The sequence below is a fragment of the Balaenoptera ricei genome, chromosome 9, assembly GCF_028023285.1.
Source record: "Balaenoptera ricei isolate mBalRic1 chromosome 9, mBalRic1.hap2, whole genome shotgun sequence".
Classification (NCBI taxonomy): Eukaryota; Metazoa; Chordata; class Mammalia; order Artiodactyla; family Balaenopteridae; genus Balaenoptera; species Balaenoptera ricei.
The window spans coordinates 2,862,509-4,015,941 of NC_082647.1; the positions used below are offsets into that span (position 1 = coordinate 2,862,509).

Here is a 1,153,433-nt window from a genome sequence, read left to right on the forward strand (position 1 = left end):
AGAAGGCCCGCGTAAGTTCTCGTTCAGTGCAGCAGAGCCAGGAACCGTCCGTCTCGACGCACGCAGCCTCTCTCCCTCTCATGGTAGACATGCCCTCATGTTTGCCACGGGCTTGACTCCTGACAGGGGCCCATTCCCAATCCCCTCTCAACTGGGCAAGGCCAGGAGGCCACGTGGCAGGTGGGCAGTAGGTGGGAGGGATCCTTTCCACCCTCCTGTGGCTGGCGGTGCGCCACTTGCACTGGTGACCCTAGGACACAGCAGGGTGGCACGCGGGAGACACCTGGGCATGGGGCATCTTGGGGAGCACAGCCACCAGCCCCAGTCACCACACTTGGGAGACAAATACATCTTCACCTAAACCCTCTGGAGAGCTGCCTTGGGAACGCTCCCGTGAATCAGCATCACTGACGTCCTAGGTGTCCATCACACCTCGGTGGGGACTCAGGGCTGGCCAGCTGGGGGCAAAATGGGGTCTGGAGCAGCGGTGTTTGCAGGGGGAGAGCGACGGTGCAGGAAGAGCCGGTCAGGAAAGGTGGGGGCAGGTGGGGTGCCTATCCCAGGTGTCCCCGAATTCCCATGGCCTATCTTTGCTTCTGTACCTCTGTGGACGTGGGTGGTAGATAAGGGGGTGTCAGAGGCCCTGCCTTCCCAGCAGGAGAGGAAGCTTGGGGCTGCCGTGGGTCCCGGCTCGGGCACCCGGACAGGAGCAAATGACCCTTTGTGAATCTTGCCCTTCTGTCCTACTCTTGTTACCGACCCTCCCGAGTCAGTCCCCAACCAAGGGTCTCCTGCCCGGTGTCGCTGGAGCCAGTAGAAGGGGACGGAGCTCAGTTCAGAGGCAGAGGGAAGCTTTGGTCTCTGAGCGAAGAAAGCCTTGGACTCCAGAGCCCGCGCTCTCTCGCCACGCCCGGGCGGGGCTGCTTTATAGGGTCTGGTCGGCGGAGGGGGCGGGGTTCTAGGGGGCGGGGCAGCCGCGCCGCTCACGCTCCGGATCGCAAAGTGCCGGGCGCAGCGGTTCTGCACACGGCCCGCTGCCGCCATCTTGAATCGCGGTGTCGGGCGCAGCCTTTTTGCGTCAGAAACTCTGGTCTGAGCGGGCGAGGCCTCTGCACGCGACCCCCTGTGAGCAAGTGAAGACCAAGCACAAAGGAAGAAAAGGTTAGACTTACTACCCAGATTCTGTTTTCATTCTCTGGGAATCGTTGACGGGGTTTGCCGGTGACACTCAGCGTCGCAGGAGCTGCATGGGTGCAAGACGAAGCCGGTGAGGGGGGGTGCGTGTGCGCGTGTTGATGTGCGCACACGTGTGCGTGTGCGTGTGCTCTGACCGGGCCTGCCTGTGCCAGCAGAGAGAATCTGTTTCGTTCCGCAAGAGAACCTGTGCGTTTGGCGGGGATGCGAAGAGTCAGGCCTTTAAAAAAAAAAAAGTCTCCGTGTTCTTTCGTGAATGTCAACAGAACTGGGGGGGGTGGTGGACGGGTGGTCCTGGGCCAGAGGGACGGGAGTAATTGGCCACATGCAACATGGTTGTGATTGGTTCTGCGTGTAGCTGAGCAGCCGCGAAGGCCCCGTGGATTATTAGATGGAAGGAATGAATTTTAAAAATTTATGCTTCCCGTGTTCTTCTCTTCATCGCACAGTCCTTTAAAAATATCATCCTCACCAGGCAATCTGAAATATTTAACAGGATCATTCTTGATTAAAATCTAATAAACGGGGGGGGGGGATCGCCTTCCACATACAATACGCGCCCTGTAACCCGAGGTGGGGCATGCCACGTGGGTCCTCCTGCCCATCTCCTCCGAGCAGTATGCCCGCGCTTCCGTCCCTCGAGTGCAGGACGCCTGTGGCACATCCCTTCACTTGGGAGGTCTACACCAGCTCTCAGGATGGGGGTCCCGTTTCCTGCGGCTCCACAGTGCCCCACCCCCGTCTGCCCTGTGAGCGGCTGGCGGGATCACATTCACCAGGCAGTTTGGTTAGGGTGAGGGGTGCAGCCAGTGGTCCCTGGGGTCCACTGTGCCCAGCCCAGCTGTGAGCCCACTGTCTGGACCCCACGCAGAAGCACAGCAGGGACACCCCCAGGGGTCATTTCCAAAGGTGAGCACTCAGATTTGCACCTGGACCTCTACCATCTCCGGGCAAGACCGCATGTGCTCTGGAGAAAATCAATTTTGTAGCGTCCTTTTGAGACAGAACCTGCATTTGCGTCTAAATAAAGCACTCTTTAAGTAATATTCTGTGATGTCTTGTCCAGCGGGTTCTCTGCATTGATGTTTTGGTGGTGGGAGTCTCTGCTATTTCATTGCTTTGAAATTGTTAAAAGCACTGAAATGACTGGTACCTCCCAGGGCCCAGGAGAGCCCTTGCAGCCTGAAAAATGGAATAGAGACAAATTAAATGATAATATTGCACCTGCTCCGATCTGTAATTTAGACTCTCTTAATGAAAAAACAATGAATGGCTTCGTTTTCTGCCGTGTTGGAAGCTCTCCTCACAGTGGTTCAGGTTAAAGAGAAACGCCCCCCCCCCACCTGCATCCTCCCCGGGCTTTGCAGTGCGGGGCCCCTTTAGAAGGCGCCCCCCCAGGTTCAGGGCGCTGACACCATGCTCACCGGGTCTGGCCGTGGCATCTGTGTCCCTGCAGAGGACAGAGCACGGAAGCCGCCTCCTGTAAATACTTGCCCAGAAGCTCGGGTCACCCGCGGGCTCAGGGGCACTCACAGCGTCCACCCGGCTGCTGGGGAGCTGGAGAGTGAGGCCTGCTGAGTGTGCCCCAGGTGCAGTCCCTGTTCTAGAAGGTTCTAAGAGGAAGAAAGGCCTCTGGGAGCAAGGAGTGGTCTCTGCCACAGCCCCCAAGGTGTGGGCAGTTATACTCAGCGGAGCCGCTGCTGTCCGCCAGCCACCCCCGAGGGGGCGTGCCTGCCTCTCGGTCACACCCCAGCATCGAGCTTCCCCGAGCGCCCTTCAGACCAGGGTCCCATGTCAGAAAGGCCTGGAGAGAGCTCTTCCCTGCCCCGTGGGTGGCCGATCCTCTGCCGGGCGGGAGGAGACGTGCCCCAGACAGGCTCCCCGGGCCCGAGGCTGCGTGGACACCGGCGGGCCCAGGTCCTTGGGAAGAGCCCTGGGTGAGGAGTTCTTGGGCCAGGGCTGCGCGCCCAGCTCGCGGAGGGCCGTGGGGGCCCGGGGCTGCGGGAACCAGGCTCCACAGCTGAGCGAGGGAAACAGAAATTCATTGTCTGGGGGCCAGAAGTGCACAAGGAAACAAGCGGCATCATAATACACGGAGGGGCTGAGCTGTGAGCAGTATTCCCACAGTTACGTTATAAGCACCCAACATCAGTTGAACGAGAAGCTGTGATGTGATGTGTTGGAAGGAAGCAGTGGAGAAAGCGAGGGGAGAGAGGCTACAGAGAGCCTGTCGCTGGTCCCCGGGGCAGAGGTACCGCGAAGGGGAGCAGGCGGGCTGCTCGTTTGCATCGGAAGTCGGCCGAACTGTGTTACTTTGAAAACTATTATTGTTTTGATAAAATGAAACAGAGATAAAATCCTTGGATCATTTGACATTTTTAAAAAGGTGGATGTATCAGAACGTGGCGCCGTGGGTGCAGCTGGTGGGGAGCTCCGAGGACTCAGACTCCGAGGGTTGGTTCCCGGGCCGCGCACGAGCGCCGCGGGGCCTGGGTCATTCTCTGCGGTGAGAGCTGTCCAGAGCGTGGCTGGCCAACAGATGCCAGCCGCACGTCCCCAGTCGGGACAGTCAAGACCCAGGGTCCCCGCGGACCCCTCACCTGTGCTGAGACCCTGGCTCGGCTGGCAGTGTGCTCCCTGGGGAGGCCCAGCTTGGGGACCCTGGTGGGACCGGACGGGAGGGGTTTGGGGTGGGGAGATGCCCTGAAGGCGCACCCCAAGAGCGTCAGCCCACCTTTTGCATCCTGGCCCTGGGCCTCTCGGAGCTGCCCCGAGGGCCGTGCCTCCGGCCAGAGCCCTACCCTGGACCCTTCGGGATCTGTACATCTGCAGCGACAGTCTCCTTGGTACCCAGTTACGCCTGCGGCGAGCACGCGGGGGACAGCAGGGCGGCCTGAGGTGACATGGCTTGCGGATTCCCCGGATTCCCGGGGGCCTGCAGGCAGCATCTGGGGACCCTGTGCCTTTTCTCAGAGAACTCTGTTTCTGTTCTCAGCGGCTGCTATGGCACCCAAATGGCTAAGAGCCACCCTTTCGCGTCAGGCTTGGCCGGGCTCTGTCCCTCCTCCAGCTCACGGGTCTGTCCTTGGCTGCAAAGGGCGAAGCTGTGCAGTGACACGGCAGTGGCGTGAGGGGACAGCCAACCTGGAGCCTGGAGGGACCGAGCAGGCGTTATCCTTCCCCTCCGGCGCTGAGGGACCCCTCCCAGTTGTTGGTGCACGGGAAGAATTCTCAGCCTCTTCTCTGTTTTCCCCTTACTAATATGATTTCCAGCTGTTTGCCCCCATGAATGAAAAAGAAGTACAGTTTCCTTCATTAATGTGCCTGCTTCCAAAGCGACTCATTTAAAATTCATTCTGGCAGAGGCTGCAGCATCTGTTACCATTTTTACCTGGGCCCCAAGGGCGGAGGTTCTTACTTTGCTGGCTTCAGATGATGGTGCATAAACATCTTCTTTCCCTTCCCGGGTTTCGACAGCAGGCAGGAGCAGCTGGGAATTTATGGAGGCCCCAGTTCCCCACCAGGTCAAACAGAATTGGCAGCCAGAGACACCTGAAGGCAGGTGTGCACACCTGGCTGGAGCCCTGGCACACCTTCCCTTCGTATCTGAATCCTGACAATGCCCACCGCATTGATTCCTCCGGGTCGAGCCCTCAGCTGGGGGCTTAGGCGAGAACACACTTTCCTCCTGGGACACCGGGGGTGCCCGGGCGCTCCCCACGAGGCTCCTGCAGTCCCTGGAAACCCACCGGAGGGAGTCAGTTTACAACGCGGTAGGCGGCTGGTTAAAAAACAACAGGCTGTAAGGTGGCTGGGGATGGGGCCTGGGTGGAGCCAGTAACTCTTTCTCCTGGATTATTAACTCAACCTTCTGGTGGTTTTGGCCACTTACAGGTCCTCCCTTTCTCAAACTTTCATTTTCGTCAATCTGGAAAGCAAGCCCCAAGTCCCAGTTCCCCATAACCTCAGTGAATAAATTGCCAAAAGCTCCGTCCAGGTCACATGCTGCTTAAGAAGTAGAAATAGAATACATACAACACTTTTTCAGCATCAAATTCCCATTGAGATTTGCCTATTAAAAAATACCTATGAGCCCCCAGTTGATCTCTGATGAGGGAGTAGGCTGGGGGGGGGGGGGCTGCAGTGGCCACCAGGGGGCGCGGGCACCACTCGGGGAATCTCGAAGCTCATCCCAGGATGAGCCCCATCCTTCCACCGAGGCCTTCCCGCCGGCGTCCCGCTGCAGCAGGAACTATGGGGGGTCGCGTGTCCACGGGGGCTTGGCCTGGTTCTAGGTGGGGTGCAGGGGCGTGAAGTGATGGAGGGGGTTCTTGGACAGGAACCCCCTTCTCCTCAAACGCAGCCACTGGGTATTCCAGGAAAGCCTCAGTTGCACAGAACACACTGACCAAAAACAAACCAGGGACGACGCGTGGCAGCAGTGGGCACGTTTTAGAAGCAGAGGCGGGCGGGCAGCTCTCTGATGGGCTCACAGCAGTGGGAAGTGGTTTCCGGGGAGGTGGGTCCTGAGTCGTCAGAGATCTACGTGTGCTCTGTGCTCGCTGGGAGACAGGAGGAGGGCGGGTCTTTCTGGAGTGCTGGTCTGAGGAACCCTTGGTCAAGCAGGCTCCCCTTCGCTTCCCCAGCTGTGCGATGGGGCGCAGGTCGGTGAGGCCTAGGGTTAGGGTCAGGGCACTGGCTGTGGGGCTGGCCATGCCACAGGCAGACAGGTGAACTGTCTGTGCTTCAGTCCCTGAGACTTTACCCCCAGGGGACATTGAGCATGTCTGGGGACATCTTTCGTCCGGAGAGAGGCGGTGGGGAGAGGCCAGACAGAGATGCTGCAACACCCCGAAGGGCCCAGGACAGCCCGGGCTAACAGTTTTCTGGTCCACACATCCAGTGCTAGGCTGGGGAGCCCCAGTCTAGAGGGGTCGCCCTGGCACTGGGTCCCCAGGGCTGGGTGAGCACAAGGGTCACATTCCAGACGCCTCCCCTGGGCAGGGGGCACGGCTCCCTCTCCCCTTGGCTCTGGGCACTGGATTTGCCCCTTTCTTGCACCACCTGGACTCCACCCACCACCACTCAACGCGTGCCTACAGGGCACCTGCTCTGTGCCAGGCAGGGGTGAGGGGAGAGAGACGGGGTGTCTCTCTCGGCAGGGGAGTTACGCAGGGGGAGGACCCCAAAGCTGCCCACGACTGTGCTGAGTTGGTGACCAGTATGGGACCTGGACAGTTACCATTGTTCAGAGACAAGGGAGTAAACAATGGGGAGAAGCGTGTACACTGAGTGCAGAAGGTAGAAAGTATTCCAAGAGAGAAGACATGTGATTTCATAAACTCTTTACCGTACCGGGAAATCGGGAGTGGGAGTGAGGACACGTGAGCTGTCTGGGTGGGGCCTCCAGTGTGATTCTTTCTTGCCCTTGGTAGCCAGAGCTGCATTAGCCCCTCGGGGCCATAACATACACTGCAGACGGGCCTGAGTCCCTCCCAGGTCCGAGGTCCGGTGCCAGCTGGGGTGGGTTTTGGGGACAGCCTCTCCCGGTGATCCTCCCGGGTCAGGACCCCCTCTCATGACCTCATTTAACCCTAATTACTTCCCGAGAGGCCCCGTCTCCAGATACAGCCGCGCTGGGGGCAGGGCTTCGACGTATGAATTTGGGGACACAGACGTCTGTCCATAACGGGCCTTCAGGGCAGCAGGCCTCATGCAAAGGAACCTGCATGAAGCAAAACAGAGACAGTGTGGGCAAGACGGTGGGAAACCAACATCCATGTAAATGGTTTGTTTGCACTTGTGTTAGAATTTGCCTATTTGGAGACATCTTTGTATTTTTAAAATGCGTTACAAATAAACATTAAAAACAAAACTGAACTTCCAGAGACGGAAGAGAGCTGATTGACTTGGGTGGGAGGGGAGTTCCGAGATGTTAGGGTTGATCCGGTCCCTCCAAATTCATTTGTTGGAGTCCTGACCCCCAGTAGCTCAGAATGCCATCTGATTTGGAGGCAGGGTGTGTACAGAGGTCGTGGAGATAAAGTGAGGTCATTGGCTTGGGTCTCGTCCACTGTTTCTGTTGTCCTTGTGTAAAGGGGAAGCTTAGACATGGACACACACACAGGGAGACCCCATGTGAAGACGAAGATGGCCGTCTGGGAGCCGCGGAGAGATCCCTTGGGAGGAATCCACCCTGCCCACACCTTGATCTTGGACATCTGAACTCCAGAACCATGAGACTATCCGTTTCTGTAGCTTAAGCTGCCCAGGCTGTGGTGCTTTGTTACAACAGCCCTAGTGAATGATTCACAAATCAGAGGGGCGTTGTCTTGGGATTTTGTTTTATTTTGTGGATTTGTGTGTGTGGGTGAATGGGAGAGACTTGAACATATTCATAGGCTGCAAATAGACAGCGAGAGCCCAGATACTGGTGAGATAAGTGTGATCCAGCCCTACATTGGAATATTATACAGTCCGGAAAAGGAAGCAGATCCTGACACATCCTACGACGTGGATGAACCTTGAGGATGTTATGCTCAGTGAAATAAGCCAGACACAAAAGGACAAATCTGTGTGATTCCACTTACATGAGGTTCCTAATCAAATTTACAGACACAGAAAGGAGAAGGGTGGGTGCTAGGGTCCGGGGGACTGGGGATGGGGAGTTGGTGTTTAATGGGGACAGAGTTTCAGTTTGGGAAGATGAAAAAGTTCTGGAGATGATGGTGGTGATGGTCGCTCAACAGTATGGATGTACCGGATGTCGCTAAACTGTGCACTTAAAGGTGGTTAAACTGGTAAATTTTGGTGTCATCTATATTCTACTGCAGTTAAAAAAAAACAGTAAAATAAGTGCTGGTGAGAGGGTGTTATTCGCCAGTGTCTGAAGACAGAGGGGCAGTGAGAAGGGCAGTGGGTCCCTGTCCCTGTCAGGAAACTCAGGGGATTCTGCCCAGTTGAGCTGGGACACAGACCTCCCAAGGTGCCTCCGTCTCTGAACTTTGCTGGGTCCGTACTCCTGGGTCCTCACGCAGGACCTCAAGCCAAGCTGGTCAGACAAATCAGCCACAGGCCTGGGCCTGTCTCTGTGGCCGTCTGGCTGGGGAGAGAAGGCCTGCGGCCTTGTACCGGCCTCTTTGCCTCGGAGCTGGGGAGGGAAGGCCTGCGGCCTTGTACCGGCCTCTTTGCCTCGGAGCTCTCCAGGGCCCCTGGAAGTGGGCAGGGTTTCAAGTTGGAGCCCAGGGTGTGGGTTTGGGACGAGGCCTGGCTGAGCCTCTGTCCCCATGACCTGCAAACCAGGGGTGAGAAGCTCGTGGTCAGCGTGCCTGGCGCCCCTTGTCCCACGCTTGCTGCACTGCCCCTCCCAGCAGGCCCCGTCCTCTGCTCAACCCCAGCCCTCGCCCCTCGGGATGAGGATGCTCGGCAGGCACCACGTGTTCGGGGTGGTCCTTCTCTGGCCCCACGTTGTCCCTACACTGGTTGAAGTTATCGGGCCTTCGATCTAACGCTGGCTGGGGCAGCGACCGGGACAGAGGGGTCTGTGCGTCGGCTCCAGCGCGTAGGGTCTCAGCTGTAGGTCCTGAAAGGCAGGACGGGGGCTCGCTGCAGCTTGGGCAGCCTGGCCCTGAATGCGTGGCCACCGATGGCACAGGCCGGCCGGCCCCGTTGCCGGCCACGCTCCGTGCGAGTGAGGGCCGGACCAGCGGCTCCCACTGGAAGTGGGGGCTGAGGAGGGCCTCCCTGAGTCAGCGGGGCAGAAGGGGGTCTCACTCAAGGTCTCCCCCTTTGGAAGAAGCCCCCTGTTCTCGAGGACCTGAAGCACATTGGGACGACGCGCATCTCTCCTGCTGTGGGAGAGAGCAGCCTTCCCTCCTCTCCACAAACTCGGCCCCTCCCTCCATACAGCTTGGGAGGCCGGGGGTGTTGCTGAAGTTCATGTGCTCTTTTCCGTACGGATATCTGCACAAAGCAAGGTCTACTCGGGAGAGGAGAAAGAACTTGCTTCCAGCTCTGGCTCTGAAATTTAAATTTTAAAAGCTTAGATGGATGAAACAGCTGTGCATATCTGACAGAGCACTGGGATTTCCAAAGCATAACCTCAGTGAGTTCTGTTTTCTTTTAGTAAAGTAAGCGTTTCCTTGACAGCCCCTGGGAGGTCACAGGCCACGCTGAACACATGACACGCCATCACTGAGCCAACGAAGCCACAGCCAGCAGTGCTGCATGGCAGGGAGCACGTGACCCTGCTTGGGGGCCACTGAGTCCCCAGAAACGGAAAGCGAGCTGGGCGGCCCAAACTGGACACTCCCCTGGATGCTGTGATTTAGCAACAAACGTTATACTTCCTGGAGATCGAGAGCAAGAGAGACAGAGAGGTGGAGAGAAGCGGGAGAGACAGGAGAGGAAGAAGAAGGGAGAAGAGAGAAGCAGGTGAGAACGGGAGAAGAGAGAAGATGTTAAAAAGAAGCAGAAAGAAGAAAGAATTGGAAGGAGCTTCAGTTTCCCAGGGCCGTCATCATGAATTACCACCACCCACCAGGTGGCTCAAAACAGCAGAAATGCACTCTCTCACAGTTCTGGGGGCCAGGAGCCAAAAATCAAGCCGCCAGCAGGGTTGGCGCTCACAGGGAGGACCTGTGGCATCTTCTCCCCCAGCTTCTGGTGTGGCTCACGGTCCCTGGTGTTCGTGCCGGCGGCGGCATCCCTCCAGTGGCACGTCCGCTGCCGCGTGGCCATCTCCCTCTGTGGGTCTTCTCTTCCCGTGAGGTCCCCAGTCATCACGCAGAAGGACCCACCTGCTCCAGGACGACCTCGTCTTAACTAACCGCATCTGCAGGACCCTGCTTCCACACTAGCTCACTTTGTGCGGTTCCTGCGGTCAGGACTCCAGCGTATCGTTTAGGGGGTAATTCATCCCACAGCAGAGGGAGGAAAAGAAGAGGAGGAGCGAGAAGAGGGAAGGAAGACACAGGGAGGGAAGAGGGATGCCCTGGGGGTGAAACCTCAGTGAAGGGCTGGCTGGGGAGACGGCCGGCTCTAGGGTCCCACCCTCTGGGGGGCGCCCACCCCCACCAGGTGGCTGAGCAGGACGGGCAGGGGGCACGGCTGCCCTGACCCCACCTGTGGCCCCTGGGAGCCACACGTGCGCCTAAACACAGCCCCGCACCCTTATTGTCGCCTTTGCCACAGACAGACAGCAGCCAGGTGGCCCCGAGGCCACGCGAGTGACTGTCTTGCCCAAACAAGCCATGGCGTGGCGGCCAGGAGCCCGCAGCAGCAGGCCCCCCGCGGTCCCCTCCCGAGCCCGCCCCTCGGGCACAGGGTGTGCTCAGGCCCTCGCGGGTCAGGTGTGCGGCTCAGTTTAGACCCAGTCGTGCCACGTTCTAGCAGAGTGACCTCGATCTGGGAAAGAAGACGAAGCCCCGGGCTGCGTGTGACATGCTGCCCGTCGGCAAGGCCCCGTGAGATGGCTCCCGTTACTCGGTCAGAGTAACACCGAGCCGGCCTTGCTGCCTGTGCCGGACGTGCAGCGGCCGAGGGGCTTGGGAGGGCGGGACTCCCACCGACACGGCTGCTGCATCGACAGCTCCCGCTTTGGAGACGGCGGCAGGAGCCCCGTCCACCCCAGGCCGCATGGGGCACCCACGGCCCGCCCAGCTCTGTGGTGGGTGATGGGCAGGGAGGGGGAGGTCGCAGAGGACGGCGTCCATTTGTAGGAACCCTGAGACACTAGCTCCTTTAGTTACATTGTAACTCTTGCTTGTATCATGTTCTGCGTTTTTTACTTCTATAAATGTGCCCAGAACTGTGAAGGGTCTGAGATTGTTTTCTTCTTGCACGGTAGCAAGTCACCTGCCCCGGTTTCAGGGACGCAGGCAGAAGCCACATCTGGTCAGAGACAAAGGACAGTGCATCACTCACAGCGGGAGCGGCCACCGGAGTATCAGCGTTTATCCCTGTCTGTGATCGCCGAGGACCAGAGGGGGGCCTGGATCCTTTCTCTACGGGGGACCCTTTGTCTCTCAACAAAATACGAAATCGTTTGCTGCTGTCATTACTTATCGACCAACCGCACGGTGAAGAGTCATGCTGGTCACCGACACCCAGAGACCAGTGCAGACTGGGTAGACTGGGAGGGCCGCGTGGCTGTAGGCACTGAGGGCAAGGCTCTGGGAGGGGGCGTGTCACAGCCTCACGTCAAGGTGACACCGCATGGGCACACAGGGTCGGCAGCGGTCCACGTGGGAGGGGGTTCCCGTTGTCTCCTGACCCCTGGAGCCTGCCGTGGCCCCCGCTCTCAGGGCCCCCCACCCCTGCTGTGGCATCTGGCCCGTCACGGGCTGCTGCTCAGGAGGCCCCCGGTGAGGAAGGCTGGGTCCCACTCCAGCGCCAGTGCCTGCCCGAGTGACCTCCTCGGCCGCTGTCCTGCTCTGCGTCCTCAGTGCGACCCCCCAACCCTTGCCCGAGCGCCTGGCGCTGTCGTGAGTGTCTTTCCGTGGAAGCAGATGTCCGTGTACGGTGTCGTGGCGGGTGTTTGATGCGGTGTCCAGTGATTGCAGTCCGAGGTGATCACCTCCGAGTTTGCACATCGTGCTCTCTGGATCTCTCCTTGCTTCACTGCTGTTTCTCTGTCTCCTCGGACGGCCTTCCCCATCCCCTCCACCTGCCGAGGGTCTTCCCAATGCCTCCGTCGTCTGGTCCCCGAGGTCTCACTGTCCCAGGGTGGCAGCCCTGCCCAGACCTCGCTCTCCGTCTCATCGCCCCCCCATCACCACCCCTCAACCCGCCTGCTCCTGAGCCCCCATTTCTACTCTAAAGCCAGCACTGCTGGCCATGGACTGCCTTCTCCCCGCCTTCCAGGCTGAAACTTAGAAAAATGTTTGGTATGTATAGTTGGAGTTTTGAGTCATGCTGAGTGTGAAGTCTGTTCTTGCAGAGCTCTGTGCACTTTCTGCCGCCTGAAGCCCAGTGCAGTGCCTTGGACTCAGCTCATCTCGAAGATCCATCCCCGCCCCAGGCCAGGTCAGCAGGTCTCTTCTGTAGCCCGGAGTGAAACCTTTCTGCCTAGCTTAGGCAGAAAATGACTGTACTGGCAGGGTGGGGCATCGGGAGGACTGGAGACCCAGGCCAGGGAGTCAGTGCCAGACCCCAGAACACAGAAGGGGGTCCGGCTGCGGCACATCACCCATTCCCACCACCATGCCTTCACCGGCTTGTGTTCCTATTCACCTTTCTGCCCCAGTTGTCGGGGTCATTGGGGTCCAGCCCATCCTGCCTTCTGACCTCAGCCTCTGTCTCTTCGGGTTCCCGTCGCATCTGCATTCAGATCCGTTGAGTGTTCTCTGACTGCCTAACTAGTTGTTTCTTTACATAAGGCACAGTTTCTTAAGAGGCGTCCTACAGGTTCTCACAGGTGCTTCTGCTGCTACCGTCCCTATTGAAGAGATTCCTCAGCCAGACTGCGGCGGTGTGGTTGCAGCCTCCTCAGTTGAGCAGACCAGCGTTCGGGACCTGTCTCTAGGTGAGGCAGGCGTGGGTAGCTCTCCACTAAAATCCGTCTTCTCTTCTTCCGCAACAGCAGGAATTCAGCTGAGTCACGGCTGCAGCGTTTCCCAGCCTCACGTGTAGCTAATTGTGGCACATGGCTGAGTTCTCCCTGGGGATGTAAGTAGAGCTCTGCTTGGGTGGCCATAGCAAAGGACCGCAGACTGGTGGCTGAAATGACAGAAATTTATTTTCTCACAGTTCTAGAGGCTGGAAATCCATAATCCAGGTGTTGGCAGGGCTGGTTCCTCCTGAGGCTTCTCTCCTGGTTTTGCAGACAGGCACCTTCTCACTGTGTCCTCGCATGGTCGTCCCTTTGAGCATGTCTGTGTCCTGATCTCCTCTTCTTAGGAGATATGACCATGTGACCTCATTTTACCTTAATCACTTTGTTTAAGGCCTCATCTCCAAATACAGTCCCATGCTGAGATTCTGGGGGTTAAAACTTCAACACATGAATTTTCGAGGAGCCACAACTCAGCCCACAACAGAGATAGGTCCAACTTCTGTTCCCTTGCCTGAGAGGAAACCTCGTGCCCTGTGGCCCCTTCCCACTGGCTGGAATGGCAGCGACTCAGGCAGCCTCAGAAGCCACGTGGTCAAGACGGCAGAGGCCCTGTGCACTGGCCCCTGAGTGACCGCACGAGCTGCGCTGTCCGCCGCCTCTGCCCGGCGCCTGGGCGAGAAGTGCCGTCTTTGTCCTGGGATGCGCATTTCTGTTGGGATCTCTTGTTGCAGGGGCTCCTCTTGCCGAATGAGAACACAAGGTGCAGATTAAAAGGGGGAAAATGCAGCTCAGGGGCACTGAGTCCATCACCTGCTCCGCTGTGTGTGTCAGTAGAGCAGTGATGCCCCAGCCGTCTCACGGGGCCGAGTTCAGAGATCCTGGAAGTGAACCCACCGGCCGGAGAGCGCCGGACAGGAAGTCTGTGACAGGGCTACTGCTGGAGTATCTTAGCCTTGCGAGAAACGTGCCTGACACGAAGCTTTGTTTTCTTTTTCTACTTATTTCAGATATTTTAATACATAAAAATATGTGTAACGTATAAGTAATAAAACACAAAGAGCGAACCCCTGGGTCCCAGCTCTCAAGCTGAGAACTGACGCGTTACAGTGGGCTGCATCCCTGCTCTGTGCTCTCCCTGGGTAACCATCGTCTTTACGGTGGAATTAGTTTTTTCAGTTGTCCACCGGGACTAATGACGGTCTGACTTTTCATGAAGATGATCGGTATAACAAAGTTAATTTGTAGCCAGAAGGATTTAAGATTAACGAGGCAGCTGTTTGCAGCTCACTTGGTGAGTGCTGCGAAGTGCGGCCGGGTTGACGGTGCGCAGAGCTTTAGCGTCAGAAGCTCGTGTGCCTGATTATGAACCTTTGGCCTCTAAAAAAGTTTATTTTCTGTGCGGAAATTACTTCCTCAATACATTTCTGTTGTCGTTTTGCCGCGCCGAGCAGCTTGTGGGATCTCAGCTCCCCGACCAGGGATTGAAGCCGGGCCACGACAGTGCAAGCCCGGAATCCTAACCACTGGGCCACCCGGGGACGCCCACATTTCTGTTACTTTTACGCAGAGCTATTGAATCTTTTCTCTGTTCCTTTCGGTGCTACTCTAGAGATAAAAGATAAAGATGTGTTTTTGTTTCTATACTACTGCTACTGATATTCATGATCATACATTAGAAGTGCAAAAAGTGAGTAACTATTATTATCATCTTTGAAATTTAATGTCAACTAATGGCTTACTCTCTCTGTGCGTTAGTTAGTATTTGCAGTTTATTTAATAATCTAAAATCTGTTACCTTAACTGATCTCGTAACAGTAGTGTGAATATTTTATTTATTTATTTATTTATGGCTGTGTTGGATCTTCGTTTCTGTGCGAGGGCCTTCTCTAGTTGCGGCGAGCGGGGGCCACTCTTCATCGCGGTGCGCAGGCCTCTCACTATCACTATCAAGGCCTCTCTTGTTGCAGAGCACAGGCTCCAGACGCGCAGGCTCAGTAGTTGTGGCTCACGGGCCTAGTTGCTCCGCGGCATGTGGGATCTTCCCAGACCAGGACTCGAACCCGTGTCCCCTGCATTAGCAGGCAGATTCTCAACCACTGCACCACCAGGGAAGCCCAGTGTGAATGTTTTTCTTCTCCCAATTTTACAAACGAAGAAACTTATCTCAGGAATTGGGTGGTGAGTCATAATGTAGTGAGAATCAGAGATTGGACTCAAAATCAGGTATTTTGGTTAAATAAAATGTGCTCGCTCGCTCTCTCTCGCTCTCTCTCTCTGTACGATTTTTCCCCAGTGGCTTTGTTTTCGGCTCAGTAACAAGCATTCTGATGTTCTGGAGCGGGCTGGGCGGTCACCGTCACCATGGAATAGATCAGTGTCTTGTGGGTGCTGTAACCACTTGCCAAAAGCTTGGTGGCTTGAAACAATAGAAGTTTATTCTCTCACAGTTTGGTATCACGGGGCCCTGTTCAGGGTGTCTGCTCACGTCTGCCGTGAAGTTTCTGCACCCACCCCACAAGTGGGACAGAAGTGGGTGGGTGTAGGTGGGAGCAGGGCACAGACACCCCTCAGGAATGCCCCAAGGTGGCTTATGCAGGCTCCTGTGTTTGACAGTTTTGTCTAAGGAGTTGCTAAGATCCAAGTGACTGTGGGCACCTTCCTTGGAAAACCCTCCTCCATAGGGCCTGATCTTGAATTTGTTCCCTGGTAGCTTGGAGGCCTTTGCTTAGATTTGGTCTAATGGTCTGTGGACCTGAGCAGAGCTCGAAGGCAGGTGCCAGCACCCAGGGGAGAGAATGGCATGTCGTGTCATTAGGGTCATGTGGTCACAGCCCCAATCCCGTAACCCGGTTACAGGTGCAGCTCCATCAATACCAGTTATCAGGAACTTGGCCTTCAAGGTTTTCAAGACAAGAACAGAATTCACCTTGCTATAATGTACCTTAAAAAAAAAAAAAAAAAAAAAGCAACAAAACCCACCCCTGGATATAATTCTGAGTGAATCAAGGACTATGGGGTCGACTTCATTTCCTTGACTGTAGCCAAGTAGCTGGAAATTCCTGGCCTGGGAGGCCAGAGGGCACAACTTGAGCTCTCGTCCCAAATCCGGCACAGGCAGCTGATGAGGGTTTGGTCTTGAATGTTACACACCTGTTCCCTGTTAATATAAGTGTTAAGTTGGCCAGGCATTCGATCTTGATTACTGGTCCCTGAGCTCCAGGGCCTAGGGATGCCTTTACTTGGGTTGGCTTAGATTCTGAAAGGTTGTTTTTAAAGTTAATATGACTTAGAAGATGCAGTCTATAGAGGCATTTCCATGAAACTGGACTTTGAGTCAGTCCTTTAAAGCTTTTAGACCAGGCACTCGCTTGTCTTCTTTGTTCTACTTGTTCTTGGCCCCCAGGTTTTCATCTGTGTTGAAAAGCTGTTGAGGTGCACAAGCTACTCTTATTCTGACCTGTGGTTATGACTAACCCCAGCTCTGCCGTTTGCTGTGTTTCCTTGGACAAGTTATGTGACCTCTCTGTGCCTTGTTTCCTAATCTTAAAATGGGAGTAGTCGCTACTTCATCAGGTTATTATGAGGATTAAGCGAGATGATATAGATAGTAGCCAGTGCACATCGAGGCCCCAGTAGAGCTGCTGTGGGCATGCTGGTCATTATCAGCTTCAGTGCTGTGGCCTCCGTGCCGGCCACTCCACGGTCACTTGGAGTGACCCGTGGCTTTCAACTAGGGCTTCATCATCAGTACCTTCAGCGTGCCCGTCCGTCAGGCTCCAGAACAAATACCGCTGTGTTCCTGGGCGCTAGGTGGTGAGGAGGCCCTGGCTGCGCATCCCCCGAACTTCTCATGTACTCCGGCGTCTTCTCCGTGCTCTCTGCGATTGCTGATTGCGTCACAGAGCGTGTGGCTGGTACAGTACACGGCGCAAGGTTCTGTTCTTCAGAACACTTCGGAGGAGGGGAGGTTAGGGGGTGCTTCGTTCTGCTTAGTTCAAGGCCTTGATTCAGATCTGATTTTTCTTTGGTCCGTTCCTGCCATTTCACCTTCAACTAAACACTTAATCAACAGAAACATCCTATTGCTTGGTTCCTCCATCCATTTGTTCATCGATTCAGCAAACATTTACTGATTATCCATGCTAAGTAATATAACAATGTATTGTACATAGATGGCTGAAGGGTCTATCGGGTGATTTTTCTTAAAACTAAGAGCTCCTCCAAAGGAGAATTGAAATGTTTACCTCCAGTGACAGACAGCTTCCTCAACTTATAGACAGTCAATTAATGTGTTTTTATACTTGGTCTTTGTAAATAAGACTCGGGAACCTAGAGAGAGCCATACGGAACCAGGGTGTTACGTTAGATATTGTTTATCACTCCAGCTCAGGCGCTTTGGAGTGTAAAGGCGGAGCTATTAGTAATTATGCTAAGAAAACAGGCAGGAGCTGGGACTGGCCCAGGAAGCCAGGACATATGGTCCACTGTGCAGAAAGACGGAGTGAACACTGCTAATACGCAAATAGGCCCTAGAAGTGAGAAATAGTAACAACTAAAGAACAAACAACCTTGTAGAAAAATGGGCCAGAAGCTGATCAGAAAATTCGCAGGAGAAATACAAATGGTTAATAAACATACTCAGAAATTCTCAGTCTACTAGTGATCAGCGAACTGCAAGGTAAAAGGAGGAACCATTTTCACCTGTAGATGGGCAAACACTGAAGGTCAAGTGGTTCCGCATGTCAGCACAGGTGGGAGAGTCCCAGTCGCGGGAGTGTAAACAGGGACAGCACACTGAAGGGAACATTCACGGTATCTGTTCAAAAATCAGATGTGCGTGTGCTATAAACCCAGAAGTGTTGCTGCTAGAGCACTGGCAGTTGAAGCAGGCCGGCAAGGTGGCGAGGGAGCGCAGACACGTGTGGCTGCCTGACCGTTGGTAGTCATGGTGAACCACCGGAGATGACCCAGCTGCTGCCTAGAAGGGGACACTTAAGTGGTCTAAAATGTACTCTGTAAAAGAGTGTGTGGCTACTAAAAAGGAAGCGATCGCCCTGAGAGTGATGCAGTGAATGGTCTGAGTCAGACACACCTCCCCTGATCTCGACCTGAGCCCACCTGCCTGGTTTCTGCCACTTGGAGACCGACCCGTGTGGCCAGGGCGCTCTGTCTGAGGCTGGCCAGCCACGCCGGGAGTCTCTGGTCCCTCCCACCCTCTCGGGTCCCAGATGAAGCACCAAGTCCGAGGCAAGGGGTCTGCTTCCTGCAGAAGCTGCCAAAGCGTCCAAGTGACACAGTACGGAGACGGGGGACAGAACTCCATGGAGCCAAATGCAACTCAGGGAGGTAGCAGAGAGCAGGCAGCTAGATTCCTCCCTCCCTCTCCTGTGGACCGTCCCCAAGCATGGCTCTTCCATACAACCTGCCTGGAGGTGTCCCACGTGGCTGGAGCCCCACGTGCAGCTCCCCGGCCTGAAACAAAGCGGGGTCAGCCCCGAGTCAGCTTCTTGAGCTCCCCTGGCTTTGTGCCCTCCCCACCTCACTTCCCATCCTCACCCTTGTTGCCCTGGGATTGCTCCTGCCCAGGAAGAAGCATCAGCACCACACCTCACTTCAGGCTGTGTTTTCCAGGGAACAGGGACTGAGCCACCTTCTTAGTGAGGTTTTCATTTCAACCAACCTACTTAAAATTGCAACGCACCTGCCCACCCTCCCTCTTAATTCTCCTGACTCTGCTCTACTTTTTTCCCCCATAGCACTTGTCATCTCCTAAAATACTGTATCATTTATTTCTTTAGTGTTTAGTGTCCATGTCCTCTGGCTAGAAAAGAGGCAGGAATCTTTGTTTTGTTCACCAGTGTATCTCAAAATGCCTAGAACATGGCACTTAAAAAAAACCCAAACACTCATTGAATAAATAGATGAATGAATTTGTGTGGTTGACGTGAAAAGATATTCACGATACATTGTTGGGTAAAAAGCATAGTTTTCAACATCCTGTGTTCGTAGATTGGAAGACTTAACATTGTTAAGATCTCAGTACTATCCAAAGTCATCTACAGATTCAACCCAATCTCTTATCAAAATCCCAATGGCATTTTTTCGCAGAAATTGAAAAAAAAATCCTAAAATTCAAATGGAATCTCAAGGGACCCCCAAATAGCCAAAACAATTTTTAAAAACAAGAACAAAGTTGGAGGACTCACACTTTATGATCTCAAAACATATTACAAAGCTATAGTAATCAAAACAGTGTGGTAGTGGCATAAAGATAGACAGATCGACCAATGGAAGAGAATAGAGAGCCCAGAAATAAACCCTTGTGTATATGGTCAATGATCTCCAACAAGGGTGCTAAGACCACTCAGTGGGGAAAGGACTGTCTCTTCAACAAATGGTGCTGGGAAAACTGGATATCCACGTGCAAAAGAATGAAGCTGGGCCATTATCTTAACACCATATACAAAAATTAACTCAGAATGGATTAGAGCCCTGAACATAGACCCAAAACTATAAAACTCCTAGAAGAAAACATAGGGGAAAATCTTCGTGACTTTGGACTTTGCAATGATTTCTTGGACACAACAGTAAACACACCAGCAACAAAAGAAAAAACAGACAGATAGGACTACCTCAAACTTAAAAACTTTTGTACATGAAAGAACACAATGAAAAGAGTGAAAAGGCAAGCTAAGAATGGGAAAAATGCTTGCAAATAATATATCAGAAAAGGGGATAATACCCAGAGTATATAAAGAACTCCTAGAATTCAACAACAGCAAAATTAACTGGATTAAAAAACGGGCAAAGGCCTTGAACAGACATTTCTCTAAAGATGGTATACAAATAGCCAGTAAGGATGTGGAAATATGCTCAACATCACTAAAATCAGAGAAATGCACATCAAAACCATGGTGAGATGTCAGCTCACACTTACTAGGGGGACCCCTATCAGAGCCCAGGAGGGCGGCAGGAAGTGCGTGGGCCTCCCCAGAAGCACAGGCTTCTGCCATCAGTCAGGTCAGTGCTTCGGCCCTGGGGTCATGTCTGGGACAAGGCGTGGGCTGCCGGGGGAGGCCCAGTGATGTGAGCTGGGACACACAGTGCTCGCAAGCGGAGCACAGAAGCATACCACGTCCTGCTTTATGGCAGCAGGCGCCCCAGGGCAGGGGAAGGAGAGACAGCGCGGCACCTGCACGCTTGGCTGCACTGCCTGCCAGGGGTCTCTAGGAGCAGTGCCCGGCCCAGGGGCCAGGGCTGGGGCTCCCCACCAGGGGGAACAGCTTGGGCACCTGGGGCTGCTTGGACTGGATGCAGGAGCCGGGAGTTACCAGAGCGCTGGACGTGGGGCTACCATGACCTTGGGCTTGGACACGGGGCTGCAGCGGCCACAGACTCGGCTCATCCAGTCTCCTCCTGGGCGGTCAGCTCCTCAGTTGTGAAGTGGAGCTGGGAAAGCGGAGGGTGTGGACGATCCCTGAGACATTCCTCTGTGATGTGATCATGTTCCCAATAATAGAAAAGCATTCCAGCCATGTATTTCCACGGCTGGGATGTCTTTGGGCCCCGGGAAGGGAGAACTGTAGGGCAGTAGTACAGGGGATTTGGCTGCCAAACCTGGGTGGAGCCTGGGGTGAGGTGCCCCCAGGGGAGGGCGCCTCTGCTTTCCCTATTTTATTTGTTTGCCAGTCAGTTGCCCTAAGGGCCAGTTGCAGAGAGGAGATTAACTGCGCTTCTCAGCAGGAGAACCTGACGCTGGGTGTTGAAGTTCTACCTGGTTAGTGCTGGTTTTAATCTAAGCCAATTATGTTTACAAAGACCACCACACTTTTCCTGTTGACTAAGCAGAGCCTCTTAGTTTCCCACTTGATTTGCCCGGCAGCATTCCCCCACCCATCTCCCCCACTCCCTGAGAAAGGAAGTGGGTCCATACAAGAGCATTTTCCAAACAACAGAAATCTAGCATAGTGAATTCTGTAGTGAATATTTACTGTCATTTTCAGCTATCTGTAATACAGCATGGGTATCCCACCTTAGGATGGCATGGATAATTTGGAGTAGATTTCAATATATTGTACAGAAAAAGAAACTCTAGAAGTTCAGACGAAATGGGTGAATACATAGAACATCCTTTTATGCTCCTGGAGAAGTAAAAATCGTTGGAAACAAAGCGAGAGAGATTGTCTACGGTTCTGGAGGCCAGGTCTCAAGTCAAGGTGTGCAGGACCACACTCCCTCTGAAGGCCCCAGGGCTCTCATCCTTGGGGCAGCCTCAGGCATTCCTTGGGGCTAACCCTCTGTCCTCACTGGAGTCCTCCCCACTGCCTTCACTTTGTCTGCGTCCATGGTTCTCCCTTTTGGGGGGTGGGTTGTGTGTGTGTGTGCGGGATCTTAGTTCCCTGACCAAGGATTGAACCCAGGCCCTGGCAGTATAAGCGCCGTGTCCTAACCACTGGACCGCCAGGGAATTCCCCCACGGTTCCCCTTTTGACAAGGACACTAATCCTATTGGATCAGGGCCCACCCTTGTGACCTCATCTTAACTTGGTTAAATCTTCAAAGACTCTTTCCAAATGAGGTCACATTCTGAGGTGTTGGGGGTAGACCTTCCACTTAATCTTCTTTGGGGCAGCCAAAGAAGTGCAGTGCAGCCCATAACACAGGCTGAAGGACAATGAGATCCCCGAAGAAACAAGTCCATGAGGAAGGAGCCTTTGGATTAAAAACAGGAGGCAACACTATTTGGAAAAAGGAAGCTTTCCCAACTTTTCTTCTTCCTTCTTGGAGAGCCAAGGTTCTCAGGTAGTAATTACGTGGTGCTTTTAACTGACAACCAAGTACTAAGTCCAGGTGCTAGATTTAAAACTATAGACTCTTTTAAGTTAAAAATTGGTTTCATAATGCCCGGCAGCTCAGTGTTTGACAACCTACCTACCTACCCATCTTCCTCCTTCCTAAATTCCTTTCAAAAACCTGTTACGGAGGAGGATTGGGGTTATTAAGATGAAACAGAAACAGGGTCCCCAAAGAGCTGTATGTCTTCGGAAGCATAAACTAGATCTCCCTGGTGAACAGATGCCCCAGCACCAGAACAGGAATCTATGTGGCTCCCAGTGCACACAGCGTAATTTCTGGCACACATCGAGTAACATTTTTTACATCGAGTTACGTTTTTTGGTAACATTTTTTCTATGTTTTTCAACGACCGTTTAAACAAATGCAAAGAGCTGTCTATGGATCTCAGGAAACAACAGTTTCCTTTATGAGAAGCCCCCGACAGGGCTTTCCCGTGTGCCCAGATTTCCAAGAGGACCCGAAGGCCGAAGGCCGTTTCTGATCCTGTGAGGTGGAGTAAAGTGCAGACTCTCCCTCCTCAGACCTGGGAAACTTTGAAATGATCTTTCCAGTGATTTGTTGGCATGTTGACCTTTTTTCAGCGGGCTTCCCCAGAACTGGCCCGACAAGTCGGTCACGTGGAGGGCTATTGATCAGCCCCGTCAGGCCCGCACACCTCTGGGGCTGCAGGAAGCAATTCATTAGGCGCTGACCTGACTTGAGGGGCTCCTGTCAAGCCTCCTCCTCACCCTGGACTCTTTTTTTCAGAGCTTATCTGCTCGCGTTCCCCTTGCCCTAGTTGGGTCTTGGCAACTAATGTGATTGACGCAAAATTAGGGGAAAGGGTGATGCCAGCTGTTCACACTGGCATGGGTCACCAGGAGAGTTAGGATGGGTCTGAGAGCCATCAGGTGGCAAATGAGACACAATCTGAAGGGCGGCCGGATGTCAGTCACGTGTCAAAGCACACAGCATTCTGCAGTGAAAAGACAAATTCTGAGGGTGTCAGTGTGCACATGAGAAAGACAAGCTAGCAGCTGGGGGGCGGCCCCAGGCCCTGGTGACAGCCTCTGAGTTGGCAGCAGTGGGTGCTACCCAGGGTTGGCAGCGAGGCTGAGGGCATGGAGGACCCAACGCAGTCTGACCCTATGCCCGGGTCACCTCCCCGAGCTGGGGCACCGGTGACACAGTAACCCAGGGCAGTAAGACCCTCGTTAGGGAGGCGGTGAGGAAAGCAAACCAACGCTGTTGTTGGAAACAACGCCTGCACTCAACTCTGCTTGGAGGAGCCCTCCTGCCATCCCTACTCAGATCTCTCATTTTGTGAATGGTCCTAACAACGGTAGTTTCACAGCAGATTGGAGGGGCCAGAGGGCTGGGCAGCAAAATGGCAGTGGGCAGAGCGCCTGCCCTCCTATCAGAAAATGTTTGTTGAATGGCTGATAAGTGGATGAGTGATTTATGCAGCAGTCTTCCTGAGTAAGATTGAGGAGGCAGACCCTGAGGCTGAGGGCAGAACAGGACGGCTGACCGAGAGGCACGTCTCCGCTCACGCGCACACCGCTGGACGGGGGGCCAGAGCACAGACACGGCCAGAGCGGCCAGGCGACAGGGCCCTGCTGCCTTAGGAACTTGGGGGAGGCTTGATGTGATGAGGAAAGTGAGAAAATGACACTTTAGCTGAGGTCTGATGGATGAATAAGAATAAACTCTACAATTTCAAATAGAAAACCTACCTGAGAGGGGACTTCCCCCGCGGTCCAGTGGTAAAGAATCCGCCTTCCAATGCAGGGGACACGGGTTCGATCCCCGGTCGGGGAACTGAGATCCCACATGCCGCGGACCAGCTGAGCCGCGCGCCACAACTACTGAGCACGCGTGCTTCAATTATAGAGCCTGCGTGCCGCAAACTACAGAGCCCACGCGCTCTGGAGCACGCGCGCCACCACGGAAGATCCTGCGTGCTGCAACTGAGACCCGACACAGCCGGAAAAAAAACCTACCCGAGAGAAGACACAGAACAAACACGAAGAGCTAGGTTCTAATGAGAAAATTACTTTAGTGGACTTTTAACTCATTGTCCTTGGCTGTCTTGTGTTCCTGAACTGGGGAATGTATATCACACGGGACAACAAAAACTGTAGCGCACTTATAAGGAGGCAAAGCACTAGAAAAACAGTGGCTAATGAATGAAAATAGTGATGCGATACTGCTTCTCACATGCTACTGTCTCGTCTTAAATCACAGACCTAGGCAGGAACTCCCGCCCTGTCTCAGCACATCCGCTCTTTCCAGACCAGTCGGCCTTGTACCAGGCACTCGTGTTATAATTGTTCAGTAAGAGATTCTTCAGGTGTGAATCTTTGAAGATCTATATGGAAAATCCACAAAGGACCAAGTTTGGGTCCTAGGACTTGGATGCAGATTTCACGCGTCTTTCTTGGCATATTTTGGGGTTTTTTGGTGGTTTTTTTTGTTTGTTTATTTTTTGTTTTTTTTGCACGTTTTTTCGGTCGCACCACACAGCATGTGGGATCCTAGTTCCCTGACCAGGGGTCGAAGCCGCGCCCTCTGCAGTGGGAACGCATAGTTTTTACCACTGGACCTCCAGGGACGTTCTTTCTTTGCATATTTTGGCTGCATTCAGGTGTCAATATGAAATCCCCCTGTGGCTAATTTACTGTTGATCAGCATGCCTCCTCTCCAAGAGCAAGTGTGATGGTAGATGAGTGGGTAGTTGGCCAGCTTCCTAGTGTGTAAGATAAACGTGTTACAGCTGAACTTAAATATCTTTGTTAACATTTTATATATTAATACTTTTCAGAGTATATCCCAACTCTAAGGCTTTATCTGCTAGTTACATTATTACAAAGAGATCATCTGAAACTCTCAGAAAGTGAACATTCTTAGCAAAAGGTCTATATAAAACATGAAGTAGAAAAAGCAAGTTTAGATTTAAATAGGCCCCCTTCGCTCCTCTCTTTTTACCACCAAGATAAAGGGAATGTCTATAATTCAAGGGTGGGTGGTTCCCGGGCACCAAATGACTTGATTATGTCTAATCCAGGTCTTTAGACGAACTGCCAGAAACACTCTTCAGGTAAGATCTCAGCAGACTTTGAAAACTGGCTAAATAAACACAGTACCCTCGTCCCCATCCTGAGCTCCTGTTCACTCAGCCTCGCTTTAGCAGCTGAAGAGACGGGACACGGAAATCTTTTGTGTACCTTTAGTGAAATGGGATAATTCAGTCACCTGCTCACAAACCAGAGCAATTCCAGGAAACGTTTCAGTCCCCAAACTTACTCTGAAACACAGGCTTAGACTAGTTCAGAGCAGGCATTACCCTGTTAGAGCCTCATAAACTGGGTCAATCTCAGGCAAAGTCTTCCAGTCTCTGTGGTGGGGGAAATGTAGCAGCTCTCAGTTTTCTGTACATCAACAGCTGTGTTCCATGCAGGAGAAACTTAACGGGTCTGGACTGTATTATAAATGTATGGGGTTGAGTATAACAAGGTAAGGGCTTTCTCTACTGCCATTGCAATGCTATTTCACGACTGAAAATAACTTTTGCAAAGCTGCGTCGCATAGTTGCCGGGGCGGGCGGTTCGCGGGGGTGGGGGGTGGGACAGGCGTCCTCTTGTCCCGCGGGCTCAGGGCTGCTTTCGGGGAAGTCAGCGGAACCAGGGACCGCAGCTCGGCTCCAGCCCTGCCTCCCTTCCCAGAAGCCTGTTCTCTTTTCAAGCTTCCCTGTGCACGTCGCTCGGGGGAGAGGGCAATTCCAGGGCATTTCCCGCAGCGCCGGCCCCGGTTCACCTGTGGGACAGTGCGGGTCGGGTCGTGCGGGATGGCTTCTCGGGCTGCTCTGGGTGCCAAACTGCGCACAGTTGTTACTTTAATTAAGGAATCAAACAGCACCCACTCTTCGCTGTCTCGGTGGTGCCCTTCACACCTGCCTCCCCTGGCCTGGCACTGGAGCCCTGGGATGAGAGCCTCTGAGGCCAGTTCTCTTGTCCAACCCAGCACCGGTGCTGGCAGAGCAGGCATTCAGCGGACTTGTGCGGAGGGCAGCGTGTGCGGTGGGGCCCTGACACCTTCGTCACCTGGGGCGGCTCTACATCCGGCAGGGACCAAGGGAAGTGGACCTCGGGCAGGACGCTGCTCATTTGCTGTGTGGGCTGCCACTCGGGGCCCCTGGACATGCTGGCTGTTACTTGGGCCGGATGCTCTACCATTTCCCTGGGCTGTGTTTTCTGGGTGCCCAGACCCTCCCCCTCCCCTTTCTAGTACAGGGAGAAAGGGCCCTCTCTCCCCGAGAGAGAGGATAGCATTCCTGGGAGAGGACAGAACAAGGCCCAAGAAGACGCCCAGCTTCCCAGGGTCAGTGGGAGGGGCAGGAGGAAGTTAAACTGGGCTAACTACACGTCTCTTTCCACCATGAGGAAAACAAATTTTCCCAAGAGGTTGTGTTGAAACTTAGTACATTTTGAAAAGCTACAAAATAGTCTTCCATTCCAAATCTGAATATCCTACAGAGAGAATCCCCCCCTTTTCAAAGAAAAACCCATAAATACGATGGTTGGTTTTGAACCTTTAATAAAAGTAAAAAATGAATGCAAAAGAACACAATGCTGAAAACTTAGTGTGAATGTGAATCTCACTAGATGTTCAAACCTGGTATAGTGCAAATTTTGTTCATACTATTTTACATTTTTACAAACTCAAATGACTTTGGTTCATATACTTGCTATAAAGTATTGGCAACAAAATTCTTCAGATTCACATCTTTTGGCTACATTGTTTCTAACAGATACAGATTTATTTCCAGTTTAAGAGAAAAAAATACTCACTGTGCATGATCAAGTATATTTGAAAGATTCAATGCCTGCTCTCATCTAATAACTTCTGGTTTTTCATAAAATGCTGATAGCCTCATTGAAAACTCTTTTCACATAGCTGTTTGATTTCAGAAACATGTGTAAGGGGGTCATTGCAAAGTTCAGAATGATCCTATTTTCTTTTAAACAAAATTCCTCTAAAACAAATTAGCTACAGTAACCTAAAATTTACTCCAGGATATCTTCCTCAAAACAAAACCCAACTGCAACGAGGACCATCACGTGAGGGGAGCCGAGGGCACAGCCCACGGCTGCCGGCAGTGGCTCTGACCGCTAGCTGCTCAAGGGGAAGGGGTCTTCTCATCAAGCCATGTTCACAGAGCGTAAAACAACCAAAACATTTAAATTGCAAAATACAAAAAGGTAAATTTGTGAGTAAAAATTACAAGTTTACTAAACGCACAAAACTGGAGTATTTCAAAGGACCGGCTCAGTGGAGAGCACAGCAACGAAGTAACTGCACAACCGAGAGGGGCTGTTGCTGATTTTGGCCCCCATGCAGCACTGAAATGGAGAACCCTCTGTAACACCTCATACGTTAAAAAAATAAATATTTAAGAGGATACAAGGCTCAGGTTGGTTTTCATATACATTGCACTTGAAGTTGAAGACCCGGTACTTGCAAACTGGGTCTAACAAACATGGTCTATGCCATTAAATGAATACATTGTGCTCACCACGTCTTTGAGTATTTAGAAACACCAAATGTTTAATACAGTGACATACGCACTCTTCTTTTTACAAGGCAATCACAGATTGCAAATCCCATAGGGCTGTGGAAAAAAACCAGTCATCTCTGTTCTGGAGTATCAAAGAAACAACACACGATTTCGGCTCACTAAGACTGCCACACGGCAGGCAGGTGCCCCTCCTAGCTGATTGCGGATTCTGGAGAAACTGCATAAATACTGAGGTGGACGTTCCAGCACGTCACGGTGCGGAACGAGGACCTCTCACTGCCTTCGGCTCTCAGTAAGATTGTCTACATGCGACTCCCCGGAGGAATGAAAAGCACAGCCGTACGCTGGGACACACGCGCAGCTGCGGGACGGGGCGCCCGGCACTGCCACCCTAAGCTCGCCGCCCCTGCCTTTCTCTTTTTTTACACAACCCTATTTTAGAAATCTTTTGGATAAGTAATATTCCTATTTTATCACACTTCATCTTTGTAAGCACCATCGAGCTCTCCCCTGGGCGCTGATACAAAACCAGAGCTGGTAGTTAGGCTTTAGTTCAAGGCTTGGAAATATGGCAACTTGCTTTTAATGACACACGAAACCGAATCCTCGGGACCCTGCAGCCGGCCGGCCTGCACTTGGTGCCTCCTGAGCAGACCCAGGCATGAATGCCGTCAGGCAAGGTGACATCTCAACACAAGTGGTCATCTTCCCAGCCTGCTCCCCTAAAACAGGTGAACTGTTTTCCCGGAGTCACTTGTACAGTCAGCCCAATCTAAAAAGATTACTGAGGGAAAAGATAATCTTTGTCACAATCCAGGATCACAGATTTTCTCCCAAATCTTGCCATTCTTCAGGATCAGCGGGTTTGAAGATTCAATCGCTATGTGGCTTTTCAGGAACACCCTGCATGTCAAAAGAGAAAAAGGAGCGAGAGAAAATCAGCACTCAATGTATACATATTTTAATTAGCAATTAAGCCGATCCTAAAAAGTGAAAGAAAATTCCTTTGAGTCGGATAAGATGACGGAGACGAGAAATGCGGAGCAGCAGACAAGCTCCAACAACCCCAGCGCCGTCCTCTCCCTGCCCGGGGCTAGGAGGGCCAGGAGCCACCGCTTCACCCAGAGGACAGGGCGCGGCCCTCCCAGGTGGGGGAGGGGGTAACAGCTCAGGAGCCGGTTCCGCACACGCTTCCTCACTGACTGCACAGAAACTCAGGGAGGTGAACCCCGCCCTTGTCACCGCTGTCCAGGCCGGCCCGGCCGGTCCTCAGCAGAGGACAGATGTTCCACTGGAGGAGCAGATCCAAGGCCAGATGACCTTCCTGAGGTCACGGGGCTGCATGAGGAGAGACCGCCACGCCTCCTGCCACGGAGCCAGGGCCCAGCGCGCGGTCTGACCTCTGGCTTAGCGGCCGGCAGGCCGAGGGGAGCTGCGTGCAGGGGCAGCTCCGCCCGCGCCCGAGGCGCCAGCTCCAGCCCTGCGCTGCACCCGCTCGGGCAGGTGGTCAGCCTCCTGCGTCTGGATCTCCCCATCTCTCAAGCGGGCTGACAGCAGTCCCTACCTCCAGACTGCCGTTACAGGACTCAGTCAGCTGACAGTGAAACTACTGAGCACAACACCTTGAGCGCAACAGAAGTGCTAATTAACGTTGTTATTACTACCAGCAGCCGCTGGATGGCAAACAGGAAAGGCAAACTGAATTCCACGTGCCAGGGAAGTGCACCTGTAACCAGCTGTCCCGGGGCCTGGGCCCCAGGAAGCAGGGCCACGCTCTTCGCCGTGGCAGCTGGAAGCCTTACTTTTTTTGAGAAAAGACTTTAAGCTACAAACAGCAACAGATACAAATTCTATAAAATGATGCTATGGACTCACTTTTAAACATGCAGGCTGACAACGAATACCACAAAGAAAAAGCCACTCGGACCATTTAACGCTCAAGCAAAGCCCACCTGTAGGTTTGGGGCGTGGCGGCCCTTGACGGTAACCACATTTGTTTTAAGGGCGGTGGGAACTGAGAAGGCGCGAGGGGGAGGGGTGCAGAGGCGCTGGGACGGTCGCCCTCAGAGGGAACAGAGCCACATCGCACTGGACTCGGGCAGCTCTGGTCACCGTGCTGACCAGTGCCCACCTCAGGTCTCCACCTTCAGACCTGCGTCTTCTTCACTCGAATCACGTCCCACCACAAAAGCCTTACTTGGTGAAGTTTTAAACCAAGAATTCACTCTTTGAACACTGCCCCTAAAATACCACGTCAGATCCATCTTCCGTCTAGCGGCACAGCCAGAGGAAGAGAAATGGGCGGTGCTGACCAATCCCATTTCTAAGGCACGGAGCCATTTCCTGGGTTTTAAGGATGGAAATGAGTTTTCAAATTCTTAACAAAGAATAAGCTCACTTTTATAAATAAGCTGTTAATTGTTTCCCTTTCTTTGAAGAAAGAAAGACTTGGCTTAAGTATTTTAACTCCTTCTTTAAAAAGAAAATGTTTAACTTGCTCTTTTTAAAGACGTTCTTGGGTGAGAAAGATTCTAGCAAGGTGCCACTCTGTCCCAGCCTAAACTTTCAAGACTCCCCAAAGAGAATAAACATAAGGTTTACAATTCCGGGACACAAATACACAACAGCGGGGCACACAGCCCAGTGTGTTAGGAAGCGCGAGCCTCAGTGCCCCTGGCTTACGTGCTAGGGTCCGGCAGCCCAGGCCCACGGGACCTTCTCCGGGAGACTGGGACCTGAAACAGCAGTGGTCAGGCAGGTGGAGGAGAGGAGCAGCCGCACCTACAGACGCTCTTCCTGCAGTGCCCTCGCTCCAGCCCCTCACATCCACCTGTTGCTGCTTGGTGGGGAAAGCCCACCCAACAAAAGGTCCTGGGAAAGACTACGGTTGGGCAGGGACACTCAATGTCAATGGGGAGTCACAGTTTTCTAAAACAAACCTTATTATAAATGTAGCTGAATCATTCTTCAGCTCTGATATAATCTGAAGCAAATTTAATTTCATACACTTCCAATTCTGTTCTCATGAAAAATACAATTTTGGCTTCATGCACTTATCTTTTACTGCTGCAACAGCATATTTTAGAAAGGCCGTCTGCCAACCCATGGGAGTGGCAAGAAAGGCAGCATCCTCAGTTCAAGCCAAAGTGGACAGAGGATTTGTTAAGAGGAGGGGTAGGTAGAAAGGTTCAAGAGTCAGCGGAATTGGATGTGAAGGCTATGCAATTCCTGTTGGACAAAGGTGGACGTTTTATTAAGATTCTCTACTGCTTTCAGGGTAGATTCGTTTACAGATACTTTGAAGGATGGAAGAAGAGAGAAACAAAAAGGCAGAGACCAGTCTGGACAGACTCAGGGAGCGGCTGCTGGGGTAGGGATGAGAGTCTGGGAGCTCTGGGGGGACTGATTCGCTGCTTTGTCATCCGCAACCCAAGGCCAAGGCTTTGCTCCCAGTAAACAGACAGCACAGAGGCAGAGGGACCAGAGTCCTGCAGTGACCTCCACGTAAACGATCTCAACAGGGCACAGCAGCAGGTCTGCCCACCTCCTGACACACATCCATCCGCTGCGGAGACCTCGGTCACAAACTCCTGTACACACCTTAGTGCTTCTGGTTATACAAGTACAGCTGGCCCTTGAACAACACAGGTTTGAACAGCACGGTTCCACTTATATGCGGATTTTTTTCAATAGTAAATACTACAGTGCTACATGGTCTGTGGTTGGTTAAATCCACGGATGCAGAGGGCTGACTCTACGTTACACTCGGATTTTCAACTTCTCGGAGGGCTGGTGCCCCAACCCACGTGCTCTTCAATGGTCACCTGTTACGTTTTCATTGTAAATTTTAAAAATGCAAAAGAGAAAAAAACCCCAAACTACCTGCAGTTCTCCTTCTCAGAAATCGCCACTTTCGTTCCTTTACACACCCGCGGTCCTGTTCCCTACCATGGGAGCAAGTGCTGCACGCCTTTGCCAATCTGACTGACCGATCCTTTAAAACTACTTAAACCTGGTTCCTCAATCTCAGGCCTCAAGTAACTATAATAGGAGTAAGTCTCCCTCATTCGCTCGCCTGACTTCTGGCAGAAACACAGCTGTGACGTGATCCGTGATCGTTTTGCCTTTATTCACACTGACTGTGCCCTCCGCTGGGTTTAGAAACCTGGAGAAAAGGGACTTAGCTTTTTTCTCCCTTGGAGCAGCCGGCAGCGGGCGCTCGCTACCACGTCTGTTCTGAGGACCCACGCTGGATGCAGCAGCCAGAGGGGGAATCGGTAACACCAGCCGTGGCCGCTCCTCCAGCTGGAAAGGGCCTGCCATTTCCCCCTTCAGTTGGGCTCCAGGCGCAAGGGTTTAAATTTTCACGGATGTAAATATGGCAGGAGCGCTGGGCTCAGAGATCCGGGAGGGTTGTTTCCCTTCAATGACCTGGGATGTTCATCACCCTCCTCCAGTATCAAGACACAACAGTAACATCCAAATATAAGTTTTTCCCCCAACTTTAAAGAGTGAAAAAGAAGAGAAAGCTTAAGTAGGGAGAATTACAATTATGCCAGCTATCTTAAGTTAGGTTTAAAACTTTCATCTTTTCAAAAACGAAAATGCCTACTACAAGGATGGAATGATTGCTGATAAAACCACCTTCATTTGGCATCGTGACCAAAGGTGTGACTGTGCCACTCTTGTACAATAAGTTACCTTCAACCATTTCTAGGTGTTAGGAACTTGTGCATGATGTGTAGTGTCTACCTCTATCAAAAAGACCCTTACTAAAAAAAAAAAAAAAAAAAAAAAGAAGACCCTTACTTATTAAAGCTGGTTAAAAACCTTCATCTTAAATGCACGGCAGCATCAGCCCAGCCTCCCGAAGTTATAACCAACTGGCTGAATGCTGTCAGTTTTAACTCCACGCAGAGTCACGGGGGTTGAAGACAACTTATCTCAAAAGCCTTACGAGGAATCCTCAACCAAATGGCACTGAAATAAAAATCTCAAAGCAGTAAGGGATCATAGAGCTGCCTCGTTCTACTCTGAACCATAAAGGGCTCCAGGGAGCAGCACAGGGGCACCACGAGACTGTGGCCACTGTGAGTGTGAGAAGAGCCAGGTCCTCTGTTGCTCATGAGGGGTCGAGAAAGAAAGTTTTTTCAATTGAGTCTTTTCGTTTTGGCCAGCAGATCCACACAGAGTCACAAAAGGGTGGAAGGCAAGGATGGTTTGGGCGCAGGAACCGGTGGAACACATGACAAGTTCCACCTTTCTGAAATCACTTCCATTTTTATGGACCAGCCAAGCAGCCTTCAGATCCGGCTCTCCCACGCCAGTAGCAGCTGGCACAAATAAACGTCCTGTTTTTAAAAACACCATATGAGGAACCAAGTCACGTTTTTGAGAAAGCCCCCAGAGTGTCTCTGAGAGAAATGGCTCTTACAAGATTCTAGTTTCTTTTGTTTTTAGTTCATTTTATTTAAGCCTTCGAGTCAAAGTCTATTCAAAATGACAGTTAAATGTCCACATTTCATCAAAGTGCTCAAGTGTCGATCGTTAACTCCCGAAAAGAACTGCTAAGTTATCCTGACTTCGTTTGTCTTTCTGGCTCTTGGGAAATGGCTCTGTGCGGGGGTCCCGTTTCTCTCTCTTTAGTTATTAGACAGGGTCCAGGCTGGAGTCCACCTACCCAGGGACGCTGAGCCCCCTCCCAGCCTGGTCCGCACTCTCATGGGCCTGGCCTGGGGTCCTTTCCCTAGCATAGCATCATCTGTACCTGCGTGAAGGCGGGGAGGAAACTCATTAGAAATCATTCATTTAGCCATTCAGTAACTTTTCTCTGCCAGTTATCAGAGCAGCTGCAGTTCATCTGTAACGTGAGTGGAACTCTAGTTCCTTTTAGTGCTCATTGTGAGCTTACAATTCCCTGAATCTTTATAATTTAGCAAAGAGTTACCTGGGGATTGTACCTATTTTTTTTTAATACGCTTTTCTGAATAATTGTTGCGAGTCTCAACTAGATATTCATCAACACCAATCATAATGTATTACGTACACTAAGCCTATCAAGCTGGAAACCACAGTCGGGCACGCAGGTGACAACTGTACGTACCATGGCCAGCTGTCGTCCTATGTTTCCCACGGTCACACCTCCCGAGAAGAAGATGCACGGGAGCCAGGAGCGGATGTACAGAAAATCCGGGGACGTGTACCTGGAGAGAAGGAGACATGAGCCCCTGGGCAGCCGGCTCCCCCGGCGCAGGCGGGGCAGGCACACGGCGCACCAACAGCGTTAGTGTGTGACATCCACGCTCACCGCCACTGCTCGGTTTTCCTTTACATTAAATTACGCACGGTGCATTTTTAACACGTGAATCAACAATAAGCAGCATTTTTGAGAATTTCATGTCTAAGTTTATGCTATGTAATTACAGAAAAAAACATGACATCTCAGCTTAGAAGGTATTTTTTTAAAAAGTTAAGTAACAGCTTCCGGACGGAGGTGATATTTGAGAGCACGTGCTTACTGATAGACACCATTGTACACCAGCAGCTGAGTGATCACAGTGGCAAGGAAGGCGATGGTGATCCCAAGCCCAAGGCCACTTCTTGAACGGTCAAATGTCCACCAAAGGCCCAAAGACAGGGCTGCTAACGTCAAGGAGAGCTGAACGTTATTGGCAAAATCCAATTTCTGGCGATGCAAAGTTAAGGAAAAGCATAACGATTTTTAATACGGTCAAAACCAAAAAAGCCCCAGGGCCTACCATTATGTGTGCACCACATAATTCTTCATCCATAGAAGCTGCCAGGTGAGCTGCAGAGAGCATCTGTTGGATACAAGGTTCCCGTGACCAAGATGACCTGGAACTTCTCTGGGATCCATGGGTCAAAAACTTGACTTTACAAGTAAACTTCCTGAAAGCCACATATAAAATTCTGCTGGTATTTCAACCACAACACAACATATTTTGCTAGTAAGTCATCTATAGTTCCCCTTTTACTTCTTGTTTTTATTAGTAGTTGAACTGAGCAAGCACAGTCGCTGCTCCACGTCTGCAAGAAGACACCTCACCAGAATGGCATCTAACACAACGTGGTTGCAGCTGGTGGAGACACGACTGGCTTCCGTCACAACACTGCTTATCAGCTGCGGACGAAACAAGTTTGTCAGAGCCCTGACCTCTTATAATACCCTTTTCTGACATTCTTATCATTAAAATCAGGGTAGAGCAGATTTAAGAAGCAGTAACTCTAAAAATAACTTTCTCCAGGATTTAAAAATATAATCTAGTTGTGCTAAAGAAACCATAAATCTTTTGAGACCTGGTAAACCACGGCCCGTCTTCCTGAAAAACGCACTGTGTACAGACATGCAGCATGTTTTGCGTCATGCATTCCACCTGGATGCCAGAACCTGATCCTGAAGCTAACCTGACGAAGAACCCTATTCCAGAGGCCACCGCTTCTGACTGGCCCTGGGCCTTCCGCGGTCATGCCAGGGAGGGACAGAGAAGCAGACAGGCTTCTCCTCCACCTTCTGGAAGGATCAGCCAGGAAGAGTGATGCTCTCGCCACTTCTCACTGGGCCACAGGAACCAGGTCTTCACGGTGGAAGGATGTAAGGTAGAAATGTAAAGGGAATTCACAAAAGGATCTCTGAGGATCCAGCAGATACTGCCTGAGAAAGGACAGAACAAAGACGTCCACTCTGTTCCTGGTGGTAACTGTTTCCTGAAATGAACTGAAAGGACTCCAAGAACCATTTTGAAAATTGCTGAGAGTAAACTGAGCAACGTGCTCTGAAATAATATACTCGGAAGAAGATGGTTCAACTGCCTGATGATGTGATATATGCTCATTAAGAGTAACGAAACTTTCACCGTGTAACGTAAGAAGCTTCTCTGGACGGCACACCCACTGAAGGATACAGCACTGGCGTGATTGATACCAACAAAAACTGCCACACAGCGCATCACACTGGCCCACTCCCTCTTAAACTTGTGTGGCTCTCCAAGGTGACTGTCAATGCAGGGGTAAAGCAAGCCGACAACAGCTGTTGAAGAAAGACAAGGGAGCAGCGTTAGAGAACACCGGCTGAAAATGATGTGATCTCTACCTGGCAATTATTAACATATTTTTCAAACCATTCCTTTTCCTAGAAGATTTATCAGCTACAATGTAATATTTGAATTAAAACTAATTTTACATTTTTGTTCTCTTTGAATACAAACAAAAATCATTGTTTCGAAATATTTAAAATAAAATCGCAGTTCTTTGGTTTGAAGCACAGAAGGAATGGAGCCAGGGGTTAATTATCCATAAGCAAACCACTCCTGCGCCTACACAGGGAGCCTCCAGTTTGCACGTGTCATTCCATCGTACCGTGGGGAGGGGAGCTTCCACGAGGGCCTTGAGGCCCCAGCACCAGTGTGTATAGCCGTATACTGAAAGGGTTTAGAAAAACAAAGTAGGAGCCTATCTTCCCAAGAACAGAACTGAGAACACTGCCCCACTGCTTGGTACCCACGGCACCGCTCCCGTGACACGTCCCGGCTGGAACACAGCTCTCCACTCCAGCCTCGCGCTGAGAAGGCAGCGTGTTTCCACAGCGCAGGGGACACACCCAGACTCCAAGGGGCGGTAGGCAGAGTTAAGAACAGTGGGCCTGTCACTCAGCTGTGTCCCCTTGGACACGGTTGCTTAACCTTTCTGTAATTCAGTTTCCATGTCTGTAAAATGGAGCTACAGCAGAGTCCTGTTGTAAGGACGAAAGGCAGCAAAACAAATAGAAATGCAAGGTAAGCAGTCTATAAACATCAGCTACGAAGCGAACAGGAGGGCATCCCTCTTGTAGCGCCGTGGTCGCTTAGGTACACGCTTGTTCTGCCCACCACACCAGGATGCTTGACGGGGGCGGTCTGCTCACTCTGCACTTCCAGCAGCTGGGAGAGCTGAGGCTACAGAAAGCATCTGACAAGTGTCTGCTCCTCAGTGGATGCTGTGTGACTAGAGAAGTACTGTGACCTTCTGGGCTGAGACCAATTCAGCAAGTTTATAAAACTAGCCAAATGACCAAGAAATTCTACTCAAAAAAGACAGTCTGCCCGTCCACAGTTTGGACTGCTAACCCTGGGTCATGTTTTGTGGCTGGCCAGGTGTACTACAATGTAAACTCTGAACAAGGGATTTGTTTTCCTTCATCTGTGGAGCCCAACGTTTTAGGGGGAAGGCCTGGCTTTGGCACGTTCACAGGGCATCCCGAAAAAGGAAGTGCGGGAGGCCGCTGGGGCAGCAGCTCTGCCCACTCGGCCCACGTGACGGTTTGTTTTCGGTTACCCAGCGCTGTAGCATGTTCGCTGGGGCAGCCAATCGCACTGCAGTTCCCTCGCTCACCAGTTCTGCCAGCGGCCAATCGCACAGCTCGCTTGGGATGACAGCTGCGGGCTCCCCCACCTCTGTCCTCAGGGCCGGATCAGTAAGAGGGAAGGACCTCGGTCAGCCTGGCACAAGCGTGAAACAGCCAATCATCTCCCCACCTGGTCCCCAATCGCTGGGCTTCTTCCAGCCTCCAGAGACTGGCATTGCGGATCACCATCCTCTGCCCCCCCTCCTTCTCTAAATACAGTCACTGGAGATGGCACACTTCCCCTCTGCGGATGGTTCGATTTTCAAATGACCGGTTCTGAGAGGCCGCAAATGGTTCTTCACCAAACATCTTCAGTTTCTACTCACCAGCTGCTGTCCCACAGCACGGGGGAACCCACCAGGCGGAGGAGAAGATGGTGGCGATGACCTCCTCAGGGAACAGGGTGACGTTCCTCTGGACCTGCAGCAGGTTCAGCACCAGGGCCAGGACCACGCCCACTGAGAACAGCACCAGGCTCCTTTGCACCCAGTGGTGATGCCAGCTGTTGATGTGGCCGCTGCCGCCATGGCCTCCCACGCCAGCGCTCGCGGGCCCGTGAGCCGGGTCGGCGCCCCGGGCACTGTGGGCCACCAGGGGAGAGGGGCCTGACACTGGGGAGTTGATCATTTCTCCCACTTTGGCCTCCAGCCCTCTGGCACTGGCCCTCAGGTGGCTTCTGTGCTTCGCGCCCTTAGCGCAGGGACCGCTCCAGGGGTGGTCGTCCAGTCTGGGCATCAGCCACCAGTCTGACAGGCTCTCCTAGAGGGAAGAGGGGGTGTGGAGGTGGAACCCCGATCAAGTTCACTTCCAAAGGACATGGCAGGTCCAGGGAGGCCCAGTCAGAGCCAGGGCTCTGCTCGCCTTCATCGCCGGCACGTCCAGGGAAACCCCCACGGCCTCGGAGTCAGCCGCTCAGGGGAGCCCACGGGCGGGTACCGCGGGGGAGGGCTGCAAGGACCCTGCCCACACACCCCGCCTGGGAGCTGCACAGGCTGTTTGCGGCGGCAGCCAGGTTAGGTACACCTGAGCGTTGAGCGCCCGCCGCAGTGCCCCTCTGCACAAGCCCCGAAGTTCTGGCCCGTCCAGTCCAGAAGTTTTTCAGACCCCGTCCGTCTGCAGGAGGCAGACCCAGCCAGGCTAGCCTGGAGGCAGGCCGCCCCAGGACAAGGTGCTGGGGTCCTCCGGACTGAGAGGAGCACTGGCAGAGCCCGCCTGGGGTCGGGGGTGCAGCCCCCCGCTGCGGGGCTCGGCTTGGGGTCACGGCGTGCGCCCAGCCCCGAGGGTCGGTGCCGAGGATCCCAGTGGAAGGCCGTCTCGAGGGGCGGCTGCCAGGAGTGGAGGCGCCGGGACCCCGACATCCCCGCCCGGCCCGACCCCGGGACCCCACCCCCGCCGCCCCCGGCCCGGGTCTCCTCGCTGCGCCTCGCGTACCTGGCTGAGGGGCGCCCGCCCGCGGGCTCGCCGAGGGAGGAGATCGCTGAGGAGCTTCGCGGCCCAGACCGCCTAGAGTTGAGCCCGCGGCGTTCAGCGCGCCGCGCAGCTTATAAGGCGGGTGGCGGGGCCCTGGGTCACGTGACCCCGCCCCGGCCCGCCGCCCGGCCCGCGCGCCAGGGGGCGTGGCCTCCGCGCGCCCCGCCCCCGCCCGCGCGCCCGTCCGCCCGTCCGCTCGTGGTCTGGTGAGGCGGCCGCGACCAATCGGGGGCGGGCGACCCATATGACGTCATCACACGCCACCGCAGCCCTGCGTCCGGCGCACTGACTCGGGAGCGCGGACGGACGGCGGACTGACACCGCCGGGGGCCAGACGGGGGGAGCCGGCCGTGGGGGGGGCCGGACGGGGACGGACTGACGGACGGGGCTGGGGGGGGGGGGAGGGGACGACGGGCTGGGGGACCGACGGATGGGAATGCGGGGAATGCCCGACGGACGGACCGATGGACGGCGCTGCGGGGCTGCGTCGACAGGCTGGGGGACTGACCGACGGACGGGGCTGGCGGGTGGGGCACAGGCTGACGGACGGGGCTGGCCGAGAGCGCCCCGGACCTCGGGCGGCCTCTCCCCGCGTAGGTTGGGACTGGACGGCGGCGGGAGGGCCGTTTCCAGCAATTGGCAGCCGCGGGCCTGGCGTCGGGTGGTTGAACACCTTAGTCCCCAGACCCTGACGCAGGCGTGACCTATTCCAGAGCTTCCCCAGTGAGGCCTCGCCAGCTGGTCACTCTTCGCAGCTGCGTGTCACCTGATGATGCTCTGATCTCTGTTCCCTGACCTGCTCCCTGAGGCTCCTGGCAGTCAGCACAGCTGCTAATTTAAAGCGGGTTCATGTGTGCAGTGACCGGAAGGTGCTGGCATGCGCAGTAAGGGCTCGGAGATACGAGTTGTTTATCGTGTGTGCAAGGATGTGCGTGTTGTGAAGGGTACTTTTATGTTTCCCAGCCACCAGAGGGGTTCAGAAAACTTAACGACATAAGATTCTTTATGAAAATGAAAATGATGAAATTTTCATAAAATAATTTCTTCTAGTTTCTAATTATCTTTCCTTTAATGGGAAAACAAACCATCAAAACCACTCATGAAAAAATAAGGTGTTGTTTTATCTTGCTGATGTAGTGTGTTTATACCCTGTTTGCCACATGGGTCTCACCATCTAAAGAGGAGGGCAGGCCCTTCGCCAACTGAAAACCCACATCTTGTTGAGCAAGATCGTATTATTAAGATGTCCTTGAAAAACAGTAGAGAAAGTCTATGGTCTTTTGTACTGTCTGCGGGTGAGCAGAGATTGAGAGGAACTTTGTGCTCTAAATAGCAAATTCTCTCACGGCCAAGAGACCCTACAGGCTTAGGCAGTGTGAAATACCATACCATATTGTGTGGCATCTTCCACATCAGGGTTTCTGGCTTTATGCCAGAAGGTTAAAAAGAACCTGAACATCTTCCAGAGGTATCAACATTTCTCAAATTTGATTTGGGGGGGTGGGGTAGGATTCACAGGAATTTCTAATGGTAATCAGGAGACTTCAAGGAAAAGTAATGCTGGCAGTGGATGTGTTTACTCTCCCAGACCATAACGGTGTTTCCTCAGGAAACCTGAGAAGCGCTACAAAAGACAGTTGCCTTGTTAACGTGTTCCTGTTGCCCCAGGGTCAGAACTGGTTTCTCTTCTTTGTCTCCTTTACCTGACGGGCTAGACACAGCCTGGTTGTGTGGCTGTCCTAGCCACGCCCCCCCCCCACCCCGCCCCGGTCCATGATGCCAACGTGGCATAAACTTAACCTAATCTTCTACTTCTGTGAAAACATAAAAGACTGTTGTCACTGTGGATTATGACCAAAGTTGCTCTCGAATGGTTATGTTCAATCGAGACAGCATTTGCTAGTAATGTGACTTGTTTTCATTTCTTGAGCCTGACCCAGACAAAGCAGGAGTTGGTGGAGAGGAGGGTTCCGTCTTCAGCTCTGCCTGTGGGCAGGCAGGACCAGGCTTTCCTCTCTCTGCCCTGGTCACAACTATGTACTTTGTTCCCAAAGGTTCAAAGCAGTTTTGACTCCAAGGAATCCAAGAAAGGCTTGGAGCCTTGAAAGGCTCCAAGTGGCCTTTCTCTCCACTTCCTGCATAAGTACATGAAGATATGTTTCTCTGTGTGTGTGTGTGTGTACCTTCACAGTAATGTTGGAACCCACAAAGTTCCAAAAAGCTGCCCAGCTATCAACCAACAGGAAACTGGTCCAATAAATGATGGCACATCAGTACGATGGGATACTGTATAACTGAGAGTCATCCCTTCTTCAGCCATCAGAAGCCTGTGCTGGGTCTCCCCTACCCCACCCTCAAGGGATACTGTATAACTGAGAGTCATCCCTTCTTCAGCCATCAGAAGCCTGTGCTGGGTCTCCCCTACCCCACCCTCAAGTTCAGGTCCCATACACACAGGCGAGGAAGCACTGATATAAGTCAAGCTCTTAACCTCATGGAGATGTGTATACATCACAGCCTTAACCCGGAGATGTAGGCGTGTCATGGATTCAGTTGGGAAACACCAGCAGATACAGGAAGCTTTAGCACATCTGCTTTCAAAACCTGGTGTATTCAGATATATGAGGCCCAGTAAACCAAGGTGACAGCTCTTTGCTTACCTACTGAACTGCGGTAGACAGGGATTCCCGGCAGCACAGAAATCAGTGTATCTGTCTTCTGGGATCTAAGATCGTTTTCTTCATCTTTCTTCTCTTGCCGTTGTGCGTGGCCATGCAGACTATCCCAATATCTGAATATTTCAGCAGTTTCAGTGTTCCTTACGTCCAAGTACATATCCTTTTTTTTTTTTTTTTTTTTAAAGATTTATTTATTGATTGATTGATTACTATGTTGGGTCTTCGTTTCTGTGCTAGGGCTTCCTGTAGTTGCGGCAAGCGGGGGCCACTCTTCATCGCGGTGCGCGGGCCTCTCACTATCGCGGCCTCACTTGTTGCGGAGTACAGGCTCCAGACGCGCAGGCTCAGTAGTTGTGGCTCACGGGCCTACTTGCTCCGTGGCATGTGGGATCTTCCCAGACCAGGGAGCGAACCCGTGTCCCCTGCATTAGCAGGCAGATTCCCAACCACTGTGCCACCAGGGAAGCCCCAAGTACATATCTTATAAGAACACTTTATGGGTTCCTGTGTTGTCTGTCTGCTGTGCAGAAAAGGGCTGTTAATTCCATTAGCTAATTGGTGTGTTAGGGTCTGTTCACTCAGTTACCTTTTTCTCTCTACCGGAGCAGATGTTAATGCAGCCCAGCCTCTGACTCTCCACCCCCTCTGGCGTCTGTACCGGGACTTTGTGAGCCAGGGGGCTCCTGGAGCCACACAGAGGCCCCGGGGACCCGGTGGAAGGCGGGAGGGATGCCGGGAGCTGCATTCTGTCTGGTCCCTGCCGAGGGCTGTCAGCATGGCCTCCATCTCAGGTAGCGTTGGTCACCGCATCCCCAGGGTGTGTGGTTTGCCTAAATGCCTGTGGAGTCTGGCCCCATGAAGGAAGTCAGTCTAGGGGAATGACAATGGAAGGATTTGGATTTACTGTCTGGAGACTGCAGCCTCGATATCAGAAACCATATTCAAATATTTTGAGAGTTTGAAATGCCATTATCTCCAGCGCGGCTGTTATTGATGCAGTTTCTCTGTTCAACATAATGGCCTCTATTCTCTCCAGCCCCAGTCAGTGACTCTGAGTTAAGTATCTGGGGAAATGTGTTCATGAGGGTCCCATTTAGTTCTTAATTGTACCACTTTATATTAATCATTATAGATGTGCTATTACGCAAGGGGAGTTTACTGTTCCTTATGAACTAAACCCAGTCCCGTGCCTTCTCCCCAGACCACTCACTAAGGGCACGATGCTCGGTAGCTCTTCTGGACCCAGACGAAATCGTGGGATCATGGGCGGTGTGTGTGGGGGGGGCCTGTTCTAAGAACTTTAAGACATCGTGTAGTGGGCAATCTATGGCTCTTAGTCTGTATTCCTACTGTCCTTTTAATTATAACACTAATAACCATTGAAAAAATAACCTATTTAAATAACCTATTTTTGAAAATAGAGTAGATGATTAAGTATATTATTATTATTTTTAAATTAATTAATTTATTTATTTTTGGCTGCTTTGGGTCTTTGTTCCTGTGCGCGGGCTTTCTCTAGTTGCGGCGATAGGGGGCTACTCTTTGTTGCGGTGCGCGGGCCTCTCAATGCGGTGGCTTCTCTTGTTGCGGAGCACAGGCTCTAGGCATGCGGGCTTTAGTAGTTGTGGCTCGCAGGCTCGGTAGTTGTGGCTCGTGGGTTCTAGAGCGCAGGCTCAGTAGTTGTGGCGCACGGGCTTAGTTGTTCTGCGGCATGCGGGATCTTCCCGGACCAGGACTCGAACCCGTGTCCGCTGCATCGCCAGGTGGATTCTTAATCACTACGCCACCAGGGAAGCCCCGTATATTATTTTTAAATAGAAAAACATCACGTGCTTATTGTAAAACATTCAGAAAACATGTGAAAATACATTTTTAAAAAATCCATAATTCCCACCACCTAGAGACACTCACTATAACTTTTTGGGGTATTTCCAGATATTTTTCCTATGCATGTATGTGTGTGTTTTTCAAAAAAAACAAACAGAAAGACACAAATAGGATCATACTTTGCGTATAGTGGAACCAGGCCTTCGGAGATCATGCATAGACCGTGTCATCACTTTTTAACAGCTTTGTTGAGACAAAATTCACTAATCATGTAATTCACCCATCTAAAGTGTACGATTCAGTGGCTCTTAGTATATGCACAGAGTTGCGCAACCATCAGGACAGCCAGTTGTAGAACATTTTATCACCCTGAAAGAAGCTCCCGTGTGCCGAGCCATCATTCCCCTCATGCGCGCCTCCCACCCCACCCTCCAGCTTCCACTCCCCAGCCCTAGGCAACTACTAATCTCTTTTCTGTCTCTATAGGTTTTCCTGTTCTGGCGTTGCATATGAACGGAATTATATAATATGTGGTCTTTTGTGTTTGGATTCTATCACTTAGCATGATTTTTCAAGGTTCATCCTCATTGTACCATGTACCAGTACTTCATTCCTTTTTATGGCTGAATAATATCCCATTATGTGGAAATACCACATTTTGTTTACTCACCAGTGGATGGGCAATTGTGTTGTTTCTCCTGTTTGTCTGTGATGAATAATGCTTCTTACAAACATTTGTGAGTGAGTTTCTGTGTGGACATATGTGTTCACTTCTCTTGGGGGGAACTGCTGAGAGTGGACTTGCTGACCATCTAGTAACTATCTTTAATTGTTTATGGAACTGCTGGACTCTCTTCCAAAGCAGCTGTACAATTTCACATTCCCACCAGCAGCATGTGAAGGTTCTGATTTCTCCACATCCTCACCAATGCTGGTTGTTATCTGACTTTTTGATTCTAGTTATCCCAGTGGCTGTGAAGTGTGTGTGTGGTCGTCTTGATAGCAGGTTGGTATTCTTCCTGTATGTTGGGGAGTGTCTTAGCTTGTTTGCTAAGACTTTATTGATAAGTGTCATCTCAACACGAGTGAGGGAATGAAGTGAGTGAACCAATGAAGGAGGAAATACAAGGCAGAGCCTTACCGACATGGCTGCAGCTGTCCGAGGAAACACATCCACTTGCCTGGTCGTGCACCATGTCTCCCATACAGGCTGCGGAGAACGAACATGTTTTACAAGAACAGTCCTTTGGGGAGAAGAAAAAAAAAAGAGTATCTTTAGTTTTCTGTCTCCCTTCTCTGGTTGGTCAAGTCTGTCCCTTGGTCACTACGTCCTCTGCTGTCCTGATTCTGGTTCTCAGCCCGTCCCTGTAGCGGCTGGGCATCCCGAGTCCACAGCCAACAGCGAGTGCGTCGTCGGAGTCTGAAGCGGTAGGAAGAGCCCATGGCTGCTTCTGTAGGTCCAGTTGGGTCAGATGGCCGTTCCTGTGTCAGTCACTCAGAAAGGGAATAGAAGATTCGTGAGAGCCCAACCCTTTGACTTACAGAGACCGCTGCAAATGGCGGCCAGAGTCTTTGGAGGATGCCCCAAGGCAGGGTGCGTGGGGTGAAGAATGAATGAGCGTCGGCGGCCCTCGGGGCGGAGAGAAGGAGAAGGCTGCAAAGGGCACTGGGATGGAAGGTCCAGAAACAGGAAAAGGTGTGTGGTTAGGAAGCCCAGGGAGGTGCTCCCGTTCGCAGCACAGACGCTACATGGAACGACACAGACGTCAGCATGGGCCCTGAGCAAGGATGACATGCAAATCTGTAAACGCTTCTTCCATGTTAAAGGGACAACAAAGAAGAAATCCGGAGAGGTGTGTTCCACGCAGGAGAGCCAGCAGAGGGAAAGGCCAGCTCCTGTCCGAAGGAGGCAGTGATGGGACGTGGGGACCTTGGGGGGGACAGCGCGGAGTCAGGCGGCTGCTTCATAAGGAGCCAAGTTGGACAAGGAGGGGAGAACAGGGCTGGAGGAGAACGTGGGCTGGAGGGGTTTTCTTTTGTTTTAAAGACGGGAGAGACACACATTTAAATGCTGATGGAAGATTCCAGTAGAAAGAGAGAGAAAAGGGGGAGAAAGTGTGGGTAACTCCTGAAGAGTCCTGCTGAGGAGGGACGGGTGTGGGGTGAGTAAGGGTTGGCTGTCCCCAGGAGGGCGCCCCTGAGGAAGGCCTGGGCCCGCAGGCGGTGGTCCTGGAGGGCGGGCTCCAGGGCGCTGCCCTCATGGCTTTCGGGTTTGCTGGAGGCTTCGGAGCGAGGGGTGAGCTGGCGGAGCGAGGGCCTGCTTGGACTTCGTGCCGGGACTCCACAGGGTCTGCAGGGTGGCGCGATGATTCCTTTGTGCACCATCTGGGGGCGTCAGAAACTGGGTTTTTCCAGGTGCAACAAAGGAAGGACACCGGGGCAGGGAAGGTTAGCGTATGGAGTGGTTCATGGAAGTGGAGCGGAGGCCCGGCGAGGGGGCAGCGGCCCCCCGGGAGGGAGAATCGTGCAGAGTGCCGTGAGAACTCGGTGTTCCCGCCCCCGTGCGGGCATCTGTGTTCTGTCCACTGGCACAACCCAAGCACCTACACAGGCGTTACTGGATACACGATCTGGAGGAGAGACTCCGGTCACGCGGGGGGTTTCACAGGGACAGCAGCTGTGGATGATGGTGACAAGCCACGGAGTGGCCCTGGAATTGCGCGGCCGAAGTGGTGAGGAAGAGCCACGCGGGCCACGGGGTCAGGCGAGGAGAGGCCGAGGCGTGGCTCAGTCGCACTTGTGTGGGAGGACAGAGTTGCTTAGGCAGGATGGGCTGTGGAGGAGGCCGTGTGCCTGGCCCCCGGTCCCCAGGGAGTGACGACAGTGGACTCGGACGATGGCAGGTGGCTGTGGCTAAGAGGCTGCACTGGGTTGAATAGCGTCCCCCCAAATTCGTGTCCTTCCTGGGACCTCAGACTACAACCTTATTTGGAAATTGGGTCATTGCAGCTGTGATTAGTCAAGATGAGGTCATGCCGGAGCAGGGCTGGCCCTTAAGCCAACATGACTGGTGTCCTAATAAGAAGAGGGACAGAGCCACAGAGAGAGTGAGGACACAGAGAAAGGCCACATCATGATGGAGGCAGAGAGCGGAGAGATGCAGCTGCAAGCCGAGGAAGCCGAGGGTGGCCGGGAGCCCCCGCAGCTGAAAGGGGCGGGAAGGGCCCTCCCCTAGAGCCTTCAGAGGGAGCACGGTGCTGACGGCACCTTGACTTCACACTGCTGCTCTCCAGAGCTGAGAGACAATAAATGCCTGTTGTTTTAAGGCCCCCAGTTTGTGGTGCTTCGTTACAGAGGCCCCAGGAAACTAACGCAGAGGGAAGGACAGGTCTGTGGGACAGCTGCACAGCAGGTGGCACGGGACAGCCAGCCCCTGCCAAGGCCCGGAGGCGTGGGCGAGGGCGGGGAAGAGGCTGAGATAGCGGGCGAGTTCGCTGTCCAGACGGGGATTTCTAGAGGGCGGGGCGTAGCCGGGAGGAGGACGGGGAATCAGGGAAGAGCAGAGGTGGGCGGGCAGGGGAATCAGGGGAGAGCAGAGGTGGGCGGGCAGGGGGATCAGGGGAGAGCAGAGGTGGGCGGGCAGCTTCTCATCGTGCCTCACAGCCCTGTCTTCCCTGGTTATGGTCCAAAATGCAGACGCCCAACGTGGCCTTTGTTATCATTATTATTTTTTAATATTCATTTGTTTGTCTGCGCCGGGTCTCTGTTGCAGCATGTGGACGCTTAGTTGCGGCGTGTATGCGGGATCTAGTTCCCTGACCGGGGATCACACCCGGGCCCCCTGCATTGGGAGCGCGGGGTCTTAACCTCTGGACCACCAGGGAAGTCCCTGGCCTCTGTTATTCAACCTTCACAAACACCTGAAGGATAGGTGTCATCTGTTACCTAGCTGTGAAGAAGTTGAGTCCCGGATTAAGAAATTTGCTCAGAGCTGTTGCACGTGAGTGACAGAGCAGGGATTCAAATCCAGGTCCATCTGAGTCGGAAGCTGCTGCCCTCCCTCCTCCTTCCTAGCCCCCCAAACCCTCATTGAGCATCTGCTGTATACAGTGTCTACAGAAGCTCAGGCATCTACATGTGTCCTGTACAAGCTCACAAGCTGGTAGAGAAGGGCATCGTGTGAGCTTCACAGGGCTGTAGTAGCAAATTGTCATAAACTTGTGGCTCAAAATAAAGCACATTTATTGTCTTAAGAGTTCTGGAGGCTGGAAGTCCGAAATGGGCTTCAGTGAGTTAAAATCGAGGCATCACAAGCTGCGCTCCTTCTGGAGGCTCCCTGCCTCTCCCAGCTGCTGGAGACCCCCCCACCCTGGGTTCGTGGCCCCTCCTATACCAGCCTGACCTCTGCTTCTGTCCTCCTGTCTCCTTCTCTGACTCTGCGGCTTCCCTCTGTCACTTCTGAGGACCCTCCCGGGTAATCCAGGACAATCTCCCCATCTCAAGAGCCTTGAGTTAACCGCATGTGCAGAGTCCCGTGGTCGTGCAGGGCACCATGGTCCCAGGCTCCAGGGATTAGGACGGGGACAAATGGGAGGAGCACCGTGTCCTGCAGCCGGAGACGTGGCACCGCCGTCCGATGCAGGTTTCCTCGCAGAGGTTCACGCAGGATGCCATGGAAACACAGACGTGCCCCTCAGGGCTGAGATGCTCTAGCCTGTCACGTGGAGACAGCGGCAGTGGGGCCGGGTGTGAGCACGGCTGGGGGGTGGGGTCAGTGTCTGGAGGAGGGAGGGAAGTTCGTAGGGCCAAACCCCGAGGGACATGCTCAGTAACTTAGGCTTTATCCCCTGGGCTGATGTCTGCAGACCTTAATTTTTTCTGGAGAAGGAAGGATTTATTACTACTTGCAGCAAGTAAGGAGAACACCGGGGATCTTTCCCAAAGCAGTATCTCCTCTCTGCAGACCTTTTCTGATCACATGTTTCTGTTGGTTAAACGAGGGTTAGCTCTCACCCTAACTAAGTGTGTCAGTGTATTTAAAAATTATACGTGTATCGCTATACTAATACCTTGTGTACTTTTATAAGACGTATGAAACAGGAATTTACTAACAGAACGCCCTGAATTTTAGCTGGACACGTGATGACACTTCCCAGGCTCGCTTGAGGTCAGGTGTGGCCATGGGCCAATGGGATGTGAGCAGATGTGCCTGGGCCACTTCTGGGTCATCTCTTTTTAAAAATTAATTAATTAATTAATGTATTTATGTACGTACGTATGTATGTATTTATTTTTGGCTGCATTGGGTCTTCGTTGCTGCGTGCAGGCTTTCTCTAGTTGAGGCGAGCGGGGGCTACTCTTTGTTCCGGTGCATGAGCTTCTCATTGTGGTGGCTTCTCTTGTTGCGGAGCATGGGCTCTAGGTGCGTGGGCTTCAGTAGTTGCAGCGTGCGGGCTCAGTAGTTGTGGCTCGCGGGCTCTAGAGCACGCGGGCTCCATTAGTTGTGGAGCGCGGGCTCAGTAGTTGTGGCGCACGGGCTTAATTGCTCCTCGGCACGTGGGATCCTCCCGGACCAGGGATCGAAGCCATGTCCCCTGCCTTGGTAAGCGGATTCTTAACCACTGCGCCACTAGGGAAATCCCTGGGACATCTCTTTAAAGACAAAGTGCTTTCCTGAGTCCCTTCTTAGTCTCCCCTTATTCCTGCAACAGAGCATGTGGACGGGAAGGTGAGCCAGCTTCTACCCTGCAGACAAGATGACACTGTCAGGACAGAGGAGACACAGGCCCTGTGGAATGACCCGTGAAGCACAGTCCGCTCATGTCCACATGATTTCAGGAGAGAGAGCTAAACATCTGCCTAAGTCTGTCATCTTTCATCGCCCAGTTACAGCAGCTTTGGTTTTACCCTGATGCGTATACTGTGTTCAAGTTCATGTTTAAGCTCAAGTTGTTTTTCCTGAGTGCTTTGCCGTGAGATGTATAACAAAGCTCCGCCTGGCAGAAAATATGTTCATGGCCACTTCCCATCTCCTCACAGGGGATGGTAAGGATTTTATTGCTATTATATACACACAAGAAGGACACGGATTATGAAGTGGTTTTTGAGTTAAGATGACCTATAAGCCACATCAGGGGCTGCAGTGTGGTAGCCGTGGGCTGAAATACACACTGGCGGTGTGACCCACGTGTGCCTGGACGTGTCACGTCAGGCGTGGCCTGCAGCTGCCGGTCTGGCTGAGCGGAGTTGCCGCTGTCAACCTGTTTGGTGAAAGTTAGCAGAACTGGATTTCTGTTTAGAAACACTTTGCAGAGCCCTGGGGTGCCTTGCCGCTCCAGGCGTGGGGCGTCTCGGGAGCTCGGGAGTGGTCGTGCTCTCACTCTTTGCTCTGGGAGATGATCAGACCTGGATGGGCCAAGACCAGGTGCAGCAGTAACTGCCTGGGGGGATGGGCCACGGCGCGATGTTGGCTCACCTGGTGGGGCTGGAGGGGAGCCGGGAACCAGGAGCTCTGGGGTAGAGTGTGGGGTTCGCTGTGCCTTCTCTCCCCTCCGTGCCTGGGACCAGGTGCAGCTGGTGGGGTCTGTGGCCCATTGGGATGAGCCCCCCCCCCCCGCCAGAAGGTCTCAGGGAGCACAGAGCCCATGACCCCTGCCGAGTGGCCCTTCGGTCCAGGGTCCGTGAGGGAGAAGAGGGCATTGTGTCTTCTACTCAGCCGCGGCCGGAGACAGGGTGGGGCAGAGACCCCCATCCTCAGGACCGAAGGTGGAAAGGCCTGGCTCCACTTCCTGCCTCAGAAGTGAGCGAGGGGTACAGCCTGGGCACAGCGGCTCTGAGAATGTCTGTGCTTCCCTGGTTTGTTGCTGTTTTTAATCCTTTGTCGCCTTCCCTGTGGTTAGTGGCAACAAAATCTTTAAAACAGAAAAAGGGTGTTCATATGTGCCCTTGTTCACGATTAACAAGAAAGAGGAAAAGTGGAAAAATGACAACCTGCTTTTCAGCCAGGTTTGGGGTGAGCTGGGGGGAATGGGGGACAGGGCCCCAAGGGATAAAGTGGGTGACGGTAGTAACACAGAGAGGACAGAGTCTGCCCGGGGTATGAGTCTGGCCCAGCTGCCTAACAGGGAGGGTTTCTGGAATTCCTCGGGGATGCAGAGGGAAGGGGGAGGTTCCCAGCGGGTCTGGCGGGTGGTGCTGCCGTCCAGCTGGCTGGTGACCGTGGGTCCTCGGGGAGGAGCAGGTCGGGCTGTGGGATTGGGCGAGGGTGGGAGGGAGGGTGGGGGATGCTGGGAAGGTGCTTGGACACGTAGGGGTCTGGACCCCAGCAGATTTCAACAGGAATGTGTGTAAAAGATGGAGGAAGCAAAGGAGACATAGTGACGGCCAATAAGCACATGAAAACATGTTCAACATCGCTAATCATCAGGGAAACGCAAATCAACCCCGTCATGAGATGCCACCTCACACGCACGAGATTGGCTATTACTAAAAACAGAAACAAAAGACAGGTGTTGGCGAGGACGTGGAGCAGTTGGAACCCTGTGTATCGGTGGTGGTGACGTAAAATGGTGCCATCTGGATGGAAAATAGAGGAGCGACTTGTCAAAAAGTTAAACATAAAATTACCGTACAATTCAGCAAGTCCACTTCCGGATTTATACCTGAAAGAGGAGAAAGCAGGGATTCGAACAGGTATGTGTATACTGTGTTCGTGGCGGCATTATTCACTGTAGCCAAAAGGTGGAAGCACCCTAAGTGTCCGTCAGTGGATGATGGATAAACAAAATGAGGTCCATCCACACAATGGAATATGATTCAGCCTTAAAAAGGAAGGACGTTCTGTCACCTGCTGCAACAGGGATAGACCTTGAGGACAATATGCCAAGTGAAACAAATGAGTCACAGAAAGAGTAATACTTGGAGATTCACTTATATGAGGTCCCTAGAGGAGTCAAATTCATAGTCAGAAAGTAGATGGTGGAACTTCCCTGGCGGTCCAGTGGTTAAGAATCCGCCTTCCAATGCAGGGGATGCGGGTTTGATCCCTGGTTGGGGAACTAAGATCCCACATCCCTCAGGGCAACTAAGCCCACACACTGCAACTACTGAGCCCACGCGCCACAACTAGAGAGGAGCCCGCATGCCGCAAAAATGATCCCGCGTGCCGCAACTAAAACGCGACGCAGCCAAATAAATAAATAAGTAAATAAAAATTTAAAAGTCAGTATTTAACAAAAAAGAAAGAAAGTAGATGGTGGTTACCAGGGGCTGGGGGGAGGGGAGAATGGGGGGAGGGCTAGTGTTTAATGCGGACAGAGTTACAATTTAGGAAGGTTCTGGAGATGGATGGTGGTGATGGTTGCAGAACAGTATAAATGTACTTAACACCACTGAACTGTGCACTTAAAAGTGGTTAAGGGCTTCCCTGGTGGCGCAGTAGTTGAGAATCTGCCTGCCAATGCAGCGGACACGGGTTCGAGCCCTGGTCTGGGAAGATCCCACATGCCGCGGAGCAACTGGGCCCGTGAGCCACAACTACTGAGCCTGCGCATCTGGAGCCTGTGCTCTGCAACAGGAGAGGCCGCGATAGTGAGAGGCCCGCGCACCGCGATGAAGAGTGGCCCCCGCTTGCCACAACTAGAGAAAGCCCTCGCACAGAAATGAAGACCCAGCACAGCCATAAATAAATAAATAAATAAATTTATTTTTTAAAAAAAGTGGTTAAAATTGTAAATTTTATGTTACGTATATTTTACCACAATTTTTTAAAATGTGGTGAAAAAAGACAGACCTGAAGAAGAGGAAGGCAGACCTGACGGTGGCCTGGTTTTTCGTTTTGCATCTGATGACACCAGGCCTGCCTTCCGCGGCCCCTGGTTACAGTGAGGAGAGAGAGACGAAGGGGAGGCCCTTGTCCAGACCCTCGGCTGCCACGCTCAGCATCGTCGTGGGGCTGCAAGGCCTCTGTTATGCGTCGTCTTCTCTTTAAGCTTCTTTTCTTGGTACTCGTCAGCCTCTCTTCCATGCTCTCCCAGCAGTTGACCTCTGGACTTCAATGATCTTTGCACACTGAGTGCTAGCATTTGCTAAAAGGCCAGCTGTGTTACAAGAGCGCTCTCGGGTCACCGGGGGATTCCGCGACGCCTTGGGGTCATCCCTTGGTGGGTCCTCTCAGGATATTCCCCGGAGCTCCTTACCACCTGCGCCGCCATCTGCTCTCACCCTGCTGATAGGTCTGCCCCGCAGGCTGCCCCCAGAGACCGCATCTCCCTGACCCCCTTGCTGGCTGCCTGGGGGTGGGGTCTGGCCAGTGGGAGGCACTGGCCAGAGATGGGAGGGTGGGGGGCATGGGGCGCCCCGTTCCTCTCCCTCCTTGCCCACAGCCGTGCCCTCCGGTGGCCCCTCCAGCTCCATCGGCTCTGAGCGTGGGAATGGCCCCTGGTCTACTGCCCGTCTGTGGACGCCTCACCATCCCTTGTTTGTTCCTTTCACCCTGGCCACCCCTCTAAGTATTTTCAGCAAAGCTTCTTTCTTTAAACGATCCAGGAGACCTGAGTCCTGTTGGGGCTCCATGGGACCACCACCACCTCTTCTACTCCCAGCAAGAGGCTTCCAGAAGTCTCTGCGAGGCCGCAAGCCAGTGCCATCACTTCAGGTTACCAGTGACGACACTGAAGCTTCTGAAAACCGTCCCCAGGGCCTAACGGATGCTGCTGTGGGTGTGCAGGCTTCCCAGGAGAAGTGGGTGACGCAGCCACTTCTCCCGGGGTCCCTAGAGGGCCAGTTACCGAGTGCCGAGAGTTAAGGGGTTAGGATAACAGAAGGAGAGCCGTCCAATAATATTAGGAAAGCCCCAGGCACGATAAAATTTGCATGTGTCTTTTTACTGTGCTTGGACAGTAGGTATAGTAGGGTTATGGAGAGTAGGGTTAGTAGGCATCAAGGTGTGAGCAGGGCCATTCTACCTCCAAAGGTTCTAGTGGAGAATCCTTCCTGCGTCTTCCAGCTTCTGGTGGCTGCCGGCATCTTCCCCTCCCAGCTGCGTCACCTGAAGTCTGCCTCTGCCACCCCACGGCCATCCGCCCCGTGTGTCTGTGTCTTCACGCGGTGTGTCTCTCCTCTTCTCCGAAACACACCAGTCATGTTGGATCAAGGGCCCCCTGTTCCAGTGTGGCTTCATCTTCACTAATTCCATCCACAACAACCCGAATTCCAAATAAGGTCGTCTTCACAGGTGCTGGGGGTTAGGACGTAGGCGTGTCCTCTGGGGGACCCAGTTCAACCCCTGCGGTACCCATTCCATTCCCGGCAGGTGAGACCTCAGGAAGGCCAAATCGTAACGCAAAGGCCAGGGTGCCCGGCGTGAACTCTGGCTGGCGTCTGGAAAGCATCTTTTCTAACTGAGGCCAGATGGTGGGTCTGTCCAGAGCAGGGGGTTTTAACCACGCTCTAAATGATTGGGCTTGAGGGTACCTAATTCAGAGAATATGTTTATTAGTAGTCTTAAAAACACTATGGAAATTTCACTGGAATAAATAATTTAATAAAGAATTTAAGGATGTTAGAAGTAGGAAATACCCTGGCAGGTCACCATAAAATTGTTTGTGTGTGTGGTTAATTATGTACATAACTCATGTTCACGTAGGAAACTCAGAAGTAAAAACAGGAACAAAAAAGTCACCTATAATCCCCAAACCCAGGGATGGTCATGGGTAGCATTTTGGTATACACACGGCCAGATCCTTTTGTGTATATAATTACATATGTAAGTTTCTGGACAAGATTTTACTCTCAGGACTATACCGTACATAATATTCTGTGTCTTGTTTCCCAGTTTACCCCTCCCCCAACAATCCAGGGCAAACATCATTCAGGATAAGAAACATACCTTTTCAACAACAAGTTTTCTGCTGCATAGGGACGTGTGTGTGTGTGTGTGTCATTTCTTAGCCTGTCTTATCACTGGACATTTATAGACAGCCTCATATTTTTTAGTATCATAAACAAAGCTTCAACAAACATCTTCATAGCTAAATACTTATGCGCATCTTTATCCTTTTTTCCTTAGGATAAATTCCAGCACGTTCTGATAAAATAATTCAATTGCACATCCAGCCAAATGCTTGCAATTCTTGATGCCATGTTACCAGTCCGTCTGATTTCTGACTGTGGAATTAATATTCCTCGCCAGTTCTCATCCCTGGTGCAGTGGTGCTCTGGTTCCTCAGATGTAAGCAAGGTATAATTAGTGATAATCTCACAACTCCATCTCGGGTCAGTCACTCATGGGACAAATGGCTCTTGTTCTACTTTTCATTCACAGTGATTTCCTTGTTCCCTATTTTCTTTAAAATCAGAGCTGAGCTTAAATCGCTTAAACTGTGGTTTAATAGGAACCCCTTCAACTGCTTATACTTTTAAATATTCAGTTGCTGTTCTAAAATAAGAGTGTATAAAGCTCGTGGCTGTTAATGAACAGGATAGGCACACTTCACTGGGGCTAGATTTAGTTTGCTTTTGTTGCATATTTAATTTTGCTGAAAAGCAATTTAATCTGCTAATGGAATTCTTCCTTTTTGCAGTAAGTAAAATTTTGGGAATTGTAATTTAATAATTATAATTGAGTATTGGACTAATTTCCTCCTCAGATACAGGAGGTGCTGGGTATAAAATTAAGAGCTGAGAAAAGAGATGAGCCTCCACCTTCCCCAAACTCAGGGTCATCGCTATTCTCTGATCAGAGGGTCGCGCCCAAAGGGGGATGAACCACAAGGATTTTGGGTGTGCAGATGAGCTCCACCTCTAAGCGAGACTGGACCACCTCCAGAACGACCCCCTGCCATGCCTGGGGTCAGTGTCAGCTTACCTATGAGACCCATCAGGAGCTGAAAACAATAAACCTTTTTTTTTTTTTTTTTTTTTTAAAGTGACCAATTACCAACCTCTAGTGTTTTTGTTTTTTTTTTTAATTTAAACTTTGGATTTATTTATTTATTTATTTATTTATTGATGGCTGTGTTGGGTCTTCGTTTCTATGCGAGGGCTTTCTCTAGTTGCGGCAAGCGGGGGCCACTCTTCATCGCGGTGCGTGGGCCTCTCACTATCGCGGCCTCTCTTGTTGCGGAGCACAGGCTCCAGACGCGCAGGCTCAGCAATTGTGGCTCACGGGCCCAGTTGCTCCGTGGCATGTGGGATCCTCCCAGACCAGGGCTCGAACCCGTGTCCCCTGCGTTGGCAGGCAGACTCTCAACCACTGCGCCACCAGGGAAGTCCCAATAAACCTTTTACAACCAAACTTACCACCAGGAACCCACCTGCAAGGTTTTACTTCCCGTAAGAGTAGCAAAGGGTGGGGAGCGGAGAAGTTCCTCTGATTCCCTGAGTTCATCTGATCTGGTTGGGAGCTCTAATCACAGGAGGGGAAAGAGTTTTTCTCTTGATCTGTGGGCAGTTCGTGCAGAATGTACCCAGGGGCTGCCGACCGGGAGACCTGTCTCTCTGTGCTGACCCGCACGCACGCACGCGGGGTCTGTTGAGTCCTGCCCCACGTATGTCGAAGCTCTGTTATTAAGCTCATACACGTTTGTGACCGTTAGGACTTTGTGATAAATTGACCCTTTTGTTATTATGAAATGTCCCTCTTTATTTCTGGTGATACTCTGTCTGCAAGTGTCTTTGATCTGATGTTCATACAGCAACTGATGGTGTGTGCCTTTTCCCACCCTTTTGCTTTCGGCTTATCTGTGTATTGACATTTAAAGTGCATCCCTTGTAGACAGCATATCGTTGGGTCTCCCTTCTTAAAATCCACTCTGAATATCTGTCTTTTCTTTGGAGAGTCTAATCCTCTCCATTTATTGTAATTATTGCTATGATATGAGGTCTATCATTTTGCTGTTTGTATTCTGATTGTCCTTTTTAAGCTGGTTGATTTTTAGAATTCCATTTTAATTTATCTATTGTCTTTTGGAGCTGTATCTTTTTTGCCTTTTCTTAGTGGTTGCTCTAGGGACTACAGTGTACGTCCTCTACCCGTCCCTGTTAGAGTTAAGGTTGTATCATTAGACTTAAAATTGTGTCATTTAGAGTTAATATTGTATCATTTCACATAAATGTAAAAATTGGCAACTGTTAAAAAAAAAACCTGTTTACCCCCTACCTACTTATGCTATGGTTGTTGCATGTATTACATCTACACTGATATAAACCCCGTAATGTTGTGGTTGTTTATTTGAGCAGCTACACACATTATAAAGAAGAGAAGGCGCCCGGATCTGGGAGCTGCGTGAAGCCCTTTTCTGTGTCGTGCTGGCGCCTCACGCCGCGGTGTTTCGGCCCCTCTCGTCTTTCCTGGGCTACAGTTCTTTGTGACGGGTGCCCTGAAAGCGTAGGCAGGGCTGGAGGGTCTCTTACAGGCCTGTGATGCTGCACGGTCAGAGCACAGTCAAGAGCAAAGGGGGCTCTGCTCCCCTCATACAGTGTTTGTGAAACTTGTCTCTGCAAGTCCTGTGGTTGATCCAAACTGGTTCTGAAAGGTGTGCAGGAAGAAAAGCGTTTGAAATGGAGCCTTGTTTATGAGGCGGAGAGGGATTTTATATTCTTGCAGTCAATACATGTTATTCTTAAACCAGGACTACACACACCTTTGATTTACCAGCAAGGCGCTAAGGGTACGGCTCATGTTCTACGACTTATGTCAGAAAACAAAACCCAGCAACCTGCAAGCAAATGAAAAGATGAAACTATTAGAAGCATCAGAATAATAGGCCAGCCCCTAGGAAAGCCATCAATAATGCAGCAGATTGTGAGGGCGTTTTTCTCACTAAAGAGAATATCATAGCTGCATTTACCCTGAGCAGGGAACACCCCTCCCAGCAGAGAAGGCGGGCTGCTCAGCAGGGCTGCTTTGAGTCCCTTCTACATAAAACATGGATTTTCATCTTTTGCAAAGCCGTCAGCTTCCCCAGCTCTTATCTCTGCGTAGCAGAGCAATGCCGGGAGAAGCTTGCTGCACGGAGGGTCTCCCCTATTCTCACAGCTCCACTGCTGGGCCGTGCCCACCCACCCCCAAGCCCCGTGGTGTCTGCAGAATTAACCTTGGCAGCCGCTTCTGGTTTCCCGGGCAAGTGATCTCATCCTGGACTTGCTCTCATGGAGGGCTCCTGACGCCCAAGGACTGCCTCAGTTTCCTTACTTCCCTACCCAGCTTCTGTCCACCCCACCCCCGTCCTGTGTGCAGAGGCCCCTAGTGACCCCTCTCTCGCCTGCACCCTCCAAACCTCTCTCGCTGCTGCTTTCTAGATTTCAAATTTCCCTTAACTTCAAGAAATTTGGTGTAGGATTCTGTCTGTCAAGAGATTTTTCAAAATCTCCTTCCCATGGTGTGAAAAAGTGGCTAGTTGTTATTTTAATTTAAATCAATCTATTTAGGAAGGGTAAAATGAGTTACTCCGTTTTTTTTTTTAAATGCCTACTACAGTGCCATACTTACAGAAAGCATTTAAGAATTGCTCAATATTGTTGCTGTGGATAATAATATACCTCTTTTGACAGCAGTTGGTTTTTCATTGCATAAAAAGGCGAAAGAGTAGGAAGTCCAGCCTGTTCACTAGATACTTAATCAAGTCTCGTCTAACGCATTGCTTCTCAAACTCTAAGGGGAATGCGAATTCCCAGGGGATCCTGTTAAAATGCGGATCCTGATGCCTGGGTGGGGGTGGGGCCTGAGACTCTGCATTCCTAGCAAGCCCCCAGGTGATGTGGACCCAGGACTACATTGCTGTGACCTGGGAGCGGGTGTCCAGTTACTGGCACGTTAACCCACTCCCTGTCTACTTGGGAACACTGAGAATTTTCCAAGTGTTTTTTTATTAGAGCCTTAAATTTCAGCTCTTGACACGGAGCGAGGCAACATTTCATAACTGTTTTTGTTGTATGTTTAATTGTTTTTCAATACGTAATACTGATGCTAGTAAATCATGTTGGTAGAAAATTATTTCCGCTCGATTTTGTTACTAACAATTCAATCACGGACCCGCATAACAACGATCTTAACCAGAGAGAGACCTGTGGTTTTAGTGGAGGCAAAAATGGCTGATTATACATGCCAATGAAAAGGACACCATCCAGCCACGGGGAACATAAACAGGTGTTTGACAGGGACGGTGTTTGTCGTAGACCTGCCTTAAACAGAAAGCCAGAAACCTCACTGGTATCAGGCCAGAGATTCTCAAACTTGAGCCTGCATTGGAGCACCGCTGGGGTGAGGGAGGGGTGCTTGTGAAAATGCGGGTCTCTGGGTCACACTCACCCTCAGCCTGTCCGGTCAGGAGGATGGGCCCCAGCATTTGCATTTCTGAAAAGTCCCAGAAGATGCCGACATGCTCTCCTGGGACCACACTTTGAGAACCACAGGCTTTAGCCCATTCATTCAGGGTGTTATCTTATGAGGCACTTGGCAAGCGTCTTCTGTTATCTCCTACCCTAGGCTCTTGGAGGCTATTTTGGATAGTAAATATTGTTTTATGGCTTTTATTGCTAGTTTATTTAAAACATTCCTATTTCCGTAGCATTTCTCGAAAAGCTCTAAATATTTTTTAATCGTTCTCAGACACGAGATTCTTGCAGAGGAACTAGAATAATATGTTTAATTTAGAATATCCCTCATTTCCCCTTTTACCAGAGAAGAACCTAGGAAGAACAAGACTTCTCTCTGCCCAGTCCCTCCCTTGAATATGTCCAAGAGTTATCTTTAGTGTGTTCTTCTTATTTACTAGAACTTTCTATAGGTCTGTAACTAAGGCCGTGCGTGTGTGTTTAATTTTAAAGGCCGTCTGTTGGAAAGGCAGGTCAGCCTCTGCATTAGGAGTTCTGAGTTCTGGCTCTGACTCGGCCACTCATCATGTGACCTGGAGTAAGTTATAAACTTCTTTGAACTTCAGTCTCTTCCAACTTGAGGGGACAATCCGGAAAGCATCAGATGGTGTTGAAGACCATGTCCAGCTCTAAGAGTCTGATTCCCTTACTCCTCCCATTTTTGGCTTCGGATGTTTTAAGCATTTTTACATAAACTCCCAGAAAGAAGTTATACACACGTGTGTGTGTGTATGATTAAACTATTGAAAAACTTTCACTTGAGGTTAGAAATATTCTTATGATCTTGTGCTTCAGCAATAAACACACTGTACGTCCCACGTGTTGAATTTGATATCTGTGGTGCCCTGACCCCTCACTGCCTTATCCACTCCCCCACTCTTTGGATGGAATTGTTTCAACCCTATTAAACAGATACAGGTGCACATCCGGCTCCTGCACTCACCAGTGGGTACCGTCTGGAAGCCTCGGAGTTCCCGTGAGAGCTCATCTCTAAACAGTCCTGTGCCCGGGGTGGCAGCTGGCGCCAGCTCGGTGCCCCCCAAACCCCCCGCTGGCCTACTGCAGCCCGCACCTGCACTCTGCCGTCCCTCACGGTAAAAACGTAGCTGCAGAGAGAAAAGCTCCTCTAACGCAACAAAGCAGATTTACTATATCAGATGTGATTGCTTCACGGGCACCTGATGGTCTGAGCGAAGCTGGAGGATGGGCGTCGTCTTGTGCGTGTCTGGCAGGCGGTCCCCTTCCTGCCCTCTCTCTGGTCATGACCTTCAGCAGCTGCGTCAGAGCATTTGTTTGGTTCAGGGTTATCGATCGACCCTGTGGTGTCCCTTTCCCGAGCTGGGAGAGCGTCGACACAACAAATTCGAGAAAGGACGCCTTCCAGGAGGTGGCCACGGAGGTCCTCTTCCTGGCCACTCCAGCGGGTGCTGGGAGGTGAATGCGGGGTGGGGGGATGCTGGTCTGGGGGATGCGGGTGTCTGCACTTCCCACAGCTGCATTTTAAAACGGTGCCGTTCAGACTTCAGTGTCTCTTCACATCCCCCGGGGACCTTGTCCACCTGCAGGTTCTCACCAGGCAGGTCTCGGGGGGCCCAGATCCTGCATCCTAGCAAGCTCCCAGGCAGCGCTGCTGCTGCTGGTCCGCGGACCACACTTTGAGTAGCAAGGCTTTAGGAGAAACCTCATCATAGTCCTTTGTGTTTTCGTTTTAATTGTCTTCTGTTGTGTGAACTTGAGCACTGTTTTGGTAAGTATAAACTATTGAATAAAAATATTCATCCAAAAATAGACATTATGCTGTTTTCCCTCAGCCTTATAGTTTCCTGGATTTTTTTCCCCTCACATCTTGGCAAACCAAGTTGGGAGAGAATTAAAAAATCCTTATCTGTCATGTATTTCCTTGTGAATCAGGAAGTCAAGATTGCCCATGAGTCACTAGCATGTTTATATATTGAATGTAATCAAATAACCAATGAACAGATTACTGGGGACCCCCTTCTGGCTAGATTCTGTGTTAGGTGTTCAGTCCCTGCCCTTAATGAGCTCCCTTGGTGGAATCACACTAAGAAACAAATAGTTGTCACCAGGTGTTAAATATTAGGACAGAGGTACGCCCAGTTTGCTATGTGCTATAACATCTTACGAGGCAAAAATTAAGATGTAATTTGTAATTATTGAAGTTGCTTCTAGAACTGAGAAGAACTGGGAGAATGTTTCAAGGCTCAGCTCGGCTGTCCCACCGGGACCCTCTCGGGAAGAGAGGGTTCCCCCCTCCTTGCTGTCCTACCACACGTCCCTGATTCTTAATTAATCAGCACGAGTGATATGTGGGTGCTTCCCTGTTAAACCATAAACCTTGTGAAAGTGGGATTTGTGCCTTAGCCTCTGGTTCCCCACCGTACCTGCCACAAAGAGGTGCTCAGAAATCCCCGTTGGACGGTAGCCACTGCGCCCTGGAGCTTGGAGTTGCTTTGCTCTGGACCAACGTTAGGTGGGACCCGCTGGACCATAGGAAGGGGGAGAGGGTTTCCCTCCTTCCCTTTCCCTGTGGTCGAAGACCCAGGGATGTGTTACCAGAAAGGCGCCTCCAAACTACACGCCTTCCGGTGGAGAGGTCTTTGGCTTGAGGAGGGTGCTGTGAGCGTGGAAGCGTTGGCTGATTCTCAGGCTGGAAGCGTGCAGGGGCCGCTGGTCGAGGTCTGATGTCAGTGGCTGAGTTACCACATAGATGTTAACTGGCATTTGGAAGATGTGTACTCTTTTCCTAACCTTAACTGGGAAAAACAAAATATTGATTGCTTCCCAAAAGCTCTGGCTGTTCCAGAGCATGTTTGTTGGCACAGGATGAGCTTCTGCAGTCTCAATTCTGCAGCGACACGCACAAACTTAAAAGCTTGTTTTCACTTAGAAGAGAGGAGAGAAAAGCAGAGGGAAAACACTCACTGTTAAACTTGAATGAAGCCCATTTGGGAGGAAAATTTTTTAAAGCTTTCTCAAACTTCACAGTGCTTTTTTCCCTTCTTCTTCCAGCCAACTTAAGGTTCTTCCCAGGGCTGAATCTGTTCATTTCCTTGGAGAAGTACCTTAGCCAGGGGTTTTGATTTTTTTTTAAAGTATGTTTAGGGGACCTTTTTTTTCAGTGAAATACTACACCACACCTGTTATCTAAGGAACCCAAATATCCACAGCTTCTCCAGCCTGTGCCATCATTTTTCCTCACTTGGCAAATAACTGAGCAAATGCAGACCTCTTATGAATGCAGGAGGGGCAGCCTTTTATCAGGGCCCCCTCCCCGCATATTTCTGTCCATTCCCAGGGAAGACGCACCTATTCTAGGACCTCTCTGGGCTGGGGCTTGTCACCCTAGAAACGCCTCTCACTGCAGCTGGAGCCACCCCGCTGCTGTCCTAGCACACATGCCCACCCTCCCCTAATTCTCCCAAATACCACTGACTGAGGCTGTCAGGGACAGGACATCTTACTGAAGGTTGATGGGGAAGCACCTGGCCCCCAGCAAGGGGCACCCAGGGAGCACCGCCTCCACCTGCACTCACACATGTGTGGCCGACCTGCAGTGCCCCTCTGTTGAGACACTCAGATTTGTCATCTCTTCTGTGACATGCCTCTCATTGGCATCTTCCATAGCACCTGTTGTCCAGCTCTCTAATAGAACTATTATCAAAATAGCTTTATTTCTTGTAAATATATCTACGTATCTTCACTCCCTGATAGGCTGTCCCCTTGAGGACAGAAACCCCATCTTATTAATCTGTTGGTGGATTAGCTGGGAGTGAGTTCAGTGGCAGGTGTGAGCAAACCACACTCTAGTGATAGAAATCACTACCGTTTGCTTATTCATCCCACGGCATGAGGTCCACAGGCAGATGGTCCAGGATCGGCCCAACTGCTCAACAATGCTGAGGGGGGCCCAGCTCTTTCCTTCTGAGCTGCTCTCAGGGTCCCAGCAGAAAAAGACAATAAAAGGATGGCACTCTCAAATGGGTGGGTGAGGAGAATTAAACAAAGGCGTGATCTAGTGATCGATTATACAAAGGGTGGGAAGGGTTCTGGGAAACCATCACGGGATGGAGAAGCATCCCCGGAGCTGTTCCCACCTCCAGCCTGATGGGGCAAGGCAGGGGCAGTAAGCAGAATGTAGAGAGATTTGCAGCTGTGGCTGCAGCTCTTGGAGGGCCGTCGGAAAGGAGCTGTGGCTTTCAGAAGAGGAACACTGTCAAGAAAGAGCAAGAAATTAACCTGGTTTTCGTCCCCCCCCTCCACTCTCCCATTGGTGCCTCCCAACTTCCTCTTGAATGAACCAACTGGAAGCCAGAGGTTAAGGAAGCACTGATGCCATCCATGCAGGATAGCATCTTAGGGCCCTGAGCCGAGTGGAGGTGAGTGAATAGTGAATCAGGAGGAGCAGTGGAGTACATCCAGCCCTCTGCCATCCTTACAGTGTGGGCTTTCTACCTGGTGCTTGTCTAGCACCTCATGGTTTCAATAGGGCTGCAGAACTCTGGACATCATGCACATGTTCCAGCCAGTGATAATTGGGGAAATCAAGGAGACAAAGCCTTACGTCAACTGTGTTTGGCCCTTTGTATCAGGAAAGTGAAGATTTCATGGAAGCCCCACCAGCAGACACCCCATGGGCCAGAAATGGGTCCATAGTTTTCCCTCTTAAGACTCTTAACATGAGAGGCCATCAATTCCCAGAGAAGTTCCGCATGTTAGGCCATCCATCAGGGGCCTAAGAACTGGCAAGTCTATCAAGCCTGCTTGGCAGAAGTGGGTAATAAGTAAACTATGAATCAGTGAATAAACACAAGAAAGTGTTTGTGGTTACACTGTTAGACACTACAAAGATCTGCAAAATGAAAAACAGAAACAATTTATGATCTTAAACTAACAGCGCAGGCTGGATGTTACAAAGAGGAAGTTGTAATGTATCGTCCTTATTCCATATAATCTAGGGGAGAGAGCATTTGCATTCAGCATCTATCAAAAGGACCATTTTTAATGCAATATTTTGTTTCAAAAGGACCATTTTTGAAAGCAGCACTTCAAGTGGCACCATGAGAAGATCTTACTCTAATATGGAAGGACTTGGAGCAGAAACCTGTGCACGACTTCTTACTCTTCTCGGCTGCTTGGTTAAGCGTGGTTTGCGCCGTGCCAGTGCCGTGGGGGAAACGCAGGGAGCTCACGTCCTCGTTGCCCTGTAGTAGCCGGAGCCTGTGACTGCGTGTGTAGAGCAGGGGGAAGGGGCTGGGCCCGGAGGTTCCCGGAGGCCCGAAGAGAAGAGCGGGCGCGGGCGTCGAGGTGGCCGGGATGGTCCTGCGTGAGGACTTGGGGGCGCTGGGATCACGGCTGCGTGAATCTGGCGGTAGGAGAACACCCTACCCCGGTCATTATCAGTTCTTTGATACGGATCTTGAACTACATTTTCCTGGCTGACCACAGCCCTTCTGGTCACACGGTGGGTGGGGCTACGGGTCCTTGATTCCGTTTCTCTGCCTCGTTTATATGCCCTATGCTACTCCCTAAATTAACCACTTCTCTCAACAAATGGCAACCTCCTGCATCCGCAGCGTGTCCTCAGGGCTGTGTGTGTGTGTGCACGTGTGCATGTGTGTGTGTGCACACATGTAAGTATGTATGTGTGTGCATGTGTGTCCACATAGGTGTGTGTGTGTTTGCATGTATGTATTGCAGTGTACACGTGTTGGGTGTCTGCATGTATGTGTTTGTGTAGGTGCACACATCTGTGCATGCATGTGTATGTGTGCCCACACGTACATATGTAGGTTGAACGTGTATGTACAGCATGTGCCTGCAAGTGTACACATGTGCACCTATGTGTGAATGTGTGTATATGTATAGATATTCACAGATGTGTATGTATGTGCATGTAGATGTATATTTATGTGTACACAAGTGTGCGTTGCACACACACGTGTACGAGGGCATGAGTGCACGTGTGTATACACGCATGTGGGACACATGTATACGTATGTGTGCGTGCACATGTGTGTGAGTGTACCTGCCCCTGGACCGAGATTCTCTGGGTTAGGAATTTCACCTGAGCATAGAGTGACTAGAAATGGGTGATTTCGAGCATCTCCACGGCACCCTGACTTTCTTATGACCCTGAGGCGAACTGGTTCCATCCAGGGCAGCAGGCAGCCCCCCTCCCGCTGCACCTAGCACCACCACTGTGTTGGAGGCTGCTTCTCCATCGTCCCAGCCTCTCTGTGACCTGCCACTTCCCTGCTGGACAGCCCTCAGCCCTTTGCAGCCAAGTGTCTTGAGTTAGGTCAGGCAAGGCCAGTGCATTTCGTGAATAACTCAAGTGCACCAAGCATGGGGCTCAGCCCTTTCAGCAAGCTTCCTCAGTAAACCTCACACTGACCTTCGGAAACAGGCAGATATAGCTGAGGACACAAGTTCAGAAAGGTTGAGTGATTTGCCCAAGGTCACACAGCAGGGCTGGAATCGAGATTTTCTGGCCTCAGATTTGGAGCTCATTCCGTTACATTCTGCGAGTTTTGCTGATCACGGTTCTGAGTGAGACTTTAGGAGAGCTTGGCTGCTTCTGTGGTGTGAATGTGGGAGGACCGGGTGTGACCGGCAGACGCGTCTCTGTGCAACACCTGTGAGTGCAGGCGACCCTCCTTGCCCTTGTTACGCTCCAGGGCTCTGCTCCTGGAGGACGTACTCTGTCCGTGGAAAGGAGCCGCTTACGTCTACACTCTGCCTATATTTTGTAATTTCATAAGCTTTGCATCTTCTTTCAACCTTCGTATTCTCAGAGAGAAACACCTTTTGTTTTTAAACCATCTTTGGCATCTCTTCAAGGTCTGGAGAGGTTTCCAAGATGCCTTCGCCCTTCCGTTCTGAGGCACCTGCTCCCTAGGGCCACGTCTGGTCCTAATTTGGGTGTGTGGGCTGGCCGGGGTGCGGGCGGAGGCCCGGGGTCTAACAGAATTGAGCCGCGGGATGCGGTGGGGGCGCCCACGTCTTCCACAGCTGCACTCGGGGATGGTCTCCCAAGTCAGGGATTTCCCAAACACCTGGTGTCAAAAAACGAACGAACGTCCACAATAGGAGGAACGTGCTCTGACGGTCCGGGAGAAGCTGAAAATGCTGGTGCTTAGGTGCAGGGTCAATTCGAGAACGAGGTTATCTGTATTTTATGGAAGTGACACGAGTGTGCACACTTCAGTGTTCCCACATGTTTGTGGAGGGAAGAGTAACCCCATGTAATGCTGAGAAGTACGCCCTGAACGTGGATGTATGGAACTAAAACACTGTAGGCGAGCTTGTGTTCGTTTCCAAGGGCTGTTGTAACAGATCGCCACAACCTGTGTGGTGTAAGACAGCAGAGACTTTCTCACACAGCTCAGGGTACCAGAAGTCTAAAATCAGGGCCTTGCAGGGACGGCCGCTCTCAGCTTCGAGCACTGCCCAAAGTCCTTGGCATCCCTTGGCTTGTGGCCGCATCACTCCCGTCTCCGACTCTGTCATCACAGGTCCTTCTTTTGTGCTCCTGTGTCTTCATGTGGCCGCCTCCTTTCTCCACGGGGAAAACAAGTTCTCTGCTTCCAAAGTACACTGATGGGACAGGCAGAGGAGAGACAGTTCCGTCCCTAAAGGGACAAGCTGGGAGGACTAAAGTGGTCACGGGTCCCAAACAAGCCCGAAACCCCACAGGGCCTGTTCCCTCGGGTCTCGGGGCCTGAGAACGGCGGCCCTGGGGGCCCCGGTGGCAGCCCCGTCCCGCTGGCCTCTGAGCTGCCCCAAGAGTCGTCCTCCCTTTTCTTGGAGGATGACACGTGTTCACAGCCGGACAGCTCTGCAGCCCGTCTCCTGCCTGTCGGGTCCGGGAAGTAGAGGGCTTCCATGTGGCCATGGAATGTTTAGAATGTTTAGAATGTTGCATGACTGAGCAGAATATGATCGGCTCCCACTGGCCTCTCAGGAAGAGCTCACATCACACGTCCCGTTCAGGCCGTCGTGCACGGTCCTGCGTGCTCTGTCCTCAGCGCACTTCAGCAGAGGACTGTCAGGCGGAGACGCTCTCTGAGCTCAGCAGTGCTCGGTGCCCGGGATCCCCGCCCGACGGCAGCTCACGATTCAGGGACCTTCACTGCTTTCGGGCCTTTTCAGCTGGTGTGTGAGGCCCTCGCCTTGGCACTCTGGCCTCTGCTGTGCTGAGCGAGGAGCTTTGCTCCTGGTGGGTCCAAGGCAAGCCCTCGATCTGAGCGAGATGCTCGCAAGCCCGCGGGAAACCTGGAGTTTCACCAGGACCCGGTGCCCAGAGCGCGAGTTCCACCCGGCAGAGATTCTCAGGAGGCGCGCAGCCTGACGGGGGACAGAGCTCTCCTCGTGGACCCAGAGTGGAAGAACTGCGGGGTCCCTGTCTGGTGAGGCCCATGGGCTTCTGACCAGGAAGAGAGAGGGGATAGCGCTGCTTCCTCCCATCCTGCCCAGCGAAAGAAGGCCTGCCGAAGTTAGTCTTTGTCACGCAGACTCCTAACGTTTTACAGTCAAACCTCCCGACGGCTGGGTGACAATCAGTCATCCTTGGAAAAAGATGATGATAATTTCGATTTGGGTTCTGGTCGAGAGGCCACGTCCTTATGATTTATCTTCTGCAGACTCGTGCCTTTGAGATTTAGGATGGAGCAGAAAATGGCGGGAGGGACAGATGATGTGTGTCCTAAGTGCGTGTGGTGGTTGGGAAGTGAAGCTGCTGGTGAAGAAGGCCCGGGGTCCTTCCGTCTCACACGACAGCTCCCGGGGGTGTGGTCCAGGTCAGGGGCCCTGGGCCCAGCCAGCCCAGCTTCCTCCCAGACCCTGATCTGCACCTGCCATGCCACGGTGCTCTGCGGGGGCCAAGCTGGGCCTCGGATGCACCAGAGTTCCGGATGGGCATGTCTGATGCCCTAGGAGTTTGGGGGGACCACTCTCGGCCCCGCTGGTGGCCATGCTGGCCACGTCCTAAATCAGAACAGAGCAGATGCCAGCCCTCAGCATCATGCAGTGGGCCATCCCTCCTCCCCCCATTGCCACCCTTAAGGCAGGAGCCACGTTCCATAGTGACTTCCGGCTTGGCCTGGGCCTCCTTTTGTGCAGCAGGGACAATTCATTACTTCTCCTGCGCAAAGCTTGCCCCCGACGCACACCCAAATGGCAGGGGTTTGAGCCGGGAAGGACATGGGGGAGAATCTGGGGGCCCTGGGGATGAGCTAGGGGCTTGGACCACTGGGTGGTTCCATTCATCCTGAACATGCTTCAGTGACGCTTTCTTTACACTGGGGAAGGGTCTCTAGTGCCAGGAAAAGTCCTGTGTCAGTGAGTCTCCAGTAGAACTTGGGGAGTTGCTTTTGGCACAAGGAACCCAAACAGAGTCACGGATGGATGGGGGAGCTGCAGGTCCCACTGCCCAGCCTCGCAGTTCAGATGGGCTCCATGGCGCAGAGCTCTCAGCTCCTGGCCCTTTAATAAGTTTAGTGGCCTGGGAACAGATGCCATATGTCACTGAGAAAAGATTATTATCGTTCTCCTGAGACCCAGGTCCGTATGCATCACCACGTGAGGGGCCTCTCTGCTGGGGGGCAGGGGGAGCGTGCCCCTGCCGTAGCCCCGTGACCCCTCGGGCAATAGCAGGACATCTGACTCCATCTGTCCCCACCTGTCCCTCTGTCTCCAGCACAGGAGTGAAACTGCGCTTGCGTTGACACAGGAAAGGAAGATCAAATAGTGACCTGAAAAACTGGACCTTGGGATATTTTCCTTCTTGTAATTATACATATACATAGCTGTATATACCTCTCTCTATCTAGAAATGTGTTTGTACATATATGTGTACGCACACACATGCAGAGGAAGATCTAGAAGAATATTAATGTAAACTTAGGCTGTATTTCTTGGATGTGAATTTAAAGAACACTTCACGGGACTTCCCTGGTGGCGCAGTGGATAAGAACCCGCCTGCCAAGGCAGGGGGCACGGGTTCGAGCCCTGGTCAGGGAAAATCCCTCATGCCACGGAGCAACTAAACCCGTGCGCCACAACTACTGAGCCTGCGCTCTAGAGCCCGCAAGCCTCAACTACTGAGCCCGCATGCCACAACTACTGAAGCCCACGCACCTAGAGCCCGTGCTCCGCAACAAGAGAAGCCACCGCAATGAGAAGCCCACACACCGCAATGAAGAGTAGCCCCTGCTCGCCGCAACTAGAGAAAGCCCACGCGCAGCAACGAAGACCCAACACAGCCAAAAAAAAAAAAAAAAGAACACTTCACAAAAAACTTTTTGAACAAATGCTATTGCATTAATTTTGTAATCAGAAAAAATAATTATGATATAAACAGAAGTTTAAGATGAAATATTCCATGAAATTGCTGTGAACATTTCTCATGAATTATCCAAATTCTTTACTCGACTATACTCTAGGCAGGGCCAGTCTTATACTGTGGCTTGAAAGAACCCAAGGAATCTACTTTTTCTAAAAGAGTTTCTTTCTCTGGACCTGTTACATGTCTGAAATTCACAGCATTAGGGACCGTCCTCTGGAATAAAGCACAGTGTCTCTGAAAGATCCCCATTAAAAAGCAGAACAGTTGCCTACCATGAAGGATGGCTCCCAAGGAGGTCTTTAGGGACAAGCCAGTGTGATCAGTTGGGCAGGGGGTGGGTGGGGATGGGAGAAAAGGCCTAGAGAAAGCCCCGGAAGCCCCCGATGGCCGTGAGTCCTCAGGCAGAGAAAGGACACTTTAAGAGGGAGGCTTCAGAAGGAGGGGACGAAGGGCACGCAGGACCTGTTTGCTGTGCCGGCCTGCATGTAGGTGGGCCGGTCCCAGGGTTTCGAGCCCAGTGTCGGGTCACGGAGCTGGACCCCGCCGAGCCGTCTGTGCCGTCTGGCTGGATCGCTGCTGGGACCTGTGGGGGCAGGCGGTGGAGCTTCTCTTGCACAGCTGGACTGTTCGGTGACCGTGCAGCCGCTGGCGAGCCGGGCTTCCTCCCCCAGGCTTGCCCTGGCCCTGCGGCCAGGTTCTTTTCCTGTGGTTTAGCCTCTCTGCAGCTGCTCCCGGCCGGCTCTCAGATCAGCGGTGCTAGCCCTCGCTGCACCGTTGGTTAATTCTCCAGGAGACCTTTCACACAATTTCTAATATTTTTTCCCCTCTAAACTTACTCTTGTCTACTCTGCTCAAAGCGGCTTATGCCTGCTTCCTCCAAGGACTCGGAGACGGTTTAAGTCTGGCCAGGGTTTTAAGGGTGAGGCTGGCTGCACACTTTACTTCCTTGACACTGTCAGGGTGCAGGTTCACGACCTCCAACTCCCACGCCGACTATACGATAGATACTTCAGATTGTGCTCAGGTGAATCCCAGGCTCCTATCTTTTTACCTGAGGACTTTTCCCGGTACCTTGACCTTGCCAGGCATTTCTAATTATTTTGGTTAATCATTTTCTTATATTTTTATGACTCTGAAGCATGGGAGTCCCTTGATGTGGCTTAACCCGGTCCGTAGGAGCCACTGGTGTGACGGCTCATGATGATAATTTGAGGCAGATTTTTTTTTTTTTTTTTAAATTCTTCAGGTTTCCTTTGTCACTCAATATCCTGACCTTGAGGAAGTTTGGGACTTTTCTGTCACTTAGGTCAGAACTGAGCAGTTGATTTTGTAAGAGGTTCCAAGGCCTTGCATCTTTATTTTTTTCCTTTATTTCTTTTATGCTTTATCAATAGGAAAAGGTAGCATGTGAAAACATGTGGAACAAATTAATACGTGGCCCTGGGACAACTTGAAACAATAGGTAAAGGTGAAGTCCCATTAGATGCAGCATCAGACACCAGGATGACCTTCCCTTTGGACGCGGTTTGTGTTGGTAGATGACCTTTCAACAGCAAAACCATCTAATCATCTAGATTGTCAGTAGCGCATAGTAGAAGCAGTGGGTTTCTTCCGCCTGGTCCCAAGTAACCCCAGTTCCATCTGGATTCCTCAGTTCCTGTTTCCATCCCTCAGTTACTCATGTACTTCTTCGTGGATCTCTTGTTGCTTTTTACCTGAACATGTAGTGGGTGAAATAGTAAAACAAGATGTAAAGGACAGTCATTCTCCTGTCTGCCCTGCTGAACAGTGAGCCTCCTGAACTGAGAAGCTGGAGATGTATTCTTTGCGCGGTGGCTTCCTGAGGAGCCCGGCGGAGCACAGATCGTGACACGCAGGTCATGGCTCTTCAGGGGCCTCCGCCTGGCTCCCTTTGCTCCTGCTGTTTGCTGCCCCAGCCCTCTAGGGGGAGCCCTACTTTGCTGACCATTTGGGAGGTTTTGTCCTGTAGCTCCTGTATCTCAGCCAGCTCGGTGCCCTAACAGACCACAGACTGGGTGGCTTATGGAATGGACATTTGTTTCTGGTGGTTCTGGAGGCTGGAAGCCTGAGATCAGAGTACCAACAAGCTTGGGTTCTGGCGAGAACTTTCTTCCTGGCTTGCAGATGGCCACCTTCTCATGGTGTCCTCACATGGTAGAGAGGGAGAGAGCCAGAGGCAGAGAGAAATCACGAGGGTCTTTGGTGTCTCTTCTTATAAGGGTACTAGTCCCATCATGGGGCCCCACCCTCATGACCTCACCTAATGCTAATCACCTCTCAAAGGTCCCATCTCCAAATACCATCACATTAGGGTCAGGGCTTCAACACATGAATTTGGGGAGACACATTCAGTCCCTAACAACCAGTCAAATAGACTAGAGATGTGTGTCCAATATGGCAGCCACGAGAACCATGAGTCTTTGGGGCACTTGAAATTTGGCCAGTCCAAACTGTGACGGTTGGAGAGAGTAAAATACACCCTGGATTTCTTTCTTTTCTTTTTATTTAAATTAATTAATTAATTAATTTATTTATTTATTTTTGGCTGCGTTGGGTCTTCGTTGCTGTGCGCAGGCTTTCTGTAGTTGCAGCGAGCGGGGGCTACTCTTCGTTGCAGTGATTGGGCCTCTCATTGCGGTGGCTTCTCTTGTTGCGGAGCACGGGCTCTAGGCATGTGGGCTTCAGTAGTTGTGGCACGCGGGCTCAGTAGTTGTGGCTCACCGGCTTAATTGCTCCATGGCATGTGGGATCTTCCTGGACCAGGGATCGAACCCATGTCCCCTGCCTTGGCAGGCGGATTCTTAACCACTGCGCCACCAGGGAAGTCCCCACCCTGGATTTCAAAAGCTTAGTATGAAGAAAAAATGTAAAATACCCTATAAATAATCCAAACATCATTTTTTATTGTATGTTGAGATGATACTATTTTGGATATATCGGGTTAAATAACACATAATACTAAAATGGATTTCACCCACCTTTGATGCTTTTTACAACGTGTCTATGAGAAAATTGAAACTCATACATGTGGCTGGTGCTGGGAAAGTGGAAGCGGCAGAGGGCATGAAGAGAAGGGACCAGGGCTGGGAGATGTGGGCTCGCGCCGTGACCAGCTCCAGGGGGCAGCGGTGGGCGTGGTCGAACAGGAAGGGCAAGGCGCGGGTGCTGCAGAGGTGCTGCCCTGGGTCGGATCCGAGCTCTGACAGGCGTAAAGAGCAGATTAGGATCCCTGTTACTGTGTGTCCTGTGCTTGCTTTCTGGACTTCGGGTCTTTGAGTGCAACTTCAGGCAGAGGTTGGGCCGTCTGGACACCACCGTCTCTCTGGTTTGTATGTGGTGCCTGTAAAGGGCGCCACTCAACACAGTTTCTACCGGGTTGTTCACCCCAGATCACAAGTGCAGGGGTCACTGAACTCAGAGGGAAAGGAGAAGACACCCTGAAGGTGAAGAAGCAACACGAATGGCGATACGTGTAGCCCCTCTGGGTGTATCTCAATTAATTAACGGAAGCTTCCTGTTTAGATGGCACTGCAGAAATAAAGGAAAGGAACTCCAAGTGACGTGTGACCACCCTGGGTTTTGTGCTAATGCTGTGGAGTGCCAGACTCCTGTCCCGCTGTTTCTGAGCCCTCCCCGTGGCCGCGTTGTTCACACAGGCTGCGAGAGGTCCACCAGGGTTTGGAGCCTGGGGGCTGGGGGAGGGGTCGGGGATCACGCTTGTCCCACTGCAGCCAGTTTTGTTGCCTTCGTGTCAGAGGGACTGCAAGGGACTCCAGAGCACCTTGCTCCACCCTGCTCCTCCCTTTCCTCCTCCCCCGCTTCCTACCCCTCCTCCTCCTAGATGGAGAAGATGAGAAAACTAATGAAAAGCAGTTAGGCAGAGAGAATTCCAGATAGAAATGAGATAGCATGGAAAACATTCTTACCATCTTATTCTACCATAAGCTCAGATTCAGTTTAATAAATGAGGCGGAGATAAAACCATTTGAGATATTACTTCTTCTGGATTAAACCCCATAGTCGGCGACAGTTTTTCATCAGCAGCCTTGGGGTGGAAGGGGAGCCCACAGGGCTGAGGATCTGCCGGGCGCAGCCAGGGCAGGGAGCTCGGGGCCGGCTTGGTCTGGGCTCCCACTGGCCCCCGGGCGATAGCTGCCGTCCTCAGGTCAGGAGGGGGAGCTAAGAGCCGGAGGGCTGCCCGCCTCTGCCCGCCTTCCCAGACCTCGGCCTCCCCTGCCCAGCTGCCTGGGAGCGTGCTGCCTTGCTCTTGCCATGAGGGTGCAACATTATTGCAGGTGAACAGAAACGAGGGGTAAATAAGCCAGACCGGCGCTGCAAGCCACCCCGCCGAGGCTGAGTGCGGTCACCACTCGAGTGGGTCTCCAGCCAGGACTGGGCGGGGAGACGAGGCGCCTCGGGGACGTGGTGTGAGATGAGGACCCGTGTCACGTGGCGGCTGCAGGGGATGCGGCTGGAAAATCAGGGGCGGTTTGCGAGGCCCTGGAGTCGGGTCGGGAGGCAGTTGCTGGTAGGCAGCGGGGAGCCAGCGACGGTTCGGGGGTGATGGTAAATAGGAGCCGAGCCGGCAGTGTGGACATTAAGCCAGGACGCAGAATGCAGACCCCAGGGATCAGCTGCTCCGACCCCTCGTGCCTCCGACAGTGAAACCCAGAGGCGAAATGGTCGCTCCAGGTCACACAGCCAGGATGGGCTGAGGCACCCACGCTGCGTCCGTTCCTAGCGCAGGAGTGTCTTTCCCAGCCCTGTCGGGTGTAGTGGCCACAGTCACACGTTAATTAAATACAACGAAACGGGCAATGCAGCTCCTGAATCGCCCGGGCCACGCTTCAGGTGCTCGATCCACATGTGGCCGGTGGCTGCCAGACTGGACGTTGTAGATCTAGAACGTTCCCATCATTTGCGGAAGTTCCGCTGGACGGGCCTCCCTCCGCCGTGGCTGCCCCGCTCCCCGGCTCTGGCCCGCCGTCTGCACGCAGGACCCGGGCTCCTGGCGCTGCGTCCAGCTTTGGGCCAGTGTCCACGAAGGGTCTGGCCAGCCACGTGAGGCCCTTTCAGGTCCGCTTTGGCTCTCTTTTTCCCTCTGCTCCCTGCGGCCACTCGTGCCCTTACCAACAGCCCCGCCCCCAGTTCTGGCCGGAAATTGCTGAGGCCGACGGCCCGAGGAAGACTTGGATCTGGCTGAGGTGGTGCCGCTTGGCCTGGAATGTTCCGCACCGTGGGCTAGGGCTGCTGTGGGGCAGGGCAAGGTGAGGCTGGAGGCCGGAACAGGCAGGCGTGGCCTTGCCCGGAACGTCTGAGATCGTCCCCTGGTGGCCCGCCAGAGGCCCGTCCTCCCACAGAACCGTCTGGAACGCCTGTCTGCGTGTTCCTCATCCCGTTGTCCCAATAGCAGCGATATTCTGCGCGTTTCGAACATTGTTTGGAGGAGATGCAGCGCCGCCAGCTCGTTTAGCCGTGTCGCGTCATTTATTTGTCTTGTTCTTTTTGCTCAGCAGGTGGCATTTTTGTTCAGTGATTTTATTCGTAGCTGCCCGTGTTTATCGAAGATGACATATTAATCATGCAAATTAGGATATTATTAATGAAGAACAATTAATTCCGTTCCTGCTTCAGGGTTTGCCGTGACAGCCTTGTCAGCGCCCGCGCGTTGCTAATACTGTAGGCAACTTCTCTGCGGCCGCAGCAAATTGATGAACTGCAATCAGGGTAAAGGTTGGGGTCAGAAGCAGGGGGCCCACTTCCCCTTCGGGCTTGGTGTTGAAAGAGTGCATTTATGTGAAAGTGCACATTTTTAAGAGAGAGTTGCAAAACCCTCTTTTCCTCCCCCGTCTTAACAGCGTGTCGTTGGAGGGAACTGGCTCGTCTCTCGGTGTCTCCTGGTGGAGCCCACGGAACACGAGCACCAGCCCAGCGGACCTCCTGGGATCCCTGAGCCCCAGCCAGCTTGCCTCCCGAACGCTGTTGGCAGAGCTAATGCAGTGACTCGTTCGTTCCCTGCAAACGCTCCTTGGCCTCGGGACTCTTGAAACAGCTGGGCGTGTGACGCCTTCTGAGCTGTGGGCGTTTGTCCTCACGACGCTGGAGACCTGCAGAGTATTTGGATGTGCCCGGTGCCCGTTTTCCCTTGTTCCCTTTTGTGAGCCCTGGTTTCCAGCAGTGACCCGGGTGCCGGGAGCGATCGGCTTATCCCGATATCCTTTCAGTCGTGTAGCGTTCCTCTACTCCGCCGAGCCAAGCGTGGAAACAAGGTTTTTGGAAACTTGGCTGTCACCCAGCGCAAAGGGGGAGGTTGTGCCACTCTGGAAGGCTTACCAAGTCACACCACCTTTTGTCATGAGACTTGGCTGACCCTGGGCAAAGAGACGTCAGCTCTGCCTTCTCCCCGCCCTGCCCTGGGGTTCTGATTCCGCGTGAACACAGAACCCGGAACCAGAGCGGGTGTGGCAGGGGGAGGGCCTCCTTGGAGCCGAGGGGTCACCCGCCCGGCTTGGCTGCCGGTTTGAGTACAAGATTGGCGTCCGAGCTTCCTTGAGCCGCTCCCAGGAGAGCATTCACCGTGGCTCCCCGCCTCGAGGTCCCGGGAGGCAGGGGCCTGAGACCGGCTGCAGCACTGGCCACGCCTCCGCTCTCTGGGATCCCTCACTCTCCCTTCTTCCCATACTTTTCATCATCACTTCTCTTGCTGCCTGTTCCCCCAAGGTGTCCAGAGCACCTTGGTCTTCACCTTGTGACATCCCGCCCGTATAGATTCTCATGATGCTTTCTTGCCCCACCTGCTCATGCTTCAAAACTGGAGCCCAGGGCTTCCCTGGTGGTGCAGTGGTTGAGAATCTGCCTGCCAATGCAGGGGACGCGGGTTCGAGCCCTGGTCTGGGAAGATCCCACATGCCGCGGAGCAGCTGGGCCTGTGAGCCACAACTACTGAGCCTGCGCGTCTGGAGACTGTGCTCCGCAACTAGAGAGGCCGCGATAGTGAGAGGCCCGCGCACCGCGATGAAGAGTGGCCCCCGCTCGCCGCAACTAGAGAAAGCCCTCGCACAGCAACGAAGACCCAACACAGCCATAAATAAATAAAATAAATTAAAAAAATTATAAAAAACGACATAACAAATTATTTTAAAAAAAAACAAAAAACAAAAAAAAAACTGGAGCCCAGTGGCTGGTGGTGGCAGAGAGATTTTTCCAGCCTCTTCGATCAAATCACAAATGAAACCCCTGACCCCAGACCTGGGAAGCTCGACCTGGGAGCTGCTTGAGTTGCTAGGGCTGCCTTAACGAAGGACCACAGACAGCGTGGCTTAAACACCATGTACCATTGTCTCCCGGCTCTGGGGGCAGACGTCTGAGTTGGAGGTGTCAGCAGAGCTGGCTCCTTCTGAGGTCGAGTGGGAGAATCTCCTCCAGGTCTCTCTCCTGACCCCTGGTGGCCTCGGGCCAGCTCGGGGCCTCTGTGTGGACCTCTCTCTTCACAGGACAGTCTCTCTACAGGCGACAGTCATATTGGATTAGGAGCCACCCTCCTCCAGTATGACCTCATCTTGACTAATTACATCTTTTTTTTTTTTTTTAAAGTTATACAATTTTTATTTATTTATTTATTTATGGCTGCGTTGGGTCTTTGTTTCTGTGCGAGGGCTTTCTCCAGCTGCGGCAAGCGGGGGCCACTCTTCATCGCGGTGCGCGGGCCTCTCACCATCGCGGCCTCTCTTGTTGTGGAGCACAAGCTCCAGACGCGCAGGCTCAGTAGTTGTGGCTCACGGGCCCAGCTGCTCCGCGGCATGTGGGATCCTCCCAGACCAGGGCTCGAACCCGTGTCCCCTGCACTGGCAGGCAGACTCTCAACCACTGCGCCACCAGGGAAGCCCCAAATTACATCTTTTTTTTAAAAAAATTATTTATTTATTTCTTGGCTGCATCGGGTCTTAGTTGTGGCACACGGGATCTCTCGTTGCGGCGCATGGGCTCTTCCTTGCAGTGCGTAGGCTTCTCTCTAGTTGTGGCACGCAGGCTTATTAGTTGTGGCACCTGGGCTTAGTTGCCCCGGCCGCATGTGGGATCTTAGTTCCCCGACTAGGGATCGAACTGACGTCCCCTGCATTGCAAGACGGATTCTTAACCACTGGACCACCAGGGAAGTCCCATAAAGACATCTTAATGACGGTGTTTCCAAAAGGCCACATTCTGAGGTTCTGGGAGTTTGGACTTCACCATATGAATGTTGGGGGATGGGGACAGAATTCAACCCATAACAGAAGCAAAGACCATGCTTGGGTGAGAAGAACCTGGTGCTGGGAGCCCAGAGTCTGCAACCATGACTGCCCATGACCCAGCCCATAGCGGACAGCCTGGAACAGACACCCCTGTGTATGGGCTGTGTTCCCAGGTCCTACACCTGCCAGAACAACTCCTCTCCGGCTGGAGGACATCATGGTTGTCAGGGTTCTCGGAGATGTTGTAGATCTCTACTCCTCTGCACTTTTGCTGAGTTGGTGGCGGGTCTGGGGGCAGAGGGCCGTGCAGGGGTGGCCCTTGCAGCTCACCTCCCCAGGAGGGCTTCAAGGAACACAAGAGACCCTGAAGGACACAGTGAGTTGTCACAGCATTATGAAAAGTCATACCACAGTAATTTTACCTGTGGTTGTACCTGGGAGAAAACCCATGTTAGCGAGCGCTCCTCTGGGTGTACATTAAAGACATTCAACTCAAATAAAGTTGGTAGAAGGGGAAATCTCTTGGAACAGTGATGTAGTTCCAGGAAAGGCAGGGGTACAGCTGCCCTCAGGGGCAGCAGGACTGAAGTCCCAGCACTGCGAGAGCTCTCCCCCATCTGTGTCTTTGCCTGCATCTGTGTGTCTCCCCATCTCGGCCGGTTCTCTCAGCTGCCTTTTCTACAAGGGAGGAAGCATAACCACTAGCTGCCCCTGCCGCTCACGTCTCCCTGCTTTGCCATGACAGAGGGGTCAGGACTGGCTCTCTGAGTTCTGGCACATGACGGAGGGGTCAGGACTGGCTCTCTGAGTTCTGGCACATGACGGAGGGGTCAGGACTGGCTCTCTGAGTTCTGGCACATGACGGAAGGGTCAGGACTGGCTCTCTGAGTTCTGGCACTCAGGGTCGGGGAGGAGGGCACTCTGACTTGTCCAGCTGTGTCCGGCCGACCCTGGACCAGTGACTTGTTCCCGGGGATGAGGTACTACGACGGGCCAGCTGGAACTGGACTCCCAGCCTTGGCCCACCAGCTATGGCCAGTGGTGGACTGGGGGTCTTTGAGGCCTTCTGAGCCAAGCAGTTGAGTTGTTTCCCAGAAGAAGAGGCTTGTGCTTCAGGACACAGGCAAGCACGGTGCCTCACCTGTCAGGTCGGCACCCTGACACTGTGCTGTTTCCAGGGGAGAGGGGAGTCCCCAGCTTCCTTTGTATTCTCCGGAGCACCTTTCAAGGCGCCGGACACAGGGAGCCCGAGAGCATTTCACTGAGCAGGTTTGGGGTTTCTGCCAGGATGTGGCCTTTGGGCGCCCCGGACTTGGAGGGAAGAGGTGTCTTTGGGAATCCCGGGCTGGCCACCTGTGGCCATGGGAATTTGGGCACAGGAGAATCAAACTCCAAGGCTTCTCGGGGTTCCCAGGCAGATTAAAATGATATCACGCGTGTTCTGGGCTGAACTGTGTCCCCCACCCCACCCCAAATTCACAGGTTGGAGTCCTAACCCCTGGAGCCTCAGAATGGGACTGTGTTGGAGATGGGTCTTTAAAGAGGTGATGAAGGTGAATCAGGCCGCGTGGGCGGGCCCTGATTCAGTCGGACTAGCGTCCTCATACCAAGAGGCGATCGGGACACAGACACATAGAGAAATGACCAGGTGAGGACACGAGGGGAGGACGGTGTCCACGCACCAAGAAGAGGGGGCCCAGGGGAACCAGCCCGCCGGCACCTGGGTCTGGGACTTCCAGACTCCAGGATGTGGGAGGGAAGCGTCTGCGGTTTAAGCCGCCTGTGTCTGGTATTCGTGGTGGCCGCCCCAGGACTGATGCAGAGCTGGCAGCCCCAGCCCTGGGTGTAGCGCGGCAGGCACTGGAAGATGTGCTCTCAGAGTGCCCGGGTCCTGGTGCCCCCCGAGCGTGCCAGCCTGTCGAGAAAGAGGCAGCGCTTGGAGCACCGTTGGAGCCAGAGCTCCCTGGGGGCCACCGCCAGCCTCGCTGCTGGCCACTTCTTCAAGCCCTGGGCTCTCACCACGTTCATCACCCTGTAGATGCCGGACTGGATTTCGTGTCCTCCAAGGAGCTGTCCTGCTTCATGGCGGCCCCAGAAGCCTGGGTTGTGGGCCGGAGGGAGGAATGGCCTGCGATGAGGATACACAGGGCCAGAAGCCAGGCCTCCCTCCTCACTGCCTGCCGCCTGCCTGGGCCTGGCCTCCGGCTGAGGGCGGCTGAGAGGATGCAGAGGCAGCTGGCTGCGCTGGGGGAAGCGCTCCAAGCGGGTCAGCCAGGCAAGGCCAGGCTTCGGCTCGGTGCCCGAGGGGCCCCGGGCAGCGCTGCAGCCGGGCCCACAGGCGCCTGTCACTCAGGGGCCGCCTCCCCAGGGGGGTACCGTGCTGCAGCAGCCCCGGGCACTAACCCTCTGCCCTCCTTCCCCATCTCCCGGACGCCGTGCGCTCGGTCACACAAACAGACAGGCTCGAGTGAACCTGTGAGCCTAAGTGGGGAGCTGTGAAAACCCTTCGGAGTCCACTGCGGCTGCAGCGGCTGTCGGAGCTGAAGAGCCGTCCCCTCCGAGGCATCGGAACCTTGAGACCTGCGCTTTATTCCCTTGATCTGCCCCTCGGCTCCTGCCTTGATTCCGGGTGGCGCTCAGCATGGGTGCGGGGCTGAAGAAGAACCCACGTGTGGGGTCCTGGGGTCCCCGGCTGGCCCCAGATGGTGCAAAGCCGTGAGCAGAGGTCCATCGCTCTCTGGCTTGAGTTGCAGGAGGGGAAGCGGCGGAGAGAGGCTGCGGGCTTCTTCTGTTTCCCGTACCCCTGCCCGCGGTTCATCGGCTCCCTGGGAGGGGGGAAACCTGGGCAGGTCAAGTTGGACTTTTCAGAGCCTGCCTTGGAGGAGCACATTCTTCTGGTTTTCGCCCCTGAGGTCTCTGAAGTTTTCCACCTGCTTCTCGTTAAAATTCTTGGTGTGAGTTGAATTGGCATATACCCTGACATGCCATGAACAACGAGCCCGGCGGCAAGGCCCCGATCCTTACAAAGTGTCGCGGACGCAGTACCTCCTTCCAGGCTGAGCCACGCACCGACTGCAGCTGATGCCAGGGAGGTGGGCAGGCGGGTCCGTGGAAACCCGGGCCTCGAGAAGCAAGCCACCCCCACTGGAGGGGCTTTTACCTTTCAGTCCATTGTTCTGGTTCTGCCCAAACGAAAGCCCACCTGGAGGATCAAACTCTGAGGAACAAGGAGGAAGAAGTGAACCAGTTGGGGGATGGGAGGGAGGCCGAGCGCGGAGCTGGGTGAGGGCAGGTCTGGCAGCTCCAAGGCTCCATGGGGGCCGCTGCTCGGGGTGCGTCTGGTCTCACGATCAACCCTGGGTCTGGGGTGTGGGCCAGCGTCACCCTGTCTACCGAGGAGACCCGGGAGCTCGGTGTGGGGAGGAGCTGGGACTTGAACCTGGGGCCTCAGCCCAGAGTCTGGCGCTAGACAGGTGCCCCATGGGAAGAGCGTGTGTTCACGCATGCGGCCTTCTCAGCGTCTCTCAGAATTTACACGTGTGTGGAGCTTCTGGGGTGTGCGTGTCTGTGTGCCGTCACTGCTGAGTCCTTCAAGAGTCAAACACAGAATCAGAGACTTTGAATAAGAAAATGACAGATCCAGGACTTCCCTGGTGGCACAGTGGTTAAGAATCCGCCTGCCAATGCAGGGGACACGGGTTCGAGCCCTGGTCCGGGAAGATCCCACATGCCGCGGAGCAGGTAAGCCCGTACGCCACAACTACTGAGCCCACATGCCACAACTACTGAAGCCCACGTGCCTAGAGCCCATGCTCCGCAACAAGAGAAGCCACCGCGATGAGAAGTCCGTGCACCGCAACAAAGAGTAGCCCCTGCTCGCCGCAACTAGAGAAAGCCCACACGCAGCAACAGAGACCCAACGCAGCCAAAAATAAATAAATTTATTAAAAAAAAAAGTGACAGAGCCACCATTTTCCTGGGTCAGTTAAGAATCAAAAACGGAGCCTCGGCGGCCACCACTGCCCAGAGTCAAGGCCAAGCTTGTGCACGGCGTCACCCCTCACTGCCTGGCCTGGTCTCTCCAGCCTCCCCCTCTCCTGCCCCCATTGCAGTCCTGCTGAACTTCCAGATGTTTCTGTACCACGGAGGCTGCTTTCCAGCCCTCCTGGCTCTGCTTGTACTCAGTCTGCCTTTGCCTGGAAAGCCTTGTCTTTCCTCCGCTTGTTAAAAACCTCGTGTGTGATTTTTGACCCAATCCAAACAGCACTTCTGTATATTTCCGGCCACCAGGCTCCTCTGTTCTGCCCCTTGGCACCGGCCCACAGCTGACAACCACACGCCCTCTTCCGAGGCTGTCAGGCCACCTTCCCCGTCTTCTCCGGCCCCTCCTTCTGCCGGAACTCCTGCCTTCACCATCCAACTAGCGGCTGGGCATCTGGAGTCCAGCAGGCCTCTGACACTTTGCACGTGCAAGACGGAATCTTGATTTCCCCCAAATCTCTGCCTTCCCTCAGTTTTCACGTCCAAATAAACGGCGTCCTTCTTTGCCCAGCTGTGACCCAGAAAGCATCCTCCATTCTTCCACTTCCCTTCCCCAAACATCCCAGCCAGTCAGCACGGCTGGCTCCTCCTCCAGCACGGCCCCCCGTCAGCCGCTGCCCCGACCCCCTCGCGTGGCGCTGAGGCAGCGTCCTCAGGGTTGCCCCGCCGCAGCTCTTCCGGGCCCTCTGTTCTGGCTCAGACGTCCCTTCCTCCGAAAGGCTTCTCTTCCCCCCACCCCCACTCACTCACCTGGCTTTATTTTCCTTTCACGTCGCTGATCACCACCTGCAATTGTCCTGCGTGATTTAACTACCCTCGTTGTAATTGTCCCCCTTCCTCCGTGAATGCAAACTCTAGGAGAGCAAGGGCATTGTCTCCTCCGCTGTGTATGCCCAGCTTCCTACAAGGGTGCTCGGGACGCGGAGGCACGCAGCAGACTCTTGCAGAAGGAATGAAGGCCGCTGCCCTTCACTGAGGCACCATCAGCTCCACAAGTCAGAAGCCTGCCCTCTGCGTCCTCAGTCCCTGGCGTTGACGAAGGGCTCAACAAGTGCTTGTTAAATGCACGTGGACACATCAGTAACATCCTCCACTTTCAAGGTTTTCAAAAGAGCACTGCCCAGAGATCCTTTAAGTTAGATTCTTGCTGTCCAGGTTGCTGCCTTTGGCTTTATAAATTAATGTGCTTTCTTAACATTCATTTTCAAGATTGCTTTTAAGTTTTAAGAGCACATTGGGTCTCTGAAGCTAATGAATTTCTCTTAAGTCACCTGAGAAAGATCCATGCTTCTGAGGAAGCACCTGCACCTCCCCCTACAGCCCTGAGATTTGCCGAATTGATCTGGAACTTACCAAGCAAGAGAATAGCAAGGCTGGAGAGCGGCTGCCAGAACTCCTCCTTCCCTTCCTCACTTCTTCAACCAACAGGTGCCAGAGGCCACTGTGTCCCTTCCAGGTGGTAGGAACGTGACAGAGAAAGCTGTGGGCCTGGGCCGGGGCCAGCTTGCTCGCCTTGGGGAAGATGCTTTGTGGATCCGCGGTGCTTTGGGTACCTGAGCTGGTGCGGGAGAGAAAGGGCATCTAGGCAGACGCAGAGCAGGCGCTGGGCACGGAGGTGGCGCCGTGCGGTTCGCTCCGGGAGGAACAGTGGCGAGTGGGCAGAGCTGCAGGAGGAGAGAATACGGTAAACGTCAGAAAGTTTTCACAGACGACCGCGTGGCAGACAGACTCAAGGCAGCAGGCAGGGCCCCGGAGACCAGCTGAGAGGCCCTGTGTGGTCCGGGTGAGGGAGATGAAGGCTGCACCGAGGTAGGGGGCGCCGCACGTGGGGACCGGGGGACCTGCTGGGTGTGGGTGAGTGAGGGCTGCGTCTGGGATAACGGACCCCCGGCCTGAGCAGCCAGAAGCACAGTGGTGCCAGCCAGTGGGTCAGAAATGTAGGCAAGAAGCAAGTCTGGGGAAGAGAGGAGCTTAGGGTTTTGTTTTCAATGGTGATAAAATACGCACAATACAATATTTACCAACTTAGCCACTTTCAAGCGCACAGTTCCGTGGCTTTAAGCACATGCACATTGTTGTGTGACCCTCACTGCCGCCTCCAGACTCTGTCATTTTCCTCAGCTGAGACTCTGTCCCCATTAAACTCTAACTCCGCACCCCCCTCCCCCAGCCCCTGGCCTCCACCATCTATTTTCTGTCTCTAGGAATCTGACGACTCTAGGGGCCTCATGTAACGGGAATCACACAGCGTTTGTCCTTTTGTGACTGGCTTATTTCATCGAGCATAACGTCCTCAAGGTTCATCCACGTCGTAGCAGGTTTCAGAATGTCCTTCCTTTTAAAGGCTGAATAAATACTCCTCTGTATGGATGGACCACATTTCACTTATCCATTCACTCATCCATGGACACTCGGGTTGTTTCCGCCTCTTGGCTGTTGCGAATAATGAACATGGCGCACAGATATCGCCTTGAGACCCTGCTTTCGGTCCCTTTGGGAGTGTACCCAGACATGGGTGCTGGATCGCAGGGCTGTTCTATCTTCAATCTTTTGAGGAACTATTGAGTGAGATGTTAGGGTGGAGGGCGCTAAGCTGAGAGGTGGGGTGGGCCACTGGGAGGGGGCTCTGGTGAGGTGGAAGTCAGATCGGTGATTTCAGGGACGGGGCTGTTCGTGGGGACGACAAGCCTGGGTGGCCCGCAGAGGCCACGCCTGTCACAGACTCAGTCGCAGCCACGCATCGCTGGACGGGCTAGAAACACATGCTGGAGGTGGTCTGTCTCTTTCCAGTGGTGAGGTCTCTCGTGCTCCCCAGCATGGACGGTGTGATGTAGAATGTGCAGCAGCTGTGCGATGAGAGCAGGCCGCTCGCTGGGCTCCGGTTTCCTTACCCATCCGTGGGTTAAGAGTAACAGCCGCGCCCACCTCGCAAAGCCGTTGACGGAAACCAATGAGACATGTTTGAAAAAGCTTTATGACGGTCAAGTGCTTTCGTCTCAAGTTATCACACTTACATAAAAGATGTCTAATGTTGGGGCTTCCCTGGTGGCGCAGTGGTTGAGAATCTGCCTGCCAATGCAGGGGACACGGGTTCGAGCCCTGGTCTGGGAGGATCCCACATGCCGCAGAGCAACTAGGCCCGTGAGCCACAACTACTGAGCCTGCGCGTCTGGAGCCTGTGCTCCGCAACAAGAGAGGCCGCGACAGTGAGAGGCCCGCGCACCGCGATGAAGAGTGGCCCCCGCTCGCCGCAACTAGAGAAAGCCTGCGCACAGAAATGAAGACCCAACACAGCCAAAAATAAATAAATAAATAAATTAATTAATTAAAAAAAAAGATGTCTAATGTCAAATCGAATCAGAAGGAGATATACAAGGAAATTCTAAGGAAATGCCACTGGTAGATCTTTTCCCCTAACTACCTCTGCATTTCCTTTTTACCCCAGCACTACCCCTGATTTTCTGTCCTTCTCCCCAACATTGATCGAGACAGGAAGAAAAAGGCAAAATTCTAAATCTGTTAGAATGAGCTACGCATGCAAGTAAAGAAGAACTCCAACTAACAGCAGCATGAAGAAGATAGAAGATTATCTCCTCATAGTCAAGAAGCCTGGACACATAATGTCCACGGCTAGAAGAATGCCTCTTGGTTCAGGGAACTCCATTCCTTCTAAGCCCACTTGAGTTCCATTCCCAAGTTTACTTTATGGTCCAAGAGAGCTGCCAGGGCACCAGCTATAAGGTTCATGCTCCAGCCAGAAGGAGGAAAAGGAAAGGAAGATGTTACCTTACTTTTCCGGGAAGGTTTGCAGGGCAAGTCTACCTTCATCTTATTGTCCTGAGCTTGGGCATAGCCACAGTTCACAGTTGAGAGACTGGGACATGGACTCTTTCTTCTGGGTGGCCACAGCGAGAGCAAGAATTGGATCTCCCCTCATGGAGGCAGACGGGCAGAGTGGATATTAGAGACTGTGGCCAAAAAGAGAGACTGGAGGAATGGAATCCTAGAATGATAAAAGATGACGGAAATTTGCTGTTGCTTCAAGTGCTTTTTGGAAACAGAGAAGGTGATAATAAAAAAGGATGGTGATGGACCTTGACCCTTAAAAGAATGAGCCTATCTGAGCCAACTCATGTACTGGAAAATAATTGCCGTGCATGGGAAAGAAAGGCAGTACTCTGATGTCTGGTCTTTGTGTTTCAATCCACAGCTGACCATAAACCCTCTTCTGATGTTTATGATGGGCATGAGTCAGAATCCTGACGGATCAGCCAACACCATTCCTCCAATGACACTCCAAAGCATACTTCCCCGAGTGTGGTCCACCTCTGCGTGACCTTGCACCCAGCTTGCTCACGTCAGCCCCTGCTTAAGCTGCGGTCACAGCTTAATTATTAATCACATCACTTTTGCTCTCCAGAGTGTGCTGGTGTGAGCAGTGACCACCAGAAGTGCCTGGGAGTCTTAGAGGAAGTGAAGATTTCCGGGTTCCAGCTCAGATCCAGCCATCAGAACCTCTGGGTGCACGATCTGGAATGTTGTATTTTAAACAAACAGGCAATAAAGTTTGAGAACCAATGTTCTACTGCCACATCGGCAGTAGACAGATATGGCCATAGCCCAGACACATATCTTACGATGACAAGTGAAGTCCAGAGACAGAACTGACATTTCCTGCCTTTTATTCTAGTGTTTTCTCCTTACAGCTACATTGCTGGAAAGGTTTAGGCTTGAGCCCCGGTTCGTTGCCATCAGGTGCCCTCAGGTGGAGCTGGAGGTGTCCACGCCACAGCGACCTCAGGGGGTCATAGCAAAAGTCAAATGAGGCACCAGCCGCCCAAGTATGTACTTTGCTAAGACGCTATCCAGGTGAGGGCTCATTTTCCATGATTCTTATTTCGGTGTTTTTGAGTGTGGCTGTGCTTTCTCATATCTAAATTTTCTTTAATGATCTGCTTTGTGACAAGGAAGTAACCGAGGCGTCCTGGCAGGTGTTTGGTGGTGCTGCCTTTGGTTGAACATGCAATTCTCTGATGAGGAAGAGGTTGAGCACCTGGCCCAGGTAGAGGCCTGTGACTCCAGGTGAACGACAGGCCGAGAGGTTGCGAGGCCGAGAAGCCAGTCCACCAACACCTGCCCTTCCCGGCCTCATTCCTGGGTTGGATGTTCCCTCTAATTATCCGTGACCCGGCACCACCCACATTCCTGGAGAAAGCCCATCCCAACACGTGTCCCGCATCTCTGGGGCCCAAGCAGGGCTGTTGTTTTGTAAACTTGGTTTGGGGCTCTGCCCGCAGGTCAGAAACCTGCCCTCCTGGCCTGCCACATGAGCCTTGCTGACATCTTGTATTTTCTGGGTCATTGGTGAGAGCATAAATATCATTGGCGATTAAGTCACTGAATGTCAATAGCAGTGACATTCCCGAGAGATTTTAGCAGCTTTTTTTTTTTTTTTTTTCCAATTTGGTAAAATGTTAGGGAAGTGTTTGCTTAACAGGCTAAAACATTCTAGTAGGAAATAACTTGTGTTTGATTGCTGCAAAGTCCTTCTTGCCAGAATATCCCAGACAAGTCTTCTGGGATACACATCTGGAATTATTTTTATTACACTGGACCAATTTCAGAATTTGTGATAATTCAGATACCAATTGGTCTGAAGTTGACTTTACCACTTTCAATGGTATAAGATTTGCCCGCAAATATCTAAGTTACTCAGCAATGTGTTTTCAAGCCCTTTAAAAGCAATTTTTAAATGTCTGACCTGAAATGTTAGTTGATTAGAGGCCAAAGGGCCTTGGATAAGGCATGACAAAGCATGAGAATTGCGTCTGGAAGCTGCCTCTTGTCGGCCCTCAGTCCCTTGATCCCTCGGAGCTGTTTAGTCACCTGTCAGATGGGAGGGCAGTTGCTTCAAAGGCGCTGTCAGGACCGAACGGCATAAAGGCTCTGTCATAAATGTTTCAAGGTACTGCCTCTGCCTCAGCTCCACCATCCAGAGCTCTGTTTGTCTGCTTCGGGGAAACATGCAAGGGCATTACTAATTTCTGCCATCAGGAATATTAATGGTGATATTGTACTGAGTTGATATGAAACCAGCAAGAAACAAATAGATGGCCAAGGATAGGCATGAACACGGAACAACCAAGTGGTAGGCGTGAAAGCAGGACAGACCCACCGAGTACGGCCTCCTGTCCCCGCCGACACTCTGCGCCTCAGTAACACAGTGCTGGCAGGAGCGAGGGGACTCTATGAGAGTTCCTTTGCTGCCTTAACAAATTATCATAAATTCAACGGCTTCAAACAGCACCAATGAATCACCTTATAGTTCTGTGGTTCAGAAGTCCCGTGCAGCCCTCGCTGGGCTGAAAGCAAGGCGTTGGAGAGCTGCCTCCTTGTAGAAAGTTCAGTGGAGCGTCTGTCTCCCGGCCTTTTCCAACTTCCAGGGGCTGCCGCCCACGTTCCTTGGCTCGTGGTCCCGTCCATCTACAAAGCAGCTGCAGCATCTCCTGCCCCGCTCCTACGGCCGCATCTTCCTCTGACTTTCCTTCTGTCTCCCTCTGCGCCTCTTAAGGGCCCTGGCGAGTCTCCCTGCTTAAGACTGTCTGATTGGCAACCCGAATTCCATCTGCATCATTAATTCCCTTTCCCCACGTAACCTCAGATATTCACAGGTTCCAGGAATCAGGACGTGGACGACTTTGGGGGCCATTTTTCTGCCAGCCACAGGGAGCAAACTCATGTGATGCCGTTTGGGTTTCTGCTGGTTAAGACAGAAAGAGCACGTAGCTTTGCCAAAGCAACCACAGTGGCCAGCCGGGAACGCCGGTGTCTGTCCTTCACTGTGACGCCCCGGTCAAGCATTTAATTCCTTGCTCTGGAGGTGTCCCCGGTGACTCGCCTCTTGTTGAATCTCAGAGGATACTGTGCTTTGCACAGGATGAGGACAGTTCATCTTTGCTCAGGCCCTCGTCTAAGCCGATGACCCCAGTCTCGATGATGGAGACCCAGGGCCAGGCTGTTGTTCCTCCAGAAGACTGACTCTAGGGGCAAAAATGCACGCGGACCAAATGGCATCCAGACCATGGTCTGGGGCACCCCGTCAAGTCTTCAGCAGTGCCCCGTGGTGTGTGCACTGGGCCCTAGAGTCGGAATCCCCAGGGGTGCTTGGTCAACAGGCAGAGCCCTGCTCCCTGCCCCAGCCCTGCAGAGTCAGGGTTTCTGCTCGCAGGGGCTGGGAAGCGGCAGTATTCTACCACGTTGCACGATGGGATTAGAGCCGTCAGCGCGTGGACGGAACCCGGCAAGTGAGCAAAGGCGCACAGCGTTGCTGAACAGGAACGGAGGAAGCTGCGGAGGCCGGGCTGGGCTGTGTCCTTCAAAGAGCGCATCCGGATGTGCTGTGGTCCCCACTTCTGCTGGCGTAGCGTGGATCGGGGTGAGGGTGACACCTCACAAATTCCTGAACCCTGGACTGAGGTCAATCTGGAGCCAATTTAAGAAACAAGGGTGTGTGGTGTTCCGTGGTGTGTTGCAAAGAAAGGACCCTCTGGGTGGTTATATCATGAGGGTCTGGGGCGAAATTAGCCGTTCTTGGAGGCATGAAGGGACTGACCACATTCAAGAAGTCCCTCCTTCTACCTAAGTATTTTTGTGGAGTCTATGTGTTTCTTTCTTTTGTTTGTAGAGACAATTTTTTCTAATCTTTTTCACCTTAAGATTCATGGGCATTTCCCGTGTCAATCGAAACCTGTCCTGAACATAATTTGTAAGGACTGCAGAGTGTGCCATTGTATGAACGTGTCGTCAGTGACCTAAACACACCTTCTGTTGGGTCTTTAGGTGAATGACGTATTCTTCTCGACCAAGGCTTTGGTCACCGCACGTGGGCATGATAGTCGGTGGTGGATTACACTGAGTTATCTAACACGGAATACATGCCCTTTTGTCTATGAGAAAGTGTTCTAGACTGATGTTGTTTAGGGTCATGTCACGTAGAATTGCCCAGGTAACCAGAATTGAGCCGTTTTTAGGACGATCAATGACGCTGACCCCGCAAAGGACGCCCCTGTGGCTACACCGTCAGACAGCTCGTTGGCCGGACAACCCCCCATGGCCGATCACCCCGCGGTTTGCCGTGGGGCGGGATTGGTGAATGAGAGGCCCACGGAGAACATCACTCCTTGGGAGGTGGCATCCAGATCTGAGAGCTGCAAGGGGCAGCGGTGAGCCAGATGGCCAATATTTTAGGCTTTTCTCTGCTTTTCCGTCAGGCTGGGATCAGAGCCTCAGGGCCACCTGGTGCCTTGAGGTTCGGCCCAGCTTCACCTCCCCAGGGAGATCAGTGTTTGATCTCACTTGAGTGTGTGATGCTCACTGTTCTTTTATTATTATTATTTAAATTTTAAAAATTCAAGTTGAGATATAATTGACATATAACACAGTATTCGTTTCAGGTGTACGACAAGATGATTTGATGTTTGTATACACTGTGAAAGGGTCACCATGAGAAGTTTAGTTAACATGCATGGCCTCACATAGATACACATTTTATTTTTCTTGTGATGAGTCCTTTAAGACCTCTTCTCTTACTTAGTAGCTTTCAGATACGCAGCTCAGTGTGTGAACTGTAGTCACTGAGCTGTACACACCTCTCGGGACCTATGTATCTTACAGCTGGAAGTTTGTACCTTTGACAACCCCACTGCCGTGTCCCCACTGCCTCAGTGGCTGGCGTGGCCTGGCGGTGGGCCGTCCCAGAGGCTCCTGGGGCCGAGGTGTGCGAGGGTCGCCACCCTTGCTCTCTCCCGAGTGCCCAGCCTTCCCAGGGTCTTGTCCCCCACATCCGCCACCCAGGGTGCCCGGTGGTGCCCGCCATGACCGTGACCGTGACCTCATCCTGACTCCACCTGCCTGCGCTCGGAACTGGCCCCCTTCACCCCACGCAGACAATTTCCGCAGTTGTACCTTTCAACCTGAGCTGGTACCTTTGATTAAAAGGAACCGACACTCTCCCCAAGAGCTTGGGTAGAGCAGCTCTGTCATGAGGAAAGCATCTCTAGGGACCTGGGCAGGAGGTACTGCCTTGCACCGGGGCCTGGGAAGACCCGGAAGTCAGAGCAATCTCCCCCCTTCCCCCAATATCTACGCACCTCCCCTCCTTGTCTCTCTCTGTCTCTGCCGTCCTCTGTGTCTCTGACTACTTTTGTGCTCTGCACACCTGCTCCCTCTGGTCATCTGCCCCCTGCCCCCTGGTGGCTTCCCAGGATGAAGTCCCCAGAGCTGAACCTGGCCCCCCTCGGATGGTCCCCAGGTGATGCCCGGCCCACCCAGGTGTCCACCCTGGGCCAATCAGCGTCCCAGCCGGCACCGCTCCCAGCGCCCACTCAGCAGAGGGCGATTTGACCTTCCATCACCCTTGAGGACGGTCAGAGCCCCTCCCTGCAGAGCATTCAGTGAGGAAGGAAGGACCCTGCTTCTGAGCCCCTGCACCTTCCTCTTCTTCCGTTGGCCTAGCGGCTCATGGGGGCTTAGCAGCTCGAGTATTAAAAGGCGTGGATGGAGCATTTAATCCATTCACGTTTAAGGTAATTATCGATATGTATGTTCCTATTACCATTTTCTTAATTGTTTGGGGTTTGTTTTTGTAGGTCCTTTTCTTCTCTTGTGTTTCCTGCCTAGAGAAGTTCCTTTAGCATTTGTTGTAGAGCTGGTTTGGTGGTGCTGAATTCTCTTAGCTTTTACTTGTCTGTAAAGCTTTTGATTTTTCCATCGAATCTGAATGAGATCCTTGCTGGGTAGAGTAATCTTGGTTGTAGGTTCTTCCCTTTCATCACTTTAAATATGTCCTGCCTCTCCCTTCTGGCCTGTAGAGTTTCTGCTGAGAAATCAGCTGTTAACCTTATGGGGATTCCCTTGTATGTTATTTGTCGTTTTTCCCTTGCTGCTTTCCATAGTTTTTCTTTGTCTTTATATGTGGAACCTAGAAAAATGGTACAGATGAACCGGTTTGCAGGGCAGAAGTAGAGACACAGATGTAGAGAACAAACGTATGGACACCAAGGGGGGAAAGCGGCCAGGGAGGGGGGGGGGGTGGTGGGATGAATGGGGAGATTGGGATTGACATACATACACTAATATGTATAAAATGGATAACTAATAAGAACCTGCTGTATAAAAAAATAAATAAAATAAAATTCAAAAATTCAAAAAAAAAAAAAAAAAAAAAGGCGTGGAGACGGGGCCGGCCCCGCTCGCTCACCAGCCGTTGCGCGTGCAGCACAGCGCCCGTTCCCGCCCGTGCGGTGAGGGGCCGGGGCCTGGGGGCGCGGGACCCCCGCTCCTCCGCGGAGTTTCCGCCCGCGGGGAGCATGTGAGATGCCCAGGCACTGTGTGTGCCTCCCCGTCCCCGCCCCTCATGGAGGTTCTGTCCACATTGACTAGTCCTGGTTCCGAAACTCTTTATAAGAAAAGCATGACTTTATATATATATATATATATCCACAACAAAATACAGGGTGGGCCTCCAGGGCCCCTCTACTGGTGCCTTCGGTTTATTGCTGCAGAAAAGCAGAAAGTAGCATCTCTCACTGGGTTCAGACAGAAGACCAGGTGTGTTCCAAGCTTTCAAGGGTTCATTCCTCCACAGGTAGCATGTGCCCGGGGGGCCTGGGAAAGGCACGCGGGAAGCTCGAGGGCGGGGGGGTTGGAGGGTCGTCCCCCTTCCCTCCCAGCCAGCCCTCCCCTCCCCAGAGACGCGTCTGCTCCCGCTTTCCGGAACATTCTTCCAGAGGTGGAATGAGGCCCTCCTGACGTTTCTCAGGTGATGTTTATTCATGGCCATGCTTGATTCCTCCCGGGCTCATTTCTGCAAACCCTTGCAGGGTTGTTAAAGAACACCTAAAAGGCTGCAGCCCTGAGCTTTGATCTGACTGCTTAATTGCCTTTACTAATCACGCCCACGTCAGGCGGATAAAAATAGCCTCCAGGGTCGGGGGTGAGCGAGTCCCCCTGATGTGGGGTTGGGGGCAGCGGGGCTGAGGTCTCGGGGACTCCTAGTGGCGGCCTGGAATCACGGCTCTGATTAAGTAAGCCAACCGTAACCACTAGAGCTGTGCAAACATCCTGACCCCAGGTTTTGGAGTATTTACTTATGGGGAAGCAGAACGAAAATGGGGAGGCGCTTCCTGGAAAAGATTCCAAATTGTTTTTCCTACGTGCTCTATTCCCAAGCAAAGTGAGAAGGCTCGCTGTCTCCTCCCCCGGCCTCTCCTGTCTCTGTCTCTGTCTCCCTCCCTCCCTCTGCCCCTTCCGCCTCCCCTCTCTCAGTGTTTTCTCTTAAAGCAAAACATCTGAATTAAAGGCTTCTGCTTTTGAGTATTGGCTAGCGCTTCTTCCCATTTGGCGGGGGTATTCATCCCAGCCTCTTAACCTGAGCAGCTGCTTCTGCCTGTTCCACTAATCAGCTAACCCAGAAAGTAAGCCGGTCATTTGTACAAAGGACATCGAGAGGGAGAAGATGCTGGACAAAGCAATGGACTCATGTGCCAGGAGACCTGCGGCTTGTCTATTTCCCGAGGAGGCGAGGCAGTGCTTAGCCCACGAGGAAAATCATCTTGACTGAACCGCGCTTTTAAATAAGGTGAGAATTTCACAGTATTTCAAGTATCGAGTGCCTCAGAATGTGACTGTATTTGGAGATGGACCTTTAAAGAGGTGATGAAGGTAAATGAGGTCATGGGTGGGCCCTGATCCAATCTGACCAGTGTCCTTATAAGAAGAGGAGATCAGGACACAGACACGCACAGAGAGACGGCCACGTGAGGACACAGGGAGAAGACGGTGTCTACACAGCAAGGAGAGAGGCCTTGGAAGAAATCAACGCTGCTGACACCTTGGTCTTGGACTTCTAACCTCTAGAGATGTGAGAAAGTACCTTTCTGTGAGTAAGCTACCCAGGCACGGTGTGTTACAGCGGCCCTGGGAAACTAACACACACACACACACACACACACACACCCCACACACACCCCCACACACACACACACCCACACCCACCCACACACACACACACACACACAAGCATTTTTAAGCCATGGGAAGTAGTAGCATCTGTGAATGGAAACCACTGGGCCAGGACATCAAAAACTATTCTTCTTCTTTTTTTCCTTTAATTTATTTTTGGCTGTGTTGGGTCTTCGTTGCTGCACGCGGGCTTTCTCTAGTTGCGGCGAGCACTTCTCATTGCGGTGGCTTCTCTTGTTGCAGAGCACGGGCTCTAGGCACACGGGCTCAGTAGTTGTGGCTCGTGGGCTCTAGAGCGCAGGCTCAGTAGTTGTGGCGCACAGGCTTAGTTGCTCCGCGGTATGTGGGATCTTCCTGGACCAGGGCTCGAACCCATGTCCCCTGCACTGGCAGGCAGATTCCTAACCACTGTGCCACCAGGGAAGTCCTTCAGAAACTTCTTAAAATGCAAATGTAGCTCAGGGAGGCTGTGGGCCAGTGAGTGTCAGCAACAAATAGTTTGGCATTTTTGTCGTGTGAGGTGGCACAGCCTATAGTGTGAGCCTGGACTCTGTAGCCAGCCTGCCTGGATTGGACCCTCACTCTGTCCCTTCCTGGCTGTGTGCCCACCAGCAAGTGTCTTAACCTCTCTGTGCTTCCTCTCGAAAAGGGGATATAATAATAATGCTCACCTCTCGGCGTCATGAGGATCAAGTGTGTTAATATTTGCAAAGGGCTTAGAAGAGCGCCTGTTCTCACCCTCACCTGAGAGGCCCAGGTGACAAGGAACACAGGACACTGGTTTGCTGGCGGGGGCACAGAGCAATGATCTCGAGCACGGTACTCAAGCGCTCAGTCTTGGAACCTCTTCACACTCGCAGAAGTGACCGAGGGGCCCCAGAGATCCTCTGTTTACGTGAGCAGTATCCAGTGATATTTACCATATGAGAAATTACCAATTAGAAACTTACCATATTAGAAAATAAAACCGAGAATATTTGAAAACATTTCTCAATCATTAAAAAATAACAACGATAAAGACTTTATATTTTAGCATAAATATTTTACGACAAACAGCAATAGTTACATTTTTGCAACTCTCTTTACTGTCTGGCTTAGTAGAAGATGCTGGATTTTCCTGTCTGCTTCTTCAGTCCGTCCGTCGTGATGTATTGTTCTGGCTGGAGAAGGAGCAGAAGATCTTGAGGCACACAGACATGTAGCTGGGCAGGGAAGGACCGTGGGTCCCCTGGAGGGTCTCGGGCCGGGTTTCCAAGGTGCTCGGCCGAGCCCGGGGCATGGGGGGCAAAGGCAGCGTGCTGACAGGTGGGCTTCCTGTCCTTCAACCAGAACAGCCCCGTTTCCATCAGGCTCACCCCTTGGGCTTCTGAGTCGTCTGATCTAGGGCGTGGGACAGGTTCTGGGAGGTTCAGGCGGGGGAGGTTCCACCAGGGGGGCCACAGAGGGAGCCGCTGGGGCCCTGGGAGTTGCGGCGTGAGAGGCCTCCAGGTGTGCCCAGGTGGGGAAGGCAGGGCGCCGTGTCTGCAGAGGCGCCTCCACACCCGACGCTGGGAAACACCTCTGGCAGCTGCGCGGAGGCCCTTGGGGCAAAGGCGCTGGCTGCTGGCTCACCCAGGGGGCAGCAGGCCCCAGGGACACAGCACGCCTGCTCCCCCGGTGCCTCTGAGCCCCCATGCCCCAGCGCACCGTCCCTGCGGAGCTGGCCCCATACCCCGGCTCTCAGCTGTCCAGAGCGAAAAGGGATTCGGTCCAGGTGACCTGTCTCCAAACCTGGGCTCCCACCTTGCGACCCGCCCCCCTTTACCAGGTCCCTTGAGTGCCCACAGCAGCAGTGACAGCTTGCTTAGGCCCCGCCGATGGTGCAAACGGGGCCCTGGGCTGTACTGGCCTTTCACGCAGCTTCGAAGCCTGGGTGCTCGTGTCCATCGCGGAGGCCGAGACACACTGGGCCAAGCTCGCTGTGGACGCCAGCCCCCTGGACGCAGTCCGGCATCCCAGAGCCCCAGGCTCACGCTGACCGGTCCTTTCAGTGGCCAGGAGATGTCACTCTCACATCTTTTGCAGAGCCAGGGTCAGAAGGCCTTGGAAGCTGAGAGCTTCAGACAAGTGAGTGCGGCGGGAAGCCAGGCCCTCCAGAGAAACAGACCCAGTAGGAGAGAGAAGTACATATATCTCTGCATTGTAAGGAATTGGCTCACGTGATTGTGGAAGCTGACAAGTCCTCCAGTTGGCCGTCCTGCTAGTGGGAGACCCAGAACAGCCGATGGTGTGAGATGCAGTCCGAGTGCGGAAGAAATCCCACGTCCCAGCTCGAACACAGGCAGAGAGGGTGGTTCTCCGGCGCCCTTTCGTTCTATCCAGGCCTCCAGCAGATTGGATGAGGCCCGCGCACACAGGGAGTGCAATCTGCTGGACTCAGTCTACAGATTCAAATGTTAACCTCGTCCAGGAGCACCTTCACTGACACACCCAGAATAATGTCCAAATGTCTGGGCGCATGTGGCCCAGCCAAGTTGCCATGTAAAGTTAACCGTCACCCCCGTGGAAGCTGCCCAGGTCTCAGGGTGAGCGGAGGGTCCGGAACCAGCCCACCCTCCAGCCTCCTACCCCACCACACTGTCCTCGGTGCCTCTGAGCAGGATGGACGGGACCGCCCTGGCTGAGGGCTCCTTCCGGCTGAGGGGCAGGGCAGGGACCCTCCCCGGCTCTCCAGTGGGCCCGCCTGTGGGAACCAGAATCCTCATGTCCCTGGTCCCAGTTTTAAGGCCATCTGTTTGTTTTTGTAACTTTCCCCAGAAATTTGCTTCCAAACAGCCCCAGTGAAATCAGTGCAGACAATTCTTTAGTCCATCCAACTGTAAAACCGTGTTTTATTTTCCAGTCTTTGCCACTCACAAACCTTGGGCAACAGCCTACCGGATCCTTCTCACTGCAGCGAGGAGCCATCACAGGCAGGTGAAGGGACCTCTCAGTCACCAGGGAATGGGGCCCAGAGACGTGAAGCCGGGAAGACTCAGTCCAAGCCAGCAGCCTTGATCCTTCCGTCCAACCAGCCCCTTCTCTCCCACAGCTGCTGGATGAAAGGTCGGGACTAGAATAAACTCTAAGCAGATATCAGCATCAATTGAGATAAACATCAAGCTTTATTGACCTAAGAGGTAAATATTGATGGAGCTTAAATACCAAATCAATATTTACCTCTAGGGACAATATAGCCTGAAACTGCAGTTGGGATACGTGTGCTTAAACACATCCACGAATTCCCCACATCTTCATCAAGAGCGCCGGCCGTTCCAGCAACGCACGAAGACCCCAAGATACTCCATTTCGGGAGGCACCAAACCCGAGTGCTGGCCGGAGTTCTCAGTCAAAAGGGAGCGTTGGCACCAACCACGGGGTCCGGAGCTGAAGCTGCGTGGCCTACACAGAGCAAACCAGGAAACTGACTGTCACGTTTTTGCTGAGATTCACCTGAGAGGAGATAAGATTCCAGCCAGAAATGTACCTGGTACACACCTGCCAGCCTGGTCTTGTCACCAGCACCTGCGTGGCGTGTTCAGCGAGGGGCATCTCCGCTCTCCGGGCTTCTCAACCCCCGGGAACAGCCTCTGCTGGGATAAGAGCGGTGTTGACTGTTTGCTTAGAAACGGTAGCCGCAGCAGGTGTAAAGGATTAAGAAAAGATTATCGGGGAAAAGAAGCCAAGAGTTCAAGTTGGGCAGCTGTACCCATTAATTCCCCACCCTGCCGTGATGTTGACATTGTTCCGTATGGAAGGGGTGGGCCCGCACCCTGGTCTGCGGGGCCTCTCCACCTCCCTGCGCGGCTCCCCCTGCTGACCAGCCCAGCCTCTCCAGGCTTCTACCTCCCCTCCATCCTTTAGTTTAAAAAGCTTGTGTAATAAGTGAATAAGTCCCACTGTACAAAAATTCATAAAGTACAAGCAGACGTAGGAAAAAATAAAAGTCCTCTTCCTCACCTCCTGTCTGCTCTCCTCCCGGAAGTGGCCACCATGAACGACGGCCAGTTTTCCCACCAGACATTTCATGCTGTGAAGATACCTACATGTATCATTACAGCTAAACAAATTACTATTATATAAATGGCTATAGACCTTATGTAACAGGATGAGGTGGAGCGCTTTCAGATTAATAAAATAGAGCAAAATCTATTCAGTCTTGCCATTGCTGCAGACTGTTCCGTGGCAGCACTTCTCAAACTTTTGGTCTCAGGAGCCTGGCACACTCTTCAAAGTCATTGAGGACCCCCAAGAGATATTGTTGTCATGGATTACGTCTGTTGACATTTATCATAATAGAAGCTAAAACTGAGGAACTAAAATACATTCATTCATTGAAAAATAAAAACAGACCCGTCACACGTTAACATAAAGAACACATTGGTATGAAAAAGAGTTATATTCCAAAACAAAGTCAGCGAGATGAGCGGCATTGTTTTATATCGTCGCAAATTGCGTTAATGTCTGCCTTCTCCTGTCTGTTCTGTCTTCCATCTGATGGGACATCACACGTCATGTAGCCTCTGGAAAGCTCCACCGGACACTCAAGTAAATGGAAAGAACAAGAGGATGGAAAGGACAAAGAATGTCTTCGCCTCATGAAAATGGCTTTGACCTCACGGGCCCGGAGGAGGTCTTGAAGCCCCAGGGGCCCAACCACTGTGTGGGAGCTTCCTTCTACAGTAGGGATGTCACAGGTGTTGAGTGACAGTTCTTCTACGTATTGGTATAAATTCTGCATCACTTGCAACATCTTGGCTCTTGAGGAACCTACTGAGCTGTATTTTTGAGCTCCAACTATGTCCCTGGCACCAGGGCCCGGGAAGGGGTGCCGTGTCCACCCAGAGCTTCCCTCTTGGGACGGGGTGGGGGCCCCGTCCCAAGAAGGAAGCTCTTACGTAGGTTCGTAAGTGAACCTACGGCGTGACTTTAGGCGGTGATAAAGCTGGCAGAGGCGAACCCAAGACGACAGGAGAAAGACTCTAAATTCAGTGTTGGAGAAGGGCTGTCTGCCGGCCATGTTGGTGGCTCAGTTGTGGGAAAAGCCTGCGGGCAGGAATGAGCCAGTCTGCGTGAGGACCACGAAGAAGGCAGCGTGGCGGGAGCTGAGGCGGACGTGCATCTGAAGAGGTGACCGCGGAACAACGTCTGGATTTATTCCAGGCGGGATAGAAGCTGTCTTAGCTCAGGCCGCATAACAAAATACCCCAGACTGGGCGGTTTGAACAACAGAAATGTATCTTCTCACAGTTCTGGAGACTGGAGGTCCAAGGTCAAGGTTCTGGCTGATTCAGTTTCTGGTGAGGAGGTAGTCACCTCCTCACAACTTTCAGTCTGGAGCTTCCGAAAGGTGGTTCTGGAGCCCCTGCTTTAGAATAATGCACGGCGCTGGTTAAAAATGCAGACCCCTGGACCACATCTCACATCTGCAGCCTGTATTTTATTGGCCTGACAGGGAGATGGAACCCCCGGTGGCAGAGAAGAGCCAAGCAGGGGAAGTTATGCCCAGATGTCTAGAGCTGTTTCCTCCTGTTTCATGTTCATGTCCTTTGGGATGATGTAGAGCTGTGCCCCAGGGGAACCTGAGGCTCATACCTGAATATGAGTCTGGACTCGTGGGTGACCGTGGAGACCACCTAACTCCAGGCCAGCGCCCGCCAGGAAGAAAGGAAACCACCCAGGGCAGTACAGACGGAGCGGATCAGCTATCGACCGAGCTCTGGGTAATCACCCCTGAGAGGCGGAGAAGGGCCTGAATGCAGCCCTCGGGGACGAAGCCCACGGAGACGCCTGCTCTCTCTCCAGAGACCTAGGTCTCCCCAGGCTGCAGGGAGAGCCCGGGGCCCTGGCGGTGCTCGGCTCAGAGCAGGTTTCAGCGTCCTCAGCCCTCACAGTCCTGTTGGGTTGGTGTTATCATCTCGCACTTTGTGGATGAGAAAACTGTCACTTACGGCTATTTCTTTGAAAGTTCGTTCCTCAGTCTGGGTGCCACCTGAGCCTGAGAACACGAGTGTGTGGGGCTGGGAGGCGTGGGCACGTCCCGTCCTCAGCACTGTTGAAAGTTTGCAGCAGGTGGTTCCGCCGTGGGCCCCCTGTGCACGGCTGGATGGTAACAGCTTCCGTGTCCTCTCCCTGCTGCGTGTCAGTAGCAGACTGCCCTCCAGTTGTCACAACAGAAACTGTCCCCAGGATTGTGGAATGTCCCCTGGTCGAGAGCCACTGGCTTGTGGAAGTCTCCTCCCGGTGCAGGAGCCAGGGATAAGCATCAGGAAGCCCCCCTTGTAACTCCCCCGGCCCTACACTGCCCTGCCTGGAGGTGGGGCCTTTCCCAGCTCAGGGAGGCAACAGGCCCACCAGGTGAGGCGCTGAGGCCAAAGCCGTTCCGCGTGATAGCTTTTGCTGGAAGGGAAGGAGAAAGCTCAAGGGCTCCCCAGGCCTGAGCTGGGGAAGGACCTGGGGATGGTGGCAGGCTTTGGGAAGAGAAGTGACTTCAGCTTCTTGTCCAGAGCCCGTTTCCCTGCTATTGGCAGAACCGGAACTCAGCCAGGTCCCCAGACTCACAGGAGGAGATAAGCCTGCCTAACTGGCATGTGCTGGGCAACTTTGTGTGACACCACACGAGGGAACCGTTATCGGGTTCAGTCTGGAAAGACAAGCTGGGAATAGTGGTTTTGGGAAAAAGTACGGACAAAAGAACCACCACCCAGCCAACAGCAGTCTGTGGGTCCTTGTATGAGCAAAGGGCCTCCACTTTCTCATCTATAAAATGGGTGGGTTGACATATGACAGCCTCTCTGTGTCGGTTCCGTCCTTCCTGAGGTCTCCCCCGGGGAGGGATGTCGTCCTGGAGCCATGGGCAGGCTGTTTTGTCGCCTGAGTTAGAATCTGTTGCCAACCCTGAAGGGGCATGAAGGGCTGTCAGTCCGGCTGGCACCCTACCAGTCTCATCGGGTGGCCGGCCACAAAGATCAAAGGGCATTCATGTATTTAATTTTTTCTAGACCACAGTTTCCTCTGCTCTAGCTCAATCAACTAAGTGAAAACGGACTAAGAATATTAGATATCGTGTCCTCCTTTTTGGCCTCCTTCTTGCAAACCGCTTTCCTGCATGAGAAAGAAGCAGGCTGTGTATTTGGAACCATGAAAGATGAGTCAGTGTCTGCCTCCTGATGCTGTAAACACTCTCAGGTTAAAGTGGTCCAGGTCGCAGACAGTGGGAAATGCCGCGCTGATTTCACTAAGAGGCAGGGCCGATGTCAGATCAAAATGGTCTGCACCGGCTCCTACACCCAACCCATTGGCACCATTAGGACAGGAGACTAGCAACACAGCATCACGGCGCCAGCGGGGGGCTGGGGTTTCAGCTCCACCCAGAGCTGGAGCTGGAGACCAACGTGAGTCCAGGACCTCTCAGGGCCACAGTGTCTCACTTGTAAATGGCGGTAAATGTAACAATAATGATGCCCACGGCTACTATCATAGGGTTATTGTGAGAGTCTGTGCAATAGTGTGTGGGAAGCACTTAGCACACCGCCTGGGGGTTGCACCCCCTTTGTCATTTCTTGGTTTGTGTTTTTAAATCTTCTCCCTTTTTCTTTGATTAGGAATTAACCAGCTTTTTAATTTACTCGTAAATTCAGCTACTACACTATTTTATAACTCATTTTTTTCTGTTATCCTTATTGATCCTTCTTCAGCTTTGCTTCAGTTTTTTTTGTTTGTTTGTTTGGCCATACTGCACGGCATGTGGGATCTTAGTTCCCCAACCAGGGATTGAACTTGTGCCCCCTGCAGTGGACGTGCGGAGTCTTAACCACTGGACCACCAGGGAAGTCCCTGCTTCAGTTTATTTTATACCTCTTTTTCCAACTTTTTGAGTGAGATGATGCATATAATTTATTTTTTATCAATGTAAATATTTAAGTCTATGAACATGCTTTAGTTATAGTACATAAATTTCATCTAGTATTTTCACTGTTGTTTCCCAGAAATTCTATAATTTCACTTTGTATTTCCTTGTGATTCAAAAGTTGATTAATAGGGAATTATAAAATTTCTAGGTGAAGGCCTTTTTTGGTTTTGTGATTTTTGTCAACCTCTAGTTGTACTTCACTATGATTAGAAACATTTTCTGCATCGTTTCTCCTCTTTGAAATTAACTGAAATTGTGGCTTATAAATTTGCCAATTTTTGTGAATAATGGTAAAAGCTGGGAGACTATGATGGACTCTTTTCCTCCTCTTAAATTCCTTAAAATGTATGTGACTGTTGAAAGCAAGATTATAGCATCTTCTGGGTTTATTAACTCTGGAGATGTGACACATCTGACAACTGAAACATAGCAGGGCAGGATAAAGGGAACGATATGCTTGTGAGGCTTGGGCAGTTAACTTGAGATGGTAAAATATTATCTGTAAACAGATGTGAGATGTTAGGTAAGCATACTGTAATCCCTAGAGCAACTGCTAATAGCAAAAAGATATAGCCAAAAAGACAATAGATCATTTAAAATGGAATACTAAAAAAAATTCAAGTAACTCAAAGGAGGCGGGAAAAGTGGGTCACAACCAAAGGGAACAAACAAAGTCTCCTATAAACCCTGTGTTTCTGCCTATTTTCCTTGTATCTTCTGTAATTGCTGCTTTTTGAAAGTCTTACAATAATATTTAGTGTATTAATATTCATAACCGCTACATCTTTATTGTAAATCATAATGCTAAAGGGCTCAAAGTGCCTTTGCTTTACCTCATTGCATGCGTTTTGGCTGCAAAACTACCTTGTTTCACATTAAGACTGAGACCTCAGCCTTTCTGTGGGTGGGTATGCCTTTGCCTATACTTTGATTTTTTTCCGTTTCAATACCTGGGTGAATTTTGGGTGCATCTCTTGTCTAGAACCGTGGAGCTGGATTTGCTTCCCGATCGTGCAGCCAGCCTCCACAAAGGCCCCGGAGCCCCCATCTCGTGGTCTTCATCCCCTGTGGGATTTCCTCGTGCAGCAGCCAGTGTATGGGATGTGGGGAGGCCTACGGAAGTGACAAAGTCTGATTTTCTTTCCCTTATCTTTTGTCTGGACGCCTAGAGGAGTTTCCCTTTGTATTTGGGCACATATTCCACGAAGGCGCGGGCCTGGGGCACTGGGGACAGCTCCCTCTACCCGCAGCCCGTGGCGTCCAGCCCCTCCTGGGGCTCCGGCCAAAGCAAGAAGAAGGCGGATTTGGAAAAAACACCTGGTTTCCAAACCCAGCTCTGCTATTACTAGAAGTCACGCGGCCTCTCTGAACCCCATGTGTAGAAATGGGTTTAATTGTACCTCTGGCCACCCCTTGTCCACTGGTTTTAGCCTTAGATCAGACAAGAAAGTGCAGGTGACATGCGGTGTAAAGCACGTGCCAGAGTCACGTGTTGGTATGTGCACACAGCCGCGTCTGCGGTCCCCACTTGACTTCCCACTACGTTGGCCGTTTTATGGGTGAGGAGTCAGGAAAGCTACCCCGGGAGCTTTGTTGAGGCAAACCTGGGGTGTTCTGCTCCCAAACACAGAACTCCGCATTTGTCCCTGCAAATTTCCGCCTTAGGAGCCTTTCTCTATTTTAGGTATCTCTCCAAGCTTTGTTCAATTTGACAGTTTCATTAACTTTGCCACCACATCTTTGTCCAGGTTATTGATAAAATTCTGGCCACTTCAGGGCCCAGGACGGAGTTCCGAGCAGCAGGGCCTTCAGTCTGGGTTGACAGCCATCACTTAACCTGAGCTGATTATTCCTACTTGTGTTGCAGTGATACAACCAACACAAGCGTCTGATTAAATCTGGTACCTTCTGCGCCGACCTGCCAACCCGTCTTGCCGGTTCACTCCCATAAGTGAGACGCTCACTAAGTGTGTAGCCGGAGGTTAATTAAGGTCTGATTGTAGTGTCTGCTCCCAGGGGTGTATGTGATTAACTGTGTTAATAGCAGGTAAGCACCTGCACCCGGCTTTCTTGGCCTTGGCACTGAGGACCGGGGCTGGATGATCACGGGAGGACCCAGTAGCTCCCTGGCCTCCAGCCACCAGGCGCCAGCAGCGCCCTCCCTCCTCCGGTCGGGACAAGCCAGAGTGTCCCCAGGGACACAAAACTGCCTTGCTTGGGGACCACCGGCCTGCCCAGTGCTGGCTCGGGGCAGGTGCTGTGGGTTGACCACTGTCGCGGTGATCTCACGTGGCCTAGTACTCCTCCCCCTGGCCTTCTGAGTAGTACCGTGATGTCCCTGCTTCCACGCTGTCCACCGGGCTTCGTGCCTCACCAGACACCTTGCTGCATTCAAGCTGCCGCCTCCATGGTTCTGCGTGGCCTGCTGAGCCGCTGGCCCCGTGGCAGGGAAACGGGGGCAGCCCGGCTTGCTTCACCCTCACCTGGGACGGTGCGGGACGGACGCGGGAGCAAAGACAGACAGCCTGGCTCTGGAACTCCACCTTCTGGGTCATATTTGCTTCTCCAGGGAAGATGGAGACGGCCCTCCAGACCGTTTCCAGCTGAGAAAACCGGGCAGAGCAGCTGGCCTCTCTGAAGGTCGGCTTGCGCACCTTTAAGAACCTTGGAGGGGTCCACACCACCTTCCTCACAGGTGCTGGGGACAAATCGGGCCAGCTGGTCACTTATGAAATCGTAAAGCTGCTGTGTGGACGAGGACGCTCAACTCTGTGGCCCGGGAGTTAATTCTAAAAAGGGAGCCCAGACTTTCTGATCACAGACAGCCTTGCTCTGCAGGGACTTAGGTTTCCTGGGGCATCCGAGGCGGACGAGGTTCAATCAGGCCCAAACTGGGTTCAGTACGACCAAGCTCCTTGTGAGCCGAGGACACGGTGATTAACAAGAGGGGGGAGCTCCGTGCTCAATACTCTGTGGAGCGGCAAAGCCCGCCTGCCCCGGGCGCTCTGGGGTGGGGGACCCGGGGCGGATGGGAGGGAGCGAGGATGGGGGAAGGAGGATGCGGAGCATGGCCTCTTGCCTCCTTCGCCCCACAGCTCAGAGCTCGCCGCCCTGACGTCCGTTAGTCTGTCGCCTTGTTCGGTTGTCGAAGATTTTCTGTGGACACAGTATCACCGCAGCATCTTTTTTGATTTCCTTCTCCGGAAATTAATAAAATTTGTATATTAAAAGAAAAAACCTGAAAGAACATAATTGTACGTATTTGCTAATCTTCCCTCTAGACTTAGAGCTTGTTCCGTGCATCTGTGTCCTTCAAGGGTCCTGGGCTCTGAAAACTTGGCCCGTGGCTTCAGAGTTGAGGTCGGTCTGCTGGCTGGAAGGCCGCAGGAGGGCACGGCGCGATTGCTGGTGGGCCCGCCTGCACTCACAGAGCAGCCGCACGGAACCCTCTGGGAGACTCTTTACCCCCTTCCATGGAGAGTGAGATCTATTTCCCACCCCTTGTGTCCGGGCTGGCCCTGTAACCTGCTCTGGGGTGGGAGGGATGCTGTGTAACTTCTTCCTTCAGTGACACGGGATCCCCTCTTGGAGACCAGCACTTGGATGAAGTCTGGCCACCCTGAGACCACCACGCTGGGAGGGAGCGCAAGCTAGCCCCAGGGAGAGAGGGAGTGTCCAGCCAGCCCCCCATGGTTCCAGCTCACGCAGCTGAGATCCCAGACACTGAGTGAGCATATTAGTGTCCTGTGGCTGCCATAACATACAGCCACAGACAAGGCTCCAGTGTGAAATCGAAAAGATGTGCTGCCCCATTTGCCCTGTTGCTGAGCTGAGGTCCTCAGTCATCCGGGGCTGCACCTGAATTTGACTTGCGCTTACACTCTGTGACATTACATGTTAGTTTATGGATTTTTTTAACCAGTAGAGATGCAAATGATTTCTGTTTGGTGGAGAAGATGACCCAAAGGCTGCAGTTCTACTTCCCTGCAGGACAGTGGTCACCTTTGCCTCTGACGTAGAAGAAACTTCAGCCCCACCGCATGACATAAAACCCTGTTCTCCGCTGCTCATTGAACCAACGTTACCATTTTGCTGGCTCCCAGGCTGAGTTCAACAAATCTTTGGCAGGTGTTCATCCCATATTTGTATGAGAGTCTTATTTTTAACTTTTTAAGATTATACTTGGCCATGTGGACTGGCTTAGGTTCTTAACTGAATCCAGAGAGAAAACTGATCCCTCAGGTGAGCTTGAGCTTAATGTCTGGGAATATTATGGCCACATTATCAGGGGAAGGGATAACCAGCCGACAGGGACGTGTAGATGAGGAGGGAGGAAAACGGGAAAAGCTTTTCATCCAGAAGGATAGAGACTACCAGGAGAGACAGGTAACATTTACAGGTCCACGGAGAGCAGCCGAGAGGTGAACCTAAGCTCGTCCCCAGGTTGGAGAAGCATAAACGTCTCGTGGGCGAGAAGAAACTGCTAAAGAGGGAAGAAAAAGCAAGTCTTTCTCAAGCAGCACCAGGAGTTGGAGGACATCGGATGGATGTTGTTGCTGGACGCAGTTGTGACAGAACTGGATATGGGGGACGCAGCCCCTGACTTTAGGGAGTGTGTGATCTAGCTGGGCCCGTGGACGCAGCACCCCGAACTTAAACCGTACAAAACATGTTTCAGGAACCAGGTGAACTGTTTTGAGCCAGGGGTGCGGGCAGCTGGAGCTCAGAATTCAGAGAAGGAAGTGACAGTGGGGGCTCGGGGTCTCAGGAGGCCTTCCTTCAGGAGGAGAAATGGAGCTGGTCTCTAAGGAGCAGAATTCAGAAAGGCAGAGCAGGGTGGGGACCAGAGGGCATCCCCCAGGGGGCCCTAACCCAGGGCTGATATTCCAAATACTCAAGGAAGCCTAGGGGGGGAAGCACCAGCCAACCAGAAAGAACTCACCTACAGCTTGAGGCAACCAGCGTTAGCTCTTCATTTCCTGGATGTTGGGGTGGTTTGATGGTGAATTTTATGTGTCAACTTGTCTGGGCCACAGTACCCAGATACTTGGTTAAACGCCAGTCCAGATGTTGCTGTGAAGGTCTATTTTAGATGAGATTAACATTTAAATCAATACATTCTGAGGAAAGCAGATTGCTCTCCATAGTGTGGGTGGGCCTCACCCAATCAGTTGAAGGTCTTAAAAGGAAAAAGGGTGAGGTTCCCTGAAGAAAGGGGAGTTCTGCCTCAGGCTCGAGCTGCAGCATCAGCTCTTGCCTGGACTTCAGCCTGCCAGGCTGTCCTGCAGATTTCAGACTTGCAACCCGACCATCATGTGGGCCAACTCCTTAAGCTAAATCCCTCTGTCTCTGTCTCTCTCTCACCCTCTCTCTGTATAGCCAGCTAGCTAGATATAGATATAGATAGATCGATCTATTTCTGTATCTGTATCGGTATCTATCTCTGTATCTATTTCTGTATCTATCTCTGTATCTATATCGGTTTCTATCTCGGTATCTCTACATCTACCTCTGTATCTATATTGGTATCTATCTCTGTATCTATATCTGTATCAATATCTGTCTCTATCTCTGTAGCTATCTCTGTATCTATCTCTGTATCTATATCAGTATCTATCTCTGTATCTATATTGGTATCTATCTCTATCTATCTCGGTATCTCCATATCTAACTCTGCATCAATATATTGGTATCTATCTCTGTATCTATCTCTGTATCTATATCGGTATCTATCTCGGTATCTCTACATCTACCTCTGTATCTATATTGGTATCTATCTCTGTATCTATATCTGTATCAATATCTGTATCTATCTCTGTAACTATCTCTGTATCAATATCTGTATCTATCTCTGTATCAATATCGGTATCTATCTCTGTATCTATATCTGTATCTATCTCTGTATCTATATTGGTATCTATCTCTGTATCTATCTCGGTATCTCCATATCTACCTCTGTATCAATATATTGGTATCTATCTCTGTATCTATATCTGTATCAATATCTGTCTCTATCTCTGTAGCTATCTCTGTATCAATATCTGTATCTATCTCTGTATCTATATCGGTATCTATCTCTGTATCTATATTGGTATCTATCTCTATCTATCTCGGTATCTCCATATCTACCTCTGTATCAATATATTGGTATCTATCTCTGTATCTATATCTGTATCAATATCTGTATCTATCTCTGTAACCACCTCTGTATCAATATCTGTATCTATCTCTGTATCAATATCTGTATCTATCTCTGTATGTATCTCTGTATCTATCTCTGTATCAATATCTGTATCTCATCTGATCTCCCAGACAGGGCTCTGTCCCACAGCAGCAGGACCAGGTGCCTTCTGAGGCTGTGAGCCTGCACCCAGTGTCGTGTGTCACCCCGAGTTTTAAGTCCCCACCTGGAGATCAGGCGTTTGCTGCTGCCCACAGCCCACTCCCTTCCCTCCCTTCCCTCGCACTAGCGCAAGGTTCTTCATTCCTGGCGCGGTTCCCATGCAGGTCAGTGCATTTGTTGCTCAGTCAATGCTGGTCGAACTGATGAAAGACCCAGCCCATAACCAGAGGCCCCAGATGAATCCTTGGCTAAGCGGAGCCTTGTAAAACTGGGAAGTCTGACCCTGACCCCGTGCCCCAAGCCTGGCACATGGCTCCTCTCGACCTCGGTTTTCTCCCCCAGCACCAAGAGAAGGCCCTTCGTGGTCCTGACTTCATGTGCTCCCAGCTGTGGCCCATGTCAGCAGGAAGGCGGGAGGCAACCCTGGGGTCCCGGGCAGCCCCAGGTCTGAGCTCCCACAGAAATGCACTGTGGGCTGCACGTGTAATTTAAATGTGCTTGTAGCTACGTGAAAGGGGTCACAAGAAACGAGGGAAAATGCCAGTGTCTTCCGTAATCCAGTGTAACCAAATATCCTTTCAATGTGTAGTCAGTATAAAAATGTATTAATACTAGTTCACTTATTTTTTGGTGTTAAGTCTTCACAATTGGTGTGTGTTTTACAGATAAAACACATCTCAATTCAGATAACTAAATTTCCACCCGTTAAAGGGAAATGTAGTCCTACCAGAACAATAAAGTGCGTTTAAAGCAAAAATAACTCATGCCGCCTTCATCTTTCAAGCTGACTTGATCAAAAGGAAGAATTGGGTTCGACCTCGCTGGCCTCGGTCCAGGCCGGCTCCTGAGAGCCACCTTGTCGCGTGCGGGGTGCCACCCAGCGGCCACGCCTGGGAGTGCAGGGTCCTGCCCAGGATTCAAAACCTTCCGAAACCAGGCTCTGAATGCGCTGCTTGAATTTCTGTGCACACTTTTGGGGGAGGGAAGGGATGTGTGGAGAAGGAGAGAGGGAAAAGCAGTGATGTGTGTGTGTTCATTCCAGTTCCCAGATCACCGTGGTGACCGCGTGAGCTGGCAGATCTGTGTCCTTAACCACCTGCTGTGGTGACTGTGACGTGCTGAGCTCCAAGCTGAACGGCAGGACTGCAGAGCTGGTGGCCGTCTCGGTCAGCTCAGGCGACCAGGACAAAGTACCACGGAGCAGGGGATTCACAGCTCTGGAGCTGGAAGTCCAAGATCAAGGTGCCGTCAGGGTGGGTCCAGGTGAGACCTCTCCAGCTGGCTCGCAGAGGGTGCCTTCTCGCTGTCTGCCCACACGGCCTCTTCTCTGCGTGCGTTCAGGGAGGGTGCCCTGGTGTTTCTTCTTACAAGGGTCCACCACCCCTACGACCCCATTTAACCTGAATTACCACCCTAAAGGCTTCATCTCCAAATACAGTCACACTGGGGGTTAGGGCTTCAACAGAAGAATTTTGGAGAACACAGTTCAGTCCATAACAGAGGCAGTTGCCCCATTTTATAACAACTGAGGTTAAGACTTGCTCAAGATCACGCAGAGCCAGGCATCGGCCGAGCTGTCTGGCCCCCGAGCTCCCATTCTCCCGTGAGTGTTCTCAGCCTCTTTGCCTCTAGCCCCTGTCGACAAAAAATAAATAAAAATGAAAAGGATCAATGGTCAGTCTAAGAAAAAATGGAAAATTTTTATTTGAGCCAACCTGAGGATTATAACCCAGGAGACAGTTTCTTAGCTCTGAGGACGGCTCTGAAGGGGCGGTGCGGGGCAGGTCAGTACATGTGTGATTCTGGGGAAGGGTACATACAATCAAGCGCTCATCTTGGTAGAAGGTCACTGCCATTCGTGGGGAACAGATATTTTAGTTAATGGTTCAGTGCTTTTCTAAATATGGGAAGATGAAAGAAACTGGGTTCATAACATTTTCTCCTGAAAATATCTAACCATCTGAGAGTTTTGTCAGTTTTCCAGAGCACAGAGTGCCTCATCCTTTGCGATCTTCGCCCTGAATTCCTTTCAGGGTATATTGTAGGTCAGCGGCTGCAGTGGCTAATGGCTTGATTCTTGTAGAACTGGATGGTGGGCAACATTCTTTATTTTACAACCCCTTCCCTTTCGGTCTTAATTTCAGCTAAGGTTTGGGAGGCATTTTATAACCAATTTGTCCCACGGCACTAAGAATGCTCGTTCCCAGGTCAGGCGAGGATTTCATTGATGGGCCCCTCAATGTGCTGTTACTAGGCCCTGTTAACAGTAACCACAGGCTTCTGGACCACCAGCCTGGCTAATCTGTTATGGTCCAGGAAATGATTCCCTCGTGTTGTTTCTTCCCATGTCTAGAGTTACACTGCTACAGTCATTGACCTTATGGAATTATATATTTGATCAATCGTTTCAAGTTGCCTAAACATCACTAATTTTATCTGAGGCTCAGTCACACATTTGGTAATGCAAGAAATGTAAAACAGAATACAAGTAACATAGCTAGTAACTAATAAGGTCATAAGTATTTAAGCTAAGAACTTCCATTAGGTGCGGCCCAGTATCTCCCCACGTCACCTGACCAGTCTGTTCTCTTTCAGGGAAGTAATGTATTGATATTGCACATGAAGTTCACCAAAGATGTGTGCTCGTTCAAGGCGAGTGGTGGGTCGTCGTGACCTGTTACAGGATTGAGAAAGGAATGCTGCCTTCTTAGGAGTTACACGGCTGGTGCCAGAAGAAGAAGAATGGATCTTTATGGCTGAGCAGGTATTTCTGGTTAATGCATGAGGCAGATGCACAGTGCACAGTAGAGGGGAAGGAGGAGGCCCAAGCAGGCAGAGAAAAATTTTGCATTAAAATTTTCTTGTCTTAAAATAGGAATTTTTATTTCATCACCCCCCCCCCCCCACCTCACCTCTGACACACACACTCTCAGTAGCCTCGCTCCACATCTGTTTCTCCAGATCAGTCCCTCTCTCTCCTTTCAAACCTGGGTTTCTTCTCCTTTAGGTTAGGGAGCAAAATGTCAAATTTATCATTGACTTTTACTAGTCCTGCCTTTTACAAACCTTGTTCATGACCACAGTGAGAGATAATACAGAAAAGTGACAGTAAGTTGCTTACATGCCAGTTATAATTACTTGCCTTGAATGAAATAAATCCTAGAACAGTCCGAGCAGAACTCATTCAAAATGCAAATTTTCAGACTCCCCCCCAGAACTGCTGAGTCAGGACCCCGAGGGGGCCCAGTGATCCGGTTTGAACAAGCCCCGCCGGGGACACTGAGGCACACTCAAGTTTGCAAACTGGCTCCCACGAGGTCAAAGCCGTTCCTGCAGCTGCGCTGCCCAGGGGTCTTTACCTTCAGTGGGGCCTCTCCCGCTGGTAGCTGCGCACTTAGAAACAGGTGAGGAGAGCCCTGTAGCCTCCTGTGTTGGGCTGCAGGCTGCAAAGCCAGGAGAGCGCAGAGCTGATGGGGGGCCTCCTGGGAAGCCCTTGACTCCTTGGGAAACCATCCCAGCCAGGTCAGACCTGGAGACTTGCATGTCCAGAAACAGGGTTACATCCACGCTGGGGAGGGGCTCTGTCTCTCAGACACAACTCACATTAGCCAAGCATGGGACACCGATGTATAAAACCAAACGCCAGTGAATGTATGACATTAAAGTGAGAAACAGCGGAATACTCAAAGTCCCTATAAGAACCGGCCCACCCTAAAGGCAGACCCAAAGCATCATCGGAATGTCGTTGAGGGCAGCTGGACCCAGAACCTGGGAATTATGAGAACTGGAGGCCTAGGGGCCCTGGGTGTCTGTGCTCAGGCTGGGGGCCGCCTCGCAGCAGGCTGCGGCTGGCGAGCAGACACCCGCCTTTTTCGAGAGCGTGAGCTTCTCACTCAGAGTCACACAGCAGGGGGCAGGTCTAGGTCGGACCCCAGCTGCCTGACCCAGAGCTTGAGCTGTCAGCCACTGGGCTGTCTCTCCCCAACCCTGAACCCTAAGCTCAGGTCAAGTTGAGCCCTGCTCTGGCACGCCTCCGTGTTGCCTCTGTGCTTCCTGTGTGTGCCTCTGCACGTGCTCCCCTTCTGTTTGTATGAGTCTTCCTATCCTGACGGCCTGGACTTCAGGCCTCAGCTGCCTGTCACCTCCTGATGAGCCTTTCCAGCCTCTGAGCTCCCTCCTCCCTATCCCCCCTCCCGTGCGGCTCCTTACTGCATCTCCCACATGCGCTGGGCTCCCCCCAAAGCAGAGACAGGGCCTTCTTTACCTTCCAAGCCCAGGCCCCCTCCTCAGTGCCCAGTGCAAAGGACGGGGGAGGAAAACCATCCCAGACTTGCAGGAAAACAATTGCTTATGTTGTGTAATTGCTTGATTTTCGGTACCACGCAGAGTGTTTTCTAATAAGCCTGCTTGAGCAATACGGGACCTTGCTGTTCATCCATGAGCTCTCATCCCACACCCCTGGAGACCGTAACTGTCATTCTGTGTATTTGATTAAAAACTACAAGCCCTAGAAATGCTGAGCGTTTACAGCCCTGTGGGGTTAGGTTAACCTGCACACGCGGGTTAGTTGTTGTAATTTCGTAGCCCTGTGGAGGAGGCAACCCCAGGGCATCCTTAGACCCTGCAGGCGGTTTCCCGGTCACACCCTCCCAGCCGTCTCTCCAGGCATCCCTTCTCGGTTGATTGTGAATCTGTTCCTTAACACTTGGACCAGCTCTCTTGCCTTCCTGCTCGTTCTCTTCTTGACAGTGTTAAACTCTTTTCTTTTTTTTTTTTTTTTGACTCATGCTCTCAAAGTCTATTTGAGAATTTTGAATTGATAGCAGTTCCTCAATTCATATTTCTTAGATGTGTGATTGAAACGTGAATGAGTGTGATATTTCTGGCCGGTTTGGTTCTCTTCCTCCTCCTCCAGGGAAGCCTAAAATAGTGACAAGGGCTTCTGCATCTAGAACACCGCCAGGATGAGTCACCGTCTGGTGTCCAAGGGGACGTCTCTGTGTGGCAGGAAACCACGGCAGCCAGTTTCCCTCCTGGACCACTCGGGAGAAGATGCAGCTGCTGGAAGGGAGGGGGGCTATCGCGAGATGCCACGAGCCCAGGCTCCTCCAGGGGACATCTGCCTCCCTCAGTCCCGCCTGACGCCCTGTTGGGGGGCGTTAGTCTGTCGTCGTGGGAGGCGGGGCTTTGAGCGCGTCAGGGCACGGGTGAGACCTCATCCCATTTTCAGATGGGCCCCTTTGCCAGACATTAGACAGTCAGGCCTTGCCTTCACCAGGGAGGCTAGTCACGCATTAGGGCCCCACCTTCATGACCCCTGATTCGCTTCATGACCCCCGACTCCCAGACTGATCTTCTCCGGGGTTCCTCTCCCTAGGAGGGCAGCGCAGATTCACTGCTACACCTTCCTGCCAGCTACTCCCTCCTGCCTGGCTCCTAGGGGGGTCACTGACAGAATAGATATACACATCTCCCGAGAGCTAGGGATAAATTCCAGGGACAGTGTGCCATAAACCCAGTTTAAAAAAAAAAAAGCATTTTCCTGAAGGAAAGAAGCATTTTCCTAAAGGAATCAGTCTGCAGAGATGCAGATAGGCCCACAGCACAAACTTGACTAATTATGCAGGCCTATTTGGCAATTCCTTCATAGGACCTTTATTTCTGGAGGGAAAAAAAAGGCCACTAATGTAATGTTCCCAAAGGAGAGGTCTAGACACAAAGATAAATTAAAGAATCCACGTCTGGATTGGGAAAAAAAAGTACTTGCAGCTATAAAATGGCAATATTCGACCCAGCTCACCTGTAGCTGTCAAGATTTTAAGAGCAATCTTGGTTAGAGCAGCCTCAGCCAGCCCATGACCTATAATGACTTTAATGAACGTAATAAGTGTGTTTCCACCTCTGTTTCAGCTCTGTAAAGACACAGCGTTTTCCTTGACAGAGCAAATACAGAACACGCTAATTAAAGTAGCGGTGACCGGGCCTCACACAGGGAGGGCCCAGCCTACGAGGAAGGTGGGTTCTCACGGCAGCACATGAGGCCATAGTCACGAGAGCCGAGCTGCCAGCCCTACGGCCGTCCCAGAATTCATATGTTGAAACATCATGCCCCTTGTGACGGTGCTACGAGGCGGGTCCTTTGGGACGTGATGAGTCATGAGGGTGGAGCCCCCCTCAGTGGGTGAGCGTCCTTATAAAAGAGACCCCAGAGCATTCCCGGCCCCTTTCTGCCCTGTGAGGCTGGAGGGAAAAAACAGCCATCTAGGAAGTGAGCTCTAACCAGACATGGAATCTGCCAGCACCGTGACCTTGGACTTCCCAACCTCCAGAACTGTGAGATAGAAATTTCTGTTGTTTATAAACCGCCAAGTCTATGGTGTTTTGTTATAGCAGCCTGAAGAGACTCAGACCCCCTGGAAAACCTCTTGACTTGTCCAAGAGGTGGAGCGTCTCCTTAGATCCACCCAGGCTGTGTTTACTGCCCTGCTGTGACCACGTGGTATTTAAACAGGCCCTGTTGATGAACATGAATGTTGTTTTCTATTCTCAGAATTTAGCCAATGTTTCCCTTAGAAAGGGCACAAACAGAAGACTTTTAATCTGTTATCAAGCAATTCCTACCCAGAAAGTCAGTGTAATCTACAGAGAAGAGCCCCAGGATAGCAGAGTATAGATTCACTGATTTGTACACATGGGGAAATTCCCTATGACTCAGTTTTAATTGATCTGCTACAGGCAGATTTTATTTCACTCAAACCATCATTCTTCAGCTCTGAAGGCCCTGGTGTGACTTAGGGCCCAGCTTGTTTAACAGCGGGAACACACTGGTGCTTTAGAAGGTTCTTACTAGTTCTCCCAGGTGAGAGCTGGGCACCGGTCCCCCAGGGCCAAGGCCTCCGTTCTTGCACCTCGCGGCTCTGCCTTTCTGCACGTGCATTGCCTGGTCTAAGGGGCCGGCACCCTCACCCCAGGGCTAGGTCGGGCATGGCGACCGTCTTCACTTGCTGACCCTCTTCCATCCTTTGTCCATCTCAGATGTCACCACCGCATCACATCTGTTGTGCAGCTGGCCCCGGCCGGGGCGACATACCCCTTCTCCAGCCCATTGAGAAGAGAGCCTCCTGCGTCCCACCCTGAGGGGTGATGGCACCAGGGCGGAAGTCTGCTTTTCCTTCCCAGGCTAGTGATCCTTGAAGTCCCCTTGCACTGAACACCTCATCCAGGGTGTCCTGGAGCTGCTGTAGCAAAGTACCACAGACTGGGTGGCTTAAAACGCAAACACTTCTCCTGCAGTTCTGGATCTAGAAGCTCAAAGGCAAGGTGCTGGCAGGGCTGGCCCCCTCCAGAGGCTCTGGGGGGGGAGTCTGTCCCAGGCCCCTCTCTTAGTTTCCGGGGGTCCCTGGCAGGCCTTGGCGTTCGCTGGCCTGGAGATGCGTCGCTCTAGTCTCTGCCTCCATTGCCACACGGCTGTCTTCCCTGTGGGTCTCTCCTCCTGTAAGGACACTTGTCATTAGGTTTACCCCCTCCCCCCAATCCAGGATGATCGCATCTCGAGAGCCCTAACTTAATTACACCTGCCGAGACCCTTTTTCCCATTAGGGTCACATTTGCAGATTCCGGGTGGACACATCTTTTGAGGACACCATTCAACCCGCTGCACCCGCTCAGCACAAGCGACGCTGCAGCGAACCCGTTGCCTGCGGTCCCCGTGGAGCAGCTGTTGCCGCAATGTCCTTAAACACAGCGCTACAACGACAAGAACTTCGTTTTCCTTCTTACAGGCCTGTGGTTGGCGGGTGGCAAGGGGCCTGCTGGGTGTGGCAGGACTGGCAAGCCCGGCTCCAGGGTGGGTTGGGCTCAGGTCTGCTCCGTGACTCTCTTCCCTCTCCTTGGACCAGGGTCCACCCAGGGCACGTGCTTCCGATGATGAACGGTTGGAGCTCAAGAGGCGAAGACAGAATACTCAGGCACATTTGAGGCCTCTGCTTTTGTCCTGTCCCTCAAATCCCACAGGCCGGGGCGAGCCACCTGCCCAGCCAGCGTGGACGGAGTGGGGCGTGTACTGCCCCCGTAATGGCAGGAGGCGGTGAGGTGACAGGGTGTGGATACACAATCCCACTGCAGCGGGGGGCAGGAGTGGGACCAGCCACCCGGCTTTCCAGAGGGCACACTCAGGAGTGTCACCGCCGGGTCCCAGGGTATGTAGACCCAACCTGACCCAGTAATGCCAGGTGACCCCCAGCTACACATCCACCAGCGCTGCAGGGGGCCCTGCATCACCTCGGGCCTGCCGACACTCGGCGTTTCCAAATCTCTAGCTTGTGCCAGTCAAATGAGTATAAAATGATATCACGATGTTTTAATTTGTGTTTCTCTGATTAGTCATGACCTGAGTGTTTATTTCCTTAATGCCTCTTTGGATTTCCTTTCTGTAAATTAACCTAAGACCCTTTACCCATTCTTCTGTTGTCACCTCTTTCCTGTTGGTGCAAGAATGCTTTGGAATTGTTTGTCAGTTTTGGACACTGTCTTTCTCCACCCCTGCTATCTACCCCAACTGTGCCCATGGCGTCTGCTGAAGAGAAACCCCTACTTCTGATGTAATCAAGTGCATATTTTGTGTGCATGTGCCTCACGGGGTTTATATTTCTTGTTTTTTTGTTTTTAATTTTTAATTTATTTTTAATTTTTCTTTTCTTGTGCCTCACGGTTCTTCACTTAGAAGTTTTGTTTAAGAAATCCTTCCCTACTTTCAAGGTCACAGAGACATTCTCCTGAATTTTCTGCCATGAATGTTACAGTTTCCTCTCTCACATTTAAGTTTTTCATTCACCTAAGTCCACCTTCACGCATAGGGTCTGGTAGGGATCCAGTTTTAATTTTTCTCCAGGAGAATCCATTTTAATTCATGAAGTTACTTATATTTTAATTTCTCAATTTATTCCTAGGGAGAGGCTTTTTTTTTTTTCTTCTTCTAGTATATGTAGTTATCATTTTTCTCTGGGAAAAGACTGGTACCGTTTTTTCTGATTTCAGAAAATCAGACCTCTCATACCTGGTAGCTGCAATTTCTCGTGAAAGTACAGAATGTCTACTGATGACCTAGCTGTGGCACCATAAATGAGTTTAAAAAATTGATTTCTAGCTTAGAGGTTGTAGAAATCATTAAACTTGACATTTTGTTTGAAGTTGGAGCCCTTATAAGACCTAAAGTAATTCCAATTTATCCTGCGTCCTGGAAGGGTGATTTCATGGCCTATATACTAAACATGATGAGAATGAGACATTCTCAACTCTAATTGCAAAAACTTGATTTCATCACAATAACGATTGGGGATGTAGCATTACTTCCTTTTCCTTTTGTGTCTTAGTTTTATGGCTTTCAGTAAAAACCTGATTTCTAATTTTTTTCTCTTTTTTTTTTCTTTGGGACTCACACAATAACCTCGCCCCCTTTTCTCTCTCCTAATTGGTAGTTAATTGTGAAAAATGGAGAAATTTGAGTAAGCAAATATCTGAGTAAGTAAACTTTTCCCCTTTTGTCTTATTGAATTTAATTGAAATGTAACACATATACAGAAAAATACACAAGTCATAGGTTTACAGCTCAATGACTTTCACAAAGTGAACACATTACGTAACCACTTCTGGGATAAAGAGACGAAAATTGCTTACTTCTCAGGAGCTGCCTTGGCTCCTTTCAGCAGTTACCTGCCCCCGCCAGGGGTGGCGCTGTTCTGACCTCCAGCAGCACAGATGAGCATTGCTTGATTCTTGAACGTGATCTAAGTAGACTCAGAACGTGTCCGTAGTACCTTGGCTCCTGCTGCCCACTACGTTTGTGGAATTCACCCCGTCGTGTTGCATGTCAGTATTTCACCCGTTTGCACTGCTGTGTGGTAGACCGTGGCACGGATGTATCACAATTCATTTATCCATTCTTCTTACAGGTGTTCATTTGTTTCTGTTTGGGACTCTGGGGGATAGTTCTGCTGTGAAATTCTTTTTTGTGTGTTTTGGTGCATACATGTGAACTTTCCTGTTGGGTATATACCTGGGAGTGAAACTGCTGGGAGAGAGGGTATGTGTGTATGTTCCACCAAACAATTTTCCAACGTAATTGTACCAGTTCACACCCACTGGCAGTGCATGCGTGTTCTAAAGTCTTCACGTTGGTGCTAATGCTCGTTCTGTCTTTTTCATTTTGTCATTTGGCTGGGTGGGAAATGATATCTCGTTGTGGTTTTAATTTGCTTTTCTTTGATGACCAGCAAAATTGAGCACTTTTTCATATGTATTGGCCATTTGCACTCTTTTGTGAAGTTCCTATTTTTCTATTATTTATTGGTTTGTCTGTCATTTCCTTATTGGTTTATAGGTTGTTAAAAAATATGTTTTGAATATCAGTACTTTATGTATTACAAATATCTCCCTCATTCTGTGGCTTGCCTTTTTTCTCTCTTAGTAGTATCTTTTTATACCTAGAAGTTCCTAATTTTAATATAGTTCAATTTATCATCTTTTTTATTTATGATTAGTACTTTGTGGGTCCTGTTTAAGAAACACCTGCCTATTCCAACAGCATGAAGGTATTATCCTCCTAGGTTTTCTTCTAAAAACCTTATTATTTTATTTTTCATATTTAGATCTACAATCCACCTAGAGTAGATTTTTTGGAGTGTGGCCTGTATAATGTAGGTGTCAAGATGCATTTTGCTTTGTATTTGGATATCTATTTGACCGCATCATTTATCGAAAAGATCATCCTTTCATCACTGTGTTGTGGTGTCACCTTTGTCTCAAAGAGGTGACCACATATATATGTGCCGATGGCAGATGTATGTCACGACACTTCACCCATCAAGAGGTGGAGGTCATGTCCCAGTTTCCCTCTCCTTGAACTCGAGTCGGCCCTGTGATCCATCTTGACAACAGAATAGGTTGGGCATAGCTGTGTTGGTTGTGGGCTCAGCCGTAAGACAGTTGGCAGCATCTGCTTTCATGCTAGGGGAGGCCAGCTGCCGTGTAAAGAGTCTGACTGCTGAGACCACCATGCTGTGGGGGAGCTCATGCGAGCCACACGGAGTCCCCATGGGGAGAAGGGATGCAAATAGCCAACAGCAAGAACTGAGGCCCAGAGAGATGACTCTAGTCATCTGTTCCAGCCAGTTCCCAGGTGTTCGGGCCACTCCAGCTGAGGCCTAGTCATTGTGGGGCAAAGTGAGCTGCCCATTGTGCTCTGTCTGAATTCTTGACCCAAATGACCACTGGGAAAATTTGTGACACAGTGACGGACCACTGAAACCGTTCTGTATTCTGGTCTGTGGGTCTAGTTGCTATCCTTGTGTCACCACCACAGTGTCTCACTTACTGTCATTCTTGAACAGGTCCTAGTAGCTGGTCATGGAGGTCCTCCAGCTTTCTTCTTCTTCAAGATTGCCTCGGCCATTTTTGGTCTTTTACATTTTGAAATATATTTTAGAATCAGTTTGTCAACTTTCAAAAAAAAACACTGCTAGGGTTTTATTGATATTGCATGGAAATATGAATCAATTTTGGGAGATATTCATAATATTGAGTCTTCCAATCTATGAACATGGCCTATATCTCTAGTCATTGGGTCTTATTTAATTTCAGTAATGTCTGATAGTTTTCATTGCAGATAGTTAGCTTTATTCATAGGTATTTGAAGTTTTTGATGCTGGTGTGTGTGTGTGTGTGTGTATGTGTGTGTTTTACATTTATTCTCTACTTTTTACTAGTATATAAAAATACTGTTGATTTTTATATATTAGCCTTATATTTAGTGACCTTGCAAAATTCACTTATTGATTCTAATAGATTATAAATTCTTTTGGATTTTCTGCATATAAAATTATGTTCTTTGTGAATAGGAATATTCTATTTCTTGTGTTCCATTTGTATGCTTTTTATTAACTTTTCTTGCCTTATTGCACTGGCTAGAACCTCTAGTACAGTGTTAATAGGAGTGGTGATGGTAAGGGGTGAGCATCTTTACCTAATCTCTGATTTCTGAGGGAAAGCTCTTAATAAAGTATACTATTTCTTAAATAGCTATTCTTTATCAGATTAAGAAAATTCTCCTTTTTAATTATAAGAGGGTTTTTTTTTAATCATGAAAAGATACTGAATCTGACATTTTGCCATGTTCGCTCAGCTATTGATTCATGTAAGGTTATACAAGAGAGATATGACTCGGTAATTATCATCGGAAGTGGGTGTTGGGGACAACAGGCCCATCAGGAAAGTCCGACAGGCTGGAACTAACATGACCTCCCATGATTCCACAAGTGTATTTCATTTATTCATCCGTTCAAAAAGTGTCATTGAAGGTCTGTCGGGTGCTAGTCACTGGGATAAAACAGTGTGTGGTAAGGAATTGACACTTGCCAGAAAAGAGGTTGGGTCATTGCCCTCGGCTCCTGGGATGTAATCTCAGAGCCGTTGGAAAGTCCTGCCTGATAGGAGTGCCTGTTGGCCTGGGACCTTGGTCATGCTGGACAGTCTGACAATGACATTTAGGGTGGGGGCTTTGGTCATGTAGTAGCGGTAGATCTCCACAGAGATTGGAGACTGAAATTAGCCATGTGGGCAATTAGTTAATCGTGCCTATGTGATGGAGCCCCACCACTGTTCAGTAAGAGCTCTGAACACTGGGTTTGGCTGAGCTTCCCTGGCTGACTGTATTCTGTGAGCTCTGTTGCACGTTGACGCTGTGAGGGTCACGCTCTCCTGACTTCATGGGGAGAGGACAGTGGAAGCTCTGAGTTTGAGCCTCTCCTAGACTTTTCTCTGTGCCTTTTCCTTGGCTGGTGTTAATCTGTAGCCTTTCCCTGTAACACACTGTAACTGTGGGCATAACCACGTTTATGAGTTCTGTGAGTCCTTCTAGTGAATTATTAAACCTGCAGGTGATTTTGGGAACCTCGAAATTTACAACTGATGTCAAAAGTGAGGTGTCTTACGTGGACTGTTCCCTCTAGCTGGTCAGTTGGCTAACTCTTCACAAACAGTGCGTATGACAGCTCCTGCTCTCAGGAGCAGGCGGTCTTGTGGGGACACTTATCACTCAGGGTCACATTCCCCAAACTCCGTCCAGACGAGGGCCATGAAACAAGATTCTAAGGTCAGATAAACTGCTACCTCCTCCGTCTTCCACCTGGAGAATCACACCAATGACTTCAAACCAAAGCCTCTGAGAAATAGAGAAGCTGGTTGATATATTTAATTTTAGCAAGCTTTCCCAAATGTCTCTTTATTTAACACCTTTCTTTCTTTATCTAACTTTTTCTATCTAATACCTGGTAATTTATTGCAGAACAGTATGCTTTGGAAAATGCTGTTCCAGGAAATGATAACAGGTAGCATGTATTGCACTTACCATGTGCTGGGTGTCTCGCAGACATGACTTTTTTTTTTTTTTGGCCTCACCACACGGCTTGCAGGATCTTAGTTCTCCAACCAGGGATTGAGCCCGTGCCCTCTGCAGTGAAAGGGCCGAGTCCTAACCACTGGATGGCCAGGGAATTCACAGACATGACCTTATCTCATCTTTACTACAGCTCTGAACACAGGTTTTATCCCTATTTTACAAATAAGGAAACCAAGATGCAGCAAGAATAAGTATGTCCTACAGAACCAGTTTGAAAGGCTCTGCTGAGATGCCAGCTCATATCTGTCTGCCCCTGGAGCCTTCCTCTCCATACAGAGGGACAGCCGGCTCTCCAGGAGTCCTTGGGGGTGGGGAGGGGCGTTTTTGTAGGTAGAGGATCCATAGCTTTCCTTAGATTCTCGAAGAGGTCTGGGACCCAAAAAAGGTTAAGAAACACCAATTTATGCAGACATCCTAAATCATCCTTCCCAAGAATTTTGTAGGATGGAATGCTAAAGCCTTCAGGGTCTGATGTGCCCTTCTACATGCATGAAAACCTAAATGGACATTTTAGGAATGGGTGGCAGTACCTTTCCCATTGATAGGATTCTTCCTTTTCAGCGACACTTCAGTCCTAAAGAGGAGCCATAAATTTTACTCCCCGCCACCTGCCCCCCAAGCATCAGGCAGAGCAAATGGTCAGACTGTGCGTCGTCCTGGGCTGGGCAGTGTGGAGCCGGCCACAAGCACGGGAGGATGCAGAGGTCAGGGTTAGGGGTGGACGGACAGCAAGGACGCAGGAGGGAGCTTGGCGAGCAGTGCAGGGGCATTTGCACCCGTGGACGCAGGGTGAGAGGCCTTACATGGGATTTTCCGTGGGTCTGCTTCACGCACAGCTTTTGGTGATTCGGTCCTTTGTCACAAGTGGAGCCCCTGCAGTGTACGTGGCCGCTGTGCTACACGCACCACATGTGTTTTTTCTCATTTATCCTCTCAACCGCCTTCCGAAGAAAAACTGCTGTTGCTAATATTTTACAGGTGAAGAACCAGTCTTAGAGGGGATAAATAGCTTGCTCAAGGTCACCCAGACGGTGAGGGCACGTCCAGGATTGGAACCAGGCTGCCTCCAACCTGCTGATGAATGAGATGAAGGCCCTGGGGCCCCAGGAGGCTCCCGCTGTCTCTGGAATCCCTGGAGTCAGGTTCTATTTTTCATTTTTCCATCTGTTGGCTCCTGCAGCTTTGGCCATATGGTGACGTCAACTCCCGTGCAGGTTCATTTTCTTCTCAGGAAGGGGTGCTAAGATGCTGGTTGTGATAAACCGCAGAGGCAAAGTGGAGGGAGACACCTGGGGTGATGGAGGGACGGGGCACAGAAGCTCAGAGAAAGGGCCTGCAGGGGGCCTCCGTGGGCATGTGGTGTGCCAAGAGGAAGTGACATCCCTGTCAGCCCGGGGACATCTAGGAGGGGGTGGCGAACCAGGGCTGTGACGGAACTAAGGACCCAGGCTCACGAATTTTGTCCAGCGCCCTTTCCACTATACACTGATGCGCTCTCCATCACCAGGACACAGAGAACCCCAAGTACCCATCTAGAAAGAGAGCACCTTGCCTGCAAAGGGGCAGCGCACTTGCCAGCCACGCTCTTAATAGGAATTCAGTCCAGCCTGGACCCTTCTAGTTGCCCAGCGCCGGCAGCCACAGGGGCGCCATCAGCCCGTGGGCATGTTTCATACCTTTGAATCCATCTTCCAGGACTCTGGAGCTGGGAATCCAAAGGTCTGGGGTGTTCTTACTTGGAAAATTGCCGTCTTTGTATGATTTGTCTGAACCTTATGAAATGGCCATTTTGTAGGTCAAATGGTCGAATATCAGCAATTTCATTGGGGTCAGATTAATAATAAGAATAGTAATGGTGGAAGGAGGTCTGTGAGACATGAGGTGGCCAGTGGAGAGTGAACGAGTAGGTGGATGGAAGGGCGGTCGGTCTCCGTGGGCTGAGGGGCTGCTGGAGTGGGCGTGCCCAGGTAAGGAGGTGGGAAGGATGAAGGCGGGGGTCAGAGCCGTGGAGCTGGGTGCCGGGGCTTCAGAGAGCCGGTGCCGGTCGTGAGGACCTGGGACCTGGCCTGAGAGTGGGGATGGGGGCAGCAAGGACAGGAAGATGCGGGTCAGAACGCGTGTGGTGCTTGCTCTCAGGGATGGGGCTTTGGCGGTTCTTAAATGTGCACAGGGTAGATGCTGTAGATGCTGTTATCACTCCCATGTTACTGAGGCCAAAAACAGTTTATGGATGTTTAAGAAACTTGTGTAAGTAGACAAATCCAGATGCTAAATCAGGTCCATCGGCTTCAAAAATTCATGCTTTTCCCACTATGTTCTACTGTGAAAAGAGCTTGAGGAGTTCATACAAGCATAAGCTGATGTCATTTTGAACTGCTGTCTACAAGTCATTTCTACCTTTCCACATTCTATGTTTCCTTCACACTCTGGCTCAAAGCTGGCTCTTTCAACAAGACTCTGCCCCAGGGACGCCCTGGGACTGACCCTTCCTTGACTTAAACTGTGAAGATCGAGGCAAGCACACGTTGCACACCTCCGCCTCCAGGAACTTTCTATTGTCTGCTTCAGCTTCTCTATAGGGTCCCTGAAGGCGCCAGCTTGTTCTCTCCTCGTATTTCCCACCACATTCAGGGCAGGGCTGAGCTCCCGCTAAGTGCAGTGTTAAACTAGGAGGTCATCGGAACTGAGAACGTGAGGCCAAGCTTGACCGAGAGGAACGAGCCAGATTAAGCTGAGTGGGGGTCCGCCCAGACCTCTGGGGTCTTGAGTAAAGACAGGAAGGAGGAAGGAGCACCCCAGCACTTGGGAAGTGATGCTGGCCGCAGGAGGTCTCCCTAGAAGAGCGGAGTTGACCTGTGTGTGGCAGGGCGCTGGTTCTCGCTGCATGAATCCGAGAAAGCTCCCCCGTTCCTGCCAGGCGGGGAGTGGAGGTGGGGAAGGTACTGACCTGAAAAGAGACATTACCTCCGTCACTGACAGCTGCCACCAGGACGGCCGGCACGTCACCTCCTGATTCTCTGGTATGTGTTGACCCTTTCAGATGCCTTGGCACTGAGAGACTTCAGCATTCTGTGCATATCTGGATCTTTGGGGGGCAAGAGATCTTTGCGGATCTCTTGATTTTTTTACTTAAAGCCGCAGGTGGGGGGCAGACAGGATGAGTTTAGGGAAAATGAAGCTTGGGAAGGTGGCAGCCTAAACTTGATTCCACCCCTGGAAGGGGGTCCTCATATGGACCGCTCCTTGGTTTCCATGGTTACGCTGCATCCTGAAGGATGCCCTTTCTCAGTAAAGAACTCTTGCTCGACAGAATCATTTTGTGTGAAAATGTCCCAGGATGCCAGTTAGAAAGTCAATTGCTAGAATAGCATGGATTGGGTTCCCAATTCCCAAGTAGTTTCCAAGACTTGCCAGTCACCACTCCCAGTGACCCTCTTCCCCCTTTACGTGTTGGGACATTGTCCATACCTGTCCTGCTCCACCCTCCCTCCTGTCTCCTCTCAGCGACCCCTCTACGTCCCTGTGGCGAAGCTCAGCCCCTGCTTTACTTGGCCTCTCTGCAGAGGCAGCCACTCAAAGTTCTGTTTTGCAAATTTGTAATATATTCTACAGAATATGGATCTGGATCTCAAATTCTTTCTTTCTGCAACATAAAGCATCACATTGTTATACTTTGAGGATAAATGTTATGTTTATTCAACAGTTTGAAAAGATGTGTATGTATACACTAAATATCAATGTAAGTTGCCATTAGATTTTAAATATCAATGATATTTATTTATTTATTTATTTATTTTTGGCTGCGTTGGGTCTTCGTTGCTGCGCGCGGGGTTTCTCTAGTTGCGGCGAGCGGGGGCTACTCTTCATTGTGTTGCGCGGGCTTCTCACTGCAGTGGCTTCTCTTGTTGCGGAGCACGGGCTCTAGGTGTGTGGGCTTCAGTAGCTGTGGCTCACAGGCTCTAGAGCGCAGGCTCAGTAGTTATGGCGCACGGGCTTAGCTGCTCCGTGGCGTGTGGGATCTTCCCAGACCAGGGCTCGAAACCGTGTCCCCTGCATTGGCAGGTGGATTCTTAACCACTGCGCCGCCAGGGAAGCCCCCAATGATTTATTTAGTTATTTATCAATTACTCATTCTATTTTGTTTTATAAAGAGAACATATTTAGAATCTTTAGTAGTACTTTGTTACTTTTCATTCTCAAAATATGCATATGTTTTTCACAGTTTTGAAACTAAAATGGTACCAGAACTTATATAAATGCTACAGTGCCACCCCTGCCCCCCATCCACTGCCAACACACTGATTTTTCCCTCCGGGTTTTCCTCATGAGACATCTCGATGGGCACCTCCTCATCTGGTTTTGTTACTAAGGTTTTATTGGAACACAGGTAGCCCGTTTGTTCACATGTGTCCTGTAGTCTGCAGAATTCCAACCTGAGCCACCAGCCAGCTGGCTGACTTCTCGCCTATACTAGTTTTGCTGGGTCTTTTAAAGCCTCTTTCTTTCATGTTTGTTTTATTTTGTTTATTTATTTTTTGAGACTTTATGTTTTTCTCAAGAATGTATTTTTTTATTTACTTTCCTTAAAAATTAATTTTTATTGGCGTGTAGTTGATTTACAATGTTGTGTAAGTTTCTGCTGTACAGCAAAGTGAATCAGTTATATACATATACCCACTCTTTTTTAGATTCATTCACCCATATAGGTCATTACAGAGTATTGAGTATTGAGTTCCCTGTGCTATACAGTAGGTTCTTATTAGCTATTTTAGATATAGTAGTGTGTATATGTCGGTCCCAATTGATCCCTCCCCCGTCTTTTCCCCTTGGTAACCATAAGTTTGTTTTCTACATCTGTGACTCTGTTTCTGTTTTGTAAATAAGTTCATTTGTACCATTTTTTTAAGATTCCACATATAAGCGATATCATATGATATTTGTCTTTCTCTGTCTGCTTTAAGACTGTATTTTTAAACTTTCCTCGACTGATGTTACCTGACCATTGCTCTGCATTCTGCTGTATGAGCATTTAGGGGAAAACTCATCTATCTTATTACGGCTGGCAGGGATCGCTGAAGTTCTGCCTCGTGTGAAGTGAGGTCGGCCCACTTTTTTGGCTGTTGTCCATTTGGAGCACCTTCTCTTACCTGGTCCTTTTATGTGACAGCTGGTGCTGATCTGTCCTCCTCTCCCTGGCTACTTATTACCTTTTCTGGGAGTGACTCACAATCTATTGTGTGTATTTCCTGCTTAAACAGATGGAAACAAGTAGATACTTATGCTTCATAAATTGACATATAATAGAAGAAACAAAACATTCATACAAACGAATGTGTTCCACTCATTAGTATCAATACAGACTGATTACCTACACCCCAAAGTAGCACCCAATTCTGTTACTCTGCACCACTTCACCATGGGGTGTGTCTCGAAGTCACTATAACTAATCGACATTTGTATCTGTTGTCTTATTTATTGTGTGTTTACCCTGGACCGGATGGTAGCTCAACCCTATATCCCGAGGGCCAGGGAAAGTAAGCGGCACAACACTGGGTTCTGTAAGTATTTCTTAAATAAGTGAATGAATAGGAGAGTCTCTGTGGGGACCTGGGGAAGTCTAGCTGTGTTTCGGGGTGCCTGTGTGTGGAGGGGTGGTGACCTGGAGGCGCATGAACTTGGGAGGCCCGTGGGGATGGCCCACATAGGTTCTCGTGTTACCCGTGTGTCTTGGGACCTTCAGGAGGCCCTTGCCCAGGCCAGGCCCCTGACGCAGAGCAAGGGGAGGACAGTCATGACGAGGAAAGGCATATGGGGGGTGAGTGGGGCTTAAGTTTCAGGCTGGGGAGGTGGCTGACCTACCCACGTGGAAATTCTCCTGAATTTCCTGAAAATCAGGGGACTCTGGATGGAGTCCCCGCACAAAGGGCGTGTGGGTTAAGGTCAGTAGCAGCTCTGGGAAGCCAGGCTGGCTCTTCCTGCCCTTCGGCCTCGCTGCTGCTGGGTTGGAGCAAACCCGAGTCCTGATGGGCCCCAGGGCCCGGCTGCTCACTTTGCTGTCCCCTCTCGGCGTTGTCTGTTACACCCGGGGCTGCCTGGGACTCGGGGGTTGGTGCCCAGGAGCCAGACCTCTGCTGTCTCCTCTGTGACATGCCTCTAGGGGAGTTCAATGGGCACCTCTGGGTATAATCACCTGCCTTAATTATGGAGGGCCTCTACCTGTGCCGGCGGCTGCGGCTTGCATGATGTCCTGGTGTTGAAAGCTCGGGAGATGAGAGGTCTCACGCGTGGGAGGGTGAGTCCAGGCAGGGCTGGAAGCGTCCGTCACCCACTTGTCGTCCACCCTGCGCGGCCGCCTGCAAGCGGGTGTAATTATTGTGCATTAGATTATAACCTGCAGGGATGTGTGGGCAGTTCAGAGAGATGCACCCCAAATGACACCCGGTCTAATCAATTCTTTTAGTTTATGTTATTTCAAATTGGGCTCTGGTTCCAAATCCTGATATGACCCACGGGCAGGAATTACAACTCCCCGCCCCTTCACGGCGGCAGAGCCCGATGTCGACACGTAATTGCCTGCCTTTTGCCCATTATTTCCAACAATCCGTTGAGGGCCTGTGGCTCTCCAGCCTGGACACTTTTTGATGATGTCAGGGGTGCCTGGGAGTTGACGACTTAATTTTCCCAGAAACTGCGACATCATCTGTCACTGCCCGAGACAATGAACGTCACAGCGACGGCGCAGTCACTTCTGATTTGGGGAAGGCGGGCAAGGATGGACGCGTCCGGGTCGGTCTGGATCAGCGTGAGGGGAGGGGAGAAAGGCAAGACAGCGCCCGGGCTGGGAGCCGTGTCACATTCCGATGAAAATTCTTCTTGTCGGATCGCGGCGAAAACCCCAGCGGGGTCCACCCCGGGAGGGACAAGAGCGCTGCTGGCCATTTTGTGCTTTAGGAAGAAAATGTTGACCGTTTAATACCTATATCCCTCCCTGAAATATACAGCCTGAGAGGGCAGGGGCCACGAATGCTTAGGACCAGGGCTGATGAATCGTCCTAGGACAGCGCTGCAGCCTCTGAAGCGGGAGTGGAGAAATCCCAGTGGCCGGCGAGGCCTCTGGCTGGGGCGGGTCCAGGAGAGCTGCGAGCCGGACTCCAGGTGGCCGTGCCAGTGGGGCTGGCGTTAGGCACGTGTGGACCCACAGGCTTACACGATGTCACGAACACTTCTCATCTCTGGGCTCTGTTCCCACCTAGTCACAGCTTCAATTCTCGGGCAGACTCGCTCCGCAGGGCGGGGAAGCCGACCACTGGCAGAGCCAAGCCTAAACCCTTATACCTTGGGATCCGAAAAGGAGAGAGTCCCTCACCCTCCAAGGAGCACGCTCAAACTGCAGGCAAGCCTCTGTTGGCCCTGCTGGGGTCACTTGCCACCTCGGAGCCAGTCACATGCTGGGGGGTGGGGACACCGACTGCCAGCCTGGGTCACATGGGCGGAGGGCAGCGTGATCTTGTTCTCCCAGGACCGTCTTGTGTGGAGAAGAAATGACACCCGTGTCCCTCAGGTTGCTAGAGCAACAGCACAGAAGAGAACTTAGTGAATGCACTCTTTACAAAAACGAGGGCCTGGTTGAGGGAACCCAGAAAGGGGGACATCCCCCAGGATGGGCACCAGCAGGAAGCAGTTCCACCTCCAGGCCTGATGGTGAAGGGGAAGGAGTGGTGTCTGAAGCCCAGCAGGACGGAGGCCAGGGGCCCGCTCTCTCCTCTCCCCAGGACCCGGCAGTGCCGCCCACTGGCTGCAGCCGACAGCGATGCAAAGGGAAAGGGAGCCCAGATTACCGTCCACTTGCCTGCCGCGCGGCTCAGACTCCCCAGTGTCTGTGTGATGTGCGCAGCGGGGGCGGGGCGGAGGTGGACCTGGGGGCAGGTGGAGAGGAGCCCTCAGAGCACCCCAGGAGAGGCCGTGCGGGGGGACAAACGACACCTGCTCACGAGCTTCAGAGAGGACGTCTGCAAGCCTGCACTCATGTCATCGCATCGAGCTACACACTTTAGTATTACCCTTATTTGATTTAATTAATGGGACATGGATTGTGGGAATATACCCAGACCAGTATAAAAGACCAGGAGAGACGACTAGAGCCCAAAGGTTTAGCACTGACTAACAGAACGTACTGCCAAGCTCTTCTGAACCAGACCCAGCAGAGTCTGGCGGGCTTCTGAGGATGAGGTCCCAGGGCCCAAAGCAGGGAAGGTCACTCAGAACCCAAGGACTGGGACTTCCCTGGCGGTCCAGGAGTTAAGACTTCACCTTCCAATGCAGGGGGTGCGGGTTCGATCCCTGGTAGGGGAGCTAAGATCCCACATGCCTCCGGGCCAAAAAACCAAAACATAAAACTGAAGCGACACTGTAACAAATTCAATAAAGACTTTAAAAATGGTCCACATCAAAAAAGAAAAATCTAAAAAAAAAACGACAACAAAACCCAAAGACCACAAAGTGTCTTTATTCTGTATTTGGAAAGCAAAGTCTCTGAGTGGTGTGATGGGCTGGGACCTGTGGGTCACCTGTGTGTAGACATGGCGCTGGTTCACTCGGTCTGCAGCTTCCCTGTGGTGCATCTCTGGGAACAGGGCGTCCACCTGCCTCTGCTGCGATGTGAGGTCCCTGCCTCAGGGTTGTGGCGACAGATGCCTTGTGACATGTCACACAGTCAGGCCCACACTGGTGTCAGTAGCCCAAGAGGTCAGGTCATGGCTACAGTGGCCGGGCGGCTGCTCTGGGAGGGGTCTGGACAGCATAGCTCTAAGATTCTGTGATTCTGGGAACCCCGAGGGGTGGGAGTGAGGAATAGGTTACATACGTGGACCCCATAAAAGAGCCCCAGAAAGGCAAGAGGTTTCCAAAATGAGCTGAAGATGAGAACAGTCTCTGTCACAGATGAGGCAAAGAGCTAGTGCAGTGAGACTGCAGTTCATTGGTTCCAAGCCAGGCTGTCCACCAGAAATCAAGGAGGAACCTTGTCCGGGTGTCCTGGTTGGAGGGAGTAAAGTGAGGTAGGGTAAAAGGAAGGGGACTCTGGGTTATCTTAGACAAATTGTGAATTCACACAAGAAAAATGATCAAAACGTCTAGTAATTCAGATTGTGTCAGTAAGTCATATTGTGTAAAATACAGGAAACTATATTTTAATTATAAAATAGTTTTATACTTGTTAGATTGTATAAAACATTATACTACCAAAAGTTGGTGAGATTATGGTGAAATTGGCACTCTTATGAATTAGTATATATACTAATATAACTGGGAGGGGACAGGACAGTTTATTATATAACATATCCAAATAATTTGACATAGTAAGCTTTCTCCTGGAACTCTAGACCAAGGAAACAACAATTCAAAGTGATAATTACGATGATGGCAGAAATGTATTTGGTATATAATCATGCATTAAAAAGCAAAATACGAATTTTATTGTGTACTATGTCTACACCTAAGTGAAATGAAATGTATGCAGTAAGTCTAACCTATTAATTTGAGAAATTATCATAAGATATTTCTTAATATTAAACAATCCTTCTCTTAGAATAAATCCCACTTTATCATGGTTGTTATTCTTTTTAATGTAGTACCAGATTCCATTTCCTAATATTCTATTCAGTACTTCTGTATCCTCATTACCAGGTGAGATTAATCAATAGTGTTTCTTTTAAAAAAATCTCAGTCATCTTTGGCAGTAATATTAGGCTTCGAAAAATGAATTAAGATATTACCCATCTCTATTATCTGGAACAATTTGAAAGGCAAGAGTTGTCTATCCTTCAAAGGTTCGACATAATTTGTCCATGAAATTATTGGGGTCTGGTGCTTTCCTGGAGGAGGCCATCCAGTGGCTAATGCATCAGGGGATCCAGGGTCCCCATTCTGTCACTTGCTGGCAGGGTGGATCAGTATGGCAGTTTCATCCCTTAATATCTATTTTTGTGTGAGACCCAAGATATTTCGTGGAAAATAGTACTTAAGGCTGGTTACTAAAATGTAAACCCTTTAAAATAATAGTTTCAGCCTTACTTCTAAGCTCTTTGGTGAACTTAAATGCAGGAGTGTGGGGAGCACCATTGCTCTGTAGCCCAGGGCAGTCCCAGCGGACAGAGTGTGGGAAATCCTGCAAAGTCCAGGGCGTCAGGTGTTCCTGCAGCGTCTCAGCCACTCAGCAGCCACTCCTGGCTGTCTTTTTCTTTTCTTTCTTTTTTTCTCCATCTTTTTTTTTTTTTTTCCATCCATCTTTTGACAACAGTTGTAGGTGTTCAGTCTTTCACACCCAGCTGTCCCTGCGGCCAGCACGGCATTGCCGCTGCCTCTCATTACTAGAGAGTTTAAGGTGACATGTGCTCCTCGGTGGACACTGCGTGCTCCTGTCCTCTGCCCGGCCGTGTGTGCCCTTTCCTCCTGCCATAACTGAATCATAACAGAACTGAACAAATACAAGAGCTGAATGGCAATAACATAAGAGCGTTCGGCAAGGCCGAGGAGGGGGCAGGAGGTTCTCGGTCCCCGCACTGAAGCCTTCCCTCGGCTCCCGGCGCCCATCCCCCGGCTGCTTGCAGGGGCACCTAGGGCCTTACTGCCTTAGCTGAGACAGACCTCCATACAAGAATGGACACTACATGGGCAAAGGCTTTTTCCTATTTCCAGTTATCTTTCAGTTTATACGGTCATTTCCTGGGACATCAGACACCGAGAGAGGGCATGCTTCTGAGGGGGCCTCTTACCCAGCCATTGTGCAGTTGGGGTTCTTTTAATTAACACTGGTTGAGCCTTTTCTGTCAGGCGCTGTGCTAGGCACTGAGCATGAAGATGAAAGAAACACTGCTATGCCTCCAGGTGGGGACCCAGGCGAATAAAGAGCCGTGACAACATTAGGGCACAGCTCTGTACAAGGTAACTGTGCGTGTGTGAGCCTGTGCACGTGTGTGACAGCATGTGCACGTGTGTGAACGTGTGAGCGTGCACGTGTGTGAGCGTGGGCGGGCATGTGGGAGCCAGAAACCCACCTGGAGGGGATTACGCCTGGGCTGAGCTCTCAAGGAGAACTAAGACTTACAAACACAGGAATGGGTGTTGCAGGAACAAGCAGGAGGCCTGTGAAGAGAACGGAGACGGCGCTTTGGGAGGAGCCACCAGGAGCTCTGGACATCTGGAGCTTCACCCTGGAAACCGAGGGCAGTCCACTTACCCCGGGAAACTGTAACTTGCTTAAAAGTTACTGAGCTGTAACCTGCTTCCACCCATCAAGCTCGCTTTAATTGTTTTTACAAAAACGTGCATGTCCTCCAAGCCTGAAGAGGAAGATGTTTGTCCCAGTCGTCTTCCAGGACCCCAGACTCAGCTGACTCCCGCTGCAGCGCCAACCGATTAAGCCTCTTTGAGGCCCCGCCCCCCGACACTCCCACTGGGCCTGCGCGGCCCCGCCCCCTGACGTCAGTGCCGGAAGTTCCCCTGGGACGGCCGCCATTTCTGAGCGAGGCCTGCGAGGCGTCCGTAGCACCTGGGCACGCGCGGAGGGCGACGATTCTCTCAGCTTCCTCTTGTTTCCAGTCACCCTTCGGCGCCTCCCCAGCCTCCCGCCGCCCTGCTTCCCTCCCGTAGACACCCCGGCCCCTCGCCTTCCCCGGGGAAGGTTTGAGGTCTGTTCTCCGGGCTCCCTTTCTCCGGCAAACCTCGGCCTCAGCGCGGGGCTCGCTGCGCGTGGGGCGGACGGGCCCGGTCACGCCACAGGGCCGCACGCGGCGTGGGGACGGCCCGGCGAGGGGCAGGCCCGCCACGCGTGGACGGAGCCGCGAGTCCAGAGAGACGGGGCGGGAGGCTGTGTGGTGAGTCAGCGCTGGGCCCCGGGGCCGCGCCGCGGTCGGGAGAGGAGGCGCGGGAGCGGGGCGTGTGGTGGGGACGCTCACGTGCTCGTGTGTGGTGGGCGGCCAGACCCGGGTGTCGCAGGCCGTGGGCAGGTCCGAGCCCTGCGGGGACCCGGGCTGGACGCTGACGCGGGGTCTCCGCTAAGAGCGTGCCCACCCCGTGCACGTCGTGTGGTGTGAGAAGGAAAAGGCGCAGGAGGAGGACAGAGAGTGGGAAGGAGAGGGCCAGGGTGGGAGAGGAATCCGGATCGGGAGCGACAGCTGCCAGCGCTGCTCCTCCGGGAGCCCGGGAGGGATTCCGAGGCCCTCCCTCCACCTCTCCCCACGATCAGCCGGTTCCTCCACCTACTCAGCCTTCTCTAGGGCTCAGCCGCGTCTCTGTCCTCTGCAGCTTCCCCGGCACTTGCTCGAGGTCGGCCGGATCCCTCCCTCTGCCAGATTCCTACCGCCCATCTGATGCGGAGCCCCTAAAGAAAGAAATGCAGGTAAGCAGGGATGGGACTTTTTTTTTCTTGTTCTTTTGCTTGCCGCTTAGCACGTATTCTCTCTTGCATTGGAACGAGCTCCAGGTGTTCCTTTGGGGTAATGTCTCGTTCTCTCCTTGGGTGCGAACAGGCAGAGCTACTGTCAAAATCCTTTTAGCCAGCGGCCAGGGGTGGGCATGTGGCCCAGGTAGGCCAGCGGGATGCTTATCCTGCGGTTTGCAGCTCGAGCCCGGTGAGAACAGAGTGACCAAAACACAGTTGGAGCTGACGTGTGCTTGGTGGCATCAGGGCCCCGGGACAAGCTTCGGTCCACCCCCAGAGCCCCGGGGCTTTCCCCCTGCTCACCTGGTTCTCCAGAGTTGCTCTTAGTTCTGCAGCCACTCCAGGTCCCTCCCATAAGTGTCTTCCTGCCTGATGTGCCCGGTCCCACTGTTGTTTTTTTTTATTTTTCTGGCTGTGCTGTGTGGCTTGCGGGATCTTAGTTCCCTGACCAGTGATGGAACCCGGGCCACAGCAGTGAAAGCGCGGAGTCCTAACCACTGGACCGCCAGGGAACTCCCGTGGTCCCACTGTTCTTTGCTTAAAGGGGCAACGGGACACCGGGCTGAGTCCTGACCAGCTCTGGAATGCCTCCCCACCCCTTCCATCTTTCTTTCTCTTTGCCCCCTTCACCTTCTCTCTTGCATTTCTAACTGTCAGCTTGTTCTGAAATGAGAATCCTCTGACAGTGGCCCCAAGAGCTTGTTCCAGTCATGTGGGAACCCCCCCATTGGGGGCTTTTCTGACTCCCCCAGCAGAAGGAACTCCACTAGACCAGACACTGGGCCCTGCTCCAGGCCTGGGCATTGCAACCTCCATGGACCCAGAGCCCAGGCTTTGGGGGTCCCTCAAGCCTCTAAGCCAGGCACCCCCTGCGCCCGCTGCCTGGCATCTTGATGTGCTTCTCCCTGACAGGGCTGCATTCTCATGGTTGCCCTACACAAAGGTCACCAGCAGAGCAGTGCCCCTCCACTGCCACTGGCACCCAACCTGGGACCCAGCAGAGGCCCACCCAGCACACCTTCCTTGGGGAGCACAGGGAAGGTGGGAACCGTTGCTGATAGTCTTTGGTTTTCACTCTCCCAATAGAGATTAACTTCTTATACTATTCTGTAGGACATACTGGAGTTCACTCCGAAGTCTGAGGCTTCACAGACCTCGTTTTCAGTGCTGTCCTAGCATAATTCTTACTCTCCTTTGTCTTAAAAGCGTTCTGGTTTGGACAATAAATTATAGTCACTCCACTCAGAAGATGCACAACACAGATGAGACAATGCCACCAATAGGACAGTCAGTCCCTGCTGGGGTTTCCTCATGGTTCCCCAGTACAGACATGCCATGCTAAAGCTCATCTATGTGCATGAGTCCGGTGCTGACTTAACAGTTAACACTTTAAACATTTAGCAGTAATGGCAGTTCACTTGAGAAGACATGTGAGAATGTCAGTTCTAAAAAAAGGTGCTGCCTGCCACCTGGGCGTGTGCGTTCCCAGAAGTGAAATCATCTGCAGCATTTAAGTAGTGGCAGACGGCAGTGATCAGGCACTCATGAGCTCGTGTGAGGAGGGAGGCAGCTCGCTCACTTCTCCCCACACCTGCGAGCGGCGCAGGACAAGGGCCGGGAAGGGGCGGCCAGGGCAAATGCTTTAAAGAGAACCAGGGAAACGCTGAAGACCATCCTCCACCAAGGGCAAAGGAAACAATCACAGAGTGAAGATGCAGCCCACTGAATGGGGGAAAATGTTTGCAGATCATATATCTGTTAGGGATTAATTTCCAAAGTGCGTAAGGAACTCCTGCAACTCAACAGCAAAAAAACTAATAACCTGATTTTAAAAAGGGGAAAGGACTTGAGTAGACATTTCTGTAAAGAAGACATGAAAAAGGCCAACTGGTATATGAAAAAGTGCTGAAGGTCACTAGGCATCAGAGAAATGCAAATCAAAACCACAATGAGATAGCACCTCACACCTGTCTGGATGCCTATTATCAAAAAAAGCAAAAGACAACAAGTGTTGGCAAGGATGTGAAGAAATTGAAACCCTTAGACACTGTTGGTGGGAATGGAAAATGGTGCCACTGCTCTGGAAAACAGTATGGAGATTCCTCAAGAAATTAAAAATGAGGTCGGGCAGAGCAGCTGCGTGCTGGAAGAGCGCAATCTGCCGGCCAGCTCACACCCGCACCAACCGCCCGGCCCCAGGGCACCTCGCCGCCATCCTCCTGATGCGGACCTGCGTGGCCCAGGCCTTGCGCCGTGGGGCCAGCCATGGCCTCCCGGGGCCCTACTCTGTCCGTGCGTCCTCACGAGAGCCCCCAGCCCGCCTCGCACCCCTCTCGCCCTTGTCCTCGCGCACGCGGCAGTGCTCCCTCCCGCCCCGGGTCTTTGCATTCGGGCTGCTGCTTGCCGCAGTGGCCGCGGCCCAGGAAAGGTGTGCGTGTGTGAAAACTACAAACTGACCACGGGATCGGTGCCAGTGTACGTCCGTTGCTGCACAACATTCTGTCATTTGCACAAAACTGGCTACCAAATGTTTGGTGATGAAGGCAGAAATGACTCTCTCAGAGCCTGGGAGAGGGGGGAAACCAGAGGGCGCTATCCAGAATGATGACGGGCTCTATGATCCCGAGCGCGACGAGGGGCTCTCTAAAGCCAAGCAGTGCAATGGCACGTCCACGTGCTGGTGTGTGAACGCTGCTGGGGTGAGAAGAACTGATAAGGACAGTGAAATATCCTGCTCCAAGCCAGTGAGGACCTACTGGATCGTTGGTGAACTAAAACACAAGAGAAAAACCTTATGAGGATCAAAGTTTGTACACTGCACTCAAGGAGGTACTCATAAGTCGTTATCAACTGGATCCAAAATATATCACAGATATTCTGTATGAGAGTGATGTTATCACTGTTGATCTGGTACAGAATTCTTAGAAAATTCAGAATGATGTGGACATAGACGATGTGGCTTATTGTTTTGAAAAAGAAGTTAAAGATGAATCCTTGTTCCAGTCCAAAAGGATGGGTCTGAAAGTAAATGGGGAACTACTGGATCTGGATCCTGTTTGAACTTCAATTTACTATGTTGATGAAAAACCACCTGAATTGTCAGTGCAGGGTCTACAAGCTGGAATTATCGCTGTCATTGTGGTTGTGGCAATAGCAGTTACTGCTGGAATCATGCTGGTTGTTTCCAGAAAGAAAAGAATGGCAGAGTATGAGAAAGCTGTGATAAAGGACATGATTGAGATGCATTGAGAACTCAGTGTATAGCACTATAATTTGAAGAGTAACTACAAAAAGGGAAATTAGCAAACAGACTCAGATTACAAACATATGAGCATGGGGCAAAGAGAAAATCTTTGAAGACCACTACTGTGCTAGTTAAACACCATATATTTGTAATAGTTAAACCTGTACTCAAAATATAAGCTGTTTGAAATTGACTTTACCAATCTTAAAATTTGACCACAAGTGTCATATATATGCAGATCTGATATAAAACCCAAACCTAAAATTTGGACTGCATAGTTTGAATTATTTACCCCTAACATTGAAGGGTATGCATTAAATATGCTTCCACAGTTGTTTGAATGACTACTATCTCGTCCACTTGTGATTAAATAGCTGCCTTTCTCTTTACTTTGAGTTTTATACATAAAAACTTTTTTATGAACTATGAAATAGAACATTTAAAAAATGAGTTTCCTAAAAAAAAAAAAATTAAAAATGAAACTGCCACATGATCTAGCAATTCCACTTCTGGATATTCAAAAGAATTAAAACCAGGATATCGAAGAGATATTTGTACATTCATGTTTATGGAGGCGCTCTTCCCAGTAGCCAAAAGGTGGACGAACCCAAATGTCACAGGGAGTTTTCCCTGTCAGTACCAGTCAATGAATTAATACTCTGCTAACCCAGGGCTCTTCTCCCCTAGGGCTCTTCTGCATGGATTATACTGACTTTCTAGGTAGGAGTTGCTTGATAACAAATTAAAGGCCTTCTGTTCATGCCCTTTCTAAGGGAAGCATTGGCTAAATTCTGAGGATAAAAACCAACATTCATGTTCATCAACAGGGGCTGTTTAAATACCACGTGGTCACAGCAAGGCAGTAAGAACTGCAGCCTGGGGACTTCCAAAGTGTTATTGATGATCTTTTGCTTCCTGTTGGAAGTATTGTACTTCATACCTTGACAATATAATCTGGTCTTTCTCATCAATTGAGGGTGAAAGAAATGGCCAATTATGATTCGCTGGGTCAGTGGACATTCCCCATTCACTTGGCTGCCCTGCATCTACACCCTTTTCACACAGTTGGGGCTTATCTCTTGACCAAGCATCACCTGCCTCCACCACAAAGATTGCCGAGGCCATGTCTCTCTTCTTCACTTCCCCCAGGAAGACCCTGTGCCACGGCAGGCATGTGTGACTGGCCACTGCCAGCCTGTCAGTGGCAGAACCAGGATGAGAACCTAGTTTTCAGGCCCCCTTCGTCTCCTGTATTGTGTTATTTCGAGATGATCACTGGTGCAGTTAATCAGAAGAAGTCCTGAATTAAAATAAATCTATTATGGGTATCTTTGAGAAGATTTAGGGTAAGGCTAAAAAAGCAGTAAAGCACAGTTCTGAATTCATTTTTTAAGAAGTCTTCAAGGATATTTCGTTAACATGACAAAATATGTCTATCGCAACCCCAAAACTAATATAAAATTCGTTATTATTTGTAGGTTATATAACTGGAAAATCCAAGACAAGAACCCAAGCCCAAAACCAAACAATAAGAGAATTCAGTAGGACATCAGGGCACCAAGTTATAATGCAACAATCAATAGCTTTCACGTTTCAAACACGATAAATAACTAATTGGAAGAAATGATCCTATTTGACAACACAAAACTTTAAAAAATGAGAAATAAACTTAAGGAATTGACAAAATGTATACAAGGGGTGTTTTAAAAATACTCTTAAGGGATACAAAAGACACTTCAGCAAATGGAAAGTTGTACTGTGTCTTGGGTAGGAAGACCCAACATCTGTGTGCATACGGCCCAAATCTCCCTGGCAAGACTAAGGTACTTATTTCCTGAGCTTCTGGGAGTGTTGCCTGACGCTTCTGTGCTCAGAAATTGCCCTTGGCCTAAGGGAGCTGCCTCCCCCAAGAGTAGCCCTCTCCCTGAGGACAACTCATTGTCAGCGAGTGGCTAATACAAGGTACAAGGGCTGTGCCCCACTTGCCTCAGTTGAGCATGTCTATAAAGGGCCATCCCAGCTTCAGAGCTCCCCGTGGGTTGGCTGAGGTCTCTGCCTGAATTCAACTCCCTTTGTCCAGTTCTGTTCCTTTCATCTGAGAGAAGTCCATCACCCTCTCAAAGATGTTGATCCCAAGAGAGCACACCCTAAAATTTTTTCTGCATGCAAATCTTCATCTCAGAATGTTTTTTGGGAAACCTGGCTTACAGCAACATTGTAAGATGTCATTTCTCCATAATTTATAAAGTTAAAGTAATTCCAATAACCATAATATAATTTTTGAGACTAGATTAATGAAGGATGGTAGGCAAGAATTGTCTTATACCAGACATTAAAAACTTAAAGATTTTATGATTAAATTAGACCAGTGGAATATATCAATAGAACATATGGGAAAATCCAGAAATGTATCCACATTCTTACAGGAACTTAGTATAGAGAAAGTGGCATCTCAAATTAGTGGGAAAAATAGATTGTTGAATAAATGGCGCGTTATACGTTAGTTCCCTCTTGCTGCACAGCAGCTCACCCCCAGAGTTTGTGTCCTAACACCACAATACACATGTATCATCTCGCAGTTTCTGTGGGCCAGGAATTCGCCAGTGACTTAGCTGAGTGGTTCTGGCTCAGCGTCTCCTCTGAGGCTCAGTCCAGCTCTTGGCTGGGGCTTCAGCTGAAGGCTGGGGCTGGAGGATCTGCTTCCATGGTGCTCGCTCACACGTCTGCGTGTTGGTTGCTGGCTGTTGGCCCGAGGTCTCTGTTCCTCCCCATGTGACTTCTACACGGGACTGCTCGACTGTCCTCACTACATAGCAACTGGCGTCCCCAGAACAGTGACCCAAGAGAGAGCTAGGCAGAAGCTGCAGTCTCCTTCATGACCTGGTTTCAGAAGCCACACGCCATCACTTCTGCCACATTCTTTTAATTACTGATAGAAGTGAGTCACTAAATCTGACCTGCACTCAAGGCGAGAGGAATTAGCCTCCACCCTTTGAAGGGAGGAGGGTCAAAGAATTTGAAGCAACCACAGTGGGGGAAATGGGTCAACAGCTGTAAAACAATTGACTCCAAGATAAATTCCAAATGGATTACAAACCTAGAGGCAAAAATAAAACCCTTGAGTACTAGAAGAATCAGTGGGAGAGTTCTTTTCTGGCTTGAAGCTGAAAGGCCTAAGAACATAAAACCCAGAAGCCATAAATTAAAGATTAATAAATCTGACTGCTTATGGTGCTTTTGCCATGCAGAAATTTGTTTATATATAGTCAAAAGATAAATAAAGTGGGAAAAAACACTTGCTAATAACGTCCCAGACAAAGGGTTAATTTTCATGGTATATGAAGAGTGTCCACAAATTGATATAAAGACCCATGACTCAACAGAAAAGTGAGAAAAGGATGAGGAAATAAAGAAGGCACATAAAATAGGAAAATATGCTCAACTTGTGACAAAAAATGCAAATAGAACTATTTTGCGATTCCATTTTTTAACCTCTAAAATTAGCACAGATTTGAAAGTTTGATAACTGCTCCCTGGGCTCCCTGGGGGCCCCACCTGCAGTCTGAAAATTGATGCAACTATGGAGGTCAAGCTAGTAATACTTACTAAAATCCTAAGTCATACGCCTTGACCAAAGAATTCTAGGAGTCGTAGATTATTTATTGTATAAACATCCATCAATAGAATGAATAACGTATAGTATAGAGTCCCCCCACACTGCAAACACACAAGCACACACACGGAATTCCTTCTATGCTGGTGTGAAAATCACACCACAGTATATTAGGAAAAGGGGAAGAAAAGGTGCGCATCAGTATAAATTGACCATTTTTTGTAGTGGGGTGTGTGAAGGATATTTATGACTGCTAAGAGTGTGAGCCCTTAGATACGTATTCACTTACAAAGTCAGCTTGATTTTCATAAGAATGAGAAGTGGCCCTGTCCACTTCAACGTGTGTAAATCACCACTCATGTCCTATGTCACCTTTATTTCCGGACAAGTAGATTGTCATGAGAATTATTTCTATTTAAGAGACATCACCCCTCCTTTTTGAGGCCTACACAGCTCACTCCGGACTGAAGGTTCAATTAAGAAATGTGTTTCTATCTGTATCTGTAGTGCTCAGACGTTGCTGCAACGCCAGGCGCGGCAGTGGGCTCCGTAGGAGCCAGTTAGATGGCGTCCGCGGGGAGCACACGCTCCTGAACAAAGGAGAGGGCAGGCGATGCAGGCGCAGCGACCCGGAGAAGCAGGTGGCTCCTGAGTTCGGCTTGGGGGGTTTGCATCAGCCGTCGCGCCGCGCCCCTGACAAAGCCCCAGCAGGTGCTGCTGCCTGCCCAGGCCTGGGCTCCTGGGAGCTTGGCACGTGTGTGCAGACCGCACAGGTGCTGGGCCGGGAGCCGTGCTTCTCTCCCTCGTTTTCCTGGCAAGGCTGTGCCGGAGCCCAAGTCCATACAAAGAGAGGCCCAAGACTCAATAGAAAATGGCAACGGATGAGGGAAATAAGCGGATTTAGCAAATAAAAATGGCCCTAATGCCAAGGCTGGTCTTGTGGTGTACCTTGAGCTACCTTTCCGGTTGTCAGTGTACTGCCTCAGCTGCGAATGCACCTTCAGTACTTGCTCTGTGATAAAAGTGGGCTTCCGTCAGGTGTTTCCCTGTTAGCGTGAGCCCGGTGCTGACTCTCTCAGCAGAGGGCGCTAGAGGCACGCTGCAGGAGGAGGGTGCCCTTCAGCTCTTCCCGGGTGGTCCCGTCAGCTGGGCTGTGAGGCCCTCCGGCAGGGCTGGCCCCGGTCCATGGCCTCACCCACGGTCCTTCTGCGACCGGGCAGCCTCGGCCGGGCAGTACCTCTCTACATGGAACCAGAGCTCCTGTGTGCCACCCCCGTGCCAGCCAACCCCGTGCACACCTACACACGGTCACTGCTTCCCGCCCTCCCCCTGCACCCTGGAGGGTGGCCTGCTGCTTGCTCAGCAGCAGATCCGACTGGAGGCCTGGGCCCTCAGGTAACAGGACAGCTCCCAAGGTCGGCTGGGCGGGGCACGGGGAGTTGCACCCCAGGCACAGGGTCCAGGGCTCACCAAAGAATCCTGCAGCCCTGGAGAGATGCAGGAGCACAGTGACTGATTCCCAGGGCACACCCCAGTGGTAGCCAGTCCAAGACGTGAGCCTGTCAGTGGCAAGAGATACAGACGGATGGCAGAGCAGCCTCATGCTTTGGGACCACAGTTGACCCTAGAATTGCACACGGGTTGGGAGCACCAACCTCCCTGCTGTCAAAAATCCGCATATAACTACAGTCAGCCTTAAATATCAGCAGGTCCTTAGTATCCGCAATTCCGCATTCACCAGTTCAACCAACCTCAGATCATGTAGTGCTGTAGTATTTACTATTGAAAAAAATCCACGTATAAGTGGACCCCGTGCGGTTCAAACCCATGTTGTTCAAGGGCCAACTGTACATAAAGGGCCTGGACTTTAAGCAAGAAAAATTAATAAACAACAATAATAGTAAAACAAGCATCCATATTCCACACAGATTTTAGTTACCCAGATTCAATAAATGTTAATATTATACCATAGTTGCTTCAGATATTTTAAAATAAATATGTATGTTCTATTAATGTAGGGTATAGTTTTGTGTATTGATAATTCATATGAACAGTACAATGAGAGTGACTTCCTGCAACTTGTCTCCCTCAGCGTCATGCTTAAGGTTGTGTCACATCGTCCAACGTAGAACAAGTTCATGCACTTGAATCGCTATGACATGTTCACGTCAGTGGCTCTCCCACAATTTATTTATCCATTCCCCTACTGGCAGTCAGATTTTTTCCAGTTTTTCACTGTTCCCAAGTTAAGTAACATCCTCGTATGCAGGGAACATTCTTACATACTTTCTCACAGACAAATGAAAGAGTTTCTTTATGGCTTGCATGCAAGTGCCACAGTTGGAGTTCTCTGGGCACAGACTCTGGGATGGAGGTGAGCGTGCAGGGCGTTCACTGGGATGTGCCCTCAGAATCAGTCCTTGTAGGGGAGTGAGGGAAGCAGGGTTGGGCAGAGGGACAAGGGGACTAAAAGGCAGTCCCCACAAAGGTTCAGCACAAACGGCTGTGCCCTAAAGTTGGTAGCATTTTTACAAAGAGACCACACTTCTGAAGTTAGAGGATTCTCCGTCAGTAAAGTCTGTTGAATTGAGCCCATCTGAGCCACTTGAGCAGACTCCGAGGCATATGCTTCTTCCTCGCTTGCCCTCACCCCGATGGAGGATGGCACCTTCTCCTAAGAGAATGGGGGCAAGTCTGTTTCAGTTTCTCCAGCACCAAGTAGATGCTCCTCTAGAATTTTAATTGCTCCCTCAGGGTTGAGCAGCAGTTCCCAGAAATGTCATTGAGTCCTGAATGGCCACAGGAATAATTGATATTGTCAATTTCCCTTCCAGTGGTGAGAGAAGCCCTTTATTCTTTAGGGGAAAGCAAAAATAGACTGGTTTCACAGGGTAAATGAGCCCAAAGAGAAGGCAGACAGAAGACTGAATAATTACAAATGCAGCCTGCAGTCCCTCGCTAAATGTGGCACTGGATTAAGAACTTGGAACGTGAATCTAGAACTCTCCAGTTACTACAGTAGTGTAAACACCAAGGCAGACTGCACTGGGCAATGCTCGCGTGCAGTTGAGCGTGAGGTCATGGATAACTAGAGGACGAGGCGGTCAGTGATGGAATCTCAGAGCTGCAAAACAAGTAGAGCTTTTTAGCTTGAGTCTCTGTCTGCACATGGGAATAAGGTAATGGCCCCGTTAACGGAGGTCACAGTCAGAGGTAACCCGCGGTGGCAGGTGCTGCCCACCTGGTCCCTGCCCGGCCCTACTTCTGCCAGGCAGAGCTTCCTTTGCATAGAGACGTGCTCCTGCTCTCCAGCCTGGTCCTCGCATCAAGCTGCTCTCACTCCTCCAAACCTGGTTAATGCGTGGATTAATGGATCTTTTGGATCCAAAGCTCTTTCCCAGGCTTCCTCTGTGTGCTTCCAGTCAGAGCAGGAAGAGCACAGCCCAGGTCTAGTGCATTGTCAGAATAACATTTCCTTTCTGCAAAATGGAACCAGCGCCTGCCAGACCTACCTCACAATTCTGAAATGAGAGTGTGGAAGGGAACTGTAATGTATTTTGAAACTATAAAACATAATGTTAATATCATATAATCTTCTTATAAATCAATTCTTTGCAAATTCAGACTGGGGACTTGGAGCCTGTGTAGCAAGGGGAACTCATTTGTAGGTAATTGGAGGAAACCCATCTGAATGGTGAAACTCACATACTGTGACCAGAGAACATACCAAGTGATGCCAGATGGTGGTCCAGGTCAGAAGCCATGGCCTACGGGTCTAATGAAGTTGTTCAGCGAATGACAGCCTCAGAACCAGCAGGAGCCTGAGCCAAACCCATGCTCATTGCCTCAAGGGGAAAATGTGTTTAGACTGAAAGCAGACAGAGCCCCTAAGTCTTCCAGGCTTGTTTCCAGAGGCCTAAATTCCATAGGCATTGAATGTGAACAGGTTGCCAGAAGTTTAGCCCAGAACTTCTGCATCCCCAGACTAGAAAAATTCTTCCATGATGGGGGCAGAGGTCGGGGAAAGACTACAAGTTGTAGGGGTAGAAGTGAGAGGAATGTACCCGTCAGATTCCTGGCTAAACCCCATGAGTGGGGACAGGCAGCAGGCATCGCTGGGTAGTGCAGCTAGTGGGTAGTGCAGCTAGTCAGGAGTGGAATTGCTGAGTGATGCTTTTGTCTGGTGCATATAAGAATCTCCTGGGAGGAGCTTTATAAAAATCGGTGTCCAAGCTGCGGGGACAATGGGATGTCCACATGCAAATATAATCTCAGCCATACCTCACAAATATACAAAACTTAACTAAAAATGGATCAAAAACCTAAATACTAATATAAGAGCTAAAACTATGAAAGTCAGAATAAAACACGGGGTAAATCTTTATGACCTTGGATTAGTTAATGGATTCTTAGATACGACACCAAAAGCACAAATGATGAAAGCAAAAACAGATAAATTGGACTTCATTAAAATTAAAAACTTTTGTGTAGAAAAGGGTATTATCAAGAAAGTGAAGGACTTCCCTGGTGGTGCAGTGGTTAAGAATCTGCCTGTCAATGCAGGGGACACAGGTTCGAGCCCTGGTCTGGGAAGATCCCACATGCCACGGAGCAGCTAAGCCCATGCACCACAACTACTGAGCCTGCGCTCTAGAGCCCGCAAGCCACAACTACTGAGCCCGCGTGCCACAACTACTGAAGCCCACGCGCCTAGAGCCTGTGCTCTGCAACAAGAGAAGCCACCGCAATGAGAGGCCTGCGCACCACAACAAAGAGTAGCCCCCACTCACTGCCACTAGAGAAAGCCTGCACACAGCAACGAAGACCCAATGCAGCCATAAATAAATAAATAAATTTATAAAAAAGAAAGTGAAAAGACAACCTACAGATTGGGAGAAAATGTATGCAAATCATATATCTGAAAAGGATCTAATATGCAGAATATATAAAGAACTGTTGCAACTCACAACAAAAAGACAACCCAATTTAAAAATTGGCCAAGGACTTAGAGAGACATTTCTCCAAAGAAGATGTACAAATGGCCAATAAGCACATGAAAGGATGCTCCACATCCCAAGGCACTAGAGAAATGGAAATCAAAACCACAGTGAGATACAAGATACCACTTCTCACGTACTAGGTTGGCTAGAATAAAACAACAAGAACAAGAAGAAACAACAAAACAGAAAATAAGTCCTGGTAAGGATGTGGAGAAATAGGAACCCTTACACATTGCTGGTGAGAATGTAAAATAGTTCATCCTTGTGGAAACAATTTAGCTGCTCCTCAAAAAGTTAAACATAAGATTACCATATGACTCAGCAATTCCACTCCTGTGTCTATACCTCAAAGAACTGAAAATGGGGACTCAGACAAATACTTGTAACTCGATGTTCAGAGCAACACTATTCACGATGGCTGAAAGATGGAAACAACCCAAATGCCCATCAACAGACAAATGGGTAAACAAATCATGATATACACATACACTAGAATATTATTCACCCATATAAAGGAATGAAGTACTGATACATAATACAACAGGGATGAACCTCAAAAACATTGTGCTAAAAGTGAAAAAAGCTAGGCAAAAAAGTCACATATGGTATAATTCCATTTATAAGAAATGTGCAGAATCGGTAAATCCTTAGAAGCAGGAAGTAGATTGGTTGCCAGAGGGCGGGGAAATGGGGATTAACCACTTAATGGGTACAAGGTTTTATTCTGGGGAGATGAAAATGTTTTGGAACTAGATGAGGGCATGCTTGCACTGGGCGTTGCTGAGTGGTTCTGTTATGCGAATTTCACCTCAATAAAAATAAATTCACACCCAAGACCAGGTGAACTCAGAGGAACAGGGTCAGGCATCGGTATTTTTTTTTAAGTCCTCCAGGCCATGTGACCTTGTAGCTGTGGCTGCAACCTGCAGATCTGGGTGGAAAGGAATGCGGCTGTCCGTGTCCCAGCGCGTCAGAGGAGGGGGAGGGGCTGCGGCGCACCCAGGATGCGGTGTCTCACTGGTCACCACGTGGAGCCGGGCTGAGAGCAGACTGGCAGGTTCATTCCCCTCCTTACGGTGCCGGGTAACGTTCTGGAATCCCGCTGTAGTCTGGCAGCTGAAGGGAGCCACCCACCCAGAGGAAAGATGATTTGAACTGTAATTAAAGTGGTATTTTGAGCACATCTGACTTTATGGGCTGACCTTAAGTGCTATATGTCCTTGTACATTTTAATTCTACACATGCTTACTCATGCCATAAAGTTCCTGCAGGCTGTTGCTGAGGGGAATAGGTGTCTGGCTACCATTTATTCATTAACACATGTTTATTGAGCTACTACTAAGTGCTGGGCACTGTTCCAAGCACTGGAGTTACAACAGTGAACTAGCACATGATAACCTTGTTTACACTCTAGTGGGAACGCCACTCTGACCCTTGTGCACATTCTGATTGCCCGCAGCCCATGTGACCACCGTGTCTGTGTCTAGTTTAAGGAGTCTCTGTTCCTGTTTTTGGTTTCCCTCTGGTAGGTGAGCTAACCCCAAGGTTATGGTTTAACTGCGCCATCAGCCTTTAACCATCTTGTAACACTTTTGTATAATAAGACAGCCCTCTAGAGTAAGGCTGGCAAACTTTTTCTAAAGGGCCAGATAGTAAATATTAAAGGCTTCATGGACCAAGAGGCAAAACTGAGAGTACTGGGTAGGTACCTACAGAAAGAAGCCTGTAAAATGTGAACATTTACAAATGTAAAAGCCATTGTTGGCTCATAGCCCTTGTGACAAGCAGCAGGCTTTGGAGGGTCCCTTGCCAGAAAGTGTATATGGCGGATCGAATAACAGTTTACAGTCCTTCTCTAATCTTCGGTCTTAGAATGAGGTGGGCTCTCATGGCTGGCCTCGCTGCCACAGGGGAGCAGTTATTGGACCTTGTGCTCTGGCTCCCCTTGGGCATCAGGTCTCTCCATCAGGGATCTCGTATGCAGGGCCTTCGTTATCTTCATCGGTATTACTAACCTTTCATTGGTGACTGCCCAAGGTTGTCTCCAGAACACAGCGAGATTTGCTATCCTAGGCAAAGAAAGGAAGGGGGTGGGAGGGAGGGAGGGAGGAAAAGTATTAAGTATAACTGGGGTTGTACCATATGACTTAGTGAGCTGATCAAAATTAATACTTTGTCATTTGGTTGTCATTAATTAATACATTTTCTTCATCAGTGGGGCAGTTCAGTAGCTGCCTTTAAGCATTTTTGTCCTATAACAGAACTTTCATTTTGGGGTAACTTTTAATAATATTCATTTGCATGTTTTCCCCTTGGACATTAAAAATAAGTGAAAACTTTGCCCAACGAGTAGACAAAGATCATTGACTGTACATTAGTTAAAGTTCAGAGTTTTCTCTCTGACTTCAAATGCATCAACTGAAGGCAGATTAAAAGGTTTAAAATGAATGTTTCAAACTCAATTGAATTGCGTCTAAAACTGCAATACCACTCAATGGTAAGCGAAAAGTGTTGCCTTTGTATACTCTTAACCATAATTTCATATGTAATTAATCAGCTTCAAAATAACCTGGGATAGAAGCGAAGGATTAAAACACCACGATCTACTCTTTATATTCATCAATTCAGAGCTGCTCCATAGGACAGTCCGGTCTCATAAAAGGAAGTCCTGTCAACACTTTTTTGTATTCTTATGTCATGAATATTCCAGTGTTTTAAAAAGTCTTAGCTAAAAATAGTTTGCTATCAGCTAGGGCTGAGTAGTTCTCTGCCTTTTCCCCCCATTTTTATCTACTAAGGTCCTCTGTAAAATGCGTCATTCCTACCATGGGCTGATGTGCTGGCCTTCCACTCATCTGTACTGCGGACCTGTCCTCCTCACACCTTTCACCCCGGAATGCCTTCCCCTCCCTCACCCTGGGAGCCTGGCGTAAATCTCATTTCACTCTCTTTTTCTAATCTCTTCAGCACACAGAAATTCCTACCTTCTCAATTGCCGTCGCTTACCTCCAGGTTGAGATATTGAGGTTTTGGGGGCGGGGGGCACTGATGTATAAGCTCTCATGCATTCCACAACCAGTAACATCTACTTAGACACCTGTTAGGTTTAAATTATTATTTATTTATTTATTTATTTTTGGCTGTGTTGGGTCTTCGTTTCTGTGTGAGGGCTTTCTCCAGTTGCGGCAAGCGGGGGCCACTCTTCATCGCGGTGCGCGGGCCTCTCACTATCGCGGCCCCTCCTGCCGCGGAGCACAGGCTCCAGACGCGCAGGCTCAGCAGTTGCGGCTCACGGGCCCAGCTGCTCCGCGGCACGCGGGATCCTCCCAGACCAGGGCCCAAACCCGCGTCCCCTGCATTGGCAGGCAGACTCTCAACCACTGCGCCACGAGGGAAGCCCCGACACCTGTTAGGTTTAACTGGAATTCACTGCTATGCCTTTTCCAAATCCTTCAGTGCTCATGTCCTCATTCAAATAGTTGAAGATGAACTATGTGCTGGATGTTAGCAAGATGGAGGGAGCAGAGGCTGCCTCTCTTTAAAAAGCTCACAGTCTGCCGACGTGAGTGTTATGAGAGAGACTTGCCGTGCCCAGAGGCGTGGAGAAGGGTCCCAGAGAGGAGCTTCTGCGGACTGCCATGGTCCATGGCTGCAGGTGACTCCTCGGTGGCCTGGGGGGTGCAGACCTCATAGCCAGGGCCTCACATCCAGCCTAGTGTGTTCTCATCGCTGTAGAGCCCAGGTGTGTTTCCTCGCCTGTGTGTCACAGGACGAACTGGTCTACCGAGAAGCTCTGCGAGGGAAGGGCGGAGTTACCTCTCAGTACGTTTAGGCCGGCGTTTCTCAGCCTCAGCACCGTGTACCTTTGGGGCCCAATAATTCCTTGTTGGGGGTGGTCCTGCACGCTGTAGGATGCCACCAGCGTCCCTGGACTCTGCCCACTAGGTGTCAGTAGAGCACCCCTTCCCCCCACAAGCCCCCACTTTTAATGTAAAAATTGTCTCCAGACATTCCAAATGTTCCCTAGGGGAGAATTCCCTTACAGAATCTTAGAGGTTCACAGTGTAGGCTTCCATGGGTTTTTGTTTTTTTTTTCCAGAAACTTAGAAGTGTCATTTTACTCAATGTTTCCTAAACTTATTTGGCTATAGATGCGGAACACTTCTGTTCGCATAGCAGCTATTAACATTCCTTGGAATTAGGGTTTTATGAAACACCTTGAAAAAGGGCTGGTTTCTTCCATGTGTAAGGGTTATGATGGAAGGTCATATGCTGAGGAACAGTATTGCCAAGTGTTACTTGGAGAGCATCCATCAGAGGACTTTCCTGAAGCAGGTGCAGCAAGGAGAATGTCTCGTCTACCCTAAGCTTGCTTTCCTCCAAACTGTTCCTTGGAATGCCCTTCTCCTTCTGCAGGTGGGCACACTGACATCAGGACAATTTGCATTCTCTTCCCGGGGTGGAAAAGTGTGGGAGGAGGTAGTCTTATCAGTGTCCTGCTGGGACCCCAGTGCCCCACGCAACAGCCAGATGCTCTCCTCTAACTGCAGACCCCTCTGGGGACACTTTCTTCTCCTTTATCTTCTTCTAAGGCTTCACCTGTTGTCTTAAAGGCCATATTTCACTATATAAGAATGTTGTGGGGAGATTTCCCCTTCCCACCCCAAACCCTGAGAACAGCCTTGAATGTGCCAAGGGGAGCATGGCTGAAATTGTTTGTTAGCATCATCTTATCCAGGTGAAATCCTGCACGTGTGCTCACACACCGATGTGTCTCAGCTGGACTTTCATGTGAAGTGTCAGAAGATTCTTTTCTCCCGCAGATCTTGGGCCCAGGCAAGAAGAGATTTGGGGTTGACAAGTTGTTTTACTCCATAAAAAAGTACTTTTTCTGCCCTACATAGAGCATTAGGGAAACCAGATGTACCCCCTTGAATATTTATGGTTGCACAGCTTCTTCCATGAATAATTCCTCACACATAGTACTGTCTACCCATCAACAAGGCTGCACAGGCGAGGATAAGGAACAGAAAAAGCTCCCTCCCCCCCCTTTCCCTGGAAGTCCCAGTACCCGAAGCAGACAGATGGGGAGCCACATGCCTTGCTTGGATCACCCTGTGAAAGAAAATAAAACACACTTCGTTGGAATTTTCTACAACAAGCCTTTATTACTTCAATAAATCACGGGGGGCAATCGCCAGGAAAAAAGCATTGCTTTTCCAGCCAAACTTCTAAGAGGAACATTTGGCTTCTTTTCTTATTATGGGGCCAAATATCGTTGCTAAATCAGTCTATTTCAAATACATAAGGAAGCTTTCTGCCTCATAGAAGTGAGCTCTGTCTCCAGCTTATATAGCTCTTAAAATTACAGACACCTTTGTTGCTGATTGTAATCACTGCAAGAGTGTTAGAAGGCATTTTAAAAGTTAAGATAAAAAGTCACCTATAACCCTAACACATAAAGATAAGTACCCTTTATGTCTTGCTCTGTAACTTTCTAGGATATACAACCCTACTTATATAAATATGTACTTAAAAACGAAAGTATTTTTTTAATACATCTTTATTGGAGTATAATTGCTTCACAGTGCTGTATTAGTCTCTGTTGTACAACAAAGTGAATCAGCCATATGCATACATACATCCCCATATCTCCTCCCTCTTGAGCCTCCCTCCCACCTTCCCTATCCTACCCCTCTAGGTGGTCACAAAACACAGAGCTGATCTCCCTGTGCTATGCGGCTGCTTCCCACTAGCTATCTATTTCACATTTGGTAGTGTATATATGTCCATGCCACTCTCTCACTTCGTCCCAGCTTACCTTTCCCCCTCCCCGTGTCCTCAAGTCCATTCTCTACGTCTGTATCTCTATTCCTGTCCTGCCCCTAGGTTCTTCAGAACCTTTTTTTTTTTTAGATTCCATATATATGTGTTAGCATACGGTATTTGTTTTTCTCTTTCTGGCTTACTTCACGCTGTATGACAGTGTCTAGGTCCATCCACCTCACTACAAATAACTCAAATTTCATTTCTTTTTATGGCTGAGTAATATTCCATTGTATATATGTGGCACATCTTCTTTATCCATTCATCTGTCGATGGACACTTAGGTTGCTTCCATGTCCTGGCTGTTGTAGATAGTGCTGCAATGAACATTGTGGTACATGACTCTTCTTTTTTTTTTTTAATTTATTTATTTATTTATTTTTACTTTTGGCTGTGTTGGGTCTTCGTTTCTGTGCAAGGGGCTTTCTCTAGTTGTGGCAAGCTGGGGCCACTCTTCATCGCGGTGCGCGGGCCTCTCACTGTCGCGGCCTCTCTTGTTGTGGAGCACAGGCTCCAGACGCGCAGGCTCAGTGATTGTGGCTCACGGGTGTAGTTGCTCCGCGGCATGTGGGATCTTCCCAGACCAGGGCTCAAACCCGTGTCCCCTGCATTGGCAGGCAGATTCTCAACCACTGCGCCACCAGGGAAGCCCCATGACTCTTTTTGAATTATGGTTTTCTCAGGGTATAAGCCCAGTAGTGGGATTGCTGGGTCACATGGTAGTTCTGTTTTTAGTTTTGTAAGGAACCTCCATACTGTTTTCCATAGTGGTTGTATCAATTTACATTCCCACCAACAGTGCAGGAGGGTTCCCTTTTCACTACACCCTTCCCAGCATTTATTGTTCCTAGATTTTTTGATGATGGCCATTCTGACCTGCGTGAGGGGAAACCTCATTGTAGTTTTGATTTGCATTTCTCTAATAATTAGTCATGCTGAGCATCTTTTCATGTGCCTCTTGGTCATCTGTATGTCTTCCTTGGTGAAATGTCTATTTAGGTCTTCCGCCCATTTTTAAACTGGGTTGTTTGCTTCTTTGATATTGAGCTGCATGAGCTGTTTGTATATTTTGGAGATTAATCCTTTGTCTGTTGTTTCATTTGCAAATATTTTCTCCCATTCTGAGGGTTGTCTTTTTGTCTTGTTTATGGTTTCCTTTGCTGTGCAAAAGGTTTGAAGTTTAATTAAGTCCCATTTGTTTATTTTTGTTTTTATTTCCGTTACTCTCGGAGGTGGGTCAGAAAAGATCTTGCTGTGGTTTATGTCAAAGGGTGTTTTTCCTTTGTTTTCCTCTAAGAGTTTTATAGTGTCTGGTCTTACATTTAGGTCTTTAATCCATTTGTAGCTTATTTTTGTGTATGGTGTTAGGGAGTGTTCTCATTTCATGCTTTTTCATGTAGCTGTCCAGTTTTCCCAGCACCACTTACTGAAGAGGCTGTCTTTTCTCCATTGTACGTTCTTGCCTCCTTTGTCGTAAATTAGGTGCCCACATGTACGTGGGTTTATCTCTGGGCATTCTATCCTATATCATTGGTCTATATTTCTGTTTTTGTGCCAGTACCATACTGTCTTGATTACTGTAGCTTTGTGGTACAGTTTGAAGTCAGGGACCCTGATTCCTCCAACTCCGTTTTTCTTTCTCAAGATTGCTTTGGCTATTCGGGGTCTTTTGTGTTTCCATACGAATTGTAAAATTTTTTGTTCTAATTCTGTGAAGAATGCCATTGGTAGTTTGATAGGGATTGCAGTGAGTCTGTAGATTGCTTTGGGTATTATAGTCATTTTCACAATATTGATTCTTGCATTCAAAGAAGGTGGTATATCTCTCCATCTGTTTATGTCATCTTTGATTTCTTTCATCAGTGTTTTATAGTTTTCTGAGTACAACTCTTTTGCCTCCTTAGGCAGGTTTATTCCTAGGTATTTTATTCTTTTTGTTGCAATGGTAAATGGGAGTGTTTCCTTAATTTCTCTTTCTGATTTTTCATTGTTGGCGTATAGGAATGCCAGAGATTTCTGTGCATTAATTTTGTATCCTGCAACCTTACCAAATTCATTGATTAGTTCTAGTAGTTTTCTGGCGGCATCTTTAGGATTTTCTGTGTATAGTATCATGTCATAGGCAAACAGTGACAATGGCATCTTTAGGATTTTCTGTGTATAGTATCATGTCATAGGCAAATAGTGACAATGTTACTTCTTCTTTTCCAATTTGTATTCCTTTTATTTCTTTTTCTTCTCTGATCGCCATGGCTAGGACTTCCAAAACTATGTTGAATAAGAGTGGAGAGAGTGGACATCCTTGTCTTGTTTCTTTTTTTTTTTTTTTTTTTATTTATTCATTTATTTTTGGCTGTGTTGGGTCTTCGTTTCTGTGCGAGGGCTTCCTCTAGCTGTGGCAAGCGGGGGCCACTCTTCATCGCGGTGCGCGGGCCTCTCACTATCGCGGCCTCTCCTGTTGCGGAGCACAGGCTCCAGACGCGCAGGCTCAGTAGTTATGGCTCACGGGCCCAGTTGCTCCGCGGCATGTGGGATCTTCCCAGACCAGGGCTCGAACCCGTGTCCCCTGCATTGGCAGGCAGATTCTCAACCACTGCGCCACCAGGGAAGCCCCCCTTGTCTTGTTTCTGATCTTAGTGGAAATGCTTTCAGTTTTTCACCATTGAGTATGATGCTTGCTGTGGGTTTGTCATATATGGCCTTTATTATGTTGAGGTAGTTTCCCTCTGTGCCCATTTTTCTGGAGAGTTTTTATCATAAATGGGTGTTGAATTTTGTCAAAAGCTTTTTCTGCATCTATTGAGATGATCATATGGTTTTTGTTCCTTAATTTGTTAATGTGGTGTATCACACTGATTGATTTGCATATATTGAAGAATCAGTGATATTGGTCTATAATTTTCTTTCTTTGTGATATCTTTTTCTGGTTTTGGTATCAGGGTGATGGTGGCTTCGTAGAATGAATTTGGGAGTGTTTCTCCCTCTGCAATTTTTTGGAAGAGTTTGAGACGGATCGGTGTTAGCTCTTCTCTAAATGTTTGACAGAATTCGCCTGTGAAGCCATCTGGTCCTGGACTTCTGTTTGTTGGAAGATTTGTAATTATGGTTTCAATTTCATTACTTGTGATAGGTCTGTTTATATTTTCTAATTCTTCCTGGTTCAGTCTTGGAAAATTGTACCTTTCCAAGAATTTGTCCATTTCTTCATGGTTGTCCATTTTTTTGGCATATAGTTGTTTGTAGTAGTCTCTTATAATCCTTTGTATTTCTGTGGTGTCAGTTGTGATTTCTCCTTTTTCATTTCTAATTTTATTGATTTGCATCCTCTCCCTTTTTTTCTTGATGAGTCTGGCTAAGGGTTTATCAATTTTGTTTATCTTCTCAAAGAACCAGATTTTAGTTTTATTCATCTTTGCTATTGTTTTCTTCATTTCTATTTCATTTATTTTTGCTCTGATCTTTATGATTTCTTTCCTTCTACTGACTTTGGGTTTTCTTTGTTCTTCTTTCTCTAGTTGTTTTAAGTGTAGAGTTAGATTGTGTATTTGAGATTTTTCTTGTTTCTTGAGGTGAGACTGAATTGCTATAAACTTCCCTCTTAGAACTGCTTTTGCTGTGTCCCATGGGTTTTGGGTCGTCGTGTTTTCGTTGTCATTTGTTTCTGTGTATTTTTTTTATTTCTTCTTTGATTTCTTCAGTGATCTCTTGGTTATTTAGTAGCGCTCTGTTTAGCCTCCATGTATTTGTGTTTTTTACAGTTTTTTTCCTGTAATTGATTTCCAGTCTCAAGCGTTGTGGTCAGAAAAGATGCTTGATACCATTTCAATTTTCTTACATTTTCTGAGGCTTGATTTGTGACCCGAGATGTGATCTATCCTGAAGAATGTTTGGTGTGCACTTGAGAAGAAAGTGTATTCTGCCACTTTTGGGTGTAATGTTCTATAAATATCAATTAAATCTGTCTGGCCTATTGTGTCATTTAAAGCTTGTGTTTCCTTATTTATTTTCTGTTTGGATGATCTGTCCATTGGTGTAAGTGGGGTCTTAAAGTCCCCTACTGTTATTGTGTTACTGTCGATTTCCCCTTTCGTGGTTGTTAGCATTTGCCTTATGTATTGAGGTGCTTGTATGTTGGGTGCATAAACATTTATAATTGTTATATCTTCTTCTTGGATTGATCCCTTGATCATTATGTAGTGTCCTTCCTTATCTCTTGTAACAGTCTTTATTTTAAAGTCTATTTTGTCTGATATGAATATTGCTATTCCAGCTTTCCTTTTGATTTCCATTTGTATGGAATATTTTTCTCCATCCCTTCACTTTCAGTCTGTATGTGTCCCTAAGTCTGAAGTGGGTCTCTTGTAGACAGCATGTATATGGCTCTTGTTTTTGTATCCATTCAGCCAGTCTGTCTTTTGGTTGGGGCATTTAATCCATTTACATCAAGGTTATTATCAATATGTATGTTCCTATTACCATTTTATTAATTGTTTTGGGTTTGTTTTTGTGGGTCTTTTTCTTCTCTTGTGTTTCCCACCTAGAGAAGTTCCTTTAGCATTTGTTGTAGAGCTGGTTTGGTGGTGCTGAATTCTCTTAGCTTTTGCTTGTATGAAAAGCTTTTGACTTCTCCATCGAATCTGAATGAGGTCCTTGCTGGGTAGAGTAATCTTAGTTGTAGGTTTTTCTCTTTCATCACTTTAAGTATATCCTGCCACTCCCTTCTGGCCTGCAGCGTTTCCACTGAAAAAATCAGCTGATAACTTTATGGGGATTCCTTTCTAAGTTATTTTTTGTTCTTCCCTTGCTGCTTTTAATATTTTTTCGTTGAATTTAATTTTTGTTAGTTTGATTAATATGTGTCTTGGTGTGTTTTTCCTAGGGTTTATCCTGTATGGGACTCTTTGTGCTTCCTGGACTTGGGTGACTATTTCTTTTTCCATGTTAGGGAAGTTTTTGACTATAATCTCTTCAAATATTTTCTCAGACCCTTTCTTTTTCTCTTCTTCTTCTGGGACCCCTATAATTCCAATGTTGGTGTGTTTAGTGTTGTCCCAGAGGTCTCTGAGATTGTCTTCAGTTCTTTTCATTCTTTTTTCTTTATTCTGCTCCTCGGCAGTTATTTCTACCATTTTGTCTTCCAGCTCACTTATTCATTCTTCTGCCTCAGTTATTCTGTTACTGATTCCTTCTAGATATTTTTCATTTCAGTTATTGTGTTGTTCTTCTCTGTTTGTTCTTTAGTTCTTCTAGAACTTTGTTAAACATTTCTTGTATTTTCTCAATCCATGCCTCCATTCTATTTCCGAGATTCTGGATCATCTTTACTATCATTACTCTGAATTGTTTTTCAGGTAGATTGCCTATTTCCTCTTCATTTATTTGGTCTTGAAGGTTTTTACCTTGCTCCTTCATCTGTGACATATATTTTTGCCATCTCTTTTTTGTTTTTCATGAGTGGGATTGTGTTCTGGTCTTACTGGATGTTTGGCGCTGAGATGAGGAACTCCGTGTGACCTCACTCTGATGAATATTCCCTGGGGTCTGAGGTTCTCTGTTAGTCCAGTGGTTTGGACTCGGAGCTCCCACCGCAGGAGCTTTGGCCCCACCCCCAGCTCGTGAACCAAGATCCCCCAAGCCACCTCGGGTGGCAAAGAAAAAAAAGAAAAAAAAGAGAATAATAACAAAGTAAAAAATAAAATTAGACCAGGAAACTAACAGGTATGTTAGAAAGAATATAAAAATAAAAATGTAGATGAATCAACATCTGCAAGGTACAATACCACAATAGTAAAAGAGAGGAGAAGGGAAAAGAAAAATAAATAAATTAATTTAAAAGGGGAGAAAAGGCCTTGGCTATGGAGGGCGGGATCTAAGCAAGGGCGAGGTTTGGGTGGTGGGCCGGACCTATGCTCAGGACCCACAGGGCTGGAAAAGGCCCTGGGGCCTATGGGGGGCGGGGCTTAGGCTCAAGGAGCAGAAGGGCCCAGGCCTGCCCCCCACCCCTGGCCTCAGAGTGCAGGGACCTCACCTGCGAGCCCAGCAGGCTTCCTGGGCTCGAGTGGGCGGGGCAAGCGCCCTCCCCTCCTCTCCCGCTCCTCCGATCCTGGAGGGCCCCTCCCGCCTGCCTCTCCTGATCTCCCTGGCCTCAGGGGTGCCGATCCTGTCTGGCCCTCACTTCTCCCCACCCTCAGTCCCCCCCATGTCCTACCAGTTCACCTTGGGATTCCTCCCGTCTCCTCAGGCGTCAGAGTCCCCCACCAGCGCCGGCAGGCACCCTAGTTGTGGGGAGACAGTAACTCCGCGTCCTCCCACAGCGCCATCTTGACTCCTCCGAGCTTACGGGTTTTATTACAACAGTTATCGTCTGGTTTTCTTATAAGCTGTCTCAAAATGTTCCAAGGACCAAGGAGGGAAATAATTTTTTTTTTTTTGCTAACTTAACACTTCAATTAAAGCACAGAAGCATAGCTAGGATAAGAAGTGGTGAATGAAATATGTTTATTATTTTTTAAAGTAGTCAGTTTTCACCAGGGAGAAAATACTAGTTCAGGCTAGTTCTTCTCTTCCCAAGGTGTTTATATTAGAAATCTACTTTCTTTTGTATCTAGAGAGAGAAAATTCATAATTTTTAGGACGTCATCCCCTCAGAAAAGTCCCCATTGGGATTGTGGCCCCACGGAGCAGAGAAAAATGCAGTATTAGTGAGGCAGTAACTAAGCCAGCATGCTTTATGGCTCCTGGTTATCCAGTGATGGGAGAGAGGAAAACCGTCTGAGCCACAGTGTCTAGTTTCTTCTATTAAGAGTCTTGCAGAGAATGTATGCACTTGATGGAAGGGTCCTATTGCTAAACCAGTTTGAAAGCCAGTCACTTGAGCTATTGATCTCTGCCTAGAGGAGTCACACCAAAATCATCCCTAAAATAAAAGCCAGCTGCCCTGGGATGGGAGCCCACCTCACCGGATTATCCTTCCACATCTCGCTCGGCCTGGGCTTTAAGAGAAAGCTGGGGTTGGGCCCTGTGGGTCAGAGAAAACTTCTCCTTCAGTATATTCTTCACTTCCTGCTCCCTTCAAATCATAGGGTAAAATTGTAGGGGGTTTTCTTTCAAAGGGCTTTTCTTGTTCTATGTGTGTAAACAGGTAGAGCTCTGGCTCCCATTCCCAGTCTGAGCCTTTTGGGAAGGTTCTCCCTGAGCATCAAGGCTCCATTTATCTTCTAAAGCCAGACTCCACGTTCTCTTGAATAATCCCCCAAGAGTGAAGTCTCAACATTCCTTGCTTCTCCTCCCCCGACGGAAAACCTGAGGCCCAGCATCCCAGGAGTGGTCCGTGCAGCGTGGCCCTGATCAGTGGGGAGTGTGATTTGCACAGCCACTGGCAAGGTGGCATATTTTGGGTGATGTGGGTATTGCCCACCACCCACAGTTGCTGGGAAATGCTACAGCCAACTTCTCGAAAGGAACTGCCCTGCTGATTTCTAAATAAGTTCAGTCTGGGTTGTCTGTGCAGGAAGCCACGTGTTAAGTCCCACATTCTACTGCTTGCTGTGGAACTCGGTGCTGACTGAGGGGTCAGAATGGCCATTAGTAACAGGTGAAAATCCTTATAAGTACTCTGTGATGGAGCAAGGCCCGCTGGGAGAGGGCCCATGTAATTCTGGCTTCTGCCAATGCAGTGACCTTTTCATGGGCTTAATCTCTGGGTCAATTCAAGTTTCCTAATGGCCTACCATGAACTTCCGAAGAATTCATGGGAATGGAAGGTGGCTGCTAAAGGAAAATGAATCTGTCTTCCAGAATCTGCTGTGAGTCAGGAGCAGGAAAGTGACAGGTAAACATGCTTCTTGCTACAAATAGCAACACTCAAACTTTGACTTAAATATGAAGGGAAATGTATGATCTCTCAACACAAATTTGAGGGGCAGCTGGGCTTCAGGCATGAAAATTACAGTTTCGTTCCTTCCATCTGTGGAGAGAGAATAAACCGGCCCCCTCTTTGTGAAAGGAAAGCTGCTCAGATTCTTTAGAGGTAATGGTTACTGAGGGCTCTGGTTTGAAGGCTAGCTCTGCCTCATTGAGACTTACCCATTAGTAATCATTACTCAAGATTCACAAGGCTCCCCATCTCAGCTGAGGGCATGTCATAAAGATGACAGTCTTCTTAAGTTAATTTAAGCATGCAGGCATTTTTTAATGCAATCCTCATTAAAAATGCCAACAGCATTTTATCTGGAGCCAGACAAGTTGATAGTAAGGTCCAGCTGGAAAATAGTATTTAACAATAATGGGAAAACCATGACCATGAAAAACAATAAGAACAATACCTTGATACCTACCGGGAATCCTAACAAACCCTGAAGGCTGTGTGGGCAAAGAGCCTGGCACCGGTGCAGGAGGAGAGGAGTAGCCCAGAGGAGGAGAAACTAGCACCCAGGAAGAGAGAGTGTTAGGCTGAGCGGCTGGAGCCGACGGCTCAGGCCTGCAGGTGTTGAAGCCGCTCTGCTGCACGGAGGGCTTCGGCGTGTTCTGCTTCTTGGTTGTGTTGAAGCTCACACAGCCTAGGGCCCTCTTCCTGGCTGTTAAACTTTGCAGCCTTGTACGTTCTCTGTAAATCACATGCGTGTTCACGTGCGCGTGCACGCGCACACACACGCACGAGTCATCTTCACATTCACCGTATTTTCAGTGACCTTAAGAACCCGTTGGCCCACTTCTCTCTCGTATTCACCTGCTGGCCTTATTTAATACCACAGCTTAATGGACAGAAGAGTTGGGCTGTTATTTGTGTTCCTCCAATGTGGCTTGGGGCTAACCGACGGCACTTTTCTCCAGCTGCACTTGTGAAACGTCCTGTGCGTGGCAGGAGTTATTTCCCTAGGTCCTTCCTTTCTTTGACCTGATTAGAACATTAGATTGGTCCTAAAATGCAGAAAGAAATTTCAGCTCATAAGATAAATGGCACATTGTCAAAAAGATTCTAAAAGACTATATTTAAACTGGTCCTGTCAAAAGGCTGCCTTGATAAGGGATCGTATTAATTAATGGCGTGGTTTCTTGCTGACCCTAGACCAGCAGGTGGTTATAAACATTGTCTGTTTGTCTTACCTGTCCTGCGGCCCCCGTAGCCCAGCCATAGGGATAACTAAATGTCCTGGGGAAAACCCTACCCACCTTGAGGAGCAGAAAAGATGGGGAAAGCCGAGTGAGAGAGGACCCCTCCTACTCACCTCTGCCCCCTCGTGCTCCAGCCCACCTTCTCCAATCTGGGGCCAGGGCCTCCCTCCCATCTTAAGGTGCCTGGTCAAGACAGAGGCACCCTTGGTGGGAGACAGGCAGCCTGCCTGAGGCCAGACAGGAGGCCTTGGTGAGCCAGACCCCCTCCTCCTTAAGCTCATGGTGAAGCTCCGACCTGTGGGACTCTGACCTGCCCTCCGTGCAAGTGAGGATACACCCCCTGCAGGAGTGTGCCCGGGCTGCCTCAGCAAAGCACCACAGACCTGGCAGTTTAAACAAAAGAACTTCATTCTCTCGCACTTCTGGAGGCTAGAAGTCAAGGTCAAGGTGTGGGCAGGGCCGGTTCCTCCTGAGGCCTCTCTCCTTGGCGCATGGACTCCGTCCTCCCCATGTCCTCACAGGGTGTCCCTCTGTGCGTGTCTGTGTCCTGATCTCCTCTTATGAGGACACCAGTCTTACAGGATCAGGGCCCACCCATACGACCTCATTTACCTTCATCACCTCTTTAAAGTGCAGTTAGATTCTGAGGAACTGGGTGTTAGCGCTTCAACATATGAATTCTGGGGGCGCATAACGGCCCGGACAGCCCCCAAGCTCCGTTTCCAGCAGAGCCAACTGGAGGGAAGGTGGAGCCGGGAAGACTGAAGCGACCATGTGTTAGCTGCCTCCACTCTCAAGGCCTCCCGTGGATGTCGGGGACTCGGCACTCTTCATTCCTACAAACAGAAGCACCCAGACTACAGCTGGAGGCAACGTCTCTGCCCGCAATGCACGCAGGGAGCGTGAGCCGCTCGGAATCCACAGGGCCCGGCAGAGCAGAGCCCCGTGCGGGGGGCAGGCCCTGCAGCGCCGGACACGGGCCCCCGGGGTCACAGTCCTCGCCAGGGCCGCGGCCCACGGGGCCGAAGGGCTCCCGAGACCGTGCAGGCCCGGCCTGCGAGCCGCGCCTGGCCCTGTCCCCTGAGTCACCCAGAGGCTGGCTGGGACGGAGGGGACTCAATATGAAGAGCTGTGCACCAGGTGGCAGAGAGCTGAAGGGGCCGAAGGCTCGTGTCAGTGTCACAGAGGCAGTGACTAGGCCATCAGCTCACCCCAGGGCTGTGGGGAAACAGGACGAGCTGAGAGGAGAGCCCAGGCGAGCCACAGCTGAAGCCTGCAAGGAGGGCCGCACGAGGGGGGCGCACTACAGAGAGGCCCGTGGGAAAGGTGCTGCCCCCCGGAGCTTGGGGGGCCTCTGCAGAGCTGGGATTAAGACCTCTGAGGGGAGCTGCGGCTGGCCGGCACTGGCATCTTCGAGGGAACCCCACGAGGCCAGGAAAAACAGCAGCGTGGAACCCACCGCTGCTGCTGGCACCGCCCCGTTGCTGCTGGGCTGAAGAACCACTCCACCAGCAGCGTGTTTGCAGAGTGAACGACAATTCAGAGAAGCTTATTATGAGGCGTCAGGGAGAATCTCCAGCCTGTGATTTCATAGAAGATGGGAAGGGCAACACAGCACACTTTGCCGAAAGTCATGTGGTTTAGGCGTTTGTGGTACAGAAGTTAACCTCAAGTATCTTTCCATATCAGCACAAGGGGGCCGGGTCACGTTATTGACGTGATCTACAGGAGCTGAAATAAAGGGCGCAGGAGAAGCTCGTCTTAGATACCTGTTTGAGGACTTGCTAGAAATCCGCCCATTTCTCTGAGTACTTCATCCAATAAAAGTGGTTATGACATCATGGCACAAGGAGTAGGGGCTGAGGTTTTTATGTTACCTACCGTTTATGATTCACCCTGTTTACCTGATAAGACACTAGCAGTCAAAAGTAAGTGAAAGTGTTTCACAGATACTGCAATTGCACCCTGGACACGCAAGCTCAATCACCATTTGCACCTTGTAATATTTCCTACCCAGACATAAACAATTTTCGGTATTGAAATAGAAGCAAAATAACTCAGTAATTGCCACTTCTTCCTTCTTGTAGACAGTGTTTCTTGCTCTGGGTCGCACATTCAGAGTGTGTTTTATACAACGTTTGTTTTAAGTAACACCTGGGAGGTGCTAAATATATATTGAACAGCAATAGTAAAGGGCCTTACTCATCTTTTTTTTTTTTTTTTACAAGAGATAAATAGACTGATACCAAGCATTGTACATGGATGACCACAACAAAAGCAACAATGATTGCAATTACCAAACATGAAACACACTCATACTATGTCATAATATTGACATTCAGTCCAGTAATCCTCCACTGTAACAGCTCCTTTACTTTGCAGTGAAAATTGATTTGTATATTCTTTGCCTCTGAGTCCTTGTGGGATTTTTTTTTTTTAATTCAGACAGAAAGTCACAAAAATTATACTCATCCTCATCAATTCACTCAGTCCCATGTAATTAATTTTTTTTTCATCTTGATCTTTTGTTAGCACTTTTACGAGTTCATCAGTTTTTCATTAGAGTTCTGAAAATGCTTATTCATTCAGTTCAGCAGTACAGTCAGTTACCAGAAACCTGTACTTGTCAGAGTCTTTTCCATGAATTTCTTGAAGATGAAAGCCTTTTATAGGAACATATTTGCAAAAGCATCAGAGTACACCCAGAACTGTCTGTAAATGACAAAAGACTTAAAAATGACCACTGTTAAAGATTTGATGAAAGTTCATAATAATGCAGTTGACAAGAAAATTAGTTATTTCTGAGATATACATTTTAAAGTAATAACTAGGATTATTACTTATAACATTATACCAGAACATATAAGATTTTTAGAAATTTCATGTAATGTCTGAAACATTTATATTAACATATTTCCATACATATTTCCATACAAATACAAATATAAGATTTTTAGAAATTTCATATAATGTCTGAAACATTTATATTAACATATTTCCATACATATTTCCATACAAATACAAATATAACATTTTTAGAAATTTCATGTAATGTCTGAAACATTTATATTAACATATTTCCATACAAATAACCCAATGAAAGTTTAGTATTAGTTGTTTTGTTTGTTTGTTTGTTTATACTGCAGGTTCTTATTAGGCATCAATTTTATACACATCAGTGTATACATGTCAATCCCAATCGCCCAATTCAGCACACCACCATCCCCACCCCACCACAGTTTTCCCCCCTTGGTGTCCATATGTCCATTCTCTACATCTGTGTCTCAACTTCTGCCCTGCAAACCAGCTCATCTGTACCATTTTTCTAGGTTCCACATACATGCATTAATATACGATATTTGTTTTTCTCTTTCTGACTTACTTCACTCTGTATGACAGTCTCTAGATCCATCCACTTCTCAACAAATGACTCAATTTCGTTCCTTTTTATGGCTGAGTAATATTCCATTATATACATGTACCACATCTTCTTTATCCATTCGTCTGTTGATGGGCATTTAGGTTGCTTCCATGACCTGGCTATTGTAAATAGTGCTGCAATGAACATTCGGGTGCATGTGTCTTTTTGAATTACGGTTTTCTCTGGGTATATGCCCAGTAGTGGGATTGCAGGGTCATATGGTAATTCTATTTTTAGTTTCTTAAGGAACCTCCATATTGTTCTCCATAGTGGCTGTATCAATTTACATTCCCACCAACAGTGCAAGAGGGTTCCCTTTTCTCCACACCCTCTCCAGCATTTGTTGTTTGTAGATTTTCTGATGATGCCCATTCTAACAGGAGTGAGGTGATACCTCATTGTAGTTTTGATTTGCATTTCTCTAATAATTAGTGATGTTGAGCATCTTTTCATGTGCTTCGTGGCCGTCTGTATGTCTTCTTTGGAGAAATGTCTATTTAGGTCTTCTGCCCATTTTTGGATTGGGGTGTTTGTTTCTTTAATATTGAGCTGAATGAGCTGTTTATATATTTTGGAGATTAATCCTTTGTCCGTTGATTCGTTTGCAAATATTTTCTCCCATTCTGAGGGTTGTCTTTTCGTCTTGTTTATGGTTTCCTTTGCTGTGCAAAAAGCTTTGAAGTTTCGTTAGGTCCCATTTGTTTATTTTTGTTTTTATTTCCATTACTCTAGGAGGTGGATCAAAAAAGATCTTGCTGTGATTTATGTCAAACAGTGTTCTTCCTATGTTTTCCTCTAAGAGTTTTATAGTGTCCAGTCTTACATTTAGGTCTCTAATCCATTTAGAGTTTATTTTTGTGTATGGTGTTAGGGAGTATTCTAATTTCATTCTTTTACATGTAGCTGTCCAGTTTTCCCAGCACCACTTATTGAAGAGACTGTCTTTTCTCCATTGTATATCTTTGCCTCCTTTGTCATAGATTAGTTGACCATAGGTGCGTGGGTTAATCTCTGGGCTTTCTATCTTGTTCCATTGATCTATGTTTCTGTTTTTGTGCCAGTACCATATTGTCTTGATTACTGTAGCCTTGTAGTATAATCTGAAGTCAGGGAGTCTGATTCCTCCAGCTCCATTTTTTTGCCTCAAGACTGCTTTGGCTATTCGGGGTCTTTTGTGTCTCCATACAAATTTTAAGATGATTTGTTCTAGCTCCGTAAAAAATGCCATTGGTAATTTGATAGGGATTGCATTGAATCTGTAGATTACTTTGGGTAGTATACTCATTTTCACAATGTTGATTCTTCCAATCCAAGAACATGGTATATCTCTCCATCTGTTGGTATCATCTTTAATTTCTTTCATCAGTGTCTTATAGTTTTCTGCATACAGGTCTTTTGTCTCCCTAGGTAGGTTTATTCCTAGGTATTTTATTCTTTCTGTTGCAATGGTAAATGGGAGTGTTTCCATAATTTCTCTGTCAGATTTTTCATCATTAGTGTATAGGAATGCAAGAGATTTCTGTGCATTCATTTTGTATCCTGCAACTTTACCATATTCATTAATTAGCTCTAGCAGTTTTCTGGTGGCAGTTTTAGGATTCTCTATGTATAGTATCATGTCATCCGCAAACAGTGACAGTTTTACTTCTTCTTTTCCAATTTGTATTCCTTTTATTTCTTTTTCTTCTCTGATTGCCGTGGCTAGGACTTCCAGAACTATGTTGAATAATAGTGGTGAGAGTGGACATCCTTGTCTCGTTCCTGATCTTAGAGGAAATGCTTTCAGTTTTTCACCATTGAGAATGATGTTTGCTGTGGGTTTGTCATATATGGCCTTTATTATGTTGAGGTAGGTTCCCTCTATGTCCACTTTCTGGAGAGTTTTTATCATAAATGGGTGTTGAATTTTGTCAAAAGCTTTTTCTGAGTCTGTTGAGATGATCATATGGTTTTTCTTCTTCAATTTGTTAATATGGTGTATCACATTGATTGATTTGCGTATATTGAAGAATCCTTGCATCCCTGGGATAAATCCCACTTGATCGTGGTGTATGATCCTTTTAATGTGTTGTTGGATTCTGTTTGCTAGTATTTTGTTGAGGATTTTTGCATCTATATTCATCAGTGATATTGGTCTGTAATTTTCTTTTTTTGTAGTGTCTTTGTCTGGTTTGGGTATCAGGGTGATGGTGGCCTCATAGAATGAGTTTGGGAGTGTTCCTTCCTCTGCAATTTTTTGGAAGAGTTTGAGAAGGATAGGTGTTAGCTCTTCTCTAAATGTTTAATAGAATTCACCTGTGAAGCCATCTGGTCCTGGACTTTTGTTTGTTGGAAGATTTTTTTTTTTTTTTTTGGAAGATTTTTAATCACAGTTTCAATTTCATTACTTGTGGTTGGTCTGTTCATATTTTCTGTTTCTTCCTGGTTCAGTCTTGGAAGGTTATACCTTTCTAAAAATTTGTCCATTTCTTCCAGGTTGTCCATTTTATTGGCATAAAGTTGCTTGTAGTAGTCTCTTAGGATGCTTTTGTATTTCTGCGGTGTCTGTTGTAACTTCTCCTTTTTCATTTCTGATTTTATTGATTTGAGTCCTCTCCCTCTTTTTCTTGATGAGTCTGGCTAATGGCTTATCAATTTTGTTTATCTTCTCAAAGAACCAACTTTTAGTTTTATTGATCTTTGCTATTGTTTTCTTTGTTTCTATTTCATTTATTTCTGCTCTGATCTTTATGATTTCTTTCCTTCTGCTAACTTTGGGTTTTGTTTGTTCTTCTTTCTCTAGTTCCTTTAGGTGTAAGGTTAGATTGTTTACTTGAGATTTTTCTTGTTTCTTGAGGTAGGCTTGTATAGCTATAAACTTCCCTCTTAGAACTGCTTTTGCTGCATCCCATAGGTTTTGGGTCGTCGTGTTTTCATTGTCATTTGTCTCTAGGTATTTTTTTATTTCCTCTTTGATTTCTTCAGTGATCTCTTGGTTATTTAGTAACGTATTGTTTAGCCTCCATGTGTTTGTCTTTTTTACGTTTTTTTCCCTGTAATTCATTTCTAATCTCATAGCGTTGTGGTCAGAAAAGATGCTTGATATGATTTCAATTTTCTTAAATTTACTGAGGCTTGATTTGTGACCCAAGATGTGATCTATCCTGGAGAATGTTCCGTGCGCACTTGAGAAGAACGTGTAATCTGCTGTTTTTGGATGGAATGTCCTATATATATCAATTAAATCTATCTGGTCTATTGTGTCATTTAAAGCTTCTGTTTCCTTATTTATTTTCATTTTGGATGATCTGTCCATTGGTGTAAGTGAGGTGTTAAAGTCCCCCACTATGATTGTGTTACTGTCAATTTCCTCTTTTATAGCTGTTAGCAGTTGCCTTATGTATTGAGGTGCTCCTATGTTGGGTGCATATATATTTATAATTGTTATATCTTCTTCTTGGATTGATCCCTTGATCATTATGTAGTGTCCTTCCTTGTCTCTTGTAACATTCTTTATTTTAAAGTCTATTTTATCTGATATGAGTATAGCTACTCCAGCTTTCTTTTGATTTCCATTTGCATGGAATATCTTTTCCCATCCCCTCACTTTCAGTCTGTATGTGTCCCTAGGTCTAAAGTGGGTCTCTTGTAGACAGCATATATATGGGTCTTGTTTTTGTATCCATTCAGCCAGTCTATGTCTTTTGCTTGGGGCATTTAATCCATTCACGTTTAAGGTAATTATCGATATGTATGTTCCTATGACCATTTTCTTAATTGTTTTGGGTTTGTTTTTGTAGGTCCTTTTCTTCTCTTGTGTTTCCCACTTAGAGAAGTTCCTTTAGCATTTGTTGTAGAGCTGGTTTGGTGGTGCTGAATTCTCTTAGCTTTTGCTTGTCTGTAAAGCTTTTGATTTCTCCATCAAATCTAAATGAGATCCTTGCCAGGTAGAGTAATCTTGGTTGTAGGTTCTTCCCTTTCATCACTTTAAGTATATCATGCCACTCCCTTCTGGCTTGCAGAGTTTCTGCTGAGAAATCAGCTGTTAACCTTATGGGAGTTCCCTTGTATGTTATTTGTCGTTTTTCCCTTGCTGCTTTCAATAATATTTCTTTGTCTTTAATTTTTGCCACTTTGATTACTATGTGTCTCTGCGTGTTTCTCCTTGGGTTTATCCTGTATGGGACTCTCTGTGCTTCCTGGACTTGGGTGGCTATTTCCTTTCCCATGTTAGGGAAGTTTTCGACTATAATCTCTTCAAATATTTTCTCTGGTCCTTTCTCTCTCTCTTCACCTTCTGGGACCCCTATAATGCGAATGTTGTTGCGTTTAATGTTGTCCCGGAGGTCTCTTAGGCTGTCTTCATTTCTTTTCATTCTTTTTTCTTTAGTCTGTTCTGCAGCAGTGAATTCCACCATTCTGTCTTCCAGGTCACTTATCCGTTCTTCTGCCTCAGTTATTCTGCTATTGATTCCTTCTAGTGTAGTTTTCATTTCAGTTATTGTATTGGTCATCTCTGTTTGTTCTTTAATTCTTCTAGGTCTTTGTTAATCATTTCTTGCATCTTCTCAATCTTTGCCTCCATTCTTATTCCGAGGTCCTGGATCATCTTCACTATCATTATTCTGAATTCTTTTTCTGGAAGCTTGCCTATCTCCACTTCATTTAGTTGTTTTTCTGGGGTTTTTTCTTGTTCCTTCATCTGGTACATAGCCCTCTGCCTTTTCATCTTCTCTATCTTTCTGTAACTGTGGTTTTTGGTCCACAGGCTGCAAGATTGTAGTTTTTCTTGCTTCTGCTGTCTGCCCTCTGGTGGTTGAGGCTATCTAAGAGGCTTGATGGGAGGCTCTGGTGGTGGGTAGAGCTGACTGTTGCTGTGGCGGTCAGAGCTCAGTAAAACTTTAATCCACTTGACTGTTGATGGGTGGGGCTGGGTTCCCTCCCTGTTGGTTGTTTTGCCTGAGGCAACCCAACACTGGAGCCTACCTGGGCTCTTTGGTGGGGTTAATGGCAGACTCTGGGAGGGCTCACGCCAAGGAGCACTTCCAGAACCTCCGCTGCCAGAGTCCTTGTCCCCACAGTGAAACAGAGCCACCCCCCGCCTCTGCAGGAGACCCCCCAACACCAGCAGGTATGTCTGGTTCAGTCTCCCCCAGGGTCACTGCTCCTTCCCCTGGGTCCCGATGCGCACACTACTTTGTGTGTGCCCTCCAAGAGTGGGGTTTCTGTTTCCCCCAGTCCTGTCGAAGTCCTGCAATCAATTCCCACTGGGCTTCAAAGTCTGATTCTCTAGGAATTCCTCCTCCCGTTGCCGGACCCCCAGGTTGGGAAGCCTGACGTGGGGCTTAGAAGCTTCACTCCAGTGGGTGGACTTCTGTGGTATAAGTGTTCGCCAGTCTGTGAGTCACCCACCCAGCAGTTATGGGATTAGATTTTACTCTGATTGCGCCCCTCCTACCATCTCACTGTGGCTTCTCCTCTGTCCTTGGACGTGGGGTATCCTCCTTGGTGAAGTCCAGGGTCTTCCTGTCAATGATTGTCCAGCAGCCAGTTGTGATTCTGGTGCTCTCGCAAGAGGGAGTGAGAGCATGTCCTTCTACTCCGCCATCTTGGTTAATCCCATCTCGGGCCTTACTCATCTTATGGAAATACTAATAACCTCAGTGGGAGACTGAAATTGGTATTAATAACATATGTGTCCAATGAAGCGCACAGGATCCTGGAGAAGTCGAGGAGTATTAGAAGCCACCAGGCAATGCGGCACATCCTCCTCAAGCTGCACTTTAGTAAAAAGTTTGAAGGAAATAAAGCTTTTTTTAAAACAGTAAGGGTAGGTCAGACACTGAAATTATAAAGTAAGATGAAAAATTTCATGTGGACTTTCAGATAGAATAGACTTTAAAAAATTTTACCCTTGATTCTGATGTCGTATCGCCAGGTCCCCATGTCTGAGTTTATTCTTCTCTGCTATGGGGGACTTAATGAAGTTTTGGAAATGGGGAGGAAACTTGAATAAGTGAACAGTTTGTATTTTAAAATATTTGTGGGTTTAGTGCTTCAAGTGATATATACAGAAAGAAGGAAAAATCTAAGGATTTTTCCTAGTGAATTCTTCAAGGAATTTGCTCCAATGTGTAGATAAGATATCTGCACTTAGCACTGTCAGTGACTATCAGACTTCACAAGTGGTGTAACATTTCCTTATCTGATCACGTTCTTCGAATAAAAGCCATCTTTGCAGTAAATGCAAGGCTAAACTTCAAAGCAAGACCACAGATGGACATAAATTTCCTATTTTTAATATCTTAATTGATATAGCTTAGTATGTACAAAATAATACATATAATAATATATATGTGTTGTAATAATTCAAAGACTTATAATACATAATTTTTAAATCCATGCATTCAAAGAATCAGGGACATTGCAGACCACAAGCAGTTTTATTGTCCAGGGTCTTTTTAAAATTTTGTATAATGGCTAGGGTTTTGTAAGATCATATAAACACTGCATCATCATTTGTCTTGCCTCATGGTTATATAAAAGTGTTAATTTGCAGAGGACTGAGGCCACCTTTTACCATTTTTCTGCTTTCTCATTAGTTACCAGTGTTGGCCTCACAGCAGGTATTTACATACCAATGAATAATAGCAGCTAGCAAATTAATCAACGATCTCCTTAAAGTGCACGTGTTTGGTGAATATGCCTTCATAGTCCCTGGTTACGAAACTATATTTAAGAAGTCAACAACTTCGTGACAGTTGTGTTACTCTAATTTCATGATCTGAGGATAAAAGTCTTTGTTCAGCAACATTTGAATAAATTCCATACAAATGGAACCCATAGTAAATAAGCAAGTTTGACAGATTCTGCGGAACTAGTAGCTATTTCTGTGTTGTGAACAGTTGCTTCGAAATAGAAGGAGGTATTTGATTTGACCTGTAGTTCCTGTTCCAAGTTGATGGGTTGCATTTTAGAATAAACTCGCCAATTGGAACATTTGCCTCCTCGGTAGGTTTGGTGTGTGCGTGTGTGGTTGCTATAAATAAAACCATAAAGCCGTACGCCTGGTCTTGCAGATGCGGCTGTGTACTTTAATATGTCTGGAGACAATCTTTTGTGGCCAAATATTGGGACACACACAGTAAGTATTAGGGTATATTTCCTAGGACTGTAGGATGGAATATTCGAAATGGGGACTCTTCCAGGAAACTTGCAATTATGGTTTCCTGTTCCCCAGATGCGCCCATTGTGACTTCTTATTCACTGTTTCCTGTCTGTTCTCAACCTGCCCATACTGGTTTATCTCCTGCCTCTCGTCTGCCTGGTTTGACTTCCCTGGGACGAGAACAGTAACCGTGCTGGAGTGGGTTTTGTAGAGAAAGGGCACTTCGTGGCCAGGTCCGTGGCTGTTAGGTGCAGAGTGGGGCATAGCAGGTAAACTGGATAAACGGGGTCCCCGGTCCTGCCTGTGGAGACTCGCGTTCCTGCCCGCAGTGCAGAAGTGAGGTGCTCAGCTCCGAGGACAACCCTGGGGAACCTGAAGGCTTGTCTCTTCCAGCTGGTGCCGGGTGAGGATGGGGAAAGAGATGGAGCTCGGGGAGACTTCCTGCCTGTGCCGGCCTCGCAGTCACTGGTGCCTGGAGAAGAAGTTCTTGAAGGCGCTGTTGTAGTTCTTGTTGAAGGCCGTGTAGATCAGGGGGTTGAAGAAAGAGTTAGAGTAGCCGAGCCACAGGAAGACACTCTTCCAGGTGGCGGGGATGTCACAGGAGCACAGGGGGCTGATGAGCTCCGTGGTGAAGAAGGGGATCCAGCAGAGCACAAACACCCCAATGAGGATACCCACCATTAGGGCGGCTCTCTGCTCCTTCTGTTCTCGCCATGTGTCCCCTTCTGTCTGGAAGGTGACGGTGGCGTGGCGGACGGTGAACACCATCTCGGGTTGCCGAGCGGAGGTCTTCACCTGGAAAAGGTAAGCAGAAGCTTCAGGAAGAGCCACCTCTTCATGCCTGCTGGGTCTGGGTGGGCTGAACCCAGACACGGGTGGGCGTGAGTCCCGCACAGCCACTTCAAGAGAAAGTCCTCAGTTGTCCGGTGCAGGGACCGGGCAGCATGTGGGGACCACCCTCGGCTATGAAAACGTGCTGACAGAGCTGGGTGTTTGCTTACATCTTAGAAATGGAGGGAAAATAGGAACGTCTGCAATAGTGCAACGATGATGGAGTCCCTGTTGCTGTCTGTTCAACAGGGAACAACAGAAATGAGCAGGTCATGCAGTATATACAATTTATGACCACGGAACACGAGTAGTCAGAAGCCCGCTAAATCCTTATCAAACCCTGTACACTTAGGACCCAGTATTCCAAAATCTGTAACTTTCTGGGTTTCTGTGAATCCCCTCTAAAAAGTTAGAATTTCCTAGAACTTTTCTTCTGGTATAAGGTTCCTACTGCTGTGCTTCCAGAACATATTCTACTGTTTGGGACAGTTCACTCACCAGGATGTTTATCTCCTTGTTTATTCTTTGTTCCGCCCCCTCCCCCGACTTTTATACAAAACAGAGACTCTAAACCCAGAGTCCCTCCACGTAGGTTCTCTCAAGTCCTCTGGAAGGCAGGTTCCCACTGAACTACGTTCTCCAGCTTCACATGCCTTCTCTAAGGGGGTGGAATTCCTGGGAAAGGAAGCTCTTTCCTCCATTCCAGCCCTATTTTTTAGATCTTTGGAGAACTGGAATAAGGGGTGTCTGATGATGAGGCCCCCTAAATATAAGGAAATTGCAGTGGGCTGATTTGCTAAGTGAGCAAATTAGTTGCTCCAGTCACAATGTGGGACAGTTTCTGGGTCGATCAGTCATTCACTAGTGGTGAGACTACCCTGACATTAAATCCTCTTCTTCCCAACTGCAGCCTTCTGTGACCCCCGTACGCTTGAAAAGGAGAATTACCCAGCTCGCGCCCCAGCAGCACACAACCTTTTAGGCAACGGACTAGGTCAGAAGGTCTGTCTCTAATCTAACCCATGTAACCAGTTCATGGCTACATCTATAAATTGGAGTCAAGAGGAACTAACTTACCTATCATATAGAATAACTGAGCTGAAAGTAGGAACACTATAGTTAAGGGAATGTTAGCTCATGTATGACTTATTAAATTTATGTGATAGCCTTCCTGTCATCTGTTTGAAAAACAGTGAAACCCCAAGCATTATACAATTAAACAGAAGATCGTGAATATTGAAACAAATAGTTCCTTTTTCTGCAACCCTTAAAAGCACACATAAAATAAGTGAAAATTTCTCTCTCCCAGTCTCACCCCTGGATGGAACCATAGTTACCTTTCTTATTTATTAGTGTATATCTGGGAATGCATTTCAGGGAGTTAATTTATAGAAATGCAAACACAGTTTTAGTTTCATTTTTCAGCATAAAGAAAACAGGGAAAACTACCAATTTCCTTAATAAAACTCAATCGCAAAATGGCATCAAGGCAGCCATTTCCCAAAGATGGCAATGGAAGAATAATTCTGGTCCTGACTCCTAAATCCCTAAGAAATTCTCCTTCCTTTCAGACCTTCTCACTGGTAAGACTGGCCACTCAGGGTTGTGACGCCATCGTGACCACCCGTTAATTCTCTACAGCACACCTGGTGTAAAAGCGGAACATTTAAACCAGACTCAAAGGCCCTGGGGTAACAGTAGAAATAAATACAGCAACACATAACTAGATATTCTGGCTTTTGAGCTATGACACACTCTAGGGAATCTCTCCACCCCTCCCATCCCCGCTCCCTGTCTGCCTTACCTGTGATCAGTGCCTTTTCAGATTGACTCCAGAAGCCCATGCTTAGTCCTTTAGATACTCAAATTCTAGTTGCAAGACACAATGAGCCCCACGATTGGACTACCAGTGTAAGACCAGTCTTCTACGAAGGGTGAGATACACCCCCAGTGCTACATGTTCTATTTGTAGGAGTTTGCTATTGCATAATGGAAAAAGTTGCAAGGTTTCCATTCTGAGGAGCCGTCTTCTCTCCTAATGATTGACACTGAGAATGTCTGCCTCTTTTGAGACTCTGCTGGTACATTCACACACAGTCCTGACCTGTATCCAAAGGGGCTACCGTATCAGAATGTAGCACAGTACCTCCTCATTCGTCCGAGAGACACAGGATCACAGGGTTGTTTGTTATCCAGGTGTAGTGTAGGATATGAATATTTCTGTAGCCCAAGTATTATAAGACAGTTTTATGGAAACCCATCACTTCAAATTATGGTCCTCGTAAGGGAATGTTAAGTGCCGTTAAGTGTGGGCCTGCTTGTGCGGGTATTTGGCAGTTGTGCTATGAAATCCTGGATTCTTCCAGTATAATGTACCCAGGTTCTTATGAGCTGTTCCCAAACCTAGCATGCGTTCATTGTATCTACAAGAATTTTCCACTGTGTGATAGTTCTAATGTTGCATAAGTGTACTCTTAAAGACTTCCCAGTTACTTTATTCCTAAGCTTGTCTTCAGGATGATTTCTCTCTGTCAGTAGGACCCGCAGGCATTCTGTCCACGGTCCTTTTCACTGAGTTCTTAGCACAGCAGTTTGGGAGCACATTCGTGGGGTCCCTTTCCAGCAAAGAATCTAAATTCCTTTTTAACAGTTCTTTTAATGTTCCATGGGGTCTTCTCCCACTTCTTAGAATTCTATTTTGAATTCAAGTTAAACTTTTTTTCCTAAATTGTTTTTATGGTTTGCTTCGAGTAAGGCATTTTCATAGGTTAGAGAACTCCGTGTTTCTCAGAAAAGCACACTCTATGACCTTGACGGGAAATGTTGAGCATTTTATGGGTCCCTCTCTTGTGTGGCATTCAGTACCGGCTCACTTGGTGAGAGTATCGTTGGTCTGAAGTGGCTCTTCTGGGACGGCAGAGGCTCCGCTGGGAGGAGGGGCTTTGCTGTTGGGGAGCTTCAGGCTCCCGATGTCGGTAGGTGGTTGATTTGGTTGCTCACCCTATGGCTTTCTGACTTCCAGACTCCTTAGCTCTCTGCTCATCGACGATTGCAATAAAGCACTTAATAAGTCTGGAGAATAGACTCTAGTGATTACTCTGTCAATTACTCATCATGGTCATTAGTAGATTCACAGAAAGAGAGGTAATGGGGCAAAAAAAGGTGAACATTCAAGCCAAATTGCACCTTTCCCATCTATCTTTGAAGTGCTATATCATTTAAAGCACAAACCTCACAATTTAAGATTCACATGAAAAAATTTTCTAAGTGAACAATTAGCCTCACATCTCCAAATAAGTGAATTTGAGGGGGGACATGTACCTATGAGTTAGACTTCTCATTCTTCCAAAATGGTTATGTGTTAAATAACTATTTACTGGTTAATCATAAATCTAGCATGTTCTTTTATTTCCTCAAACTATTCTGCTTCACCTCCCTATTAATATCGCAGATAATCAATAGATTATCATCAGTAGTGGGTATTGAAATTAAGGGGTGAAGACTCTTACCTTGGAAGTGCAGCTTAAGGTGATTTGCAGGTGAGACCAGGTCATTGTCACAATGTAAGATGTACTGATGGGTCAGGATGTTCAAGCTAGAAATGATCTTACCCATTTAAGGAGGGCTCCACGAGGGGCAGAATAAGAACATTCCCACAAACTGAGCAAAAGACCAGCTATTCTGTAGCTGTGGTAACAAAGAGCCTTGCTACTTGTTTAAACCCCTTCAGTGGATCAAGGACAATGCATCTCTGTGAATATACACCTGCAAACCAACCATTTGGTGTCAGCCCTCACTTCTGAAAGTCAGCCAGTTAGGGCAGGACTCACCCCAATAAGTGCATCTCTGAGCTGCAGTCAACCAACAGCAGTCTCACATAGTAACCCCACTCTGGGGGTGTCAGCTAACTGCTCCTCTGAATGTCCTCCAGTCCCTGAACTCAATGCTGTCCCCAGTCCCCATAGATGATGGGCATTCTGCTGTGTCAGATGGTGCCTGACAAGTGTAGCTTTCTCTTACTATAGTAAGGAGTATTTTTATTTCAGATACTATGTGGTGGTTGCATCATCCCTGGACGTTCTAGAGAGTCCACTGAGATCATTTTGTGGATCCTCCACAGGATTCTTGGACTGCAGGTGCATTCACTGTGCCCCAGACTCCAGTTGCCTTTGGATCTGCAGATGTGCATCAGTCTCAATGAGCTGAGGTCCAGCCAGCTCCACTGGGCTCTTCTCACTCTGTGTATTTTGTTATACAAGGATTTGTAACCAAGTGTGTCTTTGAATGAGATCATTCAGCTTAGGTCTTTGTATCAAGTAACTAGACCTTTGTTTGAGAGGTGCACCATTTGGTAATTGACTTACATTTTTGTGTAAGGCTATTAGATCTCTTGTCTTGGAGGTATACCATTTAGTGAAAATTTTTATGCCATAACCTACTTACTATATTGTTGTTTTCTTTGTTTTCGCTGTTGTTTGTCTAAATATGCAAAGCCTTGTTTTCGTAGGTTCATTTGTTTTTTGTGCTTGAATACCTTTTTTTTTCTGTTGAATATAAAAAGGATTGTTCTATAAGGCATTGGCTTGGTAAACTTTAATCCATTCCAAGGCAGATCTGAAGGCTAATGATTTGGGGACTGTTAGACTTATGACCAATTTGTGAAAAAGCAATTGATCAAACTTTGCTTTGGGTTCTTCACAAAACTTAAGTGAGGGCACTCGCTATCTTGTCAATTTATGAAAAAAAATGTCACCTTGTCTATTTGGTATTCCAGCTCATTGGATTGGTGGTCATATGGCCCCTTCTTGGCCTCTGGTCAAGGATCTGAGACACCATTCACAAGCACAAACTGCTGGCCAACTGTAGTGGCCTTTTTCTTGTGTGTCATGGTTTGTCTAAGTCAAAGTCGCAACCTTCTCCTTTGTGAACTTCTATTTCCTATTTTAAATTGCGCTATAATGCTAATTCTTGCACTTCTCTTGATAAATGTGAAAGAAAATATTTTTACTTAATGAGGAATTTCTGAAAGTCAAAATCAATAAATTAACATATTTAAGATCAACTCTAGAAAAATTAGAAGACAAACACTAAACAGTTGAGAGTCAGCTTCTTTAGTTGTTCTGCTAAGACCTTAAAACAAAATTCTAACTCTAAGTTAGTCTCAAAGATTTTGTAGCTTTCCAAAACCTCCCCACCTTGCACATCTACATCTCCCATATTTCTACTCAGCTTTACCTGACCTCCTAAATGAACTATCCTTTCTTCAGGGATTTTCTCAGGAAAAACAAAATCACATTGTAAAATTGCCAGACAAGAAGGCAAATCTGTAGAATTTCAATTAAAACCTTGGTCTAGAGTTAAGATACAGGCTATAATTAAGAATTTTTCTAAACTTCAGGGAGAAGGGCAAAAAATTGCTGTAGAATTTAGACTTTTTTAAGAGTACTGAACAAAATTCTTATTGTCCTGGACTACAGATCAGCAGCAACTAGTTAATTAAAATCTCCCTCAGATGAGGAAAAATATTTAAAACTAGAAGGATAGAAAAGAGAAGAGCTATATAACCCAGCTGTGGAAATTTAAATTATAAAAATATAAAATACTTAAAGCAGTTTCAGAAGACTTTCTTTTAAGAGAAGATTAAATAAGGATTCAAAATTGTAAACTAAGTATAGAAAATAGACTTCAGAAAACTTTCAAGCAGTATTCTGTTGTAAACCCCACAGCTGAAGTATAATCTTGTCCTGTCTTTCTGTAAATGGGCTCAAACCTGAATTAGGGAATTTAATAAGAAAAAATAAATTTAAATGTGAAATTGCCAATTTAGAAAATATCCAATATGGGGCTAGACATTTCCAGATATCCTTAGAAAGTAAATAATACAAGATAAGGCTCTCTAGATAAAACATTCAAAAGCACCTCTGTTTTCAAAGATTTGGGAGCCTAGACAAGAACACCTGTAAATATTGTCAGCAGAAGAATCCTTGAAAGAATCAATGTCCCCTATTGGCTAAAAATCAAAATGACAACTATTTAAAATCTGTCCAGTGAAGTCACTCCAAGGGAGATATTATCACCCAACAACTTCCTGTCCTTCTAAACTTCTAAGGGGAATTGCCTATAATTACAGATGTGCAACAGTACAGCTTTCTTGTTTATATGGGTGTCACCATAACTACCATTATCCCCACAATTATAAAACAATAGATCCTTCAGCCTAAAATTTTAAAGTTATCTGAAAAGGAAACATGCCACTCAACTTGTAATAAGTTTTAAAAAATTGAAAACAGAGAAAAAAATTCTTTAAAAAAATGATTGGTTGTACAGATGCTGAAATAAGATCATGAGAGACAAATTTATGGTGTGGCGATTTAAAGGGCTTAAGGGAAAGTAAACCTTAGTTAATACAAAAATTCAAGCAATGAAAATCTTTAACAATCCTGTGTGCCAACTTGTAACTGATATTTCAGGATCATTATCAGAATACTTTAGTTTCTGTAACACAACTGCAAATTTAATAAGTAGAACCTGCTTCCAGATAAAATGTACTGCTGTCCTTACACATTATCAGATTATAGCTGGTCTGTACATGAAAATGTGTACACTGTATATAATTCAAGACATTACTGAAGAAATAACAATGATCCTAGAGTCCTTATGGACAAAAGACACCACAGACAGAAAGATTAATTAGACCAGAATGCATGAGAGTCCAGATTGATCCTTCCTACGTTATCATGAATGTGCCTTTTTGTACCAATGTGAAAATGCTGGGCCATACTCCAGGTGGATTAATTCAACCACATGACACCTATCTAAGAACTATTGCCTATTGAAGCCCACCCCTTAATTCAGTAATCAAGGCTTTGCCTCCTTGCCTCAGAGAAATTACAGGCATCAATTAAACTAGTGTCAGCACATCTTCAGAACTTATATTAAGCCTTTGAATCTTATGTTACCATATGTAGTAAATCTCCATTGCTAACTGAAACCAGCCAACATTTTCTACTGATTGGTTAACTGTGATTCAGTATCTGTTGTCCAGAGCTTTAAATGCTTCTGCACAGCGCTGTTCTGACAGACGGATATGTTGATTGATGTGCAGTCTGAACATCAATCAGCTCTCCACAGATGAAACTTCATCTTCAAGGAGAACCAACAACAGTGGTGAAGATTTGGACAGTCCTTGATGGTCTCTCTTGAAGCTTTGGCTAAATGAAGACCAAGATCAGGGGGATGAGAACTGAACTTAGGGCGAGTCTGAGTGTTCTGCAGCCTGGATCCAGTCTTGAACATACTCTGTCGGTCAAGGGCAGTTCCTCTCAGGGGACTTGGTCTTGCAAGCCGTGCCAGTCCCTCACTTCTGAAAGTCAGGCGTCCAGGGACGGACTCACTCCAATAAACTCCCACTGGAGTAACGCCCAGCAAACAAAGCTGCTCACACAGATGATGTCAACCCACTCAGACCTCGAAAGTCCCCCAGTCCCTTACACTAGCAAGGCATAAATCCAGCTTTGTCTTCATGTCAGCTCTTTAGTAGTGGTTCCATCAGACTTTGTCAAGGGTGCAAGACCTGTCTCTCTTGTGTTTCCTGTTTTCATCTTGGTGTCTGACAAGGGTTAGGCTTTCAGTATGTATTTGAATAAAACTCTGAAGATACAGAACAGGGAAGAAGCGTTGTGTTTCCCTAGGTAACATAGCTAGTTGGTGGTAAAACTGTATTTAGAAACGTTGGCACCTACTACCACTGAGAAATCAGGAAGCCTGGTTTTTAATTAACCCTTCACAGTAACATGAAGACAGAGGCAGCACCACATTTTATGCAGAGCTCTGGATCACCTAGAGGCTTTGCAAAGCCAAGGGACCCATTTTTGCAAGTTATCTGGCAGAGAAAGAACATGAAACAGTGCTTTGCTTCTGCTCTCTCCAAAGCTGAGCAGTGAAAAGCCCTCTTCCTTCCACACTAAGCCCTCTGAGACAGAAGTATAATTGCTTTTCCCTTGTAAAGCTGTTTGGTATTCATCATAAATTGTGTTTACCTGGCTAAGCGCCCTGGCAGAAGAGGACCCGTGTAAGGAGGGCCTTGGTGGGCAGCCAGCCCCCTTGTTCCTGACCTGGAATTGGGGTGGGCTCACACACACATGGACACTCCGGGCAGTTTGGTGGCACTCTTACCCATCAGCACTCTTTGTCCAGGTTAGAAATCTGATAGGTCGGGGTTTCCCGTATTTGGCACTATTACCGTTTTGGTCTGAAGAGTTCTTTGTCGTTCAGGCTGTCCTGTGTGTCGTGCCACGTCTAGCAGCATCCCTGCTCTCTACACGCTAGATGCCGTTAGTACCCTGTCCCCAAGTCGGGGTAATCAAAAACATCTCCAGACATTCCAGATGTTCCCTGGGGTAGGGGAGGGTAATTTGGGTGAGACTTTTGTTCTAGATAAAAGGACAGGTGCCCTCTGACCCCCTTTTCTTTCTTGTTTCTAGAATGATGCCCTCCCCTTTCTCCCCTACCTACACCTCTGGTTCCTCTAAGCTTGACTGACTGGTTATACTTGGAATTAGCTACTGACTCTCGAAAAACACAATAATATTGCAGTGTTCACAATGCATGTCTGTCTCACTAGACCAGACTCTTCATAGGCAAAGATGATGTCTTTGTCATTCCTTGACCCCTTGCAGCAAGCCTGTAGTATGTGCTCAGGGTGCTTGATTGAATTTGCTTTGTTGTCCCAGAACCAGTAACAGCAATGGGTGCTGCGTAGTATTCTGATCTAACTTACGCGTGTGAATCAGGTCCAAGGGATCACCCTTGGCAATGAGTGCGGTAGGGGGTGGGCAGCCTGCACAGCCGGCGGATTCACGTGAACTCGTGTGGTCCCTGAATCTTGAATCGTAGGGTCAGATTACCAAGAGTGAACAAAAAGCAGGAAAGCGTGGATGAAGAGAAGATGAGAAAAGAGCCCTCATGGGTGCTGTAGCAGTTGCCGTACCTTAAATGCCACTTGTAAAGAGCTGGGGAATTGTCTGCCTTAGCGTTTTAATTTCCTCCTGCAGCTTTACTCATGTCCCGGGAGGCAAGCAAGTGGTCCTCAGCTGCACGCACAGTCTGATCAGGGGTGGGGACAGGCCCAGAAAGTAGCACCACAGGCAGTGGGAGCACATAACCAGGGCAGGCTCTGAGACAGGTGTAAACAGCATCTTTAATCTTGCGTGAGGAGAGGAGGGTGCTGAGCACGACAGTAACCCAGGAGGCACCACACTTCGCAAAATTAATTGGCAAAGAAAAAAACAGACTGGGTTGAAACACTACCCTGCTTTGCCTGATGTATGGCAGTCTTCCTGCCAAGTCAGATGACCGTCCCTCCCTTCCCACCTCCTCAAACACCCCCCACTGTCAGTGCAGGAAGCTGCACTTTTCTCTAGTGCAGCCCCAGACACCAACTTCCTCAGGCGTCCTAAAGGATGTTATAGATCCATAGAATTTTCAAGCCTAGTGGGACCCTGTAGAATTATGTAGTCCAGATCCCTCGTTTTATATATAGGGAAAGAACCCATGAGAGATGACCTGCTCCGTGAATCTGAGCAAGTCAGAGCAGAGTCTGTGACGCTTTCATTCTCTCTCCCAGTCTACCTCCTTCCCTTCCCCTCCAGCCCCCGCCAAAATACTAAGAAGTCCCACTTTCTACGGATGTGTGGGGAGATGTGCTGGGGATGAGGCCTGGGCAGATGCATGCCAAGTATTTTTAAGGATCACGTTAACACCCACCTCCACAGCTTCGGATACGGGGGAGACGCTCTTGGCCTTCCGGGGGCCCACGCGGACCTTGGCCGCCTTGTAGATCTTCCAGTACACGAAGAGCACCACGCAGAGCGGCAGGTAGAAGGCGCCCACGGTGGAGAACACGGTGTAGGAGGGCTCGCGGCTCACCTGGCACTCCTCGCTGCCCTCAGAGTAGGTCTCCCCCCAGCCGAAGAGCAGCGGGGCCAGGGAGATGACAGCGGAGAGCGCCCAGGTGAGCGTGATCATTACGTTGGAGATGCGCTTGCGGGCGCGCAGCGTGTATTCCAGGTGACGGGTGATGGACCAGTAGCGGTCCAGCGCGATGGCCGTCACATTCCAGATGCTGGCCGTGCAGCAGAGCACGTCGCATGCGATCCAAAGCTGGCACAGCCGCCGGCCCAGCTGCCAGCGGCGCCCGGACAGCTCGTGCACCAGGCTCAGCGGCATGACCAGAGCAGCCACCAGCACGTCCGAGATGGCCATGGATGCCACCAGGTTGTGTGGAACACGATGGAACGTGCGCACGCGGAGGATGGTCGCCAGCACCAGCAGGTTCCAGGCGAACGTCGCTGCCACCAGGAAGCCCAGCAGGGTGAGAACAAGCACGCCGAAGACGGAGAGGAGGGGCAGGCTGGGGCGCGGGTCTTCTGCGTCGAAGCTGCGGTTGGTCTCCAGGGGGGCGGGGGTGGAGAGGATGAAGTAGGTGAGGTTCACCGGCAGATCCATGTCTGGGTCAGGAGACGGGCTCACCGGCGCGTGGAGAAGGCGCGCTCAGGAGGATGTGTGGTGAGCACTGTGTCGGAAGCCCCTCCGGATGTTCGTCACCTCTGGCCAGTGGCAGGGTTTCTGGAGAGTGTCTGTGGAACTTGCGCCGACCTCCTGCCAGTGAGCCCCCGTGGGAGACGGTGTGGCGGAGAGGAGAGGAGGGCGGCAGGTCTGGAGCCCTCAGGGGCCGGGAGAGCAGAGGCGAGGGGCTGGGTCTCGCAGCCGGGGCCCGTCTAAGCTGCCACGTGAGCGGGGCTCTTCGCCTCGGCGGAGACAGCAGTCTGGTCGCCCGGAGTCGGGCATCTCCCAAGTGGAGGAGGAGCTGGGCGCCCCCGGAGCGTGTGGGCGCCGAGAGACGGGCTGGTGCGTCAGAGCAGCGGATCTCGCCGCGCGGCCTCCCTGCCCGCCCCTCGCCCGCGGCGGCAGCGGGCTGCAACCTCAGCCCCGTGCTGGGGGAGCCGAGCAGGGACCTGCTTTCTAGGTCCGGCCTTCTGCTCTTCGCCCGCCCCTTCCCCGCCCCGTCTGGGGCTGCGGCTCCGGCCCGGGAGAGCGGATGCTGGCGCGCCCGCCCAGACCTGTCTTATCGAGCTGGGGATCCAGCCTACGTAAGGCGTCAGCTGGTAAGGCCGCCTCACGCCCGGAGCCGGCGGCGCCCGCGCTGGCGCTGTCCCCGGTGCTGCCGGCTGTCCCCGCCCCGGCGCGCTAGGCTTGCTGCTGTCCATGGTGCTGCCGCTTCTCCCGAAATGCGTTCCCCTCGGGGAACAAGTTTCCCAGAGAACTTGCCTTGAAATGTTCCTCTAGCCACCGCCTGCCCACGTCCTTCTGGGGGTGGTCTGGGTACCTTGAGCGGGTTCTTAGCTTTCCACAGGTCTTAACCTTTGCTACGTGTGTTCCGAGTTAAGGGTCTAAGATGATTTCGCTGGCTTTTTTGCTCTGGATGAGTTCAGTGCATGATTGCGTTCTTACACAACACCTGGTTCTTCCCTTAAAGGGTTGTTTTCTTTCCAGGAGAAAAAGCAAGATAGCAGTTGCTGCTGTCCTAGAGGTGGCTGAGGTATTGGAGCTAGAACGTTTAAACCATTTCCTCCGAGTCATAGAGAAGGTGCACAGTCTCCAGTGAGTTCTATCACGTTTGCTTCTTACGAAGGGAAAAGTTGGATACAAGTTGTTACGAAAGCTCCATCTCATTCGCAAAAAGAGGGGGCACATTTAACTCTTTCCCCCCACACACTCACATAACCATACACATATCCACAGTAATTGAGAAAATATCATAAGTTCCTACCCAGAAGTTGTGATTTTCAAATAGACACATGATATAGCAAGAAAAAGTAAATTAAAATCAGGAAAGTGAGATGACAGAAAGGAAAGTAAGATGGCATTAAGCTTTCTTTTTTTAAAAGTGCATCAGTGGGTGTCACGGAATCCTGTGCATTTACAAATGGTTGGCCACAAATATGGTTGGAAGCTTTTTAGCTCTTTGAACATGAGAAAAATGTTTTGTTACAAGATTCCATTTCTAACAGAGTGAAACAAGCATCAGGAGACCGCGGTGAGAAGAGAGAAGCTCCTCCGCTGGACCCCAGAGGAGAGGACACTGTTAGGAAGTGCTGGTGAGAATGTTATTCACTAAATAAAGATGGTTCGCAGAGCTGCTTCACCACATGCCTCTCACAAACGCTGACAGTGGCTGCTTCGTGCACCGCTACTCTGTGTGGCTCTAGTCAGGGGGCAGACGTGCTCATTTAGAGCACATCCCCTTTCTGGAGTCACAGAACTAATTAGAATGAGATGTGAACGATTGATCCCCTTCTTTCGAAAAAAAAAAAAAAAAAGGTCTGAACAATTTTGCGTTCCGTTTCCGGGGCCCATGACCAGGGGGAGTGGATGAGTTGCATTTCTGGTAGTCAGGCCTTGATGGTGATGTCTCTCAGTGCAGATCTTGGAAGGCATCATGGGCTTGAAATTATATCCCATGCCCCCCCCCGCCCCAGCACTGCCTGGCACAGCTGTCTGTACTGATAGTGAATGAGTAGCTGTCCAATGAGGGACCGGGCTGGGGATAAGTGAGGATACTGTGTGCAGATCAGAGGATCATAAACTTAAGAACTGAATGGAATGTTCTAACAAAGAAGAGATCCAATGGAGTATTTCCAGAAGAACCAAATTCTGTTGAGAAATTCTGGTTTATCTTCTTATACAGACACAAAGGAAAAATCAGAGCATTTCAGCTTTTTAATCCTAAAGCATGGTCACACTTTCAGCTTGAAAAAATGCAAACAGGTGTAAAACTCCCATCTGCCATAAAGCACCTCTGAAATGCCAGTTTTGAGGAAAACATTTTCTTGTTTACCACCTATAGGCTGAACTGTATCCCCTCTCTCTTAAAACTCATGTGTTGAAGTCCTAATCTCCAGTACCTCAGAACGTGACTGTATTTGGAAATAAGGCCTTTAAAGAGATGATTAAGTTAAAATGAGGCTGAGTGGCCCTAATTGAATCTGACTGGTGTGCTTACAGGAAGAGGAAATTGGACACAAAGAGACACCAAGGATGTGCGTGCACAGAGGAGAGACAACATGAGGGCACAGCAAAAAGGTGACCATCTAGAGCCAAGGGGGAGGCCTCAGGGGAAACCGCCCTTGCTGACACCTTGCTTTTGGACTTCCAGCCTCCTGAACTGTGAAACTGAAAGTAAATTTCTGTGGCTTAAGCCACTGCATGGTATTTTGATATGGCTGCTCTGGCAGATGAATACACCATCCAGCAAAAGATGCAACCAGATAACTAAATAAGATGACATGCTGTGTGGTGGTTTTACAGACATATTAACAAATTATAGGACACCTACTAAAACATGTCTTTATAAAACGTAGTTGGTGGCCATTCTAGCAATAATTAGATTGCAGGCTCAATTGTCTATTGAAGTTACTTACGGTTTGTGATTAAGCCAAATAAGCATATAGAAAACTGCTTCTTTTACTTTTTCTCATTTTCTTAGTGGGAAAGTATGCATCTGTTTCATTCAAGTAGGAGCTGATTCTTAACTAAAAGTTTGAAAGTAAGAAAAAATTGGAAACACAGAACAGAACCTTATTCTTCCCCACTTGCAAGGATCTGATGGGTAAGATTTTTCCTACCACAATTTTATGAAATCAATAATTCATTAAAAAGTTATTCTTATTATATAAAATCTATATTATATGCCAGGCATTAAGTAAGTGTCCCTGTATGATCATACCACAAAAATTTTGTGAGGAATTGTTATCCCTATTTTATAATTGAGGAAACTGAACCTTGGAGATAAAGTAACTTGCCTCCAAATCACATAGTATTTGAACCTGAGTGTGACTACAAGCCTGTGCTCTTAATCAGTATGTTTTACTAAACTAATCTAATAATCAGGATTTCAAAATAGTTGCAAGCTAAGCCCTTGTCTTAGTTGGTTCGGGCTGCTGTAACAAAATACCGTAGACTTTGGGGCTTAAACAACAGGAATTTATTTGCTCATAGTTCCAGAGTATGGACATTTGAGACCAGCCTGGTGAGATTCTGATGAGAGAGGTTCTGATGAGAGAGAGACAGAGACAGAGACAGAGAGACAGAGGGGTCTTCCTCTGATAAGGCCACAGTCCTACTGGATAAGGGCCCCACACTTATGACCTCATTTAATCTTCAAAGTATTCTATCTCCACATAACAGCCACATTGGGAGTTAAGGCTTCAACATAAGAATTTTGATGAGTAAGGGGGTACAGTTCAGTCCATTTGCAGCCCTAAAAGACCAGTTACTGATAAGGGAATGAGCCAAACAATTTACAGAACTCAAGGTTATTTTCCCAATTTTCCCAAAGGTGATAGAAGATAAGAATAGCTGGAAAAGCCTTTCCTAATATTGATCTTCTCTATATGCCCAAGAATGGCCAGAAAAATCCAGGCTTGCTGTTTTGTCAAGAAGGAAACAGAATTGTATTATGGATGGAATGACTAGTGTGCATTCAAGCTACAACTTAAGACATGGTGGTCCCCACACTGTTCTTAAAAATTGCTTACCCCTATTTATATATAAAAAGTCTGTTTTCTTGTCCAGTTAACTCATTTCAGAGTAGAAAACAACTATCTGTCACAGTATACTGAAAGGTCAAGAAGGGGAGCGTACTGTCAACCGGCGGAAATCCTACTTTCATTGAGGATGTCTTAAGCTCTGTACACACTTTGTGATTAACACAGAATAGTGTGCTAGTCACAGTCTAGATTAAATGTGATAAAGTGGCGTTTTTTTCCTTTTTCAAAGGATGAAAATATGCAAATAGAAGTTATTTTCAGCTGAAACCCCTGTTGAGTGCCTTGCCCACACCTGCGCACACGTCCTAGTTTGGGGCTCTGTGGCTCCAGCAGCTGGGGCAGTACGCAGGGACTTGGTTAGAGTGAGCGCAGTATGGCCAGGGGTCATCATTCAGCACAGCTCCAGGGTAGTAAATCCCCTGCTGCACTCTCTCAGCTTGAGCACACAGTGTTGGCCCCTAAGTCCATGTCTTCCTGAATCTGCAGAACGGTTTTTTGACTGTGTGAACTGGTCACATGATCCCAGCCAGCCATAGGCAATTCATTAGGCTGAACAATTTCTCGGTCAGAAAACTTTTCCTTGTTATTTTCCTGTCACACTCAGCAAGGAGCCTTAAATACATTAGATTCCATAAATATTTGCTGAAAGAGCAAAAAAAAGTTTTTTTAATTATCTCTTGAGTAAACTACTGATTTTGGCTTAAACATGGGCAGGATATCTGAGCAGAAGCATTGTAACATAGAAGTTAAGTTAACCTTTTTTGTGGGAACCTCAGAACAGTGATGCTTTACATTTTTAAAGTATAGTTATTATAAGGAAGGTGAAATGTTAGGAATGAATAGATGCTAACTTTTATTGAAATCCTATAAAATAAGGTTAGGACATGGTTATGGAAATTGCATCTCTTGGATTATATGATGTTCCTCCCATAATTATGGCAACAAGTGACAAGAACAGAGTGGCAGCCAGAAGCCAATTCACAGAGAGCTATGGAGGTGGTAAAAAGAGCACAGTGACCTGAGAGGCTGGATAGATGGGCCATTGGCAAGAGCATCGTTTAACGTAAGCAGCCATTGGCAAGAGCATCGTTTAACGTAAGCACTCAAAACAAATCACATGTGGATGGTTAGGAGGCCTGAAGTATTTAGCCTAATAAAGAAGCCACAACCCCCTGCCCCATTGTCAGACCTAAACCACTTCTCAGGCCCAGAACCCGTTGACCGAAGGAGAGGCCAGGTGCCTGTGATGAATGATCCTGCAACAGTACTAGGGGTAGTCACTAGAAATACCCTCAGTCCTTCCCCCAGAGAACCTATGGCTGTGTTCAGTTTACTGTGCATGGAGGAGAGGAAACATCCATCCTTAGAGGACTGATAGGCACAAAATCTGAGTTGACACTAATCCTCAGAAATCCAGAGTGCCGCTATGGTCTCCCTGTTGGAGCAGTGGCAGTTGGAGGCCAGCTTATAAATGGAGGCCGGTCAGGGTCCAGCCCAGAGTGGATGCATTGGGTCAGTTAACCTCCCCCCGACCCGGGGTTATTTCTCCATCCCAAGCATATAATTGGAATGCACTTAATGGTAGTTGGGAGACCTCCACATTGGTTCCTTGACCGGTGGGGTAAAAGATGTTTTTTTAAGGAAGGCCAAGAGGAAGTCTCCAAAACATCTTCCCCAACCCGGCAACCAAGACAGCAAACAACAAAAACAGCAGCAACACAGGGAGGGGAAATGGCAGAGGTTATCGCCTCCCTGTCTTAGCCACGTGCAATTCACTAGTTGGTCCCTACAACACCAGCTGGGTCCTGGCAGATGACAGTGATCTACCACAAACTCAGTGGAGTATTAGCACAGTTGCGCAGGCAGTGCAGGGCTGGTACAACTGCATGTTTGCTCGAGTCGATGAGCGTAGCCCTCAGTACCTGGTACGCAGCCACCGATCTGGCTACTGAGCTCTCTCCGTTCCCATCAGACAGGAGAAGCAAAGCAGCTCCAGCTCACTTGGAACAGCCAGCGGCGACCATCTATGTTCCTGCTCCGGGGCTAGGTTAACTTGACCCCCCTCTGCCATAAAATCATCTGAAGGACCCTGGATCATCTAGATCAGTGGTTTTCAAAGTGTGGTTCATAAGCCCCAGGGAGCCCCTGAAGGCCCTTTCAGTGGGTCTGCAAGGTCCAAACTGTTTTCACAATAATAGATAGATATTGTTTGCTCTTTTCACGGTGTTGACATTTTCATCAAGGATGCAGACGTGATGAGGAGGACACCTGTGGACACCTGAGCACAGACCGGAGCAGTGGCATGAGATTACAGCAGTAATCCCTGGCGCTCCTCGCTGCCATGCTCTCACAGGAAGAAAAGAAGAAGCTGCCAGTTTCACTTAAGGATGTCCTAAGGAAGCAGTAAAGTTATTAATTATATTAAATCTTGACCTTTGAACACACATCTTTTTAATACTCTGGTAACAAGCTGGAGGGTGTGCACACAGCATTTCCAATATGCTCTGAAAGAAGATGGTTTTCTTGAGGAAAAGCACTTGTGTGATTGTCTAGGTTTGAGCAGCACTTGCAGCTTTTTTTTTTTTCTTTATGAAACACCTTTTTTACTTGACAGAACTACCAACAGATAGTAACTGTCATTATTCAGTCTTGGGTACTTGGCAGATATTTTCTTAAAAAATGAATAAAGTGAGCCTTTACTTCAAGGAAAATGACAGACAGTACTTATTGCCCATAATAAAATTTGAGCTTTCAAGTGAAAATGAGAATTTTGGAAAACTCATATCCACCATGGTGAACTTGACCACTTCCCAGTACTTTAAGAGTTTTTTGATGAGTTTGGTGGTGATATTAACAAAAGTGACTTTTTGATATTATATAATGAAAGGTGTCAGTATCTGGAAGATCTGGATAACTCAGTGAGCCTTTATTATCCAAATGACCGGTTCATGATGCTTACAAAATCACGAAAGGATAAAATATCCATTTCATAGAGCAAAATAGATCAATGGATTTTAATCTAAGAGTACAGGTGCATAATATGGTTTCAGATTCCACATTGCAATAAACCTTTAATAAACTACCACTTAATGAGTTTTGATGTACCATCACAGAAAAATATCTATAATTGTCTGAAAAGACTATTAGTTTACTCTATTTTTCAGCTATATATTTGTATGAGCCTGAATTTTCCTTATAAACTTAAACCAAAATAACATACCACAACAGATGGAATGCAGAAACAGATATGTGATTCCAGCTGTCTTGAAAAGATCTGCAAAAATGTTAAACAGTGCCACTCATAATTTTTTTGTTTTGGAAAATATAATTCTTTTCATAAAGACATCATTTATGTAAACATTTAATGGGTTTATTCTTTTATTTTAATGAATTAATACACAAAAATATTTTAAAATCTCCATTTAAATTTATATTCCACCAAATATAAATAGATATTACCCACGTAAACAAAAGCTCTTTGGGGTAATCCACAATTTTGAAGAATGTATGGGGGGCCTGAGGCCAAAGTGTTTGAGGACTGCAGTTCTAGGCATTCATCAGAACCTCACGTTGGTCTGCTGTTTTGATGCAGAGTGTTAAAGCCCGTGGTGAATACGTATCCTACAAAGGGTGGGAATAAGCCATTTGAAGATTCAGGCATCTGCAGGGTGAAGTAAAGATGCTGGGATTCAGTGGTCTGGGACATGCCAGGACATTCCTTCTAATGTGAAGGAAAATGGATGCACTTCTCGCCACTAAAAGGAAAGCTTTTCTTGGGGCCAAGAGCAGGAAAGGGCTCCACCAGAGGTCCTTCTGCTTGGGCCTGGAGACTCGGCACACCCTGTGGTACTATATGTATCTGTAATGGGAAAAGACTGCACGCAGATTTGATGGTGAGAACTAATAAGAGAGTCACAGGGTCGGGCTGTGTGTCTGCTTTTAAGTGTAAAGAGATAGATGTAGCTGGCATGGCTTGGAAAGAGCTTGGTGACCAGTGGATCAGTCCTTCAGGGATGAGGGTTTATCTGGCGGGCTACCTCTGACATCCAGATCAACAGAGGTGCAAGCAGAGGTTCAGGGGACGAAGAATAGTAGTGGAGGAGACGTATGAAGAGCAGCATCCGTGAAGCCTGGAGACCAGCTGCAGTGGGGGCAGGGGTCTGAACCTTGGCTGGGAAGAGCTTACTGAGAAGAACCCTGGAGCGTAAGGAGTGGGCTGTGGTGGACACCACGGCGCTTCTCCAGCTCCCTCCCTCTGCGCCAGGGCTGCCTTCCCCCGATGGCGGGGTGTCAGCTCCTGATGGCTCATAGCCGCATCCCTCCCTGGGACTTGCTCTCTGCTGCAGGCAACTGCCCTGCTCAAGCTTGCATCCCATCCCAGTGGGTGGCCCTCAGCCATTTTCCATCCGATGCAGGGAGACAGAGTCCCAGGCCCCAGGCCTTGCCTCAATTTGGACCAACTCCAGCAGGCAGCTCCCACAGGCTTGCCTGAGGCCTCAATTACAAACACATGGTGGTCAGCTCTTTCCTCCCCCAGCCCTGCTTTCCTCACTTCCTCGTGGGTGTACCTCCTAAGAGTATTCCCAGTAAACCTACACGAGATCCTCTGTCTCAAAATCTGTTTCCAGGGAACACGATCTCAGAGCAGCACTTCACACAGAGTTCCTTCATGGAAGAATATTATTTTGTTAAAAGACGGTCGCTAACACTGTTAACATGTATCACAGTCCTTGGCAAGTGCAAATGCTTAGATGAACATAAGCACAGGAGAGGCGCTTTTCTGGAGAAGAAAAATCTTGAGACTTTTTTTTTCTGCTGGCTGAAGTTGCTCACTAGCCTAAAGCTAATGAACTAAAGCTAATGATTGTGATGAGACGTTTGAACTAGCTTATGCTAGAAGAATAGAACAATTCTTGTTTCAGCCTTGAAGCTTTTTATGATATAAGGGGCTGAGCATGAATGCTCAAATTGTCATTACATTTGTAAAGTTAAATTACCATCTTGGGAGGCCTCTAGGAGTGGGATGAGTAACATTTCCTGTAAACGAGCAAGTATGTTTTACTCCTGGAGCAGGTGCAGAAAACACAGATATTCTTAGTTTACCTTCCCCAGCCCCCTGTGTGTTCCTCAAGTATCTGAATAAAAGTGAGAAAACAGTACCACGTGGGGAGAGGTAGAATAAGCTGCATCCTTTTCCTCCTGCCTGTAACAGGTGATTAATTGCTTCGTTGGTTGACCAGGCATATTTCAGGAAGCTGCTATAAAAACAGGCATTTTCCCTGTTTGGCAGTGGGGAAAGCAACAACAACCGTGGCATTTGGTGAGGTCATGTCTGTTTGCAGTTACTAGAGCCCTCTGGCTTTTTGGACCATTTTTTAAAGTCTTTATTGAATTTGTTACAATATTGCTTCTGTTTTATGTTTTTGGTTTTTTGGCCCCCGAGGCACGTGGGATCTTAGCTCCCCGACCAGGGAGACCAGGGATCGAACCCGCACCCCCTGCATCAGAAAGTGGAGTCTTAACCACTGGGCCGCCAGGGAAGTTCCCCCCTCCCCCCATCTGGCATTTTGGAGGATGGCCCCGAAACTCAAATGACTGAGTGCACTATTGGGGAAAATCCATGCAGAGACACACGTTCTTCGGCACAGCCTCCTTTGCACAGAAAAGGACGTGGGTCCTTGAGAATCCCTGAACCCCAGAGCTCACAGATGTCGCCTTTCTCAAGCCAGTCTCTGTAATGACCACCCCCGCCCCGGCCGGCCGTGGGAAGGAGGCGGGCATAGGGTGGGGACAGTTCCACATGCCTTCACTCCGCCCTTCCTTCCCATCCTGGTCTGTACTTTGTGGATCAGGGAGTTGACCTGGATATTCTGCGACTTGCTGGCTTCCCCATTTTGACTGAGCATTCGGAAACTGTCTGCGTACTCGCTGGACCTGTGCTGTGAGGGACTGGGGCTCAGGTTTTACCGCCTGGCCTCTGTAATCCCCACTCTGGCTGGGGGACCGTGATGGCCTGTGGAGGCCCCAGAGATCCACGTCAATGAGGATACAGTTTCTTATCTGAGTTGCTCCCACAACAAAACTGAGGTGGGGCCTTGGGTACAGGTAATTTTGGGGGAGTTGATCTCAGAAAGCAGGAGGGAGGGAGCAGGGAGAGGGGCAGGGAGAGAGGAGGAGCCAGCACGTGGTCCTCGAGCTGGCTCCCTGCAGACATCCAGGGCTCCACCCGCCTGGAGACCCTGGAGACGAGGAGTGCCCTTAAGGGTGGGCTCACCGAATGACAGGTGTCAGATATTCGTCCCCTGACTCTCAGACCCCATTGGTTGAAGTTTGCCCCAGGGGTGTCAACTTCCCCACCACCCCTGCTTCTGGGCAGGCTTCTGTGTGCAGACCAGGTAAGTACCCCCGGTTGTACGAAAGCCCCAGGGCAGGAGAGTGGGGAGCAGCTCACACGGCCACGCTGTCAGCAGTCAGTGCGCGCAGGCTTCGTCCACCCATCTGCAGCTGAGATCGCAGCTGGACCCGAGCGCTTTGCAGCAGCCAGAGCTGGCACTTCCCGTAGAGTCCAAGGTTTTTCCTTGCACCCTGTTAAAGGGCCACAGGTCCCTCTGAAGAGGCCTGAAGGAAACTTTATAGTGTACACGTGTGGCCACATTGCAGGGATTCCTCAAAGGGGCCCAGCCTGCTCCTTGGTCAAGAGGCTCTGGTCTGCCTGTGATCAGGCTTGGGTCTGGATTCTGTATCAGGGGCTCTGACGCTTCACCACGGCAATTGGAGTCAAATCTCTGCCTACCAGACCTGGACTGTTTTCTGATGAAAGTAACACCTTATTGGGTTGCCCTTGTATTTATTTCCAGGGACCCCATGATCGATCAGCTACCCCCTGGGATCCTGTTGGTCAAAACACTTTGATGGGCTGTCTGTCCTTATGGTCTGTTAGATAAATGTTGTCAACCATGTCACTGGCAAGTGTTTCCCTTTTGGGATCCCATTTTTTTCAATTCAAAGCAGGGAGCTCATTTCCATATGCCATTTTCCTTTCGTCCTCTATCTCACAGAACTTCTCAAGGATGTCTATGCTTCCTTTAACAATGCATTTATGATTCCGGAAAACTTTTCTGTTATGGAAATTTTTTTTTAAGATTTTTTGGATGTGGACCATTTTAAAAGTCTTTATTGAATTTGTTACAGTATTGCTTCTGTTTTATGTTTGGCCGTGAGGCAGGTGGGATCTTAGCTCCCTGACCATGGATTGAGCCCCAACCCCTGCATTAGAAGGCGAGGTCTTAACCACTGGACTACCAGGGAAGTCTCTTCTGTTGTGGAAAAGGTTAAACATACTTAAAACTAAAGAGTTTAGTATAACAAACTCCCACATACCATCATTCCACTTCAGCACATCAATTCACGGTTACTCGTGCCTAGCTCTACCCCCATGTGCTTTCTCCCCGTACCTGTACACTCACTGAGTTATCTTGAAGCAAACCCCAGCATATTATTACATCCATAAATATGTTAGGATGTATCTCCAAGATAAGGACTGTTTTAAAAAACACAATCACATGCATTATCACACCTGAAAAGATGAACACCAGTCCCTTAGTGTGAGTTTAGTGAGCATCGGTCATCTCATATACATACAAAATAAGAGAGAACAATTTCTCCTGTGATGAGAACTCTTAGGGTTTACTCTCTTAATGACTTTCATACGTTAACCCACAGTGTATGTTAAATAGTTAAATGCATCTGTCACATTGCACATCTCATCCCTAGTACTTACCTGTCTTGTAACTGGAAGTCTGTGCCTTTTGACAGCCTTCATCCAGTTCCCCTACCCCACCCCACCTTTGATAACCACAAATCTGATCTCTTTTTCTATGAGTTTGTTATTGAAGTTTTATTGGTATACAATACTATGTTAGTTCCTGGTGTACAACACAGTGATTCAATATTTCTCTACATTTCAAAGTGATCACCACGATAAGTCGGGTTACCATCTGTCACCATCTAAATATATCAAATTATTATTGACTATATTCCCCACACTGTACACTTCATACCTGTGACTCATTTATTTTGTAACTGAAAGTTTGTACCTCCTAAACTCCCTCACCTATTTCTCTCATATCCCTACCCACCTCCCCGTGTCTGACTTATTTCACTTAGCATAATATTCTCTAGGTCCATCCATGTTGTCACAAATGGCAAGATTTCATTCTTTTTTATTGCTGAGTAAAATTCCAATGTATGTATGTTGTATATATCACATCTTCTTTATCCATTTGTCTATCAGTGGGCGCTTAGGTTGCTTCCATATCTCGGCTATTGTAAATAATGCTTCAATGAACACAGGGGTGCATATATCTTTTTGAATTAGTATTTTCATTTTATTCAGATAAATATCCAGGAGTGGAATTGATGGATCATATGGTGGTTCTGTTGTTAATTTTTTTAGGAGCCCTCATACTGTTCTCCATAGGGGCTGCATCAATTTACATTCCCACCAACAGTGCAGGAGGATTCCCTTTTCTCCACATCCTCACTAACACGTGTTTTTTGTTGTCTTTTTGATAATACCTGTTCTGACATCTGTGAGGCATTATCTCATTGTGGTTTTGATTTGCCTTTCTCCAGTGATTAGTGATGTTGAGCATCTTCTCATGTGCCTGTTTGCAATCTGTATGTTTTCTTTGAAAAATGTTTATTCAGGTCCTCTGCCCATTTTTTAATTGGGTGGTTTATTTTTTGATGTTGAGTTGTATGAGTATTATATATACAAATATATTCTTTGTATATTTTGCATATTAACCTCAATCAGATATATCATTTACAAGTATCTTGTCTGACTCAGTAGGCAGCCTTTTTGTTTTGTTGATAGTTTCCTTCACTGTGCAAAAGCTTTTTAGTTTGATGTAGAACCATTTGTTTATTTTTGCTATTGTTTCCCTTACCTGATGAGACATAACCAAAAAAATTTACTAAGACCAATGTCAAAGAGCATACTGCTTATGGTTTCTTCTAGAAGTTTTATGGTTTCAGGTATTAACATTTAAGTCTTTAATCCATTTTGAATTTATTTTGTGCATGGTGTGAGAGAGTAGTCCAGTTTGATTCTTTTGCATGTAGCTGTCCAGTTTTCCCAGCACCATTTATTGAAGAGGCTGTCTTTTCCCCATTGTATATTCTTGCTTCCTTTGTCATAGATTAATTGCCCAGATAAGTGTGGGTTCATTTCTGGGCTCTCTATTCTATTCCATTGATCTATGTGTCTCTTTTTGTGCCAGTACCATACTGTTTTGATTACTGTAGCTTTGAAATCAGGGAGCGTGATACCTCCAGCTTTCTTCTTCTTTCTTAAGATTGTTTTGGCTATTCAGGGTCTTTTTGTTTCCATACAAACTTTAGAATTATTTGTTCTAATTTTGTGAAAAATGCCATTGATCTTTTGTTAGGGATTGCACTGAATCTGTAGATTGTCTTGGGTAGTATGATCATTTTAACAATATTAATTCTTCCAATCCATGAGGTAGGTATATCTTTTCCTCTGTGTCATCTTCAATTTTTTTTCATCAGTGTCTTACACTTTACTGAGTACAAGTCTTTTATGTCCTTAGTTAGATTTATTCTGAGGTATTTTATTCTTTTAGATGCAGTTGCAAGTGGGGTGTTTTCTTAATTTCTCTTTCTGATAGTTCATTGTTGTGTATAGGAATGCAACAGATTTCTGCATATTGATTTTGTATCCTGAAACTTTACTGAATTCATTGATGAGCTCTAGTAGTTTTTTGGTGGCATATTGAGGATTTTCTATGTATCATGTCATCTACAAACAGTGACAGTTTTACTTCTTCCTTTCCAATTTGAATTCCTTTTATTTCTTTTTCTTGTCTGATTGCTGTGGCTAGGACTGCCAGTACTATGTTGAATAAAAGTGGCAAGAGTGGGCATTCTTGTCTTGTTCCTGATTGTAGAGGAAATGTTTTCATCTTTTCACTGTTGAGATGATGTTAGCTGTGGGCTTGTTACATATGACCTTTATTATGTTGAGGTATATTCTGTCTATACCCACTTTGTTGAGAGTTTTTCACAAATGGATGTTGAATTTTGTCAAAAGCTCTCTCTGCATCTGTTGAGATGACACAGGATCTTTTTCTCGGGGGCACGGGGTGCGTGCCATGCAGCATGCCGAACTTCCCTGACCAGGGGTCAAACCCATGCCCCCTGCATTGGAAGCGTGGAGTATTCTCTGGACCACCAGAGAAGTCTGAGCACAGGATCTTTATTCTTAAATTTGTTAATGCAGTGTATCACACCGATTGATTCGTGGATATTGAACCATCCTTGCATCCCTGGGATAAATCCCACTTGATCATGGTGTATGATCCTTTTAATGTATTGTTGAATTTTGTTTGTTAATATTTTGTGGAGGACTTTTGTATCTATGTTTATCAGTGATATTGGCCTGTAATTCTTTTCTGTAGTGTCTTTGTCTGGTTTTGGTATCAGGGTGATGCTGCCCTTGTAGAATGTGTTCACATTTGTTCCTTCCTCTGCAAATTTTTGGAATAGTTTGAGAAGGATAAGTGTTAACTCTTCTTTAAATATCTGGTAGAATTCACCTGTGAAGCTGTCTGATCCAGGACTATTTGTTTGTTGGGAGCTTTTTAAAATTACTGATTCAATTTCATTAGTGGGAATTGGTCTGTTCATATTTTCTATTTCTTCCTGATTTACTCTTGGGAGATTGTACACTTCTAGGAATTCATCCTTTTCTTCTATGTTGTCCATTTTATTGCATGTAGTTGTTCATCGTAATATCTTATGATCCTTTGTAATTCTATGGTGTTGGTTGTAACTTTTCCTTTATCATTTCTGATTTTATTTATTTGGGCCCTCTCTTTTTCTTGATGAGTCTGACTCCAGGTTTATCAATTTTTTTATCCTTTCAAAGAACCAGCTCTTAGTTTCATTGATCTTTTCTATTGTTTTTTTAGTCTCTATTTCATTTATTTCTGCTCTGATCTTTATTATTTCTTTCCTTTTACTAACTTTAGGTTTTGTTTTTTCTTTTTTTTTCTAATTCCTTTAGGTGTAAGGTTAGGTTGCTTGTGTGAGATGTTTCATGGTTCCTGAGGTAGGCTTGTATTGCTCTAAACTTCCCTCTTGGAACTGCTTTTGCTGCGTCCCATAGATTTTGGATTGTCATGTTTTTATCTTCATTTATCTCCAGGTATTTTTTAAATTTCTTCTTTGATTTCTTCAGTGATCCATTGGATGTTTAGTAGCATATTATTTAACCTGCACGTATTTGTGGCTTTTTTGGTAAGAATACTTTCTGGATTGTGTTATAAGAGACACATAGTAAATTGTGATACAATTAATCAGGGTTCAGGTGTTGTCAGCCTGATCAATCCATTATAATGGTCCCCCTCAGCTTTTCACTTATCAGTTTTTTTTAGCCATTAATAATCATCACCTTGATCTATTATTTCACTTTAGGTTGCAAAATGGTGATATCTATCATTCCTTCTTCAATTAGTAGCTGGAATCTTTTTGTATAAAAAGATTTTTTTAATCAACTGTTTATTTACCTTGAAGTACAGTTAACATAGCAAGGTAGGATAAGTGCTTTATTCTTTCTCTTTATTTATTTATTTCTGACTGTTGAACACTTGAAATGTGGCTAGCCCTAATTAAGATGGGCTATAAGTGTAAAATACACACCAAATTTCAGACTTAGTGTGAAAAAAGAACGCATAATATCCCATTAATTATTTTTTATGCTGACTAGAAGTTGAAGTGATAATGTTTTCAATATATTGAGTTTAATTAAATTTCACCTGTTACTCTGTACCTTTTTTTAAAAATGTAGCTATAGAAAAATTTTAAATTACATAGTGGCTCACATTTGTGGTTCACATACTATTTAAGTTGAACAGCTCAGTTCCAGAGTATGTCAGGGAATGTCCAATATCTGCACCTCATGGAAGCCAATCAAGGGAACTAGGAGCCATTCCCCGTGGCTCCGGTGAACCCTGAGTCCCGTGAGAGGACACCTGCATGAACAAAGTCACCGCAATCCAATCATGTATTTTATCTTTCTTAGTCTGGCACCTGGAATACATTTCCACAAATCCTGTCCCGGTTCCTGCCAATACAAATTACCTAGACCCTGAAATTCTTTTCCCATAAGAGTGTCTTTTCCAGGAGCCAATTTGGAGTTCTGTATAAGATCTTGTTTTAAAAACAATTGAACACCATTTTCTTTGATAATCTCTTGGGTCTCTCCCTGACTCAAAGTCCTCCAGTCCCATTAACTTGACCTCATTAACACCAAGCGTTCCCCAACCATGCCCACTGGCAGGGACCACAGTCCTGATGCTGATTGTGTGCTAACAACCTCGGGCAGCCATCACCAATTCGGGAAGGATTGTTCTGCAAAACCGGAGACCTAACCATAACCATGGGAACAGTTTCCTCAGCAAAAACAAGCATTTGCTGCACACGCCAAATGTAGGTCCAACCAGTGCTTCCTCTTTTGAATTGGTTGGGAAATCTAATAAAACGAGAAAGAAACTAAGTATAGTTGGTGTCATGGCTGTCACAGGCAATGTTTGAAATTTTTGCCCCACCAAGACTTGGCCCACACGCGGGAGAGAGGGTTACTAAACTTCCATCTAGTGGAGTGTTTCTCGGCATGTAACTCATGCCCTCATCTGACAAAAGTCTCATGTCTGGGGTTCCCTGGTGGCACAGTGGTTGAGAGTCCACCTGCCAATGCAGGGGACACAGGTTCGAGCCCTGGTCCGGGAGGATCCCACATGCCACAGAGCAGCTGGGCCTGTGTGCCACATCTACTGAGCCTGCGCTCTAGAGCCCGCGAGCCACAACTACTGAGGCCCGCACGCCTAGAGCCCGTGCTCCGCCACGGGAGAAGCCACCGCAGTGAGAGGCCCGCGCACCGCTACGAGGAGTGGCCCCTGCTCACCACAACTAGAGAAAGCCTGTGTGCAGCAATGAAGACCCAATGCAGCCAAAAATAAATAAATTTTAAAAAAAAAGTCTCACGTCTGTGCCTGTTTCCCATGCTCATCTGAATATGAGCACCTGCCCCCTTCCTCAGTAAACGAGCAATGCGTGAGTTCCCAACTCTTGGACCAAAGAAAGACGTTGCGTCTGTATCGAATGTCCTGGTCTTAATTTTGTCTCTTTTAATCTTAGGCCATCTTCTCACTGTCCCACTAAGACTCCCAGCCTCTAATTCAGAAGGAGAACTCCACCACAATCAGAATGCCTCCTTGTTTTCAGCCTCAAAAGGTCCGCTTTCCTTTCAGCTCTTCCGGGAGGAAACAAGCTATGAGTACATTCTTTGAGACCCATGGCCCGGTGGCTAATGCTCATCTGAGTAGAAGATGAAGTGAAACCATGAAAATGGGTCAAGATCTTATATTCCACACATGAGACTTATTAGATCTCTCCAAGGTTAAGCTCAGTCATACTAGGAGGGGATCTATAGGCATAGTTAAGTAAGTGCTGTATATGTTTTGAATATATTCATATATATGCATAGTGTGTGTAAATATGCGTAAAATATTTAAGAAATCAAATTTTCAAGTATTTGGGCTCAGATTCTCCAAAGCTGACAAAACTAATATATTTCTCTCTCACATTAGTATTCAAAAATCACTTTTCACAGGGAAAACATTTCAGGTTTCCATAGTTCTTTTAAAGAATTTAATGTACTTCACCCAGAAAAAGAAATCTCTATAAATGAAAGAGATGGCATAACTATTAGAACATGATGTCTCAAAGCTTTAAATTCCAAACACTTCGTGTTTTCCTTACGAGTTTTATACTGCACTTCATTGTAAAAGGGGGAAAATACTTTGCATAAAAAGTATAGTTTCCAACAAAATTATATTTGATCAGAAATCAGTAAAGAGGGCTTCCCTGGTGGCGCAGTGGTTGAGAATCTGCCTGCCAATGCAGGGGACACGGGTTCGAGCCCTGGTCTGGGAGGATCCCACATGCTGCGGAGCGGCTGGGCCCGTGAGCCACAACTACTGAGCCTGCGCGACTGGAGCCTGTGCTCCGCAACAAGAGAGGCCGCGATAGTGAGAGGCCCGCGCACCGCGATGAAGAGTGGCCCCCGCTTGCCACAACTTGAGAAAGCCCTCGCACAGAAACGAAGACCCAACACAGCCAAAAAATAAAAATAAATAATAATAATAATAAATTCTTCTAGCTCCTCAAAAAAAAAAAAAAAGAAATCAGTAAAGAGATATCTAAAACTAACTTTTAACAACTTTAACCAAAACGTTGTATCGGGGATAACAGTTCTGAAACATCTATTGACTTATTTTCCTTCTCAGTAATTAAGGCTAAGTATCCAGAGTGCCAAAGTTGACACGAGCATTCCAAGAGAACTTGCAGGTCATAGTAAGGATCCCACAGAAGATGGCAGAGCCTGGGACTGCAGCGGCAGTGGACAGAACAGGACTCCCAGGGTCATGGCTAGGTTAGTCACAAGGAAAGACAAAGCTTCATCCCAGTGTCATGAAGCTACAGGGTGGGGAGGGGGGTGCAGAATTTTAAAAACATGAGTAAAAATACAACAGACGCTTTATATATGAAAATAGCCAAATGGCCAGTAGACACTAAACAAAGTCCTCAACCTTATTAATAAAGGAAATGAAAATTACAACTGTAATTCAGCACCATTTCTCACCCACCAGAATGGCCAAAATGAGGAAGACAACACAACCTTTGGCAGGAAGGAAATGGTACAGCCACTTCGGGAAACTGTTTGGCAGCATCTGTTAAACATAACACACATTCCACTGCCAGATTATATGTGTATCCAACGTAAACACATACGTCTATCCACCAGATGGCACGTATGGAAATGCTCATAGTAGCATGTTTGTAATAATGAAAAGCAAAGCTGCCTAAATGCCCAGGGATAGTTACATGGATAAACTGTGGTGCATTCAGCATGGATCACTACACGGCAGTGTGGATGAAGAGCCTGTAATGACATGCAGCAATACGGATGGCTGTCACAGGCACAATTCTGAGCAAAAGACAGACGCAAAACATGTGATTCCATTATATACATTTAATAACAGGAAAATGGCTATAAGGTATCAGAAGTCAGGACAGGTAGCTGTGCTCTGGGGGTGGAGAATGAGATGCTGGCAGTGTTCTATTTCTTGCTGGTTACACAGGTGTAACCACCTTGTGAAACGCTTTGAGCTCCACGTGTACGTCTTGTGCACGTTGCCGTATATCCATATGATGCTTCATTGTGCTTTAATAAAAACTTCATGGAAACAGCAGCTTACGTCTTCCAGCTTAGAACGGTCTCTTCCGGGTATTGCCCGCCTCCAGCACTGCTCCCTGCAGCAGCGTGAGCAGTCGTGACTATTACGAAACCACTTACTTAAAAGTATTAAGAGTGTCACGTGCCGCACTCCCCTTAGCAATATTAAGTTTTACCCTACTTCAGTAGCTATAATGAAATTTTAAAGTCATGATGCCATGCGCCTACCAGAACCACCTGCTGCTTCATGTGTTATTTGGCAGCCACTGTAAAACCACTGTAGAGAACCAAGAATGCGGTTGGCCACGAGTAACAGAGCGCCCGACGAGCAGTGACTCCAAGTTGGGTTATCCCGTGGCGGTGGTCTGGGTCGCAGCCGTGACTGGGTGACATCCTCCGGACGCAGCTCTTTCTGTCCTCGCGCCCCGCCCTCTGCAGGCTGGCTTAACACTCCCAGCTGCACGTAGGCTCTGCACATCCGAGCAACTCGTCCACTCCCAGGAAGAGAGGAAAGGGTGATAACGAGGGCAGTGCTCTCCTCAGCTCGCCTGTGCCTCCCCCCTCAAAATCAGGGGTGCACATCCCCAGAATGCCTCCTGAGGAGTCTTCTATCTATAGTTCGTTGGCAAGAACGTTATTACTTGGCCAGAAGAAGCTAGGAAATTTAGTAGTCAGCTTTCTCGTCTGTGCAGTAGAGGAAGGAGAGGACACAGAAGGTTGGGAGTGACAGTTAAGTGAGCCAGCTTGCAGAAATTGCTACTGTATCATGCAGTTTCTCCTGCTTTTTAAAAATTTAATATTATAAGGCTTTCTTTTACTATACCCAGCGCTGATCAACTCTAGAACTCTTAACAGCTTGACCCCTAAGATCCAAAAAGTGGTCCTGGCAAGGTGACCCCTCTTTCAGGGGACAGCACCCGCAATCCACTCATCAAAGAAGCATTGCCATTGGATTTTCGCAGGCAAGGTGTCCATCCTGCAGAGAAGCCAGATGGCACCTTCCGCAAGAGCTGGAGCTGGAACCGCGGATTCATCAGCTTCAGGCATGTGCTTCTGACCGTAGTCTGTGCTCAGTAGATAATCACGCATCCTTTGTTTAGGAACCAAGAACCAATGTCATAGTGGAACTACATCGGCTGCCGCTGCCTTTGTCATTGTGGTCTTGGCTTCCTAGCCCTCTCTGCACCTAATTAAGCTTTATGTGCTGAAGGAGTTTTTAACTAGTCAATAAATTAGACCCGAGCCTGCTGTGGTTCCCACCACTCATCACTGCCAACGACACTTGTTTGTTCGACTCTAACGCTATCTGCCTGGACCAGTTTGTATCCAGTCAAGCTAATCTAAAATTAGTGACTACAAGGACAGCTTTGAAGAATAGCTACTGAGCTTTGCATGGTAAAATAAGAGAAAAGTAGATCTTCCTGTAAAAAGCATTTTTTGAGGCCCATAATGATGTTACAAGTAAAAATTCTTGTTTTAAATATTTTTCTTCAGGTCATAAAACTTCTCTAAGTGGCCCTTTCCCTAGATGTGTAAATGCCCTTTCAAAAATCTATCTGAAGCCCATTTTGATTAATTAACATATTCGTGAAAACCACTTCCTAACAGTTTATCCAGACTCTGAGATCTCGTGGCTTTAATGCAAGGCTGGCCTTGGATGGTGGGAGCTGTCTGCCCACCCTGAAGTGACAATCTCATTTTAGGACAGCAGTAGCAATCCTCGGGCCACCTATTCAGTTAGGAACTTTGATTGACTGCTCCTCAGTATCGTGGAGGTGGCAGAGGCTCTCTCCTCTACCAAGCTTTAGATTAGTCCTGTGTTTGGCCTGCCCAGCCCAATCTGAGCAAGAATCATGCTAAGTCATCCCTTCACCCTTGATATCTGACCACCCTGTCACCTGATCAGGTTTCTCGTCCCCACTTTTGATGTCTGAGTCTTGGCCTGTCTTTAGCAAGAACCCTGTTAGGTCAGTTTAGCAGCCCCCTCCCCCCTTCATGTCTCCTCTTAGTAATTTTCCATCCCCTGACCCTTCACTCTGCTCCTTGGCAAACCCCCAGCTGTCTCTGCTGTATTTGGAGCTGAGCCCCATCTCTCTCCTAGATTGCAATAGTCTTGAATAAAGTCTTCCCTGCCGTTTTAACAAGTGTTAGAATAATTTTCTTTTTAACAGAGATTGAGTAGGCGGTTTTTAGAGTGACCAAGCATCTCAGTTTGCTCTGGCCTGAGGGGTCTCCCAGGATGCAGGACTTTTAGTTGTAAAATCAGGGTAGTTCCAGGCAAATCTGGACTCCTGGCCACCCTGGAGCTTATGCTCAATGAGTGTAACCTGTACCTGACACCACTTTGCCCAGGTCCCCCAAGCAAGTCATACGGAGAGGCTTGGCTCCCAGAGAAGACATGCTAAGCTTTGGACATCTGCATGAACTTAGCCCATGGGTGGCATTGGAAGGCAGGTGAAAACCAAAGGCTGAGACACTGCACGGATCAGGGGCCAGGAAGGCTGGAAGATGAAAATGAGGGGACACATAACGGTGATGGACAAAGAAGTCGGGCAGCCTGCGTCTGAGTCTCGGAAAACCCAGAGGCACGAGAGATAACCACACTTGCAACTGGAGAGACCACCTTTCTCCCACAATTTATTTTGAAAAATGTTCAATCATAACATGGAGCACTTATCGAAACATTTTGCTACATTGTCTTTCACACAAACGGGTATATGCATGTATATATCCATATAATTTCACTTTTTCATTCACAGGGCACATACACACATGCCAAGAAACATATCTTAAGAGTATTGAATTTGCAAGGCATTCCTGATATAGGACTTGAGTTGAAAATCAGCGTTAACTGGTATGCTAAAAGCAAATTAATACATGAAAGATGCTGAACCTCACTTGCAGATAGGGAAGTGCTATAGTTTACTTACTTTTAAAAATCTTTTTCATTTTCCTAATTTGATGGGTGAAAAATAGTATAACATCCAAAGCTGGCGAGGGTGTAGGGAAATGAGCTATCTTATACATTGCCAAGAGTAATAAACATTTCTGGTGGAAATATAAATTAATTTGGGGAGGAAATAATCTAACAGGATCTATTAAGACCAACAATACTTATGTTCTGTGATTCAGCAGTCTTTCTCTGAGGACTAGAATTTGATCCTACAGAAGTAAAAGCCCCAGTTCTCAACTGTAGTACAAAGCTGTTTATTGCAACATTGTGATGGCAAAAAACTAGCGATATCGCTGTAAGCGAGCATTCGGGTTGTGGCTCTAGTGATCATGGTAGAACCACAATAAGGAATATATAAATTTTTTTTAAGTTAGGTACACCCATATTGAGTCACGCCATGACATATTAAGTGGGAACTAGCTGTACAGTTACATTTTTTAAATAAAAGGGAACAGAAATCTTCATGATTATGTTTTGCATATCTGTATAAGCAAGCAGAGAAAGGCATAGAAGATACACTAGTTTGTTTGCTGTTGCCACAATAATCCATTTTTCCTTCCTAAGAGGAAACCTCAGTTATTTGGGAATAATTGCCATCCTCCACTGTAGATAGTTGTTAGGGAAACAAGAAATTGAGACACCTGCCTAAACTAAAGGTGCTGAAAGACTCAAAGCCCCCCTCTGATGCCCGTGGTCCAACCAGGATGGCACTGACCCAGGTCTGCTGAGTTAGATGCTCTCTCCAAGGACTGGATCTTGGGAGAAAGGTGGGGATGTGGAAGCAGTGGTTGTCTGTCATTTATCCCGGTGGGGGGGTCTGCTTGGATGCTGGCAGGACTGTCCTCAGTTACTGTTACAGCGGCTGAGAGCTGGCTTGATTCCGGGCCACCCTTTCACTCGCATCTCCAGGTGTCCCTTTGAGGCCAGACCCTACTTCAGCAGCGCTGGCGTCTCCCCAGCTGACAGCCTTTTCTGACTCTCACGCTGCTTCTATCATGAGCTGCTCTTGTGGTCGCTCAGAATCCAGGCCCTTGTAAAGTGGGAACGTTTAAAGCATGAGCTTATTAAAAAGCTTTTCGGAGGGCCCAGTAAAGAGGCTGCACATACGGGCGGAGGAGGAATACCCGATAAGTTCCTGAGGACGTTGGCAGACAGGAAAGACTCCAGGCTCCAGGGACTCAGGACGGTTTCTCTGTTGTAACAGAGAAGACGACAGGAAGCTGCGTATGCAGGTGAAGGTGTGTGTCATGGACGCCGAATCTGCTGTAATCAGAGAAGCGGCAGCCAGGAGATGTATCAGGAGTTTATTCTGGCGACTGAACCTTACACCACAGTGGAGCTGATAAAACTGTCGCGGCGAGGCAGTCATTGCTTGTCTGGGCCGGCATCTGAAGCCCGCAGGGCTGGCGGTCGGGAAGTGACACGGGGGAGGCAAGGACAGACCAGAACGCGCACAGCTGGGCTGGTCTCGGCCCCTCACTGCAGGGGTGGCCTCAGCGAGACGCTGCAGGACGTAGATACACCCCAGGCCCAGGAGGCGGAGGAGCAGAAGGAGGCCCAGCTGCCGCCCGTGCCCGCCCAGGGGGCAACAGACAAGCTGCGGCGACAGCGCGTTCACGCTCTGGGGCAAGAAAAGAAAACGGCGGCGGCGGCTGCACTCTGCCTTCCAAACCTGGAGCAAAGCCTCCCGTGGCCTCGGCTCACCCCAGACCACGCGGGGAAGACAACTGTGGGAGGCGTGGTTCCCACTTAGCTAAAATGACGTCACACGGATTCCACCACAGCCCGGCCTTTGCCCACGTGGCGAAGACAGACTCCAGCTTTAACCGCACTAGACTTCCAGTACGGACAGTAGCAAACCCGCTTCCACTGCGTTCACGTCGAGCAGTTACCCTTCACCGAAGAAAAACGCGCTGATTCTTCCCCCCCAAACTGGGTATAAAGACCCTTATTCAACGTTAGATGATGATGATTCCTCCCCTAATTGATTCTTCACCTTTGATATCCTGTAAACTAGACCCTGAGATATGAATTTAACTATACATCTTATGTTAGATAATAGGAGGCTGGAAGGGAGGAGGGAAAAAACTCAGCTAATATATACACAAATATGATCATGCCACAATAAGGAAGAGATACGCAGAGCTACGACGATCTTTGTTTCTACAGCCAGTCACGTGGTCATAGCTGGAATTGACAGGTGCTTTCTCCTGCTGCCCAGTCCGCAGTTCCTTTGCCCTTAGCAAGCACCCTGGCTGGCCATGGGCTGTGTAGCTTTCCATTGGCTTTAATCACAAGGCCTGGGAGTACTGAGAGTACCCTGCATTCCGAATGGAAATGTGGAGTTGTAGGGCAAGGGGTAAACAGGTCAGCTGTAGGCAGCAGTTGATGGCCCAAGATGATTATTGGACGGAATGCGAGAAAAACAGGTCTGGGAACTTGATGAAAGTTAATAGAGACCCATCGAGGAACTTGATAAGTGGCAGTACAGATAAGCAACAAATGTCAACAAATGCTTAATTATTATGAGCCAAGTTAGTACTGCAGTGTACAAGGTGATAACGGTCAAATTCCCCTGATTTAAACCTTCCTTGAGCATGTTTTACTTTACCAACTCCCAACTTCTCCAAGTTTCCCATCTTAGCAATGAAGACATGAAGAGGAAGGATGATATTGAACCAAGCAAGACAGAAGAGAGGGTTGGAGGGAGAGAGCCAAGGACAAAAGTGTGGCGAGAGGGAGAAAAGAAAAATCCTAACATGGATCAGCTCAAGTCCCTGACAAAGTTTCTTCTTTTTTTTGCAATTTTGGATCTTCATTTAGCATTAGGAAGGCTGGAATTAATAATTTTATATCTGAAAATATCTGATGCACAATAAAGCAACTGCTCCTAAGATGTGTTCCAAGAAAGGACTACCTAGAATAGCAAACTACTGGCAAACATGGATGGGTTGGGTTTCAAGTGTGCTCTTTCTGATGACTCTATGTAAATACCACTGGTAAAGAAAGGATCACTGAAGCTTCTTTCTCTGATGCTAATGAACATGTTGTAGATAAGTGGAGTGAAATACATAAATCATAAAGCCTAAAATAAAATGAAAGTTTCCATTTCTGATCATACCATACACATATCCTCCAATAACATTGAAATTTTCTATAGGAAAGGAACATGGAACTTAATACTATCTGCATACTTCTCTGCTTTTTTTGTTAATGCTTTTGTGAAAGTTCTCATAGCTGCCAGACATAGGCAAATAGATTGAGTAAATTCTCCCCCTTAGAGACGTATTAGAATTATCCAGAACTCTATTAAATCATTTAATGCTTGAAATGCCTGCCTGTGCGAAGAGCTGTAAAAATAGATTGCTTTCGTGTTCAGTGAGGTGGTTATTTACTTTCCATAGTCTCACCTTCCTTTCTCTGCGCAGGTACAGAGCAGATTCCTTCTTCTGTGTGAGTAACGCAGAAGCAGAAAGAGCACCGATATCCTTAACATTCACCCCAGGAGCTTTTCTCATATTATGATTGAAACAGCAGAAAGTCGATGACGCCCAGTGAAAGCACACTGGTGCTTTCTTTCCTTTGATTTTCTGTTTGACTCTTCCTATGGCCTCCTCATCCCTGACCACTAATACTCTCATCCTTGTCTTTTTCTTTATAAGGAATAGTGTTTTAAGTGAGGAAAATGACTGGTTTACAACCGAGGAAAGGATTACTTTGAACCCTAGTCAGGAAATAGAGTACCGTATTAGAACTTTGGTGTAGCTGGGTTTTTTTTTTTTTGTTTTTTTTTTAATTTTTATTTATTTATTTATTTATGGCTGTGTTGGGTCTTCTTTTCTGTGTGAGGGCTTTCTCTAGTTGTGGCAAGTGGGGGCCACTCTTCATCGCGGTGCGCAGGCCTCTCATTATCGCGGCCTCTCTTGTTGCGGAGCACAGGCTCCAGACGCGCAGGCTCAGTAATTGTGGCTCACGGGCCTAATTGCTCCGTGGCATGTGGGATCTTCCCAGACCAGGGCTCGAACCCGTGTCCCCTGCATTGGCAGGCAGATTCTCAACCACTGCGCCACCAGGGAAGCCCTGTAGCTGGGTTTTTAATATCTCAAAAAATTATCTTCAGAATTGGCTGGAAATAGAATGTTAATAAACAAAGAGTGACACTTTTAATTCATAGCCCCTAAGTTTGTTCTAAGCTTAAAGCTCAAAATTCTTGGTCATGTTAGAAGACCAAAAAAAAGTATTTTAACTAATTTAAGGAACCATATACCTAATTTTGCAACCAGTTTCTTTTTGGGAACAAATGTTCATAAAAATGGTTATCTCATGTTGAAATGTCTGCCCTTTTTGTAGTAAAAATGATTTTTATTAATATCTTGGGACAGTGTTCCTAAAATCCCTATATTTATCTTGATAGACAGTGAATTATTTTAACTTCTTTTAGATTAGTACTATTCCTTTTTTCCATGAACTTCACTACACAGTAGGCATCTGCATTGGATATATTCTGAATAAATTTCACTGACTTTATTCATTTTCACCTGTGCTGTGCTAATAAGTCTCAAATTAAACAGCTCCATCAAGTCTCAGCAGCTGGCATTGTGCCCCACTGAGTATCACAAACTGAAAAAGGATTATTTGGGGAGGCTTCATAATTATACTAAGATGAAAATGTTGGCAGCCAGGAGATACATATTTTTCAAGATTTGAGAGAAAATTTAATGAAAGTGCCACAAATATATTACTTAGGATGATAGTTTGCACTTAATATGAGGCCCTTTTCTCTCTGGACTTCAAAGTCTGGACTAATTAATTAGCCCTAATTCCCCTGTTCTCCTGATGGTCAAGCACTCAGACAGACCTCCCGAGACCACAGAGCACAACCAAGTGGAAGAAGTACCGGCTGGAGGTCGGAAGACCTGTGAGTTAGTTCACACCTGTTGGGTGTTGGTCTTTGGGACTGAGTTTGTGACCTTGGATGCCCCAGCCCAGCGGTGGCAAGCCAAGGCCCACAGGCTCAGTGTGGCCGGCCGCTTGCCTTTGTGAATAGAGTTCCACTGGAACCAGCCCTGCTTGCTGGCACACGTGTCCTCTGTAGCTGCTCTTGAGCTGCAGTGGCAGGGTTGAGAAGTCAAAACAGAGACTTCGCGGGCCGTAATGCCTGAAATATTTTCTGTCTGGCCCGTTGCACAAAAAGTTCGCTGACCCCGGACCTAATCCCTCTGGACTTGTCTCCCCATCTGTAAAATAAAATGCAAGAGTCAATAGCATAGCAACTTCCATTAGATGAGGCAAGTTTCAATTTTGCCCAACTGTGACGGTCTGATGGTGCCTTAAAACCAAGGTGAAGAATCCCTAGCAGTGAGGTTAATACATTCAAAATGCACCCACCTGCTCTTTATTTACCCATCATCCACTTGGCCTCAGGCACCACACTGAACACCTGGGGATACACTTGCCAAGAGCACTAAGACCCATTTCAGTTGGTAGAGGAGGGATTGTGTGGGTGTGCGAGGGGGATGCCGCGTGAGATGGCCAAGAATTTTTAAATCAAGTCTTTTGGTATTTTAAATGTAAGGATTGGGAGGAAGGCAGGCTCCCGCACTGGAGGTCCCCTGCCCTGACAATGGCTTACAGGTGCGTCAAGCCCCCATTACACTGAGCTGAGATGAGCTCGCTTGCCCTTGGTTGGCTTAGTCAGCCTTGATCCATCCAGAGAGCCCCCGGTTATGTAACTTCTTCAAAATCACAAATAGAAGGGACCAAAGAAATTCTCTCTCAAGGCACCAGAGATGTTTCATGGAGTGGGACGTTTGAGCGTGGACACAGGAGAAAGAGGTATGGTCTGCACAGGCGCGTACGTGGAGGGTTGTTTCAGGTGGAGAGGTCCAGAGTCGACAAAGCCAAGGGCGTGAGAAGTTCGGATGTGTCTGAGGAGCGTCGAGTGGCCCAGGTAGGTGGGAAGAGGCATGAGCAAAGGGGAGGGAGCGGGAGACAAGCTTCGGAGCTCGGGGTCTGGAGTGGGTAGGTGGGTGTGTGCCGCAGGTAATGGGGGACGGTGGAGGTCACGGACGGCAGGCTGGAAGGACGAGCTTCGCTCCGCGAGCAGTGGGAAGTTGCTGGAAGTTCTGGGACAAGACCAGTAAGGGCTGTCTGCAGGGTACTGTTCTGAGTACTGAGGAACTAGCAGTACTACTTTGCCTGCCGTAAACTGAGCAGGAGCGGGCATTTCCCAAATGGGATCAAATGAAAGACCAGCTTCTACTGCCTCAGTTTCAGCCTCTACATTTTCGGATAGGGATTTCTAATAGATGGATCCTACTCCGTGAGAAACGTGGGCAGTTACTGTCTCTTCGCACGTGGTTTTTCCCTGAAGGTCTTCAGCCTCCTCCTTTGTAGGGTCTCCTCAGCTCCGCCCAGTCGTCTTCCTCTGCTGGGGGGTCTGTACCTCGTCTGCCGCCTCACGTTCGTTCCAGGCCAGGCCTCTGCTCAGGCTGCTCCTCCAAAGGAGGGTTGGTCCCCTCCCCCTCCTCCCCTCCCCCTCCTCCCCTCCCCCTCCTCCCCTCCCCCTCCTCCCCTCCCCTCCCCTCCTCCCCTCCCCCTCCCCTCCTCCCCCTCCTCCCCTCCCCTCCCCTCCTCCCCTCCCCCTCCCCTCCTCCCCCTCCTCCCCCTCCCCTCCCCCTCCCCCTCCTCCCCTCCCCCTCCTCCCCTCCCCCTCCTCCCCCTCCCCCTGCTTCAGAGCCCTCTCACAGCTCACCTCCTCAGAGAGGCCCTCTGTATTCATCCCAGTCCCCGCGGTATCTCCCTGCTTTCAATTCCATTACCTTATACTACTCATGTTGGCATGTAACATGCTGCTTCTAGGCTGGAACTCAGTCATCCCATGGGCGCATCTTGCTAAGCCTTGCTTCTTTTTTTTTTTTTTTTTTTTTTTTTTTTTAAACAACAGCTCCTGTTTTTAAATTTTTATTTATGTATTTATTTATGGCTGTGTTGGGTCTTCGTTTCTGTGCGAGGGCTTTCTCCAGTTGCGGCAAGCGGGGGCCACTCTTCATCACGGTGCGCAGGCCTCTCACTATCGCGGCCTCTCTTGTTGCGGAGCACAGGCTCCAGACGCGCAGGCTCAGTAATTGTGGCTCACGGGCCTAGTTGCTCCGCGGCATGTGGGATCTTCCCAGACCAGGGCTCGAACCCGTGTCCCCTGCATTGGCAGGCAGATTCTCAACCACTGCGCCACCAGGGAAGCCCTAAGCCTTGCTTCTTAAGCCAGGCCTATTTGCAGTGCACCTAAGTGCTCAATCAGTGTTTGTTCAACTGAAGTGAATTTCTGATAACCAGACCACTTCATTTTACTAAATATGTTCGGTCTGTGCTTATAATTGTACCGCCGCCCAAGCCTTCCTCATGTAACTCTCGGTGGGCCTGGGCTTCTCCCGGGGAGCAGTGGTGTTATGGACAAGTGGCAGTGAAGAGGCAGGGGTACGGGAGCGACTGAGCCCAGCAGCCCCCGCCCTGCAGAGGACTGACTGCTCACACCCGCGCTAGAAGGCACTTGCCGAGTGGGAAAAAGAACAACTCGGCCATTTTGTGATACAGCCTCATTCTCTCTAAAAAGTAATTGTTTAATCTTTTTGGTGTATTGCTACATTAGAACATAGTTATCCACAAATTGTTTATATTTCTACATCTATAAACATGAAAGAACAGGCCTATTTGATTTCCATAAATCATACAGATATTAGGCTTATGATTTTACTATGACTTCCCCAAATGTTATCCGTTTAGTGCATTGACAAACCTGAGGAAAAACAATATTTTAATATGCCATTATACCACATGATAATGTCAGAGAGTCTCCTTTTCATTAGAATTACTTAGCATTATTCAATGATTCATGATTGTTTTACTGTCTATAATAACTAAAATCATGTGGTAGGGCTATTTCTTATAAAATCCTATGTTCTAGGATATTTTAACCTTAAAGGATACATCCACTGAGTTCTCATTTGATAGAAATGATTGAATCCTAACTCGTGTTTTTACCTGTACCATGTTTCAGAACAAGCGGGGACTAGCCTTTGCATGTATCCGATATCTCACCTAAAGTTCCCTTCAATCTGTCCTATTCCTGCCACTGATCGTAAAGCGATAAGTCTAGAACGTGGCAATATTCCCTCTTGTCATAGCTTTCCAATTATTGAAAATTAAGTAACTCCCTATAGAGGAGAAATCATTAAATATATAGTAAATAATGAGGTTAATTAATTTAACCCCTTCTAATTAGGAAACTAATTAAATCAGAAAATTAAAACTGACACAAGACATTAAAATAGGGAAACCCTGAACTTAGATCTAACAATCATCTCTTCGTCCTCAACCAGTTCCAAAAGAGGAATGAATATATATTAGCTACAAAAATATAAATCAGTGGACTATTTTCAACCTATATCAAGTTAAACTTTCCATACCACAAATACTATTTTTAGAGAGTTTACCTTTTTTCTACTTCTGTTATACGTGAAATTAAATCTTGTTTCTTTCAATTTTTTAAAAGAATGAATTAGAGTAAGTAAAAAAAGATGGATTTAGCCCCAAATCTGCTAGTAACTCTCATCATGAACAAGTCACTTAAACTCTCTAGGCCTCAGTTTTCTCATCCTCAGTATATTCTAGTAAAAAGTGAGATTGACTCACAGTGTCTTGGAGATGGAAATACATCTGAATAGGAGGAACGGATTAAGAAGCTAGAATCCGAGAAGATTGTTAAAATCTTTGTCAGTGTGTTATAGTAGAGAACCAGGTCCTAGCCTAGGATCTTCATGAATTAGTTGGTGAACAATCTGAGATAAAACTAAGGATACGTTTTCAAAGGAGCCCAACTCTCTCCACGACCTGAAACTGTCATGCCCATCAACATGATCTTTGGATATAATTTCTAACCTCCAGGAAGAGTCTCAGAATAACAACAGAATTAGATTCAAGTTGTGGTGCTTAGTGCCATTGGCAATGGTGTTTCCAAGCTTAAAAATATCTAAGCAGGTATCCTGCTAGAAGTTTTTGGACTCTCCACCCTTTTGACATTGTTCTCACTCTCCACGCAATTGACAAGGACATGGAGCATTGTGGTCCAGGCCCTCTTTTGGGATCCACTCTGGGGAGGTGAGTTAATATGGATTCCTCAAAGCCAGCACCAAAGATCATTGGCACAGAAGGAATCTCTGATAGACACTTGATCTACAGGAAAGTGAGTAGCCCCAGTTTGTAGGGAACCTCCCAAGTTTCAAGGCTCTTACTGCAGTACCTGGTGCCTGTGAACACTGCCAGAAATTACATGCAGCCAATGTGGGCATGGTGGTATAAACCACTGATGGGGAACAATTTCTTCCGCCAAATTTGAAGGCTTCATTCATTCATTTAACTACTATAAACAAATGTGTTCTAATTCCTTGGCATGTCAATGCTGCTGGGTGCTTGACATCAAATGGCCAATACAATTCGTAATGACAATTTTATTTTTACACACTTCAAAGGCCATCAATGAAGCAATAGTTAATTCGATAGCCAGCCTGCCACAAAGCAGTTAACCTTCAATAGCCAGTAAGCTGCTTTCTTTTCTCCTATTACCAGAGCTACAGGATTACTCTACACCTCAAATTCAACAACCTGCTCTGGTGGGACTCCAGGATCTTCATATACTTGGTATTCATTTTGCATTATTCCCCATTTTCCCCTTGTATCAAATAGCCAATTACTTAATATCTAAAATGTGCAACTTTTTATTCAGCAACACCAGCATTCTAACCTCACACCTCTTATCTGTGGCCTCCTCCCCTCCAAGAATTGCTCCCTTCTCATCTGCCCCATCTAAGAAGTTTGCCTCAGCTATCCTGGCACACAGGGACCTCTTGTCTAAATTTCTGCTGCATTTATTATTATTAATAATTCCACTAGTGTTAGGCTTGTGTATCCAAGTATTTGTTAGTTTTATGAGGGCAAACATACCATTTGACTTGAAAGAAAAAAATTTCTCAATGTCCTACCAGGTTTTCATGTGCATTATATAATTAGGGTCACAAGTGAAGCAGCACATTCAAATTAGGATCATCTGAGAAAGTTGATTTATAAAGGGATTGCTACAAAGGTGTAGGCAGGATGTGTGGATGGTGAGGGAACCTAGGTCCAAAGGGATGAGAGGAAGGAAAGCTGACCAGAGCCTGGAAGGAGAAAGTTGTATAGAACAGATGACTTTGCCATCTCTAGGCAACCTGACCAGGAGCCTGAGAAATAAACACTCTAGTCCCACTCTCCTCCCCTCTTGGGTCTCTGCTGGGGTTCCTCATTCAGCAGATTCAACTGGCAACCAGAGTACAAGGGAGCCTATTAATATAATCCAGTGAGGTCAGCATCCTGGACCAAACAAGGCAGAGGATGGAGTGTAGACCTGGGGTGGAGAAAGATGAGCGGAGATACCCAGCACGTCCATTGCAGGGCTTCAACAAATACCTGATGCTTTCTAAGAGAGCACTGCTCACCCTTTCCATACAGAGCCAACGACCCCCAACTCAACAAATGTCTATTGAGTAGCTATGTGTAAGCATGGTTGTTTAAAGTTATCTTTAATAATTTTTTTGTTTTATGTTTTATTGTATTCTATAATCTTAATTTGTAGAATTGTTTTGAAACTAAAGATGGCAGAAATTGGCAAAATGCCATCAATCCCATTTCCTTTTCCTGGATACTTAGGAAGACTACATTTCCCAGCCTCCCCTGCAGTTTAAGTTGGGGTCACAAGACCAGGATCTGGCCAATGGAAGTGGGTGGACTTGGACTTAGGTGGCCGTCTGTAGGCGTGGCCGTAGAGCCTCCTGAATGATACTCTACTTGCTTCCTTCCCCCTGTAGAGGAGGAAGGAAATGGCTCTCAGATAGCAAAGCCACACGATGACAAAAGCCCTGAGTGCCCGTTTGGAGGGACACTGTCTGAGCAAGCCACTAAGCTATGTGCAAGAAACTTTCAACGTCTTAATCCCATGGAATGCTGTAGTCTGTTATGTCGTCTTAAACTAGGTTCTGCACAGCAGTACTATGGACACGTTGCACAGGGTAGTTGCTGTAAGGGCTGTCCTGGGCATTGCAGGGTGTTGGGCAGCTTCCTGGCCTCCTCCACTAGACGCCAGTTGTTCCCCTTCCCCTCCAGCCATGACAACCAGAAATGTTTCCACACATTGCCAAATGCCCCCTGGGGGGCAAAACTGCCCATAGTTGGGACCACTGATCTAAGTCCTCTTGACTAATAGACTGTGTGCTCAGCGAACGGGGAGAGGGGTGGGACCGTGTCTGCCCTTAGAGCACAGACCAGTATAATACATTACACGTGCGTGCTTATTTTAAGATGACTGCTTCATTGCAGCACTGTCATTGTTAAATTGGAAACAAAAGTGCAACAATACGTAACTGATTAGGTAAATTAAGGTACATTTAAAAATGGAGTATTACATATCCATTAAATGATTTGGATCCAATATCTACTGACACGGAAGGACATTCATTCTTGTCTGTTTTTTAGGCGGCAACAATTTTTTTAAGGAAAAATGTATTTGTATGGGACAATGTCTGGAAGGATTTCAGTAGTGCTGCTTCTGGGATAGGATTTGAGGTAATTTACTTTTTTTCCATTACTCATGTTTTCTAGTTTTTCTACAGTGAATAGATGACTTTTGGTGGTAACTGTGTCCTGTGGGTCAGCCGACTGATCTGTCCCATAAAGAAACATGCCTTTTTGGCTCCCAGGTTCTCCTTCGATAAAACTCTGGCTTGCTGATGTCTCTAACTTAAGTACTCCCTTTCGTGGAAAGGTTAAATGTTGTAGTCTATAAACCCAAACTAAAGATTTACTAAACATTGATAATATCTAACTTCAAGGGGTATGTGATTAGCTGAACTGAATAGAACGTAACATGAGAGCAAGACTGAGATTGCTATATACAATACAGAGATGCATTTTTTTAAAAGCCATTTGGAAATACTTATCTAAATAACTGCCTCAAGTTCCCACCAGTAAGTACAATTTGAGTTAAATATTCCCAACGTTACTTTTCCATTTTCTAATTTCACATTTAACTTTTATTTTTTTCTAGCTTTGTTATCTAATTTTGCAAAATAAAAAATGAGAAATGTATTACCCTATTTATCAAATTAGTATTAAACAGGCTGCTTATTCTCTGAAGGTTATCAACAAAATGATCATGCTTTGAACTTAGTTGGGAGAATTGTAAATATAGTAATGCTCAGTGTCGCGTTTGGGGTCATACACGTGTCAGTTAAAGAAATACAAAGCTTTTGTTAAATGAACTGATACTTCCTCAGAACATCCATTGTCCACATGAAGTTAGATTTCATCCAAAGATGTTTCTTGTACATTACTGGCAAAGTAGCAGTGTTTGATACACTCTACCGAATGTTTTCTTTGTAGGCCATTGACCCAGGGCCTTCCTGATGCTGGTGCGATAAGGCCCACATATGTGTACAACACTGACCTTGCATAGTTTCATGTTTTACAATCTCTAGACAGGTTGATGAGATTTTAAATAACAGATTTCTTAGTCCCATAATCTGCCTTCTTGACTATCAGAAGTCACAGTAGGGTAAACTTGCCCTGCTGAATGTTACAAGTTCTTTTTTAACTTACAAAATAAAATACCCGGTTGAGGTATGTTTTAAGTCTTTTAATATAAAAGTACATGCTTAGTTCCTGTTTAACCAAGGAAGAAAAAAAGCTATCAATAAATAAGTTTTCTCACACAGGTAAATAAAAGGGCATGCTAATTTTGATTTGGTATTTAGAACTAATTTATCCCTCCTACATTTTCTTAACATGTAAGGTAAAATGTTACAAATGGTCAATACCAAATATATGCTTGGGTATTCAAAGGAAGGACAGTACATTCTTATTCATTCAGGCAAGTACTGAATGTTTTTATTATTTGTAAAAAAAAAAAAAAAATTGTTAGCTTTAGAATAGGGCTGTTTCAGACTGTTCAAAAGACAAATGAAAAACACAAAAAGCAGAAAACATCAGAATGATAAAACGTAAGGATATTTAAAATGCTTAATGTGTGCTTACTTTCTGCCCATACAAAATCACTTATGACATACGTGCGTGCAATCACAACCGTATTCGCCGATTAAAAAGAGCCAGTGTCCATTGTATTAAGTCCTGGTCAATGAACCAACCATGTCAACTGTCACTTTCAGAACCTCTCTGTTATCGCAGACTAAAAGTAATACAAGGGCCTCAAAAATGAGTTAATGTTATAGGAGGCTGCCGCAATAATTTTGCAAGGTTTCTCCCTCGACCAATTTCACTAACATTTACTTTAAAATGTCTTTCCGCTTAGCAGGTAGCAGCAGCGGGCCTGATTCACGTCCCTTTCCATTCTCAGGCCTAGGCCAAAGCCTGGCCCCCGGGGAAGGCGGGGGTCGGGCCGGCCGCGCCGCCCCCCTCCCCCGCGCAGGTGAGCCGGAAGCAGCGCGCGGAGCGCAGGTGCGCGAAGACCCCCGTGCTCCTCGCGCCGCGGCGCCGCCGGATGACGTCAGAGCGCGGGTACACGTGGCGGCCGGCTGGCGTCAGCGGTGCCGGGAGGGAGGAGAGCGGGGCTGGTTCCGACGGCCCGGGTCGCGGCAGGAGCGGGTTCGGGCGATGGGGAGAAGCCCAGTGGCCACGCCCGGGGGACTGGCGCGCCTCGGCCGGCCCGCAGCGCTCCGTCTCCGACTCGGCCCAGCGCCCCCGCCCTTCAGCTGGGACCCGGGACCCGAGCTCCAGGGCCTGAGCCGTCACCTCGGGTCCCGTCTGGCAGCAGCCAGCGACGCTCCGCGCCCCTGCGCCCAAGGCCAGTGACCCGCTCCCGCCGCCGCCGCCTGCCAGCGACCCCACGGGCCCGCCCCTCGCCGCGCGCATGCGCCGCCCCTGCGGCCGCGCGTGCTGACGGGAGGGGCCTCCGCGTTCCCTTCTTTCCCGGGACCGGCCCACTCCGGCCCCACCGAGGGGGGTGCGTTTCCCTGCGACCCCCGGGCTTCCTCCTAAGGGGGCGGCGGCGGCCACGGGCCCCCGTCTCTGGAGCGGGCTGCTCGGTGCAAATGTCCGCGGGGCCGCGGGCTGCAGCAGAGGCGCTGGGCGGCGCCGGCCGACCGCCCGTCCCTCGGCTCCCCCTCGGCGGCGGGCGGGATGGTGCGGCCCGCAAGGCTCGCGCGGCTCCCGCGCTTGGGCGGCCCGGCGCGGGCGGGGGCGCCGAGGGCGGGGGAGCGGGCCCGACTCGCAGGACCGGGCCGGGGCCGCGCGGGCCGCGCCGTTCGGGAGCGGGCCCCGCGGGCGGGCCGGGCGGGGCGGGAGCCGCCGCGGAGCCTTCGGGCCGCCGCGACCATGTCGGACCAGGCGCCCAAAGTTCCCGAGGAGATGTTCAAGGAGGTCAAGTACTACGCGGTGGGCGACATCGACCCGCAGGTACCGCGCCGCCCCCGCCCCGCCCCCCGCGTCCCCGGCCCGTCCTCGCTCCGGCCGCGGGCGCGCGCCAGGGCGCACATCGTCTGGGCCCGGCCACCCGGTGCCCGCCGGCGTGGCTGCGCGGAGGCTGGGCCGCCTGGCGCCGAGCAGGCCGGCAGCGGGGCAGGAGGGGAGGGAGGGGAGAGGGAGCTGGTCTGCGGGCCCCGCGGTCGGGGAGGGAGGAAACCTGGGAGGGGTGCGGACCCCTCTAACAGGGGGAGGGGACCTGGGGGCCTGCGGGATCCGCGGCAGGAAGGGGCTGTGTCCGGACTGGGGGAGGAGGGCATGGGGAGGTGGGTCTGCCCTGGAGCGCTGCGCCGATTGTCCCCGTCCCCGCGCGGGGGGGGACCGGGGTGCTGTCTCGTGGCCGCCTCGCCCGCTTCCCACTCCGCTTCTTTCTGGGCGGAGTTCGGACAGGGCCGCCCTTCCCGCGGCAGCCTCGGCGGTCTGGGCTCCCCCGACGCCCAGACGGTGGGTCCGAGCGTGGCGGGAGCTTCGGCCGGTGGAGCTGGTAAGGACGTGGGTCCCGGGCTGCTGAGGGGACGGCTAGCCGCTCTGGTGTGGCAGCCACCCCGGGTCGCAGGTCTGCGGCTCGGTCATCTCGTGTGCGGCCGTGAACCCTCAGTTTACCACCAGCGGATACGTGTTTCTTGATTTCCCTAATTGGGTGAATTATACAATAATATGGAGAAATACCCTGGTAACGCCATCACACTAAACATTTGAATTTTTTTGTCGTTTGGGCTCATGCCAAAGGATATTGTGGCTTTTCCTAAGCTTTTTCTAAGTAGAACATGTGTTTGAACGTTAGAATGTTGTTCTTCCGTTGTGAGAATGAACCGCAGTTGAGTCTTAAGGTGGTTCTTCACACTGTTCTTTTTGCTAAAGTTTATCTTTACAGTTTTATCACCTGGGTGTCTCATTGGCCTTGAGTGCTAAGCTTGGAGACCTGCGGCCTGGGCCTCCTGAGTGGAGACCGATACTTAACAAGTAAAACTTGGGTGGCCTAAAAGGATCTGTGGAAGGCTGATGGGCCTTGGCCTCCCAGAGGCTTGCCTGTTGGTATCTTAGTAACTAAACTCCCTTGGATCACCACCTAGATGGGTCCTTTCTCCACTGTAACTCTAAGGTAAAGAGGCTTTGAATTTAAAGGTAAACAGATGCTGAGCTCAGAGGGCTGAAGTGCCTGTAAGGTGCGGCTTCTCCCTTCCAGGGTTTCCCTTTCTTCACTGTCCACCGTTCTTCCCCTCTCTCATCCCACCCCCTATTTTACTTTAGGACTTTGGCTCTTAAGAGTGACCTGAACCATATGTTACTTAAAACCTGGAGCACGCTGCGCTGGAACTGTGTTTACTTAACCGTGAATCAAGTCTAAGGGCTCAAAAATGTCCTTGCAAACCACTTTGATCTGAAACAGTATATTTTCTAAAAAGTTTAGAGCCAGGATATTCGATTCTCTGAATCTTATAAATGTGGGTTCAGAGAGTTCACGTGCGTTGGATGAACACCTCGTTCGCCTCCACGTGTGGGGTGCCCTCGGCCGCTCTGAGCCGGAAGCGTGCTCCTGGCGTCCGGCTCCTGGCCTCCCCGCTCCCCGCAGCCTCCACTGCTGGCCGTGGCCTCCCTTCCCTTCCCGCTCCGGCGTCTCATTCACTCCCAGAGCTTTGCCCCGTCTCTGTAGCGGGCTGATGGCTCCACTCAGGTGGGACCCAGGTCTCATCCTCGACGTGCTGGGTGTCTTCCTAGTTCTTAGAGTGGCACCAAAGAAGGCCATGCCCTAAACTAAGACTTTTGCCTTCCCCCACCATCCGCTCTTAGACGTGGTCGTCCGGAGCAGTGCTGTCATTCCCCGGTTTCTCTTACACGTGCCCCTTTCGGTCACCAGATCTTGCTGCTTCTCTCACATCATCTTCTTGCCCCTGATGACCTTCCTCCAGTTCAGTTACCTGCCCCTTCCACCTGAATTATTGCAGTTGTTTCTTAACAGGTGTCACGGCTGCAGTCCTGCAGTGTACGTGCATTCTTCTTACGCTGACAACAATCTTTCTGTGAAGTCTGATCATGCCTCTTCCCTGCTGACCAGCCCTCAGTGTCTCTCCAGGAGACACTCTGTATTTTATTTCAGGAAGAAATGCAGAGGTTTCTGCACAGCATCTGTGAACCACAGTCGACGGTCTAATCCACGTTCAGCTGTCCAGCGTGTGGAGCGCTGCTCTCTCCACACGGTGCACGTGTTTTTGCCTTGCTGACGCCTTTAAGTTCATAAGGATTCGGCTCCTGTAGCTCCTCTTCCAGAAACGTTTCCATTTATCAGAAACTACCTGTCCCCAGGCCGTTATGTTTGAGACATGGCGTGTCGCGTGCTAGGCCAGTCTCAGCACTTACGGTGCTGTGCTCACCTTGTCTGTCAGTCCTGTGTTCAAGACGGACCCTGTCCAGTACCTGGGTCCCAGGAGCCTCCGTGCTTACCTGTCAGTGAATCGAGATTTGCTGCTTTTTGTTGCCCCCAGATGTTGCATTGCACGTGACTTAGTGCAAGGTTATTAATCCGATGTGGAGAACATGGTGTGCGTTTATTAGAATTTTCACTGTAATAATTTGTATAAATTGAGAATGAAATGCAGCATTTTCCATTTTAATTTGTGTGGTTTTTTAAAGGTTATTCAGCTTCTAAAAGCTGGGAAAGCTAAGGAAGTGTCGTACAATGCACTCGCCTCACACATCATTTCAGAAGACGGGGACAATCCGGAGGTGGGAGAAGCTCGGGAAGTCTTTGATTTGCCTGTAGTCAAGGTTGGTAGTAAATTTAATGAATTCTGTACGCTTCGTCAAGTATCTTGAAAGCAGTACATTGAAGTTTCAGTGCAGCTCTTCTGACACTGTTTGCTAAGGTACGGCTCTGGGTGGGAAATGCTCTTGACATCTCAGGAACCATCCAGCATAAGGCCCTATACGTGAAATCAGGCTATAGCAAGGTTTCTGCACATTACAGCTTACGCACCTGCTACGGGTGGCCACATTTTGTCACCGTCTGGAAGTTGTCTAAGCCAAGCAAACGTATTGAAGGCAGTGGACGTGCTGTCTTGAAGCAGATGACGTGGGTGAATTCTGCTAAGAAAGTGTATTGATTCCAAGAGGAACTCCTGGAACAGGGCTCCCTTCCATCCCCACTGGCCGGGGGTCCTGATTTCCAGGCAGACAAGTCTAGGGGAGCCCTGCCCTATCTGGGCTATGTCTCTGCTCTCCGACAAGGGTCACAGTGACCACTTGTCCCATGGTCCCTCTGGTGGCTCTCTGTTCCACTATCCAGCTTGACCTGTGGGTAGTTTATCCTAGAAAGTAGAGTCTCAGCTGGTGGGTGAATTGTTCAGTTTTGTTGATCAAATACTGTGCTGCTCTGTTATGGCTGCTGGTTGAACTGACTGCTGTTAAATGTGGGTTTTTTTAATTTAAGTTTATAATTTCGACCCTTCCGTTTTTTCTCATCATTTATAGTGTATATTTGTTTTAAAATGGCTCTGTCCCACTACCCTTTTTTTTCTCTTTTCCACGCTCTTACATGTGTTATCTTAAAAAAACCAACATGACAGTTACTGTGGCTTAATAAGGAGAGAGGTAGGAATTAGGAGAGAGTGCCGCTGAGTCCGGCTGGGCAGCGGGGACGCCGGCTGGCCGCTGCGAGTCCTGAATGTCACCGGCGTCCAGGGTCTGAAACGCTGCCCTGGAGGCTTAGAAGCCTGACTTTGGAACATAAGCCTGAAAGCAGATCTGGCTCACAAGAAGGTTCTCACGAGGGTGCTGTGTAAGTCGGAACGACTGTTAACTTGCGGCGGTGAGGACGGTGGTCGTGTTTCTGGCTGGATGCTTGTCTCCGCCTGGCCAGCGGGCTCACTCCACCCGAGCCTTTGTGAAGCCTGACAGCAGGTTTCCTGCCGGCTTCACCTGCTGCCGCCTTGTAGGAGGGGTGGACCTGCCACGGACACTAGGCTGTGGACCCCAGCACCGGCTCCCTGGGGCCCTGTTTCGGCCTGTGCTTCGCTTCCGCTCTTTGTTGCCTTGAGGGACTGTATCTCATCCCTTCCCCTGTCTACAAACTTTTTTCCCCTCAGACAGTAGCCTGGAGCCTGTTATCAAAGTGACTTCACACGTGTTGTGTGGATTTCCTAGCGCACCGTGAAAGGGCGGCCTCGTTACCGCGCTCGGGGCGCGCAGGCGGCTTCCCCAGACCACTTACCGCAGTGCTTCTGAAGTCCAGCGACCCCGCAGGCCCCTTTTTGCAGCAAATATTTTGTAATACCCCCTTTAGGATCCCGAAGTGAAATTCTTATGTACAGTAACATCATATAACTTGAATATATATTTGTATTTATATATAAATTGCCCAAATTGAAATGTAAAAAAGAGGAAAAGAGGAAAACAGCCAACAGAAAGTCTGCATTTCAGTGTGTAAATACCCTGGAGGAGGGGGTGTAGAATCACCGCGGACCTGACCCTCTGTCCTGCAGATGCAGGTGCCAGCTGCGAGGTGACGGTGCAAAACGGTGGCCCATCCTTGCTGAGATTCTGGGCCAGACAGCGCTGCCTCCTTCGTCTTACACTGAAGTTGTCTTCCCAGGAAAGTCAGTCTGTAACACGGCTGCGTAAAAGCAGCCTTCACCCAGCTCCGGCCGCGGTCACCATTCTCCCAGTCTGGCTGAGTGTCTCCCCGCCCTACTTCTCCCTTTGGCGGCAGAATTTAAAACCACTCCAGGCATGCTACTCTTCGATCTCTTTCCGCATTCCAGCCTGCTTTTCATTTGTGGCAGCACCTATACTGTCCAGCGACTGCAGTGTTGCATTACAGGATGGTAGAATTTTCCAGAACCCATCCAGCAGTTTGCGCTCATTCCAAGATAGTGCTGGTAGACCCTCGAGTTCTTGTCTGAACCTAGGAAGTCTCCTACTGGGGGCTGCTGTTGGTAGTGCGGTCTGTGTCCAGCCGAAGGCGGAGGCCTGGTTCTCTTAAGTGCATATCCCTTGGCCTTTACCTTAATGTTAAATTTGACAAATACTTTAAAAATTTAGGCATCCTTTTGCCCAGGGACAGTTTATCTTTCTCATATTTGAATTTTATAGATGTTTAAAACTTGCTTCTTTAGGCACCAAGATTTTTAAAATAATCTTTTTTAATGGAAATATTTTCCTCAGTGGCCTTGGGGCCTCTTAATTATGCTGACTTTCAGCAGAGAATTTATTTTAATATATTATTATCTGCCTTTGGGATAATAGCTGCTTATTACTGTGCTCTTCTCGCTCTCGTTTCTGCCTTCTTATCGTTAGCGTGTCCTCCTCCTTGGCTGCGTTGTCGTATCTAGACTCACCTGGGTGGGGGCCGCAGGGAGCCAGTTCTGCGTTACTGCTGCGAGCCCCGCCGTCTGCAGCCGGGCCGCGCGTGCTCGCTGCTCCCCAGCCCCCAGGGACAGCTTTCCAGGGTGCGTGCTGCGTGCAGGGTCATAAGGGCTGCCCGTCCGGAGTGTGAGCTCCTCCGGTCGTGGGCGCTTCCCTGCCACGGGACGCGGGAGGAGCCGTGCCCCCACCCTCCGAGTCGTACTGCAGTGCGTTGACCTGGGCTCTGAGGCTCCCGCTGACGTGAGACACAGGGGTGGCCGGGAAAACCGGTCTCAGGCACGCCGCCCTGGTGCTCCCACGCCACCGGGGAACGGCGGAGGGCTCCGGTGTCACTGCTGGGAATGAGGCTCGGCCCACGCGAGGGTGTCCTGAATGCAGGAGGAGTGGTGGCCAGTTCCCTCCCGTCCGGCTGGAGCCTCCCCAGGACCGCGAGAAGCGAACAGCCCCTGGAGACACTGCGCGTGGAGACGTTGCACACTCCCTTCCAGCTTGGTGGCTTCATCCGCGAAGTTAGTTACACACTTGGCAGAATTATCAAATCATCACGTAGTGATTAGCCCAAGTAGAGCCAGTCTTTATTTTATAAAATGTGTAATATTTCTACGCTCTTTCACAGATGTTACAGTAACTTATAAACTTATGCTGAGAAATTGTTGATGTTACCTGAAAAATGAGGAAGGGGGTACTTTGATTTCTAAAGTTCTTTCAAGGTGTATATGATGCATGAGAAATGGATGTGTATGTATGTTTCAGGTGGCTGAAGCTTCTGGAGGTCAGCTGGCTAAATGGGTTATTACTGTATTTTTACATAGTAATTCTGTGAGGCAGAGCTGTCAGGATAATGATTAATGTAATTTTCAAAATTAAATGTAGAAATAATAAGATAATTTTTCAAAAGTGTAAATTACCCAAAAAGGTAGTAATTAGTCTAAGGTTTTATAATTAATCTGAGTTTTGCAATTCATAAAAAGATTACCAGACAGAAATTCTTTCTGTGATTTACAAACATTGTATCTACTCGGCTTCACTGAAAAAAACTCACGAATTCATACTTGACTGGATTCAGGACTCCAGAAGGAAGCGTAGGGGGGCCGTCTGTACCTCAGATGGGGTAGGGAGGGCTGTCAGTTCCCTGTCCCCTCAGTTGTGAGGACAGAGTTTCTAGCCGGCCTAGAGGCTTAAGCAGTAGAAAGTGTGTAAACCTACAGTTTAAATTCCCAGGGACTTCCCCAGTGGCGCAGTGGTTAAGAATCCTCCTGCCAATGCAGGGGACATGGGTTCGAGCCCTGGTCCGGGAAGATCCCACATGGTGCGGAGCAACTAAGCCCGTGCGCCACAACTACTGAGCCTGCGCTACAACTACTGAGCCTGCGCTCTAGAGCCCACGAGCCACAACTACTGAAGCCCACGTGCTGCAACTACTGAAGCCCGCGCGCCTAGAGTCCGTGCTCTGCAACAAGAGAAGCCACCCACCACAATGAGAAGCCTGTGCACCACAACGAAGAGTAGCCCCCGCTCGCCGCAACTAGAGAAAGTCCACGCGCAGCAACGAAGACCCAGCGCAGCCAAAAATAAATAAATTTCTATACATAATAATTTTTTAAGATCTGGTAGTGTTTCCTTCTATAATTGGGCTTTTCACCTTGGGCACTAATAACTAATGTTCCACTCTGATGTTTCTGCTACTTGAAGACTCGTGGTTATAATCTGGATGCTGTATAATCGGTTGTAACAGAGCCTTTAATTTCTAGGAGCAGCACTAGTAACGTGATGATATTTTGAATATGAGCTGGAACTGTGTTTTGATTTGCGTTAATGTTTTCTTTTTCAGCCTTCGTGGGTGATTCTGTCCGTTCAGTGTGGAGCTCTTCTGCCGTATCCTTTTTGGGGAAGGGGGAAGGGAAAGGATGGGTTTAGTACTGAAGTGGTCATCACTTACTGAACTGACTCATCAGTCAGGGGAGGTGGTGTTGTGTTCACTCTATCCCTGCTCTTTCCATCCTGTGTCTAGTTGTATTTACCTGATTCTTGTCATCACCCCTGGGGGGCCGGGGCGGGGTGGGGGACCAGCTGTGTGGAAGCAGCTCCAGGCTGGGACCCAAGGCCCAAGTTCTAGTTCTTCTGCGACTTGGCTTTAGGATCTCGGCTGGTCTGGACTTCAGTTCTGTTATCTTTGAAACAGATGGTTTTTGTGGTGTCTAGTTAGATGGACTATTTCTAAAATTCTAAGGCTGTGTGAACCAAATCATGAATTGTTTGAAAAATGAATTGGAGAAGAGAACATCAGGACATTTTTAGTTTTATATCATGCACCGTTATTCGTTTTAATTACATTGGTTTATTAATTCAGAACTCATGTTGATCACCTGCTGTGGGCCCAGTTCTGAAAACAGTGGGGTCGACAGGGCCTCGTTCCTGCCCCCAAGGAGCTGCCCCGCACTACGTGTTGGTTCATTCAGCGTTTCCTGAGTGTGGCCCTGGCACTACCCACCCCACATACACACTGACCCGCACACACACGACACACACACACGACACACACTGACACACACACACTGACACACACACACACGACACACACTGACACACACACGACACACACACACACGACACACACTGACACACACACACACGACACACACTGACACACACACACACGACACACACACCACACACATGACACACACACGACACACACGACACACACACGACACACACACGACACACACACGACACACACACGACACACACACACACGACACACACACGACACACACACACGACACACACACACACGACACATGACACACACGACACACACTGACACACACACACACTGAGACACACGACACACACGACACACACTGACACACACACACACACTGACACACACACACACACACACACGACACACACTGTGCTGGAAGCAGGAGTGAGCCCTCCGCAGCCTGCTGTTCCGTGTTCTAGGCCTCAGAGTCGCTGTTTTCACCCTGGAGGTGTGACGCTTCCCTGCAGGGTCATTCCAAGCGTAATCTGATTTTGGAGATCGCTTCTGTTAAGGTACCTGATACTATGCGGTCATGATGGTCTAGCGTTAGACCCGGCAGAGGAGATGTTATTTACCGTGTTGTGCGGCTCTGCCAGGCATTTATTACTGAAGCGATGCAGATGGAGGGAATCTTCCTGTATTAAGTATTTATAGGAGACTTCAAATAAACAGAGAAAATACCTCCTTCTAAGCAGTTCTTAGAGGATGTGCAGAACTTCTGGCAACTCCAGCTCAAAAATTCTAAGATTTCTCCTCCACAGTCTAAAGAGTTAAAGGAAATTGGTTCCTGGTTTGTTTTTGGCTTTGGTTTTTTAGGAGTTTGAGTTTTGTTTGTTTGTTTTCTTTACAAGCACAGGTGAAAAAAGACTGGGAGTGGAAGGGGTGTTTTTGAGGATAAGAGGCTAGTTTTTCCTGGCCTGACTCGTGTACTCTCTACACAAGGATTTCCTGAGAAGTTGTCATTTTGTTTGAGCTCTTACTGCCTGTCCCAAAGAAGGTTAAAGGAACAGAAAGAGAACTCCTGAGACTTGGTTAGGCAACACACTCTTAGCCTTTGTTCATGTTTCCCCAAGTCTTTGGAAGTAGGCAATCCCTGAACTAAGGTAGGAGGATGGAAGCGGAGCTTGGATGATGGGGCTGAAGGCGTGATGTTGGGGTCTGAAGAGCTCAGGCAGCCCGGCAGGCCCGAATCTCTCTGAGGTTTTCTCAGACCTGTGTAGGAGGCTTCCAAACTGCAATAGAATTTTCAGTCTGATCTTTTTTCTTAATTCACCTGTCTCAGGAGGTGTACTTTTCTCCTGTAGGGAAAGAGAAGTAATACTTTAACCCTTTTGAATTCTAGACACTCCAGATTCTTAAAAAGTCATGTTTGCTTTGAATAGACCGTAAAGTACCGGCACCTAGAGGTCATGCCTGCGTATGGAGAGCCCTGTGCCCAGTGTCTGCACTCTGTAAGCTCTCAGAAAACGTGTGGAATGAATTTGAAAGTCAGAGCTTTAGAATTGGGAAGAATCTTGGGAGTTACGTTTCTGACTTTTGTTTTAACAAAGGGAAAACTGGAGCTCCGGGTTGTCTTGCCCAAATTCACAGAGTTCATGATGGTAATAAAACTAGAAGTCACGTTCTTTTACGAAAGATTCTGTTGTGTGACAGAGTAATCATGTTAAAGTAAACTGAAGACCTTCAATTTGCTTTTAAAATGATCACCATGCCATGTGTGGTTGTGTACATGTATAGGCATGTATGTGTTTATATATGTGTATATAGTTAGATGTTTTTTCCATGAGTATGTTGTGCCCATTTTATTGATGATATAAGTGGAGAGATTGGATATGAAAATGCACTTTACGGAAAACCTCTCAGTTCTTTCTGTGCCGTCAACTTCTCTTTTTTCCAGTCTGCCCTGCACTCTTCTTTGGTCAACTTAAGTCTGTCTCTTTCCTAAATGGATTGAATGGGAAGCAGAGGGTGGGCAATGTCCAAACGGGCCAATAGGAAATGTCTCTTAGTGAAACAGAGCTTGCATTAATCTCATCTCATTGGAATCTTAATAACTGTAAAACAGAGTAAATGGCTTTTCTCCGGAGTCATGTCAGATTTTCTTTGGAATCACTGCCTGCCTCTCTCAGGTAAGCATAGTACAATTAGTCTTGTGTTATATACACATAACAGTTCTGAGTTTTTATATGATCGGATTTATGATGTATTTGTAAACCAGTGTTATTTACTAAACTGCATATTCACTATGACCTTATGACACACTTAAAATGATTTAAATATTCATACTTAATCTTAAGATTTAGAGCTTTAATGGGTGAAAGTGGTCTTTCTAAAGGATTACAAAGATTTAAAACTTGAATATGAAAACATAGTAAAAATGAAATTAAAAGATGACAAGGAAAATTCATTCAGAAATAAAGGCAGAGAATTTTATTAATAAGGGGCTCATGCAGATCAATAAAAGAAAAAAATAAGACCTCAGTAAATAAGGCAGAAAAATGAATTTACAACTTTTTATAAAGAGGAATTACAAATAAGTATAACAAAACATTTGATACACTTTATAAACAAAGACGTGAACTTTTTAATAGCGCTGAGATAAGATTTTCTGCTTATCAAATTTGTAACAGTGTATTCGGTGCTGGCGGAGCTTCAGACAAGCTTGCCCTCCCCCGGCAGGAGTGCAGCGGTTTCCTAGAAAAGTTGAGCCGGGTCAGAGCCATAAAATAGTGTTTCTGCTTCCCCTGCAGTTCTCTTGTGTTTAGAAGTTTATCCCAAATTGATAGAAATGAGGGCAGATTGATGCATAAAGGTGTTCAGCGCAGCTTTATTTATAAGAGGGTAAATTTGGAAACAATCAGATGACCCAGGATTTGGAAATGTTTAAGAAACCTGTTCTGTACACTTACATAGTAATCTAGCTATGTAGCCAGTTGTGAAGTTTGTTTTATGAATATATGTAAAGACATGGGGAATGTTTTAACTGGGGAAAAAGCAGGATATAACATAGTTATGTACAGTATTACATCAACCAAATATAATATATAAGAAATATTTGTGAGAGGGACCAAAATGTTAATGGCATTGAATTCTGGGTAGTGTGAGAAGTGAATGTTTAATATTCTTTTATGGTATTCTGTCCTCTCAACCCCCTAGGTAAAAAACCCTCAAACTGTAGACAGTTATTATGAAAAATCAAGTTGGTGTTGGTTTAAACGCACTTTTTAGATTACGTGGAACAAGTAGTAGCCATTGGGCAGGAAAAAGCACAGTTCAGAGGGCTCCCATTTTCTCTGACCTCAGGCCTCATCCCTGTCTGTAGTTCTTAAGGTGATAGTTTTGAGAAGGCGTTTAGTCTTCCATCTCTGTGGAAGCCTTTGAGAAAGGGGTGTATCAAGAATATTAGGTGAGACGAAAAGGAATTTGATTATAATCTTGCCTTTTTCTTACACCTTCGTAGTAGAGGATTATGGGACCAGGTAATATTAGTTTAATATTGTTAGATTATCGGCCAGACTCAGCTTTTCGTACAAACGGTATCACCATGATCCCTTCTCTGTCCAAGCAATAAGTAAAATTAATTTTGTTACTGTGTTTTTGTGTCTCTTGTAAATTCTGAAAGTTCTTTAAAATTATAAAATCCTCTCTTTTTGTTTTTGCTACATTGATTTAATAGAGATCCTTGAAAAGTTGGCTTTTTTCCCCCTTAAGAACCAGAATTTTATTGGTATTTGTATTTTTCAGCATTTTTCACATCTTAGCTATAAATGTATATTTAGATGATCTTTAAAGTTGGCTAAGATGAAAATCTTTTCATGATGGATACTGTGGTTACATGTAATTTTTATTGTTTATACTTCTCTGTATGTTCCAAATGTATAGTAAATATCAGAAAAGTTTTTTAAATGAAAATATTTTATTATTCCTTATGCATAAACACAGTGTACTGTGGCTAAAATGTAAATTTTGCATTTAATTATATTTGTACTGATTGGATTTCTGGGTTCATGATTCAGAGCCCGCTATCCAGAGAGAGAGGAAGAAGCCGGGGCAGGGAGTCCTGTGCGTATTTTCTGGGATCAAGGTCATAGTGACGTGGTACTTAGCGGACCCGACTCAGGAAATAAAAAAGAACATCAAGAGCATGTGAATTTAAAACAGGGTTTAAAATTAGGGGTTAGGCATGATTAAATATTAACTATGAGTTTAGCACTGGAGAACCTTTTAGTCTTGGAGAGAAATGGAGCTGAGATTACATTTAACAAAGGTTCCGGCATATGTAACAGGTTATTATGCAGTACACTTACCATCTGCGGTTTTAGTGCGCCTGGCACACATTCAGGATGTGCTAAATCGGGGGCACGGGTGTTGGGGTGTGAGTTTAGAGCAGGTGGCGCTGGTGTAGACCGTGGGATCAGGAAAGCCTTGGTGGAGGTGGCAAGATGTGAGGGGCCTGAAACGACAGGCGGAACTGGAGCGGAGCCGGATGGGGGCACAGAGGCTCGTGCGAGGGGACCGGCCTCAGAACAGGCCGTGTGGCTGGGTGGAGGGGAGAAGAACAAGCGCGCAGGCAGGCGGGCAGAGAATACGGGAAACTCGATAAAGTAGCCGGCTGTTTCACTCTTACATATTTAATCTTGGATTGCAAACACAGACGTTTACGTCAGAACATTTGGAAAACACAGGAAAAAAACAAATTAACATCACCTGCAATCTTGTAGGTGGAACTGGTCTGGGAGCTCTAAGCAGGACAGAGAGGGCAGGGTAAGGATGGGAATGTGGGCAGGAGGGACAGTCACAGTCTTTAGACTTGAGATGAGGACTTGGACTCAGGTTAGCACCGTGTAGAAGAAGACGGCGTGGATCTAAGGAACGGATGGGAATCGGAAGGTCTTGGGGACTTGGGGATGCTGTGCAAAGAGGAGCCGGTGCTCACAGTGGGCCTCTGCGTGCAGAGCCTGTGGCGGGTGCTCCACAGGAGGCCACTAGTCAGATGACTTCCTTTTCCAAATTAGGAACATCGCCAGACGTGGGAAACAGAGAGGACCCTGACCTTTGAGGGAAGATGATGAAGTCGGACTGAAGCCCCTCACTGTCCGAGTGTCGGGCGTGAGGGGCTGAGAGCTACTGCTTCGTTGCAGAGGGGCTAGAGAGGGGAGCAGATAGGAAGAGAGCCTCGAGTGACATGTGGGGTTAGGGAGATCTGGGGAGAAAGGGAACTTGGAAGTAGACAGAGGTGGTGCCGGAGGAGGGGTGTTATGCTTAGGGACCGAGAGTGAAGTCAGAGAGTGAAGTCAGACGTAGTGGTTGGTTTTATTGCAGGGATGGAGCAGGGCCCCAGGGAGCAGTGCGGAGCGACAGTTGGTGCCCCTCTGCGCTGCTCGGTGAGCCGGGAGTGGGAAGACGGCAGCGCGGGGCTCTGTGGCTGGCACACAGGCTTAGGGGTCTGGGTAGACCTCGGGTTCTGGGCTGAGGAGCTACAGGTGAGGTCAGTGGAGGAGGAGAACGGGGACCCCGTGAAGGAAGCAGGGGGGGCACGCGTGGGCGTCTGGGAAGCAGCCCGGCTGCAGGTGTTTCTCGGGGGGGGGGAGCGGCTGGGCCTGGAGTGGACCAAGGCGGACGCAGCAAGCGCTCTGGCAGAATTTTATAGCCTTTTAAGTACATTCGTTAGGAATAACAATCAGAGTCGGTATGATCTTTATGGGTCAGTTACTGCACTTATTCTCACAGTTCGCCACTCGTGACGGTGAAAAGAAAGCTCTGCTTTATTTGAATAAAGATCGTTCAGCTAAGACTGGGGAAGGCTTTACTTGATACTAGTTCATACGAAGAAGCGCTGGTTCAGAAAAGTGCACTGGGGACACTAGTATTTTGTGGTTGCTAAAAAATGTGAATTCAGTTGTGAGACATACTAACAAACGTATGTTCAGTGTGCAGCTAAAGGACTTCGGTTCACCAAATACGTGAGGATGCTTTGTGACAGGAACAACGCCCAGGGGTGCGGATAAATGAGGATACAGGTTCCCCCCTCGGGTGAGGGCCCGGTCCAGAAGGGGACTGTAACATACGCGGAGGTGGAGCGGGTGCAGGGTGTGGGAGCAGCACCAGGAGGGGCGATCACGACGGTTAGCCGGCACCCAGTAGGCCTCTGGAGCAGCTGCACACGCACACGTGCGCACGGCAGGGCTCCGGCGCTGTGCGAGGACTGTTTGCTCGGCGGTTCTCAGTGACCTTCTGTCTTTTCCCGTCAGGGTGTTGACACAAGCTGGAGCTCTTTGTTGGAGTCTTCCAGAGCTCTCCAGGGAGAGGTAGGGAAGGGAGCTTGTGCCAGCAGAAGTTGGGAAGCACAGACATCACCTGCCTTCCTCTGAGCCGGTACTGATGCAGGCTGAGACCTCTGTTGTGGTGGGCTGGGTAGGTTGCGGGGGCAGGTCGCGAGTCCGATGGAGAGCCTGGCCAGGGTCCTCGTTTAAATCTCGAAGACTAAAGAGATCAAAGCCCTTTCCATTCTGCATCTCAATCAACAAATATTTCTTGACTGCCTACCCATGTGCCTGGCACTGTGCTGGGTCCTATCGAAGGTACCAAAGTGGAGGACGTTGATTCTCACCTGAGACTCTAGGCTCCAGTCGGTAGGGTGGTAGCTCGTAAGCAAGGCGGGACGAGGAGGAGCTGGTGGAGCCGCAGGCCAGGAGCATCTGGTGGGGAGACCTGGAGAAGGAGGGCGCCCCCGGGGCACAGAGGGAAGCCTTTCCTGGAGAGGGACGCGGGTGGAGGTGTAGCCTCTGCTCGGGACGGTGGTGTGCATTCAGAGGGGCAGCTTGCTGTGGGAGTGCAGGGGCCGCGGGCGCTGAGCTGAGGTTAGGGGCGGGGCACACACAGATCAGGAAGGCCCGACACACCGCCTGGAAACTTCCAGACCTTAGCCGTAAGGTGTTGAGGAGACATCCAGGCTTTCTTAGCTGAGACCGTAGATTTGTAGTTTAGGAAGATTACTTTTTAAAAAAAAGAAAAACACTTTTCCCCAGTTATAAAATTAATGCTCTTGCAAATTTGGAAAATACAGAAAAGTATAAAAATTAAAATGTCCCCATAATCCTGTCACCACTAGGTAACTATCATTAACATTTTGGTGTGGAAAGAGCATTCTTAATTATGCTGATACAGATTCATTGAATGAGCTGGTACACACGTTCAGTCATTTAACCCAAACGTACACCGATGAAGAACCTGATTCTCAGAGGTTTTCCGAGTTGCTCTTAGCTGGAGTTTGGCGGCCCTGTGTCCATTCCAGGCCTCCCTTCTTCCCGATGTGATGTTCTTTCCACAGCAACTTCTGTGCCCTGTTGAGACCCGGGCCAGGACCCAGGCCAGCAGGGTACAGGACTAGAGTTACTGCCGTCAGTGAAATAAAAATAATACCTAACTGATGGGTGACCAGTCTTTGTGATAAAGGCATATCTAGATTATGGGTTTTCTTTCGTTTTAAGTAAAGATTATGTAATGATTCATTAGAGTAATCTGTATTATCACGTAATTAAATCTCACCTCCAAAGGCTGCAGGATATAAATGTTTTTGTGAAAGTCTCTAAGAAAAATAACATCTTCTGATCCAGTATCCTGAAATGTGACACTGCCTTACTAAATTAAAGAGAGATAAAATAATGATTTTTAAAGTGATTTTGTAAAATTAATGTGTTCTTGTTAGTATTCACAGAGTAGTACGGAATGCAAAATAATTTCTGGGAATATTTGTAAAATGGATGAGAGTAGCTATAGAATGTTAGATTTTTGGCTGGCTGAATAATGGCAGTTAACAAGGAAAAAACATGCTATTTGTCAACACTTTAAAAAAATTAACTTGGGACAAAGTTCAGAAGTCTTAACCATAATTCACAATTTATAATAAGTTATCTAGAAAAAAATTGACTTAGAGGATTATTTTAGGATTAACACCTTTATTTTTCTTAAATGTTTCTTTTGTCTCTGAGACGCTAAAATTTATTTTTTAGTAATTACGTTTGGTCGTAACCGCCCTTAGAGAAGCAGTCTAGAGCAGTGGGAAAATACAGCTTGGAGCCGGGTCTGGGTTTCCAGTTACTAGCTGTCATTTCTGTGAGTGTGCAGCCCACCACCGGGTCACGGGGATTAGGGGTGGACGCGGAGCCCTTGGCACAGTTCCTGGCACAGAGGAGGCAGGCAATAAATGGTAGCTGGTCGGTTGTTGTAGTGAAACCTGTTGTACCACGTGAGCCGTTCCATCTGGAGTCTCCACTTCATCGCTCAGCAAGCATAAGAATTGTTCCTTTTATGCTTGCCTTATTTTCTGTGTGTTTGATACTTACGTTTTCCCCTGAGCTTACGCACCACTGTATTTTTACCTTTTGTTTTATCCATTTCATACTTAGTATTTATTTGTTATCCATTAATTATTAAGGAGTTCCTTAAATATGATTTTGATACTGTTGTATTTAAACATTTTAAAAAATGACACAGGTGGAAGATAGAGTGGTGTACTAGTTCTTTTTCCTATCAGTTTTGTTATAGAACGAAATAATCCTCCATTCAATCTCTGGAGTGTGGATATAAGTATTTTTCAGTTTACTTGGTGACAAGGCAAAAAAAGTGACGATTATAAAACTTACGATAGGAGTAAGAGTTTTTATTATAACAAGCAAATAGCTAGAAGCTCATCTGTTTTTCCCACTAATACCCTTAGGTTAATTTCATTCAGTAAGGGAGAAAGTAGATAAAGCAAAATTGTTATGATGTCACAGTGTATTTTAATCATAAAGTGAGCAAGTAGGTAAGCAGAGGTGGAGCTGCCTGATGAAAGCTTGCTTTCTGGTTCCTGCCAGGTGTCCCCTGAGGACAGAAGCGCCCTGTGGGCCATGCTCACCTTCCATGGCGGGGGCTGCCAGCTGACTCTCGACAAGAAGTGCACACACCTGGTTGTTCCAGAACCAAAGGGGGTAAGCGTCCCATGTACGTTCTCCTTTTTTGAATGTGATTTAAGTATTCCCAGTAATCAGGTGTCTTCTTTGAACTTCGTTTAAATTAACTGGATTCCGTTTTACAAAAGCTGATAACATTAGTTTATATTATTTATACACAGCTTCATTCCACAAAGGATGTGAGATGATTATAAATTTTGTTTTGAGCCAGATGTGACTTCTAAATACAAAGAAATTTGGGTTTATTTCATGTTGAAAATAAGAGTTTTTTGAATCTCTAAGAGTTTCCTTTTACGTCCACTGAAACTTCAGTTCATTTTTGTGACAATACGTATTAGTCCTCTTCACAATTTTTTAAAAGGCTTGTACTGAGGATAGTTATAAACATGCATTTGGTGAAGCTCTCAGTGTACTGTCCTTCTTAATAATCTGGAATATTTAAAACTGTGTGTACCCCCTTAAGCACAGGGCTCTTCTCTCTAAGCACTGGAGGGCCGTAGGGCTTTGGGGTCCCAGGTGGGGTCCCAGGTCACCAGCATCAGCCTCCCGGGACTTGTTAGAACCGCAGGCTGTCCAGCCCGCCCCAGACCTAGTAAATCAGAACCTGCCAGGAAAGGGGGAGCCCGGGGACCCTGAGGCGCATGAAGTTTGAGAACGACCGTTGTGTGGAAATCAAGCTTTTTTCCTTCCATGAACAATTATTTATAAGTTTGAGAATTAAGCCTATTTATAGTAGGAAAGTCTTTTGAGTAGCTCATGTTTCCACATGTCAGTCACTACCTCCTTTTTTTGTTGCCTTCAGTCTGAATCAACGCTGTGTGTGTTTCACCCGAGTGCACTGACTCACAGGAGGGGTGGGAGGCATGTGGCCGGGCCTGGGCGAGGGGGTGTGGAAGGCTGACACACCCACCTGCCAAGAGGGTCCCTTTCTAGGGCGTCTTTGAAGCAGAGGTAGCCCGTAAATGTATGCTGTTCCTCATGCTCATTTCCCGACAAGAAAATAACCTGTCAGCCCATGAGTTTGGTTGTAACTTAGTAAGCTGCACAGTCCAAGCGGAGACTCTGAAAATTTGAGGTGAATCTTAAAATCTACTTGAGTAAAAAATTATATTTTACATAGCAATTTAAGAGATAAGTAGTATTCTTTGGTTAAATAGTGTAGGGTTTCTTTTTATATCAGTATTCATTTATGGCTAAAAATAAATCATTTGATTTTAGGTAGCTACTTTAAGGGGAATGAAGTCTTTATAACTTTTAAAACTATGAGTGAATACTTCTGAAGAGTCAAATTATAATTTGAGGCAGCATATGAATAGAGTGGATTTGTCAAACAGACTAGCTGACTACAATGGCATGTTTATAGCAAATTCATTTTTTTGCATTTTTTGATAGATTTATGGAGAAAATATATAAATGGCATGATGAAACTATCCTTTGTATTCTTGAATATTTTAAATTGAGAAGAATGAAGGAATTTCATAACAATCAATAGAAAAACAAAGTAGGTTGATTAGTCTTTGGAGGAGGGAGCTGGTTTCTGGGTGTAAATACTTCACCCCCGCTGAAGGCTGAAGGTGGAGCTGGGGAGAGACCCTCGGATCCTCCAGCCCGGCCCCCTGCCAACAGCAGGAATTGGACTTAGCATAGGGCCCCAATTATGTGTTTTCCCGAGAATTGCTGTTATCCGAGGCTTTAGAGCAGGTGGGTCAGACTCTGTCGGTTAACCGAGCCATGTTTCCAAGCTTGTTTATTTTAAAGCTGTTTTATCACGTAACTCTCGTTTAAGAGTCCCTGCTCATCTCCCTTTCCCTCGGGCGTTCCTTCCTTTCCGCCCTCTGCCTGCCGGTCAGCGCCCCCGCCCAGTGCCCCCGCCAGACCCCGCCAGACCCCGCCGTGCAGCGAGGCCTCCCTGCCCTGTGCCCGCGGGACTTCGCGCTGGGTTTCTGTTGTATTCCCGCTGCATGTTTAACTTCCGTCCAGAACTAAGTCAGAAGCCTCGCTAGGTCAGAGAATCGTTGCGGCCTTTGTGTCTTAGGTAGAATGAGCTCGATAAACACTCGCCCACCTGACTGAGGAGCGTCCCCGCATTCCCAGGACTGCCTGTGGCCCTGAAGGTGCCCCGTCCTCAGTGACACTTTGCACAGAGCGGCTGTCAGTGACAACCAGATTGGACGGCAGGCCGCCTTGCGCTCCTGAGAGTCTCTCTCAGGATTCCTAGCTGTGCGTAGCGTTACTTAAAGTTGCCTTTGTAAGAGCTGATTCGGCAGACCTGAGGCCGTCCTATGACCGTTGATACACAGTTCGTTGTGCTCGTGTTCTCTGTCTAAAAGGGATGTGAGCTTCTCCTCTGGGTAAAGTGGCAACAACAGGAGCTGTATCCCTCTCCTAAAGTTCTTGCTTCGAGTGCATACTTCTAGGAAATCTGATAAAACTTGCAGTTTTGTTTGTGTGTGTTTGTGCTTCACCCGCAGGAGAAATATGAATGTGCTTTAAAGAGAGCAAGTATTAAAATCGTGACGCCCGACTGGGTCCTGGATTGCATATCTGAGAAGACGAAGAAGGACGAAGCACTTTACCACCCTCGTCTCATCGTTTATGAAGAGGAAGAGGAGGAGGACGAGGACGAGGAGGGGGTGGAAAACGAGGAACAAGATTCCCAAAATGAGGGCAGCACAGACGAGAAGTCGAGCCCCGCCAGTTCTCAGGAAGGCTCCCCCTCGGGGGACCAGCAGTTTTCACCCAAATCGAACACTGAAAAGTCTAAAGGGGAATTGATGTTTGACGATTCTTCAGATTCGTCCCCTGAAAAACAAGAGAGAAATTTAAACTGGACCCCCGCGGAGGTCCCGCAGTTAGCGGCAGCGAAGCGCAGGCTGCCTCCCGGCCAGGAGCCCGGGTTAATTAACTTGTGCGCCAACGTGCCGCCGGTCCCAGGGAACATCCTGCCCCCCGAGGTCCGCGGTAGTTTAATGGCTTCAGGACAAAACCTCCAGAGTTCCGAAAGGTCAGAGATGATAGCCGCTTGGAGTCCAGCTGTGCGGACGTTGCGAAACATCACTAACAGTGCTGACATTCAGCAGATCAACCGGCCGGCCAACGTAGCGCACGTAAGTCACTCTTTGAAAAGCAAGGATTTAAATACTGGATTTTACAGCCTTTTTAAATATTTATTTTATTGTCTTCTGCTTCTTCAGGACAAGTAGCTTACAAGCAGTATTTATTTGCCTGAGAGCGTGTCCTACAGTCTCTATCTGTGTATACGTACACATATACGTATTTCAGTGTCATAAATGCCGTGTACGAGAGGGTGACGGCGGGCACGTAGTTGGAGACCTGACTGCTGAGTTGGCACCAGGACGCCAGTGGCGGGCGCTGTCCCCGGACAACGGCTTCCACTCTTGCTCAGTCTCATTAGCAGTGGCAGCAAGGAGAAGCCTGCAGTCTGCCAGCTGTTCCTTGTTTGCTTATACCGAACTTCACGGTAGACAAATAGCATAACGTAAATTATTTCATTCGTTGACGAAGCCTTAATTTTAATGTACAGTTTTGTGATTGGAGCTTGTTGGTACAGGATGGACCTTGAAAGTTTTCGTAAACGTTTTCCACTTGAAGACGGAGAGAAGGTGGTCGGGTGGTGTTTTGGCCCCCGTCTGCGTATTTGTGGGCCCTGGAGGCAAGGTGGTGAATGAGACAGACGGGCCCCCGCCCTCCTTTGAGGGGGAGCAGACCGACGGTCAGCATAGGTGTTTGGAAGGCAGTAACAAGGGGCCGTGTATTATAAGGGCCGCTGGCGGAAGAGGCTCCTTAAATTAAGTGGAGACTCAACTCCAGGCGGCCCTGGCAGAACGGAGGGCAGAGCTGCGGGTGAAGGGGCGGCAGCTGTGGAGACCCTGGAGTAGGCGTGACCTTGCCGTGTTCCAAGGCAGCGGTCCCCAACCCTCCTGGCACCAGGGACCGGTTTCGTGGAAGGCAGTTTTTCCGCGGACGGGGGTGGGGGGGGGTGCTGGCGATGGGCAGCGGCACATGAAGCCTCCTGTGCGCGGCCCGGCTCCTCACGGGGCGTTGGGGCCCCTGTTCTAAGGGAGGAGGGTCAGTGAGGCTTGAACGTAGGTGAGTGGGTGGAGGTTGACACGCAGGGTCTTCTCTTCCGTGTAAGGAGCCACTGGGGGATCTGGTCGGGGCGGGGGGCCAGTAGCTGCTGCTTATCACGAGTCGCAGCACCACAATCGAGTCTGATGGCGGGGGTGGTTTTAACGAGTCTTTATTGGTTGAAGATGCATGAAAAGTGCTCTTCCTCCCCTCCCTCCCTCGGGTTCCCAGTGACCAGCTGATAGCGCCTGGTCCTCGAGACGCCGGAGGGGTGGCATCAGAGAAAGGCGGGCAGAGTGTGTGGCGGGAGACGGGGCTCAGGGACTTCGGGGGCAAGGTTCCGACAGTCGACCCGAGATTCTGGGAAGACGTGTTACCGCAGCCGGTTAGGAGCCAGTGTAAGTTGGCGACCCCGGCTTGGGCCGTCAGCAAGCGTGAGCCCAGTGGAGTCTGGCCCAGGCGGGGAGGGGGCCGTAGAGCGCAGCCCCGCGGTGACGGGTACCTGGCAGCCCGGAAGGGAAGGCAGTTTTGGGGGCGCGGTGGCTTTGGTGATGAAGGCGGAGAGCGAGGTCACGCACCAGTCACTGACGGGCCGCGTTCCGCTCAACACGTTTAGTTTGGCCCAGATAACTTAAATTTGATTTGTTTGCCCAAATCGTGAGATTGTCCGTGACGATGGGGTTTCTGGGCTGCCTTGAGAAGTGGAGGGTGTCGCAGAACGGAGCTGGCATCTGAAGTCTGGACGGTGCCCGTCCTTCAGGGCTGAGCAGCAGCTGCGCCCCGTGGAGTGGGGCTCCGTCCGCGTGCTCACTTCCCGCGCGCCAGCCTTCCCGAGCTCCGGCCCATCACGCTTTGTGTTAACCCGCGGGGCCGGGAGGTGAGTTTGAGTCTGAAGGGTGATTGGCAGCGAGTGGCTGAGGGAAGGAGGAGGAGGCCCCTGAGATGAGGTGGTCAGAGAATGGCAGGGCCAGGCCTCGCCCGACGGTGTCACCAAGGCTCGGGGAGAAGGTGGAGCCCAGGAAAGAGTGGGCACACCTGTGGGCACCTGGGCCCGCGCGTCAGCACCCAGCTCTGTAGGGACCTCGCGGGGAGGGCGGGATGCGGATGCCAGGCCAGAGGCAGAGCGGAGAGAAGATCAGAAATTGGGGGCGGGGGAGGCTGGAGGGCCAGCTGGTCTGGAGAGGAGGCCTGGGCCGTCCAGGGGGCTTGCCCTGCTGGCAGGCGGAGACCCACGTGGGCGCTGGGAGGATGCCGGAGCAGGTGTGCAAAGCCTCTTTCCCCCTCATCAGCTGAGGAGCTAGGAGTGGGAACAGGACGGATGTGCGGTGCTCTCCGTTCACTGGCGGGTGGAAAGCACCGCGGATCAGTGACTGGCCATTTCTACTGGATTCCGCAGTTTTCAGATACAGTGGATGTTGACTTAAATCCCAAGTTCCCTCCATTCGGATGTAGAGGTAAACTCACCTCATTGGAAATGGAAATGCTGACTACACCGGGTTGGGGGGGGGGGCGGGCTGGGCGTATCTCTGCCTTTGCGTCGTCCTGCAGGCCAGACCTCCGCAGAAGACGGACCTGATCTACTCAGCCGCGTGCAGACGTGGGACCAGTTCTAGCGAGGGAATGGTTTTGATCACTAACGAGAACCTTTACGAAGAGATCCTCTGAGGGTTCTTCAGCAGTGTCAGAACACTAGGACATTTTGCTGCTAGATGTGAAGAAAATGAATCCTGGAAATGTTAGAAATAAAAGATTTGGTTTAAAATTAGATCAGGGGGTTGAGGAAACATAGCAACCATCAAACTCCTGTTTAAATTGCAGATTTCTGGAGGTTAGGAGCCGTGTGGTGTGTGTCATGCTGTTTTATGTAAAACGTTGTGGCTCTCGGTATTAAGCAGTTTAAATAATGACTGTGACAACCAGGAGGGAAGGATTCAGACTCGACGTTCACTGAAAACTGTAGTTTGCATGTGGCGAATTACGTGCCCAAGCAGTTGAGACTCTTTTTTTCTTCGATTCTTCAGGACTAACATCGGTTCTCAGCCGGAGGCAGATCAGAGGGTTGAACAAGCCATCTGATGAGCATGCACGGTGTCCTGAGGGGCACCTCACCCCCCCTGGGCTGCCAGGGTGCCCGCTCCCCAGCCGGGCTGGCCAGGTGCGTGCACGGCTTTCCAGGCCGTCGTCCACCTTTCAGCCCGGCTGGGCTCTTGCCAGCATCTCTGTCTGCTCTCAGTTGCCCCCCTGTCGCGTCCTGGCCTCCCCCAGCCCCTTCAGATCGTGGTCGCCGTGGAAGGGGCCTCCAGCTGGGTCCTGGCCCCGGGCGTTCCTGCCGGCCCACCTGACGCCATCGCGAGCCCCCTGAGCTGGGGGGCGAGCAGCACGCCCCGGGCAGCAGTCAGGTCAGCCCTGTTCATGACGGCAGACGGGCAGGCTGTTTACTTCTGGGGGTGAGAAAGTAATATATGGACGAAAGTTTACATTTTAATGGCGCCACAGGCTGTAAAGTGATGACACCTCCCTCCCACCCCGACCCCGTTACCCCTGCGCCAGACCAGCGTCCTTCGTGTGGGCGCGTGGCCCATCTGCAGATATCCAGGCAGAGTCCCCTCCCCACTCCCGCCTGCTTTTTTATGGAAATGTTCATCCCAAATGCTGTTCCGTATACTTGGGCAGGGATGTGGTGGGGTTCATTTCTCCCTCCACTTTCCTGGGTATTTTTTAATACTTGCATAGAGAAGAATTAGTTATCCTGTTAATTACAAACGTATTGAAAACTTTTTTTCCTGCTCAGAGCTCAACTTGAGGAGTTTTTGAAGTACCCAAAGAGTCTCCTTATAGAGATGTCTTAGCTATAGGGTGATTTCAAAGACAGATGTACTCAAACCCTTGAGTTTAACTTATTTCAATTTTAATTTGTTTCACCACTAAATCCAAAGTCTGTTACTCTTGCAAATTATATAACCTTTATGTTTTGGAGTCTGTTTTAAGTGCCAGACACATGTCAAAAACATATTTGAGATTTTTGTATAGGTTTTTGGTTTATGTGAAGGTTGCATTTCTGGAGTTTTATTTAAATGACAAGGATGTTTTAATAGGGATAAATTGTATCGATTGACTTTTGGTAAAATCTGTTTGTTACTGGTTTCCTTGACCATAGGAAGTTGGCTTCCAATTTTTGTTACTTGAGCATGTTGGGAAGATTCATCATATGACACGTTTCTTTTGTTACATCCAGCGCTGCGCAGGGTAGTAAAATGACAGGCGATCTGACGCTCAGTGAGCTGGTGTCTCCTGCTTCCCCGTCCTGCCCCCTCCCGCCCTGCAGCTTGTTCAGCTCTCGGCCGACTCCTGTCCCTGGGAAGGAGGGTTCACTCAACCTCGGCTGGCTGGCGGCGGTTCTCTAGCTTGAGGTGTTCTGTCCCACGTGCGGAGCTCCCATCACCTCTGAGGAAGGCGAGTGCACCAGCTGTGCTGAGGGGCTCTCGGCTGGGGGAAGGTCGACCACGCGAGCAAGCCTGGTGCTGGTGTCTCTTCCGCCCCTCGTCCTTGTGGCAGAGCAGGACGACCGCAGACGGGAGGGGCCGGCGGCTGCTCTCCAGGGCCGCTTGTGTCCCGTGCCTTCACTCGGCTGGGCTCTTTGCGTCCGCCTCTGCCGGACCCCTTGCTCCGTTGGGAAGCAGCAGCTGTGGGAAGGAGGCTTGGGTCCGGCTCTCCGGCTGCCGGTGCCTTCGTGGCCGGGCAGGAGGGGGCCCCGGAGGGACAAGGCCGCGCCCCGGGGCCGGCGAGGTCAGTGTGGCCGGACACCCGTCCCTCTGCTCTGGAGCACGTCAGCCACTTGAGCTTGTGTCGGTCAACTTTCACTCATCAGCTTATTCCATTTCACTTAGGTTAGTTTCACATTTTGGTGAAGATGTCTCACAATATGAATTTATCTGCTTCACTGAGACTGGCGATGCTTAGTGCACAGGAGACGCCGGCGGTTGTGTTTGCACCGTGCGGTTAGCGAACGTCTGGCTGACGGCGTGTAGGGCGTGCCGTTGCCCTCCTGACGAGGGCGGGGAGCGCCCGCCGGCAGCTGCTGCTGACCGCCTCGCCTGATCTCTGTTTCCAGATCTTACAGTCCCTCGCAGCTCCGACGAAGACCTCAGAGCCGCAGGTGAACCGCGGCCAGCAGGGCCACGCGAACGCAGCGCTGCTCAGCCAGGCGAAAGGGACCCCGGAGCCGCGTCTGTCGCCGCCGCCGCCCGTCCCGCACCTGCCGCCCCAGCAGGCCCTGCAGCTCCAGCAGCAGCCTTACCCGCCGGCCCACCGGCCCCAGTTCCCCCCGCAGCAGCAGGCGCTGCAGCACCAGCTCGCGCACTTGCAGCAGCTCCAGCGCCTGCACCAGCAGCAGATGCAAACGCAGGCGCCCCAGGCCCTGCCGTGCCAGCCGCCGCGCCAGCTGTTCGGACACGACCCAGCAGTAGAGAGTTAGTAATGTGCTTTCTTCCTTTTCTTCTCCCAAAAGTCTCGTGCTTACTTGGAGAGTGTTTGCGGGTAGGGTAAGGATTCGTGCCAAAATAACGCTTAGAAAACGGGGAATGGGGGTCTCGTTACCTAACAGAGGGTGTAGTTACGAGGACGGAACAGTTAGATTTCTTTGGTACTTTGGGACGCCATACCCTGAGGTGAACACTGGCGTCCATAGAACATCAGGCCGCCGCAGGGACCAGCTCGGGATGCTCAGTGCCCAGGCAGGAGCCGTTGGTTTCATGTTCTCGGTCACTTGACGTAGACAGGCGAGCAGCTATGTTTGCAGCAGTGTGCCCGAGGTCCTCACCGTACTGCTGGATACGTGATGGTCAGGCGTGACTCGCTTCACACGTTCATAGTGAACTCTGCAAAATGAGCTTGCTTATGTTTTGTGCACACATTCATGGGGTTGGGACTTTGATTTTTATGATTCTATTCTAGTTCCAGAGGAAGGCTTCTTACTGGGATGTGTGTTCGCAGTTGCGGATTATCCAGAGCAGATGTCTGACAAACAGCTGCTGGCCACCTGGAAAAGGGTAAGGTTACCGAGATGCAGATACGTATACATATACGTACACACATACATATAATATCTGAAGGTGTTATGGGCATTTTTATTAACACCCCCTGGGACCTTGGGCAGATCCGCTGTCTGGGCTTCAGTTTTCCTAACTGTAAGGGGAAAAGGTTGGACTTTCTTAAGATTATTTTCAGTCCTGAAATTCTGAGTGGCACAGATGACTTGTATATAACCGGGGGTGCGGGAAGAAGATCGGGTTTTGGTGCCCTCGGGTCGGGACCCTGGACTTATATGTACCTGTGTCATCTCTGTTCTCCAAAGGCGAGTGGTTGGAAGGGACCTCAGAGTCTTCTAGTCCAGGTGTGGAACTGAGTCCGTTGATTGATTTATTAGTTTGCACAGTGGCCTTTAAAGAAAAGGAAAAGTAAACACTTGCAGTGCCACAAATCAAAATTGAGTCCAGTTTTCTTTAAAAACATGAGTTTGTGTGCTTCAGATGCATCTTCAGTGGGCTTCCCTGCAAGCATTGTTGGTGTTTAAGCCCCCGCCGCGTGCCAGGCACACTGTCAGACGCAGGGAACGCTGGTGACTGAACAGGAGCGAGGAAACCGTGAGACGGGTGGAGGAACAGCCGCACGCTCAGGTGGCGGTGAACAGCACGTTGGGTGCGGGAGAGCCTGGAGAAAGGCGCCAGCCGGGGCGGGTGCTTGTTAAGCAGAGGACCCCGTCTGCGTCTGCGAGGCCGAGGCCGAGTAAGAGTTCAGGGGAGGGAGGGGTCCCAGTGGAGAGAGTGACGTCGGCACGGCCGCGGGGGCGCAGAAGGGGCGCGGCAGAGGGAGAGCACGCTCCGGGGGCCGGGGTTAGGGTCGGGGTCCAGGAGGCATGGACGGCCGGAGACCAAGGCCAGGCCGTCCCTTCCAAGACCCGACTTACCTGGCACGTTGTAGGAACCGGAGTTTGCTCCCCATCGTCTTGAGAGCGTGTGGAGCGTGGGCAGGTGCGCGTGTGGCCGTGAGATGTTGGGCACGGGAGGCCGGGGAGGTGGCTGGGCTGGGGCTTGGTTGGGAAGCGCTGAGCACGCGAAGGAGGGCAGTCGCCAGGGGCAGGGGAGGAGACGCCTGTCTGAGTTACAACGGTGGACGTTTTTTTTTTTTTTTAACTATGGAAGTGTAGGGGGTAATGATATTTAGAAACTATCCCGAAAAAAAAAGTGGAATAAAATTCAGAGATAAGAAGAGGTTTGCTTTTGGTTTTGGGGGGTTTTGTTTTTGTTTGTCAGTTAAAGGGCTAGTCCGAGAGGTCCAAAATTAAATCCTAGAAGTTTGGGAACAGAGGAAATGAAGGCAAGAAAGTTGAAAGAAGGTCGCTTACAACTGAAGGGCGTTTCTGCAGATTGAAAGGAGAGAAGAGGGCGCTGTTGGGGCCGCCGTGGAAGCGCAGTGTGTGAGGGCCGCCCGGGCTCAGGGCTGAGGAGGCTACCAGCGGGACCTGGGCGGGTGTCTGGCTTTCAAAGGCAGCCCGAGATTCCCAGCCTGGGATGCCATATCCAGTCCGTCAGTCAGATGGGACTGTGGGATGAAGATATTTTCGGACTCCCCCAGTCAAAAACTGTGCCTGCCGTGTGCCATTCTTACAAACGTGCTGTGCCAGCCGAGAGGAGGGTGTGGCCAAGGGTGGGGTGTGACCCAGAGCTGGGAAGGGATTCCGAGGGTGAGGGTGCAGGGCCGTCCAGACAGGCGTGAGAGCGGGTGGAGAGGGACCGGCCAACCCCGGAGCGGGGGGCGGCCTCCGGGAGGGACGGCACGGGGTGGAGGAGACAGACAGGTCACTGGAGGGGCTGGACCGTGTTAAGCAGAGGTGACACTGCGTTCGTCTTCTGTTGCTGTGTGACGACTCCCCCGAGACTCAGTGACTTGAAACAACGGACGCTTACTACCCCGTGGTTCCTGTGTGGGCTGGAAGTCCTGAAGCGGCTTAGCAGGTGGCTAGAGCCCTGGCCCCCAGGAGGCTACATCTGAGGGCTCTGCTGGGCTGCAGGAACCGCTTAGAATGCCGCCCCCATGGCTCTTGGGGGGCCCACGCCCCCGCCCCGGGCCTCTCCAGGGAGCGCGTCTGCTCAGCGTGGCGCCGCCTCCCCCGTGGCTTTGCTGAGGCCGCGTGCCGTCGCCCGCCGCGCTCTGTTGGTCTGGCCCACGCTCCAGGCCGAGTCCAGCCCTGGCCCCTGGAGGGAGGAGGGTCCGGAGACATGCTTTTGAGCCAGCACGTTGCATTTCTTTGAAGAGTCTGGGAAAGAAATAGCGAAAGGTACATGGAAAGCTAAGAAGAAGACAGGTGAGAAGGAGGGGAATGAGGCATTTGTAAACACCAGGGAAAGCAAAAGTTGGTACCAGAAAGGAACTTCGTCCTGGCGTGCTGTGATAGACCAGGTGGCGAGGCGTACTGTATCAAATCCCAAAGGCTGATTGAAATAGGGACTGTGATAGAGCCAAATTAGGAAGGCGCACGTGTGTGTGTGTGTGTGTGTGCGTGTGTGTGTGCACACGTGTGTGTGTGTGCACACGTGTGTGCGTGTGCGCGCGCGTGTGTGTGTGTGTGTGTGTGTGTGAGCTTCTGGGGGGAAGGTGGCCTCCACAGTAGGAGGTTGGTAGATAACATCTAAAGCTAAAAGACAAAGAAATAGCATAGAATGTATTAGTTAGAATATATTAATAATTACCAGAAGAAAGAGTTAAAGAGCTGGATATGGCAGCCTTAGGGGAGTGGAAAGTGAATGGGACAGCAAACTGCTGGTTTTGTCCTGGGCCTTATTAAACTATGTTTATGCATCCCTGTAATCAACATAAAAATCAAATTTTAAAAGTAGTAAATGGAGAGGAGTGGATCACGATGGCAGAGGAGTGCAACGTGGAGCTCGCCTCCTTCCACAAATACGTCAGAAATACATCTACATGTGGAAACGGTTCTCACAGAATATCTACTGAATGCTGGCAGAAGAGCGCGGACTTCTGAAGGGGCAAGAAAATCTCCACGTAACTAGGTAGGACAAAAGAAAAAAGAAAAAAAGGAGAGAAAGGAATCAGGATGGGACCTGTGCCCCTGGGAGGGAGCTGTGAAAGAGGAAAGGTTCCTGCACCCTGGGAGGCCCCTCCCTGTCAGGGAGATCAGCCAGGACAGAAAGGGAGCTTCCGAACATACAAAGAAGAACTTACACCAATCCTTCTCAGACTCTTCTAAAGGACTGAAGAGGAGGGAACACTCCCAGAGACCTTCTGTGAAGCCACCATCACCCTGATACCAAAGCCAAAGACACTACCAAAAAAGAAAATTACAGGCCAGTATCTTTGATGAACATAGATGGATGCAGAAATGCTCAACAAAGTATTAGCAAACCTAATCCAACAAAACATAAAAAAGATGATAACACCACGACCAAGTGGGATTCAGCCCAAGTTCACGAGGATGGTTCGGCATACACAAATCAGTCAGTATCGATACACCACATGATCAAAGGAAAAGACAAAAACCGCATGATCATCTCAATAGATGCAGAAAAAGCATTTGACGAAGTTCAACATCCATTCATGATAAAAACTCTTACCAAAGTGAGTATAGAGGAACCAAAACATAATAAAAGCTATTTATGACAAACCCACAGCCAATACAATACTCAACAGTGAAAAGCTGAAAGCCCTCCTGCTAAAATCTGGAACAAGACAAAGATGCCCTCTCACCTCTTCTATTCAACATAGTTTTGGAAGTCCTAACCACAGCAATCAGACAAGAAATAAAAGGGTATCCAAATTGATCGGGAAGAGGTAAAATTGTCATTATATTCATATAACATACATACAGAAAACCCTAAAGACTCCACACAAAAATGAATTCAGCAAGGTAGGAGGAGGATACAGCATACAGAAGTCAGTTACATTTCTTTATACTAATAATGAAATATCAAAAAGGGAATGTAGAAAAAACAATTCCTTTTAAAATCGTACTCCCTAAAATAAAATACTTAGGAATAAACCTGGCCAAGGAGGTGAAAGACTTCCAGGCTGAGAACTATAAAACATTAATAAAGGAAATTGAAGATGACTGAAAGAAATGGAAGGCTATCCCATGCTCTTGGATGGGAAGAATTAATATTGTTAAAATGGCCATACTACCCAAGGCAATCTACAGGTTTAATGCCACCCCTATCAAATTACCCATGACATTTTCCACAACTAGAACAAATAATCCTAAAATTTATATGGAACCATAAAAGACCCAGAATTGCCAAAGCAATCCTGAAGAAAAAGAACAAAGCAGGAGGCATGACCCTCCCAGACTTCGGACAGTACTACAAAGCTACAATAATCAGAACAGCATGTGGTACTGGCACAGAAACAGACATATGGATCAGTGGCTCAATGGGCATGATAGAGAGCCCAGAAATAAACCCACACACCTACAGTCAGCTAATCTTCAACAGAGGAGGCAAGAATATACAATGGAGAAGAGACAGTCTCTTCAGCAAGTGGTGTTGGGAAAGCTGGACAGCTGCATGTAAATCAGTGAAGTTAGAACACACCCTCACACCTACACAAAAATAAACTCAAAATGGCTTAAAGACTTAAACATAAGACATGACACCATAAAACTCCTAGAAGAGAACACAGGGAAAACATTCTCTGATTTAAATCATACCAATGTTTTCTTAGGTCAGTCTCCCAAGGCAGTAGAAATAAAAGCAAAAATAAACAAATGGGACCTGATCAAACTTACAAGCTTTTGCACAGCAAAGGAAACCATAAACAAAATGAAAAGGCAGCCTACTGACTGGGAGAAAATCTTTGCAATTGATGCAACCGCCAAGGGCTTAATTTCCAAAATACACAAACAGCCTCATACAACTCAACCACAAAAAAAAAAAAACCCAATCGAAAAATGGGTAGCAGACCTAAAATAGACATTTCTCTAAAGTAGACATAGAGATGGCCAATAGGCACACGAAAAGATGCTCAATATCACAAATTATTAGAGAAATACAAATCAAAACTACCATGAGGTACCACCTCACACAGGTCAGAATGGCCATCATTAAAAATAACAAATACAAATAACAAATGCTGGAGAGGGTGTGGAGTAAAGGGAACCCTCCTACACTGTTGGTGGGAATGTAAGTTGGTGCAGCCACTATGGAAAACAGTATGGAGGTTCGTCAAAAAACTAAAACTAGAGCTACTGTGTGATCCAGCAGTCCCACTGCTGGGCATAAACCTAGACAAAACTATAATTTAAAAAGACACACGCACCCCTGTGTTCATAGCAGCACTATTCACAATAGCCAAGACGTGGAAGCAACCTAAACGTCCGTCGACAGATGAATGGATAAGGAAGACGTGGTACATATCTACAACAGAACATTACTCAGCCGTAAGAAGGAATGAAATAATGCCATTTGCAGCAACATGGATGGACCTAGAGATGATCATACCGAGTGAAGTAAGCCAGAGAAAGACAGATATCATATGATATCACTTAGATATGGAATCTAAAATGCTACACAAACGAACCTATCTACAAAACAGAAGCAGACTCATGAACACAGAGAACAGACTTGTGGTCGCCAAGAGGCAGCGTGTTGGGGGGCGGATGGAGTGGGAGGGAGTGTGAGGTCAGCAGGTGTAAGCGAGCGCGCAGAGAATGGACAGACGGCAGGGTCCTGCTGTAGCGCACAGGGAGCTGCGTTCAACGTCCTGTGATAAACCGTAACGGAAAAGAATATTGTAAGAAAAGGATTTGTATACGTGTATGTGTAACTGAATCACTGTGCTGTGCACCTGAAACTAACACCACATTGTAAATCAACTAGACTCCAGTTTAAAAAACTTTTTTTTAATAAAAAATTTTAAGAAGTCGTAAATGAAATGGAATTGTTTCGTGGGGCAGGTCTTTTTTAACATATAAAATTCTCGCTCCTTTGGTATACAGCGTTTTAAATTTTGACCAGTTCCCCTTAGTGCCACACAACTACGTAACCATTGCAGTCGAGGTACGGGACAGTCCCCTCACCCCAAAAAACTGAATCTGTTTTTAAAAATAATTTTCTGGTGTTCACAGACTTCATTTTGACTTTTTTTTTTTTTTCTTCCCCCTTTTAGAATAAAGTTTCTTAAAAGCAGTGATTCTAGCCCCGGGGGACGATTGGCAATGTCTGAAACATTTTTCACTGTCGCAGCTGGGGGAGTGTTGTTGGCGTCTCGGGGGGAGAGGTCTGTAGTGCCCAGTTGAGAAACCCTGTTTTAGAAAGAACATTCCACTTTCCCTCTGGAAATTCAGATGACATGGTGTTAAAGTTCATTTTTATTGTACAGTGCAGGGTGGAAAAGTCTGTAGGTATAACCGATAACGTATCTTTTATACTTTTGGGGAACTAGACTATGAAAATGTATAATGGATTCTTTTAATAGCCATCTGATTTGAAATTACAATTCTCCCTTCCCCTGGGCACTGGCAGTTGACTGTAACTCTGGGTCTTGTGCATGTCTAGATAATCCAGGCGCACGGAGGTGCTGTGGACCCCACGTTCTCGAGCCGCTGCACGCACCTGCTCTGTGAGAGTCAAGTGAGCGGGCTGTTCGCACAGGTGAGTGAGGGCTGAGCTGCGATGGGACCCAGTCTGTCCCTTCCTCTGGACCGTGTTAGCGTCCTGAGTGACTCTAGCGATGATCGTGTTTGGAAAGGACTCTTTTCTACCTCTAAAAACAGAAAATTGTGTCTTACTAATTCTCAGCGGTCTTTGGTGGGATAGATAGATAGCTCTGTGGCCACCAGGCCTCTCTGTGAGGAACGGAGACGGGGAAGTCCCAGGTGGTGCTAGGGGAGCGTAGACGGCCTTCTGCTCCAGGCCAGGGCCGCGCTGAACGAAGAGCGGGCGGAAGCAGGATTTCTTAGCTGCTGGGGGATTCGTACGCAGGCCCGACCCGGTTCGTCCCCCGAGCTTCTGTGCCCCTGCAGAGCAGAAGCTTACCCCTCAGTATCGCCTGCTCTCATCCCCTGAAGCTTCATTTCTTCTCTTTGCTTAAAAACGTTATTTGTAGACAGACGGGTGTCAGTGTGTGTGACACACGGCCTCTGAGGAACCCCTGTTACCGAGTAGGTAGTGGTGCCCCTGGGGAGGTGCCCTGTGCTTAATTTTAGGTGAGCAGTTACCTTCTTTCATGACTTGTGTGCAGGGCCCTCTGTGTTCTCACGGGGCGGTTTTAATTTTGATGATCAGAAATGTCATCTCCTTCCATGACTGCAGTTATTTCCAGGGTTGTCAGACGTGTAGCTCTTCTCCCCGTGGTCGGCTCTTGTTCTTGGGTGGCCAGTAACGTTTTCGGGGTGTGTTAAAATTAACCTGCGACACCTTTGTAGTTCATGACTTCAGTAAATTGAGTGCTAAGCTCGTGAAATTCCTTTATTTATAGGACTCCCATTAAAGGTGGCCTTGTTAGCTGTCCAGCCTTACAGTCTGTGTTTAGCCTGCAGTGAAAACCCCCGAGACCAGCCCGTGCTCTTGCGTTTGCAGGCGGTGAAGGAGAGGAAGAGGTGTGTCACGGCGCACTGGCTGAACGCGGTGCTGAAGAAGAAGCGGCTCGTGCCGCCCCATCGGGCCCTGCACTTCCCCGTGGCCTTCCCGCCCGGGGGGAGGCCGTGCTCCCAGCACGTAAGGCTCACCCCTCCTCCTCTGCCGGGCGGGCCCGTCTGCTCCCGTGTCCTCCGTGGGCTGCGAACGGCCCACGGGCCGGTGCCGAGCACGATAGACATCTTACTTCCTTCTGTTCTCCTGTAACAGTCGTGGCTTCCTGCACAGAGTCGCTCTTTCATTGATCCTCCTAAGTCTTTTGACCCCGTTTCATAAATTCCTGAAGTAAAGCAAGCGTCTTACACCAGAAGTGGCTGCTGTTGGCCAGACGTTGTCACTTGTGGCTTCTCCCACTCGGCTGAGCTCAAAATTGGGATCAGTGAGGAGAGCCGACTACTATTTATACGCTTAATAGTATAACTTCATTAAGATTATCTGAACGGTGTCATAGTAACACAAAAATGGTTTTCCCATATTTGGTATGTTTGTTTTCCGTCCCCTTGCTGGCTGTGTGTGTAACATTTTCACCGTTAACAAAGCTCTGGTTTTGACATTCTTAGAGATGATGTCACTGGGTACCTCTCGTGATGCCAGAGAAGGAACGGAAACAAACGTGTCTATAAAACAACTAAAATGTAGAAGAAAGAGTTGTATTAACTGGGTTAAATTGTTGTTGTATTTTGGCCTTACTTGCTCTTTTTCCTTAGATTATTTCTGTGACTGGATTCGTCGACCGCGACAGGGACGACCTGAAGTTGATGGCTTACCTGGCAGGTGCCAAGTACACGGGCTATCTCTGCCGCAGCAACACGGTGCTCATCTGTAAAGAGTAAGCGTGGTTCTGAAGCCGTCCTTGATCTTCGGTTTATGCACGCTGTAGCGGCTGTTTCAGCAATTCTGCATTTCTTGATATGTCATAGTTTTGTGACGGAAATCAGGGTGTGAAAACCAAAGTCTGTTAACAGGATAGCAACGATATGTATGATATTGCTAGCAGAAGAGTGAAATTAGATGAATTAATGAGATGCAATTTAGCCTAGGTAACAGCAGTAAGGTAAAGGTAGGCCTAGTGATGATCTCGTGACCCATGTGTACGCTTCCTTCCCAGCCAGGGTCGGCTCTACAGAAACATCCCTGCCACTTCTAGCGTGAGAAAATGTGGACTGGCTTTGTTGAATATAAATATAAAGTTGAACACAGAGAAGTCTAACATTTAATAAATGTGTTTTCTCTTCCAAAAAAAAAAAAGACCAACTGGTTTAAAGTATGAGAAAGCCAAAGAGTGGAGGATCCCGTGCGTGAACGCCCAGTGGCTGGGAGACATCCTTCTGGGGAACTTGGAGGCCCTGCGGCAGATCCAGTACGGCCGCTACACCACCTTCAGCCTGCAGGACCCCTTCGCCCCGGCTCCGCACTTGGTTTCAAACCTTCTGGGTAAGCGGGGCCGGTCCACGTGGCCGCCGGCTTGCGTGCTAAGCACCGGTCTTGGCTCCGGCCCTCTCATCCTTCTGGTTGCGTTTCCCGTTTCCTCGCCACCCTGTCTTCCTCTGCGCTCTGCCCGGGAGTGTTTGTCGGTGTGTGTTTCGGTTTGCTTTTTTTAAATGGGCTCTCAGAGGTAGAAGGGACGCGCAGAAGCCCGCTGATATGTCTTGAGCCGGCTCTGGTCTGTCCACGGCGCCCCGTGAGCCGTGGCCCGACTGTACACACTACAGCACTCGACGTTACCGCCGTCGCCGAGCTGGACGTTACTCCAGAAAACGGGCGTTCAGTTCGAACACGGCTTTAACGTGCTGTCCCTCAGAGGAGCCCGTTAAGTTCCGGTCTGAACGGCTTCAGTCACGAGAAAGCTCGTCTTCATCTCGAGCCGTGCTCTGCTTGCTTCCCTGTGGCGCACCTGCTGGTGTGACGCCACCGGGTCCTCCGCGGACACGCGCCCTCGCTGCTCAGCGCGGCCGGCGCGCTGTGGTCCGTGGTGTCAGCCCCCTCGTCGCGGTCGGTTTCTCAGAAGCCGGGCTGTGTGGCCCCCAGGACTGGCCGGGGGGGCAGCACACGCGGGCCGGGCAGCCTCTGCCGCGCTGCGCGCCCCTGCTTCGCTCAGGGCTGCCTCGCACGCAGAGCTAGGCCCCCGCGGGCTCCGGGAGCCGCCGCCCCTCACTGCAGCTGCTGAGTCACAGTCCTCACACTTTCCCCTTCTTAAAGGTTGTCCGCCAAGCCGCCGTGTGTCCAGGGTTACCCGCTCCTGAAAGGGCTTTTTGTGGTGGTGTTGTTCTTGTTGATGGTACACTTCCTTTTTTTTTTTTAATTGGAGGATAGTTGATTTACAGTGTTGTGTAAGTTTCAGGTGTACAGCAAAGTGAATCAGTTCTACGTATATGTGTATCTTCTTTTTTATTTTTTTAAGATTCTTTTCCCATGTAGGTCATTACAGAGTATTGAGTAGAGTTCCCTGTGCTCTGCAGTAGGTCCTTGTTAGTTATGTTTCATATATAGTAGTGTGTGTATGTGTCATGAAAAGGCTTTTGTAACACGGCTTATCTATTTATACAGTATATCTGAAAAGTAACCCGTTTCTCTCTTTAGATGCTTGGAGAGTTCCATTGAAAGTGTCAGCAGAGTTGCTGATGGTATGTCAAGCTAATAACCTTACTTTGGCTGTTACTGTGTATAATATACACATGCAGGAGGGATACATTTGTATTTGTAAATTAAAAATTCTTTTAGTAGTTTGTCACCATAACAAATGAGGGCTGTACCTTCTCGCCTATCGTAGCTGTTTAGTGTACCCTGCGTCTTTTTTTTTCTTAGTTGATGATATTGTCAGTTATTCATATTTGTACACGTTAGGAACCTTATCGCTTCAAAGAGCTATACGATTGCTTAAAGAATTGGAGAGCTGAGTGAGTGAGACGACGTGTTTCCATAGGGTCAGGGAGGCAAGAGCTGGGGCGTTAGTGCAGGAGCCCGGACCTCACCGTGATGGGACCGTCCCCACATGTCCCAGGTGGGGTTCCAGCCCGCTGGCTGAGCTCTGATAGGGCACCTTCAGGAGGGACCGTTCTGGACCTGAAGGCCAGCCGTTGTTTGTTACCCAACAAGTGAGGGGGGCCGTCTGCACTCTCATCTCAGATTGAGAGGTCATTGCTTCAAGTAGTAAAACAGAGAGAAAGTGTATTTGTGGACGAAGGTCTGCATAGAGGTGAGGCAGGGGTGAAGGCTGACTGGGGGGGTTCCTCCGGGGCACCGGCTTCCCCCCGCCCTTCGTCTCGGTGTGTCCGCAGGTCAGGGGCTCCAGCTGGTTCCAGGAACGTGGGCGCCCCGCGCCTGGGGACCGGAGTGGCCTTCAGCACCTTGCCCCGCCCTCCAGAGCACTGTGACCTGATCGTCCTGAACCCTCATGGGTGACAGTTCAGGAAGGGTCTCTTTTTGGGGATGTAGTTGCAATGAGTATGTTTTCCAACTTCCAAACTGAGACACAAGACAAAATATTTAAGTGAAAAGTGTTCTGAAAAGTTCAAGGTTGAGGATTAAATCCGTAACGTGAACAGAGAGAGGGGTGAGACGTTTTAAAGAACTGCTGCGTCTGGTGAATAAAGAGGGCGCCAGCCCAGGGCTTCCCTGGAAGGCTCGCATGTGCCTGTCTCTCGGCTGGCGAGGCGTGGTGGGCGCGTGTGTCTCGTACGCAGTGGGGTAGGTGGAAAGCTCTCGGGAGCTACTGTATGACTGGGGAGACTGATTAAAGGAAATCATATTTTAATCACAGGGTGTACGACTACCTCCCAAACTGAAGCAGAATGAAGCAACTAATATCCAGCCCTCTTCCAAAAGAGCCAGGTATGAACAATCGCCTTTTTTTTTTTTTTTTTTTTTAATGGTTGATGAGCTTTTACAGGTTTGTTTTAGAAAATGGTGGCAGTTGGGAAAGTTCCTGAAATGTTCACAGTGAATAGGATTTGGAAGGATTTGCTGATTACATCACAGCTTTATCGTGGCACGTCTCATTTCGTTGCTGGAGATAAACAGGGAATAGCCAGTGTTTTTTCCTTTCTTATTAAAAAAACAGTTGAATCTTCTCCTTTAACCAGAAGCGCGCCAGAACCCCTGGTGTGTAAAACATGAGCTGCTGTGGTGGAACGGGGGTGGGGGACTGGGACCCGCTCCGGGCGTCCTCGGTGTGGCCCCGGGAGCCTGCGTCCCGACCCCTGGCCCGGCGGGGTGGGAGGGACGGCGCCCCCTCGGCCGCGGGTCTGTGCAGGGTGGCGGTGTGCAGACCTGCGCTGGCCTCACCTGGTAGAGAGAAGCCGGCGGTTTCGTTAGAACCAGAGGCCCTCCAGCCGCACTGAGCGAGGTCTTCCTCTCGCCCCGCTCCTCCGCTCTCCCTCCCGCCGTTCCCCACATCCACACAGTCTGGGAATTGTTGGATTTCTTAGTAAAAGCCTAATTATGTGATTATGTATGTCATTAAAATGCCACAAGTAAATTTTTTTTAATTGAATAGACTGTCTCAAATATAAGCTAAAAATAGGATTTGAGAAAATTTAAGGAAATGAAAAAGACTGAGGTTTAATTTAAAATGTGTGCTTGAGTCAAACAGCTTTGTTCTGTGCCTTCTGGGTTGAGACGGGGCAGGTGGAAGACACGGGACTAGAGCCCTGGGGGGGGGGGGGGCTCCCACTCTTCAGGACCAGCAAGGCCAGTGAGTGGGCGGGGGCGGGACTGAGGAGGAAGTGGGGCGTTGATTGGCTGCTGCCCTTGGAGGTGCCACACACAGTCCTTTTGGGGGTGGCTTTGTGTAAATGGTGGGAAAGAGAAAAAGAGCAGGTAAGTCATTGCATTTTCCCTTTAAGGAAAGAAAACCCCACACTTAAAGCTTGTTAAAGCTATTAAAATCCCGTTTGCTAAAGAACATTTTTAAGTAAATAATAGGCGTTCTTTTCTATGTGTATTTTATAGAATTGAAGATATACCACCTCCCACTAAGAAGTTAACACCAGAATTGACCCCTTTTGTGCTTTTCACTGGATTTGAGCCTGTTCAAGTTCAACAGTATATTAAGGTGAAATTTTATTCTATTTTGCATAAGGATTTTTAGGAATGTTCCTTTCTGTTTATATTTGCTTTAGGCCAGCAGTCTAATTAAACTAACATTTAATCAGGAATCTCATGTTATAAGTGTTTACAGTGTGTATCTATAAACTGCGGGTCATCATTACCTCATCATTGACTTCCCGCCTCATTCTTGCTACTGCTTCGTACTTAGATACTCGCTTTCTTATTAGGAGAAAAACGATTTAGGTGAGTAGACCAAGAACCATTTCTATAATCATGTGAACATTATTAGCAAGGCCGCTCGGACATCATTTTCATAAAGACATTAGCTTAAAAGAGTAGTTGTGCCTCTTCAGGTTTTCTGATTGAATCTACAGTCTTTCGAGACTTGTTTTCTTGGGTAGCAGTGTAGGCCCAAGAGGCAGTGGTGTATTTGTGTATTTAGATAAATAAACTTCTTGGACGTAACACCAGGAGGGATTATGGGATTTTGTTTTGTTATTTTGGGGACAGGGGAGGGTGATGGTTAAGAATATGAGTTGACCTGTATTACATGGGTTCATACGGTCTACTTTTTTTTTTTTTTTAAGGAAAAGAAAAAATTATAAATGCTATAAGTTTAGTGTAATTTATTTTCTTTACTTTTAAATTTGAGTATAGTTAAAGAGATCATCTTTTATATGTTTATGTCTTCTCAGTCAATTCTTAGGTCATCATTTCTTAAAATAGAGACAGTATTTTAACGTGCCTCAATAACACGCATTTCAGCTTAGAAAGCCTGGGCAGATTTGCTCCTTATGAAACGAGCTGTGTTGTTTTCAGAATTTTACTTATTTGTAGGGATGTCTTATTTAATCTTGATCTGCACAGCATTGATCAGGGAAGTGTACATCGTTGAGCCTAGTTTTCGCTTTCCGCCTACAATGGCGTGGGTTTGGTTTCACCTGCTGCACCATTTTCCATGGCCGACGACCTGTTCATAGTCTTAGACGCGTCCCAGGCCGTGTGCGGCTCCGTAGGCCCAGCTCTCACCTCTGGTCTGTGTGTGTGACCCCCAGAAGCTCTACATTCTTGGCGGGGAGGTTGCCGAGTCTGCGCAGAAGTGCACCCACCTCGTCTCCAGCAAGGTGACGCGCACCGTGAAGTTCCTGACGGCCGTCTCCGTGGTGAAGCACATCGTGACTCCGGAGTGGCTGGAGGAGTGTTTCAAGTGTCAGAAGTTCATTGGTGAGTAGCAGCATCCGCACCTCAGTGAACTTACTCCAAGAAAAAACCCTTTTAATTTGGCATTATCTCCATTTGCATCCCAGCAAACATCTAGTTCATTTTTCAACTCTTTGTTATTTATCCATGTAAAGTCATAAACTTATTCCGTGGTCCAGTCGTCTGATTGGTATCTTTGCATCTTACCATGAAATGTAACTTGGAAGGTATTGGGGGAAGAGTAAGCGCTGCATCCCTGCCATGTTGTTTCCCGATGTGAGCGTAGCTCGTTTGGAACGCTGGCCGTCGCATGAGGTTCCACACGCAGCACAGCGCACGGCGGGGAGCCCGGCAACGTCCTGGGAACGTCGGGGCTGGTGGGAGGGTCAGCGCGTCCCTCCCTTGCCCGTCTCGCGCCGTCCAGGGCACCGAAAGTGAAATCCTGTTACTGGCAGTGACACTTAGAGATAGGTTTTTTCTTAGATTAGTCAGTGCACCCAAGTGTTTTTAGAACCTTGCTAATCAGCACAGAGTGAATATGATTCCAAGTGACTTTTCTCCGCGGAATAGATTTGCAGCTTCGTCTCACGTGTGTTTCCTCTGTGAGGGCACTTCACAGCCCATTGCCCTCAGGGCACTGGACAGCACTGTGCTTGCAGGCCGATTAAACAGCAAAAATCACTGACAAAAGCACAAAAATGTGAGGAAAGTAGCACTAAATGGACCACAGAAGGACCCGTGTTCTCAGAATGAGCTGACCCATGGCGAGCACCACCGTGTCGGCCCCAGCAGGATGCGCCACGTGGGCAGCTCTGCCACGTCCACAGAGAACTGGAAAGCACCACAGATGCTGGTTTTGAGGTTACAAATAAATTGTACCGAGTGGGCATAGTCACAAATACAAAATCCACAAATAACGAGGATCAACTGTATTATGTAGTGTTTAGAAATTTTCAGTTGAGATTTTAGAAATTTTTTTCTTAAAAGATACTATGAAATATAAAACCTAACAATGCGGGCAGAAGAAGAAAAATGTAGAAACAATACCATAAAAGTAGATTATAACTCTCATGCAAAATTGAGAGCTAAAGTTCAGAATGAGAGAGTCTGTTCTTTAATTGAAATTAGAGTTGCTTAATTTATCAAGCTTACCAGTCTGTGAAAACAAACATTTTTTACCTGTTTATGAAAGTTAGAACAATTCATATTTGATGGGCAGTTTTAGCTGACTTTCATTTCTTTATGGCCTTATTAATGTTTGCTGTGTTGATTTCTGAGGGTTTATGAGGTGGTTCTGGTCTTATTATAAACAATATTCAATATTGAATAGTCAAACACATTTCATATTTGATCCCTCAAATTTCAGGATTTCTTAACTTTTCCAGATTGTCATATAGTTGGAATTACACAGGATGCAGCCTTTTCACGTTGGCTTCTTAGTCACATGCATTTATGTTTCCTCTGTGTCTTCTTAGCTCATGTCTTTTTAGCACCAAAGACTATCCCACTGTCTGTCTGGATACCCTCAGTTTATTTATCCACTCACCTACTGAAGGGCATCTTGGTTGCTTCCAAGTTTTGGCAATTACAAATAAAGCTGTATTCTGTCTGCAGCTTTTGTGCGGATGTAAGTTTTCAACTCGTTTGGCTAAATACCAAGCAGTGCAATTGCTGAATCATATGAGAGTAGGTTTAGTTTTGTAAGAAACCATCAAACTCTCTCCCAAAGCGTTGGTACCAGTTTGCTTTCCCATCAGCAGAGTTCCTGTTGCTCCACATCCTTGCCAGCATTTGGGGTTGTCAGTTTCTGACCATTTTAATAGTTGTGTGGTGGCACCTCATTTTTGTTTTAATTTGCATTTCCCTGATGACATACCGTGTTAAGCGTGTTCTCATGTGTTTATTTGCTATCTGTATATCTTCTGTGTTCACGCATCTGTTCAGATCTTTTGTCCATTTTCTAACTGGGTTCTCTTATTGTTGAATTTTGAGAGTTCTTTCTTTGTGTATTTTGGGTAACAAACAGTCCTTTATCAGATGCATCTTTTGCAAATATTTTCTCCCAGTCTGTGGCCTGTCTTCTCATTCATTCTCTTGACATTGTCTTTGACAGAGTGGAAGTGTTCGATTTTAATGAAGTCCAGGTTGTCAGTTATTTCTTCCATGGATCATGCCTTTGGTTTTGTATCTAGTCATCACTGTACCCAAAGCCATCTTGGTTTTCTCCTGTTATCTTTTAGGAGTTTTAGTTTTGTGTTTTACATTTAGATCTGTGGTCTGTTTTCAGTTACTTTTTGTGAAGGTGTAAGATCTGTGTCTAGATTCAGTGTGTGTGTGAACATCCACTTGTCTGTCCCCTTGCGCTCGCTGCCTGTGCTCGTAGGCAGAGTGGGGGTCTGCACTGAGCTCTCGTGGTGTCCATCCATCTGTCCTTTCACCCAGAGCTTTACAGTGCGTCTAGAAGTCGGGTCCTCAGTCTCCCAGCTTTGCTCTTCTTGAGTTGGCTGTGCTGTGCCTTTTGTGTTGTCATATAAACTTTAAAATCATTTAGCTGATATCCACTAGTCATTTACTTTTAATACAGACTTGAGACATTTTGTTTTGCCAAAAGTTTACATTTTGAGGTTGTTCCTGAAATTTCTCAAGAAGAATACTAACCTTAGGTTATTAGTTCTGGCAGTTAGTATCTGAAATTTTGCATTGTGATTCATTTCTTACTTTTTTCCATCTTTTAACGTTTTATGGATTTTTTTTAAAACCAATTATTTGGCTTTTGAATTTAAAAAATTTTTTTGAAATGATCAATCAATCAATCAATCACCCAGTTGCCTATATAGTACAGACATAGCTTCTTTTTCCTGACCCATTAGAGAGTCCGTTGCCCAAATAATGCTCCGTTATCCCCAACACCTCAACGCGTGTTTCCTACAGACAGACAAGGACGTTCTCGTAGATGGCGCGGCACGGCCAGAGTCAGGAAATCAGCATCGATCCATCGCTGCCGCCTCATCCTGACGTCCTCATCCCCATTCAGATCCGCCCGTTGTCTCAGCGTCGCCCCTTAGAGAAGGACCTAGTTGTGAATCACACGTTGCGTTTAGTCTCCTTGAGTCTGGGAAGGGCCCCTTGGTCTGTTCCTGTCACTTGAAGACGACGACGTCTGGTCAGTTAGGTCGGTCACTGTACAGAACGCCCTCCGTCTGATGTGTGTGCTGTCTCCTCCCGAGGGGGGGCAGGTGGCGTCTGTGGCGGGACCGTCACATGGCTGCCGTCTCCCCCCACCTCGCATCCTGCCAGGGGCTGCACGGTGCGGGCTTGTCGTCCTGCGGCTGGTTTCACGGTGGTCCCTCGGCGCAGGTGCAAGCCGGCCAGGCTTCTTGACGAGTCATCTATGGGAAGCACTTTGAAACTTTGCAGATACTGCTGTTCCCTGTCAGACTTTTGATTTAGTCCCTTATTTCCCCACGCGCTCTCCTTTCTATCTCGTTGTTATCGTCTTGTTGTCACCGACCCTCACATGGTCCCCACGGTGACCAGGGATTGCCGCTCAGGCTGGCTTCCGTGTCCACCTCTCCTGTCGGGTTGACCACCTGGTAGCTTTTGGCAAAACAAGAATGTTCTAGGCTCACCTTAATGCTCTTCTGCCCTGGTTCCGCACCAGCGTTTTCCCAAGGATCCCCGAGTCCTTTCAGTGTAAACTGGGCACGGACGGACGGTGCTCGTGGCCCTTGGGTGTTGCTCCTGCTGCAGCCTCTTTCCACTTCCTGTGTCTGTCTGGCCGATGCCAGTCTATCTGCCACCACAGGCTTCGTCCTTGTTTCCTCCCGTCCTTTGTCTGTAATCCTTTCTCCAGCAACAGTGAGAAGCCCGGCTTCCTGTGTCCTAGTGAACACGTTAAGTGACTTGATCAGCTGCACTGTACACAGTCAGCCCCATGCCGGCCACCGCTGCCCCCGGCACTGCAGCCCCGACTGGGCTCTGACGCCCTCGGGGCCCGACTGACAGCTTTAAACCTGGATTGTTCAACAAGGGGTAGGGGGTAATTTTGGAATTTTGCATTTAATTTATATAGTTTGAGACACCAATTTTATAATCATCTCTTTCTGGAAGACCCATGTCCTTTGTGCTGCTGTGAAAAGTTTAATTTTCAGGTTGACTCTTTCTACAGATTCTTAGCAAGTTAATGCAACTCTGCTGCTCCTTTTAGAAAACCAAAATGTCAGCATCTCCGCTGGGACAGGATTGTTTTAGCTACTTTGTTATATTTCAGTGTCATTGTCTCTTATCATAAATATTAACTACTTCTTGGTACTCCCTCATAGTTCTCCAGAAGGCATATCAACCTTGATTTTGCCGTGGACACTTACTTACATTTCAGATACATCACTTCAGGGACTTCCCTGGTGGTCCAGTGGTTAAGACTCCGTGCTCCCAATGCAGGGGGCCCAGGTGCGATCTCTGGTCGGGGAACTAGATCCCTAAAAAAAAAGATCCCACATGCTGCAACTAAGACCTGGCACACCCTAAATAAATAAATATTTAAAACAAAACAAATATATCACTTCATGCATCAGTACATTTTTGTTCATTTTTTAATTCATTTTTTTAGAAATTCTTACCGTCTTCCACCTAAACCAGTATAGTGCCTTATTTATCTGCTGATGGCTGATCCATTTTGTATTTCTAGCAGTTGTTAAATTTCAGCATTTCTTTAGTGACATGATTGCTCTTGCCCAGTGGTCCTTGAGCTCAGAATGGTTTTTACATTTTTAAGGCATTGTTTCAAAAAAAAGAAGGGCATGTCACAAAAGTATGTGGCCTACAAGGTGTGTCATCTGACTGACTGACCCCGACCCTAGACTCTCCCGGCTTTGGGCTGTGTTACACAGTTTGGTTATTATGATGAAATGAAGAAGAAATAATTTTCTGAACGAGATGTATTTTCATAAGAAGATTAAAATATTTTGTGATCTTTACCTTTTGACAAATTAGATATTTCTTAAAAATTCTTAAATCTTCAAAATTTGGTAAAACATTCTTTATAGATTGCTGTACATATTCATAGATTTAAAAGGAACGTGTTTTTGGTAAATCTCAGCTAATTGAGTCTCATGGCTCTGGAGCCAGGACTGGAGCTCTTGCCCCGGGTCTGTGGGCTTGCAGAGCTGTGAGCGCCCTGGGACCGTGTGACATTACAGCTGAGGGGTGTGGAGGGGCCAGAGCTCTCAGTATGCTAAGAAACACTGACCGAGGAGGGACAGTGTCTTCGGCCAGTTTTCAGGAGAAAAGTAACTGACAAATACAACAGGTGAGGCTTTTGTTCCCAGGTGTCACAGGTAACTGTGAGCCGTGAATCACACGCACCTGCCTGGGGGCGGCCTGGAGCGGGTGGCACTGTGCGTCCCGGGCGCCGTGCACTGTTGGCACAGTGGGCTGTTCTCTTTTCCAGATGAGCAGAACTACCTTCTCCGGGACGCTGAGGCCGAGGTGCTTTTCTCCTTCAGTCTGGAGGAGTCCTTGAGGAGGGCACGCGTGTCTCCGCTCTTCAAGGTACGCTTGGAAGGGAAGTGAGATGAGGCCCCCGGACGTGACAGCTGCTACAGCTGTGGGCAACAGCGAGGGCCTCCGGAGAGCCGGGCCCCCGTCCCCACTGCACGGGCGGTCCTCCTCGCGCACGGTGTTTCTGGAGGTCTTCGGCACCTGCAGGGTCCTGCTGTTTACCACAGCTAAAAGAATCCATACAAAGTTAAATAAATAGATTAGAGGTATGCATTACAGATACCCGGTTCAAAGAGTTATGTGTATGAATAGGTAGGAGACATTTAAATTGATTTTTTTGCTTTTAACAACTTACATTACTTAATACTATTCTCATTAAATGTATACTCAGCTAGAGAATGGACACCATTCTTGGGAACATATTAATTGAATCTGTGCCTAATAATTCTAGACTAGAATATTTAAATATTTGTTAGATAAGATAGAACACTCTGGAAAACTGTCTTTGTATCCAACAGTGGCTTAGTAAATTAATAAAGATAATCATTTTTTTATCCTTCTTAAGGAGCCAATTTAGGAATCAGAAATGATTTGCAATACTGAGTTAAGAGTATTTTACCTAAGATAGTCTGATTTTTCTAAGTATTTGAGGAGTTTAAAACAAAATAGTATTTTGGGTACACTTAGGAGCAAGGGTGTTAGAAAATTTTAACCAGCAAAATCATTTCCTGTCTGTTTGAGCTTTACAGTTTAGAATTTTACAGAAATTGAGAAAACGTCCCTATTCTTGCTTTTACCGCAGAGTACGTCATGTCTTTTAGGAATGTAAGTTCCTAAAATGTAATTGTAAGTTGCTTACATTGTAAGAATGTAAGTTGCTATCAATAAGTATAGGTCGTACCTAACATATGGAAGTGCTGAAGTTATTTCCGAATTTACACGCCTGGAGTCTCCCAGGCCCACTTCAGGTTGGGACTAGCAGGGGCTAGTACGTGTATCCCCATGAAATTAGACATTCTGTCAAAAATCCCAGGGTAGAATGAGCAATTACGTACACTAAAAATTCAATTTAAAAAACATAATACCCATATTTTCATTTTATTTTTAGGCGAAATATTTTTACATCACTCCTGGAATCTGCCCGAGTCTTTCAACTATGAAAGCGATTGTGGAATGTGCAGGAGGGAAAGTACTGTCTAAACAGCCGTCTTTCCGGAAACTCATGGAACATAAGCAAAATAAGGTGGACAGAAGTAAAATACGCTGTTGAATTCATCATCGTCACGTATACGAGCCGTTGTTTAGTAACCAATGATTTTCTTTTCATTAGAGTTTGTCAGAAATAATTTTAATATCCTGTGAAAATGACCTTCACTTGTGTCGAGAATATTTTGCCAGAGGAATAGGTACGGTTTATTCCTCTTGCTCTGTATTGAGAGTGTGTCAGTGCACACACAGCAGTGCATTTGTTTAACGGTTTTTGTTTTCACTCCTTTCAGACGTTCATAATGCAGAGTTTGTTCTGACTGGCGTGCTCACACAGACACTGGACTACGAATCATATCCTTTGAAAGACAGACGTGTGGCGCAGCAAGCCTCTCGTCGTCAGCACCGGAGCCCTGTGTGCTCCGTGTCTCCACGAATTAGGGAATTTTTGCCAGGGTTGGTGATAAAAGTGATAAGAGACCCCTTACATTTTTGGAGATTTTGTTTTTATACGATATGTGCTCTTACCTCTCTCCAGGTTTTTTCCTACCTTTGGGTGATTGGGGGTGTCATCTCAGGGCCCCTTTTCTTGCGTCTGTAGCCTGAAAGGAGCCTGAGTCATTCTGCCCCCGGATGGTTGGAGCCCCGCCCGGGTGGATGGCTCAGAGTCGCAGGGGTTGGCGAGGGCTTGGGCGCCCGAAGCGCACCACCTCAGCGGCCTGTATTGGATGCTGTCACTAGTTTGCATTGTGTTTGTTTGGAAGTTGTTTTCCTCAACAAGCTTACATATAAATTTAACTGACGTACCTGCGCTGGTGACTGGAGCCCGGCGCACGGGTCTGGCTGTGTCAGCTGCCGGATGGAGTGGCCCCCGCTCCCTTCACAGACGCCCTTGTTTTCCAGCTGCTGTCTTCGGGGACAAGCATTTTAAAGCAGGAAGACAAATATATTAAATATACTGCATCTTATTAAGATGTGCAATTTTATTCTGATGAAACATAAATTATGTTTTGTATTATATGACTTTAAGAGCCCACATTAGGTTTTATGATTCATTTGCCGGGTTTTTAAATGTTTTCACAACACTGTTAATGGAACTTTAGCTGCAAATAAAATGGTGTAAATAAAGACCTTGCTATCTCTAAATTATGGATGTTAAAGATTGGAAATGTTTTGTACTTTTATTTTTATTTCTTACACTCTTTTCTTTTATATTGATATCTTGCCCACATTTTAAATAAATGTACTTTTGAACTTAGAATTGAGTGGTCCTTCTTTGTTATTACACATTTTTTGTATAATTTATATGATTTGCATTAAACTGGATCCCATTTTAAGTAATTTCAAGGCAAAATATTTTCTAGTAAATTTTCTCCTAAAGAAATAATTTCTGGAAGGTAGCCATTTTCTGTCAAGGTAATAAATAAATTCCTGGGCAGAGGCATATTCAGAATATTTAGCAATTACTACAAACAGGCACCAACCAGCCAGAATCGTTAATAAATACCACAAAAACCCATATATATATCCCGCTTCTATTCCAGGTATGGTTCTAATACACGTCCTGTTGGGTTGTAGGTACAGAAGCATACTGGAGACTACCATCTTATCAGTAACTACTAACATATGAATATATAATACAGTACATTTATTAATATATTCAAGAACGATACTGTCACAGAGGTTCAGCACTGCCCTCACGTCACTGCTCATCAGGTGTGTTCCTGAAACACTGGATTTGCCTCCATAGCAATGTCTGCGATGTCTCCCTAGAAGTAGTTGTGATCTACTCCAAAGTCTACTCGCCAACTGCACAGTCTCTACAGTTTAATTCTTGAACACGGTTTAAGTGGAGCACGTGCATTTAAAAAGTTAGTGAACTCCCCATCCCAGGAATTCTCAGCATTCCCGTAAGGCTCTGACGTTGGTTACACACATTGAAGACATCATTACTTTACTTTAGGTGTTCTCCCAACTCTGATGGTGGAACCACATGGAGTTACTCCTACCAATGGGAAGGAAATCGCCCACGACTTCACAATTTTAAAGTCAGGCTCAACACCTTCAACCTTACCTGTGCCACCTCTAAAGCCTTGACCTGTGGCAACTTCCTAGTGACCCAGCTGCTGCCGTGTGGGTACACCTTCACTCTCTCTCAACACGAGTGATTGATACGCTGATTGTCTACTGGAAACATTTATCTGTTGAGCTCTTTAAAATACACCCGAACAGCAGTTTTGTTCAGATGTACCACATGCTGGCACTTGTATTTTTAACAAACTGTATCTCAAACTGCGTGTACATTTTAGCTCATACTTTTGTACCTAAGCAAACTTAGGGATACTTATCTGTAGAACTGACCTTTTCTCCTCACGTACAACAGGTGGAATGAGTGTTGATATGAAATAATTTAGAATCTGTAAAATCCCAGAAGTACAGAAGAGTTTCGTAAGTTGGAACAAAATCTTGATCGCAAAGTATTCAGAATACGACCCTCCTCCTTACACCTTGAAGAAAAGTGAAGATAATGATGGAATAAAGGCCTTCTGGGTAGAGTATATGCATCTGTTCAGTCTTCAGTGGAGATGGGGTTTGTTTAACCAACATGCAAGTATGACTGATTTGATTAACCTTTCAATGAGTGTTTTTTTCAAAAGCTGCCAAGAATAATCCTTAAAAACTCCAGGAGCTGTCTGCAGCCAACTGGCTTGCACAGCTGCTAAGCATTGATTTGGTGGCTCAGAGGAAGTTACATGTGAACATTTAAGAATAAAGTAAATCAACTTCTTAGAGAAGTTGATTACATTAGAAAATTATTTCTCCTAGGAATAGAAGTCTTTCACTTAGTCCTGTTGTTTTCGTCTGGCTCAAGGTTTTTTAATAGAAATGCAAACCACATACGTAATTTTAAAGTTCCTGGTAGCCACAGTAAAAAAGCTTTTAGATTTAGTTTCTAAAATTTTATTTGATATATCTAAAATATTGTTTCATTTACAAGTAATATTTTTAATTGAGTTTTACTCTTTTTTCTTTTTTTATATTTCATACCACTTACAGTTTAAAAAGATTTATATACCCGTTATTCTAAGGGTAAGGTGTTTTCCAGTAACTGAGTTAGTGCCAACTTTTTAAAATTAATTTTTATTGGAGTGTAGTTGATTTACAATATCGTGTTAGTTTCAGGTGTACAGCAAAGTGAATCAGTTATACATATACATATATCCACTCTTCTTTAGATTCTTTTCCCATATAGGTCATTACAGAGTACTGAATAGAGTTCTCTGTGCTGTACAGTAGGTTCTTATTATCTATTTTATATATAGTAGTGTGTGTACGTCAATCCCAATCTCCCAATTTATCCTTCCTCCATCGGTGTTAATTTTAAGTTAAAATTCACGAAACTGAGATCGACAGCTCAGCTCCTCACTCACGCCAGGCGCGTTTCCAGTGCCCGGTGACCGGGTGTAGCTGGTCACCTGTGAGGAGTGTGAGCCGTCTGTATCCCGTCTCACTCTGCAAACAAGGGTGGAAGAAATGTGAACGCCACTGAAGACGACATACGTGCTGCATCCAAATAAGCCCAGGATCGTGTCTCTGTGCAGACAAAAGCACAGGACTTTGAATCAAGAATCAAGATGACGGAATAGAAAGACATGGAGCTTGCCCCCTCCCACAAATACATCAGAAGTACATCTACACGTGGAGCAACTCTCACAGAGCACCTGCCGAGCCCTGGCAGAGAATCTCAGACACCCAGAAGTGCAAGGAAGATCTCCACGTAACCCCGTAGGATGAAGGGAAAAAAGGAAGCAGGACGGGACCTGCGCCCCTGGGAGGGAGCTGCGAAAGAGGAAAGGTTCCCGCACCCTGGGAAGACCCTCGCTCACGGGGAGATCAGCCGGGACAGAAAGGGGGCTTCAGAGGCTCAGAGCAGAGCAAGGCAGCCGGTGTGCGGCAGGCAGAAGAGAGAGACCAGCACAGAGGGTCCGTGCTACCTCCCTGCAGACCCCAGCCTGAAACACACACCTGCTGGTACGTGCGGGGTTTGGGGGCTGAAACTCAGGCTTCAGAGGACAGACCAGGGGAGAGGACTGGGGTCGGCTGCACAGACACAGCCTGAAGGGGCTGGAGTGCAGTATGGGCCGTGCGGAAGAAGCCCAACCCGCCACAGAAGCGAAGCGTCATTGTTAAGGGGCACACGAAGGGAAGGGTGGGGCCCGCCAGAGCAGCCGCACTCTGCGTGCTCACAGCCAGCTCGCACCGCCGTTGGAACCCCATTGTTAACACGCGTGCAAAGGGAGAGGTGGGCCCCCCAGAGCAGCCTCTTTCTCCGCGCTCTCAGCCAACACGGCGCTGCCTTCACCGGCTCTGGGAGCACACGCAAGAGCCAGTGCGCTGTCCACACGCCGAGGCGGGGCTGAAATCAGAGCCCTCTCCCTGTGGCTGTACAATCCACAGATTTGTGCCACTGCCGCCAGCTTTGCAAACCCAGTGCTGAGTGGACAACGGGCGCTTCCGTGGCTGGGACAGGCCTGGCCTTAGCAGCTGTGGGCTCTGTGTGGGTGCACACGTGGGGCGGGGCCGGGGTCTGGGCTGTTTCCGTAGCTCCCACGGCAGGTCTAGGTGCGTAACTACTGCAGTCCTGGTACCTGACTTCAGTGGACCTGCACTGGTGGTTTTGTGAACACAGTGCCTGAGGGACACCAGGGCCAACTGCCTGCATCCCCACCATGGAGGCGAGGCCGAGAGGAGTGCCAACAACAGTGCATTTTGGGAGCCCACGCAATGGGTGACAGGTGCCACCAGGCAGTGTGCTCTGCACGCGGGGACTGCTCCAGCGGGGGAGTACTCAGTGGCAGCACCCCAATCCTGCCCACCCCACACTGCAGCTTAAAAACGGATCCAGGGGCTTCTGCTCCAACAGCTGGGGAGTAGACCCTGCCCCCAACAGGGCAATGACAACCACAGAGCAAAGAGGAGGCCCCGCTCAACATCCGGGCAGGCTCTGGTCACCACAACACCAGTCACACCCCCTTTTCAAGGGGATAACAGCCAGGACACACTGAGGAAAGAGGCGGCAGGCATCCGTACTCGAAACAGTCCTCGCACCAAAAATATTAAACCTATGCAAGCTACACAGGGAATCTCCCACATAAAAATAGCCCTCCAAGACCACAGTAGATAATTGTTTCTCCTAAACTCATAGAGAAGCATAAATAAAATGAAAAAGCAGAGGCATTGCTCCCAGTTAAAAGGTCAAGAGAATTCCCCTGAAAGAACAATGAAACAGACCTCTTCAGTCTAATAGACACCAAATTCAAAAAGGAGATAATGAAAATACTAAAGGAATTAAGAAGGGCTATTGATAGAGATACAGATTACTGTTATCAAGGAACTAGAAACTATAAAGAGGAACCAAAAAAAAATTAGAAAATTCATTTGCCAAGATGAAAGCTAAGCTTAAGGCAATAAAAGGCAGATTGAATAATGAAGAACGAATAAGTGATCTGGAAGACAGAATAATGGAAATCATCTAATCAGAACAGCAGACAGAAAGCCAAATGAAAAAAAAAAAATGAAAGCAATATAAGAGACCTATGGGATAATATAAAGCGTGCCAATCTACACATAATAGGGATCCCAGAAGGAGAAGAAAGAGAAAAGGGGACTGAAAATGTATTTGAAGAAATTATGGCTAAAAACATCCCAAATCTAAAGAAGGAAACAGATATCCACATACAGGAAGCACAGAGGTTCCAAACAAGATGAACCCAAACAGACCTACACCAAGACATAATTAAAATGGCAAAAGTTAAAGGTCTCTAAAGGCAGCAAGAGAAAAACAAAGAGTTAATGACAAGGGAACCCCATAAGGCTACCAGCTGATTTCTCTGTAGAAACATTACAGGCCAGAAGGGAGAGGGAAGATATATTCAAAGTCCTGAAAGAGAAAAATCTGCAACCTAGGATACTCTACCCAGCAAGATTATCATTTAGAATAGGAGAGAGAAATAACTTCTCAGACAAGCAAAAACTAAAAGAATACAGCAATACTAAACCTGTCCTAAAGGAAATATTGAAAGGTCTTCTCTAAATAGAAAAGAAGCAAGAATCTATAGGAAAGAGAAAATCACAATTGGAAAGTAAATCACTTAAATAAGCCAGTACACAGATTAAAAAAAAATTAAAAAATAAGATTTCTGTGAAAGCAATGACAACCCCAATGAACAGCAAAAGGATAGGCATGCAGACGTAGAAGAGGACGTCAAAATCATAAAATATGGGGAAGGAGAGTAAGAAAATGTATATATATATTTTTCAGAATGTGTTTGAGCCTATATGACTACCAGTCTAAAGCAAATAGATATTGGAAGGCGTTAACATACTTGAAAAACAGGGTAGCCACAAATCAAAAACATATAATAGATTCACAAAAACCAAAGAAGAGAACACAAGCATAATACAAAAGAAGATCAAACTCAAAAAGAACAAAGAAGAAATACAAAATCAATTCGAAAACAAGGTTTAAAATGGCAATAAATACATATCGATAATTACCTTATATGTCAATGGACTAAAGGCTCCAATCAAAAGACACAGTGGCAGACTGGATAAAAAAAAACATGAGCCTACAACATGCTGCCTACAGGAGACCCACTGTAGGGCAAAGGACACAGATTGAAAGCGAGGGGCTGGAGAAAGATGTCTTGTCATTGCATGAAATGACAAGAAAGCAAGGGTAGCCATACTCATATCAGACAAAATAGACTTTAAAACAAAGGCTATAAAGAAAGATAAAGAAGGACACTATATAATGATAAAAAGGATCAATACAAGAAGAGGATATTACACTCATCAACATATATGCACCTAATATGGGAGCACCCAAATACATAAAACAAATACTAACAAAGGGCGAAATTGACAAGAATACAATAATAGCAGGAGAATTTAACACCCCACTCACATCAATGGACAGATCTTCTAGACAGAAAATCAATAAGGCAACAGAGATCCTAAATGATACAATAGAACAGTTAGACTAATGATATTTTCAGGACATTAGATTAAGAAAAAACAAAGAACAACAACAACAAAAAATAGAATACACATTCTTTTCAAGTGCACATGGAACATTCTCTAGGATTGACCACATACTAGGGCACAAAACAAGCCTCAACAAATTTAAGAGTACAGAGATTATTTCAGCATCTTTTCTGACCACAGTTGCATGAAACTAGAAATCAACCACAGAAAAACAAGAAAAAAAAACCGATTACATGGACACTAAGCAACATGTTACTAAAAAACCAATGGGTCAATGATGAAATCAAGAAGTAAATTAAAAAATACCTTGAGACAAATGACAATGAAAACACAACCATACAAAATCTATGGGATGCAGCAAAAGCAGTTCTTGGAAGTTCATAGCAATACAGACCCTCTTCAAGAAACAAGAAAAATCTTAGACTTCCCTGGTGGCACAGTGGTTAAGAATCCGCCTGCTAATGCAGGGGACACAGGTTCAAGCCCTGGTCCGGGAAGATCCCACATGCCGCAGAGCAACTAAGCCCGTGCGCCACAACTACTGAGCCTGCGCTCTAGAGCCTGCGAGCCACAACTACTGAGCCCGCGTGCCACAACTACTGAAGCCCACGCGTCTAGAGCCCATGCTCTGCAACAAGAGAAGCCACCACAATGAGAAGCCCTCGCACGGCAATGAAGAGTAGCCCCCACTCTCCACAACTAGAGAAAGCCTGCGCACAGCAACGAAGACCCAGCGCAGCCAAAAATTAATTAATTATTTAAAAACTGAGGATATATGTGAAACAGACAAATTTCTCAAAATATATAACTTACTAATACCAACTCAACTTGAAATAGGAAATCTGAAAAATCCTATAACCATTAAAGAAATTGAATCAGAAGTTAAAAATCTTCCCATAAAGAAAACCTACACTTCACCGGCAAGTTCTAATTCTTTAAATACCTCATGGAAGAATTAGTATTCCCTTCTTCAGATAAGGAAACTGGAATTCCTAGAGTTCAAGCAACTTGCTTAAAGGCCAGAGCTAGTAAATGTCAAAGCCAAGATTTGAACCCTGGTTGGCCTGGCTCCAAAACCAGGAAGTTTAGCCATTAAACTCCCCAGCCTACTCTTCAAATGCTATAACTAACAGCATATATATGTGAACGTGAAGACAAAGCCCTGATGCAAAAATGTGAAAGAGATTCTAGATTTACAGAGATGGAATGTAAAGCTCTTTCTTTACGCGGAAGCCCTAGAAACAAGAATCTAGTTATGCCCACACGGAGAAGGAACCTGAGGATTATTCCCAGGACACCACCCCACCATCTTTCAAGATCTATTCAAACGCTACCACTGCTGTCCTGCAAGGCACCATAAGCCCTGCCCTAAGCCCCATAGCTGCCCCTGCCTCCAGCACCCTTTGATGCCCACTGCACTGTATCTGGGCCTCTTCTATACATTGTCTGCTGTGTACCACTCTCACTAATGTTTTCCTACCTTGAAAACACGTCTTCCTAAGAATACAGACTCTAGTTTGAGAAGCCTGCATATAAAGTTAAATATTGGCACTCTAGGTGATCACTGGGGCTTTGAAAATTGTAAGGCAGCTATCATAGTCACCTAGACCATCCAGAGTATGTTCTTGTTAAAAGGTATTTTTAAAATTTTCACTAAAATAAAAACTAAAAATTTAAATATTCACATAGCAAACATTGTAGTCTCTGAAGATAGATTTTTACCTCTGTAATAGGCATGAACTGTTCCATGATACATTGTTAAGATTTCATTCTCTCTCTAAATCCAAATTAAATTCAGTTTAAATTCTGTGGAACACTAGATAACATCTCTTTGCTTCCTCCTAGGTAATAGGATTATAAATCCACATTCTTTGCCAGGTAACTTTGCAGATTCGTCCTGTGGGTGGAGTGTATTTCTCCATCCCTTGACTCTGGGCTTGGCCATATGATTCATATGACTTGTTTTGACCAGTGGCATTTTATGAGACTTGACACAAGCAGAGGCTTAAAATGGGCTATGCATTGGGGCTGTTACTCTTGTATTCCTTTGTCTCCATGAGATGAACATTCCCTGACTAGCCTGCTGGTCCTGGAAGGAGGATGAGAGACAAATGGAGCAGAGCCAAACCACCCTAGCCAAAACCAGCCCACAGCTGATCTCCAAACACAAGTTAAATAAATGCTTACTGTTGTGTGCACTGAAAAAAAAAAAAAAAAATTAAAAAATTTTTAAAAAGAAAACAAGAGGGCTTCCCTGGTGGCGCAGTGGTTGAGAATCTGCCTGCCAATGCAGAGGACACGGGTTCGAGCCCTGGTCTGGGAAGATCCCACATGCCGCGGAGCAACTAGGCCCGTGAGCCACAACTACTGAGCCTGCGTGTCTGGAGCCTGTGCTCCGCAACAAGAGAGGCCACGACAGTGAGAGGCCCGCGCACCGCACCGCGATGAAGAGTGGCCCCCACTCGCCTCAACTAGAGAAAGCCCTCGCACAGAAACGAAGACCCAACACAGCCAAAAATAAATAAATAAAAATTTAAAAAAATAAAAATAAAAAAATAAATAAAAAGAAACAAGAAAAATCTCAAATAAAAAACCTAACCCACCACCTAGAAGAATTAGAAAAAGAACAGACAAAACCTCAAGTCAAAAAAAAAAAAAACAAAAACCTAAAGTCAGCAGAAAGAAGGAAACAATAGAGACCAGAGAGGAAGTAGAGATTAAAAAGCAATAGAAAAAAAATCAATAAAACCAAGAGCTGGTTCTTTGAAAGGGTAAACAAAATTGACAAACCTCTGGCCAGGCTCACCAAGAAAAGAGAGAGGACCCAAATACAATAAATAAAAGAGGAGAAATTACAACCGATACCACAGAAAACCATACGAAACCATAAGAGAATACTATGAACAAATATGCCAACCAACTGGACAACCTAGAAGAAATGGACAAGTTTCTAGAAACATAAAACCCACCAAAACTGAATCAAGAAGATAATTTGAACAGACCTATCACTGGAAGTGAAATAGAATCTGTAATAATAATAATAATAACAACTCTCTACAAAAGTCCAAGACCAGATGGCTTCACAGGCAAATTCTACCAAGCACACAAAGAAAAACTTAAACCAATCATTCTCAAACTCTTCCAAAAGGCTGAAGAGGAGGGAACACTCCCAAAGACATTCTATGAAGCCACCATCACCCCAATACCAAAACCAGACAAGGACACTACCAAAAAAGAAAATTACAGGCCAATATGTTTGAATATAGATGCAAAAATTCTCAACAAAACATTAGCAAACAGAATCCAACAACATATAAAAAAAGATCATACACATGACCAAGCTGGATTCATCCCAGGGTCACAAGGATGGTTCAACATATGCAAAAATCAATGTAATACACCACATCAACAAAAGACAAAAACCACATGATCATCTCAATAGATGCAGAAAAAGCATTTGATAAAATTCAACATCCATTCATGATAAAAAAAAAAATGCTTACAAAAGTGGGTATAGAGGGAACATTTCAACATAACAAAAGCTATTTATGACAAACCAACAGCCAACATAATACTCAACGGTGAAAACCTAAAAGCATTCTTGTTAAGATCTGGAACGAGACAAGAATGCCCACTCTCACCACTGCTATTCAAAAGAGTATTGGAAGTTCTAACCACGGCAATCAGACAAGAAATAAAAAGGTATCCAAATTGGTAGGTAAGAGGTAAAATTGTCATTATATTCTTATAACATGATATATATAAAAAACCCTAAAGACTCCATACAAAAACTACTAGAACTGATAAATGAATTCAGCAAGGTAGCAGGATACAAGATTAATATACAGAAGTTGGTTGCATTTTTTACATTAACAATGAAATATCAGAAAGGGAATGTAAAAAACGATCCTGTTTAAAGTCACATCAAAAAATACTTAGGAATAAATCTGACCAATGAGGTGAAAGACTTATGGGCTGAGAACTATAAAACATTAATGAAGGAAACTGAAGAGGATTCAAAGAAATGGAAGGATATCCCATGCTCTTGGATTGGAAGAATTAACATTGTTAAAATGGCTGTACTACCCAAAGCAATCTATAGGTTTAATGCAATCTCTATCAAATTACCCATGACATTTTTCACAGAACTAGAACAAATAACCCTAAAATTTACATGGAACCATAAAAGACCCAAAATATTCCCAAAGCAATCCTGAGGAAAAAGAACAAAGCAGGAGATGTAACCCTCCCAGACTTCAGACAACACTACAAAGCTACAGTAATCAAAACAGCACATGGTAGTGGCACAAAAACAGATATATGGACCAATGGAACACAACAGAGATCCCAGAAATAAACCCACACACCTACAGTCAATCTTCGACAAAAGAGGCAAGAATTTACAATGAGAAAAAGACAGTTGGGAAAGTTGGACAGCCACATGTAAATCAATGAAGTTAGAACACACCCTCACACCATACGCAAAAATAAACTCAAAATGGCTTAAAGACTTAAACATAAGACATGACACCATAAAACTCCTAGAAGAGAACACAGGGAAAACATTCTCTGACATAAAAGGTACCAATGTTTTCTTAGGTCAGCCTCCCAAGGCAGTAGAAATAAAAGCAAAAACAAACAAATGGGACCTAATCAAACATAAGCTTTTGCGCAGCAAAGGAAACTGTAAACAAAAAGACAACCTACGGACTGGGAGAAAATATTTGCAAACAATGCAACTGACAAGGGATTAATGTCCAAAATACACAACAGCTCATACAACTCAATATAAAAAAAAATGGGAAGAAGATCTAAATAGACATTTCTCTAAAGTAGACGTACAGATGGGCAACAGGCACATGAAAAGATGTTCAGCATCGCTAGTTATCAGAAAAATGCAAACCAAGACTACGATTTACCACCTCGCACAGGTCAGAATGGCCATCATCAAAAAGTCTGTAAATAACAAATGCTGCAGAGGGTGTGGAGAAAAGGGAGCCCTCCTGCACTGTTGGTGGGAATGTAAATTGGTGCAGCCACTGTGGAGAACAGTATGGAGGCGCCTCAAAAAACTGAAAACAGAGCCACCATAGGATCCAGCAATCCCATTCCTGGGCATATATGCGGAGAAAACTCTAATTCAAAAAGATACATGCTCTCCAGTGTTCATAGCAGCACTATTTACAGTAGCCAGGGCATGGAAGCAACCTAAATGTCCATCAACAGATGAATAGATAGAGATGTGCTATATATACACAGTGGAATACTACTCAGCCATAAAAAGGAATGAAATAATGCCATTTGCAGCACAACATAGATGGACCTTGAGATTATCATACTAAGTGAAGTCAGTCAGGCAGAGAAAGACAAATACCATATGATATCACTTATATGTGGAATCTAAAATACGGCACAAATGAGCTTATCTGTGAAACAGAAACAGACTCACAGACACAGGGAACAGACTTGTGGTTGCCAAGGGGCAGGGAGGTGGGGGAGGGATGCGCTGGGAGTTGGGATTCGCAGATGTGAACTATTATACAGCAAATGGATACACAAGGTCCTACTGTAGAGCACAGGGAACTGTATTCCATATCCTGTGATAAACCGTAATGGAGAAGAATATGAAAAAGAATGTATTTATGTGTATAACTGAATCACTATGCTGTACAGCAGAAATTAACACAACGTTGTAAATCAACTATATTTCCATAAGATAAATTTTTTTTAAAAAAGTACGTTTCCCCTCGTACGTGACAGATCACCTGTGGCGGACTAGGCACTGAGGAGAAACGTGGAAGAAATAACGAGCATCCTCGCCCTCCAGGGGTTTTACAGTCTCATCAGGAAAAGTTTACATGTCTTAATCCTGCAAATGTTTAGTAATTAAGAAAAATACTTTAGTAACAGCCACACAACACTATTTAAATACTGTAGCACAGAAAAGAAGGAGGCTGATGAGACAACTACCCTCACCGCTAAACCACGTGCTACTCAGTTCCTGAAATTACCTAATTTTGTTGAATTGAAAAGCGCTCAAGCAAAGGTCTACGCTTGTGGGGAGTCTCCTGCACACCCTGCATGGATCTCAACCTGTCCCAGGCGACCTGCTCTCTCCTGCCGCTCCTCACTCACTCATCTGCCGTGTCCTGGTCACACTCGGCCACAAGCATGTCACCTTCAACTGTCCCCTCCCCACACCTCCTGCCTGTGCCTCACCTGCTTCGTTCACTCGGCTGCGCAGACGTTCACGCTGCTCCATCCCCGTCACCGTCACCGTCACCGCTGGCGGATTCCTGTCCCTCCCGGAGATCTGAACAGGCTTCTAGTTGCCTCTGGGCCTCCGGTCTCTTCCCTTTCCCAGTGTCCTCCAGACTTTTGCAAGAGCAATTTATCTGAAATTCTGGTTGTCACATGCCTGCTAGAAAGACAGAAGGACCCAAATTGTGATGTTTCACATCTTTCTTAATCTCTTGTGACATCCTCACCCCACCCCCTCATTCCCAGCGGTCACACGGGTTTCCTCGCTGCTCCTTGTACGAGGGCACTCCCATTCCCACCTGGCAAGCTCCCCTCCTCACTAAGGCCTGTAAAGCTTTTCCTGATGCTCCCAGGCTGTCTCTGTAGCTTCTTCCTCTTCATAGCTTTAGCGCTGTGACACAGTATAACAAATGCCTCGGAGATGGCACTAAGTTACTCTTCAATCTATTTCTCCACTGCTGTGACAAAGCACAAGCAACAACAACAACAAAAAAACGCATCAGTTGGACCACGTCAAAACCTAAAACCTTAGTGTTTCAAAAGGCACAACAGAGTAAAAAGGCAACCCGTAGGATGGGAGAAATATTGCAAGCCTGTACCTGATCAGGGGCTAATATCCAGAATATAAAAAGAACTACTACAACTCAACAAAAAGACAACCTGATTTTAAAACGAGCAAAGGACCTAAGTGTCCACTGACAGATGAATGGATAAAGAAGATGTGGCACATATATACAATGGAATATTACTCAGCCATAAAAAGAAACGAAATTGAGTTATTTGTAGTGAGGTGGATGGACCTAGAGACTGTCATACAGAGTGAAGTAAGTCAGAAAGAGAAAAATATGCTAACACATATATATGGAATCTAAAAAAAAAAAAAAAAAAAAAAGGATCTGAAGAACCTAGGGGCGGGAAAGGAATAAAGACGCAGATCTACTAGAGAATGGACTTGAGGACATGGGGAGGGGGAAGGGTAAGCTGGGACAAAGTGAGAGAGTGTCATGGACATATATACACTACCAAATGTAAAATAGGTAGCTAGTGGGAAGCAGCCGCATAGCACAGGGAGATCAGCTCGGTGCTTTGTGACCACCTAGAGGGGTGGGATAGGGAGGGTGGGAGGGAGATGCAAGAGGGAAGAGATATGGGGACATATGTATATGTATAACTGATTCACTTTGTTATAACGCAGAAACTAACACACCATTGTAAAGCAATTATACTCCCATAAAGATGTTAAAAAATAAATAAGTAAATAAAATAAAATGAGCAAAGGACTTGAACAGACATTTCTCCAAAGAAGACGTATAAACAGCCACTAAGCACAAGAAAAGATGCTCACCATCACTGATCACCAGGGAAAAGCAAAACTACGAGACACCCCCTCACACCCATCAGGATGGCCACCATCCAAAAACAAAACAAACAAAAATCACAGTAGGGGCTTCCCTGGTGGCGCAGTGGTTGAGAGTCTGCCTGCCAATGCAGGGGACACGGGTTCGAGCCCTGGTCTGGGAGGATCCCACATGCCGCGGAGCAACTGGGCCCGTGAGCCACAACTACTGAGCCTGTGCGTCTGGAGCCTGTGCTCCGCAACAAGAGAGGCCGCGATAGTGAGAGGCCCGCGCACCGCGATGAAGAGTGGCCCCCGCTCGCCGCAACTGGAGAAAGCCCTCGCACAGAAACGAAGACCCAACACAGCCAAAAATAAATTAATTTTAAAAAAATCACAGTAAGTGTTGGTGAGGATGTGGAGAAATTGGCACCCTATGCACCGTCGGCAGAAACGTAAAATGGTACAGCCATGGCGGAAAGCATTATGGTAGCTCCTCACAGTTTTAAAAAAGAATTACCATATGATCCAGCAATTCTACTGGGTATGCACCCCAAATAACTGAAAGCAACGTCTCCATGAGACATGTATACATGTTCGTAGCAGCATTATTCACAAAAACCAAAAACTGGAAGCAAGCCAAGTGTATCCCCACTGATGTATAAACAAAACGTGGTCCATACATACACCAGAATACGATTCAGCCTTAAAAAGGAAGGAAGTTCTGAAAGGAAGGAAAAAATTCAGGAAATTCAATGTGGCTGAACCTTGAGGATGTAATACTAAGTGAAATAAGCCCGTCACAAAGGGGCAAATGCTATAAGATTCTACTCACATGAGGTGCCTGGAGAGGTCAAATTCACAGAGGCAGGAAGTAGATGGTGGGGGCCAGGGGCTGGGGGTGGGGGATGAAGGGGAAGCTAGTGTTTAATGGGGACAGAGTTTCAGTTTGGGACGATGGAAAATTCTGGAGATGGGTGGTGACGATGGCCACAAAACATTGTGACTGTACCTAATGCTGCTTAATTGTACACTTAAAAGTAGCTAAAATGGGAAGTTATGTGTATTTCACAATTTTTAAAAAAGAGAAAAAGGAGACAACGCTAGTTAAGCCAGCGAGCGGTGAAGAGGAGATCGGAAAGATTCTACCGTGGGCACCTTCTTCTGTCCTCGAGACTGTCACTGAACGCTCTTAAACCAGGTTTTCAAAACCGCAAATCCACACATAGAATTAAATTATAACCAAATGTATCAGAGAGTGCGCGTGCGTGCACGTCCACATTTTTCTGTAGCTTCCATCACATCCGAAAAGGGTTTTGACCCAGAAAAGAGCCAGCATTTACTGTGCTAAACCAAAGAACAATGGCTGGAGAAGCAGTTCTGGAGGGACAGAAGGAGGCCCTCTGAATAGCTGGGGCTCCACAAAAGCAACGAGAACCCATCAATGGTCAAAACCAACTTTCAATGGTCAAAACCAACTTTCAATGGTCAAAACCAACTTTCAGACTTTGGAGGCTGGGCTGTCTGTCTACTGCGCTGCGTAGGGCTTTGGTTTTAGGTTTCAAAGCTCTAGGGCTTCTGAGGTTATGCATCTAGATCTTAGAGGCCAAGGTGACACACTGAGACCGTCACTGCTGGAAAGGGGGCGCTGGGGGGGAGGAGAGGAGGCCCTGGGGAGAGAGGCAGTTCTCCTCTGTGACTCAGCCCAAGTCACCCGGTTAGGGACGGCAGCCCCGCCTGAAACAGCGCGGCAGGCGCCCAGCACCGGGAGGGCCCGGCTGCCCAGGGTGCAGGCGTGAGAACCCGTCCCATAGACACGCACGTCGGGACGGAGGCACGCGGGTCGCAAAGCTCCGTCGTGTAACTGTTGGCTGTCTTGCGGTGTGTTTGTTCTCTGACGTCTGGAGTGAGTGGCACGGGCTCCAAGCTGGTCCCTGGGCCCCGGAAGGAAGGGGAGGAGGGGCTAGTGCCCTGGGGGGCGGGCCTGACGCGCAGGAAGGAGGGTGGGGATGCCTTCTCCCGCAGTGAGGCGCTCTGTGAGAATTCTGTTGCGCAGCTGCCCGACGAGGCAGCGAGCTGGGAGGTGAGCACAGGATGGCGCACGCTCCGTGGGCAGCGTCGGATGACCTGGTGGTCCCGAGGAGCCACGGCAGCCAAAGCGCCCGGCCAGCCCTGCTCGGGTCCCCATGTGCCCACAGCTTCCCACTGGGACCTTCCGCGGGGCCGGTGCCCACCCGAAAGCAGCCTGCGCGGCTCCTGGACTCCTTTCCATCACCGGGCAGGGGAAACGTGCCTCCATTCGCGTCCTGGACAGAGAGGGAAGGTCCGCTCTCCTGGGGATGTGCAGAGGCTTCAGGGAAGCAGGTGGGTCTCTGCAGACGGGCTGCGCCGCCCTGGCTGTCGGGGGCCTCACGGCTCCGTTCCCGGTGTCACGTCCCATCGGCGTGACAGGAGCATCACACCGGGCGTACTGCACGTCTCCCGGGTCCTCGTCCCCCTGACACCGAGCAGAGGACTGTCCCCGCCAGCGTACAGCGGCCTCCTGCTTCCCTCTGGGCCTGGGACCATGAGCGGAACAGAGAAGGAGACGCGTCTGACCTCTGCTGCCTCCCTGACCCCGGGCGGTCAGGCTCAAGGGCACCGCAGGCCCGACCCCGACCCAGAGCCCAGAGCCCAGAGCCCAGAGCCCGTGTGGAGAAGCCCAGAGTTCTGAGAACGAGGCAGCTGCCTCGCTGTGCGCAATCTGGGGAAAAGACGGGATTTTGTAAGGTCATTACTGAGACCCACAGATCCATCTTAACAAGAACAACAAAACAGGGCGCCCTCCCAGTCACGTCTTGAGTGCGACCTTCTCGAATTCGAGACCTAAACTCCAGCATCACCTGCACCTTAGACTAACTCGCTGCCAGCATGACACGCCGGACAGGTGTGTCAGAGACAGGGGCGTGGCTTGTATTGACACGGATTGACAACTGCTAACGTGTTGTTTGAGCACCATTTGTTCACTTTCCCAGCAGGAGTCTTCTCTTTCTGATGACTTTATTGCAGCCCCTGCCCTGGAGAGGTAATGGTGAACAGAGCACGGGGCACCTCCCCCGAAATTGCTAAAAAAAAAATAAATAAATAAAACACCCCCAGCTGTCCTGATTATTTTTAGCCGGGATTTATCATTGGTAAACTTTGTTTTGCATGTGCATGTAAGATACTTGGTTTTTATTTCAATTTACTATTTTCGGATTTTTTCCTAATACAGAAATGAGGTATGATTGCTGTCATCACCATCACCTGGTATCATTAGACAACAGAATGAAGATGATGCCAGTCTTGGGTTGTGGACAGTGACACTTCCCTTCCTTAGAATGATGTCCTTTTCTACGGAAAGTTATCTAGAGAAGGAATGATAGACAGCATGCTAATTACGTTGGCACCTAGACAACACAGACACACACACACAATCTATTTTCCCCAGAAAAACGCTTGAACGTTTGAAAGCCACTGCCTGTATATAATAAGAAACAAAGTTATTTTCTGAGTGTGGATACAATAGCATCAGAGTTTAAGAACTGGTGACACAGTTCTTAAAGATGGCACAATTCACAGCTCTTCTTCACAGCTAGTAAAGCTCATTTCAACAGCCCAGGAAAACCAGCAACACAGTTGCTCTGGGATCAGTGAAGCGCAGGAAACAAAAGCAGCCTCTTTGGAGTAATACGTTAAAATGGAGCATGGACGAGGGGGTCTACCTGCTAATCCTGAAGACGGTTACATCACCAGATTTCAGCACAGATCGACGAGTTTACAGATGCTGGTCAACTGCTCAGTTAACAGCCCTGGTCACACTCCCTGAGAAGAGGCGCCTGTAAGAACACTGCTTGTCCCGAAAGAAAAGCCACAGAAACCGCAGGAACCACGCACTCCAAGTGTCAGTGAACAGCTCGGAGCAGGGAGCCCTGGCGGAGGGCACAGCCGCTGTGAGGGGAGGGCTGCAGGGCCCCCCCCTGAACGCCCCAAGACCCGGGCAAGGCGTGTCATTCACGGAGAAGCCCCAAATGAGGAAATTCTGCCTGAAGCCAACATTACCTGATGTTTCCGAAACCACAAACTGGTTCAGGTGGCGCAGAGTCAGCGGCCCCGAGCGCAGTGTCCCCGTGCAGTTGGTACCCAACCAGGTTCCTCTTGGCTGATGCACAACATGCCAAACGCCGAGACGCCCGGGTCTGTTGGCGAGGCGGCCAAGCCAGGAGATGGGAGGGCAGATCTCAGCTCTGCGTCCCGGAAGGGAACGGAAGGGGCTCGGGGTATTTACGCGATAACGAATAAAGAAGCAGGGCCACCTGAGGCGTGGGGAGCGCGGGGAAAGGTGACTGATGATTGGAGAAAGGTGCGGGACTCCTTCTGCGCAGGCGTAGCTGGGCTACAGGCCCCTGCACGGTCTAGAGGGCGCTGGGCGGGCCCTCGCGCAGGCCCGGCTCGGGAATCGGTGGTCCCATCCGGCCCCAACCAGCTCAGCTCCAACTGGACGCAGCTGATTCCAAGTCGCCTGGAAACAACCCAGGCAAACAGCTTATTGCTTAGGCTACGTGCTGCCTGGTGGACACTCAAGTCTTAACTGACCTTGATTAGTGAGGGCAGGTGAAAAGGATTTGACTCGTGACCCACGGATTCGCAGTCAGATGTCTGAGCTGCAGGTGGCCTGTGGCAGCTGTACGGTCATGGGGGGGGGGGGTCTGGGCATCCCCCCCTCCACCCAAGGCCCCTACCCGCCGCTGGTACCCCAGGCGTTCTCCGGGACCTTGGGCGCTCACCAGTCGGCCTGGAAATGGAATCCAGGCTCAGGCTGCAGGCAGGGACCTGGGGTGGAGGGCCAATCTGCCCTGCTGGGATCTCGAGTTTTCCTTAGTCCCCAGCTGTTTCCTCACCCCAAGGAGGCCTGTGATAGGGACTCGACGATCGATCACCAAGGCGGGCGGGGTCCCCGAGCAGGTCCTGGGCGAGCGAGGCCTCTCCTGCCCGCCCCCGGGTCCCCAGCTCCGGAGCACGAGGCGGCGGCCGGGAGGAATGAGCCGGACTGAGCCGAGAGCCGGCGGGCGCTGCCCGGGGCGGGGCGGCCCCCAAGTGCCCGCCGCTGCCCTCAGGCCGCGCTCCCTTCGCGGGCCGCAGCTCTGACTCAGGCCTGCGTCCTCACCCAGCCGCCGCCCCCGCGCCCGCCCCTGCAGCTCCCGGCGCGTGGCCCCCGCGGGCGGCCGTCCCCCGGAACGCAGGCTCCGCGCGCCCCCTGCGCCCCCTGCCGGCCGGGCGCGCAGCCCCGCAGGCGCCGAGCCCGCCCGCGCGCCGCTCGCCCCCGGCCACGGGAATGGCCCGGCGCAGCCTCGCTGTGGCCCCGGCCCTCGGCTCCCGGGGTCTCGGACGGGGCCCGGCGGAGTCCCGCCCGCTTGCTCCGGGCTCCGCGCCTCACGGCCGCCGGGACCCACCTGCCCTTTCCGGTGCGGGGGCTGCGGCGCCCCCGGCGCGGTGGGAGCGGACGGCGCAGGCGCAGACGGGGCTCACCCCGGCCCCCGCCCCCCGCGGCCACCCGGTGACCCAGCGCCCGGCTCACGCGGCCCGCGCTCCCGGGGAGCCTCGGCCCACCCATCACTTTCCCGCGGACTAGGGCCCGCCCACCTCCAGCGCCTGGAAACCTGTTTCCCAGAGATTTTTCAGGTTTTAGTTCAGGAAACTTGAAATGCAAATGGCCAGGCATCCTTCCAGCTCTTTGGTTAAAAAAAAAAAGAATTCTAGTCGTTCTGAATAATATCAGCTTCAGTTTACTGACGACTGCAGCCCAGGAGATTCCACCGACGCTCACATCACCGTTCCCTCTGAGTTAGTCTCTGCCTCACGAAGGAGGAGCTTGGGCCCTGAGAGGTTAGTTAGGACACTTGCCCCAGGACACACAGCAGGCAGGTGGAGGGTGGCCCATCTGACTCTGAAGCCTGTGGCCTGCCCGCGGTGCCCGGCCTCTCTGTCCTCACGGCCTCTCCTTGTCGGAGTCGTCCTCTCTGGGAGGCCAGGGGACCGGATGGCTGGTGCAGGGCCAGCCCAGCTCCTCTGAGAAGCTCCCAGCCTGCCAGGCGCAGCAGGTGTCAAACCATTCTTGCTGGCTGGGTTTGTACCTCACTCGCTGACCATCGGAACTGTGTCCGTCCACTCGGTCCTGGGAGGTGGGAGAGCGTGTGCCAGTGAGCGACGGATCCCCACCGGCAGAAAGCCCGCCACTCTCCCAAGGGTGTTCTTAGGACATTTACCCTCCGTGACTGGCAGGATATTTTGGTAAAACCGAGTTGTTGGTAGTAAAGATGGCTTCCTCAGGACAAACTGTGGTCGAACCCAAGTTCGTGTGCCTGACGCACAGTGAGGCCGAACAGAATTTGGAGCAGAGAAAGTTTCATTGCAGGGGCCAAGGAAGGAGAATGGGCGACTCACGCTCAAAAAGCCGGAAGTCCCCGACGGTTTTCAGGGAAGGGTTTTTCTAGGCCAAACTGGGGGGGAGGGCTGCACCTCCCCTTTGCCATTAAGCTGCATTTTGCGATTTTCTAAAATTAAAAGGCCTTCAGTGGCATGGGTGAACCCCTGAGAGACACAGGAGCACTTGCCTGGGTTTCGAGAGGGAGCTGGCCACTCAGCCCCACTCTGCACCGGGCTCCTCCGGGCGTGTGCAGCCGGCCCTGTGGCCTTTCCCCGACCAGGGAGCCGACGGCAGGCCTGCGGACGGTTCCTGGCGCCTCCCGGCTCTCCCCGAGGTGGATGTGGGGAGAATCCGGGCTCTCAGAGACGCCTGAGGAAGGGGGGAGCCCTGCAGGGCCCGGCGGTGCTGCGGCCGCCCCCTTCCCAGGAGCGCAGAGGACACGGCGGGCCCAGCTCCCGTTCCCCCCAGAAGCAGCCTCGCCGCTGGAGCTGCCTCTCCTGCCGAGGACGGGGTGGGAGGGGCAGGGCTGCTCCCGGAGCCACAGGCTTGTGCACCCCCGAGGGCTCCTCTGTCCTTGCGGCCGCCCTCCAGCCCCGCTGCCTTCTTCCTCCCCCCACGCCCAGATTATTCCCTGGTAGGAAACCCTGCTTGAGGGACTGAGCCGCATCGCTGCCTCCCACCCCCCCCCGTCCTAATTTACCGCCAGTGCCTCCCAAGGGGACCTAATTTGGAGGTCTTTTCTTCATCACCACAGATGAGCTAGTGAAGATGAGCTCGTTAGGGTGGGTCCTAATCCAGTGGGAGGGGTGTCCTCATGGAAAGGGGAAGCGTGGACACAGGCAGGCCCACAGGGGCGATGCCGTGTGACGGCCGGAGTTCTGCTGCCCCAACCAAGGGACCACCGGACGCCGGAGGGAGGCTTTCAGATCCCTCCCTGCAGCCTTCAGGAGCCCCGCCGACGCCCCATCCGGACTTTGGCCTCTAGAATCGGGAGAGCACACGTTTCTGCTGTTTAAGCTGCCCGGTTTGCGGCACTATGTTATCAGCAGCCCCAGGCAACCAGCACCCCTGCCGTTCTTTTTTTACAAATAATGCAACGGAAGTTCAGAAAGAGCAGCAGAGCAGCCGGTCCGCCGCCAGAGCACGGTGGAGCCGCGCCCACCCCGATCCAGAAGGACAGCCCACCAGGCCTGCTGCCACCCCTGCACCCCCTGCGCCGGGCCCCCTCCTGTGCCCGGCCCCCGCTCTCCTATTCCCGCCGGGCTGGGCCCCTCTGAGCTGTGGATTCAGCAGGACGGCTCTGGGGAGAGGGTGGTGAAAGGGGGAGAGAGAGAATCTTACCCTTCCAGGCAGAGGAGCTCAGCACTGAAACTCCTCGGTAACTGACTCTTTATACAAACGGAACTTGCAAGCAGTTGATTAGGTCCCTGAGCCTAGTGATTGAATAACTGAAGACACATTTGCCGGGTTTGTGCTGAAGTGCCCACAGCTGCGTGCTGTGAGATTGATGAAGCCTGAAGAGTTCTGCACGAGCCCGAGCGTTGCTGAGAGGCTGTGGCCCCGGAGCGGGGAGGCCCCATCCACCGTTCATGGCCTTTGACTTGCACGGGGCTCCCCGGACAGCCAGCTGCCAGCTCGTGAGCTCAGTGAAGCTCCGGAGAAGCTCCAGCCCCTCAAAGTGCTCCCCTCCCCCCCCCCCCCCAGAACAGCAGAGGGTCCGCCTGTGGGGTGGGATTCCCAAGGCTTGAGAGCAAGTGGTGGTCCCACCTCCGGGGGCAGCTCCCCACACCGTGTCCTGCCAGCTCCTTCTGTCCCCTGCTGCTCACAGCCCAGCGCTGGCCCTGTGCGGGGAGGGAGGACAGGACGCAGAAGAAATCAGCGCTTTCCCTGCCCCAGGGGCTTGTCGTCGGGTGGGCAGGAGTCAGGCTCTATTTCAGGAAGATCCCCGGTGCCACTGAAGACACAGGGCCACGATGGAGAGTGTGGTTTTGTTAACCACCCGTAACGCCTCCCTCTGCTGACATCCTCCGGCCCTAGAAGCCCCGTCCCATTGACTTACCACATTAGCCACAATTAAGGGTCCCCGGCCAGGAATCTCACCACTTCTAAGTGGCCCGAGAAGGGATTTCACATGCTCTGGGGGCCCAGGCACATGTCCCTCCTTCTCTGCCGCCTCCAGCAGGGAGCGCCCACCTTGTGACCCGGGAGTCTGCTTGACCTTCAGGGACCAGAGAGGAGGAAGGAGAGGACAGACAGGGGCCTCTGGAGGATGTCGTGGGAGCTGCCACGTGGCAGCCTTGGGGACTCCGGCTCAGGTTCTGCGGGGCCGTATCATTCAGTGCAGTGCTTCTCAGACATGTGTGTGTTTGCGTGTGTACACGTGTACGTCATCGTCCTGGGGCTCAGGGGTCTACTTTACAAAGGGCCTGGTGGATTCTGATGTGCATCAGAGTTGAGGGTCTTTGATCTAGAGGGTGTGACCAGTTCAGGCTGTTCTGTTTCCAGATGTTGCTACCATACTTGTAGTGGCTTCAGAGCCCATCTGGGAAACATTAAAGACACAGCTTATACTGCTTCAGAGGACGCCTGGCAGGCTGATCCAATGAGAGATTTCCTAGAAAAGAGGCCTGAACGGAACAGGAATTGGAAGCATCCATGGATTTGTCATTGGCTCAGAATCTAGACCTTGACACCCTTTCCAGCAAGCCTGGTTCTGTGTTGGCCAGGGGCTGTGCTTGGGGCCCAGTGCTGGTGCCCAGAGGAACATGCTAGACCCAGGAGGGAGGCCTGGGCTTCGCTTATCATGAAAGAAAACAATGCAAGGGGAAAGCAACGTAGGGCTGTAGCTGCCTTGCTGTGTGATTTTGGGCAACTCCCTTGCCTTCTCAGGGCTTCTGATCCCCTGTCTGTGTAGTGTGAGTGATGAGATTCAGATGGTGAATGGCTTTTTGGAGCCTGTGGTTTGCAGAAGGGAGCCCAGGCCTCTCAGGACCAGCGCCCAGAGACCTGCCCGTCCAGACCCCCTGAGAAGCCCCACCCACGAGGCAGTGTCCCCAAGGCTGGGTTCTCTCCCTCCCACTTGCCCCCAGGGTCCCCACCTGCTCCTCGGCAGCTCTATTTTCTCTCTAGAATGCCTGCGTGAAGATGAGAACCACGTGTTACGGACTGAACGTGCATCAGACCCTCCCAGCCCCATTCATATGTTGAAGCTCTAACTCCTAATAGGATGGTTCTTGGAGATGGGCTTTTGGGAGGTGATTAGGGTTAGATGAGGCTGTGAGGATGAGGCCCCCATGATGGGATTAGTGTCCTTATAAGACAAGGAAAGACCAGCGCTCTCCCCCTCTTTCTGCTGGGTGAGGACACAGCCAGAGGGTGGCCATCTATGAACCAGGAAGAGGGTTCTCACTGGGAACCTAATTTGCTGGCACCTTGAGCTTTAACTTCCAGCCTCCAGACCGTGAGAAATAAATCCCTGTGGTTTAAGCTGCCCCGTCTGTGGTGCTTTGTTCTGCAGCCCTAGCTGACTGATGCACACCCAAATCAGCGCAAGCAGAGTCTGCTTCCCCAGAGCCGGCTGGAGTGTGGGGGCCGACCACCCTCACGGGTGCTCCACGGAGACTGAAGGCAGACGGGGGGAGCAGGACAGCTTCTCGGTGGGAGAGGGGCCTCAGGGGTGCCCTGGGGGCTGGGGCAGGGCTCTTACTGCCTAGGGAATGTATTAGGTTTTCCCCAGTTGGTCCCAAGTTGGAAGCGGGGGCAGACATTAGGAAACTGTCAGATGCTGACCGAGTCCTGGCCGCCCGGGGCTGGTTGCTGCAGGTCGCGGGGCAGAGTTCTACGTGTATACACGGTCTGGACATCCTAAGTGTGTGTACCACGCGCTAACAGGCTTCCTGTTCCTTCCTCTTGATTGTCCTGAGAGCTCACAGCCACGTGCTGACAGAGGAGGCTCAAGGGCATCTCTGAAATATCCTTCCAGCCTCTCCTATGACACTGAGGTTTTTAAACAGGGGCTTCGGGAAGGCAACTGATCCTTCACGAAATCATTTTTCTGGGACTGACAGGTCAGGCAAGAGAGGGGGGGCAGCGTGTGTTCAGGCCAGGGGTACACACACGGCGCCCCTGTGAACGAGGCAGCTGTGTCCCAGGAGATGCCGGGAAGAAGGATGCCCCCGGGTTAGGGCTGTGCTCCCTGTACTGGGCTCTGGAGTTCCACAGCGTCATGGTCTTATTAAAACATTTTAAAACTAATTAAAAATGGAAACAAGCAACCACAGTCACATGTGTCACACACTTCACCTCACACACACAGGGCAGGTGCAGGCTCCGGGCTCTCCCAGGCCGGCTTCCCACCGCGTGGCACTGGGGCGGTCCCAGTGATCAAGGCCAGTGTCTGCTTTCAGGGCCGGTCCTGGCAGAAGGCAGCGGGGAGGAGGTGGCCTCCTTCCTGGGCAAGTGGGGAGAGGCCGGGGCTGCTCGCGTGACCGCGGGTGGGAGGCTGACACACTGGGCTTGGGGTGAGCTCCGCTGCATCTGGCTTTTTCGTTCTATCTCCTCTGCTTCTTGATTCTTGGTCAAGAAGGGTGACAGCATTCAGCTGGGGTGACTGGACTGACAGCCAGTTTCTCTGAGGCAGCAGCTGCTTCATGGTTTGGAAGGGTTTATTTAACCAACCTCTCTGCTTTCAGGCTGGGTTACATCAGACTTACTGAATTAACAACAACAAAAGTGAGTGAATTTCCAACAGAGGCAGGTTTTTCTGAAGTTTTCTAGCAGGCAATGCAGTGGCCTCAACTGACAGCCAATTTTACTCTCAGTGTTAGGGAATACCTCTGTGGCTTCACCCTGAAACTTTTAAGACGAAACTCAAATTCTCTTTTCTGGTTGATTTGGGACTTTGATGTATTTGACTGGTCCTGTTCTTCCTACCATCAAGCCGCTGCTACCACAGATGCAGGTTTTATGTGCTGCACGCAGGCCCTTGAGGACGCATCAATGAGTACCTGAAAGACTTCTTGAACATCTGTACACTTTCTAAGGTGAGATGGTGGCGGATAAGCAAGAAAAGAGCTATCCAAGTGGTAAAATAATGTTTTATTCCACGGATGAACAAACACTACCATGCCACATCCTCGCTCCCTCCTGCCAGATCTTGTGGCCAGAGCTGGCCTCTCTTTTCAGACTGAGTCGGCTTTGCAGTCGGTCGAGCCCACTGAAATAGCAAAAGCATGGCCACGTAGCGCTGAGTGGTCCTGCAGGTCGGCACATTCCTCCTTTTCCCAAACGGTGACGCATCCCCTGAAAAAAAATCCTGGGACGGAGAGCTTCCAATCGAACTAAGTACAACTGACATTCAAAGCTCGTGTAGATGAAACCCAAACCCCCAAACACCAAAAGTGACATGGACGTATCTTCTCTGCTGATAAGAATGTCACGGAGCACCCCTTCCCAGGGGGACCGGGAGCTGGAGAAATCCGAACGGACACTCAGGTTGTCAACAAGCTCCAGAGGAGATGACGGTCGTCAGTGTATTTCCAACAAGCACTTGTAGAGAGAGCAGCTCAGCCAGGCTGTGGGCATGCAGGCAAAACACGACGAAAACCGGGCGGAGGGCAGGGGACGCGGTGCGACGCCTGACCGCATTCCCGTCTTTATCTACAACAAAGTGAAATATACACGGGCTGCTGGCTGTGCACCTGGTCAGAGGATGTCTTACAAGGCTAGGGACATCGACGACACTGCTTGCGTGCGGCAGGGAGGGACAGAGCCACCCCAGGGCGGGGGTGACACCGGCGAGGGCCTCACTTTCCTCCAGGGCTCCTGTCACCCCAGCACACGTGACAGACCTGGAGGTGGAGTCAACACTTTGTCTGTTCATGTTTTTTAACCAAACGTCACCTGAAAAGACTTGACGGCTTATCAGGGAGGAAAAGGATGGGCCTAAGGGCACCGGGAGATGAACAATGCGAATCTAAGCCAGTTCCTAATGCGGCCTGGTGGGAGACAGGTTTTCTTTATGACTTTTTTTAGTGAACAGTACTGGATGTTTTGTTCCCTCTCAGTGTTCTGAAATGTCTCCACAAAGTCTAAAGATGACGTTGAGGAGAGAGCAGTTAGTTACTTCTGATCCGTTTCTTTATCCAAACAAGTGCAAAGCCTACATACTGACTGAACGAAACAAAGCAAAACAAAGCAAAAAAAAAAAAAAAAAGAGGCACAGCAAAGCAACCCCATGACCAGAGACAGTGTCAGGTAAAAACCATAGAAAAATACGAATTAATTCCATAAGGTTAACCATTAGCGTAGCTACAGTAACACTTCGTACAGCCCCTTAAAATGCAGACTCTCCTAATTACAGAAAGGAGCAAGCCAATCTACGAACAAGTACTGGGAAAATAATTGTGCTCTAGTTGGTCCATGGCGCGGTGACGTCAGACGGGGTGTGACGCTCTCGAGTGGAGCGGAGGCCGGGTCTACACGCTCCCGCTCGCGAGCTCCGATTCCAGGCCAGCTTCTGCACCGCCATCCATCCTTTGCTTTGCTCCTCGGGGAGGGGTCGCGGGGAGGTACCCGTCACGCTGGGGTGGCGAAGGTTCCAGGCTCCGTGGAAGCCCTTGTGAGCGACGATGCATCTCCACCCGGGAAGGAGCTTGTTTCTGGGGCAAAGCTGCCTTCAGGACCAGGAACACGCTTGCTGGGAAGGCGGCGCTTCCCGCCCGCAGCCCAGGCCCCCGAGGGAGAGCGAGGCGGGGTCCCCGGTCGGTGCCACCGTCCCAGGAGGCGCCAGGCTGTGCCTCGGGCTGGCGCGCTCAGTCCTCCTCCTCGTCCTCTTTTGCTGCGGCTGCCGGGAGTTTGTCCTGGATCCGGAAGCACTCCACGAAGAAGCTGATGAGGGCTCGGTACAGGTGCTGTTGCAGCGGGGCGCTGCTGACGTAGTGGCTCTCGTCCGGGTATATCTGCAAGAGAGGCGTGAGGAGTTACCGCCGTGGCCGCCCTCCGCGTGGGCTGGCGCGCCGGTGAGACGCCCAGCACCACAGCCCGGGCTCCGCACAGCCGGACTCGCAGCCTGGAGGGCATTTCAGGGCTGCTTCTCCTCGCGGCTTTGCCAGGCGGAGGGTGCCCTCAGCAAATCAGGGAAGGAATCAGAAAACACATCGTTTAACAGACTCTGAATGCCTCGCTCGCTCCGCTTGTTTGAATTTGCAACAGGGATCCAGGCTCGGGGACCACAGAGGCAGCGAGCGGCCCAGGCCTCCAGGCATCAGGACTCCCAGAGAAATGGGAAGAATTCCGTGCTGCCTCTATAGCCTTGGTGAGCGTGGGGAAACCCTCGCTCCCACAGGCACCTGCGTTTGACTCACCGTGTGCCGTGCACAGGGCGCTTTCCTGGACCCCGGTGTCGAATGCAGATGACCTCATCATAAAATCTAGCTCACTGAGCTCTGTGAGAATTAAATGATGGAATACCTCTGAAATGCTTAGAACAAGGCCTGGGACCTTGGCAGCTGATCATTCCGTCCCCAAATGTAATGACTCTGAGTACCCAGGGGCACTGCACCACTTCCACACGAAGGGCCGGTCCCAGCAGGGATTCAAAGCCAAGTCCAGCTGGCCCCAAAGCCCGTGTTCTCTCCATGACACCAGGCTGCTTCCTGCATTTTGAACCCTGTCTTCCTCTTACGTCTTCAGGTGATGACACTCACCTTTATTTTCGTATTTATGAAGGTGGTCATTGAGCTATTATATGTACCTCAAACATCAAATAGTGCAAAGGATTACAGAGCGGAAGTACGTCTCCTCCTACCCGGGTCCTGGTCGCCTGGGGCCCTCACCTGGAGTTGTCACCTTTACAAGCTCATCGAGTATCTCAGACACTCGCCGCGCCTGCACAGTGTCCAGTGGGACCTAGGGTGGGTATCGCCCAGCACCTTGCTGACTTCGCTTCGCCTGTATCTGGGGAGTGGTCCACACCGGCAGGCAGAGCTCTGCCATCGGACCTACCGCGGCTGCATCGCGCGCATACGACGTACTTAGCGTTGTACTGTGACCTGAGCGTTCTCAGCAGGAACTCCAGGGTCACGTGAACTAAGCCCCTCCCTCCGCATTCATCAGCACGCAAGCCGGCCTCCTCCCTGCGGGAAGCGCTCCCCGACCGGCCAGCGCACACTGGCCCTGTACCAGACAGCCACGCAGCAAAGCCAGGGCTGGGAGACAGAGGCAGGCAGCGCTGCCTTGCTCCGAGGGACGGGGCCCTCGTTGAGGAAGTCTCCCGTTTATCCTGAACCTGAGAAGACCACCGGGGTCACACCTGTCTCACCAAGTGAACCAGAGAGCGGGAAGGAGATGGAAGAAGTTTCCAGAAGCAGCATCGTGCATCGCTGGAAAGCACCTACACTAGAGCCGGTGGGTCAGCACTTGATGCCAGTGAGGTCAAGGCTGTGAGTCGGGCTCTTGGGAAGGACAGTGCTCTCTAACTACTGCTGCACCACCGAAGGTTCTGGAACATCCAGCCAGTATTTAGCAGAGGTGTGCTCTCCGGGGGGAGGCTAGTGAAGCCCAGGCTGCGCCATCGGTGTGGGACAGCGGCCCCTCTTCAGTGAGCATGGGGGTGTGGCTGTTGCCCCACCTTTGCTCATCAGCCGGGGAGGGAGCTGGGGGCGGTTGGGGAGCCTAAAGGGGCTTAAGCACAGCCTGAGTGCAGAACCGAGCCGCCATCAATCGGCAGAAAAAGCAAGCACCGCCCATCTGTCTGATCTGACGTGTCCCCGAGCATCTCCGATGGCCGAGACAGAGGAGTGTGTGCAGTCATGGGTGGCCGGGTACCACTCAGCTCCTCCTCCGCGGAAAGGCACGTGTGAGGCAGGCCAGGCGTGCAGCGCTCTACCTGTAAGCTGTAATTCGCCTTCCCCTTAATGAGCTGCGTGATGAGTTCTGCGGTGTGCTGGAAATGGATTTTTTCTGTTTAAAGAAAAAAAGAGGAAAGCGTCAGAACCCGTAACACCACGGAGGGCGACGCTTTCGCCGAGGCGCCGTGGTCAGCGTCGGGGGCTCACCGTCGGCGGTCGCGTGGATGATCAGGAGCTGCTGCCCTTCCAGCGTGGACACCCGGTGCGCCACCTTGGCCATCTGCACGTGGGCGAGAGGGGGGTCAGCGCCCACCGCGGGGAGCCCAGGAACCCTGACCCGGAGGGTGAGGGCCGTGCAGTGTGGCGGGCACAGTTCCTGGAAGCCCTGTGGAAGCTCTCAGGGGCCTGGGCTTTCCCAGCCTCAACCCCTTTTAAGGAGAAAGGGGAAAGGAGAAGGTCTAGGAAGCAGGGAGAAAGGGTCTCCTCCCCCTGCAGGTGGCCTGGGGCCTTCATTCAACTGCCGCCACTGGGAGGTGCTGCCCTGGCCAGACCGTCCCGTTGTCCGTGCCCGGGCTTCAGCTCTGAAGCCGCAGCCCGGCCGGCAGCAGACCTCTGGCCTCCTCAGGGCCAGTGAGGAGATGCGTGCGTGACGTCCACACTCGGCCGACTGACGGCGAGGACCAGGAGGTGGTGTCAGAGGAGCTTCCTGCTCCCCCATCAAGGGCTTCTTCTCCGGGGGCAGCAGCCGCCGCGGGGGCAGGGCGCCAGCGGCCATCCACCCCCAGGCCTACCAACCCTGGGACGGACTCCTCCACCCTAAGCCTTCCCCACCTGCCGCCTTGTCCCTCCGGTTCCAGGGTGGGCAACCAGACCGATCTCGGAGCGGTCACGTCACCCCGGTGAATGACGCGGGAGGGAGAGAACACAGGCCGCGGGAGTTAAGAGGGGGGCAGGGCCTGGAGGGGGGAGGGAGGGAGCGGTTCGGAGAAGAGGCTGGCCCGCGTCATCGTCGCCCGGTTCCTCGTTTTTGCCAAGTGGCGGCTCTGCCCCAAACACACCTCATACGCTCTGTTGTCAAGTCCGTGGAGGCCCAAGTACCTCTCGGAAAACGCAGACGCTGCGCAGAAGCAGAGGAGAGCGTTAGCCCTTGGCCTTGGGGCCCCGTTGGGCTCCGGGGGCCGCCCTGGGGACGGGGCTGGGGGCCGGGGCCGGACTCCCTTCCATCTGCCCGGGGAACGTCTGCTTCTGAAGAAGCACCTCAACCTCGTGGGTCTTTACGGGGTTGCTCAGCCGGCGCCACAGTGACATTTAGACCTGCTAGTGTTGGTGGTGGGATTGCAGCACGACGGAAACCGAATTGATCTGATCCCGGAATGAACAGGATTCACACCCCGCCCCCACCTCATTTCAACGCCCAGAAGGGGGAACAGATACGAAGAGCAAATTTCCATCAGGGTTCCCTTATTTTCAGAAAGTGTCGGCTGCCTCCGCTCTGCCTGCCCCCTGGCTCAGGTCCAGGGTCTCGTGAGGACCCAGGCCGCCCCGTCAGGAAGTCTGGGAGCCCAGGGCACCGAGCTCCTTCTACAGGTGCAGGGAACCCTTAGTTAAGTCCAGGAGACCACGTGGGCTCTCCACTGTCCCAGGCACAGTGACACATCAAGGCGCGGGGTTGGGCGCATTTGTGTGCGCTCAACTCAGGCAGATTTGAAATAGCTTGATTAAAAACCCCGAGAAAGTCTCACTGAATTTGAAAAATAGAGAATATGTTACACGGATTCCCATGGGACAATAATTTTAAATTATTAAAATTTGGAATTAGGGGAGTTCCTGTAGGATTTTGAGTTGGAATGTGCATTGAGCACTTGCAAAAATCAGCACATCTGCGGTGAGCCTTTCGGCTGCCAGAGCCGGTGAGCTGCAGACGCGCCGGTGCCCCTGGACGGCTCCGCGGGGTCCACGGGTGCCGAGCTGGGGCGCGGGAGGGTGCGGCCACGGAGCGATGCTGGTTCCTCTGCCCCGAAGGGACGTCAGGCCCCCAGCAGGGCTCCGCACACCAGCGACCAGGAGCCCCCGAATTCGCCGTCAGCCTGGCTCGGTGCCGGCAGTCGGGGCCGACGGCCGAGACTCCCTGCCGCCCTGACCCGAATGCCAGCGCCCAGAGCCCACAGAGAGGGCCTCGCCGACATTCAAAAACAGGGTGACGTCACAAAGCCCTTCACGTTCAGCGAAAAGAGGCTGGCTGACCGGAGGGAGGACCCCCAGCAGTGCCCACAGAGCCACGTCCGGGCAGCTGCAGGCGGGGTCTGCCCGCCACACCGGGAGTCCGGCCGCAGAAAGGAGCTGGCAGGTGCCGGGGAGGAGGCGGGCGGAGGGCGGGCCAGAGCCACCCAGGCCCCTGGGCAGCAGCTCCCCCAGCCCTTCACCCGCCCCCAGACACCCCGCGCCGGACAGAGACCCAGCGCAGGGCCCCCGCCGCACTCGGGGTCAGAGAGGAGCGGTGGGGGCGGCCCGGAGTCCCCTTCCCTTCCGCTCACGCCACCCCCATCACTGCACGCACGAGCAGAGGCGCTGGGCGCGTTCTGGCTCCTGGGCTCTTGTGTCGGGAACGCGACCGAGGGGCGGCGGTGGGTTGACCACTTCCCGAGCAAGTGGCGTGCACCCCTCTCCCCCCGCCCCCAGGCCCTGTCTGTGAGGTTCCACCGCGGGCCTCGCCACCCGCCGGGTTATCGGACTGGGTGCCGAGGGAGGGAGGCCGGGGGGGCTGGCTGGGACCAGCGCCCGTCCGGTCGGGGCCCCTACCGTAGAGCTTGAAGTCTGTTATCGGGGAGAGCGCAGAGCCGCACGTGAAAACCGGGCCTTGATTCTCGCCCTTCGCTGGCAGGATGTAAGCGCTCAGGTACCCACCGTAATCCTGGGAATAAGCGGAAGACAGAGAGAGGGGCAAAGTCAATAACTCACCCATGAGAACAGCCTCAGACAAAGAGGTCAGTGGCTCAAGCAACCACTGTCGTAGTTTGTTTTTTTAAAAAAATTTAACATTGAAAAATTATAAGGGAGGTAAGAAGATGAAAGCAAACGCCTTTCCAGCTCAATATAACGTGAGGCAAGTATCCCCCTCCTGGGCCTCGTGTTCGAGTGACACGAGGGTGAAACGTGGCGGGGACTGAGGAGGGTGACTGGGGACCGGAGTGCGGGGTGTAGCGTGGGACGCCTGTCAAGCGTCTGACACAGCGCTCCCTGCTGCCTCGCCCTTGCCTACAGGCAGAGCCAGCCCGTTTTCTGTGATTCTGAGGGCGGGCCCATGAGGAGCCAATCTCAAAGGGCTCCAGCACCGGTCGCCATGATGCTCAGCTCAGGGGTCTGCTCGGGACAGATGTCCGCACGTGTCGTGTACGTGGGTCAGTCCTTCCTTTCCTGTACTGCCCTTATTTGGGGCTGACATGAAAGACCCCAATTTCAACGTGAGCCTTCCAGAGAGAGTAAAGCATTACACCGTATCTGCCGTGGGTGCTGGCTGGTCCAGATGCGCCTGTTTCCTGCAAGACCCAAAGGGAAGGGGGCGCAGATGTGATGTCCTGCTGAGCAAAGGTGGGCGGGGAGAGGAGCGAAGGCCCAGAGAACCAGGGTGTGGCACGGGGACTGTCAAAGGTGTGGGCGTGTGTGAGTGCGTGTGCTGAGGTGAGAGGGTGGCGTGTGTAGAACCCACATACCTGATGGAGACTGTCTGTCATGTCCATGCCATGCCAAACCCACTGTAGAATTAACTGTTTTTGATCAATGTATTTAAGTTTGTTATATTATAATAGTGCTCCTTCAGTAGAACAGGAATATCTTAATGACAATAAGAGTCTTTTTGGTTTCTGGCAAATAATATTCATGGTCAATGGAATCTCCAAGCCTTACCAGTCATTCTGCAGTTTGTTTTTTAAAATATGTTGACTGACAACATCAAACGCTGGTGAGGATGTAGAGCAACAGGAACTCTCATCCGTTGCTGGTGGGAATGCAACATGGTACAAACACTATGGAGACAGTTTGGTGGTTTCTTACAAATCTAAACATCCCCTCACCATATGATCCTGTGACTGCACTCCTTGGTATTTACTCTAAGAAGCTGAAAACTTATATCCACACAAAAACCTGCACATGGATGACCACAGCAGCTTTGTTCGTAATTGTCGAAACTAGGAAGCAACCAAGATGCCCTTCAGCAGGCGAGTGGGTGACCTGTGGTGCGTCCAGGCAGTGGACTATCTGGTGCTGAAAAGAGATGAGCTACGATGCTATGGGAAGATCTGGAGGAACCTTAAATGCTACGTGAGAGAAGCCATCTGGGAAGGCTCCACACTGTGTGATTCTGACTCTGTGACACTCCGGAAAAGGCACAGCCGTGGCGACGGTAAAAAGAGGAGTGGCTGCTGGGGGAGGGGAGAGAGGGGTGAAGAGGTGGAGCTCAGAGGATCTTCAGGGCAGAGAGACTGCTCTGTGCGACCCCGTAATGATGGAGACACGCCATCACACATCTGTCCAAACCCACAGAAGGTACAACCTCAAGAGGGATCCCCGATGTAAACTCTGGGTTCTGGGTGGTGATGATGTGTCAGTGTAGGTTTGTCAACCGTAACAAAGGTACCGAATGGTGGGGTTTGATGGTGGGGGAGCCCGTGCATGCTGGGGGGGCAGGGGGAATTCTCTCAAGCGTGCTGTGAACCTGAAACTGCCGAATGCCCGTCAGCTAAAGGAATCGATGGCTTACTGCCTCGGAGCGGATGCAATCACAGAGTCCACCACCCTGTATCTGAGGCGCCATTCAAAGAGGCGGGGACCCATCAGGCAGAGTGGATAAGGGTGGCGACCAGCAAAGAGTACCACACACAGCCTCGGCCTGTCTCAGGGACGGGGCTGCGGGCCGCGTTCTGAAGGGCGTGTGGGCCCCCGTCCACACAGCACACGACGCCCCGGCAGCTGAACCTCCCACTTGTGCAGAAAGCCTCTTCACCGCTCCCTGACTCCTGCGTCTGCGTCCACAGGGACCTTTGAAAGGTTCAGGCGCTGGGGCCATGTTCAGGTGCCCACGTGGCAAGCAGCCAGAGGAGGGAGGCCAAGCTCCCAGGAGCAGAGGGCATGTCTGGGGAAGAGCCGAGACTGGACAGAGGCCGACCTGGGCCCGGGCGCCCTGCCCTGAGCCGTGGTCAGTGTGTGGGGCAGTAACTTTCCCATGGGGACGGGAGGTAAGAGCTGACGCCCCAAGTTACGCTGTAAGTGATCCAACCGGCTCTGATCCTCGCAGGCCAGGAGTGGCCTCCGCCAGCACAGAATGAGCCCTAGGACTCGGCGTCCAGGCTCTGATCCGTCCCCTGGGCCCTCCCTTTGCTGCTGCACCTCCCGTGCGGGTGTGGGATACACAGCACGTGTGCTGGGACCTCCACAGGGCGATGCCTCGTCTCAGATGCACGCAGCTCCCTCGAAACCCTGGGCTCAGAGGTGATGACGTAACAGGTATCTCTCCGGTTACCTGTTCAAACCTCCACCTGCCATGGGGTCACTGCGAGGCCCCTCTGCAGGGCCTGTTCTCTCAGAGGGAAGACGGGTCTGTGTCTATCTCTCTGTGCTCCTGCCTTGAGACCAAGAGCCCACGGGTCCAGGCCACCTAGCAACGGGGGAGGGGGCCAGGGCGATAGGAGGTGGTCCTCCAGGGACCCAACTCCCAGCCACAGCCCCACCACACCCGGCTACAGCCCTCGGACGTGGGCCACCCCTGGAAGCGTCTCTGGTTTGACAGTTCAGGGCACGAACCTCCCCACCCCTCCCTACCACGTAAGTGAACCTGCTAAATCAACGCGGCTGCTGCACAGAAAGACCTACAGAAATAAAGACTCCTGCCTCCCCTTCTCTCCTGGGGCACCACCCCGAGAACCACGGCAGGCTCGCCTGAAAAGTAATCAGGAGCCTCAGAGAGCGCTCCCACAAGGATCTGGCTTCTTTTTCCCTTTCCTTCCAGACAGTGTGAAAAAAACATTGATACATGAGCTGCTCAGATGAGGGCTCCCTGTGCTGGAATCACTGAACATCTTGAGTTGTTTGCAGTGAGGTGGATGGACCTGGAGTCTGTCATGCAGAGTGAAGTAAGTCAGAAAGAGAAAAACAAATACCGTATGCTAACACATATATATGGAATCTAAAAAAAAAAGGTTCTGAAGAACCTAGGGGCAGGACAGGAATAAAGACGCAGCCGTACAGAACGGACCTGAGGACACGGGGAGGGGGAAGGGTAAGCTAGGACGAAGTGAGAGAGTGGCATGGACATATACACACTACTAAATGTAGAATAGCTAGCTAGTGGGAAGCAGCCGCATAGCACAGGGAGACCAGCTCGGTGCTTTGTGACCACCTAGAGGGGTGGGATAGGGAGGGTGGGAGGGAGACGCAAGAGGGAAGAGATATGGGGATATACGTATACGTATAGCTGATTCACTTTGTTATACAGCAGAAACTAACACACCATTGTAAAGCAATTATACTCCAATAAAGATGCTAAAAAAAAAAAAAAGGCTCGCAGGCGGCCAGAGCAGAGATGTTCCCAGTGAATCAGGGTCAGGCCTGGGGGTGGTGCAGGTCAGGGCCTGAGCAGAGGGTGTGCAAACAGGGGCCAGCAACCTCACCTTCCCAAACACGGCCACGCGCGTCTTGTCAATGTACTGCTCCTTCAGCATCAACCTGCAAGGTCAAGGAGACGGGGGAGTTAGTGCACGCCACGGCTGAGTCGTGCAACCTTGGGGTCTAGAGCCGTGTTTTCCAACCATTTCAAGGATGAAAACCCCTACTTTAATCAAAGGAAATATTGGAATTCTAATATCATTGGTGATTGCTTTTACTTTTTTAGTGAGCCGTATGCCCACACGCAAAGCTCAAAGCGCCCCTGCCATCACTGTGGGGCGGCCAGGCGAGTAAAGCTTGCTGGTTGAGAACCGGGAACGCGAAGCAGCAGAGGCTGTTCTGGAGACTCGCAGGCCCGCCTGGGTCCCCGTCTCCCTCACTTGGACCACGTGACTCCCAGCCACCAGGCTCTGGGAGGGTCCTCCGGGATCAGCAGGGAGAAAAGGCTCTCCGGGTGCTAGTCGGCTTTGAGTCAGGGCACTGGGTCCCCCTTCACCTGCAGAGTCCTCTGTCCCCAACTCCTGGGAGGGGTCCCTGTCTTGGACCTGTTTGGTGGCAGAATCACTCCTGCCTTGAGCTCTGCCTTGGATGCCGCCAGCTCGGCGCCCAGGCTGGCGCTGCCCGGTCCTGCCTTGTCCCTGCCCGCATCTCACTGCTCTCCTCGTGGTCCCTTGTTTCCCCCCCCAAAGTGGCTGGAATCTTTCTGGGTTCTGGACCCTCACTCGGCAGCAGGAGTCCTGCCACCTGCTGGCCAGTAACTGGCTTCTTTCTGAGTCTTCCTGCTGCCTTTCTCCATCTGTCACCACCGCGAAGCCTCCTTCCCCCAGCTTCCTGTCACCCCAGTCTGGGTATTGCCCGGTGATTATTTTCTTGCGTCTGCTGTCTGGAGCTACCCCATCCCCTCTGACCGCCCTTCTCAGCCTGGGGGAGTGTAATAAACCTCCGGGTCCTGGGCCCTGAGAGTGCCCTATCCTTCTCCAGCCAACTCTCCAAGGACGCCCACGTCCTGGGACCCGGCCTGCCCTTCATGATTGGAGCAGTGCTTCTACTATGATGTTGGAAGCAAACGGACCCCGTTCCTGGGGGTGGGAGGGGCGAGAGGGAGGGTCCAGCGCGGAGCAGCAATTGTCCTGACTTTTCACGATGATACAAATTCAGGTGACTTTTGTACTTTTATTACAGTTGGCCCTCCGTATCCACAGGTTCCACACCCACAGATCCAACCAACTGCGTACTGAAAATATTGAAAAAAAAATCCAGAAAATTCCAAAAAGCAAAACTTGAATTTGCCGCACCTTGGTAACTATTTACACAGCATTTACATTGTACTTACAACTGTCTACATAGCATCTACACGTAGGGGGCATTATAAGGGATTGAGAGATGTGTGTATCTTAAGTACCCAGGAGGATGTGTGATGGTTATGTGCATATGCTCCACCGTTTTACAGAAGGGGCTTGGGCATCTGAGGACTGTGGTACCCACGTGGGTCCTGGAACCGGTCCCCAAGGATAACGAGGGCCAACTGTGTATTACTGTTTATTTTAATATAACGAGTTTCCCCAGAGTATTTGTGGAAAATTGATGATTCATGCATGTTCATTCTGTGGATTGATCTGTTTGATTCCATTTCAGAATACTAGTGAGAGCAAGAAAACTGGCCCTACTACCTTCCCCTCCTCCTCGTCCTCCTCCCCCCACCCCTTTCCCATCCATTCCTTGACATGTGTGTCATCTGTAAGCCTCAGTGCCAAGTCTTAGGGACAAAGGCTAATTCACAGGCCTTATTGTCAGAAGCTTCCACTCTCAGAGTCAGGGTATCTTGTGTCCAATTCCTGCTCAGCTACTAAGGGGCTGTGGGACCTTCAGACACGTCACTGAAACTTTCTGGGGAGAAAGAGAACAGGCTCCAGACGCTGGGACACCAGGCTCAGTGCGGGGTGAGGTGCAGGATTGCAACAAGCAAGCCAACTGCGAGTCTGCATTCTACATGGGCCTCCCTCGGCCTCTCCCAGATGCAGGTACTCGGGAATGGGATGCCCAGGCTGGAGAAGCTGACCGCCCCTGGAGAGGATACACACCATATCAAGGGGTGTGGGTCTCTCCAATGAAGAGCTGGACGCCCTCCACCACCCTCGGTAAAGCCCACCTGCCAACAGCTCACAATCTGCACACAGAACTGGCACCCCGGTTAGTACCTCTCTTATGAATGAAGAGGCAGCCAGGTTTCATCAGAAATGCAAAGAATCTTCCAGATGAGAGAGTCCAAACCAATACCCAAACAACAACAACAACAAAAACCCAGAAAAATTCAGGAATCCAGAGGGAACAGAGATAATTCAGTGAACAGAAGAAACTCGACCTAATATATCTAGAAAGACAAAAAATATTGAACCAATCAGACAAGAATAATATGCTCTTGGATGAAGAGAAAAGGCTAGGGAATTTGAAGTGTCATGCCTGAAAATAAACATTCAACAGAAAGGCTGGAATATAGGAGAGAAAAGGTATGATGAAAATAAACCGGAAGCACCAAAACAGTACAATAAAAGTTCCAGAAAGAAACAACAGAGAAAAGAGAAATTATCAACACATTATAGTAAAAACTTTCCAAGACTGAAGAACAATTATTCCCCAGATTGAAAAGTCCCATACCAATGGCTGAAATTTCAGGATACCAGGATTAAAGACGTCCATCTTCTGAAAAGGAGAGAGAAGCAGGCCATCTACAAGGATCAGCAAATAGAATGACATCGTTTTTCTCACCAGCAACACGTGGTGGACGATTCCAGGGCCTTCTAGATAGAAATTATTTTCTTTGTAGATTTTATATTTAGATAAACAATAATTTCAAATGTGGGAATAGAATAAAGACATTTTGAGATGCTTTCTAGATATATGAAGGAAAAAGTAAATAAAAAGGGAGACATATATCTGTTGCTCTTTGGCCCATGACCCAGGGTGTGTGCAAAGGAGCCAACACAGGAGAGTTGTGAAAAGGGCCTCAAAAGTGACCCTATAGACACGTGGTCCACGTGGACCAGAAGGAAGGGGACTCCAGCGCAAGAAAAGAACGCTGGCGCTGACAGATTACCAGTGCGTGTGAGCATCTGGGAAGAATACGAACAGGAGCCCGAGCGGCCCGCAGGAACAACTGGGAGTATTGTGAGCAGGTACCAATACATAGAAAGTTACCCAGATGAAAGACAAAGCAACACTTCAGGAAATATCAAGTGATGTAAAGGAGAGCAGGGCACGAAGAGACCCCCGGGGTCTGAGGTCAGCACTGTTTACGTAGTGAGCCTGCGCCTCAGACTGTGGATCTAACCAGGCAGTTGGTGTAACAGTTCTGGGAAGATGCTGGTACAAAGCAGCTAAATCCTCACCTGCGACAACAGGAAGTCCTGTGATGAGAAATCGCGACGTGATGACACCTGCGCTCAGAAGAGCGGAGATGGACGCTTGACGAAGGGGATCATGCGGCTGGGGGTGGTTGTCTCCGCGAAGCAGGGCTGGTGGGGGGTTGGGTGAAGGGCAAGGGAATTTGTGTGGATCGTTTAAGCCTTTGTTATGGGTTGAATTCTGCAAAATACGTTGAATTTCTAATCCCTCAAACCTCGGTATGGGACCGTATTTGTCAACAGGGTCCACTGCAGATGTAATTAGTAAGTTAAGGTGAGGTCACACTAGAGTGACTCGTGTCCTTGTAAGAGGAGAAGAGACACAGAGACCCAGGGAGGACACGGCCACTCGAAGATGCAGGATTGGAGGGGCGCGTCTACAAGCCAAGGATTGCCAGCAACCACCGGGAGCTGGAAGAGGCGAGGCAGGGTCCTCCCCCGCAGGTGTCAGAGAGAGTGCAGCACTGCCCACACCTTGATTTGGGCGTTCCAGCCCTAGGAAACTAACACAACACTTTAATACTTTTGCTTTTTAAAAACATTGTGCAGGGCTTCCGTGGTGGCGCAGTGGTTGAGAATCTGCCTGCCAATGCAGGGGACACGGGTTCGAGCCCTGGTCTGGGAGGATCCCACATGCCGCGGAGCAACTGGGCCCGTGAGCCACAACTACTGAGCCTGTGCGTCTGGAGCCTGTGCTCCAACAAGAGAGGCCGCGATAGTGAGAGGTCCGCGCACCGCGATGAAGAGTGGCCCCCGCTCGCCGCAACTAGAGAAAGCCCTCGCACAGAAACGAAGACCCAACACAGCCATAAGTAAATAAATTAATAAAAAAAATAAATAAATAAAATAAAACAAAATAAAAACATTGTGCAGGTATCACAGGATAGCCTGGCAGACTTCAAGTCACGTCTCCAGGCTTAGGAGTTAGAGGTGTGTGCAGGTGCACACACACACACACACACACACACACACACACACACTCACACGCAGCCTAGGTTGACCTTCAAAGCACGGCAGGCATGCCTACACACGTGGAACCATTGAATACGTTTCCCCAAGTTTCTGAATCCTCTTCTCATGACCCAAATCCCTGATACACAGACGTGCGTCTGGGAATGTCTGGTGAAATGGTCAACCTGGTCCCATGAGGATTCTGCCCCACGGCCTGAGGTCCAGACCACAATTGCTGGGATCGTGTAGCAGTCTGCGGAGACCACGGAGCATGGAGTGAGCCACATGAACCTCAAAGGGCATGGGGCCGGGGTCTCAGGCGCCGTGCCAATTCATAAAATATTTCGGATTTTTATTCTCAGCCCTACTTCCACATTCGCAGGCAGCCTCTGGTCTCCGGCAACCCCTTCATTTAATTACCTGGCGATTCACTTCCTGATCTAAAAACCACAGGCCTTGGTAATGATCCTCATTTGTAAAGTACTCTGGAGTCTCCCAAGGAAAATAGTTTTTTCCAATATCAAATATTGTTATTATCGTGTTGCTGTATTTCCACTCATCAGCCGGGCAGTTCCTGCGTGACGGCTGTTTCCGGGTGAGCAGTGGAGCCCCGAGACGGAGGAGCCCGATGCAGGCGTGGGAGGTTCCATCACTGGGACGCTCTGCGGCACGGCGAGACCCCGGCGTCCCTCTCGATGGAGCAGCCGCTGAGCTCTGCCCCACGCCAGGGTTCGCAGAGGCCCCGAGGGAGGACGGGGGAGGCTCCAGCCTCCAGAGCGCGTCTGGGGGAGGCGGGCTGACACCCTGGGAGCAGCAGTGCTCGCACCTTCCAACATTCCACGGGTCCACACCGTCTCAAGCTGTCCCCGCCAGTGACCGGCATGGGGTCCTCCGAGGCCCGCCTCAGCTTGGCAGAGACGCTCAAAGCCCAGCTGCCACGGGAAGCCCGCTCTCTGTGTCCCGTCCTTTCCCGTGTCAGAGCCCCTGCTGCGCTCTGGGCCCCGCATCCTGCACAAACACACCTTCTGCACGTCTAAGTGTGTGTTGGCACCGCTTCCTGGGGACCCACGCTGACGCAGGTGTCGCGGACCACACAGCACCTTCAGAGTCAGGGAGCCTCACAGCTAGAGACTCGGTGGGGCAACAAGGAGGGGCCAGCGGGAGGAACGTGGTCAGCACATTTGTCCTGCCCTCTGCGGGGGGCAGCAGAGCGCTGTGCGGGACACAGAACTCACCGCCCAGCTCCACGTCCATCTCCGTATCTATTCACTTACAGATCTCGCTGACCCGCTGCAGACATGCTTCCTCCGCGGCATGGTGCCGCCCCTGCCCGGCCTCAGCCCCAGCGAACCCCCACCGATCCCCTGGACCTTCCTAACCCCGCCCATGCCTTTGAAGACATGCACGTTATTTCTCTCTCCTTAAATCACCCCATTTGAATGTTTCCTGCCAGGACTCTGACCCATAAAACCTGCTACACCGCTACCAGCATCACGGTTCTGAAAAATAAAGGTGGCCTTGTCACCTCCTTGCTAAACTCCCGAGGGACCTCTGCTGCTGGGAGGGCAGGTGGCGGCTCCGGAAGATGGTGTGGGAGGGTCTCAGCCCACCCCACGTCTCCAGGCGTCACCTGGCCCCAGCGCAGCCCACACTGGGCTTACTGGGGGCCCTGGACCTCATGCGCCTTTGTGTTACCGGGACCGTTGCTCCCAGCATCTCGTCTGTGTGGAATGCGCACTCGCACTCCCGTGGGCAAATCCCCGCTACCCTTTGAGGTGAGGTCTTGGCAGAAAGCCACCTCCCCCTAGAAGCCCCTCCAGGCAGGGCTGTGCTCCTCCACTCCCAGACCACCCGTTCGCATGGCCCTCGGCCTGGCCTGGGAGGGACATGCTTGGCAGCTGTGGTCGGGGGAGACCCCCTGGGCTCCAGGACTTCCTCCAGGTGATGGAGGAAGTTGGGACAACTGCCCGGGGGTGGGGAGCTTTGGGGAGCTAGGGTGGGGGGCTGGTCTCAAGGTCTCTTAAACCGAACAGACTGGGCCAGTTCTTTCTAATGAAAATACAGACCCAGATCCTAAATAAAGCTTCATAGAGTTTTCCATGGCTTGAGACACTTGGGCGTCAGCTTCCGGAGAAGCTCTGCGTGGCTGTTGATGGCTGTAAGGCTTGCGAAGGTTTGTGTTCCTGTTCCTGGAAGCCTCAGTGGCTTAAGAGCTGACATTATTTACTGTTGTTCTGGAACAGGTTCTGTTTTTGAACAGATGGCCGATCAATCCCTTATTTTTAGAAACACCGTGAGTGTGAAACAGCCTGTGCCCTCTCGTCCCCTGCTCAGAGTGGGGCGGCCACACCAGCCAGGCTGGCAGGATGTCTGAAGGACGCCGCGTCCTACCCCAGGGCCTCGGGGGGCCCGCGAGGACTCTGGGCTTCCTGGGAGGAGTCAGAGCAGGGCAGCAGGTGGGGAAGGACGAAAACAGGGGGGCTCCGAGGGAGGGGGCTCTGCGGTCATCCTTGTCCCACGCCCCTCCCGAGCCTGACCTGGGCCCACGTGCTTCTCCAGAGGGCTCCCTGTGGCCCACGTGCCGCTGCTGCCTCTCCTTCCCCGGCTGTGCTGTCACCACCCTTCCTTCCTCTGCCCGGGGCGGTGGACCGGTCCCCAGCCCACCGGGTCTCGGGGGGTTGCCCCCACTGCCCCTGGGTGATGCTTCTGGGTTCTGGAGTTGGCAGGGAGACAGAAGGAGAGGTTTGTTGGGTGGCCCCTGGGGAGGCTCCTCCCTCCCTTCCTGGAGGTTTCTGGAAGTGGTTCAACCTGCTGGCAGTGCTCTGGCAGCCGTCCTGTGAGCGTGAGGAGAAGAGGCTCAGCACAAGGCCATGTGCTTGGCTGGGCGGAGAGACGAGAGAGCCGGGCCTTCAGGGGGACCGTCGGGTCCCTGAGCAACCAAGCTGAGGCCTGACGTCCCCCTGGACTTCCAGCGCCAATACAGTGTCGTGTTTTTAAAGCACGTTTAACATTGGGTGTGTGTGTGTGCGCATGTGTCTGTGCTGTTGTTAACTTCCAGGCAAAAGCATCCTGACGGGCGCACCTTCCCAGACTCTTGGGTCCTCAGCCATCTCTCCCACCCTGTTCTCTGCCTGTAGCACATGCCGGTCTGATCGGGTCGCCTCTCTTCACCAGCTCACGACTCCCTTGAGCAGAGTGGGCCATTCGTTCATGCACTCATGGTTTCATCCACTTAGAAATTATTTACTGAGTACACACCACGTGCCATCAATCTTTTTAAAAACAAGAGAGAAAATGTTCTGAAAAGTTAGTAAAGTGAAATCTTTTAAACCTGCAGAGCATACAGTCATGGTGACAGATGGGATGCAGTGTCCAGCTTTCTTACAGCCCTTCAGTCAACACTTATTCATCTGGGTGCTGTATGCCGCCCTTTCCAGACGCCCAGCGTCCAACATCGCGCACCCCGATTCACAATGAGGATGACAATCGTGCGACATGCCCTTCTTGTCCCTCCGAGCACCGGAGTCTGTGGGTCTGGCTGCATCTCCCGGGTGAAGTCACGTTTGGCCCTACTGTCCGCTGTGCCGTAAAACTGTGAAAACTCTATTTCTACAGATGCGCCTGCAGGCCAGTTAGTCGGGCACAGGTTCTTGATGTCTCTTATTCCGGGGCAACAATAAAATTCAATCAATAACTTTGAGCATCGGTCCCCTGCACTAAGCCCCTTTCCGTCTCGGTGACACTCTATCAGTCCTGCTGCCTCGGTGACAGAGATGTGAAGAAACCAAGGGACAAAACGTGCCCGTCAGTGGGGCTGAGCGGGGGTTCTGACTTGCCGCCTGGAAGCGCAGGGGGTCCTTCCTCAGGAACGCGGTGACCCGCTGCGTGGCTCCAGCCCCACTCAGTCCTCGCTCTCTCGTGCCCCCAGCCCGGCTCTCCCCCCGTGATCAGCGGCCAAGGTCTACAACCACAGCACGCCCACGTCACGGTCTCTGCACCCGGTTTCAATCAGCGGAACGGACAGGCCACCGAGCTATGTGATAGCGAGGATACAAGTCTTTGGGAGAAGATTACTAGCAGGAATTCACTGCGGAACTGCACGAAGACTTTGTAAGTACGAGCAAATCGCAGGTGAAATGTGTGTTGACAAGAAACACGCGTCTGGAGAGGACCACGGTGCAGCCCAGGTAGGAGCTGCGGCCGCCCGCTCCCCACCTCCCCCAGTTCCAGTGGTGCCTCCGGGGGTCCTCACCTCACAGCCTCCATCTGGTCCTTCTCCTCCAGCGAGCCCAGCCTCCGCTTCACCTCGTGCAGCAGCTTGGTCCCTTGGAAGCCGCTGCCGCGGCCGTCGCACTTGACCACCACGGCCCCGTGACTGCTCACCATCACCGTCTCCCAGCTCACCTCAAACTTCTCGGCCACGCTCTGGCTCCCGGGGGCGCCATCCCTGGAAAGACGGGCCAGGCCTTGGCACGTGGCTTGCAGCAGCGGCTGGCCCAGCCGACATCAGGTCCCACGATGCTCCCCTAGGGGCTGGCTGTGCCCTCCCCGGAGGGCGCCCGCGACCCCGGCCCCACGCCCGGCTCCACACCTCTGCACACCCGGAGGGCGATGGGGAACCTGAGCTCCCAGGGCCACCCCGAGCACAAGGCCACCGAGGGGCATGTTCTCGGGGAGAGGAACTTGGAAAAGTCCTTCCACGTCCCCCCTTGGTTTGCCTCCCCACACGGCCTGACTCGGCCTGCCCTTCCTGGGTTCAGTTTCCCAGGCTGCCGCCTTGGTCCCCATCACGTGTTGCTCCTTCTGGCAGCACCTGGTTTGAAGGAACCCCCTCCTTTCGGGTTCGCCCCGGAGCAGAGCCTGCGGCTGACCTGGGCGGCCTTTCTGTCCGCTCTCCGTGGGACAGCCTGTGCACCGCCCCCCGCAGAGTGTCGCCCAAGCACTTAGCTGGGTCGGGTGTGGGTTCCCTTGTTCTCGTGGCTTCCCTGTTTCCCGCCTGGGGACACGGCCGTGTGAGCTCAAGTCTCCCACGGCGCGTGTTGTCACCCGGGAATCGGCCAGAGCTGCCGACGGGCCTTGCAGATGGGGACACGACTGTGGAGCGTTCACTAGCACTAACGGGGGTGGGGAAGCGTCTAAGTGACTTTCCTTCTTGGGGGGACAGGGTAAGCAGGAGGGACGGCCAGCGCCAGGCCCAGGGCGCTCAGAACCGGCCACAGACGCACCGCCCCTTCTGAGGCTGGCCGCCCCTCCAAGGAGGCCACAGCTACTACACCACTGTCATCCCGGCCTTCTGCCGGGACAGGAGTGCAGGCAAGGGGTGTGTGTATGTGTGCACCGGTGTGCGGTGTGTGTGTCTGTGCTGTGTATACTGGTGTGTGTATGTGTGCACCGGTGTGCGGTGTGTGTGTCTGTGCTGTGTATACTGGTGTGTGTGTGTGTGCACCGGTGTGCGGTGTGTGTGTCTGTGCTGTGTATACTGGTGTGTGTGTGTGTGTGTGTCTGTGCTGTGTATACTGGTGTGTGTGTGTGTGTGTGTCTGTGCTGTGTATACTGGTGTGCGGTGTGTGTGTCTGTGCTGTGTATACTGGTGTGCGGTGTGTGTGTCTGTGCTGTGTATACTGGTGTGTGTGTGTGTGTGTGTCTGTGCTGTGTATACTGGTGTGCGGTGTGTGTGTCTGTGCTGTGTATACTGGTGTGTCGTGTGTGTGTGTCTGTGCTGTGTATACTGGTGTGCGGTGTGTGTGTCTGTGCTGTGTATACTGGTGTGTCGTGTGTGTGTGTCTGTGCTGTGTATACTGGTGTGTGTATGTGTGTACTGGTGTGCGGTGTGTGTGTGTGCTGTGTATACTGGTGTGTGTGTGTGTGTGTGTGTCTGTGCTGTGTATACTGGTGTGTCGTGTATGTGCTGTGTATACTGGTGTGTGTGTGTGTGTGTATGTGCTGTGTATACTGGTGTGTGTGTGTGTGTGTATGTGCTGTGTATACTGGTGTGTCGTGTATGTGCTGTGTATACTGGTGTATGTGGTATGTGGTTTGTGCGTGTGTGTGAGCGTGTGTGTGTGATGTGTATATTTGTGTAGTGTGTGTATGTGTGTTGTGCACGTGTGTATATATGTGAGTGTGTGTGCTTTCGTGTGTGTTTTGTACATTCGTGTGGTGTGTATGTGTGTATATGTGTGAGTGTGTGTGTGTATATGTGTGTGTGCTGTTTTGTACATTCGTGTGGTGTGTGTATGTATGTGTGAGTGTGAGTTAGTGTGAGAGTGTATGTGTGTGTATATGTGTGAGTGTGTGTATATGTGTGAGTGTGAGAGTGTATGTGTGTGTATGTGTGTGAGTGAGTGTATGTGTGTATACGTGTGAGTGTGAGAGTGTGTATGTGTGTGTATATGAGAGTGTGTATGTGTGTGTATATGTGTGAGTGTGTATGTGTGTGTATATGTGTGAGAGTGTGTGTGTGCGTGTGTATATATGTGAGAGTGTGTGTGCTGTTCTGTTTTGTACATTCGTGTGGTGTATGTGTATATATGTGTGAGTGTGAGAGTGTGTGTGTGTTAGTGTGAGAGTGTGTGTGTATATGTGTGAGTGACTGTGTATGTGTGTATGTGTGAGTGTGAGTGTGTGTATGTGTGTGTATATGTGAGTGTGAGAGTGTGTGTATATGTGTGAGTGTATGTGTGTATATGTGAGTGTGTGTATGTGTGTATGTGTGAGTGTGAGAGTGTGTATGTGTGTGTATATGTGTGAGTGTATGTGTGTATATATGTGTGAGTGTGTGTGTGTTGTGCCTGTGTGTATATATGTGTGTGCGCTGTTGTTTTGTACATTCGTGTGGTGTGTATGTGTATGTGGGTGTGAGTGTGTGGTGTGTGTGTGTGTGCACGTGGTCGCTGGCAAAGTCCAGACAGTGAGGACAGCGGGTTCGTGGCAAGCTGCAGCAGCACAGGGGGTCGCGGCCAGGCGTCCTCACAATGCAGCCTTCGTCCCTGAGGGCTGGGCCCCAGGCCGGGCGCCAGGCAAGAAGCACAGGGTTAGTCAGGCTCTGGGTGGGTGATTTCACTGTGGTCCCTCAAGAGCCCCAGTGCAGGCCTCTGCTCTCCCCTGGACCCTTTCACATGAATACGGGGCTGCGTCCCCAGAGGCCCCAAGGCTCAGTGTCTCCTCTGTCCCATGGCCACTCACGCACCCGAGTGAACGGGAGCCCTAATCAGGACCCAACACTGTCAGAGGTGCTTAGAAAGCTCGTAAGTCATTCTCGACATCTGAACCATCTGGCTTGCTAATTAGCACAAGGCAGATCTGAAATCATCCTGTGGGCGAATGCCTGGTGTTTGAGACCGCCTGGTGGCACTGGAGGAGCCGCTGGCCCCAGCGAGACCCTGCCAGGCCCACCTCCGTTTCTGGGGGCCCCGGGGCCCGGGGTGACCTCGGGTGCGTCCGCCCTGCACGGTGAGGTTGGGCTCCCCGCCAGCTTTCCTGCTGTCCCTAGGGCCGCTGACCAGCCACCGAAGCACGACCCCCGGAATGTGACTCAAGTCCTGCACTCACTGTCGCAAATCCCCCGAAATCGACTGGGGCCCCACTTCCCTTTGATGTCTGGGGTCAGCGGTTGTTACAGGAAGAACGTGCTAAATTGTTTCCAGTGTTTAGATTGCAACGGATATCAGGCTCCCGCTTACCACCTTCTTGAGAGTTTTCATCCTGGGATACTTACACCACCAGGAGCAAGGGGTAGTGGGCGGTGTCGGTGAAGGTCGCTGGCTTCAGGATCTGAACGGGCAAGTCTAGGCAGAAACAGAACACAGGGCAGCACGTTAGGGGCCAGGAAGGGAGGGGCGGGATGGGTGCTGGGTGGGTGTGCCCGCCCTGGGGTGTGCTCCCGGGGGCCTGGGAGACGGGCAGCCTGCAGGGTTAAGGCCGGTCCTAGACAGACAGGGGGACTCCGGCTCACTTTGGACTTGGGGAAAGCACCCAACCTCTTTGAGGCTTAGTTTCTCCATCTGAAGCTTAACTGCAATCTTGCAAACAGGAAAGTGTTGAAAAGCAGAAAAGCCTGGACCACTGTGAGCGCTTGCTGACAGCAAAATTCCAGGCGGGGGGGGGGGGGGCGGGGGGGGAATGAACCCCCAGGGCAGCGTGCACCTCTCTGCCGGGCAGCAGTGCCCCAACAAGTAGTTACGTGGGGACAGGCGGAGACTGAGGGCGGGGTGGGGTGAGGCAGGGGGCAGCGGCCCTGAGGGAGAGGCTAGAGCTGCGGGGAGCCTCCGTGCGAAGCCCGGGGCTGTGCGGGCCTCCCCCCTCCCCGTTTGCAGGCAGGAACTGGGCAGGTCTGGCTGCCCGCGGAGCCAGCGGGAGGGAGCTGGTGCAGCCGTGGGTCCTGCAGCCAAGGTCCTTTGGATCTGGTCCTTTGGATCCTTTGGCAACCAGGATCCAGTCTGGGAGGGAGGGGGCCGTTTCCCTCACTGCTTTCTCTGTTCTTCCCCAAACAAACCTTCCTGCCCAAGTTAGAAATTGTTTATTGATGTTAACTACAGCCCAGATGAGCAATTAAATTGGAATTAGTGGCTTTTTCAGTACAATTACTGTAGATACACCCCAGGCTGGGGGTTGGCTTAGCAGCCTGCTCTGACCAGGGTCTCATTACTGATTCTGGCTGAATGTTAATGGCTTGCAAATTAGATCAATGGCCCAGGGACCCTGGACTTTATCACTGAAATATCCATAAAACATGGTCTGGGCTGCTTTCTGCCACTGATAAGCCCATGGGCAGGCTTTGGCCACAAGCGGCTGAATACATTCAGAGAGTGTTCCTGGAGTTGGAATGCTTCTCTAAGGAAAGCCTTAGCCTCCAGTAGCATTAAATGAAAAACAAAGCATAACAAAATAAAAACAGGTCCGTGGGGCGACATCATTCAGATGTCCTGGGACCCCAAGGGGCGATGAGCAAACGCCGGCCCTGCACACAGCTGTTCCTGCTCTCCTCGCATCTACGTCCCCGTTTACCCGCAAGTAAAACCTCACCCTGGAAGGAAACCTCATGTGCAAGGGGGGCCGGGAGTTGGCTATTTGTTTCTAAAGACCCTTTTCTGCATTTTTGGACGAGGGATGGCAGGCACCCCTTAGTGCTCTGGGGTTTGGGAAACACTGTGTGCAGAGTGGATGGAGGAGGGCCCTGGGCGAGAGCTGAGAAAGGATCCTGTGAAGGAACATGACCTGGCCTCCAAGGCTGTGGTAGGAAGTGACAGATGGGAGAAAACCTGCTGATGGGGGCCGGGGGCGGGCAGCAAGCTGAGGTCTGACGGTGGAGGTTGACTGGCCTTACAGGGCGTGACCCGTGCACTCAGGCAGGCCTGTGCAAGAGCCCTGGCTGTACTGGAAGCTCTGCTGTCATAATGAGCCCCACGTTTTCATTTTGCTCGGGCCCTGCACGTTACGGGGCCTGCCTGAGGTCTGCAGGTAGAGACGAGGGTAGAGGGGGTGGGGCCAGACCTGTGGAGGTTGCTTGCTCACTCATCCACCCTCCTATCCTTCCATCCATCCTCCCCTGCATCCCTCCATCCACTATCAATCGGAAGTCATCTTGTTTTCTTGCCTCTGTTTCTTCCTTATTTATAAAAGGAAAGCACGAAGATAAATATCCAGTTAATTTGAGGGCTCTCATGAACTTGGATCTGTCCTGAGTGACTGGACTCCAGGTTCCGCATGGCAGTTTGGACCAGTCACTGATGCCATCCCGTTGGGCAGCCCAGACATTCCTCTGACCCATTTCCTGGCAGTACGAAGTCTCAGCGATGGGGCTGTCTGTACAAGACACCCCGTATGGTCAGAGTCGCTCTCCTTACAGAAAGCAGCTCGGCAGGGAAGAGGCGGGGACTTGAGATGAACAGGTCAGGAGCCGTGTCTCCAGTGCGCACGCCCCAGGGCAGCAGAGGTTCTGCTTCCTGCCTGTGGGTAGCGGGTTTCAGGCCTGACTCGGGGTTGCCCGTTTCTGTCCCAGTGAAACAGCTCACGGGCTCCCGTGCTGGGTTCCCCGGGTCTCCCCGCTCTTCCTTATCGTGTTAGGGCCGCGACTCCTGCAGGTCTCCTGAGCCCACTTTCGGCCTGGACTTGTGTCCTTCCTGCCCCTCGTTTCTGTTCTGTGGCTCCCCCAAGCCCTGAGGACAGGCATCTGTGGGCGGCCCAGTTCCTCTGTCTCCCTCTTTCTGACTGACAGCTCCTCTCCGGCTCAGGACTGGACGGGCTTGAACCCAGCCACCTGGGGCTGTGCCCCCTGGACACGCAGAACTGCCCTCGATTCCAGAGCCGAGTGCATCCTGTGGGACCTGCGTGCGTCTCAGGGACGTTGAGAGAAACCCAGACCCGGAGAGGCGGTGGGGATGGCCCTGGCCTGCGGGCAGCGATGTCCCCGCCGGGCATGACTGCAGGCTCCACTCATGCTTCTCCTAAGTCTATCTCTTCTCCCGCCTCAGGCCCTCCCTTCTTGTTTCCTCCATCAGCCCCTCATCAGAGTGAGTGCACACGGGCCATTGTAAGAGAAAGCCTCTGCACCCGTGGGCCCGGGGGAGAGGGGTTGAAACACATCCTATTTTCCGACTTTTCTGACTGTCGCAGGTGAATCTCTCTCCCTACCTGTATCTCTAGCGATGTTTAGAAAGGTTCCAATATAGTGTGATTCCGTGTGGCCCAACGATAGGACCAGGATGAAGGTGCTGGAGGGTGAGGGCCCCCGTGTCGGCTGCCACCTGGGACAACCCCGCGGCTGGAATTCCACCAGCCTCCCGACCCACCCACGACCGACCACGCTGACGCTTCTCCCTCCTTCTCCCCTCTTCTCCGCCAACCGAAAGCGACTCCAGGAACCCCTTCAAGTCCCACCTTGCTGGGAACCTTCACAGGACCCCAGTCCATTCTCACGCTCTCCCGAGCTCCTGGGCCATTCCTTTCTGCTCTGAAGGACGCAGCTTTACGGGATGCTCTGTCTGGGTGGGTTTGATTTTGTTCCACAAGCTGAGCCTTGGTTCCTGCCCTTAGGGGCTCACGGTCTGTCAGGTGGCTGGGTCCAGTCTAACAAGGGGTGCTGAGTGATACTCCAGGGCCCACCAGCCCTAGTGACAAGCCGCTGTCCCACTGAAGGGAAAGGGCAGACAAGGAGCTTCCAGACATGGGCTGGGGCGGCAGACACAGGCTCGGGCTACCACCCGCCCCCCGCCCCAGGCCTGCAGTTCAGGCATCACTAGTCAATCTCCGCACTCTCTTCCATTGATCCCTGGCGACCTTCTAAGTTAGCTCAGGAGATGAAGTCTATTCACCAACCTCAGAGACGATGGGCAGTGGTACCTGGATGGATGACTCAAAGACGACTTCAAGGTTTGAAATCTAAGTTATCTGAAACCAGTCAACACAACCGGAGGGTGTCATCCTCAAAAGGAGGCGAGCGTGGAGGGGGACACAGTGCTGGGGGAAGGACGGTGAGATGAGTTTGGGGCATTGTGCATCTGAGGTTCCCAAGGGCAGACGCCCGGTGGCGGCAAAGCTCCGGGCTGGGCTGACGGGGGACTGTCTGCAGAGGTGAGGAGGCCAGGAGAACCCTGCTTCCCTCCAGGAGATGCAAGCCCCATTCCAGCCACTGCTCTGGGGTCCTCGGGGCCTAGGGGTGCCTGCTGCAGAGCAAGTGCTCGTAAAAGCTTACTGAATGACTGAACGGACAGTTCAAGAGGAAGGACACAGGCCAAGGCAGAGCGCTGGATGGTCTCGGGTTGCACCGACCACCAATCCCTCATGCTGTGTTTCTCCAGCTTCCAGGACGCCCCTCAGCCCACGAGCAACATTTAGAGGTAAGATGATGAAGCAGTAACAACATCAATGGCACAGAAAGGGAGTTTCCAGGGGGAGACGTTTCCTGGATGGTGTCATGACCTGTTCGGCCCCAACAAGGAGGGAGTTTCCGTCTGGGGTCTTGTCTAAACTGTCAGCCTCTGGAGGAGAGAAATTACGTGCTCCTGTCTTTTCGTGTGTCCAGGTGAACATCCTGGCTGTGGGCGCAGTCAGCTCAGCGTGAACTTCCCCCGGCCCCGGTCCCCCTCGCTGGTGAGGATGCAGTTCCAGCCCGTGCTCCCCGCAACCCCCCACCCGGCAATCATGGTCAGGCTGTTTCAGAGCACATGCTGGTTTTCCCGTTTAAAGGAGAAAACATAGCACTTACTGTAATCGTCAATCTCGATTTTCCTGTATTCGACTTTAGGCATCTGCCGGTCGTTTATGGCTTTCTGTACATGTTCATTTGTTTCTAGGTCAAAAATTTCTGAAAGAGAGAAAAAAATGACACACTCAGATTCAGTAACCGCTTCTTGACGCCGTGAGTCTTCACGCGCCTCCTGTCACTAGCTCCTACGTCAGAGGAGAGGGCCACTGGTTCCACGGCTGGGACCAGAGCTGCACACATTAGATCGTGTGCTCAGGTCCCAGCGCGAGGCGAGAGTCTAGCTCAGGGCAGGGGTTCCAGGCAGACGGCAGGTGCGTCCACTGTGTCCAGCGCCCCTGCCCCCTGGTGATTCTCACTCTCCACGGCGTTTCTCCCTCTCCCTCACACACATGTTGCTTTAGGTGTGCTTGGTCTCAAGACTGCTGGTTTTGGGAGACCGACATCATGCCTGTCAGAATAAGCGGTTTTACAAATGTAGTGGCCTCGATAACACTATAGAAAGGAGAGTAGAAGCTGGAGCGTGACCGTTATTACGTTTTCCAGGAAAAGCGGTTGGACTCGGGTTTCTTGCCTTAGTCACAGGGGGTCTGGCTTTGGGGACCTTGGTCTGGACAGTCACTCAAGCTGGCAGTGAAGCCACGTGAGCCGCCGTGCAGGGGGACTGGCCCATCTCCCCTGGAGCCTGAGAGGCGGCTCCACCCTGACCCGCACCGTAGACACACCAGCTCCGTGACCCTTAGGTTGTAACAGCTCAAAGGGTCCTGGCTGTGAGCCTCTACCCCCATCAGCCCTCTTCACTGATCCCCTGCGGAAGTGGCCCTTCTGTTACGTGTCAGACTTCCTCCATCTGACACGTAACAGAACCCACCCCACGTCTTTTCTCCCCTCTCACCTCAATCCTACCTGGGGACAACTTGTGGTTCATTTGAAAGGAAGTTTTATCTTTAAGGGGCTCGACCTTTGGCTCGACAAGTCACTTTGAAACGTTTGTGAACATTTTAAAGAATAAGCTAATCTCACAAGCATCCTCCGCGATAACTGCCGTTGAGGACAGCGGGCCCTGCACAGGCGTCCGCTCCACACAGGCTGGGCAGGTGAGTCACTGCTCACGACCAGGGCCTCCAGCAATGAGTGTCTTATCTGTGGAGCCATGAGGATGGCCTCTGAGCAGGACCAGCAAACTTCTACGGGGGCAGAGGCAACTGAAAGTTCCCAGGGCTGGTGACAAGCAAGTAAACAAAACAGAAGATGTTTTTCAAGTTTGCTGAGCACGTATTTGGATATTCAGCTTTGGTGAAAAGGTGAGGGGAGAAATGGTGAAACTAACGCTCAAACAGGTAGAGTTAAAAAAAAAATCTGAAGTGGGACCCCCACCACATAGCACACAAGAAATGCTGTCCTTTGTGGAAAGCCAGAAGGGACCCTCGACCTTGTGGTCACACATGCAAGTTCGGGAGGGGATGCCCGACCCTGGCATGGTGTGCCTGCCCACACTCCTAACAGAGCAGAGCGAGCACTCGTTTCCCTGAGTCCAAATGCCCTCGGCCCTTTAACACAGCATTCCAGGCTGTTGAGGGGAGTTGGTTTAGGAGATATTAACTATCTATTCTCCATGTTCTATCCACACTTATAGGGGAGGAAGATTAGAAGGGAGCTCCACAAGATAATGAAAAAGAATAGCATTCTTCAAGTTCTGTGCTGCCTCAGGGCCTTTGCACTTGCTGTCCTATGTTGCTGGCTCTTCCGCCTCCATCAAGTCAAACATCGCCTCCTCAAAGAGAAGCCCTGACCCTTCACCTCAGGTACCCCGCTCCAGGTGCACTTAACACCAACCCTAAGAGATGTGGTCATCTGCCTGGCTGACCCTATATCAGTGTTCAGTCCCATCCCAGGGACGAAACACACAAGTTTCCAGGAACATGAGCACATACAGCTGTTTGTGGAAATCTGATTCATACCCCGGAAATGATGCATCTTCACAGTAGCCGGGTTTGGGTTTTGACCCAAGTCTTTCTTCCTTTTCCCGCATGGGAAGGACTGAGAGGTCCTCCTGGGTGTTTCAGAAAGCCCGAAGGCTCTCAGAGGTTCCTGGCGCTCAGACCTCTTAGCGGTAAGAGCTGAAGCGATTGAGGCCTGACAATTAACCACTGCTTCCCGCACAAAGCAAAAAAACCCAAAACCAAAGCACATTTTTATTCAATTGATTGAAAAGTTTACAGTGCTTGAAGGACTAATGGTACACCCAAGTTACTATTTAGTTAATTCTGGGAATTGAGGGAATTCACTGAGGCAACCCAAATCCAAGCTTAGCGTAGGAACCGGAGCACAGACCTTACAGGGTCTTCTGGAAGCCTCAGCCCTCTGGACCGCGACCTGGACCTCTCTGCCTGCCTACGAGATAAGTCCCAGTGGAGACAGGTGAGGGACTCGGGGTGTGCGAATGTGGGTCAGACCAGAGAAACGGACACTCGTGAGGATGAGGGAGTCACCAGGAGCCCAGGAAGAATGTCTTCAGGGTCAAGAGCAAGGCTGAGTCCTGTGCTGTCAGAGAAGCAGCACCGAGCTTCTGCTTCTGGGGGATGGACAAGGCCCCAGCGGGGGCCGACCTGGAGGATCAAACTTCACAACAAAGGAGACCTGGTGCAGCCTCTCAAGGTCTGTTATAACCTTCTCTCCACGTGTCTGCACTGGGATTTGATATTTCTGACACCAGATGAGCCTGAAGGAGAAGTTTCGTGCTCAGGCTTGACGTGCTGCTTTGCAGCCTACAAGCTAGGCTTGCGTGGAGTTCACGAGAGCACAGACTTGCCACCGAAGCACTGCGTTCCCGGTCCCTGGATCCGGGAGCTGCGGTTTCGTGCGGGAGCCCACGGCGTTCTAACCTCACACGGTTGTTCTAACCGCACACAGCCTCCGCAGATGGCGTGTGAATAGCTAGTCCCTCTGTACTGAAATGCCACCCTTCACAGAAAGGCACCAAAGCAACAGACTATTAAATTTAGTTAAATATTAAATTTCTCATTTAATGATTGCCCACACAACTGGTTTTATCAGCAGAGAGCTGGCTGTCCCACAGGGGAGCTGAGTTAAGCCATTTTATTTGTTCCCATAATTGCATTCAGAGACGGCAGAAGCACGGCAGAGGAAATAAGAAAAGACCGGCCTGTTCCCGAAGGGGTCTTCTTTTGACATCGGGGCCGTGGGGACCTGCAGTCTGAAGCATGCAAACGGCCACTCCTCAGTCAGATGTGAGCCCCTCTCATATTTGGTGGAATCAGCTATTATCAGATCTGGGCACACGGAGCCTGCAGGAGCCAGGGCAGCTCACGAGGGCTGCCCACCGGCTGTGCCCCAGCGGCAGACACCGAGCGGCGGTGACCGGGGCCGTTCTGAGACTCCGCTGGCTCTGGTCCTTGGAGGAATTGCCACTTGGCCGGATTTGGGGACACGAATGAGCAGAATCAAATGGAAGCCAATAAGCAGCCGAGCTAGAGGAGAGCAGAGCCGCCCCCTCTCTCACGTTTCTGAGGGGGGCGGGAGCGCGGGGACCGCAGGCACATCACTCGGGTCTGGCCGCCCGCCTGGATTTTCTGGGCGCTTCCCGGCGTGTTTCGGACGGCTTCCTCTCGTGCGCCTGGCCCGGCGGCATCAGGGCCCCGTCCTCCCCGCTCGGTGACTGCAGCATTGCAGACGCGGCCTGTCCACCCGGGGCCGCCCGGCTCAGACTGGACCCCGGCCTGAGGCCGGCACGGACGCCCTCCAGACCCCCATCTCGCCTGGAGACTGAGTTCTCCAGCTCCCAATGGCCAGCTGTTAAGCCACACAGTTTGGGTGGTGATTGTTCTTTTTGCCGTGTCTCTCTTTCTCTCCGGCCAGATTCTAAGCAACCTGGAAGCAGGGCGATGTGAGTGCCTTTGTGGTGTGGGCACCGTGCCGGCAGGCGGGCGGGCTTGGTGAGGGGGCCGTGCGTGGCTCCCACCCCATCAGCTACATCCCAACTCAGGAAGGGGCACCGAGCCGTGGCCCGCCGGCCCTCCAGCGTCCCGGGGACGCCGAGGCAGGTGCCCTGCGGGGCAGAGGGTGCCACGTGCTTCGCTCACTCTGCACTCTGTTAGCCGAACACCAGCTCTCCCCCAAACCTGCCGTGTTTTGGCCTAGAGTGAGCCGTCTGTAAACCCGTCACCTGTCCCTCCAGAAGGGCTGCCAGTGTGTGTGTGTGTGTGTGTGTGTGTGTGTGTGTGTGTGTGTGGTGGGGGGGAGCTGCGGACCCGGAGGACTCTCCAGACACAGCGGAGGCCTTGACCGAGACGGGCACACGCTGGCTGGCACCTCCTGGCATCCTCCCATCCTACCTGCTTGCCACATGCCTGACAGCACAGGTGACGTCCCCTGGGTGGGCCCTCGGAGGAAGACGGCAGGGGGGGTCTCCCAGGCAGTGAGAAAGGGGACAGACACCAAACAGCCCATATCTGGGACAATCTCAAAGAAGATCTTGCCTGTGATTCCAGCCGGCCGTACGAGTTGGTTTTGCTTCTGTGTAAAAACCCGACTGAAGGGAGTGGGAGGGAGAGGCCCTGTCTAGGAGTTCTGGTGAAGGAGGCGTGCCGGGCCCAGTAACTTGGGGTCCATGAGCAGCTGTCACGACGCTGTGGGCGCCGCCGGGACACAGACCACGCCGAAACCGCCCGCGGCGCTCTGTCCCGCGGGCTGCGCCGGGCAGGGAGGTGCGTGGTGCTCGCAGGCCTCTGCGCCTGAACTGTGTCCGCACACCGAGCTCACACCCGCCTCACACTCACACTGAAGCCGGCAACTGCTAACGCGGCGACTGTGCCGGTTTTCCTGCACCAGCACCTGAGGAGCGTACTCTGGCCCCGACCATAATTACGTTCTGAAGGAAACAGCTTCTAAATAATTCAGTCACATCTGTGACACCCGCCGGCTCTGTCTGCAGATAAGATTTTCTAAAGGGAAAGAAGTCCAATATTCCCCGGGTGGCTCTGGGGTCGGGAGCAGAGGAAGAGGAAAGACAAAGACTTCTGAAGCAGTTTCGAATTTCAGAGCAGGGCTGGAACCCAGGGAATGATCGCCGCCTTCCGACCCTGACCGGACCTTCGGGGGTCCGTCTGCCGCCTGCCGAGCTGTGTTCCCACGGCTTCTGTTTGCCTGTCACTGTCACACCACGTGGGCCATACACAGCTGGACGTCCAGGCTTTCCACAGTTTGCCCAAAGGCCACCTCCCCAAGAGCCCGATCGCCTGCGGGCCACTGGGCTACGGGCAGGTGGCCCCATGTCCTGCCTCTGATCCGCAGGCCGGTGGGACCCGCCCTCCCGACTTGTGAGGCAGCTCTGTACTCTGCTTGCCGGGCCCAAACACCATCAGGGACTCAGCGCTGCGCCAGGTTCAACCAGGGCTGCCTCTGGAGCGGTGATCAGGGACGCTGCGCTTGTGAGCACGTCACTCAGGTGACAGCAAAGCAAAGGCCTTGGGCTCCTGGGGCCCGGGTCTAGGACCTTGTGCTTAGGGTCACATGAACCAAGGTCTGGCCTGGCCGTGGCCGTGTGATCTCAGGTAACTTGCCGTGCGGCTCGCGCCCAGTACTGCCCGGGAAGCCTCAGGCAGGCTGGTCCTTGGTATTAAGTGGTTACTTGGTTATGTTTAAAGTGGTGGATGTGGTGCTGATGGGGATTAAGCATTCGGGGTGCAGTTCAAGGGCTCGGTCCTGCCGACCCCAGAATCCTCCCCGAGGCGGCACACCGCGGCTGAGCGGGGTTCATCCCAGAGCAAAGGATCCTTGGCCCGGCTCAGGGCAGGCGCAGGACGGAGCCGCTAGGCCTGAGCAGCCCCGCTGCTCGGCGCTCCGAGGGGAGGGACGGGCTGTGCCCCAGCCGCTGGGCTCGCCGTGACCCCAGCGCTTTCCAGCTGGCAACGCTTCAGGCGCGCTCCTCTCCCTGGGTTGTCTTCATGAATAACGGGGGTAGTAAGAGCTCCTGCCTCACGGGCTGCGGTGGGGTGAACGAGTGAAAGCACACAGAGTGTCTGCGGCAGCGCTGGCCCCAAACCAGCTCTGTAACCTGCCTGAGGTCAATGTCGCTGTCACCGCCACTCCTGAGGCCTCCAGCCTTTCTCCAGGTCCTGTTTCCAGATGTTCGTGACGCAACCTCGGGCAGCACAGGCACACGGCGTGGCTTCTGGGAGCCCGAACCTCACAGGACAGCTCCTGCAGGCAGGGGCAGCCGCGGGGACGGAGTGCCCACCGCTTGCCTCTGTGACGCTCCTGGCGCGTTTCCACGGCCTTTTCAGCCCCGAAGAGCACAGCCCGTGTGAAACGCACCTGATGCCCGAAGGCTGCTCAGTGAGCCGTGTGGTCCTGCACGTGACGCACGTGGATCCGAGCCCAGCAGAGGAGCCCCAAGGCTCGGACGGGCCCAGGGTCTGGGGGCACCGGCTCCGCCCCTCACCCGAGAGGGGCCCATCCAGTTCGACAGACAAACCAAAACCTGAGGGCACTTTGTTCTGTGCTGGCACAGCTGGAGATGAGTTGGCCAGTGAGGCTCCAGAGCCGACATCAGACACATCAGAAGTTAAACACACAGAAAAATCCCCGGCTGACTCCCCGCCGCCAAGGCCTGGAGGCTAGACTCTGGGTTTGACACGCTATTGGGACCTGCAACCTTCAATTCTTATTTTCCAGGCGGCCCCAGGCCTCTCCTGTGGTGTCCGCTTCCAGCACAGAGCAGAAGAAACGGCGGGGGCCGAGGCATGGGGTCCTGCCCAAGTCATCAGCTGCAAGTCACACAGTCTCCCTGTCCCCACCCCTGTGACTGGCACCTGATGGGCATGCCGTTCATGGGCAGACAGAGGGAATTGAAGAAATTAAACATTTGAAAAATCTTTTAAAAAACCTGAGCTCACCCGTGGATTAACTTTGCGACGCTTTGCTGTTTTCCTTTCCTCCCTCCCTTCCTTCCTCTTTCTCTCTTTTTAAAAATTTCTTCTCACTTTCTCCTCTTATTGAGAGTATTTGCTCTTGAACAGTGAGAATTCCAGAAGAAATAGTCTTAGCTGTCTGTGTTCTTGTAGCTTGAACCTGGGTTTCTCTTCTGGGGAGCAGAGCCTAGGCTGCCTGTGAGGTCTTCCTCACGGGGTCAGGAGCGGGAGGGGGGAAGAGGACATGGGTAAACGCGCTCTGTCACGCACCATCCGGCTGTAACCATGGTGATGTAGCCCTTGGACGTGGGGTGGCAGGTGAGATCCAGGCCTTGGGTCTGGCATCTACTACGCACACAGGGGCGGTGATCACGGGTTATTCCCAGACGGGGGCAGCCGGGGGGAATGCTCAGCTGAGCTCCGACGGCCAGGCAGGACCAACGTGCACAGTCCTTGCGGAAGAACACGACCAACAGGGAGTAAGCACAGGGCGCATCCCGAGGGCGGTGTGACGAGGAGCAGACGCTGCCCCTCTCGGGGTCTCCGAGCCCCAGTCTTTAAAAGGAAGAGGCTGGACTCGCCGTCAACAGCATCTTCACTCTGAAGTCTCTGACCCCCACACAGAACAGGTTTCCTTTCTTTTCTGCCGCGAGCCACGGCGTGTGCAGCACCTCACAGCTCCCGGTACCGCCAACAAATAAACCATCCCTTGTCACGTGTCCTGCCCACCATTCCGACAAAAGACCACTTGTTACCTGAGAATTAATTGTTTTGGGTCATTTGAATGATAAGCAAAAGTTCTTCTGCCGATTAAAAATATAAAACCTCTCTTTTGCCATGCCTGTTTAGGATTGAAATGCATTTCTTAAGAAATAAGATGTTAGTTTAAGCCGAGTTCTTAAATTGGGGTCCGCAGACATAGTATCAGAAGTCTTACTTTCTCCCCTTTATATAGGGTCTGCTTATTATTCAAGTCTGGGAAACACTCGATTACCAGACACTTGCTAGGGCATCAAGGGTGTCTGAATGCACCTGGCAGGTGTGCTTGGGGGGAAGTCAGGAGCCTACCTGGTAGGGTCGGGGCAGCAGGCGGTGGTCTGCAGCTGAAGACAGATACGGGATGAAGGAGCAGTGGCGCACAAGTCTGGGGACACACTCCCAGAAGAGGACAGGTCAGAGCCAAACGCGGACGGAGGGCCAGGTTTGGGTGAAACTGGGGAGGGGGCGGGGGAGACCCTGCTGGGGAGGAAGGCAGCGGTGTGGTCTCCCGCAAGCTGCCAACCCTTCGTCCCTGCGTTTCTGCGTTTGGGGCTGGTGCCATGAAGGGCAACAGGAAACCTATTCTCTGGCATCACCTGCCAACTTTCCACTGAGACGTCTCCAGAAACCAGTTTTGCTTCCCGCAGCAGTGTGGGGAAAATGAGAACAATTTAAAAAATCACAAAAATAACCTAAATCTCAAATCCCTACCAAATTTGAAAGACCCTGACCAATTTTCTCTGAAGCCTTAGATCAAAGCTGGTCTCTTCTTTCAGGTCTTCTGGGACCTTGTCTCTGGGTTTGATAAAGACCCAGAACTCAAACCACTGCTCAAACCAGGCACTAATGAATATGTAAGTCTTTATGGTTTCTCCTAGATGTTTGTGTTTATTATTACATTTTCTGTCCTTCAGCTTTATGTCTTTTATGCCCTAAGTGATGCTAAGCTCTTCCGGTGTAGGGTCAGGTCTTAACACCTCTACAACCAGCCCTTCTCCCCGCCGTCTGGTCCCCCTGTCCTTACTGGTTCCATGCTGGGCCCTGGTGCTCGCAGCCACAGTCAGAGAACCTTCCTTGGTGGGGTCACCCCCCTTCTATGAGCCTCCCCGGCACTGAGCACACCTGTCTGGAAAGGGCCTTCATGGTCAGACCAAAGTAATCTACACAAGAGTGGCCCATACTTACCCACTAGGTCACTCCTTTCAGGGACAGGCCTCCTAGATTCACTCTCCTTTTTCCTTTCTGTGATACTGACTGCTAACTCTGATCAAAGTTTCTCCCTGTTCCCAGGCACACAGCTTCTCTTTTTCTAGGTGGGCCCACGTGCGGGAGCTCTGGCTGGAAAGGACGCACACCACCGCTAGGCCTCAACACAAACATCACAAAACCTTCCCATTTGTTCTCTTCCTGTCCCCAGGGCCAGAAGCAGAGCCTTGAAGATGCTGGGGCCACACTCTAGAAGGAGCCTGCAGCCCTGGGTTTCTACCAGGAGAGCAACCTGTATTTTGTGTGCACGAAATAGAAACCCTCGTTCTGCTGAGTGTTGGGTGGAATTGCATCCCCACAAAAGATGCTGAAGTCCTCACCCTCAGGACTGGTGAGGGTGACCTCATTTGGAAACAGGGTCTTTGCAGAGAAATCAAGCTAAAATTGAAGTCATTAGGGCGGGCGCTGATCCAGTATGACTGGTGTCCTTTTATACAAAGGGCAGATTTGGACACAGACATGCACACAGGGAGAAGATGAAGAGCCTGGGTGAGGTTTCCATAAGCCAAGGGATGTCAGAGGTCGACAGCAACCAGCAGAAGCTGGGAGAGAGGCCTGGGACAGTGTCTCCCTCACAGCCTCAGAAGGTACCAACCCTGCCGACACCTTGATCTTGGACTTGCAGCCTCCAGAAAGGCGACACAATCAATTTCTGTTGTTCAAGCCCCCAGTGTGTGCTACTGTGTGATGGTGGCCCTAGGAAACTCATACACGAAGCTGCTGAGATTTTGATGGTGGTTGTTACAGCAGCTGTGATCACTCAGTAGCAAAATCCTGATTTTATCTGAGGTGCGGGGAGGCCAGATAAAAGACATTTCCCAGCATCCTTTGCAGCCTGGTGGGACATGCGGCCAAGCTGTGACCGTTAGATGGAAGCAGAGTGTCAGCAGCCCCTGCGGGGAGACAGCCTGAGGGGCTCAGTTACAGGAATCACCCTGTGCTTCACCCGCCCTCCTGTCTTCCAGCCCGGGATGCAGACACGATGCCACTGTGCATCACAAAGCAACACGTCTTCCAACCAGTTTCAGCAACTGCTATCTTGAGTTTTCTGTTACACGTAGCCAAACGTAATCCCAACTGATGTAAGAGATTTTTATATTTTAAAAGAAGCCTTTAGGGCTTCCCTGGTGGCGCAGTGGTTGAGAATCTGCCTGCCAATGCAGGGGACACGGGTTCGAGCCCTGGTCTGGGAAGAGCCCACATGCCGCGGAGCGGCTGGGCCCGTGAGCCACAATTACTGAGCCTGCGCGACTGGAGCCTGTGCTCCGCAACAAGAGAGGCCGCGATAGTGAGAGGCCCGCGCACTGTGATGAAGAGTGGTCCCCACTTGCCACAACTAGAGAAAGCCCTCGCACAGAAACGAAGACCCAGTACAGCCATAAATAAATAAATAAATATTTAAAAGAAGCCTTTGTGCAGGTGTGACGTCCACACCCACAGGAATGAATACACAACAGGAGTATTTCAGGCACCTGCTGGGCAGGGAAAAGTAGGTGCTCCAGGGGGTCTTTCTGGAGCCCCTCAAACTGCCATCTCAGAACATACATCAGACACTGAACAAAAACACCCTTATTCTCTTGGGTGGTGGGTACCACACCAGCAGCCACACTGAGATCATGCCTTTTCCAACTTAATTTTGTGGCTGAAGTCAAAAGTCTGAACGATTTTGAGCTATACCGAGAACTATAAATGCAGAAACAGGCAAAGTGAGAGTGAAGTATCTCCTGAGTTTGCATTAGGCTGCAGGAAAACCAGAGCTCAAATGTAACCATATGCACAGGCCTGTACAACAAAGGTGACAAAAAAGAATTCCACACATCATCACAGGACATAAATGCTGTCCACAGTGTCCCATTAACCAGCACGTGGCTGAGATGAAGCACAATGGTGTCACCTCCAGGTTCTCTGATAAATTTCAGAGAAGAACGGGACACCGACCGCAGAGCCAACCTCACCCCGTGTGCAAAATGCTTTTTATTTCTTATTCCCTGGGTCCTCTCTCTTTGCCTCTGGGAATCAGCCACAAGAGTGACAGTTCAACTGCAACAGTAAAATGCTTAAAATGCTTAAAAATATCTGCTTATGTCGGGAGCGCCACAATAGAGTATGGACGACAACCTACAACCTCCAGTCTGTCCATATTGATTGGGTTGATGGGCTAACGCAGCTAACCAACCAAACATGAAAATAACTGGTCGTTTGGCTTCCCACGTAGAATTAGTAAAATACCTCAGAACTCTCTTTTAGAGGCACTGCGCCCTGCATACGTTATTTTATAAATAGAACAAATAAAATGTTGTGTCAATGCTATTCCGTATATCTAAGACACAAATCTGCTTCATTTTCACTCACACCCGAGCCTTAGGAAAGCGATGGTGACTTTACCCGTGGGAATGGCAAGGGGGTGGAGGGGAGGGAGGAGGGGGCGTTGGGACCTTTTCACGTTCCTGACCCTCAGGACCCCTAATGGTATAATCACATCCAGGCCTGAATGTGACTAAAGCAAAATCCATTCTGAAAAGGTAGGTATTAACCCCTTGACTTGGACAGAATAATAATAGGACCCTCCAAAGAAGTAAAAGTATTTAACTGAATGGCTTTCTTAAGCAGAGTTACCTCTACTTTTTAAATTATGGATTTGCAGGAAGCTTCAAAAATAGTGCATTGAGCTCTGTGCTCCCTACCCTTAGCTTCCCCAGTAGTGACCTCTCATGTCACTGTGGTGCAGTCACTGTACTGTAGTCACTGTAGTGCAATCACTGGACTATGGCCAGACCCCCGGATCGCACAGCCTCCTAGAATGGTCCCCCACTGTAGACCACACTGGAGAAGTGGCTGGGGCCAGGCACACCTCTTCACCCGGAAAACTCACCCCTCCTCTGGGGAGGAGAAGCAGCTCACTCTCAGCTGGGCTCCCTCAGTGGGCTTTGTATCCATTCTGACGTCAATTTTTTGGCTTTTTTTTTCTTTGCATTTAAATGATTTAATTATTTACTTGTGATTATATTATTAATTATCTTTAATTCTGAATTTCTGATAATTATTTGATAGTTCTGCAGAATATTACCATTCTGGATTTTTTTCTAAACACTGTCTCTAAATAAATCTATTTTATCGACGTTTGAACACTTTAACCATTTTTTAACCAGTGATTAATATGCTGCTGGAGATCTCCTTTTCAGAACTTTCCCCCTAACCAGCTCTCCTTGGGGCCTGAAACCCTGCCATCGAGACAGGAGCCAGAGTGGCTTCCCGAGGGAATTGCAGAAACTGCCACGAGGTTTGACGCTGTGTATGAAGGTAGAATGCTGAGCGGGGTCCTGCAGGGAAGGCGGTACTGGGGCGGTGGCACCGTGGGAAGGAGAGGTGGGACGGTAAAGTCTCAGGATAACCCGCGGATTCGGGCAGAGTAAGGCCGAGAAAGGTCAAGTTCTCTCCACTTCTCAGCTTTCCCGAGGGTCTGCCTGGGACTGCACACATCATTCCAATTTTTCATATAAATATACATGTGCACATGTCACCCCCAACATGTGTGGGGTCCTCGAGACTCTCTGGAAAGTTCCGTCCCTGCAGTGGCAAGGACGTGAGGTCCCCCGTGTGCCATGAAGATGCCCCCAGAGCCATGGAGACAGGTGGGCTCAAGGTGCCCATGGAGCCTCGGCCCTGTGGGGAGATTCTCAGGAGAGGGAGGACTTGGGCCGGCCGGGCTCCAGGTCCCGGCGCTGGACGCGCACGTCCGTGCGGCTGGGGCTTTGCCCCGAGTGTCGCAGGCAAGGCCGGCACGCCCTGTGGTGGCCCCCAGGCCTCGGCACTGGTGGAGCTGCGGGGCCTCCTGGCTGGGAGGCCCGGACCTTCACTTCCATCACATCGAGTCAGTACTGGCGACCGCGGGGTTCATTCTGAACTGCTAGCACATGACCCATCTCGGCCTCCAAACAGAAACCCTGCCCAGATTATCTCATAAAGCTTTTCTGCTTCTCTCCTCCCAAGTCGCAGGAAGAGTTAAGGAAAGACCAAAAAGCACTCACTTTTCTTATCTGTCGTGTTGTGCACGGTCACCGTTGGGACCCCAGGACCTGCATTGGGCAGAGAAACAAAAAGGGAGTCGTGAGTTTCGTGGAGAACAGAAGAGAACCAAGCCTTCGTTACAACGAGCTCACCGGGGGCTCTGGGGCGCCTGGTCCGCGGAAGAGTCACCAGCCACGGACGGCAGAGGCCGGGCCCCTGGGTGTTAAAGGCACGTCTTCCTAACTCTGTGTCCACATCAGTTACAATGAACCCAATGAAAAGTGTGTGTGTTTTAGATTATTATAACGACATAAAACATCTATACTCTTATAACCTCATTCTGACTGTCCAGACACAATTCTACGTTGTCTTCACGGAGTTCTGGTCAATCACTGCAGACTCAGTCCTAAGTCACCCTTCAAAGCTGCTTTGCTGGCCCCTCCTGGAGGAAGCCATCACCTCCACTGATCTCCTGTAATGCTTGGTAAAAACTTACTAGTGTAAGGGCATAAGTTTGCAAATGTTCATCTGCGTTTCAGTTTTCCCTGATGACGTAGCTCGCAGCTTCCAGCTCCAAGGCTGTCCTGAAGCTGCAGCCCTAGGGTGAGAAGGGGGCCTGGCCAGCTGTGGGTCGAGTCTGTAGGTCGACCTCGTTATTCTCTTTAGCAAAAGGAGGGTCCAGAAAGAGAAGAAGGCTTTGTAAATTATTTTTCAGCTATTTTGAAGGTGTATTAAGAGGCAGGCGTGGGTTTTTCTAACTTCATCTCTGCCCCTTCTCTGCACTCCTTCTGTTCGGCCAGGGCGGGCCTTCCCGCAGGATGTGAAGGACACCAAGCTTGTTCCCACCGGGCCTACTGTTCTCTCTGCCCGAAGTCTCTGTCCCCAGACACTGGTGCAGCTTGTCTTTGTCTTCATTAAGTCTCTGCCCACACGCCTCCTCCCACCACTGACTGGAAGAGGCCCCTCCATGACCGTCGGCCCAGCTTCCACCTCCCCCTGCTGCCTGTTCTTCACAGGGCACCACCCGTACCTAACGGCAGGACCCTCTAGTATGCATTTTCAGTATTTGTTCATTGGCCCTTTGAACTGCCCTAGAATGCAAGTTCTAGAATTTATATGAACAAATTCTGGAAGTCTGTCTTTACTGCCATTACTTCCACCATCTAGAAGAGCGTCTGGAACACAGTTGGGGCTCGATTACATATTCGTGGAGCGAATGCTGAATGAATGACCACAGAACACACAGGACGGAGCAGGGGAGGCCGCCCCTTCAGCCCTGGTGCACTTGGGAGAAAGAAGAGAGACAGGAAGTGAAGGCTGGCGGAGGGCAGGTGTGCAGAGCAAGATGATGTGTCCTGGGAGCTGCGGCCCTGGGGCTGCTTTTCCTCTGCCTCAGGCTGGGGTCTCTGGGACGCTATGAACTCCCAGGGGCAGCTGCATCTAAGCTGGGGATACGTACTATTTGGGCAGCTTCGCGGGGATCATCATCAGAACTTCCTGCCCACTTCCAAGGGGCCACATGACAAGTGGCTGAGTTGAGAGCCAGGGGACCTGCCATGGATCTCACCACAGTGAGGCTCAGAGCCCCCCCAACCCCCCCCCCCCCCCCGCCCCCGCAGAGGCTGCAGAGTGGACATCCTAGCCCAGAGTCCCGAGAGCATGTGGCAGAAAAGCAGTGCAGTCCGAGGTACCATGGAAAGGCAAGACGGGCTGGTCCAGCCCGCGAGCACCCCCCGGCCCGGCTGAGCTGAGAGACAGACTGTGGTCACAGCAGCCGTGGACCCGAAGCCTGTCCCCTACCTGGGACTGGGCCCACACACTATCCAGTGCACATCCGAAGTCCGGGAGGTCCGAGGCCTCGTCTCCCCGACCGCGTGACCCTCCCCCATTCACCCATAGATAGGATTGCCCAAACAGAATGCAGGTTAGCCAGTTATATTTGAATTTCAGATAGACAATATATATTTTTCAGTATAAATATGCCCCATGCAGTATTGGGACTTACTACTAAAAATCCATTTGTTGTTTACCTGAAATTTAGTGTTACTGGGTGTCCTGTCTTTTTATTTGCTAAATCTGGCACCCTTGATCCAGGGATGGAGAGGGGCCAGCAGTGATGTGAGACTCTGCATTTAACCTAAAGGGACAACACTCACTGAAGGGGATTTAAGCATTGGCTGTGGGTTTAAATTATAGAGTCAAACTAAGTTTTCTGGCTCGAAAATCCATTTCCCCATGGGGCACTCATGTGGAAGAACAGATCAGTTACTGAGAAATAAAGAACCTGCATCTCTTTTCTCTGCACATTTCAGGGTGAGTAAATTTGCAAACAGAGCACATCCTCCATTCTTATTAATAATGTAAACAATTATTATTTATTTAGTGCCTACTATGTAAAAGGCACTCTGCTAGGTGTGTATATGAATAATTTCTAATCCTCTCACCAGCTCTACAAAGCAGGTGCTTCTAAACGTATTTTACAGATGAGAAAACACAGGTTTCAAGAGCTTTATGTTTTTTGTCTCAGCCATACAATAAGGAAGTTGCTGAGCCTGGATTAGTCCCTTCTTATTTTTAAATCCATAAACTTGATATATGTTTCTAAAAAAATTCAAAAACTACAAAAAGGAATAAAGTGACAAGTAAAAGACCCTTCTCACCCCACTTTCCAGAAGTAACCTAAATGTTTCTAAAATGTCCTAAAATGTTTCTCTGCATATAAGTGGTCAAATTTACACATAAGTAATTATTTTAAACATACAAATAAAAAATATAAAAAATCTTTCATGTAAATATGCAGCTTTATCAGACCTTAAGGTTATACCGTATTGCCTTACTTTTTAAAAATAAAACAGAATACACAGATTTTTGAGGTCACCTGTGTGCCCTGCCCTAATCTCAGTCTGCTCCCTTTCCAGAGGTAACTGTTATCTTGGAGTATTTATTCTTTCTCTGCATATTTAAAAGATACTTTTGCCACATGGTATGTGCTCACAATAACATATATGCCACACACAGTATAATACAGCGTACCTCAGTGTAACATCTTTTAGACTGTCTTAATATCCAGTCTGACAATAGCAAGAGAATGAAGCCAAATGCCCAGAGGATGAGTGAACACAGCCACTGTGGAGAACAACTGAGCAACGGCTGTGAAACCTGAAGATCCCTGACACCACCAGACGGTCCCACCCCTGGGCCACGTCTCAGAGCGAGCCCTGCACACGGACACGGGGAGGCAAGTGTGCAGTAGATCGTTCTCAACAGCAGCTAGGTCTGAGCCACGAGGGCGGAGCTAGCCATGGGCAGGGCAGGGGATGACTTAAATGCAGTCTGTTCACCCAGTGGAAGATCGCAGAGCACGTGAAATGAGTAGACAGACACCTATCAACATGGGCAAGTATGAAAAATACCACGTTGCATGAAAACAACAAGTTGCAGAATGGTAAACACTGCAATATACAATGATGTAAATAATTTTCACAAGCTGTAAACCTTCGTTTTTAGCAGATGTATAGTATTCCATTACATGGATATACCGTATTTCTTTGGTCCACTCCCTACTGATGGATATTTAGGCTGCTTCCTTTTGTTTTTTCGTTGCCATAAACACTGTTGCAGAAATCCCTCTAACATACATCTTCACACACAGGGAAGACTGTGTTGGATAAGCTAGTTACTGGCATTGCAATTGCTGTGTTAAAAAGTTTTATAGCTGGTTTTCACTAAATAAGCTTGTGGTTTCAAACACAAAACCCCCAAGTCTCAGCGTTTTAAAACAACGACAGCTTACTCCTTGCTAATGTTATATCCTGGTAAACGGTCAGCTGTGGCCGTGCTGGTCCTCCTCCAGGATCTGGGCTGAAACGGTGGCCTTCATCTGGAACGTACTGCGCTCATGGCCAAAGGAAATGAGGAGGGAGCTGCAGAAACGCAGCGGCTCCTGAAACACCCTGGGCCATAGTTCATGTCCGCTCTGGTGCCTTTGCCAACGGAGCCGGAAAACCTCTCGGGGGGGGGGGGGGGTGCGCAGGTCACGCACGAGGGGAGGGTGGTTCCAGGGGGCAGAAAGGGGACAAGGGCATTAGCGCCCCAGGCAGAGACCCTGGACTCCAGTGAACACTGTCTCCTCGCCCTCCAACTAAGGGTGGATGGGGGTCTATGGTATAACTTAAAAAAATGTGTTGTATTTTTTACCGCTCTAATGGGCAAGTATTGTGTCTTGGTATTGCTTTAATTTACCTTTTTCAACTTTTGAGTGGAGTTGGACAACTTTCCGTGTTTGACATCTGCATTTCGTGTGTGTGTGTGTGATTGCAAACTTCCCTTTCCCATGCACCGTCCACTTAAATTGCACTGTTACTTGTTCTTATCTTATTTAGGAATGAGATCTCTACCGCGCTGCTGCAGACTTTTCTCCTGTGTTCTTTCTAATTTGTGCCTCAAAAAGGGTCGTAAGTACCAATGGTAGCAACTGTCATGCTGAATTGCACTTTCAAAAAACATAATCGCTCCTGCACGCAAGCACACACGCACGCACACACACACACACACACACACAGGAATCCTTGGGCTGGGGATCTGAGTCATCCCAGAGCCTGTTCTGAATCTGGGAATCAGTGCCCTGAACAAAATGTTTGCTGAATGGATTAACAGCTCATGAAGGATGACTTCCCAAGCATATACTTGGCCATCATGTGTCAAGGCAGCAAAGTTAAATTCAACTAAAGAAGGAGCCCCGAAGACCATTCCCATGTCCTGTGTTTTACAGTTCAGGTCATTGTTTCCCTGCTGATACTTAGCACCCACCCCGCGTTTCTCTAACCACCAAGGGTAGCTGTCTCCACTTATAGGATCTGAATTGTGTGTGGTTTTTTTTGAGAGCCACATCACAACTGTGCCATATTCCCTGTTATTTTAATACAGAATATTCTTTAGAATAGCCAAGCAGAGACAATACAAATAAACACTATATTTAAAGAGGACACAAAACAAAAGTTAAAAAGCAGCCCCCATGTATAATTTAAATCGACTGATTATAACCTAATCCCATCCAGTTATCCAGACCCTCCTCTGGGAGCTGGGCCCCCTGGGTCCACAGCCATCGTGGTCCAGAAGCGGGGTTCTCCCCCTCAAACTGCCATCACACGAGCTTCTCTGGCCCAGGTGGCCTCGACCCACTGCTCTGTGTGAATTTTAAGATCACGCATCGTTGTAAGATTTCTATGATGTTTGGGCTCCTGAAAATTGGCAGATAATTTAGGAAAACACCAAAATCTAAACAAACTTTCTTATAAGAAATGAAGAAAAAGCAAGAGATTCCCAATTCAGAGTAAAATATTTGGGCTTTGTGATACTTTGACCAGGCCTGGGTTAGTGTCACCCAGGATTTCTGTAAGAAGAGAAGAAACATGCTAAACACAGGAACAGCACACACACGATTTCAGGGAGCTTGCAACATTTAAAGGGGAGCCCTCCAAACTCATTTTAAACAATTAAGGATACTTTTAACTAATGAGACTTTGGAAGGGTTTCACCACCGAAGTTTTAAGTTGGTTTTCTTTACTTTTCTTCCTCTTCCTCCAAACGATCTCATGTGCATCTAGCCAACAACTAACTGATTAAACGCGTCGTTCTGAACAGTAGGAAGCTCTTGTCCTTTTGTCACTGCTGCCTGTAAGTCACTCCCTCCCCATCATCCGGGCACAGACTATCATGGCCCAAATCCGGGAAATCATGCTTTTTGTTTGCTAGATGGTCAGAACCTGACAGCACTCTGCTTAACGGCTATTCTTCTGACAACTCCTATTCATAGTTTCTTCTTACTTGGCATGTAATTCAACAAATATGCACTGAGATTCTGCCATGTGCAGGGCACAGTGCCAGGTCCAGGGGACCCAGGCAGAAGCAGACAAAGTATTTGCCATCAGGGAGCTCAGAGTCTAGTATAGGAAGACAGCCACGCACAAAAGCAGGCTTTGACGACTGTCACCAGACGAAGGTGGACCGTTGTGAGATCTGCACGCTGACTCCGGGACTAAGGATGCGGTCTGGAGCCCTGCTCTGGTTCCAGCCCTGCCACCAGCTGCTTTGTGGTTCCGGCCAAGCGACTTTTCTTCTCTGGGTCCCAAATGTGGAGTATAGGGTGGCTAAGGTCTATTCTTAGTAAGAGGAACAGAGGTTGCAGCAGAAACGACGACACCACCACTCTGGGCTCCTATTATGTGCCAGACGCGATGCTGGATGCTGGGGCGTCGCCGCCTCACTTCACCAGCTCCCAGAGACGGGGAAACCTACTCACAGAGATTAGGATGCTGTGACCGGAGCCTCCCCCTGAGACGCAACATGGACCTCAGGCAGGAGAGACGCTCTACCCCTGTGCCCAGCAGGAGGCGCTGTTCTCAGCCCGAAGTGGAAGGCGAGGCGGCGCGGGATGAAAGTGAGGATGGAGAAGCAGGATCGCTTTTCTCTTCCTTCTCAGCAGCCCTTCCAGTGTCCGCATGTTTTCGGCTCGTCTTAGGATACAGGGTATGCTTTCAAATAAGAGCATATAACTCTATGGCACTGTAGATGCCTCTGTCATTTAGGTCATGGATTAAACACCTGATTCTCTGTGTTCGCCTACGGACACACTCTTATGCACACGCTCCTAGATTCGCGTGAGCACGCGCATATGGACACATACATGTAGACAGAAAAATATGTATTATGATTCTCTTTGCCCCCTCCTAATATCTCTTAAGTCCTTGGTAGGTAAGTGTGTCTCAGCTGGTGTATACCCTTGTTCAAACTGAAATGCAGAACTGCATGAAAACAGTTCTATTTGCTCAGCCTTTGTTTACAAAGACATAACTGCAGTAAAAGCAACATTTGGCCTTTTAAAAACTCTGGTTAGCGACAGAGACTATTCTGGCTCAAGTTAAAAATCTGTCTTCTGAGTTTATATTGTTCCCGAGAGGGAAAATAACCGTACTGAAGCAAGCACATTTACAACCAACACATAAGGTACTTTTGGTCAATAAAGACCCTGCTGCCAGATGGGGGAGAAATTCAAATAACAAAAAGAAAAGCTTTGAATGACACAACAGACTTGCAAACAGAAAATATTTATTTTTGTGTCTCTGGTTTCCAGTCCCATTACATTTCAGAACATTAACTTACACCCGCTTGAGTGGATGGAGAGATACGACACTTCCAGATGAGAATGAAGGAATGAAAAAGGACACAAACCGGAAAAGAAAAAAGTCATGAGACTAAAAGGAAGTTCACCGAGATAGTGCTCGACCTCACTGCCCTCATCTGTATCCTCAGAGGACGTTTATGTGACAGATAATCCCCACCAGAAGCTACACTCATGGTGTATAAACAACGGAGACGTGGGCGCTCTGGTCGTCACCCCCCGAGCATCTCTCGAGTGCTGATGAACGGTTTCGAAGCCCAGCGGCCAGCAGGGCGAGCGAGAGGAGCGCTCTGGCCAGGGCAGACGACGGGCCACGGCCCCGCCGGGAATGGCATCCGGATCTTTCCATCTGCCAGTTCATGAATTATGTATGCCCGACGCACAGGCTTTACACGTTGAGGTGATATTATCATACCAACAAGCAGGGTGCTAGCCGAGCTACTGGAACTACTGCAGGTAATTAAAATATCTGTTCCAAAGACATGATTACCTAGTCAACACAGCAGACGGGTTTTGTGGCCGTTTGACTTTGAAACCTCGTGTGGCTGACATCCAACCTGGGATTTGGGGGTTCCCCGGCCGCGCCCCGCAGCACCGAGTCCAATCCAATTTCACGTGTCCACTTGAACGCAGTCGTACTGTCCACGCAGCAGGGCACGTCGCGCCACTCAGTGGGGTTCACAGAAATCAGGGGGTGCTTTTACAGGCTCACAATGGTGGTGAAAAATGTCACACTAACCTTTCCAGTCACATGTAACCTCTTCCTCTAGAAATTACATGTCACACTTTGGGCACACGACAGGCATTTTAATAAGAGAAACCATCCCAATCATAAAAGGGGGCCTCTGTGTGCTCCCCAAAGTCAGCTGGCCAGCACCACAGACGCGCTAGGTTTTAGGGACTATCTGCCCTCAAGCTACAGCAACACTTCTGTGCCCCGTATGTATCGCCCTGGGCGAAGTGTTTAGATGTTTAGCGTAATTCACAGAACACAGAGCATGAAGGAAGGAGCTTGGTTTTATTGATTCTGTGAGAGTAGGCAAACTACAAGAGAACTAATGAAACATACACTGGCTGCTGCATTCATCCCTGTGCGTGGCTGAGCTGGGATCTGGGCCAGGGTGAGATCGAGGCTCTTCTGAGTACACTTCCCACGGCTCCTGTATTGTCCTGTCTCTCAGAACTGTGATAACACTTCTCATCTGCCGACATTCTGATCCAGGAGTTCTGTCATGAATTTCAACCCACGTAATTAAGTTCTGATTTGAGTTCTAATGATACACTATGTCTTATCTTTTCAACTACACGTGGAGCTTAGGAACCTATTTTATACAACTCTGTACCCCACACAGGAAAATGTACAGTGTCTTATTCATAGTAAGTGGCCAATGGCTATTTGCTGATTAAACGAAGGACAAAGCATTCATGGACAGAATGCCTACCCTGGGAAACTGTGAGGTTGGTGCAGTCAGTTCAGAGGCTGTGGCCTGTTCTCTTGAATAACCTCAAAGTTGCCAATTACCTGTTTTAGAAGTTAGCTCTGGTTTTTAAAAAGTGCAGAAGATCACTTAGAGCTAAATTTTGTAATTGAAGGTATTTTAAGTTTGGTGATTACAGCAACTGTCAACATTCCAGCCTACTATAAAGAAAAGAAGTAGATTCCTTGAGAGCCTGGAACATGAAGATCATAGTATAAGGAGGACCCTAAGTTCTTCCAAGCAATGTCCTCTCATTGGAATAAATGGTTCAGCTTCCTGAGAAGAATGGTACTTATTTGGATGTACAAATTATGGCGTGCAAAGAAATGAGGCTCCTTTTTATAATCACAGTGAGGATGGGCTACATCTCAGGTCTTCTTTGCTTTTGAACTTGATCAAATCTCGACACAGGCCAGTTGGAAACTGAGGAGGCCCGCTGGTCTGCCTGCTTCTGCCCCCTGCTGACCACCACTCTGTGTCACTGCCCAGGCTGCCTGCGGTCGTCCCCTTGCCCCTCACGGTCAGCCCACTGAATAAAAGCAGGAGCGACTGGCCAAGCACCGGCTGTGTGTCCTGAGGGCAGAGCCTCAGTTCTCAGTGCACAGTCTCTGAGGCGGGGATGCCACCTGCCTGCGGGGTAATGGGGTGACTAGGAGCTGACCCCCTACGGCTCCTGAGGGGTGGGCACTACCTGAGATACACAGAGAGTCCTGCTTTTCTTCTTGGACTCAAGGTTGTAGAACAAACAGATCACATCTCTTAAAGGGAAGTAATTCCACACTCCACTCTCTCAAACCACCACATCCAATTCCTCAGTAGGTCCCCTCAACTGTGCCTGCTAAAGCGTCTCCTGCCCCCTCCCATTGCCATGGTAACGTTCTCAGCGCTGCCCTCCTCACCGCTGCCCAGGGATCCCCACCCAGTTCTGACCTCGGCACTCTTCTGATTAACACCCTTGAGTCGCTTGCCATTGCCCACAGGATAAAGCTGAGACCCCCCGGCACGAAATATAAGACCTTCTCAGACCTGATCTCCTATCACCCAACACACACCTTCCAAACTCGTTTTCTGAAGAGAAGCTGTGCTGCTTCACACGCTTGTGCCTGCTCGTCCCCCCTCCGCAGTGCCCCACCCTCCTGGTCTCCTCTAAACCTCTGCACAGCCTTCAAGGCTCAGTTCAAACATCTTTTCTCTGACTATTCCCTCCTTTGTGGCACCAGTATGATAATAATAATAAAAGTAAAAATAGCAACAATAGTTCATAATTACACCATGATCACCATGTGTCAGGCATTGTTTTAAGTGTTTTACACACAGTAATTCCTTTAGTCTTTAAAGTAACCCTCTGAAGTAGGCACTATATCCCTGTTTCACAGATGAGTAAGCCAAGGCACAGAATTGCCTGTGGTGTCGCCAGGATCGACACCAGGCACAGATCATCCATTTGGCCGCTGGTGTACATGTATTTCTTAATTACAAAGCACAGTAACCCTCAGTGTTCATCGTAGCTGCATCGCTGGCTAGCTGAGTGGAGTTGAGCAGGTTACTGTAATTAGCTGGTCCTGGGTTTCTCCCTCTTCAAGAGCTGCTCTGAGGACTAAATGACGACACACACAAAATGCCTAGACTATGCCTCGCACAGAACGATATAGTCAAGGAGCTATTAACATCCGTTCACCCGGTGGTCACACTGCAAGACGACTGGCGAGGGGTTAGGGAGTGACAGCCTGGGCTCCCAGGCGCTGGGAATATTCTTGTGCAGGAATCCTCTACATGATGAAAAGCCTGTTCTTGGTCAATGTGCCACCTGCACCATCGCAGCCCCAACACACGTGTTCCCTCGTCCCCCGAGCTCCCGCCTGAGCGGTGTGGGCCACAGTCTTCAGAGTGGCCCCACATTTTGTGAGATGCTGAAGATCTGCGCGGCCCACCAGGTGCATCACGCACGAGGAGGCACCTCTGTTCTCCAAACGCAGCCCGGAGCCTCTGACTGTCCAGACCTGCTTGTCCTTCAGGGCCAGCGGGAGGGTCCTTCCCCGGGCTGGCCTGACTTTGCCGTTTCCACCCCACTCCCGAAGGCACTGAGCTGCTGTCCCGCACCTTTCGACTCACTGTCTCTGTCTTATCCCCGCAACTGGGTTATTAAGCATCTGAGGCAGGACAAGGTTGTGAGCACCTTGCAGAGAAATCCCCCAGAAAGCGGCTTCAATAAGCCAAACACACTTCCCTGTTACGCGTAGGCTCTCGGTACAACTGATTTTTATTTCCTTCGAGCAGACTTTTCTTATGACCTAAACTTTGCCCCACATTTCTGTAATCTGCAGTACGAGGTGACAGGACCAGACTGGAGATTTTCCTGGGAGCCTCTCAAGGCAGCCGTTTCCACACGGGGCGTCCCAGTAAGTTTTCTTTTGAAGAAGAGGCTCCATGACTCAAAACGCACTGGAGAACATCTGGATTAGAGGATCTTTCCACTCCCTTCTGCCTTAACATCCTACGAATCTAAAGACATTCCTGACACCCTCTAGCTAGAAGTCAGTCCTCAGTTCTCTGAGTTACTTAATAATTGTTTTACTGCTTTCATCATACCGACTGCTTCGGTCTCGTATTATCGTCCTCATGAATATGTATCATCTCAGCCAACTAAACCCCAGGGCCCCGAGGGCAAGGATGGTGTAGCACGGCCCACTGGGCCCCCAGAGTCTCCTGCACATGGAGGACCCTGAGTAAACGTTTTAAAAAATAAATGAACAAATTCAGAAACTGTAACAACTCCTGGAGGATCGTAGGGCGCATGTAAATATAAAAGTTTTACTTTCTTTGCGTTGGGATGGAAATGGTGGAAACAGAAGTGAAAAAAAAAAAAACAAAACACAGATGTTAGAACTTGAGAAAGCACTGTTCCAGAAGACTTCACCAGTGGGAAGAAAAGGGCAAGAAATGAACAATACTACTCTCACAAGTACAGCAAGTTTTGTGTGTGGGTGTGTGTACCTCTGTATGTGTTTGTGTTTACATGCATGTATGCGACCATGTGTGCACATGCGTGTACATGAGTGTGTGCATGTGAATGCGTGTGCATGTGTGTGAGTGTGCATGTCAGTGTGTGTGTGTGTGTACTCTGTCCACAGATGTGCCCACACCAGGGCAGGGCTCCTCATTAAAACTCATCTTTTAAAATTTTTCTGTTGTTAAAATAAAATCTCTTCCCCCAAGTTCCTCATTTTTTATCATGTCACTGAGCAATCTGGAATACTATAAACAAAATGAGTGACACCTAACACCACAATAAAATATTTTATAACACCTGTGTGAACGCCCTGCGAAGAAGTAGAAATGTACTTTGAACAGCCACGCGAGCGACACTTTTAATTAATTTCCTGTTGCTGTAGCAGCCGTGCTGTTAAAGTGACAGGAGAGATTTCTCTCTTACACACCAGCCTCCTAACTGAGCACTGCTTGTATCTGAAGGCCCAGACACCAGGTGGGCTGAGACTGGGTGAGACGGAGTCTGTGTGCTCGGAGGGGAGCGCTTCCAGAAGAGGGAGACGGAAGCAAGTGAGCCCAGTGCATGATCTCCCTCAGCCGCGGCTCCTCCCTAAGAGAGGTGCATCTTCCGAGTCAAGCTTCAAGGCCAGACACCCTTCTGAGAGGCCCCGGAGGTGCAGAAACGAAGCTCACAGTGATTAACTAGAAGTGGGGCCCGGAGGGCAGGCCCGGCTCACTTTGGTACACCCGGAGTAAAGGGAAGGCTTGGAAGATTCTGGGGGTCTCAAGGCGCCCCTCAAGGCCACCCTCCGCCCACCCCGCCACACACAAGGCCGGGACGCAAACAGCTTTCAAATCACTGCCACCTCCAGGGGTAGGTCTCTCAACACAACAGTGTCAACAGGCATATTGGATGAATGTTGTATTTACCATTTTTCATTGATTCTAAGACACCATCAATTGCAAGACGAACCGCTGGTTTCTTAAGACTTTACAGAGATTGTAAGATCCATCCTGACTTCAGAAAAATTCTAAACGTGGGAAGTATACCTTGGAAGCAAGGATCCGGTATTTCACACTCTCTCTCCCAGTTCCAGCTGCACCAGCATCACCTGGGGGACCTGGACCAGCAGAGCTGGGGGGCCCCACCGCAGAGTTTCTGATTCCTGCGTGTGTGACGGGTCTGAGAACTTGCATGTGTCATGACTCCGCGCCCCACGCTTTGAGAACAGCTGCTCTAAGGCAATAATTTAAAGCAAGTTCCTGTTCAGTGATATTGTGACTTATCATAAAAAATATATATTTATCTCTGTCCACAGTTCCTGGCACATAGCTCCTAAAACCCTTGTAATTTCCTGTATTAGGGCAATAAGGCATCTTCTGTAATATCTGCTTTTTGTTCTGGGTTCCTGAAATAGTTTCAGAGCCAAAAAACAGGGAGATGGGTCTTTTGATATTCATAACAAGCCCCTTTCAACCACACCTGGATTTATATTACTGAGGCGACTTCTGGGAAACCCCAAAGGATGGAGACTTTGCAGGAAAACCAACACGATTAGAGGCTCTGAAGTTTCAGCCCCACTCGCAACCTCTCTGGAGAAAGGGGCTGGAGGCTGAGTCCAATCACCAATGGCCAATGATCGAACCAACCACGCCTGCGAACTGAAGCCGCCACAAAGCCCCGAAAGGACGGGGCTCGGAGAGCTCCCAGGCTGGTGAACAGGCGGGGGTGCTGGTGGGGGGGGGGGGTAGCATGCCCGGGGAGAGCAGGGCAGCCCCATGCGCATTCCCACGTGCCTTGTCCCGTGCACCACTTCCATCTGGCTGTTCCTCTACAATAAGCTGGTGATCTAGCAAGTAAACCGTGTGTCTGAGTTCTCTAGCAAAGAACTGCTCTAGCAAATTAATTAAACCCAAGGAGGGGGGTCTTGGGAACCTCCAATTTATAGCCATTCGGTCAGAAGCGCAGGTGACAGCCTGAACTTGCAACTGGCACCTTAGGTATGCCCTTAGCATGTGGGGTCTGATGCTACCTGCAGATCTGATGTCAGAAGTGAACTGACTTTGTAGGACATCCAGCTGATGTCCCAGAATTGCTTGGTGTGGGAAACCCCCACACATCTGGGGCCCGGAAGTGTCAGAAGCGGAGTGTCCCTGTGAGTAGGGTTAAGAGCAGAGCTGCCCCCAGGAGGAACATTTTCCTTTACGGTCGGCCATCAGTCAGCTGGGATTTTAGGTAGTTGAGGAAGGGTTTGGGGGGATATGCAGTGGGGACTGTGTCAGTTCCCCAAGGCTACCTTAACAAAGTCCCACCAATTCAGCGGCTTAGAAACAACAGACGTGTATTGTCTCAGAGATGTGGGGGCTGGAAGTGTGAGATCAAGGTGTCGGCAGGGCCTGTAGGGGAGGATCCTTCCTTGTCTTTTCCAGCTCCTGTGGTGGCTGTCAGCCCTTGGGGCTCCCTGGCCTGCAGACTCATCGTTCTGAGCTCTGCCTCTGTTGTCACAAGGCATCTTCTGCCTCATGTGTCTGTGTCTCTTTGCCTCTTCTTGTAAGGACGCCAGTCATATTAGATTAAGAGCCTGCCCTGCTACAGAATGACCTCATCTTAATTAATTACATATGCAACGATCCTATTTCCAAATAAAGTCACATTCTGAAGGACAGGGGGTTGGGACTGTAACATATTTGTTGGCGGGGGGAAACAATTGAACCCACAACAGGGACCTAGAGGTGGATCCTAGTTTGTCAGGAAAGCCACCCATGGTACATGCTGACCCTGTTTGTGTAAGTCCTTGGCATCCTCCCTTCCCCAAGGACACTCTCCTATATGTCTGACCCAGGCCAAATTTCAAGACACCCCCGGGCCAACCAAATACAGCACAGAAGCAGGTCACTATAAGAACAACTCTCCCTGGCGGCTGTGCCTGCACCGGGATCCGGGCACGTCCCCTCATAATCTCAGGCTGTAGATCACACCAGAGAAAAAAGCGGGCACTATCCAGGTTCCAGGCCCACAAATGATGATCATTTCTGCAATGAACAGATTAAACTTTACTTTTTAGCCCTGCACATCATGATCCCACAGTAGCAGTGTAGACAGGGGTTAGTTAAGAGCAAAGACTCAAGTCTTGTCTGAGCTCTCCCACATATAGACATGCAAGCCTGGTTTCTGAAGGTCCAGACCCCAGCCGAGATCTTCAACATCTACTTCGGCTAGTTTTGAAGGTCGCCACTGTTTCTTGTACCCAGAAAGTAAATAAAAATTATTTTTCCACAGATATGTTCAGTAATAAACTTTGGTCATTTTAGTCTAATTTTTGTTCAGATTGGAAACTTAACAGCCATTATTAACTGACCACTATGGAAATTTATGCTGCCAGTCGTCAGAAGCAAGAGGTGAAATTTCCCTCACTGCAAGGAACAGGTGAGAATGATGGAAGGCCCCACCTCTGAGGTACAAGGTCAGAGCTAAAGGGACAACAGCAACAACATCACCACCACACCATCACCATCAACAGCATCAGCAACAAATACAGCACCATCATCATCATCAACAACAACATTATCATCACGACCACCATCAACATCGATGTCATCAACATCATCATCATCAACACCAACAGCATCAGCAACAAACACAGCACCATCGTCACCATCATCATCAACACTATCATCACCACCACCATCATCACCAACGCTATCATCACCACCACCATCATCATCATCAACGGCAAAGACAATACCACCATCATCATGATCACCATCATCATCACATCTTCACTACCACTAACACTACCTTCATCACCATTATCATCGACATTATCGATGACGACAATAGTGCCCTAAGTGCTTTATAAATAATAAATAATTTAAACATGATCTTTACTGTCTAAGTCTCTTTGGGCTGTCGTAATACAGTACCATAGACTGGTGGCTTATAAAGAACAGAAATTTCTTTCTCACAGTTCTGGAGGCTGGAGGTCCAAGTGCCTTCTCTCTGTGTCCTCACAGGGTAGAAGGGGTGAAGGAGCTCTCAGGGCTCCCTTTTATAAGGGCACTGATGCCAATCATGAGGGCTCCATCCCCCTGACCTAAGCACCTCCCAAAGACTTCACCTCCTAATACCATCACCTTGGGGGTTAGATTTCAATGTATGAATTTGGGGGGGGGATATAAATATTTGATCTATAGCAGTAACCTTACAAGGCAGGTACTATTATTATCCCAATTTTATAGATGAGGCAGCCGAGGCACCTCCTCTTGCTTCCTTCTTCTTGATGAAGGACCATCTGCCTTTTTTCTGCTTCCCATTTTTACCGGTTACCAAACACTCCCTTTCTGGGCACCTACAGCACTTACAGTGCTTCCCAATTTGCCACATGCTGCCCTTTATTGTTCCCTGTTGGTTGGATGTGTTTGTCTCCTCGATGTAAGTTCCAGAGCACAGGGACCTGTAGCTTCGTGCTCTGACAGGTTCCTGCCCATCATGAGGGTGGGGTAGCCTATCTCTAGCACAGGTGCTTGGCAATGTCAGCTCACTCTCTCTCTCTCCATGCTCCTCTGCCCCCCTGGCCAGCTGTTAATTCTGCAGACTCTGGGCTACTTGAGGGCAGCCTTTCTCTGTCTTCCTCACATTTGCATACCCAGCATTCAGCCCCGCGCCTGGCACTTAGCGGGCATCAAAGGACTCTTTGCATTGGACAGATCAGTCCTCTGTGGCCCCACTGGGTCGTCTGACATATTCAGACAAGATGGTATGATTTACACACATCGGAGGAGACACCAGGCACAGGAAATTACCAGTAACTCCGACCCCACCGCAGTTCTGGGAAGAGGCACAGATTCGCAGGGCTGCAGTGCCCTCTTGTGTCTGGGGCTTTTCCAAGGCTCAGTACACTTAGGTCTGGGGAGGAGATTTTGGTGGAGAGCAATCGGCAAAGAAGTTAGCTTTTCCCAGCGCACCAGAGCGGGCAGATGTGGTGTCACAGGCACCTGGACCATGCAGACACTGATGACAGACCAGTTCTGGTCCTGGCTCTGCTCTAATGAGCCGTGGGCCTGGGGCAAGGCGCACGCGGTGCCCGAATATTCTCATCTGTCAAATGGGTGGTGGCTTTGCTGGTGGGAAGGGAGAGGGGGAACTGCTGATGTACAGAACAGCATCCAGGCTCTAAATCCACGCATTTTTGTCAGCTGGAGCCTCCAGGAGCCTGTAACTTCCCCAAGGTCGAGGACGGTGCCTCATCCCAACGTGGACCGTTGGCTCTGGCCAGGTCCGGGGCTCAGAGCTGGAGGATTCCTCCGGCTCCCCTGCCCCAGCACACAGCTCTGACCCCAGGACATGACATTTCTGTCAAGTGCCCTCCTGTAGGCATGAGCCCCGCGGGCAGGAACCCTCCTGTGTTCTTCGTCTCGCTTGTAGCTCCTCCTAGCTGAGCCACATGGACAAGTGAGGCGGAGGTCGGAACCCGTCTTAGGGGAGTTCGGGGGAGGTGAGGGTGCAACGACTCTCCTGAGGGGTAAACCAGGCAGGGCTTCGCTTTTCCAGTGAGATGGATTGCATCCTACTTTGCAAAGCCTCCTAATAAATTATTTCACATGCATTTAATTTGTGATAAAGAACAGACATAATGTGTTCGTATTTTTTTGTAAAGAAATGTCCGAATCTCCTGCTAGCAGCTAACTTTACACAGTAAAGTTCCCTGATGTTCTGGTGCTGAGAAGGCAGAGGTCAGCTCCCCGAAGGCAGGAGCCCGAGAGGGGACCTGATGTGGGTCCGAACGTGCAGTTTAACGAGCTGGGGTGACAAGAGACTCCCAGCTCTCTACGATCCTTCTTGCCCTGAAAAGGAAAACTGATAAAACTAATAAAATGCACCCACTCATACTAAGTGGAAAATTTCTAAACTGAACTTGTGAGAAGCCTCATTTCAAGAGATTTTTTTAAAAAACAGAACGCTTTGCAACTTTCTAAGCAATTGCTACAGGCTGAAATGAAAATAAAAATCAAACAGATAAGCACGGAAACACAGAGACGATGTTCAGAAGCAGTTTTCTTAAACAGAATCAACATCCCTTCAGCAGTCTTTTCTTGTTGTTTTGTTCTTTCAAGAAAGATTTTTTTTCTTTTACAATTTCTGCTCAGCTCTGCCTACATTCTCAGTAACTCTAAATCAGGGGCGCCTGGATTTCAGAGGTTTTATTCTATACCATCAAGGCATTTATGTCAACCAGTGAGTGAAGAAAGCTTCAAAGTATCCACAGAGACCACTCTGAGTCCCAGGACCTGCTTCCTGACTGTGATGTGACAGCCTTTGATCCGGAACCATCAGGAGCGTTCTCTTCAGTGGATATCACGGATTACTCTCATTGTGTCCTGTCGTGTCCTTTTCTTTCTGGGTGGAGAGTCCTGTGGTCCTTTCTATAAGGTGAGAGCGAGGGTGGGGACGGCAGCTTCTGAGCGGGGGCGGGGGGGGGACGACGCCCGCTCACTCGGGAAGACGCGGGAGCACGTGGACGGCGAGAGGCACCAGTGAGTCAGGGGCAGGAACCACGGAGGGAAAGGCCATCCCGTCATCCTCATACAACACGTGGAGCAAACGCCCAGTGCACCCACCCACAGGACAGCGAAGCTGCTCACAAATGCAGAGCCTCTCGCCCGAGACGTGAACTGGGCACTGGGCCCCCTGGGCTCCCTGGGCTGGGGGTGAAGATGCCCATGGCTCTCACGGTGCTGCACGGTGTGCACCTGCCTTCAAAACATTAGAGTGGCATGGACATAGATACACTACTAAATGTAAAATAGACAGCTAGTGGGAAGCAGTCGCATAGCACAGGGAGATCAGCTCGGTGCTTTGTGACCACCTAGAGGGGTGGGGTAGGGAGGGTGGGAGGGAGACGCAAGAGGGAAGAGATATGGGAACATATGTATATGTATAACTGATTCACTTTGTTATAAAGCAGAAACTAACACACCATTGTAAAGCAATTATACTCCAATAAAGATGTAAAAAAAAAAAAATTCACGTATGCGTTGTGCAAATACACGTGAGCAGCGGCCTCACACGGGCACCCATGAAAACAAAGCGAGATGAAGCGTGAGTATAAAATCACATAACTGGCTTCTCAAACTGGCACGGAGAATTTTAGAGTTGACGGGAAATGAGAACCAATCTAGATCAGGGATTTCTCTGTCTCTGTCTCTCTTATTTTTGTCTGAGAAACGACATACCCGAGGTAAAACAAGATTATTTTTTACGTTTTGGAGCATCTCAAAGTTTCTGCTGGGACGGTGAGGTTTGGGCGTTGGCTCAATGAATGGGCTGAACACGCACAAAAGTGTTCCACGCGGGCTCTGGATGTCGGCGCGCTTGTGGTCACCTGCCCAGACCTAATGGGGGTGAAGCTGCATTTCACTGGCTCAGGAAGATGCTGCTTAAATGTAAACACTATCTAGAAAACAACCCATTTCATAGACAAGGAAGCTGAGGCTCAGCAAGGCTGGAGGCCAGGGCTGTGGAAGCGACGGGGCTGGAGCTGTCACTCATGCACGCGGTCCTGGCTGTACCGCTGCGACCACAAGAAGAGCCCAGAGGAAAAGAGCACATCTCCACTTGCACACCTGGCTGCTCTTTCCCTGTAAGTCACGCACCTGCTGAGGCCACCTCGCAGCTGGCTCCCTGTCACCCTAACCGAGGCTTCCTCATTTCTTAGCAGCGGAACCCTGTTTAAAATAAAACGTAGCGCTGAACTCCCACGTGTACTGTGTTAGTATAAACTCACTTTCTCCATTCAAAATGTATTGTACTTCGTAACTTCCCGATATAAAGTCAGTCTATAAAAACCAGACTAAATGAATGGGAGAGTAGAGTTACAGCAGAAGATTTATTCCAGTCTCAACACCCAATTTATTTTTCTATTTTCATCTGCACAGTAGGAGACGTACAAACAGTGCCCGCAGTCACGTGACTGCAGATGGGTCAGGGTTTCTCACGGTGGCCTGGCCATCTCAGGAGACCTGCCCCCGTTCACATGAGGCTTTCTCACTAGATAAACGCAGCTACACACCGGAAACCTGCGTGATATCTATCTTGAAATGCTGTTTGCTAAATCATTACAGATTCTGTTTGTTAAGTGAGCTACACGAGAGTGAATGTCAGTGCAAATGTTCATCTACAGGCTGAAACCTAGATCCCTGCGCAGGGCACGGGAGGCTTTGGGTAATGCGGGCCCTCCCTGTCTACCTCAGCAACCCCACCTTCCATGCTGTTTCCCCACCGTATATTACATTTCCACGAACCTATGAGTCTGTTTCATGCTTCTGATTCTTAGTTGGACTCTTCCCTTTGTTCAGAACGCTCTGCTTCTTCTCATGGCAAACCTCTTTCTCTTCAAGAAGCCACCCTGTTGGTGAAGCTTCCGCACCAGACAAACTCTTCTAGGCACGTGCTCACAAAATCGTGGTGACGTTATTCACAATCACCTTCCGTGGCAATGTTTACACATACCTGTTCCCCTCAGTCTATCTTTCCAAATGAACTTTCCGCTACTCTCCTCACTGGTTCAACCTGAACCCCTCCGTCCTCCGCGGTGGACAGACCGCACTCGCTGGCCCTGCTCTGCTCTTCCCTCTTCTTGGAATTAGACGCAGTTAGTCTCCGGGAGGGGACCTTAGTGAGGGCGTCATGGGCGAGCCGGCAGGAGAGGAAGCAGGACCGGGGCAGGGGATGAGTGGGCCGTCAGATTCGAGAAGCAGCCAATGTCTACTTCCAAGACGGAAAAGAGAGAAAGAAAAAGGGTTTCAAGGCATAGCAGGAAGAGGTTTTTTTAAAGAATTGTCAAGAACATTTAACAACTGCTCAGGAAATATTTAGAGGGCTGGCTGGTGTGAATCAGAGCACCTACAGGAAAGGTAGAGCTGTGACAGCTTAAAAGATCTGGAAGGATGCATGAGGTGCAGACAGGACCAAGCACAGGGACAATGATCTGGGAAGGTTCCAAGCAGTTTTAAAACTCGGACCGCAAATGGGACGCGCTCTGGGGTCGGGGTAGAGAGTAGTGGGGGCTGCTTCTGGAAGGGTGAGTCCTAGATGCCACCTAAGGAGCGGAGACTGTACCTGAAAGGGCTGGGGAGGGCTCCGGGCAGGACAGAGGAAGCCTCATGCCTGACAGCTACACGCTGGCACTTGACGTCTGCCTCTATGAGGATTAAATCATGAGCTGTTGCGGCTGCTGACCTTCAACACCCCCTGAAAGGAGCTCAGGGTGGAGAGCAGGAAGGAGGCCCTCTGTGCTCTGGGAAAAACTGGCAGAACAGGTCTTCAGATAGTTAGATATTTTCAGGAGAAGATTTTTATGAGCCAAATTCCTGCATCTCCTCGTATCTAGAAAAGCACTAAAATCCTTCACGGTGACGTCTGCCCCTCGTGACTCGCAGCCACCTTCTGCCAAAGTGTGTGTTTGCTGCACGTCCCCCCTTCACCAAAACCACATCTATATGGACCTCCGCCCACTTCTTCGGAGCAGCTTCTCAGTGCTATCTGAGAGGCTGTCTCCCGGGCTATAGTCCTCATTTTGGCCCCAATAACATTTGTCACGTTGTGCTTTTTGTTTCTCAGTCGACACGCCCACCGGAGTGCAGTGCGCAGTCACTAAGCAACCACAGGAAGCTCAGAGTTCCCACCCGCAGTGTGGGCGCCCGCGGTGAAACGTCCGCCTGGCCCAAGACCGTGAGAGCGATCGAGGTGCTGTCCTTGCTGCCGAGCCCGTGCTGCTCTTGCACCAGCTCCCAGCGTGCCCAGAACCCAGTCCCTTCCCTGCCAGTATCTCCCATCGCTTTTCCTACCATACAGCGTGTGGCAAATATACTGAGTGTTTAAGTAACTTACATATAAAGGTGAATAATAATTAGATATTTACGGATGTGAGTGTCTGCAGTATTGGTGAGAAGACTGATGACCCCAACGAGAACATGACTCAGAAGATGAGGATGGGGCTTCCCTGGTGGCGCAGCGGTTGAGAATCTGCCTGCCAATGCAGGGGACACGGGTTCGAGCCCTGCTCTGGGAAGATCCCACATGCTGTGGAGCAACTGGGCCCGTGAGCCACAATTACTGAGCCTGCGCGTCTGGAGCCTGTGCTCCGCAACAAGAGAGGCCGCGACAGTGAGAGGCCCGCGCACCGCGATGAAGAGTGGCCCCCACTTGCTGCAACTAGAGAAAGCCCTCGCACAGAAATGAAGACCCAACACAGCCAAAAATAAATAAATAAATAAACCCAAAGTTTAAAAAGAAAAGATTAGGAGACCCTGAGACCCTGCACACACCCCAATCTTGTCAGCAACCCCACCCTTGGGAAGTATTGTCATAAAACTCCTCATCAAATCCTCCTGGGTTGGGACACATAAAAAAAAAAGAAGGTGAGGATGCCGATTTGATGCTCAGGGCCGTGGAATGGCTGAAAGCAGGGCTGGACGACTGCAAAACAATGCTGAGGCGCATAGGCTGCTGAGAGTCGTCTTAGAAAGTGAAGTGTCAACACGCCACGATTTAAAATTTAAGACCTTTTAAAACTGAGGTATATGTAACCGTTTCTCTGGAAGATGGGTTGGATGGCGGCATACAGACACCCGTCTGGATCAAAGAGCCCAGGGGAGACGTTTTAGATTTTCTCCCTAAACTGTAACTGTGATATTCCAGTATAAGTACACTCATAAAGCACATATATTGATTACTGCAACATGGACATATTTTATGTGGTCAGCGTTCAACATATCCCACCAGAATGCATCAGAGAAGACAAGGGGTCTTGGGTGGAGGGGGTCACATAGGCAATGTCTTCTCTTGTCTTTAGAAAACGTTAAACATTTTTACAGAATAAGACTTTGTCATTTGCTAATAGCCGTGTTGCCTGAGGAAGGCAGGCAGCGTTTGCTATCTAGACGCTGGGTGACTATTATACCTCAGTTCCTTGACTTTGCCAGCACACAGTTTATTTAAAACAATTTTTGTATAATGTAAAAAAAGATTTTACAGCAGTTTCAAACCTATAGTAGAGTTGCAGGTATAATACGAAGAACTTGTTTCCCCTGAAGCATCTGCGGATGAGTTGCCGCCCTGATGCCCTGGGGGTTGTGCATTTCCTACAAACAAGGCCTCTCTACAAACCCACAACAGCACCATCAAACTCAGGAAATCAACACTGATGCACGACTATGGCCTAATCCTCAGACCCCTTTTGGGTTTGGCCAATTGTCCCAGTAACGTCTTTTATAGCAAAGGTCGCAGTTCTGAAGCACAGCGCTGCATTCGGGAGACCGGGGACCACACCTCCCACCCTGTCCCAGGCCAGCACCACACAGGGACTCACTCTATTCTTTGCTTTCCACGCTGGCGACTTTCCTCTCTGACACCCAGAAACTCGATATTCTTACTGATTTGATCAAATGTAAACCATTTTCCAGCACTCTGCCACCACCTCCTCCCCCTGCGGGGGCTCCCACTCCCCACAGCAGGCTGCCCTTTTGGGTCCACGCCCTCCTTACAATTCTCAGGCTCCGACTTCCCACGAGCAGGAGTTCCCTGCATGGACGCCTCCTCACTCTGCCCAGGTCCTGACACCCCACCCAGGGTTCCCTTGTCACCTGGCTGAGGTGTAGTCACCCATGACTCTTCTGGGCAGAAGCCTGCTTTGTCCTGCCCCAGCCAAAGGCTTCAGGACTGAACGGGTGACCAAGGGAAGGGAATGGGGAGGGAAAGGAAGGGAGGAGGGGGGAAAAGAAGGAGAGGAGAGGGAAGGAAGGGAAGAGGATGGGAGGGAGGGAGAAGGAGGGGAGGGTAAGGGAGGGGGGGAGGGAGGGAGGGGAGGGGAGGGGGAAGGGGAGGGAAGGGGAGGGGAGAGGGAAGGGGAGGGGAGGGGAGAGGAGGGGGAGGGGAGAGGGAAGGGGAGGGAAGGGGAGGGGAGAGGGAAGGGGAGGGGAGGGGAGAGGAGGGGGAGGGGAGGGGGAAGGGGAGGGAAGGGGAGGGGAGGGGAGAGGGAAGGGGAGGGGAGAGGGAAGGGGAGGGAAGGAAGGAGGAGAAACAGAATAGGATGAGAAAAGATGAGGAAGAGCTGGTTTAAAACTTCAACATCCAGTGGATATCTTAAAGTGTATACATGTGTTTCTGGAAGAGGGTAGATTTCAGCGGGGCTTTTACATTCTGTCTCTCCATAATACTGATTAAAAATAGTATATATTACCATTCTAAGTGGAAACAAGTAATAAAAACTTAAAACCCTTGTCAACATAGCTTAACATATGTACTAAAAGATTACGTCTAATGGTAGATGTTATTCTGTGTGCATGGATTCTTATATTCATGTCCATTTTGTCTCACTACCTATGGACTGACAGCTACAAAGTATAAAATAGATGGCTTTAAAAAATGTGTTTAGGGTGCTGTATTATCACTCAACAACTGTCTAACACCATCTAATACCTTCTTCTAGGAAAAAAAATTAGTGGGAGCAAAAGCAGATATAACATTTAGCCAGAGGTCTCTGCCCATTTTTCTTTGAATGTGACTATTTCAAGTACACAATTCTACTTTATCTCCATTAAGGGAAAAAAGCTGCTGACTTAGTTGACCCCATGTTTCCTGAAGATAGCACTTTGTAAGGAGTTTTTCTCCTTTTTCTAATTCATTTTTCAAATTTTGTGTTGTTGGATAACATTGAAGAAGACAGCTACTGCCCCACGTTTGATTTATAACCCCAATCACATTGTTCTTCTCTTATTTTTCACACTGGGGGAGCCCCAAGAAGCATCTGGGAATTGGGAGAGAATGAACACCTCCCCTCGTGAATTTCTCTTAGCCCATAGTAACTACCCAGGGCCACTTCCGTGATGAGACAACTGGGAAGATAAGGAAACTGGTCCAGGGAGTCAGAATTTCAAAGAAAATTTGTCAATCATGCTAATAATTTCAGGGCATATGTTTTAAATGTATAGTATTGACTAAGAAAATACGTCTACTTTAATTTCTAGAAGGGAAGAAGACTGGTATAGGAGACAGACTTTTTCTAAAGCTAAACCAACACTTACTTAATCCTATTCTCAACAATTACTAGAGATAAGCCATAATGGAAAGGAATATATTAAAAAAAAGAATGTACATATATATATATATATATGTATAGCTGAGTCACTTTGCTGTACAGCAGAAATTAACACAACATTGTAAATCAACTATACTCCAATTAAAAAGTAAATTAAAGAAACACAATCACTAGAGACCTTTTCCATCCACAAAAGTCTTTGTTTCTCTTTGTAGGCATCACACACTTACTGAACTCCTGAAGTGCATGGAGTGCAGAGGGCACAGGATCGGGACCAGCCACAATTCACACGACTCCGTGTAGTAGCTCCCATTCTTCTAAGCGTGATGAGCTGACGTGCGTTGAATGTGACATTATGCGTTCTGTGCGCTTACATACGAACACTCCTCACTGCAGTGCCGTGTTGGCTGGTTCATTATTAGCGTGCGAATCTCCTGGTGGGAGCACGAGTGGCTCAGACCACTGTCTTCTTTCATTGTCTCACCTGTTTTGAAGCTGGACAACTGGGGTTCATAACAACAGCAGAGCTCATGAGGGTCAAGTGTGACTTTAATCTTTCTTTTCCACCTTTTCCTCAGTGAGTCTTCAGGTTTGCTTCTTTTGTTCTTTCTCCGTGTCCAATGTACTGAGCACAGAGAACTCTGAATGACCAGCCGCTGTATTAACCAGGAGAAGGACGGCACTGGCAGAGACACGGGCTTGGTCAGATGGTTTGGGGTCTGGTACCAACTCTGCTATAACTAGCTGGTGGTTTGGCTGTGTCACTGAGCTCTGTGCCCGGTTTCCTCAACAGTGAATCAGTGCAAGTGAAGTTACCATCACCACCATCCTTTTTGTGATAATATTCTTTCTTCCTCACAAGAACCCATGTTGAAGTCACTGTCAGGAAGCACTGACAATACCAACCATCTTCCTGGAGCATCAAAGAAAGATTAATTTACAGCTAGCAGAATAAGTGATAAATATCCTCACGTCGTAGAAGATAATTCATGTATGGTATAATGGGAAGACTTTATTAATATGACCACTGCTTTACTCCACTGTGCTGGATAGCTGGGAATTAACTACAAGCAGAGTCAAAATACTCTTAGAGATGAGTATAAAAAGTATTGTGGATTCATGAGTGTCCAGGGATGGATCCTTGAGACTGAAACATTTCCACCTCTCTCACAGCTCCCTCTGCCTACTTAAGCTTTGGTTAGTTCATGATAACCAAGTGGGCAGCTTGTAAGCGGGACCAAGAAACAAGAAATTACCTTTGACAATCCAGTGCATCGCTACCAGGACATCATAACCTGGTCACCTGTGGGCCAGATGTGGCCTGCAAATGTTTTATTTAGCCAAAAGGAAAATGTTTCGAATTTTAGTTGGTTTCCAACATTTAGAAATCAGATGTTTATATAAAAATACAGATTCTGGGGCTTTCCTGGTGGCGCAGTGGTTGAGAATCTGCCTGCCAATGCAGAGGACACGGGTTCGAGCCCTGGTCTGGGAAGATCCCACATGCCGCGGAGCAACTAGGCCCGTGAGCCACAACTACTGAGCCTGCGCCTCTGGAGCCTGTGCTCCGCAACAAGAGAGGCCGCGACAGTGAGAGGCCCGCGCACCGCGATGAAGACTGGCCCCCGCTCGCCGCAACTGGAGAAAGCCCTCGCACAGAAACGAAGACCCAACACAGCCAAAATAAATAAATAAATTTAAAAAAAACAGTGAATTCTGAACTTGGGTTTAAATACCGGAGATAACAGTTTCTGAAAGGGGACAACTGACTGGGGCCAAGCAGTGTCTGTTCTCGCCTGTGTCCCCCCGCCGCTCCCCATTATAATACACGAAGTGGGGTTCACTCATTCACATCCCTTCCTTCCCCACTAAGCCTTGCGTTTGCCCACGTTCTCTTAAACAGCGAGGTTTGGGAGCAGAAGAGATGCCTGGCTACAGAAGCACCTGGTTTTCCCTTATTCCTGTTCTTCTCCATTAGCATCAGTAATTAAGTTTGCGATCAGTTCTTTTTATGTCTCCTTGTCTAAAATGGAAACTTTTGTTAAGAGCTAGCTAGACATTTCCAATCTAATTCTTGTAATTCGTTTGTGCTAGGCAATAAGATAATGTTCCCTGGATTTAAAAAAAAGTCACCTACTATTGAAACATGGGTAGAGGACATGGATGGATATTTTACTGTTGATCAAAATATGCCAGCAGTGTTTGTTTAAGAAGCGGATTCCTTTAGTCCAGAAGAAATGCTCCCTTACGTGCATCTAAAACACTAAATTTTCACCAGTAACCACTAAGTGGAAAAACAAAATTGGTATTTTCCAAGTGTCTTTTTTTTTTTTAAGATTTATTTATTTATTATTTATTTATTGATTGATTGCTATGTTGGGTCTTCGTTTCTGTGCGAGGGCCTTCTCCAGTTGCGGCGAGCGGGGGCCACTCTTCATCGCGGTGCGCGGGCCTCTCACTATCGCGGCCTCTCTTGTTGCGGAGCACAGGCTCCAGACGCGCAGGCTCAGTAGTTGTGGCTCACGGGCCCAGTTGCTCCGCGGCATGTGGGATCTTCCCAGACCAGGGCTCGAACCCGTGTCCCCTGCATTAGCAGGCAGATTCTCAATCACTGCGCCACCAGGGAAGCCCCCAAGTGTCTTTTTTGAAAAGTGATCCAGATTATGAAATCAGGCTCTGACACAACGAAAGAGCAGTCAAATCCTACCTAAGGCATTGTGAAGTGAGGCAAAGGCAGCAAAGTACAACTTACTGTAGACGGCCAGGGCACGAAGCGCTAGGGCTCACTGGCTACGGGAGGGTCTGTGAAAGAGACGCCACACCCCCTTACCTGGCCACCATCATGTTTCCAAAAAAGACAACCCAGTATCTCTAGCCAAATACTACATTTTGACTTCACTGATCCAACAGATTTGGTGATGACTTGGAATGTACGTTAGGATCTCTCAATGTGTTCAGTTTTTCATTATTCAAATAAGCACCACTGTATGTGGCCAGAGACCCCAGGTGTCTGGAGAAGGTGTCAAATCTGCCTGGATCCTGGGATGGTCCCTCAAGTTGCTCTATCGGGTCGGCATTGGAAAAGAACCACCAGAGATTCCTACTAGGGCAAGGATTCTAGAACATCTAGTCCCCGAAAGCCACAGGGACCCTCCTGAGACATCTCTTACTGGTTAGCTAGTCTCCCCCTGGAGAGCTCCCGGGACGGAAGCTTTAGGGGTCACCGTGTGTACACACGTCACACCTGCAGTTACAGCCACATCATGATGCTCCCAACTCCTCTGGCTTTTCCTTTGTATGAAGATGAAACATTGTTCCCTGAACTTTACCCACAGGCCCCAGGGCTTCCCTCTGAAGCAAAAGAGGAGAAACACGTAAAGTCTGCCAGAAGGTCTATATTCAGTTAGAAAATTCATTTAGGCCAATCTCCTAAACATATGATTTTAAATGGCATATTACATTATTTTTATTGCTTTTGACCATCTTTCTTTGTTTACAACATTTCTGTCTAAAAAAATTAACTCAGTGTTCATAGTGTTCTGCATCTTGTAAGCATACAAAAGTATGCGTGTGTGATGGCAGGAGATAATGTTTTAAAAGAATATTTTGGTTTTCTAGATCACGTGAGGTAGCATTTATGGCACCCTACAAGGGCATGTGAATTAGCTTCTTTTCTAGGAAGTTCTAAGGTATAACTGTGACTTTCAGCTCAGTCTATATTGGCCCCAAAGTGTAGCATTTTGATGTCAATTTTATTTATCCCTTCAAAAACTATTAATACTTGTTTGTTGAGGACCCGCTGTATGCAGGCAATGGTCTAGAAACTGGGATCAAAGTGGTGGGTAATACAAAGTTCCTGCCACACAGAGCTGACATCCCTGGGTGAGACGGGCACTGAAAACACATGAGTATCAGCAGCAGGTGTGAGATGCGCTGACCAGCACCTGGGGGGCGGGGGAGGGGGCACTGGGCGTGTCAGCCGGCAGCTGTGCAGGAAGTGGGGGCGGAGCGCTTTCACAGCTCTGCTCCCTCGGGCCTTGGGCTGGGTCTCCAGGCCTCCAGAACACACCGGGCGCATGTCAGAGCCCCGGCACATTGCTGGCGCTCGGTGAATGTTCATGTATCAATATTCAGGCTGTTATGAGGCTGCTCTGCAGATGCCAATCAAACAGGCCCTGCCTTGGTGAGCTTGGCGCCTAGAAGTGAGGGGTAGAAGATACAAAAGATGAGAGAGGCAAAAAATGCTCTCAGAGCCCCGAGGAGGGAGGGGGTGTGATTATAGGAAGTTCACGGGTTGGACCTTGGAGGTTGTGTAAGATATTTAACAGGCCTCGAAGGTTTAGGTAGAGAGCTTTATAGGTACTGAAATGACAGAAAAACCTAAGCCATTTATTCCAGCAGTGGCCCTAAAAGAAGGGCAGCAGTGGTTCTGAAGGTTTGGTTAATTTCATGGACGTTGAAGGTGATTAATAAAAGGCTGTAACTTTTACCTGCGTTTCCTAACTTACATTATGCACATTTCGTATTCATCAAAATAGTCTTATTGCCTTCTTTGATTCAACTGAAAAGCACATGCTATACTTCTGAACTTTTAATGCTAATAAGACATCATTTTTATCTGTTTTGTATTAGCTCCTTTAACATTTCACTTGGAAACTGGTTGTGCTGCTAAGTGTTTGAAATGCTATAACCCAGGAATAATGCTCTACAGGTGGGGTAAGTATGGTGGGACCAGGCTGAGGACAGCCTTGAATGCTATTTGAAGGAGCCATTTGATTTTTCCATCTGCCAGTCAACTGGTCAATCATTCCCCTTTCACCTATTTTCTGTCTATCTGCCCTGGGTCCTGAGACAAAAAGGATTTAAGGCAGATAGGAAAGATATAAATGCATAGATAAAAATAAGCACAAAAAGAGTGGATGAGAAAAGCAGAACAATGTAAAAATAAAGACAAAAAAAAAAAAAAAAGAGAGAGAGACAGAGAGAAATCCAGGAAAACAGCTAGAGTAACAAATGTGTGCTGTAAAGACCTACCCACATGGGCTATAAATTTCACTCTAAGCTTTCTGGCAGCCAACACAAGTCTTATGGACTTGATGCACAGCCCATAAGATCAACACAGGTACTTATTTTGGAGATTAACCCTTTAGCAGATGTGTGAAAGAAAAGGCCTTCTGGGAAATCCTTCTGCTGGATTTTCCAGGTTACTATTTGATGGTGTTCTGCTAATAATTTTGCCCAAACAGGGACACTTCTGAGAGTGAAGGGAGGGACACTAACGACAGTGGCCTGGCCTCCACTGGCCTTCGGGAGGCATCACTCCAGGCTCTTGTGGGGAAACTGGGGCACATGCTTACGCCATCGACTCAGTTCTTCTTTCGAAACTTACAAAAAATACCTTGGTAAACATTTTGTTAAATCTCCAGCAGTCTGTCTCCTTTTTTGCCAGTGGCCTGTTCTTGGATTATCAACGTGGCACCTCCTAGGAACTCTTTGAGGATATTTCCAGTGAGACAGCAGTAAACAGAAGTGATCGTGCGAATGTTTCTCCTGGGGTTGGTTTCTGTTTCTGATGTTCAGTCTGAGGCCTCCCTTTCACGTTTCTTTTGTGTCTCAGTGATCTCTGGTTGGCTGCTGCCATGTGGCAGGGAGGGTCCTGTTCGGGAGTGCACCCCCTCGCGGTGGTTACAGACGCTACGATGCTGATGCCGGCTCCCAGGGTGAGCAGGGGCCCAGTGATGCCGGGTCCTGATGGTGGGCGGGGGCCCAGTGATGCCAGGTCCCGGGGGTGGGCAGAGGCAGCAGTGAGCTGCCGTCCTTAGCGCTTGGGCTCCTTGTCTTTGAGGCCACTCAAGGCACAGCCCCACTTCCTGCTCCGGCCAGCGTCCACTCCAGGAGACCCCCACGGCCAAGCGTCTCTTTAACTGTCCAGGGCAAATACGTCAGCCCACAGCTGTTGGAGCAGGGGGTGGGCGTCCCCTCTCAGCCCCTTAAATGAGGCTATCTTAGTCCACGATGACCTTCAGCTCCCATCCTTTGTCGCCTCCGATCTGATCTGAATTCTGGGAAAACAAACTTTATTTTTAAGTTTTTGGTAACCGTGTCTTTCACCAATCGTGCCACATATCCTAGTCGTTGGCTTTCATTTTCAATGTGGTCCATTTATATTTATTTTTCAAAAATCCTTCCACGTCTTGTTCCATTGATGGTCTCCTTTTCGGTGGCCCAGGGGAGTCATTTATGTTTTACTGTTACGTTTCTTCTACCATTTTACTTAGAAAAGAGAGAAATGTATGTGCCCAGGAAGACATTCGGCAGAGAAATAATCTTTAGGAAGTAGGACCTGGTACTCGGGAGGGAAGTGGACTGGTCAGAGGGAGACCCTGAAGGTAGGCTGGCAAGTAAAGGCTGTTACCGCCTAGAGCTAGGGTGCAGGAGGAAAGCAGTGGATGGGTCTAGGGGCACTGCTGTTGCATCAAATAACATTATCTATTTTTCATGGACATTTCAAGCAGCACACTACCAGGATATGACCTCCATTTTGCAGAAAAGTTTGCTGGCACCAGGCACCGGCCCAGTTCAGACACTTGCTGGGTGACAGGGAAGTGCTACCCGGGAAAGTGAGAAGTTCTGTTCCTTCGGTTGTTAGCGGGGAGCAATAGGGCTCCTACGGAGGGTATGCTTGGGGGCTTGGCAGCGTCTCCTGACGAGTATAGCACCTTCCGAAGCACCTGTGTAAGGATGCTCGGGAGATCACCTGCCTCGAGAATCCCTCTCCTTGTTCTTGGAAACTGCAACCTCAAAGGGAGTAGCTCCAAATGTTGGAGAGATTGAACAGATGGTCTCACTCTCAGACACACAAGCAATGCTCCAAGGAGTTTCAAACCCAGTTCCAAACATTCACCTGGACAAACCCACAATTAAAAAGGGCAGCCCAGGTTAATGCCTTGGAAACTTGGATTAAGAGATGTCTAGAGGATTAGGTAGTTTACAGAACCAAACCATTTGTTTTCCCCTTTCACATCCTGTTGTTGAGACTTGCTATCAGCCTACATGTTTGAAGCTAATTAACAGACTTTCCTCAATGATGCAGAGTATTTATTATTAACATTAATTTATTATATTCTTTATAATGATAAATGTTATATATCGTTAGCATTATGTTATTATTATTATTATTTAGCTTTGAGGCTCCTCATTTATAGTTGGATGTGAGTGATTTGAAATAACCTGAATAGAAGCAGCATATATAATTCCTACGTTGGGTCAGGACACAGGGGACACCTGCTTAGCTGTACACTGTAGGAGTGTGAACCAGTGTTACCCCAGGTCTCTCCGGAGGGATCTGGGTCTCTCTTTCCCCCCATCCAAAAGATGCCCGACAGACAGAGCTGTCCTTCAGTCGGGAGTTCTGGGCAGCAGCCTTCCCTCGGGAGACCTCCTGTGGTGGCGTCACGACTGGAGCCGTTTCTGTTCCTTCCAGCCACGGGGTCTCCACGAATGTTCCTTCACAAATGCACATTTCTGTTCTCTGAAATGATGTGTTGTCTCTTCCACCTCCCCGACCACAATGCTTTCAGACGGTAGCTCCCTGTAAGAAAATGTGCTTTACTTCATTCTGCAGGACAAGGTGAGCTCAGGATGGACCTCAACCTCCAAATATGTCCCACGTCAGACAGTTTCCTCACGAGGGGCGTACTCACTTCTTTCAGGGGATGGCACCACACGTGACAGGTGCGTGGCACGTGGGCATCCCTCCCCCCTCACTGCTGCACGAGGCACATGTGACGCATCAGTTGTTGACGACATTCTTTCTCACCAAACCTGGACCTGCCCTCTGAATTCTTCTCATCCACTGTGCCACGGCCAGCAGCTTCCGGTCAAGGGGAGCTGGGCTGCGAGACTGACTCTGATTTTCCACCCGGCCTTCTCCGCTGCTCCATTACGAGCAAGACTCCAGGTGCACTCACGTGGCGCAGACGCACAGCCGTGTGCGTTTTCCCACTTAATTATGGTTCGCAAGGGCAGGATGCGGCCGGGGCAGCCGGCAGCAGTGGGTGTCTGAAGGGGTAAAGGCACAGAGGGGACCTGGCATGGAAAGAGGAAACATCAAAGAAAAGGGGAAAGTGTGGTTACTTCCTAACACTGCCAAGACCCAGCTGCGGGGGCCCCTTAGGCAGAGGCACCCCTGAAGTCACCAGCCGCTTCACTGCCACGCCTGCCCGATGGTTGGTTAATGCTCCGAGACTGCGGCAGCCATGCTCCCTTCTGGAACTTTCTACCCTGCTAGTGTAAGCGCAGACCCAGGGCTCCCAGCTCCAGCTTGTGAGGGATGAGGGCGTCTGTGCATTTGGAGGAACTAAGTAAGGGATGTGACTTAATTTCACGGAAGCTAACCCTCTGTAGCCTCAGCCCCAACCCTTGGATCCTGAGTTAGTAGCCAGTAAATATCTAAGACATTCTTAATTGATTGCTAAGGTGATGATGGTGGTGATGACAGCTGTGATCACATTAGTTAACATTTATAAAGCATTTGCTATGTATCAGATACCAGGCTAAGCTCTTTCCACGCATTCTCTTGATTAATCCTCCTGACTTGATGAGATAGTAGTTATTCCCGATTCGGATGAGGATTTAGCAAGCTTAACAAGCTTAAGCAAGCCCGAGTCACAGAGCCAGTAAGTGGCAGAGCCTTGAGTTCAGCCCAGGCCTTCCAACTCTGACTTCACTGCCCCGTCACCATGTTTTCCATGTTTCTTGACGGTGGCAAAGCTGGCAATGGTAGAGGCCCCCGGGAGAACTTAATAGTAAGGGCAGTAATCGGGACACAGTCATTCACTTTATTATCAGCTTGGGTCCTACTTTGTCTCAATTCGACTGCAAGGTGGAGAAGCCTGTCTTGATAAACTAGGCTGCTGCCGCGATGACCTTAAGAGCAGCTCCTACGTCAGGGTTTCACGGGGGGCGCGGGAGGCTCAGTCTGCAGCACGAGTCACTACTGCAGGCTGTTTCTCTCCTCACTCAGAATGGGAAGGAAATGTTCCAGTTCTCTCGTTTGTTCCAAGAAAAAGATGTTCATTTATTTATTTTTAAAAATATAAAAAATGTTTCAGATGAAGCTGCACACACCTGATTCACACACGGGGCCCGTTTTCCTGGTGGTGTTTAGATGTTTCCTGGTGTTAGGTGTTTTCCTGGTGGTGTTTAGATGTTTCCTGGTGTTAGATGTTTTCCTGGCGGTGTTTAGATGTTTCCCAGAAACAGGGATGGTGGAGTCCTCCTGACGAACTTATAGGGAAATGAATCGTGTTCCTGGGCTTCAGTCTGAAGAGCAAAGTCCACTTCTCTACACAGAGGCTGTGATCGTGAAAACTCAGAGTTCATGAACTGGGTGCTCTGACTCAGTTGTTCAGGGTCGAGTTTATTTTGGGAGGAGAAAACCCAACCACTTTTCACAGCTCCATGAAACATGAGGATTTATTTCGCCCGATGACCTGGAAGAATTCCTGGAGGAAACGGACACTGGAGCCATCTTCTTCCTCTAACACGTCAGAGTTACCTTCCAAAGACACTGTCTGCATCCCACTACTTTCCCAGGGGACCCTCTCCTGCCTTCTGGAATGTGGTAAAACCGTTAAGAATGGTCTCTGGCACACAGCCTACCGTGGCTGCCCTTGGTTCTGCGTCCCCGAGAAGAACAGCAATAGAGTTTTCTGTCCTCTCTTTCTTATCCGAGAAGGTGATACGGGTCTCGGGCGGGGGGAGTCGCTGTGGGTTGAGTTGTGTCCCCCCAAAGATGTGGTGAAGTCCTAACCCCCAGCGCCTGTGGACAAGACCCTATTTGGAAGAAACTGTAACCAATTATTTGTAAATGTGACCAAGGTAAGAGGAGGCCGCTCGGGGTTCGGGGGCCCCGTGACCAGTGTCCTTGCGAGGAGAGGCTCTGGACGCAGGCACAGGGAGGGGCCGCGGATGCAGACCCTCCCCCCTGCTTCCAGGAGGGACCAGCCCCGCAGCCCACAACCCGCTTTCAGACTCCGCCTCCGGGGCTGTGAGAGAATCAGTTTCTGTTGCTTTAGGCCACGCAGTCGCGGCAGCCCCAGGAAATACACAGAAGGTGAGTGCATTTCTCTTTAGCGATAAGATTGGGCTTTTCCAGGAATGGAGGGTGCGGGTCCCAGGCTTCTGACGCAGGCGACCCCAGCGGCTGAGGAGTCAAGCGTCCGTCCCAGGCGCCGGTCTCAGGGTGAACCCACAGTCACGGCCACGCTGCCAGCTCAACCCTCCTGGGAGGGGATAAAAATCAACCCTTGCCTGAGAGGAACCTTGGAGGATGTACGGGAGCTCATCAGGCAGGCAGAGGCAGAAGCATGGAACTGGGGAACACTGAGTTTAGGGAACTCTAAGCAGGTCTGTTTGTGATAAGAGTAAAAATTGCAAGGTGTCAGAAACGGCAATATGTTATCACAGAATAGTGAGTATAGTTCCCTGTTAGTTATCTATTTTAGGTAAAGTACTGTGTATATGTCAATCCCAATCTCCTAATTTATCACTTCCCCCCACGTTCCCCCTTTGGTAACCGTAAGTTTGATTTCGAGATCTGTGAGTCTGTTTCTGTTTTGTAAAGAATCTGAAAAAGAATGGATTCACTTTGCTGTACACCTGAAACTAACACAACATTGTAAATCAACGATACTCCAAAAAAAAAAAATGCATTTCAAAGGTTCAAAAAAAAAAAAGGGAATATGAACATCAAGTATTATATCATAAGAATGTACTTTTCAAATCGTAAGAAGCTGGACAAATATTAGGTATTTCTGTTACTCATCTCCCAGGATCATTGAGAGCAACTAAGCACGTAAAAAACGGCTTACTGGTATACCCCAGAATAGAGATGATTTCATTATAAAATGTTACATCATAATACAATCTTTTGGATGCAGCTGGCTTCACTGCCAGACCCCAGAGATCTGGAAAGGAACCTAAACCTCTATATTAAATAGGTAAGTGAGTTTCCACGAGGTTCTACTGAATATGGTTTACATGTGTCTCTCATGCAAGTATCTGGTGATCACCTAAAACCCATGCCGTTTAGATACAAATATTGACACAGATAGATGGGATCTGGTTACGTAATGAGTGGATATGAGCATTACAAACATTTCCGAGTCTTTACTTACCTATATGCTATTTTAATCTATGTTTAACAGTGTGTAAAGGTATAAAAATAATGTATGTATTTTTAAGTGGTCACATACTTAATAAAAATTACGAACTTGAAAATTATTAAAAAAATATAAAAGTGGCAAGCTTTGAGAAACCGCAGAAGAAATGTTAATGAAAAATTAGCGAAGAAAGTACATGATGATAAGACTAAATGAAATGCTACAGTGATGAGGAAGGACAAGACATACTACAGCAGCGTAACTGGACATTAAGAGAAAAACAATACACCAGAGGTCTAATTAAACAGAAGTGCCGACTGCAAGCAGTTGAGCTATAATCCACTACGACGGCGTTACAACACTGAGCACTACAGTGTAAGCTAAGGGGACAGATCCACATCAGATAAACCTACCAGAAACGATCATAATAGAAGGTCCACGGGAAGGCGGAAGAAGGACTAAGTTTATATGGGGCTGTCACAGTTTCACAGCTGCTATGATACCTAGCCCTTATGTACTAACGTGGTGTGGGCCTGCAGCTGCTCTGACTGGCCCTCTATTTCAGCTGGTTGGGGTCCACCTTGTCCTAGTTATTAAATCCTCTGACCATAATCTCTGCCCAAGCCGAATATTTGTAGTTCCCTTCATGACGGGCCAAACAATTTTGAGTGCGGGAGCACTCACAGATTTTCCTCTCCCTAACTGACCACAGAGAATCGTCCAGTTGCCCCTACATTTTCCCTCAGCCTAAAAAGGAGAGATTCTTGTTGTTGCTGTTATTCTGGTTGCATCTGAGAGGCAAAGTTAATATCCACAATAAAGTCCTGCAGGAGGAGGAGGAGAAGTTAAATGTTGGTCAAAGCCTTTCAACAGTCTCTCAGAGCAGCTTTGGGACATGAAAGAAATAAACAGGAGGGGACATGGAGTTTAATAAACGTTGCTGTGAGCTATACATTGGGGTCTACATTTATATCTACTGAGAAATGTGGGAAAATAAGATTATTTTTGGATCGTAATTCGGCCTCTTACACGCATGCATCCACGAGGCTGATCGCGATTCGCACGCCGCAAAGACCCCTCCACACGACTCCTCCTGCTCTCTCACTTTTCTTCTCACTTGCACTTTTGCCCCTCCTGGCTGCGTTTCACATTCTGACCCTACCCACACCTTTATCTGAAATGCTACTTCACGTGTGAAGCTTTCCTCAAGGCTTCTTCACCAACAAAACACCCCAAGCAATCCAACCGGGTGTGTAATCATTTCTCCTTTGAAATGTCATTAAACCCATCTTTGCATCCCTGACGGCTGTTACCCCCAGTGCCTGTGGTGTCGACTGGGTGTCCGCTCAGCTCTCCTCACCGCCGGATCAGGATGTGGTTTCAGGGGGCGCTAAGGCACTTGGCGCTGTAACTGTGTCCAAGCCGCAGCCCTAAACTGTAAAGTTGGCTGCTTCAGTCACCTCATCCATTCTGCGGTCTTTGTAAATTTACGTCTTTTTAGAAAATCCCTTTTTAAAAATGAGGTTTTGATTAGGTTTTAGGGGAGAGGTTGATTTGGGCATACAAGTTACACTAGCCAGAAAATAGGTTATTAATAGAAAAAATTTTAAAGAGCAGTTTTGTAGGAAAGAGGGCTAGTTTATGTTTATCTTAAGAGGCAACAGGCTAAATCTTTAAATAGGTTTTAAATGATTCAGAAAATCCTGAGGTGGCAACTCCATTATCAATTAAGAGTTAAGTTTCTTAATGAAATGGAGCAGGGGATGGAGATCAGATCAGATGGTCTCTGAGGTCTCCTATCCTTCAAATTCCATGACTCTGTTCCGTTACTAGTGGATCCAGGCATTTGTGGGGAGGGGCGCCCCAACCTTCTGAAGCTGAGATCACAGTGGTCTCAGGGGCTGAGTCATGTCTGTGACCTGGGATGGCCGTACGCGTTCTCTGCTTCTGTTTTCCTTCACAGTGACAACTGAGGACCTATCTCTTCACACAAAATATCCGCAGACCACACAATACAAGCAGCTTTATACAGAGAAAATGTCCTCAGACTGGCTGGGACACAAACATAAAAAGAAATGTTATCTCTCCCTCAGGACGGAACGCTTGCAGGATGGGAAATCTGCACGTGAACGACTGTTCAGTGATCTCCACGCACACTGTCCAAGGGGCCTCCCAACATGGGAGCCATTTTTACATCCACCACACGGACATGGGAGCTTCCTTGCCTGAACCCAGGGCCACAGATGTCCTGGAAGAACCTTTCAATTTCAACCCTGGGCTGGAGTCTGTGGAAACTGGACAACAGAAGGCTGCCGTCCTCAGAACGAGGCCATTCCCACTAAACTCTGGAGTGAGAAGACCCTGCAGAGCTTAGCAGGAGCTAAGGGAAGCAGAGAAAGAATTTGTTGATAGATAAGAGGCTGGGTTCTGTGAAAGATGACGATGGAGCAAATACTAGTGAACGTTAGTAAGAACCCAAGAACGAGATCCAAATCGTGACCGCCTCGGCCAGTTACAACATGGACCTTGAGGCCCCCAGCTTACTCTCTGCCTCATATTTAAACCTATTTAAACCTATTTCTGGTACGTGATGTCTGCCCTTGTTTAGAGACCTTCCTTGAGGGAAGTTCTGTCACCTTTCCCACCCAACCATTCTTTCTAGGACGTTCTGAAGTTCTTTAGATCGACTTCAATTTCCCCTTCTGTATCTTATCATGACCTTCCGCATTGTAAAGCCACTTCCTCCTTCGACAGGTAAGACTTCAGACTTCTGACCCTGCAGCTCCTGTCAGGCTGCTGTCTCTTTCCCCTAGTGGGTCTGCTCACCACATTTCCCAGTCTCTGAGCTCTATACACCTCTGCACTTCCCCAACGTGTAATATCATGAAGGTCCTGCCCTGGGGCAACAGGTCTTGCTGGCAAAAGAGTCTGGTAAGATGAGCTTCAAGGGGACTGGGGGCTAGTGCTGCATTTCAGAACCGCCCCCGACCCCCCAACACACAATTTTCTCCCATCCCATTATCCTAGGAGAATGTCTGGGACTGAGCTTGGTGAGGAGGGGCTGAGATTTTGGATGACAACGCTGATAAAAAGAGGCTGAGGTCCCGAACTACTGAGTGGCTATCAAAGGCTATCAAAGGCAGTCTGATAAAAATTCTTCATTCTTCACCCGGGACCATAGGATTCAATCGTACCTGGTGTCGGTCTGTCTCTGCCTGTAGTGTACTTTCACCCCTTGAGATTATCTCAGTAGATCAAGCTCTTCTCTGAGATGTATTTTGCTACAACCATATTTATTATTTCTTACCTTTCCGTGGGTTCCTATCTTATCTTTTCAAGACATGAGGACACGATGCAAAGATATTTCTTTGTGTCCACGATGGGACTTGGTCTACTATTTTGTATATGCTGACTGGTGTGATCAAGAACTTTCTAAAGTTTGGAATAAATTATCCATGAATTCGGTCATAGGAAAAGAATTTTTTTCCTGTCTGAATCTTCTTTTATATTATCCCAATCCTTACATATGCTTAAGAATTTTTGAAATTGTTTTATTACCTTTACAGATGGCCTATGTCCATCAGTGTGTAAGATACACATTTTTTTAAGGAAAATGTAGGTGAACTTTGAGATTAACCAGCACAGCATGTAGAAAGCACTCTGATAAGCTGCAACCCTTTATAAGATGCAAAATATCAGTAACACACCTGGCAGAGGTGACCCAGGAAGGCTGCTCCTGCGAGCCGACGTCCTCAGCTAGGCGGCCCTACCTGTCCTGGGATCGCGGAGCTCCTGCCGGGTCCCAGCGGCGCCTTAGAAAGAGGTGTCACTCGGTGGCAGAACTCACCTTCGCACTTGAGCAGGAAGAAGTCGGCGCTGGGGCTGAAAGAGGCGCTGAAGTAGGTGCAGTTGTCCACCAGGTCGCAGGACAGGCACTGCCTGTTGAAGTTGCCCACCGTGTTGGCGCTGCAGGGACAGGGAGCGGGCAGGGGGGTCACCAGGGGCGAGACCCTCAGCTCCCGGCCCCCACGTCCAGCACGCTGGCTTGTCTCCTGCGCGGCGATCGGGGGCGCCACCCTCCCACCTGTCCCCCCGCGGGGACGCCTCGAGCGCCGGCTCTGCTGTCACCCTCCCCCGGCGCCGTCCCTAAGGGCCCCCCCCCCCCAGGGGCGCCCAGCTCGGCTGCTTCCTGGGAGTCACGCAGGCCCAGGCGTGTCCTGAAAGGAGACTCGGGTGTGGGGATCACTTCCAGTGCCTCATCCCTCTGAGCAGGCGATTGGCACTTCAGGAACAGGAGCTACGTGTTCTGGGTCTTTCACTCCCCTCAGAGCGCCTGCCGCCGGGACAGGACAGGGCAGGGGCTCCAGAAACAGCAGTGGCGGGGGGCTCTGGCCGCTGCCACAGCCGGTGAGGAGGTGCCGGGGCGCTTCTTACTCCTGCAGGTGTCACCCAGGACCGCTCTGGTCAAGCACAGTTTCACGTCAAGAAGGCCTAACATGTGTTTCCAGAAGCTATAAGATACCGAGGCATCTTCCAATAAACCTGGAAGAAGCCCGGGTCTGAGTGTGTGGCGTGGGAAGGCTGCCAACGTGAAAGTGGTCTACGAGAGTGAAGACGCTTCAGGGGAGACAGGAGAGGCCAGAGAAAGCGCAGGCGGCCGGCCTCCATCGCCTTGGCTAATTTGGTGGCGGGACCGGTGGGATTATCCTGGCAGACAAGCACAGAGGAGCCGTCCGCAGAGGAGCAGACCTGTGACGGCGTGGACTTGCCGAGTCTCCTCTCCTCCGAAAGGCAGTGCCTCTCTCCCTAGTGCAGCCCTTACTCTCAGCAGAGGGGCCGGCGGACGGGAGGGCGGCCGTGCACCCCATGGGGCCTCTCCGACTCCCGGCGGTGGGAGAGGCGAGCCCGGCACCGGCTCTGTCCAGACCATGAGGGCCACACGCAGTAGCGGCCTCTTAGGTGGCCCTCGTGCGTGGGGCAGGAACCAGCTGCCCCCTCCTTCCCGTCTGGAGAGCAAAGGGGTGGAGGTGACAGTGCCTCACGTCCTCCTCCGCTTTACTGGCAGAAAGCTTCTCGGGAGAACCCCACTTCAGAAGCACAAGTTCTCCCCGGTGAGAACGGGAACTGGGGCGGGGGGCAGGTCACGGGGTTTATGCTGAAGGCGGACGGACCCTGGAAGACACCTTGTCCCCTGCAGGATGCAGAGGCCAGCCCTGCCCCGCCCCCTTCGAGACTTCGGAGCTCAGCCAGCGCCCACGTGGAGGAGCCCCGGGTAGTAGGGCCGACCCCACGCCAGTCCACCCGTACATTCCCAAACCCCAGTTCCCTCCTGCGAAATCCCGGCCCAGAGTGATCCTTCCAAGTTCAGCTTCGACTAAGGTGAAAGGAAGGACTGTCAGACGTCTACCGAGGGAGAGACTCAGTCTGGCAAAAGCAGAAAAATACGATAATGCCTCCAATCTGGGGGCCTCAGCATCTTCGGTTATTTCTCCCCAGACTGTATCACGTGGGCCGGGGCCTCTCTCTGCCGCCCCCCACGTACTGCTACGGGTGTGACTCTGGAACGCGAAGCCTCTGGCGGGAGACCGCCGTGCGCGGGGGCCGGGGGACGCACCTGTACAGCTGGCGTCTCCTCGGCAGGTCCTCCGTGCTGAGGAAGTAGCTGCAAAGACCAGCAGGTGCACGGCAGTTAGTTGGCTGCGGGGCAGGTGTGTTTCTGCGCGCCAGGCTCGGCCTCTGCAGGCCTCCCCGAGGACGCGCGGCTCGGGGCCCACAGAGAGAACGTTCCCGCCCGGGGCCAGCTCCACGCTGGACGCAAAGGCGGATCCCGTGACTCGGTGGCCGATGCCCGCCCGGGACCCCTGCGTGGGCACCCTGGCTCCCGCGGGGACTCCCCGCCTGCCTGAGCTGAACCCTAGCTCCTCGTGTCACTGACCGGACAGCCTGGAGTAAGGCACTTGACCTCTTCCAGTCCCGGCCCTACTTCTCTGAGAAGCGGGAAAGCAGTGAACCTGCACCAGGACAGGAGCGGCTGTCCGGAACGAGGCCAGGCCCACGACGCACTTGGGCTCACAGCGCCCTTGGGTCCCGCCTGGAGCCAGCAAAGGCTCAGCCAGCCCGCACGGCCACCGTCTCAGCCACAGGCCTGGCTGCAGCCCCGACGTCCTCACGGGGACCTCGAGACGCGGGACGTGGGGTGGTCGGGCGGGAATCCAAGGGCGCGCTTTCGTGGAGAAACTAGGGCCTCGGGGCGCTGCCCAAGAGAGAGAGTGCTGAGCACAGTGTGAGAGGAGGAGAACACAGAGAGGCGCCCGGGCTGGGGGCCGCACGCGCACTCACATCTTACTCCGCTTCTCGTCGTAGGACAGGATCTTGGTCGCGTCCCAGTCCCCAGAGGTGATGGACTGGATGTTGTCGTTGCTGCTGTTAGGCTGGAACACAGACGGGACACGGTGGGGGAGGGCTGGGCCCAGCCTCGCTTCTCGGCCCGGGGCCCTCGGGCACAGGCTGACCACCCTCGGGCCGCAGCCCCGCCCCTTCCCTGAGTGCCCGCCTGGAGGGGCAGCGCCCGTGGCTGCCCTGCGATCAACCAGCACCCAGACCGCCAGCAACTCCCACCGTGAGCTCCGCGTCTTAAGCGTCAGCGCTGCACACGCTGCCGCTACTGTTCCTTCACCACGTGTAAATCTGATCAGCGGGTCATTATCACAGGGGGACGAGCAGGGAGGAAAGAGAAGTATGGGGAAGTGGGTGAGACATGGCAAGGAAATACAGAAAGAATAAAGGAAGGATGGGAGGGAGGGAAGGTAGGAAAGAATGAAGGAAGGGAGGGAGGAAGGAGGGAGGGAGGGAGGAAAAAACCCCCTGGATCTTCGTCATTCTCCGCCATTCTTCACAAGGACGGCTTGAAACCGTTTATCGCGTGTTGCGTGTTTGCACACACTGTCTCTCCCTAAGTGCCTCCCAGAGCAGAACAGTTATGACAACACATCACAACAGAAGGAGAAAGACGTGACCATCCCAACAGGAACGGGTTGTGAGATGCTGAGGCATGAGCCACAGGCCGGCCGTTCCAAGGGCGGGTGCCCCGGGCACGGGTGCAACGCGAATGCTGTTAAATCAGGCACAGGGCCCGAGGCTCACACTGTGGGGCACGGGGACCCCAGAAATGGCCTCGGGAGAAGGGAGAGCCTGTGCGGGCAGGACCAGGTGGGAGAAGCGGGCTGCCAGGGTTCGGAGGGCAGTGGGGGCCGAGGGGCTCCTGAGGAGGGGCCCCCCGGGGTTGCGGGGGGGGGGACCTGCCCCTGCTGGATGACGAACAGTGCCTCAGCCCATGCTGGTCACGGGGGTGAATCCGAGATGGGCTGAAGGGAACATACCAGCATTTTAAGTCTTGACTGAAGTGATCCCAAATAAGAAACCAGGAATCTGGGGCCACAGCACCCAGCCCTTAGGAGTAAAGAGCTGAATGTCAGCCCGTCTGTAGACGTTCTGTAACTCATGCAGTTAAGTGGCTTGAAAACTAAAACATCCGTATCTAAGTCTCTGAGTCAACGTGGTCCCTGTCCTGGAGCCACAGCCGAGTTTCCGTTCCTGTTCTATCAAAGCTGCTCCATGTGGGACATTCTTGGAATTTTGCTTTGGAGATTGTCTTTTGGGTCATGTCATGAATATAAATCTTCTACTTTATATCCACAGAATATTTTTGATAACTTTTTTAAAAATAAAATTTTATTCACATGCCCTGATCTCCTTAGACTCTGCTTCAACATGGAAGCCCCACTGAGGCCGAGGGCAGTGCTGATGGGAGGCCCGCAGCCCCCCCCCCCACCTTCCTCCTAAGGGCAGGGTTCCCTGAGTGCAGCTCCGGGGTCCCACCCTGTGGGGAGGGGGCAGGCCCCCGGGTGCCCGCTCTGCAGGAGGTGGCATTCGCCAGGCTGTCTGCTCTTTCCAAACGCACCTATGTTCAGCTCCCGCATTCCCTGCTCAGTGATGCTCTGCTCGTATCCCGTGGCTGCAGCACAGGGAACGGCAGTGCATCTGGCTGACCGTGGAGGTGGGATGCCCTGGGGCCACGAGGACACTGGGCCCGGCCCCCAGGACCCAGCAGAGGGAGGAAAGGCCAATGCAGGCAGATCGACAAACAAAGCGGTCTACACACACGTGTCCTGGGCTCAGATCCAGCAATGCACCCAGTGTCCTCTGATACTGTCAGAAGTGTCATTCGTATTTTTGAGCAATTACAGGAGGCACAAACGCCACCCCTGCCCAGCCAGGACGGCTGACTCATGAAGGCCCCGTCCGTCCCCACGTGGGGACCCGCCTTCCAGTTTCAGGGCCCGGCTTCCCCCAGGGAGCACTTAGCTCCCCTGCTGAGGGGTGGGGGAAGGCCCCCAGGGCCCCCCCCCCCGCCTCAGCAGAGCAGGAAACTAGGGAGCTCACCTGGGAGGAGGACACCGTGATGTGGTAGAACTTGCCCTGCCCCCCCTGCGGGATCGCTCGGACAAAGAAGAACTTCCGGCCGTCCTTGGAGAACACTGGCTCTTCGTTCTGCGGACGAAAGCCATCGACTGAGTCTACAGACTGTTTTGAAGGGGTTGAACCAAGATAAACTACATTTTGAGATACACTTTCCGTGTAATTGCCAATGAGAGATGCAGTTGAAAGGCTAAAGGCTGTGTGGGGCCTTTTCTCTCCTTGGGAATCACGAGTCAAACCTCCAGTTTCCTAAGAAAATAATGAGGAATTCAGAGGAATTCAGAGGAATTCAGAGGCAACTGCCTAAGCAGAGGCGGACACACAGGCGTCCCCTGGTTCACAGGACACCCAGCTCACCAAGCCAAACAGGAACTCAGCACTAAAAAAGTGCAGGGCTGGGCTCCCCGCTTACCGTGGCCCCTGCAAAATTCTCCAGGGGCATTTTTTTTTTTAAACCATTTTTAAAAACTGAAACATAGTTGATTTACAGTGTTGTGTTAGCTTCAGGCGTACAGTAAAGTGATTCATTTATATGTATATATATTTCTCAGATTCTCTTCCATTATAGGTTACAAGACAGTTCCCTGTGCTATACAGCAGGTCCTTGTTGTTTATCTATTTTATACATAGTAGCGTGTGTATATTAATCCCCAACCCCGAATTTATCTCCCCCCCAACCCCGCTATCTCCTCTGGTAACCGTAAGTTTGTTTTCTATGTCTGTGAATCTATTTCTGTTTTGTAAATAAGTTCATTTATATCACCAGGGGTGTTTACTATCTATCATAATCCTGAACAATCACAAACCTGATTTTGCCTAAAAATGAATTCTAGTCTTTCCATCCTGTCTTTTGTTCTTTTATTTAATAAAATCCACCTCATACTGAATAGCCCACCAAGGAGACAAGAGGAAAGAAAGAAAGAAAACAAACCGCAGCAAACAAGGACAGATTCTGCACATTCTACGACGCAGGTGAGAGCACACGCTATTCCTGGGGACTCACTGCGCTTATTACACGGCTTCTAATGAGAAGGAAGTTCCACACGGGCATTTACTAGATGGCACATGTTTGCTTGGATCTACTGTCACTTTTCCCTGGAAACAAAATCAGCAGTCCCAGTTCTCCCTGGGGGGAAGAATTCCAGGCTGCATTCAAAGCCAGCGCCTGTAGCATGTTGCTGCATCTCGGCCTGGCCCTCACCCCCAAAGCTGAGAAGCCACCGCTCAGCCCCTAGCTGCCCCCTGTGGGTTGGCTGTCGCCTTAATAGGCAAAAGGGATTGGCGTCTCAGCCTCTAGGAAGCTCCAGCTTGAAAGTTTCCATCCGTGAACACCAATTAGTTGGCTACGATACACGTTTTCTGATTCAAGGAGCTCCACGCTAATGTGAATGAGAACAAATGGTAAATAAACCCCAGCTGGCACGAGGAAAACTCATTTCCCTGCAGTGAATGAATACATGCAAATATGATATGCCCAGAGAAATAAACCAACATGTGATTAAAGTGACATTTAATCTTCATGAATATTTGCAGGAAAATGAAACCTTTAATCTGCAAATATTTATTTTTCTATTTAGTGTTGGAAGTATGGTATTTAAAAATAGAGGAAATGGAAAAACCAGCAGTAAATCTGGCTTTTTAAATGTACTTTTATTTCCCAACTGCAGGATGGATACTGAAATACTGCTTCAGTTTTCTGGGGAAACGTTTGTACTTTTGGCAGAGAAAAATACTATGAGTCAATGTAATAAATAACTAATTCAGGCCTGAAACATTGCTTTCACACTGAGAAGGACTCAAGCATTGCAATGTCATCGTTACATTGATCCTGGGAACATCCCACAGCCGGCAGGTGAAGGACCAGCCTTTGAACCTCTCTGAGACTTGGTTTCTCATGTAGTAAATGTATTTTTAGTGGAAAAGTACAATGACTTTTGACTAGGAGACCTGGATTTTAATCCTGGTTCTGACTTTCCTGGATTTGAGGAGAAGCGTTTCTAGCCCTCTGGGCATTTATCGTACCAGGCCCTGCCTGGTTTCTCCGCCTCCAATCGAGCAGATCTATGAAGAATGAGTCCTTTTTATTGGTGAAAGACTTCCTGTGAGCTATTTGTAGACTTTCTGCCCATTCTTTCTATGGTTCAGATACATTCATCTGGTCAATCTCCCTGCCTGAATTTTGAAATCACAAAACCAAAATTCTGGTTAAAGAAGAAAGATTGTCAGAAATTGACCTGCGGGAGTGACTCTTCAAACACAAAGATGGGTCCTGGGTTCTACCCCAAAAGGCCTCGGGCCTGCAGGGCCCCTAGTGGACCTGCCCCAGGACTGACTTTGAAGGTCACGGCAGCAGTGATGGTGTGTGTGCGCGGGGGAGGGGCTGCCTATTTCTCCGGAGTATTCCCAGAGGAGAGGGAACTTAGTGGGTCTTCACCCTCTTCTCGTGGGCTCGTGGGGGATCTTTGAGGGGTCCACGCTGAGGCCTAGGAAGGAGATGGGAGGAAAAGACGGGGGGGCAGGAACAGAGGCTCAGACCACGGCCCCAGGACTGCCCTCGCCCACCCCCGTTCCCCTGGCAACGAGCACTCAGAAGACCTGATGATCTTCGCGCCCTGGGTCTCCCCAGGGTCAGCAGAACCGTCCAGACCCCAGTCCTCTCCTCCTCTGACGCGGCCCTGGGCAGCGGGGGTGAGCCCTGCGGCCCCTTTGTGATGACGTGCATGAAGTGCCTGCCAGCAGCTTCCCCGGCGGCAGACGGCAGGTTGGCCTTAAATAAATTCCTAACTCGCCGCCCAGGACCTCGCAGGATCGTGAAGGATGCAGCAACAAGACAGCTTATTTTTGAAAAAGAGGGTCCACAGATCCCTTTGTGAAAAATCTCTTCAAAAGGAACGTCATGAGAAAGTGTTTGAAACTGGGTTTCCTACTGACCACGGCGCTGAAGGAACAGTTGGAGACACGGGCTGAGCGTTGCTCGGCGAGGTGGGGCTCCGTGGGGTCCTGTGCCCGCCTTGGGGGTGGCTGGCACCCCGGGCCGCTGGCTGGACTATGTATTTTTCAAAGGCTGCTTAAAAAATGTTAGCTGTTGCCTAATAAGTGCTTTAAAGTTTACATACTAAAAGTGTAAGAATTATACTTTTACTTTCTGCTGGTTTTTAAGTGCTGACTTGATTTCGTTGGAACGACCTGGTTTCCCAAATCCAGGCTGCCTATCCGGTGCTTGGCTGGTGTTCTTAGGTGGGTGACGGGAAGTGCGCTCCGAAAACACACAACAGTCTCGCCCACGGCGGTGCCTCTGTGTCCTGTCCGCAGAGCTTACGAGGACGACAGCTCGAGGCCCAAAGCACAGGTGACCAGTGGAGACATGGGGCCCGTGAGTGCCCGACAGGAAGGCCGGGGCAGGAGGGGACCCTGGCTTTCCCACAGCCCTCTGCCCCGTGAGAAACAAACCGCTGGCTGCTTTGGTAAGTCCATCCTCCCTCCCCCAACTCAGACACAGACCGCACGTGGCTTGAGGCCCAGTCCCGCAGCCGGGCCTCAGGGCCCCACGCATGCCCACTCCCAGCCCTGTGACAGCAGCGGATCCCTTCCACACGCCCTGGGGACACAGTCTAGGGCTCCGCCCACATTCCGCACTTGGGGATCCCTGCAGCTCTCTCCCTTTCTACACTAAGACATCTTTGAGAGCTGTGGCTCTAGCGGATTCATTTCTTAAAAAGTCGAGCATAACACAAACTAGAACATGTTAATACAAGTGAGCCCTTCATGGCATCGAGCACATTCACAATGTCGTGCAACCACCAGCTCTGTCTAGTTCCAAACCACTTCCATCACCCCCCGTCGAGCCCAGACTCCATGAAGCTGTTACTCCCCACCCCTGCAGCAAACAGGATCCTGCCTGTGTGACTTTTGTTGACTTGGGCATGACTCGTAAGTGGGGTCACACGGCGGGTGGCCCCCTTTCACTCAGCGTTGTGTTCTTGGCAGGACTACTCACAACACCAAAAGGCAGAAACAACCCGAACGTTATCAACAGATGAATGAATGTGGTGTGTCCACACCGTGGAACACTGTTCCATAAGGTGGCTGACATGCGCTCTGGGAAGTGGTGGATTCTCGTTTCTGAAATCCACAAAGCCTAGCACGGCGCCTGGTACGACCCATACGTATTAGTTGGACAGATGACTACGCATATGATGGATTTTTTTTCTGACTCTTTCATCGCAATGTCTTTGGCATTTTGTGTGACTGTAAGAGGAACGTCATAATATTACTTCTGATACTTGTGTTTATATCATTGGTCCAGGTGGCATTCAAGAACTTCTCAGTGAACTCCCCAACGAATACTTTAAGACGCCCAAGCACAGTCTCATTCTGGATACTTCTTAGCATGGACTTGGAATCCAAACTTGGACATAGGAAAACCAAAGTGGCCACAGTGGGCATTCCTCTTTGGTATCAGGCTGGCACAGAGCAGGAAAAGGACATATTTAAAAGCAATCACGCCCATTGATGAGGGCACCACCCCTGAGATAACTGATGGGAGGCTGGGCCAGACTGCTGATTCCACAGATAACAGAGGTGCACACAGAATTTCTAGAATGTTCTTGGAGAGCCACTGGTAACAGTCGCATTGTCCAGCTTCAGTTATTTCCCATAAACGGAATCTGTGCCATCAATAAAGAAGCATACCTGTGCCCTCTCCACCATCATTCTGAGACTCATACCCGATTAGATTTTCCCACAGAATTTTCAGAGGATTTTCATCCCATTCGGTAGGATAAGAAGGAAGTGAGCTTCCAAAACTTTCCACCTGTGCTTTCTAACCTCAGGGTGTGGAATGAGAAAAAAATAATTGAAGAAAGAAAATACCAGAGCCGAGAGTCTCATTTCTTGTGTGGGTTTGATTTTTCTGTCAGGGTGCTCACTGCAGGTCTCCTTTGATTCCCTCCGGTTCCTCAAGCCTGTTTCACGTGCATCTCTTATCCGAGGCGGGGACGGGAAATTCAGGCGAGGCTCTGAAGTCAGGTCCCAGGAAGACTCAAGCTGAAGCGCACGGAACCCACCTCAAGGGAGGCATCCACGAGCCACGCCGAGAAAAACAGGGACGTCAGCCCCGCTCCGTTTTCTTTGACTGAAGTAGGTTAAATCGAGGCAACTTGTGTGGACTCATCCTTTCAATGCACCAAAGGGACGTCACCTAACTGAGAACGGAGATCTCACTGAACACTGCACGTTCTCAAGAGCAGGGATTTTGCAGGCCTCATGCGTGGAGGCCACAGTTCTCCAGCAGTGCCGGGGTCTCAGGGAAGCCAGGTGGGCTGAGTGGCTCTGCTGCCCCCCAGAGCCTCGCGCGTGCGTGTGTGTGTGTGCGCGCGCGTGCGCGTCTACCTGGGGCTTCCTGTAGGACGGAACGTGAGAAGCCGTGCTGTAAACACCGGGAGAGGACCTGGTGGCTGGTGCGGGCGGGCAGTGGGGGATTCGCACGCGGAACAGTTACCTGTCTGTGGAGCCAAGCTTCGCTCTCATCCTCGTGTTTCTGAAACGAAATAAGAGCGTGAGAGAAAGGAGTTTTCGCACATGTTGTGTCTGCGACCAGCAGTGTACAAACGATTGGATTCCCCCCCCATGGTAGCTGCACAAGCTCAGGAAGGGGGCCGGCCCTGCTCTGCCTTGTCTCATGACGTGGCTCAGAGCTGAGCACGAGTGTTCCCGAACAGGAAAAATGTCACTCTCCCAGCAACGAGGACAAATCCACGGGGGGTGTGAATCCTTTGGAAGGTGGTGCATTACTACCATTTGGTGGTCACCCCTGACCAGACACATGCCCGTCAGACGGTCACCAATGACCACACACGTTTCCACTAGATGGTCACCAATGACCATCTAGTGGCATGTGCCCATTTAAAGGCAAATCTCAGGTGCTGCATTATTTTAGGAATTTGTGTGCATGCATGCACGTGTGTGTGTATGTGTGCATGCACGTGGGTGTCTGTGTGTACATGTGTCAAATTTCCAGTTCACAACAATCCCGGCAAACCAAAACATTAAAAGGACTTAAAAAGCATATGAAAAGTAAATCTCAGAGAACGGTGTGGAAAGACATATAAAGACCAACCAAACCACCAGGAATAGCTATTCAGCCGCATGGGCCGTGCACCTGTCCCTGGGCAGCTGTGTTCTTTATCTGTGCATTCTAACCATGGGCAGGCTGGAGTTTCACTGCTGACTCTCGCAAGACCGGGGGTCCAGATGCCAGAAGACCTGCGTTACGAGCCATTCCCAGCTTCCCAGCTGTGAGTCCACTCTTTCCTTCCTTCCCCTCAAGAAGTTCATCAGAATAACCTGGAATCTGCTCTAAACTGTATTAAAAATCAAGTAAATCACTGGCCCACTGAGGACACTGGTCTCAGCGACAGCTCACTGCGACTCCCCTCAAGATCGTCATTGGGCCGCGGGGTCAGAGCTGCTGTCTGGGGCCCCGAAGTCACAACACAGCTGCTCTGCAAGCCTTTCTCCTCCTCAGTTGGGAAATAAAAATTTAGGGCCAAAAAAAGAGTTTCTGAGAGAACTGCCTGGGCTTATTAACTGATTTTAATGGATGTTTCTTTACGCAACACAAGGAGCCCTGCCCCTTGGGGCTCAAGGATCGTGGAGGACGCAGCCCTTGGGCCAGGGGCAGGTTGCCTGAGGGCCTGAGACAGCCGTGGGTCACTCCCTCGCTTCGCAGGGTTGCCAAGCCTCTCTTTACATTTTCGTTCCTCCTTGTCTCCCCTCCCTTCACCCCCTGTAACCACCCACTACGTCAGCCTGAGGCCCAGGGAACACACTGGCCTCACCGGTGACTTTCAGACACGGTGCCGAGCGTCCAGGGTACCAGCTGGCTCTGGTCAGTGAGGGACAGAGATGCTGAAATGGCCAGGCCAGGTGGCAGTGCTGGGTCCTGGCGCCTCAGGTCGGACCCCTCCCCTCTCTAAACGTCAACTGGAAAATGAGAAGCAGCCCCTGTGTGAAGTAGCTGTGGGCAAGGATAAAGGGAAGTGACAGCTCTGTGAGCTGGTGGCTGAGAGGATCAGTCCCCAGTCTGTAGCAGTTCTCAATTCATCCACAAGGTGACACCAAAACAGAGACCCACATGCAGGCTGCACCTGGACCAGCCAGGAGCTGAGTGTGTGTGTGGCTCAGAGATGACCTTGGTGCCCGGGGGTGCTCCCCGCCGTCCAGTCAGCCCCTCCCCCATACCTTGGTGCAGACCCCGGTGGTGGCATCGCAGAGGGTGAGGATGGACACGTTCTGAGCCCGGCTCAGCCAGTTCACGGCGACCTTGGTGCTGGTGGCCCACTTGACCATGGTGATGTAGTACTCCCTGAAAGCACGAGATGCACGGTGAGTGGTGATCAGGGCCCTCGGGGACCAGAGACACCGGCCCAACCCGGACACTGGGCCAACGTGGGGCGTGTGGGGTTCTGAGACGGGGGTCTCAGGAAAGTGCGCTGCCGATGAGCCCCCAGGGGAGGCCCAGCAGGAACCGGTGCTGGAATAAGCTGGCGGGGGTGTGCTTCTCTCCCAGCTGCCCCCCAAGAGCTGTGTGCCCCTGCACCGGGCCAACACCCAGCCGTCCGACCTGTCCCCTGGGGCTGGCCTGTGCTCCGCCCCTCGGGTTTTGTAAGTCTGGACGTTGCTGCCCACTGACCTGGCTTTCTCGTCACGGTCCAGCCAGATCCCAACTCCACGTGGCTGGAAGTGGTGAGGATGGATGGCTCTTGAGAGGCCGACAGAGCAAGAGCCAGGAAGGGCTCCAAGAAAGGGGCCCCTCAGGGAGGGTTAAACCTGTAACTCCCCCTTCCCCTCCCCGTGGGCTGAGCTGAGGAAGCCTCAGTGTTCCTTTCCCTAAATTCCCAGGGGCGTTCTCGAGCTAATTAGGGAAACTGGTTCACGGCTCTGGGCGCCCGGTGGACTTGATGTGACACCCCACACGTCACGCACTTGCTTTCACCCAAACCTGAACACCCCACAGTGTACCTGGTGGGGGCGGGGGGGTGGCGGGGGAGGGTACTGGGGCTCTCAGTCCTTAATTCAATTACCCAGAGCCCTCCAAGAACGGAATTTTTAGGAAAAAATGTACACTTAAGAGTTAGAAGGAAATGACTGGAAAATAACTGCACAAAAATAATATCCTCAGGTGAATTCCAAGACTGTGCTTTCTAGAGGCCCGAGAACACGTGCCTCACCGCCTGCCCCGGCTCTGTCTGTAACGAGACCGCGTGCTCAGAATGGTGACGTCATGTCTGACAAGACCCTTTATCGCTGAGGTGCAGCGCGTTCACTGGATGATGCCGGGCCAGCTGGAAGGAGAACCAGTACGCTCAGTAATTACTGTCAACAGAAGAGCCTAAATAACCAGGCGCTTTCAAACAGGCCTCAGCTAACCAGGGGGTTAAATCGCCGCGGCCCCCGTTTCGCGAATCTACCTGTTAATCACAGTTGTTGTTAATTGAACCGAAGTCAAGAGCACCTGGCAGACAGGTGGTGGAGGCCTCTGAGCCGTGGGGCGGGGGTGGGGGGCCAGCGGGCAGGCCCTGGGGCGCGAGACCTGGGCTCCACGAATCCGCCGAGCGCGTGGTGGAGAGCCGCGTGGCGCAGTCCGGCTTTCACGCTTTTCCACCTTCTCGATTTCTGCGATTTTCTGAAATCCAGCTGTTTCTGTTCTTACCGTCTGCTCCGGGGACCCAGGGCCTGCACGTTTACAGGATCCCACCCTGTCCTCTCACGGCTCCTGCTCTGAAAGTAACATCCTTTCAGTGGCTTCTCGTGGCCACTTCGCTGCGAGGACTGAAGCCACGTTTCTAACGACGGGATGGGACCATCCGCCTGCATGTCTGCAGACGTGAGACATGTCCGGTCTGTGCCCAGCCCATGCTGCACATGTAACACTTTTAATTTTTAATTAAGTCATAGATGGGCTCTACGTCCTGTCAGACAGACACTGAAGAGAGCCCGGCACTGAAGGGCCTGGTGGATGGGCCCGAGTTAACTCCCGCTTTTGGATCCGTTTGACGCAGACGTTCCTGTCCAGGTGTGATATGAGGTCACGGAGACAGGCTGCACTTAAATATATCCCATCTGGATGAAATCAAGGAAGGCAAAGTCAGATCTCCCAGGATGACAGTTTTTTTCTGTGGCCTTCATACTATTGATAATTAGGGGAGACCCTAATCTTGTTTCCATTTGCTGGAAATATTTCTTCGTTCTTTTCCTCCTTCTCATTTTTACGGTGTTCTTTTGCATAATCTTCATTTAGGCCAAATATGAAAGAAGAAATTATTCTGACATGTTTAAAAGGTGAGGCTGACGACATTCAGCGCTGCTGCGATCGGTGTGAGGACCACAAACAACGGGGCTTTGCGGCGGGAGGGAGATGGGGCTCAACTCCAAATACAACGAGGAAAAGTGTAAACTTCCTGCCAAGGAGCAGGTGGGGGCCAGTGGACGGACGGTTACTAAGAGGAAACATCAGGGATAAAGGGGCTTCTGGCCAAACTTTCTCTTGCTGAAGGCAGGCCAGGTGGCCAGACAACCCCTCGGGGAGGCGGGGCTGAGAAAGGTGATCAGACATTGAGGGTTGGAGGATCCTGGCTGCAAGTGGGTGATGCAAACACACCTGGAAATGTGAATGTCAAGGCCTGTTTGCGGAGAGGATTCAGAGGAGCTGGACTAAAGTTTGGTCCAGAAAGAGACAGTCAGTGATTACACGCTATTCTCAGTGTTTCCATGTCCTAACTCGATATGAGAACCATTGTAACTGGAAATAAAGAGATGAATGCAAGCCTTCTCTTTCTGGGAAGAAACTCCTGAGTGATACCTTTGGAGCGAATCACACAAGAGCATCACTGAGCTGTGAGGCTGGCCTGGGGGTGGGGCTGGGCTGGCGGCATCAACGCAGTCGTGTGGCCAGCTAACCACTTTACTGTTCATGTTTCAAGTTGCCGCCAGAAAACAGGGAGATGCAGCGGCAAGCCTGCTTCATGGGCCTGGAGAGAGTCAGGACCGTCACCCTGCAGAGGTTCGCTACTTTCTAGAGGTTTCCTAGTTCCTAGAAATGCAACCACACGCCCAGTTAAAGTGAGTGCTAGAGCCTCGCTGTCTCTCTTTTTTTACTTTCCTAATTTGTAATATGGGACATGATTTACAGAGGAAAAAATTAACTGTACTGCAAATTAGGACAGTTCAATGTGGACCCACTTTGCCCAGTTCAGTGGAACCTTGGCCAGGGTGTGGACCGTCACCTGGATGAAGGGGCGGGATGCAGCTTCCTGCAGAGGCTGGGAGAGCTTTGCTTCTACAACTAATCCTGTATAGAACTTGAATCCTCAGTTCCTTCATCCGTGTAGCAGGAATTTCACAAAATTTGGATGGTACCTTTAGAGACTTTTATGGTGATGAAATATAATGAGAAATATTTTTTTAAAACTCTTGAAACAATGAAAATCATTAAGGACTCTGTAAAGATGACATAATAACCTCTCCGAGAATAAGTGGTGCTTCAGGACCTTTGCTTCCAATCGCGTTACCCTTCATCAAACACCTTGGGAACCTCTCACTTGACTTGCCTTCAGAACGTCACAGCCATACAGGTCTCATTACCTGTACAGCAACATCGCGTCTCTAATCAATATTTCCTAATTCTGTGAGTGGCATCAATGACTAGACTTGGTGCCAAACAATTTTTGGTTATTTTAAGTAATCAAGTCTGCTTGCAAAGATAAAGCATTGCCAAGAATAAGCTGATTTTAAAGGTGCGCTCACAGCTCTTTGGTGACGAGGTGTAGACCCTCACAAAGAAGCGATGCTTTGGATGGAATGACATTCTTTTGCAACGTAAGGCTTCGGAGCCACACCGTATGTTAATGGAAAGGAAAATAAAACAGGTACTCCCTTAACGAAGATTTCCCTAAGCAGAAATCCTTGACTGGAATAAGAAAAGGTCTCCTGGTTCCTAACACATTTTCCATCTTCCCTAATTGCAAAGCTGTTAGACTCTGACTCTAAGGCCCATGAGGAGGGCCCGGGCCAGGCCCGCGTCGTGTTACCGCTGACTGTCTGGGGGAGGGTCTGTCTGGCGGCCCCACAAGCCACACGGTCGTGTCGAGTGTAGACTCCACAGACACATGCAGACGCCAAGCACACTCACGTCTGGTTAGCAGATCGGAGTCAGCCTTTACCAACTTTGTGTTAAATGTGCCTATAAATTCACAGAAAGGTGAAAAGTCATAACGTCACTAAAAATGAACGTTGAAAGCACAGATGGCGGTGGATGAAGTCTGGTTGCCCGAGTTTGCTTCACTGTATGAAGGAGCCAATGGGGAGCAGGAGGAAACCGTTGTTCTCTTCCCCTTTGTCTGATCCTCAGAAACAATGGGGAGCCAGACCTTCACTACCTCGGTGTTACAGAATATCATAGTTTGTCATGGACACTAATTGACTTAGAATGTCAAAAAAAAAAAAAAGATTCCAAGAAGGCGGAGAAAAATCTCAACTCAGCCGAGCAGAGGCACCCAGAGAGATATGGGTCAGACCGCGTCTTCCCAAATTCACCCGAGAAGGATTCAACCAGCGCCGGGAGGCTCAGGGAGAGGAGCCGAATGTAACCTTCACGGCTTTGTTGCCAAATATCAGGTGTGGGTGGACCTCTCCTTTCTGAGGTGGGGAACTAGGAAGGTCAGACAAACAATACAGACGAGAAGGGGAAATCATACTAGAAATGCAGAAGAAGGACATGACTGTAAAAATATAGGATGAGATCAAAGAGGTGAGATGAGGGGACTAATGAAACTGAAATTGAAAATTACAGAAATTTGATCCAGAGGAATCGAGGAAAATTTGGGAAGCTCCCCTAGAAGGCAGAGGAAGGGGTCCCAGAAGAAGATGGGGGATGGCGGATGGTCCTCACATCTGAGAACGTAAGTGCTCCTCACGGAAGAACCAGAGTGATGGGGAGAGAGGCAATCACCAAAGACACCATGAGAGACGCCTACGTAGCTAAGACGTGAACATGCAGATTAAAGGGTTTTCATACTCCAGGGAAACTAACAAAACACCTGAAAACATTCTGATAGACTCTTAGAGATCCATGAAAAAAGAAATGCCAAAACAATGCAGTAATAAGGAAATAAGTTTTAAGAGACGATACAAATTTATGCTGATCTCAGATTTCTCTGCTGTTCTGGGTCTAATGGTATTTAATATCTCAATGTGTTTTTAACAACCAATATCTTCTTGTTTAAAGTATATCTTCTACTTGAATATACCAATTCAAAAATTCAAAAAATTAAAAGCAATTCAAAATTAAAGGCTCAAAATTAAAAGCTTAACATGTAAGAAGATGATCTCTAAAACCAATTCATCCATAGCCAGTCCTAAACTACTATCAATTTGATTATGAATTTGAATGCAAATATGAAAAGTAATTATTAAGTGATAAAAATAATATAAAATAAAATAAATATTAGGTGAATATTTCATAGAATTATAAACATTTGGTAAATCTTTTAAGGAAGATTAAAAACAAAGGTAGCGGACTTCCCTGGTGCCATAGTGGTTAAGAATCCGCCTGCCACTGCAGGGGACATGGGTTCGAGCCCTGGTCCAGGAAGATCCCACATGCCGTGGCACAACTAAGCCCATGTGCCACAGCTACTGAGCCTGCGCTCTAGAGCCCATGAGCCACAACTACTTAGCCTGCATGCCACAACTACTGAAGCCCATGCGCCTAGAGCCCGTGCTCCGCAACAAGAGAAGTCACCATAATGAGAAGCCCGCACACCGCAACAAAGAGTAGCCCCCACTCCCCGCAACTACAGAAAGCCCGTACGCAACAACGAAGACCCAACACAGCCAAAAAAATAAAATTTAAATAAATTTTAAAAAAAAAGATTCTTTCCTAAAACAAACAAACAAAAACAAAGGTAGCACCCATCACAAATGATGAAACAAAGAGAACATTTAAGATATGGGAACACAAACATGCTACATGCCTGGAACAGGAAACTAAACATGAGAAACTTTCAAATAATCATCAGTTTGGGGAGACCTGAATTGATTAGATTAAAGCTTCGTGCCGGTAGAGACTGAACCCACTTCATTCCTTTCTATTCCTTCAGCACCTTGCCTAGTGCTTCACATGTGGTAAATACTTAATATTTTTTAAAGGAATGAATTTAATTCTAACAGAAAGACCAATGAGCTTCTTTTCTGAGAGGGGAGCATCTAATAAAATAATTCTAAAGTTCACATATAAGGAGAAATGTTCAAAAATGGCCAAGATGGTTTTAAAAGGAAGATTAATGAGAGGGGATTTATACCAAAAGCTGCTAATGATACAGTATAGACTTTTTACTGGTGTAACAATCAGTAGATCTACAAGTGATAGACAGCCTTAAATCACAATGGTTTACATGAAAACAGAATAGTTTATATAAGAATTTAAGTTAGCAGAAGGAAAGAAATCATAAAAATCAGATGGGAAATAAATGAAAAAGAAATGAAGGAAACGATAGCAAAGATCAATAACACTAAAAGCTGGTTCTTTGAGAAGATAAACAAAATTGATAAACCATTAGCCAGACTTATCAAGAAAAAAAGGGAGAAGACTCAAATCAATAGAATTAGAAATGAAAAAGGAGAAGTAACAACTGACACTGCAGAAATACAAAGGATCATGAGAGATTACTACAAGCAACTCTATGCCAATAAAATGGACAACCTGGAAGAAATGGACAAATTCTTAGAAATGCACAATCTTCCAAGACTGAACCAGGAAGAAATAGAAAATATGAACAGACCAATCACAAGCACTGAAATGGAAACTGTGATTAAAAATCTTCCAACAAACAAAAGCCCAGGACCAGATGGCGTCATAGGCGAATTCTATCAAACATTTAGAGAAGAGCTAACACCTATCCTTCTCAAACTCTTCCAAAATATAGCAGAGGGAGGAACACTCCCAAACTCATTCTATGAGGCCACCATCACTCTGATACCAAAACCCGACAAAGATGTCACAAAGAAAGAAAACTACAGGTCAATATCACTGATGAACATAGATACAAAAATCCTCAACAAAATACTAGCAAACAGAATCCAACAGCACACTAAAAGGATCATACAGTATGATCAAGTGGGGTTTATCCCAGGAATGCAAGGATTCTTCAATATATGCAAATCAATCAACATGATACACCATATTAACAAATCGAAGGAGAAAAACCATATGATTATCTCAATAGATGCAGAGAAAGCTTTCAACAAAATTCAACACACATTTATAATAAAAACCCTCCAGAAAGTAGGCATAGAAGGAACTTTCCTCAACATAATAAAGGCCATATATGACAAACCCACAGCCAACATCATCCTCAATGGTGAAAAACTGAAACCATCTCCACTAAGATCAGGAACAAGACAAGGTTGCCCACTCTCACCACTATTATTCAACATAGTTTTGGAAGTTTTAGCCACAGCAATCAGAGAAGAAAAAGAAATAAAAGGAATCCAAATCGGAAAAGAAGAAGTAAAGCTGTCACTGTTTGCAGATGACATGATACTATACATAGAGAATCCTAAAGATGCTACCAGAAACCTACTAGAGCTAATCAATGAATCTGGTAAAGTAGCAGGATACAGAATTAATGCACAGAAATCTCTTGCATTCCTATACACTAATGATGAAAAATCTGAAAGTGAAATTAAGAAAACACTCCCATTTATTACTGCAACAGAAAGAATAAAATATCTAGGAATAAACCTACCTAAGGAAACAAAAGACCTGTATGCAGAAAATTATAAGACACTGATGAAAGAAATTAAAGATGATACAAATAGATGGAGAGATATACCATGTTTTTGGATTGGAAGAATCAACATTGTGAAAATGACTCTACTACCCAAAGCAATCTACAGATTCAATGCAATCCCTATCAAACGACCACTGGCATTTTTCACAGAACTAGAACAAAAAATTTCACAATTTGTATGGAAACACAAAAGACCCCGATTAGCCAAAGCAATCTTGAGAAAGAAAAACGGAGCTGGAGGAATCAGGCTCCCTGACTTCAGACGATACTACAAAGCTACAGTAATCAAGACAGTATGGTACTGGCACAAAAACAGAAATATAGATCAGTGGAACAGGATAGAAAGCCCAGAGATAAACCCACACACATATGGTCACCTTATCTTTGATAAAGAAGGCAAGAATATACAGTGGAGAAAAGACAGCCTCTTCAATAAGTGGTGCTGGGAAAACTGGACAGCTACATGTAAGAGAATGAAATTAGAACACTCCTTAACACCATACACAAAAATAAACTCAAAATGGATTAAAGACCTAAATGTAAGGCCAGACACCCTCAAACTCTTAGAGGAAAACATAGGCAGAACACTCTATGACATACATCACAGCAAGATCCTTTTTGACCCACCTCCTAGAGAAATGGAAATAAAAACAAAAATAAACAAATGGGACCTAATGAAACTTAAAAGCTTCTGCACAGCAAAGGAAACCATAAACAAGATGAAAAGACAACCCTCAGAATGGGAGAAAATATTTGCAAATGAAGCAACTGACAAAGGATTAATCTCCAAAACATACAAGCAACTCATGCAGCTCAATATCAAAAAAACAAACAACCCAATCCAAAAATGGGCAGAAGACCTAAATAGACATTTCTCCGAAGAAGATATACAGATGGCCAACAAACACATGAAAGAATGCTCAACATCTTTAATCATTAGAGAAATGCAAATCAAAACTACAATGAGATATCATCTCACACCGGTCAGAATGGCCATCATCAAAAAATCTACAAACAATAAATGCTGGAGAGGGTGTGGAGAAAAGGCAACCCTCTTGCACTGTTGGTGGGAATGTAAATTGACACAGCCACTATGGAGAACAGTATGGAGGTTCCTGAAAAAACTAAAAACAGAACTACCATATGACCCAGCCATCCCACTACTGGGCATATACCCTGAGAAAACCATAATTCAAAAAGAGTCATGTACCAAAATGTTCATTGCAGCTCTATTTACAATAGCCAGGACATGGAAGCAACCTAAGTGTCCAGCATCGGATGAATGGATAAAGAAGATGTGGCACATATATACAATGGAATATTACTCAGCCATAAAAAGGAACAAAACTGAGTTATTTGTAGTGAGGTGGACAGTCCTAGAGACTGTCATACAGAGTGAAGTAAGTAAGAAAGAGAAAAACAAATACCGTATGCTAACACATATATATGGAATCTAAAAAAAAAAAAGAAAATGGTCAGAAGAACCTAGGGGCAAGACGGGAATAAAGATGCAGACCTACTAGAGAATGGACTTGAGGATATGGGGATGGGGAAGGGTAAGCTGGGACAAAGTGAGAAAATGGCATGGACATATATACACTACCAAACCTAAAATAGATAGCTAGTGGGAAGCAGCCGCATAGCACAGAGAGATCAGCTTGGTGCTTTGTGACCACCTAGAGGGGTGGGATAGGGAGGGTGGGAGGGACGGAGATGCAAGAGGTAAGAGATGTGGGGATGTATGTATATGTATAACTGATTCACTTTGTTATAAAGCAGAAACTGACACACCATTGTAAAGGAATTATACTCTTAATAAAGATGTTTAAAAAAATTTAAAAATATATAAAAATAAATAAAAGAATTTAATATTTAATAAAAGTGTCAACCCAAATCATTGGGGAAAGGAAGACTTAATAAATGGTGCTGGGAAGATGACTTATTAAACAAGAAAAAAGCAAATAAAGAACAAGTATGTGTTTCTAGAAAAAAGTGTCATAGGAAAATTTATCAAAATACCCACACTAGTTACCAATAGGTAGTGGAATGGCAAGTGATTATTATTTCGTATAGTGCAGAGATGACCTTTTAAAATAGAAGAAGGTTATTAAGGGTAACTGCAAGTTTCCAATTTCAGTTGGTGGGTTTATCACACTTATTTATGTCTTCTCTCTCCAGAAACATAACTGCAATGATAATGAAGGAGTAAAATAGGTATATACTCACACTAATAAAGATAACAGGAAAGGTTTCACCACATTTCTAGAAGACAGGATGCAGACATAAGAGTAACAGGGGACGAGCCTGGTTGAAAAGCAGCAGCCCAAGATACCTGCAGAGTTAACCCCAGAGAAATCTGGCGGACCTGGAGGTCGAGGTGCAGCACAGTATGGGATTGGGAAATGTGCTTGGACAGGAGTGTCATCTGAGAGTCTCTGGATGAGACAGATGACGAATGAAAAAAACAGGGAAACCCTACCCACATTTAGATATGTTACTTCATCCTAAAAGCTTACAGGAAAAAAAAAGTACATGATTCACAGAGGAACGAGTATCAGATAAACATCAGGTTTGTCATCAGCAACACTGAATGTGAGATGGAATTATACCCCCAAATTGAGGGACAATGATTTTCAAACTACAATTCTACAAATAAGTAAAGTTTTCAACAGATGTAAGAAAAAGAGACATTTTTAAATATTTAAGAACTCAGAAAGTTTACTTCCCATGGTTCTTCACTGGGAAAGCATCTGGAGGATGTACTCCAGACAAAAGTGGAAGTAAATCAAGAAAGAAGATGACATGAGATCTAAGAAACAGTGGCTCCAACGTAGGACAGCAGTAACGGGGAGTCTCAGGGTGGCACTAGTGCAGATGTTATAAAGAATAACTAGTCCAGACTAGAGTCAGGGCAGTGGAGTGGACTTGGAGAGACAGATTTGGAGAAAAAGGCAATGCAAGAGAAAACCTGATAGAGTGTGGGGGAAAAAAAGTGAGAGTATGATAAAATCAAATAGTTCATGTAAAAATTAAAAACAACTAAAAACTCCAGGAAGAACAAAAAGCTCAACAAAAAAGAGACACCATCAGAGGATGCTACTTAGCTCTACCAAGAGAGATAATTACTTAAGATAAAGTCAATGCTATTTATTGATTTTGGTCTTTTAGAATCAACCTGTAGATAAATAAGGAATACTTAGTTATGGTTTCAGGGCAGGATGCAAATGCCATCAACCTCAATGATTTAAAAATTATATAAAAGACTGAAGTTTCTAGGTGGGAGAGACAGGGAAGGGACCTGTAGGAAAGGGCAGGACTTCTAGATCCTTCTTACAAATTGGGGAGCTACAAATTCTTGTCTGTATGAGAGAAACTTGTAAGAGTATTATTTAAGTTTATAAAGGTAACCCACAGAGGAAATAAAATGCATACACACACACACACACACACACACACACACACACACACACACACATTGCCACCTGCAAGAAGCATGGACGGAGATGGGAGAGCCATCTCCACGGGTCCTGTGTGGCCTGGGTACACCCAGGCAGCAGGCACCCCGTGTTGTCACCCACACTCGGGGAGGCGGGGCCTGTCCAGGGAGAAATGATCAGAGCAGAAATGGTGACACTGGGTATTTATTGCAAAATCCGCCAAAGCTCACAGCACTGGAGGGGAAACGGTCTCTGCACCCCACGTTTAATTACTGGAGTTGGTGGTCCACAGGTGGGGTCCCCAGACCAGCACCCCCTGGGAAGTACTGGAGATACAAATTCTCAGGCCTCCCCCCAGACCCACTGAATCTGAAGCTCTGGGTGGGGCTGAACCACCTGTGGTCTAACGAGGCCCCCAGGTGATCCCAATGGTGCCCCAGTTTGAGAACCTCCAAACTAAGTGACCCAAGTGATGCCTGGTGGGCAGACCACATGAGGACACTCCACCTGCCACGTAATCACAGATCTCTAACCCTATCTCCATCTCTGCCCTCACTAGATGTTCTTTGAGTGAATAAACGAATTCGTAGGCAGATAAGGTGCTTTAGAATAAAGGGAAGTTTGGCCGCAGTTAAAGGAGAGGAGAAAATAGGATTTGAAGTAGAATAATCTCAGAAGGTGAGACAGAGCTGCGCTTTGAGAGACACAAGGATTGATCCAATGTTGAGATGAAGTGAGATACAGAAGCATTTTGATAATCACAGAAAATAGATAATTATATTTTGAGAATTGTAAAAGGTGCATTTTAAAAAGAACATGAAACCAAACAATTAATGGGAAGCCAAGATGCCTGGAAGAAATGCTACCAATTTTCTCTTTATTCTAAAGCTCTTTATCTGCCCATAAATACCTTTACTCATTCAAAGAGCATTTATTTAGTCAGGGCTCGGCGTGGACACAGTTCCAGGTGCTGGAAGGCAGAGGCCCAAAGCCCGGTCATAGGGGAGCTCACAGTTTGTGGGGAGACAGACACAGAACCCACAAATTTCAGTACAGGGTGAGGACCGCCCTGACAGACGGCAGCAGGGTCATGCCGAGCCTGGGAGCACATGGGAACAGCGGCTGCTGAAAAGCACATCTTGGCTGAGGAAATATTACAACCTTCTTACGAATCTCCAGCCAAACATGCCTTCAAATTAAAATACAGTAAGTCCTCCCGAGCAGTATATGAATTTTTTATTAGTCCATTTGTTTGCCATAAAATATTAATAGAGCACGGCTTCTCTCGCAGGGATTAATGTGCCGTCACTTCTTGGTTTTCCAAATTCTGGCAAAGGTTCTGACAGTTGTGTGGCAATAAAGGGCAAGGGAGCGAAAGGCCTGCTTATCTAGTGAAATAAAGAGCCCGCGATTAACGCTGGCATTTTCCAGTGACGTTTATTCCATGGATTAAGCTGGAGCAGAAAAATACTTTGAGAGGGAAATTAAAAAAAAAAATGATGTTCTTTATTAGAAGGCATCGTTGAACAAACTGAAATGACACAAAATACCAAATGCTGCTGGGATCAAGTGTACGGCTCCACACCTGAGATGCGCTCGGAGCGGCCACATAACTGTACAAAAATATCTGCAGGCAGATTGCACTTTGCAAAATACAAGACTGGTGTGAGTGTAAAACAAGTCACTATTTGATGTAGATTTCCATAATTTCACTTTCAACGTAGGAAGAGGCCACGTGACCTTCCCCTCTGTCTGAGCTGAGGCTACCACGCAGAGCCAGATGTCGGGATGAGGAGCGGGAGGGGGTGTCGTCCAAGGGACTGTGGAGGCCTTACTCAGCAGTTTACACGCTTCGAACATGAAGGGAATCCTCTGAACTGGAGAAGTGTAGGTAAGTCTCACGGCACCCCTTCTCCAGCCTGTCGTTTCCACACACTCAGCACCCATCCGCCTCTTTGTTCATCGGTCTGTCCCTCCATCCGTCCATCCATCCTCCATCCATCCACCCACCCACCCACATACCTGACCTGTCCACTCAGTAGAATATAAATTGAGCACCTGCGGGGCACCGGGACTCCCGGTGCCACTTGGGGAGACGCTGGACGCCGCCCCTGTGCCTCTGCGGGCCCCCTGCATCTCCCCCACCCTGTTCCGTGCGGGGGAGGGGCGGGCTCGCCCGTGCAGGTGGCTTCAGGGGGCTCTGGCTGTCCCGTGGACGCGGCAGCAGGGGCTCGAAGCACGGGAGAAGGGAGCGCGGGTACTGGCCCCACTGCTCCCTCCGCACAGTCCAGCCCCCGCTGCTGGCCGGCTCCGCGGGGCTCTGTGTCCCAGCGACCGGGCGCTCCTCCCCCCCCCTCGCCCCTCCCGACCTGGGACGGGAGCAGAGACCCAGGCGCCGCAGGGCCTGCTGGCCTTCTCCCCCACCCCCTTCTGCACAGAGCCTTGGTTAGACGCTGTGGGAATTAATCCCTTCGGTTCCTGCTGGGACACGCAGAGTACAGAGAGGGAGGCCACAGCAGCCCCCTGACCACAGCTGCCCTTGCCCGGAGTGCTGCACTTGAGGTGGAAGCCACAGCTGAGGTGCCCACGTGCCCGGGGGACATCCTGAGCCCGGATGGACTCCGAGCCGAGTGGTCCTGAGATGCCAGGGGACCGGGTCCCTCCTTTTGCAGACGAGGAACCTGAGGAGTGGCCTCCGGGCGCAGGCAGGTCAGGCGGGCGCCCAGTGCTCCGCAGGGCTGGCCGGCCCCGCCAGGCACTCTCTCCACGACGCCACTTTCTCAGCGAGGGTGCCTGCGGCGGGCTACACTGAGCTCTGCGAGGCCCGCCGCCAAGCCCCACGTGGAGAGCCACTCGGCTTCTCTCTGCAACGGGTACCTTGTCCACGTCCCTCCCCTCAGATCCCACCACCCCTTCCCTCGCCCTGTGCTGGCTACGGGACGATCACCTCCCCCAAGCCCACTGCCCCGTCTCAGACCCACCCCCGCCGTGCCCATCCCCGCCACACAGCCGACCGAGGGCTCCTTTGCCTGCTGCCCGCCCTGGGCCAGACCTGTCAGGCACCTCTACTCCCCTCAGGTCCCTGAGCTCTGCTCACACCAAGCCTGAGCAAGCGCACCCCCGAACATGGACGGCACCCCTACAGCTTCTCCTGGGGACCAGCTGACCACCGGGGGACGCTTCCCTGCGCCACCCCACCGGTCATTTCCCCCGCTTGTCCGGCTTCCCCTCCCGAGGTTCAGCCCACCCCAGTGACCCTCCTTCTTTACCCTACAAAAGAAAACCTGTTCCTGTTTGATTTTGAGATGCTCACAGATCTCCGAGATCGGTGCGTTTTCCCTATCACAGTGGTCCTTCTTCTTAGTCCTTCCGCCTAGCAAAGTCCAGATTTTTTTTTGGACACATTCACACACTTTAGTATGTTGATGCTCCCAGGTGAAGGGCCGTCAGCCCTGATAGTCAGTGCTTTAGACAGCACGTGGGCTTCTGTCCCTCAAATGACAACCGGGGGGGGGGGGGGAGCGGCCGCCTCCGTGTGTGCAGGGATCCCTACGAGTAGCTGTCACAGACGCGTGACCCACTGGGAAGGAAAGAACCATGTCGGGCGGCGCTCTGAAGATTTCAGGCTAAGACAGAAGAACCAGGAGGAGGGACGGGTCCACTAGAGACCATTTGTAATTCAGGTCAAAAGACCCAGTGACGCAGCTATTCTCTGACTTGTAATCAGACCCTGGGGAGAGGGGAGAAGAGATTTATCCCAAAGCTCAGCAGTAGGGATGGGAAGAACTCAGTCCCCAGGAGACCCCATCTGCCAAGGGTGAAGGAAGCTGTCTTCCATCCACTCATCAGTCTTTAGGGGCGGGACTGTATCCCGTTCCTCCTCGGAATGTCTAGCTCAGAGCAGGCGCTCAGAGCACTGGTCCTGAGAATGAGATACAAGAGGACACAGCCGGTGGTGGGAAAGGGTCTGCTTACAGAGATCCTGGGAGCTCGGAGAGCTTGAACGGGCAGAGCAGAAACAAATGGTACCCCAAAGGACAGCAGATTTGGAAACCCGGATTCCAGGCCTGGCCCGTGAAGAATCAGCGTGATTCTGAGCAAGTCACCTGCCTTCTGGGGGTCCCCTTGCCTCCTCTGTAAATTGTGGAGGAAATGGAAGGGAAATAAGGCGAACTTTCAGAGCCCTTCCAGCCCCAGAGTCCTAGCAACAGGCAGCCCTTTGGAGGATGGGTGTGAGGGACTGGCCTGCTCGGGGGGCAGGTGTGAACCCCACTCGTTCATGCCTCAGTGCAGGCTGACACATTTCAAAACAAGGCGGCAGGTGAATTTGCCAAATCCCACTCTCCTGCAGCTGCCATCCACTCTGTGTGGATTTGCCAACTGCGGTCCATGGGGGAAACCTGTACCTGTCACTAGGCCCTCTGAGTTTACTGTCATCTGGCTCACCCAGCCTTGTGACACGACCTGAAAATCCTGTCCGGTGTGTTGCTGACGTCCTCAAATGTCAACACAGTTCTGCCGGGTGATAGAGCTTGTTGGCTAATGGAGGGGTCTCACTTACGGGGACGGGAAGGCAGAGGCACGGTTGGTTTTTCTGATGCCTCCTGCTCTGTGTAAGTCTGCCAAACACTAATCACTCCCTGCATATCTAGTTACAGCGTCTTCAGAACAATCTGGCTGCCCCTTCAAACAGGCACCACAGCAATGCAGAACATGCGTTCTTCACCAGACATTTATTCATCTGGACATCCAAGATCAGATTTCCAGGCTTCTAAAGCACTGGACATTTTGACTGAAGAGAACATGGAAACCTGTGATCAACAGTAACATTGAGAATTCCCTTTACAATGCATCAATAGAATAAAGATCCGGCATTTCTCCAGACTGGAGCTTCCATGTTTCTGCTGTCACCACAAAGAGCTTCTTGCCCTCATGGATAATAAAAAGCACACCCTGATCTGATACCGTCAACACAAAAGCTGTCTGGTTGAGCCAATCCCCTTCAACTGCTTCCTAAGATGAACTCATTTGAATATTTCGGTACCCAGGTCATTACTTTAACACATGAGGTAGAAACGGAGTGAGGTCTAGCTCTGTGGGTATTAGAGATCATTTATGCATTTGTAATTCATCCCTCAAACACTTCCAAATAAATTTGGAAGTCAAATTCAGGTAAAACAAATATCTTCCCACAGACTTTAATATAAAGACAAAAGTCTAGACTAGAAATATGTTAGTAGGATGGCAGATTCAGGGATGGAGGTGGGGGACAGTATCTTTAATTTGAAAATGAGTTTCCACACACTAGGAGCCCCTTCGCGGGCAGAGACTGCGGGTGGCGGAGGGGGTAAGCTTTGGAGCCACGGAGGAGAGCGCAGCCACAGGGGTGCGGGGGGCAAAGCGGAGAGATTCCCGCACGGAGGCTCGGTGCCGAGCAGCGCTCACCAGCCCGAGAGGCTTGTCTGCTCAGCCGCCGGGGCGGGCGAGGGGCTGGGAGCTGAGGTGCTGGCTTCGGTCGGATCGCAGGGAGAGGACTGGGGTTGGCGGCGTGAACACAGCCTGAAGGGGTTAGCGCACCACAGCTAGCCGGGAGGGAGTCCGGGAAAAGGTCTGCAGCTGCCGAAGAGGCAAGAGACTTTTTCTTACCTCTTTGTTTCCTGGCGCGCGAGGAGAGGGGATTCAGAGCGCCGCCTAAACGAGCTCCAGAGACGGGCGCGAGCCGCGGCCGTCAGCGCGGACCCCAAAGACGGGCCTGAGACGCTGGGGCTGCTGCTGCCGCCTCCAAGAAGCCCATGTGCGAGCACAGGTCACTCTCCACACCGCCCCTCCCGGGAGCCGGTGCAGCCCGCCACGGCCAGGGCCCCGTGATCCAGGGACAACTTCCCCGGGAGAACGCACGGCGCGCCTCACGCTGCTGCAACGTCACGACGCCTCTGACGCCGCAGGCTCGCCCCGCCTCCTCTGTACCCCTCCCTCCCCGCGGCCTGGGTGAGCCAGAGCCCCCGAAGTAGCTGCTTCTTTAACCCTGTCCTGTCTGGGCGGGGAACAGACGCCCTCAGGCGATCTACACGAAGAGGCGGGTCCAAATCCAAAGCTGAACCCCGGGAGCTGTGCGAACAGAGAAGAGGAGGGGAAATCTGTCCCAGCAGCCTCAGAAGCAGCGGATTAAATCTCCACAGTCAACCTGATGTACCTGCATCTGTGGAATACCTGAATAGACAACGAATCATCCCAAAATTGAGGAGGTGGACCTTGGGAGCAAGATATATTATTTTCTCCCCTTTTCCTCTTTTTGTGAGTGTGTATGTGTATGCTTCTGTGTGAGATTTTGTCTGTATAGCTTTGCTTTCACCACTTGTCCTAGGGTTCTGTCCGTCCGTTTTTTTTTTTTTTTTTTACTTAAAAAAATTTTTTTCTTAATAATTATTTTTTATTTTAATAACTTTATTTTACTTTATTTTATTTTATCTTATCTTCTTTCTTTCTATTTTTTCTCCCTTTTATTCTGAGCCGTGTGGATGAAAGGCTCTTGGTGCTCCAGCCAGGCATCAGGGCCGTGCCTCTGAGGTGGGAGAGCCAAGTTCAGGACACTGGTCCACAAGAGACCTCCCAGCCCCACGTAATACCAAATGGCGAAAATCTCCCAGAGATCTCCATCTCAACACCAAGACCCAGCTTCACTCAATGACCAGCAAGCTACACTGCAGGACACCCTGTGCCAAACAACTAGCAAGACAGGAACACAGCCCCATCCATTAGCACAGAGGCTGCCTAAAATCATAATAAGGCCACAGACACCCCAAAACACACCACCAGATGTGGACCTGCCCACCAGAAAGACAAGATCCAGCCTCATCCACCAGAACACAGGCACTAGTCCCCTCCACCAGGAAGCCTACACAACCCACTGAACCAACCTTAGCCACTGGGGACAGACACCAAAAACAACGGAAACTACGAACCTGCAGCCTACGAAAAGGAGACCCCAAACACAGTAAGTTAAGCAAAATGAGAAGAGAAACATACAGAAGATGAAGGAGCAAGGCAAAAACGCACCAGACCTAACAAATGAAGAGGAAATAGGCAGTTTACCTGACAAAGAATTCAGAATAATGATAGTAAAGATGATACAAAATCTTGGAAATAGAATGGAGAAAATACAAGAAACGTTTAACAAGGACCTAGAAGAACTAAAGAGCAAACAAACAGAGATGAACAACACAATAAATGAAATTTAAAATTCTCTAGAAGGGATCAATAGCAGAATAACTGAGGCAGAAGAACGCAAAAGTGACCTGGAAGATAAAATAGTGGAAATAACTACTGCAGAGCAGAATAAAGAAAAAAGAATGAAAAGAACTGAGGACAGTCTCAGAGACCTCTGGGACAACATTAAACGCACCAACATTTGAATTATAGGGGTCCCAGAAGACAAAGAGAAAAAGAAAGGGACTGAGAAAATATTTGAAGAGATTACAGTTGGAAACTTCCCTAATATGGGAAAGGAAATAGTTAATCAAGTCCAGGAAGCACAGAGAGTCCCATACAGGATAAATCCAAGGAGAAACATGCCAAGACACATATTAATCAAACTATCAAAAATTAAATACAAAGAACAAATATTAAAAGCAGCAAGGGAAAAACAACAAGTAACACATAAGGGAATCCCCATAAGGTTAACAGCTGATCTTTCAGCAGAAACTCTGCAAGCCAGAAGGGAGTGGCAGGACATATTTAAAGTGACGAAAGAGAAAAACCTACAACCAAGATTACTCTACCCAGCAAGGATCTCATTCAGATTTGATGGAGAAATTAAAAGCTTTACAGACAAGCAAAAGCTAAGAGAATTCAGCACCACCAAACCAGCTTTAAAACAAATGCTAAACAAACTTCTCTAGGCAGGAAACACAAGAGAAGGAAAAGACGTATAATAATAAACCCAAAACAATTAAGAAAATGGTAATAGGAACATACATATTGATAATTACCTTAAATGTAAATGGATTAAATGCTCCAACCAAAAGACATAGACAGGCTGAATGGATACAAAAACAAGACCCGTATATATGCTGTCTACAAGAGACCCACTTCAGACCTAGGGACACATACAGACTGAAAGTGAGGGGATGGAAAAAGATATTCCATGCAAATGGAAATCAAAAGAAAGCTGGAGTAGCAATTCTTATATCAGACAAAATAGACTTTAAAACAAAGACTATTACAAGAGACAAAGAAGGACACTACATATTGATCAAGGGATCGATCCAAGAAGAACATATAACAATTGCAAATATTTATGCACCCAACATAGGAGCACCTCAATACATAAGGCAAATACTAACAGCCATAAAAGCAGAAATTGACAGTAACACAATCATAGTAGGGGACTTTAACATCCTACTTTCACCAATGGACAGATCATCCAAAATGAAAATACATAAGGAAACACAAGCTTTAAATGACACATTAAACAAGATGGACTTAATCGATCTTTATAGGACATTCCATCCAAAAACAACAGAATACACATTCTTCTCAAGTGCTCATGGAACATTCTCCAGGATAGATCATATCTTGGGTCACAAATCAAGCCTCGGTAAATTTAAGAAAATTGAAATCGTATCAAGTATCTTTTCCGACCACAACGCTATGAGACTAGATATCAATTACAGGAAAAAATCTGTAAGAAATACAAACACATGGAGGCTAAACAACACACTACTTAATAAGCAAGAGATCACTGAAGAAATCAAAGAGGAAATCAAAAAATACCTAGAAACAAATGACAATGAAAACACAACTACCCAAAACCTATGGGATGCAGCAAAAGCAGTTGTAAGAGGGAAGTTTATAGCTATACAAGCCTACCTTAAGAAACAAGAAATATCTCAAATAAACAACCTAACCTTACACCTAAAGCAATTAGAGAAAGAAGAACAAAAAAACCCCAAAGCTAGCAGAAGGAAAGAAATCATAAAGATCAGATCAGAAATAAATGAAGAAGAAATGAAGGAAACAATAGCAAAGATCAATAACACTAAAAGCTGGTTCTTTGAGAAGATAAACAAAATTGATAAACCATTAGCCAGACTTATCAAGAAAAAAAGGGAGAAGACTCAAATCAATAGAATTAGAAATGAAAAAGGGGAAGTAACAACTGACACTGCAGAAATACAAAGGATCACGAGAGATTACTACAAGCAACTATATGCCAATAAAATGGACAACCTGGAAGAAATGGACAAATTTTTAGAAATGCACAGCCTTCCAAGACTGAACCAGGAAGAAATAGAAAATATGAACAGATCAATCACAAGCACTGAAATGGAAACTGTGATTAAAAATCTTCCAACAAACAAAAGCCCAGGACCAGATGGCTTCATAGGCGAATTCTATCAAACATTTAGAGAAGCGCTAACATCTATCCTTCTCAAACTCTTCCAAAATATAGCAGAGGGAGGAACACTCCCAAACTCATTCTATGAGGCCACCATCACTCTGATACCAAAACCCGACAAAGATGTCACAAAGAAAGAAAACTACAGGCCAATATCACTGATGAACATAAGATACAAAAATCCTCAACAAAATACTAGCAAACAGAATCCAACAGCACACTAAAAGGATCATATAGTATGATCAAGTGGGGTTTATCCCAGGAATGCAAGGATTCTTCAATATATGCAAATCAATCAATGTGATACACCATACTAACAAATTGAAGGAGAAAAACCATATGATCATCTCAATAGATGCAGAGAAAGCTTTCAACAAAATTCAACACCCATTTATGATAAAAACCCTCCAGAAAGTAGGCATAGAGGGAACTTTCCTCAACATAATAAAGGCCATATATGACAAACCCACAGCCAACATCATCCTCAATGGTGAAAAACTGAAACCATTTCCACTAAGATCAGGAACAAGACAAGGTTGCCCACTCTCAACCACTATTATTCAACATAGTTTTGGAAGTTTTAGCCACAGCAATCAGAGAAGAAAAAGAAATAAAAGGAATCCAAATTGGAAAAGAAGAAGTAAAGCTGTCACTGTTTGCAGATGACATGATACTATACACAGAGAATCCTATAGATGCTACCAGAAAACTCCTAGAGCTAATCAATGAATTTGGTAAAGTAGCAGGATACAGAATTAATGCACAGAAATCTCTTGCATTCCTATACACTAATGATGAAAAATCTGAAAGTGAAATTAAGAAAACACTCCCATTTATCATTGCAACAGAAAGAATAAAATATCTAGGAATAAACCTACCTAAGGAAACAAAAGACCTGTATGCAGAAAATTATAAGACACTGATGAAAGAAATTAAAAGATGATACAAACAGATGGAGAGATATACCATGTTCTTGGATTAGAAGAATCAACATTGTGAAAATGACTCTACTACCCAAAGCAATCTACAGATTCAATGCAATCCCTATCAAACGACCACTGGCATTTTTCACAGAACTAGAACAAAAAATTTCACAATTTGTATGGAAACACAAAAGACCCCGATTAGCCAAAGCAATCTTGAGAAAGAAAAACGGAGCTGGAGGAATCAGGCTCCCTGACTTCAGACGATACTACAAAGCTACAGTAATCAAGACAGTATGGTACTGGCACAAAAACAGAAATATAGATCAGTGGAACAGGATAGAAAGCCCAGAGATAAACCCACACACATATGGTCACCTTATCTTTGATAAAGGAGGCAAGAATATACAGTGGAGAAAAGACAGCCTCTTCAATAAGTGGTGCTGGGAAAACTGGACAGCTACATGTAAGAGAATGAAATTAGAACACTCCTTAACACCATACACAAAAATAAACTCAAAATGGATTAAAGACCTAAATGTAAGGCCAGACACCCTCAAACTCTTAGAGGAAAACATAGGCAGAACACTCTATGACATACATCACAGCAAGATCCTTTTTGACCCACCTCCTAGAGAAATGGAAATAAAAACAAAAATAAACAAATGGGACCTAATGAAACTTAAAAGCTTCTGCACAGCAAAGGAAACCATAAACAAGATGAAAAGACAACCCTCAGAATGGGAGAAAATATTTGCAAATGAAGCAACTGACAAAGGATTAATCTCCAAAACATACAAGCAACTCATGCAGCTCAATATCAAAAAAACAAACAACCCAATCCAAAAATGGGCAGAAGACCTAAATAGACATTTCTCCGAAGAAGATATACAGATGGCCAACAAACACATGAAAGAATGCTCAACATCTTTAATCATTAGAGAAATGCAAATCAAAACTACAATGAGATATCATCTCACACCGGTCAGAATGGCCATCATCAAAAAATCTACAAACAATAAATGCTGGAGAGGGTGTGGAGAAAAGGCAACCCTCTTGCACTGTTGGTGGGAATGTAAATTGACACAGCCACTATGGAGAACAGTATGGAGGTTCCTGAAAAAACTAAAAACAGAACTACCATATGACCCAGCCATCCCACTACTGGGCATATACCCTGAGAAAACCATAATTCAAAAAGAGTCATGTACCAAAATGTTCATTGCAGCTCTATTTACAATAGCCAGGACATGGAAGCAACCTAAGTGTCCAGCATCGGATGAATGGATAAAGAAGATGTGGCACATATATACAATGGAATATTACTCAGCCATAAAAAGGAACAAAACTGAGTTATTTGTAGTGAGGTGGACAGTCCTAGAGACTGTCATACAGAGTGAAGTAAGTAAGAAAGAGAAAAACAAATACCGTATGCTAACACATATATATGGAATCTAAAAAAAAAAAAGAAAATGGTCAGAAGAACCTAGGGGCAAGACGGGAATAAAGATGCAGACCTACTAGAGAATGGACTTGAGGATATGGGGATGGGGAAGGGTAAGCTGGGACAAAGTGAGAAAATGGCATGGACATATATACACTACCAAACCTAAAATAGATAGCTAGTGGGAAGCAGCCGCATAGCACAGAGAGATCAGCTTGGTGCTTTGTGACCACCTAGAGGGGTGGGATAGGGAGGGTGGGAGGGACGGAGATGCAAGAGGTAAGAGATGTGGGGATGTATGTATATGTATAACTGATTCACTTTGTTATAAAGCAGAAACTGACACACCATTGTAAAGGAATTATACTCTTAATAAAGATGTTTAAAAAAATTTAAAAATATATAAAAATAAATAAAAGAATTTAATATTTAATAAAAGTGTCAACCCAAATCATTGGGGAAAGGAAGACTTAATAAATGGTGCTGGGAAGATGACTTATTAAACAAGAAAAAAGCAAATAAAGAACAAGTATGTGTTTCTAGAAAAAAGTGTCATAGGAAAATTTATCAAAATACCCACACTAGTTACCAATAGGTAGTGGAATGGCAAGTGATTATTATTTCGTATAGTGCAGAGATGACCTTTTAAAATAGAAGAAGGTTATTAAGGGTAACTGCAAGTTTCCAATTTCAGTTGGTGGGTTTATCACACTTATTTATGTCTTCTCTCTCCAGAAACATAACTGCAATGATAATGAAGGAGTAAAATAGGTATATACTCACACTAATAAAGATAACAGGAAAGGTTTCACCACATTTCTAGAAGACAGGATGCAGACATAAGAGTAACAGGGGACGAGCCTGGTTGAAAAGCAGCAGCCCAAGATACCTGCAGAGTTAACCCCAGAGAAATCTGGCGGACCTGGAGGTCGAGGTGCAGCACAGTATGGGATTGGGAAATGTGCTTGGACAGGAGTGTCATCTGAGAGTCTCTGGATGAGACAGATGACGAATGAAAAAAACAGGGAAACCCTACCCACATTTAGATATGTTACTTCATCCTAAAAGCTTACAGGAAAAAAAAAGTACATGATTCACAGAGGAACGAGTATCAGATAAACATCAGGTTTGTCATCAGCAACACTGAATGTGAGATGGAATTATACCCCCAAATTGAGGGACAATGATTTTCAAACTACAATTCTACAAATAAGTAAAGTTTTCAACAGATGTAAGAAAAAGAGACATTTTTAAATATTTAAGAACTCAGAAAGTTTACTTCCCATGGTTCTTCACTGGGAAAGCATCTGGAGGATGTACTCCAGACAAAAGTGGAAGTAAATCAAGAAAGAAGATGACATGAGATCTAAGAAACAGTGGCTCCAACGTAGGACAGCAGTAACGGGGAGTCTCAGGGTGGCACTAGTGCAGATGTTATAAAGAATAACTAGTCCAGACTAGAGTCAGGGCAGTGGAGTGGACTTGGAGAGACAGATTTGGAGAAAAAGGCAATGCAAGAGAAAACCTGATAGAGTGTGGGGGAAAAAAAGTGAGAGTATGATAAAATCAAATAGTTCATGTAAAAATTAAAAACAACTAAAAACTCCAGGAAGAACAAAAAGCTCAACAAAAAAGAGACACCATCAGAGGATGCTACTTAGCTCTACCAAGAGAGATAATTACTTAAGATAAAGTCAATGCTATTTATTGATTTTGGTCTTTTAGAATCAACCTGTAGATAAATAAGGAATACTTAGTTATGGTTTCAGGGCAGGATGCAAATGCCATCAACCTCAATGATTTAAAAATTATATAAAAGACTGAAGTTTCTAGGTGGGAGAGACAGGGAAGGGACCTGTAGGAAAGGGCAGGACTTCTAGATCCTTCTTACAAATTGGGGAGCTACAAATTCTTGTCTGTATGAGAGAAACTTGTAAGAGTATTATTTAAGTTTATAAAGGTAACCCACAGAGGAAATAAAATGCATACACACACACACACACACACACACACACACACACACACACACACATTGCCACCTGCAAGAAGCATGGACGGAGATGGGAGAGCCATCTCCACGGGTCCTGTGTGGCCTGGGTACACCCAGGCAGCAGGCACCCCGTGTTGTCACCCACACTCGGGGAGGCGGGGCCTGTCCAGGGAGAAATGATCAGAGCAGAAATGGTGACACTGGGTATTTATTGCAAAATCCGCCAAAGCTCACAGCACTGGAGGGGAAACGGTCTCTGCACCCCACGTTTAATTACTGGAGTTGGTGGTCCACAGGTGGGGTCCCCAGACCAGCACCCCCTGGGAAGTACTGGAGATACAAATTCTCAGGCCTCCCCCCAGACCCACTGAATCTGAAGCTCTGGGTGGGGCTGAACCACCTGTGGTCTAACGAGGCCCCCAGGTGATCCCAATGGTGCCCCAGTTTGAGAACCTCCAAACTAAGTGACCCAAGTGATGCCTGGTGGGCAGACCACATGAGGACACTCCACCTGCCACGTAATCACAGATCTCTAACCCTATCTCCATCTCTGCCCTCACTAGATGTTCTTTGAGTGAATAAACGAATTCGTAGGCAGATAAGGTGCTTTAGAATAAAGGGAAGTTTGGCCGCAGTTAAAGGAGAGGAGAAAATAGGATTTGAAGTAGAATAATCTCAGAAGGTGAGACAGAGCTGCGCTTTGAGAGACACAAGGATTGATCCAATGTTGAGATGAAGTGAGATACAGAAGCATTTTGATAATCACAGAAAATAGATAATTATATTTTGAGAATTGTAAAAGGTGCATTTTAAAAAGAACATGAAACCAAACAATTAATGGGAAGCCAAGATGCCTGGAAGAAATGCTACCAATTTTCTCTTTATTCTAAAGCTCTTTATCTGCCCATAAATACCTTTACTCATTCAAAGAGCATTTATTTAGTCAGGGCTCGGCGTGGACACAGTTCCAGGTGCTGGAAGGCAGAGGCCCAAAGCCCGGTCATAGGGGAGCTCACAGTTTGTGGGGAGACAGACACAGAACCCACAAATTTCAGTACAGGGTGAGGACCGCCCTGACAGACGGCAGCAGGGTCATGCCGAGCCTGGGAGCACATGGGAACAGCGGCTGCTGAAAAGCACATCTTGGCTGAGGAAATATTACAACCTTCTTACGAATCTCCAGCCAAACATGCCTTCAAATTAAAATACAGTAAGTCCTCCCGAGCAGTATATGAATTTTTTATTAGTCCATTTGTTTGCCATAAAATATTAATAGAGCACGGCTTCTCTCGCAGGGATTAATGTGCCGTCACTTCTTGGTTTTCCAAATTCTGGCAAAGGTTCTGACAGTTGTGTGGCAATAAAGGGCAAGGGAGCGAAAGGCCTGCTTATCTAGTGAAATAAAGAGCCCGCGATTAACGCTGGCATTTTCCAGTGACGTTTATTCCATGGATTAAGCTGGAGCAGAAAAATACTTTGAGAGGGAAATTAAAAAAAAAAATGATGTTCTTTATTAGAAGGCATCGTTGAACAAACTGAAATGACACAAAATACCAAATGCTGCTGGGATCAAGTGTACGGCTCCACACCTGAGATGCGCTCGGAGCGGCCACATAACTGTACAAAAATATCTGCAGGCAGATTGCACTTTGCAAAATACAAGACTGGTGTGAGTGTAAAACAAGTCACTATTTGATGTAGATTTCCATAATTTCACTTTCAACGTAGGAAGAGGCCACGTGACCTTCCCCTCTGTCTGAGCTGAGGCTACCACGCAGAGCCAGATGTCGGGATGAGGAGCGGGAGGGGGTGTCGTCCAAGGGACTGTGGAGGCCTTACTCAGCAGTTTACACGCTTCGAACATGAAGGGAATCCTCTGAACTGGAGAAGTGTAGGTAAGTCTCACGGCACCCCTTCTCCAGCCTGTCGTTTCCACACACTCAGCACCCATCCGCCTCTTTGTTCATCGGTCTGTCCCTCCATCCGTCCATCCATCCTCCATCCATCCACCCACCCACCCACATACCTGACCTGTCCACTCAGTAGAATATAAATTGAGCACCTGCGGGGCACCGGGACTCCCGGTGCCACTTGGGGAGACGCTGGACGCCGCCCCTGTGCCTCTGCGGGCCCCCTGCATCTCCCCCACCCTGTTCCGTGCGGGGGAGGGGCGGGCTCGCCCGTGCAGGTGGCTTCAGGGGGCTCTGGCTGTCCCGTGGACGCGGCAGCAGGGGCTCGAAGCACGGGAGAAGGGAGCGCGGGTACTGGCCCCACTGCTCCCTCCGCACAGTCCAGCCCCCGCTGCTGGCCGGCTCCGCGGGGCTCTGTGTCCCAGCGACCGGGCGCTCCTCCCCCCCCCTCGCCCCTCCCGACCTGGGACGGGAGCAGAGACCCAGGCGCCGCAGGGCCTGCTGGCCTTCTCCCCCACCCCCTTCTGCACAGAGCCTTGGTTAGACGCTGTGGGAATTAATCCCTTCGGTTCCTGCTGGGACACGCAGAGTACAGAGAGGGAGGCCACAGCAGCCCCCTGACCACAGCTGCCCTTGCCCGGAGTGCTGCACTTGAGGTGGAAGCCACAGCTGAGGTGCCCACGTGCCCGGGGGACATCCTGAGCCCGGATGGACTCCGAGCCGAGTGGTCCTGAGATGCCAGGGGACCGGGTCCCTCCTTTTGCAGACGAGGAACCTGAGGAGTGGCCTCCGGGCGCAGGCAGGTCAGGCGGGCGCCCAGTGCTCCGCAGGGCTGGCCGGCCCCGCCAGGCACTCTCTCCACGACGCCACTTTCTCAGCGAGGGTGCCTGCGGCGGGCTACACTGAGCTCTGCGAGGCCCGCCGCCAAGCCCCACGTGGAGAGCCACTCGGCTTCTCTCTGCAACGGGTACCTTGTCCACGTCCCTCCCCTCAGATCCCACCACCCCTTCCCTCGCCCTGTGCTGGCTACGGGACGATCATCTCCCCCAAGCCCACTGCCCCGTCTCAGACCCACCCCCGCCGTGCCCATCCCCGCCACACAGCCGACCGAGGGCTCCTTTGCCTGCTGCCCGCCCTGGGCCAGACCTGTCAGGCACCTCTACTCCCCTCAGGTCCCTGAGCTCTGCTCACACCAAGCCTGAGCAAGCGCACCCCCGAACATGGACGGCACCCCTACAGCTTCTCCTGGGGACCAGCTGACCACCGGGGGACGCTTCCCTGCGCCACCCCACCGGTCATTTCCCCCGCTTGTCCGGCTTCCCCTCCCGAGGTTCAGCCCACCCCAGTGACCCTCCTTCTTTACCCTACAAAAGAAAACCTGTTCCTGTTTGATTTTGAGATGCTCACAGATCTCCGAGATCGGTGCGTTTTCCCTATCACAGTGGTCCTTCTTCTTAGTCCTTCCGCCTAGCAAAGTCCAGATTTTTTTTTGGACACATTCACACACTTTAGTATGTTGATGCTCCCAGGTGAAGGGCCGTCAGCCCTGATAGTCAGTGCTTTAGACAGCACGTGGGCTTCTGTCCCTCAAATGACAACCGGGGGGGGGGGGGAGCGGCCGCCTCCGTGTGTGCAGGGATCCCTACGAGTAGCTGTCACAGACGCGTGACCCACTGGGAAGGAAAGAACCATGTCGGGCGGCGCTCTGAAGATTTCAGGCTAAGACAGAAGAACCAGGAGGAGGGACGGGTCCACTAGAGACCATTTGTAATTCAGGTCAAAAGACCCAGTGACGCAGCTATTCTCTGACTTGTAATCAGACCCTGGGGAGAGGGGAGAAGAGATTTATCCCAAAGCTCAGCAGTAGGGATGGGAAGAACTCAGTCCCCAGGAGACCCCATCTGCCAAGGGTGAAGGAAGCTGTCTTCCATCCACTCATCAGTCTTTAGGGGCGGGACTGTATCCCGTTCCTCCTCGGAATGTCTAGCTCAGAGCAGGCGCTCAGAGCACTGGTCCTGAGAATGAGATACAAGAGGACACAGCCGGTGGTGGGAAAGGGTCTGCTTACAGAGATCCTGGGAGCTCGGAGAGCTTGAACGGGCAGAGCAGAAACAAATGGTACCCCAAAGGACAGCAGATTTGGAAACCCGGATTCCAGGCCTGGCCCGTGAAGAATCAGCGTGATTCTGAGCAAGTCACCTGCCTTCTGGGGGTCCCCTTGCCTCCTCTGTAAATTGTGGAGGAAATGGAAGGGAAATAAGGCGAACTTTCAGAGCCCTTCCAGCCCCAGAGTCCTAGCAACAGGCAGCCCTTTGGAGGATGGGTGTGAGGGACTGGCCTGCTCGGGGGGCAGGTGTGAACCCCACTCGTTCATGCCTCAGTGCAGGCTGACACATTTCAAAACAAGGCGGCAGGTGAATTTGCCAAATCCCACTCTCCTGCAGCTGCCATCCACTCTGTGTGGATTTGCCAACTGCGGTCCATGGGGGAAACCTGTACCTGTCACTAGGCCCTCTGAGTTTACTGTCATCTGGCTCACCCAGCCTTGTGACACGACCTGAAAATCCTGTCCGGTGTGTTGCTGACGTCCTCAAATGTCAACACAGTTCTGCCGGGTGATAGAGCTTGTTGGCTAATGGAGGGGTCTCACTTACGGGGACGGGAAGGCAGAGGCACGGTTGGTTTTTCTGATGCCTCCTGCTCTGTGTAAGTCTGCCAAACACTAATCACTCCCTGCATATCTAGTTACAGCGTCTTCAGAACAATCTGGCTGCCCCTTCAAACAGGCACCACAGCAATGCAGAACATGCGTTCTTCACCAGACATTTATTCATCTGGACATCCAAGATCAGATTTCCAGGCTTCTAAAGCACTGGACATTTTGACTGAAGAGAACATGGAAACCTGTGATCAACAGTAACATTGAGAATTCCCTTTACAATGCATCAATAGAATAAAGATCCGGCATTTCTCCAGACTGGAGCTTCCATGTTTCTGCTGTCACCACAAAGAGCTTCTTGCCCTCATGGATAATAAAAAGCACACCCTGATCTGATACCGTCAACACAAAAGCTGTCTGGTTGAGCCAATCCCCTTCAACTGCTTCCTAAGATGAACTCATTTGAATATTTCGGTACCCAGGTCATTACTTTAACACATGAGGTAGAAACGGAGTGAGGTCTAGCTCTGTGGGTATTAGAGATCATTTATGCATTTGTAATTCATCCCTCAAACACTTCCAAATAAATTTGGAAGTCAAATTCAGGTAAAACAAATATCTTCCCACAGACTTTAATATAAAGACAAAAGTCTAGACTAGAAATATGTTAGTAGGATGGCAGATTCAGGGATGGAGGTGGGGGACAGTATCTTTAATTTGAAAATGAGTTTCCACACACTAGGAGCCCCTTCGCGGGCAGAGACTGCGGGTGGCGGAGGGGGTAAGCTTTGGAGCCACGGAGGAGAGCGCAGCCACAGGGGTGCGGGGGGCAAAGCGGAGAGATTCCCGCACGGAGGCTCGGTGCCGAGCAGCGCTCACCAGCCCGAGAGGCTTGTCTGCTCAGCCGCCGGGGCGGGCGAGGGGCTGGGAGCTGAGGTGCTGGCTTCGGTCGGATCGCAGGGAGAGGACTGGGGTTGGCGGCGTGAACACAGCCTGAAGGGGTTAGCGCACCACAGCTAGCCGGGAGGGAGTCCGGGAAAAGGTCTGCAGCTGCCGAAGAGGCAAGAGACTTTTTCTTACCTCTTTGTTTCCTGGCGCGCGAGGAGAGGGGATTCAGAGCGCCGCCTAAACGAGCTCCAGAGACGGGCGCGAGCCGCGGCCGTCAGCGCGGACCCCAAAGACGGGCCTGAGACGCTGGGGCTGCTGCTGCCGCCTCCAAGAAGCCCATGTGCGAGCACAGGTCACTCTCCACACCGCCCCTCCCGGGAGCCGGTGCAGCCCGCCACGGCCAGGGCCCCGTGATCCAGGGACAACTTCCCCGGGAGAACGCACGGCGCGCCTCACGCTGCTGCAACGTCACGACGCCTCTGACGCCGCAGGCTCGCCCCGCCTCCTCTGTACCCCTCCCTCCCCGCGGCCTGGGTGAGCCAGAGCCCCCGAAGTAGCTGCTTCTTTAACCCTGTCCTGTCTGGGCGGGGAACAGACGCCCTCAGGCGATCTACACGAAGAGGCGGGTCCAAATCCAAAGCTGAACCCCGGGAGCTGTGCGAACAGAGAAGAGGAGGGGAAATCTGTCCCAGCAGCCTCAGAAGCAGCGGATTAAATCTCCACAGTCAACCTGATGTACCTGCATCTGTGGAATACCTGAATAGACAACGAATCATCCCAAAATTGAGGAGGTGGACCTTGGGAGCAAGATATATTATTTTCTCCCCTTTTCCTCTTTTTGTGAGTGTGTATGTGTATGCTTCTGTGTGAGATTTTGTCTGTATAGCTTTGCTTTCACCACTTGTCCTAGGGTTCTGTCCGTCCGTTTTTTTTTTTTTTTTTTACTTAAAAAAATTTTTTTCTTAATAATTATTTTTTATTTTAATAACTTTATTTTACTTTATTTTATTTTATCTTATCTTCTTTCTTTCTATTTTTTCTCCCTTTTATTCTGAGCCGTGTGGATGAAAGGCTCTTGGTGCTCCAGCCAGGCATCAGGGCCGTGCCTCTGAGGTGGGAGAGCCAAGTTCAGGACACTGGTCCACAAGAGACCTCCCAGCCCCACGTAATACCAAATGGCGAAAATCTCCCAGAGATCTCCATCTCAACACCAAGACCCAGCTTCACTCAATGACCAGCAAGCTACACTGCAGGACACCCTGTGCCAAACAACTAGCAAGACAGGAACACAGCCCCATCCATTAGCACAGAGGCTGCCTAAAATCATAATAAGGCCACAGACACCCCAAAACACACCACCAGATGTGGACCTGCCCACCAGAAAGACAAGATCCAGCCTCATCCACCAGAACACAGGCACTAGTCCCCTCCACCAGGAAGCCTACACAACCCACTGAACCAACCTTAGCCACTGGGGACAGACACCAAAAACAACGGAAACTACGAACCTGCAGCCTACGAAAAGGAGACCCCAAACACAGTAAGTTAAGCAAAATGAGAAGAGAAACATACAGAAGATGAAGGAGCAAGGCAAAAACGCACCAGACCTAACAAATGAAGAGGAAATAGGCAGTTTACCTGACAAAGAATTCAGAATAATGATAGTAAAGATGATACAAAATCTTGGAAATAGAATGGAGAAAATACAAGAAACGTTTAACAAGGACCTAGAAGAACTAAAGAGCAAACAAACAGAGATGAACAACACAATAAATGAAATTTAAAATTCTCTAGAAGGGATCAATAGCAGAATAACTGAGGCAGAAGAACGCAAAAGTGACCTGGAAGATAAAATAGTGGAAATAACTACTGCAGAGCAGAATAAAGAAAAAAGAATGAAAAGAACTGAGGACAGTCTCAGAGACCTCTGGGACAACATTAAACGCACCAACATTTGAATTATAGGGGTCCCAGAAGACAAAGAGAAAAAGAAAGGGACTGAGAAAATATTTGAAGAGATTACAGTTGGAAACTTCCCTAATATGGGAAAGGAAATAGTTAATCAAGTCCAGGAAGCACAGAGAGTCCCATACAGGATAAATCCAAGGAGAAACATGCCAAGACACATATTAATCAAACTATCAAAAATTAAATACAAAGAACAAATATTAAAAGCAGCAAGGGAAAAACAACAAGTAACACATAAGGGAATCCCCATAAGGTTAACAGCTGATCTTTCAGCAGAAACTCTGCAAGCCAGAAGGGAGTGGCAGGACATATTTAAAGTGACGAAAGAGAAAAACCTACAACCAAGATTACTCTACCCAGCAAGGATCTCATTCAGATTTGATGGAGAAATTAAAAGCTTTACAGACAAGCAAAAGCTAAGAGAATTCAGCACCACCAAACCAGCTTTAAAACAAATGCTAAACAAACTTCTCTAGGCAGGAAACACAAGAGAAGGAAAAGACGTATAATAATAAACCCAAAACAATTAAGAAAATGGTAATAGGAACATACATATTGATAATTACCTTAAATGTAAATGGATTAAATGCTCCAACCAAAAGACATAGACAGGCTGAATGGATACAAAAACAAGACCCGTATATATGCTGTCTACAAGAGACCCACTTCAGACCTAGGGACACATACAGACTGAAAGTGAGGGGATGGAAAAAGATATTCCATGCAAATGGAAATCAAAAGAAAGCTGGAGTAGCAATTCTTATATCAGACAAAATAGACTTTAAAACAAAGACTATTACAAGAGACAAAGAAGGACACTACATATTGATCAAGGGATCGATCCAAGAAGAACATATAACAATTGCAAATATTTATGCACCCAACATAGGAGCACCTCAATACATAAGGCAAATACTAACAGCCATAAAAGCAGAAATTGACAGTAACACAATCATAGTAGGGGACTTTAACATCCTACTTTCACCAATGGACAGATCATCCAAAATGAAAATACATAAGGAAACACAAGCTTTAAATGACACATTAAACAAGATGGACTTAATCGATCTTTATAGGACATTCCATCCAAAAACAACAGAATACACATTCTTCTCAAGTGCTCATGGAACATTCTCCAGGATAGATCATATCTTGGGTCACAAATCAAGCCTCGGTAAATTTAAGAAAATTGAAATCGTATCAAGTATCTTTTCCGACCACAACGCTATGAGACTAGATATCAATTACAGGAAAAAATCTGTAAGAAATACAAACACATGGAGGCTAAACAACACACTACTTAATAAGCAAGAGATCACTGAAGAAATCAAAGAGGAAATCAAAAAATACCTAGAAACAAATGACAATGAAAACACAACTACCCAAAACCTATGGGATGCAGCAAAAGCAGTTGTAAGAGGGAAGTTTATAGCTATACAAGCCTACCTTAAGAAACAAGAAATATCTCAAATAAACAACCTAACCTTACACCTAAAGCAATTAGAGAAAGAAGAACAAAAAAACCCCAAAGCTAGCAGAAGGAAAGAAATCATAAAGATCAGATCAGAAATAAATGAAGAAGAAATGAAGGAAACAATAGCAAAGATCAATAACACTAAAAGCTGGTTCTTTGAGAAGATAAACAAAATTGATAAACCATTAGCCAGACTTATCAAGAAAAAAAGGGAGAAGACTCAAATCAATAGAATTAGAAATGAAAAAGGGGAAGTAACAACTGACACTGCAGAAATACAAAGGATCACGAGAGATTACTACAAGCAACTCTATGCCAATAAAATGGACAACCTGGAAGAAATGGACAAATTTTTAGAAATGCACAGCCTTCCAAGACTGAACCAGGAAGAAATAGAAAATATGAACAGATCAATCACAAGCACTGAAATGGAAACTGTGATTAAAAATCTTCCAACAAACAAAAGCCCAGGACCAGATGGCTTCATAGGCGAATTCTATCAAACATTTAGAGAAGCGCTAACATCTATCCTTCTCAAACTCTTCCAAAATATAGCAGAGGGAGGAACACTCCCAAACTCATTCTATGAGGCCACCATCACTCTGATACCAAAACCCGACAAAGATGTCACAAAGAAAGAAAACTACAGGCCAATATCACTGATGAACATAAGATACAAAAATCCTCAACAAAATACTAGCAAACAGAATCCAACAGCACACTAAAAGGATCATACAGTATGATCAAGTGGGGTTTATCCCAGGAATGCAAGGATTCTTCAATATATGCAAATCAATCAATGTGATACACCATACTAACAAATTGAAGGAGAAAAACCATATGATCATCTCAATAGATGCAGAGAAAGCTTTCAACAAAATTCAACACCCATTTATGATAAAAACCCTCCAGAAAGTAGGCATAGAGGGAACTTTCCTCAACATAATAAAGGCCATATATGACAAACCCACAGCCAACATCATCCTCAATGGTGAAAAACTGAAACCATTTCCACTAAGATCAGGAACAAGACAAGGTTGCCCACTCTCAACCACTATTATTCAACATAGTTTTGGAAGTTTTAGCCACAGCAATCAGAGAAGAAAAAGAAATAAAAGGAATCCAAATTGGAAAAGAAGAAGTAAAGCTGTCACTGTTTGCAGATGACATGATACTATACACAGAGAATCCTATAGATGCTACCAGAAAACTCCTAGAGCTAATCAATGAATTTGGTAAAGTAGCAGGATACAGAATTAATGCACAGAAATCTCTTGCATTCCTATACACTAATGATGAAAAATCTGAAAGTGAAATTAAGAAAACACTCCCATTTATCATTGCAACAGAAAGAATAAAATATCTAGGAATAAACCTACCTAAGGAAACAAAAGACCTGTATGCAGAAAATTATAAGACACTGATGAAAGAAATTAAAAGATGATACAAACAGATGGAGAGATATACCATGTTCTTGGATTAGAAGAATCAACATTGTGAAAATGACTCTACTACCCAAAGCAATCTACAGATTCAATGCAATCCCTATCAAACGACCACTGGCATTTTTCACAGAACTAGAACAAAAAATTTCACAATTTGTATGGAAACACAAAAGACCCCGATTAGCCAAAGCAATCTTGAGAAAGAAAAACGGAGCTGGAGGAATCAGGCTCCCTGACTTCAGACGATACTACAAAGCTACAGTAATCAAGACAGTATGGTACTGGCACAAAAACAGAAATATAGATCAGTGGAACAGGATAGAAAGCCCAGAGATAAACCCACACACATATGGTCACCTTATCTTTGATAAAGGAGGCAAGAATATACAGTGGAGAAAAGACAGCCTCTTCAATAAGTGGTGCTGGGAAAACTGGACAGCTACATGTAAGAGAATGAAATTAGAACACTCCTTAACACCATACACAAAAATAAACTCAAAATGGATTAAAGACCTAAATGTAAGGCCAGACACCCTCAAACTCTTAGAGGAAAACATAGGCAGAACACTCTATGACATACATCACAGCAAGATCCTTTTTGACCCACCTCCTAGAGAAATGGAAATAAAAACAAAAATAAACAAATGGGACCTAATGAAACTTAAAAGCTTCTGCACAGCAAAGGAAACCATAAACAAGATGAAAAGACAACCCTCAGAATGGGAGAAAATATTTGCAAATGAAGCAACTGACAAAGGATTAATCTCCAAAACATACAAGCAACTCATGCAGCTCAATATCAAAAAAACAAACAACCCAATCCAAAAATGGGCAGAAGACCTAAATAGACATTTCTCCGAAGAAGATATACAGATGGCCAACAAACACATGAAAGAATGCTCAACATCTTTAATCATTAGAGAAATGCAAATCAAAACTACAATGAGATATCATCTCACACCGGTCAGAATGGCCATCATCAAAAAATCTACAAACAATAAATGCTGGAGAGGGTGTGGAGAAAAGGCAACCCTCTTGCACTGTTGGTGGGAATGTAAATTGACACAGCCACTATGGAGAACAGTATGGAGGTTCCTGAAAAAACTAAAAACAGAACTACCATATGACCCAGCCATCCCACTACTGGGCATATACCCTGAGAAAACCATAATTCAAAAAGAGTCATGTACCAAAATGTTCATTGCAGCTCTATTTACAATAGCCAGGACATGGAAGCAACCTAAGTGTCCAGCATCGGATGAATGGATAAAGAAGATGTGGCACATATATACAATGGAATATTACTCAGCCATAAAAAGGAACAAAACTGAGTTATTTGTAGTGAGGTGGACAGTCCTAGAGACTGTCATACAGAGTGAAGTAAGTAAGAAAGAGAAAAACAAATACCGTATGCTAACACATATATATGGAATCTAAAAAAAAAAAAGAAAATGGTCAGAAGAACCTAGGGGCAAGACGGGAATAAAGATGCAGACCTACTAGAGAATGGACTTGAGGATATGGGGATGGGGAAGGGTAAGCTGGGACAAAGTGAGAAAATGGCATGGACATATATACACTACCAAACCTAAAATAGATAGCTAGTGGGAAGCAGCCGCATAGCACAGAGAGATCAGCTTGGTGCTTTGTGACCACCTAGAGGGGTGGGATAGGGAGGGTGGGAGGGACGGAGATGCAAGAGGTAAGAGATGTGGGGATGTATGTATATGTATAACTGATTCACTTTGTTATAAAGCAGAAACTGACACACCATTGTAAAGGAATTATACTCTTAATAAAGATGTTTAAAAAAATTTAAAAATATATAAAAATAAATAAAAGAATTTAATATTTAATAAAAGTGTCAACCCAAATCATTGGGGAAAGGAAGACTTAATAAATGGTGCTGGGAAGATGACTTATTAAACAAGAAAAAAGCAAATAAAGAACAAGTATGTGTTTCTAGAAAAAAGTGTCATAGGAAAATTTATCAAAATACCCACACTAGTTACCAATAGGTAGTGGAATGGCAAGTGATTATTATTTCGTATAGTGCAGAGATGACCTTTTAAAATAGAAGAAGGTTATTAAGGGTAACTGCAAGTTTCCAATTTCAGTTGGTGGGTTTATCACACTTATTTATGTCTTCTCTCTCCAGAAACATAACTGCAATGATAATGAAGGAGTAAAATAGGTATATACTCACACTAATAAAGATAACAGGAAAGGTTTCACCACATTTCTAGAAGACAGGATGCAGACATAAGAGTAACAGGGGACGAGCCTGGTTGAAAAGCAGCAGCCCAAGATACCTGCAGAGTTAACCCCAGAGAAATCTGGCGGACCTGGAGGTCGAGGTGCAGCACAGTATGGGATTGGGAAATGTGCTTGGACAGGAGTGTCATCTGAGAGTCTCTGGATGAGACAGATGACGAATGAAAAAAACAGGGAAACCCTACCCACATTTAGATATGTTACTTCATCCTAAAAGCTTACAGGAAAAAAAAAGTACATGATTCACAGAGGAACGAGTATCAGATAAACATCAGGTTTGTCATCAGCAACACTGAATGTGAGATGGAATTATACCCCCAAATTGAGGGACAATGATTTTCAAACTACAATTCTACAAATAAGTAAAGTTTTCAACAGATGTAAGAAAAAGAGACATTTTTAAATATTTAAGAACTCAGAAAGTTTACTTCCCATGGTTCTTCACTGGGAAAGCATCTGGAGGATGTACTCCAGACAAAAGTGGAAGTAAATCAAGAAAGAAGATGACATGAGATCTAAGAAACAGTGGCTCCAACGTAGGACAGCAGTAACGGGGAGTCTCAGGGTGGCACTAGTGCAGATGTTATAAAGAATAACTAGTCCAGACTAGAGTCAGGGCAGTGGAGTGGACTTGGAGAGACAGATTTGGAGAAAAAGGCAATGCAAGAGAAAACCTGATAGAGTGTGGGGGAAAAAAAGTGAGAGTATGATAAAATCAAATAGTTCATGTAAAAATTAAAAACAACTAAAAACTCCAGGAAGAACAAAAAGCTCAACAAAAAAGAGACACCATCAGAGGATGCTACTTAGCTCTACCAAGAGAGATAATTACTTAAGATAAAGTCAATGCTATTTATTGATTTTGGTCTTTTAGAATCAACCTGTAGATAAATAAGGAATACTTAGTTATGGTTTCAGGGCAGGATGCAAATGCCATCAACCTCAATGATTTAAAAATTATATAAAAGACTGAAGTTTCTAGGTGGGAGAGACAGGGAAGGGACCTGTAGGAAAGGGCAGGACTTCTAGATCCTTCTTACAAATTGGGGAGCTACAAATTCTTGTCTGTATGAGAGAAACTTGTAAGAGTATTATTTAAGTTTATAAAGGTAACCCACAGAGGAAATAAAATGCATACACACACACACACACACACACACACACACACACACACACACACACACATTGCCACCTGCAAGAAGCATGGACGGAGATGGGAGAGCCATCTCCACGGGTCCTGTGTGGCCTGGGTACACCCAGGCAGCAGGCACCCCGTGTTGTCACCCACACTCGGGGAGGCGGGGCCTGTCCAGGGAGAAATGATCAGAGCAGAAATGGTGACACTGGGTATTTATTGCAAAATCCGCCAAAGCTCACAGCACTGGAGGGGAAACGGTCTCTGCACCCCACGTTTAATTACTGGAGTTGGTGGTCCACAGGTGGGGTCCCCAGACCAGCACCCCCTGGGAAGTACTGGAGATACAAATTCTCAGGCCTCCCCCCAGACCCACTGAATCTGAAGCTCTGGGTGGGGCTGAACCACCTGTGGTCTAACGAGGCCCCCAGGTGATCCCAATGGTGCCCCAGTTTGAGAACCTCCAAACTAAGTGACCCAAGTGATGCCTGGTGGGCAGACCACATGAGGACACTCCACCTGCCACGTAATCACAGATCTCTAACCCTATCTCCATCTCTGCCCTCACTAGATGTTCTTTGAGTGAATAAACGAATTCGTAGGCAGATAAGGTGCTTTAGAATAAAGGGAAGTTTGGCCGCAGTTAAAGGAGAGGAGAAAATAGGATTTGAAGTAGAATAATCTCAGAAGGTGAGACAGAGCTGCGCTTTGAGAGACACAAGGATTGATCCAATGTTGAGATGAAGTGAGATACAGAAGCATTTTGATAATCACAGAAAATAGATAATTATATTTTGAGAATTGTAAAAGGTGCATTTTAAAAAGAACATGAAACCAAACAATTAATGGGAAGCCAAGATGCCTGGAAGAAATGCTACCAATTTTCTCTTTATTCTAAAGCTCTTTATCTGCCCATAAATACCTTTACTCATTCAAAGAGCATTTATTTAGTCAGGGCTCGGCGTGGACACAGTTCCAGGTGCTGGAAGGCAGAGGCCCAAAGCCCGGTCATAGGGGAGCTCACAGTTTGTGGGGAGACAGACACAGAACCCACAAATTTCAGTACAGGGTGAGGACCGCCCTGACAGACGGCAGCAGGGTCATGCCGAGCCTGGGAGCACATGGGAACAGCGGCTGCTGAAAAGCACATCTTGGCTGAGGAAATATTACAACCTTCTTACGAATCTCCAGCCAAACATGCCTTCAAATTAAAATACAGTAAGTCCTCCCGAGCAGTATATGAATTTTTTATTAGTCCATTTGTTTGCCATAAAATATTAATAGAGCACGGCTTCTCTCGCAGGGATTAATGTGCCGTCACTTCTTGGTTTTCCAAATTCTGGCAAAGGTTCTGACAGTTGTGTGGCAATAAAGGGCAAGGGAGCGAAAGGCCTGCTTATCTAGTGAAATAAAGAGCCCGCGATTAACGCTGGCATTTTCCAGTGACGTTTATTCCATGGATTAAGCTGGAGCAGAAAAATACTTTGAGAGGGAAATTAAAAAAAAAATGATGTTCTTTATTAGAAGGCATCGTTGAACAAACTGAAATGACACAAAATACCAAATGCTGCTGGGATCAAGTGTACGGCTCCACACCTGAGATGCGCTCGGAGCGGCCACATAACTGTACAAAAATATCTGCAGGCAGATTGCACTTTGCAAAATACAAGACTGGTGTGAGTGTAAAACAAGTCACTATTTGATGTAGATTTCCATAATTTCACTTTCAACGTAGGAAGAGGCCACGTGACCTTCCCCTCTGTCTGAGCTGAGGCTACCACGCAGAGCCAGATGTCGGGATGAGGAGCGGGAGGGGGTGTCGTCCAAGGGACTGTGGAGGCCTTACTCAGCAGTTTACACGCTTCGAACATGAAGGGAATCCTCTGAACTGGAGAAGTGTAGGTAAGTCTCACGGCACCCCTTCTCCAGCCTGTCGTTTCCACACACTCAGCACCCATCCGCCTCTTTGTTCATCGGTCTGTCCCTCCATCCGTCCATCCATCCTCCATCCATCCACCCACCCACCCACATGCCTGACCTGTCCACTCAGTAGAATATAAATTGAGCACCTGCGGGGCACCGGGACTCCCGGTGCCACTTGGGGAGACGCTGGACGCCGCCCCTGTGCCTCTGCGGGCCCCCTGCATCTCCCCCACCCTGTTCCGTGCGGGGGAGGGGCGGGCTCGCCCGTGCAGGTGGCTTCAGGGGGCTCTGGCTGTCCCGTGGACGCGGCAGCAGGGGCTCGAAGCACGGGAGAAGGGAGCGCGGGTACTGGCCCCACTGCTCCCTCCGCACAGTCCAGCCCCCGCTGCTGGCCGGCTCCGCGGGGCTCTGTGTCCCAGCGACCGGGCGCTCCTCCCCCCCCCTCGCCCCTCCCGACCTGGGACGGGAGCAGAGACCCAGGCGCCGCAGGGCCTGCTGGCCTTCTCCCCCACCCCCTTCTGCACAGAGCCTTGGTTAGACGCTGTGGGAATTAATCCCTTCGGTTCCTGCTGGGACACGCAGAGTACAGAGAGGGAGGCCACAGCAGCCCCCTGACCACAGCTGCCCTTGCCCGGAGTGCTGCACTTGAGGTGGAAGCCACAGCTGAGGTGCCCACGTGCCCGGGGGACATCCTGAGCCCGGATGGACTCCGAGCCGAGTGGTCCTGAGATGCCAGGGGACCGGGTCCCTCCTTTTGCAGACGAGGAACCTGAGGAGTGGCCTCCGGGCGCAGGCAGGTCAGGCGGGCGCCCAGTGCTCCGCAGGGCTGGCCGGCCCCGCCAGGCACTCTCTCCACGACGCCACTTTCTCAGCGAGGGTGCCTGCGGCGGGCTACACTGAGCTCTGCGAGGCCCGCCGCCAAGCCCCACGTGGAGAGCCACTCGGCTTCTCTCTGCAACGGGTACCTTGTCCACGTCCCTCCCCTCAGATCCCACCACCCCTTCCCTCGCCCTGTGCTGGCTACGGGACGATCACCTCCCCCAAGCCCACTGCCCCGTCTCAGACCCACCCCCGCCGTGCCCATCCCCGCCACACAGCCGACCGAGGGCTCCTTTGCCTGCTGCCCGCCCTGGGCCAGACCTGTCAGGCACCTCTACTCCCCTCAGGTCCCTGAGCTCTGCTCACACCAAGCCTGAGCAAGCGCACCCCCGAACATGGACGGCACCCCTACAGCTTCTCCTGGGGACCAGCTGACCACCGGGGGACGCTTCCCTGCGCCACCCCACCGGTCATTTCCCCGCTTGTCCGGCTTCCCCTCCCGAGGTTCAGCCCACCCCAGTGACCCTCCTTCTTTACCCTACAAAAGAAAACCTGTTCCTGTTTGATTTTGAGATGCTCACAGATCTCCGAGATCGGTGCGTTTTCCCTATCACAGTGGTCCTTCTTCTTAGTCCTTCCGCCTAGCAAAGTCCAGATTTTTTTTTGGACACATTCACACACTTTAGTATGTTGATGCTCCCAGGTGAAGGGCCGTCAGCCCTGATAGTCAGTGCTTTAGACAGCACGTGGGCTTCTGTCCCTCAAATGACAACCGGGGGGGGGGGGGGGGGGAGCGGCCGCCTCCGTGTGTGCAGGGATCCCTACGAGTAGCTGTCACAGACGCGTGACCCACTGGGAAGGAAAGAACCATGTCGGGCGGCGCTCTGAAGATTTCAGGCTAAGACAGAAGAACCAGGAGGAGGGACGGGTCCACTAGAGACCATTTGTAATTCAGGTCAAAAGACCCAGTGACGCAGCTATTCTCTGACTTGTAATCAGACCCTGGGGAGAGGGGAGAAGAGATTTATCCCAAAGCTCAGCAGTAGGGATGGGAAGAACTCAGTCCCCAGGAGACCCCATCTGCCAAGGGTGAAGGAAGCTGTCTTCCATCCACTCATCAGTCTTTAGGGGCGGGACTGTATCCCGTTCCTCCTCGGAATGTCTAGCTCAGAGCAGGCGCTCAGAGCACTGGTCCTGAGAATGAGATACAAGAGGACACAGCCGGTGGTGGGAAAGGGTCTGCTTACAGAGATCCTGGGAGCTCGGAGAGCTTGAACGGGCAGAGCAGAAACAAATGGTACCCCAAAGGACAGCAGATTTGGAAACCCGGATTCCAGGCCTGGCCCGTGAAGAATCAGCGTGATTCTGAGCAAGTCACCTGCCTTCTGGGGGTCCCCTTGCCTCCTCTGTAAATTGTGGAGGAAATGGAAGGGAAATAAGGCGAACTTTCAGAGCCCTTCCAGCCCCAGAGTCCTAGCAACAGGCAGCCCTTTGGAGGATGGGTGTGAGGGACTGGCCTGCTCGGGGGGCAGGTGTGAACCCCACTCGTTCATGCCTCAGTGCAGGCTGACACATTTCAAAACAAGGCGGCAGGTGAATTTGCCAAATCCCACTCTCCTGCAGCTGCCATCCACTCTGTGTGGATTTGCCAACTGCGGTCCATGGGGGAAACCTGTACCTGTCACTAGGCCCTCTGAGTTTACTGTCATCTGGCTCACCCAGCCTTGTGACACGACCTGAAAATCCTGTCCGGTGTGTTGCTGACGTCCTCAAATGTCAACACAGTTCTGCCGGGTGATAGAGCTTGTTGGCTAATGGAGGGGTCTCACTTACGGGGACGGGAAGGCAGAGGCACGGTTGGTTTTTCTGATGCCTCCTGCTCTGTGTAAGTCTGCCAAACACTAATCACTCCCTGCATATCTAGTTACAGCGTCTTCAGAACAATCTGGCTGCCCCTTCAAACAGGCACCACAGCAATGCAGAACATGCGTTCTTCACCAGACATTTATTCATCTGGACATCCAAGATCAGATTTCCAGGCTTCTAAAGCACTGGACATTTTGACTGAAGAGAACATGGAAACCTGTGATCAACAGTAACATTGAGAATTCCCTTTACAATGCATCAATAGAATAAAGATCCGGCATTTCTCCAGACTGGAGCTTCCATGTTTCTGCTGTCACCACAAAGAGCTTCTTGCCCTCATGGATAATAAAAAGCACACCCTGATCTGATACCGTCAACACAAAAGCTGTCTGGTTGAGCCAATCCCCTTCAACTGCTTCCTAAGATGAACTCATTTGAATATTTCGGTACCCAGGTCATTACTTTAACACATGAGGTAGAAACGGAGTGAGGTCTAGCTCTGTGGGTATTAGAGATCATTTATGCATTTGTAATTCATCCCTCAAACACTTCCAAATAAATTTGGAAGTCAAATTCAGGTAAAACAAATATCTTCCCACAGACTTTAATATAAAGACAAAAGTCTAGACTAGAAATATGTTAGTAGGATGGCAGATTCAGGGATGGAGGTGGGGGACAGTATCTTTAATTTGAAAATGAGTTTCCACACACTAGGAGCCCCTTCGCGGGCAGAGACTGCGGGTGGCGGAGGGGGTAAGCTTTGGAGCCACGGAGGAGAGCGCAGCCACAGGGGTGCGGGGGGCAAAGCGGAGAGATTCCCGCACGGAGGCTCGGTGCCGAGCAGCACTCACCAGCCCGAGAGGCTTGTCTGCTCAGCCGCCGGGGCGGGCGGGGCTGGGAGCTGAGGTGCTGGCTTCGGTCGGATCGCAGGGAGAGGACTGGGGTTGGCGGCGTGAACACAGCCTGAAGGGGTTAGCGCACCACAGCTAGCCGGGAGGGAGTCCGGGAAAAGGTCTGCAGCTGCCGAAGAGGCAAGAGACTTTTTCTTACCTCTTTGTTTCCTGGCGCGCGAGGAGAGGGGATTCAGAGCGCCGCCTAAACGAGCTCCAGAGACGGGCGCGAGCCGCGGCCGTCAGCGCGGACCCCAAAGACGGGCCTGAGACGCTGGGGCTGCTGCTGCCGCCTCCAAGAAGCCCATGTGCGAGCACAGGTCACTCTCCACACCGCCCCTCCCGGGAGCCGGTGCAGCCCGCCACGGCCAGGGCCCCGTGATCCAGGGACAACTTCCCCGGGAGAACGCACGGTGCGCCTCGGGCTGGTGCAACGTCACGCCGGCCTCTGCCGCCGCAGGCTCGCCCCGCCTCCTCTGTACCCCTCCCTCCCCGCGGCCTGGGTGAGCCAGAGCCCCCGAAGTAGCTGCTTCTTTAACCCTGTCCTGTCTGGGCGGGGAACAGACGCCCTCAGGCGATCTACACGAAGAGGCGGGTCCAAATCCAAAGCTGAACCCCGGGAGCTGTGCGAACAGAGAAGAGGAGGGGAAATCTGTCCCAGCAGCCTCAGAAGCAGCGGATTAAATCTCCACAGTCAACCTGATGTACCTGCATCTGTGGAATACCTGAATAGACAACGAAGCATCCCAAAATTGAGGAGGTGGACCTTGGGAGCAAGATATATTATTTTCTCCCCTTTTCCTCTTTTTGTGAGTGTGTATGTGTATGCTTCTGTGTGAGATTTTGTCTGTATAGCTTTGCTTTCACCACTTGTCCTAGGGTTCTGTCCGTCCGTTTTTTTTTTTTTTTTTTACTTAAAAAAATTTTTTTCTTAATAATTATTTTTTATTTTAATAACTTTATTTTACTTTATTTTATTTTATCTTATCTTCTTTCTTTCTATTTTTTCTCCCTTTTATTCTGAGCCGTGTGGATGAAAGGCTCTTGGTGCTCCAGCCAGGCATCAGGGCCGTGCCTCTGAGGTGGGAGAGCCAAGTTCAGGACACTGGTCCACAAGAGACCTCCCAGCCCCACGTAATACCAAATGGCGAAAATCTCCCAGAGATCTCCATCTCAACACCAAGACCCAGCTTCACTCAATGACCAGCAAGCTACACTGCAGGACACCCTGTGCCAAACAACTAGCAAGACAGGAACACAGCCCCATCCATTAGCACAGAGGCTGCCTAAAATCATAATAAGGCCACAGACACCCCAAAACACACCACCAGATGTGGACCTGCCCACCAGAAAGACAAGATCCAGCCTCATCCACCAGAACACAGGCACTAGTCCCCTCCACCAGGAAGCCTACACAACCCACTGAACCAACCTTAGCCACTGGGGACAGACACCAAAAACAACGGAAACTACGAACCTGCAGCCTACGAAAAGGAGACCCCAAACACAGTAAGTTAAGCAAAATGAGAAGAGAAACATACAGAAGATGAAGGAGCAAGGCAAAAACGCACCAGACCTAACAAATGAAGAGGAAATAGGCAGTTTACCTGACAAAGAATTCAGAATAATGATAGTAAAGATGATACAAAATCTTGGAAATAGAATGGAGAAAATACAAGAAACGTTTAACAAGGACCTAGAAGAACTAAAGAGCAAACAAACAGAGATGAACAACACAATAAATGAAATTTAAAATTCTCTAGAAGGGATCAATAGCAGAATAACTGAGGCAGAAGAACGCAAAAGTGACCTGGAAGATAAAATAGTGGAAATAACTACTGCAGAGCAGAATAAAGAAAAAAGAATGAAAAGAACTGAGGACAGTCTCAGAGACCTCTGGGAAAACATTAAACGCACCAACATTTGAATTATAGGGGTCCCAGAAGACAAAGAGAAAAAGAAAGGGACTGAGAAAATATTTGAAGAGATTACAGTTGGAAACTTCCCTAATATGGGAAAGGAAATAGTTAATCAAGTCCAGGAAGCACAGAGAGTCCCATACAGGATAAATCCAAGGAGAAACATGCCAAGACACATATTAATCAAACTATCAAAAATTAAATACAAAGAACAAATATTAAAAGCAGCAAGGGAAAAACAACAAGTAACACATAAGGGAATCCCCATAAGGTTAACAGCTGATCTTTCAGCAGAAACTCTGCAAGCCAGAAGGGAGTGGCAGGACATATTTAAAGTGACGAAAGAGAAAAACCTACAACCAAGATTACTCTACCCAGCAAGGATCTCATTCAGATTTGATGGAGAAATTAAAAGCTTTACAGACAAGCAAAAGCTAAGAGAATTCAGCACCACCAAACCAGCTTTAAAACAAATGCTAAACAAACTTCTCTAGGCAGGAAACACAAGAGAAGGAAAAGACGTATAATAATAAACCCAAAACAATTAAGAAAATGGTAATAGGAACATACATATTGATAATTACCTTAAATGTAAATGGATTAAATGCTCCAACCAAAAGACATAGACAGGCTGAATGGATACAAAAACAAGACCCGTATATATGCTGTCTACAAGAGACCCACTTCAGACCTAGGGACACATACAGACTGAAAGTGAGGGGATGGAAAAAGATATTCCATGCAAATGGAAATCAAAAGAAAGCTGGAGTAGCAATTCTTATATCAGACAAAATAGACTTTAAAACAAAGACTATTACAAGAGACAAAGAAGGACACTACATATTGATCAAGGGATCGATCCAAGAAGAACATATAACAATTGCAAATATTTATGCACCCAACATAGGAGCACCTCAATACATAAGGCAAATACTAACAGCCATAAAAGCAGAAATTGACAGTAACACAATCATAGTAGGGGACTTTAACATCCTACTTTCACCAATGGACAGATCATCCAAAATGAAAATACATAAGGAAACACAAGCTTTAAATGACACATTAAACAAGATGGACTTAATCGATCTTTATAGGACATTCCATCCAAAAACAACAGAATACACATTCTTCTCAAGTGCTCATGGAACATTCTCCAGGATAGATCATATCTTGGGTCACAAATCAAGCCTCGGTAAATTTAAGAAAATTGAAATCGTATCAAGTATCTTTTCCGACCACAACGCTATGAGACTAGATATCAATTACAGGAAAAAATCTGTAAGAAATACAAACACATGGAGGCTAAACAACACACTACTTAATAAGCAAGAGATCACTGAAGAAATCAAAGAGGAAATCAAAAAATACCTAGAAACAAATGACAATGAAAACACAACTACCCAAAACCTATGGGATGCAGCAAAAGCAGTTGTAAGAGGGAAGTTTATAGCTATACAAGCCTACCTTAAGAAACAAGAAATATCTCAAATAAACAACCTAACCTTACACCTAAAGCAATTAGAGAAAGAAGAACAAAAAAACCCCAAAGCTAGCAGAAGGAAAGAAATCATAAAGATCAGATCAGAAATAAATGAAGAAGAAATGAAGGAAACAATAGCAAAGATCAATAACACTAAAAGCTGGTTCTTTGAGAAGATAAACAAAATTGATAAACCATTAGCCAGACTTATCAAGAAAAAAAGGGAGAAGACTCAAATCAATAGAATTAGAAATGAAAAAGGGGAAGTAACAACTGACACTGCAGAAATACAAAGGATCACGAGAGATTACTACAAGCAACTATATGCCAATAAAATGGACAACCTGGAAGAAATGGACAAATTTTTAGAAATGCACAGCCTTCCAAGACTGAACCAGGAAGAAATAGAAAATATGAACAGATCAATCACAAGCACTGAAATGGAAACTGTGATTAAAAATCTTCCAACAAACAAAAGCCCAGGACCAGATGGCTTCATAGGCGAATTCTATCAAACATTTAGAGAAGCGCTAACACCTATCCTTCTCAAACTCTTCCAAAATATAGCAGAGGGAGGAACACTCCCAAACTCATTCTATGAGGCCACCATCACTCTGATACCAAAACCCGACAAAGATGTCACAAAGAAAGAAAACTACAGGCCAATATCACTGATGAACATAAGATACAAAAATCCTCAACAAAATACTAGCAAACAGAATCCAACAGCACACTAAAAGGATCATACAGTATGATCAAGTGGGGTTTATCCCAGGAATGCAAGGATTCTTCAATATATGCAAATCAATCAATGTGATACACCATACTAACAAATTGAAGGAGAAAAACCATATGATCATCTCAATAGATGCAGAGAAAGCTTTCAACAAAATTCAACACCCATTTATGATAAAAACCCTCCAGAAAGTAGGCATAGAGGGAACTTTCCTCAACATAATAAAGGCCATATATGACAAACCCACAGCCAACATCATCCTCAATGGTGAAAAACTGAAACCATTTCCACTAAGATCAGGAACAAGACAAGGTTGCCCACTCTCAACCACTATTATTCAACATAGTTTTGGAAGTTTTAGCCACAGCAATCAGAGAAGAAAAAGAAATAAAAGGAATCCAAATTGGAAAAGAAGAAGTAAAGCTGTCACTGTTTGCAGATGACATGATACTATACACAGAGAATCCTATAGATGCTACCAGAAAACTCCTAGAGCTAATCAATGAATTTGGTAAAGTAGCAGGATACAGAATTAATGCACAGAAATCTCTTGCATTCCTATACACTAATGATGAAAAATCTGAAAGTGAAATTAAGAAAACACTCCCATTTATCATTGCAACAGAAAGAATAAAATATCTAGGAATAAACCTACCTAAGGAAACAAAAGACCTGTATGCAGAAAATTATAAGACACTGATGAAAGAAATTAAAAGATGATACAAACAGATGGAGAGATATACCATGTTCTTGGATTAGAAGAATCAACATTGTGAAAATGACTCTACTACCCAAAGCAATCTACAGATTCAATGCAATCCCTATCAAACGACCACTGGCATTTTTCACAGAACTAGACCAAAAAATTTCACAATTTGTATGGAAACACAAAAGACCCCGATTAGCCAAAGCAATCTTGAGAAAGAAAAACGGAGCTGGAGGAATCAGGCTCCCTGACTTCAGACGATACTACAAAGCTACAGTAATCAAGACAGTATGGTACTGGCACAAAAACAGAAATATAGATCAGTGGAACAGGATAGAAAGCCCAGAGATAAACCCACACACATATGGTCACCTTATCTTTGATAAAGGAGGCAAGAATATACAGTGGAGAAAAGACAGCCTCTTCAATAAGTGGTGCTGGGAAAACTGGACAGCTACATGTAAGAGAATGAAATTAGAACACTCCTTAACACCATACACAAAAATAAACTCAAAATGGATTAAAGACCTAAATGTAAGGCCAGACACCCTCAAACTCTTAGAGGAAAACATAGGCAGAACACTCTATGACATACATCACAGCAAGATCCTTTTTGACCCACCTCCTAGAGAAATGGAAATAAAAACAAAAATAAACAAATGGGACCTAATGAAACTTAAAAGCTTCTGCACAGCAAAGGAAACCATAAACAAGATGAAAAGACAACCCTCAGAATGGGAGAAAATATTTGCAAATGAAGCAACTGACAAAGGATTAATCTCCAAAACATACAAGCAACTCATGCAGCTCAATATCAAAAAAACAAACAACCCAATCCAAAAATGGGCAGAAGACCTAAATAGACATTTCTCCGAAGAAGATATACAGATGGCCAACAAACACATGAAAGAATGCTCAACATCATTAATCATTAGAGAAATGCAAATCAAAACTACAATGAGATATCATCTCACACCAGTCAGAATGGCCATCATCTAAAAACCTACAAACAATAAATGCTGGAGAGGGTGTGAGAAAAGGGAACCCTCTTGCACTGTTGGTGGGAATGTAAATTGATACAGCCACTATGGAGAACAGTATGGAGGTTCCTGAAAAAACTAAAAATAGAAGTACCATACTACCCAGCCATCCCACTACAGGGCATATACCCTGAGAAAACCATAATTCAAAAAGAGTCATGTACCAAAATGTTCATTGCAGCTCTATTTACAATAGCCAGGACATGCAAGCAACCTAAGTGTCCATCGACAGATGAATGGATAAAGAAGACGTGGCAAATATATACAATGGAATATTACTCAGCCATAAAAAGGAACGAAACTGAGTTATCTGTAGTGAGGTGGATGGACCTAGAGACTGTCATACAGAGTGAAGTAAGTCAGAAAGAGAAAAACAAATACCGTATGCTAACACATATATATGGAATCTAAAAAAAAAAAAAGAAAGAAAATCATCAGAAGATCCTAGGGGCAAGACAGGAATAAAGATGCAGACCTACTAGAGAATGGAGTTGAGGATAAGGGGAGGGGGAAGGGTAAGCTGGGACAAAGTGAGAGAGTGGCATGGACACTACCAAACCTAAAATAGATAGCTAGTGGGAAGCAGCCGCATAGCACAGGGAGATCAGCTCGGTGCTTTGTGACCACCTAGAGGGGTGGGATAGGGAGAGTGGGAGGGATGGAAATGCAAGAGGGAAGAGATATGGGGACATATGTATATGTATGTATATGTATAACTGATATATGGGGACATATGTATATGTATGTATATGTATAACTGATTCACTGTGTTATAAAGCAGAAACTGACGCACCATTGTAAAGCAATAAAAATAAAAAATAAAACTCAAAAAAAAAAATTGAAAATGAGACAGACCTTCCATCCCAGATGAAAACTACTGCTCCCGAGAAGGGCTTTGCCGCCTTGGCCACACTTCTGAATCACCTGACGAGCTTTTAAAAAACCCCAAACCCAGGCCAGACCCCTGATGGAGGAAACTAGGAAAGAGAGACTTATAGAAATTGTCTTCTATCTTTGTGCCACCTGAAAGTTTGAGCACAAAGTGAAACACAGTAGATGTGAAAACTCTTGAACAATGATATGAGTGGTGGGTTAGGTGTCCGGAATCTTGGGTTCAAGCCTTGGTTCTATCCCTAATTAAAAAAGCAATGATGGGCAAGTCAGGTGGTGGTGACGGCGGGTGTGTTGGTGATGGAGGTGGTGGTGATGGTGGCAATGGTGGTGGTGATAATGATGGTAGTGGTGGTGATGATGTGGTGGTGATGGTGGTGGTTGTGATGGTGATGATGGTGGTGGTGATGGTGATGATGGTGATGGTGTTGGAGGAGGTGACGGTGATGGTGGCGATGGTGGTGGTGATAATGATGGTGATGATGGTGGTGGTGGTGATGATGTGGTGGTGATGGTGATGATGGTGGTGGAGGAGGTGATGGTGGTGATGATGATGGTGGTGGTGGTAGTGATGGTAGTGGTTGTGAGAACGGAGGTGGTGGTTAATTGTTGACGGGGGTGGGGCTCAGGTCATTAGGAATGAAGACCCTGTTTTTCTGTGATGTTTCCATTGCTCTGATGACCTCTGTCTTGCCCCTAATCCTGAATAAAGGCTTGCACTGGATCCAATATACCAGTCTCAGAGGGAGTCCATACTTCTTACAGATTGGGCAGAAAGAAGCTGCCTTTCCTCTCGAGGTCAGAAGGCGGTGCATCACGGGCCATGTACTTGTAGGAGGAGCCTGGAGGCAGCGGCCCCCAGAGAGGGCAAGCTTCCTGGGAACGTGCATAATTAGAAGCAGCGAGCTGCACACACACATATTGATGCGCTGGGTCTTTACAGAGCCCCGGGTGAAAAAAGAGGCAACAGATCCACACAGACGTGCACACACATCTATGTTTTTGTGTCTGTATCACAGTGCCATGTGTGTAAAGTTAAGTGCACACACACACACGCAACAGTACATTTTACAAACACTGACGGGGAAAAGCCTGCTCGAACACATTTTAAATCGGTGCCTAAGAGGTGGGGGAGCATGAGGGTAGAGAATAAAGTTGAAAAGCACAAATACACGAGAGCTCTTGCACTGACCAAGGAAGGTGCGCCCCGAACGGGGCACATGTAGATCTTGGTGCTGGAGAGTACAGTGAATACACGGAGTGAAATAAAATACACGTGAGGGGTGGTGGGCGGGGAGAGGCCGCCGCTAGCCGGGAGCATCGGGGCGCAGCGCCGGCTTCCCTTCTCAGGCTCTGTGAACGACCCCCGACGACCTGGAGCTGCCAGGCGGTCAGGACGGGCGCCCCGGGCCGGCGGCTGGCCCGCATCTGACGGGGTGTTTGCACGAGGGGAGCAGAAACACACATCAGCGCAGTGCAACACGTCTTCAGCAGGACCCTGCTGGGGATCTGCTGCATCTTAATTCAACACCCAGCTCAGCAGCTCCGCAGAGGCCCGAAGAAAACAGCAAAAAACAACTGCTTTTGTTTTTATCAGTGCAGCTGGGCTTCTCCGTGAAATGGTAAAAACTGCAGGACCCGCGGGGCATAATGCTTTCCACTTAGATTCTTCCACCCACAGGAGAAGCTGCGCTTGCACTTCCTGGAGAGGCTTGGGACGCATCACCCCCGTTCCTTTGGCCTAGTGCCACTGGGGTCACCGTCCTTAGTTCTCTTTGGTGGAACCCTTCTCCCAGGTGGCCTCAGCTCTGCTCTGGCATCGTGAGTGGCGGGGCTGCGTGTGACGCCCTCCCTGGCACTCGCCACCCACGCTCCCGCCACGCTGCACACGGCCACTGATCACGAGGCGCCGCGGTACCTGGACTCGAGCCACAGGTGGAGGGGCCATCACGGGCCTAACCCAGCACCTGGCACGTGCCGATGCCAGTAGGAGTTTCCCAGGGCAAGGATTCGGGACCCGGTCTTCATCTTCCCCTGGGAACTCTTGGAGGGGAGCTCAGGCTGGTTGACAAGCAAACAACAGAGGACGGGAAGTGAATGGCACAAAGGTGAGACGGCTGACAGAGGAAGCGTCTGACTTCTTCCTCTCGATGGCTCTGACCAGCCTGCCGAAAGTGAGCCCTGGCCTTCCGGAACTCTCCGCTTCTTTCCGTGGAGGCTGTGCGGGGAGGGAGGGGTGACCCCGCCTGGCTTGAGTTCAGGGCCCCCCTCAGGCTCTGTGTGGATTCAGACCCATCCCTTAACCTCTGGGTCCTAGGCCCCCGCCTCTGTGGAATGGGAGAAGGTGGGACCCACATCCGGGCTGTGTGAGGCCCCCAAGGGACACAGCCACCAGCCCATGGGACAGGACAGCCACGCCCTTGCTCCCGAGGGCAGGGCAGAGGGAAGGACAAGGGTGGAAGCAAGCCAGCAAACGGAGACGCCCAGTTTGGAAGGAGAAAAGGAGAATGTAAATAGCCCTGGGGTCACACACAATTTTATAATTCAATCCACAACCACAACTGGGCCTCACGCCTGATCCAGGAACTGCCCACACCCTCCTGGGTCCTGGAATATCCCTCTAGCCATGTCCCAGTGAGGCCAAATCCTGCCTGTGCCTCCAAGCCCTCCTCCTCCCCCTGACCCTCCTCCCTGGATTTCTCACTCCTTCAGCAAAATTCTGAAAAGAAGAGATGCCTATTTTGTGGCACTTACCTTTTTACTGTTACATATTTCTTTGTTTGTCCCTGCCTAGATCTTTGAGGACATTATTTAGGTCTCCTTCCTTTTTCCATTCCTCCACAAAGTAAGTGTCTTATTGTTACCTTTTCTAGATTAGTTCATTTAGTGTTGAAAGAAACCAGAATATTATGTCACCCCCAAATATGCCTTTTTGACATGAAAATTATTTTGAGCTGAAGGCAATTAGGAAGCAGCAAACCCAGAAAAAACTCCCCCTTTTCTGCCTGAAGGCAGGAAATAGTCTCCTTTTCCTGGAGACAGACTCTTATTGGCCCAGACATGCACCGGGGAACCTGCAAGCACACCTTCCTCCACTAGGTCCTCTGGTTTATTTACCTTCCCACGGCTGCCACCCTTGGAACCCTAAACCTGCTTTCCTTGTCCTGTTAATTCTCCATGAATTTATTGTTCCTGGTTGAAGATGCTGTAAAAGCTGTAGCTGTAAATCGATGCTCTGAGCTGTTTTTTGCTGAGATTTTTTCCAGGTGATGTGCACCGCACGCGTGAATGAACTGGTTTTTTTTCCCTCTTGTTAGTCTGTCTTGTTGTGAGACTCTCAGCTGAAAACCCAGGACGGGTAAAGTGTGGTCTCCCCTACGGCGTCCTGTATTTGAGACAGCAGGATGTCAGCAATGGCTAAATACTTTTAAAGTTTTGGTTCTTAGAAAAGTACTAGGATAACCAAAGAAATCCATATCTTCAAGAATCCTATTGAAATAGGATTTTTGTTTTTGTTTGGTTTTTTGTTTGTTTTTAACATGTATATACTGCAGTTTTATTTCAATCGCACAAAGTTCACATGTAGGAAATTTAAATGAAACAGTACAGTAAAAATAGCAGAGAACCAAAAACTCTAAAAAGGAAGTACACCTAAAGCATGAGAACTCAACATTCATTAGTGTTTCACCTTCAGTTTTACTGACACTTGATGCTTGCAAATTTTGAAACAAACTTTGAGATCATAATGACTATTCTGAAGAGATGTCAGCACCAGCACTAAGATTTGTACATTCAGTTGGTTTGCAACTGACTTGTTAGCCATTTACACAGTGTACAGTACAGATCTGTCACAGGTCAGATCACCTTCCTGTAATTAGAAAGGATCCCCTAAACTGCACTCAGCTTAAGACATCCAATGTACAAGGGCACGGAAACCATCATAATAATGTGGCTCCAATGAAATAGGATTTTACTGGCTAATTTTAAACTTAATTTGCCCATTCAGCAAAGGTTTACCAAGCTTGTACTACGCGCCAGGCCCTGCTCCGGAACTGGAGATCGGGCTTTGCACAAAACAGACAAAATCCCTGCCTCGTGGAGTTTATGTTCTAGGTGATGGGCAGGGAAGGGACACAGGAATAAAGTGTGGGGAACATCCTGCTGGGACTCCTTCTGTGAAGAAAACTAGAGTGGGGCGGGAAGGGTGCTGGCCAGGACCTAGAGCACCTGCGGGCCAGCTGTGTGGAGGAGCTTTGTGGCAGAGCCAGGCCCCGGCCACGCCCGGATAAGGGGTGAGTCCTGCAGACTTGAGGAGGGTGGGGGGAGGTGGAGTAGAGGTTAGCAGGGCACTTGGGGCTTTTAGGCCACTGTAGGAAGTCTGGCTTCTACCCCAGAGGGACGGGAAAGCGCAGGGAGTTCTGAGCGGAGGGAGCAGTGATCTGACACGGTTTAGGAGAGGGCCCTGGGGGGGGCAGGAGGGGAGACGGGACAGGGGAGAGGCCATCGGATGCTGGCTACACAGGAGGAATACCCTGTGGAAGACACAGAGTGAAGTCAGAGGCCTGAGTGCCAGAAGGTCGCTGCCCTGAACAGAGACGGGAAGGCTGCTGGGAGCAGGTTTCCAGGGGGAACGGGAATTCCGTTTTCACTGAGTTCAGTTTGGGTCGCCACTTAGAGATAGTTAGAGACTTTCTCTGAAACCTGCAAAGAGCAAACAAGATCACTGCGTATCTTCCCGTGCAACGCCAGGCTTGGCTTGCGATGGCCTGGACACCCCTGTTGGGGCGGACGTCTCCATGGATTTTTGTCTGGTGGGTCAGATACCCCCAAGGTTACAGTTTAGGGCCCCGGGGGATCTGTAACCCCCAAACTTATCCTTACATTTTTTTGTCAAACTGTCCACATACACCTAGCTTATCAAATGCCTTTTGGACTGGTTCTAACACCGCACTGGTTCCCTTATCAATTAATGAGTTAAATAAAATCTTCAACACACGCTCATTTACTTTGCCTGAGAACCACAACCTGGCCAGTTTAAGGGGAGATGTTGGGCCGCCAGTTAGAAATGGACCTGAAGTTCCGAGGGCAGGGCAGGGCTGAGTTCCAAAGGGGAGTGTTGCCGGCCTACAGGCAGGATTTACAGCCGTGAGACGGGGTGACAGCCCTGTGCTGTGTGACTTATCTAATATTCACGGCCACCCACAAGAGCAAACCTTTTTACTACTAATATTCATCCCCATTTTGCAGCTGAGGAAACAGAATGACGCAGGCGGATAGTAACTTGCCCAGGAGCACAGAACTGGGACCTGGACCCCGACAGCCGGCCTGCGACCCTTCGCTGGGAACCAGCGGTTCTCAGTCCGCGGCATCTCTGACCGCCACGTGGCACCCACTGGGGGAAGGCAAGGACGTGGCTGAGGTCCCCACGGTGCAGAGGGCAGCCCCCACAGCAAGGGATCCCCTGGCCCCGAATATCGGCAGGGCAGGGGCGAGAAAGCCTCAGACTTGGGGGGCCTCCTCTTCCAGGCCCCCCACTCGACACGCCCCCTCTCAAGCCTGCAATCCTTCACTTGCTTATAACCATTCATTCAAGGCCTATCCTTCCCCTACATCGTAACCTCCGTGTTTCTTTCATGCTAAATTCTCAGTCTAACGGACGCAAATAATAAACGCTCGATAAACGGCTGCTCACACTGACTGCATGATTTCTGATAGATCTGCGCTCACTTTGAAAAATCCCAAGGCTGTGACGGAGAAGGAGATGAGAAAGTGTGACACTAACATTCTGCTATTTACACTGCATAGGAAAAGCATCACCGCGTTTAGCTTAGGAAACTGGAGAAGCAAAAAACCGGAGGCCCGCGTCTCAACAGCCCTGACGGAGGCGAGTTTTTCCTTGTCCTTGAAGCTAATCAAGCCTGCGGAAACAGCATCACCAAATGGACTAAACGAGATTTTCAATTAACTCAAACAGATGGCTTAAATTTTCCAGGTGACTTTCCATATCAATTCAGAGAGTTTGCTGGACCAGGCCCCAGGAGGCTTGGCACGGATGGAGCTGGAAGAAAACAATGAAATGCCTGGGTCTTCGGCAGAGAAGACAAAGCAATAATCGCAATGTTTCTTCTATCCCAGCAAGAATATCATCAGCCAAATTGATTCGACTCCCCGACCAGCGCACACTAAGGACCCACTCCCCTAGGAGGGGCCATGGAGAGTCAGGCCTTGGGACCAGCTGCATGAGAAGGAAGGCCGCTCCAGGGCGGGGAGCGAGAGGTAGCGGGCAGCCCTGGGCTTGGCCTGTCCACCTGAGGGCCTCACAGCATTTTACACATCACTGGAGACAGAAGAGCTGAAAGAACCTCAGCGGGATCCTGCAGAGGCCCCAGGCAGGTGGGTCCTGCCAAGGACAGTGGTGGAAGCCACCACAGGAGGAATCCACGCCATCACGGACCAGTGGATCCAAGTGCCCGTGTGCCTCGCCCTGAGCTGGGCCTGTGGAGGAGTAAGAGTGGCTGAGGCCACGGCTCCTGCCCTTCCGGAAGCTGCCAGAAGCTACTAATAATGTAGAGTTTCGTAACTGAATAGTGAAGGCTCAGGCTGGAGTCACGGCAAAACGTGGGCTGGATATCTGCTGACCCTCAGAATGGATCATTCTCAACTTAACTGGGCTCACGTATAGACTTGCAGATCTATAAACGGGTGGATCCTGGTGCCATTCCCTTCTCCTTCTGAGTCTCCCATCAATATTCTGAACAGAGCGAGGTTTAACGCTGATATAAGTGGACTCTGGAAGTATAACCAGTCCCCAGCCTGCTTGAACTTTGGGACAGAATGAAATTGATATTCAGACCCCTTCACAAAGATAGATTTTACTCAGTTCTTTTGGTTAGGAAATAAAACCCACCTACAGCCTTTAATAACAAGACAGTTGCCTTTGTCAACATGTTCCACCAACTACACGGTTGTTATACCAACTGGGAGATTTGGTTTATTGGAACAGGATTCACCACTCAGTTCCTGGAGCTGGCAAAAGACAGTAACGCTCTAAAATAATGCTGTGAAAATGGGGCGCCATTCACAGGAGGTCCAGTTACATGGATTTTCTTGGAAAGACTGCATCTGTTCCTCCGAGGGGTGCCCTCCAAAGCCTGCCACGTGCCTGGCCATGTGCTCCCTCTGGACACGCGTGGCTGACCAGTCCTACCTGCCCCCCACCGCCCCCGAAGCCCAGCCTCCGGGCAGGAGAATCTGGGCCTGACATAAGGCAAGAAATAGTAGCATTGGTTTGACTGGTGTTCCTTTCCCAGAAAAACCACATCATAAAGCAGTAAGGAAAACTTTAGAAAATGTACCTTTTTCTTGGATGTTTAGATTAGCAGGAAGATAAATCTGAGCCTAAAGAGACCATGTGAATGGACACTGGTCTCGTTATTACCGCCTTAACGTAATTGAGGAAAGGGTGCAAACCTCATCCGTGGATCCTCAGGCGGCATCATCTCCAGGTCGTGCGTGGGTCCATTTAGGCCAATGACGTGCAGGGAGATACTGGGGTTTTCACATCCAGCCTGGGAAGTAAAAGGGGACAGAGATGTGAGTGAGCCGCCTCCCGCCTGGACTGGCCTGGGCACTAAGGCTGCCAGGAGATTCACAAGAGGCTCAGCGTGGGGAGGACGGAGTCCTTTAGGAGGAAGCTGCTCATCCCTGCTCCCCCTCCCTGGACACGCACTGGCCTGGCAGGGCAGGAAAGACAAGCTGCTGGGTCTGGCGGCCCAGGCTCCTCTGCCCCCACAGACGGAGATGCTGGGGTGAGGGAGGGACTCAGGCCCACACACAGCAGGCGTCAGATGGGTCACCAGCTCATGCCTCCGATTTGGAAGTGGGCGTCTGAATTCTGTTGGCCAGAATATGCTGACTTTCTATTAAAACGTGAAACCCCAAATCCTGAGCCATCTGGGCTTTATCATTCCAATTTCAGAGCACCTGTCCCAGAGTTCACTGTAAAATCAGGGGGCCTGTACCTTTCCGGATTTCAGGTCATTACATCACTCCTGGATTGGGGGGGCTCTCATAAAAGGATTCACCAGGGAAACCATTCCATTTCTAGGTGATCTATGGTTTCCAGCCTCCTGAACCGTGAGAAATAAATGTCTGTTGTTTAAGCCACACAGTCTGTGGTGCTTGTTACGGAGCCTGAGCTGACGGATACACCTGGTGTTTCCTTTCTCTGGCTTGGGACTCTGGGGACATCACTGGCCTCGCTTGGACATTGTCGCCCCTCTTGCTGCAAACTGCAGGCTGGAACGTCCCGTATTTCTGGTATACAGGACATGTGGTATCAGCTCCCAGAGCCCTCTGATGGCTTGGAAGCTGAGGCCCAGGGCTCACTGGCAGAGGCTGGAGGGGTCCTTCCAAGGCAGCCCCGGGTGGACGTGGGGACCCTGTCACTAGGTGGGTGCAGGCAGAGCTGCGTCCACTCTCTTGCGCACCAGCCTCTCTCCAACTGAGTGGGTGGTAGAGGTTTCGGCATCAGGCCCTCCCTTCACGCCAGGACGCTGTGACTTGCTAACAAAGCGGGTTTTGGCTATCCGTCCCCTGCCCCACTCCTGCACCCTTGCTGTTCTGCTGGCTTTTTGTGGGAAGCAATTAGAAACAGTATGGGTCAGAACATGACCAAGGACAGAACAGCCCAGGCCCAGGGGACCAGGCGCAGACAGGGGTCTTTCTGACCTCCCAGAATTTAAAAAAGGAACTAGAGGACAGGGTGTCCCCAGAGTGGGCAGTGTGAGTTTTTGTCACCACGGACTCACAAGGGAGGTAATGTATTTTGGTTGCAATGAAGCTTAGACAAGTGATTAACGGTAGTTCCATTATTTAAAAGAAAGTAAACTTGCCGAAAAATTCAACTGAGCAAAGATGGGAATTTAATGCAATGTAATGGGAAATAATTAATCTTGCCTCTGTTTACTGCACTGCTCATAACACGTCTGATTATCACAGCTCCACGCTGGGAGTTGGCTGGGCGGGGGAGCTGATGAATAATGCAGAGCTATCCTGCTGCTGCTTCCCGCCTACCTTGGGGTAGTGGTAGGACTTCACGGTGGGGTAGACAGAGCCGGTGTAGGTGGGCAGCTCCATGACTGGCACCCGGGAGTCGTTGATGGTGGCGTAGGCGAGCCGCGTACCATCTGGAGACCACCAGTGGGCGATGTGGGTCTTCAAAATCTCCTCTAAGGGAAACAAACAAAGCAGAGGACTGTGGATGGCATGGATGGAGTATCGGCCAGTGCTGCCCGGGCACCACTGTAGCTGGACAGGAAATCACGAGCCCCCTCGGGGTCATTTAACTTCTACAGCCTCTGAGGAGGCTTCCCTGTGCCCGGGATACGCCTTCATTTCAGAGGTGCCTGGTCTGACCACCAAACCCTAGCACAGCAAACCCAATCAATCAAGGCCCAACCGAACAGAGGCTAACTGTCTAAAAACCATTTTTGGGGGCACAAATTTGAGTATGATGAGCGCAGCAAGTCTTTTCTGAATTGACTTATTATTGTTCTGTTGTGGGTTATTATTTTAAGATGATCAGAAAAAGAGAATTAGAGGAGATATATTCACTCTGAAGCAGGGCACACCCAGGCAGAACCAAGTGAGGAAGTAAACTGTGTTGCAGGTTGAATCCCAGAAAATCGACTTGCAGGAGACGCCTAGGGATCGCGCCGGCACACAGACCCCCTCACGCACAGCCGTGCAGGAGGGGAAGGTGTTCAAAGGCCAGCAGGCTCCGCACTCTGAAGCACGAAGGTGATTTCACTCCACATGGCAGAAACAGAATGGCCTTCTCTTGTGCGGGACCAAAGAGGAAACAGCAATCCTCTCAGGCTTCCACCAGGAGCACCCATCACTCCTGTCCGCCCCAAAGAGTCTTGGCTAATTAGAGTTTTGACTAGGGATGAGTGCTGTAGGATCTGTTATCTATTCTGGAAAGAACAATTCTACTGTGTCTTTTGAACAAGCCAAGAGAAGACACTTCCCAGGTACAACTCGTTAGAGTGCTAGGGTCACAGGAGCATCTCGGTGCGAAACAGCTCTAAGGTCGGCGGATTCCTCCTTGTACACGCTCTGTATTTTTATAAACCAAATCCCCCTAGGTTTGTTTTTAAAATAAAGACCAATACAGCTCTATAATCACATACTGTGAGTCCCATTCACCGGTCGTTATTAGGTGTAGACCATAAACCGGCTCTGTGAGCCTGTGGGGACAGAAAGGTAACTGAGGCACCTGAGAAAACAGAGTGAGTGCACCAACCACACAGGGCAGGATGTGAATCGGAGTAGAGCCGAGGGGTGATGGCCACCGGAGGGAAGGGTCACAGAGATGAGAGAAGCAAGGCAGCAAGGCCAGGAGTTGGGCCAGCCTGATGGCCCGGCCAGGGGGGCACGGGGATCTGCCGGCTGCAGGATGGAGACGGCGGGGGGCAGGGGGGCAGGGGGGCCGGGGCGCAGGGCCGCGTCAGTCAGGGCCCTGCTGCAGTGGCTACAAAAGCATTCCACAGCCAAGTTCAGGACTGAAAGCGGGGCACTGCAACTCCTTCTCCCGGGAGACTGGCCGACCAGGCAGTTTGTCCCTCCATCACTGGCTCCACTGGCCTGGTTTCTCGGTGCGACAAGCCCCCATGTTGCGTGGGACCTGCAGTAGCAATGCTAGGAGTTATTCCTTTCATGAAGTGCTGGCCTCCCTCTAAATACGTCTCCCTGGCCCTCCGAGGGCTTTCCTCCAGGCCTGCTGGCAGCCTGCAGGGACCCTGACCCAGGGTGACCCGGGACCGGCACCAGACACCAGACAGTGGAGTCTCACCCACCATGAAGCCCCTGGCATATCTGACTTCCCATCACCCGGACACATCCCAGGCCGGCAGCACAGCTGATCAGTGAAGGATGGTGAGGGGGCCCGAGTCCTGGGTTCTGCCCCTGTCCTGCCATCGACCGCGGAGGCCCCGAACAAGCCCCCAGCTGTCAAACAAGGGGCACAGCGGCTGCCTCTAACACGTCCTCCCTGACAGCGTTTTGTGACCTTGCGGCATCCGAGAAACGACTCAGAAGCTTCTGCAGAGCCGATAAAAACCCAAAGGTCTGCTGAGGGGCGGGGGGGGAAAGGAAGTCAGCCAACTCTCCAGTGCTTGTAATCTTCCAATGTCTTCGGCGGCCGGCAAAGTGACTTTCAGGTGCGGGTGTGGAAGGAGGGGATGGAGAAATGACTTTATCCAGCACCACCTGACTCGTCTGGCCGGCGCGTGTGGGACAGTGGGCAAGAGACTCCAGCAGATGGTCAGCTGGAAAAAACAGGCACCATTCGCAATGCACCTTCTGGGTGGTTCTGCTCCATGGCGTCTGTGCTGCAGGGCTGGGAGCGCGGGGACATCAGGGCACGAGGGGAATCACTGGCAGTGAGTAGGACACAAGGGGCAGAGGGCCAAGGAGGTGGCGTCCGCCTGAAACCATCCCCGCGAGCCCGGCCACGGCTCTCACGGCACATTCATTCACGGCCAGAAAATCCCCACAGAAAAGCGGTGGGTGCAACAAAGGCTTCTAGAAGAGGCAGCATCGCACAAGAGCAAGCAGACCACACAGTCCCTGCTGACACAACTCTTCTGAGGCTTCTCTTTGACCCCGAGCGACCTCCTGAAATGGGAGGGACCGCAAATCAGCAGCCTTGGAGGGTCCTGCCACCTTCACCCCCAGACGGGCCCAGGGGTGCAGGAGGGCACTGCTAGCTTCTCATCCACCTGTCATGTGTCCGCCTCATTTCTAGAACTTGCTCTCAGACCAAAAGGAAATGCTCCTGCTTTGGTCTGGTCAGTGCAGGGCAGGGGATCACACATGCAGGGGTGAGAGAGACAAAATCAGGGGAGAAGGGAGGCCTGATGCTGGGCTGACAAGTACTATTTCTGTCCCTTCTGTCAGCAGATGCCAGAGTATTTCCACTGAGCTCAACGCATTGCTCAGACAAGACAGATGCAGAAAAGGACCACAGGCTTCAGACAATAAATGTGCTGGTCGGAAGGGAATCTGGAAACCACACAGTTCAGGGATGACGAATATCTGGTGTGTGTGTTGGCAAATGTTCCTTTCAGTTCCATCCCACAGCAAGATGCTCACAAATAGAAAAGAAATTCCTCCATGCCAAAGGCCGGGCCATACACAAAGGGTGGCTGCAGTTTATTTTCCCCAAATGCCCTTTAACACATTGTTCCTTGGTGTTTTTATTTTCCTGTGAGTTAGCTGCTCATTAAAGAGATAAAGTAAGGATAAGAAACTATGGGGGAAAGGACCAGGCAAATGAAATCGTGACATCTTTGTGTTAATTGAGAATGTCCCTTCTCCAAATGTTTTCTTCAGGCTTCTAGCTTAATGAGGCAGTTGGCTTAAATGCCATGAATCAAATGTAGTTTATGGACAGAGTTTTGCAGGAAAAAAAACCTATTTCATCCACTAAATTAACTGCATGAACGCTTGGCTTGGAACAACAGGAGAAACTTGCCTTTCTGAGCAAGTACAAATAACGCATGAGAACGGGAGGATACAGCTTTCCTTCCACCTTCCCTGTCCCGTCCAGGGACCTTCTCAGAATCAAGTAAGAAAGATACATTTGGGGACATTCACTTGAAGAGGCAGAAATTTTTATCCATGCAGCTGAAGCTCACAGTAGGATCTGGGCCCATTTCCCTCATTTCTTGTCATCGTATCTCAAAGAAGCCAACTCCACTATGTGAATGTTGTCATTCACGCCACACACGTTAAGGGCATATCCATATCCGGAAGGACAAAATCCCCTTTGGGTTCAAGGTGATGAAGGCCAGTCCAGCCAAGAGGAGGAATTCTCGAGTTTTCCAGATGCAGAATAAGAGGGGGCCCCCAAGGTCGGTCCACCATGGTTGCCCGGAATCACTTAGGGAGGTTCTCAGGGAAACGCGGGAACGGTGGGTGCTTCCCGTCACAGACGCTCGGGCCCACTCCAGGCAGCACAGTCAGTATATACCGGGGTGGGGGAAGGGCACAAGCCCCTTTTAAGCAAAAGCTCTGCGGGTGACTTTCGTGTACTTGCCGGTTAATATGTCACATCTGATCAAACAGGCACTGCATTCTGGAAATGCATGCCTGTGGTCTGCTGACAGAAACACGCCACCGGCCATTTCAGTAAACAAAGGATACTGCTGCCTTAAAGCCACCAGCCACTGCAGCCCACGGTGCGCCCTGAGGGGGGTCCAGGATGGAGGAAAACAGGGTACTGGCCCTAGATTGTGACGATGCGTATCTGGGAATAATTTCAGCGAGACCAGACTCCGGCATCTTCCCGTACACAGAAAAGCCCTGCAAGCATCAACTTGAGATGTCTGGTTTTGGTGATTAGCAGTACTTTTTTCATATCTGATTACATGACTTTTTCCAGCAAAAACTCCTGTATATCCTGGTTCCTCCCTTTCCTCTTTGGAACAGTCCCTCAGAGCTATCTGAGAGGCTGTCTCCCAGGCTATAGTCCTCAGTAAGGTCCCTGAGTAAGACACAACTTGCATCTTTTAGGTTGTGTGTTTTTGTCAGTTGAAGGTCTTATTAACACATAGGAAACAGGCTTCCAAATTATTGGGGGGGGGGGTGTATACCTACTTGAACAGAAGAAGAGTAGGTTCTGCTTAAAAGTCTGTTGTAGGTTGAACTGTGTCCCCCTAAAAGATATGATATCCTAATCTCTGGTACCCATCAATGTGACCTTATTTGGAAATGGGGTCACTGCAGATGCAATTAAGATGTACATTAAGATGAGGTCGTACTGGAGGCGGGCGGGGGCCCCTAACCCGATATGACTGGTGACCTCATGAGGAAAAGTAAAGAGACACAGAGACAGACAGGGGACAATGCCAGGTGACGGCAAAGGCGGAGAGTGGGGTGATGGGTCTACAAGCCAAGGAACAGCAAGCAGGCCACCACCAGAAGCTGGAAGAGACACCCTGATTTCAGACTTTCAGCTTCTAGAACTGGAACAATACATCTCTGCCGTTTAAAGCCATCCAGTTTGTGGTCTTTTGTTATGGTAGCCCCAGGAGCCCGCACAAGGTCACGACTGTATTGGTTGCCATAGAACCAGCTCCTTGCTGGGAGAATGCTGGTAGGGGAGAGTCAGCTGAATTCTGCCCTGAAACTCAGCAGGGTGAATTTCTAAGCCAGACCTGACAAGCATGGGGGGTGCCCGCTGGCCTGAGCCCTAACAACAAGCTGGGCTGGACCTGGCCTCCTCCACCCCCGGCGCACACGCACACACGCATTCACACACACACGCACTCACACACACACGTCTGACGCTTGTGCTGGGCTGCCTCCTGCAGGCCCTGGCACGGACCGTCCCAGCCTCCAATGGGCGGATCGAGCTGGCTTGTCTCAGCTTCCACCCAACATGCTGGGGACCTGCTGTGACTGGGACCCTTCCTGAACCCCAGTCAGGTTCAAGTGCATTTTCTGGTTTAACATGTGCCAGACCCCGCTGCACGCACTGTGCATGGGAGAACTCATCTACTCCTGACAGCCCTCACGCTGCTAGATAAATCGCTCCTCTTCAGGTCTAATCCCCTGCAATTGCACGCCGAGGTTCCGCCCACCCTCCCGGACCGGACCTGGCGCGTTACTGCCGAGTGCTCCCCGCGCAGCCTTCAACCAGGAGAGTCACCAGCAGTCACCACAGGGACACAACAGCAGCAGGAGCCTCAGTGCCAGGCTCGGGGTCAGAGCCACAGCCCGAGGCTTCCTCGCTCCTCTGACGGCCGGCTCTCCTGCCCGGATCCCTCTCCCGCCCTATGCTCCCCCGAGGCCCCACCGCGCCTCCACCGTGTCTGCTCACGATCGGCAGAGAAACCTGCACCGCCCCTTCCTGAGCCTGGCGATCAACAAGTAAATGTGCGTCTGAGGGATGTCATGTTTTGTTCTACAGCCTTCACCCTCGCCACATACTTCACTTGCCTTTGCTAGTCTTGGATACTCACAAGAACCCTGGATTAAGCCCCTTTTTACAGCTGAGAATCTGGAGGTTGAGAGAAATTAACTTGGAGCTAAAGACTGAGGGCTCGATACATCCTAAACCCTATGCCAGAGCACGGGAGAGGTGAAATTCTGTAGTCTGAAACGTAGTAAACAAAATATGACCACCACTCCCACCCCTCACCCAAGTGAGCAGAAACCTCAGGAATGTAGGGGTTGGGGACACAGAAGGTCTCTTTCTTTTGGGGGGAAATTAGAGAAAGCTCTTGGGGAGGTGGCATGCGACCTGTTCCCCAATAACCCATCCTTTCTTTTAGGAAAGGAAGCAATGAATCACAGCTGGGCACATGGTCTTCCAGAATAAAGACCCTTCCCCGCCTCCCGTGTGAAGGGGGGGAGGTGTGAAGTCAGGTGTGAAGGGGGGAACTCTTGCCCATGGGCTAGGACAGAAGGTCTGAGTAACCTTTTTCTTTAAGGTCCTCCTTTAAAGGACAGGGGGTGGCGGCTACTGCCTCGTCCCTGTCCTGCTGGCTGGAGAGCAGACACGAGGTGAGACTTTGTAGACCAAGCAGGTGGCAAACGCCATAGTATGGACCTAGGGGGTCCAGAGTAGGTCACAAAGTTCCTGAGGTCCTCAACGTCAGACAAACCCACGGAGCTAGAGATGTAGGTCAATGTCACTCGCAAGTAGAAGACAGAGCGCCAGCCACCTGGGGGGTCTGCAAAGGACCCGCGCCCAGGAAAGGACACTCGTTCATCTGTCTTCCGACAGTACTTTAACAAGGAAGAGAGACTTCTACTTCCATTCGCAAGCTGAGGCCGGACCTGCAATCCCCCAGGGGGTGGCCTCTGCACCAGATGCCGGAAAACGAGGGTCCACAGCGGTGATGGAGGGTCGTGCAGACCTGGAAGGGCATGGGGAGAGGCAGCGGGGAGAGACAGTGGGTACCAGGAGGCCGGGGACAGAGGCAGGCTTGCGTCTCCCCAACTGCTGCGGCCCAGGCTTCCCCAGGCCGACAGGCCGCTCGGGACTGGGTCTGGCTGAAAAGAACCCCAAGGCAGACGAGGGGCTGCAAACATGAGACAGAAGGGAAATGAGAGGCTTCAGAGCCCTTTGGGGAACCTGCTGCCGTGTTCTCTCAGGGCTCTTCCAACGCACGTGCTCCTGCAGGACCGGCTCCTGCAGCCTCACCTTCCTGGGGCAGGCGGGAAGGCCAAGACCCATTTTTATCAGGAGCAGGAGGCTGAATCTGACCCCGCACACACATTTCTATGAGCTGTGCAGCTCGGGATGGGGGAGGGTGCAGAGACACATCTACGTCCTCTCTGCGTTTCTGAATGGCCGGAGGTCACAGACAGCCCCGCTGCCGGCACGGCAAGACCAAGAACGCTCATCCTCCTGCTTTTGATTCAGCCGCCACTTCTCCACTTCAGTTATTTCCCGGTATCTCATGCTCCAGCTCACTACTGGGGCAGGCCAGCTGCACCATGAATCCCCTGCTGCCTGGATTTTCTGTCGAGAATGCAGTAGTCAGGAAGCAGACTGCGTTTTCTTAGAGATACAATGTAAATTCATAGACTGCCTCCAAAAGCAAAAAGATGTTCCTGAATTTATAATTGCTGCAGAAGTGGCTAGACCATCGCTTAAGGCAAGAGGTTCACAGGAGGCCTTCTGTGTCTATGGCTTCCAAACCCCCAGTCTTGTAAGCTTGACCAATTGCCTTTTACTGTTTTCCCCGAGGCCCTGTAGGCTCCTGTGCCACACCTGGCCCATGAATTTAACTACCGGGTGGACTCATCTGGGGGAGATCTTCGGGTGCACAGCCACTTGGAGTAGACAAACGTCAGAAGCATCTTCCAAGGCTGAACCCATAAAACCCTCTTGACATCATTTTTGGGTTATTAATGCTCTTTGTTTCCCTGGGGGGTCATTTATACCTTAGTACAAATTCCTCTACTGAGCTCGACACCTTGCTTAGTGTGGCAGACAGTATTTTCCAAAATCGGCCCTGGCGACATTTCTGGGACTTGACGCTCTCCCATTAATAAGAGGTGAGGCCTTGGTCCCTTCCGCTGGACCCGGAGCAGTCCTCTGCAGCCGCTGAACCAACAGGATGCAGCACAAGTGACGTATGCGGCTTCTAAGGCTGGGTCATGGGAGGCCGTGTGCTCCCGCCCCGGGCTCTCCCTGGCCTGGGCTGCTCCCCGTCGAGACCACCCACCACACTGTAGGAAAGCCCAGCCACGTGTCAGACGTCCCCGCCAGCACAGCTCGGGGCCCAGCTGGCAGCCAGCATCAGCCCTGGGACGCCTGAGGGAGCGTACCTTCAGGTGGCTCCAGCCCAGCCTCCCAGCTGGTGCAGAGGAGACAGGAGAGCTGTGCCTGCCTAGCTCTGCCCACCTTACAGGGGCCACTGTTTAAGCCTTTGCATTTGGACCCCTGAGAACAAAACAACTTCAGCTAAGAAAAGCTTTGAAAAGAAAGATGGCCGGGGAGGAGGAAACCTGGGCTGGTGGGTTGGGCTCCTGTTCCTGCGTGGTCATCTTTCTGTGGGCTTTCCCTGCTCTTTCCTCTTCACGTTCACCGTGGGCACTTGAGGGACCTTCCAGCACTTAGGCCGCTGCCCTCTATTCACCCGCTCCACGCCCGGGCAGGGGACCACGTGTCAGAGAGGTTCATTCACCCAGCCGTCCGCCCGCTCATCACTCAGTGGATAAGAAACGTCTAACAAAGCAGACAGAGGACACGCTCAGTGCTGGACACACAGAGAAACCAGCCCTTACAACGGTCTTTCAGTGCCTCGGAGAACGAGAACCATGTCTGCTGACTTGTACCCCTCCCCTGAGGAAGCACTTTAGAACAAAGCTCTCAGTCTGAACTCAAGTTTATTTTTGAAGTAGGGGGTCCCAGCATGGGCCTCGGCCAGGATTCAGACAAATGTGAGGAAGGCAGGAGACGCTGCTGAGAGCTGGATTTCCTGAGGCTTGGGGACGGGGAAGGGAAGAGCCAGCTGGTCTCTGGTCTCTGTGCTGGTCCCGTGGCCTGGCCCTGGGGTCAGACCCTTGCCTCCTAGGGCCTCCTGCCGCCCCCCGTGCCGGGCCAGAGGGCAGCCGCTCCCGGACAGAGGGCCCCATGCTCCCGAGCCGCGTGCCTCATGTGTAAGTAGATTCCCGCCTCGCATCCCCTCCCTTACTCTAAATTCCCATGCTGGTGTGAAGGAGGCATTAAGGTCCTAATCAGGAAGATAATCAAGCGATAATCAAACACACGCAAACATGAGGGGCCCTGATCTGGAGGATGTGCTTTCTGGGGAGAAGAAGCTGAGTCTGGAGAACTCGCAGGAAGGTGAACCCGGCAGGGACACAGGCCGGTGGCTGGAGAAGCTGAAGACACAGGGCCCCTTCTCAGGCCCAATCTTGTGTTCATTATCAGAGTTTTTTCTGAGGAGGGTCCCCCAAGTCACATGAGCTTTGGGCCCCACAACAGTGAGATATGTCCTAGTAGAGAGAAAAGTGCCTTTTGGAGAAAAACCCACACAAAAATAGCATCACCTAGGAAAATGGTTTCCACCTACTACTCCGGAGGCCACTTGCCATCTTGGGGAGACCCGGACCCCAGCTCTGATCCCGCGGCTTTGGGCCTCTCTTCCTTGACTGTGAAATCAGGGGTTTGGCTTACATGACTTTTTCTCAACCTTTCTGAATACGAGCACACCTTCTTACAGGAAAACGCTGCAGATAGCACATTTTAATCCAGTTTGAAATAGTCAACGTGTCTTTTAGAATAATTTGTATTTCGTTCATCACAAGAGCGTCTGCACATATTGGACGGACAGTTAATTGTACGGTGGCGTACAGTTTATTTGGTCCCTTGGATAAGCAAGTGCAGGCGCGGATTCACAGACGCCCCGACCAGGCCCCACGGCCCACTTCCCCACCCTGACTAAGATGTGGACGGAACTTCCTTTGAGCAGGTTCTAGAATGTCCGCCACCAGACAGAACACCATCCTGTTTCCTGAGCTCCTGGCACAGTAACCAGCAGCCACGAGCAGAGGGTGGCCAAGGCTGCGGCAGGCTCTGTCTACTGGAAATCTGTGAGTCTAGACCAGCCCGAAGGCAGGCCTGGCCGCGGCGGGCGCACTCGGGATGTGGCGGGAGGCGCAGAGCAGACCTGGCGCTCGGTGAGGACACGAGCTCGGCCCCCTGCTCCCGGCCCCGGCCTCTCTGAGCATCTCCTGATCTGCCCGCCGACCTGCCCACAGAGGACCTGGAGGTGGCCTCCAGAGCTCCAAAGCCGCTGGCGTGCTGGTGTCAGTGAGCGGGGTCGCGGGCCCTTGTTCAAGGTCAACATTCCCGCCTGTGTGCCCAGGGCCTCCCCCGGCGACCACGCTGAGCACCAGCCACTCGAGCGCTGCGATGCACGCTCTGGGGTACAGGAGAGACTCAGGGAATTGGCTTCCGCCTTAAGGATCTCACACAAAAGGGAAAACCGTACCAGGGACCAGGAAAAACGACACCTGCAGATAAGCATCTGACCTCCCTCATCCTCAGGGCAGGCGGCCACAGGAAGAAGGGGCTCTTGCTGCAGAATGACTTTGCCTGCATTTAAAAAACCATGCAAGACCCCAAGCAACGAAGGCCTGTCGGCCCAGCGCCAGTTGCGCGCTGTCTGTGGGTGGGGAGGTCGGGTGCAGGAGAGAAGACGGAGCCTGCGTGAACTGGGCCGGGCTTCTGCAGACACCACGCGGATCCCCGCAGGGCAGTCACTCTCCCAGGCGCTGGGCGGGGGGAGGGGTGGGTGAGGGCCGGGGAGAGGCTGCGTGTGATCCTTGGAGGGACCAGACGTGGATGGGGAGGACGGTGTCGATCGTGGTGGCAGACCTCGTTTTCCTCTGTTCTGCTCTAATGTTCAATGAGCAGCACGTGTGCTAAGTCAGGTATCACACAGTGCTGACCACTGAGTGGCGGTCGGACGGGAGGGTGACTGTCCATCCCCGAAGGCGTCCTGGAGGGAGCCACGTGCACAGCACCCTGCCCTACATGAGGTGCTCAGGAGGATGGACCCTGGAGCTAGACTCTTGAGCTTCACATTCTGGCAGGGCCACTCCCAGGCTGGGTGACCTTAGGCAAGTGACTCAGCCTTTTGGTGCCTCAGTTTTCTCATCTGTAAAATGGGGAGGATAACAGTATCTACCTCACTGGGTTGTTGTAAGAGTTATATTAGTTATTACACATGAATGCACTAGCAAGCCCTGCACAACATCTGTTATCATCATGGAATGCACATCAGCCTGGGTCTTTGGAGATTGGTCGTCAGGGTCCCAACTGAGGGAGCAGAAGCTCAAACGCAAGATGAGCCTGGACCAAACTGATGTGGCCACTGTGGTACGGCCTTGCGTCTGGTGTGCCCGGGCACCTGGTGACAGAACCCGCTCGCCATCAGGGAAACCTCAGTGTCGATCACCCTCGCTGCTGGTCCTGGTAATTGCAGGAGAGAAAAAGCAAACGGCTCACGCTCCCTGGAGGGCCCTGGCGGGTTATCTCCGCCTCGCGGGGAACAGCAAGCTGCAGGGGATACACTAGCTGCTCAGGGCAGGAACGTTGCTGCTTTTTCATTGTTCATTTTGTAAAGCGCCTGCAAAAGTTATATTGCCTGCCACAAAACAACCCCAAACCAACCCCCACTGAAGTCCTGCCCACTTTTCTTTTTTATAATTCGTAAGACCTTGGCGAGGATAGTAACGCTAGGAAGACAGGGCTGATCCAGGCAAAGTGAAGAAGAAAGCGGAGGTTACCTCGTCTGGCAGCCCTGACACAGACAGCACTTCACTGTGACCCCTCCTCTAACCCCAGGTCTGGGCCAATCATTCTTTCCTTCTTCCCATCAAAACTTACAGGCAAAACGTTCACGCGTGTGTGTCCACGTGCGTGCGTGCGTGTTTCAGTAAGTTTTCATTTACCCCTCCAAACAACCACTCCAAGTAGGTACCATTATTACCTTTATTTTTCCCTTAGGAAACTTAAAGGGATAGAAGTTTAAATAATTGGCTCAAACGACACAGCTAGTATGTGAAAGGAGTATATCTGTGGAAAATACTGAAAGAGACATTTATCTTTGGTATCTTCCCATCTCCATTCTGCTTTTCCTACCACTCTCCCACCACAGCCCCGGTGCCCACCTGTGATTGTGGATCCCGTGCGAGCCACTGAACACGAAATGAAAATGAACTTGGCCAGCAGATCTCCAATCACCCCCCCAGTGCTACTCTCTGCAAGGCCACCTGCCAGGTGGTCAGGCAGCCCTGGAGAGAGTCCGCCATTTGTGCCCTGGCGCTGACCAGAAATGGTTTTAAGTTCAGCTCCTGAAACGTGGTCCATTTAAAAGAGAACGTTCCACCACAGTACTCCTGGATGGTCACTTAATAATCTGTAATAGTGACTGGTTGAGGTAAAATGTATTATCAACCCTACAGCGATTTTTAATTTCCTTAGACAGTCATATTTTTCTTCCTGGTATTTTGCCAAAGCTGATCATCCTGTTAATAATATTCACAAGAAAGTTAAAAATGACTGACATTCTGAAATTGGAATTTTAATTGGATAGTGACTTAACTACCAACTGAGATTTACCACCGTTTGTATTTATGAAGAATCCGTTTCTTAAAAGTGCTGACTCTATTTTGTCCTCTTCTGAAAGTTAGAATTTTTCACCACAAAGCAAAATTATAGCCTTAAAATTATATGTAACATTTCTTTTATACATTGACTTCAGCTTTAAAATTAGAAGACGAGAATATTTCCTTTTAGGATGCACTGCAGAAAAAGCTCATTACGTTCCATATTTTCTAAGAAAATCCTAACAGAGCAATAGTCACCTTAATCAGCCTGAGACAGTCTGCATAACTATTTCTTAACATCAGTGAAAACGTATTTTAAAAATAATGGATATCAAAAACAATGTGTATCAGGAAATTAGGTCTCAAGTTTTTGTATTTCTTTCTAAAAAGGAAAGTTAATTAACTGTGAATTATAAACAGCACTCGGAACAGTTTCCATACCTAACTGCATCAAATTATGAAATAGTCTTGGTTCTATTGTTCAAAGAACGAGAGGCTGCCTTTCGACTTGTACAGATAGGTCCTGACTAGGGAGACACAGCTCAGAAATTCGGTGTGAACGCGGGGAGGGGAATCCCGGTCACCCCAGGTACGGTCACACGGTGGTGCCGCGCTGCCTTTAGCGTGGACGGGGGACTGCAAAGCAGGCAAATCCCCGAGCTCAGGGCCAAGCCACTGCCCACAGCCCACCCCGTCCCCACCTGCTCCCGCCCCCTGAATTTCCCGGGCCTGCAACTGGCCTCAACCTGCAGTCGCTCAGTGTGCCTCGGGCCGAAGACGTGAGGTCCCAGTTCCAGGTGGGAAGGTGAGCTGTACTCTGCCCCAAGCCCAGACCACGTACCTGAGCGGAGAGTTCTTCCTCTGAAACCAGCTGTGCCCGTGGAGGGGAGAGGACGGAAGAGAGGTGGCGGCGATGGTCCGGGGGAAGCCCACCCCTCCCCCCCACCCTTTCCTTCGAAGCAGCCGAGGTGGTTGCCATGGACGGCCTGAGCGGGAGGGCTCCGTGGATTTCACACGGGGACAGTCCTGGGGGGTCAACAGGTGTGTGCTGGTACTACCTGCACACCCAGGCCCTCCCAGGCTGGCCCCCGTGCACCCCGCGTGCACCTTCGTGCGCCCGCGTATAATATTACGCCGAATCACTGAACAATGACACGAGTCCCATAAACCCCTGCCAAGTCCTGTTTTGTAACTTTGGCAACCCAACAATTTAGGGCTACATTTTAGTTGTTCAGTGTTCAGAGGAAGGAAAGGCAAGATTTAGAGTCTGGGCGGGGCTGGAGGAGGGGGAGGGGAGGCCTTGGCAGAGCGGGACCAGGGCGCCCCTGGGGAGGCCTCCCACCTCCTGTGTCCAGAGCTGCTCAAATCCACTGAGAAAGACACCCCAGGCCGGAGGGCAACCCGCCCACACGGTGCGCGGCACACAGTGAGTGCTCAATACATGGCTTGAACTGGACTAAAGAGAGGTGATCAGAGCGAAGGGGGCCCATGCCCTGGGCCCACGTCCATCCACAGGGCTTCCCCTGCCTTTGACGTGGACCCTACAGGCTTCCCCAGGTCTCTAGCCCAGCCTGCGCGTCCAGGCCCCGGGACAGCCTGAGATCAGAGCGGCAGCGACAGGGCATCGTCCCGCACAAGTGTCCTGCAAACAGGAAATGCTCCGCGAGTGCGAGCGTGAGAACTACCAGTGGTGGTGCCACAGAAATACCCCCGACGGCCACATTCATGGGGTTCCCCGGGAGCCAGGACGGGGGCTGGGCCGAGCCACCCGTCTTGGTCCACTGCTCACTTTCTGGCAAAACCCCAGCCCTGGTTAAATGCTGGTCTCTGACTTACGCCTGCACCAGTCTGGCTGAATTTGGCTCAGGGAAAACACATAACCAGGCCACGTGGTTTCACTTCGAGTTCACGACCTCTGGCTGCAAGCAGGACTAGAGCTCTTCCTACGCCCTTTTCCGAATCCACCCCTCCTCCTTCCCTCCTGGATAAAGATGTCCTACGTGCGCCCTCTTCAGAGCTCCTCCGCCCCTCCTTCTTGGCTTAGTAATCAGAGGGACTGCCGCCAGCGCCCACCACCTCGCCATATGCCCTTGGCTCCAATGGTCACAGACACCTGTCTGCTCCTAGCTAAGACCAACCCCTGCACCGGTGCTCTGGACCCCGCTCAAGCTTACGGCCAGCAGTTGTCCAAGCTCTCTCCTCCATCACGGATTCCTCCTCTTCTGCGGGATGGCGCCCGTCAGCACACATGACGTGACACCTGCTGCCTTTCCAGCAGCGGCCACCACCTCTCCTGACTGCTCGCCGCTTCCTCCCCATCATCGAAGGCTCCTCAGCCTCCTTTGCTGCTCCCGCCTCATCTCCCCGGGGGAAGGGGCCAAACGGGGCCCATATACTATGTATCCAAATATCCAAAGGTTATACATAAAGCGACTGTCCTATAAAATTCGTTCTATCTCCCTACTTCGAGACCTGCCCAGCCGGGTAGAAACATGGCACGAGGGGAGAGGCAAAGGATGAGAAAAGACCGGAGGGTGATACAAGCCCCCCAGCCACTCCTGCCTTGCTGCGTGCATGGTCCCCTCCCACCTCTGCAGCAGCCTCCTGTTCTCACGGCCACCCCGCTGCTCAGGACCAGGGCCCGGTTGCACTGGGTTGTCTCAGAGAAGCGGGGCGCCCAGGACCAGGCGGCGCTGGAGGTGGGCTCAGCCTGAGAGGTGGTCCCGGCTGAAAGAGCACTGACGCTGTGTCTACATTTCAACACATTGTGGCTCCCACCTCCTCTCCTTGGAGGGAACAGGGACCCCGTCCCGCCTCCCCAAAAGCTGCTCACTTGCAGACAAGCTGCCCCTGGCCGTCCCACACCCAGGTGGGGTCATCTCTGTATGATCAACTGTTTCTGACCATGACCCACCGTCACATATGCACACACACGCCAGGACCAACGGCCAGTGGCACTGCCCGTTCTCACTGTTTCTTACGCTTTCTGATCTTTTCTACCCGGTGTCGTGTTACCCTTCGCATTAAAGTCTCTGTCCTCTTCTGTACCATCCTACCCCAAGACACTGACTGCACGGCCAGGCAGGCCCCACGGTTTGAAAGACTCTCTGGAAGGAACGCGAATTCAGCCAACCTGCTCTGAGGGATGCCGCTCAGCACCCCGCCTCCCCTCGCCCACCCTGGGCATCACCGGGGCTGGGCTGTGGTGGGACGCTGCCGCCTGGGAGTCATGGAAACGGGTCCATCCAACCAGGGCACCAACCAGCGGGGCCCTGACCAAGCCCTTCAAGCCCTGCTGCTTCTCATTCCTCACCCAGGAGACGGGAAGGGCGTGGCCTGGCCCCCGCTTAGCTCTGCCTGCGATACAGGTGCAGAAAACGCTTCCAACCGTTGAAGTCCCGGAGCCCAGGGCCCCTCCCTGCCCCCAGGCACGCTGGCTTTCTGTCTGTGCCCGAGGCCCACGAGCGCCCTCAGCGACGGCCGCAGGTGGAGCATTCACTGTTGAGAATGCTGGGGACGGTCCTCTCCAGGCCCCCGGCCACAATGAGCATCGTGTGGGCAGAGACAGGAGGGAACTGTGGAGACAGGGAGAGGGGCTCTGGGCTGCACCTGCCCCTGAGGGAAGCCCCATCCTGCCCGTGCTTCCTTTGATTCACGGGACCCCACCGCCCCGTTCTGTGGCTTTTCCACACCTGCCACCAACTCCAGAAAGTGGAAGGGAGGAGGCTTTGGGTTCCAGGTGTCTCCCCTTCACAGAAGACCCCTTAGACCAGCAAACCAAATGGCCCTGACTGTGGGCTGACGGCCTGTGCCCTCTGCCTGTTCACTCTCCTTATGACACGAGATCAGTGAATGGGGGTGACAGCGGGCAGCCCGCCTGCAGCCAAGGCACCGGCATCAACACCGCCTGCAGCTGCGACGTTTGCCGACATGCTACACACGTCACCAGAGTGACAACTGCGCACTGTCCCCCACTCCTAGGTCCTGAGCGCCACTGTCCCCTACCGTGGTGGCCAGTGCTAACAGGCGGGGTGAAGGCGTGCTTCCGGGAGGGTCTTGGACACCCAGGGTCAGAAAGGTGAAATGGAAATCGTTCTATTCATTACCAACGTGGCATTTTCCGAGAGCAACAGCTGTAACTCGGCGAGAGCCTCTGACAAATGACGGTGGTGCTGGGTGCTGCATGGGTACTGCGGATCCACAAGGCGCCACCTCCCACCTCCCACCTCCCACAGGAGGCGGCTGAGGCTCCTGCCTGGGAATTAATTCGCTGCAGTTCGGACAGCGGGTAAGTGGTGGAGTCGGGCCGGGGCTGCTGGACCCCAAGACCCGTCTCTGCCCACGACACGATTCTCACCGGATGGTCGACTTCACCTTGACAACTGCAGGTTGGCAACCTTCTGAGAGCCTAGGATTTTAGGTCCATTTACGGAAATGCAAATATCTACACTGTAAAAGCAGACAGCGCTGGAAGGCAAACGGAGATCAAGTGGTTCAGGACCAGTTAAAGAGCAGCTCCTCCAGGGGGTGAGGGCAGCTTCTCCCTCCCCGGGGCCGACGGGTCTCTGCTCTGGGCGAGCTAGGGACGGCGTCGGGGTGCCCTTCCCACTGCCTTCTTCCGGCGCGCTCATTCCTAGCTAACCTTTGACACTACCAGCTCTAAGTGGAGCAGAAACTGAGAGGTCCCGCGGCCCTGGGAATGATGCAGGGTAGGAGACAAAACTCCAGTTACGAGGAGCTGGCCCTTGAGTTAGAGATGGGCTCCAGTGGGAGTCCCCAGCCTCTGAGGGAACTCACTTCTAAGATAAAGACGGTACATTTTAGTTGTGTTTTCTAGGATCAGCAGTTCTTTAATGAATCTTCTCAAATTTGTACAATAGTTGGCAGAAAATTTCAACTTCTTTTTAGAGTGAAAAGCAACAGTCACCATGAGTTAATTCTCCCTTTGCCAAGATCCAAACAGCATACGAAAGTCTAAAATCAAGTGAACTCTGCTCTGTTTCCTCTAATGTGTTTTGGCCAAGTGCAGTCCAAAGGAAAGGGGCTGCCAGAATCTCTCTGTGAATAAAATAACTGCAGGCAGAAATTTCCAGAAGCCTGAGAAGAGTGTGCTAGTACTTCTGGGGTTGGGGGGATCTCACAAGGGAGGGGCTTTGTTAACAAGCACCCAACTGGATCAGGCGCCAAAGGACATGAAGAGAAGGCAGAACCCACCGGGGCTGCGTCCTCACCGCAAACACGGGGCTCCCGCTTTCTCCCGCGGGGAGGCTTTACCTCCTGGTCAAGGGACGGGGCCTCGGGCTTCCTGGGGGCCTCCCAACCCTACAGAGTGGGTCGCCTACAGGTGATGTTTTTGAAGCTGTGCCTCTGGAACTCGGAGGGGAGGTGCCTTCCTGTGAAGACAGGACCCAGCTCAGCACTCTGCCCTGGTCCTCCTCTGACTCTGACCCGCAGAATGTTCTCTGGAGTCTCCCAGCCTCACTCACGTGTGCCTGAGCTCAGCTTCTCCCAGTCTGGCGGCTTCTTCTCTCCTTGATAAATGCTGCAGGAAGGACCACATTCACCACCAGACAACACCCTGGGCTCTGGGGCTAACAGGCCCCATGTGCCCTGAGTTTCACTGTCACCTGGTGCAACGGGAAGGGCAGGTACGTCACCTGCCCTACTAGTGACCCACAGCTCACTGTGTGCCGGGTGCTGCGACCACCCTACTGACATCCTAGCAACCGTGGGGCCGCTTCTGCGATTCCATTTCACAGAGGAGAAAGCTGAGGCCCAGGGACACGGGCAGCTTGCTCAAAGGGAGTGCCCGAGCCTTGACTGGACTCTGGCCTTGGGGAGTGTGGAGTGGACCCCTCCCCAGGGTTGTTTCCCAGACTCGCAGGACGGCAGAGGGCGGGGCTGGCTCAGCATCCAGATTCCTGGTCCACTGCTCGTCCAAACACGGCCGGGGCATGGCCAACCGGGGGCCGAGCCCACAGCCTGTTTCCCCTGCCTGCCCCGGGCGGTCCGGCACCTCGGGCTCTGGCTGAGCATTCGGAGGCTCCATCCGTCTGGGTCACATCCGTGTCACAGAGTCATCTTTCAATGAGGCAAGATGCAGATCAGCACAGACGCAGACAGTGAGACAGGGTTTCGGATCATTCCTAAAATACCCGGCCCCGTGGGTTCTCACTGTTAATAACTGCCTGCCACCTACACCCCCGCTGCTGTACAGACTGGGGAAAATCAAAGCGCCGGAGAAATCTGGGTCCTGGAAAACTGCAAAAGACATAAATAACCTGCCTGATATATCTGTACTCGGAAATAAATGGCCTCATTCTAAATACAGAAAATCTTATTTATTCCCGCGTGCATCTGCAGCCTTTTTCTGTCACTAAATATTTTATCCGAGGTGCCGAGAGCAGAATTAAATGGGGAGTTAAAAAAGAAATCAGCGAACGTCAAGCCAGGAGGCGAAAGGAGCTTTTACCTCGCCGTGCTCGCAGCCTACCTCGCTCATCAGCACCGTGTGATTTGCACATTACTCACGGCAAGCATCTCATCATCATCAGAGCGGTCTGCCAGTTCCCGCAAATCAGCACTGGAGTACAGGGCAGACGCACCCCTACATTCCTGGGCTGGCCACCAGGGGGCAGCATCCCTCCCCGTGTCCTCAGGGAGGAGACATGAGTCTGGGTTTGATTTTTATTCCACGGAATGATCACTCAGATGTTCACTATAACCTTGCTGGCTGCTAATCTGCAGCTTCTCCAAACACCGATAGATTGCCTCAATTCTCCCGTCATCCTTTTTTTATTCTGGGGGGAAGAAGTCAACAAATGCATCTCCAGTGGCTGGCGAGTTTTAAGTAGGAAATTGTCAAGAAGCTGCTCTTGTAGGGTGGGCACCCAAGGCCTTTGATTGCCCTTTGATGACCACCTGCGAATCCGTCTGCCGTGTAAAAGCAACTCGGCCACTCTCGTCATTGTCCCGCGTGAAGGGCGGTGTTTTAGGACTCCAGCGATGCCAAAAGGAGCCAGCCACACTGAGGGCAAAGGAAGTCCGCAAACTTTTGTTAAATCTCTCTTTTGTTGGTAAAATCTCTCTCTGTCTCTCTCTGGCTCTTTTTGTCTCTGTCTCTGCCTTTCTGTCTCTGTCACACACACACACACACACACACACACACACACACTCCTTCCTCATCTCCTGCTAAGCATCATCTGTTTTAGTGTCATCTGCTTTGGGAGATCTCAGTGAGGGAAAAATCACTTCCTTTCTCCCGATCCTATATCATCTGAGTCAGAGTCAGTAAAGCCCCATTACTCCGAGAAGGCCAACTCCCTGGCAGCCTGAAAGGTCTCCTTTACATGGTTTTCAATTCCCCCTTCAGCTTTATGTTCCCTTAATGATTTTTCCAGATTCAGTTAAATCTACAATGAAACGAAAGTAATTATATAAAACTCTAGCACACAGAAAGAGACCCACATGGCCCAGCCTGAATGGAAAGCGGCTGGACATCACGGCAGGTAGCGAGACCCCTGCCTCACCTGGTCTTCTGCAAATCTCAGCCGTGACCACTCAGGACTGTTTCTCATTTCCGGCTTTCAACCCGCATGGCCACCAAGGTGCAGTGTGTTATGCTCCCTGAAGAGTCCAAGGAAACCTTCCTTTGGCCCAGGAACATAGGGGGACTTCTGGCATGCTGAGGATCTGGGGAGGACTTGCCAGGCGCTGAAGTCTGTGCCTCTGTCCCTAAGTTCCGGGGGCTCTGACCCCAACTCCCTTTAGGACCCAGAGCCTCCTCAGTGCAAGGCAGGTGGAGAGGCCGGAGGCTGGAAGTGCTGAGTGGAAGCAGCCACGGTGCCAGGACAGGAGGGCACTGCCCGCCCACGCCTGCCGCCTGCACCTGGCTCATGGGAGGCGGGGGAAGCGTCACTCGTCAGACTTTCCCCAGTGGTGTAGGGGGGCGGCCACGGATTTTCTAACCATCAGTGTTTCCTCAGCTATTTCATAAATCTCCCCCTTAGGACAAGCTAGCTTATGTTGGCTCACATCTTACAGGATCTCAAATCTGCAAGTGTGCAGTGAAAGACAGAAACTGGAAAAGAAACTGGGAACCAGGTACTGATAATATCATGAGAGAAGGAAATTTGGAAAAAATGTTTAAGGAATTAGCTCTTGAGTTAATTGATTAGTGGTTGCTTGGTTTTCTGATTTTCGTATTTTTACAACCTTAAATCAGAACAGGTCATTCTGCCAAAGTGTCTAAATGGTGCTGAAGATGTGTACCATATGACTCGGATGTGATTAAACACCGTCTTGGTGCATGTGGTTCCTGAATCAGTGCAGGGCGTGGGCCAGGGCTAGGTCTCACAGTAGCTTCCTCATGGAATGGATTCTGTTACATGCAAATTCCTCACATCTGTGTAGGGACATGGGCACAGGGATTTTTGGGGGGAACCCAGCTGGCGGGAAGCGGGGGGAGAAGTAACCTTTAACGGAAGTCATGTGATGGGGACACGAAGAAGTCAGAGAGTGATTAAGTGTCTGAGCCAGACACTTAAAAGAACCGAAAGTATAAGGGTGTGGAGTGGATCTAGAACCTTCACTGTCCTGAAAGCTGGGCAGGGCCTGCTTCCTTCTTGAAGTGACCCCATAACCTCCTGGAAAACCGGGCACCTTCCCGGGAACATCTATTTAAAACCCCAACACCTTCCGTGCGCCTGTCCCCACAGCTGTTTGGTTTTTCTATTAATAAAGCAAGGGTCAGATGTACATATTCCTGAAAAAAGAACAAGGTGCTGGATGGGTGTTTTCCATTAAGAGCTGCAAGGTCACCTCCTCTTTGGGTACAGCCGGCACCTGGCAGTTTCCCGGCTCGGGTGCCTATTTTCCATTGAACGGATGAGCCATGGCCTTGGGAGGGAGGTGCTGTGTCCCGGGAGGGGCTGACTCATCAGCTGGAGCCAGAGGGAGCAGATGCTCTGCCCGCCCTGGGGATGATGGGCCCTGGGCTCCGGGACCTGCTCTGGGGCTCAGAGCCACAAGCTTGTGCGGTGGAGACACGGGGCCTGCGTCTCTGACCTCGGGGCCAGTGCAGGAGTCACTCTGGGATAACCCGACACCACGACAGTGACCTTCCCAGGACAGCTCTCCCGCTGCTGGGAGGCTGAGTACGAAGGTGAGGCTGACCTGAGACCTACGCCCTGCAATCGCCTTCCAGGCACGGCCCCAGCTCATAGAACGAGAGACAGGAGTGCATCTTCTCCATGACTCCACGTCCAGGTGGCTCTGACATGGAGAAGCTGAGCTGTTATCTCACCCCGGCCACCCCGCACCTTCCCAAGGGCAGCGTTGAGCAAAGAGAAAAGTTATACTGAAAATGCAAATCTTATAGAAAGAAAGGAAAAAGGGGGTAAAAGGAAGAGAGGCAGGCTGCTTCCCTGAGCGCCGGCAGTTTCCCCCGGGGGGCAGGGAGAAGGCGGGTCAGGATCCCCTGAGGATCGTACTGTCCTGTCGGGGGTGCGGAATGGGGCAGGAGACAGAGGCGCCCCGTGCTGGCCCCCCACCCTGCTGTTTGCTCCTCACACCCACCAAGGAAAGCCGCAGACAGGTCAGTAGCTCACTGCAAAGTCACCTGGCGCCAGTACTGACTTCAGGCTGTCGCGCTGCACGGCCCCGGCACTGACATTTAAGTATGAAAACATAGCGGGCGGGGAGAAGCGTTATGGAGTTCACTGCACTGTGCTTGCAGAGCAGGGAAAAGGAACTAAGGCCCGAAGAGGTTAGGAAGCAGGTACAGTGGCGAAAGAGCAGAGGCAGGAATCTGGCCTCTGAGCCTCAGGTGAAGTTGTTTCGAGCACATACAAGCCTGGAGCCTGATGTGTCTGCCGTCAAGCGTTTGCTGTTTGCATTTTGGTGGAACGTATTAACAAAACTCTCAATACTAGGGCAAATGGTGTCCCATCCTTACGTGATTTAAGGAGACAGAAAAGACGAAAAGGAATTGGAATTCCCAAGAGCATCAAGATTTCAGCCACCAATACCCAAATTTCATTAAGACTCTACAGCAAAAAGATGATGATGTGTTTATCTTAATCTCACAATCAATGCATAATTAAAAAGCTTTAAAAATATAACCACTGAATATCATATATTATTTATCAAAATCTCTCAGGATTAGGTAATTAATTGTGAGAAACATTTCTCAAGACCAGTGGGAATTCTTCCCACACGTTTAGAGAATGTTTTCCTCTCAGACTTCTCTTATTTCTGATTTTTTAATTTCACATTGAATTAAAGCAATCAGTTATTTTTCTGAGATACTAACAAGGCCCACGCTGGAGTATCAAGTGCAGACTCAGCTTCTGACTCTGAGGCCCCGGGGCTTGCAGTTAACCAAACAGTGTCACACAACGACCAGCTCAAGGGGGCCTGCCCCTCCTGGGGCCTCTCCCCTGCAGTTGGGGGCTGTCCACTGGGAACCACAGCCATTAATTTACAGAATCCAAGGAGACGCCAAGAAGAAGGCAGCTGGCCACAAGGCACAGGTGACACTGACCAACCTGCCATGGAAGAGGGAAACCCACAAGCTAGTGAGTCTGAGGACTCCGCCCAGCTCTTAGCCATTGAGTGGGAAATAAGGTGAGTCTGCAGTGACAGAAAGCCCCAGCCCCCAGCTGTTCACTGAACAGTCCAATGCAGGCACGTGGCATGTCTATCTGTAGCAGCGCACTAACGTCGCGTGTGCTCTGAGCCGGCAGGTGGCCCTCACCCGGCATCCCCCCCACAAGGTCCCCACACCTCCCGGCGTCCAGCGCGGTGGCATCAGCCTTGCAACCACACTGGTCCCACGGCACTCCCTGGCCGCCCCCTGAACCTGACCCTCCATCTCCTCACCGACTCTGAGGGAGCCCCCATACCCCTGCAGTAACTCCTCTTCTGCTCTGGTCCCAGATTTGGGGTCTGCTGTTCACCGTCCAGATGTGGAATCTTCAGTGTTGCCTCTGCCGTGCCCGGGTCTCCTGCTGCTGGCACCACTTCCTGGGCCCTGGCGCCGAGTCCTGGATAACGAGTTATGAGCAGGACCGACCGCCAGTGTCACTTCCAGGCTGAGCGTGTAACTGCCAGCGTGCGTTCCTCCAGAACTGAACCCCCTTCTCCACTAGCGCGCTGGGCTGGGCTGGCCCTGCCTGCCCGAGCGGAGGGCGGCCCCAGCAGCCTGGGCCCCTGAGTGGCCACGGGGAGCAGACCCCAGCCCCACCCTGACCCTGATGCGGGGTGCGGAGAGGGGCATGAGTGATTCCCCTTGTTTTGAATCAGGGAGTTGGTGTCTGGCTTGCTTTGCTGGTTTGCTTTTGTTATTCCCAGCCTGACCTAGGCTATCCTCTTCCCCCTTCTCTGACCGGGCTTATTTTAGTCCAGGGAGGACGCTGGGTTGCAAAGCACAGGTCACAGGCCCTGCCCTTAGCAGTGAACTTGAGGGCAAATTCCAGATCGGAGTTCGAGTATTTGATCTCCCAAAGCTGTTTTCATAGTCAGGGCCCTCACCGCTGCCCCGAGTGTCCCGGGTCAGAATATCGTTCCGTCCTCAGCTGGCACAGCGGTCGGGCCCCAACTTGGGCCACATCACCTTTTCAGTGGAGAACCTTCGGGGTAACACCAGGAGATCGACCGGCCTAACACCTCACCCCCACAACTGGACAGTCCGTTGATTCCATAGTTTAAATGGCAACTCTCAGCCTGAATGCTCCCGGGAGGCAGTAAGATATAACAGTAATTAAAGTCCAAACCAACTGGTCACCATGGCGATCAGAAGGGTGCTGGGAATATGCAGGGAAAACAAGGAGCCATGACGAGGAAGATTACGAGCCATAAGTCTCTGCAAGCTTCTGCTGGGAGAAATCCAAGGCCACAACCATGGCCCTTAACCCGCTGGAGATGCTGCGCTTTGAGGTGTCCGGGTCCACCTTCCCGTTAAAAACACCTCTGCCCCTTCGTGATGGACACTCGTTCCACGCCAGGCACACGGACATCTGAGACTTTGCCACGTCCGACAGTAGCCCAGGCGGCAGGGCAGGCAGGCGGGTAGGTTTATCCTTGTGGAGCACTTCACAGCCACGTGCTAATACGTGATCACACGTACTGGCAAGTTCACGTGGTTCTACCTGTGCTCTCACGGATATGCTCTCATCCAACCTCACACTAATTCTTTGGGGAAGGTATCTGAGCTCTTACTTTTCAGGCGAGGGATCGGAGGGCCAGATAAGATACGTGACTTACTCAAGGTCACCGGGCGGCTGAGTGGCAGCTCAGGGACTCACACACAGACCCCCGGGCTCTCACATCCGCACTCTGAGAAGCGCCTTGCACGGAGCTGGGGGTGTTGAAGGCTGTGGAGCGAGCAGACCGTGCCAAGGGGACGGGTGGTCCACTCATCACTTGGGCATCGATCAAGCCTATTTTTAACCTGTAAGAAGTTAATGCAGCTTTTTATACACACAATGGGCATGTGGTTAGGAGGCCAAGTTGGAACCACTCACTGGCTGTGTGACCACTGAGAAGTCACTTAACGTTGCTGAGCCCAAGTTTCCGCAGCTGCGGCAGGATAAGAGCAGCGCCTTCTTCCTGCAGAGGAGTCGACAGACTCATTCCTGTTTAATCGTGTCAGGCGTGCCATGGAAGAAACAGTCAAAGTTAAACATTCCTGCAGTAGGTGAGCCACGGCTGGCACTTTAGGAGGTGGTCTGGAGCTGTCAGCTGCAATCTCACTCCCCTCAGCCCCTAGTAAGGGGACTGCTGCCATTGCTAAAGCCTCTCCTGATTCCATTACCTTTGGGGATAAAAAGTGAAGCTCGTAATTACAATGAGATGAACAGTTCCTGCTTTTCAATAATCAGGTTGTTATTTTTGCTGAAGGAAGTTCGTGGAAGTGGAAGTTCTGATGCTAGTGGAAAAAGGGAGGCCAGCTGACTCCCCTGGGAGGGTTTCTAGCATCCTGCCTCTGAATTTGGAGCCGAGGCGGCACCGTGAGGACAGGTAAGCATTGCCACGTGTAGGGACCGTCACGGCTGGGAGATGTGCTGGCGGGGGAGGGTGTGATGGAACTTGAGGGGCGTAGGAGGAAGTGGAGGGCCCAGATATGGTCCAGGGGGTGAGGAGACCCTTGGTGGCCAGTTAGATGTAGACTGGCCATCACCTTCTCCCCACGCACCTGACGATCTCATTCCCTGCCTTAGACCACTGTTCTCATGCTGATATGCACAGAAATCTAGAAGCCCGAGGACGTCTCTCTTGGGGTCAGAGAAAGCACAGAAGGAATGAACACAGACTGAAGCATCTCGTCCGCCTCTATGTCGGAGCTGAGTGGGTCCCCACTGAACAGCTTTAGCCTTTTCTGTGTCTCTCTACAAGGTAAAATCCACCTGCTAAGCCAGTCATGGTCACTACTACTTCACGGAGCTGGAGGCAAGGGCTGTGCAGGAAACTCGCTCCTTTCACTTACATTAAATACTGAAAGCGCTGAGTTACTGTGCAAAAGGCCCTGCCACCTGGAGCCACCGCTCCACGGCGGCACCTCCCGGGTCCGGGGGCTTTTCCAGAGGCTGATTACATTCAGGCATTTTCATCATCACTTTCACATTCATATCCTTCTTTAGAAGCCATAGATGAACTGGAATATGATTTTTAAGTATTTAATTTCTACAAGCCATCCTGAAGCATACTTTTTACTGAGGTACAAGATCTTTGGTGCTCATAGGTTAACCAGCTGTCTGGTGTTAGTGACAAGTGAGGGATGTGACTCCAGCTCGGTGACTCTAAACGCAGACAGACGGTTCCAGGGAGATGTTCATATCTGCACAGACGTCCTCTCCAGGCTGAGTAGGAAGCCATGTACTTCTTACATAACATATTATAGACACTAACTCAGGAGCGAATAGATTTTAATAGTCTTTGAAACCAGTACAGGAGGAGAACGGACTACACATCAGTGCTCCTGATCGCTGGCGATGCCAGATGAGAAAATGGGGTGTGTACCTGCCATGTGACTGACTTTTGGAATTACAGGATAAAGCAACAGTAGTTTTAGCAGCAATAGCTGCAGTTTCCTAGTCCCAGGCGCTGTTCTAAGAACTGTACACGTATCAGCTCATTTACCTTCCATGATGACCTTAGGGAACATAGATGACCTTTACTCTTGTTTTGCAGATAAGAAGACAGACACAAAGAGTTCAGTACTCGCCCAGGTTCACCTAGCTTCTACGTGGTGGAGCTATGATTCAAAGGCAGGCATGGCTGCTGCAAAGACCTTGCCCTTTACCACAGCTCTGCCACCCTTACGCAAGAGGGCTTTGTAAAGCCAATCACAAGCTTCTGGCCATTTCCTGATAGAGATTTCCTGGTCTGACCAAGATTTCCCATCACGTAAATCAGAGAAGTAACCAACACTAAGTCCAAAGAACTACAGATCTGTGCTTTGAATAACAGCATACAGAAGTGACCATGATTCTAAGTCCACTGAACTCCTGGCCACGTAACTTTCTTTAAAGCCATCAGTCCAGCGGGAATGATGCACGATGGGCGTGTCAGTTCCCTTCATCTACCACCAGGATGCAGTTTGCCAGCAGCTGAAGTGCCCTAACCAGGTACTTCCGGACGTTAGCATTTGAAGAACTCAATCAGAATGTACACTCCACTGTGTGGCTCTATAAGCTTCGCAAAATATCGTGATCGAAATGTATTTCGGGGAGTTTTATAAACAGCGCAAGAGGCATTAGAAACACTTTCTTACTGACAAAAATCTGGTGTGCAGTATGTCCTCTACCTACACATAACAGTCCCAGGCGAGGGCTGTTCACTGGAGGCCTGTGGCCACGGCGGATCCCACTGGCTCGGTCCACCGACGACACGTACAAAGCGGGCAGCGGGCACAGTGAGCCTAAGCGTACAAGTCAGCACACACAGCTCACCAAGCACTGAATAAACCACAAGGGTAAGTTAAACCCAACAGGCACGTTCCGCGGGAAATATTACTCAGCAACGTCACTGCAGGGAATTTAGAAAGACTGGGGTGCTCTGGATGATCGGGGAAGAACCCTTTTCTTTACGGGGGAACAGTTCCCGTGGAAAGCACACATATTCAAAATCACCCCACAAATCTCCATAAGGGCTTCAGTCGTAATAACATTTCTTCCCATGACAGCCATTCCCCCAGTCAACTCCCTGCCTCCTTCAAAAATCCAAATTATAAGGCGTGGAGTCACACCCAAAACAAAAGTCAGGAAGGAACTTTAGTTCATCTACCGGGGGCCCCCTGGCCTCTCGTTGAGGTCTCTCAGAGCACCTCCGTGGAGAGAAAACTGTAAGGTCATTAGTGCTGACTCTGAAAGATGCTTGAAGAGACAGTGTTAAGAAAAGCAAACAGGCCTCAGCCTCACCCAGGCTTTGCAGCCTCTGGACAAGAGTCTGAACGTGAAGGGTAAGGACCACGTGACCGGGCTTGGGTGTCAAATGGGCAGCTCTGAATGACTCTAGCTTAGCAAAGCTCCCGTGACTTTCATCGCACCAGCGTGAACAGGCTTTCTAGAGCATTCTAAGCTTGGAATCAGGAGGCACTGCAAGTGCCTCCACCCGCATCAGCCCTGGGAAGGGGGCCCAGCTGCACCCCAGCTCCTCCACACCAGCCCCAAGTGAACCCCGGCAGTCAGCATGGGGCCAGGGGGAGGGCCTGGGGGCTCCCGGGCAGGTGGGCAGAGGACAGAGTACCATGGAGACCGTGCCCCATGGGGCAGTTGGCCCTCAGGAGCAGCGGGACTACGGGAAAGGGGAGGAGGTGTGCTAGGGAGAAGGGAGAGCTGAGGGGCCCGGGCAAGGGCGCAACAGAGGCGTCCGGTCCTCTCGTGCTTCTCCCTCTGGTCACCGTCAGCCAGGCACGGCCCGACGTCAGCCTAGGTCCTGCAGCCGAGCAGAGGAGCTGACACCGAGCAGCCAGCGGCGGGCCTTACTCAGCACCAGTCCCGCCGACTCCCACGCGGCGGGCTGCCCGGCCCAGCAGCCGCCCTGAATCCAACCACGCGTCCAAGTACCCCCAAGCTCTGGACTAGTTCAGGGTAAAGTTCATCCCGGGCTTTCATCCACACCAAACCAGACATTAAATAAATGCCCTCCAGGCACTTCTTGGCTCTCCCTGACATCCCAGCCTGATGGCGCCAGGCTGTGCTTTGTGAACACCTTCTCAAGTTCAATGCCCCCACCCTACCTCCGTCGGGTCTCAGAGGAGCTGAGGTGACAAGAACTGGTACACACGTGGGAAGAGAGTGGTTCTCAAACGAGCCTGACACACTCCAGCTTTCCACTGGGGTAGGAGCCATTTCATGGTAACGACATATCACTGAATACTGTATTTAGTTAGGATTACGCATATGACTGCTTTGGCAACAGAGGTGTGGAGGTCTCCTAGTTTAATGGAAACATGTAATGACTTAAAGTTTCATTACTGAAAAATTATTGGCCCAAAATTCTGTGCTGTACCACACTATACCTCATGTGTATGATCGCAATGATGAAAATGAAAATACTGAGTTGGCCAAAAGGTTCGTTTGGCTTTTTCCATAAGATGACTCTGGTAGCGCTTAGTTATCTTTAACTTCATTCGAAACAATTTTGGTAGATTGTATGTGACAGCTTCACATCAGCGTGTATTTAAAATAGACTTATCAAAATTGGTGAGTTTTTGTGTAGCCATTTTAATATTGAAGATGGAAGAAAAAAAAGCAACATTTTCCGTATACTATGCTTTATTATTTCAAGAAAGGTAAAAACGCAACTGAAACACCAAAAAAGATTTGTGCAGCGTACGGAGAAGGTGCTATGACTGATGGAATGTGTCAAAAGTGGTTTGCGAAGTTTCATGCTGGAGATTTCTCACTGGACGATGCTACAGGGTCAGGTAGCCCAGCTGAAGTTGATAGTGATCAAATTGAGACATTAACTGAGAAAAATCAACATTATACCACAGGGGAGATAGCCGACATACTCAAAATATCCAAATCAAGCGCTGAAAATCATTTGCACTAGCTTGGTTATGTTCATCGCTTTGATGTTTGGCTTTCACATAAGTTAAGCAAAAAAAAACCTTTGTATTTCCTCATGCAATTCTCTACTTAAATGGAATGAAAATGTTCCGTTTTTAAAACAAATTGTGACGGGTGATGAAAAGGGCATACTGTACAATAATATGGAACAGAAGAGACGGTGGGGCAAGCGAAATGAACCACCATCAACCACACCAAAGGCCAGTCTTCATCCAAAGAAGGTGATATTGTGTATATGGTGGCATTGGAAGGGAGTCCTCTATTATGAGCTCATTCTGGAAAACGAAAAGATTAATTCCAACAAGTACAGCTCCCAATTAGGCCAACTGAAAGCAGCACTCGACGAAAAGCGTCCGGAATGAGTCAACAGAAAATACATCATCTTCCATCAGGGTAACGCAAGACCGCATGTTTCTTTGATGACCAGGCAAAAACTGTTACAGCTTGGCTGGGAAGTTCTGATTCATCCACCGTATTCACCAGACATTGCACCTTTGGATTTCCATTTATTTCGCTCTTTACAAAATTCTCTTAATGGAAAAAATTTCAATTCCCTGGAAGACACCTGGAACAGTTCTTCGCTCAAAAAGAGAAAAAGTTTTGGGAAGATGGAATTATGAAGTTGCCTAAAAAATGGCAGAAGGTAGTGGAACAAAAGGATGAATACGTTGTTGAATAAAGTTCTTGGTGGAAATGAGAAATGTGTCTTTACTTTTACTTAAAAACCAAAGGCACTTTTTGGCCAACCCAATAATATAAACAAATAGCAGCAACTGGAAAATACAACCATCTCTGCAACACTGGTAACCATGAACCTTTCATAAAAATTTGGACAATCCAGCTCTTTGCCCATAAGCCTACATATTAGGAGCTTTGCAAAATTGCTAACATTTACATGAAAGTGCAAATTCTTAACAGAACCTTCCTCTCTGACTTCTCAAAAAACTAGTAACATCTTTAGTTTCTGGATAACCAACTTTCGTAAACCTTAAAACAGTTTGTAGGACACTTTCGTTTGTAATCCCATATTAAAATCAAAGTTCTATGTAACTCCATGACATTTGCCCAGAAGAGTAAAATAAAGACATGCACTTTGCTTATCAAGATCAGTGTGTGGTCACCACGAGGCAGGGCGTCTGGAACGTCAGTGAGACACGCAGTCTGAGGCTGCAGGCAGTGTCGCGGGTGCGTTTCCGTGTGTGGGGCTTGCGTCGGTTAATTGGGGAAGTTTCCTACCGAGTGCGTGTAAACCTTTGGTCCAGGGATGGAGATTCCTGGCAGTCCCCAGGTCTCCTTCTTCCCTCCCTCAGTCCTCGATATTCTGAAATGTTCAATACGTTCAAAGTTCCTTTTTGGGAACAAAACAAATCAATATGGCATTTGACTGCCAACAAGCCTACGGGCTGCAGGGTGGTTCAGAACTTATATAGCTTCGTTTCTTCTCAGAACTAACATCTCCAAGCGAGTCAGGCCCCCTTCAAATGCTGTCAGGGTATTTTTCCCCCTAATCTTTTTCTCCTCTTTTTTTTTTTTTTTTTTTTAAGGAGCATGTGGAAGTGAAGCAGTTAAGTCACAGGTTAGAAAAAGGCAATCTTCAGAGTTTACCTTCCAATTATTAAAAAAGGAACTGAGATTCCCCAGAGCTCTCACGCTCCCAACTTCAGAAATCGAAGCATCAGCATATCTGACCTTCCAGGGGACAACACGAAGGAGGTGAAGCTGCTACATCAGCTGTGATTGACTTAGAATATTTGGGGCCCTGTTATCACACCAACACAATTCTGTGTAAATGCCTTGAGGAAGCATTTCTTTTCAACGGATTTGCTGAAGCAAAAGCTTACTTTGAATTGCAAGGCAATGAGCTTTTTATTTTATTAGGAAGATACTAAAAAAGACATTCTCCATCTCCTGGCGATGGATTTTTGAAGGAGATTATTCCTAGGGCAGGTCTAGGTCCTTCCAGCCAGGACTCCAGGGGCCTCTCTCTCTTAGGGGTTATTGGGTTGTTATTGCCCTGATCGCCCTGGAACTTGGGCCTGCTGCTCATAAGGCTGTTTGTGCACAGGACAGTGGAAGCACGGTGGACACTGGACAGTGTCCATTTTGTTCCAGTGACACCCTCGTGTGAACCCAATAAAACCCCAAGGTCGATTCTCCTGGGGCCCCGAAGGCGGCTCAGTACCAGAATCTTGGGTGCTCCGAGCAGCAGCAGCCATGCTGGAACAAACACGGGACTTCCAGGGAGGCCACACTGAGAGGGACGGCCTAGATGGGTGCCCACGTTCCAGCATTCTGTTAGGAAGCCAGCTGCACGGAAATCAGGATGGCAGTAGCCTCTGGAAGGGAAGCTTGGGTTGAGGGGAGACCTGACTGGAAACGGGCTCGGGGGGTGCTTTCTAAGATGATGGAATGTTCTATATCTTTTTTTTTTGGGCCACGCCACATGGCTTGCGGGGTCTTAGTTCCCCAACCAAGGATTGAACTGCGGTCCTGGCAGTGCGAGTGCAGAGTCCTAACCACTGGACCGCCAGGGAGTTCCTGGAATGTTCTATATCTTGATGGTGCTGCCCAGTGTATACTTCGTCAAACCCATGAAACTGTGTCTTTATAATTGTGCATTTTATTATCTACGACTTACACCTCGATTTAAAAAAATGGAAATCAAGTCAACCTTGCGCTTCAGTGAAATCACGACGGGAAGTAGGACTAAGCATACAGGTCCATCCGCTCTGTCCTTTAGGATACATAAGCCCCTGCAATGCAGAACCCAGCTTGAGGAATGCACAGCACTGAGGAAACATGGTATTTTCTGGGCTTCATCATGCCCAGACCCCGTTGGAGGTCCCCTGACCGCCCCCCTTGCCCCAGCCCAGCACAGTGAATTCTTCCTGTGATCATGTGGTCTCAGACCGGTAGGCTGACAGGAGCACAAGCTGTTTATCAGCCCAGTGCTGGGCTGCGTCGGCATCCTGTTGACATCTGCATTTCCAGAAAGGGGAGAGTCCTGCACTTGAACAGTGATACTCCATGATACATCTCCCCTAACCTCGTGTAACCTTGGGCAGATGACTTACCCTCACTGCGCCTCCTCTGTGAAATGTCCATAACAGCACTCATCTCAGAATGCTCTCATGAGGGCGTTATGGACTGGATGTCTGTGGCCCCACAGAATTCACGTGGAAGCCAAAATCTCCAATGTGATGGTGTTTGGAGGTGGAGCCTTTGGGAGGTGATGACGTCACGAGGGTGGAGCCCCCATGGTGGGGTTAGTGCCCTTCTAGGAGGATGAAGAGACCAGAGCTTCCTCCCCATGACTTTCTCTCCCTCCAGCTTGTGAGGACACAGGGAGAAGGTGGCCGTCTGCAAGCCAGGAAGAGAGCCCTCACCAGACACCAGCTCTGCTGGAGCCCTGATCTTAGACTTCCCAGCCCCCAGAACTATGAGAAATAAAAGTTGCTTAAGCCACCCAGTCTGTGGTGTTCCTTATAGCAGCCTCGACTAACGTGGCGGGTAAATGAGGTAATAAAAAGCACTAAAGTGCTTAGCATAGCGCCTGGCAACTAATGGCAATCAATACAGGACTGTTATTGTTACGACGAAGTTGTCATTAACATGGAGGCGGGTTATAAATGCTTAAGAAGAGAGCTTCTCACTCAGATTTTTAGTCATTTAATAATGCATACCGCTGGAGCCCTCCGGTGCCAGAGGAAAACCAGTAGCAGAAAACGTCCAATGAGGCGGATGCACACAGGCCAGCAGGCCACCCTGACGCGTTTCTTTTGGAAGCTTTACCCTCTGATGTGTTTTCCAGCTCTCCCTTCCCCAGGCAGAACCAGGCGCTCAACCTCTCAGAAAGGGAGCAGGAAAGCTGCACGTTTGGGATCCTGACTGTTCCCGGAGTCACCCCCCCCAGCACAGCACAGGGTTGTAGGATGCCCTGCCCACCTGGCCACCAGGTGAGTGCTTGACACCGCAGGCCCCCGACGGTCGCCTGCTGCTCCCCGAGGCTCCACAGTCTCTTTGTAATTTAGCAGAACCTCAAGAAACGGAGTTTAATTGACAGAGTCGGAGGAAACACCACCACAGCCAACCCCAGTGACGCAGCAGCAGCAGCTACCACAGGAACCAAGCCTCCCACGTCCCGCATACCTTCGTACAGCCAGTCGCTAAGGCCGTTGTAAATCACGCCTTCCTTCCCAGTTGAGACCACACGGATGGCCTGCTTCCCGACGTGTGCACAGTAGTAGATATTGTTTTCAAAGATAAATATCTAATTTGGAAAGAAAAAAAACATAGTGTTAATCAAGGAAGTGCTTACAAATAGGATATTCTTTAAAAATCCCAAACCAGCAATGTGGTCTGCATTTTCCTTTGCATTTATTTGACAGAACAGACGTAGTCTCGGGACGCTTTGAGGCTCACCCACCTCCAAAATCATCTACATTTAAGGTCAACTGGAGACTCAAACTCCACAGAGTTCACCCAATGTTATCATTTACCATGACCAGACAATCTGTCTGATACTCGTGGGTATGTTAACATCAAATGGCTTTGACTATCTTAGCAATTGTATTTTTCCTAGGAATTGTGACTGGTGGGCTGGGAAGCTTGAAATCTGAGATTTAGTCACTCAACATTTATGAAAAGTTACTTAGTGGGCACCGACTCTGTGCCAATCATGGGAGAATGAGGTGGGACGTATCATGTGCCTTTACTCACAATCCGGTAAAGAAGACAAACTTTAAAAGGAAAATGTTCTGAGGAGCTCTGGGAACACGTAACAGTACTACTAACTTAGGCCACTAACTTAACTACTAACTAAAGGACAGGCAAGGAGTCCCTGAGAAAGTGACTGGAAAAAAGTTTCTTTATTGTGGTAAAACATACATGACACAAAATTTGCCACCTTGACCACGTTTAAGTGCGCAGTTCAGTGGCGTCAAGTGCATTCACACTGCTGTGCAACCACCACCACCATCATCTCCTGGACTCTTTTCATCCTGCAAAATTCAAACTCGGTCCCCATTAAACACTGATTCCTCATCCCCCTCCCCCACCCCCAGCCCCCACCCTCCTGCTTTCTGTGTCCAGGAATCTGACGACCCCAGGGACCTCGTGTAACGGGAATCACGCAGCGTTTGTCCTTCTGTGTCTGGCTTATTTCACTGAGCATAACGTCCTCAAGGTTCACCCATGCTGTGGCAGGTGTCAGGATTCTGAGAAACTGGGCTTTAGGCTGAGATCTGAATGGCGAGCAGGATGAAGAAAGGGGGGCTGAGAAATTAGGTTACACGGAGGAAACAGTGTGAGAGAGAACCAGAGGCAGGCACGGGCCTGGGGAGCTGGAGGAGCTGGCCGAGAGCTCCGTGTGACCGGTCCTGCCGGGCGTGAGGAGGAGGAGAAGCAGGAGTGGACGCCCGGGGGCTGGTGGAGAGGCGGGGCCCGGCCCCCAAGGGTCCGCCCGTGGGCTACAGGACCCCAGAGGCAGCAGGAAGCCCTTGGCGGAAGCTCGAGAAGGGGAGCAACGTGGCTAGAGGCAAGTCTTCTGTGGGCGAGCCCAGGCCCGTGCAGATGAGAAGGCAGGGCAGGAGGCAGCCCGTCAGCTGCCGGGGGGATAGTGGAGACAGACAGAGGTGGACCAGCCAGGGACAGCGGGGGGATGCCCTGGGCGTGAGGAGTGAAGTTGCAGGAGAAGACAGAGTGGTTCCCCAGCCGTTCCCTGGAGCAGCTGGGTGGCCCATGTGCAGCCTGGGGTGCCCTGAAGATGCTACAGTTCTGACCTTAGGTCAGCCCCAAATTCCCTGGGGCCTGGGGGAGGGTGGGCTAGGTCAGTGGCTCTCTAATTCTGATGTGTATTAGAATGATCTGAGGAGCTCTGACATATCCTACAGCCAGGTCCAAGAGCCCAGCCCAATGGTTAGGATCTAGGGGTGGGACCCTGGCATGAGTATTTTTTTTTTTTAATATTTATTTATTTGGTCGCGCTGGGTCTTAGTTGTGGCAGGCAGGCTCCTTAGTTGTGGCTTGCGGGCTCCTTAGTTGCAGCATGCATGGGGGATCTAGCTCCCTGACCTGGGATTGAACCCAGGCCCCCTGCATTGGGGGCTCGGAGTCTTAACCACTGCGCCACCAGGGACGTCCCCTGGCATCAGTATTTTAAAGAAACACTCTGGGCGATTCCAGTGTGCAACCAAATCTATGAAGCAGTGGCCCAGGACAAATCTAATGTCTCCCGAAGCTCTTAAAGTATAAATTAGCCCGTCCTCCAGGCACTGCTCAATTCTGTCCTGTGTTTTCTGTAACTAAATTCTTTGCCTGCTACCCCCACAAGGACCTAAGCACATGATGCAAATATCCAATGTCTGTGGAAACTGAGCTATGTGGACCAAGAACAGGACTCAATCAGATTTTTTTAAAAAGAAATTCTAAAAAAGATATTGTCAGTGTCATTTAAGAGACCAGTGAGAAAGGGTATTTTGCAAGTGTAGGAAACAGCGTAAATGTTGACATTTTAAACTGAAGATGCAGAAGGGCAGCTCCCGCAGATCGCTGTCATGGAAGGCTGGAGCCGAAAGCTCTATCAAGCATTAGCTTCCTGCTCGGGACTCCTGCCTCTTCAAAGATTCACTTCACCCAGAAATGAGCTGGAAAACTTCTAGACACAAGTACACATCCTCATTCAATTTCAGGAGCTGTTCTTACGAGTTTGCCTAAGGGTAAGATGCATTATGAAATTTTAACTTCTTTTATGCGCTCTAAGCCTACAATAAATTTTTGAATCAAATCGGACCGTAGACAATTAATATTCTGAAGAAGTAAAATTTGCTATGATAGATATTAAATCCCTTTTCATCTTGGCTTTATTTTTAATGGAAGGAAAACAAAAGGAAACAAGCTCTAAGGAACAGTGTGTTTTGCTTTGAAGATGTTGACATCTACAAATGGGAGTCTGGGTTCTACACAGCTCAGCCCGCTCCAGGCCCCGCGAGGGCGTCTGCACCATGTGCTCTGGGAGCACAGCGGACCTGCTGCAGGACCTGAGCCAGTGCTGGACTCCTAGTTGCCTCAGTTTCTTTGTCTGTCAATAGAGATCAATGCAGAACGCAGCTGTGAGGCTGAGTGAACTGACAACTTCCAAGCACTGAGCACAGCGCCTGGCACGAAGTAAGGGCTCAGTAACACCTATTCTTGTTGTGGTTACTACCATCATTATACAGGTTTGTTCTGCCTGGAGAGATCAGGAGGGGCTTCATGCGGGAGGTGACACCTGAGCTAGACCAGGAAGAATACCCACATTTTCACAGGGTGCTTACGACAAAGCTCAGCTCAAAGACACACGGAGCTAAAGGGGGAGCTCATTATCTCAGGAACCAGGAATGGGATTAATTACCATAATTGGGCACAACTTAGCTTTTAGTTCTGGACAATCAAGGCCGAAAGGAAAACATATTGAACAGCTCAGTGCTTGACCAAAAGAGAGCAGCACAGCTCCAGTGGAATTATAAAATAGAGAATGCTGGACTTGAAGTAGAAACGTAAATTCTAGCTGAGACAACTAGTGTCCAGCTCTGAGCAGGTTACTTAACCTCACTGAATCTCATGTCCTTCACTACAAAATACGAGGTTGACTGGATGGTCCCTAAGGTTTCCTCCATGCTTAACATTGTTGAATCCAAAGGTCTCATGAGTGTCTGAGACCAGGAAAAGACGTTTAGCAAATTAATTAGTGATGCTATTACTACACTTGTATTTGAAAGGAGAACTATTTATCATGAAGGCAAAATTCAACATTCATAGTGAACCCAACATGCTACTATCAAGGGGGAAAACAGATTCTCTGTATTTCAGCTAAAACCCCCAGTTATCATGTCAGCCTAGGTTTCTTTAACTGACACGGTATAGCGACTGTCCTGATCTCGAGAACACACCCTGGTAGTGGGCACTATTTACTAATTGCGTTTCCCCTGGTTTTCTACTTCCTCTTTTGGGTTACCCCATTTCCTGACCAGGCACGATTTTACCAACACTTCCACAATAAACGAGGATGAACGATCCCGTTATGTATGACATTAAGTTTAATCTGCAGTGTGAAACAGAACAGTTCGGGTGGTCATGGTAGCGCCCGCTGGTTCAGCAGCGATCATAAGGAGGCAATGTATTCGTCCAGCAAATGGGATCGTCTCTGTCGTCGGCCATTCTAATCCCACTGGAAACACTGCACAGCTAACTGACGTCACTGGAACACTGCACACAGATAAGCCATGTCACCAGAACATGGAAGTTCTGTCTCTAAACCTTGCCACCCGCTCAACACATCCTTCGGCAGACTCTGGTGAAGAAGCAAACTGCTGACGGAGAGGTCGGTATGTCCTTGGGAGGCTGGTGCCCATCAGGTTCGTGTGTCCACATGGCTTTAATATCTGGGTGTACTATGTCACCTCTGGTCCCCTGAGTGGTTTCATCAACAGGCCACATAACAGCAAGTCAGAATTACCAACTGTGGCTAACAGATTGGGAAAGCCTCCTGCATTCAGAACTTAATGGCCGGTTCCCCCTGCATAGAAAGTGACCTTCAGGTAACTTTCTGTTTCTATTGCCCTGGACACCTGGTAAGGGTGGATATGGGCTCTAATGGCAGGGGATGCTATTTCTGGTACGTTGCAGCTGGTCGAGGAGAACTGTAAACTCTGGGAGGAAGCCGTCGCCGTGACCTCCCCGAGTGCACGATTCCGGTCACCGGGCACTTCCCTCTGGGCACCTGGCAGGGATTCCACACCCACCCACAGGGGTCCCGTGTACTGAGCTGTCACCGGCGGGGGGACGGGGAGAAGACCCTGCTGCACAGGTGTCGGGTGGACGGCCGTGTGGAACCCTGCGGGGGAGGCGCACCCGAGACCACCTGCTGGCCAACGGCTCCTGTCTACACCCTTCTGAGTCCAGCTGGTGCCAAGCGTGGCCTCTGTGGACTTGGAAGTCAGCACATCTGCTTGGCGGGCATGAGACCCCCCCCCCCGCCCCCCACCGTGGGTGTTTTCCAGCAGCCATCAGGCTCCTAGAATGGCCCCTGTTCCCTGGGTTCATGTCAGGAGAAACCGGGTGATGGTGGGACTTCTGAGTCGTTACCAGAGTAGTTACTGTGGAACAGTTACAAGAAGGGATATTTACCAACACTAAAAGGAGGGAGCAGTAAAACAGCGCTGGGCGTTTTTCTGAAAAGCAAACTGGCTGGTTGGAGATCACACATCAGTTCGGCTGACTATGAAGGTGGAAAACAGGGCAAAAAAAGCCACCAAACCCTGACTCTGCATATTCACCATTATTATAGAATATACGGGAGAAAGTTAAAATGTCACAATCCTACGAACCACACACATACACAAAATATGACTATTAAAATACACTTTCTTGTATTTTATTCCCTCCTAGATGAGAGAGAGAGAGAGAGAGGGAGAGAGAGAGGGAGGGAGGAGGGAGGGAGGAAGGGAGGGGGAGAGGGAGGGAGGGAGAGAGAGGGAATGTGTGTGTTGGTCGGTGGGGTATAAAACCTAGCTTTAATAAAACTAAAGTCATATAACATACACAGGTTTGCACACTGTTTTAGAATCTACATCAGAAATGTTTTTCCATGTCAGTGAGCATTCTCTGAGACATGCCTTTTAGGAGATATACCATAGTTTATTTAATTATGTCCCTATTGTTTGACATCTCTTCTGGTTTTTATTACAATAAAATTGCTCTTGTGTGCATCTTTGTACTTCACTGCACCTCTGAATCTCCCTAGGATAAACCCCTATGAATAGAAATCATGAATCATGTTCATTGTGCAATTAAAAAAAATGGGTGGAGGACAGGAACAGGTAGATCAGAGAACCACACAGAGTACTGATCATACAGAAGCGTTTATATTCATGAAGAACAGAAAGAAATCTTATTACAACGGGAATATTTTGTTTACCAAACTATCAGACTGACAAACAATACCCAAAGTTGCTAAGAATGCTGTGTGCTCTCCCGATGGGGGCAGAGACTGGCTGCACGCTCACAAGAAGCAGTCAGCAAGCCACATTGAAAGAGACTTTTCTTGTGTAGATTATGTGAGAAAGACTGCTGGAAACAAAGTATAATTGGCCTTTTCAAGCCGTATCTACAGAACCTGATGATGGTGGAAGCTGTAGCCTCTGAACTAAAGGGGAATAACATACGTGTACATGTGCAGACACATGTCTCTTCCCACGTCAACACGTGAAGGTGCTGAGAATCACTCTCCGATTACTCAAAGCTCAGTTTCAGGAACTGACCAATTTGTAGATTAAATAAATTCTTTCCTTACTCTGTTTTGCTCTCCCATTCCCTGTTTTGGCCATTCTACTGCTCAACTGGGCAAAGAAGAGACCTTCCATTATTCTAGTTTGTAACCGTGCCTGGAAAATGCAATGATGGGGGGATGGCAAAGCTGTTGATCGAGGAGGGTTTTCCAGATTCTCGGTGGTCCTTACCCAGTTTGGGAGCATCACACCAACCCCACAAACAGGCGTGCGAGCGCCTCCCATCAGCCAGGCAGGGCGCTGAGCAGTCGCTCAGCAAGCTCTCATCTGACCTGTGCAGGCGGCCAAGACTCCCGAGTCTGTTCTGTGTGAGCACGTCATTTCCCCAGTTAATCCATCGCCTGAAATTCAGCACACTTGGCTCTCATGTTGGTTCCTGCCCAGGCAGAGGTGGGACATGGCAAAATTCACTTGCTGTCCTGCCGCTGGATTTTGCCACCATAAATACAGATAATCACACCTGCCGTGCCAGCCTTGTGGTGCTACTGGGAGGATAAAAGGAGACAATTTTGCTGGCGAAAACCCTGAGGGTTACAAAGCACCTTTAAAGGAAATGCACCATTGGCATACTAAGCAGCGTCAGCCTGTTGGGTCCCTGCTACGAGGACACCCTTCTAACAGCAGGGCTCTTGCAGCTGCTCGTGTCAGTACTGCCCCCTCCGCCCTTTCCTCCAAAAATCAGTGGAAGACATCACATCACATTTTGACGCAGCAAACTAATGCGGGATTTAATGCCAAAGAGCAGAGTTCAGAGCCAAGAAAGAGAAAGTCCTGTACATAATCTAAAACCATTCTTCTTGCCAGAAAGTACTCACGTTTTTCATCCTATCGAATGTCAACCAAAATCAAGAAGAAACATCGGGAACATCACCATAAAGACCCTCTCCTCAGTGTAGCCCTTAAATGGTCAAGGAAAGGCTTCCTTTTCAGAGTCGCCCACCAAGAAAAAGCTCTCGGGGTCCTTCTCACTTGATGAGCCCACATTTGAACTTGGAGAGTTCAGAGATGTTATTTTTTCAAATCCGAGGAAAAAGTCTCTAACTGAAATTATGCTCCTGAGGAGTTGATGGCCGTATTCAGTGTCCCCTGGGATATGGGAGCTGAGCAATTTCATCTCGACCACAGAGATGTGAGGCTCCTAGCGCACCCAGGACCTCGGGGTGGGGTCGCGTCAGGGAAGCAGCGAGCGGGTGCCTGGCCTGAGCACGGGTGCGAGCACCTTCCAAGCTCTCTCTCCTCCCCGAGGGCCTCGGAGCTGCGGGGCTGCGCACGGACGGCCCGGTCAGGATAAGAAGTGCTGGGAGGGCAAGGTGCTGTAAGGCCAGGTGACAGGGCCCCCGTCTGGCCTGGGCTCGGGGTCTTCCCTGAGAATGGCTCCTGAGCTGGGATGACGCGGGGGGGGGGGGGGGGGGCAGCAGCCGTTGGCGGGAGGAGGGGCACAGGGCATCGCAGGGGAGAGAGGCCTCCGTCCGTCTGGGCAAATGGGGCGGCCCGTGCGGAATGAAGGGCCGGGGGCCGGGTCACGGCAGGCAGTGTCGGGGGCGAGGCTGGCGAGGGGGCCGGGGAGCCGTGCGGGCCCCGCGGGCCGCGTTCCTGGCTGCGCTTCCTCCTGAGAGCCGCGGAGCGCCTGGGGAGCTTGGGCGGCATCATGGTCGTTGGCTGTTTTAGGAGAGAGAGTGAGAAGGTGGTGCTGTGTTTTCCCTGACACCCTGCTGCCGTGTAGGGGGCGGGGCAGAGGGCAAGGGGTCCCGGGGGACGGTCCAGAGGGACAGCGGAGGCTTGGGCGGTGTTGGCCCAATGGTGGGACTGCAGCGACAGGGGTGGGTTCCCAGGGCGCGGTGCTGCCTGGACACAGGCCAAGGGAAGGCAGGTGTGAAGGAGCCTCCTGATCTGACAGGGCGAGTGGGTGGACGGCGGCGCCCCCGGGGCTCCCTGGAGGCAGGGCACGGGGGACAGGACAATCACGTGACACGGCCCCTGGGGAGTCTCAGGCTGGGGGCGGGACGCGCAGCAGTTACTCTTACTGTGCAAACAGCTCGTCAACCCCGAATGAACTTGAACCACCGTGGGACCTGCCTCTGCGGGCCGCGGCCGCCTAGCTGTCCTCCCCTCTGGTGTCTTTAGCTGGCGGCACAGCCCCCGCCTGAGAGCCTGTGCTGTCCACGGCAGCGCCTGGACGGGGCCGCCCGTCCCTCAGGCAGCCCAGTTCCCTGCTCCGTGGGGACGGGCACCATCACCGCCACCAGGAAACGCCACGGAACAGGCCACCGTCTGGGGTCAGCGTTAACCACCGAACGAGGTGCCTTTCTTTAGAGGGTCTGGGGGGAAGGCCACTTCAAAGCCACACAAAGGGCCTCTCGCAGGGGCATTCAGGCCGCGTGGCAAGCCCCGGAGCCCCACCTCTCTCCACAGGGCACTGCCTCCTGGGCTGAGCCGAAAGCAATCCTCAGGCGTGCTGTAACCACTAGCACAGCGACTGCCGCTCTGTGGCAACATGCTGATTGTACCAACAAAAGGACGGCTGGATGTACTGGGTTACCCGACTCAGGAGAATATCTGCTTCTGTTCTACGCCTGGATGTTCCGGCTGAGCACTTCGCGGCAATCTCCACTCCCCGTTTGCCTAGTTTGAAGCCGTCCCTCGCCCATGTCCTGTGGCTCTGGGCTGTCTGTGAGAGCCACTTTCTGCCCTGGACACCAGCACGGACACTCGCCCAAGGTGATGCAGCTTGCCCGTTGGAAGAGCCAGGATTTGGGCCGAGGCAGCGCGACTCCGGAGTCCGTGATCTGTGGCGTCTCACCGTCCGGACACCCTGCTACTCTGTAGAACTGAGGTGCAGGCTCAGAGAGGCGAAGCTTTCACCCAAGGTCACAGAGCTACTTAGTGACAGAATTAGAAATGAACCGCTTAGCCCACACGCCCGTGATTCCAGCGCCAGCAGCCTTTGGGAACCCGCGAGAATCGCTAATTCTCAGGACCCTCCCCAGACCAACCGAGTTGTAGCGGGCCCTCCGGTGACTCTGATGCACACTGCAATTTGCTGCTTCCTCCAGATGAAAATCATGAACAATTCTGAGCAACTCTGCTGGTGAGAATGGCTGGACCGCTGGGCCTTCATGGGAGTGGGTCTGAAAACTCTCTAAACGCACTGAGAGAAATGACAAATGCACTGACTGGCAGAAATCAGTCCGAGGCGCTCTCTCAATCTTTTTATACCGCAGTTAAATTCAAGCCTCATCGGTTGCCAAACATAGTCTTCTGACTCCAAAGAAGTGAATGAATTCTCCAGTATCTTCCTAAGGGGATGAAAAAATCCATTTTTTTCTTGGTAAGTTTCCAGGCCTTTTCGTGTACAGTCCAAACGTAAGGCCAGCAACGCTGCCACTGAAACACCATTCGGGCCTTCCTGGTTGGATCACCTGCATCGCACCAGGTATGTGAAGTGTGCAGTGTCTGCTCTGAGGGTACACTGAGGCCACTAACACCGTCCCAGACACGCCAGCTCAGCCCTCTCAGACACATTCCCTCCGATGCTCCCCGGGTGACTGGTCTTCGGACTTCGTTCTCCAAGGTGATGTGATAAACAGCCGACCTCTCTTCAGCCGCTGGGGGCTCACTATCTGGTCTGTAGATGATGCGCGGTCTTGGAAAGTCCTCTTTCTTTCGGCTCTTCACCTCCCAGCTTGTTACCGCTCCTCAGCGTCTCCCCAGAGGGTGGGAGTGGGGGTCAAAGACAGTCCAGCTCAGAAGCCCGCCGCCCTTGGCATTTATGCTCAGGAGACATTTGCCGTGGTTCTGCTGGGACCGGCTCCGGGCTACACCGTGAAGTCCTTAGAGATGATTTCTGCTACCTGTCACACTCTCGTCAGTGATCTTTTCTATTATTTACACACCGAGACAAGAAAAGATGAATGGACCCAGAATAAAACCAGAAAATTCACAAGAAAGATGCCATGGGTATTAATTTATAGAAAATAATCAACTACTAAATACATATTAATTTAATCAACTATGGGATATAATTAAATACATGCTGATTTAAATAGCAATGCAACTGAATTACGTTAGCAAAGAGTTTTGAAAATTCGTAGAAACAGCAATATTTTTTTAATGATACAGCCTGATGTTTTATGCAGTAAATATATGACCGATTAAGCACACAGGAAACAATTTGTAAATGTATATCAAGTGCCTTAAAAAAGTGTTCAATACTTCAATTAAGAATATCAATTGGCAAAAAAAAGTGTTCATTTTTTTGACTCAGTAATTCCTCATCATTTTAGGCGCAAAGATATTCCACTGCATCAACTGTAGTACTGATTTTATAAATAGTCTAGATGTCCAACAGGAAAATGATTTAATTTTTGTAAATCCATTCAATGAACTATTATGTAACTGTTAAAAATTATGTTTCGAACAAATATTTAATTGTATAAAATGCTAACTGAATCACACTGGGCACAAAGTTGGGATATATAAAACTAATTAATATAACTATAAAATAATGAACAATAATTATTACAACTATAGTTATTATTATAACTGTGTTTCTATTCTTGGAAACAAGATTAAGAGAACACACTAAAATATTAATAGTAATTGTCTATGGATACTGGATCTATTGGTCCTTTTACAAGAAGTTTTTTCCCCTATTTTTTATATTTTTTACTTTCTATAGTTCGTATTACTTTTACAATGGGAAAATAAATAATAAAAATTAATCAACTACCTAAAATGAGCCTGGCACCAGTCCTGGGAACTGGGGATAAAATAATGAACACGCCAGCATCCTAACCGCCAAGGGGTGTCATATATGATGGGAAAGGGGCTGGAAACAAGCATTCACTGTACCAGCTGGGTGCACACAGAGGCGGGGGAGCCAGCAGGGCACAGAATCCCAGCCTGCGGTCCTAGGACCTCAGAGAGGCCGTGCTTTCACTTTCGACACCACCCCTGTCACTCACTGATTGCTTCATCGCTGCCTCTGTCTGAAATGAGTCCCTATGTCAATGGCTAATTCATATTAAAAGCAATAAACATTCCAGAGACACAGAGAAGACACAGTGAGCACCTCAAGCCCTGGGGCATCGAGGCTTTGCTGCTCCAGGACCAGCCCTAACTGGGCACCTAAGTCACCGATGACAAAGAGACCTCAGCATCTTCCCACCGCTGCGGCTGACCTCAGCGTCTGGTCCCATCCTCCGACGCCCGGGACTGAGGCTGGAGGGACCAGACAGGGCAACCCTGAGCCTGTGCCAGGCATTTCTGCCCTTCCATTGCGGTGGGAGCACCGGAGCCAGCCCCTATGCAGACTCTGACTGTCAGATGCCACACACGTCTCTAGAGGCCTCTGGCTGGGGAAGGCTGAGCAGGGGCCGGGGAGAGCGCTGAGCTGCCAGTGGGCACACGGGTGTTTGTGGCAGGAGTCGAGGGGAACGTACATCTCCCGAGGGGGGCAGCAGGGAATCAGGGCCGGCTCCACCACCCGCCAGATGCCCCAGACTAACTTTCTCACCCATTAGGTGACCTTGCGTGTCTGTGCAGAGCACTTGGGAAGGTCCCCGTTAGCAGTCGACATTCCACGTTCACATCCCCTCTAGCTCCTAAATACTGGGATCTGAAGCCCTCAGTGGAGCCGCTAATTCCAACATCACGTGAGACCCAGTGATGAGCACAGGAGTCAGGAACCTTCTGAAAGCCAGCACCATGTCCCCCGCCCCCCCTCCCTCTGGGCAAGGCTCTGCCGTCCTGCTGGAGCCCTCAGGCCCGGCTCGGCCCTTCCCCCTGCAGACCTCCCCCTGGGCTGTCACGCAAACGTGACTCTGACCCTCAGGGCGGCCCTGGGATTGACCCCACGTGTGCTGGTCCCTGTCATTCTCCTGTCACCTGCCTGGTGAGAGTCCCCAGGCTGCTCGCCCCACACCACCGGCCACAGCTCTTTCATTAAACAAACACTGGGACGTCCCTGGCGGTCCAGTGGTTAACATTCTGAGCTCTCAATGCGGGGGGCACAGGTTCGATCCCTGGGTGGGGAACTAAGATCCCGCATGCTGCACGGCACGACCAGGAAAAAAAAAAAAAAACCACGAATGTGGCCTCACGGGGATCTTTAGTTACATCCGCCTATAAGCCCCTGGGCGGTGCCGCTTTGATCCCCAGCTGGAGGAAGATGACACGCAGGGAGTTTAAGTGATTTGCCCAACGTGACAGGCGTGAGCTGAGGTTTGGCCCAGGCTGCCGGCTCCAGGATCTGGCTCTGTGGCCTCTGGACCAGGCTGCCCCCTCCGACACTCACACAGTTTCCTCTGTAATTGGTGTTAAAGAAACGTGTGTAGGAACTCAGTCACCAAGGCCACGCATCTCAGGGTCAATCGCTTAGAGCCAGGCCGATAACCTCATGGCCAGAGATGCCCCATCCACTCAGAGCCCCGCCGCTGACACCCTGCGTCGAGGCCTCTACTGCGCCCTCTTCTCCAAAGCCTGTCTCAGCAGCTCGGGCTGCTACAACAGGACACCACAGACTGGGCCGCTTAAACAGCAAACATTTACAGCTCACAGCTCTGGAGGCTGGAAGTCCAAGACCAGGGTGCCAGCAGGGTTGGGTTCTGGTGAGGACCCTCCTCCTGGTTCACACAGGGTGTCCTCTTGCTGTGTCCTCACGTGGCAGAGAGAGAAATCACCTCTCTCGTGGTTCTTCTTATAAGGGCAGGAATCCCATTCATGGGGGCTCCACCCTCATGACCTAATCACCCCCCCAAAGCCCCCCTCCTAATACCACCACACTGGGCATAAGGGTTTCCATATGTGAATTTGGGGGACAAACGTTCAGTCCATAGCAATGCCTTCCTGTCCTGCTCTGCAAAGCCCATGTCTACTCCGCCTCTTTCAGGAAGCCTTCTATGACTACCTTCACCTCGCTTCCTCTAATTCATGAATGCCAATTGTAGCAACCACTAAGCACAATTCCCTGTCTTAAAGAACAGGGGACTTAAGACTCTTTAGCTTCTAAAATTCTGTAATAACTTTCCTAGATTATGTCATGTGTATAGTCTTGTCCAAATATTAATCTCCTTTACGCCACAGTAACGTCCTCGCTTTTTCCTTTATCTCGTACAAACACTGGCACAGCTCTGGGCAAGCACAGGGCTTATGCTACGAGTCTGAGCCGCCTGGGCTCTTCGCTCCTGGCCTGGGGCCCCACCAGCCCTCTCAGCTCCTGCAGGCTGAGCGGCAGGTGCTGCACTGGGCCACAGGCCACACGCGGCCCTCGCGTAATCCCTCAGTGGGCACCAGCATCTCAGACCGCAGCCCCACACAGAGAGTGGGGGGCAGCGGGCGGGTCTGGGCCCCCTCCCACCTCTCTCCAACTGTCACTCGCCGGCCACAGACCCAGGGCACATTTTAATGACAAAACAGAAGCTGCCTTTTGAAATGCTGTCCAAGGTGGCAAATCTGTTTTTCAGGCATATTGGGAGCACGCAGGGAAAGGTGAATTAACTGACCTAATCAACGAGATGATGTAGTTGGACAGGATCGTGTGTAGGCATGTGCTTGGGGAGAGGGAGGAGGAGATGACTGTGGGCCGAGGGGAGGGGTACCGATGCCCCTTGTGGGTGGCTAGCAGGTGAGCCAGGCTAGCCCCGGTGTTAGCACTGAACGCCCCACAAACACCGGGATGGCCTGCCACCCCGGGTTCAGGTGACTCGTAACTGGTGGGGAGGGCTCAGCTGATCTCCATTATTTATATCACGGGTTGAAAATTTCTGGGATGATCAATGAGAAAAGTCATGTATATAAATCCCCAACTCCCGTATCTTCTTATACAGCTACACACATCCACACACGAGCCTTCATGCGTGTCTATGTACATCTATTATGATGACACCAGGGATGGTGCTTTAGGGGAGTCCCTCTGTTTTTGCTCAGGCTCAGCCAGAACCTTCCAGGGCCTTCTAGACTCACAAGGAGCCACAGGACTGGGACAGGTCACATGACAGGAGCTCGGCCTGGAGCTGGGGGCAGAGGGGGGGTCTGGAGATGCTTTAGTTATCTGATGTCACATGTTGGGTTTCGCACCAAAGGACACACTTAGAGACAGATGTGGCATAACTGCTCTGGGAGCACAGCTTAAGGAGCCCCAGGGCTCTGCCGGGTTCAGATGGGGCTGCGCCCGCCAGGGCCTCCCACCCACGGGGAGGCTGGCTCTGCTGAACGAGGACAGCATTGAGCTCAGCAGGGAGCATCAGATGGAATATTTTAACATGCAGCCCATCTTCTGTGGTGAGCTTGGTAATTAGCACTTCTGGAAAATCAGTGCACTCCGAAATGTTAGCAAAATGAAAATGTTAATTAATAAAGCAAAATTTCAAACTCCTTAGAATTTCAGGAGACACAAGCTGCAAACTATCACTAGGAGTTATGGAAACGGGACTTGAAGGAGATTTAGCAGAACCACCATCAGGAGGGTCCTCCTTCAGGGCATCACGTTGCTTTTCCTTACTGGGAACCAGCGCATGATAGTAACCCCAAGGGAACAGCTGTACAGGCAGCCCCTGACTCATGATGGTTCTACTTATGGTTTTCCAGTTTTATGATGGTGTGAAAGCGATATGCATTCAGCAGACGCTGTACCTGGAATTTTGGAATTCGCTCTTTTCCCAGGCAGTGCTGTGTGGTCTGACCTCTCTCTCTCTCTCTCGATGCAGGGCAGCTGCAGTCAGCCGTGCGATCGCGGGCAGGGGGTGGGGGCGGGTGGAGAACCATCATACACTGACAACATACATTCCAGACCCAGACGGCCAGCCTGCTCTTCACCTTCAGTACAGTGTCCAATAAATTACACGAGACAGTCAACACTTTATTATAAAACAGGCTTTGTGTTAGAGGATTTTGCCCACCTATAGGCCACTGGAAGTGCTCTGAGCATGTTTAAGGTGGGCTGGCGAAGCTGTGATGTGTGGTAGGTTAGGGTATTCCATGCATTTTTCAGCTTAGGATATTTTCAATTTACAATGGGTTAATCGGGACATAACGCCATCGTTAAGTCAAGGAAGATCTGTACTCCAACCCACATTAAGTTTAGAGGCTATCACCTTATAAAAATTCCTTTTAGAGGAGCCAAATTACCACCCTTTAATCCTAAAAAAGACCTCTTGAAAGGCAGAATGTAACTGTCAGTAGAAAAATAGAGATAACAGTTTTCAAATAAAAGTGGCACAAGGAGAAAAGGGTGGTGAGTAGATGTGCTTTCAACGCCTTGAACCTCTAATTAATGAGGTGACTGCATCTCTATTTAGAATCTGCACAGACACCTAAATCACGTAAGTGATCACTGAAAAAAACCCCAATTCCCAAAGCCCGGAGAATGACTCCTATACATCTTGGTGCTTCTTGACCCCAGACATTTATTAAATGATTTCCCTCCAAATGCTGGAAAATGTTTTATGCACATTAGGATACAACCTGAAAGACAAAGGTGGTTCCAACGAGGAAGGGAAGTCGTGGTAATCCCCTAATCTGGACCATAACAAGAGCCATTATTTATTGCCTTCTATGCACTTTGTGTGGTTACTACTACGTGATTTGATTATATATTACCCCAGGTTCTCCCAATAATCATGCAAAATAGGCATCTTAATTATCCTCGTTTCATGGATGAGGAAACTGACTTAAGGTCAAAAAAGCTAATAGGGTCGCCTGGCTCCAAAGTCTATGTTTTTCCATTTTATAATTTTCTCATCATCTGAGCAAAAATTATATCTTTGGCTCAGATTCAAGATGCTATTAGATTTCTCCTTCCACATCAGTGGCCAAAAAAGGGAACTAACATTTACTCCATCAAGGAAGGCTGCACATTAGTTGTTTAAGTAACCTTCATGGCACCGCTGGCGGCCTTTCTACCCTATTTACAGATGAGAAACCCGAGGCTCTGAGGGGTCATTAAAATCATACATTCCTGAGAGTGGCGGGCTGGGTTTCAGTCCAGCTTGGGCTGCTTCTAAACTCTGCTCTTTTCGCCAGAGGAGTGGCTCCCAGAGTCTGCTTAACTGCCAACCACCTCCATGATGTTTTTGGATTTTGATTTGAGCACCACTAGTACTATTATTTACGATATTTTTTCCAATCATTTCCCTTTAGATGTAAACAGGTTTCATTTACAAGGGACATTTTGTCTCCCTAGCGTAAAGGGAACACCAGTATCCTTAGTAGTGAAGAGGTGGTAAGCATAAACACCAACAAAACAAAACATTATTTCTAATTCTGTCCAGGTCTACTTAAAGACCTGGACCTGAGGTGTAGCTCTCTTTGTTACAAAGGGAGATTAGGAGGTATTAGGGGCTGTCAAAGACTTTCTCCTGGTCTATGAGCCAAAGTTTGAAGGAGAATTGAAAATGGAATAATTTCCTTACTACCTATTGATACTTCAATCTTCCTAAGCTCTCTCTCCATGCAGCACCTACAATCCTGCCCCAGACCATCCATCAAATGCTCACCACTTTGTTCCATAACATTAAGGAATTCCACGTAGCTAGTGTGGAGAAAAACAATCTTAGGAAGGTGTTTGAGTTGCATCAAAACACTTTAAAGTTGCTTCTCACAGGTCGTTTCTGCCCAACTAAGATGGCGTATTATGAAGCAAAACAGTGAAAGATGTTCCTGGCTTTACCAGCCTTGCTTTATCTATTTGGTATAAATAGGATGGTGGAGCCATCAGGGAACACATAGCAGCTGGTGGTCCTTAAGGCTGTGGGTTGCCTGGCAAACAGAAGGCGCTCAAATACCATTGAATGAATGGGGCTTATGGACATTATCATGAGGGAAAAGATATGAGAGCAAATGAAACCAGGGTTTTTTTTTTTCCGTCCTCAACATTTTCACTTATTGCAGGTCAGGTTAAAATGAGAATAAAGGCAGCTGTAAAGGGGAAATAACCACTGGCCTGTCTGTAAAGTACATGCAGAAGCTGACTGGGGAGGAAATCAGCCCCTTCTGGTACCACGGAATCGGGAGGGGCCCATTTGGAGGGAACTCCCAGCCGGGTGGACCATTTCTCCTTTTCCCTTAGGCTGAGACAGCTGCACGTATACAGAAAACACAGAGCACTGTGGGTCCATGGACATAGCTCACTTTTTTTTTTTAAATAAATTTATTTATTTTTGGCTGAGTTGGGTCTTTGTTGCTGCATGCAGGCTTTCTCTAGTTGCAGCAAGCGGGGGCTACTCTTCATGGCGGTGCGCGGGCTTCTCATTGCGGTGGCTTCTCTTGTTGTGGAGCACAGGCTCTAGGCGCGCGGGCTTCAGTAGTTGTGGCACGTGGGCTCAGTAGCTGTGGCTCGTGGGAACTAGAGCGCAGGCTCAGTAGTTGTGGCACATGGGCTTAGTTGCTCTGCGGCATGTGGGATCTTCCTGGACCAGGGCTCGAACCCGTGTCCCCTGCACTGGCAGGCAGATTCTTAACCACGGTGCCACCAGGGAAGCCCCAGCTCACTTTTCTTTGAAGTTTGTGATGGAGAAATTACTGCAAGTCAGTATGAAAAGCTGTGGTGTCTGCGTGTCCGGTCTTGGAGGAGCCCCCCCAGGGCACAAGGATTTATCTAAAACACTGCTCACTGTTCACGGAGGTTCTGTTGTCGCATTTATCATCTGTGCTGCTCCTAATGGAAAGCAGCCTAACGAATCTCACCGATGGTTCCTTCTGGATGGATATCAAGTGAGTGACAATAACCTAGGAGGCTGAGCACACGGATGCTTTTAAAAGATTTTTAAGTTTCATATGTTCATTTTGATGAGAATCTTAATAAAATTAATATGCCATATTCTAGACCTCCAGATGACTATCAACGATGTCTTAGCATCTTTTTAAATAATTAATTAATTAATTAAATTTATTTTTGGCTGTGTTGGGTCTTCGTTGCTGTGCGCGGGCTTTCTCTAGTTGTGGCGGGCGGGGGCTACTCTTCATTGTGGTGCGCGGGCTTCTCATTGTGGAGCATGGGCTCTAGGTACATGGGTTTCAGTAGTTGTGGCACGCGGGCTTCAGTAGTTGTTGCTCGCGGGCTCTAGAGCGCAGGCTCAGTAGTTGTGGTGCACGGGCTTAGTTGCTCCACGGCATGTGGGATCTTCCCGGACCAGGGCTCGAACCTGTGTCCCCTGCATTGGCAGGCAGATTCTTAACCACTGCACCGCCAGGGAAGCCCCCATCATCTACTTTTAATTCCTGACTTTACGTTTACAAGCACATTAGCGTCAAGTGACACTACTTGAGTTGTTGTGAGAAAAGAATAAAAGTGAATTTGATGTGTAAGTAATACAATTCTGCCAAGCAAAGCAACAATAATATCATGCTCTGTTGTTCCAAAGAAGGTTTCTCAGCAGGTCAAATGAAAAGTCATGGGAAATTGACTCATAACATGGCATAGGGTAACACAGGTGTGAAAAAGAAAAGGCAGGAACAGTCAGTGCTATAATCACCAGCACCATAAATTGGTATCACTCCTTTTAAATTTGTTGATTTTACAGATTTGTTGAAGATAATTGGTAAATTATATATATATATATATATATATATATATATATATATATATATATATATATATATATGTTATGTAAGTTTATACCGAGCTTTGTGTTTGTACCTAAGTACCATTTTAATGAAGTGATTTAAGTCTAATTCAATAATGTATTTACCATACTAGTAGATCAATTTTACTCACGAATGTCGATGCAAAAATCGTAAAGAAAATGCTGGTTTAAAAAAGCGAGCAGAATATGTATGTATATAAGAAAGTTGGATTTATCTAATTGGATTTATCCTACTAATGTAAGGTTGGTTTTCTGTTGATCAATACAGTACTACACTGACAGATTAAAGGAGAAAAGCCACATGGATCACCTCAGTAGATGCAGAAAACACATTTCAAAATTCAAAATCCATTCAAGATAACGAATAATAGAACACAAACCACAATAGCAACAACAAGAATAAAACAAAGAAATAAACAAAACCTCAGAGCAAACTAGAAATGGAAATGACTTTCCTTAAACTGGTCAAGGGCATCTACCAAATAAGTCTGCAGCAACTTCACACTAAATGGTGAAAACTTGAAAGCATTTCCTTTATGATCAGAAACAAGACAAGGATCAGAGTCCCACAGTTACCATTTTATACCACTTGGCATTAGTGGCCTTGGACAGCACAGCAAGACAGATAAGGGAAGCAGACCGAGCAGGGTGAAAAAGGAAGAAATAAATTTGTCAGCATTTGGAGAGGATAGGATTGCCTAAATCCTTAATCCAAAGAAATCACAAATAAATTTTTGGAATTAAATGAGTTTAGCAAGGCTGAGGGATATGAAATCAATATAAAAAGTCAACTGCAATTCTATTCACCTGCATATATAAATTAGAAAAATTATATTTAAAAAAATGAAATATATGCAATAGTTCCAAAAATATTCTAATACCTAGGAATACATTTAAGCCAAATAGTTGCATGAAATTTATTAGAGAAGATTGACTTTAGTGAAAGACATGTTTTGAAAAAGTAAATAAACTGTCAACTATACCATGTATTGGAAGGTTCAATAGCTGAAGTTTATAAGCCCTCCCATAACTGGTGTGTAGATTTACTGCAGCTCCGACTAATTGCCCAAAAGTGTTTTTAAAAGCACACACACACACACTACCCAAGATAGCCAAGACACGCCCCATGAGCAACATGTACATCTAGTACAATAGATGTAGCAATACCTACTGCCAACAGGTATGATGTCATACCTATTATAAAGCTATGATAATTAAGAATGTGTGGTTCTGTCACATCAATAGACAATAGACCAGTGGGACATAGTAGAGAGTCTGAAACCAAACCTACACATACAGGAAAGTGGATAAATAGTAGAGGCAGCCCTGAAGATCGGTGAGGAAGGAAAGGAAGATTTTTTTCAATAAATGGTTCTGGGACAGTGATTATTCCTATGGAAAAATAATTGTAAGTCTGCTTCACACCCAACCCCCAAGTCAATTTTAGGTGGATTAAAGACCTATTTTGAAAGATAAAATTACAAAAATGTTAGAAGACATGTAGGAGGATATGTTCTCAGGGTAGCAAAAATCTCTTCAAAAAGACATAAAAAATGCAAACCGTAAGTGAATAAATTTTATCTCATTGAAATTAACATCTTTTCCTATCAAAAATATATCAAAATGAGAGTGAAAAGACAAGCTGTAAAATGCAAGAAAATATTGGCAATAATAAAATGGAAAAAGAATTTGGAATATATAAGGACAAGGACCCACTGTATAGCACAGGGAAATATATTCAATATTCTGTGATAAATCATAATGGAAAAGAATCTGAAAAAGAATACATATATATGTATATATTACACATATATATATATATAAAACTGAATCACTTTGCTGTATACCTGAAACTAACACAACATTGTAAATCAACTCTACTTCAATAAAAAAAGAAACACAACAGATTTCTGCTTATTAATTTTGTAAAAAAAACACTACATAAAGAAAATGTACATATCGATAAGAAAGGGACACGCAACCCAAAAGAAACATAGGTAAGGCGTGAACAAGCATTTTACAGAAGATGTAATATAAACAATAATTACACCTGTAAAAAATGTTCAACCTCATTAGTAATCAGTTATATGCAAATTAAAACCCACAGAAACTTTGGCACATGTGTACCAGGAAATGAGCAACATGTACGTAACAAAACAAAAAAAAATTTTAAACTAACTAGAAATGAACTGCATATCCATGGGCAGGGGAATGGATAAACTCATTGGGACATATTTGTACAATGGACAACCAAGTCGCATTGAAAAATGTTCAATTACAGCTACATGTATCACAAATATCTACAAATATCACAAACGGTGTTGAGTGCAGAAATCAAGGAACAGGAGTACATACAAGGTATGGCAATAGTTATTTTAAGTGAAAACCATAACTGATATATTGTTCAGGGATTCATCAGCATGTGGTAAAACTTTTAAAAAAATAGCAGGAGGGCTTCCCTGGTGGCACAGTGGTTAAGAATCTGCCTGCCAATGCAGGGGACACGGGTTCGAGCCCTGGTCCCGGAAGATCCCACATGCCGCGGAGCAACTAAGCTCGTGTGCCACAACTACGGAGCCTGTGCTCTAGAGTCTGTGAGCCACAACTACTGAGCCCACGTGCTGCAACTACTGAAGCTCATGCACCCTAGAGCCCGCGCTCCGCAACAAGAGAAGCCACCACAATGAGAAGGCCACGCACTGCAACGAAGAGTAGCCCCTGCTCGCCACAACTAGAGAAAGCCCGTGCGCAGCAACGAAGACCTAATGCAGCCAAAAATAAGTAAATAAAATAAATTTATAAAAAAAAAATAGCAGGAAAGAGTAAAGAAAATTCAGAGTCTGGTTGTCAGGTGGGGGAGGGGAGTGAGACCATGTTCCATGTTCCATGCTGAGTGGAGGGTGTGTGGGTCTTCATTTTATTATTCTTCATACTTCATATATATTCTTTGCCTTTACAAAGTATTTCATTAAGATATAAAAATGCATCTGAAACAAAATAGTTAAAGGTAGAAAACTAAAAAAAAAAATGTTTAGGTCCCCCCCGGGGAAGGGGACACTCGGAGTTTTATTTGTTTAACCCTCTAGAAAGGCTCTGCACATCACTCAAGTGTGAGTACGTCCCACTGGACTAATGCTCTGTCTCTTACAGAAGGAACATTTTATTCCGGTTGGGGTTTAGTGCCCGCTCTGGGGCCCTGACAGCTCATTTATGGAAGCTGCAGAGATTTCAGACGGAAATATCACAGTTAGGTCAATGTTTCATTTCCTTTTAGGAGGCGAGTAGGGAGAAAGATAAGTGTGTTAGATTAATTACACCAGCGGCTGTATCAGAAGACAGCCAGTTTCTTGATATTGCAAAAATGTTTCATATGGGTGGCCTTGAATACAAATAGCATCATTCCCAGTAATAACACTTTGCATTTTCAGGGCATTTAAGGGATTTTCAAAGACTTTTCACAGACATGAACTCATGTGGTCTCAAGATAAGTCATTCTGGTTTTTCAGCTGAAGACACTGAACCCAGACGTACAGTTTGGTGTAGAGAAAAAAGCAGGACTTGGGTTTCTGTTCTGATACAATCATTAATACGTGATCTTGGAGAAACAACTTACATTTTCTGAACTTCAATTTTCTCACTGTTAAATGGAGATACGGTGAACAAAAAAGACAATATATGTGAAATGTCTGTCTTGGTAATTGGTGCCTTGAAAGCCCTAAATAGAGGGTTGCTTTATTATTAGCTATTATGTCGCAACCCAAGCAGCCACGTAGTGACAACTTGCTGTCTGAAATCTAGCACTTTTGTTAGTTATGGCTGTCTTTTTAGTAGACTTTATTGTTTATAGATTTGATTGGAGAAAATCACAAAAAAATTAACATTGCATAAAATGTCTATCAATGTGGGCAATGACTCCTCACCCAGAGCTAGAAGCAAAAGAAAACACAGTAATTTGGTAACATCCTGATCCTAACTTTGAATTGAACTGATTGGCCAGGACCAAGGCGACCTGCAGCGCAGTCAGCATCTGCCTGGATGTGCCCACTGACCCGACGAGGGGCCGCCGACATCCGGAAGTGAAGGTTTCATTGGGAATGTTCTAATGACTGGAGAGTTCATATGCAACACGCTCCTTTGCTATAGGCCTGGTGATTAAAAACATAATCTTACAGATTCTTTGTTTTTTCGTGAAGTTGGCACGGTGTCCACGAGGCTTCAGAGTAATTAAAGAGACCACGCAGCCCCCACCCTGCCTGCCGGCATCTGAACCCGTGATGCTCAAATCTGGCTGCACATGAGAAGCTCCTGGGAGCTTTGATATTTAGCAGTGCCCAAGCCCTGCCTGGTGCAAACACACCAGAATCCCTGGGCGTGCAGCCCAGGCACTGGTCTTTATGAAAGTCAAAGAGTAGCTAAGAATCACTAGTTCAAACAATCACCTACCACCATAACCCTTTGTTTTCATTAAATGTGTACCAGACCGTTGAACGTTTGGCCAATAAAATTGTAGGATTGTTGGAAGAAAGGATTTACAGACTCTGCCACCTCATTGGGAAATTACAAAAACACTGGCACATTTCCTTATGACACAGGAGGTGAAAGGCAGGCCTACCAGCTGCTTGACAGGCTGCTTTGTTATGACACTGATTTACTGTTCAGATACGATTCAACAGGGATGTGGGGAGATGACTGAGGCCACAGAACAATGAAATGTGCTACAGTGAGGTTCTGTTATGTTTCATCAGCCTAGAATTGATAGTTCACTTCTCCACTGACTGATGAATTTATGCTTTTATTATTCTGTGCCTTTTGATAGGAAGAACTTGGAGTCAGTTAATCTTGTAATGCAATAACAGGAAATTTAAAAGACAGAATTCACTAAGCAAGTCCACCACGAACCTTGTCCTGGGGTGATTAGAACCATAGGAAATAGAGAGCAGTGACTTCAGAGCACATCTTAATGGCTCAAATTCCGTTAAACATTCACATTTCTCAGCGAATTTAGAAAATATGAGCTTGTACGGCCATGGAGAAAATTAGTTTAATGAAATAAATACATGTACATGCAATTATAATTTTTTTTTAATCTGGAAATTTGCTGGAATTTCCCTGAGCCTGAGCTTGAACGTCACGTCATGGGTAATTATAACTCATTTGGAGGCTGCAAAGGTTAAGATTTAAGGGAGGTATGTTACAAGTTACAGCCTAAGATGGAAGGCCAGTTACAACAGGTGAAAATACAGAGAAAATATGACAAATGCACCTCAGGTTTATGCTTATATCAGAAAAGGTAACTGATTTTCACTTTGGGTAAACAATACGCCTTAAGTAGCAAAAATAAACAAATGGGACCTAATCAAACTTATAAGCTTTTGCACAGCAAAGGAAACCAGAAGCAAAATGAAAAGACAACCTACGGACTGGGAGAAGATATTTGCAAACGATGTAACCGACAAGGATTTAATTTCTAAAATACACAACAGCTCATACAACTCAATAACAAAAAAATGAAACAACCCCATCAAGAAATGGGCAGAAGACCTAAATAGACATTTCTCCGAAGAAGACATACAGATGGCCAAAAGGCACATGAAAAGATGTTCAACATCGCTAAAAGATGTTCAACATCGCTTATTCGAGAAATGCAAATCAAAACTACAATGAGGTACCACCTCACACCGGTCAGAATGGCCATCATTAAAAAGTCCACAAACAATAAATGCTGGAGAGGGTGTGGAGAAAAGGGAACTCTCTTACACTACTGGTGGGAATGCAATTTGTTGTGGCCGCTATGGAGAAGAGTCTGGAGGTTCCTTCAAAAACTAAAAACAGAGATGCCATATTATCCAGCAATCCTACCCCTGGCCATGTATCTGGAAAAGATGAAAACTCTAACTCAAAAAGATACATGCACCCCTATGTTCATAGCAGCACTATTTACAATAGCCAGGACATGGAAGCAACCTAAAGGTCCAGATATTGGAGGAATGGATAAAGAGAAACGGACAAAGAAGGTGTGGCACATATACACTGGGTTGGCCAAAAATTTCGTTCGGGTTTGTCCATAAGGTGTTACTGAAAAACCCGAACGAATGTTTTGGCCAACCCAATATAATGGAATATTACTCAGCCATAAAAAAGAATGAAATAATGCCATTTGCAGCAACATGGATGGACCTAGAGATTATCATACTAAGTGAAGTAAGTCAGACAGAGAAAGACAAATATCATATGATATCACTTATCTGTGGAATCTAAAATATGACACAGATGAACTTACTTACGAAACAGACTCAGACATAGAAAACAAACTTATGGTTACCAAAGGGGAAGGGGATGGGGGAGGGATAAATTGGGAGTTTGGGATTAGCAGATGCAAACTATTATATTTAGAATGGATGAACAACAAGGACCTACTGTACAACACAGGGAACTATATTCAGTATCCTGTGATAAACCATAATGGAAAAAAATATGAAAATGAAAATGTATATATATGTATAACAGAATCACTTTGCTGTACACAGGAGACTAACATAATGTTGTAAAACACAATGTTGTAAATCAACTATACTGCAATAAAAACAATAATATGCCTTAATGGATCAAGTCCCTCATTCAGCCTTTGCATACTCATTCAGTGCTTACGAACAGTCGAGTCTGTACTTCAGGGCTGGGGATACATTAGTGAAGAGGAGAAGGTGCCTGTTCTTACGGAGCTGACACACAGAATGATGAACGTCTGGAGGACCATGCTGCAGGGGGAGGGGAACGAGCAGAGGGTCTGCAGCCCAATCGCGGCTGTGGGTGAGGAGCTGCGAATGCTTCCTGAGGCCAGAAGGTGGCTTTCACCAGGCAAAGGAGGTTGGGGTCGGGGTGGAGGGTGGGATTAGCAATGTGTTCTAGAGTGCAGGGACAGCGGGGACACATGTGCAGAGGGGAGAGGGTCCGGGACGTTCGGGGAGTTGGAGAGTGTTCATTATGACTGGTCCTCAGCCTCGGATGGGGAGACCAGCGTCAGGGGCAGCACCTCAGGAGCGTTAAGGGGTCTGGGCTTTCCCCTAAAGGCAATGCAGCAGGGGAAGGATTTTACATAGAAGGTCGACATGATCACTCAGTTACAGAACGTTCTGGAGCAGGGTAGACTCGGGGCAGGAGGCCAAGCCAGCAGCTATCACAGGGGTCCAGTGGGAGGTGATGATGGGAATGGAGAGGACAGGATGGGGCCTAATAGTACCAAGAAAGTAGAATTCACAGGACTTGTTGATGGGTCCAGTTGGGGATGAGGACGGCAGAGGAGTCACGGATGCCAGGTTTCTGACTTGGGCAGCAGAAGAGATGGTGGTCCCTTTACTGAGTAGCAATTACTGCAAGTGTAGCCACAGAAGGTTTGGCAGAAACAATGGTGAGTCCAGATTCTGAGCCTGGGTAAGTTCGGGGCAGGCATTGCTCACGTGGGCAAGGACTCTGGGGAGACCGGGGCTGGGGAGATGTCAGATAAAAGTATTGGCCTAGACTTGGCTTACCAACATGTGTGATTTACACTCATTAAACCAGGCCCAGCTGAGGACATTAAAACATAATTCTAGCTGTTAATGGCCATCAAAGCCATTATGGTAAAAACTAAAACCAGTCAGACAAATGATTAGGTTTTCAAATTGAAGAACAAACAGAAAAATCAATTCACAAATTTGCTAATTATCCTTTATAAATGGAAATGACTGAACCAAACTAAATTTCAGCCACGATATACATAAAATAAACACACTGTAAAATACATAAAACTAGGTCTGTTTTTTTAAACTGACTCATGGATTAATTATGCTCACTCGCATCTTTGTTCTGTCATAAGGAGACGCCCGCATTCCCCAGGAGTCAGGCGACTAAAATAAAGCCTCATGGATTGTGGGAACAACCGTGTCAAAGGGCAGAAAGAAGACACTGGTATCGAGAAGGGTTCTTTAAAAAAATGAAGTATTGTGACTTCCCAGAATTTACAACTGATTTCTAATAATCAGTAAGGGTTGACACGGTGTTATAAAGGAATGCTGGGAGGTCTGTTTTGAAGAAAAGGCAGGAAGAATCATTCCCACATAACTGACCAAGATGTTGATAAAGTTCTTAGAAGCATCTTGTTTCACGTGAGCTAAACATTTTCTGTCTGGTGCCCTGCGTGTCTCTGTGCTGTGCACCAACCCAGACGCAGTAACCAGAGGATGAGTGAGGGCACACAGCAGTGAGGTCTGATTGTCCCCTCTGATAGCAAACAGAATGACATCACCTGCACCTTGGTGGGACAAGAAGGGGTGCTTCTGTACTCTGAAATTCCTGGGGAAAACCAGAGTTCCCACTCCTTGGTCAGGACACTCAGTCCAGTCCGTCCTTCTTGACAGGTTTTAATAGTGAAAATTCACATCGCTGTTTTGAGATCTTTCAAAGCATAGCAAACATTTTATGGAAAAAAAAAAAAAAAAAAGTCCCACTCAAAAGTCCAGAATTCTTTCCACGTGTTGGTCACTGTCTGAACTGCTGAACTGTTCACGGTCTGAAGCATCAGGCAAGTTGCTAAGTCTTAAAATTTTTAATTTGCAACATCAAGTGTTTCTATTTCCATGAATTTTGGACCTTGTGTCCATAAATCTGACGTTTAAGTTTATTTTCCCTCTGGGATACCACGCATTTGCCAGGTATTTGCTGAGAAGCCGGACCCTGCTCAGTGGAGCCCTGGGCTGGGGAAGATCGAAATGTAATGAAAAACATTCTTTGTCCTTGAAGAGCTTACATTTGGTCTGGGAAATAAAGTTATTCACAAGTGAAACAGCTGAATAATAAAACGAGGAAGCTGATTAACTGCCACAATAAGTAGGGCTGACAATATTACAGCAGTTTAGAGAAAGAACAAGTCATGGTTATTTTACGGAGACGAAGAGATGGAGCCATTACTTTGATATTTTCCAATTGTTAGACATTTTAGGAATTATGAGAAAGAGGTGTTCCCTCCACCCAAATGGGAGAAGTCCGCAAAATATCCTGTAAAAGTCCATTACAGACACTAAAGAGATTCTTAGCAGCACAGATAGTGTAGATCACCCCCGAGGCTACTGGAAAGGAATATCTGAATGTCCAGAACCTGTTCTGCACATAATGGGAAATGATGGGTTTGTCCATGGCTGCAAATGGAACTGTGGCCTCCACCCCACGTCCTAATGTCTAAAAAGGTTATTTTAATTTATAACTGCCTTGTTACATTATCTAAGGAATCTACCATTAAATGCACTCTTTCTTAATGTAGAACTCTGGTCCTGCTTTTAAATTCTATTTGATAGATTATCCTGAAATTCTCTAACCTAATATTCTCAAGGCTGATGTGGGCACCCTTCGAAATTAGATTCTTTATAAAAAAATAATACACTGCTCCCATCACGATTGCATTAGGGAAGCTCTGATGAGGAAGAGAACATGGTTTATCTTCACAGACCTACGTGCACAACTAGGTCAGGACCGGTTTTCAACCCCGAGTCCACCTTTTTCTCAATTGCTTTGGCTTACAAGTAAATTCTGGAAAATCCCTCCTGAGGGTTTGCAGCAGAGCCCAGGAGAAAGGGCACATGCACAGTGCTTTGAACCCAGTGGGACTGAAGGCACCCTTGTCCCAAGGACCAGTTTGCAAAAACCACCCCGCTTGACCCCCGCCCCCCTTGGCTGGAACACACGTCTACTGAGTGGAATTCCTAAACCTTCCCCTTGACAATACATTTTCTTTTCAATTTTTAATGAATATGTAAAGTTGCTCATCCAATCCAAGAAACTTTTAGAAGTGGGTAAAATGCCCATAGTCTGGCCAGGCCCAAATAGTTATCGTTCCCCGTATGCAAATATATACCAAACAGCTTATATTTAGTCCTAATCTTATTTAGTAGATGGTATATTTCCCCTGTTCCTATACAGCCTACCTGCTACTTTTTGATGGTTGTATAATGGCTCATCCTGTCAATGTACCATACTTTACCAAATTGCTCTCCTATAAACACGCAGGATTATTTCCAGCCTTTAAAATCATTATTATAGATAATAGCATTATGAATGTCTTTGTTTATATAGCTTCTGGCTTCTCTTTAACAGGGGTTTCTGTGCTAAAGTGCAGGAATGTCTTTATGACTCTTACTATATATTTTCATACTGTTTTGAGAATGAATTTTCTCTTATGCCCCCCATATTCACACAGCATGACAGAAGTTAAAAAAAATCTGCACTGAATCATAACTTACTAATTACACTGCTTTCCTCACTTCCTCTATAATGCCCCAATGACAAAGTTGCCTTTGTGTTTTGAAATCCCTGTATCTTCAGAGAACCTGCTGGTCAAAGGGAAAAGCCCTGGCAACCACTTCCTAATCGTCCTGGTTCTCTGACTGTGATCATCGGGTAGCTCTGCCCCATCCATTCAGGTTATTTGCTGAAAACTCAGCTTATCTACTTGAGTGCAAGTGAATATTAAAGTGACTGAGTCCCACAGAGCCGTGAAATGATAACACATTGCCTTAAATTTGAAGGGTACCCTTGGCAGAGCTAGTAAATCACTCACTAAACCGGCTCCATCCGTTATTTGAGGACACATAAGGCGATTTCCATCCCCGTGAATTAATTTCTTGGCTGCTGTCATGGACTTCAGTGCCCATGATGAATGTTTTTACAATGAATACCAAATTAACCCAAACTGATTAGAGGCTTTTATAAGTTATTAATGGGGTGTCACTTCAGTCTGGTTCTCCCCATGTCTATGACATTTCATTAAATAATCTTCTCTTGCTGGAAAGATCAATCTTTCTCCCCTGGTCGGACTTGTCAACGTGGATGAAACGCTCCCTGCCCCCTTGTTTTCAGAACTGGGTGAGCAGTCATGCCCTTGGGGGCTGTGACCTGGGAGAGGTAGCTCATCCATTCCTGCTCAGTTCCCTGTGGCTGCCGGTAAGGACTGGAGAACAGTGACCAGCTGGAGGTCCCGAGGCTGGGGACTCTGGTTTACAGGAGGGAGAAGGAGACAGGAGGTCCCACAGGCTTGTTTAGATTCCCGCCTGCTACCCCGCTTTATTGAGATGTAACTGACATGTATCACTGTGTAAGTTTAAGGTGTACAGCACACTGACTGATACACTTCTCTACTACAAAACGATTACCTCCTTCCACTCACTTAATTAGCATTTCATAAGTCAGACAGAAAGACAAATACTGTATGATCTCATTTATATGTGGAATCTAAAAAATCCGAACTCATGACAACCAATGGTGGTCACCAGGGGGCAGAGGGTGGGGTGGGGGGACGGGTGGGGAGATGATGGTCCAAGGAAACTAGCTTCCAGTTAGAGGATAAACATGTTCTGGGCATTGACTGCCCAGACTTCTTATTTTTTTATTTTATTTTATCTTATTTTGTAGGATATATTTTATTTATTTATTTTTTAACATCTTTATTGGAGTATAATTGCTTTACAATGTTGTATTAGTTTCTACTGTATAACAAAGTGAATCAGCTATATGTATACATATACCCCGATATCCCCTCCCTCTTGCGTCTCCCTCCCTCCCACCCTCCCTATCCCACCCCTCTAGGTGGTCACAAAGCACCGAGCTGATCTCCCTGTGTTATGCGGCTGCTTCCCACTAGCTATCTATTTAGAGTGAAGTTAAGTCAGAAAGAGAAAAACAAATACCGTATGCTAACACATATATATGGAATTTTTAAAAAAATGGTTCTGAAGAACCTAGGGGCAGAACAGGAATAGAGATGCAGACGTAGAGAATGGACTTGAGGACACGGGGAGGGGGCAGGGTAAGCTGGGACGAAGAGAGAGAGTGGCATGGACTTATATATATATACTGCCCAGGCTTCTTATAAGGAACGTATTCTCTCTGTTCCTCCAGGGATAATCCTGCGGTGGCATCAGCGCAGGGGAATTGTCACCTGATAACGGTCTTTTCTAAAGAGACACATGTTTGAAAACCTATGTGGAGCCAAAGGCTTAGAGGCATAGGAGTTGATGGTGTATCTGGCGAATGGCTTCCCTCCCCGCCAGGAGTCGGAGAAGAGTCGGGGAAGAGACAGCCCGTGGCCCCCCACCCAGACCCTCTGTTATAGCTGGCATCGCCCCGCTCTATCAAATGCAGCCCCACTCAACTTCCTACACATACCAGACTCTCATCTGATGAAATTCATATTTTGTTCTCATTCTCTACATTTTGGTTAAGCCACGTAATAACACTAACAGCAAGAACAACAATAAATGCCATCCCTCAGTGAGCACTTTCTTCATACCAGATTCCACGCCATGTACTTTAAACAGATTAACTTACTCCATATGGTGACCCCTACAAGATATGCATTGTTAGCTCCACTTTACAGATGAGGAAACTGAGGTTTTGAGAAGTTAAGTATCTTAATCCAGACCATGCCTTTAGCACGTGCCAGCAGCAAGATCTGAATATGACCCTTCGACTCCAATGTTTTTGTTATTAATGGTCCTTGAAAACCAAAACAAACTAAACAAAACTTCCTTCTCCTTTTAAGGCTTAAGATGGGGACCTTCAGATTCTGAGATGGATGAGGTGGTGGTGAGGCTAGACCAGGGCTTCCAGGTTCAAATCTGGGTTGGTTGCTGGACTCCCGGTGTAGTGGAAGGCGTCCTGGGTACACCTGCCCATCCTTTGAGCTCAGTGTTGCAGGGTGAGCGCCACCCACTGGGCCCTTCTATCTGCACTTGGCTGTCACCCGGAGAGCTGAGGTCTTCCCCATGGCTGCCAAGCTCTCTGCAGGCACCTACACCTGAGAGGGGCAGGAGGCAAATGCACTCCAATCCTTGCGTCTATTCTCTCTGCCATTTATTCCATTTGACAAAGTGTTTTCAAGAACAATCTCTTCATCTAGTATCTTATGCTGAATTATTGACATTTTGGTAGCATGAATTTTTACAATGGTAATGAGCTATTTTTAAAAATTCGTTTTCAAATTAAAAAAATAAAATCACATAATGAATTTAGGTTAAAAATACTAGACAGAATAAACATATACCTGTCACAAGCCTTCATGCATCAAAATGCATAGCAACTGAATATAAAGCAAAAATACGTAGAAAAGCAATTAAAATTTAATTAAAACACAAATATATTGGTAACCTTTAGTCTGCCTATTAGACAGCTAATAGACAGGAATTAGACAGCTGTGTTAGATCAAAAATGAGGACATACAAAAAAGAACTGAATAATACAATTTTATAGTTTTTAAATGGAAAAATACATCATGTATATATATACGTAGAATGTTTGTAAGAATTAATTACATACTTGGCTAAAGAAACTGTATAGGGCATGCTCTATGATTAAAATAAAGCTAGGAATAAGTAGTTTTTTAAATAGATTGAAATTATAATTAATAAAATACCTTGGATCAAAAAAGAAATCAAATCTGAAATTACAAATGGTCTGGAAGGGAGTGAAAATGAAAATACTTCATCAAAAATTTAAGGATCATAATAAAGGTTGTATTTAGAGGGAAAAAAATAAAAATAAAAATTTGTTTTCTTTAAAGTGGGACCTCGAATGCTATGAAGTGACCCAGTGGGAGTGCAAAAACCTTCCGCCTGGATTTTCCTGAACCCTCCACTGACCCATAGAAGCGTATCGTGATGCCATCTGGGAGGAAGAAGCATGAGCCAGGGCCAGTGAACAGGGGAAGTAAGACCCTCGCTTTTCTTTTTTTTTTTCTGCTGGTGACATGTTAGAAAGAAAAATAACCTACTTTGATAAAATGGTGTTGTTAAGTAGGCGGGAAAACAGCACTGAGACACAAGGACTCCTAAGAAGTTGACTTTTAAAGCTTAGTTTCCTTAGAGCGGACTCAGTCCTTCAGAGTCACAGCTGTTACATCCCAGGCCTAAGAAGTATAATCATCACTAAGGTACAGCCTGGCCCAAGACTCTGCAAAGGTGTCCCTACCAGGTAACTCGGAGAACACAGGTGTAAAGGTTTCCATGAGGAAAGGCTGCTGGAACTCGGGGAGGAAAGCCCGATGGTCATGTGGGGCTGGAGAGAATCAACAGGACAGCAGGTGACCTAGTTCACTCCCAGGAGGAGGCCCGGACTTCAGTGTCTTGGCTGAGCAGGGAGAGACCTGGGAGGGCTTTGTTCCAGCAGAATCATTTTATCCAGACTGGAGGGTCCAAGAGGCTTGGGCAGCTACCGATCTCCTGCAGCTCCCGCTGTGGACAGGACACTAAGTCTGGGCGGAGTGGACAGAGACGGGGCGGGGAACATTTCTGAGGGTGACCGCGCAACACGAAGCAATCGCGGTTGCCAAGAGCTGTTGACCGTGGCGACAGAGGCACCTTCCATCAGAAGCGGAAGTCGGTGAGGAAAGAACCATGCCTCTCTTCTGCAGCTCCAGGAGCCGGCAGAGGGTCCAGGACACGGGGGGTGCTCAGTAAACACATGAGCGTCCAAACCGCGCACACACAAAAGGACTGGCCTGCCAGGTCCTTCACGTTTAGCTGGCTGACAGGCCGCATCTGTCATCCCCCGAGAGCTCTGGGGCTATGGGCAAATGCTTTAGAGTCCAGTCCCCCTGCCCTGAGACCTTGTCAGGAGAGCTGATATCTGAACTGTTCATGAAAAAAAGCAACTTTGTTAAACAAAGATGCCTTGACTCTCCTGGATAAATTATTCTATCCATGACTTTGCCTGGAAAAGTATCCTAGGGTCTAACAAGCCATGTCATCGTGAAGTCAAGGTGAATCCCAACTTTGGTAAACATGCTTCACTTTGTTCTCTGGTCTCCAGGGAGACACAGAGCAGCAGCTCACTGTCATCCGTACCCCAGCCTCCCGCCCTGGGCGATGATGGGTAAGTCGGCTTCCTCTTCTGAGTGGGGATGCAGAGCCCTGAGCACTCCTCAGTTTTCTTCCATTGGGCTGCCCCATCCCCATCCCCATCCCCATCCGCTCCCCAAGGACTGTGCCAGCCCCGCCCGCCACCAGGTTCCCTCACCAGCCCCTCTGCTTGCTCTTCACTTTGCAATTCTGAAGACTTCCCGACTGGCTTATTGTTCATTTGTCCCCATCCTGGGAGCAGGCCAAGCAAAGAGAGACCCAGTCTCTTTGTCTCTGATCCACCAAGTGGACCTGCACAGACTCCAGCCTCAAATTCTTAATGTTGTCTAATGCTGTGCAGTCGCGATTGCAGAAGTTCCCACGTCACTTGGTTCTAAAAGAAAACATTGCCGTGCGACAAATTCACCAAGTTCCCTGTGCTCGTGTGTAAGCTAGCAAGGTGCCCTGAAGAGGCCTGAACTCAAACGCCGTCAGCCGTTAAGCACAAAGAAGGCCACTGCAGCTGCCCTCAGTGTCTGTGTGTTTTTACTAAATGTCTCTAGCAGAGATGACATGCAAGGAAATGAAAGGATAATTTGATCATATTTGTCAGCAGAGACAAAACCTCACATAAATAGACAAACACGCACAGGGGGGCAGGGCTTCACGAAAAGATCAAAGAACTCAGAGACGTTCTCAATTTAGGCAGAGACTCATCTGCAGAGGATACCTGGAGAATGATACAATATGGAGAGAAATTTCGATACAGTTTATGTTTAGTGTAAATCACTACGTACACTGACCGCATAAAGAACGGGAGAAGGGGAAGCAAGGGGGAGGAACGTGTTCAAAGTTTTACATTTATTTTCTCACTTAATCCCATTTAATCTATCCAAATCCATTTTCCTATCTCTAGGCTTTCAGTAGATGATGTCAAATTCTGCAAACAACCTGGTTATCCGTCTTGAACAACCAAGACCACAGACCAGCACCATTTCAGAAGCGACTTTCCGGCAGAATGGAGGCCTCCCCAAGGTCAAGGTTTTTCCTTCCCTCTAACAGTGCAGGGACCAGTCAGGCAGTGTTCATGACCTACGACGTGATCGAAGGTCTAACAAAATCTACCCTAAAAGGTAAGAGCCACTAATTGGAGGCCACGTCAAAGCACTGGAGAAAATGCCTGTAAGCCCCTCCTGGTGCCTGGTGTCATCTTCCTGTGGTTTATGGGGTTCCTGACCCAAAGGCATCATTGAGACCCCTCCTCACGAGGAGGTGGCGATGCTGGGAAAGTTCTCTGGTGAACTTTAACCGCAGCTGTGTTCTCTGCTCCCGAAGGAGAATTACTCATCAAAATTAGAGTCGATTTCCTTTGGAGAGCAATATTTACTTTTTAAAATAAAATGGCAATGAGATTCGTTAGTGTTTACAAGGCCTGCTTGTGGGTTTTGAATTTTCTTTGGCAAGAGTGCCCACTGGGAGTACCTGCCAACCGGGTGCTGGTCCCAGGGGTCAGGCCTCCCCAGGTGAGGACGGCCAAGAGGGCATTTGATCCCCTAAAACATTTACTAGCTGGCCCCTTACGGGAAAAGTTTGCTGACCCCTGCTCCAAGCTATAGGCTATTTTCTCAGTGATGAGCTGTACTGCCTACTAGACTCAGTACAAGAACAGTATAATAAAAACTGCAAAGTTAGAAAAGTTTAAAAACTCAAAAATTCCATGAGCACTTGAGTACTTCCAGTACTAAGCTCAAATATCAGCAATTACTACTTAACCGAACCTTTACCTCCTTGAAGCAGAAAGGAAGCTGAATTTCCCTCCCCGTTAGTAATATCCTAAACCTACACGCAGATTCCGGCTATGTGCCTCCATCCAATTACTTTACGTTTAAGTGGTTGAGGACCACAAGAACGTATCAGCTGATTATTAACCCGTCCATTCACGCACTCACTTTTGACCTCAACAAATATTTCCTCAGCGCCAGGGGTTGAGCTAGGCACTCAGAACACACAGATGAAAAGTGCTCGAGGCTTAGACCAGAGGCCACCTCACCGCGGAGAGATGTGTGGGCAGGAAGCTGCGTGTGGTAGGAGATTGCACGGTGGCACGTGGGCGCCCGGAGGTGCCACCCGGCCGTGTGGGCAGGGGAGCTTCCTCAGAGAACGTGACGCCTAGCAGGGGAGGGACTGGCCAATGAGTAAGCTGCCCAGAGAATGATCAGCCCACCTGATCACCTGTCCTCCCCGCCCACGTCCCTGAAGACCCTCGGATCCCCATCCCTGACGATGGGTGTCCCATCGTGTCAAAGCAGTCCATTTACACCGAGGACGACTACGACGAGAGGTCTGACTCAGCATTCTAGACAGACTCCTGAAGCGTGTGTGCGTGTGCATGCACGCAATACACACCACCTCCTTTTGCAGCTGTGGGTTGATTTTTTCCTTAAGTTGCAAGCCCTTTCCAGAAGGCAGGCCTAGGGGGTACGACCTTGTTATCGCATCCAGTCTCTCCCACGGGCCCACGTGAGTCTGCAGGTTTAGTGAGAATCACTGGGCAGGTAGAAAGACATCCCGACAATGCGCAAGTCTTGATGTTCTTTTCCGGATGACTATAAAAAGTCTGGACAATGACCACTCAGTAAGGTGCCCATTCCCCGTGCCCTCCCCCGAGTGGTGCCGTGGGGCCCCAAAGGACCAAGGAGAAAGGGGAGAGCCCTCTACGGAGGTGCAGTGTCATGTTTACGGAATGACTTGATGGATGTGGGAAAGATTTGCTTCCCAGAAACGTTTTCCATCGCTGATTTTCAGAGGGACTTAACTATCAGAGATCAGTCACATGAGTCTCAAACACTTAGGTCTTCTACAGTCTCCTGTGGAACTGCAGTTTTTCCTTGGGTAAGAGTTAGTGCCTTTGAGCAATGATGACTTTTCTCTCCTGGTTCTGACTGCGTTGATGGACTGCTGTCATCCTGCCGAGTCAGCTTGCAGCACCCTCCTGACCTGCTGTCACTGGTTTAGATCCTTAAATGTGCCTTTCGAAACCTCTGCTCACTAAGTGTGCAGCGCCAGGAACACTCGGGTAACAGCTAAAGTAGCCTTGTGGCCGATACCCTCCTGTTTCTTCAAATCAGTTTGAGGCAATGGAATTAATATGAAACCAAGAAAAAATAATTGTACTATTGGGGAAAGTAGGACTGTTTTAATTCCTAAGACAGTAGGCAGCCTATCCAATAGAATCTTGCCCCAAGGTTTTAAAAAATGATCATTTTCTGCGCTTTTTCTGGGAAAAGAAAGCTTTTAAAATGCAGCTTTGTTAATCAGCTTAAAGATGTAGAAGAAAATGGTGACATGATCAGCCACCATGTCACCTCATCTTCAAACTGCAGACACTTTCTGCAACCTCCTGAACGGAACTGACAACTATCATCCGGTTTTAGACAAATGTAACGCTGGAGTTGGGACAAACCTGCAAGGTCACCTCATCCAGATTTTTCACTCAGTAGCTGGGCCAGCTGACAACAGCCTGGCAGCTAGTTTGTGAACACCCAGGGTTAGAACCTTTGTCTTCTAACCGGTTGTTCAGACCCCTTTTCACTACACCATCCTGGCCATTCAGTTTCTTGAAACATCTTGAGTTTTGCCAGTTTGAGTGGGAATCCATGAAGATATTCGGTGTAACGCAGAGAGGGCCACACTAGCTGTGGAGGGTTCTGCAGATGTTACCTGCAGGGAGTCCGGCTCTACCATGGCCAGCACATCTACTTTTCTCATAAAACCTGCCAAAGGAAAGAGCCAGAGCTCCAAGAGCAAAGCATAAGAACCTTCCATGACTCCATGATTCTCATCGTTCCCATCTGCGGTCCTCTGACGAGGTGCATCTCAGATTCACAGTAGGTCTATAGTCCATACACACACCGCTCCCATCAGGGACTGCTTTAAGGATAAAGGGTACCAGAACCAAGGCGTATGGTCTCCCAATTTCAAGACGGTTCTCAAGCAAAAGAAATGACCATTTACATATGCAGATGTTCTGGGGGACTTTTTCAAAACTTAAATTCACACAAACACATATTCTGAGTATAGTGAGATATATTCAGTCTATAAAACGGAAACTTCAACACAGAAACTTGGTCACTGAAAGCGACGTGCTTACCAGCTGTTGACCCTTGGGGCCCCATCCTGCATACTGAAGTTTTGCGTTGCTGACTTCTGGTGGATCTAGACTTTGAGGATCCCTGAAAGAAAAAAAACAAGCAAAGAAAAATGGTGGGAAACAAGCATTTAAGATGCTGTAATATTATCCTCCAGCTGAAACTTACTCCTTTTTCTTCCACTGAATCAATTTCAGGAGCTTTTGTTATTAAATAAAATGTCTCATTCAGCCTCCATTAGATTTCTTCAGAGAGAGATATATATATATATATATAATTACATGTTTATATATATAACTATATATTTATATATATTTATATATGTATATAAAATTTACATGAACCTGCAATAGGTCCATCACCGCTTAACTTCAATAGTAAATATTCATCAAGAGAGAACATGCAGCGAGGTCTGTAGATCAGCGTTTAAAATATCCATAATAGTCAAAATTAAAAATGGAAGTGCATAGCTATGCAGTAATAAGTCCCCACAACTTATATTTCCATCTCTGGCTTTCCTGGCAGATACGTTTTTTCCCAAGCATGATGCCTGGTCATTCCGACCTTCTAAAACCGGTGGTCTCAGGACAGAGCCCACCCTTTGGTTTGTGTTGATAAGAAGGGAGGGAGGGAAGAAGGGAGGGAGGGAAGGAGGGAGGGAGGGACAGAGAGACACTGAGGTGAGAAGGAGTGAGAGGTAGCATGGGAGAAGGATTTTTTTCTTTCAAACATCACTTACATTTTTCATTCTTAATTTACTGATATGCAAAACACCATGCTAAAAAAAATCCTGTCTATGTACTTACATAAAGGTCATAATGAATAAAAGTCATAATGAAAAAGAAAAAAACTGACACTTTCATAAACATTAACTATTTCAGCATATTTTGTGGCTGCCACGTGCACACACGTAGGAAAGACTGACGTTCATGTTCCTTCTGGGCGCTGCCGCTCCCTGTGTTCTGCCGAATAGGCCAGACTCTGTCGGGGGGGCACCCTACCTATCACGCAGCTATAATGTTTCTGGTGCGGAAGACACAGCTATGAATGTGCTCATTCATCTACAGAGAGACTAGGGTTGAGTGGTCTTTGGTGAATTTTAAAGACGGTGAATTTTAGGAGTTGCTTGAACCAAGATGAAGCAAGAAGGGAAGGGAGGTGAAATGGGTAAGGACGTGCTGATTCAGAGCTTGAATCAGTAGAAAATTCTAAAGTAAAATGTTTAATAATATTATCAGGGCAAAGCAGAATACACTTCAGAGTAAAAAGTGTCAGGGAAGATAAGATAGTCTGCAAAGCCCCAGGGTAGTTTTAGATGGTGTGGAGATGGGTCTGGAGAAACCAGGGAAGCCTGAAGGCGGGTGATAAGGTACAGAGTAAGGGGTGACCATGACAAGAGGAGTTGGCTGGGAAGGCTGGGACCCAGGCAGTTAGAAGAGGAAGGGTGTCTAACATTCCAGGTTCCAAATGATTTTAACAAATCCTACCATTTGTATGTTTTTAATATTTCAAAGTATTTTCGTAAACATAGGTGATTTCCTCCCCAACCTTGTGAAGGGAAAGGCTTTCTAAGGATGACTCAAAATCCAGAAGTGATAAAATAAAAGAGGGGTAAATTTACATAAAAATTAAAATTTTTTTGCATGACAAAAAACCCACAAACAATAGAAAACTGGAAGAAAATATTAATAACAAATACCATGGAAAAATGGCTAATATCCCTATTATACAAATAACTCTAAAATATGAAGGTTATAAAAGACAAAAACAAAAAAATAAGAAAAACACATGAACAGATAATTCACAAATATAGAAAAATGGTCCTCCAATGTATTAAAAAGTACTCAAACACATGCAAAATTAGAGAAACACAAATTGAAACTACACTGATATAATTTCTCACCTATACATCCACACACATACATACAGATAGAGCCAAAATCCAGATATGTGAATCCACAGGTTAGTACACATACATACATGTCCTTGCTCTGTTCATAGAGAAGACTAGATCCATTAACCACCAGTAACAACGAGCCCACCCAGTGGGCTCATATGTTGCTCTCTCAGCACCATCTTCCAATTAAAAAAAAAAAAAAATAGTGCTCCTGGGAGAAGAAATTTATCCAGGCTAGAACAAGAAAAATGCAAGATGAGTCTGGAACATCTTATGGGCCAGAAAGTAAGGAAATACTCAAAAAAGGTAGAGCTTGTTAACAGAAGGCAGAAGCTAACTTACAGGGGGGATCTCTCATGGCCAAAATTGGAATAATCTGAGCAAAAAAAAAAATTAATGATAATACTGGATTAACCCATAGAATAAAATAAATATCCATGAATCCTTACTAATATAAATAAATAATCCAATATATAACTAAGTGGGGGAGGAGAGCCAGCTCTTCCTCACAAGAGAATTCCAATCAATCAATGTAGAAGGGGAGAAGGAAGGGGCATCACGCTTGGACGAACACCACAGGGATGAACCCTGCAGACAAGATCCACCGAGAGATGCTAAAATCAGGGGGTGAAAGTCTGAAGAGAAACAAGATTTGCACAGTCGCAGGATACTTATCAACCACAAAGGGGAAGAAGATGGGGACTTTGCAGGGAGAAGCCTGGCAGACAGCAACTCAACCCAGAGATCCGGGTCAACACCCCCAGAAGTGAAACACATCAACATCACGAACCTTTAGCAAGGTGCACTGAGAGACAACATCCTGTATATGGTATCGTCGCCGGCAAACCCCGTCAACGACTCCCGGAGAATGAAAACAGAATCTGGGTAATAAGTCTAACCTTTTCTTCCTTTGTGCTTGGTCTTCACTTGCTCACAGGGGGTCGCGTCAGAGGCCTCACCTGCTCAGACCAGAGTTTCTGACGCAGAAAGGCTGCGCCCGACACCGCGATTCAAGATGGCGGCAGCGGGCCGTGTGCAGAACCGCCGCGCCCGGCACTTTGCGATCCGGAGCGTGAGCGGCGCGGCTGCCCCGCCCCCGAGAGCCCCGCCCCCGAGAACCCCGCCCCCTCCGCCGACCAGACCCTATAAAGCAGCCCCGCCCGGGCGTGGCGGGAGAGCGCGCGCTCTAGAGCCCAAGCGATTCTTTGCTCATAGAACAGAGCTTCCCTCTGCCTCTGAACTGAGCTCCGTCCCCTTCTACTGGCTTCAGCGACACCGGGCAGGAAACCCCTGTTGGGGACCAACTTGGGTGGGTCGATAACAGTATTTTTGCCAAAAATGCATCGCCTTACTCCAATCATGAGAAAACTTCAGACAGACCCAAATGGAGGCGCTCAGCAAAACAGCTGACCAGTGATCTTCAAAAGTGATCTTTCTTTCCACGAAAGACAAGGGGAGACTGAGGAAACGTCATAGCCTGGAGGGGACTGAGGGGAAATAACATCTACAGGAATGCGGGATCCTGAGACAGAAAAAGGACACTGGTAGAAAAACTGGTCAAATGCAAATAAGGTCTGTAATTGAGTGAATAATATTATACCAATGTTAATTTTCTGTTCTTGATAATTATACTGTGGTTATAAAATACACTGACAGTAGGAGAAGTGGGTTGAGGAATAGAATTCTTTGTACTATTTTTGCAACTTTTCTTCACCCCAAATTCTTCAAAATAGAAAGCTAAAAAATTCCAAAGAATTTTAATAGCTTATGTCTCATTGGTCATAAACATTATTATAGGAAATAAAGAACAGTTAGAGAATTCCCCTCCCAACATACTGTAATCTCGATATTGAATTGAAAAAAAAATTACTTCCATATCTAGACAGCATCAGCACTCAATACACGCATTTGAATAAGCAAATAAGTAAGGATGGAGGGGTTATGGGGGTGGCCCTGAGTAAAAGACCTTTTGCAGGTTTGAAGGTCTAATGAATTCACCTGGCCTGGGTTGATTTAGAATTTTCCAAGCACAGAGGACAGGGTAAGAGATCAGAAAGAAACAGCCTTACTTAGTATTGAAATTCAGTTTGTTAGATTATGGTTTCTAGCAGGTGTCTAGGATATTCAGGAACAGCAGACTAACTTCTCTTTAATCTAACGAGTGTCAATTTCCATAAGTGCTACCTGGAAACGGTACCTCCAGTGGATCAAGTGTCTCAGAAGGTTGGGTGAGAGCCCAACCATGCACACCTTCCAGCTTTACGACCTCTGCTCCCCTGCACACAGGAGACCTTTACACCCTCTCTCGAGACAACGCACATTTCCCTCTGCTCATCACCGACACATCAGACGAGTGTCCCCAGTGTGGAGGCAGCACAGTAACACGAAGAACCACGGGCTGGTGATCAGAAGTCTAGCGGCCGAGTGCCAGCTTCCCGAGGCACAGAGCATGCGCCGGGGCTCATCACACATGACCACAGATCACATGACTCAATAGTATACTGTATTACATTATAGATGCTGAAACCAGGTAGCACAGCACTTACCTAGTAGATATTTGAAAAATGCCCATTTGTTTACTTATGAGTAAACTGGTAAATATTCAAGTCAACCATGCACCACTATCTAGGTGTAATTCTAACCAGAGGCACAATCATCTACCATCTATAGGGACAAATTTACTCCATAGAACCCAGCAAGCCAACGCATGTCCTACGTCTCTGTATTAGATGGGAACTTGGGTATAGAAGTCAGCTCTCAACCAGGTCCTCCTCATTTGTTTCTGTGAAATAAGCCTGTATTTTTGCATCTGCCTGCGACTGTGTCGGATTATTTCGCTTTCATGTTAAAAGTGCCTTTCAGCCTCATCTCTTCCAACTCCCCCAATGATCCACTTGATGGTCATTCATCCTCTGCTCAAATCTCCCACTGAATGGCTCCCCTCTCACAAGCCTAGCAAACACCCAACTTGGTTTTATGTTCAATCCACCTCCTTCATAGACCATTGGAAGCAGCAGAGAAAAGCACGGAGCCAGCTGGAGTCTCCAACCCTTCCCGTCATTGTCCTTACAACCAAGTCTTGGGTGGGCATGTTCTTCTCAACAACAACTCCAATCTTTTGCTGCTCTCTTCACATCCCCTTTTATCTACTGCCTCTGAGCAGAGGCCCACCTGTGGGGCAGACAGGAAGGGGCCTCCGGCTCTGATCACCTTCCAGGAAGAACCTGCGGCTCGGCTCCCAGCTGCTCACATCAGGAGTCGGCTTCAGCTTTAAAGCCAGGCTGTGCTCACCTTGGGCAGCCCCCGGCCCACGACTGATCGTGGCCTGGGCACTGGAGCCTGACACTTTTACCCAGTGCAGGGTCCTCGATGGGCAGTCTTTGCTCTGAGCTCCCCACTGGGTTGTCCCAGGTGGCCAGACATGCAGGAGTCTGAGGCCCAGTCTGGCTTCTTTTCCTTTTCCCAGCCTTGCAGCTGCCATGTTTGCCTTGCGGCCTGAAGCTTTTTCCTCCCAATCCTGCTGCTGCCCTTTGGTCTTTCATAGGCCTCACTCTTAATGTAGGTTCAGCCTTTGCTTCCAGGAAGGCTCAGCTGGCACCCCAGCTCCCTGCTACCAGAGGCAGGGGCGTCCCCTCTGCCCACACATGTAGGTACCCGTCCATCCTCACTCCAGTGTCCGAGGATGAGGCATACCCTCGCCTGTCTAAGCCAGCTCCTCCTCTGTACCTCCTTTTCCATTCCAGTCTAGAACCATCAAATCCTTTCCTTCCCACTTACCTTCTTGGTAAACCTTTATTATTTATTTTTATTAGTTATTAGTTATTTTTGAAAATTAACATTTATTTTCCAGGGCAGTTGTAGGTTTACAGGAAAACTGAGCAGAAACTGCAGAGTTCCCATATGTCCCCTCTCTCCTGGCATCAGTTTCCCGAATTATGAACTTCTTGCACTAGTGTGGTACATTTGTGACAAGTGATGCACCAATATCAATACATTATTATTAACTAAATTCTGTAGTTTACATTAGGGTTCACTCTCAGCCTCGTGTGCTCTATGGGTTTTGACAGATGTACAGCGTCATGTGTCCACAATCTCAGAGCCAGAAGAGTTTCACTGCCGTACAAACCCCCTGTGCTCCACCTATGCGTCCTTCCTCCCGCCCCGCAGCCCCTGGAAGTCACTGACTTTTTTTTTTTTACTGTCTCCATAGTTTTGCCTTTTCTAGAATGTCATCGAGTTGGAATCATACAGAGTGTAGCCTCTTCAGATTGGCTTCTTTCACTTAGCAATATACATTTAAGGTTCCCCTGTGTGTTTTTGTAGGTAACTTTTTAAAAAATTTTATTTTATTAAAGTATAGTTGATATACAATGTCATGTTAATTTCTGCCATACAGCAAAGTGATTCAGTTATACATATATATGTTTTCTTTTTCGTATTCTTTTCCATTATGGTTTATCACAGGATACTGAATATGGTTCCCTGTGCTCTACAGGAGGACCTTGTTGTTTATCCATCCTACATATAATAGTTCGCATCTGCTCATCCCGAACTCCCAATCCTCCCTCCCCCACCCCATCCCCTTTGGCAACCACAAGTCTGTTCTCTATGTCTGTGAGTCTGTTTCTGTTTCATAGATATGTTCATTTGTGTCATATTTTAGATTCCATATATGTGATATCATATGGTATTTGTCTTTCTCTTTCTGACTTCACTTAGTATGATAGCCTCTAGGTCCATCCATGTTGCTGCAAATGGCATTATTTCATTCTTTTTATGGCTGAGTAATATACCACTGTATATATGTACCACATCTTCTTTATCCATTCATCTGTCGATGGACATTTAGGTTGCTTCCATGTCTTGGCGATTGTGAATAGCGCTGCTATGAACATAGGGCTGCATGTGTCTTTTTAAATTATAATTTTTGTCCGGATATATACCCAGGAGTGGGATTGCTGGATCCTATGGTAGCTCTATTTTCAGTTTTCTGAGGACCCTCCATACTGTTCTCCACAGTGGCTGCACCAGCACACACTCCCACCCAGTGCAGGAGCTCCCTTTTCTGTGGAGTCACGGTTATGCAGCCCCAGCCTCCCTAGGACTTGCTCCATCTGCACTTTCTACCTTCATCCTCTCCTCCTTCTTACTCCTTTCCACGGGGGCACCTTCCCATCTATGTACAAAAGACGCGTAATGCAGGAACAAACAAAACACACCTTACCTGACGTGGCATCTCCATCCACTTACGATCCACCCCCTTGTCTTCTCTCCTGGACCTCAGTGAGTAGTAGGTCCCATTCGGGGCCATTTTCTGACCTCCCACCCCATCCTCAACCTAGTGGAACATGGCTTCCATCTCACTGTGAGGCTGAAGCTGCTCTTGAGATCTCCCATCACCATCGAGTTGCCAAATTCTCCTTCTGTGGCCTCTTCTTTCTCTGCCTGCTCCTTAAGAGTGAGTGTCCTGGGTTCCACCAGCCGCACCTTCTCCTCCCATTCCACACTCCCCACCCTGGTGAGTCCTTCATGGTCAACCTCAGTTCCTACTCTGAGGATCACCAACACTGCAGCCCAGCGCGGGTCTCCCCCCAAACCTCAGACGGCGTACAGGGTGTCTCCACATAGACATCCCACTAGTCCTCAGCATTGACACGAGTGAAACTAAGCCCCTTCTGCCCCCTTCTCTGGTGCTGACACCACAGTCTCCCCAGTCACGCAAGCTAGGAACCTGCTGCAGGTATCTTAGAGGTCAAGCAGCCAAAGCTGTATGTTGTCGGTCAAATTCTGTCCCCACGAAAGATTTACTGAGTCCTGACACGCAGTACCTGTGAATAAGACCTTATTTGCAAATAGGGTCTTGGCAGCTGTCATCACATTAAAATAAGGTCATTCTTGAAAAGGAGGGGAGGCTAACCCAAATCCAGCAGCTGGAGTCGTCATAAGAAGAAGACAAGACACAGAGGGAGAGGCCACGTGATGATGGAAGCAGAGACGAGAGCGATGCGCCCAAAGCCAGGAGCACCGAGGGCTGAGTGCATCCTCCAGAAGCTGCAGGAGGCGAGAAAGGGCCCCTGTGGGTGTCAGAGGGAGCACGACCTCGCTGACACCCTGATTTCGGACCTCTGGCTCCAGAACTGGGAGAAAATAAATTTCTGTTGTTTTAAGGCACTCGGTTTGTGGTAATTTGTTACTGTAGCCCCAGGAAACTAACAACCTTTCATTTCTCAGGGAAACTGAAGCCCTGAGTGGTAAGTGATTTGCTCAAGGACACAGAGCTGATCAACTTTTGTTTGAAGATTAATCTCCTGTTTTGGTCAAAGGGAAAAAAAATCTCCAACTGACTGAGGAACAAAGTAGAAAGACCCTCAGAGAGGAGACCAAAGTAAACCCGAGGAAGCTTTATCTGCTGACCTCTGGCTGTGCTTTCAGACAGCTCCCTGTGGAGGAAGCTTCTCCATCAGAGGAACAAACAAAAGGGGCCTGGATGCCGACTTCACACGTGGAGGACCACTCGCAGTGCTCTCTGCCTGGAGCCCAAGACCTGGTTCATTGTCATCAAATGATTTTCCATCATGGACTGGATTATTCTGAAGGGTGTGTGTGTGTGTGTGTGTGTGTGTGTGTGTGTGTGTGTGTGTGTGAAAGAGAGAGAGAGAGAGAATAAGAAAGAAAATGCATGAAGCTATGTATTTATTTTGGGGTTGGTTGGTGCCCTCCCCCCCCATTTTTCTGTCTTTCTTTTTATTTACTTATTTATTTTAAAGAATCTATGGTAAGCTCTGTGATGAATCATCTCCAGGGTGAAGATGGATCGGTAAAAAAGAAAATGATTAAGGAAAAATAAAATTATCCGGACTTATTACATCTCAAAATAATCATGCAATCCGTTCTGATTTTGCTTATTTGAGCAATAAACGAAATACGGCATAAATCATGTTGAATTTTGAAAAGTAAATTAATGTAGTGAAGTTTACTCATTTATCTTCCGAGGCTAGTTCAGGGGATCGAAGAGCTTCCCAACAAAAACAGCATTTGGAAAAGAAAAGCAAAAAATTACTTTTTTGGCTCCTAAACTTTCGTGGTGAGAGACGTCAAAAATTAGAATTTTCCTTTTTTTTTTGGCCACACTGTGCAGCATGCGGGATCTTAGTTCCCCGACCAGGGATTGAACCTGTGCCCCCCTGCAGTGGAGCGTGGAGTCTTAACCACTGGACCACCAGGGAAGTCCCCCAAAATAGCATTTTCAATATTAAATGATAAGTGTTTTCTGAGTCTTCCTATGTGCTTTGCATGGTGGGTAATATAAAAATATAAGATACACTCCTAGTCCTGGAATAGTGTCTGACACATTGTAGATATCCATATGTATTGACTGAATAATGAATAAATGGATGGATGGATGAACAAATGGGATCTAGTCTAATCACCATTGTTGATGGTCAGTAATACTGTAAGCTGATACAGCACTTAAAGATTTGCAGTATCATTTTTTTATGTATATCTTAAATTGCACAGTTAAATTCTTGAGGGCAGGAATCCTTGCAGGCAAAAACCCTTCCTGATTGGCCAACATTTGAGTACATATCCTACTATTCATTTTAAGATGTTTCGATATCTATGGTGTATCAGAAGTTCCTTTCCTCGTGAAAGATCTGGATATATAAGTTTTGAGGCAGAGATGCTCTACTCACGGAAAGCGTGACTCAGGGGAGGCTTGTTCTGGAATATTCATGATGTATCCCCCACCTCATCTACATGGCTACTTTAACATACATGGTCACAAATACAAGTACGAAAGAAAGTCACGCAGAAAGATTTTTTTTTAAAATAAAAGGGGACTTGTGTCTTATTTGTCACTGTATACCCAGTGTCTAGACCTGTTCAAGGAGGAGGTGGGGACGGATGGAGAGGGGTCCGGAGCCTTAGCCAAGTCTTGAAGTGTATTCTGGGGGTGAGGAAGCATTCTACAACTGATGGAGGTGATGGCTGCACAACTCTGGGAATACACAAAATACCACTGAATCGTACAATTTACATGGATGAGTTGTATAGTATGTGAGTTACAGCTCAATAAAGCTGGGACAGGAAGTGGGAAGGGGAGGGGAGGAGGGGGAGGGCAGGAGGAGGAAGGGGGGAGGAAGAGAGGGAGGGGGAGGGGTAAGAGAAAGGGAAGAAGAAGAAGAGGAGGAAAACAGGAAGAACAGAAAAGAGGAAAAGGAGGGAGAGAAGTGGGAGGAGTGGGGAGGAGGGAAAAAAGGAGGAGGGGAGGAGGGGGGAGGGCAGGAGGAAGAGGAGGAGGGGGAGGAGGGGGAGGAGGAAAGACAGGGGAAGGCGGAGTGGGAGGGGGAAAGGGAGGAGGAGTTCTCACTGTGGCTGCTCCAGGGCATCAAGCCTCATGTGCAGAATCTAGGTTCAAGGTTACTTCTGTTCGGCTAACGACCTAGTGCCAAGGCTTCATGCTCTAATGTTTCCTCCAGATGCGCTCCCTGAATTGGAATTCCCGTGCCTCCTACCTGGAAAGGGTGGACGATCTCAAAGATGCCAACAGCAGCAGCAAGCCTGAGCCCCCAGGCCGATGCACTGGATGGAAGTGGAGAGAAGTCTGCAGGACTAAGGAGCCCACCCCCTGTCCTTTGCCCCACCACACCCAGGGACCAGTGGGTGTTTGGTTAACCAAACTAAAGGAGCCAGCCCTGGTCAAAATTAACCAGCTAGGTTCTGGGTGCCTCTCAGCTTGGCCTCCAATCCCTCCAGAAAGCCCTCTCCTTGAAACCAAGCAGGATCCTATGGGGCTCCTGGGCACGAAAGCCTTTCTGTGTCCCCTGTTTCTTGTTTGTGGGGAACAGATTCCAGCCTCCATGACCTTCCCTGAGTCCCAAAGGGCAGATTCGAACAGTTGCTCATCAGGGAAGGGAGGGGGTGCAGAGTACAAGGCAGGAGCAGTCAGGACACAGTAGTGCAGCCTTGGGGCAGGTCCTGGTTCCCCCTCAAGGGATACACAGAACAGTATCTTTGAGCTCTTCTGCAGAACTAAAACCCCCAACAAATGGAAGATGTTAACTACTTGACCAGCATTCTTCATTCCAGAGAAGGTCACAGTTTGATAACCTTGAGAACCAGAGCAGCTCATCAGGAGACCACCTGAGGCCAGATTAAAGGAGTGCAGGCCCTGCACACACCCTGATCCTTATCGGCAACCCTGCCTTTAACCCAGTGCTATAAAACTCACCAAATCCTCCCAGGCTGGGGCACACGGTTTTGAGAGGCACGAGCCTGCTGTGTCCCCCTTTGCCTGGCAAAGCAATACAGCTATTCTTTTCTACTTCACCCGCAACTCTGTCTCCAAGATTCGATTTGGCACCAGTGCACAAAGGCTGAGTTTTCGGCATCACCCTCTGCTGCTCAGAGAAGGTCCCATCCCCTCACCCCATGGTGCCACGTAAGGCTGCTCACTCTACACGGCCTGCACAACCCAGAACTTTCCATCTTCTTTTTTCCTACATCACCACATGCCTCTTCTTGGTCCCTTTCCTCCAGGCGCTGCTCTCTCAGAGTAGACATGCAGTCAATGTGATGACACATGACACATGCTCTCAGGTGAAATTACAAAGGGGCTCTTTGGAAGCAATGCCCTAACTCTGTGCTGTTCTGAGGAGGAGAGAACGTGGCCTTTGGATTCACACATGGGCTGGAATTCCAGTACCTCCACTTATAAGCTGTGTGGCCTTTAACCTTTCTGAGCTTCTTTTTTCTTCTCTGTGAGATGGGGTCATTTCCCATGGGGTTACTGTGAGGTTTAAGTGAGCAGATCCAGCACCTGGGTCCTGGAAGTCAGGGCAGAGGTGTGACTGCTACGATGTTACTGCTGCTGATGGTGGAAGAGGTGGGAGATGGGAGAGGTGGGCATAATTCATTTGTTCAAGGTTTTCCCGAAGTAAGATGGTCTGTGTGGTCTAAAGCTCTCGGCACTCTCAGGCACCTTCGGGTTCAGGGAATCTTCTGCAGGTGGGGTGCCAGTGTAGATACCCTTTGGGTTCACAGTGAGCTGTGCCAGCCTGGGCATCTGAGTTAACTCCTCTGTAATGATCAGTGTCACACTCGGCTTTCTTCCACCTATTTGTTTACCTTCCTAGAGGTTCCACCTTACACCATACAGCATAAAAAACAAGTTTTTGACAGTGTGGTATTGGCATAAAAACAGACATATGGATCAACGGAACAGAATAGAGAGCCCAGAAATAAACCCACACACCTCTGGACAATTAATCTACGACAAAGGAGGCAGGAATATACAATGGAGAAAAGACAGTCTCTTCAGCAAGTGGTGCTGGGAAAGTTGGACAGCTGCGTGTAAATCAATGAAGTTAGAACACACCCTCACACCATGCACAAAAATAAACTCAAAATGGCTTAAAGATTTAAACAAAATACACGACAGCATAAAACTCCTAGAAGAGAGCATAGGCAAAACATTCTCTGACATAAATCTTATCAATGTTTTCTTAGGTCAGTCCCCCAAAGCAATAGAAAGGAAAGCAAAAATAAACAAATGGGACCTAATCAAACTTAAAACTTTTGCACAGCAGAGGAAACTATTAACAAAACGAAAAAAACTATGGACTGGTAGAAAATATTTGCAAATGATGCGACCGACAAGGGCTTAATTTCCAAAACATATGAACAGCGCATACAACTCAATAACAACAACAACAAAAAACCCAATTGAAAAATGGGCAGAAGACCTAAATAGACATTTCTCCGAAGAAGACATACAGATGGCCAATAGGCACATGAAAAGATGCTCAACATTGCTAATAATCAGAGAAATGCAAATCAAAACTACAGTGAGGTACCACCTCACACCAGTCAGAATGGCCATCATTAAAAAGTCTACGAATAATAAATGTTTCAGAAGGTGTGGAGAAAAGGGAGTCCTCCTATATTGTTGGCGGGAATGTAAATTGGTGCAACGACTATGGAAAACAGTATGGAGGTTCCTCAAAAAACTAAAAATAGAGTTACATATGATCCAGCAATCCCACTCCTGTGCATATATCCAGAAAAGACAAAAGCTCTAATTTGAAAAGATACATGCAGCACTATTTACAATAGCCAAGACATGGAAACAACTTAAATGTCCATTGACAAGATGAATGGATAAAGAAGATGTGGTGTATGTCTACAATGGAATATTACTCAACCATAAAAAGAAGGAAATAATGCCATTTGCAGCAACATGGATGGACCTAGAGATTATCATACTAAGTGAAGTAAGAAAGGGAAAGACAAATACCATATGATATCACTTACATGTGGAATCTAATATACGACACAAATGAACATATCTATGAAACAGAAACAGACTCACAGACATAGAGAACAGACTTGTGGTTGCCAAGGGGGAGAGGGTGGAGGAGGGAGGGATTGGGAGTTTGGGATAAGCAGATGCAATCTGTTGTATATAGGATGGATAAACAGCAAGGTCCTACTGGATAGCACAGGGAACTATATTCAATATCATGTAATAAACCATAATGGAAAAGAATATGTGTATAACTGAGTCACTTTGCTATACAGCAGAAATTAACACAACATTGTAAATCAACTATACTTCAATAAAATTTTAAAAAAAAAGTGTTTGATCATTTTAAGGGCTTTTTTGTTCCTGCTTTTTAGTAAAGTCCCAGGACAGAACAAAAGAACTAAAGAAGGGCTGCCTCGAAACACAGGCTTCAAGGAAGTCAGTGATTCCTTCTCAGTCTGTGTCAGGAGTGAAATGAGATCCCGGCCTCGTAGATTGGGGAAAACAGGAATTTTGAGAGGAACAGGAGAAGCTCTTTAAGGAAGTGGATCGATGAGAGCGTAGCCAATTCACAACAGTGCTCTCTGCCTTTCTTCCCACTCAGAGGGTCTGCCTTTCCTCTCCGTCCTCTCCTGCTGCCTTTTCACCCTCTCCGCCAACTCATGGGCATCAGCTCCAACTTTGGGAGAATCTGCTATCATTGGCCCAGAGAACAAATTGCTCGGAACTCTTTTAACCAAGATGTGGTTTCAGCAAACATAAATGGTGTAAAAGACAAGTAATCAAAACCTTAAAACTCCTCAGCTATTTGAAAGCTTTCTTCCGTGGTTTAGAAGCAAACTTGGTACCAAAGACCAACCCGTGTAGTTGATGGGATGAAAATCGGCCGCACACAGTGCAGCAAGGCAGCGTGTGATGGTGACGAGGGTCTGGAGGGAAATGCTCACCACTGAGTCAGAGACTCCTGAGAGTCACTTATCCCCATTCTATCCAGGAGGAAGCAGGGTGGTCAATACCCCTTCATCAGCTCACAGTGTTTGAAGATGAAACGCACATCGTGTGCGCAATTTCTCTAAAGAGCATGAACGGTTCTATGAAGTCTTGGAATAAGATGGGGTTCATTAATGATAAGGTCCCTTCAAGTTTCTGGCATCTAGCAATGGCTGAAACATTAACTAGACTGAAAAACTGCCAACATTTTAACAGAATAAAAAAACAGAATGAGCAGACTGGAGTGTTAAAACTTGGGGACTCTGGAAGTTACCGTTTCACTAAGAACGCTCATGAATCCACAGGGTCCCAAACACTCTTGCTATCACCAGCAAGTGTTATCACAGATGTGGGGAGAAAGTCACACTTTCCTATTCCTATACTTAAGACATTTGTTTCTACTATTTCTTAAAGGCTTTCATAAACAATTTATATTTTGCCATTCAAGCATCTCTTCCAAGAAGAGATTGGATATTCAGTAGAAATGGTAGACAGTTGGGAGATTTGCCATGAATGGTTTAGGCAGTAAAAAGTCATACTATTTAAGTGTAGACCGTATATATCTGGATGGGAGGCTATGAGTCTTACTTATTTAAGGAACTTTTAATATTTCTTACATCTAAGCTTACAGAAAGCTGAGATAAGGAAGCCTACCTTTCATACAATGAGAGCAGGGCTCTGTTACATAATACACACTGTCCACAGTCTTCAAGAAAGTCCAGATCTGAATTTTAGGACAAAGTGTGCAGGTGCAGTTAAAAAATGCATATTTATATATATATATATTTTAAATACAACCATATAAACCATAGAAAGAAAACTCAGCAAATCTTTTCAGCTTGTGTGGCAAATGGGGTTTTCCCAGCATGGCCACAACAGTATTTCTGGTCCCAAATGCTTTTTCAAAACCTTGGCGCTTTCCATCCAAGGATGGAGTTTATATCCTTGAAACTGGGCGGTGCTTTTGACTGCATCCGAGTCGAATGCAGCAGAAATGAGACCCTTGGGGCTGAGTCACAGGGCAGTACTGCACGCCCCAGGTTCTCCTTCTTGGGAAATTCGCCTGTGGAACTGGCCACCACGTTGCAAGGGGGCCCAGGCCACGTGGAGAGACCACATGGAGGTGTTTTAGGTGACAGACCCAGCCGAGGTCTCAGCTGACAGCCATCGCCACCAGGCATGGGAGGGAGCGAGCCCCCGAGGAGCTGCCCCAGCTGACACCGCAGCGCAAAGCAGAGATGCGCTGGTCGCCCTGGCCCCGTGCAGACGGCAGACTTGTGCGCCCAGTATATGTCAGATTTAAACCCCCAAGTTTTGCGGTAGTTTGATATTCAGTCATAGTAACTGGAACTTCCAACATGAGTACACGGAAAATAAGAACAAAGTATTGCATGGGGGGCAGTTAAGATGGTTGGGACAAAGTGATCTTCATGGTGTCATTTGAACGGTACAGACCTTGAACTTGTATCTATGAAAGGAAAGCCTCCCTCCCCACTGGCCCAGCTGACCTTCTAAACGGGCAGAGACAGTTAGGAAAGGTGAGAACTCCCCAAAGGCCAAGTATCTCTCCCCACACAGATGAGCCACAATGCCCTGTGCAGGACGTGGGCCGTCAAGAGCCGGTCGCTGGAGGCGTCCACCAACCGCCCTGGAATGACACCTCTTTATCGCCCCTGCTCTTCTTCCCCTGTGTCCGCTCTCTTCCCCTCTCCTCCCCGTGCCCCTCTCTCTCTGAACGCCTCTTTTTACTCTTTCCTGCCTTATCTACCTATGTGTTAGACATTGGTATCTGAGTTGTCAAATATTTGGGAGAAGTCATTGGAATCATTTGTAATGAGGATGATGAAACTGACTTCCTGGGTGGTGCTGAGGATAAATTCGTTTTTTTACGTAAGGCACCGTTGGCATTCTGTTCAGCAGGCTAAAGGCTGGTGTGTGGCTGGGAGTACAGGTGTGGCGGGTGAGCTGGTCAGTGCTTCTGCAGCTGGTCCACAGACCCCTGCATCGTGATTACTGAGGAAGCTGCTGAAAGAGGCGGATTCCTGGTCTCCACCCCTGTGTACTGTGCACAGTGGGTTGTCACCCTTTCCCCTTTTTTTGTCCTCAAAAACATCCCTCCTGGGCCCTCAACAGCCAGCCCTGGCCACGGGCACGAAGGCATGCTCTTCTCCTCTTGGTCCTTCCCTGCTGGCTGAGAGTCCTACGTGATCGCTAGGCCAGGAGCAGCCCACAAGAGACGCGATGTGGAAGCCAGCAGGCTGGGGCGGCAACGTGCTGGCCGGGGTCCCTGGGCACCAGCCGGGCACCCCCCTCTGCACTTTCACGTGCGAGAGAACAAGTTCTACTCTGTAAAAGCCTTTGTTATTTTGGGCTTTCTGTCCCCCCAACCACAACCAAATCTGACAGAATCATACCTAATATACCTCATTCTGGAGAGATCCTAGAAATATGTATTTTTATTAGCTCTCCAGATGTTCTCAAAATAAACCAAAGCTTGAGAACTGGCCCAGCTAAATACAGCGCCTGCATCTCACTGATGGCAGTGACTCACACACTGATGGCATGGGCTGGCCACGGCTCTCGGAGTGAACACCTGGGAAGGCTGGGTGGCCACGGCACCTCTGTGTAGTCCTGAGGACCCGACCACACACATGTTCTACATGCATGTAGGGGCGCAGGGCTCCCGGGCTCTGTACGCATGGGCCCGATGAACCTTGCTCCTGACCGAGAGCTGGGTCTGTTATCTGAAGACGCCGATGAGGCCCGTCGCGGAATTATTTTAAACCAATTGAACCGTGTATATTGATAATAATAATAATAATAATAAAGCACAACCCAGAGAAGCCAGACAACATTAAATCTCCAACAGGTCAGGTAGGGAACGAAAAGCAACAAATTAGAAAGCAGAATGGTACCAAACACATAGAGGAAAAATTATCTTTGGAGCAGGAACGATTCAGATTCTACGGCTAATTAGCAAAGCAGGGCCCAGGTGAAGACAAGGAGTTCCAGTTACTTTGCATCTCTCCTCGGCATCCCCACGCTCGACTGAAGTACCAGCCCACGTGTCTGAAGCCTGCAGAGAAACTTCTTTCTGTTCTGTAAGATTCCACTGCTGGTTCTAGGACTCCGCCTCCTCCTCCGCTGATCACAGACTTGCCCCTCCATCTGGTCTGTCATCCCTTTCAAGTTCGAAGGCTTAACAGAGACATTTTATCTAATCTGGGGCCTCTTTTGAGAACCAGGCCTGAAACAATCTTGTTATCCCAAGGTGTGTTTTGCGTGAGGAGGCCCTGGGAGGAAGTTCCAACTCTCAGACACTCGTCCAGCCCCCGGGGCTTCGGGGCCGCCACTCACCGGTCCCCTCGGGCTGCCCATCTGTAAACTGCGAAGGCTGAGCCCAGAGGTGTGCTGAGGGTGACTCCTGTTGCTGAGCTTGTGGAGAGAAGACCCGGTCCTCTGAGACAGGAATCCAGCAGCCTGCCCACAGGCAGGCCCACCTGGGCGGCACCTGACACAGTTAGGACTGGGCAGCACGGCCCGGATTTTTCCTGCTCGAGTGGCCCTGGCTCCGGAGCTGTGCTCCATGGTTAGTAGCCAACAGGGCTCCAGGATGAGCTTAACCCATGGAAGGATGTGGTGAGACGTGACGCTGTGTGGACGGGGAGTGAACTGGAAGAAAGCAGAGGAGACTCCCCCATGCAGTGGATACAGGGGCTTAAAATTATATTTATTTATTTATTTTAAATTTTTTATTGAAATATAGTTGATTTACAATGTTGTGTTAGTTTCAGGTGTCCAGCAAAGTGATTCAGATATATGTACACATATATATATATATATTCTTTTTGAGTCTTTTCCATCATAGGTTATTACAAGATATTGAGTATAGTTCCCTGTGCTATACAGTAGGTCCTTGTTGTTTATCTATTTTATAAATAGTAGTACACACTACTATATGTTAATCCCAAACTCCTAATTTATCCCTCCCCTGTTTTTTACCTTTCCCCTTTGGTAACCGTAAGTTTGTTTTCTATGTCTGTGAATCTATTTCTCTTTTGTAAATAAGTTCATTTGTATCATTAAAAATTACATTTAGCTAACTCCTAAATGTGCTTCTAAATTTCTCAGCTGGGCCCCTAAATCTTCATGTCTTTTCTCTATTTTCTGTATCTTATCCTTCTTTTCCACTTTTCATACCTCTTTGTCTGTCTGTGTCTCTGTTGTATTTTCTGGAAAATGTCCTCACCTTTGCCTTTAAGCTTTTCCATTGAGTTTCATTTCTATCACATTTTTCATTTCTAAGAGCTTTTTGTTCTCTGAAATTAAAAAAAGTATGTATTGTTCTGTTTTGTCTCATGAGAGTAACATATTACCTGAGGATATTAAGAAGAGGTTTTGTCCTAACACTTGCTTCTCCTCTTATGATCCCTATTTTCTCCAAAATACCTGCTTCTGTCTGTTGGTTTGATTTCTATCCTTCAGGTGAGAAGGTTTCTTCAGTCAAATCACGCTCTTTCTCGTGGGCCCACATTTAGGAACCTGGGGCTGAGGAGCTGGTGGGCAGTTCTGAGGAGCACGGGAAGGTTTGCCTGGGCATTTGGTTCCTCTGGTCGGCATCCCCTGGACCTGGCTTGGTCGGTTTCTTCTGGAAAGGATCCCTCAGTCCCCACCCCGGTGGGTGAGGCGTAGCTGCCTCGTGTCTGGGACAAGGAAAGAGAAGGAAGTCTCTCCATCCGGTGCGAGCATCTCTTCGTCCCTGTTTCAGACCTTAAACTGTCCCAGTGTTCCTCTATCGGAGGGCCTCTGCTCTACCCTGGCCAAGAAATAAACCTCCGGTCTTCAGGGGAGTAGGCAAGGGAAAACTGGGGTTCTGATGGCTTCTTAATTTTCAGATGGTCCTTGTTTTTCTTCCACAGCCCATCCATCGACTTTCCAAAAGCAGCTGGAGGGGCCCATGCCGAAGCCTTCTCTTCAGAGGCGATATTCTCAAGGGTTAAACCACCAGAGTGGAGACCACAGCCAACCAGGAGAAGCACCATGCGGTCTAAACTGAGCACTGCCTGTGCCTTGTGTGCTGAGGACCACTCTGGGGGCGGGTGGGGAGGGGTTAGGAGAAACCAGGTCAGTTCTTGTTGTGGGACTCGGCTGTCTTATGTTCGGGCTGCATCATTTCCCACTCTCCCTTTGCTTTCCGACTTTCAGTTTTGTTGTTTATATTTCTTCTCTTTGCTCCTTGTGGGTCATGCGTTAAATTGTACTTTCTGTTGTATCGGTGGGGCTTAAGAGCACCTGAAAATAGAGAAAGTTGCTCTGCCCTCTTGACCTGGAGCTCCTCATTCATTCTTTTGAAGAAGGACGGGGGTCAACAGAAAGGTCAATACGCAGACAAGAGAAGCCCAGAGCGGCAGAAACAGGCAGCGCGCCCACCCTTAGCAGAGCCATCCCTGCAACCAGGCCGCCTGGGGGCTGATGGGGGCTCTGCCACTGACTCGCTGTGCCATTGTACCCTCTATGCCTGGGTTTTTAATATGTAAAAGGGCCAGTAAGAGCCTTTACATCATAGGTATATTGTAAGCATTCGATGAGGGGTATGTGGAAAGCACTAAGAACAATATCTGACCTAGAAACTGCTGTATCAGTGCTAGCCGATTTTTCTTTTGGTTATGATTGTATAAAATTTCTGGGGTCGAGAAATAAGCTTTTGAAAACATGGCTCTTTAAAGAGTTCAACCTGTTGGTAGAAAAAAGAGAAACAGCTTGAGAATGATCTGGATGAGTCTTACATCAAGCTTCCTAACCATCTCCCCTGTGTAGCCCATGGGCCACTTTTGTGGACCTGTAGGAAGCTGGCAGAACTCACAGGTTTCCAGAGCAGGTCCTGCTGATAAAGCCCTCTGCAGATATATTCCTGCATCTCTGGCTGATTCCATCTAGTGAAGAATCCTTGAAGTTGGATGGAAAAGAAATTTTTTTGCCATTTCTTTATGAAAATATTTCATGTATCACGCTGCTTTTAGAGACGACTACATTGGTAGCAATGGTCTCTATTTTCAAAGGAATCTTTTTTCAGGTCTGGCTTCTCATGACAAATGTATGCTTCATATATATGTGTTAGCATATGGTATTTGTTTTTTTCTTTCTGACTTACTTCACTCTGTAGACACAGGGAGGGGAAAGGGTAAGCTGGGACGAAGTTAGAGAGTGGCATGGACATGTATACACCACCAAATGTAAAATAGATAGCTAGTGGGAAGCAGCCGCATAGCACAGGGAGATCAGCTCGGTGCTTTGTGACCACCTAGAGGGGTGAGATAGGGAGGGTGGGAGGGAGATGCAAGAGGGAGGAGATATGGGGATATATGTATACATATAGCTGATTCACTTTTTTATACAGCAGAAACTAACACACCATTGTAAAGCAATTATACTCCAGTAAAGATGCTACAGAAATAAAAAATAAATTAAAAAAATGATTTTCAGATTGACTTTAATTGGGGGAAAAAGAAAGCAGTGGACTTAAATTAGAAATTTTTCTCTTTAGAAGCATTCTCCCTCTCTCCTCCTCCTACACACACACACACACACACACACACACACACACACACACACACACACGCACACAGATGATTTTTCTCCATAGACTGGGAAAACATTCTTTATCCAAGACTGAATTCTCTGCTTTGTGGTAAAAAGTATTTCTTCCATTCTAATGCTACTTAGTGTTTGGCATTAATTTGGTAACAAATCAGCAATAGACAATTTGACATAACTAAAGTCAGTTTTTTTTGGTCCATGTCAAGATAATAAGGACACCTAGGAACTCAAAATGATATGATCACTTTCACAGAAGACCTTTCTCTCCGTAGGTCTAAAAATCATGCCAAAAATAGCACTAGATACCAAAAGGACAAGTGGCCTGGCCTAATGCCCTGTTGGTGATAGGATGGTCATCTTGTTGTCAACAAGAAGTTGAAAGTGGCAGAGGGCATCCCACCTCTGAAAATAAACATTTCCTATGACTGGAGTTGCGTTGTTTAGCATCTATGAAACACAGGGATCTGAAGGTGAAAGTCAAACATAAAGATCAACCACAACACTACCATCATCGACAACAGTGGGACCTGTGCTTAGTGGTTACCACTGCATGGTAAGAACCAATTCTTCTGAAGGATATATTTCTTTATATTTTTAATTGACTTTGATTAGATGACTTTTTACAGCCAAATTTTAGTCAAACTCATAAGAATCTATATATAACCGAGAAAGGTAGTCTATTAATTTTTGATGAGAAATACTACGGGCCAGTTGACCAGGCTCACGTGAATGAATCAATTTAGCTCAACTGTCATCAGAAGCTGCGCGGTGAGCTGGACAGAGTGAAGGGATGAGACCTGGAATTCAGACAGGGACACCAGCCTCTCCATGGGCAAGGACAGCTTTCCTCTGCAAGGGTGGGGCACTGCCTGTTTTGGCCGCTCTGGGTTTCTCTTGTCTTGAGTATTGACCTTTCTGTTCACCTGCTTTTTCTTCAAAAGGGTTCAACCCAACCCTTCTATTTCAGATTTCTATTCCCTACAAAATAAGCATGCCCGAGTTCCCTCCCTGGATTGAGCTCTCAGCATCGCCACGTGGTCCAGCCACATAATTTCAGATAAATACCTGGCTGTGCCCGCAGGGACTAGGGCAATCAGTGCCATCGGATTTCCTTGACTCTCAAAAGACAAGTTTTCCCTCTTTTTCTCAGGGTTCCTGGGAAAGTGGGCGGGGGGGAACAGGGGATGGTCATTTGAAAGCTCATGTACGCTCAACACATGGAAGTAGGAATTTTAATGCAAAACCAAAAAAATATTCTTAGGTCTTTCCAAAGTCACATAAGACTCTGACAGCCCTTTAGAGCATCTGGAGCAGTTGCCTTTAGCTCTAGGAACAAGGAGACCAAGGGCAGTGCCTGAGGTTACACAGGAGAACCCAGCTCCGCGACCTTCAGCCCAGGTTCGAAAGGTCACCTCCACCGAGGTGCACACTCACCGCTTCCTCACGGGACAGAGACTCTCAGGGATGACTTTCCTTTGGGAAAAGCGCCCCTTCACTGCTTCCAAACCCCAGAGCCTCTCCTCTAGGAGGTAACGCTGTCTTGGTAGCCGACACATGGGACAGGGCACAGCAGACTGGAGGGGGCTAGCCTGGAGCCGTGGTCTCCGGCGGGTGGTCCGGGATCACCAGGGACACACAGGGCCCTCGGGGTACCCTCCCGTCCGGCCTCTTAGCATGTTTATACTTAATATGTGATGATGTATAATTTTCTTTTGATAGGGGTCACTTATTTGCTTCAGATCTCTTTTGTTTGTCAAATCAAAACAGCACCGATGTTAACTGCTACTCTCTGAGGTCAAACAGAACGTAAATTGCAGCTCGAGGCCATGCAGACACACACTGAGTAGAGGCACCCATCAAAGTCACCTCCGCTGGTCAAACAATGCTGGTTACTGGGTCATCCCCGGACCTCAGAGCTAGTGAATACCGTCCCTACTGTGTGCTTCAAAGGGCCCTCGACACAAGGAGGAAGAGTTACCTCCGGAAAACGAAGGGCGTGGTGCTCAGTTGCCCAGCGGCTCTCGTCAGACCAGAATGCAGAGCAAAGTGGCGTCACAGAGACGATGCTAGGCTTGGAGCCGCAAGAGCCCCGCTGAAGTGCTGGCCAACAACCAGCTGTGTGACCTGGAGCAGGCTACTCCAACCTCGAGTCTCAGCTTTCTCATCTCTGAAGTGGGGCTAAGACCTACACCCCATCATTGTCACGAGTACAAAATAAGCTACCATATGTTAAGGTCCCCGAATCAGACGTATGATAAGTGCTCACGAAATGCCTACTTATGCATTCGAAGGTTCATTCATTCATTCATAAATGAACTCAAGACATTAGGGAGCAGAAAGGAATTTGGGCCTACGCTGGAGCTTACACGGTACGGCTTTTAAGGACACGCATAGAGGAATAAGGAAAGAACTTCATCTGAAGCACCGAGGTGACAAAGACGGAAAGTGGAACGAGCGTGGCTCCTGCCTGGAGTGACGGGTGGGTCTGGGCAGGGCAGTTTGGGCGAAATGGTTTCAAGCTGAGTGGACGGAGCCCGGCAGCTGGATGGTGTTCAGACGTCACAAGGTCAGCAGTAGGGAACTGCAGGGAGAGAAGCACAGGAAGGATCCCGAGGGCTGCCTGTGGCCTGCAAGGAAGGGAGAGAGACCAGGGGCCGGCAAAGGATGGCAGCACCCTCCCTGGGGCCACGTTCACGGGCCTCAGCAGGACGTCTGCCCTTAGCTTCAGTCCTGGTTCAGGAATTCTAGTTCTGACACCACTGACGCTTAAGTGTGAGACTCACATCAGCCCTGATTTGAATTTTCTTCTCTCCTTACTTTCCACGTTGGGCCGTTTGTGCAGGGGGCCTGGGAGGAAGCCGCGTTTGTTAGCACTGCCCCAAAAGCCCGTCCAAGCGCTTGGAATATATCGATAGAAATGTACATCAGGGCCATGATGCGGTGAACAAAGATGTGCAGAGAGATGGAAAAGCCTTGACCTTCTGTTCGTACTTGGGAACTGGTGTCCACATGTCTGAGTTCATGGACCAGGCTAACTCTCTACAGCGGCGGTCCACACCTTTTTGGCGCCAGGGACCAGTTTCATGGAAGACAATTTTTCCACTGACTGGGGGGTGGAGGGGGCGTGGTGGATGGTTCTGGGATGATTCAAGCACATTACATTTACTGTGCACTTTATTTCTGTTATTATTACATTGTAATATATCATGAAATAATTATACAACTCACCACAATGCTGACAGGAGGTGGAGCTCAGGTGGTAACGCGGGCATGGGAAGCGGCTATGCACACGGATGAAGCTTCGCTCGCCCGCCCGCCACTCCCCTCCTGCTGTGTGGCCCGGTTCCTAACAGGCCACGGACTAGTGCCGGTCCGTGGCCCGGGGGTTGGGGACCCCTGCTCTACAGGGTTCTTGGGCCCCAGCCCTCCCCCTGCAGTGTGGGAACCTCCATAGGTCTTGTTGGATGGAGAGAACACAGAGCTATAGGGGAGGGTTGTTAACTTCCAGTCCCGACAGGCAGAAGCCTTACTGTCGTGTGACTTCTTAATCCAGGTGCCTCGGCCCCGGCAGTGCATCGACCTGCCCCAAGCGTCCCACTGGCGGCAGGCGGTGCTGGCCGAGCTGAGTCCTGGGAGCCGAAAGCTTCACGTGAACAAACAGCTGTGTCATCTCCACCGAATGCTGTGCAATTCAGGCCTGGGAATCAGGCCTTCTCAATGAGGAAATGCCACAACAGCTTATGTTCTTTCGTCCATTGTGAGCAGCTTCAGAAATACTTATTAGCCCAATACACAGCCTGGATGGGCTGTCCTTTGGAGGACCAACACCGTGGCCTGCCTCCTTCCCTGCTGTAGTCAAGATACAACAACAGAACAGACAGGCAAGTCTGACAAAGCCTACCATGCCCTTTGCTAGCCTAGATGGGAACCCGAAGGTCAGAGGCAGGTGTCTGCTGCACAGATGCTGGATGCTGGGTGCGGGGCCTCTGCTCCCCGTCAGCCTTGAAGCAGCTGGCAGACCCAGTTCAGGGCCAAGCTGCTGGAACATGCACGCTTTTGGACCTGGTCCTTCCACCAATGAGAAGTGATTCTCAAAAAGAGACTCCTCCTCCTAAATCAATCTGTCCAGGAAGTGAGCGATGCTTGGGGCCGGAGCCCTCTTAACCGCCCCTGAGGTTTGTGCCAGGGCCGCCCACGAACAGCCTCTTCAGGAAGTTTCCACCCTGCTCGCCACCTACTTCCCCAAGGACCTGTCACTTACAGAGCGCTGCAAAGGGAACGGTTGTGGGGACCAGGCTGGAAGGCCCCCGAGTGCCCACGTCGGGGCAGGAGAGGCACAGGCTCTGCCCTGGGCAGGAGCCCCAGCACGCAAACCAGCCGGCCTCGCGCAGGGACCAGGTGGAGGATGGGGACCAAAGACCCCAGCCTGATGGGGTAGGGAGTTTACAAAAGGGGGTCTAAACAGCCACCTTGGATAACAGTTTGGCAGTTTCTTACCAAATTATACATTTACTGTACGACCCAGCCATTCTACCTCTAGCTATTTACCCAAGAAAAATGAAAACGTGCCTATAAGAAATTCTGTACGCGAACATTCACAGCAGTTTTATTCATAACAGCCTCAAGCTGGAAACCACTCAAATGTTACATGGCGAACACATAAACAAATTAGTCTATCCACTCACTGGACCACTTCTCAGCAATAAAAAGAATGACCTACCTGCACCGGCAGCGACGTGGGTGAACCTCAAAAGCAGTCACGCTAACGAAGCAGCCACTCACACAGGACTACGTAAATATGACTCCATATATAAGACATTCTGGAAAAGGCAAAACTACAGGGATGGACGCCAGGGGCCACCACAGTGGGTGGAGGATGGGCATGGCGGAATATTCTGGGGAGATGGAAATGTTCCCTATCTTGGTTGTGGAGGTGCTTCTGTGATTGCACCCATTCGTCAGAACATAATGAAAACTTCTCATTTAAAAAGTGTGAGTTTTACTCTTAAGTAAGTTATGCTGCAATGAGGCTGCAGTTATGTAGATGTGACCCGTATATCCTTGTCTCTCTAGGGTCTGGGTGACCACCCATCCCGCCGTCCTTGAGTGCTGCTTTTCTGGACAAGGCTGTCCTTGAGGTTTAATCTATGCGAATGTCACTGAAGTAAATAAGGCAGGGGGCTTTGTGTCCAGCCCCCGTAGGGACCGCCTGGAGCAGAGAGAAGGTGACGTGCAGATAGAACAGAACAGACGAGACGGCAAGCGACACCCGTGGCCTTTCCACTCTCTGCCCGTGGCTGGTACAGCCCTGGCTCGTGGCGGGCGTGAGTGCCGTCGCTTTGCAGCAGGAGTGCACGCACAGCACACGCGCTGCAAGCGTCTGGCGGGCTCGCCCTCCAGGGCAGTCCGCCACGCGCACCAGCCTTTTCTCTTTAGGAAAAGGTCTGTGAGCACGAACACAGCTGACCTCAGGGATGCAGACAGAGCCTTCTCAGGTGACTGACACTCAGGCCCCGTTGAAAGGGTTCAACACAGCTGCCTCTAATTTGGTGTGACTTAGAACTGGCCCTGTGATTTTTCAAGAGAAGCTGGCGAGCAGCCGAGCTCCGAAATGCACGAGTCGGAATAGGCGGCTTCCAGGCTGAGCCCGCTAGGTGGCGCTCACGTCAAACTCCAGCCCAGACACAGAAGGAGCCTGGCATCACGGTCCCTTTCTGGGGATGAACTGAGAAGACAGAAGCGCAGGCTGTATCTCATCTCCGTGGTGCAGACGTCAATGCTATTGAGGCTTTAATGCATATCATTAAATAAATCTCCAAGAACGCTGTTAACCGGCGATCTGCCACTATTTCTCTGTCGAGAGGACAAGGAAATTAGTGTTTCTGGGGAAATGTTTGTCATTTTTTTCCGGAAATAGAAGGGTTATTTCTCAGCTCCGGATAAAATCCTGGGGGTCACTTAGTGATGAGAGCAAGTGAAGAAGTGGGGTAGAACCAGCTGACCCCAGATATCCAAACTAGAAACACCTGAGTAAGTTTAAAAAAACTCTCCTGAGGTCCCACCCTCTGAGACTCTGGTCTAACTGATTTGGGGTGGGTCCCAGGCTTGCATCTTCTTATACTAGACAATATCATTTAATTAATTAACTAACTTCCTCAACTGTCAGCCAACATCTATGGACTCCCTCTTGCGTTGGGGACAATTCAAGGATACGGACACACAAGTTTAGGTTCCACAAGGCGCCTGACAAAATGATGCATCATGCATATCTTCACCTCATTTCCAAACGGGTTTGTTTGCTTGAAAATCTTCAGATGTGGTAAGCAAGTTTTTGAGGACAGCAAATGATTCAGTGGAAAAGAACCCCTTTGCATGTGGCTAGTGGCTTTTCTGCTGGTAGCTCAGATCTGCGGGTGCAGCCTCTCCTGTGGTTATTCTTGGGCACCCCTGTTCTCATCCTGGGCAACGGCCACCAGGGCCACAGACACAGGCCAAGCCCCTCCCAGCAAAACCCCTCTTTCTGACACCTGACACCTTAGAATTCAGGAGAGAAATGGGTCGGGCAGTAAATGCATATTGAAAACATTTCTGAACATTCTGTTCAGAAACATTATATACCCACAACAAGGTAACTAGCAATCTAACGCAAGGATACATTACAGTGTGAAATGAGAGGCAATCTTACTCCAGGGGTGCAGGAAGCTGCAGGGGGATTTTTAGAGGAGGGGTTTTGATGTATCAGAAGGAGTTGGACACCGTGAGCAGGAAGTTTCTGGCGTGCGTGTGGAGGATGGGGTGAAGGACGGAGAGAGCAAAGGCAGGAGCACCTTCTTAGGCGGGCAGTGATGGCACACGTCACCGATGCGGTCCTTGAGGCAAGCAGGTCCGGCACCTGGAAGGCATCACACGCATCTCCACTCCCCTCCACCGCCAGCCCCGACGCGTCGATCACGGCATCCTTCCCCACAGAGCCCAGGCATAGCTCTAGACCACCTTTAAACTCAGAGCTCCAGGAAACCATTAGAACTGATCAGAGCTGGCACTGAGGATGAAATTTATTTTCTGTCTAAAGGTAGGGAAATTGCAGGGAGGGAGATTCATTAGATTTGGTTGTGTAATGGAAGGTCTCGGTTCCACCATGAAGAAAGCCCGTAGTGCTTTCTGCACTCCAAAATAGGCACTTAAATGCATCATCTCGTTATCCTACAGTATTTCATAACCTTTACATGAACCCTATCAGTCAGGCATTTTATTTCCACCATATGTACGGAGTAATAGTGCCGAGAGAAGCAAAGAAACTTTTCCATGATTACACAGGTAGAAAGGCTGACTGGGAATTTATTCCCAGATAGATTTGACTTTAAAGTTCATGTTATTTTGATAGTGCTTGCTAACAGTTTGGATTTCAGGGGAGGAAGGGAGAGAAGGAGGGAGGCCTGGAGGGGAAGGGAGCAGGAGAGGGGGAAGCAGCGAAGACCAAGTCCTGCAGGAGAGCTCGGAGCTGTCCAGAGTTCTGAAATTATTGTGCATGCCGATAACAGCAGGACTCTCCCTGCCAGATGCCATGGTAGACACGTAAATGCCATTCTAAGAACTCTCTTTCTGCTACATTTTGGCTTCATGTTGGCACTTCCTCAAGGTATACAAGCAATCCTATTCATGCAACTTCCGGCAGCTCTGCAGAGCAAAGTGGGTCTGAGTGGAAGGTCCAGTGCAGGGTCCTGGGGCAGGAGATGTGGAGACACTGACACTGCTGGGATTCTCCCCGCTGCCCTCATGAACTCACTACTTTCAATAGTCTCATGCATCATGCTCAACTCACACAGGCACAGGCTGCCACAGATTTAATTAGAGGGACATGGAGTATAAACCCTTGGCATCTGTCTTCATTTTCCAAGTGAACACCAGACACCCATAATCCCAATCATGTGGTCTCTACGCTGAGCCTTCACTGCTCCGCACCGGGTCTCCTAATTGGCTCCATGCTCGCGACCATCCCTTTCCTTCTCTCTAGACACACACATAAAACTAATCTACGCCCGCCACCTTCACCACGTCTCTCTTCTGCCCGGTGTTCAGTGTGTTTTTATTGGAAAGACCCATCACACTGGGGTGGGGTTTAGGTCTTCCACACTCCAGGCTCACCCTAAACCCACCCAACCCTATCTCTCCCCATGCAGAGCCCCATGAGAACAGCCCTGCTCGGGCCTGGCCTGGCACCCCACTAACTCCAGAAAGATGCTGGCTCACGGAAAAGGTCAAGCCTGTTTAATGATTTACCCGACCTGGAATATCTCCTCTCTGTCTCCATCTATTAGACCAAACCAAACCAAACCAAACAAAACTTACTCAATTATAAGGCTCCGCTCAAGCCAGAATTCCTTTCTGAGATCCTTTATGACATCTCTTCTTTTGTGTTCAGTGTTTAAAATACCCATTTGAGGCACTTAACTTTATATTGTTATATAAGTCTGTGTCTTTCCTCTTCAAGAAGATTTTGAACTTAAGGATAGCAACTGTGCTTTTGTTGCTCAATACAGCATTTCAATAAATGTTTGTTGACTTATATTGTCTTTTCTGCTTCCACTGGAGGCAAAACAAGAAAGTCTTAAAAATCAATTGCAGTAAGTCAGATTGAGATGAGATAAAAAGAACTTACTGAGCATTGAGAACTGTAGATAGTTGAAGCTATAGACATCTCTTTTAAGAGAGAAATTAAAATCACATGGGCAGGACTTCCCTGGTGGCACAGTGGTTACGAATCCACCTGCCGGTCTTCCCTGGTGGCGCAGTGGTTGAGTCTGCCTGCCAGTGCAGGGGGACATGGGTTCGAGCCCTGGTCTGGGAAGATCCCACATGCCGCGGAGCAACTAGGCCCGTGAGCCACAACTACTGAGCCTGCGCGTCTGGAGCCCGTGCTCCGCAACAAGAGAGGCCGTGGCAGTGAAAGGCCCGCACACCACGATGAAGAGTGGCCCCCGCTCGCCGCAACTAGAGAAAGCCCTCGCACAGAAACGAAGACCCAACACAGCCAAAAATAAATAAATAAATAAATAAATAAATAAATAAATAAATAAATTTAAAAAAAAAAGACTCCGCCTGCCAATGCAGGGGACACGGGTTCGAGCCCTGGTCCAGGAAGATCCCACATGCCGCAGAGCAACTAAGCCTGTGCACCACAACTACTGAGCCTGCGCTCTAGAGCCCGCGAGCCGCAACTACTGAGCCTGCGTGCCACAACTACTGACGCCTGCGCACCTAGAGCCTGTGCTGCACAACAAGAGAAGCCACCGCAATGAGAAGCCTGTGCACCGCAACAAAGAGTAGGCCCCGCTTGCTGCAACTACAGAAAGCCTGCGCGCAGCAACAAAGACCCAACGCAGCCAATAAATAAATAAATTAATTAATTAATTAATTTAAAAAAAATCCCATGGGCATTAAAATCACCTGAGTGTCACAGAACAAGTCTTAGCTTTGAAAAATTATTAAAGGGAATTTTATTATTGTAGGGGTTATATCGTTCCTCTCCTTGTAACAGAAAGGATTTGAGCTGGCTAGAAAGTAAAGTCTAAAAAAATTTAATTACAAGACTATAAATATAGATTGGGGATATATTACAATATGAGGAATAACACTCCCAGGCATTCACTAGAAGCAAAATTCTCTGCTGTGCACTTTGCATGTATCATTCCACTTAATTCTTATAATGTGCCTATGAGGTGAGCACTATTATTAACATCTTTTTAAAAATATGGAAACTAAGATCTGTAGAAGTACAGCAACTATCAAGGTCACACAGCCAAGAGTCAGCTGCAGACTGGGATTCACATTAAGGTCTATGGGACCACAGGGCTTCAGTTCTTAACTCCTATGTCATGATATCAGGCAAGGTACTGGGCATTGTGCTATGTTGTCAACCTAGATTTCTATTTTCTAAATAAATGGAATGCTCTTCTGCATCCCAGCCTATAAAGTTAGAGAGTAACCCTGGGCAGAAGCAATCCCTGTCTCAGTTTATTATTTTCACAGATGCAGAATGTGACTTCATAAGTCAACCAGAATTCCAAAGGAATACAATTCTGTACAATTTGTTTGGTACAGGTAAATAAGCAAGGTTAGGGCAACGATATCCACAGAAGACGGCCTGACATGTAAACAAAAATGCCTCTGAATACTTCTCAGTTTCTGTTCTATTATTGCTCTGTTTGCCAAACTCCAAAATGCCAATGCTACATAACTATGGGGTATACCAAATTTTTCTTAAAATTGATTTCTGTTATAGAAGGATTGATTTTCTCTAGCCCATATGATTTTCAGAATGATCCTAAAAGATATAAGAAATTATAATTATATAGAAATATAATTTTTCTAAAAACAGCACTCAAGCCAATGGGAAAACTAGTCCAAAAAAGAGTCATGTCAGGAAAATCACAAGAAACAGCCAAGTCTACCAAAAACTGCTATGAAAACACACAATGGACCCTTAACAGAGAAGATTAGCTGGTTATAATCTCTATTATGAAAGATTGCTTTATTTTGTTGACATTCTGATATAAAGACTTAGTGAAACACTTTATGTTAAAAATAATAGCTTTAATTCTGGCTTAATAAACAAATTTGCATAAAAGACATGTCCTTTAAGAATACAATTTTTGAAAATTTAGTATGTGAAAGTCAAACGCACCTACCCTTAGGTTCTAGATCTCTGAATAAATGAAAATTCACTTGGCTCGGCATTCTCCTTATAACCCAAGCCGTTACATGCACATGGGGTTCTAGTGGGCTCCAGCTGCAGAGGTCACAACTGGAGGAGGAGGAGGAATTTAAACACAGGACACGAAGGCCTCTTTATGGCTCGTGGAAGAGACAGAAAAGAGGATACCCCCTTCCCAGATTCTTCCGTCATTGGCAAAAGGAAGGAAACCAGAGTTTAGAGAGCACTGAAAAATTAATTTGATCCTTCTCTGTGATTGGTTGGAAAGTCTGAAGCCAAGGGAAAAAAATAAAAAAAGCTATAAAGGACAAATAATGCCATCCTGCATACTGAATGGCCTCTGGCTGGAAGAGAGGAATTGAGGGGAGAGAGGGATGAAAGAAGAGGTGAGAATTTGAGAAAAAGATACAGATCTGTGACTCCAGAAGTATCAAGAGAAGCTCTCAGATTTTTGGTCCTATGAGTAATGTAAATTTAAATATTTTAATAGAGATAGTTTTATTTTAAAAAGACAATTGTGCTTTCCTTGATACCCCAAACCCAGCTACGGGGCTGTGTTCTCCCCCTGCCAACTGGTGGAGCCCTGGCACAACTGACTGAGCTCAACAAGCCCCCTTTGGAGGCTGAAGCTGCAAAAGCTCAAAGCCTAAAGTCCCATCCAGTTTGGAAATCCACTGTCTCATTAATACAAATAAGATTTTGACAATATTTGAAATTAATCAGTTCATTTATTTTGCATAAATGGTCGAGCAATGCCATTTTTGGAGAAGCTGTCAGTTTACGTGGTGATGAGATGAACCATAGACATCCTCATCCACCAGAGACTGTTTCCCATAAATGTAACAAGTAATCTGCTACATCTTTCAATCTTATAAGAGTCCTTATGTAACTAAGCAGGACCATATGGGGCCTCCCCGGAACAGACCCCTCACCCCATGCCTTCTGCCTGCCTCTTGTCTGTAGAAAACCTGTAGCATACCTAGGCTTTCTGCAAGTTCCAACGAGTAAATTTAATCAGAGAAGTGAGAAAATGCAGAAGGAAAGGAAAACAGTCAAACAAGACAAAATAATAACAGTATAGCCATTAAACAAAGTCAAGGACCTTCAGTTCCTCCTCAAGGGCCATAGATACTATTCTGAGCCATGTCCTTTGAGCTGTTTTGCAGATACTGAAGCCCCTACCAGGTGGAAGAAGTTAACTGCATGCTGCCCACAAGCATGTAGACCCCAGACCAGTTGGAACCAGAGGGTTGATGATGTTGACTCCCAATTACCTCACCACCAACCAATCAGAAGAAGGTCCACGAGCTGATTACACACCCCACCACCCCCCTCTCTCATCCTGTCATTAAAAACCTTCTCCTGAAGCCTTTGGGGAGTTTGGGCCTTTTAAGCACTAGCTACCTGGACTCCTTGCTTGGCGCCTGCAGTAAACGCTGCACTTTCCTTCACCACAACCTGGTGTCAGTAGATTGGCTTTACTGTGTGTGGGCGAGCGGACCCAAGTTTGGTTCAGTGACACTTAGAGAAGCAATAAATTAGCACCACTAAAAATCTGATATTTACAGCTGTAATTTTACCCAAGGTGGTTGTTTTGATGGCACAGGACTGAGAGCGAGCCAGGCTATGCTGGATTCCAGCTCTCCTGGGCACCAGCTATGAGATGACAGACAGTTCTCACTGTGAAAGGAGGAGAAGAATGCTTTTTTGCAGGACTGATGTGCTAGGGTAGGCGCACTTGAGACTCATTCAATACATGACGGCAATTATTATTACTATGATTATTTTTAAAATACGAAAAGCAGCTCACTCTTTGTTGGCATCCTCTATGGGGAGATCATCATCCTCATTGTGAGCGCTGAAACCAAGCCTTCAGCACACACCACCTTGTCCTTCGGTTTGTGGCTGGTTTGGCAAACTCTTGTGCCAGGTTCTCAGAACCTAGTTCTCTTAAATTCTAACTGATGCAGTAAAGTCTTTATACCATGTGTCAAGCACAAAATGCTTTTCAAGTTTCGAGTTTTACAAATTTATATAAGATGAAATGAAATATCCATCATCTACAATAAATTCTATTGTTCCCAGAAGGGGTAGATAAATCTCAAGGCATAATTATACTCCTGCCTGCCGTGACCTTTGAAGATGCATATCTGCTTGAAAAATAATAGAATAATTCCTCCTTAGTGAAAAGCATTTGAGTTTCTATTTGAACTATGCTTTAAAAAAAAACACCTATGGATACTTTATTTTCACTACGGGGGTCATCTTCAGTTTCTCGGGGCTTGATTTTTCTAATAGTCTAACAGAAACGATTAATCACATTTGGCCGCATGTCTGCATGTATCTTTTATTTATCAAATGAAATTATTTTCCCCATGTTTGTTTTCCAAGGATATGCTCATATTCTACCTAAACTTAGTAGAAAACAGACAGCAGCAGTTGTGAAACATCCATGCCGTGATTAATGCTCTCCTATGGAACAAAACTTTTTAGCAACTCCTGCTGTTTGTTTAAATTTGCTTAGGAAAATTAGGATGCCTCCCCGTAAATAGTCACGGGAATTTACACAACACTGCCAGCAGTACAATCCAATTTCTTTGAACATTTCCTGAGCACTTCACCTTTTCGAAAAAAAAGTGAGAGAAACCATGGAGAGTATGAGAGAGAAGGAAAAGGTGGGAACAAGAATACAGGCAGGGGTGAGGGTGGAGGGGTTGTAGGTGGGTGGGGGAGGGGAGGAGGAAGGAGAAAGGAGGAAGACGAGGGGAGAGAAAGAAAGAATAAAATGGAAGCAACAAAAGCCATCCCTGCCACACTCTCCTTGCTCTGCAACTGGTTTTCCCCGTGCCCACGCAACAAATGGCTTCACCAAACTTCAACCATGTCTTAACACCTCCGGACTCCAAAGATGAGCTCCTGATAACGCACCCCACGTTGTGTGTGGCTGTGTCTACCCAGAACTGAAAACTCAGCAAAATCACGCTTGCACTCATGTCTTTCCTCCCCGCTCACACTTTTGGGTCCCAAATCTTGCATTTTTGAGAAATAAGATGAGCTTAGGGGTGCTGCCTTCTCTATTATGTATATAAACCAGAAACCCTCCTGGGATTCCTAGGTCGAATCACCATGCCCTAGAGGGGCCACAGCTGATTACAAAGTGGGGCGGGGGAAGGGGGAATCTTTCTCTGCAAACCTGGGAACCAGAGCAGGAGGTAGTGGAGCTGTTCTAGGAAGGGGGGGCTTCACAAATGGGCAAGAAACTGGACTCAAGTGACCCCCTCGGCCCTGGAGGCATCACGGAGGTCCCACAGCGTCGGGACACTTTGCTGTCAAGAAATAAGGTGCCTCATTTCCTGCCCTAAGAATTAAGCAACTAGTCAGCGCTCTGCTTTGTGCTTTGTTTTGCAGATTTCGCGTTGAAAGAAAATGAAAGAACAATCTTACCCATGAGGAATTTTGCTCAGGACATAATATCCAGTATAGGAGTGTTGATATATCTGAAACAGACAAAAAAAAACAAGAAACAATAAAACAAGCATTGAGACAATGGTTGTGATTATGATATTTTTCAAATCACTGTGAATCCTAATAAACATCCCTGGACCAAAAGTAGTTAGTCAGGAGACCTGGCGGCAAAGTCTTTTATTTACTCAGGAAGTTAATTTGCATATCTTGTTTGTTTTATTTTCACCATTTGCATGTAGTTTACGGGCAGCCAGAGGCTAGAGGTCAGAGGTCATCTCCATGACTACCTGGCTTGTGATTAAATCAGGGGCAGAGACTTCCAGCTCAACTAAGTGTAGCACAGGACTAACGAGGACACTGCTCACTGGAGGCTGCCCGACAGCCAGCTGGACCCTGAAACCGTAAGACCCACGCACTGCTGTAAACCTCGGCCGATGCTACTGTGTATCCTCGGTGAGTCCTGAAGCCAAGATAGGCTTAACTGGGCAAGCTCCTGCCCCCTTGGACAATTTGATGTGCAGGTTTCAGCTTCACGGAGTGGTCAATAAACTAAGAACTCATTGCAAGGGGAGCATGGCTTTCAAAACTAAGGTAACAACAACAAAACAGCATTTCCAAACTCCTGTAACTCCCAAATCTCAGATGTCCCTCTTAAACTCTTGAACCAGGAGAATACTCCCCAACCCATAAATGCAGTGACTACAATGCGAGGGATACCCCCAAAGAAGGGAGAACGTGGTCTCCATCCTCTCCAGCTTTCTGGACAGAGGCCCTCCCCAGGGTGTGGAATGTGATGGGTTACCGTGCAGGGTTGAAGTGAGAACCGTACACTTCACTTTCTTTCCGCTACCTGTGGAACTTTGGAGAGCTGGCACCCTGTGTGGGCAGATGTTCAGGGACTAGCATTTCGCAAGCAGCTTTCTGCAGATGACAGGTGAGGGACATGCAGCCGAGGCGGACAGATCTACTGTAGAGCACGTGTCATATGGATGCGTTTGGAACTGATGATGGAAGTGAATCTTCAAAAGAAAAATGGGCAGGATCTGCTAATACCTCTGACCCCCCATCTAGTCTGGGCCCCCAGATTAATTTCTAGGAAATCACAGTGGATCAGTTATTTGGAGAAAAAGGGCCCAGATATAAAAAATAAACAACAGCACTTAAGTCCCAATGACCTTTTGCTTCCAGTGATGTCAAGACTCCTGAACCAGACACCTGGGGCCTGGGGTGACTGCTGGATGGCAGGAGATGGGCATCTGACTGGGGAATTACCTTGAGTACTGGTTATTATGAAGAAATAACCTCTAAGGAACAAGACCGTGAAGAAGAACTTCACAGGGAGCTGCCATGGCGGTCTGAGCAGGACCAGAGGGCCCTGACTGCTGTTTCTGAAGCGCTGCACGGCGGTGCCCCCCCAGGAGAAGAAGGAAGGGCCTGTGGACCAGCCCCTGTGTCCTGAGCAGACTGATGCTCAGAGAGCCCCTCAGAGGTCCTTGAGCTCTGACACAACGTCGCCTCTGTGAGCAGATGCCGGAGCACAAGCTGGGTGGATCCGTCCCACTTCTCCACGGTTATGGCGTCGGGTGCTGTGCTGCGTAGTGTTTCCGACCTCTCCTTCCAACTATGTGTCTTTTCATACTGTGTGTCTCACTTTATTTTCACAGTAACCCCAGGAAGGCAAAAGATTACCTCTGCTTGTTGAGATAGGAAAGTGAGGTCCAGAAAGGGTAGAGGAGGGCGGAGGAAAGGCAAAGGGGAGGGGAGGAGTGGGGGCACAAGGGAGAGGAGCAGAGCAGGGAGGGTGGACCCTGATTCCGCACCCTTGAGTGCTGGGGGACTTCGTGACTCAAACAAACAGAATGTGACGGAAATGACGGTCTCAGGCTTCTGAGAGCGGGTTATAAAAGGTATCGTGGCCACCTCCTAGCTCCCTTTCAGATCACTTGCTCTGGGGGAGGCTGGCCACCATGGTGTGTGGACACTCGAGCAGCCCTGTGGGGAGGTCTGGGTGGTGGAGGGCCGAGGTTCTTCCCCGTTCGATCACCAACATCCAGCAAGGAACTCGGGGAGCTTGGAAGTGGATTCCTCACCTGCAGTCAAGGCTTCAGATGATGCAGCCCTGGCTGATAACCTCACGAAAGAACGTAAGCCACAGATGCTCAGATAAGATGGTCCTGAATTCCTGACCCACAGTAACCATGAGATAATAAATGTTGGTTATCTTGAGCCACTAAGTTTTGGATAGTTTCTTACACAGCAATAGGTAAATAACATATCTAGTTTAAATCCAAAGAAAAAAGATAGCTAATAAATCAGATGTGAGTACACTGAGTTACTGGGCTCCCTCCCTAAAAACTTGCAGCAACTTCTAAAACAAATAGACAAATTCCTTATCCAAAGAGTGTCAGTACAGAAGAAGTGAGGGGCTGGTGGGGGGGCATTATAGGCAAAAACCCTCGGAGGAAGCCTTTGAAATGACCGCAGAGAACAGTCCAAAGCACTGAAGGAGACGGTGGTGGTGATGCTGGTGTCGAGAGTCGCTGGCATTTTGAAGCACATACTATGTACTAGGTAGCGTGCCAGCTCCTTAGCATACACGGATGCATTCAATCTGCATGAGGAAGGTATCAGGATTCCATTTTTAGGATAGGAAAATTGAGTCAAACGCAAGCAAGATTTGGCCTGAGGTCTGTTTCTCTCTAAGCACATATTGGAAATTGCCTGAACAAAGGGTACAGCTCTTAACTCTCAAGTTACAAATCCAAGTTGATTGTTGTCAACTGAAAAATCCAGAATACCAACAGACATAATAAACATGCAAAGTAAGGACATGTGCTGTCTTTCTTGGTCTTATTTAATCCATCTGGGAACAGTGATTTCAATTCATTCTCTGGTTATGACATTCCCAAACCCCTAGACTTACATCTTTGCATACCTCTTTAAATATACCTGCAAATGACCCTGAAATTCAGCTTTGTGACTATCTTCTGAGTGGAACCGATGAGAAAAAGGAAGACAGAATTAAAATAACCTTATAAGGGCAATGGTAAGAAGAAGATGAGAGAGAACTACCCCTTTACAATTCTATGTCTGTACTGTCAGGCAAAAAGAAAAAAAAAGCATATATGGATGGGAAATGTAATAGAATATCTGGAAAACTAAATCACTAATTAGAAAAATTCACACGAAATGAAAGAGAGTCAAGACGTAGCGACTGGATCTGCCAACTATGTATGGGACAGAAGCATTCCAGAGTAAACTGTTAATGCAAATGGAAAGCCTTTAACATGAAAGTGCAATTATGACTCAAGTGCTACTCAAAAAAACGGGGAAGTGGGAGGAAGATGCGAGGATTCTCTCATTGCTCCAAGAGGAAACAATCAAGTACCATTCTCTTCCACAAGATATTCCCGTGACCTGGAGCCAAAAGAACCCCAGGCACAAAGAAAACAACTTTGAAAGAGGACAAATTTCAAGAGTTTCATTTGCACCATCGATGCCTTACCTCAAAACACATTAACGGTAAGCTATATCTCACTGAAAGAATTTGTTCCTTGGAGAGATAAAAGTCTTTTTTTGTGTGTGTGGTCTCTTTCTCTTTTATTTATGCTTCTTTCTTTAAAACAGACTCTAAATACTTCTGATCATGGAAAAAAGTACAAAGAGTTGGAAGCTGATAAGACTGCATTGTTATTTTTCTGTGAGTGGACTTTTCGAAGTTCATGAATGTAAGTTACTTTGGTTTCTTCCCACAGCAACAAATTGCTCTTGGAAAATGAATGCATGAAAACCTGTTACCCAAAACACCATTCACAAGATGGGAAGACAATTTCAGCATATTATTTTTTAAAATATATCATGCAACATAGTTGATACTGGCATTCAATAATTGGGAAAAAATAACCAGTGAAGGGCTTGTCTTGGGCTAAGGTCATATTTGGTCTGCTTCTAATGTTTCTGAAACATCACTCTGCCCACAGCTTTCTTTCTGATCCTCTCCCCTCATCACCCCCTGAGCCACATTTTTGATTTCTCTCCAGTCTTTCCTACCTCAGCCCCATCACGCACACTAACCCAGACTCACTTTACATCTTCTTCCTCTATGAAACCTTCCACTCTTGTAGTTTTAAACTATGATTATCTGAATATTGGTAATTTCACAGATCTCCTCAACTGTAGACCAGTGTACCAGATTCCCCCCTCGACATCTCCATCTTATGTGTCACAGGCACCCCAAACTCAATATTCTCCAAGTTATCTCTTATCTACCCTTCAAACCTAGTTCTCCTTTGATACTTCCTATCCCAGTCGGTGGCTCCCGCATCCCCTCAGTAATCTGAGCTGAAAACCTAGTTTCTCCTGACTCCATTCTTTGTCTCCTTCCTCCTCTGGCTCAATTCAATCTATCTCCAAATGGTGCCAAATTAACTTCTTAAGTCCTTCTCAAATCCATCACCCACTCCTCATCCCTATGGCAAGCACCTTCCTTCAGACCTCCCCCCATCCTTCCTCTCCAGGACTAACCTCTGAGATCTTGACCCCATTCCCTCCTGATACCTGTTGAACTTTATCAACTCCTCTACTACAAATTACATGCCTTATATTTTTCATCACTCCCTCTCCTTGTTCCTTCTCCCGAATCTGTAGAATTCAAATCTCCCACATTAAAAAATCCTTGGTCGTTCCCCCCACCACCCCTCCGACTCCTTCTTCTTTTTAACTATCATGGCAGTTCATAAGGAAAGTCTACACTGGTTCACTTTCTATCACTTTGAACCCACTGCATTATCCTCCGGACGTCCTCAAAGTGCCACCTCCAAGCGGATGTCCCGCTGCCGTACATAATGATATCTTTCTAATTTCCAGCCCGCTCGCTCTCTCTGCGGTACGTGATAAAGGTGATAGGAATCCTTCTCCCTTCTTCATTCCATGGCAGGTCACTGCTTTCAATCTCCTCCTGCCTTCCTCCTTCCAGCCTCTTTGCCTTTCCCTTCTGCTGTACAGACCCCTTGAATGGATGCAGGCACCAACCTGCCACTCTTGGGGGTCTCCCTTGTTGGTCTACACCCTTGGTCTGGAAGAGCACATTCATTTCTGCTTTCTTATGAGGCTTCTTACAGAATTCATATTTTTATGCTTGATCTATCTTCTGAGTTCTAGACTCATATTTTCAGCTTGTGTTGGGCCTTTCAGCATAGATGCTTTTACCCAAAACTTTTACACCACATTCAATATTTTGAAAACCAAATAAACTCTTTTCCTCCTAGAGAATTCTCTTTGATGTGCTTCCACTTACCTGGTCTCTCGGTAGAAACACACTGGAATTAGCTCCAACCATTTCTATTCCTTCCTTTCCTTACTGTCCATGTACAGTTGGTTTCCGAATTTCACTGGACTTGTACCTTTGGAATGAACCTTAAATTCATAGCACGTCTTCCACCCTCAGTAACACTGCCCTAGCTTGGGATGCCTCAGTGGCCCCAGTGACCTTCCAGTTGACCTGCCAGCCTCCCGCCACTGCTCCTCCCCCTCCTTCCCACGGCCTCGGGACGTCCCTTCTTCACAGCGACAAGTCGGGAGCAGTGTGGCGGGTGTGGTGGTTCGGGGCAGCTCTGGAGGAGGACACACCTACTCCTGCGGAGCCACTACTGTTATTACACAGGTTTAGAGGAAGACGCAGGATCAGTTCTCAGCCTGCTTATCACCCGAGGGGTGAACCCAGGGAAATTACTTATCCTCTGAGCCTGAGTGTTAGAGCTGTGAGTATTTGTTCGGGAAATTTAAACCACGATAAAGGAATCAAGAATGCTCTTGTTTAAATTTTAAGGAGAATTATACGATCTAGTGACTAGCATTATGCAGAATCCATGAAACTCTTTTTTTCTCTACTCTTTTGGGCTGTTAAGAAAACAGGAATTCCACTGAGAATGCAGAGTTGGAGCTAACCTATTTCAAGGGCTGGGAGAGGTAGGAAAACAACTGAGATTTTGCCCTGGGTGCCTGGTCAGCACAATCTCTCTATTCTTTAGTGTTCCAATAACGAGATGGATGGTCCCCTGAGGTGGTAAGCCCCCCAGCGCTGATAGAATTCAAGCAGAGACTGGACAGCCGTTGTGAGGAGTGCTCTAGAATGGGTGTGAAACGGAGCAGGACCCTATGGTCCTTGCCCCCCCATGTCCACCGCCTGCCTTTCGTCTGTGGAAAAACTTTAGCCAAAGAATAAGTTTAATCAGAGAAATGAGAAAATGCAGAAACAACAGAAAAAAGTCAAAAGAGATCAAATCAGAATAGTCAGTAAGCAAAGTCCAGGACCTTTAGTTCCTCCTCAAGGGCTACAGGTAACATTCTGAGCCCTGTCCTGTGAGCTGTCTTACAGATACTGAAACCCACCAGGTGGGAGAAGTTAACTACATGATGACCAGACGTAGCCATGACATAAGCTGCCACAGTTCCGAGAACTAGCCTCAAGGAAATGGGAACAAATGACTGCATTTGGTACATATTTCCTCACCCTTTGCCAACTTTTTTGATATCATTTCGTGAATGTCAAAGTTCTTGCTGTAATAATTTTAAAAGAAAATTTCTCTAGAGGGCCCCAAATAACTAGAAACAAATTGAAACATTTAGTAAAAGAAAAAAAAAAGATGTTTAGCTCCTATGATGTAACATAAATGTTAGGAAATGACTCCATATAAACAAAATGTCCTTTGTTTTCCCCTTGGTTGCATATGCCGTTCCCTCCTCATGATCTGGAACTCACAGTTCAGTGTGAAAATCTAGCAGGTGTAAAACAGAGCAGACACAGGGTTGCCGGTTTCAAACCACAAAAGTAATTAAAAGCCCTTAGGATTCAGTATTTGTATCTCAACTCCTCTCCTCCTGGAAGCACTGGTCTTCCACCGAACTTTCCAAATTTAAGCGAGCAGAGATGGTGGTTTCCTCTTGAACCTGCAGTCTCTTCAAATGTCTAGTTCTGCTCTGCGTACCACACCCACCCCTAATACGCCCCAATTCATTCTTTTGCGACCAATCCCCATTCATCTAACTTCTTAGTAGAGAATGTTTCTTTCATCCTCTGTGTCTTTCACACATAATGCTCTCCAGAAATCACTATGAGAACATCTGAGGATAAAAACAACATGGTTAAAAATGAGGATGCATCTAAGTAAATATCTTAAATTTCAGAGATGAACAGTAAAACTTTCAGCTGTGATTCGGATCATGTTTCCAAATATCCATTTCAAGAGCACCTCTGACATCCAGAAATAGCTGAGTAATTTCTTTTTAATCATTTCCTGTGTCTTCACTTGGACATTTGAATTCAAGGAGCGCGTCCATGTGTCTTAAGCTCATCTTCTGGAGACAAATGAAATCAGTCATAGGGTTGCTAGGAAGAAATTCAAAGGAAGTGATCCATGAGGCTCTCCTTCCTAGCTGATTTTCAGGGACGCACACCAGCGCGCCCCAACTTCCTCCCGGGCTCTGTCACTCCCTGTCCTCTGCGTGGCCGGCCACTAAGAAACGATGCCCGATTTCCATACTCCTCCTGGCAGCCAACTTCCCTCCCTCGCTGCCCTCTCTGTTCTATTGTTTTGCCAGGCCTTTCTGCTGACTCATTCCTGATTTTGCTTGAGAACACAACCTTTTCTTTTTCCTTGCTCTCTTTTCTGTCTCTTCTCACCTGCACATACTGCCTGTAGGACCAGCCTTGTGGAGAGGCAAGATAAAAATAAATAAAAATTCCTTACATCATAGAGACCTTTAGAACTTACAAACCACTTTTTTCTGTATCCTTTGACTTGACCCTCACAACACCTGGTCCTGTGGCTGGAGTATCAATAGCTCCTCCTGGATTCTCTTTTAAATTAAGAAACAGAGGCTCAGAGATGCAAACTGATTGGTCCAAGGTCACATACTGTCACAGGAACAGACGCGGGAGGTCAATGTCTTTTCACGTGTGGCTTGACCTTGTTCTCACTATAACACCCTGTCAAGAAAGCTTCTCCCACCCTCAATCACCTCCTCTTTACCAGCCGTAAAGGCTACTGACAGACCCATTTTCAAGAGAACAATATTAAGAAGAAAGTAACCGTGAGAAGATTAACGCCAGAGCCATAATCAGCTCCCCCACTGCACAAGACCAGCTACCAGCCGATGGAGGTCAAGGCCTCGGGGAAAGGCACAGCATCCCAGTGGTCCCGGGGGCCAGAGTGGGACACGGAGAGAAAGCAGGACGTGGGGGGGGCGGCACGGGGGAAAGTCGCTCGCTTTCAGCTACACAGGGCTGGGCTGCGGCACCAGCTCCTTGCACAGCAGTTCACCAGCTTCTCTGGAGCCTCTCCTGACCCCTGTCCCTGGCGACACTGAAGGCCAAGTGCACTGGGCTCACTTCCAAGGACAGAAAAGGAAGACAGTGCGTGAACACCTGGTTCTCTCCTCTGGTAAACGGGCGCTGATGGAGGGAGGACCCACTGGCACTTAAGTAGCACAATACAAAGACCAAGAGCGGCAGGTCCCTCCTTGACAAGAAGGTGCACTGGAAACACCTATGTGTTCCCAGGGCCCCGGCTGCGTCTACACCGGCCGCCACCGAAGGCCAGGGTGAGAAGTCCAGTCAGTTCCTCCTCCTCCTCCCCCTCCTTCCCCCTCTTCTGCTTTTTTTTTCTTTACACCTCTGTGTTTGTGTGTGTATCATAGGATGCTGAGTAGCAGATAGATTGATGTTTGGCAAGTCAGTCTCCCCCCACCGACGCTCACATCACAATCCCAGTCCCCCGTTTTTCATCACCTGCTCACTGTCTCCGCGTGGATACTCTGCCCTGTTTATCCACGTCTAAGGCGACTACTTTCTCTTCTCACCGCCTCCTGACTTCCCGTTCACGTGCAGCAGGAACCCTCCTGTGCTCACACGTAGGAGTGGGGTTTGGACCCGGGTCTGACCTCTCACCAGACTGGTCGTTTGGGTACCTTTCTTTCATTTTCTTTCCTCCAGATCCCCCCGGACCCGGTACAGGCCCCCGTCCCTCAGGAACTTTCTAAGATGTTGCCATCTGCCCAACACATCCTGATATAACACTTCCTTCACCTTCACTTGAACTTCAGCAAGTTCCCCCTGCCTCCCTCTCGAGTTCCCTTCTCAGAGACTCTCTGATGTGACATCGAAGCGACCTGGGCAGCGTGTTGGCGAGACCCCTCCCCCCCATCCCACGGGCATTAGCGTCAGTCAGCTGGTGCCAGATGAGAAGCAAGGGCTGGGGCTTTTCTGCAAATGGCCACAGAGCCACAGCTCCTCGAAGACAGGCCCAGGGCACAGTGGTCCAGGAGAGAGTCTTAGCGCCGCCTGGAACGGAGCATCAGGGGACAAATCGACGGGTCCCCAGGAGTGTGTTCTCCCAGTCATGCCCGACTGAGGGTTTTCTACAACTGACGGCTGCCCTTCCATATCGGAAACCCAGCGTTCTGCATCCAAGGCTGATTCAGCCACACACTGAGGGTTCTTAATCCACAGAGTCCCTTAAAACAAATCCTTCGTGGGTACGACAGACAATAAATTAGCATACAAGTGAGCTGAGAAGATTCTGGAATCCAACGGGTAGAAATCGCTGAGAGCGGCCTGTCGCCCAGCTGCCCCAGCAGACACACCGTCTGCGCTGCCAGGCTTTGTGTAACACTTCACACTCCCTGCGGTACGGCTTCCCTGTAGCTCGCTCTCTCATTTTCATGAACATTTTTGAAGGTTTTGTTCTCGTCCACGTTACTATGTTTTCCATGCACGTCGTACTAGGTTTTGTGGGAGGTCATGTCTCTGCTTCCCCCCTTCTCCTCCACCTCTGAGACAGCTCATGTTTCCCTTTCTTGAGTTTCTTGAGAACCCCCCATTCTCAGGCTCTTCTTTGCTTATTCTCAGAGGCCTTTCCTTTCATTTTTCAGCAGTAAAAGAGATCCTCAATGCCCCTGAGACAGGCAGCTCCTGGGTGACATGGACACTAATGGTAGGAAGAGAAGGGAATTCTGGCAGAGGCTGGCTTTCCTGCTCTGATTCCAGCTTGCTTTCTGTCCCCTTGGCTGCCTCCTTCTGGAAGAATCAACCCGGGTGAGCAAAGGGCTGGGACTTGTACCACAGCCCTGGGAGCGATTTCAGAGGTTCCAGTGGGTCTGGTTTGACTGGACACCATACACGCACAATGAGGGGTAATCAGGTACCACCAGAGTCCTGCCTATGCTTCCAGAATAACGAAATCTGGCATCTGTGATTATCAGCATAACCAGCCTCTCCGATGTCTTCTTGATCTGGAATTACCAAATATAATGCCATTGTTACTATATAATGTGCCACCCAAACAGGCACAGAGAAAGTGGAGCGATCAATAATTATGTTGGGAAAACAAGCACAAATTGTTTGTCTGCAACCACCCGTTCCAGACAAACCAAGATATATGGTTTCCCTCGTTATCGCTGCTATGTGAGCGATCCTACCACAGCCAGAATAAGAAATTTTTTTCTCAGTTTAACTAGGGGCAGGCACTTGTAGAAAGAAATTCAACAAAGACCTGGTAAATGAGTCTAAAAACAGACAAACTAAGCACGGGGGTGGGGTACTGTGTCGAGCACGTCTCCAAGAGGACTCACAAAGCCCGAGGCTGTCGAGGCACCATCTTCGCCCAGGTCAGCTCCTCACGCCACACGGCACCTGCCTCGTTCCCCAGCCTCGAGGCAGACGTCCCACGCCAGAGTTGGACGGCACTGTTTGCTGGCAGGTGTTACGTGCCCAGCTTGAGGTGAGTGGAGAGGGCACTGGGGCTGAGAGGGGTCGTGGCTGGTAGCTGAACAGTGAACACAGGGCAGGAGGAGAAAACCTGGGGACAAGAGGCTGGAAGGACCATCTTCCTTCAAGTCAGAAGAGGTAACCTAAAGGTTTAGAAAGCGCATACTGAAACAAATGTAGAAAAAGCCCTGTAATCAATTGGTTATACATACGTAGGGTTGTACCAACCTCGGAGGAGCTTAATACATACTATGAACATTATAGACACATATTATAGACACATTCTCAGCAGTCTCCCAAATCATGCCATAGTTACTAGGATATAACATCCCAGGTTAGGAGGAAAAGTAGATGGAATCAATAAAAAAAAAAAAAAATTCAGGTCCAGAGTTGACTATCCTTGAGACAAAAAGAACTCTTGAAAATGGGGGCGGGGGGGGGGCAGGGGATGAGGGAGTACCTGGGGTGGTGTTTCAATTTTCATTCATCTATGAATGTTCCTAGAAATCTCAGTCTGAAAAGATTTCAAAATGTAGGGCATCCTAAAGAAAATCATAGGTGATCTTAAAACGGCATTTAGTTGATTTAATGTGAGTTGTTTGTCATCGTGGATGGGGAGAGATCCACTGAAATGATACAGGAAAGTACTGTCTGCAGGTGAGGACAAAACTGTGCCATGAGGTCAGGGAGCTCAGTACACAGAAATGGAGAAGGGTGTTCTCTCTGATCGCTGATGGGACAAGAATAATTGCTTGGAGAGAAGATTCCGTGGGCAGCATCAAAAGAAGAAAAACTCATTCAGAGTTGGCGTATCCTTGAAACTATCCTTGTAATTCAGAGGGAAAAACCGCAGCCCGCTTGTGTCATTACCATCGTTCTGAACATCCCCTCCTAATTGGCAATTCTCTGTGTAGTGAAATTTTGTGTTCTGTACAAGAGGGCTCTAAATATATCTTCTGGCTTGACAATTCCAAAGATATCTGCGGAATCACGGGATGTTCTGCCTTTGGTACGAGCTTTAAACCAGGCTTAGAAGCAAAGGAGGCGGCATTTTACTGCACAGCATTCAGATGTTGCACGGTTAGGACGAGACCGACATCAGAGAGTGACCAGTCGGTACCGACTACACGTTTGCCGTATGCTCAAGGTCCTCTAATGAGCACTTCAGGAAGAATCCTTCCCTATTTGGGCTGGGTTGCTGAGTTCTGCACTGCTGTTCCCTGAACTAAAAATACTGGCGCTAACCCGCTTGCAGGGCTCCTCAGGACTCGCCAGATGGCAACTCAGGGCTGTTCTCAGAGCTCGGGGCTGTAGCAGAGCTTTTCCAAGTGTGGTCCACAGACCACTTACTTTTGTCAGAATCATCTAGTGTGCTTGCTAAAAATGCAGATTCCTGGGTCCACCCCATATTTGCTGCATCCGAGTCTTTGGGGCTTTGAATCTGCCTTTTGACAAAACCATCCAAATACTTTAACAAGTGTTCCCGGGCGAGGACATCAACGTTTGAGAACCTCTCTCCAAGGCATTTGGTTTGCAAACCTGGCACCACGCAGTGTTACTGGGGACCTTCTAAAAAGTACTGATGCTCAACCCCAGCACCAGAGAACCTGATTTACTACATTACTGTCAGGTGACTCTAATGTGCAAGCAGGTCCACGTGACCCGTTCCTCCAAGTACACCTCTGGATGTTACTGTACATCCACACATCTACACCCAAACACACACCAACAGAGGACTGAGCCCTGGTCCACATGGGCTCCCTGCTGTCAAGTTCATCACTGAAGGTTCTCAGGGCTCTTTCAAGAGTTTCCTCCGCCCGCAGTGCTATAAACTGCTGACTCCCCTCACCAACCTCAAATCCAAATCTTCCCTCTCAGCCAGTGTAGCTCAGGGTTTCCACTTGCGTATTCACACATCACTGGTGGCAGGTGAGGTATTGAGCAAACATTCTTTCCATCACCCCAGGTCTCCGCTTTCATACATAATCAAAGGGTAAAGGTAGCACCTCAAACCTGGATTTCATTGAAATTATTGCGTAGGGCAAAGCAGGGACAGGTGACAGCCTTAGGCTGAGGCTGATCTGCAGGTACTAGTAAACAGGTGGTGGATGATATATTTTGGATCATGAACACGGAGTCAAATGCCAAGGCAATGAGAAACACTGGGGCGATGATGGACAGCACTGACCAGGGACAGCCTCTCGGCTGTGTCACTCATAGCTGTGCAAACACACATTCTCTAGCCTCGGTTTCCTCATCTATGAAATGGGGATGACAACCGTATTTAATCACGTGACTGAAGTTAAAACGATAGTATATCTGAAGCATTTTTAGGGACAGGGCTGTGCTGGGTTCTCAGGACACCAGGTCAGCATGAAAATCGCCCCCATCGGGGAGTCTGAGGCCAAGCTTCAGCCTTGCCTTTAAGTGACAGCATGGCTCTGAGCACATCATAAACTCTGGGTTTTGGTTTCCATGTTGGCAAACTGTAGAGGTTCTGTAAAAATGTTATGAGAACCAGACTAGCCTGATGGCTAAAGCTCCTTTCTGTATTACGATTTTCTAAAGGAATCAGTGGTGTAACAATATAAAGGGGAGAACTGTGCATGAGAAAGAAACACTATGAGTCCACAGGAAGGACAGAGAATTCAGGTTCCTGCAAGGAGGCTGGTCTCCCAGAGACCTCGGTCCGAATATCTGCATTCAGCCCCTCAATGAAGCCTTTTCTCATCCCTAAGAATCTCTGCTGAGTGCCCTCAGGGAGGGGAAAGGGCACCCCACCCTGCGAAAGCCCACTGGGGCCAAATGAACAGTGCTGGCCTTTGATCTGCAAGAAAAGTGACTGTGCTATTTCCCACGGGATATAGTTCCAGAACGATCCCGCCTGGAAACTTCTAGCAGCTTTCCTACAGCCACATGGGGGAAAGAGCGGAGAGTGCAGCCAGCACCAAGCCCAGAAACAAAAAGGGAGAAGCCGAGTCCTCACGTCACCTGAGTCTTGGGTCTGCAGCTCCCATGGCCGCCTTTCCCCCGTCAGTGTGTCCTTCCCTCCCCTTCTTGACTTAAGCCACTTGGGGCCAAGTTTTCTTTCTCATGGAAAAAAAAAGCATGACCTGTGCCGATTACCTGAAGAGCCTTTGTCCTCCTCTTTTTCACGCACCTAAACTTTCTCTCTTTCCCCAAACTGTCTTCCACTAGCCTGGACTCCAGGGCTCCTCTTCAGCCTCCTGACCAAGGACAACTCACTATTTCCTAAGAGCAAGCCTGTGGGGTGAGCCTTCCCTTTTTTATACACTAGTAAATACTCCAGAAGCCAAAACCCTTCATGTTTATTCCTTACTTCTCTGCTGATAACACTGGCAGGTGGTGTGGGGTGGTGAAGGCCGCTGCTACCCGCACAGACGGTCGGGGATAAAATAGAGCCCGAAGCCTGGTTTCAGTGTTGGTCAGCAGGTTTTACCTCAGAGGACCCATCCTTACTGACCACCTGATACAACACAGCTCCACAGTCAGATCGTATGAGCCTGAAGGCTCCTTGCTGTTTATCGGCTGGAGATGGTAGTAGGATGGGAATACCAGACCCCACAATTCCAGTGTCCTTGGCTACACAAGCAATAACTACGAACAATACGTTGTGTGTATCCCCAAGAAAACGCCTGTTTCCCGCGTGGGGTGGAGTGAGGTCCATGTGGGAATAAAGACCTTGCCTCCCACCCCTCTATCCTCACAGCTGGGTTTGTTCTCCGCTCCAAATACAAAGTGTTGGGTCCTCCTACAAATCCCCAGGCAGGGTCAGTGGGCACTTTGCGTCATGGGCTAAGTCAGTGAGTCTCCTTCAAGACTAGACCAAACACGTTCTATCAGAGATACATCAACATGCAGTGGACACATAACGTGTATGTGATGTTGGGCAGTGATGCTGTGACATCAGCAGATACTCGGAGACACTTCTGAAGACCATTCCATGACCTCCAACTTGCAGCTGGGTTTTCTTCTTGGCTAAAAGTTATAGATTTTTAACTTGATGAAATAATATTCTTCAGAAGATAAGATTAGGGAATTTATGTGTTTGCTTCCTTCTATCGAGATGGGATCTTTAATCTAGTGTCCATTCCAGAGTGTTTTCTGTTGCTATGGTTACCTCAAGGTGAACAACTACTGCTCCTCAGGTAGGTGGAGACTGACTTTTATCTATTTGAGCTTATTTTCTCCTCCTGTTTGAATTTACTCTGTTTACTTAGTTGAACCGAGTTCTAGATCAAAGAACCATCTTATGTTTGGAGGGAGTGGCTCTGGTGCCCTCCTTGAGAATCACTCACACCCAAGGTCACAAACAAGCAGATATTCTCCATCCCCATCATGCTGTCTCCTTCCCTCCCAAACCCTCAACCCTGTGTGTTGGCATTTTCAGACTCCTTCTAAAGATGTTGGACCCCACCCTCTTTCAATTCAAAAATAAAGGGAGACTTTGGGACTTTCCTAAGCTCACAATTTCAGACAGTCGTGAGCTGTTTATAGCAGACAATATTCAATTTTGTAAAGGCACTCAGAGCATTAGAGCCACTTGTTAGGAAGACGGATTCCTAAGTCTCGCCCTAGACCGGCCCACTGAGAGTCTCTACGGGGTGGAGCGGAGGATCAGCTTCTTCACTAACCACCTGGGAAGTTTTTGATGCTCATAAACATTTAGAGCCACAGGTTGATGGGAGACCAAGTCCAGCTGAGTATCTGGAAGGTTTGTTCAGAAAGTCTTGGTAAAAACCCGAGGCCTTCAGACAGAGCTACTCCTGGTGATGGGACAGCTGGTCGACCCGGGAAATGTGCGAGGCTCCCCAGAGCTCAGGGACCAGTGGGCTTGCCACTGGGGTGACTGGGCCCGAGAAAGCCAAATCCAGGGCCTCTGGGTGGGGCTGTACCTAAAGCATCCCAGGAAGCTGGCAGCCTACTTCTCTCCTTAAAAATCTCCTTGGGAAGAAGATTTTCTTAGAACTGGAGGGGAAACACTATGCTTAAGTGAATAAGCCAGACACAGGAGGACAGACAGTATATGATTCCTTTATATGAGGTAGTTAGAATAGGCAGGTTCATGGAGACTGAAAGCAGAACAGAAGTTACCAGGTTCTGGAGGAGGGGGAGTAGGGAGTTAGTATTTAATGGGAAAGGTAGTGGTGATGGGTACACAACACTGTGAGTGTGCTTAATGCCGCTGAATTGTACACATATGAATGGTTAAAATGATATTATGCTATGTATGCTTACCACAACGACAAAAAACTGTAGAGAAGATGGATTATAATATTTTAAAATCACTGTGTAATCAATAATAGTCATTTTAGAAAGAAGTATGAATACAATCCTTGATAAATCATAAATCTAAGAAAAAAAGGGATTTTATTACTTGCAGGAGTAGTTACATGAGGTATGAGTTGTTGGGCTCCAAAGTTTTTTTGTTTTGTTTTATTTTGTTTTTTTTATCTTGCTCACTTTTCTCATTTTACAGGTGAGGAAGCTATTTGGCTCTGGTCTCTGGTTCCAGAAATCTACTAATGGGTGAGCAACTAGTCCTCCTGATGTCTAGCTACTGTGCCCCACTGCAAACTCTCCTGTATAGTAAACCAAAAGGCCCCGAGGAAATGCATACTTTAACTCTGCCCAGTGGGGACTTCCCTGGTGGCGCAGTGGTTAAGAATCCGCCTGCCAATGCAGGGGACATGGGTTTGATCCCCGATCTGGGAAGATCCCACATGCCGCGGAGCAACTAAGCCCGTGTGCCACAACTACTGAGCCTGTGCGCTAGAGCCCGTGAGCCACAACTACTGAAGCCCTCGCGCCTAGAGCCTGTGCTCTGCAACAAGAGAAGCCACCGCAATGAGAAGCCCGCGCACCGCAACGAAGAGTAGCCCCCGCTAGCCGCAACTACAGAAAGCCCGCGTGCAGCAACGAAGACCCAACGCAGCCAAAAATAAATTAATTAATTAAAAAAAACAAAACAAAAAAACCACATTAAACTCTGCCCAGCCATCTCCTGTCCGTGTGGGGCCTCCATCTGACGGCAGCACTCGAGACAGGCCCCACTGCATGAACCCTGCACCCTCGGGCACTACCTGTGTTTGCTCAGGTGACCTCACAACAGCCCACGAGGGAGTGAATTATTACCTTCATGATACAGATGAGAATCCTGGGTCCCAGGGTGTTTGACTTGCAAAAGTTTGCACACGGAGATGGGGACTGGGAGACAACAGCGTTGGACTCCCTTCACCCATTCTGCGATTTTTGGTCAAGGGCAAGTCCCCAGTAAACGTCTCACAGAAATGACTTACAGTCCATAAGACCCTCTCCCTCTGTGTTCCCTCTGCTTTGTTAGCTAATAAAAGTGCTCGAGATGGTTAATACTGATACCTCAGGATGCTTCAATTAAATGAAACATTAACATTTTATGTTCGCTCCCAGGAGAATTTAACTCAGAGTTTCTACTGATTGCTTTGCTGCTGACATTGATTTAAGTACACACAATAAAGGGACCCCCAAATAGTTCAGAATAACATGTTTTTCAAGGGAAGGTAGGACAACTTTGTCAGAGAAAAGAAAACAGAGCTATAAAACCCAATAAAACATTCAAAACAAGGCACAGTAATCTGTCTGGAGTGCAAGCGTGTTTCACTCCCACCTGAGTTCTGCCTGGAAAAAAGCCCCATCAATGCTGGATGGAGGAGAAAGTGCACACAGACTCCATACCACCTTCTTCCCCTTTCCCTTCAAACATCATAGGCTGATACCGTTATTAGTCGGTTAAGACTTAGACTCCAACTCTTCCCATAATTAAACCACTCAAAAAACACAACCATTATAAACAAACAGAAGAAAACCAGTTAAAGAAGCTGAATGGCACAAGCCAACCCTATGTCGTTCTGTTTATTTGAGGAAAGAAGGGAGAAGAATGAGTGAAGGGAGCGAAGACCAAGAGTCCACATGGATGCACTGGATCAGGAAGGGAGACCAGCAGACAGGAGAGGTGGTAGGAAGAGAGAAAAAAGAGAAGAGGAGGAGAGCAGTGAGGATGCAGAGTGAGGGATAGGCAGGGTGGGATGGAGAAGTGGGGGATGGGCGGGTGGGATGCAGAGTGGGGGATGGGCGGGTGGGATGGAGAGAGGGGGATGGGTGGGTGGATGCAGAGTGGGGGATGGGCAGGGTGGGATGGAGAAGTGGGGGATGGGTGAGGTGGGATGCGAGTGGGGGATGGGTGGGGTGGGATGGAGAAGTGGGGGATGGGTGGGGTGGGATGGAGAAGTGGGGGATGGGCAGGGTGGATGCAGAGTGGGGGATGGGTGGGGTGGGTTGGAGAGGGAGGCAGAGAGGGTGTCTGCAGCTGGAGAGTGGCTTGGAAGAGTTTACATCAGAAAGAAGAATGTGAAAAGAACAGAAATGGTTTCCGGCCAAGTGCACTGTACCTGGGGCTTGGATTCGGGGGTGACTGGCCCCTTGCTCCTTTCCCTCCGCTAATGGACATCCTGCAGCCTCAGCCTGCGTCTGACAGTCTAAATTAAGGTAGAAAGTTTGGGGGAGGGGCTGCTCAGTATTCACAATTTTAGGAATAACAGGTTTTTATGATCAATTAGAAGCTTAATTTGATAGGAATAACATAAAGCAGTGAGTCAGGAATATAGTGTTCTAGCCAGTTTCACCATGGTTAGCCCTGTGACCTTAAATAAGCATCTGATCATGAGAGCCACCGGCTTCGTCTGTCAAAGTTTACAACTGCAATCCTTCTGCCCATATCCAGCTCCCAAGCTCATAAGAGAAGAGATGTGATGTGGGTGTGTGTGAAAAGCAACATCATTCAACTGAGCTAACATGTCTTCTATTAAGAAGATTCTACTTACCTAACCACGGTGCAGGTAGAACCACTCATCGTAACAACACTTAACAGGATGTATGAGTCAGAAGTCAGGAAGTAACAGATAGTTTTGGCCCCCACAGCTATCATTAGCCCTCTGCACAGCTGACTGCCTGAAACCATCTATAATGTAATAACAAATACAAATTCATCTCAGGCAAGGGACCAAACAGGCTGCAGCACCATATATGAGTTTAACTGGCAGCCAGCTTGGGTTTAAAATACTATGTAGATTCAGAGTTTGAAAGAACTGAAGAAAAGATGATTAGGCATCATTTTCTTACAAAGGTGAGAGGTTAGGAGTTGGAAACTACAATCCAATGAGAAAAAGCTCAATGCCCTATAAGCTGCTGGGATTTAAACTAAGAAAGGTCATGTCAGATGGTGAACAAGAGTGAACTCTAGGAAAAAATTTCCAGAGTATGACAAATGGAAGCATACACACCACACAACATCACACATGTGCAAATGACATAAAAAAATAGAAATTGGAACAGATTACTTGGGTTTCAACATAAAACTTGATGTAACGCTAATGCAAGATCTTAATATCAAAGATCAAATGTTGCCTATAGAAGCGATATGCCATTGCAGAACTCACAGAAGAGATTTTCAGTTAAATAGGAGACGTTTGCTGCAAGAAATGACAAATTCATTGTCAGAAGTTGGTACCTCTGAGACCGGCTGGGACCTGGGACCCTGTGCTGCGACGCCGCAATGCTTGCACCTGGACACACCTCTCCCCGAGCAACAAAATGCAAAGAAACTGTATGGGACTAAAAATACATGCACGCATGCACAGTTGGGGCAAATTCTGGACAAAAGATACAAAGAGACCAAAAAACCCAACTGCCACTTTTGAAGAGCTCATAGCAAAAGCAAGGTACTGTGCATGCCCCCTGCACTCAATGCCACCAGAGGGGTGGGCAAAACACCTAAGCCACCCCTTTGGCCCGACCCCCAGACACACCCCTACCCTCACCCTGTATAAGGAACGAGCTCGCCCCCCCTCAGGGCGCGGCAAGCTAGGGAACCGGCTGTTTGTTCTCGCTCCCCGGCTGCAGCAGGGGCCCCCATAAAGCCGTGCCTGAATTTCCTGTCTGCCCTCTGGTCAGTTTCTGTTGATTAAGGAGGCCGAGAACCCTGCTCCTATCAGCTCCACGTGGGAGGAGGTTTGACTTTCAGTCCCTTCCCCACGTCCTCCTCCGCGAGGCCATCCTTTCTCTGCACCCCACATAACATCAGGCATATGATCACTTCAGAGTTGTTATTCATTTCCTTCTCCTCACCTGAACTGCCTTCCCATCTAAATTTTGGGGTTGGAGAAATTCTCCTCTTTGCCAAGACTCAGTTTCAAGTTTGTTAGGTGAAGCCCTTTGGAATCATACCAACCTACACTGCTTTCTGCCGCCTCTAAAGCAAGCAGTTTGTATCGGCAGCCCTCATTTCACACTCAGCTAACGGAAATCTCATCTCCTCAGTTGGAGCATGTGCCAGTGGAAGCTGGGACGGACAGGGCTTGTTTTCTCTTCCTAAGGGCAGAGACTGTCTACTAGTTTACTAGTCAATATCCAGCATCTCACACACCACCCACAGCATGGCCAGTGCTCAGTAGATGTCTACCAAGGAAAGGAATACATGTATGAACAGATGGTCTTGAGTTCTGTATGGCTGTATCTGATGGGGAGGACAAAGGTCAAGATAGATGCTTTTGTTTTCCAAAGAGAATATAGAAAGCAGTAATAATTTCTTAGAAGAATGCCAGGGTGAAAAGGAACCAATGGATCTATTGAAAGTAAAGATTGAGGGACTTCCCTGGTGGCCCAGTGGGTAAGACTCTGTGCTCCCAATGCAGGGGTCCCGGGTTCGATCCCTGGTCGGGGAACAGATCCTGCATGCTGCAACTAAGAGTCCACATGCCGCAACTAAAAGATCCCACATGCCACAACTAAGACCCAGCACAGACAAAATAAGTAAATAAATAAATAGAAATCACTGTTCATTAAAAAAAAAGAAAAAAAGGAAAAAAAATCATACTGGCAACAATTTAAAAAAAAAAGAAAGTAAAGCTTGATCCTAGACTAGGAATAGTAACTTCCAATACGTTCCATGAAGATCTTATGAGATGGACCATCGAGATCAAGTAGGAACGACTTGGGAAGACAGTAAGACTGGCACAGAGGCATGGGCACACGTGTCAGTAAGACGAGGAGGTTTGTTCTGTGCTGACTGTGAACAGATTGCTGTGCCGTGCGCTGAAGTGTGTGTGAACATGCGTGGGTACACGTGTGCATGCCTGTGAATGTGTGTAGTGAGTGATGTAGAAACACTAGAAGATGTACCAAAGGCACTGGAGAACACAGGAGAATATATTCTATCAGAAGGACAGGAGAGAAAACAAACACACCTGTACAAAAAAACGAGAGCCCTGACTTCAGATCAAACCCAGCGTGGCTACAAAGTAAATCCCTCAGTGAACGGACCTGTCAGCCTGCATCCTAGATGTGATGCCTCCTTTGAGGAAACACTCCACGTGCAAAACGTGTAAGAGAGACCAGCTGGCGGGGAAAGTCACGCAGGGGTGGGGTGGTTACATGGACAGTTCAAAGAATCAAGATGGCACTGGGTTCCTGCCACGTGGTAGATTAAGCGGACAGAGAACACACTCCCATTAAATACATAAACATAGATACACATCATAAAGCTTTCTGAAAATATGTAAAGCTTGAAATAAGGGAAATTTCTAGATGCCAGAAATGAAGACAAAATTTGTGGTGAGAATACAGAATTCCAGCTTAGGCCTGGGCAGCTGACGGGGGTGGGTGGTGTCAGGCCTGAATATAGGCTTACGGTTGGGGTCTGAGGTTTTAATGCCCCCATGGGGACAGGATGCCTTGGGCCTTGGTGTGGCCTTGAGCTGAAACTGTGGACCCCTTAATAAAGCCAGTGCCCACACATGGATTAACCTTCCTTGGAAATGGGACTGGAAAATTCTGTCCACCAGGCCTGAAAAGGGAAACACAGTTTTCTGTCAAGCCAGGGCTCTGGTTGGGATGCGGTGGGGGATTAAGGGTTTCCCTTGATAATTTGAAACCATAAGTCATTGTCCTGAGCATGGATGGGGTCTATATTTGTACCATCTGGTTGTCAGGGAATCTCTCGGGAGAAATTAACATAAAAACAGTCCAAGAAAATTAAAACTCCTGTAGCACCAGCAAAGCTTTATACGGTTACCTTGACAATGAAGGCCACGTCGTCATATCACTCTCACTGAAGAAGAGCTCCCAATAAAAAATTATAAATCATAAAAAATAAACCACCCTGAAGGGGAGCAGAGTAAATGAAAGAATTGCACTCTCTACCTAAAAAGTTTTGAAAGAGCCACCAGTATTTCTAGATATTACAAAACATATATCCACTGAAATAAAAACACTTAATGGACTCATTATGCAACAGATTAAACATAACTGAAATGAAATTAATGGACTGGAATACAGATTAAAGCAAAGTGGGCACAATATAGCACAGAGAGACAATGAGCTAGAAATAAACATTAAAAGATACATAAGCTAAAATAAGAAGGTCCCATAAACATAGAAGACATTCTAAGAGGTAAGAAAAGAATATAAGAAAGGTATTTTCTATGAATATGGTTAAGAATTTGTTCAGACTTAAAAACATGGTTCCTCAAAGCAAATAAGTACAACCCGTTGGAGCAGGATAAATAAAAATAAATCCCCACACACATAAATCATGGTGAAAATGCAAGATGTGCATCCAAGCAATCAGGGCAAAAAGACAGATTTCCTGCAGAAGAGCACATGTTGGATTGTACCCAGAACTACTACCAGTAACATAGAGGGTGGAGAAAATGGATTATTGTTTTTAAAGATGGAAGAAAAAAGCAATCTAAACTTTTAGCTGAACTACTATCTATGTGACGGCCAGACAAACAACCACGGTAGTTTATCAGCCACAGACATTCACCGAGGTGACATGGGAGGAGCCTGAACTAGGAAGAGGTCAATGCTGCTGTCCACGGTGAGCAAAGAAGGGACTAAATGTGCAGGTCAAGTCAAAGAGGCTGTGGAAATAATCACTGATGATTATTCTGGCGCCTGGAGGAGGGTTAAACGAGGTGCGTTGAATACGAGACAGCAATACCGTGAAGTGGGTGCAGGGGTGACAGGAGAGAAGCAGCAACAAAGAACGCTGTCAATCCTAAAAAAATGCAATACAGGGAAATGAGGAAAACAAAGAAAAAGCATGGTGTGTAGAAAAAACAAAACATGATTTTAGGAATCATCAACCTTTATCAGTAGTATAGTAACTGAGCTGGTGAACAGTTTTAGAGCCCTATTTCAATAGTCAGAAATTCATCATTGTTATGAAACTTGGTCATGTAGCAGACCTACAAAGTCTCATGTGTACTCTTAAAATGCATCTCAAGCAGAATACACTCTGTGTTGCAGTAAATTAGGAACCAATTACAAAAAGCTAAGGGTAAAAACAGGCATATGTTTGGAAGCTAAATAATATATGAGGAAAAAATTATAACATAAAATATGAACTATTTAGAATGGAATGGCAATATAACAATCCATATCAAGATTTGTGGATGCCCCTAAAATAATAGACGGAAATTCATACCTATTCTCTCATAAAAAGAGAGAAGACTGAAGTTTAGTGCTAAGATTTCATCTCAAAAAATTTTAAAGTAAATGCAAAGACAGTGCAAAGAAGGAAAGAGTACAGTAAGAGTGGAAATTAATGGGAGGGAAAACAAAGATGAAAAGAGAAAATAGAAACCTTGGAAAATAATATGAATATGCAAAATTATGTCAAAATCAATTAGGATCAAAAAAGAAAAGGGATGAACAATATTAGTACTGAAACATAAGGCATAACTACATTAGAAAAATGTCAGATGAAAAGATATGAACAACTTTATTATAATAATTTTGAAAACTTAAATGTAATTGATGATTTTCTAAACAAATATTAGAATTGACTCAGGAAAAATATACCTGAATAGAACTGCAACCATTAAAGGAACTGAAATACTAGTTGAAAAGGAATTAATGAACCATAACAGCATCAAACCCAGATGCAATAAATACCCTCTGCTGAAAAATAAAAATAAAAGGGAGAAAGCCTCTCAAAACATAACTAGCAATGACTATTTTAAAAATACTTCATATCCAAATAAGGTATCTCAGGAATGCAATATTGGTTTGTTTAACATTGGGAATTTTATTTAGCAATGGAGTAAACAAGAAGAAAAAATATGATCACCTCTTTAAGTATAAAATCATAAAAATTCTTAAACAATCCAACACCTGTTTATAATTCAAAAATAAAGCAATTAGAACTAGGGATGGAAGGGAGCTTTACTAATCTTCTAAAGGGCAGCTATCCTTTAGAAATATTCACAGCATCGAAGATAGAAATAGTCACCTCAAATTAAGAAGAGGACTAGAGTGCAGGCTCTCATGGTCTCTAAATTAGCAATGGACTAGAAAGTAGTGGCCAATGCAATAAGGCAAAAAGCAAACAAACAGTGAACAAGAATGCACGTAAGGTAAAGAAGGAACAATGCTGTCACTGTTTACAGAAGTCTATATAGAACTATCCATGAGAATCCAACAAACCAATAAAACTGGTAACATTACTATATATAAGGTTCACATTAAAGAGTCATTAGCATTTCAATTCATAGGTAACAACAATCACTGTAAAGTGTGATTAAAAAGAAAGAACTAATTCCCATTATTTAAAAATTATATAGAATTAATTATTCTAAAATAAATTTAAGTCATTTATGGGTGAATATTATAAAATTGGAAGACTTAAAAGAAGACCTACCTATGTATGCTATATATCATATTCCAGGATGGGATAATTCAACGTTATAAGTTGTCAATTCTCTCCAAATTAATATCTCAATTCAATGTAATTTCAATAAAAATGCCAATAGGGATTTTAATGGAACTTGCAAGCTGATCCCTGATTCATAGGAAGGAGTTCCAAATGGATTCCTGATTTGCACGTAAGAGTAATGGGCAAATAATAGCCAAGGCAGTTTCTGAAAAGAAGAATTTGAAGAAGGAACTGGCCACAACAGGTACAAAGATTGATCATAAAGCTATGGTATGTGAAAAGGATGGTACTGTATAAGGATAGATAAAAAGAACAGAGGTGAAAGACAAAACAAACCATCAAACACAGGATTGGTAAATGACCATTATTGCAAGGAGATCCAAGAGGGAGAGGATATATGTACACATATAGCTGATTCACTTCATTGTACAGCAGAAACATTGTAAAGCAATTATACTCCAATAAAAAAACAATAAAATAAAGACTACCAGGACATGATGGAACAGTTTAATGAATTATGATAAAAAATGGACTATTCATGTAGAAGAAATACAAAGTTAGATCCTTTCTCCACAATATAAATAAAAATACATTGCAAAAAGATTATAGATGTAAACAAAATGTATAAATTTTAGAAGGATACATTAGAATTTTTAATTTACAAATAAAATTTTAAATTGAAGAATAACACAGCCAGAAAAAGTGTATACAATTCAGTGAATTTTTGCAGTGAACCATGCAAATCAAGGACTAGAACTTTACCAGACATGACCAAGTCCCCTGTGCACCTCTCAGTTGTCTACACTCTTACCCTAAGGTAACCACTCCTCTCCTGACATTTATCTCTATAGAGCAGTCTGAGTATGTTTTTTTTTTTAACTTTGTATAAATGGAATCATTATGGTATTACTCTTTTGTGTCTGACTTTTATTCCTTAACATTACTTTTATGAGAAAAGATGAAAAAATAAAAAACAAAATAAAAGCAGAACAGGGCACCCAGAGCTCTGAAAGAATATGTATGGTTTAACACACGTGTAAGTGCAATTCCAGAAAGAGGGCAGAGAGACAAGGGGAGAGAAGAAACATGGGAAGAGGTGAGGGCTGAATGAAAGACAGTTAACTACAGATCCAGGAAGTCACAGAACCCCAAACAGGTTAAATACAAAGACAATTACTTCTATGCACATCATATGCAAAATGCTGAAAATGAAAGATAAAGGCAAAATCTTGAATGCATCCAGAGAACAAAGAAACATACATATGATGTAACAAAACAAGAAAGGCAACAAAGTTCTCTTCAGAAACTATGCAAGCCAGAAGATGATGAAATGCTGTATTTAAGTACTGAAAGAAAAAAAAATCAATTTGGAATTCTTCATTCAGCAAACCTGTCTTTAAAAAATGAAAGTGAAATAAAGACTTCTTCAGATAAACAAAAGCTGAGTGAACACCACCATTACAATGTTAAATGAAGTCCTTTAGTCAGAAAGAAATGATGCCAGAGGACGTCTGTATCTATAAAAAGAGATCAAGAATTAATAAAAATAGGTGGTAAAACATAAAGCTATTTTTCTTGTTTTAATCATTTTTGAGAATAGTTGATCTCCTAAACTAAAAAACATGCATTGTTTTTAGGATGGTATAATGGAAATGGAAGAATACTGTTTTAAGGTTTTCACACTTTATGTAAAGTGTGAAATATCATTTGAAAATAAGCTGTAAAAAGTGAAAGATGTTAATTGTAAACCCTAGATCAACCACGAAAAAGCAAAGGGAAGGGCTTTAGTTTATAATCCAATAGTGGATATAAAGTGGAATAATAAAAAAAAACTAAAAGAGGGCAGGAAAGACTGAACCAAAAATCAGATGGGATATATTAAAACAAAAATCAAATAATAAGATGGTAGCTTTAAACCAAATCATGTTGATAATTACATTAAATGTAATGGTCTAAACTAGGGTCTAAACGTATTTTCTCTAAAGGGACAAGTAATAAATGCTTTAGGTTTTGCAGGCCATGCAGTGTCTGTTGCAAATACCTTCGTAGTGCAAAAATCTTAGACAATACATAAACAAATGCCCATGACTGTTTTCCAATAAAACTTTATTTACAAAAACAGGCAATGAAGGCTTGTCTAAACATTCTGCTTAAAAGGCAGAGATTGTCAAATTGAAAACAAACAAACAAACAAAAAACAAAAGCAAAAAAACAAGACCTAACTATATGTTATCTACAAGAAACACACTTTAAATGTAAAGATACAGAAGAGTTAAATGTAAAGCATGGCAAAAGTCACATGATGCAAATACTAATTGAAAGAAAGCTGCATTGGCTATATTAATATATTAATATCAAGCAAAACAGACTGCAGAACAAGGAATATTAAAGATAAGGGAATACTATCAGGGATGTTTCATAATGATGAAAGGGTCGGCTCATCAAGAGACATAAAAATCCTAAATCTTATTACGTATCCTAATAAGAGCGCATCAATACTTATTAAGCCAAACCTGACAGACTTGAAAAGAGAACTAGACAAATCTAAATACAGTTAGAGATTCCAATCCTCCTCACTCAGTAATTGGCTGAAAAGGTAGACTGAACACATCAGAAATTAAATAGAAGCCTTGAACCATGACACCAGCTAACTGAACCTAATTGGCATACTTTCAACAGGCCACGAACAGCATCAGATCCACATCTTTTCAAACAGCCCAGGTACAGCCACCAAGACAGACCATCTTTGTTGAATCTGAGCGTTCTGGATGTGGGTATCTATCAGTAATGCTGTCTGTGCTTTTCTGTACCTTTGAAATATTTCATGATTACACAACAACAAACCAAATGTTTGATTACCTTCAAAACAGTACAAGCTTTGAAAATGAATAGACCCGGGTCTGTGACTTGGTTTCCCAAACGATCAGCTAAGCACCTGAATGTCGCACTGACTTTCTCTCACCTTGCTTCCCTCACCTCGAAAAGGGGATACCTTGTATGGGCTACCATGTAGGTTTCTTGTGAAGATTAAATTAGATCACATCCATAAAGTTTTAACATGGCGCCTGGCACACATTAAGCACTTCAAAGCACTAATTATTATTATTTTATGAAACTGTCTTTGGGACAGGATAAGAAAATTAACCAAAAGGGAATATGATTCACAAAAGTTCACATTTCCCCCAAAAGAGCTGGCAGATTGGAGTAGGTCGTGAGTGGCAGGACAGCTTTAGTTGAATCAAGAGCTCATCCATGACACAGTTTTGCAAAGAAAATTGCTCACCCTGTAGAGAAAAGCAGGATGGAAATGATGCCACAGTGAGGGATGGGAGGGAGCATTTCTGAGACCAGGGTCAATCCTATTACTCTGGATGGATGTGCCCTGATGAAGGAAGTGCTGGGATCTAGTAGAGGTCCCCGCTTGAGGGGAGAGAATGGCTGGAAATGAAGGCAACGACTCTCGCCCCACCGCTGCACGAGTGTTCACTTAACCATGGAGCGCCTCCCTCCCCACCCCTCCCTCCCTCCCTCCCTGTCTCCTTCCCCTTTTCTTTCTGAAATAGACTTACTTTAGTTTTTACAGTAGTTACAGGTTCACAGCAAAACTGAGTGGAAGGCACAGATATTCCCCATATACCACCTGCCTCCACACACGCATAGCTACCGTTTATCAGCACCCCTCCCCATCACTGGTGCATCTGTTACGATTGACGAACCTACACTGACACGTTATAATCACCCAGAGACCATAGTTTACGTTAGGATTCACTCATACATTCTATGGATTTGGACAGATTTATAATGACTTGTATCCACCATTACAGGATCATAAAGAGTAGTTTCACTGCCCTAAAAATCATGTGCTCTGCCTGTTCATCCCTCCCTCCCCTCTGCCCCTGGCAACCACTGATCTTTTTACTGTCTCCATCGTTTTGCCTTTTTCAGAGTGTCAGACAATTGGAATCATACAGCATGTAGATTTTTCAGACTAGCTTCTTTCACTTAAAGTCATTTAAGGTTCCTCCGTGTCTTCTCATGGCTTAATATAGCTCATTTCTTTTTAAGGTTCAATATCATTCCATTGTCTGGATGTACCCACATTCTCTTCATACATAAAGTGAGGATAATATCTTCAACCTTCTCAACTTCATGTGAGTATTTCGTGAAACAAAAGAGGTAAACGATATGGATATGAGAGTACTTTGTAACTTCCAAACAGAATGACAGTCCTTAGAGAGACCTGCCATCTGTGCACACCGTGGGGCCTTCACTGCCCCTGTTTTTACAGCGCAGAGCGTGCAGACAGCTGAGTTCTCTACAAGGCATCACTGTGCTCTCTCACTGACTTCAGCTGCACCTATTTGCAAGTTTGCATCCAACGGCAAAGACATCAGCAGCAAAATGAACACTGGGCACATTCCCGATGCTTTTGTCATAACCCGCAGAATAAGGTGCAGCTATGCCCGGCTCTGCCTCTCAGGAGCCCAAGCCACTGCCGGGGGTTCTCCTCTAAAGGAGAATGGTTGCCAGGGCATCTACACCACGGAGTCCTCTATTCCAGGGTCCATGGTGATACTAATCATTAGCACCAAGGCGGTGGATTCATGGTGAGGTGGCTGAAGGTTGATACGTCAAACGGCACTTGATACAATTAAGATGAACAGGGACACGCAGCACTGTGAAAATAAAGACTATGGAATTCTCCAAGCACCCTTGTCACTGAAAGATGCACACGGACCGTGCCAGCCTATTCTTAGTTACAGCACGGAGTCGAGTTCCAGAACATAAAAAAGGAAGCAGTGCATCTGATCTGTTGTCAGGTTCCTTCCCTCAGTGACAAAGAGGGATTTGGCAAGGCTTCACTGGAATTGTGTTCGATTGTTTCCAGGGGATAACGGCAGCCTTTTGTCTGTCAGAGCTGCTATAATCTATTTATAATGCTGTTAATTTCATGCACCAGTGTTTCACTGTTGGAATCAGTGACACCAAAAATGCACTGTCTAACTCGGGTGGCCAGTCGGAAACTAACTGGGTGATGATTTGGGTGTCTGTGTGTCACCGTGTCCAGGATCCGTGCCGTGGGTGAAAAGGGTGTGAATGAATACCATCAGCTGAAAAAAATGTTTGCTCTGCATAGTTTACATCTAGAAGTTCAACGTTAGCCTGTTTCAATCAGTACATTTCTTTTTTTTTTATCTCATAAAGAGGTTTTCACCTTATGAAGTGCTGACTAAGCTATGTTTCTTGGTATAAAATTCAGGACTTAAAATTTAAGTGTACTTGTGAAATTGCCTACTAAACAGATAATGTTAGCCTGTAATTTGGTCCTGATTTGGGTAAACAAACATCTCACGGTTTTAGTAGAATTCTGAACAGAAGACAATGACCAATTTCGTTGTTTTTTCTTCACTATGGGTTATGGGTTGAATTGTGTTCCCCCCAAAAAATGTGTGTCGAAGTCCGAACCCCCAGTACCTCAGAATGTGACATTATTTGGAGACAAGGACTTTACAGAAGTAATCAAGTTAAAATGAGGTCATTAAGGAGGCACCTAAAACAATATGAGTGGTGTCCTTATGAAAAGGACAGAGATCTGGGACACAGGGAGAATGTCATGTAGAGGAAGGCAGAGATGAGGGTGATGCTTCTAGAAGCCAAAGATGCCCAGCCAACCACCAGAACTAGGAAGAGGCCTGGATCAGATTCTCCTTCACAGTCCTCTGCAGGAACCAACCCTGCCGACCCCTCGACCTCCTTGGACGTCCAGCCTCCAGAGCTGTGAGACAGACAGTTTCCGTTGTTTGGACCACCCAGTCTGTGGCACTTGGCTACAGCAGCCCTAGCAAACGAATGCACCATCCAGGTCCCAGCTCACCACTGGTGAGCCGTGCGGCAGGTGCGGCCACAGGCCGATGCATCTCCTCCTCCCTCTCACCTCTCAGGTCACACGAGCTTTCAGTGCCTTCAGCAGGCCCGGCTGTCCTGCTTCATGGCCTTTACACATACTCTTCCCGCTGCTTTGAAGTAGTAAGAAGCTCTCGGCTGCCTCTTCACTACTTTTAGAATTTAACAGTAGTGGGCAGTTCATTGGGTCATCACCTTCTAGAGACATTAGCCAACTCTTAGCTAAGAACATCACAAATACTTTATTCATAGCTTTTTTCTACCTCATACTTTTAGTTAACCTAAAATAAAACAGATGGACCAATAGAAATAATGTCTTGTGCTTTCAAAAATCTGAAGAAATGGACTTTATCTTAAGTAAAGTCAGATGCTATTAGTTTCCTAAAGTTGTTCAGATTGGCGTCACTTGTCTAATTGTGACGGTTCACTGGTCGGCACTCTTAGGCTCTTTCTACAAAACTGCAAATTCCTAAGTGTGGATGCCGTTTCTCCAATGTTCTCTACTTGGGCCTTTGTCTCCTCAACTCTTCCTTCAAGGGCCACACCAATATGCATTTTCCTTCTAGAAGTTTCTCCCATATTAATCTACACCATGCCAGGCTCTCTCCTGCTTTCCTCAACCCCTTCATAGACAGTGGCTATAAAGACACCATGAACATCCTTCAAGGGGCTTCCCTGGTGGCGCAGTGGTTAAGAACCTGCCTGCCAATGCAGGAGACACGGGTTCAAGCCCTGGTCCGGGAAGATCCCACATGCCGCGGAGCAACTAAGCCCGTGCTCTAGAGCCCGCGTGCCAGAACTACTGAGCCCGTGCGCCACAACTACTGAGCCTGCGCTCTAGAGCCCGTGAGCCACAACTACTGAAGCCCGCGAGCCTAGAGCCCGTGCTCCGCAACAAGAGAAGCCACCGCAATGAGAAGCCCATGCACTGCAATGAAAAGTAGCCCCCGCTCGCTGCAACTAGAGAAAGCCCACGCACAGCAACAAAGACCCAACACAGCCAAAAATAAATTTAAAAAAAAGGACATCCTTTGCGGTTTTCTCAAGAGTGGTGCTTGCGCATCGTTAAAATCGCCAGGTGCAATGCAGCCAGGGGCCGACAGGGGCTCCACGCCGCCGGCTGGAGTGCAAATTCTTTGCGTGCAGGATGAAGCCCTTCTTCTCCTCTCCTCAGAGCACCCAGCTTAGCACTCAGTAAGTAGGAGACCCGCAAGGCGTTTTTCACTGACAGCATGAATAAAAAATGGAACAGTTTTACTTCAATGGTTTTTGTAATTTGGGTCAAATGCCCTTCTCCTTTTCATGACTAAAATGAATACCTGATCCTGGGAAAAGTAAGTCCTGCCTCGTTCTAAATGGGAGATAAGGGTTTTTATGTACAAAGAAAAATGCTCCAAAGTGCAAACTCCACTCGGATGTCAGAACATATTAAGCATAAAAAGGTAAAGAGAAGTGCAGCGCAGCCTCCTTTGCAAATAAAGCCCATTCTCCCCTCTTCTGCCTTACCTTCTCCTCTACGGAAGGAACTGAGAGGATACAAGAGCTTTTTTACTTAGCAAATGAGTGGTATAGTTACCCAGCTCTTCTGCACTATTATGGAAAGTGCCCCCCGGTAGAGATTTTTTTTAGCTCACTATAACAGTGGAAAAAATATATCTTTAGCCAGCCCCACAGCTATTATGATTCACTTTTGTAAAAATCATATACAGGGCTTCCCTGGTGGCGCAGTGGTTGAGACTCTGCCTGCCAATGCAGGGGACACGGGTTCGAGCCCTGGTCTGGGAAGATCCCACATGCCGCGGAGCAACTAGGCCCGTGAGCCACAATTACTGAGCCTGCGCGTCTGGAGCCTGTGCTCCGCAACAAGAGAGGCCGCGATAGTGAGAGGCCCGCGCACCGTGATAAAGTGTGGCCCCCGCTTGCCACAACTAGAGAAAGCACTCGCACAGAAACGAAGACCCAACACAGCCATAAATAAAAATAAATTAATTAATTAATAAAGCTCCCCAGGTGATTCCATTATTTTAAAAAAATCATATATAGTTGATAATCCTAGAATGAATGGCCGTTAATAAATGATCTAATTCACTCCCTTTACAGGTGAATTGGGGGGGAGGGTTGCAGTAATTTCTCAAAGTCAAACTAGACAGTAGCAGCATGGAGGGAACAACCGGCTTTGGGTCCAGGACTCTGTTCCTACAGCACAGCTGGGTTCAGGAACGCCAGGCAGGAAGCCAAAGAGAAGGGCAGGGTGGAGGGTACGAGAAGGAAAAAAGAGACAGCAGGGGCAGGACAGCAACAGTGAGAGAAAGCAGGCTGGGGAGAGTGAGGCAGCGGGCGGGGCGAGAGAGCTGGGAGCAGAATGAAGTCAGCCAGCGCCCTGCACTCACCTTCAGGATGTTGCTGTAACATCCTAAATCACATGGCTGTTTTAAAATTCATCAACATCAAGTAAAACTTGAACATCCATACCGCAAGGAATCAGTTACACAGCTGGGGGTTAAAACACACAAAGCTCAGCAAAGTACAAATGCTACTCCCTTGCCAGCGCACCCTGCCCATGACCGGGTCTGGAGCCCAGTCTGGGTAATCCACGGGGGTTTGGGTCTCTATTCATGTTGCCTTCCAGAGCCTGGGGAGAGATCTGATGTCCAGGCAGGGTCTTGATCTGGTCTAGGTCAGACGTAGAATCCCCGTCTGACACCTACCATTGACAGTTTCCTGTAGGTTCAGTACTGTGGTAGGTGCTATGGGGGAGGGCAGAGGGGGTAGCAAAGACGATACTTCTATTCCTTTCTGATACTTCAAGTTGGGGATCAGATATGCATATTAAGGAAGTCAAACAAAATGCAAGAGGGGGAATATTTACATGTCAATGAATCAGAGGCAGCAGACACTCTAGGGATTCAGTGTCACAAACAGCATCGACCAGAGAAGACCTGGGGTGAGAAGAACAATCATTGCTACCTAAGGGGAAAGTAACTAACTTCTATTCCTTCATTCCTTCATTCAGTATTCACTTTGCTTACACAGTGGGGCAAGATACCGAGGATGCAATAATGAAGAAGATATATTGCCTACCTTCAAGCCTGAGTCTAGCAGGGGATACAGACAGACAGTCATATGCACAGAGTAATCAGTCATGCCGTCCTGGAAACAGCATTAGCAGGCGGGCATATTACAGAACGGCTGAGCTGTGGTGGAGTGATTTTACAACATGAAAATTTCCATCCGTAATCCCCTGAGCTGTCCTTCCTGATGCTTGATTTTGCATCCAAAAGGGCCACCTAGACCGGGGAACCCAAGGGAGTAATGTGACCCCTGGAGTCATCCTTTGGTTAAAATAAGAATCAGAATCTGCTGCCTTGGCAAGTTGGGGGGGGGGGGGGTCTGCCATCACTCCTGCGTTTTCTCCCAGGTGCCGGACCAAGGGGCACGTGCTCTTGCCGCGAGCCCCTTGGTTCTCCTGCCTGCGTGGAGGCTGCACACACATCATACAATTGGGATGTTATTAGCTACTGAACTGTTCTCAACACAATTCTAGCGTAGGATATAGCTGTGAACAATGCAGCCTAACCCACCAGCTCAATCACTGTATGGGAGACTTGGGTCCCTGATTAAAGGGCAGGGGAGCTTGCTTTTCCCCTGTTGGAGGCTCCCAGCCCCCCAGCACCCAGAACGAAGCTGCACACACTGACGGAGCTCGGGTTCTGGCTCACTGATTCCTCACATGCAGCCAGGAGCACCCCTCCACCCCAGAGCTGGCGGAAAGACTGGGGCCCAGAGGCAAAAGTCCATTCTTCTGCTCAAGGGGGTCCATTTTTTTTTGTTTTCCATTTAGACACACATCAGTGGCCACCAGGGTCCAAGAAGGGATGTGTGACATTTTTTAATGATCATGCCCTCAGACTCTGAACAAACAGCTTGCTAGAGCTGAAGATCACCCATCCAACCTCTAAACGAGATCAGTTCATAATGCTAACAGCACGGTGAATGAGCACAACCTAATTTTTAAAGTATTTTAAGATCTCATATATTTGTTTTCTCAAGGATTTATAGAAAAGAAAGTACACCCTGTGGTCTCAGGAAGGCAGCTTTCACACACCAAGCATTAGTAACAGGGCAACCGCCTCATTATTCAATCAAGATCTGGGCTAATCTACCAAGGAGACCAGAACCGAGCAGGACGGGAGCTGCTCATGTGACGCTGACAGCGCCTGTACCACACTCACACCTGGAGCAGACACAGCCACAGGCAGACGGATGGGGATCAACCTGCAGTGTCTGTACACCTGTCAGGCGCCCCGCAGTCATCGCCCTGCTGACCGAGCATCACGCCATTAACGAAGAGGACCGGGAAAGCTAACTGCCTCTGCGGCGCCCTCCCCCGCGGCTCTTTTCCAGTCTCACTTCTCCCCAACCTGCTTTCCGCTGGAGCCTGCAGAACATCCATAAGGATGAGAGAGATGCCTTTCTTCTCTTATTTCAGCACCCGCCCCGCCGGCCAGCTTGTCAAAGGGGCTAATGACCCAGCATCTCCCAGCCCCCGGAGAGTGAATGGTTTCCCCTCCTCTTTTGCTCATTTCCTGAAGCTGGGTTTAGGGTAGTTTGTGGGGTAAAGATTGGCTGGCGAGGCAGTCTTGTGCGTCACTGTACCTGTGTTTCTTTTCTTTTTAACTTTTTATTTTATATTGGAGTATAGTTGGTTAACAGTGTTGTGTTAGTTTCAGGTGTACAGCAAAGTGATTCAGTTATACATATACATGTATCTATTCTTCTTCAAATTCTTTTTCCATTTAGGTTATTACAGAGTATTGAGCAGAGCTCCCTGTGCTATACAGTAGGTCCCTGTTGGTTATCCTTTTAAAATATAGCAGTGTGCACATGTCAATCCCAGAACTCCCTAACTATCCCTTCTCCCCACTCTTCCCCCCTGGTAACCATAAGTTTGTTCTCTAAGTCTGTGAGTCTGTTTCTGCTTCGTAAATAAGTTCATTTGTATCATTTCTTTTTAGATTCCACATAGAAGCAATATCACATGATATTTCTCTTTCTCTGTCTGACTTACTTCACTCAATATGACAATCTCTAGGTCCATCCATGTTGCTGCAAATGGCATTATTTCATTCTTTTTAATGGCTGAGTAATATTCCATTGTATATATGTACCACATCTTCTTTATCCATTCATCTGTCGATGGACATTTAGGTTGTTTCCATGTCTTGGCTGTTGTAGACAGTGCTGCAGTGAACATTGGGGTGCATGTATCCTTTTGGACCATGTTTTTCTCCGGATATATGCCCAGGAGTGGGATTGTAGGATCATATGGTAGCTCTATTTTTAGTTTTTTAAGGAACCTGATACATGCACACCTATGTTCATAGCAGCATTACTCACAATAGCCAAGACACAGAAACATCCTAAATGTCCATCAACAGATGAATGGATAAAGAAGATGTGGTATACACACAATGGAATATTACTCAGCCATAAAAAATGAAATAGTGGCTGTGTTTTTAAAGATGGAGAGCTCACATACCATTCAGTGTGCTCCATCTGGAATATGGTGCCCTGAGGCCACATACTCCCTGCCCGTCCCTCCAAGGCGCAGCACTGATGCCGCACTGGGGTCTGGGCGCTGGCTTCCTTCTGCCTCCGGGGCCTCACATCACCTGGCCCACCCCCACGTCCTCTGTCTCTGCTCCACATGACTTCCTCAGAAGGCCCACGCTGTCTGTCCCCCCTCTGGAGCCCCACTTCTGCCCCTTTTACCTTACTTCAGTTTCCTTTAGAGCACTGGTCCCCACCTGACATCTTATAAACATAGCTATTAATGGAGCATCTCTTCCCATAGGATGTAAGACTCATGGGAACAGGGACTTGATCTGTTTTGTTCACTGCTGTATTCCCAGTGCCTGGTACATATTCTCGGCCTAATAAATGGTACTTGAATAAATGAATGGGTGCTGACCAGGATCAGGAGTAAATCAAATGCACTAACGGATTATTTTGCACTGTGTTATCTTTGGTAACGTTGTAAATCATTCTTTTTTTTTTTTTTTTTACTGCTGCTTCTTCCATTCTCCTCCTCCTCTCCAAGTCAAAGCAACAGTGTTTTCAAGCAGAATGGAATGAACATGTTTCTCGGGTCTCTACCCCGTCTCTGCTGCATCTCGGCCTTCTGGTGGGGAGCACAGACTGTGCCGTCTGCCCTGTGGAGGCTGTTGACTGGGGCTCCCCTGATCCAAAGATGGTGAAACAGTAGCGGATCCTGTTCTCAGGTCTGCAGGCCAGTCTGCAGGTGGGACTTCGGGGCCACAGAGCCAGGCCCCTCAGGAGGATGGGGAGCCATCATCGGTCCATCCCTGCCAGAATCCGTCTTTCTTGGCACACAGCTGCCACCATCTGCAATCTTGTCAGGACCTTCCCACACCAGCAGACAGCATCAGTGTGCAGTCAGGGCACCATGTTTTCACTGGACTCCTCCAGACCCGCTCTGTGACTCAGAACACCAAGGGCTGCTCTCACCTTCCTTGAACCTAGGATTCCATCCTCAGGCTCACACCTTTTGGAATCTGTTCACCGCAGGACGGCCTTTTTTCCCCCCTAAAGAAGCCCAGCCGGGGTCTGCAGCTGGTGATGGATTTGGTCTGCAGCTGTGATCTCCTCCACTGGATCGGGGCCTGAGGCTGTTTATATTTAGAAATGCTGTTGAAACAGCAAAGCCCGTAATCCCGGCGGTTTTGCTCCCAGCATGCAGCAGGAAGACAGTGTGACCTGCATACTCCTTCTGCTGCGTGCCCTCTGTTCCCTGTGTCCTTCCAGGCTTTTCATTACCTCCACTCTCTTCCCAAAGAAGGGCCCCCGAGAAACGATGACACCAAGCCGTCCTCTGATCGTTAGCACTGTCACCGCCATCACTGCCTGTGACACTGGCGACCCTGTAATTAGCGGTTGTCACCATCGCTCTTCTTAATGCTGTTTCTGTCATCCTCACCATCATCACCACTGCCACAACTGTCACAGTGTCATCAGCTGCCACCATTACGGCTATACCCATGATCCCACTCTAAGCCTTAACCTTCATCTCCAGCAATACCTCCTTTCTGGCACGTTAAGAACTCATCCTGGCCGTAAGTGATGGTGAATTAGCATCAGAGGGAGAACGTGGCCGCCCTTCCAGGCTCTGCTCGTTGCCTCTACTCTCCTTCCCCACTGGTCTTCCTGGTATCGGGATCTTTGCACCTCTGGGCTATCACGTCAATGCCAATAAACGCCAAGATGCTCGGTGGCAGGCACAACTCAGCACATTTTAATTCTGCGTCCTCACCTAAGCTCACTTCCCTCCCTGCCGCATCCCAGGGCCCAGCACATTCCATGTGCCCATTTCTTGGGTCACCACGCCCACCACTGTTGTCTAATGAGGGACACTGATATGGTTATCTTCCTCCTTGTGGGGACCGTCATGATGGCCTGGAACATGACAGGTAGTCAATAAATGCTTATTAACAGAATGGATTTTTTGGTTTGAGTGAAAAAAATAGCGTCTGCCTCATTAGTAAATACAGACGTATTTGCCAAACTTGGCTTTTCCATTTCAAATGAAAGCATGTCGTGGAATACGCTCTTTGTTCACCATAAATGTGAATGCTGTGATACTGGTAGGTTCTAAAGAGACACTAGAAAATGATGTTCAAGCTTGCATGGGATGTGAAAACACAGACAGAAAAAGCTTTGGAAAATGACAAGGATGTAATTTTTTATCCATAAAAATAAAATCGAACCTGGAATTCCCAGGCTCACACTTTCGGGAAGCTGCTTATTGCAGGACCATTTGTTTCGTGTTGGACTTGTTACATCTCTACCCTTGCGCTTTCTCGGGAGAGGAATGGTTAGAGGGACTCCACTGCCCAATAGGGACCAGTTTGCCAAATGATCGACGATCCCAAATATCACCGCAGGACCGTCTGCATTGCTTTGTACGCCTTATTTTCATGAGCCCATGATACCTGAGAGCTAAAAAGGCTGTGTTTTGCCCAGATGTGGGGGAGAGGGAGCTGAAGGAAACATGACCCTCCCCCGTCCTGTCTCCCCCCCCACCCCCCGCCCCAGAACCCATGGCCATGAAACCAGAAACCTCAGTTATATAAGAAGACACGACGACTAATTAGGACGAGATTTACATGCAGAAAGAAACCCCACCTATTTGTTCACTAATTTACTCAATTACTGTGATCATTAATTTGGATATTTAACAAGATGAATCAAGGGTGACTAAGCTGTTAGGAGTCTGGACACTTGTTCAGCAAAGACAAAGGATGTAAGACAGCTGCCTTCACATGCTTGAAGGTCATCAAGTGACAACGGAGAAGAAATTGTATTCAGTGTTGCTCTGAAACTGGACTATCTAATGGGAGCACCTGACTATCTGTGGCTAAATGAAGTTAATTATAGTCAAATAAAATCATGAATAGAGCCCTCAGTCACACCAGCCACGTTTCACGTGCTCCACGGCCATGTGTGGGCAGTGGCTACCGTCTTGGACAGCGCAGATATAGAGCATTTCCATCAGTGGGGAAAGTCCCACTGGCCATTGCTGTGTCAAAGGTGGGGCAAGTTTCAGCAGACGGGAAATTGTACAAAGTAGACTTAAACCAGTCTATAGAAGAACTTGGCAAAAATCACAACTGTCCAGTCTGGGGAGAGGGGGTCTACAAGGAAAGAACTAAGTCATGAGAGAGAAGGAAGTTCCCTTCCAGAGAAGTTATTCCGCTGGAAAGTGACCTGACAACAGCCCTTCAGTCTCAAAATCCTATGATTCTATGAACCACAGATTCTGTTCAATCAGTTCACATTCATGTTGAGAAAAAGGTAAAGGAAGGGAGAGATGGAAGGCACCTGCTTAATAGGCATCAGTAGATAATCCTAATCCAAGTAGAGGAGATTCTGGGACTAATCAAAATTCTTCAGTGATATTCCAAACAGGAACAAAAGCTGATATCTCCACCCCAGCCAACCCCCAGCAGTCAATGAACATAAAATAAAAATTAAACAAAAATAACCAATACACCCAGGAACAAGTGCAATCAGGTGACAGCTAAAAGGAAAGATTTGAGTAAACTGATGCATATGGGCAGAGGTTTTCGCCAGATCCAGCTTCCGTTTTCCCTTGATAAACGGCTTTGTGAGAATAGACTAATCCATCACAGTTTAACAAGCCTCTTGCTCCTTAATGGAGAAAACGTTTGTCCACTAAGCTTCCAGGTAACTAAGCGTGTGTCAGGGTCCACAGGACAATAAATGAGGGGTGATTACCGGCTGTAGACACAAAGATAAAGTCCGTATGATTATTTTAAAGAATTACAGTTTGATTTAATTTATAAAACCACTTTTTAGGAATACATACATTACTAATTCCGTGAGGCCCATGGCTATTTCTTTTCAACAGAAATGCTAGCTCTTTTACTTAGCTCAAGGTTATTAAAAATTCCTGAGTCTAAGGTAGACATTTAAGCGTAACCTGTTGGCATGAGGTCCTAGAATAAGTCACAAGCTAATAAAAAGGCAAGAAGAGTCTCAGTAATGAGAAACCTAGGGTGAGAATTATTCTCACTGTAATAGGAAAAAATTTAATTTGAGGGCAGTTGAGGCCTCAGGTGTATATTACATTCTGAAGGCAGACACACTAAAGTGACATCACCTGCCCCTCGGAGGAATCATGAAGGAATCTAGCTGAACCAGTCTCTGTCCTGTGATTAGGGATGAAAATATTCACAGGAACTCCACTGCCGGAAGCTTTTAGAGAAGAGCCATTTTTAAATTTTATTTTTTAAAAATTTTATGGCAGTATCGTTGATTTACTATGTTGTATTAATTTCTGCTGTACAGCAAAGTGATTCAGTTATACATATGTATAGTCTTTTCCATATGCTTTTCCATTATGGTTTACCCCAGGACAGTGAATATATTTCCCTGTGCTCTACAGTAGGACCTCTTTGTTTATCCACCCTATATACAGTAGATTGCATCTGCGAATCCTGAACTCCCGGTCCATCCCTCCCCCACCCCCCTCCCCCTTGGCAACCATAAGTCTGTTCTCTAGGTCTGTGAGCCTGTTTCTGTTTCGTAGACATGTTTGTGTCGTATTTTAGACTCCACATGTAAGTGATATCATATGGCATTTGTCTTTAGAGAAGAACCATTTTAACCAGTGAAAGATGCCTCCCTCCTTGGTGGGACCCTTCTGGGGACACCAGTGACCACGGTCGGGTGAAGAGAAGCAAGCAGCACTTCCGAGCTCGATGAGGGCACGTCTCTCCTCCAACGGTGCTTAATGATTGAAGCAGAAGCAGAGCTGATAGGGCTCTGGCTCTGGGCTTCCCTGGCCTGAGATCTGCCTGCAGCTGCTCTGCATTATCATCTGGGGAGCAGATGGGACTGGGGAGAAAATTACTGACCGAAGCCTTGTCCCTAGTGCACACACATCACGCCAACGAGAGCTGCCCGGGCCGGCAGCTGTGCACCTGCGATCCTGCTTCCTTGGATTCTGCTTCAGGCCTCTGGCCAGTTCCCAGCAGATGCGCCTGTGTATGTGCAAGCGGCCACCTCTGTTGGCTGCTGAGACGGGGCACACAAAGCAGTGAAGTGTGAGAGACAGTGACGGACGGAAAAGATGGCCCGCGGCAGGAAGATGGGTCCCCGCCCAACTTCACCACGCTGACCCCCGCCCGGCACGTGGGACCAGGCAGCTCCAGGCCTGCAGATGGCACGTTCCTCTTCTGTGAGGTGGGGAGCTGGTGGGACCGCCTTGGAAAGGTCCACATCAGCCCCATGACTCCATGACGCTGTTTTGGCCGAGGGGATGGGACGCTGGGGACGCAGACATAAAAACCAGCCCCCTCTCCATGGCCGCGCATCACCTCCCGGCTGGGCTGTAGGCACAGGTACGCTCTTCTGCACGGAGGAGGGCAGTGATGAGAGCCAGGTACCCGTGGAGGTGCATGGGGGGTGGGGGTCGGGAGGGAGATGTAGCACTGGCCTCGGCAGGCGGTAATGAGAATCCAGATGGGCAGCAGCAGTGGAAATGGAGGGAGAGGAACAGGGGTCCAAGTCCGTGGGGCCAGTCATGCAATTCAGTTCGATTCAGGTATGACGCGGCCACACGATACCCTAGCCAGACAGGACGGTGTAAGCCGATGGCCTGTGACTTACAGGGAGAGGCCATCTGGACGCGGCAGAACTGACGTCAAGATGGGACGTGGGCTCCCTTACCCTGCAGGGTCAGTTGTGATGCCCCGATGATAAACACAACAAGAATTACCACCCCTGGTTGTCAGAGTCAAACCCTCAACCATCACGCTGCCTTTTGCGGTGGAATACAGGCCATGATTTAGCAAGAACTCATAGGACCGTTCGTTCTTCATCTTTCCCTTTCTTGAACCTGTGGCACTGGTTCATTCATCCGTCCATTTATTCAACTAATACTTGCTGATCATTCATTATCTGCCAGGTGCAAAGGGAACCAGGCCGCCTTTCACGTCCGGGGGGGCTCGCAGCTCAGGACGGGGAGACAGGTGTGTTTAACAGTTTACCGAGTTCCATGCGATGCCGGGGCATCTGCGGAAACGTCCATAAAGAAGTTAAATTTCTCAACGGAAGAGGTCCCAGCTGGACAAGGTTGCGAAGGAGATCCAGAAGCAGGAAATAGCACATGAGGCCAATGGGGGTTCATTTACCTGCAAGTAAGAAAATCCCTGCGGGCAGTGGCTCAGACAACCAGGAGTTAACTTCTCTGCCTTAAGGAGTCCGGAAGACAGTGGTTGGCGGCATCAGATGGACGGGGCCATCCAGGGCCTGGGCTCTCCATCTGCTCTGCCATCTTCCCATGGGCTTTGGTCCTGGCTTGTCCTCAGGCCTGACATCTCAGCTTCCCTGAAGGCGGGGGCGGTCGGGAGGGAGTCTGTCTCTCCTTCAAGAGAGCGGAGCTTTCTCAGGGGTCCTCCCGCCAACATCTCCCTTGGTCTGTTAGGCCACACGGTGGCCGAGTCCCCGTCACTTCCCTGTCCTCCCACTCAACGGCCACGAGGTTCTCTCTCCAAGACGGCTGCACAAAGGATCCACCCAAACACGTGGGTCTGGCCACAACCCGCCTTCTCGCCAACGTCAGCTCCACAGACTTGCCCTCAGGCGCTGGCCGCTCCAGGTGGACGGTGCGGATAAACCTCACTGCCCACGAGCACCAGGCGCAGCCCACCCTGAGCACGTGCTCGTGGGGCTCTCCCATCTGGAATGCCTCTCCGCCTCTCGTGTCTTCACTTGACCACTGAAGTCGGACCGCTGCTCCAGCCCCCGTGCCCCCCTCAGCTCCCCGCAGAACGCCCTGGAGTCACCGCTCAGACGTGGTCGTGACTCTCTCCGCTCAGCCTGGTCTTGGCCCCCCGTGGGTTCCTCTTCGCACTCTCAGCGGACACTCCGCAGGCAGAGACCCCACCCCGTGCAGAGGGTACAGCCGCTAAAGCCCTGTTGGATTTTCAACGTCGAAGTTAAGGACACGGTCACCACATCTTCTACAGCTCAACTCGGTGTCACGTGCTTCGCCAAAACAGCCAATAAGTTCTTCCAGCAAAAACAGCGCAGGTAATAATATTCCAAAGAAGCCTTAGATTTTCTCCATATTTGGACATCAAAAGGTACTCTCCTCTTTAAAGGTACTCTGGAAAGGTTACATGCTGTTTGTTGCCATTTATATGACATTCTAGAAAAGGTCAAACCATAGGGACAGAAAACAGGTCACTAGTTGCCAGGGGCCGGGGTGGAGGAGGGCCTGAAGGCACAGGGGCAGCATGAGGAGGTTTTCCAGGGGGATGGAGCCATTCAGGATCCTGATTTGCAGTGATGGTTACACAAGTCTACACAGGTTTTGAAACTCATAGAACTGTACACCCCCCCAAAAGCTATAAACATTAAAAAATGAGAAAGAAAAAATTCAATTTTTCTTCATGTTATACATAAACTGAAATCCAGGGAGATACTTCAGATGGGTCAAGAAGCATCGTAACCAGAGTCCACCAAAGGCAGCAGTTCTGTGTGCATTCTGAGCTGAATAATTACAGAGATCAGCCACAAAGCGTTCTTAAATATTTATGACATTAAAAGCCTCCTCAGTACGAGAGGCTTTAAAAGATATTTCAGCAAAACACCTCTCGTACATGCTCAGCTTAACAAAAGAGCATTTGCGTCAGGGAATTGGAATCGTGGGAGCTGACACTGTTTGCTGCCAAGATGGGCTTCCTGGGCAATGCGGTCCATCCTCACCTGTGCTCACAGCCCAGGAGGCTTGAGTGGTCACGAGCCACCACGTGGAGGTGGGGCTGGGGTCTTCCGTTTGTGAACTGAAGACCAGTGGGGGATCCGTTATGCGTCGGCCAGCATGCAAGGCCATCTTTGAGGATCTTCGAGTCCAGTGGGGGTGGAGACCGATCAGCCCGCGATGGGAAAACTGTAAAGTGCTGTAGACCCTGTGGTCCGCACAGGGGGCACTAGTGCCCTCTTGCACACTCTTCCTACGGGGGGGACTTGCAGGAGCTCTGGGGTGACGGAGGTGGAGGTGGCAGTGTTTCTGGCAGAGAGAACTGCAGGGGTGAAGGCAAAGGCCAGAGGGAGGTCTGGTCACGCAGGGGCTGAAACAGGTCTCGACGTCACAGATGGAGACGTGTCAAAGCCAAAAGGACCCCTTCCTGAAAGCGACACCGAGGAGGCGGGCAGGAAGATGCGAGGGGAAACCAAGGGATGGAAACTGGGGACTGGGATAATCTGATTGGCACGTTGGAGGTCACCCTGAAGGCAGGTTGGAGAACAGGTTAAATCTGTGGGCGCTGGGGAGGGAGGCCTAAGGCAAAGAGGCCCTTTGGGAGGGGAACGTAGTTCTTAGGCAACAAATGAAGGTGGGCTTCCCGGGGCAGCTGCAATGGGGGAAGATGCAAGCGGGCATATTCAAAGGCAAGGGCGCAGTGATGCTGCTGGGTGGTGGAGGGGGAGGAGGCAGGCTCAAGGCCTGTGCCCAGGGCCCTGGAACTAGGGGCTGGGGGTGCTTATCCCAACACACTAACATGCGGCACACAGAATGTGAGGCCAGTTTGGGGTGTAGTTGATGAGTTCACTTTGCACATGAGGGGTCTGAGGTCTCTAGGGGCCCCCAGGAGACAGCAGAATATCCGACCTGGAGACCGGCGAGAGACCTGGACCAGAACGTGACTTGGAGTCACTGCTGTATAGAAAATCGCGTCTCAAACTTCAATCACATACGAGTCTCGTCCAGATCTACTTAAAGTGCAGGTTCTGATCCGTTAAGGTTTTTTATTTTTTTTGTTTTATTTATTTTATTATTATTATTCTTTTTTACCTTTTGGCCGTACCCTGCAGCATGTGGGATCTTAGTGCCCCGACCAGGGATTGAACCCACGCCCTCTGCATTGTAAGAGTGGAGTCTTAACTACTGGACCACCAGGGAAGTCCCTGGTTCATGAAGGTTTGGCAGGGGCCTGAGACTCAGGATTTCTAACGAGCTTCCTGGTGATACTTTTGCTGCCAGTTAGTGGACCACATTTTGGGGGGTGGCAACAGCCTGCACAGTAATTGCAGTTTTAGATGAAGTTGCCCAGGGCGAGTATGTCGCATGAGAAGGAAGAACAACCTAGGCCAAGACTCAGAGGAAGACCAGTTAGGTCTGTGCACTGGATGAACCCTAACCGGGCAGGCACAGGAGAAGCACCAACGGAGCCTCTGGGGATTCGGGACCAGGGTGAGTAACCTCTGGTTCTGTCAAGAGCACCAGCCAGGGGAGGCTGGAGGAGGGTTGTGTTTTGGACTGAATGTTTGTATCCCCGACATATTCATATAGCGAAGTCCTAACCCCAATGTGACTGTATTTAGAGATGGGCCTATAAGGATGTAATTAAGGTTAAATGAAGTCACAAGGGTGGCCCCTGATTTGATAGAATTGGTGCTCTCATAAGAAAAGGCACCAGAGAGTTTGCACACACACATACACACCCAAGAAAGGCCCGTGAGGGCACAGCAAGACGGACGCCGCCTACAAGCCAGGAGGGGGGCCTTCACCAGAAATCGAATCTGCTGGCACTTTGACCTTCCAGCCTCCAAAACTGTGAGAAAATGAACTTCTGTTGTTTGATGCACCCAGTCTGTGGTCTTTTGTCCCAGCAGCCCGATTTGGGTGCCATGAAATGGGTGCTGCTGTAGCCGATCCCTCACACTGTGGAGACAGCTTGGGACCTCGGTGACGCACAGGGGCTAGAGGAGTTCCGAGGTGCCTGCTAGGAAAAGCCTGGATTGCAGAGAAGGCACTGTTGGTAAAAGTTTGGACCGAAAGGCCGTTCTGATGAGGTCTCAGATGCTATTGGAAACGGGAAGAAAAGCAACTCCTGTTGTAAAGTGGCAAATAATCTTGGCTGCACTGTGTTCCAGTCTTCTGTGGAAGACAGAGCTTGAGAGCCATGAAATTGGAAATGCAGCCGAGGAGGTTTCTAAGCAGAAAGTTGACAGGGCGGCCTGGACCCTCCTGGTGCTCTTAGCGAAATGGGAAGGGAGGAGCAAGACGAACTGAAGAAGGAATGGCTGAGAGAAAAGGAACCAGAACGGAAAGATTTGGGAAGCTCTCAACCTGTCCACATCATGAGAAGTGAGAAGGCTTGTTCTGAAGCAAATGCTCCAGGGGTCCTGAAGAGCCACTGATAAAGAGGTTGGCGTGGGTGTGAACCACGAATGTCATCAGCCACTCAGCAGCGGGCAGGAACAGAGGTGGGGTTAAACCAGCAGAAACACTGCCCTCTAGGACTAAGGGCACAGAAAAAACGGGGCAGAATGAGAGGGAATGCCAGACCTCTCAGTTTCTACAGGACGGGACCGCAGAGCTATCTGGCTGCAGACGTGCTCCAATCTTCGAGAAAAGGGATGACAGACCCTGAAGGTAATTCAGAGATCTTCAGGGCTGGGGTCACCTCTCCAGTTTGGGGGGCCAAGATGCCCCACCTAGGGTCTCAGGGGCAGTGCCCCCCTGCAGAGAGCCGTGAGGGTGACGCTGCCACCCCACCAGGCCCAGGAGGAGGAGGAGCATGGACCCGAAAAGGATTATTCTCGGAACTTAAGATATAAAGGAACTTGCCTTGCTAGGTTCTGGGCGTTCGTGGAGCCGGTGACCCCTTTCTTCTTTCTGATTTCTCTCGTTTGGAATGGGAATGTCTAGCCTATGTCCGCCCTACCGTTGTATTTTGAAAACACATAACTTGTCTGGTTTCACAAGTTCACAGCTGGAGAGGAATTCTGCCTCAGGGTGAATCATACTTGGGGTCTCACCCACACCTGATTTAAATGATGTTTACGTGACACTTTGGACCGAGACGTACAGCTGAGGTTGGGATGAGTTAAGACTTTCGGGGCTGTTTGGATGGGATGAATGCACGTGAGAAGAACATGAATTTGGGGGGACTGGGGGTGGAGAGCTATGGAAGCTGTGCTCCCTCAAAATCCATATGTTGAAGCCCTAATCCAACGTGACTCTACTGGAGATGGGCCCATAAGGAAGTACTACTAACTTGAGAAACTTAGTATCTGGCAATGGGGCTCCTCCCTGGGAAAGTGTTCTCTCGTCTAAGCATTTTGTTCCAGGATACACAGGGAGTTTATCCTCCTTTTCCCCAGGGTGTCCCTAGGGTCATGTTGATAACTCACTCTCCTTACTGTGTCTGCCTCTCTCTTCTCCCGCTGTTGTGCTTAGAGGGATACTTATGATTTGAAGCAGCTCTCATGCTCTTGCTTTCCTAACCCTTCCTAGGTTTTCACTCAAGATCCTCTTTTCGCTCAGGGGTTCAGAGGGAATGTGCATTTAAATACATGTGGATGGACTGGCCCCAGGACTTGTTTGCTCCCTTCCTGTCTGCTTCTGTCTGGTCCTCCTGTCATGCTGGACCCACATGCTTCATCCCCTTGGGCTCCCTGGTGACCCTCAGCAGCAGATGTGACTGGTACTTAAGTCACATCAACTGGAAGGCAAGCTTGCCAACAGCATCCTCCTACCTGGCTTTTTAAGAATACCCGGAGGTTGTCAGAACTATTGGTTAATTCAGGACAGGGGCAATTAAGTAAAAATGATTGTTGTGACATTATATAGATTAAACTATTGGATGATTTCACTAATTCTTTCTTATTTTCTCATCCAAGGAATCATGTAATCAGAGCTAAGTAGCAACCAAATTCTACTCATGAACTTCATTTCCTTCATCTTTCCTCATTCCAATGTTAAGGAAAGAAAGGGATTTCCTTCTTTCGATGACTAATTATCTTTGGTAGCTTTTCGGAAGCCAAAAAAATTTCAGAACCTCTCAGCGCTGTGGTGCGTAGGTCAGGTAGAGAGCTGGATTATGGAGTGGTGATGACTAGCTCACTCTCCTTCCGCTTAAAAGGATGACTAGCTTTCCAGTTTATAACTTCTTAATTATACAACAGATGGCGGTGTTGTTGGAAGAATAACACTGTACACTCCCCCTCTCCTCTCTCACCTTTAGTGGAAATTATTTACTACCCCTTCACACGCATGTACACACAAGCGCACACACATAAACACACAAATCCTGCAAACACCAACACTTTGTCTGTTAAGCTGGCACCACCATCCAGTGGAGGCGAGTCACTGAAAGGCCCAGGGTAGCACCCAATTTAGGAATGCTTCAAGCAACGCACCGCTTCTGCTCATTAATTTCTACAGATTCAAAAACTGTGGTTCCTGGCTTGGCCGCAAGTCCCACCACAGCAGGTGCCTCAGTAAAACCCGCCGAGTCTGGATATCCGTGTGCGTTACCACACGACAGAGCAACACTGAAGACTTCCTCTCCTGCTTTCAGGCTTTTTGCTACAATAACACTCAGGAGTAAAGAAACCCAGTAAGATGGAAAAAGACTACAGAAAATTAAAACCTATTGTTTAATAAAATTCCAAATTCCCAAGGTACTTGCTGTATCATGCACAGAGTGTATCACAGGGTTTTTCCAATTACACAGCTTACTTACTGTGGGAAACACGAAGAAAGAAGTGGCAACCCAATAAACTCTTGAAAATGACATTCAAGAAAGTCTACCTGTTATTATAAAAATAATAAGTTTAGCTGCCTAGAAAAAAAAGCAAAAGCATGTCCTAACCTGCTTCTAGAAATGGGTTGTCTCATTTTACCCCTGAACTAAAATGGCGATGTATGTGCTATTGGTAATACTCTGAATGGCATCTTCATAACATTCTGTTAAATCATTTTCTTTGATGGCAGTTGGAGCTGAAAATCACAAATGGAATTGGTCCTAACTTACAACAATGATTAATTCCTTCAAGTTTTAAGTAACATAAAAATGCTCTAACCACCAAGGAGAGATAACGATCCCCGTAAGAGTCTCTGAGCCCTAATTGTTGTTTGGAAGGCCCAGCGGCTGGGTTCCACATTAATCAGCTCTGAGTCTCTGCCTATAATTGTTGTTAACGAGCTCACCCACAATAATGGACTGCTAAACTGGAATGAAGAACAGATCTTTCCCAAGAATTTGAGTCATTCTTTTTCCCCTCACTACACTACAATGATGGCCATTTATAATAAAAGCAATTAAATGTTCTCTCTTTCCTACCCCCGGTGTCCCTCCGAAAACCCACTCTTCTCATTTCCATTTCTTCAGTCACTAATTACCCAACGTCACTGGCTAAGGGAGATTGCGCAGAGACCCCCTCCAGCTGGCGGCCTTTGGGAAGGACCAGCACAACACCACCACTGCCGCCCGGAAGCTGCCGCAGCCGCCTCCTCAGCACCCTCTCTTCACAGACGCTCAGCATCCGCTGCCAGGACCACCCTCTGCTTCTCAAGCCCTCCACCATGTCCTCTGAGACACCCGCCCTTTGACTAGTGGTCTCTTCCTGAAAGCTGTCCCTTCCTCCCCCCGCCTTCGCTGACGCCAGGCTCTCGGCGGGTCACAACGCCCTCTCTTCAACAGAGCATCTCTTTCATCTCACCCGCACCTTCCCACGTACCAAGGGCTGGAAGACGTAGGAGAAATGTCCTTCCCCCGCCCACCCCTAAATCCTCCCTCCTCTCCCAGGTCACACCCCCCACCTTCCAGTACGTCTGTCCTATACCGTTAGCACCCTGACCCCTCACCTGTCTTTCTTTCTTCCACTGACCTTGTCACCATGAGGCACGACCTGCAGCATCTCACACGCGCTTTCTGACAAGCACACTTGATCCTTCTGCTGTCTTTGCTCACCCTTCCTCCCCTCCAGGTTTCTGACCCGACCAAAGACCCCCCCACCACTTTCTACCCATGGCCCCTCCTGGCTTTACTTCCCTCCATGAGCAGGTGAGTTTCCATGGTCCATCACGATAATCACTCCTTTGAAAACACCCTTAACTCCCAGTTTCACTCGCCTGACGAATTCCAGCCCCAGATGACACCAGGGGACTGGGGATTGGGCAGGAAAGTGCTCCTGGGGACAAGCACGTCCCTGGCGGTCTGCCTTCACGGCATCCTCATCGGGACAAACCCCACGAGCCTGCTAATCCCCCAGCTGTTCAAGGCGAGGCTTTCTTCCAGCGGGCTGAGACGCCAGCTCGTCCTTTTTGGCTCTTCAGACCCCCCACTCCCCTGTCATCGCACTTACGCATTATTGGGAAAAATAAAAGGATGCATCAAAAGAAACTCAATGATCCTGCCGCCACTTTGCCTACAGACAAACAAGCCTCTTCCTCCACCCGAAGTGTCCCTTTCCTGTGGTAAGAAGGCTCCAGAGAGGGTGGGAGGGGGCACAGTGAGTTCAAAGGTCCTGAGGTCAGGAGGGGCGTGGCACGGTGGAACCACAGAGGAGGCGACATGGCTGTGAAGAGCAGGCGGGGGCGTGTGTGGCGTGGGGCCTGGGGCCTCTGTGAACTGGAGCAGGCCACCAGTCCAGGTGAGAGCCAGGGGGACAGAGACCCCCGTGATCCTATTTACGGATGTCTTAAGGTTATCTGGCCACGCTGGGGAGACCGGCTGGAGAGGGGCCCGAGGAGAAGCACAGAGGTCAATTAAGGGGCTACTCTTAATTGCCGGGCGTGCCAGGTCAGAGGGCACGCCGCAGGTCAGAGCGCACAGGCTATCAGTTGTTACAACCACTCAAACTGCACGTCCAGTCCTGCACGCACGGCCGCATTAGGACTCCCTGCGGCCTGCAGCTCTGCCAGGACAGCCTCTTTATACGACACTCCAGGGTGGAAACAAGTATTTCCAGCACCTACAGACAGTCTCCCCCAATATTAATCACTGCACTTCTGGACCCATAGAGTGCTTCAGGTCAGTTCAACACTCTTTCTCCCCTCCAGCCAGAGCAACACAACACACACACACACACAACTACCTTAACAACGTTTGCATTCTGTTGAGAAAAGAACCATCGTTTGGGTCGCATTTTTCCTATGTCCAATTTTGTGCTTTTAAATTTAGCTCTAAAACTTGAATAGAATGACGCATAAAAATAAACAACAAAACAAAAAACCAAAGTTGTGTGTGTGTGTGTGTTTTGAACCAGTTTCGTGTTAACACAACGACAACAACAAACAAACCAAAAACATGCTAAGAAGCTTTAATTTCAGAAACAAACAAAAATCACCAACCACGACCAAACTTCTGGCAAAGGACGAATTTACTGTCTCCTGAGACAGTGAGCAGAGCCGTGGCATCACCTCAGAGTCTCCCAAGAACTCTGACCAACTGCTGAACTTTCACAACCTGGTGCAACCACGAGCAGGGCTTCCCAAGCTATGTGAACACACACTTCAAAAGGCATACGACAGTTTTCAGTGGTCTAACAGAGGAAGAATCACAGACAACTGGGCGTTCAGTAGTTAAAGAGCAAAATACCAAGGTGCCAACAAATCAAGGCGAGCAATTTCTCTTATACATTCTGCTGCTGGAGGGAAGATGGTTGGAATTGAGACCCTGCATTTAATCACAGAACAAAGGGGCTTCTGAGAACTGTTGGTGGGGGTCTGAGGTGCTCTTCCAGGCGGTTCTGGGACAGCATCCACCCCGGAGGCAGTGTGTCCCACCTCCTACCATCCCAGAGGCCGCAGAAATGCCGGTGACCCAGACCCTGCTCCCCAGAGTTAGACCTGTGGGCAGTTGCAGAGGGAGACGGAGACCTTCTTGCAATGCTGACCTCAGCCTTGACACATGGAAATGTGCAAGGGATTCACCCAGCAAGAACACTGGGATCAGCTGGTTCCCAGAGGCGGGCCCAGAAAAGGCTCGGCAGACAATGCAGAAAAGATCAACAGCAGAAGAATTAAGAAACTCATTTCCCTTAGTCATGACGGGGCAAAGATTTCATCAGTTCTTCTAATGAGGAAGGGCTGGATGGTGGTAAACATCAGAAGCACACAACAATAACTACATTCGTTGCAATATAGGAACTCATATACTCAGAATTACATGAACTGATTTGTAATAGAGTTATGTCAGTCCATAAGTATGGGTTCTATAAGTTATAGCCAGTCCCTTGTGGTTATAAACCCTCAAGTTATTTTTAAAAATTAACTCTCATAGATATAGGTAAATGGGTAACTCCCCCTGACAGCTGCATTGGAGTTTCTGGAATTCAGCTGCGGTTCACCTTAAAACAAACAGGCTCGATCAGACTTGTCCGTGTTTGGCTATTTTTCAAGCTCCACGTGAATTATAAAGTTCACGGTCCCTTAGATGGCAAAATGGGCTACATCAACTCACCACAAGGGCAGGAAAAGGGTAACAATTTCTCAAATGTGAAAACGGCTTCAAATTCCTGCAGTGAGAAGCTCCAGCATCAAATCAGCTTTTCTCAGGTCTGAGCGGGATGCCTGTCGCGGGGGTGGGAATTGAGCACCTAGGGGCTGTGCACCCCTCCCCACTCCACTGAGGAGGAAAGATGCTGGAAGCCAAGGGACCACAAACTCGTCTGTGTCACCAGCACCTACCATCCATCTCTGAGAAAAGCAAAGAGAGAGAAGGTCTGTGACTTGGTTCAAAGTTTTTAAGTGCTAAAGACCCAAGGAAAATGCCACTTTCTGCCTCTGTAGGAAGGAAAAGTGCCCAAGGCTGATTAAGCCCTACACATGGATTTCCAGAGCCTCTGTGCCCTGGACCACAGGCAGGGGTTACTAAGGAGGGTTGAGAAACACAAAACTTAACTTTAAAAGGAGGGTGGGCGAGGGAGGGACTGAGAGTTTGGGATTAGCGGATGCAAACTATTATTATGTAGGATGGATAAGCAACAAGGTCCTACTGTAGAGCACCAGGAACTACATTCAGTATCCTGTGATAAACCACAGTGGAAAGGAATACACACACACACACACGTAACTGAATCACTTTGCTGTACACCTGAAACTAAACTAACACATCATTGTAAATTAACTATACTTCAATAAAATAAATTTTTAAAAATCTTGACAATAGTGACACCTGGGTATGGATGCGAATGCCACCTTCAGGAGCCTGTATTTAGAATAACAAATGATTTGATTAACTTCCCCAACTAGTAAGCGGTATCATCACTAACGACTAATATGCAATCCTTAGAAGACAGAAAGAACATAATAATATTTCTTTGTGCACTCTCCTTTTTCAGCACAAAACTTTAAAAAACTCTTTAAAATATGTACCAGTAATGCAAGAGAAATATATCCACATTTAATGGCCTAATGATTTCTCACTGTATTCTAATTTTATTGCTAAATTTGAGACTCCAGAAGTAGTTAGCATTAAAAAAAAATCATATGTTTTCATTTGGGTTCCCAAGAGAATCATAGGAATACTGCACTTCCCTGGATTTACACAGCATTCCACCAAGCTTGAAAATATAATAATAAAAAACTAAAATAATAACAAGAAATTACATGGATAGAACCCCACTGTATTCAAGGTCTGGGTTGGGCATCTTCTTATATCATGAATTTAATTTACACAGTAACCCAGATAGCTAAGTGATCCTCCATGTCGGTTTCATAATATCCCTAAGTCACTAATGAACATGACAGCATCTCCATTTCTCTGACAGAAGAACCACAGAAGTCTGGGCCATCCTAGGTCATCAGCAAGTCACTTGCAGAGGACCGATGAGAACTTGGTTTTCCTGCCCCAAACAGAGCTCTCTCTAGAGGCTATAATCACACCTCTTGGCTTCTCTAACTTCTTGGAACTTTGGGAGCCACGTAAGGAAGGAAGGAACTCATTATACTCTTTAAGCAGATATATCATGTCCTTTCAGCAGACTGTAGGCTCACTTAGTGCAACATAAATGAGCAGCTCTACTTTCTTAGGCTCTGATGGTGTCATAGGAAGCTCCTGGAAAGGCTCTCAACCATCCCCCCAGCCTGGTGTTCACTCTCTTGTGAATCCCCTCTCCCAGCGGGCTGGACATAGGGACTCACTTCTCACAAATGGACTCTGGTGACAGTGAGGGAACATAAGGTCACAAACACTGTGACCTCCATCCTGCTGACACTGTCTAGGCTCCTCTTGCCTGCTGCTCTGTCCCATGGTGAGCCCCGTGGTGCAAGGACCTGGGGACAGTCTCTGGGCCAATGAGAAACTCAATGGCCATGAAAAATGGAACCCTGTCAAGAATCATACAGGTAAACTCGGAAGCGAGTCCTTCCCCAGTCGAGCCTTGAGGTGAGCCTGCAGCTCAGATGACACCTGGATTCCAGCCCATGAAAGACCTGGTATCCAAGGATCCAGCTAACCTGAGCCCAGATTTCTGACCCACGGGAACCGTGAAATTGTTAATGTTTGCCTCAAGCCACTACATTTTGGGGTAGTTTGTTATGTAGCAACAGGTAGCTAAAAGAGATAAGCTGATATACACAAACTCACTTTGCTAATTCCATGACTGTGTGACTGGGATTTTATTTAGATCAGATGTTGGGTAAGATTTTATTGGGATTAGAACAATGTCCCACAGGTTTTAAGAACAATCACCCTGATTATCTCTTTTAAACACTGCAACAAAAATTGTCACAAATATTCACTGGCTCTTTCAGAAAATAATCTCTAAGGAAGAACATTTTCCAGATATGATTTCTCTTTCCTCTTTGAAAGTCACAAAATGTATGAATATTTGTACATGCTCTAAGATACCACAGTTTAAATTTTTTTTCCTCCTCCTTAAAGAGTTTTAGAAACTTTTAACATTTGCCAAATATACTTCGATATGAAGGAACATGGCTGCTCTAATTAGATAACTTTGTTTTAAGGAAATTTACCCCTATTAGTATAGTTTAGTAAGTATAGTTCATATAGTTTTCAAATTAAAAGTAAAAAAATTACTATCCCCCCTAATGTCTAGCTTGGTTTCAAGAGAACCCTTCAGAAGCTATACATTGAGAAATGCTAGAAGTTCTATACATAAAAAAACAAAGTAACACTCAGTTAGGAAACACTGGCTCTTTGGGGCAGGAATGGTCTTTCCAGCAGAAATGAGATAATGTAAACACATATTGCAAACTACAGGACTGGTGCCACATAAATAAAACATGATATTGTTTATTATTTTCCAATTCCAGAGACATTAATGAATCTATAGGTATCTAATGCCTGGAAAAATGGAAAAAAAAATGGAAAACTGTGCTTGGGTTTACTCTTTCTCCAATCTAATTGATAACTTTTTACATTTTTAAAAAGGGTACTTTTGAGACCATTAAAAAAGCATAGGGTTGACATAGTTAAAATTAGCTAATTTGTAGATGCTTAAGGATGTTAACTAGGTTATAGATTTAATAAAATTAGAAGAGTTTAGTAGGAAAAAAAGGTATGCTAATTACCATGATCCCCCATTTCCAGAATAAACATGGGCTGTTACTAAGATGTTTCACAAATAAGGTCTCTTCCTTTCATGATATAATTTTATCTTTTTGTATATTTGATAAAATTTCAAGGACTTAAGAGTACATAAAGTCACTCTGAATCCTAATCCAGAGCTAAAAAGTTCAGAGAGAGGATAATGCCACAAACATATCGGTTCAGCACCAAATATACACACATGGTCCTGGGCCAGGTCCTGAGGGCCACGTAGGGACAGGAGATAAAAAGACCCCCCTGCTCTTTGAACAGCTGACAACGTAAAAATGGGCAAATAAAACTAGTTTATGTCAAACTGCTGGGAACTGATGCAACACGGCAATTAGTCTGAATAATTGAAAGGAAGAAATACACAATACAGACTACTTGCTTGCATAATCATATGTACAGTAACTGCTCAGTACTTGAAAACTATTAAGGGTTACTTCTTTGATTCACGTTAAAAGTATCCATTTCTATAGATTTTTTTTACATAGCACGCTTTTTCAATACTTTAATCATTTTTATAGTTTAAAATATAGCTGAATCCACTCCAAATTTTTTACATTTTCCCTCAGTTGAGAAAACAAACTGAACACAGTTCTACTGCAAAGGCCAAGGGACGGTGCACAGGGAGAAAGGGTTAGTCAAGGTTCTTGTTTACAGCCAGCGTTCTGCATGGTGAAGACTCAGATTTAGTAAAATGTTCTTTCCCTAAATGGTTATCAGTGGCAATGCGATCCCAGGGCGCAGTTTCCAGAGGAGCATTGGGAGAAAGGAGGAGGATGGTAGAGAATTCTACGATGGACAGAACATAGGGTCCTAGGTTAGATCAACGTATTCCAAATGAGCAGATAGGAGAATCTCTTCTAAAAGATTCTGAAGAACAAATATAAAACTTTGTTTTGAAGTCTTGAGGAGCAGGAAGCTCATTACCAAACAAGGTAACTCATCCCACTGCTGGGATCCTCTCATCATTAAAAGATCCTCTGGTAAGATGACCCGAAATCTGTCTTATTATGCTTTTCTCACTCAGGTGTTGGTTTTGTCTCCCTGGAGCAACCCAGAACAAATTCATCACCCCATTCCTATGAAAAGTCCTTCAAATATCTACTGGGATTTTCCTCTTATTCAGGGGTGGCGGTTACATTTTTGCTAGCTTCCATGGGTGGTGAAAGGAGCTGCAATACTCTGAGCATGGACGTCATGCTTAGAGGTATGTAGGGCTGGGTGTAGGGTGCGCAGAGTCCCAAGGCTAAAGTTGGTTTCCAGTGCATTACGCTCCCTGACTTCCCTGATCAAACAGATAAAGCTGGCCAGCTGTTCCGAAGGCTTCAGATGGATAAAAAGAAAACTTTTACAGAACGGACATTAAAAAAACTAGTAAACAGAAAATTTAAGATAGAGAATTAAAAAAAAGATCTACTTTTGGAAGAATAACTCTCCAATTGAAATTTTAATGGAGACTGAAATCTCCAAGAAATAATCCAGCTGTCAACAAGTAACTTTTAGAAGAAATTCTAAAATTTCTAGAATTAGAGTTGCATCTCTATGCAAACACCCCAGCTTCCTCGTTGGCATGTAACTTAACAAGCTGGGCTGTCTCATGCCAGGGGAAGAAGATTCTCTCAAACTCACCAAGGAGCTACTCAGCCCTGAATGATGACGCAGGTACCATAACATCTCACAGAAGCTTCACCAAACTCTAATTAGAATAGTCTCAAGAGAACTAGAAAGGCAGTGGAATTCTACATTTTATTTGCCAGAGAATAAAGTTCCACTGATGCACATTTCTAAAGCTGCTATCTCTTACAAGCTGAACATCTGTTTCACTTACACAAATACCTTTCACCTTCTTGCTCATTTAAAGAGCCAAAATGAATTCTAAAATATTAGTATGTTAAAAAAAAAAGTCTGAGTTTCAGGCTGCCACTAAAGACCAGGGTGAGATTTTATACAAAATTCTGGTGAAATTTTATGGGAGACTCACATAGAAAGTGCTTAAAACAGGGGTTTATATAATGAAAGTGATAGTTCAAGTCTTCTCTAGAATACTGTGATGGCTGGGATATCAATAACAGCTGATTTTAATTTAGGGAGAACCTGGCATTCACTTTTAGTTCTTAGGATAGAATGTATGGCGTGACTGAGAAAAATGGCAAGAAAAATAATTGCCCGAAAGGGTAAAATAAATCTCTATAAAGAGACAACTTCTCACCAAGAAAATCCTATGAAATAGGCCCTAAAAGTAGTGATTCTTTTTTTCTCTGCCAAAAAGATTTTCATACCTTTCCTCTCTCCTAGGTGGCAGTGTGGCATAGAAAGAGACTAAGCAGGACCCACCAACTACTACAGGATTCAAAGATCACTAAGAATAGAGATTCAAGGAAAAATACTTAATAAGGTATTAGCATAAAGAAACATTTTTTTTTACAAATAGAAAAGAGTAGTACTCACTGGTTCCACGTTATATGAAAAAAGAGCATACTCTCTATCTGGAGATATTTCGTATCTGACAGCTCTTAACGATTCCTAAAAGAAAAAACAAAGAACAAAGAATTTTAAAGTATTACGTATAACATAACTCAAAATCTTGTAGTGAAACTGTGCCTGTGGCGCCATTTTCAAAATTTGCTAATAAAATCAGTACGGAGCCAACTTGCTAAAGTCTCTTAAAAATGGCTATATCCTTTTTTTGTTAACCAAATAGTGTTCAGTTAATTAATGCTATTTTACATTTTATTTGTAGTTTTTTCAAATTTCAACAAAACATATTGTATCTGCTGAAACAAATCAGTAGAAATAAACATAAAAACAAATAACCTTTTCACACAAGACTCCCAATCTCTCTGTATCTTTAAACACACTTTCCTTTGCTCATTCTTATACTTAGAACTTATATTAAGCAGATTTGTTCCTAAACTAGAATCACACTCCACACATGATTTGGCAACGTGCTCTTCACCTTCATGGATTCTGACCCACAAGTCAGTGGATAGAGGGCTATCATTTTTTCTTTCAAATTTCTTCAGAGCACACAGGGAATTTTACATAAATGAAATCATCGAAAATGCTGTGTTTCCCTTCAACTTGCCCGTCTTCTCTGATGCACTCCCACTGCTGTACAGACCCTCACACCCACTAGAGCGAGCCTTATATTGTCAGCTTGGCGTGTATCACTCTACAAACGATCATAGGACCACACGCAAGCATTAGATGTATAACTACAGCTAAAAATGACGTCACCTTACACAACGCTCACCTTAGTTTTCTCACGTAACAATAACTTAAGGTTTAGCCTGAATTACTGCTCTTTAAAGCTTGCATACTATTCTATGGTGTGGCCATATCTTCATTCACTCAGTCCTTACTAAAGGGTAGTTACAGAAGGTTCTTGTTATTCACGGTAGTTACATTCTAGAAAGTCTCCACAAATCCTGTTCCTAGGGGAATGCAGAGTTAGGTGCCTGTGAGCCTCTGGTCACAGTGTTTTTGTCAACCAGTCAATACATAACCTTGTCTTAGGTGTGTTTCTGTTTGAAGACGTCTTACTGAGTATATATTGCTTTCATCAACACAGAACTCACGGCTAACAACACTATAGCCTGTGCCTGAATGAAGCTCATTAACACGTGTTTTCTCTGTAAGGTAAACAACATCACAGCCTTCCTGAGTTTAGGAACACAAGACAGGCCTTCAGCGTTATTCTTGGGAGCCATTTTAAAAAGCATAATCACCAATAAAAAGCAAAAAAATGTGAAAAACTTGGCACTACACAGACCACAAAAAGAATACTTGTTTATAGTATGAGATTTGACACCAGAAGACAATGGACAACTCCAATATTCTGCCACTATGCACGTGTCCAAGAATGACTGCAGAAGCACCCTGGGTATTAACTTGGGGGTCACAAATAAACTTTAGCACAAGGCGAATCTGCAAATATGGAAGCCGTGAATGATGAGGGTCAACTGTGACGTGTTTCCAGTCTGCTGTTATTACACACAATGTTGTAATAAGGGTCCTCATCCATATATCTTTACTGGTGTGTGTATGATTATTTTAATTATTTTACAGGGTAGATTTCTAAGGGGAGAATTGATGATGTATAAGTTTTTTAAAAATTTAAATAGATATTGCCAAATTTCTTTTCAAAATTGTTCTTGAAATGAACACTCTCTCTACGGATGTAGGAATGCCCCCTTTCTTCCCTTCCTTGGCAGCAAGAAGTCACTGTATTTTCTTCCATCTTGACCCTCTGATGGGTGTGAAGTGGTGCCTCACTGATAGCTTAGTTTATTTCTCTGCTTACATTCGACCCCCACTGGAGATGTTTTAGGCAATGTGGATTTTACCTTCAGAGAACTGTCTATCCATATCTCCTTGTAAGTATTTCCTATGCTGAGTTTTCTCCCATTCTCTCTTAAGCTCGCTCCTATCATGTTTTCACCCCACCTCGACCAAGACCCCTCTTCTCAAGGTTACCAGAGGCTCAGTCGCTAAATGTCATGCTAATTCCTCAGCTCTCACCGTACTTGGCGCCACTGACCACTGTCTCCTCCCAAACCCCGTCTTCACTTGGTGGCCAGGGTACACCTGGTTTCTCTCTTACTTCCCTTGCCGCTTGTTTTCATGCCCCTTTGCAGGTCCCCATGGTTCCTCTGACCTCTGAATCCTGGAGTGTCCAACACTCACTATTTGGACCTCTTTACTCTTCTATGGCTAAAAATCCATGTACCTGCTGAGGATTCCAACAGTGAAGTCTCTGTCCAGATCTCCCAACCTGGTCTGGACTTGACCTAGACCTTCAGACTCATCTATCTAACTGCCTCCCTGACATCTCTCCACTTGGATATCAAATGGGCACCTCATGTCAACGTGCATAAAACCAAGCCCCTCACATCCCATCCCCTCCCCCTGCAGCTCCTGGCAGCTTCTTGCTCATCTCAGATGTTGCAACCCCATTCACTCAGTTGCTCAGGCCAAACTCTTAGCCATCTTTTCTTTCTCTCTGTCTTACACACCTGAGATCCAGTTGATCAGAGAACCCTGCTGGTCTACCACTAAAGGACACTCAGAACACTTCCTTCCCTGCTGCCACCACCCTAGTCTAAGGCATGGGCCTTTTTTTCTTGAGCTATTGCAGTGTCCTTCCAGCTGCATCCCCAGGTTCTGTCTTTGCCTCACTGCAGTCTGTGCTAGCCACAGGGGCCAGGGCCAGCTTTTAAATATGTAAATCATGATACTGCGCCTTGCTTGAAGCCCACCCACACAGCCTCCCATCACACTCACAGTAAAAGTCAAAGTTCTGACTGAGCAGTAGCCCTGCCTGGCCAGGGTTCCCATCAGCTCTCTCTCCCATCTCACCAGTGTCCACACCTTCTCAGAGCAAGCCAGGCACTGCTGTCTCAAGGACGTTGTGTTTGCTCTTCTCTCTACCTGAAACTCTAGATTTTCACTTCTTTCTTCTTTTTTCTCAAAAGTCACCTTTTGCGTGAGGACTTCCATGTCCTTGAATAGCCATTATATCTACAAACTTTAACAGGCTGGGCTCTAATTCTTTATAACTCTCTTTCCTTATTTCCCTAGAATAATAATTATCTAAAATAAAATATATTTTACATTTATTTATTTATTTCCTGTCTCCTTCATTAGAATGTAAGCTCCTTGAAAGGAGGGCTTTCTCCAAAAAGAATGTTTAATTTCTCTTGGTCATGTTTTGTAGTTTACAGCACGCAGATCTTGTCCATATTTTGTTAAAGTTATCCCTAAGTATTTAGTATTATTGATATTTTACACATATACATATAAATAAAATACACATGTATATCTTAATTTCAATATCCAGTTGTTTATTGCTTACAGAAATATAACAGACTTTGGTACCCTGACCTTATGGTCTGCAACCTTGGTAAATTACATTAATTGTGGGTATTTTGTGGTAGATTCCTTAGAAGTTTCTACATAATCATTTTTCTCCCCTGTGGAGAGTTTTCTCCTTCCTTTCCTAACTGGATGCTTTTTGCTTCTTTTTATAGTCAATTACACTCTAGGGAATTGCCAGTATGATGCCGTGTAGAAGTCATGAGAGTGGACACCTCACCTTTTTCCAATCTTATGAAGAAGGCATTCACTCTTCACTATTCAGTGTGATATTAGTGGTGCATTTTTTTTGTAGATGCCTTTAATCAGGTTGAAGATGTTCTTATCTATTTCCAGTTTCCTCAGAGTTTTTATAATAAATGTTGAATGTTATAATGAATGTTGCATTTTCTCAGTTGCTTTTTCTACATTATTGAGAGCTGATTAGGTTGTTTAGCTTTTTAAAATCTGTCATTATGGTAAATTACATTGTTTGATTTTTAAATGTTAAACCAGACTTGCATTCCTGGGATAAACTCTATTTGGCCATGTTGTGTCACCCTTTTATATATTGCTAGATGTGATTTGCTAATATTCTGTTGAGTATTTTTGAACCTGTGTTCATGGGGAAAATTGTGGTTTTCTTTTCTGGCAATATCTTTGCTTGGTTTTTATTTCAGAGTAGTGCTGCTCCAAGAAATAATTTGGGAAATTATTCCTCCTCTTCTTCTATTTGTTTTATGAGTTTGTGTAGAATCAGTATTATGTTTTCCTTAAATGTTTGCTAGAATTCACCAGTGAAAACATTTGGGCTTTGAATTTTCTATATGTGGAGGTTTTAAACTATTAATTAGATTTTTTATGTCAACATAGGACTATTCAGATTGCCAGCTGCATCTTCAGTGAACTGTGATAATTTGTGTCTTTCAAGCATTTATTTGTTTCATTTGCATTGTCAAATTTATTGATAGAAAGCTGTTGAAAATATTTTCTATTATCCTTGTAATATCTGTAGTGATGGTCTCACCTCTGTTCCTGATATTGGTTGTTTTGTCCTTTGTCTTCGTTCTTCATCAATTTTATTAATCTTTTCCAAAAAACAGCTTTGAGTATTCTTTAGTTTTTCTATTTTTTCTGTTTTCTATATGGTTGATTTCTTCTCTTTATTACCTTTTGTGTACTTAGGTTTACTTTTTCTTCTTTTTTCCCTAGTTTCTTATGGTGAAAGGTTAGATATAAGCACTTAAAGCTATAAATTTCTCTTTAAGTATTCTGCCTAGCTGCATACCATATATTTTGATATTATGTATTTTTATTTTCATTTATTTCAAACTATTCTCTAATTTCCATGGCCAATTTTTTATTCAGAAGTATGGTGTTTAATTTCTAATCATCAGCATATTTTCCAGATTTTGTTTTTTGCTATCGGTTTTTAGTTTAATTTTGTATTTGTTAGAGAACATACTTTGTATAATTTCCAAGCTTTGAAATATATTGAGGCTATTTTAATGGCCCAGACTATGGTCTATCGTGGTAAATATCCCATGTGCACTCAGAAAGAATATGTACTCTGCTGTTGAGTGGTGTGATCTACAAATGTCAGGTCAGTTGGTTAATTGTGTTTTCAAGACTTTCTGTATCCTTACTAAGCTTTTTTTCTACATGTTCTATCAATTACTAAGAGAGGATTGTTTGAATCACCACCTACAATTGTGGATTTGTCCATTTCTGCTTTTGGTTCAAGCAACTGTTGAAGAACTGTAGCTCTGTTGCTAGTTGAATACACCTTCAGGATTCTCATGTCTTCTTAATGAACTGACTCCTTTATCATTATGAAATCTTTCTTTTTATTTCTGGTAATATCCCTTGCTCTGCAGTCTACTTTGTCTGATATTAGTATAGCCATTCAAGCTTTACTTTGGTTAGTGTTTGCATGGTATATCTTTTTACAACCGTTTAATTTTAACCTATGTCTTTATATTTAAGGTTGATATCATAGATAGCTTATAATTGGGTCTTGCTTTTTAAAACTAATCTTAAAATCCTCTAGGAGTAATAAGGGGAGCTTGTGTACATAATGAACATGGGGATATGAGGAAAATCTGTCCTTTATACTGCAGTTATTTTCCATTCTATATTGGATCAGCTTTCTGCCCCTGTGTGACATGCTTGAGAAAGTTACAACGTGTTCCAAAGATTTTAGGTGTGTATGTTGGTGTTTCTTATGTCAATTTTTAGAGTAGGAGAAAAGGTTCAGAAATCTTACATAAGGTTACATAACATTAAGAGGAGCTGGATATATTTCACATTTAAAGAACCCTTTTATAAAAAGATAGATGTATTTTTTTTCAGAACTAGTTAATTCATTTTACCTAAATTTCCATCAAAAGCCTAGCCACACATTGACCATATTTATCATTCCTGGCACTTGTCACTTTATTATGTAGACCCAACTTTTCATCTGGTAAAAACTTTCTTACTCCAAAGAATGTCCTTTAAATTTCTCAGTGTGCAGGTACATGGCCAATGAATTATCTTAGATTTTATCTCTGAATACTTTATTTTATCTTTATTTTTGAAAGGTACTTTTGCTGCATATAGAATTCTAGATTAACAGTTTTATTTTTCTCCCAGTACCTTAAAGGTGTCACTCCATTCTCTTCTGGCTTGCATAGCGTCTGGTGAAGAGTCTGTTGTCACACTTATGTTTGTTCTTCTGTACAAATGTCTCTTTGCTTTGGCTGCCGTTAAGGTGTTCTATTTTTCACTGGTTTTCAAAACTTGATTATCATAGTGTAACTTGCTTTGGTGTGGTTTTCTTTATGTTTATTATGGTCAGGGTTTATTGAATTTTTATACCACGTGTGGTAAAAATTCAGTCACTATTTCTTCAAAAGTGTGTTTTGTCTTTTCTCTCTTCTCTTTCTGGGGCATTAATAACAAGTATCTTACTCCATTTTATATTGTTCAACAAGTCATTGTAACTCTGTTTGGGTTTTTTTTAGGTCTTTTTTCCTCTCTGTTCTTCATTTTGGATAGTTTGTATTGCTATTAGTTAAAGTTTAATTTACTTTTTCCTTCCATGGTGTCTAATCGGCTATTAATCTGGACTTTTAAATTTTTATATTTTATTTTTCATCTCTGGAAATTTTATTTGGGTACTTTACAATCTTCAATTTCTCTTCACTATATTCATGGTTTTCTTTGTATTCTTGAGCATTTGGAACATATTTATCTTAGCAGTTTTAATGTCTTTTTCTGCTAATCCCATTATCTCTGTTATTTGTGGGTCTGTTTCTATTGACTGATTTTTCTCCTTATTATGGGTCACATTTTTGTGCCTCTTTGTATATATAGTAATTTAAGAAATAACACCAGATATTTTGAATTTTCTCTTGTTGAATCTTGGATTTTTTTTGTGCTCCTTCCAAGAATGCTGGACTTTTTATGACAGGCAGTTAATAACTTGTGGACTAATTTAGTTCTTTCAGTTTTGTTTTGAAGATGTTTTAAAGGCTGTTCTACAATAACCATGATTTTTGGGGCTAGGTGAGCCTCATTCTTAAGGAGTTGCTCTTCTGGAGTCTCTGCTTAATATCTCATGGCCAGGAGACACTTAAATGATCCCTGGTGATGTATGAGCTCTGGGAATTTTTCCTCTTAAAGTGTCCTATAATTGCTCTTTACTTGAAACTTTATTTTGTCCTGCCTTGTGGTGTTTCACGTTTTATAAATAAAGATCAACAATTAACCAAAGTCTCAAAGAGAACACTATGCAGATTTCTCAAGTATCCTCTAGTTAGCTTCCTCCTCTTGGGTTGTCTGTTTCATAAATTGCAGCCATCTTTTTTCCACATGAACTCTGATCTTCTCCTTAACTCAGCAAGACTGAAGGACTTCTGTCTTCCTCCTTGTGCTGAAGTCCAGCAAGAACATTCATGCAGAAGATCAGCTGGTTGTTTGGTTCATTTAATTTGTTTTCCTTTTCTCAGTGATCACACGTGTGAGCTGCCTGTTTTCCAATGTATGAAAATTGTATTTTTACCCTATATTTTACCCTGTTCTACAGTTGTGTTAGGAGAGTATAAGAATGATCATCTTATACTCTCATAGCCAGGACCAAACGTCGAGAAGAGAATTTTAGTTTGTTTTGTCATATTGTATTCCCAGTGCCTAACAGTGACCGGCACTTAATAGAATCTCTGTAAATATTTGCTGAATAAATGAATGACTATATCCTCAGTTGTTATAAGAGTGGCAATAATGTTACTGGTACAAAGATAACACCAAGAGAAGCCAGCAAAGAGTGCAACTTTCTACACCTGAAAACCATCATAGGTCACATCTCTTGATGGAGGGTCAGCTGCCAGTGATACTACTTGAGACAGGTAGAATTTCATTAGGCTGTTTGAGAAGCTCATCACTGCCATTCTTAGGTAGAGTTTCACTCATTTTTAACAATCTCAGTCCCCATGCCCCCTGGGTGTGAAAATTATAGGCTGTATGTCCACCTTTTCACCAGGTGCAAATAATGGATGCAAAACTCACTTAGCACATTTCCTAAACATTTGCACCAAGACTATGAATCAAAGATACATTTTCCCAAGCAAAGTAGGCTTTGGTTTCAGGTTTGTCTGAGGGATGTTCCTGCAATGTTTTGTCTATTTTAGATTATTTGTCTTTTTCTGATCAATTTGAAAGAGCTCCTTGTAGACTGTAGATATTAGCCTTTTATTTGTTACCTGGATTGCAAATATTGTCCATTATTTTTCCAATTCTGCCTTTTTAAATTTTGAAACTTAAAGCTCTTTTATGGTAAATTAAATAAGGCTATCTTTTTTAGAGCTTCTGGATTTCCCATTTAAAAAATTTTCTCTCTTTTGTACTAAACCAAATGATAGATTCTTTTCAACATTTATATCTTTAATACAATTGGAAATTAATTTTGTATGCCTGTGAAATGAGACATTATTTCCTTGTAGATAAAGAGTTAAGTTATGCTCATATTGTTTTCTAATTATGTGATCATCTCCCCCAATGATTTTTATATATCAAATACCCTTTATATTGAAACCCACTTCTGAATTATTTGGTCTTTTACTGCTCTCTAGGCTATTCCTATGCAAAATTTTATGGTTTTAAGCTTATACTTTGGGGTCAAAGAGCCTGTGAGTCAAACTCTGCTTGGAACATTTACTATGTGAAATTTAGAACATTTCTTAGCTTCTCTGGGCCTCTGTAAAATGGAGATAATATCATGGTTGATGTGAAATTCAATTGACGTAATTACAATGCCTGGTGCTATCAGCTATTATTAGTAGTATTAGTTATTACTGTGATTGAGTTGAGTACAATGTGTTTATTATGTGTTTTAGTATCAGGTAAAGGAGTACATGTTACCATATATTTTGAAACTTTCTGTGGCTACATTCAGGTGTTTATTCTCATATATGTCAATTAAAATATTTTATCAAATGTTCAACACTAATTTTTTTCAAAGTTCTAATTAGGATTATGTTAAAGTTTTATATCAATCGTAAGAGAATTAACATTTTAAATACTATATTCTCACCTAAGATTACATTGTATCTTTAATTTTTTTTCCCAAATCGTCAACAAGATTTTATAGTTTGCTTATTCTCTTATGCTGTTCTTAGATTTATTCTAGGTCTTTTTATAGTTTTTGTTCTTATTGTGAATGGAGTATCTTCTCCATTTCTACTTCTAGATACTTATGTTAATGAAGAGAGAAGGTATTGATTTATTTATGTATTTTTGTATTTAGCCATATTAATAAATTTTCTCATTAACTGCAGTAGTTTTTAAAAACTAATCTCTGTTAGGTTTTCTAAGATAGAATTATGTTATCAGAAAAAGGGATATAATTTTTTCCCAGTTCCTATTCCAATCATGTAGTTTGCTTGTATACTGCATTTCCCATGATCTCTAAGAACATATTAAATATTAATGATGATGTTGACTATTCCTTCCTGACTGTAATTGAAATGGTTTTATTGTTTGCCATTTAGAAATGTTTTCACTGCTAGCTGGTTTGTGATAAATAGTCTTCACCATATTTAAGCAGTTTTTATTCTTATGTTACCTGGAGTTTTTATTAGGAGTGGTTGATAAATTTTACCAGATGGCCTTTCAGCATCTTGTGATATAATCATAAGTATTTTTCTGTTATTTTGCAGTTGTAATTAATTTTGTTGATTGATTTCATGACATCATTGTCATGATTAGACCTTACTTGTTCAGAGCACATTATGATTTTGATACATGACTGAATTCTACTTGCCAATATTTTATTTACAATTTTTGCATTTATGCTCACTAGTGAGATTGGTGTATAGTTTACATTTTGCATTATTTAGGGCTATTTAGTTATCAATAACACAATTTTTTAATAACATTATTCTGACTTCAAAAAATATTGGTCTACATATATGAGGATTCCATATATATATATATATATATATATATATATATATATATATATACACATACACACACATATATAAAACTATAGGCCTGTTTCTGGTGAGATGCATAACTAAACGGTTGTGTCTTGTTTTCTTGTACTACATAAATATGTATGTGATTAGGAATGCAGAGAAAGAAAGGTGGCCATTGGTGGGAGAGAGAGAGATAAAATGATAGAAGCTCCAAATTATCAAGTAATAGAAGGTAAATGAGGAGTACAAAGCATCAATATATCCATAGGCTGTTTTGTGAAAACAATCTCCTCATAAAGGAAAAAAAAAAACTAAATACACAAGATTAGTAATGATAAAACAAAAGCCAAACACTGACAAGATTAAATGATTTCTAAGAGGACACTTTTTTTTTTTTTTTTTTCTGGAGCATCAAGTTTATTAACTAGAATTGGAAGAACCAAGGAGTTCTTGGAACAAGAACTATCCCCCTCCCCCACCAACACGGAAGACAGAAGAGTAGGGGAGGGGAGATGTGCCCCAGGAATGACAGTCCAGTCTCTCAAGTTTCACCCAGGTGGGGGTTGAGGGGCAGACCTGCAGCCACGGTGGCCTCGCTTTCGGTCGCCCGGGCTGCTCCGGACCATCCTCTGAGCTGGCCAGGGTCTTGGATACGATGCTTCTGAAGGCCGTGCAGAGAACACACTCCTCTTCCCCTGCACCGGGCCCCAGGGAGCGCGGCGGCCTGACCTTCCTGCCTCGGTCATCCATGGGGTTCACATGGGCTCACTTTATTATGACGCCTCATGCTGGGCAGCTTGCAACAAAGATGTTTCAAAATAAAGGTCCAGATTCTCCGAGCCACCCCTTGCTTTTTCTGGCTCTGGCCAGAGAGAGTGGATGAGGACACACTCTCAGGCTGCCCAGCGTGGGAGGACACACCCAGGGGGCAGCTGCTTCCCTCTGGGGCTCCAATCCTGCTGCTGCTGCTGGAGGTGGATGTCCCAGTGCCACACTGGGGGGCTGGGCTGGGGGTGGCAGTCCTCGCCTCCAGGCTGGGTGGGGGACAGGCAGACTCACCGGTCTTCTGCCCTGCCTGCTGGTCTTCCTGCAGCGGCACATTTTTTCTGTGGTAGATCCACCTGGTTTGCAGGGAGGACACCACAGGGCTCGGAGGAAGCTCAAGTTCACTGTCACTGAGGTCCCCGGAAGAGAAGGGCTTCACAGTTATGATGGAGACCCCCACCTTGGGTTTCACGGAGCTCACACTGCCTGTCCCAATGTCCTGGATCTGGTCGCAAGTCAAGCCCGGAGTCCTCCCCATTGTCACCTCCAGGTCCTCTTCACAGGGTGGCTGGAGTGGCTCCTTCTGGCCCATGTTGACCCATGGATGCCTCATGAGGTCAGGTAAGGTGCCTCTGTCACTGGGGTTGAGGGCAATCATTTTTTGTAACAGATCCCTTATCTGCAAAGACAGATAAGGTGGGATGGGGTATTGCCCTTGTAGGATTTGCTTCCGCAGCTCCTGGGAGTCTTTTCCCACAAAGGGCCGGGACCCAGTTACCATGGTGTACAGCACTACTCCCAAGCCCCACACGTCCACTGCAGGGCCGCTGGAGCTCTGCCCCAGGAGGAGTTCCGGGGCAGCATAAGGGTGTGTGCCGCAGATCGTGTTCAGTGGGAAAATGTCATCACACTTGTTGCTGAGGCCAAAGTCTGTAAGTTTGATATTCATCTTGGAATCAAAGAGGAGGCTCAGTGGCTTCAGGTCCCGGTGCACGATGCCCCTCCGGTGGCAGTGCTGCAGGGCGGAGAGCAGCTGCCGGAACGGGCCGCGGGCCTCCGCCTCTGTCATACGGCCATGGGTCTTCAAATACCGGTACATGTCCCCCCCACTGAGGTACTCCATCACCACGAAAAATGTCTCCTCTGTGTCAATCACCCCCAGCAGTTTTACAATATTGGGGTGATTCAGAGCCTTCAGACTGCACGCTTCCCGGAAAATTGCCTGGACACTTGAGAAGCTCTGACGCCTTTTCTTTATGACCTTCACAGCCACCTGTGTCCCGGTCAGAATGTGCCGGGCCAACTTCACTTTACCGAAGGTGCCTTCACCAATGGTGTGGAGGATCTCGAAGTCATCAATATGAGCCTTCTTGCCAGCAGATCTGGCTGTGAGGCCCTGCATCCTGGTGATCTGCTAACTACACTGACTGACAGCACTACCGAGCAACGCTAACTACGCTAACTAACAATGCTAACTGTACTAACAGGGCTAAGTATGTTGTCTCTACTAACAACGCTAACTACGCTAACTGTACCAACAGCGCTAACTAGTACTAACTACACTAACTATGCTAATCAAGTATTAACTATACCAACAATACTCACTATGCTAACTGTAGAAAGAACAACGACACAAATAAAAAAGAGTAGAGAAAAGAGAAACGAAAATCAACAAAATGGCAGAAACAAGGAAATCACAAGCTAACTGTAGGTCCAAGGCCGTCAGGTCACCAAAAGCAGCTTCCTGGGCTCTAAGGACCAAAAACCTGGGCCCACCTTTCTCTTTCATAGGGCTTTGTGAAGTACATCACAATGGTGCACTCTGAGGTCAGAGCAAGAAATGGACCCATCACCGCTGGGGATACACCACAGTGGTTTTCTCACTTTTTGAGTTCAAGGCCCCTTTACACTTAGGAAAAAGGATCCCAAAGAAATTTTTCTTTATGTGTGTTATTAGATATTGGTATTCACTTTGTTATAAATAAAAATCTGCAGGATACTTCAGTGGCCTTTTTATTTCTAGTTTGAAAATGTGTAATAATTTTAGAGACCTCATAATGTCTACACTTGAAATGTTCAATTCCTTTTCCTTAAATTCTGGTCTCAAAATAACGTTACTGGGCTTCCCTGGTGGCGCAGTGGTTGAGAGTCTGCCTGCCGATGCAGGGGACACGGGTTCGAGCCCTGGTCTGGGAGGATCCCACAGGCCGCGGAGCGACTGGGCCCGTGAGCCACAATTGCTGAGCCTGCGCGTCTGGAGCCTGTGCTCCGCAACAAGAGAGGCCGCGATAGTGAGAGGCCCGCACACCGCGATGAAGAGTGGCCCCCGCTTGCCGCAACTAGAGAAAGCCCTCGCACAGAAACGAAGATCCAACACAGCCAAAAATAAATTAACTAATTAAAAAAAAAAATAACGTTACAACTTAACTGACTTCACGATACTATACAAAATGTTCTGTTGCATAAGACATGATACGGTACATTATGAAAGTCTATGAAGCTGAGAGAAGGTTTGCCAGGAAGGTCATTGAGCAGATTTCTCATCAGGAGCCTCGGAGGCCAGATGGCATGACTCAATGTACTTGAAGTGTTGAAGGAAAGAAACCGTCAACCAAGAATCCTATATCTAGCAAAACTTTCCTTCGAAAATGAGGGAGAAATCAAGACATTCCCAGTTAATCAAGAGTTGAGAGAGTTCTTAACCACCAGACCCGCCTGCCACAGGGAGTTCTTCAGGTTGCAGTCAAGGACCCTGGACAAGTAGCTCAAAGCCTTATGAAGAAATAAAGACCTCTGGTAAAAGTAGACAGACGGGCGATGAGAAAAGCTAGTACTGTTGTAACTTTGGTTTGTAGCTCCACTTTTTGTCTTCTATTTGATTTAAGAGACTAATATATAATAAAACACACATACAAATCAAAAAGAAAAAAAAAAAGATCACCTCTTCACCTAGAAAAGTTACTTCACCCCCACTTTAGCCTAACTTTGGGAATTCCCATCAACAACATTCTTCTTTCCACTGTAGGAAGCAACGCTGCCAGAAGCTATGGCAAGCAGAGCCTCTTCTAAAATGCCTTTGATGATTGCAGCAACATGGATGCAACTAGAGATTATTAAGTGAAGTAAGTCAGAAAGAGAAAGACAAATACCATGTGATACCACTTACATGTGGAATCTAAAGTATGGCACAAATGAACCTATCTATGAAACAGCAACAGACTCACAGACATAGAGAACAGACTTGTGGTTGCCAAGGAGGAGGGGGGTGGGAGAGGGAAGGGCTGGGAGTGTGGCATTAGCAGATGTAAACTATTATATATAGGAGGGATAAACAACAAGGTCCTACTCTACAGCACAGGGAACTAGAGTCAATATCCTGTGATAAAACTGTAATGGAAAAGAATATAAAGAAAGAATGTCTATATGTGTATAACTGAGTCACTTCGCCATACAGCAGATTGGCACAAGATTGTAAATCAACTATACGTCAATAAAAACAAAAAAATAAAATAAAACATGCCTCTGATGACGTACACAGCCCCTGCTCCTGCTGACTACCTCTCTGCAGCACCCAACACTGTGAAACCCCGCCCCCAGCTGAGGTCACTCCAGTCCTGTGTCTCCTTCCTTTGTCCTCTGTCTCCCACCAGTGTTTCTCTAACAGAAACACAAAGAACTGCTGTGTTTTCACTCAGTCTCACTGTTCACGTTCCCACGCTTGATTTGGGCATCAGACCTGCAAGAGTTCAAAACTTACTGGGTGGTAGAACTGCCATTTCTCTGCCTGTCTCTCATTATAAAGAACTTCTCTGAAATTCTGAATTCACTGGTCTGGTCATCCATTCACCAGCAAGTATCTAGGTACTGGGGTTAAGAGCTAGGAATGAGATACAGTTGTTAGTAAAGAAACAACAAACCCCAAATGGAGTCACTTGTGCTAAGTCCCACGTCAGCAAACCAAGACTTAATAGCTAACCTAATTGCAGTTTCAGCCTCTCTCAGGAATGGGACCTTTCACCAACAGATCTGGAATTACCTGGTCAGCACTAGAGGGGTGACCCCCCCCCCCCACCTTCCCCCAAAAGGAAGGTGACCCTGCCTGAAACAATCCACTCTTAGCTAGAAACTTCCCTTTTCTGCCCCCTCCTGCCTGTAAAGTTCTTGCATTTTTTACAGCTCCGCACAGCTCCTTTCTACCTGCTCAATGGGATGCTGCCCGATTCATAAATCACTGAATAAAGCCAATTCAATCTTCAAATTTACTCAGTTAGAATTTTATGTTTTTAATACAGTGATGAGCAAAACAAATAAAAAGAGAGGCATCAAACTCTTCGGAGAGTGTATCCCATTATCCCTCACACTCTTGGAAGCCTGGGTCAGCAGAAATGGAGGAGAGCCAGTGACAAGAAAAAGCCTCTTGAAAACCAAATCAGAGGTCCTGAAATACTACAGACTTACTTGTACAAGTGGGTGGGAACAAGCAGAGAGTAGCAGTTGTTTATTACTGTACACTGTAATCGAGGGAAACATTTGGAGTTCAAGAAGAGAGATTTAAAGATGAGATGCTAAAATTCATAACAACTTGTCCAAAACAGGCCAGAAAACCTTAAGTTTTCGCCTTGTTTAAAAGAAGTCCTAAGTAAAGGGAAAACCAAATATTATGAAAAATTTTGGAGACATCTCACACACCAACCTTCCCTTTATTTGAATTACTTCATTATCATTACTTTAGAGTTATGTACACTCATAAAAGTTCATTTATTCTGAGTTGAGAAGTCCATTTTATCATCATGTGTATTGCGCTTACATTTTAAAATCAGAAACAACTTCCCCAAGATAAAACTGATTCTTCATCTCTTTTGGTTTTACTATTCCAAAATAGATTAGGTGACTTGGGGTATTATTTTTACCCTATGTTGATTTGCCTACCTTGTAAAGGAGCAAGGAACTTTTCCTTCAACCCTTATTTTCCTAGTGATTTGTTTAAAATGAAAGGTAAATATGTGTTTGTGGGCATATAAGTGTGTGTGTGTGTGTGTACAATCATTTTTATATAGAGATTTATTATCTCTCAATTTATTTTGTACAAGAGGTTTGTCTCAGAAAATCCGTGTCTTTTTTTTTTTTCACGATTCATATCTTTAATACTCTCTGAGAGGCAAGTGAAAAGCAACAATGGATTTTTAAAAGGACCATGTCTGACACATGTCTGACAACACTGAGAGTGGGGGAGGAGGGAAGTTAACCAGCTAGCACAGTGCCTTGCATGTAGTAAGCACTGCAACATTTGTTAAATTGCAATGACTTGAAGTTGAAGATCATGATATATATATATATTTTTTTTTAGATTTTTAGAAATTTCATGTAATGTCTGAAACATTTATATTAACATATTTTCATAAAAATAACCCAATGAAAGTTTAGTATTAGTTGTTTTGTTTGTTTGTTTTTTTATACTGCAGGTTCTGATTAGGCATCAATTTTATACACATCAGTGTATACATGTCAATCCCAATCGCCCAATTCAGCACACCACCATCCCCACCCCACCGCAGTTTTCCCCCCTTGGTGTCCATATGTCCATTCTCTACATCTGTGTCTCAACTTCTGCCCTGCAAACCGGCTCATCTGTACCATTTTTCTAGGTTCCACATACATGCATTAATATATGATATTTGTTTTTCTCTTTCTGACTTACTTCACTCTTTATGACAGTCTCTAGATCCATCCACTTCTCAACAAATGACTCAATTTCGTTCCTTATTATGGCTGAGTAATATTCCATTGTATATATGTACCACAACTTCTTTATCTATTCGTCTGTTGATGGGCATTTAGGTTGCTTCCATGACCTGGCTATTGTATATAGTGCTGCAATGAACATTCGGGTGCATGTGTCTTTTTGAATTACGGTTTTCTCTGGGTATATGCCCAGTAGTGGGATTGCTGGGTCATATGGTAATTCTATTTTTAGTTTTTTAAGGAACCTCCATATTGTTCTCCATAGTGGCTGTATCAATTTACATTCCCACCAACAGTGCAAGAGGGTTCCCTTTTCTCCACACCCTCTCCAGCATTTGTTGTTTGTAGATTTTCTGATGATGCCCATTCTAACAGGAGTGAGGTGATACCTCATTGTAGTTTTGATTTGCATTTCTCTAATAATTAGTGATGTTGAGCAGCTTTTCATGTGCTTCGTGGCCGTCTGTATGTCTTCTTTGGAGAAATGTCTATTTAGGTCTTCTGCCCATTTTTGGATTGGGGTGTTTGTTTCTTTAATATTGAGCTGAATGAGCTGTTTATATATTTTGGAGATTAATCCTTTGTCCATTGATTCATTTGCAAATATTTTCTCCCATTCTGAGGGTTGTCTTTTCGTCTTGTTTATGGTTTCCTTTTCTGTGCAAAAGCTTTGAAGTTTCATTAGGTCCCATTTGTTTATTTTTGTTTTTATTTCCATTACTCTAGGAGGTGGATCAAAAAAGATCTTGCTGTGATTTATGTCAAAGAGTGTTCTTCCTATGTTTTCCTCTAAGAGTTTTATAGTGTCCAGTCTTATATTTAGGTCTCTAATCCATTTTGAGTTTATTTTTGTGTATGGTGTTAGGGAGTATTCTAATTTCATTCTTTTACATGTAGCTGTCCAGTTTTCCCAGCACCACTTACTGAAGAGACTGTCTTTTCTCCGTTGTATACCTTTGCCTCCTTTGTCATAGATTAGTTGACCATAGGTGCGTGGGTTAATCTCTGGGCTTTCTATCTTGTTCCATTGATCTATGTTTCTGTTTTGGTGCCAGTACCATATTGTCTTGATTACTGTAGCTTTGTAGTATAGTCTGAAGTCAGGGAGTCTGATTCCTCCAGCTCCATTTATTTGCCTCAAGACTGCTTTGGCTATTCGGGGACTTTTGTGTCTCCATACAAATTTTAAGATGATTTGTTCTAGCTCCGTAAAAAATGCCATTGGTAATTTGATAGGGATTGCATTGAATCTGTAGATTGCTTTGGGTAGTATACTCATTTTCACAATGTTGATTCTTCCAATCCAAGAACATGGTATATCTCTCCATCTGTTGGTATCATCTTTAATTTCTTTCATCAGTGTCTTATAGTTTTCTGCATACAGGTCTTTTGTCTCCCTAGGTAGGTTTATTCCTAGGTATTTTATTCTTTTTGTTGCAATGGTAAATGGGAGTGTTTCCATAATTTCTCTGTCAGATTTTTCATCATTAGTGTATAGGAATGCAAGAGATTTCTGTGCATTCATTTTGTATCCTGCAACGTTACCATATTCATTAATTAGCTCTAGCAGTTTTCTGGTGGCAGTTTTAGGATTCTCTATGTATAGTATCATGTCATCTGCAAACAGTGACAGTTTTACTTCTTTTCCAATTTGTATTCCTTTTATTTCTTTTTCTTCTCTGATTGCCGTGGCTAGGACTTCCAGAACTATGTTGAATAATAGTGGTGAGAGTGGACATCCTTGTCTCGTTCCTGATCTTAGAGGAAATGCTTTCAGTTTTTCACCATTGAGAATGATGTTTGCTGTGGGTTTGTCATATATGGCCTTTATTATGTTGAGGTAGGTTCCCTCTATGCCCACTTTCTGGAGAGTTTTTATCAGAAATGGGTGTTGAATTTTGTCAAAAGCTTTTTCTGCATCTATTGAGATGATCATATGGTTTTTCTTCTTCAATTTGTTAATATGGTGTATCACATTGATTGATTTGCGTATATTGAAGAATCCTTGCATCCCTGGGATAAATCCCACTTGATCGTGGTGTATGATCCTTTTAATGTGTTGTTGGATTCTGTTTGCTAGTATTTTGTTGAGGATTTTTGTATCTATATTCATCAGTGATATTGGTCTGTAATTTTCTTTTTTTGTAGTGTCTTTGTCTGGTTTTGGTATCAGGGTGATGGTGGCCTCATAGAATGAGTTTGGGAGTGTTCCTTCCTCTGCAATTTTTTGGAAGAGTTTGAGAAGGATAGGTGTTAGCTCTTCTCTAAATGTTTGATAGAATTCACCTGTGAAGCCATCTGGTCCTGGACTTTTGTTTGTTGGAAGATTTTTTTTTTTTTTGGAAGATTTTTAATCACAGTTTCAATTTCATTACTTGTGGTTGGTCTGTTCATATTTTCTGTTTCTTCCTGGTTCAGTCTTGGAAGGTTATACCTTTCTAAAAATTTGTCCATTTCTTCCAGGTTGTCCATTTTATTGGCATAAAGTTGCTTGTAGTAGTCTCTTAGGATGCTTTGTATTTCTGCGGTGTCTGTTGTAACTTCTCCTTTTTCATTTCTGATTTTATTGATTTGAGTCCTCTCCCTCTTTTTCTTGATGAGTCTGGCTAATGGCTTATCAATTTTGTTTATCTTCTCAAAGAACCAACTTTTAGTTTTATTGATCTTTGCTATTGTTTTCTTTGTTTCTATTTCATTTATTTCTGCTCTGATCTTTATGATTTCTTTCCTTCTGCTAACTTTGGGTTTTGTTTGTTCTTCTTTCTCTAGTTTCTTTAGGTGTAAGGTTAGATTGTTTACTTGAGATTTTTCTTGTTTCTTGAGGTAGGCTTGTATAGCTATAAACTTCCCTCTTAGAACTGCTTTTGCTGCATCCCATAGGTTTTGGGTTGTCGTGTTTTCATTGTCATTTGTCTCTAGGTATTTTTTGATTTCCTCTTTGATTTCTTCAGTGATCTCTTGGTTATTTAGTAATGTATTGTTTAGCCTCCATGTGTTTGTCTTTTTTACGTTTTTTTCCCTGTAATTCATTTCTAATCTCATAGCGTTGTGGTCAGAAAAGATGCTTGATATGATTTCAATTTTCTTAAATTTACTGAGGCTTGATTTATGACCCAAGATGTGATCTATCCTGGAGAATGTTCCATGCGCACTTGAGAAGAACGTGTAATCTGCTGTTTTTGGATGGAATGTCCTATATATATCAATTAAATCTACCTGGTCTATTGTGTCATTTAAAGCTTCTGTTTCCTTATTTATTTTCATTTTGGATGATCTGTCCATTGGTGTAAGTGAGGTGTTGAAGTCCCCCACTATGATTGTGTTACTGTCGATTTCCTCTTTTATAGCTGTTAGCAGTTGCCTTATGTATTGAGGTGCTCCTATGTTGGGTGCATATATATTTATAATTGTTATATCTTCTTCTTGGATTGATCCCTTGATCACTATGTAGTGTCCTTCCTTGTCTCTTGTAACATTCTTTATTTTAAAGTCTATTTTATCTGATATGAGTATAGCTACTCCAGCTTTCTTTTGATTTCCATTTGCATGGAATATCTTTTTCCATCCCCTCACGTTCAGTCTGTATGTGTCCCTAGGTCTAAAGTGGGTCTCTTGTAGACAGCATATATATGGGTCTTGTTTTTGTATCCATTCAGCCAGTCTATGTCTTTTGGTTGGGGCATTTAATCCATTCACGTTTAAGGTAATTATCGATATGTATGTTCCTATGACCATTTTCTTAATTGTTTTGGGTTTGTTTTTGTAGGTCCTTTTCTTCTCTTGTGTTTCCCACTTAGAGGAGTTCCTTTAGCATTTGTTGTAGAGCTGGTTTGGTGGTGCTGAATTCTCTTAGCTTTTGCTTGTCTGTAAAGCTTTTGATTTCTCCATCAAATCTAAATGAGATCCTTGCCGGGTAGAGTAATCTTGGTTGTAGGTACTTCCCTTTCATCACTTTAAATATATCATGCCACTCCCTTCTGGCTTGCAGAGTTTCTGCTGAGAAATCAGCTGTTAACCTTATGGGAGTTCCCTTGTATGTTATTTGTCGTTTTTCCCTTGCTGCTTTCAATAATTTTTCTTTGTCTTTAATTTTTGCCACTTTGATTACTGTGTGTCTCGGCGTGTTTCTCCTTGGGTTTATCCTGCTTGGGACTCTCTGCGCTTCCTGGACTTGGGTGGCTATTTCCTTTCCCATGTTAGGGAAGTTTTCGACTATAATCTCTTCAAATATTTTCTCTGGTCCTTTCTCTCTCTCTTCACCTTCTGGGACCCCTATAATGCGAATGTTGTTGCGTTTAATGTTGTCCCGGAGGTCTCTTAGGCTGTCTTCATTTCTTTTCATTCTTTTTTCTTTAGTCTGTTCCGCAGCAGTGAATTCCACCATTCTGTCTTCCAGGTCACTTATCCGTTCTTCTGCCTCAGTTATTCTGCTATTGATTCCTTCTAGTGTAGTTTTCATTTCAGTTATTGTATTGGTCATCTCTGTTTGTTTGTTCTTTAATTCTTCTAGGTCTTTGTTAATCATTTCTTGCATCTTCTCAATCTTTGCCTCCATTCTTATTCCGAGGTCCTGGATCATCTTCACTATCATTATTCTGAATTCTTTTTCTGGAAGCTTGCCTATCTCCACTTCATTTAGTTGTTTTTCTGGGGTTTTTTCTTGTTCCTTCATCTGGTACATAGCCCTCTGCCTTTTCATCTTTTCTATCTTTCTGTAACTGTGGTTTTTGGTCCACAGGCTGCAGGATTGTAGTTTTTCTTGCTTCTGCTGTCTGCCCTCTGGCGGTTGAGGCTATCTAAGAGGCTTGATGGGAGGCTCTGGTGGTGGGTAGAGCTGACTGTTGCTGTGGCGGTCAGAGCTCAGTAAAACTTTAATCCACTTGACTGTTGATGGGTGGGGCTGGGTTCCCTCCCTGTTGGTTGTTTTGCCTGAGGCAACCCAACACTGGAGCCTACCTGGGCTCTTTGGTGGGGTTAATGGCAGACTCTGAGAGGGCTCACGCCAAGGAGCACTTCCCAGAACCTCCGCTGCCAGAGTCCTTGTCCCCACAGTGAAACAGAGCCACCCCCCGCCTCTGCAGGAGACCCCCAACACCAGCAGTTGGGTCTGGTTCAGTCTCCCCCAGGGTCACTGCTCCTTCCCCTGGGTCCCGATGCGCACACTACTTTGTGTGTGCCCTCCAAGAGTGGGGTTTCTGTTTCCCCCAGTCCTGTTGAAGTCCTGCAATCAATTCCCACTAGGCTTCAAAGTCTGATTCTCTAGGAATTCCTCCTCCCGTTGCCGGACCCCCAGGTTGGGAAGCCTGACGTGGGGCTCAGAACCTTCACTCCAGTGGGTGGACTTCTGTGGTATAAGTGTTTGCCAGTCTGTGAGTCACCCACCCAGCAGTTATGGGATTAGATTTTACTCTGATTGCGCCCCTCCTACCGTCTCACTGTGGCTTCTCCTCTGTCCTTGGACATGGGGTATCCTCCTTGGTGAAGTCCAGGGTCTTCCTGTCAATGATTGTCCAGCAGCCAGTTGTGATTCTGGTGCTCTCGCAAGAGGGAGAGAGAGCACGTCCTTCTACTCCGCCATCTTGGTTAATCCCCGATCCTCTAAGAGGACACTTTGTGCACCTCTAGGGGAACATGTATTAAACAAAATAAATGGACAATTGTAATCTCACCCTCCCTAGTCAATAAGGAAGAGGGGAACTCGTGGACGAGGCAGCACAGCCTGCACCTGGGCCCCTAATTCGCCTAAAAATCATTTCATTTGGCATCAGACAGCCCCAGGTGCCACTCCCAGCACTGCTTGTGAGAGCCAGAGAAAACCTGAACATGCAGTCGCTATAGAACAGGAGCAAGGAGGATGAAAGCTCAACCACTGAGAAAAGCCTCCAGGCGGTTTCACAAGCTGAATCCTCTCTAACCTTGAAAATGGATCATTCTGTGCACTCAGGTGCATCAGCACTTTTGCATTAGGCTAAGCTGACACACTATTTTGCATCTGTAATCTTTATTTTAGGCAACATGCAGCAGCCTCCAGAAGCAATCTTGTGGTATGTGACGGTGGACCACAGGTATGAACACACCACTGAAGCTGGGCACCCTTCTCAGTCGTGGGATGCTGGCCTCAGTTCCCTCTGGAGCCCTGTGGGCACAAAGGCTGCAGCTGGATACTTTACGCAATTTAGAAATAATTTTGTTTGGAATTAGACAAAGCTGAGTTCAGTTCTCAGGACTCCCAGCTCCCAGCTACGATAAAAAGTTACTTTAACCTCCATAAACTTCAGCTTTCTCATCTACAAAGCAAGAGTAACAAAGTACTGCTGCTCACAGGATTCCTAAGGATTTCAATTAAATAAGATGATATACGTACAGTGTCTAGGATAATTCTGGTTGCATCGTAAGCACTCAAATATCATTAGCTGATTTATCCTGCATAAACCTTGCAGCATCCTCTTCCTCAAAGTATCCCTCGTTTTCCACTCCACCACGCCTTACTTCTCCTGACTTCGTGTCTCTGAGATTGCCACTCTTCCCATTAACAAGGGTCAAAACCCCCAGACAACAGAGACCACTGCTGCAGTCTCACTCGCCTGCACACAAAATGTCGCCATTTGTTCTCAATTCTACCTCCACACTCAGACTTATACCCACTCCACTCCCCGCTTTCCTGCCTTCATTCAGGGACTCATTCCTCTTCTTCACCTGGACCTGAAGCAGCCCCTGGGGGCTCCTTGCCTAGAATCATTCTCTTCTCCAAATCCCCTTTCATACTGGTCTGGAGTTACTTTCCTAAAACGCACACTTGTCCTCGAAAAACCTATCCACTCCAATTTCCTACAGAGTAAAGACGAGCCCGCTAAGAACAGTACTTGATGACTTGCTCTTTTTCCTGGGCCTTTAAGCCCCAGCCTTCCGAGCCCCTCCCAGTCAAGCTACACCAGGTCAAGACAACTCGCTACACGGTCTGCCTACGCACCTCTGTCACTCCGCCTGTTCACGCTGCCAGGGCGCCATTTCCCACTGGTCTCCAGACTGCAGTCGCCTTCCAGGGGCAGCTGGGACGCTCCCTCTTCCCACCCTCATCTGCTGTCGACACCAATACCCTTCTCTCCTTCCTCACCTTGTTCCCATCCCATACGGGACCTCAACTCAGAATATATTTCATTCATTTAGATCTTCTGACTTCCTTTAGATCTGGGCTGAAAGCTTCCCAGGAGTAAACGTTGTGTTTTACAAATCCTATTTCCACCCACCCATCTCGTGCAGCCCAGGGCCTTGCTCGGAGAAGACTCGTCCTTAATGTCAAATGATGAGATGCAGGTGTGACAGCACAGCGGCATCAGGCCACCCCTCACCTAAAGAGAACAGCATGTTTGGGGCCAGAAAGATCAAGCTGCTACTTTATTTCTTTTCAGGTCTTTTAAAGACACAAGTATAAGATATTCTACTCATGTACTTTAAAAATTAAAAACGTGGGGGAGGGAAGGATTGGGAGTTTGGGATTAGCAGATGCAAACTAGTATATACAGGATGGATAAACAACAGGGTCCTACTGTGTAGCACAGGGAACTATATTCAACATCCTGTGATAAGCCAAGATGGAAAAGAATATGAAAAAGAATATATATATGTGTAACTGAATCACTTTGCTGTACAGCAGAAACTGACACAACATTGTAAATCAACTATATTTCAATAAAATTTTTTAAAAAATAGAAAAAAAGAAAATAATCATTTGAAAATGATTTGTCCTACTTACAATTTAAAAAATTAAAAGCAATAGCCTATGAAATGAAAATGAGAACTAAAATAAGTCAAAGATACTTTTGTGTTTTGTTCTATCTTGTCATATGAGAAGTAGACAAAGAAAGGGGAGAAAGAGAGAGGACAAGAGTAAAAGAAAAAAATCAGGAATAAAATGAAAGCGATCATCTGAGACACCAGAGGAAAACAGAAAAACACAGAGGGACACAGAGGATGGGCAGAACCATGTAGACACAGAAACAAATACAGAATACAGAGAGACAGTGTGTACCAAGGCTTTCTACAGCATTCTTGCAAAAGACGTTGACTTTTTAGGCCACCATTTTGTTCCTGGACTAAGGGGGTTTGAAACCCTGAGGCCAGTCTGGTCAGAGGCCAGTGCTTGTGGTCAACTATGGGGACAGGCCAGCTGCTACCTGCCCCACCAGCCAGATTTGGATCTGTGAGAGAATTAGGTCTCGCTGCTGCCAGATCTTCCAGTTTTTCAAGAGAAGCCAGAAATCTGGATGTTGAGTTTGTAAAAAACTACTCTGTGGGCCAAATAAAACATTTCAATGGGCACCATTGGTGCCAGTGTTTACCCTCTGAATTATGGACAAAAACAAGGTTATTCCTCTTTCCTCGCTCTAACCTGGGTGCCAAGTGCAGTCAGCCTGGGGTGGAAATGCTCACTGGGCACGGCTGGTGCCACCACAAAGGCTGTTCTAGCTGTGGGTCTGGCAGCATCAGTTTGGGGAAGAATATGGTTGAGATTAGAAGCACATCTTCCGGAGGTCCTCTGTTGTTTCTCTCCTGGATTCTGGAATGGCTCTAATCATACTAGTAATTATGTCCCTCCCTGTGAGGAGTCAGAATTCATTAATTTTTAGAGAGTGAGATAAAAATTCAAATTCTTCAGGCTAATGATTGTATAAAATCAGAGAGAGAAATTAGAAAAACAAAAAGGCTTTTTATTTAAATGTTAATCTAGTAATTTAAATAAGTAATTAAAACAAGTAGATTAGTAATTAAACAAGTAAAGACATAAAAAGTGAGAAAACCTGACATAAGCATAATGACAGGATGCTTTTTTTTTTATTTACTTGTTTTCTCTTCCAAGTGTTTCCAGGAACCATCTACAACTCTTACATATTCATCAATGGAAGAAGTCTAATGTCTTTGAAATGTGAGGCTGAATTTTTAAAAATCTGATTAAAATTATTGAGTAAACAGCATTGGAATAGTAATTATGGAAATCATCACACTGGAAAATAATACACAAAATTTCACCACCTAACAAGACAAGCTACTGTCAGAGATCAATGTTCACTTCCCAGCCTTTTCAATGAACATAGATGATGTTGACAGCTGTTAACTGAAGTGTATTATTATTGTATTCTTCTGTGTCTATTTAGTATAACATCATAAATATTTTTCATATTACTTTATAGCCTTCATAACTATTATTTTAATGGCTACATCATATTTTATTTATTTTTATTTACTTATTTCTTTTGTTTCAGGTATTTTTCACTGTTTTTAAAAACTTTCTAGATAATTTACTTATGAAAAATTCCCTGGAATGAGTCAAAAGACATAAATATTTTTATTAATCTTGAATATATTGCCAAGTTGCTTTCCCAAACACCTGGAACAGTTTAAATAATACAGTGAATGACTGTATCCATTGTACCACTCCTTGTTACCGCTGGTATTATCGGTAAAGAGGGTGTATAAAGGATGAACATCACAGGTAACACAGTGGGCTATACTGAATGGGCCTGCTGGGTCAACAGCTCGTGAAGTGGAGGTCAAGCCACAGTTGTTTGTGGACCATCTTGGTTTCCTCATCAGAGAAAAGAAGGGCTTGAATTACATAATCTGCAAAGACTATTTCAGCTTTAAAAACTTGAATCTCAAGCAAAGGCTAACATTTCATCCTCCAGAGAATTTTTGGTGTATTATATTTTAGAAGGATTGGAGAGATGGACGGTAAGTTTCTGTATGAATTACAGCCCCTGAGAAATCAATGTCATTAAGTCCACTGTAAATGCACTTCTGGGGGCAGCGGGGGAGAGGGAGGGAGGGAGGAAGGGAGAGAGAGGGAGGGAGAGAAGAGGAAGAGATCAGTGGGGTGGTGTGGCAATTTCTTAAAATAAGACAGCAGTGAAGTTTGCCACATTGACCCTTCCTTTTACGAACAATTTCTCAAGCGTGCAATGCTGTTTGAAAGCATTTTTCCCACAGTCAAACTTCTTTCAAAATTGGAGTCAATCCTCTCAAATCCTGCAGCTGCTTTATCAACTAAGTTCCTGTAATATTCTAAATCCTTTGTTGTCATTTCAATAGTCTTCACAGCATCTTCACCAGGAATAGATTCACTCTCAAGAAACCACTTTCTTTGCTCATCAATAAGAAGCAACTCCTTACCTGCTCAAGTTTTATCATGAGATTGCAGCATTTTAGTCAACATCTTCAGGCTCTACTTCTGATTCTAGTTCTCTTGCTGTTTCCACCACATCTGCAGTTACTTCCCCCACTGAAGTCCTAAACCCCTCAAAGTCACCCATGAGGGCTGGAATCAACTTCTTCCAAACTCCTGTTAATGTTGATATGTTGACCTCTTCCCACGAATCATGAATAGTCTTAATGGCATCTAGAATGGTGAGTCCTTTCCAGAAGGCCTTCAAGTGACTTTGCCCAGATCCATCAGAGGAATCACTATCTATGGCAGCCACAGCCTTACGAAATGTATTTTCTTAAATAATAAGACTTGAAAGTCAGAATTACTCTTTGATCCATGAGCTGCAGAATGGATGTGTTCACAGGCATGAAAACAACATTAATCTCACTGTACATCTCCATCAGAGCTCTTGGGTGACCAGGTGCACTGCCAATGAGCCCCAGTATTTTGAAGGGAATCTTCTTTTCTGAGCAGTAGGTGTCAACAGTGGGCTTAAAATATTCAGTAAACCATGTTGCAAACAGGTGTGCTGTCATCCAGGCTTTGTTGTTCCACTTACAGAGCACGGGCAGAGAAGACTTAGCACAATTCTTAAGGGCCCTAGGATTTTTGGAATGGTAAATGAGCATTGGCTTCAGCTTAAAGTCACCAGCTGCATTAGCCCCTAACAAGAGAGTCAGCCTGTCCTTTGAAGCTTTGAAGCCAGGCACTGACTTCTCCTCTCTAGTATGAAAGTCCTAGATGGCATCTTCTTCCAACGTAAGGCTGTTTCATCTGCATTGAAAATCTGTTGTTTAGTGCAGCCACCTTCATTCATTATCTTAGCTAGACCTGCTGGATGACCTACAGCTTCTACATCAGCACTTGCTGCTTCGTCTTGCACTTTCATATCATGGAGATGGCTTCTTTCCTCAAACCTCATGAAACATCGTCTGCTAGCTTCAAGGTGTTTTTCTGCAGCTTCACCATCTCTCTCAGCCTTTACAGACTTGAAGAGAGTTAGGGCTTTGCTCTGGATTAGGCTTTGACTTCAGGCCATGTTGTGGCTGGTTTGATCTTCTGTCCAGAACACTAAAAGTTTCTCCATACCAGCAATAAGGTTGTTTCGCTTTCTTATCATTCGCGTGTTCACTGGAGGAGCACTTTTAATTTCCTTCAAGAACATTTCCTTTCCATTCACAACTTGGCTAACTGTTTGGAGCAAGAGGCCTAGCCTTCAGCCTAGTCAGCCTTCCACAAGCCTTCCTCACTCAGCTTCAGCATTTCCAGATTTTGATTTGAAGTGAGAGACATGCGACTCTTCCTTTCACTTGGACACTTAGAGGAACTTGCAGGGTTATTACTTGCCCTAATTTCAATATTGTTGTGTCTCAGGGGACAGAGAGGCCTGAGGAGAGGGAGAGAGACAGGGGCACGGCCAGTTGGAGGAGCAGTCAGAACACATACAACATTTTCAATTAAGTTCTCCGTCTTGTATGGATGTGCTCCATGGTGCCCCCAAATAATTACAACAGTAACATTAAAAATCACTGATTACAGTTCCCATAACAAATATAATAGTCATGAAAAAGTTTGAAATATTGTGAGAATTGCCAAAATGTGACACAGAGACACACACTGAACAAATGATGTTGGAAAAATGGCGCCAAAAGACTTATTCGACGTAGGGTTGCCACAAACCTTCAATATGCAAAACAACGCAGCATCTGCAAAGCTCAATAAAATGAGGTCTGCCTGTATGTAATCCACGTGAAAGTGCGTTTAGGTTTTATTCTCAGAAATCGGAGAGAGTGCCTCTGCCTCACCCTGGGAGGCAGCCCAGACACACCTCCTGCGGGGAAGGAGCTCCAAGTCAAGGGAGGCCCGTTCCCCCTCCCTGCTGCTGACCAGGTCACCCCGTGTGCCTGAGCCCTGAGCTGCCCGGGTCCTCCCATCCACCTGACCATCTTGAGCCACACTGACTTGCACCCACATTCTACGTCTGTCCTCTCACGTCATCCAGACAACGCTCCTGAGGGGCAGGACGGGGTACACGGAGCTCGCACAGCTGCCTGAGGACCTGTCACCGGGGAGCAGAGAGCAGCGCCCGCGGGCAGGAGCGGGGTCAGGGACCACCCCGAACCTCTCACCACACTGACGCTCGGGGAGCCGCTCACCTCGGTTTTGTGTCTTTTATATCCATTCATAGAATACACAGTTACGGAGCACCTACTATGCGCAGGTCACAGTGCCAAGCACCGTGGAGGAGACAAAATTAAATCAGCTAGAACCTGCTTCCAATGAGCCTGACCACTGAGCAGCAGATGTCCGAGCTCATTCAGAGACGATGTGCTTGTGATTTCTTTCCCTGTAGAAATCTAACGGAGCACCTCAAAAATCTGTGGAGACGTGGATGGACCTCGAGACTGTCATACAGAGTGAAGTACGTCACAAAGAGATAAACAAATGTCATATGCTAACGCATATGTGTGGAATCTACAAAAATGGTACAGATGAACCTATCTGCAAAGCAGAAACAGAGACACACAAGTAGAGAACAGACATATGGACACCAAAGGGGGAGAGGGGGAGGGGATGAATTGGGAGATTGGGATTGACACATACACAGTATTTATACTATGTATAAATAGATAACTAGTGAGAACCTGCTGTAGAGCACAGGGAACTCTACTCCATGCTCTGTGGTGACCTAGACGTGAGGGAAATCCAGAAGGGAGGAGGTATGTGTATACGTATGGCTGGTTCACTTTGCTCTACAGCAGAAACTAGCACAGCACTGTGAAGCAACTATACCCCAATAAATAAAAAGTAAAAAACAAAAACACAGAAGTTGGAAAAGGGACCAAGATATTTTGATAAATGCTTCCTAAAATCAATTATTATATCACATCAAATATGAGATGCTACCAAATAATAAGGATCTGAGAATATCTCACCATCAAAAAATTAATATAAAAAACAAAAGAATGCAAATAACAGTGTGAACCGGAATGGAATTGCCATAGAAGGTTAAATGTCTTTGTGAACTCACAATTTAAAGTGTTTCTGGTATTCTGAAATATTTCATGATCTGATTTCTACCATTTGGAGGTGTGAGAAGGGATGACTGAATTCCTTTTGGTCAAAGGAAGCTGTTTGGGGGGCAGGTGAGACCCCTCCAGGTGAGCCCAGCACCGCACCGGCTCTCATTTGCATAATTATCAATGATGTAAAGAGCCCTTCTGCTGGACTGCCTAGTGTTTGCATTCATCTGCCTCCCCTTCCGTTGATCCATCCCGGGAAAGAGCCAGTCACGGAAGCCAAGGAGCCAGGAGTATGCTCAAGGCCAGCAGGCTGGAGTACCCTGGTGTGACCTTGTGTGTGAGGGTCCTTCTCAGTGGCTGGGGAAAGAGAACGAGGTCAGAGGTCAGATTGTAGGTTAATATTTTAAACTTCTGCTGACCTGGGCATTCACTGCTTCATGTTCATGTGTCCACTAGTTTCAGTCTGTTTTAAGATCAACCTAAAGATTACAGGTGGCCTCACAGGTAGCACAGCTCTCTTCCTCAGCTTACTTTTATCATTTAAACAATCTCAAAGCTTCCAGGTTTCAAATAAGGAGAGACCACCTAGGGAACCAGCATCGGCAAGGCAGGCGGGCAGAACCGGGCAAGAGCCACTGCCCTGTGTGCCCTCTGTCTCCAGCCCACTCATCCTCCCGGGAGCAGAGGGCCCGCCGACTCTGATCCCTTCAGAATATCATGCTTCCCCTTCTTAGTACTTGCTCGTGAAAATACAGAGAGCTGGACCATTCCATCAGCTTTAACTTGCAGAGGGAGTAACTGAAGCACAAGTTTAACTGGCTCAAGAGAACTTAAATCCAGAGCTTCTGTGTTCTAAATGATGATGTGGGCCCCCAATGACTTCTCCTCTCTTCCCCTCGTCTGAGGTCTGTTTACAGGAGCCTTTACATGTAGCTTTGAGCCAAGAATAAACTGGCATGATCACGAATCAGGCTGTACACATTTGGTGCTCAACAAATGTTTCTGAGGTGAGTGAATAAATGACATTTTAAGAAGTAATTTCATCATATAGAATAAACCTTCCAATTTTCAAGATGAGCTCTTCCTTTTTTCTTTACCTAAGGAGGTTTCTGACGTCACCTTATTACTTGGCTAAAACAACTTCAGTTAAAATACACGATCTGTCACAAGTTATTGATTGGAGAAAGAGAAGGCTGTTCCTAGTCTTGTATTTCCTTACTAAGTGCAGCTGTACCGACAGTACCCTGCTTTCAGCAAACTGACATCCTCATAGGAAATATCGATAACATCCTGGCATTAACATGTACTTACCCTCAGCAATGGTCTGATCATTTTCTCCTTTCGATTAATATGAGAAAACCATTTCTGCAACTTCAGTATTTTTAAGTGAGCTGAATCAGCTTTTCTTACGGGAGTCATTGTACCAAAGATGATTTTTTAATGCAAAAATGCAGGCACATTCATTCTTTCCAGGTCGGGTCCTACTTTGCAGACTACTACTGAATTCAATACCTGTTGTTTTGGGAATTACACCATCATACAACCTTGCTAGGCTTCTCTTACACCAGCAAACAGTCTCTGTAAAGGGCAGATCCAGCCCATACTAAACCTCAATAAAATGTTTATTCTTAAAGAAAAAGGTATCGCTACACCAAAAAGAAAGGAAGAGTATTTAAACAGCAGTGTCATGTTCCTGAGAAGGTAGGGCAGCATTTGTGTGGGACGGGGGATAGGGCAGCGCAAAGATGGAATCATCCTTTCATCCTTTCTTGCCCCTGGGACGAGGCTCCGGGGACCTGCCTGAACCCTCACCCAAGGACTCCGGAAAGCTCACTCACTAACTGGGCTTGGGATCCTTATCTGTAAAACCAGGCAGCTATTTTTTTCTATGGCCTCTAATCCCCAGATCACAGGATTCTAGGATTCCTGTGTTTCTGATTCTCATCAGAGGCCTGTTATGATGGCTCTGATCGAGAATTCGTGGCCTGTTTTAATTCTTGCTTTTTACACAGACTTGGCCTTAGTTTCTTCCTTTGATTTCCTCCATGTATTGGACAAGAAAATGATCAACTCCCTAAAGCTGAAGATTTATTCCTCCTAAAAATGAGCATGAACATATATGAAAAAAAGAGTTAATTCCCTTCAAATTGATTTCTGGTACATAACTGCAGTCAATTCTTTAATAAATATCATTAACTGTACATGAACTCCAAATCTTAATGCCATTATCTTTGGGGAGACAGGTTTTCCCAGATGATGAAGCAGTGGCATTCATACTGACTCAGTACTTGTTCTAAAGCATAAACATCACTTAATGTCATTAGAGTGAGTATAGTCAGTGCCTAAATTAATATTCCCTGTGCACACGAAGATGCATTTTTAAAAAAAATGAGATCGAGCAAGCAGTCTTGAAGTATTCTCTGAATTACTGCAATTGTTCTGTAAATGTGCAAAAGCCTTAGGACTTATCCTTGAATTATATATGATATGCAACACTTGTTTCCAACACCTGCAGAGAAATTTCCCGTATACTCAGAGAAACGGTGATTTCATCTTATTAAACTAGTGTGGTTTCAATTTCACATTATCTGTAGCTGCTCAGCCTGTAGTATTACAAGTTTATTGCTTCTGCTTGGCTATACGAAAAGTTGAAACCTAAAGTCATTTTCTGCTTTATTGACTTGAAGGCGGGAAAACTGAAATTATCCTTGTCATTAAAGAGAGTACTTACAATTTTTTTGCCTTCTATTAACACCGTAGAAGTATTTGTTTCAACATTCTGCAGTATCACACTTCCTTTCTGCTCTCTGTAGATGAATTCTTTATCTACAAGAGAGGAAATAAAACAGAAACATGAAACATCAAGGAACTCACTAGCTTCTGATGGACACAGGTAAATGAATTGACTAGTTCCAACAAAAGTATATCCTGCATTTCATCAAAGGGTCCTTTAAATATGGTGAAATGGGTCCTTTAAATATGCTCCTCTTCATATAACTGCATGTGAAGCTTCTCTCTGAATCATTTCTCATAGTCTGCACACTGACATATAAAGCACAAGCATATACACACATAAAATCTTTAGAACATTCTAGACTTCTCTTGGGTGGGACACATAGAGTGGACACAACAGAGCAGATTAAGAAACCCGTTACCATAAGGGGTGGAGATAGTTGGTACTAAGGGGACTGATTTCCTATATTGGAAACTTTGGGGTGAAATCTGTATACATACACATGCGTACCATATCCTGCAAAATTATTTTCATTTGGTCCACAGCTTCCTTTGCTATTCCTGGAGGAATTGGCAGTTTCACTGTCATGAATATCTTTGGCTCTATACATTGTATCCTCAGTGACACTGGCCCTTTGTAACTCAACCGAGATTTCAAATATCCCCTTAGAAAATTAATGGAGCAATCCCCCTGAATAGTATGCATGTAGGGGTATATATGTAGGCACGTAGGTGTGTAGGTGTGTGTGTGTGTGTGTGTGTGTGTGGTGTGTACACATACTACAAATGAAAGGGTAAACTTTCTGAAAGGATTGCAGGTGGAGAGACAGGGCACACAATTGGAAGAAGAAATGATAAACTGGCAGATTGGGACTGACAAATACACACTACTACATATAAAATAGATAACTAATAAGGACCTACTGTATAGCACAGGGAACTCTGCTCAATACTCTGTAATGACCTATATGGGAAAAAAAACCTAAAAAAGAGTGGATATATGTGTATGTATAACTGATTCACTTTGCTGTACACCTGAAACTAACACAACATTGTAAAGCAACTGTACTCCAATAAAAATTTTTAAAAAAGAAAATAATACTATCTTTCTGAGTGAAGGGGATGCCACTAAGCCAGTCTGAAGGTAAAGAAATTTCACACGATAATCAGCTGATGAATGAAAAACACTGTGCAGACTGGATTAGTTCCAATGGTATTATCATTTCTATGCTTTTTAAATTCTACTCCACAGAATTACATTCTTTTCTTTCTTATTCCTTTCTTCTACTTGCTTTGCCTTTAATATTCTCTTCCTTTTTCTAGTCTGTTAAGATGGAAGTTTAGATCTTTGGTTTGATTTTCCATCCTTTTAATAAGACTATTAAAGCTAAAATTTTTCCTCTATGCATGGTATTAGCTACATCTCACAAATTTTGATATGCTGAATTCAGTACTATTCAGTTCAAATTATTTCTAATTTTTCCTGAAAAGTCTGCTTGGCCTGAGTATTTAGAAACATGTTTAATTTTCAAATATGTAAAGTTATTCTGGTCCTCTTATTTTTATAGATTTTTAATTTAAATTCACTGGATCAATGAATATTCTGTACATGATTTTAGTCTTTTAAAACTCATTAAGACATTTTTGTGGCCCAAAATATGGTCTATCTTGGTAAATGTACCATATTCACATTTAATGAAATTATTGATATGGTTGAGTTTGGTCTATAATTTTTTTTGCGGGGGTTTATTTTCTACTTTTCTCCTCTACTTCTTGTTTCCCTCTTTCTTGTTTCCTGACTTTCATTTTATTTTTTGAATATTTTTTACAGTTTTAATTTCCCTATTTTTAGCTGTATTTCTTTGCCTTTTTTTAGTGGTTGTCCTAGGGATTATAATATGTACTCAACTATTCAGCATCTACAAAGAGTTAATAATGTATCACTTCTCATGAAATATAGAAATCCGTCCAGTTTTCAGGTCCACATCCAGTCCCATGCTGTGATAATTGTTATGTATATTACATCGACAGACATTATACATTCCACAGACAATGTTATAATTATTGTTTATAACAATATTATGGTTTATAAAGAAATTAAGAAGAAAAAGTAAAAAAGAAAAATTTGTTCTTTGCATTTACCCACTATTTACCATTACTGATGCTTTTTGTTCTTTATCAAAAATATGAGTTTCCATCAGATATCATTTTCCTACTTCATAAAGAACTTTCTTTAGGATTTCTGATTATATGAATCTGCGGGCAACCAATTCTTTTAACTTTGTTTTATCTGAAAGTCTTTTCCTTTAACCTTCATTCTTAAAGGATATTTCTCTTAATATAGATTTCTAGGTTAATGGTTTGTTTTTTTTTTCCTTTTAGCATTCTGAAATTCTGTTCCACTGTCTTCTGGTCACCATGGTTTCTAATGAGAAGTCAGCTATTAGTTGAATTATTTCCCTGCATGTCATTTCCGTGCACTTTTGCTGCTATCAAGATTTATTTGTTGTCTTTGGTTTTCAGCAGTCTGACTACAATGCACTTTAGAAGGGGTCTTCTTCGTGTTTGTTTGATGTTTAATGAGCGTCTTGTGTCTGAAAATTTATGTCTTCATCAAATCTTCAGCCCTTAATTTGCCAGATAATTTTTCTACTCCTTTATCTGTCTCCTCTCCTTCTGGTATTCCAATTTCCCATATATTGGGCACCTTGATATTATCTAACAGTCTCTGATGTTCTGTTCATTAAAGAATTTTTTTCTCTCTGTTCACCTTGAATCATTTCTTTTGATCTATCATCGAAGTCACTTTGTCTTTCCTTTGTCATGATTATTTGACTATCAAATCCACACAGTGAATTTTAGAATTTCAGAATCTGTATTCGTCTGTTTAGGAACTTCCATTTGGTTCTTTTTATTGTTTCTATTTTTTTGCTGAGATTTCTCATTTCTCTGCTGAGATTTTCATTTACTGAAAACATGCTCACGTTAACTCGCTGAGGATAATTACAATAGTCCTTTTAAAATCCTTATCTCTCAGTTCCAAAATCGCTTTCATTTCAGGGTCAGACTCAATTATTTTTGTTTTATCTTGAGTGTATTCCATTCTTTTTTGGTTCTTTGTAGTAAGGTAATTTTGCATTACATCCTAGACATCATGGATTAATTTCTGGACATTCTGGGTTTTGTTAGCATTCTCCAAGGAGTGTTGTTTGCTTTGCTATAGCAGGTAATTTTCTTTGCTAGGCCTGGATGGCCAACTTTGTCTTTCCAGGCAGCAGCTTCACTCTCTGTTCAGATATTTCATCTTGAGCTGAACTGCTGGGATTCTCTGCATGCATGTGTGGTCTACGGGTCAGACGGAGATAATACTGTACCTTTCCTTTCAGTTTTATCAATTCCTGTTCTATCTTATTTCATTATCCCCCTTTTCTTAACTTTTAAGTTTGACACTTAGCTTATTAATTTCAGCATTTCTTCTTTTCTAATATAATCACAATGGTGCTATAAACGTTCTTAATTACTTCTTTGAGTCCATAAGTTTTTAATGGGTAGTATTTTCACTACTGCTTAGTTCTATGCATTTTTAGTTTCTGTCATGATTTCTTTTTCAACCTGTGAGTTCTTTAGAATTTCCAATTTGCAAATGTATGCGCAACACTCTTTTTTTTTTTTTTTTTAAATTTTATTTTATTTTTATTTATGGCTGTGTTGGGTCTTCGTTTCTGTGCGAGGGCTTTCTCTAGTTGTGGCAAGCGGGGGCCACTCTTCATCGCAGTGCGCAGGCCTCTCACTATCGCGGCCTCTCTTGTTGCGGAGCACAGGCTCCAGACGCGCAGGCTCAGTAATTGTGGCTCACGGGCCCAGTTGCTCTGCGGCATGTGGGATCTTCCCAGATCAGGGCTCGAACCCGTGTCCCCTGCATTGGCAGGCAGATTCTCAACCACTGCGCCACTAGGGAAGCCCGCAACACTCTTATATACGATCATTTTGTTATCGACTTGTGATTTGCCTACACGTGGTCAGAAAAAATCTAATTATTAATTATTTGAAGTTTGTTGAGAGTAGATTATAGCCTGACGCATGGTCCATTTTTGTAAAAGTTTCTTGAGAGAAGGTATATTCTCTAATTGTAAATGCAGAGTTCTATATGTGGTCGTTAAATTAACCATATTACTTGTCTCATCAAATTGACTCTCACTTAGCTAATTTTTTGTGTGCCTGACCTTTCCTTAAGTATTGAAATTTTCTAGTATAATGATGTTTTGAATTATTCTCTCCTGTAGATCCCCCAAATTGTGTTTCATATATTTTGTGACTATTTTATTAGATTAGTGCAAGTGTAGAATTTTCCTATCTTCCTGGAGATTTGCAAATCTTATTTTTTAACTACATGCTCTCTCCCTAATAACGCTTTTTAAAGATGACTTCTCTTTTGTAGAATAGGTAAAATAATAGTATACACCTTCTATTGTTCATGTGGAGAGTCAATGAGATAATACACGTCATACTTATTATGTGTTTGAAATCCTGCCGCGCTCCAGGTAGGCTCTCAGCGTTCTGTCAGCTGCCAACATTATCTCAGCAGAGGATCTGGCTCACTTTTGTCTCCTTTTTTTTTTCCTGAAAGAACTGTTTACTTTCCATTAATAAGTGTTTTATACAATTTTTAAAGGTTACTTCCCATTTACAGTTATTACAAAATACTGGCTCTGTTCCCTATGTTACAGGATAAACCCCTGTAACCTTACACCCAATAGTTTGTACCTCCCACTCCCCCCCCCCCAACCCCCGCCAGCCGTATTGCCTGTCCCCTACCTGTGTTTCCTTTTCCCGTCTCATCCCCAGTATTCTATCCCTCTCCTGCTCATCCTTCCTCTTGAAGGCTCTCCCACTCTTCACTTCCGGTGGCCCTGCCCCGGGTTGGATGGCTGTCACCTTCACCCTGGACTACTCCAGGGCCTCCCAGTGGGACCCTCTGTCCCCTTCTCTATTGGGACAAGGCCACACTTCTTTTTCAAAACTTTTTTTTCTGGCTCCTTGGCAGAGACTGCTTTGGCCGAACTCCTTAGTCTGACATTCGAAGCCCTTCGTCTTCTGGCCTGTCTTCTCTTTCCATCTTAATTTCCCACCCTCCCTCACTAACTAAGCATCCTAACAAGTCCTGCCTTCCAAGCCCCTCTGGTGCCTGTCCCGCTGCCTTGGCTGCAGTACCCTTCTCCCGCCCCCGCCAGGCGCAATCTTCCTGGGCTCGGCGTAAAGGTCTCTCCTCTGCGCAGTTTTTCATGCCTCTGCCAGGCAGAACCATCTCTCTCTGCTGACCCCCGACGTGTCATTCACCTTGTTTATGCTCATCACAGCACGTTGCTTATTTGCTACTACAGCTCTCTCCCCAAAAGATTTCCCAAAGAAAATCTTGCACAGGACCACCCACTGGCTAGTTATTCTTCATGTGCCAACTATCCAGTGCTTTGCATTTAAAATACATCATTAATTTAATTGTTCTGTGTACGTTAGCAATTCTTCAAAGCTAAAAAAGTTAAAGAAATAGAGTAAGTTGCACTGGTAGCTAGCACAATTATTTAAAAACTGATTCAAGAAAATTTCCCTTCTTTCTTATACAAACCATATCATTGGGTAACCAAATTATAGATAAGGGGAAGTTTCATTTTATTTTGTTTCCCCAAATTGTGATACAAAAATATACAGCAATGCAACAAATTATTTTATGTACTCTTCCAAAAATAAGATAAAATTCCAGTCATTTCCTCTGAGTATCAAATATTAGCTATCTTTATGTTTTGCTTACTTTTGCTTAACAACAATGTATTATTAGCAACTTTCTAAAGCCTTACCCATGGTGAAAATTTTAAAAATGTATGGCATTTTATGGTACAATAGATTTCTTAAAAACTGAGATAATTTAGTTCTCATTGCCAAGTATAATTTGTATATGCTGGTTGGTTTTGAGGAGCATATTAATCCTTGATTATACAAATATCACAAAGAATTGATGCATAGAAATAGATTTTAATTACTGAAACAAATAGTGCACATAATAAATGGAGTAGATTTGATTTTTCTCATGATTATCTTCTTTTAATTTTAAACAATGCTGATAGAAACACTGTTCTTTCCATTTATTTTTTTTCTCAGATATAATTTATTTCTATTTATGTACATTCTAATAACACATAGCATATATTTCCTAAAAAATATATAAGCATATATTTCCTACAACAGTCAATATCCATATGATGGTCATAAAATATAAATCCCTAACAGCCACACTGCAGTCTAGAAATACCATTTCCCACCAAAGGAAAGCAGGACTCCTTCTGTAAACAGTTGATTCCAGGTCTGGGACAGGAACTATCCTAGAGACAAGCAAAGCCATCAAATTCTATGACCATGTCAAAATGATTCAGAAGCCAACCTGAAAAGGCTCCCACCAGCCAAGGACCAGCCATTTAGAGCTTTAGTAGGAATAACTGGAACGGACTGAAGCTCTTTAACTACATCTAAGTTCATGAATTTAGAATGATACTTCAAAAAGAAACAACTAATTCAATTGATCATTATTAGAGGATGCTTATAAATCAACACATTATTTAAAAACTGGTAAAGAAAAAGGAAAGCATCAAGAAAATTTCCTTTCTTTCCTATACAAACTGTATCATTGGGTAACCAAATTACAGATAAGGGGAAGTTTCATCTTATGGAAGTATTCCAGTTATCAAATGGAAAAGGTTGATGGAATTAGCATATCACCATTTTGCAGCTCCTAATGAGTTGAGGTGCCAATCAGCCAGGGCTGATACACCACAGAAGAAGAGCAATAGGCATGAACTGCCTCCTTAAGGAAGAATATAGCACTACTGATGAAGTGCTAGCACAACCGAAGCCAAAACGCTCAAACCCAGTCAGGCTATTAGACCAACTAGAACTTGCAGGAAATAGAGGACAGAGGACCATTCTAACCAATGCCATAAAGATTCAAGTAGGAGACTCTGAGAAACTACAGGGAAAATGGCCTGGCTTCTTCAAATAAATAATGACATTTATATGACAATTAGAAATTTAAACACAAATAAGACAATTAATGCTACGAATAGGATTAATAGGATAATTAACGCTATTAAGAAACTATTGTTTTTCGTTTGGGGGTTATTTTTTCTTTTAGTGTGATATGGTGGTTATGCTTTTCTGTTTAACAAGATAACAAGTCCTTATCTTTTAGAGATGTACATAGTGAAACAAACAGGATAAAACGATATGGTATCTGGGGTCTGCTTCTAAATAGCATGGGTGGAGGAGAAAAAGGTCAGCATATAGACACAATAAGGTTGGCCAACAGGAAATAATGGTTGAAGTTGGGTTATGGACAAATAGGAGTTTACTTACTATTCTTTCTACTTTTGTTTAAAATTTTCTATAATAAAAAGTTAAAATTGATTTTAAAGTTCAAGTAGTTAAAAAAGATCATGCAGCTATAATGAGAATAAAGCTATGTTGGCTCATTCTTACATTTTATCCTTCATTAGGCTTTTGCAGTAATTTGCATGTATTTGGGTTGCAGGCAGGTAGTGGTTGTGTTTTCATCATATTTCTCCAGTAATCACTAGGTCATAAAATAAAAATTCTGAAATTTCTCCCTCCAAGGCCAGGAGCCAGGGGCGAAAATTTGCAGCAACCAATGACAGTCTTCAATCCAGATGTAGATACACTGCCTACAGCTAAGAGTGATTTTTTCCTTTGGTTTGCAAATATTAAGCCTTGTATGGAGAGTTACAGGAAGAAACAACTATAATTAGAAAGCTGATGTTAGAATTAACACTTATTTCAGGAAATATAAGCCAAATGAAAATTTTAGGTGGACCATATTTATAATCTAGAACTGTGGTGCTAATATGCAGCCACTAGCCACATGTTCTTACTAATATTAAAAATTAATTAAAATTACATAAAATTTAAAATTTAGTTCCTTCTTTGTACAAGGCACATTTTAAGCACTCAAAGCCACACGTGGCTCGTGGGTAGTGTATTGGACGCAGCAGAGATAGAACATTTCCATCACTGCAGGCAGTTCTTCTGAACAGCAATATTTTGAAGTTATAATAAGTGACAGCATTTTACTCCCAAAGAATGCCTTAGTTTACACCATAGTCTATCATCGATCTGGAAAAAAAAAATCACTCTTCTCAAGCCATGGCTATCAAAGAGAAAATCAAAGGATGTCCTTAAAAGGTGGTCAGCAGACCCTTCTGATACCTCTTGCCATTTATGTGTCTCCACTCTTATGGGCAATGAAGGCAACAGCTGTGGGAGAAAAAGATTTTTAAATAAAGTATTTCCAGATTATCCCAAATGTCACAACACCTTAAAAAAGAATATGAAGTTATATGGTATCCAGAGTCCCAGTAATCATCATCAGAATCAACGGATTAAAAATAGGAGTCAGGTGTGGGACTTCCCTGGTGGCGCAGTGGTTAAGAATCCGCCTGCCAGTGCAGGGGACACGGGTTCGAGCCCTAGGCCAGGAAGATCCCACCTGCCACAGAGCGACTAAGCCCGTGCGCCACGACTAATGAGCCTGCTCTCTAGAGCCCGTGAGCCACAACTACCAAGCTCACGTGCCACAACTACTGAAGCCTGCGTGCCTAGAGCCCGTGCTCCACAACAAGAGAAGCCACCGCAATGAGAAGCCCGCGCACCACAACGAAGAGTAGCCCCCGCTCGCCACAACTAGAGAAAGCCCACGCGCAGCAACGAAGATCCAACACAGCCAAAAATAAAATAAATACATTTACAAAAAAAAAAAAAAAGGAGTCAAGTGGAAAGAAAATGCCAAAGGTTTTTTTTTCTGTTTTTTTAGGTTGTGTTTAAACTCGTGATGTTTCGTTTTTTTTTAAAAAAGTACCCACCATGATAACTACGGCCTTTTATTTGAAATTATAAGAACTACACACAATCCTCCAACACACCAGGGAAACATCAGTACAAATAGAGATGGTGAGAAAATGTAAAATAAATGATGTGCATTTTACTACGAGTGGGTAAGTAACTTATTTTTCATGAGAATGTGCTTAGAAAAGGTAGGAGTTTCCAAGGAGAGAAATGGTGGGTGGAAGAAGCAAAACTCAGAGAAAAGAGTCTAACCAGTGAACATTTACAATGTGAGGGATACTCTGGTAGATGCACCATGAATTAGCCATGTTCCCTGACTTAAGGACACTTAAAATTAAAATGGTCAGTCAGGGGCTTCCCTGGTGGTGCAGTGGTTGAGAATCTGCCTGCCAATGCAGGGGACACGGGTTCGAGCCCTGGTCTGGGAGGATCCCACATGCCGCAGAGCAACTAAGCCTGTGAGCCACATCTACTGAGCCTGCGCGTCTGGAGCCTGTGCTCCGCAACAAGATAGGCCGCGATAGTGAGAGGCCCGCGCACCGCGATCAAGAGTGGCCCCCGGTCGCCGCAACTAGAGAAAGCCCTCGCACAGAAACGAAGACCCAACACAGCCAAAAATAAATAAATAAATAAATAAATAAATGTAAAACGGTCAGTCAGATGGCAATCATTGACGCTAGCGATCGAAAAGTTCCACGTGAATCACAGCACTGTACTATAAGACATGATTCCAAGCAAATAAATAATTCTACTAATGTTATGAGAAAGTAGGATTTTCTGTATAAGAGAAAATGAATCCACATTTAAAATCATAAATTTCAGTAAAAGTTAAAATCCTGTAGTGTTAACATATGGAATCTAAATAAAAGGTACTGATGAACCTAGTGGCAGGGCAGGAATAAAGACGCAGACGTAGAGAACGGACTTGAGGACACAGGGGGGAAGAGGAAGATGGGACGAAGTGAGAGAGTGGCATGGACATATATACACTACCAAATGTAAAATGGATGGCTAGTGGGAAGCAGCCGCATAGCACAGGGAGATCAGCTCTGTGTTTTGTGATGACCTAGAGGGGCGGGATAGGGAGGGTGGGAGGGAGGCTCAAGAGGGAGGGGATATAGGGATATATATATGTATATGGCTGACTCACTTTGTTGTACAACAGAAACTAACACAGCATTGTGAAGCAATTATACTCCATAAAGATATATATATATATAGGCCCTGTAGTGTTAAATTTGTGTCAGAAATATCAATAGGAACACATTTGCTTATTTTTTAAAGTATGTATTTGCTAGTTTTGTCCATAGAAATATTAGATACATGATTTCCTAAGCACTCAGATTTTGGTTCCTAAGCACCATTCTCACTAAAAAGAACAAGGAATCTTTGAGGAAACAGGTATTTCTAGATCTGAGGCACAGAAAGTGCAGTATGAACCTGGGACACCTTATTGGCCAGAAGGCAAAGAAGTGTTCAATGAGTGATGGGTCTTGGCCACCGTTCTTGCCCCATCCTGTCTCAGCCTTCACATCTAACTCTGACTGGTCCTTCCTCTTGGCTCTGGGCTCAGACGCAGGACTTGAACTGGTCGACGGAATATGAGCAAGCAGACACTTGACATGCACTTGCACAGTTGACTTGCCCCCTCCTGGCTCTGCCATTGCCACGAGACAAACACAAACATCTCTGGCCTCGTCTTCTGGCCCCAGGAGGAGAAACAAGTGTGAATCACAGCCGGGTTGTCACGGTCACCCGAGAAGAGGCTATTCCAGATCAGCCAACAGCTTGCTGGGTGTCCAGCCACACGAGCAAATCACCCAACGGATAAGTGGAGTTGTCTGACCAACCACCAGCTGACAAGCAGAAGTGTGAAAAAAACACAAGTGTGTGGGTGTCCCTGAAGATGTGTGCTTGTTTATTACACAGCATTCTTGTGGTACCAGACAACACACACATGCACAGGAGAACCACCTGGGAGGGCCCTCAGAGGTCAAAGCTGGGGAAATCAGAACATGAAAAGAACAATGCTGCAACTGATTAAAACACATCAAATATATAAAACCACTCATGAGTCCATAATGGTACCCACATAATGGTACTCATTTTCCACAGCTGAAGGTAACTATTACAGCAACTTCTTTCTCTGAAAATTGGTAATTAAAAATTCATAATTAAGGATTCATCCTGCTTTTTCAGTAGTATGGGGACACCAAACAGCCTGTTTCTGAGGGAGAGCCCCTCCTTTCAGAAAACTGCCCACTTATAAATGAAGAAGGAACAATGAATTTAGAAAATCACCACTTTCAGAAGGAATGATGAATTTAGAAAAGCACCATTTGTAGAAGAAGTGATGAATTTAGAAAATCACCATTTTGGGCTTCCCTGGTGGCGCAGTGGTTGGGAATCTGCCTGCTAATGCAGGGGACACGGGTTCGAGCCCTGGTCTGGGAAGATCCCACATGCCGCGGAGCGGCTGGGCCCGTGAGCCACAACTGCTGAGCCTGCGCGTCTGGAGCCTGTGCCCCGCAACGGGAGGGGCCGCGATGGTGAAAGGCCCGCGCAACGCGATGAAGAGCGGTCCCCGCACCGCGATGAAGAGTGGCCCCCACTTGCCGTAACTGGAGAAAGCCCTCGCACGAACCGAAGACCCAACACAGCCAAAAATAAATAAAAAAAAAAAAAAAAAAAAAAAAAGATATTTTTAAAAAAAAATAAAAAAAAAAAAAAAAAAAAAAAAAAAAAAAAAAAAAAAAAAAAAAAAAAAAAAAAGAAAATCACCATTTTGCAGCCCCTGTTGAAATATTCATTTCAGGTGAGGCTCATCGATGGATGCTACCCTCACTTAGAGAAAAGTTGATGGGATGTTTTCCTGGTGCCGAAGTATTACCCCAGAGAAAACATGCCAGTGTCAATGGGGAAACACTCGCTCCTCATGGAGGAATCTGGTGGGCACCACTTAGAATCCCTAACAGTGGGACAACCAGCAGTGGACACAAACATGAGAAATCATTCCATGAGGAAGGAACCAGACAAATCCAGGATGTGGGAAATTCCACTACACACTGGCCTAATATGGGGAAATAACACACTGTAGAAAAAAGAGGAGCTGCTTTCCATTAACAGAAACGTAAGAGACATAATCAAGTATAATTATGAACCTTAATTTGATCCAAATGGTAGAAAAAAGCCACAGAAGATATTTTGAGAAGGAATGGGGAAAACTGAATATGGCCTGGGACTCCTACGATATTAGGAAATTATCCTCATTTTTTTGTTAGATCTGATAATATAGATAAATGGGAGGATATACTTTTGAAGATGCATGTGTTAGTATTCAGGGATGAAAGAAAATGATGTTATAACTTAAGTTTAAATATTTTCAGCCAAAAAATTGATAGAGGACACAAACATGATAAAAGTGTTGAGATTAACTGATAGTTATGTGGGTATTCACAGTACTCTCCTGTATACTTTTCTGTAAGTTAAAAATTTTTCATAAAAAAGGAAGCAGACCATATGACCCAGCAATTCCACTCCTGGGTATATACCCACCCCCCAAATGAAAACACTAATTAGAAAAGATACATGCACCTCAATGTTCACAGCAACATTATTTACAATCGCGAAGACAAGGAAGCAACCTAAGTGTCCGTCAACAGATGAACAGATAAAGAAGATGTGGTATATATGTACAATGGAATATTACTCAGCCATAAGAAAGAATGAAACATTGCCATTTGCAGCAACATACTTGGACCTAGATATTATCATACTAAGTGAAGTATGCCAGGCAAAGATAAATATCAAATGATATCACTTATATGTAGAATCTAAAAAATAAACTATTGAATGTAATAAAAAAGAAACAGACTCACAGATACAGAGAAAAAGTGGGGAGGGGGGAGGGAAGAGGGGCAAGATAGGAGTAGGGGATTAAGAGGCACACACTACTATGTATGAAATAAGTAAGCTACAAGGATATATTGCACAGCACAGGGAACATAGCCAATATTTTACAATAACTATAAATGGAGTATAACCTGTAAAAATTGTGAATCACTATCTTGTATAACTTTAACTTACATAATATTGTACATCCACTATACTGCAATTAAAAAAATCAAAGAAAAAAGGAAGCAGAAAATAAAACAACATAGCCCCTGATTTCTAGGAACATACAACAGAGTTGGGTGGACATAGGAGCTATTTTCTACAGACCATGAACTGAGATGCTTTTAGGCAGAAAGTCGGGGGTGAGCAGAGGCTCTGAGTAGCAGCCCTGGTGTGTGGGTAAAACAAGTGCAGGAAACAGAGGTGCAGAAGTGGGAGGCCAGACGTGCACAGTCCTTATGACACTGGTTTTGAAGATGAGGGTGCTTGGGTGAGTTTTGGAGCCCTAAACCTAACCCTAACCCATTTGTCCAGAAACTGGAGCAGGGCTGCAGTTTAACATGTGTGTTTAGGTCTGAAGTAGTCAAAGGGCTCCAAAAATTTTTTTTTTTAATTTTGTTTGTACTCTGGGTTTTCTTTTTTCTGGTTTACATCACAAACATGTCAGAGGGAGGAAATGTTGGCTCAGAAATGTCTTTCAAAAGAGCAAGCTTTTCTAATTACACTCCCTAAATGCTGACAGCACTCACTGAATCCACAGCAAGCACTTAACCAAGAGAGGACAATGCTGAGATTCTGAGACTCGAGCCTGAGACCTGGGGGACTCCCAGCTTCACCCAACCGTGAAGTGAGACACAGACGGGAGAACCGCCGGCTGGTTAATTTGCTCCCTCTGGCTCAAGGGCCTCACGCAGCCATCCTGATTCAACCTTGCAGCTCTACATCTGTGGCAGGACAGCCTGACATTTTCCTGCAGGATCTTGAGAATAAGAATAGACTGGAAGGACTGCAAATGATGCTTCCTTTCCCCCTTTCAAGAATGCAACTAGGGTACTGTGTTCTTTACATCTGAGGGTAGTAAGAGGCATCTGCTTTGGAAAACCGAAATTCTTGGAAACAAAGAGCTGGGTTGCCCGGGGCTGGGATGGGTAAGCAGATAGATGGAGGGCAGTGGTTGATTAATTTCTGTGGGCTTCAAATTATGATAAAATGACACCACAATACCCACTTTTACAACTTGGGTAATTACATCAACAAGTACCTTCCAACAAATAATGGTGTCAGCTTGGAAATTACTTGGAAAGTATCTACATTTCAAAGATGACATGAGTGGCTTCAAATTTCACTGAGTTTTCATCACAGGATCTGAGATTGCCCAATTTTGTCTTTGATTAATGGACTGCCCAAATAGTTTTTAAAATCTTTAAAATTTTCATTCTTCTTATGGGGAACAATTTTTATGTGACTCTACAGAGTCATGTTTATACTTTTAAACAGCTTATTGTATGGAAACCCCACCAAAAAGCAACAAAGCACTTGTTTCTGTATTTAACATTGTCAAACATATGCTTATGTGGCTAAGGAAAAAAGAAACCAATATTTGTAGAACTAGGATTTGTTTTTTGCAATTTATTTTTTTCACTTGATTCTATCACGAAAGAAAATATATAGGTTAGGAGGCTTTTAAATAAAAAGGTTTAGGTGGGTAAAGAAAAAAGAAAGATCGGGAAAGAAGTCCTTTGCTCATAACATATTTTTAAGAATATTTATGATTAGTTGTAAAAATCTAAGATTCCTTGAAGGGACTTGAAAATGATTATTGCATAACTGTTCTACTATTTAATAAATCTGACTTAGAACAAATCAATAACAAATATTATTGAAGGTGTCAAGAAGTTTTAAAAAGACTTTGAAATGGGCAAAAAAGACCACTGGGTAGCTGGTAGATGCTCAATGTCATTGTCTTGGAGCTTTTTTATACTCTGAAAGTTGTAGAAAACTGATAGTAATGCAAAGGAGTCTCGCCAGAGAGATGCAGATGAATTTTGTCTGGTGGAGATGCAACTGACCCCTAAAGCCAATTTCCCAGCAAATTCATTTCAGCATTGTTGATTGCCTACGTATGTATTTGTTTTTCTACCCTTCTCTTCAGATCTTACTGGTTCTCTCCTTAATTTGTGAGCTAAATAAAATCTTTGGCAGATGTTTATTTTATATTAACAAAATCATAAGCCTCATGATTTTTACCTTTAAAATAGTCTTCTTCAATAAAAGTTCATTATTTGCAAGATATGGACAAAATTTCACAGATGGGCTATGAAAAGAAAATCACTGAACCACTTGAAATGTAATTTTGGGTACAAACTTGTTTAGAAATGAACCAACTTACAGATTAAATATAACTATTTTTTAGAATACCAACTTGTATCAAAATCAGATATTCTTCAAAAGTCCTGAACTATTAGTGGATTAGGAAATTCACTGGTCATTGAAAGATGTTGCTTATGTCATTCCAATGCCATAGCTTATTAGTAAATCAGTAATTACTTCTCAAAAAGGCAACATTATTCATGGTTCTGTGGGCTATCATTTTAATCACAATGCTAAGAGCTGAATCAATGTTAAACTGTCTACATACTTTCGTCAATGGGGATTTGATGAAAATACCTATTTACCAGTACAAGTATAGAAGATATATTTTTTGAATAATCTAATTGTCAGCAGGCACTATGTTAAGGCAGAAGACTACTGCAGAAAGTAAACTCAGGTTTTATGTCAATACTGTTAACTATAAATGACCATTATGGAGCAAATTAGCAAATAAAAGTACCTAGAGGTCAAATTGAAATGACCACCTTGCTTTATCTAGGTTTTCAGGAGAAAAATCACCTACTACGGACAAAGACTAATGAATGGGCTAAAAGACAGAAATTTGAGTGTCTTCCTTCAAAAAAAAAAAAAAAAACTCTGATGAAAAATGCCAAGAGTAGCAGACAGATTGTTGGGAAAAGCTTGGAATAGGAGTCTGGAAACCTGGCTTCTATTTCAGGCTTTGCCACAGACTAGATATGCCAGAATTATGCTGTGAAACTTGTGAAGCAGTGTCCTTAAAGAGATACAGCATGCTACTCTCCTCTCCTTTTTTCATTCCTGCTAGCAGGAATGCTTTTATGATGGCTGGAGCTAGAGCAGCCATCTTGGACCTTTCAGTGATCTTGGAAATGGAATATAAGAGCAAAACAGACAGAGCATAGATCCTACTTCTTGACTTTGATGTGAGAGAGAAGTAAATTTAACAAATAAATGTCTCTCTTGTTTAAACCAGTATTGTTTTCATTTTTCTGTGGCTCAGAGATGAATCTATTCCTAATAGAGATCAGATCTAATTTCTGGGTTTGCAGTCAAGAGACTGGTTCTAGTCCCACGGTAGTGTCTCCTGAGTCAGGTTACTTGATATCCTCGTCTTTCATTTTCAATACGAAAATGCCTTATTTTTCAGAAAGAGTAATTGCTGATTAATTGAGATCAACCATATGAAGGCATTTTGAAATTAAGAAAAAAAGAAAGAGTAATTTGTATAAATATAAGATGCTATCTCCACCTGCAACACTCATTTAAAAAGGAGAAATGGTTATGTCTTCCTACTAAACATTCACCTATTATTTTATTTGTAAAGAAAAGAAATGTTATGAATCACATTCCAGGAGAACTGGGGGTAGAATGTTTAAAAAAAAAAAAAGATTGCCTCTGCACAGCTCTCGTCCTTCTGACTTAAAAGCAAACGAAATAATTCAACACGTAAGGAGCAGCAGGCTGACATCCTGCACAGGGTGAAGAAAAGCATTACACGAAGCCGTTCTGTCTATGCACTGGGGTGGAGAAGCAGGGAAACAAATGATCAGAGGTTCTTTCACTCTCCCAGGGAAAGCAGGCAGGTACCTTTGAAGGCATCATTCACTCCTTCAGACCTGCTCATTTGCAACTGTCAAGCCTCAAAGTGCCTGATTATATGGTGGATACTGGCGGGCTGTTTCCTTCAGAGCGGATCTGGCCCGCGGGACAAGTATGAGCTGTCAATGGCAGACCTCTCCCCGGGCTGCGTGGCTTCCTGGGTCTGTCTGCTTCGGCAGCCGGTGACACCAGCCTAATTGGACGCTCCAGGGCCTGTCGTGTCAAGGAGGCACGGCCCCCCTGCCCAGGCTCCTCCTCCAGGTGAGGGGCCTTGGAAGATTACCAAATGACATCATTATTATAAATCCACCTCCGTCTTCAGCTCTGCTCTGACCAGAGAATCTCTCTCTTCTGGCTCTGAACTGCAGAGACTTTGCTGGGATGGCTGGAGGAAATCAAGCCAATTAGAGAGCCGGCAGAACCAATCCATCTGAAAGCTGGGGACGACTGGGTTAGGACTCTGAGGTTGCGAGGGGGAGCACCTGTCACACACTAGTCATTAACATAACACTGTAATTACAGGCAAGGAAGTCCCTGCATTTACTGCAGTGAAGTGAGAACCCATCTCTGATGGTAAACTGTTAACCTGAAGTACTAGAAAATTCCCACCTTTACTAGCAATTAACTGTGCAACCTTAGACAGAATATCTGACTTTTCTGTGCCTCAACATTCCCATCTGAAAAAAATGGGGATATGAATAACACCTACCTTATATGACATTAGAATAATGTCCACGTTCAACTGTCAAGTACCACTAAGTTCTACTAACACGATTAGCAGCAAACAACCGACATCTGGGTAGTCCCATGAAAGTTCATTCATGAACTTCATAGGAATGCTTTACATGTGGGACCTGATATAATTGTAACCTGAAGGTCAAGGATTGCTATAGCCCTTCTATTTCACATATTCCGGATATAACTGTGTATTTTATCATCTATACCAGGACACTTGAAAGTGCAAGGCAGGTAGTGCTTTAATAATCACATCAGGGCAAGTGACATAACCTGGGTATATGAACACTGGTTTATCCCAACTTCAACAGAGTTCAGGTGTTCATGAATTAACAAGGCTAACGCTGGCAGAAACAAATTTTCATATTTATCCAAAGTTTTTAAAATTAACAATCCTGACTTAATTTAATGGATATAAGTTTCTCTCTGATGTATCTGAAATAAGAGGATAACTAAACTTGAATAGTCAAGATTGTAAATCTGACAATTATATTCCATGGATGCCATCGATAAAGACTCTAGTTTAAGAAGCAACAAATCAACTTGCTCAAAAAAATTGACTGCTCTGCAATTTAACAAACTTAGAATAAGGCTCAGCTAATCTTTAGGCTGTAGTATCATAGCCATCCACAAAATCAGTGAATGCTGTTTCAAGTCTTCTGTGGTGAAAGACATTGTTTTTATGAGTGGTGACTAGCATTCATTTTAAGGGTACACATCTCAGTCAAAGGCAGTGTAGCAATCTTTGGTCAGTAATGAGTTCTGTCCTCTTAGCTGATGGGAACGTTCAGCTCAATTTATAGCTATGGGTAGAGCAGAGAAAAGTCATCACTGCATCTCATTTACTAGAGCTGCCTTTCTGAAGAGGGGAAGTATGGGGTAAATGATATTGAAGACTATAGCTTGCAGTAGAATATCTGTTTACTTTATTAGGGAATGGATTTTTTTAAGTGCCCAAGTTCTATTGCTTTCCCTTTTTCCTGTGTTTGTTTGCGTCTGCTTTTAGCAATGCAGCTGCTGTGATTTTCATGTGTACACTATCGTATATTAAACAGGTATGGGGGCTTCCCTGGTGGCATAGTGGTTAAGAATCCACCTGCCAATGCAGGGGACACAGGTTCAAGCCCTGGTCTGGGGAGATCCCACATGCCACGGAGCAACTAAGCCCATGCACCACAACTACTGAGCCCGTGTGCCACAACTACTGAAGTCTGCGTACCTAGAGCCCATGCTCCGCAACAAGAGAAGCCACTAAAGTGAGAAGTCCGAGCACTGCAATGAAGAGTAGCCCCCGCTCACCACAACTACAGAAAGCCCATGCGCAGCAAGGAAGACCCCATGAAGCCAAAAATAAATAAATTAAATAAATAAATAGGTATGGTACAGCGATCGGCTAGGTGCGACTAAAAAAGGCAAAGCTTTCTTCCCCTACTCTCAACACCATGGAATTATAAAGAAAAATTTCCTCCCCTGAACAATATTTTTATACCTTATTTATTCTACAGAATGAAATAATGTCAACTAGATCAACTTTCATGGGAGATGCACACAAACACACACACACGCTTACCCTTGTGCCAAAGTTATCTGATTTCACGAACAATGGACCAGCCTTCCAAACCCTGTCCTGGGTTTACTTATTCAATTCGATTCATTCACCAAATATTTCTAAGGTACTCAATGTGCTAGCCCCTGCGCAAGTGCTAATCTCTTATTGTTTGCTCGCTGTTTCCCCTAACCCCTCCCCCCAGCAGCATGGTTGAACTTGTAATTCCAACTTAGAACATCAAATAATTGTTGACTATGGGTGAGCTTCCTTGCATTAGGCATTGCTAAAAACAGGCGATGACCTTGGTCCACACTCAACACTTTCTCCACCACCCACCACCCTTGGTTCATGTTTTTCCTTCCACAATGGTGTCATTCTCCTCTGAAGGGAGAGGCCACTTTACGTTATGTTTTGATGTGTTTTCTTATAGCCGACGCATAATGGAAAACAAAAAAAATTGTGATAAAGAAAAGACTGAAAGCACGTGAGTGAAACTGGAAAATTAGGTGACAACTTGGTGCTCTGGAACAATCAAAGACATACTGGCATAACAAAAAAACCCACCTAAGTGCTAAAATGAACTACACCACACAGACATCTGAGCCCTGTGTCCTTTTAGAAATGCCACCGATTATTGCTGAAACGGGAGAGTAGATTTTGTAAGTTTGACAATTTGATTTCTGCTTAGGTTTCTATTTTATTTTGCATCTACTTAAACCATTGGCAAATAAATATTTCAATCTTTTTATTTTTGAATTTCATGCATGTTATACTTCTTATAACAGTCCTGGTTTTAATCATCACTCCATGTGCTACATCAGAGTACAGGATCTTGTCAAGTGAATAAATAATTGTTCTTCCCCAAATAGATTTGCCTGGTTGCTTCTCCCTCTTACAGGAATCAGCCGTAGTATTCATGACATATGCCCTTAATGACTGTAAGTCGTATTTTCTTGAATCGGTTTACGTGGTACATCTCTCCTAGGAGACCATCAAAGCCTTCCCTGGCTCTTTACTCTAATTCACTGTTCTCCTTTCGGTACAATTTTCTCAGTGCCTTCTCAGGCTCATAAACACAGTCTTATCTCAAAGTCTTTTCGATTCCAAGCATCTTGGATGCTTTCATGTTTCTGTCTGAACCAACCACCACCAGAGCTTTGGGTAGGTGATGAATAAGTACCTTTGGAAAAGTCTTATGAAGTAAAATTAAGTAAAACTGGTGTCACAAGAGATTTCAATGGAATATCACCAGCCCTGAGAAAAGAGTCACTATTTATATAGAAAAGAGAGAAAGGAAAATGGAAAAGCTGGTAGGTTTAATGTGTATCATGGACCAACCTTGGTAAAATTCCCTGAACACCAATGACGGTGTGGGGAAATTTGCATTGCTGAATTTTAGAGCCGGAAGAAGCGTTGATGCTATCTTCACACGTTCAGCTTATTTATTTAACTAATAAACTCAGACTCAGAAAGAATAAATGCCTATGCATGGCAAAGGAATAGGACCTGGTCCTCCCCCTATTGCTTCACCTTGTCTCTCGGTGTCCTGGTGTGGTCTGATGGCTGTGGAATTTGACTAAGAAGGACAAGACAGAATTATCCAGTGAGGAAACAGAACACAAATCTTCAATCATATGGTATTCCAGGGGATAGTAGCTAACCTCTTAAAGTGCCACACAAGATTTCCCAAAAGTAAATTTTATGTCAAACCAGTCTAAAAGGCCTTTCTAAATCAGATAATCTCTCCAGCCACTTTTGCATAATGTAGTAACAGAGTAACAAACAGAAACAATTCTGTTTTAATCGAAGAAAGATAATTGTGTGTGATCTGTTGTTTCGCACATAAAGGATATTTTTTCTTTAGGTTTAATTTCCTGGGTGGTGTTGTCAAAACGGCATTAAAATAGCACTGTCTCCTTAGGTCATCCATTATTTTGAGAGATTTCTGGAAACATTAAGAATTCCTGAGACACACGTGGCAATACCTTAAAACACTAAACACAGAATTACCACTCTTTCTGGCAATTCCACTTCCGGGCATACAAAGGAAGTGAGAGGAGGGACTCAAACACATCTGTGCCCTCATGTTCACAGCAGCACGGCCAGCACACTCACAGCAGCCTAAAGGCAGAAGCAACCCAAGTGTCTATGGACAGATGAGTGGATAAACAAAACTGGAGACACATACACACACACACAGTGGAATATTATTCAGCCTTACAAAGGAAGGAAATTTGACATATGCGACCACATGGATGAAACTTGAGGACATCATGCTAAGTAAAATAAGTCAGATACAAAAGGAAAAATATAGCATGGTTCCACTTATATGTGGTACCTAGAGGGGTCAAATTCATAGAGACAGAAAGTACGACAGTGGGCGGCAGGGGCTGAGGGGAAGGAGGAATGGGGAGTTAGGGGTTAACAGGGACAGAGTTTCAATCTGGGGAGATGAAGAAGTCCTATAGATGGATGGTGGTGATGGCTGCACAACATTGTGAATGTACTGAATGCCTCTCAACTGTACACTTAAAAATGGTTAAAATGGTAAATTTTATATGTATTTTACAACGATTGAAAAAAAGAATCCCTGGTACAGAAAAATGGGTTTGATGTAGAGTATACACAAAAGAAAGAGGGGTTGAAAAAGTATATAGTTGTATATTTAATCTCCTCTTACTTTCATTCAGTCCCAAGTTTATGGCTTTGGAAATCATGGGTTCTGAAAAAAAAATTCAGTATGAAATTACTTATGCTAACTTCAGAAAGATCAATGGGTCAGGCAAGTATTTATTTGACCCATACACCACCTCTCTCCAGCCTGCTACTCTGAATCACTGCTGGATCAGTCACTTGTTCTTGGATGCCCCGAGGCACAGATAGAAAGGAAACTGTCCAGGACCAACCAAGATGGTGGAGTAAGAGAATGTGGAGCTCACCTCCCAGCACGAACGCATCAAAAATACATCTACAGGTGGAACAATTCTCACGGAAAACCACCTGGAAACTGGCAGGAGAACTCTTTACAACCAAGACTGTAAGAAAGATCCACACGTAATCAGGTAGGAAGGGAAGAGAAGATTTCAGGCTGGGACCTGTGACCCCGGGAGGGGAGTCAGAGGAAAAGAGAACTTATATGGGTGGAGATCTGTCCTGGGGAGTGAGCGGTTCAAGCCACAGATTGGGCACCCCAATCCTGGGATCCTCTGCGGGGGAGACAAGCCCCCTTGGCTGGTTGCAGGACCGCTGGGAGTAAGAGGAGGGCAGTGGGAAGCCTGGACTCCGCTCGTGAAGAGCATGCATGTGCTGACTTGCCCAGCGGTGAAGGGCGCAGAGAGGGCTGCTTTAGGGGCTGCTGGGTTTCCGGCACCCACCCGGCTGTGCACCCAGCCCAAGCCAAGCAAATGCTCCAGCCCCACTCACTCCACCTCACAGCGTGGCGCTGGACTGGGGGGAACCACCACCAGGGGGAGACTCCATGGTGGGGCGCTGAGTTAACTCTGGGCATCAATTACTAACAAAGAGCAGAAGTGTGAATTACAAGTTCAGTAGCATGGAAGAGAAGACATAGGCAATCATTCTATTTACAGCAGACGTGGTTTTAGAGGACACTTAAAGGAACTCTGTCATTGGATGGATTTAGGTCAGTCTGAAGAGAAAGAAAAACTGATGAATGATCATTTCTTCATGATCAATTGCAGGGGGGGGTCAACACATTTAGAGCTGGAAGGACACTTTTAGGATACTTTTCATAAAACACATTATATTTTTGTATTAGCTGTTTAGGTATAGTCACCCCAAAACTGCAGAGCAGATGATGGTTTTCCCTATTCCTACAGGTCATGAATTCATCACCTATTCTATAGTCTCACACAGCCACTAACGTATGTCTTCTCGGGTAAAATCTAATGACCGACATCTCAGTCGACATCTGTTTGTTCTCACAAAGTTTATCAATCAAGAGATGAGTCTGTGTTCAATCAACAGTCGGCAAACCACAGAGCATTCAGCATGAGTCATTCATTCTCAGTAAGAATCTGTCATTGCCAAAGAAGATGATCTCACTCCCTTCCTGTTATACATGATTTCTGTTTTGTAATATAGGAATGGAGATTTTATCTGTAAGACAGGCTGACTGGACACTCAAGGTCTGAGGGTGATCATCTTCTGTAGAAAGAACCATCCTCATCTCCATCATCTTCTCCACAAAGAAGTTCCTCTTCCATAAGTGGGAATAACTCATGGCGATGGAAATGAGAAGAGGGTTAAAATGCTATTTTTTAGCTTATAATTCTCTTTTCTTCACCTGAAAGCAAGGAGCTTTAACATTCAAAGCTTTAAGTGATACGGCATCACGCTTGGCAAGTTTGAAGGAAAAATTACTATTAGAATCATCAATGATTCTATCATGAAAAATAATATAACACCTTCAAAGTACTTTATGTAACATTACACCTAGAAATACATGGGGATACTTTGGTTACCAAGAATAGAGAGAAAAAAAAGTCATTTCTGTGATAGGATTATCTAATATAGATTTCACAATGCTATTGTAAAGAATCTGTCCCACAGATTTAAAGCTTTTTCCTCTAAATGGGCAATCAAAGTGAAAACACAATTATGTTTAAAAGTATACACAATGTAGAGGAAAAAATGTGTAATATTTATGAATTGGGTACCATAATTTGAGACCAAAAAAAAAAAACCACAAAACAGCTTTCTGTCAATGACTTCAATGACTTTTATCATTAATCACTGGACGAATTTTGTGTAAGTAGATTCCAGTTCTATAAGGAATCGTGGAACTGATTATGTGATGGTTTATGGCAAGCGTTAGTCTGGCATATATCTAGAGGACTGTGTTGCATTAATAATTTAAATGTTTTAACAAATTCTGTTAGGATCATTTACAGCATGAGGAAAATTATATTACCAACTAATGTTTGAATAAATCAACTTCGTTTGAAAATATAAAAGCTGTTAAAACAACACTACTGTAGGATCCTAATAGATTCTGTATAAAAAGTTAGGAAAATGGAATATTCGTATGGCCTACAATTCAGTTACATCAGGATACAATATACTTTTTATTTATTTGTTTGTTTATTTATTTATTTATGGCTGCATTGGGTCTTCGTTGCTGCACGCGGGCTTTCTCTAGTTGAGGCGAGCAGGGACTACTCTTCATTGCGGTGCGTAGGCTTCTCACTGTGGTGGCTTCTCTTGTGGAGCACGGGCTCTAGGCGCAGGGCTCAGTAGTTGTGGCTCGTGGGCTCAGTAGCTGTGGTTTGCAGGCTCTAGGTGTGCAGGCTCAGTAGTTGTGGCGCATGGGCTTTGTTGCTCCACGGCATGTGGGATCTTCCCGGACCAGGGCTGGAACGCGTGTCCGCTGCATTGGCAGGGGGATTCTTAATCACTGCGCCACCAGGGAAGTCCCAGGATACAATATACTTTATTGGATACACCATATGTTTACTAATCTGCTCTAGAATTTTGCTAAATTTTACCTTTTTTTGACAATTAATACAATAATTTCTGGTTTTCTCCCCAGGCTTTTGGCTCCTCTCTCATTTGCCCACACATTCTTATAGGCTACTTACAATGATTCTGTAGTTTCCTTGACAAGCTGGTTGATGTGGGTTAGGAAAAGCTTTTTGACAACTGAACAAAACATCAGCAATGCAAACCTGAGGTTCCTTTACCTGCTCTGAATCCTCAAACACATGGTATGGCCTTTCTACTCGGCCTCCAGGTCCAGAAAGAGGTGTGTTCAAACTGGCTTTGAACCTGACTATATGTATGATATTGAATAAGTTAATTAACATCTCTGAATGGGTGATAATAATATTACCTACTTCACTAGGCCGTTATAACAGTTCTTATATACTCTGGAGACAAGTTCATTACCAAATGTGTGATTTGGAAATATTTTCTCTCATTCTTTGGGTTGCCTTTCACTTTCCTGATGGTGTACTTCGGAGCACAAAAACTTTCAATTTTGACGAAATCCAATTTATCTATTTTTTTTTCTTTTGTTGCTCATACTCTGGTGCCATATTTAAGAATCGTTTGCCAAAACCAATGTCATGAAGACTTACTCCTTTGTTTTCTCCTGAGTTTAATAGTTTAATAGTTTTACATTCAGGTCTTTGATCCATTTTGATATAATTTTTGTATATGGTGTGAAGTAAGGGTCCAACGTCATTCTTGTGTATATGGCTGTCTCGTCCTAGAACCATTTGTTAAAGAGATATTGCCACTCACTTTCATGCTGCTTTACCATATTTTAAGCATTTTCACAGATGTGGTATTTTGCAATTTTACTCTGTAACACAGAAGATTAATGCAATCACCTACCTCTGAGATTGATAGGCTTGGAAAGTGTAATTACTGCCTTTTCGTCCTGAGCCTTCAACCAGCCTACATTTCCCAGAGTCCTTTGAAATCAGGTGGGGTTAGGTGCCTGAATTCTAGCACAAGCTGAGGCAGAAGTGATGTACACGACTTCTAGGTTTGGCCTTGTTCTTCCCAGTCACCCAACTAGACTAAATTTCTCAGCCTCTTTGGCAGTTAGATGGGGGTCATGTGACTGACTCCCAACCAGTTAGAAACGTAGGTAGAAGAGATGTACACCTCTTGCAGGCCCAGCCCCTAAAAACCTCCAGTAAGAAACTCTCCATTCTCTTCCTGAGTCTGTCACCAAGTTACAGAGTACCCAGTGGAGGAATCGGAGCTCTCACAGAAATGGCAGCCACTAGAGGAAGGAACCTCAGTCCCTGAAAGATCGCACGCAGTAACCCGCAGGCCAGCCCAACCCACGTTAGCTGCACTGTGAGGAAGAAATAAAACTCTGCCAATTATCAAAGTGCCCAGGCAGAGATGGGGAATTCAGGTACAAGACAACAAGAGGGAGCTGGACTCCTGAGACACAAGTGAGTCACACAGGGGGTGGTCATGGAAAAACATCCCAAGCTGGGGAGCAGGAATCAGAGTTGCTTTTCACAGATCCGAGCCCCGGGCAGGGAGGGAGCAGAGACAGACGGACACGTATCACAGAGAGCAGCAGCTCAGACGGCTTAGCTGTCCTCTGCCTACAAAACTAGCAGCCTTGGAATCTGAGGCTCTTTCACTTAAGCTGAGTAGGTGAGTGTGTAGAGGGGAGACAACAGCTCTGTGCTCCAGGATCTGAAGAACTGTCAAAAATTAGATTGATTCCGAGTTGCCTCAAAAGACATAATTAGACCCAAGGATCAACACTTCTAGGGATAAGTTTTAGATTAATGCTATAAGGAACTATCTGCCAATCACCGCTGGCTTCCTCAGTAAGAGCAATGAACTACACTGAACGGATGGTCCGGACACAGCCTGGTTGAGCACAGGCCAGGGGTGGCAGAGAGACGCCTTTATTGCCTTTACTGTTGAGGAGATGAAACGAAACCCCTTCCAGTCCTGCCTCTGCGTGCTGTCCCCACACATGGGGGACTAATGTCCGCAGCAGAGTCTTAGCCCAGAATGCCCAGAGATGCTAAATATAGGCCCATAAATTCCTTTAAGATCTCACTGAAGAATCACCTCCTCTACGAAGCCTTTGAAGACTAACACTTCTCTGTATGTGCCATCTTCACTTTGAGTTTAAATGTATTTTTCTTCTGAACCTCTTCATCTGATTATACGTTCTAAATATTCTCCAGATGTACAAAGGTTCATTTTTTTAAAACGTCCCCGTCATTCCATAAGTACCAAGGGCCTTTAATAACTCAACCCAAAGAGCTTTTTATTATGAAGGGCATACAGTTGGTACTTAATACACTGAATAGTCCTCCAAAAAAAAAGCTCCTTAGGAAATTAGATAATATATTTTGTTCCCTTGGAAGCCAATTTCTGTATCTGCCGGAGACTTTGGCAAACTCGAGGTGGTCCAGGCCTAGAATTTTACACCATTTTATGGTGTAAAATTTCCAGGCTGTCAGAGCATCTTTCTAGGGAAATTGTCTCCATGCCTGTTAACCAATTACTATTAAAAACGGAAAATGGAGCTTCCCTGGTGGCGCAGTGGTTAAGAACCCGCCTGCCAATGCAGGGGACACGGGTTCGAGCCCTGGTCCGGGAAGATCCCACATGCAACACGGAGCAACTAAGCCCGTGTGCCACAACTACTGAAGCCCACGCTCCTAGAGCCCGTGCTCTGCAACAAGAGAAGCCACCGCAATGAGAATACTGCGTACCACAACGAAGAGCAGCCCCCGCTCACCACAACTAGAGAAAGCCCGCGCACAGCAACGAAGACCCAATGCAGCCAAAAATAAATAAATAAAATTTAAAAATAAATTAAAAAAAAAATAAAAAGGGAAAATGTATGAGTACACAGTAATTCTGTTCCTAACTGAAAGTACAGAAAGGAATTTTTGACAATACTTCTCCATGTTAATGCCATGACTACACCAAGCAGTGTCTGGGTCGAGGGTCACTAAATTCTTTTATCCTAAATATGGATCTTAATTTCAAGAGAGAAAGAGAAACATTTTTCTCTTTCAGGTACTATGGGTTATCATCTGTTATATGCTTTTAGCATTCTATACAGAGAAGAATGAAAGAAAAATTGCTTTTAAATATGTTATTTGGAAAAATTTAGCTAAATACTGAGTGCCACATTAAATGAGAAAACAAGACCGCATGCATTTTATTATTCAAAGGATAGTCCCTCTCAAAGCATTAGCCATTTCAGCACTGCAGAGTAAATGTGCCAATGTGATTCTTTTTCAGATAATTGTACTGTTATGAAAAAATATATTCTTAAACACTAAAAATATCAGAAATATGGGTTTCAATCTGCTCAACCCTCACCCCCACAGAAACACACTGCTCCTAGTAGCATAGAAAATTGTGAATATTTTAAAGTCTTTCTTGAAAACTCTTGAAAGCATTGATGGGGAACAAGCATCCTTTTGAGTATCATCCAATATCATATGTATCAAAGATGAGAATCAGGTCATTGTGAATACAAAGAAGAACAGGATTATAAGCAAAATCCTTTGGAAGGAGAAGCCACTTCCAGAATGGCAGAGTAAGGACCTCTGAAAATCTGCTCCTTTATAAAAGCAATGAGATTGCAAAAATTGTCAAAATCAGTTTCCCAAAACTTTGGCAATTAACCAGTGGCTTCCAACAATTCTAGATGCATTTATTCAAGAAAACTGGTTGAATTTTGGTCAGAATACTGAGCTTTGTAGTCGTTTAACTTGCTCTATTCCCATCTTTCTCTCCCCATCTACATGGTAGTCTTGAAAACCAACACCCTCGTGATCAGAGTTGCCATTAAAATCATCAGCTCAGAAGCTACTGGAGGGGGAACAACAGCTTTATAGCTCTCCAAAAGCCCCATTTCTAGAAGATTGTCATTATTTCATCTGTCTAGCTATTTCTTAGAAACCTGCACTCACAGGGTTTGTCTTTACTTGATCTGACTCAGAGCTTGCTCACTGCAAAGGACTTTCCCTTGGGGCACTTGTCAAAAACAATCAGTGACAATTGTTTAACATAGCAGCTGCCTGAGGTGATGATACCAGCTGGAGTAAACGAGAAGTTGACCAAAAAATCTAAAAGGAAAAGCTAGGGAATGAGATGTCCATGAGGGCTTTGAAACACTCAAACATATGGCTGGGAATCTAGAAGGCTATTTTTATGTGCAGGACTAGATGCATACCTAGGAAATATCTAAGAATGCCCTAAGCTCTCACCTCTGGCTGACCTTGAGACTCTAGAGAAGGCAAGAAATAAAGACTATGGCAGGGTTGTAAATTGCCTGAGTATTGAAGTTGTGTCCTAACACACACACAGAGCATGTTGGTAAAAACTGGGAGATTTATTGGTTCAAGGTATTTAAGGAATCTCTATCCAATCATTATCTGAACACTAAGCTAACCCAGCAGAGACTTTAGTAGCTACACATGAAAAGAATGCAGACTTTACTGAATTAATTCAGGAAGGCCATTAAACATATGAACATCAAAAACAACAACAAATATCAATAAGACCTGGGAAAAAGGGTAATTTGATTTCCAGAGCTGCCACACTATATTATTTAAAATGTCCACTATATAACAAAAAATCACAAGACACACAAAGAAACAGAAAAGTATGGCCCATACACAGGGAAAAACAGCAGTCAATAAAAACTATTCCAGAGGAAGACCAGACATTAGACTTATTAAAAAAAAAAAACTTTGAACATATTTATAATAGCTAATTCAAAGAACTGAAGGAAGTCATGTCTAAAGAACTATAGAAAAGAATGAGAACTATTTCTCATCAATAGAGAATGTCAATAAAGAGATAGAAATTATCTAAAATGAACCAAATAGAAATTCTGGAATTGAAAAGTATAATACCTGAAATAGAAAAACTCACTAGAACAGTGTAAAATAATGTTTGGTCTGACAAAAAAAAGAAGCAGTGAACTTGATGATAATTGAGATTATCCAGTCAGAGGCACAGAAAGAAAAAAGAATGAAGAAAAACCAACAGAGTTTCAGAGACTTGTGGGACATCATCAAATGTATCAACATATGCATAATGGGAGTCTAAAAGGAGATGTGAAAGAGAAAAGAGCAGAAATAATATTTGAAGAAATAACGGCAAAAATAGAAGAGAAGAAAAGCCTTTTCAGCTCATTCTATGAGGCCAGTAATTCCTTGAAACAAAAAAACAAATGACATCACAAGAAAACTACAGACCAATATCTCTTATAAATATTGATGCAAAACCCTCAACAAATATTAGCAAACCAAATCTAGCAACCTAAAGAGAATTATACCCCATGATGAAGTGGAATTTATCCCAAAAATACAAGGCTCATTCAACACAGGAAACCAATCAATGTAATGCACCATATTAATAGAAAGAAAAACAGAAGCTGCATGATCATTTCAATAAGTACAGAAATAGTATTTGACAAAATCCATCATCCTTACCTGATAAAAAGACTGAACACACTAGGAACAAAAGGGAACTTCCTCAACATCATAAAGGGCATCTATGAAAAACGTACAACTAGCATCATAAATAATGGTGAAGGACTGGTAACTTTCCCCTTAAGATCAGGAGGAAGACAGGGACGTCCACTCTCACTCCTTCTGTTCAACATGGTACTGGAGGCACTAACTAGGGCAATGAGACAAGGAAAGAAATAAAAGGAAGCCAGACTGGAAAGGAATTGCTTATTGTAGAAGATAGGAATATACTAAAACCCGCTGATTCATATATTTAAAAAAATATTACTCAAACATATGCTTGTACACCAGTGCTCATAGCAGGATTATTCACAATAGCCAACATGTGGAAACCACCAAAATATCCATCAACTGAGAGTGGATAAACAAAATGTGATATACACACAATGAAATAATACTCAGCCATAAAAGGAATGAAATTCTGATATGTGCTACAAGATGGATGAACCTTGAAAATATTATGCTAAGTTAAATAAGCCAGGCACACAAGGACAAATATTGTTCAATTCCACTTATATAAAGCACCTAAAAGAGTCAAAGAACAGAGAGTGGAAAAGAGATGACCAGAGGCAACAGGGGGTTAGTATTTTAATGGGAACAGAGTTTCTGTTTGGGATGATAAAAAGTGATGGTTGCACAACATTTTGAATACACTTAATACCATCGAACTATACATCAAAAAGAGCTAAAATGGTAAACTTCTGTATATCTTACCACAATACAAAAGCATCTTGTAAAGAAAGCAACAACAACAAACTTTTAAAAGGGCAAACACATTAGGGAGAAATTTTAAAATGAGTTTTTAAAAATTAAAAAATGAAAATTAGAGGGAAGGCTAATGCAAAAGAAACTGTACATGAACACTATACTCAGATGGGGAAATTTGTTTGTCATTGGGGTACAGCTTAACGGTTCTGAAACTTCTGTACATATATGCTGGGGTTGAACAAATCAGTTAATGGATGGCAGACGGTGGAAGTCAAGTTTTTTACTGTGAATGAGGGAAATTACCGATAAGCAACAAGTGACAAGTAGAACGTTCCATGTAGAGACCTCAATATGAACTCATGTTTAGCTTAATATAGGCACAGGCAGAGATGACAGAGGGAGAGCTATAGAGACATGTGGATACACACAGGTTTGTATGCACACATATATTTCCTCACTCCGTCAGCGGTGAGGGCTTCGAAGCAATGATGTCCTTCCTGGTACCAATGATCACAGATCTTGTTTCTAACGTGATTACTCAACAGAAGGAACCAGAGCTCCTTGGAGAAATGGTTAATTCTGGGGCTGGGAAGGGAAAATATAAGTCTGGAGCATCTTGTAGTATGAGAAAGTAAGAAAGAAAGAAAAAAAGGAAGAAAGGAAGGAAGGAAAAGAAAGGAAAAGAAAAAACCCACAGTAATGAAATGGCAAACGAGTCAACTTGAAAGGGCACCCAATGGACAAAGCTGGACCACTTGAGAAAAAAAAAAAGCAGTACTGAATTACAACACAAAGTATAAAATGAATATCTATGAGTTGATATTCAGATAAATAAATGATCCAATAAATAAATAAATGGAGTGGCAGAGAATACACAAATCTGTCCTGCAGAAGGATTCTAAATAATTGATACAGATATTCTGCTGTCAGTAAATTAGGACATGACCTTCCACTCCTGTGCATAGTGATCTCCTTCCAAAAAGTACAGTATGAAAAGAGAAACTTTACAGATGCCCAACAAACACCACCTCAATCAGGTGATCAAGTGTACCTGGTCATCAGTCGTGTCAACAGCATATACCCTTGATATAACGTGGTGAGAATGGCACTTTACTCCCATGGTCTTCCTCTCAAAACCCTGTAACCTCAGTCTAATGATGAAAAAACCAGAAACATTGCCATTTAAGAACATTCTACAAGAGACTTGACAAATATTCCTCAAAATACCTGACTTCGACATTTAGACTTTTCAGATGCTACAATCCAGGACGTGGTGAAAAGAATCCGTTCCTAGTAGGCCAGAAAAAATCCTCCGGTTCTAATTCAGCAAAGACAAAGTGGAACACTTTTTCTCAGTTCAATTCACCAAATATTTATGGCCCTTAATTTTCCAAACCACCAAGTCTCTTTCAATACGGTAATTTTGCGGGTCCCAGGTATGCATGTCCTATGCCCCAGGGAATGCATGATTGAGAATTGAAAGCCACAAACTACAAGTTTCAGAAACTCATCTGATTTCAATCAAGTTCCATAGCAAAAGGAGAAATTGATATTGTATATTTTCCATTCACTGTTTTGTCTTTTTAACCAAAAGCTGCCTACATTTTTAAAAGATAAACTTGGATATTTTTAGTGAAGAAAGGCTATTTTTAGAGACAGTATTTAATTTTCATTCTCAGAAATATGGTATTGAGGTACTGGGCTGTAATGATCTGTTGGACAGAGAAAGAAGGATGAAACAAGAGTAATATTTCACAAAAATCAGGTCCCATAAGTTGACCCTTTGACTTATCTATTCCTGGACTCATATCTCTTCCAAATCATACCTAACTACATTTAAGAAAATAATTATTGGGGCTCTTGGCTTTGGCATAAAGCAGCGCTCTCGCTCAAATGATCACCTGTCACATCGCTAATATTATAAATGACAGGCAGCTAAATTTATCCTCAAGGTAACATTATATATTAATAAGAATTAATAGGTCAGTGATCAAGAAATCATACAACCAGTTAACATGCCAGATAGCATCTGTCTTCATGCTTATTTGCTACACATATGCAATACATACATCTGCAGGGCAATCATAAATCTCTTTAAATGCCAGCCTTACAATCAATCCTCTAGCTAGACTAAAAATAGCGCCGTTACAGTGATTTTCACGTGTGTCCTCAGCCACTGGGGGGCACTGTTTCATAAAATGCTCTAAGCACTGGCTTTCAGAACTGATTAAACAGGGAGCATGAAGACATATTTCTGAATTCATCAATACTGTTAAGCAGGGATAATTCAGAGAAATTAATACATTATTGTGCATGCTATTTATCCATTGCTATCATGAACACTGGGTTTTAATCCCAGTGCACCTGTAAACTCAGCACGTCTCAAAAATCTGCAAGCCTCAGTTTTCTTATCCCCAAATCAGACATTTGCGGGAAGTTTTCATCATATATTTGGAATGTTTTCACAAAATATGTAACTCTGATCTTAAATGTTGTGGCTATGAGTCTCACTGGGTTCTTGAAATGCTCCTCTATTGAGAAGTTTGTGTTGCTGGATTTGACCAATTTAGCGGAAGTCGAACGGTCATATCCGATTTGAAAGCAAGAGCCGAGTTCTTTTATCATCATTTGTGACAGCCAAGGCTGTGTGTTCACAAGGTGCTCTCAGACAAGTGCTCTCACCTTGCCTCAAACAATCACCTGAGAAAAGCATTATTACAGGTACATTTAATAGATGAAGAAACTGATGATGGAAAAAGTTGGGGTGGTGAGTATGGACCCAGGAGTTTTTCTGACTTCAAAGCAGGTACTCGCTCTAGTTCACTGTGATGCTGTTTCCTCATCACCACAGGACCTGAAGGGGCTCAGTGAATATCTGCTGAATAAATAGACACATATACGGCAAAGACACAAAGGGATAAGCTTGTTACTTCGCCTGCTTGGCCGAGGGAATGCTACAGTGACAGGCGGTACTGTACTGAGAAAGGTACTTTCAGCTCACTGATGGATTCTCAATTTTCTGTGTTAGAGGAGAAGCAGAGAAAGCAAGAATAAATGGAATTCTCAGGGGATCTGGAAGCACGCAGGGGCGGAATAACCATGGTAACAGCAGCCCACCAGGCAGAAACCTTGAAAGACAAGTTCAGGTTTCCTGTTATGAGCGCTGAAGCCTTGTGACTCTCACACTTGAGAAGACGCTAATGAAAATGTTACACAAGCCTGTGCCTTAGTTGGCACGTTGTCCTTTTCCCTCTCCTGCTGCAAAGCCACAGTCCTCAGCCATGGTCCTGATCCCACGGTTCCCACGCTCAGGTGGCCTGGAGCGCCCCCAAGTGCTCACAAAGTGACACTCCAGGTCCCGAGGGCCTACTTTCTCCCGCCTCTCACTCAAGCTCCAGTCCAAAGGCGAAACGTTCCCAGATCTTCTTTAGTCCAAATGTCCTCCGAGACCCTTGGCTATGCACTGGGGTCAGGCCCGTGCCCACACCAGGGCACACTCAGGGTCCGGCACCCTCTCAGAGAGGCCACACCTTCATGCTGGAAGTCATCACATAACTTTTTACAAGAGAGCTTGGCCTATTTAAATATATCTGAGTTTACTGCTAGGTTTTGTTTGTTTTTTGTTTTTTTTAAGTAACATGACTTTCAGAATGATTGAGAGTTGTGTGAAGCGTCCCCAAAGGACAGCCCTGCAGCCATGTGGCCTGCGGACAGACTGGCATTGGCACTAGTTTTTGCTTGGTTTTTTATCTGTTTGTTTTTACTATTCCATACATTTCAAGCTTGGAGAGTCAAAAGATTAAGGATGCTATGGGTGTGTGGTTTTCCATCTTTGGAAGAAAAATCCCCAGGGAGCACAGGCTGGGAAGAGAATGGCTCCATCTCCCGGCACTGCGCCCCACCCCCACCCCAATCCAGCTCTCCTCCACTGGGGGCAGAAGCGCTCCTTTTCCTAAACCTTGTTTCATGGGGTGGGAGGGGGAGGATAAAGCGGTGTTTCCGCGAAGCTTGTTACGTCTCAGGGAAACCCTGAGTGCAGTGGGGGCGTGCGGCTACAGCGGGGTCGCCCTCGTCTGTGATGCTGGGGAAACGAGGCCGTCATCAGCTACCCGGCGGGTCCCCTGGGAGGCTCTCAAGTCCGGCTTGTGCTCCTAGGAAAGCTCCTGATCTTGCCCTTCCACACCATCTACATCCTATTTCAGGGCCCTCAGCTTCCCCTCAGCAAAATCTTCCTAGGATGGTCTTCCTAGGAGCTACAAAATAGAATTCAGTCTCCTGACCTGACATTCAACATAATACAACTGGGTCCCCAAATCAACTCATACATTTTACCTCCCTCAATCCTCTTTACAGAAACGGTGCCAGGTCGGATCTTTTCAAAGATAAAATTCATGTAATGAAAGTCACCAATGCAACCACTTTCAAGTACACAATTCAGTGTTTCGGGGGCATATTCACACAGTTGTGCGGTCGTCACCACTGTCCACATCCAGAGCATCTTCATCCAAACTGATGAGAGGGCTGTCCGTGCCTAACCGCTGTACAGTGTGGCTTCTGCTGAGCCCCCGCTGCCCTCTGGAGTCTAGGATTTGGGGACGTGCTGGGCACCTGCCCCCCATGCCTCGTGTGACTAGCCCAGACAGAGCCCGTGAGCACTGAGACTCTAACGACGCTCCTGGGACATGATATTTCACCCGTGTTGCCACAGTCTGTTTTGGGGGAATTAAACGGGTCCTGCATGACTCCGCTGGGCGAGGACTCTTGGAAGCTGGTGCCCGGTGTCCCCTGGACTTGGCCCCGTGTGCCTTTCCCCCGATGACTCTGCTTTGCATCCTTTTGCTGTAAGACGTCACAGCTGTGACTAACTCTGTGCTGAGTCCCGGGAGCCCTCCTAGAGGATCACCAAACCCCAGGGTGGTCTTGGGGTCCCCGGACACACATACTAAAACACGTGGAGGTAAAAAGATACAGCATATGGGATTTCTTTCAAAATAGTTGTATGTGGGGGGTGTTTGTAGGGTAAAGTTGAAACAAGGATGGGCTTGTTAATCATTGAATTTAAGGTGGGGGGACGTGGGGTTGACCACTCTCTGTATACAGGACTGACACTTTTTGTTAAAAAAGTAAAAATAAGTGAAAGGGTCTGGTGTTCTAAAGGATGAAGGACACATTCTAAAACTGATTTTCTAGCCAATAAGATGAAAATCAATGAAGAGACTTAAGCGATGGCCCATTATGTCGCTCCATGCCAGCGCCCAGCTGCTGGCTCCACATCCACGACGTGGAGTTTGTGACAACTGTGACGTGCACACGAATGGACCCACAACTCTCCTCCCGGTGGTCAGGTTAAACCGGGTGCTAAATATAAACAAGAGCCTGGTTTCTTCAGGAACGGGCTGCTGCGGGGCTCACAGACACCCTGTGGTCCTAGAGGGCGGGGACGTGGAGCTCCAGAGAGCGTACAGCACCGCAAGGGCCCTTGTGGGTTCGCGCACTTGTTTACCCTTCCCCTCTGACCTCCTGTGGTCCACACTGCCAGATGCCCGCCCAGGGTCCACCCTGCCTCCTTCTCTTTACTAAAGGAATCTCAGTTTTGTCTCGGGATTCAATATGTCCAGTTAAAAATACTCCCCTCCTATGGGGGGGTGGGGGAGGGATGGAGTGGGAGTTTGGGGTTAGTAGATGCAAACTATTGTATGTTGGGTGGATAAACAAGGTCCTACTGTACAGCACAGGGAACTACATTCACTATCCTGTGATAAACCATAATGGAAAAGAATATGAAAAAGAATATATATGTGCATAACTGAGTTACTTTGCTGTACAGCAGAAATTAACACAACACTGTAAATCAACTATACGTCAATAAATTAGAAAAAAAAACAACAACCCCTCCTGCACTTCCATGCAAGAAGACAGCGCAGTCACACAGCCAAGTCCAGGGCAGAAGGCTACTGCGTCTTCTGTAAAGTGGTTACTCTCCAACAAACTTAACCGCCTGCTTTTCTTTTATAAAGCATCTGAAGATAAAAGCCGCATGTTACGGATGGCAGATCAGGGATCTACAATAGTGGTTCTCAAAGGGGGTGAGCAGGGGTGACTTTAGACCCCAGGGGACATTAGGCAATGTCTGGAGGCATTTTTGATGGGGTGCTACTGGCATCTTAGTGGATGGAAGCCAGGGATGCTGCTAGATAACCTACAGTACATGGGACGGCCCCACACAAAGAATTACACTGTCCAAATGTCAACGGTACCAAGGCTGAGAAACCCTGCTCTGAAAGAAGCTGGCACTCTCGATGACATTCTTTGGGCAGTGACACCAGCCACAAACCATCTATCTCTGGTGTCCTGCACGTGAGGAAAATTAATTTTTAAGTTGGTTAAGCCAAAATCAGTCTGAGTAATTCACTCTGGTTCCATTTTTTTTGAGTTCTCAACTCCTTCTGAACGTCGAAGTTTTCAGAGGGCTCTCTTCTGATCTCTACCTCACTTGAGTCACATGTCAGTTCTGACGTCTTCTGTAACTACATAGACAGAGGCTGACACTATTCTCTGAGACTATTCTCTTCCATGCTTCTGTTTCACACCTTTCCCTGAACACAGAGCTCCTTCCAGACTGCGTCTTCTCTTTCTTGTTACCGTGAGAGAGACACAATCCACCCTCTCCCCATCGCCCAGCTGAGCAGTAAGACCCATGTGACCTCGTGGGGTGAGCTGGCTGGGTTTAAGATGGGGGGGGGGGCGTCCAGTGGTCAGGGGTGGGATATGGAGATAAGTAACAGAAAGGAGAAAAGCACCCATAAGCCTGATTCCAGGCGGTATAAGTTGCTGACACTTTGTTGTACTCTCTTTCAGATTTTCCCCTATTAAGTATATGTAGGAAATATAGATTCTTTTTAAGAAAAATGGGTATATTTTATGCTATTTTCATTTTTTTTTCAATTTAATGCCATATCGCAAACGTCCTTCTGTGGATGATGATCTTATGTAGACAGTTCTATTCCCATTCCTGTTCTTGAGGACAGATCTCCCCACCTGCCCTTCGTCCCTCAGTCGCAACTCCAGGTTAAAAATTCTCTCAGCAGATACAGTTCAAATTAGAAGATGTGCTGCCTGGACAGGCTATCCTAGTGTTCTTAGTTGTTTAATCTGTAAAAGGAGAGGCCGGGCTACAAGATCATGAAGGTTCTTCTCCGCGCTCCCAGGCTTTGAGCTCTGAAAAATACCATCCTCCGAACTATAAAGTAAGCTCCCTGAGAGAGGGAGCTGGCTTCACCTTCATCCTTGGTGTCCAGAACAGCGCCTGACACATAGTAGGTCCTCCGCTCAGTGTTGGTTGAGTGAATAAATGCCCGAATGAACTAGAATGCGACTTCCCTGAAGACGGGGAACACATTTTCTTTCAAAGTAATACAGGCTTTAACAATTAAAAACAAATCCAAAATTCCTTAGCTACCATCATGCAGGGGTGATCTACCCTGGACATTTAAAGAATATTGGGTGGTGGGTGGACGTTTCTAGTTTTTGATGTGACCCAGAGGCAGGCTTCTAGCTTCTTCCCGGCTGGCACTCCAAGCTCCTGCAGGACCACGAGGGAGGCTGGTCCGGCTCCGCAGCACTGCCTGGGTACTGACGATGGATCGGATCTAAAGGGACCCTTTCCCCTTCCTGTTAGAGGGGCCCCTACAAAGCGTATAACAGAGTCAAAGCTCCGCTCCTGCCCTGGACAGAAGGGAGCCCAACTCTCCTTCTGGTCTCTCCACGTGTGCGTTTCCTTCTCAGTGCTCAGGGGACATTTCCCAGTAGAAATGCTGGAAATTATGGGATAAATAGATGATACCTGGTAATGGGATATTCTCATCTAGTAAAAACCTTAAATCCCTGGGCTCCCAGATTCCCCTTTCGGGTCAAGTTAATTACATTAAGTGAATTCTCATAGCTTTAATGTTCGTAACATCTTCATGCTGCTTTTCAGAAATTAATTCATTCCTTCTAGACAGGAAATTTGCAGGCCCAGACGCTGAGAAAAAGGATTATGTTTAATGCATTTAAGAGGTCCACTTACGTTTGTATTTTTACTGAAATAAATTGTTTGCCAGTGTTTATTTTAGAGAGAAAAAAACTCTTAAAAACATATCATGGGCACATCATTAAAAATTAAGGTATATACTATTTGTGAAATCCTCACATCTTAAGAGATTCTTCCTTAAGAAAATGTAAGACTTTGCCCAGTAAATTGTCTGTTACAAATATGTACTCTGGCTTGGGTATTCCCTATTGTTGAATCAAGGTGGAGGAGATGTACCTTACTCCAGAATTTATTTAATGCTCATTAAGAAGGGCCTGCAGAAATCAGCTCCAATGAGCCCTTGCTAGATGTACTGTTGGCCCGATGCTCAGGGATTTCTTCCTCCTCTTCCCCTCTCCGCATCCAGGTACATACACGGCCGTTTGTGTGTATGACTCACCATCCCTGTTGGCTTCGGAGCTTATTAAAGGAGGCAGACTTTGCTTAAGCCATCCTCCTGTCCCCACCGTGCCCTGCGAAGGACTCTGAATGAAGAAAGTGATTCATAAAAGCATATATACGCGTCCTTTTCCTAGCCTACGTCTACTCTCCGCCCTTGTGATCCAGGCAGTAAAACAGGGCAGGTGTCGCCATCCAGAGGCCACCACGGGTCCCCCTGCTCAGAGGAGCAGCCTGCAGAGAGGCCCTCGCAGTCTGACCCCCACCCACTTACCCCTCGACTCCACCAGTCGCCCCAGTGTTCCCAGATCAGCTCTCCACAAGCCACGTCTCTTTTCCTGTCCTTTTTTTCCTGCAATATTAACAAAATTCCCTCCTCTCACCTTATACCACCAAACATTTTTCCTTGACAAAGTCCTGATAATGTTGAAATGTCCCTTTGGTCCAAGTGTCACCCCAAGAGACTCTCTGAGCCCCTACGGCAAGAAGCTTTTATATTCTCTCGATGTCCTTTCTATGTACCCTCACTACACTCTGTGTCTTGGGGAAGCACTCGTGGTTCCTTACATCATTTAACTATTTCTCTCAATTTCCTCCTAATCATCCTGAGGGCAGAACTAGGTCTTTATTTTTCTTCACACCATTTTTTCCGTTTCTGACCAAATGAATGAATGAATGGAGTGAAACTGTTTTAGAGGAGTGATGGGAAAACCCTGGACTGGGAACCACGAGGCCTGACGTATAAACTGGAGAAGTCGTCCGGCCTCCCTGGCTTCATGCTTTCCGTGGAAGGGAGTTAGGAAGTCTGCCAGATGGTGCTCCCGGCTCTTGTCTCCTCCCACGTTCTACGGCGTCTTGGAGACGCCCAGCAGCTCCATATCGGGAGGGATCGACGAATGCCGCGTGGTTCTTACTGATCCACGATGTATCCCCTGGCACAGAAAACAACTCCGTGCTTGCATCTCTATACAGAGGCTTAGCAATCACAGTATGACACATGTGAAATGCCAGAAATAGCACTTCTCGTCCGGAATTCTTTTAAAAATTAAAAATTAAAAATAATTACACAGTTCAAGAAAGCCAATTTAGTGTAAATGAACTACTCCAGGCATTTTTATTTCTTAAAACTAGCAAGATTTCACATCATCAAATGGCATTTTCATTTATGTAAGATGACTGTCATCATATTATAACTATTTTAATCTCTCTAGGCATTCAAAAGATAAAGAAAGTCAATTTCAGAGCAAAGTCAACCCAAATATTTCAGTCCCGTCTTCTACATCTTTAAACAAAACGATGGGCCAGAAAGCCTCAACTGTTTCATGTCAAATTGAATAGAATTTCCCAGGAGACCTTGGATGGTGTGTCTGTCCCCAGTGCCCAGTTCCCTGAAGCGTGGAAAGTCCCGCGTCTGTGCTTACAGATGACACAAGTTCTGACTGAGATTTGGATTCATGTTATCATTTTGTCCTCTTGTAAAATGACTCTCACCCAACTATATTTCATTGACTAAAATCTCACTTGCCCCAAAAGCACCATGATGGCCCGAGAAAGGACTGAAGCTGAGCCTCAAAAAGATCTGGTTCTACCTCAGATGCGGCCCCTGCAACAGCCCTGGGGGTCATTGTCCTCAGATCGGATGACTCCTCTGAAAGGTCCCATACTGAACTGCAGTGATTGCTCCTGTGAACCCTAGCCATATAAGAAGCACTATCTTCCAGAGGAATCTCAGGTTAGCCTGCAAACTGGGGTCACTGGGCCTTGGCTAAAAGCCAGATACAGGAGCTGCATGGATTTTAACTGGCTGGTGAAAGGCCATTTCCTGACTCTGGGCCACATCTTACGGGACAGTCTCAAATGAGTCTCACCCCTAAGAGGGTTTTACAGCTGACCTTCTGACAAAGCCTCAGATGCAAAAGGAAAGGGGAAAAGGAGAACAAGATCTTCAGCCTGCTTATAGGACCAGCTCCCTGTAGCAGGTGTAGGGTCCACATAACAGGTTTTGGAGAGAGACAAACCTGAAGTCATCTGCTCTGCTGTGACACTGGCCACGGGACTCAGACGATTCATTAACGTCTCTAAGCCTCAGTTTCCTCGTATGTAAAATGGAGACATCAAATGTGAATATCAAATGAGCTAATGTACACGTAACATCTGGTGCGGTGTCCAGCCAGATGGAGGACAAGGACAAGAATGAGGGTGGAGGTGGAGGCAAGAAGGAGGGGCCCCTTTGGTTATCTCACTCCACAGAGAATTTTTATTCCTTTGAAGTTCCTATAAAATCAACATATACTTATCTCAACTTTCCCAGTATTTCCCTTTTGTGGTTGTTGGGCTCTTATATTGCTACCTGATGTTTGCATGGACCTGCTCCCGATCTCTTCTGGAACAAAACGGTGTGAATTCACTTATTTCACTCTATGCATTCATTTAACTAACACTTCCTGGGCACTGCACGAGGTGCGGGGATACAGCCCTGGAATAATCAAGCAAATAAAAGTAACCGATGCTTTGTAAGTTAACATTTACAACATGCCTTATGTTCTACATACAAGGTACAAACAACGCCTTCTATCTATCTCTTTATGTCCCTGAGTCATCTAACTAACCAGAGCTCCAGGCACCTAGCAGATGCTTAATAATATTTGTAAGGTGAATGGGCGATGCTCCAAGGATGCTGCTTGGTTGTGTTTCTATTGGAGTGCAGCTGCTTTACAGTGTTGTGTCAGTTTCTGCTGTAGAGCGAAGTGAATCAGCTATACGTATACATACATCCCCTCTTTTTTGGATTTCCTTCCTATTTAGGTCACCACAGAGCATTAAGTAGAGTTCCCTGTGCTATACAGTAGCTTCTCATTAGTTATCTATTTTATACATAGTATCAGCAGTGTATATATGTCAATTCCAATCTTCCAATCCATCCCACCTCCCCTTTCCCCCTTGGTATCCATACGTTAGTTCTTGACGTCTGTGTTTCTATTTGTGCCTTGCACATAGGTTCATCTGTACCATTTTTCTAGATTCCACATATATGCGTTAATAAACGACATTTGTTTATCTCTTTCTGACTTACTTCACTCTGTATGACAGTCTCTAGGTCCATCCACATCTCTGCAAATGGCACAATTTCATTCCTTTTTATGGTTGAGTAATATTCAAGGACGCTGCTTTACCTGTTTACATTGTTTTATGTAGTTTGATCCCTGGAGACTTAGTCTTGTTTGGTGCCATGATGGAATGAATCCTTGAGCTAGTGCGGTTGGAAATAAATCACTTCAAGAGATTAAGTTACTATCCAGAAGGAAAGTCATGAAAAGACACATTAGTAGAAGATTTGCTAAGGCCATAAACAAGCAGAGAAAGGGAGATTGCCACATTTTGCTTGGGAGCCCCAAATCACAATCCCCCTGCTTATGTCTGGGGCATTCCACAGTACCTAGAATAAACATCCAGCACTCACAGTCAGCAGTGTTAATTTAAAACTCAAGCTCCCAAATTAAAATTAGAGCATGACCTTGCTCCCTGGTCCTATTCATTTTCCCTGTTCATCAAGGACACGTGTCAGATGGCGGGGGGATGAGGTAAGGTGGAGGAGTCCTTATTCTTCTTCTAAACCCTGCTGTTGAGTGCTGATTCAAAAGAGGGAGAGGCAAAGATCCTGGGCGAATCTGAGGCTCTAAAGGCAAAGGAAGATGATGGGAAGGGTAAAGGAGAGCACGGGTTTACCTGAGAGTCAAGTGAAATGGAAAGTGCTTTTTAGCCTTTAATACACTGCATCTCCTCTTAGGCACTTAATGACTTATTCTAGTCCTGTCCATGGGATTCAGGCATCAGGAAGAAAGGCTTTTCTTCGCTTAAAGAAGAACTCAGAGAGGTGCTGATGTGGTCATTGTTTCTCATGTCCATCATCTGGTAAATGAGCAGACTCTTATTTGCAATCCATTTGCTTATTTAACCTGACTTACTTGGGGCTCTTAATGCCAAATTAAGTTTTAAAAACCCAACAATTTGGTTTAAGGATGAACACCAACCTAGGCATTTTATGTTCAGTAAAACCCTATTTTCATGTGAGGAGTCACTGAGAAGAAAGTCGGAAAAGACAACACCCCCGGAAAGGCTGGTATTACACTATGTTGCCACCTACCCCTCTGATTTCAGCCAGAAAGCTGCCTTGTCACTAGCTGCCCACAGCACGCCCTGTGCCCACTGCTGGTGTATATTCACAGGCAGATTGCACGGGTCTCATTTCCGAGGCAATGTGAACAAGGTATCAAATAGCTACAATGACTTCTAAGATGCATTCCTGATCTCTGGTTATTGCTCTACAATCCCTGTTACCAGAGGTGAGAACAAGACAGCAAATGGGCAGGATCTGTATACATCTGTCCTTTAGAATTCCTGACGTGGAACTTATCAACCCCCAAGTAACTAGCCTGGATTTACGGCAAATCTACTAGCAAAATGTCAGATTGGAAACAAAAACACAAAAGTCAGTCCTAAAAATAATTATCCAGCAACACTATTCTTGTGAGGTTTATCTGTTTGTTTCTTAGGCATTTGTCTTTGCAGATCACAAGTGTCTTAAGGACAGTATCTGGTGCCTGGAGGTGTTTGAGTGGAGGCTGAGAAGCTAACAGAGAACACAAGTCACACGGCAAAAGGCAGCACATGACCTGGTGGAGGAAGCAGAGCTCAGACTCCACCTGGAAGCCCTGCAGAGCCTGGGGGGGTGGGGGGTGGGGGGGGCGCTGATAACCCGGGCCCCCCATACCCGGCACTTCTGCTGTGACCCCCCGGATGCCAGGCTCACATGAGACCAGCAGCAAGGGGGGTGCTGTGTGCACTGGACGAGGCCACGGGCCACCTAGTGAGCTGGGTGATCCTGAGAGAGCCCAAGGGGAAAAGAAACTGCCCAGGGGACACCGTCTTGTGCTTCACAGACATGTCCAGACTCGCACTGTACGTAAGGATTCAACCTCACAATGACTCTAGCAGTGCTCTTGTATGTAGTAAACAGACTTTCCACTGAACTCTGGGCAAGTTCTCAGAACCCTCAGAAGGTATTTTCAGTGTAAGTCAAACAGAACCCTTAAAAAGACCAGCTCTGCTACTCGTGAGCTGTGTGACCCAGGGCAAGTGACTGAACCTCTCTGATCCTAGAGGTTACAGATCCTTATCTGTAACACTAGTGTTACTAGGAAGCATTCTGCTACATTGTCATTTCTGAGGTTTGTTCTATTTCCCCTTTACTTTTGGTGGGGATGAAAGCCCATCTAAGGGTCTGACCTGGGAGAAATTAACAAAATGAAGTCACTTTTCAGTTCCTTGCTTTGCAAAGCGTAGAAGTCCCAGAACTCTGTCTTTACTTTGGAAAAACTCCTTAATTTGGCTTTTTAGCTGTCATCGAGAAAGGCTGACTGGCAACCGAGGCAGGAACTCAGAGGGGGGGTTGCTGAGCACAGCTAAGTCATCTGCATAATGATGCTGCATAAACAAGTTGTTTGCTGTTTTCTCTGGGGATGGAGATTGTGGAGGAGCCCAGGATATTCAGAGAAGTAAAGAGTCTGAACACAAAAGAGAAGACTGTGACCCAAGAGACAGTCCCCGCTGGGACTTCAGGGTGTTGGGTCTGAAGCAGCAGATGTGAGGTTGGCCCTTAGTTTGGAAATCTGGACCTTTATAAAAGCCCCAAACCTGCTGAGCATTAAAAAAAAAAATCCAGATGCCATATCTGGACAAAACTCTAATTCAAAAAGATACATGCGCCCCTATGTTCACAGCAGCACTATTCACAATAGCCAAGACATAGAAACAACCTACATGTCCATCGACAGATGAATGGATAAAGATGTGGTATATATACACAATAGAATATTAGCCATAAAAAAGAATGAAAAATGCCATTTGCAGCAACATGGATGGACCTAGAGATTATCATACGAAGTGAAGTCAGACAGAGAAAGACAAATACCATATGATATCACTTATATGTGGAATCTAAAATATGACACAAATGAACTTATCTACGAAACAGAAATGGACTCACGGACATAGAGAACAGACTTGTGGTTGCCAACGGCCCGGGCACTGGGGCGGGATGGATTGGGAGTTTAGGATGAGCGGATGCAAACTATTACATACAGGATGGATAAACAACAAGATCCTACTGTATAGCACAGGGAACTATACTCAGTATCCTGGGATAAACTATAATGGAAAAGAACATAAAAAAAGAATGTATATATGTGTATAACTGAGTCACTTTGCTGTATAACAGAAACTAACACAATATTGTAAATCAGCTATACGTAAAAAAAAAAATCCAGCTGCCAACGTGTCTATTCGTATAAACTCTCCCTATTTCTGCTCCAATAAGATATAAAAAGAGACAAGAAAAAAGGTGAATTCCATACCAACCACTTGCAAGCCACCAGATATTAGAAGGATCTACCCCGGCACTCAGAACGCCTCCTTCTGGAAGATCCCCAGCTTGCAAAGACAGCACAGGACACCGGCCACTTGGTTTGCCCAGGAGGCCCCGAGACCTTTAAACTGGGGACAGGAGAGTCGTGCTAACGTCGCAGGCAACTCTGACTCATGTGCCCAGCCCCGCCGGCGCCCTGTCGCTCTGGCGTCTGTGCAGGGCAGTGAGGGTGAGTTCAGAGGTTCTGTGAGGGAAGCGGCAGCAGCAGAGCAAGGCCACTGGGTTTGGGGAAGCCCTCTAAGCAAGCGGGAGAAAGGAGGCACTGAGAATTCTCCGAGGCAGGGACGCCAAGCGGCCTTCAGAAGAGGGAGGGGGCAACGGCCACCTCGAAGCTGCTCCATCTTCCGGGCCGTGTAAGTGTTCTCCTCCCTGACCCCCAAGCCCGCCTAAAAGTCTGCCATTAAGCAGCTCTGTGTCCTTCGGTTTGCGAGAACAGGGGAGTGAGTGTCCACGCAGGGGACAAAGTGGAGACGAGAGAGGCTCGTTAGCACAGGAGCCGCAGCAGAGCACAGGACGGACAGTGAGGCGGGGGTCAGTCTGCGAAGAAGCCAGAAAACATAACAAAGTACTGAAAAGGCCACCAGACAAATGAGCTTATCTACAAAAAAGAAGTAGAGGCACAGATGTAGAAAACAAGCTTATGGTCACCAGGGGGTAAGGGAGGGGAGGGACGAATTGGGAGACTGGGATTAACACACACACACTACTATATGTAAAACAGATAACCAATAAGGACCTACTGTACAGCACAGGGAACCCTACTCAATCCTCTGTAATGACCTAGATGGGAAAAGAATCTAAAGAAGAGTGTATGCATGTATACATATAACTGATTCACTTTGCTGTACACCTGAAACTCACACAACATCGTAAATCAACTCTACTCCAATAAAAATTTTTAAAAATAAAAAAATAGTAAAAGAAAAGAAAAGGCCACCACTTTCTGTAGGACCTGGGTTCCAACAGTGCATGTAAAGGACTTAGCACAGCTTCTGGCACATTTTGCATATAATCAATAAATGGCAAGGATAAAAATTATGAGGGGTGAACACCTCTAGTATCAGGAGCTGTCTCTACCATCCATTAGAGTCTCCCTATTAGAGCAGGAAAACAGAATTGGATACATCTTTATCATTACACACGTATGTGTGATTTCTTACAATGCCAAGAGCCACCACAAATAAAGAACCTGGTTGTCCTTCAGTCAACCAGAAATTCATTTACCCAGAGTCCTCGTCCATGAATACTCGATCTGCCCGACCCCTGAGTCATTCATTCAGTCAAGTAATATTTACAGAAACTTTATCACATGCCAGACACTCTGCCCTATGAGGGAAATAGGACAGTCACAACAACATGCTTACGGCCTTAAGAAGCTTGCTGTCAAGGGCAAGGCAGAGATGCAAACAAACACCTGAACACAAAATTAGATATGCCATGGGCACAGGATTGATGGGTCATCAGGGATTACACTCATTTATGGAAGAGATCAAGTGATTCATTTTTTATTAATTAAGAAGGTGATCAATGTTTGAAAAGGTGTCAATGATCATTAATTAGCCTCTAGTAGGCTGACGTGGTTAAGGGCTTGGTGGGATAATTTAATTGAAACAATAAATGAAAATGTCAGTGCTTGTGTGAGGGTCACTGCACTCAAGGATGCAGAGTCTCTAATTAATATAACTTCCCGATTTGCTTTTAAAAGAGCATTCTAGACACAGAGGAATCTCGCCCCTGGGCTCAACAGCTGCAGAAAAGTTAGGACTTATACGTAACTTCACAGGCTCCCTCAATCTGGATGAAAGTAAAATAAAACAAAGCTTGTGAGTCCTGGGCTGTGCGCTGCGGGGGTGAAAGTACCCTTGACATTCCACTGTTGGGAGGACAACCTGCCCTGCACTCTGACCGACTCTTGAAGGCGGATCTCCTGCAGTGACATGTGGTACCTCAGGGCACACCCTGAGTGACGTGGGCGGGATGCTCAGGAAAAGCCCTGACCAGCCTTGAAGCCCTGGAACAGCCACAGAACATTCTGAAAACTGTCTCTCCACCTCACTGAGGATGAAACACAACACGTCAATCTCACTTGAGATCTCTTTCCTCAAGAAAAAAAACATATAGGTGCATGTGTGAGTGTGTGTGTGTGTGTTTTCCTAGATCCCCCCCCAAAAAAAACGCCTGTCCCTTTGAAATGCAAACAAGGTTGAAATGGGATTTCACTCTTCGCTCCTGCCAAGGGTCTGCATTCAATTCAACAAAGACAGAGGTTGTATCTAAATTCCCACAGAAGGGGCACTTGCCAGCTGTAAAGTGATGAAAAGATTCAGAACACGCCTCTCTTTGCTGGGAGAGTGTCGGCCCAGCTCAGCCTGCAGAGATGCAACTCCTCAAACCAGGAATTACTACAAGCAGCAGGGCCTGGGTCCTGCAGTCATTTAAGGGACTGAAGGGCCCCCCTCAGACAGAAGACCAAAAACAAAGAGTGTGATGTTCACACAGTGTCCACACCCCTCGGAAAGGAAAGAACCAGCCTGGCCCCGCCTCTGCCCCAGACGCTCCTTTAGCTGCTGGTGAAGCAGGTCCAGCCTTGCAGAGTGGGCTGCGTCCCAAGGCTGGGAGCCCTAAGACGATGCTCCAGGTGATGCTCTGATGGGCGTTTTACAGAGTTCTACCACAACCTGGCGGAGCGAGCAGCTACTTCTCCTGGCGGAGCGAGCAGCTACTTCTCCTGGTGGAGCGAGCAGCTACTTCTCCTGGTGGAGCGAGCAGCTACTTCTCCTGGCGGAGTGAGCAGCTACTTCTCCTTGGGAAAAGCCAGAGAGAATTTATTTTGGATCAAGCCATAAAGAGCGAATGAGAGCTTCTGAAGCACAGAATTGTTGAATAAAAGCACACTCTCTCTCACACACACACACACACACAGAGGACAGACAAAGGCATTAAGTTACTGAACGTAACTACTGTTCTCATTTGTTACACTGCTATTATTGCTTCTACTGCCCCGGGCACTAAATGCTACCCTCTTTTGATTGTTTCCTGCCGGTAACGCCAATAGAAAACCTCGCAGGACAGTTAGCAGATAATCGTTTTAGCTCAGATACTGGAAATATGGGAGGTGCACGAGGAAGAAGGCAGAAGGACGCAGAGAGGCAGCTGGGGGACCGTCTTGGTCTGCGGATACGGGAGCCGTGGTGGGGGTGGGCTTTACTGCACTAAGACGTAACTGGCCTCACGCCAGACGGCTGGGTTTCTCTCCTCCAGAGGAAAGGGGGAAACCTCGAAAACTACAACAGAAGCGAGAGAAAGTATTCAATAAATTGGTGCTTGACCCAAACATGTACTCTAATTACATTTCATCTGTTTCTCAGGGGCTTTAATAAGACACGGTGATGCTCTTCGATGTGCATTTTATGTGATGACTTCAAATGATTACTATTATTATCTCCTTCCACACACCGAGCCACGGAAGAATATTTCCACTCTTTGAAACCTGTCCTTTCTGGGCATTCCTTTTCAGTGACTGCTGGCCGATTGGTACAGGCGGTGCCGAATAACCTCCAGGGAACTTTTTGACTCTCTGCAATTCTAAGACTTAATGGTTTTCATTGAAAAAATGTGGCCTTCAAAAACAGCAGAAATACCCAAACCATTTTAAACTCGAATTCCACCTCCATCTAACCCCCTGAGCTTTAGGAAAAAAAAAAATCTATCTGGTTTTTCAGAATAACAACCTAGAAGAAGAGAAAGCAAATATGGAAATCAAGCTGCTTTGAGCCCTGTGCACTATCTCCAATTTTACCTTCTAAAACATATACTTTTCCAGGATCAACCAGCCAGCTGTTATTTTCCTACATTCAAAGGAAGCAATTTTCTCCAGTTTTACAGTATCTCTCACATAGCGTCCGAGAGACAGAGAGGGCTCTTTGCTCACAGGCGCCTGGATTAATGGAAGTGAGAATCAGCAGACAGAGTTGAGAGGTTCTGGAGCCGGAGGCCACCGTGGGCTTTCACCACGCTCCACTGAAGCTGAGGAGAGAGCAGGCTGGGAGGCCAGGCCTTGCCTGGAGCTTGCAGACTAGCTAATCCAGCCCCGGGAGCAGATCCTGCTAGCCAGCCCCGGGCCTGCCTGCCTTCTGAAGATACTGGGCAGGGGAAAGCGGGTCCCGGAAAGGGGCAGGTGGCCTCGCCTTGCCCAGAGCACAGGGCACGGGGCTCATCAGCCCGTTGCCAAATGTCAGTCCAGGCTGACTTCCCAAGAGAGAATCTGCAAAAGCAAATACACTTCTTGAGAACGTGTGCTGCCCAGGAGTCTCCCCAGGTGCTGCGGCATCAGACCACCTGTGCAGAATGACTGATGCCATAGATACAGAGGAGACCATTTTTCTGTTGTTGGCAAGTGCGATGAAGGGAAAGCAAAAAGCCGTTTATATACAAATATCACGCCCTCTTTCTGGAATTCGCCTTCCCCCCATTATAGTCTGAAACAGGGTTAGTAAGAGGGTAGTTGCCGTATAAACTAGTCTCATTAGGGGAAACAAACCCCAAACATGGGTTAGATTGTACAAGAGACTTGCAGAAAACGTGCTCCTGGCGCAGGTAGGGGTTTGCAGCCGCCGAGGGGCCACTTCTCATTGCCGTGTCCTCCGCCTGCTATCACAAAGTCAGCCGAGCACTAGCTCTCCTGCATCGTCCTCTCCCAGGTCTTCTCTGAGGCCACCTCCTCAGCCCACTCCCCGCCCCCCCAAGTGTAAGCAGCTCCTCAGTGATGCACGCTTTCCACGTCTCCAAGTGGCTCCCACCCCTCGCCGAGCGTCACGCCCAGTTCTCAATACTTAAAGAACGTTCCACTGGGTGACCCTTCATCACCCTCTGCTCTGAACTCTGTGTCTAATCACAGAAGCTGACTCACATCGCTGGAGCGGTGGTCCTGGTTCACCAGGCTACCATCTCGGCGGCATCCTTGCCGCACGTCTTCCCTCCCCCCCTTCTACGCAGCCAGCAGACCCTATTCATTTTCCGTTGTTCATGGTGCCTTGTCACATCTGTCACTTTGTTTCCACTCACAGCCAAAACTTTCAGTCTCTGAAGACTGACCAAATTAAGACACATTTACGTACTGAGAGCCTCTGAAGACATTAAAATGATCAAGGAAATATGTTTATGATATTTGTTATAAACTTTTCCCCGTGTAATAAATATAGTTAGCGTTGTCCCACATATTATGTTATCTAAAAGGATAAATATGAAAATGGAATGGTGGTGATTTCTAGTTGACGGAATTACAGGGGATTTATTTTCATCCTTTAAAATAGCCTTCACCTCTTTTCTAACTTACTATAGTAAATACGTAATTCAGATATAATAAAATATTTGATACGACTGTTAAGCCTAAGCGCTCACTGTGCCATTCCACTACTCTAAAACCTTCAGTTCCAACTCAACTCCTGTTTCTCTAAATGCTATCCCTTCCTCACTGGCTACCCTCCTCTCCCAAGAACCTGCCTGAGCTGGTCCCACCTTCCCCTCTGCGCTCATCGATGGCTCTCTCTCTGGCTGGACACTGTTCACGGAGAGTCCACGCGGGCTCCTGCCCCAGGGCCTCTGTGGCTGTTGCTCCAAGCGGCCTGGAACGCCCTCCCCCAGAGAGCTTATCTGCACGCTTCTCACATTCAGGTCTCTGCTTAGATCAACTTCATCAGAAAGCATTTCCAACCATTCTGTGGTTAAAATAGCATGTCCGTAAGTTTCCTTATCTTTAAAAGTAGGTTGGTGTTTTTTCTGTGGGCGGGAGAGGGGCGCGCCATGTGGCTTGTGGGATCTTAGTTCCCCGACCAGGGATTGAACCCGGACCTTTGGCAGTGAAAGTGCGGAGTCCTAACCACTGGACTGTCAGGGAAGCCTCCAAAAACTAGGTTAAGTAGCAAATGAGAAAATGTTCAAGAAGCGCCAGCAGATGGCCACAGACCGGGTACTTTGCTAGGTGCTGCGAACACCATGGTAAATAAACAGAGGCAAATCCTATTCTTGTGGCGTTTACATGGAAGGAAAGACAGGCGTTGAGTAAATAATTATATTTAATGTGTGTAACAAAAGGTAAAGTGCAGGATGCATCAGAGCCTGAATCTAGAAGATCTAGGCAGCAGAGAAAAGCCGGCGGCGGGAGTGAGAATTAGAGAGAGATCGAAGGAAAGCAATAAACTGTAGGGGTGGTGCTGAGGAGGGATGAGAGTGGAATAGAGAAGAGGGGTGTTCTGGGCAGAAAGAACATCCTGTGAGAACCAGCCTGAGGGAAAAAGAAGACGGACTTCAGAAGCCATCAAAGAAGTTCAAGTCGGTCCAGAGCAAGAGAAAACTGGGGACACATGAGGGACAAGGCAGGAAAAGTAAGGGGACTGATCTCAGAGAGTCTGAGAAACAGAGGGTGCCCAGGGCCAGGGCTGCACACCCCTCCTGAGAGCAGTGGAAAGCCAGGGAAAGTTCTGTGACAGGAGACTGGGGGCAGGGAGATGAGTCCTGGACACGTGAACTTGAAGTGTCCACAAGACATCCTGGTGGACATGTAAATCAGTCAGTGACACACACACACACAACACACTCAGAAGAGCGTTTGAGCTGGAGCTGCAGAACTGAAACTCAGTGGCATATAGACAGTAACTAGAGTCATGGGACTGAATGAGTGTACAGAGGCCTGAGGACTTCAGACATCTAAAGGTGGAAACATAAACACTCCGCCCATGTGAGTGACCCCTTCTGCTTGCACCAGAGCCATTACCTGAGGGTCCACTGAGGAGCACGGCTCCTGGTCCTGTCTGCTGCCACGCCTGTCTCCAGTCCTGTATCCTTCAGATGAACCAGCTGACAAATATGCCAATGGCAGTCAGCAGTGTCTGACTGAATCTAAGATGGGCTCTGAGTATTCTGAAGGCAGAGCTGGCAGAAGTTCTTGGTGGATTAGATATGAAGTACAAGAAAAAGAGCAAAGTAAACGATGACTCCAAGTCTTTCAGCCTGTTCTGCCAGAGGAACAAATTTCTCATCAGCTGAATTGAAAGAGGCTGTGCCTAGAGCAGGTGGGTTTGTTTTTTTTGTTTGTTTGTTTTGGGTGGGGAGGTAGATCAAGAACTCAGATTTGGCGATACTAGAGTTAGGGTTGTGATGTCTATGAGACATCTGAGAACTTCAGGAGAGAGGTCTGGTCTGGAGAATAAGCTAGGAGTCATTGGTAGGTGAGTATTTTGAGCCATGAGACTAGATGAAAGCACAGAGGGAATGAGTGTAGATACCAAAAGGCGAGGATGAAGACTGAGTCCCGGGCCCACCAACATCAAAAGTCGGAGAGAAGAGCGAGAACCAGCACAGGCGTCTGAGAAGGAGCTGCCCGTGAGGCAGAAATAAAACCAAGAGAATGTGATGACCTATAGGTCAAGTGAGAAAGTTGGTGCAGGTAGAGGGAGTAATCAATTGTGTCAAATGCTGTTGATCATTAGATTAAGATGAGGTCTGAGACGTGACCATGGAATTTAGCAACCTGGAGGTTACTGGTGACCTTGACAAGAGGAGAGTCAGGGAGTGCTGGGGGTGAAAGCCTAACTAGAGTGGGCTTAGCAAGAACTGGAGAAGAGTAATCTGAGATGTCACAGAGAGACAACTGTTTCAAGCTGCAAAGGAGAACAAGAAATTGGGCAGTGCGCGGTGGGGGAGGTGGAGTCACGCTAAGCTTTGTGTGTGTGTTTCGGTGAGACAAATAAGAGCATATCTGCCTGATGATGGGAATAATCTGACACAGAGATAAAAAAATGAACACTTAGAGAAGAAAGGAGACATTTGCTACAATTATTCCTCAAGTAAGCGAAGCAAGTTCACCTCTGAGTTTCGCAGATGGAGCGCAGACAGGTCATCCGTGGTTACAGGCTGGGGGAGGGGCAGAGAGCATGGCAGGTGCAGATGGTGCTGGGTAAGGAGATGTGACGGTGAGGGTACTCTTACACTTTCTTCTGGTAGTTTTAGATGAGAATGGCAGGTGCAGATGGTGCTGGGTAAGGAGATGTGACGGTGAGGGTACTCTTACGCTTTCTTCTGGTAGTTTTAGATGAGAAGTAGGATGGGAAGAAGGCTGGAGAAAATTAAGGAGAGAGGAGAAGGTCTGAAATGATTCATCATCTATGGAGTTGCAAAGAGGGGATAAGACAGCCCAGGAAGACTGGTCCATGGACATAAATGGACTTAAGTGTCTGAAGTTACCAAAAGACCTCATCACAGCGGCTACCTCCTATCACAGAATCCCAGCACGGCACATTAAAGGATCCAAAAGGTTGAGAAGTCCAATATGGTCACTTATAAAAGACAGAAGAATTTACTCAACTAAGCAAATATGTGGCGAGACTACACCCTGGGCAATTTCAGGAAGTGTACGCCTCTTCCTTTGTAGGAGGGAGTTCAGAGTGAGCTCCGAGGGAGTTCAGATGTTGTCAGTTCTACTGCTCTACACACCTCATCTGACTTGACCCAGGGGTTGCAACAAATATGTGAGGGAAGTCTACAAGAGCTTTTGGACGTTAGAGAATTTGAAGACTGTTACACCAATCATTTTCAGAAAAGGTAGATCAAAAAATTGTCTCTAGTATAAAAATGGGTGAGGAGAAATTTAACTCCAACCCAACCCATTTTCTCCTGATAAATAAAGCATATTAGTTCTAGACTATTAACTCCAATATTAAACCCAAGATACATTTGTTAACTTTAGTAGTTAATGTGCACTAAAAAAGCCAAGTCTCTTTCTCTGTGGGGAATTACCCCATTTTTCTTGATCACTTGGGTATTTTGTTAGTTCAACATAGGCACCATGAGAATAAGGGATACTACAATAGAAAATTTAAGGAATGGCAATTCTGAAATACTTACAACCTACAGCCTTGCTTAAAACACACAATATAACCAGTGAGGTTGTGAGAGAAATTGGCTGGAGACAGGGGGCTTCGACTCTATATGATGTAGCAGTTTACAGAAACCAGAGAGACCTAGGTTCAAGTCTGAATTTTGCTACTTATTAAGTGTGTGATGTTGATCAAGTCATTTAAACACCCCTGGCTCAGTTTCCTCATCCGTAAAATGTGAATAATGGTAGTTGTGAGAATTACATGATTTAATGTGTGCAAAGCACTTAGTAGATAGAGACCTTAAGATATGGGAAACCCTCAGTAGTTGATGGTGATGGTGATGGTGATGGTGGTGATGGTGATGATGATGGTGATGATGATGGTGGTGATGGTGATGATGATGTGATGATGATGGTGGTGATGGTGATGATGATGTGATGATGGTGATGATGATGATGATGATGGTGGTGGTGATAATGATGTGATGATGATGATGTGATGGTGATGATGGTGGTGATGATGGTTATGATAGTGGTGATGATGGTGGTGATGGTGATGATGTGATGATGATGATGGTGGTGATGATGGTGATGATAGTGGTGATGATGGTGGTGATGGTGATGATGTGATGATGATGATGATGGTGATGATGATGATGGTGATGATGATGTGATGATGGTGATTGTGATGATGATGATGGTGGTGATGATGATGGTGGTGATGGTGATGATGATGTGATGATGGTGGTGATGATGATGGTGGTGATGGTGATGATGATGGTGGTGGTGACAGTGATGATGATGGTGGTGGTGGTGATAGTGACAGTTAAGGAAGAAGAAGGGGAGGAGGCACAGACAGAGGAGAAAGGAGGAAGAAGAGGAGAAGAATGAGGTTGCCGTAGTGATGATGGTGGTAGATGGTGGTGGTGGTGGTGGGTGGTGACTCCAAGTCTGCCACAGGGAAACTGTTCCAGAGGCAAAAAAAAATGCTTGCATTTTGGGGGTCCATGGGCAATTTGCCTGCTACATTGTAGACACTCAATAATCACTAATTGAATGAATTAATGTTCTGATAATTTCTAAAGCTCATCTCAGCTCCACAACATTTGATAATCCTATGAATGTACAGTAGTCTTTCTGTGGATCTTCACATTTAGACTTGTAATGTAAAAAATGAATGAATTCTTTGTGGTATTTGTAAAAATCCATTATGAAGGCACAGTTAATCACGACAGTTATTTCATCCACTTTAAGCTATTACATCTTCAGGGAGCAAGAAGAAAGGGACTGATCAGGAAGAGGAATAAGTGAAAGAACAGTTGGAGGGCGGCAGCTAAAAGGGTACGGGGAAAACAGTTATGGTCCCTCACATTCTTGACAGTGCCTGGTCTCTGGGGAGACCTGAACACCTGGTTAATTTGCAATAAAACTTCACACTGTGCTTACATTTACAAAGGAAGAATCCACTTAAGAAAGCTCCTGGACACCAAAGTCATGTTTATTTGAACCACAGGTGGTCTTATGAGTAGACGTAACCTGCTAAAACAGAGAGGCTGGGCATTTTCTGCTGGGCACAAGGCCACTTCTCAACTGCTGGTATTAACGCCCAACTTTGTGGATATAACAAAATCTTGGCTGGCTTCCTCTGTCCAGAAAGCCAGCACATCTCAGAACCAGCTCTATGCATCTGCAGCATAAATTAGCTCATGAGATACAAACACCTTTCAACAGTAACCAACACGGGTTCCTGCAGAAACTTAGGTGCCCCTGGGCCTCCAGATCTCTGCTTACACTTTTTAAATTTTTTGCACAGGGAAAGCTAGCTGGTTTAGGCCAAGTCTGAGACCATGGGCACCCGAATATAAAGATTTCCCTATATTATTTTAGCACCTCATGGAGTCTTTGCAGGGCCCCCTCTGACCTGCTCTGAACCCTATACCTTTGAGACCAAGTTTATGCACCATCTTTGAAACTCCTTCTCAGGAAGAATGAGGAAATCACATCCTTCCTGCACTTTGTTTCACGACTGCCTTTGGTCACTCCCTGTTTTGTCTCCAGAATGACTTTGTGCTCCTTAAGAAGAGAGTAATCATCTTTTATTCCCAAGATCAGGCCCAGAGCACACTATCCACGCTTACCTCCTTCCTCCACAACGGGTAAATACAAACAGGAAGCAGATGCTAAGTCCCCCTCAAAAGCAAAGGTAAAATTACTTCCTCAGGCAAATAACAAAGACCTTGGCTCTGTCTATGTTTTGGATTTCCATGTGCCCCCCGCTGGCATTCACAATACACTGCTCTCATTTCTCCCCAATTCCGTCTTATAAAATACATTCCCTCTGAGATTCAGCTACTTCTTTGACCTGAGGATTAATTTTCAAGTGCATCCCACTGAGGCTAAGACTAAACGCAAACAATATCCATGGAGATAGCAGCAGAGGTTCTAGGACCAGACTACACAAGAGGGATGCAGCAAAGCCTGCAGAAGATGGGGAGCAGTCATTTACATCTTTCCTCCCAGGACTGCACTCTAAAAATTATTTCAGACCCAACTACAGGAAATAGACTGTTTTGAACCAAAACATGCATTATAAACATACTGCCTTTTGCTACCAGTTCTATTTTGCTTTATTGTTTAAAAAAATCAGCCCAAAGAAGATTTCACCCAGATTAAAGTTCAAGAGGAAAATTAATTTATCTGCATCTATGCACGAGGCTCCGCTGTGTCTTTCGTTAGACAGCATTCTAGAAGAAACCTTTTCGTTCCCTTTGGCCCTTGTATCTAGTTGGAGTGAAAGCAAGAGGAGTACAAAAGGGAATGAAGGACATGGGGAAAGGAGGAAGGCTCAGCTGTGTCTCTCCCTGCCCTGTTGCTTAGCAACAGCTCACATCTCCATCTGAGAAATTACGATTCAGGGAGGCGACACGGAGGACCCATTTCTCATGAAGGAGCAGCCTGATTTTACCAGATACAAATTTTCTTAGACTGATAATAAGATGGTGATCACAGCAAGAGCTCTGAGGGTCTGCTTCTACAGCCAGAGAGAGAAGGTGAAAGGCAAACTACGAAACCCAAACTCTCAAAACGTGGCAGAGAGTGGGAAAGTGCTTTCTCACATGCACTCAGGACTCAGGACTCACCACTTATCCACTTAGCCTCGGGATCATGAATTTTGAAATCTTCACTGAAGAGATCTTCCACAGTCACCTTCTTCTTCTGAGACAGACTGTTATCTTCCGCTAGAAAAGAATGAGGCAAATGGTCAAAAATTTTATTTTTTGGTAAAAAAAAAAAAGAGGACTATAAAACACATTCTGATTGCCATTCAGAAATAGTATATACGGTAATACATAATTTCTATAAGTAAGTGCTGAACAAAAGCATGCTTTCTGTTTTTAGCTAAGCTATCAAAAACTATGGTAAGGGGAATCACGGTTCAGTAAAATGGCATCATTACGCCCCCTCTGCCTGCAAAACATGAATGATCGTACTTCTTAGATACGAAGGTAAATAGTTGTTTCAAAACTGACTGATGAGCAATAAGGCGGGAATAGTCAAGAAGGGAAGGGTCTCAACTTTTTATGTAACCAGTCATTCATTAAGCATTTATAACGCCAACTGCAGATAACATGTTGGATGCTGAAAATTCAAAGACAACTAACACATTCCTTAGGTGTTTATTCTCCACGTGCCTCACTTGTCCCTGGCTGCCTTTAGGTTGGGGATTAGTCCTTCAGACAGAATCACGCCCCAAATTCTGTGTGCAAACTACCAGATTTTGCCCTCCCTTACCTGGATCACCATGCTTGGGAGTAAGCACCTGGGATAAGATTTGAACATCCACCCCTAGAGGCAATGTTTAGCTAAGGGCCCCAGCGGGGAGACTTTAGGAACCTGGCAGCTTTTATCCTGTTTCCTGAGGTTGAAGTGTCTGGGGTTTTAGATCTGCCTCAGAAGACGTTCTCTCCAATCGCACAAAAATCCATTCATCTACTTTGAAAAGACAAAGGGCTGTCTGGGCATCTGACCTGTGAGACTAAGCAGATTAAACCCACAGAACAGGACACCAAACCACCTTTACTTTCTTTATAATAATAAGAAACTCTTTATCTTAACCATTTCTGATGTACATCATTTACCTAGAATGTTTATTTATGATCCCGCCCTCTTAAATAAAAGGTGCCAGCTGTTGTGGTACTTTTCCTGAAGATTCAGGTCCTCGTTTCTTCCGTTTTGTGTTGGGCTGCTGTGTGGGGTATCCTCAGTGCTAATTAAGGTGTGGAGGTCTGTGTGCATCCTACGTGAGGTGGTTTCAGATCAGTATGTTTTTACATTTTGATGTTTGGTTATGTCTGTTTCTCTCCTCAATTTCTGGCTGTTGAGCCACCTTCACTTCTTGGGCTGTCACAATGCTTGCCCTCAACAGTACCCTTTGCCTCTTTCAACTCTGTTTCAAAATCTGTGGCAGGTTGGGAAAACAAAAAGAATTTTTGTTATAGTACATAATGAAATAAGAATATAGAATCTCTGAATGAAATCTCCAAAGCTTCTTCTAGGATTCTAGCATGTAGATTTTGTTACATCTCCTATGGTTTCTTTCTTTTGGCCTCCCTGGATGTGACAGATTACTGAAATTCTCAGAAACGTTGCACACTGACTGATTTCTTGCATATCAAATAGGATTAATGTGTGTAAAAGTCTTTTGAAATTTACAGAATGATAAGGTTCAAGGTGGCCTTCTTGTTACACCTGATTATACATGGAGCTCTCCCAGGGGCTGATCAAAACATGTTAAAGCCAAACCAAGTTCTTCCCTCTAGGACCTTCCTATCTGCAATTGAAGCAGCCCCGAAAAAAGACACACCGCTTCAAACAATGCATTTCAGTATGGAAGACAGACAATAAATGAAAATTTTAAAGATTACTAGACAACGGTCTAATAAAAGCTAGAGAATGGACTTGAGGATATGGGGAGGGGGAGGGGTAACATGTGACAGGGTGAGAGAGTGGCATGGACATATATACACTACCAAATGTAAAACAGATAGCTAGTGGGAAGCAGCTGCATAGCACAGGGAGATCAGCTGGGTGCTTTGTGACCACCTAGAGGGGTGGGATAGGGAGGGTGGGAGGGAGGGAGACGCAAGAGGGAAGAGATATGGGTACATATGTATATGTATAACTGATTCCCCTTGTTATAAAGCAGAAACTAACACACCATTGTAAAGCAATTACACTCCAATAAAGATGTTAAAAAAAAAATCAGGATAGATAAGATTTAAACAATAAAGTGAATATCACAACAAAAAGAAAAAAAAAAGAAGTATACTTGCAACTAGTCGATAAGTAAGTGCACAGTACAGTGATTATAGACAACAATACTATATTATAAACATCAAACTTGTTAAGAGACTAGATCTCAATTATTCCTACCGAAAAAAAAGATAATTATGTGACCTTATAGAGGGTGCTAGCTAACCCTACAAAGGCAATCGTATTGTAATATATAAATGTATCAAATCAACATGTTGTACACCTTAAACTTACACAATGTTATATGTCAAATATATTTCAATTAAAATACAATAAATAAAATTTTAAAAGAACAAAGAATAAAAATCTCAGAGACACTCAAGTATATGGTCAGAAAATAATCATATTAAAACTAAATTTTATCTAAGTAAACACCATTATTCAGGGATGATTCTAGCTCCGCATTTTGGTTATCCACATGTCTAATAAAAGAATGAAAGACTGTCATTTCAACAAACTTTGGGTAAACTATGAAAAGCCAATTTATTCACTTTATGAAAAATTTTCTTTTCACTAATGTCTGGGAGTTCATCCAAAAATAAATATTTTTGTTTTTTTTTTGGCTGCGCCGCGTGGCATGCGGAACGTCCCCGATCAGGGATCGAACCCGTGCCCCCTGCATTGGAAGCGTGGCTTCTTAACCACTGCGCCACCAGGGAAGTCCAAAAATGTGTTTTATTTTTAAAAAACTATTACTTCCTCTGTTTTTAAAACATACTTGAAAATCTTACACGACTTAAATAGGGACAGCTTGTGACGGCAGCATTATGATATACACTATACAAAGTGCTCCGCCCAAGCCAAGACACTTGATTGTGTCAGTAATCAGCTCTGCCGCCTCAAAACCATCACCGCTGGCCTCTCTGGACCTTGACGGCTTGCTCACATGGTCAAGTGCTATCTGAGTTACCGACTTACAGCCTGATGCATTCCAAAAACCCTTTGAGGTGGTGACAAGCACGAGTGACTGCCATGTTCAGGAGTCAGGCTGAGCCCTGAAGAATCACAAATGAAAGACCTTATAGCTGACCTTAAGAATCTCACAGAGCAATGGAACCAAGGCTGAAAAATGACCACACTGCAGCAGTGACAGGGCTGAGGGCATCAGGACCTGGCGTGCTAATATTTAAGGAGACTGCAGAATAAAAAGTAGGGGGAATTCCAGAAAGAATTCTTTGAGAAAAGAACCCCCTAGCCAAGATAAAAGAGATAAAAGAAGAACATTCAAGCTAGGAGGACTGCAAGGGCATCAAGGCATTGGTGAATGCAGTATTTTCAGGAAACTGTGAGCATGTCGACATTGGCGCAGTAGAAAGTGTGAGTTGAAGATGTCTCGAGGTGAAGGTAGATTCTCTCATTATATCTGATATTCTGAAATTCCATTAGAAAATGTCTGCTTGTGGATCTTCTTTAAACATCCTGCTTCCCAGTCAGTACTATTTTCAGTCTAAGAACTACTTTCTCTGGATCAGGAGTATTACCGGCAACTGTCTCAGTCAACATTACTGCTCCATCTTTCCAGACCCCACTGGACCTGCACAGGAGCTTTTAGGTCCAGCCTCCACACTCCTAGCTTTTTCTTTCACGTCTTTGGCATTTTTATGTCTTTGGGAGCATTTGCATGATTTCTTCAGCTCCATCTTCCACTTTATGAATCAGCATGATCTCTTCAGCTCCGTCTTCCACTGTATCTACTTGCATGATTTCTTCAGCTCCATCTTCCACTTTATTTTTTCTCTAGTGTGTCTAACTCTTTCATTTCACTACTGAGTTTTAAATTTTTAAACATATTTTAATTTCTAATGTTCCTAATTAGCTCTTTCTCAAGATCATTGACTTTTACAACTGCAAGCTTATCACATCGATCATTAAAAAAAAACAACCCTAAAGTGTCATTTTCTGTTTTCCCTAGTTGATTTCTATTTCTTTGGAGTTAAGTTCTTACATGTGTTAAGCTGGTGTGCTGCTTTTAGGGGATGGTTTCTGTGGGTCCTTCGATCTTGGTTGTAAGGTTCTCTCCTGCAAGTGTCCTGGGTCATGAGAGACTCCTGGTGGTGTGGTCACAAGAATGTCCTGGGCAGTCAGAGGGTCCATCCGGGTAATGGCTCTCACCAGGCCTGTGTGGCCATTTGGGCTGGAGCCCTTTCAGAGATTCAAGAACCTCTGAACATAAATGCCATTTTAAGGCAGGGGGCACTTGTCCAGCCTCTGGCCTCCATAGACACCAGTATCCTATCCCCTCCTGTTGGGCCTGACTTCAGCCTCTGTTCCTTTAGGGCGGCAGGGATTTGGCCTTGCTTGCTGCTGTAGGTTTTTACTTGGTCCTTCTTCTAAGGATACTTTTCTATTCTAGGTATAGGAAGAACTCCCTTTCTGGTTTTTGCCTGCAGCTATGTTTTTACTATATATCTTCTCTCATTTCTAAACGCTTGAAATGAAAAGGAAAAACTTCTATGCTCAACCTGTCATCTTTAAATGAAAATCAACATACACATGGAGATATAAGAAGTGGCCAGTGGCTCTTAGAGTTTGGACTTTATCCTGAAGAAAATTTGGGGATGATTGAAAAGTTAAGTTTCCTTCAGTCCTATAGTTAGATAACCACATGGCACTTGTAATTAACTTGGCATCTTGGTTAGCTCACCGGCATGCAAAGGTCTGTTATAATCTGTAGTGATGTAGTTGTTCTTTGTGTAGGTCAGTATATAATGCAAGGCTCCTTTCCATTCCTGATGCTTGTTAAATAGTTATGTTGTTAAACAGTACAATTATTGGACAACATTTTGGAACCTCTTTTCCAGGGATTTTTAATATTAGAAACAAATCCCTTGACCCTAAAGCAGGTTAATCTGATGCATAATCTTCCCAGGTGTTTTCAATCACTGCTAGTAGGGGGTTAGCTACTGACAAACCCAATGTGATAACAGAGAAAACCTACCCAGATTAGTCAGAAGTCTCTTGTAAACTCTGTTTTTGTTAGAAATTGGAATAACTGACAACTCTAAAATGTGTTGCAGTCTTTGGAGGGTTCTGACAGCTATTACCGCTCGATCCTACAAGAAGGAGGACGAAGGAAAGCCATTTTATGGACAGTAAACCTGAGCTCCTGAGAGGCTGAGTGGCTTCTCCAAAGATTCACGGGAAGGCAGTAAAGCTAACATTAACCACAGTTGCAGAACTTAAATATTGACATTATTCACAGACTCTGGCTTGTTCACAACCTATTCCACAACTCGGATGCTAATAAAATCACAAAATGTAGGTAATGTTAATGATGATCCTGATAAAACACTGTGCTCTCCAGGTATAAAAGTTTTCTGTAAATAAAGAAAAGGTTGGAAAAAAACATTTTAAGGCATACGTTTCCTTAATTATAAAAATGTTAGCCACCAAATCGGATTAACAAGGAACTCATACTCTCAGTATAATGGCTGGCACGTAGCAAGTGGTCACCCTGCTGTGAGTGGTTTGGCTGATGTCAAGCACTAAGTGCTTTCAAAGCTCGAAGGGGACAAGGACAGTGTGGGTGAGTCAGAAGTAGCTCCACAGAGACTCAGACCCCAACCTGAGACTCAGAGTAAAACTCCTCTTACATTTAGAATAAGTCACTGGGAAACTTGCATGTTATTTCTATAGAAGTTGATAATATTTGTATGTTTCCATACAAACACCTACAGAAGAACACGTGGAAATCAATTTTTCATTTTTCAGTGTTTGCACTGTTAATTCACAAGTTCCAATGATAAAGCATTTGCTGAAAAGCAAATCACTGCAGCCTGTTCCACTGACGACTATCCTAACACAGAGAGCTGCGTAGTAAAAGGAAAAAGCTCAGTGAAAACACTGGGAACATTTCCCTTCACTCTGCCCACATGTGAGCTGAATGAGTGCACTATGTCAGATATGGTTAGAGGCTGGGCCCAATACTTCCAATTAGATTTCTTTTTTCTTTCTTTCTTTTTTAAATAAAAGAAGTTCAGTCAATAATAATGTCTGCTATAGATACTACTCATATTTCCTTGGTAGGTAGATTCTTATCATAATGAAAGAATAAATTTAGTTACGCTTCACTACCAACAGCTTAGGAACAATGACATTTAAACCAGGTAACATGCCTACAAATCATGATATGAATTTGGGAATTTTTCACCTAATCCTGAGTTAACCTGTCCAGATCATCTACCACGTGAATCCTTAGGTCAGGACTGAGCAGGAAACATCTCATGCATAGACAGAAATCCTAGAGACAGCAGGAAGCAGCAGCCACTGAGTCAAGGGAGCACTCTATCCCTTTACAAAGAGTGAGATTTACTCCAAATCACAGCAAAATACAATTCTCTGGAGAAATCTCTCTGGAAAAGTCCACGCCTGAATGTAAGAAACTAAGTATCTATGGTTGGGTTAAGAACTGCATTAAAAATAGGGTTGCCATATGATCTAGCAATCCCACTCCTGGACATATACCCAGATAAAACTCTAATTTGTAAAGACAGATGCACGTCAATGTTCATCGCTGCACTCCTTACAATAGCCGAGACATGGAAACAACCTAAATGTCCACTGACTGATGAATGGATAAAGAAGATGTGGTACATATATACAGTGGAGTACTACTCAGCCATAAAAAGAAATGAAATAATACCATTTGCAGCAATATGGATGGACCTAGAGATTATCATATTGAGTGAAGTAAGTCAGACAGAGAAAGAAAAATACCATATGATATCACTTATATGTGGAATCTAAAAAAAATGATACAAATGAACTTATTTACAAAACAGAAACAGACTCACAAACATAGAGAACAGACTTGTGGTTGCCAAGGGGGAGGGGAGTGGGGGAGGGATGGATTGGGAGTTTTGGATTAGCAGATGCAAGCTATTATATATAGAATGGATACACAACAAGGTGCTACTGTATAGCACAGGGAACTATCGATATATTCAATATCCTATGATAAACCATAATGGAAAAGAATATGAAAAAGAATGTATATATATGTAAACTGAGTCACTTTGCTGTACAGCAGAAATTAACACAACACTGTAACTCAACTAGACATCAATAAAATTTAAAAAAAAGAATTACATTAAACCACATTGTCAGGAGTGATGGTGGAGGAGCTACAAGAAAATCCACAGTCAAGGCTGCTTTTAGGATGTATTTCTTTTTGACTCATCCGAACAAAGGTGATCATGCTTTCCCTTCTGCTCCCAAGAGTCAGCATTGAACTGATGACTTCCTTTCAAGTCTGTTTTCCATACTAGCTTGATTGTTCCCCTTTTCTTAAGACAAAAATTGTGTCTTCTTCATCTCTGTAAGGAGCCTGGCACATACACACATTCAGCTAATTTCTGTTAAATGAGCATTTTTAAAATCTACATCTTTGCTTTCACTTTTTGCTTATTTTTTGTAATAAAGTCTTTTTCATTACTGAAATATATTATTTATGGTTATAATCCAAACTTATATCTACAAAGAGTCCCACAGATATTGATTTATCTTAAAGGCTTTTTCTTACAAGTTCACATATCTTCTGAAGCACCTAAGGAAGCTCATAGCATAATACCGAAATTAGTCACATTGTACATTTTACTCAAATGCTGGAGACCAAGTTATCAGCATTATTCAACACACCCTGTAAATTAAGAAGTTCTAGATGTCGTGCTTTTTTTAAGCTTCTCAATCAAAAACATCAAAGATATTCATCTCTTCTTTATGCCCTTACCTTATTCTTTTAGATCTAAGAAATAAATTAAAACCTTAAAATATATTTATCCGCCTGTTTCCTTTAATGAGCCATAACCATTGGACTTCACATAATAAAATGCACATAGGTTGATATGTTTACCTAATCTTCTCCTTCTTTTGGACATTTTTATTAAGATAAAATTCACACACTATAAAATTCACCCATCGGAAGTGTGCAACTCAATGGTTTCAGTATGTTCAAAAGAGTTGTGCAACTACCACTGCGATCTAAGTTTAGAACATTTTCAGTATTCCCCTTCCCGAAGACTCCATAATCATTAGCAGTCACTCTCCGTTCCCACCCCTTTCTTCCCAGGCCTAAGCAACGAAAAATTTATTTTCTGTATCTATACATTTGGTTAGTATGGGTAACTCATAGAATCATACAATATCTTGATCTTTTGTGATTGGCATATTTCACTTGTCATAATATTTTCAAGTTTCATCCACGTAATAGTATGTAATAATATATATCAGCACTTCACTCCTTTTTACGGATGAATAATACTCCAAAGCTAATGGCGCTGAGCATCTTTTCATATGCTTATTGGCTATTTCTCTATCTTCTTTGCTCCCCTTATCCAGATGGTAAAAGATGCAAAAGTTGAGAAATTCACTATTAGAGAGAAAAAGCAGTAGATGTGGCACAACAAACTTTTGCCAATATGTCTGAAAGATCAAAAGCTCAGGGTATGCAGACACGCGAAAAGCTCTTTGAAACCTAAGTGTGTAACTCATAGATCTCCTCAGCCATCTCAGCAGAAGCCAGACACAGATAGAGAAGGGAGTATCTAGGAAAATTCTGTGGAGGAGTCTTGTCTAATGGAATGAATCCCTATGACATACATAGGAGACCCACAGGTTCTTAAGAATTCTATATCTGCAGGAGCATTGCCAGCTTGGACTGGAAAGGACAGAGAGACTATGAAATAAAAGAAGGGCGTCAGACTTCCAAAATCCTCAGATGGGAAATAGGCTGATAAAATTACTCAGCTACAAACTCATGCTACCTTTCAGGAAGAAGAAGAATGATCTCCAGAGGGCAGAGCTGAAAGCCACAGAGCATTATTCCCAGGCCTTTAAAACTAAAGGAGTTTGCCCGATTGGATTTAGAAATGGTTTGGAACTGGTGACCCCTTTTTTCCTTCAATTTTCCCCTTTTTTGAACAGAAATGCCTGTAACTGTTATCCTATGCCCGTCTCACCACTGTATTCAGAAGAAGACACTTATTTCTTTCGTTTCACAGATTCACGATAGTGATGAATTTTGACCCAGAATGGAGCACACCCCGTCTTACCCATACCTCATCTAGATGATTTACATGATGATACTTGGGACTGCTGAGCTGATGAGATGTTGGGCTTTGAACCGATGCTTTGAGGCTTCTGGGGGCCTTAGGATGGAGTGAATGTACTTTGCATGTGGGATGGATGTAAATCTTGGAGGTCAGACTGTGTAGACAAGGTAATGCCAAGCAAAGATGTCCTTATGTACTGGTGTTATGGACTGAATTGTCTCCTCTCTCCCTAGTTCATATGTTGAAGCCTTAAATCCCAATGTGACTGTACCTGGAGACAGAACCTTAAAGGATGCAGTTAAATGAGATCATAAAGGTGGGGCCCTAATCCAACAGGACTGATATCCTTGTAAAAAGAGAGGAATAGAGATGGAGCTCTCTCTTTCTTTCTCTCTCTCTCTGTGCATTCAAGCAGAGAAAAAGCAATGTGAGACACAGTGACAAGATGCCATCTGCCAGCCAGGAAGAGAGGTCTCACTAGGAACCAACCCTGCTGGCCCTTAACCTTGGGCTTAAAGACTCGAGAACTGTGAGAAAATAAATTTCTGTTGTTTGAATGCAGTCTGTGGCTTTGTTATGCCAGTCCAAGCAGAATAATACAACTCGTATTTTCAAAATTTCAATTTGCAAACATTTGTTGTTAGCACACAGAAACACAATTAATATTTGAATATAGACCTGTATTCGGTAACCTTTCTAAACCTACTTATACATTTCATTAGCATTATCTATATGGGTGTTCATTTTGTCCGCAATAAAGACAGTTTTACTTCATTTCAAGTAGAAACAATCCATTAGAATTGCTAAGAAAACGGGTTTAAGAAAGGCAAGGTCCAAATAAGAATAAACTAGTTGCAGCTATTGACGGACTTTAAGAAACGAGTCTATTTGACCTGAAGGCCTCCAGACAAACTGTTTAGTGATATAGAACTACAATTTCTCTCTCCCTATGGCTTTATCTGCATTGTCAGGTTTTACAAGAGAAATATATGTCTAAGCAAAAAACTGTGAATGTTTTAAATAAATTTTCCTATCTATTTATTTATTTATTTGGAATAACTTCTCTTGTTTTTATCTTTTATAGGTTCTTTAGGTGATTATCCATAGACTTTGTAGTAAATGGTAACGCTGTAATCTATTATTGATACTTAGGTAAATTTCATTTTTTTTTTCAATACAAAAGCAAAATGCTTTTGCATTTGTTTTAAAGATCTGTGTGGTTTTTTTTTTTTAGTTGAAGGATAGTTGATTTCCAACGTTGTGTTAGAATTTTCCATTTTAAAATCAACTGATTGTTTCGGGGGAGATTTTATTAAGTGGAAAGTTGTAAATGTCACCCAGAGCTGAGAGAAAGAGCTGGAGCCACCGTGTTGGGATAGAGGAGAAGACGTGTAGGCACCAGCTTCTCCCTCTTGTCTAGTGAGAAGCCAGGAGGCTCCATTTAAGACCAGCAGAACAAGAAATGTATGTTTAAAGAAAGTCTCACGTGAACTTATGAAAGAGATCTCCAGAGGAACGAAAAATAACTTGATAGGTTCTACAACCCAGAGTGAAGAAAAGGAAGTGGGAGGAAATGTAAGTGAACTAAATGTTCTACCTTGATGGGAAGTAGTCTGTGAATACTGATATACGAGCATAACGTTAAGGGTGACAGGAATAAATACCAGGAGAACCAAACTCAGAAATGGTCAGAAGTAATGATATCTAGGGACTGGTTGTAGAACAGATAATATGAGAAAGGTATTACTATAATTTTATTTAGATTGTTAATATCTTTTTCACTGTTTATTCTTCTGTTTATATATATTATTTGGGCAATAAATATTAATAAAGTTGTATTCTGATCATAAGCATACACTGACACCCAAATTTATTGTCTGAGTGAGCACGTGTCTTCACGATGCACCAATGCCAAGGTCAGCTAACTCAGTCTTCCCAAAGCACAGTGTGCTACATGAACAAGGTGTGCAGATCCCAACAGAGAAGTGGGCGAGGCAACTCTTTACCTGGTGCCTGCAAGAGCAGGCATGTCCATCTCAAAATACTGGTGTCACAATAGCAAATACCCTACACACATTTAACGGATGATTTAGTTTCGAGAACCATTATCATTTGTCATACAAAATGTCCATTTTTTAATTTGAATTTTATTAGCTTTATTGATTGATCTGTATTTAACTTGGCTCTTGCTGTTAAGTTTATATGAATTGTAAGTGGAGTCTGTATCTGCTTAATGCCTGTAAGTAAAATAATAAAAAGAAATAAGTCAATGTGGGAGATAGATACTGTCTTTTCCTCTCAAATTTTTAAAAACACAAGCTGATCCCTAAGATGGTTAACAGATAGGCTGACCAGGTCCACGAACTTCCTGAAACGTATTCACGTATTTATGAGCACATATATGCCCTTTTCCCCCTTCCAATGACAAGATCACTCATGGGTTTAACACATGCTAAAAGCAGTTATGACATATAAATTGTTATAGACAGCAGGAGCCATAAGAGTACAATCTCGAATTCAGTGCCTGGCATTCCAGACTCTCCCAATCAGCCTTAACTCCTGACACTCGTCACGTCCCTCAGTGCTTGCAGGCCAGGCATCTCCTGTTCAGCAAGCACACCAGGCTCATTCCGGCTCATGGTGACCTTCCTTCTTTTCCTTCCGTTAACACCGGATCTGTCTTTCAAATTCCTCATCCTCCAAAATACCCTCCACAAATGCTTCCTGTCATCACCGATCTCTCCCATATTCTGGATTGTCGTAACAAATATTACCCGCACCACCCATTTACAGCACTTAGTCTCAATTAGCACTGACACAGTAACTTTAATCAGAAACACCAGTAAGAAGAGTAGCAAAACAAATACCTATTTCAAGACTAGAGAGACACGACTCACCCAATTCATCAGCTGGCAGGTGGGTGTGAAAAGAACCTACAAACGCAACCACAGATGCCCAAGTGCAAACGAACAATACTAGAGACCCACCAGGTAACCTGTGTGTCCCAGGACAGGACACCTGGTCATAGTCACTGATAATAATGGACTATGACAAGGCTGGATTTGGGGGATGAGTTTAATGTAGGAAGGAGAACCGAGAGGAAATGCCTGGGAAAAATGGGCAAGCCACCTATTTCTACAAGAAACAACAAGAAGCAGTAAGGTATTCATGACTTGTTATGATATACACAAAAGTTATTAAATTACTGTTAAGCCACTGTGCAATTTTCATAAGGATTATATGAGACCTCATGAAAAGACAATCCATCACCAACTTAAAACACTGGGCATAAATACAACTTAAAGTATAACAATGAATCTCACAAACATTATATTGAACAAAAGAACCAGCTGTAAAATAATAGATATTACATGATTACATTAATAACGTAAGTGCAAAAAGTATAAAAGTATGCAAAATTATTTTATGATGTTCGAAATTAGGTTAGCCTTAGGGAGATTAATGATGAGAAAGCGTATGGGGCAGCTTTGGGATGCTGGCTATATTCTGGTTTTTTAACCTAGGCGCGGGCTATGTCGTCTGTTCAGTTTGAAAATTCATCAAACAACATAGTATTTTATATATATATAAATGATACATATTTGTATATATAAAAATATATATATCATATTTTATATATATAATGTTTTTAAATTGTTTGTTCCAGAATTTTTTTCTCTTTTTTAAAAAATTTTTATTCGAGTAGAGTTGATTTACAATGTTGTGTTAGTTTCAGGTAGGTGTACAGCAAAGTGAATCAGTTATACATATACATATATCCACTCCTTTTTAGATTCTTTTCCTGTATAGGCTGTTACAGAGTATTGAGTACAGTTCCCTGTGCTATACAGCAGGTCCTTATTAGTTATCTATTTTATATATAGTAGTCTGTATATGTCAATCCCAATCTCCCAATTTATGCCTCCCCCCCTTACCCCCTGGTAACCATAAGCTTGTTTTGTTTGTTTTCTAAAACATTACATATATATATATATATATATATATATATGTATATATATATAATATTATATATATATAATAGTTTTTATATATATATAATGTTTTTAAATTGTTTGTTCCATCATCTTAAAAAGATAAACTTACAACACTGAGTTACCACTTCACAACTATTAGAATGACCAATTAGAAAATCTGAACCACTGACAACACCAAATGCAGGCGAGGATGTGGAGCAACAGGAACTCTCATCACTGCTGGTGGGAACGCAAAACGGTGCAGCCACTTCGGAAGACAGTTCGGTGGTTTCTTACAAAACTAAACATACTCATCGTATGACCCAGCAATCATTCTCCTTGGTATTTACCAAAGGAATTGAAAATGCATGTCTCACAGAAGCCTTCACACGAATGTTTACAGCAGCTTTATTCATAACTGCCAAAACTTGGAAGCAACCAAGATGTCCTTTAGTAGGTGAACGGAGCAATAAATTGTGGTACATCCAGACAATGGAATATTATTTAGTGCTAAAACGAAATAAACTATTAAACAATGATAGTTCCTCCATGGAGGAGCCTTACATGTATATTGCTAAGTGAAAGAAGCCAATCTGAAAAGGCTACATACTGTACGATTCCAACTATATGACGTTCTGGGAAGGACAAAACTATGGAGACAGTAAAAAAACCAGTGGTTTCCAGGCATTACAGTGGAAGGGAGAATGAACAGACAGAGCATGGAGGATTTTTAGGGCAGCGAGACTACTCTGCATGATACGTGCCATCACAAATGTAAAGGCAGATACGTGCCATTATACATTTGTCCCAGTCCATAGACTGTACGACACCCAGGATGAACCCTAAGGTAAACTATGCACTTTGAGTGATAATGACCTATCAATGTAGGTTCATAAACTGTCACAAAGGTACCGTCTGGTGAGGGATGCTGATGGTAGGAATGCCATGCATTTCTGCGGGGAGGGGGTGAATGGGAAAACTCTGTACCTTCCTCTCAATTTTGCTGGAACCTAAGACTGCTCTAAAAAATAAAGCCTATTTAAAAAATCCATGGAAATTTTATTACAGAACTTTCTTTGTTAACTAGCAGTAACAACTCAAGTGGAGGGATTCTCTCAGATGTATCAATAATTTTAATATGTAGCTTTTTCCCACATAAACCCATTTCATGCTATTTTGACTGGTGTAAATTCAGAACACTTGACCGAGTTTCTGACTTGGATGCACTTACACCCTCTTGCAAGAGAATCCGATTTACAAACTGTAACTGCCTATTTGCTAGATTTCTCTCCCTCTCAGTAAAGCCTATTGAGTCCAAGTGAAAATTAAAAAAAAAAAAAAAAAAAAAGATGAGCTGGGAGCTAGCCATGCAGTTACAGACAGTAGATATAAATCAAACAGTTATGAAATTTCAATTCCATAACAATAACCTCTCTGTTATGCTCCCACCCAAAAGATGGAGTCTTATATTCTGGTAACCTCTGCTTGGCCTTAACCCAAAGTCTACCTTCAACATGACTTTCAAATATCCAAGGCTTTTCGATTTTATACCACCTAAAAGTGTTCTAGTGTTTTCCATCACAAACAACTGTCCATCTTCTCTACAGTGAAAATCCAGAAAAGTCAAATGTCAGGGATGTTTTAATGCAAATATGATCCTGGTGGATTTTTCAGCTCCCACAACCATAACTGTGGCATTAAAGATTATCAGAGTCCTTTTCATCAGAATGCAAGAGCTGTAGCTGCCCAAAAAAAGGCATATGCTGAGTGTGACCTATTGCAGACACATATTTAATATCTGAAAATAAAAAAGGTAACTTTGAGTCTATTATTCCAAAGAGAAATTTAGAAAAGGGCACAGACTAGCAAGGGAGAAATGAATGACAAAACTGAAAAGGACACATTCTCATCTGGCTAATCCCTTTGGAACTAAGATTGTCTTAAATACTTTTAATTTGATTTTTAAAACATAAATTGTGCATAACTGGTGATAATTAGGCTGTACTGTAGAACATACTTGTTGCTCAGAAATATTACCACGAGGCCCTTCGAGATCCTAGGGCACCAAAGTGGCATTCCATCACGATCCTTCCCAAGTTGGAAAGGGGATCCACATATACTCAGAAACATTTTCACCAAAAGACTGACTCCAAGGAGTTCGTAATGAATTGGGGGGTTAAGTAGAAAGCAGATGCTTTAATCTGAGTTTTAACAAAGCAGAATACAAGACTGGAAAGAGGTAGCACTTGAAAAGATAGTTTTTTAAAAAGTACATGCTATGAATTTCAAGTCAGTCTATGAAAGGGAAGCAAGGCTGGTAGGGATGCACCCAAACTGTGCACATATGTCCAGGGTGTTATTACTACTAGGACTCTCTGCTCTTCAAAACTTAGCTTCCTCCCTCGTACAGTGGAAGCCACTCCTGCCGCGGACTTACGGAGAGATCAGTACTAGAGAGAGATGTGCTGGACACTTTGGGGGCCATGGATGAGTTGATGGCCATGCCGTATGTTATGTCAAAGATTCAGTTACTCACAACTCAACAGGTCTTTAACCAGCCCCGCCTGTGACTTCTGTTTTATTTTTGCTTCATGATTACACACTGTGAAATTCTCCCTGTGCATGTTCTGTCTTTTTCCGTGGATCTCAGCTCTCGTGGAGAACACGTGCATCTTCTCTGCCCACACTTCGCCCAGCGCTGAGCTCAGTGCCCTCAGCCCCCTGCAGGGGTCGTTCACGTTTGGTCAGTGGAGAGGCACTGCTGGTCGATGTGAGGATGCTCTGCACGGCAGTGAACTCAAGAAGGCTCGGAATGGCCTGCCGTCCTCCTGTGCGTGGAAGAATTGTGAAACAAAAGCCACTGCTGCATCCCGGGAGAGGGACGAGCCGGTGATGGGAGGCACTCACCACTGAACCGGCCTGTCTGACTGCCCTAAGCCTAGGACACACAGCCCCTGAGCAGCACAACTGAGAAAGCAGCACTAGCTATGAAAGTCCAACAAAGCCAAAGGGTCCGGCAGGCTCAGCCACATTCTGATTTTAACAGAAGAATAAAAGAAATTCTGCTCAAAGCCTTTTCTGGAACACAGGGATTCACTAGGGCCTCACCTCATCGTTGCCCCTGACAACTGGCCATCAGCATTCAAAAAGATACCGGTTGACGATGACTGTGTTCTCTGTTTACTGCAGAAGGGATGCTGCTGAGATGGTTCCCGCTGCACAAGGACTGAATGTAAAACACTTTCAGGATTAGCAGCTGCATCTGAGAGAACAGGAGTTTCCCTGTACAGCTGGGAAGACCCAGGGACAGCTCTCTGCCTGGCATTGACTTGGCCACGTGGAAGGGAAGGTCACAGAACTGGCTCTTAGCCTTAAGTTACTCAGTCCAGATGTTTCCCACCCAGCCTTGTTGCTCTGAACCGCTGGTGTGAGAGCAGCCCCCAGCAGCTCTTCTATCTCCCTTTGAGGTGATGGCTGCACGAGCCCTCGGATTCTGGGTGACATGAACGCTCACGTACCTCGGTGGGGGTGGGAATGACTGCAAACTACCTAAACCATCATTGCTTCCTAACTTTCAAAGTGAGTGCTGGACAATCACAGTATCACATCTTCGATAATCATGTTCTCACATAAAGCACACTTATGTTCAAAGAAAAGCAAAGGTAGGAACGCATGCTCCACAAATTCTGAGGGAGACCTGATTTCCTTTCTATTAATTAAAAATATATAGTTGCCAAAGTCCCCAGCTTGCACGAATTAATTGTTAATTAATATAAAACACCAGCAAAATTATAAAAGAGAATAGTATTTGTCTTTACCAATCCCCTGCCCCAATCCCTCTCGAATCTACTCATTTAGATTTTGACAGTTCAATGGATTTTTTTCCTGTTCAGTGAGACGTTCTGTGCTTAATCATGAGTCCAACTGTTCCAGGAACTCTTGGCTCTTCCTAAAACTCACGGAGAGACCAACTCTCTTTTCATAACTGCCACTGAAACCTCTTCACCATTAGACAAGTGTTGTTGTCACTTTAGTATATAAATGGCCAGACTGAATCACTTTTTTTTAAACATCTTTATTGGAGCATAATTGCTTTACATGTTTGTGTTAGTTTCTGCTGTATAGCAAAGAGAATCAACTATATGAATACATATATCCCCATATTCCCTCCCTCTTGCATCTCCTTCCCACCCTCCCTATCCCACCCCTCTAGGTGGACACAAAGCACCGACCTAATCTCCCTGTGCTATGCGGCTGCTTCCCACTAGCTATCTATTTTACATTTGGTAGTGTATATATGTCCATGTCACTCTCTTTGTCCCAGCTTACCCTTCCCCCTCCCCGTATCCTCAAGTACATTCTCTATGTCTGCGTCTTTATTCCTGTCCTGCCCCTAAGTTCTTCAGAAGCTTTTTTTTTTTTTTCCGATTCCACATGTATGTGTTAGCATACGGTATTTGTTTTTCTCTTTCTGATTGACTTCACTCTGTATGACAGACTCTAGGCCCATCCACCTCACCACAAATAACTCAATTTCGTTTCTCTTTATGGCTGAGTAATATTCCATTGTATATACGTGCCACATCTTCTTTATCCATTCGTCTGTCAATCGGCATTTAGGTTGCTTCCATGTCCCGGCTATTGTAAATAGTGCTGCAGTGGACATTGTGGTACATGACTCTTTTTGAATTATGGTTTTCTCAGGGTATATGCCCAGTAGTGGGACTGCTGGGTCATATGGTAGTTCTACTTTTAGTTTTTTAAGGAACCTCCATACTGTTCTCCATAGTAGCTGTATCAATTTACATTCCCACCAACAGTGCAAGAGGGTTCCCTTTTCTCCACATCCTCTCCAGCATTTATTGTTTGTAGGTTTTTTGATGATGGTCATTCTAACAGCAGTGAGGTGATACCTCATTGTAGTTTTGATTTGCATTTCTCTAATGATTAGTGATGCTGAGCATCCTTTCATGTGTTTGTTGGCAATCTGTATATTTTCTTTGGAGAAATGTCTATTTAGGTCTTCTGCCCATTTTTGGATTGGGTTCTTTGTTTTTTTGTTATTGAGCTGCATGAGCTGCTTGTAAATTTTGGAGATTAATCCTTCGTTAGTTGCTTCATTTGTAAATATTTTCTCCCATTCTGAGGGTTGTCTTTTCGTCTTATGGTTTCCTTTGCTGTGCGAAAGCTTTTAAGTTTCATTAGGTCCCATTTGTTTATTTTTGTTTTTATTTCCATTTCTCTAGGAGGTGGGTCAAAAAGGATCTTGCTGTGATTTATGTCAAAGAGTGTTCTGCCTATGTTTTCCTCTAAGAGTTTGATGGTGTCTGGCCTTACATTTAGGTCTTTAATCCATTTTGAGTTTATTTTTGTGTATGGTGTTAGGGAGTGTTCTAATTTCATTCTTTTACATGTAGCTGTCCAGTTTTCCCAGCACCACTTATTGAAGAGGCTGTCTTTTCTCCGCTGTATATTCTTGCCTCCTTTACCAAAAATAAGGTGACCATATGTGCGTGGGTTTATCTCTGGGCTTTCTATCCTGTTCCATTGATCTATATTTCTGGTTTTGTGCCAGTACCATATTGTCTTGATTACTGTAGCTTTGTAGTATAGTCTGAAGTTAGGGAGCCTGATTCCTCTAGGTCCATTTTTCTTTCTCAAGATTGCTTTGGCTCTTCGAGGTCTTCTGTATTTCCACACAAATTGTGCACTTTTTTGTTCTAGTTCTTTGAAAAATGCCATTGGTACTTTGATAGGGATTGCACTGAATCTGTAGATTGCTTTAGGTAGTACAGTCATTTTCACAATGTTGAATCTTCCAATCCAAGAACATGGTATATCTCTCCATCTGTATATATCATCTTTAATTTCTTTCATCAGTGTTTTATAGTTTTCTGCATACAGGTTTTTTGTCTCCTCAGGTAGGTTTATTCCTAGATATTTTATTCTTTTTGTTGCAATGGTAAATGGGAGTGTTTCCTTAATTTCTCTTTCAGATTTTTCATCATTAGTGTAGAGGAATGCAAGAGATTTCTGTGCATTCATTTTGTATCCTGCTACTTTACCAAATTCATTGATTGGCTCTAGTAGTTTTCTGGTGGCATCTTTAGGATTCTCTATGTATAGTATCATGTCATCTGCAAAGAGTGACAGTTTTACTTCTTTGCCGATTTGTATTCCTTTTATTTCTTTTTCTTCTCTGATAGCTGTGGCTAAAACTTCCAAAACAATGTTGAATAATAGTGGTGACAGTGGGCAACCTTGTCTGTTCTTGAGCTTAGTGGAAATGGTTTCAGTTTTTCACCATTGAGGATGATGTTGGCTGTGGGTTTGTCATATATGGCCTTTATTATGTTGAGGTAAGTTCCCTCTATGTCTACTTTCTGGAGAGTTTTTATCATAAATGGGTGTTGAATTTTGTCAAAAGCTTTTTCTGCATCTATAGAGATGATCATATGGTTTTTTATCGTTCAATCTGTTAATATGGTGTATCACATTGATGGATTTGCATATATTGAGGAATCCTTTCATTCCTGGGATAAACCCCACTTGATCATGGTGTGTGATACTTTTAATGTGCTGCTGGATTCTGTTTGCTAGTATTTTGTTGAGGATTTTTGCATCTATGTTCATCAGTGATATTGGCCAGTAGTTTTCTTTTTTTGTAACATCTTTGTCTGGTTTTGGTATAAGGGTGATGGTGGCCTCATAGAATGAGTTTGGGAGTGTTCCTCCCTCTGCTATATTTGGGAAGAGTTTGGGAAGGATAGGTGTTAGCTCTTCTCTAAATGTTTTGATAGAATTCGCCTGTGAAGCCATCTGGTACTGGACTTTTGTTTGTTGGAAGATTTTTAATCACTGTTTCAATTTCAGTGCTTGTGATTGGTCTGTTTATATTTTCTATTTCTTCCTGGTTCAATCTTGGAAGGTTGTGCTTTTCTGAGAACTTGTCCATTTCTTCCAGGTTGTCCATTTTATTGGCATATAGTTGCTTGTAGTAACCTCTCATGATCCTTTGTATTTCTGCAGTGTCAGTTGTTACTTCCCCTTTTTCATTTCTCATTCTATTGATTTGAGTCTTCTCCATTTTTTTCTTGATGAGACTGGCAGATGGTATATCAATTTTGTTTATCTCCTCAAAGAACCAGCTTTTAGTTATATTGATCTTTGCTATCGTTCCTTCATTTTTTTTTTCATTTATTTCTGATTGATCTTTATGATTTCTTTCCTTCTACTAACTTTAGGGTTTTTTTGTTCTTCTTTCTCTAATTGCTTTAGGTATAAGGTTAGGTTGTTTATTTGAGATGTTTCTTGTTTCTTGAGGGTAGGATTGTGTTGCTATAAAATTTCACTCTTAGAATTGCTTTTGCTGCATCCCATAGGCTTTGGGCCGTTGTGTTTTCATTGTCATTTGTTTCTAGGTATTTTTTGATTTCCTCTTTGATTTCTTCAGTGATCTCTTGGTTATTCAGTAGCGTTTTGTTTAGCCTCCATGTGTTTGTATTTTCTACAGTTTTTTTCCTGTAATTGATATCTAGTCTCATAGCGTTGTGGTCGGAAAAGATACTTGGTACGACTTCAGTTTTCTTAAATTTACCGAGGCTTGATTTGTGACCCAAGATATGATCTATCCTGGAGAATGTTCCATGAGCACCTGAGAAGAAAGTGTATTCTGTTGTTTTTGGATGGAATGTCCCATAAATATCAATTAAGTCCATCTTGTTTAATGTCTCATTTAAAGCTTGTGTTTCCTTATTTATATTCATTTCGGAGGATCTGTCCATTGGTGAAAGTGGGGTGGTAAAGTCCCCTACTATGATTGTTACTGCCAATTTCCCCTTTTATGGCTGTTAGCATTTGCCTTATGTATTGACGTGCTCCTATGTTGGGTGCATAAATATTTACAACTGTTATATCTTCTTCACGGATTGATCCCTTGATCATTATGTAGTGTCCTCTTTGTCTCTTGTAATAGTCTTTATTTTAAAGTCTATTTTGTCTGATATGAGAATTGCTACTCCAGCTTTCTTTTGATTTCCATTTGCATGGAATATCTTTTTCCATCCCCTCACTTTCAGTCTGTATGTGTCCCTAGGTCTGAAGTGGGTCTCTTTTAGACAGCATATGACAGGTCTTGTTTCTGTGTCCATTCAGCCAGTCTATGTCTTTTGGTTGGAGCATTTAATCCATTCACGTTTAAGGTAATTATCGATATGTATGTTCCTATTACCATTTTCTTAATTGTTTTGGGTTTATTATTGTAGGTCTTTTCCTTCTCTTGTGTTTCCTGCCTAGAGCAGTTCCTTTAGCATTTGTTGTAAAGCTGGTTTGGTGGTGCTGAATTCTCTTAGCTTTTGTTTCCCTGTAAAGGTTTTAATTTCTCCGTCAAATCTGAATGAGATCCTTACTGGGTAGAGTAATCTTGGTTGTAGGTTTTTCCCTTTCATGACTTTAAATATGTCCTGCCACTCCCTTCTGGCTTGCAGAGTTTCTGCTGAAAGATCAGCTGTTAACCTTATGGGGATTCCCTTGTATGTTATTTGTTGCTTTTCCCTTGCTGCTTTTAATATTTTTTCTTTGTATTTAAGTTTTGATAGTTTGATTAATATGTGTCTTGGCATGTTTCTCCTTGGATTTATCCTGTATGGGACTCTCTGTGCTTCTTGGACTTGGTTGACTATTTCCTTTCCCATATTAGGGAAGTTTTCAACTATAATCTCTTCAAATATTTTCTCAGTCCCTTTCTTTTTCTCTTCTTCTTCTGGGACCCTTATAACTCAAATGTTGGTGCATTTAATGTTGTCCCAGAGGTCTCTGAGACTGTCCTTAATTCTTTTCATTCTTTTTTCTTTATTCTGCTCTGTGGTAGTTATTTCCACTATTTTATTTTCCAGGTCACTTATCCTTTCTTCTGCCTCAGTTATTCCGCTATTGATTCATTCTGGATAATTTTTAATTTCAATTTATTGTGTTGCTCATCACTGTTTGTTTGCTCTTTAGTTCTTCTAGGTCCTTGTTAAACGTTTCTTGTATTTTCTCCATTCTATTTCCAAGATTTTGGATCATCTTTACTATCATTACTCTGAATTCTTTTTCAGGTAGACTGCCTATTTCCTCTTCATTTGTTTGGTCTGGTTGGTTTTTACCTGCTCCTTCATCAGCTGTGTATTTCTCTGTCTTCTCATTTTGCTTAACTTAGTGTGTCTGGGGTCTCCTTTTCGCAGGCTGCAGGTTCGTAGTTCCCGATTTTTTTGGTGTCTGCCCCCAGTGGGTAAGGTTGGTTCAGTGAGTTGTGTAGGCTTCCTGGTGGAGGGGACTGGTGCCTCTCTGCTAATGGGTGGGGTTGTGTTCCTGTCTTGCTAGTTGTTTGGCATGGGGTGTCAGCACTGGAGCTTGCTGGTCATTGAGTGGAGTTGGGTCTTAGCATTGAGACAGAGATCTCTGGGAGAGATCTTGCCGATTGATATTACGGGGGGCCAGGAGATCTCTGGTGTTCCAATGTCCTGAACTCACCTTTCCCATCTCAGAGGCTCAGGCCTGACACCTGGCCAGAGCACCAAGACCCTATCAGCCTCATGGCTCAGAAGAAAACAGAGGAAAAAAAGAAAGAAAAAAAATAAATAAAATAAAGTTATTAAAATAAAAAAAATTTTTAAATACTATTAAAATAGAAAAATTTAAAAAGTAATAAAAAAAAAAAAAGTAATAAAAAAAAGAAGAGAGCAACTAAACCAATAAACAAATTCACCAATGATAATAAGCGCTAAAAACTAAACTAAGATAGACATATAAATCAGAAACTAGTCAGTCACATACAGCAAACCCGAAGTCTACAGTTGCTCCCAAAGTCCACTGCCTTAATTTTGAGATGATTCGTTGTCTCTTCAGGTATTCCACAGATGCAGCGTACATCAACTTGACTGTGGAGATTTAATCTCCTGCTCCTGAGGCTGCACGGAGAAATTTCCCTTTCTCTTCTTTGTTCACGCAGCTCCTGGGGTTCAGCTTTGGGTTTGGCCCTGCCTCTGCATGTAGGTCACCCTCTGGTATCTGTTCTTCGCCCAGACAGGAGGGGGTTAGAGCAGCGGCTGATTTCGGGGCTCTGGCTCACTCGGGCCAGGGGGAGAGAGGGGTATGGAATGCGGGGCGAGCCTGCGGCGGCAGAGGTGTCGTGATGTTGCAACAGCCTGAGGCGCCGTGCGTTCTCCTGGGGAAGTTGTCCCTGGATCACGGGACCCTGGCAGTGGCGGGCTGCACAGGCTCCCGGGAGGGGCGGTGTGGACAGTGAGCTGTGCCTGCACACAGGCTTCTTGGTGGCGGCAGCAGCAGCCTTAGCATTTCACACCCGTCTCTGGTGTCCGCGCTGATAGCCGCAGCTCGCGCCTGTCTCTGAAGCTCGTTTAAGCAGTGTTCTGAATCTCCTCTCCTCGTGCACCCCAAAACAATGGTCTCTTGCCTCTTAGGCAGGTCCAGACGTTTTTCTGGACCCCCTCCCAGCTAGCTGTGGCACACTAGCCCCCTTCAGGGTGTGTTCACGCAGCCAACCCCAGTCCTCTCCCTGGGATCTGACCTCCAAAGCCTGAGCCTCAGCTCCCAGCCCCAACCCGTCCTGGTGGGTGAGCAGACAAGCCTCTCGGGCTGGTGAGTGCTGGTCGGCACCGATCCTCTGTGCGGGAATCTCTCCGCTTTGCCTTCTGCACCCCTGTTGCTGCACTCTCCTCCGTGGCTCTGAAACGTCCCCCCCGTGCAGCCCTGGTCTCCGCCAGTGAAGGCGCTTCCTAGTGCGTGGAGACTTTTCCTCCTTCACAGCTCCCTCCCAGAGGGGCAGGTCCTGTCCCTATTCTTCTGGCTCTGTTTTTCTTTTTTTCTTTTGCCCCACCCAGGTACGTGGGGAGCTTCTTGCCTTTTGGGAAGTCTGAGGTCTGCTGCCAGCATTCAGCAGGTGTTCTGTAGGACTTGTTCCACATGTAGATGTATTTTTGATGTATTTGTGGGGAGGAAGGTGATCTCCACATCTTACTCCTCCGCCATCTTGAAGGTCCTCCCTGAATCACTTTTTAAAACAACTTTCCCACCATTGTTTATGCTAACATCTTAATTGAGATAAAATTCACATATCATAAAGTTTACCTTTTTAGTGTATACAACTCAGTAGTTTTCAATGTGCTAAAGAATTGTGCATTCATCACCAGTATCGAATTCCAGAATATCTGCATCACCCCCAAAAGAGGTCTCATTATGATGTGTTGAGGTAGGTTCATCAGTTGTATCAGATGTACCACTCAGGTGGGGATGTAGATAACGAGGGGAACCATGCATGTGTGGGGCAGCGCGTATGCAGGAAATCTCTGTACCTTCCTCTCAATTTTGCTGTGAATTTAAAACTGCCCTAAAACTATCATGTCTTTATAAAAGAAGAAATCTCATGCCTATTAGCAGACATTTCTTACTCTCCCCACTTCCAGTCCCTGGCAACCACTAATCTACTTTTTATCTCTATGGATTTGTCTACTGTGGAATCATACAATATGTGGCCTTTTTGTCTAACTTCGTGCACGTAGCATAATGTTTTCAAGTTTTATCTATGCTGTAGTATGCATCCGTATTCCATTTTTTATAGCTGAATAATATTCCATTGTATGGATATACCACAATTGTTTATCTATTCACCAGGTGAGGGACCTTTGGGTTGTTTCTACTTTTTGGCTGTTATGAATGTTTCTATGGATATCTGTATACAAATTTCTGTATGAACATATATTTTCAATTTCCTTGGGCATATACCTAGGAGTGGAATGACTGGGTCATATGGTAACTCTGTGTTTCATTTTTTTGAGGAACTACCAGAATGTTTTCAACAGAGGCTACACACTTTTACATTCCTACTAGTACTGAATGAAGGTTCCAAGTTTTCCACATCCTCACAAATACTTGTTATTTTGTTTAACTATATATATATATATATATATATATATATATATATATATTTGAATTTGACTTGGAGGGTATTATGCTAAGTGAAATGTCAGACAGAGAAAGACAAATACTGTATGATATCACTTATGTGTGGAATCCAAAAAGTACAACAAACTAGTGAATATAACAAAAAAGAAGCAGACTCACAGATACAGTGAACAAACTAGTGGTTACCAGTGGGGAGAGAGAGGGGAGGGGCAATATAGGGGTGGGGGAGTGGGACGTGCAAACTATTGAGTGTAAGACAGGTTACAAGGATTTTTAGTATAACACAGGGAACAGAGCCAATATTTTGTAATAACTGTAAGTGGAGTGTAACCTTTAAAAATTGTATAAAAAATAAATGCACGAAAAATAATATGTATATATAGGCATCTAACTGTGATTTTGATTTGCATTTCCCTGATGACTAATGAGGTAGAGCATTTTTCTTGTGCTTCCTGGCCATTGGTATTTCTTTGGAGAAATGTTCAAATCCTTTACCCATTTTTAAATTAAATTGTTCGGTTCCTGTTTTGAGTTGTAAGAATTCTTTAAATAACCTGGACGTTAGATGTTTATTGAAGATATAATTTGCAAATATGCTTCTCACATTCTGTGGGTTGTCTTTTCAGTTTCTTCATAGTGTCCTTTGATACACAGAACGTTTTATGCTTGATGAAGTCTAACTTATCTACTTTTTCTTGAGTTGCTTGTGCTTTTGGTGTCATATCTAAAAAACCGTTGCCGAATCCAAGGTCACAAAGATTTACTCCTATGTTTTCTTCTAGGAGTGCTAAAGTTTTAGCTCTTATTTTTCGGTTCTTGAGCCACACTGAGTTAATTTCTGTACAAGCTGTGAGGTAGGAGTCCAGTTTCATTCTTTGCATGTAGATACCCAGTTGTACCAGTACCATTTGTTGAAAAGACTACTTTTTCCCCATCAAGTGGTCTTAGCACCCTTGTCAAAAATGAATGCAAAATAACTGTATGGGTCTATTTTTGAACTCTACATTCTATTCCATTGACCTATATATCTATACTTAGGATAGTACCACAATACTTTGATTACTGTTGCTTTAGAGGAAGTTTAGTATCAGAGATGTAAGTCCTTCAACTGATTTTTTTCCCCCAAGATTGTTTTGGCTGGTCTGAGTACCATGCATTTTCATATGAAGTTTAGAATTGGCTTGTCAATTTCTGCAATAAAACTAATTGGGATTTTGATAGGGATTGGGTTGAATCTGTAGATAAATTTGCGAAGTAGTGCCATGTTAACACTATTACATCTTCTAATCCAGGAACATGGGGATAGCTTTCCACTTACTTAGGTCTTCTTTAATTTCTTTCAATTATCTTTGGTGATTTTCAGTGTACAAGTCTTATACTTCTTTTGTTGATTTCTAAGTAACTTATTCCAGGGGTCCCCAACTCCTGGGCCACGGACCGCTACCGGTCCGTAGCCTGTTAGGAACTGCGCTGCACAGCAGGAGGTGAGCCGCGGGCAAGCGAGTGAAGCTCCATCTGTATTTACAGCCACTCCCCATAGCTTGCATTACTGCCTGAGCTCCACCTCCTGTCGGATCAGCGGCAGCATTAGGTTCTCATAGGAGCGCGAACCCTACTGTGAACTGCGCATGTGAGGGATCTAGCTTGCTCGCTCCTTATGATATCTGAGGTGGAGCCAAGGCAGTGATGCTGGCGCTGGGGAGTGGCTGCAAATACAGATTATCATTAGCAGAGAGGTTTGACTGCACAGAGATAATAAATCAATCACTTGCAGACTCATATCAAAACCCTACCAGTGAGTGGCAAGTGAAAACAAGCTCAGGGCTCCCAATGATTCTGCATTATGTTGAGTTGTATAATTATTTCATTATATATTACAATGTAATAATAATAGAAATAAAGTGCACAATAAATGTAATGCGCTTGAATCATCCTGAAACCATCCTGCCCCACCCCTGTCCATGGAAAAATTGTCTTCCACGAAACCAGTCCCTGGTGCCAAAAAGGTTGCAGACCGTTGACTTATTCCCTTCGAAACTAATGTAAGTGGAATCATTTCTAAATTTCATTTTTGAATTGTTCATTACCAGTATATAGAAATATAAATATTTTTTGTATAATGGTCTTGTATCTTCCAATGTTGCTGAACTCATTTATTAGTTATAGTATGTTTTATTTTTTGTGTTTGTGGATTCTTTAAGATTTTCTATACATGAGATCATGCCATCTATGAATAGAGATAGTTTTACTTCTTTTTTACCTGGGTGTCTTTTTTCTCCCTTGCCTAATTGTTAGAATCTCCAATACAATGTTAAACAGAAATAGTGAGAGTGTCATCAACAGAGAATCTACAAACAACAAATGCTGGAGAGGGTGTGGAGAAAAGGAAACCCTCCTGCACTGTCGGTGGGAATGTAAATTGATACAGCCACTATGGAGAACAGTATGGAGGTTCCTTAAAAAACTAGAAATAGAATTATCATATGATCCAGCAATCCCACTACTGGGCATATACCCAGAGAAAACCATAATTCAAAAAGACACACGCACCCCAGTGTTCATTGCAGCACTATTTACAATAGCCAGGACATAGAAGCAACCTAAATGACCATCAACAGACAAATGGATAAAGATGTGGCACATATATACAATGGAATATTACTCAACCATAAAAAGGAACGAAATTGGGTCATTTGTTGAGACGTGGATGGATCTAGAGACCGTCATACAGAGTGAAGTAAGTCAGAAAGAGAAAAACAAATATCGTATATTAACGTATATATGTGGAACCTAGAAAAATGGTACAGATGAACCGGTTTGCAGGGCAGAAATTGAGACACAGATGTAGAGAACAAACGTATGGACACCAAGGGGGGGAAGTGACGGGGGGGTGGGGGGGGGGGGGTGGGATGAATTGGGCGATTGGGATTGACATGTATACAATGATGTGTACAAAATTGATGACTAATAAGAACCTGCTGTATAAAAAAATAAATAAAATAAAATTCAAAATTTCAAAAAAAAAAAGAATACATTGTATAATATGGGAGATATAGCCAACATTTTATAATAACTATAAATGGGGTATAACCTTTAAAAATTGTGAATCACTATATTGTACACCTGTAACTTATATAGTATTGTACATCAACTATACTTCAATTAAAGAATGCAAAAAAAATTAAAAAAAAAATAGTGAGAGTGAATATCCCTGTCTTATTCCTGATCTTAGCAGGAATACTTTCAGTATTTCACTGTTAAGTATAATATTAGCTGTGGGCTATTTATAGATGCTCTTTATAAGGTTGGGAAAGTTTCTTTCTTTGCTCTTTGAACATTTTATCATGAAAGGATTCTGAACTTTGTCAAATGCTTATTCTGCATCTATTGAGATGACCATGTTTTTTTCTCCCTTTATCCTATTAATATGGGTGTATTACATTGATTTTTCATATGTTAAACCAAATTTTTTTCCTGGGATAAATCCCATTTGATCATGGTGTATAATCCTTTTTATATGTTGCTGGTAATTTGGTTCTATTGGCTAGTATTTTGCTGAGGTTTTTGTATCTATATTCATAAGAGATACTGGTCTGTAGTTTTCTTGTGATACCTTTCTTGAGTTTTGGTTTCAGGGTACAAACTACTCTTTTTCCATTTAAGTTTTGTGATTATAGTTTAAACATACCTCAAAATTTGCCTGCACTTTTTGTACCTATCAAAACTTTTTTTACGTTGCATTTTTTCCCTCTTAAAGTCTAATACCCGTGTAGTCTATTTATTGAGGATTGGAACATTTTTTTTTTTTGTCCACACAAATTGACACCTAATATGACAAGGGGAATGGATAGTTACACACTGTTTATATATGGTATAACGTTTTCCTATCATGACCCCCCACATGTTTATCTTATGGGCAAAGGCTTTCTTCTTGCCCTAATCTCACCACTCTCTTGCTACTAAATTCTTGCCACTCCATTAAAGCCCACTTCACATATTACTTTCTCCATGAACTTTAACATAAAGGGTCTCTCTCTCTCTCTCTCTCTCTTTCCTCTCCGCTTCTATACAACTTATGTTTGAAACTTTCAATAATCCGTGTCTATATATGTTTTTTTCTGTAGACTTTTGCTGACAATTTTTGTGTATTTTTCTTCCCTGAGAGATTTCTGATTCTGTTTTATACTTCCTTTATTTCATCAGTAGTATCTAGTTAAGTAGTTTATCCTTAGTTCACCTTCAATATATGTTGTTTTCATAATTTTCTTAATTCATCCTCGATAAAACACCCAGGAATTCCATGAGATATAAAATTATTATACTTATAATGACACCATCTTTAAGCTCATCAAGCATACATAAATACTTGTGAATTTTAATATATGCCAAGAATTTCCACCCAGTCAACAATTATCTAAACAAATTCAGAGCATGTAAAATAGATCTTTTTTACTGAAAGTGTATTGCATCATTTTAACGTATGGCACAATGAGAATCAGAACCTGGGAAACATAAATTATACAATGGGTAGCTGCTTAGAAAACATCTCAGAGTAAACTCATGCCCTTCCTCCCGTACAGCAGCTCGCTCTCCCAAGAAGCAGCAGCGTGCGTACCTGGCGTCAGCAGCACCACTGAGGTGACGATCAGGGAGCAGATGAGCAGTATGACAAGCAGGGCGATGGCTATGCCCTTCCAGTTTCTCTGGGGCGCGTTACTCCCCACCAGCTCCTAGAGCAGCAGCAGGAAAGAGAAACCCTGTGAGTAAAATAAGGAGCGAAAATAAGCCAGCCGATACACTTCATTCAACTCAAGAGCTCAGGCGTACTCTCATCCTTGAAAGCCATGATCAACTCCTTTCTCTGCCCTCTGCCGCGGTGTCCAAAGGCCCCAGGTTCCCTTCTCTATCCCAGGGCAAAGCCTTATCTCAAGAAGAATTGGATATTATATTATGTTTACAGCTTTTGTGTAACTTAATGCTTCTCCACCCAATAAACTAGATTCCACAGCATAGGGTGATTGTGGAGCTTCTTATTACAGCCAACCTATTAACCCCCATCGAATCAAACCCAAGTATGATGAATTTTTCCAGCCCTAAGACCTCTCTCATCTTTCTCTTCATTGACATCCACGTTGTTAAGTTCTATTTCAGGCTACCAAATTCAAACATTTATTTAGCACATACTATGTGCCAATTTTAATCAACGTTTGCCTACTTCTCACCATCCTGAGCCTTTTCTTCCTTCTATAGCTCCTCAAACAAAGCTTTAAGACTTCCCAGGTCTTGCTTCACTGGGTAACCCACCTACCCCTTTTCTAGGTTTTAGTCCTCTCCAGGGACCGCGTTATAGCACGTGTTGGGGGTATGAGGGGGATCTGGAGACATTGCTAAAGAATGCTAAAGGTTGAAAAGATCTAGGAAATTAATCAGGCATATTGGCTTCTGAGACCAAACTTTCAGTTCCTTTCAAATTAGGATAATTACATAATTTACAGTCCAAACTAGGATCCTTTGAGAGACAAAGGGGGTAATATTAATAATCAATAATAAATATAATAGTTACATACCAATAATTATTATTATTAATTATACAAGAGCAACTGAGACTCTCCAGGGCAAATTAAGTCATATGGTCACACTGCAAATGAACTACTGCCCCTTCTGCCTATACATAGATCACAAAATATTCTCTTATAGCGCCCACTATTGCGACTCGCATTAACTGAGAGTCAAAATGCAATAGGATGGAGATGGCCTCAAAAAGTAGGCAACGTGATATATAAATACACCCTTATCCAAGGCTGAAAGTTCATTAGAATGTATCAGATTTCTGTAAATCAAAATATAGATAATACTCAACCATGGGATAGTAAATAATATTTGACATCTAAATATTTAATATTGGCTATCTAGGTTATAGAATCAAGAAAAATTTGACTCCAAACAATTAATATTGGCCATCTAGGTTATCCAATTAAGAAAAATTCTGAGGACCATTAAAGCCTTAGCGGGAAAGTGTTCTACAGTTTTTAGAAATTTCTACCAGTATGCTTATTTGCCATTGAGAACTGAATTTGCCTATTAAAAAGTGTCTTTTCAGCACTTAAAAATAAGACTAAACATGAGTATGAAATTATGACAAAAGGTTATACTGAGTCAACCTCATTTCCTATTGGATAGGGTTTTCTATGCGAGGAAGTCGCTGGCCAGTGACAAGAAGTGATCAGATCTCACTGATTCAGCAGCTTTTCATTTCATTTACAGAGGAAATAAGCCATTCTCACCAAAGCTGTGAATAGCATAAATCTTGCAGTAGTACTATTCCTAAGACCATCATAGTGTACATGATCTCCCACAGACCCGAAGTGGACATTTCTCAAACACTGTTCAGATTAAATCCCAGGGTAACAATCAAAACCATAATGATTTCATATTCAAGACTGAATCTTATCAAGATGAAGAATGATGAAATTAGTGGTATTGTCTTCATCAGGTCAAACAATGGATATCTTTCAAATCTTGTTTCTAATAAGAATAATCTAGGATTCTAAAATTTGTTTTAAACACATCTATTAGATGCACTGATAGAAGTTTATATGAAAAAAAAAACAACCTAAGACTTCTGCTTTGCATCAACTTCTTGAGCAGCCAGTAGCATAACTAATTTACTTGCAAATGTGTACTTGAATGATGTTACAGTGATGTTCCCAGTAGGTCCCTCCCTGGCCCAAGTACGCTCACAATATGCTGTCCAGGTCTAGGCTGGATATTGTCAGAGATAACGATGGACAGAGTGTTTCTACAAAGAGGACCCGAAGACAGAGACATTGCAAAATATGTCATATGAAATAAGGCTGAAGGAAGGGTTCAGACTCAAAAACCAAATACTCAGAGTCTCTATTTGAATTATCACATGCCAGACAGAGGACTTCTTCTGCATAGTCCAGATGCCAGAGTTAGAACCAAAAGGAAATTTCACAGAGACAGAATTATGTATCAAAAAACCTTCAGAATTTCTAACCACTAGTATTGCTTCATGACAGAATGGGCTGCTTCACCCGGAAGTGAGCAGGGTGGATGAACAGCTCCCAGGGATCCAGGAGGGTGAGCCCATGGAGGAAGGTGGATATAAGAGATCTTAAAAATGTCTAACACAGTGTACATTCTATGGACACAGAGGGCAGGGAAAAGAAAGATGAAGAACCATGAGGTGGCTCCAGTAAGTGGGAAAATGAATGAAAGTCAGGACAGTTCAGAAAGAGGACAAAGACTCTGTTCCCTGCATGCTCACTGGGCTAAGAAAAGATTTTGCACAGAAAACCAATTCAGTGTATGTTACTGGATGGACGAATGCACAGTAGGATGACCAAACAGGCACTGATAGCAGAGCCCACTTGAGTGAAGTGATTCTGGGTCACTGATGCCATTGTTTAAGGACAGATGAACCACATTTCTTTCAGGCAACATTCTTACTTTTAAAAAGCAGGGTAATTTTACCCACAGAAAAGCAGACGGTCTTTAGCCAAGTTTCATTTTCAGAGTGCAGGTAATGTTTTTTTTTTAACTACACAAACAATATTACTACAATAATAATAAACAAAGAGGAGAAAAAGCAAACAAACAAACACGAACCATCTTGCTAATGGTTCCAAGAAAACAAAAGTTTTCATTTTTCCATCTTCCTCTCCAATCCTGGTCGATATGCATATTTAATTTGTACACAGGTAAAACCAGAACATAGATGTGGTTTTTGAGTTAGAATGCAGGTTAACAGTGAAAATCTAACTTGAACATCTAATTTGGCATCCCAAATTCAGACTTCCTCATCTTAACTTGCAGGAGTTGAATTACGGAAAATTTGAGTAGAACTGTTCCTGCTTCCCATGAAAGGCAAGAGAAGTTAATAAATTATCCCCTGAAATGTTGAGCTTCAGCAGTGCATCTCTCAACAGAATTACATATTTTTGCCTAGAATGATGAGATTGAGGCTGTAATATATTCTCTGTTCTGTTTGGTAATCATGCATATCTTACAGATGCAATAAAATGGAAAAGCATGTTTACAATTAAACACCGGCCTAAGAAGGTGAACAAATCTCCCATCCATCCATCCATCCATCCATCGATATTTTATCCAGGCTTACTCTGGCAAGCCCTGTTCTGAGAACCTGTTATGGAACTGTTATCAACCCGACAAGTCCAAAAGCTTTCATTTGTTCCATATTCCTTTCTTGTATTCTAGTGCAGGGATGGGGGACAAACAATAAACAGATAAATACACTAAGAGAAGAAGAAAAAAACAGGACCGAGGGGGTCTTGTCACCTCTTTGTATATAAAGAGGTCAGATAGATTTCCTAATAAAGAGACATTTGAACAGAAACTGAAAGAAGTGCAGCTGGGAAGAAGCACATCAGACTGCTGTGGACTGAACTGTGTTCCCCCTTAAATTCATATGCTGATGCCTTAAACCTCAATGTGATGGTATATGAAGATGGAGCCTTTGGGAGGTAATTGCGGTTAGGTGAGGTCATGAGGGTGGGGTCCTCGTGACAGGGTTAGTGCCCTTGTAAGAAGAGACACCAGAAAGCTTGCCTCCCTTCTCTCTCCACCTGTATACATGGAGGAAAGGCCGTGTGAGGACACAGAGAGAAGGTGGCCATCTTCAACCCAAGGAGAGAGCCCTCACCAGATACTACAGCCAGCATCCTTATCTTGGACTTCCAGTCTCCAGAACTGTGAAAGATAAATCTCTGTGTTTAAGCTGCCTGGTCTATAGTGTTGTGTTATAGCAGCCCCAGACAGAGTAAGACACAGGCTGACATCTGAGGGCAAACAATCCAGGTAGGAGGAGAGGCAGGAATACAGTCTGTAAGATAGCGTGTGCTTTGGTGTGGAGGACAGCAAAGAAACAGGGGCCAGGGTAGCCACAGTGATGTGTGTGAGACGACCACACTGAGCAAGGAAGGTGGGAGTCTGGATGCCACAGTGTGGGTTGGCTTTTCCTCTGAGTGCAAGGCATATGAGACAGCAGTGCATGAACCAGACTCCCACAAAAAGATCCCCAGGGGAGCTGCTTCATGGAGAGCAAAGAATAAGGAAGCAAGGGTGGGCCCAGGAGGGACCCACTAGGAGGCCAGGGTGATGGAGGTGTGTCCCAGGTGGTAGTGGTTCAGGTGGTGAGAAGTGGTTGATCCTGGGCACGTAATAGAAAACGTCAGTCAACCATGCTTTTGGGAGCAGAGAATACACACCTAGGTGTCAGGACACATTTATGTACCCCTTTTGCATTTAGAGCCCTCTCTGAGGCTACTGTCTTCTGTGCTCAAGTAAAAAGCCCTTTGCACATCACTGCAAAGAAAGTCTCCCCTCCTTCCCTCTACCTCTGAGCCAAGCCTAAGCCCTCCCCATTCTCTGCTCCCGGAACCACTTCCTCCTTCCCAACCCCCTACCCCCAGCTTCACACATACCATTGACTTCTGTCTCCTGACATTCCTCTCCGGCAAACCCCTTCACATTCTTTAGTTGTCAGCTAAAATATCATCTCTCTCTGACATTTTAGGAAGCTGTGCCTGGTTTCACAGGCAGAGTTTATTATTCTTTTCAATTGGAAGCAATTGCAACTCTTTGTAAATGCTTTTCTGTAACGTTACTGCGCTATGAAATGATGCATTGAATGCCTGTGTCATCGGCAGACTGGAAGCTACTTAAGGAAGTGGGCTGGATGTTCATGTTCCCAATGCCTGGTACAAAACCTAGGACACCACAGCGCCCAGGGACTGTGGGCTGAATGGATGAATGAACCCACAGATGCCTTTATGAGAAGGAACGTTGTTGTCTGCCGGCACATCTGTCAGAGACGCAATTGCTGGTTGATGCAGAAAGTAAAGCGTTAATACAACCCCAACTGCATTAACTATGCCATAAATAGCAATCAGTCCTAAAAGACGTAATGCAAACTGACATCTAAGGCTGGCAATCCCCTTGTCCCTAGTGACATAACTGTTGTTCATACTTATTTTTAACTCAGGCAAAAAGAAAACAAACAAGGAAGTAAAACCAAACTAAACGCTTTCCTAGGTCGTTTGGTTGTTTTAAATATAAGATTCATCTTTCTAGAATGCTATTATCTTAGCAAATTCGTGATTAGAGCTTGATATTTTTGTGCCAATTTTACAACTGAAATGGAAGAAATACAGATTAAAACAATGCTTACAGACTCCACCGTGTCCCGTGAACTGATTCAAGAATAACTCCACTGCATGCTGCCTCCCTAAAAATCGATGCATCTTGTCTCATCCTGAGCTCCATCTGTCTCACAGAATTTCCCTGCTACCTTTATCACACTTCATGCCTTCTGATGAGGAGCAGAGATCCAAATGAAAACTCAGGGGTGATTATTTCAAAAGTAGAAACTGAGACTGCAAAGGTGGAGAAAAGAAAGGAAGGGGTGGGAAACAAGAGGAATCTAGAGCGTGGTTGTCACAGGATAAATGCAAACGTGTCTGAAAGCCCATTGTAATTTATGAAAATTATAGAAACCGGAATAAACATTTATTTTATTGCGCTCACTACCAATGTCCCAGCAACATCTGACATACAATATGGGGAAAAGTCAAAAGCACATTAAATTTCCTGTACTTGATAAAGAAAGTAAAGGATACAGAGATCACATTCCTTTCATCCACTCTCTCTGCACCCCAAGCTCTAATGAGGAGAAGTCAGCATTTTAACTTTTGTTGGGTCCCCAAAGTAGGGCGACGCAGGTTACAGCTGTGACACTGCACCACAAAGCACTGCATTCCTCAAGCAGCAATAACCGACTTGCATGTTTCCACGCATCATAGGCACTTTGTTTAATGCACTGTGGGTATAGCCTCACGTGGCTAAAGGGACAAAGGAGCCACGGCCAGCAGAAGTGAGACTGGAGGATGATTTCTGCATGATACTGAGGCCTCTCCTAAAGAAGCCCCCCGTCCTAGGAGGTGAGAGCACGGGAAGCTGCAAGTGCAGGAGCGCTGGGCGTGGCGGAAGGAGAGCAGGGCCCGCAGTGACAGCCGAGGTCCAGGCCTTGCCAGCCGTGATGGGAACAGCTGGCGATTTTGCATTTTATTTCCCGTTGCTGAAGGCAGAGGGGTCAATCAGATGGCCCACCCACCACGGAAGGAGGAAGTGAATTCAACTGTTTTTCTCACAATAATCCATCTTTGAGCCAATCAATCTCCTCTTCTATCAAGCAGCTTTCAGAAGAATATTAATACTAGAAGACTGTTTCTGGCTCTCAAAATGGAAAGAGACCTTCTCTGGGATATCACTAGATCCAAGTTTAGGTCACTGATAGTTTAAAATATTCCCAGAGAATACATGTGAATCAGCAGCTCAACAGAGACCGGGTATCCTTCGCAGGGAGAGTTCTCCACTCCCTGAAATTCTCCCCTCTCGTGACTGCTGTTTTGTGTCTTCTAAGTACTTTGGGTGCTTTTGCTGGTTGTGAGTGTGAGGAATGGATGATGGCTGTGGCCACAAGATACTAATTAACACTGATTCCACGTCAGTGACTCTGTAACTGACTATAGGGCTGGGGTGGGCTGAGCAGCCAATCCTGAAAGATGGAAGCAACCAGTGCTGTGTGAGAGGGAGACAGTGCTCATGGTGGAGGGTGGAGTCTTACCCTTCAAAAAGCTTCTGTTGATTTCACTAATTAGAAATTAAATTTGGGGACTTCCCTGGCGGTCCAGTGGTTAGGACTTCGCCTTCCAATGCAGGAGGTATGGGTTTGATCCCTCGATGGGGAGCTAAGATCCCACATGCCTCGCGGCCAAAAAACCAAAAAACATAAAACAGAAGCAATGTTGTAACAAATTCAATAAAGACTTTAAAAATGGTCCACATCAAAAAAAATCTTAAAAAAAAAAGAAATTAAATTTGGTCGACAGGCCCTTCTTTCGAGGTCTGGCAGTTAATTACGAATCATCACCGCCTTAGTGCCAGAGAGGAGCTGACACGCCCGAGCTATCAGACCCATGCTCAGGTGACCCCTCTTCCCCTGGCACTCTCTCTCCATCATCTTCCTCCGGGTTATACGGATGCCCCACTCCTTAGGTTGTCCTGGGCTCTCACCACCTGTTCTCTGTCAGCCTTACAGGCTGATCTGGGATCCACTCTCCTATGAATTTGGAAACTTCCGAGGTTGACTATTTTACATAACATGAATTTAACGTAACATTACCGCCTGAGGGCACAGCACTTTGAAATCAAATCCACCACTATTATTAGGGCAGCTGTCACCCTCTACCTGCAACTCAACAAAACTGTTGGAGGAGTAATCTCCTGTTCTACCAGCTCCTCTAGAAAAGGAAGAAGAAGAAGACCAAACAGGCAAAATATTGAGTGTAATTATCTATCTCTTAAAACTTCTTCTTCATTATTTTTTACTTGCAAACTTATCACCAGAAATGAAATTATTTTTGGCTCTTCAGTTTAACTGACTGTGTCTGATAGCTTCTTTATGAAATTAATTCAAAATGTTAAGTCATTTTTACCTTCACAGCTCAGGCTAACTTGGACCTATTTTGATAGAATGTTTTAAAGGTATCATGCTGTTCCATAAATCACAAAAGCAAGGGCACTACGACCCGATCACCGTCAGAAGAAATTTCACAATATATCATGCCCAAGAGAAATCCCTTTCAGTAAAAATATGGCTATGAAAGTAAGTGGCAGCATTTAAAATCGAGCATTTGAATCTCACATTGCTGTGTATGATAACGACGTCTTCAAAGCATCTTTAGATACCGTCTGTCTTTGCCTTGACTCACTGAAACCCACAGGCAATTCTGAGACAAGTTTCCTATAGCGGGGCAGCTTTTTAGCAAGCTCAACACGTCATTTCCCGATGTCACAAATCCCTGCAGGCACTCAATAAATATTAAGTAACTAACAAACAAGACTCAAAGGCAAGAACCACCAGCAATTTAATGACAGAGTCTAAAATAATTTAGCTTATTTTTTCAAAAGGGCTCGCCACCCTGATGCAACCGTCTGTCAAAGTACTAGATGCCTCTTGACAAATGATCCCAACTGCCCTCCTCCCCCACCCATGGATGCCAGAGCTATGTTTCCACACTGTGAGTGCCCCCCTCACTGCCTCAGCCTCAAGTAACTGGCCCAAACTGGGTCAGAAGTCTGCTCCAGGATTTTAGGGGTGGGGTTAAAATACTGTAATAGGGAAGAGCCCCTGTACTCTCTTACAAGTTAATCACTAAAGAGATGTTGCCTATAAGCTTCAATTATACATAATGGCCCATCTCTGGGAACCCTGCTTCCCAGGCAATAAGTGTTAAGCTAAAATACCTTTGTCTAGCTCACAGGAAACATCCTGACTGGGCCCACCTGTGAACGACTGCAGGGAGGAAGAAATTATCACATCCCCTCCGGAGGCTGACGGGAACCAATAAGTGTTTGATTTTACCCCCTTCCCCTTTCAGCATAAGAAGAAGCCTGAATTCTAACTCAGGCAAGATGGTTCTTTGGGGAAGGAGTCCACCATCTTTTCGGTCTGCCAGATTTCCAAATAAAGATGCTATTCCTTTCCCCAACAACTGGTTTCCAGATTTATTGGCCTGTCGTGTGGCAAGCAGTACGAGCTTGGACTCAGTAACACTATTCCAATTTATTCTTGCCTTTGTCACGCAACACGAGATGGAAGCGGAGGGGGGTGGCGGGAGGTGTCTACTCCCATACGGCGTATGGCTTCAGAAGGAAAGAGAGCAGGCTTACAGAATATGAAGAATGAATTACACCAACACACAAAGAGACAAGAAGCAAAGAGAGAAAAAAGTCCCTATTGGTTTTGAATTTCTTGACCTAATTTTTCTCCTGAGGCCTGAATAAATTTTTCCCTTAGATTTAATAGCACACTCCTATTTCTTTATGAAGTATTTTATTTCCCATTTTACTTAAACTAGTTTGAGCTGATTTCTGACACTTGAGAACAAAGAAGCTGACACGTCACGTAAGGACACCCAGCCCAGCAGCCCAATAGCCAGTCGGTGCTCCATTTCCAGAAGGCATTCTGTGCTCCTTACTGAAGTCACACGCTCCACTGTGCACAGCATCTATGGCCAAATCCACACTTGAAAATGAGGTGAAATTTTAACTGCATGCTTGGTTTATAATATCAAAATAAAGAATTTGCTAATTGGACATATAGTTTTCTTTGAAAAGACCAGCTTTTCCATAAGTACGTATAGTTACTTTTCCCAGGGAAACGCTGAGTGAAATTTAGCAATTACTTTCACATATCCCCAAGGATCCACACTTGTCATTACCCATCAGTGTTGGAGTGTAGCCCCCTCTGTGACAGGAGGGGGCTAATTCAAGTTAAAGCAAATGCCAGCCAAGACAGCTGGCACAACCAAGTGTTCATGAGCATCTTGAGAGGGTGGACTGTTCCTGAGGTATTCACTATTTTAGGTCCCAATTCCTCAAAGGAAAAGCTCTAGAATTTTTAAATGATAGCTGGCCTAGAGTGGCTCTGTTCAGTAGATCCATATGTAACAGCTATTTTTATAATCAAGAATGGTCTATAAGTTACAGATGTAGAAAACAAACATGATTTCCAGGGGGGAAGAGGGGGGAGGGATAAATTGGGAGATTGGGATTGACATACACACACTACTACATATAAAATAGATAACTAATAAGGACCTACTGTATAGCACAGGGAACTCTACTCAGTACTCTGTAATATGGGAACAGAATCTAAAAAAGAGTGGATATATGTATATGTATAACAAATTCACTTCGCTGTACACCTGAAACTAACATAACATTGTAAATCGACTATAGTCCAATTAAAAAAAAAAAAAAGAATGGTCTATACCAGCATTTTCATATAATTCAGTCTAATAGAAAGACATACAGCGTCAGAGAAATTATGAGCCACAGGGATACAACTGATAAACCATCTTGATTCCATCTGCAACCTAATCCCCTTTGCCGTGTAAACTAACATGTCCACAGGTTTGTGAGTTTGGGAGGTGGACATCTTCGGGGTGGGGGGGAGGTCATTATTTTGCCAACCACAGGGTGTATTCCATGTAATGAAATGTTATACCTCAATGGAAATACCAACCTTCTACTACATGCACAGGCAGAGGAAGATCACAAGTATAAGTGTAAGTGAATTGGGTTAGACACTAAAGAATATACGCTGCATAATTCCATTTATGTAAAGTTCAACGCTGAGCAACACTGCACCGCAAATATAGGGCGCACCCTTGAGTCTATAAAGACAAACAAGAAAGGAATTTCTATAAAATTCAGGATGTTGTATAACTTAGGGGGGAAAGAGGAGTCCCAGCTGGAGAGGGGGAGGCAAGATGCAGGAGTTTTAGGGGTGCTGGCAGGACTCTCTCCTGACCTGGATGGAAGTTATAGGGCTGTGTCAGGCCACACTCATCTGTTCCTCTATGTGCTTGCATGCTATATAAGTTTTTATATTGTAGTATTTCACAGTGCAAAGGTTAACCACGCACAGTGTATAGCAGCTTTGGGACAGAACACTGGCCAAGAGCGGTGACATAAGGAGATACTTCCTCGCACTCACACCCAGGAGGAAACGACATCAGGCCAAGGAAATGACACCATGAGACACGTATGATGGACAGAAAGACAAGGTGCTGAGAGAAAGTCTAATGATGGGAGGGGCGGGGCAGGGCGGGACCAAGGCAGCAGGCAAGGCTCTCTGAGGAGGTGAAATTTAATTTGAGCATTGCAGGATGTCCAGCAACTAGTCAGGTGAGTAGCTGGGAAGGTTTTCCACGAGGAGGGAGCCCAGTGCAGAGGGCATGAGCCTGGTACTCAGTGTAGCTCAGTGTACCTCTGGCGTGCGGTGTCCAGGATGAAGCTGGAGGGAAGGCACAGATAAAACCTGGCCGGTTTTGTAGACGATGCCACGTATTCTGTGTTGAATCCAAAATGCAACGGGAAGTCAGTGAAGGATTCTGTAAGCCACTTGTAATAACTTCTAGAAGAAGGCAGGCATTAATTATGCAATTTATTTATTGACATCAGAAAAAGTACACTGAGAAGGACCAGGATTGGTTACTTCTCCCATCGTGACTAAAATATGTCAAATATCAGGCCAAGGTGGAATCAAATCCCCCCAAAAGGAAAATATTTACATAGCAACTATTAAAATTATTGAGAGAAAATAAACCACACAAACTGAACCGCAGGATCTCCCATTACAGGGCTCCAGTCTATTGTCTAAATGTATTTTCTTTCTAATATTTATTCACCATGAACAGCACTGACATAAATTTCTTTTATGTATCATGGACCATTTACCGTAAGTAGAAAGTAGCAACAAATTACAAAATCAACGGTGCGTGTATCTCAGGATGGTAAAACAGCTTTCTAATCATTGTATTTCCATATCCAGAGGACGACAACTGACTTTAAGACTGCAAGAACAAGTTTCAGATAACATTTAGCAACTGACACACGTCCATCAATATCTATCACGTCAGCCTGTTGGATGCACACACCCATTTCTGTTCTACTGGCTCATTTACTTAATCTTCGTTATTGGCGGCTCTAATCTTTCATTAAAGGGCACAACAAAGATAACAGTTGGCCAATAATTGCCCAAGGAACCTAAGAGTGGACCAAAGCAGAAAGCACGACTCTGAGTGGTCCCCAGGTCACTGAGACGGCAATGGGGCTGCGGTGAGGAATCCTCACCGGTGAAGTCAGTGGGACACGGGCCGCCCTGCGCAGCCCTCGGGAGGGAGTCACAGGACCACTCGGGGCGGCGTGACTCCTCCTCTTTCTGCCTTTGCTGCTCCCTCAAGGCCCCTCCACCACCTTGCGCACGCAGTTGATGCCCCCTGAATCCAGGATTAATTGATCGACTGATTTTCTTTTTTTAAACTGAAGTATAATTGATTTACAATGTTGTGTTTCAGGTGTACAGCAAAGTGACTCCATCATACATACATATATATCCATTCTTTTTCAGATTCTTTTCCCATATAGGTCATTACAGTGTATTGAGTAGAGTTCCCTGTGCTCTACAGCAGGTCCTTGTTTATTTTATATACAGTAGTGTGTACATGTTAATCCAAATTTATCCCTTCCTGCTTCCCCCGTTGGTAATCATGAATTTGTTCTCTATGTCTGTGTCTTTCTGTTTTGTAAATAAGTTCATTTGTATTGAATTCAGGATTTCAATGAAATTCTCTGCCCTCTGGCACAGCTACCAGCACAAAAGCAACAACAACAAAGAAGTTTCAGAGTCCAAGAAGCACTGTTCAAACAGGCTGAAGAGAAGCAAATACCCAAGAGAGGAATTCACTCCACTCTGCAGACCAAAAGATAAAGCGCCCTGATTAGAAAACGCTAATGATCTCAATAACACCCAGCACAGCGGCAGGGAGCAGCTCAGAACAAAAGGTGGAAAGAAGAAATATGAATAAAAGAATTTAAAATGCACTGAGGGGGAAAAACGGAAGAGAATATCAGACACAGGACGAGTGAGAAGCACCTGGTGACACTAAAGACAGAAGAACCAGCTGGAAGAGGCCAGTCTGGATCCCCTCGTGGGGCAAACAGCAGGCACATCTAAAGACCTGCAGGTCCTACTGCATCTGTGTGCAAAATCATGCCTCTGCATTAGTAACAAAAGGGAAAATGCAGTTTATGGTGTTGGGTTTTTTTGTTTAACAGCAGCTATTTACATGGCACATTCTTAAATAATTTCTACCTGAATATATTAAAACAAAGTCTGCACTTGAAGTGGCAAAATTTTAGATACCTGGAAGTTACACACATCAAGAACAATCCAGGTAAGTATATATTTTAAACCAAATTCATATTGCTAATTTTTAATTTTAATTTGATCAAGCCAGTTTAAGTCATTACCTTATGATCCAATGTCTTTAAATACTGCACTTAAACTTAAGGATAGCATTACTGTTGTGACAGATAAAACTGTTTTTTTTAAAAAATGACCACAATTTTTGATGTATTCAGGAGACCCAAGGCATGGTTTTAACCATGATGTGTAGAACATGAAAGGAAAAACAGAAATATTTGTTTTACTTTGGATATTATGTAACAGATGAAGAGACCTTGTGGGGAGCTTAAAGGGAAGCAAACAGTGACTATCTTGGTAGAAAATTGGATCTACAAGGAAATGTCAAGGTAATTAGTCTACTTATCTTAAGAAAAATGGCCCAGACCAGAACTTAATTACCATCTCCAAACATAGCCATCCAAAGATTTTTGGACAAAAGAAATAATAATTATCTAGTCCCCAGGAAAGAAACAAATTAACAGGGCAAGAAAGATTACTTGAAATAATGTGTATTTCTCAAAATGCTGCTAGAGAATTTCTGAGAACCCCTGGATGTGATGTTAAAATGCAGATTCCTGCGGCCTCTGAACCCTCCTGAACTGAAGTCTCTGGGGGTTGGAGCAGAGACCAGTCATGTTTTACAGTCTGCACAGGTGATGTTTATAATGACGAAGGTATGAGAACCAGTATCCACAGGAACTTCTCACCACATACCTGTGCCCAGGTAAATCAGTTTAGCAAATTCCCTCAAAATTGGTTTAAGAATGGAATGTTCAGGCTGCCGTCTTGAGACACAGTTCAGAGCTTAATGTTCAGCTCGGGGTCGCCAATCCCACCGGATACAAAGCCCAGCTCATCTTCTCCAATATGCTTTACCCTTCTCATCTTCCAAAGGGAGAGTTCAAGGGCACCTGTGCTGGGGCTTCTCCCTTTGCCCCTTCCCAACTTCACTCTGCCCCCTTCTCCCCCCCTGCTCCGTGTCCTGGAAGGCTGGCCTCTGACACTACAAGCTGCCCCCCTGCACATCTTGCTGATGGCTTCAGATTGGCCAAGAGATAAAAAAGAATGAAATAATGCCGTTTGCATCAACATGGATGGACCTAGAGATTATCATACTAAGTGAAGTAAGTCAGACAAAGACAAATACTGCATGATATCACCTATATGCGGAATCTAAAAAAAACTGATAAAGATGAACTTATTTGCAAAACAGAAGTATACTCACAGACACAAAAGAAAACCTTATGGTTACCAAAGGGGAAGTGGAGGGGGGGAGTGGGATAAATTAGGAGGTTAGGACTGACATATACACACTACTATATATAAAATAGATAATCAACAAGGGCCTACTGTACAGCATGGGGAACTCTACTCAATATTTTGTAGTAACCTATGAGGGAAAAGAATCTGAAAAAGAATATGTATACTTTATATATATAAAACTGAATCCCTTTGCTGTACACCTGAAACTAACACAACATTTTAAATCAACTATACTTCAAAAAATAAATGAATAAAACAGGTTGGCCCACAGGAGGTCCGGGTAGGAGACATCTGGGAAGGAGGAGAGGGCCAGGGATTCCCTGCTCCGCCCAGGTTGCCTGGTCAGGGCGGCTTCCTCTCAGGATTACGTCCCCTGGGGGTCCGCCCTTTGCCCCTTCAGGCTTAGTTTAGGGCAGGTATCAGTTTCAGGGGGCTGTTATTCCCTGGGGCTCACGTCTCTGATTGCTCCCTTAACCCTGCTCATACCTCTCTGCAAACAGTCCTGAACCATGTGAGCTGGATTAGGTTTCCTGCCGTGACCCTGAATGCCCTAAAGTTGAACCGTACCCACCATGAGAGGAGGAAGCATTTATTATCTGTTACACTCAACTAGCTCTCAGCCTCAGCCTAGACTGACTGGTCTCCTTCCCATTAAATGTGAAGTTCCTCTAGGGAACCTCCTGCCACAGTGCCACATACAGTGTTTTTTAGGATCCTAAATGAATTATTTGCTTTCCAGGTTGATCAGAATGTATAAAGTACACAGCCAGGAGGTCTTGCTTGAACTGCAGTTGCCTTGTCCATGCAAGGGGATAAATAGTTCACATCTAACATTCATACAGTTTCTCAAGGCTACACCACTGAGGGTTCACTGCTGCACGTGCTTAGGGGCACCCTCAAAAGTTGAAGACACTGCTTTGCTTGAAACTCGTAAGAGGCTTTCTATTTTCCTTACTGGCATTTCTCTCTAGCTGATGGGAAACCTTAACTTTCTTTTTTGACAATGTTAATTGAAGAGGTCTTGAGGAAAGCCAATTTTCTTGCTCAGAATATTAGAATAAGAGGCACAAAAGGTTTCTACCTATTAAACATATCAGTGGCACTGTCCACCTGTGACTGCTACCCAAATCACAAATCCACATTCTCTACAACACCTAACAATTACATGAAAGTAAGGGTTTGTGAGGACAATTTTTCAAATGCAAAATTCCACTCACTGGCATGGAATAAAATAGTTTGGAAACATGCCCACGTGGGAACAAGATTCTGGCTGGCATCTTCCAGCACCAGTGCCCACCCCGCCGCTGGGCTGGCTTCACTGACTGCAGTCTTAGCGCACCTCTCATCAGAGACCACTCGCTGCCTGCGATTTCCCCTCACCTCACCAGAAGCAGTGTGGGTGACCGGTCACATGGTCAGCAGAGAACTCACGATGTTTTATGCCCACTCCTGTGTCTTACCTATTTCAGTAAAACTCAATTTAAAAATGAAGCTCAGCATACGTAAGCTTTTAGCTAGCACCTACTGGTAAGTAAACAAGTGAGTAAATAAATAGATGAATAAATAAATAACAACAAAAACTCAAATGGATTATAAAATTCATTACAGCTGCTCAAAGGCTGGTCTAAACATGATCGTGGGGTACAAACAACAGCACTTTCTTTCCTGATTGCAGAGGGGATATATGTACATATTTCCTACCTGAAGCCCCCAGGTCGGTGTTGAGAAAGGAGTATACTCCTATTAAAGGACTATCTCATTTTACCACGTTACCCCCATTTTCCCCCAAATATTGAGAAATCTATCAAACAACGAATTTCAAGTTATTCAGGGCCGTAAATATTTGACTAATAAACTGTGACTATGGTTACTAAGTGATGGCAACATTGACATTCAGCACCAGAACATACGAATATTGTAAATATTCTTGTAAAACAGCAGTTACCTATAAGCAATTTTCAAGAGAATCATAAAAATAACACACAAAATATCACAAAACCCAGCCAGCTTGGTACATGGGGTTCACTAGAACCTAAATACTTAAAACTAGCCTTATTTAACATAATTGCAGGTTAACCGAATTGAAGATAAATGACATTGACTATTATTTCCACTACTCACTTCTCTGAATGATTTGGACAACAGAAACTACTTTATGGAGATGACCTGCCTATTCTCACCTCCCTCTTCTGTCCAGGGAAGTGGGGGGGTGGCGAAGCCAAGGGTCGGGACCGGACGAGATCCAGTTTCCAGCCCTGACTGAGATCGGGCCATGGGAGCGATGGGCCCAGGCTGCACCCGCAGGGCACAGGGCACAGGGCTGAGGGTGCCGGAGTCTGTCCTCGACCACTGGGCAGGCTCTGGGAGAAGTGAAGGGTCCTGCCCTCACGCGACATGTCTCTTCACCTCCCATGTGGTCGCTGTGGCACGTGTCTCGTCCTTCCTACTGAGCGCTCCTGGAATAAGCACCTTGGGGACAGGACCTCATTATGAGCCATCACCGTAGGATCAGGGCTTAGTAGTGGTGATGTTCAACACATAATGCTTGTTTCCTGAATGGAAAAGACTTAACTCCACTTGGGGAAAGAAGCATTCAAATGACCCTGGGCCTTAGAAATCCAGACACAGCTGGACTTGCCTCCACCTTTGCTAGCTAAGTGACTGTCTTCAGTCAGTTTGGGCCACTGTAACAAAAAAGCACAGATTGGGCAGCTTAAACAACAGAAATTTATTCCTCACAGTTTTAGGCTGGAAGTCCCATACCAACTAAAAACTGGCACTTGCCATCTGCCTCTACAAGGACTAAGTCACAAACCACTGCAGCCGCTGACCGTCAACACCCCCTGAAAGGAGCTCAGGGTGGAGAGCAGGAAGGAAGCCCTCTGTGCTCTGGGAAAAACTGGCAGAACAGGCCTTCAGATAGTTGGGTATTTCCAGGACAAGATTTTATGAGCGCAATTCCTGCATCTCCCCGTATCTAGAAAAGCACTAAAATCCTTCACGGTGACGTCTGCTCCTCGTGACTCGCAGCCACCTTCTGCCAAAATGTGTGTTTGCTGCACGTTCCCCCTTCACCAAAATCACATCTATACTGACCCTTCCCCCGGCCTCTTCGGAGCAGTTTCTCAGCGCTATCTAAGAGGCTGTCTCCTGGGCTATAGTCCTCATTTTGCCCCAAATAAAACTCAACTCACGACGCTCATGTTGTGCATTTTTTTTTCAGTCAACACCCAGAACAGGGTGCCATATGGTCGGGTTGGTTCTAGGTCAAGGCTCCCTTCCTGTTCAGGGACAGTCATCTTCTCGCCGTGTCCTTGCGTGGCGGGAAGGGAGCTGACCAGCACTCTGGCCTCTTCTTACAAGGGCATGAATTCCCCCTGAAGGCCCCACCTCCAAATGCCTTCACTTGGGGTTAGATTTCAACATCCCCAAACATCCTGTCCCTGACACGGACCATGCATTGAACTGATGCTCAGTGTAATCAGCGGTAAGTTGGGGACAACATACACCTTGTGACACTGAAGTGAGGGGGACAGTGACGTGTCCGGGAGAAGGCCTAGCGTGGAGCAGGCCCAGTGAGCAGCGCCTGTTACCATTGGAAAATAATACTAACACCCCTCTGTGGTATCGTCCTGGAAGTGAAAGTGACTGCTCAGAGGACATTTCTACAGCCCTGGCACCTCCCGGGTGACCTGCAGCGCCAAGCCAGCCCCGGGCCAGAGAGCTGTCTGCTCCCAGGACACACATCACTCCCGAGACAGAGACAGCAGCCAGTCTGAGAGTCCAGGGCTGTTGGCAGAGCCTGGCCTGAAGGAGAGGGAAGCAGCTCGGAGCCCTGAGCCCGACAGAGGCCCCAGGAAAAGAAACTTCCAGCATCCGAACAGCTAGGAAGGTGGATGGACACTTGTGTTTTGAGTCTCTGGTGATGGGCAGCGGCCGAAAGTGCCTCCACTTTGGAACTGTCAGAAAGGATGGCCTGTGTTCCAGAAACCAGACAGACAGCACTGTGCCGGTGTTCCTTCTGAGCTGGCGGGGACAGTGACAAAAGCCAGGTCGGCTGTCACAACACACCACCCAGCTGAATTGTTTACAGCAGGTCCTGACCCAGGCGCTGCTTTCCCTCATCTGAAAGACACATATACCTTCTCCAAACAGCAGGAGCCTTGCCATACTGATGTCACTGCCCCCTGCACTCCCAGGGGCCAGGTGCTAGCCCTAGCTGCCCCCTCCAGAGCAATCTAGCTAGATTCCCAGAGAAGGCCTCAATTTGTTCACGTTTGAATTCTGCCGACCAGCTCAAATGGATTTCACAGAACTCATTTCATTTGATCAAAACAAGCGTAAGACAAATGATCCTTATTTTACAGATTAAGAACCTGAAGCTCAGAGAGGTTAAGTGACTTGCCCAAGGTCACACAGATGTGAAGTAGCAGAATGGGACCGGAGGCCAGGTCCTCAGGTTCTAAAGCAGACACTTTCTGACTACATCATCTGGGGAAATAGGCTAGATACCCTTGAGAATGATTTCTAGCTTTAAAATGCAATGCTCCTCTGAATATTCACTCCCTGTGTATTAAGTAAAATGTCTCATTTGTTTCAGGACGGCGATGCTAAAAAGGGGACATTCAGAAAAAATAAAAACAGAGGCTGATTTTTCTCTCTCCAATAGTTGCAGCTGATTTCTGACTTCTCAAAGTTTCTTTACAATAATATTGAAGTATTTTATGAAATTCTATGAAGAAATCATACTTCCCATTTTACAGAAAAAATCTCTCAATAGAAGTTATACCAAATTCTTAACTGCTTCTTCCATCTTCCAAATCATTCGTATCTTATTCAGACTTTGAAACACAGAGCCGTACGTTTATCTAGGTTTCTTTAAATGAAGTTACTTGCCTGTAGTATTAATATGAACCACAAAATGCTGATAATTTTGATTAAAAGGTACAGCCACTGACTTAGAGCTTCCATACCATTCACACCTAAGGGCTGCTTTCTAAATAAATATTCTTGTTTGATCTTGGGCAAGGCAATGAAATCAATGCTTTAGGAGTTAACTTCAAAACAAAGGAACAAATGTAACAAAACAGAAACAGACTCAGATACAGGAAACAAACTAGAGGTTGCTAGAGGGGAAGGGGGTGGGGGGATGGGCAAATAGGTGAAGGGGAGTAAGAGGGATGTTATAAAATAAGTCACAGGGATGCAATGTACAGCTCAAGGAGTAGAGTCAACAATATTGTAGTAACTTTGTATACCACGTAAAGTAGAAAGATACTGAATCACCATTTTGTACATCTGAAACTAATCCTTGAATGAAAAAACTAAGCCGCCCCTGGTTATCCGGTTTATTCAACACTGAATGAAAGCCTGGTGCCTGAAGGCTGCTGGGTCAGGTCCTGCACGGCTCCAGAAGCAACAGACACATGCTTTCCTTCCTGGAACAGCTCACAACTGAAGACACAAGACATGCATATACAGAATCACCCAGAAGAAACAAAAGATAAATTAACACTGATGTCAATGTGAGCGAAAGAAGAAAAATAGACTTTACGTCTACTCTGTTATTGATGAAAAGCAATGTCTAAATCCCAAGCTAAAATATTTAGATGTTTATAACACTTCTGCTAAGATTAACGTGCAGCATTGGGTTAGCACGTGCAGCCTGCTTCAGCCAAGTTTAGTCTCTTCTGAAGGCTGAGGGTTGTTTTTCAATCACTGGACTTTGAGCACAATATTATTCAACTCCTGAATAATATTTATTTCTAAGAAACGGAAAAAACCCCATAGTATAAAGAGGATACCTATGACTGTCTCAACTATACACCAAGCTAAGAGATAAAGCTTAAATTTATCTCCCAAAAACTATCATCAAAAGCATGTGAATTTCACTTAATCTCAAGCTTTTTCAGAACTACTTCATGAATACAAAACAATGCAGAATGCACTTATCCCTAATTTTAGGACATTAATACTGAAGACAATAATGCATGTGTCTATCTCTATACATTCACTCCATTTGGGGAAGGGAGATAGAGAAAAAACAAGTGAAAATGGGATTATAAAATAAATTACCTACAACATTAAAATAGTAATAATCTTGGTTGCTATTTTTATGTGCACAGAGACCTTTACCAAAATAATTTCTGATTAAAATAAGCCATCTCTTGTTGAACCATGTATAAAAAGCATTTACCAGAGGAAGTGGTAATTTTTTTGGTCAGAAAATCTTATACATTACTCTGAAACATATTCAACTCCTAGTGTAGCAAACAAATGATTCTCTTGGAATTTTGTGTTCAATGATCTATTCATACAAACTTTTCTGGAGTATTTATGGCTCTAGTTTTTAAAAAAGTATATTGAATAACGCACTTGGCTATGTTTTTCCAAAGTCATCATCTCTCAGTGGTTTTATAGGTCATTCCAACACTTCCTCTTTGTGACCTGGAAGCCAGAGCAGCAAGTCCTCAATCCTGTGACACGCTTCCTTTGTCTGCGGTGAGGTTGTCAGCAACCCTACACTGCAGAAACTTTCCAACCATACGTCCTAACCATGACCTTCCAAAGCGCTGAGATATGCCCCCATCAAGCACCACGGCCAATATGGAATAAGCCTAGTGCAGGGTTTTCTACATATCTGTCTCTACCGCAGAGCTGTGAACGCCTCTGAAGTCATGTTATGTCATCACCATGACTCACCAAATTCCCACAAAAAACTTTTGCATTGAGTAGGCCCTCAACTAAATAAGTAACCAAAGGTTTGTGCTGTAAACGTTCTCTTTTGAATGTAGACCCCAGTAGTACTGTAACTGGCTGATTTTCCATCCCCTACTCAATACTACAATAAAAAACACAAAATGTTCAATTCTTAAATACACTTTATTGTTCCAAAGTGTTTGGCCAAACCTCTGGCTTGAATACTCTTGTCCTGGTGAATTTGATGCAGGATGAAGAGGGGAAGTGACAGGACAACTCCTGTGACCATCTTGGAACAATGACTCAGAAAATCCAACCCCCAGTGTTCTCTGCTGGCAAAGGAAATTGAATCTAATTCTAAAATAACACCTAAGTTTGTTTGTAGCAACATGGCATCTTGTGTTTTGGCTCGGTAACATTCAAACTTACTGTCAATCGTTGCCTATAAATACACAGAACTGTCTTCAAGCAAACCTTAAATAAAGAGTTGTAAGAGGTTCCAGCCACCCTGAGGCCACACTCCTGCATGTGTCAATGGGACAGCAAGCCCACATCGGGACAAAGCTAACGTTTCCCCAACATACGAGAGACGTGCCCTGGGGTCCAGACCAGAGCAGTGTTCAGAGGTGTATGACTGAACTTCACGGGGGATGTTCATGGCTGCACCAACTGCCTACACGCAGAAGACACAACACTTGAAATGGTTATTCTTCAACTTTTACAGCTATTTTTATCACTTCAAATCCACTTAGGAGTTTCTAATTTCTGTTCAGTGTTGTCTGCGAGGGGTTTAAAATACGAAAAATAAAAACTGTTTTTAATCTATTTCTGGAAGGCACCCAAGGTGTCTTACTGTCATCTGTTAAAACCCATACCTGATCCTTTGGGAAGACCATACATCGACCCTAGGACAACTCAATGACTGGTTTCCAGAGGGAAAGTTGCTACTGGGTTAGTCTGTTCATCTTCTTAAGGAAAGAATAAATTATCTATCTGACACTTCACACTGGATTCATCTACATTAATTACACAATGAGAAAATAATTAACTTTAAATATGCATAAACTTTATGAGCATCTAAGATAATAATAAATCGAAAAGAACACAATAACCACATCATAGCAACTTATTCTTCATGCCTTTCACCTCAGACCAGAAGGATTTCTCAGACTTGGAGTGCTCTGGCAGAGGTTATGGCGATAGCCTAACACAGAACCTTCATTTTACAAATGAGAAGACTGAAGGGAAAAATTTTTGTTTAAGGGTCAGGAGGTTTACCTGAGGTCACACAGTTGTCAAGTGGCAACTGATAGATCTGGCATCTCTCCTAACTCCTAATCCAGTTCCATGTTCCCTGATAAGCATTTTACTATCACATATCATGATTACAGAGCAGAACACAGTGTGCAATGGGCACCTACACAGGCCAATGTGGAACTGCACTGGATGAAACTTACTTCATTGTGATAAACATTTTCACCTTCAGTAGGCAGAATGCTGGCTTCCCAAAGTTGTCTACCTCCTAATTCCCAGAACCTATAAATAGGTTACACTACATCACAAAGGGGAATTAGGGCAGCAGATGGAATTAATGTTCCCAATCCACTGACTTTAAAATGGGACATTATCCTGGATTATACCCGTGGGCCCAATGTAATCACAAGGGCCCTTAACTGTGGAAGAGGGAAGGAGAAGAGTCAGCGTCAGAGTGATGGGTTGTTGTTAGAAAGACTCTGCCTCGGCTGTTGTTGGTTGTGAGGACGGAAGGGGCCACGAGCCAAGGAATGCGGCAATCTAGCCTCTGGACGCTGAAGAAGGCAAGAAGACAGATTCTGTCCTGGAGTCACCCGAGGGAGAGCCACCCTGCCCACACCTCGATTTGAGCCAACAGAAACCCACGTCAGACTTCTGAGCTTCAGAATGTAAGATCATAAATTTGTATTATTTTAAGTCACTAAATTTGTGGTAACTGGTTACAGTAGCAATAGGAAACGAATGCACCATCTATCATGTTTCCTTTGGATGATCACCTGTTCTGATGGTCCACAACTCTGCCCTGGGGGCGGGACCTGAGAGCGTTGAGATAAACACCACGCCTCAAGAATGGAGAGGTTTCCAGGCCAGTGGTACACCTGCATCCCATCTTTCCAGCAGTGTGAAAAGACGAGAGATCGTGTAGAAAATATCATTATTTTTACAGTCTGGTTGGGAGAGGTCTAAAAATATTTATATATGTGTCCACATCGGTGGGAAAAGTGGCAATCGTTTTCTCTCCATAAAAAGAACACTGAAAACAAAAGACCATAAAACAAACTCCATAAAGAGTCTATGGCAGCAGGGTAAGAGATCATTCTCTACGTAGATTTCTTTGACTCTGTTATTTCCTGGATAGGACTTTTTTAAAATTTTTTTTCTATCACTGAAGGTATTTGAGAGAAATTTGGAAACTTTCATCAGCACCTTTGAATAACCTGACTAATGTGCTTCCTGGATTCTTGAAGAGGAAATCATCACACTCAATAGTTCTTTCCATTCTTGGCTCTAAACAATATAATCAAAAGCTTCAGCTGTGCTGCAAAATGCAGTTAATTTATAAGAGTGATTAAGGGAGGCATCTCACAATTTTCCATTTCATTAATCATCACTGAGATGCCTTTTGCCAATAAAACTGTTCTTTGACAACAGAGTTTTGTATTCATTTTTCCTATATTCTCTTATTTAGGTATCCAGAGAAAGCTATGTTCTCTACCAATAAAGAATGACAACAGGTGACAAAGACCTCTCCTCAACCAATCACTAGCCAGGGCCCTCTCCTCCCCTAGGCCTCAACCTCGGTCTCTTAAGGGCTTGAACAAACACTAAGAGAGTTTCCGGCCTTGACAGCTCAAGGCCGCATCACTAGGCTGACCGCCGCCCCCCATAAAGTGCCTGCCTGAGAAAACTCGAGGCGGCCACTCTGGGGGTAGGAGCCAAAATCCCACAACTGCCAGCCTGCAGACGCAGCTGGCCTGCTGGCCCCTGCACTGACCGACCCTCACAATCTGTCACCTCCCTGACGACACGCAGCTCCCACACACGACTCCCTCCGTCTCCTCCAAAACCTCCAGGCACCTCAGCACAAATCGAAGCGGAGTCCAGTCCACACTGACCCCTTCTCCTGCGGCAGGAATTACTACCGATGAGAACCTGCCCTGACCACTTTACCTAGTGTCTAGTTGTTTATCTCTGACACAGGTTAGTGAAGAGGAAACAGATGTAACTGTACTAATGACAACTACGCAGTCGTCGGAGGTGATCTCTGAATAGGCTGAAAACCAGTAGCAGCAGGTAGTGCCTCCCTATGAGATGCTGGGATTAAAGAGAAGCTAAATCTCTCCTGGTCATCAAAACCAAAGCACCTTGACAGTTTGGACACACCTGTGATGTAGCTGGGTCCTCACTGCAAGCCCATCAGGGACTCTGCTCTGGACCGGTCCTCGCTGGCTGAATGTTACTGTCTGGCCAATACTCTGGTCTTACGGTTGCTATGCTCCTCTGGTCGCCAATCCCAACTTAGCTGAAGCCCATGCCTCCACCACCCACCCCCACCTATCCTGGACGTCATCCGCATCCAATCCACCCATCCACCAAAATCTACTGATTAGCAACTTCCCCGGCGGTCCAGTGGTTAGGACTCAGCACTCTCACTGCCGTGGGCCAGTTTCGATCCCTGGTCCGGGAACTAAGATCCTGCAAGACGCGCAGCGCAGCCAAAAAAAAAAAAGACCTAAAACCAAACAAACTAAAACGTCCTGATTAAACTTGGCATTGACTAATGAATCTTTGTTTTTTGAAGTTAGTCACTGCCTTTATTACTTAACCCTATTAATTTCATTGGTGGAAAAGACAAACCTCTTAGAACAAAATAGGTAGTTATTTCTGGGCCTGTACTAAAAGGGTCCCAAAACAAAATATTTTAGTCCACCCGCCTTCCCTCCCTCCCTGCAACACACACACTGACATGGGCAGCTACTCAGGTATGCTACGTATTCTCCCTTTGCCCCTTACAATTCACTTTACGCCCTTCTCTACCTGTTCTTTGCCCCAGAAGGTGGACCTCGAGGGCCAGCCTCTACCTAGTTTCCTTGTGCTCTGGGTTTTAGTTGGGTTGGGCCTGTGGGAAGCTCTAACAGGAGATCAGAAAGTCAGGGAGAGAGGTCAGGGTATCTATGGGCACAGTTCCTGCCCAGTGGCCTTCCTCTATGGCCAACCAACTCGCTGGGTCCAGCAACTGCTCCCTGGGCCATGCGGTGACAGTGTCCTCCTGCTGTTCCAGTCCCAGCATGTCTCCATCTTTCACTGCTTTCTCCTAGTCCTTCCCGTTCCTTTCTAAATTGCCACATCATGTATCTCTGCAAATACTCCTTTTGAATGTGCCATCTACTTCCTGGGGCTGTGACTCATATGATGTTATTTCAATCATTAAACAAATGTTTCCTGAGTGTCTACTACACGCTGGGCACTGGGGCCATTGTAATAAACACGATGCACACCAGTACTGTAATTAAATGGCTGGTTTCATTTCCCTGCTAATGATCTGTTTGACTGAACCCACTGGATTGGCCCAAAGCTTTGGGCACCATTTGAATGTGTTAGTTTACAGCCCATACAGTACAAAGTCTTTAGACAACCTGACAAGTAGATAATCCAGTCCAATTCCCTCTTTTTTACAAGGGTAGAAACTGACATTCAAAGATGAGAAATGACATATGAAGCCAGGTGACATACAAAGGCCAGAGTGATATCAGCCACATAAGCTGTAAGGTTCTATTCCTGCAGTGAACTAGCCCCGAGGCAGGATCTGTAATTCTTCCAACCACGCTGAAAATTAGACCTTGTTATGTCCACTTACAGATGTGGAAACTGAGGGTGACAGCTGGTATAAGTAAGGTGTCTGACATCACATACTAGTAACTGGAAGAATCATTCTTCAAATCCTAGTTCCAGAGCCCATGAACTTTTACACAAAGTGCTTCAGAATTCTAAGGCTCTTCTCTCTATACTAGAACAACACTCACCCATTTTACAGACTGTAGTTGCCCTTCGGCTTCTGGTTCTAACCACTTCCAAGAGAAGAAAAGAAAAGGAAGACAAGCCCAGAGCAGGACCAGGGGTGTGGGAGGGGTGCCCACCAGCAACCCCTCCAACTGAGACCCTACATGCAACTCTGAGAACAGCAATAACATTCTCTGACAGGACTTGGTTTTACTCAAGGCCACCTGGCTATCAAGTCACCAAGAGAGATGTGAAAAATGCAAACCCATCAGAACTAAGCTGAGAGCTATATATTTTTTTTAAAAAGTGAATCAACCATGAATGTAACTCCTGGAAGGATAACTATCTGTAAATAAAGGACATCCACGGTGTCTGAAATATAAACCTCAGATCTTCATTTAATACCAACGCATAGTCATTCTCACACAAACAGTAAGCAGGCATTTTACAAAGGTTAACCTTCCAATTTATTGATATAGACAAGCCCAACATCCCTTTAAGGCAACAGTGACATGGCACTGCATTTCAATTGTTTTTCTTTCATACTCTCAGGACAAAAGTCTGTGGATGAAGCCATAAGCTTTTCTGAAGATGATTTTTTAATTCTTTGAAACTCATATTCCATTCCAGCAGTCACTGCTACAACTACATTAAAGATTAATAAATGTTAGTTGTTGCCTGCAACTACTGATATAATTTTCATTAACTTGCAACAGTATGCCTAAAACACAGCGGACATTCTGACCTCAAAGAGCTGAAATTCACAGGCTCCGCCACAGTGGACTCGTGGTCGGAGGTGTTTGGACTACCTGGCCTCAAACATTAGACCTCACCTTTCTAGTGCTTGCTCGTTAATAAATTGATAGCAGAGCTGTGTGCCTTACTGATTCTCAGTCTCGTGTTCCTGTGGGAGCTGTCTCTCACAGTTATAAAGGGAATGAAAAATTACAGGAAAATAATCTTTAATATAAAATTCCCCAAGAGGGTAGAAGAGATATAACCAGGTGGTAAAAAGCATGAGAAGTAAAGAGTAGGGAGAGGTATGGTTTCCCTACAATGTCATGGTTGTTTCTTCAATGTCATCTACAGCTCCAGGATAAATCTGTGTTTCAGGGATATTTGGCACCATCTCTCCCAGCTTTCCCTCTTTGCACCATTTATTATTTCATTATGTAGTATCCTTTAATCTTTTCCACTCTCTTTTCACAAAATCTACTCTCAAGAAAAGAATCCAAGAAACCCGTTCACTGAATTGATAAATTATTAAGCACCTCTTGTAAACAGGTTCCTGCACTAGCTGATTAAGGAGACAAAAAGGTTAATAAAACACAGTCTCCGTCATCCCAAATTTACAATCCAGTAAGAAGAACTAAACGAACAATACTAACAGAAGTAAAAGACCCTCCAAATGCCAAATGCTCTGGCGGGCGAGCCGGGGCTGCCTATCCTGACCTGGATCTCCACTGGTGGTGGAGCTGGGGAAGCCTTCGTGCAGAAGGTGGGGATTTAGGCAGAGCCTTGGAAGGTGAGCAGACTTCTGCAGGCTCTGTCATGGCATCGTGGAGGGGAGAATGTTACTGGCAAAGGCATGCCCTGTTCACGACAGGGTACATGTCCCTGTGTGACTGTGATGTGGCCATAACTGGTAACCAAACGGACCACATGAGCAAGGCTTTTGGTCATGGGAACCACTGAAAGTGTCTAAAGAGGAGAATCGATACTATTCCATCAGTGCATTAGTAACAGCCCCCAGGCAGAGGGTGAAGAGTGAAGGAGAAGAGCAGAGGTGGCTTTCGCGCTGGTTGAAAAGGCTTAGGCAAGAGGTGATGAGGGTGGAGGTGAAGAAGGAAGGAGGAAGTGTAGGGGGGCACCTTGCAGCCTTCATCACAGGACCCAGGGGTGAAGGATGGGAAGGAGAGGAGATGAACGTAACTGCTAACTCGGAGGGTGCAGAGGTGGGTGGTGGGGCTATGGCCCAGACGAGACAGCAAGGAAGGTGAAACCCACCTTTTCCCTCTTTGTTGTAGCTGTTGGGATTTTTTTGGTTTTGGGGGGTTTTTTTGGATGGGGGGAGGAGGAGGGGTAGGGACAAACCGGAGGGAAAAATCATCGATTCAGGTCAGAGCACATGATACTTCAGGTGCTTGGGGCACTTCCATGGCTGGAGCCTGTGCGAGTGGTCTGTACTGCACGTGTGATTTTCAATTAGCCAAGGGTTGGGTGTTATTTTTCTAGAGGTTTATGCGTTCTAATACCTCCACGTATGGTACAGACTAGCAGGACATAGAGCCTTCACCCCGGATCTACGGAAACAAAATCTACATTTTAACAAGATCCCTGGGTGAATTCTATGCAGACAAATTTGGAAAAGCATTATAACCACAAAGACAGAAATATATTCTAATTAAGGAATTTCAGGTGTCACTGAGCCCGTTTGGAAGGTGACTGGTGGGGAGAGGCTGTCTGAGATCACCCTAAAGTCAAAGAGGCTGGGCACCTGGGCCTTGCTTCACTCACATCCTTGGCGAGAGGCCATGCATTCTGAAGACACACACTGAAAGTGATCATGTGGGTCAGTCACCCATGATCTGAACGCGTCATAACTTGACCTGGGTCATCAGGTAGACTGCAGACTTTTAATCTACAGCTAAAAAGGCCTTGGCAAGCAAGCTGATGCTGTATAAACATGATTTTAAGGAACCTGCTTAACCCACTTGAGAAATGAATTGCTTAAGAGATTTGGCATATTACTTGTTTGCATATAGAAAGAAAGGGGGGGACCATGCACTTCCCAGAACCTCTATTTGGAAATGTTTCCTGATGTCCATGGAGGTTACTGCTTGCATGTGAAAACAAGAAAACTGCATTTCTGTCATCCAGTTTGACCCTTATTTGTTCAAATTAGTAAGACTAACTATACGGACAGGCAGAATTTAGTAGGAGTATAACCATGGAAATGTTTCTCCCAAAAGAGTAATGAAACTCCAAAACGAGGGCAGAGAGGGTCAGGGAGGGGTATATGTTCCATTTCAAGCCCATCCAATACACTTCTGGCCTTGCTTCGTCCAAAATCACCGTGGTGTTTGAATACTGCGGAGGAGCTGTCAAACTCAATCTGAAAGATGAGTGTCTCTAATGGGGAAAATGGCTCATCATCTCCAATCCTGAGAACGTGCTTCTCTGGCCCAGCCAAGGAAAGAATGTTCTAGATGACAGAAGGTTGCCCAATACCACCATTATTGGATTTATAATTCTAAAAGGGTTCAACTACTAGGTTGAAACTTAAAACTAAAATCATTCTGAATTTAATTTAATCTCCTTTACTTATTCAGAAGGGAATCAAGATTAGCACCTTGCGGTCAGGATCTTAATGCCACATTAAGATCTGCATTTGTGCCTCAGATCTCACAACCTAGAGAATTTGCAATATCAGACCAGTTTTCCAGAAAACTCAGCAATGTTGCCTACACTTTCCATTCACACCAAATTTGAGCATGCTTGAGGCATGCAAATTAACTTCAGCCAAAGACAAAGATCGTTGGAGGTTTTGAATATATCCTATGCAGATTTACCTTCTTAATTCTGAGTAATGAACATTAAGAAATCTACCACATGAAGTGTGTTCTAAGAGTTAGAACCTTGTCCTTGAATGATTTACCGGGGTGTAACTTCTACGTGCAAAGACAGCATACACTGCCTGATTGGTAAAGGTAATAATACGTGCTAAGGGGTTGCACTCCATCTAGGGTGGGTCAGGAAGGTCCACAGGGGCAGAGGGGTTTTCCTGTGCGTGGGAGGAAGAGTGGAGAGGTGGGATGGGATGAGCGCTGCTGGCGTGAGAAAAGGCTCTGAGGCAGCCAGCCTCCAAGACAGCCCTTGCAATCCACACTCTTGTTATTCGCTCCATGGTGGGGTCCCCCTTCCAAATTAAATCTGCACTGGCTCCGTGTGGCCTATAGAAAATGGTGGAAATGACAGCATTTAGCTTCTGAGGCTGGATTATAAAAGCCATCACAGCGTCCACCTTGGCCTTTTAGATCGTATGGAAGAGGCCACCCTGCCATGAGGCTCCCAAGCAGCCCTGTGGAGAGAGGAACTGAGGCTTCCAGACAACAGCCAGCACTAACTTGCCAGCCATGCGAGTGAGCCAGGAGTGGGTCCTCCAGCCCCAGCCCAGCCCAGCCCAGCCCTGGCGAACATCTGCCTGCAACCTCAGAAGAGTCAGGTCAGACCAAGTAGCCAAGCTAATGTCACGTTAGTCTCCCATCTACATTTGTGCCTCAGACCTCACAATCGAGAGAATTTGCAATATCAAACAAGTTTCCCAGAAAACTTAGCAACACTGCATACACTTTCCATTCACACCAAATTTCCTGACCCATAGAAAATACGAGCAATAATAAAGGACTAATGTTGTGTTAAGCCATCAAGTTTAGGGGTGATTTGTTTTGCAGCAATAGATAACTCACTAATCCAGGCTCTGAGGAATGACTGAGTCAGGCCTGGTATATACCTTGTAGGTTATTTGCAGCAGGGTATATGTAAAGAGGAGCAGAGAGAGACGATGGAAAGAAGTGTTAGGGGAGATGGAGTTCAGCTGAAGATGCTTTGAATTTCAAGATGGGAAATTTCTATTTTATCTTACAGGAAACTGAGAACCATTAAAGGGTTTATAAAGATGATTAAGTAAAGGGAGGCTTTGAGAAGACTGATCCGAACTACATATCTTACAAAGAAAAGTTTCCTTTTTATTTTTAATTAAATTATACCACATAACCAGCATGGGAGAGGAAACTAAAAGGTTGAAAAGCATTTCTTTCTGACAGAAAAGCTCTTCCTTCTATTTCTTTCAGGTGTATCTGAATTTTGGTAGTCTGAGCAGTAACAGTCCTGAGCCAAGTTCATATTAGCTGAAATTATAGACTTGAAAAAGAGAAGCCAATATTAATGGTGGCAAATCAAAAGGCAGAGTTTTAAAGTGGCTCTTTGGCAAAAGTCACGAGATGCTGTAACACTATGCCGTCTGAAGATGTCAGGTACCAGAACCGTTTTCCTCTCAATGGAAATGATGGGCACAATGACTTCAAAAATCCAGGCAATTTACAAATTGTATGCTTCATTTATTCTCATTGGTGTCTTTCAAAAAAATTCTATACGGCACTAATGCTGAAAGAACATGTTCTGCAAAGCATTTTGTGATTGTTAGATCATTACTTTTTATGAGAAAGCAGGCAATTTTTATTTGGGGGAATAAAGATGAGCATGCATTATTGGTGGGGGAAAAAAGAAAACTTTATACTCATTTTGATTTTCACTTAATTTTCAATTATTCTAAATAATTGGTTATTGAATTTTTCAAGCAGTTGCAAGGAAAGCATTTGACTCACATCACCTTATTCATACATCTAAAACCCAATGATAAACAATGAAAAAAACTAAACAGAGAAGGGATTACTATCTGAAACACATATTTATAAAACCCTTTGTGTATTTAATACAAAATAAATATCCAGAACTAAAATTACTTAAATTGTGGCTTCAGGTGAATGGATTCAAATACTATCCCCTATTTTTTTCTGTAGAAAATCAAAATGGTATATGAATAAAAGGTGGTGATGGTGAACAAAAATTTCCCAAAACAATGACTATTAGCTACCTTGCTATCTTTGTATTTCAACCTTGTGATTCACCAGAGATTACCTTACTATCAAAAAGATTCCTGCAATATGCAACAGGTTGCATAGAAACAGATCTGTGATCTCTGAATAACTGAATAATTCTGCAAGTAGGTATAGAAACATCAGATACACTGTTTAGGGAAATGAGTTCCCTAAGGAAAAGCTGGAGTGACTAGGTTTACTTAAGCAAAGTACAAGAGAGTGAAGGGGAATTTAACTATAGCTCAAGTGGCTGGAAGTTGGGGTGGGTAAGCTGCTTTTTTTGTTTGTTTGGTTCTTAGAAATTTTTATTCAATGTGTTGACTCATTATAGTGAAACAATGCTTCGGCTTTGGATAGCCTTTTCTTTTTTTTTTATGTCTTTTATGTCTCTTTATACCATCACGATTTCCCTACTTTTTTTTTTCTTTTTTTTTAACATCTTTATTGGAGTATAATTGCTTTACAATGGTGTGTTAGTTTCTGCTTTATAACAAAGTGAATCAGTTATACATATACATATGTTCCCATATCTCTTCCCTCTTGCGTCTCCCTCCCTCCCACCCTCTCTATCCCACCCCTCTAGGTGGTCACAAAGCACCGAGCTGATCTCCCTGTGCTACACGGCTGTGCGTAGCCGTTTTTTATTCATATCAAGGACCAGTCTAGAGCAGTGTTTCTCAAACTTTAATATTCATGAGGAATCTTAATACTCATGAGGATTCATACATTAATATTAATGAGGAATGTTAATATTCGGGAGGTCGGGGTGGGGCCGGAGAGTCTGCATTTCTAATAAACTTTCAGGTGACGACGCCACTGTTTCTCAGACTCCACTTGGAACATTCTAAAATGGCAACCAGAGGACTCAGATTAGGAAGGTGTTTATAACGAGGACCTGTGAGACACTGGACCAAGTTACCTAAGGTTTTAGGGCCGAGCAGGCTACCCCTGTGAGCACGTGGGATGCTTCATCTGCTCAGACAAGCACCCTTGGCAGGGCAGAAACCAGGAGAGGATCAAGTAAAGTCAACAAGCGGGGAAATAAAGTCATCCTGATTAGGCAGCACTGAGTCAGTGGAGTACAGAAATGCAGAGCTCCAAAAGATTTCTTATGTAAAAAAATGTTGCTTCTCTTTCTCTGGAGCTGCTGTAAATTGGGGGATAAAGCTTTTACTGAGGAAACTGAAAATCCATGATTATGGACTGAATTGTGTCCCCCTGCAATTTCATGTTGAAGCCCTAACCCCCAGTGTGACTGTCTTCAAAGACAAGGACTTTAAGGATGTTATCACAGGTCCATCTCTGTGACATTTCTGCTGAACATCAACGAGTGTTCTCTTTATAAAGGTTACCTAGGAGTGGTTTCACTAAAGGTAGAGGACCATTCAAGGATCTACCCAGTCCTAAAAGTGTCTGATTTGATGGGAATTTTTCACAGGATTGGGGCAGAAGATATTCTCAGGTCAAAACTACTTCAGGCAATTCTTGTGGACACATATTTCTTCATTCCTAAGAGTTAACTATAAAAGTTCATATTTTCTTAGGGAACCAAATGTGCACTTATTTCTTTATAAAAAGATAGAACTGTGACAGTGTGTTTTCCCATATGTTAAACAATGTTTTTAAATGCTTTTTAGTCTAGCAAGTGAATCAGGCTCTAAGGAAAAACACCAAACTTAATTTTTTAAAAGGAAAGAAACAAACTGTCTCACACTAAGGGACTTTAATGCTTATTACCAGTAAAAATTTAAAAATCAACTGCAGTAATAATGCAGAATCCATTTTGCTCTTAACATCCATTGATTAAAGATCCTTAAGTGAAAAATAATATCTGGTTATTTAATTCCAACCTGCACTGCCTCTTGCCTCTCTCTCCAGAGATAAACATACTAGGAAGACACAGTATATCACAATACTGGTTAACCAAAGATATGTACCATCAAACATATGTGCACAGAACAAGAAGAATTTTAAGATCTTGTATGCTTCAGTGACGGGGGGGGAAAAAGCGTTTATATCCAATGAAATACTGAATCTGAAACATTTTAATCCAAGTAGACATTTAAGCCAGCCTGCACCTGTTTATTAGTAGAGTTAGAAGAAAATTCTGTAAACCTCATTACTGCTTTCTCCGGAATCCACTAATCTTACCTGTCAGGAAATGCACCCATCTCAACTCAACCCTTCAAGCCACAGCTTAAGCACATTTCCTCTTGAACTGTCATCACTAAGACATGGTGTTAGGCAAATCTGAAATCATGTGATCTTTGTTCACATAACATCTTGGACAGTGCCTCATCATATTTTCTCTTTAAAGAGGCTCTCTTGTCCTCTTCAAGGGATGGATTTGCAAAGAAACAGGTACTACTTATTAAACTCTAAGATTTTGAATTTATTTCATCCAAGTGATATAGCTTCTTTCCTTTATTAGTTTCACAAATGTGAACAGAGAATGACTGTAATTGTGCTGAAATGTTATATTTTTACATGTTTTTCTCTCTTCCCCAGGACAAGAAGAGCCTTTCATGATCAGTACCTTGGAGAGAGACATGTGTCCACATAGAGAAATGGTTTGTCAGGCATGAGTCCGGGCTTTAGATAGTATTGCTCCAGAACCAGAACCAGAACCAGCTGCTGCCACAGGTCAAGAATCAAAACCTGGTACCACAGATCTTGGTTTCTAGATGCCATTTTAAAATAAAAGGAAACTGCATTCTTTGGGGGAAATGGCTGCTTCTAGGGCCAGGGTAAGGAAAATACATGATGAGCCTGGCTTATCTCGTGGTACCGGAACAGAAGTGCTCAAATATCAAAAGTATGGGACACGTCAAAGAAACACAGGGACCAACCTGAAAGAGCTCCCAGTGGCCAAAGCTGGGACAATCTGAGCAATGATATAAACAACAGAGAATTGGATTTTAACAAAAAGTGTAAAATAAGCTTATATGAGTCCATACTCATATTAGTTCCCTAGGGTCGCCGTAACAAACACCACAGACTGAGTGACGTGAACAACAGAAATTCACTTCCTCAAGGTTCTGGAGACTGGAAGTCAAAGGTCAAGGTGCCAGCAGGGCTGGTTCCTCCTGAGGCCTCTCTCCCTGGGTTAGAGGTGGCTGTCTTCTCTCTTTGTCTTCACACGGTTATCGATCTATGCATATCTATGTCCCAACTTCTTCTTATAAGGACACCAGTTAGATTAGATGAAGCTCCCCCGCCCCACCACCTGACCTTATGTTAACTAAATTACCCCTTGAAAGACCCTGTCTCCAAACACAGTCACATTCTGAGGTCCAGGGGGTTAGCACCCCAGCATATAAATCTGGGGAGGCATGATTTAGCCTATAACGGTACTGATATAAATAAATGACTCAAGGTCAGGAAAAACAAGGGAAAAGTGAGAAACAGTCACAGACCAGAGAACACTGGGGAGACATCACAGCCAAATGCAATGTGGTTCAGAATTGGATCCTGGAACAAAAAAGAGGGCATCAGGGGAAAAGCTGGTGAAATCCAAGTAAAGTCTGGGGTTTAATTAATGCAACTCACCAATCTCAGTTTCTCGGTTTTGACTAACGTGCATGGAAAAGTAAGCTGTTACCAATGTGGACACTGGGGGAGGGGTATACAAGAACTCTCTGTACCATCTCTGCCAACTTTCTGAAAACCTAAAATTATCCCCAGATAAAAAAAAAAGATTACATTAAGAAAGATCAAACAAACAAACCCAGGGCTGGCTCTAGCTCAGCAGTTCCTTCGACTGAATCATGGTTCAACCACCTTTTCAAGAGTGGTTCAAGACCAGTGAGCGCTCTCCAGTCCTTCAAAAAAAGAAACAACAACAACAACAAAAAAACCAAACCACACAAACCGAATACTAGGATTTGGCTCAAGGAAATAAGAAACCAACCTGCTTTTCCAGCTTTAATCTAACAAAGACCAAAGCAGGTAATTGATGAAATTGGCTTTTAGCCCCCTTCACACCGAATACTGTACCTCACATTAAAGGTACAGGAAAATCCTTTACTTTTAAAAAGAAATGTGCTTTGTCTCATTTTTATTGAAAGATGGGACAAAGAACATGACTTTCTTGACCCATCTTTTGTTTTTCTACTTAGAAGAGAAACACTGGTAAATATTATTACTATTACTGCTGTCAATACTGGCCCTAAGAACAACGACAGTAATACCAAACAAACACTTCTTGAGTGCTCAGTATGTGCCAGGCTTGTTTGAAGTATTTTAAATATATTAATGCATAGAATCCTCACAACCTATGAGTTAGGTACCACTACTATCCCCGATTCACAGACGGGAAGCAGAGACACAGGTTAAATATCTTGTGCCAGGTTCCTGAGATACAGCTGGTAAGGTGCAGAGCCAACAGTACAAGCCAGGCACTCCTTACAGAGAACTGTCTCCAACCTAAGAAAGTCACTGGTGCACCTGCGATGACTAACAGGTACTCAGTTCCCATATTGCACACAGTACAGGACGTACTGGGGACTCTGAAACCCTGGAATTCACACCTTCCTCAGAGGGGCATAACCAGTAAACAACTCCTGTGGAAATGAAGATGTAGGCTCTACACCTTCTTTTATCTCAAAGGAAGCCGTAAGTTTTACTTTGTGCATGAAGTTTCCCAATTTTTAAATTGAGGTTCAAAAGGAAAACCAACCATGAAGGCACCAAAGCAAAAACACCTCCCATGAGCCACCCAACTGTGGCCTCTTGTTAGAGAAGCAGTGCCAAGGAAATGCAGAGAGCAGAGAGGGACCAAGAGTGAATATACTTAATTACATCCTGGAAAAATCATGGCGAGGAAAAGCTATATTTACTTCAAGGGCATCAAAATAAACACCATAAATGATTACCTGTAGGCACTTGGCTGGACACTGAAATGATACAAAGACATGTTAGATGTGAGTCTTCCTCTTTGAAACTTTTATCAATCAGATTGAGGCAGTCAAGATGTAACACACATAAAATGATTTTTTTAAAAATGATAAGTGATGGACCAAATAAATGCAGTAGAAAAGAAGAGTTATATGCCATTTGGAAAAGGGAACCCTTGGAGAAATCTCAAAGGATCTTAACTTAAATTGGAAATTTAAATGTGGGTAGGAATTCTAGTTGGAGGAGAAGGTTGGCAGCAGAGGCCTGAGATGGGGTCTGCTACACGGAGTTTGTCAGCTGCGTGGAGTGAGTAGAGAAAATTAATGGGACGTATGACACCAGATAAAGACTCAGGATTTGAGTTCATCTCAAAGATGAAGGGCTAGGATAAGAATGGCTGATTTGTGCACAGACAGGAAAGGTGATGTTAGCCTGAGCCTTTAGTAGACGGTCACGTGACACTGATGAGGCGTGCACAGATGCATTGCGTTTGCACAATTCCTTCTTTTTCCCAGGAACAGACATGTTCTCATGGCCTGAAGAAGCCGTATCAGGCGTTCTATACTCTTGATCCCGACATCCATCTTGCTCTTTCTCTGACTGCCCTGAGCTCAAACAGAACCATGCTGTGAAAAGGCACTCGGGGATGACAATCCCCTAACTGACCCAGTAGGTCTGGGACAGGACCTGAGAATTCACTTTTCTAACGAGATCCCAAGTGATGCTGATGGTGCCGGTCTGAAGCCCACACTTTGGGAACCACTGGCCTAGAGGTCTAAGGCTGATCTGTGACCCTCAGGGGGCTGTCTGGTTGAACAGCTAGTGTTCAATGTCAAGCCAAAGTGTGTGTGTGAGTGTGTGTGTCTGTGGAGCCTATGTGTGTGTGCATGTCTATGTGTGTGTCTGTATCTACGTGTGTCTATGTGTGTATGTCTATGTGTGTGTCTATGTGTGTGTCTGTGTCTACTGTCCACCCTTCCTTGTCCCCCACAGGTTCATTGATAGACCCAGCTCTCAGAGTTGTGAAACTGTGAAATAATTGAAGAAAAGACTGGTCTACAAATCACAACAAACCTATGAAATGCGTTTAATAAAAGAAAATGTTTATCTGCCTTTAAGACCTTATGGAAATGACACTGTAGACTTATCTTTTTAAAATGTAAATATAATGGTTGACTGGTGAGCTTCTAGTTTCCTTTTTCAGAAGTGTGAGAATACCTAGTCTAACAACATGTGACATTCAGCCAGAATCTTCTCCATGGGCTTCCATGTACTGTGCAGACTTTACCGCAGGCCTCTGGTTTCCCTCTACTCAATATTAATATAAGATTTATTTGCACTTATTTCTTAGAAAACCCAGTAGCTAAGTTAACTTAACATTATGCATCATATTTCAAATATTTCTTCCTGTGTGTAGCAGTCTTCACCAAAGGCTTCCTTAATCTACTGAGTTCCTTTGTGTGCAGCAATACGAGCTCATTCACCAAGCACAAATCTTCACATTACCTTCCAGAAGTTCTCCAGTAGGTAAAGGGAAACATTTTCATGTTCAGTTTGACAATTAGGAAAGGTGAACTGAGTCATGCAAAGCCAGCGTGTGGATCCCAGGGTCACTGTGTGTCCCCACGTCCTGCTGCCCAGAGCCTGGTTCAGGTTCCCTGCTCCGTCCACCCTCGTGAGCCCTGCTGCTCACGCCCTCAGTCTGCCCAGCTCCGCTCAGACGTCGCACAATTAAACCAAGCCTGCAAAACCCGAGTGGGGACCACTTCTGCCTCACATCACCTGACTCCCACATTGTAATGTGCATTTAATATATTCCTTTCTCAGCTTAGAAAACATTGCTGTTTTTTTAAGAGATGGCAAACAAGGGGGAAAGGTACCTCCTAAAGGAATTCATAATACTTTTATATTAACAAAGAAAATATTTTTATTTTCATCTGTAGCTAGAAGCAAAAGCAAGCAAGAACCTGTCACATACGCTTCACAAAGTGTTATTTAAAACTGAACATCTTTAGTGAGCTGGGGCAACACTTATCCAAAAGCAAGCTATGGGGCTTCTACTTAACGTTGTCTGCTTTTTCAATGGAGCTGGGGTAAGAGCTATGTAATTCAACGGGTGCGTGACCTTGGGTGAGCTACTGAATTCTCCGATTCAGTCTCCACATCTATAAACTGGAGAACAATGGCTCCTACTTTATCGGGTTGGTTCTGAAAATTAAATGAGAACACGTATAAACACACACAGATGAATACAGCTGACCCTTGAAGAATGCAGGGGGTGGGGTCACCAACATTCCCCTCAGGCAGTCGACACTCCGAATATAACTATGAGTCAGTTCTCCGTGTCCATGAGCTCAACCAAGCTCGGATCACGTAGTGCTGCTAGACGTATGTAGTGGAAAAATCCATGTGGGTGGATCTGCACAGTTCAAATGCGAGTTGTTCAAGGGTCCACTTACAAATACATGCATACGTGTACATATATAAACAGACATGTGCGTGTACGTATACATACATGCATATATAAACACACACAAGCAGAGTGCCTGGCACGTAAGTGCAAAATAAATGTCTGCCATTACTATTAAACTTATTTTTAAATACAATTTTTAATGGACTTCCTTTTGAGTTATCTAAAAAATGCTACCATGAACATACTGGTGCATAATTTTGCACATCAGCTCCCTACATGATATTATTTACTTGGGATAAATTTCTAGAAGTGAAATTTCTGGGGCAAGGCACCTGAGCCTTTTTAAGGCAGTTTCCTCTCTGGAACACGTCCATCCAATTTGCAGCCTCACCAAGGGTTAAGAGAGGGTGCCCATTTTATTGTGTCACTACTAGATTTGGAAATGATCTGTTTTTAAAACATTTACTAATTTTATAAGCAAAATATTTCCTTTCAATCTTCATTTGAATTTCCTTGATTACTGGGGAGCTGACACTCTCACTAACCAGCAGTTCATGTTTTCTCTTTTGTCCGTTCATCTGTTCGTATCCAAGGCTCTTTATATATTTGGCCTTTGTAATTTTCTGTTTATTGATTCTTCTTCTTCTGAGCACTCCTGTAGCTCAAAGACATGATCCTTTTTCCTATTTGTTGTTAACATTTCCCAGAGCCTCTTTTTTTCTTTTCTGATTTCCTGTGTGGAACTTTGCAAAGTCTATGTTTTTGCCTTTGTTCAACGTGGATGGTCTTTGCTTCACGATTCCTTCCCTTGATTTGAGCACAGGAAGTCCCCACATGGCTTCTGACCATTACTGCCATTTACGTGATACGTGCTGTTGCTATCACCCTTGTTGTTATCTCTCTGAATTCCTGCCTTCAGTTGCCGCCTTCTGCAAGGGAGGAATGGAGCTATGATTGGGAGTGACTTTGGTCCAGTTTCTGTCTGCATCCAGTGAGAGGGATCACCCATGAGCTCCAAGTCCAATGAACTACGTTATGGACGAACATTGTTACGACAACAAAGAAAAGGGAAGGTGGTCATTTTTATGATGCTCTTAATGCACGGATAGTACAAGGCGTTTTCAGGTGTGTATATGACTCAATCCTATAAACCCTGATAGTTAGTTATTAGTACCACTGTTTTAGACATAATACAACTCCAGAATCCTGCAACCGTGAGCAATGCCTCAACCCCCTGAGCCGAAGAACCAGAGCTGTTATCTGAACAAGACTTGCGTGTCTTTATAATTTCTACTCTTTCCACTTACATCACATCTAAATCTCTCCTACTCTTCCTCGTGGCTCTTTCCTCTCATCCAGCCTGTTCCCTTTCCGACAATGGTATTGGGAAACTATCTTTGAGTCTGACTCTTTAATCCCAGATTTTAGAAGGGAAGTGTGGGTTCAGCACAAAGGACCTCGTGGAGAGGGTAAGGATCCTGCCTCTGGAGCGTCTCAAGAGCAAAAAGACGCATTAGTCAATAGTGTTGGGTTGAACTGAATGAAGTTAAAGAATGAGATCCTGGATATTAGTTTCCAAAATTGTAATTATTTTAAAATGTCTCCTTTTCTTCTTTAAGGCATCCTCGATATTTTCCTCTCCTTAGAATCAGGCCCAGTGTAATCTGGTGCATTGTTTTCAAAGAGGGTAACCGGTACCACCTTTGAATTAACTTTGCAATACGTTTTACATAATAGTCAATGCTTAATAAATACTTTTTAACTAGGACAATAACGGTAAGGTTAGGAAAGGACTGAATTAGCAGCAAGAGAAATTCATGGTTCTTTCCTACCATAAAATGTCATACAATTAATAACTAAATATTTACAAAATACGTAGAAAGTTTTTATTTCAAAACAATTATCTGCAACTGTCTCTCTCTCTCTGAAGGTGTATTTTGCGTAGGTACGTGTGATTCCTTGCTTGCCCATGTGGCTGATAGTTGGTTTTTTATTCTAAACCAGACCCATGTCATATACAATGGAAAACTTAAATTGGATTAAAAGATTCACTGGATGGCTCCAAAGAAAGGAGCAATGTAGTCAGACAAGGTGTGTGATAAGCAGCCTCTAGATGTCCCCAGTTCCCTCATCTACTGGAGTTCCCACCTGTGATGGTCACCCCATATTGTACCTGGCTTGTGTGAGCAACGGAATACCAACAAAAGATGGTATACTAATTTCAAGATTAAATGATAAAAGACACTGTGGCTTCTGTTTTACTTGGACACTGTTGGATCACTCGCTCTGGGGGAAGCCAACCTTGTGAGTGAGCCTGGACTCATGACCCTCAGAACCTGGGAGACACGACATGTCTCTCCTTTCAAGTTGCTTGCTAAGCTTTGGGATAGTTTGTTAAGCAGCAGTGGATAACAAATATTGATACATGGGGGAAAATGTTTTCAGAATCTGACCAGAGACTTCCAGTTTAGGATGGTATTTTAGATTTCAAATCATCAGTCAGGGACAATTAGGGATTAAGTGCCTTGTGAAGACCTCCAGACTCAACTGGTTATTTTTTAATTTAATTTTGTTTTGTTTTATTTTATTTTATTTATTTAATTATTTATTTATTTCATTTTTTTCCCCTTCCTTTGCTGGAGAGGAGCCATGGAGTGTGTGGGAAATAGCAGCTTGATGTGTGCATCTGTGGTGCGTGCATATTTCCCTTAGAGGTCGTGACCCTTTCTTCCTAACCCTTCTTTTCTCACCACACACTGTGTCCTAGTAACTCAGAAAGAGACACATCTCCTAAATGCTTGGAGGGCTTTTAAGACAATATTCCTAGCGACATGGTATGTGAGAAAGTTCACAGAATTCTTACTACTCACTTCTTCACAAAATTTAGCAATTAATATTATGATAATATGTAAATATTACCCCATTTACAGCCATTTATAATCATATGCATTGGCGCATTGCGTTACTAAATGCAGAGGCCGTTATAAATACTTGCTCGAGGAAGTCATCAACTGGCTACTTTAATCAACCACATTTACAAAGTTCAGTCGTGACAAAGTCTCACTATACATGGACATGAACTGCCCAATACTAATTTCTAGTCTCATAATATTAGGGTTTTGTTTTGGTGTTTTTGGTTTGGTGTTTTTTTGTTTTGTGAGTGGTTGTTGTTAGGAATTAGTTGTGCATTTCTTCAGCATTACAGTTTAATCCCCCTCCTTGTCTGTGAATACTAACCAGGAATAGTGATTACCAGGCTGCTTATACAGTATCCTTGGGATGTTGGCAGGTGATTATCATTAAACATACATTAAGACTCTCAAAATATATAAAAAAAAGAATGTATGTATATATACAGCTGATTCACTTTGCTGTACAGGAGAAATTAACACAATACTGTAAATCAACTATACTTCAATAAAAAATATTGATAAATTAAGACTCTCAGACTGTGCTAGGAGCTTATGTTTTGGGCACCTGAGAGCTTTATCCTTTGTCACCTTCCCTAACCCGGGGGGCTTTGTGCCCTCACCTGAGCACATACGTCTCAAGTTGACGGGAAACGCAGGGCTGGCTGGCCGTCACTCCCCGCTTTGAGCTTGCTTCCTGATCTTTAAACTGAACAAGTGTGCCAGACCACGTCTAAAATCCTTTCCAGCTCCAACAGCCTACGAGTCGATGAAACCTGCTTTCTGCAGATACTTGTAATTAAGGCATCCCCATCCTTCTATGGAATTTGGTGAAGGGGAGAAATTCTCTTAGTGATATGATCTTGGAAGACTTACACGCCTGCACGAAGTGAGTTCCCTTAGAGAAGCCTCTCTTTTCTACTTCGATTTTGTAAAACAAAGTCCACAGGAGACCAAATGAATATTTATTCGGCCACTCAGATAAATCAATAAACACAAAATAAAAACCCTCTTTCTTCTGCCACTTATCCAGCGCTGGCCTGGCTTCCCTTGCACCGGGCCTGCTGGGGCCCCCAAGACGTGCTGCAGCTCCAGCGGGGACATGCTGACCCCCAGCTCTCCCCCCACCCCACATCCTCAAGCACGTGGCACTGGACACCTGGCTGCTCACCAACTCGGGAGGGCATCTCTTTCCAGCAGAGTTCTATCAATATGTAGGAGCGAAGCGTTCAGGGAGCTCCTTGCCATGAAGAAAGAAATGCTCAGGAGGGTACAGAAGGAAATAAATCAAGCTCGATGAAATGGAGGTATCAAAAGTGAACCTCAAATCTGGAGCATCACACCTCACTGCAAGTGCACCTCCATCAAACAGAAGCCCAAAGCTCCTACCTGTGAAATCTGAGCAGCTTTTCCCTTCTGACCCTCCTTGGCCACCTGTGGCTGAAACTCTCACCTGCCCTGGGAGTGGGATGGCCGGACCACCTCCCCTTCCTTTGCTGGCTCTGACCGTCTGTTTTCTGCCCTCTTCGCTTTCAAAGTTCTTTTCCTACGTGATCTCATTCAGGCCCATAATTTCAGCAATTACAAGCATCTTTGGTCCAGCACACTCCAAATTCATTCCACACACACTCCCAAAGCTGGAATTTACTCTTCACCATCCATTCCAAGTGGCTGCCTTGCCTACACTTAGAACACTGCTCAGGGTCATGCCCTCTTTCAAGACACCTCCACTCTACCTCCAGGAAGGGACGTCCACCTGTGCCTCTGATACTTCTCTTCATCAAACCTCCCTCACTTTGCCTTGGCTGGGGAGAACCAGGGAGAACCAGATGGCATTTTCCCAAACGAGGGCACTGGGCTTTGATTTTTCCAGGGCAAGTACAGTAAGATCGGAAGTACTCCGCACACAATCATGCCACTCGCTGGCCTCCTTTACTCCCCATCACTTCCAGATAAGTTTCAGCGACATTCTCAGCCCCCTGCAAGCCCCCCGGATGTCTTTTTCTAGCAAAACTCTACACTACTCCTGTATACACCCTACACTCTCCCCAAGCTGCACCCCTCAGCCTTATCCAAACATGCCCACGCTTCTTTGTGTGTTTGGCCTTGGCGTTCTCTCTTTTTTGAAAGCCCTTTCATTTGTATTATATTATATATTATATTATTATACTATATCATATAATATATTATATTGGCCAAAAAGTTCGTTCGGGTTTTTCTGTGAGACGGAAAAACCAGAACGAACTTTTAGGCCAGCCCAGGATTATATTATACTGACAGTATATTTCTATTGGAACACATGCACGTAGTGACTTACTAACTTATGTCTAGCATCCCAGGCCCAGTTAGAACCCAACCTCGTCCACAAGGCACCCCAACCCTCCACCTGGACAGAAGCTCCACCCTTCTTTATGCCACTTGAAGTGCTCACCCCAGAGCCTGGCAGAACGGAAGGCCGTCGGCATCTGATGGCCTCCACCCCTCCATCCCGAGCCTCCCAGAGCATCGACCCGCCCCTCAGCACCCATCACCCACTACTGGGCTGTTTGTGTGCAAAGACAGACTCGCTGTTTCATTTTCTGCGATGAGACGAGCACACTCGTTTGCCCAGAGTAAGCCCTCAAGAGAAACGCTCAGAACGATACCTTAGTATTTTGTCCGCAGCCAAAGTATAAACAAACTTGACACCTGGAGCTGAGTTTGGGCAGTTCTGAGTTCTGATACCCGAACAGTTTCATTTCATCTTTCCAACAATTCTGGGAAGTTAACAGGGAAGACCTGATTATCCCCATTTCACAGAAATGATAGTGGAGCCTTGAAAAACTACAGGACTTACTCAGCAGAAGTGTAACCAAATGAGGAAAGTGTGAGAGAAATAACTGAGATGTCCGATTCAGGAACCACTTCACCACGCGGCTGCATCTGAACAGGAGCACTGTGCCGAAACAAAATCCATGACACAAAGAATGCCACAACGGGCATTAGTGCCGGGGAAGTCAACTTCCCTTAGGACAGAGGAGTCCTCCTCCTCCTCCTACAAAAAAGAAAGGCGACGACTGCAGAAATAGTATGGCTTCTCTTCAATTTCCGGAATCCAAAGATTCATTATCACTGATGCCTTGGTCTCACCCACCTAGCACGTGTCTGAAAGGACTGCCATTTATTTGAATTGGTTGCAATTTAAATGTTCTGTTCACTGTTAATTATTGAAGCAGCTACTATTCATTAACAAAGCCCCACTGCACAGCTCACACCAATGCAGGGTTGTTGAGAGACAAGACCTCTCCAGGATTGGGTTGAAAAGTTTTACTCTGGAGAGACAATATCTTTCCTTCTAAAGAGAGCGCTTTTAAAATTTGTTTTCCTACACAATCAAGCGTGCCATGTAAAAATGACCTTCAGTGTACCCAAGTCTTTCTGTGTTTAGGAAGGGAACTTAGGAGACAGAAGTGGTAAATGAACAAGGTCTGCAAGATGTAATTTACCCCCAAGAAAATTATGCTTCTGTGACACCAGAATTTGATACCCCGGTAGATGAGTGACATTCAGATGCACTGATGCACCTAATTTTCTGCCTATTGTGGGCGTTTCACTTTGCAAAATGAAAGCAGCATAACCAGAATCCGGAGAGAATGAGAGAAATGCAGGCTGCCCATTCACCTGAGATGGAGAAAAAATTATCATCATACAGTGGAATGGACCAAGAAATATGAAGAGAGATTAATATTTTCTTCATAGCATCATTTTGGTGCCTAAACACAAGGGTGATCAGACGGGTCACGAAGGCACTTTGAAGTACAAATCAAAGAAGGAGACGTCATGCCAGCATCAACGTACAAATGCATCTCTAAGAGCAGGCTGGCAGTGTGACGGTCTAGCATGCCAATTCTGGAGTCGAATTCACCTGGGATTGGATCCAGGTTCTGTTACTAATTAGCTGAAAGATCTTAGGCAAGCTATTTAAATGATGTGCACCTCAGTTTCCTAAGTTTTTAAACTGGGGTTAAAAACCTCATGGAGGTATTGGGAAGATTGAGAAGTTACACATATGAAGTGTCTGGTGCCCTCCTGGCGGATCACAGGTGTGCAAGATAGCATCTCTATACACGGCCGTTACCACCCTCAATTCTCACCCGCACACATTACACACGCCCACGGAGAGGGCACTGGTGGTTACTAACAGTGTTGCCATGCCCAGAATTACCATATGCTTTATAGCATCGCAATTGTTGTATATAAATCTAGAAATGTACATTCAGGGAAAGATTAAGTTGAAATGAATGCTGCCCACCCCCCAATCTGTTCTATTTCAAAGACTGGCCAAAGGCACTGAGACCCAGAAAGAGCTGGGGACCTAGCAGGAGAAAGAGGGGTATTTCTTAGAAAAGATGCCTTTGCTGCTCTCCTCCCCGCACAGATGGCACAAAGCGAATGAACATATTGTACGCCTGCTGGCCAGACTTTTTCATCTGCATCTCAGGAGTGTTGAAAAGTAAACAAATGTATTAGAACTCATCCCAAACCCGGCAACGTCAACATTTCCATCAGAATGTGTGCAGCCTCCCCATCAGAAGAGAATTAATCTTGATACTAGCAGCCGGCAACCATGGCGTATGATCTATTATGGGTCATTCACTGATCATTTCTCCCACTGAAATAACATGGCACCCAACTTGGGTAATATTTTATTCAATAATGCAGGTGCAGCTTCCTGACAAAGACATTACTTTTCAGGGGAAGAAAACATCATTTTCCATCAGTTTGCAGATTCCAGATTCTCTCTCCTTTTCTAATGAAGTTTATGAATGAGGAATAAAACTGAAACGTGGTTCCTTTATTCCTTTCTCAGCAGATTATCCTCTCCATCACCATTTCCATAAGATGCAGGCTACACTTGCCAGCACGCACATTTCTCATCATTCTGGGGACCACTGTACCACTGTTCAGCTGATGCCCACTGCTAGACAGTCAGGGAAAAAGTCATCACCAGTGGCTTCATTTTGTTCTAAAATAATTAGATGATTCTAAAAGTAGGTCCCATCTCACCCCTACTTCCTGCACATTTAGTCATTTATTACAACGTCCTGCCTCTCCTGACAAGTGGAAACTGTGTCATGAACATCTAGGAAATCAAGATTATTTATGCTCCAGGCTCTTTGGTATACATTATGTCAGTTATTCGTTACTACAATCCGTCAAGGGCTGCATTTTTATCCCTGCTCCAATGTAAGCCTCAGACAGCATCCCTCTGTGCCCAGGAAGGTGCGAGCTGATTAGTTTTTCTCCCAGAAGTTACAGGGAAAAGAGGAACATTTTCTTTCCTTCCCTCCGTCTCTTCCTTCCTTGCCCCAAAGCAGAAGAACCTCCCTGGAGTACCTGGGGACAAGGGTCTCTTCCACGGTCCTAGCACTGCGGCCACCAGTACAGGCTGGGGCTTAGATGACGGAGTTCGAATCCCAACTCTGCCCTTGCTGGCTTGTCACCTTGAGCATGTTACTGAACAGCTCTGAGCCTCAGTTCTTCACCTGGGGATACTGATAACTCCTGCACAGAAGGTGTTCTGAGTATTAAGAATATAATGCATATGGATTGTTTAGCAGGGCGCCATGCGTATAGTAAGAACACACAAACATAGCCATTACTACTTTCACTTGTGCTATTATTTCAGTGCCTGGAGAATCAAATCAGGTCAATTTTTAAAAATTCAGCAGAGTATATTCTCACCTAAAGGTTATGAGAACTTTTTAAAGAACAATCAATATAAAACCTAGAGTTATTGGGTCCAAAAGGAGAAACAAAAATGCAAGAGTTTCCTGTGTGCCGGCCAGTTCCAGAGCTTTCCCACAGCCTGCTCCCCAGCCCCAGCCCCAAGTCCCATGGACAAAAATGGAAAAGACTAGATGACAATTATAAGCAACTCTTTATTGACTAAACACTCCCCCTGAGTAACCTATAAGTGTTTTTATTGTCATAAATAGTACTTGGTCCACAAACCAGAGTCAGTTTGCACTAGAACCTTCCAAGGCAAGGGCTATCATACAAACTCTAATTGTTTCCATGATAAGCTTTAAGCCCCAGTGTGGATCATCCAGATTGTAATTTGTTTCCTGGTGAAGGTTCTCCCATTGGGACAGTTAAAACTTTATCTTGAGACTGAAAATGTCCCACCTAAATCCCTCAGCCATTTAGACTTTTGGCCCCTCAAGAGTCTAGACTAGTTCTCCACGTTGTGTATTCCTAAATCAGTCCAGTGCACGTAGTCTTTTATAGGAGACTACAGAAGAATGCAGATATTTGAGAGAAGAAAAACGTTTACATTTTCAATGCAAATTAAAATCATCAAAATGACTCTAATTTAGGGTTTATGCTTTAGATTTATTTTCTTCTGATGAAGAGTGGAAGGCAACACTTTCACCTCCTGAGTTCTCCTTTAAATAGCTCTTGACCCACAGCTGGCGTGCCCTGAGGACTCAGACTCTGGCCCTGAATTCTCACAAAGCAATGCCTTGGCCATGGAACTGCCGCCTTGGAACTTTGCAAACTGTCTGCGGTTCCTTCTTCCCTCCACCCTCTAATTCTACACAATTATAACCCTGTGCCTCCTGGGGTCTTCTCTAACCCGAATACAGCAACACGTCAATTAACCAGAAAGCTCTGGGAATGGGGCTTGTGGTTAATTTAATTTTCTAATTAACCGAGGACTAACAAGAAACACTGTTTAATTTCAATTCTCCATTGAAAGTTTCCCTATGATATATTGGTCAAGCTTTTACCTTAGTGACGACAAACAAACAAAATCCATCTAAGACCTCACTGACTCCCTGGAGCCCAAGACTACCCCTCACTGAATGGGAGTCTAGCCAGAGAAATGTGAGGAAGGGCAGCGAATCCACTCTCCATCCACACAAAATAGCTCACATGGGTTGCTTTATTGTCACTTGCTTCTTAGAAGTGGAGTTAACAAAGGAAAGAAAAGTTAATCAATGGAGGGTTTTGCTCAGTTAAATTACAGGCATCTACTCCTTAGCTGAATACCTACTGAAAGAGTTCCTTTTTCAATAGGCATCTCAAGTGCTTTAACAAACAACCAGGCTTCCTTCTCCTGTGAATATAATGTTACTGTAACAGGGAAGAACTAATCTGACTCCGTATTAGATCTGTTCCTTTTCCTGTGCTTAGTCATGCTGGCTCTGCACCTTTTGTAAAATAATGTTGCCTATAGCCTGAAATATACATGACAGCCTATTCTCAGGGCTCTGACCTTTAAGAGTCCATTCATACAGAGATAAAAAGTTGCAGAACAGAGAATAACATTTGTTTTATTGGAGGTTAACAGAAACATGTGACCTGACCTATGTGGACAAGAACAAAGGATTCTTACACCAAGAAGTTTGCAACAACTAACCAGGGCCCTCCCTCACCTTGCCTTTAAAAGTGCTTTGCTGAAACCCTTCAGGGAGTTCGGGGTTTTGGGGGCATGAGTCACCCATCTCCGTGCATGGCCCGAAACTCCAACGTTTCGGTTTGTCTGGCCTCACTGTGCATCGGGCACAGGAACTTGGGTTCAGTAACAATACTGAGAGGACCACTGTCATGAAGGGGGGACACTGCTGGCTCCTCTGGCCACTGAGACCCTGGTCACGCCAAGGTGGCCTCTATGTGTGCTTCGCTCAGAGAACCCCTAAATCAAGTCACCAACGTGCCCTCTGCAGCACCCACCCTTCACCCTCACCATTTTTAAGAACTGACGTCTTTGTTTATAAATATTCCCAGGCTGAGGCGTGCAAGGGCGGGGGGTGCGGGCAGTGAGTACCTGGGGGGGTAGGTCAGGGGGGTGGGGAGTTTGTCCAGGTGGGATACAAGGAAAGTCTGAGGGAAGGGGAAGAATTACAGAGGTTTCAGGCCTGACTGACACAGATTAATGGAGGTCGTGCTCCCTGAAAGATGAATTCAGGAGAAACAGGCAGCAAGAGGAGGAAGGTTTGAGATGTACTAAATTGGAGTCTGGGAAGACATGAATCCAGAGAAGTGTCTGCAGATAATGAGAAATGCCCAGTAGGGGCTGGCAGAGTCCGGAACAGGCGCCATCATTCAGCAGGCATGAGTCTGGAGGTGACGCTGAGGCCGTGCAGGCTGGAGGGACCAGACGGAGAAGGCACAGGGGGCCGGGGTAGAGACGGCTGGTACACAGCAGCTGGCCGGCCAGCGGAAGACGGAGGGCTCCACCGCCCGCCCAACGCTCTGTGTGAAATACAGGAATTCTAAGCCCCAGCTCCTATTCTTGAGAATCTTATGGCAGAACAGAACCAATACGCGTGATATTGCGCGCAAAACCACAGCACCCATACGAAATCGGGTGCAAACACAGGAGCGTGACGGCGGTAGCAACGTTCACAGAGCATCCCCCAGTCAGCACACACCAACAGCTCTACAGCATCTTCTCACTCATCTGTCCATTGAGGAGGGTGGGCCTCTTGCCCCCATTTTACAGATGACGACACTGAAGTCTGCGGCATAAAGCAACCTGTTGAAGGTTATGTACTTAGAAAGCGCAGAACCGATCTCTGGTTGCACAAAAATCAATTGACAGACTGTGTGTTTGCCTCCGGGCCCTGCAGGTGAGGAGCTGAGAGGCAGGCTGGCCAGGGCAGGAGGAGTCACGGGGGGGGGGGGGGGGGGGGGGCCGTGTGTACGGCAGTTAGCAGGTCAAAAACAGGAGGCTCTAGGGGAAAAGGAGGGGGTGGTCGGCAGCCCAGAGAGGATGGGGGCCAAGGACAGAGGAAGCCGTTCCCTGGTTCCCACTTCTCCCAGCCCCATACCTCCAGGGTATTTGCTCACGGGACTTCTGAGGCTCCGTCCCGCCTTGGACGTGATTCCCTCTTATGTTGCCTGGAGTTTTACAGTTTATTGAGCACAGGCAGATCTTGTGCCTTCTCTGATCCAATGCCTCCCAGCTTCACTCAAAATAAAACACAAAGCCTTACACTGGTGAGCACGCTCTGGACCCAAGTGATCTCAGGGCCACCCTCCCCTAATTTAGGTAAGAGACCCACACTGCTCTCCCATGGATGTCACGCTTTAACCCCCTACCCTAGTTTTCTTTGTATCTCTACTTGATATTACATATTCATTCATTTATTATCTTCCCAACTTGGATCTAAATAACTGTAGAGTAACTGGTAAATAGTAGATGCTCAATAAATTGTTTGCTGAATTAATAAATAGATGAATAAAGGAATGAAAGCCTCCAACATCATCTGATTAAAAATAAAAGTTCTCACTGAAGGTATGCATTTGAACATAACTTCGGGGATACAGTAAAAAAAACACTATTTTAGAGTCAAACATTGTAAACATATATATTTTCAATAAAAGCCATTCTTACGAGGCTACTTACAATGTCACTGTCACTGTCTAGAAATTCGGTCAAATTGTATTAATCTGGCTTTTGTAATAATCACCCATCCAGCTTCAAAGCTTAGATGTTTAATCCTTTCAGAGAAAATTCATTTGCTACATATGAAAGTTACCATGAGAATTTTAATTAAATGGATTTTGTCTAAGAATGAACTTGCCAATTATATTTTGGGAATGCCAGAATGCAAGGAAAATCAATATATTCTGTCCTATATCTTCAAAATATTACCTAGCTCAAAACTTTGAAAATAAAAATCCCCCCTAATTCTCTTAGTTTTCTAAATATTTAGGTGCTGAAATAAATCACCATACAAATAGTATAAAATACATTATTGTTTGACACTAATTTCAGGACACAAAAGGCTTACTGCCAAGTGCAAAGAGACAATGAACTGAAAGCTACTTTATGAAATTATCAGAACACTGATCTCTGCAGTGAAAGAGAATTTAAGTAAAACATTCTAGAAATCATAAGCCCATCCTGGGTAGATGAAGTCATCTCAACTTTATTAATTTCTAACCGACTGTTTTCACCCTACAATGAAACCTCTAAATTTCAAGGTATGATCACCGTGGAAGCAGTAACACATCTATTTAACCTCCTTATCTTATCCCTGTATGAGATCCCTGGGTGAGGAGCCAGCATCGCCCGTGACTTTAAAAGTCCTCCCTGTTTTCCCCCGGTTGCTCTGGAATTGCTGAAATCAGCAAGAATGCCCTCCTAAATAATTTATCGACGTTCCCACATAAATTAGATACTTCAGGTGAGGGTGCTGTGAACTCCGTAGAGGCTGCGTGCTCACTATGGGGACGATAATCCGTCAACATGAAGGACAGTTTTCAAAGCAGCTCACAGGCTGGCGGGCCCACCGCCTGGAGAGAAGGCAAGTGCTCGGGACTGACATGGGCTCTCGGGACGTCGCTGGCAGTAGGGAGCATGTCTGAGCAGGAAACACATCACCAAGAAATAGGACAACAGCCTTTGACAAATGGAAAACTATATTAAATTATCCAGGTCCTATTATCTTAACTCTACTTAAATGGCACCAGATGTATGTTTTCTTCACCTGGAATCAACTTCCCATTATCATTACTAGTCATAAACCTACATTTCCCTCAAAAGCCTACTTAAAACTCCATTCCCCACTCACCTGTCGGGGGGACGACTCTCTCCAGGCTCGTGTTATACGTGGACCAGGTTGCAGAGAAGGGTGCTGGCTGCTGTGAGGGAAGGTGTTTTCTGTTTCTAAGCCAACTCTCTCCCTTGTCAAATAGGGAAGATAGACTCAAACCGTGGTTCCCAAGCCTGGATTGTCATCTGAATCAAAAATAAAACCCCCGGGGGGCTTCCCTGGTGGCGCAGTGGTTGAGAATCTGCCTGCCAGTGCAGGGGACGCGGGTTCGAGCCCTGGTCTGGGAAGATCCCACATGCCGCGGAGCAACTGGGCTCGTGAGCCACAACTACTGAGCCTGCGCGTCTGGAGCCTCTGCTCCACAACAAGAGAGGCTGCGATAGTGAGAGGCCCGCGCACCGCGATGAAGAGTGGCCCCCGCTCGCCGCAACTAGAGAAAGCCCTCGCACAGAAACGAAGACTCAACACAGCCATAAAGAAATCAATCAATCAATCAATCAATCAATCAATCAATCCCCTGGGTCCCACCTCCAGAAGTAATAACTCCCAGCATCTTGGGGGAGACCTGGACATTTTTAAGGGCTCCCAGGAATTTGGATGATCATCTTAATTCAGAAACTATTGAATCCCAAGATTACCATTGTCTTCAAAGGCTGAAAAGAACTATCCTGAGAATATAAATATAGTAGGACAAGGTGTAGGGAATAATTGAGCATTACAATTCATTCATTCAGTGAATATTTTTTTGAGTGCCTGCTGCCTGCCATGCCTTTTTCTAGGTGCTGAGTATATAACAGTGGATACAAAAGTAGACAATTCCTGCCCTGATGGAGCTTACCTACCGGTGTCAGACGGTGATAAGGGTAATGAAAAAATAGCGACAAAGAAAGATAGGAAAAGCGTGGTGCCCTAGGGTACAGGTGATTAGTGTTGGGCTACTGACCCACGTACAAGGGCGTCAAGAGCAGAGCCCGGAACATCCCAGCGCCAAGGGCGGTCTCCCGAGCGCTGGGGGCTGTGCGAGCTGGGATGGGAGAGGCAGGAAAGGACCTGAAGGCGCACATTCTGCCCTCCTGCCATGACAACGAGGGGGCTGCCTCAGCTCTTACTACAAGGTAAGCGGTAGGAACCTACGTGCTACAAACAAGCGGAAGCCCTGCGTTCCGGGGGGACCACAAACCCTCCCGAGATGCTGTTCCCATGGGCACCTGGAGCTGCAGAGAAGGTCACCACGGGCCTGGCCGCGCTCACCTGCTAACCCTCTTTTGAGCCTTGGCTTAGATGCTCACACCTCTAGGAAGCCGTCCCAAACCCTCTCAAGATTCGGTTAGAAAGCCTTCCCTGGATGCTCGCAGCGTCCGTTCTCACCTTGTAGCAGTTGTGAGGAGTCAGAAATCGGTGGCCTCCACTCCCTTCCCTCCTGGTCTCGCGGCTCCTTGAGGGCAGAGCTGTGTTCCTGCAGGTGGCCTGCAACCCAGTGTAACAGAGGTGGGGCGGGTGCGCGGCCATTAGCGCTGCACCCTCAGCTCCCGACACTTAACGCGAGACCCTCAGCTCGAGACACTTAACGCGAGACAGACCCTCAGCTCCCGACAATTAACGCGAGACCCTCAGCTCGAGACACTTAACGCGAGACAGACCCTCAGCTCCCGACAATTAACGCGAGACCCTCAGCTCGAGACAGTTAACGCGAGAGAGACCCTGAGCTCGAGACACTTAACGCGAAACAGACCCTCAGCTCGAGACCGTTAACGCGAGACAGACCTTCAGTTCCAGACAGTTAATGCGAGACAGACCCGCAGCTTGAGACCGCTGGCGCGAAACCTGGATCTGGGCAGTTAGAGGTCGCGCTCCGCCGAGGGTCAGCGTCGCAGCGGTCCTTGGGCGGAGAGTGTAGTGAGAGGCGTATGGCGCCTTCTCCCCGGGGCCCTCCAGGCCCTCCGGCCTCGGGCCGGTGGGTGGGCTGGGGGCCCAGGGACAGCCTGTGTCCGGCAGGGCCCGAGAGCCCTGGCCAAGGCCCGTGTTGGGCCCAGGGCTCGAGGCGGCGGCGAACCTCTCTGCATCCCCAGCTCTGCGACCTGATGGCGGTGGCGGCAGTCTGCATGGGTCTGCGACGCCCGGTCCACCGGACCCGCCCCTACCGTTTGGGCGGCCTGAGAAGCCTGAGGGCGGGATGGATCGTGGGCCTGGCTCCCTCAGTGATGATGGCTGGGCAGGGCCCGGAGACCTGGCCCTGAGGGCGCCGCCAGCTGAGAGCTGCCTCTTCAGCAGAGCCTAGGCACTGGCGGAAGGACACAGCCTGGGTGCTGGATGAATGTTCCCGGACAGGGGGACTGGCCCGCGCAGGGACCCCCTCCTCGTAGCCGGGACGTGGACCTCGGAGGGTTAAGGTTGAGCCTTGGGACCTTGCCCTTTCTCGTCAGAACAGAGATAACATTTGTTTTGGTGGAGATTTACAGGAACACTGTGACCTGCCGGTGACCTGACCTCAAGAACAAAGGCTCTGACGCCAAGAAGTCTGCAGCAACTAACCACGCCCCTCCCTCACCTTTCCTGTAAAAGGGCTTTGCTGAAAGCTTTGGGGAGAGTTCAGGGTCTTTAAGGCATGAGCCACCCGTCTCCTTGCAGGGCCCGGCAGTAAACCTTTCTCTGCTCCAAATTCCGACGTTTTGGTATCGTTTGGCCTCACTGTGCGTCGGGCACACGGACTGGCGTTAAGGTAACACCAGCACACACCAAGCGACCCACAGATGTTTGCTGAAATGAATGACTGCCTTCTTCTGCCTTTTGGTGAATGATGTACGTCACTTTCAGAAGTTGCCTGGGGTTCAAAGACCAAGAAAGACCTAATTCTAGAGCTAAGATGATGTGCTCGAAGTTTCTATAGGTTAGTTTTTTTCTTTTCTTCTCACTCTTTCATCCTCTGACCATGTCCTCTCCCATGTCCACATCCTGGCCCCTGTAACATGGCCGTTTCTCACCACTCCGGCTTCTACATTCTGAATACTTGCTCACTCCACCCAGAACCCCATTCTTAAGTCTTCCTGTCTTTGGTCATCAGCTCGTTCCTCGGCACTGTAATTACACAGGGAAGGTGCTGCTGCTTTTCTGTTAGGGTCGGCTTCCTTCAGTCCTGTCCCAGCTCCATGGAGGCGCCAGTAAGTGTCATATATTTGGAACCACTGCCACTTTGATTCTCCTCTGCTTTCTCTAATTAGGGCAGGTTTTTGCATCTCTTCTCCTGAGTTAACCTACCTCTTATGCATTAAATAGAATGGTCTGGTGAAAATCTGGAGTCCCCTTTGTTTTATAAAAGTTGCCTACTCCTTGCCCTTGGTTGTCAAGGGGGTTTATGTAACTTCCACACTCAGCTATGCAAAGTCTGAAGGCTGAAGCAATGCCAGTACTGCCATAACGTCCAGTGAGATCTGGATCTGGTGGAGCCGATGGGCAAGTATTCCATGCAGGAGACACACGGAGACAACCGTGAACTTACCCCGGGATGAAGATGCTCCCAGGCGACGTGGGGCATCGGAAACACCGAGGCATCCTGGATGGTTGCAATGGAAGAAATGTTACATGTAGAAATACAGACTCTCAGAATACCTACTGTAGAGTTTAGAAAGGTGATGTGATCCTGCTTGCCACATCAGGGAAAACAGGGCAGAGACACCATGAGAATCCACCAAGATTCGGTGCGTCAATCCAGTCCATCTCTTTAAAAATACCTCAGAAGACCACAGAGACTGAAAAAGGCACTAGTAACACTTTTCAAAAATATACCCTGTAATTCTGCTAGAAAGGATTGGCTTTCTGGAAGAATGATATCATGAAGACCAGCCCACAATCAGGGGAAATAAAAAATGTGATTCTGCGGTACTTCCTGCTTTCTATCTAAAAGTATCTGGTGAGCTCATCAAAGCTGTTGCTGTTCAAAGGCTGGGAGAGACCGCCCTCCTGCCTGCCTACCCCCCCCCCCCCCCACCAGGGCCCCGTTTATTGGGTAATCAAACACCATCCTTTTAGCTTTCTCCATGAATGCTCCCTGACACCAGTTTCTGTGTAAGATTCTGTCACTGTTCCGAAGAATGCCTCTGTACACAGGTGCCATCCACAGGGAGCGAACCTCTACTGATGAATCTCAGCTGGGCAGAGTCGTAATTCTGGGCGTGTCATATAGCCTGTGCCCACCAGGATCTCATCTGAACCTCACAACAGCCCAATGACATAATATTTAGCATGTCAACTGACACAAGAGGGAATTTTGTCTTGCAAAGATGATATGACTTTCTCAGCAACTGGGGGAAGAATCTGATCTGGAATTCCACTCCCATCAGCTTTGCCCCCTTTCCCTGTAGAAGCTGATAAACATGGACCGATGGATGAGGTGGACGGGGGGAGCAGAGTGATGCCAGACCACTCACCTTGCATGGAGTAAGCATGGAGCTAAGTGTTTGATGGAAAATGTCTAGTTTAAAAAGTAACAATTTTATTTCTTGGAAATAAAACTCAGTTAATACGCTCATCTGATTCTCAGTGGTTTTCCCGAAAAATTGGATGATAATTTAGCAAGAGAGTGAGCCGACATGATGTACAGTTGACCCTTGAACAACTTGGGGGGCTTAATCCGTGTATAATTTAGAGTCGACCCTCTGTATCTGCAGTTCCTCAAATTTAACCAATCATGGACCATGCAGTCCTGAAGTATTTACTGTTGAAAAATATCCACTTGTAAGTGGACCCGCACAGTTCAAACCCGCTTTGTTCAAGGGTCAACCGTAGTGTGAGAAGGTTTTTCATCTTGTTCTCAGCGGCCCTGTGAGCTGGTCTCCCAGCCTCCTCCAGGCACTGCCCTCCCCTTGTCCGTACGTTTCCCCCTCTCAAATCCTCTCCAGCATTCAGGTGTCTGCCCAAGTTCAGGCTCCTCTGCAAGTCTTCCCTGAATGCTTCTGGACCCCAGGGACCTCCTTCTCCCAGAGGCACACATCTGCAGTTGGTGCCGTTTCTCGTAAGGATGCCTTAAATTGTCCTCTACTGTTGATGCCTTTATGCCTCGTTTCTTGACATCAATTATAACCTTCCTGAAGGCCAGGGGATGCCACTCTCTCCATCCTTAGAGGGCACAGTCTTTGCCTTTACAAAGCCCTGCATTTGAGTCCTAGCAACACATACCAATACCCTTGTTCAGCTCTCTGACCTCAACTGTCAAATGAAGACAACCACACAGTACATGTAAGGGTTCAACGATATCCATGTACAAAGTTCCCAGCTGAACGTCTTTGTCAAACAGCTGCTCAGTGCTCGTGGATTGAGAGTGACTGTAAGCCTATCACCCGTGGGTGTCGGGTGGTCCTAGGCCCTCGCCAAGGAGGTTTAAGAATCCTTTCACAGCTCTAAGAGACAGTGATTATTTTAAATAATTCACTAACATTTTTTAAACTGTTGAGTCATAAATCAGCTGGAGACAAAAAGGTCCACTGTATTTTTTCATATAATTATCAACAGTGCATATAACTTCCGTATATTAAAATATTTTGCATGTAGGAATAATCAGCATGCCCTAGAAGGCAATCCACAGGAAACACTTCAGTATCAAATAATGTTTAAAAATAGGCACAAAGTGTGAGTGTTTCTATTAATGGGAGGATCCAAAAGGCAAATGGAGAGTGTGGGTCTACAAAGTGAGGAATAGGAAATTAGGGTATTTTGTGAGTCTGTAAGTATTCAGTTCAGAAAGGCATAAGATAGAAATTCCAAGTATATGCTCATTTACCTTTCAACTTCAGCCTGAGAATGGATTAATAGTTTTCTGATATTCACTCTGGGCCTTGCCAGAAATAGTCACATGTGTGACTACACCAGGTGTAGTCTGTGAATTATGTTCCATTTTATCACCAAGTTCATTGTGATATACTGAATCTGATCGGCTAATAATTCTCCCTCTGATATGGTTTGGCAGGTTTGAGTTTTTCAAGATGAATATTGAAATATATGCCACCAACCACATATGGAAAAGAAGGGAAATGATGAAAGCATGTAACTATTGAGTTTACTCTCTACTTATGAATAAAGGAAAAAAATGCGCAAAAGCACTTTGCACTGAGTTGAGCTCATAGTAAGAGTTTGTTGTTATTACCACTACTACTATTGCCATTGTTATTCTATTGATTGGAAAATTATACAGGACAAACCCTTGAACTTGGGAAAATGAAAATTCCTACCAAAGCAGGCATATCTGCTAGGCTGCCTCAATAGCTAATTAAAGTTCTGATGACACCTTGACAAGGACACCATCAGTCAGTGATCGTCATTTCAAAAGTAAGAAACCGGAAACACAAGTTGTCCATCCTTTGCCCAAGGACGCTCTGCACCACCAGACCCAGACCCAGACTCAGAGCATCCCTGGCCGCAGCCCACGCTCTACGGAGAGAGCCACTGGTGAGCACGCCTGCAGTCCCGGCACACCGTAAATATGCACACGCTGCTGCTGTTTCCGCAAGATTAGTGCATGACAAATGGGCTCCCCAAAGCAGAGAGCCCCTCTCCTGGACATAAAAACCCAGTTTGCTTGTAATTTCACTGGGATGCAGGCTGTCTTCCAGATTCCCTTCCTGGCGCATCACATAGCCACCCCATCTCGGATGAAGCACGGGGCCTCTCTGTGTCATCACATTACACTTAGGGAGAAATAAAGCAGAAGCTCAGGCACCAAGGACAAATTCACCCACAGCTTTGATAGGGCCTCACCCCAAAGAAGGAGAGAAACATGTACCAAGGGCAGCAGGCTAACGGCTATACTACATTCACTGCAAATAGAAATGTAAATATATACACAGGCTGGCACATACACACATGAGCATACACACACACACACACAAACACATGCAAATACACATAAATACACTTATCTAATGAAACACACATACTATACAGAATCGGTTTCACACCCCTGTTCCACTATTTATTAGATTTTTTTATGTGATCCGTGTTACTTAATCCATTTTTCAATCTGTAAATTGTGAAATCAACTTAGGAGGCCTCAACCAGCAACATCTCTTTAAAAAAGGGAGCATATTGGGCTTCCCTGGTGGCACAGTGGTTGAGAATCTGCCTGCCAATGCAGGGGACACAGGTTCGAGCCCTGGTCTGGGAAGATCCCACATGCCGCGGAGCAACTGGGCCCGTGAGCCACAACTACTGAGCCTGCGCGTCTGGAGCCTGTGCTCCGCAACAAGAGAGGCCGCGATAGTGAGAGGCCCGCACACTGCGATGAAGAGTGGCCCCCGCTTGCCACAACTAGAGAAAGCCCCCGCACGAAACGAAGACCCAACACGGCCATAAATAAAAAAATAATAATAAATTTTAAAAATTAAAATAAAAAGGGAGCATATTAATAAACATTAAAGAATAAGTGTAAGGCTTGTTTGATAAAACTTTTGTATCATATATTTAAAAATACATACACACACACTGACACATACACATCTATAGGTCCCCCTGCACGCAGATATATATACACATACGTATATACACACACAAAGCCACATACACGCATGGTTGTCATACAAAGATTTTTTTTTCATGTGGGCTCACTGTCAAAATTTTGAGATACTGACAACACTACCTGTTAGCTCCCTCCCCTCCTTTAAAATACTTTTGCCTGCAAAGGAAGTGAAGGCACAGGAGGAGAGGCAGGCGGGGCACAGGATGCTGGATGCCTCTGAGTGGCAACGGTTCTCGGGTTTGCTCAGTGGCATCTGAGACCCAGAGTGTGGAAGCACTGTGCTGTGAAAGTAAGATGCAAAGCCCGCTAGAGACGTTCATGTTTGTGCCCAAGCCCACCTTTCCCACGTCACCTGTGACACACCCACAGCATCAGTGTTCCTCTCCCACACTCCTCTCGGGCAGGCAGGTTTGGGCGAGGCTGGACGCAGATGAGTGGGTGGACACTACTCTGCTGTGGACCCTGCACAGTGTGTGATTTCTGGGCGCCTTCACCCTCTCTGTCCACCTCTACCTCTGAAAGGTGTTGACCACAGTACCTACCCCATCTGCTCACCTGAGGAAGAAGCTAAGATAAAACATGCTTCCCTAGAAAACACAGGGCCAGGTGTGCCCAGAAGTCAGAGATGCTGGCACCAGGCGGGGACTGAGCCGGGGCCTGTGCCCCACACAGGACACAACTCGAGAAGAAGCTTCACAAATAGCCCACCACCCCTGCCAAACCCCTCCTCTGACCACTGGAGATTCGCAGCTCAGAGAAAAGAAAAATCGCAAACAGATGCTCCCTCTGCACCCCCAAAGCGATGAAGCACATCCGTCACCCAAGAAGAGGGTGTTTTAGAGGAGGCAGGGGACCCTACCAGGACCCAGCCTGACATTTTCCCACCGGCGGCCTCATCTGCTCTGCACAGACATCACCTCCTGCCACCTGCCCCAACCCTTTTTCTTTTGAAGAATCATGAAGCTAGGGAAAAGGAGAATAAGCAGTGCAATGAACACCTGTATAGACTTCACGGAGACGTCATAGTTGTTAACATTTTACTGCATTTATGCTTGTGTACTCTCTCTATAAATACACATACATCTATCTGCAACATACATGTGTAGGTACACACATACACACAGACTTTCCCTGCTAATTTGAGAGTCACTTACAAACACCACCCCCGAACAGTTCAGCATGAATTTCTTAACAAGGGCATTCTCCTACACTATCACAGCCGATACCATCATCCCTACGTTATAACACTTAAAATACTTAGCAATAATATAGAGCCCTATTCAGATTCCCTAATTTTTTCAAAATGTCTTTTATATCTATTTCTTTTTATCAAGCAACCAATCACAGTTAATGTTTTGCCCTTGTTGTTTTTACTATTTTATCTCTTTTAACGTAATATATCCTCTCCCCACCTCAGCACTTTTTAGTTTGTTTATTTTGTTTTTCATGATGACATTGTTTTTTGTTTTGTTTTGTTTTGTTTTTATGGATCCAGGCTTGCCATCTTTCAGAAAGTCCCACAATCTGGATTCATCCGATTGTTTTCTCATGATTAGATTCACTTGAACATTCTTTTTTTTTAAACATCTTTATTGGAGTATAATTGCTTTACAATGGTGTGTTAGTTTCTGCTGTATAACAAAGTGAATCAGCTATACATATACATATAATCCCCATATCTTCTCCCTCTTGCGTCTCCCTCCCACCCTCCCTATCCCACCCCTCTAGGTGGTCACAAAGCACCGAGCTGATCTCCCTGTGCTATGTCACTGCTTCCCACTAGCTAGCTATTTTACATTTGGTAGTGTATATATGTCCATGCCACTCTCTCACTTCGTCCCAGCTTACCCTTCCCCCTCCCCATGTCCTCAAGCCCATTCTCTATGTCTGCGTCTTTATTCCTGTCCTGCCCCTAAGTTCTTCTGAACCATTTTTAAAAAAATTTTTTAGATTCCATATATATGTGTTAGCATACGGTATTTGTTTTTCTCTTTCTGACTTACTTCACTCTGTATGACAGTCTCTAGGTCCACCCACCTCATTACAAATAACTCAGTTTCGTTTCTTTTTATGGCTAATGTTCCACTGTATATATGTGCCACATCTTCTTTATCCATCACTTGAACATTCTTGGCAATAATATTACATACGGAATGCTGTGGGTTGCTGATTGCATCATACCAAGAAGCACATATTTTGTTCCAACATTGGCAATACTGAGTTTGACCATTTGGTTAAGTGACATTCATTAGATCTCTCCATTAGAAAGGTAATTTCATTTTCCCATTTTTAATTAGTAAGAATCTATGGAATGATACTTCAAGAGTTTGTGGCTATCTTATTCCCCAACCTGTCACTTAGTGATTATTGCATTCACTGATGATTTTTGCCTGGATCAGTTATGGTATTGGGAACTGCAAAATCATAATTTTCTAAATCCATAATGCTTTCTATATTTATTAGAGAACATTCTTCTGAAAAAGAGAGTTTTCATGCTCTTCACACTGCTCACATTTTTTAAGGTAAACTCTTAAAGCAAAATTTTAGATCTAAAAATTCACTGTTGCAACCCAGGGAGCTCTTTGTTCTGGGAGTCTGTGTGACCTTTGACTAGGGCACTGCTTGGAGCCAGGTTGCCACATCAACATGTTTTTCTCTAGGGCCTTAAATCCATCTCTTACTTTTTGATGGTAGTTTGATAGTACATCTATTTTTACATAACTACTTCCAATTTCTTTACTTCTTCCTCTGAAAAGATACATCAGCTTATTCTGCTTCCACATGCTGAATAAAATATCAGTACTTGGAGAAAAATGTCTGGCAATAGGTAGAAAGTGTTGTATAAAATCCTGCAGCTTTGAAAAATGGCTAACATTCACTCAAAAACATTTGAGTGGCCTCATCATTTTGCTGGGTCCTGGGAAGGAAACAGTAAAGTAGACACAGCTTCTACCCTCAAAAAGACCTTACCATACCCTATTTCTATACACTAATAAGTTTATTTAAAATTATTAAGAGGTACTTCTATTATGTCCAGAAGATACACCCTAAGATCCCAACCTAGAATTAATATGAAGTTCCCCTTTTACAACAACGAGCGACGGGGTTGAGCTCTGCACCCAGACTTTCATAGCTGCTCGGCTCACCTGGAAATCCAATGCAGGTGCCCCAGTGGCTCAAGTGGTCAGGTCTACAAGGAATTCATTCAAATGCATGTTCTAGAAGCTAGATTATATAATGATTGAGTGCCTGGACTGGCTTTCGTCTCAGCTCTGCCACTAACTGTTCAAATGAAACACAATCACTCGGGGCCTCAGGTCTTCAAATGCAAAATGTGGGTAAGAATACCTGTCCCCTATGGTTGTTATGAGAATTGTGAGTTAACACAATAAAACTGCTTATAACTCTCCTTAGCACATAATACGTATTCAGTAGCTATTAGTTGTTGTTATGATGGTTACGATTATTCTTATTTATTTGACTTCTTTGTCACAAAAAAAGGTTTGCTATAAGACACAGTAAGACTCCCAATACAACTGAGGAGTCCTCCCCGCAACCCCCGCCAGGTGAGGAATACAATATAGAATTACTGACTTTCTCAAAAAGCAAAATGCGGGAAAACTATATACTATTCCAACCGCGCCACACAATAAGAGGAGAAAATCCTCCAGTTAGGGGCCAAATTACAACATACTAATATAGGGGATTAGAGCCTATTGTATGGGCTTGAGTTCTCTGAATTAATGAGGCCCAAGCTGCAAGCTCTTAACCAGAGAGATTAGCTTTATGGGCCGGTGGTCAGGCAGAACGGCTCCAGCGAGAGCCATGATGTTGGAAGCAGGTGGACCACTGCATGCAAACCTGAAGCTACCTGTTGTAAGTCAGTTAACCCCGAGGGCTCACTGTATGCAAACAGAGCTGACTGAAGTTTCTTCTACAGGATGCACAAGTATTTTTTACATGCTTCACATATTCATGGGCATTGCTACATGCAATTTTAGCAGAGCTGCAAAATGTTAAGTCTCATAATGTTTAGTGTTTATCCACTGAGAAGGATAACCCGTCTCACTTTTAACCACATGATGATTAATCAGAGATGATGTATTTCTGAGTATTAGAAATAGTTGTTAAAACACAGGGGTGGTGAAACTGTCAGCATTTACTGACAGTGTGATATTTCATAGGCTAGTGCTGCCTCATATATTGAATCATTTTCCGCTAAAATTATTTTTTAAGTAGGGCCTAAGGACAGAACAAGCATCAACGGCCTCAGCCTTTCCAGCGCAGTTAAGCTTGGTCACACGTTGGCACCGGTAATGACCACCATCTGCTCAAGTCCACGGCCCAGCAGCCCTTCCCGCACATGGAAATCTCCACGTGTCCACCAAATTGACCAATGCTGGCAGAGGCCCGAAAGTACCAGATGAGCAAGAAAGCTGGCCAGCATGAGTCTATGGTCGAGTGCAAATGCACACACTTCAGGAGGCTGGGGAGCCGAGCAGCTCTGGTCTGGGGGCTGGGGGAGGGGGCCAGTCACACCTGGGACCGACCTGGCTTCTCCTCAAGTGGGCAGGCAGGTGAGTGTATCTGTCCAGAAGTGGGAAGGTATTTGACTCTTCCTCACTTTAACACAGTGTCCACTTATCAAAAGGCAGGTATTTGTTTAAAAAGTTGGTGGGAATCATAGAGAAAGTGTGGGCCTTGGGACGTGATCTGAATCATTCAGAGAACAAAAGACTTGTCCTAGTCAGCTCAGGCGGCCACAACAAAACACCAGAGGCTGGGGGGCTTAAACATCAGACGTTTACTTCTCATAGCTCTGGAGGCTGGAAGTCTAAGGTCAAGATGCTGGCAGATTCGGTTCCTGGTGAGAACTTTCCTCCTGGCTTGCAGATGGTGCCCAGAGAGAGAGCTCTCATCTAAGGACACTAATCCCATCCTGGGGCCCCACCCTCGTGACCTCACCTAACCCTAATTACCACCCAAAGGTCCATCTCCAAATCACCACATGGGGATTAGGGCTTCAACATGTGAATTTTGGGGGTGACACAAACATGCAATCTATAACAAGGCTCATAATAAAATGGAGTAAATGAAGGTCAATGGATAGAAATCCATGGCCCATAAAGCTTTCCTGTGTCTGCCTAACTCCATTTGCTACACTCTGCCCAGTTCTTTACGGCCCAGCCATGTCGTCTCCTTCCTACCCTGGGGAAGAGCCAAACCTACAGCCACCCAGGGGCTCTCGAGTGTGCTCTCCCCTCTGCTCAGAGCCCGTCCCCCAGGGTTCTTCATAATTTACCCCCTAATTTCATGCCAGTCCCTGCTCAAATGTCACCTCCTCAAAGCAGCATTTCTTGCACATCTGTCTGACAGTTCATTCTCTTATTCCTAATACTCTTACTGTGCTTTATTTTTCTTTAAAGTAACACCCCCACCTAAACACAGGTATACTGTTTGCAAGTTCATTGCCTTCAGGGCCAGGTCCCTATTGGTCATTGCTGTGTCTACAGGGCCTTCAGAGTATCTGGCGTGTGATAATTACTTAATACATGCTTGTGGAGAGAGTTAATTCAAACTATAACGCTGGCCCCTCTCTCACAATGGGAAGTGAAAAGACAAAGGACCAGTTAACCCTGTTCCCTGTTTAGAACAGGGGATGCGAAGTCCTTGCCTGGTCTGCATGTATCGACGCATTTGCGTAGCAGTTGTCATAAAAATATAATAAGGAACATGCCCTGTTTTCTTAAAATGACTCGCAAACAGTGGCAATGACGATCCTCACACCACAAGGAGAGCCAGTACTTTGCAAGCCAAGCTAAGTGCTTTATGAACCTCTGCTCACGTGGGCCACGTGACACTATGAGGTATTTACTAACATTATCCTGCTTTTATAAACGTGAAACTAAAAGAGATCAAACAACTTCTCCAAGGTCACACAGCTAGTGGTCACGGGGCCAGGGATCCAACTCGTCTGTCTGACTCCAAAACCTGTGGTTTCTTCACCTGCCCTCATTAGGACAGACTCAGTCATACTTCTGGAAGCTCAAAGAATCTCCTGCATGAAAATAGGCTGGTTTCCAGAATTTCTGTTTACAAGTCAACCAGTTAAAAATAAGCTCTTACAGCTTTAAAAAGGAAAGAGATTCTGACACCTGTTGTCGCATGGATGAACCCTGAAGACATTATGAAATAACCAGTCACAAAAGGAGGAACACTGTATGATCCCACGTATATGAGGGGCCAGGAAGAATCAAATTCACAGAGACAGAAAGTAGATGGTGGGGGCCAGGGGCTGAGGGGAGGGGACGGGCAGTTAGTGTTTAATGGGACAGAGTTTCACTTTTGCAGGGTGAAAGAGCTCTGGCTTTGTATGGCGGGGATGGTTGTTGTGGAGGGCACAACAACATGACTGTACTTCTTGCCACAGAACTGTACATTTAAACATGGTTATAGTGGTACATTTTATGTTATGTATGTTCTACCACAATGAACTTTTTTTAAAAAAAAATGAGTACATACAGAAATATGGTTTGAAAAATTTACGATCCACCTGCTGATTCCACACGGCTCCCAGTGAAGCACAAGTTGTGCCCCTTGACAGTGAGGAGCAGCTGATGAGGGAGGAGACGGCATCTGTGAAATGCACGTGTTCGATCAGGCGCCCGTCATCGCGTGACAGACCCCTCGGAGCAGCCTAAACATCGTGACCTCCTCTTCCTTTTGGAGACACAGGAACCTGTCCTAGTAATTATCCATCAAATAAAAACAATCAAATCGAATTAGTTATTTTTATGTTTTCTTGAAGGCTGGTCCTACTGAGGGAGAGGCAGTGTACAGATACTGAATCTTTTGGTTCTGGCTCTCTGTTTTCTAAGTTTCCTCCCTTCAGGTGCACAACAAATACTATCCCTAATTTTATTAATCGCATGAAAAGTCATTTTTCTGCTCATCCTCGGAGGACAACAAGGTGAAAGAATGAGGAGAAAGAAAAGGAGAGAGTGAAGGCATGGTGCAGGTAAAGGGGGAAAGGACTTTGCTGAGGGCGAGCAGGAGGTGGTGAGATGTGACCACGGCCAGCATCAGCCTAAGCGGCCCTGCTGATTTGGTGAGTCTGGTCCTGTCTGGAGTAGCTCAGCCTGGGAGGCAGGAGAGGAGGTCTGTCACCATGTGTGGAACGCCCTGTAAGAAATCCATCTATAAATGCCTCCACCTCACGTGTGCCTGACCTCCACATCCCACAGTCACCTAGCAACGCCTTCACCTAACAGGATCTGCACCGTGGACCACCAGCTGTTCACAGCCCTCTCCTTCCTACTGTAATTACCCCCTTTCTAGGTTTAGCCATCTCCTTTGGCTTTTCTTTGTAAATTAAATTTGGACCACTTCAACTAATGCATGAATAACAACTCCTTTTTCTTCCCAGGAAGTAATTTTTTAAAAAGCACCTTTGGACCTCCAGAGCATCTTGGCTCCATGGCCCAACAGGTAAATCAGCAGGGTCAGCCCTGTCTCTGCCACCAGTCAGGGAAATGGGCTGGAAATCGAATGCATGACCACTGCCATGCTCAGGTCAGGCCAGTAATTTCAGTGCCACAACCTGGGGGACGGCTGATGCGTGTGTGGTCCGTGGTGGGGAGCAGCCAGCGCTGGACAAGTGACCTGGCGCTCACCTTCCCTTTCAGGAAGCTGTTCTCAGACTTCCCTGGTGGCGCAGTGGTTAAGAATCCGCCTGCCAATGCAGGGGACACGGGTTCGAGCCCTGGTCCGGGAAGATCCCACATGCCGTGGAGCAACTAAGCCCGCGCGCCAGAACTACTGAGCCTGCGCTCTAGAGCCCGTGCTCCACAACAAGAGAAGCCACCGCAAGGAGAAGCCCGCGCACCGCAACGAAGAGTATCCCCCGCTCGCCGCAACTAGAGAAAGTCCATGCGCAGCAACGAAGACCCAACGCAGCCAAAAATAAATAAATAAATATTTTTTTTAAAAAGGAAGCTGTTCTCTATGATGACCTCACTCCCAATAAGACGTCCTGTGGTCCCTTTTCAAATCACCCAGGAAGACGGCTCTAATTGGCCTGCGTTATGCTTGCACACACGTCTACGGTGGGGGAGTGCCAGCCTTCAAAGTCCAGGTTACTTGAAATGATTTCTGCCTGAAGAACGTGATCCAACAACATAAAAGCAAACAGAGGTCTCCACACAGGCTGACCCCGAGCCAGTCTCCAGTAAGAGGCTTTCTCTCTGACTCACCCCAAACCCTCCCCGACAGCTCTCCCTCCCAGGCACGTGGGTTCTCATCTGGGCTGAAGCATCCATCACTCTGGGGTGTGCTCATCTTCCTCCCCTCTACACCCTGCCCCACACAATGTCCAATTAAAGCATGTTTTCCGGAAGAGCTCGATAAGCGCGTCCCCACCGCAACTCAGGAGGGCTTGGCACCTCCGGCTTCTGGCAGGTCACATGCCTTCTCCGTGAACCACTGCGATTCACAGCAAAGGATGAACCTGCAACCAGTAGGGCCTCAGCTGGTCCATGGGAGAGGTCTTGATTTGCAGATTTGTTTTGGCTCCTTTGTTTTTCTGTCACCCCTGCAGTCACGTGGTGTAGGTGTCTGCCCAGGTCCACACCTGGCTGTCTCCTCCCTGCCCTCCTTTAGCAAAGGGCAACCTGTCCCTAAATCCCACTCAGGCCCCCTTCTCAGGGACCCCCCGGAGGGAATGTGTCCACAGGGCCTCTTCTAACTCACAGGCCTGCCAATCCCGGATGCCAGGACAGCTTGCCCGCACCTCGGCCATCACAGGTCAGGACCATCAAATCCTCATCTGTTTCCACCTTCTCTTCAGAAGCCTGAGCCTACTCAGGAGAACCACCATTCCCCAAACAGGATGAGGCGATCTTTTTTCATTTCAGCATTTCATTTGAAGTTGAAAGAGGATTTCTTTTGTCAGACAGTTGAAACCTCCCCTGAATTGGGAGCAGACCTTTGGCTCCGACAAGCAGAAAATCTGGGAGAGCTTCGGCCCACTCAGGTGAGCTCATTCAAGCTGCTTCATTATTCAAGTTTGAAAGATGCTTCGGTCCTTGGCAAGAGAAGAAACTACTCGTGCTGAAGTAATCAGATTTCTGCACTCAATTTCTTGAAGAACAACTTCTAGTGGGATGTGTTTACCGACATTAAGAATGGATGAAACACTGTCAGAAAAATTCTGCCAGTATTTCATCTGCTTCTGAGGTAAGAGAACTTGAAAGAATTGATGTCTAATATTTCTGCAAAGAAACAGGTGAGTTCTAAGTGAGTCACATGCAAAAGTTCAAATGCTTTGGCTAAAGTTGCTGCACTAACATTTCTCAAAAGAGATGGGGGATACGGGAACAGGATGTCGTACAGATGCAGATGGACAAAGGGTTTGAATTCAGCAAAGGACTGTAATGTCATATGTCACCACTCAAGACTTGACTGCCGGCTCTACCGTGTCACAAAAGCTGACCCAGCCTGAGACCCAGCAGAGAAAGCAATTATCCACCTGGGTTGATCTGACAAGCGTGAGAGCATCCTGCACTCCCCTCCAGCTCCCCATTGTCCCCCCGCCCCCCCCGGACAAAGGAAACAAAATCCCTCCCAACAGCCCTCCCGTGTGTCTAAGATTGCTGGCATCTGCCTTCAGGCATGACACATGCAGACTGACTGCACGTACCTGCTTCCTTATGAATACCCTACCTGGGTGGATGGATTGGATGATAGCAGTTGGGCACCTGGCTGCGTACGTGGGCATTTTCCAGAGGAGTTAGGGAGGCTGGGAGACACGGACTGAGAAGTGAGGCCAGAAAAGCCAGGCAGAGTGTAGGGTCTATGAGAAGCAGAGGAGCTCTGGAGGCCCAGGGCTGGGCTGAGAGCAGAGAGGCAGACGGGCAAACAGGATGACCAGGGCAACATCAGCTCAGGACTTCCAAATGCTGCTGAGGGCTGATTCAAGAAACCACTGGCACAACATCAATGACAAAATTTAGCTACAAAAATGAAAAGAAAAAAAAAACAACACTCCGCCAATAGATTAATTTGTAGACTTAAGTGCCTATGGAGCTTATTGATGTTGTATAGCTTTGGGTCTTCTGTAAGGGGTTAATGGACCATCCGCACACCTTGGCTGGCCAGGTGTTCCCACTGCAGCCACTTGTCAGAAGAGCATCACCTGGACGGCTTGTGACAACATACTTTGCTGGGCCCCACACCCAGAGCTTCTGCTGCAGTAGATTCGGGAGAGGACCCCTGAGAACTGGCTCTTCCGAGTTTCCAAGTGATGCTGATGTTGCTGGTCCCGGGACTGCACTTTGAAAACCACCGGTCCAGCTACTCATCACGGAGCGAGATGGGAGTCAGGCTGCTCCTCCTTCCCCCCGACTCCCGTGTCAGTCAGAACATACGAGAGAGTTTACTGCCCTGGTGTCTGGTGTGGGCAAGGAGGTTACCGGAACTAGTACAATGATCCGACAGCTTTCCAAATTTTTTCCATGTACCACAATATAAAATAAAGTTTACCTGGCAGCCTAATTACATACACACACAATGGAAGTAAAGGTTTCAGGGGGCAATATTTACCCTTACTCCTGTTATGTCCTCTGATGTTTTCTACTTTTTCCCTCTTCTACTCAATTTCATTAAAAGAAAATGCTGAACGTGTTCCTCTCTGACTTTCTTTTAAATGGAATGCTACCAATAATTGGGGGGAAAAATCAAGAAAACAAAACTACATCATAAAAATAGACTTGTAGCTTTTAGATTCAATGAGAAATTAACATTTAAGAAGCACATAAGCATGCAACAGACGTTGGTACTGATTTTTACAAGTTCATGGCTTTTCAAATTGTTAGAGGCAATGAAATTAGAAATGCCAGGAATATGAATGCAGAAATAATTTGTCAGAGTCAGTTGAGAAAGCCTGACTAGCAGACTTGAAATACGAAAGGAAGGAATTTTCCAACTTGGTAAAATACGCACTCCCACGTTACACTAACGATGGACACAATACGTTTTTTCTTTCCATCATGCTCTGGCTCAATGTTACGGCAATAAAGACTGAGTGACAGTGGAGCCTTGGCTGACGCTGGGATCGTGCGACATGCTGGGTCCCCTTTCAGGAAGGAGCCCAGGTCCCTGTCCACCTCTGTCACTGTCAGTCACCTTGGCAGTAACCCTGGGAAATCACTGCTGGGCTCCATGATGTGATTCTGTATGTTCTTATCTCTCAGTTACTTCCATGGACCTAGGGAAACCTTTTCCTCTCAGGTGATGTGTCCTCCCCAGGAAAGGAAGAGCCCTCTCTTGTAACAGGACAGTATTGATAACACCCGTCCTCCTATTACACAGAAGCATGTCTCAAAAGCAAAATAATAAAATCAGCAAGTTTTCCACTCATGCCCACACTCCTTCTAGTCAACCTGACAATCTCCTCAGAAAACTCTGTTACTAAAGACAGTTCTGAGACATTTTTAAGGTTTCACAGCAGGTAAATTATATTAAGACTTGGCAAAACTGCGGATCTTGATGATTAGGAAGTAATACCTGCCTTCAGTTCTTTCAATCTTGTTTTTTTTTGCCCTTTTAATTATTTTTAGTGGGTTCCGCCCCATCTAATTCCACAATCTCATACTCATGAAACCTGCTGATTTTAAAAATTCTGATGAAGATATATGTATATGTATAGCTGATTCACTTTGCTATAAAGCAGAAACTAACACACCATTGTAAAGCAATTATACTCCAATAAAGATGTTAAAAAAAAAAATTCTGGGGAGGAACCAAGATGGCGGAGTAGAAGGATGTGCTCTCACTCCCTCTTGTGAGAACATCAGAATCACAACTAGCTGCTGGACAATCATCAACAGGAGGACACTGGAAATCACCAAAAAAGATACTCCACATATAAAGACAAAGGAGACGCCACAATGAGACGGTAGGAGGGGTGCAATCACAGTAAAATCAAATCCCACAACTGCTGGGTGGGTGACTCACAGACTGGAGAACACTTATACCACAGAAGTCCACCCACTGGAGTGAAGGTTCTGAGCCCCACGTCAGGCTTCCCAATGTGGGGGGTCCGGCAACAGGAGGAGGAATTTCTAGAGAATCAGAATTTGAAGCCTAGTGGGAATTGATTGCAGGACTTCGACAGGACTGTGGGAAACAGAGACTCCACTCTTGGAAGGCACACACAAAGTAGTGTGCGCATCGGGACCCAGGGGAAGGAGCACTGACCCCAGGGGAGATTGAACCAGACCTACCTGCTGGTGTGGAAGGTCTCCTATGGAGGGGGGTGGGTGGAGGCTGTGGCTCACCGTGGGGATGGGGACACTGACAGCAGAAGTTCTGGGAGGTGCTCCTTGGCGTGAGCCCTCCCAGAGTCTGTCATTAGCCCCACCAAGAAGCCCAGGTAGGCTCCAGTGTTGGGTTGCCTCAGGCCAAACAACCAACAGGGAGGGACCCCAGCCCCACCCATCAACAGTCAAGTGGATTAAAGTTTAACTGAGCTCTGCCCACCAGAGCAACAGCCAGCTCTACCCACCACCAGTCCCTCCCATCAGGAAACTTGCACAAGCCTCTTAGATAGCCTCATCCACCAGAGGGCAGACAGCAGAAGCAAGAAGAACTACAATCCTGCAGCCTGTGGAACAAAAAACACATTCACAGAAAGATAGACAAGATGAAAAGGCAGCAGGCTATGTACCAGATGAAGAAACAAGATAAAGCCAAAGAAAAACAACTAAATGAAGTGGAGATAGGCAACCTTCCAGAAAATGAATTCAGAATAATGATAGTGAAGATGATCCAGGACCTCGGAAAAACAATGGAGGCAAAGATCGAGAAGATGCAAGAAATGTTTAACAAAGACCTAGAAGAATTAAAGAACAAACAAACAGAGATGAACAATACAATAACTAAAATGAAAACTACACTAGAAGGAATCACTAGCAGAATAACTGAGGCAGAACGGATAAGTGACCTGGAAGAAAGAATGTTGGAATTCACTGCTGCGGAACAGAATAAAGAAAAAAGAATGAAAAGAAATGAAGACAGCCTAAGAGACCTCTGAGACAACATTAAACGCAACAACATTCTCATTATAGGGGTCCCAGAAGGAGAAGAGAAAGGACCCAAGAAAATATTTGAAGAGATTATAATCGAAAACTTCCCTAACATGGGAAAGGAAATAGCCACCCAAGTCCAGGAAGCACAGAGAGTCCCATACAGGATAAACCCAAGGAGAAACACGCCGAGACACATAGTAATCAAACTGGCAAAAATTAAAGACAAAGAAAAATTATTGAAAGCAGCAAGGGAAAAACAACAAATAACATACAAGGGAACTCCCATAAGGTTAACAGCTGATTTCTCAGCAGAAACTCTGCAAGCCAGAAGGGAGTGGCATGATATACTTAAAGTGATGAAAGGGAAGAACCTACAACCAAGATTACTCTACCTAGCTAGGATCTCATTCAGATTCGATGGAGAAATCAAAAGCTTTACAGAGAAGCAAAGGCTAAGAGAATTCAGCACCACCAAACCAGCTCTACAACAAATGCTAAAGGAACTTCTCTAAGTGGGAAACACAAGAGAAGAAAAGGATCTACAAAAACAAACCCAAAACAATTAAGAAAATGGTCATAGGAACATACATATTGATAATTACTTTAACGTGAATGGATTAAATGCTCCAACCAAAAGACACAGGCTTGCTGAATGGATACAAAAACAAGATCCATCTATATGCTGTCTACAAGAGACCCACTTCAGACCTAGGGACACATACAGACTGAACGTGAGGGGATGGAAAAAGATATTCCATGCAAATGGAAATCAAAAGAAAGCTGGAGTAGCTATTCTCATATCAGATAAAATAGACTTTAAAATAAAGAATGTTACAAGAGACAAGGAAGGACACTACATAATGATCCAGGGATCAATCCAAGAAGAAGATATAACAATTATAAATATATATGCACCCAACACAGGAGCACCTCAATATATAAGGCAACTGCTAACCGCTATAAAAGAGGAAATCGACAGTAACACAATAATAGTGGGGGACTTTAACACCACACTTACACCAATGGACAGATCATCCAAAATGAAAATAAACAAGGAAACAGAAGCTTTAAATGACACAATAGACCAGATAGATTTAATTGATATTTATAGGACATTCCATCCAAAAACAGCAGATTACACGTTCTTCTCAAGTGCGCACAGAACATTCTCCAGGATAGATCACATCTGGGGTCACAAATCAAGCCTCAGTAAATTTAAGAAAATTGAAATCATATCAAGCATCTTTTCTGACCACAACACTGTGAGATTAGAAATGAATTACAGGGAAAAAACCGTAAAAAACACAAACATATGGAGGCTAAACAATACGTTACTAAATAACCAAGAGATCACTGAAGAAATCAAAGAGGAAATCAAAAAATACCTAGAGACAAATGACAATGAAAACACGACGATCCAAAACCTATGGGATGCAGCAAAAGCAGTTCTAAGAGGGAAGTTTATAGCTATACAAGCCTACCTAAAGAAACAAGAAAAATCTCAAGTAAACAATCTAACCTTATACCTAAAGGAACTAGAGAAAGAAGAACAAACAAAACCCAAAGTTAGCAGAAGGAAAGAAATCATAAAGATCAGAGCAGAAATAAATGAAATAGAAACAAAGAAAACAATAGCAAAGCTCAATAAAACTAAAAGTTGGTTCTTTGAGAAGATAAACAAAATTGATAAGCCATTAGCCAGACTCATCAAGAAAAAGAGGGAGAGGACTCAAATCAATAAAATCAGAAATGAAAAAGGAGAAGTTACAACAGACACCGCAGAAATACAAAGCATCCTAAGAGACTACTACAAGCAACTTTATGCCAATAAAATGGACAACCTGGAAGAAATGGACAAATTCTTAGAAAGGTATAACCTTCCAAGACTGAATCAGGAAGAAAGAGAAAATATGAACAGACCAATCACAAGTAATGAAATTGAAACTGTGATTTAAAATCTTCCAACAAACAAAAGTCCAGGACCAGATGGCCTCACAGGTGAATTCTATCAAACATTTAGAGAAGAGCTAACACCTATCCTTCTCAAACTCTTCCAAAAAATTGCAGAGGAAGGAACACTCCCAAACTCATTCTATGAGGCCACCATCACCCTGATACCAAAACCAGACAAAGACACTACAAAAAAAGAAAATTACAGACCAATATCACTGATGAATATAGATGCAAAAATCCTCAACAAAATACTAGCAAACAGAATCCAACAACACATTAAAAGGATCATACACCACGATCAAGTGGGATTTATCCCAGGGATGCAAGGATTCTTCAATATATGCAAATCAATCAATGTGATACACCATATTAACAAACTGAAGAATAAAAACCATATGATCATCTCAATAGATGCAGAAAAAGCTTTTGGCAAAATTCAACACCCATTTATGATAAAAACTCTCCAGAAAGTGGGCATAGAGGGAACCTACCTCAACATAATAAAGGCCATATATGACAAACCCACAGCAAACATCATTCTCAATGGTGAAAAACTGAAAGCATTTCCTCTAAGATCAGGAACGAGACAAGGATGTCCACTCTCACCACTATTATTCAACATAGTTTTGGAAGTCCTAGCCACAGCAATCAGAGAAGAAAAAGAAATAAAAGTAATACAAACTGGAAAAGAAGAAGTAAAACTGTCACTGTTTGCAGACGACATGATACTATACATAGAGAATCCTAAAAATGCCACCAGAAAACTACTAGAGCTAATCAATGAATTTGGTAAAGTTGCAGGATACAAAATTAATGCACAGAAATCTCTTGCATTTCTATATACTAATGATGAAAAATCTGAAAGAGAAATTATGGAAACACTCCCATTTACCACTGCAACAAAAAGAATAAAATACCTAGGAATAAACCTACCTTGGGAGACAAAAGACCTGTATGCAGAAAACTATAAGACACTGATGAAAGAAATTAAAGATGATACCAACAGATGGAGAGATATACCATGTTCTTGGATTGGAAGAATCAATATTGTGAAAATGACTCTACTACCGAAAGCAATCTACAAATCCAATGCAATCCCTATCAAATTACCAATGGCATTTTTTACAGAACTAGAACAAATCATCTCAAAATTTGTATGGAAACACAAAAGACCCCGAATAGCCAAAGCAGTCTTGAGAGAAAAAAACGGAGCTGGAGGAATCAGACTCCCTGACTTCAGACTATACTACAAAGCTACAGTAATCAAGACAATATGGTACTGGCACAAAAACAGAAACATAGATCAATGGAACAAGATAGAAAGCCCAGAGATAAACCCATGCATCTATGGTCAACTAATTTATGACAAAGGAGGCAAAGATATACAGTGGAGAAAAGACAGCCTCTTCAATAAGTGGTGCTGGGAAAACTGGACAGCTACATGTAAAAGAATGAAATTAGAACACTCCCTAACACCATACACAAAAATAAACTCAAAATGGATTCGAGACCTAAATGTAAGACCGGACACTATAAAACTCTTAGAGGAAAACATAGGAAGAACACTGTTTGACATAAATCACAGCAAGATCTTTTTTGATCCACCTCCTAGAGTAATGGAAATAAACACAAAAATAAACAAATGGGATCTAATGAAACTTCAAAGCTTTTGCACACAAAGGAAACCATAAACAAGATGAAAAGACAACCCTCAGAATGGGAGAAAATATTCACAAACGAATCAACGGACAAAGGATTAATCTCAAAAATAAATAAAAAGCTCATGCAGCGCAATATTAAAGAAACAAACAACCCAATAAAAAAATGGGCAGAACACCTAAATAGACATTTCTCCAAAGAAGACATACAGATGGCCAAGAAGCACATGAAAAGCTGCTCAACATCACTAATTATTAGAGAAATGCAAATCAAAACTACAGTGAGGTATCACCTCAAACCTGTTAGAATGGGCATCATCAGAAAATCTACAAACAACAAATGCTGGAGAGGGTGTGGAGAAAAGGGAACCCTCTTGCATTCTTGGTGGGAATGTAAATTGATACAGCCACTATGGAGAACAGTATGGAGGTTCCTTAAAAAACTAAAAATAGAATTACCATATGACCCAGCAATCCCACTACTGGGCATTTACCCAGAGAAAACCATAATTCAAAAAGACACATGCACCCCAATGTTCACTGCAGCACTATTTACAATAGCCAGGTCATGGAAGCAACCTAAATGCCCATCGACAGACGAATGGATAAAGAAGTTGTGGTACATATATACAATGGAATATTATTCAGCCATAAAAAGGAACGAAATCGAGTTATTTGTTGAGACGTGGATGGATCTAGAGACTGTCATACAGAATGAAGTAAGTCAGAAAGAGGAAAACAAATATCGTATATTAACGCATGTATGTGGAACCTAGAAAAATGGTACAGATGAACCGGTTTTCAGGGCAGAAGTTGAGACACAGATGTAGAGAACAAATGTATGGACACCAAGGGGGTAAAACCGGTGTGGGATGGGGATGGTGGTGTGCTGAATTGGGCAATTGGGATTGACATGTATACACTGATGTGTATAAAGTTGATGACTAATAAGAACCTGCAGTATAAAAAAACAAACAAACAAACAACTAATACTAAGCTTTCTCTGGGTTATTTGTATGGAAATATGTTAATATATATGTTTCAGACATTACATGAAATTTCTAAAAATCTTATATGTTCTGATTTAATGTTATAAGTCATAATTCTAGTTATTACTTTAAAATGTATATCTCAGAAATAACTAAATTTCCTTGTTAATTGCATTATTATGAACTTTCATCAAATCTTTAACCGTGGTCATATTTAAGTCTTTTGTCATTTACAGATAGTTCTGTGTGTACTCTGATGGTTTCACAAAAATGTTCCTATAAAAGGGTTTCATCTTCAAGGAATTCATGGAAAAGACTCTGACAAGTACAGGTTTCTGGTAACTGACTATACTGCTGGACTGAATGAATAAGCATTTCAGAACTCTAAAGGAAAACTGATGAATTCATAAAAGTGCTAACAAAAGATCAAGATGAAAAAAAAATTAATTACATGGGACTGAGTGAACTGATGAGGATGATTATAATTTTTGTGACTTTCTGTTTGAATAAAAAAAAAATCCCACAAGGACTCAGAGGCAAAAAATATACAAATCAATTTTCACTGCAAAGTAAAGGAGCTGTTACAGTGGAGGATTACTGGACTGAATGTCAATATTATGACATAGTATGAGTGTGTTTCGTGTTTGGTAATTGCAATCATTGTTGCTTTTGTTGTGGTCATCCATTTACAATGCTTGGTGTCAGTTTATTTATCTCTTGTAAAAATAAAATACAGTGTATGTGTGTGAGTTGTGAAAAAAAAAAAAAAGAAAAAAAAATTCTGATGAGGTCCTTCACCCTCATCAGACAAATACATATGATATCGCTTATATGTGGAATCTAAAAAAAATAATGGTACAAATGAACTTGTACACAAAACAGAAACAGACCCACAGACATAGAAAACAAACTTACGGTTACCAGAGGGGGGGAACGGATAAATTAGGAGTTTGGGATTAACATACACACACTACTATTTATAAAATAAACAAAAAGGACCTACTGTATAGCACAGGGAACTATACTCGATATTTTGTAATAACCTATAAGGGAAAAGAATCTGAAAAAAATAGATACATATGCATGTATAACTAAATCACTATGCTGTACACCTGAAACTAACACAACATTGTAAATCAACTGTACTTTAATAAAAGAAATTCTGGTGAGGTCATTCCCACTAAGACAGTGGGTCCCATCTTGGTTGTATAGTAAAATCACCTGGGGGAGTTTATGAATGACCAGCGCACGAATCCTGCCCCAGATCAACCAAATGCCAATCTCTGACGATGGGAACCGGCACCTGCATTTTTCGAGGCTCTTTCCATGATTTCACCGTGTATGCAAAGTTAACAACCATCGCTCTGTCCACGATGTAATCCCTGCCGCCTGATGGAAGAGATTCTAACAAAAAAGTGAAGGTACAGAGTCAACCTCCAGTTGCAGAAGGAGTTTTCCCATCAGGAAAGGGAAGGGAGAGGTATCTGGCTAGAGGTACAGAGAATCCTTTCCAGCGTTCCCCAATCCTGTTCATTTGCACAGCTGGGTCATTAGATGGCCAACAGCTCTCGCCCACCTTGCACTTCTCCACTCTCTTCCTCCTTGGTGGTCCCCTCGGTGGGGACACAGTCACACCCGCAGCTGCACCACCATTCTCCTCCTGTCTCAGCACCATTGCTCAGGGCCAGGCTCCGGTTCAGCGCCTGTCCTGTCGCAGCCCCCGGTGCTGGAACAGGGTCTGCGACACCTGTCGGGGGCCCAGCAGTGCAGCCTCCCCCGGAAGACAGAGAAAAGGCTCTCACTTCAAGAGGGGCAGTGAGATGAACAGTGGGCCCGGGCCCAGCAATTAGGGGATCTGTGCTGTGAATTCTACATGAGTCGGAGACTCCGCGTGTAAGTGGGCCACGCTCTGCTCCTGTTTGATTTGAACCTCACAGTTACATATGCTCCCATTCTGTCAGACCCAGTTACACACAAAGGGGATTTATCTCCCCAGAAAATACGACACAGTAGAGGGCTCCCTCGGGGTTCTTTGTTTCTTAGCTTCCATCAAACGCATGTGGATCACTCTTTACCCTGTGAATTTTACATTCTCTGCTAAATCTGAGTCATGATTCCCTTCTTATTTCTTTTTGCCATGCCACGCAGTATGCGGGATCTTAGTTCCCCGACCAGGGGTCAAACCCCCGCCCCTCTACAGCGGAAGCACGGAATCCTAACCACTGGACCACCAGGGAAGTCCCACGATCCCGTTCTTTAACATCGGTTCCGGTTCTACAAAGTTTATCTTTGTTTTTTTCCTATTTTCCTTCTGCGGGGGAGCCTGACTGTCTAGCTTGGCAAGATCCAATAATGCTCTGGCAGTGGCATGCCCTCTAATTCCCTGTGGCTGGACAGGAGTCTACGGTGTCACTAGTCCCTGGATTAACCCATTTCTTGAAAGGATGGTGAGTCAGGCTGCTTTCTCCCAGGCTGACACTGTGCCGAGTGGACTGGCCAGTCACTTAGCCCAGGCAAAGCAGCGGTTTGGGACTGCAAACCCAGTGTAAGTCATTGACAGACATCCCTGTTTCCATCCTTGGGAGTGCACCGCACGAGCATGGGGCTTCTGAGTGAGGACCCCTTACTGGGGTGAAAACGTAATAGATGAAGGCCTGTCCTGTCACCTCATCCATCCTTTCAGAAGCGGGGAATGACCGCTGACCTTCCACTGCGACCACACTCGGGGGAAGGAGGAAAGGAGGTCCATGGAGGGGGCTTCCAGAATGCTCTCCCGCCCACACATTGCCTGGTGGGCGTCAAGCAGCTTTATGGAGTACAGAGCACGAATTTCAGATCTTGTTTCTCTTGTGCTCGTAGATAAACTGGGTAACTCGAGAAAGAATGCAATGATGCTGGGCTGGCAGGTCAGTGTCTAGACTTAAGCTGAATTACTGTTTCTCCACTTGGGCATAAGTGTGTCCCGTGCCCTAAGTGTGTCTCTGCCTATGTGGCCCCATCCCTAAGAAACTGACAGAGAGAAAGACCAAATATGGAGATGGGGACATCATAAATGTGAGTATGGTGAATTTCAAATTATGCTCTGGATCACTATTTTTTTTTAAGGTTTAACACAATAAACTTTGCTGAAAGTTTATACTTCTGACTAGACTGACTAGTTTGTACTTAGCGGTTACGTTTATACTTAGTCTTAAGGTAAGAAGGTGACATTGAAGCAAGAACAGGTGCCTGAGGAGCCCCCAGACCACTCATTTCCCAAGCAACGGGGTTAGCTGATACAGCAGCCTCCCTTTTCACCCAAACTCCCTGGTTGCCAGCTGCTAAAGCAGGGTTTTTTAAAAACAAGTAAATAACCATTAATTAATAACATTTAAAAATATTCAAATCAAGCAGATAAAATGATTAAAAGAAGGCACAACATAGCTACAATTTAAAATATGTAATGAGCAGACTGAAATAAACATGATAATTTATAGGAAGTCAATGGTAAAACCAGGTTAAATAAAAATAAGAGTTGCATATTAGCTAAAGAAAATGGTCAAAAGTGACAGTGAAAGTGTTTATATGAGTAAATTCGGCTAAAATGTAATCTTAAAAATAGACGGTTATTTTAAAAACAAACAAATAAGCTAGCAGTTGTCAATATACAGAGCACAGGTTGACGGGCGCATGCTCAAACAGGGATGGTCAATCCAGGGGGCCACAGACAAGGGCTGCTCCCCTTCCCCTCCCTGGAGACTCACAAGCCTGCCACTTAGAGGACAGGGAACTCTACTCGATACACTGTAATGGCCTATACGGGAAAAGATTCTAAAAAAAAAAAAAAAAAAGAGTGGATATATGTATATGTGTAACTGATTCACTTTTGCTGTACACCTGAAACTAACACAACACTGTAAATCAACTGTACCCCAATAAAAATTAAAAAAAAAAACAAAACATAAACTAGAAACCTGTGACTCTTCTTGAACACTGAGTATGCTTCCTAACAATTGCCTTTCTTCTTAACCTAAACAATGTGCAAGAGGCTAAACGGAGCCCAGGGTATGAGCTCACGGTCCCCCCTCAGGAGGGCTGGGTGCTGTGGCCGGCTTCCATGGCCTTCGGCCAGGCTTCTCAAACTTGGCCGCGTGATTGAACCACCTGGAGAGCTCTGAAGACCCTCGATGCTGAGGGCCCACCCCAGAGCAGTGTGGGAGGAGGAGGACCCAGACCTCAGTCTTCTGAAAGCTCCCTGGGGACCCTGATGTGCGGCCACATCTGGGCACCCCGGTCCAAGGCTGTGGTCTCAGACGTGTGCATGCGAACCATCTGAGGCCCCGGAGACGTGCAGCACTAACCAGGGGTCAGTCTGCCTTTGGAAGGGGCTCCAATTACTGCTTCTGCCGCTGCTGAGCGGGCTGCCCTCTGAGCAGCCAGACCTCCACCGTGGTGGCTTTGACCCTGGTGCCTGGGGAGAGTGGCGTTGGCTCAGGGTGTCCCGTCCACCCCTTCTGTAAGGAGGAGTCAAAACTCTACCAGTCGGGAGGCAGCAGCACCTTCTTTTCATCTAATACCAAATAACCTCAGGGTTTTCCTGGTGCAGGAAGCACCCCTGCCCCAGGGCTCCTGCGAGGTGCTGCCTGGCCTCTTCCTGAGCTGAGCCTCAGATGCTATTTGGAAGTCTGGCAGCCCCCGTCTCTCAAAGTGAGATCGGTTTGCTTGGGACCAGCCAATATGTCAGTTCTTCCCACTGAGGCAAGAAAGGACAATGTTGAGTCAGTTTACATGCTCTGCAAAGGTCTTCACAGCACCTCCGTGACTCTGCTGTCCATCCTCTTTGACCACAGTTGTAGGACCCTCTGTGGACCCAATGGCTTCTAGGTTTCCAGGGCTCCCCACCGAATAACATGCTACTGAGGCTGACCCTACACTCCAGAGCTGGGGCAGTGACTGTGGAGGACAGCAAGGCGGGGAACCCTGGAGACGAACTGGGTTCAAAACCCAACACTGGGCTTCCCTGGTGGCGCAGTGGTTGAGAATCTGCCTGCCAATGCAGGGGACACAGGTTCGAGCCCTGGTCTGGGAAGATCCCACATGCCACGGAGCAACTGGGCCCGTGAGCCACAACTACTGAGCCTGCGCGTCTGGAGCCTGTGCTCCGCAACAAGAGAGGCCGCGATAGTGAGAGGCCTGTGCACCGCGATGAAGAGTGGCCCCCGCTTGCCGCAACTAGAGAAAGCCCTCGCACAGAAACAAAGACCCAACACAGCCAAAAATAAATATAAAAAAAATAATAAGTTTAAAAAAAAAAAAAAAAAACCCAACACTGCAGGACAGGGCAAGTTACCTAATGCCGCTCACTGAGTTTTCTCACCAGTGATGCAGGATTAACAAGAGCATCTACTTCACAGGACATGTGTGTGAATTCAATGAGTCAGTACATGTAAGCACACGTCTAGGACCTGCCACATAATGGTCAAATTAATCAGCAATAATTTAATAATAGCTAATTGAGCAAATAATTAATATAATATTATTACTTTGAGTTAATTAAGCAGAATGTCTCAAGATGGGGCCCATATGAAGCATGAGGTCAACCTGGACTCCAGGTGTTTTGTTTTGTTCTGTTTTGTTTTGCTAGCAAGTCTCTCTGCTCAGCTGTTCTCCAAATTGCTTTCTGTATCCCTGGTAGGTTTTATCTTGCTGATTTTGATTTCCATCCCATATGCACGTTGTAACACAAACAAGGCAACATGGTTTCATAATGTCCTTACAAACACAGGCAAGAAGAAACCTAAAAAGTCCTTTCAGCTCACCCTGACCTTCAGGGTGAGCCATTCCAGAAACAGTGAGGAACAAATACACGTCACGTGGTATCTTGAAGCCCACGGCCTGGCAGCGCACTGTGACTCAGCTGGTTCTCATTATTAAAACTAAATATTAGATCCTCAGTGGCAACTTGCATCCCATCAGATAACGCTGCACAAGGGGCACAGTCAGAGGCTCTCAATCAGCCGCCAGCCCATGTGTCCAGCATCCCATACACACGAATTCTCATCATGCTCAATAAGGGTTCCACACACAACAGAAGGCAGACCCAGCCCAGGTCATCCGTGATGGATTCCCGGTGGGAGAGGACAATAATTATACTGCTTCCTGTTATTTTGAAGCTCCATGCCAACTCTCTAGTTAGTTATGTCATATAATTTAATTTTTCTGGAATACAGTCATAAATCACGCAGGCTGGTCACTTAGCAAACAGCTCACTGTATGCCTAGAGAACTTTAAACAAGGCAATCATTCTCTACTGTGCTTTCTGCTTCTTTTTATAGAGCTGAACCAAGTGACATGTCACGTAAAGACTTTTGTTGCAAAGCACTGAATCCAGGCGTTTTCAGAGGAATCAACACTTTGCATGCGATGTTCTATTCAGGTCCATTTTAGGTTATTTTTCTGGTCTTAAGAGTCTCTGTCTTTGAAAGATCATCTTACACTGGTTTTGGGCAGCTGGTTGCAGCAATAGAGACACCCTGGGCCTGAAATTGGCAATGTGAAAAGAAGAAACAAAGGGAAGTCACTTAGGATCTTGGATCAGAGTCTGGAGACTTGAGAGACGAACGGGGTGTGGAATTAGGGGTCTGGAGATGGCCTCCGTTCCCCGAGAATCCCATGGTTAGCGGCCCCTGGAAAGCTCCCTATCCAGGGCACCCAGATAAGATTTCAAGAATAAGTAAGTTAACATACTACACTGTTCCAACTGCTAAATGGCACCTTGAAATCAGACTCATGCCAGCTTCAATTCGTAAAGAAATAGGAAAAAAGAGGACCATTACTGGCATAGGAAAATGAGCCAGGAAGTGTCCCACGTCTAAATCTTCCATGTCAAAGCCAGGCGATGTTCAGAAAAAAAAAAAAATTTCCTCTGCGCGGAGGCCTCCTGTATCCAGCCACTATGTCATTTCCACCTGCCCACAGAAAACCCTCCTACCCTCTGCACCTCCCTGCAGCTTTCCAGACATTCTAGGTTCAAGGCCAACATTTATGTTCTCTAGGAAGGCTTCCTTGATTAATCAGAACGTTTAGCTGCCATGGTGCTTTAGTGCCTATTTTTTTGGGTTACATCTGGGTGGACTCATTCGTCAAGGTGAGCATGCAGGCCCTGAAGTCAGATTCCCTAGGGTCAGGCCTGGGCTCTACTACCTGCTAGTTACTAGTTAATATCTCTAGGTTACCCTTCTGTAAGACAGTTCCTAAAAATAAGTGCTCACTAAATGGTACCTGCCATTATTATGATCGATAACCAAAGTAGTAGAGTCTATATAAGAAAAATTTTTTTTCTTGATTTCAAGAACTAGTCCATGGTTGTAAGAATGTGGGATGCAAACGTGAAGAATGTAAATATGTCCTTGGTAATGAATTCCACGCAGGAAAAGGCACTACTTGTACTATGTTTTATTCATCTGAGTCTATCACGATTATTTTAGGAAACTTTTAGGAAATCATTTTTAGGAAACTTTCTTTGAATTTCTCCCAGGTACCCGCCCGGCACATCTGGTCCCACTCTGGTGCCACCCCTCTGCCCCTGCCCTCGCGCCCGCTCTATCTGCCTCTTTCACTTGTCTTCGTTGTTTCCTGGCCTTCCTTGCTGTGTGCCTCGTGTAACATGTATGCCCATCGCTTCACACACACGTGCACGCACACACACACACACACACTCACACACACACACACACACACACACACACACACGCGGTGTTGGTTTACAAATTGAGACGGTGAGAAAAATATGCACATTCAGGGATAAAACTTACTGAAGATTCAGTCAAGTCCTAAGACCTATGTCAGGTCTTCAGAATTCACGAGACGCCTGCGGGATCCTGATCCCTGGGGGCATCCAGGGCTCCTTGCCTTTATCACGTGGCCCAGGCTGCCTGGCTCACCAAACCAGCCAGCTTTTACACCTCACACTGCAAAGAGAGTGGAACTGACTTGCAAACATTTGCTGTTTGTGGCAAAGGAAGTTAAGGGAAAAAGGGTGACATGGTCCAGACTGATTATCGTTAGAAGAAGTCAAAGTCCATCATCTATATCGAGGTGTCTATCTGAGGGACACCACTGACATAAGAGTAACAAGGAGAACGTGTGAAGAAAGCGTCCGTTCTGAAGCTGCTTTGGTAATTCCAATCCCCCCAACCATTCTTTGAAAATGGAACACTTTCAAATCAGGTAATGAAAATCCTGATCCGGAAACAGTTCTCCTGCTACGAGTTGCCCAAGCCTGAATTCATTACAGAGAAAAGGAGTTTATTTTCTGCCATTTTCAAGAGAGGATATAAAAAGGCAACATTTATTGACCTTACCTAAGCCTTTGATGCAATTAGCAGCAATTTGGCTAGAATAGAACTGCATGCAATTGACCTTAGTTCATTAGTTTGAAGATTATTTTACAAATGGAGAGCAAAGTGCTGTGATTTAACAGATGAACTACGCTAGCTGATTAAATGAAACTTACTTCAATTCCGACAAACTTGGACTATTTTCTAAAGATAACGCATTAATGAAAGAGGCACTGTGCTTGTTTGGTATAAGATCAAAGAGAATTAATGTGGTTTTTTAATTTTAATTTTAGATGAATTTCTTTTTACTTTAACCTCATGCTTTACATATTAAAGTCAGATATTCATTGTTCACTGTTCATTTAAAATATATCATATGAGGATGGTACAATGCAATATTAGGATTCTTTCATTTTAACAATGATTTTTCCATTCAATGATAGGTTTTGTCCAATAGACTTATTTTTTTAATTTTTAAAATACAAGGTAATATTGTCTAGATGGTGAAACCTGGAGCTTCACGAAATTTAGCTGCTAATGTAGTAGCATCAAATTTCAACAAAATTTGCTAATCACCTTCCAATTTTTTACACTTTGTTTTTTTCTTATTTTATTCTTTTTGTTCTTTACTTTATGCACTCTCAATTTTACATTAATTCAACGAAAATTGAAACGGAGTACGACTCTATGGTTCTTCCCCCTCCCAGGTCCTCCGCCTGCCTTTTGTCTGTAGAAAAACTTTAGCCAAAGAATAAGTTTAATTAGAGAAGTGAGAAAATGCAGAAGCAAAGGAAAAGCAGTCGAACAGGACAAAATAGCAATAGTTGAGTCATTAAACAAAGTCAAGGACCTTCAGTTCCTCCTCAAGGGCTGTAGATAATATTCTGAGCCATGCCCTCTGAGCTGCTTTGTAGATACTGAGACCCCCATCAGGTGGAAGAAATTAACTACATGATGACCAGCCTGTAGCCATGACATAAGCTGCCACAATCCCAATAACTGGCCTCAAGGAAATGGGAACAAACTGACCCTGGAACTGAAGATTAACTGAATTTAAGACAATCAAGATGATGATTAGACCACGACATGACCAACTGCAAGATGGCTGTCAGAGCTGCCTGGGCTGTTTCTGCATGTAGGCCCCTCCCTCCCTCTGTACACCCCTGAAACTCCCCTATCAAAGCTCTTGCTCCCTGATCGACTGGGGGGAGTTGGCCTTTGGACATGAGTCCACGCTCCTGCCATTGCCAGCCTCCGAAATAAAGCAAACTTTGTTTTCCACCAACCTTGCCTCTCGAGCATTGGATTTTGAGCAGCAAGTAGCCAGACCCCACTTTTGGTAACAAATGACCTTTAGCAAGATGACATGCAGTACAGAAACACTGTAGGAATATGCGCATATCTGAGGTAGGAGGAGGTTATTTGTTTTAAAAATTGTAATTTACAAGATGATTGAGATGCCCATGGAATCTAGTTACATTTAACTTCTTAGATTTAGCTAAAATGGTGTGACCATTGAAGAACTGGTTTAATAAGTTATCGTGTTTTTTATATTGAGGAGCTCAATATCAAACAAACAATCCAGTTAAAAAATGGGCAGGAGACCTAAATAGACATTTGACCAAGGAAGGCATACAGATGGCCAAGAGGCACATGAAAAGATGCTCAACATCACTAATTATTAGAGAAATGCAAATCAAAACTACAATGAGGTATCACCTCACACCAGTCAGAATGGTCATTATCAAAAAATCTACAAACAATAAATGCTGGAGAGGGTGTGGAGAAAAGGGAACCCTCTTGCACTGTTGGTGGGAATGTAAATTGATACAGCCACTATGGAGAACAGTATGGAGGTTCCTTAAAAAACTAAAAATAGAACTACCATATGACCCAGCAATCCCACTACTGGGCACATACCCTGAGAAAACCATAATTCAAAAAGAGTCATGTACCACAATGTTCACTGCAGCTCTATTTACAATAGCCAGGACATGGAAGCAACCTAAGTGTCCATCAACAGATGAATGGATAAAGAAGATGTGGCACATATATACAATGGAATATTACTCAGCCATGAAAAGAAACGAAATTGAGTTATTTGTAGTGAGGTGGATGGACCTAGAGTCTGTCATACAGAGTGAAGTAAGTCAGAAAGAGAAAAACAAATACCGTATGCTAACACATATATATGGAACCAAAAAAAAAAAATGGTTCTGATGAACCTAGGGGCAGGACAGGAATTAAGACGCAGACGTAGAGAATGGACTTGAGGACATGGGGAGGGGGAAGGGTAAGCTGCGACAAAGTGAGAGAATAGCATTGACATATATACACTACCAAATGTAAAATAGATAGCTAGTGGGAAGCAGCCGCATAGCACAGGGAGATCAGCTCAGTGCTTTGCGATGACCTAGAGGGGTGGGATAGGGAGGATGGGAGGGAGGCTCAAGAGGGAGGGGATATGGGGACATAAGTATGCATGTGGCTGATTCACTTTGTTGTACAACAGAAACTAACACAGTATTGTGAAGCACGTGTACGCCAATAAAGATCTATTAAAAATAAATAAATAAAATACTTGATAATAACTATAAATGGAGTATAACCTTTAAAAATTATGAATCACTATTGTACACCAGTAACTTACACAATATTGTACATCAACTATGCTTCAATAACAATAAATAAAAAGAAAAAAAATAAGTTATCACTTTTAGAGTAACCAGAAAAGACTAAAGTTCCTTCACAAATCATCAGTCAACAAGTCAACAAGTAGTGAAACATTTATTTGGTCAATATTCAGCTAAGCACTGTGAAGATAAGAAGTAAAAAATCCAAAATGTCTTCTTACCATAATGAAAATTAAGATTACAAAACTGTAGAAAACAAATCATTGTTTTAAATGAGGACTAAGAAATGCAAAGTCAATATAAAATTAGTCTTATTTGTATTCCCATTTTACTAATATAAACAAATAGAAAGTGAATATAATAGAAATGAAATAGAAAAAATAGAAAAGAATAAAAGGATTTATATTAGATCAACAAGCCCCAAATACTTAGGAATCAATCTCATAAAAGTGTGCAAGACCTCGACACAGAAAACTTGAAGATGTTATTAAGAGAAATTAAAGGTCTAAATAAACAGAGGGGTATATCACATTCATGGTTTGGAAATTTTCATATTGTAAATATGTAAATTCTCATCAATTTCATCTTCTGTAGATTGAAAGCAATCTCAACCCAAAATCCCGACTGTTGTGTGTGTGTGTGCCCATGTGCACATGCCCATGTGTGTAATCTGACAAGCTGATTCTAAAATTTTTATGAAAATGTAAAGGGCAAAGAATAGTAAAGACAATCTAGTAAAGACAATCTCGATATCTGAAGCACAACCATCAGTTAACCAGACTTATTTAAAGATACAGTAATTTAAACAATGTGATTTCAGTCTAAGGATAAACAAATAAACCAAGAGAACAGACAGACTGTCCAGAAATAGATCCACATGTCACCTAATTTTTAGTAAAGGTGTAATAGCTTTACTATGGAGAAAGGATGGTGTTTTTACAAAATGGTGATGAAGTAATTCAATATCCACATGGAAATAATGAATTATGACCCCTACCTCACACCATATTCAAAAATACATTGCTGAGCAATCATAGACTTAAATGTTGCAGGTAAAATAATAAAGCTTCTAGATGATAACAAAGGAAAACATTTCATGTCCTTGAACAGGGCAAAAATTTCATTAGATGATAACAAAAGGAAAACATGAAACAAAAAGCAAAGATCAACAAATCAGGCTTCACTAAAAATTTAAAATACTGTTTTTCAAAAGACACTACTGTGAAAATCACTGTGTGAGAAGGCAAGCTGCGAACAGAGAGAGGATATCTGTCATAATCTATGTGATGGTCTCATATCCAGAATACATAAATAGCTTTTACAAATCAACAAGTGGGAGGGGGGCGTCAGGTAACCCAATGCAATAAAAAATAGACCAAAAAACTTGAATAGGCACTTAAGGAAAGCTACCGGACTGCAAGCACATGAAAAGGTGCTCGAGCTCATTAGCCATCAGAGGAATGGAAATTAAAATGAAAATGAGATCCCATCACACACCCACAGGTATGTCAGAAACAACCATGACTACAACCTAGCACAGCCTGAGCCATTCTGAGGGTTGGTGAGGAGAGATGGTGGTCTCTGCACTGCTGATGGGAGTATAAATTAGAAGGTCTACTTTGGAAAACTCTGGCAGAATCATACCCATAGTTTGTAATCCTCGGTATGAATGCATGCATTCTGCACTGAAATAACATGCGATGACCACTGTGCAGAAGAGCCAAGTCAGGGAACAACATGCATGTCCGTGAACAGAAGAAGGAGTAAAGTGGTGCCGTGTTCATACAATAAAATACTTTACAGAAATGCAAGCGGGGACTTCAGCTGTGGCCCAGAGGACCCTCTTGGACATGACTTGGAGCAAATTAAATGTGGTGCAAAAGAATACGTGTTACATGATTCCATTCACATCAAGTTCAAAAGCAAGAAAAACAAAGGGATCGTGAGAGGTGTCAGAATGGTGTTTGGCTGTGGGAGGACCCTGATTTAGGGATATGCCAGGGAGAGAGGGGCAGGGGGTGCTGGGAAGAGGCACCTTGGGATTAGCAGGGAAAGTTCACAAGCCATTGCAGTGGCCCAGGGTGAGGAGTGTCTGGATGGGGGTGAGGACAGGGCTGCGGTATTAAATGGCAAAGTGCACATAAAACACCTACGGTGCCTGTCACGTGACACAGTCAAGACATGTCAGCTATTATTATTATCATTATTATTATTATACTGATGAGAACTGTGGAAATGGAAAGGAAACGCCAACTACAAATCGGCACTTGCCATCTACCTCTGCAAGGATTAAATCATGAACTGTTGCAGCTGTTGACCTTCAACACCTCCTGAAAGGAGTTCAGGGTGGAGAGCAGGAAGGAGGCCCTCTGTGCTCTGGGAAAAACTGGCAGAACAGGCCTTCAGATAGTTGGATATTTCCAGGACAAGATTTTATGAGCACAATTCTTGCATCTCCTCGTATCTAGAAAAGCACTAAAGTCATTAATGGAGACATCTGCTCCTCGTGACTCGCAGCCACCTTCTGCCAAAATGTGTGTTTGCTGCACGTCCTCCCTTCACCAAAATCACATCTATACTGACCCTCCCCCCTGCCTCTTCGGAGCAGTTTCTCAGAGCTATCTAAGAGGCTGTCTCCGGGGCTATAGTCCTCATTTTGCCCCAAATAAAACTCAACTCACAAGTCTCACATTGTGCATTTTTTTCTTTCTATAGAAAGAACCTGGGAAGAGGTTTTGATAGAAAAGCGGACGTTCTGAGTGACTGGATATGCAAGATGGTTGGGGTGTTGGCAGCCAGGATAAGTGGGGGAGGAAACTTCCACAGACATGAACTTGACAGTTGATTTGCTCCTGCTTTAGTGATTCCGCCGAGCCAGGGCTGGTGCACAGGACACACGACCATGACTCACTTCTAATCTCCTGTGTCCCCGCACTGCTGGACACAGGGCTAAGGCTTAATAAATACATGATGAGTGAGATAATCCCCATCCCCTTGGACACTAGCGGGCAGAACAGAATGTGAAAGAAAACTTTACAATGGAGTGTATTTTCTTAAGAAGTGTTCTCTTTGGGAAAGCCTTGCAACAGAAGTATATCATGTTTGTTCTGTGAACCCCAGAGATTTGCCTGTCATTTTTCATATAAAGCTGGCCGTCCTCCAGCTTAATTTTAACTGCAGGCTTCCTGCCCCTAAATCAGTGTTAGGTCAGAGATGGCCTCCGTTTGCAGATTTATTGTATGTGCAGCAGGGAACCATCGCTTATTTGACGAGAGCTCAATTCTAAAAGGTTAGATGTCTGGTGTGTTTTCGTCTTTACATTAAAGACCCTGTAATCAGGGTTCATTACAAGGCCTGTCCACTTTGCCAAAAGAAAAGCAGAGGGACAAGTTTAAAACTCCCCCATCACTCAATTGTCACGGACAATTCCCGGATCATTTTAGAATTCTGGGCTGCATCCTCCTGATGCAGGAGATAAACTAAACTCAGCGTGTTCACCCCTCCACATGCCCTTACATTTCCCAGAGTGGCGTTATTCTGGCTCTTGATTCACTGGCACACCTACTTGAATGCAAGTGTATCTTTCCTTCTACAGCAATTCAAAAATTTCATTAAAAATCTAGTCCAGGGGCTTCCCTGGTGGCGCAGTGGTTGGGAGTCTGCCTGCCAGTGCAGGGGACACGGGTTCAAGCCCTGGTCTGGGAGGATCCCACATGCCGTGGAGCAACTGGGCCCGTGAGCCACAATTGCTGAGCCTGCGCATCTGGAGCCTGTGCTCCGCAACAAGAGAGGCCGCGATGGTGAGAGGCCCGCGCACCGCGATGAAGAGTGGTCCCCACTTGCCGCAACTGGAGAAAGCCCTCGCATAGAAGCGAAGACTCAACACAGCCATAAATAAATAAATAAATAAATAAATAAATAAATAAAAGAACGTGAATTTCTTTAAAAAAAAAAAAAAAAAAAATCTAGTCCAAACTCTTGTTACAAGAAGAGCAATGCAGGTCAACCAGAAAGAAAAAAGAAACTTTACTAAAAGTTCCACCAAGTATACTATTAGGCAAATCCGCTCCTGTTTTCTTTAAACAGTGCTTCTCCAGGTGTATCCGGACCACCCGGGATCGTGTTAAAATGCAGATCCTGGTTCAGTAGGTTGGAGCGGGGGGAGGGGGCTGAGAGTCTGCAGGTCTGAGGTTCCCAGGTCATGCTGCTGCGGCTCCGCCCAGGGCGAAGGGCACACATCGAGCACCTCTGTCGGGGCGTCGTGTTGCTGACAGATCTTTGTAGCTTCTACTTCTAAGGAGGAAATCAGTGGAGGCAGAAGGAGGCTGGTCAGTCCCCTGGTTCTTGAAACACAAACAAACAAACAAAAGCACCGCCGGTAGTTAAATCCCTTCCTCAGCCCATAAACATCCAGATTTCTTTTTTTTTTTTTTTTAATAAACAGAAGGTTTTTTTTGTTTTTTGTTTTTATCTATTTATGGCTGTGTTGGGTCTTCGTTTCTGTGCGAGGGCTTTCTCTAGTTGCGGCAAGCGGGGGCCACTCTTCATCGCGGTGCGCGGGCCTCTCACTATCGCGGCCTCTCTTGTTGCGGAGCACAGGCTCCAGACGCGCAGGCTCAGCAATTGTGGCTCACGGGCCCAGCTGCTCCGCGGCACGTGGGATCCTCCCAGACCAGGGCTCGAACCCGTGTCCCCCGCACTAGCAGGCTGACTCTCAACCACTGCGCCACCAGGGAAGCCCCAAACATCCAGATTTTTAAGGACAAACGAAGGTAGCTCTCAGCAGCTGCTCTGTAAATGTTTATTTCTCCTCCGCTTGAGGTCCGACGGGTCAGACTCCGAGGGCCGCTCCGCGGAGCCGGTGGACAGCGCATCCGCCAGGGGTGACCGGGGACCAGGCGGGGTCAGCAGGCGCACCATGTGCTGATGTGTCACTGACACTCCCTGCGTCCAGCAGGCGTGGCCCACACCACGTCGGACCGGGGTCCCCTGCCGGGCCCCAGGTGAGGCGAGGGGCCACCCAGCATCCTCTATGCCTGAGACAACGGTGCTCAGCGTTAGCAGAGACGGGGCACCCTGTGGGAAAGCAAACTCCGCATCTGCAGTCTCACTGGCTTCAAATCCCAACACTGCCACTTAACCTCTGTGTGGGGCAAGTGAGCCTCTTAACTTCCCCATCCTTCCTGCGGCCCCATTCACGTGGTCACCCCACAGGCCGGCTGAGCACAGGCCCAGGGCTCACCGGCCCAGACACTGCTCCTGTCCTGGGGCAGGCAGGTTCCTCCAGGTGCAGGAGGGGGCTGGCCCGGGAGGGGGTGGGCCGGCTGACCATCATCATTATTGTTCCAATCCTCTGATCTCCTGCTATTAGCAGGGATCTGCTGATGAACATTCACACGCAGGTGCTGATCTTCAGGGGTTTCTCCTGGAGGCCAGGTCTCCCCAGAGGAGAGAGGGTGGCAATGAACCCCACCTCTCCGTGGTGACACTTGCTAATAACCTTAACCCCCCTCCTAAATGCAGGGCCAGCCCCGGAGCAGACTTCCCCAGTGAGGGTCCTGGGAGTGAGAGCAGAGAGGGCCGTGGAGATGCAGATGCGGGAAGGGGGTCCCCCTCCTGCAGGGCCTCAGCTACCTGATCCCACTGCCGACTACAAACTGGCACCTGCCGTCTCCCTCCACAAGGACTAAGCCACAAGCCGCTGTGACCCCTGCCCTTCAACACCCCCCGAAAGGAGCTCAGGGTGGAGAGCAGGAAGGAGGCCCTCTGTTCCTTCAGGGAGAAAAACCGGCAGAACAGGCCTTCAGATGGTTAGATATTCTCAGGAGAAGATTTTATGAGCCCAATTCTTGCATCTCCTCGTATCTAGAAAAGCACTAAAATCCTTCACGGTGACGTCTGCTCCTCGTGACGAGCAGTAATCTTCTGCAAAAAAATATGTGCTTGATTGCATGTACTCCCCCTTCAGCAAAATCACATCTATACTGACCTTCCCCCCTACCTCTTCGGAGCAGTTTCTCGGAGCTCTCTGAAATGCTGTCTCCCAGGCTATAGTCCTCATTTTTGCCCCAAATAAAAGTTAACTCACAACTCTCACGCTGTGCATCTTTTCCTTCAGGTGACACCACCCTCTGCAGCCAGATGCGCACCAGTTCGCACCTGCTCAGGCCTGGCCCCCTGAACTGAAGAGCACTGACCCCCACTCTGAACGACTGGGGAAGCCTGCTCTGTATTCGCTGGGGGGAATCACCAGGGTCTCCTCTGGAGCTCGGTTGCTAGTTCCGTCACAGGGTTCATCCGTCTGTCTCACATTTTACCTTCTCCTTGCCCGCCAGGCCTGCCGAGGGCAGAGATGACGTCTTGCACACCCTGGCATCCTTAACACCGCATTTTATTTCTGGCAAGTATTCAGTACCTGCCTGTCAAGTGGAAATGAATGCAGCTCTTGCCAGTTTCCTGACTCCAAGGTCTGTCCCCGTAAAAAATCCGTAAGTAAGTCTTTAAACATTTTTTTTTACTCTACTTCAGGGTAAATGGCCGAAATTCTAATTCTGACCTTTCCTCATGCACATGTTTTTTCAGCACTTGTGTTGTGAGGCAGGACCCTTAGCAGAGGCCTCCGAAGCGTTAAAGCCTTGTAAGGTATCATTCCGACGGGCACTCTGGCTGTAACCCACACAGCTGCAAGTCGCACATGCTGAACATCTTATGAGAAGTTTATTATTTCCTAAAATCTGTATCTTTCACAACAATCTCCTGGGGACCATCTACAAACACAATTCCATTTTTACTACGGCACTGACAATTCATGGCTCAGCACACTAAGCCCTTATAAGGCAAGTGTGTCCTTGAATCAAGGGTTTGTGGATTTAACTGAAAACTTCAACAGCTCTTTCCTTGACATCAAAAAAGGAGCAAACATAAAACCCACAAGTCATCCCCTTGCTTGTGGCCTGGGTTTCACGGCATGTTTTCCAGATGCTTCCACCGATTGCTCTTAGCCTCTCTGTTCTCGAATCCTCTGCCGACTTAGAGGACAGTATTAATGAGGTATGTCCTCTTGTACTGGGTACCTGATCAGAACAACTAACACTCTTCACACCATGGGGACAGGCTGGGACCTGGGACCCTTGGCTGCAGCGCCTGCACCTGGACACACGTCTCCTCCAGCAACAAGACAAAAAGAAACTACAAGGGACTAAAAATAACTGTGTGCATGCGCAGTTGGGCCAAATTATGGACAACAAGATAAAGACCAAAAAACCCAACTGTCATTTCTGGAGAGCCGGGAGCAAAAGCGGGGCACTGCGCATGCGCTCTGCACACAGCACCACCAAGGGGGTGGGCAGATCGCCTAAGCCAAGCCTCTGGCCCCACCCCGGGATCCATCCCTACCCTCGCCCGATGTAAGGAACCAGCTCGCCCCCCCCCACCTCAGCGAGTGAGCAAGGGAACCGGTTACTTGATCTCACTCCCCCCCTGCTGCAGCAGGAGCCCCAGTAAAGCTTTGCCTGAATTTCTTTTCTGGCCTCTTATCAATTTCTACTGATTAAGGAGGCCAAGAAGCCTGGTCGGTAACACCATAACCTAACTATCATTCACTAGACGATGACATTTTCCTAAAATCCTGAAAAGATACGGCAGAGAACAGGTCACCTGTGTTGTCAATGGCATCCTAAGTACTAGCTGTATTTGCTAACTTTGTCATAATCCCTTTACTCTGGGCACCCCTAGGGCCATCCAGTCCAGTGGCAAAATAAACAAGAGAGAGGATTCCAGAGAACGACCGCTTAACTCTTAGAGAAGAGAAGAGGGAGCTGACGGGGCCACAGGCAAAGGGGGATGCTTCCAGAAACCGCTACTGCAATCTTTAACAAATCATTAAGAATCTCTCTCCTCTTCAAATCTCCACTCCACAATTTTTAGAAATATTGTCAGAAGTAGTTATTTTGGAGAACATCCAATTACGCCAGACAATTCTGCATCGGAGAAGAGCGAGGTTAACAAAATGAAGAGGTCCTGGCACCAGAGTCTTCGTGAAAGGCGGGCTCTGCGCAAGCCTCTTTCATCTTCTACATGCCGTGAGTCTAAAATGATTTTTCACTTGCTTTGGGTTTGTTTCAATGATACTATCCTTTAAGTAATTGGCTATTTCACCACGTATATTCTGCTTTCATCATAGAGGATGTTCGGTGAGGATGAAAAATAATATTAGAAACCTCAGGCCTAGGAAGGAGCGTTTCAGGTTTAATTAAGACTTTCATTTCTTGAGGATTTTGATTAAAACCTGCAGTGCTTTTTAAAAGTAATACTTTAGTCCACTTATTTATACGCATAGAACTGAACTATTGGGAGGTCTGCCATTTAAATAAGGAAAACCTCTAGTTCGAGAACAGCATCCCATGACTTTCCGATCACTTTAAAAAATTAATACGGGGCTTCCCTGGTGGCGCAGTGGTTAAGAATCCGCCTGCCAATGCAGGGCACACGGGTTCGAGCCCTGGTCTGGGAAGATCCCACATGCCGCGGAGCAACTAAGCCCATGAGCCACAGCTACTGAGCCTGCGCTCTAGAGCCCTCGAGTCACAACTACTGAAACCTGCGCGCCTAGAGCCTGTGCTCCGCAACAAGAGAAGCCACAGCAATGAGAAGCCCGCGCACCGCAACGAAGAGTAGCCCCCGCTCGCGGCAACTAGAGAAAGCCCGCATGCAGCAACGAAGACCCAACGCAGCCAATAAAAATTAAAAAAAAAATTAATACGAACTTCTTTCACTTTCAGCAGCTGACAAAGGAAGATGATTTCATTACACCGCTTCGGGTGTGTTACATATGCCTCCTGTTTAAAGAACCTCTGCCAGGAGAACTCGGAGGCAACAGAACATGTGGGTGAGAATTAAGAGATACCTCCTCTGCCTTGGGCTATAATTACTGCACGGTTCTTCAAACCCTAAAAAGGCAACACCCCCAAGTACCACGCCTAACAAAGAGCAAGTGATGGCTGAAGCTCTCAAAGGAACCTCAGAGGCTATCAGAGCCCATTTGCTGCAGGGGCTTTGCTATACCTATACATCTCCACGACCCAGCCAGGATTTATTGGCTGGGGTGGTTCACCCAGAAGTTGGCTCTCCTCTGGCTGACAACTGAAGGTCGAGCCCCTGGGAAAAGAAAGAAAACAACTTAGTCATAAACACCCTATTCTGCTGCTAACAGGCACTTCTCTATCAGGCTCATAATCTACAAGCCATTGTTAGTAAAACGCCCGTTCTTCTCCTGTGGTTCTCTGTTTGGCGACATTTGAATGGGACAAAATAAAAATGGTAATTTATTTCTAGCAATGTTCCTGTAGAAGAGGAGATGGGCATATTTACATGTATACAGAGGAAACACCAAAACACTAATTAAGTAAATTTCGTTTTCCCTTTAATCAGACTTCCAGGTAATTAGCTGTCAGAGAAGATAAATTACAGTTTATTCCATTTTTAGACCATGCTTTGGTCAAATAAAGATTATGCTTTAATGGCCAGATTTAGTTGCTAATTTTTCATGCCAATGAAAGGATTTGCAAATATTATCACTGGACTCTTTTAATGTTCTGAAAACTAATTTCTGCCTAAAACATCACTCTTTAAACAAACAGTTTTATCCAAGACTAGGGATTATCTGTTGGATCTTTTTGATTTCATACACAGTGATTAAGATTTTTTAAACCCCAGATCACAAGTTTATTCTCTCTGTGAATATGTCCTCAACCCAAGTCAAGTCTGGAAGGATAACGTTAAATACGTCTTCTGTTCTCCATGACTTGAACAGGAGGTATAATTCAAATCCATTGGGTTTGGTCGAAGGCAACAATCTGACACAGAGTAATGTTACAAGGGTTCCTATTTGTATAAATGATGCATATGGTGGTTTAAATGGGCTTTGCTTAACTGAAGGTGCTTCTTGCATTATCTCTGTATCAATCTCAAGAAGAGCTACAGGGAAGGAGAAATGAGTGGAAAACATTTTACTGGAGGTGAAAGTTCAGAGATTACTAGATTTTCAGTTACTGGAAACCCAGAGTCGATATTGAATATGCCGTTGCATTAATGTATGCCCAAGACACGTGTTGTTTTGCGTTATAAGAAAAATGACCACAAGGCACAGTAGTACACTTAAAGCCTTACTAGCGACATCGCCGCAAACCTGAGTGTGAACTCAATGCTCCGAACAGGGTGATTCATGACAAAGCGGCTGAGTTGTAACGTCACTCAGGGCCCCTCAGGACACAGGGGGTTTCCCATTAGAAGTGAGTGAGAAGGACACCCACACAGTAGGTTTGACATACTTGAAAAGTCCTTTTTTTGGTCTTCACTCAGTGTGTGAAGACGCAATTTCCTTTACCCTGGGAATCTGAGCCGATGTCTGGGAAGGAATGAGGTATGCTTCCCTTGCAAATAATTTCACCTTTAGGAAATTCAGAGGAGCTGGCAAATAGGATGTGATTGGAATCCCGATTCTCAAGTGCGGTGCACTTTCCAGTGTATTGGGCAGTGGGGAGGAAGGCTTTTTTCTCTCTGAGAAGACGTCCTTGGTGGCAGACAATGGAAAGCGGCTCTGCTTGCTCCTTGATCAGAATATTTCTATCACAAGCAAAAAGTATGTCTACTTTAAGGGCTTAATTTCCAAAAGAGACAAACAGCTCATACAACTCAATATCAGAAAAACAAACTCAACCAAAAAATGGGCAGAAAATCTAAATAATATCTATTTTTTTCTGCCAATGTCTTCTTTGGAGAAGAAGGCATCTGTATGTCTTCTCCAAAGAAGACATACAGATGGCCAACAGCCATATGAAAAGATGCTCAACATCACAAATTATTAGAGAAATGCAAATCAAAAGTACAATGAGGTACCACCTCACACAGGTCAGAATGGCCATCCTTAAAAAGTCTACAAATAATAAATGCTGGAGAGGGTGTGGAGAAAAGGGAACCCTCCTACACTGTTGGTGGGAATGTAAGTTGGTGCAGCCACTATGGAGAGCAGTATGGAGGTTCCTTAAAAAACTGAAAATAGTGTTACCATAGGATCCAGCAATCCCACTCCTGGGCACATATCTGGAGAAAACCATAATTCAAAAAGATACTTGCCTCCCAGTGTTCATAGCAGCACTATTTATTGATACAATAGCCAGGTCATAGAAGCAACCTAAATGCCCATCGACAGATGAATGGATAAAGAAGATGTGGTACATATATACAATGGAATATTACTCAGCCATAAAAAAAGAATGAAATAATGCCATTTTCAGCAACATGGATGGACCTAGAGATTATCATAGTAAGTGAAGTAAGTCAGAGAAAGACAAATATCATATGATATCACTTATTTGTGGAATCTAAAAAAATGATACTTACATGAACTTATTTACAAAGCAGAGACAGACTCACAGACATAGAAAACAATCTTATGGTTACCAAAGGGGAAAGTGGGGAGGGATAAATTAAGAGTTTGGGATTAACAGATACACACTACCATATATAAAAAAACAGATAACCAAGAAGGACCTACTGTATAGCACAGGGAACTATATTCAATATCTTGTAATAACCTATAACAGAAAGGAATCTGAAAAAGATATAAATAACACTGACTCACTTCGCTGTACACCAGAAACTAACACAACGAAGTAAATCAACTATACTACAACAAAAATTTTTTTTGAAAGAAGTATGTCTATTTTAACTCACAGAAATGGTGACATTGAGAAGGTACTTTGCATACAAAAAAATGACATATAGAAAGAGGGGCAGCAGGACTTGTCCTGATGACCAGAGCATCCTTTCTCCCTCAGCAGTTAGAAACCGTAGGAAAAGGGAGCAGAGGCAGGACACATGACCCCTGACTGAGGAACCACAACTGAGGGACCGACTGATGGGCTTCCGTGGACGCACACTGCGGGGTCCACACGGGTCGGAAGGGACAGCTGGTGACAAGAAACACCTCCGTGGGGAAGAAGAAAGAACAGCAAAGCCCAAGCAGGTGGGGAGGTGGTGACCACTCCCAGGACACGTCTGGGGAAATCCAGCCCTATCAGCACAACTCAAGTGACATAATCCAAAACGTACCATTTGCCCAGTGGCTACTTCACAGATTTCTCATTTATGTTTCTGTAGGTGCCAAGTATTAAACACTTGAACCATAGTCTCTACTTTAGTCCCTACAATAGCCCTTTGGGGTTATTATTCACCTTTTACAAATGAGGACAAAGTGACACAGAGGCACTGATAATCAGCTAGAGGTGAGTAGCCACTGAGTCACGAAGGTGGGTTTGACCTCAGATCGTTCTTATGTGACTCCGAGTCCTTTATCCATATTCCATGCTGGTCTAGCTGGCAGCAGGACTCATTTCAAAACCTTTCACTCATAGGAGGTTAACCTGAGGCATTTACAAACTCCGTGTGTTATTGAGCGAGAGCAGATCAAAGGCGGGGGTTAGAACACTGACGTGGGGATGAGCTTGAGAAAGACAACTGTGGGCATGGGGTTTGCCAGGGAAGTCGCCTTAATATGAATGACTGGTCTTAAGGAAGATGAGAAGATGGGTCCAAGGACAGAGAAGCGGCCCTCCCACCCACCTTCCATCAGTCTTATCTCCTCCCATGCCATGTTGCTTTTAGAAAGATGTTAGAAGAGTGAAGCCGAGTGACTTACTTATCAAACCTTTCCCTGCGGGGGCAGGAGAGAAGAGCCTCACATGTACAGTGGTGTGACTTCAGACCTGAGGCTGAGTTACAGGGCTGGTTGAGACCTGCATTGTCTCAAGATCAAGACACCATCAGCTGCCAATTTCAGGGCCGAGGATGGAAGATGCCTGTGCTTGGAGACACATAGCCTTTGTTTGGAACTTGGCTCCACTATGTACCAGCTACGTGCCCTTGGGGAATGTTCCTCCTCCGACTGACACTACCAGGTGCATGGTGTTGTAGTGATCTAACGAAGCGATGACACACGGCCTTGCGCTCAGGCAATACTGAGCAGTAGCTCTCTTCCTCTTTTCAGGGCATTCAAACCTGTATCATTTTAACAACTGACATTCCCTTTGCTTGATGCAAATATACCTTAAGTCACTTTTAGGGATGCCCCACAATCCAGCTGGGTCTCCATTAGCAGCAAGGTGAGTTTTGAGCACTCCAAGTAAAACCCCTCTGATATGTCCATTCGATGCCCTCCGCCCCATTACTGTCTATCCTATTAGAAGCACATCGATCATTTCAATGCCCAGCTTACCCTAAGACTCCAACAGGGATTAGTCTGCCATTGCCGCACCAGTAACATCACTAGAGTCTACTGCCCTCAACGTTTAAGAAGTGGATGTTAATTTTGCTGTCAGCTGGGTCTCCCATGTGGAAGGAAAGAAGTGGCCTAATTCATTTATGTCTCCCTTAAATCAAACTGGTCACCACGTGGTTTCCGATTGAAAGGTACAGAGGCCGTCAGGTGTCCACATCAATTTCTGGATAAGCAACATTGACTGTTCTGTCCACTCCCAGGTGGACTGGTTTGCCTCCAGGAAAACAGTGCTTAGTGTGATGAATCTTTGAGCTACTCCCAAAGCCCCTCCTGCGAGGGGCATACACCAAGGGTCAGGGCCCACTTCGTCCCCACCTCAGGACAGACAAGGGGAAGCTTCAGGAAGCCACTCTGATGCTGCTCTTGCATCCTGGTTACTCCGCAAAGGGCAGAGCCTGGAGAACAGTCAGGCTAGACAGAGCCCAGGGGCTCCACGCCCTCCCTCCTGGTCCCCCGCGTGTGCGGAGCCTCAGTTCTGCCCTCCATCCAGTCACATCCCGGGCCCCGGCTCTAACCCTGGTGCACGCCCCCCGCTTCGGCATCACAGGGGTCGTGTGGTCATGGACTCAGCTACTACCCAGTCCACACCTTCTCTTTATACCGTCCACACGCTTCAGATCATCCGGGGTTGCCAACCCAACCCGCCCGTCAGACTCTGCAGACCAGTCCTCGGGCCCTGGTGCTTGATCGACAGCCTCGCCATTCTCCACCTGAAGCACCCCACCTCCACCCGTCCCAGCTGTGATGTCTTTTCTTCATCAGTTTTAACGATTAGCCGACAATTAACGATATGTTTCTAGAGGATAACAAGAAAAGAACTACCTAGGATTCAGGTTCTGAGATGATTCCAACCCCAAAGGACCCAAGCACTGCCTCCAGTTCATACCCCTAGTGCAGGTCAGCAGCCCCCGCTGTCCACGCAACACCCCCTGCTCCCGTGGACTCTAGTAAGTGCCGTGCCCTGCACTGAAATGTTTTCTATAACCAGTTCTAAAGTTACTGCCTTTTTAATTCAAAAATTGTTCTCCTATATCTATAACATAGAAGGCAACTGAGGAATAGCCAGTCACTTTGGCAAGACCTACGATGCCCGGAATATGGAAATGCATGCAATTACATGTCATCAAGGGGAAAAAGTTAAAACATACACACCTCAAGATCAAACATAAGGGACAAGAAATGGAATATGAAACAGGACGTTTTGCTACTTCAAAGGGATAAATGCTGCTTCCAGGAAAGAATAAAGATCTCACGTCTGTCCTTTTTTATTCGGCAGGAGGTAAGAAGGCAAGAAGTGAATCCTGACCCTGAGGTGAGTGGTTTCTTTCTATTCTGCATGCCTCTGGCTTTTTTCATCAGATCTTTGAAAGACAGAATGTTAGAAAGGCACCTACAATTGTGGGTTTCATTTCTAAAAACTGAAGGAGTGGAAACTCAAAATGATCCATTTCCCCAAGGCCTATCTAATTACTCCCTCTTTCTGGACCACAGCCACCTGCAAGGTGAGAGGACAGAGCCTGGGAACATCCCCTGAACTCACGTGGGCATCCTGCCTCAAAAGGAAAGCTGTATAGACTCGCCGCTACCTATAACACCTTCACTGTTTAATCCCATCATTTAAAAACTCTATTTGACATATTTTATAAACATGTTTTTGTGTGTTTTCTAAATGCCAAAAGGGAGATGGAGTCACTTGTTACTCTTAGATTGAATGATATTTAAGTGTGATATATTAGTCGTAACAAAATCGCTTAAAAATCTGGTGTCTACACTAACAGCCATAAATTCGTTCATTAGAGAATGCTATCTACATGTTTATGCAACAAGAAATTGAAAGAAGTCCAAATATCAGAAGGAAAGGAGGCCTCAAGGAAAGTGTTCTTTGAAAAATTATACACATACCCTCAGCCAGCGAGAGCAGAACCACATCCCCACAGTGGAGACGGGCTTTGCAGTCAGATTTCAGACCCATGTCCGCCACCTCGAACAAGAACGTAAACTGCTTAAGCATCATGTTTCTCAGTGGTGAAGTGGGTAAACTAATAATGACATAGACGAATCTTATATTAATTGAGATAATACAGGTAAAATACTTTGTGAGCTAACTGGCACCTACTGTGTGATAAATACATGTCAGCTATTGCTGCTATGACCAATACTTCTCCATTCAATACCTAGAAAAGTAAAGGAAATATTTTTTAAAACACAGGTTTAAACACAGAGATCATGTGACCTGCAGTCTGGGTCTCCAATTTTTAAAAACACAAGAAAATATACTGCTTTAAAGTCAGAGGGATAAATTATTCACTGCAGCCCGTGAACCAGGAAACCTGGATGAAGGTCAAGAGAACTGAGGACATTTCTGCAAGCTGGCTCTGTGACAGCACGTCAAAAGCTGGGAAAAGAAGAGAACGGAAGAGACCAAACAGGCATTTGTGGGCTGAGCTGACGGAGAAGTGTTTTGGGGATTCTTGATCTATTTCATTGTTAAACTGCTCACTCATTACAGTCGTTCACAGAATATAAATAGCACTAGTGATTACAGACTATCAATTGTTGCCCTGTCAAGGCATTAATACTTTCTTGAAACTCTGTGTCTAAAACAGATTAATGAAATATTCACATTTACAGCCACATGGATGGACCTACAGATGATCATACTAAGTGAAGTAAGTCAGACAAAGACAAATATCACATGATATCACTTATACGTGGAATCTAAAAAACTGTGCAAATGAACTTACTTACAAAACGGAAACAGACTCAGACATAGAAAACAAACTTATGGGTACCAAAGGGGAAAAGGGGGGGAGGAATAAATTAGGAGATTGGGATTAACAGACACAAGCTACTATGTATAAAATAGATAAACAAGGACCTACTGTATAGCACAGGGAACTATATTCAATATCCTATAATAACCTATAATGGAAAAGAATCTGAAAAAATATATAAATATATATATATAAAGAATGTATATATATAACTGAATTGCTGTGCTGCATACCTAAAACTAACACCTGGTAAATCAATTATACTTCAATAAAAAAAATAAATTTTAGAGATTAACCAAGATGGCGGAGTAGAAGGACGTGCTGTCACTCCCTCTTGCGAGAGCACCAGAATCACAACTGACTGCTGGACCATCATTGACAGGAAGACCCTGGACTTCACCAAGGAGGATACCCCACGTCCAAGGACAGAGGAGAAGCCACAGTGAGACGGTAGGAGGGGTGCAAGCAGAGTAAAATCAAACCCCGTAACTGCTGGGTGGGTGACTCACAGACTGGCGAACACTTATACCACAGAAGTCCACCCACTGGAGTAAAGGTTCTGAGCCCCACGTCAGGCTTCCCAACCTGGGGGTCAGGCAATGGGAGGAGGAATTCCTAGAGAATCAGACTTTGAAGCCTAGTGGGAATTGGATTGCAGGACTTTGACGGGACTGGGGGAAACAGAGACCCCACTCTTGGAGGGCACACACAAAGTAATGTGTGCATCAGGACCCAGGGGAAGGAGCAGTGAGCCTGGGGGAGACTGAACCAGACCTACCTGCTGGTGTTGGGGGGTCTCCTGCAGAGGCGAGTGGTGGCTCTGTTTCACCGTGGGGATAAGGACACTGGCAGCAGAGGTTCTGGGAAGGTCTCCTTGGCGTGAGCCCTCCCAGAGTCTGCCATTAACCCCACCAAAGAGCACGGGTAGGCTCCAGTGTTGGGTTGCCTCAGGCAAAACAGCCAACAGGGAGGGAACCCAGCCCCACCCATCAACAGTCAAGTGGATTAAGGTTTTACTGAGCTCTGACCGCCACAGCAACAGTCAGCTCTACCCACCACCAGAGCCTCCCATCAAGCCTCTTAGATAGCCTCAACCACCAGAGGGCAGACAACAGAAGCAAGAAAAACTATAATCCTGCAGCCTGTGGACCAAAAACCACAGTTACAGAAAGATAGAGAAGATGAAAAGGCAGAGGGCTATGTACCAGATGAAGGAACAAGAAAAAACCCCAGAAAAACAACTAAATGAAGTGGAGATAGGCAACCTTCCAGAAAAAGAATTCAGAATAATGATAGTGAAGATGATCCAGGACCTTGGAATAAGAATGGAGGCAAAGATTGAGAAGATGCAAGAAATGATTAACAAAGACCTAGAAGAATTAAAGAACAAACAAACAGAGATGACCAATACAATAACTGAAATGAAAACTACACTAGAAGGAATCAATAGCAGAATAACTGAGGCAGAAGAACGGATAAGTGACCTGGAAGACAGAATGATGGAATTCACTGCTGCGGAACAGACTAAAGAAAAAAGAATGAAAAGAAATGAAAACAGCCTAAGAGACCTCTGGGACAACATTAAACGCAACAACATTCGCATTATAGGGGTCCCAGAAGGAGAAGAGAGAGAGAAAGGACCAGAGAAAATATTTGAAGAGATTATAGTCGAAAACTTCCCTAACATGGGAAAGGAAATAGCCACCCAAGTCCAGGAAGCGCAGAGAGTCCCATACAGGATAAACCCAAGGAGAAACACGCCGAGACACATAGTAATCAAAGTGGCAAAAATTAAAGACAAAGAAAAATTATTGAAAGCAGCAAGGGAAAAACGACAAATAACATACAAGGGAACTCCCATAAGGTTAACAGCTGATTTCTCAGCAGAAACTCTGCAAGCCAGAAGGGAGTGGCATGATATACTTAAAGTGATGAAAGGGAAGAACCTACAACCAAGATTACTCTACCCGGCAAGGATCTCATTTAGATTTGATGGAGAAATCAAAAGCTTTACAGACAAGCAAAAGCTAAGAGAATTCAGCACCACCAAACCAGCTCTACAACAAATGCTAAAGGAACTTCTCTAAGTGGGAAACACAAGAGAAGAAAAGGACCTACAAAAACAAACCCAAAACAATTAAGAAAATGGTCATAGGAACATACATATCGATAATTACCTTAAACGTGAATGGATTAAATGCCCCAACCAAAAGACATAGACTGGCTGAATGGATACAAAAACAAGACCCATATATATGCTGTCTACAAGAGACCCACTTTAGACCTAGGGACACATACAGACTGAAAGTGATGGGATGGAAAAAGATATTCCATGCAAATGGAAATCAAAAGAAAGCTGGAGTAGCTATACTCATATCAGATAAAATAGACTTTAAATTAAAGAATGTTACAAGAGACAAGGAAGGACACTACATAATGATCAAGGGATCAATCCAAGAAGAAGATATAACAATTATAAATACATATGCACCCAACATAGGAGCACCTCAATACATAAGGCAACTGCTAACAGCTATAAAAGAGGAAATCGACAGTAACACAATAATAGTGGGGGACTTTAACACCTCACTTACACCAATGGACAGATCATCCAAAATGAAAATAAATAAGGAAACAGAAGCTTTAAATGACACAATAGACCAGATAGATTTAATTGATATATATCGGACATTCCATCCAAAAACAGCAGATTACACGTTCTTCTCAAGTGCGCACGGAACATTCTCCAAGATAGATCACATCTTGGGTCACAAATCAAGCCTCAGTAAATTTAAGAAAATTGAAATCATATCAAGCATCTTTTCTGACCACAACGCTATGAGATTAGAAATGAATTACAGGGAAAAAAACGTAAAAAGGACAAACACATGGAGGCTAAACAATACGTTACTAAATAACCAAGAGATCACTGAAGAAATCAAAGAGGAAATCAAAAAATACCTAGAGACAAATGACAATGAAAACACGACGACCCAAAACCTATGGGATGCAGCAAAAGCAGTTCTAAGAGGGAAGTTTATAGCTATACAAGCCTACCTAAAGAAACAAGAAAAAGCTCAAGTAAACAATCTAACCTTACACTTAAAGAAACTAGAGAAAGAAGAACAAACAAAACCCAAAGTTAGCAGAAGGAAAGAAATCATAAAGATCAGAGCAGAAATAAATGAAATAGAAACAAAGAAAACAATAGCAAAGATCAATAAAACTAAAAGTTGGTTCTTTGAGAAGATAAACAAAATTGATAAGCCATTAGCCAGACTCATCAAGAAAAAGAGGGAGAGGACTCAAATCAATAAAATCAGAAATGAAAAAGGAGAAGTTACAACAGACACTGCAGAAATACAAAACATCCTAAGAGACTACTACAAGCAACTTTATGCCAATAAAATGGACAACCTGGAAGAAATGGACAAATTCTTAGAAAGGTATAACCTTCCAAGACTGAACCAGGAAGAAATAGAAAATATGAACAGACCAATCACAAGTAATGAAATTGAAACTGTGATTAAAAATCTTCCAACAAACAAAAGTCCAGGACCAGATGGCTTCACAGGTGAATTCTATCAAACATTTAGAGAAGAGCTAACACCCATCCTTCTCAAACTCTTCCAAAAAATTGCAGAGGAAGGAACACTCCCAAACTCATTCTATGAGGCCACCATCACCCTGATACCAAAACCAGACAAAGACACTACAAAAAAAGAAAATTACAGACCAATATCACTGATGAATATAGATGCAAAAATCCTCAACAAAATACTAGCAAACAGAATCCAACAACACATTAAAAGGATCATACACCACGATCAAGTGGGATTTATCCCAGGGATGCAAGGATTCTTCAATATACGCAAATCAATCAATGTGATACACCATATTAACAAATTGAAGAAGAAAAACCATATGATCATCTCAATAGATGCAGAAAAAGCTTTTGACAAAATTCAACACCCATTTCTGATAAAAACTCTCCAGAAAGTGGGCATAGAGGGAACCTACCTCAACATAATAAAGGCCATATATGACAAACCCACAGCAAACATCATTCTCAATGGTGAAAAACTGAAAGCATTTCCTCTAAGATCAGGAACGAGACAAGGATGTCCACTCTCACCACTATTATTCAACATAGTTCTGGAAGTCCTAGCCACGGCAATCAGAGAAGAAAAAGAAATAAAAGGAATACAAATTGGAAAAGAAGAAGTAAAACTGTCACTGTTTGCGGATGACATGATACTATACATAGAGAATCCTAAAACTGCCACCAGAAAACTGCTAGAGCTAATTAATGAATATGGTAAAGTTGCAGGATACAAAATGAATGCACAGAAACCTCTTGCATTCCTATACACTAATGATGAAAAATCTGAAAGAGAAATTATGGAAACACTCCCATTTACCATTGCAACAAAAAGAATAAAATACCTAGGAATAAACCTACCTAGGGAGACAAAAGACCTGTATGCAGAAAACTATAAGACACTGATGAAAGAAATTAAAGATGATACCAACAGATGGAGAGATATACCATGTTCTTGGATTGGAAGAATCAACATTGTGAAAATGAGTATACTACCCAAAGCAATCTACAGATTCAATGCAATCCCTATCAAATTACCAATGGCATTTTTTACGGAGCTAGAACAAATCATCTTAAAATTTGTATGGAGACACAAAAGACCCCGAATAGGCAAAGCAGTCTTGAGGCAAAAAAATGGAGCTGGAGGAATCAGACTCCCTGACTTCAGACTATACTACAAAGCTACAGTAATCAAGACAATATGGTACTGGCACAAAAACAGAAACATAGATCAATGGAACAAGATAGAAAGCCCAGAGATTAACCCACGCACCTATGGTCAACTAATCTATGACAAAGGAGGCAAAGATATACAATGGAGAAAAGACAGTCTCTGCAATAAGTGGTGCTGGGAAAACTGGACAGCTACATGTAAAAGAATGAAATTAGAATACTCCCTAACACCATACACAAAAATAAACTCAAAATGGATTAGAGACCTAAATATAAGACTGGACACTATAAAACTCTTAGAGGAAAACATAGGAAGAACACTCTTTGACATAAATCACAGCAAGATCTTTTTTGATCCACCTCCTAGAGTAATGGAAATAAAAACAAAAATAAACAAATGGGACCTAATGAAACTTCAAAGCTTTTGCACAGCAAAGGAAACCATAAACAAGACGAAAAGACAACCCTCAGAATGGGAGAAAATATTTGCAAATGAATCAACGGACAAAGGATTAATCTCCAAAATATATAAACAGCTCATTCACCTCAATATCAAAGAAACAAACACCCCAATCCAAAAATGGGCAGAAGACCTAAATAGACATTTCTCCAAAGAAGACATACAGATGGCCACGAAGCACATGAAAAGATGCTCAACATCACTAATTATTAGAGAAATGCAAATCAAAACTACAATGAGGTATCACCTCACTCCTGTTAGAATGGGCATCATCAGAAAATCTACAAACAACAAATGCTGGAGAGGGTGTGGTGAAAAGGGAACCCTCTTGCACTGTTGGTGGGAATGTAAATTGATACAGCCACTATGGAGAACAATATGGAGGTTCCTTAAAAAACTAAAAATAGAATTACCATATGACCCAGCAATCCCACTACTGGGCATATACCCAGAGAAAACCGTAATTCAAAAAGACACATGCACCCGAATGTTCATTGCAGCACTATTTACAATAGCCAGGTCATGGAAGCAACCTAAATGCCCATCAACAGACGAATGGATAAAGAAGATGTGGTACATATATACAATGGAATATTACTCAGCCATAAAAAGGAACGAAATTGAGTCATTTGTTGAGACGTGGATGGATCTAGAGACTGTCATACAGAGTGAAGTAAGTCAGAAAGAGAAAAACAAATATCGTATATTAATGCATGTATGCGGAACCTAGAAAAATGGTACAGATGAGCCAGTTTGCAGGGCAGAAGTTGAGACACAGATGTAGAGAATGGACATATGGACACCAAGGGGGGAAAACTGCGGTGGGGTGGGGATGGTGGTGTGCTGAATTGGGCGATTGGGATTGACATGTATACACTGATGTGTATAAAACTGATGCCTAATAAGAACCTGCAGTATAAAAAAACAAACAAAACAACTAATACTAAACTTTCATTGGGTTATTTGTATGGAAACATGTTAATATAAATGTTTCAGACATTACATGAAATTTCTAAAAATCTTATATTTGTATTTGTATGGAAATAGGTATGGAAATATGTTAATATAAATGTTTCAGACATTACATGAAATTTCTAAAAAAAAAAACAAAAACAAAAAAAAAATAAATAAATAAATTTTAAAAATAAATAAAATCTATAGTGCATCCTCTTATAAGTGGCAAACCTAGCATTTGATCTTCGTGTATCAATCCTGATCAACTAAGATGGCTCTAAATTAACTCGATGTTGTGCTTATAATGGTCAACAAATTGCTGACCACCTATCAGTAGAGCAGATGTAACAGGTGCATTCCAAGGAATTTAAAACATTCCTTCTTTGTACAAAAGACTGGCTACTTCTATTGTACTTTACCAGATGCACATTTCCTAATCCACCACAGTGAAGAATACACACAAAGAATGGTGTGTCAAAGCAACCATTCATTGGACGGGGACTGAATTTTAGACGATCTATTCATATTAATTGCTCGACAAATTATTGCTGAATTCAAAGGGACTGTTATGTAGAACATGTCCAACGACTGCAAGAAGCTTCTTGGGAACTTGTAGGAAGTGAGGTTTTTCTATCCTGCGGGCTCTTTATGAAAAGCCACTTAGGAAACCTCAGTTCCACCAAGAGAGCTGCAAAGCCCCCTCCCCACTGGACAGGCAGCCGGCCATCGGCTCTTCCCCACTCCACATCCCCACTAACCAAACCACTGTATTAAAAATAAACCAGCCTGAACCCCCGCTCTACTGCCCTGGGACCCCGTCATCTGTGTTGCTCTGCCCTCCTTCCTTTCCCTGTAAATTCCGAATGAGTAGCATTTTCAATGCATAACACGTGCTGCTAACACCTCTCAAAGAAGAAAAAGCAGCAGAATGTTGGATGAAATCACATTTTTGTACACGGCCTATGCACGTGTATTACATTGGCAGTGACCACCAAGGACCGACCCCGCAGCCCAACAAGCAAGCACTTTATTGAAAAGGAAACAAATCACCTGGCCTGTTCACATCCAGTCTGGGGCAAGTTTAGAAATCTGGAGTTTAAATAACAACTTTGGAGGTTTAATAACCTCGAGGAGGCATGCTGGCACCGGCCCTTCGCTGCAACAGTTCGGCCAGGCTCAGGAAGAAAGAGAAATGGATGGATGCTGAAACGGAGGAGGGCAGGGCTGTGCCACTGCAGCAAAAGAGGACCCCGGCGTTTGCTTTCAGATCAGGTTCAGAAGAAGAAAGAAAACAAGGCAAGCGGGAGAGAGGGCGAGGAGCAGCCTTAGTGAGTGTGAAAGAGGACATTGTGTTGTGCACAGTGGTTTCAGGAGATTTGATGGGGGTCTGTTCCTTAAAGGGCGCAGACATTTGGAAAGATGGGATGCTGATGCAGGAGTACCACAGCCCCACTTTCTGATGCTAAAGGAAGAAGTAACACGATGAATCCAAGCACACTCACTCAGAAAGGTGTCCTTAAACAGACATCAGCACTGACCCTGAGTTAAACACCCTGACTCTCCTAGTTAATCGTTTCTTCTTACTCCTTTTCTTTTTTTGCTTTTGGCTTGAACCTTTCAGATACGGTAAGGATCGGCCATTTTCAGTTCACTGTGTATGTTCAGATGTTAAATTTCTCAGAATCGTGGCTTTTCTGAGTTCATTTCTTTTTTCCTGATGCTTTACAAAAACTCTGTTATCCCACAGATATTTGCCTTCATAAGAAGCCTCTCAGAACACAGCATCCTTCACATGTTCAAAAAAGGCCTTTCGGGGACTTCCCTGGTGGTCCATTGGCTAAGACTCCGCACTCCCAATGCAGGGGGCCCGGGTTCGATCCCTGGTCAGGGGACTAGATTCCACATGCTGCAACTAAAGAGTCTGCATGCTGCAACTAAAAGATCCTGCATGCCACAACTAAGACCCAGTGCAGCCAAATAAATAAATAAATAAAATATTTAAAAAAAAAAAAAAAGTTAAGAGAAAAAGGCCTTCCGGGTAAATATCAGAGGGGCTCCGGGGCATCAAGACACTCAGAAGCAGGCTTCTCAGGCCAGGTGGAGGGTCAGGTTTGGGACGACGGTTCCATCAGAATAAAACTATGCTTCTAGAGCCCTTTGAAAAAAAATGTAAGCGACTTCTAACTTTGTCATCCACCTTTCTCTGTGACATCTCGGCAAACAACCTCATCTTCTGAAGGAAACGATCTGAATCCAGGGTAAAAATAAGCAAAATGCCACATGGAAAATATCTGCCAGAAGGCAAGAGAAATACGTGCTTAGTTAGAAATGTCAAGAAGGAGCTGCCCAGACTCGCCCACCGCGGCCAGCCTGACACCCGGGGTCCAGCACAGAGAGGTCGGTGTTCAGTGTGGCACCATCTCAGGGGCACCAGACCAGAGTCCCCAAACAGCAAATCCTTCCAGGGCTCCAAAAGAGCCACCCTACAGCTGGTGCTTCAAGGTCCACCCTGTCTTCTTCCTCCCTGGGCATATCACCTTTGTCGCCTCTGACACGCAAGTGACTTTCTCCATCTTTTACCTCTGGGGGGTGGCTTTACTGGATCGCTTCCTGAGCACTGGGCTTGATGAGACCTGCCTGGGAAGAAATCTGGCAGGTCCTGGGTATCTGCCTGGGTGGGAGGTACAGATGGGGCACCCCTGAGCCCTATCAAGGCTCAGGAATGCTGGGCTCCTTCGGACCCCAACCTATTTCATAATTAGCCACTGAGCCTGAGAGGGGTGTGTCTGCTGTGTGGACAGCACCCTGCCAATGAGTCTAGATTTCAGAAGATGTTTTCTGAAAGCTCAGATCCTGGGCATATGCCATTATCATTCAAGAATTGACCCTTTTTTTTCTCTTTTTACAATAGTGAAAACTACTCCATGGTTTGACATGAAAACTTCTGGGTTTATTTTAACTTTACGTTTGCGAAGAGAACAGGAATTCTTTGGGAGAGGATAGAGGAAGTGACGTTCAGATACGGGAATACGATCTGTATGAACTAGGATCCTATTTACAGGAGGCGGTAGAACGAGGGACGCAGCCACCCAGTTTGGCGTCACTTGCAGCCCACTTGTCCTCCTCTGTCCCTGCAAGAGTTCACGTAGGGTCAACTTTGAAATGAGGAGAACTGATGAACTATATATCAGGAGTGATTTAACGTCTCATACCTGGGATATTTCGAAAAGAGATCTGAGGCACTCTGACATTTAAATGCTTCTTCTTTTCTACCCCAGCTCCTCCGGCCCCCAATCCGCAGTTAACACCGTCAGGCACCCACTGGGAACTCCCAGCCTTCCGATGCCCCTTCCGGCTGGTGGCTTCCCCTGCAGAGGAAGCTACAAAGCGCCCATCGGTTCAGGTGGGCAGAGCGTGTCTGGCCCTCCGTGATGCCCTCGTGCATCCACGCTACCTGCCTCCTGCGGCTTTCTGCATCTTTAGCCACGGTCCTCCCCACATCCTTCCCATCTACCAGAATCCTACAAGGGCTCTCAGATGCCACACTCCGCTGACTCATCTGGCCCACGAGGTTTTGTTTTTTTCCACCACACTGATGATCTTGGTATGTCAGTGAGAGATACTGATCTAGAGAGTGGGAAGAGGAGCTGGCAATCTCATGCTCATCAGGAAGACGGCACAGTTCCACGATCTGGGCTACGCCACAGGCATCCAAGCGCAAAGCAGGGACTGAGACCACAAGCCTCTGCAACTGAGGACCCTGCGGTTAGTTTGAGTCACGTACATATTGCAATTAACTGCACACTCTATCTTGAATTGTACTCCAGAGCGCGGGGTGGGTGCTATGTTCAACAGCCCTTGGAGGTCCCTGTCGCCCACACAAGCCTGCGTTCAGTGGGCAGCATGACCCCAACGCTGAGCGCGCGCCGCCTGGACAACCAGCGTCCTCTCCGCCAGGAGCAGTGCCCTCGGCCGCCTCCTGCTTCCTGGGGGGCCCTGGAACTTGTCACTTCCCCACTCTCCCCACCCTCGTCACCAAAGCAACAAAGACGAGAGCCCTTCAGGCAGAAATGAAAAGGCATCCAGTCCCAGCTGTGCCATTCTGTCATCTTAGACCAGACACCGCACATCCTCCAGATGCACTTCCTACTCCTGTCAGGTACAGCGCTGGGATACAGGTCATGTTGAATTCCTATACTACTGCAGAATTTTATAACGTTAGCTCTATTTTATTTGGACACACAGGTATGGGTTCTCCATCTAAGCCAGTTGAGAAAAGAAAATCCCACATTCTGTTTTATTACATCCCGCAGAGCACCCAACTAAAAGCCCGTCAATGTTGTAAACTGCATACATTTTATTAAATATTGATTGGTACTTTTCCACAAATAACTGTAGAATTGCAAATTAGGATATAAAACAAGAACCCACCTTCAGGAAGGCTGCATCCAGAATAGCGTACAACCTTCCAAAGGCAGTGTGGCAAAAGCACTGGGACTGTTGCAATTATCTGTATGCTGTACTTGGATTATGGTATCTAATTCCAATTTAGCAGCCTCCTGGATTGATTTTGTATTCCTAATCTACTACAGTCATCGTCTGTTAAAGATGTGGAACATTTTCCACCATAGGTATGGCTTGGATTCCGAGTGTCACGGTTTACAGCCTGTATCTGCACATTGTTTGTAGGTTAACAATGTGTGCTGTGTCCTACAAATCACCCTGATGGTCATTTATACAACCCATAAGTGGTAAAGTATTGAGAGCTCTTAGGTGAAATGATAGCTACCCACAATTCGGGTGTGTGGCACTGGGAGATTTTTTTTCTAAGAAATACTCCCATTTGATACGCTGAGCCAACAGTAAGGAGAAGCACCTGTCTTGCACCAGCGTCCAAGGGAAAAGCCGTAACAGAAGAGTGATAATTCACACCTATTGCTTCTTGCCCATGCGAGGAAACGTGGCCATGCGACACAGCCAGCGCCTGGAGTCACCACTCATCTTGAGCAACTTCCCTTCGGGCAGTTCTCACTCTCCCCTTACACATCACAGATGCTTTCCCATTTTCTCTGTTTCAGTCTTGAAAAAAAATGAAATAATCATTCAACCTCAAGAACAGGATTTCCTGACCAGAAACCTGAAGTAACAAATACAGGTTTAAAGAAACACTTTGGGGCAGAAATAAGCTTGGAGCTGAATGCAAGGACCATGTATAACTATACTTGTGATTCTGCAGGATGTTGCTGAATTGTGAGAGCTATTCCCACGGGCATTTATTGAGTAGCTACTACACTCCAGACATCTTGGTTTTTTCCCTTAGCCAGTGAGCATCCGAGCTGGGATTCAAATCCTGGTCAGAATCTAATGTCTACAAACATTCCATTATACACTCTGATGAGAGCTGTATATTTCAGGCGACAGACATGAGGCTTCGGTCTGAAATCTAGGGGCCTGAATTAGTATCCACATGCCCCCCCCAAAAGCTGCAGAAGGGGTAACTTCATAAACAACGAGGTCCTACTGTATAAGCACAGAGAACTATATTCAGTATCCTATGATAAACCATATGGAAAAGAATATTTTAAAAAAGAACATCTATCTATGTATAACTGAATCACTTTGCTGTACAGCAGAAATCAACACAACGTTGTAAATCAACTATACTTCAATCAAAAAAGTCATTTAAAAAAGCTGAAAATCATTGTTTAAAAAAAAAGAAGAGGTAACTTCACTCTCCACCAGACCTCAACATCAGCTCCTAAATCTCACCTCCCCCAAGGTCAAAGGGGCAGAGAACGACCTGTGGCTTCTGTCTCCATGCTCCTCCTCCTCTCTCCCCCACCCCATCACAGGCACAAGTTTCTCAGGTTTACACGAAAATAAAACGTTCTTTACTGAGTTACTTATTCCTCCTTCAACGCACGCTGATGGGCTTCCTTCTGTGAACCGCTACTGTGAGAGGTTCTATGAAATGCAGATGGGCAGGCTCCCGTCCCCCATGTCACTTATGGTCCAGCAGGAAAAACGTGGAGCAGACAAGTGAGGAGAACAGACAGGGATGTGTGTGTGGATGCAGGAAGCCCGGGCACCTTGAGAACCAGAGCAGTTTAAAGCTTCTGCCCACCCGGAGCCCCGTGAGGATGTAGGAATAACATCTTCTGGCTGGTTCCTAGGCATCTTGTTCAGACACACGTTGAGCAAATGTTTGTGATCCTTTCTGACGGATGGTTTCTCCTCCCTAGACACCGACCAGCAGCTCATTCTTTTTTATTTCAAGATGTCAACCTACTTCCTTAGATCTTCAGTCTTTAAGGAAACTGTCTGCTTGGGCTGCGGTTTGCAAAGTGACATTGGAGTTATTCTCTTCCTCCTTGAAACTCCAAGGATCAATTCCACCTTCGTTTGGTAGCAGTTATAAGGTGTAGCTTGTTCCTCCATCCCAGGCTCCAGGGAGAATCCGGGAAGGACATCGGAGGAACATCTAACACAACCTCTGCCCTCCTGTCTGTGCTCGTTGCTCCAAGTTTCCACTGAATTGTGACAAGGCCTACCTGGGTCTGAGAATGCTGTAGGGCGCTGTGTATGTTGCCAAGTGTAAACTGAGGCTTTGCAAATTTGTAAGATCCTGTCTGCAAACGTTCTGTCCAAGTTTATGAACCCAGAAACAGTAGCAGTCTGCATAAAAAAGAAGCATCTAGTCAAAGCCTCTGCAACCTGGAGAAAGATCCCTTAGTTGTCCCATCCTCTCATTTCAAAAATAACAGGAGTCACTGTAGAGCATTTGGAAAGGATGGAAAAGCACAAAGGAAAAAATTAGATAAACACCATTTAATACCTGGAGATAAACCCTGATAAAAATGGATATATCTCTCCAGTCTTTTTTTCTAGGTGCTGTGTGTATGTGCTATGCTAATTTAGTTCCCTAAATATCAGGTGAGGCCACCCTCCCTCTTCAGATTTAAAGTCAAGCTGGAGTTCGCCACCTGGGCCAATGACACTGCCATCTCCTCAGTTTTTCGTGATCCCTTCTGGCTCAAAGCTCCATGTCACCAGTAGCCCATGGACATAAGGTAGAATGTTGCCTTTTCTTTGACTCCTCACAAAATTACTCAACAAGGCTAATGGGGAGATAACACGCTTCACTGAAGGCTCGGGCCTTAGAGAGGTTTATCCTGAAGACACAAACTTAAAATTTCACATCAGTCAGCCCCTTGCTTAAAAGGTTTTGGTTCTCGGCTCACCAGGAATTTCCCCTGGATTATCTGTCCTGCTTCTCGTCACTGTTGTTTCTCATAAACTCAGAAACTTAGTCACACGTCTTCAAGGCTCCTCTCATCTTTGGGCTCGTCCTATTGGATGTTCGAAGAAACTCCACTCACTTCGCCTTATTGTCGAGAGAAATCTAGCTCCCAAACCTCCTCGGCTCCGGACCCACAAGGCATTTCCATTCTTCGGAGCTTGCCTTTAACCAGCTCAGGCCCCCTCCCGGTAAGTGGGAGGCAACAAGAGAAGAACTGGGAACATAAGAATCATACCACTGAACTCCCTTTTCCGCTTCACCCCGCAAACCTAACCCCCAGCCGATGTAGGAACAATTAGTTTAATTTTTAACATGATTTTCAGCTCATTATACATACACACACACACACACACACACAGAATTTGCACAATACTGTCTATATCTTGTTTGTAATATTTTCTTAATATAGAAGAAGCATTTCCGTATATCCCTAAGTACTATTTTTTTGGACATAATTTTTCATGGCTGCACAGGAAATGCTACCCTCTATTTTAACCACGTCTAATTCTTAAACTTTACATAACATCCACCATGGATATTCACTTCCCGCAAACATAAGTAGAATGTTGCCCTTTCTAAACGTTCTTTATCTTTATACATATAAATGATGCTGTGATGAATACCCTTGCTTATGCATAAAAATTTGGCACACGTGTGATTACTTCCACAGCCTACATAACTAGAAATGGAATTGCTGGTCAATGGAATCTTAATGTTAACATGGTCAATAAGAAGTCTATTTGCGCAGAGCTAGGTTCTGGATCGATTTTATTGGACTTCTTTTGAAGATACACAGCCCCCCGGCAAGGCCTACCATTACTATTAGAGAAGAACAGTTGTGATAAAGATGCAGAAAAGACTCCCCAGTTTAGTAATATTTTACTCCAGGCTTAAGAAGATAGGTTGGAAATCATTTGTTAGCTACTTAACAACTACAGAAATGAAACTACAGTCTCTGAAAATAAAGCACAAATCAGAGCCTTTACCAAAAACCAAACAATCCTTCAATATTTTTGTGACTTTCAAATTACGGGTGAAAAGACCAAGTGAAATAGCAAAGATACAATCTCTGTTGTCATTAATAAATAACACAGCAACTGGATTTGAATACAGTTATTTTGATAATGCTCTGAATTATTTGTACATGGTTTGAAAAGATTTCTCCATTTTCCATTCAGCCTTAATGCCCATTTTCCATTCAGCCTTAATGCAGATCTGCCCTCTAAGGGTGTCTCTACAGTCAGGGGTCCCCTCAAACATATCAGGGGTCCCCTCATCCTCCTCACATCTTCGAGAAGGGCACCCACTCTCACCTCTGCCAGGGCCTGTTTCTCGCACTCACCAACAATGCCCCCACCTCACTGACCACCTGCCCAAAGAGAAGTCTGGCATTTGCCCTCGGCTCCTGGGATATGATCTCCAAGCCCTTGGAATGTCCTGCCTGATAAGAACGTCTTTGTTTACCTGGTGATCTTGGGCTGCCAGATAGTATATGTTAACACCATTCAGGATGGGCCTTTGGGTCATGCGGTATCAGCCTGACCTCTGGAGGGGCTGGAGACCAAGGTCAGCATGTGGATGGTCAACCATGTCTACACGACCACGTCCCAACAAAAACTCTGACACCAAGGCTCCGGTGAGGTTCCCTGGTTGGCAACACCCTGTGTGTATTGTTACTCGGAGCAGGTGGCATTGCCCACAACCCCACGGGGAGAGGTCAGCTGGCAGCCCCACACCTAGAACTTTCCTGGACTCGGCACATGCGTCTCTTTCTTTGGCTGATTTTAACCTACATCTTCTCGCTGTAATAAACCACAGCCACGAGTTTAAGGCTTTCTCCGTTCTGTGAGTCCTTCTAATGAATTATGGAACCTAAGGGGACCTTGGAACTTGCAGCTGACGGCAGAAGGGAGAGTGGTCTTGGGAACTTCCAAATGTTGCAGTCTGGCATCAGGTGTGTTTGTTCCTGCACCACCAATACAGGAACGGGTGACAGTTCCTATTACGGGCTCTGACATCACACCTCCTTTCAACTTTGCATCCCACTACTTCCCTCCCAAACTATCCGTTCTAGAGGGCGTGGTATGAGGGAAACATCCCTGGAAGAAGAATCAGGATACCAAGGTGTGGGAAAAGCTAGCACACAGAAGAGAATTTGTGATAAAGTTTTTCTTTCTCTCCATCCCCCTTTTTAAAATAAGTAACAAAATACAAACTCTACACCAATTCAGTCAGTGCATGTGTAAAATCCTCTCTGAAGATGAAGTATTGATATTATGCCCGTGACCAGAATAATGTAAATAAGCACATAATAGAATGACAAGCTGAAATTCCCCCTCCTCACTGAAGTTAGTTCATACTTATTCCATTAAGTTATAAAAATGATTTGGGACTATATTATGGAAACAGTCTACTAAAAACCTTATTTCTAACTACAAAGGATGATATTAAGGAGTTTGAATTCAGTTACTTCCTCTTGCATTCTCTAACAGTTTGCCCCCAGGAGTAAACATTTTTAAAAGGTTTGATAGAAATCATTACAGAATATAATCTAACCCTAAAGACTGAACTTACTAATTAAAATTATATAAAATCAAATGTTGAATAAACGGCCAAATATCAAACTGAATGTTGTTTTGGATCCTACATTCTTGACCTTAATGAGGAAGTTTTGTTTTTCTAATTTTAACAATGATTTGAAGCACTCTTCATATCTCTGGTGCATTTATAATAAAGAAAAACAATATGTTTCACCAATATTCTCTACTGCAAGCAACATGTGAGCTACAGAGATTAACCAACCTTCCTACATTTTTGGGGGATCCAATATCTTAAGAGTTGTCAGAGAGAAATCAATGCTTTAAAGCATCTAACTGCAGCATGGGAGCTCAGCTTTGAAACTGTATACAGCAGTAATCTATATTACTAGCTGCTCATGATTCAAGCACTAGAATTACACAAGAGTAACTGTCACTACATTGCTGTACTGGCAAGGCCAGTCTAGAGGTTTTAAAATCAGGAACATTTTCCAGGAAGTGGTAGAAAATAAATGCATTTGTTAAAGACTGCCTAGAAATCAAACATCGAAGTCTCAATTTAAAAAAATTAACCTGAGAAATATGCATATTTCCTCACAGAATCAAACGTGTCATGTCTCTCCAAATGGGGTTATACAGTATAAAACAGATTTTTCTCAAAGACACTAGAAAATAAGGAAAAACAAATATGCTTGAAGCAGAAGTATTAAAACAGACAAAATGGAACATGTGCGATCATCCTACGGGGGCACAGAGCTCTCTTCTCTAACGAGACAAGGTTTGGCCACAATGGCATCCCTCATAGGCTTTCCGACGTCAGGCATTCCCCCCTGCAGGAGCAAGGCAGCTGTTCCTGGGACACACAGCCAGCCTCCAGTCGCTCCTGCAATTCTCCAGTGCCCAAGGCCCAGACAAGCATCTAACTTCCAAGGCCAGAGTTTTCTACTGTTTCCAATTACGGTGCTGCCAGCGCGCTGTCAGGTACACTGGGAGGGCAGCTTGGGTGGGAATGGACCAAACGCACACTCTCAAAAATGTATTTGCGATGAACAAATTATGCACAGAACTTGACAACGGAAGACTTCATTTTGCTTCTCTTTGGAAGGACCCCAGAATCCCAAAATGTTTGCACACTCTCTAAACCTGGATCCGTGGATAAACAACTCCACTTATTTACTTCTCAGAGTCCCTGGTCCTAGAGCTTCAAACGCTAAGAGCCTCCTATCTAAACTCAGACAGTTTCTTCACAGCAGACACACATATGAAGACCCAAAGACTTATCCATGGCCCGGCAGCAACCTCATCACAGGGGAGTTTGTTAGAAACACAGACTCTCATCTCAGGACTTGTGCCAAACCCACTGAATCAGAATTTGCATTTTGACAAAACCTCCAGGTGATGTGTATGCGCATGAAAGTTTGAAGATCACCAGATGAAGACATAATGGAAAAATAGAGCTACCATATGATCCAGCCATCCCACTCCTGGGCATATATCTGGAGAAAACTATAATTCAAAAGGATACATGCACCCCAGTGTTCACAGCAGCACTATTCACAATAGCCAAGGCATGGAAGCAACCTAAGTGTCCATCGACAGATGAATGGATAAAGATGCGGTACATATATACAATGGAATATTACTCAGCCATGAAAAGAATGCAATGCCATTTGCAGCAACATGGATGGACCTAGAGATTATCATACTAAGTGAAGTAAGCCAGATAGAGAAACACAAATATCATATGATGTCACTTACATGTGGAATCTGAAAAAATGATACAAATGAACTTATTTCCAAAACAGAAACAGACTCACAGACATAGAAAACAAACTTATGGTTATCAGAGGGGAAAGGTGTGGGGAAGAGATAAATAAGGAGGTTGGGATTAACATACACACACGACTATATATAAAATAGATAATCAACAAGGGCCTACAGTATAGCACAGGGAACTCTACTCAATACTCTGTAATAACCTATATGAGAAAAGAATCTAATAAAGGATAGATATAGGTATATGTATGACTGAATCACTTTGCTGTACACCTGAAACTAACAGCATTGTAAATCAACTATATTCCAACATAAAATAAAAATTAAAAAATAACTGAAAAAATTTTGAAAAGACATAATGGAGAATACATTTTTGACCCCTTCATGGGTTACTTTCCGTGATCCTTGGCCACAGACCCCATCATACAAATAGGTGAAAATAGGAAAGATATAGTATGTTCAGCCCATTCTCAGATAAACATATATGCCAGTGTAGGTATTTAGATATGCAAGTCATCCTAAAGAATCCTGGACTTTACTAGGCACATGTATAGTAACCCTATTGGGGGAAACTCAAAGAGCGTGTTTTTATGGACCCTGAGAACGTGGCTCTATTTTCAGTAGGCTGTTAATTTCACACCAGAGCTCCATATTTAACTACACCTGCTGAGTTAAGGATCATATCGCGTGTGATACTCTGTCCACCTTTCGAGATGACAGGTACAAAACTCTCCAGGTGTGCTGCCGATGGGGAGGGCGCACAGGAACGGCAAATCGATGGGTATTCTCCCCCACAGGTATCTTTCAAAGCTGGGTCCTCCTCACCTGCCAGCAACGCCCACCTGCTCCATTTGTCATAAAATCCGCTTCCCTGCAGATTAATGCAACCATCGCTGATGAAGAGAGAATTCAAGGGCCTCAGATCAAAAGCCTGAGAGGTTCATTTACGAAAGTGAGTTCTTTCTTCTCATCGATGCTCTTTTGGTCGACCAGTTATCCATCTGCCTATTAGTACAGCTCAAGTGAGATCCCTCAGGGCTTGGGAGAGGCCTTTTGTACCTTGCCAGCAGGTAGGTCATGGAAAAAAGTAAATCTTTTGTTCTTCTCAGAAGAAGCCACACAGACAGCCCCTGTGTACTGAGTACAGTCAGTTGAGGTAAGGATAGATGAGTGATCTCCCAAATCACACCTCTGCCTGCCAGTTCCAAATACCATTCATGCAGTCTCTACACAGGCTCCAGAGAGAGCGTTTATCTTTGGGATCGAATACCTGAAGGGGAGGAAACAATGCTACTACAAAACATGCATTCCAAGCATGAAAATGTTATGTTAGCTGGAAGAGATCAACCAGCATCCACAGTTTGGGCAATCTGTTCAACTCTGAGGCATCTCTGGGGATCCTTAGTTAAATACCACGCAGCATCAAAGATGACACCAAGGACGTGTTCATAGTCTTGAGGGAAGGCCATCTCAGGATCTTGTGCAGGCAGGGGCTACTCAGGGCCAATCAGAGTGAAGCTAATGCTTGCTAGAGGTGGGAAGGAGTCACCCAACTGCTCCATCCCTGCCTCTGGCTTTGAGTTGTAACCCCTCATTTCCACAAGAGGAGTCTGAAGTCCAAAGAGCAGATTGATTTGTCTGAGGTCACACTGCGACACTGCGTGTCACGGTAAAACAGGGGCTGAAACGTGCAGAATACTCTAGGGTGAGTTCTTTCCAGAACCATCTGCTAGTTCACCTCCCCAAAGAAGGAGGGAATATTATATATATATATATTTATATATATATATATATATATATATATATATATATATATATATATATACACACACACACACACACACACACACACACACACACACACACATACACACATATATATATATAGAGAGAGAGAGAGAGAGAGAGAGAGGAAGACAGACAGAGAGAGAAGGGATTTCCAACAATGGGAAAATGAGTACAATTTAATGGTAATGTGAGAGAAGAGTCCAGAATTACTCTGGGTCCCGCCGCTCCTTCGAACCACTGTGAGTTTGTACACGTTGCCCCCATTGTTGAAAATTCCTTCCTCTTTCCATTCATCTCTGATGTCTGCCGTAGACTCGCCTTATCCATCAAGAGTCGAGTATCAGTTCTTTGCTGAAATTTCCCAGATGCTCTGCACCCAAAGGAAGGGTCCTGCCCTTTCTTCTGTGCTCCCACAGGACCTCATTTGACCTGGTAACAGAACACTGATGCCCTCTCTGGTGATGACTGTCTACCCATCTCTCCCCTCCCCCACCCCTAGAGGCTGCAAGTGCCTTGTAGTCAGGGTGGTGATGCATCTTTTTTCCCCCCCACCCAATACCGGCACCTAGAACTGTGCTGTACAATATGATAGCCACTAGCCACATGTGGCTATTTCAATTTTATATAATTAGAACTATTCAAAATTAAAACTTCCGTTTCTCAGTCACACTAACCACATTTTAAGAACTCAACAGTAACACACACCAGTGGCTACCATGTTGGACAAGGCAGGTACAGAACAATTCTATCTCAGTTCCAGTGAACCATGCTGTTCTAGAAAATACTGTCTGGTGCACAGGAAAGATGTGTTGGAATCAGGAAGAAGACAAACGTGTACACCAAAGCTTTAATGGGGAACATCTAAGTAAATTCAGAAACAAACCATCCGTGTCCTTCTCTCTGTACTTGCCTAAGAGATATCCAAGTTCAAAACCAGTGGTTTCAACTTCTCACTCAAAATTGTTACAAGAAAAAAAAAAAAATTGTAGTAAGTCTTAGGAAGATGCAAGTTCATACTCACAGGGCTTTCCACATTTGGAAATATTTATTTTCAGGGTTTCTAAACAACACGGGCTGTGCTACCACAGGAAGTTAGAAAAACTTCTTGATGAGAATTAGGAAAAATAACCTAATGATAAATAACCTTTATCAATGTCTGTGAAACTCCTTCCCAAGGTTTTGGATCTAGCCTTGCAGATACTGTGTCTCTGTCACAGGGTGACCGTGGGGCCCCCTACTGCTCTCTAGAAACATGGGGCTGATGTCCGGGAGGGGGAGGGTGCATTGTAAAGTTGGTTCCAGCCACTAATCAGCATATACACTCAGGAGTTAGGTCAACCCTTTCCTTCTATGGGCTTGACTGTTTCTCATTTCACAATGAATGTAATGATCACCAAGGCTCCTTTCTACTTTAATACTTTATGATTTCTTGATACTAAACAGAAATCAATAGGACTCCCAAGGCTTGCCTGGCTATTTTAGACCCCAAAGGCAGGTCAGCAAAGAAGTTTCAGGGCCACAGCCATATCAAATTGATTGTTTCCTGTCCCTGTTCTCCCTTCATTCTACATCACCAATTAAATCCATCTTCAGAAAAGCACTTCAGTGAATGGTCCGCTAATTAAGCATCTCTGCCATGCCCTGCACTGCCAGGCGAGTTTACTTCCGCTTTGGGATGTAACATCACGATGGTTCCAGGTCCCAGTTCTCCATGTGCCTTTTACTGTTTGGTTCCTGCCTCTCATCCCCTCATCTGGCCTCATCAGCTCTCATGGACTCTTTCTCCAAGAGCTCACATCCACCCAAAGCAACGCCTGACCCGCAGACCGCTTTCTGACCTTGAGCATATATAATACTCTGAGTGAGGCAAAGGGACATGGAGATTGGAGGAAATGATCTTTCCCTTTTCTTTCAGTCTCTGCTGATTGGCACTCTATCGTTCTGAGACTGCCACCTCCCTGAGCTCGTGGACCTCATGAAGATTGTTCCAGCAAATATGAATAATAACCACCTCCTTCAGAGGGGTCCCAGGAAACAAACTCAAACAGCACTCCTGTTTCAAAAGCACTAGTGGTGGGCATTACTCATAGAAATACACATACCCAGTGAAGGCAGAACAGAAATGTCGTAGCCTGGGCAAACAATCACAAGGCTTATAATATCTGTGTTTTTTCTTTGCTGTCCTGGAAAACCAAATCACATAACCGGTGTAAATGGTGACAGTGAAGGGACACACTCGTAGCAGAGGAAAGAAATGCACACATTTCATACCGTATTATTTCTTTGCCTTTTTCCATTTCCCCCACGATATTGGAGTGGAAATTAGTACAGGCAATGAAGTGTTTGAGTTCTGAATTCCAGTCCCAACTTAGAAAGAAAATTTCACAACACCCTGAGCAAAGTTTTGTTTTTTTTTTTAAACCTTCACTTTTCCTCTAAGAAACATGGTCAATACTACTCCTCAAATAAAAATAGAAATTGACATAAATATCAGATGGTGGTGTAGTAAAAGGGGACCTCAAAATCAATTTCACCAAAATCTTCATCTCCAATCTGTTGCTATTTTCAAATACTAATTCCTTCCTCAATACATATGTTGACCATGTAACTTATTGCCCAAACAAAGACACCACTGAGAATAAAAGGGAATGATATTAAAACTCAAGCCAGGACATCGGCATAAACCAGGATTGTCCTAAGCAAATTGGAATATATGGTCACCCTACCTATAAAGCACTTTTTTGAAACCCATAAACTGCTTTTTATTCTCATAATGCTAATAACTACTGATTCTTCTATTTTCTCCTGATACTCATCATCCCATGTTTCTGCTTTTAATTCCCCACATTGCCTAGAAGCTTAATTTTTTTTTCCAGAAGCATCCATCTTCACACAGACTCCAACAATGATACGCAGTAACCAAACCTCAAGCAAAATGTTAAGATTGAACCAAAGACCCAGATCCATGTATTTCTTATCTCTTTAAAAATACGTGAACTTCTTTTTTTTAAATTTATTTATTTTTTATACAGCAGGTTCTTATTAGTCATCCATTTTATACACATCAGTGTATACATGTCAATCCCAATCTCCCAATTCATCCCACCACCACCCCCTCCTTCCCCCATGGTGTCCATCCATACGTTTGTTCTTTACATCTGTGTCTCTATTTCTGCCTTGCAAACCGGTTCATCTGTACCATTTTTCTAGATTCCACATATATGCATTAATATATGATATTTGTTTTTCTCTTTCTGACTTACTTCACTCTATACGACAGTCTCTAGATCCATCCACGTCTCTACAAATGACCCAATTTCGTTCCTTTTTATGGCTGAGTAATATTCCATTGTATATTTGTACCACATCTTCTTTATCCATTTGTCTGTCGATGGGCATTTAGGTTGCTTCCATGACCTGGCTATTGTAAATAGTGCTGCAATGAACACTGGGGTGCAAGTGTCTTTTTGAATTGTGGTTTTCTCTGAGTACATGCCCAGTAGTGGGCTTCTTGAGAACAGGAACTCTGGCACAAGTGCCTTCCTGTATCCGTAGCTATACCAACCCTCCAAGGACTCACTGGATACTGTTTGCAGACCAAGGAGACCAATCACCTCCCTTTCTTCATTCCTTCCTCATAGGAAATCAGATTATTTTATTTGTCATCTACCTCAGGAAAAGATATGAATCAGTGCTGAACAGCTAGCTCTCTAGAGAAAATCATGACGGGAAAACAAAGTGGTATTCTTTCTATGCAGCAACTACACAAATTATATGATGATGATTATAGCAGCCTGCAAATGCTGTAGAGTATTTTTATACTTACAGGCTAAAATTAACAATAGAATATAATGCCAGAATTATGCGTTCTTGATAAACATGTAACACTGAGCAAGCATGAGACTCTCTAGATCTGGACAAATTCTACTAGGACAGCAAGAGATGCCACTGGTATCCACCGGTATCAGGTAGAGTTTTCAGACCTTTCAAATTATGTTTCTAGGGTCATAGGTTCAATTTTAATCATAATTATATCTGCATCCTTGTTTCATCAAAATGTAGGTTTTGAGCTCTGCCTTGTATCCTCCAGGGATGACTTAAGACTATGAAAGAGTAGTCTCCCATGAATTAGGACCCACCAAAAGATATGACCACATCATGTTTCCGAATAGGGACCAGAGCCACACAAGGGTTACATCACCATGAATAGAACCCACAGCTCGAATGCCACAGAACATGGCTGATCCAGAGATGATAGTTTGATGAGCTGAACTGGACGAAATTCAGTTTCTTTCATTCCCTACAGCCGTTTCATGATAGATCTTTGGAGAGTTCATTGATCATTTTTTGCCAAATCTCAAGGATATGAGATACGAGGTTTTATTTTTTCCTTGAAACATGGAGATAAGGTCATCCACATCTGAGAGAGACTTCACCAATGAAGCACAGATATAGCAGCCTTTATGTATGAAAAACAACTTGAAATCCATTTTTTCCAATAAAAGTGTCAGGCTTAAGTTTCAACTAAACTGATGCATGCAAGTAATTTGGCAGTTCCTGACAATAAAACCTCCAAACAGGTAAGATATTCAGGTTAACAGAGAGGCACAATTTATATTTGTTATTTGAAACCATTAAAAATGTGCCTCTGGCCTAAACATTTAGAGATGTGTGTATGACAGAAAATATAAGTGTCTTTCCTCTGATTATTAATAAAATGTATTGAATTCCGACAATCACGCTGCAGTTCTGAATAAGTCATGAAAGCACTATCCAAATCTTTAGTTTATAATGAAAATAAAGCAAAGGGACCAAATGACTCTCTTTCTGAATCATTAGAATAAATACCTAATTAAGAAATATTGCTCTATTTCTTTGGGAATGGAATTCCCATCATGGAAGAGAGACTCCAGCTATAGTCATATCGATTTTAAAAGTGATTCTTAGGGCAATGTGCAGAGATCAACTGTAACGGAGAATAATGAGGACCCAGTTTGCATCTGAAATAAAACTGAAAAGTCAGTCCTAGAAGCAAGGGTGGGCCATGGGGGCTCAAGATTATGCAGACCACGCATGGATATTTTTTCTTGTTGTTGGAAAGAGGTTCCCTGGAAAGCGCTATTTGCTAGATAGGCCCTGAGTCCCTCCTAAGTGGCAGGACGTGGGATGAGGAACCTAGTCTGAGCGCTGCCCGCACACGCACCAGCCACGTGGTCTTGGGCACGTTCTCACTGAGCTTCTGTTTCCTCGTGTGGCAAATGGAGACGGTAGAGCCCATCCCAAGAGCTTGGGAGGACCAACCAAACAGCTGCCTGTGAGAGGCTGAGCAGCCCACCAGGTTCCCTGCGATGTCACATAGCAGCACGGTTTGGTTTCTAGATCCGTTAAAACAACGCACAACGCATAAAACGCCTGGGTGAACACAGTGCCCACTGGACCAGAAAATGCTCACAAAGCTGATATGGAGGATGGGGGCCTGGGGCAATGACGACGATGTTGGGATGACTCAGATGGGGAGAAGGGAGACAAATGGGTTCTACTTGCTAGAACCTGGAAGGGAAGGTCACACACTGGGATATCTGTGGTCAGGGGAAAAGACAAAGTCGAAGCTTAGTTCTGATAGGGACCAATGAAAAGTAAAGGAAAAAGGCAAATGGAAATACAGCCAGTATTAAGCTGTGCCTGCACTGAATGGGCGAAAAAGAGAGAACAATTCATAAGCAAAGATAATTTTTAAAAATTGAAGTATAGTTGATTTACAATATTATATTAGTTTTAAGTGTACAACACAGTCATTCAAAATTTTTAGCTTATACTTCATTTAAAGTTATTATAAAATATTGACTATATTCCCTATTCTGTTCAATATATCTTCGTAGCTTATTTATTTTATATGTAGTAGTTTGTACCTCTTAATCCCCTACCCCTATCTTGCCCCTCCCCCCTTCCCTCTCTCCCCACTGATAACTACTAGTTTATTCTCTATTTCTGTGAGTCTGTTTCTGTTGTGTTATATTCATTCAATTGTTTTATTCTTTTAGATTCTACATATAAGTGATAACATATGGTATTTGTCTTTGTCTGTCTGATTTATTTCACTAAGCATAATACCCTCCAGGTCTATACATTCTTGTAAATGGCTAAATTTCATTCTTTTTTATGGCTGAGTAGTATTCCATGAAAATAGAGTATTTTATCACACCATATACAAAAATTAGCTCAAAATGGATTAAAGACCTAAATGTAAGACCAGAAACCACAAAACTCCTGGAAAAAAACATAGGCAGAACACTCTTTGATGTAAATCGTAGCAATATTTTTTGGATCTGTCTCCTAAGGCAAAGGAAACAAAAGGAAAAATAAACAAATGGAACCTAATTAAACTTAAAAGCTTTTGCACAGCAAAGTAAACCATAAACAAAATGAAAAGACAACCTACTGAATGGGAGAAAATGTTTGCGAATGATATGACTGATATAGGGGTTAATATTCAAAATATACAAACAGCTCATACAAGTCAATATCAAAAAAACAAACGACCCTATTAAAAAATGGACAGAAAACCTAAATAGACATTTTTCCAGAGAAGACATACAGGTGGTCAACAGGCACATGAAAAGACGCTCAACGTTGGTAATCATCAGAGAAATCAAAACCAAAATGAGACACCACCTCACACCTGTCACTATCATCAAAAAGACGACAAACAACAAATGTTGGTGAGGATGTGGAGAAAAGGGAGCCCTTGTGCACTGCTGGTGGGAATGTAAATGGACGCAGCCACTTTGGAAAACTGTATGGAGGTTCCTCAAAAAACTAAAAATAGAACCACTGTATGATCCAGCAATTCCACTCTTAGGTATACATCTGAAGAAAACGAAAACACTAATTTGAAAAGACACATGCACCCCAACGTTCACAGCAGCACTATTTACAGTTGCAAAGATACGGAAGCAACCTAAGTGTCTGTCAACAGATGAATGGATAAAGAAGAGGTAGTATATGTATATTATATACACACACACACACACTATAGCAAACAAGTTTTTATAAAGTATTTGAAACATAGTTAAACCAAGTAAAGAGGGACTGGGACGTTTAGGATAGAATAGATAGCTTCCCAGGTAACTTGCTGCACAAATGGTACGTAATTGTGACTGGGAAATTAAGCAGGAGTTGTTACAGAAGCCTAACTTAATCCCTAGGATATCTACAAATAAGAAAGAATATGTCCCATGTCTTTCATGGAACCCCACCCACTTAACCCTCCGTTCAAGACTCTGTCCTGATTGAAGAAATCACACACTGTACTTCGTTTTTTCTCCTGTCCTCACTCTCCTCTTTACTGTAAAAGGAAAATATGACGACGTATATATAAATGATGTGCGCTTGTTTTACTAGAGTTTCTGTAAACTTTTCACCTGTAATTATCTCACTTGTACCTCTCAGCAGCCTTCACTGATAGCAAACCCATCAAACTTTTGATCTAATGATCTCAAGTTGGTTTTATCTGTTTCAAACCTTAAGTAGCTCAGATCCAAATATTACTCACTCAGTTATCAGCTAAAAAGGAAACTTTAGAACTGTCATGGAAATTCTACCAAAACTGAAGACAGCATGCCTCATGCCCTCCTCCCAATGGCCTACGGTTCACAGAAAAAGAAGAAAGGAGCTAACACTGAAATCCGTAAAAACGGCAGGCTTAAATGCTCGGAGACAAGGGTACTATTACTCTTGGAGTTTTCCCATCAAGAAAGATGATTCCATCCACTTATATGAGAGATGGCAAATGGGTCAATAAAACTTCATGGTTGGGGTACCAAAAGCAGCAAGTGCCAGAGAGAAGTTAGTTGATGATGAAAAGGGACATGTACCTTTTGTGTAGAGCTTGACAAAACCCTCCATCACCAAGATCAGAGCTTGCCCCAAACGTGGGCCAAATGGCAGCTGGAACCCGTACACGTGCAATCATCCAAACAAATGCTCTTTCCACAGAGCCCTCATTTCCTACAGCCTTTTGTGCAGAACAGCTTCCTTCCTCTCTTTCCTTTTTAAACAAACTATAGAGTTTTTGCTTTAGGCTAACTGTGCCGATTTAAAGAACTATACATAAATTCCAAGAGAGTCTTTAACATTAGAACCATCTTGGAAAAGTGCGTCTCGGAAAGGAAGCAATATCCTTCGAGTTTATTGCCGTGCTTACAATAACCCTCCATGGTTAAACTACTTTATAAACTTTTTCAAGATGTGTATGGAATGGCATTTTATTTGGCTTTGAATTTTCTTCATTATTCCATTTATTTTTCCCAGAACAGGGTCAACGGGCCCATTCTTCTCTGCAAGCAGACTGGCTTCCACAATGAACTATAAACCGGAAGGGTATGATCACAGTAATACCATCTCAGTTTATACGGTATGAACTTTTATCCACATCACCTGATTTTATTTTTGCGTGGCTATTGAAACCAGGTGGATAACTTCACAGTTATGTGACACAGTACAGGCATTTGAAGTAAGCTTATTTAGCTAACGTGAGCGTGTTTTATGTTTCAAACTTCTTGAAGACAAAGGCTGTAATGTTTACTGCCTATGAAACCCCTCTCAGCATTTGATAATTTTTTCTTCATAGTAGATATCCAATAAATGCTGCTATCTTCCTGAGTACACCTGGAATTAGGAAGTTTGTTAGAGTCTAGTTTCTGTTCTATCCTATATTGCTATGGTTTCCTGAAACTACTCTAATTCCCCTGCCACAGAAACCTGAAGGTGGAGGTTAGGGTTCCTGGTGTTTGCAACCTTCCATGTTGCCTAACGCAGCTGAAAAATGAATTACTAAGCATGATGCTCTTCATGACACAGAATATCGCAGGTACAACCTTTTAGAACAAATGAAAATTGTCTTCCTTCTGTTGTTGACCTTTTTACTGTGACAGTTTATTGTTAAAGTGTCAGAGCACGATGCGGGTATGTGTAAGAAATGCAGATTTGGTCAGACGGTGTTGCTTCTGCCTGAAGAAGAGCTGAGGGGAAAACCATCTGCTGTGCTCTCCACAACTCCAATGCTTTTCCCTCCATAAACACACGCAATGCATGGTGTCATAATATACAGGAGCATCTGAAGTCTACTTCCTAACAGTTACGTAACCCGATTCAGTATGTGGAATCCTAGTACCTCTGTCCCAAGACAAGGTGACAGATCTGCAAATGGACATGTGACTTTGGCCAGACCAGGCAGAGACCTACCATGAACTTTTCCAGGCTGGGGATGGAGGGGATGGGAGTGCTCTCTTAGGGACGGAGCTAGGAGGTGTGGTGGTGGAAACTGCTGGCAGCCAGCCTCTCTGTGTGAGGGAGAAGAGGTTTGATTTTTCAGTCCTCTGCAATTCCGTATCTTCAATCCTGGTATCTTTACAATTAATACCCCTTTTGCTTAAAACAAACAAAAGTCCACAGGCCACTATCTGCAGGGGAGGGAAGAACAATGATTGAACCTCCGGATACATGGCCATCTCCCACTTACAATCTTCAACAATCCCCAGGGAGCAGCGATAATGAAGTAACTGGGGAAAAAACAAAAAAACAAAAAGAAACCTTTACTGCTTCAAAGCCCTCTCCCAACCCCCTTCTCAGCTAGCTGAGGCTGCTGCCTTATCCTAGAGCCAGGATTCATCTTAAGGAGGGTAGAAAGGGACATAAGGAAAGCAAGTTTTGTAAAATCGTAACACATTTACTTTGGTGAAAGCTAATCCAGGCTACAAGTGTACATTCTATCAATACAGAGAACAATGTCTAGCACATAATCAAAACTTGCTATATTTAATATGCTTGTATTTCCTCTGGATCCGTTGTGTCCAGCAGTGTGCTTGACACCTAGTAGATGCCCAGTAAATACACCTATTGAATGAATCCTACCTTTTTCTCAGTTAGTTCTCAGTAAATATTTATATAGGAAGAAGACTACCTTTTCTGAAACTTTAGAAAATTACTACATTTGCCAATGTAAGTTCAGACAGAAACACAACAGTCTAATTTTCCTCTTCATAATAGGGACCTTAGATACAGTTTCTATTACCTGGGGATGAATCCTTCATTTTACTGTAGAATTGAAGATATTAGAGGATATGGGGTAATTTCTATGAAACCAAATACAGTATAGAGCTGCTACGCAAAAGCTAAACACTAGACACACAAGGAAATTTGGCACTTACAAGTGGCTAGTCTGACTTGAGATGTGCTGTGGGCATAAACTACACACCCAACTTCAAAGACTTAGTATGTGGACAAAAAAGAATGAAAAGATTTTGCTAATATTATTTTATATTGGTTTCATGTTGGAATAATAAAACTTGGGGTTAAATAAAACATTATGAAGTTAATTCCATCTATTCCTTTTTAAGTTTTTAATGTGACTACCAAAAATTTTTTAATTTTATATGTGGCTTGTGCTACATTTTTATCAGCACTGGTGTTCAAATGTTATACAAATATACAACAGTATTATTACTCTATTCTAGATATTAAAATTATACAGAGAGAAATCAGGAGGGTTTTTTTTTTGATTTTTTTTTTTAATCAGTCATCAATTTTATACACATCAGTGTATACATGTCAATCCCAATCACCCAATTCAGCACACCACCATCCCCACCCCACCGCGGTTTTCCTCCCTTGGTGTCCATACGTCCGTTCTCCACATCTGTGTCTCAACTTCTGCCCTGCAAACCGGTTCATCTGTACCATTTTTCTAGGTTCCACATACATGTGTTTTATCTTTGTCCTTGGAAATAAAAATTTCACCTGATCTAGAGCAAAAACAATTTGAGGGCAAAAAAGTGATCCCTTTATTTTAATCCTTACATGAAAACAGTCTTTGGAATTTTACATGAAATAGATAATCATCAGGTACAATTTTTGTTTCAAAAAATCAGACTGTTGAGGAAATTCACGATGACAAGTGCTCTAGAGAGACTGCATTTGGGCAATCCTTGGGAGTCTCTACTATATTATTTCCTCAGACATGACAGCCTCCTTCCCTAGCTTCAAGACTTGGGAACCAAGTAAACATCAGCTGAGGGCACCAAACTGATGTCCATCCAAGCCAGAGGGGCAGGAGAGGGCAGATGGATGGCAGGACACACGTGCATGCATATGCTCCCATCTCCCACATCAGTGGCTGTAACTGCCAACAGACAGGTAAGAAAGAGCATACCTCTGAAATGATCAACTGCACTCAAGCCATTTCTTTTTCCTCTAACATATATGCCCCTGCATATGGCTGGGAACAAGTGGTACTGGATTGTTACTTAATCAGCCCGAGAAGAAATAAAATAATACCTCCTGATGAACAAAGGGACAGAAACACATCTCTCCATCCTCACCCTGCAGGTATAACTTATCTGCCAGTGAGTTCTAGTTTTGCTGCAATGGGCCTCAACTGGGGCCACTTTAACCTGCTCAACAAAAATCAGTCAAGGGATTTATCTTTCCAATAAGTTTTATCAGTGTACAAATAATGTTCAAGGGCCTTCAGTGAGGCAATCCCTCGCTTTCTGGTCCAGTGGTCAGGAGATCGGGGTGGGCAGGGGTGCTGGCAGAGATGTAAGGAGTACAGGAGAGAGTGTGGTTGATACGCATGTAATTGATTTGAGGCTTAAGAATCCCCCCAAATCTCTCTCATTATCTTTAAATTCATTACACCTCTTTACAGGATAATATTAGAAAATAACTGACATTCCCAAACATGGAAAGGGACGATAAATATTGAGTCCTACATCATTTAAAATCTCTCACACTTTTCTAAATAAAACTATGTAATACACAGTCTCTGTGAATATTTTCAAATCCAACAAACATGTGATTTGAGGCTAGAACTGAGGATTCTCCAACAAAGGCACATTCATGGAATTTTTCTCTGTGTACTCCTAAAATTCAAGACGTTGAATCAGCTCAGAAGCTTCTACAGAATTAAAAGGTATTATAAGTTTTTTTCACGAAATTAAGATGAGTGAAAAATGCACATAAATTTAGTATTTCCTTTCCTTGGTATTCATTTGATGAGAATATTTTCTTCAAGCTTCACAAAAGGCACAAGCCAGCCTTTTGGTGCACAGCTATCTTTATTTTCTTTAGTATTTTTCTTGAATTCAATTACTGTCTGTTACTTTAAGTATGATTTCCTCATTCAAGCAATGACAACACAATTACATAAATCTAAAATTTTCAACAGGGATATTACAGCATAGAAGTAAACTAATAAAAAATTCTAATCATATACCCATTCATTACAAGGACACATAATTCTTCAGAAACCAAGTCCAGTACTCTTAAAACCTGGCTACACTGTAAGATTTTAATAACTTTAAAATACAGAGTCGACTTTGCAGGCAAAGTTGCGTACATTAGCTGCCAACATCTCCGTGTTCATAGCAGGATCACTACGGAACCAAACTGGATAAACAACTAAGTTGCAAATACATCTCTGACAAGGAAAAAACCACAACTAAGTTTCAAGTACCCTAACATAACTATTCAAGCCACCCACACGCCTAAGTGAATTTAATAGAGCCAAAAACTGCAGATTAACTGCTTCAAGGGCAACTTACTATCTATGCAATTTCAAACACAACAGCAGTTAAGCAAAAGTAAACTACTTCATTCAATGCAGCAAACAAATTTATGTGACGTAAACCTTTGTGTCCATTTGGTTATTTCTTCCTACAGCTAGACTGTTCGGGCCGTGGAGACAATAAAAACCTTGACCCAGATCACATTACGCCATCATGTTTCTACTCCTTTACCTGGTGTGATACCGTAACCACCACACTGACAGTATTTGCAGCTATTATCTGTCTAGCATTTGCTCAACATAGAAACTGAGGTCACCCAAAGAGTCCAATGCCACCGAGCTGGTGACAGAACTGGAATTTAAACTCAAACCCAAAGCTGGTATTCCTTCTCCTAAACCACCCCTGCCTCACCACCTTGGCTCTATAAACCACGGCCTCACTGTTTCATTTCTTTCTTCTTAAGAAAGCATTGCATCCTGTTACCCATACCGGAAATCACTCTTGCACCTCTACGGCCTCATGAAAAAGTTAAACAAAGTTGGCAATCACACCTCGCAGAGGGCAAATAGGGCGAACGTTCCAGACCTTGCTTTCTTTTTTATTTATTTATTTATTTATTTATTTTTGGCTGTGTTGGGTCTTCGTTCCTGTGGGCAGGCTTTCTCCAGTTGCGGCAAGTGGGGGCCACTCTTTATTGCGGTGCGCGGGCCTCTCACTATCGCGGCCTCTCTTGTTGCGGAGCACAGGCTCCAGACGCGCAGGCTCAGTAGTTGTGGCTCACGGGCCCAGCTGCTCCGCGGCATGTGGGATCTTCCTGGATCAGGGCTCGAACCCGTGTCCCCTGCACTGGCAGGCAGATTCTCAGTCACTACGCCACCAGGGAAGCCCCCAGACCTTCTCTTCTTGTTCATCTTGATCCACTTCCTTTCTTTCTTTTTCCCTGAAAGCACTTGTCCCAGCTGGTTTCAGAGGACCAGCTCAAATGTCCAAGTCAACTCTCTGCATCTGGGGTAAGGTGGTTCAGTTTGTATCTTATCATCTTTTCATTTCAGCAAATCGCTTCCATGGAGGAAAAAGACTTGGTGCTTCTGCTTCAACAACAGCAAAGGGCTTTGGGGATGCACACTGTCCATTTTTCCACCAGTCACCTTTTCTCACCAGTTGGTTTTCTTGTTTATCTACCCAGTTGGTAAATGAGAGAACATTTACTTACGTTACAGATATGAGTCATGCAAGACTGAATGTCCATGCCTGGCCTGTAACTGTGGCAGAGTTGGTGCTTCTGTGGTGGAGAAACGGTTTCAGGCAGGTCTGGTGGAGGTGGGATTTGGGGAAAGGAAACGTGGCAGTGACACTTCAAACATCAGGAACAGCAAGGTGAGCTGGTCATTCAGGAGGCTGGATTTTATTTTGCTCTAGGGCTCCAAAATTTTAATCTACTTGTTGAATGAATCAAACCACAGACCTCTGAACTCTGTGGGCCATTCACTGCAGGGGCTTTAGAGAGGGCAATACCCTTCACTCCTTCACTGATTTCTTTTGCACACACATTCATAGGATGGGCATGGTGCATGGTGTTGAAGATACGTGAGGAACAGGGCATGTTTTGTGTCTGTCAGAGGCTCATAGCTGTGTGTCAGGGAAGGTATAATAGGTTTCACATTAGAGTGATGAGACCTTCAAGTAGAAGGGCCCTTCATCAAACTTGCCCTTATTGGAGGCCGATGGGCATCGTGTTTGTCCTGGTGATGAGAAGACGGCCAGCAAGTCACCCGTGACCTCTAGAGCATGGGCTGACCCTCAGTTAAAGCTGCCCTCCAGGGATCCATAGATCCCTAAATCCATAGATCCCATAGTTTTGCCTTTTAGAGTAACCCAGAAAATAAAAAGATCAAATCATATCACTTCTTCTAACAGTTCTTCTATTTAACAGTTCCTCAAATATGAATTAAAGACATACTTTAGGTCTTCAGCTATACAGTTGCCTTTCTTTAAACTTTCATCACCCACATGGCTCACAGGTCCTTCATCGACCACTTTCAGGCTGTCATAGCCACTCCTTCCTGACTCCTCGGCCTAGCCCCACTCCCTCCTACGTGCAGTGAGGGTCTCCACTGTGCCCAGCACAGCACCCAGATGTGACAGCCACCTAGTCAATATTTGCACAAGGTTTGGGCAGCGAGCACATTTCTATCCATGTATCTTAAGAAGATGCTAGGAGGAAATACAGCTCAGAGAGGTTATGTAAATCACCAAAATCACACAGCTGACAAATTCAGGGCACAAACCTCATTAAGGCAACAGAGATACTCAACTTGGAGTCTACAGACAGACATGAGGGCTTCTGCAAGCCTCAGGTAAGCAAGAGATTATGGGACTTTTTCTGGTGAGCAGATCTATGGCTTTCATCAGACCCTCAAAGGGGATCTGTAATCCAAGGGCTGTGATCAACGCACTGTTGGTTCAGTTCAAGCTTGTGAACTGATAAAATTTCCAGATGTTTCAACATCAGAACTCCGGCTGTGCCGAGTCCCCGGTGTGTCCAGGTGCTTTGCTGGGAATCCTCTTTCTTTGACTTTCATCTCCCCACACCTGTTGTATAACTACTACCTTCAAAGCTATTCAAGTGTAAGGTGAGATTGAAAATTACCTACCGCCTACTTTCAAAGCAAGCAGAATTTATTAATTGTTGCTTACTTTTAAAAATTGGGGAGGAAAACATTTGTTATATCCTCATTTTTCCCCTAGTTTCAAAAGCAACTCATTAAATACTAATTAAAAATGAAAAGTTGCCATGAAAAACCTAATGCCTCCAGGGACGGTGCAATAAAAAGAAGAAACAACTCTGTCTCTCACAGGACATGAAGACAAAGAATTGCAGTAAACCCCCTGCTGCCCTAAGTACATACCTTTTCTCAACTGATCTGTAGACAAGGATTTTTTAATGCATCTATAATACTAAATTCTTTTATTTCCTTTGCAGTTTCCAGCCAATATCAGTTTTTGTGTTAATTTTTATTATATATATATTTTTTACCATGTCTCACCCGGAATTGCTTGATTTGGAGCAAAAAATAAGGATTTGTGTCCTGAATCTGCAACTTGTTGGCTGTGTGATTTCGGTAATTTACTTAACCTCTCTGAGCCTTATTTCCCCCTGTGTAAAAACCTACTGCTGAATTAGGTATCTGGTTTGTAAGCTGTACTCCAGGTTGCTCCGGACCTCTGATGACATGTCCCAGGGTCACTAGGGCAGTGCTTTCACCTCTTTTACATGTTGGATTTGGCTTATTTTCTTTGGGGAATAGGTTGCTGTTATTAAAACAAAAGTCCAAAAATCACTGGGCAAGATGGTCTATAAAATGCCTTAAAAGTCAAAATTCTATGATTTCACAGAACAACCCCTCTTGGAATGGACACACAAGCCCTCACCAAATGCTGAAAATCAGGAAGACCCATTCAAATATCATTGTTATGCCAACAAAGTAAGTACTCATTCAACAGCACACTGAAATCTCAGTGCTAAGAACAGTATTCTGTGCTTAACAAGTGTTTTCCTCACAGCAAGGGTGTGATGGGCATTATCTCCAGATGCGGAATCAGACCAGATTTGCCCAAGGTCCCTCAGCTAGGAGGGGGAAGAGCTGGGATCAGAAGTCAGAGATTTCCATGCCAAGGCACACGTGTTCTCCCAACTCCTGGAAAAGAGGGCTGTTGGCAAGGTCACGGTGAAATGGCCACTCCCCATCCCCCCATCCCGTCCGTGTAACGAGCAGGTAAAATTAACGAAATGCATTAAGGGAGCTTTGAGGCATTAAGGCTTTATGATTTTTGATGGCACAACAGTTTTCACCTGCTGAAGTTCTCTCACTGGTTAATCTCCTTTTCTGACTGTGCACCACAGGACTTGGTACTGGAGGAATGGAGGGTTTATTTTGCTTTTCAAAATCAGAGCCAGAAATTCTAATTGTCCTGAGTCCTAAAAATGTCTCAGTCTACTTTAAGAAATATGATATCTACCTATCTATCTATCTATACACATACACACACACGTGTGTGTGTGTGTATGTACCATAAGGCCTTAAAACACCTTGTTGCTTCTAAGTGAACTTGAATTTTATTGGGACATCACACAACCCTTTAGCTCTCTGAAAACCAGAATCTTGCAGCGCCCTTTCCAGTCTATCAAGACACGCCTAGATGACATGACCCCCCCGCCACCACCGCACCAAACAAATATAATTTTATGTCCAAGTCACCCTTCCAGTTTCATATATTCCCCCCAAATCCTGTTTTTAAGCAGGGTTCTATTGTGTTAAGTTCAGGTTTCTTCCCTTTCTTCCAGAACCTGACTAACCCTTCGCTGCTCCCCGTCCCTTCCAGACCACTGTGGCTTTGAAACCACCTCACGTAAGCGTGTCCTGTCTCCCCACACCACCTCCATGCCCCACAGAACATTCCACCTCCCCAGGCAGACTGCTCAGCCGACCCTCAGGCTCTGATGGCACAGCCAAGAATCGCTCTGCTCTCCTGACCTCCAGCGGTTGCATCCAGGTGCCCTTTCCTCCTACTCTGCCTCTCCTCCGACTGTAGAGGCTATCATACTAAGTGAAGTCAGAAACAGAAAGACAAATACTCTATGATATCACTTATACGTGGAATCACAAATATGATGCAAATGAACTTATCTAAGAAGCAGGATCACAGACATAGAGAACAGACTTGTGGCTGCCAAGAGGGAGGGGGGTGGGAGAGGGACGGAGTGGGATATTGGGGTTATCAGATGTAAGCTATTATATATAGAACGGATAAACAACAAGGTCCTACTGTATAGCACAGGGAACTATATTCAGTATCCTATGAGAAACCACAAAGGAAAAGAATATTAAAAAAGAATGTGTACATATGTATAAATGAATCACTTTGCCGTACAGCAGAAATTAACACAACATTGTAAATCAACTACACTTCCATTTAAGAAAATAAAAAAATAAAAATCTTCCTCTGATCCAATAGTTGTCTAATAAGTGGATGGGGTATTAGGCAGCTGTTAAAATTTAAAAAGATGTTTACTTGCCTCTCCCATCCAGGGATCCAATTTAAGAGACACAGTGTCATAATTTTAGAATTCCCTGCATGAACACTGTCACAACCTCAAATACTCTAACAAGAAAAATACAAATCTCCTCTTCAAAATAGAGAAGTAAAATTCTTTCATTAACTTTAACACATACATCACCACCATTCAAGGACATCTCTGTTGTATATTTCTTAGAGGAGAAAAAAAATGGGGATACACTTCAGATTCTTCGGGTTGATGACCATCTTGCACTGGGTAAACTTACTTGAAGGGTGGACTCTATCCTTCCAAGGACATGGATGCCCATTATCTTCAAGAGGAATCACATGAGCGTGTCAGAAGACAGACTTTGACCTCTGAAAATGTTTTGAAAGAGTTCCCCCGCCCCAGACCATGCTGGTGCCTTTGGGTCCCTCATCTCCACCTCCACATGGGCGCACACACACATTTTTGAAAAGCCTGTGTTCCAAATTAACGACTTAACAGCTTGAGAAGATGCGGAGCGTCTCGTGCAGTTTCCGAGGGGGAAAGCAGTTTTTCCTGAGATCTAGCAGGAGAAGATAAATCTCTCTAAAAGTTGATCAGACACTAGTAAGGGAATAATATATACACTGTCATAGAAAATTCTATTATCAAGACTTTATTCTATCACTGATGTGTTTTGTAAAGTTGCTGGTGGAGGGCTGCATTCCAGATTCTAGCCACCACTGCTAAAAACAGACAGGCACCACTACAGATGCGGGCCAATGGCACTGACTCAATGTCTGTGCTTATGGCCATTTTTCCCAAGAAGCGATTGCCGCAAATTTCAATTCTATTACCATAAAATCCTCCTGGAATTGGAAGCTGAACACAGCAACAGTATCTGCTATCTGGTCCTTGCCTGATGATGCAGGACCTACTCCAATATAAATGCAGAATTCACAGCACTGATAAGATGTACACAACCCATCAGTGGTCTAAGGGGTGCCAAGTCGGTCCTCACCGTGACCTGTCCTTAATTTTCCATGAATGACTGTGACTAAACACCACATTGTTTCTTGCATCAACTCTGCCATAACTTTGTGCCAGAAATTTCAACCACTAATAATTCAATTCAGTTTCACCACCAACAGCTATTGTTAAATTTTTTTAAATTTTTATTTTATTTGGAGTGTAGTTGATTAACGATGTTGTGTTAGTTTCGGGTGCATAGCAAAGTGATTCAGTTATACATATACACGTATCTATTCTTTTTCAAATTCTTTTCCCATTTAGGTTATTACAGAATAATGAGCTGAGTTCCCTGTGCTATATAGTAGGTTTCTGTTGGTTATCTATTTCAAATATACACACTGCTATTGTTAAAATTACCAACTTTATATGTTTTTCGGTGATTGCATTTGTCTCAGTCATTTAGCGAGGCCAGGTGGAATACAGCACAGGTGCAGGTTTGATAAAAAGAGTTGACTATATTGGTAGTCTATAGGTACCAGAGGCGATTAAAGGCCTATCGGGGGCATGACAGTAAAGAGTTCTGAAAAGTAAATGGCAGATGGGGGAGGAGGACAGAGAAGAAACTTCGTGGACTTAATCACTTTCCCTGGGCTATTTTTAAAAATCTTTTCCACCCCCTCACCCCCTCCTCTCTTCATTTATTTCCCCACTTTGAGAAACACAGGGTACCAGGTCAGGAAGGACCTGGGAATGTCAGTCTCATGAAGAATTACAATAAACGGGAGTTAGGCTGAAATTCCACCCAGTCCTATGGTTATCTCCTCCCATGCTTTTAAGGCCACAAGGTTTCCAAACCCAAATTTGAAATAAAAACATTTTAGTACATTCCGGGTTTCCAAACAATGTCTGAAACAAGAATATACACCTTCCACTTGTCTGATATTTTTAAAGCAAGGACTTCAAACCACCCTTGATCTTCAAAAGCTTCTAGAGATTTGCTTCTTCCCCCAATTATATTCTTGTCCTCAATTTTCAGGACTTGATTGTCAGACTCATTCTGTCTTCTCTTTCTCAATGAGAGAGGGTGAAAGATGTCTACTGCCAAACCAAAACCGAATCAGTTAGGGCCGAACACAGGCATGGCTCATTTGCCTAAAAGATAATGAAGCCACAATTCCCAACGAGCCGGAAACGTGGTGACTGTTCTTTCCTGTAAGAGGTTAGCGTCTTGGCATTTTTCACAGGCATGCTGGAGCTGAAGCTGTTTTGCTGAAGGTCAATGGAAAGCATTCTCCGACCCTCTAAGTCCCCCAGGTTTTCTCTCTGGAGCACTGGAAGGCCCTGGCGAAGCTTTCCGTGGCCACTCCAGGACGGAAGATGAAGGGCAGGACCAAGTTCAGTGGAATGTCAGTACAACACAATGAAATGCGCTCCATGCACAGAGGAAGCATTTTTTCAGAAAGAAAAGTCAGCTGCTTTCCATTTGTTTTGAATATGAGCTGTGGATACAGCCCGTCTGGGGTCGCTGGGGCTTTCGTTTAGTCCCTTAAGTGACCAGAACACTCCTAGAGCTCGTCCATGAATCTGGTAAGGTTGCAGGCTACAAAATTAACGCACAGAGATCTGTTGCATTTCTGTATGCTGACAATGAAAGATCAGAAAAAGAAATTAAGGGAACGCTCCCATTTACCATCACATCAAAGAGAATAAAATACCTTAGTAATAAACCTACCTAGGAAGGCAAAAGACCTGTACCCCAAAAACTATAAGACGCTGTTGAAAGAAATCGAAGATGACACAAACAGATGGAGAGATGTACTACGTTCTCGGATTGGAAGAATCAATATTGTTAAGATAACTATACAACCCATGGCAATCTACAGATTCAGTGCAATCCCTATCAAATTACCAATGGCATTTTTCACAGAACTAGAACAAAAAAACCTTATATTTATATGCAAACACAAGAGATCCCGAATAGCGAAAGCAATCTTGAGAAAGAAAAATGGAGCTGGTGGAATCAGGCTCCCTGACTTGAGACTACACTACAAACCTACAGTAATCCAAACAGTATGGTACTGGCACGAAAACAGAAATATAGATCAATGGAACAGGATAGAAAGCCCAGAAATAAACCTACGCACCTGTGGTCGATTAATCTACGACAAAGGAGGCCAGATTATACATTGGAGAAAAGACAGTCTCTTCAATAAGTGGTGCTGGAAAAACTGGACAGCTACATGTAAAAGAATGAAATTAGAACATTCTCTACCACCATTTACAAAAATAAACTCAAAGTGGATTAAAGACCTAAATGTAAGACCAGATACTGTAAAACTCCTAGAGAGAAACATAGGCAAGAACACTCTTCGACATAAATTGCAGCAATATCTTTTCTGAGCTCCTTTTAATATAGCATGTGACTTGCATCCTAGAATACTGGGAACTACCTGTAGACACCAGAGCACACAGATTATGGCTTCAGGCTAGTGTCTGCCTCACTGCTACATTCTTCTCTCTGGTGATGAGACTAAACATCCCTCCTCTGAGAAAAGCACCACACCAGCCCACCTTTCCTCTCCTCAGAAACGTCACACTGCTTTCGCCCTGGTCCCTCAGCTCCAGGAGCCACCCTGGCAAACCCAGGCACTAAGCTTTTGTTCTGAACCTGCTCTTGCTAGGATACCCAGGGCTTCTGAGTTCTCCCCCCAAATCCTTCACACATCAACCCATTTTGCAGCCAAAGTGCTTCTCTCTTTCTCCCTGCTCTGGAAGTTCACAAGTCCTAGAGGTATTTTGAGACAATCTTAAGAACCTGGCATCCCTATTCTTTGCCCAGTTCCTTCAAGTTCCCTTTTTTTTTTTTTTTTAAATTTTATTTATTTATTTTTTATTATGATTATTTTTTGGCTGTGTTGGGTCTTCATTTCTGTGCGAGGGCTTTCTCTAGTTGCGGCGAGCGGGGGCCACTCCTCATCGCGGTGCACGGGCCTCTCACTGCCGCGGCCTCTCTTGTTGTGGAGCACAGGCTCCAGATGCGCAGGCTCAGTAGTTGTGGCTCACGGGCCCAGTTGCTCCGCGGCATGTGGGATCTTCCCAGACCAGGGCTCGAACCCGTGTCCCCTGAATTGGCAGGCAGACTCTCAACCACTGCACCACCAGGGAAGCCCCTCAATTTCCCTTTTCATCCAGAGAGTCTTAGATAAGTCAGTTCATGGGCAGAACAGAATTTGATTTACACTAGTACAATGACTGCAGCCACTGCCACTTTTTGAGTCATAAAAGGACCACCTCTCCTACTGAGGAACTAATTTATAAGTCATGTTTGCACTTCCTAATACTGAATCTTGTTTCTCTGGTTCTTCTTCTTCTCCTTCCTCTTCCTCACCCTCCCCTTCCCCCTTTCCTCCTCCCCTTCCCCCTTTCCTCCTCCCCTTCCCCCTTTCCTCCTCCTCTTCCCCTTCCCCTTTTCCTTCTTTTGGTAAGATTCCCTTACCATAGTTACATAAAAAATTTAACTCTCATGACTGTCAAAGCCAGATCCTCTGTTTCCGTATCTAATTTTACTACTGAAAGAAGCAACAGGATCTCATGCAAAGAGCACTGGATAGGGAATGTCAGAAGTCATCACCTATGTACCCTTGGGAAGGCCTACCCTCCTTCAGAAGTCTCGGCTCCATGCATTTTAATGTTCACTTTAGAGCTGTTTGTAAAATTCTCTTCACGTCAGAAAACTCTTCTGTAATGGCATTATCATTATGAAGTTAATTATCAGATTAATCACTATCAGATAAATAATTTAACATATCAATCAACATTAGGTCCTGAGGCCCATGATTTAATAGGAGAAGAGACACATTGGGGCTATATATTAGGACTCGTGCAGATCAGAGAAAACTGAGAAGCAACAAAAAATAATCATTACATCTAGTAGGACTATCAGACCCACTGGTTTTCAGATTGAGGGAAGTTACAGAGGTGACTGAACTTAACATACAGCAAAGGATACAAGTTAGCCCACAGAACACAGAATATTTCTATATGAAGAGAGACTTTCTTCAAGACCTTTAAAGAAAAGGCATATTTCTCATTTATTTGTGAGACTCCTGAGCAAAAGAGGGTGGAACAGATCACGGGATGCACTTTTCCAACTCTGTGATTTTTGTGATGCATGAGGCCTGCCTCTGTGTGTGTGTGTGTGTGTGTGTGTGTGTGTGTATGTGTGTGTATACACATATCCACATACATACAGATACAGAATCTGCCACTCATCCCTGCTCAATATTTGAGAAGCAATGTGTCACGGCTGACTGGAAACATGGAGAATGAAGCCTTCTTTCTCCTCTGCCTCTTAACAGCATCACTGATGACCACTTTTCAATTTTAAGTCATTTGAAATGAGGACAGTATAGTTGAAAATACATTTGTGCTTTTACTTATTTTGAAGGGGAAAAAAATCCCTTAATTTGGTTCTCTAAGGAAGGATCTAGTTTGTTTGCAAGAATACACTAAATTTAAACCGAATTAGCCTCAGCTTTTTCTACTTCACCTCCGAGGCTGACCTCTGGGCACATGGTGCAGCGGGGTACCGGCCAGGGCGGATTCTGTTTTCACCGACAAGCCTCTGTAACATCTGATTGGCTTCAGAGCCAAAGGACGGATTTAATTCCTTCAGCTTAAAAATTATATTGTTTCCAAACATCTCTGGGTTTTCATACTTCATTTAAAAATAATTTTTAGCATCTCCAAAGAGAAGGAAGAAGAGTCTTCTATTAGTCTATTCTCCACTTTATTCCAACATGTTCATTCAATACCCTTAAAAAAAAAAACTCTTTCCACATATTCATCTATTCTTAGTACATTTTTAGAAAACAAGTTGGAAAAACTCAGCAATCTCTAATTAATAGGAAAAATCAATTGGTTTTATGTCATTTCCTAGATTTTTTTCATTAATCTGCAGTAATCCTTCGCATACAAAAGTTATTTCCAGCTGCCACCCACGTGCCTTGGCTCCCAACTACCAAGGCAGATAAGAAACTGTATTGTGCCTCTGTTAGCCTGCTAAGAACTAAGTGGTCGTCTACTGCAACACCCAAAAAAATTTTTAAGACTGTTGGAAATACGTATCATGCTACATTAAATCCAAGTCCTCGGTAATGCTAAGGGTTTCAACCAAGAAATGAGGCTTGGTGATTTGAAGGCAGCCACAAAGTTTGTCAGTACAACCGAATGATCCCCAACCTAACAACCAAACCAAACCACAAACCAGCATCTATCTCTTTCTCCTACAAAAAATTGCAGCATATTCCTCCCAGCCTGGGTAAGGGGCCATCCCCTTCATTAATAACAAGGAAAAAACTGATATGAAGAATTAAAAGACTCATTAAGAGCTTTTCAGTCTAAGCACATAAATAGTTTAAATATCTTTTGAAAACTGACAATGGAAGAAGAAAGTCTTCATGAACTAAATATTTCATTTCCCTCTTTGTGTTTAGAGCAGTTAAAATTTTAGCCAATGTCCCCTAAAGGTATATTTATGTTCGATGTGAGATCTCCGCCCTCCATCCCATTTTCCTTCTCCTCCTCTAGCCCTGCTGTTGACCTTCTCGTTATTGGACTGTGGGCTGTTCTGTGCATTCCTCAGGGTCAAGGTGATGTCACTCTGAGAAGTGCCTGGGATGGGACTACCTCTTCTGGACGTCCTACCTGCTCCCCGAATCCACAGCCACCTGTGGTTTTCAGGTTATGCCAGCTGAAGTCTTCCATGATTCCAGCACGTTCAAGTATAAGGGATTTCCCATGATCAAAAAGTATAAAATCAAAGCAGAGCTTATACCTCCTCCAAAACCCACACCCTAATTAACTAGTTCCAGTATTCTGGCATGTGAGGGTCTCAGGCAACATGAGAGCAAAACTGAACAGAAGCCACGGACCTTCTTTTACATAACACAGCCTGGGCTTCTGAGTGCCCGCCCTTGGGTTTAGACCTATGACAGCAAAGTCTTCTCTCCATCATTATTGTCCCATGGTCCGAGATGCTACCTAAGTCCTTGCTGGAGCCTGTAAGCCCAGGGCATGTTTATTTTATAGCTAGTGAGGAGGAGATCTGTGACAAAAGGAAGCCCAGTCAGTCATAGGATGTTAATTCAGGGTGGACCTATTTCTTTATTGAACAAATATCCTGGAAGAGGAGGGCCTGGCTTGCCTCTTGTGAACCTCTGTGTTCATTCATGCTACACTGAGCATTAACCCTCACACAAGCTCGCCCACTGCATACAAGAATTCCTAGATTGCCATATTTACAAAATCTCCTTCCCGGAAGAAATCAAACTGTACTTAAGTTCTTTAGATGATGAGGATGATGATGATGATGATACAACTAATAAGATGGTCTCATTTTTAATGGAAAAATGGGATTTGAGGAAATGACCACAAGCATGCAGCTTGCACTAAATACAGATCCAAAGTGGTCTTCATAAGGTCTCTGAATAGTTGATGACGGGCTGGTCACAGTGTCCCCAAAGAGGCCCTTTGCCTTCCTGAACTTTACAGGGATCCCCTTTCTTTGCCCCAATCCTAGCAAGTGAAAGCTAACAACACCCCTAAAATAAACAGGGAAAATCAGCTCATGCTGTTGATTTACCAAGCCTGAGCGAGTTGCTTTGATAATCTACTGGTGTCTCCCAGGATCTATTTTAATGATCTGCCAGAGGAGAACTAAGCAGTGATTAAAAGATAAGAACCCTCAAGATCTTTTGAGAAGGGAATTACAGTATAACAGCTTGCTGGTTCCCCTTTACTTCCTGAGCCTCTGCAGATGCTGGGCCTCTTCGGGGCAGGGTGAGCCGTGGTGGTCCGCTGCTATATGGGGACACCAATGCAGTCCTGAACACCTTCGTCAGCCCTTTAAGACCTGCTACTTCTCAGCTGGGGCCCTTCTTGATCCTAACCGTGCATCCTCTGGCTTTTCTAGCTGGGAGAGTCTGCACTCTCTAAATGCCAGGATGAACAGCAGAGATTTGTTAGTACCTTCAGAGATACAGGGAAAAAGGCAGGAAAAAGAGACACAGGTATCCAGAAAAAGTCCTTTAAACAGAGCTCATATGTCTTCTTTTGACTTGTGTTAGAACCAAAGCAAAGTCCTGTTGGAGAGTCAGAATAAGCTGAATTATCTGGGGGCGGGGGGGGGGGGGGTTGGCACCAGCCACTTCCTCCATCACCCCCTCCCCACCCCCACATTACAAAGTATTATAGTTGGAAACCTTCACAACTGACATGCTAAATTTGGCAGCTCTGAGAGTGGCCTTTGTCCTCAGGTCCCTACACATCAAGTTTACCTCTCCAGATGTTCCCCGCGCACATGCATTATTGATGGACCAGGGATCGCTCCAAAATAGAAGTGGGGGAGAGGACAAAGGCAGACCCCAGCACACACGCTCGGCACTTTATCTCAGGGGCCAGCTCCGTGGCTCAGGTGGCTACAGTGGTGCAAATACAAAATCATTCAAGAGACACAATCCCCCCCGACTCCCTCACACGCACACGCACACCGAGACGCGGGCACACTCCGGAAAGCAGCATTACCTGCTCCTGCTGTTGCATGGATTTCCCTGAAGCATTTGGCTCCTTGGCTGTAGTCATGATTTCCTGTTCAGGGTGCACACCGGCACGGGGGCAGGTGCGATCTGCCCGGGAGTTTGGGGCCACCGGAGTCCACTGGGCGGGAGGACTGGGATTCAGTCCATGCTTCCCAAATCGCACGGCTACTGGGGCAGGGTGGGGGAGGACCCGTGGGCAGAGCAGCCTAGTTTTCTTTTTAAATGCAAAGAGCAGAGAGCGGCTCCGAAGGGGGGAGATGCTGCGGCTTAGCGGGGCTTCTCCAGTTACCAAGAGCCTCTGCAATCGCCACAGAAACAACGACAACTGCTTAGCAACCGGCAAGTGGCGGCGCGGTGCAGGAAGGGGACCCGAGTGATGCGCGCCGCTCCCACCCGCCTCCCGTGGCGCACGGCGCATGCTCGGGCCGTGGCCGCGGGGAGGGGAGGGGGCTGGGCAGGGGGCGCCGGCGCGGGGAGGGGACCCCGGCGCGGCGCGGCCGCAGGCCCGGGAGCTTGTCGCCAACATGCCCAGGTGGCCGGACCTGCGTCCCCGCGGCCGCGCTGCCGGCAGGTCCCACCGGGGCGGGGCCACGAAGGGGCCACACGCGAGGTGCCTTGTTTTTCCCTCTGCCAAGCGCAGGGCCTTTGGGGAGGAAGGTGGCCGGTGGGCACCAGAGAATGGCCTCTTTTCTGTTTGCCCGGTGGGTTTTTTTTTTTTTTTTTTTTTTTCCTTCCTGGATCGCTAGCTATGGAAATCTTGGCCTTTATTTTCCTTAAAATTCAGAAAACTTATCATGTTCCATCTTTTAACTCAAAGAATCCTCTGTTTCTCTGTGAAAATCAACCAGGACCTCAAGGGTGTCTGTTGCTTAAAAGAAGCAAAGAAAGAAAGAAGCCCATGGGGTGACCTTCCAGGAAGGCAAGGGCTCCCTGCCGAGTCCTGAGCTCAAGGAGAAAGCAGGGGCAGAGACGGCCGTCCTGCTCTCCCGGCCTGATGTCCTTGAGCTTGGTACTGACCCTGGGCGGACGGAGCCGCTGGTGGAGGAGAAACGCGCCGTGGGACTCCCAGCTTGAAGAGCTAATAGCTTGCAGGTGGGGATACCTGGGCCTTCCAGAAACTCCAGCCAGCTCCATGCCCAGGGGTTTGCTGCTGCCCCTGTGTGTGCGGTGTCCCCTGTTAGTACATGTCTGTCTCCCCCCTGCCTCGAGCCTCTGCCTCCGCCAAAGGGCTTCTGGCCACAAACACTCACCGGCCTGGGGGAGCGTAGCCCTCACCCCACCCGGCCCTGACCAGCGCTCTCAGTAAGGAAGTCCCTCCCGAGCCGCTGGTCTGTCTTGCCTTTGCCCCTGCGAAGCCTGTGCAGTTCCCTGTAGAGAGAAGGCGAGGTAGGTCTGTGTCCAGTTGAAAGGTGTGTCACAGAAGACTTCCCTTTGTCCTGCTCCTTCCCTGACCCCCTGACCCCAGTCATTTGACAAGAACAGACACACACCGGCAAGATCCAAGGCACTGTGTCCTTCCCTAGAGTTGACAGTTGAGTCCAGATAGCACAGAGTTGCCTACCCCTTCCACGACGGCCTGGGCACAGATACCAAAAGGTCAGGATGGGCAGCTGGAGCTTTCCTGGTTTGGCCGAGCGTACGAAAAGGAAAACCCCGTGTAAGAGCCTTGCCCCACAACCAGGCTTTGCTTTGTGTTGTGTTTGCCTTCGCTTTAGACGTCCCTGAAGGACGGGGAGTTTCCGGGATGGGAACAGCAGTGGCGTGGACCCCTGTGTTTGTGGCCTGCTCCCAGGGTGTCTGGGACATAGGTTATCACCAGTGTGGGCTGGAGGGAGTGTGCCAGGCCACACAAACCCTCAGGGGAGTCATTGCCCAATTATGGGTTTCTAAGGAGGGAAAGCTAGGGTCACTGCGGTGTGAGGTCCCCAAGCAAACCTGACATCGAGGCCCCAGCAGCAAAGACTCAGAAAGGAGACCTGGGCAGTGAGGTGAGAAGCCGCCCTCCCCTCGCACACCTGGACCACAGCAGCCCCGGGGGGGGACCTCGGTGATGGGTGAGACCAGCAGCCCTTGCGGCAAAATGGTTCATTGCTGAGCATCTCAGAACTGGTCTGTCCTCCAGAGTTTCCTCTTAAATCAAAACCCCTGGGGTGGGTCAAATCTTAAACCACCATCTGTTAACATCTCCAAAAGCATCCATGGCTAACTCTTGGGGGCCATGAACGCCACCCAGGACTGATATCCAAGGACAGGGACACCAACGGGGGGCAGGGAGGAGCAAAAGGAGCCAGGACCTGCCTCCTCTTCACGGTTTCCAGAACCCTGGGTCTAACCCACTCGGTGGTACCCCAGGGTGCTCAGCTGTGTCTGGTGGGGACTGACATGAAACCCTTCGGGCACTTCTATTTTACTTCTCAATAACGACCCTAAATGTTATTTTACATCTAAAAAGAATATGGATGTAATGCAAAGTTCACGCACATTTGTAAGATTATACCTGATACCTCAACGAAGTCTCCTGCTGGCATCAGATCATCGGATCACTTGGGCACTTGCCCTACCAGCCCCTCCCACGCCCCCCCCCCCACCCCTCCTTCAGCTACGGTCTCTTCTAGAGCCACTGGGTGGTAAAGCTCGCGAATGGCTGGTGGATGGACAGGCCAGGTGGTGCCACTAGGAACCTTTCCATGGGCTTTTCTGGCACCAGGTGTCCAGCGGCCAACTTTTCTGCCTACTTGACTTTGACTGCTTTTGAAAGAGAAAGGGCAGGACTTCCTAATAAGCCAGACAACACAGATGAACTTGAAGGACCTTCTGCTGAGTGACGTGTGCCAGTAACAGAAGGACAAATACTGCATGATTCCATTTATGCAGAGGAATCTAAAATCGTCAGACTCATAGAAGCAGAGAGTAGAATGGTTCTGCCAGGGCCTGGGGGGCGAGGGAAGCGGGGAGTGGCTTATTCAACGTGGATAAACTTTCCATTCTGCCAGATGACAAAGTTCTAGAGCTGCTGTAAACATCACAACTCTAGTGAACAATGCTGCATTGTACACTTAAAAATCTGTTACCTGAAATAAGTCACAGAAAAACAAATACCGTATCATTTCAGTCAAGTGTGGAGGATAGCAAACAATCAAAAATAAATCAACAAACCAAACAAAAACAAAGATATAGATGCCAAGAACAGAGTAGTGGTTACCCAGGTGGAAGGGGGAGGGGCAAAATGGATGGAAGCTAAATTTCTGGTGGAGAGCACACTGCAGGGGACACAGAAGTCGAAATACGTTGTACACATGAAACATATCGTGTTATAAACCCATGTTACCTCAATAAAAAATAGATCTATTGGGATTAACAGATACACACTACTATATATAAAATAGATAACCGACAAGGACCTACTGTATAACACAGGGATCTATACTCAATCTTTCGTAATAACCTATAAGGGAAAAGAATCTGAAAAAAATATATATATATGTATGTATAATTGAATCACTGCTGTACACTTGAAACTAACACATTGTAAATCAACTATACTCCCCCTAAAACAACAACAACAACAAAAATAAATCTAAAAAACAATCTGTTAAGAGGGTAGATCCTTAAGAGAGAAAGGGCCGCCTTTTTTCCATGTTTTAAAATGAATCAGTATCCCTCTAGAAGGAAAACACCCTGCCCAAGTTTATCCTTTAAGCTGAAGTGTGTCCTGCGCCCTCCTCTCCGAGCCTCAGTGAACATTCAGTTGATAGCATTCATCCTTAGCAAAGGCAGAAAGTCAACGCTTAGCTACTTCATAATAATGACGGGAAGAGCGGCTGCCTGGTCCTGCCCTGTGCTATGCGCCCAAGGCCAGAATCTCTGTGAGGCAGGCCCTGCGATTCCCCCTTTTTACAAAAGAAATTGACATTTAGAGAATTTATGAAACCCATGGTTACCCAACAAGTAAGTGCCCAACCTAAACCTGGGCGTGCAGGCCAGGGGCCGCCATACCACACTGCCTTGAAATGCCCGCAGAGTAGAGTATTGAAAATACTGAGCTAGTCTGTGCCAGGAAGGACACTGAGCATTTGATACCTATTATCTTAATTGATCCTTAAAAATCTCTTAGATACCCATGGCATTAGGTCGCTAGGGCCGCCACGACAAAGTACCACTAGAAGTCCAAGGTCAAAGTGTTGGCCTCTCTCTTTGGTCTGGAGATGGTGGTCCCTCTGTGTGTGTGTGTGTCTGTCCTGATCTTCTCTTCTCTTCACAAGGACACCAGTCCTATGGGATTAGGGGCCACCCAGTGGTCTCATTTTACCTTAATCACATTTTAAAAGATCCTGTCTCCAAATACAGTCATGTTCTGAGGTCCTGGGGGTTAGGACTTCAAGTTATAAAGGTGGGGGGGGACACAATTCATCCCCTAACACCTATTGTTACCCCATTTCACTGATGAGGAAACTGAGGCTTGAAACAATTAAGCAGCTCTTCCAAAGTCACACAGTCAGTAGTAAATGGCAGTTACTCAAAACAAGAGTCAGGCTCTCAAACATCCCAGCATCTTCAGAGCGGCAGGCAGCTAAAGTGGTCTCACTAAGGCCTCACTCTGGGCGAGTCCCTCGTGTGGCTCTAGGGAGGACCTGGAGAGCGGTACGGACCTAGCCCTTCCCAGGTGAGTGCTCCCTGGACCAAGGGGGCAGAGAGAAGCCAGCGCAAGCGGGGCATCTTCATTCTGCAGCTGAGCACCTCCCTGGAGCACCGAGCAGGGGCTACCCTGACGCCTGCTTCTCAGCCCCGCCAGCTCTCCACTGCACTTGCTGGACACAGGCAGCTGAGCCTGGCAGAGCGTGGCACCCTGTCTGCCAAGGAGGCTGCCACCAGATGCTCACCCTGCCGTGTACCCACCTCCCATTCCCACTGGCCCCACCGCCCGGTGCTACTAGAACCTCTCAGAGCCTGCAGTCAGCCTCCCCGCGTGGACCCAAAGCACAGCAGCCCTGAGCAGGTGCACCTGGATGGAGGCTTGTTCACGTGGGCGCGATTCCGCCTTCAGCCTTCTCTCCCATCCAGGTGTGTCCAAGATGGGCGGCTGGCACAGGCTCGGCTAGTTAGGTTTGTCTGTGGATGTGCAAGCCTGGGTCCTGCTGCAACTCCAAGCCATTTCTCACTCCTCTGATCTCCGCTCACCTTGCCCAGAGTAGCCAATCCGCTAAAACAGCTTTGCTTCACAACTCACTCCATCAGCAGGTCTTTATCAAGCACCTACTATGTGCAGACAGCAGAACTGCCAAGAGACAGGCACGCTGGCTGCCTCGTTGCTGTAAGGTAGGGAGGAAAATGTCCTTAGAGTAGGATCCCTGAAGATTTTGAATTTTTTTTAGCATTAACCATCTGCAAGAGAAGCCACTTCTAACTTACAGCTCCCTGAAAATAAAAGTGAATATGGGCAGAAAGGTAAGATTCCCTGGAGAGTTCAGCCAGGATCTGAAGAAGCAAGTTTAGAAAAAGAGCTTATATAGACACATACTGAAAATTACCAAGGGGGAGGAAAAGTGGGAAAGTTTCCTGAAGACTGGGTTTCTCTAGAGAAACAGAACCAATAGGATGTGTGTGTGCATGTGTGTGCGTGTGTGCGTGTGTGTGTGTGTGTGTGTGTGTGTGTGTGTAGCGCGAGAGAGACTGAGTATTTTAAGGAATTTAAGGAATTAGCTCATTTGATTGCAGGGGCTTGCAAATATGAAAGCTGCAGGGTAGGGCCATGTAGGCCAGAAGGCAGGAAACCCAGGGAAAAGGCCATCTGGAGGCAGAATTCCCTCTTCCTCCAAGGAGGTTGGTCTTTTTTCTCTTAAAGCCTTCAACTGATTGGACAAAGCCCACCCATATTGTGGAGGGTAATCTGTTTTACTCAGGAGTCTACTGATTTAAATGTTAATCACATTAAAAGACCCCAATCCTCCTCAGCAACATCTAGTTTGACCAAAAGCTGGGTACCATGGTCTAGCCACACTGACACACACACACATAAACTCAACTATGACAGGCTATGAGTAGAAGTGACTGGTAGAGCATCTGTCAGGGTGAATATTCTTAATTTACTATTCTTCTCCTCCCCCTTTTTCCCATCTCTCTACCTGGGATGCTTGCTGCAATCTTGAATCATGAAACCAAGACCATTCACGGGAGAAAATAGAATAGCCATCAGATTCTTGGGCTGTTTACCTCCAAATTGTATATACAGGAGAGAGAAAGAAACTTCTCTCTTACATAAACCACCGTTACTCAGGTTTTCTGTCATGCACAACCAAGCTCGGCTCAAATGAATACAGTACAAATTGCTCTTCTGTCTTCCCTTTGCATTACTCCTAACAGTTTTGCTAAGAGTATCCCCCTAAAATTATAGACAATTAAATTACGAAGAAACAGGAGCTGATCTGTCTTAATACACCTGCTAAATTTATGTTGTTTTCTAGATGTAGCAAATGAGTGAGTTTCCAAATCAGGATACAACTATGGCCCCTGGGCCAAATCCGAGCCACTTCTTGTTTTTTAAAATAAAGTTTTATTGGAACACAGCTGAGCCCATTCACTTACACATTATCTAATGAGAGCTTTTGCACTACAGTGGCAGAGTTGAACTTGTGACCAAGGCCAGGTGGCCTGTAAAGTATAACATATTTACTATCTGGTCCTTTGCAGAAAAAGTTTGCAGACCCCAGGTCTGGAATGACTCTGTTACATGTCCATTACAGTTATGTTGGCTCACTCAGAATCACAAAATCGATAGAAAAAAGAATCTTGTATCAAGGTAGACCATTCCTCCCACCCCCGAAAGGAAAGGCCATAGGAAAAAAGTCCTAACGCTTTTTACCATCAGCCTAGAAGACATACCTCGCAGGAAGACAAGTGTTTCCACTAATTATGAAACAGTTCACCTCCCACTGTTGTCAGGGTGTCTCCTTTTCTGGAGGGAGACTGGGGCTTGACCCAGGAGCCTCCACAGACCCTCCCCTGTATGTATCCTCACAGCGTCCTCTCCAAATGCTACCCCAGTTCCATCGAATGGGGGGTCAGTGTCCTGGAAGCGGGAATCACCCGTGGATTTGGGAGTCCTGAAAGCATTCAAATGGTTTGCGTAATTCATACCTCCATTACTTAGAGTAAGTGCTCAAAATTATTTGTTTGGATAAATGCATAATATCGTGTATTCAAAGGAATTCAATGACAAGCCCCATTTGAATGATTTTCATCTTTTCCTAAAAGATGCTTCCCTGGTTGATCATGAACCTTTATCAGGTAGAGTAATACTAATCACTCGTCCTGGAGATGAGGCCACGGGAGGTTTGGCCTGAGCCAATGTGTCCAGCTGCCCGAGAAGCCAACGGCCCCATGTTTACTGAGATACTACTATGTGCTAGGTGCTTTGTATGAAAGTCAGGAAATCTGCTCTCGTGGACTCTCAGCCTAATAGGAGAGGGAAACTTGGAACAAAGAAATGCCTCTTGGTCCTGCCTTAGGAAGTACAAGGAGAAAGATGTGATGGTGGTGGGGGTGGTGGGGGGGTTTGGAGGCAATCCTGGGCGCCCACCCTCATGGAGGGCTACGTAGAATGCTCTTGAGACACACTGTGCAGTGCACACTGTGCAAAGCTAAGCAGTGATGAGCAGCAAGTACTGTGTACACAGAGCAGCACGGATGGGTTATAAACACAGAGCTTAGGCAAAAAATAAGCAACACAAATACATATCTACACACGTATACATATACATATATATGTAAATATATATTTACATAAATATGTGTACACAAAACGCAGAAGCATATACACATAAACTCAAACCTTTTAACAAATAAAAATACATTCGTACAAAATACGTGTTTTGCAAAAATACATACAAACTAAAAGCTACCCACCAGACGTGGTATAATGTTTGCTGATGGTGGGAGGGAAAGGGGAATAAATTACAAGCTGAATAAGGAAAAAAGAGGGTAGGAGGGAGGAAGAGAGGTGGGGAGGGAGCACAGGACCAAGGAAAAGAAGGAAGGAAGAAGACAGGGGTGGGCTTTGCTTGGACCACTGATGATAACGTGATGTCAACTTCACCTCCATAAACCTCAGCTTCCTCACCTGTAAATAGGCTGGAGAAAAGTCAAAATAAAATGTATCGAGCCCTCGGTAGCCCTGCATGATCACTTGTACCATCTTACTTAATTCTCCCAATAATCCTAGGAAATAACTGTCTAATTCTTAATTTACAGATAAGAAAATGGGGGCTTCGAGAGAGGATCATTTGCCCAAGGTCACACAGGTAGTTGTTTGATTGACGGGCCTGGTGTGAATCTACATCTAAGTCCAACTCTCTGCTCTCTGTGTAGATGGACCACACTCTCTAAATTACATATTCCCTAAATACTTTCCAGCTGGAAAATTCTATTCTGTGAGTCCAGGTAGATATTCCAAGGTTGATAATCAAATTTCTGAAAATTGCCATTATGCAAAAAACTTTGAAACCATCCCACATTTATGTTCACACCCGGCTATTAGATGGCAGCCTCAACTCAACGGTCAGGGGGACCAGATGCAATACAAACTCTGTGGCATTTTGAAAACCTCATTTAAAAATGTGTATGTTTCATCGCGAAGTAGCTTAATTCCATTCCAGTTGCTTTGCCTTTCACATCTCCCCCTGACCCATCTCACACCTTGAAACCCGACCAGAGAGCAAGGGCACCCTGGCACCCAGGCAGGTCGGCCACCTGAGCTGGCAGGTCACGGCTGGGCACTGCCTGCTCTTCCTTGAGTGCCTCATACCGCCAGGATGACCTGGGCAACAGCAGCTCGACAGATGCCTTGTTGACGGCCCCAGTTGATCTTTCTGGGGCTGTTCATGAGGCCAGCTGTGAACAAGCTCTCCTGTTATCTGGGTAACACCAGATGTGGCAGGGGACTCAGATATTCCTGCTGTCATGTTGTCATCAATGGTGTCTCGGGACACATGTCCTCAGAGGAGCCTCTGGGTCATTCTCCTGGCATGCGTTTCACATCCTCCCTTTTTTCCCAGGACCTCTGCTCACCCCCCGTGCCATCTGGCCCAGGTGTGGCTGTGTAGCAATAGGATCCAGGTCAGGAAGAGTTTTCACACCCACATAGGAGAATATGTCTTATATAACATGTCCCTCCAAGCCTCCAAGTTCTCCTGCTTCGTTTCCAACATCAAAGAAAGAAATAAGCAGATTCCTGCAGACAATTCCCAGAGAAGCATCTGTCAGTGAAATCACTATTGTCCAACTTTGCAAAACACATCCGACTTGGCTTTGGAGTTGAGTGTAAATGACGGGGTACATGACACCCAAACGGGCCACTTCAACTTGGAGATGCATATAAAAAATGGCAATCTAAGACACTTGGTATTTTCTCTTGGAAGGTAATATCAAAGCATGGGCATGAAAAAGGAGGGTCAAAGAAAACATGTCTTCCACCAAAGAAGGAGCACTAGTTCCACCCCAACCCCTCCTATCTGATGAGCTCCTATACATCCTTCAATGCCCAGTTCAAATGCCACCTCCTACCTCCCCCTAGACTTCATCCCTTGCCTCTTGTTCTCCCATCACACTTGTGTGAAGTCTTGTTACATCACAGCACCACCGTCCACTTCCCTTCCTGGCTTCCTAGCCCCATTGTGGGTTTCTCCAAGGCAAGGCCAAGGTAAAATGAAGGGCTGCATATCAGCTTAAAGAATGAGCTTTAACGTCAGAATAATTTCTTATTTGCAAATCCCAGGTCTGTTCACTTGCTGTGTGCAAGCCACTGAGTCCAGGTTTCAGCTGTTAAATGCACACAACAGTGGACGGCTTATAGAGTATGGTCAGAACTAAATTAGGTCAACTCTGTAAACCAGTGGACACGGAGCAGGGGCTAAATCAGCGGCTCTTCTCATTGCTGGACTGAAGTCACCTTAAGGACATGTCTTCTTCTTTGTATCCTCAGTGCTTAGCACAAAGGAAACAACAGAAAAATGGGTGTGTTAGGGAGAGAACTTTGGGAAAACTTGAGTGTCACCTCCACTGAAATTCAGAGGACAAGAGTGTTTCTTCACATGAGCACCAGGAGAGGTCAGAACCAGACCATTCATTTTAGGCAACTCGTTATCAGCAAAGACGTTCAGACAGAATCACAGCACAGAGTTCCTGCTGGAGCCTCACGGGGTAGTATGGACACAGTTCACAGATGACTGAGAGATGGAAACGTGGATGTAGACCGCCCTGGGAGGATGGAACTGCATCCACAGGATGAAATGTCAGGTGGGATGGCTGCCAAGGTGACGAGGTTGGGAGAAGAGGCTTCCCGAGAACTTGGGGCTCCATCCTGCCCCACCCCCGTTTCAGCATCCAGCCAGGGCACTTGCCCTCCCCACACCCCCCGACGAGAGCCACATGTCATTGAAACGAAGGGCTCCCTGGCTTAAAACACAGGATCCACCGAGTCCCTCACTACAGATGACCACTTTTCAAGGAGAAAGGATGAAAAGGGAAGAACAATGACCACTAAAGAGAAAAAAATGTCTTACATTTTACAAATCAACAATGAAACACACGAGGAAGATATATTTCCTCGATTCATCAGACAAGCTTAAAAGGTTCCATGTGCCTTATTACGTCTTTTTTAAGAGTCTCTTTTGCTGAAAATTAGAACTAAGCAGAAGTCCTTAAGAATTAGAGCCCAGCCTATCAAATAAGAATAAGAATATCTGCCATTGAGTATTGACTGGGAGTCAGACTCTCCGCCAGCCCCCAAGAAACAGAAAAGATAACTACTTGTTGGGCAACACAGAAACAACTTCATGAAGACAACTGCCCTCCTAAGAAAATGAAAAACAAGATTTATATTGTGAAATTTATTGTCACTTATTGTGTCAACCAGCAATGAAAGAGAGGAAGTAGAATAAAATAGAAAATATAAGCGGATATGGCTCTTAGTAAGGGTATTATTTTGTGAAACTTTTGTGAAATGGGGTCACCTGTGAAATATGAGAAAGCCACTGTTCTAAGATCTGTAAGAGAAACTGTGCCTGTCCATGGGCCCACGATTCCCTTTTATTCCAAGTCTTTCTCTCCCTTTCTGAGAGTGCTCTGACCCTGTAGCTTCTCCAGGAAGTCTTCAGAAACTGACACCAGAGCCACATCCTTAAGCAGCCTCAGGCTCCAACACAAGTAATTTCCCCTTTTCAACATGTCCATTTACAAAACATGCCACTATCCCAAAAGGGTCTGCATGCGATGGAGAAAAAGCACGCCTGAATGAATGAATGATGTCTCTTACAAAGGTGCTCAGATGAATACTGAATAGAAAGATCGCCCTTGTGATGAACATATTACACCAGGAAATTAGCTGAGCTTGAGCCACATCTCAGACAGGATGCAAGATTGAAACCTACACGATTGATGATTTCTCAAAGCGCATCCCGAGTAGGATGACAGGCAGGAAAGAGTACAGTGGATGTGGTAAAATTCACAGGGACCAGAAAGGCTCCAATTTTAAAGGATTTTCCTCACTGAGACTTCAAAATCACCATTATGTTTTTATCCTTTGTGGTTGCTATCATTCATAAACTTATTGATAACAGATACAGTTGACAGAGATGTTAAGACACCCCATATCTCTACATTAACCAAGTATTGAGATCATGTCAGTGGATCAAGTTAACAGACCTACCCCACCAGAAGCACTAACTTGAAGAAACTCGGGAAAATCATTTCTAGATTCAGGGCTACCTTCTTCCCTGACTCTTTTCAGCAGCTTTCAGAAACCCTCCTCATCCTTCAGATGAAGTATGGTCTTCTGATGGGTACAGATTTTTGCTATACCTCTAAAAAGGAATGGAGTCAAATATTACTCACTGATACTGGAGTATTAAGGAAGGAATATGTTTTCCTTCTCTTGAGGGTTTATGTTCTAATAGAAAATACCTATATGTCCATCATTAGGTTCATTCTGGATGGAAATCCCCCTCTGAGTATCCCTCTTAGGACGAGACAAGAATACCACGTCATGTAGGACGAGACAAGAATACCATGTCATGGGTGATAGGACCAGGGTCTGTGGCCTGACCCAAGGACAGCCAATCTATAGCCATATAACCCATGTGAAGAGTCAGGCCAATCTGATTCTCCTTTTCAGGAACTTGAATTCATGCAAACTCAGAAGGCTTCTTTTCAAGCCCAGGTTGGTTTCCAATTTATCATTTGGTGGTAGTGATGAGCAAGTGAAAGGTCCCCGTACAGACTGACGCCTAAGGATGCCCAAGGCTAGTCCTACCCCAATGACCCTCTTGTCCTGGGGGTCAGATGGAATTCACACAGGTTTTTTAGGGAAGGAGTGACTGCAAACTAGTTCAGGTTCCCAAAGCCCAACATTAGTTTTCAACTTGCTGAGAGTTTTGATTCCATTCAAAACAAGAGATTATTACTGGATAACCCTGACTGGTCACTTTTTTTGTCTCTCTCATTTAATTCCCAGACATTTATTGAGCATCTACTATATACCAGGGCTTATTGGGACACTGGGGAAACACAGATACAGAAAAAGCACAACCTCGGCTTTGAAGGACACCCAGTCTAGTGGGAAGGCAGACAAACAAACAGTATCACGAGATGAATGCGAAGGCAAGCGTGTACAGAGGTAGAGCAATGGACCTGTGGTCCTCAAAGGTTTTTGTAGGATGTCCCACTGGAATGATAGGGGGCCAGGCAGACTAGTGGAGAAGCGACAGAGCAGTGGGACCCATGTACAAATAAAGGGTGGCAATGCACAGAAGGTCCTTTGAGGGGCTGTAGGGAATCTAGGGTGCTGGGGTGCAGTGTGGGTGAGGCAGCACGGACTGGGCGAGGCTCGGATTACGATGACCCTCTTCATTAAAGGGACAAGCTCCACCCTGCAGACAACTGGGAAAAAAATGTAGGCAATAAAATGTCATGAGCACATTTGCCATTTAGAAATGTCTCTTTTCAGCATGTGGAAAATGAACTAGGACAGAGATAGCAGTTTAGGAAGTTTTTAGAGCTGTCCAAGCAAGAAAAAAGGAGTGCCTGAAGTAAAATGGTGGGGATGGATAAAAAAGAAAAGTTAAAATTGCCTATCAGGGTCGACTTGAAAGAACACGTTGGCCAGTTAAGAGTTGATCCATTTTCTTTGGACACATTTAGCTGCAGCAACACAAATAATTCTCTGGAAGGCCCAAAGCAAGGTACTGCCAACGTTAGAAACATTTGTCACTTATTTTCACCTTTTGTTTGTACCACGTGGAACTTACTAATAAGCAATTCTGTAATGATGGGGATAAATTGTAATGATCACACCTCATTTACTTTTCAATGTCCTCCCCATCTGGTCATTCTAACAAGGGTTATATTTTCCCCAACCATTGTATTTCAACCCGAGGATTCCTTGGTTCCTTATTTTGATTAATCTGGTCAGTATGGCTCAAGGAACAAGAGCAGCTCAGGAGTCAGGACACTTAGATCCAGTGCCTGCTAGGGGATGGACATGTGTGTCCCCCAAAATTCATGTGTTAAAAACCTAAGTCCAATGTGCTAGCATTTGGAGGTGGTACTTTTGGGAGGTGATTAGGTCACGAGGGTGGAGTGGGATTAGTGCCCTTTTATAAGAGACCCTGGGGGCCCCTTCCACCACCTGAGAACACACTGAGAAACTGCCATCTATGAACCGGGAAGCTGGCCCCCACCAGACACGGACTATGCCACAGCCTTGATCTTGGACTTCCAGCTTCCAGAACTGTGAGAAAAACATTTCTGTTGTTGATTTGCTACCCAGTCCATGGCATTTTTGTTATAGCAGCCCGAATGGACCAAGTACCCTGCACACTGCACAAATGCAGGGTCCCAATTCACACTGTGTTCTATGGACTCTGGACTGGGGTTCCTGGGCAAAAGTGAATACCTACAAACTCAATGTCAGTGATGCTCTCTGAAGTCATGTAAGAACATCATGCTCCCTGGGGTCCATGCAGGGTCTGCCACCTGCACAGGCTGTGTGAGTCTGGGCAGGTCACTGCCACCTTCCAGTTTTGTTCACCCCAGCGTGGGCCCTGCTCACTGCTATTCTTGTGCCACCACACCTAGTACTTAGCATACAGTAGGTGCTCCCTAAATGTCGGTGGCCCTTGAGGCAATGAGAGGACTGAGCCAGCTCAAGGGGGCGCAGTGCCTCTGACTGTCACTGTGAATTAGGTACCATCAGTGCCCTGCAAGCCACTGGTCCAAAGATGGAACTCAGAGGGGAAGGACTCTTTGTCACTGGCCTGGCGACCCTTAGCCTGCATTTGCAATGCATCGCACACGGAGACCTTCATCCTACATCCAGGAGTTGGGAGCCAGCGTCTGGATGATTTATTAAGTCTACGAAATATTCTTCTGCCTCGGTTGATGACAGCGTTTTATTTTTCACCCAGATATTCTATTGTAAGCCATCTCTCCATCACTTCTCTGGCACCAGGCTCTGCTTTCTCTCGTGGTGTATTTTTCTCCTTCTTTCATCAGCTTCTGCCCTGAAATGCCTTTTTCTGCCATTCTACAAGCCTCCTTCTTCAAATAGGTCTGCAATCCTGACACATTTTATTCATTGAATTTTACAAGTACAAAGAGAGAGAGACAAGAGTCTGTCGGTCTCAGAGTGGCAGAGCCTGGGAACACTACACTAATTTAAAAAATCAATCTTTCCTGAATGGCCCATGATTTTCATGTTCTGCGTATAACTTTTCCCGTCATTTCACTCTATGTGGAACCAGATTTAAGTACGCATTAGAATGCCAACTCCAAAAGGGCAAAAATTTGAAAGCTGCTTTATTCACTAACACAGGCGCTTCAAACAGTAGGTGCTCGATAAATAACTGTTGAAACATTCTTTGTTACAGAGGCTTTTTTTCCCTGCCGCTTGCAGGGAGCAAAACGTGGAGGGATTCATCATCTAGATGAAATTGCTTTAGACAAATCATGGCTCCCATGGAGAGAACTTATGATATGCCTTTATCTACGACGTCATCATCATTCAAACCGGCCTTAAAAAGTGGGCAAGGCATAAATCGTCTCCCCTCTCAAGAAGAACGGTTGTTGAAGGCGGCAGGTGCACAGGGAGGTGGCAGTCCTGGTCTAAGGTCCCTCAGCGAGTCCGCAGCAGAGCGCGGGCCACCCCAGTGCCTCCACCCTGCGTCCTCTGGGCGTGGCTTCGGTCCCTACAATGGAAACAGGTGGCTGGTGCCTCTGGGGGAGGGGTGATGCAGTCACTGCTTCACGCTGCCAGGTGGGCATGGTGGCACCCCGACCCCAAGACCAGTTCACCGGTCCTGCCTTCCCAGGTCTTGTCCTCTGCTTGTCTGCCACCGCTGTTCACACCCCTTCCTCACCTCTGGGCAGGAGGTTCACACAGCACAGCTCACTGGCTGGGTTGCCTCGAGTAAGGACAACGGATGAAAATCACACCCCTTGCTAAGTCTCGGAGAAGCAAAGTCCCGAAGTCAGAGGAAAATTCTCCTGGCTCCAGAGATCACGAGCTCAAGACTGGCGGGGGCGGGGGGGGGGGGCAGTGTGTGGCCAGGAGGAGGACCAGACCTTCTCGGATGCACAGTGGCCAAGGCTTCCAGGGGACACCCGTCATGCTCCTCTGGGTGGCAGGGGCTTTGCCCCATGTTTACCAGACTCATTTTCTGTGGAAGAAAATCTCTGCTATGGTGGTGGCCAAATCCTCTATAACTATCCAGACATCCTCAGGATGGATCCTGCCTGCCACCTTTAATAGCCTCAGCCATTCGGGGACAAAAAGAGCAGGAATGTCTCTGGACAGCCTTCCTTACAAAAGGCAGGGCTCGACCCACCTCCGCTGCTCACAGCTGATCTCGCCTTTCCTGCTCTGCCAGATGCTGCTGTTTAATTAAGGAAGGTGGCAGGTGACAAGAGCCCCTTCTGCTGGCCCTTCGGGGAGTCTGGTTCCAGCAGTGTGGCTGGGCCACGGGCTGAGCCAGCCACGCAGGGGGACCCGGTGGGGAGCAGACGATGCGCCTGGTCCCTCTGCTACTCCTAGCTCCTCCTCACTCCTCAGCCCCCTGTTTATTCTTTTTTCTTCTCTTGGGGACAGAATTCTTGGAAAATAGATGACAATGGCAGAGAACAGGTCGCCATGAGATTTGTCCAGATGCATTACAACATGGCATTTACCTAAACCAGTGACATAAACTATTAACTTGGGGGGCTTTTTGCACTAAGTAGGGTTTGTCCAAACCTAAGACAACCAACCCAGCCATCAGGAATGAACAATGAGACTGTGGCCTTGGGGAGGCCAGGGAGCGTCAGAAGAGGAGAGCTGCTTCCTCGACACTGTAGCTGGACGGTCCCCAAGGCCACAGTGAAGCTCCACGAGGAAGGCACAGACGGCCTGGGGAGAGGGACAGCGCCATGTGAGGGCTGAGCTCGAAGGCCACTTGGCCACTGACTCTGGACCTTTGGGAGCCTTGCCTTAAAATTCGGGTCCTGTCAATAATTCCCTCGCCTGGAGGAGAATGTGCTTTTCAAAGTCACTTGACAGATGAAGGCCATCTCCCTGCAAGGCCATCAGATGACCCCGCTGCCTACCTAAGGGAACTCTAGTGCATTGTCTGGTCTACCTTCCATAATGGTCCGAGGCACCCATGACCTGTATGGTCCCAAGGACCCCAAGGCTCAGTCTCTGTCCTGAACATGCGGCCCGGGGGGTAAGCATCACAACCATTTTACTCACGGCCGCTTCAAAGTGCAGAGAGGATGAAATTGCCCCAGGCTGTTGATGAAGCTGGAGGCTGACTGGAGACCTGGATCTGGGGATCACTTCCTCTTTTCCCATCACTAGACAAAACTGTCTCCCACCTCAGTGACTCCTCCTGCCCTTTCTGTAAAAGGGCTCATGTCAGTTCCATGGTTTTGGAAAACTGAATCTATTCTTTTCCAACCTACGGCATACAAACTATGAAATATTTAGCACACTGATCAAGAGCAGATATATTTAAAAAACAATATGGAGGAATTAGCTATATTTTCTTTGAGGTGTATTTCAGTATGACAGGGAAAAACAGATGACAAATGGTTCTTGACAATGTAAGGATAAACGAGTTTACAAAAGACCCCACACCTTTCTTATCGCCAGTTGATTTGTCAGAGTGAAAAACATGCCAGAGTTTTCTTGCAAAAAGTTAAAATTGTTATCTCTTTAGAGACTTTGCCTTTTTCTATATTCTACACACATCAATGCTCTGCATATGTTTCATAAATGCACAGAAAGAATAATCAGTCTTAAAGTGAAACTAAGATCACCTCTGTATTGTGATATCAATGCTTTTTCTCATGAAAAATATAAGAACCTACCATGCTTCTCAAAAATTATAATATTCATTGTGTTGCCATCTCTTCACTTTTTAAAAACATTTCCTCACAAAAAGTTACTATAGGGGCTTCCCTGGTGGCGCAGTGGTTGAGAATCTGCCTGCCGATGCAGGGGACACCGGTTCGAGCCCTGGTCTGGGAGGATCCCACATGCCGCGGAGCAACTAGGCCCGTGAGCCACAATTACTGAGCCTGCGCATCTGGAGACTTTGCTCTGCAACAAGAGAGGCCGCGATAGTGAGAGGCCCGCGCACCGCGATGAAGAGTGGCCCCCGCTTGCCGCAACTGGAGAAAGCCCTCGCACGGAAACGAAGACCCAACACAGCCAAAACTAAATAAATAAATAAAATTAAAAAAAAAAAAAAGTTACTATAGCTGTGTTTTTAAACACACACACTCACTCCACGCCTCACACACACGGCACACAGGCATACCTCGGAGATACTACGGGTTTATTAGTTCCAGACCACCACAACAAAGTGAATATTGCAATAAAGCAAGTTACATGAAATTTTTGGTTTCCCAGTGCATATGAAAGTTATGTTTACAGTCTACTGTAGTCTATTAAGTGTGCAACAGCATTATGTCTAAATAAACAAGATACATACCTTAATTTTAAAATACTTTATTGCCAATTTTCTGGTGGTGTCTTTAGGATTTTCTATGTATAGTATCATATCACCTGCCAACAGTGACAGTTTTACTTCTTCCTTTACCATTTGGATCACTTTTATTTCTTTTCCTTGTCTGATTGCCATGGCTAGAACTTCCAATACTATGTTGAATAAAAGTGGCAGGAGTGGGCATCCTTGTCTTGTTCCTGATCTTAGAGGAAAAGCTTTCAGCTTTTCACCCTTGAGTATGATGTTAGCTGTAGGTTTGTCATATGTGGCCTTTATTATGTTGAGGTATGTTCCCTCTATGCCCACTTTCTGGAGAGTTTTTATCATAAATGGGTGTTGAATTTTGTCACAAGCTTTTTCTGCATCTATTGAGATGATCATATGGTTTCTAGTCTCCAATTTGTTGATGTGCTGTATCACACTGATTGATTTGTGGATACTGAAAAATCCTTGCATCCCTGGGATAAATCCCACTTGTTCATGGTGTATTATTCTTTTAATGTATTGTTGAGTTCAGCTTGCTAATATTTTTTTGAGGATTTTTGCATCTGTGTTCATCAGTGATATTGACTTGTAATTTTCTTTTTCTGTGATATCTTTGTCTGGTTTTGGTATCAGGGTGATGCTGGCCTCACAGAATGAGTTTAGAAGTGTTCCTCCCTCTGCAATTTCTTGAAATAGTTTGAGAAGGACAAGTATTAACTATTCTCTAAATGTTTGATAGAATTCACCTGTGAAGCCATCTGGTCCTGGACTTTTGTTTGTTGGGAGTTTTAAAATCACTGTTTCAATTTCAGTACTGGTTATTGGTCTGTTCATATTATCTTTTTCTTTCTGTTTCAGTCTTGGGAGATTGTACCTTTCTAAGAATTTGTCCATTTCTTCTAGGTTGTCTATTTTATTGGCATATAGCTGTTCATAGTAGTCTCTTATGATCTTTTGTATATCTGTGATGTTGGTTGTAACTTCTTTTTCATTTCTGATTTTATTGATTTGGCTAAACACCATCTGAGCCTTCAGTGAGCTGAAATCTTTTTGCTGGTGGAGGGTTTCAAATATTTTGAGATTTACCAAAATGTGACACAGAAACACTAAGTGAGCAAATGCTTTCGGAAAAACGGTGCCAATAGACTTGCTTGATGCAGGGTTGCTACAAGCCTTCAATTTGTAAAAAAAAAAAAATGCAATAACTGTGAAGCACAATAAACTGAAGCGTAGTAAAATGAGGTCTGCCTGAGTGTGTGTGTGTATAGATATAGATATTTATATATAAAATATAAAATTTGCCAGTTTAGCCAGTCTTAAGTCTATAATTCAGTGGCAGTAAGTACATTCACAACGTTGTGCAACCATCACTACTATCTATATTCAAAAGTTTTTCATCATTGCAAAGTGAAAATCCCTAACCACTAAACAGTAAGTCCCTTTTCCTCTCCCCAAAGCCCATGGCAACCTCTAACTACTTTCTCTCTCAATGAATTTGCCTATTTATTCTACATACTTCAGACAAGCAGAATCATAGAATATCTGTCCTTTCTGCCTGGCCTATTTCACTTGGTATAATTTTTCGAACTTATCCACGTTGTAGGATATATCAGAACTTCACTCTTTTTTATGTCTGAGTGACATTCCTTTGTATGTATAGACTGCATTTTATTTATCCATTCAACTACTGATGGACACTTGAGTTGTTTCCACCTTTTGGCTATTGTGAGTAACGCTGCAATGAAAATTGCACGCTCATTATCTGCGTACTGCATACTCAAGTCCCTGTTTTTAATACTTTGGGGTACTTTAGCTGTTTTTAATTTCAGAAGTACAATTAATTGGTTGAAATTTGCACGACTTATCCACTTTTTTTTAAAAAATTATTTATTTATTTATTTTTGGCTGCATTGGGTCTTCTTTGCTGCACGCGGGCTTTCTCTATTTGCGGCGAGCGGGGGCAACTCTTCGTTGTGGTGCGCGGGCTTCTCATTGCGGTGACTTCTTTTGTTGCGGAGCACGGGCTCTAGGCACGCGGGCTTCAGTAGTTTTGGCTCGCGGGCTCTAGAGTGCAGGCTCAGTAGTTGTGGTGCACGGGCTTAGTTGCTCCGCGGCATGTGGGATCTTCCCGGATCAGGGCTCCAACCTGTGTGCCCTGCTTTGGCAGGTGGATTCTTCACCACTGCGCCACCAGGGAAGCCCTATCCACTTCTTATGTCTTGCAAATCATCTCATAGTCTTGGCAGAACCCAGTAACAATTACCCCATTGGTCTATAAATCAGCTAAGACCCGCCTACAACAGGCACCTCTCAGCCCCGTAGACCACAGGCTGACCAGGAAGGGTTCCAGAACTCACTCCCCCATTCTCCAGTGACCATGCTCAGGTGTCTTCTTGTGACTCAGTCCGCATTTGTCAAACAGGGCAAATAATACTTTGTGTATCTAATGTGATTGTCATGAGGATCAAATGAGGCAATGTTTGGAAAACCTTTGAAATGCAAAAAGCTCTATGTAGCACAATATGCTATTTTTGAATTCGAAAACAGCTGTTTTCATGCATCTGCAAAGAGGACTGAAATGATTTGGGTCCAGAAGCACCTGTTCCCTTGTCCTCATGATGTCAGAATCACGAGCCAGCGACAAACATCCCCAGGATAGTACAGTATCCAGTTTTTACCCCATGTAGACGGTGGGCATCTGATGTCTGCTTATCACACTCTCATGTACCTGGGGTTGCATGGAGCTCACTCTGAGTCCTTCCGACTTGACCATCTGAGCGTCTATCTGGAAAGATACCAGGATCATCAAGGATGCTCAAGGTCTGTCTATACAGGCCTACTTCCCAGGCATCCTCTTGGTTCTTGGAATTCCCACAGTACCATGTGCTACATGAGCTTCATAACAAAGACTATTTGTGTTTTCTGTTATTATTATTACTGTTTGCCTGGAATGGAGAGTGCGTTCCTTGAGTAAAGGAGCCATGCCTAGCCTACTGTTGTATATACCCCATGCATGTGGCTTTGCCTTCATAAGTACTCAATAAGTTCCTGTTGGTGATGATGGTGGTCTTGTTGACGACGACAGTGCCAATGGCTAACCCTTAGTAACAAACACCAAGTTCCCAGCATTCTTACAGTTCCTGTGTATTAACTCAGTTATCCTTAAAAGAACCCTGTGAGGTAGATCATTTCTATCTTCCTCTTACAGACGGTAAACCTAGGCAGAGAAAGTTGAAACCGACTGCTCCAGATCACACAACTGTGTCAAGTCCAGGATTCAAAGCAGGCACCTCTTGCAGATCTCATGCTTGGAGCACCTACGCTAGTCTTGTCTCAGATGAGTCGTCTAGGGCAATGCAAGAGAGATTCTAGGGCTCAGAATCTGAGCAGATCATATTAGTGGGGCCAGCGGGGTAGGTGGAAATGAACCCAGTCCCAATTCAGAGAGGGCTACGGTGAACATCACCGCCTGCCCCCTGACGAGGGAGGGACTGGAGACACGATGTGGGTGCCCTGACCCTTCAGGTACGCACAGGTATTGCCCCTGAGACCAGAGTGAGACATCAGATGTGTTCCGACTCTGGCCTGAGCAGGATGACCCGGGAAGTTCCGGCATTCGGGGGCGGGGGACAGGGAGGGCTCCAGAGTCACCACCTCTCACTTGACCTCCTGTTACATATGGACCAATTATGATTGCTTCCAACCCCCTTAGAAACCACTGGATATTTCTCTGGCCAAACACACAATAGAATTTTTGTTTCGTTTTGTTTTGTTTTCTCGTGAACGGTCTTCATTTCGATGCCTAGCTACTATAAACAAGCCATTATGTGTGAATTCTTTCCAATAAACATACACCTTGATAATAACTCCGAGGAAACCACCCCTAAGAGAAGGCCATGGCACAGCCTTCTGTCATGGGCCGCTCACTCCGGTCCCAGTTTTGAGTCTAAAGCCAGGGCTGTGCCCAAGGTCAGGGGCACACTTGTCTCAGCCTGCAGCTTCCTCCTGAGGGATGTGGGGAACAAAGGGAAAGAAAGGCCCAGGAGGAGGAGACAGTGTAAAAATTATCCACGAGGGATGCAAACCAAGACCCGAGGGGTAGCTGCCTCTGCCTTGTTTCCCATGTGCTGTTGGAAGAAGGCGTTTGTGTGCACCGCTGGGTGTACTCTGTCTGGGAGGAAAACCCTCAGAACAGCTTCAGTGAAAGAGCAGTCATTGGATCGGACGACTGAGCAAAGATTACCTGGCAAAGTACCAGCATCCAAGGCAAGCGAGGGATCTGCACCTTCCTGATGGGGCCACAGGCAGAGCGGGAGATGGAAGGACATGGAGGCCAGCTACTTGCTGAGAATATGCCCAGCTCTGTCCCAGCCCCCACCAAAACTCCTATTACATGGAATTCTCAAGAAGAATCACTTAGGGGGAGCTGACTCTTCCTTTGACAGTGAAGAAACTGAGACATGAGGTTAAGTCACTGAGATAAAGTCACAGAGACCCACGTCTCAAATCAGTTCGTGACTCCAAACCCCGCACCAGTCTGTCTTTGCTGCGCTCGACACCGAGGATTATGGGAAGCTCTTTTCAAGCAGAAAGAAGGCGGTTCGCATTTTTCTCAGGTAGCAGGATGCAGGCCACTGCATCAGAGAGAGTTCAAATTCCTCAATATGCAATATGACTCTAAAAAAGGGGCCACTGATATAAACATGTTCTGGTGCTAAAATCCATCTGTGCAGCCAATTGCAAAGCATTGCACGCTTATTCCAGAGATATTATATACAGACACAAGATGCATTTGAAATACCACTTAGCTTCATATCCTAAGATCTCCTGGGTACACAATGGTGGTAAACCTTTGGACTTTGTGACACCTTTGATTTTTTTAAAAAATTAGTCAAGCTACGTAGATTTACAATGAACAATGCTTGTGTTAAATCGTATAATACTATTTGGATCTATCACTCAGTTGTGATAATGAACATAGAGATCCAAGTGTGACTCATATGATTCTGAACACAATTCCCAGGGGAGAGCAGCCCCAGCAGAGGGAGAGCCTGCCCCATGCCAAGTCTGGTACCAGATGCAGCATCTTTAGATGCTGGCACCTAAAACTGTATAAATCCTGGCATTTAAAACTGTATTCTTGTTACATAATAGTTACATGTCTCCCGCTTACTAGCTGTGTGCCTTTAGTCAAGTTTCTTAACTGCCTCAGTTTCCTGACATGTAAAAATGAAGTGGTAACTGTCCTAACCTCACAGGATGAATGACACGTTAATACGTATAAAATGGTTCAAACAGGGCTGGATGCAGAGTGTGTTACCAGCTCAGGTTGGCTCTTACGTTGCATTATTGGAACGAGGAGGTGTGAGGAAATAGAAAAGTGTCGATACTGTGATCTTCCTAGGAAGGTTTTTTAACCTGCAAATATGTTGTTATTGGAGTGGTAATGAACTCACTCATTACCATTATTAATTAAATCCCAACGTAAATTGAATTAGTAACTAATTAATGAATAGGCGTAACCACGGCCATCGTGTATGGAACAGCTACAGGAGACCATGCCCAGTGTTGGGCACATCGTGCTGCGTCCCCGCAGCAGCCCTGCCCTGATGACGCTGTCTCCTGAATAAAGGAACCAACGTGACATGTCCAAGGTCATGGGCAGAGTACATGGAGGGCAGCTCCCACCCAGGGCCTGCTGTCCCCAAAGCCAGAGCTTCCTGCATTCACACCACAGGCAGGCCTGTATTTCAGCCTCGGAAGTGGGGCCGGTTTTAAGAGATGCTTCCCCAGAAAGATTTGCTCCTTGAGTCCTTAGCTCAAGTTTGTGAAACTCAAGGGAATAAATTTACGATGTACGTTTGCATTTAGTCTAACCCTCAAGAGCTCTGTGATGGAACCTTTTAAAAAATCCACTAATACTAAAATAACAGTAAAAGGGACCACCGTGTTGCTTCCAGCAATGACAGGCCAGCTACACTTCCACGATCTCAGAGCGGTTCCTCCCACTGTTGGACGGTTCGCATGCAGTGGTGGAGGATGGACAATTATTTTACTTTTCTCTACACTAAATGTAACTTTTCTTTCAATATCCTGCTGACTATTCTCCACATCTACTGAGAGTTATAAAACGTTCTCAGCTTTGAATAGGACATCAGCATAACGATGGCCTAATATGCTTATTATCTCAATAGGAAAAAACAGGCTCTTTTCTAGGGTTTTAGAACTGTTTTTTTTTTCTCCAAAGGCTCATCCCCTGTGCAGTTAGTGCGTGAGGGTTCTTTATTGAAAGCTAAATCCATCTGAGGACAGTCTAAGAGTCAAACCTAATCAGAGGAGTTGCCCACATGCTCATCAATAAGCAAGACCCTCAAATAGGCAACGTGTACCTCCCCCAACGCGATTAAATGTCACGTTCCATTCAGCTCCTTCCCAGCGCTCAACAGCTTTCTCTAGGAGTTTACCTGGATTCAGAAATCAAACTAATGAGACTCTGCAATCTAAACACAATTATCACCAGTACCACAGTAAGAAGGCTCCAGTTAACACGACACTGGTTTTTAAATCCACACACACACGCATGGCGCATCACCCTAAATACTGCTGTATTCACACGTCTGTCTCAGTAAGTGATGCCCTTCGAAGCTACCACCTCAGAAAGCCAGATTCTCATCCCCATGACCCTGCCACTGATGGCAACCTAGGAATATCCTGACGAGGGTCAGTTTTGGGACCACAGCTGAAAATCAGTCACAGAATTTCATAATCATTTTTTAACCCTACAGAAAACATCTACATTGATCAACCATGGTATTCTCCACACGTGCCTCCAAATGATTAGATCTATGCCCCCGCACCCAGACACAGATCACACACACACACATGCAACACACATACCATGCATGCACCACAAGCAAACACTCATACACACCACATATACACACTGCACGCACATACACACACACAGGCACGCACATGTCTTTCCTTAAACGACTGTGATTTCATATCATCCAACATTTTCAAAAAATGTGGTGAAGATGCTCAAACACTTCCAAACATATTTGGAACAAGAGCGCCCTTCATAGGATGAAGCTCTTACTTCATAGGGGCCCCTCTGAAGGCGAAAGCACGTATTCGGATGCATAAGTTCTATCACGACTGCTCCAAACTCACATCACCTCACAGTCGAAGGTTTTTCCCCGTCCCTACTTTTCATGTGAGGAAACAGATGTAAGTGCTACATTCCTGATGGATAGGACTGTATATGACCGTATATTTATAGCAGTAAAATGCAGCTTCTAAGAGTAGCTTGGGTCCCACTGTTCCTGTCTGAGTTTTCCCCAAGCTGCTTATGAAAATAAGGCAGTAAGTGAATTCTTCGTGGAGGTCGCCTGATCCAACAGCAAATGAAAGCTATTTAGAATTTTTTGGAGTTTAAAAACTGTTTCTCCAAGTATTCTGAGTTAATTTTTTTAACTTAGCAAGTTGGTAAGTGGCCAAGATATTCCTGTGCTTGTGCTTGGTATGCACGGGGTCGGGACCTCTCTGCCCCTCCACGTCTGGAGAACAGACTGTCTGCATCTCCTTCACTTAGTGAAACAAAGTCCTCGCTTAACTCGGCTACAGGGTGGGTCTGGCACTTTCCCTGAGTCATCCGAGCCATACCCATCACCTGCACAGGGGGATGGTCAACCCCCTTCCTCACGGTTATCCAGCAAACATGAGAGGAGACTCTAGTTGGTCTGGGCAGCTGTGTCCCCCATCACGTCACCTGCCAACAAGGTTGCTCCACGTTGTACGGGAAAAGCAAACACATCAACAGACTATGACAATTCAGAACAGCTAGACAAGGATAGAGATGAATGCTTTGCTCTTTGCCACCTTTAAAATTTTACTTTTTAAACCAAAGGAACAAATAGATCTCCCTAAGCTAATCACTCCTTCGGTTTGTCCAGGAACGGGTATTACCTAGTCTGATTTTTTCTGTAGTTCAGAAGAATTCTGAGGATTTGCAAGATGGACAACACTCTAATGCAAAGAGCTGATCCTTGTCATTCACAGACTCCTTGTTGGCCAACTCACCTGTTTGCTGACATTTATTTGTAACCCCCCAAATCAACACTCGTGGCACTTTTGTGGTCATCCGTGGACATGCATAGAGTGGAAACAGATCTATTGCCTGATGTGCACGTTCCCAGCTGAGGTCCACAAGACATCCCTCTGCCATCTTGTTTCAGCTCATACTGGAAACAAGGGTCCTGCCCATGGTCTACTTAGTGCCACATTTCCCACATCTTTGTGCTATTTGGCGATGATTTCATGGTTTAAAATGGCCCCTAAACATCACACTGAAGGGCTACCTAGTGCTGCCAAGTGCAAGAACGCTGTGATGCACCTAAGTAGAAAAATGCTTGTGTTACGTGAGCTTCATTCAGGCATGGATTACAGTGTGTTCGCCATGAGTTCAATGTGAATGAATAAACAATAGATATTCAATAAGGTGGCCTTTAAACAGAAACACTGTTTCATCTACTGAAACATTTCATTATTGAAAGGCTTAAGGGTCATGAACATCAGGTAGACCCAAATTGGAATGACCTGGGTGACCCTAGGAAAAATCAGTTAGCAATTCTGAGTCAGTTGCCTCATTTCTAAAATGGGAATAATAACTGCCCACGGGGCTTTGGTCTGTATCTCTAAGATAACATCCATGAGTTTGGGAAAAAACATGACCAACAATAGGTTATCAATAGGAAGTGCTCATCTTATACCTCCATGCTGACCCCCATTCCAGGTTAAACATTGATTTCCTAGACACCAGCAAAGGCTGACAAATCTCAGATATCAGAGCTACAGGAGCAGAGTCTATATTCCTAAGAGTTTTCAAACTGTGCTCTGAATTCAGAGCTATTAGCTGTAGAGAGCGCGGACTGGGGCAGTGAGATGGGGAGGAAGAAGGGCCGTGATCACAGACCGAGTCCTTCACAAGAAGAGGGGAACAGCCTCACTGGCTTGATTATTCTTAACAATTTTAACATTTACTATGAAGGAGCAATTAATTTATTTACAGTGTAACAAGCCCCAAAACAAATGGCTCAGGGCAGAAAGGTCCAAATCAATAGGTCTCCTAGAAAACAAATCAGGCGATTTACCCATGTGAGGACCACAGAAGAACGTGACCTCTGAGATCTCCACGTCTGGAGACACAGCTGCTGGCCTCGGTCGTGAGCACGCACCTGGGGCAGGTGTGGCCAGAGACAATCAGGGGAACCGAAGGCCTGCGGGGAGAGTGGTCAGAGTCTATCTCCATCTTTGACCACAACCCTCGGATGATCACGTTTGCCAGAAATGTGGCTCAGTGGCCTGGGAAGATGCCAAAGTATGGTAACGGTGATGGAGATAAAGCACTGTGTATCACCAAAAAAAAAGGTCAGTTTTAATTTAAAAAAATTTATTCCTAACATTTTGTAATAAAATACAAGAAAAGCAGTGACTTCAGAACTCACTAGGGTTAAAATTATAGCCATGATTTCCCAGAGCCAGGTTTGGAATCTAACGTACATGTAGGCACTGAGATGCTTTTACAATGAAGGTAAGTGAAAAATCAAGACAGTCTCACAGATTTTGGTAACTAGTGTCTGAGGACAGGAAAAAAAAAAATCTTAGTTTGCATGTCCGCATTTAATTCATTGAAGAATTAGATCTTTTTCTTATGTGTATGGAAGAATCCCAATTCAGTAAATACTAAAATTTAGGGCCTAATGCTTCTGGGTGCCAAGAGGTCAAAGCTGGCCCTCGACCGCAGGTTGGAGCTGTCGGTAGGCGTGCAGATGGTCAAGGGCCGAGTGGACGGATCTCCTCTCATAGAGCAGCTGGCCTGCGCACGAGACCAGCTCCAGGTGGAAATGGCTCCTGCATCCCTGCAGTGGGAAACTGGCTGGCCTGCTTGCGTGTGATAATTTTACTGGTGTTGCCCAGACTGGAGAAGAGGGTTCTGTGTGAGGAACCGTGGAACCCCATGGACATGCCGATCGGAACTTAGGAACCTGGCAAGAAGGTTTCCATTTCACAGTGAGGAGCTTTGGATGAAGGAAAGGGACGGGGCCACGACCGCAGGATTCTGCAGTTGAAAAGGTGCTGGCAGATGACAAAGCAGCCTGTACGTTTCCTGCTGAGGACCCTGAGTTCTCAGGGCTTCTGGGCATCGGCGAGGGAGCTAGCGCCTCACCCACCGCGGCCCCCACCACCACGCGGCACCGCTCACCCTTAACGAGACCTTCTTGTTATCTGGCTTCCTCGCTTCCTGCAAGGAGCAGTGGAGGCAGGGACAGACATTCATAGAGAAGCACCTAGGGTTGTTCCATGGAGAGTGCAGTTTTTCTCCTAATTGTTAGTGCTGCTATAACTACGTTTTTCTACTCGTGCCGAATTGACTATACTGTCCAGGCTATGTCTCGAGAGAAGTCATGCTAAAGAACAAGCCATCCCACTCCCCCAATCTCTTCTACATAAAAAAGCCCAAAGTTTATACTTCACTTTCAAATTGTTGTTTATTAATAAAAGTGGATGTAATCAGATAATCCACGAAAGGTGAACACAATGACTTGTTCTCTTTTCTTTCTGTAATCTTCCATAATGAGGGGCATTGTTCCACCGATCGTTATCCACCGATAAGACTGTATTTCGCTTCAGTATAGAAGGAGCACTGCCCCCCGGTGTGGGTAACGGCCACTTGACAGATGTTAAGCTAACGGTCATCATAGCAGGGAGAGAAGCCCTTGCCTTGCTCCACAGCCCGGATGGCTCGCTGGCACAGCTGGCTGTGACACGAGCTGCGTCTCGTCATGAACTTCTGTTGTCTCTGGGGGCGGGGGCTGGCTCCTCTAGCCCTGATCTTCCACCTAAAGCTCTTCCCCGCACATCTGGGCCCCCCCCCCCACCGCGCCCCGTTCTCTGTTCTGCTTCCTTCACTGTACAGTTGGGCATCCCAGCTCATGGCAGAGAGGCTGAGCTGAACAGGGAGGACCCTCCGGGACTGGGAATTTCAAGGTGACTGGACAAAGAACGATACAGATCAAAAGATCCTTGGGACAAAGGAAGTGGGAGAGATAAACAGCACCAAATAGTTGTTGTGGTCACAGATCAATGGAACTCCTGTATATTCTAGACAAATGAGGTTAAATTAATTCACAATAGCCAAGACACGGAAGCAACCTAAGTGTCCATTGACGGATGGATAAAGAAGATGTGGTGTATATATATAAACAATGGAATATTACTCAGCCATGAAAAGAACGAAATAATGCCATCTGCAGCAACACGAATGGACCTAGAGATTATCATACTGAGTGAAGTAAGTCAGACAGAGAAAGACAAATATCATATGATATCACTTATATGTGGAATCTAAAAAAATGATACAAATGAACTTATTTCCAAAACAGAAACAGACTCACAGACATAGAAAACAAACTTGTGGTTACCAGAGGTGAAAGGTGGTGGGGAGGAGGGATAAATTATGAGCTTGGGATTGACATATACACACTACTCTATTTAAAAGAGATCACCAACAAGGACCTACTGTATAGCACAGGGAACTCTACTCAATACTCTGTAATAACCTATATGGGAAAAGAACCTGAAAAAGAATAGATACATGTATATGTATAACTAAATCACTTTGCTGTACACCTGAAACTAATACATTGTAAATCAAATATACACCAATATATAAACTAAGTAAATGAAAACAAAGAAAAAAGAAAATCACCCCCCCCCCAAAAAAAAGAAGTCCTTTGTGAGGAAAATGGTAAAAGAGCCTTCGTGGGGACAAAATGAAAAGGGTTCATTTGCTTGATGGCACTTGACTCTCTGTGCTTCTGCTTTGGAGAGCTAGGTCTTACAAAGCAGAAGTTCTGGGGGCTCCATGAACAGAAACCTCTGCAGACCTGAGGGCGGGTGGGCTTCAGGGTTGGGTGTCGGGGCAGCAGAGGCTTGTGATGGGAGTAGCTTGGCTGCAGCATCAGGACACCGGAGGAACACCTGCCAGCTCCTTGTTCTGTTACAGACGTAGGTCCAGGGGAGGTCACTGTCAAGGTCACCTCTCACCTGTCTATGGCTCTTTCTCTGGCTCTTTCCTGAGCACTTTAAACACCTATGTATGTTTCCTCTCACTAACACTCCTCATTCCCCCATCCCCCGCACTGCTCACCGACAATGGGGATTTTGAAATGAACATCAATGAAATTCTGGAGATCCCCAAATTTCTAAAATCCAATTCCAAATAAGAAAAGGGAAAGTTGGCTGCGTGCTTAGCAATGAATCTTTAGGTGAAACTGAAGTAGCCAGCGCACTACTGGTCAGACCTCCTCCGTGGAGTTTTTACCCAGGCAGTGTTCAAAATGCTTCCCTTTGGATTAATGTCCGTTTCGATTATACTAATAAAGGATATGAAACTAAATCCCCAGCTGTCCCAAAAGGGCCATAAGAAGTAACAGAGGTGCGTTCTCTGTGGTCTGAGGTAATGTACTAAGTGAAGCATGTTTTTCACTTTGATGAACATTCCATTTAATTAAAAGTAAATATTAGGAGAGCCCTGTCAAGAATGGATGGAGCATGCAGGCCTATTTCAGCAGAAGATGCAGAACACTTATGTAGACCTTTAGATCAGTTCAAGACCCTGTGCTAGCGGCTGGGGATTTGCAGGTGAATAAATCAGGCTGTTTCTTCTCCAGAAGCTACTCATCTGTCCAGGGAGAGAGATATATAGAGTCTATCAAGATGCTGGATGTAGAGGGATTTTTCAAGAACATTTTACTTCAAACCAGGAAACTCACTATGGTGGTCGTTCGATTTCACCTAAGCATTTTGATTACAGACTTTATCCAAAGCATCACATTAATAAGTCAGTCTTTCCAGAAGGCAAGTCTATGCAGTGATCCCGGACACAGAAGTATCTCCAGGCCGCACTGAATCATACCGTCCGCCTTCGTTAGATTCCTTTCTTTCAGGGGATGCTGACTGTACTTTCAGATCCAACGTTTGAGACATTTTTGTGTCATTTTAAGGGAATGGCAGCCTGATGTCTCGTGTCTAGTGCTGGCCCTGTGGCTTTTTCTGGGACCCTCTTATAAATGCCAAGGAAGGAGTTTCTCTGTCTCAGTGGTGGTCATGGCACTTGCTGGCCCCACTGAGCAGGTGCATTCCCTGTAAATAGGAAAGCCTGTCTGATTGGTCTCCAGCACCCACGGTAAGTGGAGGGAGTTGGGTTGTTGAAATGATAAGGGTCTCCTGTCCCTCAAGGCCTTGTCTTGAGGCCTCCTGGTCACTGCCGGCCTCTTTGTGTCCTGCTTCTCGCTCTCCTAGCTTGTTCTGTATCCTGACTAAAGAGAATCCCATTCCACCCCCTGCCCATTCCAATTTCAACACGTTTCCTGCTTGTTGCAACCAGTGGCACCACTTCATCTTTGCCCCCTCCCAGTCTGCTACCCCAGGAAGAGGCAGCCCTGGCCCGTCTCGCTGGATTGATAGATAAGCGGGGTGTTGCTGAATCCTTAAACTCAGTAGACACAAAATAAACGGACAATAAGCCATTTACATAGACTGGAGCTTCAGTCTTTGAGCTGTGTGTCTTCCCTCTGATCAGAAGAGATGTAACTTCTGAGTTGGGAAAACAGAAACAGACATCCGGGGACCATGGAAACTTCCCAGGAAAGTGCTTAAGAGGATGACCATGAACCCAGTCCTTAATCCCAGCTCATTATTGCCGCAGTATATCTTGTCCACTTCATAACCCCCCTATCTTTTGGAAATGGAGGTTTTCAGTAAAAGGAGAGATGGTCCACAGGGGTCGGGGCAGTGTTCAGGATGAAGAAGGAAACCCACGTGCTGAAGCGTTGCAGGGCCCCATTCTTCCGAGTTTTGTGTGTTGGGATTAGGATGAGCTCCGGAGCCAGGGTGGAATTCCTCAACAGGTACACAAAGAGTGGGGACACCAGCACCCTTGTTTACACGGAGGCAAAACCATCCCCTCCCCTGAATCAGCATGCCTTCACTTGACTTCCCCTTTTGATGTCTTAGTGCAAACTTTGCCATAGCAAGGCTGGTCTCAGCTTCTTCCTCTCCCAGGGAAAAAACCTCATGTGCCTTTGACCCGGAACTTACTGGACGTTTCCGTCTGACCTGAACAGCTCTGGGAGCTGGGCGATTGGACCGGCCATTCCCCTCCAGGTACTTGGAAGGCCTGGATGGATGGTTCTCAGGCCTCCCCAGCTTCTAGATTCCATGATTCTGAGTTCTTACTTGATGGCCTACATGTATTGTATTTCACTTTTCTTTAGGAAAGTGATTTTTTTCCTTCTATCCTTTCTAAATGGGTTCTCCTGTATTATCAGTTCATAAACAGTAATGATCAGATTTTCTAAGTTGGTGGAAAACATTATTCCCGTATAGAAACCTGGCCTGATCAGATTGACAACAACAGCACAGGCTGCAAAACTGGGTGACGACACTTCGTCTTTAACTGAATAACAACAGGATTAAATACACTTAATAGTCACATAACATGGTGAATATGGTAAGAGCAAAACATGTTCCTCTTTCAACATGAATTTAATCTTCCCTCTTTAATCTGAAGGGAAAATGAGACTTAGATAATCATAAAAAGAAGCGTGAAATGAAAAGCCTTTGTGGTTAGCCTGCGGTTGAAAACATACCCAAATAACGGCTGTTAGGACAGTCATTCTTTCTATTTACTAACAGGAAACATATTTCCTTTGTATTATTTCTCATTATTTAGGGTTTGACACTGGAGGAAGGAAGTCATTTTTATAGCATCAATTATTTTTTTTCTCATATGCCTAGGAATTGTGAAAGAACAGATGTATCTTACTGCTTTTCTTACACATCACATTTCCTTAATTGCAATGCAGATTTCCAATATTACCTCTGGGATTTGGGGAGTGCATTCAAATACTAAAACACCATTACTTCTGGGAACTTCTAAGTTTGTTAAAAAGTTGAGCAATAGTACAATACAGACTTGGCTAGGTTGTATAGATCTGTATAGATCTTAGGGTAAATTTGTCCAAACTCACACTTTTAAAGAAAAGAAAATCAAAGCCCAGAGAAATTGAGGAAGTTGTCCCTGACCTCACCACAGGAAAGTTAATAGCAAGTCCCTAACTGTAAATTAATCAGCAAATGTGCATCAAGCATTCTAAGAGCTAGAATCCACTGCATCTATGCAAACTTGTTCTCTTGGGTTCTATGTGGCTAAACCTACTCTGATGGTACCATCTGATTCTACAAAGTAGTGTGACCAGGAGAAGGGCAGGGCATGGGAACTAAGACTGACTGAGCACCTTTGAAAATGTGTACAAGCCCCTGGGCCCCAGTCCTTTGAAGTAAAATGCTTTTGCTTTAGTCTCCCAGGCCTCCCTTGAGTTTTAAAAGGCTGGCTCAAGAGTAAATGATTAGGAATGTGAAGACGTACAATAGAAACAAAGAATAGCTGTTGGGCTGGGAAACTGGTAACAATTTAGACTATAAACCAGCCACATAGCAGAGTCACTGAACTCCCAGTTCCCTGAAAGATGTAGATAAAGGCCTGACACACATTCCTAAGTTGTTTTTACAGGAAGCAGAACCAGATGAAAACTGTGACTGCAAGAATATAGACCCTAGGCTGGTTGAAACCAGAAGGTTGATGATGCTTGAAACTTCACCTTGATGCCAACCAATCTGAGGATTGTGCACAAGCTGATGATGCACCCTGCAGCCCCCTCCCTCACACTGCATTTAAAACCCCTTCCCTGAAAGCCATCAGGGAGTTCGGGTCTTTTGAGCATGAGCTGCCCATTCTCCTTGCTTGGCGCCTGCAATAAATGCTGTACTTTCCTTCACCACAGCCTGGTGTCAGTAGATTGGCTTTACTGCATGTGGGCGAGTGGACCCAAGTTTGGTTTGGTAACACCCACTATGCCCCTGGCATTGTACTGGGCTCTTTGCAAGTGTTGCTTTTTTCAATTATCCCAAGAACTCTAAAAGGTGACCATTGGAATGAGTTCAATATAGGGAAAATAAATCACAAGCTTTAGGATCAGACAGCTTGGATTGAAACACTAGCCTCTCTGCTTACCAACTGCGTGGTTTTAGGCCTAATTCTCTAATCTTCACTTTCCCCATTTGTAGAATGAGGATCACAGTGTTACCTTAGTGGGGTGTTTTTGAGAATTAACTCATTAACTCACACAAAGTATCTTTTAGAGCAAAAGGAATATTGTAGGGGATTTAAAAATGTTAGTTAACATCCCCAAATTACAGATTTTTAAAAAAGACTCATGGAGTAGAAGATTTGCTGAGAATCTTGTAGATAGAAGAGGTTGGGTCAGCTGTCACCCCAGGTCTGACTGTCTCGAAGGCCCAACTTTTCATCTGCTAATCTGCCTTGTCTAGTGCTATGACCCAGTCTTGTGTCAAAATAATCAACAAACAAGGTGATTTCAAAAGTTCTAATGTAGCTAATTCATGTCACCAGGTCCAGCATTGTGAGTTTAAATAAGATTATTGAGATAATAATTGGCACCAATAGAAAGTTTCTTAATAAAATATAGATGCATTTTGTGGAAAATACACTGTTCAGAGCATAGTGTGTCATCACAGAGAAAATCACTGAGATAAAGGGAAAAGCCACTTTCCCCAAACCCTCTTCTGACAGTTCCCTGAGTCTGAACCACACAATTTAGGCCTTGATGCTGGGCTGTCTACTTTACCTCCTTCATGTAGTTGCTCGTCTCCCTAACAATGTTGAGGCAACACTGAGGGCAAAGACAATCACTTCTATTCCTCATAGAACACAGCAGGGTCTGGGCATTTTTAAGAACCAAAAAAACTTTCAGGCTGGAAAAGGACTATAGAGTTAATCATCTAATCCAGTGGTTTTCAAAAATTTTCTAATCAGGACCTCTTTACACTTTGAGAAGTTACTGAGAACATCAAAGAGCTTTTGGTTACATGTTTTGTTTATGTGTTTATATTCTGGTTACACATATAAAAGTGAAATAAGAAATTTAATATATATTTATTGATTTATTTAAAATAAAACCTATTATGTGTCAAAATAATTAAAATATTTTATGAAAAATAGGTATATCTTCCAAGACAAAAAATAAATTAGTAGAATGGCATTGTTTTAAAGTTTTGCAAACCTCAATAATATCTGCCTTTATAAAAGAAAACTGGATTCTGACATCTGCTTTTGCCTTCAATTTGTTACAATGTATTATTTTGGTTCAAGTATATGAAGGAAATCTGCTTCGTGCATTTATGTAGTTGGAAAAAGGGGGCACTATTTTAATTGCCTTTTAAAATAATTGCAGACACTCTTCTTTGATACTACATCAAAACTTGACAAGGTTATTTGCAATGTGGACTCTAAAACTAAATTAATGAATTTTTCATACGCATGAAAGAATGAAAGGGTAAAAGGTAAATAAAATCTTGGTATTATTATGAAAATAGTTTTGACCTTTCAGACCTCCTATTAAAGGTCAGGGGTGTCCCCAGGGTCCTCGGAAACACTTTGAGAACTTCTGGTTGAATCTACTTATTCAACAAATGTGAAATTAGGCTCAGATATGCTGAATGACTTCTGCAGACTCTCAGGGTGAGTTGTTTTAAACATAAAACCTAGGAAGTACTGTTGGTTAACCAATGGTCTTGCAGTCGAAGACATCTTTGACCCCGTGTCCAGAAAGGACAAATAATCTTCCATGTTCCTTCTTTCAGAGCCTGAGCCTTGGTGAACAAGACCTTGACTCTTCCAAGCTCCTCCAAAGGACAGACTGATTTCAAGGATGTTTCCATACTGCAGGCATGCCCATGATTGTCTCATTTGTTCTTTTATACCTTCAATCCTGCAACCAGCCTGCATTGAATAGCACCACTGAGGAGCTCCAAGTCAGGTCTGCTTTAGTGAATCACCCACAGATGCCCAAGGAGGAAAAAGAGTATCATCTCTCCTGAAATTTCATCCCAGCCAGCTCCCCACAGGCATGGGGTGGGCGGGGGCACAAGTCTGTAACTTCTCTTCATGGTTTGGCAGTTACAGAGACATACCTCACATGTGGCCACTCAAGTTACCTCTAGACCATGCCACTGTGTATGTTGCACTTTCAGGGAACGGTCTTTGTTTTTGCCCTTTATCTTTTCTTATCTCTTGCTAAACATAGGATCAAAATAAGGCCAAGCAATCAAAGTAACAATGAGAAGCCAGAGTGAAAAAGTTTGAGGTTTGAAAGACTATTCACTTGTACATATTTTTAAAAAGAAATACAAAAAACCCCCTAAGAAATACACCATAATAGAATCAAATATTTTTCTTTTTCTTATCTCCCTTTTCTGATCCAAGAAATTCCCCTGGGCAAAGCAGTAATTTTAAGCTGATTTTCTGTAAGTGGGCTACATTATCACTTAAGGTTTTGTTGGTACTTGCTAATACCATCTATGGTACAGTAATAATGAATATTTTGATCCAACAAAGTTACTAAAAGTTACAACACAATTGTCTACATCTCTATTTCTTGGCCTTATATTATGTGAGGGAATATGACATGGTGCATTTCTGTAAAATGAATTTAAGTAACTTCTCTTTCTTATTAGAAAGCATACCAAGGACTTGAGTGGCACGAGCCACAGCAGGGACATGTCCTAAGAGGGCCTTCTATGTGCCCAATGATATGAAAAGGCAGCGCTATATTTCATTTCAGAGAAACTTTGTTCAGTTCAAGATCATCATCAGCACCATCGTCAACTTCATCATCACCATCATCACCATCACAATCACCATCACACGGTCATCATCACCACCACCAGCATCATCATCATAATCGTGTCATGACCATCATATCATCACAATTAACATCACATCATCATCATATTATTATTTTCATCATTATCACCACTCATAAGCTTCATCATCATCATCTTCATCATCACATCGTCTTCTTTATCATCATCATCATCACCAGGTTCGTCATCACCATCACCATCTTCATCATGATCACCAGCATCACAGAAACCAAATTGTGCCCTCTTTACTCTGTGCCAGGCAGCATGCTAAGCTTTTGATAATACAATTTGCATCTTCACAACAACCTTACTAGACAAATTTTGTTATTTCCCATTTTTCAAATGGAAATAGGCTTAGGGAGATAGATAACTTGTCCAAGGTAACAGCTAATTAGAGGTTGAACAAGGATTAAACTCAGATCTTTGTGACTCTGAAGCTGAGTCTTAACCACCCTGCTTTGCTTTCTTGAACTTCACAGATATTGCATTTTTTTACAAATTAAAAGGCTGTGGCAACCCTGCATCGAGCAAGTCTATTGGTGTCATTTTTCCAACAGCATCTCCTCACTTTATGTCTTTGTGTCACATTTTGGTAATTCTTGCATTATTTCAAACTATTTCATTATTATTATATTTGTTATGGTGATCTGTGATCAGTGATCTTTGATGTTACTACTACAATACACTGAAGGCTCAGATGATGGCTAGCATTTTTTAGCACTGAAGTCTTTTAAATTAAGGAATGGATATTGTTTTTTTAGACATAATGCTATTGCACACTTATCAGACTACGGTATAGTGTAAACATAACTTTTATAAGCACTGAGAAACCAAAAAATTTGTGTGACTAGTTTTTTTGTGATACTCTCTTTATTGGGATCTGGAACAGAACCTGCAACATCTCTGAGATGTGCCTGTAAATAAAATGCACATCTCACACTCCTTGAAGAGGCCATTTTTCAGCACGACATAACCTGAATGAGCCTTAATTGTGACAAAGAGCAGGGCTTCTTGGGAGCTCTAGTTGGTCATGCAAGTTATTTTCTTTATTTTTATAGCACACAGTCCCCACAGACCTCCAAAAACGGAACATCACAGGACTGCTTGGAAAGCCATAAGTACTTGGTCTGAGGCTAGCACAGGGGAGGCATTGTAGGAGGAGGTGCAGAAATAGATGTGTAGAATTAATGACACACCCACGTACAGTGGAAACCTATTAGTCCAAATGTCATGTGACCGCACATCTTGGTGTCTATTTCCTTCCATCCCATCTTCCAAAGCTGCAAGCTTGTGGGAGGCTGATCTATCATTGAGGTGACAAGTACTCAGATTGTTTCCCCCAAACGGGTATGGAATTCAAAATTGGTCATGTATATAAAGAACTGAATCTGTTCTGACCAGCTTCCTAATCTGACCTTCGCAGGTGAAGACTTTATCCTGGTAAGAGGAAAACGTGCTGATTGACTCATGCGCTGACCTTCTTAATTCCCTTGAGGGGACCCACTCTGTGTCACATCATAGTGTCTATGGAATCCTTTCCCTTTTGTTCTTCCAGTAATTCTTATTCTTCCAATGACTTTTCTCCTGTAACAGACAATAACTGCAAGAAAGGCAGAGGGACTGGTTTCTTATCCTAGACTGTCTATTGGTTGTCAACATCAGGACTATTTTCTTTCTTTTTTTTCCCCATGTTTTAATGGTAGCTCTTTAATAGCCTTTATTTTTAATTTAATTTAATTTAATTTTTTTAAACTTTAGTCTTATATTGGAGTATAGTTGATTTACAATGTTGTGTTAGTTTCAGGTGTACAGCAAAGTGATTCAGTTATACATATACGTGTATCTATTTTTTTTCAAATTCTTTTCCCATTTTGGTTGTTACATAATATTGAGCAGAGTACTGTTTTCTTTAAACAGGTTCCTGTGTTTGCCTGACTCCTTCCCAAACTGGAAAGAGAGCTTATAGAACTGAGGTGCTGGGGAGTCAACAAGGCCATAGTTCCTGGCTAAATACCTCCTAACTGGTTGAGCAGATTCTTGGACCAGACTATTCAAGGGGGGATTTTTCCCACGGTTGATACCTAACAAGACAGAAACTTTCATAAACCACAATCTCTCTTTTGCTACCTTGATCTTAGCCTGTGTCAATGGGTGAAAAATACAGTTAAACCACAAGGATATACTGAGAAGTTAAGTAGGGCTCCAAGAAAATAACTGAAGATATTTAGTACTAAATCAGAAAAACTGCATCGCTACCTACAAATATGACTTTTGATTCCCAATAAAATGACTTGCTCTGGTTAGGTCTCATGTCAGCTTAACCTACAGTTTTGTGTTTTCTTTTTCCCTTGAGTTTCACTTGTTACCTTTTTAATATATTTAAAAGAGGGCCCTGGATTTCCCTCTTCCTGTCCCCAAACTATCCGTATTAGTTTGCTGAGGCTGCCATGACAACATACCACAGACTGCGTGGCTGAAGCAAAAGAAATTTGTTGATTTGTTTTCTCACAGCTCTGAAGGCTGGAAATCCAAGACCAAGGTGCTGGCAGCTTTGGTTTCTCCTGAGGCCCCTCTCCCTGGTTTGCAGGTGGTTACCTTCTTGCTGCGTTCTCACATGGTCTTTTCTCTCAAAGTGTGCATTCCTGGGGTTTCATTGGGTGTCTAAATTTCTTCTTCTTCTTCCTCTTCTTTTTTAAAAAATTTCTTCTTCTTATAAGAGCATCATTGACATTGGATTATGGCTCACTTTAATGGCCTTATTTTACCTAATCACCTCTTTAAAGGCTCTATCTCCAAATACAGTCACATCCTGAAGTACTGGGGTTCGGCTTCCATTTTGAGGGGAGACAACTGAGCCTGTACCACTATTTCTCTAACAGTCACCCACGTCAAAGGAAACCAGACTACATCTACTTAGTGGCTGGGGGGAAGAGGGAGCTTAAGCGATCCTTGACTTACACTTTCTTTCATATTTCACATCCAATCTATGAGTACATTCTGAAGGCTTTCATTTCAAAACATCCCCTGAATCCAGCTCTCTCTTTTCGTTCCTTCCTCCTCTCCCTCCTTTAATCTCACTTAATATCTACTACCCTGGTCCAAGTCACCATCACCTTGCCCCTACCTGGTTGTTGCGATTCCAGTCTTACCCCCTGAAAGCTATTCTCCATGTACAAACACAATGACCTTTTAAAAAATGTGAATCAGATCATGACAAACTCCTGCTTAAAAGGATCCAGTGGCTTCTCATGAAACTTAGAATAAAACCCTAACTCCCTACCATGAACTCCAGTCCCCTCCGGGGTTTGGCCCCTCCTAGTCCAACATCCTCTCACACTGTTTCCCTCTCCCCATCCCCCGTCCCACTCCGCTGTCTGCCTCCGATGTCTAAGGATCTTTACTTTCGATGTTTCCTCTGCCTGGACCAACGTTTCTGGACCTGATCCCCACTCCACATGGGCCACATACTATTCAAATGTCCATACCTCAGAGAAGAGGTTTCTGGCCGCCTGCTCTCAAATTGCCACCTTCCCAAACAAACCATCATTCCCACTCCCCTTATTCTGCTTCACTGACTCGCAAGCCCTTATTCTATTTGACATTGCGCTGTTTGTTTCCTTGCTTTGATGTTGTTTGTCTCCTTTTCCAGGACGTAAGCTCCTTAGGGCAGATACTTTGCCTTCCATGTTTACAGCCGTGTCCTCAGCTGTGAACACTGCCTGGCACTTAGCAGGAACTCAACAAAGACTGTTGAAATGACCAAGATGAGCTAAAGAAGACAGAATGATGGCATGAATTCTGCAAATATTCCTCCCTCAGTCCGTGCAGAAGACTCCACGCGTTCCCACACTCTTAAACCTGCCTCCTTTATCGTGATGCTCCTCAAGGTCACCATGGCCACTCTAGCTTTGCCCAAATCTCTCATTTCCCATTTGTCCCCGAGCAGATCTCTCTTCCGAAAACTCCCCTGACTGATCCTTCCCTGGCCGAGACACCTGTGCATTCAGCTTGGCACTTCGTAATTCAGCCTTTCTTCTTTATCCACATTTTATTCTGAACAGGTTCGTAAACTCCTCAGAGGGAGAACCTACATGCGATCAGTTCTGTTAAAATGCTTGTTTCGAAAACGTGACTTTGTTCCAATGTAATTTGATGTATTCGGGAACGATCTGAGCATAACACTAATTTCATGTTTGCTCATGCGTGACTTCGTTGGTGAGAACTGCTAGATGAATGTAGAAAACTGTGTGCAGCTGCATCGAGGCTGAAGGAACACATGAAACACACACACACAGCCCCAAACAGCGCTGCTACCCCAGTCCGCCACCTGTCGTGAACCACACCCACCCATGACCTGTGTCACGGTCTTCCGTCTGATTTCAGATAATGCTCTGTCCATCTCCACGGTAACTCACAAGCTACCACCCTCCCAGTGCCCACTACCCCAGACAAGCTCCTGGTCTTTCTCAAGGTCAAATACCATATAGACTATAGTTTGCCTGCCCTTCTTAACCATTTAACACGTATAACACCATTCTACCATTTTTAGTAGGTTCCTGTCTTTCTGTGTCACTGGCAGAGTATTTGAGTGTTTTGTCCACAACCCCATTTTCCCCATAAATCCTGTAGCTTTTATTGTGTGATTGTGCATAATGTGCTGATTTTCAGGAATGCACATTATTTTTTACAGCAAAACATCTGCACATTTCTTAACTATGTGCCCCCATTCTACATACTTTAAAGTGGTGGGCATCATCAAACACTCTTTCTTGAATATATGATACAAATGAACTTATCTATGAAACAGAAACAGACTCACAGACATAGAGAACAATCTTGTGGTTGCCAAGGCGGCAGGTGGGGGGGGGGGGCAGGGAGGGAGGGACTGGGAGTTTGGGATTAGCAGATGCAAACTATTATGTATAGGATGGATAGAAAACAAGGACCTACTGTATAGCACAGGGAACTATATTCAATATCCTGTAATAAACCATAATGGAGGCACTTCCCTGGTGGTCCAGTGGTTAACACTCCATGCTCCCAATGCAGGGTGCCTGGGTTCAATCCCTGGTCAGGGAACTAGATCCCACACGCCGCAACTAAAAGATCCCGCATACAACTAAGACCTGGCGCAGCCAAATAAATAAATTAAATAAATAAATATTTTAAAATAAAAACATAATGGAAAAGAATATATATATGTATGTATGTATAACTGAATCACTTTGCTGTAAAACGGAAACTAACAGAACATTGTAAATCAACTATACTTCAATAAAATAAATCAAGAAAAAGAAAAATTGAAAAAAAACGACTTGAATGTGTTTCTATTCATTTGCATTGTACAAATACCATATATTTGTAGCTTTTGCTATTTCTTATAAAGCATGATACAAAAAAACTTGAAATAATAGGTAAAATGCACATATTCCTATAACCAAGTGCAGCTCCCTGACCTGCGCTCTTTCTGCTGGACCTCAGTTACTATCCAAGTTCCATGATGAATCAGCTTTTGCAGGGATTTTTGGTGGGTGGCATGAATCTTGCTTAGTCTCTGTTTTCTCATTTCTCAAATGGGGATGATAAAAACAGAAACTGCATTGTTAGGAAAATAAAACAAGATACATATTAAAGCAATTTAACATCTAATTTATTATTTCATTGCATTTCCCTATAACACGATCTGAATTTACTTCGAAGCTGGAGGAATCATCTGGATAGATGCCAAAAGTGGGGCAGTTCTTGACCACACTTTATCCCTGCTCTTAACCTCTTTCCAACCCGTTCTTGTTCTAAGTTCCATTTCTGCCCAATAATATGCATAATTTCCAGCGATGCTTTGGCTTCTCAGCCTTTAAAAAGGGTGCATTAGGAAATGACAACCAGACATGCTGTCAAGTGGTTTGACCTTTAATATTTGTTCTCGAGAACAAAGGAGAGAAAAAGCTAAGATTCAAGAAAACAATTGGATTGGGTTGATGTCAAGGGTCTCTTCTAACCAAGGGCAGCCAGACAAGGTTGTTGGCTTTGCCATTTATTCCATTAAACTACACGAACCGTTGGCCCATGCCCGGCTTCCTTACTCAAGAGGTGGAAATCATCACCTCATACCTGATTTGACTTCTTCCCCATTTGTGCTCGTTGTTGAATTTGAGTGTCCCGAGTGGGAGATGTGCCTTCTGAGGACAGAGTGAGTTCAAGCCAGAACAGGCAGGTAACCCCAGGCGGATGAAACAATGCTGCCAGGGGAGGGTGGTGGCCGGAGAGGAGGACCTGGCCAAGCGCCAATAGAGAAGATTCATGAGAAGGGGTGAGAATATCCTCAGGTGTCTTCTGTTAAAGAAATGCCTGGCATTTTCTAAATACACTTGCCTTCCATAAAGTGAGGCTGAGAAGGAAACACGGTGGCAATTCCAGCCTGGTACCCTTCCAAAGATCCTACCAGAACCTCACAAAACGTTGCTACACTAAGGGATTGATTGGGGGTGAGCAGGTGTCAATCAAGGGCAACCCACTGAGAACCCAGATTCTAATTTTCTCTTCTTCCGACAATGATGACTCCAACAGGGGTCCTACCGTGACGTGATAGCCTCACACCTTTTTTTCTGTTATTTGGTTATGGCCTGAGCTGATAGAAAAGTAAATGCAGGAGCAAGACAAGGCAAAGCCATTGGGGACCAAACCCCAAATCTGTACTGACTTGCTTTGTCATCTGGAGGATATAGATACATAGGTGAGTCTGGCTCAAGAGGTTTTCAAGATCTTGGGAGGAAACGTGTCTTCAAATATCACGCTTCATTTCTCTGCACCAGTCCTGCAGACTGACCGTAAAATCCAGCACCTGTTCGTCCCGAGACTGTGATGCAACACATCAAGCAGAGGAGCAAAGGATGCCTCGCTTGTGCCGAGCGGCCAGCTCAGTGCCCTTATGGAGCGGATCAATGTTCTGCATATTATAGTTTGTGAAACCTTTCTGCTAATCAAGATAAATTATTACCACTATAGAACTTTAAAAAAAAAAAGTCCAATCATTGATTCCATAAATCAGGTCTCATAATTCATCAGGAAGTGATTTCTCTTCTCTTAGTCAGACTTCAATTATACTACGTTAGAGTTCACCACAGAATACATCTTTCCTTTATCAATTTGTAGATCTCAGACACAATTAGTTTTGCTTGAGCCTTATGAAAATAACACCGTGCTTTTCACAATATGTTTTCATATATTTATCTCATGGGCTCCTTAGGGAAACTGGTAAAGAGAGCAGATAATACCACTCTGATTTTGCGGATTGGTATTTGCGATTTTGCAGGTGGTGAAACAAACATGGAGAAGTTAAGAGGAATAAAATAATACCACAAGCTTTCATCAGGTATAGAAACCAGGTGTTCTAACTCACATGACAATCGTTTTTTCTGTATGATTTTAAGTGTTTACCACGTTGTCTCTTAAGTGTGAAAGCATCACGAAACCAAAGAATTTGCAAGCACTGGGCTGTAAAAGTCCTGGAAACATCTAGTTTCTGTTCTGGAAACTATGATGGGACTGAACAAGCATGCTCTAGTCAGGGAGGGCAGGTGGAAGGTGAAAAGAAACAAAAAGATGAAAGGGACGTGTTCTCCCCAGAGGACATGAGAAAGTGGGCGATGAGGCTCCCTTGGCGCTCCCAGCCCTGCCTGACTCGAGGTGCAGGCCTGTGCCCAGCACCCAGACACCTGCTCTGTCCTCTGTCTCCTGACCCACGGGGCTGGGGAGTGGCTAAAAGTCTGTCTATAGAGAAAGCATAACAGATCCGATTAAGGGTCAGAAGGATTTGTGTAGACCAGAGACCAGCAATTCTAAACAACAAGAGGGCTCAAATGCCCTCCCTGCCTGGGCAGAGGTCTCCCTCGCCTCTGTGCCCAGCCCTGCTTCACCACTGAATGGAAGGAATTTTATCAAAGCTTAATCTGATCTCAAACATCCTTACTGTATTTCCACCACACACACACACACACACGCACGCACGCACGACTGTGAAATACAAGGGCCTTGATTTTCAATTTATCTGGAGTAGATAAATCTGCTCACCCTGTTATAAATATAGATACAGATCCAATAAAACCTATTAGCTGGGGGTTCCCTGGTGGTGCAGTGGTTAAGAATCCGCCTGCCAATGCAGGGGACATGGGTTCGAGCCCTGGTCCGGGAAGATCCCACATGCCGCGGAGCAACTAAGCCCGTGCGCCACAACTACTGAGCCTGCGCTCTAGAGCCCGCGAGCCACAACTACTGAAGCCCGCGTGCCTAGAGCCCATGCTCTGCAACAAGAGAAGCCATCGCAATGAGAGGCCCGTGAACCGCAACGAAGAGTAGCCCCTGCTCTCCGCAACTAGAGAAAGCCCGCATGCAGCAACGAAGACCCAACGCAGCCAAAAATAAATAAATAAATTTATTTTAAAAACCCACAACCTATTAGCTGACATTTGCATTTTTATCCAAGAATAAGTCCCGCTGAAATCCCACTGTAGAGATGGGCCAGTGCCGGGCTGTACACTGCAAGCCTTGCCTATACATATTTTACTTCAGAAGCACTCTTATTCTTATTTGGATGACACTATCTCCGCCTCGTGTTCCTAGGAAACCTGCAGAGCTCTCAGCCGATAGGTGATCTGATCCATAACCCCCTCATGACTTGCTCTTTCCTTTCCTGCCCTTTCTTCCATCCCTCCCGGTGCATCACCTTCCAAACCATCTGTAGATTTCCCTATGAAATACATAGCTCTTGTGAAACATCCATCTGTTAATTGGGGCAGAAACCTATACCTTTCTCTGGGTCTTTCTCCTTTGCTGCCAGAAGGCTTTCTGCAGCTCAGCTTTGTGTTAAGGGAAGAGAAACTAACAATTAGCAGCCTTCCTGCAGTAAGTCAGACTCTCACGAATATTTTCACATTGACTCTGAAAAACACCTCGTGTAATTAATCTACAAGTGGAGAAACTGAGGCTCAGACAGGTAACGTACATCCCTGAATCCACCCAGTTCGTAAGCCTCGTCTTTTTGAGTCTCAGCATCCCCCCACGTGGCCTCTGAACACTCCTGGGTCGAGATCCTCAATGTCCCAGCTTTAGACCTTCCAGAACCGACGTGCTGACTGCTGGGTTTCCTGGCAATAACCGCCCTCAGCCGCCCTCTCCCTGCCTTTTCCTTCCTTTATCTTTTCTCCCGTCCTGCGTCTTGGCAAAGACTTGTTTCAGGCCAAGAGACTAATTTTTCTTTTTGCCAGATAGAAGCCACCAGGGAAGGCTGCAGTTAGAGGCAGACAAGACATTTTTTCCATTAAATAAAGCTGTCTGAATTCATCTTTGGGAAAGGCGTTTCTTTCTAACTAGGAAGAAACACCGTTTTTCTGTAGCTCCCACACAGGATCAGAAAGAGGGAAGAAATCCACTTGTCGCCTACTTGAATTCACAGGCAGAGAATGAGGCCAAGAGAGATATTTTCAAAGGCTTGTGAGATAAACTCTCCGGGCAACCCCATCACCTGCCCAGAGCTGAGCAAGCGAGCACACGCATACACCCTCCTCAGTGCAGACCCACGATCCAGATGCCACCACAGTAGCCCGGTCTGGGATTCTTTAGAGGCAACTGCATGAGAAATGAGAAACAGGGCTCCTACTCCAGAATACAGTAAGCCCCTAGAGGATACCAGATAAAATTCTAGGGGGTCTACAAACCTTCCGAAACCATCTAGAAAATTGTGTGTATGCGTGTACTCGTAAAGTATCCGTGGACACTGCCTTGGCATTCATGCAGCTGCAACCCAGGAAAGGTTCTGAGGCAGCAGACCAATGCTTGGATCAGGCAGAAGCTCCCCTCCTCCACTGCTAAGACAAATACGAAACAAAATCTTTGAAACACAGACATATAATCTTCTACAAGCTGAAGGAAACATTCAGGAAAGCATCAGGATTGTCTGATATACAAATTTTCTCAACTATCTCAGAGGGAAAGTAGGAACACCGGATGTTGGCAGAAGTAATTACTTGCGCAGCTCGTCTGTTGTCAGGTAATCTTTGCAAAAGCAGTTTGATGATCTCCCTGGCTAATAGTTGCTCTGGGTTAATTAATAGGTTAATTGATATTTTTCATTCTCTATCAGATGAAAGCTTCTGTGCTATAGAAAGCTGGATTCGGTTTCCTAAAATGAATTGTATGCTTGTCTTCGAAGCACAAAACCAGAAAATGGGCTCTTTTAAAGTGTCTGAAGAGAGAAAGCCTCATTTCTCATTAGCTATCGATCTGCACTCACATGCTGTTCTGGGTGAACACCAACATTGTATGTAAGAATCTGAGATAGTAACAACAGCTAATGATCATTTTGAGCTTCACCATGGGACTTTCAACACCCTCGGGCACCCTATGAATCTTAGGGTGTCCCTACACATGGCTATGCTCTAGGATCTGAGTAACCCAGTTTTATCATTAATGTGCTTAAATAACGGAGGCACATATCAAGACATGCCTCCATGGGAATTCCTTGGTCATCCACTGGTTAGGATTCTGTGCTTCCACTGCAGGGGGCATGGGTTCGATCCCTGGCTGGGGAACTAAAAAAAAAAAAAAAAAAAAAAGACATGCCCCCTTTTTTCCACTGAGATGAAATTTAGATACAACAAAATGCACAGATCTTAAGTGTACATTTCATTGAGTTTTGACAAATGTATATACTTATTTGGGTATATACAGTCAAATGTATATAAGCAAATCAAGATTTAGGACATTTTCAGCCTCCCCCAAATTTCCTTTGTTTCCCCTCCCAAGTCAATTCCACCCTGACTTTCCTATAAGCAACCACTGTTCTGATTTCTTTCACTGTTCTTGAACTTCTTATATACTAACTTACGAGCATGTACCTTTTCGTCTGGCTTCATCCGTGCCAGACATGAGGTTCATGCCTGAGATTCACCCTCAGTGCAGTAGGCATTGAACATCGCTTACCAATAGTAGTTCATTGGATGAATATAGCACAATTTATTTTTCCATTATCTTCTTGAAGGATATTTGGGCTCTTTCCAGTTTTGGGGTACTATGAATAAGACTGTTATAAACACTCCTGTACAAGTCTTTTCAAGGACTTGGGTTTTCACTGCTGTTGGGTATATACCTAGGAGTGCAATAGATTTCAGTTGGGAGCTATGTACTTAGCTTTAGAAGAAACTTTCAGACTGTTCTCCAAAGTAGTCATACCTACTGTATACTTCCACCAACAATGTATGGGAGTTTGTGTCATTTCACATTCCTGCTAACATTTGTCATTGTCAATCTTTTTGATCATAGCAATTCCAGTGGGTTGAGAAATGGTATCTCAACATGGTTTCAACTGCCACGTCTTAATGACTGATGACATGGCGCACCATTCCATGTGCTTATTAACCATTTGTATATCTTCTTTTATAAAGTGCCTATTCAAATCTCTCGTCCATTTTTTTTTTAATTTTTATTTATTTATTTATTTAGTTTTGGCTGTGTTGGGTCTTCGTTTCTGTGCGAGGGCTTTCTCTAGTTGAGGCAAGCGGGGGCCACTCTTCATCGCGGTGCGCGGGCCTCTCACTATCGCGGCCTCTCTTGTTGCGGAGCACAGGCTCCAGACGCGCAGGCTCAGTAGTTGTGGCTCACGGGCCCAGCCGCTCCGCGGCACGTGGGCTCTTCCCAGACCAGGGCTCCTACCTCTGAAGTCTTTACTAACTCCAAAGTTAGGGTATTTCCCATGATTCTATATGCATCATCATTTTAGCTTTTATGGCTGGGCATATGATCCACCTAAAACTGATTATTGTTTATGATGAGAGGTACAGGTTAAAGTTCATCTTTCCCCATAATTTTATCCAGGCCTTTCTACCTTATCAAAAATTAATTGGTTGCATATGTGTGTGTCTAATTCAGGAGTCTCCACAGATAAGTTCCATTGATTATTTGTCTTTCCTTATGCTAATACCACACTCTATTGCTGTAACTTTATACTAATCTTGAAAACAGGTAATAGGAATTCTTAAAATAGGTACTTCTTTTTCAAAATTTTTTTAGCTAGTCTAGGTTCTTAGAATTCATATGCTTGTCAATTTCTATTATCTGTTTCAAATTTTCATTGAGCTTGTATTAAACCCATAAATCAATCTGGGTTAACTGACATTTTAACATTATTGATTCTCCTCATTTATGTAAGTTGTCATATTACTTGTCAGTTTTCTACTTTATTATTTTTTTCTGTATTTTTCCATATTTCTACTTACTTGAGGTTCATTTGGGATTTACTATTTGTTTCTCTATTCCTTCTTTTCTACTTTCTTTAGAGTTGATCAAATGTTTTTAGTATTCCATTTTTAATGCCCTTATTGGCTTTTTAGGTATACCACTTTGTATTAATTTTTTGTTTGCTCCTTTAGGGATTACAATGTACATCCTTATTTTCCCAGTCTACATAAAGTCAGTATTATACCAATTCACATAAAAGAAAATTTTAACAATCTACCTCCATTTAATTCCATACCCTTTATGCTATAATGGTCATACATTTCATAGTCAGTCTTTCAAGGAAATCAAGAGATAAAACACATAAAGTATTTTACATTTACTCACATATTTACTATTTCTGGTGTTCTTCATTTCATCCTGCAAATACAACTTTCTGGTCTCATTTTCCTTGAACCTGAAAACTTCCTGTAACATATCATGTAGTGTAGGTATGTTGGCTCTTAATTCTCTCAGTTTTCACTTATTTGAAAACCTCTCTATTTTATGCTCATTGTAGAGGATATTTTTGCTTCATATAGAATTCAAGGTTAAGAAGATTTTTTGTTTGTTTATTTGTTTTTTTCCTTTCAACATTCTAAAATGTTATTTTATCCTCTTCTGGAAAGAAATCAACTGTTAATTGGATCATTATTTCCCTATATATTATGTGCTTTTCCCTCTAGATGCTTTGAAGATTTCTATATTAGATGTTCAGTAATTTGGTCATCATAGATATAGGAGTGATTCTCCTAGTTTTTATCCCACTTGGGATTTCTTGAACCTCTTAAATCATTATTTTCATTTTTTTCACCAAATATTGGCAAGTTTAAGTCATTATTTTAAAAACTTTTTTTCTCTTTTATGTCTTTTTGAGACTCAAATTACATGTATTTTCGACCACTTGGATGTTTGTCCTGATGGTCACAGAGACACATTTCATTATATTTTCCCATGTCTGTATCTGTTCTCCAAGTCGGATGTTGCTGTTGAACTGAGTTCAAATTGACTAGCTTTTCTTCTGTTGTTCTCAATGTGTTATTCAGTCCGCCCACTGAATTTTTATCACACATATTATATTTTCAGTTCTACAAATGTTTTTATACTTTTAATCTCTCTGTTGCAACTGTCCTTTTGTTCACTCATTAGGACAGTGATTTCCTCTAATTTTTCGAATATATTTATAATACCTTTTTTTAAAGTCCTTGTTTGAAAAAATCCAACATCAAGGTCATCTCAGAATTTGTTTTTATTGACTGCTATTTTCCTTGATCATGGGTCACCTATTTGTATTTCTTTACAACCCTAGTAACTGTTTAAAATTTTTTACACTGGATACTACAGATGAAATATCTCAGGAATTCTAAGAATGTCTACCTGTGTATAACTGAGTCACTTTGCTGTACAGCAGAGACCGGCACAACATTGTAAATCAACTATCCTTCAATTAGAAAGATTGAACTATCTCAGGAGTTCTAAATAGTGTCTTCTTAAAGTATAAGTGTGTTGAGTTTATTTCTGGCAGCAGGAAAATTACCAATGGATTATTTTGTTCACATCAGGTTTAATATTTTCTTTGTTAGACATGAACCTAGTTCATGACAAGACCCTTATGGTAAGGTGTGACTTTTACTTCTAAGGCATAGACTTTCTGAGGTTTCAGCTGAAGCCTGGGATGCTCAGTGAGGGCTCCTCGTTCTGGCTGGGCTGGAGGTCCAATGTCCCCAGCAGTGCACGATCTCTTATACCTTCACTCACATTCCCTGCGGCAGGTAATCACTGCCAGGTCCCGTGCATAGCCATCCCAGCTTTCAACCAAGAGACCGTGGTCAGTCCTCACCAAGACTTCTGGCAACCCCTCTGCCTAGCTTCCTCTTCTCTTGTACCCTGCTCCACAAATCCCAGCTGCTTCTCAGGCAAGAATTCCAATCTCCTTCTTCTCAGGTCAGTGAGGCCATAGTTCTACTGGAGGTTCACCTTCCTGCCCCTCTGCTGGGAAGTGCTCCAGGTAGGGCACTAGGACAGCCATGAGTCTCACCCCCTGTGCTTCCTTTCTCTCAAGGGTTGTGCCTCTGCACTGCTTGTGTTCAATTCCTTAGAACAATCGCCTTACACATTTTACCATTTTGATAGCTGATGCCAGGAGGGACTGTTTGCTGCCAGTTACTCTATCATAGCTAGAAGTAAAGTTCACTGGTTGCTTTTATGCAATAGCCCAAGTGAACCTGCAAAGGCACACATGCTTCTCAAAGCTAGTGTCATCAGAGCTTAAAAACTACAAAGTCAGTAGTCAACTTTGTCTCTGCTTCACACTCTTAGCTATTTATGGAGCACTGCGGATGTACGTAGAACTTCACAAAGCCTGAGTGAGATCAAGATGCCTGCTGCAGGGTGCTTACCTGTCGATGTCATACTAGTCAGAAAGAGCAGGTGAAAGGGCTAGATACTGTTTGAAAGGTTTCAGTCTGGGGAGATGCAGAAATGACAGACCCCTTTGTTGATTCAGAGAACTCAAAGACGGAAATGGTAGCAGATTCTAAGGGATGAAACACAAATACTGAAAAGTCAAGACTGACTTCTGGGCCTCTGAATAGCTGTTTTCTTTGTTCAAGTGATTGTCTTCCCCTTTCCAAGGTAAAAAAACCTAAGGAATCAAGCATAAAGAATTTAATGAATAGCTATCAGAAACTCAGTTCCCTGTAAATTCTGGAAGATAAATAGCGTGGAATGTGTGTGGGAGGAGCCAGGGGAGGGTCCACTGCTATGTTACAGATAAATGGGACAGATGGCTCCTATCTTAGGTTTTCAGATAGACTTTTCAGTCAATGGATTTTTTTTTTTTTTAACTTTTGTTTGCATTGGGTCTTCGTTGCTGTACACGGGCTTTTCTCTAGTTGTGGCGAGCAGGGGCTACTCTTTGTTGTGGTGCGCGGACGGTGGTTTCTCTTGTTGTGGAGCAAGGGCTCTAGGCATGCAGGCTTCAGTAGATGTGGCATGCGGGCTCAGTAGTTGTGGCTCGCGGGCTCTAGAGCGCAGGCTCAGTAGTTGTGGCACACAGGCTTAGTTGCTCCACGGCACGTGGGATCTTCCCAGACCAGGGCTCGAACCTGTGTCCCCTGCATTGGCAGGCGGATTCTTAACCACTGCACCACCAGGGAAGCCCTGGATTTTTTTTTTTTAAACTTAAAACCTAACATTAGAGGCAGGTTAAACATAATGTTTCCTTTTGGGGAAAATTAAGTAGAATATAGGATAATCAAGTGCCAATAGTGTGATATTGAGTCAAAAGCATTATAACTTGAGGAGGAATGAAGTAATGGATAAAAGGATGATTGAGGAAGGGTTTTTGGAGTAGATGGGAGTGTGGGATATTTTAAAATATCAATGCTTTGGATAAAATAGGGAAAGGCAGGAAGGCACGCCTATTAATTACATTTAAAGGAAACGTCATTTTGAATATGTTTGTTTTCTCCAATGGACAACCTGTATATATACAAGCTCATTGAATTACCTGCTACTTTGTAACACGTTTTCTTTGTACCACACCAATGGTGCAAAACAGTTTGCGCTTAAATCATAAAAAAGGAAATTTTAACCCATATCTTTAAGAGTGAAACACCTGAGTATCCCACCAATAAATAAAGAAATGACTTGAGAAAGAGCTGGTCTGTTGTTCTGAGGCTGAGTTCACTAAAGTCACAGCCTTTTACCCAAAGGTGTATTGGTCCAAGCCCAGGACAATGTGGAAATACCGAATATATGATGTCATTTCTAGATGGAAACATTGCCCATTTCAAATTAATTGGATGGTTGAAACTCACTGTCATCATGCATAAAATCCACTGACACCAATTAAACAGCTGTCACTGCTGATTTGCTAACAAGAAAATATTGCAATAATCATTATACAAATTAGCAGCACTTGATGAAATAGAGTTAGTCCCTAAAGAAATCAGGTGGAAAATTGAACGTGAATATCAGGTCAGATGCTTTACCCGTGCAGCTATAGCCTGAATCTTGGAACAAAGAGGAAATATTCATACGAAAGTATATCAACCAGTAGACATTGGGGAACACAGGATCTGAACACCTCTAACTTATGGTATGATGTTTTATGATTTTACAGGAGACAGCAGTTTCTAATATTCTAGGGAGTATTTCATTCTATGCCATCTTGCCTTGGGGTAGGCGTAAGATGGAAGTTGGTCATTTTCTATTCCTGTTCTCAATACAGAAAGAAAGCTCATCAAAAGACAAATGCCTGTGGATTGTATTCAGATGAAATCAGCACGCAGAGTTAACAGGCCTGCCCAATTAAAGAAAGTGTAGGTTATCTCATCCTCACTGCTCGATGCATGGAACAAACGTCTTCTAAAAAGTGGCATTCAGCGATAACAGTGAGAATCTACATAGGGGATATCTTAAAATATTACTAGAATTACATCACTGGACATAACCTCTGCTAAATATAGAGATGAAAATATCACAGTTGATGCTTTTTCTTTTAAAATCTATGAGATGAATGAACACTAAATGGAGTTCTGGAATATTTTTCACCGTAGCAAAATGCATATATAAAGAGGAAATTGAGAGTTTGACCCTATAAAAGTAGGTATGGGGGGTGGTTTTGTCGTTTCTCTTGAAAATACAGAGCCTCAGTTCCACTTGGAAATCAGATACCAACTGTATTCTCTAGGGGAAGAGAATTGGTCTTTGGGATCAGAGCCCAAACTCAATCCTGTGAGAGGATGAGTTTGAGGATCCTTCTCACAAATAGGTAGAGTCATGGGTTCCAGTGATCTCTCCCCACACCTCTCCCCGCCACCCTGAAAAAAGAAAAACCTCAATTGAAACATTCATCCAAAGCTTGTCAGCAAAGACCTGGCTAGACTTCCTGCACTTATGCCTTTCACCAGCCCAATCATCCAGAGAAACGCACAGCTTATCTTCTCTTTTAAATGTAACCAGAGTAGCTATCAATAATGACAGTAAAGGTAATAATTTTGTGTTGCTCAAATCAAAGAGATACATGAATTGGAGTGAGGTAATCTGCTGTGAACTACAACATGGCATTGGAGAAATCCTTTAATATCTCTGGGTCTCAGGTTTTTAACTTGAAAGATGGGGATAATAATATTTGCCCTGTGCACGTCAAAGGAGTTTTGTAAAAATCAAGGGAGAGAGAGAAAAAACGCAAACGTGTGAAATGAAATACTGAAGATATTGAAAGCATAATAATAAAAGAGTTACACCTACACATATAGGTGTAACTATAAATAGAGCACAGGGGCTCACAGTAGGGGTTCTGCAGCCAGTGTGCCGGGGTTCAAACCCTAGCTCTGCCCCTCAGTAGCCACGGGGCAGTGGGCACCTTGCTTCACGTTGGTTTGTTCTTCTAAGTTATAAGCATGGTACTTCCTTTTGAGACTGTCGTAAGGCTTAAATCAGATACCCTAACCTGACTCAAAGGTAGGGCTTAGTAAATGTCAACCAGCCTTGCTATGGTCAACTCATATTTTCCTCTGTTTAATTCAAAAACAGAAAATTTTTACACTGCCTTTGAATCGTTAAGCTTTCAGAGTAAATCATACCCTCTGATACATGTCAATAGTATTTCAGAACTCAGGATTCAGACCTCAGGAAAAGTACACATCTTCCTATTGGATAAGAAATGATGTTCCTGGGCTCGGCCATCAAACACAACCTGAAGGCGATAACAGAGCAAATGAAAACGTTATTTATAATTCTAAATAGCAAACCGTTCCCCAAAGTGACAAGATCAATTCTGCAACTCAGAGCTTTCCCCTCCCTGACAGATGGTGCTATTAAAAATAGCAACTCACACATCTCTTCGGTGAAGAAAAGCCTGCCTTAGGTAGCGATAGTGACCTCATGAAGTCTTCTTTCCCACTTAGAGGGGAAAGGCCATCAGGAGGGTCCCTGGGATTCTCAGACAGGAGCTTCTAAAGGGCGGTGGCCACTCAGCATTTACCGCCCTCCAGAGGACCCCTCAGACAAGCCCCTTCTCTCTGTTTTAACAGCTGCGTCTCTGACCAGGCCCCCTGCCCTTCACTGAGCCCATGAGCTCCTAGGGCCGTCCTGAACCTGGACATGACATTTGCTACAAAGCACTATCGCGGTGCCTACTGAGGTCCTCGGCACAGACCCAGTGCTTTATTTCTCTCGAGATTCCCTCCCGGGAGCTCAGAGCCCTGAGGTGTCTGCTGGGCCAGGACCACACTGACCCCTGTTGTACAGTGAGAGGTTTGTCCAGAGCCACTCAGCCGCAAGGAGAAGAGAAAACAGAGCAAAGAAGAATGAAGATGGGGGTTTCAGGAGAACTGATTCCCTGGTGACCATGGAGCAGAAGAGGCTGAGCCCAGGCACAGCAGTAAATTGGGTTCCAGGTGAGGTCAGGTGACCGGGCACCTGGCCGCAGATCTGCTGTCACTAACACGGCCGTTTCCCAAGCCCAGGGGAGTCCGGAGGGATGGCCCGCAGCATAATACAAATCTGACACTGAGGAGACAGATACAAAGGGTGGAGGGCACATCTCCACTCCCCACGCTTGGGATTTAATTTCAAGGGCTTTTTCTATCAAGAGTTGAACTGGCCACTAAAAGCTGTCAACGGTGTGACCTTAAGGCGGTTTGGTTAATTTCCCCCTTCACTCTACTTTCTGATGAACATATGTGTGGTACTCCTGGTACACTAGGGTACGGAGGAAGCAGTCAAGATGCCCTGGGGGGCTCCCAGGCGTGGACTCTGAAATCCGACTGTGTGAAGGGCAGGTGACAACAGCTGCAGGAGGAAACCCTGCCTGCAAACCAGCCCCTCCTGACCCCTGGCTGCCACCCGAAATTCCGCCACCAGCGCCAGCTGTAAGCTTTGTGCCCAGGGGCACAGTCCTGCCACCTCTCCCTCCCAGTTGTGATATTTTAAGTCATCACCAGTCATTGAACCTCACTGGGAACGAATCTGGGGGTCTATAGGCACAGGTTGGAAGGAGAGGAAAGTGGAGGAGACCAGCCAGGTGTCAGGAGCGCTGAGGGATGCAAAGGAGACCCCATACTGGGATGGGGGGGGTGAGGAGGTCTCCAGGGAAGAATGTGGTCCTGTGCTGGCCTCCAGCTTGCTGGCCTGAGGTCTTTCCATCTTCTCTGCCATAGAGCCTTTGTATAAGTACAAGAACGTGACAACAGAAGAGACAGCAAAGCATTAGAGATGCCAGTCACACCAATAACGTCCACCAGTGCAGACGTCAGGGAGACGCACACGGCCACACGTCTCCTTCCTTCTGGGGAGTTGCTGAGGCTCTCCTGAATCCACATGAAGATAGCTCAGCCGAACATGCAAACTAGCCACGAACCACCTCCCCATTCAGAGTAAAGGCTTCTAAGAAAAAAAGGCTGTATCTCCCCCCAGGTTCCTCTGATCTTTTCAAAGAAGAAAGTGAATCTTTCATTGAAGACTAAAAAATTATTCTAGGAATTGAAACTACTTTGAGATCGTTGGTACAGATCTCAATTTTTGCTGCATGAAATTATAAGGGACATTGTTTGCTTTAGCTGTATAGCTAGTTGGATTCATAAGAAGTTGAAGTATATCAGGGGTCCTGGGGGGACCCCCTGCCCCAGGGCAGGTCAGCTGGCCCGTGGGGACCTCAGACTCCTTGTCTGTAAAACAAAGAGATGGATTAGCTATTCTCCAAAGTGTTGTGTGTTTCCAAATGTCTGGTTTCTCTAGGCTTAAATGTGTCATTTTGTTTGACTCTAGTGGGCTTCTGGAATGATCCTTTCAATAAATTGTTTATAATTTCATCCTCTAGGAAATGAAGGAGGAAAGGTGACGCTGCCTTTAATTGCCGCCTGGGAAGGCTATGTCTCCAGAGAACCGTCTCTTTTTTTACACCGCCTTTGAATCGTTAAGCTTTCAGAGTAAATCATACCCTCTGATACATGTCAATAGTATTTCAGAACTCAGGATTCAGACCTCAGGAAAAGTACACATCTTCCTATTGGATAAGAAATGATGTTCCTGGGCTCGGAACATGTGTGAGGGCGGGGGTCGAATTGGATGGTTTGTCCGTTTAAGTGATAACATTTAAGCCCCTCAAGAGCACGCCCAGAGGTGGGGTCAGGACCCAGAAGAGAGGCTCAGGGTGAAATATCCTGAGAGACAGTCTGGCTGCTGGACCCAGAAGGAAACACTGACCCTGGCTGTTCTGGGGGTAAGGGCTCAGAAAGTTAAAAATACAGAAAGATGTTACAGGTCAACAGCTGTCAGGGGCATTTTCTGTGAAGCACCTGGCTCAGAGCTGGATTTTTTTTTTCACATGATGGTGGAGTTTCACCCTCCCTGAGGTCTGACTCTCCTCCACATCCCAGACAGCAAATACTGTGGGATGCGATTGCCAGGAAAGCCCCACCTAACGAGTGGCTGGAGCGCCCAGGCGACCTCCGTCCCGGTACAGCCTTCGGTGGGGGGTGGTTCGTTTCCAAACCCTCACCTTTGTTTCTCCTGTTGCCTCTGGAAGCTCCTTCCTGTTGAAAGGCTACATCTCTGCATTGTCCAATCTTGGTTCACTGTTGCATCACCTAGCAGGGCACCTGGCACCCCTGCCACCTGAACTAGGCTTTGATGGAGACTAACTAGTAAAAAGTGCTAAAAGAATTTATCCCCTTTTCTTGCCTTTCTCCTCCCAGACCAACCCCACACTCCCTTATAAATTCAGTTCAATTTTTCTGGGAGGCTTTTCAGAGTAATCCCAAGCCCCCACCTTTCTCACGCCATAGATTTATGAATATCATAGTATTGGTTCTCTACACATGTTCTGCTTTGTGTTGCTTTTTTAGTTTTTCTCAGGTACTGTATTAGTTTTTTTAGAGCTGCTGTAACAAAGTACCACAAACGGGGTGCTCTGAACAACAGAAAATTATTTTCTTAGTTCTGGAGACCAAAAACCCCAAATCAAGGTATCAGCCGGGTTGGTTCCTTCTGAGGCTGGGAGCGAGAATTGGTGCCAGGCCTCCCTCCCAGCTTCTGGTGGGTTTCTGGCCATCTTGGGAGTATCCTTGGCTTGTCAGCACATCACCCTGATCTCTGCCTTCACCTTCACACAACGATGTTCTCCCTACATGTGTGGGTGCTCAACTTTCTTCCCCTTTTTATATGGTTGGGAACTAAAATATTGCCTGCCATCTCAGTAAGCAAAGGATGTTGCAGTTATCAAGCCATCACATTATAGCTACCAGGACGGTGAGCCCTGAGGGAACTCACGATGGAGACAAACAGGCTGCCCACTGCCAAGCCCATCGAGCCCTCAGCTGCTGCAGCCCCCCCAAACAGTACACCCTGAGGACACTCAGGATGAGAAAACACAGGATACTGGCCCCAGATAGCTGAGGTGCATATCAAAGGAATGACTTCAGCGAGCCCAGACTCTTGCATCTTCCCATACACAGAAAAGCAATACATTCCTTAACTTGAGATGTCTGGTTTTCTTTTATTAACAGTAATCTTTTGATGTTCCGACTACCTGGTCTTTTTTTGCCAAAACTCCTCTATGTCCTGACTTCTCCCTTGCCCCTTCAGAACAGTTTTCTCAGCGTTATCTGAGATGCTGTGTCCCGGATTTGAAGTCCTCAGAAAGTCTGCCAAATAAAACATAACTCTCAGCTTTTTAGGTTGTGCATTTTTTTCAGTCGACAAGGTATATAAGTCACATGGGATTAGGGGCCCAATCTACTCCAGTGTGACTTCATCTTAACTAATTACATCTGCAATGACCCTCGTTCCAAATAAGACCACACTCTGAGGTGCTGGAGGTTAGGACTTCAACCTATGAATTTTTGGTGGACTCTATTCAACCCTGACAATCATGCTAAACATTTCATTAACATAGAAGCTCCTTAGCCACAGGTGCTGTGTTATCTAACTATTTTGTATCACTGCAGTGATGAATAAATTATCATTGAATCAACAAACAAATTAATGCTTGCAGAACCCTCCTCTCCCCAACTACCTATAATTCACAACTACATCCCGTCCGCCAGCAAAAGGGTTTCCCTCTCTAGCCCAGCTTTTCTCAAGAAAATAATTCTTGAATTCAAACTCTCAGAGATTACTCCAGTTCACAACAGGTAGGACCTACTCTCTACACAGATTGCCTCCCTGTATTCAACAGTTTTACTCTTGGGCTTCTACGTGAAACCCTTAAAACCATGTTTCTTTCTTCGGAACACATAAACCGGCAATTACTTATTTTCGACACCCACGGGAAACTTAGTGATCTGTAACATAAATAATGGGATGAGTCTGAGAGCATCCTTGCAGATTTTAGCACTTCATGGGTTCTTGCTTCTCAAACGCTTATGCCATCTATTTCCATCTGCATTCCTCCTGCGCTGTACGTAATTCATCTCAGCTGTTTTCTGCTGACTTCTGGCAGAAGCCTGCCTTTCCTACGCTTGGTAGCATCGAGATACAAATACAGATATAGCCGGAGAAACAGATACAAATACCCTGATCTGAGCTGGGCAGGGACACCCTGTGAAGACTGTTATGTGACTGGACAAAAGGATTTTTACTAAATGTCAAAGAATCAGAGCAGGAATAATTATTGAGTCCCCCTTAACACTGGTCCAAACTGGACATAACGTTCTAGTTCTGATGATGCCCGTCTTCTTCCCAGGGATTGGGAACCTGACCTTAAACCCCTGCTCCATGTCTGGATTTTGCTATCAGTGGATAATCACTCCACACCAGGACACGACCTACTTGAACGCCCAGGTGTGTCAGCCTTAGATTCTGTTTCTGGGCTCTGGCATTTGCTACCAGTTACCCTTGATGGCTGGTTCTCTGCCTGCACCTGACTGGATATCAGCTGACCCACTGAAGAGCACGCTTCTTAGAGAGTTTATTTCAGTACCTGACCCTCCCCGTGCCCACCCCATCATCCTGTCCTACCTGTCAGGTCCCTTCCAGCTCCTAATTTTTTTCCACTTGTCCTGAGGTAAGTGTTTGCCCCTGTGATGCTGCATCGTGAAAGACCACACTGTTTAGGTAATTCTTATCACGTAGCAAACCTGTGGCTTCATCTACCTCTGTAAGAAAAATGGAAATTATGATGCTGGGCGCTGCCATGTCCCTTCCTGGTGGGAGGTATGGGAGGATGGTTATCTTCAAGGATGTCTGCTGACCTCAAAGGCCATGAATATGCTCCAATATTCAAAACTCATAAATAAGCTATTGACAACCTTTCGGGGGTAGACATATGGGCAGCCCTCAGTGAGGGTGATTTCTGGTACCTTTTAGGATGTGATGAGTCACGGATACATTATCTCGCATCAGTGATTGGAAAATGATCTAGGAGAAAGGGGACCAGGTGGTTTTGTAAAGGTAAAGAAGAGAGAAGCAGAGAGACACAGAAGGGACGCGGGGTAGGAGCGAGATGGGGAGGGACCAGGCAGTCAGCCTGGAGGAGGGGAGCAGAGGCTCGTCATATAGGGGCAGGGGTCAAGGAGGCCACCAGACTCACAAGGGCCACCGGCGCCTTCATCCTGGAAAGTCATTTATCACACGTCAGCATCTGTCCTTGCCCTGCCCCACACTCTGCTGCAAGGACGCACAGACTCACTGAGTCCATCCATTTCCTTGTCCCTCCCCGAGCTGATCTCAGACAGCCCACCTCCTTCCTAAAGTTGGTTCCCGCTTTCTGAAAGAGGCAGAAGTCACCTCTTTTAAGGTCATGAGTGGCTCGTGGAGACTTTTTTTGGTTCACTGCGTGGCCTGGACTTCTAGCAGCATAAGTTCAAAAGTTATAGAAACCAAGGCAAAGTAACCAACATTTGAAACATTCAGGAAAATTGTCGTAAAATCTTATCGTCTATAAATGTAAGACAAAACATGAACTTTCCATCAGGTCACTTATTAACAACAGCAAAAGAAAAGTTTTGTTCCACTTGGGATGCTGGTAGGTTGGCAAGACAGCCCAGCATGTTGCTGAGGTGGCCGGAGATGACCAAGCAAATCCGAATAATCCAGAAAGATCGGGAAGCACTCTCTCCTTCCCGTCTCCCACTGAACAATGTAGACCCGCTATGGAGAAAACCCCAAATGAAAACCCCTGTCCCAGGAGGGCTAGTAGATGTAACTTGGTAGTGTAAGGAAAAAGGAATTTGCCTTTACATGCAAACCCCTAAATGTATCGTACTTTTTGTTAATGGAACTGATTAATACACTCTGTCCTGCCTTTCATGCTCTTCAGAGCACCATGAACACACCGTTGGGAAACTGCCCACGATAATACAATGTTACAGTAACAGTGACCTGAGTGAAGAATTTGATGGCGTGTCTTCACAAGCACAATCTTGCTCCGAGATGGCCACAAGCCTGTGATACCACCAGGGTCGAGCCCTGCTCGCTCCTGTCCCTTGTGAACCCAGGACAATACCTTGAGGGTCTTACTTAAAATTAAGGGAAACAGATCCTCTTCCAATCTCCATTTCTCTCTCTTTTCTTCAGCCTGCTGAACTGTCTATCTTCTGACACTATTTAAACTAAGGAGGCATCTCTGCCATTTAACTATCAAAACAAAATAATGACTTATTGGAAACAAAAGTTGTGTCGTCTACTTTTATCCCTCACTTAAATGAAGGATGCAGCATCTTTTCACATGTCTTTGTAGTGGAAATTAAATAAATAAGCACTTCAAAGTGGTTTGATGAGTCAAGGGCCCCTGTGAAATGCAGAAAAAGAATTGACTATCCGCAGAAAGAGAAAAACAAAATACCGTATGCTAACACATATATATGGAATCTAAAAAAAAAAAAAAAAAAAAAAAAGGTTCTGATGAACCTAAGGGCAGGACAGGAATAAAAACACAAACGTAGACCATGGACTTGAGGACACAGGGAGGGGGAAGGGTAAGCTGGGATGAAGTGAGAGAGTGACATGGACATATACACACTACCAAATGTAAAATAGATAGCTAGTGGGAAGCAGCTGCATAGCACAGGGAGATCAGCTCAGTGCTTTGTGACCACCTAGAGGGGTGGGATAAGGCGGGTGGGAGGGAGACACAAGAGGGAGGGGATATGGGGATATACGTATGCATATAGCTGATTCCCTTTTTTATACAGCAGAAACTAACACAACACTGTAAAGCAATTATACTCCAATAAAGATGTTAAAAAAAATTGTCTGATTGTACACTGCCTCTTCAGTGTTGGGTTTAAACTATCAATCTTTTCAATTATCAATCTGGCATCTTTCATAGGAATAAAAGTCACTCCAACTTGTTTTTAAAATAAGACTGTCAGATTCAGTCTGAAGGATTCACTGGGAATTACTGGACCACACAAAACAATTTGAGAATTATTGATCTGAAGATCCCATTTGATGATTAATTCTATTAAGCTTGGGTTCTTGAGTTTATAATGACATCATCTTTTAAATTTGCTGTTACTAGTGGGATAGAGAAAAAGAATTCCTAATGATATTTCTGAATGGGAGATTCTTATTGATTTCTCATCCACTTATTTTCCTCCTGAAATTTCTAAGCAGGTTAAATAAATGGTAGCTACAGCGAGGGAGAGAGAGCAGGAAACATGGGCTTAAAGACAGATGTCGAAAAATACTCAGCACGTCCTAGGTGTGCCCGATGGGCCATTCAAATAAATGCTGACGACGATAATGACAGTGCCTGGCACTGACCCCAATGCAGGGGAGCCTGATGAACGAAAACCCCACCCACACTCAGCCTCACAGCCTGTAAACCTCTCCTAGGATGCGAGTCAAGAGAAGTCCCAGAGGATACTGAGCAACGCAGGGGAGCATGATGGGACAAAGGATGCCTCTTAGGTACGTCTGGGAGGGCACTTTCAACTGTTTTTTATTGTGGGAAAGTCAGATAACCTTAGCAAAACTTCAAGTGTTCAGAACAGTATTGTTAGCTATAAGCACAACGGCGTAGGACGGATTGACCTTGCGTAAGTGACACGTTATACCCGTTGAACAGCAACTCCTCATGTTCTCTGCCCTCAGCCCCTGGCTACCACCATTCTATTTTCGGATTCAACCAGTCTGACTATTTTAGATTCCTCCTATGAATGGACAAGCATATAAAGTGTCCTGTGATTGGCTTATTTCACTTAGCTTATATAATGTCCTCCAGGTTCATCCATACTTGTAGCATGCATCAGAATTCCTCTCACTTTTAAGGCTGAATAATATTCCATTGTAGGTATGGACCACGTTTTCTTTATCAGTTCATCCATCAAGGGACACTCAGATTGCTTCCATCTCTTGGTCACTGTGAAAAATGCCGCTATGAGCCTGAGTGTGTAAGTATCTCTTTGAGATGCTGTTTTCAATTCTTTGGGATAAATGCTCAGAGAAACAGGACGGCTTCATCATATGGTAGTTCTAGTTTTCATTTTTAAAGGAAGCTCCACGTTGCTTTCCATAGCAGTGGCACCATTTGACATTCTCACCAACAGTGCCCAAGTGTTTGCTTTTTCATCTGTTATCTTATCGGTGCCCTGAAATCAGTTGAAGGGCATTGTTACCTCATCCTTCGGGTGCAAAAGGAAGATCCAGGGAGATTAAGTGACCTTCTAAAAGTCAGGGGCAGACTGTGGACAGCTGACAACTAAACCGAAGTCTTATCATCCTTTGCCCCTAGAGATCACACACCACCATGAATAAACAAAGGAGTCCAACTGTTATTCCTCTCTACAAATTGGCACACGGGACTTGATACATGATAAAACAACATTAATTATGGACTTTTGTGAGCAGAGACTACCGAGGATGCCTACGTGGGGTCAATCCCGCGACAAATTGGAAATAGGAACCTGTATTTCCTGCCATATAGTCTGGAACTCGGCCAAGCTCCTATGCCTCATAGGGTGAAGTACAGTGAGAGCTGCTTAAATTTTTAACACCTGTGAAGACACTGGAAAGACCTACCAGCCAGATCTCTGTGTCTCTGCAGTAAGTTTTTGGCAAGAATGAGCACAGGGTCCCCTCCCTTGCTGGTATCTTTCTCCGCCTATGAACTGAGATGTGCCTTCCTTTTCTCTGCTCTTGCTGCGATCGTCTGCAACCCTGATGCTCAGTCCCTGAATCATCATTTTACATTCATCAACTCATGCTCAACACAAGACAGAATTTCCCCAGTTTCAATATTTCAAACGACTTCTAATTTCACCTGCAAGACACCTGTGGCTCTTAGAATTTCTTGAAGAGTATCTTGCAACATATAATGCGATTTGGTGCAAGGTTCTCTGTCTCCCCTCTGGCCTTTCTCCAGCGCCTGATGCCATACAGCCCACGGCTCCCACTGTTCTTCCTCCCCAATTTCTCTTCCTTCCCCCTCTGGGGCCATTTCCTGAGAGTCTCAGGGGCCTCCCTGTGCAACTGGGAAATGCCCTACATAGAGGACGCGGTTCCAGTTGTGTCTGTCACTCAACAGCTGTTGCCTAATCATTTCATTTGCTAATTCACGAGACATGGGTAATAACAACTGCCTTCCAAATTTAAGGGCTAATGGGACAAAAACTGTGAGGTTGCTTTAAAACATTACTTGCTAATCAAAGTTAAAGTATTACTGGCACCACTGAGAGAGGGTGGGTGAGGTCTGCTGGGAAATGAGGGATTCCAATGGCCTGGGGAAAGAAATGTGCCTTTGAAGCCAGACAATCCTGTGTTTAAATCCTGCCTCAAGTAACATCAGAGGAGTTAATAAATATCTTTGCTCCTTAAATATCAGTTTATTTATTCATAGATTGGGTAAAATGAAACCTTCCATACACAGATGTTACAGGTGCTGTGATTACTAATGAGATTTTACACACACACACACACACACACACACACACAGCCTGTCACACAGTAACTCAAAGTAACTCTCGAACCAATAAGATTTTCCTTTCTCTCCCCAATTTTTCTTATAGTAAAGGGAAGAATATCAATCAACATTCTTTTATTTTATTGCTGGGTAGAGCAGTGACATTAAAATAGTGGAATTAAAAAATCTGGAAAGCTAAAGAAAATTTAGATAACATACAATCTAAGTACTCCATCATGAAAGAAGGTGAGGTCAAGAGAGGTAATGGGATTTGCTCAGAATCATGTACCTATTATACATGTGTATATATAATATGAACATTATCTGTATATAATATATGCTATATATATTCTCTGGAAGGAAACTCTTATTTTCTTAATTTTTTGCAGACTATTTTTGGAAAGCCTGCACATATGAATGCATTTTTCGAAAAACCAGAAAGAGGATGAGAGGTCCGTGTCATTTCTTGTTCATGATACACTTATTCTGAAATCAAAATCTTTGTAAAAATGCTAACAATTAAGGAACTGATCAGACATTGCAAAAGGCCTCTTATGTCGTCAAATTGTGTGGCTGATGTTACTTTCCTCTGGCTATTACTAGGAATCTTTCGTGTAGTTGATTAATTTCGGTAAATTCTGAAATCTAACCCTGTACATTGGGGACAGCTGTGATTTCCATTTTGAAAAAGAAAACTATTGGAGTTGTCAGAGTGAAACAAGGAATCTGGAAATGTTCAATTTCGGATTATTCATTATGTGGTTCAACATACAAGGCAAATCTAAAAAGTTAGGTCCTAATGTCATGCTTTATGGAAGACGAAGCTTTGCAGTCGACGGGAGTAGCCCAGGGACCAATTCAGAAACAAAGTGCACCGTTTCATCAGACTTTGCTTGTACTGTTACCTTGGGGCACAGAACTTAGCAGTCACCCTAGACGTCTCCCCTTTTCTAACTCCCAACACCTTGTCACGTGAATGTTCCATCACAGTATCTCTCAGCACTGCCTGCTTCTCTCCGCCTAAACCATCACCATCAAGAGCCAAGCTGTCTGTGTCCCTGGTCAGGGTACTGAAGTGACCGCTGAGCTCTTCTATCACCTCCATGCTGACTCCCCTCCCAACTGTTCTCCACTCCCGAGAGAAAGGGTTTTTTTCCTGTTTGCAGATGTGGTATCAACCCCACCCTATGCTAACCCCCAACGCCCTTGTCACGGGTTCCCACTGGTCGTAGGATGATGTCAAGCTCTGTAACGTGGCCCATGGAGCCTGACCGGGCTGTACACATCGCCAGGCCCATCCGGTCCCTCTTCTCTCTTGCCTGGCAACACTCAGCCTGATCCCACCCGCACAGGGCTTTGCTGCTTCTTTCTGCCTCGAATATTCCTCCCACCCTCTTCGCTTATCTTACTCACCCTTCAGGTCTCAGCCTTAGCTTGGATCCTCAGGGAAGTCAGGTTAAATTTGTGATCACAGGGCCTTACCAGCATCTCACCACTCTTGGGACACTGGTCTCAGTTACAATTTTGCATTTGTTTATGCAGTTACGTTTGATTCTTACCTATCTCTCTGACTCTACATCGTTAATTCTAGTTCTGCTCACCACTGAGCACCTGGTGCCTAGCACAGGTGGACGCTCAAGAAATATTTGTGAAATGTACGAATGGAGGAATGGATGGGTCCTTGTCCTTGGTCACCTCCTCTCGTTGACCAAGAGGAGCACCTCTTTAATGCTTAGCTTGAGGCTGGGGGTCTGTCATGGGAGGAGGGGCAGACTCTGAGTATGCAAACACATCCAAAGCCTACAGAAACGGAAACCACGACTCTTCTCATTAGCCCTCAACTCTAGCTCCCCAATTTACACCTTGGGTTCCACAACCTCACTGGACTGCTTCCAGCTTTCTCAAGGATTATCATTTGATGAATAATTACATAGTACACTATTTATGGAAGTGGTGTAAAGTCCTAGCTGACGGACAACAGCAACAAACAAAACCCTTTTCAAGACCTGCAAGGTTAGGGCATCGTAGCTCTCGCCAACCAAGCCGTCAAAGTTTCCCAGTTGAGCACCTGTGCCTTTAACCCCAGCCTGGAGCTGATCAACAAAGACCCAGAGGTAAGTGAGGCAGGTGATGACAAGGCAGATAAAAAAAAAAAGCAGGAAATGGTCTTTCTCATCTGGAAAAATTCACTGAAAGATTCCCCTCTATGGCAGGGTACATTGTTCTATTTTATTTCAGGTCTTTCAGTCCTTTTATCCCCAACTCAGCTGTGAATAGCAGAACCACAGGGCAATGGGATGGATGTTGGCCTGGGGAGCTGGAGAAAGCACGGAGAAGGTGGAATTTCAGTTGTGCTCTGGAAATGTGCACAATTTGGTCTGTGGGAAGAAGTGGAGGGTCTACAGTGATAGACCAGGAGTGGGGGCTTAGAGATAAAAATACGTAGACAGCAAACGCCCGTCTGAGAAGAGACTGAGCTGTGTAGGTGCTGGGGTGGGGGTGGGAGATTCATGGAGAAGAGAATGAGGGGTCACGTGACATGTGGCAGAGTCTCTCCCCCCAAAGATTTTCTGTCCCTGTGGCCACCAAATTAAGCATAGTAAAGATGCTTCCTTTTTTCCTAACTAATTTAGGGAAAATTAAATTAAATTCTCAGTTTACCATGAATTCATATGCCTTTTAAAAAAAATAATGCCAAAGAGTTATATTTAAACTGGGGACACTATAATATGACCATTATCTCTGAAAAGGGCTTGGCCAGCTTCCAACATTGTTCATCCGCCTCTATGTTTAATTCAGCAGAGGTTAATAGCAATTCTCAGATGCCTTTGCATGGTCGGCTTCCCAGGAATGAACAGAAGATCTGGAAATCTCAGAGGGTAATGAAGTCATTATCATAACCATTTAAATAAAATTTTCAATAGTTAAGCCACCTTTCTATGATTTATTGTTGAAAAAAAGCTAAGACACTGAGTCAGAGGCTTGAAAAGGTCAGGGAATAGGTTCTTTAACAAAAGTAATAAAAGAAGAAAGAGGATGGATGGGGGAGGAAGGAAGCCCGAGTGATGGTGTTAGGGGAACCACTGCCCGAAACGGCCCTCCATGGCCAGGCACCATAGTAACCAGTTGCATGAGTTACCTTAAACAGGAGGTCCTGGTAAGGAATGCGGAACTAACAAGCTACCACTAATCAGAATAATTCAGGAAATGTCAAAAGGAGAGAGGAGAAGCCAGTCCATAGGTCTTACCAACCTCCCAGAATCCTCCTCGCTGGAATCCATCTTGGCTGAGCGATGTGCGCGCCACCAGGAAGGACCCTGAGTCAGAGTGATTGGCCAGAGACACCCCGGAAACTAACCCCATCGCCACAAAACCCGAGACTGCGAGCCACATGGCAAAGCAGTCCCCCCTGGGCTCCCTTACCCTCCTGCTCTCCACCCGGGTGCCCCTTCCCAATAAAGTCCCTTGTTTTGTCAGCACACGTGTCTCTTCGGACAATTCATTTCTGAGTGTTAGACAAGAGCCCACTCTCACGCCCTGGAAGGGGTCTACCTTCCTGCAACAATAGCAGGGACCTCTGTGTCCATGCTGGGCAACTGGCCAACGCTCTTCACAGACCAATTTCAACTGAGACGTGCATGCACTGTCCGCATATAAGCTAAGACCCTATTGATCTGGAGATCATGAATTCAAGAGCAACCACGCGTAAGGACCAAGCGCCCACCACACCCCAACATAGAGCCCCTGGGATCTCAAGGAGCTGAGACAAGACTCGTTCACGGAAGCCTTTGCACTGGACACTGTAGGAAGGGACTTGGGCATTTCTTCAGGACTTACCAGCTCTTACTGTATAAAACAAGCCTGGCAAACTGGTGCTTGGAACGTACCCCCTAGAAGACCCAGATACAAGGCCAGGTGAGCTTCGACGCAGGTACCTGACGGTCTACAGCGAGACCCATGTCGTCGTAACAATTCCCAGAAGAAGCAAAGAAGGAAACAAAACTGTGATGAGTGCCCTTTACTTAAGAAAGTAGGCAAGCAAATCATAATAAATAATAGTTTCGAAAGATTCCGATAAAACAGTTGAAAGGTTAAACAAAAAAACTCTTCAACGAGTAAGCATCAGTTACCTGGAAAGTTCTCCCATCTTGAGAACGCCAGATAAAGGAGGTGTTCAAGCGCATGTGCGTGTGTGGGCAAGTTTACATGTTCTCCACAGTCTCAGTGAAATCAGCGGGTACCAAAGTTTCAAGGACTGCAGTGCCAGGATTAGGTTTGTTTGCTGGGCAGAGAAGCAGTTGCTGGTGAAAATTTTTCTGAAATATCCAAATCCCTTTCCTTAGCAGTAAGCAGGTTTGGTGAACTGAATTTTAATCTTTGTTGGGAGATTAAGAGCACTGCCATATCTGGGGGCATCATTCTGAACTAGTGGCTTCACTGACCTGGGGATGAAGGTCAAGGAGATGGAAGACACTGGCTTCACAGCACAACGAAGCTCAGAATTTAAGCAGATCTTTCATTTTCCTGCCATTCAACTGTCTTCTAACACTTCCTGAGTGAAAAATCTTAGGACGTAAAATTTCAGAACAATAAAGATTTTGTGTACCAAGAATTCCGCAGGAGACACAGTCCCCAAATATAGACCCATCTGAGAAACCTATAAATGTGCATCTCTTTTGTATGTGTATAGAGATGCAAATTTCTGATGCCCTAAAGTCAAAGATTCATTCATTCAATTCTAACACCTTTTTTGGGGACAATCCTTTAGTTTTGGCTCATCTGCTGGGAATTAGAGACGGCTACATATATTTAAAGTACATATATTTGCCTTTTTAGCCTTGCTGTTTAATAGAAAAGCGATTTATAACGCTGGATTGGCAGAGACAGATTCTGTGGTGGTGCAGTGGAGTGCTTCCAGATGAGTTGAAAGGTGGTTTCTGAGCATGAATTATATGTCCGCATGTAAACAGGAAGACAAGGAAAATGATGAATCACCTCCTACCATCTCCTAGTGCAAAACTGCAGACTATACAATTTAAAATTTACTGCCAGCGATACCCATATGATGCAATCTTACACAAAGAACCTACCAAATACATTAGGAAACAAAAGCTGTATTAAGGTTTCCTGCAACCCAAAGACAGCCCATGAATAATCCACATTTCCACGTATTTAGGCCACCTAAAGGTGAATACCTATGCAATGGCCTCAACCCTGAAGGAAACTGATGACTTAGCTGAACAATTTGATTTAATATTAATATGATATTTCAGTTACCTTGGAAGATAAAGTTGCCCTGTCACATCTCTTTGAAGGTAAACTGTAAGTGTGGGCAGTGTAGATGACACTGTAGTTGTTATCAGGCTTTTTGACTTGGGCGGGGTGGGTGGGGAGGACACCCGGTGTGTGAGTTAGGAAACTAGGAGCCTCGCAATAATGATGCTTTCTGCATCTCTTCTGCTGCCTGTGATAAAAGCAAGTGGCTGGCTTGCCCAGGATCCCAACTGACCCTCCAGCCAAAGGCAGTATACATGCAAAATCCATCTCAGGACGCGGCCCGGGGTAATTTGTTTTCTGTTGATAAAATGGGAAAACCGAAGTTGGACGGACTTTACATGTGAAGTGCTTCACCATTCCTTGCTTTATTCTGCTTCTTTTTTTTTATATTAATTACATTCCGGGTGCTCAGAGAAATAAGCTTTAATATCCAGGCAGCTACAGCGGAGTGAGCATGTGTAATGAAATTCCTTCCCCTCCGGCCTCTCCTGACTCCCTCTGAACCCACGTGTCTTCCGTTCATCAGCCCGGACTCTGAGATTGATCACCTGGCAGGCAGCTTGTGGATGACCTGTGCCCCCACCCCCCATCCTTTCTTCCTCCTCTGTGGTCATATTGGTGCTTCCTGGCTTCGCTCTCCTGAGCTGGCAGAAGAAAATGGAAACGATAAAGGACGTCACTGGCCCCACTGTCCGTGTAAGGGAGGGATGAGGTGGGAACTCAGGCCCCTTGAAAGTCTGGGAATCCATCACCTCCGTGTTTCCTTAATAGACCTCTCCTAGCTCACACTAGCCTCGATAAGTACAAATTGGCTATAGATACACTCATTTTTAAAGAGCAATATGTCTGTTTACAGCCTAAAGGCTTTTATTTTCTTTTAGAAAATGTAACTCTCTAAATGTAATTTCCTAAAAAAATTGAGGATAATTCTAGTGGTCAAAATGGAATCTTATTGGTCCATGCATACAATAACATTTCAGAGATGTTACTTTCAGTTGGCAAAAGCTCTTAATACTTTAATTTGAGTTTCTGTTCCACCCCATTCTACCCTTTTTGTGTGGATGGGGGTCAAATAATTTGCAATTCCGCGGAAAGCAACATTTGGAAGCTCCCAGGATCAGACTCACTTAAACGTGCTGAGACAGCTTTAGAGCCCCGTGTTTGTTGGATGAAATAACCTGGTAATCAAGGAAGGGCTGATGTGAACAGGTGCAAACCTCAAGCTGTTAGTTAGTCCTGGGGACCATCACGCCTTCCTTTATCTGTTTATGTTTATGCTTTTGCCAAAAGGAATCTACCTGGAGTATTCACCAAATGATAATTTGAGAGTTTTTTAATTTTTTTAAATTCAATTTCCTTGAGGTGAGGCTGGTGTTTCGGTCTTCACAAGGCAAGTATTTTTATTCCCGTTTTGTGGGAAGGGTAACTTCTTAAATACGGCACATGGATCCAGATTAGCATAGGTCTCATATATTCTCAAGTGCTTCCTTGAGCCTTTTTCCTGTTTCTCTTCCTGAGACGGTTTTCGCTTCCATGGTTAAATCACAAAGTCAGATTGAATTTAGCTGAAGTGTGAAGCCCTAAAGCGTGTGAAGTCTGTAATTCAGCAAAAATAACAGTGTGACAAAAACTGGAACTCTGCTAAAGCGTTGTCGCAGTCACGTTACCCAGGGACACGACCTCGTGCGTGGAGGGCAGTTTGTGAGAGCAAGGACACACTTTCTCCCGGGAGTCGGCGCCCGCGTGGGGACCTTGTGCTGCTTTACTGGGTGACAGGAGACGAGAATGACTCCTAGCTGTCCTGTAATTTGAAAAGAACCCCCCTTTTTAAAAAAGGGTCATCGTAACCCCTTCCTCTGGATGGAGATGGATTTGTAAGACTCTCTGGGCCTCTGCCACAGATTCCCCCACCCCTCCCCCAAACCAGGGGCTTCTGCAGCCCCTTCCCCGGTTCCTGGACCAAGTGTGGCCTTTGTCCCCAGAGGCCGGCCCTTCGGAATACCTCGGACCTTCCAAAACACTATCTTAGGATCTTTACGTGGCAACAAACTTGACTCCGTGTTCTCAAAAAAGAGTCGTTGTCCGTTACTTCTCCAGAAAAAGATTTTGTGTTACTAGACAGCAAGATGGGTGGTTGCCAAAAGCTGCAGGCAGAGAGGGTCCAGTGGCCTCTGTGGAGGGTGAAGCCCAAGAGGCTCCCCCTTTCCCTGAGGTTCCAGAGGTTTCCTATGTTTATGCCCCCCCCCCCCCCCGTAGTCAGCTGCATCCCTGGTGGCCCCCGTGAGGTCCCTGGCGACAAGCAACGTTGTGTTCTGCCGTCCAGATGCTCAGAGACAAACTGGTTGCCGAGTGGGCGAGTCCCTACAGGCCCTTGGCACCATTAGCATTTCTGGCAGGAGGAGGAGAAAAGAGGGCCCAGGAAATGCATCTGCTTACAGGGCCCAGGACCGGCTCCTTTGCTGTCCCTTATAAGAGCACCAGGTTGTTTTATTGGCAGGTTGAACAATTCAGTCTCATAGTCAGAAAAATCTCCACGAGGGCCCTCCTTCTTCACATCGCTCAGCTAGAGACTTAATCAAGGAACCCAGTAAACCAGAGGTGGCTGTGGTGTATGGGCCAGTGTTTCCTTTCAAAAAGTGCAAGTTAATCATCTGGGACCTCGTTAAACGTAGATTCCAAGTCAGCCTGCCTGGGGTTGGAGCTGGGATGCTGTGTTTCTGAAAGGCTCTCAGGTGATGCCGAGACGCCGTCCACAGACTACACTTGTGAGAAGCAAGGCTACTGGCAAAAGAAGGAGGGGCTACTTCCCTCCTGCCGTGACCAACCGACTGGGAGAGACAAGACCTTGACAGTGAAGGGCAGACCTCAACTGGCTTCGGAGAAAGGAGATCTGGTTCCGACTCTTCTTGTTTTTTGTTTGTTTGCTTTTTTAAAATTGAAGTATAGTTGCTTTACAGTGTCCTGTTACTTTCAGCTGTACAGCACAGTGATTCAATTATATATATACATATGTATTCTTTTTCAGATTCTTTTCCCGTATAGGTTATTACAAAATATTGAATATAGTCCCCTGTGCTACACAGTAGGTCCTTGTTGTTTATCTATTTTATATACAACAGTTTGTATCTGTTAATCCCATTCTCCTACTTTATCCCTCCCCCCTCCCTTTCCCTTTGGTAACCATAAATTTGTTTTCTATGTTTGTGGGTCTATTTCTGTTTTGTAAGTAAGTTCATTTGTATCTTTTTTTTTTTTTTCAGATTCCACATATAAGTGATATCATATGATATTTGTATTTCTCTGTCTGGCTTACTTCACTTAGTATGATAAATTCTAGGTCCATCCATGTTGCTAATTCAAAAAGATACATGCACCCCAATGTTCACAGCAGCCCTATTCACAATGGCCAAGACATGGAAGCAACCTAAGTGTCCACTGACAGAGGAATGGATAAAGAGGACGTGACGCACATATACAATGGAATATTACTCAGCCATACTCTGTTCAACCTCTAGGAGCATTCATACACCAAACTGTCTCATTTCTATGTGTCCTTAAAATTACCCAGGTCTCCTCAGCCCCCCAAATGGAAAGGCCACCGATGGGGCTAACGCTTATTAAACTGCTCTGCACACCAGGAAAGAGCTCATTTGAGCCCCACAACGACACTACGAGATACATATTCCCTCCCGACCTCACAGATAAGGAAACAGAGGCTCTGAGTTTAAGTAATTTGCTAACAAAGTCACAGGTGGACATGGCATCTGAACCTGGGTGTGTCTGACTCTAAAGGCTGCACTTTTTCCTCTACCCATCAAAGTGGTTATTTGCCCATTCCATGATCCCTGTTTTTTCCATTCACCTATCTACTGAGTACCTGTCACGTGCCAGGCCTGGCCAAGGCTGGTTTAATAATCTACAGAAAAGTCCTCGGGGATCGTGAGAATTCTCAAGCATAGGAAGTCTTTTTCTGGAGGCCCTACAGCAAGAGCACATTTCTCAAATCTCCATTTCAAATGGTCTGATGTAAAATAGATGCTGGCTTAAGGCTTTGGTGGATAAATTGGGTGGCTGGAATTTTCAGAAAGCCTTTGGTCTCAAAATCCCTGTCCTTTAGAACCTAAACACACGTTTGAAATGTGTTAAGCGTGCTGACAGCTTCCAGGGCTGTGTCACCATTTCAAATAAGCGGCGACTCGGTTCCTCATTAGTGACGGGGCCTGCAAAGCTCGGAGCGTTTGAAGCCACCTGTCCTCGGGCGCTTCAGTTGGCTACCAACTGCCCCTTAGAGGCACAACTGAGTTGCAGGGAGAGGAGGAAGTCAGCGTGACCCCCAAAGGCCACGCTCCGGGAATAGAGCCGCTTCTGCCTGGAAATGCAGCCCATTCCCTGGCAAGTTGAGGTCTTCCGTCTGTCTCGCGGGTTTTCCAAAGGGCCTCCACCTGGGCTTGTGCTCACATTGTCAGCTGTCATCGAGGACCGATGGCATCAGTGTCCTCAGAGGGTCTGGAGGGGCCACGACAGCCACGTGATGACCAGACAGATGCATCGGACAAGACAGGAGCGCGTGGCGCGCAGCCAGGGGGAGGTTCCGATTCCTGACTTCTGACCGTGCCCCACGGAGCACACGACTCATGGAGATGAACAGAATGTCCCACCCAGGCAGGCAGGGGGGTCGGTCTGAGCAAGGCAGCCGCCTCCTCTGAGTCTTGGCAACTGTCCCTGTGTTGGGAGGCTGGTGGCGGTGTCCTATTCCTCTCTGCTCTCTAGCCTGGCACTGTCCTGAGGGAGAGACGTGAGGGTCTCACAAGTGGGAAATGGGGACGGCCTCAGGCACGTCGCGTTGAATGTATGTAGACCAGCGGCCAGATGGCAGGGTCTCAGATGTCTCTCGAGCCCTGCATGAAGGGCATCTTGCCCGCACGTTTCCAAGGGCACTGGGGAAGTCAAGTTATTGGGGTCTTTCGTATCCGCGGTGCACGTGGCTCCAGCTCTTCCTGCAAAAATCCCTCACTGAACACTAGAGCTGCGGTGACAGAAAATGGAAAGGATGGGCATAAAGGACGGCCATGGGCTTGGAAACACACGCCTGGGCTCCAGGGCAGAGAAACAAGAGTCTGCAGCCATCATCACCTGAAACACCTACAGGAATTTTGTGGTTCCACCCAGCCCGTCCACCCCCTGGACACAGCCCCATCTTCAGGCCTCTCTTACCCCTTGCCCTCCGCAAAGCTCTTTCCCCAGGGCCACAGTCCAGGAAACTTAAAGTAACTAGTTCCTGTGAGCTGCATTTTGCTGTGTCTTCCAGTTGGTAGACAGGGCACCGAGGTCACATAATAAAAATAACTAGCTTTACTGCATGCTTATAACATGTCATGCATTATTTAAGATCTTTACAGGCATTAATTCACACCATCCTCCCAATGCCATTATCAGATAGGTACTCCCACTATCACTGTTTTACATTTTCCTCTAAGTCATTGGGTTATTAAGAAGTAAATCCAGTAATTTCCAAAATATACAAACAGCTCATACAACTCAATAACAAAAAGACAACCCAATCCAAAAATGGGTAGAAGACCTAAATAGACATTTCTCCAAAGAAGACATACAGATGGCCAACAGGCACATGAAAAGATGCTCAATAACACTAATTATTAGAGAAATGCAAATCAAACTACAGTGAGGTACCACCTCACACTGGCCAGAATGGCCATCATCAAAAATCTACAAACAATAAATGCTGGAGAGGGTGCGGAGAAAAGGGAACCCTCCTACACTGTTGGTGGGAATGTAAATTGGTGCAGCCACTACGGAGAACAGTATGGAGGTTCCTTAAAAAAACTAAAAATAGAGCTACCATACGATCCAGCAATCCCACTCCTGGGCATATATCCATAGAAAACTATAATTCAAAAAGATACATGCACCCCTATGTTCATGGCAGCAGTATTTGCAATAGCCAAGACATGGAAACAACCCAAATGTTCACCAACAGACGAATGGATAGAGAAGATGTGGTACATATATACAATGGAATGCTACTCAGCCATAAAAAAGAATGAAATATTGCCATCTGCAGCAACATGGATGGACCTAGAGATTATCATATGGAATGAAGTAAGTCAGACAGAGAAAGACAAATACCATATGATATCACTTACATGTGGAATCTAAAATGACAAAAATGAACCTATCTATGAAACAGAAACAGACTCACGGACATAGAGAACAGACTTGTGGTTGCCAAGGGGAGGAGGGCAAGGTGAGGGATGGATTGAGAGTTTGGGATTAGCAGAGGCAAACTATTATACATAGAATGGATAAACAGCAAGGTCCTACTATATAGCACAGGGAGCTATATTCAATATCCTGTAATAAACCATAATGGAAAAGAATTTAAAAAAAGAGAACTCAGCTCTGCAGCCTCACCCAGGGCTCAAGCTCTTCACCAGCACAGTGACAGGTTACAGGCATTCAGGCACCATGGCAGGCCTCTGGCAGAGGTGGATTTGCTCAGGGAAGACCCCTGCAGCACCTCCGAACACGATGTCCACTGCAGTTACCTGTAGGCCCTGTCCCAGATGACAGGACATCTTTCCATTTGGACATGGGAGGCTTGAAGGAGGGCAGGCTTTTGAGCAACCATGCTGGGCCAATGAGGCATTTGTTAGTACTGAGGCTTCTCAAGTCTATCTCCCTGTTATGATGACCTTTCTTACACCAACTGGGAAAATGGAAGGTTACAGGAAAAGAGAGTTAATGAAAGGCCGCTATTGATCTCTTCAACTCCTCTTCACCATCATTTGGTTCAAAATTTGGAATCATGTTTCTTGCTGTGAGGTTTTCTCAACCCAACCAAAGAGAGTAAAGTCTGAAGCTGTGGGTGTCCCCCAGGCAGAATTCTGCAGCCTGCCTGAAAAGTCCTGTTGCATTAGAGATGTGTCTGCTGAGGTCTAAATGCACATTTTTTAATGTTTTCAATCAGTGGCCAAAGGTCAATGCCATCGGACTGTCTAGCCCCTCCCTTTGACAAGAAAGAAATGAGAAGCACAATCTTAATGTTTCCATCCCGGAACCAATGGCACCGTTAGCCTCACAATGACGCCTGATGCCTGTGGTGGCGTACTGAGCTGGCTTTCAGGGCAGGCAAGAGGCGAAAAGCCCTTTCTGAACTCACTGTGAGAAGCGATGGTCATAATTCATGGTGCTTTCACTGGGCTTCTCTATACTTTCTATCTATGAGGATAGAAAACTAAGCACAGTTTGTATCACTGGATCCTTTTCAATCAGATCTGAAGAAGGGTTTTCTGGTTTGAACTTCAATGTGCTCACAATATCTGGGAATTACTAGGGGATTTTAATTTCCCACCATAGATAGCACTACTCACTCATTTTGTAAACTGGCAGATGGTGATCAGAGACAGAAAGGAAAGCCACAGAAAGACACACCCACTGAGGTTAAATTCTGCAGATCAGAAGGGCCTTGACAGAACCCCGGACAGCCTGTTGTAAATGTAGGCACCTAAAGGAATGATAAAGAGAGCGAAAGTTCTAGAAGGCAGACTCTGGCTGGAGTTCACTACTGCGACAACGTCTGCAGGAAATGGAGCATGCCTCTGGAATCTAACAGTTCTCTCTGGGAACCAGATTTATCCAAGACCACTTCCCATTGTCTGAAGCTCGCTATCCATATCTCACTGGAACACAGGCAGGGCACTACATTTACTTTCCATCTGAGGGCATGTGACAGCCTTAATTTCCTGCTAGGAATTCTCTTAATATTTTTGGGAAATCACCGTTATAAAATGCTCTTACTCAGTCCAAATCAGTTCCATGAGGCTTTGCTAGATTTCCATTTCCTTCAACTTAAATGGTAGATACCCAACACAACCAAGATCGTGTCTGTGTGTATTACTCTGAAATTGAACAATTCTCTAGATTTGAATAAATTATTTAGGCAAGGAAAGAATCTTTAAAATCTACATATTTGACAGGTTCTGAATTCTGATTTAGGAGGTAGACAGGAAGAGGAAGATTATATTCTGGTGAGGCGCTTATCCAAACTGAGGCTGCCCCATTTTTTTTTCACTTCAGTTCAAGGACCTGATTTTTTTAATGGCCAAAAATGAAAACTTATTTCCCTGACTGTGCTATCTGGACTGTTCCCTCAAACTGTAATCATTTTATAATAGGTTTCCAATGCACAAGTGCCAATTAAACTGTGCATTTAACCTTTGCACAAAGCACTCCATTTTCTTTTGTGAAGGAATCAAGCTTTTAAGTCAGCCGATCAATTCTGCAAATTATGTAAGTACATAGCGCTTGCTTAATATTATTTATTATGTTGGGCAGAGAGGAATCTGATGACAGTAGTGATAGATAGCCCATCTCGCGCTCCAGACGGGATGAATCAGCCGGAGCTCTCTGGGTATTGCAGGGTGAGGAACATCTTTGGTCACCTGGGGCTCTTCAAATACGGAGGAGAAATAAGTATGCAGTGAGATCTCAGTGACTATGAGGGGCAGAGCTCAGCTCTATTTTTGTCCAAGGAAATGCTTCACTTTCTCTAGCCAACTCTTACCTCATAATAAGATTTTTGGCTCCATTTCTGGACCCCTGTAATTGCCATGAGGAGGGCCGGTAGTACAAGTTTTTGATGCTCTGAGGCCACAAGTACTCGGGGCCTCTTTTCTCTCCAAGGAACCACCAGAAATGGAGGCTTGATTAGATATACCGAGAGTAACTACTTATGGAGGTGGATGATTTATGTTTCTTCCCATTTTTAAATAATGAGGAATTATTCACCAATGCCTGTTTTCTGTGTCAGACCACCGGAATAAAAAATCAAAATGATTTGTAATTAGAAGAATTCAATTACGTGTAAAAATCAGAATACAAAGGCTCTTCAAAATAGATGCTACTTTAAAAAAGTATTTTGTCTTCAAAATTCCTACTCAGAAGACGATTCTCTGGGTTCTGTTTCTTCATTTATAAACTGAGAGCCTGAACTCAAAGGCCTATTCTGAGTTTTAACTCTGCACATGGCTCTAGGTTTGTTTCAAAGTAAACTTGTTTTGTTCTATGAAATAAAATTCATGTTATGGCAAGATAGGAAAAATTTAAACAAAAAATCTTCTTTGCTGTTTGGCCTCCTCTCTCCCCACTGTGCACTGAGTATCTGCATCATGCATGGACCAAACCTCCCCCATCAGCAGAAATACCTGCTCAGAGAAAAAGGGCAGCATTCTTCCAGCATCAACAAGACAACTCCTTAAAAGATAACTTTCCTCCTAGATCTTCTAAGGGGTCACATGACCCATCAGGATGGTGCTTAGATGTCGATTATGTAAATGGTCAATAACACGTCATTTGATGTACAGCCCTCTGTCTCAAAAAACTTCTATAACTGTGTCTTGACTTATAACAGGTGGAACAGTCCTCAGAGCTTTCTGAGATGCTCTTCCCGGGTTATAACCCTCAAATCTGGCTCGAATAAAACTTTCTTTCTTAGACTGATCGATTAATTTTTCGTCAACAGTAGTTGGAAATCATCTTACTCCACAGTCATATCCGATTAACTGCAAAGTACAAATCACTGTGATCCAGATTTTTGGGGTTCTGCTTTTTGGAGATGCCTTTTTATCCTGATGTGTCTGGATTTAACTGTGAACAGGCTGTGAAGAAGGGAGCATGGAAACTGACTTAGCAGCATCGACATAATTACAACATTTGTATATATTTGGTGTTAATGTTATATATTGTTTTTTCAAAATCATGCAAATTGATAAATATACTATAGAAAATCTAAAAGTAAAATGTACCTCCTTCCAAACACTGCAACTCTTTTACTACATAGGAACAAATGACATTACACTTGCAAATTCAAAATGTCAGGAAACGCATATGATTCGATTTTCACAGTTAGAATGATTAACTGGAGTTGCTTGTATTAAACCCTGGATTTTGAAGTATCAGACAGTCATTGGCAACTGTTACATATGTGCCATGTGGGTGTGTTAATGCTGCTTTGCCAACAACATATTTCAGATTTTCATCTTGATATTTCCCCCATAAAATTCTTCCAATCTGAATATAGAAAGCTCCCATTTTTGAGTCTTTAATTACATGCCATTTTAAGGAGCTGACACTGAGAAGAAGAGCAACTTTGGGCCTCTTTTTCCTTTTTCACTCTATGGCTCCCCTAAGTTTTTGCTTGAATATGTTCAAGAATGTTCTATCTATACCCCTGTAGATAATAGGAGTATCTGTCTATTGAGAGAAGACTGGGGACTTCACCTCTGAAGTGTCATCATCTACATTAAAAAGAGTCATTTACCCAAGTGAAATCACATAATGTTAAATTAACCACTTTAAAGTAAACGGTTCAGTGGTATCTAGTATAGTCACCATCTTGTGCAACCACCCACCACCTCTATTTCTAAAATATTTCCGTCACTCTAAAATAAAACCCTTATCACATACATTTTCCTAGGACATTTCAATGGTTTCGGATACACGGATGAGAAAAGAATGAATTGAAACAATGGTTAGTCCAATAAAATCTCCCTCTTATTGTTTGGATGGATTGGTGGGGCTGTGCAATGTGCGAGGAGCACAGCTAAGAAAGACGTCAACTGACGTAGACGTATTAGTTTAAACACATTTGGAATGTTTCAAATATATATTAAAAGGTAACTTTGTTATACATTAACCCTAAACTCCTAATTTACCCCTCCTCCCTTCCTCCTTGGTAACAAGTTTATTTTCTATGTCTGTGGGTCTGTTTCTGTTTTGTATATAAGTTCATGTAACCCTAACATATACACACTACTATATATAAAACAGATAACCAGCAAGGACCTACTGTATAGCACAGGGAACTGTACTCAATATGTAATAACCTATAAGGGAGAAGTTATACATATTATACATGTGTATAACCGGATCACTTTGCTGTACACCTGAAACTAGCACAACATGGTAAATCAACTGTACTCTAATTAAAAATTAATTAACTAATGATCTAATTTTATAACGGTAACTTTTTAAGCTGTTAAGACCCCGAAATTAGCAAAGTATCTGGGACAGGAATACATTCAAGGATATGTACTTAAGGCTTCTCCCTCTCTCCCTTTCTCTTGCAGAGCTCACCTCTGTGCTGTTTTGTACTACCAGACAAAGGGCAGGGATGGCTACCAGGCCGGGGGCTCTAAAGGAAGGCTGTGGATTTCTATCAGAGCACGGAGGTGCCCAGAGAGCGGAGGGGAGAGAGATGGGGGTGGTGAGAGGTCCTGGCTGGTCCTGGTCTGAAATGGTCAAGGAACGGAGGTGTGCGAACCTGGTAGGGTGGAATGTTCTTGCAGAGGAAAGAAAAGAGCAAGACGAGGTGGAACGGCCCGCTGGGGGAAGGCTAAGACTTTAGCCAGAGAAAAGGCAAGGAAGATGTTTTATTTCATCTTGTGAAATGTCATGGCCTTTTGCTGCTTAAGGACTTTCCCTCCAAACAAAATGTTTACAGATCAAACTCGACAAAGCCTTAGAGGAGATGCATTTCTTTTGATTGCAGTCATCAAGCAAGAGGAGAGGAGACCCAGGATGGCCTGGAGGATGCCAGTACAAGGTCTACGAGCTGGGTAACAGAGGCCACGGCCTCGCTGGTGACCAGGAAGGTGGGGTGGCCAAGAACCCCTGCGGGCAAGCAGTAACAGGGCATCTCTACACCTCTTCTTACAATTCCAGTTATGGCAAAAGTAAGGAGGTTTGTACTCAGCTGTACATAATCTCTCCATGACAGACGACCTCTCTGAGCCTCCATCACTCAGGGAGGGATGTCCTACAGCGCCGGTGTCCTTGGATCTTGACTCTAGGATTTCAGACTTGGGATTCTTTCAAGATGAAACCACATGAGTGTATATAAATAATCTCCAGAGAAATATGCTGAGTGGAAAAAGCCACTCCCAAAGGTTACGTACTGTGTGATTCCATTTATATAACATTCTGGAAATGAAAAAATTACCAAGCTGGAGAACAGATTAGTGAATGCCAGGGTTAAGGAGGGTGGAGGCGGGAGGGGGAGGGAGTGGCTATAAAAGGGCACCATGAGTGGCCCTTGTGGGGACAGAATGCCCCGTATTCTGTCTGCACCGGCACCCATATCCTGGTTGTGATGTTGTCCTCTGGTCCTGCGGGATGGCACCACGGGGGGAACCTAGCTGCACAGTACTCGAGATCTTTCTGTGTTATTTCCTATACGTGCATGCGAATCTACGATTACCGCAAAATAAAAAGCTTAATTCAATAAAAGGATGAAACCATTGAGTATTGAGGTTGTTCTTCATAAAGGAAGGTAAACACTTGGAGAAGAAAAATCAGTGATGGTTAACGAAGGACAGTGTGTTGTCTCAAGGTGGCATTGCAAAAGTGTGCTTATTAAAATATAAATATTAGAGCAGGCACACGACCTGAGCCATAATCTAATGCCTGTGACAGAGAAAATGGAGTTCAGCACAGGAGAGAGTTACCCGACTTCAGTTTGTGATTAAACAATGTTTATATATATATGTGTGTGTGTGTGTGTGTGTGTGTGTGTGTGTATTCATTTTATACATTCATTCCTTATATATGTGTGTGTATATATACATAGAAAGAATTCCAGGGAATGAATACATACATATCAAACATGCACACACACATACCTACGCACACCTACACACACACACACACATGTGTGCACAAGGTCACTAAGCCAATTAGTAACAGAAGTAAAACCACAGATGTAAACTTCGGGTTATTGCTCCTTCCAGACCAAGCTCTCCAAGACAATCAGTCAGGCCAGAGAAAACAAATGCTCTTCTCCCCACTTAACCTTGATAATGACCTGCCACACAGGTGTCCTTAGCCAGGTGATTTCTGCTTGTCCAGGGAGATCAGAGCTTGCACGTGTGAGCGGCATCCTTTCAAAAAAGACTCATCAGGGTCTGTCATCTGTTCCTATGGGGGAAGGGGAAGGCTAATCATGATAATTAACTCTCCTTCATTAAAAGCACCCAGAAGTCAGTGAAGAATCAGTCCTCTTGGCGTCACTCTGGGCAGGGCCCAAGGCTCCCCACGCTGTCCCAGGCCGGACAGAGAAGCCAGGATCTCGAGTGAGAAACAGGACAAAAGCCCCAGGACTCCCTCCCGCGCATGTCCCATCAAGGAGGCGCCTGCCCCGCTGAAGCAGTTTATTTCCTGGGTGACGCACGTTTGGCCCATTTAAAGCAGTTTCCAAGGACAGGGCAACAGAACGGCAATGGCGCCCAAGCCTCTCCACGCCGTTCCTGGAGGCCCAGGTGGCAGGGCCCTGCGGGGTGATCAGACAGGTAAATGCACACAAGAGGGACCACAGCTCGACCGTTAGATGAGAGCGAGAGTCATTAAGGGAAATGAACATCGTTCCAGGGCTCATTTGTGGGGACACAGCCTCCACAAAGGACCACGTCGCTTGGACATACTAACAGCCCCTCCGACACGAGCTGACTTACACTCGGAGCAACGATTTACCCAGCACTCCTGTTTAATTGGCCCTTCCCATATCGTGTCACTTTCATAAGAGCACGTTCAGGTGGCTACGGTGACCTCTATTTTCTTGCAAGGCAGGAAGACCAAATGCGCGTGGAGGGGCCGCAGGGTCACAGGTGTGGGGCAGCAGCTTGAGCAGAGGCTGGTCCGCCTGGTTGTGGGCAGATGCTGCCTCCATGACACAGGCGTCACAGATCGTGAGACGGGGGCCTATCTTCAACTGTCCCATGTCTTCGTAGCTCTCTCCCCCTGGTCCCCTCTGTGCTCTGGTACCCACAGTGCACAGATGTACTTGGATTTGTCCTTGTTTACGACTCACCCAGCTGCCTCTGTCCTTGTTATGCCTCGTCCCTACTGTGGTTTTTGCAAATCCCCGGGGTGGAGGTGGGGGGATGTTTCTGTGATGGCCACACAGAGCCCAGGCCACGTGCACCGGCGAACTTCTGACCAGGGGTCAGGAAGCCAAAGAAGGACATCTGATGGCCAGGCCACACCATGCCACTTGAAAACAGCCTCAACTTTGGGCAGTGGTCCTGTCCGTGGTGTGTAGACGACAGCGTTCCTTCAGGGATGGGGCTTGGGGCCTACTTTATCCCAAAAATTATTGCCACATTCCACTGTCTACTTGTATTTGTACAACGTCAATATCAAAACAGCAGCCAAAACATATACTCTGAATGTTAACTGCAAATTTTCTGTTCTAGGCATGAGCTAACTTTATCTCATTCCCATAGTTGATGCTCTCGATAACTATTGTGAATATATTATTACCATTATTATTCCTATTTTCAAGAGGAAGGAAAAATATCATAAGTAATTTAGTCAAGTTTGTCAGCTAGTAAGTGATAAAATCAGAACCTAAGGCCAGGTTTTTTGAACTTTAATGTCCTTATTTCCAGTCTTTATGCTCTACTGTTAAAGTCAAAACCCTGCCCTGTGTCCAGAACAAGGAAGAAAGAAATTGGGGTTTGTGTGTCTGTGTGTCTGTATTAGTTGATGTTTGTGAACAGTTCAAAAGCCTGCTATAGCTTCTAAGCTAAGTTCAGGGATCCAGAGATAAAATGAGACCTGTTAACCTGCTTTCAGGAAGCTCACTGCACAGAAGGGGGAAATGTTAGAAACAAAACCCAAAAACCAAAACCTTCTGTGGGAGGGAGCAGTCTATGATGGAGGAAAATTCCAGGGAACAGAGGGAGGTGGCATGGGGGCAACATGAGAGAGTCTACATGACGATGCAACCCACCGGTGTCCAACTCGGAGGTTGAGGGCTTCCCGGAGGGAGGAGCAGGAAAGGTGTCAGGAGTGGGGAAATGAGAGCGAGGAGGTTTGGGGTGAGGCTCAAGTGTAGGGTGGCAGGAAATGGGGGAGGGGAGCTATTACTGACCATAACAAGATTAAAAAACACACACATGGAAACAGGCAAACGTGTTCTCCGTAATCATCACTGTTCCAGTAAGGGTCACGTGCAGTTGTTTTCTTCTACATCCCCACATCATCACTTTAATTAAAAGGTTTTTTCTAACTTTATTGAGATATAATTGACATACAACATTGTGTAAGTTTAAGGTGTATGTGACGATTTGATATACATACATATGGAGAGACGATTACCACAATATGGTTAGTTAACACAGTGACACCTCACATAGTTACTAGGGTGTGTGTGTGTGTTGAGACCATTTAAGACCTACTCTCTCAGCAGCTCTCATATCAATACTTTGGTGCTCTCTGTTTCAATCAATCCATTTGTGACTACGCTGTCCTCGGCTGAATGCAAAGTCTCTAAGGATGGGAACACCTGTCATTCCCAGGACACCTCAGGGGTCCGGAACACATCAGTCACCCCAGGAACATTTGAGGAATGCATGCACATTTTATATAGTGCTTTAGAATGCCCAAACTCTATCAAACCGTTAACTTATTTAAATCTTCCAAACTCAATCCAAGAGAACTAGTCCTAACTTCCATTTCAGATAATAGTAACTACAGTGAGGGAATAAGGCACCAATTTTTTGAAAACCTGATATTTACCAAGTGTTTGATACGGATTGATTTATCATTTCGACAGCAACTCTGTGATGTAAGTATTATTACAATTATTTAAAGAAAAAAATAGAGCCAGGAAGTGTAAGTAATTAGATTAAGATCTCAAAGTTAAGTGATGGCCTAGGACGTGAGTTCAGATTTTTCTCATTTGAAAAGCTCTTTTCAGTTGTGTGTCCTCTCACTTACAGAGTTTAAATTTCTCCCTTTCAGTAGAACTGTGGCACGTGGATTTACTAATTACTATTCCTGGAGTCACCGAGAGCAATAGACCCATCGGTAGCCACGTCTCACACAGAGTCAGAGAGGACAAAAACGATGTATTAAAAAAAAAAAAAAACACGATGTATAATTGTTGCATTGAGCCAGCCTCAAAGCTCCGTACTGTGACCTGCTGTCCCAGTGCCTTCCTATTTAGAGGAGTGTCCCAGAAAAGCACTGGAAGGGTTTTCAGAATCTAAACGTAGATGACGCCCTAATGGCAACGAATGTTCTCGGTAGACATGAGCCTAGACCGGCATTCAACAGACTCTGAGTGCCTGGAAAAATTCATTTTTAAAATGGAAATCCTCTCCCCACCACCTGCAACTATGACTCAAGTTTTTCTTTTTACTGCTGATTATGAAATCTGAACACATCAGAAGATCCAGCTAGAACTGCAGGGCCATATCCAGGGCACCCTTCACTAATCTCAATGGGCTACCCTCTGTTGGGGGAAGGGAAGGTCACAAAACTTTAAGCCAATTCTAAACAGATCCTGCCAATGTCTTGTATCAGGACCGTCCAAAAGAGGTTAGGAAGTTTTCTACCTTGGACTGCATTTGTTCAGTTAACACAGAGCTTCACAGCCTGTGCCTAAATGGGACTAATGTTCCAAGTGATAAACATTTTGCAACCTGGTATTTTCCAGGTACTAAAATAATAATGGCACTGTTTTGTTCTTCTTTTAATCGCTCACCATTCTTCCAAAGAAAACTCGGGAGGAAAAAAATAAATGATACTTGCAACCTAATTCAGGAGACAGTGAGCTTCTTGTAAGAGTTTTTACAGGAGACAGAAACCACTAGGTTCTACCTGTTTTAAAATTTTCTGAGATGAAAATGCTCCAGAATGGCCTCAGTAGTTTTTGGCCCTGACTTTTAGAATTTGCATGATCAAAGCCTCCCAAACCTTTTCCACAGTGTCTCAAGTGATTTTTAAAGACCCAGGTGTCTTCCAAGCTCTGCCCCAGTGGTTCTCATCCCTGGCCGCACATCAGAACCAGTTGGGGACCTTTAATAACCCCATAGCCCGGGCCGTGCCCTAAAGTGATTAAATCAGAACCCTGGCATGTGACCTATAAGGGAATTCCTATTTGGAAAAGCACCCCTGGGGGATTCCACTGTGCAGCCCCACTAGAGGACACGGCCTAGCAGTCTGAGGTGTGCCAGGTGTTACAGAAGGGGCTCCTCACAATCAGGACGAATACAGCTGTTTGTTTCTCAAATACAGCTGCCGAGGGCAGAGATGGCCCATGATTCATTTTTCTATCACTAACACAGTGCTAGGCTCGTATGCAAATTCTTCATAGATAACCGATAAAGGAATAAACAAATGAGTGAAATGTGTAATTCTAACTCAGCTACCAATCAGCTTTGTCCAAAATCAATGGTTCATCAAAAAAAAAAAAAAAAAAAAAGAGTCCTGCCTAATTAACGAAGGATAGTAGGCTGAAAAGTTTACAAATAACCAAGAAGCCTTCTCTAAATGCAGCTGAACACTTGAAACAACTAAAGAGTCAAAATTTGGGGGACAGGGAATGGAAGGGGGGAGGGGGATGAGGTCATGACTCAGGAGGCAACAAGCAACTTCAGATGAACCCCAGCTGGTGTCTCCAGCCAGGCCTCCGTACACGGGGGCAAAGCCTATAAAACTTCCCTGCAAACCAACAGCCCAGGTGAGTAGGTTGCGACAGGATCTGGAAGGACCAGAATGATGACCAACAGAAAGTGCGGTTGAGCTCGCCAGGGGCTCAGTCAGGGAGAGCCAGGGAAGGCAGCTGGGGAGGCAGAAGGGTGGGAGTGCAGAATAAACACCGCGTCTCACCAACTCACTCCATCCTCCTCACACCCTCATCGAATGCCAAGACTCATTCCGGAGCTCAGAGGCTGAAGGTCACGTCACACAACAAAGGAAAGGACAGAGGCCTTTGGAATCTTCCGATATCCAGATGCACTGTGATGGCTAATTTTATGTCAACTTGACTAGACCAGGGGGTGCCCAGACATTTGGTCAAACATTATTCTGGGTGTGTCTGTGAGGGCATTTCTGGATGAGATTAACATTGGAATCCGTACACTGAGCAAAGCAGATTGCCCTTCCTGATCTGGGTGGGCCTCATCCAATCAGTTGAAGGCCTGAAGAGAACAAAAAGGCTGACTGTCCCACAGGTCAGAGGGAACGCCTCCCACCTGACTGCTTTCGGTTGGGACATCGGTCTTTTCTGACCTTTGGATGAGAAGTGACACCATCAGTGTTCCTGGTTCTCAGGCCTTGGGACTCAGACTGGAGGTACCCCATCAGCTCTCCTGGGTCCCCAGCCTGCCAACTCACTTGCCGACTCACCTGCCAATCTTGGGACTTGTCAGTCTCCATAAACATGTGAGCGAATTCCTTATAATAAATACATACGTATGTCCTATATGTGTCCTATTGGTTCTGTTCCTCAGGAGAACCCCAACACATGCATGCATCTGACATCTGCGTAACTAAAGGTGATGTCCTTAAGATCTGTAACCTTTTCGGTGTAGACTTATCTTTGTTATATAGTCAAAGTCGTATAATGCTTAGGCTGGTGGAGTAATTTTAAAATATCAGAAGTGAAAATTACACTAAGCACCAATTTGTCCACTCTCCCACCCCCTGCAAGAGTCAGAGAGAACAGGTAAAAGATGACATTAGGTCACAAACAACCCTGTCTATATGTGAGGAAAAGGAAAGAGCTCAGGAAGAACAGCGGTGCAATACGCAGACACAAAGCATAGCCCACATTACATGAGGGCTCTGTGCTCCCGATGTTCATTCATTTCGAACATCTACAGCTGTCTGGTCCACATTACAAGCCCGCAGTGGTGAGCGCTGATTCCAGCTGTAAATCCCCAGATGGCTTTGCTCCCTGCCCAGGGAGCCAGTGATGTCATCAGAGAGAGCAATTCATCTCTCTTCTGCTCCTGGGGAGGGAGGCCACAGGCTGGGTGTGCTGCTCCTGTCGGAATGAAATTCCAGGTCTGGGAGGAGGAGAGATTAGTTTCTCTGCCCTTTTCCATCCTGGTGGTGTGGCCCTCTAGGTGATGTCACTAGGCTCAGTTAGGTCAGGATACGAATTGCAAAGCAATGACATGCTAAATTAACTGCTTGGTGACATAATCTATATTAATTGAACATTATTGATTTTTATCCAGAACAAGTGGGCACCGTGACATGGACACAGTGGTATGTCAGAAGGGCTTCATTATAGGACCTCATTGTGCATACATAAAGCTGCTGAATTAGGTCAGTGGGTACCACCTCCCCTGTGCTTTTGACATGATATCACAGAGCCAAGAGTGGAGAAGAAGAGGCAGATTTCAGGGAATCCTTCATTTTTTTCCATCTAGGCTACCTCCTGCTCGGAAGAGCACAGACCAGGACTGTCCTCTGATGAGGAAGTCTTCCTCCTGAACGTCAGTGAGGAAGAAGGTTTCTGTCTAGCTGTTTCCACTGCACCATCTATGGTTTTCAAGGCTGAGCTGGGCTGGGCTGGGGGCTTGGGTGGGGAGAGGCACCACACAAAGGTGTCTGAAAGCTTCTTGTCCAAAAGGAAGCTATGGTCTGGTTATTCCCTGTGGATTCTGTTATTTCTTCCAATGACTCCTCACTCTCTATAGTCATGGCTTTACCTTTGTACTTGACGACCCTCAATAAACTCTTTCCTCAGACCCACGTTCACCACCATCATAATATCAAGGAAGAGGTGCCGCCATGCACCACGTTAGATTCCGCCGGGGTTACGGAAACATACATAAATCTACTTGTACCGCCAAGCTTGGTAACAACACAAAGCAGGTTCTGGTTAGACACTGAACTGCAGCATAGGCTGGAAGTTCAGAAGGGGAGACCTCATGGAGGACGAGACTCAAACGGGGCCCCCAAATATAGAAACTTGGAGGTGAGAGAGGAAAAGGGAGATTTTACTTGAACCCCAGGGAATTTCCAGGCTAAAATCACGGAGGTGGGAATCTCCAGGATTATTTGGGGAGCAAGCTGCACTTCAATGAAGAGCCGTAGTCCCCGAGTAGATTAAGTAGGGATGGGAGAGGGGACCCACTATGAGAAGACTTCCAAAGCTTGCCGGGAGGTGGGCGTGTGTCCTGACAGAGCCCGGTCTCCTGCAGCTTTCTGACGAAGGACGCAGTGGTGAAAGCAATGTTTTCAGACTAATCTAAGTCCAAGGCCTTGGGGCAGACTTGGCGCTTGGCCATAAAGCCCAGGTGTTCCTTGAAAGCAGGCGGGGTGAAATACTCCACAGCTGAAAGGTAATTATCTTCCTAAAAACCAACATTCAACAGAGAAATAAAGGCACGCCAAGAAATTCAGATGAGTCTGAATAACACAAAAATGGGCTAACTTCATTTACTCATTCATTAAATGAACAAGAAGGAGGAACACAGGGATATGCTTAGGGGTGACGGTCTGCTCATTACACATCTGGATTGCGGGGTTGGTTTCTGGATGTATACACATGCCAACGCTTATCAAATTACACACTTTAAATGTGTGCGGTTGATTGTATGTCCTTTAGGTCAATTAAGCTGTTCAAAAAGATCATCAGAATTATATGCATATGACCCGTGCCTTTCCATCTTGATTTTTATGATAATTCCCTTTTATTTCACCCTCTGATTGTATTCTACTGACATCTTGATTTCCCTGTCTCTTTACCTTGTACCTACAAACACACATAAGCTGCCTTTATCATAAGAAAATTATACATTGATTTTTCAGACAACACTAGCAGCGACAGCACCCGGAAATGCGATGGCTTTCTACGTTTCATACGAAAAATGTTTAAGAAAAAATGGATCTCATCAAGATGAAAGATACATTGTGGCTACAGACAGCTTTTCTCTGCAGTTAAGCAGCTTCTCTGATGAGTATCCCTTTGTCCTAGACTTCCCCAGAGCTAACTCAACCTGGGCACAGTCTTTTTCCAGGGAAATTGCTGTGTTACAAATTGACGGCAACCAGACTTCAGAGGCTAGAAGGCTTACGCTTGTCTTTTGCCCTTGAGGCCGGTCCCTGCCTCTGTGGTGCATGCAGACAGAGCAGGGTGAGCTAGGATGCTGGGATTTTCATAACCCTCCTCGCAGGGAGAAACAAATAATTTTGCTTTCCTCCTTTTTTAATATTTCTGCTTGGACTTGAGACTGTTACTACAGTGAAGTAGCTCTTTCCCCCTTCTTTCACAGGTCCTAGTTAACCCTGCCCACTACAAATTGGCTCCTGCCATCTGCCTTTATAAGGATTGTCACTAGCTGCTGCAGCCACTGACCTTCAACACCCCCTGAAAGGAACTCAGGGTGGAGATCAGGAATGAGGCGCTCTGGGCTCTGGGAAAAACTGGCAGAACAGGTCTTCAGATAGTTAGATATTTTCAGAAGATTTTATGAGCCCAATTCTTGCATTTCCTTGTATCTAGAAAAGCACTAAAATCCTTCATGGTGACGTCTGCTCCTCGTGACTAGCAGTAATCTTTTGCAAAAACATATGTGTTTGATTGCATGTACTCCCCCTTCACCAAAATCACATCTATACTGACCTTCCCCCTGCCTCTTTGGAGCAGTTTCTCAGAGCTCTCTGAAATGCTGTCTCCCGGGCTATAGTCCTCATTTTGCCCCAAATAAAACAACTCACAACTCTCACATTGTGCGCTTATTTTTCAGTGGACAACCCCAGTCATGGAGGCTTTGTCCCCGTGGGGATGGCCTCCCATTGTAAAGGGAGACATCAAGTAGGCGAGAGCATCAGTAAGAAGAATAAAGGGTTTTAAGATCTCCCATACTCATGTCTCAGCCCAACAGTTCAAAGGGGTTGGCCATCTTGCTGACATGTAACTTGCATCCTCTGTTTCAGCTGTACCGTTCCCAGACTTAGGCTTTCCCGTCCCTCCATTCAACCCAGTTCCTCATATCCCCTCAACCAAATTTCTCCGTTTATTAAAACGCTACCCACCATTCAAGGTTTCAGTCTGAACTTAGTGCCTTTATTTAAATTTTACCCAAATACAGCTCCAACAAATATCCAACTCTTCCTTCTCCGGGAAGAATACAAGAGAGCATAATATCAAATGGCAAATATATAAAAAATGGTATGTAAATTAGGAGTCTATTATTTATCGCACACATGAATGTCAGTTTTTCCCGTTTCTTCCATCACCCCCAAGATTTCTAGCACGTGTCTGCACACACAGGTAATGCTCAATAACAGACCTGAAGGGAGTCTCAAAGTATAAGGTACTTTTGATTTACAGCAAAGTTGTCCCAACATTTTCTATCTGGTATTGAAATTTACATGTAAATAGCCACGAACGACAGCTCCTGCAATCCATCCGCAGAGTTGGTTAGCTGTTTCACAAAAGATAAAAATGTCTAAGAACCTCTAGTTTGCTCCCCTAAATATATGTAAATATAGGAAGAATTATCTCCAAGTGTGATTTACTGAACGCTCTGAACAGAAAATGCCTTAACTTCTAGGTTTCCTATTTGAAATAATTCCTGGCCTCAGCTCAATGACTCTCGACATCCTCACCCTCCCTGACATGGATGTGTCCCTACCTGGTCCTAAGTCTATTCAGTCACCCCTGGGCCCCAATTCCCACCCTGGACACCCAACTCACTAGCTGGAAGGGAATAGTCTTCTTTGCATATGTTTCTATAAAGGTTCATGTTTTGATGCCTTGGATCGCGCAGTTTTCTCTGCTTGGACTCCATTTGGTCCATATGGGAATTTTTTTCTTTACTTATTTTTAAACATCTGATTGAAATATCTCCTCTTTGGGGTCTTCCTCCAAGCTCCCTGCCTTCCAGATGACATGAATGGCCCTGTGTGGGTATTTCAAGAGCACTTTATCCCTGTCTGTCTCTGGCACTTCACACCCTGTGCTCTGCATTCTTAGGCTAAATTCCTGAATTCGTCCTGCAGAGCCTACACAATGCCGGGTACCTAGAAACAGTCAAGGAGCTGAAATGTCTATTCGATTCATTAATTGGTAACTAGGTATTAGCTAACTTTTGCAGGAATCAAATTCGGGCGTTTTAGAGGTAGGAGAAGTTTGTTGTTTGTAGGTGAGGTCACCAAATAAGAATTAAGAGTTTTAGTAAAGGAATAGATGATGCTATCAGCCAGTTCAACGGAAAGAAAAAAAAAAAGGAAATTCAATGTTAAAAAGAAATTCAAGGATTACTGCCTACTCAGCTGAAGACTTTGTTTTTAAAATCTTTGCAAAGACAAGGTCTCACGATCTAAAAGTCTGCTTCTTTCAATCTGTCTTTACCTCCCTCTCAGCATTCCTGCAGCTTAAGACAGAAGATACTCAAGCATCAAGAGACAGAAATCCACCAACATTTGCCCCCTAAAAGGCTTAGGTTAAATGGTTGGGTTTTTTTTTCTGCCTTCCTTTCCTAACTAATACATGTAGAGTAGAAATACTCTCCTTCCTAGTCCAAAATGCTATCTTAAATTCAAAGGTAAATACCAAACAATGCATGGATAATGTCTATAGGTAAAGGCTAATAGCCAAACTACCTAATAATGTTAATAATTCTAAACAGAACCGGGCAAGAACCAAAACAACAGAGGAAAGGAATCTTTTCTGATGTTTTCGGATCATATGGTAATGTTAACATCAGCAGTGAGGCTGGAGTTCATGCAAACTGATTAAAAATAGACTTGATGAATTCCTAAGTGATTCATACTCAATCATAAATTTTAATGTAGACATAAATTGGATGTAAGTTAGCTCCATCTATCCATCCATCCATCCATCCATCCTTCCATTCAAGGATACTCACTTAGCACAAACACCCTCGATCTACAAGCTGTAGTTAAAGATTAAACATGGGTTTGTGCCCACAGAAGGAGAAAAGAGAAACCAGCACTTGTTAATGAGGGACAGGCCCCATGCTTGCTCATTACATTTGTAATCTCATTCATTTCTCACAAAATCTTATGGAATACATAATCTGATCACTATTTTACTGATAAGGCAACTGAGGTAAGGTGATTAAAGAACCACTCAATTTACCCTAAGTCCATCTGCCTACAAAAGTGGGTTCCTCTACCTACTCATTGTCAAGGATAATTATCAGTCTTTTCTTCATTAAGATGCTGGTAACCATGTTTACATCGTAACCCTCTAAAATCTTACAGGTATGTTCGTATCTCACACGATCGTCTTTCCAATCAGTGACTTGGCTCAGACATGTGCAGAAAATAGCATCAACAATCAAAGCATAGAATCTCCATCCAGCAAAGTACTGCCTAATAATAAAATATCAACAGACTTCCCAGTCCCTAAGTTTGTTCACTGGGTTTCTCTGCAACCATATCAGTTGCTTTTTGGTTATTAGCTATCAAACACATTATCTGACAAGTCACATCTCATACATGAATTTTTCCCCTTGTAAATATTCTGCATATTTCCTTTTAAAATGCCTGAAAATAGAAATTTTCTAGGTTCCTACAGGAGCACACGGCAGTGTAGGCTTCTTCTTCGTTTTGTTTTTTTTTTTTTTAATATTTATTTATTTATTTGGTTGCACCGGGTCTCAGTTGTGGCAGGTGGGCTCCTTAGTTGTGGCATGTGAACTCTTAGTTGCGGCATGCGGGATCTAGTTCCCTGACCAGGGATCGAACCTGGGCCCCCTGCATTGGGAGTGTGGAGTCTTATCCACTGTGCCACCAGGGAAGTTCCCAGTGTAGGCTTCTTAAGGATTTCATTGGTTAGGAATAATTCTTTGAAAGACCGTCCCATGAAAAACCTATTTGATGCTCTTTTTTCTTCAAGAAGTAACAGCTCTTGCCAGCACACAAAGTGAATTTATGTGATTTTTAGACCTTTGGAAAAAACTGGCCCTATATATCCTACTTCCGTTCTTTTAGCCCATCAGAAAGGTCCATCCACCCGTTTAATCGATAGCAAACCCAAAGAATCTGCTCTGGTTCACTAGGGGTAGGGAGAAAAATCTTTAAAGAAAACCAACACTGCAGCTGAGTTCCTGAACATATTTGCAGAAGAAATGACACAGTAAGAACCAAATGTATACTTAAGCTCTTTTTATACTGGCAATGAATACAGACAGAAAGAATTGTCTGCTGATTATTTCAAGATTGATTTCTGATTTTCAAAAATACATTCCAGCCCAGGAACCCATCACCTTTTGAGAAGGAAGAGCCATTATATATTTCTTTGAAGTCTTGACATTACAGGATTAACTGATGGTGTCGCTATCAGCTCTATCTGCCTCCCTTGGGAATTCCAGCCACCTTCACCTGCAAGAGTAGGCAGAGGTGTGATGTTCTAACTACCTGGAGACCTCCCAAGGGCAAAGCCAGTGTTTCCAGGCAGGACCGTTCCATCAGAGACCTCCTGCTCCCGCCGATGTTAGTTACACACTCGGTAGGTTAGTGAAAGCCCACTTTGCATTGATTTTGCAAGTTCTGGAAAGAAGAGGCTTTTTTCCTGCCCTCCATTCTTCGTCCTTCAATATCAATCAGATATGCATTTTAGCCTCAGGATCATAAAATATTTACTAACTTCCACCTTTTAATGTTCATGAATAAAGAGTCAAATTAATAATTTTTGAGTGTTGGTTAAAAAGAAAGGAAGAACTTTCTCTAAAGGGACAGGATTCAAGGCCAGATAAAGAGCCGTGACTGGGTCTAACTGACATCCAGATGGCTGGCTGCGAAACCAGCCACTTCATAGGTTATATGAATCCTAGAGACTTTGAGAAACAGAATGGTTCAAATGTCTTCTATTTTGTTTTTCCTCCAAGAGCTGAAAGCAGTTGATCTGGTTTGTGTGGAAAGATACACACTAAACTAAAAGGCAGAATGCAAAGAGAAATTCAAATACAAGGACAGCTTCATTGGTCTCAACACAGAGATGCACGGGAGAAGGGAGAAAGGAGAACTGGCTGATGGAAACCTATGTCATGGTATCATTTACTCCACTATCTTGGGAGGTTAGGATGTAGTATTAATATTTTCCTTCTTCAAAGTCACCACTACAACCCTAGCACCTCTCCCACATCATGGAGCAAACGTCCTGCTGGGATGAGTGCACTCAGCCTCCCTCCACAGTGAGCCATATCCTGGACATCACTAGCTGAGCACCTACTATGTGCCAGTACTTTCACAGGTGCTGTATAGATATCATCCAATTTAATCTTCACCCCCAAACCCTAAGAGTATGATGCTAGTTAATTACCAGCTTCATCTTACATAGGAGGAAATTTGGGTTCAGACAGCTTGACACCTACCTCACATCATACAGATAGGTTGTGGAAGAATCCAAATTCAAATTCTGATTTGTCTGCAATGCTGGTGACTTTTCTACTAAACTACACTGGTAGGTTGGTGGATTGGTTAGTCCCTGGAGGAGAAGGAATAGCTATCCTGTTTGACTCCCTCTTTGGATTACCAGCTTTAAAATAGTCTTTCTGACCTCCTAACAACCTGAAGAATATGTTTCAGGTAGAATCACAGGACGTTAGGAAAAGACCTATGGAAATCTAGTCTAACCCCATCCCATCACAGATAAGACACAAAAGTGCACAGAGAGGAAACGGCTTCCCTACTAAACCCAACCCCTAGAGGCAAAGCTACAATTAGATCCCAAGTATTCAGACTATTTTCTCTCTGAGACCTGAAGTAAACTTGACTGACAGTTAGATACTGAGGCCAACCTTAAACAGAGAGACTCAATATCATGACACGGGAGCTGCCTCAAACCTTCCACGGAAAGAATCAAACATTGACAAGTGTTTTTAATTGGTGTTCATGCTTGTGTCATGACTTAGGAAATACCCCACTGTATTTTCTTCTTCTTCTTTTTTTTTTGGCCGCGTGGCTTGTGGGGTCTTAGTTCCCCGACCAGGCATCGAACCCAGGGCCCTCGGCAGTGAAAGCGTGGAGTACTAACCACTGGACTGCCAGGGAAGCCCCTGTATTTTCTTCCTTTATTGAAATGCATAAATGTAGGTTTGCATATTTAAATGCATAAATGTTTGCTGAACATCAGAATAAACGCTTTGTGCTTTCAGAGTATCTGTGGGTATAGATCTGGAAGTGTTGTGTGCTTATTAGACATCTGTGTATCCCAGAGAAATGTGGACAGAATAATAAAATATTTACCCCCAAACTCAACTACCTTTAAATGGGCAAATGATAGGGGCGGAGGAGTCTTCCTTCTAGTTCTGAATGCATCAGCAAAGTTTCTGAGACTGGAAAATTGCACAGCCGACCAACATCAGACTTAGATACCCCCAAACCACACGTCCACTATTTCTTTTTCACTCACCTCCACTGGATTGTAAATTATTTAAAGCAAGGACTGTGTCTTCTTAATCTTTGTATACCTAACACCTGCTTAGACTTCTGTGACAACAAAGACAAGCTTATCTTTGGGGGAAAGTATTATTGTCGCTGGTTTTATTCTCTTGCAACTAGAGTTCACTGCTCTTAGGACCAAAAATATCCCATTAGGGAATTAAAAATTCAGATGGCCATTAGATGCTTTGTCCACACCAAGGATATTCAAAGTCTTTAGCCTGAAAAGCCACTTGCGGTGGGGTGGGGGTGGGGGGGTTGAAGTCCTTTGTAAATTTCACTCCACCACTGTCCACTCATTGTCTCTTGATATGACCAGAATATTAAGGAGAACCACCACACCCACAATATAAACTGTGCCGTGCTTTCACCTTGAGAAATAACCATTAGAATATTTTAAAAAATATATATGTATATATTTTATTTATTTTATTTATTTATTTTTGGCTGTGTTTGGTCTTCGTCGCTGCACGCAGGCTTTCTCTAGTTGCGGCGAGCGGGGGCTACTCTTCATTGTGGTGCGCGGGCTTCTCATTGCGGTGGCTTCTCTTGTTGCGGAACATGGGCTCTAGGCGCGTGGGCTCAGTAGTTGTGGCTCGGGGGTTCTAGAGCACAGGCTCAGTAGTTGTGGCACACGGGCTTAGTTGCTCCGCGGCATGTGGGATCTTCCTGGACCAGGACTTGAACCCGTGTGCCCTGCACTGGCAGGCGGATTCTTAACCACTGCGCTATCAGGGAAGCCCCACCATTAGGATCTTAGTATATAGAATGTGAGAGCTTGGAAGGGACCTTCAGATGACAAAATTGTTCTTGATTCTGGCTGCCCATTAGAATGACCTGGAGAACTTGAAAAGATATATTGACATCATGGGCCCCACCTACTGTGACTCTGAGTTAATTGGAGTGGGGTAGAGACTGGGCATAGAGAGTTTTTAAAAAAAAGCTTTTTGGGAGATTATATTATACTACCCATATGGAGAATCACACTGATTTGATCTACACTCTTCTCCCAGTTTTATAGGTGAGAAAACCAACACATAGGGAGGTAAAGCAACCCTTTGGGCAAAACCATGGGAAAGACGGGCTTGCACCAGGATGTCTTGCTTCCTTGCTACTTCCTTCTCTATGAAATCGCACTTCCTCTCTTGAGTGTGGCTATGCTTCAATGTTCAAGTTTGGGTTGTGTCCTGTCACTGTCATCAACAATAGAAACTCCACAGAGGAAAAAAACAAACAACCTGTTTTGCTTCCTCTGGTCAACTTGGACTAGCTTTCCTGGCACACAGATGTCTGTCATCAAACATCGGCTGAATCAAACGCCTTCACTCGGCATCCAATAACTGGATTTACAGATTTTCTGCGTGAAACCAAATTGTCGTTTGGCTATTGCATGCATGCAGTCTACATAGCAGAGCCGTTTAAAGCAGTGATTCCAAAACCTTTCTGTTTCCGACTACCGCAGGTGGACCAGTCCTGGGTTTGTTTAAACAACCCCCTTCTTATTTCCACTTGCTACCAATAACAAAAGACAAATATACAGAAACTACATAAATCACGGGAAGACTGCCATTGACACTGACTGCAGACCACAGACATGCTTCCTTCAAAGTTGCCCGGATCGTGTGGAGGAGATTCCACTGGAGCAGGTGATGGCACTGGTTGCAGGGGGAGGGTACTCTATCCAGCCCACGACTTGAGAGTGAGCTGACTCAGGAAGTGAGACAGGCTGGCAGAGTGGAAGAAGCCAGACAATTGGCTTTGCTGTTTGCCTGTGATGCTGCAAGGCCACTCACCATTCCGGGTCTTCTCAATGCTTCCTTTGAAACTGTTTTCAAATCTATCTCTGATTTTTAAAAATTGTATCAACAGTAGTCTGGAGTTATCAGCATAAAATCACCATGAAAAGTGGGATAAATAATTCAGAATTGAGACTACAGAGTAATTACATCACCCGTTTAAATTCCCAGCCCTAAATAATGAAGGAGGTCCTCAGATTATTTAGAATGTGCCTCCTTATCTGGACTGTAATGTTGGCTAGTGAAATCCTGGGTGTCTTTTTATATCGATCTGAGGCCTCCTTCCAGGGCCAATGTAGCTGCTGTTAGTTTGAGAGTCTGTGCGCATCCCAGGGGATGACAAGGGGCCCTGGGGTCTCCGTTCCAGACATAGCTTACTGAGGGGTTCATCTGAAGCTCTGGGGCGTCATATGTCATGTTTTTAGATCACTGGAGGTGTTAATAGCTAAAAATGAAGCTTAGTCTGTGAAAGAGAAAATGACACTCAACCATCAGCCTTTCTCAGACACAGTCTAGACAGATATTTGGTGAACTGGGAGCACAGAGTGATCTGTTTTCCACGTGCTCAGATTAAATCTCAGAGCTGGGAGGAAGCACTCTCTCTACAGATGGGAAATGAAGGGCCCTAAGCACTTTTGTCCAAGATCAAGAGACTAATCCCAGAAAATGGTTGGTTGTCGGACCTTCAGCCCAGGGCTGTGCGAGCAGCATATGCTGCTTCTGTAGTTTCATTTAAATATTTTCAATATGCTCTTCTTTACTCAGATGAAATACACACACACACACACACACACACACACACGCATATATGTGTATTTTATATATATAGATCGATAGATCGATAGATAGATAGATAGATAGTACCTATGCTTCCATTTGGGAAGGAATTGTTTTAGTTCTACCCAGTTGAATGTAGATCCTTGCTTAAGAAGCAGTTTCACAATTACTGGCAAACTCACATTATCTGATCATGCCAAGTTCAGAAAAAGAGATATTATGACTCACTAAGTAATTGACTAAGCACATCTATAACCCCAGGCCCCTCTCAAATGACTTAGAGCATCACACAGAACGAAGAGCAGTTCACCTACAGTCAGAGGTGCATTCGATGCACGAACTACCTGTTATTTATTCATCTAATAAAGTGATTTCTATTAGGGCACTAATACGAGCACACACCCAAAAATCATGGAATCAAATAACGTTGGGGTAAGATGGAAACTTACCCACAATTTTATTCCAGCTCTGCCTTTTATATTAAGAGATCATTGAAAATCACCTTCAGGGTCATTTGTTCCTTCCTAGGTCCTAAACACGCAAGGGTTTTGACTGACTGACGTGAGAAATGAACATTTCCCATCTCCCTGAATCCCATGCTGCACTACCATACTACTCAGGAAAGAATTCTTTACTTGTTGCTCTGAATCCAGATTCTAATAACCGAAAAAAAAAAGCAATGATTTCCATAGGTGTTTCATCATTCCGTGAGGAGAGGCAAAAGTTGGAATTCCAGGAGCCATCTGCTATTAGGCTGGCTTGACGCTGATCTCATTACAAAGGAGTAAGGTAAAAATAGTCTACAATGCGCATCACACGTTTGAATGGTTTGTCATTACAATTGCCTTTTACTTTCTAATGCTTTAATCCTGCAATACAAAGCTCGAAAATTTCTTAGCTTTTCTCTTTCTAGTCACTCAAGGCTTCTGATAGACTCTATAGCTGGAAAGGAAACACATACAGACCTTATTTTCAGGATTTTATCTATTAACCATCACATTCCACACTATTCCCAGAGGCTAAGATCAGAATATGCCGCTTGATACACGGGTGGCAGTAAATACACTCAGCCATCACACAGCGGCTCAGATGCTAAACTGCCTTTGCTAGAGAACTTTTGCTGGGAGTAAATACCCAACGCTGAACTAGCTGCTGATTGCATCTGCTGCAGATTAGTTAAAATTACATTCAAAACCTTGGGCAAGACATCAAATATGCACAGTTGAATCTCCCCACGTGAGTTTTGGAAGATAACGCATCTCACAGCACATCTCCAAAAGCAGCTTAGCTTTTTCCTTTTCTTTTCAGAAATTAATTTTTTTTTCCCCCGGTAAGTTGATCCGTGTCTTTTTACTCACCCTCCAAAACTGTTTTAATCTGCTCACTGTGGGCAGTCTGGAAGTGTTCATCTCTGCCGGTCGCAGGTCGGAAGTGTACCCCTTGCAGCTACCAGGAAGTCGGTGGGACTCCCACAGCTGATGTGAAGCAGAGCCAGAGCGAGGAGGGCTGATGACCAGGGATTCTTGCAACCAGAGACGCTCCCTGGCTTTTAAAGCTGCTTTCCAACAACCACAGAGTCCTCTGCTCAGCACAAAGCAACCAATAGACGCACACGACATTCTCAGCCTCTAAGGCTCAGAGGGGAGTGGAGAGGCCCCGCGATAAGCCGACGGGGGCAGAGGGAAGACTTGGGTGTCAGCAAATGTCCCCAGAGCAGCCTCCCTGGTGAAAAACTGGAGGTGCTCTCCCCATGGCCCTGTTTTCCTCTTCCTACTTCACCTGGGCTAAATCAAAGATCAGATTCTGCTCTGGAAAAGACAGGCACGAATTTGTCTCAGCTCCAAATGATGAGCCTGCCTAAGGCTGAGGGTCCCCATGGTGCCCGGCTGGTCCTTCCTTCTTGTTCTGGGTTCTGACCAGGGGCAGGTGTGTGTCTGGAATATAGGGGGACAGGGCTTTCTAGCCATAATTCCTGATAAAGTGTAAATGCTGAGTGCTAGGTTGGCTGCATCTATTCCGAGAAATAGAGATTTGGTCCTTATCCACTTAATCGTATGCAGAGAGAGCAGGTATTTCAGAGCAGTACTAAGCAGTGTTCTGGATACTGAGGGATATATCTACAGATGCCCCCCTCCCCAAACATCTCAGTGCCCCCATTAGAGAGAAGCCTTAGGCAGATGGTCAGACTCAGAGTTCGTCACGCTCACTTCTACTACGGTCCTGTAATAGATTCATTCAAGACATGTTTTGTGAGTACCAACTCCATGCCGAGCACTTAGGGTAGGTTCTGGGGTTAAAAAGGGTGAGCCACAAAACAGCCAGCTCTGTGCTTGTACCAGAATTGTGCTGGTAGTCAGGGGAATACACTGGATCAGAGGGCACTGAGAGACACAGGGTAAAACCTCTTTGTAATCACAGAATACCAGGGGTGCCTCATTTCTGGAAGTTGGCTGAAGGCTTGTCTTTCCAGCGAACATCATAGGATTATCCATTGCATGGGGGTAGTGCTGGTTGCCAAATATTTTAGGCTCACTACCTCTGGGCACACATTATAGGATCATTTTTGGTCCCTTGTGATTGGCAGGAACCATGTGACAGCTCTGGTCAGTAAGCTCTGGAAAGAAGCAACGTGCCGTTTCAGCATCAGCTCCCGGCATTGCCAGTGCAAAACGCTCTCACTCGGCATGGCGACGGGGGTGAGGAAGTGTAGACCAGCGATGGACATGTGGCTTTGCTTCTTTGAGCCTCAGAGTTCTTGGACATGTTTGTTGCTGAAGCACAACCTAGCCTAGCCTGGCTGTTACAACTTGTAAAGTTATTTCCTAAGTTTGTCTTCTCCTGAAGCAATCAGCAATTACCCGAGAACAAAATTTTCAAGGTTTCGTTGTGTGACGGTACTTTACAGTTTTGGAAGTGAGAAGAGCAGCTTGTTCATCCTCCTGAACACAGGCAGGGTCACACCTCAACAGCTAGACTGACAGTCACGAGGCTGAGCCCAGAGATCATTAGAAGATACACATTCGTGAATGCTCCACACCTCAAGAAAAGAATGAAATAATGCCATTTGCAGCAACATGGATGGACCTACAGATGATCATACTAAGTGAAGTAAGTCAGACAAATATCATATGATATCACCTATATGTGGAATCTAAAAAATTGATACAGGGCTTCCCTGGTGGCGCAGTGGTTGAGAATCTGCCTGCCAATGCAGGGGACACGGGTTCGAGCCCTGGTCCGGGAAGATCCCACATGCCGCGGAGCAGCTAGGCCCGTGAGCCACAACTACTGAGCCTGCGCGTCTGGAGCCTGTGCTCCGCAACAAGAGAGGCCGCGATAGTGAGAGGCCCGCGCATCGCGATGAAGAGTGGCCCCCGCTTGCCGCAACTAGAGAAAGCCCTCGCACAGAAACGAAGACCCAACACAGCCAAAAATAAATAATAAATAAATTTTTAAAAATGATACAAATGAACCTATTTACAAAACAGAAATAGACTCACAGACATAGAAAATAAACTTATGGTTACCAAAGGGGAAGGAGGGGAGGGATAAATTAGGAATTTGGGATTAACAGGTACACACTATTATATACATCATAATAACCAACAAGGACCTACTGTATAGCACAGGGAACTATACTCAATATCTTGTAATAACCTATGATGGAAAAGAATCTGAAAAAAAAAAATATATATATATATATGTATAAACATACATATATATAACTGAATCACTTTGCTGTATACCTGAAACTAACACAACATTGTAAACCAACTATACTTCAATAAAAATAAAAATTAAAAAATTAAATGGCAAAAGGCACGATTTAATTCCATATACAGATGTAAGGGATCCAAATGAGGGCTTATAAGCTAAATTATAGCACCTTAATACTAAGTATATTCATAAAAGAAGCTGTGTATTAAAGGAAAAGCTGTGTAAAGGAAAAGTCTAGGTTTGGTGAGTTTGGCTTCTCCTCCACCACTGAATGGAGAGGACAGAGGGCTCAGAATCTTAACTTTCAACTGCCACTGGTGGGCCATCGCTATTTAGGTCATTCATATTCTAGACGGTGATGCCGCACTCAAAACCAACACTGGGAAATTTCTGGCACCAGAGCAGGTAAGTGCAAAGAGTTACCGCAGGGGTGGGGTGGAATGGGGACACTTCTAGTGCCTCTCAAGTTACGCCAAGTCACCAGCATGGTCTGGACAGCAGCATTCCTTTCCTATCTGAAAGACAGTAGTACGTTATTTTATTTGGCAGGACAACCAAGATAAAGAAATGGCCATAATCTTATGAGCTTAAAGGTTTACTGGAATGCAGAACCTCTCACAAGCTATTTTCAAGGGTTGTGTGCCTATATTTGGGAATCGAAATGCATAGGATCTGTATGTAGTCTATAGATCATGTCAATATGGAAACAGAGCAAGTTAATACTCTCAGAGCTCTTCAGCGTTCCACTTACGAGAAGCCGTAAGTTAAGCAACACAGATAGCTACAGGAACCGGTATTGCTGACAAAATGATTCCAAGCCAAGGGATGTGACCTGATGGGGCTTCTCGTGCTTCCCCTTCAAAGACTCTTTTAAGTAAGACCTGTGGGCTAAGGACCAAGAAAAGCTGATTAATATTTCATTTCTGGCTGATAAAAATAACGTGAACTTGAATTTATATGATTTGGAAAGGCAGGCATGATGGATTTGTAACCCTGGAAACAGACCATGGAGAACCTTAGCATCAGGAAAACTTTTAATCACTGAAAAATCTGGGTAAGAAAATGTAGGTTTCATTCTTCATTATGCAAAGCTTTAAAAAATGAGATTCTGTCATGCTTATTATATTTTTTTTGAGTCATTTGTAGTTTTATTATTCATGTCACTGCTAAGAAAAGGATATTCATGAACCTCAGTATTTGGGGCAAAAGGGAAGTTGTTGAAGACTTTAAAAAAATGACATTAACTCAAAAAAAATTTTTTTTTATTTTGGCTGTGCCAGGTCTAAGTTGCGGCATGTATGTGGGATCTAGTTCCCTGACCAGGGATCAAACTCGGGTCCCCTGCATTGGGAGTGCACAGTCTTACCCATGGGACCACCAGGGACGTCCCTCAAATATTTTGTTAATAAGCCGTATTTTAAAGTGTACCTTGCACTTCCTTACATTTCTATAGAAAAAGATTTTTTTTCAGCGTTTTAAATCAGGACCCTCTTGTGAGATTCCAGATCTTAATGACATTGTAAACAAACCAAGAATTGCAATGTCATTTTTAACTTAAATTTTCTCAAACATAACATGAATGACTTATTGATTTTTAAATAAATGAGTCTGTCTTCACTTAAATTTTTGCCTTATTAAAAGGGTCTAAAGTGAATATCCTCAAAGTGTTCACAAAGTAGTGTGCAATACCACCAGTTGAGAGACAACATAGAAAATTAACAACTATGAATGTAGTTTTATACTTTCAAAAGATGAAAGTGACATAAAATCAGGCCAGCTTCCCAGAGCAAGTCAGTGATTCCTGGCATGAATAAGACCCAATAAGCTTTACAACAAAACTAGGGCTTTGATCTGGGGGGAAAGGAAGTGACAGCCATGACTGATGCTGGTTTGGTGGTGGAGGAGTTGGACGTCATGTTTAACCTCCAAGCTTTACAGTTTCCCCTGAGTTATGGATAATTACAGGTAACTTATTATCTGATTTTCAGGACAGTCATGAAGTAATCACTTGTATTTAGAACGGCTGAATTTTGGGTAGTCAAGAATTTACATCCAGATTACCAACACCCAGGACTACTGCTTCTAATGTAAATAACCATTTCAAGACACACATTTTTGAATCTGATTCCAGTGGCCACTTAAATACTCTTTACTCAAAGGTTACATAAACACGCTGCATTACCCTCTTGGACCCTCCTTTTGTCCTCTCCTTGTTCTGTATGGAATCCACAAATTCAGGTGTGCAAGAATATCACATTTCCTTATTTTCTTTATCATATTTGATGTTCTGTCCGACGGAATGCCAGGCAGCTCAGTCTCGGTCACCACTGGGGTATCCCCCCAGGATTGGTCCTGGTCTGTGGGTTTATGCAGTGTCAAAGCCCAGGGAGGGGCCTTCTGACCATTTGCCATTGGTTATGGGATGTTATTTTGTTTTGCATCATTCCTTTAAGTGTGTGAACCTTGCTGCTTTTGGGCTGCCTTGGGGCACAGAACACCTTGGAGAGGCTGGGGGCCAACAGCCTAGGACCCAGCTTCCAAAAGGGCACCATCGAGCCTTCCCCTTGGGGTCTTGCCTCTTCCCTCGGGTTCCACCTTGAAGCAGCACGCAGACCGTGTTCCAGGAGGTCAAGCCAACTTCTCTTTTCTTCTTGGTGATGTCTTCTCTTACGGCTTCCAAGGCTCCCCAACCTCCCCTTCCCAGACTGGGACCCTGGACATAAACTGAAAAGGGCTGTCACAGAATGCGACAGAGATCTTTCCAAATTGCAGAATTCTGTATAAATGTTCACTGTACATTTAAGATAAAGCCATAGCTGGTGACTTCCTTCACGTCTACAGAGACCTGGGTGTAAAGTTCTGCATTCAGCAGAGAGCTTTTTCACTACTCGTGTCCCCCTTATGGGGCACTGAAACAGAGCCTTCACCTAGAGTTAGTATTTTCCAGAGCGTTCCCTTTTGCAAGTATCTATGACTTATTAAAACTACGATATGCCTGCTTGGGTTGGGTAGAGAAAGCCCATTTATTGTACTTTTCTCCCTTCCTGTGGTTTCTGGCTTTGTGGTCAGAGACTAAAAAGATGAACCAAAGAAAAAAATAATAATGATGGTCAGCATGAAAGCATTTTAAAAGGGGCATGGGGATCCTTGAGGTCCCGGGTATTTCAGAGTCTGCTCAACACGACTTCTCTGCTTCCTGATCAAATGGTGAAGGCTAACCTCTCTGTAGTAATTGCAGGATGTTGTCTCTACAAAGGTTTTAACTCCAAATTGGCAATGACCTTTTGTTCTTCAAAGCTCATTGAACAGAAATGTGCAAATTCCACCTTCTGTAGGGATGAAGTCTCACTAAGACTTAAAATTTACTCTAAGGATTGGACCCTCAGTGGTCTGTGAAGGGCCATGGCTGGTCAGAGGAATGGGATACTTGGATGCAGGCAGCGGGGTTTCCTGGAAAGAGCCCTGGACCAGAAGTCAAGGCTTCAGTGTTCCTGCCTCAGCTCTGACAATTACGATTACGGTGTGCTCACCTTACCTCTCCAAGCCTCATTTTTCTCTATTGCTAAATGTCAAAGATAATATTTTCTGTGTGTCTGTGGGTATAAGTACTCCACCTAGTACTCGAGTACCACTGTCATTACCATCATGGCTGGCAATGCAGGCAAAGTTGGGTAAGGGAGGGATCTTCACTTCAAAATCAATCTCAATTATTCATACCAGAGATGATTCTTTTAAAAAAGTATAAACAAACAAATGTCCCTTTTTCTGGGGAAAATCATTAGCAAATTGTATTCCAGTGACTCCAAACCACGCTCACTCAAGCACAGGGTTCTTGGTAAGGGGCCCCAGGCGTATCTGCAAACACTTTTCAGCTCGAATCCCCCTCTGCCTTTCCCTCATGTTGTTTCATCCTTTCTATTACTTTATCAATATTTCCATTTTTAAAAACTATATAGGCATTTGCTTTTATCACTGTCTTTCTCTGAAACCTAAATATTTAAGGTAGCATATCACTTTAACTTTCATCGTTTAAACTTCCTTCCTCACCATCTCTCACTGTTGAAGCTAATTTTGAAGAGACTTCTTTCCTTACTTGGCATGATTGCTCTGCATCAATCAACAGCTTATCCTATAAGGAAGACATCCGCTTCTACACATCTACAGCCAGCTTCCTATATTTAATACGTATATATCTCTGGGAAATGCTCGAAGGAACTTTATTCTTCACTGAACACAGTAAATGTTTCCCATCGACATGTTTAACAGGTCCCCAAATAGAAGGAAATGCGTCACTGAGAGCCTCTACCATGGCTGGTAAAGTTCCTTCCATGACCTGTCTGCATTGTTCTTTACAAAATAGCCCTGTAACACACGGGTCCCCAACCCCCACGCTGGTATCAGTCGGTGGCCTGCTAGGAACTGGGTGACAGAGCAGGAGGTGATCGGCGGTTGAGCGAGCGAAGCTCCATCTGTATTTACAGCCGCTCCCCATCACCTGCATTACCGCCTAAGCTCCACCTCCTGTTGGATCAGCGGCGGCATTAGATTCTCATAGGAGCACGAACCCTACTGCGCGTGCGAGGGATCTAGGTTGCACGCTCCTCATGAGAACCTAATGCCTGATGATCTGAGGTGGAGCTGAGGCAGTAATATTAGTGCTGGGGAGCAGCGGCAAATACAGATTATCATTAGCGGAGAGGTTTGACTGCACAGAGACCATAATAAATCAATTGCTTGCAGACTCATATCAAAACCCTATCAGTGAGTGGCAAGTGACAATTAAGCTGCATCTTACGGAGTAGACTGGACATAAGCAACACACTTCCGGTGTCACTGTCTCCCATCACCCCCAGATGGGACCATCCAGTTGCAGAAAAACAAGCTCAGGGCTCCCACTGATTCTGCATTATGGTGAGTTGTATAATTATTTCATTATATATTACAATGCAATAATAATAGAAATAAAGGGCACGATAAATGTAATGCGCTTGAATCATCCCGCGCCCCCCCCCCCCCCCACTCCCTGGTCCGTGGAAAAATTGCCTTCCACGAAACTGGTCCCTGGTGCCAAAAAGGCTGGGGACCACTGTTGTACCAGGAAGGCCAAATAAGCAGACAGTAAGTATTTGTAGAGGAGCCTCAGTTCATTGGAGACTACCAGACAAAGGTTTGGAATTCACAGGATCAGATTAGAGCTGTGTTTCTCAAATATCTGTGATCTTTGTGATCCTTTTACATGGTGACCTGTGTGCACACACGTGACAATGCAGGCATGCACACACACAGACACAGAAACAAAACTTTCACCAAACATACTTATCCTTATTGCTTTGCAAGGCATTCTGATATTTTTTTTCCCATTCACTTCTATTTTTTTTTAAAGATGGTCTCTTATACTGATTTCATGATCCACTGGGTCTCAACCAGCTGTTTAGATCACTGAGTACAGCACTGGTTTTCAAATGTCGGTGGCAGAAGAACTGCCTGAGTACTCCTCAAAACAGCACATTCCCCACCCATATCTGGGGAGATTCTGAGTCAACAAATGTGAATTGATCCACAGAATTCTGCACTTTTAACTTATTTCCCAGGGAATGCAGTTGGTTTCCAAATAGTCCTTTGGTACCAGCACTGAATCAGAACGTACACTTTCACTCAATTCACTTGGAGAGGGCATATTTCTAAGAAAGATCTGTGTCACCTATTTCTGAAATGTCAATTAATTTCATCCTATTCCATGGAAACAATACACATTTACCTCAGCTAGGGATCCTGTCCATGGACATGGTTGGTCAGAAAGAGGCTGAGGCAAAAAGTTGCAGTGAGATCAACACAAGTCTCTCCTTTACAAGAGAAAACAGCCACAACCATAAGCCAATGACCTGCCAGTGAAAGGTGCGTGTATTAGTCTTCTGTTGCTGCTGTAACGAGTTGCCACAAACTTAGTGGCTTAAAGTGAGACTCATTTATCATCCTGTAGTTCTGTAGGGCAGAAGTCCAGCACTGTGTGGCTGGATTCCCTGTTTAGGGTCTGACAAGGTGGAAATCAAAATATTGGCGGGACCAGGTTTCCTTTGGAGGCTCTGGGGAAGAACGTTCTTCCAAGCTCATTCCGTTGGCGGGATCCCCTTTTGCTGTTAAGGGCTTGTGTGCTTACATTGTGCCCACCCAGATAATTCAAAATAACCTCCCTGTCTTAAGGTCCACTGGTTAGTAAACTTAATTCCATCTGCAAACTCCCTTTGCCGTGTACTGTAATATAGCCATGGGTGTGACACCAGGGGACAGAGCTCATGGGAGCCAAAATTCTGCCTACCTCAGTGGGCCAGGAACATCACTTTTTGTGTGGAAGGCAGTATTAAATATTAAGAATAATTCAAGCATAAGAAATTTTAACTGGGAAATAACTCCATATGATGTGATATTTAAAATAAATAGAAATTAAATTAATGAGGTTTTGCCCTATTGAACATCAATTCATCCAGAAGTCTTTCCACAGGCAAATAAATGACTCAAACATAGTGTTTGGTTATAGTTTCAGAGGTTGGGAGCCAGCAAGAATCCTCTGAAACTTTCTTGAATACTTTATTTCCATAGCTGATTTTGCTGAAAGGCAGCTCAGAGATGTAATGTGGACAAAAGCACTCCTTAGCCATGAATGTCAACTTCCTTTGTTCCCCAGCTACCACTGGGGAACACTGCTGTGCTTCACCCTTGGCTTTGTCATGGCTCAATACTGGTTTTGCTTGAAAATCAAGCTCTAAGTATGTCCAATTGGCCAAATCACCATCAATTACAACCTCATTGAATTAAACATGAAGCAGTGGGTTGAAGAAGGGATTCTAGAAGAAATGAGAGGAGAAGGGAGGAGAGAGAAGAAAAAAATACACAAGAGAAATCGGGGGAAGGAGTTACAATGAGATAACAAAGAGGGGAGGGGAGGGGAGGGGAGGGGAGGAGTGAGGGGGGAGGGGACGGGGGAAAGGATGGGAAGGGGAAGACAGATCTTGAGAAGCTGGAAATTAACAACTTGTAATCATCATAGAGATCAAAATCTCCACTGAAATTTATATATATAAATAAGTTATTTAAATTTGGGGATACTGACTTATCTACAAAGAGCCAGGTTTACGGTAATGAAGAAATGGTGATAAAAGAAAATTCTAAGCAAAACGAAACATTTCCAGGGAGGTCTGTGAACATGGGCAGGCTAACTCTTAGAGGCTAACACGTCTTGGTCTTAATATCCTAATTAGTGATAAGAGACTGTTTCTCAACATGTCTAAATACCAAAGGTTAATTTCTAACATAGGTCTCTGCATTATGAACATGTGCCACGCGCTGGAGATCTGTTTCAAAACAACGTGAATATACTCAACACTACCGAATGGTAGGTACACGTACCATGGTTAAGATGGTTAATTTTATGTTGTGTGTTTTTTAGCACAGTTTTTAAAATGTGCCGTTCACTATAAATGGATCAACTCATCTAATTCTCCCCAACCATGTAAGATTGGCACTCTTACTATTTCCTTTTTCCAGTGGGAAAACTAAAACTTCAGGGAAGTAAGAGACTTGTCCAAAAAGATCTGGCATTCAAAACAAAAGAGTGTGATCCAAGTCCCTTGGTCATAACCATTTTACTCTTCTCTCATGCCAAAAAAAAAAAAAAAAAAAAAAAAATTTAAATAAAAAAGGAAAAAAATATGTATTTTAAAAATAATCTATGACCAGAAGGATGATAAAGAGGCATGTGTAGGAAACAGCATTTTAGGCTACAAATCCATGTCTCTAGGAAAACAAAAAGTAGAAGGTCATCATGTAAGAGGACGCATACCTGGAGTTTTAAATGTTAGATTTACACTAGATACACAGAACAGGGCTTCCCTGGTGGCGCAGTGGTTGAGAATCCGCCTGCCAATGCAGGGGACACGGGTTCGAGCCCTGGTCTGGGAAGATCCCACATGCCGCGGAGCAACTAGGTCCGTGAGCCACAATTACTGAGCCTGCGCGTCTGGAGCCTGTGCTCCGCAACAAGAGAGACCACGACGGTGAGAGGCCCGCGCACCGCGATGAAGAGTGGCCCCCGCTCGCCGCAACTAGAGAAAGCCCTCGCACAGAAACGAAGACCCAACATAGCAATCAATCAATCAATCAATCTTTTAAAAAAAAAAAAAGAAAGATACACAGAACAACTTTTTACAGCTAACGTGGGTGGGTAGGAGAGCCCTGCCACCTTGAAGCAGCCTTAGTAGACCTGGGTGGGTATTCCTCAGTGAGCCCAAAGGGAGGGTAAGCCTGCATTCTCTAAAATGTGAATTCTGTTTCTGTCTCCTTCAATGATGCAGACATAAAAACCGAAGAATGAAGACAAAGAACAAAATTCCTGTCTGCCTATTTCATTTAGAATTTTTCACTCATTCTTCTAAATCTCCATTCCTTAAAACTAATTCTGATGTCTTTCATTTCACCCATGCTGGCACAGTCAGAAACAATTTTTGTTATACAAATACTGTAATGTCACTGTTATTGGGACAAATTAACCAGGACTTCAACTGGGCCAAAAAACAAACTCTATTTGCCAAAATTCCTCTGAAAGAAATTAAAGTACTTAGGATTTGAGATTCATTCTCACATAACCCACCAGGAAATCTATTTACTCCAAACAATTTTTAAATGCAAAACTAGCTTGTTCTTTGCTATAGTTTCTTTCCCATTATGGATTTTTAACAAACAAAATAGATTCTTGATGAGGACACACTTGTAAATAATGTTTTCTGTTAAAGCCTTCAACCACAATGGTCTCAACCCTTCGGCAGCGCCAATCACAGTTGCCTCTACTAATTTCCTAAGCTGTGGTCCAAGACTTAGAAATGCACTTTATTCAAGGAAAGGAGTGAGAGTTATGGTTAAATATTCTGGCGTGCAGATCTATGAAGCTGATAACAACATGCAAAGATAAAAACAGTACAATATTCTCTTCCTGGAACGTTCTTTATCTAGTTTTTTTACATAGTAAGCTGCTCAAATAACACTTGCTTACTTCTCTCTCATGAGGTCATTTGCAATATCACCATTAAAAAAATTTTTTTTTTAAACAGGGCTCTTACCACTCCTTGATACTTTCTTATTTATGTATTTGTTTATTTACTCTTTCCTTGCATTACTCCCCAAATACTCCACAGTCCCTGGTACATGTTTGGTGCTCATTAAATGTCTGCAGAATAAACGAATGAAGGAAAGGAGGGAGGGAAGGAAGGAAGGAGGGAGGGAAAGAAGGAAGGAGCATGGTGTCTGTATAAAATACTGGAAGGCAGCTCATTTAGAGGGAGGCATATCCTTTTTAACGGGAGACAGAAACCAAAGGAGACTTGACCTTGGGCTCTCTTTGGGTAATATAACCATTCTGAAACCCACTGTGTGCATTTATCAAATGAGAATAATAGTGCTAGCCCTGTTTCACTCATTATATTAGTGAGAAAAAACAGAAAATAATTCATCAGTGTAAGAGAAAAATTACCATCCTAGAGGCTCTGCATTTTAAGTAATCAGGGACAATGTTTGTTTCAATTATATATAATTCAGTATATAATATATTCAATTTTATTTATTTATATATATATATAGTCAGGGCAGGAGGGGAAGAATAGGGAATGATGGGGGTTGTTCTGGATGTCACAGGTTTTGGTGGGGACTCTTGGACTCTTTTTTTTTTTCTAACTAATTAATTTATTTTTGGCTGCACTGGGTTTTTGTTGCTGGGCACGGGCTTTCTTTAATTGTGGCGAGCAGGGGCTACTCTTCATTGCTGTGCGTGGGGTTCTCATTGCAGTGGCTTCTCTTGTTGCGGAGCATGGGTTCTAGGCGGGTGGGCTTCAGTAGTTGTGGCACGCGGGCTCAGTAGTTGTGGCTCGCGGGCTCTAGAGCGCAGGCTCAGTAGTTGTGGCAAACGGGCTTAGTTGCTCTGCGGCATGTGGGATCTTCCCAGACCAGGGCTCGAACCCATGTGCCCTGCATTGGCAGGCGGATTCTTAACCATTGTGCCACCAGGGAAGTCCCGACTCTTGGACTCTTCTGGGGAGTTATAAAGGTAAACAGGGAAGCTGGAGAATGTTCCAGTGCCCTCTCCACTGGGATGTGGACTGTCACACAGTTCTCAGCTAAGGCCAGCCTTTGTTGTGCTTGCATCTTATGTGCCTCTTAGGCCTAGGGTTGGAGTTGGAAGATGGTAACGGGCTTCAAGCAGAGGCCAGATTTATACATGAGTTCTTGAAACTAATATATATATGAGTAGTTGAACCTCAAACTCAATTAGCCCCTTACCCATCAAGCAGGGTCTTATAAAGGAAGCAGCAGTAAGATATGCAGAGAACAAAAGTCAATTCTCTCAGGGCTTTTTCTAGGCTATGACTATAAACACCTTACTCTATCATCTCAGCTCAGGAAGTGAAAGGCCATGGCCATATGGTCATCCAGTGTGCATTTATTAAATAACTGCCACGTGCCAGGCACTAGGATGGAGGTATAGCAGTGCACAAGGATACACCACAGTTCCTGCTCTCAGAGCTCCCAAGGGTACGACATCATGCAAACTACTCCCGGCTTTACTGGGATGTACATTTGGCAACACAGCTGTCTTATTCCTTATTGGATACTGGAGCCATAAAAGACCATCTAGTTCAATCCTTTATTTGACAGAGGAGAATGAGGAGTCCCAAGAATCCAGACAACTAGCCCAAGGTCAAAGAATCCAAGTCATAAGAACAAAAGCTCAATTAGAAATTCACCTACAAACTCAGGGAACATGGCTTTTGCTTTAAGCCAATAAATAAATTGACTTGGTTTTCTGTGCACACACCAGCTAGGAACAGAAAGAGCAGGAGGCAGTGGAGGTACCAAGAGAGCTGTACTGTGATCACAAAAGTGTTACCATCCCTTCTTGGCATAAATCAACCACTGATAGAATATTACAGTTCAGTCATATTGGTAAATTAATTCTCCAAGGTAGAAAGTGACTTTGGGAAATGTAAATACAGCCTTTAGAAAAAAAAAAAAGTTGCTAACCTAGTGATAGAGGATGAACCAATCCACAGAGTCTAGTCTAGAAGGACACATTTTAGTAGGTCCTATACCGTGACTTGCTCATTTGTACACTTGGGCTCTTCCTACTTCCCTTCCCTTGACCATGGTCACTTTCTTTGTATCAGTCATTGTGGAAAGGGTGAGGTTTTAGGCAAAGGTCAGCCGTGAGCCTCCAGGTCTTGTCAAAGACCTAGGCAGATACGTAGGATAATAAATTCTAATAAATACGGAATCTCTATATAGGTCCTGAGGACAATGGTCATGTCTGATCCCTCTGACGAATAAAAGCCTGGTCAAGCTAATGGACACAACCTCCATACACAGAACAAAATGGACCTATAGAAGGGTTGGTTTCCAGCAGCAAGGGACAGTCTAAAACATCATGTCCAAGGTGTGGGCAGAGAAGGAAATTAGGATTAACAACTAGGGGGTAAAGGGTAATAGACAAAACTTAGGAATTTCAGGAGAAGGAACCTGTAAAGTTCCCTTCAGGCAATGGCTCACAAAAGGTAGATACTTTCAGGATGGCCTACAGCCATGCCCATGGTCTGGATAGAGCTGGATCAACTGGGACAGAGATGGTTGTGATCAGAGCGTCTTGATGATGGCTGTTGAGTGTGGCTCCATTGAGCATATCAGTGCAATCTATGAAATGGAGGGTTGCAGGAATTATGGGCCTAGGGCATTCTGAGGAGGAGGAGATCATGCTACAATGTGCCCCATTTTGACCTTGATAAAAATCCTGGCTCTAACTTTTACTTATTGGCTGTTAGAGGGACCTTGGACAAGATATTTAGCTCCTCATAATAACAGTGGTGATGAGAAGGAGGAGGAGGAGGAGGATGTGATGATGACGATGATGTGATGATGATGATAATGACATGATGATGATGATGTGACGATGATGTGAAGATGTGATGATGATGATGATGTGATGATGATGTGAAGATGTGATGATGTGACGATGACTATATTAGCCGACATTAATGAAGACCCACTTGGTACCAGGCATGACTAATGTACTAATGCATTTAACTCACCCAATAATCCTGTGAGCTAGATGCTGTCATCATCATTTTAAAGTAAAGGAAATTGAGACACACAGAGAGACAAATATAATCTTTCTACAGTTACACAGCTAATAGGTATTGACCCTGGGACTTGAACTCAGGCGCCCTGAATCAGGCTTAGCAACCATCCAGTTGTGTCTGACATAGAAGTGGAGACCAGAGTGACTGCATGACTCACACCAGCTCTCTCTGTGCTCACGTGTCCTATGTCTTCCCTCTTCTGACGATGGATTGCACCCCATCACACCCCAGCCATAGGGTGCTCCAGTTACTCAGGACTCATCTGAGTACCTCATTTATCTACTACAGGACTGTTTCAAGGGGGTGGGCGTAGGATCTATGCCAGGCCAATAGGATGCTTGCCTGAGATTCTCCAAATTGGGGCTGGAGAAGAGTAGCCTCCTTTCCCCTTTACACAGAGGCCTGAGGTGAAGACTCCAGGATAGCAGGTGGTCACCTCCTCTCGTTCCCTAAGAGGAGGAGCCAGACAATGAAGCGGGGCTGTAGGGGTCAGTGAGGGGGTCTTAGCTGCACCTGAGCCTCTGCCCAGCCATCCCCATCCAGCCCTGCTCTTGCTCAATCCAGAGCTTTTGCTTTTTCTCAAGCTGAGGTTCACCATTTGCTACAGAAACACACCTCTGCTCACGTATCTAAACTTTAACTTTCTCATCTAAAAATGGGGACAATAACACCAATGTCATTGGGAAGTGGTGAGATTTTAATAGCTAATGCTTGGAGAGTGCTTGGTATAGCTCCTGGTTCCTGGTGAGTTCCCTATCACCAGTATCTTTATTTTTAGAGAAATACATTTCACATTCCTCTACAAGTCACTATAAACCCCTAACATCTGACCAGCCCTGATGTCAACAGAACACACATCAAGTTAGACTCAATAATTAAGAGACTCTTAGTTACTGGACAGATTACTGGACTGAATGTCAATATTATGACATAATATGAGTGTGTTTCATGTTTGGTAATTGCAATCATTGTTGCTTTTGTTGTGGTCATCCATGTACAATGCTTGGTGTCAGTCTATTTATCTCTTGTAAAAATAAAATACAGTGTGTGTGTGTGAAAAAAAAAAGTAAAAAAAAATAAATAAATTTATAAGAATTTTTATGAATACTAAAAAAAAAAAGATTATCATATTGTAACATTCACTTACTCATTCAATAAAATACTGAAAATTCCAAAAAAAAAAAAAAAAAAAAGAGACTCTTGACTCTAAAGACCTGCATAAAGGCCTGCGTCAAGCATCTCTGTTGGAAGTTGGAGCCTCAGCCTTGGCCTGGGGACCTGCCGTTTGCTGGTAACACATTGGCCTTGGTTCCAATCACTGCCTCTGCCTGTGTTGTCAAGGACGGATCACAGTGCGTACAGCCCCGCCTCAGAGTCAAGGAGGCAAAGTGTGGCCCAGGACTACATACGGTGTATTTTCTTCACCACCCACATTTCCCATGGAGGGCAGACCAGCAGGTTCTACTGGGGTGATCAGTGTGTTTACGTGTCTGTCTCTGCGTCCCTGGGTCAGAATGGTTGCCCTGGATAAAACAGGTCATTTATTTTATTGATCTTGTGTCTCTACCTAGAGCAGGAATAATAAGGTCTTCTGGGCTGTTCCTGTCTCGCCTCTGTCTGGGCTGCCACAGTCTCAGAGTCTCGGGACCTGGAGCTGATTTTCTGTTGACTCCACAAGCTCTAGAGAGAGCGAAAGTTTTAATTGCAGTGGTTCTGTTCCTTCCTTGGAAGCTGATTTCCCTGGTGTTATCTCCAGCATCCATCTGTCTCCAGTGTCTGCCTCTGCCTCAACTGAATCTGATAGAAAGAAACAGATTTGCTCACTGATAAAGGCTCCAAATGAGATTGGACGGGGGCCCAGAAAGCAGCAGCGTCAGGAGGAAAAGTGCCTGACAGGTGTGGGACAGGCCAGTCTGTCCTGGGTAAAAACAGCAGCAAGGGCTCCAAGTAGACTCTGTGCCTTCAGCCCTGGGTGTCCAACAGGCTTTGGAAAGTCAAGGCTGGCAGACGCAGGCAAGCGTCTGTCTCTCCTGGTTACAGGCTCTCTGACTTCAAAGCCACACATTTAATCTCGCTTGAAGCTCAGTTTACTCCCCTGAAAACCAGGGATAATAATAACTGTCTTACAGGCATTTTGCAGAGATTAAAGGATATCACTTGTGCGGAGCAGTTGGTAAACAGGAGCGCTGTTCAGCAAAATGACAAAGTCATCAAATTAACTGAAAAATCTGAATTCTTGCTAAATCAATACAGAGCTGATGTTGTAGGGCCTGGAGCTCAAATGCCCCTTGAAAACAGCTACCAAATGCCCCAAGGGTCCCAGCCCCGACAGGATCCATGTTTACTGGGAAATAGCAGATTTCAACCCAGTAAGAAAGCTCTCCTGGGAAGCACCAGGTTCCAGGAGCTCGTGCGACCCTTCTGGACAACAGTTAGTTTTGGAAGCTGTAAAATGCTTATGCAAAGGAGTTTAGCTCATCAAATCTCAAGATCTGGCTGAAAATATGAAAGCCTTTCCAAGTGATCATTTGCCTCGGGCAAAATGCATGACCTCAGCAAGTAAGCTCCTGTTAAGAAGTGGAAACATTAGCTGAAAACATTCTGAACATGGCTTTGCTCAGAACTCACCTGCATTCATGCAGGAGTTTGGCACTAATTTGGGAAGCTCCCTAGAAAATGCCACTTGCTAAGCATTTGTTTTTCTATGCGGCTTAGCCCTGAAATCTGTGGTGACTTCTTTTCTGGCACTTACGTTTTTCATTTACCTGCCCACTCTCCCCTCAGTGCCTTATACACCACTCCTGTTCCCTTCAGACGATCGTATGGTTTCTAGCTGTTAATCACCTGATGGGAAGGCAGGGCTGACACCAAGATAAACTGGGGGCAAAGGGTGGTCTCCCAGTTGGTGGTTTTCCTGAAGACCACATGCATAGTTTGGACAGACACAGGGGTACATGGGAAGAGATTACCCCGCACAAATCTGCTCATGAGCACACATATGCTTGCAATTTAATTTTAATCCCTTTCATGAAAAATACCTCCCTCTTTGCTTCTATGTCCCAAACGTCCAGAACAGGGTTGGATTTTGAATAGATACTTAATAGATCCTTGCTGGCTAGTGGAGGAATAGGCAAGGCTGCCTTCCAAGACAAACAGGTGAGTAACTTACTTTCAATTAGTAAAGAAAGAAGGATTTATTTTATCTTATGCAAATTGGGGACTTGAAAGTAGAAATCCGTTCCCACATATTTGCATCTGCATGCAGGGGTTGCCCAGTTGAGCCGGTGGGAGTGAATCTTGAGAAAAGTCATAGAATCTCCCATGAACTATACTTTTTCCAGGACCCCAGTGTTCTTCCAGGCCAATGTGTCAGAGTCTATGGCACAATAACCTGGCCATGCTCCTGGTACCTGGAATCTGAGAGATAATCTCAGATTTCACTGGCTCTTGGCAGGGGAAGAAGTGATGGTGAGAAAAAGTCAGGACATGTCTCCTTTTTTTGGAGACTGGAAACCATTTCACTATCTTTACAGTGGCCAGAGTTATATGGTTGCCTGTGGAGTACCTTCCAGCTTTCTTTTTCTCCAAATATAATGACACATATATTACTTCATGCTTACATTTTTTTCTTTTAAAGTCATCCATTGTCAGTCTTACTCAAAGTTACAGCAACAAACATTGAAGAAAAGAGGAGAGACACATAGGATGGATAAGAGTTAACAAACAGAAAGAACTAGACAGGCCAAGGGGCCAGGAAGGGGGTATTAAAGAAGAGTTGGCAGCAGAAAAAGGAATAAAGAGAGAAATCAGAAAGGCAAGGCTCTCAGTGATCTGGAAAACTCTTGCCCATTGTTCAAATCCACACTGAAAAGTATAAACCTTCTCTGGGGAAGCTGGTAGATGATCCCTCCTTCAGGGACACATAGCTCTTTGCTGTGATGTCTATGACAGCAAAGAAAACAAGAAAAACTACAAGACATTTATTCATGTCCCCGTCAGACTGTGGGCGCACTGAAGAGATCAGGTATCTCTGGGACCCAATACAGTGCCTGGCAAACAGGCAGTGGTCCATGTACATTGACTTGTTGAGTAAATGAGTGAATGAATTGGACATGAAAGAGGAAGATGTAGAGAAGAAATAGGATGATGCACCGGATCTGTATTAGAGAGAAGAATCCTTTAAGTGCAAGCTCATAGCCAACCTTTCACACTAAGACTTCTTAACAGCTGGGTCTTCAGACCCCCCTTTCCTACCTATAATCACCTACAGAACTCAGTGTGTATCCTGTCCTTTGACACTTTCCTTGTATAGCCTCATATCTCTAACTGGTATATGCTCTTCCCTGACCAACAAGATTGTATGCAATGCGAGGGCAGATACTTACTGCCAAAACACTTGCTCTTTTTCATGTAAAGCCTCACCTTTGACCTCTAGCTGGGGCGAGCATGCCAAGGCTTGTGTAAAGTGGTAGATGCTTAACCTTCAGACTCATGATCCTAAACAATTCCCACTCTCAAGAAAAGAGGCTCCCAACCAACTCTGGCAACCTGTGGAGCTCCTTAAAAACCCACATCCCTACGATCCACCACTGAGGTTTTGAACTCAGTAGATCAGGAAAGGTGTCCTAGATCTGCATTCTCAAAAGTTCTTCTGATGAGGATTGGTGCTACAGTCCATTCCTTGGTATACCAGAACTCCCTGCCACTTGTGCATGTTTGTTTCTCTTTTCCCCCTAGGATGCCTGAATGTTCCCTCTCAGCTCCTGAGCTCCCACTCCACTCTCTTGGTTCCCAACCCTACTAATCCTCATCTGATGTGATCCACGATGACCCCTCCAAGGCGACCTCACACACAGCCCTCCCTCCCCAGCACACTGCAACTCCTAGGGAAGATCTGAGTTGTGATTCAGTGATTCAGATCCTGCTTTGAATTTCCCTCAGCACCTAGCAGGGGGCTTTGCACAGAGCTGCTGTTTAGCAGTGATCTATTGACTGACAAATCCAAAACTTATAATGCCAAAATCTCCAACTGGAGGAGTTGAATAAGGCTGTAGACTTTAAACTGTAATTAAAAATGGGAAGAAGGGACCAAATCCCAGTTAGGAGACAAAGCTTCTTTTAAATATTGCAGGATATATTGCTCTGGGGATTCCAAGGACAGAGGAAATTGTAAGACACACACAAAAAATAAACTGAACAAAAAAGAAGGAAAAAAAAATGAGGAAAGGCATCAGTTAGAGATAAACCAAATATCTTGAAATTGCTTATTTTAATTGAGTGATGCCTGGAGGAGGTGGCTTCAATATTTTCAAACACAATTTACTTTTAGAATTAAAAACGTTCTCTCTCTGAGTAATAAAATACCCAATTTCATTTAAAAATATCGAAATGGCTAATTAAAGTATTACTGGAACCCAAGAAAGTGCCTGGAAAATAGTGCTCACTGCTTACTGACTGAGTAGGTGAATGAATGAGTTGGACAAGAAGAAAGAAGGTAAGGAGGAAATAAAATGTTTCACAGAATCTTTAAGAGAGAGAACAGTCCTTCAAGTGCAAGCTCAATGCTGACCTCTCATACCAAGACTTCTTGACCTCTGGACCTCCAGACTGCCCATTATAAAATTTAATGGTCATGTCCTCAAAAAGACTTGTACACGATTGTTCATGGCAGCCTTATTCATAATAGACAAAATACAGAAACCACCCAAACACCCACCAAATGATGAATGGATAAATAAAATGTGGTGTTATGTCCATACAATAGGATATATTTCATCCATAAATAGGAATGAAGTTCTGATGTGTGGTACAACATGGATGAATCTTTACAAAACATTATCCTAAGTGAAAGAAGCTGTATACACCAGAGCACATGTTATATAACTGCATTTACATGACATGACCAGAATAGGCAAATAGAGACCAAAAAATAATAATAATAATTAGAGGTTGCCAGAAGCTGGGCTAGGGATGGATGAGAAGTGACTGCTAATGGATATAGGGTGTCTTTTTGGGGTGACGAAAATGCTCTAAAATTACATTAACATGATTGTTGCACAATTTTGTGAATATACTAAAAACCATTGAATTGTACTCTTTAAAAGGGTGGATTTTATGTTCTGTAAATTACGGCTCAGTGAAGCTGTAAAACAAATGTCATGGTCAATGCAAAGTACCATATTAAGTCAAACACAATGGTGATGTTTTAAACAGGACTGTGGAGATAACTGCACAGTCATTTGTTGGTTTTCTGGCAGTTTTAGAAAAATCATGGATGTGAGATGGAATGTTGATTGTATTAATTCCTGGAGGAAAAGAGAGAGAGAGAGAGAGAGAGAGAGAGAGAGAGAGAGAGAGAGAGAAACCCTTAAGGGCCTTATATTAGAAGACAGTCAGAAAAACCTAGGTACCTACAACCTATACTGGGAAGGGAAATCCATGGATGGTCCAGGACCTGTCAGTCTGAATAGTGACAGAGGCCACACCACAGGTGCCAGTAAGAGGCTGGGCTTAGACAGTCAGAGATGATGCTTTGTGGTGGCAGCCAAGCCAGGCAAGTGGACGGGGGAAAGCGATGAGGAACCTTGGGGCTATTCCCACTGGGAAGTCCAGATAGAAGGGTCAGCTCTAAGCCCCAGGCTGGAGTCCAGGGAAGACACCTGTCTCTGAGGACAGCTGGCAGGAAGGTGAACCCTGGTGCAGGAGGGAGAAACCAGAGGTGGCAGAAGCAGGATGGGGGCCAGAGTACTGTCTTCCTCACTGCACTTCTGTGGCCCAGCTGTATCCCACCTGCATGTCCTGCAGCTCCATTTGAAATCCACAGATCCTTTCCAGTGGCCAATAACCTTTTCTTTCCACAGCTCTCATAGGACAAATAACATCCAAACCCACCTACCAACCAATCCCATTGGAAAAAGAATTCACTGAAATCAGAAAGCATCACTGTCTAGCACATTTGTAGACCTCATTATTACATCTGCCTTACTAATCGGGACATTTAAGATTTACATTCGAACCACAATGCATACAAATCTTATGAAATAGTTTCGGGAAAACTAGAGATGAAAAGTATTTTGGGAACAGATCTGGATCTCTAATACGTTGTTGTGGATTATTTGGTTCAGTCAAAGAAAGAAAGGGTGATTTCAAATGGAAACGAAACAAAGGCAAAAAGCAAAAATAACTGCAACAAAAAGCCACGACCAAGTCGAAACACTGGCAGTACAGGAAGACCAGCTGCTGAGCTTGACTTTGCTGGCAGGTGGGGAGCCGAAGCTCCGCGGCCTCAACCAGGCACTCAGTGAGAGGCAGACTCCGCGGACCAGAGATGAGTCCTCGGCAAAATGCAGCAGTGCGTTGATTTTAGCCTGTATATTCAAGAGTTCAATTGCCTTAGTAACTCACTTAGTAACCCTTACATGTAAATAAAAGTAAATCTCTATGGAATTGTGGGTCATTCATTCCATAAGGACCAAAGGGGGGGACTTCATCTTCGGATGAGTTTGTCAACCCATCTACAGGACACTCAGTCTACAAAGCAGATGGTGAGGACACTATTTGGTGAATCACAGATCTTGACCAAACCGTCACTTTACACCAGGGAGGTTTAACCCCAACATAGGTCTCGTACTTTCTTTGCACTTGATCACATTCGCTCTGAGCTTTTTGATTAACCCCAGTATATTTTTGGAAGAGATAGAGAACAACAACAACAACAAAAATTTATTTATAATTAAATGAATCCTTCTTTAGAATATATTTTAAACCAGAGTATGTTTGCTAATACTCAGGATAAATGTTCAGAGATAAAATCATATACTTTTAATTTTCTGGTTATTTTTTCCCTTGAGTAGATTCACTCAACTGAGATTTGAATGCATCGGTTCAGTTCTCTCTTTCTTCTCATGAAGCAACCTACAGTCTCTAATTCTCTACTCTTTGGCTTTTCAGTGGTGACCAAGAGAACAGAAAACTTTCCCATCACATGAGTTCTCTGGGAAGCTTTGTATCAACTCTGGCTCTGGCCTTTAGCCTAGAAGATCAAGTAAAATGCCCCCCTCTAAAAGAAGCCTGAAGCCTAAAGGCTTGGCCTCTATTTCTACCTCTCCCTATAGCAAAACGTGTGCCTGTGAGCCTCTGGGGCTCCACCTCCCCATTGTCACCCGGGGGGGCGGGGGGCGCAGAGAGCTCTTTCCAAACCCACAGAGCTGGGCCGTGTGTGTGTGTCTGTGTGTGTGTGTGTGTGTGCGCGTGCGTGCACACTTGGATCAGATACACCTGCTCTACAAGCATATTGTATTCTTATCAGCAGCAAAGATCTTAACCTAAACATTAACAACCAACACTAAAACGACAGGATAAACCTGACAAGGATGTGGCTTTATCTACTGCTTTTTTTTTATCTCCTCTGAATTTTTAGGGTGTGTCTACTATAATTAAAAAAAAAAAAATCCTTCCAGAGGAAAAATAAAGAATGTGGGGATTTCAGTTAGCAGTAGGGCTAGGTGTCATCTGCATCCTCCAGGGCTCACAATCACACATGTCACTGTCACCACAGACCCGCTAACAGGGGATTCCAAATGGCATCTCATTCCCACTCAGGAAAGAAGGCTCTGCATTTGCTAGGCAATGTTTTTTAAGAAGAGCTATCAAATGTGCCCTGTTTTTTGGTAAATAAGAACATGCTTTTTGGTGTTCATAGGAAACCACCTTGTGGGCAGTTATATCATCTTATCTGTTCTTAGAATGAGAGGTAAAGGAAATGGGGTCATGGAGCCCTGCTGGCTGACTCAAGGCTTCCTGAGCCCAAGACTGGCTCTGAGCAAACACCACCATCAGAACCACGGTTGCTCCCAGGGGAAGCCCTGCTGTTACGTACACCAGCGATGGGACCTCCCTCTGTGCTGGGACATGAGCACATCCCTTTCTTTCCTCAGGCTCCCATCTCCCAAGAACTTACCCTCTGTGATTTATCCTTGGACCCTAACTGATAGAACTGGGGAAAGGGTGGGAGCAGAGACCCTGTAAATCTCAACTTGGTCTCCTCCTCCAGGTACTTACAGATTACAAGCCACCCAGGACAGCCTGGGAAGGGGAAGTGGAGTGCCCTGGGTTGCAGAGTCTAGCTCATAAGCAAAGTATCTTCTAGAAAAACCAAGGTCACATACTAGGTAAAGAGCAAAGAACACCAAGTCCTGGACAGAAAGGAAACCTAGTGTTAAAGGATCACCCAAGGCTGCTCTGAGCTCAAAAGGCCGAGCAAAAGAAATAGAAAGGAACAGTGGGTCCATTGAAAGATATGGTGCAGCGTTGGGCTGTGGCATTTCTAGGTGGCTTATGACTGCTCCCTGGCAGAATGGCCGCCATTGGTTTTAAAACAATGAGTATTTTAATTTTGGGAACTGTAAGCACTTAATTATTTATGATTATTTTCAAAAGAACAGGAACTTCTTGAGGTCAGATGACTTACATGTTTTTGGCATTCCTCCACTCCAACCTGCTGGGGTTAAGTAGAATGTTAGCAAGTCCTCTATTGAATTGTATTAGGATAGTAATTTCATTGCCAAGATGATAAAGAGAGGTGGGTTTAGGATTAATTAACTCTCTGCCTTTAAGATATTTTCCAAATCATCTCTCTCTACCTTCTGGAAATGAGTCTAACTCATTCAGCTTAGAAATGCCTATGTCTCGATCTACACCAAAGTTCGGTGTACACTGGATCTGGGGGATGACCTCCATAAATGTTCCCACATTCTCCATCACAATCCATCAGGGACAGCCAGCCAAGTGACGGATGGAGTGTCTATGAGACAGGTCCCATCTTGGCTGTTTCTACTCCTGATGACCCAAGGCATCCCCTGACCTGATCTTTCTATGACACTGTACACAGCATAAACCAGAGAGGAACCCCTTACCCCTTTAAAGATAGTTTGTCAGAGAAAAATCAATGACTTTTCAACTCAGAGTTTACAAAGCCTAAGATGGGGAAAAGCTTGTAGAAATAGGTTGCCTTTTTTACCATAACAAAATAAGGCCCTAAATAACACATAACGGCCTAAAAGAAGTTAATGTATGTCCTTGAGGACTGTGGCATCCTTTATAGGTGATCATTTGACTCTTGACTCGGGATGGAGTAAAGCACACTGAACACAAGTGAGAAGCCTGGGTTCAAGACCTGTTTTTACTACGTAGACCTCTGGATTGGGGAACCACTTAACCTCTCCACATGTGAGGTACCATCTGATACAACCAACTAATGGCATGTTTGTGGGGATAGGTATATGCAATCCGTACAGAGTGCTCAGTATTCGTAGCACTTTACCCATTCTTTACACCAGGTAGAGTTGTTTAAGTGGTAGTGATGTGCACAATCTCTCTCTGACTTCTTTGTGGCCAAGTTCATGTTTGCCAAGTAGACTGAATAAGGTAAAGAGTAGAGATTTTATTTTTGTTGGAGGAAAGGGTAGATCTTAGTATCTCATAAATATTGCCTTTTGATTTAAGTCATCTTATTCATTTGATCTGAAAAAGCAGAAAGGATCAAAGAGTGCCACAGAATTCTTCTGGATTTTGTTTCTGACACAGGAAAAAGGCAAAGAAACACCCAGGTTGACGGTGAGGATGACGGCCCAGCTAGAAGCTATGCACCCAGCTTACAGAGTGCTAATTCACTCGGAATTAGAGATGGGAGGCTCCAGAGAGCTCATCTCCAGGAGGAGAACTGAGCTATTTAAATACTGTTAATCCTGGGAGGAAAAGCTATATAAAAAGGACACGTAGTAATATTAAACCTCTTGTTCAGCAACAATGCAATCATCACATAATGGTTTAATCAAAAGGGTGAAATGACTAAGTGGGAGTATGGTAGAAGGTGAAATTGGGTGAAAGTAATACAGAAGAGTTAATCTTCATCTATTATAATAGGAAAGTAATAGATAATGTCTAAATAAATAAATACAAATATTTTAGCACATTTTTGAGAAATATTAAAGTAGGTGTCGGAAAAAATAGCAAAAAGAATTGAAAATGTTAGCCTTTGGGGATCAAGACTTGGGGTGAGGAGGAGGGGACAGAGAACTATTCTTTTAATCAGTATGAGCCTTGATGTACTACATAGTTGTACAAAATCTGTGTGTAAATTACTTTGAAAAAGATAAAAACGAAAAATGGTTTTAGAAGCAAAACAGACACAAAGCAGAAAAACGATTAGAGAATCAATTCCCATTCACAGAGAGATTCTCTTCTTGTTTGTTTTCAGTCTCTCATAGGCTTTGTAGAAACAGAAACTGGGTGGGGAAATGGAACTCTGTGTAGGGTTACTGGCTCTAAATTCATCCAAGTTTTCTCACACGAGTTGGGTAGAGAGAATGCAGGGCAGCTTAAATCACTGAGTGAGCATTATCTGAATCCTTCTTGACTTTAGGCTCAGAAAATTCAGATGAGGGTATTTCATACATATGCAAAAATACATACGCCCTGAAGTTTTGCGACTCTGTGTGTATTAAGTAAAAATGTTCAGAATAACCAAAATGTGAATACCTAAAATAGGTCTTCTACCCGAGAAATAGAAAGAACCACACATATCAAGACTTAATTATCCCAATGAAGGTATACCTCTTAAATTAAATTTCTCTCCAGATATTACAAAGATAACTTGTTCTTTGCCAGCAGTAAAACAACACAGAGCTATATAAAGATCAGCATCAATACACAGCTCCCCCACCTACCATTCTTTTAAAAAGTGTGTTCCCCTTAAGAACAAGTTTAGTAGATCACTTTGGTCTCTTTTGGCTAAATTTGATACAGATGGACCCCTTTGATATTCAAGGGTCATCTGTATATGTAAGCCCTATTAAGTTCAAGGTCTAAATTTGATCAAGAAACCAAACTATGCATGGTTCTGTCAACTTACTAAAAGGTATTGGTCAGGAAGGAGATTTTATTAAACAAGAGAGAAACTGTATGTGAGTTTCCTGTGAAATGCATGTGTATATACACTTGTGAAATTTACTTTCAGTAAGGGTTATGTAGCTCACTGCCTCAATTTCTCTTCTTACCATGTGCCACCAAAGAGGGCTAGCTTTATCCAATAAAGATCAATGTTCCTCTCGCTAGTCTAAATGCCTAGTATTAATGATTTCACAAGACCACTGAGAACAGTCTAAAAGAGATTAATGTCTTTGGGAGATGGTTCATCAATGTTTCCCTGGTCAGTCACCACTATGGTGTTCTGGGCCTGGTCAAGTATTATTTACAGAAGTGATTTGGGCCCTGCCTGGCCATGGGGCCTCAGGGCGACCCTGCAGGTAAAAGTCCCTGAGTTCCTTGGGGCATCCGGTTGACCCATGCCCAGGGCAAGTGGGTAGAAGGTTAAAGAAGACCCAAAATGGAAAGAGGAAATGGAGTCCAGGATGAGTTTGGGGGACTGAGGGCTGAACAGGCCCAGACACTGAAGATGTAAAACTTTGGAGGAAGGTACAGCAGAGCATGGGGCCACTTGGGGTTGAAAGGTGACAATGTCCCTGGTTTGCTAAGACAAACACTGGAAAATACTCAATGAACACATTACTTTGCCAACATGTGAGTGAACATTTAAAGGCCATGGCCTTCTGTTCCTTGGGAACAGAGTTAACAATCTGAGGTTCATCGGACATGCAGGTTATCAACTACCCAGCAATGTTGGAGCAGCGACATGGGGGATTATACATGATTTGAAATGTACGGGTTCCTATCATACAAACTGAAGCATGTAGTCCTGGCAGTGAGTATGATGTTTTCAGAAGAGACTGCTCCCCTAGCACATGGCTATTGGACCATTCCAGCAACTTCCCAGGAACACTCTAACCATTAGGGCCTATGGTTTACATCCTTGCATGCAGAGCTCCCAGGATGGAAGGCAACACTGAAGGTAACAGTTTCGAGTTCTAGGCATTATCTCCACATCCTGGACCCTCGCTAACTGACTCAGCCTGTGGCCTGATGGGTCTACAGAGAGGGATGCTCATTCAACCCTTAATTCCTAACTGGTGCTAAAGGACCCCATTCACACAGGAGAGAAAAGGCAGGGTAAAGCAACCTCCCAATCCTGACCCTGCCAGCGGCTGTCATATATGCTTCAGGACAAGGGCCTAAAGTCATGGGACAGGCGTGGGAAACCCCAGGGGGCTTAGGAGAGAAGCTGTGAAGAGGAAATGGGAGGACTCCCAAGACATTCCTGCCCCTGGTGCTTCTCAAGAGGAGCCTTCTAGTCGGGGTGGCATTAAGGACCTAGGAACTTGGACCAAACCCTGACTATGGAGAGTTAATTACGCAGGAAGATGGAACGATAGTGAATGTGGCATGAGCACCGCTGCACTGGCCTGGTCAACCCAGCCCTGCTGCGGAGCGCCGGGGGACTCAGCTGTTAGCAGTTCAGAGGAAGCATCGGGGCAGCTTAACTGTCTCCATAATGTCACCGGCCCACCTGCCCTGGCCCTGCAAAGGGACTGAGCCAGGTGTGTCATTATTATTTGTGAGCTTTACGACCATCAGAGGAGATCCTGAGCTTGTGAGCTGAAATGGATCCAGACTTTGAGGAGGGGGGAGGGTGTGCACATGTGCACCTTAAGGTTTCTTTTAAAAGAAATCTAACACATTCTATCGCTATTTCTTAGAAGACACTAGAATGTCGGCAAATCACGTCTCCATGAACCTCAGTCAATCGGCTATAAATAAGGGTTTGGACTAGAAGAATTCTTGGGTTCCATCTGTAGTTTTATTCTCTGAATTTAAATGATATCCTGGTCACACCATGCACAGGCTTTAGGGATTAAAGTGAGTAAATTTGGGGGACTGTCTTTGTCTGTTTCTTGGGTCCCCTCAGTCATGTTTTACTGAAAGCACCAGTCTGTTTTGAGAAGCATCAGACATGGGAAGATGGGAAAGACTGGGTGGGTTTCATCAAGATCTCCGGCAGGTTAATCATCACTGTAACCATCCAGAGATCTCGTGAGCCCAAATAGCCCATAAACACACAACTGGTTAGCACCCAGCAATCAAAATGCTTACTTGGATACATTCTATCAAGACTTTATAGTCAGAGAAATTGCTCTGACTATAAATCAGTTCAAAAAGACTTCAGTGAAATGGCCCAGCAAAGTATGGACAGAATGGATGAAAAGCCACCCTAAGACCCTTCTTTTTGGTTATAGTTATGACCCTTCTCCATGGATAATGCCAACCAAGATGGTAAGTGCAGTAGCTGAGTTCAAACTTGTCCTCATGCCTGACATCTACCAAGAGCTGATTCCTCCACCACTTCCATGCTAATAGGAACTGGGGGGGAAATTATATGATGTGCTAGGGCTGACCAATGAATAGTCAACTGCCAATGAAATTATGGCTGAAACTCTAAATGACTCAGCCAAAGAAACAATTGGTGTCATCGAGTTCAAGAGGACATGCCACCCTTATCTGAGCCCTTACTTTTTTAAAAAAAAAATGTTTATTAATTTATTTGGTTGCGCTGGGTCTTAGTTGTAGCAGGCAGGCTCCTTTGTTGCGGCATGTGAACTCTTAGTTGCGGCATGCATGTGAGATTTAGTTCCCTGACCAGGGATCGAACCTGGGCCCCCTGCATGGGGAGTATGGAGTCTTAACCACTGCGTCACCAGGGAAGTCCCTGAGCCCTTACTTCCGAGCTCCTCTGCAGGCTACACTCCGGAACAGGAGTCAGCAAACTGCAGCCTGTGGGCCTGTTGTTTGCTTTTATAAATAAAGTTTTATTGGTACACCAAGACACACACAAATTTGTGTATGTGTTGTCAATGGCGGCTTTTACAATACAACAGGAAACAGGAGAGTTGAAAAACTGATGAGACTGAATGGCTCACAGAGGCTAATTCCCCTGACCCCTGCTCTGGGGAGGGCCACTGAGCTGAGGCCACCTCGAAAGGTCACACATATTTATCGATGGATGTGAGATGTCTGATGTGACAAGGGGCTTTCATCTACAAGTAGTAACTTTCCTCTTGTTCAAGCAAGATGGAGTTGAGATCATTTACTTTCTTTCTACAATCCCAAAGAGCAGAACTTCGTTTGACCCCAAAGGAAGAGACTAGTTGGAAGACCAAGATCTGGACCAGAACAGGTGCAGCTGCCTTCACTGGCAGGCAGGCCACTTCCTCGTGTTTTTTACTCTTTATGCAGGCTCAGAAAATTATCTTAGCTCATCCAGCCATGAAACTTTCAGTGGAACCACAGGGGGAGGGAAGGCATACTTGTAATTATGTATATAACAGGCAGCTTCTCTGTTTACAATCAAATGGTGGCTTTGGATGGACATGTCGGCAGGAACTAACATGAAAGCTGGGGAAGCAAATTAACAGAAGACACTGAGGGCATGGATAAAGAGCTTGGACCTGATGCATGCAGTACTCCTTTTGAGCCTAGCTCTTAAAAATACCAGCACTGATTTATATTTATGAGAAAAAAACAGGGAATACTTTGGGTGCTGTTGAGATCTGCTGCCCCTCCCCCTTCAGGACTGAGGTCCCCGGTGCCCCCAAAGCTGGGAGAGTTGGCAGTTGGTGGCTCTTAGGTGGAACCAGCAGGGCGCTGGAGACAGCCCGTCCCAGCTCCCAGGAGCCGACCGACTGTATCTCATCCTAAGTCCACACTCAGTGGATGCCAGAGCGGGGGAAGGTTATAAAGACCTGGGCTTCTTGCCTCAAGGGCAGACAATTCTGAAGAGTCACCCCCGCTCCAAGCTCCCCGTGGATGAGCCGAGACCGCCACAGACCCCGCACTGCACTTCAGCTCTTCCCTCTGCCCTTCCTACTCCCATAGGGGTTGGTCCCAAGGGCTCCCTAACAAAATCCCTGCACACAAATCACCATCCAGGGTTTTCACTTTCCCAGAGATTCTCAACCTAAGACAGACACCAAAAAGCATTGAGATTTTTGAAAAAAAAAAACAATAAGAAAAAATAAAGTACCTATGGAGAGCATGGATTAATCAAACACGGGGTCTGAAGGACAGTTGGCAAAAATGTGAGGGCGAAACACCACTAAAAAGTGAGATGACCAGAGGAAATATTTACAGTGGGTCACGGACCAGAAGGATGTGCTCTGGAGACAGAAACCCTGCTCTGAAGTCCAGGGAAATGTGTCTGAACAGGGAGGACGGACCCAGGGGGCGAGTTTCTTCTTCCCGAGAACTGAACTGGGGAAGTGAGATGGGAGGTGAGAAGCAGGCAGAACTATTCAGGGATCATCTGAACCGTGAACAGCAGCCACGTGCGTCCCAGTGCAGTGGGGAGAGTCGGGAGGAGTCGGGGATTCTCCTGCTCACGCTGGCTGACGGCGCGGACGTCAGCAGCATCACCTGAAAACCCAGACAGGTCTGGGGAGAGGCTGGGACACCCTCATCCAAGTTGCAGAGTCAAGCTCAACACATGAGTCAGCTGTTGGAGACATGGGTTTGGGTGATAGTCTAGGCCAGAGGTAAGATCCTGGTGGAGAAGCTGTCACCCAGGGAGCATTCGTCTGGCAGAAGAGAGGCCTCCTTGCCTTCTTTCTCTTCTTGGCCGTCAAGGGCATGGCAAGGAGGAAAAGCCTCCCATGAGGCCAGAGGAAGGTGACGTGTAGGCAAAGCACGTAGGCAGAGCCTCCCAACTTGAGTCACTGGGGTCCTGAACGTGCCGTCAAATTCTGTTATTTGCATGAATATATACTTAGATATGAAAGTGAGGAGCTTGGGGAACCCTTCTGGGCCAGCCTTCCAGGAGGAGGACAGAGTGAGCCTCAGGCGCTGGGATGGCGAGGACCCAGGCACAGAGGGGGCTCATGGACGCTGCCCGAGATGAAATTCTTAGCTGGTTCCTGGCATCACAGAGGATCTCCTTCTTCGAGGACGTTGGACTTCGTGGGGTACAGGAGCCAGCCAGGAGGAGAGCAGGATGCAGTTATGATTAGAGGGAAAAGATCATAGCCCTGGAAAAGGCTGGGTGTTCTGACCACGCTGTGTGCCTGCAGGGTTCAAAAGGACGCGCTGCACATGTGTGTAACGCCGGGATAAACATCAGTAGCAACATCGACGAGGCTCCAAGTCTTCAGGTGTCCCGTTAGACCAAATGCCTCTCCCTTTCCAGCGCCCGGACTATAGGATGCTGTAATTTGGGAGCACTGCCATGCTTTTGAGATTTAATCATCATGACCTTCTGCAAATGTGCTGGGCTTCCTCCTTTCCTGGTGCTGACTCTGCTCTCAGGGCAAACCCTTCCCCAGTTGCTTTCTTTTTCAGACGCCCTCCCAGAAAAAGCCCTGTCTCCACCTTCCCTTGGTGTGTTGGCCCCAGAGATTGGCAGATTGGTGGACGAGTCCCAGGGCTGTTATCAGGCGTCCTCAGCGACTTCCATGTTTCCCTCCGTCAGCCGAGGTGAGTGGTACCTAAGAGCCCAGTACAAAAGTGGGTCTTGTCAGAGGAGAAAGGCAGCTCTCAAAAATTCTATTTAATCTCTGTTGACAAACTACATATTTTCAAAAGAAAGGCTCCAGATTGAAGATGAGATGTCCTAATGTCTAGGTAGCGCGTTTGTTCTTAGCACAGCAAAACAAAAGCATGAAGATGGGTTTGTGTCCTAATAAGCAATCAGATTTCCATGAGCAGAACTTCTCTGGAGATTTTGCTGTAGGTTCAAGAGATACAAGAAAAAGACCCATCCATTTTTTTTAACACGTTTATTGGGTTTTCTTTGGTAATAATAACAATACAAATCAAATTTCCCCCCCACCTATTCCTGTCAGGAGGGCAGGGGTATCCGTCTGCCTAGAAGTTCGGGGGCCTGAACTGCCGACTCCTCCCCATTTTCCCCGTTTCCTCTCATCACTGGCTTAATGGGAGCCTTCATTCTGTTCTCTCTTCCCTTGATCCTAGAACTCCCTCATACACTTGGGATTACTAGCTCAGCAGTTAAAAAATAAATAGTTTTCCATTTCTCTACAATCTTTTCTGTTTCTGCCCCCATGTATTTCCTTCCAAATGCCTGAAGCATCATCCAGACTTAAATAAGCCTTTTTTAAAAATTGTTTTTTATTGAGGTATAGTTGCTTTACAATGTTGGGTTAATTTCTGCTGCAGCATGAAGTGAATCAGCTATATGTATACATATATCCCCTCCCTCTTGGACCTCCCTCCCACCTGCCCGCCCCTCTCACCCATCTAGGTCACCACAGAGCACCGAGCTGAGCTCCCTGTGCTATACAGCAGGTTCCCACTAGCCATCTATTTTACACATGGTAGTGTATTTATGTCAATCCCAATCTCCCAGTTCATCCCACCACCCCCCCTCACCCCGTGTCCACACGTCCGTTCTCTACGTCTGCGTCTCTATTCCTGCCCTGCAAATAGGTTCATCTGTACCATTTACAATCCGGTTCTGCATGGGGCTGAAATGCTCTCCGTGGGGCCTCCAAGAAGAGTAGTCGAAGATCTGCCATCATGCTTGTAAACCGGTCAGCCCTGCCCGATGTTACAGTTCCGGGGTCTCATCAGTCACTCCGAACACGTTCTCCTGGTGCTGGAGGACCAACTCCAGATGCTTCACCAGACAGAGCTTTGGAGGCAAGAATCTCAATGCAATTCCCCATCCAGCAGCCAGAAGGCAGGGTAGGCGCGAAAGGACGGGCCGAGCATCACGCTGCCGGGTGGGCTTCTGCTGTGGGTCCTCCAGCAGCCCCCGAGAGCCGGGCTGGGCGCTCTGCACTGGGCCAGGAGGGCTGCAGGCTATGCTGGGACCTGCACGGTTCTAGGCAGCACTGACAGCAGAATTCATGTCGCCTTATTATAAAAGGCACAGCAAATGTTCTGCTGATACAGGGCTGCTGCCGTGGGTGGTTTACAGGCTGCAGGCAATGGCCCTGGGAGGGACTGGAGGCCAGTGGGACACAGGGAGGGCCACCAGGCCATTGACCTGCCATTGGACAGCACTGTGGCATTTCTGCCGGCTGGATTTCTAGAGAAGATGCACCATTTCTTCTGTCGCTTGCTTTCCAAATTCACTTTGCAATGCCTTTTGCTTTCTAGCGAAATCCCCCCATCTTGTGGCTGGTTTCTGTTTCCTCACAGCAATGTGATATCCACGTGAACGTGCGCAGAGGCTGGGTTAACTGCAAGTCCAGGGCATCACGGTCAGAACCGTGACTGACTTCCCGATTCTGTCCCACCCACGGCATTGCTCCACGCTCCCCTGGAGCCCATAGCACATTCTGTGAACCCTGCCCCCGTCAGTAGGGGACTCTGTGGGCAGAGCTTCAGAAAGTCCTGAGAACCACTAGCACACGCTCTACATGAGGAGGAGAAGGGTGAGGTATTTTGGAAGCATTTTAAATGCATGCCCTAAAAATAGCATGTCTCCTTTAACAGCATTTGAAATTTCAAAATAAATTAAATATCATTGCTTCAAAAAATTAAAGCTCTTATAGTAATGAGCAAGCATTTACCATCATCAGTGATTGATATAGTGAAGCCCGAACGGCACCTGCTGCAGCACCCGGCACGCGTGAGCTCTGTTTTAACTCACTGAATTCTCATCACGTCTATGGTTGCTAATATTATGACTGCATTTTCAAGATGAGGCAAGACTGACTTAGGACACATCATGTGTCCTGTAAGGAGCAGAACCTGGCCCCAAATCCTGTGCTCACAGCCAGGTAACTATTCCCTCGCATACCTCTCCCCGGACCCCCTCTTCCCTAAGGATAGTCAGCAGACATCAACGAGTTGGAAGGCAGTCCCTCAGTCCAGTCTTAGTTCGTAGGTCACTGCTGGTGGCCAGAGATGGGACGGCCCCGACAGGCAGGGTGTTATGGACTGAATGTTTGTGTCCCTCCAAAATACACATGTTGAAGCCCTAACCCCGAAAGGGATACTATTTGGAGACAGGCCTCTGGGAAATAATTAGGTTTAGATTACATCATGAGGGTGGGGCCCCCAGGACGGGATTAGTGTCCTTATAAGAAGAGGAAGAGACCAGTGTCCCCCGGCTCTGTCATGTGAGGACACGGGGAGAAGAAGGTGGCTGTCTGCAAACCAGGAAGAGGGTCCTCACCGGACACCAGATCTTTCAGAATGCCCAGCCTCCAGAATTGTGAGAAATAAACCCTTGTTGTTGAAGCCACCCGGTCCATGGTACTTTGTTTTAGCAGCGCCCAAAGGGCAGAGACTCAGGAGGAAGTCAGGCCGGGGACCTCCCACTGTTCACCAGAGTTCATCTATGTTCATGTGAAGGAGACTTCTGCTCAGCCCTGTGAAATGCTGCAGGACTTGGGCTGTCAGGACACCTCTAGGAACTTTTCCGGCTCTTAGGAAACTTGGGGAGCTAGTCTCAAATGTGATACATATGGGAGGGGGTACGATGCAGGGGAAGCTTAATAACTATGAGACTTGGGTTCATTTAGGAAAGAGGAACCTGAGGTACAGATAACACTGTATCTGTCTTTGCTTTTTTTAAAAAAATTGTAAGAGAATTTCATGTTTGTTGTGAAAAAAAATCAAACACAGAAAATAAGTAAAAAGTCAAAGCTCCCACACCCAACCTGCAGTTAACTGTTTGATGGATTTCCCTTCAAACTTTTGCTTTATTCCTATGCTTATGTGCATCTTCATTCTCAGAAAGAGAAAGAAAAGAGTGAGAAGGAGGGAGAGAGACAGATAGACAATACTCCCAGAGTCTCTTAATGCATCATTTCATGGCTGTGTTAGGTAGTCGCCATTTCAACCAGTCTTTCTCCAATACAAGCCAATCTGGTCAGTCTACCCAGCATATTTATAGGAACAATGGGGGCCAGATACAGAGGTGATGTGAAATTCTTAGATACGGGTATTCAGTTATGGCCGTGGATTTCCACACTGAGCACCTGCTGTACAAAAGACATCCCCCACCACGTGCTGCAGGTTGGGGGAGTGGACAAGTAAGGTGTGAACTTCTCTGGGGGCGTGGAGCCTCTTCCAGGCTCACTGGTGGTTGGCAGGATTCATATCCTGTAGATGTAGGACTGAGGTCACCCAGGATAGCTCTCAGCTCTCAGAGGCACCCACATTTCCCTGCCATGTGGCCTTGCTTGTGGCTCACACGGGCAGCTCATGACAAGGAAGTGTGCTTTCTCCCAGGCCATCCAGAGCATCTCTCTAACTCCTCTTCTGCAAGCAGTCAGAGAAAACTGCCTTAAAGGGCTCATGTGATTACATCACCCTACCCAGATTATCTCCCTATTTGAAGGTCAACTGACTGGGGACCTTAATTACATCAGCAAAATCCCTTTACAGCAGCAAGTAGATTTGTGCTTCACTGAATAACTGGGAGTGGGTGTGGGTACAACAGGAAGCGGAAATTATAGTTGCCGGGGGGTTGTCTTAGAATTCCACTTACCACAGTTGGTAACTGCATCATTGCCTGGGACTCAACTTTGCCTTCCTTCTAAAATATTTCAATTTTGAATATTAAAAGACTCTCTACCCATATTTCATTGACCCTCGCTGCAAATGAAATCATCATGGCTTTAGGAGGCGCAATGTCAAATCCAGCACTGTTTTTCAGCTTAAATATCCTGGTGAAAAAGTGAATTCACAGAAATTCCAAATATTTAAGGTCAGTAATCGTAATGGAAAAGATTGGTGAATTTGGCTACATAAAAATGAAAGATTTCTGTATGTCGTAAAATACAAATAAAATTAAAAGACATATAATAAACTAAAGATGGGGGTGGGATGTGATTGCAACATCTATGAAAAAAAGAGATGCACCACAGTAAATAAACAAACACACAAACAAATAAGTAACTAGCAGAGCAATAAGAAAAAATCACATCAAATTGCAGGAATAATGACATGAAGAGGCAAAAGAAACAAAAAACAATAGTCAATAAACATGAAAAAAATTCAATCTTACTTATTAATCAACAAAATGCAAATTAAGTCACCAGTTATCCGACTGGCAACAATTAAAAAGAATGATAACACCTTGTGTTGAGGAGTGTCTGATTAGAAAGGCTCTTTTATATACAGCTGGTGAGTAAATCAACAGAACTTTTCCAAAAGAAAAATTTCTAGCACATATCAAATGTATTAAAAACATAACTCTGACCTAGCAATTCTATTTCTGAAAATCTTTTCCTAAGGAAACTAGTTAACAAATGTGCAGAGGTGTGTACTAGAAGGCTAGTTGCACTGTAGTTAATAGCTGAAGACTGCCTGGTGCTGAAATCTACCAAGGTTTAGCCCAAGAAAATAATGTCAAGCAGCCATTAAAAATGACAAATGTGTGGTTAGTGACATGAAAACATGCTCCTAATTAGTTTCTATGCAAAAAGACAGGTGACAGAACAAAGTGACACCACTTTTGTAAAGTAAACATATTTATATGCATAAATAGATGTGGTATAGATAGATGGAGATCTAAACAGAACCATAGACGCCTGGAAAATTATGGAAGGAATATTTGCCAAACTCTTTACAGTGATATCTTTGAGTGATTAGATTATGGGTCACTTTTGTATTTCTTTTTCTGCTTGTTTTTAATTTACTTGATATGACAAACCCACAGCTAACATCACACTCAACGGTGAAAAGCTGAAAGCATTTCCTCTAAGATCAGGAACAAGACAAGCATGCCCACTCTTGCCACTTTTATTCAACATAGTTTTGGAAGTCCCAGCCATGGCAGTCAGAGAAGAAAAAGAAATAAAAGGAATCCAAATTGGAAAAGAAGTAGTGAAACTGTCACTGTTTGCAGATGACATAATGCTATACATGGAAGACACTACCAGAAAACTACTAGAGCTCATCATTGAAATCGGTTAAGTTCCAGGATCCAAAGTTAGTACACAGAAATCTGCTGCATTTCTATAACACTAAAAACAAAAGATCAGAAAGAGAAATTAAGAAAACAATCCCATTTACCATTGCATCAAAAAGAATAAAATACTTGGGAATAAACCCACCTAAGGAGGCAAAAGACCTGTACTCAGAAAACTATAAGAAGCTGATGAAAGAAACTGAAGATGACACAAACAGATGGAAAGATATACCATGTTCATGGATTGGAAGAATCAATATTGTTAAAATGACCATACCACCCAAGGCAATCTACAGATTCAATGTAATCCCTATCAAATTACCAGTGGCATTTTCACAGAACTAGAACAAAAATTTTTTAATTTGCGTTTTCATTTTTCTTCCTTAAATATCTATTGCTTATTCAAAAATAAAACGTTAAACTGCTTTGAAGCTTATTTGAGAGCTAAACTTATATTCCCCAGTTACATCACTCAAAGACTTTGAAATCTACTAACAGCATTGCAATTTCTGATTGGGTCAACGTGTTACATCACTTCAAAGACTTAATACCAAGGAGTCTCGATTTAGAACTTTCAAGAAGTGTGATCAGTGGGGGAAGATCTGCCTGGCACCCTACAACACATTCTGTATTGGGTGCCTGTTTACTTCTGGGTTAGCGAACTCTGCTTCTTCTGCCTTCCTTCCCGAGTACAACAAGAGCTCAACACACAGGAAGCAGTCGTGAGACTGCCCTGTAGTCATCACAGCCTACAGACATTGCACCGCAGATGACCACAAAATCCCAGACTACTTTCCACAGCTTTCTTACACCCGTGGGTGTCTTAATACTGCCATTTAGCATAGGACACTAGAAAAGAATACATTTCGGAGGGTCATTTGACCTTGGAACAATCTGCTCTTTGAGTCTTATGTGCCGGCTTATGGAAGGCTGTTTAGGTGTCGAATTTGGAACTGTGTTCATTGCTGGCAAATGAACATTTGCTGTGATGCTGTTTGCCTGAGAGCAGGTCAGTTTGGGCATCATCTGTGTTTTTTTCTCGCCCACGTAAGTGTTTGTGTGATTTTTATTTTCACATTTTGCTCTTTTTTTTTTTTTTTTTTTGGTAAAAATGAGTAGAAAAATGCAAAAATGACAGTAGTGATTCCAATGATATGAGGTACAGATCATTTTAACTGAATTTCCATAGTTTGATGAATTATATGAATAGAATTTTTTACAATGTAAGTCCAACCAAATTCAGTCAACTGTATAAAGAACAGAACTAAATAATGTGTAAATACTACAAATACATTAATATTTTATCTTAAAGATGAGATGTAATGAGGGATTATTTAATACCTTCTAGCTTTCAGAACTACCCCTAATCTCATAACATAGAATGTTATTATTTATCATTTTCACATCCCATGTTTGTACATATTTTGGGGAACATTATAAACAATAAACATGGGACTGTCTTTATATCTGTGTTCACTGTCATCTGCCCACTGATTTATGCATTCAGTTTATAACCCCAAATCTAAAACCAAGTAAGTTATCTAATGCCAACCAAACAGCAGTTTCTTATCCATTATTCAGTACATTGTGTTAATCTCACTTAAACTCAAATATTCTACTAATATGCTTATAAATAACAACCTCTATCACTATTTAAACCGTTTAACTGAGTACGTGTAGGATGAATGAAGGATGAGGTCATTATCAATTTAACTTGTGGTAATCTTTGTACCTTTCTCAGGAATATGGTATCTTTCAATTCTAAGCCACATATAAGAAGAGTACTCTGAATAGGTGATGCTTTATTAATTGTGTGTACTCCAGCTGATGTCTCTTTCTGGGTATTAGGTTTAGGTCTTTTTGATTTGCTCTGCTGCAATTAAGCAGTTGGCATTACCTGCAAGGCAGTACTTGATATCCAAATCCATTTTCAACATGAGTCCATTGATAAGTTAAATCCATGGTTACTAATTTCTCCAATCCTTTGTTCATCTCTAGTTACTCTTTTCTCAGGATTGCCACGAATGTGGGTCATTCCATCTATTGTTTATTCCGGGACCACTGAGAAATATTTCCTTGAGAGTTTCTTTTCATGACCTAAAGGACAAGCCACCTACTTCACATGAGTTTGGACAGAAACTCTAATTTGGTGCCAATGTAATTGCTTCTCAATCAGCAGGGGCTGTGGAGGTGATTCTGGCAATCAGGTTTATAAAGGTTCCCTCTAATAGAAGCAGAAGCAGTGGAATGTTGCAAAACACATCCAGGACCCAAAGAGATTTAGGAACATGTACCAAATTTATTCGTTCATTTATTTTCTTATTCATTCATTCACTCATTCATTCATTCATTCATTCATTCAAATAATATCCATTGAGCAGCTTCTGTGTGCCAAAGCACAGTGCAAGGTCATAAAATTCTGATGTTTGCAGAAACTCAGGTAAGCAAGGCAGAACCCTCAACGTCTCCAGGTGTAAAACGAGGGAACTCACTGCAGAAGCTCAAGAGAAAGAAGCATCATGAAGCACATTTGATGCTTTTACCTTCTTCAGTAGAGAAAGAAAATAAACTATTATTTAAGACTTGCTAAAACTGAATATCATTGTCTCAGTACGCAGGTGCTGTAGCCAACAATGGCCCACATGTCCACACTCTCCAAAATTTGAGGGTTTGTCTCTGGATGACCCCAGAGCCCTTTAATGCTGGGACACGAACTTGGCAGGAAAGTGGACTCCACTTTCACCAAAGACTACCATCAAAGTCAAAAGCCAAATGGCCTTCAACTTAACCTGGGACTCACAGAAAACCCATAGAATTCTACATCCATGGGACTTTAGAGATATCTTAGTGGGCTCCATGTCTAATTTGATATATAGAAACCTGAGAACCGGAAGGTCACAAAGCTTCAGGCATCTTATTTACATATTAGCTGATTTATTTATACTCTGCCTACTTCCAAAAAGGTTTTGAGGCAATTCTCCAATCGTTGTGGTTAATCACTGTGTTATTTTTAGAAGTGAACCTTCCTTTTTAAATTATGTTTCTAAAACTCCATGGATTTAGATAGTGCTAGGTAAATAATTCAGGTTATTGTGTATATGCTGGCATTTTGAAAGAGACACTAACAAGCTGAATCCTCCTGGTATTTCAAAGGATTCCTAAAATCAGCTCCTTGGGTTTGTACAGGGTGAGTGGCATGAACTATAATATAGTGAAGAGTTACCCACGTTTACGTGATTATCTTATGAAATCTACAGAGCAAACGTGGTGTGAATAAGATTAATTACTCTGGGATATTTGGCCTCTCTTTATAATACGTGGGTTGATGTGTGCTAACAGAATGATGGTGGTTTAATCAGATCTGGCCCTTTTCTTAAAAATGCATATAAATAAAGAGATCACTGATTGGGGTAAACAAAGCATAAATGTGGGCTTTGAATTTGGAGTCGGTGCCTCGGGTGCACACTGAAGATCAAAGAAGAGTGGCGTAGGGGGCAGGGTAAGAAGAATACGGTGCAAGATGGGGCAGCCCGTCGCTGGACCACTCCCATCAGATCTAAGTCACATGCTGGAAGAATCTGATGGGCATCTTCCCATGGGCTACTCTTTGACACTTTCACCTAGCAGGGCTCTTTGTCACTGCTCACTCCCAGAACTCAGGAAAATTGTAACCAGAAGCAGGAACGGGAAACCAGGGCAGGTATTTTGGGTAAACTTGGTCTGCACGCAGAGGCAGCACTATGACTCGAAGGTCATGTAGATACGAGAGCAATGGAGCATCTTGATTGGTCTCTTTTGTGCTGAAGGGCAATGCCATCGCTTCTCTCTCTTTCCAGCCAACTGGCTGTGGGAGCTGTCCGGAGCCTCGTGTACTGCTGGAAGCAGGAAGGGGACGCAAAGGAGACTTCCGTGTCGTTGTGGTCCAGCATAAACTATAGACGGAATGATGGATATCAAGTGGGAGAGAGCAGGCCAATGCACAGTGGTGGAGCGCCTCACTGGACCCCTGAGGGTACATGGGACTTAGGGGGCGTAGTGCCCCCTCCCACCCTGTCCCACTGCCTGAGACTCTCATCTGAGTCTGGCCAGGCCCGCTTCCTCTGTTCTTAAGAGAAAGGAGGGACCCTTTCTGTTATACGTAGATAGATGGGGGTCACAGTACTTCAGGCTGCCCCTGCTGTGACAGGAAGTGTTTCGGGTCCAGGTGTTTCTCAGGTAACTGACGTGTTCCCTTGTCTGGCCTGAGCTGCTATGGTATTTACTTGCTAAGTGATGTTGTCCATTCACATCAGTCCCTTGACAGGCCTAGATGCCCTTTGTGTTGAATTGGCTTCACATCAACGGTTACCGTGTTCAATTAATATTTAAAAAACAATCGATTTAGAAAAATAATCACTCAGACTCATTGTTGGGCAGCAGATTTGCCCTCCTCCCAACCAAACACATGGTGGCATTTTTCTCTTTCTATTTCACCTGTGCAGTCACAGGTCTAGGCTGTGACAGTATTGGTTTCATGGTTGATCCAGTATGCTGGTACCCACAGAGGATCAGTATAAATCCTCACGATGAAAGAACTCACGTGACAATCAAAGTCCACGGTCAACAAGTTCAAGGGTTCCGCTTGGCATCTCACTTGTGGATCTACACCTTCCAGGTGAGCTGTGCTGACACAGAATGAGCTTCTCTATCGTGTCTATTCCAGGGACTTACCTGCCTGATCCAGGCTTTCCTCAAGCTTTTGAGCACCTTGAGGTTTTCCAATAATATCTGCATTCCAAAAAGCATCTTCGACGCCATAATCTAGCATTTCCAATTTGCTATTTTCATTCACTTGAATGAAGTATCTTCTTCACATAAATAGTACTGGTTCCTTCTGGAGAAGTGTGTTTACTGGCACCCTACACACGAAACATCTTGACTGTGTCTCATAAAGAGCCATGATTGGTGTGTAGGCAAGCTTTCAATGAACTTCTGAGAGAGTAAGCCAAGCAGTAAAGTCCACATATTTTCTGTTCATAAAGACACCTCGTTTGCAAAGGAGAGGTATGGATTCCAAGGAAACTGACAGGGACCAGAAGCCAGCCTAGTGATTTATGAAAATTGGTCTATTTCTTTCCTTCCAGAGACCCTGGGCTTGGATAGACTAACCCCAGATCCCAGGAATTACGTCAGCTAAGGCTCTGGGGGCAACACCAGGACAACAGTGCATTATAAATTGAGGGAAGGAGGCAAAAAAGGCCCAATACTTTTGGAGGAAGAAGCGGCATTGATCACGCCCTGCAGACCACAATCACTTTCAATTGAAATCACTGAAGACGTTGCGTGTGGTGTGTGTTGGCTCAGTGCCCCGCGAGAGGGGAAATGAAGGTCATGGCAACCAGCCGGGGACCATGACCATCCCCTGAGCACCCTTTTCAACAGGAAAGGTATGTGTTAATCCAAGGGGCTTGGGCCCTTTCCAATATGATAATTACATTCCACCCACGCACTGCCCCTGTGGCCGCCCCTCCCCCAGCACTGTTCTCCTGTGCCCAACGCACCACAGGCCCTTGGCAAAGAATCTGACACCAGCCAACTGGCTCTTTCCTGCTCTGTGATGTATGTATTTCTCCCCGTAACCCCATCCTTCAGAGATTTCAATTCGGTGTAGAAATACCATATTTCATCACTGGAATGGGGTGTGGGGAGGAGCCATTGACAGACTCGCACATCACTAAGATCCCTCCATGTTCCAAGGGATCATACGCTTCTACGATTCTGCTTTTGTATGATCGCTCTAGAGCAGGGGACCCGGAGGGTCTGAATGCACTGGAAAGAAGAAGGCCTGCATAGGCTGCGAGAGAGATGGGTTATGACGGGAGGAGGGCTGATTTCCAGCATGGACTTCACTCCTCGAGGGACTATTCAGGGGGATGGGATGAGGTAGCCTCCAACTGGACAGGCCAGAGGCAGGTGCAGCTGAGTTCAGAGAGTTGGCATAAAAGAAGGCTTAGGAAGTGGGGGTGGAAACAAAGAAGTTGTCTGGTCATTTCTCCACCTTAATAAACAATTGGGTTCCTAAGCATGTCTCCCAAGGGTTCTCTTCTCAGGTTCCTGCAGTGTCCTGAGTGGATTTACACTGAGATGAGACAGAGCAGTTCTACCACCTCTGTCTATAGGTAAACTGTATTTTCACTGAGCACAGTTCTGCAATGAGACTGTGCTATAATTTTTAGGGGCTGGCTTTTTGTGGGCCATGTTCACCAGTGGGAATAATATTATGTTTGCTGTCATTTTTGCAAATCTTCTACTATTAGGCATCTATTAGTAGATGAATGTTTTTTTCAGAGCTCTGCCTAAATTGACATCGTCTTTTCAACAGGTTCCAAAGTTTTGGTAATAACATTTTACGGCACTTTACCTTCCTTAAGAAAACTGTCTTGGAGGAATTATAAGTCAAGATTTCCAAAAGCCACCCTCCAGATCTGAAGTGTCTGAGTAATGAGGGAGAAGCAAGGTGTTGAAGAGTTTGTGAGAGCATTTTAGGAGTTAGGAGATTCACAAGTGATGTGTGTCTGAAAATGTACTGACAAAAGGGTACAAAGTACGGCTACCCATCTAAATGAAACTAAACGAAACCTACTCTCCGCCTTTCCAAAAATCTGGAATAAAGATTCTGTAACATGCTTAGAAGTGTGTCAGATTACAGAAAAATCAATGGGTCCTATGTGGTAACACAAATCTCCCTGGTATAAGAGGCATACTAAAAATACCCCAAGCCTATAATTTAAATTTAATTATGACTCCTAAGGAGACAAATCTCAGCTGTAATATATCCATTCAGTTAAGAAACACTTGGTGAAGGTCAGGGATGGCTGACCCTGGAGATTCTGTGAAGAACAACGTCGACTTAGCTCTGCTACTTGCCATTTAGCCAGGGAAGACATCAACTGTCATTAAATAATGATCCTTCTCAATAAATGCCACCAAGAAAAAAAACACAGGTCTCAACAAAAGCACACCACAGGGAGACCAACAGTGTTTAAGGAGAGATCTGGAGGATGAACTGGTACTGGGAGAAAAAGAGAGATAAGAGTCTGAGAGAGCAACGGGTCCCAAGGGTCTGGGGTAGAAAGGGATCCTGCATGTCTGGAGTGAGTGTGCAGGTAAGTGTGCACACAAAAAGCACAAACAAAGGAGTACACACTCACAGGAAGTGTGCACACACAGGAATGAAATGTCACTCGCTCCCAGGGAGGGGAAGCTGGCGATACTGCAGGGACCAGATCACAGGAGATTCCTTGAGGAAGAGAAACAGCTCTGGATTCACACACCACTTGGGTTCTACATGTAACTCACCCCGTGAAGTGTGGGCGTGGAGGAGCCCGGATGTGACCTGGGATCCAATGGAATCAGGGCCACGAGGAAGGGAGCCTGTGGGAACAAGCAGATCTGGGAATCTGGCCATTTTCTCATAGCATCTCCTTCCTTCTCCCCAGACCACATGCTCAGGGTCTCCCCTCTCTACCACCTCTCTTTGAAAGTATCAGTGGACGAATCTAATAACATGACTATCAAGAGGACAAGGGAATGGGCAAGCGATCACAGTTCCAGAGACTTCTATCCCAAAATTCCGATTTCTCCATGGATTTCTCTGCTAGAAAGACTAGTCTTAGCCCCAAGTGGGGAGGAGAGTCCAGTGGATACGCAGCCAAGGAAGAATTAGCCTTGTTTTGTTGCATCCTTGAGGTTCCCCTGGGTGATACCTAGAAACTACACATCTCACGGATTCAGAACCAAACCGTCTACTGAGGGAGGAACTGTTTCTAAATACAGAGATGGTACTGAGTTGCCACACTGCTCAGTGTGACACTGAATAAGGCTTTTTGGACCTTCAGGCATGAGTTTCCGCCACTGGAAGTTGCCTGGAAGCTCTTCAGCGTGGGGTGTGTCTCGCCCCATCGGCAAGCTGCCGAGCCGGGTGTGGACCTGATCAGCAGAGGCCATGGGAGGGGCGTGGAGCCTGTGGGCAGGCTGGCATGGTCCCGTGGGCACCACTGAGCTGGTTCTCTGCCTCCTGGGGATAAGGCCAAGGCAGTGCCAGAGCTCACAGAAGCAAGAGGTCAAGTGCACCCCATAGATTCAAAAGCTACTACTGAAAATAACTTCTGTCCCAGAGACGGTGGAGAACATGACACCCCAGATTTAGAACAGCCCTGCCCTTGTCATTTTCCCTCTTGAAGACCCACATTTTTCTCACTTCATCTATTCTTTGATGGACCCCAAGTTGTAACAAAACTATGAAGTTAGGAAGTTGAAGAAGGATAACTATTCTGTGTTTTCCCAGCCACATTACGTTTCATGAGTGACCGGTGCCATCGTGTGTCTGCTTGTAAAGAACCTCTCTCTGGCTTGGGAGCCCCCCGAGGACGAGCATCCTATCTGCTCCCTCCTTGGAGTGCCCTTATGTCCTGACACAGGACACTTCTCCTGACAGAAAGCTCTTCAGTTCTACTCAAAAACACTTTTGTAGCCACGAAGTACATTGGCCAATCTCTGGGAAGACACATGTGATTGGGCAGGATGGCCCTGGAGAAGGAGCAGGAAGTGATTAAACCTCAGAGCTTTGGCTGACTAGCTGTGTGGACTCGGGGACTGTATTTCACGTCTGAGAATCCATTTCTTTATCTGTGAGGTGTGATATTTTAAAGGTGAAATAAGATACCATTTTTAAGGCACCTAATATATTCCTGGCCTTTTCTTCGTAATTATGAGGATAATTACGACTGTGATTAATGATTATATTCTCTGTCTCTCTCCTTCTCTCTCTCTCTCTGTCCAGGGTTCACAAACCAGGGAAAGACAGAAGATGCCTGAGTCCAGTGCCCAGTACTGTACACAGTAGGGTACAGGGCACAGAGGAGGGGATCATCGTTTCACAGAGTAGAAAAGCATTCCAGGGGAGCCAACATGAGCTGGGACTTGAATGATGAGCAATGCTTCTGCTAGCAGAGAGGTGTGGGAAAATCATCCTGGGAAAAGAGAATAAACGTGGAACAAAGGTCAAAGACGTGCGAATGCATGGTACATCCAGGGGGTGATGAGCCACGTCACGTGGTTGACGTGTGGTGTGCCCAGGTGGCACCATGGGGTACGAGGCCACATGATGGCAGGCTCTTTGTCCTGCACCCAGGAGTGCAGACTTTATCACGAAGGCAATGGAAATCCGCTGAAGGTGTGAAAAATCCTTTTTTGCTGCCAAGTATGAAATGCATTTGCAGAAGGAGTAGGAAGATACCTCTTACAAGATTAGTGGAATGGAGGGAGGGCCTGAGGCAGGGCCATGGCCACAGGAAAGGGGGAGAAAGAAGGGGATGAAAGGGGTCCTGTCGAGGTGGGGATGGTGGCGAGAGCTCCAGAGGGAACGGAAAGGGAGGGTGGGGCGAGAAGCACATCTATAGTTGGTAGTCTGAGAGGTGGAGAGGACGGTGACCCTCTGTATCTTCTCGGTGGGCTAAGCCCAGCTGAGGACTGGCTCTCAGGCAATAACTGTAGTCCCATTTCCTTTTAAGACATCAAACTCCTGGCGACGGAAGAGGAATACTCAGATCAAGGACGAGCCAGCAGTACGACCAGCAAATCAATCAGCCACCCAACCGGTTTCTCTGATAATGAGGGTTGGTGGAGACTCGAGTTTAGTGATTTGCTTTCCTTTTTTTTGTTTTTAGGTTTTCAACTAGTAAAGTGAGTTTGGTGTTTTATTTGGGAATATTCAATTCTGCTACAGAAAATGAGAAATCAAATGGGAGAAGTGAAACTTGTAAGTGTGCTAAGTATAGATAAGTAACTTATGAGACATTAGGCATAAATAAAATACATAGACGTCCTGAACATAGAAAGGGATGGAAATGCTGAATCAACACTAAAATTGTCACTAAGCGTTAAATACACATGAGGTATTAAAATTGTCACTATACATTACATATACATGATGTATCTGAGTCACTCAATATTTATGAAGTCTTGAATTGGTCACACATTGGTTACACACATTCTAGCTCCGCAGATACTCTGCCAGATAAAATCCATAGCTGCTCATAGACTCATTGGTGAGCGTACAATTGTGACCAAGTGATTTCCTTTTCAATACGTATTGTGACCAGCTAGAATGCCAAGATCTAGGATTCAACGTGTAGAAACTGAAAATATTTCTCCCGCCAAGCTTAAATTTAGGAAGGGAACAAGGCCTGACCCTAATTTGCAAAACGCTTCGGCTTGCCATGTTATCCTTCAAGGATATTATGTTTTACTTAGTGGAAGAAAAAAAAAAGGTGTGTGTGTATGTAAAAATGCAAGATCCAACTTATTTTTGTATTTCCAGGCTAATATTTAACTTTTCAGAGGAGTACACAATTTATGAATTGAACTCATTTCTATTATAATTAGACTTTATATAAAGGTTCATGAGACGGTTTATTCCTTCTCCTTGAGTATTTCTCCATTAGCCATATCTCAGCCAGAATCCAAAGGGCACCTTTCCAAAACATGTTTCTTTTCCTTAAGTTATCTTCATTTACATAATGAACAAAGCTTCACATTTGCTCCCCACAGACATTAGTTCTTCTAGATGTAATTAGTGCAAGAAAAGTCCCTTACCATTCCAGTTATTGATTTAATCAAACATTCTGCTAATCCAATATTCTCCAAATAGGATTTTGATAATTTTCCTGATGCACCTTATAATTACAGAACAAAAGACAGAAAGCAGCTGAAGATGACCTATTTCCACATGGGCCTTGCTCATCACACAGAGCTCTGTTGGATCTGGCAGTGAGGACCCTTGACACGAAACCCTCGTTTTCGACTTCTCTATATGCAACCATAGCTGCAGAGTATCATTAGGGAAAAAGCCTTTCAGATCATCTATTCCATTTTCCCAACATGGGTCCGGAAATCATCAGCCACAACGGATACTCCTTGAAAAAAAGGTGTCGTGGGGGTTCAGTCTGGGCTCTGCTGCCTGCTACCCTCACTTCTGGAAGCTTTCACATCAGCTTAAAATAGGTTCTAAGTCTTACCATAAATAAGGAAATGTCATTGCAGAGAATCTAGAACACTTATTTGATCACCTTTTCCCCTCATAACACGTGTGACCATCCTGTTGAACTGATAGAAAATAGAGATCTCATCCACCCCCATGCCCACACTTAAAGATAAGACCCAGGAATTGAGCTCTTTGTCCCAGTTCCCTCAGTTAAGACACTGGCTTCTGATTCTGAACCTGCTACCTGCTGACTCCTACCTCACTGCTCTGTTTATTAAAACATGCTGCCTCTTTTATGTTCATGTTGATGCTTGCTACACTTGACAAAAAGAATCATTCCCCTACTGGCAAAGTGTTCCAGAAAGACCTGAAAACATCCGTCCCAGGCATCTTCCATGGGTCTTTGCCACACCTCAGAGAGCCGATTCTTGCTGTATCTCATTTGCATTGTGAATTCATATTTATATTTATACTTTATGTTTACACTTACATTTATACAGGCACACCTCAGAGATATTGTGGGTTTGGTTCCAGATCACCACAATAAAGGGAATATTGCAGTAAAGTGAGTCACATAAAATTTTTGGTTTCCTAGGGCATATGAAAGTTATGTTTATTATACTATAGTCTATTAAGTGTGCGACAGCATTGCGTCTAAAAAACAATGCACATATCTTAATTAAAAAATACTTTATTGCTAAAAAATGCTAGCCATCATCTGAAACTTCAGTGAGTCCTAATAGTAACATCAAAGGTCACTGATGACAGATCCCCATTACAAATACAATAATAATGAAAAAGTTTGAAATACTGGAAGAATTACCAAAATGTGACAGAGACATGAAGTGAGCAAATGCAGTTGGAAAAATGGCGCTGACAGACTTGCTCGATGCAGAGTGGCCACAAACATTCAATTTGTAAAACAAAAAAGTAAAAAACCACAATATCTTTGAAGTGCAATAAAGCAAAGTGCAATAAAACATGGTCTGCCTATATTTACGATGGAAGTTAAAACGATGTCCTCTTTGAACATGATTGTGATTTCAAGTTAAGGTAGCAGAAGGAGGGAGAGCAGGAGGGTTGAGGTTTGGCCACCTGCCACTTTTGGTTTAGCAGCTTTGTCTTCTAGAAGAATTCTAGATCCCAGGTCCAGCATCAAAGCAAACAAACAAACAAATCACCAGAACTCTAGTCCGGAATTTGGACATGAACCATCCCGGGTTATAAGGGAGCCACCATCTAGGACCTGTAAGTAGTAGAGTAGCTCTCAAGCCGAGGTGCACACCAGGCTCTGGTCAGAGATGTCTTCTTGTAGAAGTCACCTTCCTATCTAGCATCTTAGTTACTCGAAGTCCAATGAAGAGAATGCAGGAAATGTCAGCTAAGATCCCTTCCAGCTTCCACCACCTCTCTCTCTTTCATGCCCAGGTTTAGATGACCACCACTCTCCAAGCTTGAGTATCTAAAGACAGCAAGTTGGGAGAAAGAAATCTCCAAGTTTGGGGGGGATAGGGGTGACGGGATGAATTTTTAAAGATCCATGATGAAGATAAGATGTCCTCAACAGGTAGAGAAGAAGCAGAACTCAACTGTCACTGCTCACTACTCTCTTTCTGGCCCAGAGAGGAATTTCTGGCTGCATCTTGGGTTACTTAGCTAAAGCCAGATACTCTAGAAAATGATCATCTGGCAAATCACTTAACAGTGCATGAATGATTCTGCAGCTATACTTCCCAGGCTTGAGAAGACCGAGCAGTAAAAATCTGACTTAGGTCCCTGCTAAGGTTGCCTTTGGCAAAACGCCTGGAGGCATGGCCGCTATCAGGCGTACCAACTCACTTTTTTTTTTTCTTTAACATCTTTATTGGAGTATAATTGCTTTACAGTGGTGTGTTAGTTTCTGCTTTATAACAAAGTGAATCAGTTATACATATACATATGTTCCCATATCTCTTCCCTCTTGCGTCTCCCTCCCTCCCACCCTCCCTATCCCACTCCTCTAGGTGGTCACAAAGCACAGAGCTGATCTCCCTGTGCTATGCGGCTGCTTCCCACTAGCTATCTATTTTACATTTGGTAGTGTGTATATGTCCATGTCACTCTCTCACTTCGTCCCAGCTTACCCTTCCCCCTCCCCATATCCTCAAGTCCATTCTCTAGTAGGTCTGTGTCTTGATTCCCGTCTTGCCACTAGGTTCTTCATGACTTTTTTATTTTTTCCTTAGATTCCATATATATGTGTTAGCATACTGTATTTGTTTTTCTCTTTCTGATTTACTCCAACTCACTTTTAATTGTAAAAGTCCAACAGCCATAGTCTAGAGGACACGCGAGCGACAGATCACTGACGACCCAGCTGCAGAGCCTCTTCCAGGAGGAGAAGTTCATGCACGTAAATAAATGTCAGGGAGGCATGCCGTCATGCACGGAATATCAAGGTCAGCTGACCAGGGGTGGTGAAGGCCAATCACACTGTAAAGGTGGCCAAATGGCCCTGTTTACACACTGCCAGGGGCCCCTGTCTGGATCAGTTCTCTGGCTCCTGCTCCACCATCTCGACCCCCCTCTCTCTTTTCTCTCCCCTCTCTCATGCCTTCATGCACACTTTTGAGCCCTTATCTTTGTGTTCATGGGAACAAAGACTTGAGCTTCTTCCTATAAAGTAGAACTGAATTGGTGTCCTTCTGAAGGACAGGTGTAGCTCAGTCCACTGCTTGGAAAGCACAGAGGTGAGAGCTGGAGCACCTTGTAGGGTCAGGGTCCAACCAAGAACAGCCTCAGAAAGGGAATACCTATCTATGTTCTTGGACAAAGAGATCCCAAGCTGGCCCATGGTAGGCGACCACGCCAAGGGAAGGAACAACGTCTTCCCACCCTCAGAAACAGCTGCTTCTTGTGATGCTGCACCATCCTCACTTTTGTCTACCACCCCTCTCCCCCCAGCACAATAGGGGGGCAGAAGGAGGCAGCAAACTGCAGGCCCTGGAAACAGAGCTTGACTGCACGAGGTCACCTGCGTCCCCTCCCCACACACAGCAGGCAGCTCAGCGAGTGACGTGCTGGGGACCTCCTCCAACGTGAGTCAAGCCCTTTTTTATGATTCCATTTCCTCATCAAAGATGGTAGTTCTTTTTCTTATCTGTACCTGAAATAAACATAATGTATTTCTGGCATAAGAAAAAAAATTGATATATTTGATGTCCCCTTTCTCTTGGCAAGTGTTTTCCTAAAACGTCCACAGCAATCATTGTTTTCTTAAAATGTCCACAGCGATCACTGGAATTAGCTTCTGTTTTTGGTTCTGGCTTTGAGATATTAATTTAATTGCTTTAAAACAACATAACTCAGGGCCTACCAAATGCCCAAACCGTATCAATTATCGTTGACCTCATGGTAAAAATTAACATTATGTTTAACTTTTCAGCAATACGGAAAGCATTAAAAAAAAAAAAAGGAGTGAAATTCCGAAGGAAAATAAGAAGAGGGGACACAACTGATTAAAGTTAATTAGTTTAAATCTAACCCCAGGATCCCAGTCTCAGAATCCCCCAAGGAGCTAGAGGAAGGGTAGAGAGAGTAGAAGACTTTGGGAAATATCACTTAAGGCAGCTTGGGGTTTAGACGTAAAGAAAATCAGTATGACTAGAGAGGAAAAATGGGGGTTTTTTAAATTCAAATGATAAAGTCTTCAGGGATAGCAAAATTAGTGTGTTCAGAAGGCAAAGTGGAGTTGGCCTCATAAACTAGGGCATACAAATTCTCTTTTTTATATATCCTCAATTTTTCAGCCAGCTTTGAAATATCCTAGTAACCAAATACATTGTAACCACATTTCCAGGCATAAATTCACACAGAGACTGGAGTGTGTAGCAACAAGAGGGAAAAAACAGCAGAACCTTCTAAAATTTGTGCATAAAATTGCAAAGCAAGCTCCTAAAAACTACACTTGTGATAATCTTGGGAACAAAATCCAGAGAACATGTTTAGCTGATCTACCAAGAGGGCATCTCCTGGTCTCTTCTCTTTCCTGTCAGGGAAGGGTATACCCAAAACGTTCCTAGCCAATGAGAACCCTCTATAAGGTGACAATTTATCCTGGCTTCCCCCAAGGCTGACCGAGGTGATTGATGTCTGTTGTCTTGACACGAATGCTAAGAACTCCCCTTTCCCCTTTCTGAGGTTCCCCATTTGGATGATAAATGATATGGTCACCTTACTTATAGGTCAATTTCCCCTCATATCAATTCAGCTTAACTTGATTTCACTGTTGGATATTTAGTCAGTCAAAATGTAAATTCTGTTTTACATATTTTTTTGTAAATTGACAGTTTCTAGATTTGTTACCTCTCCGGAAGCCAAAAGAATTTCAAAGAAGTTGCAAATTTCCAGGTGATAGACTTAATGCCCCCCCTTCAAGTTCAATGACCCCCAGACAGAAAGTGTCCCTGAATTCCTGGAGCGACGGCATAACTAATAGGACCCTAGCAATCAAGTCCCACAAACCGGTGCACATTTACATCTAAGTGGAAATGAAATGTGCAGGAAGACAATTTATGATTCTGCTCAGGAGTCTAGGGGATGATTTTTTGGTGGCCTGTTAATTCTAGGCTTTTGCCAACAGAACAAAGATCATCTCTGTTTTAATCTCTGTGCTGCGAGCTCATTATCCTCATTATGGTCTCTAGCCCCACGCGTCGCTCCTGATCCCAGGGAGCTGTCACACCTGACACGTACCAGCAAAAGAGAGTAACACTGCAAACCCATTTTTGTCCACTGGCAAAATAACCAAAGCACGTGCCCTACTGATGGTGGGTCAGAATTAGCACTTCGCTGTAAAAGGCCATGCTACATGGGTAGATTGCCCATTTCACGTTTACCGTTTTCTCTAGACCTGCCAGTGTGTTTCGTGCCTTCCCTCCAACGTGCACGGCCCTTTCACGGTCACCCGAGGATTCCTGCACATCATTTTCATTACGTTTTACAGCTGTGCTTCTCTATAACATGACTATAGCTTATTTAATAAAAGTAAAGCCAAGTTATAATTCCATACGTACACTGTGGCTTGGCAGTAGAATTTTCAGAAATTCGGGCAGTGTATAAAGAGAGGCAAGTCAAATTCGGAAAGGACTTCTGGGAATGCGAGTTCATGTCCTCACTTGGTCCTGGGAAAGCCTCTGCCTCATTCCTGGCACAGAATCACCTCTGCATTACAGTCTCTCCTACTTACGTCCCGTCACCCTTTAGAGAACTCTCATCTGGCTCTGACTTCCACTTTTCCTGGTGAAGTGTCCGTAAGTTGTCCCTCTTCAGGGTCTCCAAAGACTTCAGTGCTGCGTAACCAGTGGACATATTTCTGTCCTCACGTTAGCTTTTGGAACGTAACATTTTTTCTCTGTCCTCCAACCTCACCTGACATACCTCCTCGGTCTCCTCCGTTGGAATTCTTAAGCATCCTCTCTTTTTTATCTGCCTTTCCTCCCTAGCTGTGAGCAGTCACTACCTGCCGCTGCACATTATCTATTGCTAACTACTCCCACATTTTCTTCCTGCCTGATCTTTGCCCCCTCAGTGCCCCAGCCAGAGAGCTGACGTCGCCGCCTAGACATCTCACAGGTGTCCCAGCTCCGCAGGCACTGAGCCCTCACCCCAAGGAGCCTGTCCTTGGCTTACTCTTCTCAGTTAGAGAAAACGGTGTCAGTATTCAACTGGTCGCTCAAAGAGCAAAACACACAGACACCGTCGTAATTTCTTCCCCACCACCCTGCCTGCAAACCAAATCCATCGGCAGAGTCTGTATTTATTTTTGCTTGCTTCGAGTACGTCTTGGAAACATCTACTCCTTCCTCCCTGCCCTGCCAGCACCCTTGCCATTCAGAGTAAAAAGCTAACTCCTCGCCCGGGCTTGGATCTGGTTACCCCTTTCAATGCTGATGTGTCGCTGTCCCCTGTCACTCCTCCTGCTGCAGCCACCCTGGCCTTCTCACGTGTCCCATAACCAGCCTTGCACCTGCCCATCTCAGGCTCCTTGGAGATGCCTCTCTCTTGACGACTCAGCCTCCCTCCCATCTCTGTCTTCTCCCCCCCTCTGGCCCCCAGCTCTTCACAGGGTCAGCAGTCCCTTCTCATCCCTTCAACCTCAGCAGAAGCGTCAGCCTACGAGGGATCTCCCCCACTGTCCCCATGAAAGAGCATTTCTCCCAGCTCATCGCTCCACAACTGTATCTCCTCCTAATGATATAAAACACTGAAGACAGTGGGAGAGACAAGTAAATAACAAGCAAACGAGCAAATGAGTGAGAGGGTGCACCCCTGAGGCCAGGCCCCAGGTCCGGCTCCTGGGTCCCTGGCGCCAAGCTCGGGTGACCAGCACACAGAGGGCACCCAGCAACGTCTGCTGGGGGAAGGCACACTTGGTCATGGGCCATTCTTCAGTTTAACCCTGATGCGTCCCGCACTGCCCTGTCTGTGGGCCATAAGGAAAGAAGAGCCTTGGGTCTGGGACAAGGCAACTCTGAGAAAGGAAGAAGGAAATCGATCGCGCAGCCTGCTTTTGTAAAATGTCAGTTATTCTCGCTGGGAAAAAATGAGCTGTATCCCTACCAATCTTAAGAGCAAATGCCTCTGTGTAAATGTTGATCAAATGTGTAAGGAAGAGTTTTAAGACTGAGCTTCAATTGAATTTAGACTAAATCAGACAAATTCACAGGACTGCCTCAAAGAAAGCCCCGGAGTTCACTTTGAAGGAAGAAGCTGCTCTGGCTGGGAGGGGTTTGGGGTGGGGTGGGGCAGAAGCTCCATGAGCAGATAGATATTCGCTGATGTAACTGCTTGATGTGGGTCAGACACAGAAGGCTTTGTTAGGGGAGGGCAGACAGCAGTTCAGTCCATTCGAGTTCATGTTCTTTGTTAACAATTGGTTTCCCCCTGAGACTCCTCTTCCTTGTTATAAACAACCCCAGTGTGTCTGTCAGCTCAACTCCTGGCACTTGGACGCAGTGCTGATTGTTTGGAAAAACAGCCAAAGGGTCTGTCCCTGAGTGCTGCCGGTTGCTTGCTTCAGACCCACTCGATGGCTGCTGGGGGCGGGGGGAGCAGTGGGGGGGGGAGAAAGCAAGGAGGGTCTGATGGTCGGAGGGGGAGGGTCTGATGGTCAGAGGGAGGAGGGTCTGATGGTCAGGGGGGAGGGTCTGATGGTCAGAGGGGGGAGGGTCTGATGGTCAGGGGGGAGGGTCTGATGGTCAGAGGGGGGAGGGCCTGATGGTCAGGGCCCAAAGTTCATAAGCAAGACTCACAACCTAAAAGAATAGCTTTTAACAGTGGTAAAAATACAACTCTAAAGGTGCTAAAGGTACATTATATACCAGGCACTAGAACGGTACTTTAAGATATTGTTGCTAATGATTACAGCAAATCGCTGAAGCAGGTGTCATTATCACTGCCAATGCACACATGAAGGCATGAAAGCTCGCAGAGTCTAAGAAGCATGCCCAACGTCACTGAGCTAGAAAGTGATAGACAATTTAATCCCACATCTCTTTCCAATAATCTATATTTATTTTATATGATACACGGGGAGGCATATATGTTAAAAGATGTTATTTCAAGATCACATCTTATGTGTGTTAGCCATCTCTTGATTTATTTTCCTTGGTTTTACATGGTTTCCGTTGCAGTTTACACTTTAGTAGGTTCTGGATCTTAAGTTCATCGAATGCTTTATGTTTCCATGTCATAGTCTCATCCTCCACACCCTACCACCTCTGGTCAGTAAACAAACACACAAGTGTGAGCTGCTCTCTGCAACTCAGGGATGGTGTGGTAAAGGGTCCGTGATGGCAATAATCATTTCTAATCATTATGTTTTACTTTGGGCTCCCAGAAGGTAATTACCTTTGAGCCAACCTACACAGACACCCTGAGAGAAGTCCAGTGTCTCCTGCAGCTGTGTTCTTCCTTAGCTTTATGTGCAAATTTCTTAATTGTATTAAATGGAAAATAAGATAAAATGATATTTCAATTGAACAGAATAGTCACATGTGGTTGTTTTCAGTAATTACTAGAATTGTGAGAAATACAGTCAGTTGAATGGTCTCTGGGATGATAGGTCACTTTAAATAGCAGACAGCCAAAATAATATATGTTTATATTTGAATTTGGCATCTACAACATGGCTTTACAAATAGAAAAAGAAGAACTGAATTTTGTGTGTGTGTTATGTTGAGGTGACACAGCACTTGGCATATTCTGGCCTATGTTAGAAACTGTGGTCCGTTACGAATTATTACAAAATTTCTATAGAACCCTCCACCCAACAGCAGCAGAATACACATTCCCCTCAAGCACACATGGAACATTATCCAGGACAGACCATATGTTAGGCCACAAAACAAATCTTAAAATACATTTTAAAAGATTAGAAGCATACAAAGTATCTTTCCTGATCACAATGGAATGAATCTAGAAATCAATAACAGATGGAAAGTCATGAAACCCACACAAATATGTGGAAATTAAACAGCACACACATAAACAACCAGTAGATTAAAAGAAGAAACCGCAAGGGAAATTAAAAATACTTTGAGCTGAATGAAAATGAAAACACAACATACCAAAACTTATGGGATGCAGTGGAAGCAGTGCTTAGAGGGAAAATCATAGCTGTGAACTATATTAAGAAAAAACATCTCAATCAGTAACCTAATATTCCACCTTAAGAAGCTCGTGAAAAAAGAGCAAAATAACCCAAAGCAAGCAGAAGGAAGACCAGAGCAAAATAAATAAAATAGAGAATAGAAAAATAATACATTAACGAAGTCAAAAGTGGATTCTTTGAAAACCAATGAAGTTGACAAACCTTTAGCTAGACTGACCATTATGAATTTTAATTCCAGGATGACTTCCTACAACTTCCCATCAAGCTAGAGTTTCTTACGCATACTGATTCTAATCAACCATATATTAGTCTTTTAGAAACTTATTTGATAAGGATACACTTCTGTAATTCTTATAAAGCACAGGGATTTCTATAGATGACGAATTTCCAGCATTACAACCAACTCATCACTTTTTAGTTCAAGGCACTAAGTTTTAGGAAAATCTCTTTAAAAATGAACATGTACAAGGTAGAAAGGATGTTGAAGAAAGGAGATGTCTTAACAGAGTAGGATGCAGTGACAGAATGGAACAAATCAAAAGTTTTATCAGTCAGAGTTCAAGTTTGGGAGTGAAACTCTGAGTGTTATAGAGTAATATCTATTATAGGAATTAGACCTTCCACATTTGTGGGGGCAGACGGGGAAGTAATGGTCTGTAGAAGGGAGCTTGAAAGCATCTGGTGGGGACCCTGGGTCCCCAATTGGGAAAGAGAGCTGGGTGTTGGGCAGCAAAGAGCAGACAAACTGGAGCCTTCTCATAGCTCCACGTCTGTGTCTCAGCATCTCTAACTGCTACTTCGCTTTACCTCCCAAATCTCTCACAACTTCACTTTTGGCCAACTCTAACTCAGAACCACATACACATGGAAGATCTGGGAAATTCCCAACATCACAGGTTGATGCTACAACAACCCATCACAGGTAAATTACCTAATATTTCTGCATTTCCATCTCCTCACCTGTTAAAAGGCTACGAATGATATTATCTATCTCACAGCTTTGCTGTGTCACATGAGATAATATAAAACTGTAAGTATTCACAGTTGGTTTTTATTTTAGAGGAGCTAAATCAGAACCTGTGTGTGTATACGTTGATGGATGTGTTATAAGATCAGATGAGGAACTGGAGCAGACCCAACTCTACTTTGAGGGCACCATGAAGGCTTTCCTGCCTGATGTGGGATTTGTCTGGGAAACATGTATTGAACAAACCTTGGAAGAATTCTCCCTTCTTTGCTAGCTGATGAAAGCCCCTTCTGCCCTGCTTCCCCTAACTCCCATCATTGACCCACACGTTTGGTTTGCATGAATATCACTGGAGGGGACCAAGTCTTGGCTGGCTGGCCACTACTCATCCTGATGACCACTGGCATAGGTCTCTCCCTTCACCCAGGGCAGGCATTCATGGTGTTTCCACTGTATACAACAGTATGTGTCCACGTGTCTATTAAATTGTCAAAAGTCACACGACGCCCTCCACAAAAGGTTCATGACTGCCACAGGCCTATTGCCCCTCCCTATCACCTGTGACCACTAACCTTCAGGAAAGTATTCATGTATTATAAAAATACCAGTGATCCTCTGGAAACAAGACACCCAGATTTCACAGCATCTCTGGAGACTTTCCATCCTCTGCCAAAAATCAATGCATTGTCATCTTCCTGCTGTCTCAGATGTAGAGTTGAAGACATTTCATGGAGATGCCATTTCAGATGTGAAGAAGGAAGAGATTTAGAGTTGCCGGATAAACTACTTGTATTTCCTTGTTGCTTATTCTGAACCTGACAAACCTCTAAGAAGAGCTGTTTGTCAGTAACACAGGTGACACTAGACACACTCGCCTTATAATCACGCACAGGTTTTGTTTTTTTCTTCCTGCCTCTCAGCTTCCATACAACATTCTTGGCATTTAGACACAAGCATCTCCTCTTTGGTCCCATTATCTGTGCCAAGCTCAGTCTCATCGAGATTACTATTTTTCTCCATATGCACGATACCAGCAAGCTTAGCCCCTAAAGCAGACTGGCAGAGATATATGGATGTCACCTCCGTGTCTCAGTCCCAGAACTCGGCACTGGGCTCTATCAGGATGGAAAAACCCGTCTAGCAGGGGAGCTACGGGGCCATGCCATATTCCTCACTTGGAAACACTGTATGGGGCTCTGCTACTTGTCTGCTCACCTGTACCTTCTACATCCTATCCAGTCTTCTCCCATCCGCCCCACTGGGCAGATCAGATTTAGCATATGCTCAGTTAATTTAAGTTCATTAAGCAGCAGTCTCTAGCATGAATCCCTCCAAAGCGCAAGGCGTTTGACATTTGTTTTGCAAGTCATTATGTCGCACAGTAGTGAACTGGCAGGTTCCAAGTCACATTGAACAATGAAGAAAATAAAGGTTTGCAAGAGAAGCTAAAGGGAAGGACAAAAGGAATCCGAGTCTCAACTAGAATTGAGGTAAGAGTGGTTTTTGTCCTACTTTAGTCCAAAACCTAGATTCCCTTCCCCTAAAGGACAGATAAAGACACCAATGTGCTGAGTGTATCAACAAAATATATGAGAAGAAAAAGACAAAGGCTATAGTACTTAGTCCTTAAAAAGGATGGATTAAAGATAGGCAAAAAGATAATTCCTTGAAGGTAATATATATGCCTCGAGGACAAAAAGCAGGGTGTCTTGTACATAGATCCTTCCAATAAATTATTTTGAGTGACCACTGTGTGACTCTCGTGTGAAACTGTAATCTTTATAAATTTATCTTTTATGCAATAACAGACTGTCTTAATAGAGCTAGTAAATGAAATGCTTGGGAAATGAGTGGAATAAATTAAGTTTCTGATAGTCTGAGCAAGCAATGCCTTTAAGGTATATTTTAGGTTAAGCATGCATTAATTCCCACGGATTCATCTTGCTGCTACAGAAAGCAAAAACCTGTGAAGAGAGGTCTTTTTGATGCCTCAGGATCTTAGGGAACCTTGAGGTCCTCATTCTGAGGAAGCCACTTCACCAACTTAAACTGAGCTGAAGAAGAACAAGGATTTCATTTACCCTGGGCTCAGTCAGAGCTTGGGATTTGCTTATTTTTTTCTTTTTTCAATTCCTACTACCTTGTTTTCATAGAATTGTTCTCCAAGTTCACCTTCTCAGAAAAGAGAGAGGTCTTGAACAATTTTGATATCTGGATAAACAAAAGTTTGGCTGGATTAATAAGTAAGTAAACAAAAAGTCAAGAGAGGTGGATCAGAAATGATGCGAGAAGAAACCACTGCTTCATAAAGGTGGGCTCGTCCAACAGTTCAAGAGAGGTTGAGATGAAGGAATGTCTGAATCTCAAACAAACACGGAGAAGATAATTCTCAGACATCTGCTGAAGCACAAATGCCTCAGGTTTTGTTTTATGGAGAAAAGTACAAGTGGAACCGGTTGCTTCTCAGTTGACTTTCGGGAGGATTAGCAAATCTAATCATAAATGAATTGCTTCAGGTCAAATTTACCGAGAGGCCCTTGTGCAGCAGCGGAGGCCAGAACATGGATGCTTCATGTCCCTTCAACAAGGGAATATTCAAGAGGGACCCTGATTTCTAAAGGCCAATCAGAAATAAGTAGTTCGAATCAAGTATTTTATGTATTCTTTTGCAAAACAAAGTTGTATAGGTTTTATTCAAGAGAGTAAATACCCACCCATCCATCCATCCATCCATCCATCCATCCATCCATCCATCCGTCTATCCATCTATCCATCCATCTATCCATCTATCCATCCATGCATCTATTTATTCAACCATTATTTATTAAATTCTTATTTGGATGAGAATTTTTTTTAAATTTAACTATAGTTGATTTTTTACCAACAGTGTAGGAGGGTTCCCTCTTCTGGAGGAGAAAATTTAAATGAAGCAAGAGGCAGTCCCAATTATTTATTTATTTATTTATTCATTCATTCATTCATTCATTTACGGCTGTGTTGGGTCTTCGTTGCTGCGCGGGGGCTTTCTCTAGTTGTGGCAAGTGGGGGCTACTCTTCATTGCAGAGCACGGGCTCTAGGTGGGCTTCAGTAGTTGTGGCACATGGGCTCCAGCAGTTGTGGCTCACAGGCTCTAGAGCGCAGGCTCAGTAGTTGTGGCGCACGGGCTTAGTTGCTCCGCGGCACGTGGGATCTTCCCGGACCAGGGCTCGAACCCGTGTCCCCTGCATTGGCAGGTGGATTCTCAACCACTGCGCTACCCAGGAAGCCCCAGTCCCAAATTTTAAAAGTTTATAATCTACTTGAGTAACTTAAGTGTGTAAGTCTTAGCTAGCATACCCAGCACGTGCCCATATAAGAGTGGGTGTGTGAAGGAATTATGACCACGGAATGTTTTGTAAAATGTAAGAATTTGACCATTTGCCACACAAACACACATTCAGCTTTATATTTGACTTCATAACTAAGTTGTTCGTAACTGGAGTGAGATCCTTTCCTTCTGCTTAGAATTTGAACTCTCACGTAAGGTTACCTTTGCCTGGAGGACCGAATCCCGGTGTCCACCTCATCCCTCATCACTCCAGCACGCCAGTGAGCCTGTGGAGGTGGCCAGCAGTGCAGGACCAGGACAGGACTGAGGAATAATTCTACCCTCTCCACCAAGCACACCTGCCTCAGCCCTCATATTTCCAGGCAAACTCGCCTCAGAAACAGACCCGTGGCTTCAGGCTAGCATTCAGCACAAACCTAAACACCCAGTGTCACAGAATGTTCATGTACCTCAGGGCAGACCTTCTGGCAGCAGAAAAGACTGCAGACGCCTCCTGGGCACAGGTGGAAACATCTAGAAAACTGAAACTCTAGGAGAGGGTTCACTGAGATGCAAGATTATTTGTATCATTAATACTGAAAGTACTGTCCCTGACTCGACTCTATTTCTGCTGCGGGGCACCTGGGATTTTGGCAGGTAGGTTGGGAGTGTGGCAATGAAATTAATGTCTTGGCTCTCTGGGAGCCCAGGGAGAGGGTGTGAGACCGTGCAGTTAAGGTCCTCCTTCTTAGGAAGATAAAACTCATGGGGAGTTTTTGAAGCTCACTGGGAAATAACCTCTGTGCTGTGGTCCTCCACGGTCTCCTCCTTCCTCTACCTCAACAACTGAACAGAAATTTTATTATTATGTGTCGAGCTCTCGATCTCATTTGATCTTTATAATACCCCTGTGGCGTAGGCACTGTTATCCCATTTTGCAGATAACCAAACTGAGACTCAGCAAGTTTATGTAACTCGCTCAAGGGAACTCAGCTGGTGCACAACAGGGTCAGGGATCCCTTTCATCTGAAAGGGATGGTCCTGCTGCGGATAACTGAGATTTTGCCATGAATCTGGAAATGGTCCGGCATTTGTTGAGACCTGGTAGTGCGCCCAGGGCTGTGTTACATGAGACCCCGGCAGGAGCACGTCGTTACCGGCCAGAGAGAGAAATGATCCGAGTTCCTCTTCCAGGAGTGCAACTCTTGCACAGTATTCTCGCAAAGTATTTTGTGAAGATCAGAAAGTTTATAGGAACTTTCCCCAACACTTACTGAAGGATTCCTTTTATCTATTGTCAATGCATTCCTTGCTAAAAAGCATCACAGATTTCTTCATTCTTCCTTTGTTGACAATGTCATATTTGATTTAAATTCATCAGCTGGTTGGTCTCTCTTTGACAGCAAGTTCCCTGGTGCCTGATGGGAATTATGATGTAAATGTTGGTGACGGTTTCATCGTGACACTTGAGAGATACTTACTGTCCACACTGTGTACGTCCCAAGTGCATTTCAGTTCAAGGATGTTGGACATTTCTAATTACTTCATCTTTGAGCATCCTTCCCAGCCTCTGTGATGCATTATGGCCAACATGCAAGGAGAATTTTTCGGAGTAGAGGAGGGTAAATTGGAAGACATGGGTTCTTTCACCCAATCCCTGCCTATTTGGGCCTCAATGAAATTTCAGCAAAACTTTTTTAAAAATTTAGAAATATGTGTGTTTCCCCATTTTTCTGTTAAGGAAAAGGATCCTGTCTTATGCCTAAACATACTTTAATGATGTGGGAAACTTCCCCTTAATTATACAACCTGCCTGCCATCAACACAGTATCCGTGTGGGATTAGTCATATGCTCCCATCTTGACACTCCATGGAGGTTTTCTTTAGTTATATTTAGGTGAGATTTTACGGTCCAGTGTGAGGACAAAGAAAAACAGATCAGAAGAGACATCTAATTTCATCAACTAAATCATGCTTGCAAACAAAGAAAAAGCATATCTGCTTGTTGTTATTTTTACTGTCCCCTCTGGCACTACCCAGACAAGAAAATAACTGAAATAAGTATTTTCCATTAGCCACTGGCATAAATCACGATTCACTCTGACAGGTGCCTCAGCAGTATAAACACCTGTGATAATAATCTTGGCTAATGTTTCTTGAGTGCGTATTGTGTGCCAGGCACGGTTAGAAGAGCCTGGCGTAGGTTTTCTTGTTAGAGGCTCACAACGTGGTTACGAGTCAGACACAATTCTCAGCTTGGGTTACAGGTGAGGACACCGAGTCACAGCAGGGTGAAGCAGTTGGGCCAATGAGTTCTCCTACCAATTCAACTCAATTCCGCTGGCCTGCTCTCTGCTTCCTGGAGCCCTGCAAGTCTGATGGGAGAGCCCTGCTCAAAAAACATGCTCAGCTCCACCGGTGGTGGAGCTGATGATCATTGCACATCACAACCAACGCAAGTGTCTGCCCCTCCAACCGAGCCTCATACATTGTCCAACCCCTTCTTCTGGACCCATCCAAATTCTGTTTTCATACTTGGAACCCCCATTCTGAACGGGATGGATCTCCTTCTGGCCCCAAACAGCAGCTCCCTCAAATGGCCACTCCCCTCCACCCCTCCTTACTCTTCTCTTGCTCTCCATTATCCTAAAACTGCTCTCCCCAAGCCCTCCAGCCCACAATGATCTCCCACTTTCTCCGGTTGCCTCTCCTCTATCCAGACTCAGATGCCCCAGACCCTGTAAGGTTTTCTAACTTTGAATAGAATAGCAATTTCCAGATCCTGGGGCCATGTCTGTCTGCTCCACCACCTCCAGACTATGGAGATCTGCCTACCCTTTCCTCCTGGTGGGATGAGACTAACAGCGGAAGCTTCCAAGAATCACTTACATACAAGTCAAGGCCGGCTATTCCTGTGGAAACCCCACTCAACACTGCCAAAGCCCCACCACTCTTTGGCCCACCCCGTATATTATGGACAAGCACCATCTCTCTTCTGTTGGTTCCACCCACTATATTATGGACACGCGCCCTCTCTCCTCTCAGGTTGTGCACGTTTATGAGAAGGGCCTGACGTCCCGTCGTGGTTTCCTCTCCCCTCTCTGTCCTTGTCTACCCGCCAGTCTCTGGCTATTACTGCACATCCACGTGGTAGCAAACACCAGATTCAAGGGACAGCAGAGCTTCCTTCCCAACTGCCCAATCAGCGGAGAGATTCACCCATGGAGTTTTCTGTTTCAGGTAACTCACCCCCTCAGTAAAATATGAGGTAGGCACCACGTCTCCGTGTTTCCCGCAGCTGCACAAGATGAGCTGAGTTGGTACCCAACAGCACAGACACCTGAGTTGGACTGAATGGAAGAAACTCACTGAATTGAATATTTCTGCATCTGAAACCTCAAGGGGAGAGCAAAAGGATGCAAATCTGGTCCCCCCTCCCCACCCACGGGTAGCCTGAAAACCACACTTGATAAACGTACAGCTTTAGAAAGCCAGCAAAACAGAGCTTCCATCCCTCCTACTTTGACTTCTTTGATCACCTACACTTCTCTTTAGAGCCATGTGAAACCTTCTGGTCAATTTTTGTCAAAGCATTAAGTGCTGTGTTTTACCTTTTCTGAAGCCCACTTCTCCTCCCCATCACAATTTCAGTTCACCCCCTCACCCTCCCTTGGCGTGGACCCTCCAGGTATCTCAGGCTACTGGTCTTGCAGACCACCCCCCATCCCCATGAGGATCCTGAGCTCTGAAGGGTCCCCTCTCCTTGTTCTGCCATCCAAACATGGCCATCAGGGCCTTAATCCTCCAGGGGTTCAGCGTCCTGATGGCTGACAATGGGTGGTTAATGGATTGTTAATCAAATCAATTAATTCCTACCATCTTTACCCTCTAAGAAGAATAACATTCTACCAGAGATAAAATGTGCATACCACCAATAAAGCTTTGCAGGCAACTTTAAAAAAAATTATGTTGGTTAAGAAACATTTAGAAAAGTAGACAGCATAGTCGGGCATAATTACTTTTCCTATTCCCATCATCCAGATTCTGACAATGGTTCCTCATTTTGCACATTACTCTTTACCCACTTTAAAAAAATTATTTCAAGTGAATACCACATTAAGACATCTTCCCTGTAAACAGTTTAGCACACATCTTAAAAAAAATCTGTGTGGGGCAATTCTTAAGAATGGAGACCCTAAGCCCTGTATATTTTGCCATATAACTAATTTAAAACGTTTCACACTTTGAAAAAATGAGTATAATTTCTGAATGTCATCTAATTCTTACCCAAGAACTTCCCTAATTATTCAAGAATGGCTTTGTGGAGCTGGTTTGTATGAATAAGGATTTAACCAAGGCTCACATGTTGCCCTTGGTGGCTATGTGTGTTTTAATTGAGAATGTGCCCACCCTAGCGGCTCCCAGCTCCCAGCACATCATGGGGCTGTTGAAAAGAAGAGGCCAGTTGTCTACCTGTGGATTCTTCTGGTTGTCTCCTCCTGGTGTCCATATAGATACCCTGTATCCACATCTCCTAAGAACTGAAAGTGAGACCTAAAAGCTTGATTACATTCAGCTTAAACCCTGTCCCTTCTTGGCACATGTGATGCTGGCCCCTTCATGCCGCATCACAGAATGTGTCTGTCCTGCCGTTGGGGATGTGAAGATTGATACCTGGGTCAAGGTGGTGATGGTCAGCTCTCTCCAGTATAAGCTCACCCTTCTGCCCCTGCAACCAGCAAGTGATCCCTGGGGTGGTGCTGTAGCGCCATGTAAATACCCTGATCTACTCTTTCTATATCCATACCTGACATTCGTCTACATCAATTGTTTTGGTAAAGGCTCCTACATTGTACATGCAAGGAAACAAGGGCTCAGAGAGAACTGTTGGGCCATTTGGAGAATTGCTGACCGAGAGTCGGATGGGCAGTGGGCAGGCTGGCCTGCAGTTGGGGGAGGAGGGAGCACGTGCCCATCTCTGGCTCAATCCCAGGCCCACGGAAGTCCTGTGGTGTCTGTCCTGAGCGTCCTGAAAGAGTGAAGGCACCCCCCCACCCCCGGGGTCTCGTGAATCTGCCCAGAAGCAAGCTGGCCTGCCGATCGCAGAAGTAGGGCTGAGGTACAAGGTGCCCCTTATAAGTTTGGGAGAATACATTTCTTTATTTTCCTTTTCCTTTCATTTCCCAGCCTTCATGAATTATTTATTTGTTATTAAGTTCAACTGAATGAGATTTCAAAGGCAATGAAATCCGCTGAGGTTCAAATGAAATCAAATTATCACTATGAGCGCCAGTGGGTGTTGGAGGGCATGGAAACTCTGCCTGATTTTGTGAAGGGCCTTCAAGTGGGTTTTCTGAGCCTGGGTCTGGGATGTCACCAGGCGTGGAAGGTTCCCAGTCAGCGTTGGGATCACAGACCCCCAGAGCCGGAGCATCTCCATACCAGAGCCTGGCACTACGTCTGGCTTCCTGCCCCCTGGCCTGAATGCCACCAAGAAAGCACCAGCCCCTGCTTCATCACACATGCTGCCAAGGTGCGTGCCCCCCAATCTCCACGTCCATTCTTACAGTAGATCCAACTCCAGGGCTCCGCTGCTCCCACGTTGAGTCTGTGCTCACAGACTCTCCTCTCCAGGCCCCTGACGCGGCCCCTGCACCCACACTCTCCCCCCCATCCACACCAGCCTCATGTCCGTCCCATCAGTGGTCCAGAGGTCCAGGTCCCCTGCAGGTAAAGCATTCACCTCTCCCTGGGTGACAGGCTGGTTCCATCTTATCCTTTGGTCCCGGCTCATGGGGCATCTTCTCAGAGAAGGGACCTCCCAACCGCCCCCCGCAATCAAAGGGCTCTCCCACCCAACAGTCACTCTTCATGCACCTCCTGAAAGTCACCATCACTAGATCATTATTTTTTTCTTATTCATCTACCACCTCCTACAGCGACTAGAACACAAACTGAATGAATGGCTAGGGAATCGCCAGCACCCAGCCCGCTACAGGGAACACAGCAGGATCCCTCCAAAATTATACGTCGTATAAAAAGGTCAAAGAAAAGGACTCTGCAGAGTATGAAGAGCTCCGTGTTGGTGGCCCCCGACACCGCTCAGGGCTTGATCCTCACGGCTGACGCTATGAGGTGGCTATAGAGCAAAAGCATACATGATGCTGGGGTTTTGTTTTTCCCTTTGTGACAATGACCACAATTTTTAATATATGTTTAATGGTGTTTGTTTGACCTTTAGCCAGAATATAAATCACATCTGTCCTGTTCACCCCTGAAAAGCCACTGTCCACCAGCATGTTCAATAAATGCACACCCTAAAAAGCAGCTGGAGATACAGACAGAGCAGACCAGTCTCTCTGTTCCTATTCTGAAGGGAGTGAGCCCCTACCAGGGAAGACAGACCGGCATAAAAACATGACTTGCACAATAGAAACAGCTTAAAGGGTGATATGCTCTGGGAGCAAAGAAGGAACTGACTGATGGAGCCTGGGTTGCTCACGATGTTTTCTGAACGAAATTATCTCCGAGTGAGTCCCAAGGACGGGCAAACACAGAGTGAGATGTTCCCATCTCTCTTCTTCACGGGGCAGTAGAAATGGAACGTGCAGAGGCACAGACCCGCGGGAGCTTCGTATGTTCCGGGGTGTATGGGATCGATAGGTTATAGCTGGATCTCAAGGTGCCTGTGAGGGAGGGGCGAAGGTAACATCGGAAAGGGAGTCGGCCACGTGCCGAAGAACAAATGGCCTGTGGTGAGCAAAGAGGGCTCATCCTGGAGATTCAGCCTCTGGAAACTATGAGTGCAGAGGACCTCAACCTGGGACCTGGTCTCTGCTGGGTTGTCCTGAGCAAGGGCTGAGTGTCGCTTGTAGCCACGCCTCTGTCGCGCTGAACCAGAGCTGAGGCTCAGCCATCAATGGACTGGCCAGGACCGGGACGCCCAGAGGTAGAGGCTCCTTTGATTAGCTCTTTGATTAGATCCCCTCTCGCTTTGGATTTTCTGGCCAACCCTCTCCATGTGAATGATCAAACAAGGAGGGGGCAGTGACCCATCGCCTGGGCCTCACCCCCCGACTTGCCTTCTTTTATACAAGCACTTCTGACTCCTTAGATTATTCGTCAGAGAAGAAGGGTGGACCAGAATTTGATCTTCTTTTGGGTGTTTATCCTCATTCTTGATTATGCTTGGAATGAATTATTCATAGGTTAAGGGCTACAACATACAGAAGCAGATGAATGTCCAGCAGAGACCCGGAGGCATCTGTAAAAGCGGAAAGATCCCTGAGGAAAGTCCCAAATGGGTCCCCTATCAAAGCCGCCAAATAAATTCATGGTAGCAGCCTGTTTCAGAGGCCACAGGAGCTTTGAAATATGAATATTGTGCCTTCACAGTCATCAGAACACATTCACTGGTATCACTAAAGCAGGTTCCACCCCGGGCACCGCACCTGACTTTGACAGAATGTAGAAGGAAGAGCTCATTAGTCCTCCCCGGCCACACATCATGCATGTCCAATTTTCCTAGCCACTGACAAATGATCTTCATAAAATACGACTAAATTGTCCAGGAAGCAACATTTCTCAAGGTCTAGCCGACAAATATCAAGAAAGCACAACCCCCTCCTTGCTCTTCCAGCCGGGTGCCTTTTCGAACGGCCATCCATCAGCTGGAGTGATGGATCTCCATGCAGAGGGGCAGACCCAGAATGAGGAAACTGTGATTCTAGGAAGGCAAGGCGATATGGAATCCCTAAGGCCACATGGTCGTGTAGGGGCCAACGGAGGGACAAACAGGACGGTCAATGCCCTGGGCAAGCAACGTACTGAAACTCAGAGAGGAAGGAGCCGGGGTGGTGGGAGCTCTGCAAACCCAAGGATGGGGGGCAACAAGTTTAAATCCCCGGCATTATAAATGCTTTTCCCCATATGGTCAATTAGGTCCTCATGCAGATGTTTATGGAGTGGATGAGTGAATGAATGAATGGGTAAGCAGCAGGGTGAGAATAATAGTGTTCAGATTCTTTACACGCAGCTCCCAAGCAATGTCCCGATCATGAACTCTAATGACATTTTCTGACCGCACATTTCTGGCCTTTGTTAGACAGTAACCGTCGCTGATCACTGTTTTATCTGCTTTGCCCGCCTCCTTTTGCTCTTATATCCTCCCTTCTAAGCATCTCGTTTTGTTTAATTCTTCTCCTTCCACTGTTTGGAATTATACCTGTGTGTGCTGAAAGAAAAAAAAAAGGAAAGAAGGAAGGGACAGAGGACGGGGTGGGAGGGAAGAGAGAAGAAGAAAAAGAATGAAGTTACTAATACTTACTGAGCTCTGGCTGGGTAGGAAAAGGCAGTTTGTTCTCGTTTGATTTTTCTGGACCACACAGAAAACTATGCAGACAATTCTTAATACAGAGTTATGTGCTGTGGTAGAAATAAGCACAGGATGTTACTGGGCTCACAGGATGAACAATTAATCTGAATTCGAAGTGCCAGAGGAAGTTTACCAGAAAAGGACACCCAAGCTAAGACCTGAAGGATGGGCAGGATGTGCCCTGTGATGGGGGAAGGGTGGGCGGAGATTCAGCTAAGCAGTCAGTGGGTACAAAGACCCAGCGACAAGAGACGGCTGAAGGTGTGCAAGGCAGAAGAGGTCAACACGCAACCAACCACAACACAACCAGACACGCTCTCACAAGGATGACTACAGTACTGCAGAACCACACAAGGGTAGACCAGTCATGGGTCCTGATGGAGGGTCAAGCACAAGGCGGAAAGGTAACAGGAGCCGTGGTGGGCTTCACGGAGGTTGGAGAAGGTGTGTATTGAAGACCCAGCAGGCTTCTTCTCAACCAGTGAGCAGAGACAGGAGGGAAAGTCCGTGTCAGAGAAAGCAGATAATCATCAGCAGAGACACAAAGGCTTGTCTTGCCTACTCTGCCTTGGAATCCCACCGAGTGGGTCTCGAGTCACTTGCTGGGTGTGGTGAGTGATGAGGCTGTGAAGGGACACTGGGACCAGATAGAGAATGACCACTAGACCACTCGGGAACGCAAAGGTGATTCTGTCACCAAAGAGCAACTGCTAAAAGTCTAGTCTGATTTAGCTGAAACGTTCCCCTGAAATCTAGACTCATCCACTGACATGAATACTCAACAGTATCTCAAAAATGAACAATCCCAAACCTACCTGCAAACCTGGTCCTCATCTCAGAAAATGGCAATTCCATGCTTCCAGGGCCACAGCCAAAAGCATGACTTCTATCTTCCCTTGGACCCCTCCCCCCCCCATGGTGTCTGTTGGCAAATCTTGGCAAGTTTAGTTACAAAATTTATCCTCAATACAGCCACTGCCAGAACCCTGGGAAAGTCACCACCAAATCTTGCCTAGATTCCTAACCATCACCCTTCTCCCAGGGTACCAGAGGGATCTTAGTAAATACTTGTCAGATTAGATCCCTCTTCCCTCCCACTCTGCAGCAGCTGCCGATTCACTCTGGTTAAAGCCAAATTCCTTAAATAATGGCCAAAAAGACATGACCTGACCAGGATCCTCCTCGTGCCCCTGACCTTCATCCAGCCATGATGGCCTCCTTGATGGTCTTGTAATAGAACAGAGCCCGCTGGCCTCAGGACCTTTGCACCTGCTCTGCTCTATTCTTGGAATTGTCTCCCCTCAGGGAGCCCATGGTTCGCTCTCTTGCTTTATTCAGCTCTTTGGGCAAATGTCAACTTCTCAGTGCGACTTCCTTGGCCACACTTTTTATAATTTTGAGCCACTCCTCTCAAACCCCCTATATTCTTTCCTTATTTTTTTCCTTAGAGTTCATCACCAGATAATATACAATAATTTTTACTGAGTTACTTTTTTGTTTTGTTTTGGTTTTTTTTTGGTTTCTACATATTAGACTATAAGCCCAATGAAGGCAAGGATTTTAGTTGTTCACCGCTGTACCCAAGCGATTAATGTAGTGTCTGGCACATACTTAGGACTCAGTATTTAATGGTGAATAAACGGCTTATTTTATTGCTAACGTAAGTTGATATTGCTATAGTTTGTAGACAGGCAGATAATGGAGTAGATTGTTTTCCATTCTCCTCTGAGTCAAATAAGCCCTTCCCTTACAGGCAGCAAACTTCTACTTTATTTCACTGGATATACACTTTACTCTGCGCAAAATATGTGCTTCTGTTTTGCCATTCTCCCTAATCATCATAACTCTTTCATCTATATCAGTAATATTAGAACAAGTGCTGATGTAAGTGTTTGCAAAGCAAACCTAAAGGCTGTTTACAGTTTCTGTCTATACGTCCAGCCTTGCATGATTTACTTTCCGAGTATAGAAATTTTATGGGGCAAGAATGAGTTTAAAGGCTTGTTTTGTTTATCCACATGTTGCGAAGTGGACAAGTTTACTGGTGCAAGTGTCATTACCAATTCCCTGTGAGGAAAAGCTAAGGAACTATATACATCACTGCCCAGTGAAGCAGCCTAGCGGTGGTTCCCGTAACAGGGCCGACCTTCTCCTTCTCGAGCTGGATGGCGAGATGCAGGTGAACTACAGACATCTGCTGTCCTTCTACCCTCAGCCTCACAAAGACGGAGGAGACCCATGCTGTGGTAAACTGAGCCATTCTTCCTGGAGCCGAATGCCCTAAGCGAGAGGTAGGCGGCGCCCCCTAGAGGTTTGTCTCCACAACACAGTACATTAACAAGGCCACGTCTGTGTTATTGCTCAGAACCCCACCAGACACCAGCACCTTGAAGGACTTACCTAACTTCAGTCCTGCTTAATTGAACCTCCTGAAACTTTGTGGTGATTTTAAAAGTATGACCACCAATTCTCTGAGACCTCTCCTTTCGAGGGGTGGCAACTTGTGCGTGGCCTGGAGCTTGTGACTTGCTTCCAATGAATAAAGACAAGTGACGGAGAACAACTTTGGGGACTAGGTCATCAAAAAGCACTGCACTTCTGTCTTGGTCAGTCTCTCCCCTCCTCCCCCTCCCCTCTCTCCGATCTCTTATTCTGGAAGAAGCCAGATGCCACGTCATGAGGAAGGGCCCACGTGATCCCCAGCGGAGGCCCCCTGATGACAGCCATGTGGATGGGCTTAAAACGGGGATCCCCCCACCCACCCCATCCAGCATCTGGGCTGTTCACTCCTCCCAGCTAAACTTTCAAATTCCTGGTCTCCAGACACTGTGAAAGAATAAATGTTTGTTTTTTTAAGTAACTAAGTACTGGGGTAATTTGTTACAGATCCGTGACTATCTAACTCAATCTTCAAATAGAGACAGTGCTATATTTTAAAAACATAATGATCCTGGCTAAGCACAGTCATCTAGTTTACAGAGGAACTTGATCGCTGCATTAAATACAGTTTTATATTTCAAAGTTTAGCGAGCACGTCCTGGGTCGGAAGCATCCTGCTAAGGCACCCTGGAGCTATGGAGTTGACTTGGCATGTGGTCCTGCCCTCGAAGTGCATACAACAGAGCAGGAGAGTGGAGATGTGCCTCCTGCACAGGGCTTTCTGGATAAATGACTGCAGTTATCACTGCCGTTCTGTTGCTGCTGTCAGACACCACCCCTTCTCTCCTGGGAGACCAAAGTGAGCCCACCTCTGCAGGTGTCTGAAGGGCGGGAGCTCTGAGAGGTCTGAGCAGCTGTCTGGAAGTGGGGAATGACTGGCTGTTTCCAGGTGTGCCTAGGCTTCAGGGAAGTGGACCTGGAGCCAAGAGAGGGCCATGAAGGGAAGGGTCACATCACATGGAAAATGGACAAGACTCCTAGGAGGCCAGAGGGGAAAGGCTTGGCGTTGCCTGGAGCGAGCCACGGACGTGGAGGCCTGTAGCTGTGGTAGAATCATCAACTCTGGACCCACCCCATCACTTCCACTCAAGGAGGGCGGCGTACTGTGAGACCCTCACAAACCATCACATCCTCTCAGAGGTGACCTATTTCCCAAGCAAGTCTTGCCATATAACCGTAACTACTAATACCTGCTGGTTTGTCTTTTCAATTAAGCATGTTGGGGTTCTTGTGGGGGGGTGTTATAAATGTAACCGATGCTTATCGTAAAGCATCTGTAAGAACATAGAATAAAACAGAATTACTATTTAATCATAATCTCACCCTCAGAGACAGCCAGTATCAGAGAGTCACTATGTTATTTTTTCCCAATATTTTTACAATATTTGGACTCTAGCTTCAGATTTTATTTCCCCACTGTTTTCACTTACTGTTGTAATACAGAGATTTTCTTCTGTAATGAACAATGCTTCCAAAATATGATTTTAAGGATGACATAATATTTTATTATACAGACAGAGCACAAATACCAAGAGTTACCGTATTTTACTTTGAAATCCAACAAGCGCAAATGATTGCCCCGCAGTAACTCACCCACATTAACGATTTCATTTTGCCAACCTGCTTAACTGATACACAGATATTCTTACATAAACACCCAATGTTGGTGTTCAGTTCTTATCATTTTCTAGAACTAGCAGTACTCGGTCAATAATCAGAGAACTTGATCAAGTCATTCAAGTCTCTGGGAATTTTTTCTTGTCTGTCGAAGGGGGTATGAAATGATTTATAACTTTTCACTCAAATACATACAACTGAATAGATCTCATGGTGCATAAATTTCCGTGCACACAACATGGCACAGTAAGGCTTTGACCCAAACCCCCTTCACTTTCCACCACGCCCCTGCCTTCTCATTCTAATCAATATACGTGTCATTAAAGGTCTCTGGAGAAGCTTTAACCTCTGACTTCAGGACAACCTCAGCCGTAACCAGGAAGGGCAACTACAAGCAGCATCCCAAGACAGCCGGGGGTTCCACCTGTCTGCACTCAGCCTAACCCTAACCTGGGAATCAGGGGATTGGTCCAGGGGATGCACTGCTGGGGTGAATCACTCACTGACTCTCCCAGCCTCCCTGGTAACTCTGCTTCCGCGTGCTGTTCCCTAACCATCTCTCTCCTCGGCTGCTGAATACAACCTGCCACTACAGCAGACCTTTCGGACGGAGCCAGACACACCGGAGAAAAACAGAGCATCAGAGCCGTGCCTCATCAGAGGGGTTCGGGGACAGGCGAGGGCTGCCTTCCAGGAAAAGACGTTGTGAGGAACTCTTATTTCCCCTCAAGGGAGTGTCTCTTGCTTCGGCTCCTATCAAGTTGGGGGTTTCTTGGAGGACAGGTGACCACCCAGGTGCTGAGGGTTCCCCTTCTACTGTTTTTCTATTATTTAATGAGAACTGACTATGAATTTGAAAATATATATATATTATTTAAGAACAAAGAGGTTGTTCTTTGCTCTGATTCTCCAAGTGGAGAATCTCTCCAAGTGGAGAGATTCAAAAGAAAAAGGTTGGTGAGCCCCCCTCACACAGGATACGTTTCAATCTTGTGCCATCACTCCTGGCAAGCTGTTATGGAAAAGCCTTCTTACCAGATGTTACATCCGGAATTTCTGCCATATGCTCAGGTAACGAAGGCATATCCCACACCCATGAGAAAGTGTGGACCTTAGATCCCAAAGCCCCATTCCTGACTCTGGTCTTGAGTGTGTGATTTAAGCAGTGGGGGCCGTGGTTTCCTCACCCGCAGATTTGCATCATGGGAGTTATCTTTAGACTCGTAGAGATGAATGAATGTCTAAATCACTTAATGCCACGCCTGACACACGAAAGGCCAGTTCTCTCCCCTCCACGGGGACAGATGCCAGACACAGGCCAGTCCTGCGCAGGCTCACGCTCACTGGAGTTGTGTTTCCATCAGAACGGACTCAGACTGGAGCTGCCCTTGAAGTCCTGGCGGACTTCGACAGGTCAAGAGAGGTGAGGCGAGTCCTCTCTGAGGGAGGAAGGATGCCCTATGGAACAGAGGTCCCCGTGGGTGACGTTGTGAGGACATCACCCTCATGGGTCCTGCCACCAACTCACCCTCAACCAGGAGGTCCCCTGCAGGAAGGCCACAGGCTGGCACACACGGCACCCCCCTGCCTGGTGGCGTGGCTGGTGTGGGTGTCAGAGGTCAGCCACACGGGGACACTGCTGACCCCAGAAGATGACCTTGACAAAGACCCACCCACAGGCAGCTTGTCTGCTTCCCCAGGGGACGGTACGGCACCAGGATTCCACACCCCCTCCAGCTCTACCAAGTCCTCTCACCACACCCCCTTCTCCACACCCCGGAAATTATAAACATAATTCACAACACAGAGCCCAAATCCTTATTTCCGGATAACATGAGCAGAAACACACAGCTTTTCTGAGAACCGAACTGAGCCCCACTGACTGTGCAATACGACAGCAAGTCAGGGGAAATCGCACATGAGCAGAAAACTCTGCCGGGGCTGACATCTCCTCCAGAAGAAGTCACCTGCCTGCGTGGCAACCGTCTGGCTGAGCTGCATTTTGATGGCAATGTCCCCCTCGGCCCTCCCCAGCTTAAATCAAGGTTTACGGATTTGTATTCTAAAGCACCCCAGGAAAACGCACACTAACAGGCCAGAGAATGATCCTGCATCTATGATGATGCAAATGGCCCATTCCTCAAGGAAGACTCCTCTAAAGGGATTATATATAGATGTATAAATGGAAATATTTATATTATATACAGATTTATATGTATAAATTATATATATATTTTATATATATAATATATATATATAAAATTTGTCTGTCTTTTCAACATTCTCATCCCCAGAATCTCATTTTCCAGACTTAGAAACTGCTTGGGATAAACTCATTCTTTCACGCCAAGAGGGATTAAAGGAAATGACCTTGGCCAAAGCATGAAGAGCACTTTAATATGAGACACAATGAGATGGGAAAAATTGAGCTAGGAGTTAGGAGGGTCTCATGCTACCCAGCTGTGTGAATTTAGGTCAATGACATAAATAATCTGAGCTACAAACTTCCTCACCTCTAAAATAAAGGAGATTAAACTTTAGTCTGTACCTCAGTTTCGCCATCTGTTAAACGGGGACAGTTATATCTAATTCACAGGATTGTCATTGATTGTCATGAACGAGAGTAATCCAGGCAGAGCTCCTAAAACAATCCTGGAAACGGTGTAAAAACATCAGGAAACAGAAACGACAATTAAATAGAGCGGGGAGACCAGCAGGGGGAGCTCTCACGCCCTGCGACAACAGCAGAGGCCAATCAGGAAGAAGAAAGCCCTCTGTCCTTTCCTGGCCAGGACTCCGCCCGTGAAAAGCCATGGGCTCTGTTTGCTGCCCCCTCCCCACTTCCCATTCCTGTGCCCTGCTGGGATGTGCGTGTGACTTGCCATGGTTCCAGACCCTGAATTGCAGTTCTCTGCTAATCCCGCATAAACCCATTTTTGCTGGGAAAATAACTGGCAGTCTGTTTATTTCAGGTCAGCAGTAGCAAGCTGTCAGTAATCACAGAAATGATGATGACGATAGCAGCTACGCTATGGCTGTTGTGAAATACGCTGAGAGCGGTGTCACCTGGGTATTAAGAGAAAGGTCGGTCTGCGGCAAAATCGCAAGGGCGAACCCCCCCTCCCCTTTCCCACACCCTTCCGCTGTCCTTTGCCATGACACCCCTTTGCCTGGGAGTTACCCAAAGCAGGATCAGAAGGGGGAAACAAGCATCTGCTAAACTCATTCACACTATCCTGTGAATCCAAGAGGCCCGAAGAGAGAGAGAATAGGGGATCCTAACATGGGATCTGACGCACTTGAAACAGGACGCGCTTTCCCGCATTAGCATCTGTGTGGTGTCCTCAAATCTCAACAAAAGGATAATCGCCCTCTTTACTGATCCTGAGTGTCGGGCCAGAAAATACTACCTATGTTCGGAAGAGACAGAAAGAGAAGAGTGGTTCCCCTGCAATCAAGAGGGGAGCCCCACGTGTGTTTCCAGAAGAGTCTGTCAGGAGCAGTGGTGGAAGCTGAGCTTTCGGGAAGCGAAGAAAGAGGATCCACCCTGGCATCGAGACAGAACAAGCCACCACTGTCTACAGAGTGGCCAGCCAGCCTGCTAAGTGTTTGGTTTCAGCAGAAATTGAGTGATTATAAGGTGAGAAGAGATGGGCAGGAGGTGCGCCCGGAAAGGGAGACCGTGCAGAACAAATTCCCCCACAGAGGACCTGTGGCGTCTGTCTGGCCCCGCTGACGGGTCTATCTGGCCAAAATTCTAATTATGAGGAACCATCAGACAAATCACATTGATGGGCATGGTACAAAAAAACTCAAAACTGTAAAGGTCATGAAAGATAAGAAAGACAGATGGAGGAAACGTTCCAGTTGAAAGGAGATGAAAGAAACAACAACTAAATACACCCGTGATCCTGGATTGGATCCTGGAACAGAGGGAACCACGGATACCGGTAGCAGCACCACCGTGGAACAACTGAAATTAGCATACTGATGGTGGATTAGATAATACTGTATCGACTGTAAATATCCTGATTTGGGGAATTGCACTGTGCCTCTGCCGCCTTTCTTATGAAATTTACAACTAAACACTCTGGTCTCAGTTAAGTCCCCCAGCGAATAAGCACGTGCAACCTTACACACATAAACCTTATTGGAAGCCCTGTGATGCCCCCAAGTTGGACAGGCCTGGGACCCACCTCGCACGGCGGTTCTCAGCTTCTGTGTCACAGCGTTTGGTAACTGTGCAGTGCCCGGTAACTAATCTCCTTCTAATAATGATTAAAGTAATGATTCTGTAAGTAGTTTATTTTTAAAATACATCAGAAAGGATTAAGGGTTATCCCTATAATAGCATCACTATCACCCTCATTTCCTTGCATTTCAATTCGATTTCTTGAGCGGGGTGGAGTTTTGGGGAGTGCACGGGACTTGCCCTAGGAATGAACTGCCTGCGAGGCTGTGTCTGTCCAGTGCAGGCAGGACCAGCTGATTAGGGGGGACGACAGAAGACAGGTGGACTGAGCACCTACTGTGCGTGATGCTCTATACTTGCCCTTGATGTCCTATATTTGCTCTCTATTTGTCGTCTCACTGAATACCCCAAGTGGCATTTTAAGACAATTATCATTACTGTCTCCATTTTATTTAGGTGAATCTTGAGGGGTCTAGTGAGCCCAGCATACAGCTGGAAAGTGACAGTACTGGGATTTGGGCCAAACTTACCTGATGCTAAAATTCCTGTTCTTTTGCAAGACACGGCACTACCTCTGTCGGGGCAGGAATACCACCCCTCCCCCCCAACCCCAGTATCTCCAGTAACTGCACACCAGTCTATTTGACCATCTTGAATGAAAGAACAATCACAGTTCCTGGGGACATCACTCACATTCTGCTTTCTCAACAGTGCTGATTAAAATGTTGTGCTTATGTTGAGCTAAAACCTACTCTTTTTACATTCCTTCTGTTAGTCTGAGTTAAGGTCTCTTGAGCCACTGTTGAGAAATCCAATCCGTTTCCATAGCAAAGACCCTGGATCGTTGGGGACAATTGCTCAGGGTAAACAGCTTTAGTTTTTCAATCGCTGCACGCCCCATGCGATTTCAGACTCCCCACCATCCTGGCTGGACATTCTCTAGAGGAGCACTGCTCAGTACATCTTTCCGAGAAGAAGGAAATGCTCTGTATCTATGCTGCCTACTTCTCCAGGCACCAGGCCCGTACGGCTCTTGAGCGTTTGAAATATGGCCAATGCTAGAAGATCTGAGCGTTCAGTTTTATTTAATTTTAATGACTGAAAATGTAAATGTCCACGAGTGGTTAGTTGCTATCCTATTACACATCACAGCTGTGGGGCTCCCCAGGCAAGTACAAGTTTCTCTTAAAAAGGGGTCTCCTAGAACTGAACACCATGCTCCAGATGAGATGGGCAGTTGCCACATTTTACCCGTTCAGACTTGGCCGTGTCTCCAGATGGCTTGTCTTGCACTGAGGATCAACTAAAACCTGTAGAACTTTTCATAAAGTCTCATCTCTCCCAATCTTACTGGACTTCCCCAGACAGGATCCTCGGGGCTGACTTACCTCAGTGAGCAGGGAACGAGATGACCACGCGTCACGCTGTTTTTAAGCCAATAACCCTTGAAGGAAGGAGTTTTTGCCAAGCAGCAGTTACGGGAACTACCTCAGAACAAACGGCGCATAACATGTCAGAGAAGACAGCATCCATCGCGGCAGCGTCAGTGTGCGGTGGGTCAGGATGTAACGCAGCCAGCAGCCCGGGGCCAGGGAGCAAGTATTCTGGACGGGCAGTGAGGGTATTAGGCAGGCGGCGAGCACAGGCCTTCCAAGGGCAAAGGCCTAAGAGAGAGTCCGGGGCTCTGCTGAGCCACCCAGATGGCTGTTTCAGGTTCAGCCAGTGGTGCCGGCGCAAGCTCTGTGCCACGGGAGGTCTCCTACCACCCCGGATGAGCGGTCACCAGACTGGCCAAGAAGGCAGATCCCAGCAAAGGGCACAGAACCCTGGCTCTGGGCAGAGCACATCTGAAAAGACTAATGGGGGCAGGGACCGGGCTTCCCCAGCAAGTCTGTGCATTCAGCGAATGCCCACTGAATTCTCCACCACTGCGATGAGCGAATCATGCAGACTCAGTGTTAGTAGAAGGAGGTCCCTGCCCTCAGATAAGGATGTCAATCCAGCCACATTGTGCGCGCGCGCGCGTGTGTGTGTGTGTGTGTGTGTGTGTATGCATGCTTAGTAATACCCAAATGTGATATCTTTGAGTCATAGACACCATTGAGCTTCTTTGGTTACCACCCGTTTATACTTAACCACTGAGCTCCAAAATTAACTGATGGCCAACAGTTTATGTTCAGAGAACCAAGACCTTGTGAGAAAAGCAAGAAAAGACAGCAGAAGCCCAGGGAGCCTTTCAGACTAAAGAGTTCTCATGTTCTCCGGGTCTGCCTTAGGGACGGACAGCAGAGAAACACGAAAGACAAACGACCATTCACTTTGAAGACCATTGACCTGTGTGCCACCTGCAGTCAGAAATCTCCCTTCAGGGCCCCCCACATGTCTCCCCCCTCTGCTCACGTCTCTCCATGCTTATTCCCAATTTTTACCCTTGCTCTCACCTATACAATAGGCACCCTCCACACTGAAGACAGTAGCCAGATTCATCTTGTGAAAGCACGTTTCAGATCTTTCCTGTTTAAACTCTTCAGTACAGCAATGGTTAACTCTATGTGTGAACTTGACTGGCTACCAGTGCCCAGGTAGACATTGTTTCTGGGTGTACCTGTGAGAGTGTTTTCAGACAAGACACGCATTTGCATCAGTGTCCTTGGTAGACTAGATGGCCCTCCCCGCTGCAGGTGGCCGCCATCCCATCTGTTGAGGGCTGAACAGAACAAAAGTCAGAGGAAGGAGGAGCTTGCCCTCTTCTTCTGCCTAACTGTTGAGATGGGACATCTCATCTCATCTTTTCCTGCCCTCAGTCTGGGACTCACACCGTCAGCTCCCCTGGTTCTCAGGCGTTTGGACTCAGGCTGAATTACACCCCCGGCTGTCATGAGGCCTCCAGTTTGCAGACAGGAGATCGTGGCGATTCACCAGAGCTCACAAGAGTCACCCTTCTCTTCCCTTCTTTGTAAAGCTAATCACATGAGAGCCAGTACAGAATTAAAGCCAAGGGAAAATACACCTGTAACCCTTCCACACACTCTGTCCACCAAGCCATGCTTTCCTCCCCCATCACTCATGCTTCAAAGTCCTCCCGTGCCCAGAATGTCTCCCCACGTTGTCCAAACGTGCTTACCCTTGGTCTCTCTGAGATTCTGATTCACTATGAGATTCTCATATTTATATTCACTTCATCTCCATCTGTCTCATATCACCTGGATTCCAGGTTCTTTGGGACAAGAAATCACAGAGACTCTATGTATCTATTTCCAAATAACTCGCACAATGCAATGTTCTCTTAAAGCTTTAATCAAATATCTGTATTTTGCTTTGCTTAGCAACAAATGCTAAGCAGAATATGAAAGTTAGAATAGAAAGCCATGCAGAAATAGAGACACAGATGTAGAGAACAAACTTATGGACACAAACGGGGGAAAGTGGTGGGGGGTGGTGGTGTTGGGATGAATTGGGAGATTGGGATTGACATGTTTACACTGATGTGTATAAAATGGATGACTAATACGAACCTGCTGTATAAAAAATAAAATAAAATTCAAAAAAAAATAAGAATAGAAAGCCATGGCTTTTTTTTTTTTTTAAACTTTCTGATTTTTAACTATGCCATACATTGAGGCCAGTTTCTCAATTCCTCTCTGCTTTAACTTATGTAATGAAACAATATTATTAAATCTAATTAAACAACACAGTTCTGGAGAACAGGAAGTACATCACAGAATGTATCCTATTCATTCAGCAAACTCTCAAAGCTTACTTAGGAGGTAGCATTTGATAAAAATGATAGAAATTAAAAGGAGAGGTAAAATGCTCATGAATTCGTTGGCAAAACACAGTGAAGATTAATCACTATATAAGAGCTGCCACGAAGGTCATTTGGGTCAAGTTGACAGGAAGAACAGAAGAGGTGGACCCTGTGAAATATCTGGGAAGGCTTCAGAGTGGGGAAGGGGCATGCTTGGGGATGGGAAGGAATGTTAGAATTTGGATAAAATGAAATATGAAAGAACATTCCAGACAGAGAAATATTATCAACCCAGTGTGAACTGAGTCAGTGACTCCTAAATGCCCGTCCATGGATCGCTTTTCCTTAGGACGTTGTCTCAATTGGTGGTAAAATTTTAAAAAGAGAGAGAGAGATAATGTGTGTTTTGTAATGATAAGATATTTTTCCATTTAAAACCACGGTATTTATTTGGAAAATATGTTCTTCCTGCATGCTTTTTTATGTTAAAATGCCCTTTCTTTTATAAAATTATGGTGATAAAAGCAGTTTGGGTTTCTTTTCCAGTTAGCTCATCAGGAACCAGTTGGCAATGCCAGCTGAGGTCTACCCTCCCATAGAGTCCGGAAAGCACGCCGGGGGCCCCATGGCTGGGGGCTGGGGGCAGAGGGCATTCATGGAGCTGGGTCTTTGGATGAGGAAGCTGGAAAGGCAGGGTGGGAGGAAGCTGGGGGCCAGGCTCTGAAGAGCTGGACCGACCTTTCCCCTTCACTCCAGGATTACAGAAATGCTTTTGAGAAGGGAGTCACATGATGAAAACGGAGTTTGGGAGAAACCCATGGTCTCCTTGGAAGACATCACTTTCACATAAATCTTGTTGATGACCCTCGTAAGTCAAACAAATAGGTTTAGACAAAACAAATGTGTTTTGTCTGTTCCGTGTTATCTTTCCCATTTTCCTCCTGTGAAATGGAAACCAGCTTCCCTCTCCACCCTCATCAAAGGGTCCAACCCAAGCCCCCCGCTCCCTTTGGCACTTCCTCTGGTGCTTCAAAGAGCCCTGCACTTGGTTACAAGGTTAAAGATTCAACTCCACCATATTTTCTAGCTACGTGATAAGATGCAGTTCCGCCAACTTCAAATGGGAGAGAATCAGGTGATGTATCTTTTACAAGGTACAGAAAAGCACACTATGAACTCTACACCACCATATTGATTACAGTATTTCTCTTCCTCGGAACACAGCCCGTTCTCAGTTCTGGCTCCTGGGGTCCAGGTAAACCGCCCAGCGTGTGAGGCTGCATATCTCCCATCCCCTCCGCATCCCTCCAAACCTTTGATTGAAGAACCTCATAGAACTATCCAGGCCAGTCTGAATGGAGGAAGCTAACCGGCCTGGGAAAGGAAAGGCTGGAGGGGTTGCCTGACACCTGGACTGTCGCCAATGTGAAGATGCTTGCGTGACTGGAGAGAGAAGATTAGGTGTATTGCCTTATTCTTCCTTCACTGAAAACTTCCCACGCCACATCCTTGAGATGTTATATAGATACCCATCTACGCCTGGACCTTAGAAAACTTGAAGACAAACCGTGCTCAGAATTTTGAGCTGTGGCTTTGAGTATTAGAAAAAGAGGAAGAGAGAGGAAGGGGAGCTGATGGAGACCTGGGTGATAGAAACCAAAGACTGAGAGTTGGGGAAAGAGGCTGGGAACGTTATCTCCTCCAGAAGGTCCGTGTTTATAGGCCTCTCTCTCCATATCCTGGCACCTGAAGAGAGACGAGCAGAGGGTGCTTTTTCAGAGCCTACCTGCCTGAGCGATTGGGCTACCTCTCCTCCAAGGAGGGCCTCCTGGGCCCCATCGCTCAGAGCAGGTAGTAAGGCTCAGATCAGTGCAGCAGCCGAGTGCACTGGGGAGAGGCACGAAACTAACCAACCCTTCGCTGTTCAAACTAGCCGGTCACAAATACACACGTGGCAAACTAGCCAGTCACAAGTACACACGTGGCAAAATCCTCAACAGACAGGAGCTTTTCATTCCAGGGCTCTTCCTCCCCAGGTTTGTGGAGGCTAGTCCTCACGAAGGAAGAGTTCTGATGGCAGCAGGACCAGGCCTGAGCAAAGTGGATTAGATCAGCGTTTGATCATGAGCTGACCTGGGGAGGGAGTGCCAACCTTGAGTGGCCTGCGTGGGTTGGGCACATCGCCACTTAAAGGAGCAGAGCACGTGCTATTCTTCCCGTTCCCCAGCTTCCTGCCCCTCCTCTCTGGGATCACCGGGATTTGAACGCCCACGGGATTACTCCAAAAGCCGCGTTCTTCTCTCCATCCCACGAACTCGGTACGCAACACCGGATCAATTTCCCAAACGTCCCGGGATTCAGTTTTCTCCTCTATCCATTTGGAAGTACTGAGAATATCAAAACTAGCCCTACCACAAAACTGCAGTGAAGATGAACACAGAAAAGACAAAAAGGACTGTTTGCAGAGTTCTACAATCCAAGCAGGTGCTAAGTGTACACTGACTAAGGTGTGTTCATTCCTTCACTCTTTCAGCACGAGTCCAGGGTCAGAGGCTCTTTGGGGGGTTGGGTTCCCACTCTGACAGCACCCTCCCCGTGAGACAGTCACTTATCTTCTGTGCCGCTCCATCTGCACCTGCAGAGGAAGGTCTGTGCCGTGTGGACAGGCTCCGAGGGGCAGACGTCGCCTGAACCCACTGTACATCCGGGACCACCTCTAATGTGTTTTGTGGAAAGGCCAAACCTCGAGCTGATTTCTAATATGAGGTGATGGGGAGCCCCATCCAGGAAAGGTGACCCCAGGAAGCCTTCAGGGACAATCTTGAAAGTAAACATCCGTTTTGCGGTACGTGTACCAAATTACTGCAGGATACAGGACATGCAACCATATTTGCTCACCTCCAGAGCTGTCACTTTCTACAACAAACTAGAGCCACAGAAAGATGCATTCCCTCTCAAACTAGCAGGCACTGAAAGGCTCTTCCTGAAGCTTGTGGGCTGTCGCTCAACAGCACATCTAGCAGACCTGTTTGCTTCTCTCCAGGTAGTAAGAAGTTAGTATTTGCTCCAGGCATAGCCTGATTTTCACTCTTGCCTCACCGAATCCCACCACTCAGCACGACAGAGCGCACCTTTTCTAGAATGTTCGATGGCCAGCCTATCCCATGCCACATCGACTGCTCCACCCTCCAGCTTCTGATGGCACACGTGGTGGGGACACTGTGATTGGGGCGGGTGGGGAAGGGAGGCAGAGAGAAGGGTGACCATACGTTCCCACTTTGCTAGTCACGGTCTAGCTTATGTCTGGCTGGTATAATGATTCATAGCACATCTGCCCTCATAAGTGTCCCAATCAGGACACTAAGTTCCGCGGGTTTCCCCGGCACCGGGCTGAGGGGTGCTGCAGAGGCTCAAACCTTTCCAGGTTCGTGTGCACTGTTGCCCTACGTAGGAAAAGAGAGGCACAATTTAACCGGCTGCCAAGCTCCGTGTGTCCCCAGCACGGGGTCCTCACCAGATGAGAGTCACAGCTCCTCCTGGTCCCAGCCCCAGCAGGTGGTGCCCTTGGACCACATCCACAGCCCACCTCGCTCCCCGGCTTCCACGGGACGTCACGTGACGTGACGTGAGCCAAGGGTCGGGCAGCAGGTACCCAACGGTGAAGGCAGGTGTCCACGTCCCAGGCCCCTCCCTGCGGGGCTGCCCTCACTGCCTGCAGCCCTTCTCCCTCTGGCTTCTGATGACAGCCTTCTCACCTGTCCCGCCTACCTGGGGCGGCAAGAGACCCAGCGTCCTGCACCATCCCTTGTGGCTCACCTGCACCCTACGGCCACCTTGTGCCTTTGAGAAACTCTCCTTGAATCGCCCTGCTGCGGGTGCCCCGTCTGTCTCCCCCGGGACCCTGACGGATGAGCCACATCGCAGACTATTCCCCGCGCCTGGCACTTTCTCCAGGTCTTATGTTGGCGGCACAACTGTCAGCTCCCAGGAACCAAGCTACCTTGAGCGATGCTGGATGTGACTGTGGTCCTGGGGGGGTGGGTAGTGGAGGGCGCAGGGGTGAGGGCAGCACTGGATCGTCAGGGCAACAGGAGCCACGTCACGGGGACAGGGGCTCCTGACCTCACCGTCAGAGAAGCTGCTGCTGTCACTGACCCCCGTGCCAGCCTTGGACCCTGAAGTCACCAACACACTCCCATCCTAGCCTCCAGTCTCTGTCCACATTTTCCCAGCCCCACTCTCCACCCCGCCACGCGGGTCTCCTTCTCCACCCTCCGTGGGCCATGCTTCTGCCTCTCACTGGACACTACCCTGTCCCCGTCCTGCAATCACCCATGCCTACCTTCTCCAGAATCCCGTCAATGGAGAATTCAGCCTCCACCAGCCTCCTCATTTTGAGCCTTCTTTTCTAAGCCATATTCGTTCTCCCTTTAATCTCTCGTACTCTCCATTTGCTGACTATTTTAAGTTTCTCCAAGGGTTCCCAAGAGCTGTTGATATTTAGTCAACTGTACAGTAACCTCTTGAGACCAAGGCCATGTGATGCATCTTCTTTAAAAGCAACTGCTGACTAGATAAAGGTACTTAATGAATAGCTGTTAGTTGGCCTTTAAGGACAGCTACCCTCAAAACAGCTTCCGGGGCAGTTTTGTGGGGCGCACAATTTCGTGGGAGGTGTGGACAGAGGGCTGGCACTTTGACATGGAAAGAAACTGTCTTCGTTTCCTTTGGATTTCCAGTTAGTGTTTTGAATTTTAAAAAAGCAAGAAAACCCTTTTTTCCCCCCCTATAATCATTTTGAAAGGAAAAATAGAGTTTGTTTTATAAATCATTTTGGGTGAATTTCTCTCTCCAAAATTAAAGTTGAAAACCAGGTGGCTTCCTTTGATTCCAATCCTTTTCATGTTCTTCCGTGTGTCATGTGAAAGCACGGTTACTATGGCAACCACTCATTATTTTTCAGGAGTTGGCTAGATATTTTAACAACAACCAAAAAAAAAAAATTCCCCAAATCTTTCTAGCCTCCAGATAGTCTTAATTTATATCCTATACCAGTTTCTAATTTTTACAATTCCTTAACTAAGCCCTTTGCAGCAGCTTTAACAAGCCTAACCAACCTACAACTTTGTCCCTAAATGAGCTTTGGGGAATAATTCAGCCGCTTGACTTTTCCCCAATATTGGTCAGAATCTAAGAGAATTTTAAATCTTTCTTACATTTTGGAGTCTTTCTCTGTCTTCAAGGTAGAAGATGTATGTAGGTTTAATGAAGCCTAAAGAGTGTGGAGTGTGTGTGTGTGTGTGTGTGTGTGTGTCTGTGTGTGTGTGTGTGTTTCTGCAGGTACCCTTCAGTTGGAGAGAATTGCAACATAAATTAAGGAAGAAAGAATTTTTTCTTTAATCATTCTACCTACATACTCTTTTTCAGAGCATTTATCATATTCTCAGCATGGTGCTAGAACCTCTAAAGGATTCAAGAGAAGCAGGTGATGCCATTCCTATCTTCAGCATAATTAATATCTGGATGGAAAAAGTATATCAAAATATTCCTTCACAATACATAGAGATGAGATAGACAGTAAGGCCAGGAACTATTCAGATGTAAATTTCAGAAATAGCAGCAATAACTAAGGGAGGAAGTGGCTGCTGTCAGTGTCTGCAAAGGAGTAACAGGAGAGTGAGATCCATGGTCTATTCGGGGGTCTCAGGGGGAAGGTCTGCATTCTCAGCCAATGTTTCCTGAGCCCCGGTTATCTGCTAGGCAGGTGCATTTAAAGGAGATACATCACATGACCTTTGCTCTCATGTGGTTACTGCCCAGTTGATGAAATAAAAACAACTCTTGGAGAAAAACTAAATACTCAGCAAATGAAAAGGCATTTTTGAAACGAGGAGCATTTTCAGTCATCACAAGGAGGGCAAGACTCAGCTGGCATTTTGAGTAGAGGCCGGGGTGGGGGGGGGGTGGTCTCCATCTCAGCACCATGAGAGGCCATGTGGCTCATGGGGTCAACTCACAGAAGGATACATCAGTGGTACTTCAGTGCATAATGATACTGAAAGATTTTATAAGAAAATAAAGGGCCCAAGGACTAAACAAGCTAGTTATGAAGACAGAAGCTGGTTTCCTGGCCCTGTACATCCTGTCTGGTTAGTATATTGTGGCAGATCCAACTACAAAGGGAGAAGCTACAGCTCAGACGGCCAGTTACCACACAACGAAACCACCTAAAGGGATTTTAAATCACCTTGGTTACACGTGAACATCCTTAGAACCAAACATCACTCTCAACTGAAGCACACGAAATGTACAGGTCTCAATAATTTTGTTAGGAAGGTTGTTTAAAAATATTTCATAATGTTTCCTCCTATATGTTTGAAAATTATAGCACAGGGATAAATCTACATTGTAAAAATTACATATTGAAGTTATTTCTTGGAGAGGGCGAGTTGTCTCTTGTTTTTCAGTCTTTCTCTGATAGGGTCCCTTGGGTTGATCACACAGCTGCTCTGTTTATTTGTTTCTTTTTCCAATCCATGATGTGTTCCCCACTGGGTAGCAAAGGATGCTGTCTCCAAGGCCTTACTAAGTGCCGCAGACAGAATGTACACCCTGACAGGTGGTGAGATCCCAGGGAGATGGCCTCTCCACCCATCCATGCCATAACCACAGAAGACACTGGTTTGACACCACGCTTAAGAATAAGACCTGATCATCGTTGAGATTCTCAGACCCCACTTTCTCCACCCTGATAACATGTAACTGTCTTGCGAAGCAGCCCTTACTTCAACAGACTACATCCCTCTTTTTCTTTTCACATACAAATAAAACAAGTGTATCATTACTTATCCTGACACTTTTCTCATTCTAGGGTTCATCTGTATTATCTGCTCTTTCCTTTTCCCGACTTCTTATGATTTCCGATCTTCTTTCTTTTCAACCCAGATTTATTCTTTATATGCAGGATTAAGCTGTGACTTCCTCACCATAGCCGTTTAGTGCTGTAGCAGGACACCACTGGCATCTAGGGCCTGAACACATACATGCTGAAGCACATATTACTTTACTATAAATTATTTTATTTTATATCACCTATATTGAATTTTTGGGGAAAATCGTGTAGTTTTATTCTCTATGCACTAATTTAAGTTAGGAAAGGGGCATTAAAATCATTTCCCATAGCAAGGGGAGCACGGGCTCAGATAGAGCTCTCCATTCCGACACATGCATCTCCAGGTTTGCATTTCTTTTCAAGAAAATAGACCTATTTGCTCAGGGCCACCCTCTAATTATAGGACGAGGGGGAAATAGCCCCGGTTCCTAGCTCTCGACCCTCCCCCTCCCTCCTTGGCTGGTTTCTTTTGAGCATCAGGCCCTTGGAGGAACCACTGTATGAGGCCCTGATACATACAGCAAGCGTGTCCCCGGTAACCCGAAGGGGAAAATGATGCACTGGCAGGCTGCCAGAACTGAGAAGCTCTGGTCAGTGTCTCAAGTGCCAAGGCTGCTTCACTTCAGGAGGGTCCCTCCTGGTCAAGGGCATCCCCTTCACATTGCACACGGCCCTCTGCACACACACCACCCTGGACAAGGGACATTTCCCTCTTCTCCTTGAAACCAACAGTACTTGACATGAAGATTACCGTTATTTCTTTAAAAACTCACCTTCACTCTTTTAAAATTATGAAATAGAGAATTATATTTCATGTGTGGAACAATACAACATACATGTGGTTTAACATGCTATTACTTGGTTGTAGTTAAAATAATATTTTAAAAATAAAACTCTGTGAAACAGTTGAAGCTCAATACCAGCCACAATATTCCTCCCTTTTCCCTCCCCAATAAGCTATAGCCTGGAGCTGGTGTGCATCTTTTTTTGTATTTTTTTAACTTTTGGGTTTTTATTTATTTATTTATTTTTGGCTGTGTTGGGTCTTCGTTTCTGTGCGAGGGCTTTCTCTAGTTGTGGCAAGCAGGGGCCACTCTTCATCGCAGTGCGCGGGCCTCTCACTATCGCGGCCTCTCTTGTGGCGGAGCACAGGCTCCAGACGCGCAGGCTCAGTAGTTGTGGCTCACGGGCCCAGCTGCTCCGCGGCATGTGGGATCTTCCCAGACCAGGGCTCGAACCCGTGTCCCCTGCACTGGCAGGCAGATTCTCAACCACTGCGCCACCAGGGAAGCCCTGGTGTGCATCTTTTTATCCTGTGTTTTTACACTTTACCTTCATATGTCGGCAACAATAAACAATAACTGTTCTGTACGAGTTACGTTTGACCTAGGTGATATCACACTATATCTGTAACCTTTATCAAAAGGCAAAGCGTTGTTTTTGAGATTTATCTATGGTGAATCAAAATATCTAGTTCATTCATTTGATTACGGTATAGTATTCCATTTTGTGAATATGCTACTATGACTTACACTTCCCTATTTACAAACATTAAATTGTTTTGTCTTCTGTTATTACTAATAAATATTTCTATGCATTAATTCTTGCTTGTGCATGTCAATTTATTCTAGGGACTATATCTGGAGGAAGAATTGCTGGGTATAGCAAATAAACAACTTCAACTCTTATTATATAGAATCCTAATTAGAGAGAATTCTAAATTACTTTCAAGAGTAGCTGTACCAACTTCTTCTATGACCAACAACATGTGTGAATTCATTTTTCTCCATATTATCACATTTTATCAAACTTTTAGATGATATATATATCATATATATCATATATATATATATCCATCCCCCGGTCTATTTATATGCATTTTTATCAAAGTATAAGCACATTTACGCAATTTTTTGTTTACTCATATAACCTTTTTTTTCCCCAAGGACTTGCTACCTTGATTTAGAATCAGCTGAAGTTCTATGAGAAAAAAAAAATCAATTGAAATTTTTATTGAGAAAATTCAACTTGATCAAATTGGTATAGAACTGGATGGCATATTTTAAAAATAACATATTTTTAATAAATTAAATAATAACACATTTTCCAATCCATGAACACCAAGTTTCTCCTTAGGATCCTTGTCTAACACCAGGAGCGTAGATCTAACGGATGTCGGGAAATGTGAAGCCAAGAACTAAAGGTCTTATTCCTCATACTGGCCTTCCCATGATAGGGCTTTGACTGAAGTCCACTCATTTATTCATCACAAGGTGTACTGGGGACCAAATTTGTGCAAAAATAAGTACGAAATAGTCTTTATCCTTGAGATTCTCAAGGGCTGGTGGGCATGGCTGACATTTAAGAAAATAATTGTCCACACAGACAATAAATGTTCTCATGAAACAACTCAGAGATTGTGGGACAGAGGAGGCAGAGAGCCTGAGAATACTTTCTAGGGGGTACAGATCTAGGGCAGAAGGATGTGGGCCAGTAGGAGCTCACCAAAGGAAGGACACTCAGGGCAGAGGGGCAGGAGACCATGGCAGGTACCAGAACAGGGATGGGAGCCTGGCTGGGTGCCCAGGCTGGGAAGAACATGCTGGCCACACTTAACACTTCCACGTCTGAGCTCTTCCTTGTACGGAACTGAGGGTCTTGGCAGAGAGTATGAAGCTGACGGGCGGCCACACTGCGGTCTCCAGGTCAGCAGATACGACCCAGGGATGGTCACAAACTGGAGACCGGAGGATCGTCAGGAAGGGAGACAGACACTCCCTGTGTCCTCCTGGTCATCAGGCCTGTCACCGGCAGGGCTTGTGTGAGTGAGGGGGCCCAGGGTTCTCCCCTCCAAGCCTGGGGTCCCCTGAGAACAGCACTGAGCACGGCGCAGACCAGAGTCAGGGCTAGTCTGGCTTCTGACAGATGTGTTTGTCCATCCGCACGGATCAGCTACCAGGGGAGCAAATCCACGCCCTTGAGCCCATGAGCCTGGCACTGGGGCAGGTCCCCAGGTAAGTACGTGCAGGTGACGGCTACTCTTCCTTACCTCGGACTCAGTGCAGCCTAACAACCCTCGGTGGACGGTGAGAAAAACCAGTATACTTGCCAGCAACAGGCTACTGATGACCAATAACACTGGGGTAGACAACGACCTGCCCCTTTCCAACACTGGCTGTTGGGTAAGATGTGACAAAGTGAGAGAGTGGCATGGACATATATACACTACCAAACGTAAAACAGATAGCTAGTGGGAAGCAACCGCATAGCACAGGGAGATCAGCTCGGTGCTTTGTGACCACCTAGAGGGGTGGGATAGGGAGGGTGGGAGGGAGGGAGACACAAGAGGGAAGAGATCTGGGAACATGTGTATACGTATAACTGATTCGCTTTGTTATAACGCAGAAACTAACACACCATTGTAAAGCAATTATACTCCAATAAAGATACTAAAAAAAAAAAAAAAAGAACATATTGGAAATAATGACGCAACTCTGCGATGTAATCTGGAAGCAGGGCAGACCTGCACATCACAAATGCACAGCCAGGGAGTGTTCTCACGACTTAACGGAGTCAAATCCTGCCTGTTACGCATGATTATTCTGTCGGGTACGCAGTGAAGCTGGGAGGTTTCTCAAAACACCTCGCTCAGCTCAGCTGAGCACGCCCCCACCCTCCTTCCTGATGCTGTGAGTGGGGCCAGGCCTCTGGACAGGGGCTTTTGTTTATCACAAAATAAACAAACAACAGTGAGAAACATTTGATTCTCCAAAGAAGAGCCCCTCTCATGAAAATCCCCAAATAATGTACAGAATTTAAAGGGAATTAACAGAAATGCCACCTGATTCAAGCCCTTCCAGCTTGCTAGTTTTCCCTGACATAACAATTTCTCTCTCTTGGCCTAGGGAACAATTTTTGATACACGGCTGCTTTATCCTCCTCAAGCCTCAGCCCCGAAAACAGAATCTAATCAGTAAACTCTGCCCTCTGCTGTCCACACTTAAAAAGTACATAACCCCATTTTTCCCCAGCATGCATACCGGGCGCATGGTAAGCTACCAAGGGGGTTATATGTGTTTCCTTAAAACTGCTGATTTTTCTGTTTTCAAGGGATTGAGGTTTTTAGGCTAATTTCACTGGCTGGATTTTTCCCCTGCAATGCCAAGAGAAGTTGAAGAAAGAAGAACCCCGCCGCTCCCGCCCACCCCTTTCCCCCAGAATCTGTTTATCAATAACAAGAACCGTTTTGCACTCTCACATGAAGACATTCTAGAACACAGTTTGTGTCAAGGCTTAGCATAAAATGGGACACAAACAGGACCAGAGCCACCAATGTAATGAAATATTTTCAGTGGAAACTACATGGTATCTCGGATTTGCCTTACGATATTAGTAGTGGTGAAATGGATGAAGCAAGATTGAGAGATGCTTGCTACAAAGCTGGATACTGGAATGTGATGAGTTTACTGTATAATTCCCTCTGCTTTTACATATGTTTGTAAATTTCCATAAGTTTATTGCCCCCATCTTACTTTGATGAAGACTCAGCAACTGGAGCTGAAGGATGAAGATGTGACACTCTGGTGTAGGAACCAGGGAAGTGGGAGAAACATGGGTTTTAAAATCAAAAAGTTCTGGGTTCTCACTGTGCTTCTGCCTCTGGCTAACTGGGAGGCCTTAAGCAGGTCACTTAATCTAAGATTCAGTTTCCATGTTTGAAAAATGAGAGTAATAAACCCTACCACATGGGGTTATTATGAGGACAGAGTAAGAGAATGTATTAAACTACAGATCATTCACTAATTTTCAGAGACTGGTCCATGGATAATTCACTTCATTAGAAAGGCTTTGAGTGAACATTACAAATACAGTTTGCCATACCCTCAACTAACCAAACTACTTGAAGAATGCTCCATGCTACCAATTTTAATTTTCTGTTAAACGGAGGGCCATTCTTGTTTAAAATGGATTTTAATGAAGAAAACTGACCTGGTTATTTTCTTTAACAATTTTGTATGACCTCAATAATTAAATATGTCATTCAGGAAACTAAATGCAAATGTAAAAGTTGAAGGAAAACCTGAAGGCACATGTATCAGATCTAAGACATCCACCTACTAGCGTGTCATAGAACTGATCATGTAAAACACCCAGAAGTTTTCTGGTCCGTCTCCCAAGGGAGTAGAAATAAAAGCAAAAATAACCAAATGGGACCTAATCAAACTTACAAGCTTTTGCACAGCAAAGGAAACCATAAACAAAACAAAAACACAACCTACTGAAGGCAAATGATGCGACCGACAAAGGGCTTAACTTCCAAAACACACAAACAACAACCACAAAAAAACAAACAACCCAATCGAAAAATGGGCAGAGGAACTATACTACAGACATTTCTCCAAAGAGGACGTACAGATGGCCAACAGGCATGTGAAAAGATGCTCAACATCGCTAATCATTAGAGACACACAAATCAAAACTACCATGAGGTATCACCTCATGCCCATCAGAATGGCCATCATTAAAAAGTCTACAAATAACAAATGCTGGGGAGGGTGTGGAGAAAAGGGAACCCTCCTCCACTGTGGCTGGGAATGTAAAGTGGTACAGCCGCTACGGAAAACAGTATGGAGGCTCCTCAGAAAACTAAAACTAGAGTTGTCATGTGATCCAGCAATCCCACTCCTGGGCATATATCCAGACAAAACTATAATTCAGAAAGATACATGCACCCCTATGTTCATAGCAGCACTATTCACAATAGCCAGGACATGGAAACAACCTAAATGTCCATCGACAGATAGATGGTTAAAGAAGATGTGGTACATATATACAATGGAATATTACTCAGCCATAAAAAAAGAACAAAATAATGCCATTTGCAGCAACATGGGTGCAACTAGAGATTACCATACTAAGTGAAGTAAGTCAGAAAGAGAAAGACAAATGCCATAGGATATCACTTATATGTGGAATCTAAAATATGACACAAATGAACTTATCTACCAAACAGAAACAGACTCACAGACACAGAGAACAGACCTGTGGTTGCCAAGTGGGAGGGAGGTGGTGGAGGGATGGATTGGGAGTTTGGGGTTAGCAGATGTAAACTACTGTATATAGAATGGATAAGCAACAAGGTTCTACTGTACAGCACAGGGAACTATATTCAGTATCTTGTGATAAACCATTATGGAAATGAATATAAAAAAAGAATGTATATATATGTATAACTGAATCACTTTGCTGTACAGCAGAAATTAACACATTGTAGATCAACTAAACTTCAACAAATAATAATAATATTTTTAAAAAGAGAAATCTCATAAATTAATAGATATATCACAACTTTTCTCTGAGGAATGCATGTATTAACTGGTCTCATTTTATAAAGGACAGAAATGAACTGAGGCTTAAAGATTTTCTTCTGTATAATACATTTGTGGTAGAGCTGGGATTTGAACCTGGGATTGGACCTGTCTGACCAGCTCTCTTCCTCTCTCACCTGTGCAGAGTGAGAAGCCTGATGCATGATGGGCAGGTGATCACCTGTTCCCCAGGCAGGGAATGCTGGGGGCATTTTTTCTTCATTTTTGCTGCTTCACCTAAATTCCTGATATCAGCTTAGTTGAAGTATTATCGGAATCTACAGATGCACTGCATTTGAGATAACCAGATATTTTTTAAGTCCTCCAAATTATTGGGCATTTGGCAAAGCTATGTTTCTATTTTTTTTAAGGCCTCTTTAAGGAGGAATAAAGTAAATGCTGACTTAATTCATATGACTATTAAACATAGGACCATTTGTATATCATTAAATAAAATATTATTAAAAGAAAAGAAAATAACCAATAGTCCGTGACCATCCAGCTGTCAACCAGGTTTAAACGTTTTAAAAACAAAATACTACTCTGAGTTCCAAGTGAGTATTTAAAATATAAATAATGGGCAAAATACTTTCATAAATATCATCTGAATATTTCCAAAAATTGTACTCTTCCCCTCAGACTCTGGGGTTTAGATATTGTGTTGGCCAAAAAATTTGTTCGGGTTTTTAGGCACCATTTTATGGAAAACCCGCACGAACTTTTTGGCCAGCCCAATATTAACCCTTTAAAAGTGTCATAACAGAGGAAAACCCAAGTAAGTTAGTCATTTTCTTTGAGTTCTCTATTTTTATAGTTTTATTTCTATTTCAAGATATGTCAAAAATAAATTATGTGTGTTTTCAATGCAGAATACAGAAATAATCCAGAATTTGATTTTAAGTAACCATCTCCACTATTTTTCAATCTAATTCTTGACTCTGGCACATGGACCATAGCCCAGTGCCTTACTTATAGGACGGGCTCTGAGATGTTTAGGGTGTGCATATTTGCCATGGCTGATTTTTGTTCTCTCTCTTAAAAGAGGGGTGGGTGCACACACATACACACAGTACGCACTTGTGTAAGTACAGGGAAGACCAAAACTCCTTGTTATTTGACAATTCTCGGTGGTTAATTTCCAATCAAGAGACTGTACAGCAGTGAATTAAGTCCCTGGTGACCTAATTTACTAAATTTCCAACCGTCAACAGTCTGGTGTCATGCCCCTTGGACCAAAGAGGTCCTCTGTACCACACAGTTGAATGTGTCCTCAATCCCTTTCTTTATTTAATGGCATCTTCCTGGCGTCTGCAGGCTCTCACCAGAAGCTGCTCTCTGTGCATGAGGACGTCCCTCCCAGTTTATTGCAAGAAAATCCAGAGTCTGCTCCAGCTTTGGTTCACCCCGCTCCTCAGGTTTTTATCAATCCCCCTCATTTTCCGGTTAGTGAGGTACTAACTACTAACCGAGCCCTGTTCCTCGTTCGAGCCATGGCCACCTCCCCAGCCCCTGTGCTCCTAAAACCAGTCTGGCTGTGGCCACCAATGACGCCCGCATGCCGAATCCACTGGGCATTTCCTGCTTTCAAGGGACTTGCCCGGTGTGGAGCTGCCTTCTTATCTAAGAAGCTCTTTTTCCCTTGGGTTCCATGACACTGGTCTCTCCTTCTTTTCCTCTTCAGCTGCTCCTGTTCTATCGGATGCTTTTGAACACCTTCCAACATCTTGACTTGGTCACCTGCCGCCTTTTTCACCCGTTTCTCCTGGGCAACGTCCTCAAGCCCCACAGCTTGAAACCTCCCCAACAGAGTAATGACTTCAAAATGCAAACTTCTCCCTCTCAGGTCTTTCACCGCATCAGGCTCTTTACACCCCAAACCGATTACTCTTGTCTCTTCCACTGGTTCTGCCCCCACGGTCCCTCTTTCAGCACAGATGTCACACCCTGAAGCCCTCCTACCGTCTCCCTTCTCCTGGCTGTGTTAGTCCACTGTGGCTGCTATAACAAAATACCGCAGACTAGGCAGCTTAAACAACAGACTTTCATTTTCTCACAGTTCTGAAGGCTGGAAGTCCAAGATCAGGGTGCTCATGGTCGCGTTCTGGCAAGAACCCTCTTCCCAGCTGGCAGACGGCCTCCTTTGTGCCATGTCCTCACGTGGCAGAGAGGGCAGGAACACAAGCTATCTGGTGTCTCTTCCTACAAGGACGCTAATCTCATCATAAGGGCCCCACCTTCATGGCCTCATCTAACCCTAACTACCTCCCCATGGTTCATCTCCAAATATCATCACATTGGCAGGCAGGGCTTCAACGTATGAATTTGGGGGGGAATCACACATTCAGTCCATAACACTGACCAACCTCACCTTTCAAACCTAGTCTGTCACCACTCAGCCTCTTAAGAATCTCTTTCACTTGCCCCCCTTCTTCCCAAGGTTGCTTCTGCTATTTGGAAAATACTGAAATGGAAACGGAAAAACAGAAATCCACGTGACGTCACAAGCAGAGCTAACCTGCACTTGTAGTGTGTGTAATGCCTTCCACTTGCTGCTCAACTTAGCGCTTTTAGCCGTCTTGGCAAGACCTCCTGGCCAACTGTCCCCAAACTTCCTCTCTCCCTCAACCAAACATCCCCGGTCCATTCTCCAGCATGAACTCAGGAGGACTTTTTTAAAAAAACCTCAAGAGGACTTTGCCACATGTGTACTTCAAATCTTCCCATGGCTTCCCATCACCTTGAAAAGAGCCATCTAAGGTCTGAACTCCATGCAGGAGCCCCATGACCCCTACCCATCTCTCTGCTCACTTCCCATCTCTTTGTCCCACAGACACTATTCTTCAGGCTCACCTAAGTACTGGGAGGCTCTGAGCTCAATTCATGTCACTGGGCCTTTGAAGGGGCTGTTACCTCAGCCTGGAATATCTTTCTCCTTCTTCCCACGGTTACCTCCTATTAATCTGTCAAGAATCATCACAAGCACTCATGTCTCCCAGGACACTCTCCCTGACACCCTGGTGAGGGAATTAAGTGTCTCTCCTCTTGCTCCCATAGGGCCTTTGCATATTCTATCAGATAATAATAAGGTCATGTGTTCAACTTGAGGGCAATGACTGTTTTATTGGTGGAGTGCCACATACTGAACTCCTTGTACTGGAAAAGAGATTAATATAGGGGTTTTCAAACAAATGAATAAATCAACACATCTTCCTATTACTTGAATACAAATTTCTCACCCTGATCCCACAGGCCTGTGCTATCCAAGATGGTAGCCACTATCCACCTGTGGCTATTTAAATAGGTTAAGATTAAATAAAATTTAAAATTCAGTGGCACAAGCCACATTCCAAGTGCTCCACAGCCACAGCTGGCTATTGGCTACAGGACTGGACAGCACAGATGTCAAATATTTCCAGCATCACACAAAGTTCTATCCGACGGTGCGGCTCAGGACTCTTCCTAGGATGTGCCCAAGCCACTTCCTTGTGTGTCTGTCTCTCCCACCAGAATGAGATGCTCAAGCACTTCTGTATTCCATGGCACCAGCCGTGCACTGGGCTGCAGCTGGCGTTCAGTAAAAGTTTGTTATACGAATAAATGATCTCTCCTCCACGATCTCTGCTATGTGTTATCTGGTCAGGGAAATTTCCTCACCACCCGGCCTGTGATGCTCTTTTTCCTATTCTTGGATAGGCGAGGATGCTCATTTGCTACTATTCTTGCCCGTATGGAGCCAAACTCTACCTGGAGGGTGGACCTGCTCAAGGACCCCCTTCTCTTGAGCTCTCCCACCTCTTTAATCCAGCATCTCCTGGTCAGCGGGCTTCACAGCTGCAAGAACAAACGTGCCGACCTGGCCCTAGAGCAGACCAGCAGAGGGCTCTGCTCTGAAGGACCAGTCCATGTAATTCCACTGTGGTGTGATTACAAGGAAATTGGAACCTAGTTAGGGCTGACATTTGCTTCAGTAATTACAGAAATATTAAGATGAGGCTTAGAAAAGGATGAGGGTTTCCAACATCGAAAATATGGATATTCTGGGTATGCTGACAGCCCCTGGGACACAGGAGGGCTGCACAAGAGGATAAAAGACAACTCCCGTTCTGCAGCCCTCGCACAGGCTTCAGGGGAAGAGATCCTCACCCCCGGGCTCTTACCACCCCCTGAGCAGAACCTGGCCCGACTCAGGCCTCTGTCCCATCTGATGTCCACGGGGCAGCAAGGCAGGGGCCCCTGAGGAGTTACAGGGGTTGAGTGAGGACAGGCAGGCTTATTTTGTTTACCCCCCTGACCTGGTCCTAATTTGCACCCTTTCTCATCACGCCTCGGGTGCTAACACACTTACAAATATTAGTCTGCAGAGGGCAATGGGGCCAGTAGTGTAGCTATTTAATTCCTGGTACACAGCGGGGTCTGCCCTGTGCTTCCCAAGGTAGTGAGAAGCATGGAACGTTCAGGAGGGGCTGCATTTTACTGCTGGTTCTGTGTCCTTCAGGCCCTTCCTGTTTTTTTTCTCACTCAAGGAATATCACGGGAACGGGGCTCTGGGAACTCGTGTGTTGTTTTCATTCTGTACCGTGACCAGGGATGTGAGGCATGCCCCCATCTCCCGATGCCCTCACAGCCTTTCTGCCCTTCTTTACTCGAGTTCATTTCTGCCTAATTTGGGTTTGTTGTTAAATAGCAGTGGTGCCTGCCCTCAGCTGCCGCTCACACAAGGATCTGTGGTTCAAGGCAAAATGGTAAGAAAAGAGAGAGTGACAGTCTCAGCAGGGCTGTGGGAACCTGGGCACAGGAACCATCACACATTCAGGAGGCAAGACAGGCCAATGAGATCACCTTTTTGGAGCCGACAGCATTAGAACAGGACCTGAGAGGCTGGGTGGTTTTGAGAGGAAGACATTATAATGACACGGCATTCAAGGTGCTGATAAGTCCCGAGAACTGTGTGTCCCGATGGAGCCCTACTGCTGGCCAGTCCCCCTGTCTACAGGGTAGACTCAGGACACAAGCTTGACAACAAGACCGATTCCCAGTTCCTGGGACACGGGACCAAAGCTGGCTCCATCAGAAACCTGAAAAGAGATTGTACACGTAGTCATCAGGAAAGAGCAAAAGTTTACCAGTCCCTGGACCAGACCGATGATCTGGAAGTCAGTTTTATCTAGATCTCTCCTAGTTTTATTGATGATTTCCTGTTTCAGAAAACAGAGAGGTGCTGACATTTTAGAAATAATCCAAAGAAAGGTGTCTCTTTCACCAATTCACATGTTCTGCCTACACTCAAACACGTATTTGATACGTGCTCTGTTTCAAGCACTAGGTATTCCCAAATGAAAAGACACGCCCTTGCCTTTAAAGAGCTCTGACCTAGTGGCAATGTTCAGTGTGTGTAGGAATCATCCATCGCAGTGAGGATCCTTCTTGTTTTGTGCTTGCTTTATGGAGTGGTATCCTAGGGGCAGAGGGGAGGGAACTTCTGACTGTCCCATCCCCACCTCCACACCCAGCAGACAATGTGACACTTGTGCTGTCTTGAAGGATGTCTAGACTTTGTCCAGAAATGGAAAGGGGCAGAGGGGCAGTGGATAAGGCTGTGTACCAAGGCATGGAGGCAAGACAGAGCCTCCGTGAGATGCGGGATGTTGGTGGAAAGGTCAAGGGTCAGGCAGTTGAGATGCAGGGCTGAGAGAAGGAGGCGTCAGGTGAAGGAGGGGCTGCGTGGGAAAGACACCAAGCTGCGAGCCCGGGCACACAGATGAAACTCGAGTCCCAACCAGGGCAGAAGTGGGTCATCTTGGAAAGCAGACTTGTGGCACTGATTCATCCCTTGAGGTGACACTGAGTCACTTGACAGACGGCACGGAAAGGGCAGCAGAGGCCATGCTGCTTTTAATAGCTTGTGACATTTGCATGTCTTTCTTTCCCAGCTAATCCCTCCCCTTTTATCATTCATCCCAGGCAGGGATTTTACCCGCTGCCCTGGAAGGAACTGGAAACGCCAAGGGAGAGGTGGCCACTGCTTTCGGAAAGGACACATCTTAAAAATAACCTCACTTCTTTTCAATTGGGCACAGCATGTGAGGAGGCATCTGGGAAGGAAATAATGAATAATGGAGAAATGTCAGCTGCGGGGCGCCCATGGACCAGGCTGCTGGAGAGCTTCCTGCCTCTTCTTCTTCATGTTCAGCCTCGGGAATTCATCGTTTCCCATCCTGGACCGCTTGTTGGCAAACTAATGAATGTATGGCCTGACAAGCGGGACAGACAACACAAATTCTTAGTCATGACCACATCACCAGCGCAGGGCTGGAGCTCGGAGGGGCTTGGAGCGTTAGGCTCGGCCCCTGACCTACAGACGCTCAAATTCCCGTGGAAAAGAAAGAAAAACTGGCCATTTCCTCTGTGGTGTGATAAGCGCTCCCCCAGCTGTGTGCAGAGGGCATTCCGGGAGCCTGTCGCAGTGACATTAAACCCAGACTGGGGATTAGGGGTAGGAAGAGGGGCCATAAAATGAGGTTCCCTTCCCTAAAGATTCTACCAAAAGAGCAGAGTCTGAGCTGTAACCCAATGAGCCAGGGAAGAGGGCAAAGTGTTGCTCAACAAAGAAACCTCTACCCACATACCTGCAGCACTAGAAACTTTGCAGGGACACTGCGATTAGCCACATAGGGACAGCAGTGACATATGGCCAGGCCCATGGAGAGAGGCCTGGGTGGTGCCGGTGGGAGCAGGTAAAAGCATCTCGCTGCAGCCCTAAGAACCTCTCCTCACCATGGGTCTCACCAGAGCTCCCGGCGCTTCAACCCCAACCCTAGACCCTAACCCAACACGGCATCAGGGCTAAAACTAGGGGCGGCATCTGTCATCACCGGCCACTCGTCTGCACGTAGGTTTGGAACAGATAGGTTAGGAATGGGTTCCTAGGAACCGCCACTGCTCACGTGACCGCTCAGTACGCACCTGTCTCCTCCGGCTCCCGGGAGCCCATGCCCCACTCTCAAGGGGCAGGAGGAGAAATAATGAGGCCAACAACTTGGCCCCCAAGGACGCCAATCCTGGTTCTAGGCAGTGATAAGGTGGTTGGATATCTTCAAAGCACCAGGCTCTAGACACCTTCCTGTTCTCACAGCACAGAATACACAGCAGTTTTCTATTCACAGTCTGGCAACTCTCTACGTTTATTTTCTAATTTCCACTACTCATGTTTGCAATCTATTTGGGGTAGGAAGAAAGAAATAAGGAATATAAATAAAGCCAAGCATCTTCCGCCAACAGTGATCCTGCCAGAGGCTGGCTTGCTGGTTCTCGGAACAGGATGACAGAAACAGGTGTGTGTGTCCCGGGGTTTCACTGTCACGAAATTAGCTGTGCCTTGGTTCCCAGACCACCAGGGCATGCAGTATCCTAGAACAGGACCAATCAGAAGTCTCTGTGAAGTGAGTGAGTCATCTGGAGAAGAGAATGGTTTCCACTCCTCTGGGTTTGGACCATCCTGATGCCATTCTCTGGAGTCTAGTGGCACCAGCTAACCGGTGATTATCCCTTTCCTGTTTAATTTATCCAGCCGTGATATGTCCCTGTTTGACTACATATCCCCCAAAGCACAATGCACGATACTCAGTATCTCATCATTTTGGCTTTCCTAACTATTTACATCAGAATCAGTTTCCTCTCTTCATCCCCCAATTGCTTTCCCCAAAGGAAAAGTCACCAAGAACAGTAAGCACCAATAAATTGGCAATAATGATTGAATAATGGATCCACTACACAGAGAAGATGAGTCAAATTTAGTGACAAATACACTGTTCCTTAAAATTCCAATAAGCCAGCCAGTAACCCTCCCAATAGTTTAAAATAACCAAAAAGCTACTTGCTTTGAGAAAATCATCAGTAAGTCAGTGTTAAGAGTTGGAATTGGGTTCCCCAAAGAAGATATGCTGTCCTAACCCCCAGTATCTCAGACTGTGACCCTATTTAAAAATAGGGTTGTTGGAGATGTAATTAGTTAAGATAGAGTCGTGCTGGGGTATAGTGGCTCTACATCCAATATAACTGATGTCCTTAGAAGAAGAAGGGAAGGGACACACAGAGAGAAGAAAGTCATGAGAATGAGGCAGAGATAAAAGTGGGCCACCAGAAGCTGCAAGAGACCAGGAAGGATCCTCCCCCATAGGTTTTAGAGGAGGGTGGCCCTGCCGACACCATGATTTTGAGCTTTTGGCCTCCAGAATTCAATACGTCTCTGTTGGTCTAAGCCACCGGACTTGAGGTGTTTTGTTACAGCAGCCCTGGGAAATGAACAGGATCCGAGATAAACTGACTTCTTAACCTGGATGTGATGCAAAGTAACCAGAAGAGTCTGCAGGAGATTTCCTCCTCCTGCCCCCAAAATACTGCCATTCCACAAACTGACATAAAGAGGGAGAAATCCTGCCATAAATACATCTACTTAACATGCTCATATTCACTGTGAAGCTCTTATTTAAAGCAAATAAGATGACCTGTAGTAATTCAATGTTTTACTGATGGCCTACAGACACATGAAAAGATGCTCAACATCACTCATTATTAGAGAAATGCAAATCAAAACTACAATGAGGTACCATGTCACACCCATCAGAATGGCCATCATTAAAAAGTCTACAAACAATAAATGCTGGAGAGGGTGTGGAGAAAAGGGAACCCTCCTATATTGCTGGTAGGAATGTAAATTGGTACAGCCACTATGGAGAACAGTATGGAGGTTGGTTAAAAATCTAAAAATAGAACTACCATATGATCCTGCAATCCCACTCCTGGGCATATACCCAGAGAAAATTCTTATTTGAAAAGATACATGCACCCCAACGTTCACAGCAGCACTAGTTACAATAGCCAAGACATGGAGGCAACCTAAATGTCCATCAACAGATGAATGGATAAAGAAGATGTGGTATATATATATGCAGTGGAATATTACTCAGTCATGAAAAAGAATGAAATAATGCCATTTGCGGCAACATGGATGGACCTAGAGATTATCATACTAAGTGAAGGAAGTCAGACAGAGAAAAGACAAATATTATATGGTATCACTTATATGTGGAATCTAAAAAAAATGATACAAATGAACTTATTTACAAAACAGAAACAGACTCACAGACATAGAAAACAAATGTATGGTTAACCAAAGGGGGAAGGGGGGAGGGATAAATTGCGTCTCCCTCCCGCCCTCCCTGTCCCACCCCTCTAGGTGGTCCCAAAGCACCGAGCTGATCTCCCTGTGCTATGCGGCTGCTTCCCACTAGCTATCCATTTTACATTTGGTAGTATATATAAGTCCATGCCACTCTCTCACTTCGTCCCAGCTTACGCTTTCCCCTTCCTGTGTCCTCAAGTCCATTCTCTACGCCTGCATCCTTTTCCCTGCCCTTCCCCTAGGTTCTTCATAGCCTTTTTTTTTTTTTAGATTCCACATATATGTGTTAGCGTATGGTATCTGTTTTTCTCTTTCTGACTTACTTCACTCTGTATGACAGGCTCTAGGTCAATCCACCTCACTACAAATAACTCAATTTCGTTTCCTTTTAAGGCTGAGTAATATTCCACTGTATATATGTGCCACATCTTCTTTATCCATTCATCTGTCAGTGGGCACTTAGGTTGCTTCCATGTCCTGGCTATTGTAAATAGAGCTGCAATGAACATTGTGGTACATGACTCTTTTTGAATTATGGTTTTCTCAGGGTATATGCCCAGTAGTGGGATCTCTGGGTCTTATGGTAGTTCTATTTTTAGTTTTTTAAGGAACCTCCATACTGTTCTCCATAGTGGCTGTATCAATTTACATTCCCACCAACAGCGCAAGAGGGTTTCCTTTTCTCCACACCCTCACCAGTCAGAATGGCCATCATCAAAAAATCAACTATATTTCAATTAAAAAAAGAATTCAATGTTTCCCAATTTTTTGACCAAGAACTCTTTTCTGCAGAAGGAGACATTTAAAAAGGACAGCTTGGAAGGTGTCCCTGCACAGTGTCCTCTGAGCTCTGTTAACAAGGACCCAAGCTTATTGCAAAGGAACTGCAAAGCTGACAGTTCAATATATACACACTCAATGATGTGAAAAGAATTAGATTAAATTAGATTCTTCATAAATGTATTTCTAAGCAAAATTTTATATGTTACTAGTCAACAGATTTTATTTGAACTCAATGAGTATGAGACCAGGTCAGTCCTGGAGCCATAAAGACCAGGAAAAATGCCAGGAGCTGCTGATTATTCCAAACAATCAGATGTGCTCTGACTTTTCGACACTGAACTAGAATCATGTCATTAAAAAGTGCTCTTCCCCAAAGCAAGGCTTTCAGAGCTATTGGGAGCTTTTCTAAAAATGGACACAGATTTTCCCTTCTCATTCTGGCCTGGCTTCACTAAAATTTGCATCTTGCCTCTCAGTTGAGCTGGGCTAATTAGAGATTTTCCTTCCGTATTTCCCTAAATGTGTTTCTTCTCTCATAGTATTTTGATGTGTGCCCCCTTGGGAAGGCCCTTCTTTGTAACCATGAGCACTTGGGAGGCACTGAGCTTTGAGAAACACTGACCCAGAGAGCAAGTCAGGTGCCCAGAGATGTTACTAGGTCCTCCTGACTTTCTACGTTACACCTGCTGCATATCAACCCCAGTAAGGTGGCTGGTCATGGAACCATTGATGCCCACAAGCCAACCTCAAGACGTTTTAGGCAACACGGTTGACCATCAGGTATTTCAGGTACGTGATACCTTTCCAAGGTTTTCACTGAGCCACTGAGTCAATTTTGGAGTATTTTGATCTTGAAGGTTTTTTAGTTTGTAGAAAACTCTCCAAGGTCTCCTTGAATACAATGCTGGCTGTGGTTCATTTTGGGAAAGCCTTCCATTCATATTCTCTCTCCCCCACCCCTTCTAGTCTCCAGCGGTGTTGCATTCTCTGGCACTTCTCCTGGTGAGCTTTCTGAGATCAGCAAGCTCATGGGGGCTGCTGCCTACATCCAAGAGAGATTCAGCACCTTGACATTGAGTCTCTCTCTTCACACCATGGGTTGAGTTCTGGGAAATCAGGCAGGCATTGTGTGCTCTGGACAACAGCGGGGACCAGCCAGAGTCTGGGTGCACGAGTACAGCCTTCCTCACCTCCGAGAAGAACGTTTCAGATGAAAGTCTTGACAAGCCCTGGTTTAAAGGGTAGCACATCTATTGCCTGGGTTAGCCACTGTGCTGGACATTCCTCTGTCTCTGTGCTTGGTGTGTGTATGTGTGTATGTGTGTGTGTGTGTGTGAGAGAGAGAGAGGGAGACAGAGAGACAGAGAGAGAGACAGAGACAGAGAGAGACACGAGAAACCTGAAATTGACTAGATAAGCTCAACGTGAGTAGAAGAAATATAATGGCTTCCTTGGTTTATTCTTGACCAAGAAACATCACCACCGGACCACCGAATCTCTAAATAACCCTCCAACTGCTGAGGGTCATGACCGTCTCCCTGCTGGGGGTGATGAGGACACTTCTCCAACCACATAAAGCAGCAGAAACCACTTCAAAGGCACATACTCCTTCTGTTCTGACAATTCGATGATACACCCAGGTCTCCATCCACCTGCTTCTGAAGCCCGAGTGAAGAGACTTCTGGAAGATTTTAAATGAAAAGAAAATGTGCCGACATATTTGCTAATAGAGAGAGAGGTAATTAAGAGGCAGGGATTACGGTAAAGTGAAATTTTATAAGAATCATAAAGAGAAGTGGGTTCGATACTTTAGTTTACAGCTAGAACACTTTTTTATTTTAATTACTGTAGTCAAATCCATATCTGGCCAATTTTACACTATTTTCCTAAACAGCTCCTCCGATTCCATACTTTTTTTTCATTCTGTTTTAGACGGCCATGTTTGCTAGCCTGTCCTCTTATAATAAATCCTCAAGTTGAATCCCCTGTGTTTATGCTTCCCCTTCCCTAGAAGCTAGTCCCTCAGTAATATTTTCTGTGTCCTTCAGTTGGACCTATTCTGACCACTGCTGGGGAAAATCTATTTATTGAGCGTAATATTTCAAATTCTCAATCACAGGATGGTCTTCAAGAGAAGTCATGTTTTGCAACCACCGTTTTCTGGTTTAGTTTTGAGGCATCAGGCTTCAGAGGGTCGCCATGAACACCTTTGTCGAGATGACACCATCCCAGGAATTAATCCGGGGTCAGAGTGTACTTCCTCGTTTGTTCTCCTCTCAGGAGGGGAGCCTGACCCAGGACCTACGGCTCCAGCCTCCACGTTTCCTGCAAGGAAGTCGGGGCAGGGGTGTGAGGGGCACAAACCCACCCCAAGGGGGATCCTGATTAGCTCTGATTAACTCTGGCATCACTGGCTCCTCCTAAACCCGTGGAGCCCATTGGTCCAGCTCTCCCATAACCAAACCACTCAAATAACCCACATATTGGGATTACGGTTAAGTTATAAATACAAGGGATTACAATTAAATAATCAGAGCCTATGTGATCACTGGGGGTTTATCACATTCCCTTCCTTTCCACAGTTCCAGCCCCAAGACGCTCCGCCGAAGGGCGTACCAGAGTCCTCCACCCTTCCTTCTCAGAACAATTAGATCTTGTAATAAGGACTTTATGATAAAACTGCATTTATTTATAGCGTGTTGGGCCCTGTCCTAAGTGTTTTACATGTATGAACTAGAACGTCAAAATAAACCAATGAGAACAATACCGTAGTATAATATTTTCCCCCGAACTTTATACATGAGGAAATTGAAGTCCAAGAAGAGTTAAGTAACTTTTTAAGGCTAAACTACAAGTAAATGGTCAGTAGGGTCAACGTTCAAGCTCAGGTGGTCCAGATCCAGCACATCACCCACTGCAGTGCCCTGCCTACACCATGGACCATCAAGCGACAGCCCAGCCCTGTGCCCTGCGATAATGGTGTTGGGTGGACACATGATTGATTCTACGTGCAGCGCTTTCATAAACCACAGCAAGAACAGGTCATGAGGAAATCCTGCCAACATCTATGAGTTTCTTGGATAACCGGGCTGTTACTCCAGAGCTCAGTAACACCCACATCCCTTTTTTCATGTGAAATTGTACGTACAAGTAAAATATTTTAAAAGCACAATTGCTCTAAGGAGGGGATCAAGTTCTGGTGGCTCCATCCCACCCCCCTTGGTGGTTCCAATCAGGAACGCATTACTCGGGGAAGCAGAGTTTGAAAACCACAACAAATCCAAACTAAAGCCTGGGGTCTGGCTTCCATGAGCCAGTTTAAGGGGGACATCCTCTGGCTGACAAGGCACCAAAATGATGCTCTACCACGTAGACCTTTGACCTCCCTGGCTGAATCTTATTCACTCCAAGTTGCCAGAACCTCCTGTCTGCGGGCCGGGCTGGGCTCTGCTGTCTTCTCTGAGGTTTCCCTCTCTAGACCCCTGCCCACATACCCAGTGGCCTCATTCCTCCTCCTCCTCGGGCCATCTGTGTGTCCTGGACCACTGGCATCTGGCGGTGCTCTGACAGTGACTGGCTGATGTGGTCGGTCCGGGATCATCCCTAGTCCCTGCAATCATACACCTGATGCTCAGAGACACAGGGAGGGCGGTGGACCCGCGGGGTGGAGCCCCTGACCGGGCTGCTCTGCGGGCGGGTCTGCAGGGGTCCAGGGCTCCCTGGGTCCTCTCAGGCACAGAGAGCCAGGGGGTGTGTGGGTGAGATGGCTTTTCATATGCGGTCTACACCCCTCTGGCTCCCTGGACTTGAACCGGGGTGCTGAGCTTTGAAACGGTGTGACGTTAACTCACTTTCCTATTCTTCACGAAATGATAGCAGAAAACATGCTTTTGTGAGTTTTTTGGCCTTAAGTGTACAGAGGCACTACTTAAATCCAGTGGTCACTAAATAGACATTTCTCCAAAGAAGATATACAGATTGCCTACAGACACATGAAAGAATGCTCAGCATCATTAATCATTAGAGAAATGCAAATCAAAACTACAATGAGATATCATCTCACACCGGTCAGAATGGCCATCATCAAAAAATCTAGAAACAATAAATGCTGGAGAGGGTGTGGAGGAAAGAGATCACTCTTGCACTGTTGGTGGGAATGTAAATTGATACAGCCACTATGGAGAACAGTATGGAGGTTCCTTAAAAAACTACAAATAGAACTACCATACCACCCAGCAATCCCATTACTGGGCATATACCCTGAGAAAACCATAGTTCAAAAAGAGTCACGTACCAAAATGTTCATTGCAGCTCTATTTACAATAGCCAGGACATGGAAGCAACCTAAATGTCCATCGACAGATGAATGGATAAAGAAGATGTGGCACATATATACAATGGAATATTACTCAGCCATAAAAAGAAATGAAATGGAGGTATTTGTAATGAGGTGGATGGAGTTAGAGTCTGTCATACAGAGTGAAGTAAGTCAGAAAGAGAAAAACAAATACAGTATGCTAACACATATATACGGAATCTAAGGGAAAAAAAAAAAAAAAAAAGGCCATGAAGAACCTAGTGGCAAGACGGGAATAAAGACACAGACCTACTAGAGAACGGACTTGAGGATATGGGGAGGGGGTGGGGTGAGATGTGACAGGGTGAGAGAGTGTCATGGACATATATACACTACCAAATGTAAAATAGATAGCTAGTGGGAAGCAGCCGCATAGCACAGGGAGATCAGCTCGGTGCTTTGTGACCACCTAGAGGGGTGGGATGGGGAGGGTGGGAGGGAGGGAGATGCAAGAGGGAAGAGATATGGGAACATATTGTATATGTATAACTGATTCACTTTGTTATAAAGCAGAAGCTAACACACCATTGTAAGGCAATTATGCTTCAATAAAGATGTTAAAAAAAAAAAAACACCCTTACAAAATAGAAATAAATAAATAAATAAATAAATAAATCCAGTGGTCAGAGAGCTGACTGTCCAAGGCTACGCAACTCCTTATTATCTGCTGCATTATCTTTATCTAATTTCCTGCACTCTGGCACCATTTGACAAGTCAGGAACTACACATGCTATTAGCACATCTTTACATGAAGGATTGAGTCCCCCTGCCGGTCCCTGATTACCCGTTCCAAGTGCTGCCCGTGACACAGACGGTATTCCAAAAGGAGGGTCTGATGGGATTTCTCCAGCGTTGTTAAAAGTGCAGCCCAGTATGATGTGGGCCCTCACAACATATATTCGCATTCCAACCCTGTCTGGCCACAGAAAAAACAAAACTGCAAATCTTTATTTCGCATAATTTATTTAAGGAGTCTTGAATCAGTCTTACTGCAGCCTTGAGACCGCCTCTGGAGGGCAGTGTTGCCAGACCAGATTGTAGATGGGCAGAAAAAGAAGGTAAATCAGGGTCAAACCTAAAGATCTCAGCTGCCTGTTCCAGCTCCATCCTAAGTGCCAGGTACCTCTGACTGTGTTATCATAAAAATGTATGCTGTAGGTAGCTAAAGCGCCTCTGGCAGTTTCAACTAGGTTATCGAATCCAGGAATATTTTTTTTCTGTCAGAATCTGTGCATTTTGGTCTGGGAACTTTAGTTTTCCTCTAATGATATACAGTTCAAAAACATTCTGATTTGACTTTCTACCTGCCAGATAAAGAGACGATCACAGAAAAAGAAGCTGTGATCTTTTTCTTTCACTTAAGTTGAGAATTAGGTAATGCAAACTTCTAATCAAAAACAACTTATCGCATTGCTGTATTTATAAGCATCTCTTCTTCTCAAAGATCTGCATTTTCCCTAATGGGACTACTTCCTTTGATAACCACAAAAAAAAAGAGAGAAAAAAGTCAGCAGAAACAGTTATATATAGAAGATTTAACTCATACTTTTTTACTGAATGATTCTTTAAATTCTATAGTGCTTTACAATTTTCAAAACTTTCATGTACATGATTTCATATAATCCCATAAAATCCCCTTCCCCTCACTGGTAACCACTAGTTTGTTCTCTATATCTGTGTCTGCTTTTTTTGTTTTGTTCACTAGTTTGTTGTATTTTTTTAGATTCCACATGTAAGTGATATCATGCACTATTTGTCTCTGACTTATTTTTAACTCGCACTTATTTTTAAACTCAGACAAAATATTACAAATGCTAAATATTACCCATCTTAAGCAGGTCCTACAAAAGTAACTCCTACTGTTTCCCTAATAACTATTTTGTCTTCTCAACTGTTGCTCAGAATCAAACGATAAATGAAATCCTGAAAAGAAGAGAATTCATTTGCAGCCACTTATAAGCGGCCATGCAGGAGGTCCAGAGTTCTAATTTCAGAACTCTTTCAATTAAAAAAAAAAAAAAGGCTGGAGAAGTGTGATTGTTCAAATAGACGCGAGCAGAGAGTTTTTTTTTTTCAGGTGAGATGCCAATCCTTCACCCATTCCTTCAACAAAGACTTATTGAGCACTTTGGCTGTACCAGACACTGTACCAGGCAACTGGATACAGCAGCAAACAAATCAGCCAGAGATCCTGACATCAGTCAGCTGATATTCTACAATGGGGGGGGAGACAAAAATAAAACAGGCATAATAAGAAAATTATATAATATGTCAGCAGGTGATAAATGCCCTGGTAAAAGAAAAGCAAAGCAGAGCAGGGTGGGGAACATCGGGAGTGATGGGCGGGGGAAATGCCACTTTAAATAGGGTGGGCAGCGTGGACCACTGAAAAAGCGATGCTGAAGCAGAGACGTGAAGGGCAGGAAGGGAGGACGCTCCGGCAGAGGGAACAGCCACTGCGGTGCCTTCCGGTCGTGACAGGGACCTTGGCATTTGCCGAAGGAAGTGAGGATCCTGTGCACAGTTCCCAGCCTAGGAGCAGCCGGAGCAGCTCTGAGCCGGGGCAGGGACACCCAGCAGGGCAACTGTCTGGAGCGAGGTCAGCAGACAAGGGCGTGGACTGGCCTCGCGGCAGGACGAATCGGATGGGGGCAAAAGAGGAAGCACAGCCTGGACCATGGTGGGAAACCTCTTCCTGGGCGTCCGTCAAAGTAGGAACATGATTCTCAGGTGTCCGTAAGAGGGAGTGACAAGATACCAGGGGCCAAAACTGACCCCTCAAGCACTCCCCTGCTTCAGAGTCACTGCAACAAACCCCAGGAACAGCCAAAGGCTGAAGAACAAGACTGTGCTCTTCCTATGGTCGTGATGAAATGAAAGACCCACTGGAGGAGAAGCAGGAGTATTAAGGATCATGGAAGGCAGGAACAGGGACATCAGGATTCTGCTCAGGTGCGCTCCCTGTACCCGCGGAAACAAAAGCCTCCGGGTGATAGGATCTCCCCAGAGCTGCAGGACAGCCATGAGGAAGCATATCAACGATCGCATGTCCAGTAAGGAGAGCGCCGGACAAGGAAACCAGACATCCCCGCTTATCACAGTCAGCTCCTGTTGCTATAGAAACAGTGCCCCGGCTTTGACAGCATCCCCCTCTCCCTTTAATAGATAACCAGTCATTTAGGGGCTGAATTTTCTGTCCATTCAGAGGAACTAAAAATCTGGAAAAAAGAAAGAGAAACTAATGACACCTTTCTACGTCTAAAATGGAGATGAACTGATCACGGGCAGGACAGGAATTGGGGGAGAAAGAGAATCGTGCTAGAGCTGGGTGTTTCTGATGACATTTCCTATTGTTTAGATGAAAACATGCCCTCTTCAGTTCTACATTGTAAATAGAGGCTCCGTGTAAAATGGATTCCAGAATCCACGTAAGATGAGCAGAGCATACACCAGAGACAGAGCCTCAGGATGTCAAGGCTTCCCTGTGTGAACCTCTGATCCCCGACTTTTCCAACTTGAAAGGTCTCCAGTCAAAAGCCCAAAAAGCTCATTTCTGAGGCTGACCCTTAGCAACATCCTGAAGGCTGCAATGTTTGCTTTCATCATTATTATCTAGGAACCTGTCTGTCCACTCCTACTGCCCAGTCCCTCCCTCCCCACCCCTACACCCACCACGAATGCACACACTGTCTTTAGGAAATGGGTCCCTTCTTATCCTTTCCCATCACCCAACAAACATGCTCCCAAAGACAGGAAATGAGGGAACTGATAAGACTCAGGCACTCCAACATCTGTTGCCCTCCCAGGGGAATTTCCATTTCAGTCTTTTTGAGAACTAAAAAGTTTTAAGTGAGATGCAGGAAGGTAGAACGAAACTTCCTGTAGAAGTTTAGAAAGTGCTGATTTTGCCCAGAGATGACGATGCAGTCAAGGTCCAGAAATGATGAATTGTCCACATGAACACGGATTGCCCTGTGCCCCTCAGCTCAGGCTAGGTGACACTGTCCTAACATTATCTCAGTGGTTTACAAACATAAATTTATATCATTCCCACTGAACGGCCACTACCTGGAATATTGCTCATTTCTAAGGCAAAAGGAAAGAGGGCACAGCAACTCACGTGCCGGCTCGTAAAGCGTCCACTTAGGAGAGCTAGCCTCACTTCCAGTCTATTCCAGCAGCCAAAGTCAACCACATGGCCACATGCAACTCTAAGGGGGGAGAGGAGGACAATCCCACAGGTGCCTGTGAGACCCATAAACACGTGCAGAGCAGCACCAACGACCCTCCCCCCGCCAGGAACACTTAGCTTGAAGTCCAGCTTGAAAACTCTGAGCCCAACTTGACTTCCCTGCTCCATCCCTCCACTTGCACCCACTGGGGACTCCTCCGCAGCCTTCCACCTAACGAACCACTGTCCTCATGTAAGTTTCAGCTGAGCCTCTGTTCCTTCCGAAGGGCTGTTCTCGCCAGCAGTGCGCTCTGGGGTGAGGCAGTGAACAGATGGGTTCCCTGTGGATTCCGCGATTCACCTGCAGCACACGTCCCTCACACCCGGCACGGCGAACACACATTTGCAAACCGGAAAAGATGAAATGAACGTGACGGAGAAGACCTAAAAGTTCACCTGGGAAACTAGCTAGGTGTCCTATAACGTAGCCAAGCGTTCCAGAAAATGGCATCCATTCTCTTGGTGAATATTCCCGAGACCATGTGGCAAGGTGAGCGGGGACGAAAGTCTAACCTTTGAGGCAGCCTGAGGAATAAGAAGGGGCACGGGACCACATGTCTCCATCGACTTCAGATACCTGGAGGCAGCAGTCTTTCCTCAGAAGCCGTGGAGATGCTGAGGAAGGGTGTACAGAAGCAACAAGGGGCCCTGAACACGCAATGCCTCTCCAGGGCTCAGAGCCGTTCACACGGGGGTCGGCTACCTTGTGTGGTTGCAAATATCTCACAGTTCTAAAAGCAGATGAGATAACTTCACCTCTCAGGACTTTTAAAGAGGTTTCTCATTTTTGTTTTTAATTTGTAAATTACTGGATGACATGTTGCATGAAGCATAGGAAGGGTTTGAGTACAGTTTAGAAAATTGAACGTTTTGGGGAAAATGATTAGGGAGACTGGAAGCCCGTGATTGTCTCCTGCATTCCTCTGCCTCTAGTTTCTGCTTTACCCTCCCCCCGCTTCCCTTGTACAACTTCTTTTATTCCGAGTTCTTCAATGTTCCCTTACTCCATTCCTGCTCCCCTTCTGGCTGATGTCACCTTAAAATATATTAGGTGCACCATATATAAAATATACTGGATATATACAACCCTATAAATATATCACAGATAATATAACGAAGAGCCCATTGTTGTATGAAAGTGGCTGTATTAATTCCAGTAGTTCTGTCTTTAAAATAGACCTTCCCAAATAGTAAACAACAGGAGATAGAAAGGATTAATTGGTCTTCTCAATTCCAAATTGGGGAAGATGATAATATCACCTGTTGCATTTTTTTTTTTAACAGAAGCATATTAAAACTGACCCCAAATCATCTAAGGTAAAAGCTGATATCAAATGAAATCTGAACACTAGAGAAAGTTAAAAATTGATTTTGACAATGACTGTGATGCCTTGGAAAATCCTTAAGTTCCTTTTGAATTAAAAACCATGTGTGTGTGTATGTATTTTTTTTTTTTCATTTCCATTGGGCATGGTGCTAGGATGCTTTTAATGCATTCTAAATGCCTTCAAGGTGTTTATCTACACACTGAAGGGATGAGTGAAAGTAAATTTGTTTGTCTTTTTTGAGGGAACGACTGTTCCAGGACGGAGTCTCCCTCCTTCCTGCATCCTTATAAGAGCCCAATCCCTGCCAGGTGCTCATCTACAGCATCCAGCCCCCAACACCTGCTGCTGTCAACTGAGATGTTCTCTAATCTGGGAGGCAGGGTGTTCACCACCTGGAATTCTACCATCTGGACCTTGTGGGCTTTACTGGCTTCTAATCTTCCTGAAAAATTACCTATATACATTCCTCCATCATGGGACAAAACTGAACATCTCCTGTGCTTCAGATGGACCTGGATGTTGTTAGAAAACACAGAAAGAAATACATGGAGGAAAAAGAATAAAACTATTGGGGAAACCCATTCAGGGCAAACATCGTGTACTACTGTGGCGAAACTGTTTGTGTTTTCCTTTGGCAATTAGCATACCCATTTAGAACCAAAATAAGTTAGACCGTTAGATTTCATAATGTTCATACTTTTGAAATTCAGTGATATAATTAAGTTAATTCCTCCACTCAATTACGGTACCACAGAGGATACTGAGAAGAACACAGGAGAGAAGGGAAGGCTGAGTTTCTCTGAGGTCCAGAGAACACAAGTGATTTGTGGAATATTATTCACATAATTACTTGTAGTCTTCTCATTTGTAAAATGAGATGTTATCAAATTTTTAAATGTTCTATTGCAGATAATTTCACGATGCTAGATCCTTCTAAAGATAAATGTTCCAAAAGTCATTAACCAGAAAGGCTGAGTGCGTTTTTTTCCCCAATGTACATAAAATCAAACCAATGTGCTTAAAATGGAGGAAAATCAAAACATGGCACATGGGCACTCAATGCCCTTAACGCTAAATTTATTAGGCAGAATTTAATTTTAAAAGGGTTACTGTACATATTATTTTTATAGGCAATGCTCTATGAAAGGGATCAATAGTGTACGTTGCAGAAAAGCATTCCATATGCACTTGACAAATGCATTGTTATCACCAGAGTAATTAAAAGGAACAGGGTTATATACAATAAGACTGTACATCTTACTCAGCAATTCCTGCCAGTTGCTTGCAAAAATTAAACTCATTAATCATTCCGACTCTATTAAAGGAGAAAAAGCTTGGGGTATGAAATAAAAAGCTCTATTTTATGAAGGAAAAATGTCCAAAGCCAACATCTAGAGAAATTCCTGTCTACAGAGTGATACTAGGATATTAATCTCATGTGGGAAAATGAGTTGATTTCATTGTCAAAAATATAAATCGATATTATGTTATTCTAATACTCCAGACCTCCTTAAATCTAAAGTTAACATATACAAGTAAATTATTTAAAAGTGCTCACTGGCAGGAATAAAAAAAAGCATGCCATATAAAACAGGTTGCTGTGCCCACTTCAACATACCTTACTGCTACACAGAACTCAAATCCACTGAGAAGGCAGAATGCTCATTTTTCACAAATTCGGCTTTAAGCAAACCTGTACGTTTTTGGCTGACTCTACAGAGTAAAGGCTTGTTAACAGATTGAAATTTATTTGCTATAATTCACAGTGGACAATTGACTCATCCAAATGAAAAAAATTAGGCTTACCCTGATTAATTTTTCAAACCAACAGATTACTCTTTGTTATGGTTCTCCCCAAGCCAAGGTAACTACGGAGGTGAAATGAGGTACACGTAGTGGTGCTTTAAAAAATACAAGGTGCAGTGCAGAGGCAAGGTATTTTTGATGCTATACTTGGTTTCACTCATCAGTCAACTAGCACTTAATCCTTGTTTATGTCACCATTCTTACTCCCTTGTAACACAGACAACTTCCCAATGATGACTACATGCTCTGTGCTGAGACAGTAAGCAAAATTTTGTTATATATACTTTACCAAAACATTCACAGAGAGACTGTCTTAGACAGTAAACACTTCTCATGTGTTTAACATTGTTCTGGAGTGCAGAAAATAAACTTTTCATGAGGACAACTGTTGTGACCAGCAGGGCATTATGATATGGTGTTATAGGGCATTAAACCCATAAGGATACCTCAAAGCTTATCTAGTGAAATGCTTAATGTTATAAGAAAGAAATCAAGATAGTGGGAAAATGTAACTGTACAAGCTTATGTATATTGTACGCCACGCTGGGGGGTGGCAGGGATGGCAGTACTAGAAGTAGAAATAAGGAGATTAGGCAGAATGTTATTTAGAATAAGGAGTTGTAAAGAGAGGGGAATGACAAGGTTAGGGATATATTCTACGCAGATATCTTGTCAACACCACAGAAACGGTCTAGCGCCCAGCTGCTTGACATGTGGAACAAGAGCTGGGAAGAGAAATCAAGATAGTGATTGCCAAGGTCCTTCCAATTCTCCAGTTCTCCAATTCTGTAAAACAGGAACGCAAATGATCTCCACAGGAAATGCTAGGACATGTATACCAGAGGAATAAAGCTACTTTAGCCATCTGCTAATACAGAAGCTGCAAAATATACTCAGCTCCCTTTATCTTCATTCTAATTTATCCCAAAACTAATTTATCTTAAAAAGAAAGCATGGAAGGGAAAGAATAGAATAGTGGAGACCAAAACCTTGGAGTGTAGGTTCTCCCAACCTCCTGCATGAAAGGGAGGAGGAAAAAATGATTTACCAAAGAATTCAAAGGCCAAGGTCAGAGAGAGACAGGACATGAATTCATGTGGCATCATGAAAGACATATGATGCAAAAGTGTGAAGTGCAGGGTGATGGTCAACAGGAGCAAAAGCGATAACAACAAAGACTGAAGAGGAGCCAGGCCATTATATCAAGTAATTAAGAGGACACTGATGACATTTTGTGTGCAGTTTCTGCAGTGAAGACACTAAGAATGTGAGTCTGCCGTCAAGCTAAATAAGGAAAAGAGGACCCTCGGAACAAGTTAGTGGATTCAGTTTTAGACCACTCGATTGAGAAGATGAAACCTCCAAACAACCCTATGACATCCCATAGCTCTTCTGTAGGTGAGTTACACTAAGCATTGTCAAATAAGTCATGAAAGCAATGGGATCAAGCAGGTGGTTGAAAGTTTTAGCCTTTTTCTCAATACGTTAGGAAGATAATATGAACCTAAATATTTTTAAAAGCATTTGAAATTGGAGCAGAAGAAAGTAAGAGGGGATATAAACATTTCTGTGGAGCCAAACTGCTTAAAAAACTTAAAGTTGATAGACTCCAAGGAGAAATTATCAGGATATTGGCATCATACCGGTCAAGAATCAAGGTGGAGAGGAAGAAGAAGGGCTAGTTGCTGCAGACATACAGGAAGATGAAATACATCAGAAGCAGTGACATCGTAAGCTGATACACAGCATAAGCAGTGATTTTTGCTCAATCCCTGTTTCGGCCAAATTGCTGTTTTAAAATCCTGTTGTCATCACATTTGTATTCTTAGGAAATCATGTGTCACCAAAAATGAAGAACACGGGAACATGGTGATGTGGCCCCAACAAGACTACTGCCCTGAAAGTTATCCATGTCCTCCTAAAGTCCTTTAAGAAATCAAAAGGAAATGCTCCAGCAGGGGCATGACAAAGTTCAGTATTTTAAAAATAATTGAAGTTAATTCCTATCGGAAGTTACTAAATTCCATTAAAAGTCACTTCCAGCAACATTCCCTTTAAGAGTCAACTTATTTTTAAACCTACAAAATGAATTTTAAACCAAAATAGCTACTGATTCCTCAGAGGGATTTCCCAAATCATTGACTTTATACTTAAATAAATCTAAGATTGATGAGGAAGCTCTAATAGAAAAAGCGCTCTGGCTTTCCTTCTTTTTCAAAGTTAAACTTCACATTTTAAAACTGACCCACCCCAAGCAGGCTTTTATGTAGTGCTACACAGCAGAGAGGTCCCTTACATGTGTAGTTGGTGCAGATAGGTAATGCATTACCAGTCACCCGCCCCGCAACTTCGGCATTTGACTTATCTCTTCTAGACCTGATAACTACCTTCAATTTTATTTTGTGGAGAATTGCCCGTTCTCAGGCATGTGTGTGTACACACATAAAGAGGTCAAGAACTACCTTTTATTTCCCCGTTTCTGGATGGAAGGGCGAGGCACAAAGTTCATTGGATTTTTAAGGTATGGTGTTTACCATCATCTCAGTGACCAAGGTGGGAAAGCTGTTTCTGTTCCATGGAACAGACAAGCCACAGAAGGGCAATGACACACCAGCCTTAGTGTTGGGACTCCCAAACAGAAGTGCTGAAGATTTCCTGTGCGCTAATGCAAGGGACTCTTCAGAACGTCGGACAGCTCCCACCTGGGCCCATCAGACGCCCAAACTGCTAAAGTACATGTTTACGTGGCCGCCCCAAGATACACAGAATGATACGTAATGTGTGCCTAATCAGTTGTATATCTTCAGGTTTAAATTTGAGTAGCAGGATGGTTACTCAAGACTGTTTAATCTTGACAAGGGCTGGAATCAGAAAAGCAGTTCGTACATCTACTTTTAGCTAGTGCTCTTACCTTCAGCAAACAGCAGCCACTGTGCCTGGAGGAAAAGTAATCTGTTTAATGTGCACTCCTATCATTTAGCACATTTTTAGACATAGTTTTTTCAATTCCGAATATTTTTTCTGAGAAAGGCACATAAAAGTTTTCAAGAAATTGATGCTACGTTTAGCCGTGTGTCATTGTTTACTCATACATTTTAAACATGATATATATATCTCATAAGGATACGACATACACATACACTATATTTATACCTACACCTACACCTACACACACACACCCTTTTTTGTATTTTCCAGGAAACAAAAAATTGATGTCAGGAGTTAATGAATTTAAATTACAAACACTGTTCAGAGCCGTTTCAGCAGAAATCATTTGCAAATGTTAAATTCATAATTTGCTCCTCGGTTCAACCCTTTTGCTTATCTGAGAAACAGTTCTAGACATATGTCAAATTGAAAAGGCGGAATATGTGCTCAAAGCTAAGATGAGGAGAAAAAAAAAAAAAAAAGATGGGTGGAGATGATCTAAAACAAAATGCAGAAACTCTTCCCTTTCCTTTCCCCTAGCGACACCTAGAGCCTATTAGGAAGAAATTGCTCATGGTTTTAACTTCAAGCATAACACAATCCAACAGTTTTAAGTCAGATTTGAGGCAAAAAGTGCATCATTTCTTTCTGCATTGCAGCTCAGTGGTCTTCCCCAAGATTCTCAGGAGTTTAATCCTCCAGAATATTTCAACTGCCCCAATGAAACTGCTCCTCAAAGATTCTGGCTCCTTGAACCTGAGAATTCATGCATTTCCCTCAGGACCTGACCCACTGAAGTGAGGGACATCTCCGTGCTAGCTCTCTTTTAACCAGGGGAGTCTAGAAATAACCCAAAATAAGAAAATCTCATGCAAGATCCGATACAGGGTGTGTGTGCACGTGCGCGCACACACACACACACACACACACGAACATCTCCCACAAACTCTTGTCATGTCTATTACACTCGCCACATCCTCCACTGATAAAACAAAACAAAAACAACCAGTGATCCCAGGCAGGATATGCTGAATGACCACAGCCTCCTGCTCAGGGCAGGGACATGAACTGCCTGGGGTATGTCGGGGTAGGCCGTCTGAGAGGCTTGTGTGAGGACCTGTGCCCAGGTGCCCCCAGGTGGGAAACTCTCAAAGCTACACACAGTGAGCTCTAGGACCCAACACAGCCAGCCAGGGGCTGTGCCAGCCAAGCCAGCCCTGCCTGCCTGCCTGAGAGCTTGTCTGGGATTTTTCTCTTTTTTTCTGGGAAGAGAAGGTCTCAGAAACATCACTTTCCTCTCTCCGTGGCCTTCCCTGGCCCTCTGAACAGATGGACAGGATCAATAGAGGTGGTTGAACTCAGCCACCTCTGCAGCCTGCTGGTGTCCTGCCTGAGTCATCAGTTACTAAGGTGATATGCAAATCCAACCTTTGAAACCCAAGCTGCCAGCCCCGAGAAGAGTAAAAAACGTGCTCCCGGAGAAGTTTTCAGCTCACACAGCCTAAGGTGGTTGCCAGTCCAAGGCTAGGTGTGGGCACAGGCAGGGCCTGACTCCCACCAGCAAAAATTGGGCTGGGCCCTGGGACAAGGGCTTGGGCCTCGGATGCTAGTGCTTTTGTTTTATTTTTCGGAATAGAAAACCACCACCACCACCAGCACTGGGGGCGGGGAGGGCGAGGTGTTGGAGAAGTGAGTGAAGGGACAGCGCCCCGAGGTGAGGATGCCAGTGACAGGTGGGAGGGGGAGAAAAAGAGCCTGGGACAGTCTCCTCGAGTCTTAAAGCAGACAAAAGAAAAAAGAAAGAAAGGAAAGAAAAGAGGAACCAACTTGTAAGCACAGACAGATCGAATTCCCTCCTTGGGATCCACAGCACCGAGCAGTTAACACCAGGCATCCCCACATCCGTGAACCCCCAGCCCATTCCACGCCCCAGCAGCGCAGCGCCACCAACGCTGCTCTCTCAGCGCCACCAACTCCTGGCCGCCGCCGCCGCTGCAGACAAGGACCCGCTCCAGGACGGCGGTGACCGAGATCCGCGCAAGGAGTGTATTTGCGGGCGCTCCCGGGAGGGGTGGGGGAGGGGTGGGGAAGGAGGGCGCCCCAAGACCATCGCAGACGTGGCGCGGGCGCGTCTCCCCCGGACCGCCCGGAGCCCCGCGCGCCCACCCACCCACCCACCCACCCAGATGCTCTTACGTCCTCGTCGTCACAGTCGCTCTGCGCCTGGTACTGGAACCGGGGCCGGCCGCCCGCGCCGCCGCCGCCGCCGCCGCCGCCCCGCGCCGGGGGCGCCGCAGCGGGCGCCTGGGCTCCGAGGGGCTTGGGCCCCGCGCCGTCCTCCTCGGGCCCCTGGCCGCCCAGGAGGCGGCTCGCCTCCGGGGGCGCCGGGAAGGACCGCGAGGTGTTGATCTTGCCCGTGAACCTCTGGTACAGCGAAGCCATCGGTCTCCGCGCGCTCTCGCCGGCTGTCTTTGGGGCGTTTTGATAATGGCTTTCCCCCTTTCGGGTTCCCGCTCCCCACCCCCGCCGGGGGGAGAAGGGGGAGAAGGAGAGGAGGAGGAGGAAGGAAGGAAGGACTGCGGCCGCGCGGCCGCTCCTCCCGCGCGCCACTCTCAAGTCGCCGCCGGGCGACTGGCTCAGCCTCCCCCGCCCCCTCCCCCGGCGGCTCGGCGGAGCCGGGGTCTGGGGGTGTGTTCTCTCTCGCTCTTCTTTCCTGCTTTTCAACTCCTTGCCGTGGCCACGAACGGCCTGATCAAAGCCACCGACAGAAAGAAAAACAACAACACAAAACCATAAAGGGACGGAAGATGCCTAGGCCCCGGAATTCGGCACCCCGCCTAGAGACCGGCGAGCATCCAGAGCGCCTCTCCGCGCCCCGCCCCCGGGCCCCGCCGGCTCCTCCTCCCCTCCTCTCCCCACGTGGCCCCTTCACACCCCCACCCCCACCCCCGGGAACTGCGCCCGGGTGGCCGGGGCTGGCAGCGAGGAGGCGGCGGGGCCACGCAGGTCTTGGGTGCGGGCCGGGCGCGGAGGCGCGCTGGGGGCTCGGGGGCTCCGGGCCACCGGGAGGGCGCACCCCGCGATACGCGGGGAGAGCGCGGGCGAGGAGCGGCCCGCGATGGGGAGGGGGCGTCGGGGGCACGGAGGGAGGGGGCTGCCCCCGAGACGCCTGTCCTCGGCTCGGCGCGGGGCTGCGCTCCGCGTCCACGCGCTCGCACCGCGCGCAGCTGCAGCCCGGTCGCCCTCCGAGACGCTCCCCCTCGTGTTTCCTTCCCAGCTTTTCTTGCCTCACGTGAAACGGCCACGGCCGAGACCCCCGGCGGACCTGGGGGTGTGCACGGGGGTGATGGAGAGCAAACTGCGGGGCTGCCAGGGAGGGGGCTCGGGGGTCACTGTCTCTGACGAGCCCCCTTCCCTCCCAAACCAAGCTCTTCTCCGAAAACAGATTCCTTTTCCTTCACCCGGTCTCAAAAAGAAGGCAAGGAAAAGGTCACGGAAGGCAAGCGGGGGCCGGCCTGCTGGATGCCTTCCGAGCAACTCAAACGCTCCTCCCCGGACACCCCACGCATTTGTCTATATCGCGAACTCCATTTTCATTTGCAATAAATGCATAACCGCCAGCGGAGGCTAAAGCATCTGCGAGGCCGGCCACTTCTCCAAAGCTTGCTCCGCGCCGCCCCCAGCGCCTCCCCTGAGAGGAACTGGGGGCGGAGATACGGCACCGAATGGGGCGCACGGGTCAGGGTGCGCATTCACTCCCCTTGCTGCAGTCAAACGTGCTCCAGCGCCCCTGCGTGGAAAGACACCGACGGAGCCTCGGCGCCGGGCTCCGACTCCAGCCCGCAGGCGGCCTGTCTGCTCTCTCCCCTCCCTCTCCCGGGGTGCATTCCTCCCTCCTGGGCTCCGGGGACTCTCTGTCCTGCCGGAACCCGCGCCTCCGTCTTTCTTGAGGAATCTGGGGCGTTCTTCCTTCTGGTCTCCCCGTCCCCCCACCCCGCATTCTCCTTGCGCTGCCCTTTCGCTCCTGTTTGCAGCGCTTCCGGCTGGGATGCACCTGTCCCATCCTGAGCGCACTAGGAGCCCAGACTCCGGAGGGCGGGGCCGGGTGGAGAGCTCGCACCTGCCCCGGCGCGTCGCTGCTCCTTCCACTCGAGGTCGACGTGGGCATCTTCGCCTGTAGCGTCCAGGGGTGCTCCCGCTCCGCCATGGTTTCCGTGACCATTGCAGAAAAACAGGCGAGGCCTCGGCCGCTCAGAGGGCCCTACTGCAGGCTGCCGGCCTTTGTTGGATCTGAGTCCAAGGCCATCTCCTGGCACCACTGTCCAAGCCCAGAAATCCCAGAGAAAGAGACCCTGCTGTTCCTGGTCCTAAAAATATTGCCTCTTCCCGGTGTGTCCTTAACCTGGGGGGGAGAAACTGAATGCAGGTGAATAAGTCTCCTGGGAGAGGACCCCTTCCAATCTTTTCCACACTCTTCCCAAGGTCTCAACCTAGCAGGTAGTCTTGTTTTAATTAAAATTTATACCACACCACCCTCTGTTTAGTCCACTGTGGTTTCCTTCCGCTAAGAAGAAAAGTGCATCTTAACCGTAGTTCGAAAACGTTTCCTTTACAGAAACTATAAAAACACGTAAAATCAGTATCTCGATAGCTGGGAGGCTCCCCGCACCACCAAAAGGCCTGTTACACAGGCAGATGTGCCAGCCACAGATCTGGGGGTGCCAGAGCATTGCTGCGCCGCTTGACTTCGAAGACAGAGGCAACACTTACAAGGACCATGAAGCTAAAGTTTAAAAGTCATCACATTTAGATAAATAGGAAACCTTGCTCTCATCCCCCCTCCCCTGCCCAGCTGTGCTTTAGATCCTTGAAGCTGCCTTTCCAAACCGACTTAAAAGGAAAGCCCCCGCTGCCCGCTCTGGCATCTAGATCTGACATCTCACTAAATAGAGATGCTGTTAGGGTCTTACTTATGTACTATACATACACACATATATATGAAATGTGCATGTATATATTTACACAAATTCTAAGAAGAAGCATGATAAAACTATTTCTTGTACCAATATAGTTTATACAAAATAGAGTATTTATATGGAAATAGTTTAGATCTCATACACAATACTTTATAGATGTGTGTGTATCAAGGAGAAGAGACTGAAGAAGGGAGATAAGAAAGGCACACATATCCCTCACTTTTGAAATTATATTCTCAAGTGAGCCTGTAGGTCTTCAAATTACAATCTGGTCAAAGTTAAAACCCCTAACTAAAGGATTCAGACAAGATGATAAGCAGTTTTTATTTAAAATTATTTGTAAAGTGAAAAAAAGCTATAAAACTCATAAACAATTGGGGGAAGAGCTGCGGTACAGATCTGTGTTAACAGAAGCATATCTGAAAATTAAACAGGACAAATGGAGGGCAGGGGGCTGTCAGGGTGCACAGAGCCCCTCAGAGGCCAGTGTGAAGGGAAGGAGACACGACACTAATAAAACCACCATCCGCACATGCAAAGCTTCTCAGGTGCCGTCTAGATCCAGGGCCCATCAACTGTCTTAAAAAGAATCGGGCTGCTTTGCTCCACCTGCACACTGAACACAACTCATTTTAAAGAATGCTCTAGACTTTTGAGTGTGAGTCTGTGCGCCCATGTTTGCAAGCATGTATGCACTCACACATCCAAATTTGCCTTAAACTCTGATACACACATTGCGGTGTCTCTTTGGATAGACTGTCAGGACTCCGAAGTCCCAAATGCAAAGAGGAAACTAGCTAATATTTTAGGATGAATGAAGTCACGCAACTGCAGAGAATCGCAAGCGGTGGCACTCACGGTACGGTGCATAATTAATTCACTTAATTGCCTTCAATAACCTTTTCAGAACGCCATCCTCTAAGTGAGGAAAAAGACCCTGAAGAGTAACAAAACTTCCCAAGGGGCATGTAAATCGAGGCGTAGCACTGCAGAAGGAAACCTGTCAATCCTAACCCTAACCCTTCACTCAACCTTTAATAATTGAACATCTCGACTACGCTCTGTTGAAGCAGATTTCCATTCCTGCTCATTGGTTAAGTATAGGAAACTATTTTTGAAAATATTTTGTGGGTCATTTCATATTAAGATTTTAATTCCTCCATATGGCTTAAAACCCTGTTCACCGACCCATTTTTCCATCTAGTTTCATATGATTATTTCTTCCCCGTTTATTAAATAAAGGTGGGAGTGTGTGTTTATTTTCCCTGAAACCAGTTTACAAAACAAATATGATAAGTCACTGGCATTAGGCAGATGCTGCAAAATACAGCGGATAGTCATTTTTTTAATGACAATAAAGGGAACTTTTTGGTCTATATGCAAGCTAAGCATTGTAAAAATACCCAAAGTATATTGAGCCCAGCAGCCTAAGCATGATTTTTATTACCCAAGAGGTTTTCTTATTTCTAGGAGAGAATTATGTCCTATAGTTTACTTTCCCTTTCTCTTGGAGGAGAAGGAGGAGGGCAGAACCCTGTTTAAGATATTTATTCTTTTCCAAACACTGATATTTGGAGAAATGAAATGGCCAATTTAGCATACTCTGACAGAAAGGCTTCCCTAAAACACTGGGCAAAAAAACAGTGTTTTTTTAAATATTATCACATTGCATTCATACAAATGGGGAGAACTAAAGCAAGTATTTAGGTAGCTTGAGAAAATACAGTACTAACTACATAAATACGGACCAAAAACTCTCTCTTGCTCTCTTTAAAATAATTATTTCTTTGCAAGATGACTACCAATACGGGTCCGCGTGGTAAGACTTCTTTACAAACAGGAAACGTCCAGCACAAGAAAAAGGAATTGCCACTCCTGGCTTTAACACAAAGTTAAAGTACCAATTAACTTGGAGCTTTTCAAATTGATACTTACAGATTAATATGTTTTAAAGAAAAACATTCATTTTAACCCAACCAAAAGGCTTACGCTAAAATTAATACACTTAAATGTGAATTTCCAGCAGCACACTTCCCTGCATTTTAGTACTGACGTTAACGCATTTGCCTGGTTTTTACACACAGTTTGAAACACACGTACAGCTACCTGCCCCAGCAGTGGCTGCTCACACGGACGTGGTCATCAACACACGTGGTAAAGCTGATCTGATCGCCAAGTATGTGAAACAACCACGGATTCAACCGAGCACGCATTTTCTTCTTAGCCCACTGGGGCTGTGGGAACCCACCCTCCCTTCCTTTAGGGATCCCCTCTCATTTGTCCCCTCCGCCCGTGGACGCTGGACCGTGACCCCCTTCCTCTTTCCTCCCATTTCTCACCCTCCTTTCTTCCCTTCCTCTTTCTGCTCCTCCATGGTATCTTGCTCTGGATCAATATCAGGAGAATGTCTATTGTTTTCCTCTAAAAATTCCTTGCTGCTCTCTGAATATTTAGAAGACCTCACCTTCCACTACCACTGATGCCTCAGAAATCATCTAAATAATCACTTTCTAGAGGAGGCACCAACCTCTGTCTGTTCCCATTTTCTGGTTATGCAATTATAGCTTGCACCATGCTTTCCAAGGCTCCTAAGATTTTTAGAGCATGAGGTACAGAAGAGAGTCTGTTGTTTCTGTCTGTCCCTGGTGATCATTGGAGAGCATCCATGTCATCGGCTGAAATGTCTTCATTCATACATCACACGTTATTAGATTAAAAGGGAAGCGACCCCTGCTCTGAAATGCCCCCAGAGCTTCTTGCCTTTCACACCAGGCACTTCCCTGGGTCCAGTGAATTAAGCTGAATCTGCTTCCCCTTAAGGTTAAAGTGACATTATCAAGCCTCTGCAATTCAGTGCTTCCCTTTCTTTAACCAACAGAGGTGACGGCTGTGTTCTGGAAGAAGAGAAAGCCTTTATCTGCTCTCTCTTGTGACCGATGGCGGGCATTTCAAAGGACCGATTCTGGTTTGGCCATAACACTGATTGTAAAACAGGCCTGGAAGTACAGGGCTTAGACCCTCACTTGTTTTAGGTTTTGCTTTTTTTTTTCTTCCATCATGTCCTAAGAATCCAAAGGGATTCTTAGGTTTTCACTGGAAAGGATCAATGCAATAGAGAAGAAGAGATAGAAGCAGGGTCATTCAAATGCAGGGTCTTATTCAGATAGTAGAAAACAGAGCTAGTGCTGATTCATTCATCCTGCCATGTAAATTCTACTCAACTACAGGCCAGTGGAAGTCGTTACAGAAAGTGAAAACTCTGGCTCCACTAGAAACTACTCCAGTTATAAGGAACAGAAGGGGATATGATGTATTCCTAGAATGTACGGCAGGACTAAAATTTTGGGAAGGCTGGGTGTGAGGCTGATTTAGTCCACCGGCCAGAAACAGCACAAGAAGGTGAGCTAAGCCCCGGGAACTGGCGCCCAGGTCTGGGCACCGCGTGGTCCAGTGCATCCTTCCATCTGCCTTCCACACACAAAGAGGCAGGAGAGAAGAGGACCTCCTCCACACGGCAAATAGCGACAATGAGATGCCTTACAGAGTCAGGGCCAGAAGGCATCCCTGAGGCAGGTCAGGGAGGGGGAAGGGCCACCTGCTTCCTGGACATCTGTTCGGTCAAATTTGCAAAAGTCTCTTAAAAAACCCTGTCCCTCTCCATCTTCCCCCGTGTCAAACCCGGTCAGAATTAAGACCGTTCCTTTGAGTTCAGACATTGCCTGGAATAGCATCAGTAAAAAATAATTAGGAAACAACCGAGAACTGAGTGAAGAGAAACACAAAGAAGCCTCGGCTATGGCGCAAACACCAGAAGACACACCACCCTTTCAAGTGTGTAATGGGGCAGTTCCAGCGACAGTGTCCTCTTCCAAAGGCACAAGGGCGTCGCTGGATGCATGACTACATCTCCAAGCCGTGAGTTTCTGTGCCCTGATGATTCATCTCTAAGCTAAGCCACTATTCCCATATTCAGAACTGGGATGGGCTGGAATGTTCAGAAAATATCCGCTCACCCCGGATGCTTTTTTAGCTCCACTTCTAACAGGACTGTATGGCTTGCTTTGGCCAATGGAATGTGAATGGACCTGGTGCAGGCAAAGGCCTTCAAGGTGCTTGCGTGACCTGGCCGACCTCTTGCTCTCACTCAGGTGACCCACCCTGCAAGAACATGGCCTGGGTAGTTGCAGCCACTTCAGCTTGGCCTCCAGAACAAACACGCTTGGAGAGACTTGAACCCAACCCATGGTTTGGAGTTAAGCTCAGGGAACACAAAGCAAAGCCACCCAGCTGAGCCCAGGGCAGACCAGATGTATCACAGCTGACCAACAGAAATGTGAATCTTGATCTTATGTAAGCCATGGCATTTGGGATGATTTGTCATACAGCGTGCTTGCATCATGGTATATGTCATGCTCTAACTCGCTAAAACTAAAATCAAATCTATGCATGAAAAATGGTGTAGCTAATGTCAATGTTTGTTGTAAGCATTTTACTTATTTATTCAGTAAATATTTGAATGCCCACCATGTACCAGTCATTGTTCTGTTCTATGTGCTAGGGATGAGATGAATAACTCAAATGAATATAGTTCTTGCTTTCATACAGATTATAGTCAGCCCTCCCCTCAGTGGATCAGGGCTGATGCTCTAAATGACCTGGCCGTATTGATAAGCCCTTCCTTTTATGAAAAGATGTCGTTTTCTCAATTTATTGCTCATTTCGGTACATTTACAGCCCAGGTAGTTTTATTAGAAAAAGACTGTTAGAAACCTAGATCACAAGCGTGTTCATAATAATGTCCTAGTTATCTATTGTAGGAGCACAAAGCAGCATTTTCAATCCAAAAGCACAGTGGCTCTCAAGGAATTGTCTCTGGACCAGGAGCCTAAGGATCCTCTAGAAATTTGTTAGAATGAAAATTCTGGGCTCCATCACAAACCTACTGAATCAGAAACTCAGGGAAGGGCCCAGCCATCTGTATTTTAATAAGCCCACCAAGTAATTCTGATGAACACTCAAGTTTGAGAAACAAACACTGCACTAGAATAATCACTACAGCATTTTTCTAAAAGGCAACCAAGGTGAACTGAAAGATTCTCAAAATGTTTGCTGATTCTCAGGAAATGGCTCACCCATTTAAAGTATTGAACAGAGATTCTCCAAGGGGTAAGAATTTTTCCAGAATGTACAAAGGCCAGTCTTCCTCACTTAAAAGGGGGCTATCTTAGCAGTTTATTCAAAGTCAAAATAGAATAGAGACCAGGTGATCTTTTCAGGACATTTTCAGAATGCTGTTTCACCCGTGAATTGAGATGTTTAAGGCTGACCTCAGGAAGAAGGTAGTGGCGAAAAGGGAATTGACAAAGCAGACACCAACGATATGGTCAAAGCTAAGATACCATTCCTGTTGGGGCTTATCTCACAGAGACTTTGATTTTGTACCTTAGCAGACAGCCTCTCCCATGTTGCCTGAATATGTGCAATTTGGCAGACAAACTCTGCAGAATTTCAAGAAAGAAAGCACCTTACTTTCAAAAACTGATTTCATTAAAAATCCTCAGTGCCTCTGGTTTAGCCTCATTGCTTTTTTAATGCAATAAAAAAATCTTGACGTGAATTAAAAATCAATGAAGTTAATAAACATGTTGAAGTTGAAAACCAACTTTTACGAACTTAATTTTCCTGAATCTACTCCTTTAAGACACATTAAAATGTTCAATATTAAAACCCATTTTATTTTATTTTTCACCATCACTTAAGATTTCTTCCAAATTCCCACGGAACATACAAATTTTAAAATAGACCGATGCGACTTTATGTGGTTCAATAGTTTTTCTTGAATTTTAACACATTCTCTGACCCACACGCACACAGTTAATATTTATCGCTAACTACCAATGTATACACACAATAGATCCTATGAAGCATGGGACCTAACCCAGAGGAAGAAAATAAACTTCAAGCCTGATGCTCTGTTATCTTCACATTGCCGTGAGCTAATGCAAGAGATATCGATGCAAAACCTGGTTCTTGCGTATATGGATATGTCAGATGTGAGATGCAGAGGACTCTCATTAACGAAAACAGATTATATTAGGGCAATAAAACTGAAATGAAGCCACTCATTTGCTTCACATGGGTAATTCAATTCACTCGGCATTGTAACTCTATCAAGTCCGCTGCTGTACCCATCTCTGAACAATTTCCTTCTCGTAAAGGGGAGAAATAGCCTTTTCTATACTACTAATTGCATTTCAAATCATTTTAATTTGGAACTCAAAAAAAGTAGTTCTCCTAACAATTGCTTCTATTTATGTATTTCTTGACAGGTAAACAAAAATTGCCCGTTGGCTAAATAAATCCATGAGTCATATAACCTGCAATTTGAACAGATTTTTCCTCACTCACAGCAAAACCAACATTGACTCTCTGCTCCAATAGGATGCGGTGGGTCTCATTCGTTCCTCCGATTGAGCTTGAGTCCCTGACGGGTCCCATCACCTCACCCTTCGAGTTGCAGCCATAATCCCCACCATTACTTTCTTTATAAGCCAACAATAAACGTTGTTTATTGTTGACACAGAACCTTCTCAATCTTCATGAGAAAGGATGGATACATTGATGCTTTCAAGGGACTCTGAAGAACTTCTTAGCCATCATATGGTAAAAGAAGCAGCAGTATAAGGCTATGTGCACATCTCTGTTTCAGCATCCCTTTATTCCTCTCTCTCTGAGACCTCTAATATCACACACAACCTCCGTTCAGCTCTGAATGCGATGTAAATGGTTGGTTGTGATCTAAATGAATTTTGAGTTTCCAAATTGAGCTATTCAAATTCATAAGAGAAATATCTTTCTTGAGTACTTAATGTACTCAAAGAAAAATAATTTACAATTATTAAATCCAAATATACTGTGCAATAGAATAGAAAACTCATGAGCATGCTAAGATAGAGCGTAGTGCTTCAAATAAGTTACTGACTTATATCAGACCCTCAGGTGGGATACTTGTACCATGATGGGCACTCTCACGGAAAACCTTGGAATAGGTACTAGTCTAATCTTATACCCACTGATTACATCTGCGTTTTACTGTTTTCCAATGATATAATGTAAACTTCAGCACCTGAACTTAGCAGATAGCTACTGATGCCCTGACAAAGCAGGCAGTCTGCTTGGATTTACCCACATGATGAAAAACAGCCCCTTGATATGATGGCGCCTCAGAGAGCAGACCTACTCAGTGTTTAAGCCACCAGACCTTGCTCTCCACTTCTGAGTTAAGTGGAATGATGGTGATTTCCTGAACCAATTGGCACAGCTCCAGGGAGAGGTTTAAAGCAAGTGATCCACTGACTCTTCCATCTCCCTTTGATGTCAATTATCTTTGAGGAAAAAGAAATCATCATCCCTAAGATTAACGCAATTCTGGTTTTTTAGCTCCTGGAACCATATCTTATCATTTCCGTGTATGATACTGGTCAGATTAAAGAGTTCCACAAAGACGTATCCTATTGTTCATTTACTTTAAAAAAAAGCCCTAGACTTGTATTACACTTTATACTGGGAAAAAGCTGGATTTTATTCATTAAATTAGTGCTTTGGAGAAAGCCAAAGCTTTTTTGTTTGTTTTCCAGAGGAAATTACAGGAAAATTTTCTGTAAGCATCTTCTTACACACACGTCCTTCACTCTCAGTGGTGAGAACTGCCAGTGTGATTGACTTTTGGTTCCCCAAAAGTTACACCCCTATTCCTTCTCACTTTCTGCCCATCAGTATAGAATTTCTGTCCTCACATGGTGTCTACTTAGCTAAAGAAATGGATAAAGTTTTATGGGCAGCATTGGAAAGATTTTTTTCCTCTCAGATAGAAGACAGAGGTATGAAGAGGGACCTCTTTCCTGTCCCCCAGCACTGCCCCTCCAGTTTTCTGTCTCTGAACACATCTGTGTGAGGATCGGAAGGTATGGAGCTACTGCAGCCTCTTTGTGACTATGAGAAGAAGGTCAAATGCTTTTGCACTGATACAAACCCAGAGCCCCAACGGCATGGAGCCACTAAACAAAACTCAGAATAGCCTCCCAATTAGAAACCCCTGCTTTAGCCCCTTTCAGTCAGGAATAGTTACGTAGCCCAAAGTGTCCCCAACAGATACAATCAGACCCCTGGCTCTTCCTCAACAGCTCTTTGCATGAGGAGAATTCACTAAGCATCAGTTTTCTCATCTACAGCATGAAGATGATAAGAGAGGCTATTCCCATCAGCTTTACCTACAACACAGGGCTCCTGAGAGATTCCAATGCATTATTATTATAGGGGAAACCCAAAACTTCTTATATATATCTAACCTTTGGGAGAATGGAGGCTGCCCATAGTTCATACTCTACAAAACACATCATTCAGCTTTTTCATCTGATTTTTTCTTGTTATTGTCTATGACCCTGCATTTAGACATCTTGTTGATTTTGACACATTCTTCCAGCTAGAGTATTTGGAGGAAAATGTACTTCAACTCTCGAAAGCCTCATGTATGTGAAGTGAAGAAACATGTTCCGTGAGATATTCTCTATCCAGCGTTCCTAAAGTCACAGAGAAGACTAGTGTGGGTCCAAAACAGGGAGGGGAGAAGGGAGGAGAGAGTCATTGCTTTACCAAATTAAATAATAATAATAGAACTCTTAGGCTGATCAGCACTCTATACTTAAAATATTGTCCAATATGCAATGTCATTACCTCAAAGACGCTCCTAAGAGGCAAACCTTGACTTGGCATCAGAAGAGCCAGTTTGGAACCCACTCAACCAGGGCAGGTTGTGCCACCTGCAGGCTGGGCATGTGTCCAGAGCACTAGGAAACAGAGTAGGAATCAAAAATACAAGTAAAGGTATTCCAGCTCCAACAGACATATAGAACTTTGCACTCAGACTATCTGGGAAGAAACTTATTTCAGCACACGTACACGTTTTTAATACTTTACAGAATGAAGGTCTGGAATTTCCTTTTGAAATTGCACGTGGGAGGGGCAATGCCTTTGCATCTTTAATCCAGCCTGCAGAGGTGGTGATCCCTAAAAGTTGGTTGAATATAAATTTTGCTCCATGTTTATCAGCCTCCTGTTTATCAAAGGCAAGGACCATTAATATTTCAGATGATTTTTTCTTTTCTTTTTTTTTTTTTTTTAACAGAACTCAGAGTTGAGGGAAGAAAGCATGAAAAACAGGCTTATAAAGTATGTTGCCTTTATCTTGCAGTCTGTTTTTTGATTGTTTGGACCTTGTGTGTTGTTTGTTCTTTGCCTCAATCCAGGGGAAGGAAAGAACACGAGGAAAATAGACAGATACATTTCTCTCGGTCTCCTGGGTCTCTCTTTCACTCTTATTTCTTCTCATAGCTTCTCTTCCCAGTCCTTCCACACCAACAGTACCCTTGTGAAAGCAGCACTATTATTCCAAAACAACTCGGCAGATCCTGTTCCCCTACAGCTTTTTATTTCGATGACCCTTTGATGCATTCAATCAACTGCAAAAACAAAAGCAACACAACAAACAACAGAAAAGACAAAGCAAAACAAAACCAAGAGTCTTATGGACGTGCTGGTTTTGAGCACACGGAGAGCAGCTCAGAGCTTGACGTTGCCGCTTGAGGGCGCTATGGGAGCTCAGAAAGGCAAGCTGTGCTCGGCCCTGGATGACTAAGGACGGCCCTTCATTCTGATCACACCATCTCTGCATTCAACTGAGCACAGGAAATGAGGCAGCCTCTTAGAAGACTTTTGTTTCCTATGAAAAGGAAGTCTGCTGTTATACGTTTTCATGCCTTAAATCTTTTAAATGCTTTCAGAAAACTAAAATCGAGTCAAAAATGAACCACAACTCTGTCTTTTCATTTGTTGAAGATTCAGATATTCCAGGGGGTGGGAGAGTGGGCATATTAATGTGCTACATTCCCATTCATCACGGAGGACAGCTATGTCAGAAAGATGGTTTGCGTACCAAGAATTTCATGGTTCAGAAGGGGTCCTGGATCACCTTTGGTCTTTTTTATACACTGGGCCCTCAGTGTATGCGATACCAAACTGGCATGGCTGATGTGTCAGAGCAGCAAGGGAGCTACTGAGAGGGGGTGATGGACTGGATTATATACAAGCATTATTTGGCCTAGATTAGCTTATTCCACCCATCACTTTCTTCTTCTCTCCTCCTCCTCTCCCCCTCCTTAAAAAAGATAAAAAGAAATCCAGAGAGAAGAAGCTCTGCTATGATAGCTGACACCCTTTCCAAAACGATATGAAATAAATTCAGGACCTTGGAAAGCAGCCTTACAATGGTCACGGCTGCACAAGTCTCCGTGGAGAATATGAATTTTATGATCTTTGAAAAGTTATTCATTAATTTGGAAAACACAGCTCTACAATTTATTTATTTTCAGTCAGATTTTAAAACATGCATGTTTTAATACAAACTTGCAATGGATTTTGGAAGCTAGGACATCAATAGGTCCACTGACACCTGCAAATGAACTCTGAATTTCTTTTGTAAACTTTCAACCCATGAAGGGTTTTGTGGATTATTAGTAATAATAATAATAGATTCAATTGAGGGGGAGCTTTATAATCATATATTTTACATACATCATCTTATTTAATAATTTTAGAAGTCCTGTGGTGTTGGTATTACAGTCCAAGTGCTACATTATACAGGAACATCTCCACTAGATTTCTGTCCACTTACTTCCGACACTTTGATGAGTCATGCACTAAAGCACATCTCAGGAAGATGTGAAATTGAATTTCCAGATGGCACAATCACAGCCTTACTTCAAAGCCCAGCTCAAAAGGCACTCCATCCAAGAGGTCTTCCATGATTTTTTAGAAGTTACTAATCGTCTTGCTGAACCCTCATAACGTCTGTGAGTACCTGCCTTATAAAACACACCACTCTCTATCTTGTGCTATTCATTCATTTATTCACCCAACACACATTACGAAGCATTAATATGGCTAACCATGTCTTATCTCCCCCATCAGAAATTCCTTAAGAAGAAGATATGGGTCGATTAAGGTTCACGCGAGGAACTCTGTGGTATACAGAGAAGGTGCTCAAATTAGAGGGAAGTTCAATTAAGCCCCACTTTTCTGCAGAGTCTGCAACAGAGGGGGGCTTCTGGAAGATACTGTGTTGGAGTCTGTTGGGAGATGCTCTGATTGGTGACTGCTGAGACACTTCAGCGATATGAGGATGGTATATTTCACAATAGCGTCTTTCAGAAACTATGGACCATAACCCCCAGGTAGGCCATGCTCATTATGAAATTAGTGTATGATTTTAAAGAAGAATTTGAAAAACCTTCCACATTGTGTGTGCTTTCCTCCTGCAGACATGTTGGGCTCCTGCCCCAGAGTACAAGCTCCTTGAGAGGAGAAACTGCTTCCATTTCCCTCACTGTTCAAACCAGTGTCTATCACAGTGCCCGGAACATTGGGCATGAGCAATGAATATTTGTCAAAGGAATGAATGAGGCTAAAACAACAATAGTAAAATCATGGCAGACAGGGAGTTGCCTGGTGGTCCAGTGGTTAAGAATCCGCCTTCCAATGCAGGGGACGCAGGTTCGATCCCTGGTTGGGGAGCTAAGATCCCACATGCCATGGGGCAACTAAGCCTGTGCACCACAATTACTGAGCCTGCACGCTCTGGAGCTCACGAGCCTCAACGAAGAGCCCACATGTTGCAATGAAAGACGCTGTTTGCTGCAACTAAGACCCGACGCAGCCAAATAAATAAATGGATATTTTTTTTAAATCATGGTAGAATAAAAACCGTATGATCATCTCAATAGATGCAGAAAAAGCTTTTGACAAAATTCAACACCCATTTATGATAAAAACTCTCCAGAAAGTGGGCATAGAGGGAACCTACCTCAACATAATAAAGGCCATATATGACGAACCCACAGCAAACATCATTCTCAATGGTGAAAAACTGAAAGCACTTCCTCTAAGATCAGGAACAAGACAAGGATGTCCACTGTCACCGCTATTATTCAACACAGTTTTGGAAGTCCTAGCCTCAGCAATCAGAGAAGAAAAAGAAATAAAAGGAATACAATTTGGAAAAGAAGAAGTAAAACGGTCACTGTTTGCAGATGACATGATACTATACATAGAGAATCCTAAAGGTGCCACCAGAAAACTACTAGAGCTAATCAATGAATTTGGTAAAGTTGCAGGATATAAAATTAATGCACAGAAATCTCTTGCATTCCTATACACTAATGATGAAAAATCTGAAAGAGAAATTAAGGAAACACTCCCATTTACCTTTGCAACAAAAAGAATAAAATACCTACGAATAAACCTACCTAGGGAGACAAAAGACCTGTATGCAGAAAACTATAAGACACTGATGAAAGAAATTAAAGATGATATCAACAGGTGGAGAGATATACCATGTTCTTGGATTGGAAGAATCAACATTGTGAAAATGACTATACTACCCAAAGCAATCTACAGATTCAATGCAATCCCTATCAAACCACCAATGGCATTTTTTACAGAACTAGAACAAAAAATCTTAAAATTTGTATGGAGACACAAAAGACCCCGAATAGCCAAAGCAGTCTTGAGGGAAAAAAACGGAGCTGGAGGAATCAGACTCCCTGACTTCAGACTATACTTCAAAGCTACAGTAATCATGACAATATGGTACTGGCACAAAAACAGAAACATAGATCAATGGAACAAGATAGAAAGCCCAGAGGTAAACCCACGCACCTATGGTCAACTAATCTATGACAAAGGAGGCAAGGATATACAATGGAGAAAAGACAGTCTCTTCAATAAGTGGTGCTGGGGAAGCTGGACAGCTACATGTAAAAGAATGAAATTAGAACACTCCCTAACACCATACACAAAAATAAACTCAAAATGGATTAGAGACCTAAATGTAAGACCACACACTATAAAACTCTTAGAGGAAAACATAGGCAGAACACTCTATGCCATAAATCACAGCAAGATCTTTTTTGATCCACCTCCTAGAGTAATGGATATAAAAACAAAAATAAACAAATGGGACCTAATGAAACTTAAGAGCTTTTGCACAGCAAAGGAAACCATAAACAAGACGAAAAGACAACCCTCAAAATGGGAGAAAATATTTGCAAACGAATCAATGGACAAAGGATTAATCTCCAAAATATATAAACAGCTCATGCAGCTTGATATTAAAAAAAGAAACAACCCAATCCAAAAATGGGCAGAAGACCTAAATAGACATTTCCCCAAAGAAGACATACAGATGGCCAAGAAGCACATGAAAAGCTGCTCAACATCACTAATTATTAGAGAAATGCAAATCAAGACTACAATGAGGTATCACCTCACACCAGTTAGAATGGGCTTCATCAGAAAATCTACAAACAACAAATGCTGGAGAGGGTGTGGAGAAAAGGGAACCCTCTTGCACTGTTGGTGGGAATGTAAACTGATACAGCCACTATGGAGGAAAGTATGGAGGTTCCTTAAAAAACTAAAAATAGAATTACCATATGATCCAGCAATCCCACTACTGGGCATATACCCAGAGAAAACCACAATTCAAAAAGACACATGCACCCCAATGTTCATTGCAGCACTATTTACAATAGCCAGGTCATGGAAGCAACCTAAATGCCCATCGACAGACAAATGGATAAAGAAGATGTGGTACATATATACAATGGAATATTACTCAGCCATAAAAAGGAACAAAATTGGGTCATTTCTTGAGACGTGGATGGATCTAGAGACTGTCATACAGAGTGAGGTAAGTCAGAAAGAGAAAAACAAATATCGTATATTAACGCATATATATGGAACCTAGAAAAATGGTACAGATGAACCAGTTTGCAGGGCAGAAATTGAGACAGAGATGTAGAGAACAAACATATGGACACCAAGGGGGGCAAGGGTGGTGGTGGGATGAATTGGGCGATTGGGATTGACATGTATACACTGATGTGTATAAAATTTATGACAAATAAGAACCTACTGTATAAAAGAAAAATAGTGATCAAATGTATTCTATTGGAAAGAAGCAAAAACAGACCATATTTACTGTCTAAATTATATAATAATTTCATGATATTTAGCATCTATCGCAGATGTATTTATTATAGCAGATTGTATTTGCTTTATCAATGTCTTTGCTTTCGTAATCAAAATAAAATAAAATAAAATAAAATCTGAAAAAAAAAATCATGGTAGACAAGTCTGGGTTGCCTATCATATCAAAGATCCATTGAAGCAAGTTTATATACTCTTTCCCTGAATTTATCAATATGTATTCTGGGGGTGGCTTCTAACATCTTAGATACCCAAGGGAAATAGAGAAAGCTAAATAGTTTGATATATCAAGAAAAGCAACTGAGTATATGTGTTATCAAGACAGGTTTTGACACAATTCATTAAGGAAATGCACTCAGGGCCCCAGGGCTGGGCAGCCACTTTGCCTCCTAGTAGCCTTCATGTATGAACAAGTCTTCCATCCAGAAGAGGCTGAACAGTGTGAAGAGGGAAAGGGCTTTCATTTGAGATTTTTATTTTGTTTTAGTGGCATGGCAATTTATCTCTAAGAGGCTAATAAAAGTGTATTCTAGAGAAACTAATATTGCACGATGCCACTTACAACAGATATTAAATCTCCCCAGTCTCGTTTATCTACCCAAAATGGAATTAATACCATTGATAAGAAGTCAATGTAATATTTCTACATTATGAAATTAATTGCTTTCTTATATATACTAGTGGTGTCAAAGGCTTAAATTAGTTATTCACATACCTATTCATCTATGAAGTCATTTTTAAGGACTACGTGTTATTGTTAATTATAGCAACAGTGATTCTTAAAAAAAAACCTCCATAAATATTTGCTTGAAGGGCTACCTGTGAACCTTGGAAAAATACACGTGGTTCCAGGCCAGAGCCTTTGGATAAGCCTGCTGTGTGGTCCTGGGAGACTTTGGCTATTGGTTTCAAACAGTGATTCTGTCTCAGTGAACACTTGAGAATACTAGCAGGGAAAATGAGTTTGCAGAATGTAAACAGACTGAAATTTTTCCTCCAAGGTACCTGCCAGGGTCAAAGTTGGTCACAGCCAACTACCTCTCTCCCCTCCAGTGTCTGGAAAGGCTTTCTTTCTACGAAGTCCAAAGCTGCTCAAACACAGCTTACTCCTGATATTGCAATAACATGATTCTTCACTGAGCCTAGGGATTTCCAAATGCCTGCATTAAGATGCACAGATCTGAATCAACCTTGACCTGGAAAGACTAAGAAAGACACAACAAAATAACATTATAGTTTTGAATATTATTCTCAAATCAATTGTTTCTTGCCTTCCTTTTGCCTTGGAATATCATTTCTACTGAGATCTCTGATGACCAGGCACGCGCACCAAAAAACATGCCTGTTGGGTTCTAGATCCCAAGGAATATCACCTCCTCATTGGAACATACATCATGGATGAGTGGTGCAAACATGAGTACAAAGTTGGCACACGCCTGTCATCATGCCATCTCACTACACATAATCGGTCTTCCACAGGCACTGAAGTATAGCAAGTGACAAACAGAAATTCCATTTCCTGGTGGAAAAATATCTCCTTGCTTGAAGGAGTAGAATACCTGCAATGTAGGGAAGTCTGTTCTGTTTCTAGCCCTGCTTCCTGAGGAGGGGTAAAAATGATGCCCAGGGATGATCTGCACGTGTACCATCTGAGCTGGCGCTCTTTCCACATCTCACCCGACCATGAATAATGGAAGCCACCACCGGATAACTCCACAAATGGCAGATTAAAAACCCTAACTCAGGGCCTCCAACTTGCTGTAGACAATACATTTGAAACTCAGTTCCTTCAGGTTTTTCATTGGAGAAAGTAGAGATTTAACAGCTATGTTTGCCAAGTTCTCCAACATCAAGGAGAGTTGCTCTCCTATTTTCATCAATGTAGCTAATAAATACATGGTACTGAAGATGTAAAAAAAGGGCAAATGGTGCCAAAATGGTCTATGGGAATAATCTTTGTGGATATCTGTGGATGAGACAAGATTAAAAAACATTCAGTCTGTGCCTGTGCTATAATTTTGAGCTTCTTGATGCTTTTACGTCTTCCATATAGCCTTTCTAGGTGTGTTGATGTTGACAAATGCCTCTCTGGATAAAAGTGTAATGCTAGAATATCAGTACATACAGATGGAATTTGTACACCAGCAGCTGGATGTCTCAATCCCCTGGTTTTACTACCAGCACCACAAGTAATTCCTGCAAGGAAAACAAAATATTTTCTGTACTTTGATGAGGGGCAGAAAGGAAATAAAATAAATTAGTAGTGTATGGGAGACATCAATTCAGGCCTGTGTTACTGGTTCATGATCTGTAATGAATGAAATGATTCACATAATTTAACATTGAAAGCCCAAGTGATTATTGTATTTTTGTATCATTGCTATATCTGAAAGGTGATGAATTCTAGAGTGTACCTTATTCACTTTACTTATTTACTTTCAAGTCTTAAAGTAAACCCATTACTTGACCACACCATGATTCTTTTCTAATGGAGGCTTTTCACTCTCTCATTAAGGTGGCGTAGAAGAGTATAGTGTCCACTGAAGCCTAGCAATGAGCTAGTGAGTGATTTCTCCACAAAGGAAGGGTATAGACTGTACTCCCAAAATGTAGACCCCAGGAAATACCCTTAAGGTTGAATATATTAGAGCACAAAGAGTTTGCTGGTCCAGGGGTCTCAGGATTGGGTGAGACGGATGCTCTAGCAGGAAACCAAGATCTAGAAACAGGTCAAGTTGAAGCTGCGTGCTCTGGCCATTTTGTATATGTTTTAGCTTCAGAAAAGTTCAGTTCTCTCAATTTGCATTGGATGGGTGTGGGACTTGGAATTCAACCAGGGTTTAGAACTGACCAAATAAACTGATGGATTAATCTTCTCAATTTTCTACTGGTTGAGTCTTTATGAGACAAAAGCAGCCTTCAAGTACGTCGACGATAGAAGGGAAAGGAAAAAAAAACAAAAGTGAAATTGAAGTGAACCGCCAGTGCCAAGATTAGTGAAGGGAGATGCAAACAATGCCCAGGCACTTGCCAGGTTAACTTATTTGTCCTTGGCTGGTTTCACACCTTTAGGTCATTTGATGATGGCATTATGTGTACTGATGATTGCTGTAAGAATGGATTAGTAATCTGTACTAATAAGAAGGGAAGGGAAGTGTTGGATTGCTGAGCAACGCATGTCGAGCTCCAAAAAAAATTGTGTCTTAAGTCAAAAGCAGCGCAAAAGAGGAACCACTGATCTCAATAGCCACACACACACACACACAGAAGGAAGGAAGGAAGGAGGGAGAGAAAAAGGGGGGAAGGAAGACCCATACATTTGCTTCTGGGGACCTTGGCCTTGGCGAAGGGCATCACGGCACCAGCAGTGGTATGCAGGGGTGGCATAAAGGCACAGTGGGGTCTGGAGCAGTAAATGTGGTATATGCTTCACTTCTTCACCTGTATGACCTTAGACAAGTCTCATGTCTTTCCCTGAATCTCAGTTGCCTCATCTATAAATTCATAGGGTTGGAACAAGGGCATTCTTAAGGTTCTTTCATGCTGTAAACTTTATAAAATATACTATCAGAAACAGAAACACCTTTCTTGCTTTGAAAGGATCTGAACAGGTCCATCTCTGTTGTTAGATAAAATAACAGATTGTATAGTTTCTGGGAAGTAACAAATTTAGCTTGACAAGAGTTATACAGAAAAAAGTGGTGGATTTAGCTGGCCCTACACTTACTAAGTCACATTTTGGTACAGCTGTAAACACTATTACTACAATTGGAGAGTTCACGTCATTCGTTGTAATCATCTCAGTGACCTTTCTACCAATATCGCCAATGGCAGAAACAGTCCACTAGCGGCCTTTATGAACATGTGCTGTTTTCAGACAGAGAAAGACAAATATCATATGATATCACTTATATGTGGACTCTAAAAAAATGATACAAATGAACTTATTTACAAAACAAATACTCACAGACATAGAAAACAAACTTATGGTTACCAAAGGGGATAGTGGGGGGTAGGGATAAGTTAGGAGTTTAGGATTAACAGATACACCCTACAGTATATAAAATAGGTAAACAGTAAGGACCTAGTGTATAGCACAGGGAACTATACTCAATATCTTGTAATAACCTATAATGAAAAAGAATATATATATATATGTATGACCAAATCACTTTACTGTACACTTGAAACTAACACAACATTGTAAATTAACTATACTTCAATAAAAAAAGAAAAAACTGTGCTGTTTGATGCATATAAATGAAATCTAATTAATCAATTACATTCAAATTGCAAAGAGGTCTAGAAATCATATCATACTAAAGTAAATTGAAAAAGCAGCCATTTGTAATAAACATTGCTTGTTCTTGTTTGCACAGGAATGGGCACCAAGTAAAAAGAGGCATTGTGAACCAGGATGTAGGATATATGTTAAGATCCTGTTGGTTTCCAAAAAGAACTATGATCATGAATGGTATCTTTTTTTTTTCTAGAAAATTAATCAACAAAGAACTATGGGCAACTGCTGGTTTAGCTGTGGAATCACTCAAGGTGACAAATACAACTGCACCAAAGGCACATGGAGATGAAGGAGCTGTAGGTACAAGGTCACCTCTTCATGGGAAAGATTTAGAGCCTCGAAGGAAACCCTCTGACTCTGTGGTCAATATAAAGAACCATCACTCCTCAACCAGCTGTGAGGCCAGCACAGTCAGGAGTCCTTTTTCACACTGAACTTAAATAGGAATGAGGATGCTGGAGGGGCTTTGGAGATGACTCGGCTTGACCTTCTTTGTTCGGAGACAAGGAAACAGCCTCAGAATGCAAGAGACTTCTCTGCAGAGTCAAATCCCATTGCAGAGGGACAAAAAAGAAAAGAAAAGAAAAGAAAAAAGAGAAAGAGAAAAGAGAGACAGAGAGAAAACAAACGTTTTCTTTTTTCTTCACTGCAGATTTGTAGATATTCTAGGGACAAATCAGAAGGAAGATAACTATGCTGTATGTATTTATTTTGAAAGTTATTTGAATGAGTCCATAGCATATAATACAGTAGTTAAGATCAAACTCCTTGGAGTCCTAGGGCCAGAATCCCTAGGTTCAGATTCTACCTCCCTCACTTACAGGGTCTCGGGCGAGTGATTTAATAACTTTGGGAGATAATCCAGGGAAATGACTTCCCACACAGGAACCCTCTCCAGTTAGCTGTGATTAGCAGTATTATTGGTTACCCTAGGACAGCGTCAAAGATACAGCAGTGCACAAGGAAAAGAAGAGTTAATTTTTCCACACAACAAAGTAACCATTTGGGAAGAGGGTGTAGATAAATTTTGAAGACAAAAAGGATGGAGGCTCTAAAATTATGTGAACAGAGAAGATAAGGAAAATGTCTCTTTACCACAGAGATTCTAGTTCTTTTTGTCTCTTTAGACATAAATGAGACAAAAAAGTGACCCCCTACGACAATCTGGCAAAGCCTATGCTTCTTTTCTCAGAAACTTATATTTAAATTCATAAAATAAAATACATCAAATTATAAAGAAAACCCATTATTTGGAGATATAGGGTTTTGGGGGGGGGGGGGTTTGTTTTGGTTTGGTTTTTTTTTGGCCATGCCTTGAGGCTTGCGGGATCTTGGTTCCCCAACCAGGAATCAAACCCAGGCCCACAGCAGTGAAAGCGCAGAGTCCTAACCACTGGACTGCCAGGGAAGTCCAGAGATACAGTTTTAAAAATACAAAAAATACAATGTATTTATACTTGTTTATTAATGATTCACAGTATAATACCTTTAAAACGTAGGCAGTTAAAGTAAATTTTTGTTTGTAATGACGCATTAGTGCAATGGTGGTTTGGGCTGAGATAAATTAATAACATTTAACTGTGGATGTCTCTGACAAGGAAACATCCCCATCAGGTTGGATATATAATTCTGACTTTTTTGTTTTGATGATCATAGCAATGGAACTCCTGTTCTGCAAAGAGACATGATTAGAAATAGGATGAAAGTTTTTATAACTTGCTTCATAAGGAAAACATATTCTGGACTCCAGAAACACTAGGTTCTCCAAAGGCTTTTGAGTTAAATGCCACCATGAAGGCAGCTGCTGGAAGTTTTGTGGCTGAAAGGTCTCTGGGCCTAGAAGTTCTGAGCCTGACCAGGGCTGCTGTCTGGGGGGTCTGCCCACAGTCCCAGCGTCCAGGAAGCAGGGGTGAGGCAGGAGAGAGATGGCCCCCGGCTGAGCACCTCCAACCAGTCTCCTGCTGACACTTCGAGATGACTGGCCAGAGACAACCCGGAAAACTGCCCCCATATAATCAACCTAAGCCGCCCCTATTGTGCAAACTCATTCCAAGCTCACCCGTGTGCTCTTCCACACGTACTTTGCTTCTAATAAACACTATCTCTGTTTCATAACCTTGGTCTCTTTGCTGAATTCTTTCTTCAAAGAAGACAAGGACCGAGGTCCTTCTTCCTCCAGCCATTCCACCACTGGAATCAGGGGCAGTGATGAAGTGACTATCATTTCAATTAATGGTGAGAGTAAACTATATATTTTGAGATACCTTCAACTGTCATTGTGATATGAAAAAACCCATGATTTCTCTTGGTCACAGGTACTGACAAAACTACTGTAGTTTTTCTGTCAACAGACATATTGGAAGGAAGCTCGTTTTAGTCACACACTGGTAAAAATAATCATGACCTTTTCTTTCATCCAAGTTCATGGACCCCTGGACCAACGCTAAGAAATCTTGTTTTAGAGTCTGAGTTGAGAAGGAGAGGTCTAGGTCTAAGATTTAAGAGAAAGATTCCCGAGCCTGAGGAAGAACCTTTAGGAACAGAGAAGTCTGGTTCTCGTTAGGATTTTCCTGTCAAAAATCTCGAAAGTTTTAGTTGGTGAAACCTAACACACACATTGTCCCTGAGCTGGTGGTGCCTTGGGGGTGACAAGGAAGGAACTGTGTTCAGTCTGGGGGCAGAGAGGACGGGAGGGAGAGGTGATGGCCAGCAAGAGCGCCGCCGAGGCTGGCAGGTGATGGCTTCCAGTGGACAGCCTCTGACCCCTGGGGAGGCCCAGGAGGGGGCTTGAGCTACGTTGCTTGTGTATAAAGAGCTCGGGGACACTGAGATCCTCTGAAATGTCTCAGAGCTGGGACACGGTTAGCAGACGGGGCTGGGGGTGGACGGTCACCGGGGCCTTCTGGAGGGGAGTTTCCAGGGAGAGGTGCAGAGGGGAAATCCCGATGTTCAAGCAGAGAATTCCGCAGGCATCCAGGCAAAGCATTGTCCTGGGAAGAGAGGACCAGACCCGGAGGGGACTCTGAGAATGGAGGCTGGACACCATGAAGAAGCGAGGCCAAGGTCTACAAGGCAGTGAGTGTGGAGGCTGGGAGTCCCCATCCGCCCCGTGCGCTTCCAGAACCTCTGAGCAATGGAAACATCTTTTGAAATGTTGGCACCGCCCCAGGTCTTGCTGCGGTGTATCCCCAAAGTGTGTACCCCTGCACCATCCTGAGAGGGACCCCTCAGCATCAGCATCATGACCTAAATAGCCAGGACAGGCTCGGGTCCCCTGACGCACCCGGATGCCCCCACCGCCCCACAGAAGGCTCAGTGTCACGTCTTGCCTCTCAGGCCTCCGTGTGTATGAAGGAAACAAAGCGAGCGATTTCTGACATTTCGGTTGATTTGGTGGGGAAGACGTCAATAACATTTCAGAAGAACTGGCTGAGGGGCTGAGAAAGAGCCAGAGCCACGAGGCCAAAATTGCTATTTTTTGATACAGACCATTGCTAATCCTGACGAACTGTCCCGAGGAGGCAATGGGCACGGAGTCAAATAAAAATGGCCATCCCTCTCACTTAAATCTGACTTCAAAAATGTGGCAGAAAATCGGTATTTGGAGTGTTTTAGAGATAAACTCCTAGGTTAGCACGGGCACAACGGTGCACCCTGAAAACTCTCCCCAGAGCCAGACGCTCCCCCCGACACACACCAGGCTTCGGGGCCGGGTGGGGCTGGGGGATAGAGGTGGTGCGTCTGTGGGGGTGTGTGCGTGTGTACGCATGCACGTGGAGGTATGCGTGTATGTGTACGTATGTGTGTGCATGGGTGGTATGCGTGTGTGTATGTGTGTGCATGCAGGTGGGGGATGGGAGGGTGGGGCAGAAGCTGTGCTCAGAGGCTGAGAAGGAGGAAAAGTGCCTCCACAAGGCCAGTGCAGGGGTGTTTGCTGGGGATGCTGGATTCGAGCCTTCGTTCTCCTTGGTGGTCGAGTCGGTGGATGGATGAGAGAGTCTACAAAGGAAGAGAGAGGAGAGAGTGCAGGACGGAGGGGACAGAGAGAAAGAGGGGCTCAGGGGGTGCAGAGACGCAGAGCAGGTGGGCCTGCCTCCCTCGTCTCCTTCCTCAGGAGAGGGTCCAGAGGCAGGAAGAAGAGTCACTGCAGCTTTCGTGGGAGGCGAGGTTTGTCCTGAGGAGCCTCTACAGAACATTCACCTGATGGCGAGTTGTACTGAGGTGAGCGCAGGGGGGAAATATACATGGAGGTGCGTATGTATATATACTTGGTGGGGTAACGTATATATATTCTAACCCCAGGAAATGAGGGGTTTGACGTGCCCGTCACAGAGCAGAACCGCTGGAGTTACTCTGGAGAAAGAGCGTCACTTGCAGAAGAGCTGGAAGCTCTGGGAGGGCCAGGAGGAGAGACGGCCCATCCACTCAGGGGTAGGATGGCTCAAGGGATGGAGTGGGACCTTGCTGAGGCACCAAAATTAGTGTGTGGAGACTTTCAGGGAATCCAAATGAATTTATCTACAAAACAGAAACAGACCCACAGACATAGAGAACAGACTTGTGGTTGCCAACAAGGAAGGGAGTGGGAGAAGGATGGAGCGTGAGGTTGGGATTAGCAGATGCAAACTATTATCTATAGGATGGATAGACAACAAGGTCCTACTGTAGAGCACAGGGAACTATACTCAATGTCCTGGAATAAACACTAATGGAAAAGAATATAAAAAAGAATGTACATATATGTGTAACTGAATTACTTTGCTGTACAGCAAAAATTAACACAACATTGCAAATCAACTATACTTCAATTTAAAAAAAGAATTTCAGGGGCTTCCCTGGTGGCGCAGTGGTTGAGAATCTGCCTGCCAATGCAGGGAACACGGGTTCGAGCCCTGGTCTGGGAAGATCCCACATGCCGCGGAGCAACTGGGCCCGTGAGCCACAGCTACTGAGCCTGCGCGTCTGGAGCCTGTGCTCCGCAACAAGAGAGGCCGCGATAGTGAGAGGCCCGCGCACCGCGATGAAGAGTGGCCCCCGCTCGCCGCAACTGGAGAAAGCCCTCACACAGAAACGAAGACCCAACACAGCCAAAAATAAATAAATAAAAATTAATTAAAAAAAAAAAAAAGAATTTCAGTGAATGAGGTTTGGGGGAGAACTGTGGTGAAATTAATTTCTTCCAGAGAGAATGATATGACCTTGACGTACTGGGAGCTTCTCAACTCAACAAATTACAAACAAACAAGTGTCCCGGCTGACCCAGGGGCCCAGGATGCGAGGGCACGTGGGCACAGCACGGGGAGCCCCAGGCGCGGGGAAGGAGGCGCAATGCTATCTGTGATCGCATAGCCCCGCCCCACTCGGCAAAATCAAAGGCTCCACGTGGCCGAGAATGGGAAACGCGAGGCAGAGGCCCCTCTTGGCCCGGGGTCCAGGGTGGATGTGGGGAGAAAGGGTCCGGCTGCATCTTCAGTTCAAGAGATGCGGACACATTTCCTAGAGCAAGAGGGAAAAAGGAGGCTGAGAATTGGAGCTCTGGCAGAGGAGAGGGATGAAGAGGAATTCAGCATCCTGATGAAAGAAGGAAAAGGCCATCTCCCCAGGGCTGGGGGGAACCAGTGGGGAGGGAAAATAGGAGGAGCCCTGAGTGCAGAGTCTGGGTTCGCCTGGGACCACAGGGGAGGGAGGCCGGGGTGGGGAGCATGGCGATCTGAGAAACTGCACAGACAGACTAGAGGAAAGGGCCAGACACACAGGGGCTAGAAAAGGTGGGAGCCTTCCGAGGGTTAAATCATGCTGCGGGAAAGCGGAGCACAGGTGAATCAGAAACACAGGTTTACGTGGCACAGAGCACAGGGGGCTGAGAAGTGTGGTCCATGGAGTTTGGTGAAAACAGAGGCCCGATGGAACCTCTGATCAGGAGGCAGAGTGGGATAGGAAAGAGGAGCCTGAGAGTCTTGACACTGATGAGAGGAAAATATTGTCAACGTGGATGGGATTTGCTTTTAATAAATGAAATACAGGAGTTATGTGTCCTCAGATTGAAAGGTACATGGTTGGGAACGTGAAAGATCATAAATATAAAATCCCTTGTGCCCTGAAGAAATGATGAAGGGACAAGATCATTTAAAAGGATACAGCTTTCCAAAACAGACTCACAGACATAGAAAATAGACTTACGGTTACCAAAGGGGAAAGGGGGATGAAGGATAAATTAGGAGTTTGGGATTAACAGAAACACACTACTGTATATAAAACAGATAAACAACAAGGACCTACTGTATAGCACAGGGACTATATTCAATATCTTGTAATAACCTATAAGGGAAAAGAATCTGAAAAAGAACATATATATATGCAGAACTGAATCACTTTGCTGAACACTTCAAACACTGGAAATCAACTATACTTTAATTTTTAAAAAGTATATAGCTTTCCAAAAGGAAGGGTGTGCTGGGAAAGAAATTTAATGAAGGGTGAAGAACGGATAAAAAGGGACCCATGGGACCAAGTACTGAGATTTAGGCCTGTCAGAGTGCAGGATGGAGAGACACTCGTTCAGATTCAAAAGTAAACTTAGAGGAGGGAAGCGGGTAATTGACAAGAGTTATGGCCAAGAAAGAACAGAGCATGTGGACACTCACAGCAAGGCTTTGACTTTTCTGATGGTGCTATCGCAAGAGTCAAAATAATTGATCAAAGGCTAGGGCACGTAGCATGGCATGTAGAAGAGGAGGAACTTCCCATTGGCATGGAAGATTCTGGAAAGTCCAGTGAGAAGCAGAAACGCCAGAGCTGTTTGAGAGCAGGAGAGACTCTCCCATGGAGAACCGAGGTCCAGCAACGTCCATCTCAGGTCTCCCTCCGCCACAGCCCATGGTCTCCCACACTGACATTATAGAATCTTCTGGCTACTCTGGTCATTGCAGGAGTGGGGCGGGGGGGACCCAGTCTTGACCACCCGCTGTCCCCTCATCTTCCTCCTCTCAGGCCTGTCTCAGCCGGGACCTTTCACCAAAAACCCAGGGCTATTAGAATGTGGAAGATGAGGTCAAGCAGCAGTTCTCCAACTACGTATTGTGTGAAAGTGATTGCGATGACTAGTAAAACCTGGGAGAATCAAGTAAGTCAATGATGCAAGAAAACATTTAGAGAAAGTAACAGTGTCATAAAAATTCAGACACTATTATTCGTTAATAAGAGTTCTCAAATATTCTTTCCTACCTCCCGATGGGAAACGAGCTAGCTGTATGGGCAGGATTATTTGCTAAGATGCTCTATTACATTTATATTTTTTAAAAGTAATCATGCTATGTTTAATTTCCTTTGGAACTCCCTCATAATAATTAGATTTCAAAGCTTTTACTACGAATCTCTCTGGGTTATTTTCCCCGACACAACAGGGAAACACAAGAATAAGCCTGAATAAGAATCGGAGAATGAAGCTTCCATTGATAAACTTTCTTTTTGTGCCTTGGATTCTAATTTTACCCTGATTTTAACGTGGACTCCAAACAGACAGATCGTTGGTGTGCAATATACCATAATTAAATATAATTTTAAAAATTACATATCACTGAGGTCATTACTTGATGAACAGAATAGGCCCAAATGAAAGAGCTCCGAAAAGCTAGAATTACTTTTGGAGATAAAGTTCATGATAAGCCCTGGTGTTTATGTGCACCAGGTTCATGCCCTCCATGGAGACTGAGAAAGGGGTAAAATATTCCCACGCTATTGCTCTCACCCAATGAAACCCACCCAACGACACCTAAACAAGTGGTGTCCGGGAACCACTGCTGTCACAAATGGAGAAAAGGTAATGCCTTCCCACCTCCTTACCACTGAAGGGGTCATTTACTGTGGCCCCTCCATGGGAGCCCGAAAAGCCCATGGTCTAGCCATGGTCCAGGCTCAGACTTGGTTCAGTCCTATGCCTGCATCCGGGTCAGGGGTCCCCAGACCACCCCAAGGCTCGATGATTCACTAGGAGTCAGAGGACTGAGAAAAACTGTTATACTCAGTTATGAGTTACTACAGCAAAAGGATACAGATTAAAATCAGGAAAAGGAAAAGGTACATGAGGCTAAATCCGGTGGGAATGAGTTGTAAGCTCCCTGGTGTTCTTTGCTAGGGGAATCTCGCGGACATACTTCATTCCCCAGAAATCATGTTACTAACCAAGGAAGCTCCCCCAAGGCTTAGTGCCCAGGGCTTTTAGTAGGGGTTGGTCACGTAGCACCCACATAACTGACCTCGGCCACTCAGACTACCTCAGAGCAAAATCAGGCTTAACCCTAAATCACATTTAGGACAAACTATCTGGTCAAACCGGTACTAAGTGGCCCAAGGCCTCAGGCCTAGGACAACACTCATGGGGCAGGGGCAGAATGTTCCAAGGGCTGGGAGCTAACTTTCCAGGAGCGGCCAAGGGCCAGCCCTGAAGACAGGGCTTTCCAGGGAATATAGAGCGTTTGAACAACCCAGGCCTACAAAGTCAATCCTCTCCTGTTCAGCATACCTCTTCTTTTCCATGGTCAAAAAAGGGGGCTCCGAGCTTATCAAACTTTTGTGACTACAGTCTATTAGGAGAGAGATTTTACATAGCAACACAGTAAACATATACTAAGTCCATATATAATACACCAAATTCCACAATTTAATAGTTCATTCTACTAGCTACGATGCACTGGGTATTGTTTTTTATTGCTTAAAAAAGCTGATCAGGACCCACTAAATTCATTTCGTGGCCTTCAAATGTGTCACAACTTACATCTGAAAAAAATGGGTGGGCAAGAGAATTGAAACCTTTAAAGTGATAAGGAGCCCGAAGCCTTTATTGTAACAAAAGGGAGCCTCGTTCATACCCGCACAGGGCTTGGGATCATTCATTGCGACAGTTGATGGCGAGATTGTTGCATGGATAAAATGGCAATGCTGGATGAAAGGTTTGGCTAAAGGGTGTAAACAGGGTCCACACTGCTCCAGTTTTAGTGAAAGGCAACATTTTCCCCAGAACCTTCCAAACTCTGCTTCCCAACCTCCTACCTCCTGATGGTCTGTCTTTTTCTCAACTCTCTTCTCCCACTCCACCAGAAGATCACTCATCATGGCCTTTTCTTGTCTTCTGAGCTAAACTTATTCCTCACCTGAAGACTTTCACTTCCCATTTCCCTTCTCAGGGAGAAAATAATCAGATGACCTGATTAGTACAAAGTGCTGAATACTCAAGGTGAATAGTTGCTGTTCTTGGGTATTAACGATTAAAGGAGGTGTCCCAGGAGTAACCTTGTTTTAATGTCTGCTCCCCTCTGCCCCAGATCACAACCTTTGGAGTCTAGCAGCCTGTGGGCGATGGTTTTAGACAACATGGGACATGCAAGCCCACGCGGCTTAGTCCACAAAGAGCCCTTGGGTGATGTTTTGACCCTGGAGAACTCCAGTTCATGCCCACGGAACTAAAAGTTTGAGAACCTCAGTCTATTTTTTTCTAGTTCCCCATGTTCGGAAAGAAGTGTTCCAACAAGCACTGGCATATAAGAAAAAAAAATGAAATTGATCGTCTAATAAATCTGTTCTGTCTCCAACAAGGCTGGTCTTTAAGTACACACAGCCATTTATTCAATTACCATCAGTCTTTCTGGATTACGATTTGTGGATGACAAGAAAAATAATACACACAAAAATGGTTTTGATGTTTACAATGCTCACATATAAAGACATCAACTAATCAAATTCTCTGAACTGGGCACCTAACAACAGACACGACGTGTGGCTCGAGAGCTGGACTATTGGCCAGGTTTAGTCTTTTCATTCAAATGAAAAATGCCATATTTGCTCCCATAATTCCTTCTCCTCCACACTTTTTTTTAAAAGAAATATTTTACAGCTGAGACGGAAATTATGCAGCCTGGTAGTATAACTTCCTCTCTTGGCAGATTGAGAGAATCTAAGCACCAGAAGTCCCAGAATAACCAGAACATCAAAGGTCACAGGTAAGCGTTTAAAAGTAGTAGAAACTCAACCTAAAATTGCTGTAGGTGACATGCGTTGACAGCCCACACTTCTAATAATCGTTTGGATGTATTTTTAAGACGGACAGACAAATCTTTTATAATCTTTTTCTCCATTTTGGAGTCATTTAACAAAACCATCTAAATTATTTTTGGAGAAGTGTAGTCTTTGTAATACCACAAGCTGTTATTTAAGAAATACAAAGGCAGTGCTTCAAATGTCCCAATTCCATTTCACCAAATGGCAAAGTCCTCTAAGCTTTTGGGATGCAGATGGCTGTGAAGAAACAGGCCCCTTATGATTTGGGGAATGCAGACTTAAGAAATGTGTGTGTGTGTGCGTGCACGTGTATGTACGTGTGCATCTGTGTGTGCGTGTGTGTGCGCAGAACCATCTCCAGACCCCACTCTAGGACCCCTCCCTCTGTTAAGTCACACAACTCCATGAAAACTCTGTGGATAAAGGTTCCAAAGATGCCCAGGGATGGTGTGTGTGTCTGCCATCTCAGAGGCAGGATTGGTACAACCCACACCAGGGATCCTGGAATCTCTCAAGGGCCACTCAAGGAGTCCTAAGCGTTCACTGAAACACAGAGGCTAGTACCTGGTGTGGTGGGACCAGAGGTGATCCTAGCTGATGCTCAGGACAGCCACCAGTGCCTCTACTTCAGGAGGCTCCCACCCTGGGGGAGCAGGGGAATCGGTCCCGCACCGACTCTTGGGCGAGGAGTTGAGAAGGAGACAGTCCATACCACAAACAGCATGGAAACCAGATAGCAGTTGGGTCCTCCCTGACCTCTGAGGTCTGATTAAGACAAGCTCCAACCTCCCCGTCTTTCCTGGAGGAAGCCCACAATCCTCACCAAGATTTCTTTGAACACCCAGGGAGGGTATATGCACCTCTGCTGGCCATCGCCCCTTCCTACTCCTGTCTCTTTGCCCATCCACTACTGCGATGCAAATGTGTGTTGGATCAGGTGTGAGATTCGGCGTCTTCCTCAACCCTATGCTCCACACAGACACACAAGACAATACTCTTACAAGGCAATTGCTGTCTCCAAAAGGTGGCTTACAATTGGAGGAGGGAGGGGTCATGGCAGGAAGTGGCATACATCCTTCAATCACGTACCGGGCGATGCTGCAGGGTCTTTTCCCCACCTCATCACTAGGATTTTTTCTGTAGCTTCTACTTTCACCCTGTGCTCACCATCTGTCTTTCCAGCTCTTCTCTCACACCTTCCCTTCTCTCTTGTTCTCATCTCTCTCTCCTTCTCAAAGGCAAATGCAAATGGTCCCACTTTCCGCTCAGCCTGGCGTAACCAGCTCTACGTTGCTTGGGTTCTCAGCGTCTTAATTTCCATGTTAAAGCAACTTTTCAAATTACGTTTTTGAAAGAAAGGTCATTCTCTTGCTAAGAAAAGGTCTGGTGGCAACTGTAATTATAATTTATTATTTTTGTTTCCATACATACAAAAACCGTAAGTGGAATTAGCAGCATCATGAAGGCTCCTTCTGCAACCATGCTGCAAGATCAGGCTCATCATATTCACTTGGTAAGAATATCAGCAGGAACTTCAGTTGCTCCAACTTTCCTCCCACTGACAGGTCCCTCGCCTGAAATCTGACCTAGACTTAATGACGTACTAGATTGACAGAACACGGCCAATGCCATCCTGGGACCTCCAAGGCTAAACCAGCAGGAGCCTTGCAGCTTCAGCCTGAGACTCCAGGAAGACGGCATCAGGGAGCCCTCAGCCACGAGGGGTGCAGACCTGAGGCTGCTGTGCTCCGGAAGCCGTAGGAGCCCACAGCCAGCCCTGCCCAGGCACCAGATCTCTGAGGGAAGATACTTAGGATCCTACAGAGCAGCACTACCAAGGGGCCTGAGGTACATGGAGACTCCGAGTCGCCCAGCCAAGCCCTGCCTGAAATACTCACACCCCAAATTATATATTTTAAAAAGCTGGTTGAAACCACTATGTATGAGACACAGAAAACAAACTTATGGTTACCAAAGGGGAAAGGGGGATGAGGGATAAATAAGGAGTTTGGGATTAACATATACACACTACTATATATAAACTAGATAACCAACAAGGACCTACTGTATAGCACAGTGAACTCTACTCAGTATTCTGTAATAACCTAAATGGGAAAAGAATTTGAAAAAGAATAGATACATGTATATGTATAAGTGGAACACTTTGCTGTACACCTGAAACTGACACAACATTGTAAATCAATTACATTTCAATTTTAAAAAATTTAAAAATCCACTATGTATGGGGATAGTGTGTTACGGAGCCACAAATAAATGGAATAGAGAAGCCTGCAGTCCATGACCTGGTCGGAGGAGGAGAAGGAAGCTGAATACGGGTAGCATTTTACAGATGAACGTGCAAAGTCGAATCGCCTGGTTAAAGAATGTGGCATGGAACTTCCCTCGTGGTCCAGTGGTTAAGACTTGCCTTCCAGGGCAGGGGGGTGTGGGTTCGATGCCTGGCTGGGGAGCTAAGATCCCACATGCCTCACAGCCAAAAACACAAAACATAAAACAGAAGCAACACTGTAACAAATTCAATAAAGACTTTATAAGTGGCCCACATCAAAAAAAAAAAAATCTTTAAAAAAAAAATGAGGCAGCGCTACCTCAACGTTTCCCATTTTTTACGTGAAGGTTTGAAGGCTGGAGAGGAATGTGGAAGCACTCTCTGGGCCTCTCTCGATTGGAGGTGCTACTGAGAAACGGGGTGGCACAAAGGCTTCTTCTCAGGCCACACTCCCGGGGAGGGGCTGGGCTCTGGGGTCAGGTGGCACCCACAAATGCCTCCGGAGTCCCAGCTCTGGCCCCTCTGGGAGGACAGGTGGCGATCCAGTCAGAGGAGATGGCGGGGAGCTCACTGGTGCCTAAGTGGCTCCTCAAACCCTAAGATCACACGCTCTCTCTGTGACTTCCCCGCCTCCGCCACGTTAAATGGAGACAATGGCAACAGCTCAATGATCTATCTCACAGGGCTGTTGGGAGGCTCGTGCGTGACCCACAAAAAATAACAGCAGCAAAGATTCACGAAATGTGGACCCTTCCCTGAGTGAAAAGGTGCAGTACAGTTGAGTGTCATCTCTGTTGGTGATGGGGTAGGGCTGGGAGTGGTACCCCCCATGTGTTAGCTCTTACACAAATCCCCGTGGTCCTCTGTTGGGGAAATGATGCCATTTTCCAGCAGCTGTTTCTCTTCCTCTCTGCCTGGAGCCTTCCTACGTGGCCTAGTCATCTTTCGTGTGGACCACGCGTTCCTCGGTGAGAGGACTCAGTGCTCTTTCCATTCTGCACTCCCAACCGTGGGGGCATGTGTCACGTGCCTGCTTAGTTGGTTAGCCGTGGAGTCTTTTTTTGCCAGCACTACCTCTGCACTTCTCCCTTCCTGAAAGCCTCGTCTTCCATCTCCTGCCCCTTCCCCCAGACATTTCTAGATCTTCCTATGCTCTACTCACTTTTGCACTTGCCCTCTGTGCAATGTGATGGTTCTCGGATCCATGCGTGGGCTGGAAGTTACCTCTACAGTGAGAAGTTGAGCTCACTGAGGTCAGAGAATATTTAAACTCTCCTGCAGTTTTCAGAGGCTTGACCATCGTGGAGAAAAGTGGGCACTAAATGAATATGTGCTGATATACCTCAGACAATAAATGAAAGCCATGGAAGCAGCGGCGGATCGGAAGGGAAGGCTCTGGATCAGAACTGAGAAGACCTGGTCCAACTCAGACTCCACTACCTGACAATTTCAGGCTGATCACTTAATGTTCTCAAAAACCACCATCAAAGTGGGAGGTGTAGACTTTGTGATCCACAAGGGCCCCAGGTCACTGGTGAGCTTCCCTATCTATTATTTTTGTTTATTTTGTTTTTCCTTTTTTTTAAAATTGTATTGAAGTATAGTTGATTCACAATGTTGTGTTAATTTCTGCTGTACATCACAGTGATTCAGTTATACATATATAGACCTTCTTTTTTATATTCTTTTCCATTATGGATTAATCACAGGATCTTGAATATAGTCCCCTGTGCTATAAGTAGGACCTTGCTGTTTATCCATTCTCCATATAATAGTTCGCATCTGCTAACCCCAAACTCCCAATCCTTCCCCCCGCAACCTCCCTTCTCCTCGGCAAGCACAAGTCTGTTCCCTATGTCTGTGAGTATGTTTCTGTTTCGTAGGTATGTTTATTCTCTCCTTTCTTTCTACCTCTTTCTCCCCTTACTTCTCTCCTTCTGTCTCCTTCCTTGTGCCTTTGTGCTGTGTCACATTCAGCAGTAGAAGTTCTCACACTAATTGTCTATGGAGAAGCTCTGTTATGTTTTTATCTGAAGGAAGAAATTAAAAACCTGTGGACACAGAATTCACAATATAAACAACCCTGTATCTTGACATCTGAGACAGGAGAGCTGGTCTATGAGTGTGTACAGCTTGTGTGAGTGTGTGTGTGTGTGTGTGTGTGTGTGTGTGTGAGTGTGTGCATGTAAAATGTCATGGAGCTTCATCTGGAACCTGAGGGTGTCAGGACAGCTGGCTGCCCAGGGTGTGGTCAGCAAGAGACGCAAAGATGGACAATCCACGCATTCTATGGACACACAGGCATGGGATTTCCCACGATCACCCGGACTCCACAATGAAAATGGTCCCTAGACTTCCCTGGTGGCACAGTGGTTAAGAGTCCGCCTGCCAATGCAGGGGACACGGGTTTGATCCCTGGTCCGGGAAGATCCCATATGCCGCAACTAAGCCCGTGTGCCACAACTACTGAGCCTGTGCTCTAGAGCTTGCGAGCCACAACTACTGAGCCCCACTGAGCTTGAGTGCCACAACTACTGAAGCCCGCGTGCCTAGAGCCCATGTTCCGCAACAGGAGAAGCCACCGCAATGAGAAGCCCGTGCACCACGGCCAAGAGTAGCCCCCGCTCGCAACAACTAGAGAAAGCCCGCGCGCAGCAACGAAGACCCAATGCAGACAAAAATGAATAAATAAAAATAAATAAATTAAAAAAAAAAAAAAAAAGAAAGTGGTCTCTGCAGGAACCAAAGCAAATAAAGGCTCCCTGGACTCTTCTGTGAGTTCCCTGAATTGAATATAGCATCACCCATTAAGACTGAAATGGTAAGAGGAGAAAACCATAAGCTCAGAAGAACTAATTTTCGGTTATTATTTGTAAGCTATTAGTAAGTCAATACGAACACCATCCTCGGAATGTAGAGACAGCCGCTCTATACAAGTGTTTCTTCCTGACACAATTCTTTATTGACCGAGTTCCCTCAAGAGGGAATTTGAAAAACAATGCAACTGCTTTGCATGCTCCTTGTCTTGTAATTAAACATCTCTGGAGGAAGAATGATTGCCTACTGAAGCTAGTTACACCTTGCATGTTAAAAATGTAGACTGGTGTTGAAAATTAACTTAAAAAAAAAAAAAAAAGAAAAGAAAATGGCAGAGGCAGATAAATATTTGATAGAGGTGGGAGGGAATGAAGAACGTCTGGCTTTAGACAGGATATTGGTTTTCCTCTGATAAACATCACATCATTCACAAAATTAAATTTAAAAAGTGATAAGAAACTCTTAATAAGATGGGGCATGCGAGGTTTGTAGCCAGAATACAGTAGAGTTGTTAACAAACGGTGACAGCCATTTTTCTTTGCAAATTATTAATACTGAATGTTTGCATCCTACATAACAAACATGATGGAGGTTTGCATTATTCAACTGTGTTAGAAATTTTTGAAATTGTTTTCTCTATTGATGGCATTTGTTTTGCATTTTGCTGTATTCCCCCTGCCCCTCCACACTTGCTTTAATGGCTGGATGTGAAGCCCTGAAGATATGGGGGACAGTGATACCTGAGAAGTTGCAAAACAGTGGTGGAAACACAATTACGAACCCTTTCTTATCTCCAAAGCCACAACCCTAATGAAGAACAAACAGGCAGCATTGGAAGGGGGTGTGCTCTGTGCCTGTCCTGCAGGAGAGAAGCCACAGGTGACATGCATTTGCTCATGCAAATGCGCTCAGCCTGCTTTTAATAACTGTAGCTTCACCTTGATTTCCTCTAAGCATAAAGAGCAACAAATGCCTCTTTTAATATCACATTCACCCTGTGCCCTTTGTCTGGGAAATGCCCGGAAGGTCCTCCTCTAGTGCAGGTTATGTAATATCGTGGCATCCACTCTATGGAAAGCCCAAATGAGCCTGGTTGTGAGCTCAAAAAGCTCGGGAACTGTTCTTTCTTCCCCAAGCACAGGGATGGTTGCCTGCTCCTGGACCCCACGAAGAGCTGGCTTCTGCTCATTCAGGAAGAAAATAAAGCTGGAACTTTGAGAGTAGTCACAGAGCGAAGGATAGACTGCCCAATGGGCAAAAAATGGCCTGGAACGTTCGATTATTATTCCCTTTCAGTACCCTTCTCCCATTTCTTACCCCAGCAGCCAGTGACCCTCACTTATGGAATTTTATTTTTTTAAATAACGATAACGCATAGTTGATTTACAATGTTGTGTTCATTTCTGCTGTACAGCAAAGTGATTCAGTTATACACATATTTACATATATACACATACATTCTTTCTTTTTAGCATCTTTATTGGAGTATAATTGCTTTACAATGGTGTGTTAGTTTCTGCTGTATAACAAACTGAATCAGCCATACATATACATATATCCCCATATCCCCTCCCTCTTGCGTCTCCCTCCCACCCTCCCTATCCCACCCCTCTAGGTGGTCACAAAACACCGAGCTGATCTCCCTGTGCTATGCGGCTGCTTCCCACTAGCTATCTATTTTACATTTGCTAGTGTATATATGTCCATGCCACCCTCTCACTTCGTCCCAGCTTACCCTTCCCCCTCCCCGTGTCCTCAAGTCCATTCTCTACGCCTGCGTCTTTATTCCTGTCCTGCCCCTAGGTTCATCAGAACCTTTTTTTTTTTTTTTTTTTTTTTTAGATTCCATATATATGTGTTAGCATATGGTATTTGTTTTTCTCTTTCTGACTTACTTCACTCTGTATGACAGACTCTAGGTCCATCCACCTCACTGCAAATAACTCAGTTTCATTTCTTTTTATGGCTGAGTAATATTCTATTGTATACTAGTGTCCATCTGTCGATGGACACTTAGGTTGCTTCCACGTCCTGAATATTGTAAACAGAGCTGCAATGAACACTGTGGTACATGATTATTTTTGAATTATGGTTTTCTCAGGGTATATGCCCAGTAGTGGGATTGCTAGGTCATATGGTAGTTCTCTTTTTAGTTTTACAAGGAACGTCCACACTGTTCTCCATAGTGGCTGTATCAATTTACATTCCCACCAACAGTGCAAGAGGGTTCCCTTTTCTCCACACCCTCTCCAGCATTTATTGCTTGTAGATTTTTAATGATGGCCATTCTGATGGGTGTGACTTGGTACCTCATTGTAGTTTTGATTTGCATTTCTCTAATGATTAGTGATGTTGAGCATCCTTTCATGTATTTGTTGGCAATCTGTATATCTTCTTTGGAGAAACGTCTATTTAGGTCTTCTGCCCATTTTTGGATTGGGTTGTTTGTTTTTTTGAAATTGAGCTGCTTGTATATTTTGGAGATTAATCCTTTGTCAGTTGCTTCATTTGCAAATATTTTCTCCCATTCTGAGAGTTGTCTTTGCATCTTGTTTATGGTTTCCTTTGCTGTGCAAAAGCTCTTAAGTTTCATTAGGTCCCATTTGTTTATTTTTGTTTTTATTTCCATTTCTCTAGAAGGTGGGCCAAAAAGGATCTTGCTGTGATTTATGTCACAGAGTGTTCTGCCTATGTTTTCCTCTAAGACTTTTATGGTGTCTGGCCTTACATTTAGGTCTTTAATCCATTTTGAGTTTATTTTTGTGTATGGTGTTAGGGAGTGTTCTAATTTCATTCTTTTACATGTACCTGTCCAGTTTTCCCAGCACCACTTATTGAAGAGGCTGTCTTTTCTCCATTGTATATTCTTGCCTCCTTTACCAAAGATAAGGTAACCATATGTGCACGGTTTATCTCTGGGCTTTCTATCCTGTTCCATTAATCTATATTTCTGTTTTTGTGCCAGTACCATACTGTCTTGATGACTGTAGCTTTGTAGTATAGTCTGAAGTCCAGGAGTCTGATTCCTCCAGCTCCATTTCTCTTTCTCAAGATTGCTTTGGCTATTCAAGGTCTTTTGTGTTTCCATACAAACTGTGAAATTTTCTTGTTCTGTGAAAAATGCCATTGGTAGTTTGATAGGGATTGCATTGAATCTGTAGATTGCTTTGGGTAGTGTAGTCATTTACACAATATTGATTCTTCCAATCCAAGAACATGGTATATCTCTCCATCTGTTTGTATCATCTGTAATTTCCTTCATCAGTGTCTTACATAGTTTTCTGCATACAGGTCTTTTGTCTTCTTAGGTAGGTTTATTCCTAGGTATTTTCTTCTTTTTGTTGCAATGGTAAATGGGAGTGTTTCCTTAATTTCTCTTTCAGATTTTTCATTAGTGTATGGGAATGCAAGAGACTTCTGTGCGTTAATTTTGTATACTACTTTACCAAATTCATTGATTAGCTCTAGTAAATCTCTGGTAGCATCTTTAGGATTCTCTATGTATAGTATCATGTCATTTGCAAACAGTGACAGCTTTACTTCTTCTTTTCCAATTTGGATTCCTTTTATTTCTTTTCCTTCTCTGATTGCTGTGGCTAAAACTTCCAAAACTATGTGCAATAACAGTGGTGAGAGTGGGCAACCTTGTCTTGTTCCTGATCTTAGTGGAAACGGATTCAGTTTTTCACCATTGAGAACAATTTTGGTTGTGGGTTTATCATATACGGCCTTTATTATGTTGAGGAAAGTTCCCCCTATGCCTACTTTCTGGAGGGTTTTTATCATAAATGGGTGTTGAATTTTGTGAAAAGCTTTTTCTGCATCTGTTGAAATGATCATATGGTTTTTCTCCTTCAATGTGTTAATATGGTGTATCACATTGATTGATTTGCATATATTGAAGAATCCTTGCATTCCTGGGATAAACCCCACTTGATCATGGTGTATGATCCTTTTAATGTGCTGTTGGATTCTGTTTGCTAGTATTTCATTGAGGATTTTTGTATTTACGTTCATCAGTGAAATTGGCCTGTAGTTTTCTTTTTTTGTAACATCTTTGCCTGGTTTTGGTATCAGGGTGATGGTGGCCTTGTGGAATGAGTTTGGGAGTGTTCCTCTCTGTGCTATATTTTGGAAGAGTCTGAGAAGCATAGGTGTTAGCTCTTCTCTAAATGTTTGATAGAATTCGCCTGTGAAGCCATCTGGTCCTGGGCTTTTGTTTGTTGGAAGAATTTAAATCACAGTTTCAATTTCAGTGCTTGTGATTGGTCTGTTTATATTTTCTATTTCTTCCTGGTTCAGCCTCAGAAGGTTGATCTTTTCTAAGAAATTGTCCATTTCTTCCAGGTTTTCCATTTTATTGCCATATAGTTGCTTGTAGTAATCTCTCATGATCCTTTGTATTTCTGCAGTGTCAGCTGTTACTTCTCCTTTTTCATTTCTAATTCTGTTGATTTGAGTTCTCCCTTTTTTTCTTGAGGAGTCTGGCTAATGGTTTATCAATTTTGTTTATCTTCACAATGAACCAGCTTTTAGTTTTATTGATCTTTGCTATTGTTTCCTTCATTTCTTTTTCATTTATTTCTGATCTGATCTTTATGATTTCTTTCCTTCTGCTAACTTTGGGGTTTTTTGTTCTTCTCTCTCTAATTGCTTTAGGTGTAAGGTTAGGTTGTTTATTTGAGATATTTCTTGTTTCTTGAGGTAGGATTGTATTGCTATAAACTTCCCTCTTAAAACTGCTTTTGCTGCATCTCATAGGTTTTGGGTTGTCATGTTTTCATTGTCATTTGTTTGTAGGTATTTTTTGATTTCCTCTTTGATTTCTTCAGTGATCTCTTGGTTATTTAGTAGTGCATTGTGTAGCCTCCATGCGTTTGTATTTTTTACAGATTTTTTTCCTGTAATTGATATCTAGTCTCATAGCATTGTGGTCGGAAAAGATACTTGATATGATTTCAATTTTCTTAAATTTACCAAGGCTTGATTTGTGACCCAAGATATGATCTATCCTGGAGAATGTTCCATGAGCACTTGAGAAGAAAGTGTATTCTGTTGGTTTTGTATGGAATGCCCTATAAATATCAATTAAATCCATCTTGTTTAATGTATCATTTAAAGCTTGTGTTTCCTTACGTATTTTCATTTTGGATGATCTGTCCATTGGTGAAAGTGGGGTGTTAAAGTCCCCTACTATGATTGTGCTACTGTCAATTTCCCCTTTTATCACTGTTAGCATTTGCCTTATGTATTGACGTGCTTCTATGTTGGGTGCATAAATATTTACAATTGTTATGTTTTCTTCTTGGATTGATCCCTTGATTATTATGTAGTGTCCTTCTTTGTATCTTGTAATAGTCTTTGTTTTAAAGTCTATTTTGTCTGATATGAGAATTGCTAGTCCAGCTTTCTTCTGAATTCCATTTGCATGGAATATCTTTTTCCATCCCCTCACTTTCAGTCTGTATGTGTCCCTATGTCTGAAGTGGGTCTCTTGTAGACAGCATATATACGGATCTTATTTTTCTGTCCATTCAGCCAGTCTATGTCTTTTGGTTGGAGCATTTAATCCATTTACATTTAAGGTAATTATCGATATGTATGTTCCTATTCCCATTTTCTTAAATGTTTTGGGTTTGTTATTGTAGGTGTTTTCCTTCTCTTGTGTTTCCTGCCTAGAGAAGTTCCTTTGGCATTTGTTGTAAAGCTGGTTTGGTGGTGCTGAATTCTCTTAGCTTTTGCTTGTCTGTAAAGGTTTTAATTTCTCCATCAAATCTGAATGAGATCCTTGCTGGGTGATCTTGGTTGTAGGTTTTTCCCTTTCATCACTTTAAATAAGTCCTGCCACTCCCTTCTGGCTTGCAGAGTTTCTGCTGAAAGATCAGCTGTTAACCTTATGGGGATTCCCTTGTATGTTATTTGTTGCTTTTCCCTTGCTGCTTTAATATTTTTTCTTTATATTTACTTTTTGATAGTTTGATTAATATGTGTCTTGGCATGTTTCTCCTTGGATTTATCCTGCATGGGACTCTGCACTTCCTGGACTTGACTATTTCCTTTCCCATATTAGGGAAGTTTTCAACTATAATCCCTTCTAATATTTTCTCAGTCCCTTTCTTTTTCTCTTCTTCTTCTGGGACCCCTATAATTCAAATGTTGGTGCGTTTAATGTTGTCCCAGAGGTCTCTGAGACTCTCCTCAATTCTTTTCACTCTTTTCTTTAATTCTGCTCTGCGGTAGTTATTTTTTTTTTTTTTTTTTGAGCTCACAGATGAATGCAGTAGTTATTTCCACTATTTTATCTTCCAGGTCACTTATCCATTCTTCTGCCTCAGTTACTCTGCTATTGATTGCGTCTAAAGAATTTTTAATTTCATTTATTGTGTTGTTCATCATTGTTTGTTTGCTCTTTAGTTCTAGTTCCTTGCTAAACGTTTCTTGTATTTCCTCCATTCTATTTCCAAGATTTTGGATCACCTTTACTATCATTACTCTGAATTCTTTTTCAGGTAGACTGTCTATTTCCTCTTCATGTGTTTGGTCTGGTGGGTTTTTACCTTGCTCCTTCATCTGCTGGGTATTTCTCTGTCTTCTCATTTTGCTTAACTTACTGTTTGGGGTCTCCTTTTCACAGGCTGCAGGTTCGTAGTTCCCGTTGTTTTTGGTGTGTGCCCCCAGTGGGTAAGGTTGGTTCAGTGGGTTGTGTAGGCTTCCTGGTGGAGGGGACTGGTTCCCTGTTCTGGTGGATGAGGCTGGATCCTGTCTTTCTTTTGGGCAGTACCAAGTCCAGTGGTGTGTTTTGGGGTGTCTGTGAACTTATTATGATTTTAGGCAGCCTCTCTGCTAATGGGTGGTGTTGTGTTCCTGTCTTGCTAGTTGTTTGGCATAGGGTGTCCAGCACTGTAGCTTGCTGGTCATTGAGTGGAGCTGGGTCTTAGCATTGAGATGGAGATCTTTGGGAGAATTTTCACCGTTTGATATTATGTGGGGCTGGGAGGTCTCTGGTGGACCAGTGTCCTGAACTTGGCTCTCGCACCTCAGAGGCTCAGGTCTGACACCTGGCTGGAGCACCAAGACCCTGTCAGCCACATGGCTCAGAAGAAAAGGGAGGAAAAAAAAAAAAGAAAGAAAAAATAAAATTAAATTAAAAAGTTAATAAAATAAAAAATAAAATATTATTAAAAATAAAAATAAAAAAGTAATAAAAGAAAAAACAAAAACGAAAGAAAGAAAGAAGAGAGCAACCAAACCAAAAAACCAATCCACCAATGATAACAGGCGCTAAAAAACTAAAAACAAACAAACAAAAAAACGGACAGACAGATCCCTCGGACAAATGGTAAAAGCAAAAGTATATAGACAAAATCACACAAAGAAGCACACACATATACACTCACAAAAAGAGAAAAAGTATATAAAAATATATATATATATAAAGGAAGAGAGCAACCAAATCAATAAACAAATCTACCAATGATAATAAGCTCTAAATAGTAAACTAAGATAAACATAAAACCAGAAACAAATTAGATGCAGAAAGCAAACCCCAAGTCTACAGTTGCTCCCAAAGTCCACCTCCTCAATTTTGGGATGATTCGTTGTCTATTCAGGTATTCCGGAGATGCAGGTACATCAAGTTTATTGTGGAAATTTAATCCGCTGCTCCTGAGGCTGCTGGGAGAGATTTCCCTTTCTCTTCTTTGTTCGCACAGCTCCCGGGGTTCAGCTTTGGATTTGGACCCGCCTCTGCGTGTAGGTCTCCTGAGGGCGTCTGTTCCCCGCCCAGACAGGAGGGGGTTAAAGTAGCAGCTGATTAGGGGGCTCTGGCTCACTCAGGCCATGGGGGAGGGAGGGGTACGGAATGCGGGGCGAGTCTGCGGCGGCAGAGGCTGGCGTGACGTTGCAACAGCCTGAGGCACGCCATGTGTTCTCCTGGGGAAGTTGTCCCTGGATCACAGGACCCTGGCGGTGGCGGGCTGCACAGGCTCCCGGGAGGGGCGGTGTGGAGAGTGACCTGTGCTCGCACACAGGCTTCTTGGTGGCGGCAGCAGCAGCCTTAGCGTTTCATGCCCGTCTCTGGGGTCCGTGCTGATCGCCGCGGCTCGCGCCCGTCTCTGGAGCTCCTTTAAGCGGCACTCTGAATCCCCTCTCCTTGCGCACCCCGAAACAATGGTCTCTTGTCTCTTAGGCAGCTCCAGACTTTTTCCCGGACTCCCTCCTAGCTAGCTGTGGCACACTAGCCCCTTCAGTCTGTGTTCATGCAGCCAACCCCAGTCCTCTCCCTGGGATCTGACCTCCGATGCTCCCAGGCCCCACTTGCCCTGGCGGGTGAGCAGACAAGACTCTCAGGCTGGTGAGTCGGCACTGATCCTCCGTGCGGGAATCTCTCCGCTTTGCCCTCTGCACCCCTGTTGCTGTGCTCCCCTACGTGGCTCCGAAGCTCCCCCTACCCCGGCTCACCCCCCGTCTCCACCAGTGAAGGCGCTTCCCAATGTGTGGAAACTTTTCCTCCTTCACTGTTCCCTCCTAGAGGGGCCGGTCTCATCCTTATTCTTTTGTCTGTTTTTTCTTTTGCCCTACCCAGGTACGTGGGGGAGTTTCTTGCCTTTTGGGAGGTCTGAGGTCTTCTGCCAGCATTCAGTGGGTGTTCTGTAGGAGTTGTTCCACATATAGATGTATTTTTGATGTATTTGTGGGGAGGAAGGTGATCTCCACGTCTTACTCCTCCGTCATCTTGAAGATCCCCCTCTACATTCCTTTTTCATATTCTTTTCCATTATGGTTTATCACAGGATACTGAATATAGTTCCCTGTGCTATACAGTAGGACCTTGTTGTTTGTCCATTCCGTATATAATAGTTTACATCTACTAATCCCAAACTCCCAATCCATCCCTCCCCCAACCCTCTCCTCCTTGGCAATCACAAGTCTGTTCTCAATGTCTACGAGTCTGTTTCTGTTTCATAGATATGTTCATTTGTGTCATATTTTAGATTCCACATATAAGTGATATCATATGGTATTTGTCTTTCTCTGTCTGACTTACTTCACTCAGTATGATTATCTCTAGGTGCACTCATGTTGCTGCAAACGGCATTATTTCATTCTTTTTATGGCTGAGTAGTATTCCATTGTATATATGTACCACATCTTCTTTATCCATTCGTCTGTTGGTGGACATTCACTTTTAATCACTGAGCATCTAGCCTGAGCCGGGCACTGTGTTGGGCTCTGTGGTACTGCAATGGATGGACGACATGGGTATTCATGATCAATGCCAAAAGGAGGTGATCTCTAGCAGGATGGGGACAGCCAGATCGGGAACATCTCAGTGGTGGGACCTTGACGGGTACAGGAGTGGTGCTTGCTCTGGCCACCACCTACAACACCGGCTGCCCAGCTGCTCCTGTGCATGTAAGAATGCCAGTGCCTTGAAGATCAGGTGTGTCTGAGCACAGCCTATTCACATGAATTCTGCCGTGTTCTACACACAGTCAAAGAAAACTTTCCAAGTGGCTATTTCAGTGTAACATAAACAAAAATCTAACATTTATGTGGTGCTTTATGATTCTCTCTGTATCTGCCAAGGTCTTATGTCGGCTGATCTCCTCACTAACCCTATGAAGGAGACCAGGAAGGTATCAGAGTACCTAGCAGAGAATCAAATGGGAGCTCAGGGTCACCCCAGGGAATGTCAACGTTTTGGCTAGATTTCAAGACTCCCGCGTCTGAATTCAGTCATCTTATTACTATGCACACCAGTTACGTGGCATCGCTGAGAAAAACAAACCCACTTTTAAAACTGAATGTTTCAATTTTTATAATTTATACGTATTGATTTCATAAATATTTATTAAGCACATTAGAAACAGAGCAAAAAAAAACTTTAATAGGGAAACAGTTATAGAATAATCTATAATTATTTCCCTGTTTAACGTCTAGCAGTGATACGTATTTAGGAGAAAATAAAATAGAATTTGCAAACAGTGTGACTGAGGGGTGGGGGAAAGATTTTAGGTAGAGTGGATGGTAAAAGCCTCTCTGAGGAGGTGGTGCTCAGGTTGACTTGAATGATGAGGAGAACACAGCCACACAACTATCTGTGACAGAGGAAGCGGCAGAGATAAGGGCTCTAATGCAGAAAGAACTTGGCCTATTTGAGGAAGAGAAAGTGGACCAATATGTCCAGAGCATGGAGAGTGCAGAGAAGAGGGATCCTACAAGGCCAGGGAAACAGGATGTGTGCACCTTGGATCTTGGTAAGGAGCTTCAGGTTATGATGTGCAGGAGGGTGATCTGATCTGATTATCCTTCTTGCAGTATCACTCTGGCTTCCTTATGGAGAATGGCTTATAGGAGGGAAGAAAGTGATCAGGGGGATCTTTTGTGAGGGACTTCAGTGATCCAGGCAAGAGATGATGGCGGCTAGGACTCATATGGCGGCAATGGCCATATAATGAATTGATTGGAGATACATTTTGAATTTAGGATTGATAGGAGATGCCGAATAGGTGAGAATGGCCATGAGAAAAAAGAGGAATGAATTATAGCTCGAAGGTTTTTGATCTGAGCAACTGGGTGATTATTGGTACCCCTTACTGAGATGGGAAACTATGGTAAAGGAACAATTTTGGTAAGCTATGGGGATTCGGGTCATATTTTGACTGAGTGGGGATTCTACGTGGACTGGTCAGATAGGCATTTTGAAAACTGAGTTTGGAGATCAAATGTGAGGTCAAGGCTAGACACAGAAAATTGGAAATCATCACCACATACCAAGTACCTAAGGCCATGGACTTGGATGAGCTCATCCAGAAATTAGATATATCAGAAAAGAGAAGACAGACCAGACTTGGGCTCTAATGTATTTCAACATTAAGAGGTCAAGCTGAGGAGATGGAACCAATCAAGGAAATCAAAAAGGAGCAGCCACTGCCATAAAAGGGAAAATCCCAAGACAGTGTTTCAAGATGGAGGTCAGCTATGTCAGACATTGCTGAAACGGAAAATAAAACAAACACAAGAAAAGATGTTGAGGGAAGAGAAGACTGTGGGTCTCCAGAAACCCTGGAACCTGTTGGGCTTGAGAAGATTAACCAATACTCAGGTGCTTCTTTCTTTCTCATTCCATTGAGGCAAGTAGTCAACGGGGAAATAGTTTCTCCAAAATTTCATTTAGTAAAGTTCAAATGTCTGAATGAAAATTTGGTCCATTCCAAAAGCATATTCTGAGCCCCTTAATGGACGAGTTTAATAAATATCCATCGTTATCATGCAGGTGTCCTTAGATGATGAACTTGGTGGTTGACCTTTGATGGGATCATTAGTGAGCACTGCATCCTGGTACTTTCGGGACCAGGATCGTTGCTTCATTATCCTTTGGAGACACATGAGAAATTTGAAGGGAGGTTTCATTTTCAGTTTATTGAGAGATGTACAGTAAGTGGAAGTGAGGAACTGGAAAATGGAAGCAGAATCACTAGTTTTATGATAAGAACAATGAGGGAGTGAACTAATGACCAAGCCAGCTTCAATCATTAACACCTTACTGGAATTAGATTATTAGTTCTAGAACCTGAGGGTGAGACACACAGGCCAGAGTGAGCCTGAGAAAAATGATGGTGAGGGATCGGAGAGTTGAAGGCAACTTGATGGCAAGGGAGAGCTCAGAAAAGGATAGAGTGGATGGTCCTACATCTCTCTTCCCTCATAGTTTGACTCAGATCAGATTATGACTTCCAGTGTTTAAAACCAAAGGATAGTGGAGTTATTTGAAAGGGATTTGGGAAAGAGCTTATATCCTGTCCCTTTTATAGTCCTAGTGAATTTTCTAAATAAATGCACGTATGGGGAAGCAGAGCAAATGACATGCCAATCAAGACAGGAAACTGAAATAAGAATATAGACTAGTGGTTCAGAAACGAGCAGATAAAGACAGACAATAGGCTGCACTCTAAATTATTTCCCTATGTGATCCTAGTACACACAGAGGCTGACCTCTAAATCTTTGCACCTATAAAATGAGAATTTTACGATATTTTTCTGAACATGACCATACCATTTAGTAGAATGGTGTGACGTTAACTCAAAATAGCTATCGCTTGTTTAACTATATTTGGTTTTACCTAATTTTTAACTTCTAAAAAAACATAAAGACGTAAAATTGTTTAAATGAACCTGAGATTTCTCTAAGGAATACACAGTGCACTAAAAGCTTTGTTAATCTTATTATTTCTCTTGAACTTCTCCCCATAAGAGAATTTAAACATTGCAAACCACTTAAACGTATCTAAAACAGAATGATCAAAAATAAGGTGGACGAGACCTATGGTTCAGGTCATGATGGAGTAATGAGTTATCAGACTTACCCTACCACTATAAGCAATTAATAACACTGGACAGAACACATAAAACAAATTCAGGTACTGGATTACAGATAGTGCAGGGCCGTGACCGATGAAAGCGGGGCCAGCACAAAGCAAGCTCCGTGTCCATACCAGCTGTCTGCTTAGGGTGACGTTCAATCTACAGCACAGAGAGGTGGAGACCACAGGGAGCAGTGGCCTCACTGGGGGGGAGGAAACAGGAATCACAGCCTGAATCTGCCGAAGCAGCTGGCACACGGGGGCGTCACCAGTCTCCGATGTAGACCTGCTCTGACCAGCCGGGAAACCAACTGCCTGAACAAAACTCAAACTCTTTAAAGAAATTTTAAAAATTCAGATTCTGGACAACACAGAATCCACAATGTGTGCTACATTAAACTAAAAGTTATTAAACATCCAGAGGACCAGGAAACTAACCCATAACCCGGGGGAAATAATTCCATAGGAATTGACTGAGGGATGATGGATGGAATAACAGCACAACAACTTTGTGACAGTTGTTATAAACTGTTCAATAATTAAAAAAAAAAGATATACACAATACTCGCACCTTTTTAATTGGGCTATTTCCCTTTTTATTACTGATTATAGTCTTTATGTTTTCTAGGTACACATCTCTTGTCAATACAGGATGTGCAAAAATTCTCTCCCATTCTGTGAACTGTTTTTCCACTTCCTTGATGGTGTTCATTGATGCACAAAACACTTAATTTTGATAAAATCCAATACATCTATTTTTTCTTCGTTAGTGCTTTTGGTGTCACATCTTAGAAACAACTGCTTAATCCAAGGTCACATTTAATGATATTTTTAAAGGTGATATTTTTTTCTTTTCAGATATTATACATTATATTTTCTTTTCAGTTCTAGAATTTCTATTTGGCTCAATTTTAGATGATGCCTATGCTTGTTTTCTAAGAGTTTAATAGTTTTAACTCTTACGTTTAGTCTTTGATCATTAATTTCTTTGGAAGGAAATTTTCTGCCTAAAGAAAAAGACAACAAAAAGTCACTCTCATAGGATGAGAAGAAAACAAACAGAGAAATTGACTCTCTAGCTAGACCAGCCCAGGTGCTAAAGCTAGCCCTGACACTCTTTTCTCTGTGACTCCAGGAAGGTTACTTAACATTTCTGAGCCTGAGTTTTACCAACTATAAAATGGAGATGATAACATCTATGTTGTCGGTAGGTGTTTTTGCCACTATTATAATCCTTTCCATCATGTTGTACAGTTTCATCAGAAGAACATTAACGTGAGAATCACTGTTCATGGGTTTTAAGACCAGGTTTCCAACTTACTAGTTCTGTGATACAGGAGCGTTTGCCTCTTTGCACCTCAGTTTCCTCATCTGTGAAACGGAGGGTGAGTAAGATCATCACGCAGGTCCTTTCCAGCACTACACTTTCTGTTACTAATCTGAAGAATGCATTTGGCAAATGGTTAAGATTCACCCTTAGGGAATTACATTCCGTTTAAAAACCTGCTTTTTTGTTTGATGGACTTGGCTACCGGCACCAGCCTCTGCTTCCAAACAAATATTTGCCTTAAGTGAGAGAGAATACTTTGGGTAGAAATAATAATATATAAAATCACTTTCTCTTGCCTTGGACACTATTTTCATAGAGAAAAGACACATACAACTTTTATCATTTCTGAGTTTCTGAAGTGCACGAACTGAGGTTTATTTTGCAGGTCTCACAGCCCACTTAAAAAAGATTCATTTTTTCACCTCTCTATTGAGATCAGCTTAGATTTCAGCTGCCTACTGTGCCATGGAATGATCCAAAGACACAGCCCAGAACCTGAGTCCAAAACACTGTAAATCAAGCAGTGGGGACTCCCGATGGAAACACCAGCTACAGAGGCGAGTTCTTATTAACATCGGGATATAAGGCTCCATGAGTTCATTTTTCATTGCTGGAAAGTAGGGCAGTCATGGGGCCACCAGGACTCCGCCTCCCAAGTGGAAATTCTGTGATGCAGTTTGCAAGCCCTGGGGACCTGCACTGGATCAAGGGAGGTATCTGTCAGGTCCTTCTTCTCTGGGGGCTGGAGAGGCTACCTGTGGCCCGAGGGAAGACGATCACATCGGCCAGCAAGGCGACGTGAGGGGACACAGAGGTGCTACAGGAAGGGTCCTCTGTGCTCAACAGTATCCCCGATGCACGGTGGGGAATGGTCTCCATGCTGCTCTGTCCACGTGACTCCACTCTGCTGTCACTGACGTGCCACTTCCAGCTCTGACTCTTTCTGCCCGGGATGGGAGCCAGATGCACCAGCATAAATGTACAAAATGAAATACAGTTCTTCAAGGGTCGTGTGCCAGGAACCAAATGGACTTGAGCACAAGTCTGGTGTGGAGGCTTGTTCTGAGCGCGACTTCAATCCAATCACGCAGTCGGCTTTTATAAAATTTCCAAACTCTGGGCCACTTCAACGACTTCAAGCTCCATCTCTGGAAGCCGAGCACCCTTCATTCATCGCTGAGGAAAATAAAAGCCCATTTTACAGAATGAATTGAAGAGAGAATCCATTCCGTGGTTCCATCTGTAGTTGCTACCTGGATCAATAACATCGAAAAATAGACACAGAACAAAACCTAATCCTGCCTTTCATTTTCTGGTTTGAAATAAAACAGGATATTGATATGCAAGTAGAGAGGCTCGTTAATCCATGAGAAATCGTTCGAGGCAGTAGAGATCATGATAAAGAAATGATTCTGGTTGAATTGATGAGTTCGGCTCTGACCGCCATTATCCCAGGGTCACTGAGCAGTAGTCTCCACCGTGGATTCTGCCTGATGTGAGTTTTCTGGACTCTGCTGCTGCACTATGCCAGCGTCTCTGAGCTTCCGTTGTAACTGTCTGTAAATCACCTTCCTGATCGCTCAGATGAAAGCAGAATGTGTGTCTTTGCTGAGATGGATTTGCTGCCTTCTGTTTCTGAAAGGTGTATGAAGCAACACCAGACCCTGGAGGAGAAGTTAAGCTGATTTGTATTCTTTATTAGGAGGCTTTTGGCTGAAGGCGAGAGTCCAGCGCTGCTCAGCCAAGGTGGGCTGCCCTCCTCAGAGGCCGGCGGTCCCAGGGCAGGAAGAGCCAAACGCTAAACAACCTTGGAAGAAAAAGGAGCGGATCCTCTTCCTCCACCATGAGCCCCTCCTAGCTGGGCAGGGCGGCAGTGGAGATGCATCTAGTCCCAGGTATGTCTACCTCGTGACTCTGCGAGCTCAGGCACACGAGATGTCAATTTCCTCATGTAAGACACATAAGTTGGAACGCAAGGGCCCAATGACAAAGTTCTAGTTTTCTCCAAGTGCCTGAGACCATGGTTTAAGGGTCTTCATGCTCGGGCTTTGCAATTTAGCTACTACCTTAAATCCTTTCATGGTCGAGGGGTCAATTCTGGGGTGAAAAGTGGAAGCCACCTCTGGGGTGAGGCGGGATCTCTACTTCATGCTGATAGGGCTCAGGGCCCAGCAAAGCAGGAAACACCCGCAGTGCCCTTGCCCATCTGAAGGAATGAATGAGCTGGCATGGAACTACCGATAGTGAACTTGGGCTGGGAGGAGAGAGGAGACCATTATGATGGACGCAGAGTGGCCAGACCCCTGCTGTTCAACTCAGCAGGACGCCAGCTGGGTGGGGCTCTGGGTCCCTCCCGCAGAGCCAGGGCTAAGGGTCAGGGATGACTCACGTGGGGCCTGGAACCCCGCTGAATCCTCCTAGAGCCTGTGTAGCTGCTGGCTATACCCTATTTGTCTTCCAAAGAGGATGAGCTGACAGTTGGAAGCCCCAGGCTGGCGGGTCAGGCCGGAGGTGCTGAGATGCCCTCAGACCATATGCCATTGACAGGTGGCGGCTCGCTGAGCACGCTGGGGGCTCTCGGCTCCCAGAGGAACTGGCTTCAGCTGGACTTGAACAAACATGACCACTGGGGACAGGCGGCCAAAGTGAGGAGAAATGCAACCTAGTAAGACCACCTTTTCTCAGGCCATCGGCTTCCAACAAAGTTCTTTTTCGGAAAAACACCTGGTGTCTGTCAAACAGAAATCAACATTGGAGGGTACTTTCTCTGGAAGAAGGTTGACATGCAGAAGTCCT

The 1,153,433-nt window shown here is 46.1% G+C and overlaps 4 protein-coding genes, 1 long non-coding RNA gene and 1 pseudogene across 24 annotated transcripts; 2 read left to right on the forward strand and 4 right to left on the reverse strand.

Moving 5' to 3' along the window:
• Nucleotides 1-26,245: 26,245 nt before the first annotated feature.
• Nucleotides 26,246-38,090, reverse strand: INSIG1 (insulin induced gene 1). 4 transcript variants are annotated; one of them, XM_059932962.1, is made up of 6 exons: nucleotides 37,993-38,090; nucleotides 36,888-37,320; nucleotides 35,084-35,208; nucleotides 33,690-33,846; nucleotides 33,265-33,364; nucleotides 26,246-28,064 (listed from the first exon to the last, which is right to left on the reverse strand). In XM_059932962.1, exons 2-5 carry the CDS (start codon nucleotides 37,294-37,296, stop codon nucleotides 33,297-33,299), a joined length of 759 nt encoding a protein of 252 aa, XP_059788945.1. In that variant the 5' UTR covers nucleotides 37,297-37,320; nucleotides 37,993-38,090; the 3' UTR covers nucleotides 26,246-28,064; nucleotides 33,265-33,296. The 4 variants fall into 4 exon arrangements, with proteins under 4 accessions (XP_059788945.1, XP_059788943.1, XP_059788946.1 ...); XM_059932960.1 differs by having other exon boundaries at nucleotides 33,680-33,846; XM_059932963.1 differs by lacking the exon at nucleotides 26,246-28,064 and adding an exon at nucleotides 32,000-32,928.
• A 90,806-nt stretch (nucleotides 38,091-128,896) lies between these two features.
• Nucleotides 128,897-136,020, forward strand: LOC132372203 (epithelial cell adhesion molecule-like; annotated as a pseudogene).
• Nucleotides 136,021-170,583: 34,563 nt separating this feature from the next.
• HTR5A (5-hydroxytryptamine receptor 5A) lies at nucleotides 170,584-181,458 on the reverse strand. Its single transcript, XM_059932557.1, has 2 exons — nucleotides 180,718-181,458; nucleotides 170,584-170,916 (listed from the first exon to the last, which is right to left on the reverse strand). Exons 1-2 carry the CDS (start codon nucleotides 181,456-181,458, stop codon nucleotides 170,584-170,586), a joined length of 1,074 nt encoding a protein of 357 aa, XP_059788540.1.
• Nucleotides 181,459-218,176: 36,718 nt separating this feature from the next.
• PAXIP1 (PAX interacting protein 1) lies at nucleotides 218,177-266,209 on the forward strand. The gene is made up of 21 exons (XM_059932965.1): nucleotides 218,177-218,332; nucleotides 221,030-221,164; nucleotides 225,591-225,634; nucleotides 228,373-228,436; nucleotides 235,166-235,279; nucleotides 237,733-238,368; nucleotides 243,462-243,819; nucleotides 244,304-244,398; nucleotides 250,915-251,010; nucleotides 251,938-252,075; nucleotides 252,702-252,823; nucleotides 253,244-253,428; nucleotides 254,575-254,618; nucleotides 255,755-255,825; nucleotides 256,945-257,047; nucleotides 258,099-258,267; nucleotides 263,693-263,793; nucleotides 264,851-264,985; nucleotides 265,073-265,148; nucleotides 265,242-265,301; nucleotides 265,734-266,209. The coding sequence occupies exons 1-21, from the start codon at nucleotides 218,252-218,254 to the stop codon at nucleotides 265,748-265,750; spliced, it is 2,844 nt and encodes a 947-aa protein (XP_059788948.1). The 5' UTR covers nucleotides 218,177-218,251; the 3' UTR covers nucleotides 265,751-266,209.
• On the reverse strand, nucleotides 241,952-285,144 carry LOC132371654 (uncharacterized). 17 transcript variants are annotated; one of them, XR_009504910.1, is made up of 12 exons: nucleotides 284,398-284,805; nucleotides 283,673-284,132; nucleotides 278,215-278,416; nucleotides 267,310-267,455; nucleotides 265,756-265,858; nucleotides 263,608-263,969; nucleotides 262,615-262,721; nucleotides 261,873-262,125; nucleotides 245,316-246,665; nucleotides 244,680-244,788; nucleotides 244,325-244,388; nucleotides 241,952-244,227 (listed from the first exon to the last, which is right to left on the reverse strand). It is a non-coding gene; the product is annotated as an uncharacterized LOC132371654 (long non-coding RNA). The 17 variants fall into 17 exon arrangements; XR_009504912.1 differs by lacking the exon at nucleotides 241,952-244,227 and having other exon boundaries at nucleotides 244,237-244,388; nucleotides 244,680-244,971; XR_009504909.1 differs by lacking the exon at nucleotides 241,952-244,227 and having other exon boundaries at nucleotides 244,237-244,388; nucleotides 244,680-245,059.
• A 5,971-nt stretch (nucleotides 285,145-291,115) lies between these two features.
• On the reverse strand, nucleotides 291,116-877,465 carry DPP6 (dipeptidyl peptidase like 6). The gene is made up of 26 exons (XM_059932967.1): nucleotides 877,400-877,465; nucleotides 726,726-726,840; nucleotides 696,951-697,049; nucleotides 639,230-639,324; nucleotides 606,905-606,979; nucleotides 549,091-549,143; nucleotides 514,146-514,227; nucleotides 476,381-476,501; nucleotides 442,590-442,744; nucleotides 440,985-441,082; nucleotides 382,691-382,814; nucleotides 380,949-380,987; nucleotides 375,413-375,520; nucleotides 373,310-373,401; nucleotides 372,585-372,632; nucleotides 370,818-370,936; nucleotides 331,083-331,130; nucleotides 318,101-318,199; nucleotides 313,613-313,682; nucleotides 310,148-310,342; nucleotides 301,549-301,603; nucleotides 297,686-297,797; nucleotides 295,945-296,003; nucleotides 295,094-295,166; nucleotides 294,925-294,998; nucleotides 291,116-292,996 (listed from the first exon to the last, which is right to left on the reverse strand). Exons 1-26 carry the CDS (start codon nucleotides 877,454-877,456, stop codon nucleotides 292,850-292,852), a joined length of 2,412 nt encoding a protein of 803 aa, XP_059788950.1. The 5' UTR covers nucleotides 877,457-877,465; the 3' UTR covers nucleotides 291,116-292,849.
• Between the last annotated feature and the right edge of the window lie 275,968 nt (nucleotides 877,466-1,153,433).

What these genes read in the sequence shown, in the direction of transcription:
- DPP6 (XM_059932967.1), bottom strand. Translation starts at nt 877,456, where the DNA reads ATGACTACAGCCAAGGAGCCAAATGCTTCAGGGAAATCCATGCAACAG. An exon ending in CGAGGCTAAGTGGATAAGTG is followed by an intron (nt 639,325 to 696,950) that starts GTGAGTCCTGAG and finishes CCTCTCTTGTAG; the next exon opens with ATAAAGAATTCATCTACAGA. An exon ending in CCACCGGGGTCTGCACCAAG is followed by an intron (nt 380,988 to 382,690) that starts GTATGGGGGAGG and finishes ATTTCGTTTCAG; the next exon opens with AAACACGAGGATGAGAGCGA.
- PAXIP1 (XM_059932965.1), top strand. Translation starts at nt 218,252, where the DNA reads ATGTCGGACCAGGCGCCCAAAGTTCCCGAGGAGATGTTCAAGGAGGTC. An exon ending in CCCTCTTCCAAAAGAGCCAG is followed by an intron (nt 255,826 to 256,944) that starts GTATGAACAATC and finishes TGTATTTTATAG; the next exon opens with AATTGAAGATATACCACCTC. An exon ending in AAGTTCAACAGTATATTAAG is followed by an intron (nt 257,048 to 258,098) that starts GTGAAATTTTAT and finishes TGTGACCCCCAG; the next exon opens with AAGCTCTACATTCTTGGCGG.
- INSIG1 (XM_059932960.1), bottom strand. Translation starts at nt 37,296, where the DNA reads ATGCCCAGACTGGACGACCACCCCTGGAGCGGTCCCTGCGCTAAGGGC. An exon ending in GTATCAATCACGCCAGTGCT is followed by an intron (nt 33,847 to 35,083) that starts GTATCCTTCAGT and finishes TTGCATCGCCAG; the next exon opens with AAATTGGATTTTGCCAATAA. An exon ending in GTGTACAATGGTGTCTATCA is followed by an intron (nt 33,365 to 33,679) that starts GTAAGCACGTGC and finishes CCTTCTCTCCAG; the next exon opens with GTACACGTCCCCGGATTTTC.
- HTR5A (XM_059932557.1), bottom strand. Translation starts at nt 181,458, where the DNA reads ATGGATCTGCCGGTGAACCTCACCTACTTCATCCTCTCCACCCCCGCC. An exon ending in CCGTATCCGAAGCTGTGGAG is followed by an intron (nt 170,917 to 180,717) that starts GTGGGTGTTAAC and finishes TACCTTTTCCAG; the next exon opens with GTGAAGACCTCCGCTCGGCA.